The sequence below is a fragment of the Schistocerca cancellata genome, chromosome 4, assembly GCF_023864275.1.
Source record: "Schistocerca cancellata isolate TAMUIC-IGC-003103 chromosome 4, iqSchCanc2.1, whole genome shotgun sequence".
Lineage (NCBI taxonomy): Eukaryota > Metazoa > Arthropoda > Insecta > Orthoptera > Acrididae > Schistocerca > Schistocerca cancellata.
This window is the reverse complement of record NC_064629.1, coordinates 591,176,090-592,277,248: the sequence shown is the minus strand read 5'-3', so window position 1 is coordinate 592,277,248 and position 1,101,159 is coordinate 591,176,090. Positions and strand designations below refer to the sequence as shown.

The 1,101,159-nt window shown below is 43.2% G+C and overlaps 1 protein-coding gene and 1 long non-coding RNA gene across 2 annotated transcripts; both read right to left on the bottom strand.

Annotated features, from left to right (window-relative positions):
• Positions 1–196,778: 196,778 nt before the first annotated feature.
• On the bottom strand, positions 196,779–200,654 carry LOC126184672 (uncharacterized). Its single transcript, XR_007536859.1, has 2 exons — positions 200,350–200,654; positions 196,779–198,875 (listed from the first exon to the last, which is right to left on the bottom strand). It is a non-coding gene; the product is annotated as an uncharacterized LOC126184672 (long non-coding RNA).
• Positions 200,655–200,700: 46 nt separating this feature from the next.
• Positions 200,701–979,175, bottom strand: LOC126184341 (uncharacterized; the record flags this gene model as incomplete). Its single annotated transcript, XM_049926718.1, has 5 exons — positions 978,816–979,175; positions 856,726–856,816; positions 347,513–347,616; positions 201,019–201,234; positions 200,701–200,961 (listed from the first exon to the last, which is right to left on the bottom strand). Coding segments are annotated over exons 1-5 (687 nt in total), but the record flags the coding sequence as incomplete, so codon positions are not given.
• Between the last annotated feature and the right edge of the window lie 121,984 nt (positions 979,176–1,101,159).

Here is a 1,101,159-nt window from a genome sequence, read left to right as displayed (position 1 = left end):
GGTGTTCGATCGTGTTGAAAGATGCAATCGCCAATTGCTCTTCAATAGTTGGAAGCAAGAAGGTGCTTAAAACATCATTGTAGGCCTGTGCTGTGATAGAGCTACGCAAAATAACAAGGGGTGCAATCCCCCCCAATGAAACATCTCCACCGCCTCCGAATTTTACTGTTGGTACTACACACGCTGGCAGATGACGTTCACTGGGCATTCGCCATACCCACAGCCTACCATCGGATCGCCACATTGTGTAGCGTGATTCGTCACTCCACACAACGTTTTTCCACCGTTCAATCGTCCAATGCTTACGCTCCTTACACCAAGCGAGGCGTCGTTTGGCATTTACTGGCGTGATGTGTGGCTTATGAGCAGCCGCTCGACCATGAAATCCGAGTTTTCTCACCTCCCACCTAACAGTCATAGTACTTGCAGTGGATCCTGATGCAGTTTGGAATTCCTGTGTTATGATCTGTATAGATGTGTATCTATTACACATTACGACCCTCTTCAACTGTCGGCGGTCTTTGTCAGTCAACAGACGAGGTCGGCCTGTACCTTTTTGTGCTGTACGTGTTCCTTCATGTTTCCACTTCACTATCACATCGGAAACAGTGGACCTAGGGATGTTTAGGAGTGTGGAAATCTCGCGTACCGGCGTATGTCACAAGTGACACCCAATCACCTGACCACGTTCGAAGTCCTTGAGTTCCGCGGAACGCCCCATACTGCTCTCTCACGGTGTCTAATGACTACTGAGGTCGCTGACATGGAGTACCTGGCAGTAAGTGGCAGTACAATGCACCTAATATGAAAAACGTATGATTTAGGGAGTGTCCAGATACTTTTGATCACATAGTGTACCTTTATTTATAATTATTGTAAATTATCTAAGTGTGGCAGAATGTTTATAGCATTTCTTTGTTTAAATATTGTCGTATTATCTCAGCTTACAGCAGGAAAGTGGTCAGCTTGAATCAGATCATGTCTGTATAGCTTAAGGACGATGTATTTTGGTGGGGATGGCCTTCAGTCAATGAAGAAGCAAACAGTGGCGGAACACTACGAGAGTCAAGTGGAGACTGGAACTTTTCGAGTGAAGAGCTCAAGGGAGTGTTTCTGTCCACTTTTACACGAGTTCTGGAAGGAGGCAGACTTACCCGTGGTAATGAGTGGTATTAGTTCGTGGAGATGTTTGATTCTGGACAGTGAAAGGCGGCTACTATACTTAACTTCTGAAGGGACTATATGTTTCGAGAGGTTTGAATGTGATCCAGAATAGGACTCTAATTTTTTCCAGTATTAAGGAACTGAAGATAGACAGAGTATGAGTTACTATTCCCGGTATCACGTGTGTTAATTTGTGAATCATCATGTTGAACTCTGAACTGTTCTGAGCTGGTGAATATTTCGTGTACTGTGATTACGAAATGGACTTAGTTTTCGCGAGTCATTGATCACTATTCACTATGTTGATTTCACTACCATTCTTGTAATGCCCTCTGCGTAACGTTATTGCATTTGAAAAGGGTATTTACTGTTTGTATTCTAATTGAATATTGTAATGCCATTTTCCGTTTATTTCAGATTTCATTTCAATTTCAACACACTTCTCTGTCGTCTACATCAGTTACAGACGTTAGAATAGAACTCTTTTTATGAGATTATTCATTTATCTTTATTTCATATTTCTGCGTACTGTACTTTATTAATTTGCAATTCCAGCCAGTGCCTAGACTGTTTGGCTGTAGGATCACAGTTACAGGTTATTATTTGCAGCAAATTAGCTGCTGGACATGAGAGCAGACATGCGCGGCTCAGCTCTATGACTACATCGAACTATTCGTTTTAAACGGAGCCATGCGTAGCTCCATTATCTTAACTACGAGTTACCACAGGTAAAGACGAAAATGGTTAGCTCGTATGGGACGCTGTTTAGAAGAGCAACTACCCAGCAGCATTAAACGGTAGGTACCGCCGCAGCTTGATCAAGCCACACGCAGATTCCTTCTAATTAAAGTGCCCACGAAACACTTCTTAACACCGGCACCTCGCAACCTCTCACTCCATACTCACTAAAGCAAATATTCCCTTCTAAATTCGTTCTAAGTAACATTCCAGTTCACAAAAATAATTTTATATGATCAGCTTCCTACCGTAAATCTTGTAAAGTGTGAAGTCATATAGTTCACAGCGTCAGCCTTTAAAAGATTTCACTCTCTGTCAGCATGGTGTTGCTATTGTCATTTTCCTCAGGTAAACTGGCTTCCAATAAATAAGCATCGTGTCCTATTGCGTGGCAAAGCACATTGTCTCAGTCTTCGCTGAAATGGACTTTTCTGAGTTGGTAAACTAATAAATACAATGCTAAGCGACGTGCAGCTTATTCAGTCATTTCTCCAACAGAGGTTCTTCCTTAATATTTGAGGGGACAGTGGTGGTGACAGTTCGTCAGGACTCTACCTTCTTTGGATAAGGTTAGGAAAACAAACGACATAGACTGATTGATTACTTGGAAGATATGCCACTGGCATGACAACTCTGCTGAGTGCATGACGGTACTCTAGTACATTTCCAACTATCTCTTCGAAGGCATCTCGGTTGATAGTATCCTGGTCGGTAGGTAGGTGGAAGTGAATTCACGGCTCGGCCACCACGCTAATCTGAACGGATCCCTCGTGACTTTTTCCTGAGGCGATACAGAAGTCTGACACATATTCGACTAAGTTTGCTACTGAACTAACTCTTCGCCTGTTCTTTGTGACAGATTATGAAGCAAGCGGTACTCTGGACATTTTTGGCCATTTGATGGAGCAGTGAGGAGACGCAGAGATGTCTTTATTGAGTGTGGGAAAGGTCATTTTTGAAAATTTCCTCTCGTGCCCGATCAGAGATCGCTGGCTCATCAACAGTCTTGAGGGTATCTGTGTGCATTCCGAAATATACATGTTCGGAGAACTCTCTAATAACTCGTTTCTGGATCCATGTTGTAACAGCCCTTTCTGTTTTTCTCTTTCTGAGCAATCCATTCCCGAATTGTACCATTCGGTTCCTATACAGTCAGTATATTACAACAAGAAGCACTTGCCACGCAATATACAGTGACTTTCGATGTACAGATGGTGGGCCACCCATTATTTACGACGGCTTCTGCAAAAGGTTGTTTGCAGAGCGTACTCTGGCCTTTAAATGTAACATAATTTTGTTCTCGTTAACAACAACGCAAGTTAAAATTACTGTGGTTCAAAAGCAGCATTGTGTTTTAGAGAGTTCGTTCATTAGCGCGAAGAGTCTGTGACCCTATAAGTAAAGTAACAGTCGAACGTTGAGACAAATGTTCTGCAGTTACACTACTGGCCATTAAAATTGCTACACCACGAAGATGACGTGCTACAGACGCGAAATTTAACCGACAGGAAGAAGATGCTGTGATATGCAAATAATTAGCTTTTCAGAGCATTCACACAAGGTTGGCGTCGGTGGTGACACCTACAACGTGCTGACATGAGGAAAGTTTCCAACCGATTTCTCATACACAAAAAGCAGTTGACCGGCGTTGCCTGGTGAAACGTTGTTGTGATACCTCGTGTAAGGAGGAGAAATGCGTACCATCACGTTTCCGACTTTGATAAAGGTCGGATTGTAGCCTATCGCGATTGCCACTCGCGTTGGTCGAGATCCAATGACTGTTAGCAGAATATGGAATCAGTGGGTTCAGGAGGGTAATACGGAATGCCGTGCTGGATCCCAACGGCCTCGTATCACTAGCAGTCGAGATAACAGGCATCTTATCCGCATGGCTGTAACGGATCGTGCAGCCCCGTCTCGATGGGGACGTTTGCAAGACAACAACCATCTGCACTAACAGTTCGACGACGTTTGCAGTAGCATAGACTATCAACTCGGAGACTATGGCTGCGGTTACCCTTCACGCTGCATCACAGACAGGAGCGCCTGCGATGGTGTACTCAACGACGATCCTGGTTCAAAATGGTTCAAATGGCTCTGAGCACTATGGGGTTTAACGTCTATGGTCATCAGTCCCCTAGAACTTAGAGCTACTTAAACCTAACTAACCTAAGGACATCACACAACACCCAGTCATCAGGAGGCGGAGAAAATCCCTGACTCCTCCGGGAATCGAACTCGGGAACCCGGGCGAGGGAAGCGAGAACGCTACCGCACGACCACGAGCTGCTGACTGACCATCCTGCGTGCACGAATGGCAATACTTCATTTTTTCGGATGAATCCAGGTTCTGTTTACAGCATTATGATGGTCGCATCCGTGTTTGGCGACATCGCGGTGAACGCACATTGGAAGCGTGTATTCGTCATCGCCATACTGGCGTATCACCCGGCGTGATGGTATGGGGTGCCACGTCTCGGTCACCTCTTGTTCGCATTGACGGCACTTTGAACAGTGGACGTTACATTTCAGACGTGTTACGGCTCGTGCCTCTACCGTTCATTCGATCCCTGCGAAACTCCACATTTCAGCGGATAATGCACGAACGCATGTTGCACGTCCTGTACAGGCCTATCTGGATACAGAAAATGTTCGACTGCTGCCTGGCCAGCACATTCTCCAGATCTCTCACCTATTGAAAAGTCTGGTCAAAGGTGGCCGAGCAACTGCCTCGTCACAATACGCCAGTCACAACTCATGATTAACTGTGGTATCATGTTGAAGCTGCATGGGCAGCTGTACCTGTACACGCCATCCAAGCTCTGTTTGATTCAATGCCCAGGCGTATCAAGGCCGTTATTACGGCCAGAGGTGGTTGTTCTGGGTGCTGATTTCTCAGGATCTATCCACCCAAATTGCGTGTAAATGTAATCACATGTCAGTTCTAGTATATTTGTCCAATGAATACCCGTTTATCATTTGCATTTCTTCTTGGTGTAGCAATTTTAATGGCCATTAGTGTATGTACAGCACAACAGTGGGCTTAAAAACAAAGATTGTAGCGGTCGCGAAATCCCAGAAAAAGTTATTTTTAATGCGATGGAAGGCCCTGTGTATTTTCCTAGCATTGTATTTCATACGATGCCAAGAAGTGATCCCATTCTTGTTTGACGTTCCTAAACATATTACAGGAAGAAAGTCACTTAGTTACGATATTATCTTTTGTTTGCCGTATAGTAGTTCGTGTCTCACGTACTTGACGAGAATTTCGTCCATGATTTCCAACCTCATACACGTATTAGTGTAAAATGATCTGTCTTTATTCTATAACGTATAAACAGAGGGACACATATATACCATTTCCAAGAAACATGTGCGCTGTACAAAACTATTAATCTATTCTTCTGGATTGTACGATCTCATTCTCGTCATAGATTATTTGGTGCAATGAAAAACCCAGTGGATCTTTCGCGGGCAATGTCCTAGTGCAGATAGTTTGCTATTGCGTTCCTCCTTTCTGTTAAGAAGCGTCAGCTTAGTATCTGGATCTCATATATTCTTATACCGTAGTCGTGTCGCTACAGACAAATATGGATTGAAAGAAAGGAAGGTGACATATGGTGCCGGTACGCAGCTTACTAACTTTACATATTGGACCCGCTTTGCTATAAGTCGCCATCCTACGGAATGATCATCATAGGTAGAGTCATATTCGTCCTTCCGAATGGAGACTGCGGATCGGTAAGTAAGATGGCACATACTGGTGTTATCAGAAGTTGTACACCGTCTTTTCTCATCCCCGTGTGACCAAGTAGTGTTGAAAAAATTTCTTCCGCCTAACTAACTCGGTTTCCAGCTCCACGACGTTAGTGACCTCAACTTTTGTTGCATACCGTTCACTGGTATAATCGCATTTTAACGTGTAATGCATTCAGCAGTGACAATAATGAGTATGTAACTTTTTGTATTGTTTCGTTGTTTCGATATAATGACGTAATGATGCTTTGGAGACACAAACATGTAACTACATGTTACCGAAGACAATAGTGCACATGCAAAATTCTTGCAAATGTCAGAAATAGTTACAAGATGGACGGGAGAGAGTACGACTACACTTTAATGTGTCGTCGACGACGAGTTTATTACAGGTGGAGGACAGACTCAGATTAGACAAGGACAGAGAAGATATTTGGCCAAGCCAATTTCAAAGGAAACATCCCGGCATTTACTTTTAGTGATTTGGCGAAAGCACAGATAATCTTAATATCTGCAATTGTCTGCGGATTTGAGCCCCACTACTTCCAAGTACAAATCCATGTCTTAGTCTCTAGTTAAAAATTGGCACAAATCACACAAGCTGGGGAAAAGTCTGTCAGCAATGTCTGTGCAAAGTTATAAAACAATACTGTTTCACTAAACCGCCCCCAGCGCATCACTGGAGCGAGACACAGTGTAGAAATACGCTAGGTTGTGATTTACATCGGAGCGATCACACAAATGGAAACAGCATGTACCACATTGAAATTAACTTGAAGACTATGGGAAGATGCAATTCATCTACGAAGTAAGTCAAACGTTATTTTTATGATTGTTTCTCTTCCTGGGTTGCTTAGTAGATAGGATTAACAGAAGACAGAAGTAACATAGTAGATTCACAAAAGAGCTACTCGAGTCTTTTCAAGTTCGTTTAGATGGAGCCAGAATATCACGCAAACTGCTCAGTGACCTCTCCTCTCACACACACACACACACACACACACACCGCGTTGTAGCCACTAAACCAAAGTTAGGCAAATTTAAGATCACACTGTGACCTGTAGCAAATCTTTCGCCTGTGAAATCTTCGTGATTAGTTACTGAAATATTTTCTCATTCATAATTTGTGTTTATACTTAAATACAGGCATATATCACTGTCTCTGCTGTTTGGCATCTATTGTTGAATAAAGGCTTCCTCTAGACGTTTCCAGGATAATGCATCCATGTCACTCCTTCTTGTTTTCTAATCTAATCCACTCAACTTCGATTACGTCGTCTTCTCGGTATTTTATCACCTTCTAGAATGCAGCAAAGAAGTTCCTTGGTTCATCTGCCACCCATTCGCCTTGCTAAATGTTCCACCTACCTTCCTCTCATTTTCATTATGCTCCGAATTACGTGTTCAATCCCAATCTGTTTCTTATCTATTTTTGTTTGTTTTTCCGGTTTCCAGTTCCCAATATGCATTCCTTCACTGTTTGTTGAGGAAACCTCAGTTTCTCAATGGTTTTCGTATTTAAAGTCTATCTCTCAATGCCAAGTCAAATCTGGCAGCGTACACTGTTTGTAAACGTTCCTTTTCAGTCACATTGTAAATTTATTTTCGAAAAAGCTTATTAGTTTATCAAAAACACTTTACTTTTCTGTTAATTTCTTTTCCTGCCACTCCTATCGTTGTCTTCAGTTGCCGTAAACATAAAAACGCATCCACCAGATCAATAACCGTGTTGCTAACTCGTTCTGTTTTCTATGCATGTTAATTATGTATCACTTTAGTCTCTACAGTTGCTTTCTATTTCTGTTTTTTTCCTGGTTTTCGGGGCGTGCTCATACAGCCATCGCAATAGTGGATTGTCAGTTATGACGATACGAATAAAAGGACAACACAACACTAGTCTGAGCTGAGAAAATCTTTGACCAAGCCGGGAAACAAACCTCGGGTAGGGGGACTAGGCCAGCGTCGCCCCAAAGTACCTATACCGAAGATAGCGTCGATGACGTCATCCAAGATGGCGGCCGTGACTTCATCTGCTGACATCATCCGAGATGGCGGCTTCTGGCGGGAAGTTCGAATTTTGGCAGGAAGATAGATCAATTGAGCTACCTCCTCTAACCTAACCTTCCCCCTCTCCTCCCCCATAAAATGGTGGGAAGTTCAAATTCCATTAGGACAGTGCAACATACTGCTAACCTAAGAAAATTGCAGGAAGATAGGTCATTTGGGCTACCTCCGCTAACCTAAGTCATCCAATCACCCCCTCTTCCTAGGAATTGGTGGGAAAAGGGCTCGGCCTGTGCTGGATGTAAGTTTTTATTTTGCATGCAGTCTTTATTTAAACAGTTAGAAGCGGTACCACCATCCAGTGTATCGCCATGAGGTCCGGAGTCCAACTGACCTAGTACACAGTACTGCCACCAGAGGGTGCTGTCATCCGTTCTGTGATGTAACCCAAGATGGCTGACTCAGCCTGTGCTGGGCTGCTGGAGAGAGGAAGGAATGTATGTTATTTATTTTGGAACAATTTATTTAGGGATGGATTTGAGATAGCATATTTATTACACTGATACAAAACACACGCTCTGACATGCCACGCAGACTACAGACCTGCAAACTACTTGTAGAGCACCAAAATAATGGATGTATAATGCTCTGCATACACGCTTGCTAATTGTAAACTGCCAAAATAATGCACTGCGCAGCCTACAGACCTGCAAACCACTCGTAAATCACCGAAATAATAAATCGTCAAAATAATAACCCACCTAAAAGACTCTGCAAACATGCTTGCCAATCCTCAACTGTCAAAATCATACACCAGTCTTTATTTAAACAATCTGAGGCACTACCATCATCCAGTGTGTTCACCGTCCAACTGGCCTAGTACACAGTACCACCACCAGAGTGCACTGTCGTCCATTCCACGACGTAATCCAAGATGGCAGGGGAAAATGGAGAGAAACAGTTCAAATGGTTCAAATGGCTCTGAGCACTATGGGACTTAACTTATAAGGTCATCAGTCCCCTAGAACTTAGAACTACTTAAACCTAACTAACCTAAGGACATCACGCACATCCATGCCCGAGGCAGGAGTCGAACCTGCGATAGTAGCGGCCGCGCGGTTCCAGATTGCAGTGCCTTTAACCGCTTGGCCACCACGGCCGGGGAGAAACAGTGTGTTCGCCACAAGGTCTGGGCCTAGTACACAGTACTGCCACCAGAGAGCACTGTCATCCCTCCCATCTCTTCAACTGCTCTCTCTTTCGATCCTAACAAGACATGCATGACGCATCTAGCCTGTTCGAGCATACTGACATCACAGATCATGCCCTAGAAATCTGTTTCACCGCTCACGATCCTAATGGGACATGTGTGATGTGTCTAGCCTGTGTGCGCACATACTGACATCACGGCATCTGACCTGCACATGCATACTGATGTCACAGATTGTGCAGTAGAAATGTGTTCGACTGCTCGCGATTCTAATGGGACATGCATGATGTGTAGCTGATACATCGCCATGAGAAGTGCGTATCTAACATGTTTCTCAATGTTATACTAAAGTCACATTGCTATGTAAAAATGAGAACCAAGTCAAACTCTCGGAAATTGTATAGTGTCCCAGAAACACTTGAGGTCCGCTTTCTTGATGTCTCAGCTTGTCTGCATAGAAAAATTATTGCCCTAACATGAGCTGTTTACCAAAATAGCCTAGAATTTCATCTTTTCCACTGTATACCATTCCTAAATACTGAAAAAAAGTTTCTCCATTTTATAATCTCAAGACTTTCTACATGATTTGCTTCAGTGTTTGCCAATCTAATCTAAATGTAAGAAACACTAGTCTTAATACCAGCAACCTAGAATTATCTGTATATAGCATTCACCTTCGAAAATCACTAAGCTCGCAGACTTTGAGCGAGATGCAATAAAAATACATCCCTCCCTTGATCAATAATACATCTAATTGCATTCTCCTCAGATGAGCTCATAATATACACATAATGACTTCAGATTCAGAGGCTGAATTCAATATCATCCATCAAGTATTCCAAACACCGCCACACTCATAGTATGAATTCTCTCGCTGTAAATCCATAAATTGTCATAGACTCAGGTCTCCAACAATCTTTCTCAATCGTCCTTAGTTCGTCCCAGCTTCGTTCGTTCGTGTGTGTGTGTGTTGAAGTGTTCAAATGTGTGTGAAATCTTATGGGACTTAACTGCTAAGGTCATCAGTTCCTAAGCTTACACACTACTTCACCTAAATTATCCTAAGGACAAACACACACACCCATGCCCGAGGGAGGACTTGAACCTCCGCCGGGATCAGCCGCACAGTCCATGACTGCAGCGCCTTAGAACGCTAGGCTGTGTGTGTGTGTGTGTGTTTGTGTGTGTGTTTGTGTGTGTGTTCACTAGTTCTTTTATCGCCATAAGGTGAAGAGAGGTAACTCCAGCAACACCTCAAAGTGTAGTGGAAAGAGACGTAGAGATCAGGATACATGATTACCAAGTGAGTGTGAATTTTCGAGTTTATGTTAAATTCGCCTTATTAATTCTGTCTCCTTGTTATAGAACAAATCGCGGATTTTGACCGCGAGTGTGAGGAGAGAGAGGAGGGGGCTGGACCGCAACAGACCCTGGAAGTCCAGCCTCCTGTGTTGGGTGCACAGTCAGAATTGCCTTGTAAGTATAATTTTCATTTTAGTTTGTTCTACTTCTGTAGTAGTCATTCAAAATTTTCTTACTTCATAATTCTTTTTTCTTTTTCTAGATCACCTGAAACAAATGCAAATTCAGTTGGAAGCAGAGCTGGGGGCTGTTCCACGTTGCGTTGCTGCTGCTGTAGTAGATAATTGTTTTCAGTATAGTTACTAAGATGGTATCTGTTCTTTCGGACATGTCCGGTGCCCTAGCAGCTCGTCAGAATGAAATTACAATGAAATGAACACCCTTAGTTGCTTACAGGCGTTGACATACGTCAACGGGGACAGATGAAAATATGTGCCCCGACGGGGACTCGAACCCGGGATCTCCTGCTTACATGGCAGGCACTCTATCCATCTTTTTTTTTTTTTTTTTTTTTTAATCTCGTTTTCTTCGTTATAGTTCGTTGCAATTGTTCGTGGCGGACGTCCCCGGACGCCCTTTGAATTTCGTTATTGATCCATTCACTCAGTTTTTTTATTACAGAGGGCAGTTAACCCTCTGACCGAACACGCTGAGCTACCGTGCCGGCGAAAACCTCATTTTGTTCACTGCATCTGCTCGGAGCGGACGTCGTAAGACGTCCATTGACGTTCGTTGTTGATCGATTAACTCAGTTTATTTATTACAGAGGGCACGTAACCCTCTGACCGAACACGCTGAGCTACCGTGCCGGTAATCCATCTGAGCCACTGAGGGCACAGAGTATAGCGAGACTGCAGGGATTTATCTCTGGCACGCCTCCCGCGAAACCCACATTCTCAACGTAGTCCCCCCGCCCATTATACTCACTACTCGCGGCGCGTTGCCGATTCCCGTAAGAGTTCGGATACTGTTTGTGCATTCGCATAGAAGAAGAAGATGGTCAAGTGGCCGGGGAGCCTTAACTATATAGTTACTAAGATGGTATCTGTTCTTTCAGACATGTCCGAAAGAACAGATACCATCGGTGACCAGGCAGCTCGTCAGAATGAAATTACAATGAAATGAACACCCTTAGCTTCTTCTTCTGTGCGAATGCACAAACAGTGCCCGAACTCTTACGGGAATCGGCAACGCGCCGCGAGTAGTGAGTATAATTGGCGGGGGCACTACGAATGTAGTACGGGACAATACGTTGAGAATGTGGATTTCGCGGGAGGCGTGCCAGAGATAAATAAATCCCTGCAGTCGCGCTATCCTCTGTGTCCTCGGTGGCTCAGATGGATATGGTGGAAGAGTAAACCGCATGGAAACGAAATATCCCCTACGGGATTGGGCTCAAATCTGGAAGATCATCCACAACAAAGTGCTCGGAAGAAATATCAGATCAACCTGATATAAAGTAGTTAATAAAACCATACCTACGAAAGAAAAATTACACATAATACGATTGTCGGCAACTGACAGATGTGGGGAGTGTGCCCTCATAGACAACTTAGAACACAGATGTGTCTGCGGAGAAAATAAATTGGTCTGGGAATGGTGCAGAATGAACCTTGCCTCTATCTGCAGGACTGCTAGACAGACAATCTCCATCACATGGGTGTTGCAACCTGATGGTACTTACTATCCCATCTCGAAGAAAAATATATGGACATGGCTGACAGGACATACTCTGCATTACCTAATTCAAGCCGAAGATGCGCCATCTTACCGGGGATACAGAGTATATCTAGCCACACAAGCACAACTGCTGACGAAGGATGACAAATACAGACAAAAGTTCGCGAACTATATACCAGCATTGAGAATAACGACACTATGAACGACAAAGACGATGAAAAAAAAAAAAGAAAAAAAAACGAACAAGGAACGACGAAGTAGATGTATGCACTGCGTCCGACTGTTAATAACGTTGATGGCAGTGTGTTATGTATTTTTTATTTATTTATTTATTTATTTTTCACGTCCATATATTCCACATCACAACCAGCGCGTGGCGTCCGGCAGTTGGGCACTCAGTGCTAAGAGAAGACAGCTGCTGACATAGGAGATCACATACAAATGGGGAAAAAGAAACGAGACCAAGCTATATGCTTGGGGTATACCACAATAGGCAACCCTCGAGAAGACGAGCGTTGAGTGCCGTCAATAAGCCGAGATATCCCACGCAAAGAATAGTGGAAACGAACAATATTTTTTTAAAAAATAGAAAAAATAAAAATAAAAAATTAAAAAATTAAAAAATTAAAAATTAAAAGAATTTTTTTGTATAATTAAAAAAGTTAAAAAAACAAAAAAGAAAAAAACAACTAAACAAAATGAAAATAAAAGTGTGGCAGCCAAGAGTCATCGACAGGAATGAAACGTTTCCTTTGCTGGAGAAGCAACGGCATCTTGCAATTTCCACTGCAGTGACAACAGTTTCTTTTCTTGATGCAGAAGAAGCATCCTTTGTATTAAACGCTCTTTTAACGGCATAGAAGCCAGGCCGAGAAGGCAGAAATTGGCGAGCGTAAGGATGGGTTGAAGGGGAGGAAGGAGAAAAAAAAAAGACGGGTAGAGCGGCTGCCATGTAAGCAGCAGATCCCGGGTTCGAGTCCCGGGCGGGGCACACATTTTCATCTGTCCCCGTTGACGTATGTCAACGCCTGTAAGCAGCTCAGGGTATTCATTTCATTGTAATTGTTTTCAGCCCCAGCTGTAGATAACCGACAACAGCAACCACGTAAGTATAGGCAAAAATATCCATGTTTGATCTTTCAGAGTAACTCTACATTCAAAATAAAAATAAAAAAATTATGTCTCATCCTGTTACAGGAACAACTCTACAGGACTTGGATTTGCTGTACAGGCAACTGGAGGCTGTTCATCAGCAAATGCAGGAACAGCCTCCAGCAAATAATGAGAAGTCCAAGCAGCATAATTGTAAGTTTAGTAGTAGTATATAATTTTTTTCCCTAACAAATCGATTTGTATATCTTGTTTCTTGTTGTTGTAGGCGAGGACCTACAAAGGCGCTCATATCTCGCTCTGCTGCACGATAATTACGATGTTTTTTTGAGGGTGCAGTGTAGTCGCCTGATCAGTTGCTTATGCCCTGGAGCCAGAGCGAAAAAGGTAATTACTCACGCAGCTTACGAGGTGCATTCAAGTTCTAAGGCCTCCGATTTTTGTTCTAATTAACTACTCACCCGAAATCGATGAAACTGGCGTTACTTCTCGACGTAATCGCCCTGCAGACGTACACATTTTTCACAACGCTGACGCCATGATTCCATGGCAGCGGCGAAGGCTTCTTTAGGAGTCTGTTTTGACCACTGGAAAATCGCTGAGGCAATAGCAGCACGGCTGGTGAATGTGCGGCCACGGAGAGTGTCTTTCATTGTTGGAAAAAGCCAAAAGTCACTAGGAGCCAGGTCAGGTGAGTAGGGAGCATGAGGAATCACCTCAAAGTTGTTATCACGAAGAAACGGTTGCGTAACGTTAGCTCGATGTGCGGGTGCGTTGTCTTGGTGAAACAGCACACGCACAGCCCTTCCCAGACGTTTTTGTTGCAGTGCAGGAAGGAATTTGTTCTTCAAAACATTTTCGTAGGATGCACCTGTTACCGTAGTGCCCTTTGGAACGCAATGGGTAAGGATTACGCCCTCGCTGTCCCAGAACATGGACACCATCATTTTTTCAGCGCTGGCGGTTACCCGAAATTTTTTTGGTGGCGGTGAATCTGTGTGCTTCCATTGAGCTGACTGGCGCTTTGTTTCTGGATTGAAAAATGTCATCCATGTCTCGTCCATTGTCACAACCGACGAAAAGAAAGTCCCATTCATGCTGTCGTTGTGCGTCAACATTGCTTGGCAACATGCCACACGGGCAGCCATGTGGTCGTCCGTCAGCATTCGTGGCACCCACCTGGATGACACTTTTCGCATTTTCAGGTCGTCATGCAGGATTGTGTGCACAGAACCCACAGAAATGCCAACTCTGGAGGCGATCTGTTCAACAGTCATTCGGCGATCCCCCAAAACAATTCTCTCCACTTTCTCGATCATGTCGTCAGACCGGCTTGTGCGAGCCCGAGGTTGTTTTGGTTTGTTGTCACACGATGTTCTGCCTTCATTAAACTGTCGCACTCACGAACGCACTTTCGACACATCCATAACTCCATCACCACATGTCTCCTTCAATTGTCGATGAATTTCAATTGGTTTCACACCACGCAAATTCAGAAAACGAATGATTGCATGCTGTTCAAGTAAGGAAAACGTCGCAATTTTAAGTATTTAAAACAGTTCTCATTCTCGCCGCTGGCGGTAAAATTCCATCTGCCGTACGGTGCTGCCATCTCTGGGACGTATTGACAATGAACGCGGCCTCATTTTAAAACAATGCGCATGTTTCTATCTCCTTCCAGTCCGGAGAAAAAAAATCGGGAAGCCTTAGAACTTGAATGCACCTCGTATAACCATGTGATCTTCAGAATTCTTTCTTTCACCGTTCCAGCAGCGGGAAACAGTGTACTTAACTTTTATTTATTTTATATCTTCTTCTTCTTCTACAGCGGCCGCGTCTCAACACGGTGTGGGGCGCATACCGGTGGCGACTAAACCGTCCTCCTATTCAACGCGGCGTCCGGAAAGGCACACCTCGCTTATAAGGACGCCGCTCGTCGCCGCGCGGGAAGCGTCCGCCGCCGCCGCTGCCCCGGGCCCCGACCCTGCCACGGCTGCCACAGAATCGCTCTGGCGTCCATGAGCCGCCCTCCCGCAGCGGCTCGATTCAGCAGCGTCTCCTGCTGTGCCGTCACATGAGGTACAGCGTGCACCCATGTCTACCTCGCCAACTCCATCGACTAGTTCCAGTTACAGTATTAGTAATAGAGAAGGTCATGTGCCTAGAGGCAGTTCCCTCCCCCGTCCTTTTAGTGAAGGACATCAGGTCAGTGATACCACACCGCAGTTAGAGTACTCGCTGATTGCTGACGCCTTTGAGGAGAGAATGTCGTTCACCAGAATCGACAACCCGGAAGGAGGGTATTGCGAACTGTTGGATTTCTAAGCGCTTGCCTTCCTGTCGTGGAAACAGAGTTCCTCGAGGTAGTCAATGATCCGCGGTATCCCGCCATTAAATGCAATGCGGTGCTTTGCATTGAATTATCGCCCCCCCCCCCCTCCCCCAAAGTTGAGAGTTGAGTCTGGTGTTGAACAAACGAGCCTTCATTATCTTTGGGTGGAAAATGGCGTGATAACACGGAGTACATCAATCACTGAGTGGTTTCGTAAATCCACCTCGAGTGCTATATTGGGCTGGTTTTCTGAGATGGAAGTGAGAGGGTCAGTTAAAGCACTCAGCAGAATCCTACGCTTGGACATCCAGACACATGTCTACGATCTGATAAATGGAGGGTCAAGCTTCCTAAAGATATAGCTAACAAGAGGGCATGTATTAATGTCGACAATACAAACGATCATGCTTGTTTTGCATGGTCAATCCTGGCTTCCGAAAGAAAGTACGATCGAAGGGATTATCCTGAACATCCGAGTACATACCATGTAGCTGATAATAATATTCTTGGGTGTTATAACTTTGATGATATGGAGTTCTCCGTCAAGATCGAGGACATACCTAAATTTGAGGTGCAGAATAGCGGCATATCGGTTCATGTTTATGGCCTGGAGAAGAAAAGCGAGTCAGATGAGCAAGAAAAGCATACTGTCGTCGGCCCACTCCATTTCTCAAAATTTGCCAGTGAGCGTGAGCTGCATGTAAACTTGCTGCTCTTCTCTGAAGGTGATAATTATCACTATGTTTGGATCAAAGACATGTCCCGACTCCTTTCCATCCAGATAAATAAACATGAACATAAGCAACGTATTTGCTTAAGGTGCTTCAATTATTTCTCCTCAGACAAGTTATTAGCGGCAATGTAGTAGACTGTTCTTCCAAGGACCCAGTACGTGTTATTATGCCTACGCAGGAAAACAAATTCACAAAGTTGAAGAATGCTCACCACCAGAAGCGATCCTATTTGTAGTGTACGCAGACTTTGAATGCCTCCGCGCTCCTGTGACCGCTGTGAAGGTGACACTACAGCCTCACATTACACCTTTACAGCAAAACACGTATCATATGCGGCAGCGTACCAAATTGTATCGTCATATGATTCCAGTGTTAACTGCTACAAATCTTAAGTCGGGGATAATCCTGCAGTTTGGCTGCTTACTGATCTCGAAAAAGTTTCATGGGAGGTTGATAAGCTTTACAGCGGCAACGTGGCCGTGACCAAATCGAAGGAGAATGAAGATTTGTACAATATAGCGGTTGATTGTCATATATGTGGGCTGCCATTAGACAGAAAGCGGAAACTCCTCGTAAGGACCACTGTCATCTCACGAGGAAGTTCCGTGGCACAACTCACAACGAGTGCAATTTGAAGTACCAGCTACCTAGACCCATACCCCCTTTCTTCCACATTTTAAGCGGCTATGACGCTCCCTTTCTAGTTGAGTACTTGGCTGGTTTCGGTTTGGAGGAAGATGAGATCAGTGTCCTACCTAAGAGCGTCGAGAAGTATATTTCATTCTCCAAACGAATGACGCCAAAAATTACGCTCCGCTTCCTTGATACGCTACGTTTCCAGCAGGCGCCACTCCAGAAACTCGTTGAAACTCTACCTCGGGGGATATGCATATCACTTGAGCTGCATTTCCTGACGAGGAAAAGTTTCAACTTGTGACTGGAAAGGGGGTTTTCCCATACGAGTATATGGATAGTATGACGAATCTCAACGAAACCAGTCTACCTGACATAACTGCAGTCTCCAGCAACCTTACAGGCGATGCCATAACAGACGCAGAGTATGAGCATGCCATGAATGTCTGGCGGGAATTCAATATTTCCAGTGTAGGAGAGTACGCATGGCTTTACATGGACACAGACTTGCGTTTACTAGCGGACGTTTTCGAGGAATTCCGGAGTCTATGTATGACCACGCATTCTCTTGATCTCGCATTTTATTACACGGCACCCAGGTTGTCTTGGGACCCAATGCTCAAGAAAACGAACTACAGTGTTGAATTATTGACTGATGATGGCATGCTTCTTTTCTTTGAACGAGGGATCCATGGGGGACTCTCCCAATGTGTCCATAGGCACACGAAGGCAAATAACCCACAGATGGGTGAAGGTTTAACGCATCCCTTGATTCGAGTTATGTGATATACTTGGATATCAATAACTTATACTGGCATGCCATGCAGCAATCACTGCCAATTGGGGCGTTTTGATGGGTGCCCGAAGACAAATTCAAGGGATTAGGTGGAAAAATAATGGGTGGTACGGCAGTTGATTCTGATGTAGGGTATTTGATGGAGGCAGAACTCACATACCCTAATAGTTTGCATGATGCTCATACAGATTTGCCGCTGTGTCCAGAGCAACTAGTTCTGTGAGGAGGCTCCACACCAAAACTGATGACAACGCTGGGGGACAAGTGGAGATACATCATTCATCATCGTAACCTCCAGCAATGCCTCAGCTTGGGTATGGAGCTGGTTAGAATCACCTGGGCTATCTCCTTCAATCAGTCCCCCTGGTTGAGGGAGTGTATTGATTTGAATACGAGACAGAGAGCTTCCGTGATGTGTGACTTTGAGAAAGATTTTTATAAATTGATGAATAATTCAATTTTCGGTAAAACAATGGAGAATTTGAGGGAACGACGAGAGATTTTGATTAGAAACCGAATGGGATGGGCGTTATGGCGTAAGGAAATGCATTTCCAGACCAAATTTGAAGCGGGTCACCATATTCAATAAGAACATTGTTGCTGTGGAGATGGGGAAGACTGCAGTAGAGTTTACGAAACCTATTTATGTGGGAACGTGCATACTAGACTTATCCAAACTCCACATGTTCCGCTTTCATTATGAGTTTGCGAAAACTCATTTCGCAGATCCTAAATTACTTTATATGGATACAGATAGCTTCATCTATTGGGTGAAGAACTGCGATCCATACGAAGTAATTAGGTGCCACGGTAATGAATTCGTCACGTCCTCATACACGGCCGATAATAACTGTTCCACAGAACAAGAAGGTAATCGGTCTTATAAAGGACGAGTCGAATGGATTGCCGATTGTGGAGTTTGTAGGTCTACGCTCAAAAATGTATGAGTATCGCACATTGGAAGGTGCCACCCAGAGGCAAGCTAAGGGTGTGTGTTGAATGGCATCGAGAGCCCTCTTCATCGAAGAGTATTTGTGATGCCTGTACAGTGGTGTTCGTGGTTCTGCACCGCAACCACCGCGTATGGTACGGCAGACCAGTATTCTATCGAGAAGACATGAGGTGTACAGTGTACTACAGTCTAAAATCGGTCTGCTGCCTCATGACTGTAAAAGGTTAATTTGTGATGACGTGACTGAAATTCGCCCGTACTCAGACCACTCACTTGTAGAGAGAGAAAGGGGGGGGGGGGGGACTCTGTTTGAGTGATAGTGGAGAGAGAGAGAGAGAGAGAGAGAGAGAGAGAGAGTCTGCAGAGTAGTAGAATGACCGTTTCATCATAGTGTAAGTAACTTTGTGTGTGCGTCGTATATATATATATATATATATATATATATATATATATATATATACTCCTGGAAATTGAAATAAGAACACCGTGAATTCATTGTCCCAGGAAGGGGAAACTTTATTGACACATTCCTGGGGTCAGATACATCACATGATCACACTGGCAGAACCACAGGCACATAGACACAGGCAACAGAGCATGCATAATGTCGGCACTAGTACAGTGTATATTCACCTTTCGCAGCAATGCAGGCTGCTATTCTCCCATGGAGACGATCGTAGAGATGCTGGATGTAGTCCTGTGGAACGGCTTGCCATGCCATTTCCACCTGGCGCCACAGTTGGACCAGCGTTCGTGCTGGACGTGCAGACCGCGTGAGACGACGCTTCATCCAGTCCCAAACATGCTCAATGGGGGACAGATCCGGAGATCTTGCTGGCCAGGGTAGTTGACTTACACCTTCTAGAGCACGTTGGGTGGCACGGGATACATGCGGACGTGCATTGTCCTGTTGGAACAGCAAGTTCCCTTGCCGGTCTAGGAATGGTAGAACGATGGGTTCGATGACGGTTTGGATGTACCGTGCACTATTCAGTGTCCCCTCGACGATCACCAGTGGTGTACGGCCAGTGTAGGAGATCGCTCCCCACATCATGATGCCGGGTGTTGGCCCTGTGTGCCTCGGTCGTATGCAGTCCTGATTGTGGCGCTCACCTGCACGGCGCCAAACACGCATACGACCATCATTGGCACCAAGGCAGAAGCGACTCTCATCGCTGAAGACGACACGTCTCCATTCGTCCCTCCATTCACGCCTGTCGCGACACCACTGGAGGCGGGCTGCACGATGTTGGGGCGCGTGAGCGGAAGACGGCCTAACGGTGTGCGGGACCGTAGCCCAGCTTCATGGAGACGGTTGCGAATGGTCCTCGCCGATACCCCAGGAGCAACAGTGTCCCTAATTTGCTGGGAAGTGGCGGTGCGGTCCCCTACGGCACTGCGTAGGATCCTACGGTCTTGGCGTGCATCCGTGCGTCGCTGCGGTCCGGTCCCAGGTCGACGGGCACGTGCACCTTCCGCCGACCACTGGCGACAACATCGATGTACTGTGGAGACCTCACGCCCCACGTGTTGAGCAATTCGGCGGTACATCCACCCGGCCTCCCGCATGCCCACTATACGCCCTCGCTCAAAGTCCGTCAACTGCACATACGGTTCACGTCCACGCTGTCGCGGCATGCTACCAGTGTTAAAGACTGCGATGGAGCTCCGTATGCCACGGCAAACTGGCTGACACTGACGGCGGCGATGCACAAATGCTGCGCAGCTAGCGCCATTCGACGGCCAACACCGCGGTTCCTGGTGTGTCCGCTGTGCCGTGCGTGTGATCATTGCTTGTACAGCCCTCTCGCAGTGTCCAGAGCAAGTATGGTGGGTCTGACACACCGGTATCAATGTGTTCTTTTTTCCATTTCCAGGAGTGTATATATACACTCCTGGAAATTGAAATAAGAACACCGTGAATTCATTGTCCCAGGAAGGGGAAACTTTATTGACACATTCCTGGGGTCAGATACATCACATGATCACACTGACAGAACCACAGGCACATAGACACAGGCAACAGAGCATGCACAATGTCGGCACTAGTACAGTGTATATCCACTTTTCGCAGCAATGCAGGCTGCTATTCTCCCATGGAGACGATCGTAGAGATGCTGGATGTAGTCCTGTGGAACGGCGTGCCATGCCATTTCCACCTGGCGCCTCAGTTGGACCAGCATTCGTGCTGGACGTGCAGACCGCGTGAGACGACGCTTCATCCAGTCCCAAACATGCTCAATGGGGGACAGATCCGGAGATCTTGCTGGCCAGGGTAGTTGACTTACACCTTCTAGAGCACGTTGGGTGGCACGGGATACATGCGGACGTGCATTGTCCTGTTGGAACAGCAAGTTCCCTTGCCGTTCTAGGAATGGTAGAACGATGGGTTCGATGACGGTTTGGATGTACCGTGCACTATTCAGTGTCCCCTCGACGATCACCAGTGGTGTACGGCCTGTGTAGGAGATCGCTCCCCACACCATGATGCCGGGTGTTGCCCCTGTTTGCCTCGGTCGTATGCAGTCCTGATTGTGGCGCTCACCTGCACGGCGCCAAACACGCATACGACCATCATTGGCACCAAGGCAGAAGCGACTCTCATCGCTGAAGACGACACGTCTCCATTCGTCCCTCCATTCACGCCTGTCGCGACACCACTGGAGGCGGGCTGCACGATGTTGGGGCGCGTGAGCGGAAGACGGCCTAACGGTGTGCGGGACCGTAGCCCAGCTTCATGGAGACGGTTGCGAATGGTCCTCGCCGATACCCCAGGAGCAACAGTGTCCCTAATTTGCTGGGAAGTGGCGGTGCGGTCCCCTACGGCACTGCGTAGGATCCTACGGTCTTGGCGTGCATCCGTGCGTCGCTGCGGTCCGGTCCCAGGTCGACGGGCACGTGCACCTTCCGCAGACCACTGGCGACAACATCGATGTACTGTGGAGACCTCACGCCCCACGTGTTGAGCAATTCGGCGGTACGTCCACCCGGCCTCCCGCATGCCCACTATACGCCCTCGCTCAAAGTCCGTCAACTGCACATACGGTTCACGTCCACGCTGTCGCGGCATGCTACCAGTGTTAAAGACTGCGATGGAGCTCCGTATGCCATGGCAAACTGGCTGACACTGACGGCGGCGGTGCACAAATGCTGCGCAGCTAGCGCCATTCGACGGCCAACACCGCGGTTCCTGGTGTGTCCGCTGTGCCGTGCGTGTGATCATTGCTTGTACAGCCCTCTCGCAGTGTCCGGATTAAGTATGGTGGGTCTGACACACCGGTGTCAATGTGTTCTTTTTTCCATTTCCAGGAGTATATATATATATATATATATATATATATATATATATATATATAAAGAGAGAGAGAGAGAACGTGTGGAAAAGAAAGGATAAAACGGAAAAAAGAACAAAACAAAATTCATGTTTATATGTACACATCATGTGTGTGAAAGAAATAAAAAAATATATAAGAAAACAAGAAATAGAAAAAAAATTATATATTTATGCACCATGTGCGTGTTGTAAATAGAATACCTTTTAAGTTTTTCACCTCTTGTTAGCCATTCAAGTCAGAATAGTTTGTAAGTGCATATAGCTCACAGTCCATGAGAATTGTTATTTTAAAAACCTTTGCTATTGTGGACTGTTGAAATTAGATTCTAAACGTGCGCAGTTCATCAAAATTATTGTAAAAGCCCTGCTACTAGGGGGGCTGTGGAATTTAGTTATAGCAGTAAAGAAAGTATCTCCGCATTAATTCTTAGCATACATTTATATAAAAAAATTTTGTACCAGTGTTACAGGTGTAGCGTGTAAGTTAAAAGTATTTCTGCATTTCAATAGCAGAGTCAATTTGTACCTCAAGAATACTATATTGTACCTCAAGAATTATATTGTACTTCAATAACTATACTGTATTTGTGTGAACTGAATAAACCAAGAAAAAATTAGACACCATACATCTTTGTTGTTATTTACAAAAAACCATATACCCTATAGCATTATATATGTTTATATATATAAAAAGCTGTGCATGTCTCAAATGACATTACTTTTGCTGAAGATGAGTGCTATTAAGGAGGTGAAGTTTAAGATGGGAGGTAACAAAATCTGTAGAATGGTTACATGGAATTACGCCTATCGTGCAGCACAAATTGGGTTATGGGAGCAGGAGGCATGTGACAGTGCCCGATTCCAAAGATTTATAGCAGACATGTCTAAAATTATATCTCCTGTGATTGAAGAAAACCACAGACATAGCACGTGGTTAAAAAACTGTACCCTGTCACAGCGGGAACAGGGTTGAGAAAGAAGAACACAGAGGTTGTGAGGCAAAACTTCATTTATTTTTTATCCAACTTAAAAGTAATTTTACATTTCATATGAAGCCACAGCAACACTTTTTTCATCCATGTTCTTGAGTCGATGGAGAGAAGGACACCCGTAGAATTCCAGGTCTTGAATAGCAGCAAACTTAAATGTTCGGCGCATCCATAAGATCTTCTCCTTCTCCTTTACGTAGATGATAGTATCCACGTGATCGAATAATTTAAGCGCCGTCACCATATCTTTATAGGGTATGCCAGGATCATCCCACTAAATTCCATGGTAGAAATGTGTTAACCACTTTGCACTCTTCCATGTCTTAGCACACTTCACATGCTTGAAAGACCTAGGTGACGCAATGTTTGCTGAGAATGTCCCTATTATTCCAGCATCTTATGTGTACTCTACAAACGCAACATCTTTGAATGTGAACTGTCTACGTTCACCAGCACAGAAACCCTGAGCATCCGCAATGGTGTTCACAGCTTGAGACGTCATTGTGAAATGCTCTAGGTATGTTACAGCACTTATTAATTTATACAGCTCGTTGCACAACACCGGTGAGTGGGCAGTAGTTGATCACACAGTCATGTACAACTAGAGCATGCACAGCAGTGTGTTCTGGGAAATTTGTCAAAGATTCAAATTCAATTCGCACATTTAACATCTATAGGTTCAGACTTAACTATCCTGTTCTGTTTTGAGCAGTCTATTACGACGATTACTGAAAGCTCCTTGAACTTACGTGGACTGAGTAGACACCCTCCTCTCTCTCCTTCGGCTGTTTCATAGTAAGAAGTACGAAACCTTGCGTACATGTCATAAGCTAGACTGTATACATTTTGATTCCACTGCAGATGTAAACTGTCATATGGGTAGAATTCTGAATTGAGGTAGACTTTGGCATTAGTTGACTTGCAGATGTCGAACACGGTGGAATCATTTACTATATTACCTCTTCTATCAGTCTGAAACGCTAGTATGATTAATCTAGGTGTTTCTAGCTCCGAAGAGGTTTTAATAGCCTATGTTTGTCTGCTCACAGTCGGTAACACTGGGTATTCGAAAACCTCCCACGAGCGAAATGTCAGTGACAGAAATGTACCGGAAATCAGGACTTTTAAAAGTTTCAAACGCTCCTCGTCGGATACACTGATGTGAGGCATTTACCATATTATCTTGCTGATTGTGATCATATTCTCCTCTTGAGCTCCTTGAATGTATGGGGTATTGTCCGTCGCACTCCGCACCAGAATGAGTTCCTATGTAGCGTTCATAATAACCTGCCTCATGTCCTCAAAGTACACCATAAGCATTTTTAGAGGTATGCATGCAGTAAATCGCTTGTACTCTGCAACTGCTCTATCCTCTGGATATTTTATGAACCACCCCGCATTTTCTAAACTATGCAAACCGCGGGAGATGCAGAGACGTACGTTTTAAGGGTTGATGTTATGCCGACATTGCGTGTACGGTCGGTCTCAGACCCATTGAGTTCACAGCGTATCTCTTGGAACAGGAATGCTAAAGCGTTACGTGTAAGCTTGGATCCCACTGTATCGCTGCCGTCGGTTTTCTTGAATGACCCCTCTAGATACATGAAACTCTTGCCTGTAAGCGTGAGTGCGTTTTGGTGCTGGATGACCATTCTTATTTCATCGTTCTTGTTAAATGTGGTTGAAGCGTAAGGTTTATGAGAGAAGTGTTCCTAACGTATAATTCTCTCATCATACTCTATCGGACTGGTTATATTGAGTGAGGACGTCATTGCGCGGTTTCAAGCCAACTGATTTAAGAAACTCGTAGTTCGCACGTCTTATCACTTTGCTGTTCGGTAGCGAAGTGACAGAGTGTGGATTGCGTGCACTTGTTTTATACCGTACGCCCATCCTGCCTTAGATGTAATCGTACAATGATTTACTCGCCACGAAAGTCAACAAGTTGGTTATTCTAGTCCACAATACGCAGTTCCAAATAATCCAATATGTGAGCAGTTACTGTAAGGTGTACTGAATTGGCAGGGGTCTCAACAATCTTATGCCCCGTTGCAACTGAGGGGAAGAAGCCGTAATTACACTCCTGGAAATGGAAAAAAGAACACATTGACACCGGTGTGTCAGACCCACCATACTTGCTCCGGACACTGCGAGAGGGCTGTACAAGCAATGATCACACGCACGGCACAGCGGACACACCAGGAACCGCGGTGTTGGCCGTCGAATGGCGCTAGCTGCGCAGCATTTGTGCACCGCCGCCGTCAGTGTCAGCCAGTTTGCCGTGGCATACGGGGCTCCATCGCAGTCTTTAACACTGGTAGCATGCCGCGACAGCGTGGACGTGAACCGTATGTGCAGTTGACGGACTTTGAGCGAGGGCGTATAGTGGGCATGCGGGAGGCCGGGTGGACGTACCGCCGAATTGCTCAACACGTGGGGCGTGAGGTCTCCACAGTACATCGATGTTGTCGCCAGTGGTCTGCGGAAGGTGCACGTGCCCGTCGACCTGGGACCGGACCGCAGCGACGCACGGATGCACGCCAAGACCGTAGGATCCTACGCAGTGCCGTAGGGGACCGCACCGCCACTTCCCAGCAAATTAGGGACACTGTTGCTCCTGGGGTATCGGCGAGGACCATTCGCAACCGTCTCCATGAAGCTGGGCTACGGTCCCGCACACCGTTAGGCCGTCTTCCGCTCACGCCCCAACATCGTGCAGCCCGCCTCCAGTGGTGTCGCGACAGGCGTGAATGGAGGGACGAATGGAGACGTGTCGTCTTCAGCGATGAGAGTCGCTTCTGCCTTGGTGCCAATGATGGTCGTATGCGTGTTTGGCGCCGTGCAGGTGAGCGCCACAATCAGGACTGCATACGACCGAGGCACACAGGGCCAACACCCGGCATCATGGCGTGGGGAGCGATCTCCTACACTGGCCGTACACCACTGGTGATCGTCGAGGGGACACTGAATAGTGCACGGTACATCCAAACCGTCATCGAACCCATCGTTCTACCATTCCTAGACCGGCAAGGGAACTTGCTGTTCCAACAGGACAATGCACGTCCGCATGTATCCCGTGCCACCCAACGTGCTCTAGAAGGTGTAAGTCAACTACCCTGGCCAGCAAGATCTCCGGATCTGTCCCCCATTGAGCATGTTTGGGACTGGATGAAGCGTCGTCTCACGCGGTCTGCACGTCCAGCACGAACGCTGGTCCAACTGAGGCGCCAGGTGGAAATGGCATGGCAAGCCGTTCCACAGGACTACATCCAGCATCTCTACGATCGTCTCCATGGGAGAATAGCAGCCTGCATTGCTGCGAAAGGTGGATATACACTGTACTAGTGCCAACATTGTGCATGCTCTGTTGCCTGTGTCTATGTGCCTGTGGTTCTGTCAGTGTGATCATGTGATGTATCTGACCCCAGGAATGTGTCAATAAAGTTTCCCCTTCCTGGGACAATGAATTCACGGTGTTCTTATTTCAATTTCCAGGAGTGTAGTATGAATCAGACTATAGTTGAGATAGAAGTTCGTTGCAATGTTACACTCGACTCGGATTGTGCTGACGGGAAGTATGTCCACAGTCTGATCTGACTTGTAAAATTTACTTGGATCCTTCTTCAAAGGCATAACGGTATTTCGATCCTCTGTGGTCAAATAATTTCTGAATACTGAATTCAGTACTTCGACTTTCTCTTTGTCATCTTCGGTTTCGGTGCCAAAATGGAGACTGAGCGACTGAATACATGATTCCGATCCGCTTACTGACTTTATGTCACACCAAAACTTCCTAGGAGTTTTAGTCAGATCGGTTACTAAACTTTACTTTCGAATTCATCGAACGCTGCTCGCATTTCTCTCCATACGCTCACTTTGACTTCGTCCAAGCTGTTGTTTGCTAACTAAACTTTGACCTGGCTTAAACCTGTGATGAACGTCTCTTCGTTTTCGTAGGAACTTCCTCGCACGACTGCCGTACTTGTACCACAGTGAGTCTTTACACCTCTCAAAACCTTGATTAACACAAGGTGTAATGTGCAATGCTTCTGAATTTTGTCCATTTTCGCCTACATCTTCGTCCTCACAACTTAATATTTAATGTTGACTACTCAGGTACCTAGCAGTTTGTTCCCTACCACACTTGCTAAGCCAAAATATTTTCTTACCCTTCTTAACATTTCTTGTAACACCTTTGGTCAACAATGGTAAAACAGTCCTGTGATCACTAGTATCCTCCTCTGCATCAACTATATCGAAAAGCTCTGGTCTTTTAGTTGCTGGCCGGCCTGAGTGGCCGTGCGGTTGTGGGCGCTACAGTCTGGAACCGAGCGACCGCTACGGTCGCAGGTTCGAATCCTGCCTCGGGCATGGATGTGTGTGATGCCCTTAGGTTAGTTAGGTTTAATTAGTTCTAAGTTCTAGGCGACTGATGACCTCAGAAGGTAAGTCGCATAGTGCTCAGAGCCATTTGAAACATTTTTTTTTTTTTTTTAGTTGCTGGACGGTGTAAGACATTCTCCTCACGACTCTGTTCTCTATCTGCTCGAAGTAACTTTTAGATAAGGTATACAAAACATCATACGAATAAAACCAAGACACCGCGATCGATGAAGTGTACGATACTGAAAACAGAGAGCTGTGATTCCACCCAGCGGGCGAGTCTAGCTGTGTTAAAAAAATCAGCCAACTGTCTAAACTCTAAAGGAACTGAGGATTGCCTCAGAACCCATGTAGCAAGCGTCATTCGTACTGACATGACCTACTATTTGCAACCGGTTACAGCCACTGCATTCAATATCCGTTGGCAGAGCTTCCGTCACATCTTGAACGAGACCTCCCGACAAGAGTACCGAAAACACATTGCCCTTTTTTCCCGACGTGTCCGCTTCTTCACTGAAGGCCTCCATTACCTGCCTAACGATGAAACTTCTAATGACCAACAAACCCATCCTCTGAGGTTGTCCAGATGTGTCACGGATATCGGTCACTGACCCAAAAATGAGGCATCCCCTTCTAGTTCAGCTAGATTATAAACAAAGGGCAGCATCTGATACCTATCTGTAAAGCGGAAATGGACAGCTGTTCGGCCAAATCCCACATTCGCTATCGGGCCCGAGATAAGCGAACCCACCACCGTTTGCTACTGACCCTCCAGTGAGCACAAACCAGTCAGATGTTACGCATCTGAAGAATCAGTGCAATCGGTGTTGCCAGGGACTTCCAACGGCAACAAGGAATCGCAGGTTTCGCCACTGGGGCCCCAACGTCGCTGCGTCTTAGACCAGCCATCTGAAGCCTGTCGACCGTGACCAGTGCAGCTCCTAGCTATTTCCGGCCAGTTCACCTTGTGCACAAGAAACAACAGTCTCTATCCATTTCTAACAGCTACAAAATAAAAATAAAAACTAACAGTGGTGTCTTTTAGACGGCACTGAAGGCCATACTTCTAAACAATATCACAAAATAAAAAGCGCAAGCCGTTACATAAACACTCCTCACTGAACACGAGTGCACATCACACAAGCAGACCGAGTGAGGTGGCGCAGTGGTTAGCACACTGGATTCGCATTCGGGAGGACGACGGTTCAAACCCCTGTCCGGCGATCCAGATTTAGGTTATCCGTGATTTCCCTAAATCTCTCCAGGAAAATCCTGGAATGATTCCTTTTAAAGATCAAGGCCGATTTCTTTCCCCATCCTTGACTTAATCCGAGCTTGTACTCCGTCTCTAATAACCTCAGTGTCGGCGGGACGTTAAACGCAATCTTCCTTTTCCTTCTTCAACAAAATTCGAACACTGAATGGCTGTTCTACAAGTTCAAACTACCCGAATGTGCCCGGCAGTCGGCGTAATTTTTTTCTCACCAGTCTTCTGCCCTGTTTGATGCACCCAGTCATGAATTCTTCTCCTGTCCCAACTTCTTCATCTCAGAGTAGTCCTTGCACCTGACATCCTGGATTATTTGTTGGCTCAAATCACTGTCTTCCTCTGCAGTGTTTGTCCTCCACAGGTCTCTCAAGTTCCATGGAAGGTATTCTTTGGTATCTTAATACATGTGATATCACATTGCTTTTTTTCTTGTCAAGTTTTCCACATTTTGCTCTCCTCGAGAACTGTGCGGAGAACCTCCCCGTTTATTTTTTATCTTATCAGTCCACTTAATATCCAACATCCTTCTATGGGAGCACATCTCAAACTCTTCGATTATCTTCTTTTCCGGTTTTCCCACAGTCCATCATTCATTTCCATACAACGCTCCAAACGTACATCCTGAGAAATTTCTTCCTCAAATTAATGCCGATCTTTGATACTAATAGCCTAATTTTGACCAGGAATGCCTTCTTTGCCTTACTAGTCTGTTTTTTAAGTCGTCTTTGCTTGGTCAGTCACGCGTTATTTTGCTTCGAAGGTAGTAGAATTCCTTTACTTCGTCTACTCCGTGGTCACTAATTTTGATGTTAAGTTTATCACTAATCTCATTTCTGCTACTCCACATTACTTTCGTTTTCTTTCGGTTTGCTCTCATTCTGTAGCGTGTGCGCGTTGCACGGTTTATTCCATTTAACAGGTCCTGCAATTCTTTCACCCTTTCACTATCATCCGTGAATCCTTTCACAGGAATAATTTCAACCTGAACTTCAGTTCCACTCCTGAATCTTTCTTTTATTTCCGTCTTTTCTTCTTCGATGTATAAATTGAATAACAGGGGCGAAAGATTATATACCTGACTTATACCCTTTCTAATCTGAGCACTTCCTTCTTGATTTCCAGTCTTAAATACACACTACTAAAACTACGATACTCATAAAATATAAACAGGAAAAATAAGAACTAATTGTGTTGTCTTCCAGACGGTGCTGAAGGCAATACTACAGACAAACGTCACAAATTGAAAAGCCGAAGCTGCCGTATGAGCACTACCTAACGGAACACAACAGCACGTCAGAGTGGCGGACAACGAAAAGCGAAATATATGTATCATTCATCTTCCTAGTTTAAGAATCCGAAAGCTGCCTCTAGGACTACTGAGAACAGGTTTAGTGTTACGGAATGTTCCTGTCTTACTAACCTTTCAACTCTAAATTTCTCACTGTCCCGTTGAAGTCTAATCAAAGCTGTAACTTTGACGAATATATTTTTCAGTACACTAATATGAGTTGAATCAATGCCTTGTTTCTCAAATGCTGTTGGCAAACATTGCTGAAACTGAGTCAAAATATATTTCAGATCAATGAATCTATGTGACAATTTTCATTCACTGATCGTAAAGCTTGCTTTATCGTTTTTCTAATTCAAACATAATGTTTTTATGTGTTTGGAAACGATTTCGGTGAATATCTTATAAATTACGGACCGTTGTGTCTACAGGTTTTTAGGACTTGTCTGTCTCTTATGAATGAAAATTATTATGACGTTGGTCCAGTCCAGGTGTGAAGAAATTGTCTCGTTTCGCAAGCATACTGTAAATAATTTTGCAAGTTCATTTGTAAAAACATTTCGTGTACCTTTAATCATTCCAAGCGAAACACTGGCATCTGTTGTAGCCTGTTTCTTCATATCCGGAATGACTTGATAAAATCCATTTGGAATTTTTAATATAATCTATTTGTTTTCATGATAAATCCCTTAAACTACGCAAGTATTTTAAAAAAAAACCTTGAAATTGTTGTAAAGCTTTCTCTGTGGCTTTTTACTGCGCTTGCTGCCATCCTGGCCGGTGAAATATGGCACCCAACCAGCAAATCTTTTGTTTTGCGTCTTCATACTTTTGTTGGTTTCAGTCACTTCTTTCACCATATTTTCTTTATATGTTCTCACATCCTTTCGAGGAAATTAACAACTAGTTCTGTTTATTACTCCACGTTCTGTCACGCATCTGTTATTGAATGCTTGGACCTTGCGTCTTTTGCTTAACAGCTGCTTCGTTCCATTTGATATTTTCTTCTTTCTTTTTCTTTCTTTGCACCTGATACACCTGTTACTGTTTGCGTGTGCCTTTGTTAATGTGTTCAAATGTGTGTGATTTTCTAAGGGACCAAACCGCTAAGGTCATCGGTCCCTAGACTTACACACTACTGAAAGTACCTTAAACTAACTTACGCTAAAGACAGCACACACATCCATGCCCGAGGGAGGACTCGAACCTCCGGCGGGAGGTGTCTTTGTTAAATAACCATCCTTCCATCCATGTGCATATAAACTATCGATTGTAAGATGCTTGTAAATAATCACCCCTTCCGTATACAACCATATAATATAGAGATTGTAGATGCTCAACTTGTTGCTTAATTTAATCTGGTATACCATCACAATCTTAAACAATTTCTAATAATCTACATTTCTGACTTTCTTACTGACGAGCCTGTATTTTGTAGTTTTGCATCTCTTTTTACTTTGCATGTTAAGAGTCTGTGAACACTTGCAATTCTGAAGTGCTTTAAGATTTTAGTGCAATAGCAGGACACAAACTAAGAAATCTTTACTCAAACGAAAACCTCAGATACGATACCAGGAATATCAGAGGTGTTACGTTAGAAGAATCTGCCAATAAGAACAACTTGTTACTCCCTTCCACATTCTTCCAGACGAGAGTAAAAAGAAAATGTACTTGGGAAGAACCAGTTGGAATTAAAAATGAAGTTTTATCAAGGCAGGCATTATAACACTTTCATTGGATAAACATCGAACGCCACATCATAAGTATTACCAACGTGTTAGTCTCTCGTTCGTGGAACTAAAATCCGACGTCGAACGTGTGCTACGCGTGACTGATTTTAAGTTATACTGGTTTTCTTTCGGGCTCCTAGATGTTGGCGAGCCATTGCGGAGATGACGGACACTGAGCCCTGTGCCGTTATATCAGATCGAGGGTCCAGCGAACAGAACGTGATGGCGCCGAGTGAGATCCCGCGATACTAACGTTATTTTCTCGACGATATTTTGCGACGTAACGCTTGCGTCGTGCATCGCAACACCAGGCCGTCGCCCCCTCATCCCTCTTCCTAAACTTCCGCGATCTGCTGTAAAGTACAAGCAAACTGGTTATGTGAAACTCGATAAATAACCTGTTGTAGCCAACTCATAATATTTTTACCCTGTGGACTGTTTCAGGAGGAATACGGCATACTTTAAGAGGAGATAGTGCGAGAGATAGTCATGAAGTTTTCATTATAATATCGAAAAGATACGTTAAATAAATAATTTTTTGTTTATTTGCAGGTACATCTCAGTAGGCCTGGTACACACTGGAATTCTCGTGCCACAGTACCACATGCCGCCGCTCGAGGACCCAAAACAAAATGGCGCAGCCCTTTGGTAAACTAAAGTAAACTTATCATAAACTTCGTCCGCAGGTCCTGTACCGGCCGACCGCCGTGTCGTCCTATACCAACGACAACACTGAATGCGATATGGAGAGGCGTGGGGTAAGCACGGCGCTCTCCCGACCGTTATCAGTTTTCGTGACTAGGAGCCGCTACTGCTCGGTCAAGCAGCTCCTCAGCTGGCATCACGAGGCTGGGTGCACCCTGTTATAGTCCTACCACCAAGGAAAAATCCTTGGTACGGTAGTAGCGGGAATAAGAGACGTGTCCTTCACGTGGTAGCCAGCCGCGCTGACCACTCAGCTACGGAGAGAGACGATAAGTTTAAGTATCATGCAGTAATTTGTTTTCTGCATTTGAAGGAGATCAACGCTGCAACAATCCATGTTAAGATGATGCAAGTGTGCAGCAACAATGTACCAACGACACGGTGGTCAGGTGGTGCAGACGCTTCTAGAGCGCTAAAAAAACCTGAATGGCGAAGAATTTTAGGAAAGTGTGGGTCATCTGTGTGCCGTGTGCTCCTACGATTTGATTGTTCCGGTGTAGTGTGTTCGATCTCTTGCGATTCGCTTTGCGGTGCGCGGGTTGGTGCGCCCTCTGGGATTCCGTGCGGGAAGCCGAAAAGCAGTCTCGGGCAGAGAGAGACGAGCGGGCCTGGGCGGAGCGACGCCGGAAGATCGCGGAAGTCGCGTCTGCAAGTGGTGTGAGTGAGGCAGTTGCATTGGGGCCGGCCGGGCAGCGGAACTGGAGGTGCTGCAGTGACTCGCTGTCGTTCGTTCTGTTTACGAGTTCAACCTTTCTAACGCTGTGGCTACGGGCTGGTGTTATTCTGGCCATTACCTTATTAGGGGCATTTGGTTAATATTGTTAAAGGTGAGCTGTTAGTTTGGTGCATCTTCATCTGGTGGAGTTACAGCGAGACTCCTTTCTGTCGTATTCTGGCTTGCGCTGCTGAGCAGTGAGTGTTCCCACGTCGCGCGTCGAAAAACTGACTTGTGCCCTGGTTGATTTACGTATGGTCTGGAGTGCCTATGTTGGGCGTGTTTGCTTAAATTGTTGATGAAGTGTTTCACAATACCCTTACTTGAGTGTCTTTAAATTGCATTTCAGTTTGTTACTGAACTTACGTCAGTTAAAGGACGCCCAAATTGTCACGCTAGTCAAGTAAAGTTTAAATCTACTGTGATACAACTGTTTACCTGTTGAATTAAAATTAATTCAATCTTAACCACGGCTAGGAATAATTCAAGGCTAATTGTAAGTGCCGTGTGTGTTTGTTTTTTGTCCTTATCTCTTACTCACTACTGTTGAGTGTTAAACTGATTTGGAAACCCCTTTGACGTCATTTCACGGTGTGATTTTAGAAAGAGTTCTGTGGGTACTGTTGTTAACGGCTCCTGTTGCAACGGGGTTTCTGGCCCACACATCTGTCGCACGCCAGGGGTTTAGTGCCAACCACCAACAGTGCGGTAACTCGTTATCAATCCTTTTCGAATCACCGTCTGGCCTACGACTATTGATGGATTTCTGTGGTAAAATTCAAATGGAGGCACTGTCTAGTTAACTTGTCTGAACTGAATGTGCTTGCCTTGTAAAACAGTTCATTACTGATTCTGAGTAGTTTAAGCAGTGGTAGGCCACTCGTTATTCTGGACCAGACTGCACTTGGCATTAATTACATTGTCTTTGTAAATCGGTGCACTACGTAAGATTATAACGCAAGCGCCATTGTGGCTAATATTTACCATTTAACTATATGAGTTGGTTCTGTGAATCATTGTGGCACACAAGGTCACGTAAGACAGTGCTGTAGTGGGCCGATATTGCTATACGTCTGTGATATTATTTCCTGTAAGCCATTGTGCCCATTAGGTTATGTAAGGTTTGAATACAGTGGCCAGTTTGGTAATTTTCTGTGTTTCGTAATAACATTTTACAAGCATTAAAATTTGGGGAAGGTTTAAATCTCATATCTACAGATTGTTTGATGGTAGATAACTTGCTGATGATTCATGTTAAATCAGCTGATGTACATTTAAATTGAACAAGTTATATGTCAATATGTTGTGAAACGTCCCCTTTGAAAAATTATACAAGACTGTGCTTAACCTGACACACAATATTTTTAGCGCAACGCAATCTGACTTCCAATAATCCCTACAAAAGAATGGCCCTGAGTAACATTAAACTATACCTTTCAGAAATCACTTACCTCACAAAAATCTTCATTACTCGAACTACTGCAATACAGCGAGCGCCACTACTGCCAGCTAAATAAAAGATTCAAACTACTGAAGGCACTAACTACTGATAGGGATAGTTAGCAAATGAAAGATTTTAATAGAGAACAAACACTGTATTTACCTTAATATCATCAAAAGTCATAATATATGTAATTTCAAAACTCCGCCATTTCCTTCCACACATCCACCACTGCTGGCGGCTCACCTCTAACTGCCCAACGCTATGCGCTGTTAACATCCAGCTGCCCAACAATACAATGGCAGACAACAATGCAAACTAGCCACAGACTGCACACAGCACAGCCAGTGATTTTCGTACAGAGCGCTACGTAACGTTGCCAATAAGAAAACATAAACAGCCTACTTACATAGCCCCCATGCTCCCCACAAAAAATTTTACAAAATATTTTTGGGCAGTGGCCAATAATGATTTGATAAAATTTTTCATAATTACAGTAAGGAAGATATCAAATGCACACACTTATTGATACAATGTTGGTCAAAAGCTAAAATTTTCTCACAGTCCATAAAGATAGTCCTGATCATTCATCATAATAGTAATTACAGTTTTTGTTTTTCACAAAGTCTCATTAGTAAAAGAGAATGCACACGGAAGTAGTGGATTTCCATGCAGTCTTGAAGAAGTAGTGTTGTCCTTCCAACTGAAAGGCAGTGCTGACTCTTGACATGCTGACAGGTAATGGGCCACAACAGAGCAAACCCACAGCAGAGTCATTCGACGTTTTGAAGAAGATTGGTAGGTAGGTCATCACAGAGTAGACCCACTGTAGTCCTGGTAGAGATTACGGTATTGGTGGGCCACCAGAGGTGCAGACCCACTGCAGTCCTTGTAGCGATTGTGGACAGGCCCACTGTAGTCCTGGTAGAGATTGTGGTATTGGTGGGCCACCAGAGATGCAGACCCACTGTAGTCCTTGTAGAAATAATGGTATTGGTGGGTCATCAAAGGTGTAGACCCACTGTAGTCTTTGTAGAGACGGCCAGCAGCCATCTGTTGCAACTGTGCAGGTGCACAATCACCATTGACGAGTGTTGCGGAGAATATAGCAAGTCCATAATCACCACTTGTGCACTCACACAGTTTTTTGGAATTGTCCTTAGAACTAGCAATGGTGTTATCCAGTCCCTTGCTGAATTAGTAACACACGTGCAAACACTAACAGTCCCAGCTTCTCACATATTGTCCATATACTATGACCAACAGAAAAGTGTGCAGTGAAATGAATGCTTAAAAGTTACTTAATTTGATGAACTGGTGTCAATTACAATTTTATAACATAAGAATACAATTACAAAGATACAAAATACACCATTAAAAACATAATAATACAGATAACATTTGTAGTACAGGCTTTACAAAAGAATCGAACAAATATATACATCAGTGTTACAGGAAATATGACATAAGTACATACATAAAAGATCAGAATAACATGCGAAACATCAACTTCACACATGAGCAACAAAACAGAATAAATAATGTCTCTTTGTTGGTGTGCATCGTTATTGGGATTTGGAGACCTAACTTCTACAAATTCATTGTGGCGAGAGTGCTCTGCTCTGTTTAAATCTCGCCAGTTCTGATGCAATTCAGGTCTGTCGTTACGATCATATCGTCTGTCGTCATGTCGGTAGATTCGATAGTTTCTTTCTTGTCGGTCACGTGGTGGAGAATTTCTCCCTGAATCGTAACTGCACGCTGGACCGTTGCGTCTGAAGTTATTCTGTCTCTCGTGATAATAATAGTTCTGGTTGCCAAATTGTCTGTTTCTGTGATTGTCTCTGTCATATTCATTACTACGGAAATGCGATCTTTCTCTGTAACTATTACTCTGCCAGTGGTTGTCATATGGGTGGTGTCTGTTTTGGTCACGATATACGTTGTAAGAATAGGCTTGTCGTGGCCATTTATTGTTTCTGTCGTCACGGAATTGTGACGGATGTGACCTGTAGTGATTGTTTTCCTGTTTTCGCATCCGCGACTGTCTGTCAATTTCTAATTGTTGTAAGAGTCCCTGAAAAGCTTCAATGTCGTCTTTGCAACGTCCTGCCAAAATAATATGCCGTAAATGTTCAGGTAATTTGATTAAGCAAATGCGGATGAGTTCTGAGGGGCTGCATGGATTTGACAGGTACTGATTCTTGTGCAACATGTCTTCAAAATATTTGACAGGACTGGAAAATTCAGATTGTTCAAAGTGTTTCATCATCATGATGCTATGTTTTACTCGGTCTGTTGTAGCTTGTGACCAATATGCTGAGAGGAACGCATGGTAAAATTCTCCTTCACTGTGACAATCGTGAATGACCGATCGCATTCTTACAGCTGGTTCATTCTCCAAGTAGCCACACATAAATTCTAACCTGTGCTCCAATGACCAGTTGGGAGGAAAACAATGAGAGAATTGATGGAGCCACGCTTGTGGATGAATGTCGTTGGCAGAATTCTTAAACGTTTTGAATTTACGTGTAGTAATGAACAGCTTATAGTCAAAATCATCGTGTCGGCGAGTAGCATGTCGGTCATTGTTACGTCGTGTCGGCGGTTCCATCTGAAAATTCGGTGCACATTGCCAATTTCTTTCATAACTTCCGAAATGCCCTGTGTTATTATTTTGTGGCTGTTCCGTATTTCTATGTCCCTCTTCCCGTATTGGAGCGCGAGTGTCCTCTGAAATACGTAATTCTTGTATTACCTGTGTCAGCTGATCTTGTACTTCCCGGATTTCTCTTTGGTGTTGCGTATTAATTTGATTCAGATTTTCAGTTTCCTAATTTGTTCATACTCTTCTGTGTCAGTGAAGGCTACAGGTCTTGTCATTCAGATCATCATCTACCTTTGTAGATAAGTTAGTGACCTGATCCGAAAGTTCGGCTACTTTCTCCGGTAGTGAACACATTTCCTCAGTGTGTTTTTCTGAACCAAGTTTCAGAGTGTCCATTTGTGTTGAAATCGAATCTACTGTGTCCTTTAAGTTTTCCTGAGTTTTTGCAAGTTGCGTAACCGAATCGGTAGATGCAACTGAGTCAATTTTAGCCCACAAGGTCTCATGATTTTCATGAACAATGGTTTGCAGTTCTTTTATGGCTGCTTCATGATTCTGTAATGCATTTTCATGACGCGAAAAAATAGGTTGGAAATGCTCACAAATTTGTGTTTTTACGTCATTACAGACTTTTTGACATTTCGATTCAGTGTTATGTAACTCAGCAGTTAAGCAAATGAAAGATTTTAATAGAGAACAAACACTGTATTTACCTTAATATCATCAAAAGTCATAATATATGTAATTTCAAAACTCCGCCATTTCCTTCCACACATCCACCACTGCTGGCGGCTCACCTCTAACTGCCCAACGCTATGCGCTGTTAACATCCAGCTGCCCAACAATACAATGGCAGACAACAATGCAAACTAGCCACAGACTGCACACAGCACAGCCAGTGATTTTCGTACAGAGCGCTACGTAACGTTGCCAATAAGAAAACATAAACAGCCTACTTACAGTTGTTACCAGTACCTTGCATGAATTTTCTTGCGTAATAAATTAAATTTTATATTCTATCCTCAATTTGTTGCTCAGCTTTCCACTCCAGCAGCCCCTGTATCCTGCTCCCAACCAAATCAGTCTGTAAAGGAGACCGCATGTAGGACGCTATTACGACCCATCATAGGTACCGCTCGACAGTTTGGGATTCACACCACCTTGGGTTCAAGGAAGACACCGAAGCAATTCCGAAGCGGGCTACTAGATTTGTTACTGGTAGGTTCGAACAACACGCCAATATTACGGAGATGTTTCGAGAACTAAAATGGGAATCCCTGGAGGGAAGGCGACGTTCTTTCCAAGTAATAATACTGAGAAAATTTAGAGACCCGGCATTTGAATCTGACTGCGGAACGATTCTACAGCCGATAACATACTTTTCGTGTAAGGATGCAGATAATAGAAATAAGGGCTCGTACGGAGGCATATAGACAGTAGTTTCTCGCTCGCTCTATTTGCTAGTGGAACCGAAAAGTAAAAGACAAGTAGTGGTACAGGATACCCTCTGCAACATCCCATATGATGGCTTGCTGAGTATGTATGTAGATGTACATGTGGATGTAGGCACAACATCTCCCTGTGAAGAACCGGTAATCGCAAGAGAAGTGTGTGTCCTGATGCTCTAAGACAAGCGCATCACGATAGAGCCGATAGTCTAAAAAACGAAAATCCGTCGTGGATCACATATCAACATCTTGCAAGACACTTTCAACACGTCGAAGTTTGTCGTCCGGTGGGTTCGACGACCGATCATACCGTTTCAAAAACTCCGCCAAACCGAGGCAGCAGCGTAAATGTTGAAGCTACGTCATCCTACTTATCACGACGGGTGAGTCCTAGGTGTATCGCTATGATTCCGAGACAAAGGAGGAAAGCAAGCAGTGGAATCATGTGGATTCACCACCGCCGGAAAAGGCGGAGACCCAACAATTGTTGGGCAAGCTGATGCAGAATATCTTTTGGGACTACGATGGTATGATGCCAACAGACTGTGTTCGTTAGGGTCAGATTGTCACAGGAGTATGCTCGTGAAATATTTTAACAACATCTACGGGAGGCTGTAAAGACCAATGTAGGTAGGTCAAGACGAAGTGTCGACGTAAGCTGTTCAATGGGATGTTTTTGCCCCACAACGATACCACAGTTCATTCTGCTCAGGACACGGTGGCACATGTTGCTTCTTTGGGCTATGAAATATTGGCTCGGCCTCCCCTACCCCTTTCCCCCACCCGTATTCTTCTAAAATGGCATCTAGTGATTTCTTCCTCTTTCCTCGGAAATGGGAACTAATGCGTTGCGCGCATATCCAGAATGACGATGACGTGATTTTACGTCTACATCTACTCTTACACACACACTCCGCAAGTCACCGTATGGTGCGTGGCGTAGGGTACCCTGCACCACTATTCGTCATTTCCTTTCCTGTTCGACTCGCAAACAGAGAGAGGGAAAAGCGACTGTCTATGTGCCTCCACACGAGCCCTAATGTCTCTTATCTTCGTGGTCCTTACTCGAAATGTACGTTGACGGCAGCAGAATCGTTCTACAGTCAACTACGGTCCTCTAAATTTCTACAATAGCGATCCTCTAAAAGGACCTCATCTATCCTCCAGGGATCCCCATTTGAGTACCCGAAGCATCTCCGTAATAGCTGTTAGTTGTTCGAGCCTACCAAAAATGGCTCTGAGCACTATGGGACTTAACATCTATGTACCGGTAACCAATTTAGCAGCCCGCCTCTGAATTTCTTCCATGTCTTCCTTTAATCCGACCTGGTGGGGATCTCAAATATTCGAATACTCAAGGAAGGGTACACTAGCGTCCTATATGTGGTCTCCTTTATAGATGAACCACACTTTGCTAAAAGCCTCCTAATAAACCGAAGTCGACCATTCGCCTTCCCTACTACAATTCCTACATGCTCATTCCATTTCATGCCGTTACGCCGAGATATTTAATCGACGTAACTGTGTCAACTGGGCACTACTAGTGCTGTATTCTAACATTAAGAGTTTGTTTTTCGTATTCATCTGCATTATCTTACATTTTTCTACAGTTAGAACAAGTTACCATTCATCACACCAACTAGAAATTTTGTTTAATTCATCCTGTGTTCTCCTACAATCACTCAGCGACAACACCTTCTCGTACACCACAGGATCATAAGCAAACAGCCGTATGCTGCTGCTCACCCTGTCCGTCAGATCATTTGTGTATGTAGGGGATGATAGCACTCCTGACAATACACTTGCCTCTAATGAACAGTCGCAGTCAAGAAACAAGGTACTGAATTTTGTTACTTAAGAAACATTCGAGCCAATCGTAAATCTGGGAACCTGTTCCGTATGCTCGTACCTTCGTCAGGAGTCTGCAATGGGGCTCTCTGTCAAATACTTTTCGGAAATCTATGAATACGGAATACGCCTGTTGCTCTTCATCCATAGCTTGCAGGATATCATGTGAGAAAAGGGCAAGCTGAGTTTCGAACAGCCGATACTTCCTAAAACCGTGCTGATTCGTGGACAGAAGCTTCTCCGTCTCAAGGAAATTTATTATATTCGAACTGTGAATATGTTCAAGAATTCCGCGTGGAACGTTTTCTGACCAGCTGAAATGTAGACTTTCACAATCAAGGTCTCTACCAAGTTATCTATCGCCGTCAAAAATGTGTTACATTGAACTAAGAGTCTGTAGAGAATTCTTAACACTTTGACCATGTATCATGGCCGCAAGTTAAATTTTTCGAGATAATAATCAATACTTCATGATAATTCCTCGTATGGACCATTCTGCAGCGAGAATATGAAACACTTTCTCTGCTATAAATGGTTACCGAGGAACAGCTATTTGAAACTATCGGGAATGGTTTCGTAGCAGATACTAGTAAATAAACAGGACGTTGCTTGTGTTTTATTGTCTCTTGACGACTCGTATTAAAAGATATCTTTGCCGACTTCAATGTATAAGGGGCGCTCAAAGAGTTTCGGTTTTAGAGCGTTGCTGCAGCGTATAGGCAACGCAGCTCGACTCCGATATGGCTATAAAAGCACTACACGTAGACAAGGGATTAGTGTGGCATTCGTGTCTTTCCGGCGTGCGTGCGGTAAACGCGGAAACGTGAACTATGGCGACGTTATTGCCAAATGCTTCCAAACAGGGCCAACCAACTGTAATTCTTTTCTTGGCTGTCGAAGCACGAACACCGGTAGACGTCCATCGCAGAACGAAGAATGTGTATGGGGTAGAATGTCTCTCGAAAACCACCGTTGTTGAATGGAGCATCAAGGGATGCTGCTGCTTCATGATAACACACCTCATGTCGCAAATACAATCACGCAGAAGTTACGCCAACTCAAGTGACAGAACTTGAGCACGCGCCCTATAGTCCTGATCTCTCCCCATGCGATCATCACGCCTTCGGTCCCTTAAAAATGGCCTTCAGGGGTCGACGATTCCTGTCGGACGAGGATGTGTAGCAGGCAGCTACTGACTTCTTCAGGCAACAGAGCACGGTGTTTTACCAAACGGTTATCTTCAACCTGATGTGTCAGTGGGATGGTAGCCTCAGTGCTCATGGCGATTTTGCCTGATTGCCATACCGATTCATGTACGCCCTTCGAACGGAAACTTTTTGATCACCCCGTATAGATGTCGTGTTCTTTGACTTCCGTAAGGCGTTCGATACAATTCTACACAGTCGCCTAATGACGAAAGTAAGAGCGTATGGAACATCAGAACAACTGTGTGATTAGACTGAACAGTTTCTAGCAAACAGAACACAGCATGTCATTATCAATGGAGAGAAGTCTTCAGACGTAAAAGTAACTTTGGCATACACCAAGGGAATGCTATAAGTCCATTACTTTCCACAGTATATAGAAATGATCTAGCAGATAACTTCGGAAGTTCCATGAGACTTTTCTGCAGAAGATGATGTTATATACAGAGAAGCCGCAACGCTAGAAAATTGCAGCGAAATTCGGGGAGGCCTGCAGACGATCAACGCGTGATGCAGGTAATGCCAATTGACCCTAAACATCAATAAATATAACGTACTGCTTATATATAGACAGAAAAATCCATTACTGTATGATGGAAATGGAAATGCCGTGTGGCTAGGGCGTCCCGTCGGGTAGACCGTTCGCCTGGTGCAAGTCTTTCGAGTTGACGCCACTGCGGCGACTTGCGTGTCGATAGGGATGAAATGATGATGATACGGGCAACACAACACCAAGTCTCTGAACTGAGAAAATCTCCGACCCAGCCGGGAATCTAACCCGGGCCGTTAGGTGTGACATTCCGTCGTGCTGACCACTCAGCTACCAGGGGCGGGCACTGTATGATTACACGATTGGAGAAAAATCACTGGAAGCAGTTTCTTCCATAAAATATCTAAGAATATGCTTACGGAGCGATTTAAAGTGGAAAAACCACATAAGACTGATCGCAGGAGTGGCAGATGCCAGATTGAAACTCTTTGGAAGATCCTCAGGAAATGTATTCCGCCAGCAACGGAGGTAGCTTACAAAACCCTCGCTCGACCAACACTTGGATGTTCTTTGTCAGCATGGGACCGTACCAGATGGAACTGATAGATGAAATAGAGAGGATCAAAAGAAGAGCAGAACATTTCATTACATGCTTAGTAAGTGCACAATCCTTTTGGGGGAACGTCCGTAAATGAGCACTGTAATAGACACGAAAATCACCGCTTCAGTTCTAAGGCTTTTAATTTTTAAATGCCATGACCGGTTTCGAGCTAACAAATGCCCATCATCAGGTACAATTAGTCGTGTGCTGCGAACACGCGTGCCGCGAGAATGGTAGAGCGGAAGCGATCACCACAACGAGCGCAGAGGACTCCGCGGCAAGCGGGCTCGCAGCACGCGACTAATTGCACCTGATGATGGGCATTTGTTAGCCCAAAACCGGTCGTGATATTTAAAAGTAAAAGCCTTACAACTGAAGAGGTGATTTTCCTGCCTCATTTAGTAAGCACGAAAGCGTCACGGAAGCGATCAACTGACACCAATGACAGACGCTGAAAGAGAGGTGTTCTGCATCAGTTTGTGGTTTACGGTTACCGTGAGTGTACTTTCCTAGAAGAATCAAAGAATATATTGCTTTCACCCGTGTATGTGAGAGATTGGAGCCTACATGGAGGCTTACCGGCAATCGTTCTTGGCTTGAGGAATGTAGGTGCAGATGTAGATGTGAAGGTCAGTGTTTCCAACATTCATTGCAGAAAATGTTTTTAAAGTCCTGCCAGAAGGCAGCATTTTACAGAAGCGCTGTAAGCATCCTGTGTTTCTCCGCGAGTGCTGCGGATCAGTGAGCGTCGACTTGTTTGGTAAAAAGAGGTCTCAGAGCAGAGCGAGCAACCATTAGCTAGCCGAAGGTGGTGTCGCATAGAAGTGACAGCTTTTAAAAAATTGATTCTCATTTTGCGAATCTGGAGTGAAATTGACTGTTTATGGCACATGAAAATCTGTGCCGGACCGGGATTCGAACCGGAGCTTCTCGATTATCGCGAGCGGTCGCCTTAATCGCTTCGGGTACCCGTGCGCGCCTCCAGAACCGACCCAAACTCCCATATGTCACGGAGCCCACGACCATTACGCTCTCTGTTTTCGCGATTCCTGCACAGGGGGAGACAGACTTGGGGAAGTTACCAACAAATCTCATTTGTTTCCATGGTAATTCGACGGTGGTATTTTGTGAGATTTTTCCTTTTTTGACATCTCGGAATCTTTGTGAAAGTAATTGGATTACTTAATAATTGTGATCATTGATTTTTAAGAAATGAGATGTTTAAGTCTGTCTCGCGTGTTAAAGCGCGGCTGGCGACCCGTATTTGAAGTGAGTGGATAGTGTGAACGTCCAGAGAAGTAATCGGGGTCCGCTAGTAAACTTTCCGATTTCGTCCATGGAGCAGTACGCCACATAATTTGTCTCGCGCGCCCCACATTGGCAACAGTGAGTGAATTGTGGCTGTGGCCGCGTGTGTGTCGCCACGGAAGCTCCGAAGCGCGGACGAAAGGGTCGTTTCAACTTTCCTAAGAGAAACGTATGGAGAACAACACGCAATCGCAACCGCAATCCGCTGGCAGGGGACGAGATTCTGACTATCTAAGAACTGGTTTAAGAAATAATATCGATAGTTTATATGCGCTCTGTACAGTTTGTTCACAATATCTAGACGTACCGCCCGTATTAGTAACCTTGGTGATGATCAATGAATAAAGATGAATAAATGAAACTAAAAAGGTCCTAATGCCAGCGGTTCGAATCCCTGGTTGTTTCTTAAGTTTATATTTTGTTGCAGTTAATGTAATGGGTGGACTTGATACTAGTCAGTGGTCTGCTTATTCTCTGTGGTTCAGAGACCTTGTTTAAAAATAGGTCCATTTATAACTGACTGGGTGAGCCAGTTCGTTGTTCAGACGAAGGCAAAGCTATACCACCTCTGACAGGATCGTGCGTAATGCATCTCAGTGTTCTTAAACAAAAGTTCATGAGTGCTTTAGTTACTTCTCAAATGAGAATCCTCTGTTTTATTTTGTGCTACCTCAGGTTAATTTTTAAGAAAGCCGACTGAAGGAACTTGACCTGTCTTAACTGAAACCCTAAGGTATGCGATCCAATGAAGAAAGCTCGACATCTGGACGGTAGGCTCTTACGACAGCTGAACGATACCTACGTGACACAAAAGATAAATGAGTAAAGAGAAACGAGTGATGAGCGCTGATTTATTACTGACTGAACGTGCAAGAATACAGGTACGTTTGGATTATTTTGGCCGATAAGCTTTCGTCTCTGGGATAAGCGGCGCAGTGAAGGACTCCAGACTCGTATTCGACAGGAGCAGGTTTCAAATCCTATTCCCACCATCTTGATTGCTGTTTTCCGTGGTTCAGCTAAATCATCTCAGGCAAATGGCGGAATTGCTTATTTACTAATTCGACAACCAATAAGTATTTTCTTATCTTACCTTCTACATATGAATCTACATATACTTGTGGTATCGATATCTACGATGCCACAACGTAGGTGCGCTCTAGTAGGTTGGCACTACGAGAGCGGACGAACAACGCCGACCTCTGCGCCCTCTAGCCGACGCTGTGGAGCTCGACTAGCGCCGCTCCAGATTCAGCCCCATTTGATCACGAGTAGACGACCAAGCAACATTGTTTCTGTTTCATAGTGGGCGAGCCACTACAGATTTTGCCTTTGTAACTTCTAGTATCTCTTAGCTTTGATACCTGTACGGCTTCGCACCTACGTGCTCATCTCAGCCAAAGTTAAGTAACCATTTATGTACTCATATTTTTTCAGTAAACTTGTAAAATCTACAGGCAGTAACGAAGTACTTCACCTTTTCCTGCTCCTACTCTCTTCCTTCACTCTCGGACTATTTTGCAGAAGCAGTTCACAGGTGTAGATCCACGCGCCGCCGATCCAGGCGGGATACAAAAACACTGTTCGGCCATGTTAATGCGTCGACATGTCAGAAGCCTGAACAACTACCTTTTGCAGCGCGGACTACTGTGAGACGAGCAGGAAGATAGTCAGTGAGGTTCTGGAAGGTATCGACAGGGATGTAGCACCATACCGATCCAGTGCCGTGGCCAGCTGCGCCAGGCTTCTCGGTGGAGGATCCATGCCGTGAACAGCCCGATAGAAGTGATCCCACAGATACTCGATTGGGCTTAAATCCTGGGAGTTTGGTGGCCTGGGGAGTACAATACACTCATCCTGGTGCTCTTCGAACCGCGTACGTCCACTGCGAGCTGCGTGACTCGTTGCGTTATCCTAGTGGTAGGTGCCATTGTGCCGAGGAAAAACAAACTGCATGTAGGGGTGGAACGATAGACGCATACTTGTCTCGATACACTGTGCCACGAATGCCACCAGACCATAACGCTCCCTCCTCCGGCCTCGACCCTTCCAATGAATGTTGCAGGGTGTCTGATTTCAGACGTTTCGCGCCGTACACGCCAACGTCCACCTGTCCTATATACCACAAATCGTGATTTATCTGAAAAGGTCTCTTGCCGCAACTCAGTTGTCGTCCAGTTGCGGTGTTCGCGTGCAAATTCCAGCCTCCGTCGCCGATGAACAGCAGTTGGCATGGGCGCATGAACCAGGCGCCTTCTGCGGAGACCCATACACAGCAACGTCTGCTGAACGATCGTTGAGAAGATACTGTTGATAGACCTTTGGAACATCTGGGCTATCACTTAATCAACAGTTGCACGACTATTCACCCGTGCACATCTCCGCAGCCGTCGTTCGCCCTGTGATCTATTGCCAGTGGTGCACCACAGTTATCCGGGCGCTGTGGCCGAGGGGTTCTAGGCGCTTCAGTCCGGAACCTCCCTGCTGCTATGGTCTCAGGTTCGAATCCTGCCTCGGGCATGGATGTGTGTGATGTCCTTAGGTTTAAGTAGTTCTAAGTCTAGGGGACTGATGACCTCAGATGTTAAGTACCATAGTGCTCAGAGCCATCTGAACCATTTGAACCGTCGTTGGTCCCATTATTTCAGGATGTTTTTCCGGTGGCAGCGATGTCTGAGAATTTGTGTTTTACCGGATTTCTGATATTCACGGTACACTCGTGAAATGGTCGTATGGGAAAATCCCCATTTCATCGCTACCTTGGAGACGCTGAGTCACATTGCTCGTGCGCCAACTATAACACCACGTTCAAACTTACTTAAATCTTGATAACCTACCATTGTAGCAGCAGTAGCCGATCTAACAACTGCGCCTCGTGTGGATCTGCACGGAGATAACTTATCCTCCGATGTGTGATGGAGTTCACAGCAGTTAGTGCTTTGCCTCCCATGCATGTTGGTGTTGCGTCTTCATATGTGGATTGTCTTCTTGGGTGTCTCCTCAGCACAGTTCTGCAGAGCTAGCTAAGCAGCGAGCAGGTGTGGCCAGCGGGTGGTGACGCTGCGCGGCAGTTTGCGGCCCAGCGTCCGGATTTGAGCGTTGTGCGACCGGCCAGCACGTTCGTAAAAGGTGCGGGCGGTCGTCTGGAAGAGGTCACGGAGCAGAGGTACTTCCGCGACGTCGTGAAGATGAGCGGTGGGAGAATCGTAAGGCAGGTGTAAGGTCAGCCGAAGGATGCGGTTCTGCAGTGTCTCCAGCTTCTTCAGGTTCGTGTCGGCGGCGTTCCCCCAGACGACAGCGGCATATTGGAGTACAGGGCGGAGCAGCGCCTTGTACAGGGTGATGCCCAGCCGCGGTGGTAGTTGGGAGCCGGGGTTCAGCACCGGGTACAGGGCGCGGAGCCTTTTCCGCACTTTGGCCTTCACTTCGCGGATGTGCGGAACCCACGTGAGGCGGCGGTCAATGGTGACGCCGAGGTAATGCGCCGTTGGGCGCCACAGGACAGGGCTTCCACCGACGGTGAGCGGTTGCAGACCTGCAGGAACGAGTCGCCTGGTGACGATCAGGAACTGGGTCTCTGTGTTTGAATATGCGTGCCTATACCAGTTTCTTTGGCCCTTCAGCGTGTATTAGAACTAGTCTGATCTCTTCTCAGGAGGCAGCAGCGTTGTTCAGACAACGTTGGTGGAGGAGAATTGTTCGAATGAAAGTTTGGTAGATCTCGAGGAAAGTGAAGAGCTGCAATCTCTTTGTATAGCGGATTAGTAACTTTAGGGTTTTTGTTGGATGATGGGCTTATCATGTTAGTTTTCTGTCGAGTGTAGTCAAAGGTATTTTAGGTTGTTAGTTCGTAGGATAGGATAGTCACAAATGGTTAGGTAGTTGTCAACGGGACGGAAACTGTGGGTAGTTCCTCTCGTAATAGCTGCCTGGCTTTTTTGAAGGAATTATGTTCAGAAGCCAACGGTTAACCCATGAGGTAAACTGGTTAACGTGGAGTTGGAAGGATCTTTGGGATTTCTGGAATGCCGGCCGTGGTGGCAGAGCGGTTCTAGGCACTTCAGTCCGGAACCGCGCGATTGCTACGGTCGCAGGTTCGAATCTTGCCTCGGGCATGGCTGTGTGTGATATCCTTAGGTTAGTTAGGTTTAAGTAGTTCTAAGTCTAGGGGACTGATGACCTCAGATGTTAAGTCCCATAGTGCTTAGAGTCATTTAAAGTACTTTTGCACCACAGTTGCTCGGCGCCGGTATTGGATAGCGCCATTTTACAATGCACAGTATACTTTAACCACGGCGACACGCGAACTGTTTACAAACTTATCCGTTTCGGAAATGCTTCCACTCTTGACCCATTCCGCATTCCAACAACTGCGCTATTTTTCCACGTCCCCGGATACTGCTAGTGTTACCACCAGCCGTTTGTGAGTGGTTATCGCACGTAGATGTCGAAGATAGGCTGTGGTCATATTAGTGTGGCTGGACCGGGTATGTACTCAGCGTGCCACCGTACGATAATGGCAGGTACCTTGTACCACTATTAGTCGTTTCGTTTCCTGTTCCACTCGAAAAGAAAGCGAGGTCAAAACGATTGTCTATGTGCCTCCGTACGACCCATAATTTCTCGTATCTTATCGTCATTGTGGTCTCGTAAACTGACATACGGCCGGAAGAGCAGTGTGCTGACCACATGCCCTCCATATCCGTATCCAGTGACGCCTGTTGGCTGAGGATGACACGGCAGCCGGTCGCTACCGTTAGGTCTTCATAGCCTGTTCGGGCGGAGATTTTTTATCGTCGTTGTCCTTAAGAAATGTATCTTGGTGACAGCAGAATCATTGTGCTGTCAGCTTCAAATGCCGGTTCTCTAAATTTTCTCAATAGTGTTTCGCGAAAAGAACGTCGTCTTCCCTGCAGGCACTCCCATTTCAGTTCACTAAGCGTGTCCATAATATTCGCATAGTGATCGAACTTACCAGTAACAATTCCTTTAATCCGGGCTGGTGGGCATCGCAAACACTCGAGCGGTACTCAAGAATGGATCGCACTAGCCTTCTACACGCAGTCTCCTTTATACATGAGCTACACTTCCCCGGAATTCTCCCAGTAGACCGAAGTCGACCATTTGTCTTCCCTGTATCCGTCGTTAAATGTTGGTTGCATTTCATATAGCTTTGAAACACTATGCCTAGATATTTAATCGACGTGGCTATGTCAAGCAGCACATTACCAACGCTATATTCGAACATTACCGGATTGTTCTTTCTATTCATCTGTATCAACTTACATTTTTCTACATTTAGAGTAGGCTGTCATTCAGCAACTAGAAAATTTATCTAAGTCATTTTGTATCCTATAGTCATCTAATGACGACAACTTCCCATATACGACAGTGTCATCAGCAAACAACCACAGTTTGCTGCTCATCCTGTCCGTCAAATGGTTCAAATGGCTCAAAGCACTATGGTTCTTAACATCTGAGGTCATCAGTCCCCTAGACGTAGAACTACTTAAACCTAACTAACCTAAGGACATCACACTCATCCATGCCCGAGGCAGGATTCGAACCTGCGACCGTAGCAGCATCCTGTCCGTCAGATCATTTATGTACGTAGAGAATAAGAGCAGTCCTATCACAATTTCAATCCTGACGATACCGTTGTCTCTGATGAACACTCGCCATCGAGAACAATCTCAGTCTGATCTTTTTCACAGTATCTAGTGACTGCGATATCGAAAAGACGTTAATCTCTTACTTTCCTTCCTTTCTGCTAGGTGTCCAGCAAAGGACTCCCTGGTTTTCAAATTTATTGATACGAAAACAAAGATCGATAGAAGGAAGTTTAATTGTTCAAGCTGTAGCAGTTTTATAAGCACTCGATCTTTCGATAGCTGTCGTCAGGAGTTAAAATCACTGTCTGCGGGGGCTGGCACGGTGTTCTGCTTATATAGTTGTAATGTCAGCGACTGGAATCTTCCAGTGCGGGCTGGAGTGACACAAACACGGAAGACACGTTGGGCAGCTCCTAGCAGCTCCGTCCCTCCGCAGGATCGAGTGACGTCGGATGGTTGGGAAGGGGGGAGGGGCGGCGCCACCTTTGAAATTGCTGCTCCCCCGTCCCTCCAAGCGTCAAGCCCCCGTCTTAGCTTTCGCTCAATGTCCAAAGCCAGCCCCCATGCCATACTACGCGTGTACTCCCGGTCTCTGTTGAAACTGTTGCTGTTTATTCTAATTTCGGCCGCTAATTTTATAACAGAATCCCAATATGACGGTGTTTGAGTCAAAACTCTCCTCTTTTCAAGGTGTATTTTATGTCCGTTTTCTAGGCAATACTCAGCCACGGACGACTTTTCACGTTTCCTTTGTTGGACATGTCGTGAATGCTCTGCACAACCATCAGCAATAGTGCGAATAGTTTGATCTCTGTAAATGTAATCACATTCGCAGGGGACAGCATACGGATGAAGAACTCGAAGAACTATGTTGTCTTTAACTGACCGTAACGTATCTCTTATCTTGGAGGCGGGGTCAGAACACTAGTTTCAGTCTATGTCGCCACTGCTCGCGTCCTATCTTGCTAATAGTTGCTTCACAGTATGTAAGGAATGCAGCTGGATTGGCCTGCACTACCGATTTACGAGGAGTCTTCCATCGGTGGTGGCAGTTGAAAGCTTTTGAAATTTCTCCCATACTGTAACTATTTTCTCTGAACACGTACTTCGTAAGCCGAAATTCAGACTCTAGATGATCGTCATCAGAAATGATCTTTGCCTTGTGTGCTAACGCGTTCATGACCGTATTCATGTGTACAGTGTGGTGAAAACTGTTGGCGCTCAAGTACCGGTCATTGTTCGTGGATTTCCTGTACACCGAATGACCAAGCCGGCCTCCTGCCTCCTGCTCAAGTAAAACATCCAAAATCGGAAGCTTGCCATCCCTCTCCAACTCGACAGTAAATTTAATGTTGAGGTGGACACCTTTCAGGTGGACGACGGGCTGCTGCAGTGAATTTTTACCATGAAGCTATATCAACAACGTGTGCTCAATGTACCGTAGGAAACAAGACGAACGCAACCTCGCATAGTTCAGAGCTTGCTCCTCAAAGTGCTGCATGAAAATGATCGCGACGTCCGGCGACAGTGGGGATCCCACGGCTGTGCCACCCGTCATCTCATAATATACATTGAGGAACAGGAAGTACAGTGTCGTTAAGGCACGATAGAACAAGTTGACGATCTGAGGTCAAAATATACAGCGTGACTCGTACCGGCACCCTCGTAAAACGTGACACAACGTCCAGACTATCTTCCTTGCCTTTCTGACGATGGTCTGTCTTGGACCGCGACTACGCTTCCGGTATGTATCATCTTCTAATAGATGCAGCACCTTCAGTGGTAGTGTTCGGTGTTCAGGACCGCAGTGATACTTCCTTTATCAGCTGGCAGGACAACAAAGTCCTCATTGATACACATCGGGAGATAGGTCGCGATCCAACACAGACCATCGTCAGAAAGAAAAGGAAGTAGGTAAACGGCTCTGATATGCCAGAAGAAGTGACGAAGAAATAAATGCCACGTAACACTAGACCTCCCAGGCTTTGTGGACTGCCGAAGACACATAAGGAAAATGTTCCTCTGATACCTACAGTTAGTACAATCAGTTCACCAACGTACAGACAGGCAAAACGTCTGGCATGGTTATTAGAAAACAACTGGGGCACTGCGAACATCACGTTGTTTCCACACAGTCATTCGTTGATACCCCCACGAAAATAAAAATAGACCAGAATGACATAATAGTTAATGTGGATGTTGTGTCACTTTTTACGATGGTACTGGTACAAGACAAGCTGGATCTTTTGGCCCGACAGTTCCCACCTGAGATCGTCAAGCTGTTCTGCCATGCCTTAACAACAACGTACTCCCTGTACCGCAATGAATATTATGAGATGAGGGATGGCACAGCCATGGTACCCCCATCGTCTCCAAACGTCGAGATTTTTTTCACGGAGCACTTTAAGGGGCAATCTCTGAACTTTACGAAGTTGCGTCCATCTTGCTTCTTACGGTACGTTGGCGACACTTTGTTGACATGGCCTCATAGTGAAAATGCACTGCACCAGTTAGTTGACCACATGAACGGTGAATTTAATGTCTTGTTGGAGAGGGATGGTAAGCTTCCGTTCTTGGATGTTTTAGTTGAGCGGGAGCTGCACACGTCGTCCCAAGCTAGGATAATTGCACAACAAGAGTGACACATTGCCAGAAGAGAGCACATGTTACAGGTTTCCTGCAGACACAGATTTCCTGTGGTACGGATAATATACATGAGTCACAGTGTGCGAATGAAATGTCGCGGCAACTGGAAACGCACTCTAAAGTCGAAGTATACGGGATAGTACGTTTCTTGTGGGAAAAATCTGTAAACTGCACACTGTTTTGCCGTGAATGTTGGGCTAAATATGGACTAAATCCAATGTCGCGTATATCCGTAGTGAAATGGAGCCAACAGTTTGAGCAAAGCCGGAAGGACATGGGAGATACTGATCGGGAAGATCAAGTCTTGCAGCATGCGATTTCCATTTCTCCGGCAAGACCAAAGAACATCTGGGTAGAAGAGATTCCAATGATGAGGACTTTCTCACAGTAACTCTCTAATGACTTCGTAACCAATGAGCGCATTTATATCTTCGAGGAAGTGAACAACTGGTAGAACGTTCCGACTGCTGCTTACAGAGACTTGGTGACTATGTTGAAGAATAGTGTCTTATATCTGTATCACTTCGAAGTGTAGTACAGCATACAATAAAATTTACTTGGCCTGTCGTAATAAGATTGGCGATCTCCTTATGAAGCGCTGACTTCAATGCGAGATGCTTATAATAGTTTCCACAATGAAACTTCGTATCGAAACCTGGCAGAAAATCCAAAGAGATTCTGGTCGTACGTAAAGTTTGCTAGCGGCAAGACACAATCAATGCCTTCTCTGCGCGATAGCAATGGAAATACTATCGATGACTGTGCTGTTAAAGCAAAGTTATTAAATACAGCCTTCTGAAATTCCTTCGGGAAACAAGAAGAAGTAAATATTCCAGAATTCGAATCAAGAACAGTTGCGAACTTCAGTAACTTGGAGGCAGATATCCTCGGAGTAGTGAAGCAACGTAAATCACTTAACAACTACCAATTACGTTCTCTCAGAGTATGCTGATGCAATAGCTCCATAACTAACAATCATATACAACCGCTAGCTCGACGAAAGATTCGTACCCAAAGATTGGAAAGTTGCACAGGTCATACCAATATTCAAGAAAGGTTAATAGGAGTAAACCGCTAAATTACAGGCCCATAACGTTAAAGTCGATTGCAGCAGGATTTTGCAACATGTATTGTGTTCTAACATCATAAATTACTTTAAGAGAACGGTATATAGACACACAATCAACATGGACTTGTGAAACACAACTAGCTCTTTACTCATAAGAAGTGTTGAATGCTATTGAGAAAGTATTTCAAATTCATTCCGTATTTATAGATTTCCAGAAGACTTTTGACACCGTACTTCACAAGCAGCTTGTAATCAAACCGCATGCTTATGAAATATCGTCTCAGTTATGCGACTTAATTCGTGATTTCCTGTCAGCAAGCTCACAGTTCGTAGTAACTGACGGAAAGTCATCGAGTAAAACAGAAGTGATTTCTGCCGTTCCCCAAGGTAGTTTGTAAGGCCTATGTTGTTCCTTATCTACATAAACGATTTAGGAGACAATATGAGCAAGCCGTCTTATGTTGTTTGCAGTAAGGTCACCAGAAGATCAAAACCAATAGCAGAACGATTTAGATAAGACATCTGTATGTTGTGAAAACTGCAATTGACCCTAATGGAAATGTGAGGTCATTCACGTGAGTACTAAAAGGAATCCGTAAAACTTCGGCTACATGATAAATCAATCAAATAATAAAGCCGTAAATTCAACTAAATGTCTAGGAATTACAATAACGAACAACTTAAATTGGAAAGAACACATAGAAAATCTTGTGGGGAAGGCGAACCAAAGACTGCGTTTTATTGGTAGAACACTTAGAAACTGCAACATATCTACTAAAGTGACTGCCTACACTAGGCTTGTCCGTCCCCCTTTGGAGTACTGCTGCGCGCGCCGGCCGGAGTGGCCGTGCGGTTCTAGGCGCTACAGTCTGGAACCGCGCGACCGCTACGGTCGCAGGTTCGAATCTTGCCTCGGGCATGGATGTGTGTGATGTCCTTAGGTTAGTTAGGTTTAAGTAGTTCTAAGTTCTAGGGGACTGATGACCTCAGCAGTTAAGTCCAATAGTGCTCAGAGTCATTTGAACCATTTTGAACTGCTGCGCAGTGTGGGATCCTTACCAGATAGGATTAGCGGAGTACATCGAGAAAGTTCAAAGAAGGGCAGTGTGTCCTATATTATCGAGAAATAGAGGAGAGAGTGTCGCGAATGTGATACAGGAGTTGGGGTGGACAGCATTAAAACAAAGGCGTTTCTCACGAAATTTCAACCACCAACTTCCTTCTCCGAATGAGTAAATATTTTGTTGACGCCAACCTACATAGGTAGAAACGCTCATCGTAATAAAATACGGGAAGTCAGATCTCGTGTTCGTTTTTCCTGCGCGCTGTTCGAGAGGGGAATAACAGAAAATTATTGTGAACGTGGTTCGATGAACCCTCTGCCAGGCACTTAAGTATGATTTGCAGAGTGGACATGTAGATGTAGAAATGTAATTTACTTTTTGCAGTCCCCTCGTATTTCAAAACCTCTGTATAAATTTCTTACAGCTTTCGCAGCTACATTCTTCTACTGCTCTTTGTTTTCGTCATATTTAATTTTAAATTCAGCGAGTTCTTTATTGTACACACCCTATGTAATCGATTTGAAAAGAATGATTGCCTCTTTATATTAGACGTTGGGGCAAAGCACCGATTCTACTCCCCAACTGTGTCCTCACTTTCATGTATATAGGGGATGACCAAAAATACGGAAACACCAAAAGCCTAACACTTTACCATGCTTCTAGTCGTCTCGTAATGAATAAATACAGGTCCTGTACTGTTTTCCAAGCAATATTATACCATTATTCCTGCAAAATAGCAGCACGTTCAGGTAACGATGATGGAAGTGGATAGCGATCACACAGCTTTCTCTCCAAAGCAGACCATAAAGGCTCAATAATATTGAGATCTCGTAACTGTGGTAGCCAGGAGAGATGTGAATATTCATCCTGGTGCTCACAAGAGCGGTTCTGAACGATGGGGGCTGTGTGAACAGGGTCCCTGCCGCCTTGGAACACAGAATAACCACTGGGAACAAACATTTTACCATGGAATGGACCTGATCAACCAAAATGGTCACATACTTATAGTCCAGGTTTCGTGTTATGGGAATTTGAATCACTAATATGTGGTTTTGGAATTCCAGTCGGCCTGCCATTCCCAGCTTACGGAGCTCCCTTCGTGTTGTTTGGTTGCTGATAGGGTTCGCGAGCACGACATTCAGTTCTGCAGTGACTTTGCAACTGTCGTCCTTTTATAAGGGGCAATCATATGAAAACCGAACACCAGCCACAAAGGGACCACGGAATGGTTCCATCCGAAGGTGATTACCACACTCAAAAATGGTTCAAATGGCTCTGAGCACTATGGGACTTAACTTCTGAGGTCATCAGTCCCCTAGAACTTAGTACTACTTAAACCTAACTAACCTAAGGACATCACACACATCCATGCCCGAGGCAAGATTCGAACCTGCGACCGTAGCGGTCGCGCGGTTCCAGAATGTAGCGCCTAGAACTACTCGGCCACACCGACCGGCTCACCACACTCGTTAAGACATTTATCCCGTTGGGAGATGAGACGATTAATTCCTGTGTCGTAGAACGCGGTCTGCCGTTGACGGATCCACACTGTTGCACTTCCTGGTCTGACTGAAACCGCCGTCCACGCATGTCTTCCTTCGGGTCGCCAAAGTTGTGAAAATAACATAATGAAAGATTCGGGCTTTACGGATGATACTGGAGTGTTTCCCAAACAAATCGGTGACGTATAGGTTTCGTCCGGTTGGCAGTGTGGGAGTGGGCGTTATCGGCAACAGGATGCTTCCGTCCGGCAGCATTCCCAGGTGTTTTGACTTTATGGCGAGTCGCAATATCTGTAAAGTGACTTCATAGGACTGCGCACTGATTGTGGTTCCATGCTCGAGGAGCTCGAGTAGCAGAGCGCCCCCGCAGTCGAAGAATAAGATCACCATGACCTTGCCGGAACTAGTGCGAAGACTTTTGGATTTATTTGGAGGAAGAGATGTGCGCGGTTTCCACTGTTAGGTTTGCCGTTTGCCCTCGTCCTGTCTGATGTAATCATCGTGTTGAATGAAAACGTCCACCCCTAAACTGCCAATCGGATAAAGGCTACGCCTCAGCGATTTGGTAGGGAAACACTGCAGCATCCTCCGTACAGCCTGGATCTTTCACTGTGTGATTTTCACATCTTTGCCAACTGAAGAAAGACGTACGTGGACATCGGTTTTAGTCGGACGAGGCCAAAAGTGGATGAAGTTGTTGGTTAGTCAGCGCCCGACGAAACAGGATTTGATCGTCTTGTGTCGCAGTGGGATAAAGATCTTCATGCGTGTGATGATTATGTTTGAATGACACCATTCCGTGGTCCAGTTGTGGTGAGTGTTCGATTTTCATTTGACTGCCCCCCAAGTATTTCGTCACAATCCTCTTCAATGGCCGGCCGCTGTGGCCGAGCGGTTCTAGGCGCTTCAGCCCGGAACCGCCCTGCTGCTACGGTCGCAGGTTCGAATCCTGCCTCGGGCATGGATGTGTGTGATGTCCTTAGTTTAGTTAGGCTTAAGTAGTTCTAAGTCTACGGGGCTTTTCTTTTTTTAGATGGGGCCCCTCCACGCCCGCACCAACGTGGTGACCAAACCAAAAGTTCTACTGTCACCTCCGTCAACATGTTAGTTATCTAGTAAGTGGATCACAGGATGCTGGGCTGTGATGTTATCCGTGCGTCTAGCTAAGACTACGCATTAACACGGTCCATCAGGTGATAGATAGTGGACGAAACGCGAGTGAGGGTAGCGGTTTGAACAGCAGAGGGAAAAAAGTGCCAAGGCTCGTGCCGCGGGAAAAAAAAACCTCTGCGACAGTGGGATGGGTAGTAAGAGCAGTAGTAGCTTACTAGCTGCGATAGTTCATGCAAGGTTGGATCTGTTAGTATGGGTATCATGCATCATTGCCGTGGCAAGCGATGGCGATGTATCCCAGTTGCTGCAGCCGCTACATTCCTGGAACAATCAAGATCGTTATACAGTAGTGGGAGATCGGCCATAGATCATCTCACTGTGTGGGGGATGTGTGGAGCTTGTCTGCTTGCAGTGTACGGTACGGCTTCCTTGCGTGGTGCCAGTTATTCGGAAGTGTATTCTAGCTGGATATCCAGTAATGGCGTCTGATTAACAGGGGCTCACCTGTACCGTTGTGTTTGCGTGTGGTTGGTCATAGATGTTAGGTCCTGATGACCTCAGATGTTAAGACCCATAGTGCTTAGAGCCATTTTAAACCTCTTCAATGACAGTCTGCCACGATCACTCAACACATTTTCCTCCGCGTTGTGACTTAGCAGATCATGTTTTTCCGCTTCTGTGTTCGCGGTATAAATCTTCGATACGGTGCATCTTTAAACACCAAACACTTCGGCTATCTTCTTTACGGCAGCACCAACCACACGATCACCAACAGTTTGCCAAAGTTCGAATTCACTTAGCTCCGACATAACGCACTCACAGCTACACAGAATATTGTTCTGACCACGACTGACACTTGCAAAATATAGAGAGAATTGCACATGTGCCGTTCGTGGCCAGATACAGAAACGCCACATGCAGGTTTGGCTAGCACATGCGTTTGTGTTCAAGTATGCATTTCCATATTTTCGTCCAACCAACACCGATCTCCACTGTGCGACCTCTGTCTTTCTCGATCTTGTGAGCCAAGTACGGTCCTCAAACAGTCCCGAAGAAAATCCCATTGCCCATCAGTGGCTACCAGCACTAGCTCCGAAGCGACTCCTGCAGCGATCAGTACTGTGCCACGCTTACGTCAGTAGTCTGTCAAGGACTCCATCGTATAGCGCACACCGGAGATAAATTCAGTTGTCTTCCGCACTCGCTGGTTATGCAGCGTACGTGCAACGTAACAACTCTCGTCGCCGAGTCACGGAATCGGCGCACGCTAATCCGGCAGCGGGAGCCGCGGGCTGTTTTCGCACGCGCGCGGCGTCGGCCGTGGCTGCGGCTTCGGCGGCGCCCGCGTCGTTTTTGTGGCCCCATTGTTCGGGCGGGCGCCTCATTTGTAACTCCTCCGCACCGCCCACCGAAAGAAATCGAAGCCCTTCACGTGTACACCACTTGCCGAGCCCCTCCGCCCCGGCCGTTTACCGATTTGCATACAATGGCGCAATGCGTGATGCATTGTGCTAGGACCGTCCACCGGCGATCTATCCCTTAGACAAAATCATTTTAAATATAGATATAGATTTACTTTCGCCTTTTGTCCGTAATTGGTTCTAATAGGTAAGTGGTGAACGCGCAGGCCACGGGGTATTAGCCTCTTAGACAATACTCGTAATCAATTTGTCGTAAGGGGTAACAGAGGAGCTGTTATCTGAGGCCCAAATGTGATTTATGCCAACAATTTACACTAGCGACCGTAGCTGGCTCGCTCATTAGTCTCGCACCGCGGGTGTCCCAGTTCGGAAAGCGGTAACGCATTCGAAGGGTCACTGGTCGAGAAGTGCTCTGCTCAACGCTTCGTAATACGGCGTTACACTCCTTGTTGGCAGGCAGATAGCTTTAAATCTACATTCACATCTACATCTATACTTTGCAAATCACTGTGAAGTACATGCCAGACGTACGTCCCATTGTTCCTTTCGCGTTTGGAGAGTCGGAAGAATGACTGTTTACATTCTTCGGCTCGCTGTAATTAATCTACTCTCGTCCTCACAATCCCTGCGGGAGCGATAAGTAGGGAATTTCATTGTATTCCTATACTCATGATTTAAGGGGAGAGCGTATCTTATATACTTAAAAATGTTAAATTTGTCAATTTTAGGTACATTTATCTCGTGAACGATTCAGATAATATAAAATTTTAATTGCTGGTGGTGGAAGAGTCTCTCTCCATTGACTTTTTTTGTAGATAACTCGCTTGCATAATTTATTTTTTAGAGAATTTCTTGCAAGTTGTAAAATTTTTCCACACATTTAAGCTTTCTTAATTCATAATTTCTACAATATTTAACTGAACTTCTTTTAAAAATGCATCATTGATGTTCAGTGCAGTTTCTGTAAGTTGTGTAAGTTTCACTGTTCTATGATGGTCAGTTCCTGAAAAAAAATGTACCTAATCATTAAAAAAATAAAATCTTCGGAATCTGACTTTAAAGATGAACATAGTTTGTTAGTGACCTTAGAACATCCCTGCACCATATTCTGGGTCATCTGCATTTTCTTCATCCTCCCTGGCTCTCCTAGCATTCCTTGAGTACGTTGTTGCCTTCCTAGCTAACATGCTCACTTTATAATCTGCTTCCTTCACACGGACAGCATCCAATTCGGAACATGCCATCACCATATTTTCCCCAGGTTGTATGCCTAACTTTTGAAGCAGCCTAATCCTCCCCACATTGCCATCATTAAATGAAAGAACTGCATCATAAACACCCAAATTCAATGTATCTTTACCTACAAACACTGTTTTAGGAATTCTAGACCATATGACACCGTTAAATGATTCATTTGGGTTCTGGAAGGACAAGGAAGTGAATGTAGCGCACGAACAGAGCAACCAACTGTGAGCACGAAATATTTTCACAAACCAGAAAATTACGTTTGAAGTCCAAGAAGATGACACAAGGCAAAAGCGGGGCGTGGAAACGTGCTGCCCTTAAAGTTAATGAATATTTAAAACCTTTAATAGTTAAAATGCCCTTAGAAAAACATATTTCTCTAGTAAAATACACTTCAAGGAATGTTTATGAGCAAATTTTTAAAAAATATTTTGTGCCCTACAAAGGTACAATCTCTCCTTAAAGTCGGTTCTTGAAATTTTTTAAGAAGGCTGTCTCGGGATAATTTACTTCTGTCTTCAAGAATCTGCCACTTCAGTTTCTTCAGCATCTCTGTGACACACTCCCATGAGTCAAAAACACCTGTGACCATTCGTACAGCCCTTCTCTGCACATGTTCAATATCCGCAGTGAATCCTATTTGGTACGGTCCTATACACCTAGGGAATATTCTAGAATTCGTCGAACAAGTGATTTGTAAGCAATATACTTTGTAGACTAACTGTATGTCTCTAGTATTCCACCAATGAAATGAACTCTCCCACCTACTTTACCTACGAGTGTGAGCGTTCTACCTGAAAACCCTACTAAGTGCTACAGTTAGATACACTCCTGGAAATGGAAAAAAGAACACATTAACACCGGTGTGTCAGACCCACCATACTTGCTCCGGACACTGCGAGAGGGCTGTACAAGCAATGATCACACGCACGGCACAGCGGACACACCAGGAACCGCGGTGTTGGCCGTCGAATGGCGCTAGCTGCGCAGCATTTGTGCACCGCCGCCGTCAGTGTCAGCCAGTTTGCCGTGGCATACGGAGCTCCATCGCAGTCTTTAACACTGGTAGCATGCCGCGACAGCGTGGACGTGAACCGTATGTGCAGTTGACGGACTTTGAGCGAGGGCGTATAGTGGGCATGCGGGAGGCCGGGTGGACGTACCGCCGAATTGCTCAACACGTGGGGCGTGAGGTCTCCACAGTACATCGATGTTGTCGCCAGTGGTCGGCGGAAGGTGCACGTGTCCGTCGACCTGGGACCGGACCGCAGCGACGCACGGATGCACGCCAAGACCGTAGGATCCTACGCAGTGCCGAATGGAGGGACGAATGGAGACGTGTCGTCTTCAGCGATGAGAGTCGCTTCTGCCTTGGTGCCAATGATGGTCGTATGCGTGTTTGGCGCCGTGCAGGTGAGCGCCACAATCAGGACTGCATACGACCGAGGCACACAGGGCCAACACCCGGCATCATGGTGTGGGGAGCGATCTCCTACACTTGCCATACACCACTGGTGATCGTCGAGGGGACACTGAATAGTGCACGGTACATCCAAACCGTCATCGAACCCATCGTTCTACCATTCCTAGACCGGCAAGGGAACTTGCTGTTCCAACAGGACAATGCACGTCCGCATGTATCCCGTGCCACCCAACGTGCTCTAGAAGGTGTAAGTCAACTACCCTGGCCAGCAAGATCTCCGGATCTGTCCCCCATTGAGCATGTTTGGGACTGGATGAAGCGTCGTCTCACGCGGTCTGCACGTCCAGCACGAACGCTGGTCCAACTGAGGCGCCAGGTGGAAATGGCATGGCAAGCCGTTCCACAGGACTACATCCAGCATCTCTACGATCGTCTCCATGGGAGAATAGCAGCCTGCATTGCTGCGAAAGGTGGATATACACTGTACTAGTGCCGACATTGTGCATGCTGTGTTGCCTGTGTCTATGTGCCTGTGGTTCTGTCAGTGTGATCATGTGATGTATCTGACCCCAGGAATGTGTCAATAAAGTTTCCCCTTCCTGGGACAATGAAATCACGGTGTTCTTATTTCAATTTCCAGGAGTGTATTTGTATGAGCCGATTATTTTAAATTGGAATTATTCCAGCTTTAGATCACTGATGTTATTGTCATAGAATACTACGTTTTTCGTTTTGTGACGTGCATAATTTAACGTTTCTAAACATTTAAAGAAAGTTCCCAATCTTCCCACTGTTTTGTAATCTTATCAAGATGTGACTGAATATTTGTATTGCTTCTTTCAGAGAGAACTTAATTATAGATAACTGTTTCCTCTGCGAAACCTCTGAGGCTACTATTAATATTGTCCGCAAGGTCGTTAATATACTGTATAACATGAGCAGCAGTGGTACAAACGCACTTCTAGGAGGCACACCCGAAGTTACTACTCCATCTGTCGGTGACTCTCCATCAAAGGTAGCTTTCTGGGTGCTTCCTACCGAAAAATTCTTAGTCAAGTCACAAATCGTATTCGGGATAACGTGAAAGTGAGATAGACAACAGATCTTAAGCCAGTTTATCGGTATAAGTAAGTGAGCAGCAATCTGCGATTGTTTTCTGATGACGCTGTCGAGTACGGGAAGGTGTCTCCTTGAGTGATTGTTGGAAAATACAAGAAGACTTGAACAGAACTCTTATTTGGAGTAATTAGTGGCAGATTGCTCTAAATGTGGAAAAAAATGCAGATGAGTAGGGAAATCAATCCTGTAATGTTTGAATACGACATTAGCGGTGTGCTGCTCGACACTGCCACGTCGATTGAATATCTAAACGTAACTCTGCAAGGCGAAGTGCAATGGAACGATCACGTAACATGTTTTTTTTTTTTTTCAGTATAGTTCGTTGCATTTGGTCTGTGCGGACGTCACATGGCGTCCGTTCAAGTTGATCTTTGATTCCTTTACTCAGTTTTTTTTTTATTACAGAGGAGAATCGGCCCTCTGACCGAACATGCTGAGTTGCCGTGCCGGCTATGACGATGAAGGACACAAAACATCCAGTCCCCTGCCGGGAATCGAACCCGGGCCCCCTACTTGATAAGCGAAAACGCTACCGCTAAGCTACGGAGGCGGACTTGGTTTTTACGGAAGGCGAAAGGCTGACTTCGGTTTGTTGGGATAACTGTAGGAAAATGTAGCTCATCTATAAAAAATACTGCAAACAGAATCCTTGTGTGCGACCAATTCTTGAGTGCTGCTCGAGTGTTTGGGATCCCTACCAGGTTTAGAGGTTTAGGAAGAAATCGAAGCAATTCAGAGGCTTGCTGCTAGATTAGTTACTGGCACGTTCAGATCAACACGTGAGTTTTACGGAGATGATTCTTGAACTCATATGGGAGGGAGGGAAGTAGACGTTCTTTTCGAGGAACGTTGTTGGGAAAATTTAGAGAACGGGAATCTGAGGATGACTGCAGAGCTATTCTACTGAAACCAACGCACATCGTGCCTAAGGATGCAAAGGCAAGATAAGAGAAATCAGGGCTTGTACGGAAGCATTTACGGCCGTTTTGCCCTTGCTATAGTTGCGAGCGGAATAGGAGAGGGTGATACAAGGTTTCCTCCGCCACTGTATTAACGTTCCACTGCAATGCCTAGGCGACGTGCATGGCGACGTCGCTGGCGGCGCAGCGTTCCTGTCTATCGTGCTTTGAAGGCTATAGACATTGATTTAGCTGGACAGTTTAATAAGCACCAGCTGATTGGAGGTCCGAATGTGTTTCGAGGCCTCCGTCTGAACTTCACATGTGATGTACAAGCTCTGTTTGGAGGTAGTACATGGCTCACACTTGCTGTAGTGTGGGGGTAATCATTGTGACTATGGTGGCCTTGAAGCCTTTCCAGATCGCTTCCGGAGCATGTATGTAACTGTAGATGTACAACGCTGTAGCTTTCCGTGTCTGACTCGTATCCTCTGTTACACTAAATGGCACTCGGCAAATTCAACCACATCCGTTAGGTCGGGACGTCGACAACGGTCGGGAGTGCGCTACGCTGGCTCCATGCCCCTCCATATCGCCTCCGATAACGCATGAGTCAGAACGACGCCGAGATGGAACGACTGTCGCGTGATCTTCACGGCCTGATGGCAATTATTCCTTATGACAATTTAACACGCCCATTGCGGTGCGATTTCATGTATGCAAGCATATGCACGATCTGATCAAAAGCACATGTACTAATATTAGTGGACGTTAATATCTGTCATCTTCATCTTTCGCCTTCATGACGGCATAAATTCCGCTGGGGATAATTTTAGTGAGGTGTCCGCGTGGCTATGGAACAATAGCAGCTCATTCGTCTTCAAAAGCCGAAGCCAGAGACTGTGGTGATGTTGGACGCTGGGGTCTGGAGAGAAGTTGATGTTCTACCTCATCGCAAAGATGCTCCATTGGGTTCAGGCCTTGACTGTGGGCAGCTCAGTCCATTTCATGAATGTCATTGTCCACAAACCATTGCTTTAGAGATGCTGCTTTAAGACATGGTGCAATCTCGTGCCGACAGAAACAATCATCGTCTCCAAGCTGTTCTCCTATTGTAAGCAGCAAACAATTTTGTAAAATGTGTTCATATCCTTCCATGTTCAGCGTTTTCTTAAGTGAAATGAGGGGACCACTCCCTAACCACGAAAGATACACTACTAGCCATTAAAATTGCTACACTACGAAGATGACGTGCTACAGACGCGAAATTTAACCGACAGGAAGAACATGCTGTGATATGCAAATGATTAGCTTTTCAGAGCATTCACAAAGGTTGGCGCCGATGGCGACACCTACAATGTGCTGACATGAGGAAAGTTTCCAACCGATTTCTCATACACAAACAGCAGTTGACCGGCGTTGCCTGGTGAAACGTTGTTGTGGTGCCTCGTGTAGGGAGGAGAAATGCATACCATCACGTTTCCGACTTTGATAAAGGTCGTATTGTAACCTATCGCGATCGCTGTTTATCGTATAGCGAGATTGCTGCTCGCGTTGGTCGAGATCCAATGACTGTTAGCAGAATATGGAATCGGTGGGTTCAGGAGGGTAATACGGAACGCCGTGCTGGATCCCAACGGGCTCGTATCACTAGCAGTCGGCATGACAGGTATATTATCCGCATGGCAGCCACGTCTCGATCCCTGAGTCAACACATGGGGTCGTTTGCAAGACAACAACCATCTGCATGAAAAGTTCGACGACGTTTGCAGCAGAATGGACTATCAGCTCGGAGACCATGGCTGCGGTTAACCTTGACGCTGCATCACAGACAGGAGCGCCTGCGATGGTGTACTCAACGACGAACCTGGGTGCACGAATGGCAAAACGTAATTTTTTCGGATGAATCCAAGTTCATGCATCATGATGATCGCATCCGTGTTTGGCGACATCGCGGTGAACGCACATTGGAAGCTTGTATTCGTCGTCGCCATACTGGCGTATCACCCGGCGTGATGATATGGGGTGCCATTGGTTACACGTTTCGGTCACGTCTTGTTCGCATTGTCGGCACTTTGAACAGTGGACGTTACATTTCAGATGTGTTACTACCCGTGGCTCTACCCTTCATTCTATCCCTGCGAAACCCTACATTTCAGCAGGATAATGCACGACCGCATGTTGCAAGTCCTGGATACAGAAAATGTTCAACTGCTGCCCTGGCCAGCACATTCTCCAGATCCCTCACCAATTGAAAACGACTGGTAAATGGTGGCCGAGCAACTGGCTCGTCACAATACGCCAGTCACTACTCTTGATGAACTGTGGTATCGTGTTAAAGCTGCATGGCCGCGCGGGTATTAGCCGAGCGGTGTAAGGCGCTGCAGTCATGGACTGTGCGGCTAGTCCCGGCGGCGGTTCGAGTCCTTCCTCGGGCATGGGTGTGTGTGTTTGTCCTTAGGATGATTTAGGTTAAGTAGTGTGTAAGCTTAGGGACTGATGACCTTAGCGGTTAAGTCCCATAAGATTTCACACACATTTGAACTTTTTTTTTTTGTAGCTGCATGGGCAGCTGTAGCTGTACACGCCATTCAATGCCTCAATGCCCAGGCGTATCAAGGCCGTTATTACGGCCACAGGTGGTGGTTCTGGGTACTGATTTCTCAGGATCTATGCACCCAAACTGCGTGAAAATGTAATCACATATCAGTTCTAGTATAATATATTTGTCCAATGAATACCCGTTTATCATCTGCATTTCTTCTTGGTGTAGCAATTTTAATGGCCAGTAGTGTATTACGACACCACTTCCTCTGTATTTGATTGCTGGCACTACTCACACACACACACACACACACACACACACACACACACACACAAACACACACGTGCTAACGCTATCGGCGCAGGTACTTAACTTTTCGGTCATGCTGCCTGCTTCTGTTGTACTGTTGCTGCCGAATGTGTAGTTGCTGCCGAGTGTTATGCCATTGCCGACGCTGATGAAGTCGCTACCGGTGGTCCGCACCGCTGTGGCCGCTGCTGCTGCTCGTATGCAGTAGACGTCTCCGCTGTTGCTCTCGATGCAGACTCGAAATCAGCACGCCTCTGCATTTCTCCTTTCTTGAAGTTCCATTTATAACTTCCCCAAAACTAACTTTTGCTACCGATCCTCATGCACGCAACGGCTGCAAATCCTATGCTCTGAGCCCCACACAAACTGCCTATAATGCAGTAGATTTCGACCTAGATCACAGATTATTATTGTATAGCGTTAGAACTACAATTTCATATCTAAAGGGATTAGACCCATATCCCGGATGAACCCCCAACTGCGACAGTACTTAACGGTTACTGCTGGGTAGTTAGTTATTCTTCTAAACAGCATCCCATACGAGCAAACCAGTTGCGTCTTCACCTGTGGTTACTTGTACATTAGGTACCTGGGCTATGCACAGGCCTGTCTAAAAAGAATAGTTCGATATAGCCACAGGGTTAAGCTGCGAACGCCTGCTTTCATGCCCTGCAGATAATATGCTGCAAGTAATCACCTGTAACTGTGATCCTGCAGTCAGATAGTCTCTGCACTGGATAGAATTGCGAGTTAATCAAATACACAGAAATACAAAACAATTCAGAGATCATCATCATGCTTTACACGTGATACAAAGAATGGCAATCCCTACTCCGTCTATCATCAGTTCCGTAATGTAAGCAAAAAATGTGTGTGAAATCTTATGGGACTTAACTGCTAAGGTCATCAGTCCCCAAGCTTACACACTACTTAACCTAAATTATCCTAAGGACAAACATACACACCCATGCCCGACGGAGGACTCGAACCTCCTCCGGGACTAGCCGCACAGTCCATGACTCCAGCGCCTTAGACCGCTCGGCTAATAATGCAAGCAGAAAAAGTTAAGAGTCCCATTCTAGGGCACATTCGGACCTCTCGAAATATAAAATTTCTTGAGAAATTACAGTATGGTAGCGGCCGTTCACTCGCCGGAATCTATCACCCACTCTATCAAAAACCACTCGATACTACAGGCAGGTCTGCCTTCTTCCGGAACGAACATCCAAGTGTCAGAGGTCGCTCCCTTGAGCTCTTCATTCAAAAAGTCCCAGTCTCCACTTGACTCCTATAGTGTTCCCTTACCGTCTGCTTTTACATTGGCTGAAGACCTCCCCACTAAAAATACATCGTTCTTAAGCTCTACAGACATGATTTGGCTCAACATGACCACTTCCTGGACTAAACTAATATATTATAACAATATTGAAGTACAGAAATGTTATAAACATTCAGTCACGCTCAAACCATTCACAATAAATATAAATAAAAATTTGTCCATAAATAAATAAGACAGTATTCTTGCGCAACTGTGATCATGATAAATGACAACAGATTGTCTTTAATATTGTTTAAACAATTATTTAAGCTTGCTTGTCAGAAGCGTCTTTTGGCACTCTTTTACAACAGTGGTGTCAGCTAACACATGTGACTGACTGCCTCTTAAATTACCATGATTTTGTATTATCAGTAGGAGTTAATATTTAAATAAAGTCACTGAAAAAATAATAAACCGTTCATCAAATAAATACACAAGCATGACAAAATATGATGTATTCATGCAGTATTTATTTGCTGTGTAATTGTGGAGGATATGATGGTCTGACAAACATTTGCATAATGAAAAGATACAAAAAATGTAATAAATCGAGAAATAAAATAGATACAGATACATAGCTTTCAGCGATGATAGCTGCAGAGCAGTACTGTCATCTGGTATTTCGTATGTTGAAATCGCATGAAGTGTTTAAAAGTTATCAATTCAGAGGTACATTACGGAAATATTTAGTCATTTTAAATTATTAACTTTTGTTGCTTTAAATATACGGGAATTATTGCTGTGACAGTGGATGCGAGTCATTTTTTGGGGCACACCAATATATTCAGATTTGCATTTATATCAGATTGCAAATTATTACAGACATTCAAAGAGCTGTCAGAAGCCATCTTTCAGTTTGTCTGACACTTCGTCATATTTGGAGCGTTGTCTCCTGCAGAAAAGCCATACGACCAACAGCTGTCCATCCCAGCTTTGGGATTTTCTCATTTCTAGCGACGCTGCTTGTGTTTGTACCTGTCTGGCCTGTACCATTTGTTGCGGCTCGCCAAGCCAAAGCGCCACGACTGGGGCTGTCACACCGCGACCTGAGCCCCAGCCTCCTGACAGTACTGGGCGGCCAATTAGCTCGCCTAAATACGCGTAGCATTACAACTTTGAAAACAGCATAATGAAAGCTGGAAACGAAGTCTGGACTAATATAGGAATCCAAGCTTGCAAATTTCATTTAACTCAGAGCTAGTGGCGAAAAATACAAACACTGGGACTTTCACATGACTACTATGAAAGAAGTGGAATTGGAAGGTTTCTGTGAGATATATTTGGTTTCACTATGCTGGATCCTGATACGGTTGGCGACTGGTTTTTTGAGTATTTCGTATCAGCGATGCCTGCATTGGAAAAATTGCAAATGTTTTGCGATTACTTAATGGAAACACATAGAAGAAAATGCACTCTTTCCTCCGTGTATGTAGGCAGAACTTAGCTGTAATAGACAGAGCGCCACCAATGCTCGTGAAAATTTCCACAGCAAATGTAATGGTCAGTTCTACGTCTACAGTACAGATATTTACAGATTTCGTAAGGTCATGAAGAAAATTCTGCTGGACTCTAAAATCGCATTAAATTCGTCAAAAACCAAGAAAAAGGGAAGAAACTGTTCAGACTTTCAATTCATGATACAGAAAGTGACAAATTTGACAGCTCGAAAATTTCTAGATTTCGATATGTGGAATCGTTTTCCTATAAATCAAACTAGGTTTAAATGGTTCAAATGGCTCTGAGCACTATGGGACTTAACATCTGAGGTCGTCAGTCCCCTAGACGTAGAACTACTTAAACCTAACTAACCTAAGGACATCACACACATCCATGCCCGAGGCAGGATTCGAACCTGCGACCGTAGCAGTCGCGCGTTTCCGGACTGAAGCGCCTAGGACCCCTCGGTCACCGCGGACGGCTATCAAACTAGGAATTACACACTAAAATAAAAAAAAAACATTATTTTAAATGTACATAAATGCATCAGGATATAGATGAAGAACTTTTGTAAATATATTTAAAAATACAAAAAAATAAATATGTTAATATTTTTGGAGTATGAAACAGTTCGCCTCCTCATGGTGCACTCTAGGTAACGCTAAGCTAACTGGTATTCTCAAGATGCATTTTCTTTGATGATATTTGTTTTAAAAGCATGAGCTTATTCCAACGAATCAGCAGCTTTCATTAAATTAATACTAGATAGAAATTCAGTCTGCATTTGTATCACATCTCGCTGACTCTTATGCAGAATGGTTTATAGTATTCTCCTGCATCCCCTTTCTTTAAGCAACTACGAGATGTCAAAGCTCTTAGCGGCAATCCTCGCACCTTACAATCTAAACTGAAGAATACCCTCAAACCACACTCGTTTTCTTATGTCTTGTAGTTCCTAGGGAAAATTCCGGCCAACTTCTGTGTCTCATTGTTATTGTGCTAGTTTATATCCAGCCGTTTTATGGACATTTTACGGTCTAACGGAACTTTACGAGTAAGAAATAAAATCTCCATGTCACATTTAACAATATTTATGATAATCGCGATAACGCTTTACAGCTTCTGCTACAAGTACATACGCTAGAGAGCTTTGCTTGCCTGGAGTATTCACAAAGTTTAGACTGACGAGTGGTCCGGGGTGAGCGCCGTTTTCAATGGTTCAAATGGCTCTGAGCACTATGGGACTCAACATCTTAGGTCATAAGTCCCCTAGAACTTAGAACTACTTAAACCTAACTAACCTAAGGACATCACACACACCCATGCCCGAGGCAGGATTCGAACCTGCGACCGTAGCAGTTCCGCGGTTCCGGACTGCAGCGCCAGAACCGCTAGACCACCGCGGCCGGCGCGCCGTTTTCTGCGCAGAAAAATCCCGCTCGAGAACGCTAACGGTTCCGTAGGCTGGCCACATACTCCAGCGTCATCGCCCGATGCGCTGAAGGGCGGTCATCAGCTGTGAAAGATACGTGTACACGCTTTAAACGGGAGGAATGGGTCCCATCCTTTTCCGGACTCTTGCGGGCTTTGGAGGAACGGGTGCCATTTTTCTGACCGCGGGAGGAATGAGTCCTGCGCCATACAGATCTGGAACTGTCATAGGATGTACTGATCTCTCTGCTATTCGTCTTCTAGATATCTTCAGGTAAATTAAAGGTGCTCATAAGAAATTAATGGAATGAATTGGAGTTATTCATTCTTACACTAGATCTGAGTCGTAAATCGGTTTCAACGACGTTTTGTACCATGTTATCGATCATTTAATGTATTACAGTCTTTGGCTAATGGTGTGAAGGCATGCTTGCTAGCCTATACGTTGGAGGCCGTGTGGAAGGCCCAATAATAGGCCTACGATGTTCGGTCACGTGTTTGTGAGCGCCGTTGAACAGCGCACAAAGCATTCTGATTCTTATTTTGGCTCGTCTCAACGCCTCCACGTTTTGGTTGGTGTGGCAGCTTGCTTGTGGATGTTAAGTATTTGCGATGAGTTTACTTCCTGACTGCCATTCTCATGCAACGAGGGATAAGAGTGACGGCGAGGTGACAGCTTGAGCCTACAGCTGGGCGTAATATTTTGTATTTTGTTTGCAGCATTTTCAAGTCTTCAAATGTCCCTTCACTTGTGTTCAAACTTAACTTCCTTTGTTCGAGGAGGTAGATCGTGGTCCATGAACACGGTACCGTCTCTAGTTGCCACTTGTTCATTCGTACGGTAGCCGTACTGAATACATCACATTCCGGTTAATTTAAACATATTCAGGATTTGCTGATGTGACTAGAATTTTTCTTTGTTCAATTTTTTTATAGCCTTTGCCCTGTATACTACGTGGTTCACCACAGGACGAGTGTAATTTTTTATTTGTTACTGCTTTTGGATTGAGTCTCAGGAATCAGGAATTTAATTAAAATATCTACGGCTTGTTTTCCTTCTGCAGTCACTTAATGAAACCCATACCAAAAATTCGATTTTACACGTGCTTCTATATTCACCCTCGAATCTGCATTTAATTTGACCACTAACTTTATTGTGAAAGCTACATTCGGCATCAAACTGCCATAACCAGAGTTCTTTTTCAATTCATTACATGCTTTTACAGTCGAGAAGGTAAATAGTTCTGCTGAGACTCCGCCATTGCTTTCTGTTCACAATATTATGTTCGAGATGATTATATGTTTCTCGTTCTTGTTTGGACGGATGTTAGACTAACAGACTGAGGCTTGCGTCATTGTAGTACTTGGTCCACCTATAATGAAGATCAAGTATATGTTCACCGAATCGGGTTATGAAACTCTGAGAAGTAATTGCGATATTAAATTTATTTAAATATTCGTCCAGATCCACGTTTCTTCCTGTTCCCCAATATAAGCATCCCCTACTCTTGAATATATTTATGAAATCGGGAGTTGTAGGTTATTTCTTGGGTCAAAACTTTGTATAAAAGGGGCGTACGTATGGCACGTTTTACTGCAGACACATGTACTTAACTCATCTAGAAAAAAGTACAGACCTTACAAGTCTTAGCACTGAAAGCCGTATTAAAACGTTCGACCTGCAGTTTTTGTCAGACCCAGCTTCGAATGTGGATTTCATTCGTTTCATATTAGTGAATTTAAATCAATTGATGTATAGTTCCACAGCGGTAAAAATTACTGTCTTCTGACGTGTCTGTGCCTCCGGCGATGCTGTACCTTAGGTAATAACCTACGCTTGTTTGACAAAAAAAAGAGCATAAAGTAACTGAAAATGAATATTTGGGTCTGACATGGATGCGTTTTCGGACGGCCTGATTCGTTAAGTATGCAGAGGATCTATTTTAGACTTCCAGTTGGGATGTTTCATATCCGTACTCCAGATAATAAACGTAAGTCAGAAACGATTTTACAGTTGCTATTCAGCGAAAGATGAATTATCGGACTCCAAAAATAGTTTCCCGAACGTTATCCACAATACGCTCCCAGAATGTAAGTTTATTATCGGATTAGTTATTATTAAATCAGATCCATTTTCTCGTTAAACGTAGATTTGATGCATTTTCAAGTAATACAATGACACCATTTATGTAACCTTCATTTCTATTTAAGTTCAGAATACTGCAATAAGAATACATCGTCGGATGTTAGAACTCGACATTTAGAACAGGATTGCGTCACTAGGTTTCTAAACGAGAACTCACGCTCTCCATCGTCAGTTACGCTGTCCACAATTGCTATAAAACGCTTGGGCCAGTGTTCAACCAGCAAGAATTTGAGAACTTTTCTCGTACAACACAGATATTTTGTTAGTCTATACTGAAAGTAATTATCTACATCACGACAAAAAATGAAAAGTACATATCCCCGTCTGTAATTACGGAGTTTATCACATTGCAGTATAGAAATTGTTCCGAAAGAGCTAACACCAGTAACTGTCATTTGAGTTAATAAATATTAGTATTACCAGTACAAACCACAACATGGCCAACTCCGGTAGCTGAGTGGTCAACTCGACAGAATGTTAATCCTAAGGGCCCGGTTCGATTCCCGGCAGGGTCCGAGATTTTCTCCGCTCAGTGACTGGGTGTTGTGTTGTCCTGATCATCATCATTTCATCCCTATCGACGCGCAAGTCACCGAAGTGGCGTTAAATCGAAAGACTTGTACCCGGCGAACGGTCTACCCGATGGGAGGCCCTAGTCACACGACCACAAGACAAAAAAATAAAGCCACCGGAAGGAGAAGAGGAAACGAAATGAACCTTCATGGGTTGAGAGGGTATTTGTTGTTATTCCAGTGATCACAAAATTCAGTCAAATTATGAAAGAACTTGGCTGTATGAGCCCACTTACGAGCAAAGACGTTGCACCTCTTCTGGCCTGGAAGCATTCACTGATTCGGTTTGGAAGGGTGTCATCAAGGCGTTCAATCCCCTCTTGAGGCAAGCTGACCCACAGCTGTTGTAACTGGATACTTGCACTAGGACGGAGTTTATGTCTCTGCTGATCCCCTACAAGTTCTATCGGGGAGAGATCTGGGCACCATGTTTGCCACAGAAGTACCTCAAAACCATGCAGACAGTTCCTAGAGACACGTACCATGTGCGGACGAGCATTGTCCTGTTGAAGCCTGGCACCACAAGATTGTCGCATGAGACTTAACACATGTGGACGCATGTTATCCGTGACGAACAGTAGTACCATCAGTGTTTCCTTAATCACTACCAGCCGTGATCTGAAGTCATATCCGATGGTTCGACACATCATGATCACAGGAGGAACACCGCTGTGTCTCTCCAAAGCATTGGAAGAATGGGACCTTTCGTGAAGTCGCGGCCGTCAATACTGATCAGATGAGACTCCATGCATCAGCAGTCCATGCCTCCTTGTCATTGCACCATTTCCAGCTCGACCGTTTACGTTGAGGTGTCAATGGCAGCGTGAGACTGTAATTTCTTAGTCAGGCTGCTGCTAGTCTCCGAGCAATGATGTGCGATGACACAGAGTGTTGCATGGTGTCCTTTTGGTGCAGAATAGGGCGGTACTCCCTTGTGGTGATCAGACGTGGTCGACCGGAACCTTGACGACGGGTATGCTTGCCCTTACGTTTCCATGCAAAGCAGCCATTGCCAGATACGAATGTCCCACAAGTCTGGGTATTGCACAATTCGACCAGCCGGGTAAATGGAGACTCACTATGAGGCCCCTTTCATATTCTGTTATACACACGTTAAAACAAGTTTTGCATCACCTCGGTTCCGGACGGCCGGAGTGGCCTTGCGGTTCTAGGCGCTACAATCTGGAACCGAGCGACCGCTACGGTCGCAGGTTCGAATCCTGACTCGGGCATGGATGTGTGTGATGCCCTTAGGTTAGTTAGGTTTAATTAGTTCTAAGTTCTAGGCGACTGATGACCTCAGAAGTTAAGTCGCATAGTGCTCAGAGCCATTTGAACCATTTTTGAACTTCGGTTCCGAGAGTTCTGCAACCTGTACAGAAAAGTGGAATAGAGATCAACATAAACATCATTTCCACCCTTTTTATTGCTCATCAGAATCACACATGCATGTTGTACCACCATACAGCGAGACCTTCAGACGTGGTGGTCCAGACTGCTGTACACACTGGTACCTCTAATACCCAGTAGCACGTCCTCTTGCACTGATGCATACCTGTATTCGTCGTGGCATACTATCCACAAGTTCATCAAGGCACTGTTGGTCCAGATTGTCCCACACCTCAAAGACGATTCGGCGTAGATCCCTCAGAGTGGCTGGTGGGTCACGTCGTCCATGAACAGTCCTTTTCAATCTATCCCAGGCACATCGATAGGGTTCATGTCTGGAGAACATGCTGGCCACTCTAGTAGAGCGATGTCGTTATCCTGAAGGAAGTCATTCACAAGATGTGAATGATGGGGCGCCAACTGTCGTCCATGAAGATGAATGCCTCACCAATATACTGCCAATATAGTTGCACTATTGGTCGGAGGATGGCATTCACGTATCGTACAGCCGTTACGGGACCTTCCATGACCATCAAAGGCGTACGTCGGCCCCACATAATGCCTCCTCAAAATAGCAGGGAACCTGCACCTTGCTGCGCTCGCTGGACAGTGTGTCTAAGGCGTTCAGCCTGACTGGGTTGCCTCCAAACACATCTCTGACGATTGTCTGGTTGAAGGCATAGCGACACTCATCGGTGAAGAGAACGTGATACCAATCCTGAGCGGTCCATTCGACATGTTGTTGAGCCCATCTGTACCGTGCTGCATGATTTCGTGGGTGCAAAGGTGGATCTCGCCATGGACGTCAGGAGTGAGGTTGCACATCATGCTGCCTATTGCGCACAGTTTGAGTCGTAACACGACACCCTGTGGCTGCACGAAAAGCATTATTCAACATGGTGTCGTTACTGTCAGGGTTCCTCCGAGCCATAAATCGTAGGTAGCGGTCATCCACTGCAGTAGTAGCCCTTGGACGGCCTGAGCGAGGCATGTCATCTACAGTTCGTGTCTCTCTACATGTCCTTCATTTCCGAACAACATCGCTTGGTTCAGTCCGAGACGCACGGACACTTCGCTTGTTGAGAGCCCTTCCTGGTACAAAGTAACAATGCGGACGCGATCTAACCGCGACATTGACCATCTAGGCATGGTTGAACTATAGACAACACTAGCCGTGTACCTCCTTCCTGGTGAAATAACTGGAACTGATTGGGTGTCGGACCCCCTCCGTCTAATAGGCGCTGCTCATGCATGGTTGTTATCATGTTTGAGTGGGTTCAGTGACATCTCTGGACAGTCAAATGAACTGTGTCTGTGATACAATATCCACAGTCAACGTCTATCCTCCGGACCTGGGAACCGGGGTGATGCAAAACTTTTTTTGATGTGTATATATAGTATAGGGTGCCTATCATAAGAACTGTCAGCCGCATTTTCAGTGGTGTTCTGGCAGATTTTTGCAGTTTCAATTTTGCAGTGTGTAGATGGAGTCAGCGGCTTGGCGAGACGCGCTGTCACTATCCTTTGGACTAAACACCTACCGCACAAAGCGACATAACTCCAGTATATGGGGAGCATCTGAAAATTAGTTAAACTATCGGGAGTTCGGGATTCTTGCATGACTCGCTTGAAAAACGGCTAAAATTTCCTGTAAGCTGTTTTATTGTCTTTAAAACACAAAAAATGTCTATCAAGTCCTTATTTAATATCCAGACACTAATTCTGCAATGTTACTGTCTCAGTAACAAGTTCACACCCAAAAGCAGCCAGAAAATGTTTAGTCCGACCCGATATTTTAAATGTCCTGAACAGTCACTGACCCACGACTACTTGCGAGTTAAAACATTCAGTCGTTCAGTACGCTTCTTGTACAGAAATGGTCGCCTTAATGTCTCGTAATTTGCACGAAACATGCCAAGCGGAATAAATGTACGACTTAAAATGTCTACACGCTATATCTCCTAAAACAAATCATTCACAAAGTCCAAACTTCTCCAAAATACTCGATACTGTAGGCGTTTTTCATCAGGTACACGAGAACCGATCAAACGCGCAGGTTTCTTCGTTTTGGTGCCAATTCGATCAGCGCGATTTGACATAGGTGACAACCAGAAGACGGCTCCCGAACGACTATATCGACTCATAGGTCTGAGGCTTAAAGCCCTACTAAACGTGCGGGAAAGGCTGAATTCTTATTGCCTACTATGTTAAGCAGCTGATCAGATCAACTCGAGCACTTCCATACTCGCGGTATTTCTAATGTCAGCCAATCAGATTACCACACGTAATTCAGACTAGAAATCTCGTAGTTCCGAGATTAGGTAAAGTTAAATAAAAACAAAACACGATCCCTTTCCACAAAATAAAGTTACTAATAAATTTAACTCCACGTCCCTTCTGGCTGCCTTTTACGAAACCAAGCTCACTCGAACATATATCACAAATCCCCCTATTATACAACAACTTTCTCACGCTTACATTTACGTAGTTTTAATAAAACATCACTTTCTAACTTTATGCATGTTCTCCATGAACTCTCTGAATCTCTCCAAAACACTCCCACAACCAAAACACAATGAGATAATAATTATCCAATGTACTGTTAATTACGTCAGGAATCTGTGGCAATGAAACAAAAGAAATTTGCAGAAAATTATATTATATGAACCTATCGTCTTGGTTGTAGTTTCTATTGATACTATAGATGAATACATTACAGTCCCTAATCGGTTTCACAATGCCAGCACAGTTCTTATGTGTTTTAGGTAAAAATTTATATCTCCGAAAATATTGACATTACAGATTTGAAATTTTATCAGTGTGGTTTTGTTATCCATAGAATTTTGTACTCTGAGTATGAAAACGATCGATTAATATTTAATAATACTTCTTTACATTCACAGGGAGTACGTGTAACGTATTGCACACAGCGTTAAGTAAGTACACGGCTCACCCGGTCCAGTAGCCGGGCCGGCCGCTGTGGTCGAGCGGTTCTAGGCACTTCAGTCTGGAACCGCACGACCGCTACAGTCGCAAGTTCGAATCCTGCCTCGGGCATGGATGTGTGTGATGTCCTTAGGTTAGTTAGGTTTAGGTAGTTCTATGGAAGTTCAGTGTCAATGGAAAGTGTCGGTTTGTTTTTAATCCGAAATTTTACGTGCTTATTCGACAGAGTGGTCCCAAACCAGTCAAGAGGGATATTTGTTTTATCGATACGTATTAATAGGGGCAGTAAAACAGGAAGAATAACCAGTACTGCAATAGCGACGTTATAGTACTGCTGTATAGTGATAGCAGGCAGCACCGGTCAAGGCGGAACGTGAGTTGCTGCTGTACATCTGGTTCAAAATGGCTCTGAGCACTATGGGACTTAACTGCTGAGGTCATCAGTCCCCTAGAACTTAGAACTAATTAAACTTAACTAACCTAAGGAAATCATACACATCCATGCCCGAGGCAGGATTCGAACCTGCGACCGTAGCGGTGTACATCTGGATATTCTTTCTGTTCAGCTGTCCCATTTGATACATGTCAAAAAGGAATATCGCAAGTGAGTTATTAGGGACCACTCTACCGTAAAATTCCTCTTTAAAATCATTTTGTTTGTAACGGAAAGCAAACCACGTCGTTTATTATGACTGAGCATCGCATGAAAGAAGTGATGAGCAGTATTTATGTGGGCTGACTTACGTATCGACGTATTGCTGCACGTGTTGGGCACAATATATCGGTGGTGTGTCGCTGCTTTCAGTAATGGTCTTTGGAACATTCCCGCACCTGTAGACCACGTTCTGGATATCCGCGTACTGTGGAAGCACATCAAGATCGATGCATTATGCGAACGGTGGTGGCCGACTAAACGCTGTCCAGGGACGAAATCTGAGCTCAAATAGTACCTGCTGTGTCATTGGACCATCGGGAACCGTCTGCTTGCAGTAGATTAGAACCACGTGTGTCACTGGCCTAGCTATCACTGTCACCACGATACTAACAAGCATGGTTACTCTGGTGTGATGCCGCACAGGGTGGTCGCGCGGTCTAGGGCGCCTTGTCACGGTCCGTGCCGCGTCGCCCGTCGGAGGTTCGAGTTCTCCCTCGGGCATCGGTGTGTGGGTGTTGTCCATAGCGTAAGTTAGTTTAAGTTAGATTAAGTAGTTTGTAGACTTAGGGACCGATGACTTCAGCAGTTTGGCCCCATAAGACCTTACCACAAATTTCCAATTACTCTGGTGTCGTGAAAGAGTCGACTGGACTGTGGAAAGGCTCTCTATAGTCTTCAGTGATGATAGTAAGTTTTGGCTGTATGTAGGCGATGGACGCACACGTGTATGGCTTAGACCTGGTGAACGGGCTATATTGGAGTGCATTCGCCCACAACACACAGGTCCCACCGCAGGTCTCATGGTGTGGGGGGCCATTGGTTACAACACGCGGTCACATTTGGTGTTTCTGCTAAGTAACCAGTGCCCGCTACATTGGTTAGGTTGTTATCCCCGTTCTATTACTATTAATTCGACAGTAAGGTGATGTGCTTTATCAGCAGGGCAATGTACGTTCACATACAGCTGCTGAGGCGCAACGTGCTCCTCGTGATGTACAACTACTGCCCTGACTCGCAAGACCATCTGATCCCTCGCCAACTGAACAGCTATGGGACAGGATGAAGCGAGAAATTAATGGTTCTCCAGGCTCTCCAAGAACCACTGCCGAATTATAACAAAAGGGGCAATAGGCTTGAGGCAGTTTGTCGCAGGATGACATTCAGCACTTTTATAATCATTTACACGCGAGGATACATGCCTGCGTTGCTACTAGAGGGGGGATGTACTGTGTATTGATGCGACTGTTTGAGTACCCTTTCCTGTGACATGTATGTTTCATTTGGTCTGAATTTGTTATTCTGTACTTGATTCGATGACGAAATACCTGTCACCCCGCTTGTCAATCAAATGACCTTGTCCTTCAGGGTTTTGCATTTTTTCTCCGGCAGTGTATACAGGGTTAAGAAAAAATGTCGCACCTGGAGGTCGGCAAGAGACCCCCCACCCAGATTCAAGACTAAAGTTTATCCGGCAAAATGAGGTCAGGTGCATTTTGAAAACAAATCTATGCAAATGAGGAGCTGGCAACACTGTCACACTATGAAGTGCATCAGAATGTACAGGGGAACATGTATTATCCTACGCTACCGTACCAGCTCTTGTAGCTCACTGAATAGACTGCTGGGTCATCCCATCCATCACGGAGCCATGATTCGAATCCTCGTCAGATTCCTTTTTTTAATTTTTTTAGGCATCTGTTCCAATTGGTGTTTTGCGACAGTTATGGTTTCAACGTGCTGCATCTTTGGAATGAATGTGGGTACCTATTTAAATGAAGCGTTCCCAGGGAAATGGGCTGGTCGTGGCAGTCCAGTGTTATGGCCTCCACATTCCGCAGGCCTTAATCCACTAGATTTTTATTTGTGGGGATATTTAAAGGGTCAGGTTTCTTGCAGTCCACTCATGGATGTACACCACGTAATAGACCGCATGCATGCTGCTTCGACAATGGTGGTCGCCGGTGTGTTGTGTAGGGTCCAGCAAAGTATGATCCAGCAAGTGGTGAAGTGTTTACAAATGCAAGGTGGTTGCTTTGATCGTCTTCTCTAAAGTGAACGTTGCTCGTACGTGTACTTACCGACTCTGTGAAGATAAGCCTGGACGTCACAAGTACAGAATGGAGTAGTTGTGCGGAGCATAATGTGCAATCTATTCTAGCCTATCTATTGTGTTTTTTGTACCCCATTGGATACAGATGACGTTATTGTTACTACCATTATTTTTTATTGGATTTATCTGTGTCATATACGAAGAAAAGTGTTCGTTTATGTCTCTAAGTAGTTCATATTATGTCTTAATGTTTAAATAAAGTTAACAGTAACAGAAAGAAATACACAAGATACAGCATTGTGGAGGTGGAAATTGCATATAGTTTGATTCTTTAAATGAAGAAAAAACAAAAAAGGTTGGGGTGAACGCAACTCGAACATCGGCGAGTCTCCATATCCATTCCCCACGGCATTGCCTCCTCTCACTGAGCTAATGGGACAGCTGTGGCAGCGCGTAAAGTTCATGCTGCCCGTTCTTAGCCACGCTGCACGCAGTTACGGCACTGACAGAGCTTCGTTTTTTAAATCGCATTTCTATTAAACTTATAGGCAGAACTAGGTTTTGCTGCATACACTTTTGGCTTGAACTGGGATGAGGAGTCGCATGCCGACCTCCAAGCGCGGCGTTTTTTCTTCTCCCGCTATACAGGGTTCCCCATCTAACTTTGCCACCTCATAAATTTCCGAAGTGACACAAAATGCGAAAAATACAATTGACTGTGAATGTGCCTATGTCAGTGGCTCACACAACGGGTAGGAATACACAATCCATAAACGGGAACAAACGTCACTTTCAACACAAAGTTACGTTTTACGTTTTTTCGTTTCGGAAATATATGAGGCGGCTGAGTATATAGTGTATCGCGTAAGACGTAACTAGAGAGCCTGTATAGGGAGAGAGTGGCCAACCGGACGATACGGCGGCCATTTTTCTGCCAAACTGCGGGCGGGACTTTTGAATGGCCAGTAGTGGAGTACACACTCACCGAATCAAAAGCACAAGACAACATGGCGAAATCATTCGTTAAATGCCTTTGTTTATAAGAATAATGTGTTATAATAATTTTCTCACAGCCAATTTACAGGTCTGCTTTCAAATTTAACTATGTACATTGCAAGTTGTTTTATATGTAGTAAAAAGCAAAAACGACTTACTTCGCATAGATAAGAGTACTTGGTTGGTTTCCACAAGGCTCCTGTTTGATTTATGTCAGCCCTGTTGATTGCGACTGCCCACTGCTTTCGTCTTTCTTCATTGCGTGGAAATGCTAACATGCGAAATCCACCTTCGCCTCTATTGGAACAACCAAATGCAGCACAACCTGGCATCATTTACGAACGTCTGCAGAACGAATTACAGATGTCCAAAACAATACTGTACAATTACTAACGTGTTTACTTCATACATATAGGCCTACCGACTTCATCACAAAACGCTTCATTATTTCAACTCGTATTTAAGATCGAAAACGCTAATTACGTACTAAAAACGATATACAACTAAATCGAGCATGCATGCACAACGCATAACAAGTCTCTCAATAATTCAAATACCTTTTAATCGTTTCCAAAAGTCCTCTGAACTTCAATTCAACTCAAAAGCACGGCGAACAAATGAAGCGCGAGAGACGTTTGGCGCCATTTTTCTGCCAAAGCTAATTGACCAATCACGGGCAACTTCACGTATGGCCACTCTCTCTGTATACAGGCTCTCTAGACGTAACCCTCGGAAGTCACACATGGCTCCACAGTGATGCAATTCCGAACTGTCGTTATATGGAATATTTTGCTCCATTCGACGACCCCAACCCTTCTCTGACTTAGTTAACAGCAAGTTTTTCTCCACACTTTAGATGTACGAGAGGTGTTCAGTAAGTAATGTAAAATATTTTTTATGAAAGTGGGTTGGATTTATTCAGGATTCCAATACACCATACTGTTCCCACTCTTCTGACTACAAGACACTATTTTTCAACATAATCTACGTTCAGTGCGACGCTCTCACGCCAGCTTACTGGGAAGACCTGTATGCCCGCATGGTACCGGTATACTAGTCAAGGTCGGAGCCAACGTCTTGCTGCAACACTGACCTCCCTAACATCCATGTACTGCTTCCCGCGGAGTGCGACCTTCACTGTGCCAAACAGATGGAAGTTGGAAGGTGCGAGATCCGGGCTGTAGGGCGAATGAGCAAGAACAGTCAGATTAAGATTTATGAGCTCCTCCAGAGTGTGCAGACTTGTTTGAGGCCATGCGTTGTCATGGAGAAAGAGAAGTTCGTTTGCATTTTTGTGACGACGAACACACTGAAGTATTTTCTTCAATTTTTTGACGATTGCACAGTATACTTCAGAGTTGATCGTTACTCCCTGAGGGAGAATATCAAATACAGTAACTCCAGCCCCCCCCCCTCTTGTGACTATGTTTGACAAAAAATTGTCACAGTCAGTCCCGTAACGCGCAAGCAATTCCGCACAGAAGCTCCTTCGTTACTCTTTATGGTCTTCTGTTAGCCGGCAAGGAACACAACGGGTTCGAGTCCTCCCTCAGGCATGAGTGTGTGTGTTTGTCCTTAGGATAATTTAGGTTAAGTAGTGTGTAAGCTTAGGGACTGATGACCTTAGCAGTTAAGTCCCATAATATTTCACACTCATTTGAACATTTTTTAACACAACGGGCACACGCCTTTGAATGCCCCGATCGGTGGAAGAGTGTATCAGCACTACCAACGGAGACGTTCTATTGTGCAGCGAGGTGTCTGATTGTGATCCATAGATCACCTCAAACGAGACTGTCCGCACGCTCCGACATTGCAGGAGTCTTATCTGTTTGTGGCCTGCCGGCACACAGGAGATCGGACAGGTTTGTGCGACCTTGTTGCGATGATGACAGAAGCGTTGTCCAACGAGTCATTGCTTTTTTTTTTCACTGCCAGGTCTCCGTAGACATTCTGCAAGCGCCTATGAATATCTGCGATGCTCTGGTTTTCTACCAAAAGAAAACCAATGACAGCTCTTTGCTTGGAACACACTTCTGTTACACATGCCATTTCGAAGGACACGTATAGCGCCGCCACCTATCGAAACCTCTTGAAACTATAGGGGCCGAAACGGGAATATTCCACGATGACCCGCAACAAATTTCGTATTTTCATGTGTTGCGACATTTATTGAACGCCCCTCTTACATAAAGGGCTTTGCACGTTGATGTCTGAGAGGAAAGAACGAGAAGAAGCCTTAATCAGCTTGCTCCTTAAGCTCGCTTTATTCTAAATTTTGTCGCGCTACTAGTGCTGATGCCGGTATTCTGTGTAAAGCACATTGTGACATACGTAAGAAGCGATAAAACGACAGATACGCGCGGCGTGAAGGAGCGGCGTGCTAACAGCGCCGAGACCGTGGCCCGGTGCGGCGCGGCTTGGCGCGGCCGGCACTATTACCGACACGTGATTTCAGGCCGGGGCGACCCTCCCCGCGGGCGCTGGCGCTGCCGCAGCAGATGTACTGCCGAGATGCGCCGATAGCCGCGCCCGGGAGATTGGTATGCGTCCGCTTGGCGCCCGGCGCACCGTCAGCGCTGCCGCGATGCTTTATCTGCGCCGCCGCCACTGCCGCAGCCGCCTGCCACGCACAATTAATGCCAAACTACCCTCGGAAATCTAAAGCACATACACCCGTGCGTTACATGACAGACACACCTTGTAAATTCCCAATTCCTCGCGGAAAAATGGAACTTGTGTCCAAAAACACAGCAGCGCGTGTCCTAAAAATAGTGCTGGAAACTATACAACTACGAGGCGCGTTCAACAAGTCATGCAACACATTTTTTTCTGGCCCATTTTCGATTGAAAAAAAAATGGGGAATTTGTTGTGAGACATCGTGGAATATTCCTGCTTCAGTCCCTATAGTTTTAATAAATTTCTGATAGGTGGCGGCACTAAACGTAGCTTTCAAAATGGCGTCTATAACGGAAGAGCGTTCCAAGCAGAGAGCTGTCATTGAGCTTTTCTTGACGGAAAACCAGAGCATCTCAGATATTCATAGGTGCTTGCAGAATGTTTACGGAGTACTGGCAGTGAACAAAAGCACGGTGAGTCGTTGGTGAGGCGTCTGTCATCATTGTAGTAAGGTCGGGCAAATCTGTTCGATCCCACACACAGGTGGGACTCCTACAGTGTTCGAACGTGCGGATACTCTCATTTGAGGTGATCGACGGATCACAATCAAACACGTCGCCGCAGAGCTGGACGTCTCTGTTGATAGTGCTGACGCACTCGACCACCAGTTGAGGTACTCAAAGATGTGTGCCCCTGAATTCTTTGCCGCCGATCAGATGGCCATAAAGAGAAACGAAAGACCATAGGTGGGCAATTGCTTGCGCTTTGCGAGGCTGATTATAACAATTTTAGGCGAACATCGTCACAGGCGATGAAACGTGGGATCACCACTTCGAACCTGAAACAAAACGGCAACCCATGGCGCCACACAATCTCTCCTCATAATAAAAAGTTCATAGCCGGTGAAATCGAGTCGATGGTCTTCTGGGACTCTGAAGGGATTATTCTGTTCGATTTCCTCCCTCATGGTGCAGCGATCAACACTGGAATGTGTTGTGCTAGCCTCAGGAAATTGAAGAAACGTCAGGATGTTCGTCGCCACAAAGATGCAAACAAACTTCTCCTTCACTATGATAATGGAAGTCCTTACACAAGTTTGTGCACTGCAAAGGAGCTCACAAACTTTATTGGACTGGTCTTCCTCATCCACCCTACAGCCTGGCTCTCACACCTTCCGACTTCTATCTGTTTGGCACAATGAAGGATGCACTCCGCGGAAAGCAGTGCGTGGATGTTGGGGAGGTTATCGATGCAGCAAGACGTTGGGTCCGACGGCGAGAGGTACCATGCGGGTATACAGTTCCTCCCAGTAAGGTGGGTAAGACCGTCACATTGAACTCAGATTATGCCGAAAAATAACGTTTCGTAGCCAAAGAGTGGGGAATAATATGGTGTACTGGAATCTCGAATAAAACCAATCTGATTTTTTAAAAAAAGTGTTGCATTACTTATCAAAGGACCCTTGTATTTACTAATTTACTTAATCACGTCAGAAAACATTCATACTATAATCAAAATAATACCTAGATAATTTCAGTCTGATACTACAAACATTATCAGGACCCGCCAGGGTAGCCGAGAGCGCTAGCGCACTGCTTCCTGGACTCGGGTAGGCGCGCCGGCAACGGATCGAATCCGCCCGGCGGATTAACGACGGCGGCCGGTGTGCTGGCCAGCCTGGATGTGGTTTTTAGGCGGTTTTCCACATCCTACTAGGTAAATACCGGGTTGGTCCCAACGTCCCGCTTCAGTTACACGACTCGCGGACATTTGAAACACATTCACGCTATTTCACGATTTACACTAGATGCAGACAGCTGGGGTACACTAATTCCGTCCCAGGGGGTATGGGGTGGCTGCAGGAAGGACATCTGGCCACCCCTTAACATTAACATGCCAAATACATTTAACCATGGCCGTCACTGCAAGCGGTAAATAGACTACAAACATTACCAGCTTTCTACAAACAGATGGTACATAGTAACACATACTTCAAATTGTGTGTGACCAATATTTAGCGACCTCACGGGGCTCAGGGGTAGTGCCATCAGTTCATGTAGCAAGCATGTAGCCAGACACAGCTTGCAGATGAGGACATGGTCTATGATTTGCTCTTCTCCGCATTCGCACAGTGTCGAGTCTCAAGAAAATCCCTACTTCTTCAAGTTGGTCTTGCACCTGCCGACTCCAGATCTTAGCCTGTTGAGCTTTTTCCATGTCGGCCAGCTTTCTTCATGGCCAGAAGGTACATTCTCATATGGGACCATCAATTCTGTGATGTTGCAGTCTCAGTTACGCCAGGAATTTAGCTCGAATGCTGAAGGTAGTTCAGTGAGAGTTTCTGTAGTATAGAGAAACCTTCGCCTTGACTTGAATCGGCAGTTGCTGGTGATTACCCATGCAGAGTGGATCTCTAAATTTACGGTTTCATTGCTTTCTAGTGGGGCAGTAGATTCATGGTGAATATCCGGGGGTAGGATGACTGCTAGATAATAGACTTTTGGAGTGGAGTTGATCTCATGGGGCCTGTGATGATTCTGAAGGTCTCGTTTAGGGTAACGTCAACCTCTCTGGCAAACACGGAGCTGTACCAGGTAGGACAGGCAAATTCTGCTGCAGAATAACAGAGGTCTAAGGCTGATGTTCTCAGAACACGAGGCTGTGTCTCCCAAGTTGTACCAGTTAGTTTCCGGACGATGTTATTTCTTGCTGATACCTTTCTTTTGGTGTTCAGGCAGTGGGTTCTGTAAGTTAATGTTGTGTGACACATTCCATTGTCCTGCTGGTGGATGTAAAACTGCATGCTGATGTGGGCATGGTCCTCAAGGAAAGATGCAAGTGCATACTTGTGTTGATCCATTGTGCCTTCCATAACGACAAGATGACCCAGGAAGAGCCACGAAAACATTCCACAGACCATAACGCCCTCTCCTCCAGCCTGGACCCTTCCGACGATTGTTGCATGGTGTTTGTTTTCAGACGTCCCGCGCCATACACGCGAAATGTCCTATGGAGCATGAAACGGGATTCATCTGAAAAAAGATTACATGTCACCACTCAGTGGGCATCCAATTGTGGTACTGGGTAGCACATTCCAGCATTCGTCACTGATGAACAGTAGTAGCATGGATACATAAACCAGGCGACTGGTTCAGTGGCCCGTGCACAGCAACGTTCGCAGAACGGTCGTTGAGGAGACTGTTGGTAGGCCCCTGGTTCATCTGGGCGGTCAGTTGTTTAACAGTTGCGTGTCTATTCGCCCGTACACGTCCCCGTAGCCACTGTTACCTCTATCATCTATGGCCTATAGTACTCAACAGTTGCCTCGGCACCGGGTTTGCGTAGCGCCATTTGGCCATGCACAGTGTACAAGGGAAGTGTCCATGCGTCTCGGAGTGAACCAAAGCGATGTTGTGCGGACATGGAAGAGAGACAGAGAGACAGAAACTGTAGATAACATGCCTCGCTCAGACCCCCAAGGCCTACTACTGCAGTGGATGACCGCTACCTACGGTTTATGGCTCGGAGGAACCACGACAGCAACGACACCATGTTGAAGAATGCTTTTCGTGCAGCCACAGGGCGTCGTGTTACGACTCAAACTGTGCGCAATAGGCAGCATGATGCGCGTCCATCTTTGCAGCCACGAAATCATGCAGTACGGTACAGATGGGCCCAGCAACATGTCGATTGGACCGCTCAGGACTGGCATCACGTTATCTTCACCGATGAGTGTCGCATATGACTTCAACCAGACAATCGTCGGAGACGTCTTTGGAGGCAAACCGGTCAGGCTCAGCGCCACAGACACACTGTCCAGCGAGTGGAGCAAGGTGGAGGTTCCCTGCTGTTTTGGGGTGGAATTATGTGGGGCCGACCGCGCCGCTGGTGGTCATCGAAGGCGCCGTAATGGCTGTACGATACGTGAATGCCATCCTCCGACCGATAGTGCAACCATATCGGCAGCATATTGGCGAGGAGTTCGTCTTCATGAACGACAGTTCGCGCCCCCATCGTACACATCTTGTGAATGACTTCCTTCAGGATAACAACATCGCTCGACTAGAGTGACCAGCATGTTCTCCAAACAAGAACCGTATTGAACATGCCTGGGATAGACTGAAAATGGCTATTTATGGACGATGTGACCCACCAACCACTCTGATGGATCTACGCTGAATCCCCGTTGAGGAGTGGGACAACGGGAACAGTTAACTCTGCTAGCCGTTCAAAACATGTTAAAAACTTATGATACACTGAAAACCGATTCATTTGAGGAACAACACACTTCAAAGACGTATTGACCAAATGAGGTATTGTAGTGTATTGTATTGTATTGAAGTGAGCTCTTAGAAACGACGGAGAGGCTTCGTCCCCGCCGTAGCCTCAGTGGTACACAACCCCACAACTGGCTCCAGCAGTTCACTCACCCCACCGCCGCCCCACACCGAACCCAGGGTTATTGTGCGGTTCGACCCCCCAGTGGACCTACGACCTGGAACGTCTCACACCGGACGAGTGTAACCCCAATGTTTGGGTGGTAGAGAAATTATGGTGTACGGGTACGTGGAGAAAGTGTTTGCGTAGCAATCGCTGACATAGTGTAATTGAGGCAGATGGAAAAAAAGCCTTAAAAACCATACACAGACTGGCCGGCACACCGGACCTCGACACTAATCCGCCGGGCAGATTCTTGCTGGGGACTGCCACGCCTTTCTTCACATAACAGCGCATATGCCCTGGAATTTAACGCATTTATCGAATTTTGTTTATTGCTTTAATGATAAATTGGAGAGGTTGATGCAGTCTACCTCTCAGATTTTTAATAACTAAATGTTGTCGATGGATGACACAGTGTAATCCAAACACCGCAGGTATATTTTGCTTTAAATGACTTATACTGTATGTCCACGATAGCTGCTGATGTTATATTCGATAGAGGGGTCACTTTTTCTATTGAACAATCTTTAAAAACATTAAATAATGGTTCACCTCAAGTGTCCGCTGTCACGGTTCTCTCTAACAGCTGTTCTGCATGGATTTCTTGGTCCATACAAAATGAACATATGCCAGTAATAATGCTTCATTAACAGGCAAAACTGACTTGTCTAGTTGTGTGGAGGAATGAATCGTTTGCTGATAATTTTACAAGATGCTTTCAATATTATACCTCATTTTCCGGGCAGGAAGGCGTGCCAGTCCCCAGCAAGAATCTGCCCGGCGGATTAGTGTCGAGGTCTGGTGTGCCGGCTAGTCTGTGTATGGTTTTTAAGGCTTTTTTCCCATCTGCCTCAGTTACACTATGTCGGCAATTGCTGCGCAAACACTTTCTCCACGTACCCGTACACCATAATTACTCTACCACCTAAACCTTGGGGTTACACTCGTCCGGTGTGAGACGTTTCCGGTCGTAGGTCCACTGGGGGGTCGAACCGCACAATAACCCTGGGTTCGGTGTGGGGCGGCGGTGGGGTGAGTGAACTGCTGGAGCCTGTTGTGGGGTTGTGTACCACCGAGGTTACGGCGGAGACGAAGCCTCTCCGTCGTTTCTAAGAGCTCACTTCAATACAATACAATACACTACAATACCTCATTTGGTCAATACGTCTTTGAAGTGTGTTGTTCCTCAAATGAATCGGTTTTCAGTGTATCATAAGTTTTTAACATGTTTTGAACGGCTAGCAGAATTAACTGTTCCCGTTGTCCCACTCCTCGACGGGGATTTAGTGTAGATCCATCAGAGTGGTTGGTGGGTCACATCGTCCATAAATAGCCATTTTCAGTCTATCCCAGGCATGTTCAATACGGTTCATGTTTGGAGAACATGCTGGTCACTCTAGTCGAGCGATGTTATCCTGAAGGCAGTCATTCACAAGATGTGCGCGATGGGGGCGCGAACTGTCGTTCATGAAGACGAATGCCTCGCCAATATGCTGCCGATATGGCTGCAATATCGTTCGGAGGATGTCATTCACGTATCGTACAGCCATTACGGCGCCTTCCATGACCACCAGCAGCGTACGCCGGCCCCACATAATGCCACCACAAAACAGCAGGGAACCTCCACCTTGCTGCACTCGCTGGACGGTGTGTCTGTGGCGCTGAGCCTGACCGGGTTGGCTCCAAACACGTCTTCGACGATTGTCTGGTTGAAGGCTATGCGACACTTATCGGTGAAGAGAACGTGATGCCAATCCTGAGCGTTCCAATTGGCATGTTGTAGAGCCCATCTGTAGATTTCCCTATAATTTCCTATAATTTCGGTGAAGAGAACCTGATGCCAATCCTGAGCATTCCAATTGGCATGTTGTAGGGCCCATCTGTACCACGCTGCATGGTGTCGTGGTTGGAAAGATGGACCTCGCCATGGACGGAGTGAAGTTGCGCATCATGCAGCCAACTGCGCACAGTTTGAGTCGTAACATGATGTCCTATGGCTGCACGAAAAGCATTATTCAACATGGTCTCGTTGCTGACAGGGCTCCTTCGAGCCATAATCCGTAGGCAGCTGTCATCCACTGAGCGATGCATGTCATGGACAGTTCCTGTCTCTCTGTATCTCCTTCATGTCCGAACAACATCACTTTGGTTCACTCCGATACTCCTTCACACTTCCCTTGTCGAGAGCCCTTCCAGGCACAAAGTAACAATGCGGACGCGGTCGAGCCACGATATTGACCGTCTAGGCAAGGTTGAACTACAGACAACACGAGCCGTGTACCTCCTTCCTTGTGTAATAACTGGAACTGAACGGCTATCGGACCTCTCCGTCTAATAGGTGCTGCTCATGCATGGTTGTTTACATCTTTGGGCGGGTTTAGTGACCTCTCTGAGCAGTCAAAGGGACTGTGTCTGTGATACAATATCACAGTCAACGTCTATCTACAGGAGTTATGGAAAACAGCGTGATGCAAAACTTTTTTTGATGTATGTAGATTTAGCCATATTTAGTATCAGTTATCTGAGGGTAAAAGTTAAACTGTTTAGTTAGATAAGATAAGACATAGCAATCATAATCAACTTTCTCTGTCTCAAGTCATAAGACTATGCAATCGAAAGAACTACAAAAGAAAATTTGATAAAAATGAAAATAATGATTTTCTTAATTTTCTGTGGCACTCCCAGACAACATGCGATTGTCTTACTTTAACTCATATAGTACCTGATCGTTCACAGAGAGATGAGCGAGGGCTTTTAGTTTTGGATCGGTAGAAGTCAACCGACTTTCTCCCGCCCATGTTTTGTTCGCTGTATATATCACTGATGTAACAACCCGAACATTGTGATGTAGCCATTTTGAAGTGATAGTTCTGGCGTACTGTGTTGTGTTGCATATTAATCATCTCTCGATGAGTGACAAAGCCGTTCCTAGCCCAACACGGGCACCGCCAGACAGTCTTTCCATTCCTCGGAGAAGGGCAAGGGATAATACTTTATGGAGCGGAGGTAAATAAATAATAATTTTGCTGTATGTTGTGAGCAGGAGAGCGAGTTGCTCCGTCCTCACTCTCACCCAAATAGACGAATAGGGAAAAGTTTCAGCTTTGTGAGTAGAATTCGGAATTGGGGTTGCGACCTGACAAAATAGGATCAACTCTCGTGGATCCCCACATAAATAATGAAATATCTACAAGAAACTAACATTAGTGCAAAGAAGGCAAACTGAAGCTGAGCCTGTGCTGGACAAAATCATTTAAACCCATTTACGAACTGCTACAGAGGTCGGTTTAGCTACTCCGAATGGATAAGAAGAAGAACACGAAGAAGAAGAAGAAGAAGAAGAAGAAGAAGAAGAAGAAAAGAGACGAAGAAAAAGCAGACAATGACGTTGAAGCCAAAGCAGACAATGTATTTTTGAAAGCAAAATTTGGAGGCATTGGAGGGAGGAGAAGAAGAAGAAGAAGAGGAGGATGACTGTGATTAGGAATATGATGACGAAGAAGAGCATGATTATTAAAAGGAAGATGATGATTCTGTTGCTGCTAATGAAGATGAGAAGAAGAATAAGAGGATGGCTATGATGGGCAGGTGATATTTACACCTGGAAGATCATCTTCAGTGAATCTCCAGCAGATATCAACAGTGTCTACTGGAATAACGCAAATAAATTGGTAGAACGATTAGTTATCTTGCTAGCTTCAAAAGTGGTAGGCAACAATTTACATGATAATGAAATAATAGCTATTGTAGAGGAGCTGTAAGAAGTATCGATTATTGCTTGAAGTTTCCAATGACTGTGGAAAATAGAGTGAAAGGCACAGTTGCAGAATGGTAAATTCCGTATAAGAACACCAAGTCTTACTTAAAGAATGAAGAGCTTAGATGAATAATGATGAACTTACTCCGTTGAGCCACATACTTGGTAAGTTGTTGATGGAACCAAGTGCAAGTAAGATGATGGTTCTGTGGCAATACTGTAACTCCATTTTCCCAGAGGCTGTTGCTGGACAGCCCCCTTTTAGCGTATAAATAAAAAGCATTTGCTGGTGTTAGGTATTTTGATCATATTGCTATGCAAAATGCACTAGAATCATGGGAAGATGTATGGATAAATGGTGAACTAGCTGAAACTGCTTTCTGTGAGCATAAGATGCTATCAATGCATAACATTGCCTACTTCAGTAGTTATCGTTGATAAATAGACTTTTAGCTGTAAGTTGAATCACCTGTAGCGTCCATGTGTGTTTTGAATGTTCTACAACCAATTATATGTATTTAGATGAATTTAATGCACGGTACAGATATTAAACTACTTTTATCTACTATCCTATAATTTATTTCAGTAGTGCCAATAAGCAAACTACATGAATTTTAAGAAGTAAGACAGACAATTAGATGTGGAAATATTTAAATTGGAGGTCCATTTTGCTTGCAAAATGTGGCATAAGAACTGAATTTTAATTTGTAATACAGATAATTTAGATGTTGACATATTTAATTTGAAGGTACATTATGCTTGCAAAGTCTCGTACAACAATTGTTAACTAGTGCTGCTTAGTCTACAAGTTTTTCTCAGTAGTGCCAATATACAAGCCATAAGTAATTTTTTTAATGTCATGGAACAATTAAATTATGACAGTAGTGCCATATGTGTTTTGTGCTGGAAGTCTTCCATATTATGAGAAATAACACAATTTTTGCTTTTCTGTCAACTCTGAATTGTTTGCAATCAGAGACCTGTAATTATACTTGCGAACTGTGGTAAGCAACCTGTGTGTGTATGTGTGTGTGTGGGGGGGGGGGGAGTGGGGGAGGAGGGGGGGAGGGGGGGAATGGGTGGGTGGATGTGCCTGCATACGCGTGTGTGTGTTTGTGTTCCTGATGTATTTTAGATGTGGCAATACTGCAAATTATACCATTTATATAATTATTTGGATAAATAGTTCTGAGCACGGCACAAATAATTCACATCATTCACATACTTTTGAGCACAACCAATGCGGGTGTTTTTGTTTACATTGCGACAGGCTATATCATTTTAATGTCCTGTAAAGCACTGGTATGTGATGAGCTGTTTCGTTAATGGCCACCACCGTTCCAAGAAATGTGGTGTGGCTTGTTGGATGTGAATCACATCCAAGGGATGGCTTGTCATATGATCATAATAACATTATAAATAAATGGGTCTGATTTGTGGTATCATGGGTATTGCACTGACCGGGCTCACATGACGTCACAAACGTAAACATCGTGTGCCACAGTCACTATAGATATTTTACTGAAATAGTCTTTCTTGATACTTGTTACATGTTTGATACTGTTTCAACAATGACGATAAGCCATGTAGAGCATGGTAACACTCTGTTTTATGTAGTGAAACGCGTCAGTGGTTTGGAGAATCAGGTCAGCTCTGATGACAACGGGAGGCACGTGCAACACCCTCTGTACCTGCTCTCCAAGAGAAACATTGAAGGAGGTTGAAGTAGGTAAGCACACTGGCCACGCCGCTGATCCTCTTCGACATATCAAAACTTCGGTGTGCTGGTGCTCCACCATGCTCCGACCAGTGCTTGCCATTCACAGCAAATTTTACTATGCCCAGCAGACTAATAAATTCTGTGTGCAGAGACTGATGAGATACACATCATAGAAGACGATAATCAAGTATAGCACGTCTCTGTTAAAGGCGGCCTTGTTAAATTTTTGTGAAAGAAACCAACTCTTAGACTCCATAGGAGGTGCGAAATCAGGTGGTTCTGGTGCTTGCACTTTCTGGGGGTGGTACTCGTTCATACTGTACTGTAGCGGCGGCTGCCAGCAGTTAGGCGACTTGTGCCCATAACACGCGACTGAACTAACTGAAATTGTACCGCCAAACCTCTATCACATGACCCATAGTACAGGGTGTTTCAAAAATGACCGGTATATTTGAAACGGCAATAAAAACTAAACGAGCAGCGATAGAAATACACCGTTTGTTGCAATATGCTTGGGACAACAGTACATTTTCAGGCGGACAAACTTTCGAAATTACAGTAGTTACAATTTTCAACAACAGATGGCGCTGCAAGTGATGTGAAAGATATAGAGGACAACGCAGTCTGTGGGTGCGCCATTTTGTACGTCGTCTTTCTGCTGTAAGCATGTGCTGTTCACAACGTGCAAGTGTGCTGTGGACAACATGGTTTATTCCTTAGAACAGAGGATTTTTCTGGTGTTGGAATTCCACCGCCTAGAACACAGTGTTGTTGCAACAAGACAAAGTTTTCAACGGAGGTTTAATGTAACCAAAGGACCGAAAAGCGATACAATAAAGGATCTGTTTGAAAAATTTCAACGGACTGGGAACGTGACGGATGAACGTGCTGGAAAGGTAGGGCGACCGCGTACGGCAACCACAGAGGGCAACGCGCAGCTAGTGCAGCAGGTGATCCGACAGCGGCCTCGGGTTTCCGTTCGCCGTGTTGCAGCTGCGGTCCAAATGACGCCAACGTCCACGTATCGTCTCATGCGCCAGAGTTTACACCTCTATCCATACAAAATTCAAACGCGGCAACCCCTCAGCGCCGCTACCATTGCTGCACGAGAGACATTCGCTAACGATATAGTGAACAGGATTGATGACGGCGATATGCATGTGGGCAGCATTTGGTTTACTGACGAAGCTTATTTTTACCTGGACGGCTTCGTCAATAAACAGAACTGGCGCATATGGGGAACCGAAAAGCCCCATGTTGCAGTCCCATCGTCCCTGCATCCTCAAAAAGTACTGGTCTGGGCCGCCATTTCTTCCAAAGGAATCATTGGCCCATTTTTCAGATCCGAAACGATTACTGCATCACGCTATCTGGACATTCTTCGTGAATTTGTGGCGGTACAAACTGCCTTAGACGACACTGCGAACACCTCGTGGTTTATGCAAGATGGTGCCCGGCCACATCGCACGGCCGACGTCTTTAATTTCCTGAATGAATATTTCGATGATCGTGTGATTGCTTTGGGCTATCCGAAACATACAGGAGGCAGCGTGGATTGGCCTCCCTATTCGCCAGACATGAACCCCTGTGACTTCTTTCTGTGGGGACACGTGAAAGACCAGGTGTACCGCCAGAATCCAGAAACAATTGAACAGCTGAAGCAGTACATCTCATCTGCATGTGAAGCCATTCCGCCAGACACGTTGTCAAAGGTTTCGGGTAATTTCATTCAGAGACTACGCCATATTATTGCTACGCATGGTGGATATGTGGAAAATATCGTACTATAGAGTTTCCCAGACCGCAGCGCCATCTGTTGTTGACAATTGTAACTACTGTAATTTCGAAAGTTTGTCTGCCTGAAAATGTACTGTTGTCCCAAGCATATAGCAACAAACGGTGTATTTCTATCGCTGCTCGTTTAGTTTGTATTGCCGTTTCAAATATACCGGTCATTTTTGAAACACCCTGTAAATACGATATTCTCACATCACGCTTTACAGCGCCAGCCTTATCAGTACGAAGGCGCCTTGTTCCTTTATCGTGAAACGGCAGCAAAGGCGTCTGTCTTCTGTTAGGAAACCTATGCTCTTACATGCGAAGGGCTTCTTCCCCCACTGCATCTCGCTTCATAGTAAACCATACCCCTGTTAATGATTTCAAGCAGTTTGTAGTGCATACTGCATCCACAAGTTCATAGGTAAACAATAAACTGGCAAGGTACACTGAACGATTAGAAGCAGGGTACCACTTAACTACGTAGTGGTTACAGGGCACTATATACCAAAATCAATACGCTTCACTTATGACATAGTGAGAATCCGTTGTTGGAGTCGGACTGGAATTGTGCCCGCACCGGTTGGTGGTTGTAGTACTTTCATTCTCCTGGAAACTTCTCTCGGTTATTGCTTGTACAATTTACCCTTGAATATTTTATCAAAACAACGCCATAATAGGGGAACCTGTGCCCTGTTAGCTTCAGAACTTTTTTTTAACAACTATTACACTTATATTTTTTTGTATCTCTAAATGAACAAAATTCGTAATTCTTCTACGGATGGCCGTGCGGTTCTAGGCGCTACAGTCTGGAACCGAGCGACCGATACGGTCGCAGGTTCGAATTCTGCCTCGGGCATGGATGTATGTGCTGTCCTTAGGTTAGTTCGGTTTAATTGGTTCTAAGTTCTAGGCGACTGATGACCTCAGAAGTTAAGTCGCATAGTGCTCAGAGCCATTTGAACCATTTGAATCTTCTACGGAGTTGGACGAACGTGTGCTGAATTTCACTGCGTGAATCCTTTCTTCCAAGCTGCAACGTCTCTTACGCCCCCTGACTCCGACATTGACCGATCTCTCAGCCATCGTCAAGATATCGTTCAACAGGTGTACGCAGCATCTTCCATACCCTTTAAGTGGTCCTCGTTCGCCCTTGGCCGAACTGAGGCACCCACAGACGTTTTGTTTTGTTTGATACCTGAGGACATCCAGCTACATGAAGTTAGTTCACAACCACATTGACATAGCGTATCCACGAATTAGAGGTGATAATAATCTATGACAGGTTACTGCTGTTGTTTGTATCCTACACTGCAGTCTGTAACCAGTCACTATTACACTTAACATAAAATGTTCGCGTTCACAAATAACAGTAATAGAAAAACAATTTACGCTGGACAGAGGAATAACCGTTTATTCGAGATAAACATTTCTTTAAAAATGAAGAACAGCACTTAAAATCAGTAGTGCAGCTGAGGTAAAATACTTTGGCTGCGTTGCTGTAATGTCCACAGCTATTGCTCATTATGCAGGTTAAAAGGTGTGCCTCAAGGCTGATCGGATATTCCAACGTCCATGTCCTTCCCGCGGCATTACTGTTGCCTTAATGGTGCGACCACGACGCGCCGTACATAACATTATGCCGAAGCATGCAGGTACAATTTACATTTTAGGGCAATGTATCACAAATATATATTGACGCAAGGGTAATCCTCTTCTGTAAGGCGTCTGACATTTTTGTATACATTACGTTCTCGCTTTCTTCGTCCATTAAAAGACAGAACATAAATTAATACGCTGAATTTCGATGACATGAAGATATATCCATCGCTAAACTATTTTAAGCTTATCTAATAACTTTCTGTTAACAATATAGTGCCGACTTTGATGCGAATGGATAAGTTAAGCAAAGAATGTAACACATACAGCGGAACATTTATGAGACCAAATGGTAAATTTAGAGTCAACAAAAATGACATTGTAAGTAAAGCTCTTTAGAATAAGCGAATCTAAAGACTGAAGTAGCGCAGCGGAGCAGCCCTTTACAGACTGTTCCAGGAGGAATGGTCAGTACTCAGGGAATGGCAATAACGATTATTCGAAGCAAAAAGTTTAGTAAACATGGGCTCTAAAACGCATACCTTAAGAGCTATGAGAACTTACTCATCTCTGTACTATGAAATGCATCTCTCATCCTGAACAAGTCCTCATAGCTCTTAAGGTATGTAGTTTAGGATCTATATTTGCTAGACTTCTTTGCTTCGAATGATCGTTCCTGTCACATCCCTGAATGCTGACCATTCCTCCTGGGACACCCTGTATACAGGCTGTTGGTTTTACTTGAGGCAACTAGATACATCGAATACGAATTATCGTACAAAGAATGTTTTCTGTGAAAAGTTAATATTAGTAAAGGTGACATCCGTCTGTGCTCCAGCTGGTCGTCTCCTAACCACCCCTCCTGCGTGCACGGAATCAACTTTGTATTTCCAAATGGGAACCCTGCCCTCCCCCCCCCCCTCATTTTATTGCAAAAAAATGGTTCAAATGGCTCTGAGCACTATGGGACTTAACATCTGAGGTCATCAGTCCCCTAGAACTTAGAACTACTTAAACCTAACTAACCTAAGGACATCACACACATCCATGCCCGAGGCAGGATTCGAACCTGCGACCGTAGCGGTCGCGCGGATCCAGACTGAAGCGCCTAGAACCGCTTGGCCACACCGGCCGGCTTTTATTGCATAATTGGATTCTACGCACCATTCTTTCCCATTCGTGGTAAATGGCGCTGTAATCGAAGAGTATCATTTGTGCCTGTCTTTGCAGCTAAGAAATGACGCACTTAATTCTTAATTTAATTTACGATGTAAATGTAAACCTTTGTGTTCTAACGGTTGATACTGATATTTTGATACTGATATTCAAACGTTACTTGAGTGTTGTAGATGTGATTGTACAGTACAAACAATATGGCTAGACATTGACATTTTTGGCAATAGTTTTCTGTTCCCCAAACCATCGAAATGCTTTAGTTTGGTGGCCTCGGACCGCGCAATCTGGGTGACTGATATCGGTGTGTGTTTCCATCCAACCGCCCTGACTCTCGTTCTGGCCGCTACGCGGCTACCGGTGGAATACAAACCACAGTCCTGCAATAAGGTAAAATGTCCATCAAGTGACAGTGTCAGGCAGACCTGCCATGGATACAAACCGAAATCTAGCATTCCAATAGTGAGAGGCAAGGGAACACTCGAAATCAAGCACATCAATACTAGAGGCAAGATGACTCCCCGGTATCAATCATTCTGATGGAAACAGAAAACTATCACATCCACGTCGTTTTTCCTGAATTACGCTAAGCGCAGTTTCTAACGAGACAGTGAAACGGGCAACCATGTTATTCAGTACAATTAAATTTGTAAGAACAAAAGTGATTTTCGAACATCAAAACGACCTGTTAGAAGACACATGTTTACATTTACACCGCAAATGAAATGTAGAATCAAATGTGTCGGTTCTTAATTGCAAAACAGTCATACTTGATATATGTCGATTACAGCGCCTTCTATCTCGAATGGAAAACACTGGTTTGAGGAAGCCGAACGTATTTTTTGGCGTACCGTACGAAAATGCAATTAAATGGGTGGTTCCCATCTGAAAGTACAAAGTTGACTCCGCCCACGCAGGAGGGTTGGGTAGAAGGCGGCCAGTTGCAGCACAGAAGGATGTCCTCTTTGCTAATATTATCTTCTCACCTAGAACTTTTTTTTCTTCATACGATGCACCGTTTTCGAGATATTTAGTTGACTCAAGTTAAAACAAACAACCTGTATTCACTAAAGAACATGAAAATCTTTACCGAATGCTACCTAACTGATATTCTAGCATTTCCTCGCCTGTGAAGTATGTTGATTAAAATTTCATCTTCATAAGCGCTTATTTTCTGTGGTTTTGGAACAGAAAAACCCATTCCTACCTACATTGAGGAGACAAAAGTCATGGTATAGCAATATGTACGTATACAGATGTGGTATCATCGCGTATAGATGGTATGAAAGGGCAGTGCATTGATGGAGCTGTCATTTGCACTCAGCTGTTTTATGTGAAAAGGTGTCAGGTGTGATTATAGCCGCACGACGGAAGTTGACAGACCCTGAACGCGGAATGGTACTTGGAGCTATACACGTGGGTATTCCATTTCGAAAATCGTTAGGGAATTCCGAGATACAGTGTCAAGAACGTGCCGACAGTACCAAAATTCAGGTAGTACCTCTCAAGACGGACAACACAGTGTCCGACGGTCTTCGCGTAACGACCGAGAGCAGTGCCTTTTACGTAGAGTTGTCAGTGCTAGCAGACAAGCAACGCTGTGTGACATAACCGCAGAAATATGCGTGGGACGTACGGCAAACGTGTCCGTTACGACGGTGCGGCAAAATTTGTCGTTAATGGGCTATGGCAACAGACGATCGACGAGAGTGTCATTACTAACAACACGATATCGCCTGCAGCACCTCTCCCGAGCTCCTGACCATATCGGTTGGATACTAGACGACTGCAAAACCGTGGCCTGGTCAGATGAGTCTGGATTTTAGTTGGTAAGAGCTGATGGTAGGGTTGGAGTGTGGCGCAGACCCCAGACCCCGCGTAGCCATGGACTCAAGTTGTCAATAAGGCACGGTGCAAGATGGTGGTGACGCTGTGAACTGTGTTTACATGCAGTTAACTGGGTTCTCTAATCCGATTGAACCGTTCATTGACCGGAAATGGTTATGTTTGGCTGCTTGGAGATCATTTGCAGCCATTCATGTACTTGATGTTCCCAAACAAAGATGGAATATCTTTGGATGGCAATGCACTTTGTCACTGGGTCACAATTGTACGCGATTCGTTTGAAGAACATTCTGGACAATTCGTCGAATGATTTGGCTACTGAGATATACCGACATGAATCCCTCGAACATTTATGGAACATAATGTAGAGGTCAGTTCGTGCTAATATCAAGCACCGGCAACACTTTCGCAATTATGGACGGCTAAAGAAACAGCATGGCTCAAAATTTTTGCCGGCCGGAGTGGCCGAGTGGTTCTAGGTGCTTCAGTCTGGAACCGCGCGACCGCTACGGTCGCAGGTTCGAATCCTGCCTCGAGCATGGATGTGTGTGATGTCCTCAGGTTAGTTTAAGTAGTTCTAAGTTCTAGGGGACTGATGACCTCAGACGTTATGTCCCATAGTGCTCAGAGCCATTTGAGCCATTTCAAAATTTTTACAGGAGACTTCCAGCGACTTGTTGAGTCCAAGTCACCTCCAATTGCTGCACTACAGCGGCAAAACGAGGTGCGACATTATGTTAGGAATGTCCCATGATGGTTATCATCTATAGGTATGAAGAATAGTATGAGTAGATGATGGCTATTGGGAGTGGCTAACGTTATGTTAAGTACAGAATGCGTAGACAGGTGGCTGTAGTGTAGCGACTGCAGAACGAATGATAACGAGATGGAATCAGGGCAACAGTTTGGCAAGAAGGGCTACACCACGAGAAGATAGTAGGCTTCAAGACAGTGTTAGATCGGCTCTGACGAACAGACATATCACAATGGATGAAATCCAGGCAGAGGTTAGAGACAAAGGGTCACCACGAACCGTGGCGAATAGTTCGGTGGGTTGAGATCTCTAATTGCTGCGCATTGTTTACCACTGATGTCACACTGTGGACGACAGATTTTGATGTGTAGAGAAGGAGTGAGCTGGCTCACCGAGTGGCTTCCCCATGACAAGAACTGCCGTAAGGCAGAACGCAAAGTTTTTTTTTTTTGTGCAAGCTTCAACATTATTTGCTTTTTCATAGACGCTATTTTTTACTTACATGCGACGATTTCGCCCCGTTAAAAGCCAGGTGTTCCTTTCTATCTGCTAGTAAGCCATGAATCAAGTCATAAATCTTGTGTGGTATATCGTAAGCTCACAGTTTGTTGAGATGTCTGCAGTGTGGAACTGTATGGAATGCCTCTCGGAAGTTGAACAACACAGCATCAATCTGGTCACCGTTATGTGCTGCCCTCTTGTTTTCATCGACGGAAAGAGAGAGTAGATCCTCAAAAGATTCCTATTTTCAAAATCTGTGTTGTTTGTTACAGTGGAGATTTTCGTCCTAAAAAAAATAATAATACACGAGCGCAAAAACGTGTTCGATAATTCTAGAACAGACTGACGTCAGCGATACAGTATGCAGTTACAATCTTCTCGGAAACGAGAATGCCTCTCAGACTACTTCCAAACACTTGGAACGCTTCGTTCCTCCAGTTAACTACATATACATCCACATGACTACTCTGCAGTGTCTGGCAGAGGGTTAATAGAACTAACTTCAAGCTATTTCTCTACCGCTCCACTCTCGAACAGCGCGCGGGGAAAACGAACACTTAAATATTTCCGTGAGAGCTCTGATTTCTCTTATTTTACTACCATGATCGTTTCTCCCTATGTAAGTGTGCGCCAAGAAAATATTTTCGATACAGAGGAGAAAGTTGGTTACCGAAAATCGTGAAAAGATCCTGCCGCACCGAAACACGCCCTTGTTTTAATGACTGCCACCCAACTTGCGTATCATATCCGTGACTCTCTCCCCCGTTTCACGGTAATACAAAACGAGCTTCCCTTCTTAGAAATTTTAGATGTCCTCCGTTAATCCTGTCTCGTAAGGGTTCCATACCATGCAGCAGTACGCCAGAAAGGAAGGACAAGCGTTGCGTAAGCAGCCTCTTAAGTGGATTTGTTGCATGTTTAGTGGATGTGTTGCAGTCTTTGGTTCACCTTCCCCACAACATGATCTATGTTTCCTTTCCAGTTTAATTTATTCGTAATTTTTATCCCTAAGTATTTAAATGAATTGACAGCCTTTAGATATGCGTGATTTATCGCTTGTCTAAATCATTAGAGAACGCCAGATATCACATCTGCTTCAAACCATGGCTTTCTGTCAATTTCTACGATCTGTGACATTTATAAGAGTAAATCACGAATGCACTCTGGTTAGAAGTCACTTGTGAGCAACAGTGTCAAAAGTCTTCTGTGATTCTAGAAAGATGAAATCGAATTGAGATTCCCTTTGGATAGCACTCACTACATGTGGGGATAAACAACTAGTTGGGTTTGAGAAGAACGATATTTTCTAAATCCGCGCTGAATATTTGTCAGTAGATGGTTTTCTTTGAGGTAATTCATAACTGTCGAATACAGTATACGTTCCAAAAAGCTACTGCAAATCAACATCAGTGATATGGATCTCTAATTCAGCAGATTACTCCTACTTACTTTCTTGAGTTTTGGTGTGATCTGTGTAACATTCCAATCTTTAGGAACGGGTCTTTCGTCGAGTGAGCGGTTGTATATGGTTTATAAGTATGGAACTGTCACACCGGCATACTCTGAAAGGAACCTAATTCGTATAAATCTGGACCGGAGGACTTGCTGTGATTAGGTGATTTAAGCCGCTTACCTACGCCGATGATCACTACATCTAAGTTGTTCATGTTGGCAGATGTTCTTTATTCTGTCAAATACTGAGAGAAAGTTTCGTTGTGTAAACTATTAAATGCATCGCGCATTGAAGTGCGCGCTAAATTACGAGCTTCGGTAAAACATCGCATATGTTGGAGATTTTACGTGCTATTAAATTTGGCTTGCGTTTTTCTTTTCTTCTACAAGAATGTCCTGATGTTTTTTGTGTATCATGGGGGAACAGTACCATCTCTTAATAAATGTAGCTGGCATATACACTGAAGAGCCAAACAAACTGATACACCTGCCTAATATCGTGTAGGGTCGCCTCGAGCACGCAGAAGTGCCGCAACACGACGCGGCATGGTTTCGACTAATGTCTGAAGTAGTGCTCGAGGTAACTGACACCATCAATCCTGCAGGGCTGTCTGTAAATCCGTAAGAGCACGAGGGGTGGAGATCTCTTCTGAACAGCACGTTGGCAAGGCATCCCAGATATGTTAAATAATGTTCATGTCTGGGGAGTTTGGTGGCCAGCGGAAGCGTTTAAACCCAGAAGAGTGTTACTGGAGCCACTCTGTTATAATTCTGAACGTCTGGGGTGTCGCATTGTCCTGTTGGAATTGTCCCCAAGTCCGTCGGAATGCACCATGGACATGAATGGATGCAGGTGATCAGGCAGGATGTTTACGTACGTGTCACCTATCAGAGTCTATCTAGACGTATCAAGGGTCCATATCACTCCAACTGCATAAGTCCCACACCATTACAGAGCCTCCACCAGCTCTAACAGTCCCCTGCTGACATGCAGGGTCCATGGATTCATGAGGTTGTCTCCTTATTCGATACGTCGACCATCTCGATAAAATTTGAAATGACACTCGTCCGACCAGGCAACATGTTACAAGTCATCAGCCGCCTAGTGTCGGCGTTGACGGGCCCAGGCGAGGCGTAAAGCTTTGTGTCGTGCAATCATCAATGTTACAGGAGTGGGCCGTCGGCTCCGAAAGCCCATATCGATGATGTTTCGTTGAATGTTTCGCACGCTGACTCTTTTTGATGGCCCAGCGTTGAAATCTGCTGCAATTTGCGGAAGGGTTGCACTTCTGTCACGTTGAACGATTCTCTTCAGTCGTCGTTGGTCCCGTTCCTCCACGATATTTTACCGGCCGCAGCGAGATTTGATGATTTCCCGGATTCCTGATGTTCTAGGTACACTCGTGAAATGGTCGTACGGGAAAATCGCTACTTCATCGCTACCTCGGAGATATTATGTCCCATCGCTCGTGCGCCGACTATAACACTATGTTAAAACTCACTTATATCTTGATAACCTGCCTTAGTAGCCGGCCGCTGTGGCCGAGCGGTTCTAGGCGCTTCAGTCCGGAACCGCGCTGCTGCTACGGTCGCAAGTTCAAAACCTGCCTCGGGCATGGAGGTGTGTGATGTCCTTAAGTTAGTTAGGTTTAAGTAGTTCTAAGTCTAGGGGATTGATGACCTCAGATGCTGAGTCCCATAGTGCTTGGAGCCATTTCGAACCTGCCTTTGTAGCAGTAGTAAACAATCTAACAACTGCGCCAGTCACTTTGTGTCTTATATAGGCGTTGCCGCCCGCAGCGCCGTATTCTGCCTGTTTACATTTCTCTGTCTTTGAGTACGCATGCCTATACCAGTTTCTTTGGCATATATATATTGAAGCGCCAATGGGACTGGTGTAGGCATGCGTATTCAAAGACAGAGATATGAGAACAGGCAGAATACGGCGCAGCGGGTGGCAACACCTATATAAGACACCAAGGTTTTTTCATGATTTCCCTAAATCGCCTGAGGCAAATTCCGGGATGGCTCCTTTGAAAGGGCACGCCGCGCGGGATTAGCCGAGCGGTCTGAGGTGCTGCAGTCGTGGACTGTGCGGCTGGTCCCGGCGGAGGTTCGAGTCCTCCGTCGGACATGGGTGTGTGTGTTTGTCCTTAGGATAATTTAGGTTAAGTAGTGTGTAAGCTTAGGGACTGATGACCTTAGCAGTTAAGTCCCATAAGATTTCACACACATTTGAACATTTTTTTTGAAAGGGCACGGCCGACTTCCTTCCCCATTCTTCCTTAATCCGATGGGACCGGTGACCTCGTTGTTTGGTCCCCTCTCCCAAATCAACCAACCAACACTAAATAGAATGCACGCAATCTTTGGAGATGTTATATCCCTTCTCTTTCGTACAGAAACAAGTATTCCAAACGAAGTTAAGCCAACCTTCCAAAATGCAATCAAGAATTAAAGGCTATTGCTTACGTATTCTGTGTATAACTTATGCACCAGAGTACCAGAACTACCTCAAGAAAGTAGAAAAGTGATTCTAACCTGTTCCACTTTGGAAACACAGGATTTCTTAACACAACTTCTACGAGGTGTTACTGATACCACTCTGAACACTACTACGTCAGTGGCGAGCTGATCAGTTTTGTCAACTGTCAGCAACACAAGCTGCGCTCTCTTTGGGACTGCTCACTCTTTGGTACATTTACCGCATGTAATTTTGTATGTGTATTTGTGTGTCGTGTAAATATTTTTTATTCATATGTATATGTACACGTCAATATATACACACCACGTGTTGAAAAAAAGAAAAAAAATGTATATTTATGTGTGCATATATCACACCATATGTGTGAAAAAAAGTTAAAAATTTTTAATACCATAAACAAAAAATATTTCTAGATTTATTTATCCATTCCGCCAGTGCGGACGCTATTTGCTTCGTGACACATCACCCGTGTTAAAATGGACCGTTTACCAATTGCGGAAAAGGTCGATATCGTGTTGATGTATGGCTATTGTGATCAAAATGCCCAACGGGCGTGTGCTATGTATGCTGCTCGGTGTCCTGGACGACATCATCCAAGTGTCCGGAGCGTTCGCCGGATAGTTACGTTATTTAAGGAAACAGGACGTGTCCAGCCACATGTGAAACGTCAACCACGACCTGCAACAAATGGTGATGCCCAAGTAGGTGTTTTAGCTGCTGTCGCGGCTAATCCGCACATCAGTAGCAGACAAAATTGCACGAGAATCGGGAATCTCAGAAACGTCGGTGTTGGGAATGCTACATCAACATGGATTGCACCCGTACCATATTTCTATGCACCAGGAATTGCATGGCGACGACTTTGAACGTCGTGTACAGTTCTGCCACTGGGCACAAGAGACATTATGGGACGATGACAGATTTTTTGCACGCTTTCTATTTAGCGACGAAGCGTCATTCACCAACAGCGGTAACGTAAACCGGCATAATATGCACTACTGGGCAACGGAAAATCCACGGTGGCTGCGACAAGTGGAACATCAGCGACCTTGGCGGGTGAATGTACGGTGTGGCATTATGGGAGGGAGGATAATTGGCCCCCATTTTATCGATGGCAATCTAAATGGTGCAATGTATGCTGATTTCCTACGTAATGTTCTACCGATGTTACTACAAGATGTTTCACTGCATGACAGAATGGCGACGTACTTCCAACATGATGGATGTCCGGCACATAGATCGCGTGCGGTTGAAGCGGTATTGAATAGCATAATTCATGACAGGCGGATTGGTCGTCGAAGCACCATACCATGGCCCGCACGTCCACCGGATCTGACGTCGCCGGGTTTCTTTCTGTGAGGAAAGTTGAAGGATATTTGCTATCGTGATCCACCGACAACGCCTGACATCATGCGTCAGCACATAGTCAATGTATGTGCGAACATTACGGAAGACGAACTATTCGCTGTTGAGAAGAATGTCGTTACACGTATTAACAAATGCACTTAGGTTGACGGATATCATTTTGAGCATTTATTGCATTATTGTGGTATTTACAGGTAATCACGTTGTATCAGCATGCGTTCTCAGAAATGATAAGTTCACAAAGGTATATGTATAACATTGTAACAACCGAAATAAAATGTTCAAACGTACCTACGTACTGTATTTCCTACCTGTTACCAACTGTTCGTCTAAAATTGTGAGTCATATGTTTGTGACTATTACAGCGCCATCTATCACAAAGCAAGAAAAGTGGCCCAACTAAAACATTCATATTTCTTTATGTACTAGACGAATATGTAATAAAAAATGGGGGTTCCTATTTAACAAAACGCAGTTGATACCTGTTTGACCTATGGCAGCGCCATCTAGCGGGCCAACCATAGCGCCATCTGGTTTCCCCCTTCAAGCTAGACAAGTTTGGTTCTTTGTAATTTTTCGTTTGAGGCTTATTTCGTGAGATATTGGCCCCGGTCACGATCAGTGGACCAAATGGACCACCCTGTATACACGCAAATGCCTCTTTTAGTTGTGAACAGCTGCAGCTATGCCAAAAACAACGGAACTTTGAAAGATCACTGCTTTTTGTTTTACAGTGTTGGGCGCTAACAATGATTTCAAAATTGCTGTTGATTTTATTATGCTTAAAGCCAATTTTCTTGCAGCTTCGGAAACGTTCAAAAGTTCGGAGCTTAGAGTCAACGTATAGTTCAATGATTTCAAACATATAATGATCTTTAACGGTATGACAGCACATTGCTAATTTCGCTGCTGTTACTGACTGACCCTGTTCGATTGCATTTGAAACAAAGTAACTGTCCATTTCTTTACGTGCTTCCAGAGTGCACTTTTGATTTGTGCTTTACGTTAGCTAAGTGATTAGCTAAATGATCCTTAATATCTGCTCTTCCCTATCCGCATTTATATCACAATACTCACAAATTACACATTCTTCTTCAGAGTCACGCCTCCCTCGTTTTATGAAAGACCATTCATCTGAATATGTTTCTTGGAATGAACACTTCCTCTTCGGAATTTTGAGTTCACTTGAAACAATCAAACACTTTAATAACAATTTAACAGCGATTCGACTCAGAGAAACAGAGAGACGCGTTGCTGACTAGCTAAACTAAAGTGAGATTTTTTGGTGGTAAGTTCCTATGAGACGAAACTGCTGAGGTCATCGGTCCCTAGGCTTACACACTACTTAAACTAACTTACTTTAAGGGCAACACACAAGCCCATGCCCGAGGGAGGACCCGAACCTCCGACGGGGGAAGGCGCGAGTACCGTGGCAAGGCGCCACAGACCGCGCGGCTAAAATGAGAGAAGGGACGTTGATAGTGACGCATCAGTCTGGCATTACGCATTCGGGTCATAGTGCGTAAAGCAGGATTGATACTTTGAAATGAGTTCTTCCCTTTCAAACATGTCAGGTAGCAAATAATATATATCACATAGTAATGGTACAAGTTGCGTAGGGAACATACAGTAATCAAAAGCGTTCACACAGCGACGACTCTTAATCAGTTTCATATAAATATTCGAGAGCACGTTACACACATTTCTTGGTTTCACGCGCTCAAAAACGATGTAAGCAGTAACATTCTCTTTTACTAGTGAATTCGTAGTCTTCAATGTTAAGTGCTGTAACATATCGAAGAAGTAAAAGCTCTAGAATATTTTTTCTAATGTGTGGATACGGCTCTGTTCTTGAATAAACAGAGCTGGTCAGTCACTATCCCTCTTTATAGCGATAACTGAAGTATGACCATACTTTGCACAATACACTCACTACCATTCCTCATATTCACTCTTAGAATTACGGCATTACTTTATTTATAGACATCCTACACAAAGTTGAAGCTGAATAACTGAATGACGATGGATTCATAGTGGTTATTTAGTTACATACAGGTGGTGCGCTGAAAGGGGTAAACAGAAGTCTATTTGTATGATTGGGATAAAGCATTTTTTGCATTCAAGCCTATAGGATGTTTCTGCATAACAAAGTATTCCTTTCTGAATATTCAGCTCCCGCACACACATGTTTCAGGATCGAAACAGTTATGTATCACTAAGTGCCCGTTTCTCGAACATGTAACAAACAAAATCTTTGTATGACGCTCTAAGAGGCTCTTTTGTTTTTTCGTATCAAACTCAGTTTTGCTAGCTGCAACAGATCAGTCTCATAGTGATCCTTCTCCTGCTCTAAAGTGTAAAGAGGTACGGTGCTTAGCAACAGGAACTTAAAATGTGCTTAGACTCGATGCAGCACAGTTTTGCGGGTTCTCCACCCATTTGTTTGGCTTCTGAAAATTAACTCCGAATGGACGTACCCTAGTATATATTACACTGCAATGATTTCTTAGTCAGCGGAAATTTGTATGATCTCTGTGGTGGTGAGTATGTCTACGGTAGCTATGCATGGAATTCACTGACACAAACCCCGACTTGGTGGTCTGAAAATACATTGGACGCCACTGTGTATTGGCCGGATTTACAAGTATCATAAATACGAAAAGGTTTCGTGGAAGTGGTGAAATCCACAAAATAAAAAAAGATGCTCGGGCTTTTTAAAATTGTAATTACATCCTTTGTTCATCGCCAAATATGTGACGGTGGGGGGCTTTATTTGCGAGTGGGCCGTACGAAAACGATACGCAGCTGCTGCGAGTGTAGACGTATCATTTTTTTTATACACCTATAAATGACAGGCAGGAACGTTATGCCGCTGCTTGAACGTAAAGGCACTGTGGCTGGTGTTCCGACATATCACCCGACGTTTGTGAGAAGTAATAAGACAACTTTTCGTGTAAAAAAATTACATATGTTAGTCGTAAGGGAAGGATAGATTTGAGTTGGTGAATTGCGATTTCAACGCATTGAGGAGTATATCCGAACGGAAGGGCCGATAGATTCATTTTGTAAACATGCACAATATAGCATTGCAAGGGTTAAACTGGATCTGCTATAATGTGCAAATAGGATGGCAATACGGCTGTAACAAAATGGTTACGCAGAACGTACTCTCATCGGCTCCTCTAAGGAGATCGTAGCGTTTTCTTTGGTGCACTATCGACTGCGATGCTGATTACAGTACACCAACCCATGTCGGTGATGTCTTTCCAACCCTTGCGTCCGCGGGACCGCTGCTGATTATCAATATTGTTGGACGCCTGTTTGAGAGAGTCTTGGCAGGATGCAGTACCTTCCGGAAGCGCTGAAAATGGTTCAAATGGCTCTGAGCACTATGGGACTTAACATCTGAGGTCATCAGTCCCCTAGAACTTAGAACTACTTAAACCTAACTAACCTAAGGACATCACACACATCCATGCCCGAGGCAGGATTCGAACCTGTGACCATAGCGGTCGTGCGGTTCCAGACTGAAGCGCCTAGAACCCCTCGGCCACAACGGCCCCGGGAAGACTTAAAAGTCAAATAATTTCCTATAACTGAAAAGAATAGACGCCTAGCCAGTGTGAGTGTGGACATGCACACATATAAACGATAACTGTACTGCTTGGCCGAAATGTGTATATTTTGCAGCGTAAAATTATTGTGGTTTATGTTCCGGCATGTGCAAAGCATGTGGATTTGTCTGATCGAAAGGGATGTATAGAATCGACACATCGACAGCCTTAAGGGTAAAAGAGAGACGTTCCGTGGAAAATAACGAGCGCTATAGATATTGAGATTCGTTCCAGAACCACAGCTGTTAAGGGGAGACCATTTCTAATACATCGCTCGTTGTCTGACTGCAGCAACAGTCATAATATTTAATTGTAATTACACTGATAAATATGTGCCTGGTTCCCATTATTCTTGTGAGTCTGGAGATGGCCGTAGACAGCATAGCAGGAAGCAGGCAGGTCGGGACCGGAAACACTATCTCAGCGGACGCCGTGTTCCAGGCTGGGTGTGGCTCAGCCCTTGTACACTAGTTCGTAGTATCGAGAAAGCTTCTGGTCTGCCGGTGCTCATGACGATTTCGCTCGCGGCTCCCAATGGACTGATGAATAGTGAACCAATATACAGTTTGCAGTGAACCGCCTTCAGGACCGCTTGTGTTGCAAGTATACTCCGTGGAAATTTGAGAAGATTCAGTATGGCGAGTGTTGGCACTGGGACTATAGATAGCATTCGAATTCCTACCACTCATATCCTCCTGGGGAGAACCCTCCACGGCTGGCGGGCCTCTCTCTGGCTGACACGCGGTTCCACGGCTGCGGCCATGGTCTGCGTTTGTGGTGGTAGTTTTCTCCGGTCTCTGAACGTTGGCGCTGTACTAGAGCACCGTGCGCTGCATCTGGTGAGTACGTCTGATGTAAGAGTTTTTCAGTGATCTCATGCATCTAGCCGTGAATGGGTCATGTTTCTCAATACACAGCAACAGTATTCGTTGTTACTATCCTATCACGCGGTAGACCATTTCCTCGCTCCTTCTTCGTCTTCGCCGCGCGGGGTAGCCGTGCCGTCTAGGGCGTCTTGTCACGGTTTTCGCGGCTCCCTCGTCGGAGGTTCAAGTCCTCCCTCGGGCATGGGTGTGTGTGTCGCCCTTAGGATAAGTTAGTTTCAGTAGGTAGTGCGTAAGCCTAGGAACCGATGACCTAAGCAGTTTGGTCCCATAGTCCTTTCCACAAATCTACAAAAATTTTCGTCATCATTTAGTTGAGAGAACCAGTCAACTTACGAATTCTGTAGTACTCTTAAAAAAGAAAATACACTTAGTAGGCCTGTAGTGGTAGGAAACTCTATAACCGTGACGGTATAAATTCACGTCGAAATCTGAAATTCCAACTATCATTTCATACGTAACCGCTTCCAATCACGATGTCAAATAATAATAGGTTTGGATTGTTTAATGAAAATTCTCGTCAAAAACATGACACTGTAGTTTATGGATGTAGACTACTGTGTAGTCTCAACCTTTTTAATTTCGTGTAGTTTTAAACAGTGTGTGTGTGTGTGTGTGTGTGTGTGTGTGAGTGAGTGAGTGAGTGAGAGAGAGAGAGAGAGAGAGAGAGAGTGTGTTTAAGTTAATTGTTTAAACGCCTGTATTAAGTATTTAATCAATATTTCCTGTGGCACATCTTCTGAAGCAACATTTGTGACATCTTAAAGATGTGATATTCGGCACCATATTTGATAGCTCCTGAAGCAGTTCATGAAGTGTACCACAAGAAATTTTGCGTGGAGGCCTGGAGCAGATTAGAGTCCACGGCGGAATGAAAGCAAAGCAAACTAAAGCCCCCCCCCCCCCCCTCTCTCTCTCTCTCTCTCTGTATGCAACGATCTTTTCTTTAAAGTGTATTTCGAGTCAGCCTGCTACTTGTTTTGTGACATCATCAGTTTATGTGTGTGTGAAAGAGCTATCACGACTGACTTATATCCCCTACATCACGATCATGTGACCGAAAATTAACTATTTATTAACTTCAGCAGTATTTCTGGATCGATCTCCAGTCAGGCATTTACTTTGTAAGGGAGGCGTGTCTCGTGTGCGCCGGTATCCGACAAGTTGATTCAGGCATACAGACCACTAGAGATGAGAAAAGTTGCCGACAGGAATCTCTCAGATATCAAATATCGAAGCGTTGTCGCCACCTGAAGCTTTTTTTCATGGGGATTAGCTCGCTGCTACTTGCAGCGGCCGGCACGGACACCGGCGGTTCCAAGTACCCCTGCGCGTAAGCCAGAGCGCGCTGCTGTTGTAAAATTATGGAACATGTTTTATGCTCAAGAGTTATGACGTTCTTGCAAAATGAACAACTCCTCTATAAAAAACAACATGGATTCCGCGGACAGAGATCCTGCGAAATTCAGCTCTTGTCCGCAGCTCGTGGTCGTCCGGTAGCGTTCTCGCTTCCCGAGCCCGGGTTCCCGTGTTCGATTCCCGGCGGGGTCAGGAATTTTCTCTGCCTCGTGATGACTGGGTGTTGTGTGATGTCCTTAGGTTAGTTAGGTTTAAGTAGTTCTAAGTTCTAGGGGACTGATGACCATAGATGTTAAGTCCCATAGTGCTCAGAGCTACGTATTTGAACTATTTTTGAAATTCAGCTCGCTCTATTCGTCCGTGAGATCCACAGTCCAGTGAACAACAGCGCTCAGGTTGATACCGGTTTCCTTGATTTCAGCAAGGCTTTTGACTCCGTCCCGCATTGCCACTTAATGAAAAAAAAAAAATACGAGCTTACGGAGTATCGGAACAGACCTGCGATTGGATTCAAGATTTTATTGCAGATAGAACTCAACAAGTCGCTCTTAAGGGAATCAATTCGCCAGATGTAAAGGTAATATCCGGAGTACCTCAGGGAAGTGTGATAGGACTGTTGCTGTTTACAGTATATATAAATGACCTAGTGGAAAGCGCCGGATGCTCTTTTGGTTCAAATGGCTCTGAGCACTATGGGACTTAACATCTGAGGTCATCAGTCCCCTAGAACTTAGAGCTACTTAAACCTAACTAACCTAAGGACATCACACAAAGCCATGCCCGAGGCAGGATTCGAACCTGCGACCTTAGCGGTCGCGCGATTCTAGACTGAAGCGCCCAGAACCGCTCGGCCACAACGGCCAGCCCGGATGCTCTTTAAGACTATTCACAGATGATGCAGTTGTTAATACCAAAGTAGCAACATCAGAAGATAGTAAGAATTTGCAAAACGACATGCAGAGATTTGATGAATGGTGCAGACTCTGGCAGTTGAGCCTGAACGTAAATAAATGTAACGTATTGCGCATACATTGGAAAAGAAATCTTCTACTTTATAGCTACACTATTGATGACAAACAGTTGGAAACAGTGTCTGCTGTAAAATATCTATGCGTAACTATCCAGAGCGACCTTAAGTGGAATGACCGTAAAAACAAGATAGTGGGAAAAGCAGACACCAGACTCAGATTCATCGGAAGAATATTAAGGAAATGTAGCTCATCGACGAAAGAAGTGGCTTATAAGGTTCTTGTTCGCCCGATTCTTGAGTATTGTTCATCTATCTGGGATCCCTATCAGGTAGGACTAATAGAGGAGATAGAGAAGATCCAACGAAGAGCGGCGCGTTTCGTCACGGGATCGTTTATCTGGCGAGAGATGGTGACGGAGATGCTAAACAAACTCCACTGGCAGCCGTTACAAGAGAGGCGTTGTGCACCACGGAGAGATTTACTATTGAAATTTCGGGACAGCACTTTTCAGGAGGAGTCAGACAACATATTACTTCCCCCCACATACATCTCGCGTATTGACCACGAAGAGAAAATTCGAGAAATTAGAGGCAATACAGAGGTTTACCGACAATCATTCTTTCCATGCACTATTCGTGAGTGGAAGAGGGTTGGAGGGATTAGGTAGTGGTACTGAAAGTACCCTCCGCCACACACCATTAGGTGGCTTGCGGAGTGTGATGTAGATTTAGATGCACAGGCCTGCACGCTGAGACAGCCAACAGCCATCGAGGATCCTGGGGTGCGCGGCCGTGGCAGCCGGCGCTGGTGCAACTCTGGTGCGTGGAGCGAGTGCGAGAAAGCTTTTCCGATATGTTTAAGCGATCTGTGACAGTGTAATTACATGTTTCCTTATGCGATCAGAATGAAAAAAGCTCTGCGATTGTTTCAATATTCCATACACTGAATCGATTTCCAGACAAATTCTTTAAATGAACTATATTCCATACATCACCCTGTATCACGTAAATCTGTTAAGTAAACGTTATTCCATACACTGCAACCAGTTTTCTGAAAAATTCTTTAAATTAATGAATAAACTATTTTCCAAACTCCCCCTTGTGTCCCATAAACTGTTTAAATAAACAATTTTCCACGCACTGCTATCGGTTTCCTGAAAAATGTCTAATCAACTGATTCTTTTCCCCGCCAATTTCCAGCTGGGGGAGGGGAGGAGGGAGTGCTGGGTAGTTTCCCAGAAGGGGAGACGTAATTAATTGAGCGATTTAATTAATTGGTGAATCAAACTGTTATCAAAAGTGTGTTTGTATCAGTGAGGGAGTTCCCAGGGGTGGGGGAGGAGGAGATGAGGGCTACTTGGAAGGATGGATTATCCTCAGGGGGTCATAATCCATTTGGCGGAACAATAGGATAAGGACCTGTCAATCAAAAGAGAATGATAGGTTTACCCATGAATGTATACTTGTGCCTGAAGTAGGCAACCCGCACTAACGAATGGCGCTCGTGTCCCCATTGCCCTACTGCTTACCATGTCAAACGCTTTTCAGATAACTAAGAATATGGGAAAGGTCTGTGGCCCTTCATCCATGATTCGCAGGATATCGTGTGACAGTAGGGCAAGCTGAGTTTGGAACGAAGAATGCTTCAAATTCTGTGGTGTTTTGTGGACAGAAGCTTTTCTGTCTCAAGAAAACTTATAGGATTTGGACTTAAAATATGTTCAGTTGCTCTGAAGCTCATTGGTATTAAGAATATGAGTCTGTAATTTTGTGGGTTCGTTCCTTTACCCTTATTGTATAAAGGAATTCATAGAGATAAAGATCCACGAGAGTCTTGTGAAGCCGGCCGCTGTGGCCGAGCGGTTCTAGGCGCTTCACTCCGGAACCGCGCTGCTGCTACGGTTGCAGGTTCGAATCCTGCCTCGGGCATGGATGTGTGTGATGTCCTGAGGTTAGTTCGGTATAAGTAGTTCTAAGTCTAGGGGACTGATGAAAAAAATGGAAATGGCTCTGAGCACTATGGGACTTAGCATCTATGGTCATCAGTGCCCTAGAACTTAGAACTACTTAAACCTAACTAACCTAAGGACATCACACACATCCATGCCCGAGGCAGGATTCGAACCTGCGACCGTAGCGGTTGCGCGGTTCAAGATTGAAGCGCCTAGAACCGCTCGGCCACACCTACCAGCCACGTTACGAACTCTGTCTTTTTAGTGAAGGAAGGCGTACGAATGGACTCTCATTGAAGTGTTCCTAGACGACATTCCAAACTACACAGAAACTCTTCTGCGGACCTTGCAGAAGCAGCAAAAATGATTCAAATGGCTCTGAGCACTATGGGACTTAACTACTGAGGTCATCAGTCCCCTAGAACTTAGAACTACTCAAACCTAACTAACCTAAGGACATCACATACATCCATTCCCGAGGCAGGATTCGAACCTGTGACTGTAGCGGTCGCGCGGTTCCAGACTGTAGCGTCTAGAACCGCTCAGCCACCCCAGCCGGCGCAGAACTAGCACTCCTGGAAGAAAGGATATTGCGCGAGAAATGGCTTAGCCACAGGCTGGTGGATGTTTCCAGAATGTGATTTTCACTCAGCAGCGGAGTGTGCGCTGATATGAAACCTCCTGGCAGATTAAAACTGTGTGGCGGACCGAGATTCGAACTCGGGACCTTTGCCTTTCGTGGGCAAGTGCTCTACCACCTGAGATTAAAGTTTGACGTCCCATCGCCACTGGGGTAATGGGAGACGGGCTACAAACTCGGAACACTTCAGGGATCGGGAACGAAATCGGCCGTGCCCTTTCAAACGAACCATCCCGGCATTTGCCTGGCGCGGTATAGAAAAATCAGGATGGCTCGCTACCTCGCTTGGTTCCGCAATTTCGGTTACGCTAGCACAGGGTACTGCAAAAAAAGATAAAAAAACCGTTTTTTTCGAACAGAAATATGATAAACTATGCATTCTAAGGAAAGTTCCTTGATAATGATAATAAAAGTAATAATAATAATAAAAGCACATAGTCACTCCTGACACAAAACTGCACAGAAAATAAATGTAAATTGTAACAGAAAAGCGTCAGAACCATCATTTTTACCTAATGTCTTTTTAGTAGAGGACGACTATAACGGAAAAAATAAGGCTGTATTCTGAAATACCCAGAGCAACTGTTACTCCTAAGACTACCGGTGTAACATCATGAAGATACTATAAATAGCACATGCTTTGACTTCAGAACGGCCGACTACTCAGTAACTCGTAAGTCATCTTTGAAGGTGTGGAGATATTAATACTTACACCTCAGCAGCTTCCCAGGCGTTGTATGAATTTAGATGGACACTCACCGAGCTAGATGGTGCAATGATAAATCGATGGACTCGCATTCGAGAGGACTCTTGTTCAAATTCCCTTCCATCCTTCAATATTTAGGTTTTTCACGGTTACTCTAAGTCGATTAAGGCGGACGCCGATGTTGCTCCTGTGAACAGGACACCGCCAATTTACTTCCTCGCCCTCCCAAATCCAAGCTTGTGCTCCATCCCTAACGTCGTCGTCGTCGACGGGACGTCAAATCCTAATATTGATTCCTTGGAATGGGCACAAAAAACGTAGAGATATAGAAAAAAAAAATGTCATAAACTTTCGTATTCAAAGCGGGAGTAAGTCAAGGATACGGACTTTTCATGACACTAGGAAAGCGTCGTTGAAGAAGTATAGAATGTATTTATTCTTAAGATCAAGCAGTTGGCAATATTGAGTAGGCATAGACAAAAACTGGTGACGCCACAATGGCCTCAAAATAGGTGAAAATTCGTATAAGAAACTATAAAAGAGTAGCCCTCCAGTGTGTATAAATTCTGTCCAGTTGGCGCTTTAGATCGTCAAAATCCTGAGATGATTGGAGGGCCCTGTCCATAATGGCTCTAAAGTTCTCAATTGTGGAGAGATCTGGGGCCCTTAATGACCTCGACAGGGTTTTTCAATCATGAAAACGGGCAGTAGAAACTTTCGCCGTGTGTGGACGGACATTATCTTGCTGAAATGTAAGCCCAGGAGGGCTTCTCACGAAGACCAACAAAATGGGGCGTAGAGTATACTCACCGTACTGCTTTGCTGTAAGGGTGTCGCGGATGACAATGAAAAGAACCGGCACTCCAGACCTTGTCGGGCGGTATGGCGGACGTCAGTTATGTTGGTCTCGCACCTCTGTAAAGGGTGTCTCCATACACGTTCTCCGCATGGGAAACTCATTGACTGGAATATAATTGTCTTCAGTGATGAATTTCGCTTCGAACTGAGCCCCGACGATTAGCAAAGAACCCAGGTAGGTCGCCAGATCTTTTCCCAATAAGAGCAGGGCAGGGCCCTCCAATCATCTCGAATTTTGACGATATAACACGCCAGTTGGACGAAATTCTGCACTATATGCCTCAGGAGGACATTTAACAAGACTAGACATCAACAAGAAGCCGAATAACTGCTTGCATAAGGCCAGAGGTGGACCATCGCGTTATTTACTTACTCAGTTTGTGAAGCTCTTTCTCTTGAATAAATCACCAATTTTTTCTGAAATTGTAATCGCAAAAGAATGAGCTAGCAATGAAGATTTTCAGAACAAAGATGAGAGTGATCGGAAATTTGGCAGAGCGATTCTAGGCGCTTCAGTCCGGAACCGCGCTTGCTACGATCGCAGCTTCGAATCCTGCCTCGGGCATGGATGTGTGTGATGTCCTTAGGTTAGTTAGGTTTAAGTAGTTCTAAGCTCTAGGGGACTGATGACCTTAGATGTTAAGTCCCATAGTGCTCAGAGCCATTTGAATCACTTTTTTTTATCGGAAATAATTTTTTCCAGGAATCTGCACCATACATATCTGAAAACTTTTACAAAATTAGTGTGGTTCTGTGGTCACTAATAAAAACTATTTTTTGCAGAAAACTCTTAATAAAGTGAAAGATAATGATATATGAAAAACAAGTGGAGATAAATACCATTAAGACTCTGATTAACGATTTACTGGGTGCTGTCACTACAAGAAGCCCGACTGCTCACTGACTACAGTAGTAATGCAATACCTTAAGTTTATTGGTCATTGTTTAAAAGTTTGGAATGATGCAAGACATACATTAAAAGACTTCATTCTACACTGGAAAGGACTTTCGACACCAACAACTGATTACGGTGCCTTTATATTGCGTTATATTTTTGTGCTTTTAGGTACCATGTAAAGTCATACGTTTCTTGGAAACCATGTTACCATTAGTCAGTAACGATCTGAGGAATTATGAGGTAGAAGCAGGGGCCCATACAGCCGGTTATTCAATTATTAATTAAAATTCGCAGCCATTTAGGCCCATCATGTAGAGGATAACGTGATTTAAGTAGGCAATAAATTCAGACAGGTGCCTGGTGAAAGATATATAAAATTTTACATCTATTAACTTGTTAATGTTTGAATATTAAGAGGAACTTAGTAATTCTGAAAGAGCGCTATAAATTCTCGGCGAAAGTAGAGCGATGAAGTGAAACAAGTAGTGTAGCTTGCTGTTGCGATCACTCCCATAATCACGTGCTGCCTCGAACAAGGTTGTCAAAGTCTACCATTCTAGTTACACGCATGGAACATAAGAGCTATGTGAATTATCAGGCTAAAAGGTAGAGTTTGCAGCTAGATGCAGTTGTGTAGTGATTTAGTAAGAAGTAAGGGTGAATCGTTGAACAGGGCGTCCAGCCAGTGCACTGCAGGCACACAAAAGAAGTGAAAGAAAGAGACACAGAGGGAGAAAGACAGAAAAAAATCAAGCTGATTAATAAAAATGTTGGGCTACATATTAAATGACCATAGCAGTTGATTCACATTGTTTTTGATGGTGAGAGAGACTGAAATGAGATTAAAGTCATTAGTTCATATAATTTTTCTCATTTACCACCCATCGTGTTTTGCAGTGAGATCCACTAAACTGAGAAGACGATTCTGAAATTCCGGGAAAGATTGAGATGTAAGACTTGAGAGAATGTAATAATTGTCTCTGATTCGCACTGTTTTAGCAGTTTATATGTATAGCACATAGAATCATTACAAGCAATATATAACATTCGTTAAATAATATAATTTTTATTTGTTCTAAGGCCAGACTTTTGCTGTTGTTTCTTGACTTCCTTCAGAATATTGATGAACTCTGCGTGGCAGGGCGGCGTTATCTGAGACTCTCTAAGATTCGTACTGAGTATAGCTATGATTTTCTTGATCACAAAGTAGCTGAGCTCTTTTGTTTTAAGTAAAACATACAACACATCTGTTGGCATGAATTTAATTAGTTAATTACTTTTGAACAATGTAACAGTTCCGCATCTTCTAAACCAAATACATCTTACCTTCACAGGTCAGATAAAGGCGAGGAAAATATTAATGCGTATTAGTTCAAATGGTTCAAATGGCTCTGAGCACTATGGGACTTAACATCTGATTTCATCAGTCCCCTATAACTTAGAACTACTTAAACCTAACTAACCTAAGGACATCACACACATCCATACCCGAGGCAGGAGTCGAACCTGCGACCGTAGCAGTCGCGCGGTTCCAGACTGAAGCCCCTAGAACCGCTCGTTCACAGCGGCCGGCTGAGTATGAGTAAACTGTGGAAACTTTGTTTGGACGTAAAAACGAGGGCCATTCAATAAGTAATGCAATAAATTTTTTTCTGAAGGCAGGTTCGTTTTATTCAGGATGACAATACACCATATTATACCTCACTCTTTTGGCTACAAGCCCCTATTATTAGACATAATCTCCGTTCAATGCGACGGCGTTACAGCACCTTACTGAGAGGACTTATATGCCCGTGTGGTACCACTCTACTGGTCGACGTGAGCCAACGGCTTGCTGCATAATGACTTCCCCTTCATCAACGTACTGCTTCCCGCGGAGTGCATCTTTCATTGTGCCAAACAGGTGGAAGTCGGAAGGTGCGAGATCCTGCCCTTAGTGTGGATGACGGAGGCATTCGAGTGAGGGTTTGTGAGCTGCTCTCGGGCCCGCAGACTTGTAAGACACCTTGTGTTGACATGTAGAAGGAGAAGATCGTTTACATTTTTGTGGCGACGAACTCGCTCAAGTCGTTTCATAAGTTTCCTGCGGACAGCACAGTATACTTCTGAGTTGATCGTTGCACCAGAAGGGACATCAGACAGAATAAGCCCTTCAGAGTCCCGCAGGACCGTCCGTATAACTTTACCGTCTGAGGGTGTGGCTTTGAGCTTCTTCTTCGGAGGAGAGGTGGTGTGGCGCCGCTCTATGGATTGCCGTTTTGTTGCTGGTTCGAAGTGATGAAGCCGTATTTCATCATCTGTGACGATGTTCGACAAAATATTGTTACGATCGGCCTCGTAACACGCAAGCAGTCCCACACAGATGGTCCTTCGTTGCTCCCTACAGTCTTCTGTTTGGAGGCGAGGAGCGCAGCGGGCACAAACCTTCGAGTATCCCAACTGGTGGGCAGCTATGTCAGCACTACCAACAGAGACGTTCAGTTGTCCAGAGAGGTGCTTTATTGTGATGTGTAGATCACCTCGAGTGAAACTGTCCGCATGTTCCAACATTGCAGCTGTGTTCGGCCGGGAGGCACTCGCAGATCGTACAACTTCGCACGATCTTGTTGCGATGATAGCAGATTCCTGGTCCAAGGACTCACCGAGCTTTTATTCACTGCCAGTGCTCCGTTGACAGTATGCAAGCGCCTACGAATACCAGCGGCCACAGCCTATACCACAAACTGACAATAGTAGAGAACTTCCACATACGTAAGGCAATAGCAGAAAGCAAACAAGTGTTAAATGAAAACACTACACTCTGTAAAGGCACATTATTTAACAAATTAAAGGAACTTTACAGAAAAGGCAACATAAAAAGGTAAAGGAACTTACACACAAGCTCGCTCGAGCGCGCACGTACACAAGTAGAGAGAAAAAGGAAACAAAATTCAAATTTGAAGCCAAACTTTCTCTGGAAAAAATATAGTGCTCACCGCTTTTTGCGAAGTAGAAAGGCGTTCGTAAAAACGAAATTACACAAGGTCCCTTAACATGTATGTGCAGTGCACTCAGGACGCAAAAGAAGAAGGATCAGTCACAACAAAAATGATAAACATATACATTGCCATACCAAAATCATGTTTTTTAAAGTCAAGGGATGTGTTAACTCTCCGACGAAATTCACATTTACATCGTTTGGTTTGCAGATGACAAGCTATCAGTACAGGACACCATACAGATGGTCATGCAAAATCATATAATGTAAAATCACGCTAAGAACAAAAACGTTCAAAAACTTTCTTTAGGCCTCACTGTGTCAGATCAGTTACATCCTAAAATATGTGCACTTGTTACAGTTTTCAATAAACAAAACCCACTGATGATGGCACGTAGATGCCGAAAGTTGTTTGAGTAACAAGAAAAATGAGTGTTTTGCGTAAAAGGCGGAACCTATATCCAATAATTTAACTGAAGACACGGAAAGAAAGACAAGAGCTGCAGATCCAAAAGAAGAAAAGTGCATATGGAGTACATGAAATAAATGTACAGATCAATAGCACTAGTGGATCTGATGGACCAGGTATTGCCGTTTGTTGAAATGTCCATACTAGAATGTGATATAGTCTCCACAGGTGGCAATGCAGGTGCTGACTCTGGCATACAGTCGATCGTACTCATGGCAAACACCGTCCTGGGATACATCATGCCGCACCTGCTCTACCTGTTCACGTAGTTCTGTAAGAGTTGATCGGTTGAAGAGTCGTATGAGTCCTACCATATCCTACACGTGACCGGTTGGATACAAGCATGGAGATCGAGCTGGCCAGAGTAGCTACTGCACTTCTCGAAGAGCACGTTTAGTTACATGGGCAGTGTGTGGGCGAGCATTTCCTGTTAGAACAACACATCGCTTTCCTGTGGCAAGAACGAAAAAAGAACGGGTCTAACAACATTCCGCGCTTACCGAGCGCTGACTAGCGCCCATCCAGAAGCACCAAAGGGAACGAGAGTTGTAGCTTGTGATACCCCAGACCGTAAGGCCTGGAGTGGGGCCAGTGTGTCTTGGACGAATGCGCTAACCAGACCAACGTCGTGCGCCCAAACTTGCGTGCAGGCAGAATCTGCTTTCATCACTCAAGAACACGGCTCGCCATTCCATCTTGCGAGTGATCTCTGACGGCACCGGTCGAGTCGTGCTCGTCGATGCTGTGGCGTGGGTGGAAGACGAGCTAGAGGTGTGTTTGCCTGTAGTCCCACTGCTAATAACAAGTTTGCAACAGTTCGTGTTGACACGTCTGGACTCACGCGTCCTCTTATCTGCGATGTTGTACCTGATTGATCTACCATTGCTTCCCTTACAATACGATGATGTTGGCAGGCGTCTGCGTTGCGTGGACGTCCGGAACCACGTTTGCGGTTGTGAGAATGTTCACGTGACCATTGATACCAGCATCGCTGAACAAATGACGCAGCACGTCCAACCAGTGTGGAAGTTCTCCGAAAGAACCATCCCACCATTCGGAAGGCCACAATTCTACCCCTTTCAAACTCTTTCATTTGGCTGCAGGCGGCACGAGTGCGTCCCCATGGCACGGTTGGCTGCTTGCTTCACACGTTTGCTCCACCCTGAGCCTTCTGGCTATGAGCATTCCCTATTGAAGAACAGACACAGACGGCGCTCTGGTACCAATGCCACTATGCTATCTGTTGGGGGGCGCGGCTGAAACTGTTATCAGTACATCTACGATCCCCCGAGGTGCCATATGCCGTCATATATAAAAAAAAGTTGAGCATCACCACGGTTCCCAGAAATCCTGAAGATAGACGTTGACTGTGGGTATTGTATCACAGACACAGACCCTTTGATTGTTCAGAGATGTCACTAAACCCGCCCATAGATGTAAACAACCATGCATGAGCAGCGCCTATTAGACGGTGGGGGGGGGGGGGAAGTTTAAAAATTGGTTAAGATGGCTCTAAGCACTATGGGACTTAACATCTGTGGTCATCAGTCCCCTAGACTTAGAACTACTTAAACCTAACTAACCTAAGGACATCAAGCACATTCATGCCCGAGGCAGGATTCGAGCCTGCAACCGCAGCAGAAGCGCGGTTCCGGACAAAAGCGCCTAGTACCACTCGGCCATAGCGTCCACAGCGGCTGGCACGGAGGGGGTCTGACAGCTGATCAGTTCCAGTCATTATACCAGGAAGGAGGTACACGGCTCGTGTTGTCCTTAGTTCAACCATACCTAGAAGGTCAATACCGCAGTTCGACCGTGTCCGCATTGTTCCTTTGTTCCAGGAAGGGCTCTCAACAAGGGAAGTGTTCAGGCGTCTCGGAGTGAACCATAGCTATGTTGTTCGGACATGGAGGAGATACAAAAAGACAGGAACTGTCGATGACATGCCTCGCACACGCCATCCAAGGGCTTCTACTGCAGTGGATGACCGCTACCTACGGATTATGGCTCGGAGGAACCCTGACAGCAACGCCACCATGTTGAATAATGCTTTTCGTGCAGCCACAGGACGTCATGTTACGACTCAAATTGTGCGCAATAGGCAGCATGATGCGCAACTTCACTCCCGACGTCCTTGGCGAGGTCTATCTTTGCAACCACGACACCATGCAGCGCGGTACAGATGGGCCCAACAACCTGCCGAATGGACCGCTCAGGATTGGCATCACGTTTTCTTCACCGATGAGTGTCGCATATGCTTTCAACCAGACAATCGTCGGAGCCGTGTTTGGAGGCATCTTGGTCAGGCTGAACGCCTTAGACACACTGACCAGAGAGTCCAGCAAGGTGGAGGTTCCCTGCTGTTTACGGATGGCATTATGTGCGACCGACGTACGCCGCTGGTGCTCGTGGAAGGCGCCGTAACGACTATACGATACGTGAATGCCATCCTCCGACCGATAGTGCATCCATATCGGCAGCAGATTGGCGAGGTATTCGTCTTCATGGACGACTTGGCGCCCCCATCGCGCAGTGATTTCCTTCAGGATAACGACATCGCTCGATTAGAGTGGCCAGCACGTTTTCCATACATGAACCCTATCGAACATGCCTGAGGCAGATTGAAAAGGGCTGTTATGGACCACGTGACCTACCTACCATTCTGAGGGATCTACGACGAATCACCGTTAAGGAGTGGGACAATCTGGACCAATAGTGCCTTGAACTTGTGGATAGTATGCCAAGACTAATACAAGCATGCATCAATGCAAGAGGACGTGTTATTGGGTATTAGAGGGACCGGTGTGTACAGCAAATGGACCACCACCTTGAAGGTCTCGCTATATGGTGGTACAAGATGCAATGTGTGGTTTCCATGAGCAACAAAATGTTGCTTTCTATTCCAATTTTCTGTACAGGCTCCGGAAGTGTCGGAACCGAGGTGATGCAAAACTTTTGTCTAGGTGTGGATGTAATGAGTTTCCTTCTCGAAAGTGTTGAAATTTTCTGACTGTGAGGAAATGATCGTTGTCGTACTTCGTCATAGTTCCATATGAAATTCGCGATTCTTCGCCACTTTTGTTTCTGACCATTTCTCCCGTCGTTCTTTCCAGTTGTGGTAGATCCATTGGATATTGTCCACAGTAACTTTCGCGTTCCCTTGCGTAGTATTGTTGGATTGGTATGCAATAATTTTCTTCCATCGGTTGTGAACGTGTAGCTGAGTGCATTGCACTGTACTCTTCGCGACCTGGCTTTCCATTGTCAGGTATTGGTTCGGTATCTTGTCTGGCAAACCTTGCCGCTTCATTGCACGATCCAAACTGTCTTGAAACATACATTTGTGGTTCTGCATGTGTTTGTGGTGCCGTTTGTTCATCAAGAATTTCGAAACGTGTTTGTTGCGGTGCAGGCTGTCTGATTTCACGTGTTGTTTTCCGCCTGTGACTGGAATCGAAAATGCATGATATCTTCGTTAATTGCTTGTTTACAGATACGGACATGGTTGCAAACTCAGTGCTTGTTCGACCTTGTTCACTACGCTCTTCAATGGTTTGCAACAACTCTGTTCGCAATTTCTGAAATTGTCGCTTCACTTGCGCTTCTATTTTGACTATGCGGTTATCATATCTTTTCAGCGCTGCTTTTGTGATACGTTTGTGTAACACACTGTTTTCAACAATTTCACGCGCTGTACCTGCTGCTTGCCTAGTAATTACGTTTATCTGTTTCTCTAGTTTCTTGACTTCTCCCTGAGTGTTGTTACGTAATGTTTTGATCTCGTCCTGTGTGTACATCCGCTTGTACCTTGTCAATGTCTGTTCTCAATTGATTGTGACCTGTTATTAAGTTTCCTATCACTTCTCGCCGGCCGAAGTGGCCATGCGGTTAAAGGCGCTCCAGTCTGGAACCGCAAGACCGCTACGGTCGCAGGTTCGAATCCTGCCTCGGGCATGGATGTTTGTCATGTCCTTAGGTTAGTTAGGTTTAACTAGTTGTAAGTTCTAGGGGACTAATGACCTTAGCAGTTGAGTCCCATAGTGCTCAGAGCCTATCACTTCTCGAGATTCTTTTGCCTCATCTACAGTATGACTTTGGTGTAACTGAATTTTTTTGTTTTGTTCTTTAATCTCACGCATTTGTCTCGTGGTTCCTGCAATTTGGTTCGTGGTTTCTGCATTCTGAATTTTAATTTGGTTCGAAATTTCTTTATTTTGTCTTGTCATGGTTTCCGTCATTAATTGTAATAATGCTGCCAAATTGGTGGGTCCTATTGCGTTTTCTTCCGACGTCCTACGCTCTGTGTCTTCGCCCAAGTGTTGGTTTGCAACCGATTGCATTGAACTGTGCGGTGACACGTTTCTGCTCGAATTCCTTGTACTCTGTGGTGAGGGAACTCTGATTACTTGTACTATGGGTTCTACGTATTCAAGACGCAAGTTAGAATTCTCATCGGCTGTCTCTCTACTTTCCTGCTCCTCTGTCGTATGCTGACCTAGGTTTTCTGTGCCTTGACGTACATTATCCTCGTTATGGTGCGTTATCTGTACTATTTCTCGCGATACTGCATCGTCTGTTGTACTGTCCTCTATTCTCTGTCCATCTTCATGCTGGGTCTCTACCTCAATTCGGTCAAGGTCTTGATCTGCCATTGCTAATCTTTCCGAATCCCTTATTTTCTGTTTTAAAAGCAATTCACGCGCCCTACTTCGCGTCAACATGCGCTCATACGATCTCACGCGTTTCATAAACTTTTTGCACACACGACTTGACAATCCATTCACTTACTTGTTGGGTCAGAACCAACTTGTCATCGATGTATCCGCCACCTGTGCGCTTGCATTGGAGAGAAAACTTAATTCTAACAATATTAAAATTCATAACTTAATTATGCTATTGTCTATGCTAGAATGTCTCACGTTCTATTGAATACTTTCTTACTATCTATCGCTGCAGCTACTGTTTTCGACTGTTTATAACTTTAGGAAAAAAAATTTTGTTACGAAAATTTTTCAACAAGATATTTTTCTGACCTAGTTAGGCATGTGGTCGACCTTCAATCATGGTATTTTACCATCCTGGCAGGGTCACCATTCTCTAACATTCTGCGTGGTTTCTGTTTGTTCTAAGTCGTGTCTCCCTACCACTTTCGCGCAACGACGCTCTGAGCGTGTTTTTTAGGGAATTGACTAGTTTGAACCTGCGACCTGTTGCTGATAAGGAGACGCCAGACCACACATGATATGTAGAGTTCAGTGAGACTAGCGATGATATAATCAAATCCTTAATGATTTCAGCGTCAGCTCCACTCCACTCCCTGTAAAAGAATCTTAATACTAACTTAATTTATAGGAAGGGGTTCAAGGCTTTCCTATTTTTAGTTAGCTGGTAAAATAACGTCGAAAAAGCAGTTAAGTTTACCATTGGAATTTTTATTCTACTCACAAAACATTGTTTATAAATTGCACTATTGATAAAAGAAAATATTTTAATACAGGATGATAAAAACCAACTGCGTTCAACAAAAATGTGAACGAATATTCCCTGAATGGGTTTCCAAGTTCTACAGTGGATCGAAGGATGATCTATGCTACATCTATAATCTAGATTTAAGTTAAGTTTCATAAAAGAGAAAACTATCAAAATGGTCTACAGCGACCCTCAATTATCTTTAATTACTTATTTAACTTGTCGTAAAGCACCGTGGCTGATGTGGCTTCTCAATAATTATATAACAGAAAAATTATCGCGTTTCAGATTTTTACTTCACGTAGCAAATGTGAATACCATGAGCTGTAATTGACGATCGACACTAGTATTACGCAAAACGGGGATGTAACAGATGAGACTTCTGCAGTTCTGAGTGAAGCCTTATGCGCTCAAAAATTCGGCATCGATTGTGTTCATTACCTTGTCGTTGGTTATGCAGCGTCAGAGGGCGGCGGGCGACGCAGCTCCATACAGCTCGCAGTCTCGGAAGCAACTCACTCCTAACTTCTCCTTACTACAATTTACCGAAGTTGGTTTATAAAAAGCTATCTGGCTGTGTTTTCATCTGACCAATCAAGGTCTCAATGTTAACCTTAAGCTCCGCCTACAAAAATTCTGTCTGTCCAATGAGAAACGTTATACTTTTCGTGGTGGGGCAATGTTTTTAAAGTTTGCAACGTAACACAGACGCAAAAAAGTCTCACGCTAAAACTTGCGGCTGGTGTGGCCCTTTTAGTGTTATCGTAAGATCTATACTGTTCTTCTGGAGGTCTCTAGCTTTTGACATGGGCTTGGGGGTGGTCCTGGTGGTTAGCTGACGACGTGGGTGTCCGTCACTTATCGTAGGGCCTTCTAGCTTAACATGGTTCTGCTCTCGGCTTCTGTTCTCGTTCCTCCCCTCGGAACTGCGTCTGTCTCACGGTGGGAAGGTATGACATGCATTTAGGCATTCGTGCGTTAGTCTGTGGTATTCCATTTGCTCACTCGTTACTGGTATTACTTTGGTTAATTTAATGTCACGATTTATTCGGAGCTATGTGACATACTACTGGATTTGCTTATCATGTCAGGGTTTTCATGGAAGGTGTTGGATTTGCCTGACACCTTACAACGTGTTTCATACGACGCCCAGTATCGACTGGAAGTGTCGGTTTGTTTCCCATTACAAACAAAATGATTTTTGAAGCGGAATTTTACGTGCCTATTCTATTGAACGGTCCAAAATTAGTCTAGGGCGACATTTGTTTTATCGAAATGCATTGGTAAGAAGAGTAAAACACGAAGAATCACAACTAGTTCAGTGGCGACAGACCAGCGGCTTCGTCGGCGTTGACTGCTTCCGGCATGCAGCAGCGGTGCTGGTGTACTTATTATTTTTCATGTTTTACTGCCCCTGTTAATACATATCGATAAATAGAGTATGCCACTAGACTAATTTGGGTCCACTCTATCGAATGGGCACTTAACATTCCGCTTTAAAATCGGTTTGTTCGTAACGGGAAACAAATCGTCGCTTTCCGTGAATACTGTGCGTCACGTAAAAGATGTGATGAGAAGTATTTTTTGGGGGTGACTCTAGCTACACACTGCAATAAATAAATGGAAATTATCTGCCAAAACACCGGAGAAAATGCGCCTGACAACTCTTAGGAGGGACAGCCGGTATATTATAAATATTTAAAAAATACATAATCTATGTCTGTCCAAATTTTTGTTAGAGTATCGTGTAAAAATCTGAAGTAATTTGGTCAAGTACTTTTCGAGATTTGTGGTAACAATATAAAACAACGACTTGCCTTTATGTAATAGCATAGGTATATCAGAAACCTGATAGCAACGACATACTTTCAAAGGACTTTCAATGAGTTTACTAATTCACCTCATATAAAGGGTGTCCCATCCCTATACAATTATTATACAGAATGAAGAAGTGTTGAGTGAAGAAACTAATGTTCGTAAATGAATGTTTCGGGCGGTATGAGATCTTGAACGAGCTATAGGTGGGAGGCAAATGTTTGTTAACTGATTATGTTTCAAACAACTCTTTGGCCACGCAAACCTTACCAAAACCAATCACACCGACCAAGAGATGAAATCCTAAAGATCACGGACATTACTCTGCCTGTTCGTTTAAAAACGTGGTCATGTGACCCCCTGCTTGAGCCAATGCATCAACTTACAATTAGACTACCATTCGTAAGATTATACGTATTACAACTTTTATGCACTTAAAAAACATATATGACATACTCTTGGTTGATTAGCGACCAGATATCCAATATTAAACATAGCTAAATAACTAGCTTTATTGAAATTTTATCTACAATTAACGGAATTGGGGGAACCAAGTCATGTTAACAATCCTATTCACTTTGGCACTGTAGTCCCATGTTACTCAAATGACAGTTTTAAAAAGGTCAAGATACTAAATTCCCATTAAATAAAAATAATGAAAATGAGACAATGGGACGAACCACTCATGCTAGCGATAATCGCTAGTGTAGGTGTGAAGAAACCTTTGTTTCGAGATCATTCTATGATTTATTGATTAAATTGTTTATAAAAAATTGTGAATTTGTTTACAATAATGGAAATATGGTCATTCCTTTGCCGACTTCAAGACGTATCCAACTGAGCATCGTAAGCATACATTGCATGTCTGTGTATTTTTTATTGATTTTTTAAACTATATTAGTACGGATGTTAATAAATTTGATGATGATGACTTTATACACCTGGTAATAATTTTAGTTAGCTTGTATCACTATCGCAAGTTCTGTCTCTAGAGTTTTCACAGCTTGTCTAGAAGCAGTTTTAGTGTTTTCAGTAATATTATAAGTTTAAATTGTAACATATTCAGTGCCTGGCCATTTTGCTTCGCTTCTTTAAGCATTCGTTGGAACACGCTCCCCTCTCACTAAGGGATTATGCAAGTGGCTAGGTCGCTGCAGATCCCCTCCTCGGTTCACAGCTGGCTGCGGTAACTTGGCTACGCTGCTCAGCGCCCGCTGACTTTACCTGCCCTGGCCACTACAGGACAACTTGCAGCCACATATCGCTCAACCAAATACTCTCTTTTTGAATGCAACTTGTTTGCGAACTCGTCGTGCGAAATGTCACACACTCTTTGTTATCTTACCCAACTTCCCCTACATAATGGTATTGCCAAGCCTTCAGGGTCAAAAACATACAGATAGTACAGTATCTTAAACTGAATACTTTATGATAAGTAACTAATGGTCGCTAATGAATATGCAGTTTTTATTGACATTTACGATTTACGATTTACACCTTACAGCAACAACTTAGGGCCATATCAACTGTTCATAAACTGTCAGTCTCACTAATGCATTACTACATAATCCGATGACACAGCTGGAATCTGAATTAAACATAATATGGCCTTATTGCTTGGACACGTTGCTTATGAAACACAGGAAGCGACTACAGAGTGGAGGCTGTGTGGAGTGGGATGAGCGGCTTTTTAGGTTACAGAGTCTCAGAAAAACAAAAAAAGGGCTTCAGTCTCAAAGGGTATCAATCAAACATAGGATGAAGATACATCTAGGAAAAATCGCTATTATATTCGTAAACTGTCGTAGCTGTGTTGGGAAAGAACCATAATTCCAAGCGCTAATAGAAAGTACTGAAGCTCAAGTATTTATAGGTACTGAAAGCTGGCTAAAGCCTGAGATAAGTTCGACCGAAATTTTTAGAAAGCACCTAACGGTGTTCAGAAAGGGTAGAATTATTAAAAGTGGTTGGTCTTGTAGAGAAACTGAAGCGGATAGTTGCTGTAAGTTAGTACGGGTAGATGTTATACTTGACAATCGAAATAAATTGGTTCCTTTTACCAACTCCCCGATTCAGATGATATTATTGCTTAAAAATTCAAAGGAAACTTGAGTTCAGTATCAATTGGATACACTACTCCTACAATTACAGTTGGCGATGACTCCACTGTACCCTCGATATGTTGGTGAGAATACATGTTTAAAGTTGGTAGTAGGCATAAAACATCGCCAGAAATTGTACTAAATGCTTTCTCCAAAAGTTACTTTGAGCAATTAGATTAGGATTCCATTCGAAGTGCAAATGTTTGTGAAAACCTACTGGACCTCTTAGCAACATATATAATCCTGAGAAAACAGCGGGAAACACGACAGGTACGAGGATCCGTGACCACAAAGTCGCTGTAGTGAGACTGAATATTGTAACATCAGTATCCTCCAAAAATAGACGCAATGCGTATCTATTAAAAAAAATGATAAACGTTCACTTGACGCCATACTAAGAGTCAGTTTCCATTTCTTCCAAACTAACTATGTAAGCACAGACCATACGGAGCTTAAATTCAAAGAAACAGTGTCGACGGCAGTTGAGAAATTTATACCAAATAAATTGTTAGGGAGTTGAACACATCCCCCACGGTGCACGGGCCATAACAGTGTTGCAGAAGCTACGAAAAACGCATAGGAAATTTAAAGGAACGCAAAATCTTCAGGATCGACGAAGTTTTACTGAAGCTCGAAATTTAGCGTGGACTGCAGTGAGAGACGCTTTTAACAGTTTCCACAACGAAACTTTATATCGACATCTAGAAGAAAATTTAAAGAGGTAATGGTCGTGCGTAAAGTACACCATCGGGAAAACACAGTCACTACAACCATTGATCGATAGTAATGGTAATGTTACCGATGACAGTGCCACTGAAGCAGTTACTGAACATGATTTTCCGGAATTCTTTCACCAAAGAAGACGAAGTAAATAGTCCAGAATTCGAATCAGGAACAGCAGCAAACATAAGAAATTTTGAAGTCAATATCTTCAGGGTCAAGCGAAGCAACCTGAATCACTTAATAAAGGTATATTCACTGAACGAAAGATCCGTGCCTAGAGACTGAGAAGTTTCACAGCTCACATCAATATACAGGGTGTTACAAAAAAGGAAGGCCAAACTTTCAGGAAACATTCCTCACACACAAAGAATGAAAATATGTTATGTGGACATGTGTCCGGAAACGCTTACTTTCCATGTTAGAGCTCATTTTATTACTTCTCTTCAAATCACATTAATCATGCAATCGAAACACAGAGCAACAGAACGTACCAGCGTGACTTCAAACACTTTGTTACAGGAAATGTTCAAAATGTCCTCCGTTAGCGAGGATACATGCATCCACCCTCCGTCGCATGGAATCTCTGATGTGCTGATGCAGCCCTGGAGAATGGCGTATTGTATCACAGCCGTCCACAATACGAGCACGAAGAGTCTTTACATTTGGTACCGGGGTTGCGCAGACAAGAGCTTTCAAATGCCCCCATAAATGAAAGTCAAGAGGGTTGAGGTCAGGAGAGCGTGGAGGCCATGGAATTGGTCCGCCTCTACCAATCCATCGGTCACCGAATCTGTTGCTGAGAAGCGTACGAACACTTCGACTGAAATGTGCAGGAGCTACATCGTGCATGAACCACATGTTGTGTCGTACTTGTAAAGGCACATGTTCTAGCAGCACAGGTAGAGTATCCCGTATGAAATCATGATAACGTGCTCCATTGAGCGTAGGTGGAAGAACATGGGGCCCAATCAAGACATAACCAATAATGCCTGCCCAAACGTTCACAGAAAATCTGTGTTGAAGACGTGATTGCACAATTGCGTGCGGATTCTCGTCAGCCCACACATGTTGATTGTGAAAATTTACAATTTGATCACGTTGGAATGAAGCCTCATCCGTAAAGAGAACATTTGCACTGAAATGAGGATTGACACATTGTTGGATGAACCATTCGCAGAAGTGTACCCGTGAAGGCCAATCAGCTGCTGATAGTGCCTGCACACGCTGTTCAAATGGCTCTGAGCACTATGCGACTTAACTGCTGAGGTCATCAGTCGCCTAGAACTTAGAACTAATTAAACCTAACTGACCTAAGGACATCACACACATCCATGCCCGAGGCAGAATTCGAACCTGCGACCGTAGCGGTCACGCGGTTCCAAACTGAAGCGCTAGAACCGCAAGGCCACACCGGCCGGCCTGCACACGCTGTACATGGTACGGAAACAACTGGTTCTCCCGTAGCACTCTCCATACAGTGACGTGGTCAACGTTGCCTTGTACAGCAGCAACTTCTCTGACGCTGACATTAGGGTTATCGTCAACTGCACGAAGAATTGCCTTGTCCATTGCAGGTGTCCTCGTCGTTCTAGGTCTTCCTCAGTCGCGCGTCATAGGCTGGAATGTTCCGGGCTCCCTAAGACGCCGATCAATTGCTTCGAACGTCTTCCTGTCGGGACACCTTCGTTCTGGAAATCTGTCTCGATACAAACGTACCGCGCCACGGCTATTGCCCCGTGCTAATCCATACATCAAATGAGCATCTGCCAACTCCGATTTGTAAACATTGCACTGACTGCAAAACCACGTTCGTGATGAACACTAACCTGTTGATGCTACGTACTGATTTGTTTGATGCTAGTACTGTAGAGCAATGAGTCGCATGTCAACACAAGCACCGAAGTCAACATTACCTTTCTTCAATTAGGCCAACTGGCGGTGAATGGAGGAAGTACAGTACATACTGACGGAACTAAAATGAGCTCTAACATGGAAATTAAGCGTTTCCGGACACATGTCCTCATAACATCTTTTCTTTATTTGTGTGTGAGGAATGTTTCCTGAAAGTTTGGCCGTACCTTTTTGTAACACCCTGTATAAAAAAGGAAATTGAAATAATTTGCTGAATTACAGATCCATATCACGGACGTCGATTTGCACTAGGATTTTCGGACATACACTGTGTTCGAACATTACGAATTACCTCGAAGAAAATGATCTATTAGCACATAGTCAGTATAGGTTCAGAAAATGTCGTTATGTGAAACAAAACTAGTTCTTTATTTCCACGAAGTAACGAATACTATCGACAGGGGATCTTAAAATTGATTCCATATCTCTAGATTTCCAGAAGGCTTTTAACACGGTTTCTTAAAAGCGGCTTCTAATCTAACTGCGTGCCTGTCGAATAGCGTCAGAGTTGCCGGACTGGATTCGTAATTTCCCATGAGAAAGGTCACAGTTCGTAGTTACTGACGGAAAGTCATCAAAGAAAATTGAAGTGATATCTGGCATTCCTCAAGGAAGTGCTATAAGCCCACTGCTATTCTTAATTTGTATAAACGATTCAGGAAACAATATGAGCACTGTCATAGATTATTTGAAGATGATGCTGTAATTTACCGTCCAGTAAAGGTATTCGGCGATAAAATCCAGTTGCAAAATGACTGAGACAAGATATCTGCATAGTGCGAAAGGCGGCAGTTGACTCTACATCTACTTTCGCAGGTTCGAATCCTGCCTCGGGCATGGATGTGTGCGATGTCCTTAGGTTAGTTAGGTTTAAGTAGTTCTAAGTTCTAGGGGACTGATGACCGAGCGAGGTGGCGCAGAGGTTAGCACACTGGACTCGCATTCGGGAGGACGACGGTTCAATCTCGTCTCCGGCCATCCTGATTTAGGTTTTCCGTGATTTCCCTAAATCGCTTCAGGCAAATGCCGGGATGGTTCCCTTGAAAGGGCACGGCCGATTTCCTTCCCTATCCTTCCCTCACCCGAGCTTGCGCTCCGTCTCTAATGACCTCGTTGTCGACGGGACGTTAAACACTAATCTCCTCCTCCTCTAGGGGACTGATGACCTCAGAAGTTAAGTCCCATAGTGCTCAGAGCCATTTCAACCATTTGACTCTAAATAGTGAGATGTGTGAGGTAATCCACATGATTACTGAAAGGAATCCGTTAAATTTCGGCTACACGATAAATCACCCAAATTTAAATGATGTTAATTCAACTAAATACCTTTGGACTACAATAACGAACAACTGAAACTGGAAAGATCACGTAGAAAATGTTGTGAGGACGGCTTACCAAAGACTGCGTTATGTTGTCATAACACTTAAGAGGATGTAACAGATCTACTAAAGAAACTGCTTACATTACGCTTGTCCATTTTCTTCTTGAGTACTGCTGCGCAGCACGGGCTCCTTAACAGAGAGAATTGACGGAGGACATCGAAAACATTCAAAGAAGGGCATCTTGTTTTGTATTATCGCCAAATAGGGGCGAGAGTGTCACGAATATGATACGCGAGTGGCGTGGCAATAGTTAAACGCCGAACGCTGTCTCCGAGCGGTTCTAGGCGCTTCAGTCCGGAACCGCCTTGCTGCTACGGTCGCAGGTTCGAATCCTGCCTCCGACATGGATGTGTGTGATGTCCTTAGGTTAGTTAGGTTTAAGTAGTTCTACGTCTAGGGGACTGATGACCTCAGATGTTAAGTCCCAGTGCTTAGAGCCATTTGAACCATTTTATGAACAATTAAACCAATGGCGTATTTGATTGTGATGAGATCTTGTCACGGAATTTCAATAAAAGCTTTTCTCCTTCACAGGCAAAAAAATATTTATTTAACACCTTCGTAAATAGGGTGAACGATCATGCTAAAAAAAATAGACAAATCAGAGCTCGTGAGGAAATATGTAGGTGTTCAATTTTTTCACGTGCTATTCGAAAGTGGAGCAAAAAATATGCTGAAAGTGATTCCAAGAACCTTCTGCTAAACACTTACGTGTGAATTGCAAAGAAATCACGCAGATGTAGAATTAATGAAATCAAATGTCGTAGGGCATTGTTAGCTGGGAAATTCCAATGGGCGGGTTGAGCCGCCTGCTGGAAGGGTTGTGCGTCCTCTATACTAGTGGGCTTTGCGGATATATAAGATGTGTGACGTATGTGTATTTTTGGAGTGTGTGGTGTGGTGTTATGTCTGTGTCGTATGATGATGATGCTGAGAGAAGGGAGGGAGCTAAACCCGGAGTCGGCCCTTAGCCTACTCCTCTCGGATAGTCCCAAGGGGGCCGTCGAACTTAAACGTCCCCATCTGACGGATGGATGACTGTCAACAGTGTCACATGCTTCCACTCAAAGAAACGCTGCGGGGGGATTAGGTTCAAAATGGTTCAAATGGTTCTGAGCACTATGGGACTTAACATCTTAGGTAATCAGTCCCCTAGAACTTAGAACTAGTTAAACCTAACTAACCTAAGGACATCACACACATCCATGGCCGAGGCAGGATTCGAACCTGCGACCGTAGCGGTCTCGCGGTTCCAGACTGCAGCGCCTAGAACCGCACGGCCACTTCGGCCGGCGGGGGATTAGGAATTCAATGCAGAACATTGGCGCAAAGACTGTTGACAGGAACGCTGTCAGCAAAACTCATACCCTTGCCTGCCAAAGACTAGAAGTGAATAGTTCCCGGCTGGTCCGGGCGGAGGTTGGAGTCCTCCCTCGGGCATGGGTGTGTGTGTTTGTCCTTAGGATAATTTAGGTTAAATAGTGTGTGAGCTTAGGGACTGATGACCTTAGCAGTTAAGTCCCATAAGATTTCACACACATTTGAACATTTTTTTTTTGAATAGTTCCACCACCAGGAATCTAAGCTGCTAACCTCTGAGTAGAGTGCCAACGCAGCAATGTCGCCTACTTTTTTTTCTTTTTTTACCTGCAACGGAGGTAGGTATATCAACACAATTTCCGTGGTATTTGGAAGTTTGAAAAATCATATAAGTGGCGTTGACATTATGTTAGCTGTATGGTTAAATGTTGACTAAGTTGTTCTTGATACGTGCTACGGTATTAAGTGTGAGTAATTGTCATAGGATAATACAAAATCACTTGAAAACGCAAAAGGAAGATTGGGTTTAACATCCCGTCGACATCGATGTCATTAGAGATGGGGAACAAGCTCGGATTGTGTCAAGGATGTGGGAGGAAATCGGCAGTGCCCTTTCCAAGGAACCGTACCGGCATTTGCCTGAAGCGATTTAGGGAAATTGCAGGAAAGCTAAATCTCGATGGGCGGACGCGGGCTTGAACCGTCGTCCTCCCGAATGCGAGTCCAGTGTGCTAACCACTGCGCCACGTCACTCGGTTTGAAGACGGTTACAGAGCCGAAACTGCAACATTCTAAAAAAGGAATAGGAAAGAAGAGAAGGAATAGCGAAAGTGATATCATTTAGCCAGTCTATTAAGTACCTAACTGCATATTATTATGATGTAAAGGGCGATCAGAAAGTTCCCGTCTGTGGGCGTTGCTGCAGCAAATGTGCAACGTAGCACGACTCCGATGTGGATCTATAAGCACCGACATATCAGCAAGGGATTATAGCAGCATTCGTGTCCTTCCGACGTGCGTACGGTAAATGCGTAAACGTGAACTATTGCGACGTTATTACCAAATGCTTCCAAACAGGACCAACGTGCTGTGATTTCTTTCTTGACTGCCAAAGGACAAATACCTGCAGTCATCTAACGGAGAATTAAAAAAGTGGATGGTGCAGCATGTCTATCGAAAAACGGAAAACCGTGCCAAAGGAAGCTGCTGCTTTGTGATAACGCACGTCCCCATATCACGAATATCGTAACGCAGGAGTTACGGCAAGTTAAGTGGGGGACACTCTCCCCATAAACTCTCCCTATACGATTATCACGCCTTCGGTCCCTTAAAAAGGCCTGGAGGGGTCGACGATTTCTGTCGGACGAAGATTTGCAACAGGCGGTTACGGACTTGTTCACACAGCAGGGCACAGTGATTTACCGAAAGGGTATCTTCGACCCCTGTGCGCCGGCGGGATGATTGTGTCAGTACTTACGGCGATTTTCCCTGATTGAAATACCGATCCTGGACTGTACGGCATTCGAATGGAAACCTTTTGCTAGCCCCTCACATATTGTGCAAATAATTTGTGGAAAATATAACTAATAAACCAACTGTCTAACGAATGAAAGTGCCAAGTAAGTATGTCTCGACTGACCGGAAATATTATCCGTATTTGTTCAAGTTGCCGATTTGAAAGAGCGACGAGAAGAACGTGGACTTTCCGTCTCCGGGAAACTCCAAGAGCAGTTCACTTTAATTCGCAGAAATTCAGCTTTCCTACAGTCACCGGCGTAAGACGGCATTTTTAACTCGCTTTCATCAGCGTTACGTGCCGACAACAGTAGGGTACGGGAGCGGTTTCGCTGGGAACAGGTGTGTCAGCGAACGGTTCTCAGGGGTCCGGCGGCTATTAATATCCCAGGAAGGCTGTCAGCAGACGGCGGCCGGCGCGCGAATCAGCAATTGGTGAGCGGCGCATGCCGACCAGCACGTAGCCGGAGCCAGGCTCGCGTCAGTACAGCCGGCCTTGCGAGGCCACCGTCTAGCCCAGACTGCAACTAGCCACGTGCGAACCACCGCCAGTGCTCGCCTTTCGCTTTCGAGACCGTGACTCCGCACAGCGCAGCCAAGTGCATCGCGGGCGGAACAATATCGTCGAGCTACACACTCGTTGCGTTCGACGACGATGTGTACGGACTTATAAATAAGCGTATTGCGTTGCAAGTTGTCTGTCACATTTTTAACTTTCGCTACTGAATTATTTCGCGTGTTGTTAACTCGCAGGTGCACTGCAAGGTACAATATTGTGTTCGAACATCGTGAATTACATAGGAGAAAACGACTTATTGACAAATAGCCAACATGGATTCAGAAAATATCCTTCTTGTGAAACACAGCTAGCTCTTTATTCTCACAGGGGATGTCAAATTAATTCCATAGTTTTTGATTTCCAGAACCCATTTCACATCGTTCCTCACAAGCTGCAAGCTACGGAGTATCGCCACAGTTATGTGGCTAGATTCACGATTTCATGTTGGAAAGGTCACAGTTCGTAGTAATTGACGAAAAGTTATCGAGTGAAACAGAAGTAGTATCTGGCGTTCCCCAAGGGAGTGTTATAGGCCCTCTGCTGCTCTTAACCCATACAAATGATTTACGAAACAATTTGAGAAGCGCTGTTAGGTTATATGCAGATGATGCTCTCATTTATCGATTGAGAAGTAAAAAAAAAAAAAAAAAAAAGAAAAAAAAATGGTTCAAATGGCTGTGAACACTGTGAGATTTAACTTCTGAGATCATCAGTCCCCTAGAACTTAGAACTACTTAAACCTAACTAACCTAAGGACATCACACACATCCATGCCCGAGGCAGGATTCGAACCTGCGACCGGAGCGGTAGCGCGGTTCCAGATTGTAGCGCCTAGAACCGCTCGGCCACCCCGGCCGACCTGTTAAGCCATCAGAAGATCAAAACCAGTTGTAAAATGATTTAGACACGGTATCTGTGTGGGGCGAAAAGTGGCAACTGACTTAGAATAATAAAAAGTTTAAAGTCATTCACATGAGCACTACAAGGAATCCGCAAAATTTCCGATACATGATAAATCACACAAATCTAAATACTGAGGGGTTACAGTTACGAATAACTTAAACTGGAACTATCAAATGAATAATGTTGTAGGGAAAGCGAACCACAGATGAAAGTGGAATAGGTCTACAGTACGCTTGTCCGTCCTCTGCTGGAGCGCTGCTGCGCCGTGTGCGATCTGCGTCGGATAGGACTGACGGAGGACTTCGTAGAACTTCAAAGAAGAGCAGCTCGTTTTGTATTATCACGAAATATTGGAGAGAGTGTAACTGATACGATACGCGAATTTTGACGGTAATCATTAAAACAGAGGCGTTTTTCGTTGCGATAGCATCTTCTCATGAAATTCCGATCCCCAACTTTCTCCTCCGAATGCGAAAATATCTTCTTGGCTCCCACCTACATAGGGAGAAATGATCGTCATAATAAAATAGGAGAAATCAGAACTCGCACGGAAAGATTTGATCGTTCGTTTTTCCTGCGCGCTATTCGATAGTGGAACGGTACAGAAATAGAATGAAGGTGGTTCGATGAACCCTCTACCAGGCACTTAATTGTGACTTGCAGAGCAGCCATGTAGATGTAGATTCTGTGTTGACTGTCACTAATGACCGCGCTGTCGACGGGACGTTAAATTCTAATCTTCCTTTTTTCCTGTTCCGAGCTATTATTTCTACGATCGTAACTGCCTTTGACACGTTCAGTTAGGTGGTCGGAAGACAATGAGTTTCAAGTTCCTCAGGCCATTCAGATTTGAGCGCGCCTCGTGGCGAAAGATGGACTATGTATTTGAAACGGACAAAGTGCGATTCAGTCTGGCCTGCTTGCATGAGTCGGTCGGTGACTTTGAATGGGGTGCTGCGCTATGATAAGATGAAATATGGTTGTGTAGAATTTGAGTACAGACTCAATCAGTCTGCTGCTGACTCGCAGATATACTGCACTTAATGAGTGCCTATTTTTCTGGTTCGTATTGCACGTTTTGAAGTTGTAGATATTCACGGGATCTTTTAGGACCTTAGAGCGTATTTTTCATGTTGAGACCGAGAGAAGTGACGCAGTGATTAGCACACTGGACTCGCATTTGGGAGGACGACGACCGCACGGGTTTTGATTTTCCGTTATTTCTCTAAATTGTTTCAGGTAAATTCGGGGATGGTTCCTTTGAAACGGCACTACCGATTTCCTTCTCCATCCTTGAAACATTCCGAGCTTGCGCTCCGTCTCTAACGATCTCGATGTCGACCGGATGTTAAACCCTAATCATTCTTCCTTCCGCTACAGTCTGGAACCGCACGACCGCTACGGTCGCAGGTTCGAATCCTGCCTCGGGCATGGATGTGTGTGATGTCCTTAGGTTAGTTAGGTTTAAGTAGTTCTAAGTTCTAGGGGACTTATGACCACAGTAGTTGAGTCCCATAGTGTTCAGAGCCATTTTTTTCTTCCTTCTTTCCCATTTGGAGGTGTTACTCCTGTGGAATCGAGAAGAGAGTAGTATTCGATGCACTGTACAGAATCGATTTTCTATTAATCGATCCAAGTAATAGGAATTTAAACCCATAACGTCCCCCACCAATGACCTTTTTTTTGTGCACGAATACTGTGTGTACCATTGCGGTTTAGTATATTTTGGAAGTAACTAGATGCTTTTCAATTCAAATATTTTCAAAATCATTAGAAATTCCTTGCTATCATTTCCCTATTACGACGAATTTACGCTGAATTGCACCCTGCTATCAGTACCAAACCCCTGTAAATAGAGTGCATTTTGCCATCAGCAAAGGTAGCTACGTTCTTGAATTATTTCTACGTTCAGAATCAAATTATTGAGCAGCTGCAGTGAACTATACTCACCGTCTTCCTATGCACGCTTTTTAGAACAGAAGGTAAGACAGGCGGTCACGTATCTGACGGAGATGCAGTTTATGCTTTTATATACTGCTCAAAATAATTGGGGGGACACCTGTATCAAGTCTCGTATGCTAAATCTGTTTTAATATAGACTGTACCTGAGGTCTTATTGCACAGCCTGATATTTTCCTCAGTCCGGAACCGCGCGACTGCTACGGTCGCAGGTTCGAATCCTGCCTCGGGCATGGATGTGTGTGATGTCCTTAGGTTAGTTAGGTTTAAGCAGTTCTAAGTTCTAGGGGACTGATGACCACAGATGTTAAGTCCCATAGTGCTCAAAGCCATTTGAACCATTTTTTTGAACCTGATATCTTCCCTTTCAATGCATGCAACACCCAAAGTTTTTCGCTATCTAAAGGCTGTGTTATGCATTACCGTGGACGTGAGTAGCGGTGTCCCAAAGTTCTATTATCAGGTACACAGACGACAGTTGCCATTTGCGGACGTTGTATTCCACCAAGCATATGCAATTCGTCATCTTAATGAAGTGCAAGTTACAATGACAGAGTATTTGATACAATAAGGATGGACTTCACCTTGCTGTCATCCATAGGTTGCGGACACGCTACAGGGAGACAGGTCAGTACACAAGGCGAGTTGGATAAGGTCGCTCACGCATTAGAATTCCACGTGAAGGCCGATATCTGCCCAACTCTGAGTAGCGGCATCGTACGGATACCGCCAAAGCACTGCAAGACGATCTCAGAGCCTCTGTGCATGATCAAACTGTAAGGAACAGGTTACGAGAAATGACCTTACGACCCAGACGTCCTGTTCGAGAACCTCGCTTGGCACGAGAACATCTAGCAGCTGGCCTTCAGTTCTGTCGTTTCCACGTCAACTGGTAACTTCGTCACCAGCGAAACGTGTTATTCACAGACGAGTCCAGATTTTCCCTAACGCAAGATGATGGCCGGATTCGTGTGTGCAGGTTCCGTGGTGAGCGGTACCTCCCAAATGTTGTTCAGGAAATCCACGGATTCTGCCAAGGTTGTGTGATTGTGTGGGGAGACATCAGAGTTGACAGCGGTGCGGATCTTATCGTTGTCCACAGTTGCCTTACCGCCAGGCATTACATCGCACAGATCCTGTTGGACCATGTGATGGCTGCTGCAGAAGTTGGTGGTCGAATTCCTATGTAGCGGGTGTCAGCACGGATGTTTTGCGACGCCAGGGCAATGGAGTAATGAAATGGCCAGCGGTGAGTTCCGACCTAAACACCTTCGACCATGTGTGGGACACGCTTGGAGGCCTGTTCTACATCTACATCCATACTACGCAAGCCACCTGACGATGTGTGGCGTGTGTTCCATCATAGATTCTCCAAAATTTCTCTAAGGCTCTCATTAAAGGATGGGAACGGATACCACAAGGTGACCTCCCTAGACTTATTCGTCAGGCGGTGATGCACGAACACAAAGAGCATACATGTTACAGAAGCTATCAAAGTCTAATGAGAAACATCCAGGATAACGGGATGATTGATTGCTTCCACTTTGTTTCCGACACCTGTCAGACATTTCAGTTCTTGTTATGTAAATGAATGAGGATGTTATGATCTTACGTTGTGTACTTAATTTGTGAAAGGTAAAGTTATAATTTGGTAACATAACCGATCCTCAGTCATTGCACAGTGAAGGTTGGCAGACGCCCAAAATCATGTTCCACTAATTCTTTAGGGCAATGTCTAAAGTGTGACTACGCTACGTCTTGCATTTGTGAGTTCTGCTAAGACTGGGAACTGCTTTCCCTTTGCACACAACGGAGCTGCAAAAACCGTGCCTCGCATGTTTCTCACGTAAATTCAGACGTTAGTTACGACTAGTCCGCTTCACGCAGATCAGTTGACTACTTGCTATGTCCGTTATAAATATGTTGCACAAAGTATACCTTTCCTATTCTAGGTCATTTTTTCTTGTCAGATCGCGTACTTCGTAGGACAAAACCTTGTATATGAGAGGAGATTTATATTCAGAGCTTATTTCGGGCTTGCTTATGCACCCGCCTTAAAAACTGGATAGGGAGCTTACAACGTCGCGACGATAATCTGTTGCTATGTAGAGTAACCGCCGTTTGCAGCAACCACTGCAGACATACGAGCAGTATGTGTTATTCAATGTGCTGTAAATCATATTTACGATAAATGTCAAGTGAGCAGAAAATTTCAGGACCATTAAAAAGCATGTAAAGTCATATGGCTGCACGCTGGTGGCCGTTTACAGGTTAGTTACTGACTGCTTATTTATATTCAACATTTCCTCTGTGTCACAGAAAGAGGTGTTAATAGGTAAACAATTGTGACCTACATTTGGAAACACATCTGCTGTCTTTCAGCCCATTTCTTTCTATGAACAGGTTGTAAAAGAGTTTTGTAGCTGTGTATATCACTCCTTTTTGTTTGAAAGCTAGATTCACCAAAGGAAGGTACAATTAAATAAAAATATGACTTTTCAGTCTTTGATCGCTATTTAAGACAATCATGTCTAGTTTTGATGAAGGTACAATTCATTTTTCCTTCTAGTGCTACAAGCACATCGGACAGCAAATTAGCTAATAGCGTATAAAGCCGCCTCAACTCGTCAAGGAAAAAGTTTCAGAACAGTGGCCCTGTTGTCGCTTTCTACTCGTTCTCTCTTACTGAAACATGCAGGAGTGTGGGTGTACGGTTAATCGTGATATATCAGAAAAAGTTTTGCATCACCCTGGTTCCCAGAACGCCTGAAGATAGACGTTGACTGCGGATATTGTATCACAGACAAAGTCCCTTTAACTGTTCAAAGATGTCACTACACCCGCTAAAACATGTAAACAACCATGCATGAGTAGCGCCTATTAGACGGAGAGGGTCCGACAGCCGATTAGTTCCAGTCATTCCACCAGGAAGGAGGTACACGGCTCGTGTCGTCTGTAGTTCAACCGCGCCTAGACGGTCAATACCCCGGTTCGATCGCGTCCGCATTATTACTTTGCGCCAGGAAGGGCTCTCAACAAGGGAAGCGTCCAGGCGTCTCGGAGTGAACCAAAGCGATGTTGTTCGGACATGGAGGAGATAGAGAGAAACAGGATCTGTCGATGACATGCCTTGCTCAGGCCGTCCAAGGGCTACTACTGCAGTGGATGACCGCTACATACGGATTATGGCTCGGAGGAACCCCGACAGCAACGCCACCATGTTGAATAATGCTTTCCGTGCAGCCACAGGCCGTCGTGTTGCGACTCAAAGAATGCACAATAGGCAGCTTGATGCACAACTTCACTCCAGACGTCCGTGGCCAGGTCGATCTTTGCAACCAAGACACCACGCAGCGCGGTACAGATGGGCCCAACAGCATGCCGAATGGGTCGCTCAAGATTGGTATCACGTTCTCTTCACCGATGAGTGTCGCATATGCCTTCAACCAGACAATCGACGGAGACGTGTTTAGAGGCAACTCGGCCAGGTTGAACACCATAGACACACTGTTCAGCGGGTGCAGTAAGTTGTAGGTTCTCTGCTGTTTTGGGGTGGCATTATGTGGGACCGACGTACGCCGCTGGTGGTCATGGAAGGTGCCGTAACGACTGTACGACACGTGAATGCCATCGTCCGACCGCTAGTGCAACCATATCGGCAGCATATTGGCGAGGCATTCGTCTTCATGGACGACAATTCGCGTCCCCCTCGTGCACATCTTGCTAATGACTTCCTTCAGGATAACGACATCGCTCGACTAGAGTGGCCAGCATGTTCTGCAGACATGAACGCTATCGAACATGCCTGGGATAGATTTAAAAGGACTGTTTATAGTCGACGCGACCCACTAACCACTGTGAAAGCTCTACGACGAATCACCGTTGAGGAGTGGGACAATCTGCACCAATTGTGCCTTGAACTTGTGGATAGTATGCCACGACGAATACAGGCATGCATCAATGCAAGACGACGTGCTACTGAGTATTAGAGGTACCGGTGTGTTCAGAAATCTGGACCACTACCTCTGAAGGTCTCGCTGTATGGTGGTGGCCGGCCGGTGTGGCCGAGCGGTTCTAGGTGCTACAGTCTGGAACCGCGAGACCGATACGGTCGCAGGTTCGGATCCTGCCTCGGGCATGGATGTGTGTGATGTCCTTTGGTTAGTTAGCTTTAAGTAGTTCTAAGTTCTAGGGGACTGATGACCTCAGAAGTTAAGTCCCATAGTGCTCAGAGCCATTTTGTATGGTGGTACAACATGCAATGTGTGGTTTTCATGAGCAATAAAACGGGCGGAAACGATGTGTTGTTGATCTCTATTCCAATTTTCTGTACAGGTTCCAGAGGTCTCGGAACCGAGGTGATGCAAAACTTTTTTTTTGGTGTGATATATGTGATAAGCTTGTAAGGGTAATACATGGAAAGTGTGTTGAGAAGTAATGTTAAGAAACAGATTCTATTGCACCGGTTCCGAGTCAACTAGCACTGAAGTTAGCCAATAAGGTCGAAGCGAGCACTAATTCAAGTATCTTGCTAGGGACGGTGTCGCTAAACGTGTACTTCGATTGGTTTCCTTAAACCGAGTAAGCGTACCTTTTACTTACCTAGTGCAAATTTATGATTTTCGAAAAAGACACATTTTACCTGATAATCGGCATTTCAACAAAGGGACACGGACCCACAGATGTCTGCGCTCCATCGCATTTTAGCGCGTGCAAATTCTTGCATTTGCACGCGAAACAACGTAATTGGCTAATTTCAATTATAAATAATTCGAAAATTTTTCTTAACAATTATTTCTCAGCACAACCCTATGTAAATACACATTTATGAGGGCGTCCTGAAGAGGAATTCCTCCGAATTTTTGTGTGAAAACTCTTCAAGCTTTCTACATAAAACAAACGTTATTAATGTCTTACATCTTGTTTTTCACGTCTACATATTTATTCCCCAACATACTGACATTGGCGACGGACATATTTATTCCAACGATAGACCAATTTGTTGATACCGTCACTTGACTGCCAGTCAACCGAAAACTTCTCAGTTGAGTCTGTTGACGGAGCGACAGCCTCACCACTGTTCACACCGCTTGATCACTGTGAAAGTGAAGTTCTCGAATGTGTACTGTAAATTTTGGGAACAGGCGAAAATCGGTTGGGGCCAAGTCGGGACTGCATGGAAGATGATGGATGACAGTGAAACCAAGGCGTCCGATTGTTGCAAATGTATGTGATATGGCATTTTCATACTGAAGGATAGGGTGCTCCATGTGTGGACGAACTCTTCGAGTTCGAAACTCGATTACAGCATGCAGTTTCTCACGCACCGAATAGTTACGTTAGATACATCGTGTTACAAGTTACAGTTTGGAGCCCTCTAGCGGCAGACGGCTACAAATATGTAGACATGAAGAACACAGATTTAGAATGTTAACAACATTTGTTTTATTTGAAAAGCTTTAAGAGTTTTTACGTAAAAAGATCGGAGGCATTACTTTTCAGCACGCCCTCGTAGATATACGCACACTCATATACACACGAGTGTAATATACATATTCACTGTCAACTGATCAGCCATTGTACTGGTACTAAAAAATCATCATGCCCAATGGCTGCGTATGTAGCAGCATTACCGCGAGTCGACGGCTGTAGCCGCGAACTCGTACACTCGCTCACCTTTCTACGCTGGTAGAGTCCACTTGTACTTTACATCAGACTCAAGTGAGGAGTTTTCGGTTGACTGGCAGCGACGGAGACTCGCGAGTCGCGTCTCTGAATGTAAGAAGGCAGCGAGTTCGGAGATGACGTCATAGGACCCGCGGGCGAACTTAATGCAAATATACAAGCTCATATTTGATCTCTGCTGTGAACACGGAAGTTGTTTTCTTGGAACGTGGCAGTGTCCACTCCATAGTCATCATGAAGATGTAGGAGGAAGGGCACGAAAACATTCCCGAAACATCACGACCTGTGACTCTAACCAAACCCTCCACACACTGCTGCTCAAATCCGTTATTAGGCTATGTGTGGTCTCGATTCGAAAAGATATAAAATCGCAACCTTCAGGGCTACACGACAGTTCTCCAATCAGCTCTATGTGCCACTATGTACAATCACGTAACGTCCATCGAAAGCTATTTGCTTCTCAGTGGTATCTCGGAAACGGGTTGAGATGGACCAGCATTCACTGATAACAGCAACTTCTGTTGAACTTTAACCGATTGTCTTTGACATGGCAAGACACTCGTCTTCGCTCTCTTTCTTATAGAATATTTTTACGATCGCTATTCTTACTGGGAGTTGAATATCATTCCTAGTAGAAATGTTGGATACACCGCGCTGATACACTACAAATCATGAAACATATGAGCATCACGATAGATTCATTCTGCCATTCTGTCACGTTTCCATTTCTGCCCATTTTACACATCTGATTGTATACGACCGAATGGTGAATACACACCGCTTTAATGGTGAACCTTATCGCCTTGTACCAGTTCCACACCGTGTGCAGGACTCCAATACGATCAGTATGCTCTTTCAAGGAAATGAGTTGACATCAAATATCTTCGATAAATAAATATATTCTGAGGCTGTGATTAATGATACATATCCACAAACTTGGAACCTTCCACATTGTTTCTCATTTTATGTTGGTATAATACCTTACTGAAGATTTAAAATTTAAAATCTTGCCCTAGTAAAAACTGTTCAAACAGTAACGAAGTGCACAGAGAGTATAAGGGATATTTTGTAAACAGCCAAGTGGAAGGTCCATGACAAAACACATTAATATAAAGAATAAACTGGATCAACTAAACAAAACAATTTGCATTTTCACTTACCTTTGGTAAACTTCCTATTGCCATTTTAACTCTGAAATTCCTTCCAGAAACATCTGCAAATATACATTTCTTCAATGCCCTGGCCAAATTTCATCTTTGTGTTTTTTTTTATATTCATTGTTAGACTGACTTCTTAAGTTATGGAGTTTTACTTGAATCTCTTCAACAGTCATACAAAATACTTCCGCCATTTCAGTTAAGGCATTATGTTTCTTCATTCTGTCTATAAATTTTGTATGTAACGCTGTATAGCTTAAGTTTACTGTCAGAAAGTTAAAAGAGCCACCAACGTATGCGATATCTGCCTAATGAGTTTGAAATTGCAAGTAATCAATATTTATATCTATTCATATAGATGTACTTATGCATTTAATTGGTGGTAGAAGTATATATCTTTGACACAAATTTTTCAGTGTTTACATTAGACACGATTTCCGACTGACATATGCCAGATGTAAGTGTATCTTAGAACAGAATAAACTCCTCAAATCAAAAATGTCATACACATATGACATACAAATATTTGACATACACTTTACATGTGGAATTAACATTGTAAACATAACCATAGTGTGTGAAGGGGGAAGGAGGAAGTGCGGGGGGATGTGTGCAGACTTGTAATACAGAAAATTCGATGTATTCAGCCTGTTTACATATCTCTGTATTTGAAAATGCATGCCTATACCAGCTTCTTTGGCGCTTCAGCCTACGTCGAGTGCTGATCGCAATGGAAAAACTTTAATGAATTCAAAAACTGTTACTTTGTGTGTGTGAATTTTTATTGAATGTACTGATTTGTTAACAGCCATAGACTTTCATTTATTGTCCTGACTGTTTCTGACTGTCGTAAATTATGTATAGAGCGTTAGAACATTTCATTTAAGTTTCAGAATGTTGAGCTGTACACTTGTACACTGAATATTAATGACAGCGCGTTCACCATCACTTTCTGGCTGTCTGCACAAACAATTTTTGGGCTCTTGTATTTAAAAAAATTCGGACAAACTTTCAACAACAATAAAACCAAGAACAGAACTTCCAAATTCCTTAATGTCAGCCACCGCCCCATAATTCCTAACACTTGGTTTAAGATGCATGTGAGAAGGTTGTATAGGTGGGAAAGACTTGGGGGCAGGGAATGTTTCACGACCTGTAGTCAGTGGAAGGTTTCAAACTGTTTACATAATGGTAAGGTGAGGATCCCAAAACCAAATTTTAAACTGTGAGATATTTCCAGAGATGGATATGGGCACTGACCATAATTTATTCGTTATGAACTGTAAATTAAAAGAAGAAATTATAAAATGGTAGGAAAATAAGGAAATGGGTCTGGATAAGTTAGAAACAATCGGAGATTATTAAAAGATTCAGAGAGAGCTTTATGTAACATTTGGATGATATAGAAGAAGGGAATACAGTAGAAAAAGAATAGCTAGCTTTGAGAGAGGAAGCTGTGAAGGCACCGGAGGAACAAATGGTGAAAAGATAACGCCTAATAGAAATCCATAGATAACGCAGGTGATACTGAATTTAACTGACCAAAGAAAGAAATATAAAAATGCATTGAAATCAAAGCAAGCGAGAGTACAGAAATCTAGAATACAGACTGGCAAAAAGTACAAAATAGATAAGCAGGAATGACAGAAGAGCAGGCTATAGAAGCATGTAAACCTATGGAAAAATATATACCACCTACAGAAAAATTAGTGACACCTTTGCACGAAAGAGAAGCCACAGTATGAACATCAAACACTCAGACGGCAAGCCAGTACTAAGCAAAGAAGGTAGAACTAAAAGGTGAATGGAATATACAGGATGTTAAAATAAGTGTATTCCGTAGTTTTAGAGGTGGTAGTATGGACCAAAATAAGAGAAGAACGCCTAATTTACATGGGCTGTAAAGTGCATACCTTAGGAGCTATGAGAATTAGTTCATCTATGCTGGTGTGAAACTCATCTCTTCTAATGTAAGCTCTTTGATATTACGAATGATGAAGACAATACAGTAAACAACTTACAACACATTCCTCTGTTGTTGTCTATGGATATAATACGCTGTAAACATCTGTTAGAGTTGTTGCTATAAATTGTATTCTCAGTTCTGCGTAGGTGCAGTGCATACATTACTTCTAATGGAACAAGTTGTGTTTTGGCGAGTTTGTGAAATGTGTTACATTGTAGATTTATCTTTTAATTTACCAGTATAATGGTAGCCAATTTTCCATATGGGAAGGTGTATAAAGAATGCAGGGTACAATATGCACAAACAGTCAGTTGTCCTGCAGAATCTGGTTCTATAGCTCCAACAATGGCAGATCATGAAAGACCTTGGACCATTTGCACTCCTGTTGTGAATGAGAGAGTGTTGCAATGAATGCTAGAAAATCAAGGAATTAGTGTGTGAAGAATTTCAGTATTAATTTCATGGTTACTTGTACACGGCTGCTTGTATAAATATGTAGAAGGAATTAAAAACAGAATAGATCATAAACAAAGATATTAAATAAATATAAGTCAACAAATGCTAAAATTTATCAATCATTCTGTAGATACTATTTTGGATTAAGCCCTGTTGGTAAATATACTGTTAAATTAAATGGTGATAAATTAAAGTTGGCGAAAAATATATGACAAAACTGACAGATTAATGATTAATACTAAACTTCTCATTAATTTTTTAAATTCTATGTTGTATCTCTTTGTAAATTTTGTGCTTCTCTTGTTTTGAATATTTTTTGAGAAGAATGAACTACATTTTTATGTGTTTTATCTTTAACTGGTATAGCCCAAGCAAATTTTGGGAAAGTCTATAACAGTTAATACATTTTTATATCTTTTATTTATTTTTGAAATACCTTTAATTTTCCAGAATCCACTTCGACCAACTCAACTTGTCATACTCATTAATTTCAAAAGAAATTACATTTTTTGTCTTTGGTTTATGCAATTCATTAATAATTTTTTCATGAGTATTTAATCAATTACCTTCATTTTTTTAACATATTGCTTTTTTAAATTTTACAGATTGAACAAATTCCCTCAGTTCCATGTTTTCCAATTGAAGTTGTTAATTTTTGAGGGTTACGCATTTCAGTAAAATTTTTGCAGTTCAAACAGTGGATGTGATTATAATGCTCCATTTATATAGAATAAAGAATAATTAACAGAATTTTTGATTTTACATTTAGAAAATTTTAGTTGCTTACTACTTTAATTGATTGGATGTCAGCATTTATTTTGCACATTTTGTCAAAAACACTCATCAAAAGATCAAAATCATTAATAGTTAAAGCGCTGTTTATATTTTTACCAGCAAAACAACTTTTTAAGAATAAATCAAATTTTTTGTAATTGTACTTTTTTTGTTTGCCATCCATCATAAAAGTAAATTCAATTATTTGTTTTGAATAGCCTTTATCTTTTAGAATACTAATTTTAATATGGAGTTAAATCTCTTTATGAGTAATAGTCAGGGAAACCCTTTTCTATTTGGTTTTTTGTAAACTAGTTAGCCAGATTAGTTTTATAATATTGATTAAAATCCGTTTTAGTGACATAATCATTCAATCATGTTAAAATACTTGTGTATTCAGCTTTAGTAAAGAGAATCTTTAATCATTAGCTAAATATTGTCTGATCACTGCATTGTTTGCATGAGTTGGATCATTTATGTTCACAATTTCTCTACCTTTAAAACAAATAGAACCTCTAGTTACTTTAAAAAAGGCATTTAATATTTTCTTGAATTGTTTAATTACAATTACTATCTTTGAGTCTAATGATGATTGAATATTTTGCAATTTTGTTTTTAATGACAGTAATGGCAGTTTTATTTTTTTAATCTCATGCTCATTCTTCCTGTACTTTGGGATGCAATGCTGAATGAATATTTTTAATTTTGATTGAAAATCTGTATATTTTGATTGAAAGTCTTCAAATTTTGATATTAATTCATCATTAGTTTTTGGTTCTAATGATAAAAAATTTTTAATTTTTTTCTGTAGCGTTACTGAGTTTAGCATGTAACTTACTTCCAAAAAGTTTCATTTATTAAATTGAAAATATCATTAAACTTATAATTATTATGTAATAGCTTTAAATCCAAAAATTACAAATGACGAAAAATAAATTCACTAAAATTTTGTATTTTTTCGATGTCAGAATATAAACCATATTTTTCACAAGTAAGTTACCAGTTGTTTCGGTATATTTCCTCCCAAATGAATGAAAAACAAATTTTATATTTTTATTCTTATAATAACAAATCTAGTGAGTACCAAAATGATCAAATATATCTTAATTTACTATTCCACATTCTAAATTTTTTGGTTTATCAGGTAACACATCAGTCATAAAACACTATAAAAGTATTTATTTCTTAATCGTTAGAGGGCCTATAAAAGGGCAGTGTACTTATGGACAATATTATGGAAATGGAATAAGATGTAAATGAAGATGAAATGGGACATATGATACTGCATGAAGAGTTTGACAGAGCACTGAAAGACCTAAGTCGGAACAAGGCCCCCCGGAGTAGAGAACATTCCATTACAACTACTGACAGCCTTGGGTGAGCAAGTCCTGACATAACTCTACCATCTGGTGAGCAAGATGTATGAGACAGGCAAAATACCCTCAGACTTCAAGAAGAATATAATAATTCGAATCACAAAGAAAGCAGGTGTTGACAGATGTGAAGATTACTGAACTATCAGTTTAATAAGTCACAGCTGCAAAATACTGACGCTATTTGTTTACAGACGAATGGAAAAACTGGTAGAAGCCGTCCTCGGGGAAGATCAGTTTGGGTTCCATAGAAATGCTGGAACATGTGAGGCAATACTGACCGTACGAATTATTGTAGAAAATAGATTAAGGAAAGACAGACATAAGTTTATAGCATTTGTAGACTTAGAGAAAGCTTTTAACAATGTTGACTGGAATACTCCCTTTCAAATTCTGAAGGTGCCAGGGGTAAAATACAGGGAGCGAAAGGCTATTTACAACTTGTAAAGGAACTGTATGGCAGACATAAGAGTCGAGGGATATGAAAGGGAAGCAGTGGTTGGTAAGGGAGTGAGACAGGGTTGTAGCCTCTCCCTCATGTTATTCAGTCTGTATATTGAGCAAGCAGTAAAGGAAACAAAAGAGAAATTCGGAGTAGGTATTAAAATCCATGGAGAAGAAATAAAAACTTTGAGGTTTGCCAATGATATTGTAATTCTGTCAGAGACAGCAAAGGACCTGGAAGAGCAGCTGAACGGAATGGACAGTGTCTTGAAAGAAGGATATAAGATGAACATCAACAAAAGCAAAACGATGATAATGGAATGTAGTCGAATTAAGTCGGGTGATGTTGAGGGTATTAGATTAGGAAATGAGACACTTAAAGTAGTAAAGGAGTTTTGCTATTTGGGGAGCAAAATAACTGATGATGGTCGAAGTAGAGAGGATATAAAATGTAGACTGGCAATGGCAAGGAAAGCGTTTCTGAAGAAGAGGAATTTGTTAACATCGAGTATAGATTTAAGTGTCAGGAAGTCATTTCTGAAAGTATTTGTATGGAGTGTAGCCATGTATGGAAGTGAAACATGGACGGTAAATAGTTTGGACAAGAAGAGAATAGAAGCTTTCGAAATGTGGTGCTACAGAAAAATGCTGAAGATTTGATGGGTAGATCACATAACTAATGAGGAGGTATCGAATAGAACTGGGGCGATGAGGAATTTGTGGCAGAACTTGACTAGATGAAGGGATCGGTTGGTAGGACATGTTCTGAGGCATCAAGGGATCACCAATTTAGTATTGGAGGGCAGTGTGGAGGGTAAAAATCGTAGAGGGAGTCCAAAAGATGAATACACTAAGCAGATTTAGAAGGATGTAGGTTGCAGTAGGTACTGGGAAATGAAGAAGTATCAAACTAGTCTGAGGACTGAAGACTACAACAACAACAATCGTTTAACTAATTCATCTATGTCAAAATTAGGTAAGGGTTTATTAAAATTTGTTATTATTTCTTTGAATTTTTTTTACATTATCCAAAACGTTTGCTTCATTTTCCCTTGCTAGATTGTCTTTTTTGTTCTTCTGATTCTTTACCAGCTTTTTTCTTGATTATAACTGCGTTTGCAATTGCTGCAGTTCCACTAGCAAGTGAACCAGTATTTGCTGGATATGGTGATGCAGCTAATAAAATTTGTAAAAAAGTAAATTGATACTTTTTCTTTTTTGGTCATTAAATATTAAATAATTTTTTCCACAACAGGGATACCTGATTTAATAATTAAATTTCCACCAGTGTCTTATCTCTTTTTCTTTTCTGTCCATCACTTAAAAATTGATCAGTACAATTTAATGCCTCATTATTCAATTCAAGTTTTATAGATTTTGATTTATTTTGCTATTTGGAAGTGTTGTATAATCAATAGTAAAGTTATTCATATATATAGATTAAAAATTAGTGAAGAATTTCTTTACAGTCCCTATCCATTTTCATTTACATTTAATTCAAGATGTAATTATTCCTTCAACTGCAGTTGCACCCATCTTTTCACCACTTGAAGAACCTGATGCATGCATTCTTTCTTTTGCAGCTAATTGAAGTTTTTTAGTAGCTTCATGCCTTTTTCATATTTTTTTATGATCATTATAAAAATATCGTGTTCTTTACATGCTTCATCAATGGAATTATTCCTATATCTGCACATACTTCTCTTTTATTTACTTTAGTCCCAATGCTACAACAATTACAATAATTTAGACGCATTTTAAATGGTAAGTTATCAACTGCATCATTTTCACTTTGTCAAAATGTATGTGTAAGCTATTCAAAACTCTAATAAAATATGGAATTCCGTTTGGATTGTTAATTATAAAATCAATGAGTTTATTAGTAAACATATCTCTTATTCCAACTTTTGCAGTACAATAATTTTTATTTCCAGCTGATTCTTCTCCATAGATTACTGTTCACCTATCACTTATTTGACGAATATCATACAACCAAATATATTCAACTGGTTTTTCTGAATATTTTTTAACTAAACCTTGACAAACATTTTGAAAGATATCATAAAAATATCTTTGTGGGAAACAAGCAAAATATTCTTCAACAAATGTTTTTATCAATTAATTATATTTATTCCCTTTCCTGACATAATTTTATTTAGATTATTTATTAGATTTTTTATTTAGACATTATAGTTGCCCATATCATTAGCATCGATATGCAGCAGGATTTTAGAACATGTGTTTTGTGCAAACATTATGAATCACCTTGAAGAAAATGATGTATTGACACACAGTCAACATGGGCTTAGAAAATATTCCTGTGAGACACAACTAGCTCTTTATTCACATGGAGTGTTGAGTGCTATTGACAAGAGATTTCAGATCGATACCATATTTATGGATTTCCGGAAGGCTTTTGACACTGTACCACACAAGTGTCTCATAGTGAAATTGCATGCTTGTGGAATATAGTCTCAGTTATGTGACAGGATTCGTGATTTCCTCTCAGAGAGGTCACAGTTCATAGTAATTGATTGAAAGTCATCGAGTAAAACAAAAGTGATTCTGGCGTTCCCCAACGTAGTGTTATAGGCACTCTGTTGTTCCTTAACTATATAAACGATTTTGGAGTCAATCTGAGCAGCTGTCTTTGGTTGTTTGCAGATGACACTGTCATTTATCGACTAATGAAGTCATCAGAAAATCAAAACAAACTGCAAAACGATTTAGAAAAGATATCTGAATGGTGCAAAAAGTGGAAGTTGACCCTAAATAACGAAAAGTGTGAGGTCATCCACATGAGTGCTAAAAGGAACTCGTTAAACTTTGCTTACACGATAAATCAGTCGAATCTAAAAGCTGTAAATTCAACTGAATACCTAGGTATTACAGTTACAAACAACTTAATGGTTCAAATGGCTCTGAGCACTATGGGACTCAACATCTTAGGTCATAAGTCCCCTAGAACTTAGAACTACTTAAACCTAACTAACCGAAGGACATCACACACACCCATGCCCGAGGCAGGATTCGAACCTGCGACCGTAGCAGTCCCGCAGTTCCGGACTGCAGCGCCAAACAACTTAAATTGGAAAGGACACATAGAAAATGTTGTGGGGAAGGCTAAACAAAGACTGCGTTTTATTGGCAGAACACTTAGAAAACGTAACAGAACTACAAAGGAGACTGCTTACACTACGCTTGTTCGTCCTCTTTTAGAATACTGCTGCGCAGTGTGGGATCCTTACCAGATAGGACTGATGGAGTACATATAAAAAGTTCAAAGAAAGGCAGCATGTTTTGTATTATCGCGAAATATGGGAGAGAGTGTCACAGAAATGATGCAGTATTTGGACTGTAAATCATTGAAAGAAAAGCTTTTTTCGTTGCGATGGAATCTTCTCATGAAATTCCTTCCACCAAATTTTTCCTCTGAATGTGAAAATATTTTGTTAACACTGACTTACATAGGGAGAAACGATCACCATGATAAAATAAAGGAAATCAGAGCTTGCACAGAAAGATATAGATGTTCAGTCTTTCCGCACACTATACAAGATTGGAATAATAGAGAGTTGTGAATGTGGTTTGATGAACCCTCTGCCAGGCACTTGATTCTGATTTGCAGAGTATCCAAGTAGATGTAGATTTTTAGATGTAGAAAATACAGAATTTGAGTTGAATGAAATTTAGCATAACTTATTAAATCAAAAGAATCAATTTCTTCGCCTAACTCATCCAAAGTAATTGTTTTTTGGTTGAAAGATCAATTAATCAGCCAGTATCTTCATATTGTTTTTCACCAATATTTAATTTATTGTCATTGAATTCTGCTGGATATTTAACAATGTATTAAAAGGGACCGACAGATCTTAAGCCAAAAATAGTATCTTTTCTATGATTGGTAACTTTTAACATTATTTCAGTTATATTTTTTGTTGTGGCATTGCAAGACAGCCACGCCACTCGGAAGTAGCCGAAATGCACGCGTTACACACGCCGGCTGGCGTGAGGTCTGAAACAGGATACTTAATGAATGCTATAAAGAAAAGTACGTAGCTGCGGTACTACTTAACTTTAATCCATCCTTGTGGTACATCGCTCTTGATAATATGAGTGAGACTCTCTCCAGAAATGGTTAATGGCGCCTTGCTAGGTCGTAGTCATGGACTTAGCTGAAGGCTATTCTAACTGTCTCTCGGCAAATGACAGAAAGGCTTCGTCAGTGTAGTCGCTAGCAAAGTCCTCGTACAACTGGGGCGAGTGCTAATACGTCTCTCTAGACCTGCCGTGTGGTGGCGCTCGGTCTGCAATTACTGACAGTGGCGACAAGTGGGTCCGACATGTACTAATGGATCGCGGCCGATTTAAAGCTACCACCTAGCAAGTGTGGTGTCTGGCGGTGACACCACATTTTTTAACTTTGCTGTCTTTTGATTTTTTTCTATTTTTAACTTCTTCTTCATATTTACACAATAAATCCTGTTTTCTGATGCACATGATGTATGAACTTTTTTATCATTATCATATTGCTCAATTGTTGCAATATCACTAAATCCTTCCAAGTAATGGTGATTATCAGGAACAATTTGTTTTTCAACTCTGTTTTCTTTAAATAGCTTTGAACACATTATCACGTAATGCTTAACTTCCTTGTTTAATTCGTACCAGTTGCATCGATAACTTGTTGATCTTTGTTTTTTAAAGTTTTATAATCTATTCTTGGTTGTTTTTTCCAATTTTAAACACTTCTTTGAATTGTTCTTTCACTTTTCTGTTTCGTTTAGCTTTTCTAACAACTTCTGAGACTAATTTTGGAAATATTTATTAAGGATAAAAACGGAATAATTATGTTTATATTTTATATTTTTCATTTAAATCACCCTTTTTATGTTTCATGTTAATATTTAATGTTTTTATGTTTAACATTTTTATGTTTAATGTATGATGTTTAAAAATACCATTTGTCTGTTTTACCATTAATAGTTTTCTTGTCTTATCTATTGTAATAATTCATCTTTATTCCAACATTTACTACATATTTATTTAGCATCATCAAATTTTAAAATGGTACCTACAAATTCATGATGAATATGATTTAATTTTGTATCATCTTGTATGACCTATATAAAAATTTAGATTATCTCTAAGTAATTGTTTTGGAATGTTTGAATTGGCTTGCGCTAAGAAACAACAATCTATTCCTTTATGTCGACCTGTAGTAAAATACTCTCTAAGTGCAACCTGATTTTCAAAAAAGAAATTATGTGAAAACTACAAGTAAATTATTTTACCTTTCATCTAATGGAATAATATCATCAATATTTTCAATAAAAGTTTTTTATAAATTCTTGATATTTTGGTTGATCTTAACCTTTAGATTCGATGAATAAACGACTAAAAGAAAAAAGGAAAAAAGATTAACTGTTCCAATAAAACAAACATATAAAATATTTCACTACTTGGTTTGTATTCAACTAGTACTTATATTCCGCCAAAAAATAATAAATCATATGAAAACAAAGAAATGATAGAAATTCCTGTTGGCCAAAATAGATTGAAAATTTAGAAAAATTTTTTCAATCGAAAAAACCTAATATACAAATTAAAGAAGATAAAATTTTAAATAGAGTTGTCACTGAATGTGATATTAAATTATTTATGATTAAAGAAGATCATATTGGCCAAATTTTAGGATTTAATAATCAAATTATTGAAGCTAATGAAAACCAATTGCTAATAATATCCTAAAGTTATTCCATTTGAATTAGTAAACATAATTAATAATTTTATTTGTGGAATGTTTGTTATACATATCGATAATTTTCCTAAAGATACTAATATTCATTTACATTGATTTAAACCAAATGCTGAATTTGGAGGACCAATAGTTTATGAACCAAATTATCCTATAAATATTCCAATTTTTGATACTACTCAAAAATTAATAATTACTATTATTGATTAAATTGATAATTTGATTGCTTCAATGGCGTTTGTGTGACAGTAATGAAATGATACATTTTTTCTGTAACAAATCATAATAAAATTGAGAGTTATCAAATTTATTCATTTCTAGTTAATGAGAAAAAAAATAGTTTATATCTTCCAAACAAATAATTAGAAATTAATATGAATACTAGCAATGGAAGGATTCACCCTCATTGTGCATTGATTTATTTGTAATTTGATGCCATTCACACTGATAGAAGAAATTTTTCAGCATACAATGGTAAAGCGAATATTAAAGTAGTTGATAATTATGTCTTTAAAACTTTTTGATGTTACTACAATTAAAAAAAGGGCACAATATGTCATCTAGGATAGAACATAGATTTATTTCTTCATCAGCTGTTATTTATTTAACTTCATCTCCACCAATTTTCAAAAATTAAAATGTTTGATAAACGTTTTAATGTTTGAAAATCTAAATTTTTCTGCATGAATAAAACCAAAACAAAACAAACATGAATTGTAGTGTTGAAAATCTAGTAAATGAACTTAACAGTTATAGTAGTAGTTGTGCAGACGTGTTCACTAGATTATCAGAATTTAAAATAATTACTCTTACAATATTTTATAAACTGAAATTTTAATAATTAAATATGGCGAAAAAGTTGTCTTACTCTCAGAAGGTAAATGTAAATTTATTCATCCATATTGTTATACTGAAATCTTTTCAGAAGATGATGATAATTTAGAGAAAATTGTTGGATTAAAATTTATTTATCGAGGTAAGAAACAAACTAAAGATAAATGAGTTCATGTTATTGAATCTGAATAAATTTTAATTTTTTCTTTCCTTTTTAATCAGATGAAAATTTTGTTCATGGATATAGATAATTTTTAAATGGGTGAAACAGTAAAATTAAAATATTGGTTTTAAACCTTCTATAACTCTCATAAATATACTTCTGATGTTCACAATTTGAAAGAACATTGAGGAGAAGAGATGAGTTTCACAGTAGTTTAGGGGACCATCACTTCTTGCTGGTGATCCTGCTGTGTTCAGTATGGTTATGGTAGGTTCCTGGATGCGATGGCAGATGCAGTGACAATAGAGTCAATTGTAAGAGATGTTTATTCAGTAACTTTACAATCCAGACAGCGTCTTACGTTTTCTGCTAAGTCCTGGGGGCGGATTCCGACGTCAGTCTGCTGCAGTGGTCCTCTGACTGGATCTCTTAGAGAACGATAGAGTGCTCAGTCCATCCCACAGCTCTCTCTCACCTTTCCACATCACACTGTGGAGTTGCTGGATGCTGTGATGCCCAGTGCTATTGCCTTACCAGGCACTGTATTTTGCCATGTTGTTGGTCGTCATGATGACTAACACTACTTCCCATCTGGTGACTGTATTGTCATGATGTCATGCTGTTTGTTGATCCTATCCCACCCTTCAGCAAACCATTTGGAGGCTGTGATGTTAGAGCAGCTCATACCCCAGCTGAGTGTCATGGTGACAGTCTCTTTAGCGGCTCATCAGCGGCAGTTACTGTTCCAGTCTCCAAAATTGCTTCTGACAGCTCACAAAAATGCAGTAATCCTTGTGCAACAGTGTAGCAGAGATGTGCCAGAGAACTGGAACAATCCTGCGTGAACTGTTACCTAACAGTAATCAAAAAATTCGAATGCAAATGGGATGAACGCCATCGATCTTTCTTATTGAGTGCCTACTTGCCCGTCAGCTGGCATATTTGTTATGGTTGGGTAAGAGATTTTGCTATAAGATGTCATTTGTAATGACTGAACTGTCCTCTCTTGGTCCTAGCCGTCAGCAGTCTCTCTCACTGCTACAGTTGCTTAACAATCACTTGCAGCCACACACTATGTTGTTGACATTGGTGTTTTCACTGGCCTGCTCGCCAAGCACACTCACTTACGACACACACTGTGGCTGTTGACACACTGACCCAGCTGTGGAAGGAATGATCAGCTGGTGCAATTAGAAATGTCCTGCCTTCCTAAGTTGAACTGTTGTGCTGTGCAACAATAGTGAAGAAGAAAACAGACTAAAATGAAAGGAGGCTGCAATAGTTACTTGGAGTGGAAGAGAGTTGCACAGGATAGACTAGTGTGGAGAGCTGCATCAGACCATTCTTTGGACTGAAGATTGTAACAACAAAAACAAAAAAAAAATATTCATACACAGTGCTCAAAAACATCCTGAAAAGCTTGTAATGGTTTTGCAGGCTAGTTTGTACTAAGAGATAATTTTTATGAACAAAATTGACTCTTTGCGCGGTTTTCGCGTTAATTACCATTAAAGTTAGCCAATCAGGCCGTTGTGCACTCAAATTCAAGTAGCCCTTCAGAAACAATTACTGTCAGTTGTTCTCGTGGCATAGGTAAGCCTTTGCCTCAGATTCCATCCTTACTGTCGCCCCATGTCCAATTTTTATATCGCTGTCTTGTTAGGTCCTAATAACCAAACAAGGGGTATATCTGGCGGCACCATCTCAGGCAGGCAGCTTGAATTTGCATACCTGTCATCCTAACTTCAATGCTAATCGAATCGGAAATACTTTTTTCCTTGACAATTATTTTTCAGCACGACCTACCCTGAAACACCCTTACAAGTTTTTCAGACCGTTTTTGATCACCCTGTATATGCTCCCTAAAGTAGTACTTTAAATCTTTCCTCAATTTTATCACATGCTTCTTTAATAAAAAAAAGTCTGATAAAGTGCTTAGTCCCAGCCAATAATCTTATCAATGTCCTACATATAAAAACAGAAAATCATTAAGATAAAAGAAAAGATAATTAAATTAAAGTTGTACAGTTCTCCTGTGTCCTAATTTCACAGATTGCGTTTGCTTACATTCTTGCACAGTACACTTTCTTGAAGTTCTTAATGTCCATTTTATATTAATAGTACTTATCTTATTTTCACAGCATAATTAAAACTCTGTGTGTTTCTTTCTAATATTTGCTAATATATATATATATATATATATATATATATATATATATATATGTATATATATAATTAAAAATTGATAATTATGACTACTCTTATGATTACCTGTAAATCAGACAAAAATATGAAAGAAAAAACCATGTATTTTAGCCGGCCAGAATTACCGAGCGATTCTAGGAGCTACCGTCTGGAGACGCACGACTGCTATGGTCTCAGGTTCGAATCCTGCCTCGGGCATGGATGTGTGTGATGTCCTTAGGTTATTTAGGTTTAAGTAGTTCTAAGTTCTAGGGGACTGATGACCTCAGAAGTTAAGTCACATAGTGCTCAGAGCCTTTTTTGATGTATTTTATTTATTTATATTTTTTGGTGTTTCTCATTGTATCACTCAGTGCACCAGTTTTATGATCTTCTGCTACACTAATAATACTATGTTTTGTATTTATTAATGTTATTATTACTATTTTTATTATTACTAAACTAACAACGAATGCTCTGGTGGACATGAGTTTTGATTTATTTGAAAATTTTTCATTAAGATATATTTTTTATATATTTACTAATTTAGCTATATTTCAACAAAATCAGTTACTAACTACATTTTCAAATATCTGTAATTCACCCGGACTCATTACTAATTTTTGAGAGTTCACTTATTTAAATCTGTGTGTCCATTCATTTCCGTGAGGTCTCAGATCTTGCACTTTGTTTTCCCTTGTTACATTCATTACAATTATGGTTCTTAGCATGGTGTCCCATAGGTCTGTGTGGTTTGATATCAACAATATTTTTCAGAGAGTATATTATCTATAGACTTGAATGCATTCTTTTTCGCTGCTGTTTCCTCAAGTAACACTTCACATTTGTCATGTCATGTCCTCATACGTGATACTTCCTTCTCATGTTCACTTGAACCCTGATCTGATATACAAAGTACTACCTGATATTTCATCTGCATCAGCACTGTAACTAAAATTATTAACTTCATCCTAATCTCCTAACTTTAAACAATCTCTTTCATTTATTCACTCATGTCTGCTTTTATACTCTTCAACATTTTTTGCCTCCATGCCAAGTAGCTCACTCTCTTATTTTTCCACTTCATCCAGGTACTTCTCTTTGTTACTTGTATTGTTGTCAACATCAGCTACAATGATAGTTCCATTGTCCTCCTCCTTTACTTCATGTGCTATTATTTCGCCTATAGGTTGCAAGTTTCTTGTAATAGGCCTTCCTGATCCGCTTTCTGAATACTCTTATTTTGATTTGCATCACATTCTCTTATATAAATTTTTTTTATTACGTCTCAGTCCCACCATTGTGTCCTATAACATTTCCATCAGTCCAATAACTATATTCTGGTCTTAAGTTTATTCGTCTATCCTCAGTTCTAATTTTCTTTGTTTGCTCTAAATATCCTCTGCAGCTTCTGAAATTATTCCTCTCATTTCGTTTTCAGATTCTATTATCTCCTCTATATATCCTTTCAGTGTTACTTTTATCTTATCTCCAAATTATTTTTTTATCTCCAGTTTAAACATTCCCTGTTGTTATATAGCCCTACTAACTGCTTTCTTAAGTTCTTCAAAGATTTTTCTTGTGCTTCCATTTCATTCCTTTGATCTCATGAATTTTAGATTCAGTACCATTGAATTTAGGTTCAACACCATTTATTTCATATAGACTCAACACCTTTCACTTTATCTGTGACCCCATGAACTGCCTGTTATAATGTATAATGTGTCATCCATATCTATTTTCTTATCATGGTTTGTATTGGCACCTGGTCTCTTTTCTATTCCTTTGCTGCTGGTTTCCTTGTCATTCCCCACAACTTTAAAAAATATGTCTCCTGTCTTCTTCACTGATAGTCATTTTGAACAATCAATAAGTATTTGTAATTCACTAAACAGTATCTACCTTCTCCCTTTGAATTGCAGGTTCAGATCTCTTGAATATAAACTTCTCAAGTCCTGTCACACATGGCACCATGCATAGCACAATGAGAATGATAGATCTAAATTTATATATTGCAAATTACTGTGCAATCAAGTGGTGACTTAACCTCCTATGTGGCACTGAATAAACATAAATGTTCTAGTCAAGTGTGATAAATTCCAAGTGCAGAATTCTGTGCCAAAAGAATAAAATTAAATTTACTGTATAACTCAAAATCAGTAGAAGGAACTGTACTTATATACTTGTGCTGCATCTTTACTCAGACATGCAGAAAACATAATCAAGAAAATTAAATAAACATAAATATTTGGGATTAAATATATTTACCACAAGTATATAGTGCACATCATGTGGAATGATAAGTATGCATGCAGCCATGCATTTACTCAGTTACTCGAAGTACACTGAGACGCCCAGCCCATGCAGCTCATGTAGTACTGTAAACAAACTAGTAGCAAACATTTGTAAAGCAGATGTCAAATTCGAATACTGGTTCTCAGCCAGTCAGAATGAAGCATGCTTATGATAGGTTTGCACAGACGCCGTACAATGGCGGGTTGCAAACATGTTCAGTTGTCACAGTTATTTATTTATTACATGAGAAATCAGAAGCTGCAAAACATCGCAAATGCACTGAATGAATGGAAACTGCTATGACTATCACTTTATTAAAGAGCAGAAAAATTGTAGGAAGGGATGTGAAGTAAACACTGCATCAACGTGAAGGTACTGCTTCAATGGCAATGTGATCACAGATCGACTAATTATAATATTATGACTGGAGCAACAGTTTATTTTAAAGAGAAAATAGGTAATACATCACTTTTGCAACTGGCAGCTCAATTGTAATTAGCAGTTTTTAAAATCTTTTCTTTAGCCATACATCACCATGTTTCAGAAATCCGAGATAGTGTGGTGACTATGACGTGCGATACTAGTATTTAACGATTCTTTGCTGAAAATAATGTCTCCAGACATATATACATCTGCTTATCATGACGATAAGACTCCTGCGCAGTCGCAGCTGTCCTCTTGAGCTTGGTGTCGTGGGATTCCAGCTCCATAGCGTGCACGATGAGAAATAGAATATCTATCGGATATACTTTGCGTATATGCAATAGATTTGATCAACTGACAGAGTTGAGTGGAGACGAATCTCGTGTAGCTGTAGATGTAGGAGGCCTAGGTTAGTTGCAAAGTCGAACAGAAAGGAGAAGGTTCTGCTGCTAGGTAGTTCTCATGGTAGAAATTTGGGCCAGCAGTTGCAGGAAGTGTAGGGGAAAGAGTACCAGGCTACTAGGATTATGAAGCTTGGTGCAGGGTTGGCTCAGGTGACTGACACTATAAGGGAGTTATGTAGGAGTTTTACAAAGGAGGATCAGGTAGTAATAGTGGGTGGAGCAGGGAACAGTCTTGATAGGGACGGGGAATATGATGTAGGTGGTGCCCTGGTAATGATAGCTACTCAAACTGGTGGCACTAATGTGCATTTCGTGCAACTGTTTCATTGGCATGATCCGTCCCATCTTAATGCGGCTGTTAGGTGCGTTAACTTGGGGCTGGATTGGGGGGGGGGGGGAGGCACTGATGGCAGAGGGCATGGGTCACATCTGGGTGGTACCAGTTGGGTCTATCAGTAGATTGGGTTTCACTAGGCATGGCCTACACCTCAATAGGTATGGAAAAGGGAGGCCGGCAAAGCTTATAGGTGACAGTGTAGTGGGTGGTGGTGGGATCACTCATGGAAAAATTCCTGTAGTAGAGATGCACCTTTATTATACTGAAGTCAGGTGATAAATATACCTGCTTAAAGGAAGTCCCTCTGACTAAGGGCTCACCTTCAAAGGATGTAATGTTTCCAACTAGAGAAGGGATTAGCATATTTCATCAAAATATAAGAGGTATTACGGATAAAGTTAGTGAACTCCTTATAAATGTTGACTCTGAAATTATTGGTATATGAGAGCACCACTTACGTAATTTTAAAATTCAAAGGCTTCCTTTACCAGAATACTGATTAGCTGGCTGTTCTTCAGGGAGTTCCTTGCGGCGTGTGGGACTATATGAACATAAAAAACAGTATTTCATTTGCGTTCATAGACGTATCACGGCACTGCACGGAACAGATATTTGAATGTGTGCAGGAGCAGCTGAATTTAGTGAAACTAAACTTCTAACTGTTGTTGTTTATAGGTCCCATAACTCTGACTTCAGAGCATTTCTGTTCAAGCTAGAGAGGGTTCTTGATTCACTTTGTAGGAAGTACCAGGAATTAGTTATATGTGGTGAGTTCAATATAAATTTTGTATAGGTGGTGCAAGAAAAATGATGTTGGTACATCTCATAAACTCATATGACCTTATGCAGACAGTGTTTTTTCCAACTATGATGTAGGGGAACAGTATCACAGCCATAGACAATATTTTTATTCATTCTTCATTGCTAGATGGGCATTCTGTTAGTAGGTGAATGGCCTTTCACACCATGATGCACAAATTTTAACACTTAAAGGCTTTATTGCTCAAAAAATGTCACATTTAATTACAAACAATGTAGGAAAGTTAATCCAACAGTAATAGAGAGTTTTCTAAACCTTGTCAAGTAACAAAAGCGGCAGGATGTTTATAGTGCCGATAACATAGATGATAAATACAATGCTTTCCTTAGCACATTTCTCGTGCTCTTTGAGAGTTGCTTTCCATTACAACGCTCTGAACGTGGTACTAGCAGTAATAGGCATACCGGGTGGCTGACAAGTGGGATAAGGATATCATGTAGAACAAAGCAGGAATCATATCACAATGTTACAAGTAGTCAGAATCAAGCTACAGTGGCCCATTACAAACAGTATTCTAAGGTGCTTAAAATTTTATTATTAGGAAGGCAAAGACTATGTAGTATGCCAATGGAATAGCTAATTCACAGGATAAAACTGAAATTATATGGTCAGTTATGAAGGAAGTGTCTGGTCAGCAGCACAAGTTCGACAGTATAAAGGCAGTTCACAGTAAAAATATTTCTGTTACTGATAAATCAGCTATGTGTCCAGTATTCAACAATCATTTTCTAAGCATTGCTGGTGAATTAAATAAAAATTTAGTTTCAACAGGGAATCATAAAACTTTATTGGAAAATGCCTTTCCGAGATTTATGTCTGAAATACTGCTCAGTGATACAGAGGGAGATTGAGTCAATAATTAAATCACTGAAGACTAAGGACTCTCTTGGTTATGATGGAGTGCCTAGCAGAATATTAAAGTACTGCGCTGCACATGTTAGCCCTGTATTTAGCCATATTTGTAGTTTTTCCTTTAGAAATGGTCAGTTTCCTGAGCGATTAAAGTACTCAGTAGTAAAGCCGCTTTACAAACAGGGAAAAAGGGATAATGTAGATCATTTTAGACCTATTTCTGTGCCATAAGTGTTTGCCAAAGTTTGAAAAGGCTGTGTATGTAAGGATAATTGATCATTTTGTATCACACGATTTGCTATCAAATGTACAGTTCGGCCTTAGAAGTCGTTTAACAACTGAAAATGCTATATTCTGTTTTTTCTGTGAGGTACTGGAAGTGTTAGACAAAAGGTTTTGGACACTAGGCGTGTTTTTTGATTTAACTAAAGCATTTGATTGTGTTGCTCACAAAATATTGCTCCAGAAGTTGGACCATTATGGAATATCGGGGGTAGCTCACAATTGATTCACATCTTACTTTCGCAACAGACAGCAAAAGGTCATTATTCATAATGTTGAAAATGGCTGTGATGTGTGGTCTGAGTGGGGCACAGTCAGGTGGGGGGTGCCCTAGGAATCAGTGTTGGGGCCACTCCTGCTCCTAATTTATATAAATGATATGCCCTCTAGTATTGTGGTAACTCTAAAATATTTCTGTCTGGTAGTAAAGGATGTTGTGTGCAACATTGGCTCGGTTTCAAATAGTGCAGTTAATGACCTAAGTTCACGGCTTGTAGAAAATAAACTACTGCTAAATCACAGCAAGACTCAGTTTTTACATTTTATAACACACAATTCAACAAAACCTGACGATTTAATTTCGCAGAATGGGCCTATGATTAGTGAAACTAAACAGCTCAAATTTCTAGGTGTCAGATAGATAGTAAGCTGTCGTGGAAAGCCCACATTTAGGATCTTGTTCAAAGACTTAATGCTGCCACTTTTACTATTGGAATGGTATCTGAAGTGAGTGGTCGTTCGGGGTAACTCTCCCATTCTAAAAGGATATTTTTGGCTCAGAAACTGGCAGTTCGGCAATAAATGGTGTAAGTTCACGAATCTCTTAACGACCCCTGTTCACTAGTCTGTGTATTTTGACATTGGCCTCTCAATATACACTCCTGGAAATTGAAATAAGAACACCGTGAATTCATTGTCCCAGGAAGGGGAAACTTTATTGACACATTCCTGGTGTCAGATACATCACATGATCACACTGACAGAACCACAGGCACATAGGCACAGGCAACAGAGCATGCACAATGTCAGCACTAGTACAGTGTATATCCACCTTTCGCAGCAATGCAGGCTGCTATTCTCCCATGGAGACGATCGTAGAGATGCTGGATGTAGTCCTGTGGAACGGCTTGCCATGCCATTTCCACCTGGCGCATCAGTTGGACCAGCGTTCGTGCTGGACGTGCAGACCGCGTGAGACGACGCTTCATCCAGTCCCAAACATGCTCAATGGGGGACAGATCCGGAGATCTTGCTGGCCAGGGTAGTTGACTTACACCTTCTAGAGCACGTTGGGTGGCACGGGATACATGCGGACGTGCATTGTCCTGTTGGAACAGCAAGTTCCCTTGCCGGTCTAGGAATGGTAGAACGATGGGTTCGATGACGGTTTGGATGTACCGTGCACTATTCAGTGTCCCCTCGACGATCACCAGTGGTGTACGGCCAGTGCAGGAGATCGCTCCCCACACCATGATGCCGGGTGTTGGCCCTGTGTGCCTCGGTCGTATGCAGTCCTGATTGTGGCGCTCACCTGCACGGTGCCAAACACGCATACGACCATCATTGGCACCAAGGCAGAAGCGACTCTCATCGCTGAAGACGACACGTCTCCATTCGTCCCTCCATCCACGCCTGTCGCGACACAACTGGGCGTGAGCGGAAGACGGCCTAACGGTGTGCGGGACCGTAGCCCAGCTTCATGGAGACGGTTGCGAATGGTCCTCGCCGATACCCCAGGAGCAACAGTGTCCCTAATTTGCTGGGAAGTGGCGGTGCGGTCCCCTACGGCACTGCGTAGGATCCTACGGTCTTGGCGTGCATCCGTGCGTCGCTGCGGTCCGGTCCCAGGTCGACGGGCACGTGCACCTTCCGCCGACCACTGGCGACAACATCGATGTACTGTGGAGACCTCACGCCCCACATGTTGAGCAATTCGGCGGTACGTCCACCCGGCCTCCCGCATGCCCACTATACGCCCTCGCTCAAAGTCCGTCAACTGCACATACGGTTCACGTCCACGCTGTCGCGGCATGCTACCAGTGTTAAAGACTGCGATGGAGCTCCGTATGCCACGGCAAACTGGCTGACACTGACGGCGGCGGTGCACAAATGCTGCGCAGCTAGCGCCATTCGACGGCCAACACCGCGGTTCCTGGTGTGTCCGCTGTGCCGTGCGTGTGATCATTGCTTGTACAGCCCTCTCGCAGTGTCCGGAGCAAGTATGGTGGGTCTGACACACCGGTGTCAATGTGTTCTTTTTTCCATTTCCAGGAGTATATATATATATATATCCTTACTGTCATTTCTTGTTAACAATGCTAGTTTATTCCCAAGAATAAGCAGCTTTCACTCAGTTAATACTCGGCAGAAGTCAAACCTGCATTTGGATCGGACCTACTTAATCGAGTTTCGTCATGGGTCATTCCTTCTCCTCTGTCGAGGAGTTCCTTGAAAAATTAAGCTGATTCTTGGTATATTGTTGATTGCATTTACTTAAACTTATGGACTGACTTTTTTCGGGTTCATAAACATTTATTTTTAACTCTTATTGCTTTCATTTTGTAATTTCATGTACTGACACGTTCCATGACCTTGGAGATTTGCTCCTCAATTTGACCCTACTGAACTTGACGCGTAAATAAAATAAATGAAAATGATGTATTTACGGATTATACACTGGTCAGCCATAACATTATGATCACCTACATAATAGCCGGTATGTCCATCTTTGTCACGGATAACAGCGGCGAGGCGTCGTGGCATGGAAGCAATGAGGCCTTGGTAGGTTGCTGGAGGGAGTTGGCACCACATCTGCACACACAACTCACCTAATGTCCGTAAATACCGGGGAGGAGGCGATGGGCTCTGACGCCACTTTCAGTCACAACCCAGATGTGTTCGATCGGTTTCAGATATGGCGATTTGAGGGGCCAGCATATCAATTAGAACTCCCCACTGTGTTCCTCGAACCGTTCCATCACCCTCCTGGCCTTGAGACATGGCGCATTATCTTGTTGAAGAATGCCACTGCCGTCGGGAAACACATCGTTCTGAAGAGATGTACGTGGTCGGCAACCAGTGTGCGATACTCCTTGGCCGTCATGGTGCCTTGCACGAAATTCACCAGACCCACAGGTACCAATATGAATGTTCCCCAGAGCATAATGGAGCCGCAACCAGCTTGTCTCCGTCTCTCAGCAGAGGTGTCAAGGAGCTAATCCCCTGGAAGAGGATGGATTCATGCCTTCACATCGGCATCATGAAGAAGGTATCACGATTCATCAGACCCAGCAGCTCTCTGTCACTGAACCGACGTCCAGTGCTCATTTCAGGCGTAGTCGCCGATGTCGTGGTTAACATTGGCACATGCACGAGTCGTCGGCCGCAAAGGGCCATCGTTAGCAGTGTTAGGTGCACTGTGTGTTCAGACACACTTTTACTCTGCCCAGCATTAACGTCTGATGTTAGTTTCGCCACGGTTCGCCGCATGTCCTGTTTTACTACTCTGCCCAGACTACGACTTCTGGACGTGGTTTCACCTTGATTTCTCCGCATGTTGAAGACACTCATCACAGCACTTCTCTAACAACCGACAAGTCGTGCAGTTTTCAAAATGCTTGTGCCGAGCTTCCGGGCCACCACAGTTTGCCCTCGATCAAACTCAGATAGATCGCGTTCCTTCCCCATTCTACAAACGGACAGCATGCTCACTGATACTATATGCACCGTGCGTGTGTATGACTAGCAGTTATTCGTCGCCATATGACGCTGCTATCGTCTGGACGCGTTTATATCGATAGTAGGTCGGTTGTCATAATGTTCTGGCTGATCAGTGTATATTTCTCTATACAGGCACCCATGAAACATTTCAGTTCAGTTACTGATGTGACACAGTTCAAGACTTAACCACATCAAGCATCGTCCTCAAGGTGTTCAAACTTGACATCAAGCACACACATTGTTTCGCCTGTGGTCGACTGATTTTCGTCCATTGCACACGAGGGAACTCTCTTGGTTCATTCACGGATAAAGGCGAAGCGCACAGTTCACACATTTTACTCAGTATTAATGGCTGTCTTTCTGCAGCTCACACCATACGTTGCATATATTGATTTAAATGTTTTATCCATGTCCTCATGTACAGAAATCAGCACAACTGCCGCGCCGTCGTGTCAACGATTAGTGTTCTTGCTCATTACCGCCCTACCACACGATACCTCAGTCTTTCTTATGTTCAGCTAGATGCAATGTTTGTAAGTGTTGGCATGTGCTACTAAATAAAGAACTTAAACAAAGGAATAAAGGGGAAAACTATTTAAATCAGGTCTCTAGAGCTATAGCTTTGCGATACCGTAGTTTTGTGAGATTCTAGTGACAATTTGACACTTCGAACCTATCCTACAAGCTCATGGAACACAGTATTACATTTGTCTTCGGTAACTGTTCTCTCCACTTATGCTGAAGAATACTTCATATGCAAACACTACCAACCTGCTTATATTACCACTGTCAGGTAACTTCTCCAGTATGGGATCCACTGGTATATCCCCTAACTCTAGACCACACTGATGCATGTGGACAGCCTTTTGAGTGTATTAAAGATGTATGTTTCCCTCAACAATAGTCTCTCGGGAAGTTCTACAGTGTCTCTGTACACTCTAACTACCTAAGGGGACCAAATAAAAAAAGATGTGATGCTGCAGTCACATGACACTATGCGATGTTTAATGATTTTATTTGCTCATATTTGGCTATATTTGAAGGAAACACCAGGCTGGCTAACTCTGCAGAAAGGTTTCAGTTTGTTTTAGTGGTAAGCGAATGGCCCAAGTTGCTGGCTAGCGGTTCTGACCACAAAGGCTCTGGTGAAAGGAAGAAGGTCTCGCAGCACTACTTTTTTGCAGAAGCACGTGCAGTAAGCCCCTAGCCATCCATTTCGGCTGTGATTGCAGTGTCTCCTTTGAAAGGAGCTGTCGATAAACCCACAGAGGATAGCTGTGCTTGACGAATTCATCTTCCTGTATGTGGATCGCATAAGAGGCCAATACGGCACCGTAGGCCACAGTGGGAAAATTTGTGGAGTTTGCCCCATAATCTTATTATGCAACCATATGAATCTTGTTTGTCACTGTGCTTTGGCACCAAGGGCTCGACCATTGAGTAGATCTATGCTAGGAGCCGATACAAATCCTCTACATGTTAAAATGCATTCAGTGAGAAAAGAATGGGTAATTTGTGCTGGGTTCCATTGTATTCTAGAAAACTAAGCGAAATTCTCGCTGGTCACTGTGCCAATGGCTGGGGTCCCCATCTGTATGGTGTATTTTTCGAGAAGCAGAGAATTAGGTACAGAGGACATTCTGCCGTGGGACTTGCTGTGGCAAGCTGTCTGGATCTCTCCTGATACAGAAGACCATGATGGAAACCTTCCTTTGCCGCCGTCTGTGTCGTTTTCATTCAGTGCTGAGTTGTGCATTGTGGAGCACGTTCGCAGACTTGTAAATAAGCTTCGCATTTTGCAGTTAGCGCTGTTCATTATCTTAGCAGCTCACAATTTTGAGGATTTGCTGCGCAATTTGGGTTGCTTGAGTCTTTGTGTTAATTCGTGAGTCTCGGAATCTTTCGACTGTTTCAGTGTCAGTCGCATCATGGTGCAAGCACAGGCCTGCCTAGGGTAGCTGGAAAGGCGAGAAATTCTTTGCCGGAGGCCACCGAGGATGATCTTATACCTGGTAAAATCCCAGGAGCTGCATTCTAGCGCGTGCTTTGTGTAGTACGACACGTCAGCTCACAATAGACATTTCTCGGCATAGCCTGACAGCAAACCGAGTGTTGCTGCGACATTTTCCCCTTCAGAGAAGGACGTCACTAATGTCTGAGCTGTTCCTCAGAACTTCACTTTGTAAACCCACACATGCAGTCATGCACGTACAATGACCTTTTGACATAAATAACACGCTATACACATTTGACGCCCCCATGAACCATGGACCTTGCCGTTGGTGGGGAGGCTTGTGCGCCTCAACGATACAGATAGCCGTACCGTAGGTGCAACCACAACGGAGGGGTATCTGTTGAGAGGCCAGACAAACGTGTGGTTCCTGAAGAGGGGCAGCAGCCTTTTCAGTAGTTGCAGGGGCAACAGTCTGGATGATTGACTGATCTGGCCTTGTAACACTAACCAAAATGGCCTTGCTGTTCTGGTACTGCGAACGTCTGAAAGCAAGGGGAAACTACAGCCGTAATTTTTCCCGAGGGCATGCAGCTTTACTGTATGATTAAAAGATGATGGCGTCCTCTTGGGTAAAATATTCCGGAGGTAAAATAGTCCCCCATTCGGATCTCAGAGAATGTCGTTATTAGGAGAAAGAAAACTGGCGTTCTACGTATCGCAGCGTGGAATGTCAGATCCCTTAATCGGGCAGGTAGATTAGAAAATTTAAAAAGGGAAGTAGATAGGTGAAAGTTAGATATAGTGGGAATTAGTGAAATTCGGTGGCAGGAGGAACAAGACTTTTGGTCAGGTGAATACAGGATTATAAATACAAAATCGAATAGGGGTAATGCAGGTGTAGGTTTAATAATGAATAAAAAAATAGGAGTACGGGTAAGCTACTACAAACAGCACAGTGAACGCATTAATGTGGCCAAGATAGACACGAAGCCCACGCCTACTACAGTAGTAAAAGTTTATATGCCAACTAGCTCCGCAGATGAAGAAGAAATTGATGAAATGTATGATGAGATAAAAGAATTTATTCAGGTAGTGAAGGGAGACGAAAATTTAATAGTCATGGGTGACTGAAATGCGAGAGTAGGAAAAGGGAGAGATGGAAACATTGTAAGTGAATATGGATTGGGGCTAAGAAATGAAAGAGAAAGCCGCCTGGTAGAATTTTGTGCAGAGCATAACTTAATCATAGCTAACACTTGGTTCAAGAATCATAAAGGAAGGTTGTATACATGGAAGAATCCTGCAGATACTAAAAGGTATCAGATAGATTATATAATGGTAAGACAGAGATTTAGGAACCTGGTTTTAAATTGTAAGACATTTCCTGGGGCAGATGTGTACTCTGACCACAATGTATTGGTTATGGACTGTAGATTAAAATTGAAGAAACTGCAAAAAGGTGGGAAATTAAGGAGATGGGACCTGGATAAACTGAAAGAACCAGAGGTTGTACAGAGTTTCAGGGAGAGCATAAGGGAACAATTGACAGGAATGGGGGAAAGAAATACAGTAGAAGAAGAATGGGTAGCTTTGAGGGATGAAATAGTGAAGGCAGCAGAGGATCAAATAGGTAAAAAGACGAGGGCTAGTAGAAATCCTTGGGTAACAGAAGAAATATTGAATTTAATTGATGAAAGGAGAAAATATAAAAATGCAGTAAATGAAGCAGGCAAAAAGGAATACAAACGTCTCAAAAATGAGATCGACAGGAAGTGCAAAATGGTTAAGCAGAGATGGCTAGAGGACAAATGTAAGGATGTAGAGGCTTCTCTCACTAGGGGTAAGATAGATACTGCCTACAGGAATATTAAAGAGACCTTTGGTGAAAGGAGAACCACTTGCATGAATATCAAGAGCTCAGATGGAAACCCAGTTCTAAGCAAAGAAGGGAAAGCAGAAAGGTGGAAGGAGTATATAGTGGATCTATACAAGGGTGATCTACTTGAGGACAATATTATGGAAATGGAAGAGGATGCAGATGAAGATGAAATGGGAGATATGATACTGCGTGAAGAGTTTGACTGAGCACTGAAGGACCTGAGTCGAAACAAGGCCCCCCGGAGTAGACAACATTCCATTAGAACTACTGACAGCCTTGGGAGAGCCAGTCCTGACAAAACTCTGCCATCTGGTGAGCAAGATTTATGAGACAGGTGAAATACCCTCAGACTTCAAGAAGAATATAATAGTTACAATCCAAAAGAAAGCAGGTGTTGACAGATGTGAAAATTACCGAACTATCAGTTTAATAAGTCACAGCAGCAAAATACTAACGCGAATTCTTTACAGACGAATGGAAAAACTGATAGAAGCCGACCTCGGGGAAGATCAGTTTGGATTCCGTAGAAATTTTGGAACACGTGAGGCAATACTGACCCTACGACTTATCTTAGAAGAAAGATTAAAGAAAGGCAAACCTACGTTTCTAGCATTTGTAGACTTAGAGAAAGCTTTTGACAATGTTGACTGGAATACTCTCTTTCAAATTCTGAAGGTGGCAGGGGTAAAATACAGGGAGCGAAAGGCTATTTACAATTTGTACAGAAAGCAGATGGCAGTTATTAGAGTCGAGGGGTATGAAAGGGAAGCAGTGGTTGGGAAGGGAGTGAGACAGGGTTGTAGCCTATCCCCGAAGTTATTCAATCTGTATATTGAGCAAGCAATAAAGGAAACAAAAGAAAAGTTCGGAGTAGGTATTAAAATCCATGGAGAAGAAATAAAAACTTTGAGGTTCGCCGATGACATTGTAATTCTGTCAGAGACAGCAAAGGACTTGGAAGAGCAGTTGAACGGAATGGACAGTGTCTTGAAAGGAGGATATAAGATGAACATCAACAAAAGCAAAACGAGGATATTGGAATGTAGTCGAATTAAGTCGGGTGATGCTGCGGGATTTAGATTAGGAAATGAGACACTTAAAGAAGTAAAGGAGTTTTGCTATTTGGGGAGCAAAATAACTGATGATGGTCGAAGTAGAGAAGGTATAAAATGTAGACTGGCAATGGGAAGGAAAGCGTTTCTGAAGAAGAAAATTTGTTAACATCTAGTATAGATTTAAATGTCAGGAAGTCGTTTCTGAAAGTATTTGTATGGAGAGTAGCCATGTATGGAAGTGTAACGTGGACGATAAATGGTTTAGACAAAAAGAGAATAGAAGCTTTTGAAATGTGGTGCTACAGAAGAATGCTGAAGATTAGGTGGGTATATCACATAACTAATGAGGAGGTATTGAATAGAATTGGGGAGAAGAGGAGCTTGTGGCACAACTTGACTAGAAGAAGGGATCGGTTGGTAGGACATGTTCTGAGACATCAAGGGATCACCAATTTAGTATTGGAGAGAAGTGTGGAGGGTAAAAATCTTAGAGGGAGACCAAGAGATGAATACACTAAGCAGATTCCGTAGGATGTAGGCTGCAGTAGGTACTAGGAGATGAAGAAGCTTGCACAGGATAGAGTAGCATGGAGAGCTGCATCAAACCAGTCTCGGGACTGAAGACCACAACAACAATAACAACACACATTTGAAACGTGATGCATGAGAACAATCAAGGCATACATCACTATTTCAATGAATCTGGAAATACTCATGTTACGTTTTGGCAAGTAAGATTTTCATTTAACACATGCAGTTATGCATGGCCAAATAAGGCATTGACCGTTAAAGGTATTTTTATAATTTTTCCTTTTTTAATTATTTCGTTGCAATTTTTTGCACACGAAGAGATGCTAGTGACATCTTTTTAAAATTAATCAATATATTTTGTGTAATTACACATGAAACATTGTCCTTATGGACATCTAGCACTTTTTTTAAACTTTTCGTTATAAAAGATCTCCAGGAAAGACAACAACTGCCATGTGTTTTTTATCAAATAATTATAGTTTACTAGTCAAAAATTTAATGCACGTGGAAGAACACCTGGTATGTTATCCCAGGGTATAAAATAACGTTATAATCATCTTATTGGTATCGAGGGGGTCAGAAGTACCTGTTTTCTGGTTAAAGATTGATAACGCATCTTCATACAAAATAAACTGGAGATATCACAGTTATCTTCCTCTTTTTATTGTCATTTTAACTAAAGAGGCAATGATACAGTGCTGTATTTTTATTCTAATTTGATGAAAGACTATTATATGAGTTCTATTGTTAGGCCGAAGTAGATGATTCTCCTCGTGACTATCGAGGATAGCAATCATTGGAGTTTTATTCTTTTCATAAAGACAAGTGGTGGGGTGATGTGCCGTTACAGTCACATATCGCTACACAATGTTTAATCAATTTATTACCTTATTTTTGGCTATGGTTAAGGAAAGCACAAGGCTGGCTACCTCTGCAGAAAGATTTCTGTTTGGCTTGGTGGAAAGCGAATGAGGCAAGTGGCTGTTTACCAGGTCTGGCTTGACCGCTGGCCCATCGTGGAAAAATTAGTTGACTTCACTTCAAAACCTTGCCATCCATTCAGTCATATGAATCTTGTCTGACACAGTGCTGTGGCGCGAAGGGATCGACCAATAAGGAAGTAGGGAGTTAGTTTGAGTGGACATTCTGCTCTGGGACTTGTTATGGGAAAACCATATGGATCTCTCTTGATCCAAAAGAAAGCGGTCGCAGCCTTTCCTTGCCGCCATCTGTGTCGTTTTAATTCAGATCTGACTTGAACATCAAGGCAGATATTCGCTGAGCTCTAAGTAAGTTGCGCGTTTCGCAATTAGCTCTGTCCGTTAGCTGATCAGCCCACAATTGGTAGGATTTGCTGAGCGACTTGGGTTGCTTGATTAACTGAGTTAATTCGTCCGTCTCGCAATCGTTTGCTTTGCATTTGCAAGCTGTGCAGATTACGAAAGCTTGTAGCTCTTCCCAGGCAGTCTTCCATTTAGATTCGAGGTGTACTCCAGTGTGTTAGCGGTACATCCAGATACAATTAAGCTTCTAATGAGCCAATGTTTGCTGTTAACACTAGTAAACAGATGTCATACTATAGTAACTGCTTAACAGTAATTTTCATTCATTGACGTAGAATTTGATTAAAATAAATCGATATTGTCCAGTGCACGCTTTCTTTGGAGTGATAACCGCGACTCTCCTATAACTAATTCTGACTATGCGGCGCTCAAACAATAAATATAGTCAGCAATTTGCATATCTAATTTGTTGTCTCACTGTGAAGCTGTTTTCGTTACAAAACAGGTGCCCATGCTTCGGAAATCAGTGTTAATTTTTTAAGTGATGTATAATGAGCATTGCATTCGCTTGCATAGCATTTTGATGTTGGAGTCGTATGTGTGGTAGGCAGACTGCACATTCAACTGCCGAGCCCCTGCACAACTTCGTCTTAACTTATCATTGGGAGGCTGATGGCACCACAAACAAACGGTAAGAAATTTCTGTGGTCATGGTAAGATATCGACGGCGCCAGGACTTTCGATCGTTATCGCTAGAGCATACACAGAATGATTGTCTATCGCTTTATTAATTGACTTGCCTCTTCTAAATATTGAATGGTGAGGGCTTATTGAATGTAAAAGTCTGTGATTTTGTAACTTTTTTGCATAATAGTTTTGCAAATGTATTATGGAGAACGTTCGGGAGGCAAATTGTTGCGTAGGATTTGGTATTATCGGATCCTTGTCATGCCTTAGCTAATTATCACCATCTCAGCATTCTTCCTCCGTGCGGGAACCCGTCCTTGGAAGATACACTCGTTATACAGTTCACACAGGTAGATATCCAGATAGTCACATAAAGCTTGCTTTACTACATCAGGTATCCTATCCGGTCCTGGAGATTTTTTTGTTTCTCAGTCTTAAAATTATTCGCCCAATTTCTTCTTGTGCAAAGGAGTACACAAGCTTATTGTTTCTATGTTCTTCCCGCAACATAGCAACCTACGCTGATCATCTGTCTCATGTACTTCTTTATCGTCAGGAAGCAGTTCTCCCATTAGCAGGGCCGCAAACTGTGAACCTACATCTACATCTACAGACATACTCCGCAATCCACCATGCGTGGTGTTACTGTCCCATCAATTCTTTAGTATGTGGACAAAATTGTTGATGTTCGTATTTTCTCGCAGACTATTTTGTATGTTTTTTCAGGGATCGCTTTTTAAGTTAGTTTCCACTAAAGGTCTCCATCGTTCCATTTTTGTGTTTCGTAATTCTTTCTTAACGCGTTGTTTAAAATACCTGTGAACATGCAGCCGTCGGATTTTTTCGTCTTTGGCGATGCTGGATCTCCTATTTTCGTATCTTAATTTCTTCATCACGTCAATCCAGGAGCAAGGTACCCCTCCAGAAGAGCCTCTCCAGGTAGGTATCGAGGCCTACATTGTCAGTTCTTGTACTTTAAAATCCACATCACCACCCAACGAAGGACTTCCCAGACACTGAAACACTCACTCAATCTTCTTGGTGTTGCATTTTGCCCTTATACACACCTTTTCTGTGCTGTCTTGGGTTTCCCTTCCATTGATAACAATGTGCATGATTTTGTGATCACTTTATGTCATTCCACTCTCAACCACCCAGACATTTCAATACATCCGACTACACTTGTGACTGAAATGAAAGCCAGTTTTTATAATTTTTAAAAATGTTTGAGTTCTGCAGTTACTTAAGCTCTCCCGCACGTTTGATAGAAGGTGTATTTCAGGGTATCATTCAAAGTTCACAGTTCACAATTTAACGTTATCTGACGGATTTCTGTTCTGAACAACAAACGTAAATTAGTGGTACTTTTGTGGCATGATGTTTGGAAACTTTTATGATAACATATAATCAATAAGACAGCCTTGTCTTTTAGCTTCAGTATAACTATGTCTTGAGTTCTTGTAGTCAATCTAGTTACCAAAATTACCAAAGACTACTAGAAGTATCACCATCGTGTAAATAAACAGTTTACTGTAGCAGTCAGAAAATTACTGTTGAATTAAGGATACGAATGAAATATTCTGGCTGATTTACGAGCATAGCACCAATTGGACACTAGGCAATAATCATTTATTTGGCCAAGGTACTTTACTGAATCATTTCTGGGGATGTTTCACCCTTTTATTGCGACTTAACGATTCAGAAGTATCCTCCTGGAAATGAACATAATTGTACTGTATTCACTGGATTAATTTTAAATTTTCAGAAGTCTTCACCATCTACAAATAGCATGGCAATGTAAGTTGGGTTGTTTGTGGGAAGAAATCGAACTGCGAGGTCATCGGTCTCGTCGGATCAGGGAAGACGGGGAAGGAAGTCGGCCGTGCCCTTTCAGAGGAACCATCCCGGCATTTGCCTGGAGCGATTTAGGCAAATCACGGAAAAACTAATTCAGGATGGCCGAACGCGGGATTGAACCGTCGTCCTCCCGAAGGCGAGTCCAGTGTGCTAACCACTGCGCCACCTCGCTCGGTCGCAATGTAAGTGAGATTTTCATAACTCCGATAAATAGCTGCATTCTCCGCTGAATGTGCAAGGTTGATATTTGTCCTGTTTGTAATGTTATTATGCAATAGACAGGTTTTCTGGACATATTTATTTATTAATTTATCATATGATGACAGGAGAAAATACAAGACCACTATTTACATCAAATACATACATTCCCATACAGATACACTCAGCGTCGGGTTCATAGCCATCAGTCCAGATTTGAAATCCTGTCAGAGGCTTCAGCAGACAAATTCTGAATATCTTCCATTGTTCCTCTGAATGCTCTGAGGGAACATTCAAACATTATATGATGTACAGTTTGCTCCTCTTCACCGCATTCACACTAAGAAGAGGATTTCCATTCCCATTGCAGCAGCAGTGCTGTTCATCTGCCCTGGTCAGTTCTGATCCAATTCAGTATGCAGTAGTGTCGTGGGAGATAAAAGCCTGCTAGTCGGGAGTTTTAATTGGTCAAGGAAGTTTGCTCCTGCCATTTATTGTCCTAGGCATCTTGTATATTAAAATGTCTGTTCTGCAGACTGATTTATGTGCGTCACAATGGTTTTCTAGACCCCAACCGCTGGGGTTATGATAATAAAAATTCTGAATTAACTGGTAACTCTGGGATTCTTGTTCACACGTTCAGCAATACTTGTATTCTTCTGATGATCTGTATAGGAACATTTCTAAGAGCCAGTAGCCAGTGCGTGTTTGTGGGACGAATACATCCAATGATGAGGTGCATTGTTTGAATGAGCTGTGTTTCAATTATTTTGGTACGAGCAGTGTTTAGGCTGGTGGAACAGCAGTATTCTGCGACTGATTGTGAAACAGCTAAAGGTGATTACTTGAGAACTATTGCAATGGGAGGTTCCTGTTTCTTTTGGAATATATTGTTCCGAGTTTTGATTTTAGCTGCCCCATTCCGATGATGGATCTTGTATGTCAGTTACCCGTGTAGGGTCACTTCTTGTTGTTTTGGAGGGTTTCAATATTGGAAATTCTGGTCTCTAAATGTGATATAAGATTTGTAGGTGGCTTGTTTATTCCGCAGATGAAAAGTTGATCTGGCTGGAAAGAATTATATTTGAAGTTTCATATGTCTTCAGTTCTGACGTTGTTTTGGTTCAACTTCCCTAAAGATTTGATCCTGAGCCATCAAAGCTATATCGTCAGCGTAAATAAATTTCCTGGACTTCGATTTTGTTAGGTCATATTTACACAAGTTAAAACAGAGTGGAACCAAAACAGAACCTTGTGGGATAACATACTTCATTTTATCAGCTATCGTTTTTGAATACTCTGAGAACGCCTGGATGTATCTGTTGTTCAGCATGTTGCCAATTAGAACGGTTGATTTCAAATGCGTAGTGTTACTGATAAATTCGAGCAGTAGTCTGAATAGTCTGTCACGAGAGACGATATCATAGGCTACAGTTAGGTCGAAAAAGACCCACGTGCTTAACTTTTGCTTCTCAAAGTCTTTTTAGATCTGTGTTGATATTGTTAGTGCTGTTTTACTCTACTTCCGTGTAGCTTCCCTGAAATAGGAAGACGTCCGTTTGATGTGCTTTCAGTATCTTCGATAAACATTCACTCTTTGCTCTGCTTATGCCTTCGATGGTCAGTTGATAAACTTAAATTGAAGAGCAAATGTTCCGAACCTGAGGGTTCTAAGAAGGACTTATTTGGGTATCTCTCCTCCATAATTTTTGACTGAGAGATCGTTTAAGACAGTTGGTTCTTAGGAAAAGCCTTATTCTTTATTCGTAAAACGACTTCTACACCTACATAAAGTAGCAACAATTCTGTTTATGGAGACAGATTACAAGATCTTAATAATTTACTGTGATGAAAAATGTAGACAGAGATTATATAGCAGGCCATTGTGTCATGGACAGCTAAAGGCTCTTTTATTATTTTCAAATACCGTCCCTGTACTGTGACCATTCACTTGTGACTTACATATGGCCGGCCGGCGTGGCCGAGCGGTTCAGTCTGGAACCGCGCGACCGCTACGGTCGCAGGTTAGAATCCTGCCTCGGGCATGGATGTGTGTGATGTCCTTAGGGTAGTTAGGTTTAAGTAGTTCTAAGTTCTAGAGGACTGATGACCTCATATGTTAAGTCCCATAGTGATCAGAGCCATTTGAACCATTTTTGACTTACATATTTACTTTATGTCTAAGAATAGCTATTTTTACGACTTTCAGAAAATGTACAGGCCAACTACATGTCTCATTCCCATATACATTTTCCATCACCAGCAGCGGAGATTCATAATGTATGTATTCCATCAGTATATTTTCATTGAGACAGAGCTAATGTTATCAAGTCCTCAGTACGTTCCCACATTTATTTCAGTTCAAGCTGCTGTCAGTGTTTGTCGAGTTATTTGACGCTCTAAGTTCAATATGTTCCATAACATTGCTGCACCAGGAGCTCAACTCGGTGCACATATGTTCACTATCACATTTTTCATTCACATTCATATATCAGAAACTACCTGCTGATAACAGATATGCTTGGCTGGTTCAGTAAGGTTTTTACTGAGTGTTTTTACAACTCTTTAGGTGATATGAGAGTCCTGTTAATATACACATTTTTCCACTTAGGTTGTGTACACCAGTTTTTGAGACCGAGACTGAATGAAGTCACAATACAGTGATCATCCAAGATTTATAGGCTTTAAATGTGTATTGCAATTTATTCAGGAAAGGAATTCTGATTCAATTTTTGTTTACTAATGAAAAAAATGTGAATATTCTGTTAAATTCAAATTTTTGGTTTTTGAATAGTTCCTTTGCAATGCATTCTTCTCAGTGAATCATTTTTAATTTATCAGTAACAGTATTTACGTTATCTATGTAAATACTTTCAATAGATTGTGCAGGATCGATTTGAACTGGGCATCAACAGATGACAGAATTTTGTCTACAATTAATCAATACTTTTAATTATTAAAATGATTGTCTACCTTGTTCTGCAGTTAGGTCTTATTTCAGTAAATTTATAGTGTTATGTTGAATGAAAACAAATAGTTTTCAACGCATATTTTTAAAAGTATTAAATTCCTTCATAAGCCAATTTTAAAAATATGTTTCCTAAACCAAACTTATTCATTCACGCTGACAAGATGCTGTAAATTCTGTAAAACTGCGCGCAGGAATTTGATCGATGCAGAGTAGGAACTGAATCAAAAGAATATTTTGTAGACCTGCACGTAATAATTTTCTTCTCTCTACTCACTTCATTATCATCACCTATTTGGCATCCGTTGCTGCATATTGATCTCCTCCAGAATCCATACATTAATGAGATGAACAATAGGTATTCATATTGCCTTTGCAAGTTTTTAATATCATTCACCCATATTCCATGAGGTCAATTTTAGGGACTTCTCGTATATCTTGTGCCCCAGTAAGGAACTTCCTCTAATGACAACGTCGGCTACTCCTTCCAACACCGTGGCACGAACTGATATAAAAAAAGAAAAAGAAAATAAAAAAAAACCTGAGCCTGTTCTACTAAAAAGGGTTTGGTTAAAGGCAGCATTAGTGACAACCGCAATAAATATCGAAGGCCTTTCTGCAGATAAGGACTTATTTCTATCTACTCTAGCTAAGGATACAAACTGTAACTTCCTCCTACTTCCGGGGACACACTGAGGAACAGAAAGCAGATGACCTCTTGTTCAAGGTATGAAGCAAATACTACAGAGACCTCACGAACAATATGGAAGTGCAGTCTTTGCTAAAAGGAACATTAAATTCACGTCGGCAGCTCTAACTGTAAAAAAGACGTCGATATTCTTATCTTCGAGGGCAACTCATGCACGGTAACTTCCTTCTACAAACCACCACCTGTAGATTTCATCTTCAAGGACCAAAAAAATTTCCGAAATCAGACCTTAAAATTTGTTATTGGTGATTTTAACTGCCATAGCACGGTGAGCAGCTACTCTGAAACAGACATACATAGTGAGAGACTGTAATAATTGGCAAAAAGGGTGGATGTAAAAGTAATACATGATGTGAAACAGCCGACGTCCTTCAACAGTGGAAGTTGAAACAGAGGATACAACCCAGGCAATATCTTTGTTAGTGACAGATTCAGTGGCTAGACATCAAAAACTGTGGGCAACCCGATGCCACAGTCGTAACAAAGACTAACAACCCGCATAGTCAGTGCAACTGTCAGACCCCATAGCAGTTCTCTTTAAGAAACTTTAATTTTAATAAAGCAAAGTGGAAGTGTTTTACAGAAGAACTGGACCGAGAAATCATACAACTGGTACCACGTACCGGTTCTTATAACAGCTTTTTTCTGCTGGTAAAAAATCCAGGAAGTGTATACAGAAGGACTGTAGGGCTGAAGATATTGTAGACATGGAAGGAGGACCTAAAGAATTTGTAGAGCAGTAACAATCGATGTACGACGATTATTTCTCAGAAAACACTTTTCGAGCAGGTGAAGAGGTCCTACAATCAATATTAACAGTGCAAATAGAAAGATAGTCCAAACTGGTAACGGATCTCGATATGAAGCCAAACAGCCTGCGACCGTGGATGGTAGGAAAAAGTCTCTGGAACGATCCTACAACTCCAACACCTAATCTAACTGGAATAACTTCTGACATGATAGCTCACCGCTCACCGCCTTCTGTTAAGTGGTAAAATACCATCTAAAGTGAGAAGACTGAAAATCGAACGTGGCATAAGTAATGAAGTCGACGCCCTCGCCACGCCATTCAGTATTCAAGAGTTAAGAAGAACGACACACCAAATGAAGAAACACAAAGCTGCTGGCTTGGATGGTATCCGCATTGAGCAAATAAAGCATCTTGGGCCCGCAGTCCTAAACTGGATTGTACACTTAATGAACAGTTGTATCACTCTGAAGAAAAGCCAAGGTGGTAGCACTTCTAAAATCAGAGAAAGAACCTACAGATCCACAAAAATTCAGGCCTCTGCCACTTCCGTATTATGTATACAGGACGCTTGAAAGAATGTTTCTTGACAGAATTTTTGGCACAATGGAGACCAAAACCATACCAGAAAAGCAGGATTTATTCCTGGTAAAATATGTTGTGGCCAAATACTCACTTACCCAACACAGAGGACGGTTCCGAAAGGAGGCAGACAACCGAACTCATTTTTACGGATCTCTCGGCTGCCTGTGATAATGTCAACCACCAACGACTGCTCGTTAAATTTTAACGTCGCCAGTTTTGTTTAACATCTATACAAATGACCAGCCAATAAACGCCGAGGTGAAACAGTTTATATATGCCGATAATACTGCCGTGGACGCACAACGAAGTGGAAGGGGAACTGATGCGGACTCTCGAACACTTAGCTGTCTACTACAGAGAAAATTTCCTCAAGCCAGATCCCTATAAAACTCAGGTGTGTGCCTTCCAGATTAGAAACAAAGACGCATACAGGCAATTGAAAGTGATGTGGCAGGGCCAGGAGTTGAACCATGAAGACTCTCGACATTCATTTCCCATCAGGCCACGACAGAACCGCCGTTTACGTGGCGAGAAACCCGAGTTAGAGTAATATTCAACAGATAGCATCTATCGGAGACAGAAGAAGCGGAAGTTACGATGACAGCAGCTGTGTGCCACCACATGAGATATCCTTCCGGGTTCTCTGGTGACGGTGGCCAAGATCCAAACAACTGGCTGAAAGTTCAAAAATGTTCAAATGTGTGTGAAATCTTATGGGACTTAACTGCTAAGGTCATCAGTCCCTAAGCTTACACACTACCTAACCTAAATTATCCTAAGGACAAACACACACACCCATGCCCGAGGGAGGATTCGAACCTCCGCCGGGACCAGCCGCGCAGGCCATGACTGCAGCGCCTTAGACCGCTCGACTAATCCCGCGCGGCTGGCTGAAAGTACGTGAGCGTATAGCCAGATTTAACAAATGGGATGACACCGTGTGTTTGGCTAACGTATTTTTCTAATTGGAGGCCACTGCCAAGCAATGGTATGAGAACAACGAGGAGAAGTTCACAAGCTGGGAAGTATTCCAGGCGGAACTGCGTAAGTATTTCGGCGACACACAACGACAGAAGTGCAGAGCTGAAGATAAATTAAAGTGCAGGGCACAGCGTCCAGGAGAAACTACAGCATCCTACATTCAAGACGTCTTGGAGCTGTGTAAAATAGTGGATCCTAGAATCAAGGAGGAAGATAAGGTTGCACGTCTGATGAAGGGTGTTGCTGAGGACATGTATCAAGCCCTACTCCTGAAGGAGGCTTCGACAGCAGACGACTTCATAAAATGGTGCCAGTATATCGAGACAATGCATCAAAAAAGAATTACACGCAAGAAGTTTGGACGGCTTCCAAACGTCGGATCGATGTCTGTGATGGAGGAAGAAACTGATTTCACAAGTGCTCTTCGTCAGATAGTGAGAGAGGAAGTTCAGAAGGCACATGGATTGCATACGAGCAAAACACCGAGACACTTCAAGAGGTCATAAGGGAAGAATTGGATCAGACATTGAACCTAATCTCTCGTCCTTCATTTCCCTTTAAAACGGTGAAAAAGTCGAGACCCAGGCGGAGTTACGTTCCTACACTGCCACAAGAGGAACCTGTTTGGGCACCAAGGAGGATTGACGTCTGGAGGACCCAGGCTAACCAACCAGTATGTTTCCACTGCGGACGACCGGTACATGTGGTGCGCTATTGTCGAGAAAGGCGGCGGGTATTTGATGGCGCCCGCGCCAGAAGACAGCAGACCGATCTTAGCCGACGCCAACTCCGGGACGACGAAGATGAACAAGAAGATGTGGGCGCAGAACGACGTAGGTCACCATCGCCGCAAGCTGGTCGCTGGACAGGACGCTCCCCAACACGCCGATCAAGTCTCCATCGCCGTTAGAAGCTGCAGCCGATCAGCTAGCCGCCACAACCTGGAAAACTAAGGGGTGCGATCTTCTTTGAAGGTGAGGCCGCCGAAGAGAAAAGTCCTCCGCCGTCGATCACTACAAAAATGATAGGAAACTATGTCGATATCCTCATGGATGGCCGATCAGCCGAAGCTCTTGTGGACTCTGGAGTATCATATTCAGTCATTTCGGAGAAGTACCGTCGCCAGTTGCAGAAAACAGTATTCGTCGACAGCAAAACATCTCTGCTGAAGGAGGCTAATGGGAAATATGTAAAACCTACAGGAAGATTTAGCATTCGTGTGGGTATCAGTGGCCATACACAACCCTTAGCATTCATTGTCTTACAAGAGTGTAGTCATGACGTCATTCTCGGATGGGACTTTTTGAAAGCTTCTCGACAATTATAAATTGTGGCCACTCGAAGGTTATGCTAGACGAGATGAGATACTGTGGACAGGAAGATGCTCATCCGAGTGTGTGGAGACTATGTGTGCTGGATGAAGTGGTCATTCCTGTAGTCAGCGCTAGAAAGGTAACTAACACGTATCATGTCATGCATCAACCCATGGATCTTTTAGTGGAATGTAACAGAAGGTTATAGCCTATGCTTCTAGGACACATACAAAAGCCGAGAGAAACTACTCAACTACAGAAAGAGAATGTCTTGCTGTGATCTGGGCCATGTGCAAATTTCGACAGTATCTCTATGGAAGGCCATTCATAGTTGTTACAGACCATCATTCACTTTGTTGGTTGATAGGTCTTAAGGATCCAATAAGACGACTCGCTAGGTGGGCACTACGTCTTCAAGATTACGACATTACCATAGTGTACAAAAGTGGAAGAAAACACCAAGATGCGGACTGTCTCTCAAGAAACCCTGTGCAAGACCATCAAGACTTTGATTAAGATAGTGACTATCTCACTGCGCTCCAAGATCTCTCTGCTGAGCAGAAGAAGGACGCCAAGATATCTCAAATTATGCTTGCCTTAAATCGGTCAGAGAATGTGAAAGGACAATTTAAGGTAGTTAATGGATTACGTCGCAAGAAAAACTTTGATCCGCTTGGAAAGAGGTGGCTACCAGTGATTCCTAAACATATGCGCTTAGATGTTCTACAGAAATTCCATGACACACAAGAGGCCGGATATTTAGCACTTATTAAGACATATAATAGAATCCGTAAGAGATTTTTCTGGCCAGGTTTATTTAGGAGTGCCCGCCACTATGTGGTTCGAATGGCCCTGAGCACTATGGAACCTAACTGCTGGGGTCATCAGTCCCCTAGAACTTAGAACTACTTAAACCTAACTAACCTAAGGACATCACACACATCCATGCCCGAGGCAGGATTCGAACCTGCGACCGTAGCGGTCGCGCGGTTCCAGACTGTAGCGCCTAGAACCGCTCGGCCATTTCGGCCGGCTCCGCCACTATGTGTCGCACTGTCTAGTGTACCAGAGGAGAAAGGCAGTCCCTCAGAAACCACCTGGCCGACTCACACCAATTCCACCAGCCAAAACGCCTTTCCAGCGTGCTGGGATTGACCTTCTCGGATGATTTCCAACGTCTGCTAGTGGCAATAGATGGATTATTGTTTGCACTGATTATCTGACACGCTATGCCATTACAAAAGCCGTAAAAACAGCCGAAGCATTCGAGGTAGCCAAATTCATCGTAGAAGACATTGTATTAAAACATGGTGCCCCAAGGTCGTTATTTACGGATCGAGGGCAAGTTTATCATTCGTATCTTGTGACAGAGATAAACCGTCGGTACAACATTACTCATCACATGACGACTGCCTACCATCCGCAAAGTAAGGGGCTTACTGAACATCTTAATAAGGCATGCTGTCAATGTTCGTCAATGTGAGCCTAGCAACTGGGATGAGGTGCTAACTTTCGTGACGTTTGCCTACAACACCGCCAAACAAGACACCACAAAATTTACGCCATTTTTCCTGGTGCATTGGCGTGAGGCGACGACGACGATGGACACTGTGTTTCCGTTACATCCTGATGACGTGGACGACGGCTACATCGGCCAAGTGTTAACCAGAGCTGAGGAAGCTCGGCAGTTAGCTCTACTCCGCACGCTGCAGGCTCAAGAAAACGATCGCCGGAGGTATGACGCGAGCCACCACCCTGTTGTTTACCAGCCTGGTGACCTCGTCTGGATCTTCACTCCTGTTCAGAAGGTTGGTCTCTCTGAGAAGCCCCTCAGGCGCTACTCTGGACCTTATAAGGTTGTAAGACAATTGTCTGATGTTACTTATGACGTTGAAAATTTCGACCCCGACACAAGACGACGAAAGATCAGAGATACGGTCCACATCTTTCGAATGAAGCCCTATAAGGATCCTGCAACCCAGGGTAAATTCGAAGTTCCAGAGACAGGCAACAAGCGGAAAGGTGACGAAGGATGTAGCGGCAAGGGAAGTTCTAAGAAGATCACCGCCAGGGCTAGAATCAGTCATCGGGAGTCGGAGTATGCAGGACCGGTGACTCGTTCCCGAACTAGGACGATGTAACAACGAGAAGCTGTTCTCTTAAGGAGGGAGTAATGGAGTAGAAGAAGCTGAGTAACACAGCTGTAATGCCGGAACGGTAGCTCAGCGTGTTCTGTCAGAGGTTTAGCTGCCCTCTGTAATAAAAGAACTGAGTGAAAGGAACAACGAACAACCTGAACAAGTGTCATCGGACGTGCGCCACGAACAAATTCAACTAACAAAACAGAAGAAATTGAGATAAAAAAATAGTGTAGTGGTTATGATGCTGGACTGTTGCATGGAGGGTCGTGAGTTCAAAACTCACCTGAACTGTAAAATCTTAATTTCTGTTTTCGGTTCGAGTACATTCCAGAAGTATCCACAAATGGCAAGAATCATTGTACTAGAATGTTCTGTAGCTGTATATATCCGTATGTGTTCTGGCCGGAAGCAGTTCGCTCCGCGCTTTGTATGTGCAAGTGCTGAATAAACCTTCGTTAAGTGAAGTTTGTGTTCGTCATTCATCTAATTACACCTTCTTCTACGTGACAATATACATTTCACTGAGGAGGATAATAATCCTGTAATTTTTATGATTTATTTTTCTCCTTTATTGTGGAACAGAGCAATTACAACATTGTTCCAATTTTGTCCATTGTCTTCCTTTGTAGACATTTGGTAAACAGTTATGCTAGCTCCTTTTGGATTACCTTGACTCTATATTTCACCATTTCTATTGAAACACTATTATACCGACGTGCCCTTAGTTTCCTCACACGTTCAGTGGCTTGATTCCTGTCATCTGGCACTACTTCCAGAATGAAATTATTTATATACTTAACGATTTCTGTTTATGTTTCATCTCTAGAGCTATACAAACCAAGCATTTAAGGAATTATTGGAATTCTTTTAAAAATTTGTATCATTGTTAGCTACAGTGTCATCAGTCATTTTAAATGATGAAGGTAACGGTTTATTTTCTCCACACTTTTACTGTAATCAGTCGTTTCCTCTATAAAATTTCTATTGAAATTTCTATATTCCCCTTGAAGAAATATGAGAACAGTTTTATTTGATTTTCTAGCATGTTTCTAACAATTTTTACTGGAAGCTTAACCTTTTCTTTAATAGTGACCTTGTTCCGTTAGAGACTTCCCTTCCCTTTGTTTTCTTTTTAACTACTGCAGTTCCAAGAAGAGCAGCTATTTTGCATTATCGCGAAATACGGGAGAGGGTGTCATTAATGTATTATTCGTTTCGGGCATCAATTATTAGAAAAATCATTAGATCCTTGAAAGAACAATCAACCTCCTCCGAAAGCGAAAATATTTTTTCACTCCCTTCTAGATGGGAGAAATGATCATCGTAATAAAATGAGTGAAATCAGAGATTCCACGAAAATATTTGGGTGTTCAATTTTCTCACACGCTATTAGAGAGTGCCACGGTCGAGAAATAGCTTGAGAATGGTTGTATGAACCCTTTGCCAAGTGTGAACTGCTGAGTGCTCACGAAGACAGATGTAAGGATAGATTTTTTCTTGAAAATAGATTTATTTTTTTGTCTGTTGACAGCTGTTGTTTCTATCTTTTGATTGCCGTTTGTGGACACTGTCACACATTTTCATATAATTTGTAGTTATATATTAACTAGTTTTACAGAAACATTACCAGTTACAGTGTCATTTATATTAAACTACAGACTTGTATGCTTTCCTTTGTGTTAAAATTGAGAAGGGGCAGGATACCAGTTTTGTGTTTCGTATGAGTGGTTTGGATCGTGTATTACTCGTTATTGACAGATATGTCAAGATTTGAAAAAAAAATCTTTTGTTGTTTGTGTAAATAGCTGTGTTCAATAATTGCTTCTTCATCTATGTTTGTATAACCTTAATTTTCTAAGGTACTTAATTTAATATCCATCCTTTAATAAATTCTCATAAGCAACATTTGTGATTTCCTGTGTAATGAGTTTGTTTCTTTCTAGTTTAATACCTATTTTCAGTCTGTCTTCTAAGTCTATTATCACTTGAAATTCTGCGCTACTGTAGGGCTATAATAGTTTGTAGAATTTCTTCACTGTTTCGTAAAATACTATCAATTACGTTTTTAAATCCATTAGGTCCTTTCAAAGCCAATTTTATGTTTGTTTTCTTCTGATAGAATGTATTACTTTCATACCTGTTGTTCTTATTGGTAACTTTCAACAACGCCGAGCCACTATTGTTTCACTACTCACCTCATTAGTTCCTAGTGATCAAGATGTCGGCTCGACGTTGTGTGACCTCCTTTTCTTCTGTTCACGTTAAGAGAACTCAATGCTGCTAACGCATTAGTTGCCAGAATCGAAGGCTTGGAACAATTTCAATTAGAGTTTACGAAGTATTGCAGTTGAGTAAGAAGTGAGAGAATTTGAAATAGATAGATGTAGTCCACTGTCTTCTGTTTCCGTATGAAGCTTTTGATACATTTGCGTGCAAAAATATTAATAAATTTTAGTGTTCTTATGTGTGCTTCAGGGGAATTTGAAATGAAAAGAATAGAAGTGTTTATATTTATTGGATTTCTTTTGAACACATGACAATAGAAAGTCTAAATTCATAGTACTGAATTCTGTAAAAAACTGTATTGGACTTAAGTAAGAGATTACGGATTTTGTTCTGTGTGAGGGCGAAACAACTGTAAGGGGAGTGGAATGTCAGATGATCGCAATCGAATTCAAACTGTAGTGCAAAAGCTGAGTGGTCTCAACTCTACGTGTCTACTGAATTAACTTTTCGACAGGGATACACGTGGCTTCCTGGATGAGCCAGATCTATCACACTGTGTGCCTAGCAATTCTCGAGCCAATACTTATATTAATCACTGCGCAGAGGCGTTTTTTTCTGCCCCTCGGCTAAGAAGACAATACGATGATCGAAATGACTAGTGTCTCTCTGTCATACCACATAGATACTTGTCTTCTCATTTTGCTCTTCTGATTTGTGTGCAATTCCTCTATCGCGAAACTATGATTTGAACACGTTCGATTGCAAAGGTAACGTTCTACTACCAGACACATTCCTGCTTCTTTGATGTAGCGTATACTACTGGCCTAGCCAAGTGTTAATTTTTAAGATACTACTATTTGCCTCAACGTGACTCCTGCATTACATGGGGTATCGTGTAATATTAGCTTTCATATTCACCTGACTAACTTCTTTGTGGTATGTTATTTACGACAAACCGTAACATATTTTGAAATCTCGAACTGCTAATAACAACAATTTAATCACTCACTAGACGTCTGTGTCCTGAATTTAATATACTGGGTGCAACGCGTTTGAGTGCAGATATTTTTACGTGTGGTACCTAAATATGTATTCACATTAGTGTGTTGGATACTTTTTCCCTGGGTCGAACAGTCTTCTCACAAACTTCACGGTGAGATGTTTCCTGCACGGTCGTAACTCCACCACTACGTAGACTGCACCTGTCAGTATAGACTAATCATTTTGCTTTCACGCGTCCATTCTTCAACACCTCACCTGCTGCACAGTGGAAAACAAACATTAATGGTTTGCTCTTGCCACGTATACTTGGAGATGCTACCCAACCTAGAAACACACTGTTTTTAATAGCAATAATTATTGGTCTGTAGATGACGTAAATACTAATGCACTGTCGTTTAGCCCACTGTCCTCAGCCACCAATAGGAATATGTGCACTTGTACCTGTTACACGCTGTATCTAGAGGAAAAAGTGTTTTTTATTGCATTTCGGTCTTACTTTCTGCAATATTGCCCAGTTGTAATTCACTGTATCATCTCCAGAGAAACATTTATAACTGTGTTGTTTACTTCTATGTGTTGTCTTTCCAGAATGATTATTTGTGTGTTGCCAACAACGAGAAGATTAGCGAGTGATGCTCTTGTCTTTCAAATTTTGTTGATACTTACATGTCTTTATTTAGGGAATTAAATGAAAAACCATATTTCTTATTAGTTTTGGTCCGCAAGGATTGGTGTGGCATGGAGATGTAATGTTTCTGCTTTGACAATCACTGCGTTATTCGATTTCAATGAAGTAGTTAAAGGTCTATGCCAACGTCTATGCTTATGTATCACAAGAGTCAGTGTTTATGCCAATGTTATTTGCTGCGTTCAGTTCCTGTAATTTCCCATGAAGATAAATTCTCTGGATTTCAAAAGTAGTACTTTACGTAATGTGTGAAGTACATCTTTGAGTCATTGTATTGTATTTTATGTTAACCGAAGGCCTAGAAACGACGGAGAGGCTCCGTCCTCGCCGCAGCCGCAGTGGTCCACAACCCCACGACGCCTACCGCAGTTCACTTCACCCCTCCACCGCCCCATACCGATCCACTCTTTCAGGGTTATTGTGCGGTTCGGCCCCCAGTGGACCCCCCCCCCCCCCCCCCCAGGGTACGTCTCACACCAGACGAGTGTAACCCCTATGTTTGCGTAGTAGAGTAATGGTGGTGTACGCATACATGGAGAACTTGTTTGCGCAGCAATCGCCGGCATAGTGTAGCTGAGGCGGAATAATGGGAACCAGTCCGCATTCGCCGAGGCAGATGGAAAACAGCCTAAAAACCATCCACAGACTGGCCGGCTCATCGGACCTCGACACAAGTGCGCCGGGCGGATTCGTGCGCTCCTTCCCAATCCGGAAAGCCGTGCGTTAGACCTCACGGCTAACCGGGCGGGGTCTTTTGAGTCGTAGTAAAACACTGTGGTTTTCAAGCAAACCTTCACGTAGAAAGCTGTTTTAGGTTACTCTTTCGATCAGCTGGCAGTCGCTGCAACCAACACAATACTCTTAGGAAACTACCGTGCTACAAACGACACTGTCGTTTATGACAATTTTAGAGAGGTAATACTACTGCTTACGAAAATGTTTATTCTGGATGATACGAGAAAATAAAGAAAATTTCCATCCTGATTTATCTGTATTCTAGCTTTTGGGTGAAAAATATTTTGGAGAGAGCAGCAGCGAGTATGACGCTGAATAAATGTGGACCACACCCTATCTTGGCCCCTTACCGCTGCGATCCCCGTAGGGCGACATGCCGCCGGCTACTGCTTTGATTTTTGCCGACGGTAGGGCACTTATTGACACACCATACTTCCCATCACTGGGACTGTGGACTAGATTTGCGCGTGGGTTGTCCCAGTTACTTCTTGTAACTAGGCTCCTCGGTACAGCTGAGCGTGCCGTAATTTTGTCGGAACAGTTAAATGTCAGCTATGCATGAAATTTGTGGAGTGGCCGAATATAACACAACAGTACACAAGCAATTGCGAGAAACGAGGCACTTCACAAATCGAACAATTTGCTATGGAAAAGAGGGTAGCTTTCAAACATTTGAGCTCTAAAGACAGGTGGCTTCTAAGAATTCGTGTCGGTTTAGACAGAGGAGGTGAGAGGCTCTGATGAAAGTCATGTTATTTTAACCAAAATTGCGGCTAGAATTCCACATTAATAAGAGGTCAGTCTTACGACCCTTATTAAAAAGAACGTTCCATGTGGAATCTTTTAGTCACGTAAGACGCACTGTTTCTCCAGCCACCTATAGTGTACCAAAGCAGTAAGAGTGTGGTGCGTAAGTAACAAAGTGGTTGAATTAGGCTTTCTGCGCAGAGAGAGGCGGAGGATATTTGACTTCGTCGCCTTTTTGGTTTCTATTTCTGTCCCAGAATAAACGCTCCAGTTGTTCTCTCACAAGGTAAATGGTAACGCTAAGGTATGCTTCTCATGAATGCAGTGTTTCTACTTCTGAATCTCCCTTCGAGAAATAGCGCTCTCGCTTATTACGGCTAGACGTTTTTAGGCTAGACGTTTCTGGGTTAAACTCTACGACATGTCCACTTCATATCTGGCTATATGGAATATAATTTAGACAGATTGTGTATGACTCTCAAACAAATGTTACACTCTGCTGGTTTTCTTTAGACATATGGCACTCCATATAACACGTCTCAAGAGACATTGATATCGACAAAACAATTCCAAATTTTTTTATGGTTTCTAGTATTGTAACGCTTTCAGCGCTAGGTCAGAATATGAAAGGCTTTATCATCTTAGATATCTGTGAGGTCAGTTTTTCTTCCTACCATCTCGACTTGATCACCACTTATGGGAAGCAATGCTGCTTGAGTTAAATGTCAGTGATTTATGTACAGCCTCCTCGGAGAGTTTCGCATCTTCACTGTTTGTGTATTGGTTGTCTGAGGTGACTGAAATAATCCAACAAAACGGCCCTAATAGTAGCCAGTTACGTGAACATGAAATGTTAATCACGCCAATGAGTCTAGCTTCAGGTCAATGAGTCTAGCTTATCTCTCTGTGTCCAGCCGAATGGTTCTAGGCGTTTCAGTAAGGAACCGCGCTGCTGCTACGGTCGCAGGTTCAAATCCTGCCTCGGGCATGGATGTGTGTGATGACCTTAGGTTAGTTAGGTTTAAGTAGTTCTAAGTCTAGGGGACTGATGACCTCAGATGTTAAGTCCCATAGTTCTTAGAGCCATTTGAATATTTTTATCTCTCTGTCCTGCAATCTGCCATTGTTTTCTCGAGGTTCATTTTGAAATAGACCTGATGTTGCATTTAACAGAGAGAAGAGAAACATAGCGATGTTATGTTGATTAGGGTATTGATATGTAATAGTTTTTGAAATCAAATGCTGGCAACAGCAATTGAGTAAGGATTGTGAAGGGAAGTGTTAATGGAATGGAAGTGTAATTCGGCTGTTGTTTCTCACAGTGGAAAATACTATATTGTTAATCAATGAATTTATTTTTATTTATTAATTTATTAATATTATTTTGTTTCCTGAAAATTTAACTCTACATGCATTACACGTGTCTTTCTAAATGCAACATCAGTTGATTCCTACAGCGGTAAGAAATATACATCTGTTAGAACATTTCGGAGGGACATATTCATTATTTTCTTCTGCTTACGATTCTCTTATTACACAATAAACATACATTACTGTTGACACATTTTACGGCGTACAAAAGATTCATACTTATCAAATACAAACAAACATTTAAACACATTACAGATTGCCTCATATAAGTTTTAAATACTTGTCAAATAAATTATATCTGTAAATATCAAGGTCTTAGAGACAAATTAATTTTAATGTTGTAATGGCAGTGAAATTTTCTTGCATACATAGTAGTACAGCCTCTATGAAATGATTTAGAGCTATGATCCATCTCATCATACAATGAATTCTTTGCAAGGCACTTACATATTTTTACGACCACTTTTTAGTAGTGTAATGGTAAAACACAAAAAATAAATGAAAAAAACAAAATCACTGTTATGTGTTGAATATAGTACTTCTTCAACAGTGATGAGATTCAAAAATGTCTTTAGTGCTGACGAAAGGGAATGTATCCCACTAACACGAGAATTAATAAGCAATTTCTAATTAACACATATACTTTCTGTACTTCAGAAATTAAGTTCTTGGCACTGTGACATTAAACGTGCTATGCACGCAGAACGGCTGGATAAATAGGTGTACGGTATTTCAGAGAAACTTGCTTCTTCAGCCTTAGTCAGTCATTTGTTTGTGAAAGATTCATTTATTCTATTGAGGTTACAGGTAATTAGCTCTGAATATTAGTAGGATACTGAATTGTCTTTGGCATTTTGTCTACATACATATTCAGTGATTTGACTAAAGTTCATGTAGGATTATGATGATATTTTGTAATGAATACATTTTAAAGTTAAGCAGTTACATTTTATTGAGGTGCTCATTTAAAACTAATAATACTGCATCACCATTGTCATCTATATTATGTTATTACCGTTAGATGATTTCAGCATTCGGTGGCGGGAATGTCAGCAACTGCTGAATCGACTGCATTTCATGAAGATGATTTCGTTTTTTGTTTTTTTTCAGTTCAATAATCTTGAAGAATAGTTATTTTGTTGTACATAAATGTTAGAAAGTTAGTACGAAAATTGTACACTATTTTAAGTTACTTTTTGACCTTTAAAATTATCAGTTTACTGACATTCAATTTCACAGTAGGTAATACTAAAACACACCTTAATTTCATAGTGTGATAAGTTCTTAAATATGTTTACTGTTCTTCATACAATACTCACTAACATACATGACAAAAATATTTTTTATTCTAGTGCCATTGTGTCATAATTAGTTTTCAGAAAAATTGCAGAAGATACGCCCCTTCCACCGACACAGCTGTTACTGTAAGCAAGGTGTTTTAACACCTATTAGATAAAAGTTAGTTGTCTGTTTTTTCTACGGCACACTCAAATGATTTTTCCATGCTCATTATTACAATATTGTATGTACAAATAATTATGCTGAACGAATTTAATTGATATTTTCGTTTGCCATAATTTTAAGGTATTTGATATCCTAAAAATAATTACATACTGCATGACAAAATCAACAGGGAAACTGAAACCCATACAATGAGCTTTTTCGCTTTGGGCGTCTCTTATGAGACGTGGAAAAGCCGTTACTGCAGAAGCAATTATGGCACTGTCTCTCTCTCTCTCTCTCTTTTATTATATTTTTTTATGGTGCACCTACGGCCCAGGAACATTAGCTCCAAATAATTTGTTAATCTTCTAGGAAATATTTGTCGTTGATCCTCTGGATGTTAATTGCTTTCCACAATTTAAAACTCGGTCTCTGGCAAAAGTATTTTGACCTACTCCAACACAAAAATGCCTCGCGTATGGTCTGTGTCATCCGCACGTTTCATTTCTATCGTTACAATGTCCCTGAGTAGTTCCGTCTTGCTCTTGAGTGAAATGTGAAACCACAATAGTAAACATTGACGTCTTTCATGTATTTCGTTCCTTTCTTCGATCTTCGCTACAGCACAGTTTCTCTGAAAAGATATTTGGACTTTAGAGGCAATTTCACATATAAATTACATTCATTCGCATTCAGACATTCAGTACTCACTGCTTACGCACCCTAGAGTATTTCAAATTTTTCTTGTTTTACCGAACTAAACTGGAAATCAATAGTGGCACTGTGTGGCCTGAACTGCATTAAAGACAGAACTTCTTCTTGCGATGACTAAAAAATTTTACAAAAAATCGACAATTTCTAAACGATGCGAATAAACTGTTTCAACTAATCTGTGAATGGAGCACATAGAGTAGTACATTAATGCAGTGTTCATTCGGGTATGTTCAGTACACGTTTGGTGGCAGCTCAAATTCTTAGCTACTGGGTGGGTCGCTGGCGGGCCAATATTTAAGCAATACTTGATTTTGTTAGGTACATAATACTGATAAAACTTACACGCAGCATATGAATGTATGGTAACGTAAAACTTAATTAAATACGACGATAGTAAGTTTTCACACACACGGCTGAAACAAATACTGTGACACAATATACTTCAGGAGCGAGCACAACATTTTAGATCTCGGGGATCGACGAAAATATACACAAGGTTGCACTGCGCTCATTGGGAACCAATTCTGGTATACAAAAAACTCCATTTTGGCCGACGTATCGCGGGGAGATTATTGTACAGCGGTAACATATTTTTCAGACCGTGAATACTGAAGTGTTTCTGTAATCGAGCTTACTGTACAGAACAGTGTGTGACAGATGTACAGGAGAGAGAAGTTATTCGAAGTAGTCCACTGAGCGCACAAAAGTAAAGGAATTGGAAGTCGCGCAACCCAAACCGCGAATGCTGCCGTTCCAAACCTTTTGGGCCTGTCTTTAGAACACGTTCTCGTGATCGTATTTAATACACAAAAGTGGCAACTGGCTCTTTTGTCGTAGCAGACGGAATTCACTCTCGCTACGACTGTGCGACAGAGCGAATAGTGCGAGAGGAGCACAGGGAGCCTCCGCACGTGTCGAATAACGAACGAGCCACCGAATTTCGCCGAACGTACCCGAAGACGGATCTCTTGTTTGCGGATACGTTAGAACGTCTCATACACGAGGGCGGGAAGACACGACTAACTTTTGACGGATACAAAGAAGGAGGGACAGACGGAGAGAGATCGCTCGTTCGCCGATTTCAACTGACGCCGTCTCGGGCAGCCTATGTAGCAGAGCCATCTAAATGCGCGACGTTTCGATGTCTTTACTCCACCGGCAATCCCAGACGACTCGGGTAGTAAATTTTGCCACAGTCTTCCCACAATCCAGCCAGGACGTACGAGGAAAAATCTACTAAAAAGCCTACTGCGGGAGAGAGAAACTGTCGGCTAACAGACGAGACAGAAAAAAGGGAAAAACGGAAAGGCCTTAGACGTAAATAAAATATATACACTATATACAACAATGACGTACACTTTTACTGCAAATAATACAATCGAAGAGTAATCTACCTTGTAAATCTATTTATAAAAGAGTCTGTGTGTCGAGAGAGTGTGAGCACGCAGGGTGTCGCGAGTCGAGTGGAGAACGCTGGCCGCGGCGAGCCACAGGGGTGCCGTGAGTCATTGCGGGCGGACCGTCGTCGCCTCCGCCGCGGCCGCCGCCGCCTCCGCCGTCAGTCTTTCCGCGGGCTCCGCGCTGCCGCTGCCTTCCAGATCTCTTTGGTTCGTCCGGTCCTTAAAACTAGAGTCGGCGGCGGCCTGCTTGCGGCGCCTGGCGCGGCCACGGCTGCGGTCGCGGCCCCTCCGCCGCTGGCGCTGGCGCTGCCGCTGCCGCCGGCACTGCTCGCGGTCGGCCGCGTCCTTGCAGCGGCGGCGGGCCTTGCCGCCCTTGGCGGGCCGCCGCGCCTGCCCCTTGCCCCGGCTCTGGCAGTCTTCTCCCTCCGGCTCGCCTTCGCGGCAGCGCCGCTTCCTCTTCTTGCGCTTGCGCCGGCGCCGGCAGCGCGTCTTGTCGCGGCCGTCGGCGTCGCCGTCGGCGGCCGCGTCGTCGGGCGTCTGCGCGGGCGCCCGCGACACGGGGCACAGCTGGTGGTGCGCGTGGTGGCGCAGCGGGTGCGCCGTGGGCTGCGGCTCGGAGCCGGCCGCGGCGGCGGCGGCGGCGGCGGCCAGCAGCCGGTCGACGGCGGCCTGCGGCGCCGGCTTGGTGAGCGTGCGGGTGTACGTGCTGAGGCGGCGCAGCGGCGCGCCCGCCCGCACCTGCACCTTGCGCGGCAGCCCGCGCTTGTTCAGCGCCACGTACAGCGTGCGCCGGCCGTCCGAGTAGCGCGCCGACGTGTACGTGTTGTAGTGGTGCTGCTCGAAGATTTCGTTGAAGATACAGTCTTTCGTGAATTCTTTCTGAAACATCAAAGTGAACGCTCGTCACTACTTCTGACATAAATTTTCTATACAAATACGGAAATCTGCAACCGGTCACTTCTCTTATAACGAGCAATAAATAATGCAACAGCTTCCTTAACGTAACTTTGTATAATTCGTATTAAGTTAAGGGAAGAGAATTTACCGGCTGATCAAAAAGTCAGTATAAATTTGAAAACTTAATAAAACACGGAATAATGTAGACAGACAGATAAAAATTGACATACATGCTTGGAATGACATGGGGTTTTATTAGGGAAAAAAACACAGAGTACTGCTAGACCCGTGAAAGATCTCCTGCGCGCGTCGTTTGGTGATGATCGCGTGCTCAGCCGCCACTTTCGTCATGCTTGGCCGCCCAGGTCCCCAGACCTCAGTCCGTCCGGTTATTGGCTTTGGGGTTACCTGAAGTCGCAAGTGTATCGTGATCGACCGACATCTCTAGGGATGCTGAAAGACAACATCCGACGCCAATGCCTCACCATAACTCCGGACATCCTTTACAGTGCTGTTCACATTATTCCTCGACTACAGCTATTGTTGAGGAATGATGGTGGACATATTGAGCATTTCCTGTAAAGAAGATCATTTTTGTTTTGTCTTACTTTGTTATGCTAATTATTGCTATTCTGATCAGGTAAAGCGCGATATGTCGGACGTATTGTGAACATTTCTATTTTTTTGGTTCTAATAAAATCCCATGTCATTCCAAGCAATTGTGGCAATTTGTACCTCTCTATCTACATTATTCCGTGATTTATTCAGTTTTCAAATTTATACTGACTTTTTGCTCACCTGGTAGATGGAGATGAAATGGGAGATACGATACTGCGTGAAGAGTTTGACAGAGCACTGAATGACCTGAGTCGAAACAAGGCCCCAGGAGTAGACAAAATTCCATTAGAACTACTGACGGCCTTGGGAGAGCCAATCCTCACAAAACTCTACCATCTGGTGAGCAAAATGTATGACAGGCGAAATACCATCAGACTTCAAGCAGAATATAATAATTCCAATCCCAAAGAAAGCAAGCGTTGACAGATGTGAAAATTACCGAACTATCAGTTTAATAAGTCACAGGAACCCTGACAGCAACGGCACCATGTTGAGTAATGCATTTCTTGCATCCACAAGGCGTCGTGTTACGACTCAAACTGTGCGAAATAGGTTGCATGATGTGCAACTTCACTCCTGACATCCATTGCGAGGTCCATCTTTGCAACCACGACACTATGCAGCACGGCACATATGGGCCCAACAACATGCCGAATGGACCGCTCAGGATTGGCATCATTTTTTCTTCACCGATGAGCGTCGCATATGACTTCAACCAGACAATCATCGGAGATGTGTTTAGAGGCAACCCGGTCAGGCTGAACGCCTTAGACACACTATCCAGCGAGTGCAGCAATGTGGAAGTTCCCTGCTATTTTGGGGTGGCATTATGTGAGGCCGAAGTACGCCGCTGGTGGTCATGGAAGGCGTCGTAACGGCTGTACGATACGTGAATGCCATCCTCCGACCGATAGTGCAACCATATCGGCAGCATACTGGCGAGGCATTCGTCTTCATAGACGGCAATTCGCGCCCCCATCGTGCACATCTTGTGAATGACTTCCTTCAGAATAACGACATTGCTCGACTATAGTGGCCAACATGTTCTCCAGACAGGAACCCTATCGAACATGCCTGAGATAGATTGGAAAGGGCTGTTTATGGACGACTTGATCCACCAACGACTCTGAGGGATCTAGGCCGAATCGCCGTTGAGGAGTGGGACAATCTGGACAAACAGTGTCTTGATGAACTTGTGGATAGTATGCCACGACGAATACAGGTATGCATCAATGCAAGAGGACGTGGTGCTGGGTATTAGAGGTACCGTTGTGTACAGCAATCTGGACCATCACCTCTGAAGATCTCACAGAGCCATAAAAAGGGCGGAAATGATGTTTATGTTGATCTCTATTTTAATTTTCTGTACAGGTTCCGGAACTCTTGGAACCGAGGTGATGCAAAACATTTTTTGATGTGTCTATACTATACTTCATACTTTCTGAACGAAAATATTAAAAGTAAAAACATTTAAAGAAAAAGGTCAAACTTTTGTGAAATGATTTGTCTTATAGTAAGAAACGAAATGAAAAAAATTGAGGCAGCTTTGAATGATGGGGATTAGCCGAGCGGTCTACGGCGCTGCAGTCATGGACTATGCGGCTGGTTCCGGCGGAGGTTCGAGTCCTCCCTCGGGCATGGGTGTGTGTGTTTGTCCTTGGGCTAATTTAGGTTAAGTAGTGTGTAAGCTTAGGGACTGATGACTTTAGCAGTTAAGTCTCATAAGATGTCACACACATTTGAACTTTTTTTGAATGATGCTCGAATTCATCTACAGCAAATGAGGTACCAAATGAGAATTTCAAGTCCAGTGTTTAACTTAGTATTCTATTATTCTAAAGAGCACTAAATAATATTCCAAATAATTTCACAAAACATTAAAGTTTTTTTCATTTTTTAAAACTCTTCGGTTATACCCATACACTGGTTTTCGAACCTTTTCATGCTGATCTTCAGGTGGGATACATGGACGTCATATGTTTATTTGTGCGGTGTGATACTGGGTACTCGCTTGCAACAGTACTTATCGCTTTGTAGTTGGTATCAACCTGGCACCTTCGTTTGTGATTACCAATTGGCCAGAGATTATTCACTTTTTAATATTAATATAAATACAATCCGATTATCACTATAAATATGTTTATCGTAACAGTCAGTGAATATTTACATTGAAAGTGAGAAGTTAGTAAGTGAATATTAAAACATATCGAGAGACCACAGTTCCTCCCAGGGTATACAGTGTTCAAATAACTTATGAGAATGCAGCCGCGTGACGTTATCGACAACAGCCGTTTTTTGAGACTACACAACCTGTCGATTTCAAGACAAAATTTCTTTGAAAATGGCGCGGTGTACACCTTTTGAATATCGGCAGTTGTCGACGAAGTCACCCGGCTGCAATCCCGTAAGTTATTTGCAAATAAATATCGACTATTACGATAAATCTGTAAATATATTTGCCGGCCGGAGTGGCCGAGCGGTTCTAGGCGCTACAGTCTGGAACCGCGCGACCGCTACGGTCGCAGGTTCGAATCCTGCCTCGGGCATGGATGTGTGTGATGTCCTTAGGTTAGTTAGGTTTAAGTAGTTCTGAGTTCTAGGGGACTGATGACCTCAGCAGTTAAGTCCCATAGTGCTCAGAGCCATTTGAACCATTTTTTTGTAAATATATTTATCGTGACAATCGGTGTATATTTATATTCATCGTGGAAATTGAGTAATCTGTGACCATTTGGCAATCACAATGGAAATTTCCTGATGGATACCAATTACAGAACCGCCCATACTCTCGCAGAGCCAGCACCCAGCATCACGCTTTGGAAAAAGACATGTAGCTTCCACGCATCCCATCTGAAGATGAGCCTGAAAATGTTCGAAAACTAGTTTGTGGCAGTACATGAATATTTTTTTTTAAAATAGATACTGGTTGCAGTTTTCAGTATTTGTATTCAATACACAGTCACGTGTTCTAGAACATCCGTAATGAATGAGCTTAAATTTTACACATGTTAGTTTACAGCTTGGCGCAAAACCGCTATCCTCACACCAGGAGAAGTGGTAGCAACTTGTAGGTATGTCATTTAGCGCAAACACTACAGCCTGAACTGCCAGCACTGTCCCACTTGCCACACTAACAACTAAGCTACTGATGTTTGCACGCAGTACACCATTACTCGCTTTAGTCATGCGCAAAGGCCACTTTCCTCTTACCGTCCCCCTCGCTCCTATGACAGAGGATATCTCGTGGCGCGGGTAAAGTAATATATCTATTTGACACAGCTAAGCGCACCGAACAAAATGTTAGTCACCTCCCTAAAAGAGCAGCACGCTACGGAATTGAACACGTAGCTTCCTCGAGCCTATCTGTAGATCAGCCTGAAAAGGTTCTAAACGATGTAAAAGTGTAGAGCTGGTACCAGGCGGTCAAGTAATCATCCAACGTTGACTCAAATCGTGGCAGTGTGCCAATCGATTGCATGGGACCAGCGTAGTTAGATGAGTTGACGTGAAAACGCGACACAATGGCAGAAAACAGCTACCGTGTGTGAGTGGAGAGGAGCGATTTGTTGGTGCATCAACGCGGACTGTGCAACGTGCCTACAAGTAGAGGTGTACCGCTCGCAGCCATGTTAAACGGCGAACAATGGATGCAAAGAGATCCGAACCGATTGTGACCGGATAGGAATGTGGCGCTTTGTCAATGAAAATCGGTTTCATGCGCTATAGGAATTGCTGCCGTCAGTGAACTCGGGTCCATCTCAACCACTCTGCGAGTGTACACCGCGAAACGAACTTCGGGCAATAGACAGATGGAGTCGCGTACCTCGTAAAGGACCATTGCTCACAGCAGCATGTATGGTGAGTGAGGAGGAAAGGTGCATTTGTTGAGGCGTGATAGTATTGGTGGTCCTGAACAAAAAAACTGCAAATGAACATATGCCCTCTTCTTAACCGCATCCGACATACAGCTGTCTTAAAATCACAGGCGTCAGTCGCATGTCCTTCTTCACCAGCGTTCACATGTAAACATAACCGAAGCGACATTAGGCTATATAGTGTTGTCTTTACTGACCACAGGTCATTTTTCTGAAGCCACACTTTTTTTCTCCACATACACATTGACTAAGTGGGCCCGCTGCTTCCAGCGGTAGGGTTCCGATATGTCTTCACGGTAATTCATTTGTACACCAGTTGGGCTGATGCTACTCCAAACAGGACATTTCAACGTAAAAAACAGCCAAGGCATCCCTCCCTACGTGGAATTTCTCGCTCGTATTTTACATGCTTGTGCTCAACTAAAGGATCGTAAGAATGAGCTCAGGTCAGTAACCCAGCAGCTGTTAACAATAGCTGTAAAATGCATTGCAGTTGACAGTAAACTTTTTAAACATCTTTGCGAGAAAATGGACGCAGTTAAACAAAACATTAGATTACACCATTTAATTTTATATCACGTGCATTTGTCCTGTTCCCCATTGTTTTCATTAGTTTCCTTGGAAAATATTAAGAGCAGGAAATATATTAGTATGTGGCTTTTTGTTCATAATAACTAATACTATTACCCCTCAAAGTTTGTACCTTTCCTCTTGATTCACCCCGTATAAAGATGCAAGTGTTCAATGTGTCAATACAGATACCGGACAGTAACGAAATGGAGGCAAATGGTGTGGTCCGACGAGCTGCAAGTTGCCCTCTTTTCAAATGATGCTAGATGTCGAGGGCGGCAACGACCTAGTGAGATCCGTGCGGAGACTGTAATTCAGGTCTAGGGGTGGTTCTGTGATGTTTTGAGGGTGTACTTCGTACCATTACTTGAGCGCCTCATACAGGTCGACAATAATATGAACCAGGATGCTTGTTTCAACATTCTCAATTTTCAATAAAGAGGTGTTGCCCTTTCTTCTAAGTTTTCATGAAGAATATGTTGTGGACACCTCTGACGTCCTAGATGACAACAGTTATGTTGACTGGGCTGAACGCATACCATCCTCGTTTGACGAAAACTCAGGCGCCCTACCGTATCTCGACTACCCTTTAAATCAGCCGATCTTTAACACATGGAGAAGGTCTGGAGCTATTTGGAACATTTATTTACATTCAGGGTCAACTGCCAGGGCATGCACCATTTGTAAATCCTTTGTAGGTCATTCTGCAAATCGATACTGCCTTCTGGCGTTGCTACTTCATCTGTGAACAGTCTTAAATAGCTTCAGTCGCTTTCTACTACATCATTTATATACACTGTAAACAGCAACGGTCCTATCACGTTCCTTGGGGCATTGCGGAAAATACCTATATAGCTGTCTATTTTGTTCCGTTAAGAGCGACTTGTTGAATTCTGTCTGCAAGGAAGTCTTTAATCCAGTCACAAATCTGGTCAGATACTCAGTAAGCTCTTGTTTTTTTTTTTTTTTTTTTTTCACAAACTGGTAGTGAGCGACGGCGTCAAATGTCTTCCCGAAGTCAAGGAACACGGCATCAACCTGAGCGCTTTTGTCTACAGCACTATGGATCTCAAGGAGGAACGGAACGAGCTGAGTTTCGTAAGATCTCTGTTTGCGGAATCCCAGTTGATTTTTACAGAGGGGATTTTCATTCTGCAAAAGCGGCATAATTCTTGAGCATAAAACGTGCTCCATGAATCTCAAACAGACTGATGACAACGATACAGGCATCTAATCATGAGAATCTGTTCTACGATCTTTCTTGAAAGCTGCAACGACCTGCGCTTTTTCTATTCAGACAAAAATATCTATAGTAACGTGACAGAAATGACGCGGAACGATAACAGGAGAGCACATCACGTTAGTTGGATCAGAGTAGTCAGTCCTGCATAGTTCTCAAGGAAGAGGTTAAAGCTGTCCTATCCGCATCATATGTCAAGAGTACCACGATACACGTGAGGCAAAATCAGCTGAAACGCAGTTTGGTTCGGCACAGATGATAATGACGGAAACAATGACTACGAACTTCGTGCCATCATTGGTGTCGAAAGACTGTGGCATCAGTATGGACCTTATCCAGTCCATAAAGATAGTGTTAAAAGAACAGTCGAGATTTAGATACAAATTCGCTGATCAGATGAAGCCGTCATCCATGTGAGTAGGTTCGTCAATCACTGCTGTCACTGTTAACCTTCTCGCCTAGAAAATCGCTAATTTACGGTCGAGAAAATTGGACAGCGTCATTTTCTAACTATTGGTGTAATATTCGATGCAGTGCTATTTGGCGTGTGTATATTACTCTTGGTGTGATGAATTTGACAATGTATGTGCAAATGCCAGAATTATTCGTTCAGCCTACTGTTGCAACCTCATGCGATAAGGAAAATGCGCACTTAACACGGGTTTTAGTGCCACCTCATTGGTTTTACGAACAAAGACTCAGAGTTTAACGATCAAAATTCTTAAACATAAGCATCGAAAAGACGTGTTCTTTGTCCCGAGTAATGTGAGACACCTTGCTCTGACAGAAAGTAAAAGGAACACTTGTCTTGTGCTGCGTTTTTCATTCAGGGCCAATGTTTCCAGATGGACGACTGCTGAAGCAAAGCAGATGCAGGCTACCAACATCGCTTTATAGCAAAGCTGTATGTAGGAATGCATCTGCCAAATTGTGGCGGTGATCTGGAGTGTGGCGTGGCTTGGAAAACTAAAACAAAGGCTCTCTGTCAGCTCTGAATATCCGTGGTGAGAGCTCAACGCCGTACGCATCAGCTTTGCTTCTACGTCAACATCTACATCTACATGATTACTCTGCTATTCAAAATTAAGTGCCTGGCAGGCAGAGGGTTCAATGAACCACGTTCAAGTTGTCTCCCTACCGTTCCACTATCGAAAGGCGCGCGGGAAAAACGAGCACTTAAATTTTTCTGTGCGAGCCCTGATTTTTCTTATTTTATCGTGATGATCATTTCTCCCTATGAAGGTGGGTGTCAACAGAATGTTTTCGCAATCGGAGGAGAAAACTGGTGATTGAATTTTCATGAGAAGATACCATCGCGACGAAAAACGCCTTTGTTTTAATGATTGCCACTCCAATTCACGTATCATGTCTGTGGCACTATCTCCCCTATTTCGCGATAATACAAAACGAGCCACCCTTTTTTGTACTGTTTCGATGTCATCCGTCAGTCCCACCTGATGCGGTTCCCACACGGCACAGCAATACTCCAGAATAGGGCGGACAAGCGTGGTGTAAGCAGTCACTTTAGTAGACCTGTTGCACCTTCTAAGTGTTCTGCCAATGAATCGCAGTCTTTGGTTTGCTCTACACACAACTTTATCTATGTGATCGTTCCAATTCAGGTTATTTGTAATTGTAATCCCTAAGTATTTAGTTGTATTTACAGCCTTCAGATTTGTGTGACTCATCGCGTAATCGAAATTTAGCGGATTTCTTGTAGGACTCCTGTGAATAATTTCACACTTTTGTTTATTTAGGGTCAATTGCCACTTAAGCACCATACAGATATCTTATCTAAATAATTTTGCAGTTCTTTTTGGTCATCTGATGACTTTGCAAGACGGTAAGTGGCAGCACCATCTGCAAACAATCTAAGACGGCTACTCAGACTGTCTCCTATATCGTTAATACAGATCGGGAACAATAGAGGGCCTGCAACACTTCCTTGGGGAACGCCGGATATTACTTCTGTTTTACTCGATGACTTTCAGTCTGTTACTACGAACTGTGACCTTTCTGACAGGAAATCACGAAGCCAGTCGCACAGCTAAGGCGCTATTCCACAGGCAAGCAGTTTGGTTAGAAGAAGCTTGTGAGGAACGGTGTCGAAAGCCGTCTGGACATTTAAAAATATGGAATCAATTTGACATCCCCTGTCGATAGCACTCATTACTTCATGAGTATAAAGAGCTAGTTGTCTTTCGCAAGAACGATATTTTCTGAATCCCTGCTGGCTATGTGTCAATAAATCATTTTCTTCGAGGTAATTAATAATGTTCGAATACAGTATATGTTCCAAAAGTCTACTGCAAATCGAAGTTTGTGATATGGGCCTGTAATTCAACGGATTACTCCTACTTCCCTTTCTGGATACTGGTGTGACTTGAGCAATTTCCCATTCTTTAGGTACGGATCTTTCTGTGAACGAGCGGTTGCATATAATTACTAAATATGTTGCTATTGTATCACAATACTCTGAGAGGAACCTGACTGGTATACAATCTGGACAGGAAGCCTTGCCTTTATTAAGTGATTTAAGATGCTTTGCTACACCGAGGATATAGGATATCTACTTCTATGTTTCTCATCTTGACAGTTGTTCTTGATTGGAAAGTCCTATTGTCAAACTTTTCTCTCCCTCTCTCTCTCTCTCTCTCTATCTCTCTCTCTCTCTCTCCATTCGTTTGTAACTTATGGAAATATACAATTTTATTCCAGTCTTGACGAAATTTTGCGCACTTTACTTTCAAGAAAAGTGGAAGATCACTGTTTACATAAGATTTCGTAATCTGGCTTGAAACGTATATGTATGCAATATATAAAGAGGAAAAGTTGTTCTCAGAAATCTCCAGAAGTTCTTGGCCGACTTACTTCAGTGAATCCAGTGAACACTTGGGTGGATGTAGGCTATGTATATTTTTAATATAGATATGTAGGAGGAATGTTGTTACCAAACATCTCTAAAAGTACTCGAACGTTTTATTTCAAAGTTCTTCACCGATTTACTTCTAATTTCTAAATTCAGATGAAACAATGAAGAAAATTAATGAAAACCTAAATGCCTCACAAACTAAATATGTCGTGGTAAACTGACTAATTCCTGTCACGAGAATAAATCACAGCGTCTCGGAGTAGACGTAACCAGATCGCGGGACGAGCGAAAGCTCGAGAATTTGACAGAAAAATGATTGCAAACTGTTATTTATTAATGTGTTGCCGTTGTTACATGTGAAATATACTCTAGAAGATATTTTAATCCACGTGGCAGACATTAAACATCCCGGGTAACGACGGGCACTGCAGCTAGTAAATCATAAGAATGTTGTTCCTCCTTTGGTGAAATAAATACAGTCTAGAAACGCCAGTTGTGAAATGTAGTTCTAGATTCGTTAAAATCTAGAATAAAAATAATCTAATGAAACAATTTTAGCTCGGTGTTATTTCAGGTAAATAAAAGCACTTTCTCTTTATGAGAAGCATGCAAAATATCATACGAAATGTATGCTACCGTCAGAAGGTGGGTTTAGACCAAAAATTAGTTGCGAGAGAATGAGTTGTGAATTCGACTAAATTGTGGCTGATTGATTTATTTCGTCGTTGCTAATTCCTATATAGCCACCGAGTTCTCAAGTCATATATGAAATAAGGCAACATTTGTAGTTCTTGCTGTATATAGCGGAGGCGGCCTCCAAGGCGTGACAGGGTGGTGGGAAGCGGCTGCCCAACTCGCTGTGTTCCTAAATTAGGTGCCATAGTGGTCTGGACCATAACGAGAAGACGGCCGCCACGCCCACCTATAGATCAGGCGGCTATCTCCCGTCACTGCCAGGCCAGGGCGTGTCTGTTACACTGTGTAACTTCACGTATGTTAATGAATTTATCATTCGGTTCTTGACACGATATTATGTATATTATTATACAAATATTTCGGTAGGTGAGTTCCATTGTGCTCACATATTTATTTATGATCTCGGTTCGGCTTCGAAGCTCGCCGTCAGATAAGCCACATGCTATATAACGCCTAAACCCACGTTTAACGTAAGAGAAAAGAGACAACACGAGGAAAGTTTCATAGGTTCTCAGCTCTGGACGCTACTGCGTATTTCCTACACCGCTAAGGAAACAAGAAAAAAGATCACCAATCTCTATTAGAGAAAAAGTTCTTTCCAAAGAACAGTGATCATAGCTCGGAATAATCTGTCCTAGACTCAGAAATATTCAATAGCATCACGTTTTCAACAGAAGTTTCTAGTGAGTGTAGCTCACGTGTCACCCAGACACTAGATCAGGTCAGAATATTTTGAATATTTTTAACGAACATTAACATCTTCGAGTGAATTTATATTACGTGAGAGTTTCTAATCTACTAGAATGAAAACGATACAGAGCTACGTAGTTGTTCTGTAGCTGATCCTGATAATGACGGGAAGGAGGTTGTCAAAAGCTCACATTTTACTTTAAATGCAAGATTAGCCAGAATATTTTAGTATAAAATGTCTTTTTGGAAAGATAAATTCACATAAGTAATAGTTGTTGTTACTGGTTTTAAGGAGTTCAATCACACGGTTATTAAGCCGTTCCTAAAATATTGCATGACGAATATCGTTAAAATCTTTAAGACTGTAAAATTGAAATAATAAAATATTCTTTAAATGTCCGTTCACACATTCCCAGTGCAAGTATTCCTTCTGTACAGCAGTGTGCCTAAGTGCAGAGGAGTATGCTAAAGAATAATTTATTTTGCTGTATATTCCGTGCATTTAACTTCCTAATCTGCTGAGACACTGCAATTACATTTTCTAAATCAAACTGTATGCTTCCTCTTCGGCATTCAGAATGAAGATTAGAGTTTAATGTCCAGTCGGCAGAGCGGTCATTAGAGACTGAGCACAGGCACGGGTTACGAAGAGATGGCGAAGGAAATCGGCCGTGCCCTTTCCAGAGGAACCATCCCGACTTTTGATGGAGCGATTTAGGAAACTCACGGAAAACTCAGATTTTGACAGCTAGACGGGCATTTGAACCGCCATCCTCCCGAATGCCAGCCCAGTATGCTAAGCATTGCTTCACCTCGCTCCCTAGGCATTTGGGCGCCCCTGAAAAGAAGGAATAAAGGTAGCATGATTATGGTTGAACACCCCACGACTCGACTAGTAATGTTTCAGCAGAAACTCGATTTAGAAACGGATGAGTAAGGAAATCGACCACGCCTCTTCAGTGAACCCATTTGCTGTGAGCGATTGTGTCACCTTTCTCGGTACCTGAAAAGAGGAGAATAGTGATAAGACACTAGCAGCGAATGGCACGGAACATTTTTCAATAAGATGCTATGTAACGAGGCTGCCACCGTCGGTACAGTGCAATTTTTAAGTGTGTTTTCACGCAAAAGTCGAAAAGTGGGATGTAGCCTCGACCTTCTTCTTACGTCGTTCCCGCAAACCATATCAGGAGTTTATATTAATGTTCTCCATTTTTAAAGGTCACTCGAACGCCGTTTAGATAATGGACGTTTATACTAAAATCATTTACTTAAATGGTTCGATAGATACAAAATTATGAGCGTGGCCATAAAGTAAAATAATCACCCCATAGCGTACTATCCTTTTCTGAAACCTTGTCCCAACATATTTAGCGGTTGCGAAAGTATTTGGGTTGTCAGCTTAGGACACTTAATACGAATATTTTTATAAATTAGGAGATGACAGCAAGGATCTGCAGTGGGACATAAAGTGATCACTAGAAACAAACTTTCTTGTGTTCACCGTAAGCTGTTGTTAGAAATCCAGAAGAGCTTAAATCGGGATTTCTAGCTAGGTTTGATGCGGTTAGTCCTCGCTGCTAAGACCCCAGCTCAGAATACCGTTAGATGAGCGACTGTCTTTACAGTTGCCAAGTGTCTGGAGAACGCGAGTGCTGAGGCCTTGGACAGTGTCACTCGGGCCAACAGCTCGCCTGTCCAGAGTTTCTCAGATTTTTCGGAACCTCTTCAAAGAGCAGAGGCACCAAAAATGAATGCCGAGAAAAAGTTTTGTACGTGTAACTATGAGATGTTTGTCTCTTTTTTCCCCTTGCCATTCCGTTTACGAAAGGAAACATTTAAGACCGAGCGTCCTCGTCGGAACGAGAGGCTGACGCACAAAAAGAGTGCGGCTCGGCTGGGATGAGCGCGCCTCTGCACAGTCTGCTCCCAGTTCTCCGGTGGCGTCAGTCCGACTACACCGTCCGCATGAGATACAGGGGTGACGGCAGCCAGAACTAGTATGCTGTACTCATTGGTACGTGTCTGCGTTGAAATAACTGAACGGTTTACCGATTAAAGCTGCTTTCCTCAAATATAATATTCCTTGTGCGCCATCAATATCACATATCAGATACCCGATTGATACGTTAATAACCGTAACTCCCTTATTCTACCATTAAGTACAAGCTACTGTTTCAATATGATAGGATAATTGTTGAGATGCCACGGCCGTGCTGATATGCTCTGTAGATTCTTACGAGCTACAGTCGTAGGTTACATATGGACACGGAGGGCCGCCTGATTCATATATATAACAAACGCCCCATAACAGTCACTCTTCTTTATCAAAACGAAGTTATCTGTTATGAAATATTACTGCAACTATATCACATCAGTACAGATATAAGGACGCACCAGCTATCCAAATGTGTGATTTATTTAATTTAACAATACATGTATCGGGAAGACATGATCCCAGTATCTTTCTCTTTCTTTTTTCCTGGCCTTATCCCGTACATTCACGGTGTCGACATGTTAATCCGGATTTGGCAATGTTAGTGGTAGGGGTGACCTGATGCCATCCCTCCCTCCTTGGGATAGAATAGCATAACCTGTGTGCCTCCGTCTAGTGTTGTCTCATCTGAAACTGTGAGAACGTATTCGAATTGTTTGTGAGTCTTGTAGCTGAGGCGAGACGTGGGTGCTAGCCCGGTATTCACGTAATCGTATGTGGGGAACTGCTGTGTCGTCCGAAAAAGACACAGCCAGGGCAAAAGCACCACAGGCACAAAGATGCGAGCCATAGAGACTCGCCACTTGAGCGAGTTCCACCAGCGCCACGAGCGGCGCTGAGGATGAAGATATCGACTTCACCTCAGCCAATTGTCGGCCGAATACAATGTGCCAATGACCGGATGACAACGGACGGAAGCCTACTCGGAAGATAGAAGAGCAGCTCTCGCCCACTTGGTTATAGACCACCGTCCAGGGCTGACTTAGACAGGAAACGTCATTTAGTGAAGTCTTAGGAGTGAACAGACAGTTGTTGTGAATTGCATTTGATATGTCTGTGACGTTTATCTACGATTATTTGTACTTAGCCATTGAAGACCTTCATTATTCAACTAGTCATAAAGATAAGTAAACCCTTTTTACTTATCTAACGCATTGCTACTAATTTGCTAGCGTGTTGTACAGCCTTCCTTCTCCTATCCTGTAACCCGACCCTGGGGCATAGCTGTGTAATAGTGGCAGGGAGAAATTGTCTCAGCGGTGTGCTGCACCAGAAGCCGTTTCCCAACTCACAGACTCGGTCTACCGTAACAACAGTGGCAACTCGGTCTCCACAGCAGTAGCGACGAGACCTTTACAAAACTGGCGACGAGGATTTACAAGAGGAACCGCCTAAAAACCACATTTACGCTGCCCCACGCACCGGTCTTCGTCGTTAATCAGCCGGGCGGATTCGATTCGGGGTCCGAGCACCTCCCCGAATCCCAGGGGCGGTGTGCTAAAACGCTCGGCTTTCTGGGAGGGTCGACGCGATCACCGTATTAAGTTCTTAAAACTGTTATGTCCTTAGCTGCAACAGACAGCAAGAATTCGTTATCAGACGTATAAGACTTTCCATTATAGATATCATGGTACAGCGTTCGCAATTACTGGTGGCTCTGAGCATGCTCTTAGAGCTCTGTGTAGATATTTTTGACTGTGCTTAGGCGGCCGCGGTGACCGAGCGGTTCTAGGCGCTTCAGTCCGGAACTGGGCGACTGCTACGGTCGCAGGTTCGAATCCTGCCTCGGGCATGGATGTGTGTGATGTCCTTAGGTTAGTTAGGTTTAAGTAGTTCTAAGTTCTAGGGGACTGATGACCTCAGATGTTAAGTCCCATCGTGCTCAGAGCCATTTGACTGTGCTTAGTGACATAATACTTTTAATGACTTAATAATGGGATCATGTCTCCCCTAAATATGTAGTGCTTTTAAACTCAGAAAATTACTCATTTGGAAAATTGGTGCTTATTAATTTCGATAATGTTATCGAAACAAATGTTGTTAAGTAATATTTCGCAAAGATCAGCAGACAGCAGTACTGACTCTTCTTTGTAAACGGAATATACATTCTCCAGAATAATAAAAATTACATCAGAATGTTTTGCGATTTTGTTCCACAAAAGTGTTGAAAACTTATTAAAAGCCAGCCCTATTCCATTTTAGACAAGATATGCCGAAAGTATCAATAAATCCATGTATTTAATTGTTCTTGTTACGTATCCTGGCGTGCCTTTGCTAACCACAATCAACTGTGGTGATGCGAAGATCGCTTCTAATGAGTTTTCCCTTTTTTTCTTGGAGTCCATTTGTAATTTGTAAGATATATTTTGTTGTAATTTCATCTACTTTGTAAGATATAATTTGCTCTAATTTCATTTATATTTTTATTGCAGGAAATTAATTTACAATTTGTGTTAGAAAATGGGTGAGTTTATTTCAGTTAGTTGTTTCAAACGTGTGACAGCCGGGAACGTTAATGAACGATAGTGTGGTGGCTTCCGACCCGGAGGTAACCGGCCGGATACTGGAGAGTGGAAGGAAATTTCATCACTAATATTGGCTCTTTATGAGGAGCAGAGGTGCCGACGTAAAATACCTCATCACAAAACCTTCTGCAAGCGTCTTGAGACATCTCCTCATTGTCTAATGCAGAGGAGAGGAAGGACAATCAGGTTTAAAAGCCCTTCAACGACGAGGTCATTAGAGAAGGAACACAACCTCGAATTTCGTTGGACGGAGAAGGTAATTGAGCGTGTCCTTTTCTTTGGAACCGACCGAGGATCGACCTTAGTGATTTATGGAAACCACGGAAAATCAAAACCTGAATGACCGGACGGGGAATTAATCCACGGTCATCCTGAATGCGAGTCCACTGTCTTATCCATTGTTCCACTTCGCTCCCCCATCATGAAGTGGAGTAGAAATGCACTGCGTGCCAACAGTGTTTGTCATTTTCTTCTTCCTTTCATCTCGTAATCATCCACAATAACGCAAAAAAAAAAAAGTTCCGTACGTTACCCAACCCTTTATATGTCCTCACTCAGTTTCTAGACGGTTCACCGCTTCCAATTTTTAGGGCAATCTATTAAGACACTGTTCGCGTACGTAAAGAAAGCGGTCGGTATGGGTTAACGTCCAAGAGGTATGCAACACACCTAACTTACATGTGCCGCGGGTATGACCTTAGCTGACTAAAGCTACCAGGAAAACTACTTATGATAGTCTACGGTAGCATACGGTAGTCTTACAACTCTAATCACGGGCCATTTCCTTCCCATCCTTGTCCAAAAAATAGCCCGCAATCTGTCTCTAATGACGTCGCAATCGTCGGGTGTTAATCCCTATGTTCCTTTCTCCCGTCGTCTCGTATCGGGTGAGGCCATAGTAAGCCAACGGTGCACTCAGTTAAGAATTGACGGAGCTGGGTCTGAGGAGCGCTGTTTACCTGGAGTGACAACCTGCTGGTCCTCTGGAAGCGCTGCGTAGCAAGCAGGTCCGCGACTCTGACCCGACGCACTGCCCGGGAGATGGCCAGGCGGGAGCTGCAGACCTTTTGCTCGTTTTTGCGCGCCGCGCCGGCCTCTGTTTCTTTGTTCTCTGTTCTTCATACGTCAATGAGGAATGCCGCCGCCTCCGACCATGTCAAAGCGGTATTTATTTGCCGCGACTTTTTGCCGCCCTCTCTGCATGAACTATTTGTGAGGCATCTGCAGATGAGACAAGAAGACCGCCCAAAATTTGCCGAACAATTTGTGCGCCGCGTGCTTGTGCGACCAAACTGCGCTCGTGATGGATTCCCCACACGTTCGCGGCGACTGTATTAGTAATCGACGGCGATAAAACAGACGTCAGAAATTTGCTCCGTTTTCGCGCGGCGACGGGAATGTGTTATTTCGGAGTTCCCTTCACGGCAACAAACGAAAAGGCAATAATTTTCATTTTTTTTATTTAGCAGCCTAAACGACTTACGCTTGTCATTTATGACCTGTTAGATATTCCTAAAGTTTTATTCTAATGATATACCAGACCGCTATTGAAAATGTTTCCCTAATGTCCTTTGAGTACAGCTTTAGGCAGGATAAGATTTAAGAATTCAAATATTTTGTTTCTTATACCTATAACGATTTCCGTGGCTTTTCTCCTTTAGAATATTTTCTCAGAATTACGTAATAGTTAATTCTCTTTGCTCCTTGTCACTAGCAGAGGAATTTTCTTACTGCATAGACATTACGGTTGCGTTTCTCCCTAATTAAGAATTCTGGAACGCAATGTGCTAATCATTAAACGCCTCATTACTTTACTGAGTGCGGTGACGCAACTATTAATAAGCCAGTATATTTGCATTCCAGAGTGAAGCTCAAATCCGACCCGCCAGGGTAGCCAAGAACGCTAACGCGCTGCTTCCTGGACTCCGGTAGGCGCGCCGGCCCCGGATCGAATCTGCCCAGCGGATTAACGACGTAGGGCCGGTGTGCCGGCCAGCCTGGATGTGGATTTTAGGCGGTTTTCAACATCCCCCTAGGTGGATACCGGGCTGGTGCCCACGTTCCGACTCAGTTACACGACTCGCAGACATTTGCAACACATTCGCACTATTCCATGGCTTACATTAGACACAGACAGCTGGGGTACACTAATTCCTTCCCGGGGGGTACGGGGTGGCGGCAGGAAGGGCATCTGGCCACTCCTTAAACTTACCATGCCACATCCGATTAACCATGGCCGACCCTGCGTAACTGCGGGACAAGGCTCAGACAAAGAAAGAAAGAAAGTGAAGCTCAAATCCCCTTTCGTTTAACCTGAATTAGGCTTTCGTGTATCATCTAAATTAATTCAAGCGAGTTGTGGAACTGTATCTTGCCGATCCATGGTACTCATTTATCTGATCTTGCGGGTCTGTTGCAGCATCGTTTTAGACGAGCCACACTCCTCTCTTAGGTCACGCCGACGTCCTACCAGTGTTTACTTGCTCCTCCGGTGATTCGATCTTAAGATTGGTGCATCGTGCTTATCGACAGCAAGTAGCTATTTGTAGGTATTACGTTTCACACGCTATCTTTTTCTCCCATCCATAGTTACGCATAGCAACAACTATTAGCTCCTATTCTTTGTCTAATATGAATAGTCTGCAACTGTTCGAAAATATAAGGAATTTTAGGATTTAATATCTTGTGGACTTCGTAATCACTAGAGACAGAGTACAAGTTGAGACTGTACCTCGATGCAGCAGAACCGTCTTGCTATTTGCATTAAATGTTTTTAGCGAAATCGCCAGCAACTTATATCAGTGTGGCTGCCTCCCCCGAAAACGAGTCCAGTGTGTCAACCGTTGCGCAAAGTCGTTTGGTCACGATGAGTTACAAGTTCCATTACAGCAAGATGAGGACGAGTTCTGAGCGATGCGCCAAAGCAGAGTGGGTTCTTAACCAGCCGAAAATAAGTTCGGTTGCACTTTTTCTCGGCAGCCCCTTTCCCTCCCCTTATTTCGCTCTGCTGCTTTTCGTAGACAAGCTATCAGTCTCTCGCGATAGCGGAACGAGGGGCGTTTCTGGCGGAGGACGTGTAATAATGACATCTGCTGCGCCTCGCGGCTAGCACGCGCGCCGCCTGCCTGGAGAGTTATGATTCATCCGGAAACGTTTGGCGCAGCGCACGCACCGTAATGAATGCCTCTATTAAAGATGTTAACTTTCTAACGAGATGATAGTCGAAAGGCCACACCCACACACGGCCACAATGCCATCGCGCACTAAATCTGGTGCACGGCGTTGCAAGGACGTCTTGTTTCATGCGGTCCAGCACCCACCCTGTGTCTCACCAGCATCATTCCAGCCAAGTTTCGTTTTTGACTTCGGCGCACGCGCGGATGCTTTATATACTGTTTCCGCTGCGAATAGTAGAGTATCCAAAAGAAAGCATCAAGTGAATATGTACGTTATCTCGATGGAAACATTAGCCACAAGGGTGGCATGAACCAATATTTGGTCAACATTCAGCCCGAGAGTGATGACTGAGTGAAGTGTAACACAGTGAACTCGTTTTCATGAGGAGCCCGGTTCAAACCCCTGTCCTGTTTCCCGAAATTTTTCATGTGTTTTTGCCAAGATCAGTCTCCAATGACCTCTATGTAGACAGGATTTTAAACAGTAGACTTCCTTCGTTAATGACAGCGAGGACACAGAAGCCACTTTTATACCTCATTAATTTTTTGTGTCCCACAAGACAGTCATGTGTTGGTGCCCAGTTGTACTACAGTTTTACCTACATAAAAGAAAAATATAAAATGAAACTAAATTATGCTTCAGCATCACGTCGATGTCGAGGTCAATGGGGACAGTGCTGCACAAAGATGGAGTACGACATTGACAATCGATTCATCTAGTAACCTCGTCGAGATCCTTCTGAAGTGATTTAGGAAATCATGAAAAACCTAAATCTGCAATGAGAGCCAAATGCATTTACAATATGCCACGGTACTCACTTCATAATCAAAAGGGATGTGCCCTTGTGAAGGACAGTAACAGTAAAAATATTTCTACTATTTTTAAAAGATTCCCTTGTTGTTAATATGTGTATATGGCACTGACTTTTAAAACGATATCATCATTGCTCAACGGTTCACGCTGTACAAAATCAGACTGAAGCTTCTGAACATTTTTCAGAAGCTGTACCAGTACTTTAAGGGCTAGCACGCACTCACTTCCGTTGCGATATAGTTTCACATACAGCACTAAAATAAGAGTTTCTCCTGAAACAGCACACCAGTTCTTGCTGCTAAAAAAAGGCAAACCACCCAAGTTATTCTTGTTGCTAACCGAACATATCCAGTTCATTCCTACCATCACGTCATTTTCTTTCTTCCTACTCACTTATTTTACCTATTAGTTATGCTGAAAATAAATCTGAAATACTGCATTCTCCATATTTCAGTAATATTTTCGGGTAACGAACTACACAGACAAGAAACGTCCATATGGCGATTCGAGAAACTGAAATGAATTTTCTCAGTGTCTTTAAACACTGAAAGCCAATTCCCTGAAACAAAGTAAATTTCTGAAACTAAGACTCTTAGTTTAAGACGTCACTCTATTAACGGAACGTCTCATACTGTGTTTCCGTCATTTATCGGAAACCCTGCATAAAAGTTCCTCAGATGCAATGTTGAACTAAAAAGCGTTTCCGAAAACTAAAGACGGGTGGAAGACTTTACATACATTATTAAAAATACTGAAGCTTCTTTTTCGTACTAAAAAAATGTCCCCCTTACAACTTCATAGTGAAGTATGTTTGTAACAGTTTCAGTTTTCATAGCAGTATTTCTAAAATCCGTGGACGCACGTATTTTATTACTCATTGCTATACACCGACATCATATACGACCTCCTACTGAAACCGAATGGAAAATTTGTCACTTCCAAAGCATTATTCCTAATAAGGCAAATTTTGCAGACAACTATCAGAACAGAATCAAATGAAATCTGATTTTCACATTGTATATACGTCATAAATATTTGTCATTTATTTTTGCATGCTTTTCTATAATATTTCCTCTAAAAATCGTTGGTTGGGGAGCGCGAGTGTAGATCAAAGCATTGGCCGAGTAAAAAAGGCAAGCCCGCTGGGGTGGCCGAGCGGTTCTAGGCGCTACAGTCTGGAACCGCGCGACCGCTACGCTCGCAGGTTCGAATCCTGCCTCGGGCATGGATGTGTGTGATGTCCTTAGGTTAGTTAGGTTTAAGTAGGTCTAAGTTCTAGCGGACTGATGACCCTTAGAAGTTAAGTCCCGTAGAGCTCAGAACCATTTGAACAATTTTTAAAAAAGGCATTTCAATGCTAATCCCTCGACTTCTCTTAACTCATGATATCTCCGCAGCAGTCGATTCAATCTTGCAAGGGATTGATGGATTCGATCTCAATCTACATCTACAGCATACTCCGCAAGTCACCGAATGGTGTGTAGTGGAGAGTACTTTTTGTACCTCTAACTGAACACTTCAGCCCTGTTCCACTCGCAAATAGCACGTGGTGAGAATGGTTGTATTGGTTCTAATGTCTCGAATTTTCTCCTCAACACCATTACGCGAGACGTATGTTGGGGGAAGTAATATGTTGTCTGACTCTTCCTGGAAATTGCTTTCATCGAAATTTCAACAGTAAATCTCTCCGTGATGCACAACGCCACTCTTGTCACTTTGCCAATGGAGTTTTTTGAGCATCCCCGTAACGCTTTTGTATCGACTAAACGATCTCTTGACGAAACGCGCCGCCCTTCGCTGTATCTTATCCGTGTCTTCTGTAAGCACTATCTGGTAGGGGTCCCAGACAGATGAACAACCTCAAGAATCGGTCGACCAAGCGCCTTATAAGCCATTTCTTCATGGAGCTACTGACCCAGGTGATCTATAAAAGCATCCGATTACCATTTTGACCGATCTTTGACACTTAACTTCATCCAGATTAATTCACATTCGGAATCCGTGACAACCTCGCTAGATTTTATCGAATTCTTTACTGCAATAAACACGCCGCCACCACTGGCGACTGACCTATCCTTACGATAAATATTCCAATCTGAACTTAGGGATTCGTTGTCATTCACGTCTGGTTTCAATTAACTTTCTGTTCCTACTACTGAAAATAAATGTCGTGTGACGAGGGCCTCCCGTCGGGTAGACCGTTCGACGGGTGCAAGTCTTTCTATTTGACGCCGCTTCGGCGACTTGCGCGTCGATGGGCATGAAATGATGAGTAGGATAGCACAACACCTAATCCCTGAGCGGAGAAAATCTCCGACCCAGCCGGGAATCGAACATTGACATTCTGGGGCCTTTCCTTGGATGCTCCTGCAGGTTACTGAAATCATATTAACTTTTCGTATCTCCGATCTGCGACGACGAACGTTCTCTGAGGAGATTGTGGCTAATTTATGAGGCAATTCGTCTTTGATCATAAGGGAGAATTTCTGTAGCCTAAAAAAGCCCCGTGCGCATGCCACGCGTACTCTGCTACCCCAGTAGCTGCTTCCTGCGTGTGGTGTAAGCCTGACCTATTAAGGGGAAACCTACAATTCTCTACCTGACACCGGAGGCCGAGAAATTCACATCAGATATCGTCGCAAAGTCGTCTGAGCCTGTGGTTTAGACTTTCCACTCTGTTCCAAACCAGAGGACCGCAATCAACCTTGGGTATGATGCTGGAAACAGATAGCTTAGTCTTCACCCTGCATGCGATTCCAGTTGAATAAACTCGATACTAATTACAGAGGGTCACCGAGTTCCCAGTAAATGCGTAAACACATATTACAGTTCGCTGAGATTACGATACAGGACATAAAACCCGTAAATAGGACGGTGATTACTATTAACTCAGACAAACAACATTTTCGTCGAGATTGCAGTTATCCTATTTTATCTTATAGTATTTCTTACAGCACTTTTCGGCGACGCCACCATGAGGTACTTATAAAAGAGAAACACGTGAGGAGAGAAAGGAAAATTGTAAAGTGAAATGTGATACTTCCGGGGTAGACAAAAATTCTGTGTGTCATTTAGAACAGTAAAATAAGGTGGAATCTATACAAAGTGCAGTTAAGACAGATGTGAACCATTTAAGAAACAGCAATTATACCAACTACATTGTAATCTTCGGCGGCATCTTCATCGATACGACACAACATGTAGTATTACCAAATGTGTCCAATACTCGTAGAAGTATCTAATTTTTTGTGTACGGATAATCTTGTGAAGAATAAACGAAAGTAAATGTAAGCTAAAAAACTAACTGACGATTTTCAAAAAATATCCAATGTTGGCCTATAGATTTCTTACGATGACTGCGTTGAAAATATGATCGGAGTAAATTTAAATGTAAAATACATTTCACATTCAGTTTAACTATTGATAAATTCTCCGTAGAAACGACGAGAGAAAAATATATGGACAGTCTAAGAAAGAAGAAATAGTAACATAATATTACAGGGAACAGTAGAAGGCACAAATTGTAGGTGCCACTTTGAGAGGCACAAGGCAGGCAATCGTCGCGGGTGGCATCAAACCAGTCAGAAGAGTGATGAGTTGCACCTTCCCCCACATCCTAAGGAAAAGCACCTCAGTGATTATGGAGAAACGGAAAAGGACTTGCAGTTCGGAACGGGTTGGGCAGAACAGCAGAACAAGCGGCACAACACAGATAGTGGAAACTGAGTTGGAGGTCGCCAGACCTGGCGCCTGCGTCGGCGTCGGCAGACAGTATGTATCGGATAAGAATGGAATGCCTCCATGCACGTTGGTCGGCATTGTCCTAGTTAGGTGGCCGTTGATTTAGGAAGCTGTTAAGGGGAGACTGGCGTGGGAGGGCCCGCACGACCACGTCGTTTGTCTCACCAGGTTTACACGATTCCAACACGCTGATTGGACAGGCTGTTCTTATGTCCACGACTGCTTACAGGGCTCAGATCGACGTAATGCCGACCATACATCTGGACCGCACTGTGTAATGAGGCGGAGCCATCGGACCGCGCCAGTCACCAAACGCGGCATTATGCAATCTCTGGCAACGAAGCGAGTGCGCCAAATTTTGTCGTTACAGTCTAAGTGAATTTGAATTTGTGTCGTCGCCATCGCACTTACTTCTGCATCCACAGCTACAGTCTGCGAATCACTTGCAGTTTGTAGCTGATGGTGACTTCTTTGCCTTTACATTCACTGATGGAAAGTATCTCTGCGTGGTCGCAGTCGTAAGGGGGATTGGCGCCCGATCCGAAGCGTGCCGGTTCGAAACCTGATGGTGGAAGAAAATTTCATCGCACCAATTTAACGGACAAGGGGTGAAAAGTTGATGGCGCATACTTCGTGTGTCGATTTGTGTGTTAAATTTCAATTCTCTCTGAGAGTCTTATGCTGTGAGGACTTAAGGTGATGTTGATGATTATCTTTTTGCCTGGTAGACTTCAAGCTCGGCTGAACTGTTCGAGAGTAGAGCACTATCTACAGGCACTAGGTCTCACGTTTGACGTACTGTCATCATCTTCAAAAATACCACACCCTACAAGCACTCAACAGCTATCAATACTGAATATTTACACGTAACACAATACTTAGCGAATGGAATGTGCGAATGTGCAATAACAGATAAATAAACAACTCGGTGATATATCTAACGGTTTTTAGTGTGGGCAGTGGTGCAGTGCTTACAACAATGTACTCATTACCGAGAGAAGTGGTGTTCAGAACCTTATCCAGTGTTTCTTATTTATAAAACTTGTGGTTTCACTAAATAACTTCGGGCTTCCGCTGACAGTTCCTTAAAAACAGATGAGGTTGATATCCAGTCTCGCACATGTTCGATTGGAGCTTGTGCTCCGTCTGTAGTGTCACTGAATTCAACGCGACACGGTACCTTAAAACCATTTTATTCCGTCTGCCTCCTAGTTAAGAATGTCATTCGCTACTGATTTTATACTTTTATGGTACGGTATAATAACAATGCGAACGTATAACTTGTGTAATTCAGTGCAGAGAGTGAGTTTCGCCACAAATAATGCTCTATCAGTTCCGGTTGAATGGTGCAGGTTTATTTTCCTTGCATTAATGCAAAAAAGTGAACTACGATTATGGAGTAGATAGACTGTAATTACGTCAAAGTCATGAAATAATATCACTCAGAGTGCACTCGTGTTACTGTATAGTTGACGAAACGCCAAAAGTTCTATTCCTTAGCGTGACGTGGAGTAATTGTATGTAGTCTACAAAGGTGATGCCGATATGACGTTTCTGAGATAGTTTTCAGGGTATAGACAAAATACGTGAAATAATAAAGTCTTATTTGTGAATGCAAGTACTACTTTGGATTATACTGTTTGAAGATGCTGGAAAATACATATGATAAACTATGGAAGCAAGATATATATATTTTGGTGGTAAGAATGATCAGGCCATTAGTTAGTTTTGGTTCTAAATGCCCGGGATGCGTTGCAGTGCCTCTTTTTCTTTCTAAGTAGGTAAACGCAGACAAAGTGTATGCATGTGTTATATATATTTCATACGCATTTATATTTGACATACATTTAACATACGTCGCACATATTTTAAACGTATTTCATTCGTATCTCTAGCAAATTTCACCCTGCAATTTCTTATGAATTCTAAGAAAACTTGTACTTTTGCGAGTAGCTAATTGTCGTTTCGAGGAAAAGAACTGTCACTGGAAATTGTGTGATTCACCGCCGTTTTACACCATGCGACTCTAAAGAGGACATGAAATGTATCTGTGCTATTGACCCGTGTGGCATAGTCTTCGGTTCCGAAACACGCTGGCAATATTATTGGCTCGCTGCAATGTTTATTTGCACGATGTGGTCGATGCACTGAACAGCGTTTCATATTTTTAAAGGACTCCAAGTCAACTACTTACAGGAAATAAATATTAACAGATCGTTTTCAGACGTTTCCAAATGTCACCCTTTCTCATCGTCTACCCCACTCTTAGCGATAGTAGGAATATCTTACACCCACAGTATTTTTATACGATTAATGAGTCAATTATATACCAAATTCGGCTGAAATGTATCCAGGCGTTGTTTATGCTTTTCTGTCGTCCTTTTTCACCCCAAAGCCTCAGCCATATGGTTACTAGGGATCTCTTGCAGTCACAGTCAATTTTCGCAGATAGTATATGTACCACTATGGGTAAAAATCCCTTCAGGCGTTACAGAGACATTCTCTCTCTGTCTTTGCATATTGACTCCAAAAATTATGCATCTGATGCCAGTAGTGGTCGATATCGAATATTTTTTCATGTGACGTCTTCTCGCCTCCACCCTTACCCCTCTGGGTTGTTGAGGTACACTAGCCCACAAAATTTTTTACAAATAATTATAAAATTTGCTCCAGGTGTTCCTGATTTTAGCTTCTATGTCATCTCCAATTCATCTCGACTCCTATACGTTGTAGGTGGCTCTTACCCCACAAAAACCTTCGTGGGGGTGCGCACAACAATTCGCCAAAATTTCGTCGTTCTCAGGTGCATAGTATAGGAACGCATAGAAGAAGAAAAAACAAATACTCATGTTTATGTACTCGATTAGTTAGGTCTATTTCCATCAACTGAAATACCCAAAGATAATAAAGTCTAGATTCACTCAGCGCACGTTGCTTTTACGTACGAGAATCTCGAGAGCAGTAAGTCCCAACATTACAATATTTCACAGTGATACCGTCTCACCATAGAAATCTCTACAAAATAAAAAAAAGGTTTGAAAGCTTATATGAAGTTGTGGGTACACTTGATAACTCTCATGCCGCCGACTACAACCACCGCTGGAAGGTGGGAAAAGTAACAAAGGCAAAGAAGCGATTGTTTTCGGCAAATGTCACGTGCCACAGAGTTCACATTTTAATTTAGGAAGATAGCGACTCGAGTATTCCCATTGTCTGCCTCCAGTCATTGTGAATTCTGAGCGCGTTGTGGCCGCTGATGGAGATAAATCAATTCGAGAGCTGATCAGTTTAGCAATGATTCATGTGTTCGGCACATTGTTTCGCATCTGACCACCGGATTCTTTTTTCGCGGGACGAATAATCTTCGTCTGGCCATCCAACGACGTCAGAGAGAAGCAGAGGACTTCTTAGTGTTCGAATTTTGCCATCAGAAAGCGAGTCGTTCTGAAATGGTAAAAGAACAAAGGGGCCGACAGCGGCACGTGTTTTCCGATTGTCCGGCTGGTCCGGTGAACAAGGGAATCCAGTTCGAGCCCGATACAGTCTCTTCTCCAGTACGTGTGGGTTGTATAAACTGGTTCTTTATACCACCGTCCTTACTAATTCTTTCTGTATCATCTGGTGAACCACAGAATTGTTGTCCTTATAATGCATTAGTTACTTTGGAATCAAGTAAGTTAAGGTGACGTATTGTGCGATCGGCTTCTTCTCATAGGAATAATATTACTAGATGTATCCACTCGACGCTTTCAGAGCTGGAATAGTTGTCAGGATAAGAAATCTTTCCTTCAATCCAACGAATTTGCAGTACATATTTTTATTACACAACTGAATTTATGTTACAGCTACAGTGAGGTGACTAAAGTCAGGGGATGGTGATATGCATATATACAGGTGACGGTAGTATCGGGTACACAAGGTATAGTTAGTTAGTTACTCTTATGTGCCATGGATCATTTTGCACGATAAATCGTGCAATGCATTGGTGGTGCTGTCATTTGTACTCAAATGAGTTATGCGAAAAGGTTTCCGACGTCATTATGACGACGGGAATGGTAGTTGGAACTAGATGCACGGCACATTCCATTTCGGAAATCATCAGGGAATTCAATATTCCGAGATCCACAGTATCAAGAGTGTGCCGGGAACACCAAATTTCACGCATTACCTCTCACCACGGCCTTCACGTAACGATGGACAGCAGCGGTGTTAGCGCAGAGTCGTCAATGCTAACAGACAAGCAACACTGTATGAAGTAACCGCAGAAATTAATATGGGACGTACGGTGAACGTATCTGCTAAGACAGTACGGCGAACTATGGCGTTAATGGGCTATGGCAGCAGAACGACCTAAACGAGTGCTTTTGCTAACAACGTGACATCTCATGCAGCGCCTCTCCTGGGCTCGATACCATATCGGTTGGACCCTAGACGACTGGAAGCCGTGGCCTGGCCAGATGAGTTCCAGGTTCAATTGGTAAGAAATGATGGTAGGGGTTGAGTGTGGCGCAGCCACGGGCGCATGCTGTTAACAAGGCAGTGCAGTGAAATTCTGGCCCCCGGATTCGTGAGAATAGTTTTGTGAGATATTGAAACTGCGTACTAGAACGGATTTAAAGCTCAATTTCAACCCACTGTTGGTATTTTTTTACACATGAAGTATTCCTGCACGCCTTAGAGACTTACGCAAAACATCAACCTGTCAGGTGCTGAGCCTGTCTACCTATCCTACGGAGGCTTTTCAGCTAGCTATTAGGAAGCAGTTCTAAGATGGTATTTCTTTGCAGAGCACTCGATTTAGTGGTATTTCCCTTGGAATGACGAGCACCGGGACAGCTCAGGTTGCAGATAGATGCAAGTGAAACACTCTCGGCATGGCCCACTGTATGACCTTATCTCAGTCTCACAATGCGTTGTCCGAATGGCAGATTTCGTTCGAAACTCAGTGTGTACTGGAAGTTTAGATTTTATAAGAAAGGCTGTTCCATTTTGCTTACCAAAGATGCCGTTTCTCCACAACACATTGTTAAAAGTTGTGTACTTTTTCCATCACAGTAAATGTGGGAAGCAGTAAATTTTATTACCATCAGCGAGACTCAAGACTTCATTTGATTCGGTACTGGCGTTTTAAAATAAGACTGTTCTTCATTAGCGCAAAATTAACATAAACTGAACGAACATTCAACCGTTAGTTACCACTGCAGCGGAGTCATTTTTACTGTGGGTAGCAGTTAACTTCCAAGACACGAGAGATTATCATTGTTGTGGCTCTCCAGGATATTAGAGAGTATGTGTATGGTCACTTTATTGTAAAAAATTAATTCATCAGTCAAAGACTTGTCGACACGGAACAAATACTTTCGGTTTTAGTTGGCTATGAGCATCTGGTGTGCTATTTGTTCCGATGTCAGGAAAGTACTCCTTGAATGGAGCAAAGGCGGATAGTAATCAGAAATATACATGTAACCAAGGTCATTGAATGCTAAATGTATGCCGTTCTTCCAAGTTACGAGATTGATTTTATTCCTGGCGTATAAGCGACGTCAGCACAGTAGCTACAATAGCACCCTGAACTGTAAACAACAGATGTGCTTTCGAACAGTCAATTGTAAGCAGTGGACGAGCGGACGTAGTGTGTCGACGTTGTTATGTCACAAATCACAACGATAAAGACATTCTCTAGAATGTTTCGAAGAAGAGAAAAATGTTAGCAACTTTTGTCCCGTACACCTTGACTCCCGAACAAAAGCAACGACGCACGGACGTCAGGCGCGAATTGATCGAAATGCAAAACGCGATTATTTTTTGGTAAAAATCATCACAGGTGACGAGACTTGGTGTTATCAATACGAAGATACCACAAAACGACAAAGTGCAGAAATTCACGCGAAGGGTCAGCACCGGCATTCAATCCAAAGAAGGACTTGTCTGACAAATACAGAGGGTTGTAAGAACGTTCTGTACGATCTATTCAAGTGCAAGGGGGAGGGGGGAAAGAGACTATGGAGAACGTCTGAAGCATTAACAAAAAAAATGGTTCAAATGGCTCTGAGCACTATGGGACTCAACTGCTGTGGTCATCAGTCCCCTAGAACTTAGAACTACTTAAACCTAACTAACCTACGGACATCACACACATCAATGCCCGAGGCAGGATTCGAACCTGCGACCGAAGCAGCAGCGCGGCGTCGGACTGGAGCGCCTAGAACCGCACGGCCGAAGCATTAACACTACCATCCTAAATTTTCTCTATTTTTTACCATGTTTTTGGTATGTCGCTTTATTGTCTGTCTGTTCGGTATAAATTTTACTTTATGAGCTAGAAACGTAAATGGATGACCGTGCAATATGTGATTTCCATATGAGCTAGAGATTTGAAACCTTCACCATAGCTCAGAACTGGATGGCAATGCAGTATTAACTCGCTTTCTTGTCTCGTGCGTGGCGGAGGGTACGTTGTGTACCACTGCCATTTCCCACGTTTCCCATTTCTGTGACGAATGGTCCGCGGGAAGAACTATTGGTGGTCAGCCTACGTGTGAGCTCGAATATCTCTTTTTTTTACCGTCACGGTCTTTTCAAGAGATATACTTAGGAGGAAGCAAAGTACTTATTGTGTCACGTGAAGAGAGACCGTGCGGTGGCCTGCGGAGTATGTATGTAGATGTGGATGTAGATATTCCCACAGTCTTTTTAAAAACCGCTTTGTATGCACATTCTTGACGTACGGAACTGTTTTTGGCTATCTTACTACCGTACTCGAGCGAGGAAGTGCGCAGATTAAATTTTATACGAAATGAACAGAAAAACGTTTTTAAGTGGGTTTCATTGTGTATTAATATGTAAATCATGGCGCTTGCACAGCCACCGCACGTGTACTCTACCAGTTTTGAGCTTGACAGGACTTCATATAAACCCGTATACTCTTACGAGGAATGTGATCAGTGCCCGCAGGTGAAACACTTTTATACACAGCAGAGGTGTAATGCTCCATCTCCGAGGAGATCCTTTCATCGAGCGTAACCAATGCGTAACCTCAAGCTAGAGGCCAGTGTGTTATTTGGGAAACGCGGCGCTGCTCCTCGGGCCATTCAGTTTATAGGCTTTCTCCGGGCCCATAACTCTGGCTTCTAATAATGTCTCAATTTCCTAACACGTTGGTACTGCTTCAAGTATTATCTGATGTCTACTGGTACTGCTGGATCAAAATTTCATGCACTCCTTGAATCGACTCCTGAGTTGGTCAAATAAAATAAAATATATATCGACTTTCCTTTCTATTGAAATCGTTGAAAGTACAGCTTTGTTAGAAAGTGTAACAACGATACTGAAATATTTTTGGAGTCTGCATTAATTTTCACATGGTTTCACTAAATATATTATGGCGGAAAAAAGAGACACAACTAACTTGGTTTCGCATCCCAGTCCATTTCGTACTGTTTCTCCGTCTCGACGTCGACGAAATGTGAAGCTCTAATCTTAAATTCTTGATTCCCTTTCCTTTAACTTTCTGTCTCCTAGGATAGCTAAAATATTTAATTTATCGGAATACGGTTTGCTCCACGGATGCCAGACACTAAACCATTTCGATCAGTTTCCTGGATATGGAGTATGTTACTGTTAAACACATGAGCCAGCTGAACAGGTTCCTGTTATATAATTTATGAACGAAAATTGCTTTCTCAAAGTGATGTAAACCTCTGGATGTTACTCTTGTCAAGAGGGTTTATGATTTCCCATCTTAACGATTCGTCCTCGTGTTCACATTAGTAGTGAACGTTGCTAGTTCTAATCCAGCTGAAGGAATTATTTTTACTGTTGACAGCGTAGTTCTAACTGTATCACATAATTTCGTATACCAGACTGAGTTCCCGCGCACTGATCAATTCTTAAAAATCTGTGCAGTATCTCGTAAAACGAGAGAATAGTGAAGTATCGACCGTCTGATGCCGGCCCTAATGGTGATTTATGGAACAACACACGCTGTCGACAGGAGTCGCCTTTGAAACTTCACTTCTGTTCTCAGCAACACCAACAAATAGATGTCACACGTATTCATTAGAAATCAATATCTGAATAATTTCCACATAAAGGTAGGGCTGCCCTCGACCCGGCTGGTTTGAACATCTCATTGTTTTAATAGGTATGGTCTAAAGAAGGTGGTATATCCTTGCCATCTTCCGACTTCAAAACTAATTCAACCAGGCAGTTACAGGGAGACGTACAGTTTCACATGGATTACCAACCACGCTGCATCGTAGTATTTCTCACAATAACAAGTCATTGCCAAAGATGAAAGAAGCGATCAGTATCATAAGGAAATGTTTGCACAGTCTGAGGTTTTAACCGTATATCTTTAGATTTTTTGACTAACACCTATCCCCTTTGCCACCGAGCCACGTACAGACGAAGTACAATACATGAAAGTCTTTGGACGTCAGTGGCAAGCCATTTCCATTGAGACGTTGATCAAAGAAAGAGCATAGGATAAAGTGCCCACATTTCGGGTGGTTGCCTAATTCCAGGTAGCTGAATATCTCCCTCGAATGGTGCTACACTGTGCAGCTCGCTCCGACAACCAATAACAAGGGTAATTCTGATAGGCCATTGTGAGTTTGGTGCCGGTGCTGTTAAACGTTCCATTCTCCACAACTTTTTTTGCACTGTAGTCAGTATAACCATTTTCTACAGAGTTCAGTTGGAGGTCTTTCCTTTCAAAGTATTTCATTTGAGGCAGTAGTTCTAAGCATGCTATTTCTTACCTAATTGATAAAACTGTCGTCCATCTTTCACTTAATGATTAGATTGTACATTAACAGAAGTAGAGGATGGTCTTTCATGCTGGGTTGTAATAGTTTGCACTATTTCGGGTACCCGAAATTAATACAAACAAATGTTCTGATTTTATTCCAGATGCCACCTTTCCAGTGTGTGAGAGACAGAGACGTTGGTCCACTGATAGGTAGCCGCAACAATGGAAGTGGCTGAAATAGTTAAAAAAAATGTGGGATCTCTTCTTGTGACCCCCTGATTTCTTCATCTATGGATTTTACTCCTGAGTAACCAGCATCAAATGCTGATAAGGCCTCAGAAGCTACAGCAGCACCACATTGTCGACTGCAGTTACTGTAATGGAAGAAACAGTTGTTTCTATTTTTGAAGTCAGCTCGCCTACTCTACTTCCAACAGCAAACCTATCACCAAGAGCAAATAAAGCAGCAGTGTTGACATCATCTCCCTTGAAATAGGCTTTGGTGCAGCCTCTGCCTCAAGGAAAAAAGAAAGCAAGTGCCAAGACTACAGGAAAGCCACCACCTTCAACAAAACCTGCTCCAGTAGCTCCGTTTGATGCGTCTAATAGACCTCCAACACCTGGAGCTACCAAAAGAAAGCTGTTCGCAAGAAAGAAGCAAAGCGCCAAGAAACGGCAGCGTCGTGGTGACGAAGACTCAGATTCAAGCCTTGATGAAAACATATCGTAAGACTCATTAGCTGAATATGAAGAGGACGAGGAGTGCTTTCACTGCAACTGTCGTCAACTGATACTCCTATACTGCATCGGTTGCTTTCGCTGGTGTAATGAGCTTTGTTCAGATGTCGACGATAATATTTTGAAAGATTTTAAATGTGAATTCTGTATCAGAAAGCACAAAGATAACTTCTTCCGTGTAATGGCTGGAAAATTTGCATGGTTACCGACAATTATACACTACTCTTTAATTTTGAAACAAACCCTTGGTGCGAACAAAGACTGTGTAACTAATGCACTAAATGTTGGTGTTTATCTACAATCCGTAATTAGGAAACCAGAAATTATGAACCATATTTTCTGGAGGTAAAAATTACACATTTTAATTCTTTGTCTACATCTACATCTACATTTATACTCCACAAGCCACCCAACGGTGTGTGGCGGAGGGTACTTTACGTGCCACTGTCATTACCTCCCTTTTCTGTTCCAGTCGCGTATAGTTCGCGGGAAGAACGACTGTCGGAAAGCCTCCGTGCGCGCTCGAATCTCTCTAATTTTACATTCGTGATCTCCTCGGGAGGTATAAGTAGGGGGAAGCAATATATTCGATACCTCATCCAGAAACGCACCCTCTCGAAACCTGGCGAGCAAGCTACACCGCGATGCAGAGCGCCTCTCTTACAGAGTCTGCCACTTGAGTTTGCTAAACATCTCCGTAACGCTATCACGGTTACCAAATAACCCTGTGACGAAACGTGCCGCTCTTCTCTGGATCTTCTCTATCTCCTCCGTCAACCCGATCTGGTACGGATCCCACAATGATGAGCAATACTCAAGTATAGGTCGAACGAGTGTTTTGTAAGCCACCTTCTTTGTTGATGGACTACATTTTCTACGGACTCTCCCAATGAATCTCAACCTGGTACCCGCCTTACCAACAATTAATTTTATATGATCATTCCACTTCAAATCGTTCCGTACGCATATTCCCAGATATTTTACAGAAGTAACTGCTACCAGTGTTTGTTCCCCTATCTCATACTCATACAATACAGAATAAGAAAACATTCGGAAGATTTTTTGCAAGGGTAATATTCAAATATTCCATAGTACAGCACGTTTTCAATTTTTAAGGACTGTTAATTCACCCGTAACCTTAAATTTTAAAACGGTACGCTGCAACGTCCCCACGAGTGTTCAATAACGGTGTCAACCGAAAGGAAATCCTTGCTCACCGTAGGCATTTCTAGGGAATGGCCAGTACACGAGTGCTGGATCGATTTACTCTTAAATTACACACCTCATATATACTGATCAACCAGAACATTATGACCACCTACCTAATAGCCGTTATGTTCGCCTTTGGCACGAGTGACAGCGGTGACGCGTCGTGGCATGGAAGCAATGAGGTCTTGGTAGGTCGCTGGAGGGAGTTGAGACCACATCTGCACACGCAACTCACCTAATCCCCGTTAAGTCCGGCGAAGGGGACGATAAACTGTGACGCCGTGTTCAATGACATTCCAGATGTGTTCGATCGCGTTCATGTCTGGCGAGTTGGGGGGCCAGCACAGCAACTGGAACTCGACACTGTGTTCCTCGAACCACTCCATCACACTCCTGGCCTTGAGACATGGCGCATTATCTTGATGAAAAATGTCACTGCCGTCGGGAAACATAATCGTCATGAAGGGGTGTACGTGATTTGCAACCAGTGTACGATACCTCTTGGCTGTAATGGTTCCTTGCACGAGCTCCAGTGGTCCCATGGACGCCCACGTGAATGTTGCATAATGGAGACGCCACCAGCTTGTCTCCGTCCCGCTGTGCAGGTGTCAAGGAGCTACGACGGATTCGCGACCTCCCATCGGCATCATGAAGGAGGTATCAGGAATCATCAGACCATACAACGCCCTGCCACTGCACCAACGTCCAGTGCAGGATGGCCACATGCCCATTTCAGTCGTAGTTGCCGATGTCGTGATGTAACATTGGCACATACATGGGTCGTCAGCTGCTCACCACAGCACTCCCTGAACACCCGACAAGTCGGGGAGTTTCCGAAATGCTCTTGTCGAGCTTCCGGGCCGTCACAATCTGCCCTCGGTCAAACTCAGACGGGTAGCACGTCTTCCACATTCTACACACGCATATCACGCTCACTGATACTACATGCACTGTGCGTGTGTCTGACTAGCAGTCATTCCTCGCCAGGTGACGCTGCTACCGCCTGGACGGGTTTGTATCGATAGTAGGTCGGTGGTCATAATGTTCTGGCTGGCTAGTGTATGGTTAATTATGAGAAATGTCAATCGGCGTTATGTGGCTCTCAAAGTCAAATACGTATAATCGGAAGAGAGAACTACATGCATACATAAAAGTTGAACAGTGATACTCCCACGACCTTAAAAATCCGCGTAGGATATGAGTACATCGACAGTCAATATGCAAGCAACAAGTATCGATAAAATGTAATCTAGAACCTAAAATAGTTTCAGCTTTAACTTAATGTGAAGAGACGTATCTCGAAAATGAACTGATACGAGATCTGTTTAAAAAATGGTTGCCTTCTAGCTGGTACCACTCCCCGACATCCTTAATAACTTTACTATTTCATATCTCGTTTAGTTTCCAAGCTGATGTTATCCAAACGAAAGACAGAGCAATGATCGTGACTATTATTTCAATATTTAGCATGCGAGAGCAACGATGCAATGTGAAATTTCGAGAGAAAGCTGAGAAAACATTTGCGGGAACATTTCCACGGTTGAAGAAAGTTTGCAGAGCTCTTGCTGCAGGATGAGTGCACTGTCCCGTATGGTTTTTCGTGTTCAGATTGGTCGCCAATCAATTCAAGGTGACCGTCGGCCCGGAAGGTCTTCGAGTTCAACTGAAGACTTCACTTTCAGCTAATCGATGATCTGGTGCACATCAACCGTTGTTCAGCTGCAGAGAACTCGAAGACGAGGTTAGAATCTCAACTGAACACAAGTTGAATTTCTGCAAAGTTTGTACTTTGTTTTATGACTGAAGAACAGAAGGAACACCGAGTGAACGTTTGTAACGAATTTCTTAATCAAAATAACAATGACGAAATATTAATGCAACGGATCATCACAAGAACGGCTACGTCGTTGAGATAAAAGTCCAGTCAAAACAGAATATTAGCACCCCAAAAAAGCAAGATTGTACTGATCTAATGTCAAACAGTAGCTTATAAGTTTTTCCTATGTCAATGGAACTGTACATTTAGAATTTTTACGTCTGGGTCAAACATCCAACCGCATTACACTGCAAGGTATTTCAAGCGACAAATGAAATAAAAAGAGACCACAGTTGTAGCAAGACAATTAATGGGGCTTTCAGAATGACAATGAGCTTCCTCACTCAGCTTTGTCTGTTTATGATTTTTGTGTATAAAATTCCGATTACTCTCGTTCCCTGGCGATGCTCTCCAGATCTCCCGCCAAGAGACTTTCTCTTGTTGCCAAAATTAAAATCAGTGCTGTAAGTGCATTTTTCTTGACACTACTGCTGACATTAAGAAAAATTCGCCACGGACAGTGAAGTACATTAAAAAGAAGCTTTCGAGGGCGACTTAGTGAGGTGAATAAGACACCGCGAGAGTAAATGCGTAAACAGAGTGTCGTGTGCTTTGAAGGAAACAAATACAACAAATATTATTAAAGGGTTATTTTTAACAACCCCCGGACAATGCAACCTGAAAATTATTAAAGTAGCAGTCACGCTTTTAACTCCACCTGCAGCTGAGTCCATTTCACGCAGTATTTATTGCGCTCTTGTGTGACGACTGCTAAACCTTCTCTGGGATGACAATCAGAGCCTTCCAACTTTATTTCTTTGTTGGAGTTATACGACCGTCATAAATTTTAAAGCGTTCCAAAGCAACATCGAGTGGAATTTTGAAACGATTCTGTGAAAAGCATAGTACAATGGTAGCATTTTTTCGCAAAGAAATACGGCAGTCTACAAATTAAGACTTCGATTTATAAGGGAATTAATTCCTCCCTTCAGATTCGACAGTAACGAAATCATTGCCTAAGAAATAAGTCTGACCGTTCGTTGTTACAACGTCTGGATGCGTGGTTGGCTGTGCCACCCATTGCGAACTCCGCAGGTTCGGGTCGTGTCGTTTCTACGAACGCGCGTTTATGTGGGCGCACGTGTGTGATACTGTCAACTATTTTACGAAGACACGAACCTTAAAATCTAGGAAGCTGTATTCGAACAGGTTTCCCAGGAGCAGGGCGTTGTCACGTGCAGGTGGGCACACTCCATCACAATTCTCTGCAGAAAATAACTGGAACGTTTCAGAGGTTTCTTAAAAACGAATAGAGCTGCCGCCGAATCGATATCGATGTTCAATTCTCATACTATGAGATTTATTTAAGGATAAGCCTGCGCTGTTACGACGTCTGCTATAAACGGCAAGGGAAGAAAATTGTGGTTGAGCTTCCAGCGTTTCGTAGTGTATTACGAATATGTTGGAACTTGGCCTGTCTTAATTTTGTATGATACGATGTTCTCTAATGATAAAAAGGTTTTATGTAAATATTTTTTGCAATGTTTAGGATTGTGTATTAATGACAATTTTGCTTAGGGTTAGCAGCTGTTGCGTCCATAATCTCATAAATTAAGTCTCAAATAAGGTAATTACAAGCTTTAATGAACAACCATTATTGCAAAAGAACTATCTATAATATTCTGTCTTTAGTTTGGACAACATCAGCTTGGAAACTAAACGAGATATGAAATAGTAAAGTTATTAAGGAGGTCGGGGAGTGGAACCAGATAGAAGGCATCAATTTTTTAAACAGACCTCGTATCAGTTCATTTTCTAGATATGCCTCTTCACTTGAAGTTAAAACTGTAACTGTTTTAGTTTCTAGATAAACATTTTATCGGTGCTTGTTGCTTGCATATTGACTGTCGTTGTACCCATATCATACTCGAATTTTTAAGGTCGTGGGTGTATCACTGTTCAACTGAAAAATTAACGTCTAAGTGTTCAAATGCAATTATTATTGCTTTAATGTGATTTGAAAAAGGTACAGATAACTGGAGAAATACAGATTTTTATATCTGATTGATGTCTAATGTAATTATTTTATCCTCTCAGTTTGCATTTCACTCTTGGAACAACACAATGAAATACAAGCTGCTGTTTCTCTTGACAATATTGGTACTGCCATATATATCAGATGTATTACAGCATAGCGCTGACACATTTGTTACTGCGCTCAGCATTATTGAGGAATTGTATGTCTTTCCTCTTCGGTTCAGTACTGACATCTGCACATAATGGCTAAGTACATTCATGTCCATAACTTAAAGGATTTTCTAGTTGCACCAAACAACAAGAAACACCACAATTAGGTGCTTCCCAAAATGTGTTCTCTCAACATTATGACGTATGTCACAATGATTCGCATGCAAAGTGTACCAGATACCCGACTACTTGATATGTCCTCCATCGATGGCATTTAGAATGTGAATACAGGGTTTGATGCCCGCGCATGCAGTGTAGGACGCACAACTACTGCCCGCTTCTGCATCAGGCCCTCTAGCATGCCTCGTGGTAGCCTCTCATTGACAGACAAGCACCCTTCGGAGACAAGCAACCGTCCATGTAGGCGGTGTTAGGAACATTAGGTTATAGCATTCTGTCAAGAACGAGGTTATCAGAGGCGGAGTAGTGCTCTTTTCAAAGAAACCACCCAAAAAATGTGCGAAATCTGATGGGACTTAACTGCTAAGGTCATCAGTACCTAAGCTTACACACTACTTAACTTAAATTATCCTAAGGGCAAACACACACACCCATGCCCGAGGGAGGACTCGAACCTCCGCCGGGACCAGCCGCACAGTCCACGACAGCAGCGCTTAAGACCGCTCGGCTAATCCCGCGCGAAACCATCCAAGCATGTGGACAGGTATGCGGGAATGTGAAACGTGTTTAATCCAAATGCAAGTCCAATGCTGTAACAACAGTGGGACTTCATTTGGTGAGATGTTTGAGCTGCAGTCCTTCTCCCTAAAGCGTCCCGTGTGTATTCCATCCAATTGAAGTCTGGTGAACGAATAGGTTGCGTGGTGTCATCTGCTGCAAGTAGTAATACACTCTGTGTGTATAAACCATCAGATAGGACACAAGACCACATCCACCACGAAAAAAGTTCATGAGCCTTATTAAAACGACATCCTGTACCTCTGTAGCCCCAGGAAACTCCTACAGTGTCATACGTGCTCCTTAATTAATGCCACTTCTGCATAGAATACTGGAATCACCTTTTCCAAATTTTAGCACGGTTAAACGTGTCCTCGAAGTGCGACAGCCAGTAGAATTACTATCGAGGCTAAACAGCGACTTACTCGCGAACAAGAAATTACGTCATAATCCTTGTCTACTCATAGGGGGAAAGACATTTTATTCGCCAAGGCATCGTGGTAACTTTGTGTAATACGGTCACTGGTGTTGGGTTGCCGACAGTATAAAGCTAATCTGTGGAAACCGGTGATGTATTGTCTGCCGGTAGATATTTGAAATCGAGGCTAGCGTTGGGTCTCTAGCCAGAGCGCATGTCTTCAGGCGTCTAAGATAAGGTAACGATCCAAACACACACACACACACAAACACACACACACACACATACACACATGCGAACGCTATTCAGCCACCCAGTCTGGGACACTGAGCGTTCGAAAGGGTATAATACAACAGCAACGTAGCAGATTTTATGAATTACTTAATCTGAATTTTCAGAGGGTGAAACAGTAAGAAGATACAGGAGGAGGAGATTACTGTTTAACGTCCCATCGACAACGAGGTCATTAGAGACGGAGCACAAGCTCGGATTAGGTAAGGATGGGGAAGGAAATCGGCCGTGCCCTTTCTAAGGAACCATCCCGGCATTTGCCTGAAGCGATTTAGGGAAATCACGGAAAACCTAAATCAGGATGGCCGGACGCGGGATTGAACTGTCGTCCTCCCGAATGCGAGTCCAGTGTGCTAACTAAGACGATACTATCTTATTGAAAGAAGAAAGAAAAAACAAGGAAGGAAGACTGGGGCTTAACGTCGCGTCGACAGCGGGTCACTGGAAACAGTGCAGAGTTTCGGATTATTTTTGTTGAGGCTGGGAAAGGTAATCGGGCGTAACTTTTCGAAGGAACCACCCCGGAATTTGCAAGGAGCGATTTAGGGAAATACGGAAACCTAAATCTGGACAGCCGGAGGCGGATGAACCGCTGTCATCCCGAATGCAAGTCTAGTCTGCTAACCACACTGAAAAGCAGAAAGAGATGAAATAAAATATTTATAATTGAATAATAGCGTGTAACGTGACGCTAGGCTACTGATCTCAGAAAGTTATTTAGAATTCAGTAGAGTGTGCTGGGCATAGGACTTTATTTAATTATGCCTTTACTGAGAACTAATTTGGCGCTAAACCAGTGACAGTCAATCTGGTCCTTACCGCCCACTAGTGGCCGTTGCAGCATTCATGGTGGGCGGTGGGCGGTTGGGTGTTAAGGATATTTTGATTAGGTTTCCATAAGTTTTGACATAAAGTATTTGGTAAGTAATTATTGTTACATGCTTTAACATTCTACAACTCTGCTTTATAAACTTTATAACGTAACGTTACTTCCCTACTTTATAAATCACTGTTACTGTGGAAATGGTGGGTGGTTAGAAAATTTTGCTACTAACAGAGATACAAAAGGGGCGGTACGTAAAAAAGGTTGACCACCCATGCTCTGAACTATAGCCACATCGGTTTTCGGAGGACCTGCGGTTTGGCGTGAGCCACAATGAGACAACAGTAAAGTGAAGGTATGGTTGTAGTATGAATTTTTGAGCGTCGAAATGGACGAAGAGTTAACTTGATTACGTTAGACTGTGTTCCAGTAAGAATTTATGAATATCACAGTGGACGAGTAACAAGCTTGGCGAAGTGGGCCGTCGCCGGATATCCTTAACTAGTAACGACCGGTACAGAGAATGCCAAAAGCTTTCTTAGCAAAGAAATGGCGGTCATAATCGTAAATTTCTTCCAAGACATTATTACGCGAAAGATGCGAAATATCCTTGGATCCTTCTTGGCTTTGAGGAAATTTATCACTTTGTATAATGACCACTGTCTTACTTTATTATAGGGACACACAGGGTTATCGATTACACTGTAAACAGCGCATACTGCAAGCAGGGAAAGTTGCTGCTTTTAAACAGGCATTAACAGAATTCATCTGGTGCATCGGATTATTTAAGTTGCACATGTCTGCCCCGTCTCACACGTCTCCAAATAGCCAGTCATAAAGCGCTACTGACGCCAGCGAGCACCAGCACAGTGCCGTGACAGAAGATAATACTGGACCATTCACCGAAACGTGTGCTGACCGCAGCAGAATTACATAAGTTCCACAACAGACGTCCGCAACAGGACTCCTCGACGAGACACAAATACTACAAAATTATTAACTCTGCGTTCAAGAACACGGCCAACCAAGCTTTACTAGTATGCCAGGGCTTCCTTGGTGTCAGTTGTATAGTTAACCTGTCGCCAGTACTGTCAAGGACTCTCGATTTATGAGACAGACACGTGACACGTCACTATCCTCCACCACATACAGGGAATTTTCGACAAGGATTGCAGTATCATGTCAGAATGTATCGCAGAACCACGTCCCAGGCCGCATACACTGTCAAAGAATCGAAATACTTTTATTGAAATTTCGGCGGCTTCACGAAATACTAACTTTATATTAACAGTACGTTTGTAGTCATCTGAAACGACAGCCGCTTATTGATATCACTGTTATATACACTGAAGAGCCAAAGAAACTGGTACACCTGCCTAATGTCGTGTAGGGCCTCCGCGAGCACGCAGAAGTGCCACAACACGACGTGGCATGGACTCGACTAATGTCTGAAGTCGTGCTGGAGGGAACTGACACCATGAATCCTGCAGGGTTGTCCATAAATCCGTAAGAGTACGAGGGGTTGGGGGTCATTTCTGAACAGCACGTTGCAAGGCATCCCAGATATGCTCAATAATGTTCATGTCTGGGGATCTTGGTGGCCAGCGGAAGTGTTTAAACTTAGGAAAGTGTTCTTGCAGCCACTCTGTAGCAATTCTTGTCGTTTGGAGTGCAGTATTGTCCTGCTGGAATTGCCCAAGCCTGTCGGAATGCACAATGGGCATGAATGGATGCAGGTGATCAGACAGGATGCTCACGCACGTGTCACCTATCACACTCGTGTCTAGACCTATCAGGTGTCTCATATCTCTCCAACTGCACACGCCCCACACCATTACAGAGCCTCCACCAGCTTGAAGAATCCTCTGCTGACACGCAGGGTCCATGGATTCATGAAGCTGTCTCCATACCCATAAACGTCCATCCGCTCGATACAATTTGAAACGAGACTCGGCCGCACATGCAACATGTTTCCAGTCATCAACAGTCCAATGTCGGTGTTGACGGGTCCAGGCGAGGCGTAAAGCTTTGTGTCGTGCAGTCATCCAGGGTACACCAGTGGACCTTTGGCTCCGAAAGCCCGTATCGATGATTTTTCGCTGAATGGTTCGCAGGTTGATACTTGTTGATGGCCCAGCATTGAAATCAGCACCAATTTTTATCACGTTGAACGATTCTCTTCAGTCGTCGTTGGTTCCGTTCTTCTAGGATATTTATCCGACCGCAGCGATGTCGGAGATTTGATGTTTTACCGGATTCATGATATTCACGGTACACTCGTGAAATGGTCGTACGGGAAAATCCCTGCTTCATTGCTACCTCGGAGATGCTGTGTCCCATCGCTGGTGCACCGACTATAACACTATGTTAAAATTCACTTATATCTTGATAACCTGCTGTTGTAGCAGCAGTAACTGATCTAACAACTGCTCCAGACATCTGTTGTCTTACATAGGCGTTTCCAGCCGCAGCTCCCTATTCTGCCTGTGTTTGAATACGCATGCTATACCAGTTTCTTTGGCGCTTCAGTGTATCCTGTTTAGCGCTATTTTGCATCTGTGTAATTTCTGCAGAGCAATGTAGTTTTTATAAATATTAGAGACTTTAGTTATGTAAATGAAACGTCATGATATGAACACTCTTTTTGCAAGGTAATGTGCTGTGGGGCAATCGATGAACACACTTCGCAAGCCGCGATCGCAGTGTAGACATTTTCATTGTTCCAAGATGACCGGTTTCAGTAGTCTCATGCTGCCATTTTCTTATCTTATGCAACTTTTTATAAAATTTGCCATGTTACATTACATGAAGTCAAAGCATAAAAGGCACTTCCCACGTATACATGACTTGATAAAAATCCAATTGATAAAATGCACAGAGTTGATAAAATGCGCGCATCTGATAAAATCGTCGTATCGTCCATGCCTGTTGTTGGCGAACATGATTCTGTAGCGTAGTGCTACACGGCAAGTTTGTGAGAATAATTTTCGCCACCAACCACCAACATGCATGGACGATACGACGACTTTATCAGCTGTTTCGATTTTATCATCTGCGTGCATTTTATCGACTGTGTGCATTTTATCAATTGAATTTATGTAAACGTGGGGAGTGCCTTTTATACTTTGACTTCATGTAATGTAACAAGGCAAATTTTATAAAAAGGTTCAAAAGATCAGATGATGGCAGCATAAGACTGCTGAAACCGGTCATCTTGGAACAATGAAAATGTCTACACTGTGATCGCGGCGTACGAAGCGTGTTCTTTTTTAATATGATGGCTATTGCAAGAGGGTTTAGATTCATAAGAGATCTGCAGCTGAGTCATTTCTTTTTGTAAATTTACAAATGTGTTCCCGCACATGATTGACTTCAGGGACAGAAATGTGGATAACCTGAAATCTGTGGCCAGTGAATGATAACTGAAACGAGTACCAATGTAGAATTTATGTTTACTAGGTATGACTTCCGCACTTCTACGTCGATAGAGATCTCAGACTGGGCTGTTCTGGTATTGAATTATCTAAACAAGCAGAGGTGGGAAAACAGTGCACAGCACCGCTACATGGAAATGAGTAGACTCTTAAACTTTGTAATGTTGCTGTCGGGCTCTCATGGCAGGTAAGTGAAAAACACTACAGCGTTTCTCATCTTTTGGACGAGTCGACTTGTAACATTCAGTTAGCCGAGACGACATGAATACATCAAATGGTGGAGAAGGCACGGAGAAGAGGCAAATAAAGCCATAAAACAGACACTGCCGTTCCGGCGGAAGATTTAATGTCCCTCCGGCGGGTTCTGATGTCCATCCGGTAGTGTTACAGAATATTGAATAGTAACAACGTTTTCACTCTGAATGGCTAGTACTTGATTTCTGAAAGTACTTTAACTTCTTAGATACTCGTGTTTATACCAGTCGGCAACGCAAAAAGATAGCCAATAACAAATAATTTCCTTCCAGACTTTTTTTTAACCTGACAGGTTAATCTATTCTCCCGTTAAGTCTGAATGTAATACGGTAAGATTCTTTGCCACGTATAGCTGCGTAGCCGTCAGATCATAATGTAAAAGTTGTCACTTAAACAAATTACAGAGAATGGTTGTATCTCCGTCATTCTCTAATATGTTGTCTCCAACGAGAAAGGTCTCCTGCATGTTATATTGCAAGGAAGCATTTTGAGGAACTCCACATCTTTTGGACGTTGATATGCTGATGACACCGCTAGGTTTATTTATTTTTTATTTATTTATTTATTGTTCCGTGGGGCCAAATTAAGGAGAAGTCTCCATGGCCATGAAACGAGTCAATACATGAAATTATAACACGATAGTAGAAACAGATAAAATGAAATACAAGAAACGTATTCAGGCCACAATTAGTAAGTTTAAATAAAGAAAATTAACAATGTAACACTGGAATTTGATTACTCTTTCAGCTCTTCCAGGAGCTCCTCGACAGAATAGAAGGAGTGAGCCATGAGGAAACTCTTCAGTTTGGACTTAAAAGCGTTTGGGCTACTCCTAAGATTTTTGAGTTCTTGTGGTAGCTTATTGAAAATGGATGCAGCAGAATAGTGCACTCCTTTCTGCACAAGAGTCAAGGAAGTGCATTCCACATGCAGATTTGATTTCTGCCTAGTATTAGCTGAGTGAAAGCTGCTAACTCTTGGGAATAAGCTAATATTGCTAACAACAAACGACATTAAAGAAAATATATACTGTGAGGGAAATGTCAGAATTCCCAGACTATTGAATAGGGGTCGACAAGAGGTTCTCGAACTTACTCCACATACAACTCGAACAGCCCGTTTATGAGCCAATAATACCCTTTTTGAATCAGAAGAATTATCCCAAAAAATAATACCATATGACATAAGCGTATGAAAATATGCGAAGTAGACTACTTTTCGTGTTGAACTGTCACTTATTTCAGATACTGTTCTAATGGTAAATAAAGCATCATTTAGTTTCTAAACAAGATCCTGAACATGGGCTTTCCACAACAGCTTACTATCTATCCGAACGCTTAGGAACTTGAACTGTTCCGTCTCGCTTATAATATGCTCATTCTGTCTGATCAAAATATCAGTTCTTGTTGAATTGTGAGTTAGAAACTGTAAAAACTGAGTCTTACTGTGATTTAGCATCAAATTATTTTCCACAAGCCACGAAATTATTTCATGAACTAAATTATTTGATAATGTTTCAATATTACACACAAGATACTTCACTACCAAGCTGGTGTCATCAGCAAACAGAAATATTTTTAATCACCTGTAACAGGTAAACAACACCTATCTGTTTCTCATATTGTTTTTCTCTTGTGGATTCAAGGAGAATGCAACAGAAATATGCTCTCTAACAAGCGTTTCTAATAAATTGATGTTAGATTCAACTGTTAGACTAGTACTGCGAGCCCGTTAATTTGTCAGCCAGCTTTTGGAAAACAGTAACGTAGCTCGAAGAATTTTGTACTGGTTCTCAAGGATGCTCGTTTATACTGTCCGACGTGGATATTACTCTTTCGATTAGAAGAAGCAGCGATTACGCCGGCGGAGGTCAGAACATCCTTAGTGATTATTGTGTCAGTGGGGCGTCGGTCGCACGGGATAAAGAAACTCACAAATTAGAAAAGAGTTCTGCACGCGCTCTGCGCCATTAATTCCCCCGTGCAGCGCGCCGGCCACAAATAAAGAGGAGACATGTTTTCATCAGCACGTTTGCGCACTCTTTGTTTCGTTTTGCTCTCGCGCTGCCGTTTCGGCGTTATTAATCGCTGCTCCCGCAGCGGTTCACAGCGGCGACGCCCACTACAGCAGCGCAAGTCTATTTCGGCGCTCCCTGGTCTGCGAAACCGAAGAGCTGGCTTCAGTAGCTAAATACTCTGTTAGGTACACTGACCCACTGTTCTGAATTCTCTGGCACGTGGCACTACGGGAAACGAGAGGTTATTTCAGGTAAACTTCAAAGAAATGTGCCTTGTCCGTTGACTTGAATGGACGCTAGGAAGGTCAAGGAGGTGTGATTTAAAACGGGACCTTCAGCACGTGTGGAACACTTATAACAAAATAAAATTCGGATTGCTGCTAACAAACTATGTCTGGCAACAATAACACCGAAGACAACCTGTTAATATGTCTGGAGCGATTTACGCGAAGAATAGATCTCAAAGAAAAAATCTGTGAAGTTTATTCTTGGAGTGGTGTAGAGTAACGGTTGAAGGTGCCAACTCAACGATCGAGTGGGGAAGATGAACGAGACTTTATCTCAGTTATCTCAAAGAATTTGTAGAAGAACATTTTTATAGTTTACCACAACACTTGGTAATCTTTTTTACTTCAAAAGCCCATCACAGACGGCGAGTTTGACGCAAGGCATATGGAGCGGGCATTAAGAACCAGCATATTTAAACAAAATCCGTTTTTGTTATTCGCCACCAGTGTGTTTCCTCTCATAACATTTTATCTCCATTACATTTTTATACTCCCAGTGCGGCAGTATCTAGTTGACTTTAAAAGACGACGACACCATTAAAAAAAAAAAAAAGTGTGATTTTCAGATAACTGCAGAGTCCTTTGCCCCCAGTAACCCTGATGTTATTTCTCTTCTAAAATTTCGATAGTAGTTCATCTGCATCTACATCTACATATATACTCCGCTAGCCACCAAGAGGTGTGTGGCGGAGGGCACAATTCACGCCAAAGTCATATTCTTCCCCCCCCCCCCCCTCCCTCCCTCTGTTCCACTCGCGCGAGGGAAAAACGACTGTCTGAACGCCTGAGTACGAGCTCTTAGTTCCCTTACCTTTGAATGATCGATCCATATGTGACAGAATCTCGAAGAAGTTTTGCAATGGACTAGATACTTCCAATCAGGTAAACATGAAAGTATATCTGTGTTATCTTGTCCGCAGCTCGTGGTCGTGCGGTAGCGTTCTCGCTTCCCACGCCCGGGTTGCCGGGTTCGATTCCCCGGCGGGGTCAGGGATTTTCTCTGCCTCGTGATGACTGGATGTTGTGTGCTGTCCTTAGGTTAGTTAGGTTTAAGTAGTTCTAAGTTCTAGGGGACTGATGACCATAGATGTTAAGTCTCACAGTGCTCAGAGCCTGTGTTATCTTGAGTCTTACTCTGTAGTCTGTAGTTTATACAGTTAGCCCGAATTACGACTATCAACCAAGAAATTTATGTCGTTAATGGCTTGGAAGTTGACTACCATTTCACCTTTCAAGAACAGGACCAGACAGAATGTTGTAAGAAACATTTTTTCTTTTCTTTTGAAACCTTGCTCTGTTGATGAAAGAAAATTTCAAGCAGATCAAGTGAATAAGAAAAAGTTGAAGTCTTTTCACAGAGGACAAAAAAAAAAAAAAAAAATTGGCTCTGAGCACTATGGAACTTAACATCTGAGGTCATCAGTCCCCTAGAACTTAGAACTACTTAAACCTAACTAACCTAAGGACAGCACACACACCCATGCCCGAGGCAGGATTCGAACCTGCGACCGTAGCAGTCGCGCGGTTCCGGACTGAAGCGCCTAGAACCGCTCGGCCACACCGACGGCATAGAGGACAGATCGCTGCGGCTTCGTTAGCTGGATCAGCCATGTCCACATCTGCCGTTGCGTTAGGTATATCGAAAGAAATTGTACCCAAACCAAGACAGTATTCGGGATGCATGAAAAGGTTTGATCAGAAACGACTACCTAACACTGGAACGTGTTGTCGCCAGGGACTGCTAAGCTGTCTAACAGAAGAGATATCATGTAATAATCGGTATACCGAACAGCTTATTTCTGAAATCAAAATCCGGCTAGATGTGCGAAACTGTACAACCCTGGCTTGTTGTCAACGTGAAAATTTCACCATCATCAGTCACTTCAGATTCACTGCTAGAGCATGGTCTCGTCTGGAATCTTCCATCGAAAATGAACTATTAGGAGAAAATGGTATAGGGACCATGCTCCATGGAACAGTAGTGGTCGTAGAAGAGAGACAGATATGGTGCAACGCTTTACATTTAACTTTGTTTCCAATATCAGGTTGGATCTATATGTGACAGAATCTCGAAGAAGTTTGTGCAGTGGACTAGATACTTACAAACAGATAAACATGAAAGTATATTTGTGTTATCTTGAGTCGCATTTCGTGGGTCAGTTTATTACTCTTCAAAAACAAATTACTGCCAGATATCATATTGATATTTTTGGTCAGTAATTGCATTCTATGGTGCGAAAGACCCTTCAGCTATGACTGTGGGTACCAATCTGACATAGCACTGGCATATTTTGCAACACTGTTCAGAAGTGGATGAATTTCAACACTTTGGCCGGTGACTGAGAGACATTATCGAATGGTTCGTATCAGATCAGAAGGAAGCAAGGAATATTCCAGGTTAACGTCCTGTCGACATCGTGGTCATTAGGGATGGAGCACCAACTTGGATTGGGGAAGGAAGGGAAAGCAAATCGGTCGAATCCATTCAAAGGAACCATTCCGGTATTTGCCTTAACAGATTTAGGGAAATCACGGAAAACCTAAATCTCGTTGGTCGGACGGGGATTTCAGCCGTCGTCCTCCCCAATGCGAGTCGATTGTGCTAACCATTGCACCACCTCGTTCGGTTTCAGGTCAGAGGATGTATTACAGATGTTCTTCCACATCGTCGCTGACGGGAGAAGTGCTTCACTATAGGAGGAATAACACAAAATTTCTCTGAAGACAATTCCAGAGCTATATACATACACATGAAACTGTACCAGGGTCTACAGATGGTCCAACGCCTACTTAATCATGCTCATTCAAATGTTTCCAGTACTTTGATCATTCATCCAGTGACATAGAATCAAGTAATATGTTGTCCGGTTCCTCCTGAAAAGTGCGGTCCCGAAATTTCAACAGCAAATCTCTCCGTGATGCACAACGCCTCTCTTGTAACGTCTGCCAGTGGAGTTTGTTTAGCATTTCCGTAACGCTCTTGTGCCGACTAAACGATCTCTTGACGAAACGTGCCGCTCTTCGCTGTATCTTCTCTGTCTCTTCTGTCAATCCTATCTGGTAGGGATCCCAGGCAGATGAACAAACTCAAGAAACGGTTGACCAAGCGCCTTATAAGCCATTTCCTTCATGGGTGAGTTACATTTCTTTAAGATTCTTCCGATGAATCTGAGTCCGGTATCTGCTTTCCCACTCTCTGTTCTATGTGGTCATTCCACTTAAGATCGCTCTGGATAGTTACGCCCTGATATTTTACGGTAGACGCTGTCTCCAGCTGTTGTGTAACTGTAAAGTAGTGGATTTCGTTTCTTTCGTTGTCATCTCGTTCAAATACACTGCCAGACAAAAAAGGTGAAGCACCTCGAAGACATGGTCGGATGCCAGTGCCACTGTAAGTTCGTATTGGTACATACCATCGGTAGATATGAAAATTATCAGTGACGGGCAGAACGGCAACCAGAGTGCGTTAGTGTTTAGTTTCGCAACCATGCCTAGTGAGGGCAGCTGATGTTGAGTGCTCCCTGTCAAGGACACGGAGTGCCATAATCTCATATGAGACAGCGCTATCACCACCTGACAGAGTCAGAGTCTCTTTGTAGGTTGCCATGGGCACCGTTCAGTACCCACATATGTGGGGTAATCCCGATATTGTACTGCACGGGAACCTGAGGGCAGACATAGTTGTTGTCAAGGTTCCTGTCGATAACGTCTGATAACCTCAAGGGAGGGTCACCGTATTGTGCACCTTACACATCGTAACCACTTCACATCTGCACTTGCCATTCGAGAACAAGTAAAGGGCTCCTGAGTCATCCCACACCATTGACCGGAGAATAGCAGCAGTCAGAGTAAGGAATTACCGTCCCATGGGTAGGCTGCCGTTAACACCACAACACAAACGCCTGCGTTTGAAGTGGTCTCGTGATGGGGAAGCATGGACTACTGATAAATGGCGTCGCACTGTGTTCACTAATGAATCGCTGTTCTGCACCACCCTGGATGGCTGTCGTTTCCGAGTTCGGCGGCGACCTGGGGACAGGATCCATTCTTCCAATGTTTCGGAGAGACACTGCGGTGCTACTCCTGGTGTCATGGTACGACTGGTAGTGACTGAGGGAATGTCATTTTTCAGCAAGACAGTAGTTGTCCACAACTGGCGCATGTCTCTATGAGACGTCGGTGCATCGCAGAGGTACTCTTGTGGCCAGCAAGATATCCAGATCTCAGGGTCTCTCCCCGATGGAGCGAGCTCGGACGTCAGTTCCTTCCCAGTGGCAGTATCCAAGATATCAGAGACCAATCACAACAGTTGGAGGTCAGTTTGCTCCAGGAAACGATGCAACGACTTTATAACATTCTTCCCAAGCGAATCACACTGATAAGTGATCTCAAACTGCTAAGTTCTTTGTAAAATCGATCCGATATTGTAATCACTGAAATAACATCACATATTCTCTCAAACTGTGAAGTTTAATTTCGTTTCCTCTTCTTCTTGCCTCAAGTTTTTTGTCAGTGTATGTCTTTCTCTAAAGTACTGCACAGTGACGAAACATCACGGGGCTATACTCGTTAAAGCACTGCGGACTTGCTGGCTCATTCTGCTCACGAGGCAGTCAGGGAGAGGATGTATTTTGCGAGCTGTCTTGTGGAGTCGGTGTGAACAGCAACGAGCGCTGCCTGCTGGCGCTATTTCTGTTGGAGGCTCGTCTGGTTGCCCACCATTGTACTGGCAGCCTCTCACATTCCACATCACCTGCCTCAAATACAGGTGCAAACCTTCACTATTTCCCAATGGGTGAGTCAATCTTTTTATTGCCTTATTATTCCTGGCAGTACGTGCCCTAACTAAAAACGTCAATTTCTGCAACAGTCACTGCCCGATAATAAATGGGTTTGAGCAATTACGTGGACCTGTATTCAGCTCCGAATGCAGTGATCACTTAGAATCTCGAATAATGTCGCTACAAGGCGAGGAAACGTGATATTTTAAGAAGGGAATCTGTGAAGTTCATAAGAAGAGGACACCGGACTGGAATGCCGCCACTGCAAAAGCATTCTTGCGGCTCTTGCGCTTATAAGGACAGGCTGTCGCCGAGGAAGTGGAACGCTGTGGCTAATGGCTCCTAAACGAAATAAGGGCCTGCGTATTTCTGCATCGGATGCCACAGAGCCACGGTTTCTTCGTGCCTGTCGGTCAGCCTGTCTCAAGTGCTAAAAGCTTTGTAAAGTAAGAGGACATATTACGGTAGAAGATGAAGCAATATCAATTTCTTCCGTAGTTAATTTCACCGTTGTCAGATAACAAATAATAATAAAAAAAAACTACGGTAGTCGTCTTCTTCATAAGTTCTGCAAATGTAATTTTGTAACTGCCTAAACCGTTATTGTAAAATTTCTAGAGTTACGTGAGAAAAGTTATATGATGCATGGCATGTCTGTCAGTACTAATCACTCTTGACACACGATGTCTAGAAATTATAGGTTTCCTTTTGTAACGGATTAAATAGTGAGAATATTTTAAATTGCAAGCAAGTTATTTCTCTTGATAAAACTTCTCTTTTCTCTATATTACCGTTTATTAATCAGGTAACTACGCTGTTAATGAGTACTGCCGTTAATATTACCGAGATACTCCCGATACTGCTCTTATCCGATGAAATGTTTTTAATTGACATAGTATGAAATTGTTTAACCGTTTATTTTCAGTTGGGGCTTAATCGTCATAAACGTAACTCTTCGTTGCACAGGTCTGGGAATGATTGAGAAAAGCAAAAGGGCGGAGACCTGTTTCCCGAGACATTCTGCCATTCACGTGTAGTGTTATAGGAATCGAAACACCCTATGAATTACAATTTCATTTGTTTCCTCGGCAGCTTGCGAGTAATCGCTGCATCTCTAAGCCCAGTGAGCCACGTCTGCGACTATATTTAAGTCTCCACAATGGCAGGCCATAATGTCGTCTGTTGTTGATGTATTGTACATTATTACCAGTATTACTTGTTAAGACAAAATTCGCTCTAACCAATGGTCTAAACAATATTTTTATTAGGTAGTTCACGTGGGCGACTTTTTCAAAAACATGAATCATTCAGTACGGCAGTAGTCAAATTTTGTATTTACTTAACAGTATGAAAACATGTTCTCAATGAGATAATGCCTTTTATTCTGTGTGGTATAACTCCCCCACGGAAAGGGATGGGGGTAATTTGGCCCGCTGCCTTTCTTTCCCACGAAACGCAAGGATCATCTGAAAATTATTTTCACCAGAATCGTTGTACAAAAGACGGTGACTGTAACGGCATCTCATTGTTAATGTCATTCCAGACGTACGTGTTCATCAACCGGCGAACCAGCATTTACCTCACTGCCAGGACCTCGAAGATTTGACGATGAATGTTTGCTGTTTGAGGAACGAATCACTGGAGTCATGATGACACAATAACAATGTCATGAAATTATTACGAATGCAGGGTGAGCTCATAGAAGATACAAGAAGCACCGAATTCCTGTTGGCAAACAGACGCTGCTCAAAGACAAAACAAACGTAAGTACGGCTTTGGGAAAAGCGTTCAGTGAATTTGAAATGAAGGTTTTTATCAGCCAAGTTAGCATAAAACGTTTGGATCCGATGTAAAATTATTTGATGGATTAACGTCATTTATTCAGATACTCATTCATCACATTGGCACAAAAACTAAAGAACGTAAACTGAACGTTGAATGGTTAAATTCTGTATTTAAAAATCGATTCTTCAAAGAAGATCACAACACGCTACTACATCGTGTCGTCGCACGAATGAGAATATGAAAGACACAGACATATCTGAGTATAAAACTGAAAACCAGCTAAATACGTTCGATAAAGGAAACCCATGGGACCCGATGGAGTACCGATTACGTTCAAAGTCTAATATGCGGAAGAAATGGTAACCATCTATCTTGGATTGTTGGAACAATGGGGCATATTTACGTCAACGATGTTAGTTTGCGGTTTAATAAAATAACATATTTTTTTCTAGCCTACTATGAATTTTTTGGAGGCCCAACAAATTTTGGTTAGGGATCAAATCAGAGAGCATCTGACAGCCATCTCATTCCGCTGGTTCACGACACCCAGATGGCTGCAGATAGCGGGACGTAGATTGATGTCTGTCGCCTTGATTACCGATGAATTTCATCTCTGGCGCCGTTTAAATAAAATAACTGCTTTTGGAATATTGAAACAGGAATGCGAATGGATTGGATACATTCTAGGAAACAGAAGTGAGTGCGTCGTTCTTAATGAGGGAATATTTTCAGAAGTGAAAGTAGCCTCCGGAGTGTCTCAAGAAAGTGTGATAGGATCATTACTGTTCACGATATATTTAAACGATCCTGTAATATCTGTAGCTCTCTGGGACTGACACAGACGACGCATTTGTGTACAGGCAGGGAACATCGTTAGAAAATTGTCACGAAATGCGGGGAAACCTGAAGACCATCGGTGTTTGATGGACAGCACGGCGGTTTACTGTCGACGTAATTAAATGTGATTTAATGTGGGTAAACAGGCAAAAAGGCCAGATATCATTTGACTGCATCATCAGTCGTTGGATAGATTTACAATCGTTAAATATCATAGAGTACCTATCTGGAGCGATTTCGGGTGGAACGACTACATAAACCCAGGACGGAGTCCAAACTGGGTTATACACGAAGCAGATCAATTGTTCGATCAGTTCTTGAGTATTATTAGTCGGGCTGGGATCTAGGGTTAAGTAAAGAGGTGGAGAAGATTCGAGAACTGCGCGATCGTCACTGGATGGTCTAATTAGTACTAGAGCTCAACAAATTCCAATGGAAGACGCTTCCACGAAGATATTTCGTATCACGGAGAGTCGTACTCTCAAAATTACTACAGTGCACCTACGGATACGTACATTAGCTAATCAAAAGAATCAGGACACCTATTAGTGAAGATTAATTAGCCTTTATGACGGCTTGAATTCTGATGGGGACAGTATCAGTGAGACGTCATTACGTCTGTGTAGCAATGGCACCCCTTTCTTCCTGGAGAGCCGAAATCAGAGAAGGTACTGATGTTGGATGCTGGGTCTGGAGCGAAGCTGAAGTTCTAAATTATTCCAAAGATGTTCTTTTGGGTTCAGGTCTTGACTTCGGGCACGCCAGTCCATCTTAGGAATGTTATTGTTCACAAACCACTGACTCAGACACGCTGCTTTACGACATAGCGTACTGTCATGAAGACACAAACAATTACTGTCTCCGAACTGTTCCTGCACTGTACGCAGTACACAGTGGTGTAAAACGTATTCATATCCTTCCACATTTAGCGCATTCTTAAGTCCAATAAAGTGACTACACCCTACCCACGAAAAACACACCTATATCGTAACATCAGCTTCTCTGCACTTCACTATTGGCACTAGAAATGATAGCAGGTAACGTTCTCTAGGCATTAGCCAAACCAAAACCGTTCCATTGGATTGCCACAGGGTATTCATCACTCCAAATCACTCGTTCCAGTCCGCAGCTCGTGGTCGTGCAGTAGCGTTCTCGCTTCCCGCGCCCAGGTTCGATTTCCGGCGGGGTCAGGGATTTTCTCTGCCTCGTGATGACTGGGTGTTGTGTGATGTCCTTAGGTTAGTTAGGTTTCAGTAGTTCTAAGTTGTAGGGGACTGATGACCATAGATGTTAAGTCCCATACTGCTCAGAGCCATTTTCACTCGTTCCAAGTATTCCACAGTTCACTGGCGTCACTCTTTACAGCACCTTGAGCGTCGCTTAGCACTGACGACAGAAATGTGTGACTTATGAGGAGCTGCTCGACCATTGTTTCCTATTGTTTTTTACTCCCTGCGCACAGTCATTGTACTAGCTGGACTGCCGGTAGCACTCTGTAAGTAGCGAGTGATTTCTTCCGCTGATTTAATGCGATTTTTTTACAGTCACACTCTGCAATGCACGACGGTCCCTGTGCGTCGCCGGCCGTCGGTGGCCGAGCGGTTCTAGGCGCTCCAGTCTGGAACCGCGCGACCGCTACGGTCGCAGGTTCGAATCCTGCCTCGGGCATGGATGTGTGTGATGTCCTTAGGTTAGTTAGGTTTAAGTATTTCTAAGTTCTAGGGGACTGATGACCTCAGATATTAAGTCCCATAGTGCTCAGAGCAATTTGAACCATTTGAACCCTGTGTGTCCGACATGGGATCTGTCTGGTCTCGGTTTGGCTGTCGCTGTTCCTTCGCGCTTCCACTTCACAGTTACATCACAAACAGTCAGCCTGAGCAGCTTTAGAAGGGTTGAAATGTTCGCGATAGATTTCTTACTCAGGTGACATAAAATGACTAGTTAACGCTCGAAGTCGCTGAGCGACCCATCCCGGAGTTACTCCCATTCTGACAGTGCAATGCCTCCCTCATCCTTTTATGCTGGCTCTCGTGACGTCTAGTGGTAAAGACCGCATTAGGTAGGGCTGTCCTGACCTTCTGATCAGTTAGTGTGTATCTCGTCTAATAACAAAGATTGGAAAATCAAATAAAATCTATGTTATACAGATGAGTATAAAAAATCGCTTTTTCCGAGTACCAGTTGCATATGGAAAAGGAAAGTGGGAGACTGATACTATAGTACACTACTTACTGCCACACATAGGCCTACCTCATAATCTCTTGGGTAGTAAAATAATGTATCAGACAGCTCTCGTACGCCGTACACAACTAAATGCAAATTGTATATATTTCTACCTATAACAAAATCTCTTCGACAGATGCACAAAAGGTACCTCCCTTGTATCACTGGCTGGATTCATCTGCAGTAACTACTTTTCGTGTGACTTGCGCCACAAGAAAGTTGTCACCTGAGGTGCAGACACAATGCAGTTAATAAGAGCGATTTGCAGCGGTGTAGTAAATGGGCTGGGCTGGTATTCTTAGCGCGGGTGAAGTGGTCAGCGACCCGACGTCGCCGGCTGCGGCTCTGTCTCGCCGCGGCTGGCGGTCCGCCAGCCCACACCAGCTGCCACGCGCTACACTCACCCAGACGCAGCCCTCAGCCCAAGACTCCCCCGCCCCCATCCTGCTCCAGCCCTCCACAGCGACATCTATACTCCACACGCCACCTCACGGTGTGTGGTGTACCACTGTCACTCCCCTTCCCTGATCCATTCGCGAGTGGCTGGGTGGAAGGACGACTGTTGGGAAGCCTCTGTACGAACTCGAATCTCTCTAATTTTGTTTGCCTTCGTGGCCTTTCCGAGAGATACATGTAGGAGCGAGCAAATTTTTGTTGATTCTTCTACAAATGCAGGCGCTCGGAATTTTAACAGTAAATCACACTGCCGTGTCCAACGCTTTTGCCATGATGGACCATGCTCATCTCCTTTGGGTCATCTCAGTTTCATCTTTCAGTCTTACCTTATAAGAGTCCTTAACTGAGAAGCAGTACTGTGAGGATTTTGTAATCTACCTCCTTCGTTGTTGGATTACACTTACTGAGTTTTCTTCCAGTGAATCAGCAGGTACATACTATTAGTTTTATATGGTCGTCCTTCGTTTCGTACACATACTCTCAGCTATTTAATAGACGAGTCTTTTTCCAATAAATGCTCAGCATTCGTGTAACCGAGCAGTAATTGGTCTTGTCTGATCCTGTAACTCTTCATAGGATGAACGTCTTCACTGGAGATCTACATCTACGTGACTGCTCTGCGACTCACACCAAAGTGGTTGGCAGAGTGTTCATCGAGCCACTTTCAGACTATTTCTCTACCGTTCCACTCTCGAACAGCACGTGGGACAAACGAACACTTCAATCTTTCCGTGCGTGATCTGATTTATTTTATTACGATGAACATTTCTTGCTGTACAGGAGGGAGTCAACAAAGTATGTTCGCAGCCGAAGGAGAAAATTGGTGATTGAAATTTAATGAAAAACGCCTGTGTTTTAATGATTACCACCACAATTTGTATATCATATCCGCGACATTCTCTTACCTTTTTCGAGATCATAAAAAACGAGCTGTCATTATTTGAAGTTTTGTAACATCCTCCGTCGAGCGAAGATATTACATTTGGTACTGTTCGTATTCGTTGCGGTGGAGCAACCATTATTATGAACACGCTGACAGTTAAGTCGGTCTACAGTGTCAATAGAGTAATGATAATAACGATAGTGATAATGTGTCAGGCTAGGCCAGGAGCCCCACCTGCGGAGAGCCCAGGAAACTGGTGCAGGTCTTTCGAGTTGACGCCACTTCGGCGACTTCCGTGTTGATGAGGATGAATTGATGATGAAGACAACACAACATGCAGTCTCCAAACGGAGAAAATATCCCCTCCAGCCAGGAATCGAACCTTGTATGGCATTCCACCATGTTGACCGCTCAGCTATGGCGGCGGATGCAGTTAAAGACTGCTCCACGACGGATGTTCAACCATCCAAATTTAGGTTTTCCATGGCTTCTCTAAACTGCATAAGACACATGCCAATATAAAATCTTTGTAAAGGACATTGCTAAATTCTTTCCCTATCCTTTCCCATCATGAGCTTGTTCTCCGTCGATGATGACATCGCAGATGGGATGTTACGCCTTGATCCAGGGTGCTCATTTCATAATGCTTTCTATGTCGACTACCGCAGATATACAAACGACACCTGAGCTTGCAGCGGAGGTAGACTTTTTGTTGTTTGTCAGAGCTTCACTCCCTATTGGTATGGTCTTTAGATATAGTGCCAGACCTTTATTGGACAGTAACCACAAACGTTCATGGATGAAACAGGTAGCGTGCGATATCACAGCTGTTCTCGACTTGGAGACGGACAGTTCGAACCTTTATGGGGAAGAGAAATTTAATACAGCAAGACAAAACGATGAATTTAGACATAGCGCTCATGGAACCACAGCGACTGATTATCAAAACCCATTATTGATGCAACCGATGTCGCATTTTTAATTCCTGGAGACCGGTTTCGATTAAACCATCTTCAAAGATGTCCATAGTGGGGTGGCAGCGTAGGCAGCACTGATGAAGTGCCACGGTATACTAGGTGCCATCAGCGATGTAAAATAACAACTTGTGACAAAAAATAGCAGCTTTAGCTGTATGAAGATCAGTTTATAACAAAAAGATAACGGTGCACAGTTAGTGATAAACAGTGTGCACCAATGCGCTGGGTTACTTTCGCAGCCTTTCTGCAATGTCTTAAGGTGAGGGCATAATGTCCTTTTAATGGGGATCCCAATGTCGGATGGGGACTTTAATTTACGCGTCGCGACGCTCGGGATTAGCCGAGCGGTCTGAGGCACTGCAGTCATAGACTGTGCGGCTGGTCCCGGCGGAGGTTCGAGTCCTCCCTCGGGCATGGGTGTGTGTGTTTGCCCTTAGGATAATTTAGGTTAAGTAGTGTGTAAGCTTAGGGACTGATGACCTTAGCAGTTAAGTCCCACAAGATTTCACACACATTTTTTACGCTACGCATTTATTGGTATTCTAGCGGAATAGGCTATGTACCGTCATAGGGTCCTGCACTCTCTTTTCTCTTGCCGACATCAAGAACTCAAATCCTCTCCATGTAGCCTTCCGGTTGTAGTTCCTGGACAGATGCCGCCAGTCGCGACATATCAGAGGAGATGGCTCGTAGCTTTGATTGTCGATTGTACGCACAGGTATCACAAGGGTGGAGAATATAGTTACAATAACTCAAACTTAGTTATCGGCTGTTGGTTTACCACGTTGCATCCAGTTCTGTAGAAATGTATTGATTAAAATTTGAATGCAATCGCATATGCGCCACTCGTGTTGGTAATGGTAATACAGAGTGTGGCGTATTCCAGTCTGTACATCCTTATTTTCATAGGAGGTTTCAACGACTGAGTTTATTAGGAGGCTCAGTCCCACAACTGACGGTGAAATAGAACAAGTCGTCGTTCACGGATCATTCGGTTGATTCCTAATGCTTACTCCTCGAGACGAAAAATATACCGGCGAAACCTCTTTTGCCGATTATCGTTGTACTTCTTACCGGCCTACCCAAGTGAGTGTATACGAGATAAACTTGCACACATGGCCAGACTATGGTCTACAGTTCGTATGCTCTATGTTTGCTTCAGAAGAACTCTCAGTAATTCTGCTCAGAATATGATTCCAATTACAAAAGTCTCCCAATAAGGAAGCCTGACTACTTTCGTCACCTCATCCCTTCCTGAACTAGACATCTTCTACTATACAGAGCAGAAACGAAGGGGAGTCATTCTAGCGACGATGTAGGCCGCAAATAGAGAAAACGACTTTGACAAAGGACAGTTCGCTGTGACCTAGCATCTAGGAGCAAGTGTCTCAGAAACGACAAGCAGGTCGGCTGTTCGGTGCTGCTGTCATGAGCAGCGTGGTGTATCTACGAATAGGCTACAATATGCTGGATGTCACGCCTGTTCACAGAAAATGGAGGTCGGAATCTTGCTCGGTCTGTAAAGGAGCGTAGTGTGCGATCTGTGGCAAGTCTAACGAGAGAGCACAATGCTGGTATATGCACAAATGCTCCGGAGCACGCCATTTAGCACACACTGTTGAACTCGAGTCTCCACAGCAGATCACCACTACGTATCCCCATGTTGAGCCAACGGGATCATCAATTATTACTGCTGAAGGCAGGGGACCAAACAGATGACTGTTGACCAAGTGGAAATGTGTCGTTTGGTTGGATGAATCAAATTTCTTTTCAACAGTTCGACATAGTGAATAGATACACCATCATCCAAGCGAACAGCGAACACCTTGCCGTAACAAAAAAATGTGTGAAATCTTATGGGACTTAACTGCTAAAGTCATCAGTCCCTAAGCTTACACACTACTTAACCTAAATTATCCTAAGGACAAACACACACACCCATGCCCGAGGGAGGACTCGAACCTCCGCCGGGACCAGCCGCACAGTCCATGACTGCAGCGCCTGAGACCTCTCGGCTAATCCCGCGCGGCTTACCGTAACATTCATCTCACAACAGACACATGCCGGTTTTTGCGATATTGTGACATGAGGCACACCTGGGCTTCTGCGAGTCGTGTGGCAGTGATCGAAGCCACCAGACGGCTGTGGACTATGTGAACTTTGTTGCGGGCGACTTTTGTCCCTTCATGTTTGATGTCTTTTTCGACAGCAATGACATCTACCACCAGGATAACTGTCCGTGTTACAACGTCAGAATCGTGCTGCAGCATTTAGAGGGCCATGTTAGTGAACTCACGTTGATGTTCTGACCACCAGATTCGCCTGACATGAAACTGATAGATCACATCTGGGCCGCTACTGCTCACCAGCTCCACGACTACAAACCAGAAGTCCGTAATTTACGGGCATTGTGTGACCTGAACGAGACATCTGGTGCTACGTACCTCCTGCAACCTACCAAGAAACAATTGTGGAATCCATGTCACGCAGAACTGTGTCTGTATTTCGTTGTATAGGTGGACCAGTACGCTATTAATCAGGTGGTCATAATGTTTCATCACATCATTGTACAGATCCAATCACATTAAACCGAGCGAGGTGGCGCAGCGGTTAGCACACTGGACTCGCATTCGGGAGGACGACGGTTCAATCCCGCGTCCGGCCATCCTGATTTAGGTTTTCCGTGATTTCCCTAAATCGCTCCAGGCAAATTCCGGGATGGTTCCTCTGAAAGGGCACGGCCGACATCCTCACCTAATCCGATGAGACTGATGACCTCGCTGTGTGGTCTCCTCCCCCAAACAACCCAACCCAGTCACATTAATGTGACCACCGAGTATGCAATAACCACTCACAGACGGCGGTGGCGGCACTAGCAGTGGAGGGTACATGAAATGTGTAGGATAAACACAGACAACAGTGCAGTCGTTGTCGCAATGCGGATACAGAGCAATTTATCTGAGGTCCAAATGGTCTTGTTCATTGGCTTTCAGACCAAGAGTGGAAGCATTTCCGATTCGGCTAACTTTTTAAACTCTTCGTTTGTCGTCGCGCTTACAGTATACCGTACGTAAAACCGCACAATCCAAAACCAGCGCCAGGGCTCCTGTGATGCACCATTGGCCATAGATGACAGGTGTGAACGATGGCTGCGGGGATGTGTAGGCGCCAACAGAAGTGCAACTGTTGAGCAGCTGAACCAAGGGTCTACCAACAGCATCTCCTCAACGCCCCTACAGCGAACGTTGCGGTGTATGGGCCTCCGCAGCAGGCACCTGGTTCATGCACCCACGCTGACTACTATTCATCGGCGACAAAAGCTGGAATTTGCACGCCATTACCGCAACTGGACGTCCACTGAGTGGCGACAGGCGACTTTTCCGATGAATCACGTTTTATGCTCCATCGGACAGATGGCCGTTGGCGGGTACGGCCCTGCAACAATCATCGAAAGGGACCGGGCCGGAGGAGGGAGCGTTATGGTCCGGTGAATATTTTCGTGGCATTCCCTGGGTGATCTCGTCGTTTTGGAAGGCACAACTGACCAACACAACTATGCATCTATCGTTGGGGACCATGTCCACACATACATGTAGTTTGTTCTTTCCTTGGAACGATGGCATCTACCTGTACGACAATGCAACCTGTGACGCAACTGATGTGTGTTTCGAAGAGCAACAGGATGAGTTGGCCGTACACCTATGGCCCCCAAACACCCCGGATTTAAGCTCAATCAAGAATCTGTAGGACCACCACGAGCCGGCTTTTCGCGTGATGGATCGTCAACCGAGAAACCTATTGCGGCTGGCCACGGCACTAGAGTCGGCATGGCTGCACATCCCTATCGGTACCTTCCAGAATCAAACCGACTCCGTTCCTCCACGTCTGCCCTGCAAAAGGTGGCTATTCAGGCTTTTGACAGGTGGTCACATTAATGTGATTGGACCGCGTATAATAGGGCAATATCAGGATCAGCAAACTAACTCTTGTTACCCAAAATATGATACATCTCTGATAAGCAATAATGTTGCAAATTGTAACAAAAGGATCATCATTCCTATATGTCTTGCTCTATCCCATAGTTATTTTGACCATATCTGGCCCCAGTGCGGAGAGGACCTATACGAAAAACGCAATAAATATCTTCGTTTATCACGCTTTTCACAGACTTTCACTAAACACTAGTAATGACTGTGCCGTTTGTCATTACGAATACTTCTACTGCAGTTACTTTATGACAACCTCAGTACAGACTTTAGTTAAGTTTATATTACGTCCTCCTGTGCAATGGGTTTCTGGTGGAATTTCATACCAAATGAAGTTGTTTTTAGTTATACAGTGGCTGGCATACGTCACTCATGTTTTGTGTGGAACGATATACAGCTGAAGATGGACCCCCGGCCGATACTAGACCGATGTTAACGTATCACATAATTGGCAGCCTTCGTGGATTATTTCAAAATGTCGTTCTTTTAGTGTTGAGAGTGTTATCATGATGCATCATATTCCTTCGGCATCACAACCATTAAACGAGAGACATAAATCACACCACCTGACTGATTCCATTATTTCATTTAATGCTTTACTATCGCACTTTTCACCTGGGATGAAAATCACAGAAAACGTAAATCAGCATACTCGCTTATTATTTTCGAACATTAGTTCAGCATCCTGAATCGGTAGGACCGCGTCAATCCCATGACTGCGACTGGTGTGCATAGGTTACTCGTAAGTGCATTGTCTAGTTCGTTTATAACCGTACCTATCCACTGTCAGAATACATATTTCTTCTTTGCAAAACTCTTCTGTTGATCAGTCATTGTACTCCGCATTATTTCCTACAGCTATCGTCGTCCTTGTTATCAAAATGAAAGTAGCTGATGTCAAATGTGTCATATAGTCGCCTACAGTGATCTATCAGTGTTGTAGAAAGCTGTCACGAATGGGTTGAAAGGGGCGGTTATAACTGCGCTGTGGACTTGGCAGTTAGCGTAAGCGAATCGCTGTGAACTGCTATAAAGAAGCTGGTCAATTGGTGTGTCAAAAATCCGATGCTTGAAAATGGCACAAATGCTGAAATTCCAAAAGTAAATTGAAAACAGTAACACACAAAAGCAAATATGACTACGTTTAAAAACACGTGATATTTCCTGCTCAGAGTTTCAATCTAGTGACCGATTTCTGGCTACATGAAGGAAATCTCACGGTGACCGCCATAAACAGTTTTCGGCGTTTTCTACTGTTTTGCCGTGAGACATGAGATTGTGTTTTGTGCAGCTTTTGGAAATATTGTTTGTTCTACACATCTGAGTGCTGTATAGTATATTAAAGCTGTTTGACAGACATTGTTAATTCTTCAATTACAGAATTTTATGGTGAGTGTAGTTCTATATTTTTTTAAAATAGTTATATAACGTGTGGACTGATAAGCCATACTTATTCGACCGTGCACCATCTTGTGCTCTGAAATGGAAGGACTTCTACTATGAAATGCCTGATGCATGCAAATATACTGTGGTCCTCTAACATCTTAACAATTATGACTGTCTTGAACATGAAAATATGTGTTAGTTTCCCATAGCTTCTATGTCTATGGATTGACTTTTAACTGGTTTTTGAAAATACTTCTACTTAATTTGATTTCATTTACTGTTTGCTGGTGTATAGTGGAGTAATACTGTAACACATGGGCTATTAAATACAGTATTGACACAATTTTCTAGATTGCAGCGCTTTTAAATTTCAATAGAATATTTGTTCCTAGGAACATGACAATGTTCTACCTTGGAGCATTTTTTCACGTTTGGAAAAACCTTAGTTTTCTTGAATAGTTTTTGTAAGTTCAGAAAAAGACTGCTGCACACAAATAGTGTACCGTATCATTTAACAATAGAATAAGAAAATATGTCACACTTCTAATACAAGGCTGTCTAGAGGCCGTGTTCTACGGTACAACAATCTCCCCTATATATACGACATGCTGTAATTTTTCTATCCACATGGCGAGCAAAATATCCGATCTACAGTCGCCTCCAGAGTGGGACAGAGAAAATATAGTTGAGACTTCATCACGGTTGACAGCACTTACGTTGCGTACAGGAGAAGCTATGAGAGAGAGCGAAGTAAGCGCACTGGTGCAGGCTGTTAGATGAGCGAGGCCTGCGGCTGTCGTTTTTTGCGAGGCATAAGCAGCACGCCAGCCGGAAGCACTGGATTCCTCGAGGACTCACACCGGGATTGACAGCAAGAGAAACGGCTGCTCGCTACATTGGTCCCCCTCTAACTGTACGCTCCGTTGCTATTATGTGGCTAGCTTCGGACACCCCTTCGTTTTTTGGTCATCTGTCTTCCCGGTAGCCGTCAGATCGTATCGCCGTGTCACCGAGATGTATAAATACGGACCAGATCACTCCATGAGCATCAGGGCACACTCTCATATCCGTGACAGATTCTAAGTGAAGTAAAGGAAATGTTATTACGCAGTGACCGCAAACGATTGGATCGGAAGTTTACTTTAATAAGTAGTTGGAAACATCTTCTAAGGAGGATCATACATCATATCAATCGGGAATCAGAAAAGTACTCAAATGAATGATCCTTCATCTTTTCCCTTGAATAAAAAAAATGAAAAGGAAACAATATATTTCAAGATATAACACTGCAGCTCTCAGGCTGCATTTTGGTGGATACAATTTCCTGCACTTCCAGCTTTGCGGTTCCCTATTCTTTACTGACGATTAGCATTCAGCGTGCAACTGGGTTTACCACCGAAGGAACGTTTGTTCTCGGCACACAATGATCTGGAAAGTAACCTTAGATTACTAAATCCTCGTAAGATTTACGATTTCAGTAGGTTATAAAACAGGACATTTTGTAATTAATTCGGTATGTAACATACCATTGGAGATCTAATAATTGTAACTAACTAATGCATGACCTATAATTTATGACTTTCTTTGAATAAAATGTGGAGTAGTAAGCTTTACGATGGTTTAACAGCATTGTAATATTTCCCGTCCTTTAATGTACTAGAATTAATTGTCTGTGGTATTTAGTGAAAACTACTACGGTGTTCACAAAACAATTCCAAGAAAAACCTTGAGCAATGCGAATCGCGAGTATTCGACCAGTATTTAAACTGCGCTCGTCGTGAGAACGAATTATGATTCAATACTGCACAAAATCTTGTAGTTACCGAGTCCTGAAGTTTTTTTTATTAAATTTCTTTCGAATGCCATTCTTGAGATTTAAAGCCAAGTGACGCTTAATGAAGAAAAGTTACATGAGTTTAAAAGCAAGCACGTTAACTGGTTCCCTGAAGCAAGTCCACGATGAAACACAGCCTGCAATATCCTTTTAACGTCATAACATCCTATTAATGACAACAATGCAGTCATTTTATCACACATACTAATACATTCCTAAATGACTTAATTACCAACCAAACGTTACCCATAATTTTGCTAGATACCACGCCTACAACAAATATTAATAGTAAAGTCATTGCAGTAAGTTCTGTAGCTCTTTCTTGTATTCACATTTGTGAAATAAATTTAATTTGAAGAAACTGTACCTTCGTCGAAATACAAAATACTTTCTTTGCTTTTGTTACCTGGCTGATTTCAGCACGTATGACTCACCTTATGTAGGTGTCTAGTTACATAATTCTTAGTTTATGGCATCAACGATTTAACTTACAAAATGGAATTTTTAGGCAGACTGTAAGACCTTGCAGTATTCCAATTTTTTTTCATAAATATCATCAATAGTGGGTAGTACTCGTTTACTGGTGTATTCTTACGATACAAGTGCCACCATTAAATTAAAAAAAAAAAGTAGTGGAACAGTTTTCACGAACAATAACGCAGACTTTACACGTGCAAATTATTACTATAAAACACGTGTCAAGTGCTCAGTTTACTTGTTGATTAGATTTAATAATCAATAAAGGAGTCACACTGACATGGAAAAATATTGGAATTAACATAAAAAAAATATTTTGCGATTTGAGGAATATGGATTTTCAAGGAAAACACAAAAATAATGCTGCCGTTACGTTAAGAAAATAACAAATAGATACTAATGAAACAGAAAATGAATACAGACAGAAGTCTTATTATTGAGTTCCGTAAGTAATTTATTCTGTGTAGGCAAAAATAATTTATACATTAAGTTATTAATGGTTTTCAATACAGGAATCTGCGGACCAGTCTGAAACGCTATCTGTGCTGTTATCACTGGTATATGGGCTGGAGATTGTGTGCTTTATCGCAGAAAATTGCTCTTCCTGAGAATTTGTTTAGTCGTCTCTTTGTTCCAGCAAGGGGTCGTCCGGGAGTTTTCCCTCCCTTTTTCTGAAGTAAACTTGAAGCGGCGTCCGTGGGTGACGCCAGATAATAATCGTTATTTATGACACGTTTCAATAACGTGTATTTCTTATCTGGGGAAGAGGGTGCGCGCTTCCTGAAAACTACCACACCAGAGATTGGTATCTGCTCTACAGACAGGTCAGATGATCTATATATGGCGGCCAGCGGGCCGCTGCTATATCTCTCGGTCGCTCGAAAAACACTTTTCGGGGCTACAGTCCGCCCGTCCGTGCTCGCTTCAACACTTCCACACATTCGTAAACGTGTGAGCTCGGTGCCTCGATCTCAGGTAACAGGTATAGATTTAAATCGATTTTGTTTTATACGATTCCTCTCCGGCGTCCTTTGTCGAAAGAACATAACTTTTATCGACTCACATTCCCAGTTTGGTGAATAGCAGGCGGACACCTGAGAGCCGTGTTGTGTGAGAGAAGTGGCTTGCTATGGTAAGTGCGAGACGCTCACAGATCCCGACGTCGACACGACAAAATGTGTGCGCACAGCTCGTTTAAATGTTTACGCTGAGGGGATATTCCACACTAACAGCGAGCAGACCATACGTACGGGACAGTCGCCCGGCCGGACGACAAACAGGAATGCCCTTCCCGGTAAAGCGACAAGGATCGTCCGCGTCAAGTTTAAGGCGCTCTTAAGGAGCCTTTGTAGCACTTGTAGAAGAAATTGTCAATAAAGTCGACGGATAAGTGAATTTCCGTATCTCTTGAAAGGTAAAGGCCAATTGTACTTCCAATTGAGTCTTGAGACGGGTTATCTCCGAAGTACAGTCGCGTACAGTTGGAATCAGCAGCTTTTCAGTTCCACGGCTCATCTTTCCTTGCTGTCTGTTACAAAAGTGTGCAGCCAAGCGAGAGGGTGCTAAAATGTTCTCACACATTCCTCGGTAGATATAATCACACAGCAGAGTAAAGTAGATCCTTATCGATAGAAAAGGAAATTGATATTTCAGCTTCAGTTAAACATCTCGAAATAATGTCTCTCAAATGACAAACAATACTTCTTTTCGTCATCATCATCTACTTCTTCGTCCTCTTCTTCACAAGGCTATGTCCTGACAAGCATTTTCCCCTAGTTTGTGCTGTTCTCTTCATTTCTTGATTACTTTGGTACTTCGATACTTTCATATATCTTCAACTGTGTTCTTTCTTGGCTTCTCCATCGCTATCTTTTCGAAAATGTCTCCTTCCTATACGTCTGTTAAAACTAATGTTATCTCAATAAATGTGAGAAAGTTCTGTTTTTCTTTTTTGGATAGTTCTTATTAGGTTTCACTGCTTTCAGAACATCTTCGTGGATTTTGGCTGCTGTCCAGCTGTTTCTTGTTAGCCACACTTCCATCACTTCTAAGAGCTTTCCGTCCATCTTCAACTGTTTCCAGCTATCACCGGCGTATAGGAGTACACTCCAAATGAACGCTTTCTGTTTTTTTTCTTTCTATAGCAAACTACGTGTTCACTAGTAACTTTCTTCGTTAATTAAATCATCTTTAGTTGTTGTAACTCTTTTTCTGATTTCTATGCTGCATATGTTGTCTTCTGTAATGTCGATGTCTAAATAACAAAATTTATCAATTTTTTATTTTGTTTCTTTCAGTGTGTATGTCAGATGTCCCCATTTTCATTTGTATTTGTATTTCGGTTTTATGACTTTCGATTTTAAGCTCAAACTTTTCATAAGGTCTGAAAATTTAGAAAATATATTGTGCATAAATTCTTCAATTTCAGCTGTTATGGAAGTATCATCTGCAAATCTTGTGCAGTGAAAGGGAATTTCTTTTATTTTAACTCCAAATATTTTACCTTTGAAGATCCTCCTAGCCTCACCAACGAAAAGTTAAGCATATAAGGGAAGAAGGAGCATACCTGCTTTACCCTTTTTCTAATTTTGATTCCGCATTGTTCTCCATTATTCTTTTAATAGCTCTTTGAATAAATTTCTCTGGCAAATTGTTCTGTCAGTCAACTAACAACGTCACCTCACTGCGGCTTTACGACGAATTTCCTACTCTTCATAAAGATATTCACAAATCATCAACATACGACAGTGTCATAATGACAGACACAATCAATGTTTAATTTTGGTAAACATTTTTGGAAACAGTCATCAATAGAGTATTATATTTTAACTTAAGTTCAGTCTTGATCACAACACTTATGTCTCAATAACATAGGTGACCGGTTTCGGTTATATTTATATAACCATCTTCAGACCCATGGCTTCCTTGGAGGATGGTAGGCGGAGCTCTCCTTAGCTACTACGAAGTTGAGCACTATAGGACTTAACATCTGAGGTCATCAGTCCCCTAGACTTAGAACTACTTAAACCTAACTAATCTAAGGACATCACACACAGCCATGCCCGGGGCAGGATTAGAACCTGCGACCGTAGCAGTCGCGCGGTTTTAGGCTGAAGCGCCTAGAGCCCTCGGCCACCGCGGCCGGCTCGTGGTATTTCATGAGCCCCATGGTTACTCTGTAAGATCGCCTTACTGCCAAGGATTATGCGACCGTTTTGGCTCATCAAGTCCATCCCACGGTATACTATATGTTTTCCAATGGTGACGCTGTGTTCTAAGACGACAAGGCCGCTGTTCATTCCGCTAGAATCGTCCAGTACTGATTTTATGAGCGCGAGGATGAATTATCGCATCCAACCTGGCCACCGCAGTCATCAGATCTCAATACTATTGAACGTTTGTGGTCTACTTTGGAGAGAAGGATGCATGGTCGCTGTTCACCTCCATCATCGTTACCTGAAACTAGCCACTATTTTGCAGAATGAATGGTATAAGTTTCCCCTTGAAAACCATACAAGTTCAATTTTTGTCCATTCTGAGACGCCTGGAAGGTGTTTTCAACGCCAACGTGTTTCCTACACCGTATCAAGCACGCTAATATGTTTTTTTTTGTTTTTTTTCCAAACTTTTGCCAACAACGGCTGCTGCGGGGAACCTAGTGCTGATATCGATATCTGGTGATAATGTCCCGACATTCGCCTTAACCCCTTCGTTCCTTCGGTCCATACTTGTGGATTTTCGTTCATTTTTTCTCCATAAATAAGTGTATTTTTCCACTAGAAGACCGATGGTCCGCGAGTACAGGCATTCTAGTTCTTAGTTTTGAAACTAGGGCTCGGTATCTTTTTGCAAGGAACGATTAGTGTGTTAGTTTACAGCTGGTGGTAGGCAGAAAATGGTTACTACTAAAAATCGAAAAGGTGTATAAATAATTATTATGACTAAATGAACACCTCTACCTGTGTTTTGTAAACTAACGTTCGCTAACTATTCTAAATATTGAGAACTAGTTCGGATTCGTATAAATTTTATTCGTTGGTATGAAACAACCAATTTTCTGAAGCTCCTCGGAAGTGGACCTCAGGTCGTAATGCATCTCTGCTAGTTTCAATTTAGTCCTCGAAAGTGGAATATTGACATAACCGTTATTTCTACACTCTACAGCAATGCATGAAATACACTCCTGGAAATGGAAAAAAGAACACATTGACACCGGTGTGTCAGACCCACCATACTTGCTCCGGACACTGCGAGAGGGCTGTACAAGCAATGATCACACGCACGGCACAGCGGACACACCAGGAACCGCGGTGTTGGCCGTCGAATGGCGCTAGCTGCGCAGCATTTGTGCACCGCCGCCGTCAGTGTCAGCCAGTTTGCCGTGGCATACGGAGCTCCATCGCAGTCTTTAACACTGGTAGCATGCCGCGATAGCGTGGACGTGAACCGTATGTGCAGTTGACGGACTTTGAGCGAGGGCGTATAGTGGGCATGCGGGAGGCCGAGTGGACGTACCGCCGAATTGCTCAACACGTGGGTCGTGAGGTCTCCACAGTACATCGATGTTGTCGCCAGTGGTCGGCGGAAGGTGCACGTGCCCGTCGACCTGGGACCGGACCGCACCGACGCACGGATGCACGCCAAGACCGTAGGATCCTACGCAGTGCCGTAGGGGACCGCACCGCCACTTCCCAGCAAATTAGGGACACTGTTGCTCCTGGGGTATCGGCGAGGACCATTCGCAACCGTCTCCATGAAGCTGGGCTACGGTCCCGCACACCGTTAGGCCGTCTTCCGCTCACGCCCCAACATCGTGCAGCCCGCCTCCAGTGGTGTCGCTACAGGCGTGAATGGAGGGACGAATGGAGACGTGTCGTCTTCAGCGATGAGAGTCGCTTCTGCCTTGGTGCCAATGATGGTCGTATGCGTGTTTGGCGCCGTGCAGGTGAGCGCCACAATCAGGACTGCATACGACCGAGGCACACAGGGCCAACACCCGGCATCATGGTGTGGGGAGCGATCTCCTACACTGGCCATACACCACTGGTGATCGTCGAGGGGACACTGAATAGTGCACGGTACATCCAAACCGTCATCGAACCCATCGTTCTACCATTCCTAGACCGGCAAGGGAACTTGCTGTTCCAACAGGACAATGCACGTCCGCATGTATCCCGTGCCACCCAACGTGCTCTAGAAGGTGTAAGTCAACTACCCTGGCCAGCAAGATCTCCGGATCTGTCCCCCATTGAGCATGTTTGGGACTGGATGAAGCGTCGTCTCACGCGGTCTGCACGTCCAGCACGAACACTGGTCCAACTGAGGCGCCAGGTGGAAATGGCTTGGCAAGCCGTTCCACAGGACTACATCCAGCATCTCTACGATCGTCTCCATGGGAGAATAGCAGCCTGCATTGCTGCGAAAGGTGGATATACACTGTACTAGTGCCGACATTGTGCATGCTCTGTTGCCTGTGTCTATGTGCCTGTGGTTCTGTCAGTGTGATCATGTGATGTATCTGACCCCAGGAATGTGTCAATAAAGTTTCCCCTTCCTGGGACAATGAATTCACGGTGTTCTTATTTCAATTTCCAGGAGTGTATTAACTGGTGAGTAATTGGAAACTTGTCTTAATGATAGCAATGCGGAATTATCTGCTTGGGAAGATGAAGAGTTCTCGTTTTTAGTCGAGTGTCCTGTCGAGCTTGATGAAAATAACTGGTAAAGAATGAGAACGTTAAGGTGTCGTGACAGTAGTTAGGAGGAGTCCTTGGACAGTGAATTCATCTGAGGGTGAAGATGTAGATGATATGGAAAATATGAGAAAAAAGGCTAAGAAGAGCTGTGTTGCAACATATTTCAGAAGTAAGTTTTTACAATCTTGGTCAGCTATCAAAATTTGTCGAGGCTCCAAAGGCGGCAAACCTAGCTGCAGTTTCAAGGTAAGAGACTTGTGTGTCAAATGTGGAATGTATTTATGTATTGTCAAAATTGTTGTTTCGAAGCTTATCGTAAAACGTACCGTCAAGATTTATTTACTGGCAGTAGCAAATTATTACTTACCAGAAATTACTGTATGATTATTATTTTCTTGCATTTATGAAGTTGTTTTGGATCATCAACAAAAATGTATAATGGAATTCGTATATTTCTAAAATATTAACATTAAGAATCCTATTTTCTGTGTACATTAGCAGATATAGTTTGCTGTTTTAAACAAATATATACAATAGTGAAAAATAGTTTTATTGAAGAAAGGTGAAAGAAAATGCAAAGCAAAGACTAGTACGTTTTCATGGTAAGTGTGACTTGAGATCTACATATGTGGACATCCATTTATGCCTTAGTGAATCATCAAGAAAATATTTCATTTGCATTTGTATCATGCTTGTTCATTAGTTTGCTGGAAAATATCAAAAGAAAAATTTGCTGTTTTTTTTTATTTCAGGAGTGAAGAAGTTAATTGAGTAGAGAAATCATGGACAACGTAGCTCTGGTTGATCTGACGGGAATTTGAACAGTTATCATCCCGAACGTGTGTCCAGTGTTTTACCACTGCACAGTCTTCTATCTTATTAGAAATAAGTTCAGCTAAAGAAGTAAAAATCCACATTACAGAAATCAGGTGTGCCTTTTATTAGCGGAGTTAACAAGATGATATCCAACATCTCGTCGAGATAGTGGTAGCTTATTCGGGTGAAGAAGGACGAGGGAAGGAGTCGATCGCAGCCTGGATAGCGGAACCTCGCCGACTTTAGGAAGAAGTAACTAAGAGAACCTAAGGAAAATGAAATTCACACTTAAGGGACCGTGTCTAGGTCGCCGCTCATTCAAAGTCATGTTGCTTACCTCTGCGTCACCACGCTCGGCATTGTTTGTATCCCTGAACGCTTTGTGTCGCTCCAGGTGTGACAAAATGATATGATAGACAGGGGAATACATTGTTATCGGAAGTGTAGAGGCGAGCCGCATGGCAGAGCAGGTTGCAGGTTGCAGCTGTCGCTACATTCCTGAGCTCGCCGCGCCTGCCGCGCGATAATACAAATGTTACGCCCCCGCCGCCATCCCGGGGAATGGCTGTATTTTACGATCCAGCTAGGGGGTGTATTTTTTGCCCTTTAATCCTCACACCACCCCGCTCCAACTCAGCGCTTCCCACATACTTATGGAGTAGCCCTCAGCAATTTGTTGCATTCCGAGTTTTAACACTTAACCACATCTGAAGTCTTTTTGGGGACAGAGGAGATTTGATTTGGAGGTGAATTTTTTTCCCCCGCGTTCGCGTCTCGGGGCTGGCAATTACGGACCGCCTGCGTTTGATGCTTGTCTGACTTACCGGCGGCGCCTTGTTAGGCAAACTTCTCCCACTGCCGCATCCATACAGATTCATTTTCTTCTTTAACGGTCGAATGTTGCCGTCAGCCTCCGACCTTCGGAACTACTGAACGTTACTAGAACGACTTTATGGCTGCGCAGATTCTTGTTAATTTTAAGGAACGGTCGTTACAGGTGCAGGAATCGTGAGTAATTAGCTCCTCGACTCGGAAAAACGACACCGTAAAACAGTAAATCGAATTATGTTAACTATCTTCCGAGAAGGCGAGAAGGTTGTGCAGTATTAAATACTTTTCTCCGTCATTGGTGGCAGCTGTAAGTTCTCAAAGACTATTCCCTACGGACATGAGTTTCATAGTTAGTTCCTTCTCTCTCACTCTCTCTACCTCTCTCTCTCTCACTCCCTCTTACACACACACACACACACACACACACACACAAACACACACAGCTTTTACTGGTCATACGTGATCAAGATCATGAGGAATTCTGGGAATTAAGTTTATAAAGTGGAGTTAGCAACTAACTGCACTATAATAACCGACACATTCAGTTATAAGGCACAAAACATATCTGACCCGAATGTTATATTATTGTTTCCTGAGTTGCAATAATTAAAAATTGTAACAAATGTTGTGTTGTTAAATGGAAAAGTACAAAATTTAGGCATAAGGTATCAGATACGGAATAAATGAGACCGGAAAATTTTGTGGTGTCTTTTCGGCAAAAAATATTTAAGACTGGGTACAGCTGAGGTTTTAATTATCGTAGTGGAAAACTATATGGATATATAGTTCGAGAGAGTGCTACCTGGTGTGTAGGATGACGAACACTCAAGGGGAACGTTAGTCAGAGCACACAACGTTGAATCAGAGCACACAACATTGAATCAGTGCGCATAACGTTGAAAGAGGACTACTTGTGACTGAAATGGGATACGAGTGAGACACTACAAAGTTTTTTCATACGGAAATGATAAGTTTTACATGAATCTCCTCTTGACCCCCTTACATTAAAATTTATTTTTGAGAACATTATGTTTTAAAAGGAGTAGAGGGTATTTATTGAAGAAATGTGTCAAAATTACGCCTAAAGCAATACACTATTACTTTAGTTTTCCTCCAGGTGTTTCAGCACACTGCGTGGTTATCGTCAGTGGTTTGGTTATTTTTCTGCCTGTGTAATCTCGCATTAAGACATATTACAGCGCAAGTGTTGTGATGAACAGCCACCATAGTCAACTAACTGTCTTTTCCAATACGACAATTACTTGTATAAACAAATAGAAAGAAGCACGAACTGTGACAGTCTGCAAAACTGAATCTCCTGTGGTACGAGAATTTTGTGTAACCTTGAAAAATAAATTGCCAAATTACTGAAGGTAGCAGATAATGTGCTGAAACATGTATGGGGGCTCGAATAAGACGGGCTTTCGATAAAAGTTTAATCAATTTTTCTTTACAACCACGGAAGTTAAAAGAACTACAACCTCCAAATAGTATATTACATTTTGTGTGGAAGCTATATGAGAAAATGTAATCAGGTAATAAATTTACTCAGTATCTGTAATATGAAGCTATATGACCTTTTGAAAGAAGCAGTCACGAATATAGACAAAATACTAAGATAATTTTTATCACGGAAATGTTGCCACTCATGGTCATACGCTCGTGCAAGAATGAAGTATTCATTTGATTACAGCATGGAATACAAGAATGTAGAGGCACACATAGACGATGTCATATCTACGCTGCAATTAGGTAGAAAACAACAAAAATGATGTTGTAAGAAGACGGATCGTCAGTAATAAAGTTTTTTCACCGACATATCTTCAGTTCCATACATATGCAGTTAATACTTCGTAATCAGGAAAAATGGCAGTAGAGACGCGCATGTTTCGATAACCAACAACGAACAACAGATATTCACAAAATTTCAGGGGGAAGCTGATGTCTACTCTCTATTTCGCTACCGTTGTCTGGGACAGTGCTCTAACTCCCATTAAACTCAGTTAAGATTATCTCCTCCACTTCATTTGTCCCACCATTGGACTCTACTGTACTTGCCTCCTGGATGACCACCTGCTCTTTACAGAATTGGAGAGTAGGCAAGCCTAGATGTTAAAACGGGTTGTCCGTCAACGGCTGGTGTGCCTCGTTTCCATGACACCCATCTCCATCTGTTGAACGATCACAAAATACCGTTTCTCAAGTCCCTTATAGTCGCAGTTTATCTATTCTCTGTACTCTGAGATGGTTGGCTTATTCGCCTCTATATTCAATATCAGTCATATCCCTTTAGCTACTCGTCACACAACATCTGCGTGGACCTAGGCGCGGTCATTAGCGTGGCAAGCTTTTGCATGATCGGTGTATATTTGAAAAAAATACAAAATCTTTACAATCACAAATATGTCCACATAAAATAGGACTGCAATTGTGCTGTTTAATGCAAGTTACTTAAACCATATGATGATGATGTGGAGTTCTGTCGTTGGCGTTGTGTGGAGCCGTTGCAGTAGATGGTGCGGCCCTCGGCTGCTCCTGGATGACCGTGGTGTCGAGGATGGTACACGTTGGCCAGCTCCAAATATTAGCAACGGACATGTTAGCTGGGAATACGTACGTGCTAGGAATTCCAAGGATTAGCGTTGATAGTAATGGGTTGGGCACGTAGGAAGTCTTGCTTTGGATAAGTGGTTAACTGTAGGAAGGGAGGATAGGATACCGGAGTCTTGATCACGAAATGGTAAAGACAAACTCTACTTACTAGAATTTTATAATTTTTGAGATAGAACAATCAAATTATAAAGGGTTAAATTAGCTTCCGATAATGATTTAGAAATACTAGAGACAAGCTAAATCAGTACGGCCGGATTATAATGGGAATAATTAAATGTTCAGCACTTTACTGGTTTATCGGATCCGTATGTTCTTGCATTACTTATGCCTGGGGCATATCAAGAGTGTGGAACAAACTTAAAGAAAAATTATTTTGCACCAATGTAGAGTTTACTAAAATTATTGTGCTTCATAAGATATTCACTGAGGACATCGTTCCTTTTTCTCTTGCGACTTCCTTTGGAACAGTTTAAAACTACCATACACTTAAACAAAATTATTAGGTTCAGTGGACGTACTTGACTGTTCTGTAAATTAATTAATTCTAATCCGAGAGGTTTCCTTCAACAACGACTAAGAGTAAGCCGTAGTCAGAGGGATTATGAGCCGAATGTGGATATCGATTTAGTGTATGTGTGTGTGTGTGTGTGTGTGTGTGTGTGTGTGTGTGTGTGTGTGTGTGTGAAATTTCCTTTTTCATTCTTATTTATTAAATATTATCACAATGAATAAATTTTAAATTTCAGATCTTACGATACGTCTTAATAACTGCGCTAGCGTTAAGAAAAACAGAAAAAAGGAAAGTAGGCATTGTCTTTCGCAGTATTTAGATTCAATAAGAAAGAGCAGAACGACACAGTCCATCTATACAATGGAAGACTAAGTCAATTAAATTGCCACTAAAACGTAGTTTGTTTTAAATTAGCCTTTAGCTACAGACGTGCTCCAGATATCATATTCACGATATCTCGGTATAGGGCCCATTATGTCAGTCGACTTATGCGAGAGATTCGTACTGACATTTAAATAAAATTAATTAAGGTCGGACTTGTTGTTGTTGTGGCCTTCAGTCCAAAGACTGGTTTGATGCAGCTCTCCATGCTACTTTATCCTGTGCAAGCCGGTTCATCTCCGAGTAACTACTGCAACCTACATCCTTCTGAATCTGCTTACTGTATTCATCTCTTGTCCTCCCTCTCCGAGTTTTACCCCCCCCCCCCCCCCACGCTTCCCTCCAATACTAAACTGATGATCCTTTGATACATCAAATGTGTTCTACCAACCGATCCCGTCTTCTAGTCAGGTTGTACCATAAATTTCTATTGTCCCCGATTATATTCAGTACTTCCTCATTTGTTATGTGATCTACCCATCTAATCTTCAGCATTCTTCGTTAGCACCACATTTCAAAAGCTTCTATTCTCTTCTTGTCTAAACTGTTTATCGTCCATGTTTCACTTCCATACATGGCTACACTCCATACGAATACTTTCAGAAAGGACTTCCTGACACTTAAATCTGTATTCGATGTTAACAAATTTCTCTTCTTCAGAAACGCTTTTCTTGCCATTGCCAGTCTACATTTTATGTCCTCCCTACTTCGACCATCATCAGTTACTTTGCTTCCCAAATAGCAAAACTCATCTACTACTTTAAATGTCTCATTTCGTAATCTAATTTCCTCAGCATCACCTGATTTAATTCGACTACATGCCATTATCCTCGTTTTGATTTTGTTGGTGTTCATCTTATATCCTCCTTTCAAGACACTGTCCCTTCCGTTCAACTGCTCTTCCAAGTCCCTTGCTGTCTCTGACAGAATTACCATCTTATCGCCAAACATCAAAATTTTTATTTCTTCTTCCTGGACATTAATTCCTACTCCAAATTTTTCTTTTGTTTCCATTATTGTTTGCTCAATATACAGATTGTATAAAATCGGGGATAGGCTACAACCCTGTCTCACTCCCTTCTCAACCACTTCCCTTTCGTGCCCCTCGACTCTTGCTCGTATAAATGCCATCTGGTTTCTGTAAAAATTGCAAATAGCTTTTCGCTCCCAGTATTTTACCCCTGCCACCTTTAGAATTTGAAAGACCGTATTCCAATGAACATTGTCAAAAGTTTTCTCTAAGTTTACAATTGCTATAAACATAGGTTTCCCTGTCCTTAAACTATCTTCTGTGTGAAGTCGTAGGGTCGGCATTGCCTCGCGTGTTCCTGCATTTCTCCGGAATCCAAACTGATCTTCCCCGAGGTCGGCTTCTACCAGTTTTTCCATTCTTCTCCAAAGGAGTTTGCAGCCGTGACTTACTAAACTGATAGTTCGGTAATTTTCACACATGTCGGCACCTGCATTCTTTGGAATTGGAATTATTATATTCTTCTTGGAATCCGAGGATATTTCGCCTGTCTCATACGTCTTATCACCAGATGAAAAAGTTTTGTCATGGCTGGCTCTCCAAAGGCAATCGGTAACTCTACCGGAATGTTGTCTACTCCCGGGGCCTTGTTTAGAATTAAGTCTTTCAGTGTTTTGTCAAATTCTTCACGCAGCATCATATCGCTCTTATCATATTCATCTGCGTCCTCTTCCATTTCCATAATATTGACCTCAAGTACATCTCTCTTGTATAGACCCTCTCTATACTCCTTCCACCTTTCTGCGTCACCGTCTTTGCTTAGGGCTGGTTTTCCATCTGGGCTCTTGATATTCATACAGGTGGTTCTCTTAAACTTTCCTGTAGGTATCATCTATCTCCCCCCTAGTGATATATACTTCTACATCCTTACATTTGTCCTCTAGCTATTCCTGCTTAGCCATTTCGCACTTCCTGTCGGTCTCATTTTTGAGACGTTTGTATTATCTTTCACCTGCTTCATTTACTGCATTTTTATATTTTCTCCTTTCATCGATTAAAGTCAGTATCTCTTTTGTTACACAAAGATTTCTACTACCCCTCGTCATTTTACATACTCGATCCTCTGCTGCCTTCGCTATGTCGTCTCTCAAATCTACCAATTCTTCTTCTAATGTATTCCTTGCTCCTGTTCTTGTCAATCACTCCCTAACGCTCTCCCTGAAACTCTCTACAACCTCTGGTTGTTTCAGCGTATCCAGGTCCCATGTCCTTAAATTCCCATCTTTTTGCATTTTATTTAGTTTTTATCGGCAGTTCATAACCAATAACAATTTAAATCCTGGTTCTGAAATCTCCGTCTTACCATTATATAATCAGTCAGAAGCCTTCCGGTGTCTCCAGGCCTCTCCTATCTATACAACCTTCTTTCGTGATTCTTAAGCCAAGTGTCAGCTATGATTTAATTATAATCTGTGCAAAATTCTACCAGACAGCTCCCCTTTTCATTCGTTTCCTCAGTCCATGGTCACTACTGGTTTTCCTTCTCTTCTTTTTCCTGCTTCCGAATGCCAGTCCCCCATGACTATTAAATTTTCACCTCCCGTAACTATCTGAATAATTTCTTTTACGTCATCATACATTTCCTCAATCTCCTCCTCATTTGCGGAGCTAGTTGGCATATAAATTTGTACTGCCGTGGTAGGTGTGAACTTCGTGTCTTTCTCGGTTACCATAATGCGTTCACTATGTTGTTCATAGTAGCTTATCCGCGTTCCTATTTTTTTTACCCATTATTAAACCCATTCCTGCATTACCCCTATTTCATTCTGTATTTATAGCCTGGTATTCACCCGACCAGAAATCCTGTTCCTCCTGCCACCGAACTTCACTAATTCCCACTATATCTAATTTTAACCTATCCATTCCCCTTTTTAAATTTTCTAACCTACCTGCCCGATTAAGGGATCTGACATTCCACGCTCCGATCCGTAGAACGCCAATTTTGTTTCTCGGACTTCAACAGACAATAGTCTCTCCCTCCCTCTGTGTCTCACACGCAGTTTCCTCTCCATCCCTCCTCTCTCTCTCTCTCTCTCTCTCTCTCTCTCTCTCTCTCACACACACACACACACACACACACACACTCACTGTATTTGTTGTAATAATGAATAAATCAAGCGATCACTAATCTCCTCGCACGCCAAGCTACTACACTACGCTGCACACATCTGTTCTGTTGACTATGAGAGAAGTACAGCTTAGTATTTAGTAATATCAGTTGTTGTGTCATTATACAAAACGTTTCTTACTTAGGCACTTTTTATTTTTAGTGGTAAATCATCAGAGTCTCTAAGCAACCTCATAAAGGTAGACGTGCCCCATCACTATTCAGATCTGATATTATTACGCGAACAAATTTCAGGTCAGTCATTTTATTTGTTGTTTGCAGCATGTATGATGCTGTAAAGACTTGTGTCTACAACCTAGTCAATTCGGTTTCTGTCAACTCTGCACTGTCTTCTTCAGTTGTACTAACACTCACGTCGCATGAAAACTAAGCGCACGAGCCTTATTTTATGGAAATCACGAAGTGTCTAATTCAATATGGGCAGACGGAGATCTGAACTCTTCTCATCCAGAATATACATGTGCGACGTCTTAGCTACTCGTTATGTCGCGCAACCAGACAGACAGGATCTTAATGAAAAAGGCACTTCGACGCCTAATAATTCTTTGATGCTCTTACTGTAGACTACCGGATTGTTGACAGAGTCCACACGCTCCTTATGTGCTAATTGTTAGGCTAGTGAGACAGTCTTGTGTATTTGGAAGCCGGTCGCCCGTAGTGGAGTTGGAGCGGTGGGAGGCCGTGCCCGATGGCACGGAGATAATTCCCGAAACGCGCTCACACAAATAATATCGTATTCAATGTATTACAGACCATTACGCCGGCGCTCGGCGTCGTAAAAGTGAATTAGTGCGCCTGTTGAGGAGCATCCTCGCGGGCCCTGATAACTCTTTTCCTTCCGGTGCCGTCTTCGCCGTTGCGTTGCTGCCTTTTGTTTTTAACGTCTGGGATTGCTCGCTCTAACGAAGTGCCAGTAATTTTTTCTCCAACAGGTCAAGAGTTTCTTTAATAGCATGTCCACTAGCTTGACCAGTATACCCGTGGAATCAAATGTAGGCACTTACGTTCATTTGCCTTTACAAAACTTTCAGTTTTTTCGATCAGTCATCGAGAAATGCGGAAGAGTGAATGTGCATATGTAAAATGTGAATCTTAAACGGTATTTATCGTTACAGCGAATTAGTGCTATACGAATATTTATGAACACGAAGAAGTTTCCCACGCTGGCCTAAAAATAATGTCGCTCTACCCGTCATCATCTTTATACGAACTCTGAGTAATTTCGTCGTTATAAAAGGTTGGATAATCTGAGCCGGTATCTTGCAGGCATAAGAAGAGCAATAGAGGTTCCTTCGACTGGCTCAAGTGCATCGCACTTCAACATGGCTCTATTATAATCGTCAGTAACTACTTGTGATGCTGAAACCAGGAGTAAGGCCATAATATGGCAGCACATGTGGATTCGGACACCTACGTCGACCTGGCAGCACTGATTGTGCATACAAATGTTGCCTACACATCTGGGAAATCGTTTGTAGTTACCATCAGAATACTAGAATAATTGACCGAGGCGCAACGCAATTATTTTACGAAGAACTACGAAAACGGGAATTGTGTTAGAATGCGAAGACGTGCTTGTTTCGGCGCGTAAGTATTTGTTCAGTAATGTTATATCCCTCGAAATTTATCAACAACAAACATATCGTGAAACCATTCTCACAGGACTGTTCTTGTTTCAAACGAGAAATTAGATTACACTGGCTGCCAATGTTTTAGTCAATATTGTGTTGTTAAAATCTGCTAAGGTCTCCGACAGGTCTTTGAAAGAACTGACCAGTTTAGCATAACCGAACTATACATTGTTCGTCAGAAAGTTTTAAGGAAAAACTGAAGAGCTAGCTGTTTCCAATAAGCAGTTCATATACAAATGTACCCAGTTTTCACAATAAACGAATGCCAACAGTGTCACAAGCCTTAAATGCAGGAAAGACTGTAGCTAAATTTGGGAGTGAATCTACACTAGTCTGGAGATCAGGAAACGTATGCCGCCACCTCTTACCCTCCTGCCAGCAGTATACGGTATGAAAATTCCTTTCCCCGCTAGAATTCAGTTCTGCTAACTCCGGGTTGAGGGCCATTTCACTGGCGTTTATCTGCGATCTGGATTCGGAAGCGAGTATTAGTGTTACGACGGCCTTCCACAATCTCCAGGATAATGGACTTGCCAGAGATTGTGTCCCCATATGCTATTGTCCTTAAATGAAGCAAAGTTCAGCCATAACTTTGGAATGTCTCACCGAAGTTTATTGTTCAATTATTTTCTTCTATGAACAACTATTATAATTTGTCTATGGTTAATTAGTTAATGTGCCACATATTGCGTCTTAGTTAAATAATCTTACATCGCATTTACACTCAAATAATCCCCCTTGTTTTATTCCCAATTCTAACAATAACATTTTTCATGTCAGGAAATGGAGATACTCTGCAGATGTACTAGTTTAAAATATTTGATCCAACAAAATTTCACTGCGCCAATAACTTATCTTTGTTCCTGATGATGGTGTAACAGCCGAAAACCGGTTCGTGAAACAAATAATAAATATGAAAGAATATTATACCAGTATTATGTGTGTTTCACTCATAATATATAACAGAAGCTAATGAGGTGCTGCAATACAGGTAAAGTAAACATTCCAGGAAATTTTAAATTCAAGAACAAGTCATTGTGCTATCAAACCGAAAAATACTTCACCGGGAAAAACTATTATTGGCGGAGAGAACTGTTATTGGCATGAGGGGTTTCCGATCATTCTGGACAAATGAACGGCTGAAATTCGTTTGCAAAGCTATAGCCCTATATGGTATTGTTGGCATCAATGCACGTTAGAAATCAGAAACACTTTTTATTTTCGCGTATTGTGTACTTTCTGTAGACTACAGATATTCTCTATAGAAATCAACATGGATTCCTCAACCAACCATTATGTGAAACCGATCTCACTCGGCAACGAGACCCAGAAGGGAGCAGGCACGAGCGACCAATCCGACTCGTTCGTTGAAGTCCGGATGGGATTTGATACTGTTCCTCGCTATCGTCTAATGAGCAAAATACGAAGGCACGGCGTATCAGACGACGTTTGTAAATGAACTGAACAGTTCTTAGGAAATAGAACACACCGTGTCGTCCTTAACGGGGTGAAATCGTCGAACGGAATAGTAGCCTCGGCATTATCCTAAGAGAGTGCTGCAGGTCCATAGAACCTAGCAGATCATGCTGGGAGTTCCACGAGGCTGTTCACGGATGATACTGTTGTGTAAAGAGATGATGCAGTGCTAGGAGTCTGTGCAGGAATGTAGGAAGACCTACAGGCGATCGAGGTTCTCTCCAGTGATTTTCAGCTGATCTCCAGCATAAATCAATGTAACGTATCGCACATGAGTGAGGGATAACCTAGCACGCAGCTTGTGGGATTCAGGGAGGCGCGCCAGGCCTGGATAGAGTCCGCCCCGCCCGGTGGATTAACGGCGAGGGTCATCGTGCCGGATGCGATTTTTAGGCAGTTTTCTGCGTTCGACTAGGTAAATATTGAGCTGCTACCCACGTTCCGCATCTATTACACGATTCGCAAACATTTACAAAAACGTTCGAACACTTTCACATGAGATAACACTAGAAGTAGGCAAATAGGGTACAAAAATTCCGTATTACGGGGAGGGTGGGGGGGGGGGGGGGTGATAAGAATGTCATTCGTCAACCCTCTGGTACTAACATTATCGAATCTCATAATTAATATACCGACCCAATGAAGATAAGGGATAAAGGCGAGGAAAAAAAGAGGATGGTTTGATTACTCGACTGCCGAACAGTTACTGGAAACAGTCACAGCCATAAGATAGCTGGGCTATGCATACGGAGTAGACTTATAAAACTTATAAAACAGACGTTAATAACCGTAGGGGTTTTCCTAATAACTTTGGTCACTTAAGATCGTAACAGTGTTAGCTGTACGTTAGGTGTGTTGCGTATTATCGGGCGTTAATTCATTTCGATTTTTTTGTTTGCGTATGAGATCAGTGTCTTACAAGACTCTGCTAGAAACTGGAAGTGGTGGACCATCTAGAAACTGAGTGTCGATGTGTAAAGGGCCGCGTAACCTCTACATAGTCTGTTACTTAAAACTAAGCGCATTTATAGCAAAATTGAAACTGTCATTGTTTAATTCAGGTTCTATTCGAAAATGGCTGACTTGTATCGTGAAACAGAGGGACTTTGTAATAATAATAATAATAATAATAATAATAATAATAATAATAAAATAAAGGAAATACAGGTTTATTATATACGTTAGAAAATGCAATCTCCTCGAAGAAAGATAAAATTTAAAAAATGCTAAACAAAAACTTATCAAACATCGTTTCAATACTTCGTCGAGCTTACATAAAACATGTTTCTGTTGCTGCTAAAGAGATATCACTCTTATCTATAACAGGAAACTCTTGCCTATAATGTGACGAAGAACGCCCTATTGAGTACAAAATAACAACAACAATTATACAGATTTTTTGTGTTTGAGCATGTAACTTGCATGAAAAGTAATTGTTTCTGTTACATGAAAGAGCAGCTCAAAGAGAAGTCGCCAGTACCAGTTCGCCTCTCACACATTTATTTATTCTAGTGGCTAGCGTTGCTGCGTCTGGATTACGGGGTCCCGGGTTCGATTCCCGGCTGGGTTGGCAATTTCCCCAGCCCGGGGACTGGGTGTTTGTGTTGTTTTCGTAATTTCATCATCATCGTTATTCGTGACAGTCGCTCGATTGGACCTTGAGTAAAAAAAATTTGACTGTGTATAAATTGGGATTTTGTACGGGCGCTGAAGAGCGCCCCACAAACCAAACATCAGCTTCAACACTTACTTATGTTTCTTTTCCTACCAATACTACCAGTACTACCGGTGATCCTACAGTTTACTACGTTATTTACGTTCTGTACCAAAACTACCGAACCGTAGTTTTGGTAGAGCGCTACTCTAATACAAAGCGATTTATGCACGAACGAAAAAATGGCTGACATCGTAATAAGTATCCAAGGAATAGAAAAGCAACTGAAATAACTTAACAGAGGAAAGTCCACTGGACCTGACGGGATACCAATTCGATTCTACACAGAGTACGTGAAAGAACTTGCCCCCCTTCTAACAGCCGTGTACCGCAAGCCTCTAGAGGAACGGAAGGTTCCAAATGATTGGAAAAGAGCACAGGTAGTTACAGATTTCAAGAAGGGTCGTCTAGCAGATGCGCAAAACTATAGGCCTATATCTCTGACATCGATCTGTTGTAGAATTTTAGAACATGTTTTTTGCTCGCGTATCATGTCAGTTCTGGAAACCCAGAATCTACTCTGTAGGAATCAACATGGATTCCTGAAACAGCGATCGTGTGAGACCCAACTCGCTTTATTTGTTCATGAGACCTAGAAAATATTAGATACAGGCTCCCAGGTAGATGCCATTCTCCTTGACGTCCGGAAGGCGTTCGATACAGTTCCGCACTGTCGCCTGATAACAAAGTAAGAGCCTACGGAATATCAGACCAGCTGTGTGGCTGGATTGAAGAGTTTTTAGCAAACAGAACACAGCATGTTGTTCTTAATGGAGAGACGTCCACAGACGTTAAAGTAACCTCTGGCGTGCCACAGCGGAGTGTTATGGGACCACTGCTTTTCACAATGTATATAAATGACCTAGTAGATAGTGTCGGAAGTTCCATGCGACTTTTCGCGGATGATGCTGTAGTATACGGAGAAGTTCCAGCATTAGAAAATTGCAGCGAAATGCAGGAAGATCTGCAGCGGATAGGCACTTGGTGCAGGCAGTGGCAACTGACCCTCAACATAGATAAATGTAATGTATTGCGAATACATAGAAAGAAGGATCCTTTATTGTATGATTATATGATAGCGGAACAAACACTGGTAGCAGTTACTTCTGTAAAATATCTGGGAGTATGCGTACGGAACGATTTGAAGTGGAATGATCGTATAAAATTAATTGTTGGTAAGGCGGGTGCCAGGTTGAGATTCATTGGGAGAGTCCTTACAAAATGTATTCGATCAACAAAGGAGGTGGCTTACAAAACACTAGTTCCACCTATCTTCAGTATTGCTCATCAGTATGGGGTCCGTACCATGTCGGGTTGACAGAGGAGATAGAGAAGATCCAAAGAATAGCGGCGTGATTCGTCACAGGGTTATTCGGTAAGCGTGATAGCGTTACGGAGATGTTTAGCAAACTCAAGTGGCAGACTCTGCAAAAGAGGCGCTCTGCATCGCGGTGTAGCTTGCTGTACAGGTTTTGAGAGGGTGCGTTTCTGGATGAGGTATCGAATATATTGCTTCCCTCTACTTGTACCTCCCGAGGAGATGACGAATGTAAAATTAGAGAGATTCGAGCGCGCACGGAGGCTTTCCGGCAGTCGTTCTTCCCACGAATCATACGCGACTGGAACGGGAATGGGAGGTAATTACAGTGGCACGTAAAGTGCCCTCCGCAACACACCGCTGGGTGGCTTCCGAAGTATAAATGTAGATGTAGATTTGGAGTGGAACGACCACATGAATCTAATCTTAGAGAAGGCAGATACCAGACTGAGATTAAGTGGAAGAATCATGGAAAAGTGTAATTCACCTACGAAAGAGGTAGCTTACAGAACAGTCGCTCGACTGATACTTGAGCTTACCAATCTGGGACCCTTGCCAGATGGGATCGATAGAAGATACAGGGAAGGTCCAGATAAGGGCAGTACGTGTTATCACGGGTACCTTTAGTAAGTGCGAAAGCGTAATGGAGACGCTAGTTCAGCTTCAGTGACAGGCGTTAAAAGAGAGGTACCGGGCATTACGTAGAGCTTTGGTGTTAAAATCCTGAGAGAGTACATTCCTAAAAGAGGCAAGTAACACGTTGGTTCCTCTTACATATATCTCGCGAAGGACCACGATAGTAAAATTAGACAGATTCGAGCTCATACAGAGGGTTACTAATAGGCATTCTACTTGTGCACCTTTCGTAATTGGCTACTGGAATACGAAAGGGGGAAGAGACAAGTGTTACATGAAGTACCCTCCGCTACCCACCGTGGAGTAGAGATATAGTAGTAAACCACGATGTTATTGCAGCTGGCCGTTATCAGAAACACGCGGTGACGTTACAGTACAGTGGTGACTAAGGAAAACGCGTCGGATTGTCAATGCTTTCAGGTCAATTGCGTAGGTACTATCACCCGCGATTACGCCATGAGTCACGATGTGCCGACCGAAGTTCCCTGAACGCCAGGTGCAACAATATTGTGGTCGACTTATAGAGCTAGTTTCGGAGAGAGCTGTGCGTGCTCTCACTCCGGTGGATTTGGTTTACGGCGCGTTCCGCAGCCTGCGATCGCCGCAGGCCAGAGACCGCTGGTATTCCTACTGCAGCCGCTAGTTACGCAGTTGCAGCTCGCCGGCCGGCCGTCTGTGGCGACGCGCGACTATGGAGGCGGGTGCCTGCGGCGGCGGCGGCCTCCGACACTCGTAAAGCAGCGTCCGGCGCAGCCGCAGCCCCGCATCGTACGAGCAATTACGCGCCGGCCGGCCTCTGGGGCGCTACCGGCCCGCTTCGTTAGCCCGACCCTCCCGCGGGATGGGCGCCAAAAGCTACCGACCTTCAGCTGCCTCGAACCTACTTTTTCAATTAATTACTTTAATTGACAGTTATCGTCGTTATCCTCGTGAGCCTCACTGTTCGTGTACACACGTAGGGATGAAACTCAACCACTAGCCCGAACTTTTTGCTCAATTATGTGGAAGGGAGATAGGGCGTGACGTACTGTCGACGACGAGGTTATTAGAGACGGAGCAAATGCACACACTGGGGAGGGAAGGGGAAGTAAATAGGCCACGTTCGAAGGATCCATCCCGGCATTTGCCTTAAGCGATTAAAGGAAACCACGGAGAATGAAAAATCTGGATGGTCGAACGGGAAGTTGAAATCTGGTCCTCCAGATTGCTGGTCCAGTGCTCTGCCATATCATGTGGCGCCATGGCAGCAATACACTGAGGTGACAAAAGTCATGGGACACCCCATAATATCGTGTCGGGCCTTCTTTTGCTCGGTGATGTGTAGCAGCTCGACGTGGCATGGACTCAACAAGTCGAAGGAAACCCCTGCAGAAATAATGAACCATGCTACCTCTATAGCTGTCCATAATTGGGAGAGTGTGGCCAGTGCAGGATTTTGTACACGAACTGATCTCTCTATTATGTTCTATAAATGTTCGATGGGATTCATGCCACGTGATTTGCGTGGCCAAATCATTCACTCGAACTGACCAGGATATTCTTCAAACCGGTTGTGAACAACTGTGGCCCGGTGACATGGCGCATCATTGTCATTCATAAAAATTCCACAGTTGTTCGGGGACTTGAAATCATGAATGGCTGAAAATGGACTCCAAGTTGCCGGACATAACCATTTCCAATCAGTGATCGGTCCATTTGACCCAGAGGACCGGTCTATTCCATGTAAACACAGCCCACACCATTATGAAGACACCAACAGCTTGTACAGCGCCTTGTTAGCAACTTGTGTCCGTGGCTTCATGGGTCCTTCGCCACACTCTAACCCTACCATCAGCTCTTACCAACTGAAACTGGGACTCATCTGACCTCGCCAAGCTTTTTCAGTCGTCTAGGGTCCAACCGACACGGTCTCGAGCTCAGGTAAGGTGCTGCAGCCGATGTCGTGCTGTTAGCAAAGGCACTCCCTTTGGTCCTCTGCTACCATAGCCCATTAACGCCACATTTCGCCGCACTGTCTTAACGGATACGTTCATCCTATCTCCCACATTGATTTCTGCAGTTATTTTACACAGTGTAGCGTGTCTGTTATGAGTTGCAACGCCGCTGCCCTCAGTCGTTAAGTAAAGGCCGTCAGCCACTGCGTCGTTCGTGGTGAGAGGTAATGCCTGAAATTTGGTGTTCTCGGCACGCTCTTGACATTGTGGTTCTCTGAACATTGAATTAAATAACGATTTCCGAAATGGTATGTCGCATGCGTCTAGTTCCAACTAACATTCCCCGTTCAAACTCTTAATTCCCGCCGTGCTGCCATAATCACATCGGAAATCTTTTCACATGAAGTTCCTGAGTGCAAATGACCGCTCCGCCAATGCACTGCCCTTTTATACCTTGGTTACGCGATACTATATCCACTTGCGTAAGTGAATATCGCTATCCCATGACTTTTGACGCTTCTTGTAATGAGCCGAGTTTGATTCCCGTTTGACTGTTCCCGTTGGAGTTACCGTACTTTTCTGTTAATACATTTTTGCCTATTACGTAAGTTTTAGGCTACTGTGAAAACAAATTGTTTGTTTAGCCTGGGAAATACCATGGATTTTCTATCCAGTCTGAAAGTGATTTCCATAATACAAATAGTCGAATGCTGCGCTGGTCTACGAGTCCTCTCTCGTCTTCTCTGATCACAAAGGCTGAGGCAAGGATTTATGTTTAAAATGTTGAAATCCGACAATAAATTTAGTAGTCATAACTGTTTCTCCGCTTAGCAGTTAACTGTGTTGATGCGAGACCTTAAGAAGCAGTGAGGAGACGCTAGAAATTAAAATGTGGGTTCCTGAAAACTGCTTAGGTTATTATTCCGTTTGGAATCCAAGACCGTAGTGAGAACCGTTTTAATTCTTCGTTCGCATCGTACCCAGGCCATTTTATAAAGATGACGAGGGTAGTTTTTAAGTTGTGGAAATGACTTGCTAACATAGAAGACACGAGTTTTATTGCCTTTAGCAATCTAACGTGAAGTATGTGTTAAAAGTCAGCAATATGTGAACTTAATTTATGGAACTAGGAAGACAGTTACTGAATTATCTTGCTGTTTATTGAGGAAAGGAAGACCAGGTGCTTAACGTCCCATTGACGAACAGGTGATTAGAGACGTGGCTTAACCTCATGTTGGAGAAGTAGGCGGAAGGAGATTGAGCACGTTCTTTCTTAGAACACATCCGATCGTTCTGTCGTTCACTGAGAATACGTCGAACCTTGCAATTTCGACATATTTACTTGTCTATGACATGACAGGCAAAAAATTGAAGCATCCAGAAGACGAGAGGTAAACTAAATGAAACTTTACGGGTTGAGAGGGCATGTGATGTTATTTCAGTGATTACAATAGAAGCATTGTCTTCTCCTGAGGCAACGTGACCCGCAATTGTTTAAATGAGCATTGATATTCTGGATGCTGGCACTGAAACGGAGTTAATGTCGGAGCTGGGCCCTTACATGTTCTGTCGTGAAAAGATCTGGGGAGCTTGCTGGCCACGGGAATACCTCGACATCACAAAAGTAGTTCATAGAGTCATGCGCAATGCTTGGACGAGTATTGTCCTGTTGAAAAATGGCACGAGGATATTGCCGCACGAGAGGTAGCACATAAGGAAGCAGGATGTCCGTGATCTATCGTCGTTCTGTCAGAGTTCCTTCAGTCACTACCAGTTATGACATGAAGTCATACCCGATAGCTTCGCACACCATGACACCGCTGTACCTTTGCTAAACATTGCAAAAATACGACCTGTCTTCAAGTCGTCGCCTTCCTAGCCAACAATGGCCGTTCGAGATAATGCAGACTCGCGATTCATCGCAGAGCACAATGCGCCGCTATTTATCAGCAGTTCATGCTTCCCGGACACGTCACCGCTCCAAAGGCAGCCGTTTGTGTGATAGTATTAACGGCAGCCTACGCGTGCGCCTGGTAATTCCATTGTCCGGCTGCTGCTAGACTCCGACAGATGACACAGAATTTTTCTGGGAGTCCATTACTTGTTGTCTGATGGCAGTCGTGGGTGTGAAGCAGTTACGATGAGCTTCGTGTCCAGTACGACTATCCTCCCTTGCTCTGGTAAGACGTAGTCGACCGTCAAATGGAGAACAACTAAGGGGTCTCTTTCTAACTCTATCAGAAACTGATAGCGCTGTCTCATACGCTACACGGCATCTCCGTATCCTCCACAGTAATGACACAACGTCTTACTCGTTTCATGCCTCTTACATGCCTTATAAGCCCTGCTAACGAACGCTGAACACGAACAACACTAACGCACACTGGTGGCCGTTCTGCCTTTACCAGAGAATAGAGCTCTACTTATTAAAATACCCGCGTGTACAATGTTACACTGACTACAGAGCATCTCTTCTGGGTACTTAATTTTTTTATGTCAAGCAGTATATATTCCAGTGAGGACTGACAATGTCTTTTCATCTTTTTCGTGTTCTTGCTAGGATACATTTTCGTTCCATTAAGAGATCGACAGAAACGGAGCTTCCCTGCAGATCTGCAAGTAAGTAACGTCCTGTGGCATGAATGGCTAAAATCTCGGCTACGGAGGCGGGAAGAATTAAGTAAGAATTTCGATGTAACGAACCAAACTAGTATTCGTCTTGGGTGGTTTAAGAAATGTACGGAGATAACCCATGCATTGATGGGAGAATGGAAGCGTAAAAACGCCCTCGTCGTTGTGTGTAGGACTAGCGGCCTGTTGACAGCAGAAGCGCAGGGAGCACAGGTGTTGTGGAGGCGGCGTGCAACACGCGCCCTATTTGCATCTGCTGGCTCGACCCATAAACTGTGGCAGTTATCGCCGCTGGAGCTGCGCTGTCTCTTAATAAAGGCGAGCGGGGAAATAATTGCGAATAATTTAGTTCTCGGGGGATACGCTTGGAATTCCGAGCTTGAGGTTTGTTCTCGGCTGACGGATGGTGACAGAGAGCGCCATAAATCGCGGCGTCCACAAACGGAGGCGCTATCTCGGCCCGGCATCTCGACCACTGGGTTAGCGACGCGACGCATAATGCGCGCCGCTGCCTCCCGTCAGCTGGTACACTCCACCGATACCATACGTCACGGCTCCTCCAACAGCCTCCTTGTTCGCGTATTTTATTTTTCTTTCCTCTTTTCTCAGCCGAGAAATCTTGCGAACTCGTTACTTTAGATGCGTGCTGACAAGCTTTTCCTTTCTAATATTTCTTCCACTCTACATCTATATCTACATATAAAGGGTGGTCAGAAACAGTCTTAAAAGCTTGGAAGGGCGTTGCTGGGTAGGTTGTGGTGAGAAATAAGTGTTAAGAAAATAATCGAGACGTCGTGTCGTTTCCGATTTAATTAGCATTGAAGTTCGACCATCAGGCCGCTGCGCGCGCAAATTAAAGCAGCCCACGAGATACAATTAGTATCAGTTGTTCTCATTGCGTAAATGATAGCGCACGAGACTGTACAGACTTGGACTCGGGTTCGATCCTTACTACAGCCTCATGTACAGTTTTTGTATCGCTCTCTTGTTTGGTTTTAGGAAACCAAAAGAAGAACACGTTTGGCAACATCGTCTCTGGCGGGCCGCTTGAATTTGTACACGACGGCCTGATTGTCTAACTACAATCAAAGAAGGGGTGCAGGTTCTACTCCTGGCAGGGTCGGAGACTTCCTCCGCTCAGGGACTGCGTGTTGTGTTGCCCTTATATTCGTATTGTCATTATTGACATAAAAATCATGTCGAGTACACTGTCGTATCGCGTTTCCACAACTGAGAAGGCCGCATGAGCACGAACCGATAGCCAATAAAAGTCGAAAGTTGTAAGCGAAAATAATTGTGACACCTATGACAGTAGACTACATGAACCAGTACTGTTGTTGCAAAGACTGTAGGGTAGGTAACTGTCAGAGGTGGCAGCATGGACCAAAACAAGGAAACAAATTCAGTAAACATTGGTTCTGAAAGGCATACATTAAGACCTATGAGCGCTTCATCGTCATCCACATTGTGAAACACACATCTTCTACTGGAAGATCTTTGGTTTGCATATTTGTGGACGAGATAGTGCGAATTAAAACAAGAAAAAAGTTACAGCAAATATGCGCTCTAAAATGTATACCTTAAGAGCTATGGGCACTTATTTAGTAGAAGAGGTGTGGTTCACAGTAGCGAAGATGAACAAGTAAGGTATGTGTTTCAGATCCCATTTTTACTAGATATTTTTTTCTCGCTTTGATATGTACTACTACCACTGAAAGTTTCCTACCATATTGTTTTAGCAACAACTGTACCGGTACATGTATTCTATTGCCAGAGGTATCAGAAAAATTTTCACTTATAACTTTGGACTTGGGCGTCTCTGGACCAGGGTACCTTACCTGAAATTGATACATTTATCCTTCTCCATCATCCCTGAAAATTTATAACATCGTCATGGTATCATCTTGTATATGCGTCTGTAGGTGCTACAATCATCAGGTGGATGATGGACCCACAGGGTCTGAAGTGCGTTGTGTGATTTAACAAGACATGGAATTTTTGACTAAAGGCATTATTATTCATATATCCTATGTATAGGACTGAAAAATATTTGTAAAACAAGATAAAATATCTTTCTTTCAAAACCTTGATGTGGGCCCCCTTGTAATCTTACCTTAAGTGGACGTGATTATTTTGAATGGGTTTATTTTTCAGAGGATAGCTGATACGAATGAAGTTATAGCAAGGACAGATGACCGCCGTGGACGTTTTAGCGGCAAATTCCGGCTTCGCTAAGTATTGAAAGTGATATTTCAAGATAACTAAGCAATGAATATGCTATAAGTAACTTCAGTAATAGAAAGTGAAAGCATAAACCAATTAGCCGGTAACATTACCAGAAGGTAACATTACTCGTATATGTTAATACCATGTGTGGTGCTCAAGACTTTTACTACTAACTTTGTAATCAGATGCCACAAAGTCGTCCTTCTTTGTTATAGGCACCATGTTGCAGTTATTCGCATTTGAAGAGAGCTGCCATTCATTACAGCAACCGGAAATTTTGTCTAAGTCTTTCTGTAATACGCTACGATTGTCCAGTGACGATAATTTTTGTGCACAACACCCTCGTCAACGAACTAACCTGTAGCGCTGCTAATCCTGTTTGATAAATCGTTTATGCATATTGAAAGTATGAGAGGTCCTGTTACGCTTCCGCTATCCATATTCTCAATTGGCTATATTCGATCACTTCATTTAGCAAGAATTTTAACTGCCTACTCTTCTCCGAGTAACTGATCTGTACGCACAGAAGGCATTATGTCCCGTGTGGCCACAGTTAACAGCCAATGCGTCGACGCCTTGCACGACGGAGTAAGGCCAATCCTATCACAGATCGTCCTCTCTGTCTGCTCTCAGCCGTAACTTTTGTTCCCTAGCCTTAGAGCGTATGCTAAACAGAATGCGAGAAGCCATACTATAATAAGAAAAGTAATCCAAAGGATAGCCACAAGGATAAATCTGACCTCAGAACGTCTGGAGTACATACAGCGCAACAGAAGTAAAGGACAGCTTTTTCGAAATCCTTTAATTGTCTCCCATTGCGACGTAGAGATTTGAAATTTGGCTCACACGTGCCTAAAAGCTTTCTCTGTAATTTTGCAAAAGCGTGGCGCCCTGCGACGTCACCCTCTGGCTCGATGACGCTTGAAACAGCAAGGTGTCGATACAGGCGAGGAAAGGCCAGAGCTCAGAAGTTCATGTGACGTGTGCGGTGAGTCACTGATGTCACATTTGCACCAAATTTCACCATAATTTTGCCCAATACCACTGTGGTCGTATAATACGATGGTAAGGACGTCACAACCCCTTTTATTCACATTGCACCCTTTGTTTTGACGCCTCTGTGCTGTAGGTCAGAACTGCAACGCTCAGAGTTGAAATCACGCGGTTTTCTTATGAGTGGCCGAGGAAAACATTTCAGACACACCGCAGCTCAGAATCGACAGAAAAAGGCGTCATGAGATGGCATAAAGGGCACCAATGAAACTACCCTTTTTCTAGGGAAATTGATTCCCACACATTTTGCAGTCGAAAATAATAGATCGCAGTGCGATGAGCAACACAACGATGATCTTGACTACCTTTGACACCATCTGGGTGATTCAATCGATATCAACCTTATCGATAGACACAACGGCACTGCAGTCCCAATGAATACGATCTCGCATCTTTGGAGTGCAGGGCGAATGCAATATTTGCTCTCTTGTACAGACTGGAACGATTAGAGACTGTTCATAACTCTTCGAGAAATTTCAACGTAATCCAGAGAGAAGCAAATGGTGTTTATATTTTTCCAGCCCTCCTTTTTCGCGTCCTTCTGTGGCGTGATCAAGGGGGGAAGGGGGTGTAAGGTTGATGGGTGCATGGATAAAACGGCAAAGGGTCCTTCTATGACTCCTTAAGTGGACAGAACCATTGGTGGTACCCGCCCACTTCACTGAGAATTTTAAAAATGAACCTGCACAGAAACAACCTCTGAAGTAGTCCTAGGCGCTTGCAGGCAGGCAGCTGAAATCTGAAGGGTGTCAAGGGGTTCCCTGCCTCCAGGCGCCTATAAGCAGATATAAGCGAAACCATTGTACTGCACTTGGTAAGAAATGTATTCTGTTAATTTGGCAAGTAAAATGGCGAATTCGATAGTGTCACAGGCTTTTTGAACTCTAAAAACCACGTGATAGTCGCATCTTGTGCATCCATGGCAAGTTTCAAGTCATCTGTTACCTTTATTAAGGCAGATGTTGTGCTGCGATGTTTACGGATAGTTTGTTAGCTGGTCGTAGGCTATGTATTCCACATACATTTTGGAATTTACACATACCAGCATCAGGTTGACATCAGCCTACAGCACTGCACAATCAATCGCATTCGCCCAATATAAAATTCCAAGATGGCGACTACCGTTATGACCCGTAATTTAAATCGACACAACGAAAGACAGAAAATTTAAGGCTGACCTCTAGGACTTCGCCGCTAGGGACGCACTTCAAGCTCAGCTTTTTAAGGACGTGGGTGGAAATCGGCTGTAGCCTTTTCAAAGGTAACATACCGACATACGTTTGTACTGATTCAGGGAAAATATGCGAAGTCTAAATATGGATGGCCCGTACGGGATTTGAACCACGCTACTCCCGAATGCTTGTCGAGTACTTTAACCACCGTGTCATTTCTCTCGGTATTCGCATATTGAACCCTGACGGCAGGTTTTATTCACAGTTAGTGGCTATTTTGATTATCTTCTCTAAAGTAACTCAGAACTTCTTTTCTGTGATTTACTATTTACTAATCGTTATTCAAACAGTAAAGAGTTAGTTCCTTGCATCGAAGCTGGCTCTTTGATAGTGGAAGAAGACAGCATGAAAGGTTTCAGTTATGTATACGTGTCAGATGTAACCGAAGCAGTGTGGCCTGGAAGTTTTAGGATAGAACGTGACCTTCGGGAAGGGAATTGGAGTGCTGTCAAATAGTCCATATCTAATGATGGCATGGTGACTACATTTCCATTCGTTCCATCCTACTTATTCGCGTCAGGGATCATAAAAATTTTGGACCATGGCCTACAAGTGTGCAAATTTCGTCTGTGTGCTCATTTACCACCACGTAAGCTCCTTGATATTATTAAACACATATACAAGAGGATGTGCCAGAATCTGTCAAACGTCCGAAGAACAAATAAAAAGGAAACAAACTTCGAATTATGTCTAACTTAGATTCCGACGAAGAAATGTGAGGATTAATTCCTATATACAGAGAACAAAGTTCGATGGAGACTGATATGAAGTTTTTCTCTAGCAAATTTTAACGAGGTCCCTAGTAGTCTAATTAAAAAGCTATTCTGCTATCCTGCACATTCAGAGTTCATATTCCTCAAAATTATGAAAAAAGTCGAACTTTCCCTGGAATAAATAATAGTTTCATAATGCATTAACATAACTTTTTGAGTATGTCCTGTTTTGCAGAAAACCATGATAGACCCACTGAATACCACTGGGGTCATATGCAGCCCCCCTTCCCTCTTGGGGTTTTATAATACATTAACGCTGTTTTACAATCTATAATTACTGTTGCATTTGTTTTGTTACATTCTTGGAAATATTTTTGGAATGTGCGTTGTTGTCAGGATTTCATATGCTGTTAGTTTTTGATTTTATGCTTGTGGAGACTAGTTGTGTGTCTGTGGCTTTAGCTGAAAATGGCTCGTCACCTTACCGAGAAAGAAGTGCTCGGAACACTACTGCAAGATAATCCTCTCGCTGGAGAATACAGCAGTGATATCAGTGACATAATTTCTGATGTTTGATATAGTGAAGTAGAAATATAAGTCTCAGTAGAGAATATTCCTGAGTCAGACTGGAGTTCGAAAGAAGATATGGCCAGGGCAAATTTCCAGCTTGTAAAGAGAATGACACATATCTCTAACTTTTATAGTTATTATATATTATAAGTTACAATAAATGTGCGGTAGCATCTAGTGCCAAGATATATATTTTTATCTTTTTGGTGTAAGTAAAGAAAGAAATACGAGTTGGCAAACTTGTGGAGAAGAGGACAGATGTAACATAATGCAGGTAAAACTACGCCCAAAAAAATTCACAGTATAAAATGTGGACACCACAGAATCAGGTTTTCAGTTGTTTCTTAGGATGAACACAGTTGATGAAATACTAAAGTGGACTAACGAAAAGGGAAATCTTGTTTACAGTACTATATTTAATCCGCTGAAATTAAGTACTTTATCGGTTTCTTGATACTGGAAGGTGCTTACACGGCCTATAATGAAGCAATTACATGTCTGTGGATAAAGTGCTTGGTAGATACATTTTTAGTGAAACAATGGCTAGAAATCGTTTTGCTCAGATTTAAAGATGCATCCGATTTGACGACGCGCATGCGAGACGTCGCAAGTGTGCTCCTGACAATGTGGCTCCCATCAGAGAAATGTCTGAAATGTGGGTAAAGACATTTCAGGACACTTATGCTCCTCGCAGAAATGTAACTATCGTCGAGTAACTTGTTACACTTCGTGGTAGATGTCCATTTCGGCAACATATTCCTTCGAAACCAGGAAAATATGGTCTGGAGCTACAGACACTATGTGAGAGTGTAACATGTTACTTTCTCAATCTGCAAGTTTGCACTGTCGACAAGAAAATGAATCACGTGAACGTACACTACAAAGAGAATGAGCAGAAAGTGGCCAACGATATTATTTTACAACATGATATACATTAGTGAGGTGAGAGAACTTATAATATGGCTACATCTTCCACCAGGCTGGTCAGAAACAGACATTCCTCGTAGAACTAGGAGAGTAACTCATTGGTAGAAAAATAGGTATTATTAGTTCCCCAGCACTTTTATCAAACCACAGACGAAAAAAAAAGAGGACGGCGTTCATTTTGTGAAAGATCTGTTCGTAGAAAATACACTGACAAGTGTTAAAAATGTGGATGTTGTAAAACCCACTTGGCATTTACTTATCTTACATGCAATGCCTCACAATTGTCGCTTTGGAATTTGATCTAAAATATTTGTAGTTTCGTCAGTATCGTTTCTTGCAGTTTCATTTATGATCATACCACTACCCTTAAGTTTTAGAGCGTGAAAAATGAAAGGAATATGATTATATTCAACAATTATTGAAATTTTACTTAGTAAAAAACAGATTCTAGTGGACTCATTAGAGACGAGAGTGGTACCCAGCGTAAAAAAAAAAAATCAGTATTAGGAGAATTAATGTTTCCAGACAATGGACAGATTACTATCAACAATACAAGATGCCCCACTTCATGAGATATCGTGGAAGTTCGGAGCCGATTCGATGCTGCCTGGTGATCAGAAACTGTACACCACCACTTTTCTTGTTCTTAACGGCCAACTGTCTGTCGGTGTGTCTACTTCTAAAGCACTAGCCTGCATTACATATCTCAGCTATGGAGGCATTTTTCACTATCAGTGGCTTATATACATTATATACGAACTCTCACAGTACAGAAATGATACTATCGTCATTACTACTGAACTTAAAACAACGTCCTTACTCCGTGCCATATTTCATCTTCCTCGATCAATTCAGTGGTAGAGGAAAGTCGGTTTGCTACAGACTTCTTCTTGCGCTCCGCCAGTAACTGTATACCGTGGTCTGACACGAGACTGATACTGCAGGTATGTGTAATTACCAAATAACTAGTGATCGTTCCTGTCCTCGGGTTCCCGGGTTCGATTCCCGGCGGGGTCAGGGATTTTCTCTGCCTCGTGATGACTGGGTGTTGTGTGATGTCCTTAGGTTAGTTAGGTTTAAGTAGTTCTAAGTTCTAGGGGACTGATGACCATAGATGTTAAGTCCCATAGTGCTCAGAGCTATTTAAACGTTCCTGTCCTACTGCACACATCTGCATTCATCCCTTCCACCCCCGCAAACACTCCTGCATGTCGTTCAGCACAAGGGTGCGCGGGAGCTTCGCCGTTTTTTCCTTCTAGCAGAGCACATTAAAACAGTAAACAGTAAACTGCTCGTCCATTGCTACTGCGCCGACCCAACAAGCTGACGCTTTTCACAGCCTAAGGATACACACCAGCCAGTCGCTCAAGATATTATGGTTAATGTTGCTGACTCTCGATTACAGAGCCCCGGGTTCGATTCTCGGGCGGGTTGGGCATTTTCTTTTCTCGTTACAGGGTATGTGTGCTTTCCACATGATCATTTCATCATCATCACGCTCAAGTCGTCGAATTGGGATGAAATAAAAAAAGATTTGCACCAGGCGGTCGAACTCCACACACAGGGGCTGCAGGCCAAATATGCCACACGCACATTTTGTTAGCACGTTACAACAAAAAATTTCGCAGCAAGCCTATCTTTGTACAAGATGGCTGAGGGACTTCGGTTCTTCAGTATAAAATGTAAAATTAAACATATCTTCAGCCGTCGTGTGTTTTGAATGTAATTTATTTAGCTTCGTCGTTTCACTATGCCACCTTCAGGCCCCCTGACCTAAGCGTAGGAGGATTTTTGACCTGTTCGTTTTGAATGTTTATTTAGCAGTCTTCAGCTGATGAACGACGGGATGGCCTTGTTGAAAGTGGAAGTCTACGGATACCAGTTACTTAAGGCTGGTCCCTACTTCGATTGCACATGAGATTGCATTTCTCCTACATGTTGGTCAGAGGGCATGAAGATGTAGTAGTGAAACCCCGAAAGTGGTCGCTTAAATAAATTACATTCAAAATATAGATGGCTGTAGGTGTTTTTAATTTCAAATTTTAAAAATTTACTAGTAGTGTCGAGAGTGTCGTTTCTCTCTGTCCTGGTTCCGAGTTCTTGTTTTTCACGTTTTGTTCTAAACTTTCACCTTTCTGATTGCATGAATTGTTCGCTAGTAAAACAAGAGCCTGACTGAACGACATGATGAGGAAGGCAATGGTAGAAAAAAAAATGGTTCAAATGGCTCCGAGCATTATGGGACTTACATCTGTGGTCATCAGTCACCTAGAACTTAGAACTACTTAAACCTAACCTAACGACATCACACACATCCATGCCCGAGGCAGTATTCGAACCTGCGACCGTAGCGGTCACGCGGTTTGAGACTGAAGCGCCTAGAACCGCACGGCCACACGGGCCGGCGCAATGGTAGAACCTATAAGATGTCGTTACCTTAAGTGAAATTATCATGTTACCTAATGCAGTCGCGGAATTGCGGCTTTGGAGTCAAATAAGGGGAATATTTGAGAGATCCAGGACACAGGAGAGAACGATGACTGTAAGACTAGAACAATTAGCAACTTTTTCCAGAACAACGTTGCAGTAACTCGTCGGCTTTTCAGCGTGTTGTAGGACAGCCCCACGGAATGGGAGAGCTGTGTGGGGAATGTCCAATACCCAGGCGTGCTGCTATGATAAGGATCGCGATGCGGTGCGTGCATCAAATCGTACCTCAAACGCAATACTACGGCCGCTCAGTACCAAGCAAGAGGCTGGACGATGACATATTTTTCAGAGGAATACATAAACGCGCCAGTACTGACCTCATGACTGGGTCATTATCTGTTTCATTACGATTATTACTGTCGTTTGATTTACATAAGTGGCGTTATTTGTTGCGTAGTTACATAAGCGATAAAAGTACATTGCCGGAAATAAAAGTAGGACTAAAAGGAAAGGAAGCATTGGAAGCAGCTCATTGTGCTGTTAGTAGAACATTAAGCTTGTCACCGAAGTTTTAGTTTACGTGCATTTCTCCAGATCGACCTGGCGAAGAGAAGAGAGGAAAATTATTCTGTGTCTAATGATTATAAAATGTGAGTGTTACTAAACACCATGCTATAATCATCACAGTGCGATAACTACTCAACAGTTAGTGCTCACAACCAAATAGAAATGTGGTTAACATGGAACTGACTCTTCTGAAGTATGTCGGACGAAAGAGATAATGAATGGCGAGCGTTTTCTTTTTAATTTATTTTCCCATTTATTTCAGTTTTACTATTTTCTCATGATTGTAAATGAAACTCACAAAATTATTCCTGTTGTACAGTATTAATACATTTCGTTAACCTGTTTTCGCTTTAAAGGCCATCATCAGTCTTTGTGAAAGAGGAGATAGGGAAGCTATTGAAGACAAATTTAACTAAAGGTAACTAGCGGATCAACTATTAGTTACTCACCCAAGATACTGTTACTCCATAAACTTGATATGCTATAGGGTTAAGATACGTGACGCGAAGGTCATTAGTGCACAGCTAAATACAGTAGTAGTTGTGAAATCCGGAAAAGAAGTGTAAATTTGAACCAAACTAATACTCATCAAAGTCAATGAGGAAGATCCTCTAAATGATTTTTATTCCCTCTGTTCCCAGGCTGAACGACCAACCCTATCATAATTTCTTCCAGACCACAGCCTCAAACTCATTCACGACCCATTTATGCACAACTATGCGAACAGTGCTCTTTATCCTTGTACACAGACTTCCAGATCCGCCGATGAAGCGTGTCTGGGCGAACTATGTACACTGTTTGGTGTTTGATGGAATATGTAGATGATTCTGTTGCTTCAATACTTCTGCTACTCCTCAACCGAATTCGTTACAAGCAGGTCACTTCACTAACAACTGACAGTGTCAGCCTGAGAGATTTCAGAGCACAAAGTTCTGAGGTTCGCCTGAGCCAGCGTTTTCGAATATTTGTACCACTAAGTCTTGTAGCAATTCCTCCGGGAGAAAATAAAGCTGAGGATATTCCATGTGATATAATGAAAACTGTCACCATGTTGATGAAAATTCCGATTCCGAACTCTAGGAATTCGTTCTCTTAAAGTCTCAGCCATTCTCATTAATCATTACCTTTACTGCATCCTACTTGCATTGCGAACACAATATGAAGTCTCCGTGTTACTCTAATGACTCTAGTAAAGACTGAACATCCTGTTTATACGCTGGTCAGCAGCATCTACGAATATTAAAAACTTCATTACACTATGCTGTCTGTGATAATGATATTTATTCTGCAACCGGCTTCTGTCTTAAACCATTTTCAACGGCAGAAAGCTTATCGCAGATTTAATACATGTTATACGTTACTTCTGAAAACCGTAATTGCCAATATCAATGGAAAAACGTAGCAAGATTACAATAAGATGACTCTCTCATAAAAGCTTGTATTGCTATACATTATATATAGCCCTTTTGTGAGTGAGCCATCGTATTGTAATCTTGTTAGGATTTTCCATTTATATTGGCAATTATGGTTTTCAGAAGTGGTGTATAACATGTATTAAATCTGCGATAAGTTTTCTGCCGCGTTGAAGATGGCTTAAGACCGAAATAAATATCATTATCACAGACAGCACAGTGTCAAGCATTTTGTAAAAAAAAGAATAATAATAATAATAATAATAATAATAATAATGACTTCAGCGTCTTTGCTACTAACCTAATGACTATATATGATGACTGCACGCAAATGCTAATTAACATTCCGTACCCTGAGCTATTTTTCTACTGAGTATCACGGGAATAAGCCGCTACAAGACTACTGTGTTGTTAGGATTTATCTCAACAGTGAGAGGACAATGTCCAACTTTTGTCAGACGTCCGTATTAGTTAGTCACCTGTGAGAACTCCTGCATATTTTGTGGTGGATTAATCTTAGCGAATCATGTATCACTGATGTCGACACACTCTTTTACTGTACGAAGACTATCTAAATTCAAAGCCACTGCCAATAACAGCTGTAGCACTGTGGTATTTCTTTGGATGTAAAAACTAATCTCCTTTTAATTTTATAAGATCGTGAGTCACTCACATTTTTTCTTCATATTTCTCATATTGATTATCTCCCTCCCCCTATCGGTGCATCTCTTTTCCAGTTTTGTTTTATTTCCTTTTTTCTCAATCGAAAACGTGGAAGCGTAGGCAGTAGTTGCTTTTGTCAATACCAATCTCTTAGATTTTCTTACAGCTAGATGTTGAACAACGATTTCTGCATTGACTTACACTATACTTCTATTTCTCCGTTTGAACCAATGAAAAATCAATTCAGATTACAAGTCTGGTTACACTGATCAGCCAGAACATTATGACCACCTACGTAATAGCCGTAATGTCCACCTTCAGCACGGGTAACAACAGCGACGGGTCGTGGCATGGAAGCAATGTGGCGTAGGTAGGTCGCTGGAGGGAGTTGGCACCACATCAGCACACCCAACTCACCTAATTTCCGTAAATTCGGGGGAGGGGGCGATGAGCTCTGACGCCATGTTCGATCACACCCCAGGTGTGTTCTATCGGGTTCAGATCTGGCGAGTTGGAGGTAAGCATATCAACTGGAGCTCTCCACTGTGTTCCTCGAACCACTCCGTCACACTGCTGGTCTTTTGACATGGCACATTATCTTGTTGAAGCATGCCACTGCCGTCGGGAAACATGATCGTCATGAAGGGGTGTACGTGGGCTGCTACCAGTGTACGATACTCCTTGACCGTCATGGTGCCTTGCACGAGCTCCACGGGACCCGTGGATGACCACGTGTGTGTTCCCCAGAACGTAACTGAGCCGCCGCCAGCTTGCCTCCGTCCCGCCGTACATGTGTCAAGGAGCCATTTCCCTGCAAGGCGACGGATTCGCACCCTCCCATCGGCATGATGGGTATCGGGATCCCTCAGACCATGCAACGCTCTGCCACTGCGCCAACGTACTGTGCCGATAGTCACGTTCCCATTTCAGTCGTAGCTGCCGATGTCGTGGTGTTAACATTGGCATATGCATATGCGTGGCTCGTCGGCTGCGGACGCCCGTAGTTAGGAGTGTATGGTGCACTGTGCGTTCAGACACACTTGTACGCTGCCCAGCATTATAGCATGATGTTAATTTCGCCACAGTTCGCTACCTGTCTTTTCTACCAGTCTGCTCGGCCGACGACGTTTGGGAATGGTTTCATCTTGGCTTGCCCACGTGTTGAAGACACTCACCATAGCACCCCTCGAACACCCAACAAGACGTGCAGTTTTCTAAATGCTCACGCCGAGCCTCCGGGCCATCACAATCTGCCCTCGGTCAAACTCAGACAGATCGCGCGCCTTCGCCATTCTACACACGGACAGTACGCTCACTGATACTTCGTGCACCGTGCGTGTGTTTGACTAGCAGTCATTACTTGCCAGGTAACCCTGCTATGCCAGGACGGGTTTATATCGATAGCAGGTCAGTGTTCATAATGTTCTGCCTGATCAGTGCTTTATGGAGTTGTTTTGGAATCAGACGAACCAGAAAGTCCTTCGTTAAGAAACAGGAGAAAATGTCATATCGCCTTGCTCAGTCAGATGCCACAAGAAGAAGGTGGACTAAATTCCGACGCTAGTAAGTACAAAGATATGTAATTAAAACTATTTTTGGCTCTGCAGTCGCAACAAGTTACAAATATAATGATAGCTTAAACATTGTGACTAAATTACACTCGAGTAACATTTAATACCTACCTTAATAAGGTTGGAAAACAAATGACAAATCATAAATAATTGGAGAGCCGTGTTCACGGTTTCGTATTAGTTTCCCCGGTGACAGTATGATATGTATTAAGCCACGCACGAGACAATGTCAAGATTGAATCCTTCTCATCCGATTATATTTATTACTGTTGTCGCGCTAGGACATTACTCAGGCGGAGAATGAATGGATCAGCGTGACATAACAGTAACTAAAAACCCAGCCCGGCGTCTGGCTGCGCGCGCCTTTCACCCCGAGGAGACAACAATAATAAGTTGGCCCATTCGGCTAGCCGGGACTCCGGTGTCATGCACTGCGACGCGCCTCTGCCCAGTTCTCGGATGGCAGCTGCTTGCATTCCCTGCCGGAGGCTACACTCTAGGCTCAAGGAAAACCGAACCTCGCCCAACAGTATCTGTATTGTCATTCATTTACAGGAAGGAAAGCTAAACGTCACCTACTTCTTGCATTCACTAAAGCATCAAGAGAGGTGTGGCATTAGGCATATTGTAATTTCCTTTACAGCAATATTTATACAAGTTATTGTACACACGGCTACAGAGATGCCCTCTGTTTTGGGAGAAATAATTCTGGAATAAATCACTTACAATTAATTGTGTTTTCCTGTACAAACAAATGCACGTAATGGAATACATGCCTGAGTCACATGTTACAATTTGTGGCATCAGTAAACCAAGTGAAGTTTTCTGTTTTTAGTGTCTTATAGTTTTAGGTTAGCTGTCTTTTTTTGAGGCACCTGCTCGTATACCCTAAAGCGCAGCTCGCTAGCTTCGGCGACAGGCAGGAGAGCGCTACCTCCCCCCCCCCCCCCCTTTCCCCCTCCTCACGGATCGTATCCGAACGTCGGATTAACGACGGTGGCTGGTGCACCGCCTAACCTGACTGTGATATTTAGGCTCTTTCCCACGCTCATTTGGGCAAATACTTCGATGGTCCCCAATTTATGCCTCAACAGGCACAATACGCAGTTAAAATACGATAACACGGAACAAAAATTACACAATCCACTGGGAGGTGGCACTCACAGCTTCCCTCCCTTAAGTAGCTGACGATGATGGCAGTACGAATGGCAATCGGACACAAAGTTAAATAAAACATATTGGCCAAATCCAAATCTTGAGTACAGCCGAACCTTCACGAGACTGTATTAATGCGAAGGAGAAGTGAATAAGGTGAATAACCAAATGGGGGAGGACCTTTAGAGGTTAACGCCAATCAAAAACGATGTCGCTGGATACGGAGTTCGAAAACCGTGGTGAAGGAAAGTAACCGGGGCCTACTCAGAGGTACCATTCTGAGTCTCGACTGAAGTGATTTATGGAAAAGCAAAATCTATACCTCGGTACTGGAAAGTGACTTGAATCTCGTTATTCTGATATGCGAGTCCAGTCCTCGGCCAAACCTGGCTGGTTCGAGTTTCGCAGCATACGTATGTTCAAATGGTTCAAATGGCTTTGAGCACTATGGGACTTAACGTCTATGGTCATCAGTCCCCTAGAACTTCACGAGGCAGAGAAAATCCCTGACCCCGTCGGGAATCGAACCCGGGAACCCGGGCGTGGGAAGCGAGAACGCTACCCTACGACCACGAGCTGCGGAGACGTTTGTCACGTATGGATTTTTAATCTCTCTCTTTCATCCGGTGCCAACGAGATATACGGGCCGTGCAGCGTGCATCACAACAGGTGACATTACAGGTCTCAAGAGTTCCAGCGATCGTCTCCGGCGGGTAGCGAGTTACTATTTCACACCAATTCAATACTTGTACCTGCGCGTTTAAATACAGTCTAGTTTTCGATAACGCATAGAATAGTTAAAGAATTTAGTGGGTGCCTTTCCATTCACATACTGTTTTCCCTTCTGCTCCGGACATAGCCAATGGTTGACGAGGAATGTCGGGCAAGGCAACTAGCGCAACGTCACAAGTTCGTTGTGGGGCGCGTATTTTCCGTGGGCCCTGCTTTCACTTATGCACTGCGACGCGCCTCTGCCCAGTACTCGGATGGCAGCTGCATGCATTCCCTGCCGGAGGCTACACTCTAGGTGCGCAACTTTAATCCCATTTCCATAGATAGATGCTCCCACTCCTTACCTAACTGGTTTGTCTGAAAAGTTACAGAAATGCCTCGCCGCCCATGGTAAGAGACAGTAAAAATTTTGCACATACATAAACAGATCCCACATGGATATCAAGCATATTCAGCTTCATCGACATGGAAGAATCAGCTGTGCACATTTGATACAATAAGAATCAGCTGTGCACATTTCATACAATAAACGAAAGGGTTTGTTGGAGCATAATATCTGGAATTTTGGCGAAGGGTGGACGGGAGGTTAGAACTTAAGGTCTCGTTGTCACTGAGATCATTAGCTGCGGAGCACTATACTAGCTGGACAAGGATTGAGGAAGAAATCGGTCATTACTATCTTTAATAAATCGTTTTCTACTATGTCACGCGCCGCAGTCTTTGCTCAGGATCCCACCAGAATGAGCATTCGTTGCATTGTTACGTCGTGTAATTGGAGAAGGAGGGAAGATTGAGTCTAACCTCCCGTCGTCATTAACCTTATTAAAGACGGGCCACAGACACGGAGTCGACAAGGATGGATAAAAGGTAGCGTGTTAAGTTGCTACGAAAAGCTGTGTAGGATGCTCCGATATGTTGTTATACAAAGGAAATGTACTCATAGCAGAATAATATTTGCGGACGTTCTTCATTATATTACTTGAAGACAACATGAGCCACCACATTCTTAACCTTTTACGCCGGCAATAGTCGCACGGTGTGGCCTAACATGGTACGGAATCTTCCACACGAGCAGGCTCCGGTGTAATATGCCAATAAGTAGACATACAACACGAGACTGGATGTGACGAAATAAACTGCATACTTCTACATTTTGTATCGGGTTTTTGGACCGGTAATACCTGTTGTACAGGGCGTAACGGATATAAATGCACATATTTTTATACGTGGTACCTTAATATGTACGCCAACGGCGTTGCCGCATTGGTAACATCGGTGCTCGACAGATCACCGCAGCTAAGCTATGAAGGGCTGTTGGCAGGCGGGGAGCACTCAGCACTCAGCTCCTGGAGCTACTTGAGTCAGAAGTAGCGAAGCCAGTCACGAAAACTGGCGACGGCCGGGAGAGCGGTGTGCTGACCACATGCCCTCCATATCCGCATCCAGTGACGCAACTCGACTAAGGTTGACACGGCGGTCGGTCGGTTCCGTTGGGCCTTCCGAGGCCTTTTCGGACGCAGAGAGAGAGAGAGAGGGAGAGAGAGAGAGAGAGGGAGATAGAGAGAGACCTTAATATGTACACACGTAAATGTGTCGGGTGTTTTTTCTCTGTTGAACACTCCTCCCATAAACACGTCATCTAATTTACTACTTGATGTTTTATGCGTGGTCGTAACTGCACCAAGTGGACTACGCTGTTAATATACTAGGGCTATTCGGAAGTAAGTTCCGATTGATCGTGAAATGGAAACCAATTTGAAAATCAGAAATATTTCATCTACAACAGTTAGCTACAGCTTTCAGTCACTGCTCTACATAGTCACCACTCCGACTTAGACATTTGTCGTAGCTTTGTACCAACTTTACAATACCTTCCCGCCAATTCTCTACGCTCATCTATAGCTCATTGTCTGTGCGAAAATGTTGTCTTCATGGCCAGTAGTTAACGTGACCAGAGATGAAACACAGAGGGAGGCAATTACGGGCTGTAGTGCGGGTGATCAAACACTTCCCATCGAAAACGCTGCAGGAGCATTTTCATTGCCCCTGCAGATTGCGACCGAGAATTGTCACAAAGTAGGAATCGTATGACAGATCTGTAATGTGGGCTGCGTAACATCAGGCGAGACCACTCACCAGGACCTCATACTTGGCGGGAGACACTATTTTCTACGCATCTTTATGTGCTCGCCATGTGCTCAGAACTGAAAAGAGCGAAGTGATGCAATCGACAGGCGTACTAGAGACACTGTCGAACAGACTTTCACAGTGGTTCCCATTTCTTGATCGATCGGAACTTACTTTTCGAATATCCCTCGTAGAATATCCGTTTAGCTTCCATACGTCACCACCCGATCTGGTGCCCACGGGGAATAAGCATTAAAGGGTTGCTTCTGCCGCATGTACTTGGAGGCACTAACCAACACAAAACCATACTACTCCTAACAGCTATAATTATTAGTCTGCAAATCATGTAGATACGGATGTAATGTTGTTCAATACACCATCCTCATCTGCACTTACACCCGTAATACCCAGTATAGGCTGAACCAGAACTCTACGGAGAATCTTTCAGAGGTGGTAGTATGGACTGAAAGAGGAAAGAAATGTCTAGTTAACATAGGCTCTGACGTGCGTATCTTAAGAACTGTAAGCACTTTTTCAGCAGAAGAGATGTGTTTCACAGTATTTAAGACGAATAAATGCTCATAGCTCTTAAATTATGCACATTAGAGTCTATGTTTACTGGACTTTTTTCTTGTTTTGGTCCATACCACCATCTCAGAAAGATTTTGATTTTTGGTTCACACTGTATATACTTATTTTAGTTGATTGTTACGTTTTAACTTATAAATTATTTCATATCATTACTTTTCACATGAAATGTAGAATTAATTTTGTAGCTGGCCGCGGTGGCCGTGCGGTTCTAGGCGCTCCAGTCTGGAGCCGCGCTGCTGCTACAGTCGCAGGTTCGAATCTTGCCTCGGGCATGGGTGTGTGTGATGTCCTTAGGTTAGTAAGGTTTAAGTAGTTCTAAGTTCTAGGGGACTGATGACTACAGCAGTTGAGTCCCATAGTGCTCAGAGCCATTTGAACCCTTTTTTGAATTAATTTTGTGTCGCAGAGGCGAATGTATGTCACTACATCTCCGTTATGAAAAGGAGCATCCACTTTTGCCCAAAAACAAAACAAAAAATTATTTTCCATATTATGTGATGTACGGGTGAGTCACTATTTTTTTTATTATTATTGGTACTCAGTTTCACTGTGTATCTCATTACCCTATTGTACGAACTATTGTGGCTATTATCTTTTGTTTCGTTTCACTCTCACTCGAGAGTCCAGAAGCAGAAGCAAAATTAACAGAAATATGTTCGGAATTGGCCAAGTCGGTAAATGTGAGTTTATGCAGGGTGGTCAGAAACATTCTGAAAAGCTTGTAAGAGTGTTGGAGGATAGGTTGTGCTGAGAATAATTGTTAAGAAAAATATCGATACTTTGTGCCGTTTCAGAGTTATTTAGCACTGAAGTTAGCCAATCAGGCCGTTGCGCGCCCAGGTTTAAGCTTCGCTCCATGTACAATTAGTGTCGCTTGTTCTCATAGCGTAGATGGTAGTGCGTGAGACTCCTCGGCCCTTGGCTCGGGTTCGATCCTTACTACCGTCCCATGTCCAATTTTTGTATTGCTCTCTTGTTTGGTTTTAGGTAACCAAACGAAGCAGACGTTTGGCGATACCGTCACTGGACGGCCGATTGAGTTTGCGTACGCAACGGACTGATTGGCTAACTTCAATGACAATTAACTCTTAAACACGCCAAGGTATTGCATTTTTTTCTTAACAATTATTTCTCAGTACAACCTACCCTGCAACACCCTTAAAAGCTTTTCAGGCTGTTCCTGACCACCCTGTATATTACTTCGCTCAAAACTCTTCGTCCGAAAATGAAAAAAGTAAAAAAAGGAACTGAAACTTTTACTGGCTGGGTTAAGTTTCATAATAGCATAAACACTTTGTTTCGTCTCGTAGCGAAAGCAAGCTTTCAGCGGTCCTTCGTATGATGTGCCGTGTAGCGAATGTGCACTCTACTTGGTCCGTTATACATATGGCAGGTCTCGTGCTTAGCCTCCTACGTCGTTGTGCAGCACATAACCTACTTACAACTTTTGTTTTGTTCTGCTCCAGAGAATAAACTAAAGTATATGTGTCTGAGTGTAGCATATACTTTACACTATATGCTCTCTGTGCATCATTTGTTTTCTGTCCTGCATGCTCCCAGCAGGTCGCAGTACCTGCTTGAAGAAAGCTGTTTATCACAGTGTCAGCATGTCCGGGAACCTTATTTGTTTTTAGTAATTTTGAACTAGAATACAGTGATATATTTTTTGCTCCATGTCGCTCTGGGAGTACATTCGGCAACGACCTATACTTTCACATTCCAGTTCCATTGTTCTCTTAATTTTAGTGTTTAATACTGAGATATCCGAGTAATGCATATATTTCAGTTATTTTCTAACGCAAATAGCATTCACTTTGAACTTGTCTTATAAATTTTGTTGAATCACACTAATTTTTTAAATTAGGTATTTTAATCTTCTTTGTCCCATAACCACGCATTGACCACCAATATTAACTCTTCAGTCATAAAATATGAGCTCAAGACTGAGGAGGTTAGTATCTTTGGTAGGAGCGTTAAAAAAGGAAGGAATATACCTCTGCTCAACGAAAAGGCTTTCGTGCTTGAGAGTGACTGACGACTGCCATTCCAGCTCGCTGCTTGCGCAGAGCGGCACCGACAACGGTCTACGGACGCTGGCACTAGAGGCTGCCCGATAATATCGGCCGACGGATTCGTCGCAGTGCATCCGATCTCCTTCGTCAGGTTTTGGAGGGATGAAGGATGTTAGGTAAGACTCTTTTCTATCAAGGAGGTTGGGATCTATTTTAGCCTCTGTGGGCGGGATATGTGACACGACGCTTCTGTGCCTGGAAACGAATGCTGCACTGTGCCTTTTTCTACTAAAATAACGCCGAATGCACGTGAATGAGCTGTATCTGTCTCGAAAACAGCATGGCAAGTACCACTCACTCTTTCCTCAGTTACTGGAATATCCAAACAAGTTTTACGAATATATGAGACGAAGAGAGAATCTTTCTGATACATATTAGAGGCGACTCGTGGTGACATTAAAAAGCAAGATTACAAACACTCTGCACTACTTCAGATTTGACTGCCATTCAGCACTCATGTGACAAGCAAAGATAGATTTCAGAATAAGATACTGTGACCATCTAAAGCACTGAAACGTGGATACACATACACAATGTTTGCAAACTACCTCAAATACGAGAATCACCACCCTACTGGCATAAAAACGTAAGTAAGCCGTAATAATGATTAACAGACAGCTAATGCCCACCTACCACAACCCAAAAAAGATCCACTACAGTAACTTTAAGAATAATGATTTCAGTCCATAGATTTCGAGCTGTATCCCGATTATGATATTTTTCATCCCCAGGGTGCCACAAACTCTTTCTTTCGTCGAATGAAATTATCAGTTTCTCACAGTCCATATTTCATGTGTTAGAGCATCGATATATTCGGCTGAAGAAAACAAAACGATTTATATTTAACCGATTGTCGTCCGAAGTCCGCACTTAGGGTGACGAGAACGGCTGCATTGTGACCGCGCACGTAATCGCGTATTGATTTGAAAATATCAGTCAACTTCGGCAGACGTCAGTCGTCTTCGGCCGATGTCGGTCGTTGTTGGAATCCCCCAACGGCGGTGCCACTGTGACTGCAGCGTATGAATAATCTGCAGACGATATGCGATGTCTGCCCGATCAGCGGACATGTGAGGAAGGCGGCAGCGGTTTGAGGGCAGGTGCGCGTGCAGCGAGCGAGTTGTGAACCCGGATGCTGCGGCTGCGGCTGCGAGGGCGTTGGTCCGGAGAAATCCGCGGCCCCCCACGCCCGCCCCCGCCGCGCCCCCCAGGCGACTACTCTGGCCGTTGGCCGCTCTACATTGTCCGCACGAGGCCACGTGTACTCCTCGCTCACGGAGACACGCCCACGGAGGAGCTCGCCGCTCGCTTACCTAGCGTAATATATTACACCGGAATTTCGAGCATATTTCACTGTTGCAGGTAGCTTTGGCCACAATGGTCTATTTTTCTACGTACTACCCGTCCGAATCAGTTGCCGCACGCCGGCGATATATGGGAGGTTGAGCGCCGTTGTATGCCAGTCTGCAGCCCGATGTCGCAAGCGATTCTCGATCTCCCTGACAGCTTAATCTTCTCTTTATATTTCTTACCACTGTCTCCCTCGGAACTCAAAGAGCCTGCTAGTTTAGTACTGGGAACGAACAGTGTGGAACTCTAAGAGTCGAAAATGCTCTATCATAATCTGAAAGCTGCAAGTGACGTCTCTTTATTACGAAGCAGGTCCAAATTAAATCCTCACAGGGCAAACAAGAGACCAATAATTTCTCATCTTTTTCGGAAATTTCGTGTACAATCATTGTTTCTTATTGCTTTCTAATATAACAGCAGTGGTAAAATTAGCTACATATCTTCTGTTTCCACTACTCAAGCTTTCTTTCCTGAAGGTTTAATGTAAGCAGTCATGGCGTTACAAGGCTACACGTTTGAATGACTGCACTTCTCATTAATACCAACATGAACAGTTAATAAAATAAAACAATCTTCCGAATGCTTATGTATTTCTCCAGCCAGAATTACGTGGGCAGTTATATCAGAATGTTATTATGCAAATCTCGGTATTTATTAGAAAAATTCCAAATTTTCGAGTGAGATAGTTTACAATAGAATGGAATCTAGCAGTGTCGTGGAACATTTTCTCAACGTTAGCTTTCCTGTGTCAGACGTATAACACGGAAAGGTAACGGATTCTGCTTAGAATCTGGCGGAAAGTATTTTGGCAAGGAAACTTCCTAACAGGTTAAAATGCTGTTCGTGAGCTGTAAACGAACTCGAACCTTTCTTGGCTAAGCCGGAAACCGAAATGGAGCGTCCGAGGTCCATATTTAACAGCGTTTTAATTTATCCAGAAGTGGAATTACAGGGTACTGTAATACTCTGCAAACCAGCCTTCTGCGTGTGCCTAGGGTACCCCGTAGCAGTCGTATTCGAACTCTTAGAGCAGCTCTTTACGTGATACACGACTAGATCTATTTTGGTGTCTGATTTTAGTTAATTGAAAAATAGTTACTCAGATATTCCCCCCCCCCCCCCCCCCCCGCTTAGATTGCAACCCTTCACAATATTTTTTAGAAACTAAAGGTTTAATAAATTGCGTCAATAAGTGAGAGCATATCTGCAGTCCTATCAATAGATAGGTACGTTCTCTTCCAGCGTTATGTCACACACAACAGAAACAATTTCACCGAAAAGCCGCTGTCCAGCAACAGGTTCAGTCAGTAACGCATTAAGTTTCGTGAACTAATATATGTATACATTCTTCGGGATCTGCTCACGGGACCAGTGGGGAACCTACACCAGTATGAGCAGACGAACTATAGCTTTATCCGTTTATTCTTTACCATTAATCATGTCGTCCGATTGACGAAGAACGCTTTGCGTCTTAGCTACTTCTTACTTTGTACTAGTTTCTATGGGATACATGCCTTAAATAGCGAGTTATACAATATTATCCTCTGTACTGAGGAGGCGGCATGGACACTCCATTGCAATCTGAATCTGTTGGAAATATTGTGGAAATATGGAAGGAAGATCGATCGGGGTTCAATGTCTAGCCGGCAGTCTGGTCATAGAAAGCAAGCAGGTACGAACAAAGACACGGAAGGAAATCGGCCGAACCTTTTCTGAAGGAAAATTATGAGAAACCTATACCTGGATGAACCGACTGGTATGGGATCACCATACTTCCAGAATACGATTCAATTGTAAGCTAATACGAGACCTTGCCTATTAGTATGCGTAGGTTCCAGCGGAAATGGATGAATCCTGACGCTCCTAGGTTAAAAGGCATCGATTACTAAATGTCACGAGTGGTATACCCACCAATATAAAAGAAGACGGGGAGTACTGCGAGTCAGCATGGAAGCAGTAGCAGCAGAATAGATTTGTCAGGAAAGCTTTGTGACTTAAAACGTGGGATATTCATTGGATATCACCTGAATAACAAATCAATCAGGGACATCTAAAACCTTGTACAACTGCTCAAGTCGACAGTAGGAGATGTGATTGTGAAGTGGAAATGCTAGGTAACAACAACAAGAAGACCAACACCAGGCAGACCTAGGGACTATCGAGCATTGCGATGGGTGGTTGAAAAAAGAAACCGCATGAAATAAGTGAAAGAAATCACTCGTGTGTTCGAAAGTGCTACCAGAAATCCAGCTAGCATAATGATTGTGCGTAGGGAGTTAAAAAGAATGGGATACAATGGTCCATCAGCTCCTCATAAGCCCCATATTTCTGAAGTCAGTGCTAAGTGATGCTTGAGGTGGCGTAAACAGCGACACCACTGGACAGTGAATGACTGGAAGTAAGTGATGTGGAGCGATAAATCACGCTATACCCCGTGACGATCCTATAGAAGTGTTTGGGTTTGGCAGATGCCTAGAGGCGTTACTTGCCATCATGTGTAATGCCAACAGTTAAACACGGAGGACGTGGTGTTAAAGTGTAGGGGTGTTTTTCGTGGTTAGACTGTGATCCCCTTATTGCGGTTAAGGGAATGATAGATTTGGAAGGATATGCACACTTTTTACAGAGTTATGTACTGCGTAAAACAAAATAGCAGTTCAGAGACTATGGTTTTACCAGTATTACAATGCACCCTGTCATAAAACAGGATCTTTGAGGCAACAGTTTATGGACAGTAATACTCTTTAAATGGGCTGGCCTACGTGAGTCCCGTCCTTGAACTCAATGGCACACCTCTGGAATGAGTTGGAACGATGGCGTCGCTGCAGACCCCAGTGTAAAACATTGCTACAGTCTCTAGTTTTGGATGTTCAGGAGAAATAGTCTGCCATTCTTCCACAGACATTCATACACTCCACTGAAAGTGCTTCCAGCAGAGTTCAAGCTATTATAAAGGCAAATGGTGGACACATCTTATCATAATGTCCACTAATAGGTGTTCGTATACTTTTGATCATACAGTGCTGTGCGGCTGGTCCCGGCGGAGGTTCGAGTCCTCCCTCGGGCATGGGTGTGTGTGTGTATTTGTCCTTAGGATAATTTAGGTTAAGTAGTGTGTAAGCTTAGGGACTGATGACCTTAGCAGCTAAGTTCCATAAGATTTCACACACATTGGAACATTTTGATCATACAGTGTGGCTTTGTGGCTACTTTTTGGTCCCGAGATTTTCAGCTCAGTGTAGCATCGAAAACACAGATACTAGCTGTCACACATTATTATGCGACGTGCACTGAGATGCCACAGATAAAAGTTGATCACGAAGTTCGATACAGGGTCTAAACCTTGACCTACGGTTTTACAGACGACCATTGTTTTGGAACATAAACGGTACAGCCAAACGAGCTAAACTGCTCGCCCCACCAGCGAGCAAGAGCTCGTTAGCATTGTCACTTTCATAGTAGATAGGTGCCGAGTCGCGCCTGGAGCGAGTTGCGGTCGGCCGGAATGAAAGGCGTGCCCTCCTAACGGGAAGCGCGCCGCGCCTCCAGCCTGGACACGGATCACGGCCTGCCGACTCGCTCCTCTCCAGCCAGCAACCAGCCGCCCCAGCCCTGCCCAGTGTCCTGGGGAAGGTCACGTGCGACGAGTCAAACACGTATTTGTAGAGGACCGTGGGCTGAGTCATAAATTAGAGCTCGAGCGATGTGCCGCGTTTTCGTGGATGTTCACAAGGTACGGTGAAGCTCGGAGGTTGTCTCACTCTCCGTTTAGCGTAGTGCGTCAAGTGATTATCTGTACCTCGTGGACGACTGTGACGAGTGCGTAACCGATGAAGTGTTGCGGTACAGATGTTACGGACACGTGGAGACAAAAAGAAGACAGTGGGACGTAGTACCAGCTGGCGGCATGCTCGTCTCGAGTAGCACCGAAGAGGCCGTCGCGCTTAGCGTTCACAACCTACGGTCGGGTTACGTTGAATAGTGACATGCAACCTCACTCTGCGAGACGACGCTGATACATAGGGCATAGAAGCACATTCAGACGATCAGAAACAGTATAGCACAACGCTTTCTCCCTTTATCGGGAAAATATTGTTTACGATAATTTCCTACATCACGAGGATTCGAAGCGTCTACCTCTGTGTCGAGAGTCATTACACTCTTCACCCGTCCCCTCTCTCTCTCTTCACAACAATTCCTACAGCATGTTTGTAAGATAAAATCTTCAACTGGGTTTCCTTAGAAAACTGTATCGAAAAAATAACATTTCCGGCCATTCAGAATACGAGTGGGAGGGTAATGTAACATACGCCTCTTTTGACTTACTGATTTATGCACTTATGCGTTTTCTTCACAGTTCACAATATATCTGCCTCCACGGAATCAGCATTGCGCTACTGCATTACAGTGAAGTTGAATTCTAGAGATTATGCGGTAAAAACACGATGAACGTACTACGTAGTTTTGACTGAATGTGTGCACGCACGTGAGAACCGTGGGCATCCAAATGAGTGAGAATGTGGAACCGTTAGTTGAGAGACTCAGTATCCGGTCGACTATCTTTTGGAACAGACTTTAATTCCGGCAGAGAGTTTAAACGGACGTTAACGGGTGTGCGGTGAAACGATGGTTTATTTTACGTAACGTCCTTCTACTAGACACTGAACCGAAGATTTCTTGCTCGTCTAAGGAGTTGAATAACATTCAGTCAAACATACAGACAAGATTATCCGCTAATAGTGAAACTCTTCGTGGTCCTCGTACAGTCGCCCATTACTGACTCATAAAAATTATTCTTTGCCATTACGCATTTTCATTGCAGATCCTATTTAACTTGTTACTTCCCTTCACTGTAAAGCAGGAATGCGACTTGTGCTGTCTGCGACAATCCCCTCATTTCCATCCGTATAATTTGACAATGAAAACACGTTTACTAAACAAGTGATAAGTTCATAAAACGTTGCTATCCATTTCAGCACGTTCTTCTAAATTTTTATTAGTAAATCCTTTTCCATTAGATTAAACCATAATACACCTAATGAATTAATAGTGCTACGTACAGATATATGTTACTGTCCTCCCTGTTAATTCTTAGGAAAATTACGTGGTATGAGATTGTATTTCTGTTTACTTAAAACCATAATTCGTCTCTCTTAGCGAGGTAATAAGAAAAGGAGATAAATTAGACAAAAATCTTGAAGGTGCTTCTAAGGAATCAGCAGAAGTATCCCAAGGAAATCGCATCTATAAGAGGATTTTTTTTTCATCCTTCGATTGGTTCTGAAATTAAAACTGCAGTGGAAATCCAGTGAAGCTTGTTTCTAATATGCTTGTCGATCGCATCACGTTGCACTTTTCAGTTCAGAGATCACAGTGAGCACGTAAAGATGCTTACAACAACAGTCTCCCGCCAACTGTGAAGTGCCTGCTAGGGATTCCACCGGATTTCAGGCAGCCCGCATAACGTAGCTGTCACGCGTTTCCTTCTTCAGTAAAGTGCTCGGCCGCATACTTCATGTTCAACAACAACGCTCCTGCAGCGTTTTCGATGGGAAATGTTTGATAACCGACCACACATCTCGGACTTGGCTCCCTCTGAGTTTCATCTCTTCGCTCACGTGAACCGCCGGCTATGAGGACAACATTTTGGCACACACAGCGAGCTACAGACCAGTGTGGGGAATTGGCGGAAAGCACAGGTGGCTGCCTTCTATGACAAGGGTGTTGGATACTTAGTATCGCACTACGACTAATATCTATGCAGGGGCACCTATTATGCCGAAAAGTAGCTGAAAGGTGTAGCTGACTGTTTCAAACAAAAGATTTCTGATTTTCTCTGTGTTCTCTATTTCGCAAACAATCGGTAGTAGAAAATATAACCCTCGTATGACTGGGATTGGAGCTTCGGCTACCATTTATATTAGTCCAACAGGTTAAAACAGTCAGTCACTATTATGGGAAGGAATTTACCTCTGTCAACGAATGGGACCTGAGGTTGTGGGTCGCCGCAGTCAGCTAGAAGCGCGGGAATCTGCACGGCGATGACTCGTCTGGCCTTCAGATAACAGCCCTCTTGAATACGAGTGCGTCCAGCCACCGTCTCACCATGTAACATAGAGCTATTCCTAATAGCTACTAATAGCAAAGGATGGTAACACAGCCAACGGCTACAGACATCATCAAATATTCATTACTCCTTGAAGTAGAGGCGTAAAACATTACTAATTCAAACGAGAAGAATAACACGAAAAAAGTTTAAGTAAATAGTCATAAGTCAGAGCAATTATTCACAAAAAGTGAAAATAACATTCTGACGCTCTTGTGTGCGAAGCGTCAACGATATTAGTCTCCCTATCCAAATCCATACTCTCCGCCAAATTTACAATCTACTTCGCAAGCCATCACACGACGTATGGCGAAGGGTACTTCTTTTACCACTTCCATTCCCAGTTCTTAAACGATACGCGGAAAGAAAGACTATCGGCAATTCTCCGTAACAGCTCGAATTTCCCTCATTTTACCGCCACAAAATGGTTCAAATGGCTCTGAGCACTATGGGACTCAACTGCTGTGGTCATAAGTCCCCTAGAACTTAGAACTACTTAAACCTAACTAACCTAAGGACAGCACACAACACCCAGCCATCACGAGGCAGAGAAAATCCCTGACCCCGCCGGGAATCGAACCCGGGAACCCGGGCGTGGGAAGCGAGAACGCTACCGCACGACCACGAGATGCGGGCTTTACCGCCACAGTTATTTCACGAGATGTACATATGCGAGGAAGTAATATATTGCTTGAGTACTCGTGAAAAATTCACTCTCCTAATTTTATCAGCAAACAACTCCATAACGCACAATGCGTGTCTTGTAGCGTCCACACCTGGACCTTGGTAAGCATCTCTTTGACGATCTATCGTTTACCAAACGAGCCAGTGACGAAATGCGGGAGGCCACCCTGGTGTTGGTTCAGCTGTGAGTGTTCCTTCGCATTTCCACTTAACGCTCAAGTCACCAGCAGTCGACTTGGGCAGCTTTAGAAGGAATTAAATGCCTCTGATGAATTTATTACTCAGGTGACATCTAATGACCAGTCCATTTTCCAAGTCACTGACATCTCCTGACCGACCCATTCCACTGTCAACGTTTCTCTCGTGGCAACGCAATACTCTCCCCCTCGTTTTTACTGGCGTTCATGTCCGGATACTTTTGATCAGAAAGTGTACACAGCGTCATCTGTGAAAAGCCTCATGGAGTTTCAGATGTTACAGATTGTTTATTACAAAGTTTACGGTGATGGTTCCATAACAGTCCCTTTAGGCACATCCAATACTAATTTCAAATCTGACAGTTTCTTCTCGTTAAGAAAAGCATAATGTGTGGCATTTTCTAGGGAGTCTTCAATCCTGTAGCACAATTGATATTTTCTTTACTTGGCAACAATGTGGAACTATATCGAATACCTCCAGGACGTCATGTAATAGAGCATGAACCGGAGCACAGGAATCTATTGTCTTCCGATTATGACAAAGGAGATATTTCGGTCTGCTAAGAATGTTTGTATAAAACGTGTTCCATAGTCATAAAATAAGCTGACTTTAGGGATATGTTTGTCTATAGCTACGCACAGCTGTCTGTCGGCATTTCATAAAAACAGAAGTGATATTTATCTATTTCCACTCTGGGACTCGCATTCAGGAGGAGGATGGTTCAAACCCGCGTCCGCCCATCCAGATTTAGGTTTTCCGTTATTTCCCTAGGTTGCTCCAGGCAAATTCCGGGATGATTCCTTTGAAAGGCAGGACAGATTTCCTTCTCCATCCTTGACACAATCCGAGCTTGTGCTCCGTCGACCTCGATGTCGACGGGTCGTTGCACCCAATATTCCTTCCTACCTTCTAATTCCAATCTCCTGTAACGCCACGTTCGTCCACTGAACCACGTTAAGCTGTTGTTAAAAGGAGAACAGGCTCTTTTTAGGAAAACTGTACAGATACACTATGTGATCAAAAGTATCCGGTCACCCCCCAAAAACATACGTTTTTCATATTACGTACATTGTGCTGCTACCTATGCCAGGTGCTCCATATCAGCTATCTCAGTAGTCATTAGACATCGTGAGAGAGCAGAATGGGACGCTCCGCGGAACTCACGGACTTCGGACGAGGTCAAGTGATTGGGTGTCACTTGTGTCATACGTCTGTACGTGAGATTTCCACACTACTAAACATTCCCAATGTGGTAGTGAAGTGGAAACCTGAAGGAACACGTACAGCACCAAAGCGTACAGGCCAACCTCGTTTGATGACTGACAGAGACCGCCGACAGTTGAAGAGGGTTGTAATGTCTAATAGGCAGACATCTATCCAGATCATCATACAGGAATTCCAAACTGTATCAAGATTCACTGCAAGTACTATGACACTTAGGCGGGAGGTGAGAAAACTTGGATTTCATGGTCGAGCGGCTGTTCATAAGCCTCACATCACGCCGGTAAATGCCAAACGACGCCTCGCTTGATGTCATGGAGGGGCTTGCTCCCCTTGTTGTTTTCGCGGCACTATTACAGCACAGGCTTACATTGTTGCTTTAAGTACCTTCTTGCTTCCCACAGTTGAAGAGCAATTCGGGAATGGCGATTGCATCTTCCAACACGATCAAGCGCCTTTTCATAATGCACGGCCTGCGGCGGAGTGGTACACGACAGTAACAACCTTGTAATAGACTGGCCTGCACAGAGTCCTGTCCTGAATCCTATAGAACACCTTTGGGATGTTTTGGAACGCGACTTCGTTCCAGGCCTCAGCGACCGACATCGATACCTCTTCTCAGTGCAGCACACCCTAAAGAATGGAGTACTTTTCCCCAAGAAACCTTCCAGCGCGTGATTGGACGTATGCCTGCGAGAATGGAAGCTGTCATCAAGGCTAAGGGTGGCCAACACCATATTGAATTCCAGTATTACCGATGGAGGGCGCCACGTACCTGTAAGTCATTTTCAGCCAGGTGTCCGGATACTTTTGATCACATAGTGTATCACGCCAGGAAAGAAAGACTCTCCTATGTAACGACGAATACGTAGAAACTGCGCGTTCGTTTGGGACGGTCACCTCACACATCGCAGTGCACGCTACTTGAGGTCTGTGACATTTTTCCCGACAGTTCGACTGGGCCCGAGACGTTGTTTGCTGTCCGACGCTGCGCTCTCTCCGGTGCTGCTGGAGCGCTAAGTGCGTGGACTACCAGAAGCACGAGCAGCGGCACTTTAAAGGTCGTGTTAAATTGTACGCCTTTGATGACTACTCTCCATCCACGGCGCCGCATGTGTCTTGAAAAGCTGCTACAATGCCGCTGTTACTGTAGTCACTGTTTTTATTCATTGCAGTGGCAAAGTATATGGGTCCTTGTACTCACCCCGCATGACTTAAAATGAAAACTAAATAAAAAAAAACCAAACCGACTTTTCCCTCTTGCTGAGGACCACCAGCTGTTAACTTAAAGTACACTTTCTCACGATACTCAGTGACCTTAAATACGGGTAACGTAGCGAAGCGAGACAAAGCTCGGATTTTAGAGGCAGCCCTTCTTCAGGCTTTTTGGTTCATGATGACACGCGACATGCAACGTTGGGGAACTGACGTCAGGCTAAGCGCGGAAGCACTTCTAAATAACCCCTCCGTAACAAATAAATAAAATGCGCTCGGTGTGAAACAAAGGGAATTACGTAAACAGCGGGGGCGCGTGGTTGGAGTCCCTTCACCGAGGCTGAAATACGCCCCTTAGGCACGCATAAGTAGCGGCAATTAACGCAGGACGGCCTCTGCTAAATACAGGCCGGCAATAATTCCACAAAAACATGTATGCTGATTAGATTCATAAATCCTCATGTTCACTCAGTGCAAGTCCAATTTTACCTTCTTAGCACGAGAGATGAATGGCAGGAAAGAAACCTATTGCGACTGCGTGTTTCAGAAACACTGGACTTCCTTCACTTCACTCTGTTGTGAGAGGGCGATAAGTTAAGAGACATAGGACGTAATTATAAGCAGATGACGAAGCTGGTGCGTCGCTCACAGATGGTGCGAATAAGGAAATGAAAGGTTAAGAAACTCTCGTCCTTTTATTTGTTCATGTGATTCTGTACTGTATTATTTAAATTAATGACCCCTCTCTCTCCCTCTCACTCTAATTTCTCTCTCTTTCTCTCTATCCTCCACTTTATCTAATATTTATGTCATTCATTAGTTGTCAATTTATAACCTGGAAGCTGTTTCTTCACTGAGTGTCGGAGTGAGGCGTACAGTTCAACTAACTAAGAAATGATATTAGCAGAAAACTCATTTTCTAACCTATCTTCCTCTATAGTAGGGGAGAGTGTTGAACCGTGGAACAACTGTCAGACTTTCGCCCTGTAATAGAAGTTGATTGTATTTTCTTATTTCATTTTTAGATGATAGCATTCAATTTGGTTTGGTGTAATCTTTTACTGGAATTACAAAAATTGCTCCGAAGAATTAAGGTTTTCCAAATGCGAAAGAGTATTCCAAGGTACAACACGGTCATGTACCTATGAAAAAATATTCGACTGAAATTTAAAAGTGTTGCAATAGAGACTCTCTTCTCATTACTGTATTTATATCTGTTGTATTATTAATGTACTTGCTTTAAATGTGGTAAGGGCCTTATCGACTATACGACTGCCCTACGACACACTTCCATTTCTTTCTGTTAAGTGCACCGTTTATTCATTTGGTGTTGATGCTCATCCTCTGTGACCTCCCTGATGTTGTCCCGCCACCTCATTCTAGATATTCCTCTTAATCGCGTTCCATCTATTGTTCTGCAGAATACTGTTCTAGGTGTTCTATTCTCATGGCCTGCCCAGTCCAACCTTTAGTTGTTCAGCATTTCGTGTCTGCAATGCTCTCGTAATTCTTCATTTCCTCTTCTCTTCCTTGTTATTTTCATCATATAGAGGTCCGAAAATTTTGCTTAGTGTTTTTCTTTCGAAGAGTAACGGTTATTCTTCGTCTTTCTTCCCAAATGTTAATGCTTCACATCTGTGTAATTTTACTGGCGTGGTAGTCGACTGACACAAGCGGATTTTGAAGTTAGTAATAATTGATATTATCTTTAAGATTTTGATCAGTATAAAATTGGTTTTGTTCACTGTTGTTAGACGGTTATCTATTCCTATATCCGTTCTATTGTGGGTACTAAAAAGACTCCCTAAGTACTTGAAGCGGCCCACTGTCTTGAAAATGAATAGCCATAGATGAAGTATTACTTCACTAAACACCAATAATCAGGAAGTAAATCAAATGAAGTATGAGTATTATCGAAACTCAGTTACAAGTTAAACATATTTTAAAATAGAAGCCAATGCAAACTAACACAAAGTTCCATTTTTAAGAGAGGGAAAGTTGTTTAGACAACAAAGAAACCCTCGTTAATTATGTTTACTCACCATAAAATTCTTCCAACTAATTTTAATATATTATACAACAATTAAATGCGCAGAACTCAGTTTCATCGGAAGAATCTTAAGGAAATGTAACTCATCCACGATAGAAGTGGGTTATAAGGCGCTTGTTTGCCGATTCTTGAGTATTGTTCTCTATCTGGGATCCCTATCGGGTAGGACTGATAGAGGAGACAGAAGATCCAACGAAGAGTGGCGCGTTTTGTCAGTGGATCGTTTAGCTGTCGAGAGAGCGTTGGGGAGAAGCTAAACAAACTCCACTGGCAGGCGTTAGAAGAGAGGCGTTGTGTATCACGGAGAGATCTACTACCGAAATTTCGGGACAACTCTTTTCAGGAGGAGTCGAAAAACATATTAGTTCCCCCCACGTATATCTCGCGTATTGACCACGAGGAGAATATTCGAGAAACAGAGCCAATACAGAGGCTTACCGATAATCATTCTTCCCACGCTCTGTTCGCGAGTGGAACGGTGTTGGGAGTATCGGATCGTGATATCGAAATTACCCTCCGCCACACACCATATGATGTAGACGTGAACTCAAAATTTTACAAAATTCTGTACAAAACGCAACGGCGTGTGTCACAACAGAAACAGTAGAAAATGCCGTTATGGCGCTGTCTACTGTGCTTTCCTTCACGTGATTCTAAAATGGCTCGCTAGATTGAAACCTAGGCCAGGAAACAGCATGTATTCCTCGGTGCACTATCCGCAATGCGTAACACTCTCCTATATTAGAGATTCCTATCGGAACTTACTATCGATGAATAATGAAAAAAGAATCAGCAACTATCGAAACCCGGAAGAAAAATAGTCCATTTCCCATTTGACGGTCTAAAGAAAGTTGAAATAACGCTTTTTCTATGTGACTGCCTCAACTGATGTTAACAGATTGCAAAATTTACCGTTAATGAACGTTATCACGACTCAGCGGTACGTCCACGTTGCTGTTTACATCGAGATGATCGATTTCATTGTATTAATTATCACATCAAAAGATTAAGAAGCTACAATGTTCGATTTCTGATTGAAGATTTTCATTGTTGTCTTATAAGGATGAGAAGTGTGTGGTACGAGAGACTGATGGTTACGATAGCGCTCGGTTAAGATTGCCTCGACGCAGAATACCGGAAGAGCAGAGGACTGGAGAATGAATCATTCTCCCGTGTGTACCCGGCAGCGGACATCAACTACCAATCTGGGTCGCCTGTGATGTTCCTCGTATAGGTCTTATTATCATTTTCGTTGTGGATTTTACGGACGCAGTTCCAGCTGTCGAGCAGCCCCTGGAGATCAAAATACGATTCCGGTCGCCTCATACGAGCCACGTCACATCGCTTTAAAAACGAGTTTTACTATAAAGATGTCAGATAGCCGTGACAAAATTCTGGTGCATGAATATGTATTGCACCTGAATGAAACTGTCACCGGCTCTAAGCCCGTGTCTATAAATAAGTAAATAAAAGATCACTGAAGGAGGACAGTGTTCACCGTAAATCATGCGCATTAGAGAGGAACAGCGGGCTGCCCTCGCGAGTAATTCAGAAGACGCACAGCCGCATCGGGCGTTGCGCCTGCCAACCACTTTCTAACTATACTTCACTGCCGACTCGCTACGCAGCGGTCTTATCAGCGCTATGCGTATCAGCCCTCGCCACATGCAAAACACAGCGCACTTTGTTATCGCGAGCGCAAACAGCGCCGCTCTTGCCGCATTTGGTTTTGCAAGAGCGGCCCAGTTGAGAAGCTGACCTTCCGCACTGTAGCATTCAGTACACCCTGACGCGAAACGCGCCGTCCTTAGGATCACTGACCGCTTAACTTCAGTGCCTTGATATCCACAGCAGGTCTATAGGGAAGAAAAACGTCTTATGTGCCAGAGCTGTTGACATATGACATAGTCTAGACCGATTGTAACTCACATTATGGTTTAGTGTCTTTCACCGTAGTTCCTGCAATATGTCATTCGTGTCGATTGACGTAATAACGATATGACTAACGAGAGGCTGATTCACGCTAAACTCGTTGAAGGCCTTCCAGCATTTTACCGACTATGTTCGATGTTGTGCAGAAAGTAAGACGACATTATATTGCGAATGCCAAGCATTGTATACCCTTCAGCATAGACCAGTTCACTGCGGTCTATATACGTGCTGCATGCAGAGAATCTTATGAAACCAATATAGACTCAAATCTCTTGATGGCAGAATTCAGGAAGTACTAAAGGCAACTGTTTTCCCGATAAATTCATTGTGTGTACATTATTGAAAAATAATTTTGGTGTATATGTGAAATGTCCACCGCTCGTCGTCTCGCGGTAGCGATCTGGCTTCCCGAGCACGGGGTCTCAGGTTCGATTCCCCGCCGGACCAGGGATTTTCACCTGCCACGAGATGACTGGGTGTTGTTGTGTCGTCTTCATTGTCATCGTTCATCATTATTACGGTCGGAGGAAGGCAACGGCAAACCACCTCCATTAGGACCTTGGCTAGTACGGCAGTGCCGGTTTCCCGCATCGTTTCCCTACGCTCTGTCAAGAAGCATGGGACTTCAGTTCCATGTGAAATAAAATTCTTTCTCTGGATTTGCTTAAAATCCTAGAGTTACAGTTATCTTTCGACGTTTGATGAGTAGGAATTACAAAGACAGAGTAGAGAAAGTAAATACATGATAATTTCTGCCTCGAGCACACATGAGAGAGGAAGTAAAGAAAGACGTGATAACTTCTCATCTCCATTAGGCGAGGGAGAGGAAGGTAGAAAATATATAATTAATCCTGAAGCGTCTGTCTGCAAGAGAAAAAGTCATTAAAATGATTTTTTAAATGTCAATCGTTTAATTCAAAACGTCCATGTCCGGTACTCGAACCTGCAGTGATTTTTAATCCGATTCTCCCAGTACACTTGCTGATAATTGAGAGAAAGGGTTGAAATTTGAATTCTCGTCATTTGTCAGTTGGCCGGTTTACAGCAGTGCTTGTGTAAGTGAAGTTCCACGTCATTTTTTAATTCATTAATTTCACTTCAATTTCTAATGACCCACACTTCTTAATTAATTTTTGTAATACGAATCGTCATCATCAGGAGCGACATCTTCATCTGAACCGAATCTGCGTAACCTAACTACTGTAAGCCAGGTTAAGGAAGACGGTGATTTGGTGGGCTGAGTCTGTGCACTTACAGTGAATCCGTTAAGGAAGCCGAATAGAAGACAGTAACGCTACCTTTTCTGGAATGCTGCCGACGCAGTGATAGGAGTTTTTATTAATCTGACCTGCCAGAATACGTCAATGGAATTCATGGACTGCAATCGCGGCAGTTGGGTATAGCCTATACGATTATGTAACACATATGCTAGGAACCAAAACGGGAACTGTTGGAAGAAAGTTGTTCTCATAAACCATGTAGCATACATTTTTAGATCCGGCATTCGAAATGTGTCGTACAAAATTTCCAGTCTGCTTCATGTATCTCGTGAGGGATCTTTAGAATCAAGTAAGAGGTCACGGGTGCATACGCAAGCATACAGTCCGTCCATGTACTGCCATTTTACATGTGAATGTTATAAGACAAATACAGATAATACTTGTGTCCTCCGCCACGCGTAGTACATCGGCTTGTATGTATATATGTATGTATGTAGACATCCACGCTCTCCCCAGTACGGAGACATTTTTTTCAGAAACATTGCACCACCATCATCTCACTAACGGCAAATATCTTGACACCAGGTACACAAAGAGCTGTGTCACAGTTCTGCGAATGTACAACAACTACCGGCTTACTAGGGACAATTTAATTCAGTTCAGTTTATTGCTACGAATTTTTGACCTGTTATCTGGGAACTCTGAACAGGTCGTACATGATGATGACATACCATGTTTTATATTACGTATGTAGTAGTAAACCATTTTAACAGCAACCATTGGTAATATTAATGTAGAAATAAAACAGAACATTTGAAAAATAAAAATCAGTTAAAGAATAATATTAAATAAAGGGAAACAACGCAAGTTCCAAGTGAATAACTCCCATCTTACATTACTAAGTATGTTACTGGCAGCCTCGGAAGAACTCGAGCTTTGCGGACTAACTAAAACTACACCTACTTCTGAATCTATGGTTGCTATACTATTTTACATCATCCATACTGGTATGTGCATCCCTCGGCAATTCCCGAGATTACGCGTACCCTTGTGGGTGACCATAGCATTCTTTCCGTTCTTTTTATTTTCTAAAGATCCTCTTAATTAAAATTATATGTGCATATCATTGTCTATAATTGAGGAAACGCTTCTTGTGACTTGTTGACATTATTTTGATATTCAGAGCGTCCAGTTGATCTTATGGACTGAACGTGAAGCGGTTGCCTTTTAGATATCCGATGTGATATCATACTGACTTTCGTTCTCTAGTTTTGGTACTCACAATTGTTTGCAGATCGCAGTATAATTGTCTGCAGTCTTTCTCTACCTGATATATGGAGCATCTGAGATCGATATGATCAGCGGAATCTTCCTCTCCACATTCACAGATTGTTGTGTTAGTATATCACACTCGATGCCGATGTTTGGGATATGAACCGTGACCTGTTAGTAGGTGCACTATAACTCGAGCAGGGGCAATGTCGCACAGTTTGAGCCTTCTCCTGATGCTTGGGAATTTGCTGCAAGCACTCCTTGCAGTGCTCCTAGTGTCTCAGTCAGACTACCATTCACCTAACTTCCAGGCTCGAAAAATTTCTTTTAACAGCAATATGAGTTCCTGTGAACTCGTACACACGGCCATATTACTAACGCCCAAACCAAAACAGGGCTGCCGTGTGACGTACCAAGATATTCGTTGGACATATCCCTAGGATTACCAGTAAACCCCTCTACAGGTGTAGTGAGACGTACAAGAGGCATCCCCCGACTATTCATGACCGCTTTGTAGCTAGGAGCAGATCAGCTGCAGCATCGTACTTCGTACTCGGGGGAGTGGGGGGAGGGGGGGGGGGCGTGGGACAAATCGCCGTCTCGTCACTTTTCCATGATTTCACCATATATTGTCAAACGAATGCGTAAAATAAGTCTATGGGCTGCTACTCTTCCCAGCCTTCCCCATCTGGGATAGTGCTTCGTCTCTATGTACTCGAAAAACGGAACCATTCTTCTTCTGCAGCCGGAATCCACATTCGCGAAAGGTCTGTACAGAAGCATACTCAGAGTAGTTGCCATAGTTAACGATAGAATGATGCTCTCGTTGCATCAGAGATTCTCTAGTGTTCATCGGACTCTAATCCGCATATCTGCTTCCTTGCGAACGTGGTACATATTTTCACAAAAAATAAGTCTCAGAAAATAAGTTTTAAACGACAAAATACACAAAACTATTTAAACGACGTCATGTTCACTTTTAGCTATCACTGTTTTCTTGTGCTGTTAAAGTTTGGGCTTTTCTGTCACTTTCAAGCATACGGTTCGATGTTATATTACGGCACAGAAATAGGTTAAAACAATTTTCTTGTAGGGCTGTGTCATTCTTGATTGTCAATGGCGTTTATCAATAACATGAGCAGATTTGTTATTTACTCATGTTATTGATAATAGCCATTGACTGGATTACCATCAAAAGTGAAACAACGCTACGTTATTTTTAACCTATTTCGATATCATACAAGTCGGATCCTACTGTTTAAAATGGCACAAAAGCGGAAACTGCAATAGCCCAATAAAAGAGCTAAAGCTGGAAACTAACATAATGCCATTTAAAAAATTTATAGAGGCTGTGGATCCTTATTACAAGAAATCACTGAAGTAACCTGTAGTAATGTTTAATGTAGGTGACATCATTCTCAAACATTTTCAACAATTAAGAAGAACGAGTCGCCGTAGAACATTCAACTCAAAATCCGCGATTTCTTTTATTACTATTTGTTTGTGAATTAACGTTCTGTCGACAGCGATATGATTAGTAACGGCTTATAGTAAGCGTATCTAATGGGCAGAGATACCGTCCTTTTCCTAAATGAGGTCTTTAACTGGGCTGAGATGCAAATCGTATTATATGTGTCCGGACAAACTAAACGAGGCGGAAACTGGAGGTCGGTCAGTCATACGTCTAAATGAGCGTGGAAGATTATTTAATACCCAGGCCACGCTATGTATCGGATGTGGTAAGGATCTTAATTCAAATTTACTGTGTACCACACAGAGTTCTCCACTTCCTGCTCAGCAGAAACCTTACTGCAGACACTGCCACTGCGCTAGAATTGGCCTAAACTAATCTATGAGGGAATATAATACTTCATAAAAAGTGCGTCACTTATGATGACACCGATACCAGCAGTATCTGAGGGACTATAAATAATAATAATAAGAAGAAGAAGAAGAAGAAGAAATTAATGGGCCAGAATGCTCTTCCAAAGGTCCTGGTTTCGAATGCCGGTGAGTCTTAGGATTTTCACCTGTCACTTATCGCTCCTTTTGCCTCTAGCAATGTCAAGACGCACCTTAGCTTGTAGTCCGCGTCAGATTACAGGTCCATTATAGTCATCAGGGCAAGTCATTTCAAAGGACGAAGGAAGGCAAGGGTACACAGTTTCGAATAGGACCATGCACACTACGGGACCATGACGTTCAGTGACAGCTTTACTTAATAAGACTGGCGTCTTTCTCATTCATGTGCAAAGTGCGCTTAACAGGTAACATAATAGTACGATCAGCCCTAGACTTCATGAGACGTGGGGAAGATCACTGCTGCAATTGTCATACACACTGTAAAGAAAAAGGAAGAAGACCTAATGCAAACATAGTCGACGGTTTCTTAAACATTTTTCAAATTTTTAGCCACCAGCCAACGTACTATTTCTGAGATATGAGGGCTATCCTGGAAGTAAGTTCCGATCTGTTGCGAAATGGAAACCACTGTAAAAATCTGATGAAGTTTTGCACAGATGTGTTGGGTGGCGTCTCCAGTATGCCCATTGATCGCGCCAAGGCGTCCTTTTGAATTCTGAGTGCACAGTGAGCTCATAAATATGCCTAGAAAATAATGTCTCCCGCCAAGTATAAGGGCCTGGAGAGAGATTTCGCCTGATGTCATGCAGCCCACATAACATAGCTGTTACGCGTTTCGTTCTTCATGACAATTCTCAGCCGCACTCTGCAGGGGCAATGAAGATACTCCTGCAGCGTTTTCTGTGAGATGTGTCTGATCACCCATAACACAACCCGTAATTGCCTCGCCCTGAGTTTCATCTGTGCTCACATGAACCGCAGGCTATGAACACAACATTTCATTTTTCCACAGACAACAAGCTGTAGACGAATTGGCGGAATGCACAGGCGACTGCCTTTCATGACGAGAGTATTGGAAAGTTGGTACAACGCTACGACAAAGGTCTAAGTCGGAGCGGCGGCTATGTAGAGAAGTAGCGTAGTTAACTATTCCAAATAAAACATTTTTTGATTTTCACTGTGGTTTCCATTTCGCGACCGATCGGAACTTACTTTCCTCATAGCCCTTGTATTTCATACGTTGCTGTTGAGGTTTAACAACGTTCATTTACGATACAGCTCCATCAGAACACGAACTCCTATTCTTTCTTCCCTGTCGCCTCCATCGGAAAGCAATAAATCTGGTGTGAAAATGAAAACTGCTGCGCCTCCAGCCATCGTCAGCAGCGAGGAGGATTGCGGAACTGAGCACGCTGGGCGCCTTAACTAGGCAGTTCCCACGGGCACCAAGAAGTGTCGAGAAAATTGGTCGCGGCGCGGAGGTTATGCTTGATAAATGGAGCGGTGGCAGCGACGTATGACAAACGCAGCGCGCCATCCATCACGTGCCTACCGTACGGCGTGCCGTGTAATAAGGATACACTCCCTCCACCCAGTGATTTAAACCGGCGGGTCGCTGTCCGCCGGGAGACGTACCGGGCTCCAAAGCTGCGACGCTCCTGGCAGCCGCTTCTCTCACCGGCCACAGGCCCCACTACAACCTCCTTCTCTCACCGAACAATTGCTTTCCGTATTTGTGAAGCGACAGAATACTCTTTCTCAGGCGATGTTCGAGCATTTGCTTGCAACACTTCGCATTCCTAGCGGATATCAATGTATGTGTTGTGCGATTATGACCAACGCCTCTGCTGGGAAAATTCAGAGGTAACTACTGTCTTTGTAGACATTTTAAAATCCTAGATACTTTTCGAGCTACAGGTTCTAGTCTAACAAGAGGACCACCTGGCAATCTGATTTTTGTAGTTCCTAATATCTGTGGTACCTGAAGGTCAGTTCCCCTAAAATAGTTCGATGCAAATCTAAAAAAATATCCAGGAAATCGACTTGGAAGTTTTCCAACCGTCTTTAATAAGCTAAATCAAGGTAGATTTTTCTTCGAAGGCCGTGTGGCTATGTGTTAGAATGAAACTTCCTGGCAGATTATGTGTTAGAATGATAGCGTACAACGTCCGAGCTTTAGGTTCGATTCCCGGGTGACGCAAATTTTTAAACAAAGGTGCATGTCCTACTAGCGTTTCCGTGAAGCTTAAAATATATAAAGATGGTAAAAAAACAATAGCATTCGAGATAGGTAATCGCTGATTCGAGCCTCGTTTTAGTTATTATTTTTTTCTTTTTTTTCGTTCAGTTCGAATACCTACTTCCTTTAAATATAAAGTTCATCAAATATATGCTAACAGATAATTAATTTCTGTTTTTATGAAAAATGCACGTTTTCTTATTTCTTATTGCACATCACACACAAAAATCCAGTTTTCATTGCAAGTACACGTTCTTAATTACTGACCTTTTGTAAAAGATTGTTTAAATTTAAAAAAAGCTTTACAAATTAAAATGATTTTTCATCCTTATGTATTTTACACTTTATGGAAATTTCATGGAACATGTACCTTTGTTTAAATTTTTGGCAGGTTCAAATGGTTCAAATGGCTCTGAGCACTATGGGACTCAACAGCTTAGGTCATAAGTCCCCTAGAACTTAGAACTACTTAAACCTAACTAACCTAAGGACATCACACACACCCATGCCCGAGGCAGGATTCGAACCTGCGACCGTAGCAGTCCCGCGGTTCCGGACTGCAGCGCCAGAACCGCTAGACCACCGCGGCCGGCTAAATGCATTTTTGGCAGGGCTGGGAATCGAACCTATACCACACACGTGGTAGGCCAGCATTTATTTTCTTTCTCTTTCTTTTTTTTTCAGTTCGAAGACACGGTACTGTCTTTCCACAGATGCCTGCTGGACACTTGTATCACCCTTTGGCATTCATTGGATACAAGTGAGACATGTAACATGCTTTACAGAATGCATAGGTATCATAAATCCTGATTTTTTTGGGGGGAGGGGGTGAGATTATTGAACCGACAGAAGTTTTCTGTTATGGCACCTTGTATGTTATCCGTTGTGTGCTTCTAGTTTCTCTCGGTTATTATTAATAGACATCCGTCTAGTATAATTCCCATGGTTTCTTGCTTTTCCACCATCTTCGTACAGGATACGTCGACAGGTTCGATCCCTCTGATGTTTAATAGTTTACACTTTCTCTCAGTCATTTTTGCACCTGAGGTTACGCTGTATTTGCAATCACACGACCTATAGAGAATAACTGATGATGCTTTAGCATATTAAAGACGTCCGTAAAACTTAACGTAGATTTCTTAGAGAATTTTTGAGATTTGCATCCAACTTCTTATTCAAATAGATATTTTAGTTCTGAACTTCACAGACCATAAATGTAAAAAAAAAGAAAATCTACAAAAATCCGATTGCCATGTGGCCCCTTGTAAGCATGGATCAGTGCCTGGCGTCTTCTCTCCATTATAGCTACCGTATGTGATTGTCTATCGCTGGATATGATTATAAAAGGACAACTAATATTACATTTTGTTATTGACTGAAGTAGGCTACATTTTTGATGGAGCTGTTGATGATCAGTGCGATCGAAACTCGAAATCTATAAATAGTTTTCATTCAGGCAGTAGCTTATCCAGGTCGCCTTGACGTTCTTTGAATGTTTGCAAGCTATGGAGCACCATCTACGTAAAATTTACGAATTGAATAATAAGCCACGTCTACTTCCTTCCCCATGTCCAATCCCTCACCCCTCTACCCCCAACCAATACAAAAATTCGAAAATTAAATTTTATTCTAAGCATAAATAACTATATAATATCTATTTACAAAAACACATTAGCTAAAATTGGCTTCATTTTTCTGATGGGAGTTTATGATCTTTCAGTAGGCTAGCACTTTTCTAATATGGTAATTAGTTCAACAACCTCTGAAGGTAAGAACTACGTCAGAGAGAACCATTAGTTTGCGTAGATCGCTCCAGACATAGGATGGCAAAATTTCTTAATAAGTCCACGGCCGCTTTTTGTCTTTATCCCCACTAAACAAACATTGTTCTTACACGGAGTTTTCGACCATAACTAAACAAGTCAATAATTAGTTTGTTCAGACTGAAGACAATTCAGCAGTTGCGTTACTTTCCGTGTTAGATGGGAAGAAGAGTGACACTAAATGTCCGACCTGTCCCCTAAAATTTTAGGATGAAGGTTTCAATTAATTTTTTGAGTGACGATTCATCCCAGTTTTTTCCATGTGATCAGGGAGCCATAAGTCCTTGTGTAATTATTTTAGTTGACCTCATGTCTTCCTTATGTATTAATTGATATTTGTAGAACATCTAACTATTTTAATGTCGCCTTACAGGATATGAGATAAGTGTTATTTTGCGGTGACCGCGGATGAAACTTTACCTCAGACTGCCTATTCCTTTTTTATTACGTTTTCGACGTTTCAACCACATTCATTTCTATTAATTTTCGTAAGAGTTCTGATAACCTCGTCGTCGAGCACCCCTAAACTACAAAACACACACACACACACACACACACACACACACACACAGAGAGAGAGAGAGAGAGAGAGAGAGATCTGCTGCGGTGTGCATTGCAATAACAGACTTCTAGTCGATTTGAAAATTGTCTAATCATCAGTTTTCCCGAGTAGGTCAGCCCACAGAACAAGGAGGTACAGAATGTTTCAGAGTCAGTTTTCTCTCTGTTTGCAAGAGGTGGCTGCACGCCGTTCTGCTCTGAGGGAGAGAGCGCAGCGGCCCCATGATTAATTACTAGATTTGTATTTGTTGTTTTCCTAAATTTCTTAAGGTAAATTCTGGAATGATTCCTTTCAAAAGGACGCATCCTTCTTGCTTTCCTATCCCCGTCTTATCCGAGCTTACGCTCTAATAAATTCGTCGTCGACGGGACGTTAAACCTTATGTTCCCTTTCTTTCTCCTATGCTTGGAGGGAGTTTGTAATCTTCCATCGAAACACTCGAAGCTAGCGCTGGTAAATTGTGATTACTGCAGTACTAACATTTTTATTTATAAGGAGTTGGACATCTTCACTACTAACAAAATGTGCTCTAACTTATAAGAAAAAAAGTTTAGTAAAGCCAGTTTCTCAGGAAAGTTTAGTGAAGCCAGTTTCTCAGGAAATCGTAAAAATCACTGAATATTACTGTAGGCTAAGACAGAGAAATAAATCGTCTGGTGCACAAACAGGATCTGAAGTTTCATCTCATTTTACACACATTACAAATTCGAAAATTTTTGATTGTTTAGATACCACCTACAGCTGTTAGTTTTTCTTTATTTGTGCACTGCTGTACAATTGCGGTTTTAAAATCACTTTCAAGCGTCCTAATAAATGGAACGAATAGGAATTGAGTGCACTAACACTCGGTTTAAAGATAAACACGGTAACAAAACACATGATAAAAATACGTACATAACCTTAAATGTGTGACGCGCGTCCATATGAATTGTGCCAGCAGTACTGATTTTATTTCAACGACGTCATTTGCACTCAGAAGCACGATGGCAGTGGACGCAGTTCAAATATGAAATGTGCAAAGGCTATTCAGGCATGATGTACCCTTGCTGAATTTTTGTTCTGTAAATTTCTGGTAATCCTAGCACAGTTTATCATCTGATTTGTTCTTGTGTTTATCTTGTAATCCATGGTTAATGCACTGAATTGCTTTTGATACCGTATATTAGGATACTTGAAAATGGTCCAACATTGAAATTCTACAACACCACACAAGCAAGGCAAAAATTCCAGCTACAGATGGTATGAAATCATTCAAAAATTTCTTCGCAGTAGCGGAGTCAAGCACAATACAGAGCAATGAAATGTTATCTCACAAAAAATAATATTTTACGTATAGGTTGGTCCGGGTTCAAGATGCAACTTCTCAGACACATCTCTGAATTGCTGAGTAATGATGATATCGACATCTTAAGGTTATTAGCTTCAAACGAGATAACGCTCTCGTTTACGTATCTTATTTCTCCTTTCCCGATATTAACTTCTAACATTTTCATTAGTCCCACGGCATTCAATACAACAATTTTTTCGTTTGGCCTTTTGTTGTGACGTTTGTTTAAAAAATGAAACCTAAAGGAGAGTCATTGAGGCTTTTCTTGCCAAAACTACGAGAAAGGCAAATGTGTTATCATATCCAGCTACATACCCTCCATGATGGATTGTTTTGCTTCGTAAAACTGTTCAATCCCGAAGGCGGATCTTTCACCAGGAAGCACATATACGCCTCAATAAATTGCAGACAGTTTACGGACTTTTTGGTTATACATAATACATAACTGAATAATACGGCTGATATCTGCACCCACTCTATCAATGAGTCCTACTCCTGCTGTAGCCTACAGCGTTAGCTAATACGACTTCGCGAACAGATGCGCACGAGCTACAAATTAAAGATAAAAGAAAACAAAACTTCTAGTCGTCAAACACTAAATTAGGGTTCAAAATCCCCAGTCTGTCATATTTACTTTTCCACAGTGCTCAATCCTCTCATTAGTAGCTACTAAGAAATATGCATCAAAGCTTAGACGGCACATTTCTCAACGCCACAAATTTTGTCGTTATAACGGGTTCAATCACTGCCATTATAAGCAGGATGGATGCTGTCGGCTAATAATGATAAGTGATTGTTTTCCACCGAGTGGTGGGAAGCAGTGGGTTTGGAGCGCGGTGTCTGCAGTAATTTTAGCCGCGCTTCGCCGGTTGCATAACGACGAGCTCAGCAGCCGGTCTGTCAGTATGGTAATGGCACGTCCAGCAGCGGGCCACGCATGCACCTGCGGCGGCACGCCGCCACTGCCGGATCGCCGCACTGCCGGCTCCAGCCTAGCCATTACTGTTCTGGAACCCTCCTCTCATGTGCCTAGAGGAACTTCTGATTACATGTGATCCATTGCCTAGTGGCGCGACACAAGGAGGAGGCCATAACGCCGTATCCGAAATTCTTTTGCTAAGCTCCTTCGACTAGGACGAGTCACTGTGCAGTATAGCATCGTGTTCAAACTTTTGTAGGCATTGCGTAAAAGAAAGTGAGATAAACTGAAACGTGAATTTGGCCGATAGTCGAATCCAAGCGATTCACTGAGATTAATATTGGCACAGCCGTGAAGAGTGTTATACACTCCTGGAAATGGAAAAAAGAACACATTGACACCGGTGTGTCAGACCCACCATACTTGCTCCGGACACTGCGAGAGAGCTGTACAAGCAATGATCACACGCACGGCACAGCGGACACACCAGGAACCGCGGTGTTGGCCGTCGAATGGCGCTAGCTGCGCAGCATTTGTGCACCGCCGCCGTCAGTGTCAGCCAGTTTGCGGAGGCATACGGAGCTCCATCGCAGTCTTTAACACTGGTAGCATGCCGCGACAGCGTGGACGTGAACCGTATGTGCAGTTGACGGACTTTGAGCGAGGGCGTATAGTGGGCATGCGAGAGGCCGGGTGGACGTACCGCCGAATTGCTCAACACGTGGGGCGTGAGGTCTCCACAGTACATCGATGTTGTCGCCAGTGGTCGGCGGAAGGTGCACGTGCCCGTCGACCTGGGACCGGACCGCAGCGACGCACGGATGCACGCCAAGACCGTAGGATCCTACGCAGTGCCGTAGGGGACCGCACCGCCACTTCCCAGCAAATTAGGGACACTGTCGCTCCTGGGGTATCGGCGAGGACCATTCGCAACCGTCTCCATGAAGCTGGGCTACGGTCCCGCACACCGTTAGGCCGTCTTCCGCTCACGCCCCAACATCGTGCAGCCCGCCTCCAGTGGTGTCGCGACAGGCGTGAATGGAGGGACGAATGGAGACGTGTCGTCTTCAGCGATGAGAGTCGCTTCTGCCTTGGTGCCAATGATGGTCGTATGCGTGTTTGGCGCCGTGCAGGTGAGCGCCACAATCAGGACTGCATACGACCGAGGCACACAGGGCCAACACCCGGCATCATGGTGTGGGGAGCGATCTCCTACACTGGCCGTACACCACTGGTGATCGTCGAGGGGACACTGAATAGTGCACGGTACATCCAAACCGTCATCGAACCCATCGTTCTACCATTCCTAGACCGGCAAGGGAACTTGCTGTTCCAACAGGACAATGCACGTCCGCATGTATCCCGTGCCACCCAACGTGCTCTAGAAGGTGTAAGTCAACTACCCTGGTCAGCAAGATCTCCGGATCTGTCCCCCATTGAGCATGTTTGGGACTGGATGAAGCGTCGTCTCACGCGGTCTGCACGTCCAGCACGAACGCTGGTCCAACTGAGGCGCCAGGTGGAAATGGCATGGCAAGCCGTTCCACAGGACTACATCCAGCATCTCTACGATCGTCTCCATGGGAGAATAGCAGCCTGCATTGCTGCGAAAGGTGGATATACACTGTACTAGTGCCGACATTGTGCATGCTCTGTTGCCTGTGTCTATGTGCCTGTGGTTCTGTCAGTGTGATCATGTGATGTATCTGACACCAGGAATGTGTCAATAAAGTTTCCCCTTCCTGGGACAATGAATTCACGGTGTTCTTATTTCAATTTCCAGGAGTGAATTTACAACGTTGAGAAATTTACCGTCTAAGCTTTGTTGCTTAGACTAGTGAGAGCACTGAACACTGTTGAAAAGCAATTAAGACAGATTGCGGATCTCGAATCAACATTTAATATTTAAAGTATAAACATTTTGTTTTCTTTTATCATTAGTTTATGCTGCAAACTGTTAACGAAGGTCCGAGCATACGGGATAGCTTCTCACGTATGTGAGTGGCTCGAAGGCTTCGTAAGTAATAGAACCCAGTACGTTGGCCTGGACGGTGAGTACTCATTGTCAAGAGTGTCTGCCTCTGGATCACGGGGTCCCGGGTTCGATTCCCGGCAGGGTTGGGGATTTTCTCTTCCCGGAGACTGGGAGTTTGTGTTGTACTCATCATTTCATCGTTATCATCATCATCATTCGTTACAGTGGCTAGCTTGGACTAAGTAAAAATTGGGAATTTGTACGGGCGCTGACGACCGCGCAGTTGAGCGCCCGCTAAACCAAACATCGTCATCATCATCATCATCATATCGTCGTCAAGAAAGTCCTAGGGAACAGTAATAGGACCGCTCTTGTTTCCTATATTCATAAATGATCTGACGGATAGGGGGAGCACCAATCTGGGACTGTTTGCTGACGAAGCTGCAGAGTAAGAGAAAATGTCGTCGTTTTGTGGCTGTTGGAGGACAGAATTTCTATATTGTATGATGAATGTCAGTTTGCTCTAAATGTAGGGAAATGTAAACTAATGCAGATGAGTAGGAAAAACAATCCTACAATGTTTGTGTACAGTATTAGTGGTCTGCTGCATTAAACAGTCACGTCGATTAAATATCTAGTCATAACGTTGCAAAGCTATAGGAAATGGAACAATCGCGTAAGGCCGATAGTAGGGAATGCAAGTGGTAGGCTTCGGTTTATTGGGAGAACTTTAGGAAAGTTTAGCTCACCCATAAAGGAGATCGTGTATAGAACACCAGTGTAATCCCAGTGCTTTGGAGCCCCACCAGGTCAGGTCTCAGAAAGACGCTGAAGCAATTCAAAGGAATGCTGCTAGGTTCGATTAACATGCGAGTATTATGGGGGTGCTTCATGAGCTCAGACGGGAATCCATGGAAGGAATACGACGTTCTTTTTGCGAAACACTATTGAGAAACTTAGAGAAACAGCATTTGGGCATGACTACAGAAGGGTTCTACTGCCGCCAGCGCACATTTCGCAAAAGGACCGCGAAGACAAAATGAGAGAAATTAAGGTTCGTATGGAGGCATATAGACAATCATTTTCTCTCTCTCATTTTGCAAGTGGAATAGGAAAGGAAATGTCTAGTAGCGGTACAAGGTACCCTCTGCCATGCACGGTTTAGTGGCTTCCGGAGGATATTTTAGATGTAGGTGTAAATATGTTGTCAGTCAATGAAGGATGATTGCGACGGTTGGGATTTAGCCGCAAATTTATGTTCAAGAACTGAAATCATCTTTCTGATCGAGTATCCGCTCATGATTGTTTCTGCGTAACCTCGGATGTATAGGTACGTTTCCTGTTTATAAAAATTTAGTTTCTAAGAACCGAAAGGGAACGATTAAAGACAGTATTAGCGCCGAAAGATAGAAAGGGGAGTGATGAATTAAGCTATGAGTATTAGATTAAAGATATCTCAAAGTTTTTTAAAGAAAATACTAAGACTATTCGTCGTAGGCGAACAGGAAAGAAGGAAGCTATAAATAATTTGCATATATATTTATGTGTAAAGCGAGAAATTCGGATTAGATTCCCGGTCCGGCACAAATTTTCGCTTGTTATCACTGACACATTTCAGTGCCTAAATGCGGTTAACATTATTAGAACTTTTGAACCGCTAAATAAGCTACAGTTTGAGATACGATATTTGTTTAATCGCTCACACAGCAGCTGAACTACTAATTTTGTCGAAAGACTTCTTACAAATTACGTCCCAGTTGCCAAATATCACACGTTACGCCGCAAAACGTTAGTATATCGATAAAAGTTATGGCGCATGAGACGATACGATGCTTTGCTTAGTGTGCCTTACTATCGTATAAGAAAACACGTCTGTTTGCACGGTGATAACGCTTTAGTAAGCTGCGTATGAACGAGAGAGTGGGATAACGTGTGCCAGATGAGAGCGCCAAACAGACAAATCGACTGGAATTGATTGTTTACCATGCACTTTGAAGTAGCGTAGTTATTTGCTGTCCACTTGATCCTCTGTTTGAGTGAACTAGCAATGTGCTGCTGAGCATACTCCACGTACTTTCCTCCATATTACTAACGTATATAGAACGCAGAGAACTAAATAATCCATTGAACTTGTTGGACAGATAAGAATCAGTACATACATTGCGTCAACTGTAAGAAAGTATGCTCGCCTCATCAACAAGTCAAACCGCACGCTCAACACAATCTGCAAATTTTCAATGGTTTCCGGCATCCGTACCATTACTCAATGAATATTCTACAGAAATTTATTATCATGCCAATGCAGTCTTAGATGGAAATTATCTATAACAGAGAGGTCAAATCGCAAACTCGTCGACTGTTTATCCAATTCTCTTTTGTTATTATGCTAGCTGAGCATTAAGTGAAACAAACTACACGTCGTAAAATTGCAGGTTACTGACCATTCATGAAGTCTTCCCCTGCTACGTTTATTCCGTCAACACATGTATTTAAATACCTAAGCGTATTATCCACATCTTCTCTCCAGACTCATATAATGTTCACTCCTTCGCGATACCGTTCTTCTCCAAATACGTAGATATTTACATAATTTTAAAAAGATGAAAGATGATATATTGGTCACTTAACCGACACGGCGGTCGTTCAACCACAACATTCAAGCTATACGATTTTGCCCTGGGATGGTTAGATTTCTGGAAAACTGTGCAGCTTCAATTCATTATTTGATATTTTGTCTTGTAAGTTTAAAAATTAGCTAATAATTTCAGAGAAATGTCCATTCTTCAAAATTGAAATGTCTAACCCATCGAAGCTAATGGTAAAAAAACTGTTAAGTAAAGTAGATTTGATAGTAATTTGACATAGTTAATTTAAATGATGTTGACTCTGAGGTGTGTACACATCGCTGTCGGTTTCATTATTTATTACTGTGTTCAAGTTTATTTAATAAGTTAGCTTCAAATTAGATAAGTCGTGACATAGTAGATGTACTGGAAAGTGTATCTAGGCTGAAGTTCAAGATATAACTTATTAGTAAAGTGTTACACTTAACACTAGAAACTGTTCTGTGCAAATCAGGATTCTAGATTACTGATTATCAATACTTTTCGGTTATATAATATTAACGATGAAAATATATAGAGTAGTATAAAATATATTGGTTATTTCTCTGTAAAGAACAATGTATTCCTTTAGAGTTTCAAACAAGAAACCCCTCTGTAACTGCACGTGCACCATAAAAGCGCAGTTGATTTAAGAAAACTGCGACATAGGAACATGCGTCTGTATTCAGAAAGGTACAATGCTTTCTTAAAATAGCGATAATTCTTATTTTATATACTTACATTATGGAACTCATGATTTGCAGCGACCGCTACTTTTCTAGTAAAAAAAAATACACACGTTCTCACATCTTAAATTTGTAACGTATGAAAATTATGGGTCCTTTCCTTAACACTGAATTACTAACGCTACTTCTCGAGCCGAATATGCTTGCACTTGAACCAGTCAGTGTTATAATTGCGACAAGGAAAATTACGCACCAAGAAGGAGAGTCTAATTTGCTACCAGTACCGGCAGGAAACTACATCCCAAAATGTCTTCAGAGCAATGAACATGTCACCAATAAGAAAGACTGGCGACTGGTTCACAGCAGAGATCTTCTCACTTCGTTGAACAACGTGACATACCTGTACGTTGCAGCAGAGAAGCATCTAACAAGCAAAATAAATTTGAGTGGACACATTTTTGCACAGTGCCAGTCCGGGAAGTCTTATCGCCTGGTACCCGCCATGGGCAGGTGCTATTCCGACCGCCGGCCGGTCTGGAACCGCGCCACCGCTACGGTAGGCTGGTTCGAACCCTGCCTCGCGCATGGATGTGAGTGATGTCCTTAGGTTAGCTAGGTTTAAGTAGTTCTAAGTTCTAGAGGACTGATGACCAATAGAAGTTAAGTCCCATGGTACTCAGACCCATTTGAGCTATTCCGACCATAATTGTCAGCGCGCCCTGGGAGCGCGCACGGTCTCTTGGCAGAAGAGCATTGTTTCCTGATATCCAGGCATTCACACCCAAACCACATTGCCTATGCTTCCAGAGGAGTCGCGAAAAGCTACGCTGGACTACGACGGACCAGGTTGACCCTGGCGGCAAACCCAGGTTTCGTTTGGCCACATATGCCTGCCCTGTGTGTCTGTGCAGATTTGATGATCACCAAATCACAGTTTCGTGGCGGTGCAACACTCTAGGACAACTACATGTGTGGCCATCACCTACGACATGAGTTCACGTGTGGTAATGGCTGTAGAAGTACTGCTGGGACATCCTACCAGAACATATAGCTACACAATGCACCGTTACACATAGAGTGCCTTTTTATAGCCCCGTGAGCTACTACACTGTCTGGTATTTCAATGACACAACTGGTACATTACCTAGAAAAACCTCGCAATGTACATCACTAAAGCAGAAAATAAGCTCACCGGATATTATACGAGAGTCATTCAATAAGTAATGCAACACATTTTCTTTCTCAGCCAATTTCGATTCAAAAATACGGAATTTGTTGGGTGTCATCGTGGAATATTCCCGCTTCAGCCCCTATAGTTTCAAGAAGTTCCGATAGGTGGCGGCGCTATACGTAGCCTTCGAAATTTTGTCTGTATCAGATGTGCGTTCCAAGTAGAGAGCTGTCACTGAGTTTTTTTGTTGTTGTTGGAAAACCAGAGCAACGCAGATATTCATAGGCGCTTGTAGAACGTCTACGGAGACGTGGCACTGAACAAAAGCAGGTGAGTCGCTGGGCGAGGTGTCTGTCATCATCGCAATAAGGTCGCGCAAACCAGTCCGATCTCCCATGTGCCAGCTGGCAGTACGCAGCTGTGATTCCTGATGTTGGAACGTGACACTCTCATTCAAGGTGATCGAAAGATCGCAGTAGAACACCTCACTGCTCAGATGGGCGTCTCTGTTGGTGGTGTTGATATGCTCGTGCACCAGTTGGGGTACTCAAAAGTGTGTATCCGCTGGGTTCCTCGCCGCCTAACGGAAGGGCATAAAGAGCAACGAAGGAACATGTCTGCGGAATTGTTAGCTGACCGTGACAATTTTTTTAGATCATCGTCACAAAACTTCATTTGACTGTTCTTCTGCATCTTCACTCTACAGCCTGGATCTCGCATCTTACGACTTCCATCTGTCTGGCCCAATAGTGGATGCACTCTGCCGGAAGCAGCACGTGGATGATGAGGAGTGCATTTAAAACGGAGAATATATTGAAAGATACGGTTTTGTAGCCAAAAGAGTGGGGAATAATGTGGTGTATTGGAAGCCTGAATGAAACCAACCTGCTTTCAGAAAAAAAAAATGTGTTGCATTACTTGCTGAACGCCCCCTCCGCCGCCGTATTAGTCACTATCGTCTTAAAAGAGCCCACTGCTGGCTTTAAAGCGCTGTTGATGTTGTAGAACTGGTACCACTGGTCATTTAATCTTCCACTACTTAACGTAAACCATGACAATCAAGTTGTGTATAAGGGTCAGTCGGTTTTATGAAATCAACACGGTAAGGTGTGACGACGTAGGGACGTGACACAATGGCAGAAAGGTACTATGGTGCGTCGACGTTATTATGATCACACCGTAAATGAAGTCCTTTTAGTTGCTTGTGTATCAACGCGGTGTGTTCAACGTTTCGACAAAGAACTGTATACCATTCGTGGCCATGTAACACGGTGTATGTACAACGATCGTAAAAATACTTCCAGCGTCAGAGACCGGAGACGAGGGTCACGCTTTGTCAATGGCAATCTATTAGAAATTCGACAGGCATTGCTGTCGTCAGTGAATGCAGGTCAATTTCAAACAGTTTCTGAGCGAAAATTGCGAAGTGAACTGCATGTAAAGGACATTTGGAATCTGGTACCTCGCGAACAGCCATTGCACACAGTGGCACATTACAGATGCACGTCCTCAGTGCGCCAGAGAACACAGAAACTGGACAGTAGCTCACTTGAATGATGTAGTGTGGCCTGCCGAGTCGTATTGTGACTCTTTTGCAATTGATACAAGGCGTCGAGTGCACTGACAGCCCAATGGTGTGTGTATGTGTAGGGTGCAGTTAAGTTTTCGAAATACCACGACTTGGGCCCGCTCAATCGTGTGTACATGAAGCAGGGAGTTTGTTTCAAGGTTCTCAGCGACGAATTATTGACCTTTCTTATACATCTTCATCATGGGTATGCTCTAGACACTCTCATCTGCCAAGGCAACAACATCCGTTTTCACGGCGGTGCATACTTACTTTACTGGTTTGATGAAAATTTAGGCATCCTATCGGATCTCGATTGGCCAGCTAAAATACTCGGTCTTAGATCCACAGAAAATATCTGGAGCTACACGGCCCCGTCATATTAATGTGACGTGCAGTAACTAATCACAGACGGTGGGTGGCAGCACTGACAGTAGAGGGTATATAAAGCATGCTGCGATCGGGGGTGGGGGTGGGGAGGACGCGGGAAACAGTGCAGTCGTTATCGTAATGCGGAAACGGAGTGATTTATGTGACGTGCAAAACGGAAGTTCATTGTCTTTCGCTTTCGGGCTAAAGGTGGAAGCATTTCCGAAACACCTCAGTTTGTAAACGTTTCGCGTACCGCGATGGTTAAAGTATATCGTACTTGACAAAATGGCGCTATCTAAAACCGCCACCGAGCAACTATGGTGCGCCACAGGCCGCAGATGACATCCGCCGGTTTAAACTCAATCGAGAATCAGTGGGATCATCACGTTCGGGCTGTTAACGCCATCAATCCTCAATCGAGCAACCCAGCACAGCTGGTCACGGCAACTCGGCGCCAACTCGGCGCTGCTCCACATAGCTGTCGGTACCTTCCAGAACCTCACTGACCCTCTCCCTGCACTTCCGCTCTGCAAAAGATGGTTATTCAGGCTTTTGACTGGTGGTCACATTAATGTGACTGGACCGTGTATCATGTATCTAGTGATGTAATGCCTCAGAATGATTCTACCACTGCACTTAAGGTGTGCAAGTGTTCCACAAATAACCGTTCGTTTACTACGATGTTACCCAATAACTTCGCGGTAATATGCTCTTCACAAGGATTCAGGTGATGCTAACTACTCCTTCTTGGTGTGTAACTTATTATTATAATTATGTTAATAATTATTATCATTATTATTATTATTATTATTGTTTTTTTTTCAACTTAATGTTTTTACGTGGTAAGTTAGTCTGAAACATAGATCAGGCCGCGTAAAAAATTCTATGGACACACTTCAACCGTTGCACACATTTATCATCAGTTCTTTGTGACCACTATTCATGTGCACTCATGTGTGTTCCTACCTCTGCAAAGTGTTTTGCAGCCGTTGGTGACCACTTGGGAAGTTATGGCGATTTTAATTTTATTTCATCGTAATAATCACTAACTTCCGTTACAAATTAGAGAAAGTGACGTTACAGCGACTGTGTGAGAAGTTTCGGCGCCTTACCGAGCCGTATAACAGCCCGCAACTGTCCATACACAAGTACAGGCACGTTGCCACTCCTTGGATCTTCAGTTGACCCTTATTGACCGACGTCCTCTGCAGTATCGCTGTAACAGACAGAGAAACGTGTTAATGGAAGTATCTTTCTCTACCAGACATTAATTGTTCAAAATTCTATAAATCAAGTTATAACCCATTTTCATAATTCCCAGATGCTCAGTATTTCTTACGTGTAAATAAAGAGATCATGCGTATTTAAAGGAAACTGCTAAAGGATCATCTCGTTACAAAGCGTAATTTACCAACTATCGAACTCCTATTCTAGGCTCCAAGCGACTTATGGCACATACTTCCACAAGTGTCTCTAACATTGCGCGAGGGATTTTTCAACAAAAGATAGGGTGTGTAATGTGTTACCGGAGAATTGCAATTTCAATTTTCGTGGTGCCAGAGCTAATTAGACAACAGCCACGTACTGGAAATTTAAGACAACGCATTTACTAGAGATAATGAGTCTTCGGGGTAAGAGAAAATTTCTTTTCGTTGTTGGGTCACCAGATGACAGAGTTAGATGCCGTAAACTAAACTATGGTTTGCAGAAGTGAGAGAGCTCATTACGACGTTTTGAAATTTTCTATCGGCATTGTACGGTATTACACTCTAAGAAAAAAAAAAAGGACGCACAACGAAGGAATTACCCCAATAGGACGGAAATCAGAAGATGTCATGTGCAGACAATGCAATGATTAAAATTTCAGAAAAACTGGATGATTAATTCAAGAGAAAGAGCTTCAAAGATTGAGGAAGGCAATAACACATTGGTTCACCTATGGCCCTTATATGGGTAGTTATTCTGCTTGCCACTGATTGATAAAATTGTTGGATATCCTACTGAGAGAGATCGTGCCAAATACTATCCAACTGGCCCGTTAGATCGTCAAAATCTCGTGTCGGCTAGAGGATCCTGCCCATGATGCTCCAAACTTTCTCCATTCCGCGACCTTGCTAGTCAGGCTAGGGTTGGGCAAGCACGAAGAAAAGCAGTAGAAACTCTTGCCGCGTGGGAGGTGGGGGCATTACCTTGCTGAAATGTAAGCCCAGGAAGGGTTGCCATGAAGGACAGCAAAACAGGGCATAGGATATCATCGACGTACCACTGTGCTGTAAGGGTTCCCCCGCGGATGACAAACCAAAGAGGTAGTGTTGTGGAATGAAATGAAACTGCAATCCAGACCGCTACTCCTGGTTGTCGGGGCGTATAGAGGGTGACAGTCAGATTGGTAGCCCATCGCTGTCCGAGGCGTCTCGAGACTCGTCTTCGCTGGCTATCGGGGCTCATTTAGAAGCGGGACTCTTCACTGAAGACAGTTATGCTCCAGTCAATGAGACTCCACGCCGAAGATGTGTCTGGAGACGCCCCGACACGCTGTGGGATGTCAACAAGACTGTCGTCCGCCATACAGCCCGATAACCAGGAGTTATGGTCTGGGGTGCCATTTCATTTACTAGTAGGATTCCTTTTGTTGTCATCGTCGGCACCCTTTCAACGCAGCGGTACGTCGGCGATATTCTACGTCCAATTTTGTTGCCTCACATGGCGAGCCATCCTCGACTTACATTTCAGTAAGATAATGCCCGCCCGTTCACGGCTTGCCAAAAACTATCTTGGCCAACAAGGTCGCCGGATCTCTCCCCGATTGAGAACGTTTGAGCATTATGGGCAGCATCCTCTAGCGACCTCGTGATTTTGCTATTTAACTTAACAGCTGAACAGAATGTGGTACAATATTCCTCAGAGAGACACCTGACAGCTCTACCAGCCAATGCAAAGCCGAGTAACTGCTTGCGTAAGGACCAGAGGTGGACCAGTGGGTTACTGACTTACTCATTTTGTGAAGTTCTACCTCCTGAGTAAATTATCCAATTTTTTCTGGAATTGTAACAATTTGGTTCTCTGTACATGTACACAACATCTACCGATTTTCGTCTCATTCGAGCAATTCCTTATTGGTGAAGTTTTTTTGTGTTTTATAGTGTGTTATACATTCGCGCGTCAAGTGGAAACTGTAAATACCCCTTTAGACGTGTATGGAGAGGTAAGAAAGACCTACCACGGATTATTTGAGTACCTATCTAAAGAATGAAAGTAACTCACTGACAGAAAATTTACTTTTATTGTAAATGGCAAATATTTCTTCTTCACAACGCCTCCCAGGATATAAAACTTTGGTTAAATCATTCATCATTTTCTGTGCACCTTTGTCCCGTTTCAACCCTGGGTCGGCCTTGTCACTACGGATTCGGCGATGATAGTTGCATAGGGTGGCGGGATGCCCTTCCTGTCGCCACCCCGAACCCCCCCTGGTGGGATTAGTGTACCCCAGCTATCTGCATCTAGTGCAAGCCATGAAATGGAACGAACGTGTTCAAATGCCTGCGAGTCGCGTAACTGAGGCGGAATATGGGGACCGGCCCAGTTTTCACTTAGCAGGATGTGGAAAACCGCCTAAAAACCACATCCAGGCTGGCCAGCACACCGGCCCTCGTCGTTAAACCGCCGGACGGATTCGATCTGGGGCCGGCGCGCCTACCCGAGTCCGAGAAGCAGCGCATTAGCGCCCTTGGCTACCCTGACGGGTATAAAACTTTGTTTAAGTAAACGTAATATATTCAGTTTAACGTAAACTTTGTCAAACTAACGAGCAACGTTATTCAAGAAATGTGTTCTAATTCTATTTACTCAATAATAATAGTAGCACTGCAGCATGGACATTTCCATGACCTAATGTATGACGGTGCTGAGCGTTGAGAAGTAGGTTCAAAAATGGTTCAAATGGCTCTGAGCACTATGGGACTTGACATCTATGGTCATCAGTCCCCTAGAACTTAGAACTACTTAAACCTAACTAACCTAAGGACAGCACACAACACCCAGCCATCACGAGGCAGAGAAAATCCCTGACCCCGCCGGGAATCGAACCCGGGAACCCGGGCGTGGGAAGCGAGAACGCTACCGCACGACCACGAGATGCGGGCTGGGAAGTAGGTCTCGGGTTTAATTCCAAATAACCACCTAAGGTTTTTCCATGGTTTCAACGTGTGGAACGAGTCTCTTTAGTCTCGTTAAGAACAACTGAGGAACAGTTTGAAGGAGAATTACCGATCTCAGTTTTGAAAGCCGAATTTAGCCGCGGGGAGTATTGTGCTGACCACTACTCCCTCGAACATTGTCATCCATTGACGCCACAGTCAGAGGATTAAATTGCCTTTGGTAGGTCCCTGGGCATTATCGTGAGTTCGTTTTAATAGGAATGCTGATTACTGCAAATACATAGCTTTTTAATACTTCTTTTCCATTTTGAGACACTTAACTTGCGTTGAGAAAAATGTCTGAATTTTTTACGGTATAAGGTTTTGCTACCAGCTGTGGTGACTGCCTGATAAGTTTTTCTCACAACCTCATCTTCATGAGTGCTAAAGTGTAACCATCGTCAAATGTATATTCTCCGTTAATTACCACATCTGTATAGCTACCGTTTTCAGCTCTGAAATGGACATTCACACCTACATATGAATCATTTGTTCATTCCTTGCTTCGTCCTCGTAATCCTTCCGGATTAGTGTATGGATGGCTGCTACATCAGTATTTCACATCTTTACAAATGAGTCGCGGCCTTTGCCTCACCATAAGCTCTAGTTTCAGTTACTCTGATTTTGAATAAATGCCATGCGTCACTTTCCTACAGCCCCGAACAAATTCCAAATAGTGTGAAATTTCTAGCTGAAACAACTCTTTTGGGAAGTGTGTGCACGAATTGTTAGTTGCGTGGCTGTGATGCCAGGATGCATACAAAAAACTGAGCTTAACAATTAACTAGATTGAATTTCGCATTATTGTTCATTTCTATCTCTAAATGGGTAGCACATGTGCATAAATGCAAGTGAGTTACATGAAATTGTTAGTAATTTTACTTGTTCCACATCACTGCGATACACAGTGCTAACGAACTAGTCATCCAAACAGCCATTCATGATGTGTCAGTTAATGCAATTAACTAATGCAAGCGATTTTACGTTGACAACAGATCATGAACAAAAGAAGCAAATGCATAGCGTTCGATACTGAGTTTCTGTCCGATTCACAGCAAGCGTCACCAATCGAAATACTCATACATCCACGTATCACAGTATACAGCGACCGTCCAAAATGTTCCGAGACTTTTATCCTTGGCGTATAAGTGATGACAGCCAATAACTACGGTGGTAGCTTGAATTAACAACTGTAAACAACAGATGTTCATTCAAATAGTCAGTTGTGTGCAGGCAGTGTTAAGTAGTGGAGTGTTCTGAAGAAGAGAAAAGTGCGTGCAATGTTAATCCAGCACACCTTGACTCCTGTATGAAGCAAAGACGCGTGGATATTTGTCACGACTTGACAGAAATGGAAAACGCGGACAATCCTTTTCTGGTTTCTTGGTTTTATCAATACAAACATACGACAAAACAACAAAGCACAGAAATTCACGTAAAGGGCCAACGCTTTGACGACATAACTAACATTGAAGCCAATGTGACGCTAGAGTTGAATAGCATCGCAAAGAAGGACTTTTCTGACAATTCCACGTAACTGTATGAGTGTTCTGCGCGTTTTACTCAAGTGGGAGGAGACTGTGTGGAACACCTGAAGCACTAAAATCGCCATCATTCCTTTAGGTTTTATTGATCCAGTCTCGAAAGTTTATGGGCTGGCAAGTATGGAAAGTTTTAAAACTACTGTGGAGTTTGTTGTTTTTTCAATCCATCGTACTTCAAGAATATTTAAGACGTAGTAAAGAATTTTTAATAACGAAAATCGTGATGGAAGGCGAAACGCCAAAGTTTAGCGGTTCTATTACGAAGCTATCTAAGTTGTGCTTTCACTTTATTTATTTATGTAAAGAAAACAGTAAATAAATGATACTGGCTATTTCTGTGTTAGTAATTACCTCTCTAAAAGTTGTCTTGCTTACGAACAACAAAGAATTGACAAGTAACTACATTATAACGAACTGTTGATTCCTCCGCCGCCTTAATGGAATTTTAATTTATGTTATTCGTTTAATCACATAGACCTCGCTGTTTGGGCAATACGAGGTGGTGAATGATGTTTTCCAGGGACGTAAATTTATAACGTATCATATAATTTCCTCAGCTTATTGTCTTTCATTTTAGAGATCAGTTTTACACCTTTCGTAATATTGTTTTTAATTTATCAGACTCGAAAAGTTGTTGGAAACTATTAATGTGTGAATGATTTTTTATTAGGTTTCCAAAATAAGAAATGACTATGTGGCCATATAGACTAATACAATCTGCTGGTTTCGAAATTACAAGACTTCACTATTTGTTAGTAGATTCAACACAACATGGCATAGTATATATATTGGGGTGCAGAAGCATGTCAGTTTTTCTAGACCTCTTTTCCGAACCACATCGAAGTGCGTAATAAATCAGCAGAATAGTGTCAAAACATAATGAAATATCATCTTAGTTTGAATGTTTTCTTTGTGATTGCCTAGAAAGTTATTTTTGGAATTATAGAAGTTTTTCATAGAGAAACTCTTAGTTCTCCTGCACAGCATCGTCATCTCTGGTGGTCCATACTTAGCACGTATTGAATCAATTTACGGATGGAGAATAAGGAGCGGGGATCGCGTGATCTCCAGACCGACCCAAATGGAGTGTTTCCATAACAAGCGGCACATAATGGGGAGGCGAACAGCTGCAACGAAGAAAAAGAAATATTGCCCTCATGCCCGGCTTTCTTCTCTCGCCTGCGCGTTTGGCATCTATAGTAATGACATAATAGCCTTCTTACTGAAGCCAGTTAATACTACTGAACCTGTCTTTTGAGATCCATATTAGGAATGGCGGAACATATGCTTAACGGGTCCTTTCAGATTTGTCACAACTGTAAAGACCTGTTTGTGACACTCGTCCTTGCATTCATTTCGTCGTCGTACCTTTGGAACTGCTGCGAGTATGCAATTTCAGCAGCTGGCACCTGCAGTTAGGCAACAGTTTTGGCACGCATGCGTGGAGTGGGTTCTATCTTCAAGCAACAAGTTGCAAACAGCGTTTGGCGGGGTCAGTTTACGTCTCTTATTCGGTGTACGAATCAACTGCTTGCTGGAAAAATTAATCAGGTCATGAAAGCATTAGCTACCTGAATAATTTTTCTCCCATTTCGTGAGAGGTGTGCTGGGCTGCTAGCGTCGGGCTGCTCAGGTCGCAGTTACTGCTCTTGCCTCCATCTCAGGACAGCGGCTCACGAGTATTGCTACCTGGCTGTTCCGCTAACGTATGACACAGATTTATGCATATGCAGTCACAAAATATCTTTAGAGATCAGATATGCTATGGTGTTATATTTAAATTGTGAAATAAATATTGCCACTTGATTCTTTCTTACAGCCTTGACTGCCCTTAAGTTCTAGTTTTTCATATGAAGTTCTGTTTATGCACTCGTAGCAACGGCAAAGCATAAATTTTTGTGTGTTTGTTCAAATACTGCTTATTACTGCACACTACGTCAGCGAAACTAGTAATTCGTAAGCACGTAACAAATGTTCTACTTTCCATTATCAGGGAATTCTCCTTAATTTTCTTAGCGCCAACTACGCGCTCGGGTAAATTATCAATAGTGTGTCGCAGTCTTTTGTTTTTAAGATAATCGGCATTATTGTGGGTCGAATTCCCAGACAATAGCATATATTCACTTTGTGTTTACGAATTTACACAATAAAAACCAACGTGTCGTTAAATGTTGAAGACAGTTATTACGAGTGTTGTTACATTCATATACGATTGCATGAAGTGGCATTGCGTGTCGGACATTTGGGCGTTGGAAATATTGAAGTGTGCACCTGTTCTTGGAACGAAAATTTGTTTCTTTCTGACCACATCCGCTTCACTTGCCTTTACTGACTTTATGTTGACGTCTCATTTTTTAATACTGTCAGTGACGTATGTGTGCGCAGATATCCCTGGCGGCTAGCTCCCTGCGGTGATGAGCTTTCGGCTTCCTGTCATCCTCAGTAAACGCTTTTTACTACTTGAGTGATCATCTGGAGAGAGCACAGTAGTTAACATTGTCAGTGCGTGAGTAAACTTAACAATACTGATAAAATTCCGAGTCAAACGAAGCATGGAGACTTTGAACTCAACGGGGAACTAAACTGAAAACGATCATTTGACAATGTTAGGTTGTTTTTGGTGGTAAAGAGAAAATCGAAAATAAAGTAGCTTGTTTTCCGTGTAAGAAATTGTAATTTCACATAAGACGCAAATCTGGTACTTCAGATCGGTTAAAACGAGAAGTGCGAGTCTCGACAAGAGTACAACTAGTTTTTTTTAATAATAAGAGAAATTCCAGAGACGAGAATGAGGATTTCAGATGACGAAAACAATTTAGATCATAGCAAAGTTTCGGTATATCTAACTGGTTAAAGTGTTAAGAAAATTTCAACATCAAATAAATGCGGGTACAGGTAAAGACTTGTTGGTGGGAATAGCACTTCTCTTATTTCCGTGGGCCAATTGCCAAAATGATAATGGTTTATTAAATACGTTACCGTTTCCATGTAAAAGAGACAATTCAAGCGCGTAGTGACAGATGTAATCCACATGAAGAATTCAAGTGGTTAAGTTTTCCTTCTTTGGACAATGTTAGAAACTTAAATAATGGGTGCAAGTGGAATTGTTGCAAAGGTTGCACTCAGACTTACCAAACATTAGTGCGACGCTGACGGGGAAAATGAACAAAGTGCGGTGTTCGTGAACCGCAATGTTTGGAGGCAACATCACAAAATTGCTAACGAGACCAAGTGAAGTGATTTTGGGTGAATACATAAATTTGAACTGCATACCATAGGTGAAAAGAGTTTGCATGTCATCCGGGAGAGAGGCGTGAGTCCACAATGGCTCCGATTTAACACCCGGTGTATATAGGGTGAACCCTAACTCCAATGACAAAATTTCGGGCTTTTTTCATGGACATTTTGTACTTTGGTATGTTGTACACGTAGTTTACGGTGGCTCAATCATACTATTTGTATTTCGTTTGGTTTCTTACCCCATTTATCTTTGTCTCTGTACTGCAGTGCAAACATCTGCACAGCAGTGAAAACGCGCTTTGTCTCTTGTTTGTAAGCAAACTTATTACATTCTCTAGCAGTACTTCCTGTCGATGACAGTAATGCCAACTTTACTTTTCACCCTAACGCTTGAAATCAGTACTGCTCGGTTCTGTCTTGGGTTTGCCAATAATGATACACAGCATATGGCTGGAGAGTTGACCTATATGCACCTCTTGTGCGAGTCCACTAAATGCAATGGAAGAGCATTACAGCAACACTATTCCCGCAGCGATAGCAATCGAATCAACGTACATTTTCACCTGAAGATTGTACGAGAGTAATACAACAAATCTTTTCCTCGGGCAGTTTCGGATGAAAAAATACAGAATTTGTTGTGGGACATCGTGGGATATTCCCGCTTCCGACCCTATGGTTTCATAAAGTTCCGATGGATGGCGGCCCTATATGCAGCCTTCACAATCGGTTCTGTAACGGAGGTGTGTTCCAAGCACAGAGCTCTCATTCAGTGTCTTTTTGCGGAAAACCAGAGCATCGCAGATAGTCATAGGCTCTTACAGAACGTCTACGGGGGCCCAGCAGCGAAGAAAAGTACGGTGAGTCATTGGGCGAGGCGTCTGTCATCATCTCAACAAGGTCGCGCGAAACCTGTCCGATCACTCCCGTGCAGGCCGGCCGTAAACAGCTGTGACTCCTGCAATGTTGGAAAGGGCACACACTCTCATTCGAGGTGCCACAGATATGCAAACTAACTTCTCCTTCGCCACGACAACACAAGGCCCCACACAAGTCTGCGCACCCGAGAGCAGCTCACAAAACGTCATTGGACTGTCCTTCCTCACCCACCCCACAGCCGGATCTCACACCTTCCACTTCCAACTGTTTGGCCCAACTCAGCGGGAAGTAGTACGAGGATGATAAGGAGGTTATTGATGCAGCAAGACGTTGGCTCCGACGTTATGCGGTACCTTGCGGGCATACAGGCCCTCCCAGGAAGGTGGCGTAAGGCCGTAACATTGAACGGAGATCATAACGAAAATTAGGGTTTTGCAGCCAAAAGATTGGGGAATAATATGGTGTATTGTAATTCTGAATAAAACCAACCCGCATTAAAAAAAAGTGTTGCTTTGGTTATTTGACGCATCTCGTAGTACACTACTGGCCATTAAAATTGCTACACCAAGAAGAAATGCAGACGATAAACGGGTATTCATTGGACAAAGATATTTTACTAGAACTGACATATGATTACATTTTTGCGCAATGTGAGTGCATAGATCCTGAGAAATCAGTACCCAGAACACCTACCTCTGGCCGTAATAACGGCCTTGATACGCCTGGGCATTGAGTCAAACAGAGCTTGGATGGCGTGTACAGGTACAGCTGCCCATGCAGCTTCAACACGATACCGCAGTTCATGGCGTATTGTGACGAGCCAGTTGCTCGGCCACCATTGACCAGACGTTTTCAGTTGGTGAGAGACCTGGAGAATGTGCTGGCCAGGGCAGCAGTCGAACATTTTCTGTATCCAGAAAGGCCCGTACAGGACCTGCAACATACGGTCGTGGATTATCCTGCTGAAATGTAGGGTTTCGCAGGGATCGAATGAAGGGTAGAGCCAAGGGTCGTAACACATCTGAAATGTAACGTCCACTGTTCAAAGTGCCGTCAATGCAAACAAGAGGTGACCGAGACATATAACCAATGGCATCCCATACCATCACGCCGGATGATAAGCCAGCATGGCGATGACGAATACACGTTTCCAATGTGCGTTCACCTCGATGTCGCCAAACACGAATGTGACCATCATGATGCTGTAAACAGAACCTGGATTCATCCGAAAAAATGACGTTTTGCCATTCGTGCACCCAGGTTCGTCGTTGAGTACACCATCGCAAGCTCTCCTGTCTGTGATGCAGCGTCAAGGCTAGCCGCAGCCATGGTCTCCGAGCTGATAGTCCATGCTGCTGCAAACGTCGTCGAACTGTTCGTGCAGATGGTTGTTGTCTTGCAAACGTCCCCATCCGTTGATTCAGGGATCGAGACGTGGCTGCACGATCCGTTACGGCTATGCGGATAAGATGCCTGCCATCTCGACTGCTAGTGATACGAGGCCGTTGGGATCCAGCACGGCGTTCCGTATTACCCTCCTGAACCCACCGATTCCATATTCTGCTAACAGTCATTGGATCTCGACCAACGTGAGCAGCAATGTCGCGATATGATAAACCGCAATCGCGATAGGCTACAATCCGACCTTTATCAAAGTCGGAAACGTGATGGTACGCATTTCTCCTCCTTACACGAGGCATCACAATAATGTTTCACCAGGCAACGCCGGTGAACTGCTGTTTGTGTATGAGAAATCGGTTGGAAACATTCCTCATGTCAGCACGTTGTACGTGTCGCCACCGACCAACCTTGTGTGAATGCTCTGAAAAGCTAATCATTTGCATATCACAGCATCTTCTCCCTGCCGGTCATCTTCGTGGTGTAGCAGTTTTAATGGCCAGTAGTGTATACCGCCTTTTTTTTGTGTCGCAGTTTTTGGTGATTGCACATGACAGACTCTTTAGATGTTCTGAAGGTTTTATTTCACAGAGACAAAGGTAGTTTGGGTAACAAACTGAATAAATCATTATTACTCCCCACGAGTCGCCGGAGACCACAGATTTGCTACACCAAAATGCTCAGGAAATATCGCTGAACAACATTATAAATTTTATCGATCGAGTTTGGGTTCATCCCGTATATTCACAGGAACAGTATGCGAGATTCTTCAGCCATATTTAGAAAAGTCACAAAAACGCATCTTCAAACCGTAGTAGTTGCTGAGAGCAGAAAGACGCTGGTGGCTATTTTGACAGTACTATCGTAGAACGTTACGGATATCTGTCAAGGCGGTATATCGAACCACTGTGTAAGATGTCCCGTTAAAAGATTCGGAAGAAAGAAGGACCAGAGAGGAGCATGCTAATAAGCGAAGTTTGATGAATTGAGCGCGCGGAGAAGGCTCACTTGAAATACAGCTCCAGTCAAACGCGCCAAGGCCGCCGCCGTCTCCCGGCAGGAGGACGTGTAATCTCACCAAATTATATTCCAATTATGAAACCAATTATCGTTTTCACGAGTGAAACTCGAATGATGGACAGGGCGCGGCTCGCGGCTGCGGCTGCACGATAGGGCCGGCTGACGTTTATGACGAGTTGTGCCGTCACGGCTTCTTCCCCTTTCTCGCAGTGTCTGCCCTCAGCACTTAACCCTTTTTATAGGTTTTCGGCCCTCAACGAAGCCATTTAGTGTTATTGGTATACTTAGAGGCAGACTACGAAATGAAATGGCGGTTCCGAATATTTTGAGAGCGTCTGTCTGTTCGACAGCGCTAATGCAGATTACCAGAAGACGAGCGCCCTGCCGCGTTCGCTTTGTATTCCTCGACGTCAAGACAGTCAATAGTAAAATATTTATACCGGAGTTTGTTTTTAATATGGGCACTACATTCGCCTCCTAAATTACAGTACCGGTTGCTTTGCAGTGCCAAATATTTTATCACTTTTTTCAATAGAACGTGCTGAGCGTTTAACGCACAACTGAATCAGCACTTTGTAAAACTTTCGTATTCGATATTCATGTGATATTAAAATTTTATAGATATCGTCCATCCAGCTAACTGGTAAAGCCGTCTGTCGCTGTGCCAAACAAGTTTAGACTGGATGAACGCTTATAAAATGACCAGTCTGTGAAAAGCACATTTTAAGTAATAACTTCATCAAATCAAAACTCTGTTCCACCTACACATGAAGAAATACGAAATGTGATTTCGCATCTCAAAATCAACAAAGCGCCGTGGGAAAATGGTAAAATCGCAAAAATGCTCAACATCGAATGTGAAGTCTTCATTGACAGACTACATGCCATCATTGCCAATATATGGGAAAATGGCATCATAGCAGGAGACTGGAAATTGTTTTGATCCACCTATTACACAAAAAGGAAGAGAACACGGGTCCAAAAAATTATCGAGGTATTTCACTTCAACCAACTGCTTACAAAGCTTTCTGACGTGTCCTGCTTACCAGACTAGAGCAACAAACTGAGCATCCGATAGGTGAACAGCAGGTAGGCTTCCGACTGTGCGGACCGTGAGCAGAACAGATCTGAAAACTCAAGATGATGCTGCAACACCGGAAGTCAAAAACAACTATGTTAATTGAACAGACCTCGACAGACACATTCTCTAAGGTAAAATTCATGGGCGAAATCTCCGAACCTTTTAAAATTGGAACTGGAGTAAGACAGGGTGATGGACCGTCCCCATTCCTGTTCATCCTAGTACTCGATAAGAACATCAAAACTTTGGAGAGAGAAATACCCAGGATAAGTGTGGGAACAGAAGATAAACGAATCAACATTAAATGCTTTTGCTGACGACCTACCGATAATTACTCGGACTTCCGAGGAAGCCAGCCACGCCAGTGAGATCTTTCATGAGGCCGCCATCAGCATCGGACTCTATTTATTGTGTTTTTTCGTAAGAAAAGAGCCGAAACCTAGCCTCACTTGAACCAAGAATGACAACATCACATAAGTTAAGCATTTAGAATACCTAGGTGAAGTTACTGGAAACACTGTCAACTATGGAGTAGCTAACAAAACACGTGCGGAACAAATGCTTAAAGCTTACACAATTACTTGGAATATGTAAAACAATAAATCGCTGTCCATCAAAGCAGCGGAAACGTCATCATTAAGTACCAACGTCAAAGACACTGAGGAAACAGAACGACAAACACTGAGAAAAATATTTGGACTCAAAATTCAAGACAATATCGGGACGTGCAAAAGTTCAGAACTGCATTCGCTGACCAAACAGTTCATCTCACTTCCACAGAAAAAACTCGCGAAATTCTACGGTCGTATAGCAAGAATGGACAACTCTCGCTTGACCAAGAAAATCTCCCACCGTCAACGGAATCCGACAATCCGAAATACACTGGCTGGCAGACGACACGTCACAAAGATCTGCATTAATCCACTGGCAACTACACGGACTACATACAGGCAGAAAATCAATACACGTAACTTTATACCCAAGAATCCAACAGGAATGAACGTTAAACTTCGAAACGCAAAGATGACAAGCTCAAAGTGAAAGGATGAGGAAGTTTTGGGTTGATAAGTAGAACAGGAAGCCAGTGCTAAGTAATGGTTCCACTTGCCCTTAGAGGGCGAAACGACACACACACAATATAATCACAGTTTTTACCTATTTTCTCTGCGAAATCCGAGTACAATAATGCAAATATTCTGACGGTTAAATTTGCGTAATGAACATCTAAGTTTGTTCTACTGCTTTATTTGTGTTATTGTGCGTCTTATTTATGTGTATAGGGTGTTTTCAAAGTACCGATAAAAAACCTCTGAGGCACCACGACTTTTTTATTATGAGATTGTAAAGCACGTAAAATTATATAGATTCTGGAGCAGGAAAAAGGATTTATTAGTTAAGCGTTTTAGGTGGCTGCGATTGATGTGAAACCAATTCTTTTGTTCATGGAAGTAGAGTTAAGTCCCAGTCACGACTGTAGGATTGCTGCAGTATTTGCAGCGATGTAATGTGGTAAGTTATGGACATCGAGCTTTTGCTGTGTGGGCGGAGCAAAAAAATTAGGCTTAGAAGTCAATGCAGTCAGAAGACACGGCCATTTACGTCACATTTTAATACTCGCAAACCTACTCATACAAACCTACGTACGAACTATTTATACAGGGTGTTACAAAAAGGTACGGCCAAACTTTCAGGAAACATTCCTCACACACAAATAAAGAAAAGATATGTGGACGTGTGTCCGGAAACGCTTAATTTCCACGTTAGAGCTCATTTTAGTTTCGTCAGTATGTACTGTGCTTTCTCGATTCACTACCATGATTTCATACGGGATACTCTACCTGTGCTGCTAGAACATGTACCTTTACAAGTACGACACAACAGGAGAGCGTGGAGGCCACGGAATTGGTCCGCCTCTACCAACCCATCGGTCACCGAATCTGTTGTTGAGAAGCGTACGAACACTTCAACTGAAATGTGCAGGAGCTCGATCCTCGCTAACGGAGGACATTTTGGACATTTCCTGTAACAAAGTGTTTGAGGTCACGCTGGTACGTTCTGTTGCTGTGTGTTTCCATTCCATGATTAATGTGATTTGAAGAGAAGTAATAAAATGAGCTCTAACATGGAAAGTAAGCGTTTCCGGACAGATGTCCACATAACATACTTTCTTTCTTTGTGTGTGAGGAACGTTTCCTGAAAGTTTGGCCCTACCTTTTTGTAACACCCTGTATAGATGGCGGGCTTGGGGGTTCATCGGTAAAGTGCGTGCCTGGAAACCGAGAGGAGGCGGTATCGAGTCTAGGTGGGACCATGGAGTTTGCGAACGTCGTTTTAACCTACCCTTCACCTGTCAACGATGTGAAGGGTCGCCAGAAACAACACGTGGTTCGCATTGCACATTAAACTGGAGCACCCCTTTTGCCCACTTAGATAACTGGGGTAGGTTAGGGACGCGCAGGTCACTGAAATGGCGTCCGCTAGAAAGACTTGCACCAGGCCATTGAGCCACACGAAATTATCATCATTATCTATATACGTAATTAAGGTTGTATCGAACCCTCAGAGCGTGAGCCCTGCTCACACTCGTCCGGTTATTTGTAACTAGATGTGCGGTTTTAACTGGAATGTTGCAGCTCCTTTTGTGCTTGCTGGATACTTGACCGTTACTGCTCGCGGACGCCATTGCTCTCCTGTGAGGTCGTATGGAAGAAGGGGTAGATGAGTGTCCCGGGAAATAGCCTCATCTCTGCCTGGTCGTCCAGCACGTGGCTGCCCGTGGCTTCCGTCACAAGCCTAAATTAGGCTGGTATCAAGTACATCTGTGCTCGGCTGCTGTCGCCGCTTCCTGCTCTCGAGTCGTTACAACTGATGACGATGGCTGCGGATCGTGTTCGCGTCGGCAGTGCGCCTTGGCTCACCTCCGAGTATTGCTTAGGAAAACAGGCGCAGCTGCGTCCTCTTCCTCCGTACACCACTGACTCCAGAGCTGCAACCGAAGTGGCCAGAGACTTTTCTAGCAGCCTACAAGAAGCAGACAAGGCACTCTCTAAGACGATAACGTCTTTGCACGCAGAGCAGCCTTGTTGACCTTTACTTTACCGAACACAGTGGCGCAAGCAGTCTTACTCTTATTGGACACGTGCAGGTCACTGTCTGTGGGCGTGGGGTCAGCTTTGAATTTCACCACTAACGCTACAAGAGTTTCAAAATCGTCTCTCTCTCTCTCGCTGATACGAAGTTAACTTACTGATTGCCCAGACATCAAATTTTTCTTTGTCGTGTAATGAACAGTTTCATTTCCCGAGATAAAACGGGAAACAATATGAGGCCTGAGAAACATCAGCCAAAGAAGAGACAAAACACTGAGTATGATTGTAAGTGCTGATAGCCAATTTTTCAGTGTGGAAGACAGTGAAAAGTATAAGCGCCGGGTACACCTCTGTGGAGCAGCTGGCTGAGGAGAAAAAGAACTGAATGGTGTAACTGCATTATCCGAAAGGTTGATGTTATCGGAAACATCTATGTGGTATAGATTTCACTCGGTAAAGGGTGATGTGGCATCTAACAGATAACCTGATGTGTTTAGAGTAAAAGGTTTATTCCGACTAACATATTAGCCTGGACTTCTCACAAAATAAACAACAGCTTAATAATAAAAAAAAAAATTCTGACTGAGTAAGCGAGTTACGATCGTCAATGAAGACGAATTCATAGTTCACCGACGACAAAGCTTTCTGATTATCAGTCTCTTATTTATATTCTCGTTTCTAAAATAAAAAGTTCTAGAAACTTCTCGTGTACACTAAAGGAAAAAATCGCAGCATCAAAAAATAATTAATGTGGAGTAACAAAATTTCGGGAATATGTTTCTCTAGGTAACATGTTTAAGCGATTAACACTACGTGACATAATCTATTCCACATTTGATGTGCTGGTACATTAATAACCCGTGTCACTGTCATAAAGTTGTATGCAAGTATGAAAACGTGAATGCGTTGTGTTACACAGGTGCCGAACCTCAGTTTGTAGGACGGTTTTGTATGCATGTTGCAGTTGGTCAGTCAATATAGGGACGATCAATGTTGGTCGTGAACGACGCTGGAGTTGTCGTCCGATGATTTTCCATATGTGCTCAATTGGAGACAGATCAGGTGATCGAGCAGGCTAACTCAACATGCCGACAGTCTGTAGAGCATGTTGGCTTACAACAGCGGCATGTGGGCAAGTGTTATCCTATTGGAAAATATCCCCTGGAATGCTGCTCATGAATGACAGCACAGGAGATCGAATTACCAGATTGATGTACATATTTGCAGTCAGAGTGAGTGGCATACCTACGAGAATGATCCCGCTGTCATGCGAAATCGCACGCCAGACCATAAGTCTGGGTGCTGGTCTACTGTGTCTGGACTGTAGACGGGTTGGTAGCAGGTCCTCAACTGGTCTCTTTCTAACCGACACACGGCCATCACCAGCACCGAGGCAGACCCAGCTTACATCAGGAAAGACAACAGACCTCTACCCTGTCCTCCAATGAGCTCTCGCTTGACCCCACTGAAGCCTCAAATGGCGGTGACTGAGAGTCAGTGGAATGCACGCTACAGGGCGTCTGGCTCTGAACTGTCCTTGAAGGAACCGATTTCTAACAGTTCTTTGTGTCACTGTGGTGCCACCTGCTGCTAAGATTGCTGCTGCAGATGCAGTACGATGTGCCAGAGCCATACGCCGAACACGATGGTCTTCCCTGTCGGTAGTGGCACGTGGCCGTCGGGAGCCCGTTCTTCTTGCGACCGTACCTTCCCCTGACCATCGCTGCCAGCAGTCATGTACAGTGGCTACATTCCTGTCTAGCCTTTCTGCAATATCGCAGAAGGAATATCAGCTTCTCGTAGCCCTTTTACACGTCCTTGTTTAGACTCAGTGAGGTGTTAATAATGGCGCCTTTGGCACCTTAAAGACATTCTTGAATAACATCAACTCACCATGTCCAATCTCAAAGGCAGCTAATGCTCACAACCGGTACAGAGTGTATTCAAAGTAAACCTGATTTACATCCTTATAGTGGCGCTACTAGAACCACTCTTTTGCGACTGGCGCGTCATTTGAATAGACATCATCTTTCACAGGTAGAAACACGCTTACCAAGTTTAATTTATATCACACAACTCCTTGTTGCTGTGATTTTTTTACGTCAGTGTATGATCGCTTCGCATACTAATTATTAAATTAGTAAATGACATTAGTAAATTGTTAAATGTAGTATAATATGCATGATGTTTCATGTTTGAATTTGTCTAGAATCCACGACGTACATTTATCTTCATCGGAAGAGACATACACTTCTGTGTTGATTGCAAACTGCACAACGTTGAACTAAAAAGGCATGCAGCCGAATTTGTAGAGACATATATAGTGTCTAGTCGGTGTGAGTTACGTGTAGTTATGAAAGCGAAGAGCTGTTTTCTTAATTAATAAAATATCGCGGTCTTCCTCAACTCTGTTTCCGTATTTTATCATCCCATCATAAAGTAAACTGAGTTCAAACTTTCTGAACTATTTAGACTTTCCATTATTCACAACAACAAACAGAAATTGTGCTCTGAGAGTAAAAGCTATTTAAAAACAGACAATTCAAAAAATAACTTTTCGATTCAACTCTGTGGTTCTCGTCAGGTACGATACTAACTCAGACACAAATTTTGGACTACGACACATTACGTCATTCGCCTGTCACACTATATCATCCACATGTATACCTCACCACTTTCGAATGTCCTTCTTGGTAAATAGCTCTTGTGAGAGATACGTTCCACTGCTCAATTGATTTGCATACATTTGTTCCCTTGAACGAAATTTGCATACTGCAAGGAGTATTTCTGAAGAATATTTACCTCTTTCATCCCTTCAGACAAATATTAAAAATACTGTTGGAAGCTGTGACTTCCAACCTAAAGTTTTTGAACATTGTTTGTCTCTCAGAAGCAAACTAAAGTAACTCGTTTTACGATATAACACTTGTATTCAGGGAGAGCACATTTCAAACCTCCGTCACACCCATCCGTTGTTTTACTAAATCACTGAAGTGAATACTCGGCGTATTCCTTGAACGAAATCGTGTCCGGTTTCTTCTACAGTCCCTGTTTCCTCTCTGCCTCTAATATTTGTGAATTAGGAGCGCTATTAAATTACAACCTATTCTCTTTTCTCTTTAACAGACACTGTAATCGCATTTCACGCCGCAGTCTACACCGTAACCCTAAAATAATAATCATCTTACCAAAATTTGAAATCTAGTTATCGCTTTTACCATATTTACGAAATAAATACGATGTCTGTAACAATGCCTTTTGCAAAACCGCAACTTTGATACTTTGGTGGAGGTTTTGACAAGTCAGTGCTCATCAGCAGACTGCTTAACGCACATGCTGCAAACAGTAACACACGATTCTCGTTGCACTGCCAAATTATGGTGCATTCTGAAATGCTTTTGTAACTATTCTCGCAAACAAATGAAAGAAAATATTTAGCCAATCACATAATCGACCTACTAGTAGATAATGACGCATTCATTTCTTATTTAAAATGATAAGAACGATGAACTACACTGCCTGACACAAAAGAGTGAAGCACGCAGAAGAGCGAAACGAGACTTCATCGGTTGAGAGGGTGTGAGATGTTTCTTCGGTAATTACAAAATCGAGCCAAATTTACAAAAAACTTCGCAGTATGAGCCCCTTATCAGTATGACGTTGCACCAACTCTGGCCTGTATGCATGCACTAATACGGCTGGTAATGGAGGCAAAAGCCGCTGTATCTCCTGAGGCAAGTTGATCCACAACTGTTGTAACTGCCCATTGATATCCTCGATACTGGCGTTGGGTCGGACTCGACATCCGAGATGGTCTCACGTATGGCCATCCCGGTCAGATCTGGGGAATATGAATGTTGCACGATTTGGCCAGCCAGCCAGTTTGCAAGTGCAAAACGAGCCCCTTTTCAAACTGACAATGCTTTCGCACATGCGCACGTGGCATCTTCATGTCTCTCACAGTGATCACTCAACGTCTGACGCTGTACGTGCCCGTTATATACCCTACCAGGTCTTGTAACAACACTAAACACGAACAAAACTAATACAATCTGGTGGTTATTCTATTTATCACATAGAACTGCAACTCTAATCATTTACATACTCGGCGATGGTGTGTACATGTACGAAGTTACATTGACAGCGGGAAGTTCCACGGGACTGGAAGAAGACCCAGGTCATAGCAAACTATAAGAACAGTAGAAAGTCGGATGGACATAATTACCGGCCAATTTCACTGACGTCGATTTGTTTCAGAATCATGGAACATATTTTGTGTTCAGACGTAATGACCTTTTTAGACTTTGAGAAGCTCATCTGCAGAAACCAGCACGATTTTAGGAAACAGCGGTCATGTGAGACACAGCTGGCCCTCTTTGTGCATGATATACAACAGGCTCTAGATAACGGCTTCCAGGTTGATGCCATATTTCTCGACTTTCGAAAGGCGTTAGACTCAGTTCCGCACTTTCGCTTGCTCCAAAAAGTGCGCGCTTACGGCCTATCAGACGACATATACGGTTGGATAGATAGTTTTCTAACATACAGGGAGCAGTATGTCTTACTTATCGGGGTGACTTCAACAGAAACAAGCGTAACTTCAGGTGTGCCCCAGGGCAGTGTAATCGGTCCGCTGCTTTTTACGATTTACCTAAACGATTTGGTTGATGGTACTAACAGCGGCATTAGACTGTTTGCCAATGAGGCTGTAGTCTACAGGAAAGTAGTATCACACGAAAGTTGTGAACAAATCAATGAGGATTTGCAGAAAACAAATGCGTGGTGTAGTGACAGGCAGTTATCTCTCAATATTAGTAGTTGTAACCTACTCCGTAGGACAAGGTGAAAATCCCCATTAATGTATGAGTACAAAATAAATGCCCAGTCTTTGGAAGCGGTAACATCCGTCACGTATCTAGGTGTGACTATTGGAAAGGATCTCAAATGGAATGATCAGATTACACAAGTAGCGGGCAAGGCGAACTCTAGATTGCGGTTTATTGCTAGACTCCTGAAGCGAAACAGTCCATCAACAAAGGAAATAGCTTACAATACGTTGGTTCGTCCAGTCTTAGAGTATTGTTCGCCTGTAAGGGACTCTTACCAGTTGGGTCTGATTCAAGAAATTGAGAAGGTCCAAAGAAGAGCGGCAAGATTCGTGACTGATACATTTAGCCATCGCGAGAGCGTTATAAACCTCATAGAAAGTTTGAAGTGGGACACACTTGCAGATAGACGGCGCGCTAAGTGGCAAGGGCTGCTCACTAAATTCCTAAATCCGATCTTCGCCGAGGATGTAGGGCATATATTATTACCACCAACTTTCAGATCGCGCAATGATCACCATTCAAAGATAAAGGAAATCAGAGCTCGTACTGAGGCGTTTTTCCATCGCGCGATCCACGAGTGCAACAGAAGGGGGGAAATTCGACTTCGGCGCGAATTGTGTCCTCCGCCACACACCACTTGGTGGCTAGCGGAGTATATATGTATCTGTAGATGTAGACATCCGATCATGACTTCTGGGTGCTTAATTTTTTTGTCAGGCAGTGCATTTTTGTGGTTGAGTGATTTTTCATGTACCACTTTCCTAAGTAAAAAACCCTAAACATCTGAAAAATCTAGGTTTTTTTCTGACATGCAAAAAATCCCAAAATGAACAAATGCATAAAAGAATTGATAAAAGTCGAAGAAATTGATTAGTAGCACAAAAATGGTGGTAGTTTAATATGTACGGTAATCGTCAACAGAAGAGAAAATCCATTGCATTCGTGCAATAAAGCTTCGCACTAGTGTAACGACTGGCACACGACTCAGTAAATTTCACATTCCAGAAAATCAGAGTGGTAAGAGTACGTAACAAAGAGTCCTGCTATCTCCGTAAGTCAGAAAGAAGGATAAGCGAAAGAAAATTGGGTATACCGCTCACGTCACTCTAGTACTACGAGCGAGAGAATCTTCTCTGGCTTTGATTGGATGAAGACTGAATACATGAATGTTTGTCCGGTACTTGTCAGCTGTCACAACAGTTTAAGATGAGACGAAGAAAGAGGGTCGAGAGTAAGCTCGAGGAAGTGGAGGAAAGGCGGGCAGACAGAAAGCAACAAGCCCGTGAAAGTAATAAAAAGAAAGGATTACTTCTTGTTCAACTGGTGTTTTTCAAAGGCCAGGCTCGGAACATTGAACCCGTTGCGATGTTTGGAGTGTTTGCATTACGCCCGTTGACAGACTGTTCGCACACGCTCCGACCGCCTACAGCTCATTTCGACGGCTCAAAATATACACTTTGTAGCCGGTGTTTCATAAACTGTACGTAGGGATTAGGTTGTTACAGGGAGAGCGTTTGTTTGTGCGTCGGTGGACTTTCTCTGCGCGGCCGTCAGCGAAGAGCGATAGGTGCCGCCTTGCCGGCCGGCCACCACTGACATTTCTCGTCCACAAACATTTTTCTCTCCAAAGAGCGAGCAAATGCCTAATATAAAGCACATGCACATGTTTAGGCGTCTACGGCTGTACAAGGTTCTCCAAATAAACGCGCGACCTCCACGTTTCGATTTGTCTCTAGGGCACGGTATCACAGACACAAGCTAGTGCCAGAATGAGGCCACGAAACCAACTCTCGAGTCTTCATCACTGAAATATAATTTTAGTATTACCATGCAACTGCGGTGTATCTTTTACTTTATTGTTACAAGCAAGGCACACCAGCAGCCTTGTTGACCACATTAGACACTGACTGACTGAAGGGACTCTCCGACCAAATGTTCAGTACTGTACATGGGTCAACAAAAGAGAACACAGGAAATATGCAGAAGCGAGGTCGTACAAATCTACTTTAATTTCTGCAACTGATTGCATACCTGATATAGTTGGAAACATGTATTTTGCTATTATTGTAAAATATGGCGCCCAATCGTAGTTAGTGTGTGCCTCTTTTTTAATTTGGGTCTTCCAATTTCCGTAAATTACTCATACATTCATCAACTTGGTATACAAAAACATTGTTGCTTGCACAGCCGTGATCGACGCTGTAGACAGAGCTGTTCTGAAGATAGCTGCATTTCATTTGTTCAGTTGTTGGTTTTTAGCATCCGGTCGAATAAAAGAAGGAGAACCTGAGAGGGAGAGGAACGTGCGCAGAAGAATTAGCTGTAACCTCATCGCCGAAACCATTGTGGGTTTAGCTTGAAGTGATTTATGGAGGAACTGCGTAGCACTGAAATCGGCATGACGAGACTGGAATCTGAACGCTACTCATCTGGAGTACTAACGCAGTTTCACCTTGTCTGGAGCTGTGTAATTAAATGTTGGGTCCCACGTTTCCCGTCTACGCCTTTCGTTCCCTGTAGCTTATAATGTGTGTGCTAATCCTTACACAAGCCATGTCTCTGTAGCGATCCTGTTTCTCTCCTCCACTGGTAGTATCGAATTCCTATGAAATTTAAGAAGACAGGCGGCACATCATCTGTAGTACCTATTCCAATTCGTTGAGTGAATGTTAAAGAAAGAATTACTGGATGTCAGGTCCGCTTATTATGCAAATAACTGTTTTTTTTATTTATACCCAAACATGCTTCAGCACCTTTGTGTCATCATCAGTGGGTACGTTAACTCATATCCTAAATTTTTTATACGTTGTTGTGTTATGTAGGACTCTGTTTACTCTATGTCTACGCTTATATCTACATGATTATTCCGCAATTCACATTTAAGTACATGGCAGAGGGTTCATCGAACCACCTTTAAGCTACTTCTCCATCGTTCCACTCTCGAACAGCGCACGGAAAAAACGAAAACTTATATCTTTCAGTGTGAGCTCTGATTTCTCTTATGTTTCTATGATGATCATTTCTCCCTATGTAGGTGGGCGACAAAAAATATTTTCATACTCTGATTGAAGTTTCATAAGCTGCAGCGAAAAATGCGTTTGTTTTAATGACTGCTACCCGAATTTGTGTATAATATCCGTGGTACTCTCTCCCATATTTCGGCACTCTTTGAACTTTTTCGACGTCCTCAGTCAATCGTATCTGATGCAGATCCACACCGCGAAGTAATACTCCAGAAGAGAGCGGACAAACTTAGTGTAAGCAGTCTCTTTTGTAGACCTGTTGCACCTTCTAAGTTTTCTGCCAGTAAATCGTAGTCTTTGTTTTGCTTTCTCCACAACATTATCTATATGATCGTTCCAATTTAAGTTCTTAGTAATTGTAATCCCTAAGTATTTGTTTGAGTTTACAGCCTTTATATTTGTACGGTTTATCGTGTAAATGAAATTTAGCGGATTCTTTCCAGTGCTCGTGTTGATGAATCCACGCTTTTCATGAGTCAGAGTCAATTGCCACTTTTTGCACCATACCGTACACAGTTGCAATTCGTTTTGAGCATCTGATGACATTGCTGTATATTGGACAGTTTCGAATATCCGTTCTTATCTGCAGACTCATATGTTGTGGAAACGCATACACAAACGCAAACATAGTTTTGCGGAGATTCACTCTCAAGTTTTTCACTTCGCAAAACACAGTGTTTATGTTCTGCTCAGCAATATAAACAATGTGTTTTGCGAAGCGAAAAAGTTATTTTTTCTGCAAACACGATTACTGCTAGAGCTTCAAATGCAGATGATGAATATGTTAAAGACAGAGTTTTTATGTTGTCTTACCGCCCTCAACAACACTAATATGTCTCTGCTGCTCATCAGTGGGACGTAGCCAACCAATCTGCGTTGAGTGTATGACCGGGCTGCGGGACCGGCAAAAATATTATCACTTATCTTCCTTCTTCATATGGATATTTCTGTAAAATTATCTCGATGTGAGTTACAAAAGAAAGGCATAGTCACTTTTGCTGTATGATAGGATTATTCATACAGTTTAAGTGAACTTCCATTGCCACAGCATATTGGAGGCACTTCAGTCCGCAACCACGCGGCTGCTACGGTCGCAGGTTCGAATCCTGCCTCGGGCATGGATGTGTGTGATGTCCTTAGGTTAGTTAGGTTTAAGTAGTTCTAAGTTAAGGGGACTGATGACCTCAGCTGTTAAGTCACATAGTGCTTAGAGCCATTTGAACCATTTGAAAGCAGTGTGGAAGGCTAGGAGGGTGTTTCTGCTGGACAGAACAAGACGCAGTTGTTACCATCTCACTTGGGGAGTGAACTGATGTCAGTTAGTTCCAGTAAGATGGACGTAGACGGATTATGGATGAAGTTCAAGCAGATTGTAAACCGTGGTCTGGAAAGTTATGTCCCTAGTAAGAGGATAAAGGATCGAAAAAGTCCACTATGGTTTAATAACAAAATTCGGAAGATACTGAGAAAGCAGAGGCTGTTGAAGTCTCGGTTCAAAAGAGAACGAACAACTGACGACAAGCAATGGTTCGTAGAGCTTCGTGCGTCTGCGAAAAGAGCTATGCTCGAAGCCTGCAACATCTATCACCGTCATACCTTAGAAAAAGAACTAGCTAAGCGGGTCTAAGACTTCCATTCAGTCACTTGTTGACTAGTCTGGTGTGGCAATTGAACATGGCGAAAGCAATGCCAAAGTTTTAAATTTCGCGTTCAATAAATCGTTCTCGCAGGAGAATCATAGAAACATACCGTCATTTGGCCATCGGACAGACTCCCTTATGGACGACGGAGTAATAAGCATCCCTGGCGTAGAGAAACAATTTAAAAATTTGAAAGCTAATAAGTCACCAGGTCTGGTTGGAACCTCAATTCGATTTTACATAGAATACTCTACGGCAGTTGCCCCCATCTAGCTTACATTTATCGTGAATATCTCGCGCAGTACAAAGTCCCAAACAACCGGAAAAATGCGCGTGCGACTCCTGTATGTAAGAAGGGTAAAAGAACAGACCCGCAAAATTACAGACCAATATCAGTAACTTCAGTTTGCTGCAGAATCCTTGAACATATTCTCAGTTCAAACGTAATAAATTTTCTTGAGACTGAGAACCGTATGTCCACGAATCAGCATGGTTTTAGAAAGCATCGCTCGTGAGAATCTCAGATTGCCCTTCTCTCGCATGATATCCTGCGAACAATGGATGAAGGGCAACAGGTAAAATCCATATTCCTAGTTTTCCGCAGAGCGTTACACATGGTGTCCCACTGTAGGTCCGACCATACGGAATAGTTTCCCAGATATCTGAGTGGCTGGAAGACTTCTTAAGTAATAGAATCCATAACGTTGTCTCCAAAGGCGAGTGTTCATCAGAGACGAGGGTATCGTCAAGAGTGTCACAGGAAAATATGACAGGACAGCTGTGATTCTCTGCATACATAACCGATTTGGCGGACGTGGTGGGCAGCGATCTGCGGTTGTTGCTGATGATGCTGAGGTGTACGATAAGGTGTCGAATTTAAATTACTATAGGATGATAGAAGATAACTTAGACAAAATTTCCAGTTGGTGTGATGAATGGCAAGTAGCTCTAAATGTGGAAAAATGTAAGTTAATGCGGATGACTAGGAAAAGAAAATCTGCAGTGTTCGTTTACAGCATTAGCAGTGTACTGCTTGACTGCATCACGTCGTTTAGATATTTGGGCGTAACACTGCAAAGCGATACGAAATGGGACGAGCATTTGAGGACTGAGGTAGGGAAGACGAATGGTCGACTTCGGTTTATTTGGAGAATTTTAGGAAAGTGTGGTTCACCTATAAAGGAGACCGCATATAAGGTGCTGGTAAGACCTATTTTTAAATACTACTCGAGTGTTTGAGATCCGTACCAGGTCGAACTGAAGGAGGACATCGAAGCAATTCAGAAGCGGGCTACTACATTTGTTACCGGAAGGTTTGTACAACACGTAATTGTTACGGAGATACTTCGGGAACTCAAATGGGAATTACTGAAGGGAAGGCGACGGTTTTTTTTCCGAGGAACAGTATTGATAAAATTTAGAGAACCGCCATCTGAAGCTGACTGCCGAATAATTCTACTGCAGTCAACATACATTTCGCGTAAGGACCACGAAGATAAGATATGAAGAATCAGGTTCAAATGGCTCTGAGCACTATGGGACTTTACATCTGAGGTCATCAGTCCCCTAGAACTTAGAACTACTTAAAGCTAACTAACCTAAGGACATCACACACATCCATGCCCGAGGCAGGATTTGAACCTGCGACCGTAGCGGCGCCTAGAACCGCTCGGCCACCCCGGCCGGCTGAGGAATTAGGGATGATACGGAGGAATAAAGGCAGTCGTTTCTCTCTCGCTTTATTTGCGAGTGGAACAGGAAACGAAATGACAAGTATTGTTACATGGTACCTACCCTCCTCCACGCACCGTACAGTGGGTTGCGTAGTATCTATGTGAATCAGTTATAGATATTGTGCAGGCCAGAACAACAGGATCAATAGCGTTCAATAAGATAGAGTCTACCATTGAAATTTTGGATTTCATTTCCCACTGTATTTGACTGGACTATTGTGTCTTTATTTTCTTACACTTTGGTAGTACACAGACCGAATTTTTGGGCACTACATTTTTTTTTTCATTTACCATTTCGTTATTACCGTCTTCTCGGGATCCACAAGTGATGGGTTTATTCAGTCCGCGTTTGCCTCTCATTTCAATGATGATGTGTTGTTTTTCTGTTGTGAAGACGGATAACCAATGTGGTATCTGCGTAGAGGAATGGTATGAGACTCATACCCAGCGTTGCCAGTGTACTACACTGTCGTTTCTGTATCCAGCTTCTGAACGGTAACCTGCTGGTGAACGCTTCCGTATCCTGCATTGCAACACTCCACTTGTTATGATATTCCAACAGGCCCAAAACTGTGTCGGAGAGTGAAACTACCAGAATGCAAAATAAGTGTCAGCCTGTCACTAAAACTTTTAATCGCCTTTCGATGATGTATAGCCAGACACTTCAGGTACGTTCCATGTGTTACGTTACTACGCAAAAGAATACGCGTTGCAACTTGAAGAATTTATATATCTTTCATTATTGTAAATTCATCATCAGAGAAATGCATCAAATTTGCGATTTAAGGTACCGGTACTTCGTTCTTAATACCTGCTTTACTGACACTGTGAGAAAGGAAACGGTTGCTATGGCATAGTGCTTTTTGCATTAAGTATATCGCAGAAGTTCCGACACGGTGCTGTTCTTTCGTGCGCGGACAGTGCAGTCGCTGTGCCAGTGGTTCTCACGTTTTCGTGTGTTTACACATTAATTGGCACTGCACTTTCTACAGCACTTTACACTTTTTTCCAGCACACGTGTAACACACAGGGTTAAACATATTTGCTGTCTATGTAGCCATTTTGTTAATTCTGGCTTGTATGGTCCGTTCTCTCCAGTTGGCGTGAGCAGAAACAACCAACCGACGGCCATGAGTCTGAGACATTGCGTCGGCTCTGTTCGAGCCCGAAAGTTGCAAGCACAGTCGCCTACCATAGAGTTCGCAGCGTGATCTTCTTCCTTCGAGGTCCGCATCAATTAGGTGGCACTATGTTCCTCGCCGTTAGAGCGTGTAAGCAGTTTTATAGTAAAATAACTACTACAAAATGAGCAGGCAGATAGTGACACAATTACCAGAAAAAAAAGAGATTAAATTGGGAAGGAGAACGAAAGATCGCCCTATAGTCATCAATAAAATTCATCTATACTAGTGTCCGCCCCCGGAAGTTAGCCGGCACGGTAGCTCAGCGTGTTCGGTCAGAGGGTTTAGCTACTGTCTGTAATAAAAAAAAAAAAACTGAATGAACGGACCAACTAAAAACCTGAACGGGTGTCATCGGACGTCCGCCACGAACGAATTCAACGAACAATATAGAACAAAATGAGATAAAAAAAATAACTGAGTGGTCAGCGCGACAGAACGTCAATCCTAAGGGCCCAGGTTCGATTCCCGGCTGGGTCGGAGATTTTGTCCGCTCAGGGACTGGGCGTTGTGTTGTCCTAATCATCATCATTTCATACCCATCGACGCGCAAGTCGCTGAAGTGGCGTCAAATCGAAAGACTTGTACCCTGCGAATGGTCTACCCGACGGGAGGCCCTAGTCACACGACATTTACATTTTTACATCTATACTAGTGACATTTATTTGGTGCTCCAGAGCTCTAGTTTTTCTGATGCTGAAAGCACCTTATCCACAGATATGGAAGTTTTGGATGTAAATTTCAAGAAATAGTGCCTCCACTCACTGTTATATCTATATTTCAGCTACACAACTGACAGGCATATTACAAACCAGAAGTCAGATTCAGAGCTTAAGTCTTGCCATACTGTAGCACACCAAAATACCTAGGAATAGCACTAAATAGAACTGTGACTTGTTATCAGCATCTTTCAAATATAGCTGTGAAGGTCAAGACGAGAAACAAAATTCTTCAAAGATTTTGTGGTGCCTCATGGGAGCTAATACTTAAGTCTTAAGAACCGCAGCCTTGTGTTAATAAGCCTTGTGTTGCTGAATACTGCTGTTCGACCTGGGTCAATAGTGCACTCACTAGTAAGATACAGGTGCAAATCCATCAGGCAATGCGAATAATTACGGAATATATTCCGAGTACAAACTACCTATGAATTCATGTGCTCAGCAGTTTCTCTAAGGAGATCAGAAGGTCTTCTGAAGTCTGCCACAACATTCAGAGGAATCCTCAACAACCCATTCATCGAGATATTGCACGAGCAGAACTCCAATGCTTGAAAACAAGAAAACCGTCTTGGTGCACACCCTACAAGCTTGTTGGAGCCTCTTTCGGTGTCAACCATTCATGGAAAATTCAGTGGGAGCAGTCATCAGTTGTCTACAAACATCTTGGTGAGAACCATATAATGTGAATACAAGGATTCGAACTCCGCTGATGTCAACAGAGGATCATGAACGGGATTCCAACCGGACAAAGCAGTTGTGGTTACCTGCTGCACAAGTGATGGTGGGCTAGCTATGCACATTGTTACTGTGTCGTATCCTTCCAATCAGTCTACCGTGTCGTTGACTGTCCTCTTCTAGCTTACTAAGGAACGGTAACTGACTTTCACTACGCATCGGACGAAGCGATTGAATAGATCAAGAAATTAGATCTGGTGATATAAGAGCGTACGAGTTTGTGATTGTGCACATTTGTTCACAGATGTTGTATGTCTGTGGTTGCTTTCATCATACGTCAAACAGATAAACGTCAGCCAAACACGCCATTACAGAAATTACTTGAGTGACATAGAACTACTTTATGAAATGGCGCACTACATCGGTGGGTAGTAATGCTGTAGAAGCGAAAACACCGTCGAAGGATATTTCGTAGGAAACGTGTGAGGTCCAGGTGAAGTTCCCACTGGTAAGGCTGTTTAGCACCGAACATGGCCTATGTCAATCGAAGGGCAGCAGACAGGAACGCGGCTCACATAAATTGCAAAATATTTGTTGGCTACGGGATGCTGCGCTGACGCAACCGAGACAGAACCGCCGGTGGAGCAGGCAGCTCAGGTTCAGGTGTGAGAGGTTTGTGGTAACGACGTCGTCTTCTTGAAGCACCGTTACCCATCACACGCGTCAGCGTGCCTTCCTGACAGAAACAATTGCCACTCAGAACGAAATTTGCCACGGATAAGTCCGGGAACTCTGAACATGAAACGATTCGAACAGTGATTCGCCTGTAATATCCTACACGTACGTATAGTGACACAATACTCACTCTTCATTCACAATAATTTAACTTTATAATGATATATTATGATTATTAGCTTTAACGACGAGAATACCTTGTATTGCTGCGTATCGTACACGTAGCGCAAACGAAATTATTATTCTCTAGATATTTAATGTCTCAGCAGTGGAATTTGTTACTGAGCAATGTTCTCTAAGACTCATTTAATATTTTCCATAAATTTGACAGCTCCAATTGACAGCTAAGTCAACGATGTTACGTAACATAGTTGACATTGTAAACGTTGTTATATAACAGCGTTGACTTAGCTGTCAATTGAAGCTGTCAAACTTACGGAAAAGATTAAATGGGTCTTAGCGAATATTTCTCAGCAACAAATTCCACTGTTGAGACATTACTTACCTAGAGAGAAACAATTTCGTTTGTGTTGCACGTACCATACGCTGTAATAGAAGGTATTAGACAGCGACAGCGTTAATGATGTATTATGTAAATAGCATGATAATGACCATGGAGCCAAAATAAGCTTTTAGCACCAGAAAATAATATATTAATAAAAAGTCTTTGACTATAGCTGTGTTTTGGCTTACTATACGTGTAATATCCTTACAGGACATATATAATGCTGCAGGCGCGGAAGAACTGAAAATACTGTATCAGAGAACAGCTTTTTGTCAACATGGAGGTCAATAGAAACGGGATCTAGCTCAGCGAAACGTAACCGTGGAATAAAAATATGTATTGCCTTGTTGAAGGGTCAAATCTCCATTAGCCTGAATCTTTGAGAAACCTCGATCAAAATTATATTCTCCTCTTCTGTCTCCTCCTCCCTAAAAATAGAAACGGTCACAGTTTTGGGCGTAGCGGGAAAATTATAAGCAAGTATTTGCATAGTTATGCATCAGAGGTACACAGTCAGTGCTCCCAAGAAGTGCTTTATGAGATTCCAGACGGGCTGTGAATTATTCACGTTACTGCTAGGTCACACAACGAAAAGTGAGTATTGGTTATAAATCAGTTCCTAGCTATTTTATAAGCCAGAGAGATTTGTTTAAAATTATTGTCGCTGCCAAAAATATAAATAATACGCATGCAGCAATACTGACATACTTTGGTATGCCAGAATTACAAAATGGCTTGAGGGAAATAAATTATGTCGCCACGGCAGAAAAGAATTTCAATGTAAGGAAGAGTATCTGCCTTAAACTACAGCACAAACATTTCTTTTTAAATGACGGAAGGCGTCGAGTGCAATGACAGCCCAATGTGGCGTTTAATACACAGTGTGTGGAGACTGTACTTCAGGCCGAAGGTCGTTCTGTGTTGTGTTGGGATGTTTTCGTACCACGATCTGGGCCCACTCATTGAGGTTACCGTGAATGTGACCCAGGGGGCAGAGACAGAACGAGAGAGATAATTAAGCCAGTTCATTCCGATAGAATTGCGGCTGCTAGTTTCAGGACTTTATTTTTATATAAACATACCGTCCTTGTGAGGCAGGATTGTTCGATAAATTGTTTGCAAGTAAACATAAATGAGAAATGATGTATTTTGCTGTTATAAGTTGTATTCAAGCGCAGACGATTTTCAAAGTAGTATGAGTAAGGTCTGGGAGCACCAAATACAAAATAACTGTGAGAGAGTTGTCCCGGCTGTAACGACTTTGAAAGGAAAAATTAGAAACTTATTGCTTATGTAAGGTGCATCTGCATTCTCTAGCAGCAAAAAGAACAAAGAATGCAGACCGCATCTGAGTGCCTAGCTGCTTCACGCACCTTCCCTCGTCGAGTGATATGCCGTGACAGGCTTGCATTAGGGACTGCTTTGGTTGATGTTCGCGACGGGTGTTACTGATTTATATGTTAATTAATTTCTAGGTTTCTCTCTACAGAAAATCCAGTTTGTCTACTCAGAACATACTGCTCCGCACTCTGCGGCAACAGCAATCACGTAGCATTCTGTTCACGGACCAGATTTAGGCTAAAGGCGAAAGTTATGTAACTGGCGGGATAATTTCCTCTGGTCGCTACTTTCTAACTTAACTGTTTTAAACAGTCATCGAAACGATTCTGACCGTCGCTGACTAATCTGAAGCCCACAGAAAAATAGAGAAGGCAGCATCACTTTCTATTCTAATTAGAAGGACCAAGCAACTTAGTTTGTGAGATTATACACGATGTAGTTTAGTGGCAAGCGAATATAATGCCACAGTTCCGAAAAATGTACCGCGGAAGCTCCGGCAGTTCTTAAGAAACAGAGCTTTTATTCTGGAGGAGTAGCCGTGAAACCCTGTTCGGGCATTCTTTTTTAAGTTTTTCGTTATTGCTGGGGTGTTTTTTTTAGAGAGGGACACGATCGATTGCGCTCCCTACTCTCGACAAACTGAATCAGGACTTGGACTGTACTGAAGATGTCGAAGGTTCATTAAACACTAACCATTTCTCCTTCCAAAGAATATAGAAATGCACCAGGACTTCTACTGCTTTTGTGGTCCATGAGAAACTAATGCAAAGCTCGAGGAAACTCCTGAGAAAGAGAGAGAGAAGATTAGGGTTTAGCGGCTCGTCGATGACGACGTCATTAGACACAGAACACAAGCTCATATTGGGGAAACAAAATGGTCGCGTCTTTTTTCAGTACATAGCTCTATAATACTCAGAAAACGCACACGTGGGCGTAGGGACCTCTCTATCATCAGGTACCTGTTGATGAAGTATGGAATCTGTGGTCTATCAAATTAGTCTTGTTCGCCAACTACAGACCCGTGATTAGGTGCGTGGCCCTAAGAAGCACCCCCATCAGAGAATCAGTTACCCCCATAAGACAGCCAGCTAATGGCATGTAAGACCATCTCCAGTCTTGGTAAAGGATTCAGTTCGACGAGGGAGAGTGTTCATATGTTTCTTCAGGTGAACCATATCCAGCTGAAGCTACTCATTCAGTTTTATAACCCGGAAAGCTACCAAACTGCGGGAAGCTGATTGCGTCTTTTCACCCACTGCTTCAAAGAAGCCTGTCATTTACTATGCGATTAATATCGAGTATTTTTAAGGGGAGGGGGGAGTTGGATTGCAAAAGGGAATCTTAGTTTTCGTCAAACTAGAGACGTATTCGTACATCCCTGTGAACAAGGCTGTTGTCATCCTGGATGACAGGAGAGCACACTGCATACTATCCTGAATATGTAGAAGGAAGGCTACCAACTGATCACGGAGAACGTAGAGAAACAAAAATCCTGGTTCATAATCACGGTAACCTCAACGAGTGGGCCTAAGTAATGGAACGGAAAAATTAGCCAACACATTAGAGAACGACCACTGGCTTGGACTACACTCTCCATCCATTGCGGTGTAGATGCCTCAATGGACCATACGCGAAATCGTCGCCTTGCATTTTGTGGAAAGAAGCAAAATCGTCACTAGTCGGGCCATACAACATCCCTCCAGCCACCCACTGGGCAGTTCCTATGGTGTATGGCCCACCAAAGACGTGCAGCTTTATAGTTCGTTACGAGCAATGGACTTCTGCGAGGTACCCGATTCCAAATGCCCATTCTACGCAGTTCCCTTAGCAGTTTTAGTTGAAATGGATATGCATTTACTAACAGCAGGAGCTCCCGTCGAGTCTGCAGCTGACTGTCATTGACAATACGTGATATTCCCCTTCGGTCCCTGTCAGTTAGGACCTTTTTACTACCACTGTTCTTACGATGTGTTACATGACTGCCAAAGTTATACGTCCAATCACTCGTACACCAGCCTGGTGTGGCAGTACAAGATAGCAAAGGGAAAGCTCAAGTTTTAAATTTCGCATTTAAGAAATCGTTCACTCAGTAGGTTCATACAAACATGCGGTCGTTTGAACATCACACACACCCGTATGGAAGACCTTAATAGGCATCCATGGCGCAGAGTAGCAACTGAAAGAGTTGAAAACAAATAAGTCGCCAGGTCCGGATGGAATCCCAATTCGGTTTTGCAAAGAGTACTCTACGGCAATTACTTAGCTTGAATTTATCACGTATTTCTTGCCGAGCGCGAAGTCCCAAGCGACAGGAAAAAAACGCAGTGACTCCTATATATAAGAAGGGTTAAAAAACTGACTCACAAAATTACAAACGAATATCATTAACATTCATTTGCTGCAGAATTATTGGACATAACGTAAGTTCTAATATAATAAAGTTCCTTGAGACGCAAGAGCTTCTGTCCACAGTTGTGAGATATGGGAAAGTGTTGCTATGAGTGGGAGGGTACAAAGTGATTTGCACAAAAATTTCTAGTTGGTGAGATGAATGGCAGCTAGCTGTAAATGTAGAAAAATAGAAGTCAGTGAAGATGAGTAGGAAAAAAACTAACGCGTAATGTTCGAATACAGCATTAATGGTGTGCCACTTGACAGTCACGTCGATTAAATATGTAGGTGCAACGCTGCAAAGCGATACGAAATGGAATGAGTGTGTAAGGGTTGTAGTGGGGAAGACGACTGGTCGACTTCGGCTTATGGGGAAAGTGTTAGGAAAGTGTAGTTCATCTGTAAAGGAGACCGTATATAGAATACTAATGCGATCCTTTCTTGAATACTGCTCGAGTGCTTGGGATCCGCACCAGATCAGATTAAAGGAAGACACCGACGCAATTCCGAGGCGGACTGCTAGATTTGTAACTGGTAGGTCAGACCAACACGCAAGTATCACGGGGATGCTTTGGAAACTCAAATCTCAAATGAGAGTCCCTGGAGGGAAGGAGGCCTATTTGTGTCTTTTTGGTTTTTTGTTTGAAGGAAAGCTAATGAGAAAATTTGGAGAACCGACATCTGAAGCTGACTGCAGACCGATGTCCAACGGACATTTCGCGTAAGGAACACGAAATAAGAGGAATTAGGGGTCGAACGCACGCATATAGGCCGGCGTTTTCCCCTCTCTTTATTTGCGAGTGGAACAGGAACGGGGATGACTAACAGTGGTACAACTTACCCTTCGCCACGCACCGTACAATGGCTTGCGGACTTTGTATATAGATGTAGATGTAGACAGTCCGCGTTGAAGCGCCAACAAATCGAGTAACTTCATTCTTGGTGTAGACATGAGCACGTTAAAACACAATGGTTCATTTCTGCCACTCTGTCCCGTCTCCACTGTTATCCATCTTACTGCGTGATTCTGTAAGACAGACTAGCACTTAACGCACCACTTCACTGCCTTGACATACGTTAGAGGTGGACGGTCACATGTCCGCCGAATATCACTTCTTCACCAAATAAAGGGCTCCAAAGCGACTAGTGTACTACTTCAAGCGGGTGAATAGTACTCCTTCGATTACATTATTTAGGTTGATCACTGAATATGACCCGAGAACAGTCCAGTATGCCAGAAAATCGTTATACTATTGACGGGAAATCAGAAATATCAGGCAGGTAAAGTTTATCAAGAAATGCGTGTGTCAGACTCGTGAAGCTGTAGGGCCACGTGGTTTCGGCGCAGACAATGGGCTGGGGAGCGGGATTCTCTGACGTAACGGCGGGGCGCCTCCTAATGACGCCTAACCAAGCGCAAGGTCGGGCCGGGCCGGTCGGCGCCGCTGCCAATACGGACACCTTTCTTTGGGCACCATCCGGCCCTGAAATCCTCCCAGGAGGACCTTCACGCGGGAATTTACCGCCTGCCTAATAAACTTTGTCTACGTGTCTCGCAGACCCATGTCTAAGCAGCTGACGTAAATGATTAAGCTGATGCAGACTCTGCGATCTTCGCCAGAGTTGTCCACAGCGACCAGTTGGGAAACAAAAGATATTAAAAATGTGCTCAGACTAAAGGAATCTTGCAAAGATTTACGAAGTAAACTAGTGCTTTATAGAGGAAATCTACTCGAAGATATGCTACTGGCCTGATGCATGTTTGACTAACGGAACCCTGTACTTTTGACAAAGGCGAAACTCTGTCTAAGGAGAAGAGTAGTTCATTTATTATTAGTTTCCAGAATAAATCTTTCACTCTGTAAAGGAATGTGCGCTGTTTTGAAACTTCCTGACAGATTAAACCTGCGTGTCGGAACGGGACTCAATCCGGATCCTTGCCTTCAGAGGATTGATGTATCAACAACCCCCCCCCCCCCCTCTCCCCTCACCGTGACTTCCGCCAGTATCTGTCTACTGCCAAGGTAGACGAAGTAACTTTTATTGAATGCTGCGCTGCAATTCATAGTGACACAGGTACACGACACCACGTCTCAGTAAACAACAGTTGGAATGTTCTACCAGTCGCTCAATTCCTTGACGACGGAAGTCTGCTCCATGGCCACGGTGTCATTCGAGAACCGCTATGTGAACATCCTCGTCGCTGAAAAACTTATCCCCCCCCCCCCCCCCCCGACCCAGCCACCCTCACCGATGTTATTTCATATTGCCGAAACGATGAAAATCGCATGGTGCAAGATCTGGACATCCCGATCGGTATCGCCGACGTCTGTGCGGCCTAGGTCAAATTATTTGAATGTATCGCGTCCGTTCCTTTGAAAGAACAGACACCAGGCATATCCCGCAGCTGTGAACAGGGATTGCGGATAGGTGGCTCTCGGTGGGAATGTGGTTCGGCCGTGAGGTGTACCGAGATTGTGCGTGCAGTTGCGATAACGCTATGTCACGGATCGCGCACAGTTGTTACCGCACAGGCCTAGTAAGCAGGAGATTCTGGCTTCGAATCCCAGACAGGTACACACTTTCCGCTGGACGCCGCTGATTCCGATTAACGTCCCGCTGCAGTTGATAGCAGTCATGCCAACTCAATTTACACTTGGTCTAATTGCTGGCACCATTTCATTACGACTGGACGAGACATTGTATTTGATCACTATATCACCAGAATTCAAGGTGAATCTGTGCGCAATTTAGACGTTATGCCCATAATAACCTCCCTGTCCCACGTACTTCAACTTTTGGGGTACGTTTCCAGTTGCCGCGCCATCTTAATCGCATACTGTGATGTACCTTGTTACTCGTACCACAACAGAACTGTATGCTGTAAACCCGCAACATGTACTCTCTTCTAATAATGTGACACTCATGTTGCACAACGGTCTTAGCGTAAGACGACACGTCTAAGTTACTTTCGGAAGTCCCTATGCACTTTTCAAACTTCTGGTAAGAAAACTGCCCACAAAACGCAAGGTTCCGGACGGAAGTCTCGGCATTATATGTTTCTTTTCATTTTAGACACATCACACTTATAAGATTGTATCAAGCATTAGGGATTCCGACTATACGTTACAGGAATGAACTGTATGTATTTTGTGTTTTGCTTCACCTTAATTACAAATAAAACAATTTTACGGAATTTAAGTTTGTAGTGTAGATTATTTCTTATCAAGTAGAATTTGAATATGACCACGTATGGCTGAAATTGGTAGCAATTGTTATCATATTATAAATGTGTGTCTAAAATGGAAGAAGTGTAGAACCCACTACGTTTTACTGGACGGCGAATGTTCAACAGAAATGAAAGTAATGTCGGTGTGTCCCAAAGAGAAGTGATAGGACTACTAATGTTCTCATTATATGTCAACGGTTTACTAGGTATGATTAGTATGACAGTCACATTGGTTGTTGACATTTCGTTATCTAGAGGAAAGCAACATGGTTGGACGATCATAAGGAATTGTAGAAAGACATAGACCAAATTTCCACTTGGTGTAATGAGCGGCAGGTTATTTTAAACATATATAAGGCAGTACCTGTAACAGAGGAAGAATCCTATAGAATCCGATTGTAAGACTGATCACGAAATCCTAGTCCACGTCACATCGTTCAGATACTTAGGAATAATACTAACAAGAGATAAGAAATGGAATGAATACGTAAAATCAATAACAGGGAAGGTGAATGGAAGAATTATATTTATTGGAACGGTTCTGAGAAAGTGCAGTGCATCTGGCAAGGAAATTAGATACAAGATGCTAGTGTGACAAACCTCACAGTATTGTTCCACTGTCTGGGATCCTAATGAAATAGTCATTACAAAAGACGTCACACGAATTAAGAGACTTGTCACTAGGACCCTATCAGCTCGGTATACCCCACAAAGCGCGTGTGGCAGAGATGATGCTCGGAGAACTTAAATGGACACCTTTGGAAAAAACGATTATTCCCATGAAACCCTGCAGGGTAAATTTAGAGAGCCTTTATTGGATGAAGATGCGAAGATTCTGCTATCACCTTCGGATATCTCACGCAGGGATTATAAGAATCAGGTTACAGATCATATAGAGGAATACAGACACTAATGTTTTCTTCACTCAATATGTAAATGGAAGAGGATAGAAAATCGCTAATACACACATCAAAAAAGTTTTGCATCATCTCGGTTCCGAGAGTTCCGGAACCTGTACAGAAAATTGGAATAAAGATCAACATAAACATCATTTCCGCCCTTTTTATGGCTCATGAAAACCACACATTGCATGTTGTACCACCATACAGCGAGACCTTCAGAGGTGGTAGTTCAGACTGCTGTACACACCGGTACCTCTAATATACAGTAGCACGTCCTCTTGCATTGGAGCATGCCTGTATTCGTCGTGGCATACTATCCACAAGTTCATCAAGGCACTGTTCGTCCACTCCTCAACGGCGATTTGGTGTAGAGCCCTCAGAGTGGTTGGTGGGTCACGTCGTCCATAAACAGCCCATTTCAGTCTATCCCAGACATGTGCGATAGGGTTCATGTCTGGAGAACATGCTTGCTAATCTAGTCGAGCGATGTCGTTATCCTGAAAGAAGTCATTCACAAGATATGCGCTGATGGGGGTGCAAATTGTTGTCCATGAAGACGAATGCCTTGCCAATATGCTGCCGGTATGGTTGCACTATCGGTCAGAGGATGGCATTGACGTATCGTACAGCCGTAACGGCGCCTTCGACGACCACCAGCGGCGTACATCGGCCCCACATAATGTCACCCCTAATCAGCAGGGAACCTCCACCTTGCTGCACTCGCTGGACAGTGTGTCTAAGGCGTTCAGCCTGACCGGGTTGCCTCCAAACACGTGTCCGACGATTGTCTGGGTGAAGGCATATGCGACACTCATCGGTGAAGAGAACGTGATGCCAATCCTGAGCGGTCCATTCGGCATGCTGTTGGGCCCATCTGTACCGTGCTGCATGGTGTCGTGTTTGCAAAGAAGGACCTCGCCATGGACGTAGGGAGTGCAGTTGCGCATCATGCAGCCTATTGCGCACAGTTTGAGCCGTAACACGACGTCCTGTGGCTGCACGAAAAGCATTATTCAACATGGTGGGGTTGCTGTCAGGATTCCTCCGAGCCATAATCCCTAGGTAGCGGTCATCCACTGCAGTAGTAGCCCTTGGGCGGCCTGAGCGAGGCATGTCATCGACAGTTCCTGTCTCTCTGTATCTCCTCCATGTCCGAATAACATAGCTTTGGTTCACTCCGAGACGCCTGGACACTTCTCTTGTCGAGAGCCCTTCCTGGCAGAAAGTAACAATGCGGACGCGATCGAACCGCGGTATTGACCGTCTAGGCATGGTTGAACTACAGACAACATGAGCCGTGTACCTCCTTCCTGGTGGACTGACTGGAACTGATCGGCTGTCGATCCCCCTCCATCTAAAAGGCGCTGCTTATGTATGGCTTTTTACATGGTTCGGCGGGTTTAGTGACATCTCTGAACGGTCAAAGGGACTGAGATACAATATCCACAGGGAATGTCTATCCTCAGGAGTTCTAGGAACCGGGTCGATGCAAAACTTTTTTTTGATGTGTATATATACGAAGTAACCACTGGTACGCACAGAAGCAATTATGTTCACTTTAAGTAAGAGAATAAAGAAGAGGAACAATTCTTACAGTAAATCCAAAACCTTTGCCTTTTATACCAATTGTCAGAAACATAACCTATCAGATCAAAAGTATTCGGACACCTATTAGTACACATTAATTTGGGGTTTGTCTGCACTTCACCTTTTCACGGTTAGAAGTGTGCTGGGGACACTTTTGATGAGGTGTCTCAAAAATATTTTATAGTTACATACTAATCTGCACAGGCACTTATGGACTCATTAAACAGTGAGGCACTCTGATTGTTTCTTGGGAAGTGTTCCGTGAGAAGCTGCTAAGTTCACAAAGAGTGCAATAAAGATCTAGTCGGTTAGACTAGCTTTAAGATCATTACTACCTTTCGTGCTTCTGTAAGAATGCTTCCTTCATACGGAAATTATTCTAATTTTTTTTTTAGATACAGTATACTGAAAAGAGAACTTTCCTGAGGTACGATCAAAACGGTTAATGTTCAGGGGAAATTTACTTAACGTATTTATTCAGATCTCCACTAGCCGAAATACACGTTTTCGTAAGGCTGGTTTTGCAGCAAGGCTGTCAGTTGTATTCCACCAGAAACAATCTACCATCGACTCCGCACACAGCTTCCCTAGTGTGACATGCGCAGTACTTGCTTACACTGACGCAAGTACATGTTGGACCAAACAACTTAAATAAACAAACACAAATCTGACAAGCTCATCTGTAATATAAAGCCAGATAGTTCATTCTAAATCCTTTCATTCGAACTTTATACACGTCTTGAATAGCAGCTACAATTAGCGTACTTAACTTTTTTTCGTCCTCTGGTGGACGATAGTGGCTACTTCCAAGGCTGTGGAGCAAATCTGTTCAAATGTCGCCTCGCTAATCCGATGTCCGTTAATAACAGAGATGACAACCGTCGTGGAGGCACAAAAGAGGTGGCGAAAAATGTGAGGCATAATTACTTCAAGGCCGACGCGTCTCCTACCTGACAAGTTGCGTCCTTCGCTGAGTATGTGACCCGTTTGCTTGACTGTAGTATTATATTGTCAAGGATGCCTCTGCGAAGGCTATGCGGACGACAGCTAGTTTTTGATGACCACAGTAGGAAAAACTGTCACTCCATGCTTATCGTGCTGCGAGGGTTCAGTCCGCATTGAACTAAGTTATTTTTAAAAATTCGTATTTGTTATACCTATCCCGTCAGATTCCAAAGTTTATTAGATACGTAAGCGATTATTGCCTAAAATTGTAAAATATAATCTTTAGCGCGTGATGTTATGCGGCGGAGTCACAGCTTCAGTACTGAATGTGTGAACGACAATATTTGAATTTGGTAAGCAGTCAGGAATCAGCACAATGTACCTGAACTGCTCACTTTCTTATGTCTATGGCACATCGCGACCAATGGTTCGAGGGTGTTATCGCCTGCCATATCGCCCACTGTTTCGCTAGTCAGTTGTCCACAACTCCGTTCGAACCAAAAGAGCAGATTCATTTATCTCCAAATTGGTTTACCACGTAAATTTCTTTGGTGAATTAATATGCCCACTCTCGGCTTTCAAGCGAATATGGTGAATATTAGTGTAGCCAGTTTCTTCGAAAACTCGAGCTTTGCTGACAAAGAGTTAAAATTGTGATCGTTTCGATGCTTATGGTACTGACAATGTTGCGCGACACGAGCAGCGGAAAATGCTCATTCACAGGCAATTTAAAGTAGTATTTATCACTAGAAATATGTTCTACTGCCTCTTAAAAGTAGGCATTGATTAAAAGCAACAGGCAGCATTTTGCTGAAAGGTAGTGGCGAGTATCCGTTGTTATCCTTACAAATTCTGATCCCGTTCGTCAAAACTCAAAGGTGAGAAAGTGGATTTTTGTCTTATGTGCACTGCCTGAAACCAAACCGAATATTAAAAAGAGTGTTGTAAATAAAAGTTACCAACCGTCTCATTGACGCATTATTTCTTGCTTTAATAAAGCACTAAATCAGATGTGTGTGTTTTCTTTTATTTAAACGTTAGCTAAATATTACTTACTTTCATCATTTTAGAAATAGGAAAATTAAGAATTAGTTCTGTCTAATGCTAAGTAAGAAGCTTAATTTTTCTAGGGGAGGAACTTTCAGGCATATAAAAACTGTGTACTGGGCTGGAAGTCGAACCCAGTACCTTGCCTTTCGCGAGCAGTGCTCTTACCAACTGAGATGTCCAGGCACGACCCACGAGCCACAATGACAGCTTACAGAAAGGTTCTGGGTTAAAGACACAAACTGATACAAAGCTTTAATCTGTCAGGAAATGTTGTACAGAGCCAGTGGCTTTAGGGAGGACACTATTGAATAATCATTTGAAATGAGGCTCCATGACAATCTAGTCAACAGGGACGAGGGTTACCAGCCAAATTCGGCACGAAACCCTGCACTAACAGAAATACGCGAGTCCCTGCCCAGCAGCTGACGCTTCGCGAGTCTTGGCAACACTGAATGCACCGAGAGCTGGACGGCGGTCCGGCCCCCTACCACGGGACGCCGATCCCATGCAAGGCGGATGGGGTTGGGGGAGGGGAGAGTCGCCGCTACTTAAGTATATGTATGTGACGCCAGCGCAGTCTCCACACTTCGCCAGAAGATGTTGTGAGCGACACCCATCAAAACATCGTGAAATTCAACGCAGTCGCCCAGATGGAAGCCCGAGAAGATTTCGTCAGCAATATACGAACGGAAAAAATTACATTCACATATATCTGCCAAGAAAATTCATAAGAGCACACACTTCACTGCAGAGCGAAATATTCATACTTTTTCTGGCGTTTTAAGAGTATAGATGTTGACATCGTTACGACGCATAGAAACATACCCTTAACCATCACTACTAGACCCAAGATCACAGTGGTGTGGGGATGCCTATTACCCAGGGTGTGGGTCGAGTTTTTGGCGCCTGCAAGAAAACGTGTGTAGATATTTCATTTGCGGGATAGGCTCATAGAGTGAAGAAGTACGAACTGGGGCGCGTAAATGTTGGTGCTATTCGTGGCGAAGTAACTATTAACGTTAAGTTTTAATATTGTGCGGTATGAAGCTGTACATTTTATTACGGTGTCCGAACGGAATCATAATGGACACTGGCAAATTAAAGTGAAAAATGTGAATAGCGTGCGTGTGTATGCAAGCAGAATTGACTTAATATTGACGTAGGTACCTCTTTCATGAATTCAAGATGTAACAAGCCGAATGTTATTCGTACGCTGTTTAATTTCGAGATCGTTTTCCGTCATAGTATGTTAACTTGAGTCAGACATACTGAAAGTGGAAGTAGCAAATCGAGAGAACAATTGTCAGTCCGAAAAGTTTTGAGACTGGGTTAGTAAAATAACATAGAAAGAGTAAGATGGTGGGTTTAATAATTTTGGTGTTCTGCGTGGTCTCCCCTCCCCCCCCCCCCCTCACTTGAGTAAAACGCACAGAACGTTCGTGGAACGATATGAAACTGTCTTTGAGATGATGTTGTACAGAATGTCAGTTAAGCGGTCAAAGTTTTGACCCATCACGTGAATTTCTGCACGTTGACGTTATGTCGTACGTTCGTGTTGATAGCATTAAGTCTCGTCACTCGTTATGATTTTTTCCAGAGAAAAATTGTTCGCGTTTTGTATTTCAATCCTACGGTCGCAGGTTCGAATCCTGCCACGGGCATGGATGTGTGTGATGTCCTTGGGTTAGTTAGGTTTAAGTAGTTCTAAGTTCTAGGGGACTGATGACCTCAGAAGTTAAGTCCCATAGTGCTCAGAGCCATTTGAACCATTTGTATTTCAATCAAGTCGCTGCAGGCATCCAGGCATTTGTTCAGGAGTCAAGGTGTGCGGGAGAAACTTGCACACTCTTTTCTCTTCTTCGAAATATTCTGGAGAATATCTTGAACGCATGATTTAGAGATGCCATTGTAAGTAGGCTGTTTAGATGTAAGTATGCTGTTTAGATTTTTTTAATTGCTAACGCCACATAGCGCTCTGTATGAAAATCACTGGCTGTGCTGTGTGCAGTCTGTGGCTGGTTTGCATTGTTGTTTGCTATTGTAGTGTTGGGCAGCTGGATGTGAACAGCGCGTAGCGTTGCGCAGTTGGAGGTGAGCCGCCAGCAGTGGTGGATGTGGGGAGAGAGATGGCGGAGTTTTGAGAGCGGATGATCTGGACGTGTGTCCATCAGAGACAGTAAATTTGTAAGACTGGATGTCATGAACTGATATATATATATATATATATATATATATATATATATATATATATATATATATGTCTTTTGAACACTATTAAGGTAAATACATTGATTGTTCTGTATCAGAATCTTTCATTTGCTAACTATGCCTGTCAGTAGTTAGTGCCTTCAGTAGTTATAATCTTTTATTTAGCTGGCAGTATTGGCGCTCGCTGTATTGCAGTAGTTCGAGTAACGAAGATTTTTGTGAGGTAAGTGATTAATGAAAGGTATACGTTATTGTTAGTCAGGGCCATTCGTTTGTAGGGTTTATTAAAAGTCAGATTACGTTTCGCTAAAAATATTGTGTGTCAGTTTAGTGAAGATCAGAATAAGTAAAGAGAGTAATGTCTGAGTACGTTCAGTTTTGCTCAGCTGTTTGAGAAGCAAATAACGTAAGAGGTTTTCCAGAACAGTAATTCATAAATTTTTCTAAGGGGACGTTTCACCATTTGTGACACAACAACGTTGACACAGCATGGCCGCACGCCCACTACTCAACACTGCCTACTCGCAACTGACCTGTCGAATGCATGTCTGTTATTTACAGCTGTTATTTCAAGCTGTCACCTTAGTTGCTGCACTGACGTCGTTGATACGCCAGAAAATCAAATCAGTCTCGGAACTTTTTGTACAGGCGATATGGGCACACGGTTGTGGAAGTTGTTACTATGGTATGTACCCCCCGGGAGTAAGTTGTCTTGAAATACTTTCTACAAATAATCCCATGAGGAATCAATAAGACAGCAAACAACGGTTTAAACAAATGAACAGTCCATAAAAATCATCGCTACTACCGGATAACTTTTCTGTCTGCAGAAAAAACATGACACTTCGTTACGGTTGCGTCACAGTCGCCCCCGTGTCACTGAAAACTATTTCATCCGCCGATGTGACAGTAACGGTACCAAGCCAACACGACAGTTATTTCTGAATCAGTTGTTCACCAGCCCGTAGTCTCTGCTGTGCAGACAGGTGGGTCCCGTCTGCGAGAAGATGAATGATGCGTGCGAACGTAAGGGCTGTCAAACTGTTAAAGATGGGTGTCGTCGACAAAAGTGGCGACGGCAATCGGGCAGGCACATCTCGATCGGTCGGGACGTGAGTGCGAGGGAAAAGGGGGGGGGGGGGGGGGGCGCTGGGCGGTGAGCATATCGCGTGTCTGCGGCGCGTCCGCGTCTTTACGAGCGACCCGTCCGCCGCTCTGACGTTTACTGCGGCGGAGAAAACCGGCATTGTCGCGTGTAACGCTGATACCCGCTCCCACACCAATTACGTCCGCGGCCCGGACGGCCATCGCTCAACTAAAACGGGCCCGCCTGCTCAACCGATTTCCGCTCCACGGGCAACACTGCCATAAATCACGGAGCGCTTCCCGCTCGTCGCTTCTCGAGTCGGCACCTTTCTCTCGCGTGCCTTCTCGCCCCAAATCGCTCCCGTTGCTAGCTGAGCCAGCAGGCAAGTCCTCTCGGGACAGCGGCTTCTCTAGACGACACAGACGTCTAGAAAGCGTCTGTTGTGAGCTGGCCTCGTGGCCGTAAATCTCATCCCTCGTCTACAAATAGACAACGGCTCCACATTTGTAGCTTAAGTTTATAGTTGAAGAAACGAATCACGCTACGTAGATATCCATTAACGGTTAGTCGATTATTCTCAAAGACTAACTAGCTGGGAGGTAGTACGAGAGTGTGCTGAAAAATAACGCCTCCGAATATTTGATATGAAAATTTCTTACAGCCTTTTTTTTAATTTTTTTTAAAAAAAAGCCACTCCGTCTACAGGCCACAAGTGACCCATCGGGACCATCCGACCGCCGTGTCATCCTCAGACGAGGATGCGGATAGGAGGGGCATGGGGTCAGCACACCACTCTCCCGGTCGTTAGGATGGTATACTTGACCGAAGCCGCTACTATTCGGTCAAGTTGCTCCTCAATTGGCATCACGAGCCTGAGTGCACCCCGAAAAATGGCAACAGTACATGGCGGCCTCGATGGTCACTCATCCAAGTGCCGACCACGCCCGACCGCGCTTAACTTCGGTGATCTCACGGGAACCGGTGTACCCACTGCGGGAAGGCCGTTGCCGCTTTTTTTTACTTAAAAAAAAGACATTATTAACATTCTACATTTTTATGCTCCGTGTCTACATATTTGCAGCCCTCTGCCACGGCAGAGGTCCGCAGCTCGTGGTCGTGCGGTAGCGTTCTCGCTTCCCGCGCCCGGGTTCCCGGGTTCGATTCCCGGCGGGGTCAGGGATTTTCTCTGCCTCGTGATGACTGGGTGTTGTGTGATGTCCTTAGGTTAGTTAGGTTTAATTAGTTCTAAGTTCTAGGGGACTGATGACCATGGATGTTAAGTCTCATAGTGCTCAGAGCCAGAGCCAGAGAGAGAGAGAGCCACGGCAGGGCTCAGAATTGTAGCGCTTAACATGGGGAGTGTAACATAACTACGTCGCTTCGTGACAAATAGCCTGCTGCAATCGACTTACAAATTCGAAGAGTTCGTCCACTCACGAAGCACCCTATCCGTTAGCATGACAAAGCCAGACTACACACGAGCGTTGCGACATTTCCAATAATCGGACACCTCGGGTTCACTGTCATCTATTATCCTCCATACAGTCCGACTTGGCCCCGGCCGATTTTCATCTGTTACCAAAACTTAAAGAACACCTTCGAGAACTTCACTTTGATAATGATGAAGCGGTGCAAGTGAAGGTGACGTTGTGACTTCGTCAAAAAAGTCAAACATTCCACAGTGACGCTATCAAAAGACTGGTCTCCCGTTGAAAGAAATGTGATCATCGCCAGGATGACTATGCTGACATATAAAATACGTAGACGTGAAAAATAAACATGTAGAATGTTAATGACGTTCGTTTTACTTAAAAAGCTTTAAGAGTTTTCACATAAACAATTCAGGGGAATTACTTTTCAGCACGCCCTCGTACATCACATTCTAGAGCGTTTTGTCCCGTTATTACTACGATTCAACAGCAATCTGATTAAGGACCGACGCAGTATTCTTTGCAAGTTAGCATCAACTTGCTTTTGCCGGAAAATTATGAAGTTATATGGGAGCAAAAATGTCGTTACTGTGTCCCAAATCAAGAAAGATTTAATGTGTATGAAGAGAATTCAGAAAGTAACATGCACGTTATTATGACAGGCCAACTAACTTTTATCGAATGCTGCACTAAAGTTCAAAGTGACACAGATTTAGGCCTAAGACATTATTTTTCATTGTAGCCGCCAAGTCTCTGTAAATAACGGTCGGGACGTCCTATCATAGCTCAGTTCCTGGACAACAGAAATCGGCTTGTTGGTCAAGGAATCATTCGAGAACCGCTATATGAACGTCTTCATCGTTGAAAATTTTCCTTCCCCACTTAACGTTCTTTCAACTGGCCGAAAAGATGGAAATCACATGGTGCAAGACCTTCCTTCCTTCACCATCAGCACCACACACAGCTGTGCGGCCTTCGGCTAATTGTTGGCTCCAGATCACTGCAGCTGCGACGCTGCATTTGGCCTATACACTGCCAGGATTTCACGGTGAAGCTGTGTGTTATTTAGAGGTTTTGTCCACAAGAATTATACTGTCCTGCCTGCTTCAACTTTGATGTACATTTCCAGTTGCAGTGTCGTTTCAATTGCGCAATGTGATGATCCCTCTTATTCGTATGATGGCAGAACGATGTCTGCAGGAAGCCTCTTTTCCGAAAATGCGCTACTCTTGTTGCCCGATGGTGTTACTGTGAGACAACATGTATCAATTGTTTTCTGAAGTTCTTCACATGTCAGGAGACAATGCGTCACGCGGAAATGTATCTTGTTTCATTCATATAATATCTGTATGTACGTTAGTTTATGATTGCCCTCCCCGGAAAGAACGATCTTGACACTGGTACCAGAATTTGCTGTTGATACCTGCAGTTTATCGGGCGATTCAAATTTAACCACAAAATATGTGAGTTGAGTTGACGTGGGCAAATAAATCTCAGTAAATTCTAGTAAAACATGATGAGATGTCTCCTATGGGCGTGTCTGAACGTAATGCAACAACTGTTATTCCGGTTGCAACTGGCTGTCATCCAGTGCAGCAAAATGTTATCATTCAGGCACAAACTGTTTTTCAGGTAAATAATTACGTGTTATTATTTATAATGAGTGATGAAGAGCTTCTGGAATGTATCACAAACTTTCTTTCACTGAAAAACGGTTATTCCTTTTATGTCAGCGAAACGCTTCATGTAGCCGTAACATTAGAAAGACTGTGACAGAAGAACTTTATTAGTGATATTAAATGCAATTAGCACCGAATACATAATGACGGGATTTTACTCTGTGTTTGCTTAGTGGTGTGAAAACCCTCTGATATTTCGGAGAAGGATTTGCAGTCGGAGTCCGCTAATCTGGAGCCGTTTTGTACAGACGAGGTGGCAGCGAGGCCACGGGGGATTGCTTCTCGAAACATCGCCATCATGTCACTCCGGAACCGCCCAAAAGCGGATTTGAAATGCAAACGCTAAAAGCGGGATAATGTAATCAGGAACCACGGGGTTTCGTTCGAGATACTGAATATTCATAATGCGTGTCACAACAAGAACAAAACACGCCGTAACAACGCATGATTGGAAATAACGAAGTCGGCAATATGCGAACGGCCCGCTTTGCGAGGCTCTCGCAATTCATCTCAGGCCACGCCGCCCGCTGTTCCGCGTCGTGTACTCCCTGTACTCGCATTTGTTACCGTATCCACCGTGGTAATTACAACAGCCCCTGCCGCGTGCCTTACGAAATAACCAATCTCCTCTTACTGTTTGCTAGTACCTACATTACATGCACGCCGTCACTGCGTTGTTCTAGTTATGGAAAACAGCAGAATGACCAGTGCTTGTTAAAGATTGCAGGTTATGCGTACCCAAATACATAACAAGAGCTTTGTTTTGCATAGCCACAAATAAACTTTATCTTTGCAGCTTGGCGCCCTGCAGACTGTATCTGTTACAGTGCACCGGTTGCCCATCCTCAAAAACAATGTTTCATTTGCTCCTCTGTGGGGAGTTCGAAGCATTCTCTCCTTTATTGTCTGTGTGCTCTCCGCTCTAAGATGAGTCGTACTGTTTACCTTCTCTCTTCCAGCATAATTTCATTTGCCCAGAACCAACCAATTCTGTTAAAATTCATTAGTCTGTCCGCAGTCTGCGAGAAGGTGCTGTATCCTCAAATTGTAAGCAGGTGAATTTAAAGTGGCGTCTACTTATCGTAAATCAAGTTTTTTTTCATTTTTCTAGGCAAGAGCCAGCATAACTTTTTGAACAATGTCAGGCATTATTTACCCAAATGTCTCTAAAACTACGTAATTTTCCCGTTTTAAAGAGATCGGCAAGCGAGATAGCGTCATTGTTATAGCGCTGAATTCATGCTGTGGCGTAGTGGAGTTTCAACTTCTGTTCGATACCATTATTTATGTTTTCCGTGGTTTACCTCATATTATAAAACAAAATGATGGAACAAGTATCACACCCTTTAGAATCGACCATGGGAAGCTGTATAGAAAGCAACTGCATGCACCAGGAAGTGTAAGTGCCTGTCCTCGAAACGTGTCGTTGATGTGTTTTTATGCCATATAAATTTCTAAATAACGGAGCAAAAATGACGTAGAAAGATACTCTAAACTCATTAAAAGGGGTGGGGTGGTGGAGGGTGGGGATTAATTGTTCGTTAAAAAGTGCCGTTGTCAATTCCCTTCCCATCCTCTGCCAACTCAAGTGGTGATAAACCTTTGCCAATGAAAAGTTAAACTTGAGCTTTCCTGAAACTTCCTGGCAGATTAAAACTGTGTGCCGGACCGAGACTCGAACTCGGGACCTTTGCCTTTAGCGGGCAAGTGCTCTACCGAGTGAGCTACCCAAGCACGACTCAGGCCCGTCCTCACAGCTTTAATTCCGCTTTCCTGTTGATGTGCCGCACCCTCTCAGCTTTAAACACAAGACTGTTATATTTCTTCGGTGAGACTCTTTTCAAAAAACCGCTTGCACCTCCGAAATACCTCTCTTACAGATACATTAGGCTCATCTCATAAGCAATATAATGAATAACAGATTAATTTGAGTAGATATCGGCAATCTGAACAAAGGATTTTGTGGGAGAAAAACATCGGGAAAAGGCAAAATCTTCCTACAACACTGAAATAGACTTGACGATTTTAGCAGCACTTCCTCACACATTTATCGATATTTTGGGCGGTTAAACAACGATGTTGTGTTGACTATCATAAGCTACCTCTCTTCAATAAATTGTCGGTATGCTTCATGCATTGTTTAATCTGTAGCATTTTCTGATGTCTGACGCTATTTCTCACGTTATAAAATCACTCTTTTTCGTTACTGCGGTGGAAAGACGCATACGCTGTGTGTATGACATACACTGCCGAGCATTATGGCCATGTGCTTAATAGCGTATTGATCCACCTTTGGCTGTGCGGTTCTAGGCGCTGCAGTCTGGAACCCAGCGACCGCCACGGTCGCAGGTTCGAATCCTGCCTCGGGCATGGATGTGTGTGATGTCCTTAGCTTAGTTAGGTTTAATTAGTTCTAAGTTCTAGGCGACTGATGACCTCAGAAGTTAAGTCGCATAGTGCTCAGAGCCGCTTGAACCATTTGGTACACAATACAGCAGTGATTGTGCGTAACGTGTATTGAAAATGTCTTTGGTATGTCTCCGGAGGAATGTGGAGCCATATATCTAAGCACAGATCACGAAATTCCCGTAAATTACGATCCGGTGGTTTGTCGGCGCGAAGCTGGCACCCGATACCGTCTTAGATGCGTTCATTTGGGTCCATATCCGGCGAATTTGGTGGCCAAGACAGCAACGTCAGTTCACTATCATGCTCGGCCCACTGAAGCTCGATTCTGGCGTTTTGCCGCTGGCCGTTATCCTGATGGAAGATGCCATTGCCGTCAGGGATGACATCAAGTATAAAGCGATTCAGGTGGCCCACAGTAACGTTCAGGTAATCCACAGTTGTCATAGTGCCTTCCACTACTACCACTGGTCCCGTGGAAACCCAGGCGTATGTCACCCCCAGCCCCTAACATAATACTGCTCTCATCGGCTGGTGTCTGTAGGCCGGTGGACGTATCAGATGGTTCAAATGGCCCTGAGCACTGTGGGACTTAACATCTGAGGTCATCAGTCCCCTAGAACTTAGAACTACTTAAACCTAACTAACCTAAAGACAGCACACACATCCATGCCCGAGGCAGGATTCGAACCTGCGACCGTAGCAGTCGCGCGCTTCCAGACTGAAGCGCCTAGAACCGCTCGGCCACCGCGGCCGGTGGATGTATCGAGCAGCCGTTTGGATGGATGACGGCGTATTTGGAAAGGACCATCGATCTAGTGTAACACGACTCATCTGACAAGGTGACACGTTTTCATTGATCTACGCTTCTCGATGATCCCGAGCCCACCGCAATCGTGATTGACGGTGTCGTTGGGTCAACACGGTAACGCTTCGGGGACGTCCGCTGCGGCGCCACATATTTTGCAATGTGCTCTGAACCGTGTCCTTCGAAATACTGGCGCCTGCGACAGCACTGTTCTCTGGCGCCAATTCTGCCTGTCCCTCATTACAGAGCTGGTAAGCCTCCGACTTTCACTTGCTGTGATTAGGTGTGTACATCCAACACCTCGTCGCTTACTCTTTGTTTTATCGTCTATCGTCCACTTCCCAGTAATACTCACCAGAGTAGCATGCGAACAGCTGGATAGCTTCGCCCTTTCTGAGATGCACGTTCCCAGGCACAGTGCAATAACATTCTGCCCGAATCCCTCAGAACCTGGAGCGGCGGTCGTCTAGAATGGAACTGATGAGAATCGGTGGGCATCATTCTGACAGGCGGTGGTTCAAAGTCAGCAAATCAAGTCGGCTTCTCAGTAGAAAGACCTCAGTTTCTCTACTCCAGGGGCAGAAATAAAGAAGAAGATGATGACAGCCGACGAGACCCGAAATTTTAGCTGAGGAGATCACACAGGAGCTTGTTAGATCGTACACCTTGCTTACTCCTTACCGACATGACACACCGTAAACACAATGGGCCCAGTTCCACTTATATGCAGATAGATCCGTTGACTTGCTATCAAAGATGGGATGTTTCTTTTATTATCCAAGGAATATTCTACCAAATATCTTAAAACGACGTGGACAAAGATTGCAACGTCTTATATGAGTCGGAGAATTGTGTTGGAAAAATTAGCATTCACTAATAACTTGTTACTTACAAACAGTCATGTCATGGTCGAAAACTCGTTTTGCACTACAGTTACTGATACGCAACAAGTAAACACACAATGGGGATCTCCCAATGATTCTCATTCCATTCCCTCCCTTGTGCAATTACGAAGTTACGATGATTCTCCATTGTGTGTAGATGCTAATGTGGACTGTAAATAAAATAAAACCTATATTCTGCTCTGAATAGTGTGAAACTCCAAAACAAAAAACTGTATCATCAACATCCGAAGACTGGAAGTACCGGAAGGAAGGGCCTTAAATTCACTGGTTTACTTCTCCAAGTAAGTAATAAAGGTGCAAAACTTCAGTTCGTGGTTTTAGGTAGTCTCGTATGATAGGAGTTCAAGCTCAGTTCTCCTTCAATACATCGCCTTTCATTTCACATAAGAACATAGTAAATTTCAGAGAAAACAACGGAATATTAATTTCAGTCAAGAAGATGCTTCGGCATCAGCAGCTGGCTGATAGATTTCTGCACTACGGGTGTCCGTGAGTTATATGTGCCGCACTACTTGCGCAGCAATAAATTAGGAACATACGTGTTTCACTGTGAACTAGGACACACTTGCGTAAATACCCACTCTCTCGCTCGAAGATAAATCTCAGGCGACTAATGTGTAATTACGAGTGATGTTATTTCAGTTACAGCGAAGTACAATCAATTTATACTTCAAGATCGTTCTGGGTCGTACTCAATGCAAATACTACAGCCGAAGTACGTTAGACCAGCTAATGTAAGAGTGGTGTACCTTTGCTGTAACTTTTTCACATGGAGGTGACGCGGGCCGTACACAAACCGCACCTTGATCTAGATCCCATCCATCTCTGTATATAACGTGGAATAAGACGTAGGTTGAGCCGAAGCAGGTATTAAGGTCACAGCGTTTTGCGTCACGTAACGGTCGTGGTGGCTCACAATATATCGTACTGATGACAAGCATTTGGCGCGCAATCTGCTGTGAAAATTGCCGCGAAGTTTATGAAGCTACAAGCTTCTTAAGCAGGATATACAATTCAAATTACCCGCTTTTACTGAATCAGTCAAGCACGTATTAACAAGCTTACGAATGTTTATCATGTTATTATTGTAGTATTGGTATCTAAATGAGATTCTCGACCAGGAATTGGTGCTCACTGAACTTTAAAATTATTGCGCTTGACGTCGCAACACCGGTTTTAATCTGCAACTGATTCTTCAGTATATTTTCTTTGTTTTTTTTTTTTTTCGAAAGTGCGCAACACGACTGTAAAACTGGACTTCAGCTTCACTGATTTCTCTTACTTCTGTGCAGATGTTTTGTACCAACCAAAGTTGCAATGCACATTTCACTCTACTGTTTCCCAGTTCTAGACCGATTTGAGGAACAACAGACGTGAACGTCGTGAGCCTTAAAATAATCACAAGAAGTGACGAGAAGAAAATGGAGGCGCTAAACAACAATCCTGTCGTTTCGTCGGGAACAGCTAGATAGTCTGTCCAACATGGAACAAGTTCTGATTACGCACATGATAAACTGACGTGTTTAGTGGTCCAGAAGAAATTAATTCCTAATCATACTGTTATTTCCATTATTTAAACCTGTCTTCAACATTGTATAAATACGGAGCAATCATGTCTGTTATCGAATCATAAAATCAATCAACGGCATTTATAAGCCCTATAGGAAATACTGTGGACCATTACGTTCCAACATACGTGTTTATCATAGGAAACTATCACAATTTGAAAGTCAAGTCGATATTACGAATACGTTGTGTCAAAAATATTCTCAAATAAAGTTAATAAGAATTATTTCAAGAATTCATTTACATAATTGAGCATCTAAGTGTAACACGATACCACAAATCCGTCAGCCAGTTTGAGCTCAAGATTTATTTAACTACTGCTTCTAGCTTATTCGCCATACATACGCGTTAAGAAAATGGTTAACGTTTCGTTTGATAATTGTACAATTGTAATGCTGAAAAACAAGCACAAAAACATTACTAAATGCTGTTTGAGCTGAACTGATTTGCAATGATGTCGGCACTGACTGTAAATCGACCACTTTTAAGACACGTATATCTTGTTTCCTTCTATATATGTAGATATTGTTACACAATAGCGAGAATCCAGCAACACTGGAAGAGGTTGGGACAGCAATTTGTAGTGACACAGACGCAGGCTGTAGATATCTTGCCGCAAGAGTCGTACGCATTCCTGCACAGCTCGATGTGGTAGTCGTCACAAATTGGAAGTGAATTTCAGGTTTGTCCGTACTCCTTACAAATTACTTACACTGACATTTATGGCGTTAGGTTTATTTGTGCGGGATTCTTTTTCGGATAAAGCCACTTAAGAGGAATCTGGTGTAATTTTCAGCTTGGACTGCGTAAAATTGTAGCCTGAGGGTAACTTAAATGGCACATTCCCTTCATTAAGGCTAACAGGGCGTATCTTTTACCACATAACGACTAATTTTTATCAGACAGGTCACAGATGTTTGTAGCTACGTATCTGACTTCAAGGTGATGATTCTTTTCTTATCTCGCTTACTGTGGAGAATTTAATTACAGTGCTGTTTTACTTGCGTACAGGTACATGGCAGAGTGTCTTTCGTGGCTCTTTGAACCGGATAAATTATTAGCAGAAGACATGGTCCTCAGATAATCTTCTATAATTGGAGAAACTTTCCGCCTTATGCAAAAGACAACTCATTTGGTTTTGTTGAAGCCATACATGTTTCAGCACTTTATGTCTTATCTTCAAAGGTTTTTCCCCTATTATTCTGCCTTACAGGACGCTATCAGGTATTTTATGAACCATGCTTCGTACAGCGTACCATAGTTTCAGGTGTTGTCGTATTGTTTACCACTATATTAGACGTGTTAAGAAACAATTTTGTTCAGTATCACTGTTTTAACTGATAAACACACATGCTAATCTTTATATTTTATTTCACCACGAAACACAAAGTTTCTGCAGTAAATCCAAGATCATAACCTTTTCCAGTTCTTTATTTGTTCCAAGTGGCAGAAATTCTCTACCTGTCAGAAGTAAAATGGCTCAGTTTCTGACCAAATAAGTCCTTTGATTTCTCTAACCGCAACACTTGATGCTCGCTAGCGACTGAATTTCTATGTTTGCAGTTCAGTGCAATGTTTTAAGCACTTAAAAAGTTACTGTAAAAATCTTAGTGTCCCTCTTCCAGTAGCAGGAGGTTATACCATACGCAATTCTCTGCGATATATACATTCTCATAAATAAAATTCTTGAAGGTTTTAATCCCAGAAAAAGGTCCCGAACGAATTTGAACACGAGAGTTATCCAGAACAGCCCACCAGATAAGCAAAACTTAGAGTGTGCAGATACTGAGCACACGCAGCTCTATCAGCGTCTTCTATGGGAACGTCAGCATTACTCGAAGCTCAGACAGAAAACAACTGTCAAACCAAGTGCAAACGTGACAGCCCGTTATCGACGTGAAAGGACCCCATATAAACATATGAGTGAGTTCGAACAGAGCTGAAAATGGGTTTGATATGCCGTTATGTTTAGATTGTAATAGGACATGATACCATGATAGCACTGCATACGGATCCAGGTTGACGTGCATTGGGTCTACCTTCTGTCTCCGCGGCTTCAACACATGCGCGGCAGTACTACCAGCGCACTATATAAGACGGAGCGGAGAACGTCTTCGTCAGTTCTCGTTCGGCTCTTCTGAAGATGGCTGGCAGTTGTCCAGCCGAAATATCGTGCAATGAAGTTTACGACGACCAGCTGCATGCCCGAAATCTTTTTGAACAGTTGATTCGCCGGGTAAATTTCAAACTTTACGATAAAGTTCTCATCAAAAACTCTGATTTACAGGCTATGCATTCTTCAGTTCTGATATCACACAAAGTCGTATAAGGTAGCTAGCGTCTGTAACATCGAACCTTACTTTATATAATGAGTAATTATTTATCTGATGGAAATATTTTTGTTTCGTACTCATGTCACTGGTAAGATAGTTTAATGTGGTTCAATATAGGTTCCCACTTCCAGTATCAATCAGTATTATCTATGGCCACAACTCAAGTCCACTGGTCATATTAGTTTATTGTATAAATCAATGTGGCCTACGAGCTAAGTAAAGTCGTCCCCTCAGCAGAGGCTGTTTGTCCCCGGACTATATGAAGTGTTGATTGCTGGCCGCTTCCGAATAGCCTCGGCTGCAAGCCACAAGTTTTGTATTGCACTGGAATCCACCTAACTAGGGCGTGTTTCCTTCCTAACTCATCTGTGGTCCTAAGCCCGAAATGACAAACGTGCATTTCTGACGTGATCACCTCTAGGCCCCCTCAAGACTGGCTGGCAACCTTGCAAACCACTCTTTGGTGGGTCCAGCTGTACCTAGTAAGACGAATAAACTTCCTTTTGGTGCACGGGAAACTAAATATTTTAACTGAAAACTCAATAAAAATTCCTACACCTTGACTTTCCTGACAGGCTCATTCTACACTTGAACACAACTAGGTACAAGAACACAGTGACGAATTTAATTTGCATAAGTAACACTGTTTTGGTCCACTGTGAGTGACTGCCGACATTCGCCGGAACTTGAGAAAATCTGCAGTAATGAAACTGCCAATAACCATCATTATGTTAACCCGGCCTCATTAAATTACATAACCAGCACGCTCGGGTTGCTTATCCGCCTGACGCCTTTCAATTACCAACCGTAAACACTTACCGACGCCAACAACCAATGACGCAGTGACGTCACAGAAGACAGCTCAACACCAGCCTCTGGAACAATAAAACTAAATGTACAGAACTAATGGGGTGCGTTGCAGTAGTCTACATCCTAAATTCCACGCAGAATTCATTATAGAACCATGACACAGAACAACAACGAAAATCTGGAGAGCAGTAAGGCAAAACGTACAATTCGAATTATGTGGTAGGGCGAGAGGTAGCTGACCAAATGTGTGTTGCATTTGAGAAACGTCACGATTACCTCCTCGAGCTGCTGATAAAATTCTTTTCTAAGCAACCAGTTTCGGTCGACAGACTGCCATCTAGTTTTTAAAAGCATAAACAGCATAATTTTAGGCGAATATAAAATCACTGACGTCAGATAATATAGCCATGAATTTGTCAGTATTGTCACATTGCAATAGAAATGACACAGTTAATAAACAAACTGTGCTAAACAGTGATCAGCTGTACAGTCTGCTGTATGTGGTGCGCGGCCGTCCGTAGCGTTAACGCCAATTGCTGATAAACATGAAAGAGTGCACTACCTAGCACAGTTTATATATTGACGATGTAATTTATTATGATGTAAAAACAGTGAAAAACTCGTGGTTTTATTATCCGACGTCCATTACTTTATATAATTCTAATATGATGCTGTAAATGCTTTTAAGAAGCAGATGCTGGTCTGTCGACAGAAACTGGTTTTTAGAGAAAGAATTTCATCAGCAGCTCGAGGCGGTGATCATGATATTTTTCAAATACTTATGAGCTGTGGGGCGTCACTTCCTTAAAATATGCGTTGCATTGTATCATATGAAATTTCCAGAACGTATTTAGTCGCACAGTACACCTATTGTCCACCAATTATTCTGTATGCATTGCTGCAGGAGTTTCTTATACCACGGAGGCGCGCCGCGATTCTATTGGAATTCACAACTCAAAGAGGAATAGACATCGACATACCGCCCCAAATAAGCGTCGCTTTTACACTGGCGCTAACACAAAAGAATGGAAAACTGTGATGCTCATGAGCTCATCTTCGTTCACTGTACCCACATAAATCAGTACCAGTACTCAGTTTCGTTAGATGTTACACTAAAATTAGCGAAGAGCTGTCGCCTACAACAGACAATACAGGAAAGGATTTGGATATATTAGGGACAGTCAAATGAAAACGAGACAGACGGAAAAAGTGAGTAAACTGTTTATCACTTCAAAAGTAATCACTATGACTCTTAATATTAGGTCTACAACTTTGCTTCTGACATTTTTTCTCGAAGTTCGAGGTTTTATTGTGAAAAACTTACACAAACTTTACGATTCAAAGTCTTGGCCATTGCTGGCCGCCAATTTCTCCTGCGTTTTGGGTAGCATACAAATCCTCTGGCGGAAGAACTGAACGTCCTTTGTGGAGAGCCTTGAATCGATTCAGTTTTGCACTAGTTCAGATGACCGCTAGGGCTGGCTAGCCAGGCTGTGTGCCACTGATTGGAAAAGGTGATAGTCAGCGGAGGCAATGTCTGGAAAATACGGCGGGTGGCGTAGGACTTCCCATTTCAACATTTCCAAGTATGTTTTGACGGATTTTGCGAAATGACATCGAGCATTGTGATGTAACAAAATCACCTTTTCATGTCTATCACTGTATTGTGGCCGTTTGTCTTTCATAGCTCGGCTCAAACGCATCAGTTGTTTTCCATCCCCTGTGATTGTTTTAGTCGTCGTAGTCAAGCAATGTCTACAATTTTGCACCTTCGAAAACTTTCTCTTTTCCACCGTCATGCCGGGCTTCGACGTCAAAATCACCGTTATTGAAGCGTTGAAACCGTTCTCTGCACGTTGTTTCACTTATAGTTGCCTCATCATAGGCCTTATCCAGCATTTTATGAGCCTCAGCCGCAGATTTCATTTTCCCGCAACTGACGAGAACGGGGCTCGTAATTTGACATATTCAATAGAGAATAACTTTATGATGCAATTACAGAGCGACTAATATTTTAACGTCATTATGATTACAAATGCCTATGTTTACTGTATGACACTTACGACCTGCACAATCACTCGCCGTTGCTGCCATACATTACAAAATTGCGGACGCAAAGCTGTTGGCTTAATACATTTATTCCAGTGTGAGACAAGACGGTAGACAACTTCACGGAAAAATATTTGATTGTACCTAGGCGTGTACCTCTTCATCCGGAGCAAATCGACGACCACGAATGTCTTTCTTCAGGGCCCCAGAAAACTGGGGATTGCATAAAGACAGATAGACACTGTATGGAGGATGTGTAAGGCCTTCCCAATGAAATTTCTGCAGCGTACTCGAAACAACCTTGCAATATGAGGGCGGGCATTATCCTGCAGCAGAATGATGCCCTCTGACACCATTTCCTAGAGTGGACACCTCACAAAAATAGAAACGCACCATCAACTTCAGACGCCCAGGAATGCTGACGGGCGGTATCAGTCTCTTGCAGGATAATGACCTCTGGCATGCTGCCACGGTTGTTTCGGGGAAGCTGCTGAGATTTCGCTTAGCAGCCCTTACACATCATCTATACAGTGTCCGACCCTGGTAGCTGAGTGGTCAGCTCGACGCAATGTCATACATAACGGCCCGGGTTCGATTCCCGGCTGGGTCGGAGATTTCCTCCGCTCAGGGACTGGGTGCTGTGTTGTCCTAATCATCATCATTTCATCCCTATCGCCACGCAAGTCGCCAAAGTGGCGTCAACTCGAAAGACTTGCGCCAGGCGAACGGTCTACCTGACGGGATACCCTAGCCACACGACATTTACATTTATCTATACAGTCCCGATTTCTCCCTGCGCGATTTCCATATTTTTGGAGCTCAGAAGAAAAGCATTCGTGGTCGTCGATTTGCTTCTGACAAAGAGGTGCACGCCTGGATACAATTATTGGTCCGTAGACAACGGCAAACATTTGTCTCACAATGGGATAAATGATTTAACAGTTAGTGCGATTTAAAATAATACTTTGAAATAACAAACAGTTTATTTAGTTTTTTCTATCTGTTTTGTTTTCATTTGACTGCACCTTATAGTGTGTGAGTCTTCCAATTTTGAATGGAAGGTGGAGATCTGCAGTATACAAGGCAGACATCGACAGAGCATTTGTAATGAACCATTATGTAGAAATGAAGGGTTTTTATTTTTGAGACTGTGGAAAGCACAGCGACTTTTTATGGAAGGAGCGGAGTGTTGCAACTGTTTCAGTGGCATGGCAGTAGAAACTGAACGCATTCAGAGACGTACTACTTGGATCGTAACAGGTCAGTATAACCCGTAAGAAAGTGTAACGGAGACTTTCGGAGAACTTCAGTGCGAATCTGTGGAAGAAGACGACGTTGTTGCTGCCAATTCCTGTTGAGGAAATACAGAGAACCAGTACTCAAAGTAGAATGTGATGAAGTTCTGCTGCCACCAACGTACATCTCGCGCGGAGATTCACAAGAATAAGGGAAGAGAGGCTGGGCCGCGTCCTGCGGCATATAGATAGTTATTTTTCGCTTGCTCATTCCGCGAATGGAACAGGGTAGAAGGTAGAAAATTGCTCATTGGTTTGACGTACCCCCCGCCCCCCGCCTCCCCCAAGCACTGCACAGCGACTTTCTGAGTATACAGGGTGCTCTAAAATTCCCCTTACGAACTTATAGGACTTGTAGAGTGGACTGAGTAGACAAAATTTTGAACTGGAGCTCATGTCTGGAAACGTACCGTTTCCGTGCTACAACCATCTGAAATGTCCTTTTGAGGTGGTATGGATGTAGTTGTTGGTCATGCAGAACATACCAGCGATGCTGGGAGCAACATCCATTGTATGCGTAACTGCTGGTGTACGCACTGAGGGGTTCTCTTGTACGTGGTGCTGTACGACCTCTTTCCCAATCCGTGTGTGCGGCGTCTTCTTGGAGCACCATTGTGACGCCTGCTGTGGGTGAAGGTATACCTTCCTCGAAGTCGTTACGTAATTGTGACGTAAGGGGTATGCGATGGAGTTGGATGTTGTGGATAACGATCTTGATAAAGGAAATGATCAGCTCTTCCGTTGCCATGAGTTTCGCCACCATACAGAAGGATCCTCTCGGAGTATTCCGCAAACGTGTATTCAGCCATTTTTCTCTAAAACCCACAGTCACATGAATGAGGCTCTTACCAGGTCAGAGAGGTAGCACAGACGTCAAATGACATCAAGCGATCAGATGTAAGCGTCACCAGCCATGACTAACCTGTTGCCAAACATGTTTTGGAAACCTGGAAATTTGTGGTAAGGTTTTATGGGACCAAACTGTTGAGGTCATCGCTCCCTAACCTTACACACTACTTAATCTAACTTGAACTAACTTAGGCTAAGGACAACACACACACCCATGCCCGAGGGAGGACTCGAACCTCCGACGGGGAAAGCCGCAAGGGCCGTGACACGGCGCCCTAGACCTTGCGGCTACCGCATACGGCCAAACATGTTTTCAAACGGCTGTAGGACGTGGGTCCCAATTAAAAATATTGTGTATTCAGTCCTGTCTAGAAGTCCCAGAAGTTTGTAAGGAGAAATTTAGAGCACCCTGTATATCTACAAAGGTGTAGAAAATATTTTGGCCGCGCGGGGTAGCCGAGCGGTCTTAGGCGTCTTGTCACCGTCCGCGCGGCTTCCCCCATAGCAGGTTCGAATCCTCCCTCAGGCATGGGTACGCGTAAGTTAGTTTAAGTTAGATTAAGTAGTGTGTAAGCTTAGGGCCCGATGACCTCAGCAGTTTGGTCCCATAAGACCATACCACAAATTTTCGAAAAATATTTTGGTGTCCCACTAACTGGCCACAGCTCTTGACCATATTTGGAAGCGAGACTTTCTGAATGCACAGATTACCTACGTTCCAACTGGTCAGACGGCTTCTAAGCCATTTACCAACCTCCAGTTTACGCCTTACGCAATGTATTCGTAAATGTAATATTTTAAAATAACTTGTACTCTTTGTCCGCCTTCTGGTGTAAAATAATCGTAAATATATTATATTTGTTCGCCTCTAACAACATTGGTGTGGAAATATAGTTTGTTAGAAATCATCAGAAACGATACGCTTTTCTGGCACCTTGCCAAGACTAATTTGCATAAACTACTGTTTGCGGGCTATGAAACTGTGTCAATTATAGACGACCCCCAATTTGGGTTATAATGATAACTTTCTTGTTATGACGCGAGAGTCGTTGATACTCAGTCAAATAACAGGCTGCTCCATATTTTTATGTTTTATTAGTGTCACACGAGTATACCAGGAATTAGTCTGATCGATTTTGCACGTTTTCAGGCGCCTAACTTTTTGCAAGGGCGTTACCGCCGTTGACAGCACGGAAGATGCATAAAGTAAATAGCAGGCTTGAAGCTGTTGCCAAGCCCACGCGAAACAGTCAGTCTCAATTAGCGCTGCCCCGTCCTATCTGCTCCAAGGTTTCCTTCGGAACGAGTTTATAAAACGTGCCGCTTGTATAAGTGGAAATTCAAATTAAGCTATGATCGATGATTTTGAAAGTGCCGGGACTGCATACTTTAATCGTCGAATAATTATATCAGTGGGTCGGCTTCGAGTGATGGACGCTGCGACAGTGGTTGCTGGATGCCCCAGCACCCAATCAGCTGGCAACTGTGGAATTGGAACGTTGCTTCCTCATTTGAGAATCGCGATTAATTAAAGTTATCTTCTTATTTCTGCTTCCCTCTCCGTAATATTCCAATTATGTGCCATTAGTAGCCAGGTGACTAAGCAAGTAAGATTTTATACTGAGGCGTGACAGCTATTCTCCATGAGACGTTCATCTTTGGTAACTTTTCTGGCCTCCTTAAAAATACCACTCTTACGAAAGAATGCAGTCCTTTCAGGCTCAGCAGGCAGCTGATTATAAACGTCTATTACATCACACAGATACTTCTCGCATTTCGGGAGATAAAAAAACCAAGTTTCCTAGTTGGATCCTCCAATGACACGAATTTACAGAGGAAACCATCAAACTGCTGAATCAGTTGCTTACCGCTTATACAATACGTTTATGACCACCACTACGTAATCGTCAAGTAATTCAGAATAAGTTCGAGTTAAGCAACGTGCGTATACGAGTGACAGAGTAGTGAATCTGCGCTTAAAAACCCTCTGTTATCTTTCTGTTCACACAGCCCTTTTCGTGATACCTCAGATAGACCGTCAGTGTTATGCTCCGTTGTGGGCACATTGCCCATTCTCCACTGGCCATGAATAATACGAATCTCAGGGAGAAATGAACGAAAACAAGACAACAAATCTTCGAGGTCGGCCTCACACCTTTCCGTTACATCGCTGGTTAATTATTTTTATGTTTGCGCTGCGTGCATGTGGCTCGCACAGCTACAATCTCAAGGAGATAAACCGGATGTCACATGGCGTAACCTCGTCACCGGGCCTTTTCCCGCAAGGTAAGTTACTTAAACTAAAACCGTGGTCTCGGAGATCAACCTGAATGGGGAGCACTTCACATGTTTTTAATGTACTGTTTTTCTCCAGTATTATTTTGAATTTTTTACCATGCAACTATAATCGTAGATGGAAACTGGAAGCGCGTTTTTAACAGCGCTTAGTTCTTACAGTGTACCAAGCTATGTGTCTTACTACCGGCCAACGTTCTATCAGCAACTGACAATAAGAAGTTTGGCATTCTTCAGAATTTACAAAAGATCTAGGATACGTACAGGACAATGCTACTGAACAGCCACCCTGAAATCTACCTGAAGTAATCCTAGGAATACTTAGAAATCATAAATCAACGGCTCAGACTGCTTTTTAAGATCACATTTCTGAGCCAATTTTTTGTTTTTAAATTTTGTTATAAATCATTACCTGAAAATATATGACCAAACATTTAACAGTGTTTTGTTATACCTTTGCAAAACAACTGCTCTAATTTCGTGAAGCATGCATTCTACAAATACTTCGTACATGGATGGAGGTGGATGGCACCCGACTTTAGAGGATGGTTTCATAAGTCCTGTTTTACGAGTAGGGGGCTAAATCTTGATGACACACCTGATATGATCCGTTTTGAACTATTTCAGGGCCTCTTCGGTATAGGAAAATAGCTCCATCACATCATCACGCAGCCTCAAACTACCGTAGTATGATTATGTGCTTCTGACATATATTGCTAGAAATTAACGTTGGAGGAAAAGACATGTGTCATGGAGGGATACAAGAGGTTAGCAATAATATAGGCGTAGTCCAGGGCTCTCGCTGTACCTTCTGTAACTACCAGAAGTCCCAGGGATCCCATATATGTGCTGCACATGGCCACCATTGGCTAATGCACGAACCGCAGTTGGTATGTATTAACACGATCATCGCGGTGAAATAACACGAAGCGCGATTCATTTGACCGTGCACCCTATTTTCTTTGCTCCATGACAAAATCGTGGTGATGCCACACCATAGCAACTATAATCGATGATACTATTCGGACAACACGTTTCAGGCAATGTATAATGAACATGAACTTACGAATCAAAACCAGAAGTTCACCTTGGCACCAGCTGTAAGCTACTACCTGATGTCGTAGCCGGTAGTGGTGGCCTTAGTGAAGCTAATTCACTTGCTCACCCGTCCATTCATTCCCCAAAGCGCAACGAATCGTGAAGGCGATAATACAACAAGAAAAGAAAAGGCGTTTGACGTTCTCCATTTCAGCAGGTACAATTCAGTTCACCTACAACTAAAGTCATTAATTAACAACTGAGCTGCCACAACGATCGATCATCCGTAAAGGGTGTACCGATGTCGCGTTCCACTACTGGCCGCCAAGGTCGCCTGGTCTCACTGTACGTAATTTTTCTGTGGAGGTTTAAAAAAGACTCCATCTGTGTGGCTTCCCTTTCAAAAACGTTTAGTGAACCACATAGCAACAGCAATGAATGCAGGAGCTTCAGATAAGCTAACGGAAGTACGGGAAGAATCTGACTATCGTTCGCATATTTGTCGTGCACGTCGGAGGGCACACTGAAAGTTCATGGATTGTAAATGAAGGTTTTCAAGCTAAATGTAGATATAAAAGATACTCCAAGGTTGTATGTGCATTGTTATGTAATCAAGCCTGATACAAGTTCTGAAACCTTCTACACCAATGGGCACTGGTAACTTCATTTACAGTATAAGTAGAGGAGTTCGTGTGAAAGTATGTTCTCTAAAATTCATTATATCATATTTATGTTTTATGTAATCATGATAATTTTGAAGCTTCACCTGCCAGGTTAGCCGAGGGCGCTAACGCCCTGCTTCCTGGACCCGGATGGAATCCGCCTAGCGGATTAACGACGAGGGCCGGAATGCCGGCCAGCCTGGATGTGGTTTTAGGCGGTTTTCCACATCCCACTAGGTGAATACCAGGCTGGTTCCCACGTCCCGCCTCAGTTACACGACACACTAATTGTGTCCTGGGGGGGGGGGGGGGGGGGAGGGGTACGGGGTGGCGACAGGAAGGTCATCTGGCCAGCCTCTGACGCTAACATCGCCAAATCCATAGTAACAAGGACGACCCTGCGTTGAAGTGGGACAAAGGCCCAAAGCAAATGATGACAATAATTTTGAAGCTTTAATATAAAAATATATAAATTTAAATTTTTCTATGTTTTGGTAACTTATATATCAGTTAAACAAAACAATGTCTTTGGCAACGATGTAAATTATTTAAACCTCGTTGCCTCAAGCATAATCTCTGTACCTTTTGTTATTGGCCCTTGGCGGGAAGTAAGTTGCGCGATGGGATCACGACATGTTTGTGATGCCGTACATAAGAGACATGTTTGGTGGAAATTTGCAGCTGATGGGAGCCAGCTGATGTTAATTTTTGACATGAAGAGATGAAAATACGTGAGATACAAATCGAGACAATTTATTTTGTTTTATAGTTAGTGATTCATCGAAACTTCATAATGCTGAAATCAGTACATATTTTTCGCACAAACAAGACCTCTCGCCATAGTCATACTCCTGATAAGAAAACGAGACCAACTATAAGACAATCAGCTAAGTAAAAAGTTAGACTTTGGTAAAGTGAACATTCGCTTCAATGACATTTTCTTCAAAATAATGACGAAAGTCCATTCAGAGGACAAGTTGTTGTATAGACGTAATTGAAGAGTCGAGTTACAGCACGCATTTAAAAGAGATATCCTTGTATAATCGGATAGTTTTTTTTTTCAAATTCAAAAACGTTGTAGTTCAGGGCATAAGTCACAATCTACCCCAAATTTCTGTCTTCAGTGATGTAGGAAACCTTATCTAGAAAATGGGATGAACCTTTCTGAAACAGTAATTTTCAAAATGGACAAGCTTTCGACATCCTCGATCTTGAATGTGGAAACAATGTGTAGCGTGTTGTCGACTTCTGGTTTCACTGTGATTTCCCAGAAATGGTTTAAAGGTGACCACGGGGAATGTAATTCAGTACATGCACACAGTGATTTGACCCTACGAATCAGAATACGAGTTCAGTGTCTTATTACTACGCAAGCTACCTAGTTATCAAAAAGTTCCTTTTCCCTCTTCTAGCCTTGTCACTCGTGACCATAATTTCCGCGGCGCTCTAACCTAGCGAAGACATGTCGTCAGACGGAGATTCAGTCCGTACGAGAGGAATAAAACAGGAAAAGGGAGTTCACACGCCACACACCCAAGCAGACGTGAGATCGTGCTGCGACAGGACAGATTGATAAAAAGAGCAGTGAGAGCCCTGCGGCTGGCGTACGTGCGCGACCCCACGAAGTGCGGCTGCTCTCGTATTCCGCAACATGAACAAGAGAAAAACGGCCGCCGCGCGGGCTCACTTTCGCGGCTTTGCATTTCCTCTGACTCACTCTGCACCAGAGTACGTCACCAGAACCGCCTTCCGGATACGTTCCGTACTAGCAGCCTCCAATCACTTAACTGGCAGGAGAACAATTCTGTCTTAGCCTCCTCAGCCCTTTCCCCTGCATTGAGGAGGAAGAAAATTACGGTGAGCTCTGTCTTTAGGATGACTTTCACATACGCTGCTAGTCATTAAAATTGCCATACCAGGCACGGCAGCAATTACAGAACTTTTTAGGAGGGATAGATGGTTAAATCACATTTTTTTCTCGGCCAGGTTTGGTTGAAAAACTGCGGGATTTGTTGCAGGACATTGAGGAATATTCCAGCTACAGCCCCTATATTTTCAAGAAGTTCCTATAGGTAGTGGTGCTATGAATAGCCTTCAAAATGGCGTCTATGACGGAGATGCGTTCCAAGCAGAGAGCTGTCATTAAGTTTCTTTTGCTGGAAAACCATAGCAGCGCAGATATTCATAGGCGCTTACAGAATGTCTACGGAGACCTGTAAGTCAACAAAAGCACGGTGAGTCGTTGGGCGAGGTGTCTTATCATCGCAACAAGGTCGCGCAAACCTGTCCGATCTCCCGCGTGCTGACTGGCCGTATGGGGCTGCACCTCCTGCAGTGTTGGAACGTGCGGACTTTCTCATTCGAGGTCATCGACGGATCGCAATCAAACACCTCACTGCACAACTGGACGTCTCTGTTGGTAGTGCTGAGCCGGCCGCGATGGCCATGCGGTTCTAGGCGCTCAGTCCGGAGCCGCGCGACTGCTACGGTCGCAGGTTAGAATCCTGCCTCGGGCATGGATGTGTGTGATGTCCTTAGGTTAGTTAGGTTTAAGTAGTTCTAAGTTCTAGGGGACTGATGACCACAGATGTTAAGTCCCATAGTGCTCAGAGCCATTTGAACCATTTGGTAGTGCTGACACACTTGTCCACTAGTTTGGGTACTCAAAGACGTGTGTCTGCCGGGTTCCTCGCTGCCTATCAAAATACCATCAAGAGCGACGAAGGACCATCTGTGCGGAATTGCTTGCACGTTACGAGGCTGATCGTGACAGTTTTTTTGTCGAACATCGTCACGGGCGACATAACATGGGTTCATCGCTTCGAACAAGAAACAAAACGACAGTCCATGGAGTGTCGCCACACCACCTCTCTTCCGAAGAAAAAGTTCAGGGCCGAACCCTCAGCCTGTAAAGTCACGGGTGATGAGGAGGTTATTGATGGAGCAAGACGTTGACTCCGACGTCGACCAGTAGAGTGGTACAATGCGGGCATACGGGTTCTTCCAGTAAGATAGGGTAAGGCCGTCGAACTGAGCGGAAATTATATAAAACGAGATATCGCAAGACCGCATGTTGCTCGTGCCGTCCTGACGTATCTAGATACCGATGGTACTGCGGTGGCCAGCACGTTCTACAGACCTTTCGCCCACAGAAAATATTTGTTCATGCGTGGCAGGTTCGAATCCTGCATCGGGCATGGATGTGTGTGATGTCCTTAGGTTACTTAGGTTTAAGTAGTTCAAAGTTCTAGGGGACTTATGACCACAGCAGTTGAGTCCCATAGTGCTCAGAGCCATTTGAACCATTTTTTGAAAGTTTCCTTGTAGCGCATAAGCGAACTGCCGTAACTTACTGCCACCAGCTGTTCATGGCACTGAAAATTCACAGTGATATCTCTGGACATCTTTGTATTAACCAATCGAACTGGTCTCCTTGTCGTTTTTTCATATGGATGTCGGGAACCTCCTAACGCAATACTTCGGTAGCACTTCGCTTTAGTACGCAATCTTCTGTGAACCGCCGATTCTAATAACACTACGCGAGTGGCTCAGGAACCGGAGTTTCCTCGCTGGCAGAGGTTACACGAGTACCGTCGGTTTTTACACTTTAGCTCTCTCGGCCTTCAGATGTGGCCCACACTTAATCGTGTCGTCTATAGAGGAGCGGCAAAGCGTGATAATAAGCGCTTCCACGCGGGATGATCTGATTTACTAGCTGTGCTTTTGGCACGACGAGCTGCTACATGCATTATGCTGCGAGCACCACTCTTAGGTGACCTTTGCGGAATATATGTGCTTTCCAGGCGACCGACATTTCGTATATATCTCTGTCCCCGCGCTGCGGCTAATTTATCACGAGCGTGCGGGAACACCGAGCAGGTGTCGAAAGCTGGACTCGAATTTAAGAGCGGTGTGGGTCACTTAAAGTGAATTGGCAGACACACGATCGGCGGCACTCATTGAAAAATGTCACAGTGACCCGCTTTGCGAACGAACGCCCATTTAAATCAGTTGGCGAACGGTCGACAATGTTGGAATTATAAACGAGTCTCGCCGACACAAGTTAGCAATCGGAGCTGGCCGGGCCCGCGCTCGCGTGGCCTGCATCTCAGCACGCACACCCCTCGCCTCAACAAACAGCGCCGCAGCAGTGTTTAGTTATAAGTCATTTATGTTGCAATCGTTTCTGTTCGGAATGTTGTTTCACTGTAAGATATTTTAGTTAGCTAGCAGAGAAGTTTGAGCTGCATCCCTCAGAACCTAAGGAGAGAATCGACGTATTAACCTCCTGACTACCAATTTGATTCCAAAAACATTAACACATGGATATTTTAATTAATGTCTTAATCAGAACTAACAATATCAAAAGAATGTTTCCCGCTGTTTGGTTTTCCAAGGGGGTTGGTGATGGGTGTAGCATACACAGTATTATTTATACCTCCAGAGTTTCAGAAGATAATTGCTCAAAAACTATAAGACATACTGAAAACAGACACACATCAAAGGACAGAGCATCTCTCACACTTCAGGTGTTCAATATGGGATTCGTTTGTGAAGTGGAATGAGTGAATTCGTGGCTGCAAGTCGCTGACCCGTTGTGTCCGGGAAGGCGCGAAGGAAGTCCACCCCTGGTAACTGAGTTGCCTGAACTAATTCAGTGTGACAGTACGGACGCGAGAGTTAACAATGAAACTCGATGACAGCACAACCTACTGGTGCAATCTGTAATTATAAGATTTTGTCAATCATTAGCAGGTTTCCCGTTGCCAGTGTGACACTGATACATAGCAATAACATGCTGTAGTTGTCTAATAGCCCATCGTGGCACACATACGTCCCGATGGTACTCAGTGGGTTAAGGAGAGAATCTGCACTGAAGGAGTGAACTAATTAAGTCTTTTAATGTTTCTAACATATTTATCATGGGCCAAAGTGTGCAAGAATTGCTACAGTAATATGAGATAAAATAGAACACGACACACATTTGACGACGATGTATTCCTTGTGAATTTCTTCCTCTTCCTTGCGAATTTTGTGATATTTAGTAAGATACCTGTGTACAAAAGACAGGAACCTCGCTGTCATTGTAACAGACCTATGTAGGTAGAAAGCTTTAGCGACGCGGCATCGGAAGAAAGTATGCAGATAGCTGTATCATCAAAAAATTAATGCGAATTGTGAGAAAACTGCAGATAATTAAAGTTTCTAGCAAATCCCGACAGTGGAGTTATTCACAACCTTTTAATATCAAGAGGTTTTACCTGCAGCCCTTTAAGATTGAAATATCACGTAAATCTATTTACTGGAAGGCAGTTGCTAGACAGAGAATCATCAGATGTATCCTAAAGAAGTGTAATACGTTCATGAGGGACTTTTCTTAGAAAACTCAAATTTTAATTGTTGACTACTGTTCATCAGTATGGGACCATTACAAAGCTTAACTGACGGAAGGTATGAGGAAGATTCAGAGAAGAGCTATACGATACCCCTCAGATCAGTTTCGTTAGCATGACAGCATGACAGCATGAAATAAATTATCAACAAACTCTGGTGGGAGACGCTATAAGGAAGTGCATAGTGGAGAGATTTATTCTTAACATTCCGACAGCGGATGTTCCAAGACTAGCCTAGAAACGTACGTCCTCTCAAATTCAACTTTCGTCACGACCTCGACGGTAAACATGGTGAAAATCGTTCCTATGAATATAGCAGGAAGGGAAGAACATTATATCCACACCATCAGCCACGCTCCGTATGGTGGCTTTCGGGCTACATGAGAACCTCAACAGTTCTGCTCTTAAAAAGTTATAGTTCAGATTTTGACTGTCGCCGAATGAATTATTATGCAGATGAATATTGTTTTACTTTGGACAGTGGCAGTAGTGGGTAGGTCGAGGGGTTCGTGTATTTCATTAATTGCCTAGCGTTTCACTGATTCCACTAGCCAACACTGTCAAAGTTGGTGAATTACCATAGTCGTCAGCTTCTGTCTGCAGACTGATGTCTTGGACATAGATTGTTGGACGTGTTAGCCTACGTTCCATGTTTGTGTATAGCAATGGGTTATAATAAGTCTCCTGTAGCTAAATGGAGGCAACGGAATACGGCTTTTTTTGGCTTCCGGTGACACGAAGTCGTAGACTGTTCAGTCAGAGACAAATTGTAAAGATTCAAATGCGATGTTTCTGTAAAATCACATAAAAGAAATCTACAAGAGCTCTGAGCGAAGGTATCGGGGAAACATGGTTTATTGAGACTTTCCAACCATCGTGGCAGAAATGTTAAGATGACTGGTGACATCGGTTTTGTGGTCATTAGGCCGTGGTCTAAGACGTATTTTTGTGCCTGAAGTTTCTTTCCTTACTGCAGGAGGTATCCTCAAAGGCAATGAAGCTGTAGGCAGTTAACTCTCCAACGCAAATTGCTTTAAAAAGCGAATCAATGTACACTGCATTTGCTCAGCTATCCCAAACTTCCTAACTCTCTATTCGTAACAGTGCAACGTTCGATGTTTCTTAGACTACGGCGTCATTTTCGAAAAAGTGGTTTCACCACAGGTGTAAAGACTAGCAATGAAAACATGCGTTGTATGAACAAATATAAAAATCGCACTCGGGAACAATAAATCTGGTTGAACCTGTCATGAGCAGTGAGGTTTCCGTAATTGTACCGAATTACAACTGTAGAATACTTCGCCCTGTCCAACCAAAATGCTATGGTCTATTCGTCCTCCTATCTTTGCCAAAACTGTTATCGATAATGATGTGGCGACATACCTGAAATCAACTCCCTGAAATCCAAGTCTGAGAGAACAGGACTAACATTCTGCCACAGAAAACTCGAACGTTGTCTCGGATTTGGTTTTGCAGTGCATAAAGACACTTCCATCGGTGCCTAGCAGAGCTCGATGACATGAGTAAATGCAGTCAGACAACGAGAGGGCTGCGGACGGCTGCCTTTTACCTGCCGGCCAACAAAATGCCGACTAACGCCGAGCACCCATCGTAGTCAACAATAAAATGCTGGAAACAGCTGGCAAGCATACCTGGCGTCACTACCCGCGGGTTGTGACACAGTGGAAGAGAAAAGTAGCAGTTCGGCCAGAAGTGGACGTAACAGGAAGGCTACCACAGCAGATACACGGCGAGGCAAGCCATTGTTGCCAGCGTGCGCGCGTAACTGCCGGCGAGCTGTCCGCTCGAATTCCAGGAGCCTGCTTGCTGGCCGCGCTCAATGAAACCTGCGGACGTGTCTTCCTTTTCTCGGAAACGTTTAACGCCATTCTCGCACCTCGCCGCACAAAGAAAAGAGCGCAGCCTCACTCACCCGTACCTTCGAAACGGAATAAAAATCAGATGTAACCTAATTGGTTATCGCGCGCAATGCGTTTCGCCAGCGGAACTTAAGGTCAACACGTTGCCGGGTGTCCCACCCTAATGCAATATGCATGAGACCGTCACCCGGGCCCAGACGGCGCCGTAATTGGCTGCTTAAACAGCGCTGACATCGTTACCAGCGGCCGCGCCGGTCGGCGCTCTCGCCCGAGCGACGCCGACCACAACGCCGACGCCTCCGACGCCCAAATTAGTGCCACCCTCCAGCAGCTCGGCTTTCTCAACACTCGGAAAACGCTTCCTACCAACTTCGCACCAGCGTCGACTGATGCTGAACAGGTAGTGGGCGGAAGTTTTCTTACCTTATCAGGTAAGAGACAGAGAAGATGTAACGAAGAGCGGAGCGTTTCCTCACGGGATCGTCTAGTCGACGCGAGAGCGTTACAGAGATGCTCAGCCAACTCCAGTGGCAGACGTTACAAGAGAGGCGTTGTGCATCATGGAGAGGCTTACTATTGAAATTTCCATGGATGACTTTCCGAGAAGAGTCGGACAACGTATTACGTCCTCCGACATACCGGGTGATCAAAAAGTCAGTATGAATTTGAAAACTGAATAAATCACGGAATAATGTATATGCAGAGGTACAAATTGACACACATGCTTGGAATGACATGGGGTTTTATCAGAACCAAAAAAATAGAAACGTTCAAAAAATGTCCGACAGATGGCGCTTCATCTGATCAGAATAGCAATAATTAGCATAACAAAGTAAGACAAAGCAAAGATGATGTTCTTTACAGGAAATGCTCAATATGTCCACCACCATTCCTCAACAATAGCTGTAGTCGAGGAATAATGTTTTGAACAGCACTGTAAAGCATGTCCGGAGTTATGGTGGGGCATTGGCGTCGGGTGTTGTCTTTCAGCATCCCTAGAGATGTCGGTCGATCACGATACACTTGCGACTTCAGGTAACCCCGAAGCCAATAATCGCACGGACTGAGGTCTGGGGACCTGGGAGGCCAAGCATGACGAAAGTGGCGGCTGAGCACACGATCATCATCAAACGACGCGCGCAAGAGATCTTTCACGTGTCTAGCAATATGGGGTGGAGCGCCATCCTGCATAAACATCGTACGTTCCAGCAGATGTTTATCAGCCAGGCTGGGGACGGTGCGATTCTGTAACATATCGGCGTACCTCTCACCCGTCGCGGTAGCAGGTTTGCTGTGCAGCGCCATCTGTCGGACATTTTGTGAACGTTTTTTTGTTCTAATAAAACCCCATGTCATTCCAAGCATGTGTATCAATTTTTACCTCTCTATCTACATTATTCTGTGGTTTATTAAGTTTTCAAGTTTATACTGACTTTTTGATCACCCGGTACATCTCGCGAAATGACCACGACTAGGAAATTCGAAAAATTAGATCTAATACAGGGGCTTACCGATAATCATTCTTCACACTTGCCAGTGCCGAGTGCAACAGGGAAGGGGAGGGGGGGGGGGATATCGGTTAGTGGTACCAGAAGTACCAATCACTGTTCCCACGCGACTGTAGCGAGTGGAACAGGTTAGGGGGTATCAGTTAGTGCTACCAGAAGTATCCTCCATCACACACCGTTATGCGGCTTGCAGAGTACGTTGTAGACGAGACACTCCAGTGAAGTAATCAGTAATAAGAAGTCGAACGACACCAATACTTGAATATTGGGATACTCTAACTAATCACACAGATTCTTTCAAATTAATTTAATTTACTTCGTATTAAATTGAGGCTAGCGACTTTTTAATTGGCCTACTTGTCAGAGAATTTACCAAGTACACGGCCTAACAAAAAAGGTAGGGTACACAGAAGGGGTAGAGGCAACGAAATGAAGCTTCACGGGTTGAGTGTGTAAGTGTGATGCTATTTCAGTGATCACAAAATCGAGTCAAATTTACAAAGATCTTGGCAGTATGAGCCTTCCTATCAGTATGACGTTGCATACTCGGGCCTGGGTACATGCATTCATTCGGCTAGGAAGGGTATCCTCTCCTGAGGCACGCTGGCACAGTACTGTTGTAACTGGTCCTTGATATCCTGGATATCGAGGGCGCATTTGACGTCTGAGCCTGTCCCACACATGTTCTACGCGGACTGATATGATGCTTTTGCTAGTCACAAGAGTACCTCAACACCACGCAGACAGTTCATAGAGACACGTTCCATATGCGGGGCGAACATTGGCCTGTTGAAAAGTGGCACCACGATACTGACCCACGAAAGGTAACACATGAGGATGTCTGTTACGTACCGCTGCGTCGTTCTAGTAACGACTACCAGTAGCGACTACGAGTAGCGACTACTCCTTACGGTTCATAAGAGTGCGTCGTAGGAATATCAGATTGTTTACAGGAGTGCTGCTCGTAACTGTCAATTGACTGAGTCCTTGTACTTCACTCTGAGTCTAGGAAAAATTTAGTACAACCCATACTGCGTTTTGAGCAGGTCCTAGTTCAAGAACTTTCTCATTGTCTGCCTCCGATCTGAGGATGATGTGTCGCCGTATCTTGCCCGCATCAGTTATAACCGTGTGTATGGTGTGGAATTGTGCTTGTAATCTAGCTCACGATAGAGATAAAAATAGTGATATTCTCTTGAAAGCAGTATATTACTTCCTGAAAGCGCGAACCTAGCTGCTGATGTTCGACGAAGGAATTGCCGTCAACACTATCACATGCTCCTACTTCATAAGATACTGTGGGGAGGCCTACAATTTAATACAGGACAATTAAACATTATGGCAATTAAGAACTTAAGCTGTCACCATTATTCTCTTTTCCGACTCAATGATGTTCTTTTTTTTTCAGTACTGGTATCCTAACTGGCGACCTTCAGCACAGGTATCGACGCACTAACAGGAGTTAGACTACGAAATGGATCAACTCGTGGTAAGGATCTGGATCAAGCGATCACTGTGGCTTTTGATATTCAGATACACAGAAAATTATGCAGCGTACCCACATGTTGCCAGTGTTAGGCGTGCATACTGTTGCATCCCACAGTATTTTAATTATGTCATAAATACTCCAAATTTGCATTTCAATAGCGAATAAGGGAAGAATATACGAAAACAGAGCAACTTCTCTGCTGGGAAATACCCTCTGTAATTATGTTACTAGAGACATACGCCCATCCTGCCTCAATCTTAAGCCATATGTTCGCGCATGTGAAACGTACGAACTTTATTGTGGGTGTAAATATTATATCTGTTTGTTTGTTGTGGGTAACGTGCATCATGTTGGTAAATAGCTAAGTGAACATGGGACAAAGAATCTGAGCTGTTAGCGGGTGAAGGAGAGCGACTGGATTTTGAGTGTCTTAGTGTGTTCTTGTGTTGTGTTACAAAATATATTTTTCTTGAAATTAGAAGATAAGGAAATGATATACTATGATTCGTATCTTGCTAGCAGTGACTCGAAAGTTGCTACGTTCTGCAATACGACGTGAATACCGGAATGGTTCCTTCAGAAAGATCGGCATAATATTAAATTTTATCTACCATCAACGTAAGTGATCAAAATAACTGAAGCATGGAAGCAATGAGGCCTTCCTAGGTCGCTGGTGGGAGTTGGCGCCGCACCAGCACACACAAGTCACCTGATTCCCGCAGATTTTGGGGGAGGGGGGGATGAGATTCGAAACCACGTTCAATCACATCCCAGATGTGTTCAATCGGGTTCAGATCTGGCGCGTCAGATTAAGGGTCAGCACGTCAATTGCAGCTCGCCAGTGTGTTCCTCGAACCACTCCATCGCACTCCTGGCCTTGAGACATGGAGCGTTATCTCGTCGAAAAATGTCACTGCCGTCGGGAAACGTGATCGTCATGAAACGGTACGTGGTCATCAACCAGTGTACAATACTCCTTGGCCGTCATGACTCCTTGCACGAACTCCACTGGACCCACGGGTGCCAATGTTCCCCAGAGCGTAAAGGAGCCGCTGCTAGCTTCTCTCCGTGTGTCAAGGAGCCGTTCCTCTGGAAGACGACGGATTCGCTCCCTCTCATTGGCATGATGAAGAAGGTATGGGGATTCATCAGACCATAAAACGCTCTGCCACTGCCCCACCGCCCAGTGACGACGGTTACGTGTCCACTTCAGTCGTAGTCGCCGATGTCGTGGTGCTAACACTGGCACACACATGTGTCGATGGCTGCGCAGGTCCGTCGTTAGGAGTGTAGGAGTGTTCGGTGCACTGTGTGTTCAGAGACACTTGTACTCTGCCCAGATTAAAGTCTGGTGTTAGTTCCGCAACAGTTCGCCGCGTGTCCTTTTACCTGTCTGCCCAGCCTACGATGTCCGCCCAACCCTACGAAGCCTGGACTTGGTTTCGCCGCGTTTTGAAGACGTTCACCACACACCTTCTCGAACACCCGACAAGCCGTGAAGTTTCCAAAATGCTCGTGCCTAGCCTCCGGGCTATCATTATCTGCCCTCTGTCAAACTCGGGCGTCTTCCCCATTCTACACACGGTCAGGACGCTCACTGATTATACATGCACCATGCGTGTGTGTGACTATCAGTCATTCCTCGCCATATGACGCTGCTATCGTCTGGGCGGGTTTATATCGATAGTAGGTCGTTGGTCATAATGTTCTGGCTGATCGGTGTATTTCCTATTTCAGTTGATAATTATCGTGAAAGCGTCACACCAGCCTAAGTCTGTCTCACGTAATTAGTCATCAGATTGGGAAGTAAAGCTTAGAGCTAAATTTATATCTACACCCCCAGTGACACGGTATGTGGCGGAGGGTTCTTCGTGTACCACTGGCATTTACTTCCCTTCCCGTTGCAGTCTGAAACGGTGCGCAGGAAGACCTACTGTTCGTAAGCCCTCCTATGAGCTCGACTGTCTTCATTTTACTAGCATGGGCTTTAGGGAGAGAAACACATCGTTGTTTTGAATACTATGAAAAAAGAATTTGGACGCAAGTCAATAAACGATTAAGCGAGAATGAAATTGGCAAATCCTGGAATATGTAGCAGAGCCTGCATGTTTATTGGTCAGTTTAGCTGCTTGGAATAACACGTAGTAATGATTATTGATCGCTAGTGTCCTCCTTCGTCCGTAGTTAGCTTCGTACTTAACAGGCAACTGCATACCGTCGAATTTGGGTTTACAGACAAGATTACACTGTGGTGTGATATTGTTTCCACTGTATCACGGACAACATTGTTGTAGACCTGAGATCTCCAGTCGCGTCCAGTTAGAGAGCAGTGTTCTGTATACAGTAGGTACACAAGCGCGAGACGCACAAATCAGTAAAAATCCACACCTATAGAAGATGTTAGTTTTAAATGTCGTCTACCAAACGACCAAGCCTTTGAAATGTGTATCCCAAAACAGTCGGGAATTATCTAAAGTAAAGTCTTATAGCATGGTTGACTAGGTGGCACCGAGGGGTAGGTCCAGGCACGTAACTGGAGAAATTATCTATTTCCTGTTGCGGTTGTACGTGAATGGTGTGTTACCAGTGTATAGACGCTGGCTGTAATGATTGTGTATACAATGTTGTGCAGTGTTTGTGCTACATAACAATGAGAGACACGGAACAGTGAAACTGATAACAGCACGTAATCTCGTGCCAATAGAGAATAGAGCTCTCGAGATTAACATTCCCACCCTAAATATGGATCACTATGAATAATGTCACGTACCCTTACTTCACGAAACTTAGCGGAGAGGTCTGGAATTAAATCCAATACACTGGTGCTAAGTGTGATGTTTAGGAACTGCACGCTACCACTTCTGCCATTGGCGCCCAGGTACCTGTTATGCAAATTTCGTCCACCACCAGGTTTCGAACGGGCCACCTCCGAGTCGAGTGCAATTGCACAAGCGTGAGTTAGCGACTTCGACAACGGAGGCAGATCTGTATCTAAAGTAAGACAAACTGCCTCGTAAATTTGGCTTCGGCAAGGAAGAGCCACAAAGTTTTATTGCGGAAATATCGAAATGAAAGTGCGTCTTCATGTTTTCCCAGCGCGTTGAAAGTCCATTAAATTTCATGCGGGCAGCGTATAAACTCTTTTCTTTTATTGATATTTCGGCCGTGTACCAGCTGGCCATCTGCCGAGTGAGGCAGTCGTTCACTCTAAATAGACAGGAAGGTACACAGCCGAAATATCAGTAAAATAAATAGTTTCTACGCCTCAGTGCCAGAAGTCTAATGGATCTATCATCGAAACGAAATATTCTGCCTGACTCAGACATTTTACAAGGAAAAATACACAAAATGGATCGCTAACACGGTTTTTCAAGAGAAATTACGGGGAAGCTAAAATGCGTATCTGAAATTCATTGGAACATTCGAAAAAATAACAATTCGCTATCTGATTCATGGTAAGTTACATGGTTATACAAAATATGTATTCTGAACATATGGAATTTTGTATAGCATCAAAAAAGGTGACCAAAAAGCGAGCATCGTTAAAAATCCGTGCGATTCATTAGTGAGCGAATTATTCAAATTAAAAGGCAATTCGGGCTGGGCGTCTAAAGGAAATCTGTCGTTAAGTGTTCGTTAAGTGTCTGCGCGGGAAAACTCTTGGGCGCTATATTTGGCGACTTAACGGACGGCCACCCAGGTACATGAAGGGAAACACGTCTGAGGTATCAATAAAGTCTGATAGCGGCGACGATTTAAATAATTCTCATCTATCAACATCGCAATTACTGTTACTTAGCTAAAGATTGGCAAGTCTGGTGCGACAGCGATGGGAGTATTTATCTCCTTCGTCAGCTCAGCCGCCTCCAGCTACAGGTTGGGGAGTGTGGAGGGGGCTGTTTAGAGGCCAGAAGCTTGGTGTCATGTATATATTACATTACATCTCTCAGAGCTGACCTGGTTCCAGCAGACTCGCCTACCACCGTCCCGCCTACAGCCAGCTCCTGTGAATTACAATGAAGGACTATGTAAATGCCTCTGGCGATCTTCCAGATCGAAATCAAAGCTCAAAGGCTAATCGACTGTCTCGTGGATTGAGAATAACTGCTCAGACGTGGGGCGATACCCCTGAGTCGACCCCTCTATGGTCCAGATGCGCACGACGTTTGGTTTCTGATGGTTATTATTTCGTTTGCACATTTCCTTTATTTTCTTCCCAATATGTGCCGAGATGTCCCAGAGAGGAAACATTTCGACTTCTGGCCAGTTTCTGTTTTAAACAGATCGCTCAAAATTGCTGTTGTTGTGGGCTTCAGTTGGAAAACTAATTTCCTTCAGCTCTCCACTCTGTTCTATTCTTTACAAGCCTCTTCATCTCTGCATAACATGCTAATCTATCCTGTGCGTGCCTCATCATCTTTACGTAAATACGGAAAACTACATCTATTAGAACCTGCTTACTATAGTCAAGGATTGGTCTTCCTCTACGAACTCTGTTCCTCACATTTACCTCCACAGCCAAACTGGCGATAGAAACTGACAACAGAGGGGCGTCAAGTAGTTGCCTGCCTGCAGGTGTCTAGAAATACTTCGTAGATTCTCTCTGTAAAGACATATTTTTAAACTCCTTAATAAATTTCTAAATAAATGTGGGTGGCTACCACCGAGGGTATTACCCAACTGGTGGGGGGGTGGGGGTCTTAGGGGAAACTTTTGCCGTTGTATTCACGCCTGTGTCAATGTCGCACCCCTCCGTGATCATGCCACAGTAGGGAGTGGAACAGGACCGTTGAAACAGCATAAGCACCCTTTGCTGATTCAGATCACGTTCAAATTTCGTCGAATAGTTGTGAATGGTTCCTTGTGGTTCCAACCTGCGCACGAGAGCAAAATCTGCGGTTGCGCTGCACTCCACAGTGGTACCATAACTTTCAATGGGGGATGCAGCCCCATAGTGTCCTCAGAGACGGGTTGAAACGTCCGGGGTGTCAGCAGTGTCAAATGTTGTCCAGAACGTCGTCCTGTTGCGCATCGTACTGAGAACTGTCGTTTTCTACCGTGAAATGTATGGGAATCAACGCCCCAAGGAAAGGGGTGGTTTTATTGACGCCACCCTCTGAGGCCTTTAGGTGTCGATACTGAGCGACGGTATGTCTGAAATCTGTTCCGCGGCACCCATAAGAAAACAGCGCGATTTCAGTGCTGGGTGACGCTTTTCATACCACCATCGTAGTGGTGTCAAAGGAAGAGGTGAAATGTGGATAAAGGGAAGTGTGACGACCTTCCAATAGTGCGACACGTCCATGGTGGCGTTGGGTAGAAATGTGATGCAGTTTGGTGACAATGTGACACCACAAACCCATCTTAAACTTCAGATGCACTTATAAGCTGTGGTCTTTTTTTCCGAGTGGGTCGATACCTTGCTCTTTCAAGCGTCGTCGAGCCCTATTGTACCGTCGCAAGATGACCTGCTTTTGCACCCTTGGAGAGGAAGGTTGTAGGCACCTTTGAGCCAAATTTCATACTTCTGCGTCGCAAAGGAAGACAGTTACGAAGTTTCGAAAAAGTGATGCTTTAATTGTATTGTGCAGTGAAGATTTGCGAAAAACGTTTGAAATATGTTCATCGGAGGTGAGGGTATCATCTGGAGTGTCCCAGGGAAGTGTGGTAGGTCCGCTGTTGTTTTCTATCTACATAAATGATCTTTTAGATAGGATGGATAGCAATGTGCGGCTGTTTGCTGATGATGCTGTGGTGTATGGGAAGGTGTCGTCGTTGAGTGACTGTAGGAGGATACAAGATGACTTGGACAGGATTTGTGATTGGTGTAAAGAATGGCAGCTAACTCTAAATATAGATAAATGTAAATTAATGCAGATGAATAGGAAAAAGAATCCTGTAATGTTTGAATACTCCATTAGTAGTGTAGCGCTTGACACAGTCACGTCGATTAAATATTTGGGCGTAACATTGCAGAGCGATATGAGGTGGGACAAGCATGTAATGGCAGTTGTGGGGAAGGCGGATAGTCGTCTTCGGTTCATTGGTAGAATTTTGGGAAGATGTGGTTCATCCGTAAAGGAGACCACTTATAAAACACTAATACGACCTATTCTTGAGTACTGCTCGAGCGTTTGGGATCCCTATCAGGTCGGATTGAGGGAGGACGTAGAAGCAATTCAGAGGCGGGCTGCTAGTTTGATCATCACGCGAGTGTTACGGAAATGCTTCAGGAACTCGGGTGGGAGTCTCTAGAGGAAAGGAGGCGCTCTTTTCGTGAATCGCTACTGAGGAAATTCAGAGAACCAGCATTTGAGGCTGACTGCAGTACCATTTTACTGCCGCCAACTTACATTTCGCGGAAAGACCACAAATATAAGATAAGAGAGATTAGGGCTCGTACAGAGGCATATAGGCAGTCATTTTTCCCTCGTTCTGTTTGGAAGTGGAACAGGGAGAGAAGATGCTAGTTGTGGTACGATGTACCCTCCATCACGCATCGTATGGTGGATTGCGGAGTATGTAGATGTAGATGTAGATGTAGCCGTTTGACTCGGTGCTCCACCGAACACTGTTAACAAAGTAACCTAACGGAATAGGTTCCCAGATATGTGAGTGGTTCGAAGGCTTCTTTAAGTAACAGAACCCAGTACGTTGCCCTAGAAAAGGGTTTCGTCAGGATTGCCCCAGGCAGTGTCATAGGACCGCTATTATTCCATATAAACATAAAGAATCTGACGGACGGGACGAGCAGCAGTCCGGCTGTTTGATGATGAGGCTGTCGTGTACGGAAAGGGGTACTTGTTGAGTGAGTGTAGCGCGATGCAGAGGACTTAGACTAAATTTGTAATTGGCGTGGTGAATGGCAGCTAACTCTAAATGTAGAAAAATGTGAGCTAATGCAGATGAGTAGGAAAAAAAATCTCGTAATGTTCGAATAAAATATTAATAGCGTGCCTCTTGACATAATCAGTTTACTTAAGCGTAACGTTGCAAAGATGTATGAAATTGTACGAACATGCGAAGATTGTGGTGGGGAAGGCGAATGGTCGACTTCGGTTTCTTGTGAGTGTTTTAGGAAAGTGTGGTTCATCTGTAAAGGACCGCATGTAGAACACTAGTGCGACACATTCTTCAGTACTGCTCGAGGTTTGGGTTCTACATCAGGTCGGATTTAATGAAGACATCGAATGAATTCAAAGGCGGGCTGCTAGATTTGTTAGTGGTAGATTCGAACAACACACAAGTATTACTGATATGCTTCGGGAAATCAAATGGGAATCCCTGGGAGGATGGCATCGCTCTTTTCGATTAACACTATTGCGAAAATTTAGAAAACCGACATTTGAAGCTGACTATAGCATAATTCTACTGTCGTCGACGTAAATTTCTCGTAAACACCACGAAGTAAGATAACAGAAATTAGGACTCGTTCGGAGGCATACAGGTGGTCATTTTTCCCTCGCTATATTTGTGAATGGAACAGGAGAGGAAATGACTGGTGCTGGTACAAAGTACCCTCCGCCACGCACCGTACGGGAGCTTGCAGAGTATGAATGTACACGTAGATCGTTGCCTCGAATGAACTAACACCAATGTTATCATACGAAAAATCTTACGTAAGTCTCACTCTCACTCTCACTCTCCCATCTCTATTCGGGCACCCAACGAAGATGTATATAAGTTGAAGATGGGATGTGCACTTTAAAATGTCTATAAAAATAATTAGTTTCCAAGCTCAGATTTGAGCTTACACCCTTCAAGTCACGGCCAGACACGCAGTGTGGAATTATTTTAATAGGAAACACAGGTTTAAAAAGGAGGACGGAACTTATATATCAGGGTGCAGCCTCTGTTTACATGTACGAGTATGTAGGCCAAGCGGAAAGTTCGGATCCGAGGGGAGCGGTTACCGTGTAAACTGCGTAGCTTTAATGAGGCACGAACGTCCTTCGCATTTCGAAGGCGGGAAATCTGTCTCTTGCGGCCACAGTGACACTGGGCACTTGTAAACTGCTTTTAATGGAGCATTAATCGCTTTAAAAGCCGAGTCCAGTTTGCGTGCCAGGCGGCACGGATGATGTACGCACTTCCGACGCTATCAGCCGGGGTACAACTCCATAATTCAGGCGCGGCGGGGGCGGCAGTGAGTTACTGGGCCCTACTATGTCAGGCGAATTAATTGCCCAGTCTAGCTGACTGGCTCCGCAAATTGAACCAATCCCGCTTAGTGTGTAAAGGATGCGTATATCAGTCAGCGAACCGCGACATAAATTACCCGCCGGCTGTTGCTTTTGGCAGCAGATTCAAAGTGTGTCCACATCCACCGTCTTAATGGTCACACTTCCTCGTGTGTTGTGAAGATGACCTACATCCGAGGATTGCCAGAAGAGGAATAGGGAAGACTCGGCCGTTTGTCAACTAACTCTGAACGACTTCCTGCCACTTCTCACAGTCCCGTGTCACGATTGCGTAATATGGACCAGAATTCTGAAATTTTATTAATTATGTGGTACAGGTGTTGCTCAGAAATACCTCATAACACATTCAACCAAGAAAGAGCACCCTCACGCGAGCTATGTTTCAGAGAGTCGCTTACGACGTTACGTTCTGCAATGTATTGTGCCAGAAAGCAGATTTGTTGTTGTTGAGTTCTCATGTAACTGAATTATGAATCGCTAGTGGAATCAGCCTACTGATGTAAACACCTGGTTGAAACTATTTGCGGGGATAAGAAATAGAATGATAACAGAGAATAAGTCGTAAATAAAACAGGTAGCAGACTTCGATTGATTGCTACGATAGAGGAGAAATGCAACCTATTTTCCAAGGAGATTGCTTGCAAAACTATCGTGCTATCCATTCTAGAATATTGATTAAGTGTGTGGGATCCATATCAGATAGTACTGACGGGAGATACTGAACGTATACTATAGGACAGCATGAATGATCACAGATGTGTGTGTTTGTGTGACCCCCTGAGGGGGGGGGGGGGACACGTTACACATCTGCTGACATTCCTGAACTGGCAGACGGTTGAAAGTTGATGCAACTGTGCACACATTTAAGCGATCATTCTTCACGTGCTCCAAACGCGAATGAAAAGGGAAAAACCCTATATATGCGGTACAATGAGAAGTACCCCTGACATGCAGTTCAGTTGTTTTCAAAGTATCAGTGAAAATGTAAATTCAATTTCGTGCAGAAAAGAGTAATCAGTTCCTTCCCGATATCAATAACTGCATATTTAAGTCTCTCCTTCCCCCGCACAGGCCATTAGGGCCCAAAGGTACCGACTGGCCGCCGTGCCATCCTCAGCCCACAGGCATCACTGGATGCGGATATGGAGGGGCATGTGGTCAGCACACTGCTCTCCCGGCCGTATGTCAGTTTCCCTGACCGGAGCCGCTACTTCTCAATCAAGTAGCTCCTCAGTTTGCCTCACAAGGGCTGAGTGCACCCCGCTTGCCAACAGCGCACGGCAGACCGGATGGTCATCCATCCAAGTGCTAGCCCAGCCCGACAGCGCTTAACTTCGGTCATCTGACGGGAACCGGTGTTACCACTGCGGCAAGGTCGTTGGCACATATTTAAGTAGTCACTGATATTCTTCCTGCTTTACTTCTGCATGCAAATTTTTTTCTAAATGCGGATGTTCCTGTCACGTTTAGTACTTACGCGGAAAACAAAGGTAATACTATAATAAACTAGGAATTTATTTAAAAATGTTCTGCACTATATCAAGTCCATGTACTCAAAAATTACATTTTGTTGCTATGAACAATATGAAACGTCATGTTGGACTTCAGCGTGCAGTAACCACTCACAGAAGGATGCCGGCCGGGGTGGCCGAGCAGTTCTAGGCGCTACAGTCTGGAACCGCGCGACCGCTACCCGGTCGCAGGTTCGAATCCTGCCTCGGGCATGGATGTGTGTGATGTCCTTAGGTTAGTTAGGTTTAAGTAGTTCTAAGTTCTAGGGGACTGATGACCTCAGAAGTTAAGTCCCATAGTGCTCAGAGCCATTTGAACCATTTGAACAGAAGAATGGTGGCAGCACTAGCATTGAAAGATATATAAAGTGTGTCGGGTGGACGCTGAAAACCGAGCAGTCATTGTCGTTGTGCAGAAACTGAGTGATTCATCTGACGTCCAGAAGGACGTGATCATTGGCTTTCGGGCCAAGGGTGGAAGCATTTCCGGAACGGATAAGTTTGTTCCGCCGTGGTTAAACTATACCGTGTATGGTAAATACGGCGCCGAGGCAACTTTGGTGCACCATGGTCCGTACATGACAGGGGAGAACGGCGGCTGCCGAGATACGTACGGGCTAATAGACGTCAGCTGTTAAGCAAGTGACTACCCATAGACAGACGGTCTATCAGCAGTATCTCCTCAACGAGCGTTCAGTGAACGTTGCTACTTATGGGCGTCTGCAACAGGCGACTGGTTTATGCACCCATGTTCACTGCTGTTCATCGGTGACGAACGCTGCAATTTCCACGCCAATGCCGCAAATGGACGTCCACTGATTGGCGGCATGTGATCTTTTCAGATGGCTCACTGTTATGCTCCGTCGGATAGGTGGCAGTCGTCGTGTACGGCGTGACACGTCTGAAAGCAAAGGGTCCAGTACGGAGGAGGGAGCGTTATGGTCTGTGGAATATTTATGGGGAGTCTCCTGGGCGATTTCGTCATTCTGGAAGGCAAAATGGATCAACACATGTATGAACCTACCTTTGGGACCATGTCCACCCTTACATGCAGTTTGTTTTTCCTCTGCACGGTGGCATCTTCCAGCAGGAAGATACAATGTGTTACACAGCTCGCAGTGCTCGTATGTGGTTGAACGAACACCAGGATGAGTTTACCATACCACCCTGGCCAACAAATCCCCCGGATTAAAATCAAATCGAGAATCTGTAGGACCACCTCGATCGGGCTGTTCGCGCCACGGATATTCGATCGAGAAACCTATCGCAGATGGCCACGGCTCAGGAATGGGCACGACTCCACACCTCTGTCAGTAATTTCCAGAATATCAATGACTCCCTTCCTGCACGTCCTCGCTGCAGAAGGTGGTTATTCAAGCTTTGGACAGGTGGTCATACTGATGTGACTGGATCGTATATAATTTCACGGGAGAATAATCTGTGGTGGACAGGAATTACTGTGTACGCAGAAACACCACATAGCAGCTCAGTTCTACTCTGACACAAATGCTCGTTTCAGTGCAACATACATACGGAATGGAAGATTTAATTTCGTCACCAACAGGTATCCTAAATTATGAACTTTATAGGGGAAGGTGGGGCAAGACGGGGAGGTGGGTTAAGACGGGGAAGGGCTATAAGCTACAGTTAGAGTATTGCCATCTGTGGATAGCTACGTCAACATCATCAATACACAGGTCCCAGTGTGTTGACATTGCTGAACCTTAGTTTCGCGGCGGTTTCTGTGAGCTTTTCAAGGTACGTACAATTGTTATACTGATTTGCAGTGTTTTACACCTTTCGAGGTCCTGAAACATGTGTTTCGTGAACATTTGTCCAGACTGTATATACAGCACTGAATAGTACGTCTTATTAACAGTAAACTGCTGTGTCAGTAGTCAATGTTCACTAGATAGTGTTCATGTAGGCGTAATGTAACCTGACAGAATGGTAGGGGGCAAGACGGGGTGGGGCAAGATGGGGAGCTTCCTCGTCTTCCCCCTACTATTTGTCCAACCATTACGTTCTTATCGTCTCATGTGTTTACCTCGCTGCGGGTTTTGAACACGTACATTATACGTTGAATACAATTGTAAATAGATTGGTATTCGTTATTCCAACACTTTCCTAATTAATTACAAAGTATGCCTTAGGCTATATGGTGAATAAAAATACACAAAACGTGCAAAGTCAGTATTCTTGCCACGCTTTAACGATTGACTATTGGAAATATGGTATTTACTTTATAATACAGGAATGATCTGACTCAATAGTACGTTCCACGTGTTTTATTTCAGATGGTTCGCAAGTATCGGCGACAAACGTCTAGGCAAGATTGGTTTTTGGAGTCAATGGAAGGCGCTGTAAATGCTGTTATGGAAGATCATATGGGTTCTTTCAGGGCTGCTTGACAGTTCAACGTGACACAGAAATATGTGTTTCAGCGTCGGGGTGCACACGACACTTGTGTAGGGACAGAAAGTGATGATGACGGGGCTGTCCACACTTGTGTAATATGTGAAAGTAAGAGGCCTAAATAAAACCTAATACCTGATTCTACAATTTGCAGAACCATGTTTCGAAACCTTATCGTCACATGATTTCGTTATTCCATTCCTTATTTAAGCTTTAGAGATGAATTAATGCTAGTTCCCCATCTTACCCCGCATATGGGGCAAGATGGAGAATTGGTAGTTTATGTTTCAAATCGAGATATTTCTAACTAAATGTAACAAGTCTGCAGGTTTCTTTGCGTGCTATTGGAATTCAATTGTTAAACAAACAAATTATAATCAAACCTACTTGAATTTGTTTGTTTTTGTCCCTTTTGTAAGGGTTTAAAGTTAGCTTCCCCATCTTGCCCCGCCTTCCCCTACATATGCGCGGATCTGATGGTGCATTTCAACCTATCGTTAGACATAAATCATCGGACTTCAGCTACATGCCGTCCGTTCCTTGTCACTTTCAGGAACTTTCATCATCTGAATGTGGAAAGTGAACAGCTCTTTGATTGCCTTACCTTGTTGATGACTTCACCCAGCAAATACCGTCTAGTTATTACTTCGAAACCGTATTTCATGACTGATTTTCTTCGTTATTATTGGGACACACCGAAGTGTTCAGGCATTGTCCCTTTTTCCCTCATCGTAATATACCGTGTGTAGATCAATGTGATAAATGACTACGCAAAGCTGTATTATATTTTTATTATTATGGATATCTGTGTAATTGCAATAAGAGAGGGTACGAAACTTGTACAACATTACAGTGACGCTATTCAGGACTTGACGTTGTGTAATGGAAGGAAAAGAAGGAGCTCACCGACTGCGGTGCGAGGAGACAAATTGCTGAACAGGAGCATGATCTCAACGGTGTGATTTAAGTGGAATTGCATCACCCCCTTGGACCATTCCATTTCGAGACACACCGTCATTCACAAGCGCGATAATTAGCAGATTTAGTTAATAATTGCGGCGCTAAGTAACAGCATTAAGCTATGAATATCAACGAGAGGGAAGTGGCACTTTCACACTCGTCGGCTGGCATTTTAGGCACGTGACATATGCTAATGCGACTATATATCACGCCACATTCTATTCGCTCCAGTTACGGGATATTTGCGCAAGTGACGGCTATGATCTCATTCCAGCAGCGCCTTCTGCTGCCGTATACGGGATAATTCCCTCCAGTTGGCTGGAAAGCGACACTGCGTCTTAAACATCCACTCGTTATCGATTAGTTTAATGCGACCGTTTATTTTGTTACTGTCTTTCGCAATTAGTGGCGCAGTGGATCACTCATATGACCAGAACATGGTCCACCCAAAATATCACGTTTACATATTCACACCTACGTCTATATTTCGTTTAGTGCCACACAGTGTTCGTAGTTTATCAGCACCATTTTGCCTCATTGCTACTGTATTTGAGGACTCCATTCGGAAGAACGACTGTCGGTACGTCGGTACTCCTCAGTTTAAACATGGGTTTCTATAATTTTTACATTATGTTCATTACGCGAGATATAAGGTGTAACGAGTGTAACTGGAGATATTTTTTTTTTATCTGCAGTAACTGCACACATATGAGTGTGATGGTTGTTTTCTCTGTGGGCCGAAAATTCTGGCCACAAACACGTCTCATAATTTACTACGTGATGTTTTCCGCACGGTCATAACTGCACCACTAATTGCACTTCGCCTGTCGGGGTAGACCAACTGTTACGCGTCGACGAGTCACACATTCAACGTCAGCCCTGCTGCCCAGGGGAAATTTAGCGTTAATGGCTTGCACTTTCCACATGTAATTGGAGGTAACGACCAACCTAAAAACATTTTACACCTAATAGCTATGATTATTAGTCTGTGGATGACGTAAATACTGATAAAATGTTGTCCAGTACTGCGTCATCATTCACCAATAGAAACATCTGCAATTATACCCGTGCACACTGTATATGTGGTCTGAAATACTACGTTTCTTGACCCGCCTTTCATAGTTCTATGTTATTGTATTAGGTGGTGTTTTTGTTTTCATTGTGTATGTCAAAATTTGCGAATAGGCGATCCTTCGATTCTGAGCTAAGTAACCTGGTCGATGGCGAAGACTGAGAGAATCCGAAGTGCGTTCTCAGGCATGGGTGTGGAATTCTGATGAGGCACATCCCTGTCTTTCTCGGCAGGCGATAGATGTGTATTAGTGAATGTGGACTTGTTCGGTAAAGAGAGAGACCCTAGAGCAGAGCGTTGAGCCATTAACTGGCTAGAGGAGGTGTAAAATAAAAGTAACCGAGTTGGCTAGGGTTAATTCATGTCAATAAATTTTGTTTCTTACAGTACAGAAACTGGAGAGTGATGTTTTGGTGAGAGTCTGTCCCTATTGACTTTGAACTGTGTCCTTGTATGTTGTTATGATAATTATCATGGCAACTGCTAACAGGCAGTTATGGGTGGTATATTGAACTGTTAGCGGTGAACATATTCCAGCCAGTGCTCGTACCTTGGCTCTTTCTTGAAAGTAGTCAGATAGGTACAGGATGTTTCATTATTGTCTTTTGATTAGTGAAGTATAATCCTACCTCGAGGGTTAAAGCGAGTCTGATGATCCTTTTTTATATTGATTTGGTCGTATAACAGTGCAGTCAATTAATCCGCGTCTGCTAATAAACGTTTCTAAATAAATCTTCCGATCAGTATACGGCGTAATTTGTGTCGCACGCAGCACATCGTCAAGATTACATAGATTCAGGGCGTCCCCAGGAGTTTGTTTTCGCGTGATGCTACACAAGCTCCGACGCACGAACGAACGGAATGTTGTAGTATATGAGAACAAAAATAAGGTATGAGCGCATGGGCTGTCTAATCTCTCTTCGCAGCAGGATACAGTTGACACTAGTCGAGGTTTCTCTCATGAGAATCGTCTATTTGATATTACATCGAAATCTGAGATAGCTCTGTAGTCCTAATTTCTTGGTTCTTATTTTACTTATTATTTGAATGTCCATATATGGATATGCAAATATCCAATTTCTTAGTTCTTATATTAATTATTATTTGCAAATAATAAGTAAAATAAGATCTAAGAAAGTAGGACTACAAAAATTTATAAGTAGTACCGAACGTTGAAAAAAAAAATGTAGATATAGACATAACACATAGAAAAAAAGTATAACAGTATCAAAAATCAATACCTACATAAGCACTTGATAAACAGGACTACCAGCAACCATACAATATCGTTGGAGTATCTCTCAAATATGTCACGAAATGACTGAAATAACGAATATAATCTGACACCTTCATAAAATAATAAGTCATGTAAGGTGATACTCAACTATTATTACTCCAGTGAGACCAAAGGAACGTAATTAACAAGCAAATAGACAGTGACAGAACCACAGATATAGCGTGGCTATCAAAACAATCAGACGTAGGTAAAAATGTATAATAATGATGTCCATTAAATAATTACCTATAAAATTACAAATAATAATAATTACCTATAAAATTAGAAATGATGTACCAAAATTATGAACCATTTACTTACATATGAGTTGAAGATGGTAATTCAGCTGAAATAGACATATTGTAAAAATAAAAGTAACCAAACTTCACATTGTACTTGGAATTATAATTATACAACTGAATGATTGATTTTAAAAATTTTAAAGTAATGTTACAAAATATAAATAAATTTAACGCTTTAGGCGGACGTACTCCTTTCTGTTCGACTACGCTATTGGCGAAAAATTACTGGAAACAACTTTTAAATATCTAGGAATATCTATGCGGAACGATTATATAGAGATAATTGCAGGGAAACCACTCGCCAGAATGAGATCATTGGAAACTTCGTAAGGAAAAGTAAACCATCAACGAATGAAGTGGTTTACAAAACATTCCTTGCTGCGGTATTTGAATACAGCTAATCGTCCTAAACGCTTACCAGGTAGGATTAATACAGCAGATAGACAAGATTCAAAGAAGAGCTGCGCGTTTCTCTGTGGTTCGTTTAGTGAGCGCGAGAGCATTATAGAAATCCTCATCAAACAGCGGTGGCAGACACTGAAAGCAAGGTAGCGTGCATTACGGAGAGGTCTGTTCCTTGTTGGGATATTTTGAGGATCACTCTTGTTACGCCATGTCACATGACTGTAAGTGATGCACCACTCCTCGTAGGCACTTCGGGCAGTCCGCACTGATACACTAACAAATTGGGCAACTTCATTCCCATTGTGATCATGGGACCGTTCAAACACGATAGCTCCTTTCTACCATTCTGTCGTGACACCACGTCGGCTCTTCTTAGTACACTGATACAATACGACCGATTGATACATAAGCTTAATGCACACCACTTCACTGTCATAACTTAATTCAGTGAAGGTGAGTCACATGACCACCTGGTACCAGTTCCATTTTTTTTCTCTCAACACTCTTTATTTCTTACCTTATTAGTCCACCAACGCTATTTACAGCTATCGAAAGCGATCAGCAATTTTTCTTTTAAGGTAATGACTAATATTTTGCCAGGTTAGTTTATTTTAAGCAGCATCGGAAATATTTGTGGATAACAACGCAACAGGTGCACCCGTATGTGTATATTTGTTTATTGGCCTTTGGCGTTGACAATTTAGCCAGAGAAGTGAGTAATTACAGACTTGTTATACAATTGACACTCTTAACAGAAAAGGACGCACCTCGAGGAAATTATCCGCATCGTGTGGAAATCGGTAGATGTGATGTACATTTACAGGCAAACAAATGTTCACCCTTTCAGAAAAAGTCGGTGATTTATCGGTAGATGTGATGTACATTTACAGGCAAACAAATGTTCACCTTTTCAGAAAAAGTCGGTGATTTATTCAAGAGGAAGAGCCTCAGAAATTGAGAAAGTCAATAAAGCGTAGGTCCACCTCTGGCTCTTATCCAACTTGGAATTGTTTGACAGGGTTGTTGGATGTCCTCCTAAACGATATAGTGCCAAATTCTGTCCAATCGGTACGTGAGATCGCAAAATTTCCTAGCTGGTTGGAGGGCTATGGTCTGGAATCTTATTGAATGGACTACAATTGTCTTCAGCGATGAATCCCGCTTCGGACTGAGCCCCGATGACCAGCGAAGAGTGTCTGGAGACGCCCCGGAAAGCGGTGGGATACCACTCTGAATGTCACCCGCCAATCCGGCTCAACAATAAACTGATGGTCTGGGGTGCCATTCCTTTTCTTAGCAGTACCCCTCTGGTAGTTATCCACGGTACCTTTACAGCACAGCGTCGGCGGTATTCCACTCCCTGCTTCGTTGCCCTTCATGGCAAGCCGTCCTGGGCTTACAATTCAGCAAGATAATGTCCTCTTGCTTGTCTTCGTGCTTACCAAACCCTGTCTTGGCCAGTAAAGGCACCGGATCTCTTTCCAGTTAAGAACGTTCGGAGCATTATGGGCATGACCCTCAAGCCATTACGGGATGTTGATCTAACGTGTCAATTGGACAGAATTTGGCACGATATCCCTCACAAGGATATCCAGCTGCCGAAAATTGTCCATTTCAATTGTAGGCTGGGGAATTTCTCCTTGTGGCTTTGTCTGATGCAGCGACAACACCTTAGTATCACATGGTTGAGATCTGTAATGCCAGTTGGGTGGAATTCGCAGTATGTAGATTGCTGAACCTTCATCCTATGAAGATGCGAAGAGTAAAAGCCGTGACTTAGCCTGATGCTCGTTATAGTAGTGGTATGATGTCTCGATACCTTGAAATGGAAAAACCAGGTTTTTATCCGAATGCTCGGTTGTATTTCGGCGTAATGACTTTCTTCGGACTGTTGTGAGATTTGTCACGTCTGTGACCATTCTTGAAGGACTTGTTTCCTTACATCAGGAACGAAACCTGTGTGTGGATGGCAAGTGTAGTAAGGTTGGAAATTAATCACACTTTATCTCTCCAGGTGGTCCGTCAACTCGTTGTATGAGATACCAAACTGTCCCTTGGCTTACACACTGGTAGATTAACTTAATTACATCGAGCACATGGTGGTTAGTATTGAAGTCCCATTACTGCTTTTCTAGCCAGCCGGTGTGGCCAAGCGGTTCTAGGCGCTACAGTCTGGAACCGCGCGACCGCTACGGAACGCAGGTTCGAATGCAGCCTCGGGCATGGATTTGTGTGATGTCCTTAGGTTAGTTAGGTTTAAGTAGTTCTATGTTCTAGGGGACTGTGACCTCAGAAGTTAAGTCCCATAGCGCTCAGTGCCATTTAAACCATTTTTCTGCTTCCCTAAGTTTTCCAGTGCACTCCTGACAGTAAATATGTCGTCGAACGTATAGGGCGCATATTGAAGGGCTTCCTTCACTACAATAACTTCGCCAGTGTAGGTGTTGGTTTCCGTCAGAAGCCTAATCTTACCGCAGGATAGTGGCTTTATGCCGTCATTTGTATTGGAGCTACAATTGCAAATTTTGGCAGATGACGACCACGTTGACGCAATCAGCAGGGAGACGCCAGTAGAAGAAGTGAATAGCGGATCCGACCCTCCGGGATGATAGAAGACTGTGGGCCGGTAGTTCAGTACTTCGTATTCCAAGTTGAATTCAGGAGGCAGAGAGTCTTTTTGAAAGAGGGGTATCATTTATCTTTGCTATCAGAAACTTTGAATCAGCAGAGACGTCGCCGTCCTTCGAATCGAATCGACGTACCCGTTGCCCTCAATGAAGCAGTTAAGATTACGAAGGAGATGATGAACTGTTTGCGCTACTGTAGTAAGTACGAATTTCTGGGCCAAGAAAGTCCTCCTCAGTTGAAGAGGCATCTCGCTTGTCCATCTCGTACGTCTGCTAATAATAATGTGGGAGCTGTGTGCAGACTGCAGGCGGTGGGAGACGCGCCGCCGCCGTCTGTCAACGCGGGCGCTGCCGATCAAGGCGGTCAGCGCAGACTGCGGCGACAAAAGCCACGCCGCCGCGCGCCGTCGCAAAATATTTACCGTCCCCGGCGCGGTCGTTAACCTGCGCCGCCGACTGTCGCCGCGTATCAATAAATAGCGCGACCCAGAGCAGCTGCCGACGGACCGCCACTGTCAGCCACACGTGCTTTGGTGCCCACTGAAAGACAGCGGCCAGCCCAACATCATACAGCCAGCGCCGCTCGTCCTTTCGCAATAATCGACGCAGCATCAACGTTTCGCCATCGACGATCCTGTATGGCTAAAGAAACAGCACAGAGCAGAGGAGTTGGCACGAAAGGTCGTTACAGGAGAAGAACCGTGCAACCGTAGGTGAGCGACGGAGCGAGTGACAGTTACAATACTAGCAAAAGTGGTGAACAGTATTTACTACTTGACAAATATGTTGCAATATATTTGGAGGTTTGTGCTGGCTATAGTGTCGTACCTAACGACCGTTCCATACTTACACTGTCATTAGATCGTTTTCCTCTTGCCTGAGCTGTAGTAACTTGTGTCTGCCTAATGTAAGAAAACCAACAAGAATACACTATATGATCAAAAGTACCCGGATACCCCCCAGCCGGACGGAGTGGCCGTGCGGTTCTAGGCGCTGCAGTCTGCAACCGAGCGACCGCTACGGTCGCAGGTTCGAATCCTGCCTCAGCATGGATGAGTGTGATGTCCTTAGGTTAGTTAGGTTTAATTAGTTCTAAGTTCTAGGCGACTGATGACCTTAGAAGTTAAGTCGCATAGTGCTCAGAGCCATTTGAACCACTTTGAGCCATACCCCCCAAAACATACGTTTTTCATATTAGGTGCGTTGTGTTGCCTCATATTGCCAGGTACTCCATATCAGCGACCTCACTAGTCATTAGAAAAAAAAGTTAAATGTGTGTGAAATCTTATGGGACTTAACTGCTAAGGTCATCAGTCCCTACGCTTACACACTACTTAACCTAAATAATCCAAAGGACAAACACACACACACCCATGCCCGAGGGAGGACTCGAACCTCCGCCGGTTCCAGCCGCACAGTCCATGACTGCAGCACCCTAGACCGCTCGGCTAATCCCGCGCGGCACTAGTCATTAGACATCGTGAGAGAGCAGAATGGGGCGTTCCGCTGAACTCACGGACTTCGAACGTGGTCAGGTGACAGGGTGTCACTTGTGTCATATGTCTGTACGTGAGATTTCCACACTCTTTCCACTGTTTCCGATGTGATGGTGAAGTGAACGTGAAGGGATACGTACAGCGCAAAAGCGTACAGGCCGACCTCGTCTGTTGACTGACAGAGAGTGCCGACAGTTGAAGAGAGTCGTAATGTGTGTAATAGGCAGACATCTGTCCAGACCATCAGACAGGAATTCCAAACTGCATCAGGATCCACTGCAAGTACTATGACAGTTAGGCAGGAGGTGAGAAAACTTGTATTTCATTGTCGAGAAGCAGCTCATAAGCCACACATCACGCCGGTAAATGCCAAATGACGCCTCGCCTGGTGTAAGGAGCGTAAACGTTGACCGACTGAACAGTGGAAAAACGTTGTGTGGAGTGACGAATCACGGTATACAGTATGGTGATCCGATAGCAGGGTGTGTGTATGGCGAATGCCCGGTGAACGTCATCTGCCAGCGTGTGTACTGCCAACAATAAAATTCGGAGGCAGTGGTGTTATGATGTGGTCGTGTTTTTCGTGGAGGGGTCTTGCACCTCTTATTGTTTTGCATGGCAGTATCAGATCACAGGCCTACATTGATGTTTTAAGCACCGTCTCGGTTCCCACTGTTGAAGAGCAATTCGGGGATGGCGATTTCATCTTTCAACACGATCGAGCACCTGTCCATAATGCACGGCCTGTGGCGGAGTGGTTACACGACAATAACACCCTGTAATGGACTGGCCTGCACAAAGTCCTGACCTTAATCCTATAGAATACCTATGGGACGTTTTGGAACGCCGATTTCGTGCCAGGCCTCACCGACCGACATCGATATCTCTCCTCAGTGCAGCACTCGGTGCAGAATGGGCTCCCATTCCCCAAGAAACCTTCCAACACATGATTGAACGTATGCCTGCGAGAGTGGAAGCTGTCATCAAGGCTAAGGGTGGGCCAACACCATACTGAATTCCACCATTACGGATGGAGGACGCCACGAACTTGTAAGTCATTTCCAGCCAGGTATACGGATGCTTTTGATCACATAGTGTAAATCTGTGTTACTATGATGTGCTGGATATTAGAGCCCATCAGCGGAAATATTCTCTTATCGAAGTGCAAAAAATAGGCGAATATGCTCCTGTTTAAATGACTATGAGTGAAAACTGGGGTACTAGCCACCTCATTGTACCTTTCTCAATACATTTAGAAATTTTCTCAAATATTTTGCCATGCGGACATATTCGCGCTCTTTTTAACATGCAACTGACTTCTCGCTAACACAAGCTCCACTAACTGCAACACGCCCACACCCTCTAGTCCATCGCTGTAAGTGGCTCGTGCTCATCCCCTCCCACTTGTCCAGTCTCACTCATTCAGCTCAACTCATTGTCATTATCTCTTTGTAGCTGTGGGGCAAGAGGCAGTGACAGAGCGACACAGTCCCCTTCGTTCTGTCCTTCTACTACCGTCACCAGTCACTGTCACTGTCTCCCTCTTACTGTGCCTTACTGTTACAGTTTCATTCATTCCTTCCGACTGCTGCTCTCTCTTCTCACTGTCACTATCTTCCTCTTTTTTCGCTGTCATTGTCATAGACTCTCTCTCTCATTATCACTAGCTCTCACCCAATCCCACTTTCTCCTTCCCTTTATTCCTGTTCCACTAGCACAGTCTCCTTCACTTCACTCTTTTCCTAGCACTGTTCTGTCACTGTCAACTATGTTCCACTGACACTGTGTTCCTCTCTTTCTCTCACACTGCCGTTGTCTCCTTCGCTCTTTCTATTCCATAACCACTGTCTGCTGTCTTCTAGCGTTGATTACTTTTCCGACTGTTTCCCGCTGCCTTCTCCTCTCTAACCACAAGAATGGTTCAAATGGCTCTGAGCACTATGGGACTTAACATCTATGGTCATCAGTCCCCTAGAACTTAGAACTACTTAAACCTAACTAACCTAAGGACAGCACACAACACCCAGTCATCACGAGGCAGAGAAATCTCTGACCCCGCCGGGAATCGAACTCGGGAACCCGGGCGTGGGAAGCGAGAACGCTACCGCACGACCACGAGCTGCGGACTCTAACCACAAGAAACCGTGGATATGTTCGCATGCTTGTTTTTGGGAAAATTTTTAAAGGGGCTGAGGAAGGTAGGATTACTCAGCTTGTACCCTACTTTTCAGTGAGAGTCTTTTAAACAGGAGCACATTCCCCTTTTTTGTGCTCCACTAGGAACATCTTTCCACTGATTCCCTTCTTTTCCCTGCTACAGCACGGTATGTCATTCATATGAAAAGAACTTAACGGGTCAGTAAAGTTTTGATAGTTTACTTATGTGAAATTGAAATAACGTAAAACTAAGCTTACAGCTCATACCGGATTTTATGCACGTATTTTTAGGTATACAAGTCGGGTAACTTTGAACCCCCGTATCTCGGAAAGGGATAAAGATATGAAGAAAAGTTTCAATTTTTGAAAAATGTTACAAAATTTTTGAAATGTTACACAGTTGGACCTCACTATTCATCCTTAACTATCTGAACAAGAAAATGAATTAGATGATTTATTTGTCATATTATTGGATCTACGCATGAAACCATGTGGAAGACGAACGTATAAAAATTATATGTGCAACAAAAGAAAAATTGTAAACGACACTCGACAGATTAAATAGTTGATATGTGCACTCATACGTACTACATAACTCGGAATTATTGACAAACATGTTAAATACGCAGACATATTAAAATGGCGATATTGTCAGCAAGTTCCTTTGAATTAAAAGTCTGAAGGGGTACTACAGAACGACCACAGCACAAACTCATGTAGCACAGAGAGCAAAACGACGTAAAATTCTCAAGAACAAGATATGAATGAAAGAAAACTCCATGGATACAAAAAATAGTAAAAACACTTTAAACATTCAGGAAACTGGACGAACGATCGCTGGCAGAAAAAGATCAGCAAAACCATTTTCTGAGTCCTACTCTTAATGTAAGTTATAACCGCCCTGCAATGTCAGTAAGCGGAGTTTGCTGATTTAGGTCTATTGAATGCTAATGAGGTACGAGCGCTACGGAAAACTTGCATGAGTAGTCGCGTGCATGTGCCTGTACAGAAAAAGAGAATAAAATAGCGATTCGCTTCTTCTAGGGAACTTACGAGAAAGCGGGTGCAAGTACGCTACATTCGGCGTACAGATACAGAAACCGAGAATTGCACAATAAGGAAATATAGAAAGTGCTGATAACGCTGAATATTATCAATATTTCAGGAACTTTTAAGTCTGCGGATACAGACCTAAAATAAACAGCAAAATAAAAAAAGTCACTGTCCTATTCTCGTGGAGCATCCACGAATGGAACTGGAAGGAGGGTAACTGACGGTGAGAAAGAGTATGTTGAGCAGTCCAACCGTACTGCGGCTTACGTTGTAAAAGTGGGTGCGCATACGTTGCGTTTCACATAGCTAGTATGGAAAATGTACTCCATTATATGATCGATTCCAACTGAGAAAGATGCGTACATTCACGCCAGCTAGCAACACGTCCCCAGGTTCGAGTCTCAGTCCTGCACGCAGTTTTAAATTCTCATTGATGTCTAAAGAACAGGATACTTGACTTTACTCACAGACTTCTAATACTTACGACACCTTGTCTAACTTCGCTCATAGACACAAAGGCAAACAAAAGAAATTTATCAATGGAAAAATCTGCTCTTTGTATCTATCATTCTGTTTTCATACGCACATGAAATATTTGAGTTTGTTCGGTAAATATGTACCTTTGTTTCACATTTTAGAAATAAATCGTGGCACCATAATAACCTAAAAAAAGGTTTTTGAAAGTAAAGTCCGACAGATTTTTTTAAATTATTTGTCTAAAAGTAAGAAGTAATACGTTTGAAAAATTTTTGTAGCACCTCATTTGCTGTATATGCTTTCAGGCATCATTCGAAGGCGCGTCAAATGTTTCTCTAGTTTATTTTCTTTTTTTCTTTTAGACAAATCATTTCATCTAACATTTGACAGAATTTTTCTATTTTCCTATTTTCCGGGTTTGTTCATAAAGCATAATCTTATTGACACCTCATTTGCTTTCCTATCGTCTTCTGCTCTCGAAAGGTCCTAATTTAGTACTTTATTCGAAAAAAAGCATTTTGACAGTTAAACATAACACCAATGTAACTAGAATTAGCTAACCCAGAAATGTCCTAAACTAAGTTCTTGATTCTAATGAAACGATTTTAAGAATCAGATAACACACTAATGCAACTTTTTACACAAAGTTAGTACGGTTTGAACCTATGAACTTTTTGAGACTTCAGTTATCTTCCTAGCTTCGTCTGTTCTCGAAATGTCCTAACTTTTGTATTTGGTTAGATGGAAGCCTTTTTGACCGTTAAATATCACACCAATATAACTTTTTTGTGTAAAATATGCAGACTTTGAAGAGATGAACTTTTCGAAATTTTTTGTAAAAATTTCATTTGCCCTCTAATAATTAATTAACTTTTTCTTAATTATTGTAATTACTTTCCAGAAACGGAATGCTTTCTTGAGGAACTAGACCTCACATTTGCCCATTTCCCACTCTAAGTTTGGCTATGAAAATTTGGACAATAGTTTTTCCTCAAATAATTAACTAACTATTTGTTGATTACGCTGATTACTTTCAATCAAATAAACTCTTTTTTTGGAAAACTAGACCTTACGCTGATCAGTTTGATACTCCATGAGTTCATTTTCTGTTCTTCGTTAGGCTACGAAAATTCGGACAAAAACCCATTATGTAATTTACCAGGAGTCTTGTTTTCGCTCCGCTCAAACATTTGAACAAATGAGTTTCTAAGCACATGTGTTTCAACTGTTCCATGTAGGAAGTTATTTAGGCTACGTCGGCCGCTGAGGCCGAGCGGTTCTAGGCGCTTCAGTCTGGAACCACGCGACTGCTACGGTCGCAGGTTCGAATCTGACTCGGGCATGGCTGTGTGTGATGTCATTAGGTTAGTTAGGTTTAAGCAGTTCTAAGCTCGAGGGGACTGATGACCTCAGATGTTAAGCCCCATAGTGCTCAGAGTCATTTGAACCATTTGAATTTAGGCTACGTCCTGTTTTCCATCTTTCTTAATTTTATTTATTCATGCTCAAATACAAGAAAACAGATTGGGAAACATGATGCATGACAATAAGAGACCCTCCCGTATCTCACGGTGGTATATCGATCATTTTAGCTGAAGACTGTTCAGAAAATTACGCCGTTGTACTTCGCGAGAACGATTTAGAGTTAGGTATACTTCATAGTTTCCTAATGTAAATTTAGTTTTCTGGTCTCAAGGCGAGTCCTGTGAAGTACATTTATCGCAGTCCTCCAGGAAAGGAGATAGAGCGAGACAGTGACAGAAGTGTAGCGAGGCTTTGTGTGCGATTTTGTTAGCGGTCGCAGTAAATCTGTCGCCAGTATTCTGGGCTCACGCACGTGCGGGAGGGCCGGTACTTTAGCGCTGGCCGCTGCTTTGTGCCTTCCAGTCGGCCTCTTTGAGATGCCGTGTCTATGAGTTATGATTATCTCACGATTTATCTCCACTGGTATCACCCCGGTGATTCATGGTTGTCCACGAGAAGGTTTCGTTCTTGCGTTCCCGTGTTCAAAGGCGCACCGGTAGCACCTTCATTGTAAAGCACAAAAGCTAAAACATCCGCTTTACGCATTACCTCCGAGCTGTATCAGAGATGAAAACATTTAAGTCAGGTCATTAAATGATTTGCTGTCACGAAATCGACCAGGAAAATCTGAGGCAATAGGGCGGAACTGTTTCCTCGGCGTCTGTAAACAGCGTAAATAGATTTTCTACGGAGGTTTTTTCTCAGTACAGCAAAAGATTAACGGGAGAAAGGGAAATTCCTGTGACTAGACAGAAAAAACCACCGGACGCCATAGACGTGATATTAGCGGTGATGACAAGAGTGAGTAACTCTCCCTTTCAGATTCGATTTTTATGCGCTACACGCGTTAACGTGTGGTCAAGAGTGAGATAAGCTGTTTACAATCGTTAGACATTTTTTTGTCAAAACGAGAACCTTTATGACTGTGTCAATAACGGTAGTTATTTACCAGACTAGAAATGTCATTATTTTTTATATATTACCTGTCCCATATTTACAAACAGTTCATCTTAACATCTGTTTGAGACAAGGAAGAAAAGCCTAATAAGTTTCCTTAACATACAATTCACAAAGGCAGTCCTTGTTACAAAGTAACTCGTCAGTCCAGCAGTTATAGATGGTGATTTTGCTAAATGGCGACAAACGGTCATATGGATGTACGGCCTGAAACGCCTTCCAAGCGAGGTACACCCAGTTGAAGATGGAGATGACAGATCTTTGACAGTGACCGCGGTATCAATACCAGGCATAGTGGGGCAAGTCAGTCGACCATGTGGAACATTCTCCACGACAATGGCCACTATCCGAATCACTTACAATGTATGCAGGCTTTATTACCTACGGAATATCATGCACGGTGACTATTGTGACTCACTGGCCACAATGGAGATAGAGTTTTTGTTACGGTACTATTCAGAGACAAGGCTACCTTTACGATGGGAGTTATTGTCACTCTTCCCAAAAACCTCCCGCGTTATGTTAACAGCGAAGCATCATCACCGGTATAGGCGGGGATCATGAAATGAAATGATCGTATGGCACTGATGGCCGGGAGTCTCCACTTGGGAAACCTCAACAACCGAGATGCAAGTCTTTTCAGTTGACGCCACGTTGGGCGACTTGCATGTCGGTGATGATAAAATGATAATGAGGACAACACAACACTCAGTCCCCGAGAAGAGGAAAGCTCCGATCCGACCGGGAATCGAACCTGGGCCCAGTGCGTGGCATCAGACGCGCTGACCATTCAGCTAAGGAGGCGGACGGTGGGGATTATTCTCGAGCAATGAGTGAATCAGCCATCCTTCCAAAACAGGTGAGGAACCACATCTACACTTCCTGCAGGTGACACTGCACTCTTGATTGTGGATCTGAACTGAAACCTACATTGTCAAAAATCTTTTATCTTCATCTTCAAGTTGGTGTGCCTCCATTGGAACGCATTTCTGGCCGAATGTCCGCAAGACCTTTTAAGTTTCTTGCCCTCTCAGGGACTGTTCCTGTAGTTTTTCCCAATTTAGAAAAACCACGCAGTACAACTTCCATACGTCCATTTGTTAAACTGGTCTGGGGATGGATTTTTTGTGAATCTGAAACCGGTTATATGCGAAAAATTAGCGATCCTGGATTGGTAAATAAAACTGTTATTTTCAGACTCTTCTTTTCGTCAAACTAAGGATCCTATATCTTAAATTTAGAAGAAATCGGTATTATTTCTTAAAATATTTTAGACCATGAAACCTTAAAACCAACATCGTGAATTTACGGCCGAGTAAATCCCTTCTACACGATTAGAGCGTAATTTGCTGGATTCTTCTGATCTAGAAATCTCTGCGTTTGAAAAGGATGGAAGGATTGGAAGGCAGGAAGGACGAGTGGAAGGAAAGAAGAAAGAAACAAAGACTTAGATTTAAACTCCCGTCGACAACGGTGTCATTAGACACAGAGTGAAAGGTCGGATTCGAGAAGGGTCTTCGTCTTTTTCTTGTGCCTTTGTCCCGCATCGGCGCAGCGTCAGCGTGGTTAAAATGGTTCAAATGGCTCCAAGCACTATGGGACTTAACATCTGAGGGCATCAGTCCCCTAGACTTAGAACTACATAAACCCAACTAACCTAAGGACATCACACACATCCATGCCCGAGGCAGGATTCGAACCTGTGACTGTAGCAGCCACGTGGTTCCGGACTGAAGCGCCTAGAACCACTCGGCCACAAAGGCAGGTCACGGTGGTTATTAAGGGACCTGGCATGGTTAATTTAATGGGTGGCCGGATGCCCTTCCTGTCGCCATCCTCTTCCCCCAGAACGGAATATGTGTACGCCGACTGTCTACGTATAGTGCTATTACTGTGAAAGTAAACGATAGCTTTCTAAATGTTTCCAGGTCGCATAACCGAGATCGGATTTGGGTACCAGCCCAGTATTCACCTTGTGGGATGTGGGAAACCGCCTAAAAACCAAATCCAGGTGCGCTGACACACCGATCCTCGTCGTTAATCCGCCGGCCGGATACGATCCGTCCTGGAAGTGGCGCTTTAACATGCATGGCCTTCCGGGCGGGCAAATTCCAGAAGGATGGCAAAGAAAATTGTACATGTTCTTATCTAATGAATAATCTTGGTTTCCCTTCAGCGTTTTAAGAAAAACCACATGAAATCTAGGTCTGGGTGGATCGACTTGGATTTGAACCATAGTCCTCCTGAATGTGCGTCCATTCTTAATCACTGAGCAACCTCAGTTAGTCTGACGAGTTCGACAGCAAATGCTGAGATGAATATTGAGTATTCAAAATATCCAGGAGTAGAAAGGCAGTTTATCGTGTCACCACAGCTTTTTCTTGATTACGAATTTAAATGTATCTTAAATATATACAATGATTTGGAAAGTTTCTACTATTTAAAAAATTCAGTATCATGGGATATTTCTCGGTTCGAAAACAAAATGAGTCAATAAAAACAATTTCAGGAAATGTTGTTGGAGCAGTGTGTTTACAAAAACTGACAGCAATTACTGATAAGTCATTCTGGTGACATCACTGCTAAAATATCTGCGGACGTGTTAACTGGAACGGTAATCATGTGGGTTTTCGTGAACTGTCATTTACTACACTGGAGTACTCATTTTTATATCCTGGTCTGCTTTCAACGACACTGTATTTGTCCGGTAGGCAGAGTGGATAACGTAATGCACCACGGAAGAGACATTGTTTTTAATAAACTAGAACGTAGACGTGAGTGTCTTTGGGTCACTGATTTTATTATTTGCTTTAGTGTTTTGTCCATACTGACCTAGAAGTTTCAACAACACAAGTGCGGGTGCCGAATCACAGAGACCAAAGGAACTGCGTGAAGAAGAAAAAAGTTCGTTAATGACACAGAGTATCAGAGAGCGCTAGAATGGCATAATTGCCTGCCACGTTGATTGTAAGCATACGGCCGTCAGTATGTCAGCGGACGCATAAATTGCCGTTTTTATGGAGCATAAAATATCCTCACACTCGAGCGTGTCTTCTTCTTTTTTACGGGACAGTTTATTGACCAATTCAGATAAGAGTTGGTAATTTCGAGCTGGCCTTCGTCATATCAGCCGAGAAGAGCTGCTATTTCTCTGTCAATAATACGGGACTAGCTTAACAGGCGAGTTACTATAATTTGCCACAATGTGGATAGTCCTAAGTTTCTGTGTTTAGATTAACTTATGAATTTCTACAACAATTGTACCTGAAATTAATAAGGAAGCTTTCATAGCCCGACACAAGCCTTTTATTGGGTGGACGTACTGCAATTCTGTTACATTCGGAATAAATGTTAATGACTATTACTCATTGCTAAGTGGAGGGGGGTAGCTTTCATAGTACCCCCATGGGTCGTAGAAAAACACACACACACACACACACACACACACACACACACACACACACACACACACACACACGTGGAAAGTCGAACTATAAATCCTTACAAAGTGAAAGGAAAGTAAGAACTATTACGGTTTAATCTCTCGTCGACGACTAGATCATTATAGACTGAGCCCAAACGCGGATTGGGCAAGGATGGCGAAGAATGATGTGTTGGCAGAAGAGCCAACACCGTATAGCTAGAGGAGGCCGAAATGCACGCGTTTAAGCTCACGCAGACTGGCGTGAGGTCTGGAACAGTTAAGGGAATTTAGAGTAGCAAATAAAGTACGTAGTTGATGTAATACTTAACTTTAATCCATAATTGGTGTACATCGCTCTTTACGGTACAGGTTTTACAATCTCAATATTAACTGGTAATGGCGCCTTGCTAGGTCGTAGCAAATTAAGTAGCTGAAGGCTATGCTAACTATCGTCTCGGCAAATGAGAGCGTATTTGTCAGTGTAGCTTCGCTAGCAAAGTCGGCTGTACAACTGGGGCGAGTGCTAGGAAGTGTCTCTAGACCTGCCGTGTGGCGGCGCTCGGTCTGCAATCACTGACAGTGGCGACACGCGGGTCCGTCGTATACTAGCGGACCGCGGCCGATTTAAAAGCTACCACCTAGCAAGTGTGGTGTCTGGCTGTGACACCACAAAGAAAATGGCCATGCAATTTCAAAAGCATCTCACCGGCACACACACTGAGTTTGGAAAACTACGAAAACGTAAAATTGTATCGTCGGACGGGGATTTGAAACTCAGTTCTTCCGAATGTGACCTGAATTTCTTAGCCATTGGAACACCTTGCTTGTTCGTACAGAACGAACCTTATTCATACAAAGAATGTTGAGTTCGCAGTTGACGAATTTTCATAAAAATAGAAAAGAAACATCAGAAAGTGTGGCTAGGTTTCTTCATTATGACTTCTTAGTCGATTGTTAATCAGGGACCTAGCAATTACTCTATGTAGTATCAGGGCACTGAGAGCGTTACTAAACTGTGACAAGGAACAATAGCAACAACAGCTGCCTTCCAAAGTAATAGACATCTACAATGCAGAGCAATAAGGTACTTTTCAGAAAGTAAATCAGATTCTTGCAAAAACTGAAATGACGAGTCAAATATGAAACTCGAGTTACGCTGTCATATACCACTGCACGTCGAGCAGTCCACTTTCGAAAAAGGCATCAGGTTTCAGAGCAACCAATTCAATATTTGTCAATGCTGTGCAGAGTTAGATTGGATTTACTTTAGCAAACACGTTCCTTACGGATAGGCAACCCAACGTTCTCTGCTGCTAAACAGGCAGTCAGCCAAGACGGCGTGCCTCCCACAGATGAAATACGAATCGTCGTTGGCGAAATACGGACACACAGATGGAAAAATCATCTGTCGGGTATTTTAACGTGAAATTCCCAACCAAGCTTTGGTAACGGTTAGTACGGGAAAGTATAATATACCAGAAAACAGCAGAAGAATGAATGCGAGTAACAGAATAAACTAAAATGTTTCGCTTTTAATAAGACTATACACGTTGTGGTGTTGAAGACCGTCTCTAAGGAAAGTAGACGGGTATTTGTAACTGCAGCATAAAATAACCTCCTTCTCCCCTCTGTGAGAAACATTTTTAGAGGTTACGATTCCAATTGATTCAAATACTCTTTCGTTGGCCTTACGAATTTAGATTTTTCAGTTTACTTGTCAGCTCTGTGCCTGTATAGTTATCTATTAAGCTTGACGAGAATTGTTTTAGGAAAAAATGAGATTTACGGTTTATTCATACACAGAGTGCACTCCAGATTTTACAGATATTTCTAGGTGAAAAATTATGTGATCACACTATTTGATTCTGTTTTCAGTCCAAAGTACGGTTTGAAAGTTCTCACTGCTTCTGTCTTCGATAACAAGTGAATATTTATATCGAATATCGAACCTAATCTGAGTAGCTTATTGTGGGTGTAATCTGAGGACCGAAATCGTAAATATTATAGCAGACACTGCTTCTTTCTTCTTCAAGTCTGTTCACGTGCCGTCTGAAGGTACCTCTAAGTTGAACGAAAACTTAAGCCTCCTTACTCGAGAGAATGATATTTCCTTCACGTTGGTGATTCTTGTGAAATAAAAGTATTATCTCCACTGTAGTTTTGTTTATCTTAAAATAATATTGGAACTATATGGACAAAAGTGTAAGACTGATATGCTAAATTTTCATAAACAGTTTAGTAAAATAAATAAAAGCAAGAGTAGTATTCAGTGGTCCAGTATAATAACTTCGTGTGGCTCAGTGATCGTGTAAAAGACTTTCACTTCCACTACTTGCCTGTCCCTAATCCATCCCAGTTATACAACCGGGGAGAGGGGCCAACAGTTCATTATGGAATCCGGACCACTTGTCACTTCTGGCGACTGGTCACATCGTTGAGAGGTGAAGGCAGATTGACAATTTTTGTGACCCGGCCGGGATTCGATCCTGCAACTTCTGCGTTTCCAGGCACGCACTTTACCTTAGCCCCCCAGGTCAGGCAGGGAGTCCGTGGTAGTGCAGAATGCATTGTAAACGCAAACAAACAGCTGACACTTTATTGTTTATAATGAAGACCGGACACAATGATACAGCCACTGGAGGACACTGCTTGAGGCTGTGTTAGCTGTTTAGATAGCTTGGATGATTAAAAAACTAAGAAGTGTTCCTTAACACCTGGGGGTAAAGTACATTACATGAATACCGTTGGAATAATCAAGGCAACGAACTGAGCTGAAATTTCTGAAATGTTGTAAAAATATTAATGTCTAGGGGTGAATGGCAGAATATTTCTTCATTAGGATCAGAGATACACTTTTTTATCGCACAGTCAGCATCTGAGAAACCTTGCATTCAACAGCGCAGAGGTCAAGTTATATATACACGCACCTAAAGGATTTATATATTCACGATACGCCCTTTTGTTAAATTAGAATTTTTAATTGTTTCTCGTTCAGTAAAGGACTATCCGCCTACATTGCTATTCACTAATTTTTTAGGCTTGGAAATTCGTATTCTTAAGTTTGCGAACATTGTAACATTCATAACGAATAGCTCAACCGATCCTAAAATTGGAGAATGTGTCTACCCGTGTTCCAGAAATACGTCATAAGGGTTTCAGAGATATTACATTACACCGACCCACTGGCATACTATCTTTTGTGGGCGGACATATACCGGTGTTACATCAAGTTCAGCAAATAACAGACCGTAAAACGAAGTCTAAATGTAAAAGAAAATCCCGTGTCAACGTCAAAGATTGCAGTACCAACACGTGAGTTCGAAGAGGACAAAATGAACCGTCTCCTCGAAACTGATTACTATACCGTGACATTTCAGTTCCGCAGGTCGCGCTGGAGCGATAGTGTCGCGTGTGTAGAAACAGTGGACGCAAAAGAAGCAGGTAGGAGGGGGTCCTGAACCACGCCAGTTCCTGATGCTCGCTGTTATGAACGGATCATAAATTTGGACTGACGCTGGAGAGCAGCAACGGGATCTGTCTCCAATCACAGTTACACCCAGTCTGCTGTAGGTTAGACCGTTACCACGCATGCAACTTTGTGTTTTTCCATCGTCCTGAAATCATGAGAGCCTAAGGTTGCAATCGGAACATTAATGCCGTTGTCGGGGTAAAATGTGTTTTCGGACACGTCCCGATTCCATAGTTAAATGATAGCAACATTTACAGTAATCGTAGTTCAATGCATCCTTGGCGGGGTTGTCAATGCTAGATAAGTAATCCAGCTTCGACGAGACTGGACGAAAGGCTCGAAGCATCTCTTAACTGAAAAAAGTCTTTCCACTTAACCTACAGAAAAACAGGAAAACTCTTAACTGATTCAGTACATGTTTTCTTTCTGTTTTTGAGGCCTCTCCCCTGCAGCTGTAGTTTTACATTTAATGTAGGAGTTATTCCTTCTTTTTTGACTGTAAAAAGTCTTATTTGGGACAACGCATTTCATTTCCCTTTAGACAATCTGATCAGAAGCATCCGGATTCCCATTAGTGGACATTAATATAGGCTGTCTCCACCATTCGCCTTTGTGATGGCTTGAACTGCGCCTAGGACACATTCAGTATGGAGTCTTCATGTCTGTGGAGCAATGGTAGCTCTTTCTTCCTCAAGAAGCGAAAGAAGTGAAGGTACTGATGTTGGACGCTGAGGTCTGGAGCTATGTCGACGTACTAATGGGTCCCGAAAGTGTTCCATAGGGTACAGTACGGGGCCCCGGGTAGGCCAGTGCGTCCACAAACCGTCGTCTCACAGATGCTGCTTTATGACAGCGTGCATTGTGATGATGATACAAACAGTCATCTTCTCCGTAGTGTTCCTCTAATGTACGCAATATACAACATTGTAAAATGTGTTCATATCATGCAACATTTATTGTTTTATTAAGCGCAATAAATTTACCACACCCTAATCACGAAAAACACCGCTATACCGCAACACGACCTCCTCCCTACTCTACTGACGGCGTACACGTGATGGCAGGTAAGTTCTCTAGGCATTCACCAAACCCAAACCTTTCTATCTGATTGCCACAGGATGTAGCGTGATTTAATCACTCCCAGTCACTCCCTTTCAGTCATCCACTGTCCAGTGGCATCGCTCTTTACGCTACCTCAAACTTCGCTTAGCACTGCTTGCAGAAATGTGTGACTTACCATCGTAAACCAATCTTTGTAACTCCATAAGCACAGTCACTGTACCCGCTCGACCGCTGGTAGCACTTTGGAACTCACGAGTGACTCCTACCGTTCATTTCATGCATTTTTACAACCATGAAGAAGGATGATTTCAGTTTGTAATATGTGTGGAAGAGGAACTTAGTATCTAGTAAATGGTTCAAATGGCTCTGAGCACTATGGGACTCAACATCTTAGGTCATAAGTCCCCTAGAACTTAGAACTACTTAAACCTAACTAACCTAAGGACATCACACACACCCATGCCCGAGGCAGGATTCGAACCTGCGACCGTAGCAGTCCCGCGGTTCCGGACTGCAACGCCAGAACCGCTAGACCACCGCGGCCGGCTAGTATCTAGTAACAATAATTTCGAGTGGCTCAATGACCGAGAGCAAATCTTGAAATTGGATACCACTTCGGCAACTTGCGTGTCCATAACCTATCCCAGTTAGTCAACCGGAGAAAAGGCCTACAGTTTAACGTGGAATCCGAACCAGCTGTCTGTTCTGATGAATCACTGAGAAGTGATTACCAGGTTAAAAGGCAAACTGAGAGATCCGTGCACCGATCAAGATACGATCCGACGACATTCCTGTTTCTAGGCACGTGATTTACCACTCTACCAACAGGCGTAGCATATATTCTATCAGGTGTCCGTGCTGTCTACAACTCTGGCTGCTGTTTGCTTTTCTGTATTTCCCGCCAGATACCTCCTGCTCTGCAGATGACCGGTTTGTAGCTCCTATCACTGCCACGATATGTTACTCCAAACGCCAATTAAATACGTATATAGCACACTCATCATTACTATAAACAGTAAATTACGAGTGTATACACATACTTTCCCGTGACTCAGTCTATCTATTAGTTAAAACAGTACCAAAATCCTTACAGTAGTTCCTGGGATTGGTCATAACACGCAGTCAGAAAGACACTGTGGGGAACTTTAATTTACAATATATACGCAGGCAGAGAAGTAATCACTAGAGAGTTACGCGATACAGCTGCTCCCTAAAATGAACCTGCTGCGCTAACAGATCTTTACATTGAAACCGAGTAACAAATCAACATTTTTCGATTGATATGGTAGTCCATAGCAACAATAAATAGCGACTAGTTCATCTGAGGACGTTTCAGTAGAAATAATCCTTTCTCTCACAGTGCGTCATGTACTTAATGCGGTGTAGCTTAACCGGGACTGCACGTAGCGAGAATAACCGCTCGGCTGCCCGCAGATCTCCTGAAGTTGTCTGCAGCAATGACTCATCACAATGCAGGATTCTTACAAGCAATCACGGACGACAATGCGGAAGTGATTTTGCTAGCCCGCTGTTCAGTGACGAAATTGGGCCTGCGACAAAGCCGTGCGGAGATAGGTGTGCTTATCAGCGTGCAGACGTGCCCGATAAGGAGGCAGGCTCCGCTCTCGTGACGTTACAGCCCATTGTATCAGCGCCCTCCGCCTGTTAGACGCATTTCGGGCAGCTCGACACCATTTTCCCACATCGCTGCGATGTTTTGTCTCTGTGCGAATTGATCTGCATTATTTACGTTGTTTAGAATCCTGCTGTTCCTGATTGGTTATTTACAGCCAGCGGTAAAGCGCTATGGAGATACTGAATAAGCTTCAGTCGTAGATACCAAAGCAGAGTCGTGGATCGTAAGAGAGGATGTTCATAAGATTCTGAGTCCATAACCGAATGGTTAGCGTCGCTGCCGAAAGACCTGGGTTCGATTCCAGGCACCTCGTCGACTTTTCCTAAGAATGGAAGGTCTGGAACAGGGTCCACTCAGCTTTGTGAGGCTTAAAGAGGAGTTGCTCAAAGAAAGAAGCAGCAGCTTCGCCAGGATTCCCTACTAACACGTAGATCACTCCTCATTCTGCCTTGTTGGCAGCAGTCGACCTGTCGGAACACGTCTAGAGCCTAATCCGTGAGTATAAGAATGGCGTACGGCGTGGTACTGCTCTTTCAATGGGGCACCACTTCGGCGGTTTGCTTGTCCGGCACGGCCCCGACGTTTCTTTACTTTTGTGATCTGGCGGAACCGGTGTATCCAACGCGGCATGGCCGTTTGCTTCTAACTCGTGCTGTTTGCACTATGTTTACGAGTATTAATCGTATCACTGCCATCCACGACTCACAACCTCAGCAGACATCGCAAAGTTGATCGCTATTTATGATTGTACACCTAGCGGCAGAAATTCCACAAAGCTGGCTGTTTTCGGTCTTACCCCATACACTGGTTAGAATTGTACATTTAGCCCACTATCATTTTTAGCTGACAGCTTTTCCTCGTTACTAAGAGTCAGTCTACAGCGAGACCGTAATGGTCGGAGTATGTGGCGAGGACCAGTGAAAGGCCATATTTAAGGACACTAATTCAGCGTTACGTTCAGAACCACTCACCTATGCATCCGCAATGAACGTATTAAAAAAAGTTGTAAATGTTAGGGGCAGTCAAATGAAAACGGAACACCCGCCACTACGCCAAGAAGAAATGGTTCCCTTCAAAGGTAATTACCACACGCGTTATGACATTTGTCCCACTAGGAGGCGAGACGATCAAGCCGTGTTTGGCAGAACACAGTCGGCCGCTTACGGATACACAACTACACCCACTCTTGCACTTTCTCGTCCGATTGAAACGGACGTCCACGTATGCTGTTCTTCAGGTCACCAGTGATGTGAAAATCACACGACGAAAGATCCAGGCTGTACAGCGAATGCTGCAGTTTTTCCCAAACAAATCGCTGAGGCGTAGTCTTCGTCAGATTAGCAGTGTGAGGGCGAGCCTTATCGTGCAACAGGATGGTTCTGTTCGGCACCATTCCGGTAGCCGGAGGGAAAAGGACACAAGAGTACGTGCGGTTGCGGAACCGTCGGCGACCGATCGCGTTCTACGAAACAGGAATTAATCGTCTCGCCTCCACTTTGTGGTGGGTGTTTGGTTTTCGTTTGACTGCCTCTTACACCTACCCTAGTCCCAAGCAGACTACATTACGCAAAATATGTTCAATGAAGTATGTTTGTTTATTTTACAATACTCAGGTATAAAATCGCATTATATTATATGAGTTCATTAAATAGCAGCACTCTCTAATTAAAAAGTGAATTCACAACTGAAGTCTTATCTATTTTTTATTCGGTACCTGAGAACTTATCTCGGAAGTTATCACTTGGAGTATCAATAGGATTGGAGATACTACAAAATCGATACATTTTTCTCGACTGATAGTTCTGTGAGGCAGTAATGGACGCCAGACGTTATAGTCATTTGCCTCTGGACTTCTGCAAGAGCAAATCTTAGCAAGAAGCTGTACCTCTCTGAGCCTGCACATCGAGTTCACCAGTTGACAGCACAGCATTTCATAGCCAGTTTCAAAACATCACTGCTGTGGAAAGTAGCACGAAACTACTGTAACTAGCGGCACTAAACCCCGTCCAGTTTTTTTGGTAAAAATACGACATGACGCGATACCTGTGACGAAAGTGGTGTGGCAACGGCCGCAGAGGAGACTGGTAGCGTGTCGCGGGTCACGGCTGCTCGTCTCGCAGTTGACTGCAGCGGCGGGCTGAAGCTGCCACGGACAATTGCTCCACTGCATAACAAATTGGCTTCTCAGAGCACGACCTCACCACTTCTCGTTTTTCACAGTTATTGCCATCCATCATAAGGTCTGCCTTCTTCTCACAGTGGCGGATCGTTTGACCCAGTAACGCTTCGCTGCGACACACATTTGTAATTCACGGTTACAGATCGTGCTTCCTTTTACTCAGCTTCGCACCTAACCTGCTTGACAAGACGATAGTTCGGTGATAGTCTCCAAACTCACTTGACAGAAATTACGTAAGTCACCGAAGTTTATTATGACCTACGCAACATTTAGAAATTAAAAGTGTAGGCCTATAAAAAAATTCAGTTACTTTTAAAAAGCCTGCAACATTGGACATCCTTTAGAATTACTTTTATTTCGTTATTTATCTACGTAGTGCTTTCCGTGGCCTGTGTTCCACAAATTTATATCCGCATGACTTATGATCCAGATTAAGACTTTTTTTTTAGTATAATCTTCCCATAAATCTGGCTAACGACTCGAAACTTATGACGAACAAAAGTGACAGTTTTGTGAAATACAGACTACAGAGAAGTTTATGCCAATGTAATTACAACAATGTTCCACGAAGTACCCGCAGCTAGGTATACTGAAAAGATTAAAACAAAAACTCATGTTTTTGAACTCAGAAGAAATGTCTGCAGAGGAAATTAGATTAACAAACGAGACACTGAAAGTAGCAGATGAGTTTTACTACTGTATTTCAGCAGTGAAATAACTCATGACGTTCAAAGTAGAGGGGATATGAAATTTAGATTGGCAGTGGCAAGAAAAATGTTTGTGAAAGGGAGAAATTTGATAACATCGAACATATATTTTAGTGTTTGCAAGCCTTTTCTGAAGGTATTTGTCTGGAGTGTAGCCTAGTATGGAAGTGAGACGTGGACGATAAACAGTTTAGTCAGGAAGAGAATAGATGCTTTTGAAATTTGGCGCTACAAAAGAATGCTAAAGATTAGATGGATAGATCATGTGACCAATGAGCAGGCACTAAATAGAATTGGGGAGAAAAGAAATTTGTGGCATAACTTCACTTAAAAAAAAAAGACATCGAGTGATAGGACACATACTGAGACATCAAGCGATCACAAATTTCGTATTGGAGGGAAGTGTTGGGGGTAAAAACTATAGAGGAAGACGAAGAGATGCATACATAGAGCAGGTTCAAAAGGATGTAGGTTGCAGTAGTTATGTGGAGATGACGTAGCTTGCACGGCATAGAGTAGCTTGGACAGCTGCATCAAACCAGTCTTCGGACAAAAGACCACAACAACAACACTGACAGAAATATTTATACTGGTTGATTTCCCTAAACAGAGACGAACTGCATGAAACAGTCCCTGAGAGAATAAGGAGCATAATGAAAGGCCATACGGACATATGGCCGGAAACGCGTTTCTGCAAATTTCGCCCAGTTGAAAGTGGACATAAAAGATCTTTGGCAGTGTCGGTGTCAGGTATTGAAAGCGCACACGAGAACAGACCGACAAGTGGGAATGTTCTGTCTATTCTTGTGTAGTATCTCGTACACAAGGTATAAAAGGGCAGCGCATTCGCGGAGATGTCATTTGTACTCAGGTGGTTTATGTGAAAAATTTACGATCTGATTATGGCCGCACAACGGCAATTAACACACCTTGAACATGGATTGATGGATTGGTGGTTGGAGTTAGACACATGGAACATTTCATTCCGGAACTCGTTAGCGAATTTAGTATTCCGGGATCCACCGCTTCAAGACTGTGACGAGAATACCAAATTTCAGGCATTACCTCTCGCCGCGGACAACGCAGTTGCCGACGACATCCGCTTAACGACCGAAAGCAATGGCTTTTGTCTAGAGTTATCAATACTAACAGACAAGCAACACTGCATGAAATAACTGTAGATATCAATGTGGGACCTACTATGAAAGCATCTGTTAGGACAGTGCGGTGAAATTTGGCTTTAATGGGCTTTAGCAGTAAGTGGCCGCCGCCAGTGCCTTTGCTAACAGAACGACAACGCCTGCAGCGCCTCTCCCAGGCTCGTGACCATATCAGTTGGACCCTAGACGACAGGAAAACCGCGGCCTGGTCAAATAAGTCCCGATTCCAGTTGATAAGACCTGAACGTAGGGTACGAGTGTGCCGCAGACCCCTCGAAGCCATGGATTGGTGTCATCAACAAGGCAGTGTGCAAGCTGGTGCTAGCTCCATAATGGTGCGGGCTGCGTTTACGTGGAATAGACTGGGTCCTCTGTTCCATTTGAACCGATAATTTCCGGAAAATGATTATATTCGGTTGACTTGGAGACCATTTGTTCCCAATCAACGATGGTGTTTTTATGCGTGACAATGCGCCATGTTACTGGGCCACAGTTGCTCGCGATTGGTTTGAAGAACATTGTGGATGGATCGAGCGAATGATTTGGTCATCCAGATTACTCGACATGAATATGGCTCTGAGCACTATGGGACTTAACTTCTAAGGTCACCAGTCCCCTAGAACTTAGAACTACTTAAACCTAACTAACCTAAGGACATCACACACATCCATGCTCGAGGCAGGATTCGAACCTGCGACCGTAGCGGTCGCGCGGGTCCAGACTGCAGCGCCTAGAACCGCTCGGCCACCCCAGCTGGCCTCGACATGAATACCATCATAAATTGTGGGACATATCCGGAAGCTCAGTTCGTGCACAAAATACTGCACCGGCAACACTTCCGCAATTACAGACGGCTATGGACGCAGCATGGGTGAATATTCCTGCGAGGTACCTCCAACGACTTGTTGGGTCCATGCCACGTCGAGTTTCTCCACTACGTCGGCCAAGAGGAGGCTGGAAACGATATTAGGAAGTATCCCACGACTTTTCTCATCTCAGTGTATAAAATATTGTCTGTTAGGAATAATCGAAATCAGGTCCAATTAAGTTGCATCGCAGTTTATCGACAGACCATACAAGTTAGTCTAATATGTTTGTTTACTAGTATTACAAACATTTTTTCGAATACTATCGACAGCATGTCATGACATTCATGGCATTTTGATAATAGTGATTTTCATGTTTCCTTCGTCAATATTATTTTCTACGTTTGCCGGTTTCCTACTGAATTAAGGTATCTCCAGTATTCTTTAGCTACAAGCTGACAAAATATAAATAAAAATATGAGACAGAAAAAAAGTACATGGACTTACAACCAGCGATCTCTCTGTCACAAGCGTGTATTCACTACATCTGTGGCACTTATCAGACGCTTATCAGACGCAATAAACATTTTCTGGGAATTCAACAGTAACAACACACGAGTGGTAAAAGGGAAGGTTAACATTTCTCATTGGTCTTCTTATATTTAAGTTACACCTTTAATATTGTATTTTAAGCTGGAAGTATGCTGTAAGTTCGATTGCTCATTGATTCCAGTGAGAACATTCCTCTGAATATTACGCCACTATCTTAGCGCGAATGACAGACGTTCAAATAAATCGTGCATCGGTTTTAATGACCTTCATTACTCATATGTGTCGTATGGCCTCTGCAGAATCCAATCGCCCGTATTTTAGTGTCTTACGTTTTCAGCTTGAAGAAAATGACTCATAATACTCTGGGTTTTAACAATGGTTGTTTAAGGATAAGTAACACGCCGTATTGATAATGAGGTGTGATATCTGTAACAGTTTTTGAGCACAAGGTAAACTCAGAAAAAGTGCATAAAGCTATGTGTCGGTGTCTTAGAGATAGGTGTGCACAGTCAGATCTGCAAGAATTCAACAGCTTTGTGTGAAGATCGTGTGGTAGAACAGCGGCGAGTACTGGCACATTAAATTTCGGGCTTTAGCTCCAGACAGCTTTATGAATGTGAGTAATGCGAATGCGTATCATGGTTGATGCACTGATTAAATCTGTAGATGCTCATAATTGTTCGGAAAAGTGCTACTGATGTAAGAGGAAACTAACCACTCCGACTCCATTGGTGGCATGCCAAGAAAAGCAATGCAATTTCCCTCCTGTGCTACGTTTCTCGGAATCCGGGCATAGGAATAGAATTATAAAACCTTTAATGAATTTCCTGGAGACGCTACCTGACAGAGAGACGGCCAAGAGAATTACATGAGCAAATAAGTGTAGAAGTTTCGAGACTGAAAAAGGTATCTTCTCACAAGTAGCGCCGGTACTGCTTATGTGCTTTTATTCTTCTTTCTGCTTTACTGATAGAGTTTGATCATCTTGGAAGCGGCCAGATTTGCTGCTGTAATTGCACAAAATATACTATCTACTACGTTACTGTTCAGTGGTCGTGAACAGAAACGTAAGACATAACCTTCAAATACAGTGAACCTTTTTTTGTTGAGAAAATCGCTTTACGGTTAATATCACCACAGTTCTTTGAATCATATCTCTACAGTGAGGAAAAAGTTTTCCTGAATAATTCCACGTGAGTAAAAATAAACTTACGTCTGAGAAGAGGACTCAAATAAAATGATCTGACGAGTGATGTTTCGCGTGACAATCTCCGGTTTTAGTGACCCTGGAGCTATGCGACGGACAGAAGGATTTCTCTTCTTTCATTTGTTTCCCCGAATCAATCGAGTCGTACGCTGATACTATTTTATTAATAAGGACATGTACCCGTCTTCGTGACCCAGGGCTCTAGCACACTTGCACGTGGTAACTCTTGACTCTAGCAATAACCGGTTCGAATCCTAGTGGTAGAGGAAATATTCACCACCGGTTTCGGACCAATAAAGAGAGGAGAACCGACAGTGTTAAGTTCCTGTTCACCAGAGTCCGCAGCTCTATGCTCGGCTAAACTCGAAACTTCTCCATAGTGTCTCACGGAGTGTGAGCGTGTAAATTTCCGATGGTGATATGTCCATCGGATGGGAGCGTCAAATTCAGGAGCCCCAGCGGTTCTATCCCAGAGAGTAGAGGAATGTGACGGCACCGAATTTCATCTATTCGCTCCTCTTTCATCGTCATCAACAACAATAATCCAACTCTATACGCATTCATCACAGTCACCCGCTTATGCTTTGCAAATGAAAGATCCCCAGTGGGTGCAAAAAAAGAACATCTTCCCCATTCTAGCGGCTAAAAAAGTAGGCTAAGTGTTCACTACATAGGTACTTTGCTATAAATTCTTTGCAGTCAGTTCGCGTTACTAAATTTGATTCGTGGACAGAAACTTCGTATGAGTGGTCAGTTTTCTCAAATCGGGGCATATCCGGATTTACTTTCGCATTATTTTCTAAAAACCTAGCGGGATGCTTACAATGTGTTATTTTGCCTTCGAGGCAGCGGAATTCCTATGTTTCGTCTACCTCGCGGTCCCCAGCTATGACGTTAAGTTTGTCGCTGATCTCATTTCTGCAACTCCTCGTTACCTGCACCTTTCTTCGGTTTACTCTCATTCTGTATCGTTTGCTCGTTAGACCATTGTTGCCATTTAACAGGTTCTGAAATACTCATGTATACCTAGGAGATATTTCAGCTGACGATGCCATACGCCATTTAGAAAATCCATCACAGAATTTGTTCCTGAGCCTTCTGAAGCAAACGGCTGCATTTGTAACCGCCTCCGTGTCGACGGGATGTAAAATATTTTTGTATACAAAACGGAAAAAAAGTGCAGGTTGGGGTGCTGCGTTTCGTAGGTGACACTAAGCCATTCCGACAGCTTAGGCATCGTGCTAAGACTGGCGGCCTCGGTGTGACACACGATGAAAGCTTTTGTAAATGTGTCTGGTGAATTTCTACTCGAGAAAAATGCCGCTAGATAGTGCGCTCGGCCTTCGCGCAGATCACGATGGCGATAGTAGATGATAAACGAGCGAGTGCGTCCTCGCGGTTGAGGACGAGTCGGGATTCGGCCCGCCGAGCACCTGTCGTAAGGACTGCCGACGGGTGCCGGTATCCCCGCTACTCCGCGGATGACTAATCACAGGTGGCGACCCTGGCCTGTCCGAAACGTCGCGAGCAAATCCGTCCGCCGTAACGAGCGGTGTTTACCAGACTGACGAAGCGGCGTGTCACAGCTCGTCGCGCGACGCGTCACCGGTGGCTGGGAGGGGAGAGGAGGGGGAAGAGGGGGACGTCGCAGAATCAGGTGCGCGAACGTGTGGGAGGCGCCAAGGCCGCAGACGTGCCGCTGCGCGCGTACTCGCCGACAACGGCACGTAGGCGCCGCACACGCGATCTGCCCCGCGCTTCCGCCTCTCTGCTCTGCTTATTGCGTAAGATTGGCACCAGCTAGCGACCGTCTCGCGGCGACTGCAAGTCATCTCAGGCGAACCTGACAACATTTTGGGATCTCGTCTTCTTTGGAAACGTTACAGACCGAGGACTACAACAATCAGAGAGATTAGAGCCCACACAGAAGCATACCGACAATTCTTCTTTCCACGAACAATGCGAGACTGGAATAGAAGGGAGAACCGATAGAGGTACTCAAGGTACCCTCCGCCACACACCGTCAGGTGGCTTGCGGACTATGGATGCAGATGTAGAATTCTGCAAATATGGTACAGAAATCGGTTGTTACCTACCTGAAAAAAATGAAGACTGTCCGAACATTCCCCTTAAGTTATTTACGGAAACTACGAAAATCTTAAATCTGTGTGATTTGATGCGGATATGGGCCACGCCCTTTCACGGTCTAACGACTCGACCACTGCTCCACCACGGATGCTAATAGCAATAACAACGACTACGATGCCAGAAGAGATGTAGTAACAGTTAGTTACCAGCTTGAGTTACAAGCATGGATCGACAGAGAAAATGAAGGAAGAAGGAAACACATTTACATATGCATTTTAAACGTCCTCGTAGACGAGGTCGCTAACGCTCTTCTATGTGGTGGCACTCGGCCTGGAGGTAGGACGGTTCGAATCTTGGTGGTGGTTGAAATTTTTCTACCGGTATTTGGCTCGCAAGGGGAGGAGAGATAGTAGGCTAACGTTTCTGATGACCAGTCTGTACTTCAATGTTCTGGATTAAATTCCAAACCTTTTCGCAGTGTCACGTGAAGTGAGGCCGTGTGGCAGATGCGGACATTAAGATCGGTTTTCCCCTGGGCGCTATTCGAGAGGGTAGACCATGTACCGGCACTGGGTTTAACACCCTCTCTTCTCTCCTCATCATCATCATACAACACATACATTACGCTATACTATGTACACACCCATTATACTCACCTGCACTTCAAAAATAAACGTACGTTACAGCTCCCACACATCCGCAAGGAAAATTGCCCATGTGCGTGGGGAACAACACGCTTTCCGATACGTGACTGAACCAGAGTCGAGGGATTTTCCAGCGAAAAGTGCCATACGGCATTTGATTAAATTCAATATACATCTGCACGATTACTCTGCAGTGCACACGTAAGTGTTTGGAAGAAGGTTCAGATTACCCCTCTATCGCTCTGCTTCCGAATAGCATGTGGTAAAAATGAACACCTAAATTTTTCAGCGCAAGCTCTTATGTATCTTATTCTATTACGATAGTCGTTTCACACACTGCAGGTGCGAACTAAATATATGTATGTTCGCATTCAGAGGAAAAAGTTGGCCGGCCGCGGTGGTCTAGCGGTTCTAGGCGCGCAGTCCGGAACCGCGCGGCTGCTACGGTCGCAGGTTCGAATCCTGCCTCGGGCATGGATGTGTGTGATGTCCTTAGGTTAGTTAGGTTTAAGTAGTTCAAAGTTCTAGGGGACTGATGACCACAGATGTTAAGTCCCATAGTGCTCAAAGCCATTTGAACCATTTAGAGGAAAAAGTTGATGACTGAAATTTCGTCTAAAGATCTCTCTACAGTGAGAACCGTCTATTTTTTAATGACTGCCCATCCGTGACACTCCCTCCCCTGCTTCGCGATAGTATAAATGAACTGCTCTTCTTTGAACTTTACGAATGTCCTCTATCAATCTCATCTGCTGAGGATCCAATACTGCTCAGAAGTACTGTCTAAGAGGACGGAAAAGTGAACTGTGGGTAGTCTGTCAGATTTGTTTCATCTTCTAAGTGTTCTGCCACTTAAATGCAGTCTTGGGTTCGTGTTACCCGCAATTTCTGTGAGATAAGTCAAATTTAAGTTGTTTGTCGTTGTAATCCCTAGGTATTTAATTGAAACTACAGCTTTTAAATTTGTGCTACTTATCTTGTAATCGAAATCTAACGAATCAGGCTTTAATGTCCTGTCGACTACGAGATCATTAGAAATGGAACACTAGCTCTAATTGGGGATGGAAATCAACCCTGTCCTTTTCAAGAAATCATCTCTGCATTTGGCGTAAGTGTTTAGGGAAATCATGAAAAAACTTAACATGAGTGGCCGGACAGGGATTTGAACCGCTGACCTGCCGAATGCGAGTCTAGTGTCTTACCACTTTGCCATCTTGCTCGGTATAGAAAAATGAATTCCTCAGTGTCATGTTATTCTGAAGTGCTCACATCCTCTCTCCAATTGTACAAAAGTAATTTGCACGATACGTTCCCCATTATTACCAAAATATACGCTAAGATAAAAAGAGGCGTACCACGAAGGAATTATCCGAATGAGATGGAAATCGCTCGACGTGATGCACATGTACAGAAAAAAATATGACTACAATATCAGAAAAAATAGATGATTTATTCAAGACAAAGGGCTTCACAAATTGGGCAAGTAAATAACGTGTTGTTCCACCTATGGCTCTTATGCAAGCAGTCATTCAATTAGGAATTGATTGATACAGTTGTTGGAGGTCCTCCTGCAGGATATCGTGCCAAATTCTGTCCAACTAGCGTGGCAGATCATCAAAATCCCGAGTGGTTGCAGTGCCCTGTGCGTACTGCTCCAAACGTTCTCAGTTGGGGAGAGATCTGCAGACGTTGCTGGACAAGGTATGGCTTGACAAGCACGAAGACAAGTAGTAGAAACTCTCGCAGTGTGCGGACGGGCATTGCTGAAATGTAAGCCCACGATGACTTGTCAAGCAGGACATCAAAACGGGGCGTAGGATATTATCGACATACCACTGGGCTGTAAGGATGCTACAGATGACGACCAAAGGGGTCCTGTTACGAAATATCACCTCATACTATCATTCCTGGTTATCGGGCCATATCTGTCAGTGAGGTTGGTATCCCACCACTGTAATGGGTGCCGTAGACACGTCTTTGCTGGTCATCGGGGCTCATTTCGAAGTGAGACTCATCATAATTCTACTCCAATCAATGATATTCCATTCCCCGAATACTAGTAATGACTTGTTTGGTGACGCCCAGGACAACAGTGGGATACCATCCTGTCTCCCTCCATGCGGCCCGACAACCGGGAGAGAGATGGTCTGAGGTGCCATTTCATTTCATAGCAGGACCATCTCATCTACAGCACAGCGGTACGTCGATGATATTCTACGCCCCGTTTTTTCCCCGTCGTGGTAAGTCGTCCTGAGTTTACATTTTAGTAAGATAATGCCCGCCCGCACACGGCGAGAGTTTGTACTGCTTGTCTTCGTGCTTGCTAAACCCTACCGCAAGGTCGCCGGCTCTCGCCCCAACTGAGAACGTTTGGAGCAGTATGGGTAAGGTCCTCCAACCAGCTGTAGGTTTTGACGGTCTAACGTGACAGGTGGACAGGATTAGCACGATATCCCTCAGGAGGAGATCCAACAGCTCTGTCAATCATTGCTAAGTCGAATAACTGCTTGCATAGGGGCCAGACGTGGACCAACACGTTATTGACTTGAGATATTTGTGAAGCTCTTAATCTTGAATAAATCATTCAATTTTTCAGAAATTGTAGTCATTTGTTTTGTCTGTACATTTACATCATATCTATTGATTTCCGTCTAATACGGATAATTCGTTTGTTGTGCGTCGTTTTTTCATGTCTTAGAACATGAAAACAGTAGTTTTCGACGAACTACCCAGTCAGTGCAGTTAAAAACATCATTGACATTTTAGGATGGTTTCGACTTGCGGCAGAGTGTTATAGAAATACAAGAAAGAAAATGTACACGTAATATCTTAGGGAAATCTACCTGCATATTTCCAAGAATCGATCTTCTGCACAGAATCTGTAGATATTCTTGCAGTTCCCTATGTAGCTCTCCTGTAGCTACTTTGAAGGTAAAATTAAACAGGTAACAGCTCGTGCGTAAACAGTAGGTGCAAATGTACAGGAGTTAACGGAAGTATGTCTGATTTCGCACATGAGTTTGCTTCAACGTCTTTCAATCATTAACGCCATAAACACTTTGCTTCTTTCTCTCCTTTTCGATTGGGACTGTCTTTGGTCCACTAGAGAGCTATTTATAAGTCCAGTTCGTCCCGTGTTCTTTCATTACGTAATGATATAGTTGCTCTGGGTTTTTTAGAGAACTTTACATCAATTTAATTTTTTATGTGAAATTCTTCCCTAATAGTCTATTTGGTTCCCCATGGACTCCAATTCTCATCTCCTTCATCTCACGTCATTTCTGCATGTTCACTGACACCAGTATGATTATATTTCATAAGTATTACTATTGCCGGCCATTGTGGCCGAGCGGTTCTAAGCTCTTCAGTTTGGAACTGCGCGACCGCTACGGTCAAAGGTTCGAATCCTGCCTCGGTCATGGATGTGTGTGATGTCCTTAGGTTAGTTAGGTTTAAGTAATTCTAAGTTCTAAGGGACTGATGACTTCAGATGTTAAGTCCCATAGTGCTCAGAGCCATATGAACCATTTGAACCAGTATTACTATTGACAACCAAATGTAACATGTCAGTTAACCTAGACGCTAACAAATGTTATTAAAACAAGAGGATAACAGAAATGCAATCAGATGACTACCAAGCGATCCTCCAAACGCTATATTGTGATTGACTGATAGCTTACCTTCCTTTCTTGTGTGTATGTGCAGGACGTATTATAAGTAAAGTCGCTAGTTGAAACGGTTCAAAATACACGATACTAAAAGTAAACGCTTATAATGACGTAAATCTCCGACTTTGGCTAAGAATAATTTCCTATGGCTCAACAACCAGGTGCAAGTCTTTCAATCGGACACCACTTTCGCAACTTGCGTGTCCCGAACCACGTATTGTCTGTGGCGACTCCTCACATCGTTGAGTGGTGAAATCTAGATTAAAGGCAGACCGAAAATTTCCGTGGTCTGCGTGGGATTCGATCCCACAACCTCTCGGTTTCCACGTAAGCACTTTACCAGTCCCTACGTTCGCTACTGGCTGTAACTATTTTTATTGAGCAACTGCGATTTCAGATTATATGCCATTGGCGGCATATACAAAAAGTAACACAGTGTTATAAGAACCATGTAATAGGAGAACAAACGTACGTACGACAAATTGGCAATCTATTAGCATTCACAAAGCTACAAGATTATAATTCTTTACGACATAGAAACTAAACTCCGTCCGAAACAGGCCTTCGAAGGCCCAACGGTACAGACCGGTCGCCGTGTCATCCTCTCAGCCCAGGGGCGTCACTGGATGCGGATACGGAAGGGTATGTGGTCAGCACACCACTCTCCCGGCCGTTGTCAGTTTTAGTGACCGGAACCGCTACTTCCCAGTCAAGTAGCTCCTCAGTTTGCCTGACAAGGGCTGAGCGCACCCCTCTTGCCAACAGCTATCGGCAGACCGAACGGTCACCCATCCAAGTGCTAGCCCAGCCCGACAGCGCCTAACTTCGGTGATCGGACGGGAACCGGTGTTACCACCGCGGCAAGGCCGTTGGCTACGACGTACAAACAAGTTAAAAATAATAATGTCGTTGTACATTTGTGTCACCCTTGATAGTCTGTAAATAAATCATATATATATATATATATAAATTATCTGATAAAAAGTATCCGGACACTTGTTAGTGGACATTAATGTAGGAAGTGTCCACCCTTCGCCTTTATGGCGACTTGAACTCCGCTAGGGACACTTTCAGTAAGGCGTCTGGATGTCTCTGGACAAATGGCAGCCTATTCTTCCTCAAGAGCCGAAACCTTGGACGGTTCTGGAGCGAAGTAGATCTTCTAACTCATCCCAAAGATGCTCCATTGGGTTCAGGTCGGGACTCTGGGTAGGACAGTCCATTTCAGAATGTTGCTATCCACAAACCATTGCCTCGCAACTGCTGCTTTATGACAGGTTGCATTGTCGTGCTGACACGATCGTCATCTCCGAACACTTTCTCTTACTATAGGCAGCATACAATGCTGTAAAACGAGTTCGTATACTTCTGCAATTAGCATTTCTTATACGAAATAAATGAGGGGCTCACATCCTAACCACGAAAAACACCTCCATACCCTAACACCACCTCCTCCGTGTTTCACTGTTGGCACTACACGTCATGGCAGGTAGCATTCGCCAAAGCCAAACCCTCCCATCGGATTCCCACGGGGTCTAGCGTTATTCATCGCTCCAAATGACTCATTTTCATGTGTGCCCGGAGGCGTCGACTTTGGTAGCTTTAGAAAAGTTGTAATATCCGAGACTGATATGTTACTCGGGTGAGATCCAATGACGAGTCCATGTTCGAAGTCACTGAGCCCTTCTGACCAACCCACTCCATTACTACCACTTCTCTACTGACGTCACAAAAATCCACGCGCCCTTTTACACTGGAGTCGGCCTCTCGTGACTTCTAGTGGTCAATTCCAGATTGGTTAGGTGGGTCGGGACACTTTTCACCAGATAATATATAGTAAAATGCACCAATAAAAACATAACAGGAGAACCACAGTGTGTAGAAGAGTCTGTTAATATTCACATACTTAACAAGATTCGGTTTCACTACCACACAGGGACAGTTTAAAAATAATAACGTCCTTGAACTGTACCAAGCTTGATTGTAAATAAATTATATGTATCTGACGTATATATCTATGATGTATTTGCAGACTATCGAAGGCGACACTGTCCAAAAGGACGTTGTTATTTTTAAGCTTTTTCTATGCCGTAATATGACATCGAATCTTGTAAGCACGTGAATGTTAACAGACTGCAAATTAGCTCTCTTACAATGTTTTTTCTCGGTGCTTTTGTAACACATTTGTAGATGCTTAACAACGGCAGATATGCCGAAACTGCAGTACCTCAATAAAAACAGGTACAGCAAAAATCAGAAAACGACGTTATTAGAGGAATTTATAGTGTTTTTGGGCCAGCCCTGCAAAATGTTAATAGAAACAAAAGACTCTCATTACACTGGGGGTTAATTTTCCATAACTGAAATGCTATTACCCACTCTTGATTTCTACATACGTAACTCACTTTTCGCGCTGCAAAGACTTACTCTCTTTGCAAATTTGTTGTCATGTACCCATCATCATAAATATTTAAGAGGCAGAACAGTGCGGTCGACACTGTAGACAGCACATAGCCGTCTTCAAAATATCGACGGGACAGATCTTTCTGTGTTGTCAGCTGCTTTTCTTTTCATTTGCGTGACCACCAGCAATCATTTCTTCCTTTGATCATCCTGGCAGATTAGCCTGCGTGTATTCATCACAAAACATGATGAAGACATACGAAACTAACTAGGTCAATGTACAATTATATGCGCTGTTGTATCTGAAATAATACTTAAACGTATTTGAATACAGGATCGTCTTCACGAGCTAAGACATAGCAGCAGCTTGTTGCTAGTTGCGCAGGAGGAGGGAAGCGGAATGAATGATGTTCTCGCGAACGAGCAGTAAGCAGGCGAGTTTAATCTCCGCTCCAGCAGCGTTCCGCGATGTCTTACTGCCAGTCCTCATCCCAGATATGGAAATTTTATTCATCCCCTCTGTGACCTCCGTGGAACCCCGCAGACGAATAATGTGGAAGTAAAGTAAGACATGAAACTGCAGATTCATTCTGCGTTTCCTGTCAGCGTAGCAGGAGCTTCTCGCCTGTAACAGCATCGCTGTAGTCTTAACGTTCAAATCTCAAGTCACAGGCGTCGCAAAACCGTTCCTTGTGACGGAGTGGCATAGTTTATATGAGTAGGTAGCGCACGGGAGGAAAAAGAATATATTATGTTTCCCACTAACCTACTGCGAGATTCTGTCACAGTGAAATACAAGTAATACTGGAGAGTGTTTCGCTGTGACAAGATGATTTGCGTAAAGCAGTTTCAAGGATTTCCATACGTTTCAGATTACCCGGCAGCCAGCAGTTAGAACTAAGCGCTCGTTGAAACTGTGTGGTCACAATGTCGGCCCAAGTGACTACATGGCACTCTAACAAGTCTTTGTGTTTGAAACTCCCGTTCTCCATCGTCATAGAATTTCGCATTTTCCTCACAGCTAATGTATGCTGGTCATAAAATAAATACAAAAAATGGCTAGAAGGTGACAGATAGTAAGAAACTAAATAGGTGTGCAGCATTGCTGACGACAAACAGGAACATAACGTTAAAGTGACAGTGAAATGTAGTATTTCCCTATTTTAGTGTGTGCAGTTATGTAGTTCCTGTCCTCGTGCTCATTAAGTAGCGCGTTGAAAACGTATTCAAGAAACTTCTTTCACAACACTCCGTAAGATAAATTACTGTGTTATCCATGTAACCTATAACAGTCTACCTACATAGTGTCATGCCCGTGGTTTATACGGTGTAGCATACATTATTTATGATGAAACATTAATAAAGGTTTTTTTACAGACTTCAGCACTGAAGAAAATGAGTGATTCGAAAGATTACACTTGCTCGTGACAGTATTCGCGTCTTGTAATTGATAAATATTTTACTTGGTTTAGTCTTTATGCCGAAATTTAAATTCACTTACAGACAGACTCAGACACTCAAAAGAGCACTGGGATAACGACTGAGTGAGATACGATAGTTGACATACTGAAGTCACATTCTGTAAAAGTGGTTTGAGAGTTTAGAACTTCTCACAGCTATTTAGGAAGATGGTATCACTTCATACAGATTATGAATCATTTAGCAAAATGACTTGTTGCCGTTCCTAACTGGTTCCGATTACTGTACGTCTCTCTGAAAGCGCTGTCGTAATGGCACAGCGGCTGGATCCATAGATCTTTTCTAGGCGGTGTACCTCCCTCTCCACTCACCAACGGACCTACCCGCGGTCACCCTGAGTGAATACACCACCTCATCAAAAGTATCTGGGCACCCCTATGTATTGTGGAATTTACCATTAGATGTCACTTGAGGCGGACCCACCAAAATAAAACGAGGCGGCTAGTGTTGTGTTGATAGCACAGATGCAGTAATAGCGGAATGGGTCGGTCAGGAGATCTCAGGGATATCGAAAGTAGACTAGTCACTGGATATCACTTGAGTAGCAAATCCATTAAGGACATTTCAACCCTTCTGAAGAAATTCGGGTCAACTGTTGGTCATGTGACTGGTAACGCACAGTTTAACCAAGACCAGATAGTCCTCATGTACTGAACGACAGGAATCGTCGAGCATTGTGGAGAGTGGTTGTAAAAAGTCGCGTGAAATCAGGGGAATGAATCACGCGTGAGTTCAAAACTGCTGTAGCAGTCCAGTTAGCACAACGACTGTGTGTTGGGAGTTAAAAAGAATGGGAAACAGTGGTCGACCAGTTACTCATAACCCACACATAATGGCAGAGTAGGTGGTGTTACGATATGGGGGTGTTTTTCGTTGTCTAGAGTGTGGTCCCTTATTGCCCTTTAGAAAATGCTAAATTCTGGAAGACGTGAACACTTTTACAGGATTGCGTATTTTGTACGGTACAGAAAAAAATTGTTCAAATGGCTCTGAGCACTATGGGACTCAACTGCTGTGGTCATAAGTCCCCTAGAACTTAGAACTACTTAAACCTAACTAACCTAAGGACAGCACACAACACCCAGCCATCACGAAGCAGAGAAAATCCCTGACCCCGCCGGGAATCGAACCCGGGAACCCGGGCGTGGGAAGCGAGAACGCTACCGCACGACCGCGAGATGCGGGCGTACGGTACAGAAACAGTTCAGAGACGATGATTGTTCGTATCAGCATGACTACACACCCTTTTATAAAGCAATATCCGTGAGGCATTAGTTTGTGGTTGGTAGCTTTACTAAAATGGATTGGTCTTCCTGGAGGGCGGAGCAGAATACAGTGGAATCCCTTTGGGATGAGTGAGGTCGTCGACTTCGCTACAGACTATAGCGTCCTCATACACTGAGTACAGAACAATGTAGCTCCCAAGTTAGGCTCTATCGAGAGGCCTGACAAGCCAAAAAAGCGGAGCAGCTGGTAGGCTGGACAACTAGGAACGCATTCAGATATTAGTGATGCAGTTAGTTTTAATCTGTGAGTTGGTGGATACATAAGCCGTTGATGTGGATCGGTATAGATACTACGGTTATCATTAACATACGATCGATAGAGAAAAACGTTAGGAAATATAAATAAATATCTTCATTATTGGATGGAAATGTAGTCGTTCGACTCTATGTGCAGTAACTCCACACTACATAATGTGCATAGTGATGTTTGATTTCTACAAGCCTACAAAGGCTACAACTCGAAATTGTAACATGGACTAGTTCTAATGTTTATTAGCACGACGCGTTTCGGAAGCATATTGCTACAATCAGGTACATTAAAGTTACATGTCCATTACATTAATCTCAAGTGTGATGATGATTATCTGCTTGCTGTAACAATAAAGGTATGTAACGAAATTTAATCCTGCACAGAAAGAATCATTTATTGTATGTGTTTAAAGCATTTCATTAATTCAGCAACAGTTATTCACGTTAAGGATACTAGCCACCCATTCCAGGATACCACGAATGATCATCCTATATTATAGAAAATGCACAAGGGACACCAAATGGACTTGAATGAAGAACTATAAGTTTTCATTCATATACAGTACATGGTAAAAGATGACTGAATTATATGCTGGAAGGAAACAATGTAAATTTCTCAATTGTGGAATGTTTGTTTCTAATACAAGGAGTTAACTGGAAAATATTATTGTCTTAACATTACTGAATAAAAAAGAAACAGAAAATAATCATACTATTAAAATGTCCCATGACATGAATATACTTACACAGGGTGAACATTAATGAAACCGACAAACTGCAGGACGGATTCCTGACTGGAAATGGAGGAAAATAGATCATATCAACATGGGTCCGAAAATGCATCGTTGCCGCGGTAGATGGCGCCGACGAATGACAGTTCCCCTGACCACGTGTCACGTGTTACTTATGCGTTGCAGATTATGATTGATGCAGCCTACTGTAAGCAGCAGAATGGTCCGGTATTCGTGCCGGGAACAAGCCGAGATGGCGTTCGTTCGCGGCCAAGCAGATGGAAACGGTCGAGAGTCGAGAGCCAGCACGGCTAAACCAAAACAAGTATTCTCACAGACACAACCACATGATACAACACTTGAAGCCCTTTTTGGGCGTTTGTGTGATCATGGGCCCTTTCAGACAGACGAACGTGCAGGGAGGTGGTGGACCGAGATGGTGTTCGTTCGCGGCCAAGCAGATGGAAACGGTCGAGAGTCGAGAGCCAGCACGTCTAAACCAAAACAAGTATTCTCACAGACACAACCACATGATACAACACTTGAAGCCCTTTTTGGCCGTTTGTGTGATCATGGGCCCTTTCAGACAGACGAACGTGCAGGGAGGTGGTGGACCGGGCTCTACAGGCTATTGAGACGAACCCAAGTACTCCCGCTCGAGGTTCGACTCTTCCCTCGGGCATCGGTGTGTGTGTTGTTCTTAGCATAAGTTAGTTTAGGTAGAGTGTAAGTCTAGGGACCGATGACCTCAGCAGTTTGGTCCCTTAGGAATTCACACTTACACGAATCCCAGTACAAGCTCCAGGAAAGTGGCCCGCCAACATAGTGTAATCCAAAATACGATTATGTCTACTCTGCATGACAACCGCTACCGTCCCTATCACCTGCAATCCCACTGATGCCACTTTCAACATCAGTTGTGACGTGGATGCGATGCAGCTCTGTACTACCTTCCACCGGCCGCTGTGGTCGAGCGGTTCTAGGCGCTTCAGTCCGGAACCACGCGACTGCTACGGTCGCAGGTTCGAATTCTGCCTCGGGCATGAATATGTTTGATGTCCTTAGGTTAGTTAGGTTCAAGTAGTTATAAGTCTAGGGGGATTGATGACCTCAGATGTTGAGTCCCACTGCGCTTGGAGCCATTTTTTCACTAAATTCAGTGACGATCTGTCATCGTTGTATGCACACAGAGCATTTCCGGGCACATGCTCGTAGCAACTTTTTTGCTCCATTTCCAGAGGAATCCACCCTGCAGTTTGTCGGTTTTATTAATGTTCACCTACTATATAAGAAAACACATTTTCATTGTTTGTACTATCAGAGCAATTGAAATAAGTTTATGTTAGCCGTTAAGTCTATGGAATGAAAGCATCTGAACGTGAAAAGGATGATTTTGTGTTTATTATTGTGCTCTGTGTGATAGACAAACAAATATCCAGTAAAAATGTAAGTAAAGACATTAACAAAATGATTTAAACATGCAACTCACTTAAGGTAAACACTAAACTAAACGGATCTCCTGTATTGGGTTAAATTTCAGTACATAGCCTCACTGGTACACCCACCAAATAATCATAATCACACTACAGATTAATGTACACGTAACTGTAACGCAACTGATGATGGCAGATTACTACTGAAACATGTCTTGATAATAAATATTAGTAAAAAGTGACTGAAGCAATAAGAATTATTTCATAAATTTATAACAGAGTCGCTGACCTCAACCAATTTCATGTAGTATGGATAAATTTAAGCAGATTAATTCTTCTATCAGCTTTCCACAGGAGTAGTAAACACTAGTGCCTAATAGCGAATGGATGATTTTGTATCAGGATCCTGATCTTGCAGCCTACGAGAGTAAAATGTATTATCTGGAAAAGAAGCTCGGACGAATCGCGGGGAATTCGGCTGACTGCTGTGCGGTGCTTTCGTTGAACGCGCGGTCTGTTTGGAAACAGTTCCGGGAATTTAGAGGCGATGGAAGGAGTCGCTGACCGCGACGTGTGTGCCTACAGCACAAACACATGCTTGTAGGCCAGACCCGGCGTTCCAACACTCGCAGCAGTGACAGCGTGACGTGTGTGTGTCCTGTATCGGAATACAGATGCACTTTTCCCTGTGAGTCTGTAACAGTTGAACAAATAATCCATAGGCTAGTCGCGCTCAAGTAGAACGAAGCCGATTCCAGGCCTAACAAAACTACATTCCGTCCCAAGAGGCCTCGGAAGGCCCAACGGTACCGACCGGCCTCCGTGTTATCCTCAGCCGACTGGCGTCACTCGATGGGGATATGGAGCGGCGTGTGGTCAGCACACCGCTCACCCGGCCGTTGTCAGTTTTCGTGTTCGAATTGGCCTCACGATGGCTGAGTGCACCCCACTTGCCAACAGCGCTCTGCAGACCCTGACGGTCGGCCCTCTAAGAGCTAGCCAAGACCTACAGTGTTTTATTTCGGTAATCTGACGGGAACCGGTATTACCACTACGGCAAGGCCGTTGAGATTCCAGTTCTAATGGTATAGGAAAATACCATCAGTGGAATTTTGGTTGGCAAGGAAAGAAATTGTTGTCACTTGCAATTTCCGATTACCAGATTGTGCGCCAGAGTCGTATGCGATATTTGAAACGTCGTGGGCAGGAATCTAATAACTACCTTGGCAAGGATGCGTACCAACTTTGATTCAACCACTTCACACATACACTACATAGGCATCAAGGATAATCTTTCGTACGAAGATGGCAATCTTTTGCAGTTTCCCTGTAGTTTCTTTGAAGCAGAGAGGAACAGTTTATGGCAAAACCTTGTGAAACTGAAGGAGCCCCTTCCAACACGTAGACCGGTTATATTATGTGACGCCGATCATCAACTCCACTAAGCCATTATTTGTTTTCTCGAATATTATAACTTCATTATAGGAAATTGTTTCCTTCATCTGTGTTTGCATTAACTCTCTAGTCTTCAGGTATATGCTTCCCAATCTCTGTTGAATTTGTTTTATTTCCTATTTTGTCTCTAATTACTGAGTCAAGTTTCCTTAGGCATACGTATTGTACCTATGTAAACATTTACAATAACTTTAAATGATTGTTCATACATTTTATATTGTCATTTCCCTGCGTATATACATTTTATATTTTTACCAACCTGTTGCAGTGTGATTCAATGAGCCAAAGCCAAATTAAAATAAAAAATCACAGTCCATGTCGATGTCACACGGAATGAGGATACGTTGAGATTGTCGATGCTACTCTAGGAGGGTAGGCTTCAGCCTCTTCCATTCTTTCACTTCCACGAACTTCTATAACAACACAAACGCAACGCTGCACTGCAAAAATAATTGCCACAGTCGTCCACACGACACAGGTACCCTATTATCCAGAAAGAAGAGGTACCTTACCTCACTTTTGTAGTATATGCTATCAATGCCCACAAAATTGGTCAACAGCGTATGAGGTGGAACTAAGTACCTGGTAGACACAACATCCACTAGGGTTAGTCTTTCCAGTCTACAGGAACCTACCAGCTTGTTTCCAGCGACAGAGTGTGAAATGCTGCCGCACAGTTACAGAGTGACAAGATATTGCAGAGTCTACAAAGAGAACAGGACTTGCGTTGTCTATACATTAAGCATGTCCGAAAAACCAGTCACGGCTGTGTACCTTCGCCTTGTCGATGAGTTTTTCTGCCTTATGTTCTTTTTCTATGTACAACAATGCAGATGACCATCGTTTCATTTTAAGCCGCAGTTCAATTCGATGTCTTCTTTCTTTATAACGCTAGTTGGTGTAGGCATTAATTGTTCTTAACTCTTTGACTGATTCGTGCGTGTTTACAGAGAGACTATGTATAATTTGCAGTTTGATCTTGTTCCACAGCCGTTGCTGCTCTTTGCTCTGATACATTTCAGCAAAATTTGTCCCTCATAATTGGGTTTAATTACCAAAAAGTAGGAGAGGGAGATGTGCCATTAGTACAGCGGAATTAATGTTTTACGTCAGGAATAATTTGGTGAAATAATTCTTCCTCTTCCTTTGCTACAGTACATAGGAGTCAAATATCGGCTAAAAAGCTACTCGTGTGAAACAAAAATAAGGTGTTAGTGTCACAATATCCGCCGCCGCATAAATGTAGCACACGAATGTAAGGCTGTAATAATGCTAAACAAGTCTACTTCATCTTCCTGCTCTTTACCCCCTATCTTCAGGGGGTCGGCTTGTTAATTATTGAATGTGGCAATGTTAGTAGTAAAGGGTGGCCGGATGTCCTTCCTGCCAACCCCCCACCCCCGCCATTCTCTCTCCACCCCCGCCGCCCGGAATGGAATTGTGTGCTCAATCAGTTTGCGTCTAGTGTTAACCTATGTGAGAGTGTGCAAACCTTTTCGAAATATTTGCTCCGCCGCTGTGGCCGAGCGGTTCTAGGCGCTTCAGTCTGGAACAGCGCCACCGCTACGGTTGCAGGTTCGAATCCTGCCTCGTTGATGTATGTGTATGATATCCATAGGTTAGTTAGGTTTAAGAAGTTCTAAGTTCTAGGGGACTGATGACCTCAGATGTTAAGTCGCATAGTGCTCAGAGCCATTTGAACCATTTGAAATATTTGCGGGTTGCGTAACTGAGGCGGAACGTGGATACCAGCCTGGTATTCACCTAGTCGGATGTGGGAAACCGCCTATAAACCATACCCAGCTTGGCCGGCAAGCCGTCCCGTGTCTGTAACCCTCCGAGCGCTCCTCCCTAATCCCGGAATCGGCGTGCTAACGCAAGCGGTTGTCTATGCGAAACAAATACAAAATGGCTCTGAGCACTATGGGACTCAACTGCTGAGGTCATTAGTCCCCTAGAACTTAGAACTAGTTAAACCTAACTAACCTAAGGACATCACACACATCCATGCCCGAGGCAGGATTCGAACCTGCGACCGCAGCGGTCTCGCGGTTCCAGACTGCAGCGCCAGAACCGCGCGGCCACTTCGGCCGGCGAAACAAATACAATAAAATAATTAGTACTCATAGAAGTATTCTCAAAAATCACCCATCAACATTTTTATAGAATAGATTATGCTCAGCACGCAGGTCAATAAAACAGGCAGATAACTGTTGCCACTGCTGTTCGGTTTTCGTGTTTTGCATGTGTATGACAATAGTCTAAGTAAACGATCTGGTCTTTAAATGCCATCTCACGATTATGATAAGCACCCCCGCTGCAGAATGCCATATTTGTATGTAAACATAAGGACTGTATATTGTGAATACTGGAAAAGTAAAGGGCATGGAGTATTTTGCGGACAGTTATCGCCGAAGCCATAATAAATTACTACGCACTCAACGTACAAGGTTATTCCATATCTTTCAGAAATACAAATACGTAATGGTAAAAGTAAAACTTTGTCGTATAAAGAACAAAAAGGAAGAGGGGCTGGAACTGTTATGAATGAAAGCAGACATACAAATAATATGGTGATTAGGTGATAATTGACAGACTTAAAAATGATGACCACTGGCAGTGAGAGTGTTTACGTTGTTTGAATTGTAATAAATGTGCCAAACAGAGACGAGTCAACATAACTGTGTCCACGCAGAGCGGAACGGGAGCGAACTGCGATCCGAGTCTGCGGTCTGCTGGCAGCGCGGCGTCGGGTTTCCGCGGAGGTCGCCGTCCGCCTGCCGCGGTGCCTCCTCCGCCTGCCATTTACTTCTGCGTCAGTTCTGCTCCCAGAAACGTATTCACCCCGCAAGAACGTATGTCAGTTCCTCTCTATCTCTACAGCTCTGCTGCAGAGTTGCAAGGCGCAGAAGTACCCGCTAGTACCGTGGAAAAGTTATTAAGAAGAATGGGCAACAATAAAGCCAATCTAAGGTGGTGTCTTGTATGTTAGATTATTTGCGGTATCAGTGTAGAAAATGACAACTGTTTATTTAAACTTTTTATTCAGTTATTTATTGCAGTTTCATATGTAATGGAGCAGACTGGTAATGTGGTATAGCTGCAAATACAATGAGGTGACAGAAGTAATGAGATTACCATATGCACATATACAGATGGCGGTAGTATCGCGTAAACAAGATATAAAATGGCAGCGCATTCACGGAGATGTCATTTGTTCTGAAAAGGTTTCCGATGCGACTATGGCGGCACGACCGGAATTAACAGACCTAGAACGCTCTTTGGTAGTTGGTGTTAGACGCATGGGACATTCCATTTCAGAAATCGTCAGGCAATTTAGTATTCCGAGATCCACAGCTTCAAGACTGTGACGAGAATACCAAATTTCAGACATTACCTTCACCACGGACAGCACAGTGGCCGACGACCTTCACTTAACGACGGAGAGCAATGGCGTTTGCGTATGGTTATCAGTGCTAACAGACAAGCAACACTGCATGAAATAACTGCAGACATCAATGTGGGACGTACGATGAAAGTATCCGTTAGGACAGTGCGGCGAAATTTGGCGCTGATGGTCTATAGCAGCAGGCGGCCGACGCCAATGCCTTTGCTAACAGAACGACATCGCTTGCAGTGCCTCTCCTGGGCTCGTGAACATTTATGTTGGACGCCAGACAACAGGAAAACCACGGCCGGGTAAGATGAGTCCCGATTTGGTAAGAGCTGAAGGTAAGGTTCGAGTGTGCCGCGGACCCCTCGAAGCCATCGAGCCGAGTTGTCAACAAGACACTGTGCAAGGTCGTGATGGCTCCATAATGGTGTGAGCTGTATTTACATGGAATGGATTGGTTCTCTGGTCCAACTGAGACGATCATTGACTGAAAATGATTGTATTCGGCTACTTGGAGACCATTTGTTCCCAAACAACGACGGAATTTTTATGGATGACAGCGCGCTATGTCACCGGACACAGTTTTTCGCGATTGGTTTAAAGAATATTTTGGACAATTTGAGCGAATGATTTGGCCACCCAGATCGCGCAGCATGAATTCCGTTGAACATTTATGGGACATAATCGAGAAGTCAGTTCGTGCACTAAATCTTGAACCGGCAACACTTTCGCAGTTATGGACGGCTACGGAGGCAGCATGGTTCAGTATTTCTGTAGGGGGCTTCCAACGACTTGTTGAGTGCATGCCACGTCGAGTTGCTGCACTAACCTGGGCAAAAGAAGGACCGGCACGATATTAGCTGTATAGGTTGCACCCTTGATGCTATTGCAGACTGTGCATGTCTAAATGTACACTCCTGGAAATGGAAAAAAGAACACATTGACACCGGTGTGTCAGACCCACCATACTTGCTCCGGACACTGTGAGAGGGCTGTACAAGCAATGATCACACGCACGGCACAGCGGACACATCAGGAACCGCGGTGTTGGCCGTCGAATGGCGGTAGCTGCGCAGCATTTGTGCACCGCCGCCGTCAGTGTCAGCCAGTTTGCCGTGGCATACGGAGCTCCATCGCAGTCTTTAACACTGGTAGCATGCCGCGACAGCGTGGACGTGAACCGTATGTGCAGTTGACGGACTTTGAGCGAGGGCGTATAGTGGGCATGCGGGAGGCCGGGTGGACGTACCGCCGAATTGCTCAACACGTGGGGCGTGAGGTCTCCACAGTACATCTATGTTGTCGCCAGTGGTCGGCGGGAGGTGCACGTGCCCGTCGACCTGGGACCGGACCGCAGCGACGCACGGATGCACGCCAAGACCGTAGGATCCTACGCAGTGCCGTAGGGGACCGCACCGCCACTTCCCAGCAAATTAGGGACACTGTTGCTCCTGGGGTATCGGCGAGGACCATTCGCAACCGTCTCCATGAAGCTGGGCTACGGTCCCGCACACCGTTAGGCCGTCTTCCGCTCACGCCCCGACATCGTGCAGCCCGCCTCCAGTGGTGTCGCGACAGGCGTGAATGGAGGGACGAATGGAGACGTGTCATCTTCAGCGATGAGAGTCGCTTCTGCCTTGGTGCCAATGATGGTCGTATGCGTGTTTGGCGCCGTGCAGGTGAGCGCCACAATCAGGACTGCATACGACCGAGGCACACAGGGCCAACACCCGGCATCATGGTGTGGGGAGCGATCACCTACACTGGCCGTACACCACTGGTGATCGTCGAGGGGACACTGAATAGTGCACGGTACATCCAAACCGTGATCGAACCCATCGTTCTACCATTCCTAGACCGGCAAGGGAACTTGCTGTTTCAACAGGACAATGCACGTCCGCATGTATCCCGTGCCACCCAACGTGCTCTAGAAGGTGTAAGTCAACTACCCTGGCCAGCAAGATCTCCGGATCTGTCCCCCATTGAGCATGTTTGGGACTGGATGAAGCGTCGTCTCACGCGGTCTGCACGTCCAGCACGAACGCTGGTCCAACTGAGGCGCCAGGTGGAAATGGCATGGCAAGCCGTTCCACAGGACTACATCCAGCATCTCTACGATCGTCTCCATGGGAGAATAGCAGCCTGCATTGCTGCGAAGGGTGGATATACACTGTACTAGTGCCGACATTGTGCATGCTATGTTGCCTGTGTCTATGTACCTGTGGTTCTGTCAGTGTGATCATGTGATGTATCTGACCCCAGGAATGTGTCAATAACGTTTCCCCTTCCTGGGACAATGAATTCACGGTGTTCTTATTTCAATTTCCAGGAGTGTATAATTACATTTGTCAAAGAAGGTGACTATTCTAATTTGGCTCCATAACTGTCTCTGATTATTCAAAATAATTTCCATCCGGTTTTAGGAATACTCTCCTAGGCCCAGAATGATTCAATCTAGCTTAAACTCAACATGTGAGGTTACACGCTATATGCGTAATCTGTAAACAAAGCCAAGTTAGTTAGCTCTGAGCACTATTGGACTTAACTGCTGAGGTCATCAGTCCCCTGGAACTTAGAACTACTTAAACCTAACTAACCTAAGGACATCACACACATCCATGCCCGAGGCAGGATTCGAACCTGCGACCGTAGTGGTCGCGTGGTTCCAGACTGTAGCGCCTAGAACCGCTCCTCCACCCCGTTAGTCAAAAGTAGAACATTAATGCAAGCCAACAATGAGAACAAGGAATCCAGGTACAATGCGGCCTCCAAATCCAATTAACAGAACAGCATGGTTAATAGTAGCTCACGCAACCGATTGTACTAGACTGAATCACGGCTTCCTACCTGGTCCTTTTGCTGCGAGCGACTCCGCCATGGATATTAATTTTTTCTGGGGATTTTAAACAGACAGCCATCTCATAATAGGCAAATATTCTTCATGTTACACATATGTGGTTGGTGTGTTTCTACATTTAGAACTCCGGGACACGTCTCGTGCCTGTATCTGCCGAGGTCACTCGGGATACCTTGCACTGCAGACCTAAACGTTTCATAAGAGACCTTTCCAGTCCCTGCAGGCAGTCAGATGCTGAGATGTGGCTGCCTGGTTTCCAGCTGTGGCTTTGATTTTCCGCTGGTGTATTTCTAATTCCTTCAAGAAAACCTCAGTCGTCATTTAGTTCAGTGTTTGCTATAGCCTTGCTTAATTCTGATCATCTTGAGCTCCACTGGTGACTCTTATTAATATTAACAGGAACCTTCACAACTGTATTAGTGTGCATTTATTTCGTCACGACCATTTTCATTCAATGAGCATCATCAGGTGACAATGCCGACAGTCTTTATAACGAATTCTCACAAAATTGTCCCAATATCATGCCTCAAGAAATCTGTCTTACGTAATGTGAAAGACACGTTCTGATACATGACGAGCACGCAGACGTTACACCGACTGCCTGGCAGAAAAATAACGAGCAGTGAGTGTAGGCATGATGGCATGCTGTACACGGTGAAGGAAACAGGTCGTGACATAATAAATGTACATTAATACAGCTGTGGTGGTTCTTATTAATATTAATAGCCTTCCTTCTCTCATTATTATTTGGCATTTTTGATTCTGGAAGACATTCCTGTTGTCATCCGTCATTATTAGCTGTCTATTACACACCCATATCACATGATCCGAAGTCGCTCACATGCTACGGAGCCATATACTCACATTATTATTCGGTCTTCGGGTAACCCTTTTCAGATAGTTCGAGCACGGTCTTTTTTCACTCATATAGTAGATCCTTTTCTTTTAGGCTTGCATGTATTTTAAGCTAAACTGCTCCTTCACGTTTAGTAAATAACTGTAAATATATCGTATTGTTGTTGCTGTGTCCCAGGAATGCTGACATTTATGCAGTAGCTGTGTTTTGATTTCTTCTCGTCCCATGATATTCTTGGTGCTTTGTACGTCTGCCTTCTTCAGACAGTGGCTAGAGTCCCACAAAAACCAATACAGCCCCAACAGGTTCAATCAAGTACGCACCTGTAAAATGCAAAATCACTCTTCGTTGCACACGCAACAGCACTTGTGCTGGTTTGACCAGTTGCAGCGTATGAGCCCACACGTCTGCTTCGTAACATGCATTAACTGCCAGAATGGCCTCGTGATGTATTCTGGTTCTTTTTAACAGGTGTCCAAACAGCTCCTGTTCTATATTCGCTAATCTCTTCATTATATAAAGTCCGTTCCCGTAAACATGTAAAGAAGGGAAACGGACCTTTGTGAATGAAGCCTTTTGTATTGATTAGCAAACGCTTTGGCGAAATATGATGAAACTGTTCCACTCTAAGACGAGCTACCTTACATCGCTAAATACGCACGGACCTTGCTGAAAGTCTCGTACTAGCCAGCGACTTGAACCGTCGCAGAGACAGTAGCTATATCGCCAGTGAGCATCCTGTAATATCCTAATTAAAATATAATTTTACATAAGTTCAATACCTTCTTGTATCTCATTCTATGCATATAAACTATGTGTTCTGATGGACGTTGTAGCTGAGGATATAAGAGTAAGTCTACGCTGCAATCGACGTGCTTACATCTACAAATATACTCCGTTAGGAATCTTACGTTGTTTGACAGGCGCTACTTCTTTCTTGTATCTCATTGTAGGCATTCAAATTTGATGCTATTATGGATATCGTAGTTGATGATGCAGTAGCAAATCCTCAATGATTTTGTTGAGATGTTTACATGTACATTTACCCTCCGTCTGGGATCTTACAGTGTTTGACCGATGTGAATTCCACACAGATGAACATACTACCATCATGGAGCGTAAAAGTATCTTGTCAAATGTTTCTTAGAATGTGACATATATTCAGTATCTCATCGAAGATACGAATACAGTCCTTCACTTGACCCACAGCTGAGTTTATGAACTCGTACATCATCACGCCTCTGCATATTGTGACTAGCAGGGATTTTTAGGGTATTAATGATTCCAGTTGCGATTCATTAACCATGGAGTCAAAGGTTGTTACATTTTTACGTTCCGTAAATACCACAACTTTACGTTTCACTACCTCAGGAGATAGTTGCCAGTCCTTGAACAGATTTACATTTTGTTAAGATATAACTTGATATTATCATAAATCAATAAGTCTTCGACGCAGTGTATGAAAGTGGAACTAATAACGTCTCCTAAGACATTAATAGACTATCCGATCGAAAGTATTGGGACACTTATTAGTGGACATTAATATGGGGTGTGTCCACCCTTCGAATTTATGACGGACACATCTAAAATAATTTTATGGAGGTACGTATGTTTGAAAATATTTTTCATGGAGACGATTATAGCTTCTCAATATAGTGCTCAGCCAATGTACATTTTATTTGATGGATGTTATTCCTTAGCCAGTGTACGTAAGAGGCAAGAGATTAGTTGCAAAGTGCATTATAAATTAGAAAGGTAGACCTACAATGGAAAAGAACTGACGAACGTAGTAGTGTTGTTGTCTCTGTGCTTCTTGAAACACTGCGTTTTTCGTGCAGTGGAAATAATGACTTTTGTTACGAGAGCATCGTAAGTCTCGTCTTAAGGGCATAAGAAGCACAGATATCATCCAAATCATGGCGAAAGGGTTTAGCACAAAAACTAGCTATGCTATCTCACCAATAGATTATCTGCATCTACCTTTATTGTGGATGATAACTATTTAATATCTTTTTTATTTCACAAAAAATTTAAAAACAATAGGGAAATATGGTAGCCGTTAAAACTGAGATAACTGTAAATGCCTTTATCTCCAGGGTAGCGCATTTATATATGATGCACACAGCAAAACAGAGTCTTGAATGTAAGACTTCACGAATATTTTCTGTAATAAGCAAAATGGGAAGCACTAAAATTGACGCACGTATGTTCACAAAGCAAACACTTTTACTGGGAGCGGTTCCTTTTCTGCCCTCTCACTGCTTTTACATCTGTTTATGCTCGGTATCACATCGCGTATCATTTTGGGTAGACATTTGTCCTTGTTCAGACTGGAAAATCCACTCATAAACCTCGGTTTTAGCATCAGCATAAAGGTGTTTTGACTTTTAGCGTGCTTATGGTCCCTAAAGTTAAAGGTTATATCTGATTTGGATGCAAATTCGCCGCGTAGCTCTTCCTAAAGTCGTGAACGCAGGCAGATGCAGCCTGGCTGTGCTAACAGAGCCGTTGTAGCCTTAATATCTCAAGCTATATAGAAGTAGCCGCACCTAGTGCCTAATCGGGATAATTTTCTGACGTACGACGTCAACAAATATGCTCGCTTACAATCACAGGCCTTCACGGATTTCAACACAAGAAGTCATGGAGTACTTTATGATCAGTCGCGGCTATGGGGAGACCCTTTATGTAGTGTGGAATGCAAAACATAGTATGACAGCAGTTTTCATAAACACTGAGAGTTGCTGAAAGTAAAAGTCTTATTAAAGTACCATTAATACCGTTTCCTTTTTATGAGCATCCTGAAATACCAAGTTTAGGTATTTTTCTGCCAACGTGTGCATAAAAACAACTTATATTGATCCATCCCACAAGTGGTAAGGACTCTATAATTTTTCAGAGTTACGACGACAGCAGTACATCGTTTTCTGAGCAGAAGTGAAGCTGTTGACAAACTAAGGTCTTGTAAAAAGTTCTACTTTCAGGTGTCACCTATCTAAAGGGCCCTGTTTTCGTCCTTTGGTTTCAATATATTGTTTTGTTGAGAGAGATGCATTTCATTTGGAGTAATGCGATAACAAGAAATGATGGCTTTTATTATTAAATTTTGAAGCGATTTCAACATTCAGACCAAGATGTATACGGCTTACGAGGAGAGACAGCCAAGTGACCTCGGGAAATTACCTATCATTCTCTGATATCGATGCAAAAACGCACATAAAATCCATTCTGGGGTTGTCTGGCAGAAGGTGTCTGCAAACATCTTATATACGGCTGTCTAGGCAGACAAACTCGTTCATTGAGCAAACGCGGCTCCGTTTCATGACCTAGTGACTTGTCTGACCGTGTATCTCTTACTCGGTGTGCGAGCTGCTGAAATTACTGTCACTCTAGCCATGCTTTTGCAGAGCGCCGCTAAACTTACGACTGTGAACCTGGGAGCTGCTAACTACCTCCGTAAAAGCAATTCGACAGGCTCTTTAAGAGCCAGACCAGCTTCCAAACACGTCTCAGGGAGATTACTTTTGGAAATAAGTTCTAAGTTGAGGTCTGGCGACTTGAACACGACATCTTTACATTAAGTGGCTTTCCCGCATGTTAATAAACAGCAAAACGGTTACCATGCTGTCCGGTTTGGTGCTATAAACTTCTGATTCGTCTGATGGTCTGTGCAAAGATAAGCATATCGCTTAAATACCGTATTTGAGGTAAGAAACAGTTTTCATTTCTTTGATTACGTTCCTAGTCTTTTGGTATTTGATGTTTTGTAAGTTACGCGACCACAGAGACCGGATTTAGTGGAACTATCTGTCGTAACCACGCACTTAATCACTGTTCATCAGTTAATGACTGTTCATGTAGCTGCTCAACCACGCGCCGCGTCCCCGCAAAGAAAAGTGCGTGTGAGATTTTGATACGTCTGTTCCTTTTGTTAAGCAGGTGCTTATCATAAAATGCCTTACAAAATATTCTTTTTTCAGTGTCTTTTGTGTACTATATTGTTGATACTTATTTTCCTAGATGCGTTTCGCATTTTATGTTAAAGACCTCTTCGGTACTGTATTTTGAAATGTTACACATATTTGCTCTTCAACGTATTAATTATAGATTAAAAGCAACTCACGCCCTGACTTTCATATGAAAGGAAATGACGCCTCCATTTAATTCCACTTATGTTGGTATTTACCTGAAATGATTAAAAGAACTCATTAAAATCTTAAATCAAAATGGGAATCTGAAACTAGCTCCACCCGAATAAGAGTCTAGTCTTTTAAACACATCCAGTATCATTACCTCTTACAATTGGTAAGACGTGAGTTATATTTACGGTATCTTCACAAACTAGTTTAATAGTGCTTCTTTTCTTTAAATCGTGAAACTTTGCGATGCACGTAATATCTTTGCTCTGTAAATATAATTTACTATAAAGGTAACTGTCGTTCCTAGTGAAGTCTTGTGAGCCATTCTTGAAACTTCAACCCCAAGTTCTGCGTAACAAATATGCTGCACCTGTTTAAGTCAAAAAGGTTATGGCGAAATATTGTTGCAACTCCATCGGGCTGTAAACTCGGGATCAAAATACATATCTTAGAGCATTTATAGAGTTATGCCATCTGCTGACATTGCTCACAACCTTCCCCATTTCCTTTATTTTAAAATTAATGCACTTCAGAAATCTTGCAACAGACTTCCTCCTACAGGTCACAAGTAGGAAATGCAAGACAGTTCCATTTAGTCGTAGGCGTGAAAGCTTGAGGAGGTTCCTAAGCTGTCATGCCACTGGCTCGTGGAACACTTGGGATGGACCATTTTTATTTGATGTTGGAATTCGAAGAAATTCCAATCAAACTTTTGGAAAATACACATCTCCAGAAATAAATCACTGCAACGCTGCAACTTCCTATGTAAAGCTGATAAAATCTGCACAAAAACACTTCTGGCTGCGTCAAAATTTAGAGGGTGATCTGATCCCAAGGTGCAGTATGAGCTAGGTAATTAAAGCACCGATTACTGCAATAGAGGCACTTACTTTTATTAGGCTTTGCGATTTTGGGCACAGAAGAATTGCGTGAAAAGGTATCGTATAGCAAGCCACTACGGCAATAGCTGTCTATGAATAACACTTATGTGGCACGGCATTGTCTGATACACGGACACGTAAGGTTCAGAAGAGATACTGCTTTGCTCATAAAAATGTTGCGTCAGCCTGAAAAGAAATAAAAATTAATAGGGTCATAAGCGGCGTCCCGAGATGTGACAGTTGATTTGGTCCTGCCACGGGGGGGGGGGGACCGTAAGTCAGAGCTCGCGATTTGCCTGTCCGCTGCTACATCCAAGGCCGCCAGCCGAATAAGGGCGTCGAAATATAGCTAGTCGTATTTCGCGTCTCATTTACACTATGTCCTGGGTAGCACGCAGCCGGGTGCCCATTGAGCCGAGACTTTACGAGTTGATTTAAAGTACACAGGCAAATTGAAAAGACATAACATATTTCATACGTGCCTTTATAAAGCATTCTAGCTCTATACGGCTATTTATTGTTTGAAACTATGCCGTGAAAGAAGTTCTTTACGACGAGATAACATGTCAGAGTTTGAAGTTTTAACAACGACCTCATTGTGAACGTGTGGTCTCTGATGAGTTACTGAAGCAAATTTTATAACATTTGCCTGCTGTCCTGTATCGCTGATCGGACACAGGAGAGACATACGAACTTTCTCGTAAAGATGTTTAGGAACAGAAAGTAATTGAGAGAACTGCCCTCGACCTCAGACGTCCCTCTTTTGTAAAACTGACAGACAGCTTTTACTTGCCTCTGTGATACTGAATTTCTTTCAATGATTGGTTCAAGCGACTGAGATAGCCTTACTTTCAAATGTTCTTCACTACATTACCTTCATCAGCTGCAAGTTCGGTATCATCGCAAGCTGTACATTAGTATTTATATTCTCGTATTTAAATAGAAACAAGTTGCTTACTGTTTTCGGTGTAAGTGAAATTACTAATCTAATTTCAACGACAGCCAATTAATGTCTCAGGGGATTGGCCGTTCAAAACCCCATCCGAAAATCCAGTTTTAGGCTTTGTGTAGTTTCCCTAAATCATTTAAAGCACATTCCGGGATGATTCCTTTTCGTAGTGGTACAAAGTACCCTCGACTATGCACCATACGGTGCCTTGCGGAGTAAGTACGCAGATGTGGATTTAGATGTAGAAAAGTACACGGCCGACACACGTCGTATACTGAGCTAGTACCGTATCTGTAAAAATCTCGTCGGCGGGACATTAAACCTTCACCTTCCTTCTTTCACGTTTTCCTGGCTCATTACCATTCGAGCACGTCTGGAATGTAGTGAGTCGGCACCTTGTTACTTATAGTGCATCTGAAACCAATATCGATGCTTTGCAGTCTCCAAGAGATCCAAGAAATCTCTGATTCTATACTGCGACGTTTCGTGGTTCTGACGGTAATGTGTAACGGTTTCGCACCATACTGAATTCTCGAAGTCAGAGGTCATCTACATTTCTGTAATCCCAATTATTTGTAAGTTACCATGTACCTAATCAGAGATATAGATCTCATTGTAGTCACACGTATCTGTCTTGATGTTGCGGCTTACACGCACGTTGGTTTATTTAATACCTTATAGCAACATAGCCTATAGCTTTTAGCATGCTACTAAATGGGAAACCACCAAAGAAAATTCCGTTTATTCCGACTCAAGACGTAAAAGCATATAACGAAGTGCAGCTACTCATGTAGGCTCCGTGTGGGCTGTAATTATCGTATGGCAACGAAACTTGATAGATATGCTAACGCGTTAATGCGGAACCGATTTACGATAGAAAAAAATAGTTCCAATTTTGGTCACCAGGTGGAAATCTGGCGCCATAGAGCATCTCGTCGACGTCTCCGGTCCTTAGATGGATAAACTGTGAAAGCGGCAGTTAATAATAAAATCAACATTATGCATTTTTCAGTTATTTGACCTTTCCTGCCCATGTAACGCTCCTAATTCATTACGTACAGAAACATTTCTACATGTCCTTTTTGTATTCATAACGTCAGATTTGTACCTGGTGGCCAAAATTGGAACCGGCTCCTCATTAACACCTTAAAATAGCTATCAAATTTCGCTGCGATACTGGACCTCTATGTGTAGCTGCACTTTAATTATAACCACCCACTATATGTTGAAATGTATAGTAGTGGCGTGTATTTTGAAGACACGTACAACAGTAATATTCCCCGAAAAAATATAATATTTCTAAGGCTTCTCTTTTGTAAAGCATCGGTGTTTGACGTTCTGATGGGCACTAGGTAAGTATCTCGTTTACTGCTGGGCTACTTCATCTCGGAAGTCCCTCAATAGTGGGGAACAGGTCTGAGCCTTGTGTTCCGGCGCAGTCGCTCCTGACGCGGCTTTGTCGCTGGTATGCACAAAATCCCTCTACTAAACACACCAACAACGGTAAATACTTGAGCGCCGCCCCGAACGTGCATAAATAACTAACTTAATCAGATAAGTCGCAGCAAGTTGCGTAACGGGATTTTATGAGTGACCGTGTGCGCTACGAAATGATTGCCGGAACTCGATCTGATTTAATGCCGGGGCACAGAAGAGGCGTCCGCGCCGGCAAGGCCAGAGACGAGGCGTCGCCTGCTGTGCGCTGCGTGGTGGCCGGCCTAAGCTCCTCCATCTCTAACAATACTATCTCTGTCATTGCTATCCGAGATTCGGTAAGCAGAGTCTAAAAGACTGACTGTTCAGCAACCTGCCTGTCATTTGCGTTTCAGTTCTTTTTTGGTTATATCTTGTCCCAAGGGCCTTAAGATATCTCGAGTAGCTGCGAACACTATGGACAGTGTTGTGTAATCGCACTGTACCTTTTGTTTACATTTAACAACTACCGAATAGTGAATAATAATTTTCATTTCACATTAGTAATCGGATTTGCATTGACTAGCTGATTATCCAGCGCTGCCCGAGTATATATGTATTCCAACCTTCTATTAGTCCATCTATTAGTTTCTCTCTGTCCACCTCTTCCATACTCCACTCTCTGTCCATTTTTTGTGTAAATACTCGTAAATAGATAAATCTCTGTCTGTCTCCTAATGCTCTTCTCTCTGACCATCTCCTCCTATTCCCCCCTCCCCCTCTGCCCATCTCCTACTTCCCCCCTGTCTGTGCCCATCTACCCCTTCACCCTCTTTGTCTTTACATTTCCTCCTGCCCCCTTCTCTCTTCGTGATATCACCCCCACCCCAATAGGAGGCTAGTGTTTACAACCCCATCATTATTTATTTCCAGATCATAACTAATAAGTATACCAAATGTGGTCGAAATCCTTCCAGGGGTTTGGGATGACCTTTTCATACACGAGATTTTCCGCGTACACACTTGTCAAACATATTTCACGTACATTTAACATCTTTCTCACATATTTCTTATTTCATCTACATTTCTGACGGGTTTCGCCCTGTAATTTCATTTTCACTATTTTCACTTAGCTTAATGTATATGTGCTGCGCAGTTATTTAATTCTGCAGGTACGTCCAGTGGTACGTGTGGTTACTACTTGCCAAATGTGTTGTGAATAGAATTAGTAGAAAGTAAGTAAAAAATTAAAACGTCATACATTACGCTGCAGTTTTTCACGCATCTCAGCATTTGACGTCATATCTCCTGACCTTTGTGTCTTATAATGACATATTTTTGTGGGTGTATTCAGCTGCATATGCGGATAACGTCTGTCAAAAATGTTGCGAATAGAGTTAGTAGCAACGAAGTAGTAAATTTAAAAATCACATATGATGCATCAGTTTTTCACGCATCTCAGTGTTTACGACGTCAACGTTTTGTAAAATTTGAAATTATGTGTATAGTTTGCGCTCTCATTCTCAAATAATGGGTGAATAAAGAATGGATACCCGCGAGTCTTAGGCTACACTGGTTTTTCACCCCACCCGCACCCATGTGATAGGTAGATTGTTCTACCACGACAACGAATCTTTCCAGAGACTAAGTATTTTGTGTAGCAAGTTTGGTTGAAATAAGTCCAGTGGTTAGGGAGGAGATATGCAACATACGCAATACACACTTACACGCATCCAGTTTTTCTAGTATGCATGGATTAAATCTGTATTACATACATTTCACGTTCAGTATTCCATTTTGTCAGCCACAAAATGCATACTAATGTCAGAGGCTCATAAAACATGCCTCTCGATATCCCTGCAAATACTCAAAGATCTACAAAATTTAGAAAAGTTATGTTCCATTATCGTCTGCTCCGAATATCTTCAAAATTTTTCACCGTACTTGAGTACTGATTTGGTCCTCATTATATACTGACTAACATAAACAAAAGAAGGTTCAAATGGCTCTGAGCACTATGGGACTCAACATCTATGGTCATCAGTCCCCTAGAACTTAGAACTACTTAAACCTAACTAACCTAAGGACAGCACACAACACCCAGCCATCACGAGGCAGAGAAAATCCCTGACCCCGCCGGGAATCGAACCTGGGAACCCGGGCGTGGGAAGCGAGAACTCTACCGCACGACCACGAGATGCGGGCAACAAAATAAGGAAACAATGTATGACAGTAAATAAGCTTTTCTAGTAGATTAGAGAACCTAGTAAGAAGTGCCTCTGAAATAGCCGGACCTTCACGGTAAGCAATATCCACCGTTACTATTTATTTTTCAGATAACTTACAATTATGATAGGATCCTTGGGCGCTTGACATCAGGGGATTTTGTGCCCGTTTTAGGTAAGTGGAGGCTAAAGAAGAGTTATACAGTTGAGTTCTTCAGTGTTGTGAGCTATTTTGGATCTCGAATAAATTTCAGGATATTATTCTATAAAATTATATAAACAAACATCCTAAATGAGATAAAGAATACGGAAATTTTTTGGAAATTTGTGGTAAGGTTTTATGGGACCAAACTGCTGAGGTTATTGGTCCCCTAAGCTTACACACTACTTAATCTAACTTAAACTAACTTACGCCAAGGACGACACACATCCATGCCGGAGGAAGGACTCGAACCTCCGACAGGGGAAACCGTGCGGACAACGACAATACGCCTCAGACTGCGCGGCTACCCCGGTGGGCAGAGAATAAGCTGTTTACTACAATGAATATTAACCTCGCCACACATTGGAACGCTGAAAATTAGCGACATATAGATAATCCAGCAGTCTGAACAGAAGTATATGCGACCTTCCCCAAAGCCGAATTGCTGGTGCTCATATCTTAACACGATGGGTGTCAATGTATATAGAAATGGTGTGCAGAAGGCCAAATTCGCATCCTATAGTATATAAAGACCAGGCAGTTAATTAATTTCTGTCATTGGTTCAGTAATCGTTCCAGAAACTTATTACTAGCCTTCCACTTGCCATCCGCCGCCATGTTTTCTATGGCTTCAACAACCTGATTCAGCCGGCCGGTGTGGCCGTGCGGTTAAAGGCGCTTCAGACTGGAACCGCGTGACCGCTACGGTCGCAGGTTCGAATCCTGCCTCGGGCATGGATGTGTGTGATGTCCTTAGGTTAGTTAGGTTTAATTAGTTCTAAGTTCTAGGCGACTGATGACCTCAGAAGTTAAGTCGCATAGTGCTCAGAGCCATTTGACCCATTTTTGAACCTGATTCAGAAAACATAAACAAACAAACCATAATAAACGATTAAATAATACTCACACAACAGAAGCTATAAATCCTCTAAACATATTAATGTTTCTTTTTTTTAATTCCCTTTAACCCCTGTTTCTTTTCTGACTTTTGCCTCGTTTAATGCTTATACTCACGGCGTAAAGTTGATGAGTAGCTGAGTTCGATTTAGATCTGAGACCGACATCAACAGAATCAAAATACGCAGCATATAATTTAGGATCTGGTAAAAGGTAAAGTTCCTCGTTCTGGCCATGACGGGTCAGTGGCGCCTGGCCGACCGCCGTGTCATCCTTCGCCAATGGCGTCATCAGATGCGGTAGGGAGGGACATGTGGTCAATACACCGCTCTCCCGGCCGTTGTCGGGTTTCTTAACATTGAGACGGCTACTTATCGGTCGAGTAGGTAATCAGACGGTCTGACGAGGCCGAGGGCACCGCATACCAGTCCCTCTACCAAGGAAAAATCCTTGGCAGTACCGGGACTCCAACCCCAGCTCCCTCACATAACATTCAGCCGCTGCCCACGAAGCTACGGAGGTGGACAATTTAGGGTGTTGGCTTTCTAAATGAATGTATTCGTAGATATAAAGCCAGTGTAATTTATTTTGCCACAATATCTGCATGAATATTACGATATCAACGTGAAATTATCATACTGGATATATAACAGCAACACCGAAACATATTTGGGGTTCAATAATAGAGGTTTTAATTGATCATGAATTCTTTTAGCAACAGGCCTGGTCCCCTTGAGCTACTTGTTCTGCACGGGAGAGACCAAAGAAGGAGAGGCAACATTCTACAGCATTTTTCACGTATTTTAAATCGGCAGTGAAATGTCTCGAGTGGATTCACTACGGCTGGTCATGGTGACTGAGGGTTATCACGAAGCAATTACCCTGACCATTGCCTTCGAAGATAAGCTGGGGCAATGTAACAGGTATGAGACCCAGTAGCGCGACTACGTGCATTGAGCAGCAGCAATGAGAGCAGGTCCAGCTGTTTTGGGCAGCGGCGCTGTTGTGCAGGAATGCAGACCGCATGCCGAGCCGGTCGTTGGCGTCCGCGCGCCTGCAGACAGCACAGAGCAGGAAACACCACTCAGCGCTGTGGGAATGTCCAGCGAGAGCGCGCCGGCGCATTTCCGCGCCCGCCCGGACGCGGCGTGCGGATGTGCGGTGCAACGTTGCGTCGGCCAGCCGCTTCCACAGAATTGCACACGGAATTCGCCGGGAATGAGATCACTGGCTGGATGCACCGCGTGGCAGTCCAGCCGTCTGCCTCTGGGAGGCGCGGCAACAAATGCTCGACGCTCATTGGCGGGGGCTTGGCGACTGACCCACACTGCAGTAAACGGCTGCAGGGCCGGCAGCTGAGTGGTATGCTACTAGTAAGGTGAACCATGAGCGTCTGCTAGGGGTTACCTTGTTTTTCATAATGAATGTCAAGCCCAATTAAGAAATATGACATAATTAACAAGACAAAACAATGTGTCCTTTTATACTGGGTGGTTAAAATAAAAGTTCATTTACTCACAAAGATCTGATATGGGCTATAATTATCGTATGGCAGCGAAACTTAGTAGATATTTTAATGCGTTAATGAGGGACCGATTTACGCTGGAAAAAATTAGTTCAAATTTAGGCCACCAGGAGCAAATCTGGCGCTGTGAATCCAAGAAAGATGTATATAAGTGTTTCCATACGTAATGGATTATGGACGAAACACGGGCAGAAAAGGTCTAACAAGCTACAAAGGCGTCATGTTGATATCACTAATCACCGCTTGCACAATTTTTTCAATATGAACACCGGAGACATCGACGATAGCATATCTACCAAGTTTCGCTGCCACACGATAATCACAGTTCACGCTGGACCTACACTTTAATTATGACTACCCAGTACATTTTCTTTCTATTGGCGACACAGCAGTCATGAAATTATAATACCGATTAAATCATACACTGTGATCCAAACGGTGCGAGATCGCTTTCACGCAATCGGAAAAATGTGTAAGAATTTCTGTACCTCTATTATACATGGTTGTTCTTTAGAACCTCCGGGGTTTCAGAAAACGGCTGCGGGAAAACTACAAGACATAGAGGAAATAAAGACATGACAGCGGATAGAGAATGTCTACAAGTGCGTAGCTCACATTACAGCTGCTGAATATGGCCACTGCTTCTGACACTGCAAACGTCAATGCATACGGGTGACACGAGTGCGTGAGCAACAGCAGCAGCCCGCTTTGGATGTCTGTTCACTGGGTTGCCTGTCTGCAGGTTCAAAAATGGCTCTGAGCACTATGGGACTTAAATGCTGAGGTCATCAGTCCCCTAGAACTTAGAACTACTTAAACCTAACTAACCTAAGGACTTCACACACATCCATGCCCGAGGCAGGATTCGAACCTGCGACCGTAGCGGTCACGTGGTTCCAGAATATAGCGCCTAGAACCGCTCGGCCACTCCAGCTGGCCTGTCTGCAGGTGCCACCCAATTCGATACGCCAGTACAGAGTGAATATGACGAAAAAGAAATTCCGACATCGGATTCAATCGGGAATTGAAGTAATTCCAATGACGACAAGTGAAAATTCGTTCCCGACCGCTCCTCGATTCCGGATTTCCCGCTTATTGCCAGCGGTCGCCTTAATCACTTTGGCTATTCGAGAACGCTTCCCGTCCTTCCCAAATCCCCATGCGTCGCACTCTACATACGTAGTGTCCCCTGTCCGTTACCCTCATTACTCGCAGCCTCATCTCATTCCCGCAATATGTCGAACGAAGTGTGCATCCGCGCTGAAGGTATCGTTATTTGCCTATCAAGGCGCATTTATTTATATATGTGGTGCCTGTTCTTTCTTTCATTTCGAATATGGCTTTTTTATTGGAATGGTGTTTTTTACCAATTTATTTTATGCCGCTTTGCGTGTTCTGCTGCTTTCGACTCACAACTTCTTGAGTTACATTTATTTTCCAAATGTTTTACGTGATTCATGGAAACCAGTGTCTTTAATACAAAAAATGTCGGACATTACTGAAAACATTACGTCTCACTAAAATATTTTGGCTGGCCGTATTACGTATTACTAGCAATGTAGTAGCACACAGAAATTATGTCGTCCAAAAACATGAATAACGGGAGACATTGGCACTGTAAATACTTAACTGGGCAGGAATTTCTGGTCTGGTCTGGTCTTCCACAGATGAAGCCCTCAAAACTATCGACTGCTGATAATGAAGTGTTTCTTGCAACACTTATCTGTTCTAGCGGGTTCTGAAACTTATTTCTTAAAATGTACAGAATATTATCTGATATTCAGAGATTTTCACACATTAATTTCACTATTGCAGGAACAGCAGTCAAAGCAACTTGATTAGTACATTGTCTTAAAATGCACATATTGAGTCTCAAAACACGTGGGCGCTTATGAGCCGAAACTCACGCCTGTGTAGCTATCGCGCATGTCGAGGAAATTAACGTTTCAGCACCCAAAGTAAGTGGTTTAGCCCCCTTTCACAGGTAACAGTTCGAACTTGAACTTCAATGCCGAACAGCCGATATTTCATTATATATATGACTCTATTGGCTTATACTTTTCCATAACGCGTGCAAACGAAAGGGCATATTGTGAAAACGATGCGGAAGCCGTTACAGCGATTTGATCGTGCGGTGTTGAAATGAACTGGCCCAGAAAGAGTCCTATTAGTTTCCATCTGTATATGAGCCGCCTCACGTCGTTAACAAATGGAAGAAATTAATGCGTAGAAGTTACCGCAGACATAAACGAATCATTGGGCGCTTGTGTCTTCGGCAGTAATCTCGCTTCCTGGAGGAATTCAGAGCGCCAGTCCGGATTACTTTACGATATTAATCTGTGTGGAGCGCCACAGCGCATTCGACGCGGCTTTTGATTATTTCGTGACACGAATTCGTGATAGAAGCCAACTGCAGAAGCACGGACGGCGTTTCTCGGGTCTGTTGGCCCTGCGCGGGCTTTCCACGAAGTACAACACCCACAGCAGCTCTCTGAATATTTTTGTGTTCTGAGCACTTGTTTGAGAAACTGTGCGAAGTTCTATCAATATGATTCATGTAAAACCTGTTATTTTTTTAGAAATTATTCTGTTTCTGATTAAGCATTTTATTTAGATATTGTTAATATCTGTCATAAAATATTTTTTGGTTAGATACGACAGTAAAAATTTTGCGAATGACGTGGGCAGAAAAGATATGTAGCATTTCAGCGATATAACTCTTAGTATTACTATAGTTATAGTGTATGAGATGAAGTGGCTGATCTTTTACTTTTATTGTTTTAATTGCACCGAGTGAGACTGTACATTGGTTAAGACATTGGAGCCGTATTTGAAACGAGCGTAGTTAAAAAGCTGACGAAATAACCAACAATTTTATTTGGGAAGCTCTTCCGAAGAAACTGTTGCCGGATGTATTTCAGATTCCTCAGAATGACAGATGAAGCAATGAAAATATTTAACAACTTAAGATATTATCAGTGCCCGAACACACTCATTAACGGTAACGATTTTAGCACACTGTAATCGAAGCAAAATCGCACGAGGTAAACACCGCCTCTGCTGCTATGAATAAAGAAATATTCATAACAGCCAAGGCGGTATTAACCTTGCGCGATATGGCTTCTATTACTTACGATATGACTTCAGCATCCAAAATGGAACATTTTTGCAGAACATTCCGTTCGGGTGGCGTCCATCTCAATACCTGTTCTTGTCCAAAGATGAGTGGAGAGACCTCCACTACTTTCAAATATCGCCTGGTTACGTCATGTGACAATTAATGAAGCATATGTGTAGAACATTTTTCTGTGTATGGCGGTAGTTCGACCACAAATGTCTCAAGACATCTAGATCTGATGGATTGGAGCAATGGTGAACATAATGAACTCTCATTTGCGATATTCAGGATTCAAATCACTGACCGCAAAATCTGAATTAGATTTGCTATTATTCCCAGAAATCACTGAAGCCAATGTTATGATGGTTCCATGAATTAGACCACTGCCTATTCCGTCATTTATCGACGTCTGTATGTGCGAGTGCTTTGTCCCCAATGAGCTCGCTCTCGACATGACGTTACACTATTAATGGCCTTCTTTCCGTCGGAATATACACTGATGGAAAGTGCCACATCATGAAGCACCAGTTCGATTTTTACGTGGAGATGTTCTAGTATGAAACCAAACTGCCTCAGAATCCCATCTTCAGAAATTTATTGGCAAACCTGAAACACGCGCTATACTAATTCATAAAGATTATTGGATGGAGGCTGGTATGAGAGTGTACATGTTCCCGTCACATAACAGACAGGCTCTGTTGATGACAAATCTGCGGACTGCGCAGGCTAGTCAATTATTCATACATTCATCAAGACGTTTGAGGTGTCGAACTTCAGTGTGGGATATTGCAAAAGCCAGTTAAAATATGTCATTTGGTATACCGGTCATGACGACTATGGCAACAGGGTTCACCATTCTGTCTTCATTCTTTCACCATGCTTTCTTCAGTCAGCCTCCCATCAACCATTACCGAACCAGTCCTTCCGCCACATCCAATAGTTCGGGGACACCGAGATTCCTAGTGTTAGAGAGATAAGGCTCACGATAATCCACCAGGTCACCCATGGATATGGTAGCATAGATCTGATGGCCACAAACAGAAGTGGGACTCACCTCTGAATGCCACACACTATCTCAACTTACTCTGGCTCTGCGCAATTCAAGTGCTTGTTGTCTGCGGTATGATGATGGCGGTAAGCAACGCATTGCAACTCGATATCTCAAATCAGCTTCCAGCAATTCGTTTTATCAGACATAAAGCTCTTTTCATGTGAGTGACATGCAGTGAAAAGAAGGAAACCATCAGGAAAATGCGCCTACCGGAGCACAGAAGAGGCAAATATGCAGCTGTTTAAGAGACTCACTGAAAAGTTGAAAACCAACTGGCTGATTCTACTTTGCTCAGCACCATTAAAAATTTTCTCAAAAATTTTGGCGTGCGATCATATTAGCAGTTTCTTATGGCGAGAGAGAAGGAGATATTGGCAGTGCGAAAGAGTCGGAAAAGTAATAAATACTGGAAGATAGTAGACAGTGGTTGTGGTATACAAGGAGCGAAGGAGACAATGGCAGTGTGAGAGTAAGAGAGGTATAGAGTGACAGTGGAGCATAGTTGACAGGGATAGAACAGTGATAGGAAAAGAGTGAAGGAGATGGTGCAAGCGGGACAGAATGTATGACAATGACATCGAGTAAGAGAGAGATAGTGAGAGTGAGAAGACTGGGCAAGAGGGTGGGAGTGATAATGAGACGTGACAGTAGTAGTAAGACAGAACGAAGGAGAATGTGGCTGTGGGAAAGGAGAGGGTTACAGTCAGAGCGCCACAGAGGGCTAATGATAGTGAGCTGGGCTGAATGGGTGAGTGAGAATGGGCAAGTGGGAATGGATGCGTATGAGCGACTTACAGCGATGGACTAGTGGGAGCGAGCGAGTTACAGTTAAGTGAGCTTGAGGGAGCGAGAGGTAAGCTGCATGTTAAAAAAGCGCGAACATGTTCCCACGCCAAAATTTTTGGGAAAATTTTTTAATGGTGCTGAGGAAGGTGGAATGAGGCAGCTGATACCTCATTTTACTGTCAGTCCTTTAAACAGGACCATATTCACAGTTTTGCGCTCCGAGAGTAGCATTTTTTCGCTGGTCAACATATCCCATAGGCATGGAAATACTGGAACACCAGACTGGTAGCAATCACTAAAGGCGTTCACGGTGTAAGCTTACCATTGCCGTCAGTGCTTTAAAAAGTGCTAGCAGGAAGTAACTTGTAAAAGTTCAAGGGGAGAAAGTGTTGGCCAATGGAAGAAGAGAGGACATTTTGGCATGTACTAAAGTGCATTCCGATGTCTCTTTATGTGTGTGAGAGAGAGTTGCTGCTGATTCACCCCTGGTGCACGGCAGGGAATGGGGCTATCGGCCAGTTACGCAGCGAGCCTATCCGTCGGCGCCTCGCCTTCCCATTCACCTGGTGGCGGCGTGAATAAGGGGCGTCAGAAGCCAGGCAGGACAAGCACAATGCGACCCCGCGTAATAACCGACAAAGGGCCGCCGGACCGCCGCCTCTGCAACCCGATCCCGGGCGGTCCGCCGCCAGACCGATACAAGTCTCCTTCTGTCTGCCGCGGGGGGCCTCCTTATTTTTCAGCTGTCCACTCGCTACGAAAAATTTCTCACGTTCAACTTCCCGCTGCACATCTATTATCACTGCTTTCCTCCAACTTCCTTAACAGACAGGAAACCTCAACACGAACTGTGATTATGATGGACTCTCCTTTTTTTCTTCATTTTCTTCTAACAACGAAGCACGTATATTTCATGAATAAAAATCAGTCGATGCTACGTACTTCGCTTTTTAGGATTTATTTCCGATTGGTTAATAATGAAACAAACGCTTTATTTCTTGCATCTCTATTACTGTACAATTCACCTCGTAAAACGTGTCACCAAAGCAGCTGCAGTCTTCAAACTTCTCCAGAAACTCTGTCATCAAAGTTTCGTCCGCTTCACACTCTATTGTGTTAGCCATATTTGATCAGCGTTTATTCCCGTGGGCGTGCAGTGACAGAAGACGGAGTTTTGTCAGGCGTTTCGCAGGACAGTGCTACATACCGCACAATTTGTCGGATGAAGTGGCTGTGAAGAGAAAAGGGGGGGGGGGGAGGTAAGCGGTCGGCTAGTCATCCTCAACTCATCGAACGACAAGAAAAATCGGTCTGTGGGTTGACCAAATGACCAAATGACCTACACAGATCAGATCTGTCGTTCGGTAGATTGGTGTATGTATGACGCTACCTCGATGCCGTCGGTGTGCGTGGGCTAGTGTGCAGAGACGCTGCTGTGGTTGAGAAAGTCAGTTTCTTACGTTCACTGTCAGATATCTTACTATAAATGTTTGCTTAAGTTCTGGTTCGTATTGCAATGCTTGGTTCACCTAGGAGAATCGTACAACCATACCGTCATTTGACCATCGAACAGACTCCCGTATGGACGATATAGTAATAAGCATACCTGGCGTAGAGAAACAACTGAAGGATTTGAAAGCAAATAAATCACCAGGTCCGGATGGAATCCCAGTTCGATTTTACAAACAGTAATCTACGGCATTGGCCGCTTACCTTGATTGCATTTATCGTGAATCTCTCGCCCAGCGCGAAGTCCCAAGCTACTGGAAAAAAAGCGCAGGTGACTCCACTATGTAAGAAAGGTAAAAGATCGGACCCGTAAAATTACGCACCAATATTCCTAACTTCTGTTTCCTACAGCTAGCGTTATGTGGTCATTACACGATTCTCTACCAGCTTGGGTGGCGCTAGATTATCGAAAAGAAATATAAATTCAAAAATCGATCAATTTACTGAAATAAAATAAAGCGTAATGCATTCTGACATAATAAAAATTAAAATCCACATTTACACTGATATAGCCAGCTTATCTGTATCAGTATCGCACAATGCAATCAATAATTAACTTTTTAGTACTAAATTAAAGCCAAGTTTTGTAATTATCAGTGACTCTTTTGGGCCTGGCTTGGAGAGCAAAGTTTTTCGAAGGAGGGTTTAATATTAGGAGTAGCCTATTTGAGTTATTTTTCTAGTGTAGATGAGATTTATAATTTGTGCTCCAAGAAGCCAACGCAGAAAATCCGGTTTTGCAAATTTAGGATGTTGAAAATGGTTATGTATACAGTGATTGAATTGTAAAAAAAGAGGTTCTGGTACTGTGATCTTCCGGGGGTGTTTTTAAATTAAGACTTCTTAAAACGCTATTTTCAGGCTTTTATGAGCATTTAAAACAATGTGAATACAACATTTGTACTGGTAAAAAATGAAACTCCCATGTCCACCACTAACTTTTATTACATGTTTTATAATTAAGTTAAATATTATTTCTCAATTCGTGATTTGTTACAAAAATTAAATTACAATAAGGTGAACACTCGTAAATTTGAACTATAAGGTACTGAAAAATGAAAAAAAAGCTTAAACGTTTTAACTTACAGTTCATAAAACTGTCCAAAACTTTGAAAGGTTTTCGTTGTGCGTCCCTCCTCGTTCTCTTTTCTTGCTGTAGGTGTCCACAGCAGAGTGCCGTCCGTGAAACAGCCAGGATTCTACGTACTTTGAAGGGTAAGGCGAGTCAGTGATGGGCCATTCAAGTTCATAAAAAATAGAAAAGAAACAGTCCTTGTTAACAAAGAGGTGCTTCCGTCAGGAATGATCAGATTCACTAGATGACAATGGAATTGTCTTGATGGTAGATGTCAACGGAAGCAAATTTGTGGGATACTTTCTTTTGTTTTCACAATTTCCACCGAAGTTTTCACAATCGTCAAAAAGATACTCACGAAATGTTTCAATTGTATCTCGTTTATTCAGCTGAAAGAGAACTGCAGGCGACACAGTATCTTTTTCCACACCTCAGAATACGCTGTACTGATTTCTGTTCAGAGCTACCGGTACGGAGGGAGCGTATGGTCACAAATGAGGCACTCACATGTTGAGAAACACTGCTTTAGATCACTCCAGGTAGCCCAGCGGCTGAGATGCGAATCGTATGCGGGAATAGGAGCGAAGTTTGGATCACTTGAGGAAACTTCAAATGCAAATAAGTCAACGAGAGCGTTTATTCTGTATCGCTGACGAATTCCTGCTTTTAATCAGTCTTTAATGAACTCGACATCGAAAAGATGTGAAAATCTGACCTACGAGTCGACACGACCATCTGTTGGATCCGCTTTATCGTTTACACTCACTAGAGTGCAAGTTAATTACCATGTGCAGCGTAAACAAGCTTATTTTACGACTTTGACATACGTAAACTGAGAAGTCTGCGTTCAGGTTGTGCGCAGGCAGCCACGCTGACGTACGGTGAAGGCGAGAAATTGGGAACAACAGCAGGAGAACCAATCGCCAGTGTGTCCAGAGGTCGCTGAACAACGTGTATATGCATCTTCATCAGCATGGACTTTTTGGGAGTCGCACAGAAACTCAGGGCATCTTCAGAAAAAATTATGCTACAATTCTCTTAATTGAGTTTGTGTGTTTATACCGCAAAGCACAGGAACGGAATAATTAAATGCATTCTATAATCATTTTTTATCGTTTAGAATACCGAAACCTTAAAAAAGGATGCCTACGGTAGTAGTACTACTACAACCGCAGCTCTAGTTAATCTAATGTTAAGTTTTTTCTGTTTATCATTATAATCGACTCTACAGTCACTCTACAAACGAAAAGGGAAGATTCGTTTTTCTAGCACATGAAAAAAAAAACAATAACGAGTAAATAATTGCAGTACCGAAGACGGACGGAGAAACAATGACATACGCAGCTGTTATTATAAGGAGCTCGAATTAGGCAGACCCTACTAGCTGTCAACAGGCGATTGTGAAATGGACTAAAAAAAAAAAATTGCTCTGAGCCCTATGTGACTTAACATCTATGGTCATCAGTCCCCTAGAACTTAGAACTACTTAAACCTAACTAACCTAAGGACATCACACAACACCCAGTCATCACGAGGCAGAGAAAATCCCTGTCCCCGCCGGGAATCGAAGTGGACTAGCGCTGTGGCCAAACTAATATATTTTTGTAATCTAGATAAAGCTAACAAATCAGTCTCTCGTCCAAATCAGATGAAATACTGGGTGATTCCGTGATGATGTCATAAACTTTCTGGACTGATGGAGAATGGTAAATGTATGAATTTGAGGTAAGGGAGCCTGGTCCGGAAGCCACCGAGATGGATGTTATAAGCGACAATCGTTCTGATACCTCTGCCACACTGTATTTACATGGGACTCCCAAAACAGAATTTCGTAAACCGACTTCACAGTACCGTTTCTGGTTGTCACGTAAACACTCAAAAATCGATTCTGGAAATCTGTTTCCAGCTGCCTGTTTTCTAATTTCACAATCGATTTTCGCTCCCATGTAAATGTACAACCGTTTTTGAAACGTGCTTGGATTACCAGGTTACATCTTGGTTTCAATATATTCCACTAATATGGACTGGGTTGCTTATTGTGCAGTGGATGTTGGACAGAAATGTTGGACTGAGCGTGAAACTGTCTATCAGTAATATTTAAATGAAGAGAAACAGCGATTATGTTGACTAAATCAGAAACTGGAACAACTGTTTTCCAGACGCGATATTTAACTGGGCTACAAAATCCGTTTCAGAACTTTGCTTGTAAACACTACAATGAAAAACGGTTCCGAAATTCGGTTTTCGGCTTTCGGAAGATGTGTTGCACGCAAAAGAAGTGACAGTGGAAGACATATTCTGGTACTGTTATTGCTAAGATTGTAGGGTAGGTAACTTTCAGAGGTGGTAATACGGACCAAAACAAGAAAAAAAGCCGGCCGGAGTGGCCGAGCGGTTCGAGGCGCTGCAGTCTGGAACCGCGCGACCGCTACGGTCGCAGGTTCGAATCCTGCCTCGGGCCTGGATGTGTGTGATGCCCTTAGGTTAGTTAGGTTTAACTAGTTCTAAGTTCTAGGGGACTGATGACCTCAGAAGCTAAGTCCCATAGTGCTCAAAGCCATTTGAACCATTTTGAACCAAGAAAAAAAAAATAGTAAACATGGGCTTCTAAACCTAGACCTTCTACTGAAAAAGTGATCATAGCTCTTAAGCTACGCATTTTAGAGCTCATATTTACAGGGCCTTTCTTTCTGTTCATCCAGATTACCTCATTTAGAAATATGATAACCTAAGAACTTGCAGCAGAAGCGATGTGTTTCACAGTACCGCAGATGAACAAATTCTCGTAGATCTTAAGGTCGTTTCCGGACCAGCGTCCCTTATATCAGACTGATAGTTTTACTCTCCTCCATCATCCCTGAAAGTTTGTAACATCATCACGGAATCATCCTGTATACAGGGAGAGGTGCAGAAGTTTTTCACCTCTTATAAGTCTTGACACGTCAAAGATATTTGTACTCTGTTGTCAGGTACTTGAGAGGTTCATGAAACATAGACCAACGTATTTTCGCCACTTCATTAATCATAGAGGCAGAGGCGTCAATTATTTTTAATATAATTGGGGTATGCTAGCGTCGGAATAGTAGATCTGTGTGATACAAATTCAGTGATAGAGCTCCTTTGTGGGTACGATTAGAAGTAACAGGGTAAAGTACATTAATTATTGGGCTTTTAAGCTGCAGAGATCTTTTGAATGGCGCTCCGCCCGAAAGCCTTCTCCACTCTCCGTCTAGAGTGGCATAAACATTACGTACCGGTTGCCCCCGCGCCACTGGTTTCTATGGAGAGTGGCGTAAACTTCCAGAACAACGTGCCATTCAAACGGCTGAAAAAAAAATTCTCTGTGTTCAATGTATTTTTACTCCATAGTTTCTTGTCAGACCCAAACAAAAAGAGCTATATCACAGTAAAACAACAGGGGCACGCTGTCAGTTATTTAACGTAAACAAATACAAGTGGAGGCGGAGGAATATTATACGCAGCAATCGTGTAAAAAAATTAATTTGGAGTACAATTCGCTGTATTACATGCCTTCGCTAATACAATTTCAAGTGCACTAACGATATGCAGGGTAAAAATATGTAACTGTGCAGTAAATGTTTAACAGCTCGACTTCTCTTGTTTTTCTGTTAGTTGCAACAAGGTACGTTTATAACTAGGCGCTGTAAAGCAATGAGTCGATATTATCAGTCTCAATATATTGATGGGGGCAACTGAGGGTCAGTTCTGCAAGTTGTGCGCGTGACGTATTTGTTGGTGGACAGTGCTGCATGTATTGTGGACCGTGTTAGTATTTTTAATACAAAGAGAATAAGCCGCTTCAAGCCCCGCTACTTGTTGCGCGGATCCACATGAGTAGTGATCATTGCATAAATAATCAGCTAGCCTCAACAATGACACCGTCTATGGTCACTACGACAATAATACAAACGAAATCACTGTGGACATAATAAAATATTCAGAGATCTTTCCGCCTATTAAGCAAGAATTCTACGTCCAGTTGGACCGCAATATTCGCAAAGGCAGTGTCAGTGTGATTAACGGAGGTAATGAAACAAATTATGTGACTTTTAGCTCTTAAGCGACTAAAATATATTTACAACTGCATTTTCTATTTTTACGTACACCAAATCAGAGTCAGTACAAGAACAATTTTTTTCACTTACTAATCTAGTTGCCTATTTTTGTCCAGTCTAGGTAATTAGAGTCCCCAATCTTTCACTGAATAATTCAAAAAATATACATTTCTTAAGCGAAATGGTGTGGTTAACCCCAGAGTTGGTGCCACCCAAAACGGGCAAACACAGATAAGCAGGCAAGGCATACAAACGGTGGTAATAGTGTCGTAACTTACAGAATCGTCCAGAAAAAAAGGAGCGCTGTGTATCGGATTTACGAGCAGACGGGCCTCCTGCGCTGTGAGGGTGATAATTACTTAGGTATTGTCAGTGTGAACGGCCTCATGTCTCACAAGATTAGTTACGCGTCGCACGGGTAGGGGAGAAGCCACAGCTGCATAACTTAATACAGTGCGATGTGGCGTAGGCCATGTTACCTTCTTCACAATTATAAAAACACCCGCCCAGTGCTAACACCGTTCCAATCCCCTTCTAGATTTTCATACTCGGTTGCAGTCGTTTAAATTGCCCGTGGTTACCTCACCGTTACCCGTGGTCTGCAAGATCGTTCCTCTCGTCAGACAAGTCTCCTTATCGACTCTTGTCTAAACGGACCTTCATCTGCCTTTGATAATGGGACCACTACTCTTCTCCACAGCTAAATTCACAAGAGTTCCTACAGTGCTACTACATCGCGATACCTAACTCTTCATTCACAATACCCGTCCGTAGAAGAAATTCAAAAAAATCAACAACGTACTGCCACGAAGAGTGATGTGTGGGTTTGAGTGTTTAGTGGATGTCGAGATGGTTAGAGTGCGACCATGTATACACCGTTTGTCTGCGAAATATCTGAGACGAAGTATGAAAATTTTACGCATTAAAATGTCTGCAGAGAACTGCAATAGATTCATAATGACGATCACTAGAGACAGAACCATCATGAGCGTAAGGGAACTGGTAAATAAAGGAGATTTTTCCTAAGTAGCACACTACACAGGCCCTAGAAATTAGCAATATTACGTAATTCTCATTACGCATGTCACAGTTCATGACGGCAAAACATTAGTGGATTTAAACTGCAGTAGTTAAAAAGAAAAATCTTTTTCTTGGTGCGCGTTAAGTTTTTTATTTAAATTTTGCAGACAAACACATTTCACCTTAGTTACAAGACATCTTAATTGAGTGTCCTGAAATATTACTCGATTTTTTGCGTTTTCACGTGTTATGGATTTAAAAAAGCAAGCTGTATATGAGTTTTATAGAGTTTTCGAGATAAACTTTCCTTTTTTTAGTACAGAAATTTGATTTTATGTTCTAGCCATACTGTCTGTGCTGCTTGCAGAGAGAATAAGCATAAATATTTTAGTATTTGTTTCAAAATTTCACTACCAGTCATTGCCATAGAACTGGACTGTAATGTACAATAGTTCCTGGTAATAAAGGTTGATGTTTAGTTAAATTTATTTCTGGATGATTTGGATGTGATACGATATTTGGCGACAACAGTGCCTGCACGGAACACACAGAGAGCAACATCCCGTTTGTGTTTATGAATTTTTTATACACAGAAAGGACAGCTGGAGATAGTTAAAATTTTATAGAAGAAGTCTCCTTCGAGTCAGCTAAGTTCATAAGTGCTCAATGCAATGGAAATAGATCGTTGTATAATTCTTAAGAATAACTTCTTTTTAAAATATGCTACCAGGTTATACAAAGTAGGGCGATGAAAAAATGATGAGCTACGTAAGAAAGCAAGCTATCAAATTTTTACTGACTCTTCGCAGTTGAGAGAAAATAATCGTATTATTGTCATAAAAATACTGGGCGATCTTTCGAGTATCATTCTTTTCCCCAATAACACATCTTTAAGGTTTTCCATTAATCTCGACAAAACGGGAAATATCCTCATATTGAGGGCTTATGTTATTCAGACTACACGAATAATTTGACTTCTGCAGACGACCCACCTGGAGAGCCGAGAGCGTTAACGCAATATTTTCGGGATTCAGGGAGTTGAAGTAGCCTTGGACGGAATCCGCCTCGTGGATCAACGACGAGTGCTGGTGAGCCAGTCAGCCTGGATGTGGTTTTTAGGCAATTTCCAACATCCAACAAGGTAAATAACGGACTGGTCCCCCATCAGATAAATGCGATAAATGTTAGCCAAACAGTCGTAAAACGTCCTCACACTTCAACATGCGGTTTATTCTAGACGCAGACAGATAGGGATACAGAGATTCCGTCTCGTGGGGAGTGGAAGCGCTAATGCTCCCTGTCTCAGAAGTACTATTCATTTGATCTCCTCGAAAGTGAGTGTCTCCGGCGAGAGGCTGTTTACCGAAGCAAAAAGCACACCGAAGCCGCGACGTATCGAGGCTGTTTCTCCAGGTCAAAGGGCCGCAGCATCACAAAAGCGGAAAAACGCCCACACATGGAGAGTACTGACCTACCAGTCAACGGAAATATAAATCACGTTTCCTGCTGCCGTCTGACCTCTGCAAGGATTAGAGCTTGCAGTCTCCTACTCGCAAATATCACTGAGGCGTTATCTTTCGCCGGGTGACGTTGCAGTCTCTTTGCAGTAGACCGAGTACGTTTTGAGCGAATGACCGCATTACGATAACGCATGTTTTCTCGAAACAGCTTACAAATCAGACTCCACATGCGTAACTTTACGTAGAGCACAGCTTTCGTTTTCAGCCATGTAGCCATCGATATTCCAGTCAAAGGACGAAGGACACGAGATCTGAAAAGAAATTTGAGATGAAATGTTCGTGCAGACAAAGGTTCGCTACAGTAGACGAGCAGCAAAGTCAATTATTAGCGTAAGTTTTATTAGCCTCTAACTTCCGGTCGACTGTGACGTTATCATTATTAAAATATTGGTGCGGTTAACTGCTGGTGAACTGCAAAACATCACGTAATTATTTGGTATGTTCTTGTATATTCGCGAGACACGTCTACAAAGGACGCTTATATAGCCTAATTTTTTTGCATTTTGATAAGGTTGTGAAACGGTTTGAAATTCAGATTCTGAAGCTGCACGAAGACAATGATTTTAGACTGGACCAACAAACTTCTAAACAGGACTCACGGAACAAGTACTCCGTCAGTCCAAAATGATTAGCGATTGGATTAATAAATGATATGGAGACGCTAATATGGTAGTTTTAATGCTTCAGATGTTCCATTTGTGTCTCCCCTCTTGAATAAAATGCTCAAAATGTTCATATAGCTACGTGAAACTGTCAGAAACGTCCTTCTTTGGAATGTTCGGTATGTTGTTCAGCTAGCCGCGTCATAGTGGCTTGAATGTCGGTTATGTCACCAAAGCGTTGATCTTTCACCAAAGTGTGTGCATTTTATAGTCTTGTGCTAAGTTCATATTGATAACACAAAGTCTCGTCACCTGTGACCATTTTTTTCCAGAAAAGGACTGTTCGTGCACTGCATTTCAGTTAAGCCGTGTAAGGCGTCCACGAGTCGTTTTTTATTATTTTTTTCGGGTGTTAAGGTGTGCTGGGCCACCAATGCACACGGTTTTCTCTTCTTCAATACATTCTGAAGAATGTATTGATTTAGGGATGCTGCTCCACTGCGATTTGTGACAACAACCTTGACACACTATCGTCGCACGTCCAGTACTTAACACTGCTTGATTGATCGAATGAACAGGTGCTGTTTACAGTTGTTAACACAAGCTGCCACCGTCGCTTACATTCCAGGAACAAAATTAGTCTCGTAACTTTTTGGATGAACGGTGTATGTGTTAACTAAATGACAAGAAAAAGAATGTATTGCATCCTTTAGGCTTCCATATAAAACAAATTAAAGCATCTGTGGACGCAAATGTTGGCTTGATCCTCGCTGCGCTCTACTAGGCATAGCCACACACCCCGTCGCAGGGAAAATATTAGTTTAATATGGAATATGCAAATTGATACGATTAGATTTTTTATCCCACAACAAGGATTTCCAGATGTGGAAGTCATTTTATCTGCGAGAAAAAATAACAAAACGGAGGCTAAACCCTAAAGCTCTGGATCTGCAGTCTGGCACATTTCTTCACAGCCCCCAAGTCCACGCGTACGCAGATATACCTGTGGCTAAATCTTGTTGCTTTCTTGAAAACCAGACATGTGGCTAATCGTGTGAACTGTCTGTAATTGACTGATTCGATACAAACGACTTACGTGGATTTTAATTACTCTTCTGAAGAAGGATTACTACAGTGAATAACAGGACAGTTGTAGAATATGAAGAAATATTTTTGTAAATAGTAGACGATTGTTTAAAAACTCCTCTGTTGTACTTACACTTACGATCAGATTTCGTAGTGTCGGTTGTTTGTCTCACTCATCGAAACATCTGTCATGCCGTGAGGAATGCTGAAAGTAACTAGTGAGCACGTTTGCTAAGCCATTAGTCTGGTATTATAAAGAACTGGAATTAAAATTCCTATCCAAATGTCCTGATAGAGGTTTCCCATGATTTCCCTGAATCATTTTACGTGACTGCTAACGTGGCCGGTAGCTTAATGTCCTCGTGTGTGATTTCATCAAATAGCAATGCGCTTGAACGGGTGAAGAGTCTTGGTATTGTTTTACTACAGATTTACACTACCTCCTGGATTTAAATAAATAGAGGCACCCATCCGGAGGGATTTAACATCGAAACACCATATAAATCTATCTGAGGAAGACATTTGACGGAAAGACCCATCAGAAGAAGTCTAAGTAGTGGCAAAGGAAGAGGCTGCTTACAGAACCGAAACGACTGTTGAATATTTTTGGTCTGCGTGGAACTCCTACAAAGGTAGGTAAATGGATGCAACAGAAAAAAAATCGCGTTTGGTCAGCGCGAGAGCGTCACAGAAACTCTCAACAATCATCAGTTGGAAAAACTACAGTTAAAATGTGTTATAGCACATTAAGCTTTACTCTCAAAACTCCGAGAGGGTACGTTCCAACGAGTCTCGAGAGACACATTACATCTCCCTTGTGATTGCTATGAAAGTGAAACTAGAGGAATTGGTGCTTACGGGGCAGCATACCTACATTCGCTCTGCATAACATTTACGAACAGAATAGGAAAACGAGGTGGTGTTTGTTGCGCACTTTGTACGCTTTGGTATTCACCACATCGTTTCTTGCAGCGTACTGATGAAGCCCTAAATACATACGTGATAATTTCTTCCCGTATTGCCCGTATTGTAACTTGAACCTGAAGGACGGAAGCCACTGCGTACATGGGCGACTATTTAGGCTTGGTCACGCATGCAAATAGAAATATGTAACAACTTTACATTATTTTTAAATTTAATTATACAATGAGGCACTTTATCGAGAGGCGAAGAAGGATCATGCTATTGACTACATGGTAACTAGGTTGCATTTAATTTAAGTAATACAGTACTATTAAATAGGTATAATTTGCCACTATGCATGTAGTTTAAATGGTGAATAATCGTTGCCGGATCGAAAACTAAAAGAGCCAAGTCTTATTCTTTGCCGGCCGAAGTGGCCGTGCGGTTAAAGGCGCTGCAGTCTGGAACCGCGCGACCGCTACGGTCGCAGGTTCGAATCCTGCCGCGGGCATGGATGTTTGTGATGTCCTTAGGTTAGTTAGGTTTAACTAGTTCTAAGTTCTAGGGGACTAATGACCTCAGCAGTTGAGTCCCATAGTGCTCAGAGCCATTTTTTTCTTATTCTTTACATTATCACTAATCCTAACGATCTGGTGCTTTGTAACCAAAACAAAATTCTCCATCATAGAGCTGCTGGTACTACTTAAATAAAAGAACCTTGCCTCTAGGAGCGCCATGTATACACGTCTATGTCTTTCTTAGTTATGGAAGATGAAGAGGCAACCACTTTCTGTTTACATTCTGTGACTTTATCTATTTTGGCATAGGTAGTCGAATCTCCGTTACTATCATTCGTAGCTTCTCGGAGCATGTAGAGGCTTGACGTTATTCCCCGTGTCTGGAAAGCTACTGGTGATAGCCAAGTTCTCACTGCCGGTTTACCAGTTTTTGTCAGTATTACGGAAATCTGGACAAACCGCACCAGTTTCTGATAGAGCAGGTTTTCCTTTCCCATCTTTACATACAAGTTTGGTGCGAGAGTAAATTCTTACTGACGAGGGATTCAAATGGCTGGTTCAAATGGCTCTGAGCACTATGGGACTTAACTTCTGAGGTCATCAGTCGCCTAGAACTTAGAACTAATTAAACCTAACTTACCTAAGGACATCACACACATCCATGCCCGAGGCAGGATTCGAACCTGCGACCGTAGCGGTCGCTCGGTTCCAGACTGTAGGGCCTAGAACCGCACGGCCACTCGGCCGGCAAGGGATTCATACAGACAGTATGTGCAAGGCACGATTAGAACATCGAGATATGTAAACAGGAAGACGCAATTGTCAATCGTTTTCGAGAATACAGAGTTTGGAAATTTTAGGAGTGCTTGTATACTTTGTGTAGTTGCAAGTATTCACGTAACACGCAGCCGAGCGTGTAAGCGCATGATTTCACAAGGGCGAGTTACCAGAGCCAATGTAGCTACTGATGCTTTTTTTTATTGCCACAATGTTCTGCCAACAGTTTTATTGTAACTTTGCAACTTATCAATATTCATTTATTATTTATATATAGCATTAAACCCGAAAAAGAAGAGAAAACCTATTTTCGTAAGAAGATTGCAAATAAAAGAAGGATACACAAGAACTTTCAATCAAACGTAGACAAACTATAGACATTCCATTGATATTATAGTCTCTACATTTGTGGCAAGCATGATATCTATGGAGCGCTGCACCAATCAGAATGAGATTGATCGTAGAAACATGGGAGACAATAATTATTGCGACATATAGGCACGTGTGATGGATACTGAATTTTTGCATGTGCATAATTTTCAATGTGTCTATTGCAAAACACTCTTAGTTTGGGTCCGTGAACGGTTCTCGGTCATCATACAATTGAGTGGCGCACAATACATATCGACGAATATTGGTACAGACGACTGATGGTGTACGACTGATCGAATTTTTATGTCATCTTCCCTAGAAGATATCTCTCTATTCTGTTCGACGATGTATGCGCAATTTTGTAGTCGTTTTATAAGGTTCTTAGACTGCATGTAAAAATAACCGTCGGAAGGCTGCCCCAGCGGAGTACATTTGGAAGGAATTACTCTAATACTGCATGTTGGCCGAATAGCTCGGGAATCAAAAAAAGTACCGGTAGCCAGATTCGGCCAGAGAAAAATGGTTCAAATGGCTCTGAGCACTATGCGACTTAACTTCTGAGGTCATCAGTCGCCTAGAACTTAGAACTAATTAAACCTAACTAACCTAAGGACATCACACACATCCATGCCCGAGGCAGGATTCGAACCTGCGACCGTAGCGGTCGCTCGGTTCTAGGCTGTAGCGCCTAGAACCGCACGGCCACTCCGGCCGGCTCGGTCAGAGACTTCACGATTGTGAAACAAAATGCTTACTCGCTCAACTGCGGACTCAGTGAAAGCTAACGACCATAAAAAGTAGTTAAACAGCCCTAAAATATTCGAACTCGATTTTCTTGAAAACTATTGAGGGTTACGTCTTGCTGTTTACATATGTTGAAGTCCTAGTCGTGCCCTACACCTTCTGTCAGTATGAACAAAATTTGTGGTAGAAGTTCTTGAGGTATCCTTGTAAACTTATGTTTGTATACTGTCCAGTATTTTAGTAAATATTAATTCTAGTTCAGGATTTCCTAGTAATTTTGAATGTTATTGGTTGTAACTATTTGCCGGTCCAATGAGACGTTGGACAAGCGAACGTCGCATGTTCAGGTGTTTCTTCTCTAGTTCCACAGCTGCATTCTGTGCTGGGTAGTAAATGCTGTGTGAGAGGAGTTAGGACGACACTTGAGAGGCCGTACGATGTGTGAGTAAGAGTGACGGAGTACAGAGAATGCAGCGGCGTGCGGGGGCAGTGGCCGATGATTGGCGCATCCGTGCTGCGTGCTGAGGGGCCCCGCTCGCTTCCCGCCGTTAATTCAAATTCACGACGGCCTGCACGTCGCACGTCGCACGTCGCGGTGCGCTGCTGCGTCTTCGCACTACACCGCGCGAGCAATGATAGCCGCTTTCCGGCAGTTAACTCCGCCCGACGGCAATTTGAGTGACAGGGAGCGAGTACTTACGGAGAGCCATTGTCTCCGCTGCGCAGTTGGGACGTTAATACCTGCCTGAAACCCGGCCCACTCCATTACTCGCCCCTCCGAGCAGTCCCCGGCCGCTCAGCGAGTGCGGGCTGCGAGCAGGTTCCACAAGTGTTTGTGGTTCTTCTTTAACATTTCATCGGCGTCCGTTCGACGGACGCGGAGCGTTCCTGCTCGGACTAGCAAAATGTGGGGAAGACATGAGTAACGTGCGAAAACCTGAGCGTTTGTCTCGAGGCATGAAATGAAACGAGCGTAGAAGCCGAGCCAGGTTTTTTAAGCATAAATGGAATGCTACTAGAATGAAGTACTGCGATTACATGTTATTTATATAAAAGAAAGACAATATCGTAATTTTCAAAATTGCACGGAACGTAACTGGAGCTATGGATCTTAATTTATCTACGACATATGGATAGCTCCACGGCTTTCGTAATAATGAGAAAAATACTGTAAACAGGTAAAATTTCATCATATCAACTATTTACCTTAGTTTCGACTCCTTTACGTTTTCAGTCTCCGGTACATCTTCATCAAGTTGCTTCTGCCTCCAGTATTACACATTAATTAAGGTTCCTGATGGTACACATTAACATACGTTGAAGTTATTGAAAGGCTCTAGTGCTAACACGCTGAGAAAGTGCTCATTTTTAAAATACTCTGGAATATGTCTATTATGGTTCAAATGGCTCTGAGCACTATGGGACTTATCTTCTGAGGTCATCAGTCCCCTAGAACTTAGAACTACTTAAACCTAACTAACCTAAGGACATCACACACATCCATGCCCGAGACAGGATTCGATCCTGCGACCGTAGCGATCGCGCGGTTCTAGACTGTAGCGCCTAGAGCCGCTCGGCCACCACGGCCGGCTATATGTCTATCATGCTTTGTATCTATTACTGTAAGCAGTGTGCATCTCAAGTCAACTTGATACACCGAGAATGGCGCGCTGTTTATTATACTACAGAAAAAATTAAACTACTTCTGCATGTACTTACCACACTCTTTCGAGAAAAAAGTATGTTCATGTGCGCTTAAGTACGTTACAAGCACCCTTATTTGTTCACTACACAGTATAAATATTTCATTTCCAGAAAAAAATACGTGACGCACCCTCAAAATGGACTGAGGAACAAGATAGTCAGGTTACATAAATCGTTCATTTGACGAGGTTGTGACGGGTTGTAGTATTTTTCCTACTGAACACTTGGAAATAGGGACCACTGATTCATCGAGGTCACATTTGAGACGTATCTGTTGGGACAGCGCACTTTCACCAAGTTAGGCAGACCTATCAGCTTTCTTGATTCGTCGTCCGCAAGGTAGTTATATCTTTCACTTTGCATACTTCAGAATCCTGTAAACTCCTTTGATGCAGTTGTTGGACGAGTCTGCCTTGACTGAAAACGTGGTTCCAGCAAGACCCAGACCCAGACCCATACCCATAAAAGCATTCTTACATTTAGTGCTCTCTAGACTGCAAAGTCCTCAAGTTTACCATTATCAGTATCTCAATTGTTTTCTGGTTGGATATCCAAAATCTCTTGCTCATGGAACCATAGTGGGTAAGAACAAGAAATTTACTGCCAAGATTTCATCTGTGATGAGGTTCTAAATATGCCAGGGATATTTGAAAGAATGTCCGTTCTATAAAGCAGTATCTCTCAAGGAAAGAAACAGAAGAGCTGGAATGTAATAGTTTAAAGTGCAGTCGACTACTGGTTCATTAGAAATGGAGAGGAAGGTCGAATTGGGCAAGTATGGAGTAGGTCCTGTCCATTTAGAAGAATCTTGCCTGGCGTCCATCTTGTCGATTACGGAAATCTCGGAAAACCTCAGTATGACTGGCCAGACTGTTCCCGAAAGCCTTTCCCGAACTTTAATCACTCTGCCACGTTGGTCGGTAAGAACAATAAAGTACATTGTAAACACAAGGTTGACAATGACGTGAGTATAATGTACACGTGTAAGTAAATGTGTGTAATCGCATGCACATATATATGAATTTTACAGCAATACCAATATAACCAATAGAGAAGTAAAACGAAAATAATGTGAGTAATATTCGTTGTTAAAAACTTGAATACGAAGTATATATGTTCCACAACAATACTGTGTATTCAAGTTTTTAATATTTCTATGTTCCTCCAACAACCGTCGGAATATTCTATATATACTGATTAACAATACATAGTTTAAGTGATATTTCCTTAACCTGGTTTGGTGTATATGCGAGCAAGTATGGTAACCAGCTTCATTTACGAGGTCAGTGTCACACGATTTCAAAAAAGAGAAATCCGGGCACTGGAGCTTTCAACACATTTGCTACACGACGGATGACGTGTGGTTGTCCCACCATTTAAAACGTCTTCTCGGTGTGTAGTTACTTATTCGTAAATTCAGTATTGCAGTTTCTATAGTACGCTGAAAATTACTACGTGGCATACAGTTTAAAAGCAAAAAGCTACTGCTTCGTATTCTTCACGGGAAATTATTTTACTATACTGATGTCCTATGCATGTGCATGTCAACGTGCAACAATAAATAATTGTGTTCCATAATTTGTTTTTACTCCCTTCCTGAATACGTTTTATGGATGAGCTTTTCCTTTTGTTAACAATGAGGCCTATATTCCATGAAAGTCATAGAAGAACATAAATTAGACAATTAGTCTTTTTCGGACGATAATTAAGGCGGTCCGTAAACAGTCTGAAACCTTCTTTGATCAAATCTACTGTATTATAGTAATTCTAGGACTCTTAGCGCTAATGCTACGAATTTCCCACTTTGCTGCCTTCATAGGAGATATTTTCAATATCTGCGTCCTCAACAATGATATCTAATACCCGCTGCTCGAAGTATTTGCATGGATTATGGCAGTTAATGAGGCAGAAGTACAGGTGTCGGTAACGTTGTGTTTGACTGAAAATAAAGGTGTACTCATCTAGAAATTAGCGCAGTAAGATTATTGATTGGAAGACAAGTATAAATCAAGTATTAGATGACGGAGGAAAGTGTAGCGAAAGGCGAATTCCTTGTATAGTCGCGGTTCGCTTATCAAATGACCCTATCGACTGACTTTGATGCCCTCATTTTTTTACTCTCTGGGTCAGTTGTGATATTCGAAACAGAAAATTCTTCGTTCACACTATTACAACATAATTGCATCATTTAATTAGCTGTTAAGGGAAGTAAAAATCGGAAAATTACATGCGGGCATGTCTGTCGCACTTTTAAAAATGGAACTACAGAGTTTATCAGTTCTTTTCATTCCACACACTGTGTCTGGAGGCCAGTCTTCGTCTTATCAACAGTCCTTTCATATTGAATGTTGGTTATGTAGTTGGCACAAAGTTTAGTTCTTCTCACTCACGAACGCGAAACTTTTCTCTGTATATGAAATGTGTCACCGTTAGCGCATCATAAACATCGGTCTAATTTACGGGTTCGTTGTGTATAGAAAGCGACAAAGAACTGCCGTTGGACGTTAAACTCAAATATCCTGACAGAATGGCACGACCCTCTAGTCTACATTATATACAGGTTACGGATTAACGATTACAACAAATTCATGAATACAGCCAAGACATGAGCATAAAGAAACATTGAAAGATACCTAACGCCTCCTGGATGGCGTAGCGCTACATCACAGCAATCACAAGCGCGCTTAAAGCTCGTTCGTCAAGACCATTAAACGCCGAAAATTACGTAACAGGCCAGCGGTAATGTTCTCCGTTCAGACCGTGGACTCGCGTTCAGTAGTGGCCGATTTCAATCAGCTGTCCGAACGAACTACTTTGGCTTTCTTGCGCTGTTGTGAACGGTCGAGGTGAACTCCAAATAATTCCTTAAAAAGACCACGGCCGGTTCCTTCACCGAAACTTGTCAGAGGCGAGTAGAAGTTCTGTTCGTAACGATCTCGAAAGCGACGGGGCGTGAAACGTTGACTCAGATCTAGGTTGATCGCTCAAGTGGCCGTCTGACAAGCAACGCCATGTTTTCGCGGTGCTTGGCTGCGTACGGCAGTCAAAACTTTGGATAACTGCCATGTTTTGCTGTCACTCTTTGACCTGATCCTAGAGAATTGTTCTTTCTACCGGATGAAACTGAATAGCCGTATGTCCCAAACTACACAGCAATAAAACAAAATAGGAAGTCTCGATATATCTTTGTCATGCTGGAAGCGACTGTCCGAATATCGTTAACTCTGCGTCCTTATAAGATGTGTCCCAAACAGAACTAAACGCTCAGTTTTTAGATAGAGGAATATATGAAGAAATATCTCATCATATCGCACGTATTACAGATTTCTTTTCCCACGATAAAGGGAAGAATGCCTATGACATTTGGCAGCCTAATTTGACAATTCTGCAATTGAAATATAGATCCGTCTGATTTCTTGCTAGTCATATTTTTTGGGATATGGATTTACGTTTCCGGCGTTATTAAATGGTCATATTGCCTTCGATAATTATAGAACTGAGCCGACATACAGCAGTACGTCCCGAGTTTACACTTTAACAGAAGCTGGCCCAGTTCCGGAGACAGGAAATTTTAGTCGTCCCGTTGTATCAGGAGATTGGTACGGTCCTCTAAACATCCTGATGTATGGATGATTACAGGTTGATCGCAGTAACTACTAGGTAGTTATCTACACTCCTGGAAATTGAAATAAGAACACCGTGAATTCATTGTCCCAGGAAGGGGAAACTTTATTGACACATTCCTGGGGTCAGATACATCACATGATCACACTGACAGAACCACAGGCACATTGACACAGGCAACAGAGCATGCACAATATCGGCACTAGTACAGTGTATATCCACATTTCGCAGCAATGCAGGCTGCTATTCTCCCATGGAGACGATCGTAGAGATGCTGGATGTAGTCCTGTGGAACGGCTTGCCATGCCACTTCCACCTGGCGCCTCAGTTGGACCAGCGTTCGTGCTGGACGTGCAGACCGCGTGAGACGACGCTTCATCCAGTCCCAAACATGCTCAATGGGGGACAGATCCGGAGATCTTGCTGGCCAGGGTAGTTGACTTACACCTTCTAGAGCAAGTTGGGTGGCACGGGATACATGCGGACGTGCATTGTCCTGTTGGAACAGCAAGTTCCCTTGCCGGTCTACGAATGGTAGAACGATGGGTTCGATGACGGTTTGGATGTACCGTGCACTATTCAGTGTCCCCTCGACGATCACCAGTGGTGTACGGCCAGTGTAGGAGATCGCTCCCCACACCATGATGCCGGGTGTTGGCCCTGTGTGCCTCGGTCGTATGCAGTCCTGATTGTGGCGCTCACCTGCACGGCGCCAAACACGCATACGACCATCATTGGCACCAAGGCAGAAACGACTCTCATCGCTGAAGACGACACGTCTCCATTCGTCCCTCCATTCACGCCTGTCGCGACACCACTGGAGGCGGGCTGCACGATGTTGGGGCGTGAGCGGAAGACGGCCTAACGGTGTGCGGGACCGTAGCCCAGCTTCATGGAGACGGTTGCGAATGGTCCTCGCCGATAGCCCAGGAGCAACAGTGTCCCTAATTTGCTGGGAAGTGGCGGTGCGGTCCCCTACGGCACTGCGTAGGATCCTACGGTCTTGGCGTGCATCCGTGCGTCGCTGCGGTCCGGTCCCAGGTCGACGGGCACGTGCACCTTCCGCCGACCACTGGCGACAACATCGATGTACTGTGGAGACCTCACGCCCCACGTGTTGAGCAATTCGGCGGTACGTCCACCCGGCCTCCCGCATGCCCACTATACGCCCTCGCTCAAAGTCCGTCAACTGCACATACGGTTCACGTCCACGCTGTCGCGGCATGCTACCAGTGTTAAAGACTGCGATTGAGCTCCGTATGCCACGGCAAACTGGCTGACACTGACGGCGGCGGTGCACAAATGCTGCACAGCTAGCGCTATTGGACGGCCAACACCGCGGTTCCTGGTGCGTCCGCTGTGCCGTGCGTGTGATCATTGCTTGTACAGCCCTCTCGCAGTGTCCGGAGCAAGTATGGTGGGTCTGACACACCGGTGTCAATGTGTTCTTTTTTCCATTTCCAGGAGTGTAGCTCTTGAAATTTCTAAGACACATTTCGACATTGAATAAACAAGCTCATTACCATATTTTCCTCTCTCTTCATTCATACGTGCTGCCTAAAATTGTTAAGGAATTAATTTTTCGTGACTCCTTTTTGCCAATAGCACGGAAGTGTCACAATTTTGTGAAATTGGTCATATGCTTCAGCCGTTGTTAAAAAGGAATCCTCTAGCAGTGCTGGCATAGATGGGAATTTGTTCCCGCAGCCAACGCACACTACGTTTATGATGGGTTCTATGACAAGTTTGTAGTCTATTCTACAATGAGATATCACCAGAACAATTAGAGAAATTCACAGCAAGTTCACATATTAACTTTTTATGCAAAATTAAAACCCGGTGAAAGTTACATGTCGTGGAGAATGCGGCGAGAGTGATGTAAGAAGCGGGTCAAATTGTTAAGGTTTAAGAAGTGTGCGCATATTTACGTAAAGTTCGTTATGTATCGACGTAATTACACACCAGTTTTTCTTCTTCCGCGAAATAGTTATTTTCTCTAGGTTCTGATCTATAATGCAACTACTGATGCCCCGGCATACTGCATAAGTTTCCTGAAATGCCACAATGCTTACAAAGAGTAATCACGTTGTAACTGATATTCTTCAACGTGAATGAAGAAAATGATCAGTTTTACGTACCGGGTCACTCAAGTACCAATGAGACAAACGTTTTGTCAAGTGACTACATAAAATAATTGTTTCTCATTGAATCTCTGTCTTGATTACCTAGCTAAATGACTCACTGGTTAAAATACTTAGCAAGTATTCTGTAAGTCGCAATTCAAATTTGCGTCCTACAAATCTATATTACGGATTTTTCTTTCCTAAATCACCAAGAGAATTCCGAGACGCTACCTTGAAGAAGTGCACAGCCGATTCCTCGTTGTATGACCCGGGCAAGTACTTTGTCTCTGAAAACATCGACGTACAGGAGCCGCTAAATTCCAACTTCGGACCATTCCTTCTGACAGTATCTTCGATGACTATGAAGCTCCAGCTATTGCCCACATTGCTCGAGTTCCTGTGGAAGCTGGAGCGCGGCGAAGCGGGGAAAACTGGGTTATCCTCGCGTCATGCTACGGTTGTAATTCTTGAGCGGCTGCATTTGAGTGCGAGGCACATAGACCGTGCGAACCCTTGGGCCCGTGCCTGCGTACACACGCGTCGTTGCGTGTGCGCGCAAACACCGCTGCGCCTGTTGACTCCCTTAATCTGCAACTCCCGGCCTTGCAATTGTACGATGCACGCATCCGTCCCACGATAAGCCCAGGCAGGCAGCACAGCTTCTTTTTTTACATTTCGTTCACGAAGGGAAGGAAGAGAGATTAGGGTTTAACATCCAGTCAACGACGATCATTAGATGCTGCTTATCCTACCTGGGGGAATCATCTCGGTATTTGCCTAGGGTGGTTGAGGGAAACCCCAGAGGATCTAAATATGTTTGCCTCAAAGGGGATTTTAAGCACCACCTTGCCCTATTTAAGACTAGTTGTGTCAAACTGTAGCGCGTAATTACCATGTAACATAGCACTTACCAGTATTTTCATCAAACTTCTAATATACTGTACCCAATTTGCAAGTAGATCAATTCAAATTTGAGGTCTGTTGTAGTTTTAAATTAGTAGTCTCGTGAAGAAAAAGTTTTGGTGGGAAAAGTGGAGACCTTTAGACATTTATTTAGTAACAAGGTGTCATTCTTCAAAATGGTAGGTCAGGCCGAGAACACGAAGGATCAACTTGGCGAGCAGTGTGCCGGACTCTTTTTTCCTGGGTTCCCTGGCAGAGAGATATAACTGGAGAGAACCATACTGCGTAGTTTCTCTGCTGAGACAGCCCATGGGAAGCCGCCGCCGCCGCCTTGTGTTACAAAATAGTGCCGTCTCTTTGTCTTAATTACGATACGATCGTTATGGAAAACGACAAATTTCTAGAGCTGGTGAAGGTCGACTCAGTTAGCAGAAGACCTTGGATAAACTATCAAGTAGCATCATTCGGGCCAAAGATGGGGTCAGTCGGATCCAACTGACCGCCTCGTCATCCAAGAGCCAATGGCGTCATGTGGATTGGGCGCGGAGGTGCAGGAATCATCACATTGACCTCCCAGCGGGTTGTTTCGTTAGCAGAGCGAGTGCCGCTACTACACGGTTAAGTATCTTCTCATTCGACATCGCGAGGTTTGGTGCAACTCTTTCGAGTCCTCCTGCCACGAAAAATCTCTGATATTACCGGGAATCGAACCCGTGTCCTTTTAATGGCATTCAACCATGCTCACTACTCAGCTAGGGAGGCGGACGAACACACACTATGAAATTTTCAAAAATGTAAGACAGAAATGGCTATGAAAGTGGTAAGGGACTAGAAAGTCTATTTAAGGCCCCACCCGACACACGGTGAGGAGAACGATCCTAAGCGTTGGCGAATGTAGTGGCCCGTGTCACGTCTCCGCTGTCGCAATCCTAAGCCTTCCACCTACAGATGGGACGGGCACAGCAAAAAGCTGAGATGGTCCTGTTATGGACTCCACTACTTGCGAGTAAGAAGCTGAGATTGTGCTCGTTCTTCGTAACGATCACGCTCTCAGTAATGTCTTGATGTCCGAGAATGGCACAGAATTGCGTTGGTAAGTGTATACATTCTAGCCAAGCCTGCATTTCCTACGTTTTTCGTTTTTGATGAAGTTGACTAAATCCTAGTAGCAGTCGCTAAATAATAATTATCTATTTTGTTGCCATGGTGACGTGAACTCTTATTTCGGCAACTATTATACCAGAACCAGTCAGTCTAAAACTCGCTGTGATGGTGTACACTAGGTTACTGTACCTAAATGGCCACAACTTTTTAACAATATCAAATAAATGAATGTTCGCACGGTACCTTGTGTGGACTATCTTCTTTCGCTATTTTTAACTGTTACGAGATGCGACGTTCGCTACGATATTCCGCTGGTGCCTAGTGTGGTGTCAGCGCCAGGTGGTAGCTTTTAAATCGGCCGCGGTCCGCTAGTATACGACGGACCCGCGTGTCGCCACTGTCAGTGATGGCAGACCGAGCGCCGCCACACGGCAGGTCTAGTGAGACGTACTAGCACTCGCCCAGTTGTGCAGACGACTTGTTAGCGAAGCTACACTGACAAATACGCTCTCATTTGCCGAGACGATAGTTAGCATAGCCTTCAGCTACGTCATTTGCTACGACCTAGCAAGGCGCCATTTATCCTTTGCTATGTATCTGATGAAGCATGAACCATCTGACCGATGTACACCAATTATGGAATAAAGTTAAGTATTACTTCAACTACGTACTTTATTTGCTACTATAATTTCCGTTAACTGTTCCAGACCTCACGCCATCCTGCGTGAGCTTATAGCGTGCATTTCGGCTTCCTCCAAACTCCTTGAATTGGCTCCTGCCAACTCACAACACCTAGTAAGTCCAGAAGAGTAAGCCGAGAACAGTACAGTTAATATTGCATTTCTTTCAGTAACTGACCGACGCAGCTCCAGTCTTGTAGGTATCTATGACTTGCCAGAGGTAGGTAGGTAGGTAAGCAGGTGACGACGCCACGCCGTTTTAAGGGTACAGATATCGATACCACTACGACACATCGACTTTTACCCTTACGTGTCTTTGCTGGATCGAATATCAAAGGTGGTTTGGTGATGCCCTGTCGGTTATGGAGGCGGTGAGCCTGAGGCGCGAGCAGAAAATGCGCGTGAGCAGTTAGTCTGCGCGATTCGCCCATGGAGTGAAGAACTGTGAGTTATGTCGCGGCCCCGTTGGAGCGAATAGTGAATATTGTCTGTTCATGCACTCTTATCGGACTTAATATCAACGTATGGACCTCTTCATGAACTCAAGGCATAATAAGACGGTGTTAATCATAAGCTGTTTGATTTCAAGATCTCTTTTCTTCATAATATAAACGCTGAGCCAGTCACATTGAAGAGCGGCAGTAGCAGAATGAGAAGACATGTGTAACATAGCACACAGTTATGGACGTTATTACAGTGATACGTGTACCTCGGTTGTAAGTTGTCCAGAAATACTGTTTACAAATAGTCCTATGCCATATCAGTACAACAGCAAACATCATTTTCTTTGGGCCTTTGTTCCACTTCAACGCGGGGTTGGCCGAGTTACTATGGATTTGGCGATGTTAGTGCCATGAAATAGTGCTAGCGTCTTTCATATGTCTGTGAGTCGTGTAACTGAGGCGGGACGTGGGGACCAGCCCGGTATTAACCTAGTGGGACGAGGGAAACCACCTAAAAACCACATACAGGCTGCTGGCACACCAGCCCTCGTCGTCAATCCGTCGGGCAGGTGCGATCCTGGGCTGGCGCGCCTACCCGAGTTCAGGAAGCAGCGCCTTAGCGTCCTCGGCTGACCTGGACGGTCAGTACAACAGCAAACAACAGCTCAAAAGAAATACCACGATAATGAACAGTTAAATAAAACTAATAGGCTAGATATCACGAGAGGCGGACTCGCCAACATAGAAGGAGATGGGGACTATTGTCAATAGAGAAGCAGTAACACCAGAATACATAGGTTAGGAGAGGTCAGTGATTGGCTGTCAACCGAGTAAGAAATCCTTCAGGTACATTTCAGCCCTTCTAAAGCTGCCCATATACGCTGTTGGTGATGTGATTGTGAAGTGGAAATGCGGAGGAACAGCCACAGCTAAATTAAGACCACGCAGATCTCATGTTCTGACGGACAGCAACGGTCGAGCACTGCATAGGGTGTTTGTAAAAAATAATAAGAAATAAGCGGAAGGAATCACTCGTGGGTTCTACAGTGCTACCAGCTGTCCAGCTACAACAATTACTGTGAGCAGGGAGTTAAAAATAATGCGGTACTATGGTCGAGCTGCTCCTCGTAAGCGCCGGCCGAGGTGGCCGAGCGGTTCTAGGCGCTACAGTCTAGAACCGCGCGACCTGCTACGGTCGCAGGTTCGAATCCTGCCTTGGGCATGGATGTGTATGATGTCCTTAGGTTAGTTAGGTTTAAGTAGTTCTAAGTTCTAGGGGACTGATGACCTCCGAAGTTAAGTCCCATAGTGCTCAGAGAAATTTGAACCATTTTCCTCGTAAGCCACTCATTTCTGGAGTCAACGTTAAGCGACGTTTGAGCTGATGTAAGGAGCGACGCCGCTGTGCAGTGGATGAGTGGAAACGAGTGATATGGAGTGATGAATCACGCTATACCCTGTGTCAATCCGATGGAAGGGTTTGGGTTTGGCAAATGCGTGGAAAACGTTACTTGCCATCCTATTTAGTGCCAAAATGAAGAATGTAGGAGCTGATGGTATGGTATAGGGGTGTTTTTCGTGTTTAGGGTATGGCCCCCTCATTGCTCTTAAGAAAACGCTAATACGAGTATCGTAGAGCAACAGTATGGAGACCATTATCTGTATCATCGTGACAATGCAACTTGTCAAATGGTTCAAATGGCTCTGAGCACTATGGGACTTAACATCTGACGTCATCAGATGAACTTGGAACTACTTAAACCTAACTAACCTAAGGACATCACATACATCCATGCCCGAGGCAGGATTCGAACCTGCGACCGTAGCGGTCGCGCGGTTCTAGACTGAAGCGCCTGGAACCGCTCGGCCACACCGGCCGGAGCAACTTGTCATAAAGCAGCATCTGTAAGGCAATTGTTTGTGGCTAGTAACATTCATGAAGTGGGTTGGTCTGCTCAGAGTCCCGATCGAAACCCAGTGGAACACGTTTGTAATGATTTAAAGTATCGACTTCGCTCAGGATCCCAACAGTTAACGTCGGTATCTTCTCTGGTTTCGGGTCTTGTGGAAGAACGAACTGCCATTGCTCAACAGACATTCAGACACCCCATTGAAAGCGTCTGTAGGACAGTTCAAGAGCCCATAAAAGCGAAGGGCGGACAGAGCTCGAATTAATGTCCACCGAAAGGTGTCCGGACACTTTTGATCAGATACTGCCTGTCCACGTTTTCACTTAACGTGTCGTTTGAGGGCACCGACGTCGGTGACACACTACAGTGTCATCAAGGTGGATTCTGCATGCGAAAGTTTCACATTTGGTGTGACTCAGGAAGTGGGTTAACTGAGCGGAGCGCTGGGAGCAGCGGCTGTCAGCAGAAGACGCGGGGACGGCCCCTGAATGACGCGCTGGCCATTGTGCCGCCTGAATGCGGCCTGCTCTGATAATGGCAGGGCTCGTTCGCTATATAGTTTGTTATTCGTTTGCGGCAGCTGTCGGAGCGGGCCAGTGTAGCCTTACACAAACCGCAGAAAGCTGAGGCCGGCACGCTGCAGGTGCGCCCGCTGCCAGGTTCCTTAGCCTCTCTCCTAGCGTCGTGCGGGGTCCAGATGCCGTCCCTGTGGTCACATCCATAAGTTAACGTAAGGAATGGAAGTCTTGCGCATCATTTGTTTGTGACAAGTGCGGATCCACGAGATCACCAGATCGTGACCCCTCCACCAACATTTATCTGAAAACGGTTATGCAGGGTATAAGTGCAGATATTTTTATTGTTGACTGAGGACCGTGTACTGAACAACATTACAACAGTATTTACTCCATTTGTAGACTAATAATTGTCGCTATTAGCAGTAGTATGTTTTTAGATTGGTGAGGATCTCCAAGTGCATGTGGCATGAGCAAGCCATTATTGCTTATTTTCCTGTGGGTAGCAAGTAGTGTTGACGTCTGGACGCGTGGACGCAAAACGGTTAGTCTATACTGACAGTCGTAGTCAACTTAATGGTGGAGCAACTACCGTGCATAAATCAGCAAGTAGTAAATTATGTGAAATGTTCGTGGGAAGACTGTTAGACGCAGAGAAACAACAATGAGCACACTGAAGGGGGCACATAGTAAGGTACCAATGATCACAAAATCTGCACTTATACCCCTAACACGGTGTGTTTTCGCGTATATAAATTTCCAAATGTGTCAGCTAACTTTTGGAGAATACTGTGTCTTGAGAACTCAAGAGTATTTAAATTAGCAAGAATTCTTAAGTAATTATAAGCTTCCTTTAACACAGGGAATTTTCCAGTTCCGTTCCTGAGTGTTAGCCCACGTGGATTGTTTTGTGATCTAACTAGCAGTAGGAAGCATTCCAGTCAGGAAAAGGAGGCTGTTCAAAGACCAACAACAGTTATATCACGGTTCATGTGTCCACAGGTGGGACTGGCGAACCTCAGAAATCAGGGAAAAGCAAGACAGAAAAAATAAGAAAAAACAACAGAAAGACTCACTTTCCTGGTCGTAAGTGGGAACAAGATAAAGCTGCAGCGTTCCCCTCATTCACACTCTCGCATAGACGAAGTCGGCAGTCCTACGTTCACAGTCATAGCGGTAAAAGAAAGCTCATAACGCTGAGTGAAGAATTCGTTTTTATATCGTACAAATTACGAAGTTTAGAAAGCTGTGAACATTTGTTGCTGTTCTTGGAACCACTGCATGACACAGGTACTTTTCAATTTTTAGATTAATTCTTTTTGGATTGTACACCAAGCACTGCTGTAAACAAAATATATAACATCTTTTAATACCTACTGTTATTAAGTTTAAAATCTTAGGCATATGTGCTTCGTTAAAAGAGAGAGTGACTTAGAGTTATATTTTTGATGTGTAGGGGAGAGGAAGACTGTTAATAAGAAGCTGTGGCTTTGCCTCACCCCCCCACCCCCTCCCCTTGTCAGAACCTTGGATCCACCCTAAACTTTGTTCTGTGCTCGTCTGACGTATTTTTCTGAGGTGGTGATTGGGCACCCAGCATTTGCCTCAACGAGCGTGGAAAGCCGACTAAAAGCTTTTCTCGGGCTGGCCGATTTACCACAGCAACGGACGTTAATCCACCGAATGGACTCGATCCGGGTCTCTTTTACCTCCCTGGCTAACAAGCTAGCACGCTGCGCCTTGACCTATTTCATTTTTAACTCAATCACGGTCCATTTCATTAACTCAGTGACTGTAAAAACGTTTTATGAACGAGAATCGTATGAAATAACGAATTTAAACTGCCACCGTCCTTACCTGATGTGCAGCTCTCGGAGTTCTTACTGTGACTACAGGAACCTATGGCCTTATCTTTCACCATTTCTAACCAATAAGCGTAGCCACGATATACAGTTCTGAAGGAGCAAGTAAAAGAACCTTCCTCAAATGTTACCTTTCTTACTCTGAAAACCAAAGCTCAATTTCATCCATACAAAAGACATATTCTGATTATCACTATATCAGACAATAGTGATATAATGAAGCAAGATGAAAGCAAGGGAAAATAATTGATTTTAATGTAGGTTTATAATTTATGGAAGGTATCGTTACGCTGTGCATTACGCGAGAAAGAAAAGAAGAAAAAAAAAACTACACGAACAAAGCGACTAATTTAAATGTTTGTAGTGATCCGAGTTTGCTCTCACAAAAAAAAACTCTAATTTATGAGGCAGGAAGATGAGTGATATCTGATTGTGGGGTGCACGCGTATTGTACATGATCTCATCTCGCGTAAGTGGCCAATCGAGATGGCGCAGTGGTCAGGATATTGTTCGCACATCCAGGGGAAGAAAGTCTCAAACCTCAGTTTGAGGTTTCCTGCAGTGTCCCTAAGTCTCTTCATATCTAAACTAGTAGGGTTCCTTCAAAAAAGGTCGTGACCGATTTCTTACCGCATCTTAGTAGTGCAACTGAGTTTATGCCTCGTCTGTAATGACATCGACGTCAACAGATAATTAAAAACTCAATTTTCTTTCGCAGAGAGCAATGTGTCGAATTTTCAAGTGTCTTTAGCACGCCCGCTGCATCGTTCACATTTTTCTTTGCATTGCTGAATATCAGACTACTTAGAGTGTCGTATTCTGCGTGAAGCTCCTTATTTGTGAACGGACTCTCCGCGGAATGTTGCCTGGAGCGCGTCTACGAAGAAGGCAAGAAATAACCGTAGTTCTCATACACACTTTTTATTACCGCTTAATATGCCATCGACAGCAAGCCCGGAGAAATTCTTACAGAACATACACTGACTGGCAGAGTGTTAGTGTAAGATGGGATGATGGCATCGTGCTTACAATGGAGGCCTCTTATTCTGGAAGAGAGGGTTTCAAATTCCTGTATGGACATTCTGATTTTGCGTGGCTTCCTTAAATCATTTCAGCAGAATTACGAGATAGTTCGTCATCCTCTCGTTCTTCAGCTGGGACTGTGCTACGTCTCTAATGACCAGGATATCGACGATATATTTCAATGTTATATTCGTTTAGGGAATGTACGAGTAATTTGTCGTGGCCTTGTTCAGTGACCATACCGTCACTCGTATGATTTAGATTAGTCGTGGAGAACATACACAGAGATTGTGCGAGCGATAATTAAAACTCGTTGCTGCTTTAGAAAAGATTGCCGTTTTGCAGCTTCTGGGCTTCGAACGCGGAGTAGCTGACGTGTATCAACGAATTGTCGTCCGGCGTGGCTGAGAAACCTTACTGAGCCACATTCGTACTAGTCGGACCTGTCAGTATCGACTCGGTAGTGTCCTCACGGTACGCTACTTAAAACCATCGGATTCTTATCAACGGTAACAGTATTAGCGGACGAATCGATAGAAAACGAAGAGACGTGCAGACGGCGAAGGGCTTGTCACTGCTGACGGACGACGTCGTCAATAATCGGCCTCGACTGCACGAAAGTGTCAAATCACGCACGTAATCAAGTGCGCCCAGCGCAGTGCGTGCAACCAAATTGATGTCGGTAGCCTTGACCTCGTCCTTTCGAATGCAACAGCGCCTTCTATTTTGGAACTTGTGCCGAAGCCCGGCTTCTTTCTCACGCGCGTTTTTGCTCGTGCGGCGCGACCTAGCGGCTCCCTCGAGCGCTTACCGTGTTTTGCTGGCGGCAAACCTGCCTTAATGCGGGCAATTTCGCTTCAATCATTGTACTTAGCAAATCTCGACATTTGCGCTAACAAATTGGCCTCCTTTTCATTTGCTTTACACGGAGTCGCGGCTTTAAAATAAAGTGATCACTCGAGCGTTCTACCAGACAGCCTCCAAGATGTGGCATTCATTAACTGTTAATTGCAGGTACAGCAACTGGAAACGTACAGCCACTACAGGAAAATCGTTGTGGATGCCGGTCACATAAGATACGGACGGCGTCAATCGGAATCTCAAACCTTTAACTTCCTTATACGCCATTCCCCCGAACGTACAGTTCGCTTGCTTTGCTGGTCGTTAGCGGGAGACTCAGTTCGCGACTTTTTTCCTGGGAAACAGCTGATCATTAACAGTCTCCTCTCTCTGCTCCATTCTTCCCTCACAGATTTATGTAACAAGCTTCGACTAGTTCGGATTTGCGCTAGCTGCTAATTACTTAGCCAATGAGGTTCCCACGCCAAGGAACGCTGATTCAAACTGTTTGTGTAGGTGTATTTAATTGCTGGTGAAAATTTACCGTGTGGTTCACCATCGAGCAAACACACAGCATAAACAGATTCGGGAGAATCTGCGCCCCGCATACATTGGGGAAAACTGTCTTCATATATACACGACTGGTAAACGCATGCAGTGGCAGAAATGTGTGCGTCTATATAGAAAAAAATGGTTCAGATGGCACTGAGCGCTATGGGACTTAACATCTGAGGTCATCAGTCCCCTAGAACTTAGAACTACTTAAACCTAACTAACCTAAGGACATCACACACATCCATGCCCGAGGCAGGATTCGAACCTGCGACCGTAGCGGTCGCGCGGTTCCAGACTGTAGCGCCTAGAAGCGCTCGGCCACCCCGGCCGGCGTTTGTATAGAAGTGATCGATATGGGAAAAGCCATCGATCCGAAATGAAACTAGGAAATTTTTAACGTTGTAAAAAGAAAAAGTTGTAAGAGAGAATTTAACCAAAGTGGCAATGTAGATTTGGATGATGTCGTAACCTGTCACTATTGGATATAAGTGCAGACTGAGGAACTTGGTGACTGAGAACAGTGTACCGAAAAGGATTAAGTCATATTTGCTTCATCTGCAGACTAATAATTATGACTATTACAAGTCATACGTTTTTAGGTTTGGTGGTACCTCCACGTACATGTGGCAAGAGCAAACTGTTAATGCCAAATTTCCCCTGGACAGCGAGTGACGTGTTGAAGTGTGGACGCAAAACTGTTAGTCTATACTGACAGGCGAAGCCCACTTAGTGGTGCAGTTACGACTCTACAGAAAACCTCAGGTGGTAAAGTTTGTGATGTTTATGTGGGAAGAATGTTCTAGAGAAAGGAAAAACAACCAACACACTAATGTGGTAAATATTAAGGTACCACATATAAAAATACCTGCACTTATATCCGTGACACCCTGTATGAGATATCTTTAACTGTCTTTCTTGCCGAAAGCGACCGTCATAACGGTTTTACGAGTGAACTTTAATACAGTTACCAGGCTTCAGTATGAGTAACAACATCTAGGAACTAAAACACCTGAAGTCAGTTCTGTGGAGCTCCAGTCGTTTCTCCACAGCGCAGAGCCTACACTGCGGCAACGTGAATACAGTAGGGAAGTTTGTACTGCTAAAACGCTGACTTCATAACTGCGAAATCAGATCCTTCCGATTAATGCTTTTGCTAGTTGTCCCTGAAATCTAGGTGCTGCGTTCAAGAATACTGAAGAATCTTTTCTGAAAGTAAAGAGTAAGATGGCGCAGTGGTAATACGCAGGACTCATAATTCAGAGGACATAATTCAGAGGACAGCGATTCATCTGGCCATCCAGATTTCGGTTTTTCGTAATTTTCCTAAATCGATTAAGATGAGTGCTGGGATGGTAATTTTAGGAAGGCGTGGTCGATTTTCTTCCCTGTTCTTGCCCTAAAAGAACTTGTGCTCCATCTCTAATTACTTTGTCGTCGACAGAACGTTTCATCCTTCTTCCTATTCTAAAGGAATTCAGAAAACTTTCTGTAGAACTAAACACTGTGTTATTCGCTGGTGACCTACCACTGAAATGGCTACTTTCTAATATGTAATTTTCTCATAAAACTTAAATTGCGAAAAGCATTTTCTTGAGTAGGCAGTTGGCCATCCTCATGAAGCCACTCGTGTCATCTAGACTGCATACTTTGTTATACACTATACATTTGAGTTAATTGCTCTAACGCAGTAGTAAAGTGAAAGGTCTATGAAACTGACCGTTATCTTTTTAAAAAACCATTCTGGCATTCACATCGAACGATTTAGGGAACCTACAAAAAAAACTGAATGTGTATGGCCAGAAGGAGGTCTGCAGTCCGGCCTTGCAGAAATAAAAAGAGTAGACAGGTTGATTTCTGTCTTGCTGCTATTTATAGAGTACACTTAATGAAAAAAAAGTGTTTGTATATCGGAACTGCTATGCATCATGAAAGTACACAGTAGTTTGAACATATCTCTTTGCTTAAGATAGGTAAAATCATTGTTTACTCATTCATGCTAATCGGCTGGTTTTTTGTAAAAATTTGGAGAATAATTATAAAATAACGATTATGACTTCAGGGGCTGTCTGACTGGAATGCAAGCAAGTAAACGTAGCCTTGGATAGTGTCCGGAGTAAGTAAGCAATCTAGAGCTTAGTTGGTGTTGAGCTGATGACGTGGAGGTACAATCATCGCATTTCGTGTAACTGCGTGAGCATTTCATTTATGTTTAACGACGAATTATTTTCTGAAAAGCTATTACTTCTCGCCAAATACATAATTTTTATTGCAGCAGTCTAAATGTGTGTAGAAAACTGTGTGAAAATAACAACCGCATATCGAATGTTTGGCATTTTCCAGGGAACGGCCATCATAGAATAAGCAAGCAGTTCATGCATTCAGCCATACCACCAAGCGCCATCACAGTCGATGAACTCAAAAATATACGCGTGCAAAAAGTCCTTAACGCTTCCATAGTGAACACTGAATGACTATAGTGGGAAAACAATGTAGGGGAAACTATTATCTGTCTCGAGTGATTAATATTTCGTCTTTAGTTTCACATCGTTAGCGAGTTATTTCCAACATGCACTAATAGCTATAATGGAAAGAGACGCTAGGCTTACAAAGATACTTGAACACTGAACGGACATAATAGTTTTCACGAAATTTTAATGCTTGTCTGATTCCTTTGTACTGCTGCATGGATGTCGCCACGAAAGTCGCCACAGTATTGTAACCTGTGAATGTTGTTAGCCAGTCTGTTAGCGCGGAGTGGGGTTGGTGGGCTCCTTATTGCTTGAAGATACGCAGCGGTCGGAGGCCTATAGCAAACAGCCGTAGCAGCTACTTATACCGGGAAACAGCACGACATCTCTCCTGAAATGAAAATGAATTAAAGGGAATTTCTAGTTTTGCTATCCACTTACATTCAAAACAAACAGGCGCAGAAGTTGCAATTTTCAGTATGAACTGTATACCTGAAGATTGGTGCGAGCTTTAAAATGGTAGTACAGTCAACACGAAGTGAGTGATAATAGGCAATTAATTATCAATCTGAATATCCTCTTTCTCAGGTCCTTCCTCAAACTTAGCAAACTACCAGCTCGTCGAGGAGCCAAGAACTGACAAAACTCAAAATAGTGTTGGCAGTCATACGACGATCACACGAGCGTTCGAGCGGCTGTACTAGGTTAGTGATCTTCCTGTCCCCTCGTCTGATTCGCGATAGCCTTTAGTGGGAAGACAATATGAACCGAGCAAGTTGGGAACAGGTCCCTGTCCCTGGTCCGGTTCTTCACCGACACTAGTGAAAGAGAATGGGGAGGACGGCTAAAGAAACGAGGCATTGTTAGGTGGGGGTTCACTGTTAGACCCACGAAAAGCGCTCACACGAGGAAGTAGCAGAGGTCAGGCGGCTGCATCACCCAGTGTCCCTCTCCCCCGGCGCGAGGGCCCATTATTTACAAGCCAATAAAATGTGGGGCGCCTTCATAATGTCGGGGGCATCGCATAAATCACGGGGCCGACTAACACAATGGCTGCAATTAGCCGGCACTCGGCACGCCGCTAACCCCCTCTCCCGATTCCAAGCCGCTTACGCCAGGCGTGAGATGTGACCACTTTTTGCGATGTCGTTTCCTGTGATGCGATGAACATCGAATTGACAATAAGTAAAGCTATCCACAAATGCTGGAGCCGTTGGACTGAATGCAACACAGACGACACTCAAGAAATTCTCCAGCTGGCCGCCGTGGTATTCTTTTTTACATTTCACTGGTTTTTACCAATAAGAGGCAATGAACAACAAAAATTGTGAACTCCTCCACATTTGTACTATACAAGTGAAGTTACACGATAATTCACACAAATTTAAAAGCTGTTCGTGTATAGCAGCAACCAACCACGTATTGGTTTTTAGTTACTTTTTTCAAAAAGTACCGTTATCACTTTTGAATTATAATATAATTCATCATCAGACAGCTTTCATGATTTTATCAAAACACAGAGTTGCCTTGAAATGTCCACCAGGATTGTTTGTTTTTACAGTTTCAAAAATGGTTCAAATGGCTCTGAGCACTATGGGACTTAACTTCTAAGGTCATCAGTCCCCTAGAACTTAGAACTACTTAAACCTAACTATCCTAAGGACATCACACACATCCATGCCCGAGGCAGGATTCGAACCTGCGACCGTAGTGGTCCTGCGGTTCCAGACTGTAGCGCCTAGAACCGCACGGCCACCACGGCCGGCTTTACAGTTTCACTCCAACGGATCGTGTTCATATTATTGTGTGTTTTTTCAGTCACACACTTTGATTTTTGTTATTAGAGACACTCCTCGAGCCACAAAACAAATTACCAGTGCGCACCGCGTAGTTTGAGTCTCTTACAACACATGAAAAACACTTCTGTATTTGTTTCCAGATGTTGTAATTTGTGGCTGGTTACTGCCATACACCATCAACAATCAGTTTCGCATTAAAGCCACGGCCTCTACTCGTTCTTTATTTGACATAACGGCATGAATTTAAGGGTTTTCGGTTTCACTTAATACCTAGCGGTTATAATTACGAACAACTTAAATTGGAACCATCATGCAGAATATGTTTTGGGGGAACGTGAACCAAAGACTGCCTTTTATTAGCAGAACACTCAAAAAATGCAGCAAATCTGCTAAAGAGGCTACCTACACTACTCTTGTCCACCCTCTTCCGTAGTACTGGTACGCTATATGGGACGCTTGCCAAATAAGACTGGCACAGGCTTTCGAAAAAACGAAAAGAAGGCAGCTCGTTTCGCAGTATCAAGAAAAAGAGAAGAGATTTCATGGATGCGATAAGCAAGTTGGGACGACAATCGTTAAAAAAAGGCGTTTCTCGATGAGGCGAGATCTTTTTCACGAACTTACAAGCATCAAATTTCTCCCCTGAATACAAAAAAAAAATTGTTGACCCACATCTATATAGAGAGAAATGACCATCGTGATAAAATAATAGAAATTAGAGATAGTGAGGAAAGATTAACGTGTTCATTTTTCCAATGAGCTATTCGAGAGGGAAACGATACAGAGGTAGTCTGAACGTGGTACTATGCACCTTTTACCAGGCATTCAAGTGTTAATTGGAGAGCAGTTGTGTAGACATAGGTGTAGAGGTAAGCGCTTAGATCATCCAGAATTTAAGGCTCGGCTTGTCCCTTTCGCATGGTTTACAGCAGTTGAAAATAATCGTAATATTATTTAATGGAACCGCAGTTAATGGTATTCTAAAGAATGCTGAATTACCTATGGCTTTCAAATTATCAGATTAATACTACAAGCTTTACTTGACACTGCTGCTAATCAGGGTACAGTTCGCCGAGAGTCTCACTGCTTCAATCAACTTCCAAATAACACACAGGCCGTCCTGCATACCAGCTGCTGGGGAGGGAGGGAGGGAGGGAGAAAGAAAGAGAAAGAGAAAGAGAGAGAGAGAGAGAGAGAGAGACAGACAGACAGAGACACAGAACAGCTTAGCGCTGTTTACATTGCGGGCTGCTCATCTGCTATGCTTCCCTAGACTTCTTCGAAAATGTTCGGCTTGTTGAAGGTATCTCGTTAGTTAATCTAACTGGCTCAAAGTTTGGTAAAACTTCGTAGTGAGCGAGACGCTGTGACGGTCTAGGTGATGGCCGGGTCTTGCAGAACGTGTCGCCGCTTCTTTCTCTAAGCTGGTCGCAGGCTGTGTTCCAAAAATGAACAGCTTAAAGAAAGAAGCGGCGGCACGTTGTGCAGTACACGGTCATCATTTTCCAAGGCAATGCTCGGGTGCATAGGGCGCAAGTTGTGACTGATTTGTTCGATCGATGTGGCTGGGTAGTGCTGCACCACCCACCGTACTGCCAGGACTTAAGCTCTTGTGACTTCAACTTGATTCCTAAGATGAAGGAAGCACTTCATTGCATTCGCTTCAGAACTATTATTCGTGGGGCTCTAAACCGCTCTACTTGAACTATCAACAACTGGCGCTGCTAAGGGTATTCTACGACTTCCACGCCGCTGGCGACGGATTATACACAATACGGATGACTACTCTGAAGAACACTAAAACTTTGAAACATCTACCTATTTTGTATAAGTTGTAAGTAAATAGTTGCTACTATTAGAACTCCAACACTCGTAATATATTATTTTCAAGTTAATTGACTGTTTTTTCGAGAACACACAAGCAGGAAAAATGAGAGACATAAAAAGATTTATAGTAAAAAGAATGTCAAACAGTCTGTACCAATAAACACAGGTGATACGCAAAGCGTTTTGTGGTGACTAGGAGTGATATTTTTCAATTGCTCTAGTTCATATGGTGGTATTAGGTAATTCTAATGGAACAAATACGTGAGCGAGAAGAAACGAGTCGTTTTACTTGTACCGATAATATCTTATAACCATACAGGAATTATGCAGATTATTATTTAACGCTTGCGCCACCGCTTCGTACGGCCAAGGCTACTTTTACGCTCGTTGCTTGCCCTGAGTCTCGTAACGAGAGAATGTATTACTCAGATACGTTACAAGATTATCCAGCTACTGTATTACGTTTTACTAGTCTGTGGAAAGGGAAGACGTGCCCACACGTCAGCTCAAGTACTTCCAGGCGGCATCGTTTGCACCAAAAGTACATAACGTGGAATTCCTGTTTGTTGTGGCTCTCGACTTCACAGCATTCTCACGCCACTTTTGCTGCGCTTGTTAAGGCCAGTCACGAAACGCGCATTTTTTTCCTCTTTTCCAACGCTTTTGAGCATCGCCATTAGACTGGGATCTGAAGTTCGAGGACAGGTCACACAAGCTTGTTATAGGATATTTGTATGGCGGACTCTCTACCCTTTCAGACAAATGGGCGACTGGCGATAGAAACGGTTGTCACATATTGTATCGTCTCCGGGTATCTGCCGGCGTGAGGACCCGTGTCACTAACACCGCTTGGTGATAAACGCTATATCGCTTTGTACAGTGCGGTCCTCTTTAAACACTCTCTTGTACCATCTTCCACTCCACATAATTGCATCTCGCGCTAGAGTTCTTATTGTTTTCTTTGCCTCTTGTCAAGTTTATTATTTTACGTCGTAAGAATCAATCCATGCAAAGTGTGCAGCGGACCTTTTTTAGTCGTGTTAACTTTCATTATCTATTCAACGTTATTTTTACCCTTGTCTGGAATACTGCAGTTGCCTCTAATGGGCTGCGGAAAATTATCTATCTTCGGCGTTTAACGTGCTGTTGCATTATGACAAGCTCGGGCAGCGCAACGTTTTCAAACGTAGATTACGCGACAGCAAGTGGGAGCGTGGTTTCTTAAAGCAGCTTGTCACAAGTCTTAGGTGTGTGCTCTGCTGCTTTCCCATATCGAGCTCAGAACAGCAAACGTAATCATTTCTGCCATTGGAGAAATCAAGTGTCATCCCTAAAAAGTGGGATAACACCAAGAACCTTTGTATTAGGACAGTAATATTATTTCCTGCGGGGAAAGACAAACGGGAGTAGGAAAAATGAAGCCCTGTTGGAACTTCGTAGAAAGTAGTTTAACATTAAATATGTTAGATTGGTGGATGTATAGTTGCAAGCTGAAATCTTTAGAATACAGTACAAAAGCGTTCTGACGTGAACGGTGATTACGCTAAACTATATCTGTGGGTTGCATTTAAGTCGTAAATCTAATATTTTAGATGGTATACCATTTTCTTACTAGAAATATTGAGAAGCTGTGGTCGACAAGCCTCTTTTTCTCCGTTATATTGTGCTGTATAAATCTGTTGTGTGTAATTTAAAATTAAGATGATTGTTTTCTCTCAGGTTTTATTCATTTGAACGAAATTAAAATGTTTTCTAAAGTAATATTCATTTTACAAATCAAGCTGATACGCCAGACTTTATTCATGAAATGAAAGATTGTTTCGATACAGAAGTGCAAGGAAAAACACATATACATTTATTAGATTTTTTTATTTGTCTCTTCTGCGGGCGGGCTTTTCTTCTGCGGGCGGGCTTCATGACTTCACAATTAATTAAAAATAAATTTAAGAGATACCAATTTATGTCCCAAAATATTTCCACATCATTTATAGCTGTAAACGTTGTGAGCGAGTTCTAAGTAATAAAGTAGTGCAGACAGAAAATAAACTTTATAAGACTTAAGAATTGGATGTTGTTATTACTGTTGTTCTTGTTATTGACGTTTGTCGTCTGTGCCATAGGGAACCTGTTTTCTCATTCCAGCTCACCATTTTCAGCCCAGCCTCCCAGAATATTCTCTTTTGCACCCTGTATTGCTTCCGGTTACCAGCTTGATAGTTGACTAAACAGAGACACAGTGGAACTATAATTTTAAATGTTATCTCACTGAGGAAATAGAAGAACTGGAAAAACAATTAGCCAGCGTGTGTCTCTCCAGGAATATGGTACCAAATTATAAGTGCTGCATAACTATTTCTATGATGCACTTTATATGCAAAGTGTATGTATATCTGATGCACGCTGCCCCAGGTGTGCAAGAAATCGGGCCCGGCACACTGGATAGTTTGTAGGCTTGCCGATTGGGACGGCAAATATTGACACACGCTTACCCGGCGGTAGTGTTCACCTCCCCTGAAGCCTCACTTCCACGTATCGAGCACATTTGAAGAATTGAGATCAAAGATAAGAGACGTATAACTCCCCCCTTCCCCCTCGCCCCCCCCCCCCCCCCAAAAGTATTTTCCATGCGGAATACTCAGAGTGCACCGCCTGCTCGTGATTAAAGCCATTGTATGATTCCTGTTTACATGAAGCATATCCAGCATAAAAGATACATAGAGAAAAGTGAGCAGGGCTGAAATACACTTGTGCTCGTTCAAGGCGCAAACTAATCGTTCTGTGTAAAAGATTCGAATTAATACCGTGAACTTTTCTAAGCCGATGAAATTAGTTTCTATGTCATTTACTTTAAAAATTATGCATGTATAAAATCTAAATATTTACTTTATTTAATTATGAGAATAACAGGATAAAAAAGAAAAATTATTATAACGAGCTAGGCAACAATAACTTCCGTTACTAGTAAGAGCGCCGTATTAAGTCTCATACAGTGTGTCGAATGTTGCCGTTAAAGCAGAAAGGAAAATAAAATTATCTTGTGGCCAGATAAGCTGCGGGTTTTAATTTTGAAATGTGTGTCCCACAGAAGATGAACTTGCAGAAGAAGAAGAAGCAATGAACAGACGGACAAAAGCAGGTTTCACAATAAATGTTACTTACATGCTTCGCTGTGTTGCCTGTACAGAAACTTGTGGAAGAGTATGTGCACAAGAATGTTAGAAGACTGCACAGTTAAGCTTCATGCGGCGTAGTATATCAGGGTAGCACTTTCCATAACGCTTTGCGTGATTTTAACCAGATTAGTGTGAAAGGACAGTGACTTACTATTCATCCCATTTGTTTAAGAGGCGGATACTTACCTGAAACAGACAAAAGTAACTTTACTTCCAATTCTTCATAACTTTGAACAAAGAGAACAGACTTTATTACAGAGGATAACTAATGAAGAAATGAAAACTTAACAATATAGGACAGAGCAGAAGTAATAAATAGGCACATATTAATTAAATGAAAAGTTAATCTTCCATTAATAGGAAAATTGTTTTAACTATAGCTAACACACTTTTCGCAGGAGTTATCACCAGCTGTGTCGATAGCTTCAAAAATTACATATCGTTCATTTTTCAGTCTCAGTTGTACATTTTTTTTTATAGTATCACTGGTTTCGGTCTTACTGGACCATCTTTAGATATATGTAGTTGTGTAAGCAAACTGTCGTTTCTGAAGATGTTCCAGTGAGATCGAAGTTAGTGATACTGTAGAAAATGCGCAACTGAGATTAAAAAATTAACGGTATCTAAATTTTTTTAAGAAAAAAATTATTTTCTGTGTGAAGAAGTGAGTCAAGATGTATTTTCTCTTCTGTAGCATATTTCCACCCAAATACTAGTGTTACTGGCTTCTAAGAGGTACTTAGAGTATTCCTTAGATACAGCTAGGTTTTGACCAAAGTTTAATATTCTTCTAAAATTTTTTATCAGTCAGCACAGTAAATCTATCATTTTTCATGTTTTAAGTGTTAACTTCAATTAGTCGCTGACTATAAATAAAATTACCTGTAAATTAATGTTAATTATTTCATGAATTGTTGAAGTTACTGAATTGCAATTTGTAGCAACTGGTAATACAAAAACGAGCGAGCAGTCTGTATTGCATGTGTAATTCTCGTTATTAATTAATTCTTCCGAGACAATGAAGCAACTTTCGTGATATAAGAGTAAATATAAACGTTGTAATAGCATTCGAGTGTCACTGGATCTACGACTAAAATAATATGATGTCTGTTAAGTTCAGCAAAGAAACCATCTAGAGAAAAAAGATGAATGTGGTGTGAAACAGAGATGTCTTTAAGGAATTCCCCAAGAGAAGCCTCCATGCACCACTCTAATTTATCCAGCCTTTGCTACGATAATGATATTTAATTTTTTTTAAAGTAGGAATTTTACTTTTGTTAATACAGTCTCAGTTGCCATTTTGTAGCCTTCCTGTCGCGAAGTATACGACTGTTAAGTGCAACACATTGTTTTCTGATTGGAAAAACTAGGTCTTAGTATGTTATCAGCACAGGTGTTAGAAGATGTTTCACCCTTGAAATCACGCGTGAGAATTGCGCTGTTCGCTCTCCTCGGAGTCTCAGATAAATCCAAGAAGTTGGCGGGATTCTGTGAAAATAGTTCTCTCCACAGTTTCAGTCTGAGATAGCGTAACGCTACTTGACCTCACATAAATACAAAATAAACAGCTCGTTTTATCAGCTATGCAACAAAATTAGCTGCAGCTTGGCTGCAGTAGCTACCGAGAAGCTGTGATATGTGGGCTGAAGAAGTCGTTAGATTATATCACACCGAGGTGAACGACATCTTTTTTTTCCCTCTACAAACAAAGAGTCCTTTCCCGTGTGGTACTTCAGAAATAGAGGTGGACAAATATTTGTGATGCAATTTGCAGTGCGATTGCCGACAATGTATAACGTCTTATCTCTGCGAACGGCGCCCTCTCTTGACACCGATTGGACTGCGTTTCGCCGACAAAGAACTGGCTGCTCTTTCGGCGATAGGAGTTGCAGGAAGTTTTCCGTCTGTCTTTCCCTGCGTTACTGGTTACGTCACAGTGGGAAACGTAGTAATATTTCACTTTACGACTCAGTGGGATTGTCAAGTAGAACCCTCTGAAGTATCGTTCGGAAGGCTTCCTCGTAATTCATTACCAGTTGTGGCATCCAGTGGGGGACATTCTTCTTTAAATGTTGCATTGTTTTTCTTTTCGTCTAGGCTGTGAAGGCACAAGGGATGTCTAGCGACCGCCATGTAATCTTCTGCCCTGCGGCGTCATGGGGACGTTGTATGGATGGGCATGTGGTGAACAAACCACTGTCCCGGCCGTTTTGCAGACTTTCCAGACCGTCAAGCCGCAACTGTTCAGTCAAGTAGCTCCTCAGTTTCGATTGCGAGGCTGAGTGCACCCCGTACCAGTCCTACCACAAAGGAAAATCCCTGGCAGTACCGAGAACCGAACCCATGTCCTCCGCATGGCAGCCATCTACGCTGACCACTCAGCTACGGAAGTGGAACTTTTTCTTATTAAACGATGGAAATTTAAGTTTTACCAGTTGTGTTACAAATAATTATTAAATTCCTTGTGACATTTACATGAAACACTGTTTTCCGAAGACGACAACATCCTTAGTCTCATATAAATACGTTAATGCCAGACTATCTAACAATTTACGAAATTTTCTTTATGTAATAAAGATGTACAAAATAGATGTCGAACAACTGACATGGAAGTCTAAATAATTGTTATATTTATGATATTGAGGTTACGTCTGAGAGCAATTAAATAAATGTAATTTATTTTTCGCCATACGCGTTTCACCTTTTATTAGTACTCTTCGGTGGCCTAGATATATACACAAATTTAGACTTAAAAACTACAATTTCTGTTTACAGTTTGTGACACTGCAGTTTTAGATTATAGAGAGTCCTAGCTGATTGTGTGATCTGTTTTCTACTGTGTGTGTTGATGTCGGACTGCGTGTCTGTTTGCTTTTGTGTTGAAGAAGCTTGAAAGATTACTGTCCTGTGGGAATTGTTGACGAGGAGAGAAAACTATGCTTTTGCCTGTGCTTTCTTAAAACCTTCTGGCAACGCTCGTATTTCTGGTTTACGCAGCCCTCGTGATTTTTTGTGGATTTTCTTGTTTCTATACCGGTCCACAACCAGGCGGAAACCGACACCTGACATCGGCGTTAATGAAAGAGTTAGTCATTGCAACTAGCTCTGAATGGAAATGGCGCAACGGATAATTGGGTGAGGGCTACATGAGAGCGTTACCTAGAGAACAGAGCGTGTCCTATTTTGCACGTTATTAAGCTAGGGGCTGAAGGGCTCACACGCTGATGTGTGGGTCCCTGCGTTCTATATCTTTTTGTTATTTTTAAAACTCGTTTCCTTCTATAAATGAATTCTCTTAAATTGACTTCATTGTGATTTCAGGGTATCTTAAAGATGATCATTTATAACCTATTTATTTTAAACACAGTCATTCGACTTTACAGTAATTACAGAAATTATTCCACTTTACAGAATTTACATCTTTTACAACTTATAGCTTGGCTATCTTGTATGATAATCGGCACGCACATTACTGTTTGACGGGCAAGACGAAACTGCGTTTGCCCAAATATGTACCACCAAATTCCACCATTACTTTACATAGAACATCGACTATGTGCGATAGGGATAACGGACAGGCTGGGGACCAGACACATTAACACAGGGGCTCGAAGGAGTTTAGCGGACCGATGTCTGTTTTGTCACTATTTGAAACTCGTGCGCTCCGGCAACGAATGATCGACCCCGTGGAATTACAGTACATCCAACTACAAAGGGAGTGAAAACGACAATTATTTTAACTATGCCGTGAGGCATTATGATGTGATCGTTCGATATTATAATTTGGCTACCCAATGATCAACCACGTTCACTATTACTAGCATGGGGCAGACCACGTGTTCTAAAACCCCCTTCACACAAATAAACATGTTTACAGTTAAATTTTTCGACCAAAATAAATCACTCGCGTTTGAATATACTTCGTTGCACTCGATTTGCACGATAGAATTTATGCATTGGAACTATTAATGAGATTTTGTAGCTCACAACACCAGTGCCTTTGTACAAAGGATGGGAGCCTACTTTGTTTCCACACAAAATTTCCGAAATAAACGAGAAAGCAATCATTACGTACATTCATTTCCCTACATAATCTGAAGCTGGAAATAAATTCAAATATCCAAATACCTTTCTTCCTGTGAACATCGAGACAGACGCAGTGAGGGCACGTCTGCTCACATATCCATCTTCTGCAGAACTCCTAGAAGACGGCGAGCACCCGGAGGTCTTCCTGGGCCCGGGTGGAGGGGATGGTCGAACCACTTGGCCGTGACCAACCTCTCCACCCCAAATCTTATGATGCGGGAACGTCTTTGACTTCGACCTGCCTGTGCTGTATCTCTGATCCCCTATCCAGAAATAAAGCTGGCAGTACTATACTACAGAACTACTTCTACTGTTTCCCAGCTAGTATTTGGCCACGCTTTATAGAAAGATGGGAGGAGGATTAGGAATGTTCACGTGCATGATTTGCATTCAAGTATAAGTAAAACATGATAGCCGACATATATAAATATGTGTAATGAAACCCAACACACTCTCCATTCGTCCACATGGGGTTCCGCTGCACCCACGGCCGGCCGCATCGTGCAATAAACTGGCTGCGGAGCCGCCTTAGTTTCTATTCCCGGTGTGAGCGAGCAACGAAACCTGCTGCTTATGGAGCGGTACCACTGTATCGTTTCAAGCTGTTCATCTGCTTGCAGCACTACAACCACTTATCACATGCAGAGACAATTTTATACAATGTTATTATGTACTGTTCGTAGTTTTGTAAACTAATGAGAGTCTATATGTGACGTATGTAGGATTATTTGTTTTGTATAGCTATTTCATGATTCTGATGACTTTTAGCTGGTGTTTATATGTATTTGATCTTATCGAAGAATTTTCAAATAAATTTTGTACGTATCCTGGAGAGCTCAGTACAACATCGTCCAGCAGTGAGTGTCCTTTCTCAATTCGACCAGTCAACTTCCGTAGATCTTATGAACGATTACTAATGTGAGCGATGCTGTTGTACGAGAGATACGATGTAGCTGAGAGAACAGCAGTTTTCGAATAGTTATTCTTGTGTTCACGGCTCTATAAAAAAGTTAACATCTTTCTTCGAATAGTGTTACGTTTGGCATGAAAATACAATGTGAACTAGTTAAGAGGCGAAAACTAGAAATTTTCCGTGTGTCCTTAAGTGAAATTAAATATCTGGGCGTGTGCAGTGCTCGGAACAGGGGCCAAACGCCACTTGTCACCGAGACTGAGCATCGTGTCGCCCTCGTCCCAGTTCACGCTATATTACTTGGCAGCAGATGCACGAAAGTTACGCCCATTGAATTTTTCACCTACGGGTGTGGCAGAGGCGATCTTGTATTTGCCCTTTTTTCCTAGCCTACTTGTTTAAGAGAAAATCCTGCAGTATTTATGAAAGCAAACCGAGCTTCGGGCAGACGTTACCAACAAGTCTGTATTATTTCAAACCTGATGCTCTCACTAACACAGAACTTCCAGTTTCGAAGCAGAAAGCGTATGATTTGGTACCAGTGTTTACCATATATACAGCAAACTCTGCACACGTACTTTTGTTTTTAAACTACACAAAAATCAAGAAAGGTGCAATACAGTTCGGGAAACCGCAAACGGAAATTTTCCGTCTAATGCAACATCTTTGTTTTGGATAACATTATACTATATCACAGATCTCAGAGCGTCGCACACACATGGGCAGTTTGCATGCCCTGTAACACAGTCTGCATAATGTATAATGAGTGAAGATATGAACAAGAAATATAGTACAATTTTCACAAGATTTGTCATTAATGTGAGGAAAATGTTCTTATATAAATGGCATATTATACGAATTTGAATGTGCCTCGGGAGAGAAACACTTTCATAGATCAGCAGAAGCTAGTCATCTGACAAATATGTTCTAGAAATACAGAATAGTTAATCCAGTCACAAAACACTGGATCTTTTGGATTAACAGATTTTGAGGTTTCCGCCGGTGGTGATGCTGTGAAATGACCATACTACCGGAAGAAAATTAACAGAAAACAAAAGAAAAATCAACACTCCGAGTGATTCCTTGCACTATGTTTACGAAACTGTTAGTATCAATTAATTTTTAAATAGAATGCCTAAGTGTTACCTAATAAAACATTAGCAAAAACATTAAAGAGAAACAAATTTGAGCACTTCTTCCCATAAAACAAAAATATAATACCGTGAAAGGCTTCCACGTCCCTGATAAAGTTTTCTTTAGTAGAGATCATGTTATTTGCGGGGTATGGACATCTTTGTCGGGGTATAAGCACGAATGAATGTGCTGCCGTCATGTATCATTATCGTGAAAGACTGAAGAGACAGAAAGTCAATTTTTTATCGGAAAATTCGGGAGCGGAGAAGCTTGTAGATCATCTTCTCAATAATTATCATCATAACGGTCAACATCTCGTAGAACTTGTGCAATGCTATGCTGTCTACACGCCAGAAAATGTAATTTTTATTTCCGCTATAGACACCACCCTACATTTCCAGTTACGAGATCCAAGGTCTGTACAGTACAAATACACGATTAACGTAACTATCCATTCTGTATCTTTACACAGTTTCATAGTAGAGTGAAAAAAAAAACCGTAATATAGCGGTGGCAATTAATTACACGCCTATTACCAGGGGGTCACCAGGAATAAAGAACGAACTACGTCTCCAGCGCACAGCAGTGGAGTAGTATTCTAATAGAAATTCTGTCTTGAGTACTTCTTAGGTGGGAGCAGAATGGAGAATTCATTTCATCATTCAGTCAATGTAGTGACGGAAGTCTCAGAGCACTGAGTAACTCTGCATCTAGCGCCCGCGACGTAATTTTGGGATAGTCCCTGGTGCTTCCACGATTCCTGAGGTCACTTGCTGTCACGAGAAGCGTATTTGCTGGATTATGTCCGGTGGTGCACAGAGGAGGGCGGCTGTTTCTTGTTGCCCCGTCGGCGACGTGCTGGCGCCCCCTGTCACGACACATTAACGTCGGGGGCGGTCTAGCAGACCGGCCCTACACGCCGCTATGGAGTACACCATTTCCTAACGAATGCCGTGTGCTTTCTCACAGACGCTGGATCTTCCCAGCTGGAGTATTTTGTACTGAACCGCCAGTTATTTTCTTATTGCGGTCATATGAAACTGACAGACAGCGCTCAGATGTAAGGTGCTCGTCGAGGGAGAGGACTGAAAGCTTTTCATTCATTAAAAGCTTAAATTATCTTTCTCTCAAAGAAAAGATGGAAATGTTGAAGACGTTGCAGTGGCATCACCTACCATAACCGGACACATAAATAAACGAACCCGCAGTAGTAAATAAGCTACGAGCAGTTAATAATTCTCGTATGAATTATTTCCTTCGGTTAGATCATTCACTGCCATCTCGTACAGCGAAGCACGCAGTGTATTAATTTGCGTGACGGGATGAGCCACATCTGAATCGAATCCCTGCGGCGAATTGACTACCGTAGCTGCTGCACCGGGAAGCCTGAGCGTTACTTTTAGGCGTGCTCCCCTATTTCCTCCTCAGAACATACAATCACACACATCACAAAGTTTGCATAATTCACAGACAGGTGGCGCACGCGACTTCCCTCCCTGACGACTGCGGCGACAAGATGGGAATCCGGTCGCACAGTCAAAACTCAAGTCGCTAAATCTTGAGTTCAGCGAAGCTTGTACTAGATGAGATTAATGCTAACTAAAACAAGACGTAAAAGTAGTGAGATCATTTACTTGGGACACGCTGTTTTCGTCAAAGTCACCTGTTAGTGTGATATCATGCAACATCACAGACTAGCCTCGGTTCACGATGTCGTTGTTTTAGAACTTTATTAGTTTTCTCTCACACATGTAGCATCCTCAGCCTCAAAAAAGAGTCTGGTTTCTAGTGGAGAAGCTTTTTGGCAATCATCTAGTCTGTGGTGTGCGTCAAGATGACACGCGAATCGCGGAAAAAGTGGATGCGAAACTGTGTCTCTATTGTACATCTGTGCTGTTTCAGTCACTGCTTGTATCCACCGAAGTAAACGAAAACAGAAGTAGGTGAAGCTTCGTACTCTATGAAGTCCTCAAACTTACAACTACACAACTATTACAACGTTAATTATGTCATTAGTTTTTCTGTAATATGACATATATTTACATTTTACATTGCTTTCTTCCTTTTTCTTTTGTTTTATCGTATGACTTCGGAATCTTTCCTATAATTAAGCTTCCAATAATTTGAAGATGGTAGTCGGTGCTACATACCATGTAAAGTACAAGTATTGTATCTAGACGTAGTTTTATTTATATACAAACTTTTTGTAATTTAAATCGTATTTGTCTTATTTTCCATATTGTAATGAATGTACGTGGGACAAAGAAGAACATTTCAGTACAGAAATAGCCTTATGGTTAGCATGACTGCTTCTAGATCGTGGGATATCGGCTTCGATTCCGGACTATGTTGGAGATTTATTCTCTCGGGGACTGGGCGTGTGTATTGCCCTGATCATTTCACCTCATCGTCAACGACGGGAATATCACCAAAATGGCCTCATTAGAAAGACTTGCACTAGACATTAAAACAACCACAACTAATAATGCCATACGATATTTTCATTTAATTGACTTATTCCACGACGCGAGTGTCACCTTGTCGCTCTATCAAGTTTATATAGTCATTCAATTATAGTTAATAGTTCATCTGACGATGAGCGAGTTTTCGGGTAACCAGATACTTTCACCTACGGTATCTTTCATTTACTTTGTTGATCGATATATTTATTGTATGCAGCATGCAGCTGATTTTAGTTTTTCCACATCAATTTGTAGCTCTGTAACTGGTGTATAATGACTGAAAAAAGTCATCGACAATAAATAAAGTTCTGATCTAGACTTTATGACTCAGGTAATGTAAGTGAGAACCTTATCCGACCATTTCAGCTGTTAACCATAATAAAAAGGGAAGCATTACTGACGTGTATCGTACTTTCACACAGCGTCGCAAACTACACCCAAGTCAATTTTCCCGGCTGAATTTTGTGCAGCGCTAATGTTGATCGGAGTGACAATTTCTGACTCCAAGTTGATGCCAGTATGTGTGGGTGTCACCAGAGACTCCTTCTCTGATTGGAAACGTAGTCAGCGGCCTAGATTTCATCTTTACTGCCTACTACACAGTTTTGATCTGCTAAAAGTTACTGGTATGTTATACAGGTAACTTTTATAGAAACAGTACGAAAATGAGGGACCTCTTTACGAAAACTCAAGGTAGGTGATGCAGTGGTAAAAATACTGGAAACATGAGAACGTAGTTTTTTGCGGCGATATTCTTGGATAAATGTTTCACGGATTTCTTGCTGTGTCAGATTTAGATGGAATCTCAAGCATTTAACGACTACCTCTTTCGTCATCGCCCGGAGTTACCTGTAGGCCATGTGATACTACAATAACAAAATTATAACGCAGCCTAATCCCTAATCCCTTAAGATGACAGAGGTAGTTGCCGAAAGCATTATATTACATACAAATCTGAAGCGACAAGAAATCAGTGAAGCATTTTCAAAAACTGCAGACACGAATGAAACTTTCATACTGTCACGTGGTTGCATCATAGTGAGTATCTTTGACAGATTAAAACTCTATGCCGACGAAGTCTCAAACCTCGTATTTTTCCTGTCCTAAGCGACGCTCCTCTAACAGAGCTGTTTGAGAACTCATCATGGATGTAATCAAATCTTCGCTTTGCTAGTTGGTCTTTCCTTGTTTAATATGGTCAACTGAGAGAAAAGGTTTCCTGCAGAATGGCTTAGCCACTGTCTGGGTATTAATTCCAGAATAATACTATTATTACGCTGACCAGCGTTCTAACTGATCCCAAAGGTGTTCCGCTGGGTTCAGGTCGGGACTCTAGACAGGACAATCCATTTCAGGAATGTTATTGCCCACAGACCATTGCCCCAGAGAAGCTGCTTTATGAGACGGTGCTTTGTCATGCTGATAAAACAGTTATCGTGTCCAGACTGTGCCCTTACTGTACGCAGTACACAATGCTGTAAAATGTGACTTTATCTTTCCGCGTTTAGCGTTTTATTAAGTGCAATAAGTGAACCACATCCTAACCAGGTAGCACCACATGCTTTGTACACACATCAAAAAAAGTTTTGCATCCCCTCGGTTCCGAGGGTTCAGGAACCTGTACAGGAAATTGGAATATAGACCAACATAAACATCATTTCCTCCCTTTTTATTGCTCATGAAAACCACACATTGCATTTTGTACCACCATACAGCGAGACATTCTGAGGTGGTGACCCAGATTGCTGCCCATACCGGTACCTCTAATACCTAGTAGCCTGTCCTCTTGCATTGATGACTGCCTGTATTTGTAGTGGCATACTATCCACAAGGTCATCAAGACACTGTTGGTCCAGATTGTTCCAGTCCTCAACGGCGATACGGCGTAGATCCCTCAGAGTGGTTGGTGGGCCACGTCGTCCATAAACAGCCCTTTTCAGTATATCCCAGGCATGTTCGATAGGGTTCATATCTGGAGAACATGCTGGCTATTCTAGTCGAGCGATGTCGCTATCCTGAAAGAAGTCATTCACAAGATATGCATTATGGGGGCGCGAACTGTCGTACATGAAGACGAATGCCTCGCCAATATGATGCCGATATGATCGTACTATCAGTCGGAGGATGGCATTCACGTATCGTACAGCCGTTACGGCGCCTTCCATGTCCACCAGCGGCGTACGTCGGCCCACATAATGCCACCCCAAAACAGCAGTGAACCTTACCTTGCTGCACTCGCTGGACAGTGGGACTAAGGCGTTCATCCTGACAGGGTTGCCTCAAAACACGTCTCCGGCGATTGTCTGGTTGAAGGCATAAGCGGCACTCATCGGTGAAGAGAACGTGACCCAGACCTGAGCGGTCAATTCGGCATGTTGTTGGGCCCATCTGTACCGCGCTGCATGGTGTCGTGGTTGCAAAGATGGACCTCGCCATGGACGTCGGGGGTGAAATTGGAAATTTGTGGTAAGGCCTTATGGGCCCAAACTGCTGAGGTCATCGGTGCCTAAGCTTTCGCGCTATTTAATTTAGCATAAACTAACTTACGCTAAGGACGACACACATACCCATGCCCGAGGGAGGACTCGAACCTCCGACAGGGGGAGCTGCGTGGACCGTGAAGGACGCCTAAGACCTCGCGGCAACCCCGCGCGGTTCGGGAGTGAAGTTGCTCATCATGCAGCCTATTGCACACAGTTTGAGTCGTAATACGACGTCCTGTGGCTGCACGAAAAGCATTGTTCAACATGGTGGCATTGATTTCGGTGTTCCTCCGAGCCATAATCCATAGATAGTAATCATCCACTGCAGTAGTAGCCCTTTGACGGCCTGAAGGAGGCATGTCATCGACAGTTCCTGTCTCTCTGTATCTCCTCCATGTCAGAACAACATCGCTTTTGTTCACTCCGAGACGCCTGGGCACTTCCGCTGTTGAGAGCGTTTCTGGCACAAAGTAACAATGCGGACGCGATCGAACCGCGGTATTGACCGTCTAGGCATGGTTGAACTACAGACAACAAGAGCCGTGTACCTCCTTCTTGGTGGAATGCCTGGAAATGATCGACTGTCGGACTCCCTCCGCCTAATAGGCGCTGCTCATGCATGGTTATTTACATCATTGGGCGGGTTTAGTGACATTTCTGAACATTCAAAGGGACTGTGCCTGTGATACAATACCTACAGTCAACGTCTATCTTCAGGAGTACTGAGAGCCGGGGTGAGGCAAAATTTTTTTGATGTGTGTACTTCGTTGTTGGCACTACGCAATGTCGCAGGAAACTTTCTCTAGGCAGTCGCCAAACTCAACCGTTCCATCAGATCACCACAGGGTATTGCACGATTCCAATCATCCACTGTCTAGGGCGTCGCTCTCGCATACAAATGGTGTCTTAACCACGACAACACAACCTTAACAGATATTTCAAAGAAGTGGAAAATTTCGCTTAACTAAACAACTGTAAGTAGCAAACTAAATGTGAAGAATCCGGAATGAAATTTGTATTACTGACCCTTGCAGATGCACTAAAATGGCATCTGTTAATTTTGTGTGACGTTTTGATGTGCAAAAGTATGTGGTCAAAATATGAAAATATGTTTTGTCGAACACAAGCTATTTCAGCATGAATTTGGGAAAAGGAGGACGTGACACCGTGGTAGAAATGCGAAATGTACTCGAGATTTCATCTAGTGAAATCACCTTTCAAGAAAATACCTCGAACATCTTACATTCCTGGATTACAATAATATATGAAATATGAAAATTTTAAATCTCACTGCCAAAAAGTCGATCTGAACAGGTATCATTACTGCATTAAAATATGAAAATTTGAAACCTCACTACCAAAAAGTCGATCTGAACAGGTATCATTACTGCATTACAAAAAAATAGTTTAAGAAATTTATCTTTATTTTCACAGTAGTACGCTTACATAGAATCGAGAAATTTTGGTACAAACGATATAGTTAATATCAGTGCGCGTGAGTTACATAAATCAAAACCTAGGCATAATTTGTCGACCAAATATCTGATAAACACAATCTCAATACAGAGCAAAACAAGTTGCGTGGTTTTTTATGCTGACTGGTTGCATTGTGTACCGTAGTCTGACAGGCACCGGCAATGAACGTTCGAAAGCCAGAGAATCATTGGAAATGATGACAGGATTGGGCATCAAGGTGACATTTTATAGCCAGGCGATTACGTACAGCAGATAACAGTGTGTGTAGTAGACGGGCTTTCACCGGGCCCACTTGGTTGAGCATAGGCTCGGCTCAGGCTTTCGTGCCTCTGATACGGCACGATAGCTTCTCTTTGTTGAAGCAGCGAATTGGCAGCTCGGGAGTAGTTCCTGTGTCAACTGCGATAAAAGAATTCTGGAGCTCACGGCTTGTTCTCGAACATGTCGGCACTCCGAGGAACGGCGTAAAATTTCTGAACTGTACAATTTCTTAACTCTTCAATAATGACCTGTAGCCCCTGTGTTTTGTAAATAATCGTGTCATTCTCGTACTCATGATTTTCTCACGATGTTATGTAACCAAGAGGCTGTTGTACACCATATCATTATCTTTACGCTGTGGTCTAGAATACTGAATCTGCCGATACCACCCGTTACTTTGACCTATGACGTCATAAAAAAGATAGCCATAAGCTACTCATCGACATTCAAAATGCGTACAAAAATCATAGCTGTTCTCATGAACTCACATTCGTTGGCTTCGTCAACTGTTACCAAATTGTCACTTTCCAACATAGCCTAGAACTCACACTACGCTAGTCTGTCATCACAGCTTATATTCCAGAAAATAATATAAAACCGTAATGAACATTGTTGGTGTTCTATTCTATCTCTGCGCACAATGACGCCACACGCAATATCATCATTACGTTACGGATCAAGGCCAAGATCCAGTAGAACTTGCTCCTGTTCTAGCAGCAATTTATCGAAGATCGCTGAAGCAACGAAGGATACTTAGTGACCGGAAAAATTGCACATCATCCCCGTTTTCAAGAAGGATCTTCGGACAGACGAAAATAACTGCTGGGCTATATCGCTGACCTCAATCTGTTATGGAATTATGGAACATGTTTTATGCTCATGAATTGTGACGTTTTTGGAGAACTAAAGTCTCCTCTATAAGAGTCAACATGAATTCCGGAGGGACCTTCCGAAGATCAGCTCGTGCTGTTACTCTACGAGATCCATAGGGTTGTAGATATCGGCGCGCAGGTTCCTCGACTTAAGGAAGGTATTTTACACTGTCCCTCACCGCCGTATAGTAAACTACCGGGTATCAGACCAGATTTGCTACTGGATTCATGACTTAAATGCAGATACAACTCAACACGTCGCTCGTAACGGAACGAAATCGACTGCTGTAAAGGTAATTTAGCGAGTACCCCAAGGAAGTATAGTAGGACAGTTACTGTTTACAATTTAACAAATGAATAGTAGAATGCATTGGAAGCTTTTTAAGGCTGTTCGTAGATGATGTGGTTGTCTATAAAAAAGTAGCATTTCTAGAAGACACTAACGATTTGCAGAAGAATCTACAGATGATTGATGAATGATACAGGCTCTGGCAGTTGACCCTAAATGTCAATAAATGTAATATACATAGAAAAATAAACCACTACTGTACAATAACGATATTGATTACACATTGTTGGAAACGGTACCTGCCGTAAAATATCTAGGAGTATCTATCCGGAGTAACGTTAAGTGGAATAACCACAGAAAACAAACAGTAATAAAAGCAGATTACTAAGGAAATCTAATTCATCCACTGAAGGAAGTGTCTTATAAGGCGCTTGAGGATTGTTGATAAACCTGGGGCCCTTATCAGGTAGGATTGGTAGAGAAGGCGGAGAAGATCCAACGAAGAGCGGTGAATTTCATTATGGGATCGTTTAACACGCGCGAGAGCGTTACAGAGATGCTCAACAAATTCCAGTGGCAGATGCTACAAGAGGGGCATTGTGCATCACAGAGTCGCTTACTGCTGAAATTTCGGGAGAGTATTTTCGGGGAAGAGTCAGACAATATATTACTTCATCCCACGTAAGTCTCGCGAAATGACCACAACGAGAAAATTCGAGAAATTAGAGCTAATAAAGAGTTTTACCGACAATCATTCTCCTACGCACCATTCGCGAGTGGAACGGGTAGTGGGGGATCAGATAGCTGTACGAAAAGTACCCTCCGCTACACACTGTCAGGTGGCTTAGGGAATATTATTGTAGATTGTATATATAATCAATGACGCTGAGGTCTGGAGAGCGAAGCGATGGTGTCGTGACCAATACGTTGGCGGGCTGCCCTGGGCCTCTAGCGAACAACACTTACGGAATTTCCAAGTGATTTCGCATGATTGTAATGTTCTGTTTCATACCAAAACGGAACTAGAACTAAATAGCTGCCTGTACGTTTTTCGTTGTTTTGGACGCCGATATCGTGCAGAAAATTCTCTTTTAAGTGAATAGTCTGGTCAATATCAGACATTATCCAGCAAGCAGGCTCCACCGAAACCTCAGGACGACCACTTTGACGAAAGGTTAAAGAGGACTCGCAAGCATTTGCGAAGTTGGAGCCGAGATCACGATGTTGCGAAACCTTGGGAGGATATATGTCGAGGTCGTTGTCACACCTTCGCAGAGGATAAATTGCTAGATACGAGTAAAGCAGTTACAAGACTTTACAAGCCTTTTGGGGCGGTAAGAGTCGCGAGAAGGCGGTGCTGCTGAAAGTTTTATGCGGCGCTTGCAATTTAGCACTGACGCAAATTGCCAAGTGAGCCTTGAATGTGGGAGTGTACACAATATTTTGACTGGACCTAAATCGCTCGAAGCGGCAGTGATCGAGTGAGAAATTTAGCATATTCATGTTGGAGTCGGATAAGAGCCATTGGGAAGCAACTGGAGGATTGGAGGGAACGATCTGGAACTACTCTTTAAACGAGGTCAACGAGTGTGGCGTGAATTTTAACGTCGAAAGAATAAAAGATCGGCCAGATATTGGGTTTGTTAATGTCTATCGTTTCCAGTGACTATCAGGAAAATACCCCACTATCTAATTAGCAGCGTGGCCCAATAGCACAAGAGTTGGTCTCCGAAAATTGCAAGTGCTACTCATTTCCTACATTATGCACACTTCAAAATAAAACTACGAAGACCCCTTAGACAGTACCTTTCTCCTACTAATTCCTTATCACCATATCTGAAATAAATTCAACATACGAGCTTATCAAGTCTGTATTCTTGTCGAAAGCCAGTTGTTAGCAGTTAGTTAGGATGATAACCTTCAAAATTCACAAAGTTTTCTGCAAAACGGAAAATCTCATCAACGTTACTTCTAGAGGAGGAGGAGATTAGTGTTTAACGTCCCGTCGACAACGAGGTCGTTAGAGACGGAGCGCAAGCTCGGTTTAAGGGAGGATGGGGAAGGAAATCGGTCGTGTCCTTTCAAAGGAACCATCCCGGCATTTGCCTGAAGCGATTTAGGGAAATCACGGAAAACCTAAACCAGAATGGCCAGACGCGGGTTTAAACAGTCGTCCTCCCGAATGCGAGTCCAGTGTGCTAACCACTGCGCCACCTCGCTCTATGTTACATTTATACGCGCTGCCTTGTGCAACGAAACGTGCAGGAGCACAGTGGCCTAGTCTATATTCCTTAATCTAAATTCGGTTCATCCGAAGAGATGGCCGGAGGTGTCGCTACTGAATGAAAGCTTTTACATTCCGAAAGGTAAATCTTCCCCAATAAACATGCTTTCTCCTTCTTTCTAATTTCGCAGCGAAATTTACGGAATCTGCAACTTGAAAAAAAATTGTGTATTGAGTATGAGGCATAATCGTTGTTGAGTCATATTTTGAGAAAATTCGTTGACATTAATTAACAACTTGCCATTGAAATGTTGAATTACTTGTGCTAAAAGGTCAAGGGACATCTATCTGCTGAGCTGGTAATCACTAGATAATTTATTCTGTAGGCTGTAAGGGATAATAGTTTACAGCGTACAACAGTGGAACAGACGAAGACGAGACAAACAATTTGACATAGGACAGTTATAGTCCATCATTTCGGGAAACTACCACAAATTGGACTGCAAGAACCACCTAAGGTACAGTGCATGCGTGTCGTGTCAGTGTTTTCAATTATCTTTCGCTCTCTCCCTGCAAACTATTAGTCCCGGAGAACAAATGAATACGACATTCTTGTAGGAAATTTATATTAGTTTAGCTTTGCACCGGATGCGTTTTCACTACAAGCCGCAGTTTTCCAGTTATTCAATAAAAACGCACAAAATTGACCACCAAACGCACCCCCATCCCCACCACAACACTCACCCCGCACAGTTCACGAATTTTACTGTGTTGTTAATGGCTCTTCCTCCTATCACTGTACAAAAATTTGTGACTACACGAATTATTTCCCATGTTCGGCCTTATGTGGTGACTGGGCTATTACGACACCGGCTTGGATGTGCACTTACAAATTGTAGATTTGACTTTTGTGTAAATGTTGCTTCCCAGTTGTGATTTTTAACGTCATTCAATTAACAATTGTTATGTTTGTCTGGCTTTCTTACTACGAAACAACTGCTTGTATGGATTAAGTTGAGATCGAATTGTATACGTGATTAATTTTGCATAGCGTTTACAAAAGTATTTTGTGTGTCCTTATCCTCACGGGAACGTTTAAAATAATCGTGTTAACGGTGTACTCGACTAAGCCAGTGGCGTCATAGTCCAGGCAATGAAGACCATATACACTGTCGAATATAGGAAATAATTAGTGTAGTCTCTCACTTTTTGTACAGTGGTAGGAGGGAGTGCCACGAACAACATACCAACATTCCCGACCGGGGGAGGGGGTGAGTGTGATGGTGGAGGAGCGTTTGAAGAACACTTTTGTACGTTTTTATTCACTAACTCGAAATCTGTAGCCCCAGTGCAAAGCCACACTGTATTAAATTTCGTACGAAAAAGGTCTTACTCGTTTTTTTTCCGTCTGTGACTAATGGTTTGCGCGAGAAGAGTGGGAAGAAACTGAATATCTGGCGTGATATGCACGCACTGTAGCCTAGGTGGTCTATGTCGGCCAATTTGTGGCAATGTCCCAACTTCGTGGACCGCAAGTGTCCTATATCAAACCATTCGTCTCGACTTCCTCTGCGCCTCAGTAAAAAAATTAAACCGTTGTAAGATTATCGTTTACACCCTGTGGAGTAATGCAGCGATTTGACACCAAATAGATTTTTTTTCAGCGCTGGAAATGGATGAAGAAGCAAGAGGTGTGTAGGGAGAGAGAGTAAGAGCAAGCAGCTACTACTAATACCGAATTCCAGAACAGGGGCTTTGTAACTGTAAGCCTTCCGCTGCGCCAAGCGGACGAAGAGCGAGCAACAAGCCGCCCCGCACCTGGGGTCGAGACGCAAAACCTTATCTGCGGCTGCGTGTGGTCTCGTGCATCCCATTAACGGTGTAATGGCCCTCGCTGCAGACATGGAGGCCACGCGCTGCTCTGTTACTCACTCAGATTTATGTGCCACTGCAAGAACTACATTTGCCTTCTGCGATACTTGTGGTAGTCAAGGTTAGTGCTGCCTACACAGTGGTGTTAAAGATACGAAGCTGCCATTACGCATGAAACATAAACACTGCGACTGTGTCAGCTTCGTCATATCGAACTGTTATCCTAATAATTAAACGTAGTGAGCTAGACGCACCTTTACGAGGAGGAAGAGGAGGAGCAAGAAGAAAAAGAGAGGAAGAGAGAAATAGAGGGACTGGGAAAGGGGTGGGCAGAGGAAACAGAGATACTAAGAGGGTAAGAAAACTATATAATATATAGTTAAAGCGTCTGATATTAGGAAATCACACCAAGAATTTTGAACTGAGAAGCTGAATGGAAATTAACCCACAGCGTGTTGCAAATCTTTCTAATTGGCATCACTTGAGCGTCTTGCAAGTGAGGGCGCGTAAGTTTAATTGTTCTGAGTAGCTGAGTGTAATGATTGTGTAATGGCAAAGTATGTGACACAAGTCCGTCACTGGAATGAAGGGGGAATGTGGTGGGCCAATCGCCTCGGCCGCCTTTTGCCCCTGGAAATATCCCTGATACTCATTTGATAGCTGGATTTGTGGATCTGGGGCCATCCTGGAGGACCTGGAACGAGGAAAAATCCCCTCTCGAAAATGGCTCTGAGCACTATGGGACTTAAAATCTGAGGTCATCAGTCCCCTAGAACTTAGGACTACTTAAACCTAACCAACCTAAGGACATCACACACTTCCATGCCCGAGGCAGGATTCGAACCTGCGATCGTAGCGGTCGCGCGGTTCCAGACTGAAGCACACTGGCCGGCCATCCCCACTCGTATCCGAGGTTGAATCCAGTATTTCCAGCGTAGTGCTCTACCCGCTAGACCACCACGGTCACCAGGAAGTGTGTATGCCGCGTAATGTCGAGTTTTTGTATTTTTCGATATTGGAGAGAGAGAAAGGAGAGGGTGTAATCTGTTTCCGGCACATAGCCTACTCATCTCGAATAAAACCAAGGGCGTCGGCAGAGTAACGTACCCATCCGGAGGAAGGACTGCCATCAACAGAGTGTCACGTACTCTCATTCCACGAGGAACTACGGAGATGTGCGGAATTTAGCCCCAGAATTCAGGTATTCTGGTTATCAGGAACTGTACGCCACCACCTCTCCTCCTCTTGCAGTTAAGATACTTTGAGCTCCAGCACACAAACCCATCCGAAGAAACCGTAACTGAATCTTCTTCACGTACTCCAAAACAACTAACGAAGAAGCGAATCTAGGTAAACAAGTTTTTGGTGTCTAAATACTCTCAAAAAAAGATAGTGGCTTCAGAATATTTTTGGTGTCTAAATACTCTCAAAAAAAGATAGTGATTTCAGAATATGCATCTACGTATCGTCCTTCCGAACACCTATTTATCAGCTTAGAAACGAATGTAGAGTGCAGATATTGCCAGATAACTTGACGTGATAGCACGATAAATTTCTGCTGGTTTTCCTCTTGAGTAAGTTTACCTTCTTGCGCGTGAACTGACAGGTCGACCTGGTCTCTCAGGGACATTTCCGTTTGGAGCGTCGCTGATACTAGTATGTAAATGATATAAGATAGGCTCGTGTGCAGGTTCCACAATAACAGCTGCTTATAGGGCATATTGCCTTTAACATTGAATCAAACGAAGATATCGCACAGCATTCGCCTAAAGAAGCGATGCAAACCGCACAAAATTTCCGTGTAGGCTGTCCGCTATAACGAGACGAGCAAAAGGAATGAAGCTCCTTAGTCCCCAGAGGTGGAGTCGTAGACGTGATGGGCAGGGGTGGACGAAAGTAGTTTTCCTGGTATTCACATAAACTGATTTATGAAACCAGGCAAAATGGCATTAGGATAGCCGAATATAAATCTAGCGGTTTAACGATTGCTCCACATTGCTCGATCGAGATCAATATTGTCAGGTCGATCCGTAGACTATATTCGGTCCGTGCCTGGCTTACCTTCCTGTCTCGCAAGCTAACATTATGTGCATTACTTTATACGACCGTGTCAACTGAACCATTTGTCAGGCTTAAAAAGAACAATGGAGTTTTGGTCTGTCATTCACTGCTTACGCTGACTATTGAGAGATGGCGATATTGTGTATCACAACACCGGACAGAATTAGTTAGTGCGTGTTCCCCTAATCGATTTCTGATATCAATGGCAAATTTTTTACTTGTATCATCTCGCTCTGTTTGGTGTGTGGTATATGCCTGACACTTCATAAGCAAAAAGCAATATTCTCAGTGTAAATATGATTCAGGACACTTTAAAAACCAAATTTCTGCAACTTAAGTAGTTCCCTAAGTCTACAGTGTGTTCGAGAAGTCCCCATACCCTTTTCACTCTGAGCAACTGAGAAAATAAATACTGTAGTTATTTTTGTGGTTTTCCAGCTTTCAAGCTGACGAAAAGCATTGTTTTCAGTAATGTGTTGTTTTGTATCATTATTGCATTGTTTCAATTGTGAAGCCGTGCCTGATGAGAGTGGACACAGTTACTGTGTTGAGCAACGTTTAAAGCATGTGTGTGGGTGCTCTAACGTATACAGGCAGCGCATACAGTATCAGAGATAATGGGTACGCAGATCGCTTTGGCAAGTCCCGAGCTCGTAATGCAACCCTGCTTGATTGCGAGACATGTGCTTTTGTTTCAGACAGTGTCAGAGGCAGGTCACGTAGCGGACGTAAGAAAACGCGAGAGGAAACGTGTGCCGCTGTCGCTTAGTCAATAAAACAGTCTCTAATGAAATTTATTCGCAAAAGAGCACATGAACTACAAATACAGCGGTCAACATTACGTGACCACGTTTTAAAAAAATGTTTCAGAATGAGACGTTTGGACCAATGTTTGTGAATGAATTTTGTGACAACGATATGGGATAGGCGCTTAATTCGCACAGATTCCAGATGTCGTGTCTCGCTCAACAGTGTTTTCTGATGAATATGCGACATACAGCTGTTTACACAGGAGGAGTGTTGTTTCCTGATCCGAGAAAAATACGCATTATGTTGAAAGAGTTGGAAAGGAAGTAGCCTGATGCTGTGATGTGGGCCGACACAAAGATAACTGTTATGACTATATTTTTTTAATGGCACGTGAATCGAAAATATTATTTGGACATTTTAGAACCGCGATTAATAACTCGAATCGCCTTGAAACAGATACCACGAAGCTCATGCCTTACCACGCTAGATGACTCATTATGGGGAATAACCAAGTCGGTACAAGAGAAAGGAAGAATTGCACGGAAGTGTTTAAGGAGCGTTTGAAAGCATAACCCTTGAGATGCTCTGTAAGAAGTCAAAGAGGAAATAGAAGGGCATAGATCTCTGTGTATCGCACATTGGAACACATACAGAGCCGCTGAGTACACACGCTACTTGACATGAAAGTGAAGCACCCGGAAAGCGAGGAGAATACAAGATGAAACGTCACGGATTGAGAGTATGTGTGATGTTCTTGCAATGATTACAAAATCGGGTGAAATCTAAAAAGAAATAGGCACTATGAGACACTTACCAGTAAGACATTGTACCCCTCTTTCTGGCCTGATTGCGCTGATTCGTTCGGAAGGGGTGCAATGAAGTCGTCGTATTCTCTCTTGAGGCAAGCCGGCCCACAACTGTTGAAACTGGTCTTTGATATCCTGGATACTGTCATTGGGAGAGAATTGACGTCCAAGATGATCCCATACATGTTCTATCGGGGCCTTTCTGGCCACGCAAGTATCGCAACATCACGTAGACAGTTCATAGAGACACGAGCAAAGTGTGGATGACCATTGTCGTGTTGAAAAATGGCACCACGACACTGTCGAATGCGAGATAACACACGAGGACGCAGAACGTCCGTGATGTACCGTTGTACCGTTTGAGTACCCTCAGTCATTACTAGCCGCAACCTGAAGGTATACCCGATGGCTTTCCACACCACGACGACAAGAGTAGCACCACTGTGCCTTCTCTAAAGCATTGGAAGAATAGCAACTCTCTCCACATCCCCACATCGCCGCCATACTCGCAGACGATGGTCATCTGGGGTATGCAGAACCACGATTCGTCGCTGAACAGAATGTGACGCCATTCATCAGTAAGCCACGCTTCTCGGTCACAGTAACACTCCAAACGCAACGGTTTATGTTATGGTGTTGATGGAATTCTACGCATGGGACGTTAACTCCCTAGTCTGGTTGCTACCAGTTCCCTACAAGTGTTGCGAAACGGTACATAATTTTGCAGGGCCTCCATTACTTGTTCTCTCATGGCAGGCGACGAGAAGGAGCTACGATGTGCTTGACGCACAAACGGAGATCCTCCAACGTGGTGGTGAGACGTGGTCGGCCAGAAACTTGACGAGTATGCTTGTCTTGTCATCACGTTCCCAACATTGGGCCACTCTCACAACCGAATGCATCACAAATCTGGATGTTGCACAACTCGACCAGCCGGCCAAAGGTGGCCCACAGTGAGGCGCATTTCAAACTCTTATCAGGTGCTGATAAAGCTGTCTCACACGGGTGCGCCGAAAGTCCTTTGGAGCTTACGAGCGCACGGCAAATCTATATTCTTCACAGTGATGACTCAGTATCTGATGCTATTCAAGTACCTTATATACCTTGCCAAGCATGGTGACAACACTAAACACCTGTCACCGATTACTGAAACTTCTTAATCATTTATATAGCCGCCAATGGGATATACGTATACGAAGTTACAGTGACGCCCGACCATGTCTTAAGAATGCTTCGCTTTTTTGTCAGGCGTTATAGTTTTTATGTGCAAGTAGTCTCATATACAGTATTCTGTTTTGACCGAGGGATACGAGGATTTCTCGGACTCGCTGTGAGCAATGTTACATTTCTTAGGTGGCTCCACAGCCCATATAACGTCAGCTTTCATGTGGTCAGCGAAATGTCTAACATCGAACGCCATAACGTCAAAGGAAAGGCGAGGACTACGTCATGACGTGCTCACGACCCGCTTGGGCGGAAACATGTGACGCTGGCGCGCCGTCCGTAAGATCTCCAGTCTATCTGAAGAGAAAGAGCAGCCATGTACTTAGTGAGGTGTAACTGGCAGCGGCCGTAACCCACTTGTAGCGACGAGAGAGCCGTCAGGCCTAATGACTGCACTGCGACAGCCGTCCGCGCACAAAGGACTCCCACTTTCTCTCCGGCCAGTCTCTTAAACAGCGATCGCGATGTTAATAATCATCCATACATTAGGCGGGATTATTCCCTGGAGCGGACAGAGATAAAACGTGTGGGGCGCTTCTGTGGGAACCGCTGCCACGTGACGGCAGCGGCAGCCTCGATTGGTTCGTACACACGTGCGCGCCCAAATAAAACGGCGGGGAAAATTCTTCTGATTAGTCAGACTAGCACTTCTGAATGCCCTCTCATAAAGAGTGAGCTATAACGCGTTTATTCCAGAGGCGCTCCAGGACCGACGCCATTCTTCTTGAAAAATTCCTCTCGTAATAGGCTTGGCCATCAGGAAGCAAGATGTGTGCTCTTTTAACTTTCTTCTCAACATAACATGTGACCCATACAACACATGGAAGGTTCCTCTACAATGAGGTCCTCTTATAAAGGTGATTTCTACGCATTCTCTTAGCCATGGCTACTACAGGGACAGGACATCCATTTACATTAATAGTCTTGCGTAAATTAAAGAAGTTGAAATAAACAAACAAAAGTAAGAAGACTTGCCAAATTAAATTAAATTCAGAACATTCAGGTTACCAGTGAATTTTATATTTTTTCCATAACGTCAGGCTATTTCAGTTTCGAGGAGGTAGTTATCGGTTGCTTTAGTTCAAAGTCTAGTGCAAGCGTTTCCAGCTGACTCCGATTCAGCGACTTACTTTTCAGAGTAGATGATTGTACGAATGTTTCGATGGCATGTCGAGCATAGTGTTCTGTTTGAATTGTTCATGATGAGAGAAAAGAGAGAGAGAGAGAGAGAGAGAGAGAGAGAGAGAGAGAGAGAGAGAGAGAGCGAAACACGATGTCCTGTGGTGCCAAAGTATACTCCTCTTCAGTAGCATAAAGGTGCAGTCGATGAAGAATGTGTTAATAAATAAATGAAAGCGTCATAGGAAAATCAATATAAAGCAAGCTACAGCACTGTTTAATACCGCCTAATATTTTCCACATGACCCCTTGTTAATACAAACGCATCATCAGTCCACGATTGAGCACCTCAGATAACACTGTGAATGATGAAGATAGAGCTTTCGTTTGAAACAGATATCAGTTGAATAAAACGGATTTTACAAACAGCTGACGTGCGTTCAACTAGTTAAAATAAATATTATGCTGTTTACGTGCCAAGCGAAGCCAATAAGAATTTTTTCGAAATGGAAACAAAGTATAGGATCTGCATGACGAAGATCCATGATGTAATATGTAATTCTTTGGAGGGGTTTATGGACAACCGCCGATTGGACAGAATGAAGTTTTCAAAACCCAGATACCGTTATAGTCATAATGTCACTTGTATGTCACAGCTCGTCTAGGGGGTCTTAATTCGCGTTTCAGCTTCGTTACCAAATTTTACAAACTAGACTGGACTTGGTCTGTAACGTCCCCTACCAACTTACACGCCGACAGCACCTAGTCACCTCGCCTGTAGCTTCTGGCTTTCATAATAGTAACTTAACGGATCCAGTTTTTAAGTTGAGCTGAGGTTTTACGTACATCAAGTTTGGCGGAAGGGTCACCGCAGAGCAGGATGTGATCTTAGTTGTCACTGAGACGTTAGCAGGCATTCGGTGAAACACACGCGCTGGGAGCAGTCGGCCGGTGCCGGTATTGGTAGTCGAGACTGCACTGTGATTAAGGCACTGGACTCACACTCCCTATCCTCCCCTATTGCGATGGGACAGATGACCTCACTGTTTGGTCCCCTCCCCCAAATCAACCAACAAACCAGTCAAAGTATTACAGAATATGTCTATCTGGGTCAACGTGTAAATATGAAAGAAGACTTAAAAACAGAAATAATTCGAGTATTAAATTGAACTCGCAAACTTACGAAAGATACTCTTCAGGTTTAAAGTTTAAGATGGCGGCTGAGCTGGAAAAACACTGTTTTTTACCGATGTATCCCATCAGGAATAATTTATGGCTGTGAGGCATGGTCATTAAGTGAGTTCATTGTTAGTAAACTCATAGTAGCTCAAAGAGCAATGGAAAGATCAATGTTGGGGTACAGAAAGATAGAACGACAGCAGTAGGTATCAGAGAAACAACAGTAAGTGACATAGTGGAAGGAGTAAATACCTTGAAATGGTAGTGAGTTACGAAAGAAAGTTGGTTTCAACTAGTAGCGGGAAGTCCAAGACTGGCAGAAATGGAAGAACCTACTGGGATTCTATGTTGCACGCCATTCAAAGAGGCCTCATCACTAAGTGACTGAAATGGCTCAGTGTGATAATGATGATGATGGTGATGAGCAATTTAAATCACCTAAGCCTTTCGACCCGATCGTCCGTCTCCGTAACTGAGTGGTCAGCGAAGATAGGTGCCACGCAGAGGACCCGGGTTCGATTCTCGATACTGCCAAGGATGTTTCCTTGGTAGGGGATGCACTCAGAGTGGCGTCGGCAATTGAGGAGCTAGTTGACCAATACTAGCGGCTCACAGGACTTGAAAGTCTGCAAAACGGGCAGGAGAGCGATCTGCTAACCATATGCTCCTCCATGCCGCATCCGCATGACGCCACATGGCAGACGATAGACATCCCTTGGGCCTTCGCGGCCTGGTGAGGAGCTTGTATTGACCCGATCGTCCCTCCGCTAAGGGGACTTAGTTTCCCCTTTCTTCGCCAATTAAGTTAGTGCTTTATTTCTAATAAGATCGACATTGACTTTACGTTAAACACTAACCATATTTACCAAAAATACTAATTGGGTGTTGAACGCCAAACACTTGATTACTATTAAAAAAGTTTAATTTTCTCATTCTTAGATTCAGAAAATACGTTTTATTGTTTAACACCTGTCAACCAGCGTTTATATCACACGCTGTTCATCTGGAACGCTTAGTAGCAATTTTCTACTGATGGCGCTCCACTAGAAACAACATTTGCGACAGTGACCGAACTGCGCCGAGCGACTGTCCACAGCGCTTCCTTGCAACGCACGAGGAAGAAGCTGTGTCTGTCGGCCGTGTCCTCGTCCACGATGCGTGGCCGTGCCTGCAGATCGGCAACACGCGCAGCAGTCTCCATCCCGCTGTTTTCATTTCCTTTAAGCTTACTGGCCGGGTGGCCGGCTGCGAATAGCTTTTCGTTCGATTTTTCGTTACCTGTAAAACTGCACGCGAAGCGAAAAGGAGTTATTATGCAAACCGGCCAGCCAGCTCGTTCCGATGGCGCTCGATACGGGGCGCAACGACCGCGGCTGCGGCTGTCGTTTATTTTGCAGCGTCTCCCTCCAGCAGCCTGCGAACAGAGCCGCTGCTCCCTTTAGCACCCGTTCTCCATTCACAGCAGCTCTGCTGAATACAAACGGAAGTCGCTGCGTGTACACAGTTCTTCAATGAAAGCAGTCGTCACTGCAAACGACAGAAAGCAGTTAGCGCGGGAGCTCGAACCAAATTGTGTTCATTTTTTAAAGATTTTGTTGTTTACACGTCCTCCCTCCTACACGAAATTACAGCAATACCAGTTCTTCTTTGTTGAAAATGAGGAAGAAAAGAACCTTAATACTATAGGAGGGACCGTCCGTGTGTTTGCCTGAAGTGACCGACGGCAGAAATGGAGCCGTTTGAACCATTTTGAGACCACTGATTTATTACTGTACCACATCACTCGCCAGGCAGCAGATCATATCACTCGTATACGTAGACATTGTTTTGTATTTTATTTTTACTTCTCATCGTCCGAGCGCAACCCCTTATCCTTTCGCCCACGGTATCTTAATTTTTAAAGTCGTGTACCACTGATGTGATTAATTCGTAGACACAGTAATGTATTGTTTGTCGTAAGAATCATTTTCTGACACGCCAAACTTATTTTAAGAAGGTATGTTTTCTGTGCATGTCGCCTAGGCGTCAACGTGTTCCACTCTCTTATCTTTTTTAAGTTGTTGGCGGATCCTACTTTAAGCCTATCACAATTGGTGAAAATAACAAGATATCCTAGCCTAACGTAATTTCACAGCGGAAGCTGTGTGGGTCATCCGTAAGTACATCGTGCCGTATGCACTATCTGATCAAAAGAATCCGGATACCTGTTAGTTGCGTCAACCCTTCGCCTTTATGGCGGCTTGCACTGTGCCGGGGACACTTTCAATGAGGTGTCTCAATGTCTGTGGAAGAATGGAAGCCCATTCTTCATCGAGAGTCGAAACCAGGGAAGGTAGTGATGTTGGACGCTGCGGACTGGAGCAAAGTCGGCGTTATTACATCTCCCAAAGGTCTTTCATAAGGTGCAAGTCGGAACTCTGGGAAGGCCATTCCATTTCAGGAATGTTACTGTCTACAGACCTTTGCCTCGGAGATTCTCCTTTTCTCGACAGGGTGCATTTTCATGCTGATATAAACATTCATGGTCTTCGAACTGTTCCTCTACAGTACGCAGTGCAAAATGCTGTAAAATGTGTTCACATCATTCCGCATTTAGCGATTTCGTAGGTGCGATAGGTGAACTACACCCCAACCACGAAAGACGTCTCTATATCGTAGCACCCACTCCTCCATAGTTGTCTGTAGGTACTTGATGTTCTCCAAGCATTTGCCAAACCCAAACCATTCCATTGCATTAGCACTGGGTATAGCATGATTCATCACTCTAATTCACTCGTTCCTAGTCATCCACTGTCCAGTGGCTTCACTCTTTACATCGCCTCAGGCGTTGCCTGTTACTGACTTCAGAAATGTGTGGCTTATGAGGATTTGCTCGCTCATTGTAACCCACTATTTTTAACTCCCTTGCCGCAGTCACTGGGCTGGCTCGCCGTCTCGTCAGTACGTAAGGTCTGCCTGGTCTCGTTTTAGCCGTGGTTGTTCCTCCGCGTTTCCACTTCACAATCACGTCTCCAGCAGTCGACTCGGCAGGTTTAGAAGGGATGAAATGTATCATATGGATTTGTTACCTAGCTGACATCCAATGACAAGTCCACGTCCGACGTCCTTGACCTCTCCCGACCGATCCATTCTGGTGAACTGCATCTCTGCTGACAACACAATACTCCCTGCCCCCTGTATCCCGGCAGGTTCGCCTCTCGTGTCATCTAACGGTCAATGACGCCTATCATGTCAGGATATTTTTATCAGATATCCTATATTCTACGAGCTTCTGTTTTTTCAACCTTACGTGCTGGAAACAGGAAATTGTCTAACATTCAGCTTAATGGTTCAAATGTCTCTAAGCACTATGGGACTTAACATCTTAGGTCATCAGTCCCCTAGAACTTAGAACTACTTAAACCTAACTAACCTAAGGACATCACACACAGCCATGCCCGAGGCAGGATTCGAACCTGCGATCGTAGCAGTCCCGCGGTTCCGGACTGCAGTGCCTAGAACTGCACGGCCACCGCGACCGGCTCAGCTTAATGAAAACAGAAACTTTCGTAAGGTTTACTTGTGTGTTTCATGTCATGTCATGTGTTTCTGGCTTACTTGTGTGTTTCATGTCTACCTTGTAGTTAGCCACCTTAACTGACCAGACAATGAGATGCATTGCTGCTTTCTGAACCTAGTGGTTGCCGCTAGACCCACGGAGCTCAAAACCACTTCTGGTGTATTTTTCCCACTCCATTCAACTCGAGGCCGGCCGGAGTGGCCTAGCGGTTCTAGGCGCTACAGTCTGGAACCGCGCGACCGCTACGGTCGCAGGTTCGAATCCTGCCTCGGGCATGGATGTGTGTGATGTCCTTAGGTTAGTTAGGTTTAAGTAATTCTAAGTTCTAGGGGACTAATGACCTCAGCAGTTAAGTCCCATAGTGCTCAGAGCCATTTGAACCATTCAACTCGAAAGGCAAAACGCTCTATGAAATATCCTAGAGGAAGGCTCTGAAATAGGAGTAGCACGTAGCGATGGTGAACATATATTTATCATTTTCCTGTTTTTAGAAGTGGATTAAGGAAACGGGGAGAAGGCTGGATAATTCTCCGATTCCAGTGTGTTCGAGCACTAAGCACTATGGGACTTAACATCTGAGGTCATCAGTCCCCTAGACTTAGAACTACTGAAACCTAACTAACGTAAGGACATCACACACATCCATGCCCGAGGCAGGATTCCAACCTGCGACCGTAGCAGCTGCGTGGTTCCGGGCTGAGGCGCCTAGAACCGCTCGACCACAGCGTACAGCTAAATCCCACTGACGAGAGTCATAAATTTACTTGTCAAGGCCCGTCTTGACCACACTGGGCCTTCTTCCGCAAGCTCCGCCACAGGAAAACTAGAACTTCATACAGAGAAGCCACGAGGTGGCGCCATAGAGATCCCACTTTCGAGTTTTTAATTAATAGTCATTGTTTTATTACCTTACACTTACGGTTATGGTTGAATTGTTTTGCCACGCTGGAAGATTTCGATTTATAGATATGATATTAGTTTTAAAATTTTTCATTTTGCCTTTTACACAATTGTGTATTATTGACTTTCCCATTATTTCTCTTTACACTTTTTATATGGATTTGAAGTATGAATCTAATTCCACATATTGTATGTTAGTTCATGGTTTATTGCCAGAGGCGTATGTTGCCATGTGAAGAAATTTTAGTTAATGATTACGCATACTGTACTTTAACTACTAAATTTACGACATTGGGCTGTCATGTTCCCTAGCTATAGTGCCATCTGCTGGCCTCAGTTATTTGTATAAGTACGACGTGCACCACGGCCGTCAGCAGCGCTTAATTTGTACCCACATGTATAGATTTTGATGTTAATACCTATATCACAATATATTAAGGTATATATGGCTACTATACATGGCTGTTAATCATTTAGATATATTATTTTTCTTATGTATCAGCAAGCCTTTCTAGATTTTGCTTCAGCTAGTCGAACTTAGTCGGTTACGCCATTGTTTTTTATTTGTAACGGATCTAAATATGGCAGTAGCAGAAACCGGTAATAGGGGATTGTAAATAAAAAATATAAAAAATGTGATGAAGACGGACATTTACAAACGAAGTGCGACGATATGATTGCGGACTCATTTACAAACTTATGTCTTCAAATTGATTGCACACAAATACTACAAGAGTGCCGCCTACTAGCGTGTTGTCCCGAGCGGGCACAACTTCGAATCAGTAGATAGGATAAGTGTGCTGGAGATGTGACGAGGAGGTTTACAGTTTCTGATGTTCACACTGTCATAGATTAGTTAAGCCGTACATCGACCAATGAAGAAGTGACGCTATGATGGTAAATTGTGTGAGTTTGCAAAAGATACAGGATGTCCGAGCTAGATGTATACACAGACAAATCCTTATAGCGAAAGAAAGCACCACTTTATTTTATTTTATTTTATGTTGTTGGGTAAAAACGAAATCCATAGAGACACTCTCCAAGATGTGATCCTCACCATTTGATGAGCTGCGCTGACTCGCATGGCGCATGTACGCCAGTGACAGGGCACAACTATCTCGACATGTTGGCGAATTATGCAGTTCCACAGACGTCTCCCGACGTCATTTTCCATTAGAATGGTAGCCCCTTCCCCACTGTCATGGGGATGTTACTACATTTCTGCATGACACGTTTCCTGAGCCGTTGGGTAGAAATGGGGAGTCCCATTGCCTGGTCCCTCGGTCTCCCGCTCTGACTCCGATGGATTTCAGTGCTTGGGGATTTATCAAGGGTATTGTTAAGAGAATATGGGTTCAAGTTCTGGCAGATTTGAGACAACAGATCTAAGCTACAGTAGAGGTCATAGCACCTGCCGTACTTATGAACGTGTGGCGAGAAGTAGAGTAACGTTTCGATATCTCTTCAAGCTACAGACTGTACCCACATTGAGCTGTACCAACATGCATTAAAATGTTTGAGCTCCTGTGTACAATTTTGGACAAATAAAGCTATAAACCTTAATAATATAAATAAATGTTTTTGTATACCTCTAGCCCGTACACCCTGTAGAATGGTACCAGTGTCATGAAGCTTTGCATTCATGTTAGGAGGAACAGCTGCTTAAAGAGTGTCAACCGAAATCTGTATCGAAAGTACGGAAGTGATAGGTAGATTACGAATATTTTTAAAGTCACGTGCTACAGCGACAAGGATAAATTCAATTTTGTGCATAAATGTTCTATTCCGATATAAAAGTCAACACACAGTTTACGAAGAGAATCACAGGTTTCCTCCCCACTTTGTACATACACTACTGGCCATTAAAATTGCTACATCAAGAAGAAATGCAGATGATATACGGGAATTCACTGGACAAATATATTATACTAGAACTGACACGTGATTACATTTTCACGCAATTTGGGTGTATAGATCCTGAGAAATCAGTACCCAGAACGACCACCTCTGGCCGTAATAACGGCCTTGCTACGCCTGGGTATTGAGTCCAACAGAGCTTGGATGGCGTGTACAGGTACAGTTGCCCATGCAGCTTCAACACGATACCGCAGTTCATCAAGAGTAGTGATTGGCGTACTGTGACGAGCCAGTTGCTCGGCCACCATTGACCAGACGGTTTCAATTGGTGAGAGATCTGGAGAATGTGCTGGCCAGGGCAGCAGTCGAACATTTCCTGTATCCAGAAAGGCCCGTACAGGACCTGCAACATGTGTTCGTGTATTATCCTGCTGAAATGTAGGGTTTCGCAGGGATCGAATGAAGGGTAAAGCCACGGGTCGTAACACATCTGAAATGTAACGTCCACTGGTCAAAGTGGCGTCAATGCGAACAAGAGGTGACCGAGACGTGTAACCAATGGCACCCCATACCATCACGCCAGGTGATACGCCAGTATGGCGATGACGAATACACGCTTCCAATGTGCGTTCTCCACGATGCCGCCAATCACAAATGCGACCATCATGATGCTGTAAACAGAACCTGGATTCACACGAAAAAATGACGTTTTGCCATTCGTGCACCCAGGTTCGTCGTTGAGTGCACCATCGTAGGCACTCCTGTCTGTGATGCACCGTCAAGGGTAACCGCAGCCATGGTCTCCGAGCTGATAGTCCATGCTGCTGCAAACGTCGTCGAACTGTTCGTGCAGATGGTTGTTGTCTTGCAAACGCCCCAATCTGTTGACTCAGGAATCGAGACGTGGCTGCACGATCCGTTACAGCCATGCAGATAAGATGCCTGTCATCTCGACTGCTAGTGATACAAGGCCGTTGGGATCCAGCACGGCGTTCCGTATTACCCTCCTGAATCCACCGATTCCATATTCTGTTGACAGTCGTTGGATCTCGACCAAGGCGAGCAGCAATGTTGCGATACGATAAACCGCAACCGTGATAGGCTACAATCCGACCTTTATCAAAGTCGGAAACGTGATGATACGCATTTCTCCTCCTTACACGAGGCATCACAACAACGTTTCACCAGGCAACGCCGGTCAACTGCTGTTCGTGTATGAGAAATCGGTTGGAAACTTTCCTCATGTCAGCACGTTGTAGGTGTCGCCACCGGCGCCAATCTTGTGTGAATGCTCTGAAAAGCTAATCATTTGCATATCACAGGTTCGTCTTCCTGTCGGTTAAATTACGCATCTGTAGCACGTCATCTTCGTGGTGTAGCAATTTTAATGGCCAGTAGTGTAATTGGTATGGAGATAATACAATGCAAGGATAACTAACGATCTGTATGGTAATAATGAGAGTACACGGAAGACAAATTTTGAAAGCTGAGTAGTGGCTAAGGCTAGTGTGTAACTTGGAGCGTGTAAGCTTTATGTTTGACAGATGTTTCCTGTTTCGCACTCAGTGGCCAGCGCTAAGTGTGCGGTGACAGTGGCCGCCAGGTGCAGAGCCGCGCCCCGTCTCCGGGATTAGGCCGCCGCCGCCGCCGCCGCCGCCTTCATGTAACGTCGCAGATGCTGGTGATTTTTCTAGGCGCGAGAAAAATGCGGCCTCGCCTCTGGCCGGAGCGAGCTGGAATAAAGATAATGACTTGACGTCCCGCTCTCTTTCAGCACGTCGCACGAGCTATAATTTCTTCCTGGGGGGAGTGTCCGGTAAAATTTATGTGTTTGCTTGCTTGCCTGGCCTTCTGTGTTGCGGTTAAAAAAAAAAGTTGAAATCAGCGGGAGTCATAAGCGACGCTGTCATCCACGCTCTGTGGTCATAAGGCACACTTCTAGGTCACCGGCACACGGTGCTGAAAAATGGTGGCGACGTAACTTTTTTAAAAAAAAGTTAAATAATCCGTTAATCCGTCACGTGATTACTATGATGTATCAGCAAGGACGTAACTGAAATATTGTGTAATATATTCCTGCAGATCCTGTGACATAGGCGCTAAGCTGTGTCAATAATATTCTACACGTATTCGTATTGACATTTACTTAGGACCAGTCGTTCTTCTAGCAGTGTTGTTGCAGCGTTCTGGTGCCAGTGGAACAAGAACAGTTTGCCTGGTCTCATCCGCCGAAATCTTGTTCAGGCCAACGTCAGAATTTCATTTAACATGACGTATTCCCGACTGGATCGTATCGCACTGACAATGGTGGAGTGCTCTTTTCAGGAATAGCATGTTTTTCACAGATACCAATAATAAGGCCTCGTGTATTACCATAATACAAAAAAACCCTTCGCATTTCTGTGGCACTATGTGTAGTGCGTACAAATACTCGACTCTTTTTCCGACTTTGAACTGTGGCGTTACGCTGTGATATGATTAAAGTCGAACTACTATTATTCTTGACCTGCCTCTGTAGCCGAGGTCTCTAAGGCACCACGATTCGGTGGCGTTCGACTCGGAGGTAAACCTGTTCACACAGGGAACTTTTCACTGCCAGTGTGTCCCCCTCCCCCTTCCTATCATCCATAACAACACAGTCCCAACTCTACACTGTACAAGCACTCACCACAGTATTCCACTTCCACTAGGACCTTGCCTAGAACTGCGATGCAGGATTTTTGTGTCTGTCTTCCACACGTTCTTTCCCTGAGTGTGGCACTATTTTGATTTTTGACTAGCGTTTTTGAAATCCACTAGAAAGAAGAAACAGCGTCCTGAAGGAAAAAAAAGACGTATAGAAACGTTTTTTGCGCTAGAAGGAGAGAAAGCAGACGTTTTTGGGCTCAAATGTGCCCTACTTTGAAGGCACCCACACCAACTAAACGTATCTGACAAATACGGATATTTGCAGCATCAGACGCGTTTCTTTTGTGTATGCAACATTTTCCACGGAGCACTAGAAAAAGTCTGTAATGAGTTGCTCGTTGACTGACGCTGAGTTTTTTCGATGACAGCAGTCACAGTGTACATTAACCGACCACGGCAAATATTTTATCAGCACTGCAAGTAGTCTCATTCCTTTAGTGTTGAATTAGCATAATAAGTAATAATCCAGAACGTAATACAGGGCACATCACTTTTTCCATGTTTATTGCCCTTCCAATGATTTGATGGAGCTCTCTGTCACTCCCTATAGTGCACTAACCATATGTTACCTGCACATATATTACACAATGTGCTTACGTCCGTCTCGTTCATCGAACAGCACCTTCAGCTATGTAATAGCTTCAGTGTTGGCTGCAAACCCGGTTCCGACCAACTATGAGCGAATACGGTATACTGTAACACTCGCCTATAAAATCGGAAATCCCTAGTCAGAACGGTAACTTTAAGGTTTCCATACTGCCCGGGTAATTTGATGTACCAATGGCGATCACTATCCCGGCATGAAGCATGCAACACTTTAAAGAGCCGGCTGCTGTGACCGAGCGGTTCTAGGCGCTTCAGTCCAAAGCCGCGCGACTGCTACGGTTGAAGGTTCGAATCCTACCTCGGGCGTGGATGTGTGTGTGGTCCTCAGGTTAGTTAGGTTTAAGTAGTTCTAAGTGTAGGGGACTGATGACCTCAGATGTTAAGTCCCATAGGGCTCAGAACCATTTGAATCAACACTTTAAAGAAATATTTCCACCGCAGAAGGCCTACATCTACATCTACATTTGTATCTATATGGATACTCTGCAAATCACGCTTAAGTGCCTGGCACAGGGTTCATCGAACCACCTTCACGATAATTCTCTATTATTCCTATCTCGAACAGCGCGAGTCGGCCGAGGTGGTCGAGCGGTTCTAGGCACTTCAGTCCGGAACCGCGCGGCTGCTACGCTCGCACGTTCGAATCCTGCCTCGGTCATGGATGTGTGTTATGTCCTTAGGTTAGTTAGGTTTAACTAGTTCTACGTTCTAGGGGACTGATAACCTCAGATGTTAAGTTCCATAGTGCTCAGAGCCATTTGAACCATTCGAACAGGGCGAGGAAAGAACGAACACCTATACCCTTCTGTACGAGCTCTAATTTCCCCTATTTTAGTATGATGATCATTTCTTCCTACGTAGGTCAGCGTCAACAAAATATTTGTCGCATTCGGAGGAGAAAGTTAGTGATTGGAATTTCGTGAAAAGATCCCGCCGCAGCGAGAGACGTCTCTGTTTTCAGGATGTCCATCTCAAATCGTGTATCATTTCCGTATCACTCTCTCCCCTATTTCTCGATAATACACAACGTACAGCTCTTCTTTGAACTTTCTCGATGTACTCCGTTAATCCTATCTGGCAAGGACCCCACACATCGCGGCAGTACTCCAGAAGAGGACGGAAAAGCATAGTTTTCTTAGTAGATGTGTTCATCTTTCGAGTGTTCTTCAAATAAAACGTAATCTTTGTTTCGCCTTCCCAAAAAAATTTTATGTGTGTTCTGTCCAATTTAAGTTGTTCGTAATTGTAATTCGTAGGTACTTTGTTGAATTTACGGCATTCAGGTTGATTTATTTATAGTGTAAGCGAAATTTAACGGATTGACACTTACATCTGCGATTGCCGATCGACTCATCGATTTCGCGACCACCAAGACCTCCTGAAACCGTTTATAGATTGAGGACTTCTAGCCAGTTAGCCGTCTAACACTTGTATGGAAAATGTTGCTTCATGCCAGGACTTCTCGCAGGTTTAGTTCCACCTTGGTAAATGTTGGGAAAAACCCGACGTCGTCATAAAGTATTAAGCCAGCCTAGGAAGCTCTGACCATACCACACATATGCTGATAGGGAAAAATCACCTCAATTGCACCGCGTCCCCAACAGCCAAAAGGGCGTTACTACGCGCATGGCCGTCTGTCGGGTCAAACTAAAAAGGAATAAACACTCTAGAATGAATTTTTCATTCTGCAACGAAGTTTATGCTGTTTGGAAACATTCGGACAGACTAAAATTCATTGCTGGACCGGGCTACGAACCCAGATCCAATTCCGGGTTCTAGTCCTGTCTGGTACACCAGTGGACGGATAGCTTAGTCGGTAAGAGCATTTCTCGCGAAAGGCAAGGTTCTGGGTTCGTGCCCCGGTTTTGATCTCTCAATAAGTTTCAATAAAATATCTCAACTAAAATCCGAATCGGATAATTGTACCTCGGAACCCACGTGTCAGAAGACCGGAGAAGGTACGTTCCAAGTTTTACAAAAGACGCTTTGCGGCAGAGGTGCAAGTGCAGCCCGCGGCCACGGCGAGTGCGAGGCGTGTGGCTCGGCGGCTGTGCGCGGCGCGGCGCGGCGCCGGCCAGGTCACGGGCTGTGGGTCAAGGACGGCGCATGCGCGGCCGAGGGCGGCGCCGGCGGCGGCGGCCGGCCCGAGCAACAGCTGACGCGGCCGCTCCATCCCATTAGCTTAACGCTCCGCTAGCGCGCGCCGCGTCTCTCCGATTTCAAGAGCAAAGCCCGGCCGTCCTACTCATACACCCACGTTATCTCACCACGCATGCCGCTGTCCTTCCGTATTTGCTCCAAATTAAGAGGTACCCCAGCCAACTAAAGTGCCTGACCGATGTTGGCGTGGAATAAACTCACGGGACAAAGTATTAGTCACTCCCTGGAAAAAGGCCACTGGCCGCTTTGAAGCTGTAGGTGGCGTAGAAGTGTAGAGTGAAAAGGTCAAACTTTGTAACTGCCAAAGCTCACGCTTTTCAGGAGACTAATAATAATAATAATAAAATAATAATAATGTCGTGTGACTAGGGCCTCCCGTCAGGTAGACCGTTCGCCGGGTGCAAGTCTTTCGATGTGACACCACTTCGGCGACTTGCGTGTCGATGGGGATGAAATGATGATGATTAGGACAACACAACACCCAGTCCCTGAGCGGAGAAAATCTCCGACCCAACCGGGAATCGAACCCGTGCCCTTAGGTTTGACATTCTGTCGCGCTGACCACTCAGCTACCTGGGGCGGACATAACAATAATAATAACAAACAATGATTCTCTTTTTTTAGACAACTTATTTGTATCCAAAAAACTGAGAAGGTTTTCTGATACTGCAGAATTCTGCTGCTCACCTCATCACTGAAAAAAATGAGACAAATTAGAAAATAAACATTTTGTTAAAATCGTTCTGCATATCATGTCAGCGAACTGACTGGTTCTAAGTGCCAATAAGAAAGGTTTTATATCAAGATCCGTTAATACTAAGCGACTACATCTACACCTAGGTCTACATTTATACTCCGCAAGCCACCCAACAGTGTGTGGCGGAGGACACTTTACGTGCCACTGTCATTGCCTCCCTTTCCTGTTCCAGTCGCGTATGTTTCGCGGGAAGAACGACTGCAGGAAAGCCTCCGTGCGCGCTCGAATCTCTCTACTTTTACATTCGTGATCTCCTCGGGAGGTATAAGTAGGCGGAAGCAATATATTCAATACCTCATCCAGAAACGCAGCCTCTCGAAACCTGGTCAGCAAGATACACCGCGATGCAGAGCGCCTCTCTTGCAGAGTCTGCCATTTGAGTTTGCTGAACATCTCCGTAAAGCTATCACGCTTACCAAATAACTCTGTGACGAAAAGCGCCGCTCTTCTTTGGATCTTCTCTCTATCTCCTCTGTTAACCCGACCTGGTACGGATCCCACACTCATGAGCAATACTCAAGTGTAGGTCGAACGAGTGTTTTGTAAGCCACCTCCTTTGTTGATGGACTACATTTTCTAAGGACTCTTCCAATGAATCTCAACCTGGCACCCGCCTTACCAACAACTAATTTTATATGATCATTCCACTTCAAATCGTTCTGTACGCATACTCCCAGATATTTGACAGAAGTAACTGCTACCAGTGTTTGTTCCGCTATCATATAATCATATAATAAAGGATCCTTCTTTCTATGTATTCGCAATACATTACATTTGTCTATGTTAAGGGTCAGTTGGGACTCCCTGCACCAAGTGCCTATCCGCTGTAGATCTTCCTGCATTTCGCTGCAATTTTCTAATGCTGGTAGTATAAGAACAAAAATAACCCACCCGGATAGTTGTGCGTATTGAAGCGCCGCTTCCGGTACTAAGAGATTAGCAGGCCCCGTATCTAAATTGCCCGGCGTATTAACGACGACGAGTGGTGTGCCGGCAAGTCTGGGTGTAGTTTTGAGGCGGTTTCCCACACCCCACTGGGTGAATATTGGGCTAGTACCCAAGCCCCGTCTCAGTTACACGATTCGCAAAAAGTTAGAAACGTTCGCTCACTTTCGCATGAGTGATGCTGCACACAGACAGTTGAGGTGGACATGTTCTGTCCCGGGGATAACGAAATGGCGACAGGAAGGGTATTGGGCCTCCTGTTACCTGAGCCATGCCAAATCCGCTAATAATCTTGCCGACCTTACACAGATGAGGGACAATGGCAGAAGAAAAAGAACGTAAGTGCAGAATGCAGTACTAATGTTTTAACAAATAGAATTATAGTCAACAAAAACCATTCCTCATACCTTTTTAATTTTTTACAAGAAAATATCAAGCTGAATTCAAGAAAAAATATTTCAGTCCCGACATTTGTTTCTCACACACCCCCGACTCTAGTATCAGTTATTGCAACGTTAACTATAGAGCTCCTTGTGCTGTTGAGGAAGAAATGGCAACATCGTCAACAGATATTTCTGGTTTGCAACTGATAAACATGGCCGTTCCTTCAGATGACGTACGGCGTGGCATACGTCAGCCACGGTCTTCCAGCTCTCCAAGACATTGACATTTTTCCATTCTTTTGTTTCAGAGTAAGGATTTGTTCGAGATGGGAGAGTGGGAGACACTTTGATCAGCATTTGGAGGTATTACACGCCTGCTTTGACAATTATACTTCAGGAGCATCGTTAAGAACAAATAAGTGAGTGGTATGCGTTGGAATTACGTGGAATGGGTTCATAGCTTTATCTGACTGTGCAGTCTTGTGTAAATCTATTTTTTAAACCTAAGTTATTTCTTTCAGTTACAATATCCGCCCCCGGTAGCTGAGTGGTCAGCGTGACAGCATGTCAATCCTAAGGGCCCGGGTTCGATTTCCGGCGGGCTCAGGAGATTTTCTCCTCTCAGGGACTCGGTGTTGTGTTGTCCTCATTATCATTTCATCCCCATCGACACGCAAGTCGCTGCGTGGCATCAAATCGAAAGACTTGCACCCGGCGAACGGTCTACCCGACGGAAGGCCCTACTCACACGCCATTTATTTTAGTTACAATGGTACTTTAGAGATACAAGACTTCTTACATGCACTTCGCTTATCACACAAACTATGTGGGAAATAAATGGGGGAGACGTTGGCATACGGCACTTACAACTCTAGAGGGAAGCACTACCTGGCGTAAAGACCTTACGCTATCTTGTAATGAATGTTTGAAATATTTTCTCTTTGATTTGGTATTAGGAGCATATCTAGGAACATCCAAAAGAGTACCGAGAACACAACAGCACTGAAAACGCGTTCTGTGAAAAAAATGGCACTTAGAAAGTTTGAAATTTCCGCTCTTCAGCAGTTATTTGACAGTCCACTGCTGCACTGATTCGAGGCAGTGAAGTTGTGTACGTGCAGGTTGGTTTGTATCGAATTAGTGCATTAAGACTGGTGACGGAATGAGAGAATGGAGCTACCGTGTTTGGACGTGTCCATGGCCACACCTAGAATGAAGTTACTCGACTTTGTTCGTGTATCAACGGCGACTGCCCAACGTGTCTGCAAGGAATAAGGTTCCAGCAATGCCATGTAACACGACATACGATGAGTAGTCGTAAAAAACAACCTAACCGACAGGAACTGGAAACGAGTGACGCCTTGTCAATGAAAATTGGTTCCAAAGCGGACCTGAACTGCTGTTGTCAGTAAATGCTGGTCCATTTCAACCAGTTTCCGAGCAAGCGTAGCGAAGGGAACTGCATACAGTCGACATTTGGAATCGAGTACCTGGAAATAGTACATAAAGCCGCACGTCATCAGTGATCCAAAAAACACAGAAACTGTCCAGTAATGGACTGGAGGCGTGTAGTTTGGTCCGACAAGTCGCGAGTTTGCCTGTTGTGATGTGCTGCGAGATGTCGAGAGCACCGACAGCCCAATGAGTCGTTTAACCTGCTGTGTGTCGAGGGTGCAGTTCAGAGGGTAAGTGGTTCTGTTACGTTTTCGAATTATTTTTCGTACTGTGACTTGGGCGCACTGCCCTAGGTTACTGTGAACATCTGCATTCACATCTACATGATTACTCTGCAATTCACAATTAAGTGCCTGACAGAGAATTCATCGAATCACTTTCAAGTTACTTCTCTACCGTTCCACTCTCGAACGCCACTTAGGAAAAACGAACAGTTATATCTTCCTGTGCGAGCTCTGATTTTTCTTATTTTATTGTGATAATCATTTCTTCCTGTGTAGATCGACTCCAGCAAAATACTTTCACATTCAAAGGACCAGGTTGCTGATTGAACTTTCATGAGAAGATCCTGACGCAACGAAAAAACGTCGTCGCTTTATTGACTGCCACCCCAATTCGCATATCATATCCATAGCACTCTCTTCCTTATTTAGCGATAATACGAAACGAGCTACACTTCTTTGAACTTTTTCGATGTCCTTCGTCAATACTATCTGATGTAGATCCCACACCGTACAGCAATACTCCAGAAGAAGGCAGGCAAGCGTAGTGTAAGTAGTCTGTTTGGTAAACCTGTTGCATTTTCTAAGTGTTCTGCCAATAAGTCGCAGTCTTTGGTTTGCTTTCTCCACAATATTATCTCTGTTACGGTTACAATTTAAGTCCTTCGTAAATGTAGATCTTAAGTATTTAGATGAATTTACAGTCTTTAGATTTATGTGATTTATCGTGTACCCGAGATTTAGTGGTTTCCTTGTGGTACTCATGAGAATAACTTCACGCTTTTCATTATTTAGAGTCAAATGGTTCAAATGGCTCTGAGCACTATGGAACTTAACATCTATGGTCATCAGTCCCCTAGGACTTATCACGAGGCAGGGAAAATCCCTGACCCCGCCGGGAATCGAACCCGGGAACCCGGGCCGCGTTAAGCGAGAACGCTACCGCACGACCACGAGCTGCGGACTATTTAGAGTCAATTGTAACATTTCGCACCATGTAGGTATCTTGTTTAAACCATTTTGTAATTGGCCATGATCATCTGATGACTTTACAAGACGGTAAATGACGCATCACCAGCAATAATGTCTATGAGAGCTGCTCTGATTGCCTCCTAAATCGTTTATGTGGATCAGGAACAATAGAATGCCTACAACTATTCCTTGGGGAACGTTAGATATTACATCTACTTTACTCGTGGACTTTCCGTCGGGTACTACGAACTATGACCTCTCTGACAGGAAATGGCACGAACCAGGATATTTAATTCAACATTCTCGACGATCAAGTGCTGTCCTTCTTTGGATATATTTGTGATGAGTATGTCGTAGACAATCCCGTCTTCCTTGATGACAACATCCGTATTTCAAAGGGGTGAACGCATATGTTCCTAGTTTGACGAACATCTAGGCGCGCTATCACATCTTGACAGGGGCACTAAGTCACACGACCTTAAACCCACAGAAAATGTGTGGTACTGTTTGGAACACTGAGTGAAACGAAGCTATATAATCTCCACATGACGGCAGTTCTACGTGATATGATCATCACTGAATGGCTCCATCGGGATATAACATACCTGACTCTACTTGAAGATTCTCTTTCTCGTTGAATTGATGCCGTTATCAACGTTAGAGGCGGTGTTACAAGATGTTTCTCCTGGGAGTGTGCATATTAACTCGACTTAACACCCTAACGTCCGAAATTGGGGTTTTCGAGCAAATCATAATTATGTTAAACTTCCACGAAGATTAAAACTGTGTGCTGGACCGCGACTCGAACTCGGGACCTTTGTCTTTCGCGGGCATGTGCTCTATCAATTAAACTACCCAAGCACGAATCACGACCCGTCCTCAGAGCTGTTCTTCTGCCAGTACCTCATCTGCTACCTCCTAAACTTCACAGAAGTTCTCCTGCGAAAATTACGAGAATAGCACTCCTAGAAGAAAGGATATTGCGGAGATATGACTTATCTACAGCCTCCGCAGTAAAGCTGTGAGGACGGGTCGTGAGTTGTGCTGGGGGAAATCAGTTCGTAGAGCACTTGTCCGCGGAAGGCGACGGTCCCTGAATCCGACACGCAGTTTCTGTCCTCCAAGAAGTTTCATATCAACACACACTCCGCTGCAGAGTGAAAAATTCATTCTGAATAATTATATTATTAGACAATTTTCACAAAGGTTTGTATAACAGACTAAAAACTGAGGCACCTACGATCCAAATAAACTTCGTCTCAACAGGCCTTGAAGGCTCACTGGTACCGACCGACCACCGTGTCATCCTCGGCCCACAGGCGTCACTGGATGCGGAAATGGAGCGACATGTGGTCAGTATACCGTTCTCCCAGCCGTTGTCTGCTTCCGTGACCGAAGCCACAACTTCCCAATCAAGCAGCTTCTCAATTGGCCTCAAAAGGCCTGAGTGTACCCTACTTGCCAACAGCACTCTGCAGACCGGACGGTCGCCCATCCAAGTGCTAGTCAAATCCGCCACCGCTTAACTTCGGTGATGTGATGGGAACCGGTGTTACCACAGCGGAGAGGCCGTTGGCGTGATCCAGATACTGCAGTAAATTTTGTCTAATTTTGGTTTGTGGTAGGAATCCAGCAGCGCCTGCAAATAATATTATCTTTTCACATTTTCCTGATTCTGAAGCTAATTGCGGGCAGCGTTGGGCAGTAGAGTAAAAAGAAAAATTAGGTAGAATATAAATCGTGAAAACATACGATAGTAGGAAACAGAAGACGGCCTGGGCTCCAGCACTAAAATAGTATTAAAAAAAGCAGGTTATGCATATGAAAAGAAGTAACCCAGCTGGAGGACAGAGAAATAGAGAAAGCTTGGCACGATGCTCGAACAATTTCGCAGCTGACTAACGCGGCGAGGATATGGGCTTTGGGGCTCAGTCACGCAGGGAGTAAATAAAGAGATTAACATACGAAATTAAGACAAGGACGGTACTAGCTGGCCTCGCCACTTTGCAAATAAATGATCCGCTCAATGAATACACGAACCATCTATTTTAACGCACTCAGCGCTCAGGGACAGTAATACGCCGCATAAGCATCCTTAGCGAAACGCCACTAACGTCTCAAACGTGCATGATACGAATATATTAGGCACTTAGCTGTCAACAGATAGGGCTCGCTGAGATTGCTAGCGACAATTACGTCGCGCGCTGTTAGTGCCACCATTTGACACTTTATGACTTCTATGTTTCACAATACGAGGACTCAGACTGGAAAAGAACCACTCGATAAATATGAACAACGTGATTGGGTTGTCGCTACAGATTTTCTAGGTCGTTGCGAAACCGTGATTTAAAGAATGACCTTAGCAAGCGCTACAACTTCCTTGGTGACAGACCTTTCCACGTACATCGTACAAATCACTGCATAACGTCGGTTATACGTGGTATATGTACCAGTAAGTCTTTCATTATTACTCCGGCGAAGAAAGCCAGCTGTTGTCTCAGCAACGTAATTGAATTTCGATTTCATTCAAGTGAAATTTTACGCTCTATTATTTTGAACTCTAGGAAATGTGTTCCGGTCCAACTGATGATTACTGAACTTGGCAACTATGAGCCGGTAAACTGCATGCATAATTTCCAGCTGTCCTGATTTCACAGAGTCTTTAATTACAACGCTTTACACCACCTGCAAGCTCTACGCACCCCTAATTCACAGGAAGTATTTACAAATGCGTCAGAATAATATCGTGATGAAGTCATAGTCATGTTATGGCGAAGTGCGAGTGTGTACAAACAATGAAGTAAGCCGGGTGCTGGAACAAACTGGTGGTGTATAAGTCTGCTTACAGCCATTACTCAGCAGCAGAAGACTGTAACTTTTGCACATTCCTACAGTGAGCAGTGATACTTATTTCAATGAGTAATTTACGTAATTTATTAACGTTTCCTGTAGACATACCGTAATTATAGGATGTAAATGATAAACCTAAGCACCTACAAAAGCGATAAGGTTCCTGATTCTTTACAGATTTCTCGTAGTTTCAACATGTGTCAGGCGTGTTTTGTTTCATCATTTTCTTACTGAGATATTTACCATGACCTGACTGGAAATTCCAGGCATTACATTTAACCAGTTTCAATATATTTTAGAAGGAAGTGTAAGTACGTACTTTTTGCTTAACAGTGACAATAAATAAGAGAAAGTTATCGATTATGGTTTATGTACACTGAAAACAATTATAAAACCAGCAGAAGAGGGAAGAAGAGGAAACTGTGTTTACGAATTGAGATAACTGAAATAATACGACACGACGATTGATATGAGCGATGTTCAAAAGGAAAGGAACGAAAAAACACTGTAGGTATAACTGAAGTCTTTATTGAAAAGTTATCACTAGAAGCCTTGAACACAACTATCCCACTGCTTCACGAGCAGAAAGATCCCTTGTTGCCTGAATTCCTGTTGCTGTGACAGGAGCCAATCTTCCACTGGCTCTTCACTCCGTCGTCCGATTTGAAGCGCTTCCCTTTGAAGTGTTTCTTCAGCCGATCAAACACATGAAAGTCGCAGGGCGACATCCCCGGGCTATGGGGCCTGTTTCCACTTGAATCTGACCATTACAATTTGTGTGACCTTGTAGAAGTGTGGATGCGCGTTATCGTGGAGCAGAATTATCCCGATCGTCAGCAGTCCAGGCCGTTTACTCTTGATGGACTTGTGCAGGCTACGGAGAGTCTCTCAGTAAAGGTCAATATTAATGGTTATCCCGTGCTCGAGGAATTGTATGAGTACCGGACCTCGGACGTCGAAAAAGACGCTGAGCATCACCTTGCTGTTGAGTGCACTGCTTTGCATTTTTTAGGGGGGAGGTGACGACGCACGCTTCGATTGCATGCACGTCTCACTACGTCATCCCAAGGCGGCAAGTGCAGCTTTCAACGGGTTTGGTTGCTACGACGTTTCGTACCTTTTCATTTGAACACTTCTTAAAGAATCCAGCGGGTCAGCTGCAAAATTAAAATTCATCTGTCATTAACGGAACATAAGACATTCTGTTTTGTTTTATTTTTTACAAATTTTCCCTAACGCGTAATTGTGCGAAGTCACTACAAGTGACTGATACGTGGAAGATAAGTCGGTTGATGGAGACGTGGTCCATATGTAAGTAATGTTACATTTCTACTTTAGCGTTTACAAAATGTTCGGTGCTATCGGCATCTATATGCATAAATTTGTTTGTTTACCCTCCATCAGATTCCACTGATGGTGGGCTATGTGCACGGATACCGGTCGGGAAAATACATAAACTTAAAAAAAATCGGACACAGAGTGAGCAAAATAGCTGGCTCGGAAAATATAAGACTGACGCGGAATTGACCTTTTTTAATACACAGGAGAACTACTCACAAAATAAAATACAGGAAACCGGGATTTCAATGCACCAATCGATTGTTATCACATGTCTGCACATGTCCATCTGCCTCATACGCTGTCATTACGTGTGAGTGACAGGAACAAATGTGTTTGGTGACAGACTGAACGCACACAAAATGGTGCTCACAATGAAACAGCACATGTCCATTGCCGAATCTTATACGAAGCAGAAATCTTGGAAAACGTGTGTGGAACTCTTTGCGCAGGAGATTCAGAGTATAAGTGTTTTGGAGAAACCTCCAGCTAATCTGCAGTGAAAAGTTGGGTGGCAAAGTGCTGAGAGACGGACTCTTCAGTGAATGAAAACCGTAACTACCGGGAAGGAGTTCGAACACGAGAAAACAAGAAACGACTCGAATAAAAGTCCCATTAAATCTCAACGCTATTTGTTTGTGCCAGTAGGAATTAAGAGATCGTCGTAGCGAAACATGGTCAAAAAGGAGTGCCATCTGTATCCTTACAAATTGCGCAAAAGTGAAAGCGTCCAGACGAAATTTCGCGTGTTGAGTTCCGCCGGAGTGAAGTGGAATGACGACTTCTCGATCATCGCTTTTCCATTACTTCAGATGAAGTCTGGTTCAGCCTTTCAGAGTATGTGAACTCCCAGAACATGCGCCACTGTGCATCAGAAAATCCCTATCGGTACTCCGAAGAGATGTTGCATAATCTGGAGATGGGTGATTGGTGCGCAATGTCTGGTGTCCGCATCATAACACGGTATCCATATGCGTGTCAACTCACAGAAGATGACTGTACGCATAATTTTAGCAAGACGGAGGAATAGCACACACCGTCTTGAAAACCTTCACACGAGGGCATGAAGTTTTCGGTGAGGAGACACAATCAGCAGCGCCGATGAGGTCTTCTGGCCTCCTCGATCGCCTGATGTCTCTCTCTCTCTCTCTATCTCTCTCTCTCTCTCTCTCTCTCTCTTTGATTTTTGCCTGTGGAGCAAACTGGAAGATCAGGCGTACTCATATTATCCTCAAATACTGGAAGAGCTACAGCACGACACTGAATAAATGGTATTGTTGCTATCCCTCAGGGAGAGCTGCTATGCATGTCTCATAGTCCGATAAATAGAGCACAGCGCTTCATTGACGTCAACGGTGGCCATTTCCAACATCTTCTGTGATGTTCTTAAACAAAGGTCAATACCTGGTCAAGCTGATTGTAAATATTTTCGAGGCCAGTTTAATTTTGCACGCCGTGTATTTCCTATTAGTCACAGAGTACCCGACATAAAAGTTTTACGGAAAATATCTGCTAATCTCCTTATTAAATATAGACAAGCATACACTTAAATGTGATCTTAAACATTCCTAAAGGAAACTCTTCGGTGACCTGCTGTTTCACAAGAATAATATTTGACACGTCTCCTTTAACATTACATCATGACTCTTCTACTTTAATCATTTCTTATCACTTCTGGAGCTTTCAGTAAGGCTTTTTTAATACTCGCATGAACATGATTTATTTCAAAAGTCAGGCAGAAACAGCGCTCGTCTCGTCAGTTAAATTGCAATGTGTTCTCCTCGCACGAATCTTAAAAGACACTTGTTTCGCGTATGGCCTTTATATTCAGAGATTCGGAAGAAACCCTAAGATATTTCAAGTTTATATCTTATTTCAACTCTACGAACAGTCAGTAGAACATTCAAAGAGGCTATGAGCACGTTAGTGACAGGGAAGCGCTGTAGCAGATAAATAAAACGAAACAATAAGAATAACGACGCAAAGAAGGGTGTTCCGTTGTTGCATGAAGTCTTGTTAACGTAATTGTTGAATAAAACAAAAAATAACGAATCGCCGAAGATGTGGAACAGCAAATCTTCTACAAATTCTCGACAGAAATTGCAAGATAATGCGCAAGTAAAACAAATAACACTATTTTCTTTCTCGTTCTGCTTAGATATTTTTTACGGAACACCATACTTGCGTATGCAGAATTGTGCTAGAATAAAAAAGCGAATTCCCTCTCTGAAAACAATATAAAGATAATCAACGGGGCGACAGACCAGTCGTTGTTCACACCCCCTCGCACGAAGAAGTCTTAAGTCTTTTTAAAGTAAGTAAAAACGTACAGCCTTCTGCTTTTAGAGCACGAGAAACTTGAGAACCCGAAAACAGAATAAATCGCTGAAGTCTGTGTCATTTTCTAGTGCACGGACTGTTCAAGTAAAAGTGGATGAACAAGTGAAAGTTTAATAGGTGCGCTTTGTCCTTACAAATTGTCAGACCACACTAGTATCAATTACAGAGGTTTTAACAGTCCTGTGTAACATTGCTTTTTTCATGCTCTAGTTTTGCCACAAATATCGTTACGGCTGAAAGAGCTGACAAGAGTCCGGAACTGCCCGCCGAATCGCATCGTCATCGTTGTGAGAAGCCGCCTGATGCCTATCTGACGCAGTAACTACACAAAACCAGTTGTGGCATGTTCCAAGTACTGCCTTCTAAGCGGAGTCTTTGCAGTCATAAATACAACAGAAGCCTTTTACTGATCGGCGACCAGTTGGCTGACTGAGGGTGGTTTTAGAAAAGCAAACCGGACTCAGAGAATGTCTTTGAAGCAGACAGAAAGGTCAAAGAATATTGGAATTGCTCGATAAGTGAACTTACGAGCAGTTCTTGACTATGTTGCATTCTTGTCAGCTGAAGTACAGTCACGAGCCACTGTATCAGACACATCATCCTAACAGTGTGTAATGTCCTACTGCAACGTCATGATGGCGGTGGCTAATTGCAATATGAGCATCGAAAGACACAGGTAGTGACTTGAAACCGTGGCCATCTACGACCGCCAGACGGCTAATCACAGTTCATTACGACTCATCACATCGTGACCAACGGCCATCATACTTGAAAAACGTGCTCAATAGGACTGAAGTAACCAAACCTTGAGTAGCAACAAATATCTTCACATATATGTTCATTGAATCACACTAACACCAATCAGAGTGATGGAGTATTGTCTTCAGTAAGGAAGAAGGTAGATTACGGGGTAACATGGTTATAAAGTACAACCTCACATGGTCGACTATATGGAAGGAGATGGGCGGCGTCCATTTTAAGGAGCCGTTCCAACATTCACCTGAAGTGACTTAATGCAACTGCGGAGAATCTACGTCAGGATGCGCGAGCAGTGATTTGAGCCCGATCCCTCGGGTTGTGAATCCAGTGTCAACAAAGGTGTATGCGGATTGCTCTCTCACTCTGTTGATCCTCTTTCGTCTAAAGTAAACATTCGTCGTATAACGATGCTACCACTGATCTTAATTGTGCGCTGTTGACAAAGATGGAACGAATGCCCATGAGACTTTTGATGCTGTCATATGTGCTGTTGCCGCCCAACTTCAACATTGCAATCGATTTACATTGTTCGAGAATATAACGGCAGTGTTCCAGCACCAACAGCAATCTCAATGCCTTGTGACATGCGAATTGCAAAGTACTCGTGTGTCGTTCTATTGGTTCAAATGGCTCTGAGCACTATGGGACTTAACATCTATGGTCATCAGTCCCCTAGAACTTAGAACTACTTAAACCTAACTAACCTAAGGACATCACACACATCCATGCCCGAGGCAGGATTCGAACCTGCGACCGCAGCAGTCGGGCGGCTCCGGACTGAGCGCCTAGAACCGCTAGACCACCGCGGCCGGCATGTCGTTCTATTCCTCATGCATTTAATTATCACTCGACCTACTCGATGCATGGACGATATTGCATTAGTTTCTAGAATAATGAACAACCAGGCCTAAATGAAGTTAAACACGAAGTCTTACTGTTAATTAAAAGAGAAATTCGATAGTACCCAATAACTGTTATTAGTGCTTGGATCATTCTACTACAGCAAATAATCTAGAAAAACCGAAGGTTAGTTCACAATTCACAAATGTACAACATGTTCCCGTAATGATACAGACTTTTAGTGATACTGGAGAATTACAAAGAAGCAAAATAAGATAGAGGAATTCCAACTGTAAATGCCCCAGTCATAGGTAGAATACCAAAAAAACAGTCAGAATGAGGTAATATTTATCGAAGCAAAAAGATACAATAATTTTGTAGTGTTTACTGCCTATTATCCTGGATATCAGCATGAAGAAATTTAAGCAAGCAAGAGTAAATGCTGTGTGTAACAATTAATAAAGGGTAGCTCTAACCATTGAATAGGGGTCACTGTGTTTTCTGTATTGCAGAGAAGCGTACTGAGTTGGAATGGCGTTGTAGCAGGAGCATTCACGAATTACGATCACAAAGGTAGCCTGATTAGAGAGTATCAAATCAGGCCTCATAAATACACCGAAGGGGTCGTGCTTAAAGCCACTCAAAAGAAACATTAACTATGGACTCAATCTAAAGTATTTAGTACTATAATCTAAATAGTAGAAACGTGGTTTCAGGATCGTGGGTGAAGTTCAAAACGAGTTCCTTCTCTGAAAGAGAAAAGTAATATGGAGTGTCTCTACCTATTTAGTTCACGAGAATCATGGGCAGAAAGAAAATGACCCCAGATAAATAGAAAATTGGAACCTAGTAGGCAACAGGTAATAAGTTGTAGAATACATCACTTCTTGGTGGTATATAACAGCCTCAGTACTCAACCGGTGACACAACATGGACATTTAAGCATTTCTCCACCTCATCAAACATACAAATGGGTCCTCACCTAATTGGTGACGCAGCGTCACAGGGTAACATCATTTCCACTGCTACTACGTGGCAGTGTGTGTCATAGGGTTGTTCAGTTGATACTTGTTCTTCTTCATTTGCCAATACGTTAGTGGATTGACTGTTCAAAAAAATGGCTCTGAGCACTATGGGACTTTACATCTGAGGTCATCAGTCCCCTAGAACTTAGAACTACTTAAACATAAATAACCTAAGGACATGACACACATTCATGCCCGAGGCAGGATTCGGACCTGCGACCGTAGCGGTCGCGCGGTTCCAGACTGAAGCGCCTAGAACCGCTCGGCCACATCGGCCGGCGATTGACTATTCGTCCACTTGTAACTTTACTGTGTTGTTACCTCACGATGGCTGTCGATAAATATTCTGGCTTCCAGCTTTTAATTGGAGCGTTTCCAGACCAAGATAGTTTATATTACTCTGATACTTGAACGTTTTTACATCAGCCGGAAATCTCGTTCCATGTTATGCACCATCATGTATACACAGATATGTACTGTGGGGCTTCTGACTGAGGCATATTGGCGATATCACGATTTGGTAACTTTGTCTATTAAACTCCAGCGACATTTCAGGTTACCGACAAATTTGGCGCATTCGTCGAGAAGATGGACTTGTAATTGGGCAGGGCAAATCCCCGTCGCCCATTCTATAGGGTGTTTTTTTCCACCGTGTACAAACTCTAGGGACTGATCCATGAGAATATACGGAACAAAAAACGTCTAATGAAATTACGTACGGAAATGCATGGTTTCCATGCTAGAGAACGTTTATTCAACCATAAATTGGTGTTACAGAGCCTATGGTCTAATACGCGCTGTACCATGCAGCCACAGTTACAGTATGTGTTGAAAATGGTTTCCGTGTGCCTCAACGCATGCGTGCACGCGCCGTAGCATGTTCTGTCTCCCACGTTCACGTCGGCCAGGCTGCATCCGAACAATGTCAAAGGCAGTATGAATACGCTGCTCCAGTGTCTCCACATCTGGAATGGGCTCTGCATACACAGTACTTTTGAGCTGACGTCATAACCAGAAATCGCAGGAGTTGAGATCCGGTAAACGAGCAGGCCATGCAGCTGGACCCCTTCGTTCGATACATCTACCAGGGTAGACGTGACTGAGATGCGTCCGGACGTTAGCGACGTAGTGGGCTTGAGCATCATCATGTAGCAGCCACATAACCCTCCCAATCATCAATGGAACTTCTTCCAGCAGAGGAACCAAAGTAAGTCACCCGCAAGAAACGCCGATACTTCCGGCCTATTAGGCGACGTGGAAGGGAAACTGGTCCCAAAATACGATCGCCAATTATCCCAGCCCACACGTTCCGGCTGCACCGATGCTGATGATTCGCTGTCACCATATCATAGGGGTTCTGAACACTACCCTACAGATGACTGTTACGAAAGCTGGAGATACCACTCCGCTTAAAGGTACCCTCATATGTGAATAGGATGGATGACACAAATCGCGGAACCGTGGTTGCCTGATGAAGAAACCAGTGACAAACTGCTGCAAATGTGGAAAGTCTGTCGCTAGTAAGCCCTGCACACGCTGTAAGTGATAAGGGTAGTAACAACTGTTATGGAGAATCTTCCACACGGTCGTCTGGCTTACCCTGTACAGGCGGGCCAACTGCCTGGTGCTGGAATGGCGGTCACCTTCCACAGTGTTAATCACATTTTCCCCAAGTCGGGTACGTCATTCGTGATTTTCTGAAACGACCCTGTCTCATACAAACGGCGAAACACTGTTGCAGATATTGAATGCTGTGGTTGTTGTCAACGGAGATAGATCTCCTGATACAACCTTGTTGCCCACAGCCCGTTGCCATTTGCCTTTCCGTCGGTCTAAGGCGATGCAGTCACGGACTGTGCGGCTTGTTCTGGTGGAGGTTCGAGTCCTCCCTGGGGCGTGGGTGTGTGTGTTTGTCCTTAGGGTAATTTAGGTTAAGTAGTGTGTAAGCTTAGGGTCTGATGACCTTAGCAGTTAAGTCCCATAAGATTTCACACACATTTGAACATTTTTTTGCCTTTCCGTAAGTAAACAACTTGTTAGCAAGCTCTCGATTCGAATACGGAGCCATTGTATACAACGGTTTATCACATTCTGTACAAGGTGAGTCAGGAAGAGCAGTGACTCAGACTGAACATTACCAATCACTACGGCAGGAGAAGGCGCTAGGGCATGACGTATGAGGAACAGTACCACACTTTAGGGGAAACCATGCCTACTGTAACTGTGACTGCAAGGTACGGCGCGTATTAGACCGCAGTCTCTGTAACAAAGAATGATTGAATAAATGGTCTATAGCATGTAAGCCATGCATTTCCGTACATAAGTTCATTAACCCTTCTCTGTTCCGTGTCCTCTAATCGATTAGTCCCCAGATTTCACCCACGGTGGAAAAAATTACCTTGTAGTGTCAAAATCCTGCAGGTTACATAACCACTTGAGGCTAATGTAGGAATGCTTCTTTCACCAGGCGACGGTTGAGTTCTTCCCCAAGCTTCTCCAACTGAGTGCTTTCTGCTGCAGCCCCAGAAACGACGTACCATTCTGGGTCGATGACAGACGAGACTTATTAACGTGACAGACTAAAAAGCTGCTGGTAAACCGGCGGTAAGAGGGAGGGGTGGTAGAAAATCAAAATGCTATAAATTAAACTTTTGCATTCTCGTGACCAAAATTCAAGTTTAAGTGAGAATATCAGAGCATTCCTTTGTCGTTTAATACGTAGCTCGATTGCGTCCAGCGTACCTGAATATCTTTTAAGAGAAATTATGGTAACATAGTAGTATCTCTGTAGAAATGAACTCGGTGAATTTCAGAAATTAGCTTTCACTGAGTTCGATGTATCTCCCTGTACACGGCTGTACCTTTCTGGTACTTAGGGAAAGGCTGAAAACTGTGAATACCTGTAAGACAGTAACACACAACAATGCAGATGATAACGGCTACTCTGTGACACCTCACTAATACCCTCAGTTTTTGGGACATAGACAAACAATGGGAACTTATGCATACGGTCTTCCTAAACATGGGACTCAAGGTCATCGTACGGCCTACGTCGCAAACCGTACACAAATAAGCGCCCCAAAAAACGCCTGGCATTGTGAAATTACGAGGACAGCTATTCTGATTTCACGTAGTAGAACGCTCACGCATGTGAACATGCCGGATTAGGGGGCGTGGTCGCACCGGGCTTGGCAAGCTGCCGTCGCGACGCGGGAAGCCAAGCGCGCAACACACCACTACGGTTAACATCTTCATTTTGAAATGCTAAATGGAATACAATGAATTCTCGGAGACGAGAATAGCTACGTGACCTGATAGCAATCTAGACTATTTGTTAGCCCCGTTCGCGTTGCCGTGTTATATATTAGTTTAATATTAACATGCGCAGTCGGCCGCCACACACTGACCTCCAAAGATAACATCTGCACACGCGCTCCGTTCACAAATCCGCGACATCATTTTTGATGAGGCTGCCACACAGCGCGGTCCTTATCGAAAGAGCAATCGCGGCCTCGAGTAAACCCACTTTCTCCATCGTAGTTTATTATTCATTATTGACTTATTTGTCACACTGGGCGTAGCACCGTGCAGGTAACAGCTGTTTCACGTCTGCAGACGTGTCCGCATTTTTGTGCTGATCCGTCAGAGTCAGAGGCGGTTTTCTCATCGACTAGCGACTTAGCTACCAAAGAGTCTGAATCGGTGGTCTTGGCTCTTCAGTAATAAATCCACGTTCCTCACGAGGATTTTCTAGTCTTCTCGGATCTGACCAGGTAAAGGCACGAGTTGAGATGAGTAATATCCTAGAGCCATCTGTAGTGCTTTCCCAAGAACTATTCGAGTAAGTAAGATATACTTCCATTGTGCTATTCTTTCTATATCGTTGCATGTACTGCACGCCAGATACTCTATGTACATAACGCTATCCTCATACTTATTTCAGTCCCGATTTACAAGGCTGCTTCCTCTCCTGAGCTCGTTTTCTCGTGTGCTTTTGCGGGACAAATGATTTTGAAAAGGGAAGTTTGCAAAGATGCTTTTCAGAGGCGTTCTGAGCACTCTCGAACACAACATGATGCTGAGTAAAGAGTAGAACCTTCCAAGAATGCTGGAAATTTAAACATTGATCACTGCGTGTATCTCAAACGCAGCTATCATAGCGAAAATCTACAATTACATTCAGTTGTAATGTTGCAAATAACGTCTATGAAAATGTAACTAAAGGTGAACATCTTCAGTCAGAGTTGTCTTTTTTAATATCATTTGTATTCGCGGAAGTCTAGAACAAATACTCTACTTCAACTATATACTGACGTAAATCAGACTTGGCCCTTAGTGCCGATCCAGATCAAGCATAAAAAAAAGAAGGAAGATACGGATTTGAGATCCAGTTGACGAGGAGATCATTAGAGACGGAGAACGATCCCAAATTGGGAATGGAAATTAGAAATTGCCCGTGCCCTTTTCCAGAAAAACTACCTGTTCTCCACCTTAAGCCAGTCAGGACAACCAATGAAAACCTAAATCTAGATGGCCGGACGGAGACTGGAACGCCGGTCAAGGTGAATGCGTGTCCAGTGTCCAGTTTCATTTTATAAAAATAAATAAATGAAAATGGGTTTTACATTGTTTCGTTTACGGTCAATACTGATCATACTTATTTATTATGAAATAATTTCCATTCTTTTCATGATAAATCGTTTCAGTTCAATATTCTGTCATCTTCGGAGAGTCTCTGTTTTCACTATAAGCCCAAATTCACGATGCACGGAAATTTAGCTAGCCGTCAGACCTTGGCACACGTTCTACACCTGGCGTTTATTGCCCAGTTTACAGGTCGGATACTATAATCATTACAATTGTAGAGTATTTGAGTCTTTTTAGAAACATCCATTCTTATTAGTACCACAGTAAATGTAGCAAAGACTGATCAGCGGCATACTAGTGTAATAAACAATCGTTAACTCCATCCGGGGGCTGATAACCACGCTGTTGAGCGCCCCACAAACCAAACATCATCATCATCGTTAACTCCATCATCTATAGTGAGCTATGATCGCAACAGAAGCGTATCTAAAGTTAATAATTATACTGAAATAGTCTCGTTTCTTTTTTGAAGCTACAAGCGCAGACATTATCGGCAAGAGTTTGTGGTCCTCCAAAGCTCACCGCAACCTTTCACCTCTCAGCTAGCTTTTGAAGTATCTAACTGTTCCTACATGAAATAAACATCTTTAACATAAAAATGATTTTTTATATTTTTGAAAGTTGGTTCTCCACGACTATAATATGTTTAATCTTTTTCTTCTGCAGCGTTTCTTCCGCAGTGCACTGTGGTCCGCTCTCTCTCTCTCTCTCTGTCCCCACTAGATGAGATCTTGTGCTTAGTTAGGGCGAACGCTCGCGATATTGAAGTCTGTATGGAGGGCATTTAGCCAACATTACCTCGGTCCCCAAACAGGTAGTTTACCACCGACTTTCAAAAAAACCCACGTTTCGCCATTGTATCTTTGTCTGCTCGAAGTATGAGTCCACATCACCATAGAGGCTTCTGCTCGTCTTCTCATCGAGTTACTTCTCCGTACTACACGCTAATTTCATAATTGGTCTCATAAACATATAATGTCAAGTCAGAAGTTCATTTATGCATTTTGCTTTCCATTAAAGCAAGTCGATGAACCGGCCAGAGAGCTGTGCGTGTTAAAGCGCCGCTTCCGAGACGGGGAAGCGCGCCGGACCTGGATTGAATTCGCCTGGCGCATTATCGACGAGGATCGGTGTGCCCAGCCTGAGTGTGACTTTTAGGCGGTTTCTCACATCCCATAGCTGAATGAGCGCGCTCGTACCCAAATACCGCCTTATTTATAAGATTCTCAAATGTTTAGAGAACTTTCACTCACTTTTACACGACTAACACTACACGCAGGAAGCTCGGATACACATATTCCGCCCTGAGGAAGGGGGTGGGGGTGAGGGTGTTGCGGCTGGAAGGGCATCCAGCCTTCCTTTAAATTAACCATGCCACATCCTTTAATAATCATGCTGAGCCTGCGTCTATGTAGGGCAAAGGTACAAGAAAAAGAAAAAGATTACAGCAAGTCGTTGCTCTGCTCCTTTCATCCTGCACCGTACAAGGCAACTGGGCAGATTGCACAGCGGTCAGTTTTCGACTTTTGTCGGTACGGGACCTTCTTACCACAAAGCACACCAGTCATTGTCTCCCATATAAGCCAAGCTTTGCTAACGCAGTTTGTGATTCGAGGAACGGGTGAGCCGACGGCAGCGATTTTGGAGCCAAGGTACTTTGAAGATGTGAATCTTCAAGTTTAGGCGGCGCAAAGACTGTTCCATTAAGTTTCGGGTGTGCAGCTGCAATAAATCTCCTTCTTCTTCTAATATTTCGGCTGTAAAACGTTCAGCCATCTTCAGAGTGAGCTGCAAGACTGCCGCTCCAGTGCTTGCTTCGTCCCTTCATACTGTTGTACCGCGCGACTGCGCATGCGGCCACAGATGCAAATGCGCCAGAGACGTTGGTCGGCGGCAGAGACGTGCATAATGCGCGAGTTGTATCTATGACTCCGCAGTTGATCTTTGTTGGCATATCGATATATCATTGTGAGCTGCACTGTGACGACGTCTTTGCGAGTTTATTACAGCAAGTGCCGGATTCCAGGATTGATCAAGATTGAAACCACTGTCTCTATTAATTAAGTTCGTCGTCAAGCGAATTTAAATTGCCTCCTTTACTATCGAGTCCCAAAATGACGATGTAGTTGGCAAAATTTCGACGTTTTAATACAACATACTGTGACCATTGTCAATACAGTGCTCTGCCACGGCCGACTTGTTAGGTTGTAAAAGTCGTGTGTACCTCTGGTGTTCTGTACATCTTTCTTGGACAGTACGAGTTGTTTGTCCGATGTCACATTCACATTCACATGGAATTTTGTAAACTCCAGATTTTCGGAGCAGCAAATCATCTTTGACGGAGCCCACGAGTGCAGCTGTCTTAGGTGGAGGACGAAAAATCACTTTTATTTTGTGTCTGCCGAGAATGCGTCCTATTTTTGATGAGAGGCTACCCACATATGGCAGGAAGGCCATCGATTTACAGGTTTCTTCATTCTTCTGATTTCTTTGTGGCCTCTTTCGGTTTCATTTTCAGTGCCCTCTGTATTTGTTGTGGAGAGTACCCATTGTCTTCAAACACTCTTTATAAGTGGGAGAGTTCATCTTGCAGACTGTTTTCGTCAGAAATAATATGCGTTCTGTGAATCAAAGTTCGGAGAACACTCATTGTCTGGGCAGGATGGTGGCAGCTATTTGCACGTAAATACAGATCGGTGTGTGTCGGCTTCCTCTACTCTTCATGTCCCAAAGTGCCATCCTCTCTGTGCCGAACCAGAACATCCAAGAATGGAAGGGATCCCTCCTTTTCAATTTCCATTGTGAACTTTATTCGATCGTGGAGGGAGTTCAGATGTCTTAAAAAGTCTTGCAAGTTGTCTTCACCATGGGGCCAAACTACAAAGGTGTCATCAACATACCTCCAGAATACCGTGGGTTTCAAGTCAGCAGATTCAAGCGCCTTCTCCTCGAAGTCCTCCATAAATAAATTGGCCACCGGAGGGGATAAGGGACTACCCATGGCGACTCCGTCCGTCTGTTCAAAAAATTCGTTGTTAAATAAGAAATATGTGGAGGTCAGAACATGTTTAAATAAAGCTGAAATCTCTTTGTCTAAACTTCTTTCTTTGAAGATGTCTGTCTGCAGCAGAACTATATCGTTAATCTTGATTTTGTCCGCATTATTTACATCTGTTGACAGTTGCTCACTCTTTTTGTTACTGAGGCGTGGTCTGGAGTTTTCAAGCCGGTTCTTCCATGCTTGAACTTGTCGTTGGAGGACAAGTAGCCAGCATCCAGTAGAACATCATCAGCATACACCAGGGTCCAAGATGATAATTTCTGAAGATATCTGATGGCCGTGTCCATTAATATAACGAACAGAAGGGAAAAGAAAGCAGATCTCTGATGGACACCAACAGAAACAGGAAAGTCATCTAACACCCCAGCGGTAGATTGCACTTCACTTCTAAAGGTTGTGGTAGCAGAGCTGGATCCATTCAATTAATTCTTCAGGTACTTCATACTCTCGGATGGTAAGCCATATGTGATCCCGTAGTACTCACTCAAAAGCCTTGTCCGGGTCGAGGAAAGCGAAGTGATGATATTTAAAATTCTCATAGTGCTTTTGAATAAACAAGCGATTGGCGTGGATAGCATCAGTGGTCCCACAGCCTTTCACAGAGCCACACTGCTTGGTGATAATACTGACGTATGAATGTAGCTACACTATCAGCTGCTGTAAAAAATGTATTAAGTTGCTGCCAGTTTCGGTTATTACGGCCCATGTTCCGACGCGTGATAATTATGAACAAAACAAAGCATGATATCAATATCAAACTGTATTTTTTAATTATAGACATTCATTTAATTTATATTATAATGTAATAGGAACTTACTGCTCAAAATTTATTATAGCGGTTTGATTTTTGATGTTCTGAACATAGTTGCCTTAAGCAAGCATAAGGATTTGTATTACATCCCATTAACACAGTTTTGGTAACTGGTCACATCTGTACTCTCCCTGGCAAGGCGGCATTATACACTTTTTTAAGACCTTTGTAACTGATACTGTTCGATAATCATCATCTGAGGCACTGGTCATATATTGTGATCAAAACGTACTACATACATCACTAAACTGTCAAAGTTATTGCCGGCCGAAGTGGCCGAGCGGTTAAAGGCGCTACAGTCTGGAACCGTACGGCCGCTACGGTCGCAGGTTCGAATCCTGCCTCGGGCGTGGATGTGTGTGATGTCCTTAGGTTAGTTAGGTTTAAGTAGTTCTAAGTTCTAGGGGACTTATGACCACAGTAGTTGAGTCCCATAGTGCTCAGAGCCATTTGAACCATTTGTCAAAGTTATTCTTTCTTCTCACATTTCAGCAATTGCGAACATAATGTGACTGCACCGATGAAAAAAAGAAACAAAGAAAACATATGATACTTGTTTGTGGGCAATTGTTTCGAAGTTTTACTGTGTAACTTCACTTACAGCGAGCCTAACGACCAACAACAATACGAGAACAGTTGTGTCCGTTACACATATGATCACCAAAGATATTACAACAACAAAGCGATATTTCACAGATATGCTATGCTTACTGTCGAACTCGTCTCTTAGATTTCTGCACACATATATTAAAAATGCATGCAAATCTTTTCCTAAGTATTATTCTGTCATTTAAAAGAAGCTATTACGTATAGAGAATTGCAATTTACCTGTAATTTTCAGCTACTTATAGATGTACAAATGGCAATGGTTTTAGTATCTTGCATCGCTGTTAACGTAACAATAACATAAATAATACCTCATCATTATTTTATATGTTTGTAAATACACATTTAAAGTTCCACTCTTGCCAAATTTCTCTTAACTTGTCACTGTGTACATTATGGAAAATGTACGAACAAGAAACGAGGCCGGCCGATGTGGCCGAGAGGTTCTAGGCACTTCAGTCTGGAACAGCGCGACCGCAACGGTCGCAGGTTCGAATCCTGCCTCGGGCATGGATGTGTGTGATATCCTTAGGTTAGTTAGGTTTAAGTAGTTCTAAGTTCTAGGAGACTGATGACCTCAGATGTTAAGTCCCACAGTGCTCAGAGCCATTTGAACCATTTGAGACAAGAAACGAGAACTGATATGACATAAATTACTAAATCTCTGAATTTTGCGTGTCGTGAAGAGCAACGACGCCTTTCTTCAACGAGTTTCGTTTGAGGTAGCCTCGAAATTCCATCGTCCTCTTCTTTCAGATCAACATGTGTACCATACATCCTCTGCACAGCTGATATTGCACGTTCCGTCATAGCTGCATTTTATGTAAACATTTAATTGATGTGACAGAAATCACATCCGAGAGGTCACACTTCAATCTTAGGTAACTCATTATGCAGCGACAATATCAGCTTCTTGTAGATAAGGAAAAAATGTCGCGGACCGCAGGAATGTTGTTAAGCAGCTGTTGTGCTGAATGACGGTTTCGCATCCGGGGGCAGCCCTATACCGCAGCTACAAACGGGACATAAACATGGGAGATATGTTGAGGCGGCCGACACCGGCACGACCCATTAATGAGCCCATCCCTGCGTGGGCGAGCCGCGCTCTACCGCATCGCGCTGCCGGCGCCGCTTTAATTTCCCAGGACAGCGCAGCGGCCGTCTTTGAAATATTTGACCGTAAAGCTCCCACAGTTGTGTTCTAACTTAGAGACTTGTACGTACCAGACGGCAAGAAACGAAGCATTTACAGCCTCCTTTATTTAATGGCGACATCCCGTCGAAACAGAGCTAGGAATGAATCGAATATTGTGAATGGGTCATTTTGTTTTCTGCACTGTCATCCCCGCTCACCTTGCTTTCTTAAATCCGCTGTAAAATTGTTCTAAATGTTTCATAATGTCTCGATATCGCCTCAGACACTTCAGTAACTGGCATTGCGACGAACAGAAACCAGAAATTCGCTTGCCTCGCTAAAACACTGTTATTCATCTGCATCCCATATTTCCAGTTTTGGAAACAGTGTGGAAACCACGTTGTGATGAATGTTGCTACTGTAGCTTCGCAAAAAATTCTTTGCACAGTTCAAGGAGTGCCTTTAAACAGTCTACTTCAAAAAATGGCTCTGAGTACTATGGGACTTTACATCTGAGGTCATCAGTTCCCTAGAACTTAGAACTACTTAAACCTAACTAACCTAAGGACATTACACACATCCATGCCCGAGGCAGGATTCGAACCTGCGACCGTAGTAGTAGCGCGGTTCCGGACTGAAGCACCTAGAACCGCTCGGCCACACCGGCCGGCAAACGGTCTACTTTCCAGATTAATTAATGCACTGTAATTTTTTCTCCGAAATACCTCACATTTGATGGAAATTTCTCTTTGCCTGAAGGTGATGAGTAGGAAATTCGTTGAAACATTGCTTCAGGGTGACGCTGTTAATGGAATCACGATCTGAAAAGAAGTTATCAGTGCTGTTCGCCTGGCAAGACTGCAATTTTATACCACATACGCGTACCGAAAATTTCAATCTTTAAGTGTAGCTGTACAAAGGAAACAGAAGTCTGTGCGAAGGACGGGTTTGCTTTTCGTGTAATTATTCGAAAGATAGTTAAAATTTCCTGTTTTGTGTCCTTGGTTTCTTTAACATTGAATTTAGAATCGATGATATGTGTATATGTGACGGAGGGGAATATCGTACAGTATACGCAGGGAAATAAATTACTCAAGCATAGCTACATTCTGTAGCATCACAATAAACGAACCGTGTGTGTCGACATGAGTCCGCTCTTCTACGTACTCCTCACAACGATCCTAAGAGAGCCGCTGCGTTGGTTAAACTGTGGTAACAGCTGACTTTTAAAAGTGGTTTGGCTTGTGAGTGATCTTCCATCAACATGATGTCTTCAACGAGTCCACAACTGTTTGCTTCATTTATCCGTCTCAGAACAGATGTTCTGCCTCACGTTGATGGTTCCTGTTGCTTACTTTCCTCTCCACATATAATTTATTTTACTTGTAGGATTTAACGGCGCGACGACAGCGATGTCATTACAGGCCATTAGTTAGTATTTGGCATGCATAATGTAATGGGTCGGCACACTCGGCAAGGAAACTACCTCATCTTTTATTTGATGTGTGATGCGTCTGTCATGAAACATGTCTTTATTTGGCAGCTATATTGTGCAGAAGGCTAATTGCATCAGCTCCTTATTACACGACAGGAAAGAAACTAGAATCTTGTCGGTCTGGACCATCTGCCGTTGAGAAGTGTTGTGATTATGGAACGTCAGCAAATGCCGACAACTGGTGATACTCCCAGAAAGAAGACCGTACGTGAATGAAAGCCCAAGCATTTCTCCTTAATAGGTCTAATAATGGAGGAGGGCAGTTATTTGTTACATTACGGTAAATTTTGGATAAGAGTATTCCCATATGCAAGGAACGTGGACCACGGTATATAATCTGTATTAGCATTGCTGTCGTAATTTTTGTGAGTGTATCGAATTCTCTGATTCTGTGATCAGTTCCAGTAGTACATAAACCCAGATACCCAAATTGTCAGAGAAATTTTCTGCAACTAAGGAACCATTAATAGGTATGTTTTTAACATTGTCTCATGTAACTGCTTAACGCGCATTTGTGAATTGCTAACCAAGTAGCCACAGTTTCCACGAACCAGTCTCAAATATCTATTGACACCGCAGACCATCGCCACAGTGAAATTGCAAAAAGCAGTTTAATACTAGAGTTTGCAATAGCAATAAGCAAATAATCCTACAACTGCGAACAGATCACAGATAAGAGAGTGCATGATGCAGTGTCGAGCAGTAATGTTAGGGCGATATTTGGCCAGTTTGGTATAGGAATGATTGGGTAACTCAACTGAAAATCGTTGGTGGAAAGACAGCATCATTCTTCGCTAAACGCAGAATTTAGAGATCTACTAATTTCGTTCTATCAGTTCTCGTATCATGTTAGGACATTTTCCACACTATGCACAGTGACAAGGTAAGAGATGTTTACACATATGGAACCATAATGTACATTTATTAACATATAACATAATTAACAAGCGTTATTTACATTGTTGTTGTGTTATCACCGATGCAAGATACTAAATACATTGCCATTTGTACATCTTTATTAGCTGAAAATCATAAGTCAGTTCCAGTTCTTCTTAGGTAATAGATCTATTTAAATGAAAAATATAAAAATTTCTCAGAAAAATATTGGTATGTATCTTTAAATAAATGCGTAAAGAAAGATAGCAGACATGTTCGGTCGACTTAGCACTTTTTCTTCCTCGATGGAAACGGAAACGAGCAGCTGGCGGCGTACGTACACACACACAAACGCACACACACACACACACACACACACACACACACACATGTATATATATATATATATATATATATATATATATATATATATATATATATAATTAATTAATCTTCACCTTCCACGAGCGCGAATGAGCGAAGCATAACTGCGGTTGTTTACAGTGAATAACATTGCTGCAGTTTCTCTCACGGCCATCAACCAAATATGCGATTCGTTCTCAAAAGTGTGCCATCGTGATCACGGTGTTAAATGGTTTGCCACGAAAATACAGTGTTAGCTCAGAGCTGCAGAGGCAACTTATCAGAGAAGTTTCGTACAAGCTGCGTGAGAATCGCTTTCCAGCTGCTGAGGTACGGCGACGCATGGTATGTTTGCGAAAGTGCGAAACATGCTATGTTTGCGTTCTCAGATAAATTTCGTGGTAACTGATTTGCAGCCACGCGTTGCCAGAGCCGTATTTTAGGTTGCTCGCTGCTATTTCGCAGCTTCTTTGTGATTCGAAAGCTTCCCCTTTCTAGATTCACTTTTTTCTTCAAGTTTAAAGGCTCTTCTTCGCTAGTTTTACATTTCATTTATTTATTCTGTCTGTTTTTCATTGAGATTATTCGATAAAAAATAATAGGCATTAAAAACACAACTTGTTCATTTGAAAACCAGTTATAGTTTCACCAAGAACACCAGTAGATTTAAAACTAAAAATCAAAAGACAATTTAGCTACTAACTGTTCGGCAATACATAGATCACAGTTACAAAATCGACGTCAGAGAACAAGCAGATGTTAGGCACTATCGCTAGATGTTTCCCATTTAGAATAACAAGAGAAGAGAGAAATACCGTCATAGATACTGAAATCAGAAACTCGTTTTCAATAACATTCTCAAAGTACTCCGGGTATATTTCTTACGAACTGTAATTTCCCTAAATTGTTGATAAAATGTTTGTTCCGAAATTGGAAAATTGGCAATCAGAAGCGTTTCGTGCTGTTAGTACGTCAAATAAAGGTACTTTGTGAAAAAGTAATCATAACTAACGCAAGACAACTTCTAACAAATACCTTAGATTTGGTAACAAGACTGTAAGTTCGAAATGGTAACGCAGTTATTTACGTGAAGCATAGTTTCCTAATGCGAAAAGTGATATTAACGAATTGAAGGCCATTGTCTCCGCGTTTTCATTTCGCCTTCAGTACGTTTCTTCAGATGCGCTGCACCATCTTCCAACGCCATCATCAATACATAGTTTACCAAAGAGAACGAGGTAATGAAATACTTCCACAAAGTCACATTTTTGTAGAAATATAGTTAAACAACATTTCCTGCTGATTGGATGAAGTCTGCAATAAGTTCAAGTAGCTAGTTCTAAGTCAGTCGGTCACCTTCATCAGATGCCAAATACTGCGTGTGGGGAAAGAAACAAGCCGTCACGTGTTACACAATCAGGTGGGAGAGACGTTCCGGAATGCAGCACGAGGAAACGACGCTCGGGAGAGCTAAATGGTTGAGAGGTGAACAGCTGGCGAAAGGTGTCCGCAGTGTTAACGGCGAAGGCGGCTTTCGCGATCCATCAGCCCAGCTATCACAGTTAAGCGCACGAACACCAGGCTAAAAATGGTTCAAATGGCTCTGAGCACTATGGGACTTAACTTCTAAGGTCATCAGTCCCCTAGAACTTAGAACTACTTAAACCTAACTAACCCAAGGACATCACACACATCCATACCCGAGGCAGGATTCGAACCCGCGATCGTATCGGTTGCGCGGTTTCGGACTGTAGCGCCTAGAACCGCACGGCCAACCCGGCCGGCCCACCAGGATAGGTAGCTGCCTTAGGAACCATTGCTGGAACCGCTGAGACCGAAGCAGTCTCGGGTGACAGAAAACTAAACGGAAATGAATGATAAAAACCTCGTGCGATATACATGTGAAGCATTTCCAGTCGAATTTTGCCGTGTTTTTCACACAGTGCAACACTTATTTCAGTTAGTGATGATGCAGGAGAGATTCTGCGCAGGCTTGACCCTAAAACTGACTCCAGATTCTTGACAAGGAGCGCGTCAGATACCTAGCCGGAAGGGAGGAAGGTCACAAAAAAAATGGCTCTGAGCACTATGGGACTTAACTTCTGTGGTCATCAGTCACCTAGAACTTAGAACTACTTAAACCTAACTAACCTAAGGACATCACACACATCCATGCCCGAGGCAGGATTCGAACCTGCGACCGGAGCGGTCACGCGGTTCCAGACTGAAGCGCCCAGACCGCACGGCCACACCGGCCGGCGAGGAAGGTCACAATTTAAAGTCTTTTACATGTCGGTTATATTAGAAACGGAGCAATGTCATATGTGGAAGGTAAATTAGAGAAGGAATAGTTCGTGGCTTTACTCATCATGCGTCTGTGGTGGTCGAGAGGAACCAGGGACAAACTGAAGCTGAATGAAAGGATAAGAATTTTAACCGCGCTCCTTTCGAACAATACGAAGGCACACAAGCTGTAATAGGCAACGGACTGAGAACGAATTCGACTTTATCTTTCCAAAGGAATCGTCACCCTAATCCTCTTAGCGATTGTAAGGAACCCACATAGATCCTAAACCAGGTAGACCGGACGAGGATTTGAACCGCGAGAGCGATACCAACGTGCTAACTCTCGATCCCTTCACTCGTTTGTCGAATATGAGTGCAGTGGCTTAGCCATCTCACACTTCTACCCTGGCCAAAGGCTGAAGTTCATCTTCGTATTCGCCAAACAACAGCTGAACAGTGATAGGGAGACAAAACTGCTAACTGGCCCGCTGGCACCTTAACAGTCAGAGCCTCGACAGGAATACACATGCTCACATAAACAGTGGCCGCATTCCATCCTATGGCACCTGCATGTTTGTAACGGCAAGAATAAGGAAGAGTGTTTACCATTTATAAGCGTGACCAGCTAATATCAAATGATCCATATCTCCTCCAAAGAAATAACGCTCTCTTATTAATCGTTGGACCATGTTGCGTGACCACCACAACATCTGCGCCGTGATAGCACATCCTTACTTGTGGTAATAAGTTCGTAGAGGGAAACCCGGCAGTACATATTCGATTCGGTCAATTTACGCAAGAATGTGACAGCAGAAACCTGTTGTTAGAGTTCTGACGTCATTTTTGTTGCAACTATGCATATTGGTGATCAATACTCTAGCAACAGATGCTCGAGCGCCTTCAAACTTCCATCCTAACAGGATTTTCCACTTTGTCTCACCCATATTTTGCCAAATCTCGGTTGAATACACAATAAACCATCTGTTTCATTCCTGGGAAGCTTCCTCCTCTGCAATAACAAACGCCAGTGTAGAGCAGGTGTAACCAGTGTTCCAGCCCACAAAAAGAAACATTTTTGTTTCCACTAAATACAATCTATGTACCACAAGATATAAATAACATATTCCAACACCGATTTTACGAGTTTACTTTATTCTTCGGCAAAACCGTAATAGATTAATACATATTTTTACCCATGAATTCCACAGGTTCCTAAACGTGCCGGAGTGAAATCAATGAGGCAGTGTCTTTAAATTCTACAATCATGACTCGAAAGTGATATTCTAAATCTAAGTTCGCCTCCTAGCGTCGTTTCTAGAAAGGTAACCACAGCCATAGTTAAAATGTTGCAAAAATATCTGATGTCAATGAAGATCAAAAAGTCGTATGCGCATAGACTGATTATTTTCCCACACGCCTGGTAAACAGTTTCTTATCCTCAGGTTTCAGAGGCACCACATGGTAACTTACTGAGAACGGAAAGTTGGCAGTGAGCAAAAACGTTTATCCATAAGCCGAAACTTTTAAGGAATTTCCACTCTCACTTTCTCTCCTAAAACATCAGCTGCGACACATTCTTCCTCAGGAACATTAAGTCGTCCTTCTACGTAGGAAACTTTACTGGCACTTATGACGTGTGGCCTATAAACCTTATACAACTGTCCATGAACTTTATAAAAGTACTGTCGATTGTTCTTGACAGAAAAAGCACAACAACACGATCTGTCAAAGCACTCATTGTCAATCAGTCAGACACGGCGACAATCATGTATCTGATGGCGGCCGAAAAGCCGACAGCTCGCCATTACCTCACAGTGAATCACAATCCCGCACCTAGTCACAATCGGCGACAGCTCCCAAACGAATCTTACTTCACAAGACACTTCTCCCTGATACATTCATATGCTACTCCAGAGAAAGAAGCTAGGACGAAGATGGAGACGGAGACACGCCGCGCGAGGAGTAAATACTGAAGGCTCTAGTTATGCGTAAATAGGAAGTTACAGCGACATGGTTATGTTAGAGGTAGGAAATTTTATACGATTCTCATGAAAAAAAAGAGCGTAGATTCTTCCTTGCAAACAGCGAACTGTTTATATTTAAATGGCTAATACTAGTGTGAAGTAAAGGCTGATAGAAAAATTGCTAGGTAATCGAAGACTATTAAACATACATTAAAGTTACTTGCATTAAGAAAATCGAGAAACATTGTCAAGAGAGGTGCTAAATAAATGTTTGTGTGAAAAAATAACAGACGACACAAATGTGGATCTGAAGAAAATCAAAAAATGCTTCGGCTGCAAGGAATCGTGTCTATAGGACTTCTTATGATCAGTATAGATTGCTTTTCTAGTATATAAGGGACATTTAACATTTTTTTCTCTATCAAAAAAATTTAAGCAAATACTCCGAAGCAACTGCTTCCGATATAAATTATCTAACTTGTATAAAACGCCGAAAATATAACCCTCATCCCAAAATACAGTTAAACAGTCAGCTTCATTACGATTCTCCACTTTAATTATCTAAAAACTGTTCCTAGACTACGAGTTACCTGCCACATAATGTGAGACGACTACAATCGTCATACTCAAGTGTTGCAGACAAGCCAAACCATCTAATTTCGACGTGCAATAAGGACACGAATAACGACGCATGTAGCAACAGAAAATATTAAAAACAAAAGTACCGAAAAATTCCTTGCCATTTCCAAATTCGTTAGAAAATGACATTTTGCGCATATACAATGCAAGGACAAATAAATTTAAATTTCAAGAAAGGTTAGTGTATAGGAAATACTTATTCTTAATCTTATTCTTATATTAACACAGGATCAATGACGACGAAACTTCCGACATAAAGAAGCCATAATAAGACAAGTCTCTCTTAGCAGATGACTAGGCTCCTGATACACACCTTTTCCGTTTGTATGTATCTCACATTCAACGTTCGCAGCGTCGCATAATGGTACAAAATTTGGAACAGGAAGGGTCTCCTCGAGGAGTATATATTTGCTCAAGATCTACAATATTCCGTAAAGGAATTATTCCATACTGTGCCTGTAAGAGCGTGAACAACGTTATGGAGAACTGTGGAAAACAAAAATCAGAGTGACCTGTGATTGGTAGACGATTTGCGGCCTACTCGACTACAGACTGATATCTTAGACTTGCTTCCTGATTCTCCGTCGCCAGGAACGTGAGACTCATTAAACATGCCGGCAGACTTCGGCGAACAAGTCACATCCCTTCTAACAAGCTCGAGCGAATTTCTTATCTCCAGCGGGTCATCAGTTATCATCCTACGCACCTCTTCGACCGGCGACAAACTTTATGCTTCTGGAATCCTCCGCGACGACAGCAGCAACAGCTCGCGACGGCGTGATATGTAAATTAAACACAGGCGCGCTCCACTGCCCAGCCTTCCGCATTTTCCGCTGTTATTCTTCGCCAATCTGGCGATCTCGTTCAAGGCTTCAGACATCGGTCGAGCTGACGTTGGGGCAAAATGTTTCCATAGAACTCATACTGATTTCTGCCGGGTATTATACAGAAATCGGTTCTCTTTACATTTATAAAGTTTTGTTTCTGTTCCCTTAATACTTGGGTTATGGTAAAAAATTCTACTTGTATGCTTCTATACGGCTTGTATTTTATTTTACCAGTCTCTATAGAAGTAACATGTAGAAAACTGAGGAATTTTCGTAGATTAAATCCTAAAAAAAATCGAGATGGTGTAGCAGGTTCAACACAGAAAACAGGAATATTTGTAGAGGATCTTATAAGCAAAGCTACTGCGCAGCAATAAGACTACCTTATCTCTCAGTGTAATTGTATGTGTAGGCCTAAAATAATAATGTGTTGATTAATGTTAACTCTGATCATGTATACATATCCTGTCCACAGACTCGTTCGACATCACTTCGATAAAATTATCGTTCAAATGATCGGTGGAACATGTATCTAACTAACTAACCAACTTTCTCTCTCCTTTAGTGCTTCTCTCTTTCCTTTCTTTCCTTCCGTTCCTAAACGTCAAATACCAGTATTAAATTTTGCAAAAAGGAAATACTGAAGATACAAGTTGAATAAAACAAAAACGTAGTAATACGTCAACGTCCAAGATCAAGCAGTGTCAAATGTCGCAATAACTGAGTAACGTAAGAAAACAAAAATTGAAGTAGCTAATGTATAGGGATGGTATAAAATGTAGACTGGCTGTGGCGAGAAAAGTGTTTCTGAAGAAGAGAAATTTGTTAAGATCGAGTATAGATTTAAGTGTCAGGAAGTCTTTTCTGATAGTATTCGTAAGGAGTGTAGCGATGTATGGAAGTGAAACATGGACGATTAACAGTGTAGACCAGAAGAGAATAGAAGCTTTCGAAATATGGTGCTACAAGATTAGATGGGTAGATCACGTAACTAATGAGGAGGCACTGAACAAAATTGTGGAGAAGAGGAATTTGTGGCACAACTTGACTAGAAGAAGGGAGGACACGTTCTGAGGCATCAAGGTTGGTTCCAATGGCTCTGAGCACTATGGGAATTAACATCTATGGTCATCAGTCCCCTAGAACTTAGAACTACTTAAACCTAACTAACCTAAGGACATCGCACATCACCCAGTCATCAAGAGGCAGAGAAAATCCCTGACCCCGCCGGGAATCGAACCCGGGAACCCGCTCGCGGGAAGCGAGAGCGCTACCGCACGACCACGAGCTGCGGACAGGCATCAAGGGATGGGAGGAGGGAAGCGTGGAGGGTAAATATCGTAGAGGGAGACCAAGAGATGAATACACCAAGCAGATTCAGAATGATATAGGTTGCAATAGTTATTCGGAGACGAAGAGGCTTGCAGAGGGCACAGTAGCATCAAACCAGTTATGGAGTGACGACCACAACAACACAATGAATAAATACTGAAAGACAAAAAAACTATCGCAACATGCCATTCGGCACCTTTACGATTTTTTGCATGCGGGGATACACTTCTGCATTGCCGCCAGAGGGGGTATACAGTGTACTAACGCGAGTGTTTGGGCACCCTCTACACTGACATGTTTGTTTCATTTGATCTGTATTTATCATCATATACTCCTACTCTTATTACCTCACTTTTCAATAAAATGATCTTGTCATTGAACGAGTTTAATTTTTTTTTTTTTTTTTTCAGCGTATTTACTCGAAATAGAGCGGTTACCGTTTCAAACCGAATTATCGACCTGCAAATTGCTGAGTAAGTCTTATTTTACGTCTTTGGCACTGTCTAAATGAATAGATGACAGAAATTCCTTGGTGTAATCTAAAATTTCTGAACTGATGCTGCCCTGTAGGAAGGGATATATTATACAGGGTGAACATTAATAAAATCAACAAACAACAGGGACTGATTCCTGACTGTAAATAGAGGAAAAAAGTCCTCTGAACATGTGTCCGGAAATCCATCGTTGTCACGGTAGATAGCGCTGACGAATGAAAGTTCCTCTGACCGGGTGCCGTGCCTGTAGCCCACAGGTCACGATTATGCAGAATGATGATGTCAGTTCTGGTAAGGTTGCTTCGTCGGTAAAGACGACTGGTGACAGAAATCCCATAATTGTGATGGTCCGGTGCAAAAACCGTCGACAAAGTCCTTTCGTAGAGGGAAATCCGCTGTTGATAATCCTTGCATTCGTTGCGGATGATAGGGATGGTAGCGATTGTCATGCACGATACACATAATCGTACTTCTGCTCACACCATGTTGGTGGGTCACTTGCCTGGAGCCTAGAGTTCGTCTTAATATCCTGTAGAACCCGGGTGCTCCAGATCTGGTGTACGCACAGTCCGCCGCCTCCATGTACGTTCGTTTGTCTGGAAGGACCTATGATAAACTAAACGCCCAAAAAGGGTTTGAAATGTTGTGTACGCCGTTAGACTCTGTTGTGAGGGTACTTGTTTTGGTACAGCCGTGCTGCCTCTCAACTGTTTCCATCTGCTTGGCCGTACACAAACACCATCTCGGCTTGCTGCCGACATGAATACCGGACCATTCTGCTGCTTACAGTACGCTGCCTCAATCATACAGCTTGCAACGCGCAAGGAATACACGATACGTGGTCAGAGCTACTTTCATTCCTGAGCGCCATCTACCGTGGCAAAGATGCATTACCGGACAAATGTACATAGGACCTTACTTCCTCCATTTAGTCAGGAATCCGTCCCTGCAGTTTGCCGGTTTTATTAATATTCACCCTGTATATAACTTTACTGATGTACTGAACCCAAAAACTCACTTTTTCAGTGGCCAAGTGAAAACCTTTTTGTGCTACTAAATTTAAAAAAATCTTGTGTCGTTTGTGAACGGCTTATGAACTGTGAAGTCAATTTTTGACAAGATCCCAAGAAGACCGGAGTTTTAATTTCCGGTCAACGTCTATGCCAGTAAAGAACGAGCGGCTACACATTTGGTGAATGAACCATCTCGGAATTGTGCCGCAGCAGTTCGGAGAAAAGCCGGATGAAAATATGAACTTATAAAAGTGTTTCATCGATTCGTTCGCTTTGGTAACTTGTGTATTTATGACGGCATTAGAAGACAATGCTTACATCTATAGATATGTATCAAAAGCGACGTGAAGAAGACACAGCTAGACTGGCCTTTAATCAGTCAGTACACTTCCCTGCATTAGGCAGTGCTACTCGCAACGGATGCGAGTTTACAGTATAGTTACCGAACCTAAGTTATTCATACAATATACCTTGCATTAAAAAGCACTCCGTCTTCAGGTCACAAGTGGCCCATCGGGGCCATCCGATCGCCGTGTCATCCTCAGCTAAGGATGCGGGTACAAGGGGCGTGTGGTCAGCGCACTTCTCTCCCGGTCGTTACGATGGTTTTCTTTGACCCGAGCCGCTACTATTCAGTCGAGTAGCTCGTCAATTGGCATCACGAGGCTGAGTGCACCCCGAAAAATGGCAACAGCGCATGGCGGCCCGAATGGTCACGCATCCAACTGCCGGCCACGCCCGACAGCGCTTAACTTCGGTGATCTGACGGGAACCGGTGTATCCACTGCGGCGAGGCCGTTGTCCATATATTGCATTAGTAATGATTATTTTTGTAAAACAATTACATTATATACCGTAATATCTTGCAATAGCTATCAAACCTTCCCAGAGAGCCATTTTTGCAATTCCAGAATGAGTACTTTACTGTAGTCGCAGGGAAGTTTCTCGTCAGATGAGTAGATACGCCGTAAATGGAAACAAATGATTTCAAAACGGGTTTCAGGCGTAATCAAAAATAATGATATACGTATGTATGATTCTTTTCTTGTTGTAAATATCTAGCGATAGTGTTAAAAATCTTTCTGTTCTTTCGCTACGAATAGAAATGGAAATGCCGTATGGCTAGGGCCTCCCGTCGGGTAGACCGTTCGCGTCGTGCAAGTCTTTCGAGTTGATGCCACTTCGGCGACTTGCGTGTCGATGAGGATGAAGTAATGATGATAAGGGCAACACAACACCCAGTCCCTGAGCGGAGAAAATCTCCGACCCAGCCGGGAATTGAACCCGGGCCGTTAGGTATGACATTCCGTCGCGCTGACTACTCAGTACGAGGGGCGGACTCGCTACGGATTATTTATACGGAATAATTACTACCGCATCTTCAGACGCAAATTTCTTTCAAGTTGATACGAAAGGTTTTGTTACATTGACAAACAAGCCGATGGCAACATAATGTACAACAACCCTTCTGCCTCCATTGTAAATCACGCCTAAGGACCATGAAAATTAAAGAGATTACGTCTACTACGGAAAATTACAAACAATCGTTTCTCCTTTCACCATTTCTGAATTAGCTGGCACAGGGAAGGGTTAATGGTGGTAAAAAATACCCACCGCCACGTGCTGTACAATGGTTTGCAGAATGTATAGACACACCGGGACGGTGTCCTGTGGAGCACCGTAGTTTCTGAATCGTAGTTTCTGCCTGTAGGGACTAAGCAGGATTCTAACACTGCCATCCGATTTAGACAATTGTTGTGATTAATACAGTTTTCGATGCAACTGTGTGATAGTCTGTATGATCAAACCCTAACAGAACAAATACATCAGAGTGCATGAAACACGTCTGGATTACGACTCATTCTCAAGAGTGATATATATTCTAAATCTGCACAAAACTATCCGTAAAACTACAGGCCAGCACTGCAGTGACTGTTTCTTTCTGGACTTGGAGAGACAGAAAACAGAAACCGTGTAGTCAGCAATCAACCGTGAATTTTGCATATATCGGCTTTAATACCTGTATGGAAGAAATAAGCCACTGTATTCTGGTAAGTCAGACATCATGACAGTCTCAATTGGTCAGAGCTACGTACAATTACACTGGATTTTTCGATTACGGTTGCATCCACAGAACACATATAGATGCATAGTATTAAGCACAAGGAGAAAATTCGATTTTTTCCCCTGAAGTCTTTGGAACTTATCGTCTTGTGGATTCTTTTTATAGATTAAAACGCTATCAACCTTTTCGTCCCTTTATTTTATTGAGCAAATGCTAGTTAATCGTGCCACTTGATAAGAATTTTCCCTTCCTTTACCGATGAATGAATAAATCTACCGTCAGTAATTGAGGCTTCAGTAATTTCTGAGACTGACGTGTTGTTCCTACTGCTGCCTACTTTGTGGCCGAATTAGCCTCGCAGACGGCTGCATCTACATAATTACGCCACACCTGCGATAAGCCAGCAGCCACATCAGACTGGTATCGGGCGTAAATCATTCATTTCTGAGTGATGGACTTTCTCATAACTGTACTAGTGTAGAGTTATTGTAAGTATTCTGACAGGTGATTAAGATCCAGTGTTTTATACAGTTTAAATCATCTGTTACTCAGCTGGAAAGTATTTTATAACTTTTATAAATAAAGAGAAGGAACCCATTTTCCACCAGTAAAATAAACAGTCTAAAAAATAAAGGGAACAGATTATTAAAGCTTACCTGTACTCTACAAATGTATTTGTATCTACGACTGCTTAACGCCACTCTTGGAACGAGGCTAGCGACTTAGTGCATGCCCTCTAGTAGGCTGTTATGCATTCTCTGCAAACGACAGAACACTTATAAGGGTAATATTTGTTTCGGATGCCAGGGTCTCACCGTACACCCTTCACACCCTTTAAGTGTCAGAAATACGAGTAGATTAACATGTATCTAAGTCCTCATCTGGCGATTGTCGCCTATTCTGATTCGCGTCCCGCTGCAATTATGACAACATATGTTGCATGTACAACGAGATTGAAGGAAACACAGTATTGTTACCAAATCCTCGTCTTTTTTTCGCTGTTTTTTCTATGAGTTGTTTCTTAAACTCGGCTGCCTGCCTTATGAGACTAGCAAAGAATCATTGAAAGTAATAGAGGAAACATTATTTTGTGACAAGAAGATCCGAGCACGAAAACAAGTTGAATGTAAGACAGCAACGGATGAATATTTAATGAATTAGTTTTTAGAATGACGCCAGTTAGTACTAATATAACTGGTTTACTTTACCCGCTGCCTTTTTTCACCCGCGTTAAACTCCTTTGCGCGTCGCTATAGGATGAAAAGTTAGATTGTTTCTCTAGTATTTTCATCGTATTAAACATATGATATTCGCAACAGCTATTAATAATATATATATGAATCACATCTATGATAGCGTGTAAATAATTATTTCGCCACTAATATTTATGTAATTCATGTAATTGCATGTTTTGATGATCTTGAGCTATGATTTATTCGAGTACTGACAAAGTTTTCAACATTGATAGAATATGTGGTCTATGTTTTCGTACATACATAAGAGTCCACCAGATGACAGAAAATAGCGTGCGAGGTGGTGCGATATATAAATATCCGTCCAGCTATCTTGATATAGATTTTCTGTAATTTTCTTAAAACACCCAATGAGAACGAGGAGATGAATCCTTAAACACAACATAGATCTATATCCTTACCCACGATTTTCCAATCCAAGATATATATGTAGCTATATATAGTCTACTGCGACGTAGACGTAGACGACAAGCTGCAGTTTAACCTTCGATCATTTTATCATTGAATGAAACGGCAGTAGACGAAACGACGCAAACTTGCTGTTACGACGTTCTTTCATCATAGGACACTTAGAACAGGGGGTGGAGGTGCTTTCCGGGAGACAAGAGCGATTTATTAAGATCGCTAAACACATTCGTGAATTCCTAAGAATATGTCGAGCTCTAAGGGCAATGAACAGTACGTTGTTCAGTGTTCTATCGCTTTCGCCCTTCTTCCTGTGCTTATAAAAATAGTTCTGGTCCGCGATTTTGAAGACGGCCGTTGATTCATGTATGCATGAATGCGTCAAATAGGCTAAACACCGGCGCGCTTGATCTGCGGCGGTTCGTTAGCGTGCATCACGGCGGTCATCGGAAGCTCCGCCACACCACCTGCATCTGCCGTTGAAAGGAGCGTGTCTCTAGTTTTGCAGTCTTAAAGTACTATTTCCGCAAAGTAAACTATCCTCCGTAACACGTAATTTAAATAAGTTTTCAGAGAAAAAACAAATGTATGTACTAGACATAAAAAATGACATGTACTGATAAATTCGTCTCTCGCTTGTTGTGAAATCTCTCTCGCTATATTCTACAACCTCACTCGCTTACTTTATTAAATAAATATTTGGCGCAACGATAAAGTTGGCACTAATTTGAATGAAATGCACAAGAAGATACTTGAACTGGATATAAATTCAGATAATATAATATTGCAATTTTAAGCTATTATTGATTAGTTGCTCCACACAACTAATTTTAGACGCAGTTAAATCAATTCCTCACGGGAAATCATAGCTTGAAAGATATTATTTTGATATAGGACGGCAAAGTTTTTAATACACTTGTGCCGTTGAATATTCTCGGAGAAGTCGTACTGGTGGTGTAATGATCCTGCTCGCTGAAAATGGCCTCCTTTAGTAACATGTAGTCTCGAAAATGGATCTAATCATGATTTTCATCGAAACTCGGTTACGGTTTCGAATTCCTTTTCGCATGAGAGTAGACCTTTTCACCGTCTTCGTGCACTTACGTAGCCAGTCACATCATATTCTTTTGCGTTTTGCGGCCACACTTCTAACATCGGAGGACGAACGTTAAGAGTTGCCTCACTTGTAAGCGCATAAACAGACAAACGAACGTGCTGGTTCCACGTACATGTCAGTAACGCCTGAGAAAATCAGCTTTATGAAGCTTTGTGCGACTTCAGTGCTTTTCGTGGTTATCTGTTTTCACTCAGCTACTCTTAAGACATATTTAATGGACTCAGATGTGCTAACAACAGACATTATTGTTTATAAATTTAGGTTAGTATTGTTGCTAATTGACTCGATGTTTCAAAGGTAGCTTCTAACAATATTCACCTGAATGGATGATACTTGTAATGTATTGAACACCTATGCGCCATCATTTTGCAAAAAACCGTTCTAGCTACAGCACACATCAACAGTTTCAAATTTTCAAATGTAAGCTACCTCGTGACAGTGCCCAGCTCTTGCACAGCGAACAGAAAACACCTTACAAGAATTTCATCAAATTATTGGTTGTGTTTATGACATTGTATGATTTTATAACTTGTACGTATTATATTCTGCTACAATGGAATCACACATGACGAACGTAGTGTGGTCATAAAAATCAAAGTAACACAGACAAAGAGGGCATTCCTGGCCAGAACAAGTCTACTAGTAGCAAACGTCGGCCCTTAATTTGAGGAAGAAATTTGTGAGAATGTACGTTTGGGGTACAGCAGTGTATGACAGTGAATCATGGATTGTGGGAAACCTGGAAAAGAAGAGAAGCAAAGCGTTTGAGGTCTGGCGCTAGGCTGTGGAAGGGTACTGAAAATTAGATGGACAGTTGAGAAATGAGGAGATTATCCGCAGATGATTCAAATGGTTCAAATGGATCTGAGCACTATGGGACTTAAAATCTGAGGTCATCAGTCCCCTAGAAATTAGAACTACTTAAACCTAACTAACCTAAGGACATCACACACATCCATGCCCGAGGCAGGATTCGAAGCTGCGACCGTAGCGGTCGCACGGTTCCAGACTGAAACGCCTAGAACCGCTCTGCACCATCGGCCGGCCATTATCCGCAGAATCGGCGATGAGACGAACATGTGGAAAAAAACACTGAAAAGAAGGAGGGACAGGATAGGAAAACATGTGTTACGACTTCCATGGTACTTGAGGGAACTGTAGAGGGTAAAAACTGTAGGGAAAGAAAGAGAGTTTAATATATCCAACAAATGATTGAAGACTTTGGGTACGACTGCTCCTCTCAGATGAAGAGGTCAGCACAGAAGAAGAATTTGTTGCGGGCCGCATCAAACCAGCCAGAAGACTGATGACCCAAAAAAATTATCATCATGCTTGTATGGGATGTTTTGAACGCAGTCAGTGTTGTTGAAGGTAGTCATGACATACTTGTCGGGCGCGTTTGTGAATGAAATGATGCATGTTGGTTGAATATGTGATACTGTCACTGTGTGAGTAAACAATTGTGCTTTTCTTATATGAGTGCATAACTGTAAAAATGAAAATAAAAATTACTCGTTGATTTCTACTACTAGAATTCGCAGAAATTTCCCTTTCGTCCCAGTACCAAAGTGTTACAATATATAAACAGTGTAATTAATGCTTGAAATAACGATCACAAAAATTCAGCTAAAGCTTTTTGCATTTTCTTCCAGTTTTGATGTTGAAGATGTGCTTTTGAGAGTATCCAGTTACATATCGTTGGTCTTAAGCACGTATAGTTGCTAGACCAGTCCAGTTACCAGTAAGGAAAATGGAGAAAGGCATGTGACACTTATCGTCTGTTTCACTGCCCTCTCTAACAGAACAAAGCAGTGAGGTAAGGACTGGTCGTTGTACGGTGGTGGTGAAGGAAGCGCGGTGGGTTCCCCCTGTTTATTCCTGTTTCTGAGCGCTGGCAAGTGTACACGGGTGGAGTGGGGGGGGGGGGGGGGGGGGGACGCCGTCTTTGGACGCAGTGAGGGATAAACGAGCTGACTACCGATGTCCAGCGGCGCTCGCGAACCGCAGCGATTTATGTCTGACCGTCCATCCTAAGGGATGCTCACCGACTGAGATGAATATAGCAACCACCGTTGCAGAAACGTAGGCTGTATTCTGTCAGCGAAACCACTGAGTTCTCAGAATAAGGAATCCTCCTCTTTAGTAATACGTAATACGGCGGGAGAGGGAAAGGAACGCCTAAGTCAGTACATCGAGCTCCATTGAATCTGATCAGGAGCATTGATTATATACTTCTACAAACATAAATAAGCTAGTTACCTGTAGAAAAACTATCTTGCTGTGGACGGTTATACCTTTCGCTGATTTGAAGTAATTGGGCATGAAAATAACTTGAACGTATTCCAGTGTAATAATTAACTAAAATCACGTGGTAAATCAATGCGAACTGAGACGAGGCGAAAGGAAAAGGATGGTCATAGTTTAACGTCTCGTCGACGATCAGATAATTATAAATGGAGCACAAGCGAGGATTTGGGAAGGAATATGAAGGAAATTGACCGCACCATCCCAGAATTTGCCTTAAAATATTTAGAAAATGCACCGAAAATCTTAGCTGTACGGCGGGATGGAGATTTTAGTCACTATCCTCCCGAACACCAGTCCACTGTCTTACTACTGCGCTACCTCGCTCCACTGAGACAAGAGGAAATGTCGTTATAAGAAGCATACCATTAACTTTGTCCGTTGTGTTATAACCCACGGAAAACTGTACAGTTAAATGCTATGTTAATTTTACTTTTACAGTCGCTACTCGCGACGTGTTTCAAGCCACATCATCTGATAATTATTCAAAGTAAATTGGATGTTAATTATATTATACCTATAAACATAATATCCGAAAATAAATGGTACGCTGATGGCCTCGCTGTTGAGCGCCCCTATACACACACGCATACATACGATTTCCTGGAAGTTACTATTGCCGTTCACGTATACGAAAGGTAGGCTGTAATTTTCCATCTCGGCGTTTGCATTTGGCGATTTAGGGATAGCACGGTAAACATAAATTTGGTTGGCCTGACGGGGATTTAAAGCACCGTCCTCTAGAATTCGAGTCTCTTGTGTTACTACTCTCACTCCATCTCTGGAGTGCAGGAAATACTGGCTTCCTAATGGGTTATAAGTGGAATCTGATCCATAACTGCAGCGCTTAATCTACAGACATTTATGAAATTCAAAGTATTTTTTGTTTTGTTTTTTGTTTTCGAATTATTCGTCCAGACTCTCATACTACAAATAACAGTTATATATTGATAACTATGCCAATAAGGTTCTTCGATTCTTTCTCGTGGAGTTCACTGTCAAAGCCCAGGAAAGATAAAGTAAAAGGTACATTCCATGTAACTGTACAGGAAATAGTAATTAGCACCGGCATAACTACTTACATTTAACTGCTTGCTCAAGGAGGAAATACACTCCTGGAAATGGAAAAAAGAACACATTGACACCGGTGTGTCAGACCCACCATACTTGCTCCGGACACTGCGAGAGGGCTGTACAAGCAATGATCACACGCACGGCACAGCGGACACACCAGGAACCGCGGTGTTGGCCGTCGAATGGCGCTAGCTGCGCAGCATTTGTGCACCGCCGCCGTCAGTGTCAGCCAGTTTGCCGTGGCATACGGAGCTCCATCGCAGTCTTTAACACTGGTAGCATGCCGCGACAGCGTGGACGTGAACCGTATGTGCAGTTGACGGACTTTGAGCGAGGGCGTATAGTGGGCATGCGGGAGGCCGGGTGGACGTACCGCCGAATTGCTCAACACGTGGGGCGTGAGGTCTCCACAGTACATCGATGTTGTCGCCAGTGGTCGGCGGAAGGTGCACGTGACAGTCGACCTGCGACCGGACCGCAGCGACGCACGGATGCACGCCAAGACCGTAGGATCCTACGCAGTGCCGTAGGGGACCGCACCGCCACTTCCCAGCAAATTAGGGACACTGTTGCTCCTGGGGTATCGGCGAGGACCATTCGCAACCGTCTCCATGAAGCTGGGCTACGGTCCCGCACACCGTTAGGCCGTCTTCCGCTCACGCCCCAACATCGTGCAGCCCGCCTCCAGTGGTGTCGCGACAGGCGTGAATGGAGGGACGAATGGAGACGTGTCGTCTTCAGCGATGAGAGTCGCTTCTGCCTTGGTGCCAATGATGGTCGTATGCGTGTTTGGCGCCGTGCAGGTGAGCGCCACAATCAGGACTGCATACGACCGAGGCACACAGGGCCAACACCCGGCATCATGGTGTGGGGAGCGATCTCCTACACTGGCCGTACACCACTGGTGATCGTCGAGGGGACACTGAATAGTGCACGGTACATCCAAACCGTCATCGAACCCATCGTTCTACCATTCCTAGACCGGCAAGGGAACTTGCTGTTCCAACAGGACAATGCACGTCCGCATGTATCCCGTGCCACCCAACGTGCTCTAGAAGGTGTAAGTCAACTACCCTGGCCAGCAAGATCTCCGGATCCGTCCCCCATTGAGCATGTTTGGGACTGGATGAAGCGTCGTCTCACGCGGTCTGCACGTCCAGCACGAACGCTGGTCCAACTGAGGCGCCAGGTGGAAATGGCATGGCAAGCCGTTCCACAGGACTACATCCAGCATCTCTACGATCGTCTCCATGGGAGAATAGCAGCCTGCATTGCTGCGAAAGGTGGATATACACTGTACTAGTGCCGACATTGTGCATTCTCTGTTGCCTGTGTCTATGTGCCTGTGGTTCTGTCAGTGTGATCATGTGATGTATCTGACCCCAGGAATGTGTCAATAAAGTTTCCCCTTCCCGGGACAATGAATTCACGGTGTTCTTATTTCAATTTCCAGGAGTGTATACAGGAGTTGGACAGAAATATGGAAACACCACTAGAAGTGCATTCCTGAATATAAACGCAGATGATAGCCAAGCCTGCATGTCAAGCTGTTGTATTTGACAATGAACCACACATGTGCCATGCCATCAATACGCTACAAATGCCAGTCGTGATCATAACAGTGTTCTGTGCAGTTGTGAGTTCACTATGTCGGAGCTAAATGGATTCGAACGTGAGAAAATTGTTGTTGCTCGTATGGTGGTTCTTCCATAACCAAGGAAGCCTACGGGTTTCGTGTTTCAAGAACCACCGTATAGAAGATTTATGAAGCATACAAGGCAAGCAGAAAAACATCATCCGCTAAGTCACAACGCAGACTAAGGTGTGTGTTGAGTGATCGAGATAGACGGCCCTTGGGGAGGATTGAGGTGAAAAATAATCGAAAATAATTGCAAAAGTCATTACTGAACTGAATATCGCACTCGCGATCCCTGTCACCACCAAAGCAACGCAAAGGGAGCTTCATAAGTGCCGGATTGCTGGAATTCCAAAATCACTCATCAGTGATGCAAATACTTGAAACAGGAAAACGTGGTACCGAAGCCATGAAACCAGTACTGTGGAGCAATAGAAGAAAGAAATTTGGTCGGATGAGTCTTTTTTTTTTTCATCCTGTTTCCAACTTCTGGCCAAGTTTACGTCCTAATAATGAAACCATGGTGGCACTTCGGTGATGATTTGGGCAGCTATGTCGTGGTATTCCAAGGGTCCTATGATAACTCTGCAAGGTCGTATTACTACTAAAGATTCTGTGACTGTTTTGGCTTGAGATGTCCATCCCGCGGTACAATGTTTGTTCCCCAATGGTGATCTTGTGTTCCAAGATGACAGGGCTCCTGTTTATATGGCTCGCATTGTCCGGGACAAATTTTATGAGCACAAGGATGATTTGTCGAATCTTTCTTGTTCACCAAAGACACCAGATTTCAATATTATTGATCCTCTGTGGTCCACTTTGGAGAGAAGGAAGCGTGATCGTTATCCATATCCATCGTCGTTACTTGAACTAGCCATTATTCTGCAGGAAGAACAGTATAAGGTTCCCTTAAGTACCATAAAGGACCTGTATTTATCCATTCCGAGACGGCTGAAGCTGTTTTGATTGCCAACGAGTTTTGTACACAGTATTAAGCATAGTAATTTGTTGCGTTTTGCCGGCCGGAGTGGCCGTGCGGTTCTAGGAGCTACAGTCTGGAACCGCGAGACCGCTACGGTCGCAGGTTCGAATCCTGCCTCGGGCATGGATGTGTGTGATGTCCTTAGGTTAGTTAGGTTTAAGTAGTTTTAAGTTCTAGGGGACTGATGACCGCAGCATTTGAGACCCATAGTGCTCAGAGCCATTTTTGTTGCGTTTTTTGTGTTTCGATTTTTTTCCATCCCCTGTATCGCTTTGCTACAACTGTTTCTATAAAATCAACGGGGAGTGTAACAAAATGTGGAGACCTAGTAGTAGCGTTGACCACAATGGCTTCTTGCTTGCGGAACGTACGTGATACGACCAAAGTGAAATACTGTCTTATTCGATAGTCATATTGTTTATAGTACTGTCCGCCCCGATAGCTGAGTGAGCTGAGTAGTCAGCCGGCACGGTAGCTCAGCGTGTTCGTTCAGAGGGTTAGCTGCCCTCAGTAATAAAAAAACTGAGTTAATGAATCAACGACGAACTTAAACGGGTGTCTTACGACGTCCGCCCAGATGCAACGAACGAAAACGATCAAAATGAGATTAAAAAAAAAAAGGGATCTGCGTGACAGATTGCCGTCGTACGAGCCCGGGTTCGACTCCCGGCTGGGTCTGACAGATTGCCGTCCTAAGGACCCGGGTTCGATTCCCGACTGGGTCGGGGATTTTCTCCGCTCAGAGACTGGGTGTTGTGTTATCTTAATCATCATTTCATCCCCATCCGGCGCGCAGGTTGCCCAGTGTGGCATCGAAAGTAATAAGACCTGCACCAAGGCGGCCGGACCTGCCCCGCAAGGGGCCTCCCGGCCAATGACGCCAAACGCTCATTTCCATTTTTTTGTTAATAGTATTGAACTTGACTGGAAAGCTGGGTAGAAGCCGTAAGTCATACAGATAAACTATTACATAGACACTTAATGAAATACTGGACTTTATGAAGACGAGGAAGTGCTGTCAGGTCAAGACTGATCGCAGGCTAATACCAGCCACCGTCACACTGACAGTGTGAGGAGTGGCATCCCAAATCAGTCGAGCAGTCTTGGAGCTTCTGGGCAATAGGTCTTGATAGTGAGCTATGCAAAGATGGCGTCGGATGCAGGGCAGCTTCCGACAGTTTTTCTTGTAGCGAGTCATTCTGGCAGAGGAATGCACTTTCAGAGGACAAGACACGGCCGTCCTCATAACCGTTAATACCTTAATCTGCTATGAGTTTATCCAACAGATTACTAATTCTAAAAACGCTTCCAACCGTACATAGCACTATTTCGTCAGAATTTCGACTGTGTTAGTTACATTCCATGTAGCCAGGATGTACATAATCCACCATCATCATATTATTTATCCCATGTTCACGGATTCCCTAATCTTATGATACTCCTTACAATAACCTACTATAAACAGATACTCAGCCAGTGATGTCTCAAAAGGTAATTAGACGGCAGCCGCCACCGAAGGAAAAATACATGTAGCGTCCAAAACATGGCGTTCCCGAGTGGCTCGTCTACACGTGAACTTTCGAGAAGTTAAGATGTCACGTGGTGTTACATGGAGTCCGCTTTAGGGTGAACGATTTATTTGGAAACGAGCAGCAAAGAGGAGTGATGCAGGGCGTGGCTCCGCCGTGGACACGTAATCACCAACACGGCGTAAGGCAAACCTACGACTGACAGCGATGGCGCCTCAGCAGGCCACCTTAATCTGCTATGTTCCAAAAATGGTGAGCTAGGGCGTAGTCCTTAGGTGCCACACTCGACTAGCTCCGCTCCAGGGTGGCGAAGACTTACATGAATATCCTTGCTCACTTTCAAACAATGGATCTGTTGTTCCAGATCACTTACTGATAGCTTTTATGTTCTTCAGTTTAGACACTTTTCAATCTGAATGACATCTACTGTAGTCTTTCTTATTGGTCATTTATTGCAGCCTTAACCTTATGCAAGTGAAACTGTTGTTCTGACTGTGACAGGCAGGATGGGGATTGTTCGGAAGAAGGCAAGACTATCTTCCGTCTGAGAAGCCTACAAGTGCTACAGCTTTCGCACCTGCTGTCGTGTTACTAAAACCTTTACTGTTAGGTGAGTACTTCGAATATTTTATTTAAGAAACATGGTTGAAGTTATCGAACTCGTACAACATTGTACATTTCGTTTTCAGCCAACTGTATTTTAGTTTCACACTATCATCACGGACCAGTGACTCTTCGCAAGACACGAAGTCTAAATTAATTCGCGTAATATTGAGAAATAATGACAAAGTTTTCGAAATATCAATGCGAAGCTTTTCTACTACGTATCTGTTGAATCCTCATTGACGATTAAAACTGTACCTGATTGTACTCTTTTGCTAAGTTAGTTCAGTGTTGCACCTGAAATGCTGAGCTCGAGTCCCGGTCAGTTATATAGTTTTAATTTGACCCGCGTAGAAATTCAAATCACACCCCGCTACACAGAGCAACTTTTCAGATATGTCATCTATTAGTCGAGAGGTTTTGCGCTGAGAAAAAAATTCAAGCTTAGCGACACATTGAGGGACTCTTGAGTTTATTATATGTGTATAATAGTTACGTTCTTAAGAATGTTCAGGAGTTCCCTAAACTGTTATAGCTTAATTTAAGAATGAAATATTAAACTTCGTAATTAGGTTTCTAACTGTTTTACAAGTAGATGGTTTCGTTAACATCATTCTCGTAGGAAGTCAGTGCGGAAAATGCCTTCGCAAACGAACGTGGATGATAGAAATTCTCTTCTACATAGGGAAGAATGAAGAAATTATCGAAAAAGAAGTACCGCATCAGTGGAAGAACGTTCATGTCGAATGACTTACAGTACGTAAAAAACGCATGGAATTATTTTCTCTGCGCTCAAATTCCTGTTAGAGAACGAAGTGGCAAAGAGTTTACGGAACTACACTTACATTCGGGAGAATCGGCCTTAAAATCCTCGTCCAGTAATTTCATTTTGGTCTCCCTTGGTTTCCATGAATCGCATGCGTTTGCTATAGATTTTCGTTCTTATCCATATGTAACTGAGTCTGCAACCCATCTCAGCAACCTAATTCACTAACGCAGGCGTGTGCGGTGGCCCTCAACTCTGAGGTAAGCCAGCTTGAATCCTGATGGTGGATGAAATTTTCACTGCCAGTATTTGCACGGCAAGAGGAGGAGAAGTGGTAGCGTGAAGTTCCATCACGTAATGAATGAAATTCCAGACACCTCCGCAGTTTTTCTTGAAGTGAGGGCATGTAACAGCACAAACATAGCACTACATTATACATGCATCCATTACACTCACCTACAATCCACAAGGGCACATACGACTCAACTCTCACTCATGTGCAAGAAAAGGGGCTAACGTGCCCGAAGGAAGAACTTTCTTTCCGAGAGGCGGCTGGACCATCCCCGTGGATATCTCAGCCAATATTGCCATACCACACTTACATCTTTTATTGAGTCAATGCTCTGACTCTAATGACGTCAATATCGATAAGACACCAAATTTTAACCTCCTTTCCATTATATTACACTTGGAAAGGAGGGAACAGAAACAGAGTAACGACTATGAATTAGTTTAGCGGAATCAGTTGATATAGAACATGTGAAGCGAGGGTTCCCATCTGTAACCAAAACTCACAACAAACGCGAGCAACAGATTTGAAGAGGCCGCGTGTGTTCCCGCGCAGAGAGCGTGCGCTAGCGCAGGTGCGGCGGCGCCCGGCAGGCCGTTAGCGTTCATTGGCGACCCAACACCAGACGCTGCGCTGCCAGCCACGCTCCGACGCTCCGGCTAGCTGCTTCTTCTTCTCCAGCCATTCATTAAATATCACACGGTTTACAAATACAGATGGGGTTGGTAATTTTGGTAAAAAGTCTGTCATTTTCCAACAAAGAGCTCCATCATGGAGGGCAAGAGTGATTTCTGTAACGATTAAACTAATATTTAGTACAAACGTGAAGCAGTGCAGTTATACGGATGATGCACTTGGAAAGTTACTTCTACAGTCACCAAGAATTCGCAAATCTTCCTCAATAGATGTCTTAGGAAAATCCTTAAAATCATTTCTCCAAATGTGATATCGAACGAAGCGCTTTGGAACAAAACTAGAGAAGAACCTATCGCCATTCAAATCAAGAGAAAAAACTGAAAGTAGATCGCACAAACCCTCCGAAAAAGCCAGGATGATGTAGAGAGACAAGATGTCTGCTGGAATCCACAGGATAACAGCAAACGAGGAAGACCAAAGACATTATGAAGGGGGACAGTGCAGGGAGAGTCCAAGAAGGAGGGGAAAACATTTGCAGAGCTAAAGATTGAAGAGCAATAGGAAATAAGTAAAGTAAGTCTGTGCGTCTAATACTTATAGAACCGAATTGTTGTCCTTCCTTACAGTGTGTTCCTTTTGTGCAAGCTACCCGAAGGTAAGTACACATCTTATAACTATGGACTGGTAACGAAATGACGCTGTTGATTGTTCGTGTGGGAGGGCTTAATTTGTAAGAACCGACTCAGTAATTGATTACTGCGTTAAGACAAAAACTTTCCCAAATTTCCTGTGGTAAGGCTGTAAATCCAGGCAAACGTAGAATCTAGACTTTACAAGAGTTAAATCGTATTCCTCGCCGATATGTTTGTGGTTTGTATTACGGGAAAAACAGTTTCAGAAATAAGTTGTTCTGCATCCGTGCAAGTGTCGTTTAATTTTTAACATGTGGCGCATTACTGTTCAGCGTTCCTCGGACAACGAGGTCATCAGACACGGAGAAATGTCTTTACTACAGAAATATACAAGAAGAAATTGGTTGTTGCATCGTTGAGGAAACCATCCTAATATTCGCCTGGTGTAATTCAGGGAAATTACGGAAAACGAAAGTAAAAATGAACAAACTAAAATATGAACCATGATCCTCGAAAGTACGAACGACATTTATTAAGCATTGTGCCACATCAGTAGATTTGTGACTGACAAAAATACGGAAATTACTTACCACATTCGTTGCACGAATGTGGTCGTGTTAGAGTCCCATATGACCATGATCTCTGCAGCATCTTACTGCAGCTCATGACCCAAAAGCTAAGCACTATTCTTTAACTGTCATCAACCGCTTTGTAATACCGGCTACTATATTCTATCAGACTTCGTCTAGACTACCACCAATTCGCGTACAAAAACTGGTTGTGTTCCTATTTCTGCTCTTGTTCAGAATCAGTTACATGTGATTGAGCCGGACGTAGTGGCCGAGCGGTTCTAGGCGCTTCAGTCTGTAACCGCGCGGCCGCTACGGTCGCAGGTTCGAATTCTACATCTACATCTACATTTACATCTACATTCATACTCCGCAAGCCACCCAACAGTGTGTGGCGGAGGGCACTTTACGCCTCGGGCATGGATGTGTGTATGTCCTTAGGTTGGTTAGGTTTAAGTAGTTCTAAGTTCTAGGCGACTGATGACCTCAGATGTTAAATCCCGCAGTGCTCAGAGCCATTTGAACTATTTTAACATGTGGTTGAGTCGTTTTAAGAATTTAAGTTCCGTTTCAGAGTTTATCAACATCCTGCTTCATCCATTATACAGTGTCATTAGCGACTGTTAAAGGGGGTTTAAATGTTTCTTTCGATTTTGTCAACCAATAGTTGAAACCATCAATTGTTATTGAAGAAGAGGACTTAAAGAATCTAAACAGCTACTAGCTTTAAGGTTGATTGACCTCATAGTCGAAATACCATCTGCCTCAAATCGTCTTTTGTGAAAAGTACTTAAACATGTCCTTTTCAGGGCTTGATGCTACTTCAGTTTATTTCTTTCTCGGTGTCATAGCATACACCAAACTCACCCGCCAATTGACACTTGACCTTCCACCTTTGATTCTCATTTGGATCTTGTATAACCCTCTCTTTTCTTTCTGATGTGTTTTAATCCCTTGATTATGGCACTACTAAATTTTACAGGATAAAATTCTTTTTGGTGAACTCCAGTAAGACGATTTTCCCCGTAGTTGCATCATGTATTGCTCATTTACTTATTTTATATTAGGACCTCTAAAAATTATTTCTATGTTGAAGTAGTAGATCAGGCCTTTTAACTCTTTTTCCAAGCATTAGGACGTCTGTATCTCACAGTAGGTTGTCAGAGATGGTTCAAATGGTCCAAATGGCTTTGAGCACTATGGGACTTAACATCTATGGTCATCAGTCCCCTAGAACTTAGAACTAGGACATCACACAACACCCAGTCATCACGAGGCAGAGAAAATCCCTGACCCCGCCGGGAATCGAACCCGGGAACCCGGGCGTGGGTTGTCGGAGAAGCAGCGCGAATTTGCTGCAGATTATTGGTATGTATTACACTGGTATAGGGAATGGATTGCAGAATTCTTATAATTAGAGACTGGACCTGTAAGCTGTGCTGTCTACAGGTTTCATTGTTAACCTTCTGCTCCGAACTGTGGCTTCGAATTAGTTCGCCCCTGCAAACACGCAGCCCAGTGAACATATTTGCAAAGCAGGTTGCCGTCGCGACTTCCCACACAGTTTGCGTCAATGAACTGCAAGCCTGTATTGACGTTTGCTGTTTCACAAACTGTGGCCATTCTGAGCACCTCTAATATGAGTTACAAACTTGGAGACATTCTTTCTCCACTGAAGTGTGTCTGTCCCTTGTATGGCTCGCAGTTTTTGCGCAGTAGTCTTCTGAAACTGTGGAGGTATCTGTAAATAAAACTGTATGTCCTACTCGTTCGCGGGTTGGAACATAAAACAGTGGGAAATATTTTTTTCGTATTGTTACTTCTGATAACTACATTAATTAAAATAACCATATATTAATGTCTTCCATCCAGATAAAAATTGATAGTGGAAGGATTATGACCATTGTAGGTTATGTGCATTCTATAATAGGCAGAGTGTCCTGTATGAAGAGGTCCATCGTACCACTTTCACGTTCATTTATACATCCTCTCTGCCATAGGTAGAAAAATAGTTGTCATTTTCAGGAAACGCATATTTATAAAGTCGCTTTGAGTAGTTCTAGATAAGCACTCGTCATTTGGCAAACTTAGTTCATCACTGCGGGCACTGAAGTGACTACTAAGAGCGCCAAATTATTCTGCTCGAGTAGTTTGGTGGGACTAGGAACGGCATGGGACGCCCTGTGCGTCAGGCTTCGTATCTCAAGCATTAATCATTGAGCGACGAGCACTTTCGTGTATCCCAATTTTTTACGAACATTAGAAACGCGCCGGATTAAGGCTTCGGCTCTTCACGGTGCGTTGTTTCTGATGACCTTCCACGAAACACGTCAAGAGAACACGGCCGCAGCTCTCCCTGTTAAAACGAGTCTACGCACGCACAGCGGACGTCGTGCTCTTGTGCTTTGTGATACTTCTCTGGACTCCCAACATTAGCACTGGGGCCAGCGTGAGACGTATTCTGTGTAAAGCATACTGACACGCTGGTAACGTTAATTATTGATTATTAATCGTCATATCGATGGACATTCAGAAAACACAAGTGTCATACGTGTCGAGACAGTTTACGGACAGAAGACGGACGACAAAGATATACGGATCTACTTAAAGACAGAGAACTTTGTATGGCAGTTGGTAACAGCAGCGTGGTACCAAGGAGGACGAGTAAGGGAATCGTACAAGGATCAGCTTTCTCGCTGATAATTTTTTAATATCTTCGTCTCAGATATGCACATCATTTTCGACAACAACATTAATATACTACAGTAAGCTGATTATCTGCGCATATACACTACAGGCGACAGTTTAGGTAAAGGACAGCGTAAAATGGACGCAGCGATGACATCCCTTGGCTACTGGCTGCAGGAATACGGACTGACCATTTCACAGACCAAGTCTGCTGTGAGTATCTACACCAGCAGTAAGATATCCCGTCTGTGACGCTAGGAACATACACTATGTGATCAAAAGTATCCTGACACCCCTAAAAACATACGGTTTTTATATTAGGTGTATTGTGCTGCCACCTATCGCCAGGTACTCCATATCAGCTACCTCAGTAGCCATTAGACATCGTGAGAGAGAAGAATGGGGCGCTCCGCGGAACTCTCGGACTTTAAACGTGGTCAGGTGATTGGGTGTCACTTGCGTCATACGTCAGTACTCGAGATTTCCACACTGTTTCCGATGTGATAGTGAAGTGGAAACGTGAAGGGACACGTACAGCACAAAAGCGTACAGGCCGACCTCGTCTGTTGACTGACGGATCCCGCCAATAGTTGAAGAGAGTCGTTACGTGTAATAGGCAGACATCTATCCAGACCGTCAGACAGGAATAGCAAACCGCATCAGGATCCACTGCAAGTACTATGACAGTTAGGCGGGAGGTGAGAAAATTTTGATTTCATGGTCGAACGGCTGCTCATAAACCACACATCACGCTGGTAAATGCGAAACGACGCCTCGCTTGGTGTAAGGAGCGTAAGTATTTGACGATTGAACAGTGGAAAAACGTTGTGCGCAGTGACGAATTACGGTAAACAATGTGGCGATCCGAGGACAGGGTGTGGGTATAGCGAATGCCAGGTGAACGTCGTCTGCCAGCGTGTGTAGTGCCAACAGTAAAATTGGGAGGCAGTGGTGTTATGGTATGGTTGTGTGTTTAATGGAGGGGCCTTGCACCCCTTGTTGTTTTGCGTGGCACTATCACAGCACAGGCCTACACTCATGTCTTGCTTCCCACGGTTGAAGAGCAATTCGGGGATGGCGACTGCATCTTTCAACACGATCGAGTACCTATTTATAATGCACGGCCTGTGGCGGAGTGGTTACACGACAATAACATCCCTGCACAGAGTCCTGACATGAATCCTATAGAACACCTTTGGGATGTTTTGGAATACCGACTTCGTGCCAGGCCTCACCGACCGACATCGATACCTCTCCTCAGTGCAGCTCTCCGTGAAGAAAGGATTGCTATTCCCCAAGAAACCTTCAAGCACATGACTGAACGTATGCCTGCAAGAGTGGAAGCTGTCAATAAGGCTAAGGGGTGGGCCAACTACGTATTGAATTCTAGCATTACCGATGGAGGGCGCCACGAACTTGTAAGTCATTTTCAGCCAGGTGTCCGGATACTTTTGATCACATAGTGTATGTTCTCCCATGAAGCCAGTGGTGAAATCCCTTGGTCTGCACATCGACTGTAAACTACTATGGATAGCACATATAAACCAATTAGAAGCAAAATGCGAGAAAAAAAAATAGCTTGTTAAGATCAGCAAAAGGTGTAACACGTAAACACACAGGGCTACTACACATGCGTGAACGTGTTTCATGTTGTGCGTTCACGTCTGGATTACGAAGCATATTCTACGGATCGGCGACGGACACCTTACTAAAAAAAACTTATACCGGCTTGACTACATCTTCTAGACTGTCACTGAAATGGACTGGAAGGAGGCAACTGAAAATCATATACCTAGTCGATCATTGGGTTACTGCGTGCTCCCTTCCAACTTTTGTGTTAGAAGGATCTCAGTACTGTATATCCTCTGAATAATTTCGTTTTCTGCAAGACTTTTTCTTACATCTCATGATTTTTTGTTAATATGAAGTCACTGAAAATTTCTTATTGCTAATCAGAAATAATAAAGATGTTGAAAACTGCTATTTCCTAATAAGGAAAATATAAATGTTCGTATCTATTAAACCATAAAGATGGATATTTTCGCGGTTAATAATTTTCTACATTCAGAATAGAACTGTTCTTATAGTATCCCTCGCAGCATAGTGCTTAACCCTAACGAGAAGAGCAACTGTTTCGCAGAAGTGGAAAAAATTAGTCGATAGAGTTGGAATAACAAATGTCGGGCTTGTAATGGCCAAACAGTGTGAGATGCACCGCAGGCGAAGTGTAACGCTTCGACAAACGTCCTATCCCTCTGTTGGGCTATTTTTACGTCTATAGTACCATGAGAATAACGAAAGCTAGATAGACTGAGGGTTGCCGGATAGATTATTACCAAAGTTTGAAAAATATCATAATAAGATGGCTGGCTGTGAGTGAGCAGAGACAAAATCGCATTTCTGCAATCGCACACGGGGTCAGGTTTGCATTCTCATGCCCCAAAATTCACAGCAATAAATGATTTGGAAAATTTCGCAAATGCGATCTCATATGTTCACGTTTCACTGACGCTGACAGAGTAATGTCATGAATATGAAACTAAGAATGTAGCAATGGGCCTATGGAAACGTTTATTTCCCTACATCAAATGGACAAAGGACTAAATTTAACATCATTTAGTGGGCTGATAAATGGATGTATATAAAAAAATTTTCAAACATCCAGTTGCTTGAATGTTTTATAATGTGTGGAAAGACAGATCGCGAGTGCTTAGCACGATCAGGTTACCCTTCACGATACAATCGCACCGCTACACTTCACAATAAACGAAAATCACTTCCTCATTTTCGACTGTCGTATACATTGTCAAAATCTAAACAGCTTCACGAGCAAGTTGTCTGATCGCTAGAACAGCAGAACAAAGTTTTACGGGCTGTAGGATCACTTCATAAATTGTCAAATGATGCAGTAACGAAACAGCTAACTCGTATTCTTGACGATTTTCTTTGATTTTTGTCGATTGGCAGAAACCACAACCAACTCAGGTCAATGGCACTCTTCTGAGATTCCAAAGTCAGGTAGACGACTCTCCTAAGAGATAAACAGACGTTGCACATGCCTCTAATGTGTTATAAACTAAAAAGCGTTGCAAATCCAAAATTTAGTTACAGAAACTGAAGTTAACAGTTTCTATTAAGTCTAAAGCTTCTTAAAGTCTTTACGTTTATGATATGGAAGACTTGTCATTGGACAGAAGTCGTAGGAACAAAACGAATTAGTTGAACAAACCAGCCGGCCGGTGTCGCCGAGCGGTTCTAGGCGCGTCAGTCTGGAACCACGTGACTGCTATGGTCGCAGGTTCGAATCCTGCCTCGATGTGTGTGATGTCCTTAGGTTAGTTAGGTTTAAGTAGTTCTAAATTCTAGGGGATTGATGACGTCAGATGTTAAGTCCCATAGTGCTCAGAGCCATTTGAACCATTTTTTTTAACAAACCAGGATTAATAACTTGCAGTATCAAATTTTAATTCACTGCTTCAAAGCAGAATACCAAGTTCCCAAACCTATGGTCACCGTCAAACGACAGTGTCTAAAGCACAGACGGCAGTCATACTGGAGAGAAATTTGCTTCCTGAACAAAAATTTGATTTATGTGTGTCACATCATTTCAGGTGTTGTAGGATCTATAGTGCCATACGTAGTGGTCGGAAGTAGAACGTCCACTAGAGTAGAAGAGAAGCAGTGATGCGCACACAGGAGGGCCGCAGTCGGGCGTTCGCGGCTCTCAAAACTTCTCCCGCCGTCTACCGACTATCTCCACATCTCACTGCTCAAAAGGCGTAAAAGCACGTTGCCCGCAACACATAATTATTCGTACAGGCGCAGCCTTTTTCCTTTGTATCAACAAAGCGCGATACCCAAATTGTTTCCGAAGCGTGCATTTCCTAACTAAAATGGGCATCATGGATAAGGATTTAGCCGCCGGACAGAGTACCGCAATGACTGCCCCGCACAAAATCGCTGCTTTATGGCTTCAGTTCCGCGTTTGTAATCTTCCGGATACTTCAGAACCCTTTGCTGTTTTTCACAGAGCAGTCACGAAGATATGTACGTATGAATCAGTTTTTGTCAAATAAAAGCTCTGCATTCCCTACATTATTTAAACTGAATTTTGAGCAGTCTTGCCCGAAAGCACCAACATCAGTAGCAGTGTCAATTAAATCAAACGTATACAAATCGGTTTTAGAAAATCTTTCCACCTCCTTAAATATCTCAGTTCAATAGAAACAGAATTCCAAAATTTTATCGCAATTACAAAACGGTGTACCATAGAGTATTTCTCGCTGCGATAAGGTTATTAACTCACAATTAATATTCAACGTTAACAACAAAAACGTAATTTCCTGGAAGGTGAAAAAATCTGACACATACGAAGGACAATGATATGTTAATACATTATCGAAAGAAACTAGTAATATTCTCGTATAAGTATTTTTAAATTCTTGAAGAGAAGCTATAAAAACGTTCTCAAAGAATTATGGTTTCTGCAAAGTATTATACAGTAAATGCAATAACTGTATTGCTTACGGCGGTGTATGACATCAATAAAACAGTATTAATATTTTAAAAAAGGGCTGCAGGCTTAGATAAAGTGTCACCCTCAGTCATTAGAATGAGATTTTCACTCTGCAGCGGAGTGTGCGCTGATACGAAACTTCGTGGCAGATTAAAACTGTTTACCGGACCGAGACTCGAACTCGGGACCTATACTTGAAAATGGCCTGGAGGTACGAGAAGGTTCCAATTACATTACATGATGGTCAGACAGAGATTCCTAAATCAAATATCAGATTTAAGGCGTAAGAAGCAGATATAAATTCAGATCACAGTTTAGTATAATGATGAACAGTAGACTGATATTTTAGAACATCGTCGGCAAAAGTCAGTGCAGAAAGATGTGGGATACTGAATTACCGAGGACTGATGATGTGCGTTTCAAATTGTCTAAGACTGTTGATACTGCGATACTTAACACACTAGGAGGCTGTTGAGTTGAAGAGGAGTGGATATTTCTAAAATGGGCGATCATAGAAGTTGGACAGAGAGTACAAGAAACGGAAGTGCGAAGAAACATTGGGTAACAGAAGAAATACTTCAACAGATCGACGAAAGTGGTAAGTACGAAGACTTTCGGGTAAAGACAAGAATACGGCAGAGTAATTCAGTTAGGAACGAAATAAATGGGAAGTGCAGGGAAGCTAAAGCGAAATGGTTGTAGAAAAAATGCGAAGCAATCGAAACAGAAACGGTCGTTAGAAGAACAGATTCAGCATATAGAGAAGTCAAAAGAGACTTCGGTGAAAGTATAGCAAAGACATCCGCAATAAGAGTACAAGAGGAATTCCGCTGTTAAATGCAGAAGAAAGAGCAGGTAGGTGGAAAGTATACACTGAAGGCCTCTGCGAGTGGGAGGATCTCTCTGATGACGCGATAGAAGAAGAAATGAGAGTCAATATTTAAGATATAGTGGATCCAGTTTTAGTGTCGGAATTCAACGGAGCTTTGGAAGACGTGCGATCAAATAAAGGAGAAGTTGTCGATAACATTCCTTAGGAATTTATCAAATTACTGGAGATAGTGGCAACCAAACGTCTTTTGAAGTTGGTTTGTAGAATCTATGAGACTGGAGATATACCATTAGACTTTGGTAAAATTATTATCCACACAATTCTGAAGATCGAAAGTAGAGATAAGTGCAAAATCAGTCAGATTAACAGCTCAAGCATCAAAGTTACCAACAAGAATATTATATAGAAGAATGGGAAAGAAAATTAAGGATCTCTTGGGTGACGATCAGTTTCGCCTTAGAAAAGATAAAACCTCCAGTGAGGCAGCTCTCACGTTGAGTTTGATAATGGAAGCAAGACTTAAGAAAAATCAAGACACGTTCATGGAATTCGTAGAACCAGAAAATGCGTTTGATAATGTAAAATGGTGCAAGGTGAGAGAAATTCTGAAGAAAATATGTGTAAGTAATAGGACAGGACGGGTAATAGTATGTACAAAAACCAAGTGGGAACAATAAGAATGGAAGACTAAGAAGAAGTGCTGGGATTGAAAAGGATGTTCGACAGGGATGCAGTCTTTCGGTAATAGTTTTTAATCTATACTTCAAAGACAACGACAGAAGTAACAAAAGATTCAGGAGTGGAATTGAAATTCAAGGTGAAAATATATCAATAATAAGATTCTAGGAGGACTTTACTATCTTCAGTGAAACTGAAGACGGATTATAGGATCTGTTGAATGGAATGAGGAGTCTAATGAGTATAAACTATGGATTGGGGATAAACAGAAGAAAGACGAAAATGATAAGGAGCAACAGAAATGAAATTAGCGTAAAACTTAAGATCAGAATTTATGATCAAGATGTAGATAAAATTAAGGCTTTCTGCTACCTTGTAAGGGAAATATCAAGTGACGGTCGAAGCAAGCAGCACATAAAAAGCAGACTAGCACAAGTGAAGGGGACATTCCTGGCCAAAAGAAGTCTGGAGTGTCAAATATCGTCCTTAATGTAAGCAAGAATTTTTTCACAATGTACGTTTTGAGCACAGAATTGTATGGAAATGAATCTTGAACTGCGGGAAAACCGGTAAAGAAGAGAATCGGAGCATTTGAGATGTGGTCCTGCTCAACGATGTCGGATATTACATGGAACGATAAGGACTGATGAGGTTCTCCGGAGGATCGGTGAAGAAAGGAACATACGGAGAATAATGACAAGAAGAAAGGAGAGAGTGATAGGACATCTGTTAAGACGTAATGGTTCTAGAGGGAGATGTAGAGGGTAAAAACTGTAGGGAAAAAGAGAGTCTGGAATAAACGCAACAAATAACTGAGGACGGTTGGTGCAAGTGCTACTTTGAAATGAAGAGGTTGGCATAGGATAGGAAATCGTGCCCGGCGGCATCAAAGAAGTCAGAAGACTGATGACCACAAAAAACGGAATGTTATCAGCATGTTACGCCCATGGTCACTTTATCTGTGCGTAACAGCTAGTGCCTTCAGTTACACATCAGTCTTTAGCTATGGTCTCGTTCCTTTTTCTTTTTGTAGATCAAGTGCACGAAATATGGACACAATTTTCAAGCTACAAAAAAGGGCCATACAAATACCAACTGACAGCTTGTATGCGGTACTTGGAGGTTGCAGGTGGAACATCACACCTATTTCCAACTAAACTTTGCACACGCGACTGCTACTGAAGTTGGGATGTGCGGAACTAAACCGAAAATTGAATGTGGATTCTGAGAATATACAGCTGTCAATGAAGCGTTGTTTTTAAGGCACAGATTTCCATGATTATTAAGGAAAGTGCTGTTGGAAGCTGTTATACAAAAGTATTATTAAGGAATTGTTTCCCAAATTTGCCCGACGTACGCTCCAAATCAATGACCAAAACACAGTATCAGTGGTATAGTTAGCTCGCGGGATTTAACTTCTGTTTCCAGTTTTAAGTTCAACAAAAATCTTTTGTTACTCCCACTGATCCACCTCCGTAGCCGAGGTCGCTAACGCACGCCTGTTGCGATGGCGCTCGACTCGGATGGAAGCCAGTTCGAATCCTGGTGTTCAATAATTATCACTGCCATTATGTGGCTGGCAGGAGGAGGAGGATTGGTGGCGTGAAGTTCCTGATCATCAGTCTTCGCACAAGTGTCCTGGAGTAATTCCAAGCCTTTCTGCAGTGTCATGAAGTGCGGGGATGTGACACTGCTGTAGGAGGTCCGCCGTCAGATGGGGATGTTAAGCTCGACAGCCCCTTTGGTGCCATTCGAAAGGAGTAGGCTATGTGCTAGCGCTGGGTTTCACCTTATCCCTTCCCATCACGAACACAAACCCAACACTGCACTGTGCAAACACTCATCACGCTCATACAGAATACGCAGTTACACACATGACGCTTCTCAACAATGGCAAATCAGCTCCACTAGGAGCTTGTCTAGAACTGCGACGTAGGATTCCTGCATCTGCTTCCCCTCACATCATCCCCCCTCCCCCCCCCCCCCCCCGCAGCCCTACACTTATTCACTGAGTATCGGACTACTTTGACTTTGAATTACTCCTATTCCGATAAAGTACACTATCGGACTACTTTGACTTTGAATTACTCCTATTCCGATAAAGTACACTATACGACAGATCATTTTATCTGATGACTGATAATCGTATTCCACACTCAAGTACGATGTTACCGCGAAACCACGGAGAAGATTACTTGCCGTAATACTGAAGGCATGCTTTGTGCACCTTCTGCACCGATGTGTAGAAGTTATTTCGGAACAATAATAGTTACCACGGAAGGATCACGTCGGAGGGTAGCTACACGTGTAAGAAGGTTTTTATTTAATGTTCGAAAGCATGAAGCAGGTTCTGATACAATAGTAAAAAATAAGTTGACTGTCGATCTTTTAGCTTCAAAAGACTTTTAGAAGTATGAGGAGGGTTTAACGTCCCATCGACAAAGGGGTACGAAACGGAGCACAACCTCGGATTGGCGAGGGATACGGAGGGATATTAGCCATATGCATTTCGAAGGAACCACCCCAGAATTTGCTGTAATTGATGAAGGTAACGAGTCTAGATTGTTTTCCTGGTAACAATTCCAGCCAAAATAGCAGTGATTTCATCAAGGCTGAAAAAACTGAGTCATAACCTTTCCCCCGAGAAAAATAAGGGAAAATTTCCAGCTATAATACAACTTCTGTAACAAAGGGAAAATGTTTTCTCTTGCTGGTAAATGTCTCAGATGATTGGGAAGACGTGTGTGACTATGCATAGTATTTTCACGGAGCTCTAATATTTCAAACCTCGTTTGTAAATCTAATCTAAATCAACAAGTTCGCCTTATATAAATAGCTAACCATTTTAACATCCAGACGTGTTTCGGCACATTTATGTTATCATCAGTGCGTACTTTTATTCATATCTTATTCTATGGAATGTTAGGTTCTGTATGATCTTCTTTAGAGCGTTATGGGTGTTCTAAAGAACTTTACATTCTAGAAAAAAGGACCTGAATAGATGTACTCACTGATAATAACACCAATGTGCTGAGATATGTTTTGGCATTAAAGAGAGTAGTTTGCATGGTAGGCGGATTGTAATTCCCATAAATTAGTCTGTCCAACACGTGTGTTGTTACAATTTCAAAGCCAAACGATGATGACTAATCTAAATTACTTCACTTTGTAATACAAAAAGTTAACAAATGCCCTTCACGTGGATGTTCTGTCAGTGTCAGACGTCAGTTGCAGTCATTGCAGTTGGACATTCAGAGAGATGAGATGGGTCACGCTCACTTCAAATCAGCAGTTATGGAACGCAAATTAGTCCCTATGATTTATTCGGAGACTTCTCAGTCACTTAGGTGTATACAGGACATTTTTCTCTTCCTGCTTAACATTTATTGCTTATATACGTAAAAGAAGGGAAACGCCACTGCTTGAATTACAGCCAGAGAGCAAACGCGCCTTGCTTAGTTGATACTCGTTTCGATTAGGTGTGGGCGAAGCTCCTTCATCGTGTATTAAGCAATACGAAGTACTTGAGGCGAGAACCATCGCTACATGCTTTGCAGGCTCTCAGACATCTGAAGAAAGCGTCTGATGAATTGTGTTCCTTAGATACCGAACGTCACTACTCTTAGCAAGACCGTGGCTTTATTTGCTGTTATCTTCTGCCAGTATCTCGTCTGTTTACTACTCTCCATCTGTCACTGTATAAAATGTTAGTACTGAACACGATACGCAGTAAAAAGTGATAAATTTATATTACTGCAGCAGTGTCGAAACATATACCATAATGAGGAAAGTCAATCGGCTGATGAATACAGGCCACGAAAATCGCGGCAACAGATTGACATTCTGTCATATCATGTTTGATTTCATGGAGGCATAATAGAAATTTGTATGTGAGCAACTGATGCCAGAGCGCTACGTCTAATTCGAGATGTTACTCATAGTAACAGGAGAGGCATTGTGTGTAGTTTAAACGGCCTAATTGGATGGTGAGTACAGACATCAAGGATGTTGTTAGGACCCTATTTGAAGACTAGGATAACGGGGAAGCCAGAAATGAGTGCACTCAGAGATTGCCAAAGAGCTGCAAGTGCCATCTCCAGGCTTGGGTCTTATACTACGCGACACGTTCCACGTCGCCCCATAAAAAGACCAGCCAACGGTCAAGACCAGTCTGCAGGATGGTTATCTGTTACTACTGGCAACTGACATGAGAGGTTGCAGCAACATAAGGCACGTGCTGCAAGGAAAATTCTAGTCACGTCCTGACATAGTCAGTATCCACGCCAGATCATCCGCAACTTACGTCCCGCTCATTCCCGTGTAACTGCGGGCTCACAGAAGGTGGACTCAAGAGCACTGGTGCTGGATAAAAAATCAATGACGCTATGTGTCCTTCTTTTACAAGTTGTCACTTTCGCTGCTCCGGTGGCAACGGGAAATCCTTTATAATCTGGGTAACATAGCTCAAAGGAACCAGGATGGTGCAATATAGTGAGTGACATGCAACGCTCTTACTAAAATTATACTATAACGTCATAGCTATCTGCAAGTAGGTGAACTCATAGAGAAAATATTAACGCTATGAAAGCATAGTTTGTCATCTGTTGCCTTCACTTTTCTTAACGTTAAGAAGAATTAGAACAAAAAATTAGAAACACCGAGTGCCCCACATACCGTGGCCAACCTGTTTTTGTAAACTGTTTAACATACTGAAACAAGACTCTCGACAAGTGAATGAAAGATTAGAGTGGTAAAAATTCGATTTTGGAATAACGTGTAATCAATACATTAAAAAAAAAAGTGGGATTTAGCAACGAAGTCATAGACCAGCTAATGAGTTTTTGTATTTAGGGCAATAGACGACAACGACTGGAAGAGCAGGAAAATAAGTACACATAACAGTAAAACGATCTGGAGGAGTTTTACTACATTAACTAGATTTTTCAGGTCTAAAATTTCATTGGGTCTGAAACGGAAAGTGTATAGTCAATACATATAGCCAGTTTTGGTTTATTGCAGTGATACATGGACTGGTAGCGTGACAAGCATTCCAAACCTCAGGACTGCTACACGAGTTATTTACAGATGCATGATGGGAACTACCAGGATTGACATTAAAAATGGATCAGGGAAGAGACTGAAGAAGATGTAACTATGAATGCAGTAATGGTGAAGGGATGGAAGATGCATCAACAAAGTTTCTTTCTGAATTCCAAGATATAAGAAAAGATCAAGACAACGCCGCAACGAAATAGAGGAAGAAAGATTAGAGTTTATTATCCCGTCGACACTGCAGTCATTAGAGATGGAGCTCAGGCTCGGGTTTACAATAGATGGGGAAGTAAATCGATCGCCCTTTTGAGAAGAATTTGCTTAGAGCGATTTAGGGAAATCACGGAAACCATGTTGGCCACACGTGGATTTGAAACGTCTGCGCCGTCTCGGTCGGTAACGGCGGAGTGAAAGGTATGTAGATACCATTAGAAAGCACGCTGTAGCTACAGAGATGGGCGGGGCAAAAGACTGTAAGACACAGGAAAATTTTAGACGAGGTCTTTAACCAGAAGTGAATGCCATATGGCTGGTGATGAAGATGGCGATGAAGATGTTGATGACGATGATACTGATACTTGCAATTTTTCCTGTCCACCGAGGCACTAAAGGTAGTGTTTCTCAAAGAGGTGAAGTACTTAACGCATTCGAGAGCTCCTTAAAATATGACGGAAATGTACCGTACGTGAAGTGGAAGGCCGTTAGCAAAGAGCATTTTAAGGTTCTAATGGCTCTGAGCACTATGGGACTCAACATCTTAGGTCATAAGTCCCCTAGAACTTAGAACTACTTAAACCTAACTAACCTAAGGACATCACACACACCCATGCCCGAGGCAGGATTCGAACCTGCGACCGTAGCAGTCCCGCGGTTCCGGACTGCAGCGCCAGAACCGCACGGCCACCGCGGCCGGCTGAACATTTTAAGGACTTGTCGCGATAGTGGTCAAGTAGTTCTGTGTCGGCAGGCTTATCCTTCACGTTTAGCACATTTTGCTGCTATTTATGCGAAAAGTTTTGCTACAAAGATTAACAAGCGCTACATTAATTTCAGTATCTTTTGAATACCGCTAAAACAAACAATCATTCACAAATAAACTTACAGAAATATCTCGTCAAGCAAACCACTTACGCACAATTATTTCTCGAAAATCTCGTTTTAATATCTGGACCGTTGTGCCTTCTTGCGAGGTGCTTGTCTCGATTCAGCCGCTAAACGGGCGGTCGCTCCTGTTGCAATAGCTGGCCGCCACATGGCGACGAGCGGACGTGACAGATAAAGACGTCAGCGCCTGGAGGCTACCTTTGAGAAGCGGCCGCGAGGTTATCGCAGGCCTGCCAATCCACTGATCGCTGCTCCGCCCTTTCCACACGACCCCGAGAAAACTACTGCTCGCCATTTCTTTCGGCCGCGGTCAGCAGTTCTGCACGTTACGGCTCGAGCCAGTAATCGTAATATTATGTTTTTACGAAGCCTTTTGCTGTCGTCGTAGTTACCGAACGGACATGGTGGCCATAGCTTGTTCGGTGACCTCTTTCCTTGTGCTCCCTGGCCTGTTTTCTCTTTTAGTTCGACACAGTGCCCTGTTTTCTGACGCGTGTTTGCTCACAGAAGTGGCTTTCGTATCTTCTCTCAGTTTAGCATTCAGAGGTCCTGCATTCTACTGAAGCGTTTATCCGAAACTCTTTGATGTGTATTGCGAATATTAAATATAGACGACAACTTTCTCAACACTAATGTCATAAGGAAAGATTACTTCTTTCAACGGAAACACGAAAATATGATGATGAATATTATTGATGCCAGTTCAGTATTCAAAAGACATGAAATCTGAACATAAATGAGTCAGCGGTAAAATAAACTCATTCGGAATTTAATTACAGCCCTTTCTCTCGACCCAGTAAGTGTGTTAGAAACTTAGTACACTGTTTACGTCGGCGTCCAGATACTAGCTAAGCACTGTTATAGTGTGTCGGTGGAAGATGCCACTCGTTCTGCTTCTATGTGAAATTATGATGGGAATTTTGAAATTTTCAATTTTTGCCAAACGCGTTTGGCAAGTGAAACGCCCTGGCAGATTAAAACTGTGTGCCAGACCGAGGCTCGAACCCAGTAGAGCACTTTCCCGTGAAAATTCAAAGTTCCCGAGTTCGAGTCTCGGTCTGGCACACAGTTTTAATCTTCTTGGAAGTTTCATACCAGCGCACACTCCGCTGCAGAGTGAAAATCTCATTCTGTAGACAAAATAGAGTTTTCATTGCAACTACCAACCATTTCACTGCTGATATTTACTGTCTTACAGCACAGTCGTTTCACGTATCTGCTTCACTTGTTCATGTTTCATAAAACCAATTTTTACAGTAAATCTACTCAATCCAATCGACTTACGGTTTTTTTTCGTAGTAGTTTCTTTTACACACAATACAGTCATTTTCTGCAGCAATCGACTTTAGTTTTCTTCCCCGTTTGGTGGTTGGAGGACTTTCTTTTGGTGTCAGTACTTTTCTTTTGCGGTGCTTTCAGACTTCGAAGGGTGTTCTGATCTGTCAACAACGATGCAGTTTTCTTCCTCCTTTTCTTTGGTGTTTCCAGAAGAGGCATCGGTCCAGTTTTTTTTAAACAACGTAGAGCTCCTTGCGTTAGGTAGAACACTTGCGTTACACGCAATTTCTACGCTTGCAGATTCATAGGGAGTATTGGGTTCTGAGTTGTCAGATCCACCAAGAATGTTGGTTCCATTAGGACGCTTCTCTGTAATTTCTAGGCATCGTCTGCAAATAAATAAGAGTACAAAAATGTATCACGAGTGTTCATCTTATCCCAAAGGAAGTATGGCGTTTTTTCCAGGTATTGGGGTGAGGTGCAAGTTGACATGCGTGTTCCAGTATACCAGCAAACGGGACGTAACTGGACGTACATATAGTTCAAGACACAGAGTACATGATAAACACACAGTTAGAACTGGTAAATATGTATAGAAATCACTGCTATTATTCTTAAATATATCTGCGATTATTTTACAGCGTAAATTTTCATACATGTTATAGATTTTTGGGTCTCAAAGATGAAAATATCCGTTACAACTCCATCTACCTATTTCCCGTAGGGACTTATATTAAAGGAAACAGTGGACCGCTGGGTGCTGCGCTCTCTTAACACAGTGAAGTAACACGGAAAAATAGGCATCATACCGCGAGTACCATCTTGCCCCGATTCACTCTATAGCATTTGCATATAACTTTGGCTCATAAATAATGCAGCTCCGCAGCAATTAGTGCACTGTTACCACTAGATGCTTCAAATGGAATATAGTAAGATAAACATAGCTGTAGTTTAACATGTATACCTTTTTTCTGTTACAAATTTCTCTTTTGGCAATTAGCAGTCTGTTATTCACCGACGGCGTCAGTATGGCAGAGGAATGAACATTGGCGGGTCGAATAGACGCTACGTTCTGTATAACCACCACCGTCTTGTTATAGTGCGCTCATTTTTTGCATGAACACGGTTGGTCGCAACAAGTTGAGTGAGCAGTGAGTTAAGTAGTGTCTCAATGTATGCATGAAACTTGTCTGAGTAATATGGATTCATATTAAGTGTTCTACCTTCTCCACGTTCTCCGTAAAACATTGCTAAAACTTTTCGTTTTCAGCTATGCAAGAGTACCAGTTGGCCCACGAAGTGATCTTCGTACTAGAGATTGTGGGGATGTAGGTTTTTGCAATTTTGAAGTCTTCCGTTTTGATGATTTCGAAATTTTTAGAGACGAGAAAGTTACGACGTTTCACAAAAACCATCTGTTGTGTCGGGGGCCGCGCGGGATTAGCCGAGCGGTCTCGGGCGCTACAGTCATGGACTGTGCGGCTGGTCCTGGCGGAGGTTCGAGTCCTCCCTCGGGCATGGGTGTGTGTGTTTGTCCTTAGGATAATTTAGGTTAAGTAGTGTGTAAGCTTAGGGACTGATGATCTTAGCAGTCAAGTCCCATAAGATTTCACACACATTTGAACATTTTACCTGACGACTGTGTATCAGTGTTCTGTTATCTATCTGCATATTTTCTGCAAGTATTGTAGCGAGAACCTGGAAATGTAAATGATGAAGAAAATAGATCTTTAATATAAAAAAGCCTCGTATCAAAGATGCCCTTGTAAATACATGAGTCTTCAAATTTAAATTAGTTAATCCCATTTAAGTTACTTAATCACATCCAGTGGCATCTACGGTGCATTATCAGTATTTAAACGATGCAAAGGTAAATGAAAATTTGCACTAACGTAAGTATGTAACACACTCACTAGCATGAACTGGCTTGCGCCTGTGATTAAACAAATAAATAAATAAAACCTTCTGAAACTGACGAAATAAAAAGAACCCATTGCAAGGAATGTATTGTCTAGACAATCGAGTTTCCATCAATGGAATTGCTGCCGCTCATTCAGTATGTAATTTAAAGACGTTTACTGACGGAAGACGTGCGGCTTCTGGGTTTGGAGAAAGGGCGAGGAAGGGACGGAGGGAGGGAGGGAAGGAGGGAGAGAGGGAGGGAGGGAGGGAGAGAGAGAGAGAGAGAGAGAGAGAGAGAGCAAGATAACAGATCTCCAGCCATAGGAATTAGCGCCTCTCACCCCGAAATAGTTCCCTCCACGAGTCGTTCGTGAAGGCCGAAACAGGTGCGTGGCTTAAAATTTCGAAGCGAGATTAATAGCCCAGAGCGGCGCAGCTAGCCGGCAATCCCGTTGGCCGGAACGGTGAGTAATAGGCTATTGTGCGGCAGAGGCAACGGTACAGCTCAGCCCAGACCTACCTGAAGCTGCTGAATCACACCATACGAGCCTGTCTCGCCAATCAGCAACAGCATTATGATGGATTCGAATCTGAACAACGTCGTATCCAATGGCTTCGCTTTCAACTTGGCATATTCCTTACCTCGTTTGTTGAACTTATGCGCAATTTTTTTTTTCCTAGACGAACGAAGAAACTGCATGCAAGTAATATCTTGTCAAAATCGACAGCACTTTGTCTTACCGACGCGTAGTTCGACGAGGATTACGACACATCAGCCACGTTACTAGAGAAATATCTGACTTACTTTATGCAAAGTGTCTACATAGCACATTTCATCAGCATTTTTAATTATTTTATGTGCTTGGTCGTCTTTTCTGCACTTGCTTTGATGATACGCTTTCGGGTGTGCATCTTGGAGGAAGTTTCGACTTTTCTACGCCTATTCTGTACATAAAATGGAATCGTCAACAGGGCAGAACACAGGAAGGCATATATTTTGCCAATCATGTTGTGAAAACTACAGAAATCACGTTAATTTAGGCCTTCTCTACTAACTCAGAATTCCACGCTTGTCTATTATTTTTACAAGAGCAGCATGTCTTCAGACAGAACTTCGTCCGCTTGCTATCATTATATTAGTCTTTAGTACTGTTGTTAGTTACTAACAATAAGGGAAAAGTTGTAGCTATATTCTGAAAAGTTTTTCATCTAAAATTACTCACTGATTTTGAATTAGGATCTAACGAATCTTCGAATTACTAGGAAACTAGGAACGCTCAATATGACTCGGTCTACGTAAGCGTTTACAGTCCATGGGTTGCTTCCGTGGCAATAACTTGCAGGTGTTACAAACTTTGGACTCTTTTTGAAATCTCATATATGAAATTGAGCCGAAGATATTTGCTATTAAAAATGTAGGAAGGGTTTCTGTTTCGATTGTTTTAACTTTTTATGATGTTCGTGGTTTTGGGCAAAGAATTTGTACACGCGTGTGACTTTATAAAAGAGTCATATAATTGTATTTCCACTTTCATACATGATATCTAGCTGTAATTAACTAAGAGTTGAGATCAGCAGCCGGATGGACTACAATGATTATTCTCCTATGATTTTACATGGTAAGCGACGTAACTGTACGATGCACCTCGGTTTACTTTTCAGGCCATAAAACGGTGGTGTAACTCATTTCCATATCATGATACACATGCACGTGGAAGGATGGGTCAGCAAAAATCAAAGGGATTAGGCTGGATGAGGAAGAATTTCATGCGTCTTATACGCAATGTGCCAACGGCCTTGCGGCAGTGATAACACCGGTTCCCGTCAGATCACCGAAATTACGCGCTGTCGGGCTTGGCTAGCACTTGGGTGGGTGACCGTCCGAACTGCCGAGCGCTGTTGGCAAGCGGGTGCACTCAGCCCATGTGAGGACAATTGAGGAGCTACTTGATTGGGAAGTAGAAGCTCCGGTCACGAAAACTGACAACGGCCGGGAGAGCGGTGTACTGACCTCACGCGTCTCCATGTCCGCATCCAGTGACGCCTATAGGATGAGAATGACACGGCGGTCAGTCGGCACCGTTGGGCCTTTAAGAACTGTTCGGACGGAGTTAAGTTTATACGTAGCGTGGGCGCGATTGCTATGTAACAGGAAAACACGATGTCTCGACCATTTAGAGATTCTGGTGAGTGGTTAGTGCCCTCAAATACATGAAATATGTCGTTAGTTTGTTATCGGGAATCTTGAGGGGATTCAGTCGAAACGGCATCATTACAGGTCATGCAATGTCTACATACAACTTGCATAACATATCAATCTATCACATGCCGCGTCCCTCTCAAGTAACTCATTCAGTAGGAGCTGAGAAATCAGCAAGCAGCAAAAGGAAATTCACTGCTGTATAAGGCAATAAATCCTATGTAATCCTTCTATAGCCATCCGAATTTAATAACTCAGCAACGTTAAAGCAAAGCATAATCACGGAATAGTGGTTTTGGTAAATTTCAGGAGATTTTGTGCGGGAGACGAGGTATGCAGCTATTATAAGCGAGCGAACGTTCGGCAAGTTGGGCCGCACGTTTGGCACATTAGCACTAGTTAAGCTGCGCCGGCGCAGGAACGCAGACAGGAGCTTTTACTGAAGCTTGTTTGGTCCTGGAAGCAAAGAAGCCGCGCGGAGCTCGCGAACCCTCCGAGAAGTTCCCTTACAGAGCGCAGATGGAAGCGCGTCTGTTATTTTTCGAATCTTTCCCTGTCATTCATTCTATCAGCTATACGAGTACATCCCGTTGCTACGCGAGAGAAGTGAAACACATACTAGACTTCGAGAAAGTCTCTGACAGTTCGGAAAGAAACTTGCAGCATGTTGTACGCCTAGACAACATTACAGCGGAGAATACAAATTTCGAGATGCACCTTACTTTACTTTACTTTACTTTACTTTACACGAGATGCACCAAAAGGTTATCGCTGGTCTATTTACTCATTGCAGAAAATACCATCTCGTTTTCTAACTATACATTAACACACCAACGCTTGTCACTTGTAGTTAGCATTTACGTGGTATGTAATAACAGATTTTCGTGTCAATGTTTAGCTGGCGCACAATTTTAATCCTTAACATAAAACTGCGACCCGAAACTTCGGTTAATTTAGTTATACTTACATTTTTATGAATTTTCACGTCTAGTTATGGGAGTATAACGATCATATTCAAAATGTAAACGTGGCTTCCCTCCCCTGATCCACAAATGCAATTCCGCTGACTTATTGGTGGGCGCATATGGAACAGCAGTTTCATATAAAATGCAAGCAAAAATTCCGTATTTCACATTTGCTGAGTATTACAGCGCTTACCAGTTACTACTTAATTATTCAGAGTTCTAGGATACAGTTGTCTCATAATAAGCGTAAGTCTTCACAGATTCTGCAAAATAAGATAAATATTTCCGACTGTCATGATATTCTCATTCTTTTTATAAACGTATCTGTCGCTTAACATTCGATTAACTCTGACTTCCAGGAAGCAATATTAGTGTAATATGCCACACAGTTTTACATAACAACAAAAAGCATTTCTTGTTGAATAAAAAGTCCATCATTTAACTCACTTGTAGGACACATCCTTCAAGGCTATCTTCTCAAAGAAATACCTGATGCTCTCATTGCTCCTATCATGTTCCAACCCTTCAGGTCGCAGTTCAAGACTGCCCCTTTCAACAGCTCCCATCATGTGCCCTTGGTGCTTGGCACGACGGCCTCCACTGCGTAGTCAGACCACAAACAGCTCTTCGATTTATCACTTCCATCCATTATGATGTCATGTCAGTGAGCAGGCAAAACCAATAGGTCACTTATTCTGAGCGATTAATATGGACGCTTTCAAATTTTCTTCTTGTAAAAGAGGAGAGGTCAGCTATCGAAAAGTTCCATACAGCTGAAGCATACATCCACAAGACTGTTTATTTATCAATGCTTAATTTCCAACAGAGAGAGCTATCGTTCAATACTGAGAATATATTTCAAATAACGCGTACTCCGTAGCAGAGTAAAGGTTCCATTCTAAAACTAAATCAGTAGCATATGAAGACATTTCGGTAATTGTCGGCAAAGAATCGTGCGGTGACGTGTGCTCTGACATTTCAGTTAGTAGGAGCGTAGCCGAAAAAGGCAGGGGTCTGCGTTCACGTTGCGGTCTTGCACATTGTTTTAAATCGTTAACAAGTTTGACTAGAACGGAAACTTGCTGTAGAGTGAAAGACTTGTTCTGAAGACGACTCATAGACTGTGGCTGAAAAGTTATCCACCACCTCTTCCCAAGCGGTGTTATTCTATCAGTGTAGGTACTAAAGGATCGTCTCTGTGAAATTTTTACAGTACTAGGACAGAGGTACAGGCAGACTGAATTTTTGGGTCGTGCCATGAAAGGTACTGACATAAGTCACTTGGAATTAGCATTGTCCACGAAATGTAAGAGTTCGTATTTGAATCACAATCCAGTAGATATTTTAATTTGTTAGAATTTAATTTAGGCAACTACTTAGAACGAAATTAGATAGCGAAGCCCCATGCAACCGATTATTTAGGTTGGATGCACTTTACAGCTGTTCTGAGTATTCATTATTAACGCAAAAGAGAAGATCATTGTTGCTTTTACCAAATTCGTGTTGTTTGCAGAACATGAAACGCTAACAGCGTATAGTTTTACACCGTTGATTAGAATGAAAGATGTGGAATCCAATCCTTGAAGTATCGCAGGTCATTTCAGGTGCGGCAAATCGTTTATAAAAGCTGAAAATTTCAAGTCACATAGTGGTTTATATTCCACTCTAAACTGGATATCTTTTTGTAACTAGATAACTATAGCAGTTATCAGGCAACGGGTTATCACTTCCGATAGAACCATGCCCAGTTACGTACTGTGGTTGAAACCGACCCTTCGACTAATGACTGCTTTGGTTTCATTCAGAGTGTGTGTGATACGATTTAACGATGAACCATGCCGATGTAGGATGGCTTGCATGCTTCAGCGATTACAGGTATCTGTACCATAGGTGCAACCACAACGAAGGGGTATGTATGGAGAGGGCAGACTAATCATTGGTTCCTCAAGAGGGACAGCAGCTTTTCAGTGCTTGCAGGGCCAACAGTCTGGATCATTGACTGATATATTCCTGTAACCCATGGCCCTGCTGTTCTGGTGCTGGGAGCGGCTGAAAGCTAGGGAAAATTAAAGCATTTTTATTCTCCTGGGCATGCAGCTGTACTTTATGGTTGAATGATGGTGGTATGATCTTGAGTAAAATTTTTTGAAGATGAAATAGGTCCCAGTTCGGATCTCCTGGCAGGAACTACTCAGAAGGATGTCACCGCCAGGGAAAACAAAATTGGTATTCGAAGGTTTGAAGCATGGAATGCCAGATCCCTTAATCTGGTAGGTTAGAGAGTTAGAAAAGGGAAATGATTATGTTAAAGTTAGATATACTGGGAATCAGTGCACTGCGGTGGCGGGAAGAACAGAACTTTTGTTCAGATCACTACAGGATCATGTAATTGTAAGACAGAGATTTCGGTACTACATTTTGAAGTGTAAGACATTTCCACGGGCATGTGTGAAATCTGACTGTAATTAATTGTTTATGAACTGCAGATAAAAAGTGAAGAAATAACAAAAAGGTTGGAAATTAAGGAGATGAGACCTGGATAAATTGAAGGAATTAGGAGTTGCTGAAAGTTTCAGGGGGAGCATTAGACACAACCTTGAGCAGCATATTCTAGAAGGTGAAGAGCACGTGGGTGAAGATGAGACGGGAGATATGATACTGAGAGAAGAATTTGATAGAATGTTCGGATGTCCTTTCTGAAGCTATTTATCTGGAGTGTAGCCTTGTATGGAGAGGAAACGCTAACGATAAACAGTTCACATTTTTGGATTGTGGTGCTACAGAAGAATGATGAAGATTATATGGGTAGACCGAGTAATTAAAGAGGAGGTACTTAATCTAACCTGGGACAAAAAAAAAAATTATAGCACGACTTGACTAAAAGAATGGATCACTTGATAGGACACAACCTGAGGCATCAAAGAATTGTCAGTTGACATTAGAAGTAAGTGTGGAGGATAAAAATCGTAGAGGCAGACCAAGATTCGAACGGATGTAGGTTGCAATAGCTATACCGAGATGGAGGTGCTTGTACAGCTTAGATTAGCATGGAGGGCTGCATCAAACCAGACTGCGGACTCAACACCACAACAACAAACGAATTTTGAATACATATAATGTGTTGCTGCTACTATTTTACGGAATAATTTGAAGAAGTCTTTGGATTAAGTAATTTCTCTTTACCCATGGTACCAAGTGAGATGGCACAGGGCTGGACTCGCAATCGGGCGGGAAGCAGATTGAGCCCCCGTTCGAATATCCTGATTTTGGTTTTCCAATGTTTCCCTAGACCGCTTAAGCCAAGTGCCAAGATGTTCTTTGGGAAAGAACACGGCTAATATTTGCCTCATCCTTCCCCAATCTATGTGTGAGTTCCATTTCCAATGACCCACGACGTCGACGAGACGATAAAATCTAACCTTCTTTCCTTTAGCCGTGGTCGTGGGAGAACCTGCAGCTTTATGTACGCTGGGTTAATTCATGATGAGAAGTAACTGTCGATTAAGAAAAATACTAATATACAAATAAAAAAGATGGAAGTTTGAAAAGAAGATGTATAGCCCTTACTGAATACGTATAGAAACGGAGATGTTTCTATCTGTTGCCACTACATTCTTATTATGAATGTCAGATTCTTGATGGGTGTTCTAATAGCCGTGGCAGTGAGTTGTTAAAGGAGAGGAATTAAAATACCGAATTTTTCTGTATGCTCACGATTGAGGACACAAACACAAACCAGAGGTCAATTTTTTCAGCAGAAAGGCAAGCACCGTAATATTCTGGCTACGCTACGGCGCCCCCCGTCACCTGAAATCGTACTTGTAAATGCTTTCAGAGTGTCGAGCTAGAGTTTTTATGACTGGTTCCCGATTATGAGATGGGCGCTGTGGCCGAGCAGTTCTAGGCGCTTCAGTCTGGAACTGCGCTGCTGCTACGGTTGCAGGTTCGAATCCTGCCTCGGGCATGCATGTGTTTGATGTCCTTAGGTTAGTTAGGTTTAAGTAGTTCTACGTTCTAGGGGACTGATGACCTCAGATGTTAAGTCCCATAGTGCTTAGAGCCATTTTGAACCGAATATGAGATCTCATTTAATGATGCGCCATTACTGTACGAAATTTTGCTGTCACTTTCCCCGAAGAGACGACGACAGAGAAACAACAAGAATGAGGAGAGAAAGCTCCGAAGCTCATAGACAACTGCACAGTCGGATGGACAAGAGAGTCACAATAAAAACCGAAACACACAGCTCTGCTGCAAAAACAGAATGCTGATAATGCGGCGCAGGGTCGGCTTCGTCGCCGGCAGGCGGCTTTCACGTTTTCACCTTGTCTGCTGCTGCAGCAGCTGCTCTTGCACCCTACAGGCCGATTTATTTTTCCTACTCTGAGTAAAGCTATCTCCAAAATGTGAGCATAAAGAGTCCTTGGAAAATGTAATGAAAGTCACGTTTTAACATAGTGCTGAGCAGTAATACCTGCTACATATTATTACGATGACATGCCAAGTATCGATAGACTTAATATCCCATTTACTTTAACTGTTAGCCTTAGGACAAGAGAAATACGTTATAATCTTTGTACAGCCCAAAAAGTTGCTATATGATTTCTTTTATTCACAACTAATATCAATGACAGATCATCATCAGCTCTAAGTAATATTATAAACATAGTATGAAAGGTCAGTTTACTGACAACAGACATATGAGCAAAATACAAGAGTCCAATGTATTGAACATCACGTCTATGCAAATACTTCAGTTTGAGGAGCCATGATGCTCAATTCAGTGGTTGTCTGTATGTCTAGTTTCAAGCTATATCTATACAACTATGTCGATCTGATGATCATCTGTGATTGAAATCAGTTGCTATCTTTTTTTAAAAAAAAAATGTCGATGTAGAGGTGCTTCAAAAGGTAAGTTAAACATGTCGTCCCACATTACGAACACTGCGCAACAAGTGTGACACATTGTCATTGTTATTGTGATTGTCATTGTTTCCTGCAGTAACGGTTCTGCTGCAGTACGGATGACAGGCGCATCATAGTCTCAACAGGAGTTCAGTGCCTCTACAGGTCATAACGCCCAATATGAAGTTGCGCACTACTACCTCTCTATGAACTGCTGTAGAAGTAAGTTTTCTATTTCTCAAGAAACGGGAGCATGAAATATATTAACCAAAACTGATGTGTTAGGTGTTCCATATCTTTCCAATGATGTTGCCTAAAACTTCTGGTAAATGATACTGAAACACAGTAGGCCATGTTTTACAGATAACAAGGCTTACATATGTAGGTTTACTCTACATGGGCGTGTCTTAAGGTAATTAATCTCACAAGAAAGCAGCTCGGAACATGGAGGACATATGCGGGTGTCACAGTGGATACACTGAGTTCTCTTGTTAATGATATCTCGAAGCACTCCATGGTGATGTTAGCGTCCTTTCTGAAATAATGTCGCGGATGCTTTCGATTCACACTGTTGATTGACAGCCAGGTTCTTACGCCTCGAAAATTTGTCGTTGAGGGGCTAGTATACTTTCGCAGGCGTGCGAAACAACTTTCACAATTACTCAAAGGAAATTGTAGATGCCGAGGATAAAAAATTTAAAGGAAGCTGTAGGGAAAAAAGTGAAAGTGATCGAGTTAGGGATTGCATATTTCTTGCGGCTGGTACGCTGTTTATGATAAGGAGATACTGAAGCGCCAGTGCGCACAGAAAATTCCTTCGATCGAAAGAAAGGAGGGAAATTACAGAGATTACTAAAAGGAGAAATAAGTGACCAGTGTTATCACTAGTTTCCTCCTAAGATTCAGAATGATGTTTTTTAAGGTATGACCTCTTAAACTTACAAAGAGAATGCCTTTATTTTGGTATACAAATTCTTTCTACAGAAGTGTCGAACGAACTTATCCTTCCTTAGTTGCCACATACATACTGAAGGTTGTCACTGTATCATAACGCACGGATACACTCGAATAAATCGCATGGTTAAATTTAACCAATGTCATTCCAAGTCTGCATTACAGTTTGTTTATGATTGGTCTCTTTCCTTTGTGATCTATTTAAAAGGATTTCGCTGAGACGTATCTAGATGATTCTGTTCATTCCAAGACATTATCTAGATATTAAATAGATATAGTAAGCGGGTGATCTCTTTCAAATCTATGCAGTTTGTCAACCGCGATGAAAGTAAAAACCGAAATATGAACGACATTTCACCGTAATTTTTTCCACTTTGGGAAACGTTGTATAGGGCTGAGTGGTAATGAGATTATACAAAGGAATATGAAGTGGAGTACAGAACAGGGGATGCGTTTTATTTTTGCGTAGAGGTCTCATTCATGTGGAATGTGATTTCTTGGAATATATGGAACTGCACAAAGCAATGAATATTTTGAAATTCAGTGGAGACATAGCCGATTATAGCTCCACAGGGGATGAAATGGTGTATATCAAGGGGATTGGATTAGAGTTTAACGTCCCGGAAACTGCGAATTTATTAGAAACGGAGCACAAGCTCGGATTACGAAAAGGTAGGCGAAGAAAATCGGCTGTGCCCTTTTTCTGTGTACTCTGGGGTTGTAAATAGCGTCTGGTGCTGCTGTACGTTGCCTCATTTGCGGATAACAAACAGCATTATTTAGCATATCGCGAGTGCGACGGTAAGAAGGACGTGGCCTCGCCTCTTGGTGTTCCTCCGAGCAAGGTGTCCGAGGGCTGGATTTCCCACTGGGGAGGCGCACAACGCTCTCACTGCGAGCTATTCCGATTTGTTTACTTTCGCCAGCCACCGGCACCGTTCAATTCGTCTTGCTGTCTGCTTGAACACGCTGCGTACCTCCACCTACACATTTGTCTCCAGGGCTACCCAAATAATTGTCGTCCCGGGATCCCGAGGGTGTGAGGCGCACGGTAAATTCGTCCAAAAATAAGAAAAAGACAACAAGACAAATTAGAGCTACCGGAAAGTCCCCACAACAAATTCCAGTACAATGCTTCTAGATAATAAAATAAAACAAGGTCTATGACGTTAGCATGCGAAAGCAATCTAGCGTGTTTCTTCCTCACGTTGTGGGAGCGATTTATGATCTGCAAATGATGATGATCCTATTTCTAATTCAAAATTACCTTCAGTAACATGCGGCAAGGTGGCAGGCAGAGTCACTAATGCTCTGTACACAGATTCCCGCTTTTATTATAGTCATAACATTGATACATTGGTTTAGAGCTGAACACCACGGTAACAAGAGAACTTATTGATCAAACCAGTTGATTCTTGGTCTATTTCAAAGAAAGCGCATTGTGAAGGCGATGGAACTGCGGAATGAATTGGATATATACTGTTTCTGTTGAATAGCGGGAGGCAAAAGGAACATCGGAGGTGGGAATCGATGTATCACGTCCAGTGCTGACTCTGTATCGCAGTCATGTGCGTCAGCATCACTCGAACGATAGTGACGCTTTTTGCTGCGAGGTTCTGCGGAGACATTGACGCCGTTCTGTTATTAATTCATAGGCGATGCATGACTTTCAGGGAGATCCTCTCTTTGTTACAGAGAAAGCTGACACATTGTTCGAATCCATAGATTACTGGATTCTTATTGAGCAGTATTGTGGCTCACATCGGCGTGCGCACATCCCAGTTCAACTTTCTTATTGTTTCCGTAGGAAATATCAAGCGAATGCTTGGATGATTCCATCAACAATGCCACAGTGGAGTATCTTGCTCTACATGTTAAAATGAGCTTTAATAACCTCGATGTCGAATAACGTACCTTGTAAAAAAGTAAAGCTTACATCAACCGGGAGGTTGGCGTGGTAATCACACTGCTTCACTAGGCCTGGTCCTGCAGAAGGTTGTATGTCCTTATCTTCCTTCGACCTTTAAAGTGCCGTACGCAGGCAGTTACAGGCGGAATGAACACACAAACTGCGCGTATGGTTTCGCTTCAACTGTAGAATATCTCAGAACAAATGAAAATTTGTGGCGAACCGGGAGTCGAACCCTGATTTCCCACTTGTCGCAAGCGGTCACCTGCGCCAATTCGGCTGTCCGAGCACACTTCCAGGAGCGGCCGAAATCTCCATTACTGTCCTGGTGTGTATCCTCTCTTGTGCTCGCACTACATAACCGTGTCTCCCGCACTGGGTGAGACACTGTTTTCTCTCGTCACTACCTTTGCTATGACATGAAACATTGTAGTGCAGTGTTGCGATCGTCAACGCAGAGTCTCAGACATTGCACTGTAGTATTTCATGCCGTAACAAGGCAACGATGAGAGAAACCAGTGTCTCACCCTGTTCTGTAATCACGGTAATGCTGTGCGAGCACAAGGGAGAGTACCCACACCAGGACAAACGGAGATTTGGGCCGCTCCTGAAAGTGCCCTCAGATAGCAGAAGTAGTTAAGAAGGAGCTTGCGACAAGCATGAAATCTGGATTCGAGTTCCAGTCCGGCACAAATTTTCATTTGTTCTGAAATATTCCACGGCCCATGCGGAACTATAATCGCAATTTACGAGTTCATTTTTAATTGAATGCGGCTGCTGACCGTCAACGCAGTGTCTCAGACACTGCACTACGATTACGGGCGGACCTACAATGTAACGTGGACAGCGGACCACAGTGCAACTCGGCGTTTTTCACATTAACACACATAGCAAAAGGAGGTGAAATAAGGTATAAATGACAGATAAAAATCGTGGAAGCGAATCTTGAACAACGCTATTAAGTTATTGTCTAAAAATAAAATAGTGATGCGTTAATCTTCTGAAATATCATAAAAGAACAATATTCTGAATGTGTTGTGCAGCACGATGCGTAAAAGTGTTCATAGAAGTTGTTCGAAGGAGTTTCCTTAGCTTATAAACTGATTTTCTCTTACCCACTTTTTAGGTGAAACATTTGATACATAAATTACTAGCTAGATCGTGTCAGTGTTTGTAATAAGCATTATTCCCAGAAGTTTCTCAAAAGCTTTTCTCTAGTAAGCGGATTCCATCTACATCTACATGATTACTCCGCAATTCACAATTAAGTGCCTGGCAGATGGTTGTTCGAAGTACCTTCAAGCTACTTCTCTACCGTTACACTCTCGAACAGGGTGCGGAACAGCTTAAATCTTTCCGCACGAGCTCTAATTTCTCTTATTTTATTATTATGATCATTTCTTCCTATGTAGATGGGTACCAACAAAATACTTTCGCATTCGGAAGAGGAAGGTTGAAATTTCATGAGAAGATCCTGCCGCAACGAAAAACGCCTTTTGTTTTAATGACTGCCACCCCAATTCACGTACCATTCCCGTGGCACACTCTCCTCTATTTTGCGATAGTACAAAACTTGCTGCCCTTCTTTGAACTGTTTCGGTGGCCTCCATCAGTCTATCTGATGCGGATCTCAAACCGCGTAGCAATACTCCAGAAAAGGACGAAAAAGCTTAATATGGGCAGCCTCTTTAGTAGACCTGTTGCACTTTCTAAGTGTTCTGTCAATAAATATCAGTCTCTGGTTCGCTTTCCCCACAATATTATCTATGTGATCGTTCCAATTTAAGTTATTCGTAATTGTAATCCCTGAGTATTTAGTTGAAATGACAGCCTTTAGATTTGTTTGATTTATTATGTAACCGAAATATAGCCGATTGCTTATAGTACTCATGTAGATGATTCCACACTTTTCATTATTTAGACTCAACTGCCATTTTGCTCACCATACAGATACCTTGTCTAAATCATTTTGGAATTGGTATCGTATGTCAACGAATTTGCTTAGGTGCACGCAGGCACAGAACAATCAAAGGAAAGTTGTTCAATGTGTAAAGATATGAAGTGTAGTGCTTTCCACCAAGAAACAGTTTAACTACTTTTTCTCAGGTACCCTTTGACGGAAGATGGCCTTTTAGCGCTTGTCAGTATCCGCGCGTGTAATTTCCACCGATGTCAAACAATACACGTTGATCAACACAATTTGTAAATCTCAGAAGTCTCACAAAATATACCCTGACGACATGAAAAGAAGGAAGAATAGAATTTAATGTACCACCGACGACAAATTCATTAAAGACGGAGCACAAACTCGGATTGGAAAAGTGTGGAGAAAAAAGTCGGCCCCACTCTTACAAAGGAACCATCCCGACATTCACGTTAAGCGATTTAGGAAAATCACGGAAAACCTAAGTCTGGTTGGCCGGACGCCGATTTTAGCCGCCGCCCTTCTGGTGTTTTAACAATGGGCTACCTCGCTCACTTGACTAAACCAAGTGTGCGGCCAGTGATTGGAGCAGCAGTGTCCTGTCTTGTCGCTCCGAGAAAACCTGTGTGCCGTACTTATTTGTGTATTCGGGATAAACTAAAAACAGGACATTAGAAATACCGTACGCTAGCTCGATTTGTTTCCCCCTTCTGAAAACCAACGCAAAAGAATACGATTTAAATCGTAGGGAATATACTGAACTTCTTACACGCACCCATCGGTTGATCGAGCTTGATGTCGGTGAGTGTATGTAAACAAGACGGTCCTCCGTGTATGTTTAGTCAGCTCCACAAGCTGCCAGTCTGGTGCTACCTAGCTAGGAACTGCTTATATGTGAGATCTTTATGGCTCCGATACGCACGTAAAAGGTAAGACTGTGTAATCCGCTATTGTCACAAAAAAAGAACACGGTTAAGGGCGGCTTAGGGAAATGAGTTGAACGGCCGAAAATCCGGTAGGCTGTGCAGACGAGCTACGGCTATCAACTGTTGGATACTCCAGGAAGCGACAAATGCTCGTACAGTTTGCGTCCAGAGCAGCCATTTTATGTTTTGTTTTATTTGCTGGGTAGGCAATCACTGCCGGAACGAGGTCGTGCTGACCCAACAAGCTGCGCTTTTTATTGGCATACGGAATTTTGACTAGGACGGTAAAAGGAAAGAAATGCTGCTGGGAACACATCGCAGAGTATTCAGAAATGCTGTCACGTGGCCCGTAGTCTCTAGACGGAAGCCCACTTCAGAGAAGAGCCTTCGGCGCTTGCAAACAGATTTCTAAACCCAGCCAGAACAGAGGGCGCTGAACTCATGTTCTACGTGAGGCTGCAGTCCACGTCCCCGTTTCTGGTCGGACAGGTAGAGAAAGAAAAGGGCTAACAAAGCACGAGAGAACCTCAGGTGCAATTTTAAGTTTTGTCGTACCATATTTGTCACGACTGGTGTTCGACGTCAGTCTGAACCGACACGACAGAAATTCCAAAAGTGATTATTGATTACAGGTATATCAAAGAGTTTTTATGGACGTAGATATTAGGTGTGCACATCATTGCTTTGAATCGCCGTCTTCTGCACCGTATTTGTACGAGAATGTAGCGTCGTTACCTCAAAGATAAAAGCGAAAACCTAATTTATTGGCTGTTAGCGCAGTTCACTGTATATGGTGGCTCACGTGTTCGCACTGGACATCAAGCGAGGTGCCATCGTGGTCAACGGGGCGGGGTTAACGTCTCCATTCCGCCATCCTGATTTAGGTTTTCCGTGATGACTCAAATAATTTGACGCCGCGATCAATTTTCTTCTCAGCCTTGACTAAATGACCTTGTGCTTTGACACTAATAACTTCGACGTCGATGGGACGTTAAACTCTTTCTGGAAAATGCTATGTTAGCATTTGAATCTAATTCAGACACGGTTTGAATTTATTCTTCTTTGTATGTCTGACAATGTAGTGTCCGTTCACATATCATGTAAAGAACATTAGGAGTTAATTGTGAGTAAAGCTGAGAAATGAATTCGGCCTTGAGTAATCTACGTCTCTGTGGGATCTATAAGCTTGTGAAGGTTATTTCTAATATGGGGTTAGCTCGTGAGCCGTGCGACTGTGCCGCAGGATAAACGACGGTTCGCCTCAGAAAATACCTGTGTACAGTCACTGAACATTCAGATAACGGCACCCTGATAACGTCATTCGTTCCTGGATATATGTTATTTGAAACGTTGAAATATCTGTTTATGCAGTTTCTATTGTACTCTTCTCCTTCAGGAGAAGTTGGTTATTCGAATTGCGTAGATGAATGCGCTGATGCCAACTGCTACAAAACTGTGTCGTCGTGGCTTTCAAAACAACTCTTCCCTTATATAACTGGATCTCTGGAGTGCATGCGATCACGGCATTGTATTCCTCTTCCTCCGGTAAAAGTTCTGCAGTTAACAATGACTCAAGTTTCCTGAAGATGATTTACCTACCAAGTGTGCATGTTGCAGACCGTCGACGTACAAGGAATCCTTTCCGAATTTTGAATGAGACGATTGTGCATTTCCGTACTGTACTAATGGAGGTGGAGGACCATAAGCAAATAAAAACAATCCGTGGCATGGCGCCTCAAACCGTGCGGCCACTCTGCGCGGCAAACGATGGTGCAAAAAAATGGTTCAAATGGTTCTGAGCACTATGGGACTTAACAGCTATGGTCATCAGTCCCCTAGAACTTAGAACTACTTAAACTTAACTAACCTAAGGACAGCACACAACACCCAGTCATCACCAGGCAGAGAAAATCCCTGACCCCGCCGGGAATCGAACCCGGGAACCCGGGCGTGGGAAGCGAGAACGCTACCGCACGACCACGAGCTGCGGACAATCGATGGTGCAAACTGGTATTTTTATTACTTATAAATATTGCCAATGGGTGAAAAAATCCTCACAATAATGCCAAAATAATAGTTTTTTTTTCACGGCCTAGCGCCAAACGATACCTTAATTTAATCTCTTACATTTTTCTTCTTTTCGTTTTTCCCCCATCTCCAGTGCTTCAACTTACTATCCTCAGAAAGTATCTCTGTCGACGACATCTTCAGGTTTTCCATCGGAAAATTCAACGATCGATTTATTCAAATGGGTGGGCAGAACTAGTTCCTGCTGACTGAAAACTGCACATGGGTATTTCCTGGTTTTCCTCTTTTCTTGCTTCATATTTCTTTGTTGGATGCCTGTTTGTTTCAATCAAATCCTACAACTCCTTTGATGAATTTGTACCCGTTTTTGGTAAAGCATCATATGGTCCTTTACTGGACTACAAAAGCTTATAGGCCTAGGACTACTGCCTTTAGAATGATTTCATTATGGCGTTTCTTTACGTTTCATGAGAGGAAATTTCGGCAGTAGATCCTTCGTAATGTTCTGCTGGTTATTTGAGCTTTTCGTAATTTCCCCCAAGTTATTCTGTGTTCGCTCCATTTTTTTCTGATGAGCTACTCGATGTGATCTGTTTATTCTGTTGTTTCCGAAAGTTTCAGAAGTTTTGGCGAGAGGTTATTACTGTTATTATTATTACTACTACTGGAATTGTGAACATTCGTGGACCTAAATGTAAATTTCGCCTAAATCTTAGCGTTGGTCTCAATGTTATTATTGTTTGCTACTTTTCCTTTCCTTAAGCATTTGTGCTAATAGACATATGAATGCGTCACAAGAAACCAAAGAGAAATTTTGAAAGGGAATTGAAGTTCAGGGAGATGAAATAAATAGTTTGACGTTTGTCGATGACCCTGTAAATCTATCAGAGATGGCAAATGACTTGGAAGATCAACTGAACGTAACTTATAGTGTCCTAATATAGATTTTAAGAAGAACACCAACAAAGGTAAATCAAGGTAGGCCTAATGGGGTGTGGTCCAATCAAATTAGGCGATGCCGACGGAATTAGATTATAATAGTCAGTAAAAGTAGGAGTTTTGCTGTAATGGTAGCGAAATAACTGACGATGCCGAAGTAGAGAGAATATGAAATGCATATTGATAACAACAAGAAATGTGTTCCCGAAAAGTGTACTTTAGTGTGTTAACATCTAACATAAATTTGAGAGTCAGAAAATATTTTCTGAAGATATCTGTATGGAATGTAGCCTTGTACGGCAGTGAAGTGGACGGTATGCAGTTTAACAAGAAGAGGACAGAATTTTAGATGTTGTGCTGAAGATTAAATAGATAGATCGCATGACTGATGATGTACTAAACCGAAGTGAGGAGAACAGAAGTTTATGGCACAACTTCATTAAAGGAAGGGATCGACTGATAGAAGAAATCTTGAGGCTTCATAGAAGAATAGCCAATTTGGTAATGAAGGGAAGTGTGCGTTTGGGGAATAAGAAGAGGTGTGGGGGGGGGGGGGAAGGGGAGTGGTGGGAATGTAGAGAGAGACCAAATCTTTACTTGCAGCCAGCAGGTTCAACTGTATGTAGGTCACAGTAGTTATACAGAGATGAAGAGTCTTGCACTGTATAGACGAGCGTGTTGGAGAGCTGCATGAAACCAGTTTGCGCACTGAATACCAAACCGAATGCGTCACGCCAGTACATAAAAGTGTAGTGCACAGTGGCAGAAACGTTGCTGTATATCGGCGAGCTGTGTGCGCGAAGTGCGGTGGCCGCAGGTGCACAGGTGGCGAGGTAATAGTCGCACTTCCGCCGCCTTTGTGGGCCGGCCCGACTCGAGTGTTTCCCTGCCCCACTCGGCCCATCCCCGAGGATCGCCGATAAGCGCCTGCAGATACCGCCTGCCATTCTTCCTTTGTCCAGGCCTGCCGGCGGAATCCAAAGTGGATCCGCGTCTTTCAGAGCAGCTTTCCCGGCATCGGCCAATCGACGGTCGCTTTCTGCGTCAACACTCGGCGAACTTGTAGCTTACATGCGAAGCAAATCGCTTACGAGATTATCGTCGGAGCTATCTCGTGCCGTGTGAGGTCCCTACAACATGGGACAGTAGGTAGAGGCCAATTTGCTTTGCAAGGAGGACAGCTCCGCCTAAGACCGGTTTGCTTCTTCTGTCAGAGCGTCACGAAACGTGCTGACTGAACTGAAACGACACGTTATTGTCCCGCGAAGAACCAGTAGAGAAATTTCTATACCGGTATAAATTTTGTGTCAACAGACCCTCCAAACCCGTGCAAACTCCGTGTTTCTCTGAAGTAAAAGCGGCAACGGCATTATTCCGGCAGCGATTCGAAGTATAAATATAAAATACATATTCTTCATTGTGGGTACCATAGCCATAAATTTATTAAAATCTCCACTTAGGCTGTTATTTATTTGAACTTTTTCTTCGTTTCACATGAATTTCTGTTTTTTAAGCCATTATCCAGCTTTTAGGCAGAAAATGATGGCATACGTATAAAAATGGCAGCGTTAGTTTGTGCAGCACTAACTCTCGAAATATCAAGAATAGTTAAGTACTTTCTCGTATAACAAACCATTATCGACGGTTACCAAGTCAAGGCGTGCCCTCTCCTTCTGGTCCACCAGCTAACTGCCAAAACATCGAGAACAGCTAAATTTGTAAACTAAAACGATTAGAAACATAATGTTAATACCTGCCACTTTCATAGCACGGCACCCGTTTCTGACTATCAATAAAAATACAGTTTTCAGCACCTCAATCTTTTACTATACATAGGAGGCGGTATCTCCTAACTTGGTAACAGTCTATACCAGTTTATCGTATGGGGATCTACAGTTTAACGGGAAATACGAACCGCGAACAGGTTTGTGTTTTACAGACAAACGAAGTGTTGGTAAGGGTGAATGTTAGAAAAAAATGTTGAAATCAACAGAGTCATTCAGTCCAAGAGCATTGATTCTAATCTGGCCCTTAACGGCGACTGCGTCAAGCTACGTGAACAAAATCGAAGGCTCGTATATAGGTCGTTTTACTAACCAGACGCTTCTTACGCGTTTCTACCAATCAAATGAGGTGATGTTGGGTGAGGAGAATTATGTCGACAGTTTGTTGATATCACAGCAACCGCCAAAGCTGGAAGCACGACAAGACTGTTAATTTAGTTGAATGTCTTAATTTACGCCAATCATAGTAACGAAGCCCATCGTGAACTGTGACGAGTCGTATAGAAATTTTTCCTGAATTAGTGTACGTATGTGCACGTTGCTCTTTTTAAAATAGTTGACATTATCAGTGCAAAATATTATCTGCCCCTCTGAGGTACACTGTGGCTTTCCTGCGTTCAGTCTGTACCCATGTTACTGTGGCGTACATTTTAGTGATAAAGGTATGTAATTATATCGATCTAGAACTATGATGTCCTTATCGATTTGAGGATTAATGAAATACCGGTAGTGTCACGCAAATCGTGAGCTACGGATGTAGTCTCATGTGATAGGAGAAACCAGGCAATATTTGTTTAAGCTAAAAATGTATAATTGGCAAAGAGGCATGCTGACACATACTTCTGGACAGAGGAATACGTAGAATGGCTACAGTCCTTCCAATAGCGTCAGCTTCTCGAAATAATATTCTAAGTCAAAAGCAAAAGCAATAAAAGGAAACAGCAGTTTTATTTATTCATGTAATCACTTACAATTACTTTTGTTGATGGCTAATATGTTTCACTTTTAATTCCATAAAAAGTGTGCTGATAAGTAATTATGTTTGAAAATTGAAGTTGTTCGATAGATTATCTCTACTTAAACTATGGTTTTGAATGTAGCCCAGTAGGTGTTGACAAAAATAACATACAGAAACAGAAGATCAACATGAATAGAAATAGCTTATTAAAACATAACAGCTGTGTTCGTACAGAACATATCTATATTATGAAGACGACCGTCTTTATACACTTCCAACTCGAGTCCACTGAGCATAACCACCTTAAACATTTGCTTACTACAGTGGTGAATTACGCCACCGTAGCTGAGAATCTAACGTGTGTGGCTGCCATTCAGGGGAATCAGGCTCGATACGCAGTCATTGTTTTCTGTTCCGGCGTAACGAGAAACGACGGCATGAAGTTAAAGAACGCAAGAGCAGAGAAGGCTGTGAGACGACGTCAGCCAATAATAGTTCGCTGACTAGGACCGCACCACGACAGCAGCGGCCTCTAGCCGAAGAGAATATAAGCGCCGCTCCAGTCTCGGAGACAGTAGAAGACGGACACTAGTAGAGCCGGACTAGAAGAGAGCACTTGAAGAGCTGTTCCTTATGCTCCATATCCATTACTTGCATGGACATTCTGTATAGCGAAAGACATTGCTTATTTGCATGTCATCAATAGCTTGAGACACGATGTTGTAAACTAAAGTTAAGTATTGTCAATCTACTTTATTGTAATAAAAACATTAATGTGATTTGCTTGAATTGTTGTATAGCTATCCGAGAAAGTAGCATCCTTTAGGCACACTATAAGGGATGAGTGGGCAGGACCCCACATTTTCTTTGACGGGAAGATAGCAACACTTCAATTATACCTCTTTAGGACAACTAAGAGCCGCACGGGATTAGCCGAGCGGTCTGAGGCCCTGCAGTCATGGACTGTGTGGCTGGTCCCGGCGGAGGTTCGAGTCCTGTCTCCCTCGGGCATGGGTGTCTGTGTTTGTCCTTAGGATAATTCAGGTGAAGTAATGTGTACGCTTAGGGTCTGATGACGTTAGCAGTTAAGTCCCATAAGATTTCACACACATTTGAACATTTTTTTGACAACTAAGAAGCCACTTGTAGAGGATGCAGCCGCGGCAATATCAAAAACAAGCATCAAAGATAGGGAGAGTTGTTTGCTTGTGACATGTCCTTTCAGTACGCAGTCCAGGAGTGTCACTGGCTGCAGGATAATTTCATCAATGTAGTAGGGGACCGTGATCTCGAAGATAACGTGCGACCTTTACCCGCCATTCTGTCATAGTAGTGCAACCGAAAGTGCGGGATTCTATAAATTTTCTGGCGGAGATGTTTGCCAGCAGCTCAAGCTCGTATTTAACGAAAGTGCCCACAGCAGGGGATCTGATCACTAAATTTCCACGCTGAATGTAGCGGCTGTCTCGCTTTATTATGCAGTCTAAATGGACACGCAAACTGTTGCGTAATGTGGTTCGTCCTTCCGCAGGGACGAATTGTTGTCTCGGCGACAGTTTATGCACCGCCTCTGCCCACGGCCGGCGCAGTAAATCTCGCGATGATTCGGGTGGCCTGAGTCACAGGTGCCTTACCAGATAGTATCGCCTCGTGCAGCACTAACTTCAAAGCGTCTCCCTAAACTGCCTCGCACACACTTATCGTATTTTTACTACATGATCATACACAAAAGCTGTTAATGGAGTTTCATGTTCGCCGTACGGATTGGAAGACATCACTCAGAGACGATGGTTATTCCTATGCCACCAGCGAAAGCCGATAAAGGGCAAGAACAGCAGCCAGTGTTTCATGTACATCAAAATTGTGTATCAGAAGTGTTAAAGAAACGTAGAAGAACATATTTTGAAGGAAGCCGACGTTTTTCTCGAGAAACTCGTTTTGGTAAATTTAGAAAATCGTTATTCGAAAGAGATTTTGCAGCATTTCTATTGCCTCGATCGAATATCTCGCGGAGGGATAATGAGAATCAGATAAGAGAGATTGGAATATGTACAGAGGCGTACATTCAGAGTTTATCGATCGTTCAGTTAGTGAATGGAACAGAACTAAGAGTGGGTAATGATTCAAAACGCCCTCCACCATGCATTGAAAGTGGCTTGCGGGGTACTTTATAGGTGTAGACGTTGAAATTCGATTATTCGTGTTTGGATCTCTAGTCAGCTACTACTTAACGTTACGATCCTCCTTCCCAAAGCTTTGTACTTTTAAAAACTCACGATTCTGTTTCCACTTTAAACAGAAAATCCCTCATACTGAAATGGATGAGCAGGCGTGTGGGCTACAAAACACGAGGTCATGCAACAGCCAATACGATAATTTCGGATAAAGCGCTGTAATGTTCTCACCAGCTGTTGGGTTGATGATTGCTTCACCTCATTAAAGAATTTCTTAACCCTTTCGTGGTTGATGGATACATATGTCCCATTAAAATAATATGCAGTTTTCAACGTTGGGACGTCTACATCTCTTCTATCTAGTGCTAGGATGCAGAGAGATGCTTTCGGAAACTGGAGCAATGAAATGGGGCAGCGTGTGTTTGTAAGTGGCACAGTGCGTTTGTTTCACTTAAATCAAATGGAATTACCATCGTCTCCACTCCAAGAACGTTTGACTGTGTTTTCTTATACAAACATTGTTATGAAACATTAAAACACACTTCAGTAATTCTACTGGCTTTCACATAATTTGCAGGTAGTGGGACGCATATGCCCCAGAAAACATCATGGAATATAGAAAACATTGGTGTATATTACATCAAAGCCATTTTCAAATATTATGTTGAATATTTGTGTGCGATATTTCACGTTTTTCACTGTCAGGAGGATAAATGCGTTTTGGTACGGACTTGTTAGACTTATTTCCATAATCGCCATACCGATTAACTCATTCTAAAATTGAAAATGTAACTATGAAAAATCCTAGGTTCACATGAAAACATGCATCTAGTTAGGTTCATGCTAGACATTTGTCCCACTTCAACGATTTTCAAAATCGGTTGGCCTATTTTTTTTTTTTTGTAGTGAAAATGTGTTATTTATCACAAAGGAAGACAGTTTCTTAGCTTTTATTTTTCAAATATATGTGAAATTAAGTTTAATCACGAAATGGATAATTCCTCGTAAGACTTTTGAGCATGAACAAAGACGTGTGTTTTCTCTGAAGTATCATTACACCCACGATATGAACGACAGGCACGAGAACCGTAGACTACCAAGGTGAAAGTTATGTATACAACTCTTTTAAGAGAGAAAGTAGTGCTAAGACGGATTATGAGATTTTAACTGAAACTTAGAAAATCCATTTTGTACTTAAGACTAGAATTGATTATAAATAATACTCGTTACATGAAACAAAGAAGATACACTCTTAAAACCTATTATTATAATGTAGCTAAGGTGTACCATACAACGGAAGGAATCCTCATAAACACTGAGGCATATTAAATATTAATAAAAGCTTAATCCTCAATGAAGGGGTTTGAAGTAAGTGCATCAGACTGTAGTGAGAGTATTCATAACTTTCTCATACAGTGTGCAAAGGAATTCATATTCAATTCAGTATCTAAATTTTCGAACCGAAGCCTACTTGAAAGAGAAGACAAATATGAAAAATAAAAATATAAAAATCAGTATTATAATGAAGCACATAGTGTGGTCGTGAAACTTTTGAGTTCGTGAAGAAGTCAGCATTATAATGAAACATGTGTTGTGGTCAAGAAACATTTGAGTTCGTCAGAAAAATATACGCAAGGCTTCACCGTAGACACGTATAAACTGTTTCACGTTTTTAAACAACGCTTGTAGCATATCGCTTCTTGTATTGTGCATGAAAATGCAACAGTGCAATCAGCTACCTTAGCACCCTCCTTCCGGCTTTTCTGCCTCCACTAGTCAAAAAAAGCGTTGTGCCTCGTGCGCTTCCTCCATTGTCACAATCACGTCTTCCGAAGATTCTGGCATGCTCGGACTTGGTGAGCTATATGCCTTCATGTTGTACTCTTCCGAGTCCTTCAACATAGCGTTGTAAGCACCCATGTTTTAAAGTCAAGAAACTACGATCACACACTCAAAATCTCTTTACAAACATTGAGAAACACGTCTCCCAGCTACTTGTCCATTCTCTGCTTTTGATTGGCAGTTGGGTAAAATGTTCCCGCGAAGCTTAGCATTAACTACCGCTCTGCGTTTGGAAGTCATATCAGAACCGCGCATTAGTAATACAATACTAACAATTACAGCTTACATTTCATCAAACGTTCTGGGAGACTACACCGACAATGGGGATTCGTAATAGGATTTTCATTTTCCGTTATTTTCGTAATTCATAATTTTCACCCATTTCTGTTCCCCTTTAAGTGCGATGTGCAAGTTTTGTTAGACCTATACAGAGGTTTCAACATAAATTATAGCACTTTTGTTCTGTGCGCTCGTTACTATACAAAAACCAAAGAATATCAGTGAAGGTTCTGAACCGAAATATATTAATCAGTGACGCTGACTGAATCAAAAGGCAAACGGCTGATAGAAACAAAACTGGATTTTCAGCAAACCTTACAGCAAGAGTTATGTGCCAAGAAACTGAGGAATCGTGGCCGAGAGGCGCAGCATCGTCCCGCGGCACACTGCTATCGCTGCCGTCATCTTGAAACATGCCGCGACAGGTTTCCCGAATAAAAGTATTCCCATATTTTAACTTTGTCCTTGCCCTCTAATCTACACTCTGACAAAAATTACCGATCGTTGCGGGGCAATTTCTGCGTCAGTGGAAACAGCTGCTTAAAATACGTTCCTGACAAATTGACGTGAAATATTGTACGGCGTGTAACAGTGACACAGTAATGTCATTTTGAAAGTTGATGGTCCTGTTGCCTTGTAAATATAAGGTCAGCCTGGAAATTCACGCAGACGCATCCCATGCTCGTCGCCAACTTTAACCGGTTTTACCCACATATTTCTGTATAAGTTTTTCTCGAACTTTTTAGTCTTATTTAAGTGTTACCGGCTTATTTTATCGCAGCCATTGTTAACACTAGAAAAGTGTGAATTTCGACGATTTACAAGTGTATTCATGTAACGATTATCAACAGCTCCCTCTTATGTGAGTGCCTATACTTTTCATGATGAATGGCTGTACTATTAAACAAGCTAATATGCACTGTGTGTTTCATCAGCGCATGCTCTTTAACCGATGTGCATCAATGTGTTTCTTTCGCGCACACAAAATTCTGTCTTCTTTTTCACGAACTGAGCGTTCAGTGTCCACATCCCCAAAGCAAATAGTATCATCAGAAAGATAGATACTGATTACTTACACGATCCAGCAAGTACAAACAACGATTTTACCCTGGTGAATAGTTAGTCGCATTTGGATATAGTATTTCTCTACGTACATACAAATACATCTTGTGATTCATTGCCAGGAAACTGACGGAACGTCAAGAGGAATGCTTCGGAAAATCGGAATCAGTGGCTCCAAAAGAAACTTGTATATCGTCGAAAAAACACAACACCCGCAGGGCCTGTATTTATTGAGTATAATATATGTATATTAATGGTTGAAAAGTCGTCAATTAATGCGCTGCTTTCATCGGATAATAAATGGCACTAAAGAGAACTGACAGTGTGTCCTCCGTATCATCTCTGCAGGAGACGACTGTGACGCTGCTAGAGAATAAATGGTAGTATCATTCTAAAACATAAATATGTCATTACGGTACGAGGGAATTACTGGCACACAACTATCCACGTATCCAGACACGTATTGCGTTGTCAGTAGAGAAGCAGTAAGAGAAGAATGGGTCGATCAGAAGAGCTCAGTGGCTTCGAACGTGAGCTAATCATTGGACGTCAATTAAGTAACAAATCCATCACGGACATTTCAACCCTTGTAAAACTGCCCAAGTCCACTGCTGGTGATGTGACTGTGGAGTGGAAACGTGAAGGGGCAACCACAGCTAAACCAAGACAACGCAGATCTCACGTATCGACAGACAGCGACCGTCGAGCACTGCGGAAGGTAGTTGTAAAAAATTGGACAAAATCAGAGGAAGGAAGAACTCGTAAGTTCTAGTGCTACCAGCAGTCCAGTTAGCGCAATGATTGTGTTAAAAAGAATGGGATATAATGGTCGAGTAGGTCCTCTTAAGCCACACATTTCTGAAGTCAGTGCTAAGTGACACTCGAGCTATTGTAAAGAGCGAAGGCACTGGAAATGAGTGATTTGGAGTGATGAATCACGCTATACCGTGTGGCAATCCGATGAAAGAGTTTGGGTTTGTCTACTGGTTGAGAACATTACTTGCCATAATCTATAGTGCCAACAGTGAAGTACGGAGGAGGCGGTGTTACGGTATGGGGGGTGTATTTCGTCATTAGGGTGTGATCCGCTTACTGCGCTTAAGAAAACGATAAATGAGGAAGGATATGAACGCTTGTACAGTATTTTGTATGTGTACAGTAGAGGAACAGTTCAGAGGCGATCAATGTTTGGGCCGACCGGGGTGCCCGAGCGATTCTAGGTGCTACAGTCTGGAACTGAGCGACCGCTACGGTCGCAGGTTCGAATCCTGCCACGGGCATGGATGTGTGTGATGTCCTTAGGTTAGTTAGGTTTAATTAGTTCTAAGTTCTAGGAGACTGATGACCTTAGAAGTTAAGGGGGTAGGACGTCAAACGGGACGACTTGGAGCAGGAGAGACACCACAGGAATTTTTAATTTCCACTGTCTATAATTTTAAAAATAAATTCATAAAACTTTGTCAGAACGACCAGAAAGGATTCAGGATTTACACTTATAGAAGTGTAAGATCAAAAATATAAGAAAATAATTTATTTTTTTTTACATTTGTATTTCACCTTTTTTTCACTTACCATTGGCTACATTTGTTGCTATAGGTACACTTTTCTTCAAAAGTAAGGGAGATTCTTCAATGAATTTTGCACAGCATACAAACCATACTTACAGATGTATGAAACTCTAGAATTTTCCAAATATATTAGAAACTGTGGTAAAAATTGAGGTAATTAACTATAAAATTTGAATTTTTTCTAAACATGAAGTTTAAAATGTAACAGCACATTCATTTTTACATAAATTAAATAATTTATAGAGTTTCATGCACCTGTAAGTATAGTTTGTATGCTGTCAAAATTCATCGAAGAATCTCTCTTACTTATGAAGAAACGTGTACCTATAACAACAAACGCAGCCAATAGAAGTAAAAAACGATGAACTTTCACATGTAAAAAAAATATTTTCTTATTTTTTTTTAACTTCCACTGCTATTATTGTGAATCCTGAATCCTTCCCGGTCATGCTGACGTAGTTTTATGAATTTATTCGTAAAAGTATAGACAGTGGAAATTAAAATGTCCTGTGGTGTCTCTCCTGCTCCAAGACGGCCCGTTTGACGTCCTACCCCCCTTAAGTCCCATAGTGCTTAGAGGCATTAGAACCATTTTGATCAATGTTTGTATCATCATAGCAATGCACTCTATCATAATTTAGCAGCATGTATGTTAGAATGTTTTATGGGCAACAATAATCCTGAAACCGACGAGCCTGCTCAGAGCCCTGGAATGAACCAATGGAATACTTTTTGGATGAATTAGAAGGTCGACTTCGCTGCAAACCTCAACTTCCACCATCACTACCTTCTCTGGTTTCAGCTCTTGAAGAAGAATGGGCTACCATACCTCCACAGATGTTCGGTCACCATGAGGGAAGTGTTCCCAGCAGAGTAAAAGCTGTCATAAGGCCTAAGGGTGGACACACCAAATATTAATGTCCACTAACATGTGATCGGGCACTTCTGATGAGATGGTGTAGACGTGCATCAGAATGAGACCACGAAGACGACAAAGGCTGCAGGGTCCGATTTTTCCTGTCGCGCTCGAGAATCAACAGCATCCAATCGGGATAAGAAAGATGTGGCCACATCTTGAGGAACTGGTGTTGTTGTGTAAGCATTTCGTGCGACTCTGGTGCGGAGGAACATACAATAAGACATGCTGTGAAGAACCACCCCAATCACGGTTTTAAAGGTGGTCTGAAAGACTTGCACGATGCGTCACCGATTGCTGCGATCTGGTTGTCAAATTTAAACATTATTCTGTAAATTGATTGAGAATGTACACGTCTATGTTCTGCAGCGTCGTACGATGATAACATAATAGTCACAAAACAGTTCGGAGTCCTACAGCTAGAGCAGAGTCTCGGAAGTGAGCACGTGAGAGGCGGGCGGGCGTTCGCAGAAGGGGGCTCGTTACGTGGCTACGGCGGCGCCTCGGCCGCAGGCCGCCGCGGGCGACGGACGCTTGTCGCGCCGTATTTACTGCCCGCCATTGTCCGCCCTCGGCTCCGCGACCCTAAATCACCGCCCACAAAGGCACGCTATCGCCTCTCCACAGATAGTCTCGAAATAGCCTCAAAACGGATGGCAGCCCGGAATTTCTACTACTTTTGTAAAACGACCTCGGAAGCTACAGCGCTGTTGACGTACGAGCAGCAAACTGTTTACAGCTTTAATTGAGTGTGGGACGCCAGATTCCACTCTCGGCCGACCAGCGCGACAACTGTGCAATCGGCAGACACGATTAACATCTTTACGCTACATGTTGCCATTGTCCTCTCTTAACCAATCAGGTCGTTTTATTGAATCTGACAGGCAGTTTCAAATGAGCGCACACTTCGCTGCAGAGAGACAATTCATTCTGGAAACAATTCCCTCAGGCTGTCGCTATGTCATGTGTCCGCACTATCGTTTCTTTCGTTAGGGGTAGTCTCAAAAGGCATGTAGGAACGCCTGTGGACTTTGGAAAGGGTGAGATGTAGTGGCTGAAGTAAAGCTGTAAGGGCGGCTCGTTGGTCGTGCTTCAGTGACTCATCAGCACATACTAGGGATTTGTGAATAATAAAGTTTCCTGTTCCCCTTACTTCCTATACCCAACGGGTTCGATAGCTGTGAGGGGGACATTGCGTGCAGGCCTTCCCCCCCCCCTCCCCCTCTCCCAGCCAAACCCGCTGTGGTGTCACCGCCAGACACCACACTTGCTAGGTGGTAGCCTTTAAATCGGCCGCGGTCCATAAGTATACGTCGGACCCGCGTGTCGCCACTATCAGTGATTGCAGACCGAGCGCCGCCACACGGCAGGTCTAGTCTAGAGACACTCCCTAGTACTCGCCCCAGTTGTACAGCGACTTTGCTAGCGATGGTTCACTGTCTACTTACGCTCTCATTTACAGAGACGACAGCTACGTCATTTGCTACGACATAGCAAGGCGCCATATTCAGTTACTATAATTACTTCAACAATGTATTCTGAACAGATAATATTGTGAATCATGTATCGTCAAGAGCGACGTTCATCATTAATGGATTAAAGTTAAGTATGAAACTAATTACGTCCGCTTTCTGAATTCTCATTCCTTGGCATGTTTCAGACCTCACGTCAGTATAGTTCTTCCCTCCTCACGCCAGCCTTCGTGAGCTAAAACGCGTGCATTTCGGCATCCACTCGTAACACGGCGTTGGCTCTTCTGCTAACATAACACCCGCCGTTTCTTTTCTTTTTTTAAAAAAAATGGTCGGTAGAAAAACTTCGATTGAGCACTTTCCATCGAGTCCCGACTCGGCACACAGTTTTAATCTGACCAGGAAGTTTCAGAGCAGCACACACTTCGTTGTCGGGTGAAAATTCATTATTAAGGCCGTTTCTTTGATCGTATATAAAACACACAACTTGCTCCGCATCACTAGGCGATGTCGCCATTATGCAATGTGGTCAGAAACAGTCTGAAAAGCTTGTAAAGGTATCGCAGGGTAGGTTGCGCTGAGAAATAATGTTTATGAAAAAATTCGATAAGTTGCACCATTTCCGAGTTAATTAGCTATGAAAGTAACAAATCAGGCCGTAGCGGGCGCATATTCAAGCGACCCGTCGGATACAATTAGTGTCACTTGTTCTCATAGTGTAGATGATAGCGCACGAGACTGTTCAGCCTTTGTCTCAGGTACGAGCCTTCAACGGTCCCATCTCCAATGTTTGTGTCGCTCTCTTGTTCTGTTTTACGAAACCAAACTAAGCACACGTTTGCGTCACTGTCTCTGGCGGGCTTCTTGAATCTGGGTGCGCAACAGACTGATTGGCTAACATCAGTGCTTATCGGGAACGGCGCTACTTAATCGGATTTTTATCCTAACAATTATTTCTCAGCACAACCTGCCCCGCAACACCCTTACAAGCTTTTTAAATTGTTTCTGCCCATCCTGTGCCCGTTCCCAGAAATCAGCTATGCATAACAGAAGAAACAATAACATGAACTGCCGTTATTACATGATGGAACTTGTATACAGTGTGTGTAGTACGCATGTGGCTAGTCGGTAGGCACTTATCCATCTTTGTCTTGTAGGCCGCTACGTAACTAGGGTACTTGGTGCAGAGGCCGATCTTCGAGATTGCATCTGGCGGACATCATTCCATTTTTTGTTTGATCATCTCTGCCTGGCGTGTTTATTCGTGTACTGAGATCAACACAACTTTGCAATGAAGTAAAAGGTACACGTTTCAATAATTTTTGTTTGTATGCTACAGTTCAAAGAATGGAAAACGTACAGACTAAAGCCACATTGCTTAAAACAGTAACGTGATTCCTTTCTCATTGTTTCATTGCCGACCAGTGTAAAGACGTAACAGACACACACACACATACAAAACGGAAACTCTACTCTTTATCGAGGGCGTGCTGAAAAGTAATGCTAACGAATTTTTAATTGTGTTCTTACTATCGTTTGAGGTGTTATATGTCATGCATATTACTCGACCGCGGGACTACTACGGTCGCAGGTTCGAATCCTGCCTCGGGCATGGATGTGTGTTATGTCCTTAGGTTGGTTAGGTTTAAGTAGTTCTAAGATCTAGGGGACTGATGACCTCAGATGTTGAGTCCCATAGTGCTCAGAGCCGTTTGAACCATTTGAACTCGACCGATTATCCCGCTTTGCTGACGCAAGTTGCAATTCTCTGCCGCTGGAGGGCTCCAAACTGTAGCATGTAGCCTGGTGTGTAACGCAACTATGTAGGTGAGTGAGAAACAGAATGCTTTAGTAGAGCTTCGAACAATAGAAACATGTATCCAACTGAAATCCATAGAAGAATGAAAGCTGTGTACAGTGAGTACTGTATCGACATCAATAATCTGAGACGTGCTCGTAATGGAGGAAACGATAGTGCTAACCTCAATGATCTCAATGTGGGTGACAGCTCGGAGCAGACTACCGTGTACGGCAACCGATGAGACTGAACGGAGTCTAACTGATGAGCTCGTCAGAGGAAGTGGTCGGAGAACACAGACACAGCTCTCAGGCATGTGTGACATATCACTAGGGCATATACAGGCCATCATTGCAAGACTGGGGTACAGAAAACACATAAAACTGTGTGAACGGTGGGGCCTCGAATGCTTTCTCCTGACACGAAACAGAGGAGACTGGACACGTGTCAACTTGTCTCGCACTTGGATAGTTCACCGTCTGGGTCTGAAGAGTGCTGTTGGCAAGTGGGATGCACTAAGCCATTGTGAGGCCAATCATCGGTCAGAAAACGACCGGGAGAGCGGTGTGCTGACCACATGCCCCTCCGTATCCACATCCGGTGACGCCTAAGGGCTGAGGACGACACGGCTGCAGGTCGGTACCGTTGGGCCTCCCAAGCCTGTTCGGACGGTGTTTGTTTTTTTACATCGTCTCAAATGTATTACCATGTCTCAAAAAATCGAGCTTCACGTTTATCACTGTGGCAGTTTTCCGCTATTAGCAGGGATGTGCTTGTAAGTTCTGTGTCCGAAGAATTTTTCCCTTCTCCTCTTTTTCTAAGTTGTCCACGTTTCATGAACAACGTAAATGACGCCATACTGTAGGAAAATTTCAATCAGATTACCTGTATTCCGCTGTAAGAGCTTTACGTGAGACATTGGAAAGCAAAACGGTTGTGAGTGCATAAAATTTTACGTAGCCGTAATAAAAGTCTTTGAGTGTAATCGAGAGAAGAGACTGATTTTCAAAGCAATTCAGGCTCCATAAATGAATGAAGTGGAGCTACTCTTTCACTACAAGTTCAACCAATTTTTCTCCTTATCTTCTTCCTTTACTTGCAAATTCGATGGCAAACTGAAGAGCCACTATTCTCTTAATTCAATGACAAACACATAATTCCCGTTTATATTGTATCATAAAATGCAGAACACGAATTATCAGCCGTATTTCTGAAGCAAGGCGTGTGTGTCCATAATTGCAGACAACTTTCTATGGTATCAAACAGGTAGAGCTTAGTCTTCGAATGTGCACGTTCAAGTTTTCGGAACAAATGTCAGACAGGCCACAATAAGGTCAAGTCACAAGCCCCAGTGGCTTCTTTGCTGACGTTAGAGAAGGCAATTTTTTTCGGGATTAGCTTCAGAGGCCTCACGAACCTGTCATGCGTTTTCAAGCACAACAAAAGTCTGAGCGTTGTATTTCGTAAGAGTTCTGACAGAGGTAACCTTCCAGAGAAGCTTTCATGCGCACAGAAAACTCGGCAGGAACTAATGGGGCGAGGTGCATGACACGAATACTGCTTTTCTCGCGTTCTGCTTCATTTGTATGTAGAGGAGTTAGCTATCGATACGTGAGGCGTCAAAGTCACTGGTCGGCACCGCAACACCGGTATAATCAAGTGTGAAGGCTAGTGTTCGTCAACAGAGCAGATGCAAGAAATGATACTCGTCCGCATTAAAAATTGATGGGAATATAGTTGCGACAAAATCTGGGAATTTATTTTTTTCGAGATTCACAAATGAAGACAGGAAATAAGTGCATATGATCTAGAAGACTGTCATGTACTAACGGTCTGGTTCTTTATCATTTCAATATTTCACTAGAAATAAAACGAGTTAGATAGTGCAATAGTTTAGCCACTGGACACGCATTCGGAAGAAGTGAGGTTCAGATCCTCCTCCAGACGTCCTGATTTTGGTTTTCCGTGGTTTTCCTAAATCACGTAAAGCGAATGCTGGGGTGGTTTCTTTGACAAAGAACACGACCGATTTCCTTCCAGGCCGAACTGGTGTTCCACCCCTGATGACCACGTTGTCGATGGGACATCAAACCAGGATCTTTCCTTTTTTACTGGAGGTTAATCTTTTCATAAATGAAGAAGAAGTACAACGATATTTTTAAAAATAAATATTCTGTTTCTATGAAATCAAGCGTTGAAGACAAGTACACTAATGCTTTGCATAGAGATACTGACATACATTCTGTTGGGCCCGGAGCATAGTATACGTCGATATAAGACATTATGGAAATAAATACTTCAAAACCAGCTGAAATAAGGTACTCCGTTTTTTTTAATATTTTGAACGACAGGCCTGTGCCCGCATCTCGTGGTCGTGCGGTAGCGTTCTCGCTTCCCACGCCCGGGTTCCCGGGTTCGATTCCCGGCGGAGTCAGGGATTTTCTCTGCCTCGTGATGGCTGGGTGTTGTGTGCTGTCCTTAGGTTAGTTAGGTTTAAGTAGTTCTAAGTTCTAGGGGACTTATGAGCACAGCAGTTGAGTCCCATAGTGCTCAGAGCCATTTGAACCATTTTTTTGACAGGCCTGTTTTGGCTTATTGTCGTTATCAAGTGTCGTCTAGCTGGAAGTGATGAGCATACTGCATCTACAGTAAAGACTTTCTGTCATCTCTTGGCGATTATAATAGTTCTTGTTGTCACGAAACGTAAAAATACGTTTTTGTTAGATATTTTGATATTTCAGTTTTGACAGTAGTAAAGAACTGTCAAAACTGAACTATTAAAACATCTGACAAAAACGTATTTTTACATGGCAATAAACCGAAACACGCCTCTTATGTTAAATATTAGAAATAAATATTATCTTATTGCAGCTGGTACGGAGATGTACAGCCTTGTTTCACTCATTCACGACAAGGAAAGTGAGACACTAACAATAGTACAAAGTAACCTCTGTCATTCGCTATATATGACTTTTAGGGAATACATGTTGAAGATAGAATCAATAAACTAATTCCACAGCAAACTGTTCCATAGCTGTTTAGAGTGTCTTTTAATCCCAGGACTATACAGAAACAGGACAGCATAACAGAAAACTGCATCTCTGTCTTCCGTACTGAAACTTATAAGTAGACAGGATAATATGCAGAAAGATTTCAACTGCCGCACGGGATTAGCCGAGCGGTCTAGGGCGCTGCAGTCATAGACTGTGCGGCTGGTCCCGGCGGAGGCTCGAGTCCTCCCTCGGGCATGGGTGTGTGTGTTTGTCCTTAGGATAATTTAGGTTAAGTAGTGTGTAAGCTTAGGGACTGATGACCTTAGCACTTAAGTCCCATAAGAGTTCACACACATTTCATTTCAAGATTTCAGCTGTGAAGGTAGCGCAGAAGTGTTTAATCTGGAGACGATCATCAAATGCCATGATACCACGTTAACTAATCGATATAAAGTTGAAGACACTTACCGCTAAAAACAAGACTTAAAGACGAGACATTTACAAAATGTTGTTGAATACTACGATATCCAGCGCTACTTACGTGCTCTATAGCCCTACACCGACGAGTGCTAGAATACGACCAGACTGCCAACAGAAAGTGCCAGAATATTAATGCCTATGTTGTCTTTCTATTTAGCACTCCGCACTATCGAGGACTAGAATTTTGCAATGACTCACGTGGAGAAGGCCTAGTGGCAACGCAATTGGGACCTTGAAACGAAAAAATGACCTCCTTTTCCTCTGCTGCATTGGGAGCTTGGACACGCGCCGTCCTCGAGTATGACAGCAAGGTAACTGGTCCTTTTGGAACGTCATGCAGTCTAAAGAAGATGAAAATCCCTTGGACTACTGACTGGCGTTGCCTTTCAAGTATTAGCTAACCAGCGGCACTCTTCAGTAGCTTCTGTGAATAAAAGGTCATGTCAATAGGTAAGATACAAGCATTGTGAATAGAGAGCCACGTGTGGCTAAAATTAACGAATACGGAGGAGAATTCACGTAAGTGTGCCACAGCAGCAATATTGATTACGCTCTACTCTGAGTTAGTGACTCAACAGATGATATTGGGTGCAGTAATAAATGTTATAACATAGGTTTACTTCAGACAAGTAATCAGCGAAGGGGGCTGATAAGGATGAAGCTTAGTGAAAAAGTTAGAAAATGACTGTTCTTGTAGTTAAGTGGAAGAACATTATGGGCTTTTTTTTATTAAAGGAGCTGTGAGTCACATCTAGAAAAGTTCCTTGTACAGAGGCATGCAATTCTGGAATTGTCGCATTAGCTCCTTTTCTGCTACAGAATACGTGTCATCTACATCAGTGATATGATAATGGGCATGTGTAACTGTGTAACGGGGATACTTATTAAGAAATCCTCGCGTGAATGATTTTCAAATAGTATTCAGGCATTTAGTACTGACACCAGTAAATGAAAACGTTGAACTAGGCCACAGTAGGACAGTGTGGGCCATTTACAGTTTGCTCGCCTCTGTGAGACCGCACGAGGTCATCTCCTGAAAAGCTCGTGGCAGAGCATTTGATACAATTTTTCACTGAATAAATTACAATCACTAATCTATACACTGTATTAACGCAAAACAGTAAAATTTACATAACATGTGATAGTATAAGAGCCGTTAGTTTCACAACGCTCTGTTCTCCCTGTAACAGGAAGAGCTTTCATCTTACAAAACAGTATCTTAAACTGTCATATTGGAGTTTTGAGCTCAGTTCCCGTGCTCACAGAAAAGTAATAATGAATTAATGATGGGTCCGTAGAGACATAAATTTATTCAGTGAAACGCAACATAACAGGACGTAGTACTTGCAAACATGTAGGAGAAAACGTGAGTAGACACTGTCAAAGTACGAAACGGAATCAATGAATAACAAACTTTTATCGATGTCCACAGGTTCAGCTCAACAACACAAAACACATTTGATACATACATTTTAAAGATTGGATAGTCAATAAAAAATTCAATGCAGACGATTTTCTAACATCTCCCGTGTTTGCAGATGACATAGTGTTCTATTCCAACTTGTAGCTGATTTTGGTTGGCAGCTGCAGGAAGAGCACAATATAAAATTAAAGGTAAAGTGCACATACAACGTAAATGACGACAAAATCTGAGGTATCTGCCGGCCGCGTTGGCCTAGCGGTTCTGGCGCTGCAGTCCGGAACCGCGGGACTGCTACGGTCGCAGGTTCGAATCCTGCCTCGGGCATGGGTGTGTGTGCTGTCCTTAGGTTAGTTAGGTTTAAGTAGTTCTAAGTTCTAAGGGACTTATGACCTAAGATGTTGAGTCCCATAGTGCTCAGAGCCATTTGAACCATTTTTTGAGGTATCTAATTCCTTAACCTAAAAATAACCTATTTGCATGTATTTCAGGAAAATAATACAAAACCCACTGAGGATGCCAGAACTGTGATAAAATAAATAATAACTTGTGCACCTGCAAAATGGCGGACCCCCTCTTAATTCATTATCAGTACCTTAAAATTAAGGAATATTATTTTGTCATTATCTTATTTCTGAGTATACTGCATATGGAGATGCTGAATCAACACTCAAATCACAGTTAAAACACACAATGCAAATAAAATTCAGCAAGTGAAATATTTTAAAATATTGAAAAATGGCTGAAACTGGTCACTTACGATTTTTTGCTAAAAAACAGTTGCAAGGGAGTCAAGTTTTTCACAGCACATTATGTATGCTGACGATTTGCAGAAGTAAGGAATATGTTTGTGTGATAACACGTTGAAAATAGCGGTGTTCAGAAAAAACATCTAAAATCAAACATTTTAAAACTCTCGTTATATACGACGTTCTAGCTATCGGTTTGGACAGCGTTTGACACATTCAATCTTCATAAATGACCTGTCATATAAGGTCTACAACTTTGCTTCCACCGTTTTGCAGTAGACGGCAGCAGTGGAAAGTAGTGGTGCAAGTGGTTCGTCGTAAGTGTCATACAGCAAGCTTAGGCATTTGAGGACATAACACCATCAAAATATCAGTCGATTTTAAATTGCATCATAAAGCTATTCTCGACTGAATACGTCAAATTATGAGCCCAATTCTCGTCATCTGCGTGGGGTTTTAATTTTCTGCTTTGATATGAAAAAATCTGCGGCTAAGGCTCATAAACAGCTGGGTATGACCTATGATGAGACACCTGTTAATGACAGAACTTCGCAGAAAATGGTTTTCATGCTTCAAGAATGGTAATTTTGACGTTGAAGACCGGCATGGTTGTGAAAGAGAGAAAGCTTTCGATGCTTCTGCAACCGACGGGAACAATCACAAGAGATCGTTATCGAAAGCTATTGATGTGTTCGAGCCGAGCACTGAAAGACAAACGGCCACACTACAGCGATAGACATGAAGAAATGATTTTGCAGCATGACAGTGCACGACCCCATGTCGAAAATCCCGTCAAAACACACTTGGAAACGTTGAAATGTGAAGTTGTACCCCACCTGTTGTGTTTTCCAGATATTCCTCCCTCTGACTGCCACCTTTCTAGATCTATGGCACACGGCCTAGCTGACTAGCACTTGCGGTCATATGAACAAGGGCAAAATTGGATCGATTCATGGTTCCCCTCAAAAGATGCCTAGTTTATACACTGCGGGATTCGTATGTTGCCCTAAAGCTAGGAGAAAGCAGTGGCCAACGATGCCGAATCCTTTGAATCGTAAATTTTTTGTAAGTTTCTCACAAGAAAGTCTCGAACTTCGAGAAAAAACGGCAGAAGCAGAGTTTTAGACCTTGTGTTATAGCATATTGGCAAAGAATAACAAAACTTACGGTTATTTGACTATTCAGATGGATATTTCTGGTTGTAAAAGCTCATGCTGAAAGCTTGTTATAAAAGAAAATTGTTGTGGGCATTAAATCTTATTCTTAGTCGCAGCCAATAATTTTTCATCATAATACGTTTTCTGACAGCTATAATACTGAGACTGATAGTAAGTCGTTAATCTACGAATTTTATTCTCTACTCGTAGCTTGCAAGCAGACAAACTTTCTGGTGTCTGCTGTAGCTGAAGCGCTTTGCTTCTGTTTGGGGATTGTAGAAGTGCCTACAAACCTTGCTACAAGGGAAAGAAATCACAAAGATATTAAACAGGTCTACCCAAATGGAGCGAAAGGCCGAAACTGTTCATTATGAAGAAGCTACATCGGATGATGCTGAGAGCTAGCAGGCACGAGACGGGGTAGGCGGTAGGCCGCACCCCTCGTCAGCCCACGTGTGTTGGGCGCACGTGTGGTCGCTAACTGGGCGGCGCCAAGGCTCCTCCAGACGCGCACAAACAACTATTTGATTCTGCTTCATTCCTCTAATATCCCATTCCGAGGAATGCGTTTAATATTCATAGAATTTATCATAGCGTGTATCGGCGCCTTGTGGACAAATTTATGTCACCGTTTAGATTCCACCGTTGGGTAGAGTAAACTTTCATTATGTATGTGTCTCCCTCCTTCCGTTGGTACGAGATAGCCCCCGAGTACTGAAACGATTTACAGCTGCGTTCTCAGCCACTTGGAGGCCTGTCGAGACAGTGACACTATCCCGTTCTATAAGATACGAGCCCGAGGCACTCTTACAAGCGTTGCTGTCGTTCCTTAGCTGCCCCGTTCAGAAAAGAATTTATAGAGACACTCCGATCTGATAAATTATTTTAAAAGCTACAAATAGCCACAACACCTTCCGAGGCATGTGTCACGTCGTTAAAGCATTGGTGTTCTATTTTATGGCTAGTTCGTCAGCTGCTGCCTTTGCCGCTTTAGTTTGTAACTGCAGAACTGCGCGTAGGAAAGTGATTCCTATCTCCCTATTTATTGTCAGACACCTATAAAACGTCTGAAGGAGGTAGTGCAGCGGTTAAGACACTAGGATGATGTCCAAAAGGAGCTGGTTCAAACCCTGTCTTCAATTCAAATTTACTTTTTCCGTGTTTTGCCTGCATCACTTCAGGCAAATACACGGACAGCCCTTTTGATTAGGCTATGGTGGAAACCCCTCCCCGCAATTTTTTAACTTTCGAGCATGAGATCTGTCTACCCTTCCAGACCTAGAACCACAAACATCAGATAGTTTACTCTTATTACTTCCTCACGCAGCCGTAAGAGTACCTAGTTGGTTAACTGATCTACTTGCTGTATGTTCGCCGTCGACGGAATTTGTTCTGCGTCCATCAAGTGCAGAATCACTGCTGAGAATGACGTCAGTATATTCCACTTAGAAATGACACTGGAGATTCTGCTATGTGGTTTTATGATGCTGATGAAATCAAATAATATGTTCTTTGTACAAAAATAAAATTGATAAATGATACAGTCCGCTAAGTATGTTAGGCATGAAATCTAATACCAACAATGATATTACGAAAAGGCAAGCAATATTGTCCTACTGCTCTGCAACGTAGTTAGGGAACTGTTTTTCTATTATTAGCTGATGCGTCTCTCTCTCATGCCGAAAGGAATGACAATAATCAACTCTCTCTCACAACTATGAAAGCGACGAGTGTAATTGATATAAGATTTGGGAAAGCAGCCAGTGACTGATGAACGAAATTACACAGGCTGAACACATACAAAAATATCATTTTTGGTACTCTAACTTTGACTGTACCTATCTAAGGATGGCGGTATGATACTTTGGCACGCCTCGTGGAAGTGAATAATTAGAATGTCTGATTACAGATACCTGTGTATTTCGTTTGTTGTCTCAACCAAAAATGCTGACATTCAAAAGGCAAAGACGAAACACTGTCATACACACCTAAATTTTAAACACTCTATGTGTAAGTGATACTAGTATAACAGAGCTGTGATGAGACAAATACACAGGAATAACGTGTCAGCTGCAATGAAAGAGTGTCAGTTGCTAACAACCATATGAGCCTGGCAGAATTTCAGTTCCGCAGCTGAAATTGGTTTTTGTACCTCTCAGATGTGAATGAGGTGAAGCCCACACCAGGTTAGCAACGGGCTACGACGCTGACTAATCCGGAGTCAAGAGTACAATAGACGTCTCCGCTGCGCTGATCGCCGGTGAAAGTAATTCAGCGTTTTCTTTCAGCAAAGAGGGTACTGTGTTCGTGTCCCACTTAAACAGCTGCTCGGCAAGCCATCAGCCACGTCTGCTGTGCACAACATTTACTGTTTTATTCGAGAATATGAGCTTGGAGAACTATTTATGTAATACAATAAAATTATCTGCAACTATCTCCATTTCTTATCAAATTCTTCCATTAAAATATAAACAAGCCTTGAGTTCATTTACTATAATCTTAAAGCTATTGAAGTAACACTTCCTTTTCTTTCAGCTGTGCTTACTTTGAAATAACGCTATCGAGACTGAGTTAGCGGTTCTGAATATTTCATAAATCCTTGTAGTTGTGTAGTATTTGAAAAATGTTCATAAAAGGCGAAAGTGTGATGGAAGGATGAGTAGAGGTTGACTATTCGCCTTGTAGTTCATAAAAGGCGAAAGTGTGATGGAAGGATGAGTAGAGGTTGACTATTCGTCCACGATGTGGTCACTGGACGAAAATGAGAGAAGAAATCGACGGTGAACTTTTCAAACCAAATCATCGCGGCTATCGTCTAAAATGAATTTCAACCTCGTTTCTCCCGAGTATAGTACCAGTGCCTTAAGCTCTGTGCCAACTCTCTCAGTAGGCAGGCTGTCTTTAATATTGACATTAAAATCATTAGTATTAGTTTAAACACGTTTATAGCAGAATTTAATTACAGGTACCAGAATATTCAGAAACAACGTTTGAGCTCGAAATCTGTTGCGCAACGCACAAACTTTGGACATGTTTTATGAAGGAACGTGTTCGTGATCCACGGTGACGCCTTAATTTGCACATTCTGTTGATCATTCCGAATAAATTCTAGGATAGTTCCTTCTTTCTGGAAGGAGCCAGCCAGACATGAATATGCTCCTCCATGCCGCAGCTGAAGTCTGCGTCGTAGGTAACACTGTTCAGAGTGGCTGTTCCTGTTGCAGCTCTTTGCTTACTACCAGCTAGTACGAGAGCGTTAAAGCTACATGAATCAGCTTCACAGCGGCTTATTGTTCAAATTTTATTGCCTGAATGTGTTATACAAATGTTGTGAGATGCTAGATAGTGATACATCTTGAAAGACATGCTTGTACAATACCAGTAATTATGCCAACATTAGAGTAACAGAAGCGAAATCTCTGGTCTCGGCTTACAAGGCGGTACGACTACTTTTGCCATACGTTATGATGCAAGTCATATGAGAATGACGTTTCTTAAAGGGAACTGGAAGGACTACACCCGACAGCTTTAATCGAAATAAGTACCTAGACGGAGACAAATATTCGAGTGATGGGAAGATACCGATAGAATTTCGCGTGCTAATGGTTATACATAATTTTTTAAAAATTCTGGTCACGGTGTGAAAAATGAGGAAGATACGACGGAAAAATGGTATTTACGAGTACACGCACCAAAGATTCAGTCATTACAAAATGTTTATAATTTCTTTACTCGTAATGAGTGAGGATAATTCTTTATTTAACTCAGTAAAGAATTACCACAAACGTGTATGGGTATTCCATATACATCACCAACTTGTGTTAGATCGATTTCCAAGAATGATTATGGTCTGATACAGCAAGGATGCCAAAGAAAATTCGCAGAGTCTTTTTCAAAGGATACATCATGGTATTCGCTTAAGCCTCGGAAAACTTACTTGTTAGGACAAAAATATAGAAACAACACGAGAAATGCATGCTTGAAAATAAACGCAGATCCCAGCAAAGCCTGCAAGTTGTGCTGTTGTATTTGACCACGAACGGCACCTGTGCAATTTCCTCAGCACGATGCAAGTGTCGGGCGTCGTTAGAACAGTGTTCTCCATAGTTGTGAATGCAGTATGTCGGAGTTAAGTGAATCTGAACGTGGGGAAAATTGTCGTTGTTCGTATTGTTCGTGATTCCGTAAGTGTTTGATGTCCGGAGTGTTTGATGTTTCAAGAGAAAGCGTATCGTAGATACATACCGCATACAGCGAAAGCAGAAAAAACATTTCATCTTCTAAGTCACAACGCGCTCGAAAGTGTGAGCTGTGTGATGATAACGGACGGTCGTTGAAGAGGATGATGACAAAAGCTGCAGAAGTCACTGCGTAACTGAATGTCAGCATAAAAACGAAGGGAGTTCCATAAGCAGGGAACAGTACTCGAAGCTAGAATTCCAAAACCACTCATCAGTTACGCCGTAACAGGAAAACGTGGTACCGTAGCCATAAAACCTGGACTGTTGAGCAGTCGAAGAAAGTCATTTTGTCGAAACAGTCTTGGTTGACACTGTTTTCAACTTCTGGATAAGTTAGCGTCCCAAGAGCGAAACCTTGCGGGGATTCGGTGATGATTTGGGCAGCCATATCGTGGTATTCCATGGGCCCCATGGTTACTTTGCAAGTTCGCGCTACTGCTAAGCATTACGTAACAATTTTGGCTGATCAGGTCCCTCCTACGGTACAATGTTTGTTTCCCAGTGGTGAAGCTGCTTCAAGATGACAGGGCCGCTGTTCATATACCTCACATCGTCCAGGACTGGTTTTGGGAGCTCCAGGATGAACTGTCCCGGCTACCATAGTCACCATATCTCAATTTTATCGAAACTTCGTTGCCTACTTTTGAGAGAATGCTGCTTGATCACTATCCACCTTCGTCATCGTTACCTGAACTTGCCACCCCCCACTACTTTGCAGAAAGACTGCTTTAAGATTCCCTTGAACACCATACAAGACCTGCATTTAGCCACTCAGAGACGATTGGAAGCTGTTTGAATGACAACGTCTTTTCTACACCGTATTAGATATCGTACTGTGTTGTGTTTTTGCTTTTTCCACATTCTTGTCCAGCTTCCATATATTAAATGACTCAGGGAGGAACAGAACGTTGCCTCACTCTTTTCGAACGCAAATTCTATGTGCTAACCGAGGCCAACTTTCCTGGGCTAAGAATATGTAACAGTTCGATTGCAGGTTGCTGAAGCTTTAAATTTGGTTACAATGAACAGTCAAAAAAGCAACTGCTCTAGTCGGGTTGTTGAATTTTTTAAAGCCCGAACTTTTCGATGCAAGAGAGTGACCATTTGCAGAATGAAAGGCCGTTCATTAAGAGAAGTAAACCGATAACTTTCGAAGAAGATTTTGCGTACAGAGAGAAGAAGGAGAAAAGTGACTGCGAATATTTCTCGTGTCGGTGAAATGTCACCGTGCCGAACGGTGTTAACGAACCTGTACTTCGACTACCGCTAAAACAGAAATAAAGAAGGCACGGTGAAGGTACTTAAACAGCTGGTGTACGCAAATGTTTGGAGAAGTGTTGCACCTACAGATTCTTTCGCTACAGACAGCACAAACACCGTTACAAAGCGCCCATTGTATGACGACATTTCCCGAGGACCCGAAAAAAAGATGTGATTTCAGGAAGAGATGCCAGTTCTACGGAAGGCTAACGGTACTTGCGATTATTTGACCAACTTGAAATATAATGAAGATCTTCTGATGACCATTAACGAGTAGTCCTTGTCATTATATTTTAAAGAAACTCAAAGAGATCTGCTACGCAGCATAACAATTTACTCATTTTGATTCTCCTGGACGACAGTACGAGAAATTGTGGAATTTCCGTTAATGAACTGCTAACGTGCATACCCTGTATGTAAATTCCAGTTACGAATATATTTCGTGAGTCATGCGGATCACGAAGTTCTTTGATGAGTACCTCTTTAGTCACTGATATGCAGGGAATATTGTGAATGTTAATAGGTTAAGTTGAGACGTACAGGGAAGTTATAATTAAAGTGCAACTACTCACGGAGGTCCAGATATGCTAATGCGTTAATATTGAACCGATTTGCGCTGGAAAAAATTAGTTTCAATTTTGGCTACCAGGTGCAAATTTGGCACTATGCAGCATCTCGTCGAGTCTTCGGTACTCGTATTGAACAAATTGTGTAAGTGGCTGTTAATAATAAAAATAACATTATAGCTTTCTCATTTGTTTGACATTTTCTACCCACGTCCCGATCCTAATCCATTACGTAATAGAAATATTTCCATACGTCTTTCTTGCATTCACAGCTCCAGAATTGCAAGTGGTAGCCAAAATTGGAACTAATTTTCTCCAGCGTAAATCGGTTCCCGATTAAAATATAACAATATCTATGAAGCTTCGCTGCCATACGATAGTTACAGCCCACATTGGATCTCTGTGACTACCTGCATTTTAGTTATAACCATCTGGTAGGATAACATGAATCATGTAAAGCGAAAAAAATCAGAATATAGGTCATGGGCGCGATTTCGTGTAGTTGAGTTTGCCTGCAAAAGAAGTAATTTAGAGGAAACTGGCGAGATTCAGCTTTAAATTTTTTACAGCTATCTGGAACCTTTATGTAGTATGAATGACTGAAGTAATTTCGGAGTTGCATAATTCGTGATGACTCCCTCTAATCGTCATGGGAGAACCTAAGAGAAGTTCAAAAACTGAACTGGAAATCTCTACGAGAAAGACACGACATGAAACATAACTTTGAAATGTTCAACAGTATTTGATACACGATTCAAAGAGCATGTTATTCCCCATACATACAGTGGTAAAATTAGGCAGACCAGAGTGCAGTATAGGCACGGAGGGAAATGTTAGACACATACAAAACCATAACACAATAGAAGAGATGGAAGAGTGGGCAGTAAATAACATGAAATCCAATAAATCTACAGCATTTGGCAACAAGAAGATAATAAAAAGAAACCTGATGATGCTGAAACTTCAGCGAAACGTGTCTGGGGAATAAAAATAAAAATAAAAATTTTGTTTTGATCAAAGCGGACTCTCTCCAAAACAAATGATTTTACACTAGTAGGCAATTGCTGGCACATGTCAACACATTACTTAGTAAATTAGCTGTTCCTTTGAACCAAGAATCCTTCATAACACATAATAGTACATTGCCACATAAATAGTACATTGCCAATGTAAAGAGGATTACAATCTGCAGATGTAGCTTCGTGAGGCCAGTCGAGGAGCTCTCTTAAGTAAACGTCTCTGATCAAAAGCATTCGGACAGCAGTCGGTGGACTTTAATAAGGAGTGCCTTCATGACGGCATGTGTTTTGCTAGGGACATATTCCATGAAGTGTCTGAATGTCGGTGGAGGTTTGGCAAACCATTTTTGCTCAAGACCCGAAACCAGAGAGAATGGCGGTTGTAGACACTGGGATCTGGAGCGAAATCTACGTTCTAACCCATTCAGGTCAGGACTCTCAACACACCAGTTCATTTCAGGAATGTTGTTGTGAAAAAACCGTTGCCTTACAATTTTTCTTTGGAAATTTGTGGTAAGTTCCTATGGGACCACACTGCTAAGGTCATCGGTCCCTAAGGTTACACACTACTTAATCTAACTTAAACTAACTTACGCTAAGGACAACACACACACATCCATGCCCGAAGGAGGACTCGAACCTCAGACGAGGGTAGCCACGCGAACCGTGCAAGGCGCCTCATACCGCTCGGATGCTGCTTGATGACTGGGTACATTTTTATGCTGGTACGTACAGTCAACGCCTCTAAACTGTTCCACTGCTCTACACATTATACAATACTATAAAATGGGTTCTTGTCCTTCAGCTTTTAGCATTTTCTTAAGCGCAATAAGGAGACCATCCCTAGCCACGAAGCCGGCCGGGGTGGCCGAGCGGTTCTAGGCGCTACAGTCTGGATCCGCGCGACCGCTACGGTCGCAGGTTCGAATCCTGCCTCGGGCATGGATGTGTGTGATGTCCTTAGGTTAGTTAGGTTTAAGTAGTTCTAAGTTCTAAGGGACTGATGACCTCAGATGTTAAGTCCCATAGTGCTCAGAGCCATTTGAACCTAACCACGAAAAACACGTCCATATCGCAACACTTCCTCCGTACTTCGCTGTTGACACTACTAATGACGGTAGGTAATGTTCTCCAGGCACTTGGTAAACCCAAACTCTTCCATCGGACTGCCACATGATACAATGTGATTCATCTGTCCAAATCACTCGTTTACAGTCATGCACCACCCAGTAACGTGGCTCTTTACACCATCAGAAGTGTCGCTTTGCATTAACTGCAGAAATGTGTGCCTTATCAGGAGCAGCTCAGTTGTTGTTCCCCACGTTTTTTAACTCGCTACGCACAGTCATTGCACTACTTGGACTGCTGGTATCACTTTAGAACTCACAAGTGATTTCTTTCGCTGCTTTCATACGATTTTCTACAATCACCATTGGCAGTGCTCGAAGGTTCCTGTTCGTCAGTACATCAGATTTGCCCGGTCTTCATTTACCTGTGGTTGTTCCTTCGCGTTCCCATTTGACAATCACATCACCAGCAATCGACTTGAGCTAGTTTAGAGGAGTTGAAATGTCCCAGATGGAGTTACTTAGGTGACATCCACTGATGATATTGATCTTCAGTTCTTTGTGACAAGCAGTATTAATTTTGCGTTACAGAGTAGAGCACGTCGCTGTTTCCTGCGCCGGAAGTTCTTATTTTAATTTTGTATGTGCTATTGCTGACGCGTTTATGGCGGCAAAGTTTCGTCTTAAACCTCAAGTCCCTTCTACTGAAATACTCTGGTCAAATATGTATCATACCGGGTGCTACAGCAGAAAACAAATCTAATGGAATTAGGGTACTAAGCCGACAGTCCGTAGATAATTGTTTAAGCTTGTGTGTTTGAGGAGTACGTCTAATCGTATAATGTGATGTGTCGGTAGTTCTTGGTACTAGGTAGGTTGTCTGAGTGGAGGATACAAGGCGTTATTAGAAGGTCTCCGTGGTAGCGCGTGGAGGAAGCGACCTTGCCAAGTGGCAGTCATACGTCCGGAGTACGGTGCTCTCCCAAACTCGAAGCTGCTTTTAGATCTCCGGCTATCGCGCCGTGTGTTTATTGCACCAATTAAAACATAGCGGCGGGTAGAAGATGACTGCCGAAGATAGGACTACTAGGCCTCGCACGCCCCCACTAAAACGTCTAGCGACGATTCGTAAACTTCCTCTCGAACTCAATCAAAGATGGGAGATCGAGAAGTTAATACGCCGTAGCGTACCGATGATGGCGCAGATAAGCGTGAATATAGGTTAGTAGTGGATCGTCTTTGAGCTGCAATTCCTACTACTAAATTAGGGTGGCAAGGCCGTCTGCTGTACCTTTCCAGGCCGAGTTGTTTGGCCATTTACTGAGGATTTCTTCTGTAACCGCTCATTCAGCTTTTCACATATATTTTCAGTCTTTGACTATCCGACTGCATCAGTGGGTTGGACAGAGCCTTCAGTCTCTGCCAGCATGTAGTTATCCATATCACTTTCCTAATCACCATTATCCAGGACATTTACTTTCACCTTTAGTAAACCTTATCCCAATGTAATACAGAGTTGGGCATAGTACTAATATCGTTATGTGAGTGTGAACTGTCAATCGATATCTGTGAACATTAATGTACACGAAACATTCCTTATGGCAAAGAAATGTTGGTAGTCGAAGAAAAGGACTTCACTTCCGTAAACTGTTAATACGCCGAGGTTGCAACGGAAACAGAGCTTTTATTGAAATACGCTATGAAAGTTTTGTTCTGCTGTTTTATTCTTGACCCAAGTTACGATTCGACATACATTTTACACTCATTACGGCAGCTGACCTTACCTTCTAGAAGCTGTTTCAAGCCTTTTCGTGTCTCGCTCAGATTTCTGTAGAAATTTTTGTAATCACATGTTTTTCTATGAGATCTGACTGCGTGCTTCAGAGATTTTCATGTAATACATTTGCCTCATAATCTAACACGTACTAAAATTTGAAAGTACTTACGTCAAGAAAGTACGCTCTCGGTATTGTTTTTGAAAAATATATTTATTGATTATGTTATAGTTAAAAAAGGAGCAATCTCACGAAATCTATAAGTGGATGGAAGTCCTTCTGTTTGTTCCCGACAAGTCCTCGCATCGCGTACGCGGTGTCCGTATTTACCGGTGTTAATAATGGGGTAAGTAGCAAAAATGGCAAACCGTAAGGTTGAGAAAAGAGGGACAGAGAGATATTTCACGTGTGATATGCTTTAGAATCTAGTTTATACATTACATTGTTTCGAACTATCTATATCAGAGGTTGGATGGGTGGATGTCCGGAGGTTGCATAACTCGGAAAATATAAAAAAGAAAGTTTATGTGTGACCACTATTTGAACAAACCCTTACAAGGTCACAGACTTGGCTCGCCAAGTGATATTACGCTGATCCATCTACAAAGCTTCTGTTGAGAGGAGACTGAAGCCCGAAAAGGGAGAGTAAACAACCCTTCCGCTATTTTAAATTAGACAAAAAACGGTATCTGTGTGCTGGACCGAGTGGGAGGGTGCGGTCTTCTGAGAAGTGCGACGTGCAGCCAGCGGAGGGCGCGCTGAATACGCGCGGGGGGTGTAGTGTGAGGCGATGCGGCCACACGCCACGCCACGCCACGCCACGCCAGCGCGCACAAGGCGCCGCTTGTTCAGCCGCTGCACGCGCCACCGTCGCCCGATCACGCACCCTCTGCCGCAAGTGTTTTCTCGGCAGCAGGCGCACAGCAGATTACGGGCATCGTCACACCAATTCCCGATGCACACTTTGCCATTTACACCCCGCGATTAACGTGCACCGGCAGTTACGGCCTGACAAACGTTTTTATCGTTTCACGAACTCATTTGTGCTGAAGCGCCCGAACGACGCCACTCGCCCGTCCTTATTTTTTCTCAAACTGAATTGCCGCTTCCGCCGTTAGAAACTTGTTCCTGATGAGACATTAAATCCTAGAATAGACCGATGAAGATAAATGTAAACGTATGATCCATTAGAACCCAGGTCAATTGGCAATAACATAGCCCTGTCAACATATCTGGAGAGCTGTTGAGACATCAGATACAGTATGGCAGCATGCCGTCAGTTTGGAGAAAAGAAATATAGAATCCTCACATTAATTGTAGATGACGTATACTACAGAAAAAATGCGAAGACTTAACACAAAACATGAATACGATAAGAACATTTCCGCATGATAGTGAAATCCTGTAATATTTTTTTTCAAAGTAAGTCTTATATTTTGGAATAAAAACGTGTAGATATGCGTGTGCTGTGACTGTTTAGTTACGCAACGAAACTGGTTTTGACTTAAAAATCTTGAGCAGATTACAACAGATTGTCTTCGATAAAGACGACGACTTGGAATCAAAGAATTAACACAGTTTTTGAAAGTAAGCTTCAGAAATTTTGCTGTCTTAAGCACTGTAGAAAAGAGGCAATATTAACAACACGATTAAATAGCGATACTTTGTGTCCATCTTCCAACAGTGGACTAGAAGTCCTCCATTAGAGATTGATGGAACGTTCAATGACATTGAAGAAGACGTAGTCCAACATTCCTATCCAAGAGAAGTCTGCTACTATCACGGGCATTAAATATGACGGAGAAATTTCTGAGAATTTACGTTTGGAGCACTGCATTGTATGGTGGTGAAACATGGACTGTGGGAAAACCGGAACGGAAGTGAATCGAAGCATTTGAGACGTGGTGCTATAGAAGAATGCTGAAAATGATGTAAACTGATTAGATAGGAAATGAGGAGGTTCTCCGCAGAAGCGGCTAGGAAAGAAACGTATGGAAAACACTGACAAAAAGAAGGGACAGGTTGACAGGTCATCTGTTAAGGCGTAAAGGAATAACTTCCATGAAACTAGAGGGAGCTGTTGAGGGTGAAAGCTGTAGAGAAAGACAGAGGTTGGAATACATCCAGAAAATAATTGAGGGCATAGGGTGTAAGTGCTACTCTGAGATGAAAGGATTGGTATAGGAGAGGAATTAGTGGCGGGATGCATCAAACCATTCAGAAGACCTATGACTCAAAACAACAAGCAGTCCAGTATCAAGTAGATATCCTCTAATTCACAACAATAAAAAAAAAAATAGAATGTCATCCCCATTTGTAGTCCAGAAGAAAATAGAGATCTGTATCTTTTCACAGTAAACGCAATAGATACACCCTAACACTTTCGGCGACGATAGTTTTGAAAAAAAGAAAGGTATTTTCTCGAAGTAGGCTAGTATTAGGTAGAGTCTCAGCTAATTTCAACGGTAACAGCAGAGGAATACATTTTCCTGAAAAAATATCCCACTATTAGGTAGGTACCTGTGCGTTTGGATAGTAAAAGAAGATCACATTTCCTCTAAAAGTAGTCCAGTACCAGTAGAGATACTGCAAATCTGGGCACCAGAAGACTGCCTGAATATTTTCTCCGGGTTTATTACAGTAATGTCTACGAATTTTAAAAAGTAATAGAAGAAGAATATCTTATTAAGAAGTAGCGGAGTACCAAGTAAATATTACTTACGCCTCGACAGTAACAGAGCAGAATATCCACTCCTGAAGTCCATCAGTATCAAATTATGATTTCCCACTTGTTGACAGAGTTGCTATTTATCTAGTTTTTTTTTTATTTTGTTGCCTGGGTTTTACGTTTCCTTTAGATTCCACCTATTGACATTGGTTTTAAGTAGGACCTACCAAAGATGTAATTTTACACTTACTTCACTTCGAGTCTTGTAAAGTGTCGGTCCTAGACGGACAGTGACCAGCAGCTCATGAAAAGAACAGAAATTCGTTGTCGCTCCTTGGTTAAAAACCAAGAAACAGGCATCAACTTCTCTCTCTGTCTCTCTCTTTTTTATAGAGCTGTGCGACTTTTCGATTAGGCAAATTTAGTGACGTAATTCTTTGGCAAAGCTAACAAGAAATTACGGAGTAAAAATACATTCGATGTAGGCTTTTCCGTGGTCTTGTTACTTTCGTTGAACAGTGCACCACCCAGAAGTTTACCCAATCTCCAAGGAAACTTGTGCCGTCGGGTTAAGACGTAATGTCATGCTTGTGCTTTAGGTTTAAATATGTTTGGTGCCACAGAAAACGTTATATCACTGCAAACTCATCAGCCGCCGTTAAGAACAACCAGTTAACTTCCTTTTACCTCTCATAATGTTCACCAAAAAATGCTCAGATATCCATGAAAATATTTGAAACACGGGAAGGAATATTTGTTAGTGTCAAAAAAATTAAAATTTTGAGAGTGAAATTTATTGTTTTAATTGAAAATATAATTATTTCTTCCGTTTTTTACATACGCTGTGTCATCGGGGAAAAATCGGACATTAAAATAACACATGAAATACATTAAATCAAAAACTGTGAACTAAACACAACGAACTGACGACGTAGCTCTTGTCTTGACAATATAAGGCTCTGTCTTTTTCTGTGAAATGTGTGGTAAATATGCATGTCAGTGAATTTATTTTCTATTCGGAATTCCGTGTGCTGAAAGTAGTACTGTCATTAATAAATGCATATAGCGTAGTATAGCACGTAATAGGCATATAAATAGCATTTATACTCTCTGCTTCCTATGGCAAATGTATTCTGCAATTTTATTACCCATAAAACCTTCAGGAGACACAAATCACCACGTGAGGAGGAGTAAGTAGTTGATAAATACTCTGAAATGGCCGCTTCAGTATGTTGCTAACAGGTAAAACATTCAGCCAACAAACTAAACGTATGACTGATGCACCAGAAAAAGGCGTGCATGATAACGGACTGGGTTTTCGTGGTAACATCGCTTTGGTATCTGTGATGAAAGACTGGGGATTTGAAAGTGAAAGAAACAGGTGATCCTGTTCGTTTTTTTCTTTCGTTCATATTTTGTTGTTTCCACTTTGAGGGAGATGGGCTCTAACACGAGTGGCATGTTTGTCAGCTACTTTTTGAAAGGCATCCAGGTGTTAGACGATATGTAGCAGAACTGTGACACACTTGGATGCCACTTGCTTGTTCTTTAGTGAAAGCAGTGAATACACTGCCAAGTAACCGGCGTTGATTCTTTAGGAGGTCAGCTCAGGTTTGTCGGACTGACCCAGGAACTGCTTGAACAAAGAACCAGTGGCACCTCGGCTTATCTGTTACCTGTGATGGATGACCGAGACGACGTCATGGTCGCATTCCATAGCCGTAATGCTGTGAAGTAGAAGCAGGCTAATTTCTTTAGTGAAAAAGAGATGGAAAAGCAGCAGAGATATGCAAGAAAACCATCCTAAAACAATATTCACTAAATATCTGTTTGTCAGAAAGAATACCGTGTAGGTAGCGCAACCAATGGAACAGAGATTAAAATGCAGAAATATTCAATAACTATTGTTATTAAGAATAGACGTTAGATTTCGTAAAAGTCACATGCTTCGAGCCTTACGGGATTGAGTTTAGAGTAAGACTTTGGTTGTGTAACATCAAACGGGTAAAGTAACCGTGTGGCCGGAATGTGATTAGTGCCTAAACAAACCAGAAGGCGCTAAAGCGAAATAAACAAAATAATCCAGAAGTAGACAGGAGGAGTGTGGTTCACATGACGTAATACATATAGATGCTCGTGGGAGAGTGGAGAAAAAGAGAAACTGTCAAAAAAGAAATGTGCAACGACATCACGGGCACCTAAGGGAAAATTAAAGCCGAAACAGCAGATATAAGGAAAAATGAGTCTGCCATCAGATCAAGGGGACCAGATGATAATGTAAACCGATCGTTAATTCAGCCTCTTCGTAAGGCATAATTGGTTATCAGTATACAGGGAAGTGTGGTTAACACACTGCTCTCTCTGTCTTTAACGTCGGCTTTCGGATTTGGAGACTGTGCTTGCTACTCGACTGGACACTAAATTGTCCACACGACGCCGAAAGGACACCATAGCAGTATTCACGGCCAACCCCGGATCTTATACGTGTTAGTCACACTCAGCTGCAGCGATGGACTTAAAAGGCAAAAGAATAACAAGGAAAAATAAAAGTTGTAATTTGAAATCAAGATGTATAAGAGCAATATTTACGTGTAAGTGTCCAGACAGAAGAAATTAGAACAAACAAATCCGTAATATTGCAAAATACACAAAATGTAGAAAAAGTTGTGTCGCTTGGTTATAAATTAACTAAGAGCAATTGTAGCGTCATTATGTAATGGATTATCATGGCTTTCATCTGATTTCTTGCTATATGAATTATCTTTGATAGGTGAAAACGGAGCACTTGCATTTCAAGGTCACATATACGGTTAGCGGCTGGTGCTCCACAAACGTGACTTAAGGGATTAGCTGTCGCCCTTGACGGAGCGATGAATGGAAGAGCAGGCGGCTCATTCGCTCATTGATGGTGGAGAACAAAGGCAGCGAGGTGGCGGGATTAATCAGCGACCTACGCCCAGGGCTGTGCACCGCTATGCTAAGCCAGGCGTACGGGACTGCAGTTCCACGCTCCTAGCAAACAAGGCTGTAGAGAGTTTCTGAGATTTTCCTGTAGTCGTCATTTTTCAAGTCACTGTATTGTTTGCTGTGATTAAGTTACTCAACCAAATTTTTCTTTCATGAACTTTAACCACTTTACTGCTTAGCTGCGTTATTTACAGGATTATTGAAAGAAAAACAAGAACTGTAAATTATGAAGGTCACTTTATGAGGAATGTGAGTTTATTGGACTCTTTGGATAGGTGTATTGTTCCGATTTACAACAGTCAGAAATTATTAAAGACTGCCTATTTCAGAAGCGACGTTATATACATATATGTGCTAAAGAACACACACCATTTTGATCATGCAGCCTCTATGAATCAAGATACAAAGGAACTGAAGATATTAACTGCCAGTTTGCACCGATTTAAATCAATAGGGAAAGTCGAAACTTTGTGCAGGACCGAGATTCGTATTTGGGTCTTCTGCTTACTATGCAGATACGCTGACTACTACGCCATGCGGACACAATGGTCATTGCAATTGTACGGATTACCTTCGCACGCCTCCCGTCAGACCCAAATTCTCAACTTATCCACACATCCCCTTGCCCATTATCCTAATTATTTGCGGTATTTCGCCGATTCCCGTAAGAGTTCGAGCTTGGTATTCTTCTGAAGTGGAGGGATCACTGGCCATCGTCGTCCTAATTATATATGTGGCGTCTGTTCTTTCGGACAGATGCACAACAAGCACGAACACTTACGGGAATCGGCGAAATGCCGCGCGAGTTATGAGGATAACGGGCAAGGGGTACTGCATTAGTAGTATGCAGATAAGTTGAGGATTTGGGGTCTGAACGAGAGGCGTGCTAGGATAGTCCGTGCAGTTGTGATGACACAGTGTGTGGAGGGAGCAGTAGTCAGCGCACCTGCCTAGTAAGGAAGAGACCGGGTTCGAGTCCCGGTCACGCACAAATTTTCAGCTCTCCTCATTGATTTAAATCGGTGACCACTGGCAGCTAATGTTTTTAATTCCTTCGTGTCTTGACATTATATACGTTCACTATCTCTCAGAGTCTGACAAACGTGGACGGTATACTTTATTGTGTTGACTAGTGTAATATTGATTTATATGGAAGAAGATAATTTGTTTCATTTGAATTCAACGCCTCTCTTTTGTACCTGAGGATGCTATCGCATGCTAGGCTAGTGTCATTGGATTTTGAAAGAGGGTGGTTGGATCCTGGTCTTGGAAGAAAATGCCATAACCGTGTTCGCCCAGGAAGAATAGGGGAAGTGTTGGAGTACAGCTGTGTACTGATAACATTCTCATTGTCTTATACGGTGAGGTCGTGCGACACTGTTTACTGATATGCGCGTGTGATGGGGAGGACATGTGCCAAAACTCTTACACTCTATTCGTTCTCATAATCATTTGTAACAATGCAAACAGAAAATTTTACTGTACCAAAACTCACCACAGCCATCCACATGATACACGTGTGCCACAGTATACTTCGATAATGAAAGAGATCGTATCTCACATTTCAAGTATATCCTATCTCTGATGGATAAATAAATTTTATTTCTGTTAAGTATTCCATTTGAAACTCATTTTGGGGACTGGCAAACAATAATGAGTAAACATGTTGATTGACGATCTGATTTACCAGATGTGTTTGGATCTCTGACACTGTATTGCGGTTTAGGCCGACACAAGCAGCGCATAAACAATATTGTCTGGAACTAGTTCTAATGAACTGAATTGTTACGTAGTAAAATATTTTATACGAAAGTTAATGTCTTACCAACAGTGATATCATTACGAGTGTCTTTTCGTACTTTCCTACTGTAGTAATACGTATATATTTTAATCTGTAATAGCGAGGACGGAAGCCTGCCTTAGCTGGGAGCTGACATGGAAAACAATTGATCGTAATCATATCAGTCGAACAATATAGCTATTCACCAAATAATTTTTGTCGTCTCCCTCTTTTCTTTACAAAGAAAGTAGTCTGACCAAGAGTAATTCCCATTTTTAATTATTCCTTGTGTAAGAAGGATAGCGGCCGATCGATGCAGAAGTCATGTAAGTTATCTTACGGAAGGTTACTTCCGTAAGTTAGGAAATTAACGTTCGCTCTTTGCCAGTGAAAAATGCATACTCAGATGACATTCACCTAGTCTTACATCTGATGCATGTATCTAAGATGTAAGGGGATGTCTCTTTGAGGCAACCAAGAATATGGATTATCGTCTCTTCAAGGAAGAACCTTATATGCATACTCTAAATACTGCTTATATCTGATAATAGGGCACAGCACCATACTCTCAAGAATTTTAGAGCATCAGTGATGAGTCTATTCGTGAATCAAGTGGTGTGAAAGCAGTTAGGAACTTGTCTGAATGAATTCGAAAAAACTGCATTTCACTGGTAGTGATTCTTACTGATAATACAGAAGATATTCAGCTTCTTTTAAATAGAATTATCATCGTTAGAAAAGAGTGTGGTCTTAATATAAATGAACAAAAAAAAACATTATGGATATTAGCAAGAAGACAATACCCAACGTGGTTACGAATTTGGATGGACACATTCTTGGAAGAGTCAACAAAATTAATTAGATGAAACACTGATTAAAAGAAAAATGGGATCATGATTGATGAGATAAGAACTAGAATTGGCACTGCACGGTCAGAATTTCAAAAACTGAACCATCTAACGTTTATTACTGACCTTCAGTTTAACAAACATTAGCGAATTGTTAAGTGCTACGTGTTATTGGTATTGTTGTATGGAGTAGAATCTTGGACAGTTAAAACCCCATCTATGAACAGGCTAAGGCCTTTGAAATGTAAATGTACCGCCGCATGCTGAAGATTCCTTGGCTGGATCAAGTGATCAATAACGCGGTACGTTACCGTGCTGGTAAATATCTTGAGCCACTATAAACGCAGAAAATCATCATATTTTGGGTACATTCATTGAATCGAAAAGAACAACTCCAAAAAAATCATCATTGAGGGAAAGACAGAAGGAAATCGTTGACTTGGTCGGAGAAGTGCTACATGGTCACAGAATCTCCGAGAATGAATCGATATTCTGGGTATTACCATATTCATTGTAACAGCTGATAACAAAGAAGAATACATAATGAAGGTCACCAGTCTTCTGCAAAGAGACCACACTCAGTAGAGAAGAAGAAGAAGAAGTTAGTGACACCTTAGACATTCATGTTTGTTTGTGTAGAAAGCATTTTCTTCCATGAAGTGCCAAACATTCTTTGCAAATAGATATGAACATACTTCAACGAGATTTTGCGTTTTAGTTATGTGGAAATTCTTTCTTCATCCTTCATGTTGTATTGGCCTGTCTGTAAATACGTAATTGGTGTACAGTAAAACGTAAGTCTGGGGCGCACACTATATACTACGCAGCTGTTATGTTTTTTTGTGTTGACAGGAATCTCTTGATTGGTTTTGCAGCAGAGCGTCTCAGCGTAAATCAAAAGGTGCAATGTTGTGAATTGCTATTTGCCTTTGGTCCAATACACGTGACATTGTAAGGAGATGTTTAGTGCGAAATATGATGGAAGGCCCTGTTTTTCACTCACATATCAGGAGACAATGGTTTTTCTGTGTTCTGACACGATCTCTTGTTCTTACTTCTCTATTATCCTACAAGCATTTTCTCATAAATTGTAATAATTTTGGACATACACGATCTTCTCGTGATTGTGACACTAAATAAACTATTTAACTTTAATTCTTAAGTTATGGCAATTTTTGTAACGGATTAGATGACCTGACTTTTTCCATAAAAGCTGTCGATTTAAGCCGCATCACTCATGACTCCACGAATCAGGGAAATCACGAGAGTAAACGCTTGGTACCTTTCATTCAACCATCCCAGGTGAATGAAATATTAAAGCTGCATTCCCTCCTCTTTCTTCCTGCATTTTGTGTTCTTTCTTGAACGTAAGATTATCAATAAATGCTATAGCATCCAGCCTAATGGGCGACTAACTCTAATCCACAGGCTGGGTGAGCAGACTTTTTCAGTATCCTACGCTTTAGTCCTGAAGCAGTGTGTAACGATAACGAACATAAAAGGTGTGCGAGAACTGTACGCTCAACAATATATCTGCCGGACAAAAATTATTATCTTAATAATCCGCAGAATATATTGCCGGAGCATGCTACGACACCAAAATACCCTGAAGCTCTTTTTCTCTGTGTGTAAATAAATGTTTGTTTGATGTTAAGACAAGAATGAGATTGCTAGCAATTGTTCGCAAAGGCGGAATGCGAAGTAATGTACAGATCTGTATGCACGGAATACGGGAGGCAAGTGAAAGAAAGGGCAGGCGACGTCGGGTTTTGTATGAGTTATGCCGGCACCTAGTGGGGAGCCGCCTCATACATAAAACATGGCCGCTCAACATGACAACCGCACTCTACTTGAGCTACGATTCGTCAACAAGCTGCTGCTCCAATGTTTTACATGCACCGGTACCCTTCCTCTCTCGCTCACGCGTTCAACTTTTTTCTTGTTAACAGAACACGTCAACGGCCGGGTTCCCTCCTTACGAGAGGATAGCGCTAAAATCGCTAAGTACACTTCGGAATTTCCTTCTTGACATAAACGAAGTTCATTGGCGTGCATGACCAGGGCTTAATTGTAAGACAGGTTGCTATGCCTGCAGAAATATCATACATCGAATATGATCCGTCGGCTTCTGTCGGAACTCATGTGTCTCACTTAAAGCGACGCTTTCTCGTTCGGCGGGAGAATGATTTTTTTCCAGAGTAGTACACACAAAAGCAGAGTATTTTAGATGTAAGACAGTCTTATTCACAGATTTAAAAAGGCGTACAGGTGACTTGCTGTAATCACATGTAATTTTTTCTGGTGGACGCTAACATCAAACTCGACTGGGATTTGAACTATACGCCAGAGGGAAGCAGTAAGAAAAAATAATTTCTTTTATTTAATTTCATTTATGTGTCGTTCAACTTAACCGAAGTAGTTGTTCACAACAGCACGTGGAGTTTCATAATTTTTGGTTTCTTGATGAGCAGCATCGAGCAAGTTTGCTGCTTTTTTTTTTTCCTGGGAGATTTCGAAATGAATCTTACATTTCTCTCTTACGCGGTCTCATGTGACCTAAAATAGAAAATTATTCCAGAGTTAGCTTTTCAGCTGTATGTCCCACTCATTTTCCGCTATTCTCTGACTCAGCATTAACTGTAAGCCGTGGGAGCGGACATAGGGCGAAGTTGTACTGTAGCCCTCCAGCACAGAGTGTCCATAACACGCTGTACTAAGTGCCCAGTCCTTCCATAGGGGCTAATACCTTCCACACTGAACGAGGGGTCATTTAGCATCGGCACGGACGATATGGCGGAAAGGAAAGTCTGTCATCACTGCCGGCAATCGAAGCACAAACTAACTGACGACTTGGTTACCTTTAACTCAGCCGCCGAGCCCTACAATTTGTCTCACCGGGACTAAATTAACAGTCCACGTATAATGCAACCGGACGGAAATTAATTTGCGCCTAATCGAGTTCAAACACGTAGCGCGGCTTATTAAGGCACCGAGTGCGAGTTTTTTGTTGCAGCCCTTACGCAATGAGTGAGTCGCGTGGCGGTGAAAGAATAGCCGCGGCGGGCGAGAGGGAGCCGGCTGCGTGAACTAGAAGCGGAAGGCGCTGCGACCAATTCGTGCTATTACGCGTAAGCGCGTCTCCGGCCGGCTTCGTAATAGCGGGCTGTCACTGCGTAATGACAAGGCGCACCATTGCGAATAGCGCAACGTCTCCATTAGCGGCCTAATACGTGCCCCTTGCTCTCCGCATTCCACCGGTAATCACATTCCAGCCACCGCGACACCTCGCCTCGTCCGATGGCCAAATTATGCATCACATCAATTCCCAAACAATAGAGCCGTCTCGGAATAAAGAAATCTCACGGGCGAAGTCGGTAGTTAGCAGTGATATGTTGACGCCAGAAGCTGTGCTGCATTTCGGCGTGGCTTACGGGTGCCAACTGTCGCGCCAGTAAAGTAGCACATAAAATCAGCTTTCGTAGCACACGAATGAGTGGGTGAGGCTACTTTCCGAGAATTGAAATTACAGTTTGCGCTCTTTTCTGGTGCGTAGATACGAAAAACAATGTTTGTCGTGTCCGGAAGGCAGAAAGTGATGCAGTAAGAGAGTAATAGTACAGCAAATTATACCATTATTGTCACCAGGCAACATTTGTCGCTCTTTTCTCCAAACAAAATGAGAAACAAGATGTAATGACACAGGCAACAACTGTTCTTTCCACAAGAGAATTTTTTTATTCTCAGTGACTTTTTATTGCAGCACCAAATCACTCTGGAGAAATGCTGACATGTTTCTTTAAATTAATGTTGCTGTGTCTGTTTTAGAATATTTTTGAAACGTTGTAGAGACTGTCCGTTTCTGTCAACAAGGAAGTTAATGAAGTGGTACAGCTAGTATTGTTACCGTAGCAAAGAAAGTTGTTATATTGTTATTGCATTGTATTTTCCTAGAGTAGAAATTTAACTCGGTAGTGAAACTCTCACCCATCAGAATCTTAAGTAACCCTTGGATTATAATGGTCTCAGAAAGCCCGAAAGAGCAGACTGAATGTAACTACTATTTCTAAAAACACTAAGGGACAGGATTTCATAGCACGAGATAAGGCTGTGACTATTGTTCGAATATGTTTTATGTATATCCATGTTATGACGGCTATTGGAACGGAAGCAGCTATATCTATGTTCAATAATGACAAAACGTTAAGTTGTACGTGTTAGTTTTTATTTACTTACGACCGGTTTATATGATACAATTCACCATCTTCAGGTTGCTCCACAACGTATGAAGATCACGATTCAATGGGAGGACACCATTTTTTGAATCTGTTTCATTTCAAAAATTCGTTTCCAGGTTTTATTCTTGGTGTATTCCACGGAACGACTGAGTTTACTATAGAAAGTAATTTGCAGAGTTCGTGGCACCTCGACCAGTACACTCGAGGAAAGTACTTAGAATTTAAAAAGAGAATCCAAGATTTGTTAGCGAAGAATGCATATTATGATTTATCTACTAAATAAGAGAGTTAAGAGACATTTCTGGGAATGAGAAATTATTCTTCTTGTTTGAGCAGCAGTCATCCTGCTAGCTAGATTCCAAGTCATGACGAAATCTGCGTCTTCAACATAGCAATGCTGACGGTAAATTACGCTAAGTAGTAATAAACTGAAATATGCTTGTTCCAGCGCAAAAGTGATAATGGATCACGAATAACCAGTGACTCACACCTGAATGTATGTGTCACACTCAGGAAAATGAGACATGAATAATGTAGAACTGAACAAAAAAAAAAAAAAGCAAAATCAGTTCCTTAACACATATTTTCTCTGGAAGCTGATTTCTGATCGCGATCGGCATAACCGAAAATGAGCGTTTCGTTGGTAGCCACGCCAGGTGCAGCGGACGCTTGCAGCGATGAAATGTGATGGTGTCGGTCCCGCGGTTGCCTTATGGACACGGCATCCGCATCTGTGTGTGTCGAGCGCGAGAGAGCCTGTATCGATTCATCACGGTGCGTGGCGCTATGGCAGCTGTTCGTAACAAAGGCGCCTGCCTCCTTGGCTAAATATCACCCCTTCCCGAAACACGTTCTCCCTCGCTGTGAAGTCGTGCGCGCCCGCTCGTTTCTATTTCCTTCTAACGGCCGTCGGATGTCTCACGCAAAGCAAATCTCTTGTCTCATTATGCCGGCAGAATTAATTTTTATTCCACCGCCACTATAATTATCATAATTACGACCTGCTGGGCGGAGGAAAGAGTTCTGAGTCTTTAAAGCTCCGTTAAAGTGTTTCTGTTAGCAGCCGCAGTGGCTGTTAGAAACGTTTTCTCCTAACACCGGCGGTCCTCTTTCTTCCCATCTCCTTCGCCACGCACACACACACACACACACACACACACACACACACACACACACACACACACACAGAAACACACGTACACGCACGCACACACGCACACACTCATCCACCCACTCGCCAGGGATAACACCGTCGTTCGGTTCCTGAATGGACAGTCTGAAATGTGAGAAACACTTCTGAGCTTACTGTCCCGCCCAAGCTCTTAAAGTAAAACGCCACACATTGTCTACCTTCAGCCAATTAGTCTTAACCAGCGTTTTCTTCCGGATTCACATTCAAAATGAGATTTCTCAGAGTTACAAGTAATGTCAAATAGCATCTAGAAAGCAAAGCAGAGTTTTAAAAAGAAACTCATTTCACCAGCAGTTCCCCATGAATATCCGTCATTTTGATGTCGTAAAAACGTTTCAAAAGCGCAACAGCGCTTAGCTCTGAGAGTAAGAACATGTATGGGGATATATTCAGGTAAAAACTACTCATTTCGGCAATCACAGTACGCTGATGGTACGAAGAAAGCCTCTGGAGAAGGTCTGATACTGCAGATGTCTGACGAAATGGTAACGACACGAAGCTGTCAGTATTCGAGAAATTCTCCGTCGTACCTCGCGAAGAAATTCGTCGACCGGCTTCTGTATTCCCCGAGTTCGGACGCTGACGCACTGACTTCGACTATCGCCTCGCTATAAATGAGCTGTCACTGTGTTTCTGTCCCCATAGTTACTGGAACAATAATGAAGTGGTCGCATATGTGTGCCATATTCACATCTCTTCTACTCAACATGTGCTCATAGCTCTTAAGGTGTGCATTTTAGAGCCCATCTTTGCTAGACATTTTTGCTTCTAATTCTCATACGTGTCATATTCCTGAATATTGAACATTCGTAGTGGGACACCCTGTATGCGTGGTTTCTCTCCTAAGAGTCGACAGGCGCGTTTCCTCTGGTGTTTCGGCAGGTATCTGCATTTTCTTTCTTGCAATATGCAGCTGAATTCATCCAAACAGCACTGCTCGTCACGTCGTATATGCGATACCCAGTGTAGATGGAAAGCGCTGGTTTGTTTCCCTTAACAAACAAAATAATTTTTAAAGACATGCAAACCGTCGGAGAGGTCTCAAATTAGTCTAGTGCGGTATTCGTTTTATCGCTTTGTATTAAAAGAACAGTAAAACACGAAGAATAATGAGTACTCCAGCACAAACTGAGCAGCGCTGCTGCATAGTGATAGCAGACAGCATAGGCCAAGGTGGTGCTGTCTATGCTGAACTACTGATTATTTTTCGTGTTTTACTGTTCCCATTAGTACATAGCAATAAAATGAATATCGCACTAGACTAATCTGGAACCGCTCTATCGAATGGCACATAAAATTTCTCTTTAAACATAATTTTGTTTGTAACGGGAAAATAATCAACGCTTTCCATCGACAATGGGTGTCGCATGAAATATGTGATAGGCAGCATCTTTCTGCGCTGACTCCAGTTACGCACTGCAAAATCGAAATTGCAAATATCTGCCGAAACACCAGAGAAAATACGCCCGTCGACTCTTAGGAGGGACACTCGGTGTATCAAGCTGAGCTATATGAATGGCTCCGTACCCGCAAGCTAAATTATATTAACAAATAAGAACGAAATAAATGCATTAAAAACTAGCTTGCATTTTCCTACATTTCTTTATGCACAATGTTTAGAATAATAATTGGTATCCCTTTGCCGTCAGTGACGGGGGCTAACGTGATACGCCCTTTCAAACTGATTTACGCTAGAACACCATGTAAATGTACCGAACACAATTTTTGTGGATCACGTGCTCAGCAATGTAGTTTCTTCTCGTTACTGTTTCTGAATTCAAAAATAGTTAAGAAGCTAATACTTTCAACATTGCAGCCCAGTCAGCAATCGTGATAATCTAATATATAAGAAACTGTCAGCCTCGATTGCGGTAATGAAACCTGCTTTACCTAGGTTTTAGCCCAAGTAATTGAGCCTTCTTCAGAACATAAATCTGATTCTATAAATTGTCTACGAGGGCGTGGTCTAGAAATAAAACTAAAACAGCCTGAATATGCGTAGTAACATTTTAAAAATTCGGTACGTAGGTACTGAGTCACCACCAAGACTTAACTTAAGCTCCGGCGAGCGCCTCGTCTCCATGGACGCCGTGCGGTGGGCCTCGGGAGCTTACTTGAAACTACGCCTATCCAATTCAAGGCTCAATTACATGGGCTGAAACCTAGGTAAAGGTTGGTTTCATTACCGCAATCGAGGCTGATAGTTTCTTATATATTACTTAATATTTTTGTGCAGCTCCCAATTAGCCTTCCAAGTGACGTCAAATCTACATTCTTTGATAGCGTCTCAGGTGTCAGCTGCGATTGTACTAGATATGGTACAGAATTTTAAATCATTGATTTAATTCCCTGTTTGACTGCATTTTTAGCGGCATTCGTAAGAACAAAATCGAAGCTGAATCATTCTTTATATGTTTGTGCTAGTAAAAAATTATTTCCGTCTTTTTACTGGGCTGAGCAGGATGTAAGGACACGCGAAAGCTGTGTCGCAGTTCCGCTGAGTAACGTCCAATAATAATGCGGCACCGTCTGTCTCCTGAGTGCTTCGCTGTGACTACGCGGAAAATATGGATTCAGAATGAATCGATTTACTGTGTCTTTCGTGTGTACTGAGCATTTTGAATAAGTGGTTTTATGAAAAGGGTGAGCAGGACAACTAGTGGATCTATTCTGTTTTTAGTGCGCTTGAACGTAACACGTGTCATAGCGAGCACCTCGCCAGGTCGTGAAGATCCTACAGATGTCTGTCGGCGGCTGTTTCATCCTCTGCTACGGAGGCGGACCTAACATGTGTTATACCCTAGTAATATGTTGTAATAAGCAAGTTTAGATTCAGTGAGATTTTACTTGGCTTATCACAACAGTTTGACAAATAAACACACACCTTTATGTGAAACAGATATGTTATTTTGTCGCCATAACGTACCGAATGGGAGTAACAGAGACATCCTAACTCATTTCGACGGTCTTCCGTTTTCTATGTGTTTTAATACACCATTTAGTTTCGAAAGCAAAGTATTTTAGTGTCCCACGTGTACCACTTTCAATGTAGATCGCGCAAAATGGTGGAATTAATAAAATAAAAATCAAGTTTCGATACTGTAGACGACTGGCCACTTAGACGCCGGAGCACATATTACATACACTGCCATGTTCTCCAGTCATAAAAACAAGTGCATAATTTGCAGGAAGTGGTTTTCTTCGCCGCGCGGGATTGGTCGAGCGGTCTAGGGCGCTGCAGTAATGCACTGTGCGGCTGGTCCCGGCGGAGGTTCGAGTCCTCCCTCGGCCATGGATGTGTGTGTGTGTGTGTGTGTGTGTGTGTGTGTGTGTGTGTGTGTGTGCGTGTGTGTGTGTGTCCAAATGACACCATGTGGCAGGTTGTGACGGTCAACTAAAGGCAAGCGATACACTTCAGATCAGAGACATTGTTCTCACAAATAAATCAATTGAGGTTGGTCGAAGCACACAGATGAAGATTTATTTGGCAAAGCAACCTTCATCGGCCAGCATGTGTATGAGAGTATAGACCTCTAAGGCCACTGAAAAACGTATTTTCTGAAAGAAAAACAGACTGAAGTGAACTTCATAAACTGAAATTAGAACTGAAATACCTCGTTACCGGATACACTTCTTATGTGCAAAAGATGATGTTTGAAGCATAGATCATGGCCCGGTGATAATTGAAACAAAAATTATAGTGTGCATTGCTTCGATTATCACGTTCTTCCTGACAACGGAAATGATTTACGTGTGTAGACTATCAAAAGAACTTACGCTCTTACCTCCCGTAACTCAACATGACATGGAGACCGATCAGTGCTACTTAGAGAAGCATTATCATGTTATTACTTTGTCAGTCTTTACTCTTAAAGACACAGTTAACTGTAACTAACTGTGTATATGTATTAGAGGATCCATTGCAGAACAAATCAACCGTTTGATACATTTCATTAAAAAAACCTCAAATTTCTCTGAAGACTACTGACGTTTTATGAGAAATTGTGAAGTGACACATGAAGCTACAAATAGATAAGAGGTAGTCGAATATATTATTGACGAAAAAGTTTTTACGTCCAAGTTTCATTTCATAATTTTGCCCACGCCTGTAATTCAAGAATCAAGTTGTGTGTGGTTCGTTGTGGTGAAAACAGTAGATATATAAAACTTTCTGGCAGATTAAAACTGTGTGCCGGACTGAGACTCGAACTCGGTACCTTTGCCTTTCGCGGGCAAGTGCTCTACCAACTGAGCTACCCAAGCGTGAATCGTACTTGGGTAGCTCAGATGGAAGAGCACTTGCCCGTGAAAGGCAAAGAATTCGAGTTCGAGTCTCGGTCCGGCACACAGTTTTAATCTGCCAGAAAGTTTCATATCAGTGCACACTCTGCTGCAGAGTGAAAATCTCATTCCATTAGATACATAACTCGTCGAAAGTTGAACAAATAGCATTTATATCGAAGCAATGACAATGTCAGATGATTATTCTGCTCAAAAGTATACAACGTCCAGATAGGTTTTTTATAACTTTACTACCACTTTTCTTTCCTTCATAGTGCACACAAGCACGTATCAACAGGACGAGACTGATTTTCAAGATCAATTTTCCTTTTTCAACGCTACACTAGCTCTTCTGAAGGACTGAATACCACAAACTAACGCTTGTGGCATCTTCGAGTGTATTCTTAGGTAACAGCACCATTACTTCTCCGTGAAAACAGAATCCAACAAAGCTATGTGACATGAAGTCATAGTCTTCAGTCTTCGCTGCACTGTATGTCACGTGGATGTTGACAAAGATATGCCAAGATGTATTAGCAGAGACTTAGAGTTAGCGAATAGTGGGAATTTGTTTTCAAGTGTTTTTAGACCATCCCTGGCTGTTAACGAATTGCCTGACGTACTGATCACGTGGATAGCTTGAGAATGTCATAAATTGTGTATTAGTGATGAGATTGATACTGTTAACGGGAACATCTCTTATCAAGGATGTGTGTTACAGTCACGGAGTTAAAAATTTGCCATGCCGAAGATTACGTCTATGAAATATCTATAAACTTTTTTTCCTTTACGTACTTCAAAAGAAACTATTTTGCAAATGAACATGCTCATTGTACCAAAAAGTTACGAAATCTTTCGAAATAGAAAATCATTTGTTGATGACTACCTCCTTCAGATCCATTCACGAACTGCTTAGTAGAACTAATTTATGTGCAGCTTATTAATAATATCAAAGACGCGACTGTCATGTAAAATCTGCATTCTTCACATCTTGTATGCAATTACGTAATCAGCGTAAATAAGTGTCGTGAACAGCTTTGTGTTTCATGATTTGTTGCTACCGTACTCTAAGAATTAGAAGTGCATACACATTTACATTTTCACATTCGGGAGGACGACGGTTCAATCCCGCGTCCGGCCATCCTGATTTAGGTTTTTCGTGATTTCCCTAAGTCGCTCCAGGCAAATGCTGGGATGGTTCGGCAAATGCTGGGATGGTTCCTTTGAAAGGGCACTGCCGACTTCCTTCCCCATCCTTCCCTAATCTGATGAGAACGATGATCTCGCTGTTTGATCTCTTCCCACAAACAACCCCCAACATTTACATTTCTGAGACAAGTTTGGGCTTTACTTCTTAAATGAAAATACCAGGGCGTGCTGAAAAGTAATGTCTGCGAATTTTTTTATTTTGTTCTCAATATCGGTTGAGGTATTACATGTCAAGGATATTACTCGATTAACTTTCTCGCTTTACTGATGCTCAAGTTGCAATCCTCTGCCGCTAGAGAGCTCCGAATTGTAGCGTGTATTGTGGTGGTGTGTAACATAACTGTTTTCGTGCGTGAGAGCCCTCAGGAAAGTGAAAGCTTGAATTCGAATAGTGTCCCCACACATGGAGCACTCTATCGTTCGCCATGACAATGCCAGACCACACACGAACGTTGTGACATATGCTACAATCCGACGCCTTGGGTTCACTGTCATTCAACATTCTCCACACAGTCCCGACTTTTCCCCTTCAAATTTTCATCTGTTTCAAAATATAGAGAATACCTTCGAGGACTTAATTTTGGTGGTGATGGAACCAGCAGGCAGAGGTAAGATTGTGTCTTCGTCAACAAAGTTAAACATTATACAATGAAAGTGTCAACAAACTAGTCTATCGTTGGGAGAAAAGTATTCGTCACCAGGGTGACTATGATCACAAATAAATATGTAGACACGAAGAGTAAAGATGCAAAATATTAATAAAGTTTGTTTTATTTCAAAAGCTGTAAAAGTTTCTACATAAAACATTCGAACCTTACTTTTCAGCGCGATCTCGTTATGTTTCAGATTTCTGTCGTATTCCACACCTATGCGACCATTTCTCTTAGGAATTGTGGAAGGAACATTTTCATATCGCTTTTTATATACATGATGTATATATTTCACGTATAATATGTTCCAAGAACTACTTCTCATTGTCTATCTATGGGTCTAAAAGAGTACGTAATCTAAATTAATCTAACCGTGGCTCAGGACGGCTAATTGTTCATTGAAAATAGTGTGGTTGTTTGAGATGTTGATGAATTTAGCTTTTGATTGCAAAACCAACATCGTCTTGACAGATTATGAATATCCATATTAGCAATTTTAGTCTGTAGATGGTTAAGATGTTACCAGCATCTACAATACGAGTTGCACACAGGGCAATCAATTTCCTGTGGTACTGTAGCCTCTACTTTTTTCCTTTTTTTCCCAGATAGGCCACACCAGTGTCACCGTCGCTGTCACACGCCGAAGGGATTAGGCGTCTGTCCCGTTCCGGTTCAGCGGACCACCTCCTTCTTGGGTGCAACGTTTCGAAATGTACTCCTTAGACGAGAGTTAATATCCGGGCTCTATGCGTTGGAACGATAACGTGGATAGCCACAGGATGTCTGAGTGGTGTTCTGTGTACGGAGTGCTCATTTCCGACAGCCGGCACATCAGGCGCCATTACTGGCCCATAAATGTCTCTCAGCATGCGTTCCGGCTGCTTCGAGCCGTTGCTGTTATGCTCTTTTCTAGACTCTGTCGTACAGCCTAAACTGCACTTGCAACAAACTCAGAATACAAATTTCTTTACTGTGGCAGATCTTCCATTTCGCTTCGATGTTCCATTGCTACAGCCTACCATTTTGTTCCTGTTTTAGTTGTTTCACTGACTCACCAATGTGGTCTTAAGAAGTTGTTTTTCTACTGATATCGTTTACAGGTGTATATGACCTTCTGTCTGGGAACGCTGCATTTTCTGGTGTACTACATCACTTTGAAAACTTCACGTATCTTAACGTATACAACATGAGCGTTACAAGACTTTCATGGTCTTTAGTCGATAAGAAATGCACGTACAATGTGGATTGAGCCTTTCACGGCGATAATGATATTGCATATTGTGATAACACATAAACTGGTTCTCGTTTTCAACACACATATTATATCTAAGTACAGTCTCGTAGCTCAATGTGCCTGTGTGGGTGACTCCATCTGTGCAAAGCTTTACATTCGGCAATATGATTTTTATCCACACGGAGAATGCCGTTGCATCTCCGACGCCAAACAGCAAATATAACCAAAGGTATCGACCCACCACACGTCCATGCGTGTGCCTGTTGAAGTCCAAGATGGTGATTTTCACTGCCTGTTACCCACTATATGTAAATGTATATACGGTTAGCGTTACACAAAAAACTGCGTGACCAATATAAGACACTTCTCACCTACTGCGAAGGCAAGCAGTGATGTCATTCACGTATTTGAGACTAGTACCTCTTGACAAGGACATATGCAACAGTTACGAGATAAGTATTCTTGTTGTGGCACTACTCGTTACTTAACTCAGCAATGAACTGGTCAGTTATTTCCTTTTCCTCCATAAAATGTCTGTTTATTTTATAACCTTGTGCTTTGTGCCCAGTTGTGAGTCATGCCATTGTACAGAAGGCTGAATGCGCACGCACTTCCACTATCTCAGAAGTGTTTGCTACTGCTACATTTCGTAATGCTCCAGGCATTTGAAATAACTGTAATTATATGTAGAAATTTTTCGGTGCACCCTACATAATTCAGTAACGCGGAACATATTTACGTTATCAGAAAACAGATGATTTTCCCCATTTACAAGAGTATGTTAAAGTACTCACGTGGATCGCCGGGCAGTGTCAGCACACAATTGTACTTGAATCGGCAGTTTAGCAGTATTCATAATAGAAGTCTCAATAAGAAACTTACCTGCAAAAGAGAAAAAGAAAAGAAATTAAAACGACACAGCCCTTTGCATCGTTACAATGAAGTGTGGATACAGAACTACTTAGAGATAACTGGTAACTTTGTAAATACGCTATAAAATTTGAACCTTATTCTTTGTAAATTTAATTACACATTAGTTAGCCGTAGTTTATCTATATTTTTAATTAAGATTCTAATTGGATCATTATCAACCATCCTGACATTTATTCTCAACATTGAAATAAAGAGAATTTGTCTATACCTCTGTGACGGGAGAAGAGAAACAGAAGTGTCTCTTACACTGATTCAGAACTTTTCTGTCTGTTGTTACAGACTCACTTGAAATGAGTACAACCACAACCAATTTTTTGGAATCTTGTGTTGCACCATGTGTTGGATTTCTTTTATAGCCCAGTTTTACACAATGTTGCAAAATTATGAATTTTATATCGTCACCTTACGACGTATATGTATATGCGGAATACACGGAAGCAATCCCACTAACGTTCGTGCGATTTTCAAAATATCGCGTCAGTCATGAAATGTCGCCTCTACGTTCGAAGTAACATGTTGATTACTACAAACACTGTTCGAATACTTTATCGTTAAGACTTTGGCATAACGTGACAACATTTTGTAACTCTCAAACCCCGACATTGACGGAACGTTAAATTCTTATATTCCTTCCTTCATAACCTAATTTGTGATTTTCTTCGTTTATTTTCACCTTGGTGAAATTAATTAGTAAAGGTGATTGCGAATATTTCATATGTCATTTTTGAAGCTACCTTCATCCTTCTTAATTATGTCGCTGGAAAAAGAACAGAAAAGGAAACAGAATAATGAACGAAATTAAATGCGGACGAACGAAACATCTTTCTGAGACGACAGTATAAGACAAAAACACTTGGAAACCCTATATGTGCTACGTATACCGACCATACCATTGTTTAAGGAGGTGGGGTATATCTGAGTCCCCCGTTGCAGGATGATGGTAGTGTGAAATAAACGATTGCTGCAGGGTGTAATAGTTGTAGTTATACGTTATTTTTCTCCCTTCCAGAGAAACCACGGCCTGATAGCAGGACGACGGACATGCAGGATGACGATCAGCCATATTACTCACGCCTTCATCCAACGTGTGGTCCGCACCTATTGCTCACCTGACTTGTCACAAGCAACATTTCACTCGAGAGCATATGAATAGGCATTAACTGGCGTCCATAGAAACATGGAACGTAACGGTAGCCCGGTGAAGTTGTGGTCTGCGGAATGTAGAATTACTTAAGAGAACAAACACTGGAGATTCGCATGTTGCAATAAACTAGATGGAAGCCCAATTATCACAACAGTAAGTCCGAAATGTGCAATGTTTCGGCGAGTACCGAGCACCGAGTTTGATTCATTGCGATGTTTCAGTGGTTTCCCCTTTACTATGAAAATATTGGCCTGATTTCCAAACACAACGTTGTGCGTTGTATACATCTTCATAATAAAAAGTAAACATGTTTGCGGAACTGAAAAGTTTCACAGACAGATCGCTTTCAGCATCTAAAGATGCGAATTAGCGATGTAAACTTAATTTAGAGCCGACCTCGCTGACTGACAGCAATCATTTTAAACTTGTTTTCGTAAAAAAAAGAACGAGAAAACAGCAACTCTAAATAAGATATATGTGAAGATTGATGTCCAGTTCTTCTGCCCTCAAATGTGGAGGGACATAATGGAAGTAGGAGCAGAGGTAGTGAAAGAGGAACGCTAATCAACTCTGTCACTGACAAGGCGTAAGAGGGACATTGCAAGTACGAACAATGCCTTGTATCGCAAAATTACATGGACAAAAACAATATAAGCAAACACCTGTCGCATGTTGACATCTGCTATAGCAATGGGGAAGAATGGTATCGTAATTACGTACAATAACCAAGTTGATAAAATATAGTTGTCCTGGTGACCTGATCACAAAGTTCCCTTTATTCTGTATCAAGATATTTTAAACACTATGTCAGCAGTTCGAACTGAGTCGTTGTTTCTGACCGCACCAAGCAGACCCTAGTGATGGCGGCAGCGTTATCCTTTAGGTGGGGCAAATGGCAGTTTTGTGCACACTGGCTAGATTGACAGTGAAATGTTAATTATAAACCTTCACTCTCGAGAAGGATTAAGGAAAAAAGATGTACTCAGCGTATTGCGTATGCCTCCACTGTCCTTCTAGGTAAACATTTCAATTGGTCTGTGTGTGAGAATTAAGATCTTAGTAAACAATAAACTGTGGGACGAGAGGTAAGAAAGTGCTCAACAAAAGAAGATTACTTTACATGCTTTACATACTTTACATGCAGCTCTCTAGAAATGAAGTATACGATGGCTAGGATAAAAAGCTGTGCAACCTTACGGTAATAGCCACATAAAAACTGCGACGATGATAAGAATCTGACGACGCAGACACTGACTGTCGCGTTATACGGCAGGACGAACAGAAGCGCTGGTACGGCACTAAAGCAACTTCCGGTGATAAATCTTTCTTTCTCTGTTCGGCTGTGCTGCTAGTATATTATGTAGAGGCTCACCGCAGTCACATGGAATCATTACGTGGCGAGGTCTGCAACAGGTTGCGGAAAGGGGAAAGCTGAGACGCGAGAATTCACAAGATTTTTGAATAAGGTAATCCGTCCGTTGTGAGAGGCGGAGAATAAGTCGCTAGGCAGCTTTTTTGTGGTATTAACCTGTCGTCTTTCATTTTGTATCCGAAAACTGGAAGAGACGTTAGCGCTTTGGTGTAGTAGCCACGCCTGGTAGGCCATGAACGTGTGTGTGTGTGTGTGTGTGTGTGTGTGTGTGTGTGTAAGGTAGCCATTGCCAATATGACGGCTAACATCACATGTCCAGCGGGGCAGTACTTCATACAGCCCGATAGGATCTCCAGCGCCTGTGGCTTTAAGAGGCTGTTTTCTCCCCTTTGGTGTTACGTTTATAAAACTGTCGCGTGGGTCTGCACCGTTACTTACTGCTTTTAGTGAGATACAGTTCTGACACTGTTTACGAGATAGTTTTGTGAGAGATGTCAGTCGATAATCTTCAATAATTTCTTGTACAACTACGAAAAAATAACGTCGTGGGAAGATAAAAAAAGCGAGAATATTTTGTAACTTTCTACACCGCTCCTGAAATGCGTTGTTGGCGGGTATTTATGCTTATGAGTTTCACATCTAATAACTTTGTAGACAAGTCCCTTCAAAACTGTGAATTATTTGTTTCATGACACAACGGTGACTTCCACATCACATAACACAGAATGTAGTGAATAAATATAAATGAGTTGGTACGCATTAAGCGCCTACAATTGTGCGCAGACGGCTTCATTGTTCATAGAAAAGAGATTAACCAACTGCTACCAGTCGAACCTAAGATGTTAACATTCAATTATAGCCCAACAATATGTTAAAAGAGCAATAAATTCTATATGAAATTCATTTATTTAACAGATTGTTTATTATAAAAACGAGTAATTATAGCGTAATGCTTACAAGCGGAAGGAAAAATCATATGTATTTCAGCCACAGTCACCATTTACGCGTGGAAAGTTGATACATGAGAATAATAACGACTTGTGTTTGCATTCCCATCAAATTTCATCGCTCGCCCCACCCCTTTAACAAATATATGACTCCCCCCCCCCCCCCCCCCGCACCCCGCACACACACACAATTATTCAAAAATTCATCTGCGTAGTGTACGGAGTTGTCAATCATAAATGATTTCGATTTGTTTTGGAAATTTTGCATAATGTTTGTCAGCACCTTTATTTATCATGTGTATGGTGACAAATAGTAAATTTTGGTTTATATCTTTGGTTTGATTTTTAATATAATGGTGAACAACAGATTGCATCTCACTTGATAGGAGACATTAAGGTGTCAACGAAACCACAAAAATGGCCCCTAAGTAAAAGAAAGGGAAAGACGTGTTACTTATATAAGGGGAAGTAAAATGTAAACGAAACAGACAGGAAAAGGTAAGTAGACTGTTTATTATTTCAACAGTAATCACCATAACTGTTAATAAATTTATCCCACTGTGAGACGAGACGGTCAATGTCTCCAGGGGAAAATTTTTCGGTTGCCTGCGGAAGCATGATTGTACCCAGGCGGGCACCTCATCGTCCGAATCAAATCGACGGCCACGAATGTTTTTCTTCATGTGGGCTCACCCACATGTTGCCAAGACTGTTTCGAGTACGCTGCAGGCGTTTCTCTGCGAAGCCCTCACGTATCCTTTATATAGTTCCGATCTCTCCCCACGCGATTTCCATATTTCTGTAACTCTGAAGAAAGATCATGGTTCCGCAGAAAACTGAAATCATTTTTCCACGAAGGCAATGACCGTCTGGTCTCACTGTGAGATAAATGTATTACCAGTTATGGCGATTGTTTTTGAAATAATAAAAAGTTTACTTCCTTTCATTTATCTGTCTCGTTTCCATTTGACTGCCACTTATACGAAGTACTCTCCACTATGCGTTTTGCAATGTAAATGTGCAAATGAAGATTCAGATGTAGAACACGGCGAAATGCATGTGACTACGAGGTATACGACCGCACAAACCTCATTTGGCGTATTTTTGGTAATATTCAGGATGTATGGCATTCTTACATAGTCACAATGGCCCACAGATCTAGAAGAAGAAGGGAAAGATGCATAATGCGTAACAGACGTTTATGACAATACGAAGATGTTGAACTGTCTTAAAAAATATACGTTAAAAAACAGTGTGTTCATTCATTATACTCCGAACGACTGTTTTCAGAGTGAATGACGAGACGTAGAAAGATTAGTTATCGACGGGGTAGGAAAACCAAGATTATTCAGTAGAAAACAGCAGTTCGACCTGCACCTCGGTTGGAGCACCAATCAATAACAGGTACTAGTGTGCTTGAATTCAGAGTCACTTTCCAGGACAGACGCAAGTCGTGGGTGAGGCGATAAAACAACACGAGGAATTCCTAGTTTATCTCGACGTTTCCTCAAGTCTGTGGGCGGAAAACGTACCAGCGCTCTAATCTACAGTTTCAACACAACCGCATTCCGCATTCGACGATGCTGGTTCCCGATACCAGAAATAGATGAATTTCGAGGTGAGCGAGGCGCGGAGTGTAATAATGCAGTCTCAGCACGCTCTACAGTCTTGGACGAGCCTTGTTATGTCTAAGAAACACTGACTAACAGAAAGCCACCGAGCGAGGTGACGCAGTGGTTAGCACACTGGCTTTGCTATCACGGAATGTGACAGTTCCAATACTCTTCCGGCCACCCAGATTTAGGTTTTCTGTGATTTCTCTACATCGCTCCAGGAAAATGCAGGGATGGTTTCTTTGAAAAGGCACGACCGATTTCCGTCCTCACCCTTGAAAAAATCCCAGTTTGTGCTCCGTCTCTAATGACCTCGAAGTCGACAGGACGTTAAACCCTAATCCTCCTTCCTTCCAACAGAAATCCGTGCAAATTTACTGCATACATTCATTATCATCCTTCTTCTTCTGTGTAATAAGATCATTGTATTAGCGCTGTTCAGAACCATTATTTGAAACTACTGCATATGATATTCATCGTTTATGTTACTGGGTCTGTACATTTGCAACACCGTAGCTTGTAAAGGGTTTTACCTGCTGTGTAGCTTGTTCCCATATTCATTGTTTAATTTACCAACAATTTTGGGAATTTAGACACAGTTACAATGTTTACAGTATTTGTTTCCATTACTTGATTTACTGTTTTATATGTGTACTGAATTAGTTTGTAATGCTCAGCTTGAATCCAATTTATCTGTTATTTCCTTGGACGTTAGTTAGAAACTTGAATCTGTTCATCTGGGATCATGTGTATTCTTCAGGTGTACTGTATCACCCAAAGCAGGAGCCTATCACATACTGAAGCACAACAAAATCAATGCAGTGTCAAAAAATGAGAAATAAAACTATCAGGTAAGTGTAAACTACGATATTTAATGTTTTTGCTTGAGGTTCATCCAACATGTGTATCGACATACACGGTTTCTTAGCACAAGTACTTCGCTACCATCCACAAAGATTGATAAGATTGCATCGTATGAGGATTATTATGAAGAGCTGATGGCTATATCACCAAATGTTTAACCAGTAACCCACCTCCCTCCGCAACAATGCATTGTCATATGGACCAATGAAAAGGTTAAGCTCTAGTTTTAGGTAATGTGATAGTTCTGTACTGTCCAGTAACATTAATGTGATCGCGTATTGAAAGGGTGAACCATCATACACAAAGCGGACCGCTGGGAGACATGCAGGAAGAGAGTAAGTGAGGTTCTGGAAGGTACCCGTGGCCAGCTGCGCTAGGTGTCTCGGTTGAGAATCCATGGCTCGTACAGCCCGATTGAATCTGTCCACAGATTCTCGACTGGGATTAAATATGTTACGTTTGATGGCCAGGGGAGTTTCTTTTCGAAGCACGCACGTACACTGCAAGCTGTGTGACACGTTGCAGCCGGCCGAAGTGGCCGAGCGGTTCTAGGCGCTACAGTCTGGAACTGCGCGACGGCTACGGTCGCAGGTTCGAATCCTGCCTCGGGCATGGATGTGTGTGATATCCTTAGGTTAGTTAGGTTTAAGTAGTTCTAAGTTCTATGGGACTGACGACCTCAGAAGTTAAGACCCATAGTGCTCAGAGCCATTTGAACCATCTGACACGTTGCATTATCCTGCTGGTGTGATGACATCGGGCCAAGGAGAAACGAAGTTCATGTAGTGGTGGACATAGATCCCAAGGACAGATGCAGGCTTGGGTTGAACAATTGTGCCTTTCAGAATGACGAGATCACGCAGCGAATGCCACGAAAACATTCCCCAGAACATAACGATCCCTCCTAGTTGCAGGGTGTCTGGTTTCAGACGTTCCACGCTATACACATCAACGGTGTTATGTCCGATGGAGCGTAAAACGTTATTCCTCTGAAAGGGCCGCCTGGACTCCAGCTGAGCTATGGGGTGCAAATTCCAGCCTTCGCCGCCGATGACCAGCAGTCAGCATGGGTTCTTGAACCAGGCGCCTGCAGGGCTGGACATACGCAACATTCGCCAAACGGTCGTTGAGGGGACACTGTTGGTAGCCCTTTGGTTCATCTGGGAGGTCAGCTGGTTCAAATGGCTCTGAGCACTATGGGACTTAACATCTATGGTCATCAGTCCCCTAGAACTTAGAACTACTTAAACCTAACTAACCTAAGGACAGCACACAACACCCAGCCATCACGAGGCAGAGAAAATCCCTGACCACGCCGAGAATCGAACCCGGGAACCCGGGCGGAGGTCAGCTGCTCACCAGTTTCACGTCTATTCACGCGTACACACCTCTGCGACCGTCGTTCACCCCTGTCGTCTTGGCCTGCGGTGCACACAGTTGCGTCGGCACCTGTTTTAGATAGCACCATTTTATTTCGCACGGTATACTTTAACCACGGCGGCACGTGAACAGTTTACAAACTTAGCCATTTCAGAAATGCTTTCACCCTTGTCTTGTGGGCGTCAGATAAACTGCTCCATTTCCACATTACGACAACGACTGAACTGCTTTCCGCGTCCCCCCGACACGCTACATACACCCTCCACTGCTAATGCTGCCACCTGCCGTCTGCGAGTGGTTATTGCGTGTTGACGTCGTACGTAAGCGGTGGTAATGTGACTGGATCAAATGGTTCCAATGGCTCTGAGCGCTATGGGACTTTACATTTGAGGTCATCAGTCCCCTAGAACTTAGAACTACTTAAACCTAACTAACCTAAGGACATCACACACATCGATGCCCGAGGCAGGATTTGAACCTGCGACTGTAGCGGTCGCGCGGTTCCAGACTGAAGCACCTAGAACCGCTCGGCTACACTGGCCGGCGTGACTGGATCATGTACATGTCGTACGCCTGCTGATGACTGGAACACGGAACACATTCGAATCTTCGTGGTGTTTTAATTTCATCTTCATCTAATGTTATTGTAATCAGCACTGGTTGATGGGGTACGAAGCAAATAACTGTTAATCTAAAAACGCATTTCCTGTCAGGACAGCGACTGAAACAGAAACTTGCAGTACGCAGAGGGCTTGGAGTTGGAGATACAACCACAGAACAAAACGACAGTGTGATAATCCTTTGCGTCATTGTAAAAGACCCAATACTAGTTTCTAAATACAATGTCTGATCAAAAGTATCCGGACGCCTACTAGTGGACATTAGTATGAGGTATGTCATCCCTGTGATTTAATGATGGCTTTAAATCTGTCGGGGACACTTTCCGTAAGGTGTCTGAATATCTGTGGAGGAACGGCAGTCCATTCCTTCTCAAGAGCCGAAACCAGAGAAGATAGTGATGTTGGAAGTTGGGGTCTGGAGTGAAGTCTACATTCTAACTCACACAAAGGTATAACAATTATTTCATTTCGGGACTTTGACCCGGCCAGTTCGTTTCAGGAACGTTACTGTGCACAAATCATTACCTCACAGGTGCTACTTTACGATGGGGTGCACTGTCATGCTGATGCAAACAAGCGTTGTTCAAATGGTTCAAATGGCTCTGAGCACTATGGGACTTAATTTCTGAGGTCATCAGTCCCCTAGAACTTAGAACTACTTAAACCTAACTAACCTAAGGTCATCACACACATCCATGCTCGAGGCAGCATTCGAACCTGCGACCGTAGCGGTCGCGCGGTTCCAGACTGTAGCGCCTAGAACAACAAGCGTTGTCTCCGAACTGTTCCTCTGTTGTATACAGTACACAATGTGTCCGTATCCTTCCGCATTTAGCATTCTCTTAAGCGCTGTGAGTGGACCACGAGAAACAAACCCATTTCGTAACACCACCTCCTCTGTACTTCACTGTTTGTACTATTCATGATGGCAACCAAAGTTCCCGAGGCACTTGCCAAACCAAAACCCGTCCATTGGGTTTTCCACAGAGTACAAAGTGATTCATCACTTCAAACAACTCGTTTCCAGTCATCCACTGCTCATTGCCGTCTCTCTTTACGATACATTGGTCGTCATTTAGCACTTACTACAGAAATGTGTGGCTTACGAGGAGTTGCTCGACCACTGTACCCCTTTTCTTTTTATCTCCCTACGCTCAGTCATATGCTAGCCGGACTGCTAGCACTTTGGAACTCGAGAGAGATTCCTTCTACTCATTCCATACGATTTTTTACAACCATCCTCTCTGACCATCAACACACGAGGTCTGCCTGATGTTGGCGTATCTGCAGCTCTTCATTCGCGTTTCCACTTCACAATCACATCACCAACTGTCGACTTGGACAGCTTCAGGGTTTAAATTCGCTGAGTTATTTGTACTCTGGTGATATCCAGTGCCTAGTCCACTTCCAAAGTCACTGATCTTTCCTGGCATACACATTCAGCTGTTACTACTTCTATACTGACGACATAGCACCCCCCGCCTCCTTTTGAACTGGTCAGTCCGCCTCTCGGTGATAACTGCTGGTCAGTTTTGCAGTACATTGGAGTTTCTGTATGCTTTTTATCAAATAGTACATGTTTTGAGCTGCAGTTTCTGAAGACTGCTTAGACTCATATTTTAGTCATAGTTTCCATCATTCAGTCTTTTCTTCCTTTCAGAAGTTATTTCAGGTTTGCTTACACAACGGATGCCGAATGAATGTACCAGGTGATCAAAAAATCGATATAAATTTGAAAACTGAATAAATCACCGAATAATGTAGATAGAGAGTTACAAATTGACACACACGCTTGGAATGACATGGGGTTTTATTAGAACCACAAAAATACAAAAGTTCAAAAAATGTCCGACGGATGGCGCTTCATCTGATCAGAATAGCAATAATTAGCATAACAAAGTAAGATAAAGCAAAGATGGTGTTCTTTACAGGAAATGCTCAATATGTCCACCATCATTACTCAACAATAGCTGTAGTCAAGGAATAATGTTGTGAACAGCACTGTAAAGCATGTCCGGAGTTATGGTGAGGCATTGGCGTCGGATGTTGTCTTTCAGCATCCATAGAGATGTCGGTCGATCACGATACATTTGCGACTTCAGGTAACCCCAAAGCCAATAATCGCACGGACTGAGGTGTCGGGACCTGGGAGGCCAAGCATGACGAAAGTGGCGGCTGGGCACACGATCATCACCAAACGACGCGCGCAAAAGATCTATCACGCGTCTAGCAATACTTTTTTGGTTCTAAAAAAACCCCATGTCATTCCAAGCATGTGTGTCAATTTTTATCTCTCTATCTACATTATTCCGTGGTTTATTAAGTTTTCAAATTTATACTGACTTTTTGATCACCCGGTACATCGTCCAGTTCTTAAAAACAATTACATCACCGTTGTCCTTTCTTTATTATTACTAAGCGCTGCTCTTTCTGAGTCTACAAAGGAGCTCAGTTCCAAGCAATCTATTGCAACATCGTATTGTGAATGGTGTTATATTTGTAACTCAATGAGTCTGACATGAGCGTTACATATGAAGTTCTTGTTGCTTCACCACTTAGGCAAGGAAGATAAAACTATATCATAGCATCCCTGTTTTGGACTGGTCGTCAAATTATTGTACACATACTATATCCACAAGAGTTCAACAATAACTTTAGCTTTTGTTTAAAATATTTATATTATCCTATTTTCCAAAGCCTAAATTGTTCATTTAGTATAGTGGCTCTTAGGCACGATAGGTTAAAGACACTAATAGTCATCCTGTACAAGGAATCATTCGAGCATTCGCATTAAATAGCTCGAGAAAAGCAAGAAATATTTAAACTGAAATGGTCCGAAATTCGTTTGAATCGTCCTGATACAGCATACACAATTAGATTTCAAGATTGTTCAACATCTTTTGGTTCCGGATTCCTGCATGCCATATTTAATTTTAATTTTGTAGAAACATGTAATGGTAAAATAGTAATCCCCAGTATAGCAACTCCTTGAGGTAAAGAAAGAAAGACAGACAGAGAGAGAGAATGAGTGAGTACTAGGGTCACAACTAATGGCGCTACGTGAGAAAACGAAAGGAAATTATATATTTGCTTCCTGGCGACTGAGCCGTATGAACGCGGAACGACAGACCCAGATTTGTAGCGTTCAAGGCTTTTTCCCCATTTCCGAGGCAAGAATTCCCAAAAGGAGAGCGGTGGCGTCGGGTGAGAGTCGACGAGGCTGATAAGGAGCGGGGCGCTACCACCTAACAGCTGCTGTGGGCCACGAATAAATTTCCGGGAGAGCGCGTGTCTTGAGGCTAACGCGGGCCGACAGCAGCCGCTAATGATACGCCTCATTGTGGCTCGTTAGTTACTGCGCGCCTCATCTCCATACAGCCTCCCGCAATTAACAGCGTGTCCGGATTTATTTACATATATGAGAAGTGCCGCGCCGATTCCGCTGGCGCCTAGCCTAGTTTTTACTCCTACGCCGCCGACTTCTCTTTCGGCAGAGGCGCAATCGAGCGAGCCATTAAGTCGGAAGCTCCACCTATTAATATTCTGATTTGAGAGCACAGAACACGACCTAATTGCCCATCGAAACTGTAGTAGGGTCTATTTTTAGAGCTCTTTTTTGATTGGTCTTTATCAGTGCGATATCATGTCTGACAGCCTAATTGCCACTTCCCCATCCCCCCCCCCCTCCCTCTACGCGAGAATCCTCCGATAAATGCTTATTTTACGACGATTGTTCGCAGCCTTCTTTCCTTGCAATCAAGAGATTCTAGAGTTGTAGCACAGGGGTCGACACAATTTTTCGAAAGTAGCTGTACATAACGGCCGTGGGTAACATTTAAGCGCAAAATTTTGATATTCTGATGGGAGCACTTCCACCAGTCAAGCTCAACACTCTTTCATATCCGACCTAAATAGATTAAAAGTTCTGTACTATTTTTTTTGTTTTGTTTGACGATCTGCCTTGATTAAGTTTGAATCGACGCATTAATTCATCTGGAGAATAACACTGGAAAATATCTCTGTTTGGCTACCTTGAGAGTGCTGCCCTAGCGTCTTAATAGTCAGGTTTAGATAAAACGCGCAGTCAGTAACACATTCCACCCTAAAGACGTCCAATAACTGCCTTCGAAGAACGTGATAACGCTGTACTATTCGTTGCTCGAAGAATAGCAGGGTAATTTGAAGACTCCAACTGTATCCCAAATCGAGCAATCGAGCGAGTGGCACGCAGTAGGGCGAGCTCCTCAGATGGTCAATTTTATTTGCACCTAATCTGAATGACGGAAATTCTTTTCAGCATCTGTGTTTAAGTCTACGATGAAAAACTAGGTAAGTACATAAAATCACTTTGTACCATCGATTAATAACAAGAGAAATGCAGCCTCGACACACAATTTCAAAAAAAAAAAAAAAAAAAAAACAAAAAAAAAACGATAAGGTTACTTCATATTACCTATAAGGGTAACATAGGAAATTAAATGAATATTTGTTACAGGTATTACACGTAACAACGCACAGGTTGGACAGTATTAATCCGGCTGACGGCAGCCACGTCCACATTTTCATCCTTAGATCTCACGATAACTGAATCATAAGTTCGATGAGACAAACCCATTTCATCATTAAGGTAATAATTGCTAAAGTACGCATCGCACTGAGCATTCGAGTTTAACCGTTGAGAAGCCAACAAAAGGCACCTCTTAAAGTGTAACACAGTAAAATTTCATGTCGAACCGCTGGAACTTCCTCACCTGAGGTATATTCGGCATATATTTCTTTGCTCCCTTTCTAAAATTTTAGTGAAAGTGGCATACCCCTTCTTTCCACCTCGCTCTCGCTCTTTAAGGTTCAGATTATTGTGGTAAGTGCTTCTGCAGTTTTTCTGCAGTGCTGAGTGTCAAAAGCAAGTAAAGGATTATACCAGGCACGGACGCATAGTCTGACGCTCTCGAAACACATCACGCCAGACACCAGTTTCACCATCCCCCTGCGAGGTATGAAAACACGATTGAAACTTCCATGAAATTATCGAGATTTTGGAAATGTAATGCAGGAAAATGGTGCATAACTGAATAAACAATGACTGTATGTCACACTCTGCCAGTAAAATTCTACTGTTTAAAATGTTCTTCCATTACCAGGGTTCGAACTTATTATTCCCCGGTTGAATATCACCACGTTACTATAGCACAGCGACCTCAGCCATAGAGGAAGGCCTGTACCGTGAAATACGGATGGATATATAAAATACATCGGTAGTCGATAATAAAAGTACGCAGTTACTCACATGCGATCATTGTTATTTAATGTCGAACTGGCGTAATAAAACACGTAGGCTGTAAAATCTAATATTCCAGTTTACGAGGTCCCGATAGAAAATACGTTACCCACACTTGTTGGATGATTCATTCTTTCAGAAGATGAGGTGTTTATTACTGCAAGTATTGAAGTAATTTTGTTCCCAGGGCATTACATATTTTGAGAGAGGATTTATAAAGGTCCCATTATAACTGCGCTGGAGCCTAAACGGGCTATTTGCTTTCACTTTGGAAACGCAGTGGTACTTCTCGCTATCAGTTTCTTTTTCTCATATTCGTTCAGCACAATCACTTGGTCCGATCATTTGTGTATCGTACGGTAATAGTCTGTGATATGTATCAAAGTTAACGACATTAATAAGTTCAGGTACGAGCGGAACGCCAGATGTGGCGTTTAAAGTTATTCTATTGCGACCTGATCGGTCAGAAGCGGAAAATAGTTCTACTTTTGTTTGATTAATGAGATAAGTGCCACGATTGCTCCGCTACGAGATTTTAATTCTATAATTATTGCAGAATGAAGTGGCACGTTACGAGTAAGTTACAATTATTTATTGACAAATGAGAATGGGGTGGTCCAGTTTAAGTTTTAAGACTGCAGATATACTCGATTTTGTGCATCCTGAAGTAACACTCCTGAAATTTTTATCTATAGGGGTCACCATGTATATTTAATTCATAAGAGGGAAACACTTAGGATTAAGCTCGTTACTTCACACCTTTGACCCACCGGGATAGCCGCGCGCGTTAGCACGCCGCTTCCGGGCTTGGGGAAGGCGTGCCAATCTAGGATCGAATCCGCCTGGCGGATTCACGACGAGAGCTGGAGTGGCAGACGGCATAGAAGCGGTTTTTAGACGGTTTCCCACATCCGACTAAGTGAATATCAGGAGGTACCCACGTCCCGACTCAGTTAACACGATTCGCTAATATTTAGAGAAAGATCGCACACTTTCACATTGGATAACACAAGACGCAGACAAATGGAGTACACGCCATCCCCTACGACTAAATTTGCATATCCATTAACTGACATACCGATTCCGTGAGGATAAGGGATACAGGGAAGGTGAAAGAATAATAAAGAAGGAGTACTTCGTATCGTTGCGCCCTTTCCTCCTACTCTGTATAAACAGTAGGTAAATCTGTTTTAACAGCTAATACCCCTTATCAAAATTTTTACTACAGTAATATCTCTTTTGTACAAACGAAATCAAATTACTGTATGATGGCAAGGGAAGCACAGTATTCCGATCTCTGGCGTTAATGCCCGGCGTGTCGGCCGACACCGGGAATGTCGCGCGACGAACGTGGACTACTTAACGACGTAATTGAAGAAACTAGTCCCACGCAGGTCCGATTAATTTCTCGGCGTCCGGCGATACGCTGCTGAAGTATTTATTGGGCCACGCAGACGGCTGGCTGGCGACGCCGCATACATCACACTCGCTGCCAGATAGCACCTCCCGTAAGGCCACGTCCAATTAGGTGTTTAAGACGTTTAACCGGAATTTGTCAATGTATCCGCTGGGAGAAGGCCCGCCGTATATTTCCGGGCCTACCTGCCACCGCGACACCGATCGAGGCTCGCGGGAGGCGCGTTGGGAAAGTATGGAGAGTGATAGGGAAGGACATGTATCTTATCGCCACAGTCTCTCACTTACACGTGTGGTCGCTCCCATTTACTGTGACCTATTTTAACGGTTCAACTACTCTGAAATCTGCAGTATAAGGGATAGTTGGCTGTAGTTCCCTTGACAAGGAGATCTGTACGAGGGTAATCTTAAGGATTTAAGTATCGCTTCGAAAAAATAATGTTAAGCAATTAATTATACAGGCAGAGGTCTGCAGACCGGTATACAACGAAATACCACGCGGTACTACCGTAGCACGCAGTTAGAGGAGACAAAGGAAAATGGCATAGTCTACTGATGAAGTCGAGTGTCGTTTGGCAATTTATTTTCTGTATCTGAAGGGAAACAACAAGGCAGCAACAATCCATGCAATGTTGATGGAAGTGTATGCTAACAATTCAACATCATATATGTGGTGCCGTACAGCATCGATACCGCATCAGGCAGAACGCATCCCGAGGTTGACAATAAATCATGTGACTGCCTCGCCGATCAGCGCCCTGCTTGAGTACAAACCTTGTGCTGCAAACGCAAATCGCGCCTTTACCAAGCTGGCATAAAAAGACGCCGCTACGAGGCCTACCGAGTTAACTAGCACAATCAGACGAAGCATCAGCTGTGTTTACAGTAGTTTCTCTGTATTGTGATTATGTATGACGACTAGGCTCTGGTTACTCTCTAGGATTCACTGTTTGAATTTAAGTAAAGCCACTGTACTCTTCAGATTTCATGTGCTTCTAACCATTTATGCTTTCTGTCTAAACACCCACCTGCGCCTCGGCGCCCACCTCTTGAGGATCCAAAAATAGGAGGTGGTGGTTAGGTGGGGAAGACGCTTGCAGTGTGGTCAAACATGTCTAAATAACGAAAGACGAAGTGAGAGACCATTCCTCTGTGAAGAGATGGAAATCGTAAGAGAAAGGGATGCCCTATTGCCCCAAGACCGGAATATCACAATGACGCGATTGCAGGACAGTCAAAATCAGGCGCGGATCGGTTTTCAACATCTTCCACGACATTCTGAACATGCCAAAGGTCGCTATCCGCTACGTTCCGAGACTGCTCGCACATACTCATAAATTCCGTCGAACTGAGGCAACAGCAAAAATGCTATACCTGTGTCAAGTCGATATGCATGACTTCTTTAGCCGTCTATTCACCATTGACGAATGCGACGAATGCTGGATGTATCATAATGACCCACAGAAAAAAAAAAGTAGTCACTGGAAATGTGTGGATTGACCACTGCCGAATAAGGCGAATACCCAACTTTCACCGAGAAACGTGATGTTGCGTGTTTTTTTTTGACACCCCCGTGATTTGTTGAAAATACTTTGCGCTCATTATGGGTCGCAGACGTGAACTACGAACATCAACGCAATCAAGATTACACAGCTCTGTCATAGGTATCTTCTGACAATAGAAGCAGACATTGGTGGACAAACCTGGGTACTATCGTGAGTGTACGTTCAATATGCACACTTCATTGAACCATACACAAATACGATATGAGATGTAGCTCATTACGCCAGAAATAAGAAATTACTAATATCAGCAGATATCAGTGCAAGATCAACGCCCTATAATACAGATAGAACTGATGACAGAGGAGAAAGGGTTAATGAGGTAATACAGGAAAATAACCACAAGGCGCGAAAAAAATTATAAATTTTTCGAAACGCCGCAGTCGTCTCCCATTGCAAGTTTGAAATTTGGCTCAAAGGTACCTACAACATTCCTTTGTAACGGTTCAAAAGCGTGGCGCCCTGCGACGACATCATAGGGCTCGGCGACGTTTCAAGCTGCAAGGTGCCGACACAAGCGAGAAAAAGGCCACAGCTAAGAGTCATGTGAGGTGTAAGGTTGGTTAATGATGTCACAATAGCACCAGATTTCACCACAATTCTGCCGACGCCATCGTGGGCGTGACACGCGATAGGAAGGACGTCACATCCTCTCTTATCCACATTTCACCCCTTGTTTTGCGGGTCCGCGACGGAGGTCAAATCCGCGACACTCAGAGTTGAAATCACGCGTTTTTCGTATGAGTAGAAGAAGAAAAGATTTCAGACACTCCGTCACTCAGAATCGACACGAAAAGCCCTCAGCAGGTGTCAAAGGACGTCAGTGAAATCATTCCTTCCCTTGGGGCGTTGATTCCCGCTAATTTTGAGATCGGAAACGACAGTTCTCGGTGCGACGAGCAACAGGACGGCGTTCTTGATAACTTTTAGTGCTTATGACACTCCAGACGTTTCACGCTCTCTCTAAGAACATTGCGGGGCTGCATCCCCATTGAATGTGATCGCACCACTTTGGAGTGCAGCGTGACCGCAGTTTTGCTCATGTGTACATGTCGGAAGCAACAGTAACCTTTAAAAATCATTCGGCGGAATTTGAACGTGATTCGAAGCAGCAGAGGGGCCTGTGCTTTCTCAGACCTCTTGTTTCGTGTCCTCCTGTGGCGTGATCACGGAGGGGTGCAACATTGAAATTTGCGTGAAGAAAACGGTAAAAGGTCCCTCTAAGAGCCTCCCCCGCCCCCTCCCCAGTTAAGCAACACCCTCGGTGCCACTCACACTCCTTTGTCGAGCACCTGTCAGAGACTTAGGCACCCATTCAGTTGAGCGGTGCCAAGCGGCTGCTTTAGCGCCTGAGGGCAGGCAACTCCTCCCACACCCCTTAGTTGGGGATAGTTTTCCGCCCAGTTTTTGGCGCAGAACCGAAGTCAATACTGTTTAGCCGAATGTAAGGGGTTGAACCCTTCTCAAGTTACAAAAATGTAAATGTTAGGGTAAGCCGATCAGACAAATAGGTAAAACTAAACTGAAAATTCTTGCACGTATTTTGTCGTTCTCCAAAGCACAGAGGTCTGTCCAAATATATGTAGGTCCTCTTCTACCTGAAGGGTAAGTCTGCGGAATCTGGGTAGGAGGACTGGCGAATTCCTTCTCAGTCATTTCTCAGTTCGTGTCCACCTACTACCAAAATTTCACGATGAAGTTACAGGGGGATGTCGAGACGACGTGTCGTGAGAAGCTTTCATGTGAGGCATTTTTGCTCCACGACAACGGACAAGCTCATTCGGTAAGGGATGCAGTCACACGAACTACTTCTTTGGACCACGCCCCAATCTCTTCTTTCATGGGCTTTAGTGCCTTCAGCCATTTCCACGAGGTGCTTTTGCTGGACAGACAAAACACAAACATAAACAACCAAGATCTCTGCCAAGTAATACTTCGTTGGGCATATTGTGTAGCACTGAAGGGTGAATATGCAGAGACAGACCAACACCATCGCCAGTATTCAAGGCCGCAGACTGAATTTTTCGAGGTGATAGTTAAAACTTTCTGACTACCCCTCGTACATGATCGATGTCCAGTTTAGACTCTCGGATCCTGTGCTCGAACAATGGAGCAAACGCTTGGAGTATAACAGGACGTTGGTCACTGGTTCTGTCCAGGCTGCGAGTATGTCAGGAGGTTAGTTCCTCTTTATAAAGAAGCCGTTTCAGTGCTAAAGCAAAGCCCTAGTGTTATCAGTCTTCGCTGGGGCCACAAGCGTGGGGCACTGGTTAACGTCACTATCTGCAGACATGTAGCCCTGCGCCAAGGGAAGTCGAAGGGAGGAACGAAGATTAGAGTTTAACGTCTCGTCGACGGTGAGGCGAAAGACTAGTTGCAGTAGCTTGTCAGCAAGTCAGTTTGCGCCGATGCTATAGCGCGAACTGTCAACATTGGTCCATTTACCACTTAACTATGAGACGGTTACGTTTGCCGCAAGGACTTCACTACCCGTGTTGCTCTTGCGCACAGGGCACTTTACTCTTTCAGAGTCCCTCACCCTTTTGACGGCGGACGTTTCGTGGTGCTACTCTTTTTTTTTGGGGGTGGGGGCGGGGCGGGAACTGTATTTGTTGGGTACTGAAACGAGAATCTGTTGAACCAAACAGGCAGCGAAAACTGAGTCGCCAGTCGCTGAACAGGGTTCAGTAGAAATCGTTTGGATCATGGTATGAAAATATGGCATTTTCCTACTGAGAGAGTCTTTGAAATCTATGTTATAAATCGTCGTACATGGGATCTTCCACCAAGGTGAGTCTGATGTGTTGAACGAGGTATATGTGACTGTATGAAATAGAACTGATCACTGTATTGAGCGAAGCGTAGAGAGCTAGAATAGTATTTTTATCTCGCTGTGCAGGAATACAAAAATATGAAGTAGAGACCGAAACTCTCTGCTATATCATAATCTTCTCGTTTCCAATATCACCACAGAGTGCACCAGTTTTGATATCCACATCAACATACTCGAATTATAAAAGACCCTCATCAAACCGGTAGACTTCGATTTGCCCCGGCGTACGTAGAAAAATCAACAAAAAGAATCCGAGTAAACTCATGGAGTATCCAAGAACATTGTTTCAAGAGGAAAATATTGCCCCTCATCTTTTGCAGTTGCGATGAGATACCCTGAACCATCTAACACCAATGTAATTTGGTACCACAGACAGAAAACGCAAATGATTTTTCTGACACTGATCCTCGATGCTATTGACTGGACTGAGAAATTAAATGTAACAAATGGTTCAAATGGCTCTGAGCACTATGGGTCTTAACGTCTGAGGTCATCAGTCCCCTAGAACTTAGAACTACTTAAACCTAACTAACCTAAGGACATCACACACATCCATGCCCGAGGCAGGATTCGAACCTGCAACCGTAGCGGTCGCGTGGTGCCAGACTGAAGCGCCTAGAACCGCTCGGCCACACAGGGCCGGCGTAAATGTAACATTATCAACTACTGTGCCGTATATATACGACACTTTTACTGAGTGTTTTATCTATTTTTCATTAGTACCGTTGTTTTATATCTATATAATTATATTATGTGTTCCTCCACACGCTAAATAAATACTACTAAATATTTTGATTGTGCAATTTATAGATTTCATTTATGTTCTGTTTTTTTTTCATTCCGCGTTTCATGTAAAAATAGTGGCTGTAAAATTCTATATTGGGGCTGGAACGCCAGATTTTGGCCACAGTTTCGTTGTTAGTCTCTACTGGCGCATGAGAAGTAGCGCGTAAAGCGCCCAAGCTGCGCCACTTCGAGAAGAGCTACAGCATCCCGAGATTAATGCAACTACTGCATACTTCTACACGTGTCTCCCTGAACATAGTACCTGTAGTGTTAATGGGCGATTGTGGGGCGTAATTGGCAACGCGTGGGCGCAGGCAGAGGCAGCGTCGCCGTGTCGTCGCCTGGCGGTGCACCGATCGGACGACGAAGGCCACTGCAGCGCATTACCCCCGGTTTAGCGCCAACTTAAAAATAGTAGTCTCGTGAGAGCCGCCGTTAACTATTCACGAACTCGTCGCCGCGTAAAAATACGCGCACACACGCACAAAGGCCCGCGTCGAGCGCTAACTGCGCCAAGCCGTGAGACGGCTACCACTGCTGCCAAGCGAGACTGCTTGGCTAACGACAATTTTAATGAAGTCACAGACCACTCTGCGCCTAAAACGCTGCACTTCGAGACCGGACTTGGTATAGGGAACAGAAAGAAACGTCAGAGCATCCAGAAACGCGACATATCAATCTCAAACTCGTGTTCTCCGTGTTGAGCCGGATACGAAGTGCCCTTTGAAACACACATAAACGAGATTCATTTGTCTGTTCCGAGCGTGGTTCCGTAACACGGACTCGTCCCGATATCACGGCCGTAGATGAAAAAGCAGCAGCTGGTTCCGGAGAACACGCTGTGAAACTATAATTAGCGAATCGCTCTTCCAACGGGCCTGTTGACGCTCTCGTAAGCGGTGCGTAGTATACACCGGGTGCGTAAATGGAAGGGCGTGAACGTAGCGGCGCATCGCGCCATTTATCTGGCCCTCTTACGCGCCACACTTAACGTCAATCACTGCGTAATGACCACCATTACTTACGGCGGGCCTACACCTTCCGACATACCCAGTTGGATGTGTGGAGTCGACGCTTATGCAATGCATCCACGTTGATAGTCTCGTTTCGTCTCTCTAAGAAGCTCCTTGGCTGCATTTCAAAAACTTCGATAATGGCAGTAACATATTTAAGTGTCATAACTGTGCTTCATTTACGCTGATGAAATTAGTTCCAGGAGAAATAACTGTAGTAAATTCTCACCACAGAGTGTCGATGGATGCTGAGGAGATTGCCCTAGCCCTTCAATAAAATACGCTTTGCAGTGGTATTTCTCCCAAGATAACATCGTATTCGAAGGAGTATTTCTCTTCCAGTATCGCGTGGTGAAGAGTTGGCTCAACAAATTCATTTCCCATCTTTGTTTCCTGCTGGAATAGGAGGAAGCGCATTGCCTCGGGATGAGAGGTGCGGGTCACGCCTTCTCAGCCAAGTGATCGTGGTTCCCAGTGTCCCGCCGCCCAAATTAAACTTGCTTTGCTGGCATTTCCTAGCATTCGTTTCGTATACTGCTTTAGTGTGTTGACACACTCATTAAGTTTCCACGACGATGTGTTTCAATTATTGAATCTGTCACTGGAAGCGCTACTATCGATTAAAGCGTAAATCGGCAGCATCATTGCAGGAAAAACCACAATGTGTTCTGTGGCTGGCTGAGAGGAATTTTGTTCAAAATGTGTGTGAAATCTTATGGGACTTAACTGCTAAGGTCATCAGTCCCTAAGCTTACACACGACTTAACCTAAATTATGCTAAGGACGAACACACACACACCCATGCCCGAGGGAGGACTCGAACCTCCACCGGGACCAGCCGCACAGTCCATGACTGCAGCACCTCAGACCGCTCGGCTAATCCCGCGCGGCGGAGGAATTTTCCAACTAACTGAAGTTTCAGAACAGATTACGGAAAACCACCACCAGATGTCGAGTTGATTAAAGCAAGGATGCAAAATTTTTGACTGGATACAGTTGAATTGAACAGGAGCAGTGGGCGACCTTCGACGTTTGCAGAGACTGTCGAAAACGTCCTGTCAGTGTTTACACGATCACCGTCCATATTGGTAAGACGAGCTTCACGGCAGCTCCAGGTACCAATGACCACACTGAATACAGTGTTACGCAAAATGTTTTGCTCGAATTGAAACCACGTGACTATGGAATAATGAGAAAAATTTCCAAGAAAATGTTATTTCATATTGATGAGAGTAACAATTAATAATGTTTTCAATTGATCACCACCTCGTTGGGTAACACGTGTACTTCAGTTTTTGGATGAAGAATATCCGTATTGATGGATTCGAAGAGAGGGCCAATCTCGTGGCCACCTGTAACACCAGACGTTACCCCACTGAATGTTCTTCCTTTTCTGGATATATTAAGAACTGGTGTATGTCACAATTGTGTCGGATATGCGCACATTGCGTGAACACAACACTCATCCTGTTGAAAGTGTCACCTCTCAAATGCTACAAAAACTGGCGCGTGGTAGAGTACAGTTTATGCATTTAGCGCGTCACCAGCAGTGCTTCCATTGAATACATCAAATAAAATTATATATCATCGGAAACGTTAGGACTGTATGTATGTAAGTGTCGAATATTGTACCTGTTTCTATGTTAACTGCGGAGTTGAAGCCACTTGAAAACGAAGTAAACATTTTGAGATCCCTTATAACTTGTTTATGAAATTATAAGTACTCCCCACGTATGAATACACGCGCTCCAACTAAAATGACCAAATCTTCGTTAGTGCTTTACCCCTCCACTTCTCCAGAAAACGTTCGCGAAATACGTAACATACTCCTTGAACTTTTACTCTGCGGAAGATTTCGAGCGAACTAGCCACTTTCTTCGGACACGCAACTCGTTTTCGGGAGGAGTTAGTTCCAAATCTCCTTGCAGTCATCCTGAATTAGGATTTTTGTGTTTTACTAAATCATGTCAGGTGAAGGCCTGGGTGGTTTCTTGAATCCAAAATCCTTCCCCACTGTAGTACGTTCATGCTTGTGTCTCTTTTCTGCTGACCTCGACGCTAAAACGCCAGTCCTACTATAATGGACCCAAATACAGCACCTATCGATTCTCAGCCAGATATATTACCATTGAGCTGTAAGGCGAAGAATTAACTCCGATAATAAACAACAGATGATGAGAAATGGAGGTGTTCCTTGTTAGCACTCTTTATTATTTCGTGGCTTACAATTACCTACCTGTACCATACTCCTGGATGCCGAAACTTTGAAGTTTCTCCAATATGCCACAGTATGTGAGCTACAATGGTACTAGTTGGTAGGATAAATGTGCTACATCTTGTGCTCTTCCCTTCCGCTGAGTGTTACAATTTCCACAGAGAAGGGAAATGTGCAGAGTAGATAGCAACAACTCAGTGCGTTGACCAATCGCTTGACTTCTTCAAATGACCAAACACAACTGTGAATGTTTTGTGGTGCGATAAACACACAATGCATAAATATGTTTAACGGCACTTCGTATTTACACACATTTTACTTTGTTCGGTGGCTTTCAGAGCTATTAACTGCAGATCCAGTATATATGTGACTGGCAGTCCTCCTTAAGAGAAAAAGAACTGACGTCTTTCTCAAGAATCAGAAAGAGGCTGTTAGAGTAAAACGTATCGACACAGACTCTTCGACAGCATGTTAACGTCCCATGCTGTATCTCCTGTTGGCCTCACGAAAATCACACAGGATATGGGTGATACTGTAATACCCAAACCTATTCTTAAGAATACCAAAAACGACTGAACAGTTGCGTATTTTCTTCATAAGTAGTCCCAGTGTCATTTGGGACTAGAACGATAACTTCGGCGATCGTATTCTATAGAGAGAGTTGCCGTTGTTCGAACAGTAAACCATTAATAAGATTCATTTTTTTCCTTTAATTCTTAATCCTTTACATTTTAAAGACATCCTATAGTGAAAATAAAGTGCGTGGGATTGAGACTTCGCTGCTATTGCTACCCTTGCGGAGTAGTTCACCGGTGTGACAGATATGCCTTACGCCTCCACAAGACTATGTTTTTGCGCGCCTGTGGTAAACTAAGAAGAGTTATTAGCAAATTTTGTTAGAAATTCACTTAAGATACTGTAATTCATGTCTAGTCACTGCAACAATTGAATAAAAATATCACCAACTAAGCTTAAATAAAGGCAAATTTTATGTCAGCTTTATGACTCGGCCTTCCTTTCGCTATGAGAAGATTAGTTTGATGAGTGACAAATCCACAGTCGTCAGGTATTGTTAAACATGATCATTGCCTCATATGCCTGCCATAATTGTTATTTGCTGCAATAATTATCATGTTTAACAATATGAGAAATGTGGTGATGTGATTCCCATGTTCTTGGTAGTAAATATATCAAAATTTTGTTTCCCACTTGCAAGATTCGAACCGGCTGCTTCCATGCCGAGCGTCCCTTGGTTACTGCCCTGTAGCCACGTAGACGGATCAGTTGCACCTACATTGCTTATGTACTAGAAATTTAATACATTTGATTAATTTTATTTCAGAGATCGCAAAAGATTAAATAAGTGTACTACCAAACAAAAGTACAAGGGTATAGCCCTACATTTAATATATTATTTCTCACTGACAAACTTTATACCCTTCACGCAATGAATGGAACGAGTTTATATGGGAAGAGCTGTTTTCTATTTTAATTACATTCATAATTATAGTTTTCTCAACGTAGCGATTCTTGGTAAAACTGTGAAGCATGTTATTTTCCCAAAAACATGTCAGAAGAATGGTAGAAAAATGGATCCAGTACGGATGGAGACGGTTTCGGTGTATTAAGAACAGTGCACAGGAGAGAGGAAAATCGGTATTGTGTCACGAAATTAGTAACTAAAATTTTTCTTCGTTTCAGCACTAACGTTGCTTCGTTGCATCTTGAAGGGAGCCACATAAGGAATTGTAGTGATATGGGTTTTCTTCGCGTGAAATATGTGTCTTATAACTTTACTTTTCAATCAGTTAATCACTATTATAAGAAAACCACGAATACTGCACCCGCACTGCATCTAAATGTCCGCTGTGGCAGTAAAGCAGAAGCAACTTTCCCAGTGACCCAGAAAAGCGGCAGCCTTGGGCAGCATGCATTAGGCCCAGATGCACGCGTCGGTTCACCCAGATTAAGCATCCTAATAGCTGCTCGCGGGCCTTTAACAGCTTCGCAGCACTAGCGTGAAGGAGCTCACTATCATCAGCGTAAATGAAGCTATCGCAGGGAATCTATTCTACTAGCCGAAGCTGGAAAAAAGAAATAATCGATTAAAAAACAAGAAAACAAAAGAATAATAAGAAGAAAATCTCCCACGGGCAGCTGCGACGGGCGAAATCTTCACAACAGCCGAAAGCTCGTTATACACTCCTGTTAATTCACGAGCCCGACTCCTAATTAAAATCTTGTTCCTACCTAAAAAAAAGTTCGTAGAATCCAATAACAAACCAGTTACGAAATACGTTTTTACTTCCTAATTTGAATTCGTGCTGGACAGTTCTCTTTTAGTCCATTGTCTGATAAACCGTTTGCAAATGAATTTGTACCTCAATTTTAGTAGTTGCTTTGAAACAACGTCTCTAGCAACTGTAATCTGATGTTCGACTGCGATTAGAAAACGTCGACTGCTTTTTTTTTCAGACGAATCATTCTTCAGGTGTAGAATGGTGTTGTGAGTATTGCTTGTGTTACTTTGGACTAGTATGCTGGAGTAAAGATAATGAATGATGAAATAGCAAATATATCGTGCTCCTTAAAATAAGACAAAAAACAAATGTATGTTTCATAGGATTTGTGTAGAAATTTACATTTAAATCTGACTAAAGAAACGAGGTGGAGGAGTAATCAAACGAAAAGGTTCTTGATCAGCTTTGTCTTTTATCAAATGTGACCGACTGATACAAGCTTCGCGTCTGAAAAAGGAGTTTAGAATCGGACCGTGATGATGAGTTAACTGTTTTTGATAGTGATTATTGCAACAATATTCGCTCAATAACTGATTTCATTAATTCGAAAAATGTTTAGGCTTCGAAGGACGTACAATGTCAATGCTACTTTGTCGAAAAGATATTATGAGAAACGTGTCTGTAGTAGTATTGTAAGGATTATAATTGAAATGCAGCAACCAGCAATAAGTAAGATATAAAAAGTTTATTCACATTTAACAAATACTCAATACCCTAATACACCATACTTGTGGCTGCTTGCCGTATTTAAGCTACAATCCATACACTGACATGTTATGGCGTTCGAAAAGAATCTGTTGCCGAGGTTTATCACGCCAAAAACTTACCTCAACTGTTTCTCAGCGCTTTTCGCGCTCATTAGAACGCAAAATACACTGTAAAACTCTACTCTACAGTAATCTGAAGACAAGAGATGAAAATTGACAGGCGGTGGATAAGGTCTACCATGCTCATAGTGGCAGTGTTATTTCTGAAGAAATATTGCTGAATGTCAGGGGGATTTATCACAGGGAAGAGTTATCCATTTACCAGAGATAGAGTTACTGATGTTGTTACACCAATTGTCGAAAAACAAAGTGTCTTTTAAATATGAAAACACAATTGATGAGTTAGAGTGAAAGGTGAAAAGTGAAGATGATCTTCTTATATACCTAAGTTCGTATAGAGTGGTCTCGGCCTCAAAGGGTGGCAACTTTGATTGAGCATTCTCTCCGATATCTAAGACATATATTTGAAAATTTCCGTTTTCTTTCACTGCCTCGAATCTAAATTCTGTCCGGCCCATATCTTCATCTACACCAATACTCCGCAAGGCCCCTTTACAATGTGTGGCGGAATGTACTTCTACTACCGCTAACTGATGCCCCCCCCCCCCCCACCCTCCCTCCCCACCATCCCTGTTCCATTCCTGAACGGCGCGAAGGAAGAATAATGTGAACTCGAGCCGATGGAACATTTATCTCTGATCGTTCTTTCTTTCCTTTGTAAATTCCGTGCTACTTGCTCATCAGCAGATCTGCCGAGAGACCTAATTGTAAGTACGTGTTGACACGTCGGTACAAATCCACTGTTTGACAAAATAGGAGAGCTGGGAAATAGGAAATATTAAATACAGTGAGGATAACGTGTATCATCGGACTAAACTTTATGGATCTTTCTCATGTAGTACACCGGACACCGATTCGTTCGTTTCATACTGCATTATCTTCCCACCAGCCTCCGTAGGCCGCCAATGTAACTTCTTACACATACATACCATCGGTGGAAAATGATTAAAGCTGCAATTCTCTGTGACAGGTAGAACGACCGCCATAGTGCATTAGTGCTGTTGGTGTTTAGTGTTGTTACCAGGCCTGGTAGAGTTTATGAAGTGCGTGAATAGCATCAGATTCTGAGTGATCACTGTGAAGGACACGGACATGCCGCGTACTCGTATGAGACAGCGTTAACAGCTCCTCACTGAATTTGAAAGGGGCATAATTGATGGTCTCCATTCGGTATCCAACTGGTCGAACTGTGCAATGTCCATATTTTGGAGGCATTCGGATATGACAATGGCCCGATACTGGACTATATGGGAACGTGAAATGAGGCATATGCGTCGTCAAGGTACCGGTCGACCTCTCTGACCACGACAATGGAGGATCCCTTTCTGTGCACCAAGCACGTTGCAATCTCTACACATCTGCGCTTGCCATCGGAGAACAAGTAATGGCCCCCCTGCAACATTCTGTGTCGGTGGCCACCACCAGCCGGGCTAGGGAATTACCGTCCCACGCTTAAGCAGCCTTTAACACCACTACACAGACGGCTGCGTTTGGAGTGGTGCCGTCACCCGGATGCATGGAATGCTGAGAAATGGCGTCCCATTGGGTTCAGCGATGAAGCGGGTTGTACACTATTCCAGATGATCGTTGTTAGAGTGTATGGCAGTGACCTTGGAAGAGGTCCCATTCTTCCAATATTTTTAGAGGCACCGCGGTGTCACTCCCGCCGACGTGGTGTGGGGAGCCAGTGGGTATGGCTTCAGGACACAGCTGGTAGAGACTGAGGGAACTACGAAGGCACAACAGTACCCCACGGACATCCTGCGTCCTCGTGTGTTGCCTCTCGCATGACAGTGTCGTGGCGCCATTTTCCAACAAGATACAGCAAGTCCGTTCAAGAAGCGCGTCATTATGAACTGTCAACGTGATGCTGACGTACAACTATGGCCGGAAAAACACCCATATCTGTCCCCGATAAATCATGTGTTGGACCGGTTTGGACGCAACACAGCTGTGGCCCAGCTTGCCTCAGGAGAGGATATATCGCCTTTATGACACTCTTTCCAACCGAATCAGTGCATACATCTAGGCAAGAGGGGGCAAAAAGCCATACTGGTAAGCAGGCTCATTTGAAAACTTCTTTGTAACTTTGACTAGAATTTTTAGTCATTGAGGTAGTATCACATACGCTGTCAACAAGCGAAATTTCATTTCGTTCCTTCCTCTCATTTCTGTGCTCTCCTTTCTTGTCTGGCAGTGTAATTTTCACATTGAGGCAGAAATGCGCATTACCCCATTACCAACAAATTTCTCCCATTTTGTGAGAAATAATTACGAAGACTGCTGGTCATTTTTTGGTATCACTTGAAGACGTTGATTTAGAATGAAACCGGTCGTGGCATAATAAGCGTACCTGAAGTACAGTCTTAGTGACTTTTATTAACATGTCTGAACGGTTAATAATTGCCTTTCTATTTCAGATACATATCACCTTAATGGTCTCGCAAAGAAAAGAATGAAAAGAATTTTAACCTGTTACCTGAATGACCATCTTTGCCACATATTTTAAAATGACTGAAGACCCTGCAGTACGAGATTCAGATCTAACAATGGCGACAACGTCTGTGATTTAGTAGATACTAAGCTTGGTACTGACACAGTGGTCCGAGTTCAATTCCCAGTCACTACCTCAGATTTTCTGTATTGGAGAGATACGGAATGGCGAACACACAGTCCATCAATAATGACCATGTCGTCGACGGAACGATAAACCCCTGTCGTCTAACTCCTCCTGTACCACGCGACCTCAGAAGACTAAATTAGAAAGTGCTCGAAAAAATGCATTGAGGTAGCATAAGTCATGGGATATCTCCAAATGTCGTGTAAGGCTTTCTTTTTCCTGGCGTAGTGCAGCTGCTAGAAGTGGCATGGACTCAACAAATCGTTGGAAGCTCCTTGCAGAAATATTGAGCCATGCTGCCTCTATAGCCATCCATAACTGCGTAAGTGTTGCCGGAGCAGTATATTGTGCACGAACTGACCTCTCGATGATGTCTCATAAATATTCGATGGCATTCATGTTGGGCGATCTGGATGACCAAATCATTCGCTCGAACTGTGCAGGATGTTCTTCAAACCAATCGTAAACAATTGTGGGCCAGTGTCATGGCGCATTGTCATCCATAAGAATTCCATTGATTTTTTGGAAACATGAAGTCCATGAATGTCTGTAGATGGTCAATGATCGGTTCACTTGGACTAAAGGGCCCAGTCCATCCCATGTAAACACAGGCCACGTCATTATGGAGCCACCGCCTGCTTGCCCAGTGCCTAGTCGACAACTTGGGTCCGTGGCTTCGTGGGGTCTGCGCTACACTCGAACCCTACAATCAGCTGTTACCAACTGAAATTGGAGCTCATCTGACCAGGCAACGGTTTTTCAGTCGTCTAGGGTCCAATCGATTGATCACGAGTCCAGGAGAAGAGCTGCAGTTGATGTCGGGCAGTTAGCAAAGATATTCGCGTAGGTCGTCTGTTGGCATAACGCATTAACGCCAAATTTCACCACATCGTCCAGTGTTGTTTGTCTGTTAGTACTGACAACGCTACGCAAACGCCGCTGCTCTCAGTCGTTAAGTGAAGGCCGGCAGCTGCTGTGTTGTGCGTGGTGAGAGGTGTGTCCGACATTTGGTATTCTCGGCACGATCCTCACACTGTGAGTCTCGGAACGTTGGATTCCCTAACGATTTCCGAATTGGAATGTCGCATGCGTCTACTCCAACTATCATTCCGCGTCCAGAGTCTGTTAATTCCAGTGGTGCGGTCATAATCACGTCGGAAACCTTTTCACATGAACCACCCGAGTACAAATGACAGCCTCGTCAATGCACTGCCAGATTATACCTTGTGTACGGGATATTACCGCTGTACATATCACTATCCCACGGTTATCGTCACCTCAGTGTAAATGGCGAAATTAAATCTTAGCGTGTGGGGAGATATTGTGAGCTACACGGCGCTTACCGTATGAACGAGAGCGAAACTAGCGACAGAGCTGGGTGACTTGTCGGGCCAGTGACACGGGCCGCGTGCCGGCGCGGTCGCTGTTCCGCAGCGCCTGCGTTCTCTCTGGGTCAAGTTTATTTTGGGGCTGGCCGCCGTGGTCATCCGGGGCGCGCGCCCCCTATCACACCTAGACTTGCTCCCAGCCGCGTGCCTACACTTGTACCCTGCATGCCGGGGCTACGAGACTTGTCTGCATTAGAGATCACAGATGGACTCCGTATACTCGCTTTAAACTCGCCAGCGAGATCTGTGACGTCATCTCCGATCTCGTCGTCTCCGTGTGTTAGTAGACTCGAGCCCTGAATCTCCGCCGCAGCCCACCCCTCACGTGAGTCTGTTGTCGGGTACAAGAGGAACCGACTCACTCATAAAGGAGAGCGACTACACGAGGTTGCGAGTATAACGGCGGACAAGCGGCATTCCCGCTACGTACGCAACCGCTTGAAATGTCACAAAATGTCCGACCTGCCTAAATGACGAAAAAATGGTTCAAATGGCTCTGAGTACTATGGGACTTAACTTCTGAGGTCATCAGTCCCCTAGAACTTAGAACTAGTTAAACCTAACTAACCTAAGGACATCACACACATCCATGCCCGAGGCAGAATTCGAACCTGCGACCGTAGCGGTCGCGCGGTTCCAGACTGTAGCGCCTAGAACCGCTCGGCCACCCCTAAATGACAGAAGTGGGTTATGTATCATAATTAGTTAGCAGTGAATATTGTTCTCAGGTTGCCCTCCATGGGGTGGGTGCACGCAACGACTGTGGTTATATTGGGTTAGATAGAGCAGCAATCAGTCGTAGAATTAAGTTGCTTTAATATGACATTTATAGTCAAAACGCAGATCAGATCAGATTTCGACCTGTGTCAGGTCATTATCAATGAAGTGCGGAATTGTAGCAGTTGTTCGTGCTCAAGTGAATGCTTACACAATTCACATTCACATTCTTACACCTTTCCTCTTACAACTTACACAGTTTCACATATGCTTCGTTAAAGACCATCTGATCGCGCCAATCGGCCATTTCCCCTTGTGGGTGCTACATTACAGCAGCAAGATCATGTACTCGTCTTCCGTACTAAGAGAAAGTCACGACTAGCCTTACACTCCTGCATTCTTCAGTCAGAGAGAATGCCCCACAGTTCCCAGACTCATCATACTCACAGAAATACACCAGGAACGAAGAACGCCCTTTAACATTGATATAACAACGGCGCTTTGATATGTGAAGTATGCATCCCGAACATTAGACTCGTACTGACCCATTTCTGATCTCTAATCTGCATCGCTAGTCCCCTCATTGCTTCCGCAGCTGCTGCGTGGTGAGACGACTGACTGCAAGCCGCTTGACGATTACACTTTTGTCTCATTTTGTCAGCCGGATAATTCGTTTCTGGATAGTAAAAACATGTTGCTTATCTCCTCTAGAAAAGTAAATTGTGTTAGTTAATCGCACCGAAGTTTGTTGTGCGCTTCTGTGGCACTCTAACTATGACTAACAGTTCTTCATGTAACATTCTCAGTTTCCTGTTAATCAAAATTTTCAGAGTAAGTGTGATTAAATTAACTGCTAACCGCAGAAAAGCAACAAATCCAGTTTTACACATTTTGCAGATGAGACAAAAATCTGCTTTACACAAAAGCTCTGAAAATTTGGCTGTGCGCTGCCTTAGAGTATGTAATTTTTATCCAACTTTGTGTTACCGCTAGCCTTTTTTTATTGCCACTGAACATGTTCTCTTTTTGCAGCTTATAATATGTAATATGAAGTAGAAGCCCTACCTTTAGAGTATACAAATATGTTTTACAGATTTTCCTCAAACTAAATACATCTTAGATATTATTACATCAGAATAAGTTCACGGAGTTCACGTTATCTTCAGTTTCATTTCTATTTGCTGTCGGATACGTCAAAATTTCATTCAAAAATTACATCTCTTCTTCCCGAATGTAAATTAAACTTTTTTAAAAAAATATCATCCAGTTTTAAGGTGTTTATGGATAGTTTGGCTCTGTAGGCAGGTACCCTGAAAAGTTCTACACTTATCTGAGTATTAAAATAATAACTATAAGCTCGCTGGTCACTGATGTTTATTTTACTTTTACTACGTGTGGTGTGTCTTTGCTGAAATGATACTTTGGTAGGGGAAAAGAAACCCTTTTGTCTTTTGGATCACATTTTCCACAAAAATCATTACTAAGGCTAGTTTTTATAGAATTTTTACCACCAAGTACTGTAATCTGTAAAATCTTCTGTTTTCATGAGTACAACAGTAAATTTGCCTCTCTTGTGTGAAGACTCCAATATGAGTTCAATCATCTCACTAACAGTGTAATATCGTTCGTGGTTTTTTTCCTCCTGATGATGTCTATAGGAAATATTGTTCACAGCAGAAACGGAACACGTACAGGACATGCTCCGTTTTTGCAGGAAATGATCAATTGTACCTATTGCCAGAGACGCTTTATTGACTTTGGACAAATGTATGTGCAGTAAATGATGTGCCTACAGCGTTGGACGTATCTGATGCAATAAAGCGAATTTTGAAAATTTTGGACATGTTTCGTTCTTGCCGTTAGCGATTAAAATACGAGTCGGGCAAGAGTTTTGCATGGAACTTGCTTCTTAGTGAGTTACATTTTCTATGAACTGCTCCAACGACTTTCAGCTTCGCCTCTGCTTTTCTACAACAAAGTTCCTGTGGCTGTTTTATGAAGTAAAAATAATCCATAAGTATTTCACTGTTGACTGACAACAGCGGTGTACTGCGTACGGCGTTCTTAACCAATAAACGGTATTTGCGGTTACTACACTGACTCACATTTTCAGTCAGCTACCAATCTTTGCACATAATATTAGTCGCCTGCAAGACTCCTCAAATTCTTCATTGGCTTTCTGGCGATACCGCATTTCACAATAAATCCGTGCCGTGCATGAACAGTCTCAGATAGCTACAGTGGTAAATAAAAGAGTTATTTTTGAAAACTTTATTGGAGATACCAACCATCCAGTCATAATCTTTGAAAATAATTATGACAATCTAGACCGCAAGGCACATTTATTCAAAGGTGACCGGTTTCGATAATTACATGATTATCTTTAGACCTAGCCATTTTGATGTCCAGAAAAATGGCTAGGTCTGAAGATGATCATGTAATGATCGAAACAGGTCACCTTTGAATAAATGTGCCTTGCGATTTAGACAGTTATAATTATTTTCAAAGTAAAAAAGTGGCATTTAAAGTTAACGTTATGTCGACGATGGGAACGTTAGAGGCGATCCACAAGTTCGGCTAGCACAAGGGCGGTAAGGAAATCGAATGCGTCCTATTCAAAGAAACGAACCGGGCACTTTTTTGGAGAATTGCGCAAAACATAAATATGGATGGCCGGTATTCGAACCCCGCTCTTCCCGAACGCGAGACCATTGCCTTAAGCATCGCAGCACTTCCCTCAGTTGCAAATTACATTACACAAAGGGAGGAGTATTTTACCACGTATTCAATAATCTCAGCTGCTCTTTAAATGAAACTTCAAATTTTTTAAAAGTATTCCAGGCTCTCAATCACTGGGGCCCGGGTTCGATTCCAGACTGGGTTGGGGATTTTCTCTGCCTGGGGACTGGGTGTCTGTGTTGTCCTCATCATTTCATCATCATTATCATCATTCGTGACAATGAATAAACTGGACTGTGTACAAAATTGGACTGTGAAAAAATTGGGACTTCGTACGGACGCTGATGACCGTGCAGTTGAGCGCCCCACAAACCAAACATCATCATCGGTATTCCAGGCCTTGAGAGGGAGAGTATAATGGTATGCTGCTTGCCTGGTATCCAATGAAACTTTCCACAAAGCGAGATGAGTAATGAACTACATACAGGGTGCTTGAAAATTCCCGTTAGAAATTTCTAAACTTGTAGGAAAGAGTGAATACATAATATTTTGAATGGAAACCGATGTCTGGAAAAGTCATCCAGTGACGCTACAGATAGTCTAATTTATAGGTGCTGGCATCTGTAAATGTACATCTGTACAGGGTGATTCCATCATGATGTTACAAACTATCAATGATGATGGAAAAGGGTAAAAGTATCAATTTGAGGTAAGTTTCCCTGTGCCGGAAACGAAAGAATAGAAAGTTATAGACGAAACCTGTTCTGATACTTCTGACAGTGGAATACGTATACCCGTACTGTTGCTGCTAAGATAGTAGGGTAGGCAACTTGCAGAGGTGGGAGTGTGAACCAAAACAAAACAAAAAATGTCTAGTAAACATGGCCTCTAAAATGCGTACTTGAAGACATATGAGCACTTGGTCAAGAGAGGAGGTGGCTTTCACACCTGCGAAGATGAACGAGTGAGTGCTCATAGCTCCTCAGGTATGCATTTTAGAGTCCATTTTACTAGACTTTTTCTTGTTTTGGTCTGTACTACCACCTTTGAAAGCTGCATACCCTACAAGCAACAGCAGCACCGGTATATGTATTCCAGTGTCAAATGTATCAGAATAATTTTCGCTTGTAACTTTCGACTCGTTCCTCTTTCGAATCGAGGACTACTACTTCAAATTCATACCTGTATCCGTCACCATCATCCTTGAAAGTCTGTGGCATCGTCATGCAATCACTCTCCATATACATACATTTACAGGCGCTCTGTAGCGTCGTTGGATAACGTTTCCGGACGTGGGCTACTATTGAAAATATTGCATTCACTCCCCTCTAACTTTGTAACGGGAATTTTCGAACACCTTTTATAAATGTCAAGAATTCCGGCAAAAGATGTTAACATGAGACAAGGGGGAAACTGTGTTGAGACAGCACTCTGGATTTCATATATAATGCATACCCCATCCTTTTCTAAGGAAAATTTAAATGCAAACCGTAACGAGTAACATTCATCAAACTTCCTGGCAGATTAAAACTGTGTGCCCGACCGAGACTCGAACTCGGGACCTTTGCCTTTCGCGGGCAAGTGCTCTACCAACTGAGCTGCCGAAGCACGACTCACGCCCGGTACTCACAGCTTCACTTCTGCCAGTACCTCGTCTCCTACCTTCCAAACTTTACAGAAGCTCTCCTGCGAACCATGCAGAACTAGCACACCTGAAAGAAAGGATATTGCGGAGACATGGCTTAGCCACAGCCTGGGGGATGTTTCCAGAATGAGATTTTCACTCTGCAGCGGAGTGTGCGCTGATATGAAACTTCCTATCAGATTAAAACTGTGTGCCCGACCGAGACTCGAACTCGGGACCTTTGCCTTTCACGGGCAAGTGCTCTATATCAGCGCACACTCCGCTGCAGAGTGAAAATCTCATTCTGGAAACATCCCCCAGGCTGTGGCTAAGCCATGTCTCCGCAATATCCTTTCTTTCAGGAGTGCTAGTTCTGCAAGGTTCGCAGGAGAGCTTCTGTAAAGTTTGGAAGGTAGGAGACGAGGTACTGGCAGAAGTAAAGCTGTGAGTACCGGGCGTGAGTCGTGCTTCGGCAGCTCAGTTGGTAGAGCACTTGCCCGCGAAAGGCAAAGGTCCCGAGTTCGAGTCTCGGTCGGGCACACAGTTTTAATCTGCCAGGAAGTTTCATATCAGCGCACACTCCGCTGCAGAGTGAAAATCTCATTCTGGAAACATTCATCAATCTTTTCTTTCCAATGTCTCTCGTGTGGCATAAACAAGTAGTTCAGTTAAAAAAGGAATAGTTATTTCAGTATGTCAATAGACATAATTAACCATAGAGAAAAGTACACTTCTCTCTGTATACTATCACCCATTGAGAATCTTGTCTCGGTATCTTTAACAGCCCCGAAAGTATTTGGTGTCAGCAGCTTAGGTGACTCACCCTGTATATACTGTCTGGTTACACGCAAGTTACAAAACTGGAAACAGCTGTTGAGTCATCGGGACTACAGACGTGTTTAATTTTGTAGCTTTAACACCCTAAGCCGTTCGTTGGGTTGGAACTCAACTCGGGGGGCAATAAGAGAGCGCGTTAACGACAACAACACGGCTGTGGCATCGTAAAGTTTTCCGATCAGCAGAGACCACATCCTGCGGCCCAGGGCGCCTCGCGTGGGGTGAAGGTCACTGAAATAGAAAGAGGCTGCGCCATATGGCGGCATCGGCTGGCGCTGCGCCAGCTCCCGGTGACAAACGTGCCTCGCCATCGGAAGTGCAAGTGCAGGCGATGGCACGCCACCAACTACGGCCTTGCCTTTCCCAGCACTCGACTTGCAGTATCATTCACTTATGGCGAACGCGACAAGAAACGATACCGCGTAATTGCGCAATTTAAATCCCAGTGTGGCCTTCTTCATTCTGGTTTCCCCAGGTTCCCTGCCCGGTCTGGAGGATTGCTACGGTGACCTTCAATGACTCCATGGCAAATTCATTCTGCAGACTTGTCAGAATGTTCATTCGGCCTTTCCAGCTGATACACCGTACGACAACATTTTCGGGTGTGCTGTAACACCACTCGATAATTTTGGAGAAATTTTCGAACTGTCAGGGATAATTAAGGTTGACCAAATAGTGAACGTCTTGATATACACTGATCTGCCAAAACATTATGACCACCGACCTACTACCGGTATAAACTAGTCCAGGCCATAGTAACGTCGCCTGGAGAGGAATGACTGCGTCAGACACACGCACGCTGTATGTAGTATCAGTTAGCGTGCTGTCTATGTGTAGAATGGGTTAGGCGTGCAATCTGTCTGACTCTGACCGAGGGCAGGTTGTGATTGCGCGGAGGCTCGGCACCAGCATACGGAAATTGCACGACTTGTCAGGTGTTCGAGGACTGCTGTAGTGAATGTTTTCAACACATGGCGAAACCAAGGTGAAACCACGTCCAGACGTCGTGGGATTGGGCGGACAACCCACATTACACATGTCGGACGTAGTAGGCTGGGTACATTGGTAAAACAGGACAGGCGGCGAACTGTGGCGAAACTAACATCATTCTTTAACGCTCGGTAGATAGTAGTACACGTAACGTGTGTCCACAGGACATGTGGCCTGTAATTGAAGAAGTGTCATGATGATCTCTCCATTGGCAAAAGATTCCGGAGTAGTCCCCCATTCGGGTCTCCGGGAGGGGACTGCCAAGGGGGAGGTTACCATGAGAAAAAGATTGAATAATCTACGAAAGGATAACGTTCTACGAGTCGGGGCGTGGAATGTCAGAAACTTGAACGTGGTAGGGAAACTAGAAAATCTGAAAAGGGAAATGCAAAGGCTCAATCTAGATATAGTAGGGGTCAGTGAAGTGAAGTGGAAGGAAGACAAGGATTTCTGGTCAGATGAGTATCGGGTAATATCAACAGCAGCAGAAAATGGTATAACAGCTATAGGATTCGTTATGAATAGGAAGGTAGGGCAGAGGGTGTGTTACTGTGAACAGTTCAGTGACCGGGTTGTTCTAATCAGAATCGACAGCAGACCAACACCGACAACGATAGTTCAGGTATACATGCTGACGTCGCAAGCTGAAGATGAACAGATAGAGAAAGTGTATGAGGATATTGAAAGGGTAATGCAGTATGTAAAGGGGGAAGAAAATCTAATAGTCAGGGCGACTGGAATGCAGTTGTAGGGGAAGGAGTAGAAGAAAAGGTTACAGGAGAATATGGGCTTGGGACAAGGAATGAAAGAGGAGAAAGACTAATTGAGTTCTGTAACAAGTTTCAGCTAGTAATAGCGAATACCTTGTTCAAGAATCACAAGAGGAGGAGGTATACTTGGAAAAGGCCGGGAGATACGGAAAGATTTCAATTAGATTACATCATGGTCAGACAGAGATTCCGAAATCAGATACTGGATTGTAAGGCATACCCAGGAGCAGATATAGACTCATATCACAATGTAGTAGTGATCAAGAGTAGGCTGAAGTTCAAGACATTAGTGAGGAAGAATCAATACGCAAAGAAGTGGGATACGGAAGTACTAAGGAATGACGAGATACGTTTGAAGTTCTCTAACGCTATAGATACAGCAATAAAGAATAGCGCAGTAGGCAGTACAGTTGAAGAGGAATGGACATCTCTAAAAAGAGCCATCACAAAAGTTGGGAAGGAAAACATAGGTACAAAGAAGGTAGCTGCGAAGAAACCAGGGGTAACAGAAGAAATACTTCAGTTGATTGATGAAAGGAGGAAGTACAAACATGTTCCGGGAAAATCAGGAATACAGAAATACAAGTCGCTGAGGAATGAAATAAATAGGAAGTGCAGGGAAGCTAAGACGAAATGGCTGCAGGAAAAGTGTGAAGACATCGAAAAAGATATGATTGTCGGAAGGACAGACTCAGCATACAGGAAAGTCAAAACAACCTTTGGTGACATTAAAAGCAACGGTAGTAACATTAAGAGTGCAAGGGGAATTCCACTGTTAAATGCAGAGGAGAGAGCAGATAGGTGGAAAGAATACATTGAAAGCCTCTATGAGGGAGAAGATTTGTCTGATGTGATAGAAGAAGAAACAGGAGTCGATTTAGAAGAGGTAGGGGATCCAGTATTAGAATCGGAATTTAAAAGAGCTTTGGAGGATTTACGGTCAAATAAGGCAGAAGGGATAGATAACATTCCATCAAAATTTCTAAAATCATTGGGGGAAGTGGCAACAAAACGACTATTCACATTGGTATGTAGAATATATGAGTCTGGCGATATACCATCTGACTTTCGGAAAAGCATCATCTACACAATTCCGAAGACGGCAAGAGCTGACAAGTGCGAGAATTATCGCACAATCAGCTTAACAGCTCATGCATCGAAGCTGCTTACAAGAATACTATACAGAAGAATGGAACAGAAAATTGAGAACGCGCTAGGTGACGATCAGTTTGGCTTTAGGAAAAGTAAAGGGACGAGGGAGGCAATTCTGACGTTACGGCTAATAATGGAAGCAAGGCTAAAGAAAAATCAAGACACTTTCATAGGATTTGTCGACCTGGAAAAAGTGTTCGACAATATAAAATGGTGCAAGCTGTTCGAGATTCTGAAAAAAGTAGGGGTACGCTATAGGGAGAGACGGGTCATATACAATATGTACAACAACCAAGAGGGAATAAGAAGAGTGGACGATCAAGAACGAAGTGCTCGTATTAATAAGGGTGTAAGACAAGGCTGTAGCCTTTCGCCCCTACTCTTCAATCTGTACATCGAGGAAGCAATGATGGAAATAAAAGAAAGGTTCAGGAGTGGAATTAAAATACAAGGTGAAAGGATATCAATGTTACGATTCGCTGATGACATTGCTATCCTGAGTGAAAGTGAAGAAGAATTAAATGATCTGCTCAACGGAATGAACAGTCTAATGAGTACACAGTATGGTTTGAGGGTAAATCGGAGAAAGACGAAGGTAATGAGAAGTAGTAGAAATGAGAACAGCGAGAAACTTAACATCAGGATTGATGGTCACGAAGTCAATGAAGTTAAGGAATTCTGCTACCTAGGCAGTAAAATAACCAATGACGGACGGAGCAAGGAGGACATCAAAAGCAGACTCGCTATGGCAAAAAAGACATTTCTGGCCAAGAGAAGTCTACTAATATCAAATACTGGCCTTAATTTGAGGAAGAAATTTCTGAGGATGTACGTCTGGAGTACAGCATTGTATGGTAGTGAAACATGGACTGTGGGAAAACTGGAGCAGAAGAGAATCGAAGCATTTGAGATGTGTTGCTATAGACGAATGTTGAAAATTAGGTGGACTGATAAGGTAAGGAATGAGGAGGTTCTACGCAGAATCGGAGAGGAAAGGAATATGTGGAAAACACTGATAAGGAGAAGGGACAGGATGATAGGACATCTGCTAAGACAAGAATGACTTCGATGGTACTAGAGGGAGCTGTAGAGGGCAAGAACTGTAGAGGAAGACAGAGATTGGAATACGTCAAGCAGATAATTGAGGACGTAGGTTGCAAGTGCTACTCTGAGATGAAGAGGTTAGCACAGGAAAGGAATTCGTGGCGGGCCGCATCAAACCAGTCAGTAGACTGATGACCAAAAAAAAATAAATAAATAAATAAATAAAGATAGTAGCGTGTCTGAACAAACAGTGCGCTGAAGACTCCTAGCGATGGGCTTCCGCAGCCGACGACCCATGTATGTGCCAATGTTAAAACCACGACATTGACAACTGCGACTGAAATGGGCACGAGACCATCGGCACTAGACGTTGGCGCAGTGGCAGAGCGTTGCATGGGCTGATGAATCCCGATACCATCTTCATTATGCAGATGGAAGGTCACGAATCCGTCGTCTTCCAGGCGAACAGCTCCTTGACAGCTGTACTGCGGGACGGAGAGAAGCTGGCGGCGGCTCCATTGTGCTCTGAGGTACATTCGGGGGGGCATCCATGGGTCCAGTGGGGCTCGTGCAAGGTACCATGATGGCCAAGGAGAACCGAACACTGGTTGCAGACAAGGTAACCCTTTCATGACGATCTTGTTTTCCGACAGCAGTGACATTATTCAACAATATAATGCACCATGTCACTTGGCCAGGAGTGTAATGGAACGGCTCGCGGGACACAGTAGCGAGTTACAATTGATATGCTGCCCCCCTCCCCAACTCGCTAGATCTGACCCGATCGAACACATCTGGGATATGATTGAACGTTGTGTTAGAACTCATCACCCCCTCCCCGGAATTTACGGCAATTAGGTGAATCGAGTGCGGTGATTTGGTGCTAGCTCCCTCCAGCGACCTACCAACGCCTCACTGCTGCCATGCCACGACGCGTCGCTGTTGTTATCCGTGCCAAAGGTGGTCATACCGGCTATTAGGTAGGCGTTCATAATGTTCTGGCTAATCTGTGTACAACTCCCGTGTTACTGTTATTTCATCTTGCTTAATTTCAAAAGTATGATCTTATATTGACAAATGAGTGTTGCACTGATGTGTGCGTTTCGCCGCATACCCAACTGTATTATTGCCCTCTTTATACTTAACTACCTAGATGTGTGTACTACATGTGTGACTCATGTTGCCATCCGATTCAACAATGAGTTTCTAAGGCATGTTTACGACACATTTGGGACTACGGAAAGGTACTATTCTACGTTATTTCGCTCCAGATGTATCGTTGCTTTTTTCTATATAGGAAATGTATAACGCAGCTGTACTTCTGAGAGTTCATTTGGTGCTGCAGGAAGAAGCGCAAATCTCCTGAGCAATGACGACGTTACGTAATATCCATATTAAATGCTTTCATCGTACCACCCTTAAGAAACATCACTCTTCTGGAGATCAAAATGTCATAATAATGACCACAGTACTCCGACACTGTGTGATGATAGCTCTGAGAACCTAAGGTTGCAACCTAAATGTTACGTGCTGTAGTTATAAATGAGGCCCCGAGAACCATAAGGGCCTAAAGCACACCGTAATCGATTCTGAGGCTATAACATGTACGCATGCCAGCGGCCTTGCTTCAGTAGTGACATCAGTTCCCGTCAGATCAGCTGACGGACTTGGCTAACATTTTTGATGGTGACCGTCCGGTCTGCCGAGCGCTGTTGGCAAACGTGGTGCACTCAGCCCCTGGGATACAAATTGGGGAGCTACCTGACTGAGAAGTAGCGGCTCCGGTCACGAAAATTAACAACAATGGCCGGGAGAGCGGTGTACTGCACACACTCCCCACCCCCCTCCATATCCTGGGCTGAGGATCACACGGTGGTCGGTCAGTACAGTTTGATCCTTCCAAGACCTGTTCAGAAGGAGTTTACTTCAGTTAGCTTGTATGCACGCTTCCTGACCTGTTGATCTTACGGTGAACCAGCTTCTTCAATGCTATACCCCAAAGTTGTATATATGAATATTTGCGAAAAGCTTTCGCACCGATTTATCTGAATATTCTCTTCAACAAGGGCCCAAAGCACAAATTTTCATTGCTGTAGGAACGATCACTGCCTACACTGACGCCCATGTCTTCATAATATCTGGAAGCTGTGGAAGGAAAGTTCCACCATAAACTCTCGTTCCATAGTTTCAGCATTCGAGTCTGTAAAATGGGCGCTGAGGATTTCAGAGTCATTAAGTGTGTTACCAACCTCACTACTAAACCAGAAGTGATGTTCGTGGTAACAACGTACATTTCATTAATTTTACAGTGATGAAGTTTTCATTACCATGAACTGTTCTGTAAAGTAACATATTCTTTATTGAAATCGTGGAAGGCTGCCAGTGAACGGTCCAAGCTCAAGATGTGAAACATCGAGCGCACTGCTGGAATCGTGGAGTAGTGGTTATGTGGTCACGGTGTTGGACTGTAAAGCGAAAGGTCCGTCTTCAAATCTCCCTCGTGCCTCATTTTTTTCACAAAATTATGAACTTTCCGTCCGGTCACTGACGTGTCTTTTCTCCTTCTGTAGACTTGGCAGTTGTCATACTATATATTGGTCATAGATTACGAGTCATGTGATAAGAATATATTACCGTCGCAAGTAAATGTGATAAATAGTGAGAGCAGGGGAGACGCCGTTTAGACCCCTCATGGAAATGAAATCGGTTGTGAACTACGCTACAACAAAGGAATTCGAGGGTCAAAACTTCCAATACGTAACACAAGAGCCATAACATGTGGTACTTGTGTAGAACAAATGGGAGGTAGGCCTACGTCGTTGTTGCAAACGGACGTTACACTGCGGTACAGACACAAATTTGAATACAGCGAACAGACACGTCAATGACCGGACGGACAGTTAACAATTCTGTGATAAAAGAAAAGGGAACACGAGGGAGATTGGAACAGTCCAGCGCCGTGATCACATTACCACGACGCCGTAGCTCTTCAGGTTCGCTCGATGTTGGACATCTTAAGCTTGGACCGTTTATTTTTTCTATTTTGCTTCTTTTTTCACAGTTCAGTTCACCTTCTTCCTGTTTTCATGCTTGATCTGTGTTCAGTTTTTGACGGGATATCCATTGGGCCATATTACCACTAAATCAGAGGAGGGTGCGATGAGGAGTTTCCCTTGTAAGAACCCTTTGCTGAATACTTAACAGTGGTTCACAGCGTAAGTATGTAGACGTAGATACAAATGTTAAAGCCTTTGCCCGTCTATTCATTCTCAATCGGCGTGCTTAAAATTCTCAGTTTGTGATGAGCCGACTGTTAAAGAGCATCCCTAGTGGTTAGTATCTTGAGCATACGAGACTGTCTTAGAGAATACAAAGAAGTTACGTGTATCCCGTTTTTTGTGACTGAAGTGTTGAATTCGCATTCATGAAAAGCAGGAATCAGATACTCGCTTTCCTTTCATGGCACACAGAAAGATTTTCCATAGTTCCGTGGTTCCCTTACACACACGTCTACATGAATACTCTACAATTCACATTTCGGCGCCTGGCAGAGGGTTCATCGAGCCACCTTCACACCATTTCGCTACCGTTCTACTCTAACAGCGCATGAAAAAAACGAAAGCTTAAATGTTTCCGTGCGAACTCTGATTTTTCTTATTTTATTACAATAATCATTTCTTCGTATGTAGGCTGTCGTCAATAAAACATTTTCGCTTTCAGAGGTGAAAGTTGGTGACTGAAATTTCGCGAAAAGATCTCACCGCAACGAAAAACGCCTTTTTTGTAATGTTTGCCACCATAGCTTGCGTATCAAATCCGTGACACTCACTCCCCTATTTCGGGGTAACACAAAACGAGTTGCCCTTGTTTCAACTTTTTCGATGTTCTACGTCAGTCAGGTCTGGTAAGGATTTCATACCGCACACCAACTCCCCAGATGAGCACAGACATGCGTTGAGTAGGCTGACTCCAGTATACTTCAGCACTTACGGATTAACGATAGAAAGGAACACACAAATGAAGTAATGTAATGAATGTTTTTGCTTGGAGAAGCAACTCCGTTTCCAATAAAATACGTTTGCTGCGTCTGCTCCATTTCCAAAACTGATCTCGCTTTAGTCGCAGTGATCTAGGCCACAAGCCATCAATCATTTTAAATATAAATGAAGAGCTTACATGTTAAATGATAGAAACCTATTATCAATAAACATGTATCAGAACACATGACCCAAGGTACCATGTCCTTTCAGTCCATTTCAGCGTAATTAGCTGCGTTTCATTGTTTGAAGGTCTCTAGACACATCGCTATAATGTAGACTGTATTTTTAGTGAAGCAAAACAGCACTGCGGAAGAAGGAACGCAATGAGACTCAGTGTAAAAGTGCTGAGAACTGACACAGCTACTGTAAAGTGATAAAGGAAAAGTGTCTTGAGAATCAGAAGCCCTATTGCTTCATCGATATATGCTACAACTCAGAAAGAATGAAGGAAAGTTGGAATTCAATGTATTATCAACAGTGGCATCATTAGGAATGGAGCAACTCTCTCTTACAATGATTTGGGAACTAATCGATCAAAGGAACCATCCCAACATTTGTCGTATGTGATTTAGAGAAACCACGAAATATATAGGTCTGTATATCTGTGCGACGATTTTAATCCATCTCTTTCCGAGTGCAGTACCCCGCTCGATTCCACAATGAAAAATTAAACTGATCTACGACTGTCGTAAGTTGTTACAACTTGTTAACAGCAGTGTACCTCATATTTTCTATCGAGACTAGAAGGGCTTGCAAGACTCACTGACATGTTAATTCCAAGTTGTCATTCCCCTTTTAAATGGAATGTATTTTGTAGCTTGTCAGAAATAAAACGAGAAGTTGTCCAAGCAGCTACTTGAATAATAAGAAGAATCTATGCATGTGGATGAAGTGTGAACGAAATTAAGCGTCAATATCAGCATCTTCGTCATTGTTCAGCGGTGAACTAAAAATGAAATATATCCCGTTGATTACATAATGAAATAATTCACTTTCAGATACTGAAGCACTTTTTATTTTTCTTAAATTACATACATTCAGAAACAGGCATAAATAAAATAAAAGCGAAAAGATCTTGCAACCGGTTACTGCTAACTTCTTGACGATGGCGACTTTTTGTTGAGTTAGGAGATAATTAACGTTTCGCGTGCATCTACTAGGCAGTATTCCGCTCGCATTCTCCACTGTAATTGAGAATGGCACTTTTGGCGGAGAGAGCTCGAAAGGCAGCTTGGCAATCAAATGAGAAGTCTACTTCTTAATAAATGTAACTTGTCTGGCGTTCAGGGCGTCAAATAATACTATGCTACATATTATTAGTTACCAGAGAGCAGTTGTGCTTCCGCGAAACGACTTTCACTGTTTCTAGCCCCGTTCAGATAAAATGAAAGATGACACACAACATGAGAATTAAGCACGCTAATAATGTTTTTGTCTGATGTGAATGCATCAGTCGCCATAGGATAATTTGAGGACAGTTTCAAGTAATTATTCACAAATATCATTTTCTGGTACGTAGCAGGGAGCACCTTTTAGCGTACCATATTTGAAGGTTTCTGTCATCCATAGATGGGGTATCAACGATTGTACATGAGGTGACATGGCATTAGTCTCGTTATACAGGGTGATCCACAACTCCATCGACAAACTTTCAGAGGTGGTAGTATGGACCAAAACCAGAAAAAATGTCCAGTAAACATGAGCCCTAAAGTGCATACTTATGGTACCTTCACTACTTTGAAACACATCTCTTCTAGTGACACATCCACATAGCTTTTTTGGTATGCATTTTAGAGCTCATCTTTATTGGTCTTCTTTTCTTGTTTTGGTCCATTCTACCTCCTCCCAAAACATGGAAAGCAAAAAGCGTGCAGTAAAAGAGATATGTGTCATAATCGAAGATGAACAAGTGCTCATAGCCCTTAAGTTATGCATTAAAGAGCCCACTTTTATTAGACATTCATTGCTTGCTTTGATCCATACTACCACCTCAGAAAGCCTTTTGGTGGTATTCTGGTTCACCTCGTATATTCATGGACCATACTGAAACAGTAAGTTAAGGTCTCAAGAATGTTCTTAAATTCTCGTCTTATTACAAGCCCCTGGAATTTTGTAAACATTTTTACACAGGATATCTATTAGGTTAATTCCTTCAGTGTCTCTCAGTTCAAAATCGTCAACATTTCTGTGTCACTCTCCCGCGAATAAAAATATTTATTTGTATTAACAGTGCCATTATTTCCATACACAAGATATTCTGTCATACTTCAATGTGACAAGGAGTGCAGTATTCCAGTAGAAGTATCTTACAAGCAGTTTCCGTCACACGTATGTCACGAATACCAGACGTCAAACCACGTGACCTTAGCGCGACGCACCTCCCTAAACATATACGTAGAAATGACGCAATATTCTTTCATCACTAATGATTTGAGGCACGAAAGTTAGTATAATACGAATTATTTGTCATGTGAACTCAAGGACGTCCTGCAGAAGCCTGTTTAAAGAGTGGGGAAACTAAATATTGCCCCCCAATATATTTATTCCTTACTGAAATTTGTCATTATAATATCTCTTTTTCAAACCGACAACTCGCCTCATGTAATTGGTAATAGAAATAAGATTATCTTTGAAAAGGTAGCTTTGGGCCAGAAACGTATCTATCATTCATGGAAACACATTTTCAGTAAGTTGCCAGCAGCTATAGAACGTTTAACTAGTAACAAAGTTCACATGCACTTACATGAACAAGTGTGTATAGTGCGATCTGTAGCAAACATTACAAGATGAGGACTGTCGACGACCGTCCTGTGCAAAATATGCATGGCACGTGACTTTTTTGATGAAACGAGGATGATGTATCCACATCTGTTACTATGTTACTATAGTTGCACTTGAGAATGAGCAGTGCTCGGAACTAGCAATGAAAATAAAATACTTTAAAACATGGCCTGGTGGAATAATATCCTTTTTCAAATTTATTGTGACTGTGGAATCCACCCAGAAGAAACTGATCAATAAAGTTCATTTTAAGAGGACCTAAACGATTTATTTGTGGTCAACATCTTCTGCTCCACTGGTGATTTTACTAGCGGAACTGACTGCTGTGTGTATATTATTATTGCTATCAAATAGTACAGTCTGATTACTGTAAAAATTCAGTGCAGTAACTTGACTAATAAGTATTGAAAACGATTTTTTCTACTTGATGACGAGTGGTTACAGTAGCGTAAGAATTATCATATGCACCTCTGTCAATTGAACATTTACATGATTTGTGACAAGTTTGTTATTGCCTTTTAGATGAAAATCTGTTTAAGATTTTTTGACTTGCTTCGCATCCACGATGTCCATTTCATTTGGTATCTGTGGTAGGTACATTAGCACATATTTTTCTTTTTAAATTTTTATTGTGTATTCTTGTTGTGTAACATTTTCTACAGCCTGGAGGATCCTCTCACTATGGATCTATTGGAGTGAAAATTGTATTTAATTCAAAGGGCTATACGAAGCAAGTGGTGTTTCGTCCAGTTTCACAAGACTGTGTCTTCCGTATGAATGAAAAGAGAAACTTGAGGTAATAATTCGATTACCACGATATGCAATCAAAAGCTGCGACAACAGACTCAGTCTAATAAAGAAAGTTTAAGGCAACGGCTATTCACTATTCCTAGCCGATACTGGGCACAGGCGCCAGGAAAACATTCTACAATCTGATGAACACAGGCAGACCTAAAAACCTGCGACTTTATTTTGAACATAAGTGTCACAAATGAGTATTTCTCGGTAGGGTGTCTGCAACAGTTTAGAACAATTTCATTTTTGCTATATCGGAGGAAATACGGGTAAGTTGTTTGGAAAACTATGAGGCACCATCGATAAATTAAACTAAATGTATGCCTCTGATGATAGAAATTCGGGTGTGTTTCTTGCTGCTAGTAACAGGCTCGTCAACATATTATTTACACAGTAAATGACATAATAATGCAATGTAATAAGAGTTCTACGATAAAGACTCGAAAAAAGAGAGGGTGGAATTGTGAATTAGTACCCTGTTGTCCCTCATGTTCGTAAGTTTCATATATTTTACATTGGAAAAGAACAACTGCAGAGGAAGTTTGGAGCTGCTAAGAAACGTAAGTGAGAAGATGAAACTGTGAATCACATGCATATGCCGCTGAATACGAATCTGAATCCTTCGCTCTGCGTCGCGGCCATAAGTCTTATTGAGAAGACAAACAGCCTTCGGGTTAACGCCGCGAGTCAACAGAGTAAGGATATGCGCGGGTACCGATGGGAACGGGAGTGCTGGAAGAGCTGAGGGGCAGACAGGAATATATGTGGGTGGAAGAGCGAGGGAGACGCCAACAGGCCAATCACCCCACGCAGGGACCTACCGCAAGAGCGGCCACTCCCAAATGACGCCTCTAAACTATGTTTACGGACGGTACTCCGAAACAGCGACGGTCAGACTCCGTAAAGCGGCAAGATGAAGCAGTTAGAAATTTGTGTGGGCTACGGCTGGGAACAAAAGGTAAGCACACCAGAATATGTTTAACAAGCTGTTCACCAGGGGAACACTAATAAACGGTTTTTTCGACGATGTTACATACTTATTTTCTTACAAATGAACCCTTACAATGTCCGGGGACGACGTTATAAGCCTTTTAAGTAACATCATTGTGCTGTCACGATACATAAGGGGATGATATGTCACGTGGTAAAGCGCAAAACATGTTGCCTCAACGTCAGGTTGTGTTTCAAGGAGGAAAAGCTGTAACGCACTAGCCGCAAGCACAAGGAAAATATCACCCGCGCAGCTAAAATGTTCATAAGAGGGAACGTAACGTGTAACTGCGGGATTAGCAACCACATGTTGCCAATTACCGTTTCAGTAGCCGGCTCACTTATAGTTTTACCACCCACTAATTTCATCTGTTTTGTATAGTACGTAACGTTACATTGATCGTAGCCAAGTCTTTACGAAGGAATAACTTCGCCCGTAGTCTAAATTGTTAGGGTCTCAAAGGGAAATAGACGAACTATTCTGCACATGCCAATACGAAAAAATATGAGGAATGTCTGTGCCAGATTTATTTTAAATAAAAATATGACGGTTTACGGTACAGTTGCTTTTTCATTTAAGATTTGATTGAAGAATATCTAAATACGTTTTCTTAGCTATCTCTTCGTAGTTTTCTCACGAATAATTTTAAAAAATCTAAAATATTATCTTTATATAAATTACCACCCAAAATGATACGATGAATGTAAGTATACTATTTCAACTTTTAGCAGTGTTTCCTCTTTGTACTTTCAGTACTGTTTAAGAAAATATTCACAAAAGTGAAGAAACTAAATTATGGTGAATGGATTATGTATTATAATTTGTGAACACGATCCTCAAACATATAAAGGTTTCTGAGGCAGTTTTTCCCTAGTCTGCTGAAATCTTCATTTTTGTGTTATTGCATCAAATTTAATCTTCTTTTCTTTTCTCCAATCCTTTGTCATCTTTTCCTCGTCAATACTTCTCTGAGTCCTCACTGCCCACATTCGCTGTACCACTACTAGTCATTTCCTTTCCTGAATCACTCTCAAATAGAGCGAGGGTAAAACGACTGCTATACGCCCCCGTACGAGCCCTAATTTCTCGTATCTTATCTTCGTGGTCCTTAGGCGATTTGTATGTTGATGGTAGTAGAAACGTTCTACAGTCAGCTTCAAATACTGATTCTCTAAATTTTCTCAATAGCGTACCTTCAAAGAAACGTTGCCTTTCCACCGGGGATTCCCACTGGAGTTACCGAAGCATCTCCGTAATAGCTACATGTGGTTCGAACCTAAAGGTAACAAAGCTAGAAACCCGCCTCTGAATTGCTTCGATGTCTTCCTTTAATCCAACCTGGTAGGCATCCGAAACAATCGAGCAATTCTCAAGAATAAGTCGCTCTAGAGTCCTATATGCGGTCTGCTTCACAGATGAGACACACATTTCCAAAATTCTCACAATAAACTGAAGTCGACCATTCGCCTTCCCTACCATAATCGTCGCATCCTCGTTCCGTTTCGTATCGCTTTGCAACATTAAGCCCAGATACATAAAGGACGTGAATGTATCAAGCAGGACACCGCCCATGCTGTAGCCGAACATAATGGGTTTGTTTTGTCTACTCACATGCATTAACTTGCATTTTTCCACAAAAAAAAAAATGGTCGTATGGCATTGTTGGCCGAGAGTTTCCGTTCGGGTTCAGCCGCCAAGTGTAAGTCTTGTTTCAGTCGGCGCGACATTGGGTGACTTGCGGCCGATGATAGGGATAACACATCTAGTCCACGAGCGGGGAAAATATCCAACCTGGCCGGGAATCGAACCCGAGCCCGGTGGATGGGAGGCGAGCACGTTACCACCCAGCTAAGCAGGCGGACATGTTTGTACATTTATAGCTATATGTCATTCATCACACCAACTAGAAATTTTGGCTAAGTCATGTTGCACCGTCCTGCAGTCACACAACGATGACACTTTCTCTTACACCACAGTTCCATCAGCAAACAACCGAAGATTGCTGCTCACCATGTGTATAGAAAATAATAGCGATGCTGTCACACTTTCCAGGAGCACTCCTGATGATACCCTTGTCTATAATGAACACTCGTCATCGAGGATGACGTACTGGGTTCTGTTACTTAAGAAGTCTTCGAGCCACTCACATATCTGAGAACCTATTCCGTACGCTCGTACCTTCATTAACTGTCAGCAACGGGGCACCGTGTCAAAAAATTTTCTGATATCTACAAATATTGAATCTGCCTATTGCCCTTAATCCATAGTTCGCAGTACATCTTGTGGGGAAAGGGCGATGCTTTCTAAAACCGTGCTGATTCGTGGACATAAGTTTTTCAAAAAAATGGTTCAAATGGCTCTGAGCACTATGGGACTCAACTGCTGTGGTCATAAGTCCCCTAGAACTTAGAACTAACCTAAGGACATCACACACATCCATGCCCGAGGCAGGATACGAACCTGCGACCGTAGCGGTCGTGCGGTTCCAGACTGTAGCGCCTTTAACCGCTCGGCCACTCCGGCCGGCCATAAGTTTTTCGATCTCAGAATATGTTGAAGAATTCTGCAGCAAACCGATGTTAAGGATATTGGTCTGTAATTTTGCATGTCCGTTCTTTTACCATTCATAAATACAGGAGTCGCCTGTGCTTTTTTTCCAGTCGCTTGGGACTTTGCGCTGTCCGAGAGATTCGCGATAAATGCAACCTGGTTAAGGGGCCAATACCATAGAGTATTCCTTGACGACTTATTTGTTTTCAATTCTTTCAGTTGTCTCTCTACTCCAGGGATGCCTGTTACTTTGTCCTCCATGCAGGAGTCTGTGCGATGGTCAAACGACGGTACGATTCTCCTGCGTGAACCATTTCTTAAGTTTGCTTTCATTATAACTATATTTACTTGGGCACTACAATGTTTATAATCTCTGTGGCAGTAGCAACGCCTTTATCATCTGACGGTGTACACAGGTTCATTCTTTTTATTGTGGCGTTACATTTCTTTGCATTATAATCCTGTGGGACCATTGACGAAATGTTATTGTTTACATTTTCTCGTGCTCTGTGTTTTCCCCTGGAAATAGTCTTCAACAGTTTTCCTAGTGACAATTACCAAAGTATTGAAATTAACACGAAAGACAATAGCAGTATACGTATTACTTTACTAATATTGTCAGTATTTACCTCGCGGTTTGTCCGCCTCCACAGCTAAGCGGTCAACGTGGCCGGCGGCCATGTGGAGGACCGGGGTTCAATCCTTGGTCTTACCAAGGATTATTCCTTGGTGGCAGCTACTCGAAAGAGAAGTAGTGGCTTCCAGGTGTGTAAAACAGACAACGACCGGGAGAACGGTGTGCTCAACCCACGCCTCTTAACACCGCAATGACGCTATTGGCTAGCACGACACGGCGATCGGTAGGTCCCGATTGTTTCTTCTGTGGCCAAAACGGTGGAGCTTTGCTTTTTTACCTCGTGGTAACCACACAGATAGCGTTGACGACAGGTAATTTTCATTTTCTTATGTCTTTTCTTATCTAGAAACCCGATTACCAGACCGCAGGGTGGCAAGTGTCATATGAAGCGATATGAGCCAGCGATGGATCTAACAATCAGTGGTAAATGCACTAGGCGAGTATTCTGGAGTATTTGGATTGAAGTGAGGCGCAGGATTCCTGATTTAGTTTTGCCTTTGTTTCCTCTAATGAAGAGTTCATTCAGTATCGTCTATAATTATTAAACTAGTGAATTTAGCTCAAAAGCAGTTCCGCCTATAATTATTAAACTAGTGAATTTAGCTCAAAAGCAGTAAGTATTACAAGTTTGTGGATAGGATATCTATAGGAAACCTGGGCACTCACATGCCTACTCAGTATGTCAGTCGTAGGAACTGCAAAAAAGCGAAATCCAGCTCGAACAAATGCGTGCGCTTCTTATGTCGATCAACTGTTACATGCTCCTATAAGACAGTCGAAATAAGAGCCTATTTGGAAATTTCAGTAAAGCTTGTATTATTTCATCACGTATTTGGCGAAGAGGCTTCATATATGTAACCTATAGCTGCCCACGCAATGTGCTCCCAAATTTGTTTCTTTATCAGTGTCGTATAGGTACTGACGCCATTATTGGCTGAGGGCATTGACTTAGGCCTCATAACTTTCTACATCCATGAATAAACCATAAGGATAGCCCCATGTTTGCGTGACGGGGCCGTTTCCTGATGGCGTGTTACCTTACCTGTACCCGGACGAGCTCCACGACGATTATTTTGGTTTTATGTTCACATGAACATCAAGCTCTCTACCTGTAATGTACATAAACTTGTAGGTGTCATCAGTATTTGTGGAAAGCGCTTTCGTTTTTCTAGAGAAATCATCTAAAAACACAAACCAACGCGGCTGACACAGAGGAGGAATGGCACTGCGTGCGAGTAAAAGTTTCGCAAATTTACAACATTGCTGTGCCTATTTATGAGAAATTTTGGCGGACGAGGTAACTTTCCAGTTTTAAACTCTCGCTTTCAAATATATTTGCTACCATATGACAGCGCAGTATATGCCTCGGTGGCTAAGTAGGTTGGCGTCGGATATGAAGTCGACAGACTCGGGGTTTTGTCATCAGTCGGTCGTAGGATTTTTTTCCGTCGTTTATCGTCTCTTCACCTCTGGAAACGATCTGTTTATATGAAACATTCAAAGCTATGCGGTTGTCCAGAGTCCACCTTAAAGTCTACGTCATCTAATAATTAGCTGAGTAAGACAGTTTAAAGGTCGGAGGAAGGCAAAGGCAAACCGTATCCAATAGCAGCATGCCTACAAAATCACTGTGGTGTTCAGAGGACAATTTTCTCTTGGACTATCAAGGGTACTGAGCAAACTCGTCGTCGCCAATTTCGTCCAAATTTCTGGTATATTCAGGGCTTGGCGCCTGGCCAGAAATGAAAGTGACAGCAGTGTGAGTTCCAGATGGCTAAGCAATTAGAAAATATGGCATGAGACGTTTCCTGGCAGCTGTTGGTCTAGCGAGAAGAGTACAGAACAGTAATCTGAGGGTCAAGGGGTCGAGTCCCTATGCGGAAACCTTTTTTACTTTCAATTTCTACGCTACTCATGTTGCAAATAAACTGAAGTAGTGCACAGTATATTTTATTTATTAATATTTTCATAAAAGGCATGAAAAGGAAGGGCAAAGTAAAATTTGGCTAAGCAAATAAATTTACAGGAAGGGAGTGTAATTCGTACACGACAACTTTGTATATAAAATTAGATACTTTTATTATTTTACATGTGATTATTTACACGTGCTGGTGGGATATTCGCAGTGAAAACAAGGGTAGCCGTAATTTTCTTAGAATCTTGCACCCGTTATAAATGTCTCATTTTTACCTCTACCGTATGCTTTAATTACAGCCCCTTCTTGGAAATTTATTTGCTGTCTCAAATTTTCCTTTGCGTTTCCTTTTCATACCTCTTACGAAAATATTAATGAATACGAGCATTAATTCGGTTTATTTACAATTTAAGTAACGTAAAACCTGAAATTGAAAAATGTTTCCAGATACGGACTCGACCCCACGACCTTACAATTCTTGTCCTGTACTCTGTCCGCTACGCCAACCGCTGCATGGAAACTACGCCAACATAAGTGGCTCACGACTCGCCCGACCAACACTTAAAATTCTATTTTTTTTTCTAAATACTCGGCCATCTGGCGCTCCCACTACCGTCACTTCCATTTTTGGCCAAGCCCTGCATATACCATAAATATGGTCGAAGTCGGTGACGACGAGTAGGCGCAGATAACAGCAGAACAAATTCGTCGCAGTGACTTGGAGTAATACGCGGTATTCTGAAAGACATTATTCGTTGCAGAGAATTACTCAGCACGATATAATAAAGGATAAGCATTAGAACAGCAGAAAGGAAGAACTCTTGAGACACTTTTAGCGTAGATTAGATGTCGAAGCGTCATTTTCCTATGCTTGGAACACGTATCAACAGATAGGGAGAAAGCACAAATTCCTTCCAACGCCGTCCTCCACGGGTATAAATGTCTTAACAGCACCACAGCAAGAGCACGTTCTATGAAAAATCGAGATAACTCCGTTCGCTCAGTCTCACTTCTGCTTGTAATTATCAGGCCCAAATAATCTTATCGACAATTATCGCGGCTTTATCAGTAATTGTTGGTATGGCTTTCCGTGTCCCGTAGCACGAGAACTAATTGCTAAAGCAGAGGATTGTTTGTTGAGCGTCCTACGCTTGTCTGTCGGCGGCGATTAATTAGTACTTGTACCGTGGGATTCACAAGCCAGCAGCCGTAGCGGCTGCGGGTTCGATACCCTGCGCCGTCGGCTGTCCTTCACTGCCAATCACTCGACTCCGACCTTCGCTTCAACCTGCAAGGTCGTACCTACAACTATATCCACATACATACTCCGCAAGCCACAGTATGGTGCATCGCAGAGATTACCTCTTACCACTACTAGCCATTTCCTTTGCTGTTCCACTCACAAATAGTGCAAAGGAAAACCAACTGTCTATACGCCCCGTACTCTAATTTCGCTTACCTTATCTTTGTGGTCCTTACACGAAATGGACGTTGGCGGCAGTCACCTTCATATTCCGGTTCTCTAAATTTTCCCAACAGCGTTCCTCAAAAAGAATCCCTCCAGGTTTTCCTATTCGAGTTCCTGTAGCATCTCCGTAATATCTGCGTGCTCCTCGAACCTACAGGTAACACGTTTAGCAGTCCGCCTCTGAATTAATTTGATGTCCCCTTTTCCTTGAATCCGACCTGATAGGGATCAAATGGCTTGGCTCTGAGCACTATGCGACTTAACTTATGAGGTCATCAGTCGCCTAGAACTTAGAACTAATTAAACCTAACTAATCTAAGGACATCACACATGCCCGAGGTAGGATTCGAACCTGCGACCGTAGCGGTCGCTCGGTTCCAGACTGTAGCGCCTAGAACCGCACGGCCACTCCGGCCGGCTGATAGGGATCCCAAACAATCGAATACAACTCATGAATGGGTCACTGTAGTGTCGTATACGCGATCTCCTTTACAGATGGCCCACAGTTTGCTAAAATTCTTCCAATAAACCGAAGTCGGTCATTCGCCTTCCGTACTACAATCCTTACATGCTCGTTCCAATTCAAATCGCTTTACAACGTTAGAACTAGATATTTAATCGACGTGACCGTGTCAAAAAAAAAAAAAATGGCTCTGAGCACTATGGGACTTAACATCTATGGTAATCAGTCCCCTAGAACTGAGAACTACTTAAACCTAACTAACCTAAGGACATCACACAACACCCAGTCATCACGAGGCAGAGAAAATCCCTGACCGCGCCGGGAATCGAACCCGGGAATCCGGGCGTGGGTGACCGTGTCAAGCAGCATATTAATAATACTGTATTCGAACGTTTTGGGATGGTTTCTCCTACTCATCCACAACGACTTGCATTTTTCTACAATGAGAGCTAGCTGCCATTATCACAATGACTAGAAATGTTCTCAAAGTCATCTTGTATCCTCCGTCAGTCACTCAATGATGACACTTTCCTGTACATCACAGCACCATCAGCGAACAGCCACATTTTGCTGCTCACCCTGTCCGTCAGATTATTAATGTATATAAAGAATAACAGCAACCCTATCACACTTTAGTGAGGCACTCTTGACGACACCCTTGTCGCTGTTCAATACCCGCCAGAGATGACATCTACTGGGTTCAGTTACTTAAGAAGTCTTGGAGCCACTCACATATCTAAAGCTCGTATCACCGTTAACAGTCCGCGGTGGGGCACAATGTCAAACGCTTTTCGGAAATCTAGGAATATGGAATCTGCCCGTTGCACTTCATACATGGTTCACACGATATCATGCGGGAAAAGAACAAGCTGAGTTTGTACGATCATCCTACGTGAACGATTTCTTAAACTTGGGCTTTCGTTTTCCTGTCTACTATTGCCACACTAGATTGGTCAACGAGTGACTGGAGAGAAGCCTTCGACCCGCTTAGCGATTTTACGCAGGGCCAGAATTCTCTCGTGTTCTCGGCAAGATGTTTTGATAAGGTATGACGATGGCAGTTGCTGTATGCTTTGCAGATCGATCTTTTTACAGACGTACGAGTTTCTGCTAACTTCTGCCTATAGTCATTTGGGTAGTCTCTTCTGAATCGGGAGTGAAACAAGTCTCTGCTTCTTCAGCATTATCCGAGTTTTGTTATTAACCCACGCTGGGTCTTTCCCGTCCTTAATCCACCTACTAGGCACATAATTCTCCAGAGCGCGACTTATGACCCGTTTAAACTTTGCCCATTATTCCTCTTCGTCCGTCATACTGAAGCTAAATGATGTCAATGTCTAAGCTGGATGCTAACAACTGCTGATCTGCTGTTTCTTGGAAAAATGCTTTCCTAACCTTCTTGATTGATTTATTAACTTTAGTAACCATCGTCGTTACGATGACATCATAATCACTAATCCCTGTCTCTGTACTGACAACCGTCAGTAAGTCAGACCTGTTTGTAGCTACAAGGTCTAAAATATTTCCATAGCAAGTAGTTTGTATAACTATCTGTTCCAGACAGTTGCCTTTATACTAGTGTAAAAGGAAAGGGACGAAGCGAGCACTGGAGCGACAGTCTTGCGGCTTACTCTGAAGATAGCTAAACGTTATACGGCCGAAATATTAGAAGAAGAAGGAGAATTCTTGCGGCTGCACACCCGAAACTTAATGGAACAGTCTTTTCGCCGCCAAAACCTGAAGATTCACAGAAAAGATAGTGTTTAATTTCCCGTCAACGTCGAGGTCATCAGGTGCGCTGCTGGAGCTCAGACAGGCAAGGATGCTGGCGACAATAGGTTGTGCAGCTCTGCCAGAATTCGTCTCAAGCAATTTACGGAAACAACAAAGAACTTGAATCAGGGTGGTCCGACGTGCGTCTGATCCACGCTCGTGATGAATACGAGTTCTGTGTGTGACACCTCGTTGTGTGATCTGTAAAGGAATTCCTCGCATCATCAGTCATGTCAGTGGCTAAACCTTGAGCAACCTAATGGCTCACAGTGAATGACAGTCAGATTTGTAGATGTCATTTTGGTTAGACATACAGAGTACAATTTAGGAAGTTTAAATCGTGATACATACACTTGTGGAAACTGTAGCCAATACGAAAATCGATAGGGGCAATCACGATTACCACACTCTACGTTTGCTCAGCTGTTTGATATGTAATCCCAGGCTGCTGTCACTGTCTCGTAAGCCGAGGATGGCATATTCTTCCTTCGCTTCGGGTGTGACTGAGGGTCTTAAATGTGTCGTTGCTGTGTAAGTATCCTGCAAATATAGAATACCAGAGGAATAATAGCAAAATCGTTTGTGGTACGTATATCCAATGTGTGTGATTTGTAAATAGAATATGCATGGTTAGTAGACCAGCAAAAAGCGGAGAATACAGCACTGATGTGCTAGTTGTTGGCCTAAATAGCTAAAAGCCAATTAAAGAAAAAACACCACAAATCTGTCCTTAAATACGCCATCCGTCCAAATAGGTCCTGGACTGACTTTAGTCATTGCATACTAGTAACGTTAGCGCAGTAACTACGGTGGCATGTTGAACTAACAACTGTAAACAACGGACATGCATTCGACCAGTCAGTTGTGAGCAAGCAGTGTTAGGTAGTGGGCGTGCGACCATAGGTGTGTCAACGTTGTTATATCACGTATCAGAATGGAGTAACGTCTCTAAAGCATATTCACAAGACATTTTCCAGAGCGTTTTCAAGAAGATAAAATTGTGTGCAGAGTCTGTCCCACACACCTTGAATCGCATGGATGCAAAAGAAGGACAGTTCTTTTCTGAAAAAAAAATCATGACGGCTAACGAGACTTGATATTATCGATAGGAATCTGCTACAAAACAACAAAATGCAAAAATTCACAAGAAGGGTCAACTCTTTAATGACATAACCGACTTTCAAACCCATGTGACGTGCGAGTTAAACATCCCAAAGATGGATTTTCTGAAACTTTCACGTATTGTATGAATGTTTTGTGCGTTGTACTCAAGTAAGGGGAGACAATGTAGAACACCTGAAGCATTAAGACCATCGTCTTAAAATTTCTCCATTTTTCTTAACCCAACCTCGGAACTTATTGGACTGACGGAGGTATGTCGTTTCTAAATCGACAACAGAAAGAGACATCTTATCTTACTATAAAATAAACTAATAGTTTCTCTTTTGAAGTGATTGTAGCTCACCATTAACTTCTCAATGATTTCCTGTATGCTGTTAACTACCGCCTCGCATACATTGTTTAAAAAAATCGTAGACATGTATAAACTATCTCCTCCTTTCTCTCCCTCTCTCTCGTTTTCCCTCTTTCCTTTTTTTTAATAAAATTTTTGCCGTAAGTTTAATTTTTCATTGCGTTCATGATAATGTGAATCGCCAACATACTCTGATTTTCTGTTGTTGAGGTAACGTTTTGTCGAGGTTGCAAACGCACGCGGGCGCTGTAGAGGACTTTTGACGCGCATCCTGTGGTTGGCAAGTAGGAGGCAGAGGTGGTGGCATGGGGAACTCATCGCCAGTCTGTGGCAATGTCGTGGCTGAAAATACAATCTTATTGTAAGGGCCCTCAAACAGCGTTAAGCCGTCTGTCGTACCGAGACACTGGGTACTTCGACTATGTTCTTCGAGGGGAGTAGACTCCGTGCTGGCACTGGATTTTATGTTCTTCCTGCTTACTCAACCACGACAACACATACATAACATCACACTGCACAATCACTCATCACAGTCATGCACACTACACTGATACACACTTGAAATAGCACAAGAGATCCGAGGAAGGTAACAGTAAATCACCAATTTGCTCAGGACAGCAATGCAGTTCTCCTGAACTGACTCACGCTCTGTCTGGTATTGCACTTTTTTCAGAGGTCATTAGTCATTACTTAAAAGTACATATTTCTACGGTGTAAAATATAAAACGTCCAGTCCGATGCGAGTGAAGTTATAATACTTCAAAATCAGCCGAGATGAACAATAAAATGAACTTAAGAACTTAAGGACCCGGGTTCAGTTATGTGGCTTCCCTAATTCTGTGGTTACCGTTCAGGGCTTAAAATAAATGCTGGGGGATTTCTTTTAAAGGAACACGGGCTAATTCCTTTCCCACCTCTGTGTAATTGGAGCTTATGCAGCGTCTCTAATGACCTCGTCATCGATGGGACGTGAAAGCTTGATCACCCTCCCTAATGTTTGAGGCCCACACTGACTACTCCATTCCCGATGTTAACCCTCCGCGGATTCAGACAGCAGTGTGGTGTCGCTCCAGGCAAAGCCCTAAGGTAACCTATAACTGGAGGGAAAAGGAATTCCCATCACTGGTTGTTCTAAGAGAAATTAAAGGTGTTAGAGGTTGCGCGCTACCAGGTGACAGAGGCCGGAAGCTGACGTGCGACGCCAAGAACTGCGTAGCCTGGGGACACTGAACAGCAGTTTTTATGCTAATGTATGCCATTGTCGACCTGTTTCCCGTGTTGGGGGATAAGGACACCCGGGCTGGGCAGGGCAATTACACGAGCGTCCGTCAGCCGTATCGGCGCGGCGATCGCAGGACATGCGCCGCTCTCGATATTTGGCTGCGCTGTCTATTGTCTGTAATGAGGCGCCGCCCCGCCCGTGTCAACACGGACGCTCGATTTCCACCTCGCGTGTCTCCGGACGGCTGCGGCCTTTGTCCGCCTTGCCGCTCCCGTGGGCCTCTCTCACGTCCGGGAGCCTAAGCAGACAGTTTTCACTCGGCTAGCTCTGACAGTTGCGTCTATTTCCAGTTGGGACACTTCAATCTCAGATCGTGCGACGGCTCAGTTATTAACGCCCAAAAGTCGAGATCTAATCGCGTCTATTAAAAGGTCACAATCACTGTCACAGTTGCCTGACCTCAGGGCCCTCGACATCTTAATTACAGTCTAACAAAGAGTGACGGCCGGGCAGCTTTTGTGTTTCGGGATTGGCCTCGGTAGGCTCTTCGCTGGCCAGACTGTGTTCCGTTAACGTTCCCGTTCGCCTCATGCACAAGGGTTGGAGGGATAAATATGAACATCCTTCCGAAACTCGTACTCTAATTTGTTTTTAACGTACTGAGGTCTTTTGTTTCCTCATTCAACTGCAATGTCTCTGAACACTACTCTGAGCTGTCAGTACGTTTGTGACAGTTTCAGTGCTTTGGTCTATCGACTTACCGAATCTTACAGAAATTTAAAGGAGATATGTGTATTAGAGTCATCCAAAACAATAAGGGGCGATAAAAAAGTTTCCGTCCGAAGGTTGTGCAGTCCAAAATCGGTATGCCAATATGCAAAATCGTCGTGAGGATTGAGGCAATCAGCCCACCTACGCACCAGTTTGAAAATACCCGTTTGTTAAAACAAGATGTCCTGCTGCGTGAATAAGTCCTTAACTACCTGCTGCACACCCTCGTCCGAAATGAATCGTCGTCCATTCAACGCTTTTTTTAAGGGCCCAAAGGCGTGACTACTGCGTGGCGAGAAACCATTATAGGGTAGGTGTTAAAGTGTCTCCCACTCATGCTAGTCGCATAATGCTTCTGCATTACGACATTTTCGATATGGGAACGTCGTTATCACGAAGTAGCAGCACCCTTTGTTGCAGCTTTCCCAGACTTTAGGCCTTAGTAATCAAATAACAGCGTGAGCATCACCTTTCCAACAGATGGCTGGCTCTTGAACTTCTTGGGAGGAGGGGGACGATGTACGAACCACTGCATCGTCGACGCTTTCGATTCCGGTTCCCAGCGTCGGCACCAGCTTTCGTCGCCTGCGACAATGTACTCAAGGAGCGTATGCCTTAAACGCTGAAACGTAGCAGGTGCGTCAGCAAACAGCCATCCGATTTGTGTTCGGCATTCAACACTTGGGGTATCCACTGGCTGCAGACCTTAGGCAGCCCAACTCCTGTCGGATAATGTGTTGCATGCTATCGAAGCTGATATCGTGATCCTTTCGTTAGCGCACGAATGGTGGCGCACCAGTCCACCCTAATCGAATAATCACCGAGCGAGGTGGCACAGTGGTTAGCACACTGGACTCGCATTCGGGAGGACGACGGTTCAAACCCGCGTCCGGCTATCCTGATTTAGGTTTTCAGTGATTTCCCTAAATGGCTTCAGGCAAATGCCGGGATGGTTCCTTTGAAAGGACACGGCTGACTTCCTTCCCCATCCTTCCTTAATCCGATGGGACCGATGACCTTGCTGTTTAGCCCCCTCCCCCAAACCATCCCTCCATCGTATCATCAACGCCCGCTTGTTGTTATCCGTAATGGATGAGACTGGCCTCCCAGATCGACCAGAGTTTAACATCGAATCGCGACCAACACGGAATTTGGTGCATCATTCCATAACGGTGGTTTTCAACAGACACACTGCCCTCTACACATTCCTCATTTTCCGATGGATGTCTACCTGCGTCTATCCCTCCCCACCCAAGACAAGAATAACAACATGTTGATCCTGTTTGGACGCATTTGGTAGTAACGTCGCCATAGTTCCCGTTTCCGCATTTACCTCACGCGCACCAGAAATACATGTATGGCACTTTTTTGATCACCCCTTGTATTTTATCTAGTATGATAACAGTATACGGACTGTGAAGAACTTCCATCTGCGCATTATAGCAGTGGAAGAAAAATTAAGCTACTGACAGAGATAGGAAGACGAGGCAGGGTTTGTGCCTCTAATGAGATGTTCACGGTCAGAAAGTTTAATATATGATTAGATAAAACAATGTCTACGGAGGAGAAGGAGGAGGAGATCAGTGTTCAACGTCCCGTCGACAACGAGGTCGTTAGAGACGGAACACAAGCTCGGATTGGGGAAGGATGGGGAAGGAAATTGGCCGTGCCTCTGTCAAGGGAACGATCCCAGCATTTGCATTAAGTAATTTACGGAAATCTCGGGAAACCTAAATCGGAATGGTCGGACCCGGGTTTGAACCGTCGTCCTCCTGAATGCGAGTCCAGTGTGTTAACCACTGCGCTACCTCGCTCGGTAATTGCAACGTAGAGAATTGTAGTTTATAAACAAAACATTCACGGTAGCGCTGCTATTTCCAAACACCTCTTAAATCACTGAGAAGGAGGGGAGCGTGTACGGCACCGAGTACGTAGAGTAATGAGTACAAAACCTAAATTACTGACAATGGAAGTATGTCGTGACGTCCAAAGAGTCTAATTTTCTTATTTACGTATTCATAACACACGGGAAGCATAAACGCAGACTACCTTAGTATGTTCTCCAAACTGAACAGCAGGATGGATATTCCGTAGTAGTTTGGATAGTAATATTGTGGGTTTTGGTCGCCCTGTGAAACCACTGAAGGGAAAGGTAACTAGTAAATTCTATGGAACCATTTTTGGTGATCATATTCATTCAACAGCACTAGAATTGTTCCCAGCAGGTGTCTGCATATTTAAAAAAAGATAGGTCTTGCACTCACCCGAAGGCAAAAGACCTGGAGCGATTTTATGGTCATTAGTTATGAAATAATGCGCATTATCCCGGCTTCTTTTCCAAAAAGTTGGATATAATCTAGGCGTTGTAATCAGTAGTGGAATAACAATTTATGGTCTGTTGCGATTCTACAGCATCCCGTACAGAAAAGAACAGTTCCTTTACGAAAAGAGTGGAAGATGTGCTCGTACAGAAAAGGAATAATTCCTTTACAAAAAAAAATGGAGGATGTTTTAGACATCAGAAAAATCCCTGCAGCACTTAAACTGACCTCGTAGCAAGACACGAGTTCGGGTAATTTAGTTTGTATAGCAACGCCAGCGAAATCCAAATGATACTGCCTCGAATCTCAGACTGGAATACAGGTTTCATCTACAGGGAGCTATTCAATTATCACAATCTTATTCCACTACGAGCTGCAATGAAGCTCACATGTTCTTAAACCGAAACATATACATATGGAACCGAAACAGACAGTTATTTCAGATACTAGAAAAATACTTATCTTTAAGATATTCAATAAGCTGTATATATTTTACTAACAAGTAACTGGGCAAAAACATTGTTTCTGTGTGTAAGTCTTTGATATAGCATATACATAAGCATAAAAGTGATCATTCTCATACCATACCAACAGATAAATTACTACTGAAGGTAATTTCTTTCGCTTTAATTAACTTCTGACATCCCAATAACGACGCCGAGAAATTGTGCGTTAACACATATGCTAACGAACTAATCGTGTGATGCATTGAACATGGCTTGTAAAGCCGTGTAGCCTCAAGCGATCTTCTCCGGTAGGCTGTAAAGTGTAAACCATACAGGCAGAAGGAAAACGCGATTGACTGACAGTAAAACCGACTTGAGATCTCTTTGATTTTCCCAGCATTATTATTTAATGGTGTGGGTTCATTCAATTTTTATACTCAGTATTTCTACGACCGACCCAATCGCCTTCTACAAGTCCTGCAATCCGCACTGTTATGCATACTCATTGCCTGGACTCCGACCACTTTGCTTAACACCCGAAATCACACCCGTTATAAAATATATTTCTATTATTCCCTGTCTCTTACGTAACTTCATATTAGAAATTGGACAGCTTGCAGAGTTATTCAAACAGGCAAGCGCTTAGAGCAATTGTGGTACATATTGTGTCAGTTTATTCTTTCTCATTTCTGTAGCGAGAAAGAAGCGTGTTTTACTTCTTGTAAGTTCAGAAACTACGTTTTTCTTCATGTTTGCTTTAGCGTCTCCTAGCTAACAACCAAAACATTTTTGGACCGTCAGATCGACTGCAGAAGAAGTTGAACACAATGACTGCAATCACTTATGGTTCTACAAATGTTCGAATGTTCAAATGTGTGTGAAATCTTATGGGACTTAACTGCTAAGGTCATCAGTCCCTAAGCTTACACACTACTTCACCTAAATTGTCCTAAGGACAAACACACACACCCATGCCCGAGGGAGGACTCGAACCTCCGCCGGGACCAGCCGCACAGTCCATGACTGCAGCGCCTAAGACTGCTCGGCTAATCCCGCGCGGCTACGGCTCTACAGTCTAAAGCCAAAGATAAATGAACAACACCTAAGTCAATAGTGGAGTCTTATGACTGCTTTCAAAAACAGAAGGAAACCCTGCTTTTCTGCTACTTCGGCCAAAAATCGTAAAGTTACGCGTCGGGGAATCCCAGGCTACCACCGCCTCTGAATTTTACTGTTGGCACTACACACGCTGGCAGATAACGTTCAACGGTCATTCGCCATACCCACACCCTGCCATCGGATCGCCACATTGTATACCGTGATTCGTCATTCCACACAACGTTTTTCCACTGTTCAATCGTCCAATGTTTACATTCCTTACACTAAGCGAGGCGTCGTCTGACATTTACCTGCGTGATGTGTGGCTTATTAGCAGCCGCTCGACCATGAAATCCAAGTTTTCTCACCTGCCGCCTGTTGTAGTACTTGCAGTTTGAAATCCCTGTGTTTTGGTCTGGATAGATGTCTGCCTATTACAGATTACGACCCTCTTCAGCTGTAGGCGGTCTCTATCATCAACAGACGAGGTCGGCCTGTATGCTTGTGTGCTGTACGTGTCTCTTGACGTTTCCACTTCACTATCACATCGGAAACAGTGGACCTAGGGATGTTTAGGAGTGATGAAATCTCACGTACAGACGTACGGCACAATTGACCCCCAGTCACCTAACCACATTCTAAATCCGTGAGTTCCGCGGAGCGCCCCATTCTGCTCTCTCACGATGTCTAATGACTACTGAGGTCGCTGATATGGAGTGCCTGACAGTAGGTGGCAGCACAATGCACCTAATATGAAAAACATATATTTTAGGGGTGTCCGGATACTTTTGATCACATAGTGGATATTAGTCGGGAAATGAAGTACAAACTGATGTAATTTCCTTCAGTACACAGTCTTCAGTCACCAGTTATACACTGTATAACGCCTGAAAGATATTTGTTTGTTAACGTGAAATGAGGCCTTAGTTACAGTCAGCCTAAATTACTACAATACGTAATTATATTAGCTTTTTGACGTTGACATGGCATTATTTATACTGAAATTGCGTAACTTATGCGTAGGTTTGTGATGCATGGATGGCGTATGGTAAACAAAACGTATGAGAATGTGCGTCCGACAGAGACGGCGTGGGGTGCGGCGCACAGCAGCCGCGCCGGCGCAGCGGGGCTGCGTGCATTCGCCAGAGAAAGTGCGCCTTACGTAATGGCGTGGGTGTTACCGCTCATTGAGACTGCCTCGCGCCTGCCTCAGCTATGAACCATGTTTTATTCATTGACAGTACCATTCAGACGCTGCTCATTTTATTTCATCTTACGATAACGCTAAGCGAGCGCCGCAAGCGAGCGTCAGAGACACTGCTCTCTCGTTTTGGTGGACGAGGCGAGTAGCTGAGATGTACGCGAGATTACAGGTGAGTACTGGAATGGCTTATTATCTAATCCGTTATTAGAATGTCTTATTACCCAGATGGAGCAGACACGCACGGTGTCCAGTGAGCACGTCGTCAGCAAGAAAAGAAATATCGGAGCTATAAGCTGGAGCACATGGCAACGCACTAGCTAACGGGAAGGGCTCAAATAAGAACGACGTTAAAGAACATTAAGATTAATAGTTTAATCTCACGCCTTTCCTGCCTGCTATTATAAAAGTCAACAGATATCTCTAGCTTACTGATATAGTCATCAAACTAAAACTGCATTTAAAGAGTATAATAAGGCCTGACATCCACAGTAAAGGTAGGTTCTTGATCTCCTAAAAGAGGCAGTTTCTGCTGGACTCACATAACGTTACTATGTTTTCATACCTCTCATGTAAGTAACTACTCCATCAGTCAGTATCGGCAATTGAGATTACATATAGACCAAGGACAAAAATTCTGCGACAAATTGCGATCAAAATCGAGAACATGGTTTCGGCCTTTCTCAGACACCTTATAATGACTGTATGGATATGCATTTACCATAGAGAATAACCTCTCTTTTTTACCATCTAACGGCCAATTAAAAGTAATCGAATAGTAGCTCAAAATGGCTCAAATGGCTCTGAGCACTATGGTACTTAACATCTATGGTCATCAGTCCCCTAGAACCTAGAACTACTTAAACCTAACTAACCTAAGGACATCACACAACACCCAGTCATCACAAGGCAGAGAAAATCCCTGACCCCACCGGGAATCGAACCCGGGAACCCGGGTGCGGGAAGCGAGAACGCTACCGCACAACCCGAATAGTAGCATAAGGGAATAATTATTGTCTTAAGCACATTCATTGTAACCTAATAAAGAATACACTTAAGCCCGATTTATCGATACCTATATCGAGCGAGCAGACAATACAGAAACCTCATTGTTTTCTGAGGGAATTCTTAACGCATAAAAAAAGGCATTTGCCAGTTTCCGACGTTATTGGGCAATGTGACAGATTCTCAGTGTGCGCAGCTGATAGAAGTGCCTGTAAGTATCGCTATTTTTTGTATAATTGTAGATGAATATGAAAAACGAAGGAAAAGAGAAGGAGTAATTTGCCGCTGGCGCAAGGCGTAAGTCTCTTTACAAGCATCAACAAAGACGGTAGGTTAGCATCTGCGTCCGTTAATAGGACACTGTCATCTACATCGCCATCTAGTAATTCAGTCAACAAGTTTTGGTATCTAAGCCAGCTAAGCCAGGATACTGTCGCACCATATTTTGAACACCATCGCATTCCGTCATCTCACTTTCGTTTTCCGGTGAAATGCAAGACCCCGCGGCTTCTAGAGACCTTAACTAAGACCTACAGGTGTTCTTCGATCAGTAGTACATATGTTCGTCTTACGACGTAAAGGACTGTGTGACAGGCAATAACTTCGAGATACTCTTAACAAATAACACATTATTTCTACAAAGTGTTGTGACTGTGTGCTAATAACATAGATAGGGGCAGTAGCTCATGTCATTCAATTTATTTGGTTGGATATTTGCCGTAGCAGCTATTATAGTTGTTATTTGTATTATTAGTTTCGTCTTAGATATTTTGCAGTATAATACGGTAGTATATTTCTTACTTGGTGCTTATCGTGCAAGGTGTGGAGGGTCATAAGAGTCTAAAGCAGTGTGCGCCCAGTTGGGTTCGTAGTACGCGGAAACAATCGAAAAAATTATCGTCTGGGATGCATTACACGTACAGAATCCTAGACGTTCTGAATATTTCGAATTTTCTGAGGAACAGTGGCGTTACTTGTCGGTACAGCAAAGCACTTGTATTGCTGTGACATCTACATTTGCCAACCGTCACTTGTCTGGCAGTTGTTTACTTCCTCCAGCCAAGTCAGTCATAAGTTACGCTAAATGCAACAAGACCGACGGGGTGTCGGAGTTAGCATATAACTGCCAGTCACATAACTTTTTCCTTTGTTTCTGTCGTTTTTCTCACTTTAACGGAATATACATGTGAGCAGAAGCATGAAATGTTTACCTCACCCTTGTCTTCTTCAAAGGTTGCGCGGACTATGAGCCCTGCCGCTCCTCTCATGACGTAACTACTTTACCGAAACTGTAATACGAGATCCAGTCTGCCCGATGTTTTCATCTACAACTCTTTCTGGATTGCAGGTGTCCACCTGTGAAACTAGTAACCCAGCAACCTATACAGGACAGAACAACACGCTCTCCAGAATAAGGGTCTAAAGTCTTCTTTTCTATTATTAACAACGTTGAAGCGTTATAGATACGCTATTCGCAATTCTTTCCCATACTGCTACTTTCTTCTTTATTTTCTCCCACCCTCTTTCTGCTCCTCGTAAAGCGTGGACACTTTCTACCAAATCAACATATTTAATCATTATTTTGTTGCTATGGGTTATGGATATCACGTACTGAAGAATTTACTCGCACTTCTCGTCATTTTAATAGTTCAAATGTGTGTGAAGTCTTATGGGACTTAACTGCTAAGGTTACAGTCCCTAAGCTTACACACTACATAACCTAAATTATCCTAAGGACAAACACACACATCCATGCCAGAGGGAGAACTCGAACCTCCGCCGGGACCAGCCGCACAGTCCATGACTGCAGCGCCTAAGACCGCTCGGCTAATCCCGCGCGGCGGCACATTTTAATAGTGCTTCCTTTATAATAATAATAATAATTAATAATAATAATAATAATAATTATTATTATTATTATTATTATTATTATTATTATTATTATTATTATTCAGAGGCGGGGCGGGCTGCTAAATTGTTACTGGTAGGTTCGAATAACACGCAGTTATTACGGGGACGCCTCGGTAATTCAAATGGGAATCACACGAGAGAATGCGACGTTTTGAGGCTGATTAAAAACAGTTCTACTGCCGCAAACGTACATTTCGCGTAAGGACCACGAAGATAAAATTAGAGAGGTTATGGGTACGCTCCACCACGCACCATACGGTGGCCTGCGGAGTATGTATGTAGAAAGAGAGAGAGAGAGAGAGAGAGAGAGAGAGAGAAGTAGGACTCAAACAACATCCAGGGCTTGGGCGAAAATATGGAAGTACCGAGAGAAATTAATGCCTGAACATGAAAACAGCCGCGTGGGATTAGCCGAGCGGACTAGGCGCTGCAGTCATGGACTGTGCGGCTGGTCCCGGCGGAGGTTCGAGTCCTCCCTCGGGAACGGGTGCTGTGTTCGCACTTGGATGATATAGGTTATGTAGTGTGTAAGCTTAGGGACTGATGACCTTAGCAGTTAAGTCCCATAAGATTTCACACACATCTGAACATTTTTTGAACATGAATACAGAAGCTAGCCAAGCCTGCAGGTTCCGCTATTGTATTTGGCCACGAAGGGCATCTGTGCAACGTACTCAATACGTTGCAAATTTCAGTCGTGGTCAGAATAGTGTTTTGTGTCGTTATCAGTGTGTAACGTAGGAGTTAAGTGAATTCGAATGTTGGCAAATTGTTGGTGCTCGTATGGTGGGTGGTTCAGAAACCAAAGAAGCTAGGCACCGTATTGGAGATTTATACTGTATGCAAGGAAAGCAGAAAATCGTCAACTGCTAAGTCACAATGCGCAAGAAAGTGTATTTCAAGTGATCGTCACAGACGGCCACTGGAGAGGATTGCGACGAAAAAGAAGAAGACGACAGCTGCGAAAGCCACTGCAAAGCTGAACGTCGCACTCGTGAACTCAGTCAGCACCAAAACAACACTAACGGAGTTCCATAAGTAGGGAATTCCAAGGCGAGCTGGAATTACAAAACGACTCACCAGTGATGCAAATGGCCGTAACAAGAAAACGTGGTACCGAATTCATAAAGCATTGAATATGGCTCAATGGAAGAAATTTTTTAGGTAGTATGAGTAGTGTTTCGCACCTTTTCCAACTTCTGGCCGAGTTTACGACCCAAGAGTGAAATATGGCAGGGGTTGGGTGATGATTTGGACAGCCATATCGAGGTATTCCATGGGCATCGTGGTTATTCCAATCCCTGTACATTAGAGGTGAAAATAGTAACGAAGATTTGCATCTGATACGTGGCTTTGAATCACAGTCTAAACGAGAATGAACCTGCGGAATTCCTCGTAATAGCAAAGACAAGTAGCAGTCACGTAGCAAAGCTACAGACGGAGAAAAACGTGGCAGCCGACATAGAGGTTCTCTCGGCGCTGCCACCGGAGACCCATTTCGACAACGCTGCTAGATCAAAGCGACGCGCTGACTTTATGGGGCGGCAATTGCTCGGTACAAAGCTAAGTGACACGCAGCTGAATCTATTACACTGCCACACTCCAACAAAGGATCAGAGAAAATTTAGCAGACAGAAATGGTCTCATAAATGCTGAATACTGCGGAATACTACCGGAGAGTTAGTAAACGTTTTCGTTCTTCACTCTTTGCGTAGTATACAGGGTGTTACAAAAAGGTACGGCCAAACTTTCAGGAAACATTCCTCACACACAAATAAAGAAAAGATGTTATGCGGACATGTGTCCGGAAACGCTTAATTTCCATGTTAGAGCTCATTTTAGTTTCGTCATTCCAACGTGATCAAATTGTAAATTTTCACAATCAACATGTGTGGGCTGACGAGAATCCGCACGAAATTGTGCAATCACGTCATCGATACAGATTTTCTGTGAACGTTTGGGCAGGCATTGTTGGTGATGTCTTGATTGGGCCCCATGTTCTTCCACCTACGCTCAATGGAGCACGTTATCATGATTTCATACGGGATACTCTACCTGTGCTGCTAGAACATGTGCCTTTACAAGTACGACACAACATGTGGTTCATGCACGATGGAGCTCCTGCATATTTTAGTCGAAGTGTTCGTACGCTTCTCAACAACAGATTCGGTGACCGATGGATTGGTAGAGGCGGAACAATTCCATGGCCTCCACGCTCTCCTGACCTCAACCCTCTTGACTTTCATTTATGGGTACATTTGAAAGCTCTTGTGTACGCAACCCCGGTACCAAATGTAGAGACTCTTCGTGGTCGTATTGTGGACGGCTGTGATACAATACGCCATTCTCCAGGGCTGCATCAGCGCATCAGGGATTCCATGCGACGGAGGGTGGATGCATGTATCCTCGCTAACGGAGGACATTTTGAACATTTCCTGTAACAAAGTGTTTGAAGTCACGCTGGTACGTTCTGTTGCTGTGTGTTTCCAAAAAAAAAAAAAAAAAAAAAAAAAATGGTTCAAATGGCTCTGAGCACTATGGGACTTAACTGCTATGGTCATCAGTCCCCTAGAACTTAGAACTACTTAAACCTAACTAACCTAAGGACATCACACACATCCATGCCCGAGGCAGGATTCGAACCTGCGACCGGTGTGTTTCCATTCCATGATTAATGTGATTTGAAGAGAAGTAATAAAATGAGCTCTAACATGGAAAGTAAGCGTTTCCGGACACATGTCCACATAACATATTTTCTTTCTTTGTGTGTGAGGAATGTTTCCTGAAAGTTTGGCCGTACCTTTTTGTAACACCCTATATAGGTTCTTCTGTGGTTCTTCTGGCGTAACTATTTTACCGTAACTGCAATACGAGAACCAATCTGCACGCTGTTTTCTTCTGTAAATCTCTGTGCATTGAAGCTGTCCACCTCCGATATGTCATACTTGGAATTTCTTCGAATGAATTAATGTAGTTTTGCTAGTATTCTACGTGTAATGACAACTGCACCAATTCTGACAGGAAAAGTTGTATATTCTGTTGTTTTGAAGAACAGTGCTCTCGATATTGATTAACAAATTTGATTCCAAAGTTAACGTCTTTCAGACAGTACGTATAAATGTGGTAATTGAGATCATCAACTTGAAACAGAACGCAAACAAAAACGTTAATGAACTTGCAAAAGGTGAAAATTGGGAAACAAATACAGTGTTGTTGCGACATAGGTTTCACCAATTTTGTTAACTATTACCTCGACCCCAGGTAACAATTGTTTAATACGACTATTTATTTAAGTTTTCATTGTGGGTAGCGTATGTTGAAAGCGGAGCAAGCGCAACCACCTTTAGTACGCAAGAATTTCAGATACTCCAAATATGTTGCGATTTTATTGACTTTAGATAAAATACAAACGTTTGTTCCCAAATTCGAAGACAAAACGAAGCGAACAACCGAAGCTACCAGCAAAGACTATCTAGGTGGAGTTCCATGAATTTGATACTTGCGCCTACCCAGTCCTTGTGACGGTGCCTTTTGCGAGATGGTCCGGCAAAGTGATAAAAGCGTCAGACGCATGAAGCTGTCATCCTCAATCAGCTGCAAGTGATTTACTGAGTCCGTGCCCTGCGCGACATCCACAATTAACGGCGTGTGCAATTACTTTTTGATTTTCTTTGTAGAAGCACGGGCCGCCCTGCGGCCGTTCACCCTGCTAGGGGTTTTGAATGCGGTCGTAACCGGAAAAGGCGCCTGGCCGCTTCTTGCTGACATGGTGGCCGCTACTGGTCCAGCGTCCCTCTCAGAATGAGGCGCCCTTCCTGGAGGCCACCGTACGTGCAATATTCACAAATGCAATACCAAAAATTCTTTTTCTCATTCAGCATAGTACACTGTTCGATAAATAGTATGGAACAATCGCATACTATGTTGCAGTTGTTGAAAACTCAATGCGAGCTCTGATTCCCTTATTTTATTCTTACGATCGTTTCTCCCTATGTAGCTCGGCGTCAAAAAATTATTTTCGCATTCGGAGGAGAAAGTAGGTGCTTGAAATTTCGTGAGAAGATCCCGCCACAACGAGAAACACCTTTGTTTTAATGATGTCCACACCAAATCATGTGTCACGTCCGTGACACTGTCTTTCTCGATAGTACAAAACGAGCTGCTCTTCTTTGAACTTCCTCGATGTACTCCATTAATCCTATCTGGTAAGGATCCCACACCGCGCAGCAGTACTCTAAAAAGGACGAACAAGCGTCTTTAACTCTCGTACCTTGTCACAGTGCCCCTAGTGTGAAATGCTCGATGATGTTGTGGAATCATGATGCAGACCATGTCAGACATTCTCTTTTGTATCAAAATCTGTGTTAATTGTTTTGCTATGGTCGGCAAGTAATAAATTTACAACTTCGGCGTAAATTAGCACGTAAGGAATATCGTGTCATTTCATAATTTTATCATGCTCATTGCAGCGCAAAAAAGGGGTTAAAATGTTCGACGTAATTTTATAATTCAGTGGCTAAGTATGAAAGCGAAAATAGATAAATTCAAAGATTAGTGGTTCAGTCCTCAATCAATCGTGACATTTTTTTATCCGTCAGTTATCACCTCTAGTAATGATTTGTTAATATGAAAACTGTCAGGTTCCAACGTCATTCGGAGTCCACATTAACTTAAAGGCAACACTTTACCTAGTTGGCTGGGTGAGGCAGTCTGAAGAGGTCTGAGGAAGATAGGAGTCATGCCACCTCCAATTGGACCTTGCAAAATACCATGACTAGGTGTCATCTTTGGATTATTCAGTTGCATATGTAGAAATCATACCAATTATCAACAGAAACTATACAGGGTGATCAGAAACAGCCTCTAAAGCCTGTAAGGGAGTTGAAGGGTAGGTTGTGTTGACAAATAATTGTTAAGAAAAAAATTCCATACGTTGCATCGTTTCAAAGTTAATCAGCACTGAAGTTAGTCAATCAAGCCATTGCGCGAGCAAATTCAATCGGACCGCCAGATACAATTAGTACAGCTGTTCTCCTGGCATAGATGATAGCGCACGAGACTGTTCAACCTTTGGCTCGGGTTCGATTCTTACTACCGCCCCATGTCCAACGAAGAACGCGTTTGGCGACACCGTCCCTGGCGGGTCGCTTGAATTTGCGCTTCCAACGGCCTGATTGGCCAACTTCGATGCTAATTTACTAGGAAACGGCGCAAGGTATTGATTTTTTTTTACTTAATGATTATTTCACAGCACAACTTACCTTAGAACGCCTTTACAAGCTTTTCAGACCGCTTCTGACCACCCTGTATATACCGTTCTTCGTAGGTGTCCGAAGATGAGAACGGTGTGTGATTTTTACACACAAGAGCGGGCGAGTGAGAGAGAGAAAGCTGTCAGATAACATATTTACTCGTATTGTTAACTTGCTGCAGTAAAATGTGTACCTTTTTGTTCTTCCTTCTCTACCTTCCATATTGTACTTTACTGTCAGTTTACTGCAAAACTCTCAGTATAAACCTCGGCTAGTTCTTCCAGTAGAATACTAGCAAGGTGCTCAGGTTTCGCACGATTAGCAGCATCTAACGGCCGCACGACTTTTCTGTCGTAGCGGTAGTCGTAAGTCATATACACAAACCATCCTCGCTAATCGTTCTGTCTATTGGTTAAGACTGTATCTAAATCCCTACAGTAGTTGCTGAGAGTAGCCGACACATACAGACATAAGAAAGCGGCGGAGGACTTCAACTTAGAATAATTAGAAAATCGTGATTATTCGTATAGGTATGAAACAAGGATTGCCTTGCCTTTTTTTCCTTTATTGGATTCGAACCTACGACCGTAGCAGTCGCGCGGTTCCGGACTGAAGCGCCTAGAACCGCTCGACCACCCCGGCCGGCGATAGATTTCCACATCCGAACAAGGGTGTTAGGTGAATGTGTGTTTTGTAAAATATGTGGAGGGTCAGTTAGTTTAAATGAAGACTGTGAGATATATGGAATAGCCAGGAAACGTATCATTAATTGTGCCAGTTGTAAATATACTCATTCATTTTGGAATTCTGGTAAGTGTGAAGATAATTATTTTGAAGTAAATGTTAGGTGGTTTTATGGATTGAGAGCTATTGGCAAAGGACACACTGCAGCTGAAACAATGTGTGCCGCGATGAATATGCCACGCCTACCTTGTAAAATCGACAAGTATGCAGGATTTATTGGAGCTGCTGTGGAATCTGTTCCATGTGAGTCAATGAAGGATGCTGCATACGAAGCTTTTGAAATAAATAATGGTACTACTGACATCCCAGTAGCTAGCCGGTCGGGGTGGCCGAGCGGTTCTAGGCGCTACAGTCTGGAACCGCGCGACAGCTACGGTCGCAGGTTCGAATCCTGCCTCGGGCATGGATATATGTGATGTCCTTAAGTTAGTTAGATTTAAGTAGTTTTAAGTTCTAGGTGACTGATGACCTCAGAAGTTAAGTTCCATAGAGCTCAGAGCCATTTGAAGCCATCCCAGTAGCTTTTGATGGCACTTGGCAGAAGCGCAGCTACAGTTCTAAGAATTCTGTTGTTACGGTGACCAGTGTGGATACTGGAAAGGTAACAGATTTCAGATTTTAACCAAACATTTTGATAACTGTAAATCAGGGAATGAAGAAGGGCATATCTGTGACAGAAATTATGAAGGAATAAGTGGTGGAATGGAGGCCTCTGCGGTCACTGAAATTTTTATTCGATCTGTGAACGAAAGAGGAGTGTGTTACACTAAGTTCGTAGATGATTGAGACGTATAAACATGTAACAGTGAAGTAGCCGCTCAGCCTCACAATGAGAAGATTATCACAAAACTGGAATGTGTTCATCATTTCCAGAAAAGGATGGGCACCAGGATGAGGAAGTTGAAACAAAGTTTGAGAGACAAGAAATTTTCTGATGATAAAACCATAAGAGGCAGGCAGACAGACAGACAAAATGATTGATGAACTACAGCAGTATTATGGGATGGCCATTAGAAATAATACTGAGGATTTGTTGAAAATAAAGCAGGCAGTATGGGCTACCTTCTTCCACAGACTGTCAACTGATGAAAAAGCAGTACACCGCCTTTGCTCTCCTGGATCTACTTCATGGTGCAATTACCGCAATGCCCAGTACTCAAACACTTCATACAGCCATAAACATTCCATCACAGCAGCAGTCATGGATATCATAAAACCTATTTCCGGGGCCTGGCAAATCCTGAATTCCTGAAGAAGTGTCTGGACGGTCAGACTCAAAATCCCAATGAGTCGTTCAATAAAATTATATCGACTCGCTTACCAAGAAATGTTTTTGTTGGAGTGAGGACACTAAAGTGGGGAGTCAGTGATGCTGGTACTGTTTTTAATGATGGCAACATTGGCAGGTGAAAGTGCTACAGCATACTGGCATTAATCTTGGAGCAAACTGCACCAGAGAACTTGAACGAATGGACCAGGGTCGCATTGATAAAACAGAGTATGCAGCACAGTTGGCCACTAAGGAGTCCAGAAGGAAGAAAAGAAGAAAGAACTAGGAAAAAGATCAAGAGGATGATATACAGTATGGTGCACGGTGCTTCTGAGTGACTAAAAATAAAAAATTAAGCATATATTAAGTGAGTTACAGTCTTTTGAAACTTTAGAGGCCGTTCCTAAAAATTTACATTTTCTGTTGCATTTTTCTCTGTTGCATTTTCACTAATTCTTATAAACTACTTCGATTAGAGTATTCAAATTTTCAGGGAGTAATAACATACATATCCTGAGGTTACTGAAATAAAAGAAGGACATAATGTAATGTATAATTAAAATTATTTAGGATAACGTACAAAAAAGTACACAAAATTTTAACCGTGTCGTTAAAAAGTTGTATTTCCGAAAGCAGTGGCTGAAATGCAATTATTGTAGTCCAGGAGACACAGAACATACAGTTTAATGTCCTGTAAAAGTTTCATGTCAATGGCTACAGTGGTTCCTGAAATATAGGGAAGCCAAGTCACTAAATTTAACATTGTCGGGATAGGGCGTTCCAACTCCAATTAAATGGTATCAAACTCACAGAGTAGTTCCTGAAACTAGCCTTCACACACAGATAGAAAATCTCAGGAGAGAATTTTAGTAATGTGTGCAGATACAACGAAAGGAATTATCCGGGTTCGGATCTCAGTCTTCTCAACATTTCCCAACTGTCTACGAGGTTATTACCCATCCAGGCTCAAAGCAAATGGAAATGTTGTACAGTCTTTGCACATATTAGAGTTTTTGGGCTCCAGTTTGTCGAAAGTATTCGAAGTCTCATCGCATTTCCGCAGATCATTACAAAAATTATTCGCGTCTCTTCGGCGAGGCCACTATGTTATATAGGCTGATTCGCTCGAATTTAACTTCCGGAACGTGTTGTCGCCTTGGACTATACGCCAGAAATAATAATTCACAACAGTCCTATTAACTTCCGACAAAAGCGTTCCTTTCCTAGCGAGAAAGTAGGGAAGGTAGCTTGCCGAGAGGAAGGGAGGCGAGGACAGAGAAGCGGCGCGCTAGTCGCGGGCGAAGTGCAGCCAGAATGCGGAAGGTAATACAAAAGACTTTCCAGGCGGCCACGAAAAGGAGGAAAGAGAACAAGAAGAGCGGCAGCCGCCACGGCGGCAGCCAATTACCGCAGCTCCCCGCCTGCCAAAACACGGCGTCCAGCCAGCGGCGGCAATTACGTTCACACTGGAGCTCCGCAAAGCGACTGTTTAGTTCGCCTCTAGGAGATCCCGGCTAGGGCCGCATCCATCGCGCAACTGGAGCGTGAAGAAGCACAACCTCCCTTCGCTTTCGAAGGAACTCAATTCGTTCGGGCAACTGATTATTGACTGCGAAGTTACAAGTTGAAATCCAACACGCAAATAGATTTTTCTTCTTTCTCTTCCTCCTCCTCTTCAAAAGCTAGACAGTGATGGTACACTGCCAACTTTTTAACGATTTCACAGAGATTTTTATTCTGTTGCTAGACGCCTATCCTGTTTTGTATCTACTTCGTTATTCACACTTGACACTTGACAACGGAGGGACAGTCTTGTACGCCACTTCTCCTGTAAATAGTTCAAATATTTTGTGGATATTTTCGTGTTTTAACCGTTTATATGTTGTATATTCACTATTTGATCAAAAGTATCCGGACACCCCCAGGTAATGAGGAATCTATCACTAGATGTATTCTGTTGTCAGTAGAGAAGCAGTAATAGCAGAATGGGGTGGTCATAAGAGCTCATTGTCTTCGAACGTGGACTAGTCACTGGATGTCACCTGAGTAACAAACACATCATGGATATTTCAACCTTCTAAAGCTGACCAATTCGACCGTTGGTAATGTGACTCTGAAGTGGAAACGAAAACAGCTAAACTAGGACCAGGCGGACCTCATGTATTGATGGACAGCGTGATTGTGAAAAACTGCATGAAATCAGCAGAAGGAGTTACTAGTGCGTTCCACAGTGCTACCAGCCGTACAGCTAGCGTAACAACTTGTGCGTAGATAGTGGAAAACAGTGGGGTAAATGGTCAGGCAGCTCCTCATATGCCACAAATTTCTGTTGTCAATGCTAAGGTGATGTACAGAGTGACACCACCGGACAGTGGATCAGTGGAATGGAAGGATTTGGTGAAATGAATTAAATTATACCACGGGCAGTCCGATGCAAGGGTTTGAGTTTGGCGAATTCCTGTCATCATGCGTAGTGCCAACAGTGAAGTACGGAGATGGTTCAAATGGCTCTGAGCACTATGGGACTTAACATCTGAGGTCATCAATCCCCCAGAACTTAGAACTACTTAAACCTAACTAACCTAAGGACATCGCAGACATCCATGCCCGAGGCAGGATTCGAACCTCCGACCGTAGCGGTCGCGCGGTTCCAGACTGCAGCGCCTAGAACAGCTCGGTCACACCGGCCGGCGAAGTACGGAGAAGTTGGTGCTACCGAAGGGGGTGTTTTTCGTGGTTACGATGAGGTCCCCTTATTGCGTTTAAGAAAAAGTTAAATGCACCATTTTACAGCATTGTATACTGCGTACGGTAGAGGAACAGTTCAGGGACGATGATTGTTTTTTATCAGCATGATAATGTAGCCTCTCATTAAACAGCATCTGTGAGATTTTGGTTTGGGGTCAGTAACATTCCTCAGATGGACTGGCCTGCCCAGAATCCCGAACTTAAACCCAATGGAACACCTTTTAGATGAGTTAGAACGTAGTCTTAGCTCCAGCCCCTAGCGCCCAACATCACTATCTTCCTGGTTTCGGCTCTGGAGGATGACTGGGCTGCCATTGCTCCACACTCCACAGGCACTCAGACACCTACTGTGCCGGCCGTTTTGGTCGAGCGGTTCTAGACGCTTCAGTCTGAAACCGCGCTGCTGGTACGGTCGCAGGTTCGAATCGTGCCTCGGGCATGGATGTGTGTGATGTCCTTAGGTTAGTTAGGTATAAGTAGTTCTATGTCTAGGGGACTGATGACCTCAGATGTTAAGTCCCATAGTGCTTACAAGGGAACCACCCCATCGCATCCCCCTCAGATTTAGTTATAAGTTGGCACAGTGGATAGGCCTTGAAAAACTGAACACAGATCAATCGGGAAAACAGGAAGAAGTTGTATGGAACTATGAAAAAAATAAGCAAAATATACAAACTGAGTAGTCCATGCGCAAGATACGCAACATCAAGGACAGGCTGAGCTCACTAGCGCCGTGGTCCCGTAGTTAGCGTGAGCAGCTGCAGAAGGGTAGGACGTGGTTCAACTCTTCCCACAAGAGAAAAGTTTAATTTTTTATTTTGAGACAATTATCAAAGTTCAGGCACTCACACATAACAAACTTCGCTCTCCAAAATTCCAGGGCATGTTCAGATTTGCTTGGACATATGCAGGATTTGACGGTCTACACACGGAAAAATTTGGAAACATTAAAACATATGTTTTGACAGAGCACAGGGAAAACTGTGCGACTGTGAAATTGTTGCATTCATTTGTTGCAGTTTATGTGACAAACTCTTATGTTTTCATCACTTTTTTTGGGAGCGATTATCACATCCACAAGGAAACCTAAATCGGGCAAGGTAGAAGAATCTTTTTACGCATTCGCCAAATGTACAAGTTAGGTGGGTCGACAACATATTCCTGTCATGTGACGCACATGCCGTCACCAGTGTCGTATAGAATATATCAGACGTGTTTTCCTGTGGAGGAATCGGTTGACCTATGACTTTGCGATCAAATCTTTTCGGTTCCTATTGGAGAGGCACGTCCTTTCGTCTACTAATAGCACGGTTTTGCGGTGCGGTCGCAAAACACAGACACTAAACTTATTACAGTGAACAGAGACGTCAATGAACGAACGGACAGGTCATAACATTGCGAAAAAAACGAAGTAAACTTTTCACTCGAGGGAAGACTTGAACCAAGGACCTGTCGTTCCGCAGCTGCTCACGCTAACCACGGGACCACGGCGCTCCTGAGCTTACAGCGTCCACGAGGTTGCATATCTTGCACATGGACTACTCAGTTTGTATATTTTGCTTATTTTTTTCATAGTTCCACACAACTTCTTCCTGTTTTCCCGAGTGATCTGTGTTCAGTTTTTCAAGGCCTATCCACTGTGCCAACTTATAACTAAATCTGAGGGGGGTGCGATGGGGAGGTTCCCTTGTTAGAGCCGTTTCAACCATTTTTGAACACCTCTTTGGAAGGGTTACCAGCAGGGTTCAAGCCGTCATAATGGCGAAAGGTGGACACGCCGCTTACTGATTTCTTGGTAAAAGTGTCCAGATACTTCTGTTCCGATGGTGTATTGATACAGTCTGATGTCCAAGCGAGTGTGCGAAGTTAAATAAATTGAGCGTTCCTTATATGTCTTATAAGTCATACGGCGAGACATACTGGTTATACCGATATTTGATACTTCTGGCCAGAGAGATTATGATCGAAAAATGTATCAAAGCTGTTATTTTTCATATCGCAGATTGTCAAATATACAATAAGGGGAAAAATATTAAGGCAAATACAGACATATAAACAGACCGTTAGAAGAAGTTAAAACTCTTAAATTGAAGTAAAGTAAATTAATCTCTCTTTCAGAGTCATAGAGTCGTTCGTCGGGAACCATCCAAAGAATAAAGAAGATAGAGGAATAGAATGCTTAATTCTGTACCCCAAACCCGGAAGTCGATGTAAAAAGCGCCACACACAGATCAAGACATCGTCTAGAACGAGCTGGAAAGAGGACACTTACCGATTCCACAATATTTTCCATTAATATGGAGACCACTAATTTTCGGAAACGGTGCAGGACATTGAAACAAATATTTCAAGAGTGACTGTGAGGGAGGATCGAGTATTTTAGTACACCGTTAACACTCGTAACTGTTTTCTCTATCAATATTATAGCGGAATAATGGCACTTAATGGAATGATGTGACATTTATAATAAAGTCTATCGGGAAAAGAGGCTCAGTAATACACCGATTTCGATGAAACTTGTCACTAAAAGAGCAATAAAAGGCGCTAAATATGAAGATCCAGTTTTCCGCCACAACGAGCTGTCACTCCGCCACGGTATTTTTACGTCGACATCTTGGGAAAACTTCACTATTTCGGTGGTTTGATCCTTCAAATTTAACATATATCTGCACTGTACTAAATGTTTCACTGACAATATTAACAAGAGTTATAACGCTATACTTCCGTTTTCCAGAGCACGTCAACTGTCGTTAAAAATATATCGTTCTATTTAAGAAAACGAAAGCAGTTTCAGTAGTTCACTGAATAATAAAATATGAATGTTATACAAGCATCAAAATGATCACTTTCCTGCGTATTATTACGCGTTGAAGCCTTTGTTCCGATAACTTGAACCGTTTTGATACGTCGACGTTACGTAGGACAACCTACGTAAGTGGCCTTCCATATTGTGGATCGACCTGGAAGTGGCTGATAATGTGTGAATGTTAAACGAACAGAGGTTGGATAAACATATGGAAACATTGAGAGAAACGGATTTTTGAACATAAATGCAGATGCTAGATAAGCCTGCAAGTTCCGTTGTTGTCTCTGACCACAAACAACATCTGTGCAATGACCTCAACACGTTACAAGTGCCAGTGGTGGTCAGAACACTGTTCTTTGTATTTGCGAGTGCATGTTGCCAGCGTTACGTAATTTCTAGCGTGGTCAAATTGTTGGTGCTCATTTGGTGTGTGCTTTCATAAACAAGGGAGCCGAAGTGTTTGGTGTTTCAAGAGCCACTGTCTCAAAAATGACTCTGAGCACTATGGGACTTAACTACTGAGGTCACCAGTCCCCTAGAACTTAGAACTACTTAAACCTAACTAACTTAAGGACGTCACACACATCCATGCCCGAGGCAGGATTCGAACCTGCGACCGTAGCGGTCGCGCGGTTCCAGACTGTAGCGCCTAGAAGGCACTGTCTCGAATATTTATATAATATACCGGGAATGCTAAGTTAAAAGCGGACGAAACTATGTGTTGAGTGATTGTGACTGACTATGATTGAAGAGAATTCTGACGAAAACTAAAAGGACGACGGCTGCAAATGTCACTGCAGAACTGAATTTCGAACTCGCGGTACCTGTCAGCACCAAAACGAGAAAAATGGATCTCCATAAGCTGGGAATCGCAGGGCGAGCTGGAACTTCAAAACCTCTCATTAATGATGCAAATGTCTGTAACAGGAAAACGTGGGGCCGAAGTCATATAACCTGGACTATGGAACAATAGAGGAAAGTTTTTTTTGTAGGATGAGTCATGTTTCACACTTTCCTAGTTCTGTCCGAGTTTACGTCCCATGAGTGAAACATGACGGCGGATCTGTGATGATTTAGCCAGTCATATCGTGGTATTCCATGGTCATCATGGTTATTCTTCACGGTCCAATTAGTGCCAAGGATTATGTGACCATTTTAGTTGACAGATTCATCCTATGGCAAAATGGTTTTCGTCCAATGGTGATGCTGTGTTCCAAGACCGCAGGACCCTGTCCACACGGCTGACATCCTCCACGACTGGTTTTGTGAGCACAAGGATGAATTATCGCCCCTCCTCTGGCCAACCCAGTCACCAGGTCTCAATCTTACTGATCTTTCGTGATCTATTTTGGGGACAAGAGTGCGTGATTGTCATCCACCTCCATCATCGTTACCTGAAGTTGCCACTATTTTGCAGGAACAATGGTATAAGATTCCCTTGAAAACATTACTGGATCTATATTTATCCATTCCTAGTCGGCTCGAAGCTGTCTTGATGGAGTTTCCTACGTCGTATTAGGAATGGTAATATGACGTGTTTTTGGTGTTTCCGCATTTTTGTCCAACCTCTCTAAGTTAGTACAGACAACACGAGGCCTGGGGAGCACTTTAGACGAACCTTTCCTTGTACTTAATTTTTCAAAATCAAACTTTTGCCAACCCAACACTATTTCCTTTTATTTCATCGTTGGGTCGTTATACTTCACAGCCCGTGCTCATTGGATGAAGATTCCGCACATTCTTCCGTTATAGATCTTATAGTGTGACGTGGCGTTACTTACACTAGGGGAAATGGGCAGTGCGGCCATCTGCTGCACTTTTTGCCAACGTCTGGGGCCAAAGAAATGCGTTTAGTGTTCTTAAAACATCACAAATCGCTGGAATGGTGCCCAAAGGAGAGCACCTTATACGAAGGAGCATGTAACACAGCAGTGTAACATTACTGCACAGAAAAAGTCCACACAGCAGTGTATTCAAAGAGGTCTGGCCAGATGGACTGTCGCAGCAGACGACCACGCGGTATTCGGTCCTCGCTGGACAAAAACTCTGAAGTGCAGTCGAGCGGCAGACACGGTATCACTCCGCCTCACAGGCACCGCCACCGCTTTCCGCTGCGACATCTTCACAAGCTGATTGCAGCTGATTACACTGAGATATTGCTAAATCCGACGAGTTGATACAAGGCAAAAGTTGTCATAATTTGTTCAGTGAGGCACACATTGATTTGAGGTAGACCTTCAAATAGTTCCATAACATTAAATTTGTGCAAAATATGTGAAAAGTGGAGAAAACAATTACATTCATCCCTGATCTATCAATATGGTTGCACTGCTTTATAAGTCACATATTACAGCGAAGCAAACCTGTAAATACGACGTTGAAAAGAGCAAGAGTCGCACTCTGTTTTCAGTGCTATTTAAAAATGCCATTTTACGGTATCTAACTTCCTGAGGTAAAAATAATGCAGTCGTATAGGGTGATGTGGGGAATAAAGCTCGTCATGATCACATAACTCCGAGGAGACTGATTTCGATATTATTTTAATTTCTCTAGTCCTTCAGCTGATTTAATGTTGCTTCCATTTCTTCATTCCTGATATAATTCATTATACTTTTATTTCCTACACACGAGAAGCATTCAACACCTTCAGCATTTTTATTGTTTTTCCTCCTCGTGCACTGCGATAAGTCCCCTTATCGCGCATCGGGACCGCCAACATAACTTAAAGCTTCTTAAACAGCATTTTCATGTCTGTCGCCGAAGTCAGTAAATGAGGGTGCTCGTTTTCTCGTTCGTGCAATGACAGCTTTATATCCCGCAGCCTTCGCATACTCTCTGGTTTCCTGTAAATCCATGCAGCTTCATTCCTTCCACAATTGTGTGCTCCTTTTTCCCAGGCGGAATGGTAAAAATACAATGAGGTGGAGCTCCTTGTGACAGTGATCCTTAACGCTTCAACTGGATACATAAGTATCGAATACAAATATTTCCAAAATCAATAGTTTCATCCGAGAGAAACCAGTAAGAGACTGCATGAGAAATATGATTTACTAATTAAAGCTGCAGACGACACGTGGGATGACAGGAACGAAACTACAACGGTTCTTCCTCTTTTTCCTGCCCCCATAGCCACATCTTCATGGGGTCGGCATGTCAATCTGGATTTGGCGGTGTTAGTGGTAGTGGGTGGCCGAATGACCTCCATGCCGCTATCGCACCCCCCCCCCCCACCTGCCCCTTCCCCACGACGGTATTCACCTACTCGGATGTGGGAAACCGCCAAATAATATCATCCAGGCTGTCTGTCTCACTTGACGTTATCGTTAATACGCCTCCCCGAATACCGGCAGTGGAATACTAACGCGGCCGCTGTTCGCATTATCCAATGATTAAATCTATTAAAATAAACAGGGATTTAATTATTGTGCCTGTAATAATGGAAATGCCCCATGAATTATGTCATTCATGGTACAGAAGAACAATATACATCGCAACCTCCTGTTTACACGAGAATGATACAACGAAACGACTTAATAGTGAACTAGTAAGACAGGGAAACCAAAATTTAGCAGTTTAACAGTACATTATGACGCATTAACATTATTTGCTAGCCATACAAAAAGGAATAATATTGCCTAAAACTATGCACGAATAGGGTCGACAGGTAAAGTATTCTATGAGTTTCTTCTGGTTTATAAAGTAAAGAACGTGTTGTCAGTATTCATTTATCATGCCCTATAGGAACCTTTCTAGAGATGGCGTTAACAGCTATGACGAAAACACTGTGGTAGGTCTATGCAAATTTACCAAGTGAGGTAGGAAACTATACAGCCCTACGAAGCTATCTGTCATAAACGGCGAGTTTGCTTGTGGCATTAAGAAACAACGATCTTAGCTCAAGATGTACCGATTTTGGTTACGTCCCAGCAACAAACGCACCAGTACACTGACGGAAAAAGATTGCACCAATAAAAAATAATTAATGTAGTGTAATGAAATTTTGGGAATACATTTGCCTAGTTTGACTTATGATTTAAGTGATTAAGACTGCAAAATCACAGGTTAATGTAAGCGCGAGATAAGACGTTGCAAATGTGAAATGCTTGTACATTTTTAACCGGTGTAACCGCCAGACTGTTGAATGCTGGCATGCAAACGTGTATGCACTGTGTTGTACAGCTGTCGGATTTCAGTTTGTGGGATGGAGCACCATGCCTGTTGCATTTGGTCGGTCAATACAGAGATGGTTCAAATGGCTCTGAGCACTATGGGACTTAACATCTGAGGTCATCAGTCCGCTATACGCAGAACCACTTAAACCTAACTGACCTAAGAACATCACACACATCCATGCCCGAGGCAGGATTCGAACCTGCGACCGTAGCAGCAGTGCGGTTCCGGACTGAAGCGCCTAGAACCGCTCGGCCACAGCTGCCGGCGCTGGCCAAGGGAACATGTCGACATTCTGTATACAACAGCGGTATATGGGCGAGCGTTGTCCTGTTGGTAAACACCCCCTGGAATGCTGTTCGTGTACGGCAGCACGACAGGTATAATCATCAGACTGACGTACAATTTCGCAGTTAGGGTGCGTGGGATAACCACTAGAGTGCTCCTGCTATCGTACGCAATCGCATCCCTGACCAAATCTCCAGGTGTAGTACCAGTGTGTGTAGCACGCAGGCAGCTTGGTTGTAGTCGCTCAGCTAGCCTTCTTCTAACCAACACAAGGCCATCACTGGCACCAAGTAAGGGCCAGCTTCCATCAGAGAACACAACAGACCTCCAACCTGCCCTGCAATGGGCTCTCGCTTGAGTCACTGAGGTCGCAAATGGCTGTGGTTTGTGGTCGGTGGAATACACATTACAAGGGGGGTCTGTCTCGGAGCTAACCTTGAAGCAACCGATTTGTACCATTGATTGTGTCAATGTGGTGCCATCTGCTGCCTAAATTGCTGCCGCAGATGCAGTACGCTACGCTAACACCATACGCCGAACACGATGGTCTTCCCCCTCGGTAGTGCCACGTGAACATTCTCGTGACTGTAGTGTAGTCAGTGTACAGTGGACAAATTCCTGCCAAGTCTTTCTGCAATATCACAAAAGTAACATACAGCTTCTCGTAGCTCTATTACACGACCTCGTTCAAATTAAGTGAGGTGCTGATAATGGCGACTTTGTAGCCTTAAAGGCATTCTTGAGTATTATCAACTCATCACGTCCATTCTCAAAGGTAACTAATGCTCACAACCATTACAGTGTATACTTAAAGTAAACCTGATTTGCACCCTCATAGTGCTGCTACTACGCCACTCTTATGCGACTGTTGTGTAATTTGAACAGACATCATCTTTCAGATGTAGACACACGCCTTCCAACTTTCGTTTATGTCGCACAAATCCATCTTGGTGTTGCCATATTTTTTTCGCCACTGTATTAGATGCGTCGACGTTATCAGAAACCACTGTGAAAATTCGATGGAACTTTGCACAGATGTTTTGAGCAGTGTCTTTAGTGTGCCTGTCGATCGCTTCAAGTCGGTCTTTTCAGTTCAGAGCACAAAGTGATCACGTAGGAGTGCCTAAAACAACAGTGTCTCCAGCGAAGTCTGTGGATCTGGTGAGAGATTTCGCCTGAGACGATGCAGCCCACATAACATAAACGTCATGCCTTTCTTTCTCCAAGATAATTTTCAGCCGAATTCTGCAGGGGCAATGAAGACGCTCCCTCAGAATTTTCGATGGGAAGTGTTTGATCACTCACAATACAGCGCTTAATTGACTCCCTCCATTGCTCATCTCTGCTCACATGGCCACGAAGACAACATTTTGGCACAGACAACGAAAGGTAGACCAGCGTAAAGAATTAGCGGGAACCACCGGCGGCTACTTCCTGTGACGACGGTAATGGAAAGTTTTCAACGTCACGTCGGCTCAGCGACTATTCAGTGAGGTGGTTGGAAGGTGTGGCTAACAGTTGCGAATAAAAAAAATTGATATTCACTGTGGTTTCCATTTCGTGACCGATCGGATCTTTCTGTCCAAACAGCCCTTGTACATGATAGGTGATTTTTGTTCTATAGACATTAGGCCCAGAACTATTTGGTTCTTACACATTACTTGACTACGAAGATAGTAGGTGGGTCTTTATAGCCCCTGAGGATGTCTCCAATATTAAACTAAGGCATAATGCACGCGTAGCAAAAATCACATAGGATATTACCAAGAAAGCTTTTACATGGTACAGCAATAGTCATGTTAGCTACGATCCTGTCAATTCGCACGGTTAAATAATAATAATAAAAAACGTTTCTACAGACTGTTCTCACCGACAAGATATAGTATAATCAGAAGTGAAAGTAGTGTCTAGAGTGTCCAAGGGAAGGGTGATAGCACAATCACTAGCCATGATGTGCACTCATGGAATGACAGACACACTCGGTAGCTCTCTGAGGTTGTTCGTGGGTAAAGCAGTACTATACAGGCATCATCATTATAAAATTCAGGCACAATGTGGACGTTGGATCCTTGGTGCAAAGACTGGCAGCTGAACCTCAGTATTAATAAATTTCACGTACTGCGCGTAAATAGACGAAAAGACGCGGTAATAATAGCGTAGATCTACAATGAGATTTTCTTGGAAACGTTCACAATCGTCAAACATCTAGCATTGTTTATGCGGAACGCTTATAGGTGGAACAGCTACTACATCTAGTTGTCAGGAAAGCAATTACCAGACTGAGATTCATTGGAAGGTCCGCGTAGAAACATACGAGTAAAACTGATCCACGGAAGAGTTTGGTTAAGGCACTGTCGTCCTTCGATTCTTTACCATTTTTTGTCAGGCGCGAACTGTAACAGATTTGAATAACACGAAGGAAATGAAACATTCGCATACAAGTGAATTTACTTCATTACAGTGCTATAGAAAAATGTCTCCAGTAGCAGATGAAATGGTGCCGTTTGTCACTGAAAAGATTTCTCGTAAAATTCCCAGGACACCCTTTCCAAGCCGAGTCTCTCAAAGATGGCGTGTAATATTATAACCGTAAAATTGGAGACATTACGACCATGCAGTGCTCTGTCAACATTCGTACTTCACGCGAAGCTTCCTTGAATACAATAGGAAGGGCAAGGTCATACCCTTACCCTACTTCCGTCCACCACAGGCCGTGATGGTTTGCAGAATCTAAATGTACATGTAGGGTAACAGTCGTCATTTTTTGAGGCACTTGACAACGGTGGAGCTACTGGCCGAGAAAAGAAGGTCGCTGAATTTGGTCATACTGAATTTGTTAGCAGAGACGGGGAGTTTTGGAAAGTATTTGAAATGTCCTCTTGGCATGCCTGCGACTGCAAAAGGAAACGTGTCCGCGCAGTGCAAAAAGTCGCTTGTAGCACATGGATCATACATCGCCGCTACCCTTATACATTATGATGCACTGCGACTACAAAGCGGAGCAATAAATTTTGGACAAGAATGACTGAGGTACAGTACAGAGGCAGATGTTATTGCTAACTGTCCGTGCACATGTCTTTGAGCGTGTTCCGACAGACATATTTGTCACAGTCGCCGGTAAGGGAAGACGTAAGTCCGTGAACTGAACGTGTCACACTGTTTCACAACAATTCATTTCTTCGTATAACTTAAGAGGACAAAAGATTTGGCTCGGAGTACCGCACATCTTCAATGTATCTGTCAGTGATGCCTTTCATTTGTAGCTGAGACCCCAGTCCCAAAAAGGAAGTAAAAGAAGAAGTTACTGTCTAAAGATGTGTCGTCCTCGAGGTCATTAGAGACGCTGTGTAACGCTGTTACTGAAAAATTATACACTGCTCCGTAAAATTTAAGTACGAGATTGATGAAGTAACATTACATGTTAACAATTCGGTGGGAATGCATGAAAGTACAGGAGCATGTTGCCAGGGGTCTCCCAGTCGTGTAAAGAAAGCTGGAAATGACATGGCTTCATCATGACTACAGTGCCAAACGGGGTGGGCCACGCAACAGGTGGCAGTTGATGGAACGAGAAAATACAGTGTGTGCCAGTCGGCGAGCAGTTACAGTGCCCTGAAGTGGTGTTCATCATTACAACATGGCTCGAACACAACATTTGGATAATTTCACACGGACAAGAATCATTGGGAAACTGGTAGAAGGACGAACTGTGACTAGTGCAGCCCAGGAATTTATTATTGCTCACAGTATTATTTCACGTCCACATGGAGCGTTTCGAACCACAGTCACTGCAGCCCGAAGGAGAAAAGGTGATCGACCACGACCGGCTACAGCAGCAGACGATCGCTACATTGTGCAACAGGCAAAAAAAAAAAAAAAAAAAAAAAAAAAAAAAAAAAACCAATAGTGGCTGCAGCTGCAATCATATTTAACAGGACTGTGAAGTGCGCAATTACATAGTCTACAGTGGCACGGCTACTGCCCGGCGACCGATAGACTGTGCGCCGTTGACACCCGCAAATCGGCGGCACCGTTTACGATGGTGCCAACAGCATAGGGACCGGACTAACGAAGAGTGGAGTCGCGTGTTCTCGGATAAGAGCTGATTCAGTCTGAGCAGTGATTCTAGACGTACCTTCACAAGGCGACAGGCTGGAACACGTAATGCACCCAAGAACATTGTCGAACTTGGTCGTTTTGGTGGTGCAGGTGTTGTGGTGTGGGGAGGCATATTGTTGGATGGACGTACTGACCTCCTACTACTTGAATGCGGTACGCCTATTGGTCGAGTTTATTGTGTCACTGTACTTCTTCCCCTTGCTTGTCTTTTCAGGGCTATATTAGGTCACGACTTGATTTTTGTGGATGACAATGCGCAATCGCTTCGAACAGTGGAACGAGAGGATATTCGACAGATGAACTGTCGAGCAACTTCCCCTGACTTAAATCCCGTCAAGCACGTGTGGGATGCGTTGGGTAAAAACACGTTTAACACCCACTCTCATGTCTGAGGTAGGACTCCAAGCCGTGACAAGTGATTTCCAAGGCTGCGAAATTAACCATAGATCACGATGGCTGGGCCGAAAGAAGGAGGGATGGTCAGAGTATATCATTACGTCGACAACCAGGTCATTATAGGTGTAGTATTTGCTCAAATTGTACAATAATGGAGGAAATAACAGGTCGTCACACGTAGAAGAAAATGTCTCCCACTCAAATCAAACGATTTAGGGAAACGGGGGAAGCCGCGTGGACCATGACAAAACGCCCAAGACCGCTCGGCTACCCCGTGCGGCAAATGATTTAGGGGCACTATAAAAAATTTAAATCAGAACGTCCGGATGCGGATGTTGTATCCATTTTTCTCTCATTCGCTTCCGATTATTTAACTATTGACAGTACTCATGACTGTTCAGAAACTATAATTTTTTGACTATAGCTGGAACTGCCATGTTCGAGAGATTTAGTAGATACTAAACGAACTACAGCTGTCTTGTCTAATTTAGCTCACGCTGTTGTTTATCAGGGAGTAGATATAAGAAACTGGTACACAAACTAATGAATTATTACTCTGTAAGACGAACAATCTCTGTGTTAATTACAGCAGTACGGAAAATCCTGGAAACAGTTACGGTTCGTGAGTCCATGTGCTGCCCACGCTGTGTGCTAGTCGAGTAATAAGCTTTTGTAAGGGAAATCTCTTTAACCGTTAAGACTGAGTGATTAAAAGAACGTTCGCGCTTGCAGCAAGCGTCAGAAGACGCAGATAATTCTGCCTAGCAGAGACCATCGCTCGGCAATAAACTCGTGGAAACGTGGGCATTATACTTAATTGTACTCGCTGGTCCACGCAAATGTCGTACGAAGTAAAAACTCTACAAAGAACAAAGAAATAGTGTGTAGTAAAATCTCTTTAGTCAAGAGGTCGTTATCGAAGCATAAGATAACAACGAAACACGTAAAGCGTATGAGGCTCTCAGACGTTGGTACAGACCACAACAAAACCATTTTACATTCCGACCCAGATTACCTCATTCACAATTTTAAGAACATTAAAATGAAACAAAATAGAACGGAGAAAAGTATCGGTGACAGACAGGCTTCAAAACAAAATGCTGCTATGATTTAATCATCAATCACGTGACTGTGTACTAGCACATGACGTGACAAATCAAACATCTGGTCATGACACCACCTCACAACATACATCTTGATTTGAATGCTGCAAGAGTAGTACCTCTTACTCGAAGAATAATACAGCATACTTTAACTTTCAGTAACAGACATAGAAAAAAAATGTTTGACTGTCCGAAGGATGGTTCGAACTCCACTAAACTTTGCTATGAGTGATACTACTGCAAGTGGAAAGTTACCGCCTTGTTCTAGAGTGTAAAACTGCTAACATACCCAGTTGTGTGAAGAGACAGTTAAATATGGAATCTGAAACATGATGCAACGTTCACGTTCAGAAAGAATCCAGCACTAACAGCAATCACAGAAAAAAATATTAAAAGGAACCATAGGTGCCACACATCAAGAAAACCCATAAAATAAAACTTTTGCCTTTCATTCTCATTTTTATCCATCAGTTGACTGGCATGCAAAAATTACTTTAACTACTGGAACGTTTAGTAACGCATCGAAATTGTACAATAACCTTACCCGCAGCTTCTGATGAACAGAATCGATATGAGGTTTGGTGCGGTTTGAATGGGGGTGGATTTTGCATTTGTTGTTAAACAGAATAGCTTTACAACGTTAAGGTGGATTTTAACGCTTCATCTAATATTAGATTTAAGAAATAAAGGTGGTCTGCAAAGGAAAGAAGAACTGAGAACCCACGATACCTGTGTTATCGATCACGATGACACTTATACCTAAGTGTCGTCAAATAGATGTAGGTTTTCTGACGACGAATAGTACGGCGTTCTGAAAGTGAGTTTTGTGTGCATGCTTGCTGCCAGTTTGCCGGCTGCCAACACGGAAAACCGCTTCGTTTCAGCTTCTGTGCGGCGATATCGTCTTACCGGCAATATGAGTCCCCTGGAATGGCTGGACAGTCTCATTGTTCCCGAGTTCACCGTGAAACTGCGGTACGTACGGAACTCAAAACAAGGCGAAGGCTACGCACTTGCGGACGTTAAGAAGAGTTCAGAGAGTTACAGGCGAAACTGAATTACCTTGAAGCCCATATTAGTGTACGTTCAAATTGCCTTACATGGAATACATTAATACTAGTTTTGTTTGACCTCAGGGCTCCTTCGACAGTGAAGTCATTAGAGGTAGATACCTAATGAGTTGAAGAAGAATGCAAGGACCCGACGTCCTTACTGATTAAGACCGCTGTTTTCTTTTTTGTCCAAGGAAAATCTAAATAGCAAGCTCGGACTGAGACTAGAAAGAAAAAAGAAAGAAAGATTTAACGTCTTGTTGACAGCGAGATCATTAGAGACGGCACACCAGCTCAGATTGCGAAAGGATGTGAAAGTCAAATGGCTGTGTCTTTTCCAATGGAATAATTGAGGCAGTCGCGTATGCGATTCAGGGCAATCAAATGAAACCTAAATCTGGATGAATGGACAGGGAATCCCGTTTATGCTGGATGCGAGTCTAATGCCTTTAACTACTGCGCTTCTTAAGTCTGTTAGAGATTCGAATTCGCCTCGATCACAATGCTCGGAAATTAAAAAAATAATAAATAAACGGATGGTGCATCCAAAGACATTAGCTCACTGACAGTGAGTAATTATTCCACTCTTGTAAAGAAAGAACTAGGATGATATATTAAGCTAGTACAGTTCCCATGTGAAACAATTTCCCTTTACTTTGGCTAAAGGAATAGCATATGCAGTACAAAAAAGAAAAAAAAATGTTTGTGTGCTATGGTTGACAAGAAGACCCCGAGGGAGATGTTCAGACGCCTAATTGATAAAGGTTTATTCCTTACTGCACAATGTCACCATTCTCTCATGAAGTGCAAGAGTTGTATGTTGTATGTTGCTAGTCCATGAACTAGGTGGGAAACAGCTTTAGTCCATGGACTACCAACGTTGGAAATCGTAATTACAGCAAACGATTTTTTTAACCTCCGCGAGTTGTTTGTAAGAGAAAAACATGAGAAAACTTAACACAGTATCGCACTTGTACTTACCACATAATGCATTTGTTATATATATATATATATATATATATATATATATATATATATATATATATATATATATATATATAAATCATTTATTGCAGGCCACTGAATGTGCTTCATAAATAAAAGAAGCGAAATGTATAGGCAAAAAACAAATTGCCTTTCATTTAGCTGAAAAGACAGAACATACCTCAATTAATTTTTGAAGCAACTGCGAAACAACAGGGAACGGAAAGAATTACACCCTGGATTATCTTTGTGTTACCACACGCCTCCACCTCATGGCCAAATGCTGAAGGTGAAATTTTCGTATAATATCAGGAGTCGAACCGGCCTCTTCCGCGTCGACTGACAGCACACAGACATGCGTTAGCGACATTTTCTTTCCTGTCTCATGCTTCATCATTTTTCTTGTGCAGTTCTGTGCTGATGTCGCATGACTATACCGGCGACCTCGGCAAGAAAGTTGCTAGTAAACAAGTGTCAATATGCCGATGTGACCACGTAGACCTGTCTTTGATGAATATTCAGTATAACTATGTTGTTTTTGTCAATGTTTTTCCCATGTAAACCAGTGCCATGTACCAGAATGATGTGCTCCTTGGGAGCATTCTGCAACATTCGTTCACGGCGTCAAGTAACACTATTACGAACTTGTCCTACATGAGATGTCTGCAGCTCACAATGTATTTCAGGGGAAGCGCAGCGTCCATGTAGGTGTCTAAGACGACTGACAACCAGTTCATGAGCAATTTTCTCCTTGAAACACGCGTTACGGAAGCGATTTACATGAATGGTAGTAAGGGATTGTCATAGGATTCCTGTTCAAGGAAAGAGAGAGCAGACTTACTGAAACGATGATGAGTTATCATGCTTTCGTGGTGAAATTGTATTGGGAGTGGCACTGCAGTCCGAAGTAAGTGCCGATTACGACGGCGCGTTCAGTCAAAATGACATACTACAGCCAGATAAACTACGGTGCAGACTCCTGTTTACCACAACAGTTCAGTTCCCTATGCTGAGTATACGATTTCTAAGCGGACTAATGATGAATATGGTTCAAATGGCTCTGAGCACTATGGGACTTAACATCTGTGGTCATCAGTCCCCTAGAACTTAGAACTACTTAAACCTAACTAACCTAAGGACATAACACACATCCATGCCCGAGGCAGGATTCGAACCTGCGACCGTAGCGGTCACGCGGTTCCAGACTGAAGCGCCTAGAACCGCACGGCCACGCCGGCCGGCAATGATGAATAACCCATGACAACGACAGTATATAAACGGGAAGATAGAAGACGAGGAATTATCGTCCGGCCTGTGATGTCATCTGAGAGTGAGAACGAACTCGGGTTGGGCTGTATCCTTTCCAAAGGTACGAGAGAAATTCAAAAAATAAGTTACACATTATTATGGCAGGCCACATAGCTTTTATTGAATGCTGTAGTACCCTTCACAGAGACACACATACCTGACACTGTGCCGGCCGCTGTGGCCGAGAGGTTCTAGGCGCTTCAGTCCGGAACCGCGCCACTGCTACGGTCGCAGGTTCGAATCCTGCCTCGGGCATGGATGTGTGTGATGTCCTTAGGTTTTGACGATTTCAAATTTGAATAGCGCGCGCTAAAAACAAGATACAGCGACGGTCTCGCCATCTATTAGTAACGCTGAGTGTCAAGTGTTATCAAACATACAGGTCACTAATCATGTCGTACTGGTCAAAGCGACGTAGTGTGTTCGCGGCAGAGTGCTATTTTCGCTACGGCGAATCTATCGTGAGCGTGAAACGTGCTTTTCGTAAGCATTTCAAGATTCAACTGCGATATCCAAGTCCTGCTCGCGCAACAATATTGAACTGTGTAAGAAACTTCCGTGCAGCTGCCAGTGCATCGAATCGGAGGTCAACCGGCCCTCAGAAAACCGCCCGAACCCTCGAGAACATCGAACGTGTACGTAGAAGTTTACCGGCAAGCCCTCCTCATTCGTTATGAAAATGTGCCCAAACGCAGAACATTTCGCTGGCATCCACTCATCGCATAGTCCGGTGTGATCTGCATTATCATCCGTACAAATTATGTCTCGAATGGCTTTCTCGTTCGCCTGATTTAACCGTGCCAGATTTTTAACAACGAGGTTATTTGAAGGCGAGAGTGTACTCCTCGCAGCCGAGAAGCTTGCAACAGTTTAAAGATCGAGTTCATGACGAATTTTCATGAATTCCTCCAGCAGTTACGAAAGATGTGTTCAAAAACTGGGTGAAAGGGCCGGCTGCGGTGGCCTTGCGGTTCTAGGCGCTCAGTCCGGAACCGCGCGACTGCTACGGTCGCAGGTTCGAATCCTGCCTCGGGCATGGATGTATGTGGTGTCCTTAGGTTGGTTAGGTTTAAGTAGTTCTAAGTTCTAGGGGACTGATGACCATAGATGTTAAGTCCCATAGTGCTCAGAGCCATTTTTTGGGCGAAAGGCCTCGAGTATTGTGTAACCGCATATGGTTGTCAATTATGCGATGTAATATTTCATAAGTAAATTTGAATGAATGTTGTGCCGGCCGAAGTGGTCGTGCGGTTCTAGGCGCTGCAGTCTGGAACCGCGAGACCGCCACGGTCGCAGGTTCGAATCCTGCCTCGGGCATGGATGTGTGTGATGTTCTTAGGTTAGTTAGGTTTAAGTAGTTCTAAGTTCTAGGGGACTAATGACCTCAGAAGTTGAGTCCCATAGTGCTCAGAGCCATTTGAACCATTTTTTGAATAAATGTTGTAACTTGTGTAAAATGTCCAACTTCGTTTCGCGATTAGTTTGTGTTCTTCAAATTTGAAACCTCCTGTACTTATGATCATTTAATTATATTAAAAAGGAGCTTTGATCGATGAGGTTGCGATTCTGTTCGCGGAGAGCAAAGACGTTTACCTCTCGTTTTTAGGGACTGACCAGACGCTCGATGGGAAAGGAACTAAACTGTCTTTCTCAAACGCAGTTGCTTCGAATAATTTATGGAGAACTAAATCTCGACATCCATTTGGGGATTTGTTGTCCGCTCCTTCTGAATCGGAGGCTAAGTTCACCCTGCATAGTGAATTCCTCTCCTTGGGTTGACGGAATATTTTAGAACGGCAGTACATTAGAAATTTCCAGGTGAGAGAGTAAGATTTAGACTTCAAAATATTTTTTTCAAAAAATGGTTCAAATGGCTCTAAGCACTATGGGACTTAACATAACCTAGCTAACCTAAGGACATCACACACATCCACGCCCGAGGCAGGATTCGAACCTGCGACCGTAGCAGCAGCGCAGCTCTGGACTAAAGCGCCTAGAACCGCTCGGCCGCACCAGCCGGCTAAAATATTTTGTAGGCTCTCGTATTCCTCTTATCTTATCCAATCTTACATCTGTGATACCATCTCTATTGTCGTGAATATTCCAGCCCGGACCTTTAGACAACTACGGGAAGCACTGCTCTTTACACCGGAGGATTCTTACCTACCAGCAAGTGTATGCTGCAGTCGACGGTTACCCTGTGTACTAGCACTAAGATACAACTGTGTGACTGGACTGGGTACGTACGAATTATCGTTATGCGTTTCGTATGCTAGTTACTGACTTACACTGCTGCAGTACGTATGCTACAAGTACGGGAGTGGTGGACACAGGGCGGCATTTCGCTAAAGGAGCGGCAAGGGCTGCGTGTCAGCGCTCCGTATATGGCGGAGGCGGCTGTCCGTCTGCCCCGCGATGGAATGTCCGCCAAAATGCGCCACGCGCGGCCTGCCCGCTTCATTTCCATACAATCTGTACATCGGTCACAGGACCGCGACGTCCACGTCGGCGGACGCGGGTGGCTCACATAAAGTCTCTGGCCTATCATACGCGCCGCCAGACCCACCTGCTGCTCGCCAAATCTGCGAATGTGCGCGCGTCTCTGACGGCGTGCTTCACAAGAGCTGCCTCTTTCCGTAATTTGGCCGCAGAAGACTCAAGAGAACGTCCACCTAGGTCCTATTTTTAAGTAATACCCTCTGGTGAAGAAGAAGCAAATTTACGAGCGACGCTCTCATACACCGATGTGACAAAAGTCATTGGATATCTCCTAATATCGTGTCGGGCCTCTTTTTTCCGGTGTAGTGCAGCAGTTCGACGTGGACTAGACTCAACAAGTCGTTGAAATTCTCCTACAGAAAAACTGAGAAATGCTGCCCCTACAGCCCGCCGTAATCGCGACAATAATGTCGGTGAAGGATTTTTGTGCACGAACTGGCCTCTAGACTATGTCCCATAAATGTTCAATGTGATTCATTGCGGGCGATCTGGGTGGCCAAATCATTCGCTCGAATTGTCCAGAATGTTCTTCAAAACAACCGCGAACAACTGCGGCCCGGTGGCATGACGACGTTGTTTGGAAACATGAAGTCCATGAATGGCTGCAAATGGTCTCCAAGTAGCCGAACATAACCTTTTCCAGTCAATAATTGCTACAAATGGGCCAGAGGACCCAGTCCACTACGCGTAAACACAGACCACACCCTTATGCAGCCACCATCAGCTTGCACAGTGCCTTGTTGAAAACTTGGTTCTACGGCTTCGTGGGGTGTGTACCACATTCGAATTCTATCATCAGCTCTTACCAACTAGAATCGGGACTTATCTGACAAATACACGGTTCCCAGTTGTCTAGGGTTCAACCGATATGGTCACGACCCCTGGAGAGATGGTGACGGCGATGCCGTGCTGTTAGCAAAGCCACTCGCGTCGCTCGTCTGCTGCCATAGCCCATTAACGCCAAATTTCACCGCACTGTCCTAACGGATGCGTTCATTGTACGTCCCACATAGATTTCTACGGTTATTTCACGCAGTTTTGCCTATCTCTTAGCACTGACAATCGTACACATACGCCGCTGCTCTCGGTCGTTAAGTGAAGGCCGTCGGCCCCTGCGTTGTATGTGGTGGAGGAAAAATCCCCAAATTTGGTATTCTCAGCACACTCTTGACACTGTGGACCTGGAAATATTGAATTCCCTAACGATTTACGAAATGGAATTTCACATACAACTATCAATGCGTGTTTAAAGTCTGTTACTTCCATTCGTGCGGCGTTAATCACCTCGGAAACCTTCTCATATGAATCACCTTAGTACAAATGACAGCTCCGCCAATGGACTGCCCTTTTACACCTTGTGTACACGATACTTCCACCATCTGTGTATGTGCACAGCGCTATTGTATGACTTTTGTCACCTTAGTGTACACCATTTCAGAAAAGGAGGAAATGTAAAAGGACGATTTTTCCGAAAGGGACCTGTACTTGTTCTCTGTCACAGTGCCGACTCATTCTGTGATCCATTTTCAGTGGTGCTCTTGCGATATAGAGAAATCACGAGGAATGATACCTCTTGTTTTCACAGCATCACGTGTCTAGTGTGTATCTGCGTCATGTGGAGGACTGTGGCGCAAATGTTAGCAGTTTTATTGTTGTCGATGATTATGTATATGAAAGAAATGAAACGGATAAAATCCTGTGCTGTAAAATGGCCTGCACGAATATAATTACACAAAAAAAGTAAAAAAAGAGAAGTAAGTTTAGGGTTTAACGTGTCATCGATATCTAGTTCGTTGCAGACGGAGCACAATCTCGGGTTGTGCCAAGCGTGAAGAAGGGTATCGCTCGTGTCCTTGAAAAGGAACCATTCTTGGATTTGTCTCGAACGACTTCACGAAATTACAGAAAGCCTAAATCTAGGCGCTTCAGTCCGGAACTGCGCGACTGCTACTGTCGCAGGTTCGAATCCTGCCTCGGGCAAGGATGTGTGTGATGTCCTTAGATTAGTTAGGTTTAAGTAGTTCTAAGTTCTAGGTGCTGATGACCTAAGATGTTAAGTCCCATAGTGCTCCGAACCTTTTGAACCTAAATCTAGATGCCCGGATGCGGTTTTGAACCGTCGTGCTCCCGAATGGGAGTCCAGTGTGCCACCTCGCTCGGTGACACCAAGGAGGCAAGACTAACGAACAGTGTCACATGGCCGCAGGACATTGGTGTAGCATCTGACGGTCATGAACTACAAGACATCGCCTCTCGTGAATAAATACTACACGGATTTCATTCCATGTCAAATTTGTCAGTTTCGACGCTTCCTCGGTCGTCATAGGTAGGAGATATTCTAGTAGGCCGTTAGGCACTTCTGTTGGCCGAATTACATCATAGAGACGTTGCAAAATCATGGAACCTCCATATGCTACTAGAGATAATGTCGAAGTCTATGACTGAGGAACATTGGTTGTGATGGAATTACCGTGACGTTGCCATGACAATTAGAACAACTGTAGCACCTAATGGCCTACTGAAATATCTCTTGAGATGACGAAGGAGGAAATCGTCGAAAGCTGGAGACTGGAAAAGCTGACGCGGCAAGAACTTCGTGCGAATTACTCCATACACTCCATACACGAATGGAACAGAAAGAAACCCTTTTATGTGATACAATGTGAAGTGCCACTGCCACGTACTTCATAGTGGTTTTCGGGGTATGGATGTAGATGTAGATCTAGACGTTGCAACGTAAGAATTTATTCAAGAATGTCTCCACGAAACACTAGCCACATCATCTGTAGTCCGTCCACCACTTAAACACAGGTGATTAATATTTTTTTCCGGCGCAAAGGTTCGAACCGGCCATGAGTGACATCATAATACTGGCTACTGAGACTGGTGCGTTTTATATAAATTCGGCCATCGTCATTTAAAATATTGGAACAATGGAAGCCATGAGAATAACTACGCAATTTACAATTTAATGATGAGCGAAAGACGCTCTGCAGCCAGTAACTTGAAGACTTGTGGGGACCAAGAAACCGCGAGCCCTATGAAGAGAAACGAGGGAGACAGGCTGACATCGTGATAAGGGATTGTCGTGAGGGAGGGAAACGCCAGACTCAGATGTACTGGAAGAAATATTTATCATGCATAGAAGAGATGCCTTACAATAACTTAGTTGTATCAGTTCTTGAGTTCTGTTTGTCTGGTACTCGTATCTACTGAATTTAGAGGAGACACGGGAAACATTCAAAGTAGAGCAGCACGATTCATAACGTCTTTGCTCATTTATTATCAGAGTTGCTCAAATAACTGCTTTGCGAGACACTAAAGAAAGGTATTGTGTAACCCACAGAGCCCTTTACACAAAATTCCGAAACCTCACGTTCCAAATAAAGTGAAGAAAAATATTGCGTCCAACAAAATACGGCTTGCGCACTGAATACGGTGGTAAAATTAGAGAAATTCGAGCTCATACACAAGAATATCGACAACCAGTCTTCCCTCGTAACTTATGAGTGGAATAAGAAGGAGGGAAAATAATTCTGATACACTCATTTATCCCGGCGTATGGGTATTGTGGAGTACAAATGTTGACGTAGGTGAAACAGAGAAACTGAGAAACTGTTGTAAGGAAGTAGACACTGAAATTGCGCTTTTATGTGAGACGGCTCTTAAAAGTGCTGTCGAAAGAAGGAAGGAAGAAAGAAAGATTTAATTTAACATCCCGTCGACATCGAGGTTGTTACAGACGGAGCAGAAGCTGGAATTGTGTGTAGGTTGGGGAAGGAAATCGACCGTGCCCTTTCATTTGCACAGAATTTGCCTGGAGTGATTTATGGAAATCATGGAAAACCTAAATCCGGATGGCCGGACGTGTGTTTGTACCGTCATCCTCCCGAATATGTGCCGTCGAGCCGGCCGCTGTGGCCGGGCGGTTCTAAGCACTTAGTCTGGAACCGGGCTACCGCTACTGTCGCAGGTTCAAATCCTGCCTCGGGCATGGATGTGTGTGATGTCCTTAGGTTAGTTAGGTTTAAGTAGTTCTAAGTTCTAGGGGACTGATGACCTCAGATGTTTAGTCCCATAGTGATCAGAGCCATTTCAGACATTTTTGTACCGTCGACAGTTAACAAATTAGAAGAGTATTAATTGTGTTTCTTCCATTGGCATGATACGTCGGTTTTTGCATTTTTCGCTACATATGAAGTTGCCACCCTTACTTATCTCTAAGCGTATGCGAGTATGCTTTATGCTTGTAAACGGGGGACGAGTAGGTTACATTGCAGACTAGCGCAACTTACAGCTGCGATGTACACCATCTCATCAACAGTATCCGGACATCCCTATGTAATGAGGAACTCAGCACTAGACGTCACGAGAGGCCGGTACAAAAGGAGGCGCGGAATATTGTATTCAGTACACAAGCAGCAACAGCAGGATTGGTCAGTCTGGGCAGCTCGGTGGCTGTCACCTGAGTAACAAATCCATTAGGGACACAATATTCCTTCTAAAACTGTCTCGAAGGAACACTCTCAGCTAAATCAAGAAGGAGCAATCCTCTGTACTGATGGACAGGGACGGTCGAGCATGGTGGTTGTAAAAAATCGCATGAATCAGAGGAAGTCAAGCGGCTCCTCATAAACTACACATTTCTGTAGTGAATGCTGAGCGATGCTTGCGGGGGTGCAAAGAGCGACGTCACTGGACAACGAATGACGGCAAATGAGTGATTTGCAGTGACGAGTTACTCTGTGCCCTGTGGCAATTCGATGGATTGGTTTGGATCTGGTGAATCCCTGGAGAATGTTCAAAATGTTCAAATGTGTGTAAATTCCTAAGGGACCAAACTGCATAGGTCATCGGTCCCTAGACTTCCACACTACTTAAACTAACTTATGCTAAGAACAACACAGACACCCATGCCCGAGGGAGGACTCTAACCTCCGGCGGGAGGCTCCGCGCAGTCTGTGACACGACGCCTCAAACCGCGCGGCCCTCGAGAATGTTACCTGTCATCATGTGTAGAGCGCGGCATTACTTCTACCGTTGTATACCGCCGAGCAGTGGCTGGTGGAAAAGTCGAGAATATAACATCTTTACGTTTTCCGCTTGTCGTGTCACTGTTCACTCATTAGCCTGGAGCATATAACTCATAAATAAGTGATATCAGTATCCATTTGGAAGGTCAACCTAGTTGCAAGCTGCTAAGATTATTAAACCTTAAGTACAGCGCGGTATGGCTTATGGGATTATCTTCCCGGCGAAGGGCCCATCCGGCGGCTCTTGTTGTTATACTTTGGAATGAATTTTGGCTTCCTGACATTCGGTGTTTAGTTCGCCCTGTTTCAAAATGACATGAGGTGGGCTCATCTGGAACAAAAACAGGACTTGTTGTTATATCGTTGAAAATGAAAAGAAACTTACATATTACGGTTTACGTCTATCCATTCAACTCCTCACAGTGGTTTGTACAGTGTGGATGTAGGTGTATATTTCAGCAGTCTTTCTTCTCACACTCCATACACGAATGGAACAGAAAGAAACTCTTTTATGTGATACAATGTGAAGTGCCACTGTCACGTGCTTCATAGTGGTTTTCGGAGTATGGATGTAAATGTAGATCTGGACGTTGCAACGTAAGAATTCGACTGAGAAAGTCGGGTGAGTGTTCAATAGGCACATCAGCAAGACACTCGGGATCACAATATTCTTTCGGGCGCCATTTTACAAAATATACCGCTTGGAGTAGTTTCTGGGGATAGACCGGAATTTTTTGCTAAACAGTGAAAACTATCTCCACATACGAATTCGTGGATTTCAGAGCACTTTGCCACCACGCAATACAATTTCACATTAAATTTCTGTTGGAAATTATCATTTTCCCAGTCACACGAAACGCCGCTCTTCCTTATGGACGGTCCCGATGCACGCAATCAAGGAATGTTTCAACCATCACATTAGCACGCAACATTTTTACAAGGCGAACTGCTTCTTCTTTCTCTCTTTAAGATAACAGGCGTGGACGTAAACAGTTTTCTTCTGCACTTACGCCAGGCACCCGCTTTGGAAACCAGCGCGAGGCGTACCGAGCTTCGCACAGATTCTTGATGCGCCGGAGTACATTATGAGCAATTTCGAAGGAGTGCTTGTTTGGATTCGAGGTGAGCGGGCCGTACCAGGCTCGCAAGCTAGTGCCTGGTTAATTATATATTCTCGCCGAACTAGAAGCTCTCCTCTCACAGGGTCCATAAATACGGCGTTACGTTGGCTGGCGTTATTTAGGGGTCCCTGGATGTTCGAAATGTTTTCTCAAAGCGTGCGGCATTGCGGTGGTTATGTTTATGTGACTGTGGAATGCGAGTCGCATTGTAACGGTCGCTCGTTTCAATTTCTGTAACGTGCTCCCTCATCTGGAGAGAAAGCAGAGATTTGCTACGGCTTTTTCGAGAAACATCCGACAGGCAAGTAATTGAAACAAGTGAGTGTGAAACTCTTCTCCAGGGAGGAAATATCACTGAGGACCGTAAAAGAGGAAGAGCCGTTGTTCGCAGTGATTCATGAATACCTTCCCATCCCACGTTGTCTTCGTAACGGAAGACCTCAACAAAATCGACAATGTCTTACCTTTCTCATACTTCCTCCAGGAATAATATGCTCTCTCATTGTAACAGGTGTTGGCTAGTTATGCCTCATATTTTGATTTGTCTTCATTCCCAACTTGCTGAAAAGGACCTCTTTCGGAGACCTAGAGACCGATCAAGATCTTTATTAATTAATGAGACGAAGTTAATCACCCAATATTTGCCTTGTTGGACGAAATTTGGATGAGACACTTATTTTCGTAGTGCATGAATGAAGCTGTACGTAGTAGACAGATGAGCCGAAGTTTTTGCCATGTGTATTTGTACATAAGAAACAAAATTAACGTTACACCCGTTTTTCAGAAGTCTAATCGACTAGCATTACCTTGCTGCTTTTATTGACCTTTATTACTTTTGCTTACAGACACTATTGTAGTATAAACAATTAAAATGTGCGTTTCTGTAACTCTTAACAAATCGTCGTTAGACAAACATCTATTTGCGCTCAGAAATCCATGCATAAAATTTCAAAAGCGAATGAACTGTTGCAGAAGTTTCCTAAATCACATTTTAGTGACAGTTACAGATTTAGTTTGAATGAAACATTCAGTTATTGTACAAATTCTAAAGACAGCATATGTCTGACATAGCTGTCTTATGAGCACAGTTATAATCAGAGCAGTCCACGTTTGTGTGTCACTGAAAACGCAGAAAAAAATTCGGATGTTTGTTCGTCTAACAGTAAGTACACTACTGAAAAAAATCAGTTTGTCATAATCGAGACGATAATGGAAGAATTTGCGTTAACACAGCCTCTGCAAGATGCTGTTATTCTTCAAAAGAATATAACTTATTTCTTGCAAATAAAATGAGTGAAAAATAATAAAATTGGGCTGAATATAGTGGTACTGTATGTAATTAGCAAACGATTAAACTTTCTGAATAATCAGAATCTTTCAAATTAAAAACAAACACAGTGAGTAACTACTAAAGTAAAACTTTTTGTTAATTCTCGACATTGCCAAGGGGGAGTCAAGTTATCTAGGAATTTTATTAACAAAATATTTTAATAGTCGTGATCGAAATCACAAGTTTAAGCGATTACTAGATTCAGCTGATTATTCAGCCTTCTTCAGGTCTACGGTGTACATCGACCTTGGCCACCTACGGAATATAGCGTTTGTATTCCTTTTATTTCTACGCCATAGTTGCATTCTTTTCACGTGGCTGTTATGTAACCGCCTTTTTCTTCCTTCTTATTTTTATATACTTGTGTCACATGGAGAATTTGCATACTTTTTACGCATTCATCAAATACATTCTTGTATACATTGTTCTTAACTATTTTATGATTTTATGATGTTAGGTATATATTAGTTAATTAAATATCTTATATTTTCTTCTCTTATTGTATGTTACTCCTTACGTTATATGAGTGTATTTTTCTTTCTACGTGTACTCGAGCGTTATCAATCGGCAGTTTGCCTTTCCTTGTGAGCTACCTTACACAAACTGTTAGTCAGCATACATTTTTGAAACGGCCGCATATTTTATGTTGTTGCATGTTACTTTTGTAACGAGGTTGTGTACATAATATTGTATATAAATGTGGCCTTGTAAGAAAAGTTTGTACTTTACTTATTCGTGCCTAGTTTATTCCATTATGTACTCTATCTTGTATTCACATCGTTGTTCATACTTTTTAGGTCTTTCACACCTAATGTCTTAACTTCATGGTATATGCCATTATTTTATTGTATTCCGTCTGTTGTATGAGTTATTACTGTTAATCAGACTTTTTGGTGTGTCTTACTTTACGAACAGACACTACACAAGCGCGGTAACTAATTGACCTTTGTTTATTGTTTCGAAGTTTTAATTAAATCCTTTCTTACTGCAGTTTTCTGTTGTCACTTCAGATATCAAGATGGCTTGATAATCATCTGAAACTAGTAGTCAGTTAAACTTACATAATTGGGATTTTTACTATTAAAAGGTTTCGTTAAAAAATTTTACATTTATAAAAGTAAAGCTTTTTATTTGCCACATTATGTACGTAACTTTAGGTTCATCACTAGCCTTTAAAGCATATGTTCCATTCGACACACTCAATTACTATAAATATTTAGTTGCAAAACTTAAAGCCGTATGCACGGAACATGACAATCTTTGTAAGAACTACTAGGCTTAGGTAAATTATCTGGAACAAAAATAACAATAGGCCGGCGGGGTGGCCGAGCGGTTCTAGGCGCTACAGTGTGGAACCGCGCGACCGCTACGGTCGCAGGTTCGAATCCTGCCTCGGGCATGGATGTGTGTGATGTCCTTAGGTTAGTTAGATTTAAGTAGTTCTAAGTTCTAGGGGACTGATGACCTGAGAAGTCCCATAGTGCTCAGAGCCATTTGACCCATTTGAACCTTTACATGCGCTTCGGTACCTTCACAAGTCCCGAATGCCAGCAATATACGTGAATTACATGTGGTAGGTATCCTCAGCCACGTCTGTGAGACTACACTCGACTTAGTGTTCAGTGTATTGCATAAGTACATAAATATGCTTTCCTTCCTGTGTAGCTGACGATGGCGTAACTGGCTGCAAAAAATAGGAAAACAAAGGAACATAGGTTGCAGCTCCATTTTCTGTTTTGTTTTAACAAGGAGATCACTAATTGACAGTGTGCCCCACATCAACACATAAACGGAGCAACAGATTCTAAAGGACCGTAAGAATCTATTGTCTATCTGAGAACTCTGTGTGGTTCGAAAACTTTGCGTTACGGGTCACGTCCTGTGTTCTCGGCGGTGCTGACAACCCCTGGTGGCCCATTAATTCCTAAAGCGTGCCAGGAGCACTGCCATCGCCATCGCCCTGCCGCAGTCATTAAAATGCCACAGATATTTATCGGCACTGTGGGCATCTCGCTTTGCTGGCCAACTCCTGAATGCAAGCTCGTGCAACGATAACTTTTCTTTTGGATCTCAACGGTGAGGGGAAAGAAATGGCTGTTCACTGACAGTACTACGGACTCTTTGTATTTAGCTCCAAGTCCTTTTGATACACTCTTTGGCTTTTTATTTCATCGAAAGAATTTACTTTGCTACACAAATATTGGGTAGGGTCTTCAGAAGTTATTTACACATGTCGCATCACGCTAAAGACCATTGTGCAACAGGAGCGACGAGTTATGAGAAGAGATTACGTGTTGTAGGTTTCCTGCAGACATAATTCTGCTGCTGTACATCTACATCGACATCTACATTCATATTCCGAAAGCACCCAACGGTGTGTGGCGGAGGGCACTTTACGTGCCACTGTCATTACCTCCCTTTCCTGTTCCACTCGCGTATGGTTCTCGGGACGAACGACTGCCGGAAAGCCTCCGTGCGCGCTCGAATCTCTCTACTTTTACATTCGTGATCTCCTCGGGAGGTATAAGTAGGGGGAAGCAATATATTCGATATCTCATCTAGAAACGCACCCTCTCGAAAACTGGACAGCACGCTACACCGCGATGCAGAGCGCCTCTCTTGAAGAGTCTGCCACTTGAGTTTGCTAAACATCTCCGTAACGCTATCACGCTTATCAAATAACCCTGTGACGAAACGCGCCGCTCTTCTTTGGATCTTTGCTATATCTGCACGGGTAACAGGTGCATCAAAGCGTTGGGGTGAGATGGCGCGACAACTGGAAATATTCTCCAAAGCTGAAATACGCGGGACAGTACGATAATTGTGGGCAAAACTCTGGTTGCACACAGATTTACCTTGAAATTCTAGCTGTATATGCACCAAATACAACGTTGCGTCGAGCCTCAGTGAAATGGTGCCAACAATTTGACCAAGACCGCACGGACGTGGATGATACTGAAATGGAAGTCCAGCTCTTGAAACATGTAATTTCCATCTTTTCGGTAAGCTGAAACAACATCTGCCAGAGAGAGATTTCCAATGAAGAGGACGTTAACGCAGACGTTCTCGAACGGATCCGTGACTAGAGGTGGATTTCTATCATCGAGGAGGTTTCGATTACCGTCAGAAGTGTTTTAAATTATTGATCATAGAATTAAACTGAGAGATCAGTCTAGGAATGTAACTGACACTGGAAATGAGAGGCAAAATCTGCAGAGAACAAGGTGAAGCAATATTTAAAGCACTGACGTCGTATGCGAAAAGAACGATTTGAGATTATCGTCCGGCCGCTAACATTCTCGTTACCCTAAATCACGTCTGGCGAGCATCAACTTCAATCATTCAATAAAGCCACGGCCGATTGTATTACCCATCCATGTCCATTTACGCTAGTGCTCCGGCTCTAATGACCTTGGTGTCGGATGGAAGTTAAATTGTGCCCTTTCTCGCAAACACCCTCAAAGTCATGTAGATTTAACTCTTGTTGCGAAGAAAAACTTCAGTCTGGATATTGCTCCCTTATATTTAATTGAAGTGGACAGTTTTCAAAAAGGACAAAGCTAAGCATGTGTACATCTGTCGACTGTCATTATCTGGTTTGGAATTTTAATAGCACAAAACAGTTTCTTAATAATGGCATGAAATTTAAAATTTGTTTCTGAAACGAGCGTTGGATCTGGGCACCTAAATAGGTCTGATATTGTGTCAAAACCATTGATGAAAACACCTCACGTACGATGACAGGTGATGCGCATGAATTCTATGCGTGGCCGTTCCTCCTTACTTTAGAAGGTGGTACCCCTTACCCTGTCGGATAGCCGCGTGTGTTAACGCACTGGGAGGTTTGGTGCCACTGGATCGAATCCGCCTGGCAGATTAACAAGGAGGGGTCGCTGTGCTGGTCAGTCTGGATGTGGTTTTTAAGCTGTTTCTCACATCCCACTAGGTGAATATCCATCTGGTTCCCAAGATCCGCTTCAGATACGTGCTGCGCAAACACTTTCTCACACTTGCACACATAATTTACTCTACACGCAGACAGATTGGCTACACTCTTCTATCCTGGGTGGTGAAAAGGAGACTGATAACCTTAGCTATATGGACTCCTTAAACACTAACTTAGTATCAACATCTGTACGACATCTTTAAGTTCACATAGCTCACATGAAGCCACTGGATGTTTATGCTAACAGCTTTAGGTCTGCTATGCAATCTATAGCTACTAGCATAAACATCCCATAGCTTCATGTGAGGTATGTATGCAAATGCATACATCCTCTTTATTTCCAAAAGTACTTCAAAACTAGAATCTTCACACACATCGAAAATAGCCAAAACAGAATGCCTCAATACAATGATACATGTCTCAGCTCTCTACTGTATGCAAAACAATGTAAAACATTTGATAACAATCGCTCATTTTACAAATTTAAATATTTTTTACCAAATGTTTCTATAAGATTAACATGTAAAAACGAATTTGCAGAAAGAAAATAAACAAATAAACCCATCGGAGATAGCACAAAAGTGCTAAAACATATCTGGGTGAAAACAAAATTAAAAAGGTGTCTTGCTTAAGGCGTAATTCCTCTTCATTTTTCTTAGGAAGTACGGACATAAAAAGACCCGCGACATTCGCAAGATGAACATTATACCAGTATTTACGTCATTTGCATATAAATAATTGTAGCTATTTCAAGTTCTATGTTTTTAGGGGTTTGGTACCTCCAAGTAAACGTGGCAAGAGCAATCCATTAATGCTTATTTTCCCCTGGGCAGTGGGTCAGGTGTTGAAATGTGAATGTATGGACGCAAAATGGATAGTCTATACCGACAGGGTTAGCCTACTTACTGGTGCAGTTGTGACGATGCAGAGAACATGTGCATGTGGCGTCTTTGCGGGAAGACTGTTTAATGCAGAGAAAAAGCAGTCAACACACTGATCTGTGTACCACATATAACTTATACATGTTACATCCTGTATGTTGTAAACAGTAACAGCCATATCGGACCTCCTCAGTGCACTCCTGACATTACTTTTAAATCTCTAGATTTTTTTCCCTGTTGAATTCGTCAGAGGCACTATAGCAGAATGCGCAACCTCTCGTTGAAATACTGACATCGTCGTATTATCTCATCTGCAATATCATCTCCTGGGGGCAAGCCAATAGACGGTGACATTTGTGGCTCGGAACTAATTTCAGCTCGATTGCTGGCACTGCACGCGAGGCCTGGAAGAGCCACAATGCACGTTACTGAAGTGCAGCCAGGCAGGGATGATGCCCCTGGATTGACGGAGGCGAGAGAATTCCCGGCTGCCCTCATTGTGCGCGTGTTAGCGAGGAGTCCCGCCACCTTCCACGTCCTACCGGCCGCTCTCGTGAGCGGGTTGTTAGCGCCAGCAAACATAGGGATGTCCAACGGCCGCCGCTGCCCGCTGCATAGCCGCCCTCCATCTGCCAGCCTCGAACGCCTATGAGATGTTTATTGCCCAACAGGTAACACAGTGTCAACCTCAGTGTCCAATTAGTCTGGGTGACAGGCGCCGTTTCACGCCTGCCAGCTGATGCAGCTCTCACCCCGGCGAGCTGCTAGCAGAGCCCACACGTCATTATTTACGCCTGTGGGCGGTCGCTCCTTCTGTTACCAGACTACGCCGTTCTGTCTGGAGAGTTCGGTTATGTTACGTTGTATAAGCACAAGAACTCACGAGTCACTTATCACTGGAACCAGTGCCCAAATACTACTCTCTAAACAAAACGGGAGAGAGGTAACAGTCCTCTTCCAAAACATCCAACAGAGCTTGCTGTACAGGCATTGCGTATGTCTTTCTTTAACAATGCCACGAAAGACAACATATTAGTACTGATGCTCAGCCGGCCTTTGTGGCCGAGTGGTTCTAGGCGCTTCAGTTTGAAACCGCACGACCGCTACGGTCGCAGGCTAGAATCCTGCCTCGGGCATGGATGTGTGTGATTTCTTTAGGTTTGTTAGGTTTAAGTAGTTCTAAGTTATAGGGGACTGATGACAGCTGTTAAGTCCCATAGTGCTCAGAGCCATTTGAACCATTTGAACTGATGCTCAGTTGTGTTGCAAAGGTAAAAATGACGATGGGGATACAGCAAAGCTGAATACTGGCCTCGCAAATCCTAAGTGACAGTTTAGATCAGAAAAATGTCGACATCAGACAGTCAATAACTGCTTATAATTGTTATCATTTTTGCGTACATATAGACCGATGTAAGTAGCTGAAGTAAGTCTTTACCTACGAACAGGAAGAACTGACAGTAAAGAAATACATTAAACATGGTAGTTCGTGACTTGCAAAAGACGATCGCCTTTAATAAGAGTATGGAGAATCATATACTTTAAATTCTACCTTCAGTGTATAAATAGGAGATTTCTTGCATCTTTATAAGCCATTTGAAAGAAGATGTACCGTGAAGCAGACGATAGCGTTACAGGTGCATCTATAACATATTACGGATTTTTAAATTATTTTGGAAAAGGGAACGTGTTTCCTGCAAGGGCTGAATTTAATCGGCATTACACTTGTGGATTTCAATGTAATTACAATTGCAGTTAGCCAATTTCGATTTCAGAAGTCATTATCAAGCAAAAACTGACAAAAATAATAAAGAAACGGTTTATGCCAACTAAAAAGTGAAGCAACCAGAAGGGGAGGAAGAAACGAAGTGAAATTGCACAGGTTGTGCTGTTATTACAGTGATTAGAGAATCGAGTCAAATTTACAAAGAACAAGGCAATATGAGCCCACCTATCGGCACGACGTGGCGCTTCTTCTGTCCTGGATGCATGCACTGATTCGGTTGGTTAGGGTGTCATAAGACCGTTGTACCGTCTCCTGAAGAAAGCTGGCACACAACTGTGGTAACTGGCCTTGATTTTCTGGATACAGGCTCTGGGACGAAGCTAACGTGAGAGCTGAACCCACACATGGCTCTGAGCACTATGGGACTTAACTGCTGAGGTCATCAGCCTCCTAGAACTTAGAACTACTTAAACCTAACTAACCTAAGGACATCACACACATCCATGCCCCAGGCAGGATTCGAACCTGCGATCGTACGGTCGCGCGGCTCCAGACCGTAGCGCCTAAAACCGCTCGGCCACTCTGGCCGGCGAACCCACACATGTTCCATCGGGAACAGATCTGGGCACTTTGCTGGTCAAGGGAGTATAGTTCCTCAGAATCGGGCAGACGTTTCATCATGACATGTGTCATATGTGGACAAACATTGCCCTGGTGATGGCAGACGCAATACATGAGGATGCGGGATGTCCGTGACATACCGTTGTGGCTCGAGAGTTCTCGCAGTCACTATCAGCGGTGACCTAAAGTCATATTAGATGACTCTCCAGACCGTGACGCCAGCAGTAACACCGCTGTGTCTCTCCAGAACATTGGAAGAATGGGACCTCTCCAAAGGTCGTTTGCACACTCGGCGATTATGGTCATCACGGGTACTGCAGAAAGGCAATTGATCGCTAAGCGCAAAACGACGCCATTCCTCAGCAGTCCATGGTTCCCCGTCACGGCACCATACCAAACGCAGCTGTTTGTGTTGTGGCGTTAACGACAGCCTGCGTATCTCAGCCCGGCTGTTGCGTCTCCGACCAATGGCGTAGGATGATACACAACGCTGCTGAGAGTTCGCTACTTTTTCTCGGACGGTGAGTGCAGATGTGAAGCGGTTATGACGTGTCTGGTGCACAACAGGCGATCCTCCATTATGTTGGTCAGACGTGGTCGAACGGAAAACTGACAACGAATATGCCTGCCCTCACGTTTCCACGCAGTCCAACGACGGATAACTGTCACACCCGAATGTCCCACAAATCTGGATATGGCAGGATTCGACCATCGAGTCTTTAGAGACCCTCAACACAGCCGTTTCCAAACTCTGTCAGGCGCTGATGACGCTGTCTTATACGAGTACGCAGCATCTCCGTGTACTTCACAGGGATCACTCAACATCTGACATTGTACACACCCTTTATATACCCTACCAGGCCTCGTAACAACACAAAATACGAATCACACTAATGCAGTCTTCTGATCGTTTTACTTGTCACAGAGAAACAGTTACATACCCGCCGATGGTAGGTGCGTGTACGAAGTTACACTGACATCCGAACTTGTCTTCTGGGGGCTTCACTTCTTTGTCGGGTAGTCTAAATAGTTAAGATGAAATAACCTTTAGCGATTAAATAAACATGAGCAGCTACTGATAAGGAATACAGCCTACGCTTTTGTCAGTAGATGCAAATCTGCAAAAGACGATTTTTACATTTTATGAATAAGAGGCTCTTACTAACACAGGACGCTTTATTTTAGGAGTTAAAATTTGAGAGTTCTGATACAACTGAGTTAGTAAGACTTTCCACCTGGAATGTTACAGAAGAAGCGTTTGCGCTAATAACCAGTAGAAGTGTCGTTGAACTGTTTTGACACTCTTTATAGATTTTGGATATTTAGTCTAAGAGCAACAGTTTTTTCGAATACTAAAATACTGCCACCTGTTTTTTGGACATAGTTCTCATGTAATATTGCAGCAAAACAAATGTGTATTTATTAACACAGATGAAACGGAAGAAGGGCGAAAATTAAAATTATTAAAATAAGTGGGAATCTTATACTTTAGTGCAAAAACGAATTTTACCAGTCCAGAAATACTAGGAAATCTGATAACCAAAACTGTTTAGTTATTATTCAGGAATCTCTACAGATTTTTTCGAGGAAATGTTTGAGCAAAAAGAGAAGCACGTTGATGTGCCAGTGGCTTTCCCTGCATCGCTCTGAGAGTACGGCATATTCTTCTTGAGCACTGAGAACTATAATTCCATCCAGCTGTCACTTACACTGATACACAATGGAAGAGGTAGAAGGACACTGAAACTACCACTAGGCGCCAAGTGGTTGGATGTGCAGGACTCTTCACAGAACGTGGGGTTCGGATGCTTGTCTGCTCTGTTAAGTAGGATAAATGGCGATTTGTGGCATCTCTGCCAAAAGAGTACAGTGCTGGTGCAAACACAAGTATTTCGCAGCTCACCGTTCATTGTAAATTGTTGAACGTGGAGCTCCGCAGCATACTACCCCTGCGTGTTCACATGTTGACTCAACGACATCATCAATTACAACTGCAGTAGGCACGGGTTTATACGGATTAGACCGTCGATCAATAGAAACGTGTCGGCTCTTCGAGTGAATCACATATTTGCTACAGTAGGTCGATGGTCGTATCCACAAACGTAGTGATCGAGCTGAACGGCGGCTATAAACGTGCAACGCCACGGCCGCAGGCTGGTAGGAGCATTATTATGCTACGGAAGACATTCTCCTGCACTTGCGTGGCACCTCAGGTAGTAATCGAAGACACGCTGACAGCTGCGAACCACCTGCATCCCTTCATGGTTCAAATGGTTCAAATGGCTCTGAGCACTATGGGACTCAACTGCTGAGGTCATCAGTCCCCTAGAACTTAGAACTACTTAAACCTAACGAACCCAACGACATCACACACACCCAGGCCCGAGGCAGGATTCGAACCTGCGACCGTAGCGCATCCCTTCATGCTTGATGCCATCTTTCAGCAGTATAATGGTCCGTGTCTCGGAGCCAGAACCGTCCCACAGTGATTTGAGCAGCATTGTAGTGAACTCTCGTTGATGTCTCGGCAGCCAAATTCGCCTGATGTAAATCCTATGAAACCCATCTGGGACGGTATCGAGCGCCATTACTGCGTACGCAAATCAGTTGCCCGTTATTTGCGCGAATTACGTGATCTGTGCGTAGGCATCTAATGCCATATCTCCAAAAACCTACCAACAAACTGTCGGATTCCTGATGCCCAGGATCAGTGACATATGTCATTCCAAAGACGGACAAACAAGCTATTAAGCTGGCGGTCATAATATTTTAGCTCGTATTAAAGCTCTGCGTCCACCCTTTTGCGGGATACACATCTCACATCAGTTAATGCCGGCTCGAGAGGCTCGTTTCCTATGCAGAAAATTGATGTCAAATAAACCACACATCGCACTAAAGCATGACTGGACATCGGACGAGACGTTTGTTCGCGGCGTTCTCTTAACTAAGATAAGGCAGAGGGACAACTTCTTCCTTCCGTTATTTATTTAATCCGTGCTCGGTGAAATTGAAACTTATCCGAGATCACAAGACGTCAGGAATAATCACCTGTCAACGTGTTAATCAATTTATGGGACAGTGAGAAAAAAGGAACAAGTAGAGACGGCCGTACCGTTAGGAAGCGCTCCACGACCGGATTTATTAGTGTTTCCAGCTCAAGTCTCATTAGGAAGACAATAAGAAAGTTCTATATATGGGAGATAGGGTTTTGAAGCGCACATGGCAACAAATTATGGTTGCGGGCAGGCGCAGGGCGACACGCTCGCCTCGTTCGTTATGCCGCTGCAATTAGGCAGCACGTCTCATTGTTACTGGCCCTCTGTGACAAAACGCGCGCTTATCGCCTAAATCACGCCGCTGCTGAAATACGAGTGCGTTAACTCTCACCTCGGCTACCAGCGGCTACGAGTAGGTCCGTCACAGAGTGGCGCCGCCGGGCAGCACCGCTCTGCAACCCACTGTCGCTAGCCCATCTCAACACAAATGAGAAGAAAAGTAACGCTGACCGTTAGACTGAAATGGCGTCGAGAGGGATCGCGGCAACTGTATGAAGAAATGAAGCAAGATAAGAAACTGCAATCAACTGTCCCAGAGTCACAGGTTACTTCGTCATCAGCTGCGTCAGTAACGTTGGATAAAACGAAAGTGTATGATGATACAAATACGCATTTTTTTGTAGTTGCATAAATGGATTTTAAATACCTTTGATAATCTTAAAGTAGCTGCGTACATTACGGTCACTCAAATGAATAATGTTGGCGGAATAATTCTACATTAAATTCAGGGGTAGAAATAAACCTAGGATATATATCACCCCACTCATAGCTATAGCTTTGAAGGCTGCTTACCTGATTATCATTCCTTACTGACAAAGAACTCTCTCAATCCGAAAGCTCAAGCAGTGCATTGTATATATACTCTGTCGTCTTTGCCACTGCTACCACATGATTCTTGTAGTTTTTCTTTCTCTTCAGAAGCTAATTTCCCTGCGTTCTATATTTGTAGTTTACCCATTTCTTATTTGCTTGGCGCCACGTGTAGAGCTCATGCAAGACAATAACACAGCTAAGATTGCTATCTACATGGTTCCCACACTTACTACGGCCTGGATAGTATATCTTATAGCTACCGTATATATCCTAAAGAGTCTGCACTACGAAAGAAAAACAGTTACGAAGTCTATGAAGTGTAAGAACTAGGTTTTTCGTCATCAGTGGGCTTCTGCGCTCTTTAACTTTCCAGAAACACACAAACTCATATTTTACCCATTGCTATTGGAGTAATTAGAACTAGAACGTTAGAGGCTAAGGAGGAAGCAAGAAGACAAAACTAAAGAATGCAAATTTAACTAACAAATGGGCACTAACATGATGATGGGCGTGTAAAACAATTTTGCAAAAGGAAAAGAAAAATGTCGCCAGGTATAATTTGCCTCTTGTTAATAATCCTGCCTTATTTCATTCACTTCTTAGAATCTGCACGTTTGTTAGAGACTACTGCTTGCTTTCATGATTTGTTTGTAGTGGAGGCATTAGAGATAGTCTCATCATTCGCTAATTTGTCTGAGAAGATTGGAAATACTACAATAACCAGCAAAATATTCATTGCATAATCTGTAGCTTTTTGCAGCGATTTCGTTGTTTCAACTTGTAACTCCAGTACTATAAGCTACAGGTTATGACAGTTGTTCTAATCATTTAATGACGTCAGTAAGTGCTATTCTCTTTATATTTTCGAATTTCATTACATACTTTGAACGTATCTCGGTTTCATCTACTTCGCTAACTTGTAGCGTCATTCTCCCTCTGTTAAATTAAAAAAAAAAAAAAACCATGAGAAAACGTGTGTTCATTTCTTTTGCGAATAGTGTAATACTGAACTTGCTTTAAACTCATAACAAAACTTCGTCCCAAACACATGTAATTGTACTATGAATTAGCAATAGAGAGAGCCATTTTGGGAAAATCACTAGGATTAGAGAGCAGACGGTAATGGAAGATGTGATTACGACAATAATGGAAATCGAAGCAGGTGACAAGAGAAAATAGGTGTTGGATGGACCAAGAAAGCTTTTGAATTCCCAGAAAAATAATAATATCGTAATGACGTAATATAACATGAGTGGTAGTTATTAGAAAACATGCATGAACAACACTGATGGGTAGACAAGATGAGACTATAATTCAAGGATAAGTTTTGAAAATATATTTATGATTACGACAATAATGGAAATGGAAGCAGTTAACAAGAGAAAATAGGTGGTGGATGGACCAAGAAAGCTTTTGAATTCCCAGAAAAATAAAAATATCGTAATGACGTAATATAACATGAGTGGTAGTTATTAGAAAACATGCATGAACAACACTGATGGGTAGACAAGATGAGACTATAATTCAAGGATAAGTTTTGAAAATATATTTATCCTGCTGTAGAAGTCATAGAAATGAAGATGACGTTCTTCAGCTTAAAGACAATTAATTTATTGGCGATAACCGTATAAAGACTTTGAATTAATAGCTGTCTAAATTTATCGATCATGATTTATAAGAAAGAGTTGTTTCGAAAGTAGTATATTTATTGGAAATTTCACGTGTAATCTGTGTGAGGTACACAGCCTACAGCATTCCAGAGTTTAACGACTACGTGACAGTGCCTTCGGGAGTGAAATTTAAGCTATGCAAATCACTTTCCCTGTTTGCATTTGTCCTCACTCTTCTTGAAATATGAACTTTCTGTAAGTCACGTGAAGTTGTAAATGAAAGAGCCCGAACTTTGCGTTATGTACTATGGATATGAAGAAAATGTTCAGAATTATTCGAAGTACTACATGCGTAATAAATACACTATGACTGGTCCACAAGTGAGCAATGTAGCCAATAAGGCGGGGCATAAGGCAGGTTGGTCTTCATTTGGTCCCTTAAGACAGTGCCCTGTGGCTAACGACAACAAACACCCTTAAAATAGCAGAATGGAAATCCGTGGGCTATTTCCAGCAGCCGTTAGTCGCTTTCTGTTTGTTCTGCCAGCCGTCCTCTTCGCTTTTCAGTTTGCCACTCAGAAGCAAAGGAAATGAGAAGAAACGGACAACGATAGCCATTGTATCTGCCGGCACAACTTCTGGTGGGCGTTACTGGTAAGCTTCTCACGTTGCTGCCTCAGTGTTTGTTTCCTGCGCTCTTAATTCACTGTAGATTTCAGTTAATGAAGCTATTATTACACTGAAGTGGTAAATTGACCGATGCTGGAATATTTTGTTCTCTTTCTGGCTTCATCGCACACTAGCACAGAAAAAGATGCAGGAGTAAAACACTTTACTCCTATTATCGATGGACCGAGTTCGATAACGCTCTAGAGTCCAGATTTAGGATTCATGGGGTTGTCTTACACTGTTTTTATCAAACCGTGGATGAACATCAACAGAATTTATTTCATAGTTCGCATTAAAAGCAATGGACTGCAGTAAACGACGCCACAGCAAATAATTTAATGAAAATATGCCACAGAAAGCATCGATATACATCGCGTTTGTAAATAAAGTTTATTGGTCATTATTATTTCCGTATTTCAGTCACATCCATCTTGAACATTCGTTTGAAAATACTGAGCGTCCATAGCGATTATTGTTAAGGCTGCAGCAGCTACAAAAATCACCAGGGGTCTACACGGTCGAAAATTAGCCACTTCCTGAGACGAACTTTGTATTAATAGTATTCCAAAAAAAAATGGCGGCTTTTGTTACAACTATAGAGACATTTTAATCCACCGCTAGCAACTTACTAAATCGGTCAGATGCTGTTTTAAAATATATTAAGTAATGTGCTCACTAGCTAACAGAAAGCCTGAAGATGGGGTTCCGCCCTTTAGAATCTGCAGCTGCACCGCTTGGATTTAGCCCTCACGTATCGACATGCGTCGTAGTTGCAGCACATGATTCTTCCAACATTTCATTGGAGTCACTATATGACATGTGGTCGAAATCTTTCCTTGTTGCTACTTAAGACCAGTAAGACCTATTCATCGCACTCTTCGCGCCTTCGTTTTTGCGCTATATTGGGTTGGATGGTCAACTCGACGGCTCATGATTCAGCAGATCTCTATAGCTATTTTTGTCTCGAACAGGTCTTAGGTTATTCTGATACATTTTGTTCTAAGTTCAGAAGTTTCAATTCTTTCTTCATAAACCTACGCAACGTTTTAATCTCTCTGAGTGGCACGAATACTATTACGACAAGGCATAATGTTTACTCGATAACGTACTTCAAACTACGATATAAGTCAATTTTTTTTCTCTTGAACAGCGATCCTAATTCGGGATATCCACCGAACGAGGTGACGCAGTGATTAAGACTCCAGACCCGAGTTTCAAATCACCGTCCAGACATACTGATTTAAGTCTTACGCAGTTTCCCTAAAACGGTTATGGCGAATGCTGGGATAGTTGATTTGGAAAGAACAAGGCTGATTTCTTTCCCCATACTAGTCAAATTTTAGTTTTGCTCAGTCTCCAGTAACCTCGTTGTTGACGGTATGTCATGCTCTAACCTTCAATTTATAAATCGGGCGATTCAGTGAACCATGCCCAAACTCATATGAACAGCAACATTTCTAAATTTTTAGGCACCGATAGGAGTGTCAAGGCAGTTAAGAGACAAAAAATGTATTTGGCAAGAGCAAGACCCAAATCTGATCTGGAAAAATTCAGTTAGGTTTCCTGTGACCTCCTTAAATTACTAAAGGTAAATGACTGGTGCGTTCTTTCAATAGCACTTATCTGACTGATCAGTGCGTCACTGATTCGTCCCTAGTGGCCTCGACATCAACAAAACACTAAATTATTGTTTCCCTTTCACTTCAGCCATTTGTGTTCAAAGTTCTAGATTTCTTAGTTGAAAGCGAAGATATTATAAGAGTCGATTTCAGAACCATGTTCTGCTGAAGTTAGTCTGTGCCTGTTATCGTTGAAACAGCTCAACTTGACATTTAGAGGTCTCTTCAGTCTGATGCGAAATCCGACTTAATATTTTCCACATATTCGGAATTAAGTGTTGCACTGAATGCCATATAAAGCCTCCAATCGATCGGAACTGAATATAGATATTTACATTGACAACTTAATATTCCACAGATATAATAATCGTGTTACACAGGTCTTACCTTACCAATCGTATATAACGACCGAAAATAGTAGTATTAACCGAATACCTGGGAAATAATAGACAGAAAAATCTGATACTGGTCTTTGTCGTCAGATCTAGAGTTTACAGTGTGATCAAGTGACGACAGTGTGTAGTTGGAACTCTTAGTGCTGATCTTATTTTTCGGCAGAAGTAGCCTTGTGGGTAGAAGTGAAGACTGCATCTGTTCTCGTGGCTGCATTACGCACGGAGAGTGCCTTCATTATTGTTGCGAGCCACGTATGGTCGCGGAGCCCACGGCAATGCATGAATGAGTGCCCTGGAAGCGGTCCGCACTACAATAGCCGGCGTTGTTTGGAATTCCAGCGACTACTAACTATAGCCGGGCCTCGTTTGTATAGGCTGGCGCTCTCAGCCGTTTGCTTAGGTGAGACGCGCAGCTTCTGCTTACGTTCTTCCCAAAAACTCAGACGAAATTCGGCAACGGCCTGTTTCCTCCCAAACTCGCCGTCCAAAAGCAGACAGTCGTGTTGCGTATTTCTTTGTAAAGAGGTCCGTTTCCGACTTCTTAATGGGATGTTTATTTTCCGCGCTTCGGAGCGTCCTGTGGTATCCTGAGTAGAATAGTATGGCGTCGATGTGCCACAGACGTACTTTTTTTCTTTTCCTTACATACAAACGACCTTCTGTAGCGTGTTAGAGAGTCTAGATCTCGTAGAACGGTAACATTTAAAATGCCTAGATGACTCTAAGCGACAAATTTTTACTGAAAAATAAAATATTTTTACGTCATAGAATTTGGCGCAATCTTAGGTCCCAACTGGGAACAGTTAAAAAGCTGTTATTGCAGTACCGCATCTCATTTTGCTTAATGAAAGTTAATCGGATGTCAGCTAACTGAGTGACTGTGGGTCGTAGAAGGAGGAGGGAAGGTCATGGTTTAACACCTCTTCGACGACGATTTAATACAACAAACGGGGCACAAATTCGGGTAGGGCAAAGATGGAGAGAGGAAACCAGCCGTATCAGTCTCAAAGGAACCGTTCCGGCATTCGCCTTGGTCAATTTAGGGAAACTCCACAAAACCTAATTGTAATCATTATATTTAATAGCGCATGAAGGAAAATAAAACTGTCTTCTTCAAACCGTATACAGAAGTTTCAATTTTCCGACTCATGTTTCCTTTATAATTACATCAATTTTTTAATGCTTCTACTGAATGTAGTCGAAAACTTTAAATTACTTGCCAAATGAAGATCGAAAAAGAATCTGTATTACAGAGGAGCGAAAAATTACGGTATGTTTGTCTGGATAATTATGCAACAACTGGACTGTAGTATTTATTTAAATCAAATATGTTCAATGAAACATACGATAGGATGTACCACCTCTGCTATGAACAGAGCGCCAAATCTATATGGTACACTCCCGTTGATACTGAGGTCATTAAAAATGGAGCACCAGGCTCTTGTGGACATGAATGTAAAATGAGTTCGACATCGGTCTCGGTGAAGGACTGACGTTGGCACTCGCTTTTACTGATTGAAAGGAACTACGGAAAACGTAAATCACGGTGCCAGAGGGTGGTTTGCTCTTGGTGAATACTTATTCATTATCTTAACCACTGCAGAATATTTTCAGTTTGTGTGAGATTATCACTGAAGTGGTCAGATTACTTGTTCGGATCACAATAACGTTAATTTTTCAGTTGTTTCTATAATAGTAATGAATCATTTACCATCCCTCCAACAGCGTCACCAGCTTATTAAGGTTACACACACACACACCAGGAAGATTACATCTTTATGAAATATCTTGACTGTCGTTCTAACTCTAAGCTCTTTCTTCAATAATTCTCCGATTATCCGTGTCACGCTTGTAATGACAAGCGAATAATCGGAGAGTATGGGGAAAACCTGACCCCGGAGACCACCGCCACGTCGCAAAAGCCGACCGCTGCTCGAACGGTGCTTGGCGCGAGATAATGAGCGTGGAGCTCATACTGGGCTGTGTCTCATAAAAATCCCGTGGCTCCCCGTGAGTAACGACGTGGCAGCCAACCACGACCCTGCGGGACCAACAGCACAGCCACTGCCGTTAGCTGCGGGCTCAAGTCATACAAGCGACAAACAAAATTTTTATTTCTGTGGCAAACGTCGATACAGCTTTTGCTGCTTTTGCGGAACAGACGTTTACCGAGATCGGAACAATCCTTTTGACAAGACTTTCGTCGAAATCGTTTCTCCTTAACATTCACTCAAACAGTATTCTTTGAAATACGGTTGTTCGAACATTAATATTTATGGGCCGCCGAAAATACCGCGCCTTGTTCTTAGAAACCTGAGTAACAAGTCGTAAAATCAACTCCATATGGCAGTGTTTTACAACTCTTCGTTTTAGATCTGCACACTGCAACACAAGTTTAAGCGGGTCCGTGTAAGATTTTTAGTGGAAAGATAGAGTTTTGCAGGAGGAAATAATTGATTTAGATTTAAATACATTTTGTTATAATTCCTTCTAATTGCGCAAAAGAACTACCACAGATCTTCTGAATACTATATGTATTTTGTTACTTTATAGCATGGAGAATTTAATGTGGGGTCAGGGATTTTCTCTGCCTCGTGATGACTGGGTGTTGTGTGATGTCCTTAGGTTAGTCAGGTTTAAGTAGTTCTAAGTTCTAGGGGACTGATGACCATAGATGTTAAGTCCCATAGTGCTCAGAGCCTTTTAAAACATTTGAATTTAATGTAAATATATCCTCTTTGACTGGTATTATTTTGTGCTATAGAACTAGAGAAAAATGAATATCTTCACGCCCCCGAATGTGAATTAATCAGCCTTACCGATTTCTCACGGCCACCACGTACTACATACGATACAAACAGCAGAATCTCTGTACAATCTGTTTCAAATAATCGGTGAATAAACTCATTTAACATCATTTCGTGAAAAAGATAATATTCCCATATATTTCATTGTAAGATGACTGAATATTATCGTAATACCATCATAGAGACTGAAACGCCCAGTTGAAAAGAAAGCCGGTTCCCGGGTTCGATTCCTGGCGGGGTCAGGGATTTTCTATGCCTCGTGATGACTGGGTGTTGTGTGATGTACTTAGGTTAGTTAGGTTTAAGTAGTTCTAAGTTCTAGGGGACTGATGACCACAGATGTTAAGTCCCATAGTGCTCAGAGCCATTTGAACCATTTTTTGAAAAGAAAATAGCAGGCCTTGGAACCCGATCGATATCGCCACGTTTTACCGGCCCTGTCGGTATCATGTGTAGTCGGAAATGCTGGAATAGCAGGTACACGAGCGATTCAGAGTCGAAATATAGCACTAGAAAGGCACGAAAATGTGCAGACAGGAAAATGTGCGTTCTCCTTCACTAGTTTTCAACTGCACGTTTTTAGTGCTTATAGCTCGCCGAAACAGTGCACTTCCCATCTGATAAGCAAAAATTAAGGATGATATGTCGAATACTCTGGCAAGCTGTAAGTGAACAGTCGTTCACTACCGTTTTTATTTTCTGTGTGACAATAAACAGTTACCTGCGGGAGACTGCACAGAAAGTGCTGCTCAGTCGTGTAGAGACTAATTTGAAAAATATATATATATATATATATATATATATATATATATATATATATATATCTACCATGCAACCAGTTTTTCAGCTATTCTCAGCTATTATTTTTCTTTCTAAGGGAAGTAACTGCTGATTGCGAAGGCGTAATCTTTGTCACTTAAAGACTTTTCTCTCTTCAGTGACACACAAGTGTACATAACGAAAACCATCAGTCTTGTCACCCCCAGCCGTGGCAGTAATCCTGCCTTTCCGGGTGCATTTTCTGAATACAAGTCTGGTGGCGGAGGATTTAACATCGTAAGGTGGGCCATTTGAGCCAGGCTCCCACACCGCTCTCGTGGAGCGTAGGTGGCGGCGTCCTGCCGTCAGATTATAAGAAATGCAAACATTTCGTGGCTGTCAGGTCATTACGCAGCGGTGCGATGGGGCCGGCAGATAGCAGGCGGCGCCTCGTCGCGTGCTGACAACAGATTCTGCTCCATCGTCACGAACAATATTTCAGGGCGTGCAGAACCTGTTCTTTCCTAGAGTGCAGCGCGGTCCCGGCCCTTTGTCGACTGCCAGGCGCGGTATTTACACGGCAACAAGTGCGTCGCATCGCCGGACGCAATCTGTAGCTGGGCGCCCACGTGGCCCCGCCTACATCGGTTTGTCACGCCGCCCTAAATGGATTGTCGCCCCGAAACTTTAAACTGCGTCGCTCTATTCATCGGCGCTGTCTGGCCTCCTCGGCGACCACCCGAGTCCCGGAGAACGTTTTGTTGTTAAACGACCCGTTGATGTCGAGCTGATTACAAGTCAAGAAATTCCGCTCCCCCGTGCAAGACAAGGTTGTACAGTTTGTTGACGACTGGGGTGGAGCGTCTGGAAACTAATCAGGCACGTTTCCTAGTAGGCTGAAAATATAATTCCTTAACATCTAATTTCTTATCTTAAATTAGTAACTGTAGCAAACGTGTGGATCGTTTTGGTGTTATATTATGCCGTGTGTGCCGTCACACCGATAACTGCAGAGGCTGTCACCAGCCATGCTGTCTCCAGTCGTGGCGCCACAAAGTTTCGAACAGTCGCCACACAGATGGTGCTTATACAAGAGAACTTATTTATGCTCTCGCAACAAGAACCACAGTGAGCCTTCTACATCCGCCAACAGTTATGTCATTCGCCAAAGAGGGCGCTGAAACGAGGAACTACTTTCTGACTCGGCCAAATAGATCACAGATGGACATTCTTCCGTCTTCGCGGATATATGTGGATTCACAGCTATATTCGGCCTGATCATCAGGTCCAGTCTACAGTCATCGTCAGCTGAGACAAATCCTAAAAGATTATAAAAGCCAAGCTCCGCTTTCTGTCCCTAACGGTTCAGAACATGTCAGAAAGAAAGGACAAAAACATATATACAAGGAGATCCACTGATCGTCATCGGGCCAAATATCTCACGAAATAAGCGTCAAAGGAAAAAACTACATAGAACGAAATATGTCTATCTTGAAGGGGGAAACCAGATGGCGCTATGTTTGGCCCGCTAGATGGCGCTGCCATAGGTCAAACGGATATGGCTCAAATGGCTCTGAGCACTATTGGACTTAACTTCTGTGGTCATCAGTCCCCCAAACGGATATCAACAGCGTTTTTTAAAATGGGAACCCACACTTTTTATTACATATTCGTGCAGTATGTAAAGAAATATGAATGTTTTAGTTGGACAAACTTTTTTCGCTTTGTGATAGATGGCGCTGTAATAGTCACAAATACAGGGTGAGTCACCTAACATTACCGCTGGATATATTTCGTAAACCACATCAAATACTGACGAATCGATTCCACAGACCGAACGTGAGGAGAGGGGCTAGTGTAACTGGTTAATACAAACCATAAAAAAGTGCACGGACGTATGTTTTTTAACACAAACCTACGTTTTTTTAAATGGAACCCCGTTAGTTTTGTTAGCACATCTGAACTTATAAACAAATACGTAATCAGTGCCGTTTGTTGCATTGTAAAATGTTAATTACATCCGGAGATATTGTAACCTAAATTTGACGCTTGAGTACCACTCTTCCGCTGTTCGATCGTGTGTATCGGAGAGCACCGAATTACGTAGGGATCCAAAGGGAACGGTGATGGACCTTAGGTACAGAAGAGACTGGAACAGCACATTACGTCCACATCCTAACACCTTTTTATTGGTCTTTTTCACTGACGCACATGTACATTACCATGAGGGATGAGGTACACGTACACACGTGGTTTCCGTTTTCAATTACGGAATGGAATAGAGTGTGTCCCGACATGTCAGACCAATAGATGTTCAATGTGGTGGCCATCATTTGCTGCACACAACTGCAATCTCTGGTGTAATGAATGTCGTACACGCCGCAGTACATCTGGTGTAATGTCACCGCAGGCTGCCACAATACGTTGTTTCATATCCTCTGAGGTTGTAGGCACATCACGGTACACATTCTCCTTTAAAGTACCCCACAGAAAGAAGTCCAGAGGTGTAAGATCAGGAGAACGGGCTGGCCAATTTATGCGTCCTCCACGTCTTATGAAACGCCCGTCGAACATCCTGTCAAGGGTCAGCCTAGTGTTAATTGCGGAATGTGCAGGTGCACCATCATGCTGATACCACATACGTCGACGCGTTTCCAGTGGGACATTTTCGAGCAACGTTGGCAGATCATTCTGTAGAAACGCGATATATGTTGCAGCTGTTTGGACCCCTGCAATGAAGTGAGGACCAATGAGGTGGTCGCCAATGATTCCGCACCATACATTTACAGTCCACGGTCGCTGTCGCTCAACCTGTCTGAGCCAGCGAGGATTGTCCACGGACCAGTAACGCATGTTCCGTAGATTCACTGCCCCGTGGTTTGTGAAACCCGCTTCATCGGTAAACAGGTAGAACTGCAATGCATTCTCTGTTAATGCCCATTGACGGAATTGCACTCGATGATTAAAGTCATCACCATGTAATTGCTGATGTAGCGACACATGAAATGGGTGAAAGCGGTGACGATGCAGTATGCGCATGACACTACTTTGACTCAGTCCACCGGCTCTCGCAATGTCCCGTGTACTCATGTGTGGGTTCATGGCAACAGCAGCTAACACACCAATTGCACCCGCTTCTCCTGTGACGGGCCTGTTACGGACCCGTTTGCGTGCTAAGACCATACCTGTTGCATACAGTTGGCGGTAGATGTTTTGCAATGTGCGGCACGTTGGATGCTCTCTGTCCGGGTACCGTTCTGCACACACTCTGCAGGCTTCAGCTGCATTTCGTCGACACTCGCCATAGATGAGTATCATCTCCACCTTTTCAGAGTACGAATACACCACGGTCACAGTTCCTACAACACTACACTATCACAGACGTCTGTTAACACGGTGTACTACAGTTGGTCTGCGTGCGGAGACGAATGCAGAATAACAATAGCAGCAAGCGCTACATGCGGACACTGCGACAGCTAGACCAAACCACAACAGTGCACTACAGACACACTCGTAAACACGGTCGTCCTCGTAAACATGTTCCTGCAGATGCTGCTCGCCGACCGTGGCCCGTGTTTGTTACAGCACGCAACTGAACGTCGGAGGTTTCAAGCGTCAACTTTAGGTTACAATATCTCCGGTTGTAATTAACATTTTACAATGGATGACTGGATGTTGTGTGACGTCCTTAGGTTAGTTAGGTTTAAGTAGTTCTAAGTTCTAGGGGACTGATGACCATAGATGTTAAGTCCCATAGTGCTCAGAGTCATTTGAACCATTTTTTTTTTACAATGCAACAAACGGCACTGATTACGTATTTGTTTATATGTTCAGATGTGCTAACAAAACTAACGGGGTTACATTTAAAAAAAACGTAGGTTTGTGTTAAAAAACATACTTCCGTGCATTTTTTTATGGTTTGTATTAAACAATTACACTAGCCCCTCTCCTCACGTTCGGTCTGTGGAATCGGTTCGTCGGTATTTGATGTGGTTTACGAAATATATCCAGCGGTAACGTTAGGTGACTCACCCTGTATATGGCTCACAATTTTAGACGAACGCTTGGTAAGAGGTACGTTTTTTAAATTAAAATACAGAACGTAGGTAAGGTTGAACATTTTATTTCGGTTGTTCCAATGTCATATATGTACCTTTGTGAACTTATAATTTCTGAGAATTACCTGTAAATACCACATTAATGCAATAAATGCTCAAAATGATGTCCGTCAACGTCAATGCATTTGGCAATACATGTAACGACATTCCTCTCAACAGCGAGTAGTTCGCCTTCCGTAATGTTCCCACATGCATTGACAATGCGTTGACGCATGTTGTCAGGCATTGTCGGTGGGTCACGATAGCAAATATCCTTCAACTTTACCCACAGAAAGAAATCCGGGGACGTCAGATCCGGTGAACGTGCGGGCCATGGTGTGGTGCTTCGACGACCAAACCATCTGTCATGAAATATGCAATTCAATACCGCTTCAACCGCACGCGAGTTGTGTGCCGGACATCCATCATGTTGGAAGTACATCGCCATTCCGTCATGCAATGAAACATCTTGAAGTAACATCGGTATAACATTACGTAGGAAATCAGCATACCTTGCACCATTTAGATTGCCATCGATAAAAAGGGGTGCCAATTATCCTTCTTGCCATAATGCCGCACCATACATTAACTCACCAAGGTCACTGATGTTCCACTTGTGCAGCCATCGTGGATTTTCCGTTGCCCAATAGTGCATATTATGCCAGTTTACGTTACCGCTGTTGGTGGATGAGCCTTCGTCGCTAAATAGAACGCGTGTAAAACATGTCATCGTCCCGTAATTTCCTTGTGCCCAGTGGCAGAACAGTACACGACGTTCAAACTCGTCGCCATGCAATTCCTAGTGCATAGAAATATGGTACGGGTGCAATCGATGTTGATGTAGCATTCTCAACACCGACGTTTTTGAGGTTCCCGATTCTCGCGCAATTTGTCTGCTACTGATGTGCGGATTAGCCGCGACAGCAACTAAAACACCTACTTGGGCATCGTCATTTGTTGCAGGTTGTGGTTGACGTTTCATATGTGGCTGAACACTTCCTGTTTCCTTAAATAACGTAACTATCCGGCGAACGGTCCGGACACTCGGATGATGTCGTCCAGGATACCGAGCAGCATACATAGCACACGCCCGTTGGGCATTTTGATCACAACAGGCATACATCAACACGATATTGACCTTTTCCGCAATTGGTAAACGGTCCACTTTAACACGAGTAATGTGTCTCACAAAGCAAATACCGTTCGCACTGGCGGCATGTTACGTGATACCATGTAGTTATACGCTTGTGACTATTACAGCGCCATCTATCACAAAGCGAAAAAAGTGGTCAAACTACAAAATTCATATTTCTTTACGTACTACAGGAATATGTAATAAAAATGGGGGTTCATATTTTAAAAAATAATGTTGATATTCGTTTGACCTATGGCAGCGCCATCTAGCGGGCCAACCATAGCGCCATCTGGTTTCCCCCTACAAGCTAGAGGAGTTTAGTTCTTTGTAGTTTTTTCGTTTGATGCTTATTTCATGAGATATTTGGCCCGGTCACTATCAATGGACCACCCTGTGTATATATTGTGTGTTTGTGTGTGTGCATCTGGCGGCAAATAATGATACCTTTCTGTGTACCTTATGTCCGACAGGAATCAGACGGAACCGCGAGCATTGAGGATAATGGACAGTGGACGATGCATGTGTAGCGTACGACAAGATGAGCATCTGCGTTAGACGGAAAGTGTGCTCGGATAGTCGAAACCCTTAAGGTGAGCGCTCGCGTACAGCGGGAAATCCGGGTCCGAGTCCCGGTCTGGCAAAAATTTTCACTTGTCGCCATCGGTTTTATTATAAATCCCGAGTGTGGCTGAGTTCTGAGTCTCTCTTATGTCGTATATATATATATATATATATATATATATATATATATATATATATATATATATATCCATTGAATAAAAAATAGTGTCTGTTCTTTCGGACATGTCCGAACACACGCTGGACGCTGTACCTCACGCACAACAGTAAATTCGTAAGGATACAGATACAGGCGTTTTTCGACACGACTATTTCTTAACACCCACGTGCACAAATAAACGAGGTTGAGTTTTCGTCGGATTTTGATCCAGGCTTTCCTTCATTCAAGCAATATTTTCTGGTGTTCGATCTCTTTTCGGATAGTTACGGTTTTTATTTGCCCTAGAACCACTTTTGGACCGTTTAGCCACTATGTTCTGGATTGCAGACTTTGCTAGATGTTCTACAACATCCAGTCTTAAATTCTTGCGCACACTGTTTCGCACAACTTTTCCACGAAATGTGTTTCGCACAACAAAAAAAAAAAAAAAAAAAAAAATGGTTCAAATGGCTCCGAGCACTATGGGACTCAACATCTTAGGTCATAAGTCCCCTAGAACTCAGAACTACTTAAACCTAACTAACCTAAGGACACCACACACACCCATGCCCGAGGCAGGATTCGAACCTGCGACCGTAGCAGTCCCGCGGTTCCGGACTGCAGCGCCAGAACCGCTAGACCACCGCGGCCGGCGTTTCGCACAACACTCGACAATAAATACATGTATTCTGTATTGCACTGAACTGGTCACTAAGCATGTCCGCTCCTGTCACTCACTCAAACGTAATAACATACAGCTAAGTACTCGGAACAGAGCACGCGGGCGATGTACACGTGCAAACATGTGGCAGCAACCGATTGGTGAATCGAAATTACGTTTCCCAGCATTTTTTGTGGTGGGCAATTCTCTTGTTGATTAGCGACGGTCAGTTTCGCGTCAGTGTTATAAATATTTTCCAAGCTAGTTCCTTTTGTCCATCCTGTGTTAATGTCATTATTTTAATTTTTTCGAGCAGTCGTAAGATAAAAAAAGTAATAGTTAATGTAGTATGGAGGAGGTAGAACAAGTGTTAGAAATTATGAACTCATTAGATGTTTTTGTGCTTTCTCTATCTCTTCCTCTCAGTATTTGTGTGCGTGTGAGCGCGCACGCGCGCGCGCGCGTGTGTGTGTGTGTGTGTGTGTGTGTGTATTTGTGGGTAGCGTAAATCCTTGAAGAACTCTGTTGATCGATGACACCACCTTTATCATTTGCTTAATTGGCGTGTACCAATCAATCTAGATTGCTTTAAACCCGAGAAAAGATAGTTGTCCTTAAGTTGTATTTTTTACATACTGATGAACGAATTCTGACGGCCTAAGTCTCAGATACGTGTTTAAAAGGTCCTGGCGTAGTACAAAACTCCGTCCGATAATGGAACAGCATTCCTGGGAGAACACTCAAAGAGTTTCCGACTGGATAAGCGGTTCGTTGCCTCAGCAAAAGTTGTTAGATGCTGACAAGGACAGGAAATCTGAGTGTAAAAGTATCATCGTGTTCAGGAATGGAGCACAAAGAGGCATATTTTAACTGTAAGTGTCGCATTTTACATAGTGATGATGTCATTTAACAAAAGTCACCATGGGAAGGATGCCAATTGATGATATGACCATGGATTTATACTGACTTCAGACGTGAGGCTAAACTGAGAAACTCACCGAAACGTAAACCTCGGGAAATACTAATACTCGAACTTCAGCCATAAGGCGTTATACAACATTGTTGGTAGAGAACGCGAACGAGGGACGTACTAACTAGACATCACTGGACCTAGTGTGAGAAATTTCGGTGTATCACATGTCAAACGCATTCTAAGAATACACAGTACAGCAATATGCGTTCGGCGTCAAGCTTACGAACCTATTTCTCGGCAGAATTATCAGCTTTTCTGTGTAGGAAAGTCTGCGCATTGAAATAAAGAGGAGAAGCCATTACTCGAAGCTGCAATCAAGAAGAAGTATGTATGAGTATTTCGGCTGCTAGCGTAATGAGCCTAGCTGATTATAGAAGGTAGAACAATGAAATAATATTGACAATGTTAGGTGAAGGATTTGTTAGGCTCACGTACTTCTCAGAAAGTTCCAATCACTGTGCTTCAATTCGGCCTCTGCATCCACCATCGGCTGAATGACAACTTTATGGTAGTTAGAGAAGCTTTTCGGAATTTCTGTTCATCCATTGCCGTAGAGAAGACACTTAAATAAAAACCGTGGAGACACCTATTTTTTCCGTAGCAATCTGTATTCCTTCTTCCTGTAATTTTTTTGAGTAAGAAAAATAGATTTTACACCTACCATTTACAGGCATTGCGCAACATGTGCTTACAATTTGTTTGTCATGAAGCCTAACTGTCAACTAACCACCTAACTCGTAATCGTTTAGGAATAAAGCCAGTTAAATTTCTAGACTTTAATCAGGTCGCTTAATTTTTCTGTATTCGGATCAGCTACGAAGTTCTCGTCTGGCGCGCGATGTGATAAGAAGCCCGAAGATAAGGCCTTGCATACCGAATCCAGACAAACAGCAGTCGCATACTTCTTACTGACTGGCTTTCTCACAAAGAATAGGAAAGTTATCAATATGACACCGATTCAAGGCAGATAATCCGTGACCGAGCAGAACTTTCACACTGGCCATCAACCTCTATCCAGCGCGTGCTAATCATAATAGCGGGCTGCACTTACAAGCGACCGCCTCTGCTCTTGTGTTTCGTACTTCATCAGACAAACCTCCCTATTGCATGGAATGAGCAAGGTGAAACAATGTTTAAGACATGCATTTGTGAGAACTCTGCTTCTATTGCTTGTTCGGTCATCAAGATTTGAGTTTTCCGTGGATCCCCTATATCAATTCCCGCAAATGCCGGTATGATTCCTTTGATTAGGACACGACTGATTTTCTTTCGCATTCGAGCTTTCACTCAGTCATTAATGACATCGTCGTTGACGGGACGTTATACACCATTGCGACGGGGGCCTGTAGTCGTCCTCCGTGCTGCTGCTTTGACGCTGCTCGGTGGCTACTGCTAGAGACATCCATCAGATGAAACTGAAACACTGGTCAAACACCCAGTGAGGGAGAATTACGAAGTCTCAGATAACTGGTAGTTTAATAGCAGCATATTTCTGGTAGAACACGTGTTATTTATGTTACTGTTGAAGTGGTCACTGACATGGCTATCTGTTAAAATTTACTGTAGGACACGCAGCATTGTTGAGTCTCCTAGTCTCGCGAAGGTTAAGCACTCTGCCAAACATCATACGCAGAAAAGAACAGGAGGCCACTCCTAGTGTCTCTTCAGCTGATACGCATGTTTACGACTCCTTAATCCAGACTGGTAGTTAAGCAGCGGGACTTTCGCATACGAGAACGTATGGGAGCGACTGCGATCATTAACCGCACGCGATGTTCGGCGTTAGCCCTTAAACGCGACGCAAGCGTTCCTAAAAACCTATAGTTTCAACAGATCTCGTGAATCGGAAGGTTGGCATTGTGGTTTTCCGGTGTTCCGGACAAATACGACGAAGAATAGACGTGTCTAGGCATGAGAACAATCTAACTGCCAAATAAAGGTTCATTTCCTGGCAGTCACGTCATAGCTAAAAACTGTTATAATTACACTGTGCAACATCATAAATATGCAATACATTTAAAATAATACATACACTTTAAACATACATATACGGTACTATCATCACCAAGTGGCAGCATTCTCCTTAAATGCACAAGCCGGCCAGTTCACGATAAGGATTTCACCTTACACATCTCCATACATCAACCACTGCCGTGAAAGTGTCCATCATTTATGGAAATCTAACTCAGTTAACAAGACCCTCCATACAGATCAGAAAGAAAAGTACCAGCATATGGTTTTGAACACCATGATCGTCATAGTAAATTAATGAAACTGTTGAATGGAACAATGGAGTTTCAACCGAGGTAGCTACTCATGCTTAACTACTACATTACATGGTTTAAATTGGCCATATCTATCAATAAATTCATGTGGATGGAAGATTAACCACCACCAAACAACTGTACATGAAGCGATAGATACATTAATTTAAACAGGCAGAGAACTCAGTCCCTTTTACTAGATATTTATTTAGAGATGAAAGACAAACACACACATTGGTGTCATTAGATCTTACAAGCGACTTCACTTCCCGCCATTAGAGCTGTAGGCCAAAGGATACTTTCTCTTAAGGACACAAGACGGAAAGTTAATTTTCCATATTAGTGCATTTACTCTGCTTTGAACCTCACTTGTCGCTTTTCTGTAGCTTTTTCGCAGTCTTCCTCCAGTGTTTTCTAACTTATGAACTCTTTCAGATCTCAGTCGTTCAATCAAAGTATCACTGCCAGTGACTGTCGCGCCCTTCTTCCATGTGTAGCAATTCCTGTTTCACCCACACCGTTTCAGTGTATGATTAACTGTCATCAGATCTGTATCTCTGAGAAAGTGTTTCTGTTGCTCTCTAGCCCGCATGAAATCAGATATACCAATTCTTTGCCTCTGATTCATTAAAACCATTAAAGTGATCTTATGGGAACTGCAGATGCGTCAGAAACACCAAGAAGGGATTTTATAGCATGGATTCTCTGTCACAGGCGGAAACAATTCCGCAACATGCTAACAACGGCAGTATTTATTTAAGATCCCTGCTGTGACTCTAGTTCCGCAATAAAAGATTAGTTCCTTAGTTACGCGCCTACACATGTCAGCAGCTGACAGATCAAATAGTGTATACTGGGTCGCTGTCAGTTCTCGCAGATTCGTCATCTACCCGTTTGTTCCATATAAAGTAATGTATGAACTGATTGTAGTAACCTGCGTCATTCTCGTCTTTTAACATCTTTTTTTTAAGTCGGCTTTCGTATTACCACTGTGTCAGCTTTTCATGGCTTAACGCGAATGGTTCGAGCAGCGCAGGTTACATCACCAGATGAAGCAGAGTGCATTACCATTACACGAATTTCGTAAAAAATGATGATGTCCTTACATAATGTGGCGAGCAGCGAGAGGAGCGTAAACAGTGCTATGGCGCTTTTTGTCGTCAGTGTTTGTGGCTGCGGGTCACATTTCGAGTAAACCTGCAAACAAAGCAAACAAAGCTATTGTAGATATATGTGACCGAGATTAGTGTGATAAGCTGTTTGCCAACAGAGCCGCCGCGCGGAGGCGATAGGCCGCCGGAAAGGGAGCGCGTCGCGATCTGTCTACAGTGCAGTCACTAAGGTCTACGCCCGCTTGTTACACACACAAGTCAATCACTTAAACTATCTTCAGCTAAAGAAAAATTTGACGGTGGTTGAAGTGCTACACGCTGAAGTTTAAGTTTGCTAAAATTAAATAGGAAAGGCGTGGCTTCTTTCAAACGCCGCGAAGCTAGAATTTGTTACATGTTTTGTAGTGTTTTTGCGGTGTGAGTATTTTATTAACACACAGCTTTTTATGTAATTAAAATTACAGAGGAAGTAGATGACAGTCTCGAATAACTAAAGTACTAAATATCGCACATCTTTCAGAAGCAATCGAAACTCCAAGTACAACTGCACACGGCAACGTTTCCTAAAAATGAACGTACTTTCACCTGTATATAATATAAGATGATATAATTTTACTTGAAGTATGTGCACCAGTAACAAATTTCTGGTGTGTAAATGAGTAACAGTAGTTATTAACGCACGAATCTGCAGAATTAGTTTAAAATAGAACATTCCTGTGCTGTTAACTGGATGTAAAGCACCGTTTAAGTGATTCGAGAAAAATAAAATTTCTCGGAATAGAGAAAGAAGGACTATATTCTTGAAATAATTGGGAAATAGCTTTTTTTAGTTTTTAAATTTTCGGCTTTTGACCTGAAGGCCACAACGCCTTCGGAAATTGTTCTCCCGGCTATAATTGCTGCGTATCTTGAATTTCTCATATCTCTCACGCAATATTAGCTGAAAATCCTTCTTTACAAAATGTATTTATTTGTAATTCATTATAAAAAGTTGAGTGAGTGGACTCATTTTTATTATGTTTTTAAATTTAACAAAGTCGTCAACCTCTCACTCTGTTTACATGATTACAAAATTGATGGAAATAGATGAAAGGTTTGACAGATGTGGTGACTCGTAGATCACCTCACCCCCGACAAGAGGTTATCACCCATTATTAAAAAAACCAATATATTTACTGTCGCCGCGCTGGGTAGCCGCGCGGTCTGGGGCGCCTTGCTACGATTCACGCGGCTTCCTCAGTCGGAGGTTCGAGTTCTCCCTCGGACATGGGTGTGTGTGTTGTCCTTAGCGTAAGTTAGTGTAAGTTAGATTAAGTAGTCTGTAAGCCTAAGGACCGATGACCTCAGCAGTTTGGTCCCAAAGAAAGTTACCATAAATTTCCAATTCACTGTCGAAGCGTAAAAAGTATAAGGGAGACAGTATTTGACATAACTACACTTCAACACACGCATCGTCTCCTGCAAGTACTAGTAACATAACGATATGTAAATAAGAAGTCCACTAATGTAAAGAAGCCTTGACGTCATTCGTGAATTGGTTATGAGATTTTGAAAGCCTCAGTGATGACACTCTACGAATAGCTAAAATTTACTAAGTACAAATAGACGAAAATTTCGTCTAATATGATGATTACCTGCCCTGTCCATACGCGAACTCTGAAATCTCCTCAACCCCCGGCCCCCATCCGCAAACCTCGTTTCGAACGACGAAAGGTAAGTTTACAGATAACCAAAGACAACCCCTATCTAAATAAATCTGATGCTGAGAAGTGGATGAATCAGTTTTATTCCCATGTGATCTTCACCTATATAATAATGCGTCTTTATTAAATTACGCATCTTCTCCATTTTGGATGCCAAGAACAATTCTTCGCTTCATTAGAATGCATTAAACTTGTGTTAGTTCCGTCTGAAGATCACTCATGTCATTCCACAATGCGTTTGTTTTACGGTACTTGGTTTCGCAGTTTTCTGCAGTACAGCAACGACGACCCTACGGTAGAATGGCTTGTACCATGTCATCGTTCATCTCACAAAACGGGCGGCCTGTTTGAGGTCAGAGGGAAACGGGCTCGTAAAACTGCAAACCGACCGTCTCATTGTTCGAGCTGCGCGGCCCGTTGCAGTGAACCCTAGAGCCGAGCGGAGATTAGTGCAGAGTAGGCCTTGGCTTCGGTTAGCATCGACCCGACAGGAGCTGCTGCGAGGACCGCGGGAAGCTCTCCTCACAATTTCTCTCCGCCTTTCCGACACGGAGTGCTAAGTTGCACTCCTAAAACATACCGTTACCGCACATCATAAATGTGGCATAATTTCTTTTAAGGGATTTATTAATGGTAAAGAGCGTAGGAAATAGAATTACAACTCATCTTACAAAACAACTTTCCAAACTTAACTTTTTAGATTCGTGCCCAGTACCCAGGGTGCTTATGTAATGATGACATAAACTTCAAGGAATTGCGGAAAGCCGGCTGCTGTGGCCGAGCAGTTCTAGGCGCTTCAGTTCGGTACCGCGCTGCTGCTACGGTCGCAGGTTCGAATCCTACCTCGGGTATGGATGTGTGTGATGTCATTAGGTTAGTTAGGTGTAAGTAGTTCTAAGTCTAGGGGACTGATGACCTCAGATATTAAGTCCCACAGTGATTGGAGCCAATGGTTCCAATGGCTTTGAGCACTATGGGACTCAACTGCTGTGGTCATAAGTCCCCTAGAACTTAGACCTACTTAAACCTAACTCACCTAAGGACATCACACACATCCATGCCCGAGGCAGGATTCGAACCTGCGACCGTAGCGGTCGTACGGTTCCAGACTGTAGCGCCTTTAACCGCTCGGCCACTCCGGCCGGCCGATTGGAGCCATTTGAACCATTTTTTGAATTGCGGAAAAGAGAAAAATACACTATGAAGAAATGAAATTTTTTCTCTAAGTGACTGAATCGAATGTTACGACGCCAAATGTGATGTAGGATACCTCCGCTAGTGTTCAGACATAATGACCTTTCTAGACTCTGAGAAGCTCATCTGCAGAAACCAGCACGGTTTTAGGAAACTGCGGTCATGCGTGCATGATATACAACAGCCTCCCAGCCGGCTCCCAGGTTGACGCCATATTTCTCGACTTTCAAAAGGCGTTCGACTCAGTCGCGCACTATCGCTTGCTCCAAAAGATGCGCGCTCACGGTCTATCCGATGACATATGCGGTTGGATAGAAGGTTTTCTAACAGACAGAGAGCAGTATGTCGTCCTGAATTAGGTGACTTCAACGGAAACCAGCGTAGCTTGAGATGTGCCTCAGGGCTGCTTTTTACGATTTACATAAATGATCTGGTTGATGGTATTGACAGCGGCGTTAGACTCTTTGCCGATGATGCTGTAGTCTACAGGAAAGTAGTATCACACGAAAGTTGCAAACAAGTCAATGAGGATATGCAGAAAATAAATGCGTGGTGTAATGACTGGCAGTTATCTCTCAAATATTAGTAAGTGTAACCTACTGCGTATAACAAGGCGAAAATCCCCATTAATGTACGAGTACAAAATAAATGCCCAGTCTTTGGAAGCGGTAACATCCGTCAAGTATCTGGGTGTGACTATTCGAAATGCTCTCAAGTAACGGGCAAGGCGAACTCTAGATTGCGGTTTATTGGTAGAATCTTGAAGCGATGGAAATTGCTTACAATACTTTAGTTCGTCCAGTCTTATAGTATTGTTCGTTTGTTTGGGACCCTTACCAGTTGGGTCTTATTCAAGAGATTGTGAAGGTCCAAAGAAGAGCGGCAAGATTCGTGACTGGTACATTTAGCCATCGCGAGATTGTTACAAATCTCATAGAAAGTTCGAAGTGGGACACACTTACAGATAGACGACGCGCTAAACGGAAGGGGCTGCTCACTAAATTCCGAAATCCGATATTCGCCAAGGATGTAGAGCATATATTATTACCACCAACTTTGAAATCGCGCAATGATCACCATTCAAAGATAAAGGAAATTAGAGCTCGTACTGAGGCGTTCAGACAGTCGTTTTTCCCTCTCGCTATCACTGAGTGGAACAGAGGAGGGGAAATATGACTTTGTCGCGAATTGTGCCCTCCACTAGCGGAGTATATATGTAGAAGTAGATATCCCAATCAACGAGTCGTTGTTTTTACGATGTAATAAACTGATTTATTATGTACACAATTGCTAACATCGTAGGTTAGGCAAACGCAACGAACATTGACGGTCAACATCGTGAAGCGTGTGGACAGTAGACTCCACTAATGCGCTGCAAATGATGTGACATGGTCAATTCTGAAGTTAAACTGGAACACTGCCATCTGTGTTCACAGATTGAAATATTCGGTATATCAGCCCTAGTTAACAGGCATTAAAACCGACCAAGGAATTTGCAGTCATGATTTTCGACAAGCATATTGATACTTCAGGGAAGATGACAGCTTGAATGGAGCTAATTATCCACGTATGACATCTGTCACACACCATGTTCCCGTGGGTAAGGGAAGCAAAGCTTGCAGTAGCACAATACAATCGTCAAGGAGAGCAGAAAACTGTACGGACACCCGACTTGGAAGAAGCAGTGCTTGCTCCAATCGGTCCTTCATCATTTGCTCGTAAAAGCGTGTCGGACACAGTACTGTGTGAAAAGTAATGCGAGAACAGCAGGTAACCATTCACAGGGAAAGGAATTTTTAACGGCTGTCGATCTTGAACCTTCGGATATATATACCCAGTGGGGTATTCAGGTGTGTATGGTCGATCCTTTCTTTCCTATGTATGGACTTCTCTCACATGAAAAATCTCTCTCACTGTCTGAAAAGTTGAACAATCTTTCCCGATTACATTGTGCGTATGAAAGGCAATTACACTGACGTGCAGAACAGCACAAACATGAATTATATTCATGCAGAGGTACATCCAATAGTACTGACGCGTTCTGCTTTATTTATGATACTGACAGGTCGTTCGCTTTGTACGATCTATTCTGTTTGGAGTTTAGGAATTATTGTCGCTTGTAAAATTATTCATGAATTATATCCTGAGTGGGATATTACGTAGACAACGGACTTCCTCGGTGGAGACTGTAAGGGGTGCTGTTTTCTTTTTCTTTTTACGCAATTGGAACTAGTGGTTAAGAAACATTTTACGTAGACAACGGACTTCCTCGGCGGAGACTGTAAGGGGTGCTGTTTTCTTTTTCTTTTTACGCAATTGGAACTAGTGGTTAAGAAACATTTTTCCATCGCTTAATCCTTCCGTAATCCCACAAACAGCTTGTTTGGATTTCCAGACATAGTCACATCAGTCTAAACATGCATTGCAGAGAGAAATTTTTACTTTACAATACTCTGAGCTCATTTTTCCGTCCCATTCATGGACGGAGCATATTAAAAAGTTTGTTTATTTGATTATGTGTGTACAGTTACAAATTTAATTCCTTTACCTCACAGTCTCTAAGGAAACGACACGTACGAACTTCATGTATATACGTAAATTACACTCCGAAAATCGGTCCTTGCAGTTTTCTAGGTAGGTTTCCACGTAGTATTTGACGTCTTTCTTTGTGTGTCTACTTGTTGAAGCCATTCAAGGTCCTTCTTTGTATATGGTCAGGGTTCCCCGTTAGCCCTATCTGATATGTATAGTACACATCTGAATTGTGTCGCCGATTGCTCCGTTCGTAAACCAAATGCCTTTCCCGTTACCCTTTGACCAAATTATTTGTTTTAGGTACAACTCGACCTGTCTGCTCATTTGATTCATGTGCTACCACACTGATCATTTGCAAGTCGTTATTCCCGTTATTCAAGGCTGCAACAGTTTTAACTTGTCTGACAATATATCAAACAGATACAACGCACTGAGAGCTGGACATTCTACGGCTGCCTAAAGTCCCTTTCTTTTATCACTAGTAATTAAGGAAATAATAAGTCCGGACAAACGTGCAGTTACTGAGGTATGTCTTGACTGCTTTAGATATCAATGTGAGAGCGTATTGCAGTCACATCAAACAGAATACGTGAACTAGTCTGGTCTGCACTTAAAAACTTCAGTGTATATTAAAGGTCTCAATAAAATAGCGTTAAAACACATTATCATACTTAGGAAATGTTCCATCGGGAGTTGAGCTGGTAGTCCAATAATCGCTTCAAAATATATCTTCGAAAAAAATACCAATACGGGAATCCTTACTGCTTCAGAAGTGTGAGCTTGGAAGTTGTCTGTCTCAATCACGGCTTCCAGTGTTGACTTTCTTTTGCGTATTTTAAATTTCAGACACGCCACAATGATATATTCTTTACCGGGAAATCTGTCTCTGAGAGCTTGACCGCCTTTGACACGCTCAGTAGGATACCACAGCGGCTAGAGACAGCATCATGTCTGTGTGTGTGTGTGTGTGTGTGTGTGTGTGTGTGTGTGTGTGTGTGTTTTCTGCTTCACAAGGAGGCATTTTGACTGAAAGGTAAAATGTAGAGCATTCTTTTCGTTGTGCCTGTCTGTGACTCAGCGTCTCCTCTATATGGTGAGTAGCACTCTGTCCTTTTCATAATATCAGAGTTTATGACGTCATATCTCCTAAACAATGTGTCGTACAATGTTATGATTTTGCAGGTCCGTTGAGTGATATTTGTAAATGCTGTCTGCTGAGTGTATCACGAATGAAGTTAGTAGTAAAGAAGTAATACATTAAAACTTCATGCCTGATGCGCTAGTTTTACTGCACGGACAGCGAAAATGTCGTAAGCCGTAAACATTTCGCCTTTCATCAATTTGTGAGGAGTGTCAGCGAGAAAACGTTTCGTAAAGGTTTGATATTATTTCTATAGTTTGTTGCAAATCACTAAGGGGTCTCATTCTCAAATACTGGACGAATAAAATCTGGGTATTGGAGCGTCGTGGCCAACACATATGTTTCAACGCCGTCCTCGCCCCCTTGATAGGCAGGTGGTTCTTATCCCCTCAACGATTCTTTCCAGACTATGAGTGATATGTGTATCAAGACAGATTGAAATCTGTCGAGTGGTTTAGGAGGAGATCTGGAAAATACATGCTTACATACGTACATACACTCATATATAATTAAACACATTTTTGTAACACAGCATGTATGGATACGAGCACATGCATACGCACAAAATACTATTCACACAGAGTCACTACTGCAGCCCGACAATTAATACCGAATTAGATGTTCTTTGCGACACAGGAAATAATCTTTTAACTGGACCCCGACGTGGGTTACAGAAACTGTGATTGGTGAATCAAAGGTAGTATTAGGACACGGCCCCACGGCCGCAGATGCAGAAATCGTGAGAGGTGAGGCGATTGTGTCGAATGTGCTCTGTCATCAAGCAGAGGATTGCTGTAGCGGACACGTGCTCTGGAGTTAATCACCTGTCCCGGAGGCTCTCATCAGAACGGAGATCGGCTGGTCGGCAGCGGGAGGACGTTCTAATAAGCAGTCGGGTTACACGCTGCGTCGAGGGAGGAAACGAATCGGCGAGCGGCGGAAGCGAAGAACCGGGGTATTTGTGCCGCCGTGCCGCTGTGGATGTTGGCAGGCTGGCCGGTCGGCGTGCCAACTGTGGAGCCGAGTCACCTTCGTTGACATTTCAGGACCTCACACGCGCACCCCGCCGACGCCGACGCCGACACGTTTATTACGCTAAGGACGACGGGGAAGCGGCGGCCACCGATTATACCAACTTCACAAACACAACCCTGCTTTCGTATCCCTGGTTCATACTAGTCATGTGAATGAGCTAGTGCAGTGGTAAAGACTTCTGTCGGGGATGAACGGGTTTCCAATCGCCTTCTGGCCATCATCATTTGAATTTCCTAGCGATCGCTCTAAATAATTTCAGTTGAATAGTGGGACGGTTCCTTCAACACGCAAGTTCCTGGTCGATTTCCACCCCAGGCCTTGTTCAAATGTGCTCGTGCTCGGTGTCAACTGATCTCGTTAAATTCTAAATTCACCTCCTATCTGAGTGTCGTAAACCACTAATCATCATCATCATCTCGAGTGCTGTATGCTCTAGGCATTCGTGAACCACTCGAGACTCAAGTTTAATGTTTCCACGAAAGTGTATCCAGTGTAAAAGAAGGTTTGACGCCCTATTAACAACAAGGCCATTAAAGAAAACTCAGCAAAGCTAATTCCGAAAGCAGAGAGAAGTAAACTCATCGAGTTTTTTAAAAGAAACCATCACAGATTTCACTTTACAACCTAAATCTGAATGTCAGTACCATAGTTGGAAAGGCCGCCCTCACAAATACAAGTCCACTTCCAGGGAATGTGGAAGGGTTCAAGTACAAATCAAGAAAATTGCTATTGCACGTGAATCTATGTGATCTGATTGTTTCATACTATAATGTAGCCGGTCAGGGTGGCTGAGCGGTTCTAGGCGCTACAGTCTGGAACCGCGCGACCGCTGCGGTCGCAGGTTCGAATCCTGCCTCGGGCATGGATGTGTGTGATGTCCTTAGGTTAGATAGGTTTAAGTAGTTCTAAGTTCTAGGGGACTGATGACTTCATATGTTAAGTCCCATAGTTCTCAGAGCCATTTTTAACTATAATGTAAACGTAAACTCCGTCTACAGATTCTCGTTGGTCAATGGACGACTGACCGACCGCCGTGTCATCCTCTGCCAATAGTGTCTTTCTTTGATAATCCATCGAGGACGGCGGGATAACAGCCGGGCTTGAAGTACATGCACATTGATAATTAAAACCAAGAGCTATATTGTAATCCAACGTCGTTTATTCAAAACATGCTACCACTTTCGATGCCGAAAAGCATCATCTTCAGGCCCTAAGCGTAATCTGCTATCAACGTACGAACCACAGTGACAAAGACAAAAGGAATCTTCAAATGGAAACGGTACAACATATTCAGCATGTTATGCCACCATGAACAACCAACAAAGTCGAGTGCAGCAGGACCAAAATCAACTGGATTCCGCAACTTCCAGTAACAAGCCCACCAGTAGACAGACGACAACTGACCATTAGTGGTCTTGTTACTGGAAGTTACGGAATTCAGTTGATTTTGGTCCTGCTGAACTCGACTTCGTTGGTAGCACTTACTCGAATAATACGCTGAATACGTTCTATTGTTTCTATCTGAAGACTCCATTGGTCTTTGTAACTGTGGTTAGTACGGTGCTGACAGATTACGCTTGACACCTGAAGATGATGATTTTTGGGGTCGAAACTGGTAGCACGTTATGAATAAACGACGTTGGGTTATAATACAGCTGTTGGTTTTAATTACCATTTTTCAGATGGTGTCTTTGGATGTGCTATGGAGGGGCGTAGGTTATGGAGGGGCGTGGAGTATAAGGGGGGGGGGGCATGGAGCACTCCCCGCCGTTGTCAGTTTTCGTGACCTGTCGCCGCTAATAGTCGGTCAGGTTGCTCCTCAGTTGGCATTACGAGGCTGAGTGCACCCCGTTCCAATCCTTCCACCAAGAAAAAATTCCTGGCAGTATCGGAAATCGAACCCGCGACTTCCAGATTGCAGTCAGGAGCGCTGGCTACTCGCTACGGCGATGGACTGATATTATAAGGTACCATAGGTTAAAAACTTGTAAGTAAAATAAGTAAACATTAAGTCACCAGGAAGCTGATATAAATAAAGCAGTATTACACTGAAGCGCCAAAGAAACTGGTATAGGTATGCGTATTCAAATACAGAGATATGTGAACAGGTGGAATACGGCGCTGCGGTCGGCAACGCCTATATAAGACAAGTGTCTGGCGCAGTTGTTAGAGCGGTTATTGCTGCTACAATGGCAGGTTATCTAGATTTAAGTGAGTTTGAACGTGGTGTTACAGTCGGCGCACGAGCGATGGGACACAGCATCTCCGAGGTAGCGATGAAGAGGGGATTTACCCGTACGACAATTTCACGAGTGTACCGTGAATATCAGGAATCCGGTAAAACATCAAATCTTCGACATCGCTACGGCCGGAAAAAGATCCAGCAAGGATGGGACCAACGACGACTGAAGGGAATCGTTCAACGTGACAGAAGAGCAACCCTTACGCAAATTGCTGCAGATTTCAGTACTGGGACATCAACAAGTGTCAGCGTGCAAACCATTCAACGAAACGTCATCGATATGGGCTCTCGGAGCCGAAGGACCACTCGTGTACCCTTGATGACTGCACGACACAAAGCTTTACGCCTAGCCTGGGTCCGGCAACACCGACATTGGACTGTTGCCTGATCAGAAGAGTCTCATTTCAAATTGTATCGAGCGGGTGGGCATGTATGTGTATGGTGACAACCTCATGAATCCATGAACCCTGCATGTCAGCAGAGGACTGTTAAAGCTGTCGGAGGCTATGTAACGGTGTGGGGCGTGTGCAGTTGGACTGGTATGGACCCCTGATACGTCTAGATACGACTCAGACAGGGGACACGAACGTAAGAATCCTGTCTGATCACTTGGCTCTATTCGTGTCCACTGTGCATTCCGATGGACCTGGTCAATTCCAGCAAGACAATGCGACATCCCACACGTCCAGAATTGCCACAGATTGGCTCCTGGAACATTCTTCTGAGTTTAAACACTTCCGCTGGCCACCAAACTTTTCAGACATTATTGAGCACATCTGGGATGACTTGCAACGTGCTGTTCAGAGATCTCCACCCCCTCGTACTCTTACGGATTTATGGACAGCCCTGCAGGATTCATGGTGTCAGTTCCCTCTAGCACTACTTCAGACATTAGTCGAGTCCATGACCATATGCTGTGGCGGCACTTCTGCGTGCTCGTGAAGGACCTACACGATATTTGGCAGGTGTACCAGTTTCTCTGGCTCTTCAGTGTATATGGGTCGTCGTCTTAACTAATGGTATGTAATCTAACTTGATGACTCTACCATATACGTATCTAAAGCACCACCAAACATGAAATTCTAGAAACGACCTGTAACAAAACAGTGAACATTTCAGCTAATAACATTGCTTTTAACTGTATGATTCAAGAAACCACTTTCATGTAAACCAGCATTTACCAATGAGTCCTGTACGGCTGCATCTCTGATGTGACTTCGAACGTAGAGGAAGTTCTGATGGGGTTCTTTGTAACTGATGCGTCTACAGACGTAATCACTAAAGATTTACAACAACTGGCCACTTTGCGCTCCTAATTTTTCTGCAGCTGTTGTAATTGGGTAACGAAATTAGTTACAAGGGTTGTTTAAAAAAATGTCGATCGTATTGCAAGGGACACAGATGACAACTAAACAATGCAAGTATAATTTCTTTCGTGTAAATGGTTATTGTAGCTCGACTGTGTGTACCGACAGATTTCTATGTATTCATTTAGCTGTCTTCGAATAACATTTCCTTTTGCTCATTAAAATCATCGCTTAAACTTAATTTATTTGAAGAAGAAGGTATAATTAAGTTTTTATTCTGTTAGATGTTCAACAACGCTAACTCCTGTTTTTTTCCGATCCAATAGAATTAGGACCGAAAGGCCTTCGCGTTGACTGAAAGTCATATTTCACCTGATACCTGTAATATCGCAGTTTCAGTGCAGCATTCCCAGCTAAAATCATTATTGTTTTCGGTGCACATGTTTGACAAAAGACCGTGTGCGTTTAAATAGAGACTGAAAACTATACCAGACGCTACCTAAAATATACCTCGTCTATCAGTAAAAAAGTACAATTTCTGTAAGAAAAACAGAAGGCTGGTAAAAATTTATTAACCTCAATAGTGTAGTTTAAAGCTGCTTTTGAGAAACTTCTCTTGCCTCTCACGATGAAGAGTAGCCTGTGATATGATTAAACCTGACGGGTTGGTGAAAATTATTCCGATTAGTTAGTGTTCAAGACTTGTTCTTTTACTTTGCCTCTTGCTGGTGTAACAGCTGGACAATAAAAGGCAGTGGTAACAAGGAGCGCAGGAAATACTTGCACGTCTATAAAGCAAGCTACTTAACAAATACTGCGGCGTACTTGTGTCTGGCCTTGCGCAACCTGTGGCATAAAATCTCAATCCTTAACACCAGTTGTCATGAGAAATGTTTAAGTATGCATTGTATCTGGTGAATGTCTTCGTTTTTTGAAATCTTCCTGCAGAGCAGTTCTCCTGAAATACTCGTTGAACCTGAACGTTGTTATAGGAAAAGTTATTTGAGGCGAATTTTCCAGAAACCACAGATGTAGTTGTTATGAGGATAGACGGTTTATCACTCGATGATAAGGTGTAAATGGAGAATGTCATGGTGCAACAATAACAAAACTGAGACTGTTGAGACAATGTATCGGAGGAACAAGTACCCGAGTCTGATTTTAATTGGTGCAGGAACTTTATCTATTTCCAGGCGTAATTGTCACAAATCGAGTTGGGACCATAATCTTGGCTGTGGGCGAAGTAAGAACTATTGTCCAGCAGAGTTTCCGCAACTTCTTTGGTCTACTAGTTTGGCTTCGTTTGCCATCTGGACGCGACGGAAGTCTCTAGCTCACCTCAAGCGACCTGAACCGGAAACCATCAAGGACTGAGTGTTAGATATAGCGTCTGTTAGGCTTGCTTAACAGAAACTTTCCCATGATGTTGAGTATTTTCCCAGTACCATATGAGTTGGAAACAACTTCGTGAGAAGCCCTGACAGGAAGGAGAACTTTCCATGGAGGTTTACTTGCGGAAGAAAGGGGGAGGGGGTTGAGTTGGGGTAAAAAATGGTTCAAATGGCTCTGAGCACTATGCGACTTAACTTCTGAGGTCATTAGTCGCCTAGAACCTAGAACTAATTAAACCTAACTAACCTAAGGACATCACACACACCCATGCCCGAGGCAGGATTCGAACCTGCGACCGTAGCGGTCGCTCGGCTCCAGACTGTAGCGCCGAGAATTATCAATAAGATTCGTGACTTTCTAGTCATGAGGTCTGACTTTCTGAAAGGCGTTTGCGTTTAAACATTTCGATAATTGTTGCTTGAAGCTCTCAGAATTCTACCAGTCGGTCTACAGCCCTCTTGAGTATCGCACAGGGCGTCTGGAGCGGAGGTGCTGTTTGATTGCGTTGCTAGCGTCTGATGTAGGATGTTTGTGATCAACATAATTATTCTTGCAGTACTGAAAACATGCAAGTATTTTTAAATGCTTTCCGTGTGCGGACGTTGTCTTCACATCTATTTTTCATGGGCTTGTAGGCGCGTGTTGTGTGTAGCTAGGGCGTGCGCACGTGATTTTAGGCAAAGACCTCGTATTAGATCTCGAAACTTGCAGCTATCTGGAAGTATTGTTTGATGAAGGAAATGGTCTTGCTAAGACTCAGTTAACGCTATTAAACTGCAATTGTTTTCTTGGAAACTTGAAGTATATTGACTTTGGTGTGTCTCTCGACCAGCGTAGCCTTGAAAAGTTACCCTGTTGCGGAGATTTCTGCGGAACTTGGAAGGAACTGGTTTGAGATGGTGTATTAATTGTTGGTGGTGGACGCTGTTGAGCACAGTGCTCGCGGTTTGGAGTCTGTTTGAAAACAGTCAGATTGCAACATGGAATTTATCATTGGTATTAACGATTATTTCTACCTAGCCTTGAGGGTCTTAGCGAATCTTACGACCCTTATTAAGACTGTTGTATAGTAGTAAAAATGTCCAGAATTGAAATAGTCCTTACCATAAACGTTTCCGTGGTACTTAGTAGTGCAATACATAGCATAATTGACAGGCACTTCACAAATCGAGACCAGATTCCCATAGCAACGCGCGTCAGAATGCGAGACGCCTCAGCGACTCGTGGAACGAGACTAAAGAACATTTCAGTGGTTACAGTGTGTTCAGCTTCTCTTTAACTTATTTATTTAGTTTGGTTTAATTAGTTATGTGTTCTACGTACCAGTTGAAAGCTGTTTCTTAATCATGGAAAGAGTCAATTTACACTCTATGAACTTATTTTTGTTTAAATACAGCTACATGCTGGACATTTACAGACGAGTTCACAAAAAATATAGAATGTTTACTTCAGTAATACATGTAAGTCTATAATTCTTTTGCATCAAATAAGCTACAAACTTTTTCCTAGGGGACAGGAGGAGATTTTCGAGAAGGAACTTTTTCAGTTTACTTTAGAATTAACCTTGGTATCTGTCAGGCATGTAAACGATAAAATATATTTAGGCCGTTGCTTGTTTCAGGGGGAAAAAGCCTGGTTTCTAATCCACACTTTCTAATATGTGATTCGTAGTTAGACCAGACGAGTAGTGATCGAAACACTTCCTTGAGTAGATGATTAACAAAATAACGCAAAAGCTATGTTTGATACACAAACGAGCAAGCTGGGATAAAACAAGTCTTCATGGACGCAGGTTTCTTATTTCACTTTGATAAATAAATAAGGATAAAGTCGAGAAAGTATCGTGTTAATTTTCGTGGCTACAGCAGCTATTAATTAACGAGCTGCCTTGCAGTGACCTTCATTGAGAAGCAATCCTTGAGATCACTTGCAGTTATCTGAACCGCTGCCAGGGTAGCATTTACTGTGACTGAGCATGCGATTCATTCCTCATCACTTAGTTTCCACTAACACCTGTTACTAACTCTGATTTACTTCCGATGCACTCCTGTTATATGTTTACGCCCAATTCAAATGACTTTTTGGGTTTGTACGTTTCTCAAATTCCTGCAATTTTTTTATCGCACGGTCACTTCTTTGATTTAAATTTCCCATTCCTGAATAGAATGATAACTTTCAAATTACTTCCTTTCTTTCCGATTTCGGATATTATTTTTCCTTTCTTCGCTCTGTCCATTGCTTCCAAATGTGCTAATATAAATCTATGATTGGTTGCACGATTACGAATAATAAACTCTTGAGAATATCATACTCCTACACATAATTCATTATCCTGTTAACACACACACACACACACACACACATAACACACAATAAATATTTGTTGTCATCAATTAACTCTTGTTGAAAACTTTTGCACACAACCGAGCAACTACGCCCTGCTCGAAGAACTTAGGATTCAATTTTAATTGGAATGTAAGATTTCGTAAAGTTTACATCACTTCGGAAGATATGCATTTGTACCTCGGATTGCTGTAATCATATGATATATTACACAAGTCACTTTTATCAATTAATCCGCCAAGAATCAGCAAAGTTAATCGTTACTGAATGAAGTAATCTAGTTGCAGAAAGCGATAGACTCCATAAAACTAATGTGGCGTTGGTAACCGTTACGAAGTTACCCCACGGAACCGTAAAGTATATTTCACAAAATTCTGGTTCTGGCAGTGCTATTTTCATTTATTTGATATACTTATGGAAAAACTGAATGGTTACCCACTTCAACAATATAAAAAGGCCCATGGAGTTGTCATTTAAATTAATATTAGTCTTACATTATCCGGCTCTTACTACAATGAGATAGACGAGCCAATGCAGCGGCTGCTCTTTTCTAATAGCTGTACACATATTCGTGTTATGCTGTAGCTACCTTTCTGTAATATACACATAACTATGTTTGTTTGCTTTTGTGAAACACTGGCTTTGAACAAATAATAATGACCTCAGATGTTAAGTCCCATAGTGCTCAGAGCCATTTGAACCATTTTTTGAACCCCTTTACGAATAAACATGTTGGCATGGAATTTACGGTTAAACATTGTTTATGTAGGTGTAGAAAATGGCTCAAACCTTGTTTAGATAGGCGTAGGAAACGGTTTACATATTACGCATACCAAAATACAAGTGTGGGTAACTACCAACGTTCTCTAATCAGTGATCTAGTGACTGTCTAGCGATAAGTATCGAACTTGCTATCCATCACTACTGCCACCAGTTAGTAACAGCGCTCAACTGAGGAGCGTTAAGCGTTGATCGTTTGCTTTGCAGTCCATACATTCTCACAATGTTTATCATCAAGTCAGTATGTAAAGAAACAAGATACTGGTGCCGTTTTTTGTGTCTACAAGAATTCTATTTCTCCTGTAATGCGATTCACGTCTGTTGGCTATAAAAGAGAACGAACATTGTTATCTCAGTAACAGATACAGTGTACAGGGTGAACACAAATTATTTTCCTTGTTACAAAAATTTGTTTCTAAGGCACTACGCTGGATACAGCTATGAGGTTTGTAGCATATGGTAGCTTAACTCATTAAGTTTTTATGGATATACTTCTACGTGAGTTCTAGCAGCATCTGATTCTCTTTTCCTCTTTCCTTCTTGCTATAGGTAACGTAATATAGGTATGCTGCTGTCACGATGGCGTCTATCTAGGAGAAAGCACAGTGTTGTGGGACTTCATGAAACACGGTCGCCTGTTACACTTCAGCGACAGTTCCGATATGCCTACTGTCGAGTCCCACCGGCTGTGGAGAGCATCAACGGATGGTGTGAGAAGTTTAAAGAGGTTGGCAGTGTAGGAGACAAGTAAAAAACCGTGAATAACAGCACAATTGATACTGTGGGCATAGGATTTCAACGCTGTCCGCGCAAATCGATGCATCGTGTTTCCAGAGAAACAGGCATACCTCGGAGCCCAGCGATGATTTTTTTTTTTTTTTAAAGAAAAAGGCTGCATTTCTAAACATACAAAGTGCAACTGCTGCAATCTTTGCAGCCAGGTGATAGGCCCAAACGAGCTGAATTTTTTAGGAACTTGTTGAAACGAATCTACGCAAACAAAGTGTTTCTTAATAACGGTTTCTTTTTTTCGATGAAGCGACTTTTCACATCAACGGGAAAGTTAACAGGTATAACGTACGGTTCTGCGGTCGTAGAACCCACACATCATGGTGCAGCAGATAAGGGACAGCCATAAAATGAATGTATAGCATGACTAATGCACGACATAATTACAGGACCATTCTTTTCCACCGGCCTACCATTACTGCAACAGTTTACCTTCAAATGCTTGAATTTTACGTTGCACCTCAGTTACTAGAAAATCAGTCACTGGTAGTGTTTGAACAATATAGTGTTCCAAAGGGGGGGGAGGGGCGAGGGGAGATTTATTTGTTTGAGACGGATCGATCGGTATTTACGGTCTAATACCATGGCCGTCAACCCTCGTGACTTTTTTGTGGGGTTACGCTGAGGATAAAGTGTTAAGTTAACCAGTTCCTGAAGTGCAAACTCTTACGATACGAATACGAGCTACTACACAGGCGGTGATGATGTTAGTTAAGACGTGAAGAGAAATCGAGTACCGCCTTTGCGATTTACGGGTAACAAACGGAGCACATGTGGATCCATAAAAAATATTATGCAAGCTACTATTTGCAACAAACCGCAAGCTGTATCTAGCACAGTCATTTGGAAATAAATATTTGTAATTGGGGAAATAATTTGTCTACATCTACATGACTACTCTGCAATTCACACATATATGCCTGGCAGAGGGTTACGCTTACCCTGAACACACTTCTGCTTCAGCCAACGTGTATCGGTGTTTCAAACAGACCCTCGACTGTGTGTACTGACTTGAGCGCGCACACGAACTGATTCTTCGGGCCTGAAGAGGAAGGACCACGCGGCTACGCGTCCTGTGCTGGTGAAAGGCAGCCAGGTGCGTAGCGGGGCGCAGCGATATCGCGATCCTCTGGACAAAGGAGGCCCGCTTTGTATATGGACACCTCAGCTCCCGTAACACGCGTCGGCTCAGGCGGATTGACACCACCGCGGATAAGATAAAAAAGGAAAACGCCGCTTGATTGGCCCGCGGCTCAGGCTTCACGCTATTAGCGAGCTGATTGGAAAAACGCTCGCCGCTTCGCGCTCTACAAAAACGAAAACCAAGCATATTTATTAACACTCAGTTAACCAGGTCTGATGCCAGCATGAAGCGCGCGCGTCGTTTCTGAGTGGTAACGTCTTCTCGTGTCTAGTGGCACAGACTTGCCCTACTTTTCCATAAAACAACAATACGAGCCAGGTGCAAGTAATAACTGGAAATCTCGTCATGTCAGTCATGTAAAATAGGTGGGAGGAGAAAAATGGAACAGTTTCTGTAGTTTGTAAATACAGATTTACTGCAAACACACAAGACAAACTCCAGTTTTGGCCAACCAGTGAGTGATTCGGAGAAATCTTCCGTATTCACATCTGAAACAGATCATCGAACAGCCGAGTTACGCTTCACCTACAAGTTTCAGAATTAAGTCAGGTATTATTAAGGGGGCAGCCAGACAGTCGCTCTTCATTAAGTAAACGTTACCCATCTCCAACGATCTCACGTTCTAGAGGACACACGTATTAATGTTCTGAGTACGTAATCGGTAAAACAGATAATACTGAGAGGCTATAGATTAATTGGCTTGTTCTTGAATTGATATATAGCAGAAGAGTGGAAATGTCAAACGTTCTAAACGTCAAACCTCACATTTGTCAGAAAAATAAAAAAGTACCTATTTTCGTACATAACTTATTTTTATCGAAAAAACTGAGAAGGTATTACGATAAAACATAAATATATTATTTCCCTCATCACTGCAAAAAATAATGAGACAAATTAGAAAGTAAGTAATTTATAAGTGCTATACTAGGGAAATGACTGGTTCTAAGTGTCAATAAGAAAGTTTTTATTTCAAGTGTCGTTAACACTGAGGTATTATATTTTATTTGTGATAATACGAATTCATAAATATAGGTGTAATGTTTTTACTAGTAGAATTGGAGGCAACAAAAATCATTTCTCATCTCTTTTAAATTTTTGTATAAGAGAATAACAGAATTAAATTAAAGAAGGAAATCTCTCAGCATTGACTTCCTTTTCTTAGACTTCTTAGCATCAGATGTTGCAAAGTTTACTGTAAGACTCCCTGCGCTACTGAGGAAGAAACAGCAACATCGTTAACAGGTGTTTCTGTTTTGCAACTGATAAATATAAGAGGTCTTTCATATGAAGTACGGCGTAGCATACGTCACTCATGGCCTTTCGCCTTTCGAAGACACAAACATTTTTCTAATCTTCTCTTTGAGAACAATAATTTTTAATAACTCTTTGAGATGGATGACTGTGAGACACTTTGATCAAGCTGCATTTGGAGGTCTTACACGCGTGTGTTGACAATACTGTTTCAGTAGTGTATTTAGAATGAAAGAAGTGAGCTGTATGCCTTGGGAGTACACGGAAGGGATTCAGAGCTTTAGCTGAGTCAATAATACTCAATAAATCTTGAGGAACAAGGGCCTTGCTTACGTTCATACATTTCTTTATACTAGCAAAATCTCTGTCGTAGCTCAAAAACTGTGTCCGCTGACCAAATCTTACGGATTTTTTAAACCATCGAAGGGTAATTGGAGGAGACATAGGGCATGACGCAGGGAACTCTAGGCGGAAACACTGCTTGACACAAGGATCATACGCAATCTAGTAATGGATATTCGAAACATTCTCTCCGTGGTTTGATACTTGGAACAAGTCAAGAGACATACAACAGAGTACCGAGAACACAACACTAATGAAAACGCGTTGTGTGGAACAATTCCTCCTAGAATGTTTGACATTTCCACTCTTCAATTATTTAAGCAAAATAACTTCAAAGAAAGGTTCTGAGCAGCAGGATAGGATGCAGTGTTCATTTCTGGTGGAAGGGGTGGGGGGGGGGCCGATGACATTTTTTGCTGTCTTCCCACCCCCCCCCCCCCCCCACCACTCCATAGAAAATATACAGCGCGAGTCCAGTGTGGTAACTAGGGCAGTACTTCTTACGCAGCCGGCCAGTGTGGTCGAGCGGTTCTAGGCGCTTCAGTCTGGAAACGGGCGACCGCTACGGTCGCAGGTTCGAATCCTGCCTCGGGCATGGATATGTGTGATGTCCTTAGGTTAGTTAGGTTTAAGTAGTTCTAAGTTTTAGGGGACTGATGACCTCAGATGTTAAGTCCCATAGTGCTCAGAGCCATTTGAACTATTTGAACTACTTACGCAACCAACTGAAAAATATCCACTGTTAAACATAGCTTGCAGTTCCTAGAACTCCTTGCCATTTTAGGGACTCTTAGTTTTAATGCAGCCATCGGTCTTGTCGCAGTGGTAACACCGGTTCCCGTCGCATCGCCGAAGATAAGGGCTGTCGTTATTGACTAAAAGTTGGATGGCTAACCGTCCGGGTCTGCCAAGCGCTGTTCGCAAGTGGGGTTCTCTCAGCCCTTGAGAGGCCAGTTGAGGAGTTACTTGACTTAGACGTGGCGGCTCTGGTCACGAAAAGTGACGACGGCCGGGAGAACGGTGTGCTGACTACATGCCCTCCATATCCGCATCCAGTGACACCTATGCGCTGTGGATGACACGGTGGTCAGTCGGCACTAATGGGTCTACCAAGGACTGTTGGGATTTTGTTTATTTAAGTTTAGTTTAATGCTACCTTATTCTCTGAAAGTAAGTTGCGAAATGTGGAAATGGGTACCTTTAAAAGTTTAAGCTTTTACCAACATTTGTGTGTGACCTGGGTGGAGGGGGATGATGAAGTAATAAAACTCACGACCCCTCTAGACTATCCCTTGCCACACTCACCCTCCTCCCCCTTACCTTGGGTTCACTCCTGCTGAGAAGAGCATACATTTGGTTCTTAATGCCATCAGGTAAGTTAGAAAGTGACGAGACACTGTGAATCGGTTTTCCTTTTTTGCGCGAAATAGAATATAGGAATATGGTAAGAGAAATGCGTGTGGTGGAGGCCTCTGACGGTGGTAGTGAATGGCGGAGCGCGTAAATATAGAAGTGCGGCTACTGCCTCCAGTTCCAGGTTGAGGCGTGGCCGGCATGTGGCGAGGGCGAGGTATGCGCCCCGCGGAACGGCAGCGGGCCCGCAACCTGTTTCGGCTTTCTCAAAGCGCGGTTTGTGTGCCCACGGTGAGCTGGAACCATTAGGAGCAGATACGAGAACAGTTAGGCCCGCGAGCGCCGCCGCTCCCACACTTATCGCGTGCTGCCCCCTTTACGCAGTTATCTAGGAGGAAACGATTTTCTCCGAATCCTAGACGCCATCTAGCGCACACGTTTCTCTACACAAACAAGTCTGTTTTGCATATATGACTAAAAAAAGAGCTTGGCGACTACACGACGAAATCAGGAAGTTCATATCTTTAGTATACGACAAACAACCTGACCCGGCTTCGCAGTGGTAGCACTACGTATCTAAGGCCGGACTACTTGTCTGGTGTAGCGTTAATAAATTACATGTACAAACTTTCCTTGGAGTCAGTCTCTCTATTAGTGAATACCGTTTCAAAATCCCTACACTAGTTCGTACATTAGTCTTCACACAAAGACCGAAAAACGCTGAAAAGTTTCGCTGCTCTCTGGAGTTGCGGTGGCTGTGTACTTTATTGCTTTTCCCGCCATACATCGCCTCTTTTGTAGCTGATCATCTCGTACGTCCCATCATTGTCAAGAGATGCCTCTCCAAATGCCAATTAAATATGGAACAGATAACAATACATAACGACACACTCATCATTACTATAATTATAAATTATAAACAAAAATCATGGAAGATGCGTAGCCGGCCGGAGTGGCCGAGCGGTTCTAGGCGCTACAGTCTGGAACCGCGCGACCGCTACGGTCGCAGGTTCGAATCCTGCCTCGGGCATGGATGTGCGTGATGTCCTTAGGTTAGTTAGGTTTGAGTAGTTCTAAGTTCTAGGGGACTGATGACCTCAAAAGTTAAGTCCCATAGTGCTCAGAGCCATTTGAACCATTTTGAAGAAGCGTATTTAATTGCACTTTCAATTTTGCTACAATTTTGTTTCTTTAAATCGCCAAATAGTCTATGCAAAATTTTTGCAAAGATATCCTGTAATCAGTATCCACTGGTGATGTAGACTCTCTGAATTCCCTCTTTGTGGGTCGTTCTCATTTCATTTCATTGATTGCATATTTAGGTACCTGTTGTCCAGTGTTTTAAAACAGGTCGTACATTTTACAATTTTTCATGTGATTACATAAATTGTACCTTATTCCAAGCAAATACCTGCACTGTTTTCAGCAACAAAAAATCGAAGTGATAACAACAGATTACAAAGAAAAATAAATTTATTAAAGAAACCAGAAGGTGTTAAGTAAGAACGTAAGTAATTTGTTGAAACTGAAGGAAGTTTAAAAACGACAGAAAATATGGGGTATGAGTTGTAGGGAAAGATAGTGAGCCATGCGCCCACCGCTGATCCCTGTTGTTACTAAGCAACGCGCCTGTATGTACTGTACAGATTTTACGTGGGTACAGCAACCTGTCACGGCTTGTGTACTAGTTTTCATCATAGTCTATGTTATTGCTTAGGCCAGTATCGCCATCTTCCTTTGAGGTGTTTGTCTTACTGAGTGTTTGTTTTGGTCTGCGTCTCACGTGAAGTTTACTTTGTCGTTCTTTTATATACTGAAAGTGCAGTACCTTTGAGATCGAGTCTGTCGTACTGTCGACTTCTTTCCATGCTGTTTCGTCTCTAATCCCTTTGTGTAGCCTGCGTCAGAAGTGTGCAGCGTATTATGACGTTCTCTGGGAAACTTCTCTTCCCACTAGTGCATTCTTACCTTTCACCAAGATACATGTGGTGTAAATGCATTGGGTAACAGCCATGTCGAATCAGGAAGTGGACCATGGGAATGCGGTGACAGCTTGTTTTCACCTTTGGCGAATTCGGCACGCTTCCAGCCAATCAGAGTAGCCGCAGTCAAGTAGGGTCATGCTGCAGAGAGAGTTTGAATCCACAGTCTGTTCTGGACGTCGAGGACAGGTAGTTGGAGCAGTTCGGTGGTAACGGTCACAGTTCTGGAGATTTTTATTTATTTTCAGACAATAATTAAGACATTTTAGTCATGTGGTATTCGTATTCGCACACTTTGCTACATTTCGCGTGCTGAACCGGTGGTGAATTGCGAAAGTTATCTGTTATTTAGGCCCGAGCTATTACAGACAACTTAATGACGCTTTGCTTTAAGTAAGTTGGAAGCTGATTAGAGGATAGAGCCGTAATTATTCAATCCGCTGCATTATGTACTTATTTTTTTAAATTCTCCCCTACACTTTGAATTATTCTATGTCTTACTGGAAAACCTTTATAAGAAAAATTGTATCTCTGTGATTACTATACATTCTATTGATGTTCGAGTGTACTGCGATTATCACGTGGCTTATGTTCTTGTTTGATCACAGTGAAGTTAATACAGAGTATCGCTTCAACGTTGCTGCTATTCATTTCTGCTCCCCCATGTCACTTATTTAATTTTCGTACGTAATTATCATGCACGCTTGGCCAACCCAAAATCTCTTGCAAGAGGACTCTCAGAATACTGAGAAACTGTCGGAAACTTATAATGGTCAACTCAGGCATAAAGTAGGTATTGTTGATAAAGGGAGCATAGCACCTAGACACAATATGGATGCGTCTTTTCATAATCCAATATATAACCCCGTTCGTCTCAGTGACGGAACTGCACCAAAGTGACGACAATATTTGGCATCACCCTTAAGGTTTATAAAAGCACTAATGAAACGGAAACCTACATCAGAGGGTACGCTGCTACCTCAGGGTGGTTTACAAACAGGCTCGTCCGCTTTGCAGTCCAACACCGCGACCACTAAACCACGACGCCATGACTCTTAAGCTTTTCTCACTGTTGCAGTTGTTAAGCTTGGACTGCTATTTTTCATAGTTTAGTATATCTTCCTCCTGTTTTCATGCTTGAACACCATTTAGTTTTTGACGGGCTATCCACCAGGTCACCGAACCACTAAATGTGAATGGGGTGCGACGGGGAGATTCCTTTGTAAGACGAGCAGACTCCTAAAACATATTTTTTTCCACAATCAATTGTTAATGAAATGAAGTCTAAAAGTTGCACCAAGCTACACACAAGGTACCTACAAAAACCCGATGACAATTTGCCTAATAATTTTGGAAATTAGTGTGTACAAACAGAGAGAAAGACAAAATTTTTGAAAATGGTCTTACTGTATTCTGTTACATCCCCTACACCACCAGCAATCAGTTCTTGGCAAATATATTCGATGAACAAATACGAAGGTTTTACAGTTTTATTATTAGAACTGATTTGATTTATTGTTCCTCATTTAAGATGCCTTAATAATAGGAACTCCACTTTAGTAACAACTAGAATAGCTCTTCAGAGGTTCATTAAATGACCGTTTTATTTTGCTCTATTTCAATCTGACTCGTTCTTAATATGTGCTAGAATGTTTAGTACGTGGAGACTTCAGAAATCAAGTTGCACATGTCGTCCCACGCTACGATCGTTGCTCAAAAAGAGTAAGGCATTGTGAGAAGGGAGCACATGTTCTGGATTTCTCGCAGACGTAGTGCTGTTGTTGTACGGGTAACACCCGCACCAAAGAGTGAAAGTGAAATGACGCGGCAACTTGAAACGTACTTCAAAGATGAAGTTCACGGGGCAATACGAATCTTGTGGGCAACGCCTAAATTGCATATAGATTTACCGTGAAATTTTGACGATATGTGAACCAAACGCAATGTCGCTTGTAGCCAAAGTGAAATGATGCCAATAGTTTGACCAAGCCCTCATAGACGTGACTGATGTTGATCGGGAAAGGGCCATAGACATCGACCACAGCCGACAATGTCCAGCCAATCGAGGGAGTGATTTGTCCGTAGTTCGTGGTCGTGCGGTAGCGTTCTCGCTTCCCGCGTCCGGGTTCCCGGGTTCGATTCCCGGCGGGGTCAGGAATTTTGCCTCGTGATGACTGGGTGTTGTGATGTCCTTAGGTTAGTTAGGTTTAAGTAGTTCTAAGTTCTAGGGGACTGATGACCACAGCAGTTAAGTCCCATAGTGCTCAGAGCCAATTTTTTTTTTAGGAAGTGATTAGCAGTAGTCACCGCTTTTCCTGCGATGAGGACGTTCATAAAGGTGTTCTCGAATGGCACCGTGACCAGGAAGTGGATTTCTATCGCCGAGGAATTGAACGATTGATAGAAAGTTCTGACCGTTGTTTACAGATACTTGGTGACAATGTTGAAAAATAGTGTCACACATCTGCGTCACTTTGAAGTGTGATGCAGCATTCAATAAAAGTTACTTATCTGCCGTAATAATCTATAACTTACTTTCTGAAGTCCCTTCGTGAGAAACGTAAGTAAGCCAATGTACAATAGCACTTAAACTGATAATTCACATTTGATATGGAGATTCGTGGTCACTTTCTGTGCTTTGAAGCTTATTGAGTCATTATACTACATGCTAAACAAGCCTCGGTTCCAGTCTCGGTTCAGTGCACAGCATTCATCGTTTAGGAAACATCTAAAGGGCGAGCACTGAGCTACAGAGTGGAATATTCATTCGGGAGCAACCCTGCTTATTAACAGCTTCTTCCTGCAAGGCAGTATATGTGGCTCAGCCTCGCCACCTCCATAAATCTGGAGCTGTAAGCTTTCCCCATGTCTGTGCTTCCCGACGGAACGCTGGCGGAGTGCTGCAGACGCGTGGAGTGATCTGGCGGCGTGGGCCAGTAGAGGTCATTGACACAGCCAGTCTCGGTTCGAGCCCCGGGCGAGGCCAGGCGTGCTGCGTGCGTCAGCGTCCACTGCCGAAGCACTCCCACGCGAACTTCTAATCCGATTCTGCGAGCCTGCGGTCTGCCGGCAACCTCGTAAATATAGACTGCCAGTTCGGCTCCCTACAGGTTCCACTTGCTCGGAGCATTATAAATTTAGCGAAATAATTAATCTACTACAACAATCGTGGCCCAGTATCTTGGTGCAGCAATCGTTGGCTGCGTTCGATAAAAGCTCATGTTTCGAAAGAGTCACGGCTGTGCACTCTTTGTGTTACGAAACGCGGAACACACCATCTGGCGTTGTTATCGACGAGGGCTGAATTTTAATCGCCACATTAGTCCGCTGGCCACCACTACGCCTCCAGCTCACTAATCATCTGAGCTCTATTCATTTGGGGTTAATGGGGGACCTCCTCTTCTCACAACCTAATACACTTCTTTATTGTTAGACGATGCTCGTGTCTAATTTTCGTTATAAAGTGAATCAGCTGATGAACGAGCTACGTTTACTCTCACCTTCTCGCCGAATTTTCCCTTGACTTACGAAAAGTCTGGGAATTCGGAAAAAATTACAGACTCTTTGAGGACACGTGTGCACAACACAACAGCCTAATACTTAAATACAGCATTAGTTTCAGTCACCTATGTCGTTCAAATCATATACCTTCATTCATTTATCTTAACTGGCCGCTAAGGAACTCTCGGTTTGCTATCATAGCACTAAGAATTATTGAGCTATCTTCATCGATTTCGTTCATTTCAAACTGAACAAAAATTGAATGTGTCATTAACACAGCAGACTACAACGAGATGGCTTAAAAGGTGTATAAATCACCATAAGCCTGTAAATGATCCTACAGTTAAAATGTTTAAAATTCCACACTTAACACTTAAGATTTCCCTATTGTATGTACATGTATGAGGATGAAGCTGAGAATCTCTCCCAAGAGCATGATGAACTGCCAAGCGACGTAGCGTTTAATATGGCGCATTTCAAATAAAGTAACTCTAGCTTTCAAACACTGTCCTTCTCTGAAGTTGATCTTTGCATTTCACAAAGTGAAACAAAATTTAAATCTTCCTTTTATACAATGCTACGTCAGTGACAAGAATCACTACAACGTACACTAAAAAACGATATCCTTAATGGTCACTCGGCGCTTCTAAGCACGCAAAGAGACTCAATTATGATTTGATTCTCGCTACTACACATTGAGAGACCAAATTCCTACCCGGGCATTTAGATTTAAGGTTTCCGTGGCTCCCTAAATTGTTCAACGCAAGTGTGTCTTTTACGAAAATGCCATTCAGACGACAAAACCTAATTTTTCTTTTTTTTCTCTAGATACTTATTAACACAATAAAACGGAATTATAACTCCTCGGGTGAGAGCTTTGTCGCATTCGTCTTGGCGGAAGCCAATACGAGCCAAGCGAGATGGCTTAGTGGCTGTAACATTCAGGGTGGTTATAATTAAACTTTCGGTACTTGAGCCAATGTAGATGGAAAACTGTTTAGCGAATGGGTACCCAACTTCAAAGGAAAGGTGTTCAAACTGTGCACTGTAGGATTTGCGTTGTTAGTAGTGTTAGTGTCATGCCTTGCCGTTAGGCGTCGGTGCTGGCAAAGGCCCACGAGCAAGAGGCGCCGTGGTGCGTACGTCACAGCACGTGACACTAACGGTCTTACGAGTGCAAGCAGCCGTCTCTGACGGGGATCGAGTAGCTATTTCAGACGAGTTTAATAATTCCTGATTGTCTGTTTAAACGCATGCAAGTTCTAGACAGCACACGACAAAATTAAACCTTTATTGGGCACCTTTTCAATTAAATATTGATTTCCTGTGGACCTTGCAAGGAGCCGAGCATTCACGAAATGAGGCGGACAAGCTGACTAGCGTAATGTCACAAGCTCGTTGTAGGGCCCGCTTATCTCGTTGGCCCCGGTACGGGCGTGGTGACGTAGAGTTGGAACCCATTACAGTTGTAGACAGTCAACATGGGTCTGGATAAGGTGAACACAGCTTTACTCGTAAAGCAGTTTTATCAAAACAACAGCAACAGTGCTGAGGCGCTTCGCGAGTAACGACGCGTTAAAGGAATACGGAGAGGTCCTCTTCCCGTACCAGGGTTGAAGAACGTAATTCAGAAGTTCGAGTTAACTGGCTGTTTGGGGAATTGTTTCTGGAAGAGACCGAAAGCCAATTGCGCCAAAGAATGTTAAAGAAATTGTTGTTGCCAGGACTGGAAATGCTGGATGCAATGTTCGATTTTAAAGTGGCGCACAAGCTATGTCACGACAGCTGAACGTTCCAAGATCCACCGTTCGAAAAGAGCTCCTAACAGTTGTGAAAACGTACCTCTAGTGCGATTCCCGACTGTCGAGGACGCAGATGGTGGTCACACTGAGCAGCGCTTGTAACCTCGAACGTAAACATGGTATGAAATTAATAAATGTTACCCTTTCATCAGGAAATTAAAATGTATTTCTTCCAATGGTTTATGCCTTATTTTTCTTCCGCGTGTCCTAACAAATTTTTCCACTAAGTTTATTCTCCTATGATTACTCGTTTTCATGGGGACCCTCTCAAGTAGCAAAAATTTGATGCCGGCCGGTGTGGCAGCGCGGTTCTAGGCGCTACAGTCTGGAACCACGCGACCGCTACGGTCGCAGGTTCGAATCCTGCCTCGGGCATGGATGTGTGTGATGTCCTTAGTTTTAAGTAGTTCTAAGCCTAGGGGACTGATGACCTCAGATGTTAAGTCCCATAGTGCTCAGAGCCATTAGAGCCAAAAATTTGATTATAACCATCATGTTCATTTCCCAAGCCGGCAGATGTGGTTTGTCGCAGCACTCACTATTCGATTCGGATTTGAAACTGGAGAGGAATTTTACATGCGTTAATTACGTGCAAGAGACTACTGCTGTGTCCAGCGAGACGAGCGCAAAAATCTGCAAATTTTCAGGTGTTCCAAACCGCAGTGGAAGTGAGATATCCCTCTCTCCGGCACCATATTGCGAAGAGACATTTTTGTTTTTTTCTCTAATTTGAGTACAGTGTGGCACTCAGAGAATCATTCAATTTACAGTGAACACTGTGCTTGAGTTTTGGACGTAGCTACGTATAGGTCTGAACAGGGATGAGTGCCATTTACATAACCTCGTTGGAACTCTTAGGGTCATCAGTTTGCAAATAAGGTTACGAGGGATACCACCAGGCAGCAGCAACAAATACAGAACTGTTTTGTACAGTGTGGTTAGAAACAGTCTGAAGTGCTTGTAAGGGTGTTTCAGGGTAGGTTGTGCTGAGAAATAATTGTGAAGTAATAATTCGATGCGTTGCGCCATTACCGAGTTAATTAGCACTCAAGTTAATCAATCAGGCCGTGGGGCCCGCAAATTCAAGCAGCCCGTGAGGTACAATTATTGTCAGTTGTTCTCACGCCGTAAATGATAGCGCACGAAACTGCTCAGCCATTGACTCGGGTTAGATCCCTACTACCGATCCAAGTCCATTTTTTGTATCGCTCTCTTGTTCGGTTTTAGAAAACCAAACGAAGCACACGTTTGTCGACACCGTGTCCGGCTGGCCGCTTGAATTTGTACGCGGACCGGCCTGATTGGCTAACTTAAATGCTAATTAACAATGCAACGTATCAAATTTTTAACGATTACTTCTCGGCACAACCTACCCTGGAACACCATTACAAACTTTCCAGAATATTTCTGACAAATCGTTATGTAGAGTCCGCCTCCGGAGCTGAGCGGTAAGCGCGGGTAACTGCCACGCAGTGGACCCGGGTTCGATTTCCACTATTGCTAGGAATTTTTCCTTGATGAGACGACTCGAACGGAATGCACTCAGCCTCGACAAACCAACTGGAGAGCTACTCGACCGAATAGTAGCGCTTTCAAATTCAAGAAACGTGATAACGACCGGGAGGGCGCTTTGCTGACCACATTGCGCTCCATACCACATCCAGTAAAGCCATTGGCGGATTATGACACGGCGATCTATCAGAAACGATCTGTCCGTCTAGGTCCAGAACATGGTACTATTATCTGTAGAGAGGGCGGACAGAATGAGAATAACGCTGACGAAGAAACAAAATAATCATCATGGCGCCATTGGGTGAAAGGCCGCAAATGTGCAACAGATTTAGAGTTCATATTGTCCGCAGTTGCTTTACAATTGCTAGCGGTATGCCAAATCCACCTTTGAAACAAATAAAAATGCGTATTTATTTTACCATATGTAACCCCGTCATGCGACCCAAAATTGGGTTTTCTCCTGAAGATCCTAAACAACTTCAATCAACTGATATTACGACTTCTCTGAATAGATCACTATCGATTTTCTTGCTTGTAATTGTTCTGGTGAGCTACAGCTAGCACCTCTACTCAATGATCTCTCTCCGTCGAGTCACCCAGATTCAGAATATCCGCGGTTACCCTAAACCACTGAAGGAAAATTTCATGATGGTTTCTTGGACACGGCCGATTGTTGTCTCCATGCTCGTCCATTCCAAGCTTGATCTCTGTCTCTAATGACCTTGGCGGCGCAGGGACGTTCAACCACACTATTTCTTCGATGATCTACCCATCCAGATAGCCGAGCGTGCTACTGCGTCCGTCCGAGACGGGGAGGTGCACCGGTCCCGCATTGATTCTCCCAGGAGGATGAACGATGAAAGTCAATATGTCGAACAGCCTGGGTTTGGGTTTTAGGCATTTTCCTACATACCACAAGGTGAATACCGAGCTGGTAGTCAAGTCCCACCTCAGTTTCACGATCCTCCAACACTTAGAAAACTTTCACTCACATCCACATAAATAAAACTACAAGCAGACAGTTGGCATTAAAATTGCTACCTCCGTCAGTAACCATGCCGACCCTGTGCCGATGCGGGATAAAGGCACAAGAAAAAGAAGAAAATTCCTTCGATGACCTCTGTGTCGTCGGCACGCTAAGTACTGCACATCCTTCCTTCAAAAGGAAAAAGGAAGATCACTAGATCACTAGAGACGAAGCATAAGCTCGGATTGGGGAAGAATGAGGAACTAAATCGGCCGTGTCCTCTTCAAATGAACCTTCCCAGCATTTACCTTAAGCGATTTAGAGATATCTGGGAAAGGAAGGGTGGACGGGGATTTGAACTGTCGTTCTCCCGAATACGAGTACAGTGTCTTATCACTGCACCACCCCCTCGGTCGGTTCATGAAATTATTCACCTGCTCGTTTCGTCATAGATCGAGAAAAAAATGGCTCTCAACACTGTGCGACTTAACTTCTAAGGTCATCAGTCACCTAGAACTTAGAACTAATTAAACCTAACTAACCTAAGGACATCACACACATCCATGCCCGAGGCTGGATTCGAACCTGCGACAGTATCGGTCGCTCGGCTCCAGACTGTAGCGCCTAGAACCGCACGGCCGCTCCGGCCGGCCATAGATTCAGAAGCCAGAGTCTTACCCATAATGGCATAACTACAGCAGGGCGTGGTTAATTATTGATACATGATGCAAAATAACGGCAGATTAACAGTTTATTGATGGAAACGGTATTTAGTGGGTTGTAAGACCTAGCAGAGAATTCTAGAAAACTGTGAAGGACATTTAAGGAAGGAAGGAAGGAAGATTAGTAGTTACGTCCCATCGACAACGATGTCATTAGAGACAGAGTACAAATACCGATTTTTTTTTTAATGGATGGTGAGGGAAACCGGCCGTGCCATTTATAAGGAACCATCCCAGCATTCGCCTCAAGTGAATTACAGGAATGACGGAAAACCTAAATCTGGTTGGTCGGACACTGATTTTACGTGCTCCCAAATGCGAGTTCAGTGCCACAACTACTGTGCCACTTCGCTCGGTGTGAAGACATGTAGCTACGAGCTTTTGACTCACTGCGGCGGACAAAAGCTCTTCGACACGAAGGTCTAGCGCCTTCTTCACGTGGCACCACACGTCGTATACTAAACACGGATGTGCACTTCGAGACTATTCAGTCCAGTTTCTCCTCGTAAAACGCTTCTCGAGATCCGTACAGATTAATAAAAATGCGTATCGAGCTCTTTGGGAGCGCTTTTAACGTCTGTGGTTGCCGTCGTCGGAATATTACTGCAGGAGGCATCACGACCCCATACGGCTGTGTTTATGAGCCTCGAGAATCGCCTAAGAATGCCTGGGAATACATTTACCGTCCACAAATGAAAGCATTCTCAGTTGACAGCGCCTCCTGGCTCTGGACGACATTTTGGACAGCGCAGATAATGTATATAGGGTTTAGAATTCGTTGTGAGATCGCTGTTTGTCGTAAACAACTTCCCATTCTGCACAATAGCTGCGTCCTCAAGGGGAGCCTGTCTCGTGATGCCTCCTCTTAAACTTGCCTCTCCCTGTCTGACATACATTCATATTTTCTTCATTTTATCGTTTCTCTATGAGATAGCAAAGTTTTCGTATTTTTTCTGCAAAAATATTACTCGTTTTAAAATTCGGTGTTCAGTTCATTAGGCTACATTGTGAAGTTTCCAGTTCTTTTTGTCTTATAGAATCCTTCACATCGCATCACAGTCTAGTAGGATCTCACAGTTGGTGTCATGACACCGTTCTTTTCGCACAAGCACTCCTCACCGGTGGCGCAGGGGTTAACACACTGGACTCGCATTCGGGAGGACGACGGTTCAAAACCCGCGTCCGCCCATCCTCATTTAGATTTTCCATGATTACCGTAAATCGCTTCAGATAAATGCCGGTATGGTTCCTTTGAAAGGGCACTTCCGAATTTCTTCCCCATCGTTCTCTAATACGATACCGATGACCTCGCTGTTTGGAACCTCCCCCAAATAAACTAACAGACCAAGCACGCCTGTGATAAACCCTCCGAGTAAGAAAGAAATTCCGTGTCTAAAGAACACGTTATCTACAGTTGAACTGTGTAACGAAGATGAAAATCAATCACAGAATAGTAACTACTAAGCATCATACCTGGTTAAGAACTTCTACTCGCCAATTTCTTTCACTGTACACACGTACACCGATTCGAGCGCTACGTTCTGATTTATATCAGTAGACTGGTATTGCTTATTGACATATATCAGTAAAAACAATGATAACGCCCTCACTCAAAATAAAATAACTGTTAAGTAATCTGAGTTGGCCATCAGTAATTATGGTTTTTTTATTGAAAATCGCGATGCGAATCAAACAAGCACAGACATAGACTTTCCCCGCCTCCAGGCCAATCACTGCTTTCACCAGACAAGTCTGCCGGCAGCTTTCGAGAACAGCGCTGCACCACAACAGCGGGGTCCGATAATGCATGTAGTCAGTTGGAAAGCATAAACTTATTGTAATTCTTCCAGCGCCATAGACGCGTTGTAAATTACAGTGCGCGTTTATCTTTAGAAATATCTAACCCGGAAAACTTATGCTGCACGCATTACGTTTGAGTATTTCTGTATCAGGGTGAGACAGCGACCTCATCTGGGAGATGATCAAATTATAAAGGCATACCGGCTTGCTGACCACTTTTTAGCTGTTTTCCAGCCATCGTGGGAAATAGTATGCAAGCTCTCGAAGTACACAACCTCCTACCAAACAACAAAAGAAAGCACAATCGGGATGTACGCGAAATTTATGAATTTTCGTAGGGAATGGTGGATACGATTCTCCTTTAAGTCAGGCTGAGTTATGTCTGTCTATATCCACCGCTTTGTCAAGGAGACATTACAATATCAACGTATTAGTAATAACACTATAATTTGTCCAGGTATTGTCCACCGGTTGAAAAGGAAGGGGAAAACGAAAATAGTCGAAGGAATCGTATATGAAACAAACTACGACATAAAATTTTAGTCTGATCCTTTAGAGCTAAATGTCGCAAGAAAGCATAGTACAATGCCACAACGACTAGCGAAAACTTAGTCTACGACATTGTTGTTGTACTGCACGTCGCTTGGTATGTAAAAGCGTGGATCTAATTAGTTAACAAACTCTTCAACCCGCACTAGAACATGCTCCTGATGAGATAAGTGGAGTACGTTTCTCCCGTCACATACGTATAGTAACACACATTACTGGCCGAGGGTATACTGGAAACAGGAGTGGTATTTATGTTAGGGTTCTGGCTGGTATTACTTTCACGTTCGTGCAGACTGGAGTTCCATTTCTGCTGCCTCACCTAATGTCACGCTCCCGTCTTGCATTAACCCTGCTTTTCGCTACGTGGGTGGTGTAGCTGTTCTTTTATGTGTTTAAGACAACGTTACAGTGCGCAGCAGCAGCAGAGAAGCTACCTGTAGCAAATGTTCTAACGCTGTAAGTCTGTTTCCTGACTGCTTTATGTCGGTTAACAGTGGTACAGTCAGACAGACGGGTTGTGCAGTAAAGTGCATCCCACACGAGACACGGAACTGACTAAAACAGTTCGGTAAGTTTCTCCTTAACATCAGCATACACAATAATAAAATTAGACTGCGCTGATAACTAACTTTTGTTCCCGATACATTCAAGTGGCTAATTTAGAACAATGAACTGTGATCCACTCCGAAAATATTATCATATTTAATATTGCAGACACATACATCTAACACGGATCAATCAAGTATCCGCTACCCACAAACCCGGCAGCTGTGTTCTTACACATCTACAAGACTCTCCTCTAAAGAACGATCCTTTCAAGTTTTGAATGACAAATCCAGCGCTAAGGTCACATTTATCAGATTAGGACACGAGTAGGAAGCAGGGTTACGGAAAACTTTTGAGAAATGTGTTAAGCTTGTTATGACTTTAAAACGAATTTTACATGTTGATGAATGGGGCAGGTGAAGTAGTGGATTGCGTTGAGCCGAACATTCTATGTCTTTAACACGAGAACTTTTTAAGTTCAGAGCTATAAAGTCTTCGTCTACAACAGGACAACAGGAGAAGACACAGGTGATCCACAACGCATAGCCAGTCATTTGGAGTGGCCGAGCGGTTCTAGGCGCTTCAGTCCGGAACCGCGCTGCTGCTACGGACGCAGGTTCGAATCATGCTTCGGGCATGGATGCGTGTGATGTCCTTAGGTTAGTTAGGTTTAAGCAGTTCTAAGTCTACGGGACTGATGACCTCAGATGTTAAGTCCCATAGTGCTTAGAGCCATTTGAATTTTGAGTCATTTGGATTTAATATCAAGCATACGTGTACCAGTAAGCATAGTGGTCACAACAGCTAGAGGGGCATTTCTTTTTGTTATATTATTCAGATAACCAGTTAACAGTAACTAATATATTAATTATAATTGTAATTTATGATATTAACTGATACGTCTCTCCCAAGACTCATTAGACCATTTTTCGCTGGTGTTTCTGCAGATTTCCATTCGGCAGGGTAGCCTCAGATTAGAGTATTGCGATGTTCGTTTTATCGATATGAATTAACATTGACAATAAAACGCGAAGAATAACCAGTACTCCATCAGTAACATTAACGCCTTGGCCCATACTGAGTGCTATCGACATGCAACAGAGCGCTATCAAGTCGACTCTGGAGTACTTGCGCTGTTCTTCGTGTTTTACCCTCCCTGTTAATTCATATCGAGTTGTTTACTCTCCCTATTAATTCATGTCGATAAAACGAATAACGAACAGGTATCGTCCTACATTAATTTGGGGCCGCTCTATCAACCGGGCGCGAAAAATTCCGCCTTATAATCGTATATATATATATATATATATATATATATATATATATATATATATATGTGTGTGTGTGTGTGTGTGTGTGTGTGTGTGTGTGTGTGTATGTGTGTCTGTGTTTGCACTGGCATCTGCACGTTTCTTTTCAATTTTTTATGGTTTTGACCTATATTGAGCAGATGTTCCATTCTGTGAGGTGTAAAGAACTTCGACATATATTTACGCATTAACTTGAAAGAACGTAGCAAACTAAACACGAAATTTAGTAAGCCTGCGGGAACACAGAAGGAGCTGGCGCGGCCGCAACTGTTAGAAGCGGCGGGCAGTGAGGTATTCGGCTCTCACTGCGGCGCAATGTTTGTTTAGCGCAGGGTGCCTTCTCAATGAGTGTCCTATCTGTTGAAGCAAGCGCGGATCTGGCGGGCGCTCGGCGACGTGTACACAACAAGGCCGATACACACCAGCGGGGCCGAGACACGAGACGTCCGCTCCGTAAACACGCCGAGGTGGTCGACCCCCGCCGCGGGCGTGACGCAAAATTTAACGAGCTCTGTGTTGTCTCGTTACATGCCAGGTGCCTTTTATGCCCCTGCAATAATCTTCCGTGTTCCCCGTGGACGACTTTACGTCTTGCTTCTCCGCGGTCTCTAGAGCCGTGTGGTCTGCTGTCTAATAAAAATCGTTTTTGACGAACACGAACGCTATAGGATTTATTTCCCTGTTACGGATTATATATACATAAATAATGAGATAAATAAGAATCCGCTACACAGACTGTATGAGCTAAGAGTAATAATCAACACGATGATTCTCTCTGAATAAAACATCGTATTTCGTTCTTATGGTCACAGCAGAGATTAGATTTTCACTAAATAAAATGTGCTACAAACTACAAGATTACTCCATCTGCACCTGTAACACGCATTCGTACACCGGCCATGACGGTCTATGCCACCTGTACGCAACCAAACCGCCGCAGATAAATTAATGTTAGGATAATTTCTGGAAAATTGATTCGTTGTAAGGTGGCACGAAACAGTGTTTCACTAAGGTAGTCGTATCCGCCTTTTGGAAAACACAAAACACTTTTTTCTTTGATTTAGTGACCCATACAGTTTTCGTCAAAAATGGCTCTAAGCACTATGGCACTCAACTGCTGAGGTCATTAGTCCCCTAGAACTTAGAACTAGTTAAACCAAACTAACCTAAGGACATCACAAACATCCATGCCCGAGGCAGGATTCGAACCTGCGACCGTAGCGGTCTTGCGGTTCCAGACTGCAGCGCCTTTAACCGCACGGCCACTTCGGCCGGCACAGTTTTCGTCACTGATGTCTCATCCATCTTGTGCAAGAACTTATGTACTTATGAAAATGCGCATACTAAGAAATGTAAAATTCTTGTCAAAAGACAAACAACTTTTCGCGGTCTAAAGTTTTACATGAGCTATTTATGAAGTGTTAGAATACAAATAAATCTCCTGTCACTTAAGTTTATACCTGAAAATTTCCCTCATTCGTTGCATTACTCTTTTACGTGCAATGAAGTGAAGTGTTTTATTTACATTATCAACAATTTACTCTGTCAGTTTCTCGTTTATTTTTCACTATGCGTTTCATGGTTCGTTTTCTCCGTGGATAATAAATAGCAAGGTGGTTCATTTTAATGGCCATGACTATATTTCCCCCCTTCCACATCGAGTCCGAACTTGTGCTCAGTCTCTGGCGAGTTCATCGAACGAGATGGAGCAGTGGTTTACGCATTAGATTCGCATTCGGGAGGGCGACCGTTCAAACATTTGGGAGGACGACCGTTCAAATCCGCCTCCGACCATCCAGGTTTAAGTTTTCCCTTATTTGTGTAAATCGCTTTAGGCGAATGATGGGACGGTTTCTTCGAAAGCACACGGCCAGTTTCCTTCCCCATCCTTCCCCAATCCGATATTGTGCTCCGTCTGTAATGACTTTATTGTCAGCAAAAAGTGTTAAACCCTAATCGTCCTACACCTTTCCAATGACTTCGTCGTCGAAGGGACGTTTTACCCTGTCTTTATTTCCAGTTGATTGGCTCCCTGCCCCTATAGAAGAACTATAATGCTACTGCACTAGTAATGTGCATCGCCACTCTGATAACACGTTTTCCGTAATAGTGAGCGCAGTGTTGGAACAGTTTACATTATGGAGCAGTTATCCATCCTCTACGCCCACGAGACTTTTATCGGAACTTACAACGAGTATGCAAGCCTATGCCTATACAGGGTGAACATTAATGAAACCGCAAACCGCAGGAAGGGATTTCTACGAATATGTGTCCAGAAATGTACCGTTGCCACGGTAGATCGCACTGACGAATGACAGTTCCTCTGACCGCGTGCCGTGTATTCCATGTGTGTTGCAAGCGGGGTGATAGACGCAGCGTACTGAAGCAGCAGGATGGTCAGGTATTCCCGTCGGGAACAAGCCGAGCTGGTGTTTGTTTACGGCCAAGCAGGTGGAAATGTTCGAGAGGCAGCACGGCTATACCAAACCATGTACCCTCGCAGACACTGACCACGTCACACAACCTTTCCATCACAGATACCAACCACGTCACACAACATTTGAAGTTCTTTTTCGGCGTTTATGTGATCACGGGTCGTTTCAGACAGACTATCGTGCAGGGAGGCGGCGGACTGTCCGTACACCAGAACTGGATGACTGGGCTCTACAGGATATTGAGACGAACCCTAGTACAAGCTCCAAGTGACCCGCCAACCTGGTGTAAGCCAAATAACGATTATATGTGTCCTACATGACAACCGCTACCATCCCTATCACCCATGGAGACCACTTTGAGCGTCTGTCGTGACGTGGATGCGATGCAGCTCAGTACTGTGTTCCAGGACTATTTCTTGTCGTCGCACACACACCGTCCACTTCCGGACGTACGTTCATAGGACCTTTTTCCCTCCATTTGCAATGCAGAATCCGTCAATTCAGTTTGTCGGTTTTACTAATGTTCACTCTGAATACACAATAGAGTTCACGTTGTGTCATAGGGCTGATGCAACGATTGCTTAATACGAAGTGATATAACCATTCGCTCAAGTAGTAGAGGCGAACTGATGAGAAGGTGGCGCGATCATTGGTTAGATAATGTAGTTTTATTTATCGATTTTGTATATTAGATACTGCTGAAAATTCAAATGGCTCTAAGCACTATGAGGCTTAACATCTGAAGTCATCAATCCCCTAGACTTAGAACTACTTAAACCTAACTAACCGAAGGACATCACACACATCCATGCCCAAGGCAGGATTCGAACCGTAGCAGCAGCGTGGTTCCAGACCGAAGCGGCCAGAACCGCTCGGCCACAGCGGCCGGCGCTGAAAATTAAGTACAGCAATACTGAATGGCACCTTAGGGAATACCAATGCTCAATTGTCTTACCTTGCAAGTTTCAATTATTCTTTTAATCCTAATGACGTCGCTGTCAACCTGACATTAAGCTCTGCACAAAAACTTACCTATAAACATCTTTAGTTTTTCAAATTTACTACTTAAAAAAAATGGTGTTTCCATCACAAGCAGGCGTCGGTAAAATTTAATACTAGCTGATCGTAGTAAAGCCTTCGGTGAACATCTTCAGCACGAGCCTAAGTACAACGGCTAGCAATGATTGGCAATGTCAGCCAAAGCTCCAGTGAACATCGTAGATGCATCCCATTAGAATTTATGGTAATTGTCCCTGCGAGAGTGGGCAGCGACCTCGAACATCAACCGAGTTAAAGAATCCATTAAGATTTCAATTAGATGTCCGATAAAAGAGGCCTGACAGTCGCCTTCCCCTTTCTGAAAGGCATTTCCGTTTAATATGTTTGTATTGTTAAGACAAAATATGTCCCAAATCAGAAGCGTCTTCATTAGTTTATCAGCGGTACATGGCAGCGACGGTCATCGAGTACCAAACGCGCAAACAAAAAGAGGAAGAATCTTTCATACAACTTTTTCTAGCAATTAATTTGAATAATTAGGCCTGCTTTAATGTACGTGTCGAGATATAAACCGTGGCGTCGCGCAAGCTGCAATAATAACAAAAAGAGAAGTATGCGGCTGGGAGCAGATACGGGTTAAAAGGGGAGAAGATAACGTCGGACTTTGTCCACTAGTCCCGAAACGTGCTCAGCCGTCTGGGAAGGTGTTCGTGAATTGCTGAATTGTAAAATCAGTTACAGACGTGTGCTGTCATTGCAGCAGTTCCGCTTTCCTTCTTTTAATATGCGGAATAAGAGAAATATGCAATAACTTACCGACTTACTTCCAAGAGTAGTTCTTCATTCAAAAGTGAACAGAATATTTATTGCAAAATCCAAAATTATATGCAGATTTATGTAAACATTCCGATGCGAAAGATACTTATTCGTGCCCAAAAGGTTAGTCTGAAGTTTCCCTCTCGACTACTAACATGAACCACAAACTTCGCAGCTGTTCTCTTGTAACCATCCCAAAAGACTGGTCTGGTAACAGTAAACGTGGTGACGGCAGTGCAATCTTGGCACACCCAGCAGCATTTTCATTCGACAACATAACAGGAGGACATGTGCTATCAAATTTTAGGCACCTCTACATGTTTCCTCAACTTCTCACGATCGCCACACTACATCTCATTCGGTGTAATACGTAATACATTAACGGGTATTTACTTAAATGATTAATTCCGATCAGTATGCCTAGAAAATATTCTAGAATGAGGGCAGTACAGTGCACTTACATTAAGCTTAACTTAACCGTCTCTCGGGTTCGATGTGAATGGAAGAAACAATGGGATAAGGTCGTGGAAATGGGACCTTCCAGGTCTTCGTCTTATTTTCAGTAACAGCAATAAAACTCACGTCAGGATAGTATCTGAATCCCACTCATGACAAAGAGGGCCCGGTGCTTTAATCAAAGGCTAGATGGCATAACAAATAAATCATATGTTTCGAACACCAACGGTACTTCTGGAACACCTGACTGCAGCTTCACACTTTGTACATAAGAATATTAACATTTTACTTTCTTTCTGATGTTCATAAACAATGCCATAACTAATTTACAAATATCAATGAAACTGTACGTTGCACAACTATGGGCATAGAATTAACAACAGAATAAATAAACCTCGTACAAAGTTTTACCATCAATACACGGAATTTGTGCACGCACAACCGTTTTTCGCGATTATTATAGCTGACTTATTTTAAAATTCAATTAAGTAATTAACTCATTGGTGGACAGTTGGGTTAAACATTCTTCTTCATGCAAGAAAACGTAGCATGGCAACTAGACAAGTTTCCATCGACTGAGTATTACTTATCCGTCCATGATGGTTTAAAATTATAGTCGACGTAAGAGGTAGATGCAACAACTGAATGTCTATTCACGTATAGTTTTCCTCTAAAAAATACGTTTCTGCAGTAAAACAAAAGAATGGTTTTCGGTTATTATCTTGTTACACTTGACATCGTCGAATGGTCTCCCGATTTTTGCTTGTTTTCAACTATGTTGTTGTTGGTTGGTTTGGAGAAGGAGACCAGACAGCGAGGTCATCGGTCTCATCGGATTAGGGAAGGATGGGGAAGGAAGTCGGCCGTGCCCTTTGAAAGGAACCATCCCGGCATTTGCCTGGAGCGATTTAGGGAAATCACGGAAAACCTAAATCAGGATGGCCGGACGCGGGATTGAACCGTCGTCCTCCCGAATGCGAGTCCAGTGTCTAACCACTGCGCCACCTCGCTCGGTAACTATGTATTCACACTAAGAGTCCTCGTTACCACTGCGGTACGTCTGAAACTGTGTTGGTCAATCATTGCCAAAAAACTAACAATAAAAAACAGGATTACTGCACACATTTGGTTTGATCCGATAACAATGCGATTGCTAGACAAAATGCTGTTCTATTGTTGAATGAGGATAGCGTGAAGGGCTATATCGCATCGTGTTAAAGGAAGTACTCTCAAAATCACTTCCGATGACTTAGGAAAGTCGCAGGAAGTTTAATGTAGAAGATGTGGATTAGAACGTGACTCATTCAGTACTAATTAATTTCATATTTTTAGAACAATGTGACGACAGATTGTAGCTGTGTGAATATAAGACAACTGATGAGTGAGAACATTTCAGCAACTGGTTTATTTAAGATACAATTATGTAGCGACGGTCTTTGGCTCCATAGCGACCGAACGAAGATGTATGTACATATATGATGCCTTAACTATTAGTGAAACTTGTAAACAACGCAAATTCTTTATTACTTTATTTCTATGTCACTTTTATGGAAATGCTAGTCATTGTAGATTGAGTGTCGACCAGGGTGGCCGAGCGGTTCTAAGCGCTACAGTCTCGAACCGAGCGACCGCTACGGTCGCAGGTTCGAATCCTGCCTCGGCCATGGATGTGTGTGATGTCCTTAGGTTAGTTAGGTTTAAGTAGTTCTAAGTTCTAGGGGACTGATGACCTCAGAAGTTAAGTTCAAATGGTTCAAATGGCTCTGAGCACTATGGGACTTAACATCGATGGTCATCAGTCCCCTAGAACTTAGAACTACTTAAACATAACTAACCTAAGGACAGCACACAACACCCAGCCATCACGAGGCAGAGAAAATCCCTGACCCCGCCGGGAATCGAACCCGGGAACCCGGGCGTGGGAAGCGAGAACGCTACCGCACGAGAAGTTAAGTCCCATAGTGCTCAGAGACATTTGAACCATTTGTAGATTGAGTACTTGTGCTGAGATTTTATAGAGAACTGAAGTTTCCAATTCGCGAATGATATAATTTGTCTGCAGAGATGTAAGAAAAACAGTTTTAATTTATAGCACAATAATCAGCTCGGAAGTGGGGGAGGGGGGGGGGGGATTTTTCAGATACAGTTTACGTTTTACTATTTCATCGTCAGTTAAGTTATGCAAACTTGTATGTTATTTACAAATAAATCAGTCGTAAATAATGCTTAACTGAACGAAACGAAGACACAAATGATGACTGCATCTACAGAGTCCTTTTGGCGACGTGCGATCGTAGGCAATAGTATATGTCAGATACCATAATGCAGCACAACAGACAGGCGATATAACCTTTTGGCTACGTGCAACCGTAGGCGACAATATATGTCAGATGCCAGAATGCTGCATAGCAGACGGGCGATACAATCTGTCCGGATTTCACTCGCTAATGAACTGATGCGACGCCTTGCTATAAAGTCACAAATTCGGCAATTGACGAGTTCATTTGGAACGCGGTAATTGTAGGACGTGTGTTGGCGTAGCACTGACAGCTCTTTGACAATACATTAACATAATGTGTTGATCTCTGGTCTAGGCATAGTCTGCTGCTCTCCAAATATCTTGTCAGGTTGTCTGTAACTAGGTATATGCTGGGCCCAAACACATGTCTAGATTCTTCTCACCACCTTTTTCCGTGATGGGCTAGAAACGAAGTAATTACTGTCTTCTTGACAATTTGACAACAAACGCATATGTATCACTAAGGAACGCTGTTTCGTATCTGCAGATATCCGAGTTTTAAAACTATTCTGGTCTTCAAGATCATGTACTTTGAATAGCAGCTTCTTGACAATCTGAAAACCATAAGGAAAATTTATGATGGAAGAATATGTTTAGCACTTGCTACAGAATAGCTTCTACGCGTTACTAACATATACAAAAGTTAACTTCTATTTCTCGTGCGTGTGCGTTAATAAACAAATATATTGACACTGTTAATGTGGATGTGTCGTGTCAGGCATGTGGAAATTCTTGGAACTGAAAATCTGTGTAAATTGAAGATGTTCTGTTTTACGTTAAGTGAGGCCGAAATTAGTTATAGACTGCCAAACGTAAGATGTAACTGATTAAATAGAAATCTATCTTGTGGCGCCATTAAAGAAAAATAAAAAAAAAAAGATTTAAATGGCTTACGACACTCCCTGTTAACAACAAAGTGAAATGCCGACTTTCCCGAATGGCTTCTTCTGAGAACTTTTCACTCCTGTCACAAAGTTTTTCCCCAACAGTGCTAGTTTTAATGAAAGCAGTGACAGTGTACGGATGGATTTACATATGCAGAGTGAGTCGATATGTACCTCGTGTGTGAAGTGACTGTATGTGCTGGAAGAGCAACACCACAGAAGTCCGAGGGTGTCCGCCTCGCTAGCTGCGTGCTCACCGTGACGGATTGATACGCGAAGAGGCCTGGGTTTCATTTCAGGACAGGTCGGAAGTATTTCTCTGTTCGGGGACTGGGTGTTGTCGCTATGCTCCCATCGCTCTAATTAACACTCCATTCTTGAATGGCTGTATGGGTGCGTCTCGAAAGCCAATAAAAAAAGGAGCGAGTACAGTGAATCAACGAACACTTCTCTGTAGAAGACGACACACATTGCTTATTAGACGTATATGGTCTGGTCAGCAAGTATTCTCTCTGCAATACAGCCACAGAGGGAACTGCCGGAACAAATCAAATGAGTTCTTTTGCATCGGATCACGGAAAACCAAAGACCTGTAAGTTTATTGGTACCATGTATTCACGATAAGTGAATCGTTTATTTCAGAAACCCGTCAACTGAAGTTATTTCACAAAATGGCATTTTTAGAGAATCGATACTTCATTCTGTAAACACAAATTTTACTGCACAAACCCATCAGCTGTCATTGCGTCTTCTGGGTTATTATATAAACCAATGACTGAGTTTAGTACAGAAACCCTTCAAGCGATAGATATCACATAGCGCATTTCTGCAGTAAAGTTCCACGTCTGTTGTCAACACTGCAGCGTTGGTTGTTTCTGTTTTCCCAGTTGTATTAAATGCCTTTTGTCATCATTTCTCAGCAGTCATCATGGAGTTGTTGTCTGCATATTACACTAGTGTTGTTATAATAACTTCTATTTTTATACTGTTTCACAGTTTTCGTTATAGTGCCTAGCAGTAACTGTGTGGATGAACCTCATGGCTCTGATGGCTCTGAGCACTATGGGACTTAACATCTATGGTCATCAGTCCCCTAGAACTTAGAACTACTTAAACCTAACTAACCTAAGGACAGCACACAACACCCAGCCATCACGAGGCAGAGAAAATCCCTGACCCCGCCGGGAATCGAACCCGGGAACCCGGGCGTGGGAAGCGAGAACGCTACCGCACGACCACGAGATGCGGGCGGGTGAACATCAATTGAGAAGAAAACATGGTGTTATTAATGAAGACAATTACAAACGAAATGTTACGGTAAAATGGTGCCAACGAAATTCGTGGACTGCTACGGTCGCAGGTTCGAATCCTGCCTCGGGCATGGGTGTGTGTGATGTCCTTAGGTTAGTTAGGTTTAAGTAGTTCTAAGTTCTAGGGGACTTATGACCTAAGACGTTGAGTCCCATAGTGCTCAGAGCCATTTGAACCATTTTGAAATTCGTTCCTATATGAAATTTGTTACTTGCCACTGCCCACGTAAATGCAGTTTATCAATTAATTATGAAGCAAAAAATGAGGCTTGGAATTATTTTTATGGATTAGATACCAAAAATACTCAAGATACGTATTTGCAAACATTAATAGAAGTAAAGGAAGTACATTGTAGAGTTAATACATACAAAGGCCAAGGTCACTTTGTTACCGTTGCAACTGAATCTTCACTCTCAAATGAAAGGACCTCTAAGGTTTGTTTAGAACATTTTGTTTCTCTTATCAAAACAGAATGCAATACCTAAATAAGTCATTCAGCTTTAAAAATATGTTTTTTTTTCAGAAAAACAATTTTTTACTGCAGAAAACGGTTAACTGAGATAATTATACATATCTTTTTTTTTAAATTAAGGCGTAATTGTTATGATTTAGTTATAGGCCATACCTACATCGAAAGCATGTTAACTACTACTCCAAATGTTTTAAAGCCAAACAATGTGTTGTTATCAACAATAGAATGTTTTCTTTGGTTTCCCGAAATCTTCACAAAGTGCTCTTAGCAGGTTCCTGAAATAACGATTCTAATGTCGTATGACGCGAGGTCTTCTGACTGTTGTGGTTTAAAGTACCTTCCAGCGAAGGTGATTAAAGATGGAACACTTTTTCGGTCATCGGGAAATGATTTCAGAGTAAATAACGACTAAAACAGGAGTGTCTAAAGAGCGACCACCAAATCTCTATGGGCACTGTGGTCTTCCGGTTGCGTTGCCTCTCAGATTTCCGGAAGAGGTGGCCTGGCTACGCGCTCTTTAGGCAAATGCCGGCTCATTACCGGGGAGCGCATTGTTCCGTCAGCTCGTGGCCCGTAATTGCGTGTTAGGCGCCCCCACCCCGGCATCAGCTCCGTAATAAATTCTAATGAGTTACACGACGGCCGGCCGCTCGTCAGGTATGCCTGTCCTGTTATTCTACGTCTGGCCGGCGTCAACTGCGGGACGCGGACACACGCCCACTACTTTCCGTGCTCGGCCGGCCCGCACGCCAGTAACGCCGCAGTCACCGAAATCTTGTCGCCTGCGCACAGTAGCACGTGCTACGCTTGAACGGCGTCTCAGCGCAAGGACGGTCAGACAAGTGGTGCGTATTATTTAAAGTGAGCGAGCTGGGAGAACAGTCAAATCATCTAACTCGTTTTCCCGAGATCCACATTTCAAATCCTTGTTCAGAACATTGGTTTAGACTCGGTAAGGTTTTCCCAAACCACTTCAGAAAACTGCACGAATGGTTAGTAAACAGGCTCCCTTTCCAAATCTATGTTGCAAATCGGCTAACCCGGTGCACGGTGCACAACACCAGTTGCAGGCTACCTATTTAACAGCTTCCAATGGCAACACGAATTTGATTTGCCAGTGTTTCATATAATTATTGACAGAATTAAAAAATATTGAAATGCTGTCATAGTATATTCATTAAGAGGTATAATCTTATGCTAAAGGTTTAACAAAGTAAGACAAGTATTGCAGATGGAAACACTGTGTATGTCTTGAGCCATCAAAGCTAACAGTCGCAAATTCTCGTCTTACAATCGACTCTTGTGCGCTCAGGAATGAAGAAAAGTTGGCAAAATATTCGTACCGCGCGAAGGAAACATGTAGTGAGCTGTAAACATAAAAACGGCTTGGCAGTTGATAGCCTGAAGGAAATGGTACGGAAAATTAAAGTTTAATGTCCCGGCGACGACGACGTCATTAGAGACGGACTACAGAATTTGAATAGACATAGAAAGATAAGGAAATCGGACGCGTTCTTTTCAACGGATCCACCTTAGAATTCGCCTTAATCGATAGATGGGAGCCATGGAGAACCTATGTTTGGATGGCCAGTCGGAACTTTGACTTCCCGAATGAAGTTCCAGCACCGTAACTACTCGAACAACGCACATAGTTTGGTCTACCGAACCATCTATACGCGTCTTCCAACCAACAATATCATATGACTTTACTACCTGAAGAAAGTATCCCAGTGAAATTATGATGGCAAGATAGATGACCATATAGTCTGAGAAGCACTGAAGACGTCTGAAGAGTCGAACTGGAAAACGTTCTAAGGGTCAAATCTCACACTGTCAAGAGAATCCAAGAACAGTGTATCTCTTTTTGTACATAAATTACTTGTATCCAAGGAATTGAGAAGGTATTCTGACACCACAGAATTATGCTGCCCATCTCATTACTGCCAAAACTAATGAGACATACGAGTACAAAAAAATAAATAATTTGTAAAGTACGTTCCAAGTGCCATGATAGGAAGCTGACTGGTTATAAGTGCCAATAAGAAAGTTTTTGTCTCATGTGCCATTGCCGGCCGGAGTGGCCGAGTGGTTCTAGGCGCTGCAGTCTGGAACCGCGCGACAACTACGGTCGCAGGTTCGAATCCTGCCTTGGGCATGGATGTGTGTGATGTCCTTAGGTTAGTTAGGTTTAAGTAGTTCTAAGTTCTAGGGGACTGATGACCTCAAAAGCTAAGTCCCATAGTGCTCAGAGCCATTTGAGCCATCAAGTGCCATTAACACAGAGGCATTGCGCTTTCAAAAATGTTCAAATGTGTGTGAAATCTTATGGGACTTAACTGCTAAGGTCATCAGTCCCTAAGCTTACACACTACTTAACCTAAATTATTCTGAGGACAAACACACACACCCATGCCCGAGGGAGGACTCGAACCTCCGCCGGGACCGCATTTTATTAATAATAATACACGCACAGATACACAGCAATAAATATCATGGTGGTATATTCTGACATAATTTAGTAATAACCGCAGTAAAGGGTGACTAAAATTGAATGGCGGCGTAAAAAGCCGAAGTTCCATTTTTTAAATATTTCTTGTGTATGATGTTGTGTAGCTCTAAGAAATTGTATGAAATACACAGTGTTGCAGTATAACCCATGAAAGCTGTATTTTTATATTTCATTTTCCACGATCGCTCGAAACTATTGGCGGAAAAACAAAGCTCTGGTGGATTATTATTACAACAGTATACATTTCATACAAGTTCCATTTTTCTTTTTTTTCCTTTCCTTTATCGTTCATTTTCCAATACGACGGAAAGACGTGCATAGATGATTGGTGCGAACAGGTTCCACGTCTCTACCATATTTTTAAACGTTCTACAAAACTTTAATTTCACGAAATAAATCTACGTAGCTGACCATGTGAAGCAGGAAAGCTTTTATTGTATTGAGTGAAATGAATTATACTTCAGAAATGTAGAAGTGCTCTGTTGAGGCAAGAGTATAAGATTTTTACCATAAAATAATCAATGCAAATGCCATGTTATGCACATAATTTTTATTCGAGACAAAAAGTGGGTAGATCACACTGTATCCAATTATGAGGGTAAATGATTGTGAGTTCCAGATGGTAATCAGCGTCGTTAATTTCAATCTCTCAACTATTCGCCTAAATCGAGTTTTATAATTACTAGAATGTCAATCTACGGACAAAATTTCTACGTCGTTTGATAATACAAAAGTTTTGTAATCGAAACACGGAATGAAGTAGTCTGATTCGCGTCTTGGTGTACGACAGTCCTACTTTTCTAGGGTGAATAAAGACAGACATCTGCGTCCCGCCCAGAAAGGATAATGCGGCAGTAGCTGACGTTAACGACGCGAGAGTACAACTAGCTGTGACTTTCCTAACTGGCTGGCTTCCTTATGCTAATGGCCGACGAATTATTCTGGTGGTAAATAAACAAAGGGCATATTTTGCTTTCATTCTTCGTAATCAAGAAATGTGACTTGGAATGGCTGCGTTTGTTCGTGCCAGGTGTTCTGATAAACGTACAAGCCCGTGTTCAGTGTAGCTTTCTCGGGGCTTCGTAAGTCGCATTCCTGTTACAAGTGCTCGAGCGCGTGTACTTATGAGGTTATGGGGGTCATGCCCTTTGATCCTACTCATTAATGACATATGCGCTCATTAAGAATTCCAGCATCGCATACAGTAGGACAAGTTTTTAGATGTGTCAAATGAGTCAGAATCAAAAAGTATAAGTAATCCCTGTGCTGACCTTAAGCTATCAGAAAGTCTTACTACGATGGTATTTTAAAATCTACACAGGGAACTAAGGATTAACCAGTACAGCTCTTAATCGTGCCGGTATGGAAGGCACAATTTCTATGAGATTTATGCGAGGCAAAACAGATACGCAGCCTTATTACTTCAAGTTTGAGAATCCGTCGACGACGGATGAGAACAACGGGAAAGGAAATTGGTCGCGTTGGTTTCAAAGGAACCATCACCGCAGATACATTATACTATTTAGGAAAGACAAGAAAAAATATGGACGGCCGAACTGGGATTAGAAAATCTGTTACCGTTAATGAGAATTCAGTTTTAATTACTGAGCCACTTCGCTGTGTGTATGACATGACGTCGACAACGCCGCAGGATCATGAAGAAAATGTTTCACCAATATTACTCGTGTGTTACCTTGGGATAAACAGCGCTGCACATTATTTAGAGTAAAATATTACGGAAACAAGAGAGTTAAGGTAGCATCAAGCACGAGAAACTAAACTATTATTATAGTCTACCAGAAATGCTTTTCCTCAAACAGTAACCACTCTACAACACGTTCCTGGCCGTATAACGAACAGGAAACAACAGTACTTTGCCCTGGATGACATTAATGAGAGAATAGGGCTAAAGATATCATGTGATAAACCTCATATCACTTTTTCGGTAAGCAGGGTGTCGTCGGTATGGAATTTCATAATTTACTTCCGCCCCATATTCTTAATGCCGATTTTACTTTTATGCATGTAAAGTATTCTAAATCGTGCTTTAGCTTCAGGGCAACAATGATATTGATAGCAGTTTTTGAACGAGGATCCAAGTTTTATGGCCTCTTATGCTGTCTCACTGTCGCCATTCACTTTATAGGAATCCTTTCCGGAAAATTTTTACTAATACAATAGTATAACCACTTTTTTAATTGTATAAAAATTACGAAAAATGAGCCTTACGTGGAAATAAATTAATATATTCGGCTTTTGGTGCCTTTATACTTCAGCTCTTTTTCCTTAATTAACAATACAAATTTCGCGTTGCTCGACGACCGTGTGCAAGTCTTTCAATTGGACACCATTTCGGAGACTTGGGCGTCCCTAATATACCCCAGTTATCCAATCAGGGAAAGGGCGAAAGGGCACCTACAGTTCAACGTGGAATCGGAACAATGAGTTATTCCTGACGACTGTTCACATCGTTGAGAAATGAGGGACTGATTAACGGGAGACTGAAAATTTTCGTGGGCCGACCGGGGTTGGATCCTGCGATCTCTCTATTTGCAGTCATGTGCTTTACCACTAGCCCACCAAGTCCGACAGTTCTTAAACTGAGTGACAATGTTATTGTTTTCGTACATTTGGGTATCATAACTCACCCTATTGTTTTGCAGGCTGAGCATCATAATTAGAAGTCATATTGCTTGGTTTTTAGTAAATATGTCTGTGTGAGGAGTTATATCGACTGTACATTAACATCCTACTGACAATATTGCTACGGGTGCGCTATAGCTGTGTGAACATAGATCTCGAGACAGTAATCGAGTAACTAATGCTACAGTTCGTTCGGAAACCCGATGTCTGCTGAAAGCTTTTCCGAGCAGAGGCACTAGCTCATAAACCAAATGTAAACAGGTTGGTGGAATTTGAGTATCGTCCGGTTATTCAGCTATAAAGCTTAATCAGACGTAACTTCCAAGCCATGCAGTACGCTTCGTAGCCCTGTGATGTACCGACGAACAGGACAATGCTTGTTTTCTACGGCGGTAGACTTTTCTGTCTGATCCGATGCTTAAGAGGACGTGAGCCCGGGGCCCGCCAGAGTAACTCAGCTACGGACCACCTCCCTTGAACTCGGTGTCCGTAATTGAATTAATTATTGGAGAGCGGCGAGACAGGAAGCGGCTCGTTAGTTTGACGCAATCACGGCCGCCCACTGTGAGGGCGGGCGCAGACAATGTGCCTCCAGGTGCCGCGTCCGTGTTAATGTCCGCGCAGCTATCCTCCGCCCCCACTTCCGAGTGTTGACCTTTCCATCTGCGGCGTACCCTCCCAGCCCACTAGCTGCACGTACAACTTGTACTTGGGTTCCTCAGCCTGAAGCTGCCAGGTATCCCCTTGATCTATGCGGTTATTTAAACAGCAAAAGTTAATCTGCATGTTTTCTCAGTTCAGAAATGATGGATCCCATTTTTAGTAGCATTAGACAAAAAGAAAGTGGTATCGTCCGAAGAGTGAGGTCCCAGGCTACAGTCAGTACCTCACAACGGCAGCACAAGCTAGAGACAGTCACTGCCAGACGTAGCAACGAATGAGAATCGTCGGCGAAGACGCACCCACAGTAGATTCCATACGCCGACGCTGTCGGAAGACTACATACGTCAGAGCGCAGCGCCGCTCGCCCCACCCTGTGATCGTCGATTAAGACAACAGCATCAACATAGCTCCGGCAGAGCGAATATTATTAGTCAAAACTGTGTACTGAAATTAAAGATTCATTAAGATGTGACTATACTGCAGTAATTTTCAAGTATGTATACAGCACGCTTGTACTCGGCGACAGTAATAAATACATATTGTAATTCAAGTGGACATGTATAGCATCTAAGTTAAGTATTATAGATCAAAGCGTTTTGCTCAAGTTACTAATATTTTATGTGTGTTGTAAAATCCGCTCGACCTCTTCCTGCAGTAAACTTAGGCTTGCTACGGTACACAGTAGAAAATTAGGGAGGATCAATGTAAACATTGATACTTACCGATGACGGCGAAGGACTTGGAAGGACAATTGAAAAGAATGGTTAATGTCTTGAAAAGACGTTATAAGATCAATAGCAACAAAAGTGAAAGAAATAACAGAATGCAGGGAAGCTTAGGAAAATCAGATGATGCTGAGGGAATTGCATTTGGAAAGGCACACTAAAAGTAGTAGATGAGTTTTGCTACTTGGACAGTAACATATCTGACCATAGCCGAAGCAGAGAGGATATGAAATGAAGACTAGCAATAGCGAGAAAAGAACGCCCAAAAAAGAGAAAATTTTTAACATCAAATATAAATGAAGTATTAGTAAGTCTTTTCTTAAGCTATTTGTCTGGAGTATATCCCCAAACGAATATGATACGTAGTCGATAAGCTTTTCAGGCTGGAAGGGAACAGACCCTGTGATGCTACATAAGAACGCTAATGATTAGGTGGGTAGATCAGATAACTAATGAACGGAATCAAATTCTGGAGAAAATTAATTTATGATTAAAAGAAGGGATCTATTGATAAGACACATTCTGAGGCACCGAGGAATGGTTGATTTGGTAATGGTGGGTGTAAAAATTGTAGAGGGAGACTAAGGGTTAGGAGGTCTATGGGCTTCAGTAGTTATGCAAAGGCGTCCACAGGATAGACTATCATGGAGGACTACACCAAGACAGTATCTGGAATGAAGACCACAACAACAACAACAAAAACAGCAACATTGGATAGAAGAAAGTAGTTTTTCCAATGCAAAACCACGGAATTATTTTAACGTTAAATCTTACATCAGTTCTCTGTCCTCACGCTTATTACCAGATGGAAGAGTATATGCACCAGTCATTGCGTACCAAGGAACAGCGTGTATGAGTACGCTCCAACTGAAAACGATGTAAGCAACATTGTGAGGTTTAGCTCAGTACCAAGAAAAGAGAAGCTTTGGCTTGAGTGATTGTGAGTTCCACGTGAACTCGACCTGAAATTAGATACCCGGACGTCAGGTCACCTACGTTGCTCTATATAATTTCCAGTAGTGAGTAGGGAGGTCTATTCTTATTTGGCCGGAGTGACGGCCTTATGTATTGTAACTCAAAGTGAGATTCTAATAATTTATGTTGGCTATCAATGCAAGCTTTATTTTTCCGTATGTTACGAGAATCAGTTAATAATGTATAAGTAATGTATGCAACCAGCTATTTGTATCATGGCTTTTGTATAGGGGGCTGCACTAACAATAACCAGAACCAAATTTGTGGCGAAGGTGTGCAGAAACGTCGGGTGAGCAGACCCTAATGCGGACAGTAAGAAGAGAGACGAAAAAGCCATAGTAAGTTTAAAAACAGAGTATTGTAAGCGTTATGTGAAATTCTGAATTTGATAAATTGAAGGAGTAGATAATTAAAATATTTTCACGATAGAAAATTATGACTGTGTGTGAAAACAGGGTAGACAGTAATAGGGAATATTCAAGAAAGTCTAATTATACAGATATTGCGGGAAATACAAGGTAATACAGTCGAACTTAAACAGGACACTAACATGACAAAAAAATCAAGTAAACAAAAAAGATAAACAAATGAATGTTTCCGGGGAAAATACTCAGTACGTGGAGAAGTTTTTATGCGAAACTGAGTGAAGTAGATATCAAGATGGTTCAGTAACTGCAAATATTGTTGGGTAGTATCTTAAATTCAGGAATGAAGTTAGGGAACTTACTGAAAATCCTCATATATTCAAGTTGTCAAGTTAAAATAGTTAAAAATATTTGTACTGTGGAGACTACTTCATAGAAATTAACACATTAACAAGTAATACAGCCACAGTAGAGAGCACAGTCACACAGAAAATTAATAGTATGGAGACTAAAATATTCTATGCTGAGCAGAGTACAATATTTAGCGTTATATCTATATGTCCTTGATTTATTAATAATGATTTTAGAAACGCTTCAATAGTAATGAGTAAATATATTTTAGAACTTTAATAGCAGATCTACCGTTGAACTGTAAAGGTAATGTTGTTGGCCTTAGTAACGGCATAAAACAACTGTTTCATAATGGTCTTTAATTAACAAGGTTTTATCTTGAGAAATAATTAGAAAATCGATTTTCCTACAGATACCGAGAAGACTGTATGCTTAAATGATGTACCATACTGGCCTAGAAACGATAGTACGAGAACTTCCTTCATGAAGGATTTGGAGAAACTGAAGCACTTAAAAAGAATTCTGGGATTGTTGACCATCATATCCACTTGTAAGTGGAAATTACGAGAAAAATTCCGACCTAATGTCATCAGTGCACCAACTGACGAAGGAGATGATTGCATGCCATACGTAAAGAGAATGGATAAGACAATTAATTAAAAACGGGAAAAACAGTAATTAGGGTAGAGAACTGCTGAGGTACAGGAATAACAAAAATTTGAACCCAGCTCATCTCGGATAGGAGTCCAGCACCTTAATGCTACAACACCTTTCTCAGGAATCCAGCGAAAGAAGTAAGAATCATCGATTGTGACCCAGCAACTCAGGATTACGTAAGGCAGAGGAAGAATAGATTTAGATAGATTAAATGTCGGTCCGAATGAGAAAAAAACCTGTATATTTAGACAAGTAAATAACTTTAATCTCCATCCATCGCCACGATTACCTTGTATCGACAATTGCTCTGAAAAATGTTTAGTATCTCCCTAGTGACATCATCTTCATTACTGCTTAGAATTGTAAGGATCCAGGTAATACAAGAAAATACGTTGCATCCTTTATCTCAAACAGACCCTGGTTTTGAACGGTACGTCCAAATAATCTGGTAGAAAGAGACACCTATTTCTTTAATAAAAGATGGATAGCTTCGAATACATTGATGGAGATTGGTTTATTGGAAACTGTTGTAGTAGTCTAGTTTTTCTCGACGAACAACCAATGGACGGGACTCAAAATTATTGAAGGTCTACTGCTTTCATCTTTCTCAGGCACTAACGAAAAGAGCAAAATGCGAGGAAAGGGGAAAAAAATTCTTTTGTAGCTGTGATTTCGTATTGGAAACGCACTACGTCAACAGATTTATGTTACTCTTCGGAACGGATTGTGTGTAAATTCGTTAGCAGGGAGCGATATATCACGGCCGGAGCGGGAGCGGTATGTGAATGCGTGGCCGGGTGGCGATTCACAGGCCAGCTGACCAGTGGTCGCCCTTTGTGTCCGCGGGACCCGGCCTATTTTTACGGGCAAACCGTGCCTTCCCCTTGAAATTCGAAAGTGAAAACTGGCGTCGTGAAGAGCCGCACGTTCCACGTCAACTGGTAATCGGCTTGAGGGCCTAATCTCGGGTAATATTTTCACTTTACTTTGACGGTCAGCCCGCGCCGCGCGGTGGAGTAATCTTCCTCGTGTGATGGTGCCAAATAGTCCGATATTAGAGTATTATCTAGCTCTAGATGCAGCGAAGGAGCTTAGCTGCTGCCGCAGCTTTCTCACGCAATCACGCAGTCCCGGGCCTGGCGATTTGATGGAAGCGCACGCGCCAGCGCTAACTCCTGCCACGGAATTTTAATTCCAGGGACACCGCGCTACGGACTGCCGCTGGAGCCCACCGACGGGAAATTCCTCGGCGAAGTATCTTTTTGCGTTAATCGATAGTCCGAATTCGGCTGTATAACTTCGGGGGTCTTTTGTTAGTCGACTTTCGTCATGAATAATAAACTAAAGGTCAGCTCAGGGAAAACGAAGTAGGGGTAAAAAGTAGGAGAAGACGAAAGAAGGAGTGAGTAGAGAGGAAAGCGCTGAAATATCCTAAAAGCGGAGCCGGAGCTCTGGAAGAAGCAAGTCCTCAGCTATACCTGTCCCATCGATTTCGTTGCTACCCCGTAATCAATGGTTACGTATATATTAGGAGTTGTGGAAACGCAGCGGTTTCCCAAGTAGTCGCAGTGGGAGGGCAGCCTTCATTACGGCCGCGTCGTCCCTAAACAAACGGTATATTTTATAACGCTGCGCCGCGAGCTGTGATGTACGGCTTTCACTTGGGTGGTAGCGGCGGCTGCCTTCAGATCCGTCTTGTCAGGGAGCTAGTAGGTTCGTGCACGGCTAGGAGACTGCCATTTAAAAAGTAAACCCTCTACGTTTTCTGTGAAAACTTCAGTGGTCATTTTTTGCTCTGGAACCGATATTAACTGTCAAACTGGTGGCCAGTAGACAGAAGAGAACGCAGAAATTATCCGATGCGCGGGCAATTAACGCTGGACACGTTTCTGGGAACTCTTAACGTGCTGCGGTGCATGGATACTCAACTTAAAAAAATCTGGGATACTCTAGGTATTGTTGCAAACTTTATATTTAAACTGCCTAAAGCTCGCTAGCTATTCGTATGTTTATTTGTAAATTCACGATCATATACTTGCTAAATTATCCACAATACGTTTATAAGGCACTCTGTAGAGCTTAAAACTTGTGAATGTACAATTATAGACCATAGGGTACTTTTTGATATGACTGAAATGCTACAGGGTAATTATAAACGATTTTAACAAAAATTGGAAGTGATTCATAGGAATAAAATAAGAAAAAGTTTCTGATGAACATATGTCACAGGAAAAGTTGTTGCTGAGTTACACTTAAGACGTTACAGGAAATATAACGCTGCTCAACGAGTCCGGTATGAGCAACGAGACATGCGTGGCAACGCCTCACTGTTGTCGCTAGACAATGCTCGGCGCTCTGCCGTACAGCTGCGGAGACGTTATGGATACGCTGTTCCAGGTAGCGCAAACCACAATTTTCGTATGTTCCACAACCAAGGGTCCTGTTTACTAGGCAAGTAAACCTGAAAGGCTAATGCACTGGATCTCGATTCCCGAGCCACGGTATTGGAAATGTATTGTTCAAAGTATGCACAGGCTCATCGAGTGGTCGTGGGCAAAAGAAGAACATGTACTGAATCGAAACCGGTATTGACGCTTAACGACAAACGTGCCGTGACAATTGGTCACATGTGAGTTTTATATAATTTTATAATGCCATATTGCCCCAATGTGGCCTCGTCGATGATTAAAATACGCGGTGCAGACATCAGTATTTCAGTTGGCCATGTGAAACAACCACCCACAGAATTTTCTCCTTGAATTGAAACACTTTGCAGATACAGATACGTAAAACATGTCATATGTGGCTGTTGTGGATTGGCAAGAGAGCCAACCCGGTATGAGAGGAAGCCGAAAGGCACGCGTTTTAGCTCACGCAGGCTGGCGTGAGGTCTGGAACAGGTCAAGGAAATTAGACTAGCAAAAAAGGACGTAGCTGTGGAATACTTAACTTTAATTCATTAATGATGAACATCGCTCTTGACGGTACATGTTTTACAACATCAATAGTAACTGGTAATGGCGCCTTGCTAGGTCGTAGCAAATGACGTAGCTGAAGGCTATGCTAACTATCGTCTCGGCAAATGAGAGCGTAATTTGTCAGTGAACCATCGCTAGCAAAGTCGGTTGAACAACTGGCGGCGAGTGCTAGGAAGTCTCTCTAGACCTGCCGTGTGGCGGCGCTCAGTCTGCAATCACTGATAGTGGCGACACGCGGGTCCGACGTATACTAACGGACCGCGGCCGATTTAAAGGCTACCACCTAGCAAGTGTGGTGTCTGGCGGTGACACCACAGTGGCTATGAGGCAATTCACTTGTATACTCGCGCCTGGATTATTGTTCATAAGTTGCAATTCACGTTCCTTCACGATAGATACTGATCCATGGAGGGTCTCACTGTAAACGGTTTACTGGAATAGTTGCACAAATGAGGTGACACATTACTCGACCTTTGAGATGATTGCTGTCTGGGGGCGAAATTGATGTCCTGCTTCATCTCCATTAACATTTTCACGAACATACATGAGCAACAAATCACCTTGTTCTTTGTTTGAATACCGCACCATGTTTCACGTGCAATTCAGCTTCTGGCCCCGTCGCACAGTTCATTACTCGTGGTCCTTGCGGGGCTGTGGTATACGAGAAGGCTGTTTGTAACAGGCTGAGACACATTTACTTCACACTGTTTGATGAGTTACATGGTTGTCTCCACAACAGCTGGATCCAAGGACTCATCCACTCCTCCTCCCCCCCCCCCCCCCCTTTTTCACTCGCACAACGTTTGTCAGATATACGTTAAAGTACGCTGCGTATTGTACGAATCCGAGGATGCTGGGTAATTATTACTTCTACATAAATATCAATATTTACCCTATTATTTCTTTCTTCCGTGTTTTAAGTTCACGTTGTTAACCATTGCTGCATCGGGGATTTGAAAGGCTGTAACATCAGATAAGCTTTGTGTTCCATTACTCTAAAATGGCTACCAGCCCAAACTATAAAAAAATTTATCGGTAGTTTATATATGGACAAACGCAATGTTTTTAAAGGAATATTAGGTTTCAACGTTCCTTCACCGGCAAAGTCATTTGAAACACAACTCTAGCGTGGATTGCGGAAGGACAGCGAGAGAAGTCGGCCGCGTCCTTCACAGGAACCATCCCAGCATCTGCCTTAAGGGATTTAGGAATATTGCGGGAAGACCCAAATCTGAACAGCCAGACAAGAGATTTCCACATCATCCACTGGAATGGGAGTCCATTGTGCTGACCACATGTCATACCACCTGACGCGGTGTTTTTGATTACACACTTCTTTGTTTGAGAATATGAAATGACTTTTGCACGAATACAACCTGAAAATAACGCACAACACACCACTATTCCCCCAAATGGTCTTATATTCGTTTCTTCCTCTTTTTTATTGACAGATACGGGTAAATATAGCAACTCGTTCACCCATTGTTATTACAGTTGAATAAATTTCCTCCTGGAGCTAGTAGTGAAACCGATGTGGTGTGTATGGGATGTACTCTATTTCGAATGACGTGAGAAAGTCCTTTTCCGTCGTTTCATTATCAAGTAAAGATGTTCCTGTGGCTTGTAAAGTAGTAACTGATGATAGCGATGCTACAATAGTTGCCCACGTGGGAGTTCTCTGCAACAATCTGCGATGTAAATTGTGGTCCGAAGAACTTGTGCCTTCCTCAGCATTCTGTAAGATGCACCACCTTCTGTCATCTATTCTGTTTTTCAGAACGGTCGATGACACTGATGACTGTCTATTTGACTGAGGAACGGATGTCTAAAACCTTTTCATCTACAAGTCACGCCGCCACTATTCATTCTGCTTCAGCAGATGCTAAAGGAGATAGCTTATGATAATGCTGACCGGTTTTGTAATACTCGTACGATTCACGTGACCTAGACACGAACCAACAAAGTGGTGAACATGGCATTGTATTTGATTAGTCTACATGTATGTACACATAATATGTAGCTAGAAGAATATCTGCAAAAAGGATAGCTTCTGGCATGCAAGACGTCAGGTATGATGTCACCTTTGTAACTGTTATGGTAACGTGCGTGTCACCTGTTGCCGAAAACCAGAGGAAGAAAATTATAGTGGTGTCTAGGAAAGTGAAATTTGAATTGTGATGAGATTTCCAGTAACTCTCCACACAGAATACAAATAAATACTTGTAAGATTCTAGTTTGTGTGATTCTTTAAAGGACGCTTGTAACCAGCGTGCAATTGTAAAATATATTCGTGTACAGTTTCCTTTATGTGTAAAGGAATTCCCAGATGGTCAGAATCTCAACTAGAACTGCGAGCCATGAAACTACCAGATGCGTTCTGTTTCGGACCCTTCCTTTGAGTGCATAACACCCTGTGAAAACAATCTTTCTTAAGGATGCTACTTCTAAGACGCCAGTGAAATATACACTGTCAGTCAGTTTTCTTTCAGTCAGTTTTCTTTACAAGCAGATGTTATTCGTCTAAGAGGACGCAAAAGAGCGACGAAAGGAAGACGTAATGTGTGGAAATGAGGAACTGGTGGATTCTTAGCAATCTTTCCTTGCGGATGTTTGTCTTACGAATGTCAGCTCCAGCCCGTTTTTTTATTGATTTGAGGCGTTTATCCTAAAGCCAACCGCTACGTTTCGTCTGTCACTAGATTGTGAACATTATTCCGACGAAACCCAAATACTCAGTCATTGTGAAATTCCATATTCATGTTTTCTTGTATTCTACTTTATCTCACCCAAATATCTCACATGTCAATGACAATAAAACGCATTGTGAGAAATATATGCACACTTGTACTGTTTGAACATATGCATATGTGTGTGAGTGTGTGTGTGTGAGAGAGAGAGAGAGAGAGAGAGAGAGAGAGAGAGAGAGAGAGAGAGAGAGAGAGAGGGAGAGAGGGGCGGGGAAGAGAGTCCTCACGTCACAGGTGAACCTTTATGTTTTCGAATGCGTCTTGGCAGTTTCTTCTACTGTAGAGTCTATTCCTGGCCCGGAGCCTTACGTGATATTATTAGGCAGTTCAGTGACTACTCAGATAGTTATAGAATCAGCTGCATTGCGGCCGAGTTATTTATAAACACTTCCGTAAAGTAGTCGGTAACAGTGCGTTGCTCTCCACAAAGGATTCACCGATCCGCTTGCTGCTGACTGTGAAATTTCTCTTCATCGGAGACATTGTTCTGAGGCTTGTAAGCAACAGCCTATTTCTAAAATATGTGTACAGTGTTCGCTCTCAAACAAATGATAATTTCACTGTCCATTTTCCGCTGGTGCAAGTTTCTTGCATAACGAAGGCCTACATAATCTTAACAGAGGTGACTAGCTCATAACAAGGAGGACAAATGTAAGTAATACGTGGTTGTGTGGTTGACATGGTGTTTAAAGCTAGTCACTTAGCGTATCGCGCTCGCTACTTCACCCCCACCCCCCCACCCCTCACACCCCGGTCCCAAACTTTGCTCATTTGCTTAGCGTATGGTCTATGAAATGGCTGTAAGTAATACTACCACTTTAATATGTAATGCATGCGGTGAAGATTACAATAATAAAACAGTTGGATAAAGAAGCGGTACATTGGTTGTACATATATAATTATGGTATTCTGGCACTAAAGCATCGTTGTTGTCCCAAAAAATATTATCTGAACTTCAGCAAAAAGCCACTATCGAAAATTACACATTGATGTGTATCATAGAAAGAAGATCTGCCTACTCGGTCGAGCGAAAGAAAACAAACTAAAATTAAATAAATGTAATTTCCTTTCAAGAATACCGAATTTGTCTGATCGCAAGTTAACAATACAAAGTCGACTCGAAAACCATCAAAATATTTGTCGACAGCTTCCAGCATAAGGTAATACGATCATTTTCGTGTTCCTTTTGACAGCAACATATTTACCATACAAACGACGATTTTCATACCTTGTACCTTGTCCTTTCTTTGAACTTTCAGTCTATAATGAATTTTTGTGGCTACACAGCTTCCCTCTTCTCTCCTCAGTGTGGTACGTCGGGTGCCAATCTGTGTCGCATGGATGACTGTCACAGCAGTTTGTGTAGCACAGCGACCGATTTGTTTGTTAAGTCGCTCGGATAGCAGAGCTTGTCAACGCGCTGCTTCCGGTCTGCCCCATATCGAATTTGCCTTCCGGATGAACGATCAAATCTGGTGAGCCGACCGGCCTGGAAATTGCTTCTAGGAGGCTTTCCACATCCAACTAGATGAATACCGGGCTGGTATCCACGTCCCGTCTCATACACACGCTACCCAAATATTCACATAATTCTCTCACACTTAAACACTTTGATCGCCGGCAGGTGGGGTACTCAGATACTGTTTGGGGAGCGTTGTAACGTTATGAAGGGCATCCGGCCACCAATGTCACTAACACATATGACACAGATAACAACGTTGACCCTGCAGAGAAAACGGTAAAAGGCAAGAAGGAAGGAGAAGAAGAAGAAGAAGGAGCCATAGATTTGTTTGCTACGCAGTGAGGAACGCAGCTTACGTTTTAATGTTCCGTCTCAGATCCGCTGCATTAGTTCCGACTAGAAACAAAAGGAAAGAAAGCAAGAACGGAGAGCAGGGACAGCCAAAAATAAGCTGTGGCCTTTCTGAAGCAGCCATTCAGATTTTCGCCTCATATGATACATGGAAACAATAGAAAATTTTAATCGGGTGTGCGATATGAAACTGGATTCGCTTCTCCCGATAACAATCCAACGAGTTAACAATCGTGGACATCACGATTAAGGGAATGGAATAGGGAGAGAGGAAGGAAATCTGTACCAACACATAACTTACACCTTCAGAACAACACTAGTAAACAAGCCAAGCTTAACATATTCATCCGACGAGTGGTTCAGCATCAGCAACACTGCATACCGTCTACAATTGAGACCGACCAGTTAACCAACAAGGTAAGGGTACAATCTGACTGTCGGAGCCTTCTTCCCTTGTTGGTCAAATCTACGGATGAGAATTTCGTAAGTCCCCTATTTATTCGGACATATCCGAAAGGACAGAAACAATTTGTTTTTGATCGCGCAGCCTTATATATAGGTGAATAAACTGAAATTCCGACAGTAGCCACAATCAGGCATTAAAATAAATTCAATGGCGACAAGTGCAAATTTGTGCCGGACCGGGACTCGAAGCTGTATTTCCCGCCTTAACTGCTTCCGCTATCCTAACACGCTTCCCGTCCAACCCAAATTTCCAACTTTCAACACATTACATACGTAGCGTCCCTGTCCATTACCCTCTTTGCTCGCAGCCTCACGCTGATTCCCGCAAGAGGTCGGACGACGAAGAGTCCATCTGCACTGAATGATCATTAATTGTCGTCAGGGCTCACATATTTATATGAATAGTATCTGTTGTTTTTTCTTTTTTGGACAGAAAGAAAGAACAGACACTACACATACAAATGTATGTGCCTTGACGGCAATTAATGATCATTCAGTACACATACACTCTTCGGCACTCTCTGCTCGACCTCTTGCGGGAATCCACGTTAGGCTATGAGCAATGAGGGTAATGCACAGGGACGCCACGTATGTAGTGTGCAACAAGTTGGGAATTTGGGTCGGAAGGCTGGTCGAGACGCGCGCTAGGGTAACCGGATCGATTAAGGCGACCGCTCACGTAAAGCAGGAAATTCGGCTTCGAGTCCTAGTCCGGGGCAAATTATCACTTGTCGCCAGTGAATTTATTTCAATTTTCGATTGCGGCTAATGCAATTGCATGCGTTATTGATATCTCTTGCTTTTACGATGCGTAGATTGTAAAGTTCCCGTCTCAGAAACTGACATATGGCCGGGAGAGCGGTGTGCTGACCACATGCCCCGCCATATCCGCCTCCAGTGACGCCTGTGAGCTCAGGATGACACGGCGGCCGGTCGGTACCGTTTGGCCTTCATGGCCTGCTCGGGAGGAGTTTAGTTTTAGTTTTTTAGATTGTAAAGTAACAGCTAAAAATATTACAACCTGCACATAATCTAGATCATTTTCTTTCTTTTCTCGCTGTGTATTTTCTAAAATGGATTCCTATCTTATTCAGTGACGGATGACGGGTATAATAAAAGACTAAAAAAGATTTTTTACAATTGAGGCACTCTTTAGATCAACAATTCTCGTATTTCACGGATATGGTTACACGCTTTATTGGAAATAAGTGTTTGTATACAGTTGGTCTAATCAGAAGAAAATGATTTTAATTAACTTATCAGTAAAAGCACTTGGTACTCAAGTAGGTTAAACAGTGTACAGCACAGAATATCTCGTATTTACTAGACTAGTCAATAAGAAGGACATTCGCTGTAAGTTGTTTCTAAAAGAGTGGTTCCGATAAGCCCGTTACTTGAATGTAGATAATTCACCTGTCACAGGCTAACAGACGTTGCTTCCAGCTCCGTTATATTACCCACGGATGTTTCTTGTGCTGGCAGATCTTTCTTTGCTGTGGATTTATTTCTAAAATAGGGATGAGGAAGGCCTATGTGCCGAAGCGTTCTATTCATATCAATATGTTTGCGTTGACCTGTACAGAGAAAACGCATATAATTACAAAGTGCAGTTCCTTCAAATCAAAATACATTTTGGTGAGAGAGCAATGAGAAAATTTTATTCAACAGATGCCATACGATTTCTTAGCAATTAAAAGTCACATGAATGATTTAACAACCACATCGCTAAAATATTAGACTATTCTGGAAACTGCCGCGCGGGGTATCCACGTGGTCTAGGGCGTCTTGTCACGGTCCGGGCGGCTTCCTCTGTCGGAGGTTCGAGTCCTCCCTCGGGCATTGGTGTGCGTGTGTGTTGTTCCTAGCTTAAGTTAGTTTAAGTCAGATTAAGTAGTGCGTAAACTTAGGGACCGATGACCTCAGCAGTCTGGTTCCATAAGACCTTACAAAAATTTACAATTTTTCTGGAAACTAAATTCTTCCATCTGATATATACAATCAAGGTGATGATGAATAACATTCTTACTGTTATCTTTACTTATTTATTTATTGCTTTTGCTTCTGCAGACAGTCATAATAAGAAAAAGGTAATTTATGGAGAAATATTAAAGCCTAGCGTCGAGAAAGTCTAAAATCCCACGCAACATCCCATTGCTCAGCATGACGCCAAAATCTGCTCCAAGCCAATTATTCAAGTCACTCTCCGCTCAGAGTCAAGGGCCTGAAACCAGTTCATCTATTCACTCATGACTACTTGTCTGCTTCTGAGCCGGAATAGGGGATCCGAAGGTTAACATGGAACAAAGAACGTGAGCATCCCTCATATACCGTACATCGGCAGAACTGAGACTAATGGCAGTTAGATAAGCTACGTGCGAAATGGCATGGTTCGCAGGAAGGTCGCGCTGGAGCCTCTACGTCCAGATTTAAATGCGTCAAGGTCAAGGAGCCCGCGAGCTATCATGTTGGCACACTGACCCCACTCGACGTCTCGCTGGCGCCTATTATCCTGTTGCAGTAATGGAGCGCGTTAGCGCGCGGATGTGGCCGCACCACGTGGCCTTCTCTCCAGACCTCCTGTGGCAATAAATCACTCGTATTAATGTATGTATCGGAACTCCAGCGATCATCGTCTGCCAGATTTCTCGGGGGTTTTGATTCCAAAATTACTGGCAACTTCAATTACTCGTGGACGTGCTTGCCAACAGCAGCCCAGAACTCAGTTTCGATAGGTCATATTCATATACTGTAAATCCGTTAGGTTGAATATGATGTTCCTGCTGCGTTTTCTAACACTAATACCGTTATTGTTCTGCTATTGGGTCTGCTATTTGTATTTATTTGTCATATACCCAGATCATTGTTTACCTGAATTGTTTAAGAACAACGCTTTTTTTTTAATCGGTCATTCCCTTACGTAAATTCTATAGTGACTCGATGGAACCTCTCAAAGAACAAGATCACTTTGCTTGTGTCCTACAGAATATCTACGACTCTAGGTTCCATCATTCTCACCGAACTCTTTCACAAATTTTGCAAAATAAAATAAAATCTAATCTGCGTCATTACACAAATGTAATTAATTGTCAGATCGAGGCGATTTTCACTTTTTCCTTTTTCACGTGGTCTTTCTACTACATGTGACGCAAGTATGATTTTAGATATTTCTTTAAATAGGTTACACTTTGCATCAGTTAGTCTTCTGTGGAAGACAGGTAAATAGCAGCGCAAAGAGTTGGGTACCTCGGGATAATCTGGACCGATATTTAACGGTCTTTCCTCTTAGCAGATTAGTTGATTTTTTTACTAAATCACTTTACGCCATAAAATCCCAGACCGTTCCCTTCAAGAGACCACTAACGATTCTTTCTCCCATATTTCTACATCTCTCATCATTGTAATCTTAACGGGACAATAATTGTAGATATCCTTCCTTGCTTTCCTTCAAAAGAGCTGTAAGGCTTATTCCACAGTCGACAAGATGTAGCTCAGTCCAGCGGCTCAGTACAGCCTTGACGTAACACTAACTTTCCTAAAACTGAGAGTCTTCCAGTCTACAAGTATCCTGACGTCTTGAGAATTGAGGGCTGAATACGAAAAGCATCTAGCGTCATCAAGATTTGCCTGGGTGAAAATAAAGCAAAGCCAAAAATTAACATCACCTAAGGTCTTGTACAAAATTAATACCTGCAGTTAGAGTTAACGCTGTTTGGGCTTTCAAAAATATACAGCAAAAAACTGCGGCTGGAGCTGCATTTCCTTAAATAACTGCTATTAAATCCATAGGAAACACTGTGCACTGAATGCAGCTCCAACGACAAACGTCAGTAATTTAGCTTCAGAGCATGCTCATAGGCCGGATGAACACCTAGTGTTCTGTCTACGATGAATCTACAGGTTTATTTGGTTGCTAACGTATGTGTTTGGTTCCAAACTGATGAGCACCTTACCAATTCATGTGATCGAAATGTTTTAAATCGATAAAGAAATATATAGCTGTATGGGGATACTATTATGCGCGCAAAAGCCACAGTTTTAACACCAATTACAGTACGATTACTATCAGACTTTTCGGAGTAAGATGTCGTCTCATAATTTTCGCGAACAGTGCGTGGTAAAATTTGTTTTCGTATTTCAACTCCTTGCTTGATACTGCCAAAGTTGTGTTCTCTAATGAAAGACATTTATTCATGAAACAAAATATCAGTTTTCTAAACACTAAAAGCAGAATCTTTATCAAGTGACTATGCGTTGCAGCGAGCGTAAATCTTGAATGGGTATCCTTTGTTTATTCTTGTCTGCCAATTTACTAGAGATACTTTTCGATCTGCTAAAGTCTAATTTTGTAATGCATAACAGTGACGTTAAAATTACTGTGAAGGAGGCGGATATCGGTAAGTACATAGAGGGAGGGAGGGAGAGAGTGGAAGGAGGAGAGGGAGGGAGGGGGGAGGGAGGAAGAGTGGGAGGGAAGGAGGGATAGAGGGAGAGAGAGCGTTAAAGAGAGACGCAAACACAGAGAAAGAGGAGTGAGAGAGATAGAGAAACGGTCTCCCTCAGGGTCAAGGTTGAGCTCCGAAAAGCATGAAAAACAACTGCAGACAAAGAAACAACTTCGGCCAACTGGTGTAAAGTGCCATTTTCTAAGCGGAACACTGCTCTGTATCTTCCCTTTAGACTTCATGGACAAGAAGCAAGAGTATGGTCTAGTGTTACCGAAAATGTTATTTTTCGTTGACACTGTGGAATATCTAATTTAAAGGAAGCTGTTATTGAGAACCGAAGCGTTGAGAGAAATATCTTTGAGTGTGAAGGACACTAAGACACATGCTACGAAAAAGGAACTGAAGATTTAGTAGTTTCAACAAGAACTATAATGTTATTCTCATGTTCGTTAATGATAACAACGTGTCACACACTACTGCGATTATAATATTGATGACAAATCACTGTAAACAGTAACTGCCGAAAAATACCTAGGAAAAACCATTCGGAGAGACAAAGTGGAGGACCACATGAAATAAATTGTAAGTAAAGTTGATGCAGGCGGAGATTCATGAGGAGAACGGAAGTGTCATACAAAAGTCTTTTAAGACTGGTTTTTGAGTATTTCTTAATGTTAGGGGACCCTTACCACACAGGATTAATAGAAGAGGGAGAGAGAAGATATAAGGAAGAGCGGCGAGAATCGATAAGGGATCGTTTAGTCGGTGCGAGAGCGTTATTGAGGTCCTCAGCCAACTCCTGCGCCAGACGTTACATGAGAGTCGATGTGAATCACGAAATAACCACAACAAGAAAATTCGAGAAATTATAGGTAATACAGAGGCTTATCGACAATCGTTCTTCCCACGCGCCATTCGCGAGTGGAACGTGGAAGAAGGGCTACGTTAGGGCCATCAGAAGTACCCTCCGCCACACATAGTCAAGTGGCTAGTGAAATATTGATGTAGATGTAGATTCTCGCCCAATTCAAGCTCGTGATTGGTGTCACGAACCTTGTCGTTCAGACAACGTCAAACAGAATCCTTCCTTCTTTCCTTCCTTCCTGCTAAAGAGCCACTGAGGGGCAAAGAACCACGAGAATCAGACAAGTTTATCCGCCAACTGAAGGACTCAGCTACTAACCAAAAAGATAAAAAGTTCGTCAGTCCGTCAGGTTTTGTCTCGTAGAAAGGACTGATAGGCGCGAGAACTCTATGTCCTCATCGGCAATCTCGTCTCATCACATACGGGTGCAAAAAAGAATATAAGACGTGATGTACATTTCCCTCACAGAGGCCGAGAAGCGCCCACAATTAAATATACATTGATGCGTGCCAAAACCGAAACACCGAGGTGACATGATATCCCAATAATTTATGAGGCAGTTAAATGAGTTTGAAATCTCGAACTTGTATAGTAGGATCACAGAAAGTTCTTTAAAATGTCGGTGCTCCGATTTAAAAAGTGACTTGCAGGGGAAATTATAAGCACTGGGAAAAAAACATCGTGGATTCAAGAGAATCTCTTATATTTTTTCATAGATTGAGGGCTAAGTAAAAACTACTGGACAGCTTGAAACGTAGCATGATTGTTGGGATTTTTTTTTTTTTTGGTTATTCAAATTGCCACTCGTCAGGAACAAACGGTTACTACAATCACATAGGCACAGAATCAGCTGACAGCCGAGTTTCTGGCCTTATCACACGTCTACGAGGCACACCGTAAGTTACAGAAAGCGAAGAGGATCATATGGAATTGAGGTAACCTTAGCGTTGCAGTTGCGTTATTCAATAGGTGGTCTGGGTAGAGAGAAAGCGATACGGGCATTTCCGCGCCATCGGCACGAGGCAGCGGACGCATCTCTCGGTCGGCAGTGGGCTGACTGAACGAAAGCGAAGGCGAAGGCGAAGGCGCCTAACGGTGACGGCGTGGCGCCTGCGTCGCCCACGCGCCAGCTGATCGCGCCAGCTGCCCGGCCGCAGCCGCCCACGGCGCGTAGCGCGTAGGAGCCGCCAGCCACGCACTCCCATCTCGTTTATGCCTGTTTACGCCGAAATTACTGTGCGCTGCTGTATCCTTGTACAGTTCAGTATAGGTGGGTGGACTTGATGTTCCAGAGTCATTCCGCGTTGTGTCCACTAGAGATCACCGAGTCTCGTAAACAGGTTAAGACATTTCTTGCCGGGGCGAGGTTGCAGTGGCTAGCTATTACAACGTTACAACACCCAGATTACCATCAGCGTTTGCTCTGTCTGACTAAGGAAAGGAAACGAGTGTTTGTCCCATTTGTTACGAAATTTAATCTCACGTATCTTTCGTTGAATAATGACTAGCGCAATGGACGGCTGGTAAACGGTGACCGTACGCATAGGTACGAAACCTTTAAAGACGAAGCGGAAGGCTTATGTCACTCGGTTAATGAGATACCTGTGGAGTTCCTTTACCGGTGCCTTCTAGTTTATCCAACAAGAGTAGTCCCCTGTCCCAGTCCATTATCATCACTTTGGCTGGTAACTGATGGAGACTGAATTCACTGTCGGAGGTTATGTGAGGCGTCAACAAACCGAAATCCTTTCGTCTGTCGTTCATGATACGCTTTCCTGCTAGTACGAGAGGCACTCAACAAGTAACGCAACACGTTTTTTTCTTCGCCAGTTTCGACTGAAAAAGTGCGCGGTTTGTTGTGGGGCATCGTGGAACATTCTGGTTTCAGTTACTATAGCTTTATGAAGTTCTGATATGTGGCGTCGCTATGCGTAGCCTTCAAAATGAAGTCTGTAACGAACGTGCGTTCCAAGCAGAGAGCTGTCATTGAATATCTTTTGGTGGAAAACCAGAGCATCAGAAATATTCATAAACGCCTGCAGAATGTTTACGAAGACCTGGAAGTGCACAAAAGCACGGTGAGCCGATGAGCGAGGCGTCTATCGTCACCGCAATAATGTCGCGCAAACGTATCCGATCTCCCGCGTGCTGGCTGGCCACACACACCTGTGACTACTGCATTGTTGGCAGTCGAGGTGGTCATCAGGTCACAATGAAACACCTCGCTGCACAACTACACGTCTCTGTTGGTAGTGCTGATACACTCGTCCACCATTTGTGGTACTTAAAAGCGTGTGCCCGGCGGGTTCCCTCCCCCCCACCCCACTCCCCTCCCCAACAAATGTCCATAGAGAGCAACGAAGGACCATCTGAGCGGATGGTAATGGCAGTGGCAGAAACTGTCATCGATAATGGCTCAAATGGCCCTGAGCAGTATGGGACTTAACTTCTAAGGTCATCAGTCCCCTAGAACTTAGAACTACTTAAACCTAACTAACCTAAGGACATCACACACATCCGTGCCCGCGGCAGGATTCGAACCTGCGACCGTAGCGGTCGCGCGGTTCCAGCTTGTATCGTCTAGAACCGCTCGGCCACCCCGGCCGGCTGTCATCGATAATATTGGAATGGAAAATGTTAGGCTCCATGTATCTAAGCAGCGTCTCTTAGAGTGAGGATGTTTCGTATTGTTGATGGTGATATTGTCAGTTGCCCTATTGCTAATATTCGAGAAGAGGAGGCTATGCTAACCCAGGTACTTGTGCGATTTGACTGTTTCCAAATGTGTCTCATTGTGTTGTAGTCATAGGATAAAGCCTTTTTCCGCTTTGTGAAGTGCACAATTCTACACTTCTGACGTTTTAAAATACCACCTCTGTAACAAGACGCTAACGCTCATCTGTGCGGTGGCGGTCGGCTAGGAAGTAAACAGCGGAACATTTTCACTACTTGTATTTGGCCTGGGAGGGTAGGAGAGGTGGTGGCACAAATTTCCTGATACCTAGTCTTTGCGCGAATATCCTGGATGAAATCTCAAACTTCTCCGCAGTGTCTCATGGAATTATGTCACTTAACATTACTGATGGAGATCCGTCCGTCGGAAGAGGACGTTAAGCTCAGCGCGGCGGCCTACTTCGAGCTATTTGAGAGGAGTAGGCTATGTAACGGCGTTGGGTTTCAGCCTCTGTCTTCCCTCCACTCATGAAAACACAAACTCAACACTACACTGTTACAAGCACATATCAGAGGCATCCTCATGATACAGATTCTTGACACTTCATAACAGGTCGGAGGAAGGCAATGGCAAGCCACCTCCACCAGAACCGTGCCTATATCGGAAATGCAGGATTTCTGCACCTGCTCCCCTGCTATCGTATCCTGAGCTTGGGACTACTTTGACGAATTGCCTGTTGGCTTGTGTCTCGGGTTATTGGGCCGACGTATGTTTGATGATCTTTTTGACGTTTCGCCAGCAGGAGTAGCTGGTATCGTCAAAGCTTCATTCTCCATTGCTAGTGGAATGGAGGTGAAGCTTTGACAATACCAGCCATTCGTGCTGGTGAAACGTCAGAAACAACATCAAACAAACGTTGGCTGAAGAATCCGAGACAGAAGATAACACGCAGTTTATCAACAAGTGATCACGAAAGCCTTAACAATTTTGTAGTTTCATTTTGATCATTTAAAGCTAGTTGCTAATCTTTGCACCACTTTTAAATCTTATCAAGATCAGTCTGAATATTTATGCAGCCTTTTTCAGATAATACTTCACTGTAGATAACTGCATCAGCTGAAACAAGTGTTACAATGTTACTTAGATTTACAGTTATTCGTTATAAGAGAATTCTGCTGACACAATAAGTTTGAACTGGCATTCGACATTAACCGAAAAATACTGTTAAGGCAAAGAGAGATAGAAGGTTCAAAAATGGTTCATATGGCTCTGAGCACTATGGTACTTAACATCTATGGTCATCAGTCCTCTAGAACTTAGAACTACTTAAACCTAACTAACCTAAGGACAGCACACAACACCCAGTCATCATGAGGCAGAGTAAATCCCTAACCCCGCCGGGAATCGAACCCGGGAACCCGGGCATAGGAAGCGAGAACGCTACCGCCCGACCACGAGATGCGGACAAGGTAGAAGGAAGATTAGTCCCCTTGGAGATGTGGTTCATCTAGTGCAGCTAACTGAAAGACTGTTTGTATTATGCCATACGCATTTCGCTTCGTTTTATTTGTGAAGCATATTCAGTGGCATGTAATATATGTTTGTTTTATGTTTGTAACAACTGCTATAATAATTACAGATATGTTACCCCATAACAGTTTTTGTTATTCTCTTGTTATTAGGTTGGAAACAACTTTTTGTAGCACAAGTTTCGTTAGGTTAAAATACTATTTGGTTCTGCTTACGTTTTGTTATGTTATTAGACTATACGTCCGTTCTGGAGCTGTACTTCGTTGCTTAATTGGTATACGTACTACAGGATATCCGATTTTTGGCGTTTTTGGACACATTTCAACTGAACATCTCAGATTCACCTATCACTGCGTTTTGGTTTGGTGAATTTACTGTATGTAGTGTTGCCAAATGTCGCTATGAGTTCGTCTTTCGTTTGTACTGTGGTGTCTGTACGTAGTTTAATGTTTTTTGTTTGTTTTGTGTGTGCGTGCATGTATGTATGTGTGTGTGTGTGTGTGTGTGTGTGTGTGTATGTGTTTATTTGGGGAGATTAAGTTATTATTTGGTGTTGTTACGTTCTACATCTCTCTTTATTATTGTTTCAGTAGGCAACATGATCAACGACCTGATACTTATATTGATTTGGTCATTTACTACTTTCCTGTTCATTGCAAGGGTGCTTTTGTATGTGAAAGTTTTCCTGCAATGCTAGGAGTTTTCTGTTGCGATTGTTCATTCTAAATTTTCAAAATCTGTCCCATGTTAGATGCTTTATTTGTTTTTAAGTAAAGATATAATCGCTATTTTCATATTTCCAGCTTCTTATGTGTTTCTTTATATTTCGCTATACATAGTTTTGAAATTTCTGCCTGTCATTCCCAGATACGCTGATTTGCAGTTTTGACATGCCAAGACTAACTTCTTGGTATATGACTGGTTTTTCTGTTGGTGTTTAACGTTCCGTCGACTACGAAGTCAGTGAAGACGGAATATCAGCTTGCTTCCTGGAAGGATTTGACCAGATATCGACCGCGTTCTTCTGAAAGGAATAATCGCGGCATTTTCCTTAAGCGATTTAGAGAAACTAGGAGAATATAAATCAGGATGGCTAGACGCGGATTTAAGCTGCCTTCTTCCCGAATATGGGTCGTGTCTTACCACTGCGCCACCTTGTTCTGGACTCTGGGCTGTTCAGACGAGACGCAGGAAAAAGGAAAATACGGCCAATGCGAAACCGTTGTGGGACGGCGGCCGCAGGCGGTAGACGGCTGGCTGCTGCGGCTGGCGCGGCTGCCGGTGAAAAACCGAAAGCGGCCAGTTGCAGTTGCAGTTGCATTCCGAGTCGGTAGGTCCCGGGCGGCAGTCCATCAGTATTCGGCGCACCCCACAAAGAACCGGCCGACAGGCCGCGCCTCATTCGGCCCGGGGCCGGTTTCGACTCCAGGACCGCGCCGCGCCGCGCCGCGCAGCAGCTGCGGACTTGGCCGGTAAGCCTGTGTTTATTTCTTCGTTGCCCGCTCGGAGATGAAGTTGTCTGCCGGCGCGTGACGCAAGCCTTCCTCCGCCATCTAGCAGCGACGGCGTTAACGACGCCGCCGTCCGCGGCTGCGTAGCGAGCCGCCAATCTATAAATGGACGCGTGTGCACCAAATTTACTGCGCGCCAACAGGTGTCCGTGGGGTCGGCGCGCTCCTATTGTTACACCTCCGTTTCAAAACATTTCACCAATTCCAGGAGCGGCGCACGGACGGCACTACGGAAACGGTACTCACGATCTCCATATACACTTGGCAGACTACTTAGTGGTGTGTGAACCACCCCATCTAGCTGCAGTCGCTAATGCACCACGGTAAAACGACTGATGGTTAAGCCACCATACGAGATAGAAACTCTCAGTTTTTACCTGTTCGCGAGATGTATGCGGGATGAGGCAATATTTTGGTTGATTGTCCTTGAATCCTACTTTTTCGGACTTTTTTTTAAAAAATTAAACAGCACCGCGAAGCACAGAACCTATTTTGTAGCGTCTGCCACTGGAATTGGATGAGCTTATTCGTAATGCTTTCGCCCTTAGTAAAAGGGCCCGTGACGAAACACTCTGCTGTCAGTTTCCTCTATCAAACATAACCGGTAAGGGCCTCAGACCTAGAATCGGTATTCGAGTATTCATCGAACGAGAGTTCGGTCAGCTATCGCCTTAGAGGGTATTGGCTCAGTTGGCTCTGAGGATTCGAACCTGCGACCGTAGCAATCGCGCTGTTCTAGACTGTAGCGTCTAGAACCGCTTGGTAGAGAGTATTCTTCCAATGAAACTATCTGGTATATGCTTTCCCTCTGACCACTTTTATGAGTTCGTTCTTGCTTAAAATATTCCGTAATATTTTTAATACATGCGACTATTTCCGATGATTATTCCGCAATCATATAATCGAACAACAGCGGGTCTATCTGCCTATGTATGCACAATACGCTACATTTGTTTATGTTGATGGACAACTGCCAGTCTCTGCTCCAAGCATTATATCTCTTCAGGTCATTTCTCTAGTGCGTTCTAGCTCTCCCACATATACAGCAGAATCACGGTGCATCCGACATTATGCATGTCGTGAACACCAATGGCCATGCGATAGTCCCTTGGGATATACCCAAAGTAGCTTTTATTTCTGAAAATTTCTCTTCATTAAAAACGATATGTTGTGTTTTCTTTGCTAAAACCCTTCAATCCAGTCACAAGTCTGGTGATGGGGTAAAGGACTGTAAAAGCGAAATTAGCGAGCTGATCACAGGCTGTCTTTTCCTCTAGATGAGATAAGTCATCTTATAGGCACTTCAAATGTCTGCGATTGCCGAAAATACTCTCTGAGCACGGGAAGTTGAAAATCTATCAAAAATTGCCACGGTTTAAATTAAAGACTAGGGACAATTTTTCTCTGTTTCCCGAATATGCGTTTACACTGATGTGACAAAAGTCATGGGATAGCGATATGCAGATACATAAGGTATAAAAGGACAGTGTATTGACGGAGCTGTCACTAGTAGTCAGGTCGTTCATGTGAAAAGGCTTCCAATGTGATTATGGCCGCAAGACGGTAGTTAACAGATTTTGAACGCAGTCTAGTAGTTGGAGCTAGACACGTGGGACATCCATTTCGGAAATCATTAGGGAATTCCAAATTCCGTGACCCACAGTGACAAGAGTGTGCCGAGAATACCAAATTTCAGGCATTACCTCTGACCACGGGCAACGCTGAGGCCGACCGCCTTCACGTAATGACCGAGAGCAGCGACGTTTGCGTACAGTTCTCAGTGCTAACAGACCAGCAACACTGCGTGAAATAACCGCAGAAATCAATGTGGGAAGTACGACGAACTGCCTATTGGCTTCTGTCTCGGGTTCTTCGGCTGACGTTCATCTAATGATTTTTCTGACGTTTCGCCAGCACGAGTGGCTGGCATTGTCAAAGCTTCACCCTCCATTGCCGGTTCACCACTCGTGCTGGCGAAACGTCAGAAAAATCATTAGATGAATGTCAGCCGAAGAACCCGAGACAGAAGCCAATAGGCAGTTTATCACTTAGATACCGTCAATGGTTGCTTTCGCAAATAATGCAGCTGTCTATAATGAAGTACTGCCTAAAAATTTCTAAAATATTCAGTCAGATCTTGATAAAACATGTGTAATCCACAAAAAAGAACACGTTGTATACAATGTCTACAATATCAGTGAGTCTCAATTGTAATAATTCACCTGAAACAAATATATAGTTAAAAGAAATTTGAAGGGGATAGACGGAATGATCACATAGGCTCAGTCGTACGTAAGTCAGGTGTTAGATTTCGATTCATTGGAAATTAGTCTACAAAGGAGACTGCTTATAAAACACTCGTCCGACCCACCACAGAATACAGTTCAATGGTGTGGGACCCATACAAAATAGGAATATTAGGGCATATTGCACGCATACAAGGAAGGGCAGCACTTGAGGTTTGTTCAACCTACGGGAGAACTTCGCGGACATGTTGAAAGCCTGAACTAGAAGACAACTGAAGATAACACACAAATTATATCGTGAAAGCATATTTAAAAAGGTTCAAGAGTCAGCATTAAGTAAGGAAGCTACGAGGAAGTGCTGAAGTGTAACGTCACCGAATTTTTTATATGAAAACTCTTAAAGCTTCTTAAATTAAGCAAACTTATTAACATTCTGCATCTTTATTCTTCATATCTACGTATGTATTTCTCGACATAGTCACCCTAGTGACGAACACATTTCTCCTAACGAGAAACTAGTTTGTTGATACCGTCAATGTAAAATATTATTAGATTGAGCCAAAACTTCAGCTCTGCTTGTACTGCTTCGTCACTATCAAAATGAAGTGCGCGAAATTCTACAAGTTTTGTAAACAGATGAAAATCGGATGGGGTCAAGTCGGGACAGCTTGGAGGACGATCGATGACAGTAAATACAAGGCGTCAGACTGCTGCAGACGTCGCAGCGCTTGCGTGCGGTCTGCCAGTGTCATGTTTAAGGAGATGGTGCTCTATGAGTGGACCAACTCTTCGCATTCGAAACTCGATTGCAGCACGCTGTTCCTCACGCACCGACATAGTTACGTTACACACCGCCATGTCACAAGTTACAATTCGGAGCCCTCTAGCTGCAGATGCACGTATGAAGAAAGAAGATGTAGAATGTTAATCACGTTTGTTTTAATAAAAAGCTCCAAGACATTTCACATAAAAAGATTCAGAGGCATTATTTTCCCGTGCGCCCTCGTAATAATATCTACCGCCTGCAGAAAAGAAGAAGAGAAAAGTGTGTACAAAGATTGTCCCGTACAACTTGACTCCCGAAGAAAAACAACGACGCGTGAACACCTGCCGGGACATGACTGAAATGTAAAACACCAACAGTTTGTGTCCGGAAAAATCATCACGGGCGACGAGACTTTATTTTATCAATACGGAGATCCCACAAGACGACAAAGTGCAGAAATTAACACAAAGGGGCAATGTTTTGACGATGAACTGAAATTCAAGCCAGTGTGACGCACGGGTTGACCAACAACCAGAAGAAGAACTTTCCTGACAGTTTCATTGCTCGTGTGAACGCTCCGTGTGTTGTAGTCAAGTGGGGCAGACTAGTTTCGAAACATTTTGGACTGACGGGTTATTACAACTCCTTACGTATAGCTCCGATAGGGACCGCGAAGCAAGATTGGGTTAACTGCTGTGCACACAGAGAAATTTAAGCAATCAATCTCCGCGCGCTCCTCCCTCGATTGGAATGGGAAGGAGCTGTAGTGAGTGGTACAATGCGAAGCCTCCGTCATGCACTACACAATGGCTTCGACAGTACAGATGTACACTACTGGCCATTAAAATTGCTACACCACGAAGATGACGTGCTAAAGACGCGAAATTTAACCGACAGGAAGAAGATGCTGTGATATGCAAATGATTAGCTTTTCAGAGCATTCACACAAGGTTGGCGCCGGTGGCGACACCTACAACGAGCTGACATGAGGCAAGTTTCCAACCGATTTCACATGCACAAACAGCAGTTGACCGGAGTTGCCTGGTGAAACGTTGTTGTGATGCCTCATGTAAGGAGCAGAAATGCGTACTATCACGTTTCCGACTTTGATATATGTCGGATTGTAGCCTACCGCGATTGCAGTTTATCGTATCGCGACATTGCTGCTCGCGTTGGTCGAGATCCAGTGACTGTTAGCAGAATATGGAATCGGTGGGTTCAGGAGGGTAATACGGAACGCCGTGCTGGATCCCAACGGCCTCGTATCACTAGCAGTCGAGATGACAGGCATCTTATCCGCATGGCTGTAACGGATCGTGCAGCCACGTCTCGTTCCCACAGTCCACAGATGGGGACGCATGCAAGACAACAACCATCTGCACGAACAGTTCGACGACGTTTGCAGCAGCATGGACTATCAGCTCGGAGACCATGGCTGCGGTTACCCTTGAAGCTGCATCACAGACAGGAGCGCCTGCGATGGTGTACTCAACGACGAACCTGGATGCACGAATGGCGAAACGTCATTTTTTCGGATGAATACAGGTTCTGTTTACAGCATCATGATGGTCGCATCCGTGTTTGGCGACTCGTGGTGAACGCACATTGGAAACGTGTATTCGTCATCACCATACTGGCGTATCACCCGGCGTGATGGTATGGGATGCCATTGGTTACACGTGTCGGTCACCTCTTGTTCGTATTGACGGCACTTTAAACAGTGGACGTTACATTTCAGATGTGTTACGACCCGTGGCTCTACCCTTCATTCGATTCCGGCGAAACCCTACATTTCAGCAGGATAATGCACGACCGCATGTTGCAGGTCCTGTACGGGCCTTTCTGGATACAGAAAATGTTCGACTGCTGCCCTGGCCAGCACATTCTCCAGATCTCTCACCAATTGACAACGTCTGGTCAATGGTGGCCGAGCAACTGGCTCATCACAATATGCCAGTCACTACTCTTGATGAACTGTGGTATCGTGTTGAAGCTGCATTGGACGTTACATTTCAGATGTGTTACGACCCGTGGCTCTACCCTTCATTCGATTCCGGCGAAACCCTACATTTCAGCAGGATAATGCACGACCGCATGTTGCAGGTCCTGTACGGGCCTTTCTGGATACAGAAAATGTTCGACTGCTGCCCTGGCCAGCACATTCTCCAGATCTCTCACCAATTGAAAACTTCTGGTCAATGGTGGCCGAGCAACTGGCTCGTCACAATACGCCAGTCACTACTCTTGATGAACTGTGGTATCGTGTTGAAGCTGCATGAGCAGCTGTACCTGTACACGCCATCCAAGCTCTGTTTGTCTCAATGTCCAGGCGTATCAAGGCCGTTATTACGGCCAGAGGTGATTGTTCTGGGTACTGATTTCTCAGAATCTATGCACCAAAATTGCGTGAAATGTAATCACATGTCAGTTCTAGTATAATATATTTGTCCAATGAATACCCGTTTATAATCTGCATTTCTTCTTGGTGTAGCAATTTTATTGTAGATATAGTGGTTTTCTCATACATTCGTCTCAGGTGCAAAGTCAGCGTTCGTGTAAAATGTTACAGAAAACTGTCTAAAAAACAGACCATGGTTGTTCCATGAGGGTTCCCGACCAGAGTTAAGAATCAGGCGACACGTATCTTTCGTGTGAGAAACTGCGGCTTTAAAGATCTGAATTAGTAGTGGCCTGGAAAAATAGATTCAACTGCTTTCGTTTGGAGCTAGTGCCCGAGTGTTTCGCCTGCTTACTCGCGAAAGGCAACACACGGCAGGCGTAGTACGGAAAAGAATGGGCGGAAGCGGTGCGTGGCCGAGTGCGGAGGAGCGGAGCGGCGGCGACACGCGGGATGCGTGCGGCGTGCGGCCGCGAAGGTCGAAGACCCGCTGGCACAGTTGCCACTCGTTAGCGGTTACGCTCTGCCGCCAGCCGAGCCCACCTGCTGATAGTGTCACACTCAGGCAAAAGTGCAGCCCTAGTTCTTTGTACCCACCAGAGGAATATCGTCAAAGCCGCTCTTATTGGCACCGCTGACTACATCCACGTAAACGTGAACAGCGAAATAATTTTAGGAACTTACACTTTTCCTGTAGGGCATGAAATTACAAATATTTTTTTCGATACTACTCTGCGTAGGTAGAACACAGTTTACAATCACTCGCACTGGAATCAACGCAGAGAGCGTTGAAACTAACAGGCAGCTCCTGAGGTTGACGACGGTAAAGTTAACGAAGTGGACGGCTAGCCGAAAACAATATCCAGAGAGTAGCGAAGTAGTTGTAAGCGTACACAAACGGTCTAGGGAGCAATACGAATCAAAACGTAATACAGGCAAGGTCAATTATTCTACTAATAGATAGCGCGTAGCAAAGGCTTCGAGGAAATAGCGAGGCTGACTGGCAAGTGTGGTGCGACGGTATCTCCCGGCACACACGCGCCAGTGAGCTGGGCTGTGGTGGTGCCCTCGCGGGAGCAATTTGCGGCCAGAGTGCGAAGCCCGAGTATCTCTGACCTGTCTGCCATATTGATACTCGGGCTGTGCGGGGAACCCGGATCACTGTCGGATACTACAACTTTACTCTTTGCCGATAACCAAGTCGTGACAGCGGGAGACAAAGATGACTCCAGTTACTTGTTCAGGACACTGCACGAACAATACCCAGAATGGGGTCTGACAATAAACACAAAAAAGACGGAATACATGGTAGTGGGTGAAGATGAACGAGAAGACTTGAATGTAGGATTCTGTAAAATCAAAACTGTCTGCACGTTTCAATACATGGACGTCGTTTTTGCAACAAATAGAAGAAGCGCAAAAGACACAAATAAAACTGAGCAAGGCAAGAAAAGTAATTGACCAACGTAACTCCTTGCTATGTTGTGACAAAATTATGTAGAAGACAAAGATCTTGCTGTACAAATCAATCGTATAGAGTATTACCACATATGACACTGAAAAACGGGGGGCAACCAAAAAGAAGTTGTTACGTCTCAAGATTGGAATACATCAAAACGTAAGAACATGGGAAATTATAGGAGAAAAGATACTATTCTCGAAGCTACAGTTACCTAAATATTAACTTGGTATGGCCACCTCCCACGAATGTATGGTAACCGCTGGCCAAAAAGAATTTATTAATGGACACTCACTGAGCGAAGGAAACCTGGAAGACCACCTAGAAGATAGAGGCAAATGTTAGTGATGCGATGAATTCAATGGTCCTTCAGGAAGAAGACTGGACAGATAGGAAACTATGGAAGTTGAGAAGCGATCATCTATAGAAAAAAGGGAAACAGGATATTTAGTTAGTATGAAACTGAATAACAAACAAAACCAACTTGCACGTAGGATACTTGGAAACTAAAACACTCATCAAAGTGAGGATTGTCACCAGTATATTTTCACAGCGAATAACGCAGCACTGTATTTTTTAAAAGAAGGTAGCACTTTTCAGTTTTGCTGTAATAATTTCGTTTGTTCACGATTATTTTCAGCCATCTAGGGGATTCTCAAGTGATTTTGTACAAAATAGAATACACTATGTTACCTCCACGAATAGAAATAGAGTAATGTGAATGTAAACGTATTTTAAATACATCTACCTGCAACAGAAAACTATGCATTACTTACTGAAATGGCAACGTATTTAAATTTTCGTTTTATGTTCATTTTCGTTCACAAAGGTTGTCTTATTAGTTAAAAGTTTGACATTAACAGACGTAATACATTGATCAAAGATTAACGTTAACTACGGGATAAGTGGAATAACAATTTCAAATACTATAACTGTATATTTATGCGTGAAGTTAGGGAAAGCTAAAATATACTAAGAAATAAAATAGTATGTAAAATAAAATGAAGTAAAATAAAAACAAATATTAGAAAAGAATGTAGAGGTGAGATTAAATTTTAAATTACATTTTATTACATACATGATTTTTAATTGGACACTAGCAGAATGTGACTGAAGTTATCGATGAATTTTTATCTGAAAAACTCTTTGCTGATTAGGAAGTGTGTCAGGTTGACTTTTTAAATGACTGATGAAAATTTCGATTTCTTTTAAGATATTAATTTGCTTCACTTTCTTAGCATAATGCAGTATTTGGGGCTTTTCGTCAATGTTTCTGGATGTATGTTTGTTGTTTAGGAGATGTTGTGCAAAGCGTCTTGTGCTGTAATCGTTATATTTTACATGCTCTTTAAAATGTATCCAAAAGCGTCCATCAGTTTGCCCGATGTATACTTTGTCACAATTTTTTGAAAAGAACAGTATAATTAATTAAAAACATGACCTTGCAGAAAATTTCATACACGAATAAGAGAAGCCCATAAAATGGCAATTATCTCTTCACAGATGAAGAAGTAATAGAATGTGTAGTTACAAACGCAACATTTCGAACAGAACCAAAAATTCATAAAACGAATGTACCTATCTGCCAGATTTTTACAGTATTAACAGTCCCACTTATTTTTTATACAGCAAACTTAATTGTTTACTCAACAAGCTCTCCACATATGAAAATAAATACCTGATAAAAATACATGTGAATTAATTAACCAAATCAAAAATACATGTATTTTTGATAGCAATCAACAGATTTCTTTTGATATTAATAATGTTTACAAAAGTAGCCCCATTAAGAAACTACAAATATAGCTGAAAATTATTTAATTAAATACAAAGAACTAATTCCAGCTGAAATCTACTATTTCATTCAATTATTATAACTCACTCTTTCATCTTAGTACTTATGTTTTCAAGATGATACATATTCCCAACCAGACAGTTTAGTCATGGGTAATAGCATGGCAGGAACCTTAGCCAACATATTCGTTATCAATATTGAATTAAATTTTTTTGAGGAATTTAAAAAAACAGCAGAGAAAGTCGTTTATTACAAGCGTTCATCCTATTGAGTGGCAGAGAAGATACAGCCACCATGCATTCACAACTGAATAGTATGCATGATAAAATCCAATTCACCTTTGAAACTGAAATAAACAACTGTATTAACTTCCTAGATATCACATTAAAGAAAGAAAATTCAGAGCATACATCTGGAATTTTTCGAAAACCAACTACTACAGACACATTAATCAACAATCAATCACGCCACCCAGAAACGTGTAAAAAGCATATTTTCAGTCAATGATACGGAGATTAATAAGTTTTCAGCTTGAAGAAGATGAGATCGAGAAAGAATTAGCAATAATAGGAAATTTAACCAAACTAAATAATTTCATAGAGCGTAGCCGCAGACAGAGGAACAGCTTGACATCCAGCAAAGAAAATGTGGAAAACTTGACAAAAATCTGCCAGAAGCGTTCCAGAGCGGAAGTATGGTGTGGATAGAAGTCGAGAGGATCGATGGCCGAGCCCGTTGCAATAAAGTGCAGTCGGTAGGGCGTGAGGCGGCGGCTGGCAGCTTCCCGCTACGCGAGGCCTTGCTGGCTGCGCTCAGCTGGCAGGAGGCAATGCACCTGCGTCCTTCAGCGCCCGCGCCGCGACTTGTATTACATCATCGCACCAGCGCCGCCGGTGCCGCTGCCGATGCCGATGGCGAGCACAGCGCGCCTAACGGCATCCACCAGCACCACCGGCACCACACCGCACCACGATACTCCACTTTGCCCCCCCCCCCCGCCCCAATCCACCTCCCCCCTCCCCTGCCCCCACCCCCCGCAGCGCTGGTGGGTGACGCCGCCCGCCTTCTGCGAATCCTGCTTTTTCTCTGGCGGCTCTCTCCAGAAATGCACGTCGGAATGTCGTGGTGCGGCTCCCCTGCCCAATTTCTGCCGCTCGGGTCAGATCGCGGTGCAGGAGTCCAGTTCGGACTGGGAGCCGCCGTGTGGAGAATTGCGCTACGCTTCGCTTCGTTTCTCTTATTCCAGGCCATTTGATACAAGTGAAAATATTAATGACCAAATTTTTTCCTTTTTCGCATTTTGCTGTTCTAATTGAGGAGTCCGAAGACACCCAGGCTAGACTCATAGTTTCAGAGCGACAGAGGAGTCGCAATGACTGAGCATTTACGTCCTAAAAGACGAGCAAGACGAGCACCGCCTTTATAGGCACAGACGGGCCAAGCGGTTCCGACCGACCGCAGTATCAACCATCAGCCGAGGGCATAATGTAGACGCCTTAGGTTGGGGTGGGCGTCAGCACACCTCATTCCCGGCTGTTGTCAGGTTAGCAGACCTGGTACCGTTACCACTCGAACCAGTACATCCTCCACTGGCATCACGATGACTGTGCACACCGTTCCAGTCCTCCCACAAAGGAAAAATCCCTGGCAGTACTGGGCATCGAACCCGAATCCTCCACATGGCAGTCAACCACACTGAGCATTCAACTACGCAGATGGACGCATCCTATAAAGAGGCACGTGGAATTGGAAAAACCATATGACCACCATAATTTAAGTTTCTTATAGTTTCCTTAGTATACTTGAGGTTAATGTTGTTGTTGTTGTGGTCTTCAGTCCTGAGACTGGCTTGATGCAGCTCTCCATGCTACTCTATCCTGTGCAAGCTTCTTCATCTCCCAGTTCCAACTGCAACCTACATCCTTGTGAATCTGTTTGTGTATTCATCTCTTGGTCTCCCTCTACGATTTTTACCCTCCACGCTGCCCTCCAATACTAAATTGGTGATCCCTTGATGCCTCAGTACTACCAACCGATCCCTTCTTCTAGTCAAGTTGTGCCACAAACTTCTCTTCTCCCCAATGCTATTCAGTACCTCCTCATTAGTTATATGATCTACCCATCTAATCTTCAACATTCTTCTGTAGCACCACATTTCGAAAGCTTCTATTCGCTTCTTCTCCAAACTAGTTATCGCCCATGTTTCACTTCCATACATAGCTACGCTCCATACAAATACTTTCAGAAACGACTTCCTGACACTTAAATCTATACTCGATGTTAACAAATTTCTCTTCTTCAGAAACGCTTTCCTTGCAATTGCCAGTCTACATTTTATATCCTCTCTACTTCGACCATTATCAGTTATTTTGCTCCCCAAAGAGCAAAACTCCTTTACTACTTTAAGTGTCTCATTTCCTAATCTAATTCCCTCAGCATTACCCGACTTAATTCGACTACATACCATTATCCTAGTTTTGCTTTTGTTGATGTTCATCTTATATTCTCCTTGGTTAATACGAGGACTATTTCTCATGAACAATAATCATTCTTGTACAATGTAAGACTGCGTTCCGTAGCTCATAATATGGAAGTCGACGGATCGGAAACCTCTGCTCTTCCTTCCTCCAAAGGCCTAATATGCCAGTATCTCTGTCTTGCAAACGAAGGTTTCGAATCCTGATCCAGAACTCAGTATACATCTCAAACGAAATGACGAGCATGAAGCGCTAAGCGATGAGGTGCAGGAATAAGAGGAATAAAAAGTCACTGTATGTCATAGAAGAAGATCTATGATCTAATGAGATTCGGAGAGAATGATGCCACTTAGTACAATTTTTCAGGAGGCAACTTGAGAGCAACGATATCGGATGTGGGTTAGCATGCGCATTGCCACAATTATCGATTTTTATGTAATAAGTGTTAAAATAGTGTGCAAAGTTGATGTTTTTATCCAAGTTTCTGATAAGAATGAAGAGTAGGCGTAGTCCTATCTCTTCTTTATTTACAAATCGTGCGCGAAAGACAAAGGAGATTTCGCTGCACCTTAGGTAAGAATCAATAATATATGTGTTACGTTACGCATTTCTCCTCCGTTTGCAACTATAGAGGCAACAGCCTTACGCTACGGAGAATGTTTTTTTGTGCGTTTTGCCCACACACGAGACCGTACTGGCTGGTATTTCAAGGTCGCAGCATGGAGCACTTCGGAGGCATGTTAGTTCAGAGATCTAGGCATCAATGAAAAACTCTGCGCCCTTCAAGAGAAATAATCTTACGATACCAACTGCGACTAAGACTGAAAGTTATGTTTCTTTACCAAAGTGAAATGTGATTTAAATAATACGACACGTTAACAACGGACGTTGAATCGTTACGATGAGGTGTCCAGCACTAGTGATATATTGCGTACCATGCAACTGCTTGATTGCGGATCCAATTCGCAGACACCATACAACGATAATGTATACCTCGTAGAACATGTTTCTTCGATTTGTCTAGCGAATTACTCTACTACCTACTTTCTCAACTCATTTCAAGAAATTCACAGGTCTGCTGCTCTGCCTAATTCTTTCGCAGATTTCTTTCTCCTAATCTTATCAAATCTCGGAAGAGATATTTTATCATAATGATAACTAACTCAGGGCATTCAACCCAAAAATTACTAGTCAGCGTAAAAACGCCTATCACTGAACAGAATATAAGAAACCCACCGAGTTCTGTAAGCTGCGAGTTGAGCACTAGATGCTCTGTTGACCGCGTGAAAATTTCTTACAGGTTTTGGTACATGTGAATGAAATTCTGATGGTATATTCTTTGTACGTGAGCAATCATCACTGCATCAGCCAGGATGAGTGTGGTGTTCATTATTCCGGGTGAATGCCATTTCAGAGATATTGCTTTTCTTTTTCTTATTCTAATCTTTGTTCAGATTGGCTGCCATAAAATGGGGTGCTGCAAACATGCAGCTGCACAGGTTTCTAGCCGATTACCAGATCAACATCTGACAGTGTTAAACCAGTCAATAGTTTCTTTTTTTGTGACACTACGTAGACTTCAAATATCGTTCTTCTTATTATTGTATCATATTCGGCGTTTATCCCATTACAGTTAGTAGATTTTTCGCTAGAGTGACACTTCCATGGCATGAGATAAATTCATATGTGACGAATATATCCATCGCAAAGGTCACAGTACTTATTACAAGGGTGGCGCACTTCTAAACCAATGAGTTTACTGGTTCGTCTGCCAACTGCACTGAATTATTTCTCCTTGACTTTAGTCAATTTATGTATAAATAATAGCTAGTACTGATTCCACACACTAGACTAGTACACGCGATGGATGTTGATATTGTGAAACCAGTAAAGGCATCGAAGTATCAGTCCGTAGGTCGTAGTGTAGTGGCTACCTCTGAACCACGGGGTCCCGGGTTCGATTCCCGGAGACTGGGTGTTTGTGTTGTCCTCATCATTTCATCATCATCATCATTCGTGACAGTGGCTAGATTGGATGTGTACAAATTGGGACTTCCTAGGGTGCTAATGACCGCGCAGTTGAGCGCCCCACATTCCGATCATCATCATCATCATCATCATCATCATCATCATCAAAGTATCAGTGTTAACTATTGCACGTTATAATTAATTACAGCTTGTAAGTGTACAGATAAACAAAACAAAACAGTGTGAATGATTCACTCTACACCGGAGTGTGTGTGGTTTGGAAACTTCCGAACTGGTTAAACCTGTGAATCGGACCGGAACTACAGCTCAGGCAAGAGCCTGGACTTGAGTTCCAGACCAGCACACAGTTTTAATCTTCAACAAAATTTCAAGATTAAACAATGATGGGTGATAAATACCTTTCGAACCAGCCTCAATGAACGTACAAAGCTTCTGTAGTTTTACTTCCTAAGCTTGTTTCAGGCTGCGCGTTACGCGGCAAGCGGCGCCTAGGAAGCACGTGTTGTCTCCACAGTCTCTTATCTGTATTCGCGCAATTCTTGCGGCTGGTGACGGCTCCACAGGGATGGGGCGATGAACCCAGCTGTAGATGACGCTCTGCTGTACACATCTACACGCAGTAACCTAGTCTACAGCGGAGCACACCGATTAGCCGAAAAGAACTCTGGCTCAAGCGGACGCTAGTCGGCTCTAGCTTCATTCAGATTTGATTGGTGTAGACGAACAGCAATAAAGAAATGTTGCGGCTGGAGATTGAATGTGAGTTTAGCGTTGATATTAAGAATTTAAAACGCTTAATGGTACTGAAGTTGAGAAAGTCGTGAAGCATTAATGCACTTGTGTATGCATGGCTGTCTTGTAGATTTTTGATGTCAGTCAACGTATATTACGTACACTGATATGCTGTGCCGGATGGTCGATTTTTAAAAACGCTAAATATAGTGTCATCTATGTCTGTGGGAAGTATGGGCAATCCATTTAAGCTCTGTGAATGTCGATAGTGACTGATCTTGCTTTCATTGCTGAGGTTGCTTGGCTGAAACCAGTGAGTAGTGAAGATTGCCAATGGCGTCCAGCCGACGAAACGGAACTACCGCTAATTGCAATTTCTGGTCGGGTGAAAACTGAAGAAGTAATGGGGGCAGATATTTGAAACAAATTATTACTTTTTCCAGTAAAAGAGCAAACACCGAATAAAAAATTGAGCAGAGGCAGGATGCTGAAATAGACACCCATCAACATTCCTTTAGACTGACTGCGACGAATTTCATGATCATTTGGTCTCTTTAGCACTAAATCGAACAAATAGATTAGCCACTCTAATAAAGGCCAAGTGGTTAGTCCTGTCAAAGGATCGTTCTGTCCAAGACGCGCAAATACCCAGATTTTATTTATCCAGTATTTGAGAATGAGAACACTTAGTTACTTGCAACAAACTTTACACATAATTTCACACCCTTACGAAACTCTTTCTTGCGGACAACCCTCAAAAAATGATGAAAGGAAGAAATGTTATCTCTTACCACATTTTAGCTGTTCATGCAGTAAAACTGCCACATTATGACCACAAGAATCATTTGAACTCGAAATTGATTGCTGAATATTTCCCCTTATTATTCGACCAAATACCATAGATCAATACCACCCTAATGATACTAAATCGTCGTGCGGTAGCGTTCTCGCTTCCCGCGCCCGGGTTCCCGGGTTCGATTCCCGGCGGGGTCAGGGATTTTCTCTGCCTCGTGATGACTGGGTGTTGTGTGATGTCCTTAGGTTAGTTAGGTTTAAGTAGTTCTAAGTTCTAGGGGAGTTATGACCATAGATGTTAAGTCCCATAGTGCTCAGAGCCATTTGAACCATTTGATACTAAATCTCGACTAGCCTAAACAGATTCTTCGCCATGCACTGTATATGCACATGGGCCCTGAACATTGACTGCCGATGCTAAGAAGGTACAAATCTTCCAGATTCTTTTTCTAATCCAAAAACAGTTGTGAATAATCCATGCATATTTTAAAAAATAGATGTGTGTATGATGCATATTTTAAAAATGGTTATACGTATGTATGTAAGTATGTATCTTCCACATCTCCTCCTAAACCACTGGACCGATTTCAACAAAACTTGGTGCACATATCACTTACTGTCTGAAAAGAATTGCTGTGGGGGTAAGATGGTTCAAATGGCTCTGAGCACTATGGGACTTAACATCTGTGGTCATCAGTCCCCTAGAACTTAGAACTACTTAAACCTAACTAACCTAAGGACATCACACACATCCACGCCCGAGGCAGGATTCGAACCTGCGACCGTAGCGGTCACGCGGTTCCAGACTGAAGCGCCTTTAACCGCACGGCCACACCGGCCGGCGTGGGGGTAAGAACCACCCATCTTTAAAGGGGTTGAGTTGGGGGTGAAGAAGAAGTGTAGCCCACGAAACGCAAATACTGAGATTTCATTCATCCAGTATTTGAGAATTCAGTCTCTACTCAGTCTTAAACATAGAGCTGCGTGGAAATGAAACTGCAGGATGAAATTTGCTAGGGATACAGATGAAACATGTGTACTTTTATTTTCACATTCTTAGTGACTTGCAACAAACTTTACACATAATTTTAAACCCTTAGCAAAATCTTTCACGCGGAAGACCCGCAAAAAATGATGAAAGGGAGAAACTTTACCCTTACTACATTTTAGCTATTCATGCAGTAAAACTGCCGCGTTGGGCATGACGTTTTAATTTATTACTTCTTTACTGATTGTTGTATTGACGACACATTTTGGAGACAAATACTACTGAATATACGTGTAAAATTATATCATTATACGAGGAATATCTCAGGACATAAGACGTCATAAACACTGAGATGTGTGAAAAAGTGCCACACCATGCATGACGTTTAAATTTATTACTTCATGATATGACTTTTATTTGCCTAGATCACGAGTTCATAAAGACTAATAAAAGTCACATTGAAAATTAAGATTGCTGCTCCACATTCTTGAGCATGTCAAGCCTAATAGTACTACATCTTTGTTACTAACTCTATTCGCAACACATTTCGCAGGTAGTATCCACACACACCGCTGAATGAGCCTGCCGTATTATATCAACGTGCGAGACATAGTTCAGGAGATATGTCGTCTTAAGCATAGAGCTGCGTGGAAATGAAACTGCAGGGTGAACTTTGCTAAGGATACAGATGAAATATGTGTACAGATATGATGAAATATGTTAAATATATGTGGGAAATGCGTACGCGAGCTAAGTCTCGGATAAAAGTTCCTCCTAAACTCATGGATTTATTTCAGCCAAACTTGGTACAAGTATTACTTACTATCTGGGAAGAAATATTGTGGGGGTAAGAATAAGCAGCCTCCTGTTGGGGTGGGGGTAATAATGTGGAGATAGAAGGGGAAGGAGGAAATGGACAGACAGCGAATTGGTAGGAGGAGATGGACAGAGAGAAGGGCGGAGAGAAGATGTACCGGAAGAGGCGGAGGAGGAGATGGGCAGGGAGAGGGGGAGGAAGAGATGGACAGGGTGAGGCGGAAGGAGCATATGGATAGAGAGATGGGGGAGGAGGAGAATTACTTAGAGCAGGTGAGGAAAAGATAGAGATGGATGCGGAGATAACACTAATGGTTCAAATGGCTCTGAGCACTATGGGACTCAACATCTGTGGTCATAAGTCCCCTAGAACTTAGAACTACTTAAACCTAACTAACCTAAGGACATCACACACATCCATGCCCGAGGCAGGATTCGAACCTGCGACCGTAGTAGTCGCGCGGTTCCGGACTGAGCGCCTGAACCGCTAGACCACCGCGGCCGGCAGATAACACTAGGGAATGAAATGGGCAGAGGGGGAATGAGCAAATCGACAGAGAGAGGAGGAGCAAGTGGAAAGAGAAAGGGGAGAGGAGCAGTTGGACAGAGAGAGGGGAGATGAGGGAATGGACAGAGAAAGTGGGAATAAATACATGGCTGGGCAATGACGAGTACCCAGCTAATCCCTGCCTAAAATATGATGTGCTAGAGCGATATTAGTGCTAACGTATTTCAATGTAAAAAATTCATTTACGAGCTCGATCATAACGTATTTGTCATTACGATTATCTCTGGTTTTTGTAGTGCTCTGCCAAACAAGACTTTACACACTGACGGTGCTGTGAATATAATTATCAGGTGATTTTTGAATAATCTCGGCATAAAAAACGAAAATAAGTGTCCAATATTATTCGAAATGCACGTCTAGTGGCCGATGTCGGTGGTATCTCCGACCCGTAATTATCTGTCATAGGTCATTAAGATATTCTTATCGTCAGTATAGGCCAAACAGTTCGCTGTAAATGAAGGACTGTGTCCGTTTTCGGACAGATAAACTGCTAATAAAGCCAATATTTTGACATTTTCAGCGATATATAAACGGTCATTTACAAGTTTAGCACTTCGGATCCACCAACCAAATCGGGCTTGACAAGATTTAGAAATGCCACGACGGTTCTTGTTAAAACGGTTTTAAACGAGAAGATACTTTACGGTCCATGTTAAGGCGTTAGGTGGCAAACCACAATTTATGTCAATTTCTAGGCTTCATTAGGAAGGTTTATTGCTGATGAATGAAAATGTTGTTGTTGTTGTTGTTGTTGTTGTTGTTTTAGTTATAATACTTTTTCAGACATTGTAAAACTACGTAATTTATTTGAATGTACAGTCATGTACTTCAGTGTCTTCATAAACGTGTTTGAAAATATAAAATTTGTCTCTGAGTTCTCTGTGGTAATCGCTATGGTCTCGAAAACACAATTGCTTATGAGGACAATAAGAAGTCATGCTACTAAATATTCCAGTGTCTTTGGCTTTTTTAGTATTTAATACAGGATATATTTGCACGTATTCTGGGAAAGATAATGTAGTTGCTGCATCAACTAACTCCATAACAACACGTAAAGAATTTATCTTCGGTTGTCGTAATTCATTTCCTACATCGTGACACGTTGCGTCCCCCGTAAGTCTCGATTGGACAGGATAGTAATAAATGTTTATGAAAATATAAACACTGTTCGTTCCCACTTTGACAAACCATTCCTTTTAAATCATAAAGCGTTTTGTAAAAGCCACTTGTGAATAATTTGTGGGACAAAACTACCACCATACAGTAAATACATGCCCCGTTATGAATAGCGTCTCTAGAGCCTAACGCGAAACATGTTGTTAAGCAAAAAAATTAAGGCACAACAGGTTATGAAAATTTTAAATATTGTGAGAGGCGTTGTCGACATTGTACTTAGTCACCGTACTTCGTTTCATCGCTGAATTCATGTTACTAGCCTGACCCGAGAAATATTTAGAGTCGTGCCATAGTAAAACATTAAATCCTCGTCAAAGAAAAGGAAACGCTGCATCGTCCGTAAGAAAGAAAGACAAACAGAGCTCTTGGGTGGCGCTGGTCTGTTACCGGGAATTTAGCTCGAGACTGTTTTATGATTCCCTTAATACGTTTCACTAGCTTTACAACGCGAGCCATGTCATTGAGTTGGTCGCGTGTGCCGCCGGAACCTTTGGGTGGTCCTCGTTTTATTTCCGGGCTCGGATTATTACGCAAGGAACAAGGACAGCTTTTCTCCACGTTACAAGGACTTTAATAAGTGGAACGCGACGATCTATTTTTTGATATTTCTCTAGCGGATGGGGAACGGCACTCTACGCGGCTCCTGTGGGGACAGAGCCCATCTGTGTAGTTTAATAAGTGATGGCTAATGAGTTTACAAAGATTATGGACCGTGTGCTGGAGACCGATATTCATCAACGCGGAGGTTAGGGGCTCGCCTTACAGCTGTTTGAAGTTGTGGGAGCTGTTGCCCACCACTCCAAGTTTTCCTATGGATGGCTCGTTACAGACGGCGCTACATAATCAGCGTTCTCTATTTGTTACTCCTACACTCCCGTCCTTACTAACCGAGACCGTCACATCTTGTGACGTCCTTCAGTCTCATTTTCTCTGTAGGAAAAGAGCAGAATGCACTGGTAGGTGCTGTGTTGCACATGAATTAAACAGGAAACGTGCCTCTTTATAGTTGTTCGAGAACACGACCTGTTGATCAATTGGGGCGGAATAAAACTACGCCGCAATGTCAAAGAGCAAGTTGGGGCTTATAGTCTGCACGTGAGTAGTCTTAGGTGTCTCAATATCAAGAGCACTCAGGTGCCTAGACTGAGTCCTAATCTGGTACATAGTCTTAATTTGTCACTGATGACCATTGTACTGTTAAGTTCGTAGGTCGAGTTCCGGTGTAATCGATAACGTTTTCACTACCCTTAAGTTTCCATTTATTCATCGATGGTGTGAATTTCTTTCATGATTTATGACTTAGTTCCACCACAGATCACAAAATCTAGCTGTGTTTTCGGTGTTATGTTTTCTAAAATAAGAGTTCATAATTTTGTGTCATCAGTCTATTGACGGGTATCTAGAGTGTTCCGCTTTCAGTATAGTTCTGCATATTCTTCAGATACATAGATTTTCGGGAGTTGCAGGGGTATTTTACTTGGAGAAATAATAACACTGATACCATTATTGCGATGCAGTGTTGCTTAATTATCAGGCGAGCTGAGTGATCCTTAAGGTCGGAGCCACTCATTCCTTCTTCCAATCATATTATATAAGTAAGACTTGTGGTGCTTGCCGTACGTATAGCGCTACATCGCACTTGAAGCCCAAGTTAAACAGCAGACAGAGCATACGCTTTTCATATGATTCTCGATAATAGTTTACAAAAGCGGTAGTCAATCTTTTTCGTCCACAACCGACTTTTCTATACCTGTTGGCAGTAAGATTTTCTAACCGCCCACCATTTCCACAGAAATGGTCAGGCGTAAAGTAGGAAAGTAACTTTAATTTATTAAATTTATAGAGTTACAGCAAGGTAAATCATATAATAATAATTACTTATCAAATAGTTTACATCAAAATTTTGAGATAGCCTCCTTAAAATGCTTTTAGAACTCCCGCCATCTGATGCCGACTGTGAAAGCTGTAACGTACTCTAGTGAGCGATGGGGAGCAGGTCGACTTCCACTGATTTACAAGAACACGGAAGTTAAATAAGTCACTTCTGACTTCGAGTTTTTATGATTTTTCACTCATAATGATCTCGATGTATGAGTTGACCTCTGAGTCAGTCTTTCACAGTAACTTGTTGAGAGTACTCTGGGAAACTAGTCGAAGGCAAGACGTATTTAGAAGAAGAAAAGACGGCATGAGAGTAAATTTCTATTATTAACACAGGCATCTGTCACAGAAAGAGAAGAAAGGCGAGAGAATAATGAAACGTTCCTTCAACAAGTTAAATTTCGTATATGGTATCACACACTTAGCCTTTACCCCGTCATCGGCATATTTCGCATTGCAGCCAACGGTCCTGGTACTGCTAGTACCCTGACATCCACGGCCAACATACAGAGCTGTTAGTTGTCACGACCGTAAAATACACGACGCCTACCACATGTTTACACTATTCAAAGACTTAAGTCCGGAAGATAAACTCCAGCTACCGTCATTAATTTGAACGACAATGTTGCAAAATGCATCGCCGCTCGCCAGCACTGTCAATTGCTCGTTTAGGACGCGTAAATTACCCGCTAATATCTGTTGCGCGATAGTGGCGATTTATGGACGTCAGTCTGAGTCGAGGCGGCCGAAGCGAGGCGACAGTTCTGAGACCGACGGCGCAGGCGGAGCCGGAGGCGTGGGCGTCGGGACCACGTGTCCCTGTTCCCCAAACTCCAGCCAGCTGTCGCAGATTACTTATCGCGGTAACACAAATAGTTACGTCACGGCTTCTGGGGATACGCGCTAATTACAAGGCTCGCTCTTGTTTTGGGCCGGCAGATAAGCGCCACCAGAAGGCAATAATGGCTTACATTGTAATGACGAAGGATTCATTGACACGGAGCGCGCGACAGCAGCAAGGCCGACGTCACAGGGTCAGATGGCGGAGCCGCCAAAACACGCCTGGCACACTTCTGTTCTCACCACTCTTGCCGACGAGCAGACCTGACACTGCCAAAGCTATAGACTTCCGAAGCATGCGATGGTAATGTCCTGGCGTTCGTTGCATATGCTCCTATTCGCAGTAACAGTAACTACACAGTTTTTCTCTAGAGCAGCAATTTTTTTTGGAAAGTTCAGGTGCCTGGATGTGTTGCCTAAAGCTTGCTGCCTTTCCAGTATTCCTAGAATCTTAATGTGTAGATGCGCAGGCACAACCAAATAGAAAATAAACAAAATTTGTTCTTTTCACGTTACAGTTGCACATGCACTGAAGCGCCAACGAAACTGATTCGGACATGCGTATTCCAGTACAGAAATATGTAAGCAGGCAGAATACGGCGCTGCGGTCGGCAACGCATGTATAAGACAACAAATGTCTAGCGCAGTTGTTACATCGGTTACTGCTGCTACAATGGCAGATTATCAAGATTTAAGTGAATTTGAGCGTGGTGTTATATTCAGCGCACGAACGATGGGACAGAGCATCTCCGAGTTGGCGATGAAGTGGGGATTTTCCCGTACGACAATTTCTCAAGTTTACCGTGAATATGAAGACTCTGGTAAAACATCAAATCTCTGACATCGCTGCAGCCGGAAAAACATCCTGCAAGAACGGGACCAACGACGACTGAAGAGAATCGTTCAGCGTGACAGAAGTGCAACCCCTCCGCAAATTGGTGCAGATTTCAGTGCTGGGTCATCAACAAGTGTCAGGGGTCGAACCATTCAACGATATGGGCTTTCGGAGCTGAAGGGCCGCTCGTCTACCCTTGATGACTGCACGACACAAAGCTTTACGCCTCGCCTGAGCCCGTAAACACCTTCATTGCTGTTGCTGACTGGAAACATGTTGCCTGCTCGGACGAGCCTCGTTTCAAATTGCATCGAGCGGATAGACGTGTACGTGTTTGGGGATAACCTCATGAACATATAGACTCAGCATGTCAGCAGTGGACTGTTAAAGCTGGTGGAGACTCTGCAATGGTGTGGGACATGTCCAGTTGGAGTGATATGGGATCCCTGATTCGTCTAGATAAGACTGTGACAGCTGACACGTACGTAAGAATACTGTTCGATCACCTGCCTAGATTCGTGTCCACTGTGCATTCCGACGGACTTGGGCAATTCCAGCAGGACAATGCGGCAGCCCACAAGTCCAGAATTACTACAGAGCGGGCTCCAGGAATATTCTTATTAGTTTAAACACTTCCGCTGGTCACCGAACTTCCCAGATATGTACATTATTGAGCACATCTGGTATGCCTTGCAACGTACAGTTCAGAAAAGAGATGCCATCTCCTCGTACTGTTACGGATTTATGGACAGCCCTGCAGGTTTCATGGTGTCAGTTCCCTGCAACACTGCTTCAGACACTAGTTGAATTCATGCCACGTCGTGTTGCGGCACTTCTGCGTGCTCGCGGATCGCAGATTAGTCAGGTGTACCAGTTTCCTCGGCTCTTCAGTGTGCTTCACTATTATAGCGAGTAAAATACCACTGCGCCCTCCTCTAATGACGTCGTCACCAATGGCCTATTAAACCATAATCTCTCTCCATTTCTTTTGCAATAGAGCGATAATTGGGAAACGGTTAAACAATACCTTAACTTAAAATAACGTCGATGTTTCGACATATGTGTTGCCTGCAACTCTTATTTCTCATTTTCCTTCTTTATCTTAATCAATTTTGCTCACGTGAAATCAAAAATACTTTTATTAATTTAAGGACATCGAACATTGACATTAACACAAATGTTGCAATGAATAAAAACTAAATGGAAGTCTGCTGACAATATCTGAGAACATAGTTTCCAAGGTGCACATTATTAGACGAGAATATTAGAATATGGTACGTTCAGAATAGGCAAGATGATGAACTGCATCATACTCACGCCAGCCGGCCAGTGTGGCCGAGCGGTTCTAGGCGCTTCAGTCTGGAACCGCGCGACCGCTACGGTCGCAGGTTCGAATCCTGGCTCGGGCATGGATGTGTGTGATGTCGTTAGGTTAGTTAGGTTTAAGTAGTTCTAAGTTATAGGGGACTGATGACCTTGGATGTTAAGTCCCATAGTGCTCAGAGCCATTTGAGCCATACTCACGCCGACTAAACTCAGTCTGTGTGCAGATATGTTAACACATTCTTGTATTAGCACTTGGATTACGCAGGCTCTGTGAGTGCTCATATTCCAAAATTTCCATGTAAATAGCGAATAAATGAACAGTCTTAGAACGTAACTTTCAAGTTTCCTTGTCGATTTCATGTATGTGGTCAATTGTATTTATTTTTTATATTGCTGTTTCGGCTGCATCCACTTATGAGTGTTTAGAGGGATATCACGATTGTATGACGTCAAATACACAGATTATTTTGTTTCAAGGCACCATATCGTTCGTAATGGAACGTCGCAGTTTCAACATCTGCGCCGATCCTTATTAGCATATGTGAGTTCTACTCTGAGTGGTTGCATAGTCTTCCTCGCTCATTGAGAATATAAAATGCCAATGCCTATACTACAGCAAAAACCTTAGATTCTCTCAGAAGATGTTCAGAAGACACGCAGCCGAAGTACCAGGGCAAGTTTATAACTAGAATGTACTGAATACTCGAAATCTTATGAACTGATAGTCAAAAGTTTGCAGTAATAACTTTCAGCTTCAGAGTCATCCCCTTTTTTCAATTTTTTGTGTTCTGAAACTGTTTCATGTAAATTCTAGACTCTTTCTTAACGATGCTTTGTCAGGGATCAATGTCCGTAGACATTGAGGTCATCGGAGATTCATAAAGCTAACTTAATCTTATTATATTATCTTATCTTTAATGTGGCGGCATGTTTCAAGACTCATGAAAGATTTGTTTGCATTGTCTGCGTTCCTGAACTGAACCTGCGATGCGGAACCTGAGGGCCACTTCCCCTCTCGTTTAGTGAATGTGAAGGGCAGTCCAGAAATCACATTCACTATCGCCGCATTTTCGCACTCTGTTCCACAGTGCTCCATGAACAACGTCCTTGACTTAAGAGAAATATGAGTTTGTGGCACAGGCCTCTTGCACCCTCGGGAGTGATGGAGAAAAAATCTGCAGTCCCCATATGGCTCTGAGCACTATGGGACTTAACATCTATGGTCATCAGTCCCCTCGAACTTAGAGCTACTTAAACCTAACTAACCTAAGGACATCACACAACACCCAGTCATCACGAGGCAGAGAAAATCGCTGACCCCACCGGGAATCGAACCCGGGAACCCTGGTGCGGGAAGCTGGAACGCTACCGCACGACCACGAGCTGCACAATTCCCATAGTCGTCAAGACAAGACAGTCTGTTAGACTTGGCTTCCTAATAAGATGTGTTGCTGGGAACAACCTAGAATAAAAAGCTGCACAATCAAAAAGGCATTAGCCGAACTGTCCTAAGTCCGATGACCAATTTCTTTAAACTACTTCTGCTCCTAGTGTATGAACGTAACAGTTAGCAATTACATCGTTAAGAAAATGCAAGAAAGGATACAGAAAGCGCTACTAAATCTATAATTGGGACTTGTCCGTCGCAAAACTAATATTCCTGCCAGTTAAGTTTACTAAGTTGTAGCGGCACGTTATTCAGCAAAACCTCGACACATTCTTCCAACTGAACATTAAATGTTTGGAACAATTTCTTTTTCCTTTGTAGACACTAAATGAGTAATTCAAATGATCAGAGGAAAGAGATTTTGACGCCCAAGCAGTTGCGTTCACTATTGGGACACTCCCCTGCTTTTCTTAATTAGACATCTAAAAAACTATCTGTAGGTGCTGAGGTGCTGTGAGAATGATCAACAGGATATCTGGTCAGAGAATCGTTTATTATACGGCGCTGCAGAAGACTCACAAAACAGGTATCAACATGCCCATCAAGTTTAGTCACTTGACATTAAGGGGCTCCGGAAAGGCTCAAAATCATGAAAAGTTCAATTTTTACTTTTTTGCGTTTTCTGAATCTGCAGACTATTACCTTTTAATAGATATATAATTTATTCAATTCCGAAGACTACAACTATTTTTAAATTTTTTTTGAAATGTGTTCTACATGGGCGTGACCCACTGTGGCGCTGTTAAACTGCTGTCAAATGGTGTTATTATTAACGTCCGTGTTCATCAGGTACATTTTAATGATGTGAGATAAAGTATGTGTTGTGGCTAACCTATTTTCAGAGACTTAGCAACACCTGAACTGTTGAAAAAGTGTATTCACGGAAAAATTCAAAACCCCAATGAAAGTATAAATAGTGTTATATGGTCGAGAATCCCCAAGACTGTATTTGTTGGAATAGAAACACTTCACTTTGGTGTGTATGATGCTGTTGCGACTTTCAATGATGGCAACATTGTAAGGTGCAAGGTATTTAGAAATATGGGAATGAAGATAGGTTCTAACATGGTACGAGCGATGCTTGCTTTAGACAAGGAACGCCTTCGGGCTGCAGACAGGGCTGTAAAGAGTCTAGAAATACAAGCAAGAGTAAACAGGAGGAGGAACAAGAGGAAGCTGGAGGAGGAGTTTGCAGAGGATGAAGATAACCCATCCTATGGACCTGGAATGCACTAAAAAGTTAATCCAATCTTTGTCGCTCGATTCCCAAAACTTTTATTTTCTCATACTAATTACATGTTTTCTAAGGATCTTCCAAACATATTTGTTTCAAACCTTCAGTAAATGTTACACAGTACCTTCTGCGTAATTTAACACAGCCTTTTTCCAAAAAAGTGTATATTTTTGAGTATATAAATAAAAAATTGCAAAAAATGTTGTGAATTTTCATTACAATTGAAAAAAAATCATCTTTAATAACTGAACTAAAATTTTGTAAAATCCCTGTGTTAAGTTGTAGCCCATATTCCAATAAATAATCTGTAAAAAGTTCAACTTCCTACCTCAAATACTTTGTGAGGAAAGATGTAATTTATAAGCGTTATTTTAACATTACAAGTATAGGGCGTTCCGGAGCCCCTTAACTGTTAGATAAAGGTCTAGTGCTTTTCCAAGCATTGCGGTCTATTGTACTCCTGCATTTTTTTCTTTCATCTACATACCTTCCATCAGGTCGTCGTCTCAGCCTTTTATTCTCTCTTAAGCTCCGGCAAAGTAGCTGCCAGGTACATCTACTGCCGAGCGGTCTAAAGCGCTGCAGTCATGGACTGTGCGGCTGGTCCCGGCGGCGGTTCGAGTCCTCCCTCGGGCATGGTTGTGTGTGTTTGTCCTTAGGATAATTTAGGTTAAGTAGTGTGTAAGCTTAAGGACTGATGACCTTAGCAGTTAAGTCCCATAAGATTTCACACACATTTGAACATTTGGTACATCTACCGTGTACTACTTATCCCGGCCACCTCCATTGCATCCTCATTAAAGCCATAAAACCGTCTTACTCTACAGTCTGTTGTCTGATCCCTGTCCTTGTTTGCCTCTCTATCCGAGGCATTCTCTACATGTCTCTCAGCATTGCTCATTGAGCAGCCTCCAATTTTTGATTGATTTTCCCATTAAAAGTTGACGTTTCATTGCCGTAGGTCAAAACAGGTAATACATACTGATTGTAAAATTTCTTTCTCAGACGTCTCGGAAACTTTGTTTTGAAAATCCTGTTTAACTTACCAAAAACACCCCAGACTATTTTTAATCCACTGTTTAATTTCATCTGCCGTAAATAAACAAACTAAAAAATTGGTTCAAATGGCTCTGAGCACTATGGGACTTAACTTCTGAGGTCATCAGTCCCCTAGAACTTAGAACTACTTAAACCTAACTAACCTAAAGAAACCACACACATCCGTGCCCGAGGCAGGATTCGAACCTGCGACCGTAGCGGTCGCGCGGTTCCAGACTGTAGCGCCTAGAACCATCGGCCACCCCGGCCGGCATAAACAAACTCATCAACTAGTTCTATGCCTTCTATGTTAATCGCTTGTATTTTCATCTTCATCCGTTGATTATACGTTATTTTAGTCTTGTTAGAATTTATTTTCAGCCCTGCTTTCAAACTTTCTATATTAATTGCTTCCGCTCTTTCTTGTAGTTTATTTACATTAAAGGCATACAGTACAGTGTCATCAGAAAAAGGAAGGAGGTTCAAATATGTTCCATTAGTTATCAGTTAGTCAGTCAGTCACTCGCAATACATTTGATTGAGAGGACTGCGGACCTCATGACGCAGTCTGCAGTGCCAGTTAGTGAGCAACCCACACCTATTTGTTTACCGTAAAGTTGTCTGCCAAAGTTGTTACCCTATGCGTACAAACAGCTACATGGCATGAACGTCTGGACTGAACGTTAGGACTAACGTGATCGGCTCTCGTAACCCACCCTAAGATCTAATTAATGGCTCGCGCCTCCCTTGTCAGTAGAGTCACCATTTACAACCCTGTTAACAGTACTGTGTCTCTAACACCTTCGACTCGGGCAGTTCGCTTTCCCCTGCTGACACTAGATGAAATAACAACACTGGAAAACATTCACCATTTTCACATTGTGTTTAGAATCGAATAACATCAGCAGCACATTTCAGCTGCCGGCCGGTGTGGTCGCGCGGTTCTAGGCGCTTCAGTCTGGAACCACGTGACCGCTACGGTCTCAGGTTCGAATCCTGCCTCGGGCATGGATGTGTGTGATGTCCTTAGGTTAGTTAGGTTTAATTAGTTCTAAGTTCTAGGCGACTGATGACCTCAGAAGTTAAGTCGCATAGTCCTCAGAGCCATTTGAACCATTTGAACCACATTTCAGCTTAGAAGTAAAGTATATTATCAACTCGTACGTGGGATGGAACACTACCGTAATTTACTAGATGAGATTTCATTTTTTTCGCATATTTATAGCATTGCCAACGTAAAGTTTACTGCGTACGGTATTCTAGGTATCGGTTCCCAAGTAATTTACAAACCAAGTATCTCAATCGTCATACTCCGCAATGTTCTCCAAATTTAATTCAAAATTGTTGTTTTACATATACCGATGAATCGAAACATTATTTAGGATATAGTTATTTTTAAACAAAAAGTAGTCTAGATGGCGTCACACGTAAGTGTAACATTTTGTTGATGTGTAGATTCATAGCACTAAGACGTCTGTGTTGGTATGCAGTAGGGTAGCAGATGGATATTTGTAAATCAAAATGCACAGAACGCCTAAATGTTAAACGAAGAGCTTCCTGCAGCGAGAGTTGGCTTCATGACAAGAAGCCGGGTGCGGTCGGAAGCTTATCTGCGTTGTGGCGGTCGGCTATTTGTCGCGCTGTTTACCGCGACGTGATCTGCATGCCGAGGGCCGGCCCACGCCTCCCCTCTACCGCCACCTGTCACCGTTGCACGACTTTCCTCCAAACATGTTTGTTTAAGCACTTCAATCTAGCATATATTTCAAATGCTATTAAAGAGAACGGTAATAGCAGCACTATGAGAGTTGCAAGGCTCCAAGTGCTCGTGAAGGATGTGTGTAAATCAATGAAAAGATGGCAGTATTTCCAAGCCTCTCAGCGTGTACACTTGGACCCACTTCAGTTCAAGGTACCGGCATCAAGCGCTGCAATACACTTCTCTGTTCCGAGGCGTGTTAAGTGAATGAGACCCCGATGTGGCGCAGTTATCTACCTGTTAATCTACCTATTACTTCACACATATGTTCAATAGAGGTGAAGTCCAGCCGTATATTCAAAAAGAGGCGGGGAGGGGGGGGGGCATAAAATTAGGATTCATCGTCACCTCGATGACTAGCTCATTAGAGACGGAGTACCAGCTCGGATAGCTCCATGATGTGAACGGAAACCAGCCGTGTCCTATTCAAAGAAACTATCTCAGTATACGTCTTAATCGATTCACAGAAACCACGGGAAACTAAATCAGAATGTCTGGACGGAGATTTGAACACCACTACTGACAAACGCGAGTCCATCTTCTTAAACAATAAACCTTCTCGCTCCTCAAATGTCTTGGTGAGTCCTCTGGAAATGTCTACACTGTGAACTCTGGCACTTTCCCGTTGATATTTCATCGTTCGCCATCAGTGTGACGGCGACTTGACTGAGAATCTAGTAATTTTCACTCAATTGCGAGTCCTTATGCATCATTAAGGACATCTTCACATCAAAGCCAATAGCTCCACACATCGTAGTGCCTCAGGCAGGCCCTATGTGCTTTCTGACAGTAAAATCGACTCTGCTCATATCCCCTGCTATTAACACTGTGGCCAAGACTGAAATGCGATTCATATGTGAAAATGATGTTCTATCTTTCGTCGGCCTGGCTCCCAATACCATGTCAAGCATGTACAAGGCTTTCTAAAATTCAGGAGGATTATTCGCGTCGAACTGTGTCGGCCTGCGCGCGCGCGCGTATGTGTGTGTGTGTGTGTGTGTGTGTGTGTGTGTGTGTGTGCGTGCGTGTGTGTGTGTGTGTGTGTGTGTGTGCGAGAGAGAGAGAGAGAGAGAGAGAGAGAGAGAGAGAGAGAGAGAGAGTGATAGAGAGGGGGAGGGGGGGGGAGGGGGTGATTCATCGAACTAATCTGTAGCCAGTATTAATTACGCGCCAACCTGACATCAAGCCACCTCCAAAACAAATGACCGATTCCTTCAGTTTTGCAATTTTCATTGTCTTTAGTGTCTAAAACATACTACAGCACGCATATTTGAAATTTATTTACACATTCGCCCTGAAATTTCTCCTTAATTACTTCAGAAAAGTGCGCATTTCAAAATCGAGTGTTTTAACGTAAATAAGAAAGACAGTCGGCTATGTACCAGGAGCTAAAAAAGTTAAGCAGTTGTCACGTCGATTGTGCAAAGCTTGCACATGAAGGTCGTCTGTTTCATCTTCTTTCGTAACCTGTGCGCTATGCGCAATTAACTCCCTGCAAGTAAAGTGTCAGTAATATGAAGCCAAAATGTAGGATAGCTCCCTGCAATGACCTATGATCACAGTGAGAACGTAGGGTTCTGTTACAAACTTAATCGAATTTCTGGACTCTTTACATGTCTCAAATACTTTAGCATGCACTGGAAACGCGGTGTGATACTAATTTCAGGTGCGCCACGAGGAAGTGCTACTGCTCATATTACGCATTAATGAAGAGCAGGTGAAAGCAATCTCGTCCTTTCCGCATATAACGACCTTGTTTACGAAATAGTATACCTGTACATGAAAGAGACAACCTGGTGTAGGCAAATAGCCAGTCAGATATTGGCAAAAATCATTGTGTTGCCAAAATTCATAAATTTTCCTTAATGCAGAGGATAAATGTAACGTCGTTCAGAAAACATGAACATGAACGTGATTATCAGTTACTCAGACAGGTCATTCAGATACCTGGGTAGTACCATTTCGTGGGGATATGAGGTGGAACGATTACTTAGGATCAGTTGTAGGTAAAGCTAAGCACGTAAAGAGCTATTTAGCTCACTTTAAAGCGCAACATAAATCAAGGAACCTGTGAAATGGTATGCACATGTAGAAAAATAGAGCATGTACAGAGATATACAAGCAGTCATTCTCCATCTCCCGCCGGTAAATGGAACGAGAAGAAACCTTGACATATCAAAAACTAAACTATACTGTCTGCCACGCACATTATAATGGTATCTAAATGTAGATGTACATTTTTTATGTAATATACAAGGGACTGCTGAAAAGTAATCCCTCTGAACTTTTTATTCTGTTGTCAATATCGGTATAGGTATTAAAAGTCATGCATATTACTCGGTCGACTTTCACGCTTCGCTGACTCGAGTTGCAGCCCTCTGCCGCCAGAGGGCTCCGAATTGTGGCGTTCAGTATGGCGTTGTGTAACGTAACTATGCCGATGCGTGAGAAACTGGGTGTGACAGTCGAGTTTATAGCCACAGAAAATGTGCCTCTAATTAAAATCAAAAGAAGAATAAAAGCTGCGTACGGTGACGATTGAATCGATATCAGTAATGTGCGTCGTTGGCTTGTTCGTGCTCGTAATGAAGGCAACGGCGCTGCTAACCCTAACGCGTGTGACAGAGCTCGGAGTGTTTCCAAAAGTTGAAGAACACCTTCGAGGATTTCACTTTGATAGTAATAAAGTGGTGCAACCAGAGCTGAAGTTGGAGCTCCGTCAACGAAGTCAAACATTCTAATGTGGCTGTATCAACGAACTGTTATCTCATTGTGAGGAATGTGCTGGTCGCCAGGGAGTCTGTGTTGAGAAACAAATACGTAGACATGAAGAATACAGATGTAGAATGTTAATAAAGATTATTTTACTTGAAAAGCATTAAGTTTCTCCACATAAAAAACTTCCGAGGCGTTACTTTTCTGCACGCCCTCGTAGAACTGAAATTTCGGAAAACGATACAGGAGCTCACGATCTGTCACAGCGTAACTGAGGGATCAAGTTTGCTAACATTGTCAGTCAGGAGACACAAGCTCTGTTGTAAATTTTTTATATAGTTTATGAACTGAAAGCCCATGTAGTCAAGTTTCGGCTAACAATATAGCCATTGTCAGACTTAATCTCTGTTACGAAACGATGTAAATTCTGATTGCGTCAGTTACTAAGTTGTAATGGCATATCGCCTTTGGTAAGGCGATATCTTTAACATTTAATCACTTTAGTGGTTGTTCCTTATGCAAATATTGTTTTACTTTCACTGCCTCGTTTCTATGATAATGTATATTTATGACCACCGTTCAATTACACTGGTCACGAACGATGAAAAGCTGTTTTTAATTATATTATGTATCGATGTTGTCATCTTAAGAAAGATTTTAACGATCTATGAAGCCGTAATGACCACAAAACTAACTAAAAACGTTTGATCGTATGTATACTGTAATTAATTTGTGTATATACTCTTAAACCCTGTTACAATATTATGTGCAGTTCTTTAAGCTGTTGCGTGAGAAAAAAATCTGTTTTATATCTTAGATCTGAGGATGGCTAGATTGTTAGCCGAAACTGGTAATCCATCGAAATTAAGAAGATTTAATGTGCGATCTTGACTTCACGGGTTTACAATCCCTAAGATAAATTAAAAATAACTGATGAGCACACAATCTTAAATTAAGCAGTCCGTTCGGGGTTAGTGTAGGAAAGTCTTGTGAAAACTTATCACTGTGGGAGCAGAGTTTCGGGAGGAACGCCAGGGTGAGGATGACAAGGGTGTGCGTCCCTCGCCTGCTCCCATTTTAACGCATTTCTCTGAACGAGGGTGGTTAACGACCGCAGCCGCGCTCCGGCGGCAGAAGGCTGAAGGCGGGCACGGTCTCTGCGTCGAGGCCCGCGCTCGGAAGCTGTCCGGCCGTGGCTTTCACGTCTCCCGAACCTGTCCACCTAGCCACGGGAAGCTACAGCCTCCTAACGAACCAATCCATCATTTTGTAACAACGACTCGCCCTTCCAAACAAGTGTATCTGTCGCATAAGGACTCTAAAGCAGCTCCACGACACCATTCGCTCGGGAAAGTCCTGTTCCTTTTTCTTGTTTAAACATAAGAGGAGCTTAAAATAGCGACCTAAATATTTATATAAGAGCGCTTATCTCCGGTAATTAATATTCACGGAGAAAACGCCCAAGTAGTAAATTAAGGAGCGTGTGGGCGTGAGGAGCCGGTATCCTTCCGCTGCGCAGCTGTGCACGGTGTTCCAGCATCGGACGGTCTGCTCAGATCTTACCGTGCCGCGGCCAGTCTTATCTCAGCTGTCTTCACTCAATCGCGGCATAGGTCTTAGAAGTAGAGAAGTTCGCTATTTTCGGTGTTACCTTGTGTGGGCTCAGTATCTTGTAAACGTGTAAGCTGAAGAACAGCGGTGTAACTCAGCGTATTTTGCATTTCCTCATATTACTTGCCATCAGGGTACAACATTTCTGCTCTGGAAGTAAATACGAAGGGAGGAGTCTTCTTTATATACGATAAGTTCAGTTATTTCTACCGGGTGGCTATAATTAAAGCGCAGCTACCCACGGAGGTCCAGTGTCGACTGCAATTAACGTATGGCAGCGAAATTTGGTAGATATGCTAATGCGTTAATGTGGAACCGATTTACGCTGGAAAAAATAGTTTATTTTGGCCAGCAGATGCAAATCTGTCGCTGTACATCTCGTCGACGTCTCCGGTATTCATACCGAACAAACTGGTAACTGGTGGGTAATGATAAAATCAACATTATGCCTTTCTCACTTCTTTGACTTTTTTAGCCAAACACCCCTTCATAATCCATTACATATGGAAACGTTTGTCTACATCTGCCTTGCATTCGCAGCGTCAGATCTGCCTCTGGTGGCAAAACGGTTTTTGTTTCTCTTCCTTTCTATTTTTTTTCAGCGTATTCCGGTTCCGCATTAGCGCATTAGAATATCTACCAAGTTTCACTACCATACGATAATATAATTACAGATCCACACTGGACCTCTGTGAGTAGCTGTGCTTTAATTATAACCACCCAGTATAAAGTTATTAAAGATAACTTACAAAAAGCTTATCTAACAACAGCATGTCCACAGTGTTGTAAAATTACCTCTTAAAGAGTTCATTTAATTGATATATAAGTTCAAAAGATGGTTCAAATGGCTCTGAGCACTATGAGACTTAACTTCAGAGGTCATCAGTCCCCTAGAACTTAGAACTACTTAAACCTAACTAACCTAAGGACATCACACACATCCATGCCCGAGGCAGGATTCGAATCTGCGACCGTAGCGGTCGCGCTGTTCCACACTGTAGCGCCTAGAACAGCTTGGTCACTCCGGCCGGCGATTGGTAAGTGATATGCCTCTTACTGTGCTGTGTTCAGACGAATTTTCTAAATTGTTATGGTTTGTTCTGTAGTGTTAGAAAAAGGGAGGCAACCGTAACCTTGTGATGTATCAGTAGTTTCCCTAGCCCATTAAACTTTCCGTGAACATAGCTTCAGAAAATCCGAGACAAGCAAACGAGCTGGCACAGAGCGAACGCAGGCACTGTGCTGGCTAGAAGAACCTTGACATCTCGAAGCATCTTAATTTGTTTTTTCCGTGGTTTTATGATATTACTGATAGCGAAAGAAATAACGATTCCTTCCAAAATACCCCAAGAAGTTCCCACGCTTCATAAAAATAAATGACTGTACCTTCCCTCAGTGAAGAGACATTTAACTACCTGTAATGATACGTCTGTGGATTGAAGATGAAAAAGATAGGGGCAAAACCGGTAATAGTTTAAGGACACAATTCTGATTGTTGTTCTGCATTATGATATGCCGAATGTTTGTTATTTGGGAACAAATGCTTTCGTGTTCGGATGTTTACAAGAACTGCCATTTTAACATAGAGTAGATTATATCTCCGCTGTAAGTTATAGGGTACATTAAACGATTCGTTAGTTTACGTCAGCTAATGAAGTAACTTACAGCTTTATCAAAATAATCATCAGAACATCATTCGCCAGAATGGTAATGTGTCTTAATAACTTTCAGAAGTGCATGCATCACCCAAAATAACTGAAATAGAATCTATCAGTCCGCCTATTACAGTATCATAGTTGGTGGATTCAGACTGTGTATTCATTGACTTCGCTTTTAACATAAGGACAACTACTGTTGCGATTATAATTATTATTGCAATAATAAATAAGGCATTACGAAAAATTATCCTCACTGTCATGGGTACCTTACTGTACTGGATCATCTCAAAAGCGGCGGTTAAGACTTGAGAACTGTAATATCGACCAAAAGAGAATTTTTGTATCTTGAGTGAAAAGAAAAAAAAGTCAACCTCCTCGTGTAGCTGAAGATGAAGCGCAGTACTTTCGACGCATGGAAGTGAGCCAACCTCAGATCTAATCAGAGCGGTGGATTCGAGAGTGGCATTTGCTCGACTTTCCATGCTCGTTTAGGCAAATACTGGGCAGATCTGCTATTCTCGCTGCGCTATTCACAGAGACGGCACACAGGAATTTCATCACTTACGTTAACTTAAGACTGGCGACACGAAAGGCATCCAGCCATAAAGTCAAAACTAATGAAAGAAATTTTTTCATATCATGGAAAAGAGCGGACAAAGTACAACGGGATAAACGCTGGAAAAGAGAGTGTCAACGGAAAAAATTCGTGTAAACTGTATTATTAGAAACGTTAATTGACTTTTAGATACGGCAGAATGCAAAATGTATCGTAATTGCGGAATTCTGAGAACTTTATAACTGGTCAACTCGTCTTTGTCTGTTGTAGTTCTTAGTTCGAAGACCGGTTTGATGCAACTCTCCGCGCTACTCCATCCTGTGCAAGCCTCTTCATGTCCGAATAAGTACTATAACCTGCGTTATTAACCCACTTATTATATTCATTCCTTGGTCTCCTTCTCTGCAGGAAAATTATCGTCATAGAAAATCCTCATGTAAAGCAAGAAACTCGTTCAAATATATTGCAGTACCATAACACAGAATACCGAAAATCATCCGTAATGGGTAAGTTTAATCTGACTACAAATTGCTGTGGCCTACCACTCGTTACTGGAGTAAGGTAACTGAATGGAAACGACAATTTTAATTAAATTATACGTCTTATTATGGGGTGGGATGATGACGTTTGGTTTGTGGGGCGCTCAATTATGGGGTGGGAAATCTCGCGGTGTGGGGTTCAGCAGCTTGCGGAAAGGCTGTCTTCCTCCGTGCACATCGGCCCCTTTCCATGCGGATGTGTGAGAATTGTGTCGTGTGCGTGTGTATTTGTGGAGTGTAGGTGAGTGTAATGGATACATGTATAGTTTACTGTAATGTTTATATTGTATGGCGGTGACGATGATGATGATGATGATGATGATGATGATGAAGAGGAAGAGTGACGGCACACAGCCTACTCCTCTCGATTAGCACCATGTGGACCGCCAAGATTAACGTTCCCATCCGACGGACGAATTACTATCAGCAGTGTCATATGCCCTCACTTCATGGGGCACTGTGAAGAGGTTTGGAATTTGATGCAGGACATTGGTACAATGATTGATCACAAGGAACCTTACGCCACCACTTGTCCTCCTATCTCCTATCAAATACCGGTGGTGAAAATTTCATTCTCTACCAGGATTCGCACCGGCGTACTTCCGAGTCGAGGGCCACCGTACAGGTGTGCGATAGCGACCGCGGATACTGAGACGGGAGGAATTTACTGTGTTATAAGGAAAGTATTTAATACTGCGAAATGCGACAGCTCTTCTCTTCAGACAGATTTCAATGCTCCCACGAAAGTTAATCTGAAAGGACCGCTATCTGTCGCTGAGTAAATGCGAGAGCCTAGAACGCAGTTCGGAATCCTCCCGCTGGCCCAAGACCTCCGCGATCGTAAAAGACACCGAGAGCCAATGCACATTGTTATTATGTGTCTCGCCGCGCAAGCTATTAGCAAGCGAACGACTCTACGGAATAGTGCCAGCGAACCCCGTCGGATCGTTTTTCTGCGCGCGTCGGCTCGCGCACACACGTGATGCACACGGCCGTAGCGCTGCAGCGACAGAACCGGCTGCGACTGCAGCGCGATACTACACGCGCTCTCGCCGCATTATGAATGGATGCCACCGGATGTTGCGCTCCTCATTCAACGCTCGCCGCGCGCTGCGCTCCCTACTTAATTGAACTCGCGTATCTGAGGTAATCGGATCGGCTTTCTGAAGCTGTCACCCCAGCCAGTTAGTTCTTGCAATTGGTACATTTTAATTGAAGCACCGTCTTCGGTTTTGCTAGCGTCAAACGGGTACGGCAGCTGCATAGTGCGATCCGCGGGGAGTGCCGTCTAAGCCCGGTTGCGCAGCGCGGTCGGCACTTTTTACTGTCTCGCATTTGGCGGGGCATGACGCGGAATGCAACGAAGCTCACGAAAACCTTTCGCGGCGGTCACGCCTCCTGTAACTGGGTCACGAATTGCCTTCGAGTTATCGAAAATCCGAGGGCGCTATCGGCAAACGCCACGTTAAATTCGGCGTTTTGCATTAAACGAGAACCAGCCGTCGGTATCTGGCAGCAAGATCTTGTAAGCGCGCAGATTTCTCGGAAAACGAACATGTAGATCGGAAATGAATAAAAATGGCCTGTAACAGATACGGTTACTGTGAACAACCAAACCCATTGCAATTCGATATCCATTCTGGGACAGCTATGAGATATGTAACGTTTAGTGTACAGTTTCGAGGTGCGCGGAATGTTCAGAACGTAAAATATCTTAGCCTTTTTCCTGGAAAATTCGTTTTAAGTTTTAGAGATCTTTTTCCGATCCTCTCGTACTATATTATCGTAACCTTCCTGTATTGACATTATAACTAACAGTAGGTCTAGCGGTTCTAGGCGCTCAGTCCGGAACCGCGCGACTGCTACGGTCGCAGGTTCGAATCCTGCCTCGGGCATGGATGTGTGTGATGTCCTTAGGTTAGTTAGGTTTAAGTAGTTTTAAGTTCTAGGGGACTGATGACCACACATGTTAAGTCCCATAGTGCTCAGAGCCATTTGAACCATTTGAACTAACAGCATGCCGTCGAAATTCCCTATAATAGCCCAAACAACTAGAACTAAAATCAAAAAGTTATTATCTTTAAATCTTACAATGCTACATATATTTGACTTAAGACTATACAAGTGGTTTTATTCTACTGTAAAATGTATTTTTTCTCCAATGAGTCACTAGACAGAATTAAATTATTGTGTAAACAATATAACGTCTATTATAAATAAGAATAAAATCATGTAATCACTTGGTTTTTATTGGAAATTTATCGTAGGATATTGCTTTTAAAACTTAAGGGCCGTAATAGAGGAATCTTCGTAAATAATTAACTCTAAGTGAAAATCTCTACCATGAAAGTCATCTAAGCTGGCAGTGCTCTAGTCGTGTCTTGTTTTGGACTTACGATACACGGAGTCACCTATTTGAAATTCATCGATTTCCGATTAGTCAATGAACTAAGATGAGCTCGAGCAAGCCACAGTTTTCTATTCAAAGTCACCTACTGAAGACTGAACCAAAACAAACATTCAAAAAACACTGGAAAGTTTTACCTACGACAAGTTTTAAATCAGAAAGAAATCTTTCTTCTATAAAATGCTGTGTATGTTTGACATTGCTATGTTGCAATGTGCTCCTGCTGCACGTGGATTCCATTAGGATGACGATGTGTTCACAGAATATAACTACAGACGTAGAAGCCTACGAATACTAACTAAAACCGAAGTTATTTAACTTCATCCGTGTCGAAAAGGAATTAAAACAAACAATCGAAAGAGGAATATTATAATGTTTTTGTGCAAGAGTATTTGATTTCATTTTATCTCTAGAGTTATCAGTTTTGTCCAGTCAGTTTCGGCCCGACAGTAGTTGTGTAAACTAAACGAGGACTAAGAAGTTAAACAACTTACTATAAAAGATGCACAGTTATATGCTTTTACGCCTAATTATGAAAACTTCCTCGTCTTTACATTTAACGAAGCTACTGATACGTGGAAGAACTAAGAGCCATGAAAACTAAATGAGGAAACCATCTTTTCTTCAGTTAAAAATAGCTGTCTTAGGTTAGGTCAGGTCCTATCACGTGTTCATACTCGAGATCACGCACCATCATTTCTGTTGTGACACTTGTTCCAAATCCGGTTAGCTAGAATTCTAATGTCGTAGTGGTGGAAGAAATTATCATCGCCAATATTTGGCTATTGGGGGGAGAGGGAGGAAGTGTTTGCCAAAGTTGCAAAACATTACACTATGTGCCTTTGTTCCAGAACAAATCTAAAATCTCTCCGTAGTTTCTCGTGGCATTGTGGTATATGCTGCTACTGATGACGATTCATCAGTTGGCGGTCCCTAGGCGAAGATTGGGGAGCGTAGAATACACCCCGGCATGAGATTTCACTCTCTTCATTGTCACTTCTCGTCGTCATCACCAGCGGAAACGCGACCATTCACTCGAAAAACATTCGTCACAACGAATTACACGCACTAAATTTTTTCAAGATACAGCATACTTCGAAATGGAAGGCTGCCTCATGGGTGCTAGTGAGGAAGCTGTCCCGAATCAAACAGCTGACTCCAAACCAACAAAGGCGCACACCGTTTACAGTTTTATCGTACATCAAAATTAATGCACAGAATTTTGGGAAAATTAAGCATAACTTAAAAAAAAACATCGTTCACTAGAAACGACATTCGCTTGCCAGTCAGAAAACTACGTTGGCAGGTATTGCGAAATGAAAGACTAGCCGTGATATTCGTAAACGAAGTGCCATGTCAGTCTTCAAACGGAAGTAAGATATTAAATAATGTTAAGTACAAGCTTTGATAAACGACATTATTTTCTGTTAAAGGAGATCAAAAAGTTACTGGGATCAATATTTCTTCAGTACCACGAAATCTTCATGCTACCTCCAGCACGCCGGCCGGTGTTCTAGGCGCTTCAGTCTGGAACCGCGTAACCGCTACGGTCGCAGGTTCGAATCCTGCCTCGGGCATGGATGTGTGTGATGTCCTTAGGTTGGTTAGGTTTAAGTAGTTCTAAGTTCTAGGGGCCTGATGACCACAGATGTTAAGTATCATAGTGCTCGGGACCATTTGAACCATTTGAACCTACCGCCAGCACAATTGCATTTTTGATTTAATGAACGCGAGAGAAGGAAATGGGAAAAAATATTTCTAAGAAAGGAATTCACTTAGATCATTGTTTTAACAACGAAGACGACAGATTAGGATTTACAGTACCACGTACATAGCAGTACCAGTGTACCAGCCGGAGGTACGCGGATAGGTAGGCGCCGGTAGGCGGTGAAACCAAGCGGACGAAATAGATTCCAGGCACGCAGTTGCACAACAACAATATTCGGCATTGTACAAACAGCATCGCTTTTATCGAAGGCGCCAGCGATAAGCGTTTCCCAGCAGGTCGAGCCAATGCACGATAGGCGGATAGCCGGCGGTTACGATAGTGCGCTGGGCCGCGCTGGCGCGTAGTGCGTTAATTACAAGCAACGGCGCCGCACCGTACTGTCACATATCAGTCTCCCTCGGCAGTTTCCGAACAAACACGTTCTGTCTCGGAATGTTTCCGTAAAAAACAGTCGGTAAAAACAACTAAACGCTATAATATTTACGAAAAAGGAAGTTTGTAAGGTCCCTTCGACGATAAAGTCGTTACAGACATGGAAGAGGCTCAGAGTGGTGAAGAAAATCGTCCGGTTTGTTAAAAAGGAACCATGCGTGTATTCGTCAAAGGTGATACAAAGCAATCTGAATGCCTCTTCTATAAAAAGCGAATCCTTGACCTTAACCGTTTCGCTATCTCACTCAGCAACATTTGTGATATGCAATCGTACAATTAACCTATCTCCTAGAAACAAACAAAAATGGCTCTGAGCACTATGGGACTCAACATCTTAGGTCATAAGTCCCCTAGAACTTAGAACTACTTAAACCTAACTAACCTAAGGACATCACACACACCCATGCCCGAGGCAGGATTCGAACCTGCGACCATAGCAGCCTCGCGGTTCCGGACTGCAGCGCCAGAACCGCACGGCCACCGCGGCCGGCCTAGAAACAAACATTACAATATATATCTACTACGAGGTTCCCATTACAATCGAGATGACCATCTTGTAACCTGACAGCAAAAATGGCTTGACATATTCTAGAATGGTAAAATGACTTATATGTCTCTTTTCGAGGAGGAAATGTTTTTTTTTCAAAGTATCTAATTGGCCAAGAAATTTGAATGAGATTTTTAGCGGTTTTGCAAACTTGTTTACTCAGTCGCTTGTTCGTCCCATGTTCCTGCAGTAAAACACGAGAAAGCACAAAATAAACGAGCAAAGTCTGAGAATCTCATAGTTGGTTAGTAGGACAGACACACAAAAGAATATGAAGTACTGGATACTAAAAGTATTTTTTCATTTCTGGCCATGCATTGGTTTCATTGCTGTGGAAAGGGGAAAACAAAGAACACAACTGATATGCTGTTGACGAAATGCGTCGTGATGTTCCACTTAGCAAGGTAAATATGTTTCAAAGGTGTTTCCATCACTTTCTCTTTTCGAATTAAATTTCATACTGCGAGCGATATCGCTGAAGGCATTGATACGTTGCAATTCACGAGGTCTATAGAAGACACACGTGCGTAAGAAACAAACCAGCGATTCACTTGTAAGCATTAAGCAATGCAAGACAATGATGAAATTACTGAGCGCGTGCTACCGAGGAACTGGTTGCATACCATTTTCCGGCCATTATGTCTTAAGTTTTAAACCTCGAAATTGTTTCATCACTAAAGACACAGCAGAATCAAGTCCGCACACTTTTCAAACCTCGCCACCTCTACACGCTGTATAATATAATGTAACAAATTAAATACAATTGGCAGTTACGATTGTGAAGGCAGAACGAAACGTTTCATCGGACAAAGGATAAGGAAGAAAGTACTCTTGTCCTTAGGCAAACCTTAAGAAGAAATTAGTGATTTACAGAAACTGCGAGAAACTTGAGGCAGTAGAGTGGTAGCGGGATGTGAACCATGACTATGTTGACTACATAGTACCCCATCCGATGTCTCAGAAATGCCAAACGCATAAATATACAGATTCCTCTTGTGAAACAAAGGTTTCAGGTTTAACTTCGATTGATCAGTGCTGGAAATGGAGTAGCTAATTAAAATAACACGGCTTGCAGTTGCTTCGGTAATGTTTGGCGCCCAAATAAACTGGCATTCTGGAATTTATTACAACACCTTTAGGGAACGAATCCAATATCTCAAACATTACGCCACCTAGCTTCATATCGAGTTCAGGATCAACTGTAAAGCACGTGAACGCGAAGAAATAACATTACAAATGTCGCACATCTTTTTGTGCGCAAAGTAAATACATAATTAATGGATAATTTCACATTTTCGTAATGGCCACAAAATTGAGTAATAAAAAAGTTGATCACGCGGGTGGCGCGCATTATTCCGTAATGAGCGTCTAAAGAGCGGGTGAAAGGCCTGCTGCACACAGCTGGCAGCAATATTTGCCGTACGGCCGGAGATGACACACCTCATGCTAGTCCATTTTCTTGGCAAGCTGGCCTCTGTCTCGTCTATTTCTGTTTGTCGAAAGGTGTTGCATTCTGAAAGGGAAGCCTGGCGCGCAGCTTCGTCGCCACAAGCCCGAAGCACATCCAAGTCTGAGTCTGTAATACACGACACATTGTCTGGTGCGTTCTGGAGGGTACCAACCAAACACACAGGAAAGGGGGGGGGGGGTTAGAACGGTTGTTGGTGCACCTCTGAACTTATTACCTTTCCTCTTACTATAATCATCTGAACATGTGTTCATATAACTAAACAAATTGTAACCGCATTGCATAGAAAGTGTAAGAACAAACTCTGCGTTATACCGACCTCAAAAATGTACGGAAATGAAGAATACGATACATCAACAACAGCCTTTGATGATACCTGGGACCAATCTGCAATCACTCACAGTACTCGACTGTACATATTGTATTTTTATTCATTTAATTTATGTAACAGCTAAATAGAAAGAATTTTTCACTCTACAGCTGAGTGTACGCTATTATGAAAATGTCTTGCATATTAAAACTAGGTACTGTCGAATGTAAAGATGTGAGGGCGGGTCGTGAGTTGTGCTTGAGTACCTCTATGAAAGAGCACTTGCTCGCGAAAGGCAAAGGTCCCGGTTTCGAGTTTCGATCTGACAGGCATTTTCAACCGGGAAGTTTCATCAGCTAAATACTTCTGCAGATGTTGTCGGTACTGAGTTCCCTCCGCTAATATCAGTTTCGCAAGTGGCAAAAAAATAAAATAAAATGTGTGCTTCACTGATTGGCGTAATTACAGTTCTTTATTAAGAATGCGTTCTTCTGGACAGAAATGACAGAATGACGCACTTCTTCAACGAACTTTGGCTCCTGAAGATAGGAAGAGGCTGTGACTCTGTGACTGGGGTTTCTCGTCTCGTCGGCAGCGAGGTCGTGTCTGACAGACGACATCGATTTTATAGCCACCGAGGAAGGAACCGGTTGAGGCCTTGGACAAGTAGCAAGAAACAAATCTTGCATTCATCCCATGCGATTAGCGAAACAGGAAACTGACAGACTGAATATATCATTCCGGGATCAGAACGGCATACCTATGAAAAGAGATTAACGTTTCACTGATGAGCCACAATAGAATATGAGCGTGAACACAGAAGCACATCGTTGTGGCGTGAATGAGACTGTAAAAGTGGTCGACATATACAATAAACCTTGCTATATAGCCACAAGCATCGCTGTTGAGAAACGAAGAAATAGTTTTAGGTCCCGTTGACGCCGAAGTAGCGAAAACCACGGTAAAATCAAAACAGGAATCTCGGACAGGGATTTGAAACCTGTCACTCCCGAATACGAGTCCACAATATGAAACATTACGTCACCTCGTTCTGAACACAGGTGCACACTGTAGTAAATTTGCTAACGAACATTAGTTGTCTTAAGGCATTTCATCGTGACACGAAAGATTTCGCCGACAGTTCACGTAATTCAACCTTCATTTTTGTTATCCATGTTAACTCTCAAATTCAGCATGGTACAGCGGTGTGTAGCCGGAATACACAACAGAAAGGACCCTCAAACATCCTAACACATACATTTCCACTTCAGTGTTCAGTTCATGGGAGAGAAAATAACACTCCTGAGTCATTTCTCGTCTCCTTCGTAAGATAAAGATCATAAACGCCTCAGTCAGAAAAAAATAAATAAAAATTTCTGTACTTAAAGCGTTAAAGTGAATTTTGTAGATGATATATACCATTTTCAGCCTATTTTTTTCCCTTATCGGTATTTCTGCGGTCCCTACGAACCAAATACTGTAACCCCTCTCACATATTGCTGTGCCGAAAAAAACAATAAAAATTTCAGTAATACCGTTAACCTGTAGGACTAAGGGACTTTTGGTTTATTTTCATCTATTGAAATCTACTGACATGTCATTTACCTCCAGCGCAGATCTTTCTACTTCGTAAAGGCAGTAGATCCCACAACTGTATCTACACTCTCTTTACCTTCTTGCGGAGTAATTTAAAAATATATACGGTATGCCGGAGATAATGATATCTTTTTCATTCTCTTTAGAAACAAAATAAGCTTGAATTAAATAATGCCAAATTAAAAACACGCTTATCATTTTTTTCGTCAATTCTGGGTGAGTTCAGAAATTCTCTAGTGAACGGTCGTGAGATTATAAAGATGTTGGCCTGCATTGCAGTACCACCATAAATTTGCATACCTGTGCCTATGATAAAACGTTCTTTGCATTGTTGGTGATATTACTGAAGACTGTTGTGTCCCTTATCCGTATTCTCCGAAACGAATGGACTGTTGTAAGAGAGTTGTGGGTTCGAGACCTACCACAACCTCTCCCAATTTCAAGTTTCGCTGAGAGAGATCAAACAGAAAACATTCGAGCATTTTGTTTAAGGTTTTTATTTAGATAACTCACTCGGAAACATCCTTTACTTTTCAAAATAACGATATTTTACATGTTTCAGAGGTACATTGGAAGAACGTCTTAGAAGATCCATGATGCACGAGTCTAAAAGCGTTCAACGGTTTCTTTCCTGTACTATGCTCCTACGACACTTTAATTGAAAGTACGCCAACTGTATGTTATGCACTGTTTGACCTATGTCAAGTGATAGAGGGTGATTGTTGCTGAATTCTCTACTATCTGCATTGCACGACTACTGAACATCTTACTTTGACAGTGAAGATGTGCGTCGGAGAAAGCTTTTATTCTTCCAGTTTCATACAGCTGGGAGTACACGCACGGATATTCCAGCCATAACATACTGTTTAGTCTTCCAGCAAAATAAGAAAAGGAACTGAGCGGAGACCTACACAAAGGCGCCTGAGTTGCGGGTTGCATCCGGAAAGAAACTGTCTGATGCGAGCCGAGCCTCGGGCAACTGTGACAAGTTTTCTTGAGGCACTCCCGGCGGGCACCGTGTGGCTTCCTTTCTGCCAGCAGGCACGTCCATTGTACCTCTAACTCTGCCATAGAATGGATAAATATTATTGGTTTCTAATAAAACGATTTTTCCATCTACCACCGATATGAAAACACCGTTACCCAATAACAAACTCGCTTTACTTTGCAACATTCAAATTTACTTTTAATTACTGTACATAAGTTCTATACGTTATGTAATTCAAACGCGAAAGACGAGGATATAGTTGAACACATCATCTCATTACTGTAAGTTGTCTTTCTCTTTCCACGAATCAAATGGTATCGTATGAGACTGCCAACTAGTTTGCGTGGTTAACGTTAATTAGCTTATCTACAATTCGATCACTTCCATTGTAGACTAAGATGAGCAAAACTCATCGCAAACGTGAAAAAATGGGATTTCGTTAAACAACAGTTATTTGGTTTTTGTGTTAAGTCGCAAGCACAATGGTTGTGTTAACAGCAGCTTTATGGACTAGACAAACGAAGAATCGACAATCTACATAAATATTTGCAGAGCTGTACTATCACACAGGAATTTCATGTGATTTTCAAGACACCGGCAGGAAGAATGTTAAGTTGCTTCTTCATATGCGCCTCAGATTCTCGCTATACCAATACTTTGACACGAAAGTTCAGAGAACACGATTTACATATTGAAGAGAAGACGGCATTCCAGTAGAGATGAAGTCAGTGGTAGTTTCGACCACGGCCAACATGTGCTGTTGGTGTAGGGCCGGTGGCAACTTGGGTAGTTGCCAAGCATTACTTTACTGCACATTCAGCAAGCCTTCCCAACTAAATAAGGTAAGGAAAGAGAGAACTTGGTAGTACACAGAAGATTAAAAGTTTGTAATAAAATGTAGAAACAAATGAAAACCGCTTGTTTTTCACGTCGCCATTTAACCTATGGAACGAGTCAAGTATTGTTTCATGCTGCAGTGAAGTATCTAGGAATACCGGTCTGGAGGTGAAAGAATTACGTAAACGTAGAAGGAATAACGTTAGAAAAATGACAGAAAATGTATTTCATGTACGAGAGATATCCGATCGAATTTTAAGTGCTGTCCGTCATTATGGGCCTCTTAGAGATTTTGGTTAATGAAGGAAAGAGAGCAGTATCTAAAATGCCGCGCGGGATTAGCCGAGCGGTCTCAGGCGCTGCAGTCATGGGCTGTGCGGCTGGTCCCGGCGGAAGTTCGAGTCCTCCCTCGGGCATGGGTGTGTGTGTTTGACCTTAGGATAATTTGGGTGAAGTAGTGTGTAAGCATAGGGACTGATGACCTTAGCAGTTAAGTCCCTTAAGATTTCACACGCACGCAGTATCTAAAATGACAATGGTTTCGTCATTTGACTCATTTTATTTACTTCTGCAGCAGATATTGCAATTTCGGCTTTACAGTCATTTTAAGTGATTCATTATTGTCATTTCGAAATTAGTTGTACTGCATGTCGATCTACATGTCAAGAAGGTAATATTAATTATTTGATCATACTAATATCATAATGTAAATGCCACTTATTATGGGGTGTTACAGTACAAAATGAGAGATTTATGTAGGTTGTTGTAATAGTGTATCCAAAAGGAAATAAAATAACGGTCAAATAGTGAAAGTATTATCATTTAGAGGATTCTAGACGACTGTGACACATAATAGTAAATAATCTAAACAGAGGAGATTCAAGGAGGAAATGTGCAATTTGTTTTGACACACTGGCGGCGTCACAAAATAGCACGTAATCTCCAGTTCAATACGCTACACGACAGATCTGCGTCACCTGTGTGCCTGCTTGTAACAGTTTTGAGTGCGTCAGCTTCAAGATGGGATAGTACGATGGAGGTCCACACGGACTCTGCCACAGATTGCACGGTGTCTTGCGGAACACAGACGTAGAACTTGCAAGTTACAGCTACGTGTTATTGGGAGTTCTACTAGCAGTCAATAGTACACAACTAGACTTCGTACGATTCAGTGTTTACTGTGGTGTTCTGTAGGAACTGATGCGGCCTCTGGCCGCCCTATTCACCCGCAATGCGCGAAGTAAAAGGAAGTGTGGAGAGGAGAGATTAGACGGGGTAAGTAGCAGCGGAGGTGGGTGCGCGTGGTGGCGGCTCGGGCACAGGTGGAAGCGGATCGCGATTTGGCGCGGCCAGCGCACCGAACCGGTTTTGGCGCAGCACTCTGGCCTTGGAAGGGTACCCGCGTTGCCGACGAAGACGCCGACGCCGATACCCGCGACAAGTGGAGCGCCGCGACCCCCGACCCGCCCCCGCCTGCGCCTATAATTTTCGGCTCGACTGCCCGCACAAACAACGCCGCCTCCACCTTCCGCACGTTCCCCGGGCCTGCTTACGATGCTGTCAGATGGCAACCCAAAAGCCGCCAGTACCCGGAATTCGAGACCAATGGCTCTCGCTCTCGGAGCAGCGGTACTCAAACACTGCCCTTACAATAGTTTTCACCAGATTACCGACGAAATACGTAATACGGTGTCGCTGCGTACTAAACGTCGGATTGAACAAACTGAAGAACTCAGTTATGGTGACACGAAAACGTGTTAATAAGACTGCAGCCAGTGTGAGTTTAGTTTTCTTCCGTAGTCTCAGCGAATTTATTCGTTAAAGTGAGATCTGTATGTCGTATAATGTAATGTCTGCTTTCTTTAACAGTTTCTTATTTTTATTAAAGTGAAATCTGTGGTGACTGCAGTGCGTCGGAAGTTTAATTTCAAAGAAGCTAAATGTTAGTGAGATAGGCACGTATAAGGTGGTTTCACTATGGGCAGCTATTATCAAACAGTTACAAATCGATTACACCGTACTGATGTATCGGTATTGCTGCAGGGTACAAGGTTAATGCGAAATACACTGTGGAGCTCGATAAGAGGGCTAAACAAACGCGATATCACACAATAAGTTTCTCTAGTCTTAGTAAACGTAACAGTACGATACGAATAGAAACGCGCAATATAAAAGCAGTTACCACGGATTGCTCAACCACATTGCAGCTAAATTGTATCAGGAGAAGCGCACCACCACTAAACGTGTGTGTGCTGAGGCGAAAAATGACAGTTTTAAGAGAGACCACTGCGGAGGGGAATATTTCACAGCGACCGGTTACTATGTGCAGTCTATGGACAAATGAGGAAACTTGAGCCAAAGAAAGAAAGAACGAGACAACTAGAAGCGTACACGTTCCGCTGCACAAACACGTTACCGTTAGTAGATCCGCGTTAATTCGAAGGCAAACGGTGGTGGGAGCCCGCAGCCTGCTCCCGGAAGACGGCCCGAGGGCCGCTTCCGCGGGACTCCGCTGCGCTACAGATGCGCCCGCCTCTTAAATCGAAAGGAAGGATTTACTTGGCCGTAAATCATGTTCTAGAGTAGCGGCTGACAATACGCGGCCGGGCCTCGGCCTCGTAGTAAATTACCTCGGCCGCTCCCGAAAAATGGAACGGTCGACGAAAGTATCTTCCCCCCGTCACTGGGCATTTAACAAAAAATTAAAAACAAAGATACTGCTCATAAGATGACAGCGGAACGGAAGAACCTCTGTTGTTGTCTAAATTTTGGACTTACTAGCATTTTCGGCGGAGAACTGCTTCCGGCGAGCTCGAAGGAAGGTGTAACAGGATGATTACGATACTTCGAGACGAAGTAGTTTGAAATAGGCACTTTTACACATTTTTTTCGGTTTTTAAGCAAATCGTGAACATTTCAGGAATGATGCAACATTTTCTTTTGTATATTTAGGTGTTCACAGCGGAGTCAAAACACGTTCTTCACGCCTCGAATTTTCTCACTCAGCTAGTTTAATATAAGCCTCTTCCATCTCCGGAATTCGGAAATATAAGTAAAGTTTGCGATTTTTTATTTGTTTTTCATTTTTTGGAGAAATTGTAGGAGTCACCAGTAGAGGTGGTCACGTCGATATTTCCAGGCAATTGCGGGATACTGAGAATCTACTTTCACGTTTCGTCACAGAGGCAGGGAGACAAGTGGACAAAGCAAGACACAGCGTTCTGGAAGACTAGCCTAGACAAGACGCAGAACACTTCCGGCGGAAGTGTCAGGGCTTAGGACCGGTTCCTACTCACTGTAGTCGCTGACATCGTCACTCGTGCCGTTGACGGTGCCGTCAGGCAGGATCTGCAAGTGTCTGTTCTTGATGTACATCTGAATCTTGCGCGCGGGTCCCGTGATGTGCGACAGGTTGGCGCTGCGCTCACTGCGCACGGCCAGCTCGGGCGCCACCATCAGCTCGTGCGCCTCCAGTCTATCCGGCTGTAGGGGTCTGGCCAACGACAGGGCACTCAGAACAGCAGCAACCAGCCCCAGGTGGAACACCCTAACCATGACTGGGTGGCGGCTTAGCGGGTGAAGTCGCTGCCCATGGCTCACGTGTGGTCGCACGCACCGGACCACATGGCGGCCGCACCACCGACTACAGCATGCGACGGCGGTCGCGCGCGCACTGACACGCCAGCCGCCGGCCGCCGGCCGCCGGCTGCGGCGCCCGCCCCCTCCCCTGCGGCCTCCCCGCCGAGGGCTGCCCCCTCCACGCCGCCGGCGCAGCCGCCGCCGCCGCCGCCGCAACAATCCACCCTCGGTCACATGGCCCATTTACTCGCCGGCTGGCGAAAAGCGGCGGATGCCTCGCCGTCTATGACGGCTGCACGCTGTGACGCCTCGGCCCACGCCTCGCAGATAACGCGCCACTCAGCCGGCGCCTTCGCTAGCAGCGCCACTGTTCGCGCTATCGGGCGCCACAGCCGACTCTAGTTAGCAACCGATAAGAACACACTCGCTCGTCCAGATCACGTACAGATCGTTTCACACCATTCTTACCTTACTCGTAGCTTAATGTAGGTTAAAAGAAGACATCTACCGAACACACTCACACCGAGCAGCAGATAAGTGTAACCGACGTAGTTATATTTATGAGTGTAAATGTCAAACGCTCTAGGCGTCATTTTTTCATAAAGTTCAGTGCTATTTGTGGTGTTACCGCCAGACACCACACCTGCTAGGTGGTAGCCTTTAAATCGGCCGCGGTCCGTTAGTATACGTCGGACCCGCGTGTCGCCACTATCAGTAACTGCAGATCGAGCGCCGCCACACGGCAGGTCTAGTCTAGAGAGACTCCTAGCACTCGCCCCAGTTGTACAGCCGACTTTGCTAGCGATGCTTCACTGTCTACATACGCTCTCATTTGCAAGGACGAATGTTTAGTATAGCCTTCAGCTACGTCATTTGCTACGACCTAGCAAGGCGCCATATTCAGTTACTATAAGTACTAGCTTCCAGAATGTATTCTGAACAGATAATATTGTCAGTCATGTACCGTCAAGAGCGACGTTCATCATTAATGGATTAAAGTTAAGTATCAAACTAATTACGTCCGCTTTCTGAATTCTCATTCCTTGTCATGTTCCAGACCTCACGTCAGTATAGTTCTTCCCTCCTCACGCTAGCCTGCTTGAGCTAAAACGCGTGCATTTCGGCCTCCACTCGTAACAGGGTGTTGGCTCTTCTGCTAATACAAAACTATTGTGTTCTCGGTACTCTGTTGCGTGTCCCTAGACTTTTTCCAAGAGCCAAATCACTGAGAAAATCTTTCAAACGTTTATCACTAATGGGTGCATGGTGAAAGAAGGGCAAGAAAGATCCTTGAGTTAAAAGCTATGAACCCATTCCACGCAATTCCAATGCAAACAACTGCTTTGCTTTTAAAGACACTGCCGAAATGTTGTCACTATAAGCGTGTAAGAGCTCCAAATACAATAGGCCTATGCCGGCCGCGGTGGTCTAGCGGTTCTAGGCGCGCAGTCCGGAACCGCGCGGCTGCTACAGTCGCAGGTTCGAATCCTGCCTCGGGCATGGATGTGTGTGATGTCCTTAGGTTAGTTAGGTTTAAGTAGTTCTAAGTTCTAGGGGACTGATGACCACAGATGTTAAGTCCCATAGTGCTCAGAGCCATTTGAACCATTTTTTGAACAATAGGCCTATGATCAAAATGTCTCATGCTCATTCCCCTCAAACATCTATTAAAAATTCTTACTCCGAAACAGAAGAATGGAAAAATGTCAATGAATTCAAAAGGGTAAACACTGAGAGTGCTATGCCGCACGTCATCTGAGAAAGCAGCCGTGTTTACCGACTACAAAACAGGAAGACCTCCTGCCTATGGTGCCATGTCTTCCTCAACAGCACATGAAGTTCTACTGTGAACTTTGTAACATCTGATCCCAAGAATGGGGTTGTGTAAGAAACAGAAGTCGTATCGAAAGATTTTTCTTGAATTTCATTTTGTTATTTTCATCTAAAAATATAAAATATACGGGAATTGGTTGTTAAAACATTACTACAGTATTTCTTGCCGCAGTTGCAACACTGGTTCACGTCAGATCACCGAAGTTCGCCGCTGTCGAGCTTGTTTAAGACTTGGATGGGTGACCGACCGCGTCCGCCTGTTGGCAAGCAGGACGTACTCAGCCCTTGTGACCCCAGCTGAGGAGCTACTTGACTAAGAAGATGCAGCTCCGATTAGGAAAACTGACAACGGCTACGAGAGCGGTGTGCTGACAATATGCTCCTCCGTATCCGCATCATCCCCTCAGCTGAGGAGGACACAGCGGTCCGTCGATACTGTTGGGCCTTCCGAGGCCTGTTCGGATAGAACTGAGTATTTTTTATTATCACACGTAGAACATATTGCCCAAATATTAATGGCAATTGAAGCAAAAACTTTCTTATTCCCACTGAGAACACAGTCAGTTTATTAGTATTCCCTTGTATGTATAAATTATTTATTTTCTGATTTGTCTTATTATTTTTTGCAGTGACGAAGTGAGCGGCTTAATTCTGTGGTATCAGAGTATCTTCTCAGTTTTTTGGATACAGATAAACTATATATAAAGAGCGATACATTGTTTCTCGGTTCCCCTGACAAATCAGAGATTTGGCACGTGCAACATTTGACATATTTGATCTTGATTTGTTACCGTATCATCCACTGATACAAATGCGATATGTCGACTCAAGAACAATACTCTGCCGATACAAACTGCCAGTGCCTCGTCTGTGGCTCTAGCAACGTTTGAATTTGGCAGTGACAAAAATGTTTAAAAACTTCCTCCGTGAGACACTCACCCACACATGATATATCTGGGGATTCTTCATCTTATCAAGTTACCTTTCAACCATCCACTTCCACGTACAAAGCGCAGCCATCAAAATACTGCATTCATCCGGTTGCATTTCCATAGCCGTTATCCTAAAAGCTCCATAAGGTGGCGTGAAAAGTGTATACCAGGAACAAATCGGCATGTACGAATGTGGAAAGCATTTTCAAGACGTCTTTAGGCTGGCTTTCGCGTCCATACCCAGTTAATTAGGTCTGAGGAACGGTGCACTATATCAATTACGTCTTTTATATCCGGAGTCATACGAGAAGAATGGTCAGTTTAGCTGCATTTTATGACGTTGGCTTTTGGTTTTACTTGGCAGAAGCTTGGCTAATGCCTGTTAGTTGTACTTTCTGCTGTGTGTAGCTTCCACTGTCGTGACCGAGCGAGGTGTCACAGTAGTTAGCTCACTGGACTCGCATTCGGGAAGACGACGCTTCAAATACGCGTCCGGCATACAGATTTAGGTTTTCCGTGATTTTTATAAATTGCTCCACGCAAATTACCGGGAGGGTTCCTTTGAAAGGGCACGACAGATTTCCCTCTCGATTCTTGAGACAGCTCGATCTTAAGCACCGTTTCTAATGACCTCTATATTAATGGGACGTTAAAACCAAATCGTCTTTGCTCCGTCAGTGGCGTGACTGCCATGACGGAGAACCGCCGAAGAGGAAAGCACTTGCTGCAGTTATGTGGTATTTGGAACACACCGACAAAAAGAAGTTAATCGAAACGAAGCTGTTGCTACCTTTCAGGAAGGCACTTCCTTGGCTGAAAATCGGGTTCCTAGCAAAGAAGTAGTTCCAACGATCTAGATACGATTTACAAAATTATGTTGAAACTAGAGCTTTTCATTTTTGGCCTACCTTAACTGTGGTACACTGTAGCGTAGAAGCCACAAACGGTACTCCGTGACAATTCGCAGATTAAAATCTCTTCATTCAACACGTTACGAGACTTGTAGATTATCAGAAGGTACATGTCTTCCACGTCTTGCGGTCTGTAGTATTTCAAGACTCAACACTGATCTCCATTGGTAGCCGAAGGCAGACACATAGACATCGCTGCTGACATCTAATCTTGGCTCAGGCGAACGTCATACCAGAAGATGCAGATAGTTCAAATGGTTCAAATGGCTCTAAGCACCCTATACTTAGAACTACTTAAACTGAACTAACCTAAGGACATCACACACATCCATGCCCGAGGCAGGAGTTGAACCTGCGACCGAAGCAGCAGCGCGGTTCCGGACTGAAGCACCTAGAACCACTCGGCGACATCGACCGGCCGATGCAAATAGTAATCGTAATAAAATGTTATTGCGCGATATAATAAGGTTTTTCAAAAGAAAACATTGTCCACTATGTGCTGTATAAATTAATATATCGGTGCCGTGGACACTTGAGCAAATAAAGTTGTTAATGATAAGGCACTGAGCTTCGAGACAAGCTGTAGGAATCTGATTTGTCAAGCAGTGGCTGCTTACAGTTTATTGTTTGTAATTTTTTTACAGTATTACATAATTGTAAGTCATACGAATACTGCATGAACAATGCCACAGTGAGATAGCCAACTCATGAGTTAGGGTGACTCCTAGCATCGCTAATCCCCTGAATAAAACAGTGGAATTAGTTAGCAGTACGCATTTTTGATCAAACTTATTATGGTCCTGTGGCTTGGAGGCAGCATTAACGAAACTTTGGGGTTCAGGTAGCTAATTCTACATTGGCGTTCTAAACCGCCAGCATCGCACTGCAAGTTGTGTAGAATGCACACTTAGAACAACTTCAGTTTAATTAGCCCTACCATCCTAAAGTGATTGTCCTCACAAAGCGGAGAAAGAATAGTCATACGCTCTAGTTGGGAGAGATCTCACAACAATTGTGAAAACAGTTGGTTTAGTATGTATGCTTTGACAGTCATTGCAAGTTTTTCAAAAAATTCAAATGGCTCCAAGCACTATGGGACTTGACATCTGAAGTCATCAGTCCCCTAGACTTAGAACTACTTAAACCTAACTAATTTAAGGACATCACACACATCCATGCCCGAGGCAGGATTCGAACCTGTGACCGTAACAGCAGCGCGGTTCCAGACTGAAGCGCCTAGAACCGCTCGGCCACAACGGCCGCTGCAAGTTTTGTCGAATTATCTATGGTCCAGTCGGGGTTGTAATGATTGCATTTGAAATGTGCTACCTAAACTCACAGAATACAATTACGATACACATTACCTGTGAAACGTATCCTCGGAGTAAGGATAAAAATTTGTCATCCCACATGGTTGGTTGGTTGTTTTGGGGAAGGAGACAAGACAGCGAGGTCATCCGTCTCATCGGATTAGGGAAGGACGGGGAAGGAAGTCGGCCGTGCACTTTGAAAGGAACCATCCCAAAATTTGCCTGGAGCGATTTAGGGAATTCGCGGAAAACCTAAATCAGGATGGCCGGACGCGGGATTGAACCGTCGTCCTTCCGAATGCGAGTCATCCCACATGAACATAGCGTTTATTGTATCTATCATCACTGACTGTCAGAAGAAGTGTACCACTGACTTCGTTCTGTGTACTCATCAAACTACTTCCGTACTCAGGGAATGAGCGTAGGTGTGCAGATGTAGGAATCCATGATCGCCGATCTAGGTAAGGTCGCAATCTTTTTACGCCACCATCTGTCCGCCCTTGCCAAGTAAACACTTGTAGTGAAGATTTTCCACCACCAGGATTCGTTCCGGCGCACTTCTAATTCGTACGCCACCGCACAGGAGTTCGTTAGCAACTTCGATTATGGAGTGGCGTTTATATACTCACAGAGGACAACATATAACTTTCTTGTCGGTTGGCGGCGTGCAGATGAATGAGCGAAATGTTACTGATGCTTACGAATATTAGACAAAATACATTTATTATGCGTTCAAAGGGAAAATGGGAACATACTGAAGATATAATATGTTGTTGCACATTTAATAGCTTAATGTCTGAATTACTTGCATAAAGCTGTAGATAAGAAGCTTTCCACTTGCCACTGTAGAAGAGACGGAAATGGTAACTCATCAGTGAGTATTCAGGTGTTTTTGTTTTCACAAGTGTGATCCACTTCCAATCTGAGAGGACATACGTAATTTATCAAGATCAGGATGCCCTAGACAAACGTTATGAAAGTATAAATCCGGGTATTACATGAAATAAGCAGCGATGTGTTCCGTTTACCACTAAGTATCACGTTAAAATTTACTCCGCAGTAGATGTACTACGTGTAGGCCTAATCGTCTCCATCCATAAAATGAAGACTGAGACTATGCTGAGGCTGTTGCTTTACGATCCAAGTTGCAGGCTGACAAAGTGACGAGTATTGTACTCTATATTTTTCATTTTATTGATATATTTTGTTTTGACCCAGCGTCTGGTTTACTATAGTGGGACGTACTGTGACATACTGTATACAATAGTAGCTTATAAACACACGATCAGTAATCGATACCCAGAGCCGTTTGTTATGGAGCTTTTTAAATGGCTCTGAGCACTATGGGACTTAACATCTGAGGTCATCAGTCCCCTAGAACTTAGAACTACTTAAACCTAACTAACCTAAGGACATCACACACATCCATGCCCGAGGCAGGATTCGAGCCTGTGACCGTAGCAGTCGCGCGGTTCTGGACGGAAGCGCCTAGAACCGCTCAGCCAACGCGGCCGGCGCAGCTTTTCAAATAACCATTGAACTAACTACGACAATAAGAAGAATATAGTATGTTGTTACTGAAAGAGCAAGTTATTGCTTAAAAATAAAGTGAATACTAATGATAAGTAAAAGAATTCGATCAACAAATATTAATTCTTATACTATGCATAGCCCGTTACTTTAATTAGTCTTCTAAGAACGAACAGCATTCCACTAACTAATGGGAACACAAGCAGCTGCAGAGAAGGAAATGTTTAATGCACTGTTATAATTTTTAGTATGACAGAACTGTGCTGCTGCAGTTCTGTTTGCGGTGCACAGCTAACTCACCAAATGACTTGTGATTGTCATCAAGTCTTTGTTGTTATGTTTCCTCGATATTATATTGTAAGGAGCAAATCAGTATAACAGCACTTATGTCTCTGCTTATAAGTGAGATGCATTGTAAAGTAAAAGAATTTATCGAACTATCAGAAGTTTTCTGTCAGTAGTACTTACTGTATCACACGTACGAAGTAATCTACAAAAATATCTCGGCAGTTGATACTCGCTGATAACATCAAGAGGCACGTGTCGTCGCCCTCCGTTATCTCATTTCATCGGAGAGAACAACTTTATAAAAACCCGCCTCCGTGGCCGACGTCGCTAAACCTCGCCTGTGCGGTGGTGTTCGACTCGGAGGTAAGCTGGTTCGAACCTTCGTGGTGGATGAAATTTTCATTAGCAGTATTTGGCCGTCAAGGAGAGGAGAGATGATGACGTAAAGTTCCTAATCACTAGTGTTTGCACCAATGGGATGAATTAAATTCCAAACATCACCGCAGTTTCAATACAAACACAACACTACACTACGCACATGCATTCCTAAAGATACAAAAAAAAAATGGTTCAAATGGCTCTGAGCACTATGGGACTTAACATCTGTGGTCATCAGTCCCCTAGAACTTAGAACTACTTAAACCTAACTAACCTAAGGACATCACACACATCCATGCCCGAGGTAGGATTTGAACCTGCGACCGTAGCAATCACGCGGATCCAGACTGTAGCGCCTAGAACCGCACGGCCACACCGGCCGGCCTAAAGATACACATACCACCTCTCACATATCCGAAAACACAAGAGACAATGTACATGGTGGAACAACACTCTTCCAGACATGCGGCTGAACTTGGCCGAAGGCTATTTCACCCAAGAATCCATACGACATTTTTACTTTACAAAAAATTCATTTTATACTGAAGAAGTATTCAGTCACGTGTATAGCTGTAAATGCTGCATGTACGAAAGCGTTTCTTGGTTTCCATTATAAGATATTTCTGAGATATGCCTGTGTTGCCTTATGATTGTAGCATAGTACGAAGTTATGTTACGCGTTAATGAATATAGGTACCGAGGCACGCCATACCTGTAGTCAAAAAGCAAACAGAAATACTCTAAGAGCCGTTCAAAAGAGCCGAAATGCATATTATACGTTTTGGCAATTATGCCGTAGGACCTGTGGTTTTTAAAGCAGCAGCTAAGTATTTGAAATTAGAAGACATCAAGTAACGAAATGTATGGCATATTAGAGAAGTGAGAGTACTTCTTTAGGTACCTAACCACTTGTTGTTATTGCAGCATCTCATATGGTGCTCTGCTGGACCTTAGTTCTGCATTCAGCAGTGATTTAGCGAAAGTGTGCGGGCGGAGTACGGGTGCACCGCGGAGGTGCTACGCTGTATCTACGAGCGTCCGTGGGAGTCACAGGTATTCGCCTGATACTCCGGCAACCCAATACACAGCAGTGAACCGCGGCACGGTAGCCTGCAGCGACAGCCTGACAAAACATTTATTCCGCACAGTTTGACCTACTTGGCCAAGCAACAGGCACGTAACTTGCACTGCGTAAACATTTAGCGACCTCGTAAAAGCTTGTTACATCAGCATCAAGTCATTCCTTTTGTATACGTTTCTTTGTATCTGACTAGGCAGCGAGACAAAGCCATCCACCCACGTTGCTGAAGAATCTGACACGAAAGTATTAATGAAAGGCATCTCTTAGTTTGTGATTTTTGTGGAAAACTTGTTTCCCATCTTGGCACTAAAGGGCCCCACGCTATGCCTGAGAATATGAGCTGGTGGCAAAAGTTCAAATCCTGTCGATGTCACGGCACGAAATCTCATCGTTATGGAGAACTGGTGTTACACATGAATTATAGCTGAGTCAAGACAGAGAAAAAAAGACACAGAATAATCGGATAATTTTGTGTAGCAAGGGCTGTTCAGTTTCTTACCATAGTTGTCTATGTGACATTTGACGTGTGATCTTCACACGTGGTGTCAAGGTACAATTCACTTTCCCATTTTATTGACATAAAGACTGTTTTGTGTTTGATAGATGAAACTAGGAAACAAAAACTTAGCAATTAAAGGAAAAAATACCATTGATTAATATATCGGCTTTGCTAGAAAGTTATCGTGAGCTTAGATAATACACAAGTGGCTGACTGAGTTGATATTTATGCTTCCAGGAGTGTGGCATCAGATTTTGAGGCTGCGCATGTTAATGTGATGATTGATACGGCAGTAAAAGTATGATTTTAATTCCCATTACTCAAATACGCCTAACACTGTGAAATACTGGGAATACATATTCATAAAGTCCAGAACAGCCAGAAACGTCGACGTAGAGATCATTATGAACGGAGAACCAGTTCAGCTGGAGGAGGACGGGGCAATGATTTCTCTGGGAATTTGCCTAAAGTATGTAAGGAGGCAACTATACTCGAATGGATAGTCGGCTTCTGAGCCCCAGTGTTCCCAAATACGTATCTAGTACCTCATCCGCTACGTCGTCTCACTGAATTGCAAGAATAAATATCGTTGAATGGCTTTTGAGGCTCGGCCGGAGAAAAGGGGGCCCCAAGATAGAGCTTGTAATATGTGATTTCCGACCGCAAACGTCGGGTTGTCCTTTTGGGCGCTGAGGGACGCCAGAGCAGGTTCGTGCTATTCTGGCGGAAGGGGGCGCTCGACAGCCTGTAGATTCTGGTCTGGTCTTTCTACAATATTCCAAATATTTCGAATGATTTTCGCAAGAACGACAGGTGGTTTACACCTGCGTAAGCTATATTTGTCAGTTAATAAGCAGTAATAGTAGAATGCGTCTGTCAGGAGAGATCAGTGACTTCAAAAACGTGGACTTGTCATCGGATATCACCTGAGTAACAAATCCATCAGGAACATTTCAACTCTTCTAAAGTTGCAGACGTTTCAACCCGTCTAAAGGTGCTCAAGTCAGCTGTTGGTGATGTGATTGTGAGGTGGAAACGGGAAGGAATAACCACAGCTAAATCGAGACCAGACAGACCTCATATACCGACAGACAGGGACTTGTGAGCACTGCAGAGAGCAGCTGTAAAATATCGCATGAAATCAACGGAAGGAACCATTCGTGAGTTCCGAAGTGGTACTAGCAGTCCAGCTACCACAATTACTGTGGTTAGGGAGATAAAAAGAATATTATACAACAGTCGAGCTGCTCCTCACAAAGCACATATTTCTGTAATCAATGCTAAGCGCCGCTTAAGGTGGTGTAAGGAAAGACGCCACTGAACAGTGGAGCGTTGTGAATGCATGGAGAACGTTACCTGCTGTCATGTGTAGTGCCAACTGTGATGTACGGAGGAAGTGGTGTTACGGTTTGTGGATGTTTTTCGTTGTTAGGGGATGGTTTGCTTATTGCGCTTAAAAATGCCAAATGTGGAAGGATATGAACAAATATGACAGCACCGCAAATAAATGTCGTGGGACTAGGGCCTCTTGTCGGGTAGACCGTTCGCTGGGTGCAAGTCTTTCGATCTGATGCCACTTCGGTGACTTGCGCGTCGATGGGGATGAAATGATGATGATGATTAGGACAAAACAACACCCAGTCCCTGAGCGGAGAAAATCTCCTACCCAGCCGGGAATCGAACCCGGGCCCTTAAGATTGCCACTCTGTCTCGCTCACCACTTTTTTTTTCATTTTGTTAGTTATGGTTCGTTGCATTTGCTCGTAGCGGACGTCACATGACATTCGTTGAAGTTCGTTGTTGATCCTTTTACTCAGTTCTTTTTATTACAGGGAGCAGCCAGCTCTCTGACCGAACACGCTGAGCTACCGTGCCGGCGTCACTCGGGAGCGGACGACAGCACCGTGTGCTGCGTACAATGGAGGAATGGACGATGATTTTTGTATCTGTATGACCCCACCACAAAGCAGCATCTGTCAGGTAATGGCTCTTAGACAATAACATTTTTGAAATGGTCTGGCCTGCCAAAAGTTCCAACCTGAACCTAGTGGTGCACCTTTGGGATGAGTCAGAACGTCGACTTCGCTTCAGACCCCAGCGTTCCAGCATCACTATCGTCTCTGGTTTCGGCTCTTGTCGAAGAATCGGCTGATATTCCTCCATAAACGTTCAAACATATCGTTGAAAGTGTCCCCAGCAGTGTGCAAGCCGTCATAAAGGCGAAGGAGGACACAACCATTAACAGGTGTTCGGATACTTTTGATCAGGTAGTCTTTATGTTGGGCTCGGTGCCTACTATGCTAGCTTAAGGGCTAGTGACGTTCCCATGTCAGCAAGTGTTTTCAAGCACATGTTAGAAATAAACTGTTGAAAAGCCATAGCAGGAAGCAGCATTTTGACGCGGAGCGTTATTAGCGCGAGTAGTGGCAAATAGCCAATGACATTACCTGAATGCAGCTCTTGAATCTGACTGGTTAAAAAGCCTGGAGGTAAAACAATTTAGTGCAACTGCTAGGGGCTCGCAAATTCTGAAGTCGGTTGGCAGACCTCGGGGAGGGGGGGGGGGGCGCGGACGGGGGGGGGGGGGGGAGGGGGAAGGAATATAGTCGTAGGCCCTGTGGAGTGGAGGAGATATTTTAAGTTTTGCTCGTATGAATTCAGTAGTGATTGATCCTCAGTTACTGGCAACGTTATTCTGCTGATACGGAAGTCTACAGGAGCTTGAAAGTGCGTTTCCGTCCGTGGACGTGGAATTTCTGTTAGTCATTTTCCAGTGTTACGGCTGAGTGTTGCGATTTGGTTAGCGAATACGTTCTTCTTAGGTGGAGTCCTCACGTCAGAACATGTTGCCATTGGCTAGCTGGACGTCACGGTTCATAAAAGTGACGGAGTTACCGAGGTCTAACTGAAGCAATAACTTAAATTTGCTTTCGCAGAAACTCGACGTTTAGTGTTTTTGTTTGACTTAGCTCCTTTTACCTTTCAGGTGTTATCCTATTGTGTTTCCAGAGGACATTGTCGGCAGTGGTTGCTGGAAACCAGTTAGGGACGGTGTAGTAACTGTACGAGGGGTACGTGTTCCAAATTAGTGTTCATATTTGAGAATTTTCTGAAAGTCGTTGGATTACTAGAAGATCATTCAGTAGTGACATTCGAAGAGTGAGAGTTTTAACCCATTGTAGTGAGTAAAATAGTCAGTAGTGAACCAAATAAGTAAAAGGATAAGGCTTTTTAGAATGCTTTGGATGTCACAGGAGATATTGAATTTAGCTGATAGAAGCAGAATATACAAAATGTAGGAAATGAAACAAGTTAAAGGAAATACAGGGGTCTAAAAATTAGACTGATAAAAATTGCAAAACGGCTAAGCGGGAATGGCTAGAGAACAAATGCAAGACTATAGAAACATGTATAACTAGAGGAAAGATACATACCGCTTATAGAAAAATTAAAGCGACCTTAGGACGAAAGAGAAACAGCTGTATAAATTTCAAGAGCTTAGATGGAAAGTCAGTAACGAGGAAAGAATGGAAGGTTGATAGGTGGAAGGAATATATAGAGGGGCTAATACAAGGGAGCCGATGAAGTACATGAAGATGAGATGGGAGATATGATACTGCGAAAAGAATTTGACAGAACACTGAGACACGTGAATCGAACGAAGACCTGTCGAGTAGGCAACATACCCTCAGAACTACTGATGTCCTTGGGAGACCCAGTAATGACAACACTATTCCACCAGGTGTACAAGATGTACGGGACAGGGTAATTCCTTCAGACTCCAAGAATAATACAATTTTAAAAAGATTCCAAATCTAAAGAAAGAATGTGCTGATAGGTGTGAATATTACCGAACTATCAGTTTAATAGGTCATGGTTGCAAAATAATAACTCGAATTATTTAAAAATAATTAGAAAATTGGTACAGGCCGACCTCGAGGAAGATCATTTTTGGTTCTGAAAAAATGTAGGAGCACATGAAGCAATATTTAGTCTGAGACTTGGCGTAGAAGATAGGTTAAAGGAAAGGAAACCTACGATTATAGCATTAACAGGTTTAGTGAAAGCTTAGAAAGTGTTGACTGGGTTATAGTCTAAAATTCTGAAGGTGGCAGGAGTAAAATACAGGACGGGAAATATTATTTACAACTCGTTCAGAAATCAGACAGCAGTTATAAGGTCATGAAGGGGAAACAGTAGTTGAGAAGAGAATGAAACAGGATTATACCCTATCCCAGATGTTATTCAATCTTTCCATTGTACAAACAGTAAGCGAAACCAAAGAAAAGAATGGAAAGTTAATCAAAGTTCAGACAGAAGAAATAAAAGCCTTAAGGTCTGCCGATGACATTGTAACTCTGTCAGAGATAGCAATGAAATAGAAAGAACATTCGAACGGAATAGGCAGTGCCTTGAAACGGGGGCATAAGATGAACATAACTAAATCCAAAACAACGGTTATGGAACGTAGTCGTAATAAATCAGGCGAGGCTGAGGGAATTAGATCAGGAAAGGAGACACTAAAAGTTTTAGATGTATGGAGGGCTATCGTTAAGGAGTGACGTAAAAATTGTAGAGGGAGACCAACTCTCGAATATATTAAGCAGATTGGAATAGATGTAGGCTGCAGTGCTTATTTGGAGATGAAGAGGCTTGCACAGCATAGACTAGCGTGTACTGGTGAATCAAACCAGGCTTCGGACTGAAGATCACGAGAACAACATGGAGTAATTCGAAGCGAGACTGGCGACCCTTTTTGATTCACTGACCTGATACGAGTCCTTCAGTAAGTCTTTCCGAGCAAATCTGTGGAATAATACATCGGGTAATTAGTCCCCCGTGCCCACACATAGCTAGACCGTGCGGATTCAGGGCGCAGTTGCGAGTGGAACTTTGCGTGGTAGCTCTGAGTAAGAAATGAGAGCTCCTGGTCTTGCAACCGTACCTACGCGTGACATGTGCTGCCAGCAGTTATGTACAGTAGCTACATTCCTACAAAATATTTCTGCAATATCGCGTAAGGACCATCCAGCTTCTATTAGCAATATTACATTACCTCGTTCAAACTCAGTGAGCTGTTCATAATGGCGTCTTTGCCGCCTTTAAAGGCATACTACATCTAGTGCTGTGTGGCGGAGGGCACAATTCGCGCCAAAGTCATATTCCCCCCTCCCCCCTCTGTTCCTCTGTTCCACTCGCTGATCGCGCGAGGGAAAAACGATTGTGTGAACGCCTCAGTACGAGCTCTAATTTCCCTTATCTTTGAATAGATCGGATTTCGGAATTTAGTGAGCAACCCCTTGCGTGTACGGCGTCGTCTATCTGCAAGTGTGTCCCACTTCAAACTTTCTCTGAGATCTGTAACACTATCGCTATGGCTAAATGTACCAGTCACGAATCTTGTCGCTCTTCTTTGGACCTCCTCAATCTCTTGAATCAGACCCAACTGGTAAAGAGTCCCATACAGACGAACAATACTCTAATACTGGACGAACTAACGTATTGTAAGCAATTTCCTTTGCTGAAGGATTGCATCGCTTCAGGATTCTACCAATAAACCACAATCTAGAGTTCGCCTTGCCCCTTACTTGTGTAATCTGATCATTCCACTTGAGATCATTTGGAATAGTCACACCTAGATACTGGGCATTTATTTTGTACTTGTACAATAATGGGGATTTTCGTCTTGTTATACGCAGTAGGTTACACTTACTAATATTGAGAGATAACTGCCAGTCATTACACCACGCATTTATTTTCTGCAAATCCTCATTGATTCGTTCACAGCTTTCGTGTAGTACCATTTTCCTGTAGACTACAGCATCATCGGCAAACAGTCTAATGCCCTGGCACCATCAACCAGATCGTTTATGTAAATCCTAAAAAGCACTCTTGACTAACGTCAACTTGCAACGTCAAATCTCAAAGGTAACTGACGCTCATGACCGTTACAGCGAGTATTTAAAGCAAACCTGATTTGCATCCTCATATTGATGCTACTATCACCAGTCTTACGCGTCAGGTGCGAAATTTGAATAGACATAATCTTTCAGTTCTAGAAACTCGCCTACCAACTTTCGTTTATCTAGCACATTTCCTTGTTGGTGTTTCTATTTTTTTTTTGTCACCAGGCAACCGAGATGTTGTCGAAGAAGAACTAAGATAAGTGTTCAGTGTCCCGTTGACGACAAGATAGGGAAGAAAATCGGCCATGCCCTTTGAGAAGTAACAACCCCCTATTTGCTTTAAGCCATTTAGTAAAATCACAGAAAACGCGAATCTGGATAAAATGTTGCACTCTAGATTCAAGAAACAACGGGGAAACGTCGACAGGCAAAAGTATGTATTAATTTTGGCCCTTGTAAAATATATCAGTGCGCGAAGCATACGAGTTCTACTTCCCACCAAGCTGACAGAATTAGCACGAATTCAAGTGTATACTTACACATGGAACTCATTAATATTTGAGAGCAACCTCTCGGAGTAAGTGGGAGTAAAGTTATCTACACTGTATATACAAGAAAAGATTATGCAACGGTTTTCTCATTCAGAAATCACGGTTCGTAGTTTTTGTTTGTGAGACTACCGTTTTCTAATTCGTATAACAAAAATAAGCGTCTACCTTCACATATTGGAATTCGACAGCAGGAGGATCGTAGTCAATCGAGACTGCGGTTCATTGTTCTTCTATATTGCTGCTCGCGTTGGTAGCAATCTCACAACTGTCTCGCAAACTGTCTTGGAACTGATGGGTTCAGGACTGCCATACTGAGTGCCACGCAGGATCTCAGCGACACCAAGTGACTAGTGCTCGATGGGTTCAGGAGTGCCATGTACAGCGCCATGCAGGAATTCAACAACACCAAGTGACTAGCACTCGATGCATTTAGGAGTTCCATATTCATTGCCATGCAGGATCTCAGTGAAACCAAGGGAACAGCGCTTGATGGGTTCAGGACTGTTATACTAAGTGACATGCAGGATCTCAACAACACCAAGCGACTAACGTTTCATGGATTCAGGAGTGCCATACTCGGTGCTACACAGGATCTCAATGACACCAGGCGGCTATCACTCGTTGGGTTCAGGAGTGCCATACTTTATGCCATGCAGAATCTCAGCAACACAAAGCAACTAGTGTTCTGCGGATTCAGGAGTCCAATACTCAGTGTCATGCAGTATCTCAACAACACCGAGCGACTAGCGCTCGATGGGTTCAAGAGCGCCATACTCGGTGACGTGCAGGATCTCAACGATACCAAGCGGCTAGCGGTCGAGAGGACAGACATGTTCACTAAACCATGCAGGATCTTACAGCCAAGTCACATATCTTACATCAGGAAGTGAGTTTGTTTACAGTATGACAATTATCCATCCCGACTGCGTGACTGTCTAGAGTGCCACGTGCTGTCAGCACGGCTATCATTGTTGCAGCTTTCCTTAACATGGTGCCACTGAAAGCCGCGCATACAGTGGTGCGCCCAACAACAATGAACACAGGAGTGGTTCCACGTCGTCTTTTCAGACGAGTCCCGGTTCTCCCTACAGCATCGCAGTAGACGTATCCGTATGTGCATCTCCGATGAGAACAAACGTTGTCATGTTACATTTGGCTGGCCGTGGTGGCCGAGCGGTTCTAGGCGCTACAGTCTAGAAACGCGTGACCGCTACGGTCGCAGGTTCGAATCCTGCCTCGGGCATGGATGTATGTGATGTCCTTAGGTTAGTTAGGTTTAAGTTCTTCTAAGTTCTAGGAGACTGATGACCTCAGAAGTTAAGTCCCATAGTGCTCAGAGCCATTTGAACCATTTGTTACATTTGTCAGGCTCATGCGAGCATAACACCTGGCGTGATGGCATGGTGTGCCATTGGGTAGACAATCCGACCATCTCATGTTTCCATTGCCGGTAATTTGGGCAGCAGACGTTACATCTTGATGCGTTAAGAGTCACTCTAGGTATTGCTGGTGTCAATGAAATGAAATGGGCAGGATATAAGGATTTCTGGTAAGATGAATACACGTTAATATCAACAGCAGCAGAAAATGGGCTTACAGGAGTTGGGTTCTTTATCAATAGAAAGGCATGGCACAGAATGACTTCCTGTGAGCATTTCAGTTACAGGGTTCTTTGGGTTCTTTATCAGTAGAAAAGCTTGGCAGAGAATCACTTTCTGTGAACATTTCAGATACAGGATTCTTCCCATCAGAATCGACAGTAACAACAACAGTTGTTCAAGTATGCATACCGATGTCACAAGCAGAAGATGGAGAGATAGAAAAAAATGTAAATATTGAAAGGGTAATTCTGTACGTATAGGAATATGGTTGTCTAGTGGTCACGGGAGGCTGGAAAACGGTGTTAGGAAAGGGCAGAAGACAGACTTACGTGACAATATGGTTTTCGTAGTACGAATGAGAGAGGAGAAAGGTTGACTGGGATATGCAGTAAATTTAAATTAGTAATAACCAACACACTGTTCAAAAATCACAAGAGACGCGGGTAGATTTCGATTCCAATTGAATTTCTTCGTGGTTAGACAGAGATTCTGAATTCAGATAGTGAAATTTAAGACGGACCAGGAAAAGATATTATCTCTGGTAGCAGTTTAGTAGTGATGAAGAGCAGACAAATGTTTAAGATAATCGTCCAGAACAATCTATGTGGAAAGATGTGGGTTACGGGAGTAGAAAAAAGTGGGGTAAGGCCGGGTAGTGGGATGAGACCGGGTACCGTGTTTCTGATGTCACTTTTTATTTTCTCTGGTGCTGGTGGAGAGATAGAGAATTGCTCCACTAATGAAGAAGAAAGAGTGACTATATTGACGTGTTGTTACTGTACAGCTCACTGTGTCTGAGATAATAAGTTTTTTTTTCACGGTATGAACTGACTAATAAATATTCTTCTGTTTTTAAACTGTGGTCATTTCATAATTATTACATTTACGAAAACTCTATTTAGGAATATTAGATGATTTGTAAGTATTTATACACTAGGGGATTTGGTTCCACAATAAGGTGCTTATGTTTCGTTTTTATAACTTCTGCTCTCGGGGTAAGACTGGGTAAGTTGAGTATTGCACTACAAGCAAGCCATGTTCTGGGTAACGAATTCTCTTGACTTTGGATGGGCATGGCACACGTAGGAAGAGTCTGTATCTGATCAACTTGGCCCGAGGAAACAATGTCATTTTGCTGTGCTTGCCACCACATTGTTCCCACTGAGTGTAGCCCCTGGACGTGACATTTAGGGCTGCTTTGAGCATCTGTTCCGACAAGAAGTTCTTTAATACCTTGAAACACATCCCGGAAGGGCTGTGGCCATTCATCAGGTAACAAAACTGTATGGTTCTGCTTTTCTAGAAGTAGCAGAAATGTAAACTGCAGTAAATGGGTACAAGAAAAGGAATTTATCCACTCAACAGAAATTTTTCCAGGCCACTTGTTTGCCCCTTTAGTGACCAGAGATAGACCTGGTCCTCTAAAGGTAACTACCATTCCAGAAGAGAGCCTGTGTGTAGAAGAAAACCTGATCTAGGAGAGAACTCTCGTCCACTGGCAAATATCGTTTCAGAAGAGGACCACACTGCAACAGAAAATCCTGTAAATGGTGAACATACATAGGTGGACTGGACATTTACTTGCGGATAGTTTCAGAATAAGTGGAAATTTCATGTTATGAGAGCGAAGCAGTCGCTTGTGACATCTGTGGAATAGTCGACTTACGCCAGTGACAGTCGTATCTCTGAACTCGAATATCTTTGTCTCAGTTGTATAGCCATGAATAGTCGAGTGTTGGACATGGAGTAAGCTGACAGAACTTTTAGCGTAGTGCAGACTGGAGAAGGATTTTGATGAAGAAAATTGTTTGGAATTATTAACCTGATGAAAAGACTTACAGTTGCAACATTTATGGAACAGAGAAAATGGATTTGTGTTATGGATATGTTTTTAAGGTAATAATTTTTGCTGGTGCGTTCTGATAATGTTAGCGGTTCTTGCAACAGAACAGTCCGCCTTCTCACCTCAGTTTAGGTGATTTCAGTTTAATTCATTTCAATTTGCATAATCGTAAAAGCACTGCCTTCTAAGACTTTTGTAAAAACAAAAAAAGGAAGTACTGTTGCTGTTGATAATGCTGTAATTTTTCAGGTGAGATACTTTTCATATGTTGTTGGTTCTTTCGTTCGTTATATCACGAGTCCACTGCGCATATCCTAAGCATTTTCTTTGTAATTCAGATTTTAATGGACCAGTGAACAGTGTGTGTTTCATAGTGTTGCTTCGTAATTTCAGTGTTCCAGTTTTTTAGGCAGCTCCCAGATTTGTAGTGGTACTGGTTTTTATACTAACAGTTTTGATTTAATTTCCTACACAGTGAATGCCAATTAGTTTTGTCTTTATGTAAATGTGTGCACTGAGATACGCTGTTTGCAATAGTAATTCAACTTTTTTAAAACAGGTGACAGTAGATTCAGTTTTGAGTAATAATCAGGCAAACATTTTAATGCTCATGAACGAACGAATGATCGAATCAGAGAAAATAACTTTCACCTACACAACAAAGAAGAAATCTGAAATTGCAAAGCCTCGGTCTCTTTTAGAAATTAAGAACATTGAATCGTTAACGAACGACCTCCGCTGCTCTAGAAGTTTGGAACCGCAATCTTTTGTGCTTGACACCTTGACTATGTCGTCTATGTTTGCTATATCACCACCTCAAGTTGCAAACAAGAAAACAGAAACAAATGGTAAAAGAAGAGGAAACTCATTTTAACATCCTCACCATATAAAAATGAAATGGAATGCCAATAAAAGAAAACAAAAAAATACGCGAGATAATTGTATAAAGGAAGAGAAAGTTATTTTGTAGAAGCAAAAAAAAAAAAAAAAAAAGTGAACGCATATGAAGAACCAACATAAAAAATAATGTCAATTGATTGTATTTTGACGACTTACGCTGATATGACAAAAGTCATGGAATAGCGATATGCATATATAGATATGACGGCAGTGTCCTTGTATACAAGATATAAAAGGCAGTGCATTGGAGGAGCTGTCACTTATACTCAGTTGGTTCATGTGAAAAGGTTTCTCCGGCGTGATAGGGCCACACGATGCGAGGTAATAGACTTTGGACGCGGAATGGTAGTTGGAGCTAGATGCATGGGACATTCCATTTCGGAAATCGTTACGGAATTCAATATTCAGAGATCTACAGTGTCAAGAGTGTGTCCAGAATACCAAATTTCAGGCATTACCTCTCACTACGGGCAACGCAATGCCCGACGACCTTCACTTAACGACCGAGAGCAGTGCCATTTGAGTACAGTTGTCAGTACTAACAGACAAGTAACACTGTATGAAATAACCGCAAAAATCGCCATTGGACGTGTGACAATCATGTCCGTTAGGACAGTGCGACGAAGTTTGGCGTTAATGGCCTATGGCAGCAGACGACCGACAAGAATAAGTTTGCTAACGACACGAAATCGCCGGCAGAGCCTCTCCTGGGCTCGTGACCATACTGGTTGGATCCTAGACGACGGGAAAACCGAGGCCTGGTCAGATGAGTCCCGATTTCAGTTGATAACAGCTGATGGTAGGGCTCGAGTGTGGCGCAGACCCCACGAAACCGTGGTCCTAATTTGTCAACAAGCACTGTGCACGCTGTAGGTGTCTCTTTAATAGTATGGGTTATCTCTATACGGAATGTACTGGATCCTCTTGTCCAATCGAAGCGATGACCGATTGGAAATGTTCGCCTGCTTAGCTGGGTGGTTACGTGCTTGCCTCCCATACAGTGGGCACGGGTTCGATTCCCGGCCAGGTTGGAGATTTTCTCCGCTCGTGGACTGGGTGTTGTGTTGTCCTCATCATCATTTCATCCTTATCACCGGTACGCAAGTTGCCCAATGTTGCGTCGACTGAAATAAGACTTGCACTCGGCGGCCGAACTTCCCCGGACGGGGCCTCCCGGCCAGCAAGGCCACACTCTTATTTCCATTTTACCGATTGGAAAAGGTTATGTTGGCTACTTTCAGACAATTGCAGCCATTGATGGACTTCATGTTCCCGAACAACGATGTCATCGCACCGGGTTACAACTGTTCGCAGTTGGTTTGAAGAACGTTCTGGACAATTCGAGCGAATGTTTTGGCCACTCAGAACGCCTGACATGAATCCCATCGAACATTTATGGGACATAATCGAGAGGTCAGTTCATGCGCAAAATTTTGCACCGAAAACGCTTTCGCAGTTATGGACAGCTATAGAGGCATCATGGCTCATTATTTCTACAGGGAACTTGTTGAGTTCATGCCGCGTCGAGTTACCGCTCCACGCCTATAAAAAGGAGGTTCGATACGATAGTAGGAGGTATCCCATGACTTTTGTCCCTCACAGTATTCTCAAACTCAGAAGAAGGAGAAAATTGGATTCAATGCGGAAAATATCTTTTGCTGGGCCCACGAAAGTTGCAGTGGGGCAGATGATAAGGATTGTTACTTTACATGTGAATTTTCTGAATAATATTGTTCACTAAAGCCGGCCGGGGTGGCCGAGCGGTTCTAGGCGCTTCAGTCCGGAACCGCGCGACTGATACGGTCGCAGGTTCGAATCCTGCCTCGGACATGGATATGTGTGATGTCCTTAGGTTAGTTAGGTTTAAGTAGTTCTAAGTATAGGGGACTGATGACCTCAGATGTTAAGTCCCATAGTGCTCAGAGCCATTTGAAACATTGTTCAATAAATTATATTTCAATAAACAATTCCGCTGATTTTCCACGGAAAATTTTGTTTTCCTATATTACCCGTAAAGTTGGTGTGTGCACTCGCTCTTACCCCACTCAGATACATGCTACCCAAATATTTAGAACACTTCCTCACACTTGCTATCAGAATTTCCTCTTTATCAGACGGACTGGGTAGACCGCTTCTCTCCTGGAGGGTAAATAGGGGGCTGATGACCTCCGTTGTTTGGTCTCCTTAAACTCTTAACCCGCCCAGCAGCTGATTCTCTGTATAACTACTCAACGTAATATTAGAATAAAATGTTTTGTATAATATCTCACGAATGTACGACTCAGTATCGTATCACAGACGTCTAACGTGTCAGTTCACGGCCGTACAACTGAAATCTTCCCTATTACCACAGTATTACTAATTTCGAAAACATAGACTTCGCCTTAGCTAGAGACACGATTTAATGCTCATGTATGTTTAAAAAAACCGATAGTTAAGGTAAATATAGGCAGGGAATCAAACACATTCTGTCACAAAGTATAACTTGCCCCACATACGCTATACCACTTTCCATCGGAAATTTATTTTTATCAGTATTGGAAAACACATAATAATTTGTCTTAATGTGTTCGCTGCGTTTTAGGTCCAGGCTCTGTTCCATTCTCAGAAGTGAAGGAGAAGTGCGTTGTGCCTGGACATGGGTCTTTGTTTACGGCCCATATGGGTGCGTCTGTTATTTGTGCCATATCTGGCAGCACGATCCGCCTGGCGGTGGGGGAGTTGGCACATAAAACATAAAGTTCCTCCTCCTATACAATACGTAGACGGCTGGCATTCGATTGCTTTATTAGACCTTAGACGAACTCCCCCAGTTCTCCTGTGCTGTGTTCACGATAACATGTTTTTATGTGGCATACGCGCACGGAATCTGCGAGGAGTCCTTTTTATCACTGGCCGTTCGATTCGGATATTTTCGGATTTTATTCCTTTATAAGTGCGCCGCCCTCGAGGCCGAAGGGTGGCACGGTTCGAGAAACGTATTGTGAGCCCTTTTTGTAGAAGGGGGAGTTAGAGCGCGGCGAGGACAACTTGAAGTGTGTTTTGTGAGCAGCGGCAAAACAAGCCGGGAGACGGCAGAAGGCAGCCGCACTGAAAGGGGTGAGGGGTTGGGGTGAGGGCGGAAACGACTTGGCGACAGCGACCGCTTCGCACCTCCCCGCCGCTCCCTCCCCCGCCCCCGCCCTCCCGAGCCTGCTTTGAAGTCTTCCTCGCTCCAATCTCGTCAGCAAACTGTTTACTTGCACTCAATTTGGAGCAGCAGCAGCTACTAGCGCACAGCTGACTCGCGTAACTAACTGGGTGGCTCTTCTTCGAACCGTACCACGTTCTGTTCTGTGAGTTCAGTGGCATTCTGCATAGACTGTTTTCCCGCGTTGGCTTCCTGTTACGATGTCTTCATTAAGAGCTGTGGACATTGTTGCAATGAAGTCAACAAACTGCATTTTAAACTTGGTCATAGTTAGCTAATAATTTTCATGATCACTGAACTATATTGTATATACATTTACAATTCGTCAAATCTGTATTTAAACTGCTCAGCTTACACACACACACACACACACACACACACACAACTTATTAAACTTACCCTTGAAAGAAAATTTATAATACGTGATTTACCATTCAACTTATCAACATTCATATCTCTAGTATCACAGACTTACAAATGATTTCAATTTATTCAGCTTTTCGCTCGTCGAAATTCCCCCACGTTTTATTACTGTTGACGTTGCATCCTGACTGTTCCAGAACTGCATTAATTGTGTAAGTCCCAGCAAATAAGATTCTGAACTAGCTGGTGACATTATTGTGATCATTTGTCAAAGCCTGAAAATCCATTTTTTGCAGCGCGGACCGCTTGCGATACATGTGGGAAGAGAGTCAGTGAGATTCTGGAAGGTACCGGCATGGATGTGGAACCATGACGACTCCAGTGCTGTTGCCAGCTGCGGCAGGTTTCTCGGTTGAGGATCCATGGTGCGAACAGTACGATCAAACAGATCCCGCAGATTCTCGACTGGGTCTAAATCCGTGAAGCTTGGTGGCCGTGGGAGTACTGTAGACTCAGCCCTCTGCTCTTCGAACAACGCACGTACAGTGTGAGCTGTGTGACACGTTATATTGTCCTAATGGTAGATGCCATTACAACAACGACTGCACTGTTTTCCGCGTCCCTCCGACAAGCATTATATATCGCCCACTGCTAGTGCTGCAAATTACCATCTATGAGTGATTATTGCACGCTGACATAGGACACAGGTGGTGGTCACATTAAGGTGACTGGACCGTGTAGATGCATTCATGTAAGACATATTTTCCAAAATAATCTTTTTTCGAGCCTACAACTATTAATAAACTTATACTTTTTATTGTAATTGATTCATTAATGTAAAGGTCCATAGCCTTTAGATTATGTATATCTCGAAACAGTATAGCTCCTTCTTTGGTCTTCAATTTAACGTAAAAGACACCATGTATTGCAAATTATACAGTGTGTCCCAGGAGAAATGGCCATTATTCAGTGATGTGACAGGAAAGATCATTCGAAGTAAAAAACTCCAGTAAACTGGGGCTCTAAAATCCATACGCTAAGAGCTATGAGCCCTTCTTCATTTCTGATACCATTAAATATCCAGCCACAGGTTATTTATGGATTACCACAACGCTAGTCGTGGTAGATGTTTGAATGATCTGACTCATAGAGAAAGTGAAAGAAGTGAAAACAGGGAGAATAGTGACACATCAGCAGCTTCTCACTAACATACAGAAAATCATGCAGAATAATGGTTGTACAGTACAAACTCTGTGCTGAATAGACTAATACATTTTTGTAATTATTCTTTTTATATTCATTGCCAGTGAAACATATATCTGTTTATTAATATTAGAAAAGATATGTACATCAAGCTTATACTTAATTAGGGAGTGTGTAACAAAGGACCTGCAATTGTAGTCCTAATTCCAGTACCTTGAAGTTAATAACTAAACCTGATGTTTCGAAGGGGAACACTAATTTACAGAAAGTAGACTAAAGCAGCAAGCAATGACGTGTATTACAAGGGTAGAGAACGATAACTCAAATTTTCTCTACTCTCATCTGTTCTATCATCTCTCTCTCTCTCTCACTGCACCAGAATCTTAAAATTCTACTTTCTTCTCCATAATAATGTATAATGTTTTGTCTCTTAAATACATTTCAACAATCTTGAATACTTAAGTAGGGGTACAAACTTCGTTTCAGTCTATTTGGTAGTGCAGGTTGCCTACATTCAGGGAAAAGTATGCACTCAGGGGCAAACCTATTTTTCTCATTTGATTCACAGGTACTTAACCTATTGTTCTGCTAAGACGATTAGGACTCCTGGGGGTCATCCATCCTTTTGATTGACATGTCCTTAACCTATTGTTCGTCCACCCCTCCCTCTTCCTCCTCCCCCTCCTCCACCTAAACCCTCAGGAAACCTCCAACCCTCCCAAACTCCCCCTCGCCGATAGAAGCACACTTTTGATACCAATCTGATTGACTAATTAATTATCTCGATCAATCAAATAAATCATACTAAAACCCCCCAGTCCCCCCCTTCCACTCCCTCCCGGAAACTGGCGGAAAAAAGACTCAGCTGATCGGTCATTTGGAGACAGTTTGATTGCAGTGTATGTAATATTATTTAAACTATTACATATGTGTGGAATAATGTTGATTCATTTATGGCAATGTATGGAATATAGTTTACTTATTTAGTTAAAGAATTTATCACGAAATCGATTGAAGTGTATGGAATATTGTTTAAACAATTTAGATAATGTGCAGAATATTATTTATTTAAACAATTTACGCGATTCAAGGCAATGTTTGGAACATAGTTTATTTATTTAGTTAAAGAAATTGTTGGGAAATTAACTGCAGTGTATGAAATACTGTTTCTTAAACAATTTACAGGGTACAGGATGGTGTTTGGAATATAGTTTATTTAAAGAAGTCGTCACGAAATCGATCGCAGCATTGAATATTTAAACAATTGCGGCGCTTTTTTTTATTCTGATCGCTCTTGGAAACGCCGAGTAGGATTAGTATATATGTGCTGCTTCAATCATTGATGTTAATGCTCTTATTTTCCTCACTTTTCGAGTCACACTGCTGTCGAAGCACAGACAGGAAAATCGGAACAATTACATATCTAAAAGTTCATGAGCTATTTCGAAACCTACCTTCACTTTCTGCAGACGGGCAAATTACTAGAATCTCAGCGGCAAACTATGTTGTACAGATCGAGAAACATACCGCAGTCGTATTTCACTGACAGTTAAACCCTGCAAATTAGGTCTACAGCTCATGAATGGAATTAAGTACGGTATAGTAGTCGCTGTTGGGGTCTCCCGTGCGTGTCTCTATCGCAATGAAGGTCAAAACCGCCCTATGTGATAATTACGGATCACGTTACTAAATACCACTGTCCACGGACCACATATCGGCCTCCTCTGATCTTGCGGCTCGCAAACAAAGCATCAAGTACAGCATTCTGTTGATCGGGAAATTCCGGACTCGCTTCCGGTCTCTGTCTTTCTCCAGACGCCATTCCCTCATTGTCTGTGTGAACCAACGTTCAGACAGACAGAGGTTTGCATCTCTCCTCAGAATACAGTGTTTCTCTGCCTAATGCTGGAGGCCAAGGGATAGCTGATAAAATTTCGATGTCAAAAATAGTGAAATGAGCCGTTTGCGCTACCCATTGTTTAAAAATTTACAGCAGTCAAATAGGTCGCTCAGAACGCTCACCTCCACCTGACGATGATCTTTCTTCTTAATAAAAAATGTTTTCAACTTTTGAGTAGCACACACACACGCATTATGCAAATCAAGTAATGAAATTGCCGCCACAATTAGATCGTAGCCCTAAATGTATCCCAAGTGTTGTCCGCACCCTCCTCCACCACAACGTTTCACTAAACATATCTGATAGGGGGAAAAAAAAAAAAAAACCTGCCGATCACACGAACTAGCGATCGCGTAGCGCGCGCCGTTCGCTGTCTACAGCATACATCTACATCTACATCTACATGTATACTCTGCAAATCACATTATGTGCCTGGCAGAGGGTTCATCGAACCACCTTCACAATTCTCTGTTATTCCAATCTCGTATAGCGCGCGGGAAGAATGAACACCTATATCTTTCCGTACGAGCTCTGATTTCCTTTATTTTATCTTGCTGATCGTTTCTCCCTATGTAGGTCGGTGTCAACAAAATATTTTCGCATTCGGAGGAGAAAGTTGGTGATTGGAATTTCGTGAGAAGATTCCGTCGCAACGAAAAACGCCTTTCTTTTAATGATGTCCAGCCCAAATCCTGTATCATTTCTGTGACACTCTCTCCCTTATTTCGCGATAATACAAAACGTGCTGCCTTTCTTTGAACTCTTGCGATGTACTCCGTCAGTCCTATCTGGTAAGGATCCCACACCGCGCAGCAATATTCTAAAAGAGGACGGACAAGCGTAGTGCAGGCACTCTTCTTAGTAGATCTATTACATTTTCTAAGTGTCCTGACAATAAAACGCAGTCTTGGTTAGCCTTCCCTACAACATTTTCTATGTGTTCCTTCCAATTTAAGATGTTCGTAATTGTAATACCTGGTATTTAGTTGAATTTACGGCTTTTAGATTAGACTGATTTACCGTGTAACCGAAGTTTAACGAGTTCCTTTTAGCACTCATGTGGATGACTTCACACTTTTCGTTATTTAGGGTCAACTGCCACTTTTCGCACCATTCAGATATCTTTTCTAAATCATTTTGCAGTCTGATGACTTTATTAGTCGATAAACGACAGCGTCATCTGCAAACAACCGAAGACGGCTGCTTTGATTGTCTCCAAAATAGTTAATATAGATAAGGAGCAGCAAAGGTCCTATAAAACTACCTTGGGGAACGCCAGAAATCACTTCTGTTTCACTCGATGACTTGCCGTCAAGTACTACGAACTGTGACCTCTCTGACAGGAAATCACAAATCCAGTCACATAACTGACACGATATTCCATAAGCACGCAATTTCACTACGAGCCGTTTGTGTGGTACAGTGTCAAAAGCCTTCCGGAAATCCATAAATACGGAATCGATCTGAAATCCCTTGTCAATAGCACTCAGCACTTCATGTGAATAAAGAGATAGTTGTGTTTCACAGGAACGATGTTTTCTAAACCCATGTTGACTGTGTGTCAATAGACCGTTTTCTTCGAGGTAATTCATAATGTTCGAGCACAATATATCTTCTAAAATCCTGCTGCATATCGACGTTAACCATATGGGCATAGCTTTCATCCGCACCGATCAGGAGAGAGACCAATAGGCGAACGCATACGTGCGCGGAATACAACTATCGGAAACGAGATGGGATTTAGGAAAGTACTATAGGATTCCTAAGCTGGTTCTCTCCGCAGCATTCGGAAGGAGGGAGGAAGGTTCTACTGCGTGATAGAATAGAGACAACAGCAAGTACCACTGCAACACAGAGTCCGTTGCAATGTATTGAGAGACACTAAAAAAGACACACTTAACCATGATCCAGTCCGTAGCAATAAGCTGTCAGGACTAGATGTCGGAGACAGCTGGGAACACTCGCACATCCCACATACTCACCTTCCGGACGTCTAAAAGTCGCGCCCCCAGTCCCCATGTACTCCGCCAGCGCCGCGTAAAGAGGTCAGTGGAAATTACCGGCGCGCCCGCAGTCGCAGTCGTGGCCTCGCGTGTATGCCAGAGTATACCACCCCCAGCGATGGAGGGCATTCGGGGATGATTGGGCTGGTAGGAATTCGGATGTTATCAATACCTCCACCGCAAACGTCCATCATTTTGAATATTCTCTGATGTAACACAGACACGTACGCTGCCGTGGCGCTCATCCAGCACACTGGCCACTTCAGCAGCCCTCGCTACCGCGGGCAAGATCAGACAAGTAGGCACATACTTTGCACCCGTCAAAGTTTTAACTGATCCGTTAGTTTCGGTTGCCGCCTCCTCGTGACCGCCCTTGTAGGCAGCCGCGGTGCACTGTGAAACAAGCAGCTGCAGCTTGGACGTACTATAATGTTTCTGGCTTTGCAGCCATCATTTCAGGTACTAGAAGCTCTTCTTCGAGCAGTTGAGCAGGCAGAAGGTGGAAGATGACATAATGTGGTGTGAGGTACTGATTACAGCTGGTTTGTTTGGTACGGGTATCGTGAGACAGACCACGTAAGTTGCGGTGCTTCTCCGCGGTTGTCTGCTGCGATCGGTAGTAGCGAGCGTAAATAATAATCCTCTATTATAAATATTAGACAAACTACACAGCGCATATACTTTCATCTCATATTTAGAGCATCTCTCAATAGCGTGCTATCATTCCATGATTTCACAAGTATTAGTAACCAGCAGAATAATAAACAAATGCGAAACGAAAAGGCAGATGAAGCACTTCTGAGATATTCGGATCGCGCCTTTCTTGGATGGCAGGCGAAGTGGTTCGGTTGTGAGATCAGAGCTCGTTCGGTGGTCTCGGAGAACGGACATGTTGTCCACTGCGGTATCAGTTAAGACTTAGTTAGCAATGCGTAGTGTGTTAATCAGAGCTGGTTCGGCAGTGTCGGAAGACACACATGTAGTCTGCCGCGATCAATGTTATTTCGGACTTTATTAGCAATGCATGGTAATTTCCGACTTTATTAGCAATGCATGCTTATTTCGATGTATAGGTCAGGAAAGTGTGATATTAATTACGGAAATATGCAGTTCATCAAGTTTCTGAAGGAAAAAGACATATATGACCAAGAGTATAAAAGTAGGTGTGATAGGTACAGGAGGAAGCAGTGGTTAGTTGTTATATCTCGTCAATATTGTTACGAAATATCGGTAATATACCACGCGTCAAAGATGTTATGCTCTTTAGCAGGATGTTCAATGCTTACATCCCCCCACAGGAGCGCTTTGCGAAGAGTTTTTCGCTATATGCGGCGCTCTGGCACTGTCGAAAATAACGTAAAAGCGGTTGAAGTCGAGAGTTTGCAATTGGTAATACTCATTGTCTCTACATGTGTGTGTGTGTCGGGCTGACAGCGGTGGGCGGTTGTGGCTCGAATGCATAACATGCTAACTGTTCATCTATAAATTACGCTGCCGAGGTTGCGCACTCTGTAGGTACGGGGAAGGGAAACTCTCGCCGTCCAGGATGCTATGTGCAGTCGACACACTGTCAACTAACGAATGACTTATTACTAGAATAAAAAAAAAACCGAAATCTACAGTTTGCACATGTTCTGATGTGGCTGTGGAGGAGTATCAGACTTGGTCGATGTACACAAAAGTAGCGAACTCATATGGTAAGCAATAAGAGCATATACTCATGGGAAAAAGAATCTCAGAGCAGCGCACAAATCACCTCTGTACATATGTCATCTGCATGTTGCAGATCTCTACACGGTAGACTGGAAGCCAGACGAACGTGCAGAACTGTGTCAGACTTCGAGTTTCCATCAAGTGCGTCACTACGTGAGACTGCAGACAGGCTCTCTGATGTACCGTAGCAGTACACGGATTTGTTTGCAGGCTACGAGTTTCCAATATGCACCACTCACTGAGTCTCATCTAGGTATGAGGCGAGTGTTACTATACTTTTCATGACCGTTCTATCCAAAAGGCGTGCATGTAAATCATCGGGAAGAGGGGAATTATTAGGGTTTTTTAAAAGGCAGATGTATAGGACACGCAAATATCCTGGTATAAGATCAAACAGCGGATTGGAATGCTGCAGCATGACCATATACCTACGGTAAAATGTCAAATAAACATGAAAAAAGACATAAAATCCATAAAAATCGACGAAAACCTGGTATAATTACGAAAAACTGATGGGAAATAGGTAAAATTGGAGAAAACGTGACGAAATATGTAAAAGTGAGAAAAAACTGGCAAAATTGCTTAAATAGACTGAGACTAAATAAAATTAGAGATAAGGTACCACACAATTCGTGGATTGAGGAGGGTTTGGGGGGTACCCGGTGACTCAAGACCGAGAAAAGCTTAAAAATTATGCTCTGGCTGCATTCAATTTTAACCCTCCCCCTCCCCCTCCCCCTCCCCCTGTAAAGTACGTGAGTTTTCGTAACACGCACTCCAACAAAGGCGAAATATGTATTAATGTATTACACAGAGACACCATATTAAACCGGGCAAAACATATGCATCCCGAGCCATTACTGTAGTCCCACACATGCAGTCATATATATATATATATATATATATATATATATATATATATATATATATATATATATATATATTACAGCTAGTTCTCACAAACAATGTTATTCCTTAAGTACTAAAGAGGATAATCTTTTCGTTCATAAGACTTAAGCCATTCCCTAGATTGTTCTGTAGGAGAGTGGACCGATGTCATTTATAGCACCTTTAATAATGTGTGGCGGGTGGGGGTGTATTCGAGAGATGTGGTGTTAGGATGAAATTGCTATATTATCCTGAATATGATCGAAATTATCTAACATGAGACCAGGACCTCTTTGAGCAAGAGTTATGCTACCAGAGCCGTGGTAATGCTACGGTAAACAGCAATAACACTGTTACATTTCCTTTGGCTACTGATCGTGGTGCTTACTCCCTCGTAAGAAGTTGCTGTTTCTTTGTGGGCACTTTCCTGAAGAAGTGTGCGTGTGTGTGTGTGTGTGTGTGTGTGTGTGTGTGTGTGTGTGTGTTACCTCAGTGTGTCAGCTATCGAAAACATTCAAATCGGTTTTTCTTCGCTCTGTTTCCTAGTCAGACATAGCTGCCTCCATCAAATTGATTCAACTACTATTACTAATGATATGCACAGCTGACATGACAAGTGTGATTCAGAATACGTACGTTTCCGATTTAAAAAGACGTATAAAATCCATTAATTTCCTAAGAGACAGAACAACAGTCTCCAGACTTCGTGCTAGTTGGTTTATAAGCTGCTCGAGCGGTGGATTCACACTGACGATGCCTTCCTGTGATACCGGAATAGCGTAGAAGCAAGTAGTTTTATCATTTTAAAATTTGTCATTGTAGTGATTGGAGTAATATACTTACGGAGTGGTTGTATGTCTGATGTTGGATAAATATATCCTTCATTAATTAAGAGCGTTGCATTCCGCACGACTAATACTTCGGAAACCGTATGGCTTTAACAATATAGCATTTTTAGGTGCAGAAACGTGTAATATCAGAGCGCGAGTTTATGCTCTACAGTTATTTCTCTCATGCCGGTACCTTTCTGGTACTGACTCCGGACAGTGGAATAATGCTTAGGAATTGATTGCACGGTTGATTTACGAGAAATGTTTCAAACTGCACACGTCTGGACCTCCATTATGTATAAACCACACGTTTCTTCTTAACCGTCTGTTACATCGCCGCAACACGCTCATGTCTACTGTACACTGACAAGAGGTGAGACCCTCCTCGACACGCACGCATCTGGCGAGATCTTGTCCTTTCGGATGAGTGCCGTGGGTAAGATTAGTGTAACAGGAAGGACTGGTCGAGGACAATGTGAAAGGGATCTGTCAGTCTCCCACTTTGTCCTACTAATGCAACAATAATGTGTGGCACCCATCCACACATGGAAAGATGGCCAATCGTAATCGTATATTCTGCATTATGTTTGATGCGCTGGAAATAAGTAGATAAACTCTTTGCATAGGTATAGGACGCTGCTTTTAGCGATGACGCAGAAATTGGGAAGCATTCCACTGTGTCACTGACTGGCGTTGAAATTACGGAACAACAGGTAAAGTTGCTAAAACTGATCTCACTATCAACTGCGGTGTGTATTACAGTACATAGTCCCACATCAGCGCTGTCTTTCCCAACCCGTCCATCCAATAGGTACGCTGTTGATTGCAGCATAATGATTGATTGACACCACTCGGTTGAGATGGACGGAGCCTTGGTGGAACACTGGATATCTGCTACTTGTCGCTGTGGAGCGTGGGATTAAATGTATAGGTCATCATCTTCAGACAGTTGTTTGGAAGCTTTCCTCAACGCTGCAGACTCATCCCATTTCCATATGCTGCGATGTCCTCCATATGTTTCTATTTTTATTTTTTTATTTTTTTCACGAATAAGATAACAATACCTCTTTTTATTTGTACTGCCTCGCGCGTGTTGTGAACAGCACCTTCCGGCGATGGTCAACAACGGAACAGTAAACATGTACGTACATGGCTGCAAAATGAAGGAGCAATACTCTTCGAAATGGAACACCGAGACACCCGCTTATCCTGTCGCTGGGGGAGATGAGATTATCCGAACAGGTCATTACCTTCGGATAGCTGCTGGAAGCGCTCTACAATACCGCAAACTTTTTCAGTTTCCGTATGTTGCGGTGTCTTCCACATTTTTGTAAGTGAGAAACATCGCCTCTGTGTTTTCTTTCTATCACCCTCTGTGTTGTGGGAGCTGTATAATTTACAACATGCGATGTCCAACTTTCAATGACAGCCAAATGATTGAAACGTGCTAATGTCACTTTGGCAGCAGCTGATACGAAGCTCTAAGTCATGGTGGAAAAAATAAAGTGTATGGCGGTGTACACTGATTGAATGTGTTACAACCGAAAAAACAATGTATTGAACTGCTTATAAAGGAACAATACAGGAACCCTCTCGTGTGATTGATAGTCTGTTGGATATGGTCTTCGTCCAGTACAGACGACAAAACCTTGTGCAGATATGTGCAAACGACTTCGAACACTGGCCTCTAGCTCCAATGGAGCGATACGTGTATATGTAATATGCTCGATGACAACACACAGACGGCAATTTTTTTCGATATACCGGAAGAGAGAGACGCGGTAAAATCTTAAAGGATGTTCTGTTACAAGGAGTGCTATAACTGGTTAAAGTTTGGATGCAGATAGTTCTCTCAAAACTACACCGATTTTGCTCATAAAACTAATGGGAATCGACTGTATCTATTCTCGTGGAATCATGACTATTTTTATTATTATCGTCACGAGTGTGTTTTTTAAAAACTAGGTGTTACCGCACGTCCTGTGTTATTTCATACTTCATAACCTCTGATTATAAAGTAGACACCACTTTAATTATGGCTCATTGAGGAATCTAGAAATGATAGTGTTTTTTTTCCGACATGTGAGTAGATTGCGCGAAACAGGTTGTTATGGACGAACTGCTTACAAAACTAGAAGGCGAGAATCTGCTGCTGTATGACAGAAACCTTACAGACATGTTGGTAGAGGTGAGTTATGCATCAAAAATGTTAAATGTAAGCACGCAGATGGTAACTGTCCAGATGTAACAGAAGATAGATTCGTGGTACAATCTTATAGGGCCTGTGTTACAAGGCAGACCCTCACGATTTGTTTCGTGAACGCCAGTATGATAGAGCATCACAATGGTAAAACGAGAGCTGCCATAATGTACAAAACAGCCGGCCTGTGTGGCCGTGCGTTCTAGACGCTTCAGTCTGGAACCGCGTGACCGCTGCGGTCGCAGGTAGGAATCCTGCCTCGGGCACGGACGTGTGTGATGTCCTTAGGTTAGTTAAGTTTAAGTAGTTCTAAGTTCTAGGGGACTGATGACCATAGATGTTAAGTCCCATAGTGCTCAGAGCCATTTGTTTGTACAAAACAGCTACGTCCTCTTGAATTATGGCTTGTTGCTGTCGAACCTAAGATAATTGTTCTTTTATGACATGTGAGCCAATGGCGTGAAGATTGTATTCTGTAATGTTATTTCACGTGTGTGAAATGTTTGTAATCGCCATGTGCATGACAGTTTATTTACAGACGCTGATTTGAACGCGAGAGACGGTCTCAGGTCGTGTAATTCGTCCATCAAGCCGAGAGAAATTGCTTTGGTAGCTCTTAGCACTCCATCAAAAGCCAAAAATAAGTTTAATATTCTAGTCCTGTGACGTGACAGAGAAGAAAAGATATTTTCCTACTTGATGAAGGAATACTTATGGCTATGTCTATGCCATCGTCCTGTGCATGATTTTCACACGTTACGATACGTCAGCGACGTGAAAGCGCAGGTATTGTCCGATTTCTTCTATTATCGAAAATAACTCCTATACACGGGAGGAATCTACACTTCACATGATAAATTCGAGGTGCATGATCAACAACATCGCTGCCTCAGATTTGGTAAAGTAGATTATTTAAACTGGGTGCTCTATGTCGGCGAGGAATTGATTACAACTGCTGTGCACGTCCAAACTGCAGCTGCTTGTTTCGCAGTGCACCGCGCCTGCCTGCAAGCGCGGTCGCAAGGAGTTGGCAACCGAAACTAACAGATTACGTCAACCTACGACGATTACAAAGAATGCGCCTACCTGTCTGATCTTGATCAGGCAGCGAGGGCTGGCGAAGTGACCAGTGTGTTGGGTGAGCGCCACAGAAGCGTACGTGTGTGTGTTACATCAGAGTATATTCAAAATGATGGACGTTTGAGCTGGAGGTATTGATAACATCCGAATTCCTACCAGCCTAAACATCCCTGAATGCCCTCCATCGCCGGGGGTGGTGCACTCTGGCATTCACGCGAGTCCACGACTGCGGCTGCCGGCGCGCCGGTAATTTCCACTGACCTCTTTACGTGGCGCTGGCGGAGTACATGGGGACTGGGGGCGCGACGTTTAGACTTCCGGAAGGTGAGTTCGTGGGAAGTGCGAGTGTTTCCAGCTGTCTCCGACATCTAGCCCTGACAGCTTATGGCTACGGACTGGATCATGGTTTAAGTGTGTCTTGTTTAGTGCGTCACAATATATCGCAACGGACCAATTTTGGAATCCTATAGTACTTTCCAAAACCCGATCACGTTTCCGGTAGTTGTATTCGGTGCACGCATGCGTTCACGTATTGGTCTCTCTCCTGGTGGGTGCGGATGGAAGCTATGCTATAGACAGCAACGGCTCGCGCCACTCGATCGCTGGTTTGTGTGATCGGTAGAATTTTTTTTTCTTTTCACCAGTTATGCTTAGTGAAACGTATGGTGGAGGCGGGCTCAGACGAGACTTCGGATATATTTAGCACTACGATCTAATTGTGAAGGCAATTTCATTACTTGATTTGCATAATTTGCGTGTGTGATACTCAAAAGTTGAAAACATGTTTTATCAAGAAGAAAGATCATCGTAAGGTAGACGTGAGCGTTTTGAGCGCTCTGTTTGACTGCTGTAAATTTTTAAACAATGGGTAGTGCAAATGGCTTATTTCACTCTATTTTTGACGTCGAAATTGTATTAGCTATCCCTTGGCCTCCAGCATTAGGCAATAGAAACACTGTATTCTGAGGAGAGATGCAAACCTCTGTCTGCATGATTCGGAACGGTGGTTCACACAGGCAATGAGGGAATGGCCTCTGGAGAAAGACAGAGACCGGAAGCGGGTCTGGACTTTCCCCATCAACAGGAATGCTATACTTGATGCTTTGTTTGCGAGCCGCAAGATCAGAGGAGGCCGATATGTGGTCCGCGATTGCTGGTATTTTGTAACGTGATCTGTAATTAGGACATTGGGCGGTTTTGACCTTCGTTGCGGTACCTTGACGATAGAGACACGCACGGGAGACCCCAACGGCAGCTACTATACCGCACTTCAGTCCATTCATGATCTGTAGACCTCATGTGAATGGTTTAACTGTCAGTGAAATATGACTGCGGTATGTTTCTTGATCTGTACAACATATATTGCCGCTGAGATTCTAGTAATTTGCCCGTTTGCTGAAATTGACGATGGGTTTCGAAATATGTCATGTACTTTTAGATATGTAATTGTATCGATTTTCCTGTCTGTGCTTCGACACCAGTGTGCTTCGAAAAGTGAGGAAAATAAGAGCATTAACATCACTGACTGCAGCAACAGATATAAACTAAGCCTACTCGGCGTTTCCAAGCGCGATCAGAATAAAAAAGCACCGCAATTGCTTAAATATTCAATGCTGCGACCGATTTCGTGACGAATTCTTTAAATAAATTGTATTCCATACACCATCCTGCACCCTGTAAATTGTTTAATGTACAGTATTTCATACACTGCAGTTAATTTCCCAACAAATTCTTTAACTAAATAATTAAACTATATTCCAAACACTGCCTTGAATCGTGGAAATCCTTAAAGTAAATAATATTCTTCAAATTGTCTAAATTTTTTAAACAATATTCCATACATTGCAATCGAATTGTCTCCAAATGACCCATCAACTGAGTCTTTTTCCCGCCAATTTCCGTAAGGGAGGGGGAAGGGGGGTGCTGCGGGGTTTGCCCTGTGGGTTGATTTATATGACTGGTCGATTTAATTAATTAGTCAATCAAATTGGTATCAAAAGTTTGCTTGGATCAGTGAGGGGGAGGTTGGGAGGGTTGGAGGTTTCCTGAGGGATTGGGGGAGGGGGAGGAGGAGGGGGAGGAGGAGGAGGAGGAAGAGAGAGGGGTGGAGGAACAATAGGTTAAGGGCATGCCAATCAAAAGGCTGGATCATCGCCAAGGGGTCCTAATCATCTTAGCAGAACAACAGATTAAGTAAGTACTTAATGTATTGTTCTGCTAAGACAAACGAGAACAACACGTTTGCCGCTGAGTGCATTCTTTTCTTTGAATGTAGGCAATCTGCACTAACAAAATGAACTGAAACATAATATTTTCTTTGGTTTTTTCATCCGCACACATTTCAGTGATGTTAGATGATCATTAGAGTTTTTCCCCTCATTTTACTTACCAGCACGATTGACATTAATGTCTCTATTCCATTTTTCTAAATACTACTGCAAGAGGTTCTGCCACAGGGCATGTAGGAATAACACCACTGTGAGAACAGAGTTGGTGGAGCAGCATAGCTTACCTAACGATAAGGGATATACATGAAATGAATTAGCCGGTCGTTGTGGCCGAGCGATGGTTCAAATGGCTCTGACCACTATGGGACTCAACATCTTAGGTCATAAGTCCCCTAGAACTTAGAACTACCTAAACCTAACTAACCTAAGGACATCACACACACCCATGCCCGAGGCAGGATTCGAACCTGCGACCGTAGCAGTCCCGCGGTTCCGGACTGCAGCGCCAGAACCGCTAGACCACCGCGGCCGGCGTGGCCGAGCGGTTCTAGGCCTTCAGTCTGGGACCGCGCGACCGCTACGGCCGCAGGTTCGAATCCTGCCGCGGGCATGGATGTGTGTGATGTCTTTAGGTTAGTTAGGTTTAAGTAGTTCTAAGTTCTAGGGGACTGATGACCTCAACTGTTAAGTCCCATAGTGCTCAGAGCAATTTTTTGAAGGAAGGATTCTGATGTCTTTCCACTACAAAGCGATTGTAGTGGCTTTTCTATTCCGTGATCGTTTATCTCAATATCTGAGGGTGCCACAACTGTGGTGGAAAATGGTGTTAAAACAAAACAATAATTTGTGTACTTGTAAAGAGATGAACCATTCCTTATCCATTATTGTTTTCTGCCAGAAACAACTACGTCTTAAAACTGTTTGCAGAAAATCAGAAAAATTTGGTTTGCAAAAATAAGTCTCTGTTAATATTATAAAGGTAAATTGCAAATGATACCGAGAAATGGACATTGTTTTGTAGTCTCAGTTTCAGCAGTGTGTCACGAAAACTCAAAATTACGAAAAGCACGAAGATGGAACATACTAACAAATGCACGAAATGTGAGTCAGTACGTGATTCAAATGAAGTCTCTCATTTCTCTGAACTTTCGGAAATAGAGTATTTAGGTAGACAAAACCAATTATTAAAATAAATACATCAGCAAGTGGGTATCAGACATGGATTACTATGAAAAGATACGCCACTGAATTATAAATATACTCCTGCTACTGTTTCAGAATCTAAGCACCATCTGCTGTATTTGGATCAACAAGTGTTGAAAGGTAAGACAGTTAGACTATTACTGCCTAGGTAGAGTTGTCATCGAGAAAGTCAATAAGACTGACGATATTTTTCATACTGTAGTTCTTATAACACGAAATATGTAAAAAAAAAAACAGAAGCTAAAAAACCGAGGAAGGATGATGTGGTAATTCAACTGAAAGACATCTGTAATCTGTCGGATGTCGAAACAGACGCTACTGTAACTTCTACAGAAGGAGAAGAATCAAGAAAGTTCCAGAACAGTAAACAGTTCTTAGAATTGAATGATATTGTCTTTAATCAAGGTCAGAAAGCGGTTTTGCTACGGGCTTGTAGCTTTACTGGAAAGCTGAGGGATGAATTCTATATGGCAAATTGTTTTGCTCGTACAGAGGGTATCGTTTCAGCGTTTGTAGAGGAAATCGACAGATACAGCTACGTGTTTTGGGCAGTGAGCCTCAACACTGAAAAGGTTCCATATACACAACATAGTCAGCATCTTTCTATCACATAGTTCATTCCAGCTACTTGAAAAAATGAAAGTAAAAATAAAAATTTCTGTGTGCACAGTTCAAGGCCGCGTCGTACATTTTTCGTGAAAACTTGGGGATAAAATCATAACAAGTGTTCCGTATTAACGTGTAATTTAATTATCAGTCTATTTTATACAATCGTTACACAGAGTAGTATATTGTTACAGAATATACAGGGTGAACATTAATAAAACCTACAAACTGCAGGGACGGATTCCTGATAGCAAATGGAGGTAAAAAGGTCCTATGAAAGTGTGTGCGGAAATGCATTGTTGCCACGGTATATGGCGCTGACGAATGACACTTCCACTGACCACTTGCCGTGTGTTCCTTGTGTGTTGCAGACTGTGATTGACGCAGCGTACTGTAAGCAGCAGAATAGTACGGTACTCATATCGGGAACAAGTAGCTGGCGTTTCTGTACGCCAAGCTGATGGGAACAGTCGAGAGATAGCACAGCTTTACCAAAACAAGTACCCTCACATGCACCAACCACATTACACAATATTTAAAGTCCTCTTTTGGTGTTTTTGTGATCATGGGTCCTTTCAGACACGCGAACGAGCAGTGAGGCGGCGGACTGTGCGTACACCAGATTTGGAGGACCGGGTTCTATAGGATATTGAGACGAACCCTAGTAAAAGTTCCAGGCAAACGGCCAGCGAACATAGTGTAAGCCAAAGTACGATAATGTGTGTCCTGTGTGACAAAACACTACTATCCCTATCACCTGCAGTCCCAAGGAGGCCACTTTGAACATCTGTTGCGACGTGGATGTGATGCAGTTCTGTATTGTGTTCCAGAACGATTTGTTGTTGCATGCACACCGTCCATTTCCGGACACATGCTCATGGGACCTCTTTTCCTCTACTTCCAGTCGCGAAACCGTCCTTGCAGCTTGTCGCATTTTATTAATATTCACCCTGTATAAACCATAATTTTCTCTAATATAGCACCAGTTGACAACACAACGGTATCACGCAGCCATATACAGGGTGGTCCCTTGATAGTGACCGGGCCAAATATCTCACGTAATACGCATCAAACGAAAAAACTACAAAGAACGAAACTCGTCTAGCTTGAAGAGGGAAACCAGATGGCGCTATGGTTGGCCCGCTAAATAGAGGTGCCATAGGTCAAACGGATATCAACTGCGTTTTTTAAAATAGGAACCCCCATTTTTTATTACATATTTTTTGTAGTACGTAAAGAAATATGAATGTTTTAGTTGGACCACTTTTTTCGCTTTGTGATAGATGGCACTGTAATAGTCGCAAACGTATAAGTACGTGGTACGCGTAACATTCCGCCAGTGCGGACGGTATTTGCTTCGTGATACATTACCCGTGCTAAAATGGACCGTTTACCTATTGCGGAATCGTGTTGATGTATGGGTATTGTGATCAAAATGCTCAACGGGCGTGTGCTATGTATGCTGCTCGGTATCCTGGACGACATCATCCAAGTGTCCGGACCGTTCGCTGGATATTACATTATTTAAGGATACAGGAAGTGTTCAGCCACATGTAAAACGTCGACCACCATCTGCAACAAATGATGATGCCCAAGAACGTGTTTTAGCTGCTGTCGCTGGTAATCCGCACATCAGTAGCAGACAATTTGCGCGAGAATCGGGAATCTCAAAAACGTCGGTGCTGAGAATGCTACATCAGCATCGATTGCACTCGTACCATATTTCTATGCACCAGGAATTGCATGGGGACGACTTTGAACGTAGTGTACAGTTCTGCCACTGGGCACAAGAGAAATTACGGGACGACGACAGATTTTTTACACGCGTTCTATTTAGCGACGAAGCGTCATTCGCTAACAGCGGTAACGTAAACAGGCGTAATACGTATTATTGGGCAACGGAAAATCCACGATGGCTGCGTCAAGTGGAACATCAGTGAGCTTGGTGGGTTAATGTATGGTGCGGCATTATGGGAGGAAGGATAATTGGCCCCCATTTTATCGATGGCAATCTAAATGGTGCAATGTATGCTGATTTCCTACGTAATGCTCTACCGATGTTATTACAAGATGTTTCACTGCATGACAGAAAAAATTGTTCAAATGGCTATGAGCACTATGGGACTTAACATCTATGGTCATCAGTCCCCTAGAACTTAGAACTACTTAAACCTAACTAACGTAAGGACAGCACACAACACCCAGTCATCACGAGGCAGAGAAAATCCCGGACCCCGCCGGGAATCGAACCCGGGAACCCGGGCGCAGGAAGCGAGAACGCTACCGCACGACCACGAGCTGCGGACTGCATGACAGAATGGCGATGTACTTCCAACATGATGAATGTCCGGCACATAGCTCGCGTGCGATTGAAGCGGTATTGAATAGCATATTTTATGACAGGTGGATTGGTCGTCGAAGCACCCTACCATGGCCCGCACGTTCACCGGGTCTGACGTCCCCGGATTTCTTTCTGTGGGGAAAGTTGAAGGATATTTGCTATCGTGATCCACCGACAACGCCTGACAACATGCGTCAGCGCGTTGTCAATACATGTGCGAACATTACGGAAGGCGAACTACTCGCTGTTGAGAGGAATGTCGTTACTGGTATTGCCAAACGCATTGAGGTTCACGGACATTATTTTAAGCATTTATTGCATTAATGTGGTATTTACGCGTAATCACGCTGTAACAGCATGCTTTCTCAGAAATGATAAGTTCACAAAGGTACATGTATCACATTGGAACAACCGAAATAAAATGTTCAAACGTACCTACTTTCTGTATTTTAATTAAAAAACCTACCTGTTACCCACTGTTCGTCTAAAATTGTGAGCCATATGTTTGTGACTATTACAGCGCCATCTATCACAAAGCGAAAAAAGTGGTCCAACTAAAACATTCATATTTATGTACTTACTACACGAATATGTAATAAAAATGGGGGTTCCTCTTTAAAAAAACGCAGTTGATGTCCGTTTGACCTTTGGCAGCGCCATCTAGCGGGCCAACCACAGCCCATCTGGTTTCCCCCTTCAAGCTAGACAAGTTTCGTTCTTTGTAGTTTTTTCGTGTGACGCTTATTTCGTGAGATATTTGGCCCGGTCACGATCAATAGACCAGCCTGTATGCGCGGATTATCACTGTTTTCTGTATTGCCTTCCAACGAAACCTGCACGTGATCCGTCGACGTTTGGACCATCGCTGGCCCCCGTATGCCGGATGGGCCAACTACATAAACACTTTTACCGTTTCTCACTTCCTTTTCGAAGCTGCCGTAGCTCTCGCTTTCACTCGGCGCTGGACTTTTTAGGATTTTTGTATTCCTTTCGAAGCGAGATTTCCTTTTATTGTTCGCTTTCTGTAATTCCAAACTCATTTACGAGTTATATGAGATGACATCTTTCATTAATTTGTAATACTCACTTTAATACCGATTTTCATTAAATTCTGACAAATATTTTTATTGTCTTAGTTTGGGTCCTAATAAAGTTCCCTAACTTCTTCACAGTGATACATATATCAATGTCCTAGCTAAACGCGTGTCAACATTACATCAGTTATAACTTTTCATAAAGCTAACTCGCAATAACAAATTTCGCCCATGATGACGTCACAGGCAAAAAAATTCTGCTCGAAAAAACACGTACAGATATCATCAATCCGTTGTGAGGCCTACCACTGTTTACGTATTGTTAGTCTCTCAGTTATTAGTGATTCAAATTAGACGGTATTTTGTCACACTAAAAAGTTCGACCGACCACCACTGTAATGAGTGTATAGACGTTTTCATGTCAAAAAACTTCTTTTCTTGATCCCTTAGATTGTTCGTGTAAAAATAAACGAAGTGTCTACCTATACAAACAGCGTATACAAACAACTACTTTCTGCGTGACGTAGGCTGAAATGCAGTTTAAATTCAGAGAAAGAGTACAAGATCTATGACAAAAGAGGTAACTTTCTTGGCCTGGCTCGCATTTTTTGCCTAGATCCAGCAAGCTAACAAAAAAGCCCATTCTTGTTTTGCAGACCTGTATCTGCGACAGAAACTAAGGTTACAAAGCAATTATAAAACAGACGGTATGACAAAGTTTGAGATTTTTCATAATAATGTGAACGTTATAAATATAGGCTGAGAAGATTGTTTCTTCTATACGAGTCTCAAGTCATAGGTTTGAACGACATATATCATTTTCAGGATGGAGGGAACATAGTATATCAGTGGGAAAACATGCTTGAGAACTAAAAAGCAAGAGACAATTTAGCAAGACAATGGACCTCCTCTCATTGTTTATCCGCGAACGAAATTGCTTACAAAACACAAGTACAACCGATAATTCAGTATTATTATTCAGTTTGTGATCCTTGAGGAGTTGGAGTAATGGAGGAGGGTTGATTCAAGCATCACGAAATAAACCTGTTTGAGGTTTGTCTGCTCTTTCATTGATCTTGTGTTGATAAGGACTCGAGACCGTTAAAAGGTAATGAGAATTTTGCAAACTATCCCCATTGGTTGCGAAAACACACTTGACCTCTTAGCCACAAACAATCCAGAGCTGATAGAGAGCATCATGACTGATACAGGGATTAGTGATCACAAGGTCGTTGTAGCTAGGCTCAATACCGTTTCTTCCAAATCCACCAGAAACAAACGCAAAATAATTTTATTTAAAAAAGCGGATAAAGTGTCACTAGAAGCCTTCCTAAGAGACAATCTACATTCCTTCCGAACTGACTATGCAAATGTAGACGAGATGTGACTCAAATTCAAAGATATAGTAGCAACAGCAATTGAGAGATTCATACCACATAAATTGGTAAGAGATGGAACTGATCCCCCGTTGTACACAAAACAGGTCCGAACGCTGTTGCAGAGGCAACGGAAAAAGCATGCGAAGTTCAGAAGAACCCGAAATCCCGAAGATTGGCTAAAATTTACAGACGCGCGAAATATGGCACGGACTTCAATGCGAGATGCCATTAATAGGTTCCACAACGAAACATTGTCTCGAAATTTGGTAGAAAATCCGAAGAAATTCTGGTCGTATGTAAAGTACACAAGCGGCAAGACGCAGTCAATACCTTCGCTGCACAGTGCTAATGGTACTGTTACCGACGACTGTGCCGCTAAAGCGGAGTTATTGAACGCAGTTTTCCGGAATTCCTTCACCAGGGAAGACGAATGGAATATTCCAGAATTTGAAACACTAACAGCTGCTAGCATGAGTTTCTTAGAAGTAGATACCTTAGGGGTTGCGAAGCAACTCAAATCGCTTGATACGGGCAAGTCTTCAGGTCCAGATTGTATACCGATTAGGTTCCTTTCAGATTACGCTGATACAATAGCTCCCTACTTAGCAACCATATACAACCGCTCACTCACCGATAGATCTGTACCTACAGATTGGAAAATTGCACAGGTCGCACCAGTGTTTAAGAAGGGTAGTAGGAGTAATCCATCGAACTACATACCTATATCATTGACGTCGGTTTGCAGTAGAGTTTTGGAGCACATACTGTATTCAAACATTATGAATCACCTCGAAGGGAACGATCTATTGATACGTAATCAGCATGGTTTCAGAAAATATCGTTCTTGTGCAACGCAGCTAGCTCTTTATTCGCACGAAGTAATGGCCGCTATCGACAGGGGATCTCAAGTTGATTCCGTATTTCTAGATTTCCGGAAAGCTTTTGACACCGTTCCTCACAAGCGACTTCTAATCAAGCTGCGGGCCTATGGGGTATCGTCTCAGTTGTGCGACTGGATTCGTGATTTCCTGTCAGGAAGGTCGCAGTTCGTAGTAATAGGCGGCAAATCATCGAGTAAAACTGAAGTGATATCAGGTGTTCCCCAGGGAAGTGTCCTGGGTCCTCTGCTGTTCCTGGTCTATATAAATGACCTGGGTGACAATCTGCGCAGTTCTCTTAGGTTGTTCGCAGATGATGCTGTAATTTACCGTCTAGTAAGGTTATCCGAAGACCAGTATCAGTTGCAAAGCGATTTAGAAAAGATTGCTGTATTGTGTGGCAGGTGGCAGTTGACGCTAAATAACGAAAAGTGTGAGGTGATCCACATGAGTTCCAAAAGAAATCCGTTGGAGTTCGATTACTCGATAAATAGTACAATTCTCAAGGCTGTCAATTCAAATAAGTACCTGGGTGTTAAAATTACGAACAACTTCAGTTGGAAAGACCACATACATAATATTGTGGGGAAGGCGAGCCAAAGGTTGCGTTTCATCGGCAGGACACTTGGAAGATGCAACAAGTCCACTAAAGAGACAGCTTACACTACACTCGTTCGTCCTCTGTTAGAATATTGCTGCGCGGTGTGGGATCCTTACCAGGTGGGACTGACGGAGGACATCGAAAGGGTGCAAAAAAGGGCAGCTCGTTTTGTATTATCACGTAATAGGGGAGAGAGTGTGGCGAATTGGGATGGAAGTCATTAAAGCAAAGACGTTTTTCGTCGCGGCGACATCTATTTACGAAATTTCAGTCACCAACTTTCTCTTCCGAATGAGGAAATATTTTGTTGAGCCCAACTTACATAGGTAGAAATGATCATCAAAATAAAATAAGAGAAATCAGAGCTCGAACAGAAAGGTTTAGGTGTTCGTTTTTCCCGCGCGCTGTTCGGGAGTGGAATGGTAGAGAGATAGTATGATTGTGGTTCGATGAACCCTGTGTCAAGCACTTAAATGTGAATTGCAGAGTAGTCGTGTAGATGTAGATTATAAGGTAATTACGATTTCAAATAATTCCCACAGTAAACCGCAAATGAACCACTAGTTAACAACAGGAATTTATATAACCGTTAACATTCAGTAGCCCCGTATTGTAACCCCTAAATGTATGACTGCTGTGACCCTGATGATTTTTCAGCAATAGTTTAGTCAAACAACGCATTATTGTGCCATGTGGGTAACGTCGTGGTACAATATAATTCGGTAAAGATTTCAAGCTGTCTAAAACTCAACACCTTTAATGTACAAACTCAGTGAACCGTTCGTCAAGAAGAGTATCATTAAGGATGGAATCGGTCTGCACCAAATTCATTTTTTCTTTGCTGGGTTTCAACATCTCGTCGACGTCGAAGATGTTAGATGTAGGAGTACATGGTGAGATCCGGGGCAAGTCCTTTGTAACATCGCTTCAGGATTCTTCCAGAATTCACCTGTACTAATTTAAGAGAATAAAGGTTGAACAAGACGAACCACTGCGGCCGGAACCAGGATTATCCAGAACAGAAGTCCAGCGTATCCATCGGCCGATGAAGCGAGAGAAATAAAATGTAAATAAAAGTTTAACACAGACAGAAATCGAAAAAAAAAGTAGAAGACTTTTCCAACTTCCGAACTAAAGACGAGATACAGATGTCACTAAAATACGAGTAAAGTGCGTAGGGTGTCGTCAGGAACGAGTTTGTACGGGATTACTAATGGATGTGTCACCGAATTGTACTCTGGCCCGTCGAGTGTTTCGAGGGTCAATTAGGTAGATATGCATTATCGCGGATATCAGCACAAAGAAAGTGTTCGCAGTTGGTCGCTGTAGAACCAGTTCCTATCAGCAGACTCAACAAACTGGCACAGGAAAGCTTTCTACTCTGCGGAAAATAATGTTAGATGTTTTTACTTCGGTGGGAGAGGAGATAAACAGACAAGGTTAGGACTTTTAATGAAAGCAACTAGATTTACAAGACGAATTCGTGATGTATGATCATCAAGCTGAATTAAATCAAGCAGTCTCAATAGTTAAATAGATCTTTAACAATCAATTTTATTCCTTTCGTTTTCCAAATGATATTAAAAATTTCGAAGTTCCGTGAAATGACGCGCGAAGTATCTGCCTGTGTTCCATTAGAGCTATGGCCGCTATTTCACACTGTTAGACCATTAGTCACCTGCATTTTTGGGACTGAAATAAAATGATAGCGTTCTAGGTACCAAAATGCATACTTTGTGCATCAGGCAACAGAAATCTGATGTGCTTGTGCAATGAGAGGATACTGAATAGAAGTGTGGGGATTGTCTCTTTTACACTGATCAAGATCACAGAGAAGTTACTGATCATGTTGTTGAAATGTTGGTGACTTCCAGGTATAGAATGGGAGAGTCATGCAATCAAAACTGGTGCCCGAGTTAGGGATTCGAGTAACATTACTATAAATGCCTTGTCCGAAAATTACTTCGAGCAGATAGAGAACCAACTCGTGAATGTTACGTCTTAGACCTCCTAGCAACAAAGAACCCTGATCTTATCGAATCAGTTAACGTAGAGGAACGTATCAGTGATCATAAGGCTGTGATAGTAACTGTGACTACAAGTTTTACAAGGAATGTTAAGAAAGGTAGAAGGATATTTTTGCTTAGCAAAAGTGATAGGCTACAAACTGCGGTGTTTCTGAGTAATCAACATCAAATAATCGGTGCTGGGGACAAAGATGTGGAGCACAAATGAGAAAAATTCAAACGCATCATTAAATATACCGTAGACAAGCATGATCCGAGCAATGTCATAAAACTGCTCTGCAAACAAAGAAAGCTTCATCACAACTTCAAGATAAGTCAAAACCCAGCTGACAAACGAAATCTGCACGAAATGAAAATGACTTTGAAAGTAAAATTCACTCAAACGTTCTGACTAAATATCCTAAGAGGTTTTGGTCTTATGTAAAATCAGCAAGCAGTTCGGAACCCTCTGTTCATTCACTCATTGACCATACCGTTACGGCGTAAAGTTAAGCGCCGGCGCGCCAGTCGGAAACGATAGAGCCGAGAGGGCTGTGAGACGACGTTAGACAATTGCACGCTGACCAACCCCTCTCCAGGACGACAACGCAACAGCAACGACCTTTATGTGAAGAGGACATAAGAGTAGCATCAAGACTAGTGACTTGTATAGCTGAGACTTAGGATAGTTTATACTGAAGAAGCTTGCTTATTTTATCTGTCGCCCTTTGCTTGCGACACACCTGTGTAATATTCAAAGTTAAGTATTGTCGTTTACTTTTTCGTAATAAAACTCATTAATACGATTCGTCTGAATGTTGTTTACCGATCGAAGAAAGCAGGTTTCCTAGACACCCCATATTCGACGACTAGGCAGGATTTAACACATACTGGCACCGAAACAGCAGATAATGGAGAGAAGACCGAAAAACTGGGTCTTCCGAATCTATTTCACTGCAGAACATCGTAACACAGTCCCTCCTTTCGAGGAACAGTCGAAGTGGCAGATATTGAGATCGCGGAATAGAAAAGCCACTACAATCACTTTGTAGTGGAAAGACATCAGAATCCTTCCTTCTAGCAGCAGCTTAACGTAGGCAGCTGGAGCAATGAAGGGTGCCTAGCGGCTGCAAAAAAGCGCAGGTCATTCCCGTGTTCAAGAAGGGCCGTAGGACAAATTACTGGCCTGTATCGTTGACGTCAGTCTGTTGTAGGATTATGGAAAATTTTTATGTTCAAGAATTACAACAGTTGTGCAGAACGAAAATCTGCTCTATAAAAGTCAACATGGATCCCGCAGATAATGAGCTTGCGAAACTCAGCTCGCTCTGTTCCTCCATGAGATCCATAGCGCTGTAGTCAACGACGCTGATTGATGCCGTGTTCCTTGCCTCAGGGAAGGATTTGCCACCGTCCTGCACTGACAGTTAGTGAAAAAAAACGAGCTTATCGAGTATAGGACCAGACTTGTTACTGGATTCAAGACTTCCTTGTGGATAGACCTCAACACGTCACCTTTAACGGAAGAAAATTGACACAGATGTGAAGGTAATTTCCGGGGTACCCCAAGTAAATGTGGTGGGACTTATACTGTTTACAATGTATATAAATGATTTAGTTGAAAGCGTCTGAAGCTCTTTAAGACTGTTCACAGATGCTGTGGTTGCCTATAGGAAAGCAGCAATGCCAGAAGACAGTATCGTTGCAGAATGATCTGCAAAGGATTGATGAATGGTGCAGGCTCTGGCAGTTGAGCCTGAAAGTAAATAAATGTAACATACTGCGCATACATAGGAAAATAAATTCCCTACTGCAGAACTATTGAGGAGTAAATACCAGAGCGACCTTAAGTGGAATGACCACATAAGACAAATAGTAGGAAAAGCAGATGCCAGACTGAGGTAACTCATCCACGAAGGAAGTGGCTTATAAAGCGCTAGTGCGTCCGATTCTTGAGTGTTGTTCACAAATATGGGACTCTTACCAGGAAGGTTTGATAGAAGAGATAGAGAATATCCAACGAAGAGCGGAGCGTCTCTTCACGTGATCGTTTAGTCGGCGCGACAGCGTTGCAGAGACGCTCAATAAACTCCAGTGACAGACGTTACAGGAGAGGCGTTGTGCGTCACAGAGAAGTATACTACTGAAATTTCGAGAGAACGCTTTCCGGGAAGAGTCGCGCGACATTTTATTTCCTCCCACATACATCTCGCGGAATGACCACGACGAGAAAATTCGAGAAATTAGAGCTAGTACAGAGACTTACCGACAATCATTTTTCCCACGCGCCATTTGCGACTGCAACAGGGAAGGGGCGTTCAAATGGTTCAAATGGCTCTGAGCACTATGGGACTTAACATCTGAGGTTATCAGTCCCCTATAACTTAGAACTACTTAAATCTAACTAACCTAAGGACATCACACACACCCATGCCCGAGGCAGGATTCGAACCTGCGACCGTAGCGGTCACGTGTTTCCAGACTGAAGCGCCTAGAACCGCTCAGCCACATCGGCCGGTGAAGGGGCGTTCACTTAGTGGTACCAGATGTAGCCTTCGCCACACAGCGTTAGGTGGCTTGCGGAGTATGATGTAGATGTAAATGTAGAATAGTCTTCTTCATCATGCTATCAGTCCGCCGCTCGTGGTCTCGCGGTAGCGTTCTCGCTTCCCGAGCACGGGGTCCCGGGTTCGATTCCCGGCGGGGTCAGGGATTTTCACCTGCCTCGAAATGACTGGGTGTTTGTGTTGTCCTCATCATTTCATCATCATCCAGGAAAGTGGCGAAATTGGACTGAGCAAAGGTTGGGAAATTGTACGGGCGCTGATAACCACGCAGTTTAGCGCCCCACAAACCAAAACATCATCATCATCATCATGATATCAGGAAGTCATAAGGTAATATGCTCGTGACAAAATTCTCACTAACAATTTGAGCTGCTTCACATCTCAATTAATTTAGAAAAAGAGAAAGTTTGTGACAGACTTTTAATCTCATTTTCATTCAGTTTATGCTAATGATCTTGACGTTCGGTCGGCCACCTCTGGTCGCACTATGCGTCGATCTTTACGGGTGTCTGTACTACACGGACGTCCAGAACGTGGCCTATATGTGTGTGAATGATCCACAGACCACTGTTGAAAACAGCAACACACCACCTACACACACTGTCCAACAAGCGCAGCAATGCTTCTGTACATCTATCCGTGTTCCCACAGACCTACAGTGTAACCTTGAGCAAATGGCTTCAACTGTTCAACAGCAGTACATAATCGTCAACGAGGCATGATCGTGCCCTAGAATAAATGTTGCAAACACGGTTCATCTCTAGACTAAGCACAGTTACTGCCTACAGAGTCAAAACAGAGTGTGCACAGGCAGGTGTCCTGAACAGCCACTGATCACCGATGACCGTGACACGTGAATCACTAACACAACAACCCATCAGTATACACATATTATACTTTGGTGCCGTTGAACAGAGTTCTAGAGAATGTTGCGTTTTCTTTTGTTCTCTTTTCTGGTTTTTTTTTTTTTTCTTTTCGGCAGTGGACATAGCATGTTGTGGGAACAGCACTGAAATACTGAATTTAATGTTCAGTTTGATCTTTTGTTCATTGCACAAACCGTCTCAGTGTTCTACTGGAAGCGTATTTGCTTCTACGTTTGTTACTACAACGCCTTGTGCTTGGTGTCCCTGGGAGGAAAACAGGGAAGGTGCTCGAACAGAAAATTAATTAACTAACATGCAAGTCCTTGAAGTGGAATCAGATCCAACAAATTGTTCAGGCCTTGAGTAACACATTCACAATGAGAAACTCTCTGCGGACTATGAAATGTTACTTGTTTGGATGATAATTTCCAGTGGACGAAGATATTCAGTGATAAATATTGTAATGTCTTCAACCACGAAGCGTAAGTCGCTTCCGTGATAAATGTGACTAATTGGCCGATTGCCAGGACAGATATTTAAACAACTTTAATTGGCAATTCTGAGCAGCTGTACTTGTATCCACAGTGTGATCCGTATTTGCATATAACATTATGTTGGACGTGCAGCCGTCTTATGCAAAACATATGAACCCATGATTATTAATGCTCACCAATGCATGTTTCGTCAGTGCTGTGGCGTAATAAATACGTTTTCTTTTTTGATCTGAAAACATTTGTTCTGAAAGCCATCGCAATATTTATTTTCAAGTTTTCATTTTTCCCGCCGGTCGGAGTGGCCGAGCGGTTAAAGGCGCTACAGTCTGGAACCGCACGACCGCTACGGTCGCAGGTTCGAATCCTGCCTCGGGCATGGATGTGTGTGATGTCCTTAGGTTAGTTAGGTTTAAGTAGTTCTAAGTTCTAGGGGACTTATGACCACAGCAGTTGAGTCCCATAGTGCTCAGAGCCATTTGAACCATCATTTTTCCCTATATTGTTTTTATAGTGCTCTTCGGTTTACTGAGCAGTCCTCAGATAAATAATAACACACGCCAGCAAATATGCATCTTAATGGAGTGAGTGGGAGAATTTTTTACAGAAATTCCCACGAAAAATGAAATGTTCTCCAGTGGTTAAACCAATTCTCTTCCTCCGGTAATAAGTTCTAGTTTCTTGAATACTTCACTTTTCTCTATAATTAATTCCAAACAAACATTACATAAGTACGAAAATAAGAAGAGAAATGTTGGAAGCAATGTCCTCTCGTAATGTAGGGTAGCTACAATATTTTGAGCAACAGATGTTCTAGAAAATCACTGAGCGTATTTCATTATAAGGAATAAGTTAGGCCTTATTTATTTTCAGCTTATATGTTTTGGCTTAAGTGTATTTTTTTTAGCGCTGGTGCAGAATTCATTTTTAGTGGGTTTCCGTAAAAATATTTTCACTTAACCTGAAATCGAAGAAAAAGTGGCGTATGTTTACTGTCTATGAAACATTTGAATTACTCGACGAGGTTTTGCGTTTTATGTCTTCGTTGTTTTGGAAGCCAGCACGGTATTTTGCTAGACACTAACAGAAAACTTCCGAAAACCACGCTCAGACTGGCCAGCTCTCTAGCCCAATGGTCTTGAATTGTGTTCAGGTCAAGCTCATCTCCATATCTTGTGAGCTAGCACACTAAGCCACACAATCAGGTCCTTATTTCAACTTGTGTTGTATACGACCATGACATCAGTTTTTTCTTGCTACTTGCCGGATTATTTCTATCTCCCTTGCACAATGACGTCTGTTGGAAGAAATTTAATTGAATAAATTTAACATGCACCTTAGTGCCTAAGTTTTGGTTGCAGAGATGACTGACACTATAAAATCCTCCAAAAACAGTGATTCTAGGTAAGCTATTTATCTTGAAATAATTTTCGTTTCTTTCCATTTGTTATTAAAATGAATTCCCAGAAAGACGAGAAGCGCTGATAGAGGGCAGAGAAGGAAGTTTTTCACAAAACCGTGCTATGGCCGGAATAGTTTCCTATTCCGGCGTTCTAAGTAAGATGACACTGAGTCCATAATTGCATCTGGTTTGCAGGTACGAGCGAAATGTGCATCCGTGAAGGTCATCTGCACACATCTGGGAGCAATGGAGATCGAAGCCCCGTCCGGGCAATGAGGTTTAGCACTTCCATTGTTTCCCTAAAACGCTCGAGGCAAATATAGAGATAATAAATTTGAGAAATATGCTGCCGAGCTCTTGAATCGTATTGTCGACGAGACGTGGAACGCCTATCTTACTTCCTCTTTCCTTCACTTTTAGAGAGACTAATCTGTTGTTTAGTGCCTTACACTAAATGGGTAAACTTTGTGAAAATTCCAGAAAAGCATAAATGGGCACAGTTAGGGCAACTGACTGAATTTCAGTGGTTTCATATTGTGCGCCAGAGGGAGCCCAAGTCCTTTCGAAGATTTCCCCAATTTTTTTGACATTTAGAGGCAGTTGATTATCACTGCTAGTACTGACGGCTTGCGGAAGATGCACAACCTCGTTGTGTTTCCAGCTGCAGTGATGTACAAATTTTTAGCTGACTCGTAACATCAAACGGGCAACCGTTGCTTTTCGTGTAACGAGTGTAGCACAAAGTAGGAGCAATGTTATCCATATAGCGTGAGCTGGAACCATCAAGAAGCGTTTGCATGTTGTTGGCCGAGAAACACGCGTGACGGTCACCAGTCTTCCTCTTATGTCACCTCGCCGTGTAATTCCCCTCCGACGGCGCATCAAAAACGCAGCTCAAAATCCACGTTTACGTATGTACTTGGCAAGCAACTGTATACGTAGCGTAGGGTTTTTGTGCCAATACTAGCGATTCTCTGTTCTTTTCCATTCGCGTATTGAGTGAGGGAAAAGACTGTGTACATGCCTCCGTAGGCGCACACTGTATCTTGTACTAGCGGGTCCTACACGAGACTCTTCCTCGAATACTGGTTACCAAAATTTACCCAACGGGAATCCTCAGGAACAGTGACTCCTATCTTTGAAGACTCGAGAGCGTTTCTGTTTCAGTTTCGTGAGGATTATACCAGCCCCTTATGATCCTAGCATCGCGCCACTTAATTCCTTCGTTCCCTATTCTCATGCGTACTTAATAATGACTTCAAATGCTGCGCGGCAAGGCTCTAGTACTGATTTCACTAGAACCTTGTACATGTTTTCATTTACATTACCCTACAAGTTTGATAGGTTAATTGCCGTCTTTTGCAACTGTAATGAACGTCTTAATAAGACCAGACGCGTTGGGCTTTCTTCTAAAGCATCTTCAGTCGTCTCTGTAAAAGTTGGGTATTTTACTTACAATTTTGTTTGATAGGATCATGAACAGTTCACATTCTTTACTTACTACTATAAACAGTTAATACTTATCGTTACTCACTGCATCTGCGGAAGAAAGAGGCCAAAAAAACAAAGAAGACAACATTTACATTTCCCTTCCTGAGGACCTTTCAACAAGTGTAAGTTTTCCACGCCTTATCTACTATAGTCCTATTCCACATAGCTTCGCAGTCTAATCGAAAAATAATCTAACCGAGCAAAGTATTGGCTCTAAGCACTATGGGACTTAACATCCGAGGTCATCAGTCCCCTACGACTTAGAACTACTTAAACCTAACTAACCTACGGACATCACACACATCCATGCCCGAGGCAGGATTCGAACCTGCGACCGTAGCAGCACCGCGGTTTCAGACTGAAGCGCCTAGAACCACTCGGTCACAACGACCGGCAAAGTATTGGTCACCCCATTAAAAGAGCACATTGGTGGCTTTGGAAAGCTGGAGATGGTACAGAACTGGTATCAGGTGATCATGTAGCGCTTTAACACGTATGGAAGTTGTGGCATTGATGTGGTGTGTACGTGCTAGTCAGATGTATGGAATTAGCTCAGTAACATGGGTCTACGTGGAATCGTGACAGGAAAAGAGAAAGGAGCTGTGGGGTTTGGACATGCCCATGACTATATCATGAATGAAGTTGGATCGATTTGTTGATGCATTGACGCGGGCTGTCCAACGAGTTTACTAGGAATGGCGTGGCACTGTCAGCCAGACTCGGAGTTAGAATGATGGTCGTAAAAAGATTCTAAGCGACAAGGACCAGCGGTTAGGATCACGACTCGTCAGTGACACTCACTTTTAAAAACGACAGGAATTGCTGCTGTCAGTGAATGCAGGCCTATCTTAACCACTTCCAGAAGAGACATTGTGAAGGAAACTGCGTACAATGGACATTTTGAGTCGTGTACCTCACAGTAGGTCATAAAAGCACATGAAGCTGCAAGTCTGCAGAGAGTAGAAGGGGGAAGTAGCTGACTGGAGGTATGTAGTGTCGTCGGACTTGTCAGCAGTGTGCCTCTTTTCAAATAATGCAAAGCGTTGGGCACACAGATAGCCAAATGACGCTTTGTACCTACAGTGTGTGGAGGATGAACAGGGGAAGACAAAAATATGGAAACACCGAAAGCACAGAACATTACAATGCCCAGTACGGTCTAGGAAACCCGTTGGCTTTCAAAAGAACTTCCACTTGTCTCGAAGTACTTAATTACAGATGCTGCATGGTTTTCAATGAAATCTTACATCATTATTCCTGCAAAATAGTTCCAAATAGTTCAAATGGCTCTGAGCACTATGGGACTTAACTTCTGAGGTCATCAGCCCCCAAAACCATAGAACTACTTAAACCTAACTAACCTAAGGACATCACACACATCCATGCCCGAGGCAGGATTCGAACTTGCGACCGTAGCGGTCGCGCGGGTCCAGACTGTAGCGCCTAGAACCGCTCGGCCACCCATGCCGGCGCTAAATAGTTGTAAGTTCTGATAACGACGACGGAGTAGGATAGCGATCATGCATTCTTCTCTCCAAAGTGGACAATAAAGGCTCTATAAAACTGAGATCTGTTGACTGTGGTGGGCAGGAGACATGCGACAATTCATCCTGCTACTCACAAAATCAGTTATGGGCGATGCGAGATGTGCGAACAGCGTCCTTTACGTCTTAGAACATAGCATCACCACTGGGGAACAAACATCGTACCATGGGATGGACCTGAACAGCCAAAATTGTCACATTGTCCTTGGCTGTAATGCGAACTTGCAGAGCAACCATGGTGCACATAAATTACCACCATATGAATGCCCAAATCATCACCGATTCCCTGCCATGTTTCAGTCTCGGGACGTAAACTCTGCCAGAAGTTGGAAACAGTGTCAAACAAGACTCATCTGACCAAATGAGTTTCGTCAATTGCTCCGTAATTCGGGTTTCATGCCTTCGACACCACGTTTTCCTGTTACGGGCATTTGAATCCCTCATCAGTAGTTTTGGAATTCCAGCTTGCCCTGCAATTCCCTGCTAATAGAGCGACCTTCGTGTTATTTTTGTGCTGACAAGGTTCGTGAGAGGGACATTTACGATTACTCAACACACACTTCCGTCCGTTTGGTGAAATAGCGATGATATTTTCCCGCCTTCCCCGTATCAGGTATGAATTTTCGATTTGGCGCCTCTTGAAACCCCAAACACTTCGGCTACCATGGTTACGAAATACGAATCATATAAGCACCAACCATTTCCCTCACATCCGAATTGACTTAGCTACGGCATAATGCACTCACAACTACACAGAATACTGTGCCGACCACGACTGTTTTTTTATACTGCTGGCAGCATCCTATCATAAAAGCTGAATGTTACGCCTAGCAATGTTTTCCCAGACGATATCTTCAAACATCTACAACCATGAATGAGATTTTCACTCTGCAGCGGAGTGTGCGCTGATATGAAACTTCCTGGCAGATTAAAACTGTGTGCCGGACCGAGACTCGAACTTAGGACCTTTGCCTTTCGCGGGCAAGTGCTCTACCAACTGAGCTACCCAAGCACGACCCACGCCTCGTCCTCACAGCTTTACTTCCGCCAGTACCTCGTCTCCTACCTTCCAAACTTTACAGAAGCTCTCCGCACTATCCTTTCTTTCAGGAGTGCTAGTTTCGCAGGAGAGCTTCTGTAAAGTGTGGAAGGTAGGAGACGAGGTACTGGCGGAAGTAAAGCTGTGAGGACGGGGCGTGAGTCGTGCTTGGGTAGCTCAGTTGGTACAGCACTTGCCCGCGAAAGGCAAAGGTCCCGAGTTCGAGTCTCGGTCCGGCACACAGTTTTAATCTGCCAGGAAGTTTCATCTACAATCATCTCACTACTGCTGAGCTTCGGCGTAGCTAAACGAGACTACCTCAGAAACTGTCATAGTTGCCCTCAAGGTAACCTGTACACAGATGTATAATCCTGTGATTATACGAAGCACACTGCACAAGAATCAAACTTTATTCTCGTGGAAAAATGGTTTCAGGGTGGTTATTATGCATCTACAATATCTGATTAATTCTACTTCTCCTTTTCTACTGTGAATTGTATAGTACTGCCTCCAGTGTCTACTTCCGGCTGAAATTTGTCTACAAAGAGTTGATTTTCACCGGTCTGGTAGATATTGATCATTTAAATATGTCCGTCAGCAAAATGTTTCGTATCTCATTTGTTGACTGTCTTTTCAGATACTAAAGTTTTAATGTTGCGTGATAATGTATTGGGTTACATTCCTAAAACCTGTGGGCTCCTGCTTAAACTTTCATTATTAAGGCTGTATTCATCTTTAAACTAAAAAATATTTTAATCTAACAACAGTTAGCCGGTTATTGCTCCGCTGGAGCCTACGAAAAAAAAATGCTACCTTACTTAACGTTTTTTTTTTTATAATTCCTATTGTTCTGTTGCTGTGACTTATTTATATATATGTTAAGATCTTCGTGAGATACTGGGTTTGTGTATTTTTTGTTTCCTACGAAGTGCTGCGTTTCACTGTCTGAATTTGTTTTGCAGTTTGCGAAAGCGTATCACACACACACACACACACACACGCACACACACACACACACACACACACACACCCACACACACACACACACCCACACACACAGATATATATCAACAAATTATTTAGGAATAAAGGAGACGACTCACCGAAAGGCAGAAAAGTTTCGCCGTTGACAGGTACACATACAAAAGCGTAATTTTTGTTTGTGTACGTTTATTCCTAAATTCCTAAATACGTTTTTAGCAACCAGTGTAACCGAACTGTGGTGTAGTGACAAAATACATTAACAGTTGTAAGTTTATTTTTCAGGTTATCTGTAAATACAATTACTCACCAATTAAATTTCTCGTTAGTAGCACATTCTAAAGAGTGGGGTAGCGCAGTAGTTAGCAAACTGACTCGCATTCGGGAGGACGACGGTTGAAATACGCGTCCTTCAATCCTGATCTAGGTTTCCAGTGATTATCTTTAATTGCTTAAGGCAAATACCGGGATGATTCCTTAGAAGGGCACGGCTGCTTTCCTTCTCCATCCTTTCCTGATCCGAGCTTGTGCCCCGTGTCTAGTGATCACATTGTCGACGGCTTGTTAAACACTGATCTCTTCCTCCTCAGTCAGTTTCTTCTGGGTGGACTCCACAGCCTCAATAAATTTGAAGAAAGACGTTATTTGCGCACGGCACAATGTCAGTGGTTTTCACCCAAAATATAATGTGCATGACACAACAATGCTTACGAGAATAACACCATTACTACATTATAAAAACGCCACATATAGCCAGAAACACCAGTAAAACAGAACTTTTAATGTTTACTACAATGCTCTGCATTTCTCTGTTTTTCTCTTTAGCGGTGATATCTCTTTACATGGTGATAATAAGTAGTTAGGTCTGAAGTAACAGCAGGTTAACAACCTTCTAACGTTTACTAAAATGGTTTGCAGTAAACATTAAAAGGTTTATTTTCCTGGTGCTTCTAACCGGGTGTGTTGGCCGGAGTGAGCGAGTGGTTCTAGGCGTTACAGTCTGGAACCGCGCGACGGCTACGGTCGCAGGTTCAAATCCTGCCTCGGGCATGGATGTGTGTGATGTCCTTAGGTTAGTTAGGTTTAAGTAGTTCTAAGTTCTAGGGGACTGATGACCTCAGAAGTTAAGTCCCATAGTGCTCAGATCCATTTGAACTATAACCGGGTGTGGCATTTTTATAACGCGGTGCCGCGCGGGATTAGCCGAGCGGTCTGGGCGTTGCAGTCATGGACTGTGCGGCTGGTCCCGGCGGAGGTTCGAGTCCTCCCTCGGGCATGTGTGTGTGTGTGTTAATCCTTAGGATAATTTAGGTTAAGTAGTGTGTAAGCTTAGGGACTGATGACCTTAGCAGTTAAGTCCCGTAAGATTTCACACACATTTGACCATTTTTAATAACGCGGTAATGCTATTGTTCACTTATGCACTATCGTGTCATGCACCACATGTTTTAGATGAGGATCGTTGAGACCGAGCTGTGCACAAATATGCATGGTATGTGATTTTAATGAACCGAGGTCGCTATATCCACATCTGTTAACATAGAAGCACCTTAGAATGGGCAGTGTCCGAAATTAGTAGTGCAAATAAAGTAATTTAAAACACAGCGTGGTGGAATAATGTCCTTCTTTACATGTATTTCAGCATACAGTATCTTAATAAAACCAAAACACGTTTATCGGAACATTGCGTATATTTGTACTTTTCCGAAGGGACGGATAACGGAAAAATAACTCTACATAATTAACTTTTACTCAACTAAGAATATATTAGTTTTCAGCAATGACGTATCACCAGTAAATAACAGTACAGAATGCGATGCAAATGAAGATTGGGGTGAGGGAAGAGGCGTGTCGACCTCTCGGTTTGCAGCCGGAAACGCCCGCAGCTGCCTGCTGAATTTTCTTTGGCCTTTAACAGTCAGAAAACAGCACGTTCCGCCCCCGCCTTCCGGCGCAGGGCGCCGCCACAATGCCTTACAAACAGACACCGTGGAAACCACATTTTGTTCGCTTTCCCCTATTCTCCGGTAGCTTATATACTTGTATCTCTGCCAGCTGCGTCACCTGACACGCCACATCATCTGCTCTGTGTGGGAGCCTCTCTTGTGGTGGAGAAACTCAATGCCCGTTTATATGTACGGTGGCATATTCAGCATTCAGCCTTTCTTCGCAAAATTTCAAATATTTCATTAGCTCCAGAGCCTTAATACGAAAACAATCTGAGATGTGAATGCTCCTGATGTTTTAGCAAGTTTAATACTTAATAGCAATCTTAAGGAGTGGCACTGGCGTCGTAACCGAGATAATCACTGTTTTGTTACAGAGTACCACAGTAAGGATGTGACCGATTTACAGTCTCACCTTCTGACAGAGACGCGGAGCAAGTGCTGTGTCAGTGGAATATATTTAACGGACTGTTACTTCTTGGAAAAATGCTTTCTCCTCTCGAGACGGGCGTTATACAGTAGCAGCTTCCGTTTCTTTATATCTACATTACATACACAGAAACAATACTAGAAAGACATGACAAATATGCTGCACGATAGTGGATTAACGTTTAAATTTCTCATACCTTATCACATGGTAACAGTGTTTCTGTAAGCGCAATGTTGGTGTATTGCATTTGCAATTGCTCTGATGCTTTTTGGCTGTCCACTATCCGGCCGTTCGAGACCCTACCTTCCCCTACCTCTCTTTATGATAATCGTGCTACACCCATAATGTGTCAAATGAGAACTGTCACTGTCAAACTGGAGCATGCGTTCTATCTGAAATATACTCATTTATCTTTTATCGCATTTGGTAGATACACTATCTGATCAAAATTGTGTGGACAATTACTATCGGACAGTAAAATTGGTTGTGTCCTACAGTCACCTTCGTGCAGCTTAAACTCTGCTGGGGACACTTCCAGTGAGATGTCTAAGTGTCTGGAGAATTGGTAGCCCATTCTTCCTCAAGAATCGAAACTAGAGAAGACAGTGATGTTGGACTTTGGTGTCCGGCGTCAAATCGATGCTATAATTCATCCCAAAATATCCAATTGGGTTCAGTACGGAACTCTGGGCAGATCATTCTATTTCAGGAATGTTATTGTCCATAAATCATTTCCTCACAGACGCAGCTTTATGACAGAATGCAATGTCATGCTGACACAGTGCTCGTCTCCGAACTACTGTACGCAGTACATAATGCTGTAAAATCTGTTCAGATTTTTCAGCGTGTAGTATTTTCTGAGGTGCAGTAAGGCCAATAAGGGGGCAAGACCCTAACGACAAAAAACACCTCTATACCGTAACACCACCTCCTCCGTACCTCACAGTGAGAAATTTTGGAAATTTGTGGTAAGTTCCTATGGGACCAAATTGCTGAGGTCATCTGTCACTAGGCTTACACACTACTTAATCCAACGAAAGCTAACTTGCACTAAGGACAACACACATACACACCCATGCCCGAGGGAAGACTCGAAACTCCGTCGGGGTAGCCGCACGAACCCTGGCTAGGCGTCTTAGACCTCACTGTTGGCACTACACATTCTGTCAGATAATATTATCCGGGCATTCACTAAACCCAAACCCTTCCATCGGATTTCCGCACGGTATAGCGTGATTCATCTCTCTCATTCGTTTCTAGTGACCCAATGTCAAGTGACGTAGCTCTTTGCCCCAACTCAAGCGTCGTTTACCAATGAATTCAGAAATGAGTGGCTTACGAGGAGCAGGTCGTCCATTGTATCTCATTATTTTTAACTCTCTGCGCACTGTCAAAGTGTTAGCTGGACTGCTGGTAGTGCTTTGGAACTTGCAAGTGATTTCTTCCGCTGATTTCATGCAACTTTTGCAACCACGCTCCGCATCGCTCTGCGGTATCTGTCGGACAGCATTTGGTCTTGGTTTAGCTGCGGTTGTTGCTACGCGTTTCCGCTCCACCTTAATATCACCAACAATCCTCTAGGACAGCTATAGAAGGCTTCAAATGTACCTGATGGATTTGTTACTCAGATGACATCTACTGAAAGCACAAACTCGTCGCCTCCTTTTCTACTGGTGGGTCCGCCTCTGATGACATCTAGTGGTCAATTCGACATTACACAGGAGCGTGCGTATACATTTGACCACATAGTGTACATCACAGTTAAGCGGTTAGGTTTCTATTGAGTCACTATCAGAACTAAAAATCTAGAAAAACAAAAATGCAAAATTATTATTAAATATAAGCAGCCATAAAAATAATAAAATATACAACAAAGAGAAAAAATAAAGCTGTACACGGTACCTTGTTACGAAAGTAACACGTCATGTCGTCATCAAGTACGAATTCTGCTCACTTGATATCACCTGCTATGCCTGCTCATGCGCCTTACTTTTTGAACAGAACAGTTACATTCGTAGAGAGCACGTAAATGTGCCTGGGTTGCATGTGCGAGAAATACAGTGTAAAAAATATTTATATTTAACATACTATAACGTAATTATTATTTTTAATTTTTTCGCAGTATAATCAACCAAAATTAAGAGTATTGATAGAAACGTAGGTAAACGGCAACCACATGCCCGGGAACTCGAGTCGAACATATTATTTAATTACAGCAATGAGGACCCATATAAACTTTTACAAATGCAAAAGAATCAAGAATAAGTAAAAACATAATTGTTAAAGACACGGAATTTTCCCAGTAAATGATTACAGGATGAAAATTTTGTGTCGAAAGACAAATTTTAGATGTAACTGCCAGAGTTTGCGATCGGCAGGTGGGCTCCTGTTTCACTGTTATTCCTACTTTTTGGACTACAAGTTGCAGATGTGTGAAGAGGAGCGGAACTGGACAGTCACCTCCTGTGCGACATGGAAAGCACATATCAGCAACCATAGTCTTACGATGCGGTACAACAGATGATACGGCGAACACATTGCGCTCCAGACATCGTCTGGAAATCAACTATTCCAAAATATTGAAATTAAATTTTCGCTTAAATTCGCCTTGTTCAAATGGCTCTGAGCGCTATGGGACTTAACTTCTGTGGTCATCAGTCCCCTAGAACTTAGAACTACTTAAACCTAACCAACCTAAGGACATCACACACATCCATGCCCGAGGCAGGATTCGAACCTGCGACCGTAGCGGTCACGCGGTTCCAGACTGAAGCGCCTAGAACCGCACGGCCACACCGGCCGGCTATCGCTTTGTTCATGTAACAGCCGGTCTGGATGTCTTTTTCTTCACTGCTGAAAATATCTAGTTCCTTCAATACGTTCAGAAGTGTTCTTTTATGCGCACTATTCATCTGTACTACTGGATGTTTTATTTTATAGATGCAAACGAAATGGGCGAGTAGAGGACAACGAAACAAGCAAATAATCCTAATCGCTATGCATGCGACAGTATCTTACAAAGCAAAGCGCATAAGAACGAGATTTTCCGGTTCTCATACCTCGGGTTCAATTGGTAATAAAAAGGTAGTACCAAGTGTTTTGGATTGTCCTTGTGCTAGAGGCCATTTGTATAACCAACATAAGGATCGTTTTAGTGACAGTATCTTACAACAAAGGGTCAAAGTTTAAAGCTAAAGGCTCGCTTTTGCTTAAGAAAATGGAGTAAATCGGTTGATTCTTTCTGCATTTGATGTGATCCGTTATCATCTGGGAATTCCTTGTTGTAGCACTAAAGCAAATGCATTTTTTTCACTCTAATGCAGTATGAAGTGTAAAATTAGTTTTTAATTATTTAAGTTTTATACAAGAAAACTCTCTAAATTTTACTGACCAATATATTACGTTTCGTATGAGTTACACGCCATGCTCCAGCAGGGAAGAGAATAGAACCGTCGGAAAAATGTTGTTATCGGAGCACAAAAAATGCGAATATACTACTGTTTATTTAAAAGTCTCTGACTGAAAAGTGGGGTACCAACTACCTAATTCTACCTTCCTCAGCCCCTTTAAAATTTTTCCCAGAAAATGGGTGTACTAACATATTCGAGCTTTTTTATGCTGAGAGAGAAGACAGTGGCAGTGGCAACGAGATGTAAAAGTAATAAATACTGGAAGTTGGTGAAGTGGTCACGTTATAGAAAGAGCGAAGGTGCAAATGGCAATGTGAGAGAAGGCGAGGGACACAGTGGCAGTGGAAAATAGTTGACAGTGACAGAACAATGTTAGGAAAAGAGTGAAGGAGTCAGAGCTTGAAGGGGAAGAGATAAAGAGAAAGAGGAAGTGAAAGTGGGCAAAGGCCATTGATAATGAGACACAGAGTATATGACAATGACAACGAGGAAGGGAGAAATAGTGACAGTGAGAAGAAACAACAGCAATAGGAAGGTAGGAATGAGATACTAGCAGCAAAAGGGAGCAGGAGGGAGACAGTAATAGTGAGAGCAGACTGTAGTAGTAGCACAGAACGAAGGGGACTGTGGCTGTGACACAGGAGACAATGACAGAGAGACACAAAGAGATGATGAAAGTGAGTTACACTGAATGAGTGAGTGAGAAAGGGCAACTGGGAGTGGATAGGAATGAACGACTTACAGCGATGGACTTGTGGGTGTGAGTTGCTGTTAGGGGAGCTTGTGGGAGTTTGAGGTGAGCTGCATATTAAAAAAAGGAAAAAAAAAACACAAATAAGTTCGCATGCCAAATTTTTTTGGACAAATTTTAAAGGTTCAGATGAAGGTAGAATGAGGCAGCTATTACTTTTAAATAAACAGGGACATATTCGCATTTCTTATTCTCCGATAGGAGCCTTTTCCCCTTGGTAAATGTAGGATCGGAAACCAACTGTTTCCCTTGCACGACGTGCTACGACCTAGTACATGAGAATTCTATAACGGAGTCCCCGAGAATCCGGACTGCAGACATGCCATTGAACATAAACATGTTACAACAAGCGTTCCATGTGGCCACCGTTCATGTGAAGGCAGGCTTCAGCACGTCACATGTACAGGTTCAAAAACCTCAGGCGTTTTCCGTATGCGTTGAAAATCATCCACAATGCGTTCCCGGAGTTCATAGAAACTGTTAATAGGGCTGTAATACACCAAAGATTTTAAATACCCTCACACAAATAATTCCAAGGGATTCAGGTCGGGATCTGGGAGATCGTGCATTGTTTTGGTCACTACCACATGCTGTATGCCTTGGGATAAAACTACGAACTGCATCATTTAGCAAATTTCTTTTATTTTAACTGTGTGACCAGATAATTTTCCTTCGATATACTCTCCATTTAATCTAAGATAGAGTAGACGTGTGCACGACGTATTTGCGAATAGTGTGAAAGGTACTTTGTTCTTAGTTATTGTTGTTTAACTTTCTTTGCATCACATTTTCTGAAGCGGAGATTGGATACCACATTAGCATTTGCTTAAACGAGCGTGGAAAATGATCTGAAATCCACGATAACTTTTGAAGTCTAAGTAAAATCACAGTGTCTTCGTGCAGATTGCATTTCAGTTCTTTCAAACATTTCTGAATGTCCATTCTTACCTTTAAAAAAGCTTTAAGACTTTTGTTAAGAGGTGTGTGTCCCTACTAAGACTTGAGAATGAAGTTTTAATATGTTATTAGCCATAAGTGACTGTAAAATTTCTGATAAATAGCTTTAGCATATTTTGATGGACCACTGCTAATGCATTGATTGACCTCACAGCCACAACTAGCTTCCAAAAAGATGGCATGTACAGAGAAATCTGCACTGCCGTTGTGTGGTTGGCTGAAACCGGAGACTGTCCACAAGAATTTTACGCTTCGTGTCCATTACCGCAGAAACAAAACAAAACCACCTCTGAAACTCGTCCGGAGTCTGAAACAGGAACCGAAAACCACCATTAGTGTAATTGATCTAAACCGGCAGCGTATGGATCGCTTGCATACCATGTCCCGCCGGTTTTCGTATTAACAGATCGCACGAAGGTTCTGAGTTATTTCGATAGCATTCCAATACCACAGAATCTCTGTTACCATACAGTGTCCTTTTCCTTTCTAGTCTTCGTGAATAATTCGTATCTGTAGTTATCGAACTAACGCGAAGAATATTGTACGTATCCTAAAGTTGTAGGGAAAGTTAAACCATGTCGGATCTGTGAAGTTGATTGCTGATCCAGCCTACTATTGTACTAGGTATTACCTTCTGGAAATGTAGACCGTAGGCACCAGAAGTCAATACGATTAGTAGATAGTAATCAGACGACTGTTATCAAATTCAGCTTCTACGGTACTAACAAATACGCAGATATTCATATTCTCCCAACCATGACAAACCATTCAACGTCGAGGCGAAATATGTAACCAATGCAGCACATTTTTTTGCTCACTACATCAACAGTGTGTTCTGATGCTGAATTTTCCTAGGCTCGTTCAAGATGGATGTTTTGAAAAGGTACCTGACAGCGTCAATATTTCCATTTTATCACCGAGCCTGGTGGCGCAGCGGTAAGATACTAGTCTCCCGTTATGGATGACGGTTGTTCAAACCCAGGTCCAGCTAACTTGATGTTGGGTTTTTGTCATTTATCAAAATCGCTTAAGGTAAATGTTCGGATGGTTTCTCTGGGGAGGACACGACCGATTTATTTCCCTAATTCGAATTTGAGCTGCGACTCTAATGACCATGTCTTCGACGGAAAGTTAAATTTTAACATCCCATCCTTGCATTTTTCTCTCATCGACGATAAGACCATTCAAGATGTAGCGTTAGTTCACTTTATACAACATCTGGAGAGAGATCCGACCGCGACTAAGTTGCAAGAAGTCCACCAGTTGTAGCTTTAGGCTAAGACGAAGAAACTGAATGTTAATGGGTATATTGCTATTGACATTCGTTCTTGGCTGTTACAGCTTCGTTTCTTATCAGATATATTAGTGAAAACCATAGGGCAAATATACACTAAGAAACTACGCAGGAATTATCTGGTTGGGAAGAAAGTCAATGAATGTGATGTACACGTGTAGACAAAAAATGATTACAATTTCAGAAAAAATTGATTTTTTTTTCAAGGGAAAGACCTTCATAAACTGAGTAAGTCAGTAACACGTTTGTCCACTCCTGCCCCTTATGCAAGCAGTTATTCAGCTTGGTATTGATCGATACAGTTGTTCGATGTCTTCCTGAGCGATATCGCGCCAAATTCTGACTTGTTAGATCGTCAAAATCCCGAGCTGGTTGGATGCTGCTAACGTTCTCTATTGGGGAGAGTAGTAACTCTCGCCGCGTGCATGCTGGTGTTGTCTTACTGAAATGTAAGCCCAGGATGACTTGCCATGAAGGGCAACAAAACGAGGCGTAGAATATCGTTGACGTACCGCTGTGCTGTAAGGGTGCCGTCGATGACAACCAAAGGTGTCCTCCTATGAAATGAAACGGCACCCCAGACCAGCACACCTGGTCGTCAGCCCGTATGGCGGGCGACAGTCAAGCTGGTGTTTCACTGCTGTGCGGGGCGTTTCGAGACACGTCTTCGCTGGTCTTTGGGGCTCGCTTCGAAGCGAGTTTCATCAGTAAAGACAATTCACCTCCGGTCAATGGGATTTCAGGTCCCGATTACCAGCAAACATGTGTCTGGCGGCGCCTCAGACAGCGGTGGGATACCAACGTGTCACTTGCCATAGGGCCCGATAACATGGAGTGATGGTCTGGGGTACTATTTTATTTCATTTCATTTCATAGCAGGGTCCCTTTGTTTGTCATCCGCGGCACCCTGAGGGCACAGTGGTACGTCTACGATATTCGACGCCCCGTTTTGTTTCCCTTAATGTCAAACTATCCTATGGCTTAAATTGCACCAACGTAATGTTGGTGAGAGTTTCTAACGCCTGTTTCCGTGCTTACCAAACCCTGCCATGGCCAGCAAAGTCGCCGAATCTCTCCCCAATTGGGAACGTTTGGGCATTACAGACAGGGCCCTTCAACGAGGACAGGATTTTGACGATCTGATGCGCCAACTGGACAGAATTTGGCACAATATCCCTTAAGTGGACAACCAACAACTATCAATCAGTGCCAAGCTGAATAGCTGCTTGCGTAAGGGCCAGAGGTGGAGCTACGCGTTATTGACTTTCTTAGTTTTTGCATAAACCATACCGTTTTTCTACCATCATTTCCTGGTCTGTACGTGTACGTCACATCTACCGGTTTCCGCCCCCTTTTTTTTTCACCTTTGAATGTACGTAGGGTCTTCAGTCGTCTCGCGCTAAAACCGTTGCGCAACAAGAACGGTACATTGTCAGAAGAGAGTACACGTTCCTGCAGACACATTTCTGCTGCGGTACTGATAACAGGTGCATCACAATGTGCGACTGAAATGGCGCTGCAACTGGAAACGAACTCCAAAGTTGAAGTACGAGGTTTCAGTAAGATTTCTGTGGACAAATCGTCTAAAATGCACACATAGTCAGTGTGAAATCCTGGCGGTAGATGGACCAAAATCAATGTCGTGTCCAGCAGTAGTGAAACAAAGCCAACGATTTGATCAAGGTGGCACAGACGTGGATGATGCTGTTCAGGAAGTCCAGATCTTGCACCACGCGATTTCCATCCAGAAAACTTTTCGACAAGCTGAAAGAACGTCTGGGGAGAATGAGATTTTCCAACGTTCACGACGTTTACACAGCGGGTCACGAAAGGCTTCGTCGACGAAAAGAACGATTTGTAGAGCGTGGCGACAGTTGTTTATTAAGACTCGGTGACAATGTTGAAAAATATAGGCATGTATCTGTGTCGCTTTGAGGTACAGTGCAGCATTCAACAAAAGAAGCTTGGGTTGGCATAATAATGTGTAACTTTTTTAAGTCCCCTCGTAGATCACCATTTTAATAAGTCAAGATTCTTGCCAACTTATTATACGTGAGTTGGGAAACTGCGTTTCGCAGTTTGTAAATTATTACTGATTTATACAAACTATACCTGAGCAAGCGGTAAAAGAAACCAAAGAAAAATTGGTAGTAGGAATTTAAGTCCAAGGAGAAAAAATAAAATTTTGAGGTTTGACCATGAAACTGTAATTCTGTCGGAGACAGCAAAGGATTTGAAAGAGCGGTTGAGTGTAATGGGCAGTATGTACAAAGGAGGTTATAAGATGAACATCAACAAAAGCAAAACAAGGGCAATGGAATGCAGTCGAATTAAATCAGGTGATATTGAGGAAATTAGATTAGGGAACGAGACACTTAAAGTAATAGACGAATTTTGTTATTTGGGCAGCAAAATAACTGATGACGGCCGAAGTATAGAGGATATAAAATGTAGATTGGAAATGACAAGAAAACTGTTACTGAAGAAGAGAAATTTTTTGGCATCAAATACGGATTTAAGTGTTGGGAATCTTTTCTGAATAATAAAAACATAAAACCAAACATAACACATTGGACATGCTTTTGCATAAAACTGATCGATATGCCGGACACCTAATATATTGGTGGAAATAAAGATATAAAATAAACTCTTTCACACAAAAAACACATTTACCTCCAAGAAATCCATAAAAATGGAATAATTGCAGTAAAATTACAGTTAGTAAGCTGGTCAACTCGTATAGTAATACGCTAGTCAGCAATTAAGATGGCACATATTTGTGTAAATATAATAGACAACATGACACACGTTGTGTCACGGATGTGAAACCGAGTTGGGATGCCAATCTTTAAAACAAAGGAGTTTTTCGTTTCTGCGAAATCTTTCGACCAAATTTACATCACCTACTTTCACCTCTGAATGTGAAAATATTTTACTGTCGCTAACCAACACAGGGAGAAATGACCGTACTAATAAAATAAGAGAAATCAGAGCTCTTACGGAATGATGTAAGTGGTCATTTCTTTTTGTTTTGTTTGTTCTTGCAGACATGTCCGAAGCAACAGTCACTAATTTCATCTTGTAGCCACTATACAGGGTGTCCCATTTATCTTGACCACCCTAAATAACTGTTTGTCCAAATGCAAAATACAAAATGTTTCATGCAAAGGTTCTTTAGCTGTCAGGGGGACATCAATAGCATGATTGCCTTCGTTGTAGCTCTGTTTTTTACAAAGATATGGACAGCAGTATGACTTTTTTAAGTGGCACCCTGTATTTTTTATTCGGTAATTCATTTCCCCTCCTAAAGACCTATTAAAAATGCATCACAGTGTACCATTCACTGAAACACAACTTTATTAATTACATAACACAACATTGACTCTGAGCCCGGGATCATAAACTCGTCCACTTGCTGGAGTTGTCAGAAAACAAATGAAAACCAAGTAAAAACATTACACACAACTGACTTTGACTCTCCTGCACCATTGCCCAGGAGCACAACATTCAAAGGTGCTCAAAGTGGTGACCCTGGACGCCGATACACTGGTGCACTCGTTAAATGAAAGAATTATTTACTGCTTTCAGTATTGCCTGTTGAAGAGAATTACAAGCAAGCACGATATGTTCCTGTATGTCCTCTGGAGTTTTTGGGGCCGGCCGGGGTGGCTGAGCGGTTCTAGGCGCTACAGTCTGAAACCGCGTGACCGCTACGCTCGCAGGTTCGAATCCTGCCTCGGGCATGGATGTGTGTGATGTCCTTAGGTTAGTTAGGTTTAAGTAGTTCTACGTTCTAGGGGACTGAAGACCTCAGAAGTTAAGTCCCATTGTGCTCAGAGCCATTTGAACCATTTGAAAGTTGTTAGAATATCGCGATAGACAACGTCCTTAATGCATCCCCAAAGAAAAAAAGTCCAGAGGATTTAAATCAGACCTAGCAGGCCAAGTAACTGTTCCTCCTCGACCAATCCATCTGGCAGGATACCTTCGGTTCAGAACACGACGTGTATGCAAGGCATTATGTGCTGGACATCCATCGTGTTGATACCACATAAGCATTCTGGTTCTTAGCGGCACTTCGTCCAGAAGAGGAGGAAGAATTCGTCTGAGGAAGTTGGCATGCTCTGTGCCCTTTAGACGACCATTGATGAAATAAGGGCCAATAATTGTAGACCAAGCATCCCACACAAGACGTTACCTCTCCATTGACGCTGACGTTCTACCTGTCTAAGCCATCGTGGGTTGTCGCTGGATCAATAATGCATGTTACTTGTATTTACCTGTCCTTTTGTAATTATTTTCACCCATAATGCCTATGTTTGTGCACCGTGACTGTGTGGGATAATTATTTATTTCAAGTTTCTGCTACCAGTCACTTTTTATTTTATGCTTAATCTAACATAATGCAACGCGTTTCGAACATGTTTAGGAGGAAGGATGGGGGCAGTGTATGGCTAGATATCGAAATCAGTGATGTCTTCTGCTGGTTTTCTTCCTTGTGGTTGACTATGTATATCACAGCCTGTATAGGATGCAGATAGATTTGCATCAGTTATGTGTTACGAAAATAGTGTGAAAGGCTTTTATATGACAGTTGATCACTTATAATTTCATCATCTTTCTGCTTCACTTGCATCACTGGTGTGATGACGAAGCTGTTGATTGACATTACACTATTGCACATTATATATTGTCACTCGATGGACAAAGAGCTCTAGACAAATCTACACTACTGGCCATTAAAATTGCTACACCAAGAAGAAATGCAGATGATAAACGGGTATTCATTGGACAAATATATTATACTACAACTGACATGTGATTACATTTTCACGCAGTTTGGGAGCATAGATCCTGAGAAATCAGTACCCAGAACAACCAACTATGGCCCTAATAACGGCCTTGATACGCCTAGGCATTGAGTCAAACAGAGCTTGGATGGCGTGTACAGGTACAGCTGCCCATGCAGTTTCAACACGATATCACAGTACATCAAGAGTAGCGACTGGCATATTGTGACGAGCCAGTTGTTCGGCCACCATTGACCAGACGGTTTCAATTGGTGAGAGATCTGGAGAATGTGCTGGCCAGGGCAGCAGTCGAACATTTTCTGTATCCAGAAAGGCCCGTACAGTACCTGCAACATGCGGTCGTGCATTATCCTGCTGAAATGTAGGGTTTCGCCGGAATCGAATGAAGGGTGGAGCCACGGGTCGTAACACATCTGAAATGTAACGTACACTGCTCAAAGTGCTGTCAGTGTGAACAAGAGGTGACCGAGACGTGTAATCAATGGCACCCCATACCACCACGCCGGGTGATACGCCAGTATGGCGATGACGAATACACGCTTCCAATGTGCGTTCACCGCGATGTCGCCAAACACGGACGCGCCCATCAAGATGCAGTAAACAGAACCTGGATTTATACGAAAAAATGACGTTTTGCCATTCGTGCACCCAGTTTCGTCGTTGAGTACACCATCGCAGGCGCTCCTGTCTGTGATGCAGCGTCAAGGGTAACCGCAGTCATAGTCGCCGAGCTGATAGTCCGTGCTGCTGCAAACTTCATCGAACTGTTCGTGCAGATGGTTGTTGTCTTGCAAACGTCCCCATCTGTTGACTCAGGGATCGAGACGTGGCTGCACGATCCGTTACAGCCATGCGGATAAGATGCCTGTCATCTCGACTGCTAGTGATACAAGGCCGTTGTGATCCAGCACGGCGATCCGTATTACCCTCCTGAACCCACCGATTCCATATTCTGCTAACAGTCATTGTATCTTGCCCAACGCGAGCAGAAATGTCGCGATACGATAAACCGCAGTCGCGACAGGCTACAATCCGACCTTTATCAAAGTCGGAAACGTGATGGTACACATTTCTTCTCCTTACACGAGGCATCACAACAACGTTTCACCAGGCAACGCCGGTCAACTGCTGTTTGTGTATGAGAAATCGGTTGGAAAGTTTCCTCATGTCAGCACGTTGTAGGTGTCGCCACCGGCGCCAACCTTGTGTGAATGCTCTGAAAAGCTAATCACTTGCATATCACAGCATATTCTTCCTGTTGGTTAAATTTCGCGTCTTTAGCACGTCATCTTCGTGGTGTAGCAATTTTAATGGCCAGTAGTGTAGTTTAAGACTGCTTATTTTTAAGTAACATTTCACTATGTGCATGTATGTATAAACGCCTGAATATGAACAGAACAAGTACGAAACGCGTTGCATTATGTTTGATTAAGCATAAAATAAAAAGTGACTGGTAGCAGAAACTTGAAATAAATAATTACCTGTCCTTTGTTTCAGAAGGAACATTCATCGGTAAATAGTACATTGGAGAAGAAGTTCGGGTTGGCGAGGATTTGCTGCTGTGCCCACTGACAGAACTGTAAACGATTATGAAAATCATTCCCATGCAATTCTTGATGTAGGTGTACATGCTGAGGATGGAACCGCTGAAGTGTAAGAATACAATGTAGACTGGTTTTAGGAATGCCAATCTCGTGTTCAAGATGTCGTGTGCTCATATGTGGATTCATAGCAACGGAAGCGAGAACAGTAACTTCGGCAGCTTCGTTTGGGCGAGTGCTACGACGATTCTATTGTCATTTGTTGAAACTCCCCGTTTCATGAAGCGTCGCAACAAGACCAGAAAACATCCGTTGGGAAGGTGGGTTGTTGTCAGGAGTGCGCTCTCTGTACAGTTCCGCTACCTACGTAGTATTTCGCTTACCTTTAACAACAACGACAACAACAATAAAAGAAACTTTATGTCGATGCAGTTTGTAGGAAGGACACCCTTTCCTGTAGAGTAGGCATATGGCTACTCTACCCAACAGTGTTTAAAAGGACTAAACTAATGTACTAAATGTACCTGTACATAAGAAAACAGTATTGCAATTACTGTTCTGCTAACTTACCTTCTCCCTTCTTCCCTCTCTTGGTTGGTGTACATTCTACTTACACAACTCTTCAACTGACGATGGTTGACGGAATGACGGGTGTGCATTCGACTTATGTTTACATTTGTCTTCTGTCAACGTCAGCACGTGGATGTGTTCCATTACCCCCAGCACCTGCACTAAGCTCTGGGCGCGTCAACGTCAATGTTGTGTTATGTAATTAATAATGTTGTATTTCAGTGAATGGTACACTGTGATACATTTTGAAAAGGTCTTTAGGAGAGGAAATGAATTACCGCTGTTCATATCTTCATGAAAAACAAAGCTAAAACGAAGGCACTCATGCTGATTGATGTCCTCCTGACGGCTAAAGAACATTTGCTTGAAACGTTCTGTAATTTATATCTGGATAAACAGTTATTTACGGTGGTCAAGATAAATGGGACACCCTGTATAATCAAGACACAAAAGAATGAAAGACATTATCTGCCATTGGGCATTGACGTATATCAATGGGGCACGATGATAATTTGTGCTGGACCAAGATTCGAACTCAGGTGTTCTCATTACTAGGCAGATGCGCTGAACACTACGCCAAGTGCCCTAGCACGCCTCCTGTCAACCCCAAATCCTTAGCTTGCACCATACTCAACTGATGCAGTGCCCCTGCTCGTTGCCTCATTACTCGCCGCATCTACCGATCCCCGTAAGAGTTCGAGGTTGGTAAGCATCTGCACTGAAGGGATTATTGTCCATCACCTGTTACATATGTGGTATCTGTTCTTGGGACATGATCACTTCAGTGCAGCCGGCCGCTGTGGCCGAGCAGTTCTAGGCGCTTCACTCCGGAACCGCGCTGCTGCTGCGGTCGCAGGTTCGAATTGTGCCTCGGGCATGAATGTGTGTGATGTCCTTAGGTTAGTTAGGTTTAACTATTTCTAAGGCTAGGGGACTGATGACCTCAGATGTTAAGTCCCATAGTTCTTAGAGCCATTTGATTTGAACTTCAGTGCAGATTCACACCATGCTCAAGCTCTTACAGGAATCGGTGAAATGCCACGATTAATTACGATAATGGGCAGGGGCACTAGATAAGTAGCGCGAGGTGTAAGATGAGAATTTGGATCTGACAGGAGGCGCGCTAGGATGGTTCGTGCGATTGTGGTGACCACCGTGTCCCTATGGCGTAGTGATCAGTACATCTGCCTAGTAAACAGGACACCCGAATTCAAATCACGGTCGAGTCCAAATATTCAACTTGCCCCATTGATATAAATCAATAACTACTGGCAGATAATGTCCTTAATTCCTTTGTGTCTTGTTCTTTTTTCCCACACGTTGGTAGAGAGTGGAACTTAAGAGAAATACTGTGAAGGTGATTCAACGAACTCTCTTTCAAGCACGTCACTGTGAATTGCAGAGTAGTCATGTAGATGTCGATGTCGATGGGCATTTAGTACAAATTATAACACAATTTCACTGAATTCCTGTGCGCTAACAATTCTGACGCTCAATACGACCTCTGGGGCAATTTCTGCCACCGTAGCTGCCAAGTATTCAATAACGAGGGCATCCACCTGCTGGTCAGTAGTGTCAGTAATGTGGTGTGGCGTTTCAAATCGTGCATCCTTGAATCGCTTGTGCCACTCTTTGACCCATGAAAAGGATACGCAGTGTTTTTCGTACACTCGTGCCATTCTTCGATAAATTTCCGTTCCCCGCACTTCTTCGGCCAGTCAGGAAACTCACTACACATCTGTGTTATTCTTTTGAAGCTTCTGTTCCTGTTTTCAGCGCGACTGAGTGCAGTGGACGGTCCATGCAGGTTCGTGCTCGCTAAGTCGTCACGTGTGTGTGTGTGTGTGTGTGTGTGTGTGTGTGTGTGTGTGTGCCGAGGCCCACGAGGAAGGCATGCTGTAGCACGTACGTCACAGCACGTGACACTACAGGTCTTACCAGAGCCAACAGCCGTCTCCGGCGGCGAGCGAGGAACTATTTCAGACGAGTTTAATAATTCTTATAATTCTTGACTGCGCGTTCAAATCCATGCAAGCTCTCGATAGCACAAGACAAAGTTAAGACCTTTTCAATTATATATTGATTTCCCGCGGGCCCTACACGGACTGAGCGGTCGCGCAGTGCGTCGGACAAGCCGGCTTAGTGTGACTTCGCATGCTCGTTGCAGGGTCCGCATATCTCGTTAGCCCCGTATGTGCGCCTCTGACGCCCTAGTGCGGGTCTGAGGCCTCAACACTCTTTAGATACCAAACCCTATTCCGTAGACAACGGATTTAAGATTCCTTCGGCGGTTTCGATTGTACAGCCTCCGGCTCGTTTCTTTTTGAATGACGCTAATAATCAAGAACTTATACTGGAATAGAATAGCTCAAAGCCAATTTGGAAGCTCGATTAGTAACATTATAAAAACGGCGAACGTTATCGGGCATGAACATAGTTTATTCTCAACTCTTTAATCAATATTCCGCAGCAGTTTCAGAAAACGAACTGAGAGGAGCGTTAAGGTGAATTAAAATCGATGGTGATAAAAAAATTCGCTATGCTGACGGTATTCTGATACTTGCTTGTAACATAAAAGACTCTCACTCAATCTCAGAAACGATTTGACAAGGCAAGGAAAATTTTGGACTAGATAGACATATCAAGAATACCGATGGACCGTCTTTAACAAGCCAAGAATAAACAATGTCATAAACTGTACAATCATTGAAAGAGTGGAGTAATTCAGATACCTATTACGCTGACTAACGGGGGAACTGGAAACGATATGTACAGTTACACACGAAAAACAAAGTTACAGGAGAGGAAAGACCTTGAGGGCATTCGAGATTTGCAATGTAACACTCGATCGTGCGTATGAGTGTATTATTTGCTCTGTAGCTCGTACGGCTTCGAAGATTGAACACTGTGAGCTACCTCGCTGAGAAGCCTTTGTATGTTAGGAATTCGGTTGTACTGAATAATATTGATAGACCACAGAACGTATTAAGAGGTACTTAAATAGCTATGTGAAACATCTGAACTAATAGAAATTATTACTAAAACAACAGTAAAAGTGATACGTAAAAATTCGGAAGGAAGATTAGTGTTTAACGTCCCGTCGATCGAGATCACTAGAGACGGAGCACAAGCTTGAACTGTTTCAAGAATGGGGAAGGAAATCTGCCATGCCGGTTCAAAGGAATCGTCCCGGCATTTGTGTGGAGTGATTTAGGAAAATCGCGGAAAACGTGAACCTGGATGGCCGGATATTGATTTGAACCGTTCTCCTTAGTGGCTTGATATCAGGTAGACAACTCCAATGTTACGTTACGCGTAATACAGCAAACATTTCCATTACGGTCGCCAACCGTCTTCCAAGAGACGGCACCTGAAGAACAAATTGGTAGAAACAATCGCTGAATAATTTTTACAAGCTGTGCTCCAGTTCGGCAAAAAAAGCACAGTGTTACTAGGATATATCCAACATTTTTGGTAGGCGACAGCCTACAGGATGAATATATTTTAGAATACACTAAGTGATCAAAAGTATCCGGACACCCCCAAAAACATACGCTTTTCATATTATGTGCACTGTGTTGCTACCTACTGCCAAGTACTCCACATCAGTGACCTCGATAGTCATTAGACGTCATGAGAGCGCAGAATGGGGCGCTCCGGAGAACTCACGGACTTCGAACGTGGTCAGGTGACTGGGTGCCACTTGTGTCATACGTCTCTACGAGAAATTTACACACTCCTAAACATCCCTAGGTCCACTGTGTCCGATGTGATAAAGAAGTGGAAACCTGAAAGGACACGTACAGCACAAAAGCGTACAGGACGACCTCGTCTGTTGACTGATAGAGACCGACGACAGTTGAAGAGGGTCGTAATATCCAGACCATCACACTGAAATTTCAAATTGCATCAGGATCCACTGAAAGTACTATGACAGTTAGGTAGGAGGTGAGAAAACATGGATTTCATGGTCGAGAGGCTGCTCATAAGCCACACATCCCCGACGGTAAATGCAAAACGACGCCTCGCTTGGCGTAAGGAGCGTAATTCGGAATTAAGTAGAAAATAAACTCCAGAAAAAGTCACTTAAGATAGTTTAAGCGACCAGTAGTGCCGAACAAGTTCTCTCGCAGAAACGGATAGGAATAACACAAAAGCAGATGAACGAACAGATTGCTATTTAAACATGAAAATTTGATAAAGATTTAAATAAGGGTCGGCAAATACTGTGTAGACGTAGTATCTCAGTATGAATTTAAATATAAGAAAACAAATCTTTGATTAGGAACAGGACTTAGCACCAGAATGAGGCAACTAGTATGAACAGGACAACGACGTACTTGTCACAAATTATATCATAGTGCAGTTAATGCTAGGTTTAGATTGTGGGATACAGCGAAACTGTGAAATCGAATTTCCAGAGCTGCAATAAAATGGGCATCGCATTAAGCAAGATGGCAGAGGGTGAACTGCAGGGTCGCTATCTGTAATGGTGTCGTCAGAGGAATAAATATTGCAAGAGAAATGGAATTGCTTTGAAGGGAGACAGACAGGGAAACACTAGCTGGTGAAACAATGGGCAGTAAGCAGAAGTTTAGCAAATGGATCGACAAGGACTGACGGAGAAACCAAGAATGGGAGGGGTGGCATTTCAGCTGCAACCATGCTCGACTGGTGGCGGGGAAGGGGGGAGGGGGGAGGGAGGTGGACGGCGGAAGGGCGGGGGCGAATGAATCTCTCAAACCGTCGACGTTTTTTATATTCTCTGATACTGGCTGTGATTAATAGCCAACAACATTTATCGAAAATAGACAGATATTTCATGAGAAGTGATAATGTGACGGCCAACATCTACATGACTACCCAGTAGTTCACACTTGAGTGACTCCTAAGTGTTCAGCCAATAAAACGTGATCTTAGGTTTGCCTTTCCAACATTATCTATGTGATAGTTCCAGTTTAAGTTGTTTGCAATTGTAATCCCTAGGTATTTAGTTGAACTCACAGTTTTTAGATTTTTGTGATTTATCGTGTAACCGAAATTTAACGGATTTTTTTTAGTACTCGTGGGGATGACCTCACACTTTTCATTATTTTGCGTCAACTGCCACTTTTTGCATCATATGCATATCGTATGTAAGTCATTTTGCAATTGGATTTGATCTTCTGACTGACAAAGCGAAATCCTGTACCTCATCATCATATGGCATACGTCAAGGAATATGGAGCATTCACGATCGTATAATCATCTGAAGCCTCTTATTCAGACCCTCCATTCGGCTCTGTACCAAATGTCCGCAATCGCTCCTGTCGACGATGCTACGGATGGTGAGCTCAGTCTTCATCTCGCAAGCAATACTAGCAGTGTTTACCTCTTCAGCTAGCCGCCCGAAACCAAAAAGAAGCTTAGGAACACCAGAGCACATGCTATGTTATCGCAGTTGGCTATTAACACTGAGAGGGACATGGACCTTATCAGGGGCGAAAGCTCAGGCAATAACCCCCAATTACGGGAGTGGAAAAGGAAACCCGATGATATTCAAAAAATTTCCAGTTGTCTCAGAATGGAAAAATGCAGATACCATACGATTTTCCAGGCAGTCTTATACCATTATTTCCGCAAAACAGGGACAAGTTAAGGTAACAATGATGGAGGTAGATCCCGATCACGTATTCTTCTCTGCAAAGTGGTCCACGGAAGCTCAGTAATTTTGAGATCTGTTGACTGTGGTGGTTCGGGGGATGCGAAAATTCATTCTTGTGTACAACAAACCGGTCCTGGACAATGCGAATTGTGTGAACAGAGGCCATATCATCTTGGAACACAGCATCACCATTGGGGAACAAACACGGTTCCATGGGATGGACCAGATCAGCCAAAATAGTCGCATAGCCCTTGGAAATAACGCGACCTCGCAGAGCTACAATGGGGTTCATGGAATACCACGATGTGGTTGTCCAAATCATCACCGAACCCCCGCCATGTTTCACTCTTGGGACGTAAACTCGGGCAGAAGTTGGCAGCAGAGTGTAACAATACTCGTCCGAGTAAATGCCTTTCTTTCATTGCTCCATAGTCCAGATTTTATGGCTTTGCCGTCGCCTTTTCCAGTTATCGACATTTTCATTACTGATGAGTGGGTTTGGAATAGCATTTCTTCCTGCAATTCCCCGCATATGGAGCTTCGTTAGTTTTATTTTGGTACTGACTGGGTTCGCGGGTGCGACAATCAGGTCGGCAGTAATTTTTGCAGCTGTCGTCCGTTTATTTTTCGTCACAACCCCCAGCAACAACCGTCCGACACGATCACTCAAGAAACACCTTCGCCCGCATTGTGAAAAGGCATGTGATGTTTTTCCGCTTTTCCTGTATGTGGTAGAAATATACAAACATCAAACTCTTCGGTTACGGTTACACCCATCATACGAGGAACCAAAATTTGTCCACGTTCGGATTCAGTTAGCTCCAACTTAATGCACTCGTATCTGAGAATTACTGTTGTTGTTGTGGTCTTCAGTCCTGAGACTGGTTTGATGCAGCTCTCCATGCTACTCTAGCCTGTGCAAGCTTCTTCATCTCCCAGTACCTACTGCAACCTACATCCTTCTGAATTAGCTTGGTGTAGTCATCTCTTGGTCTCCCTCTACGATTTTTACCCTCCACGCTGCCCTTGAACCAAGTGTTAGCTATGATTAAGTTATGCTTTGTGCAAAATTCTACCAGGCGGCTTCCTCTTTCATTTCTTAGCCCCAATCCATGTTCACCTACTATGTTTCCTTCTCTCCCTTTTCCTACTCTCGAAATCCAGTAACCCATGACTATTAAATTTTCGTCTCCCTTCACTACCTGAATAATTTCCTTTATCTCATCATACATTTCATCAATCTATTAGTTATGAACTGTAGATTAAAGCTGAAGAAACCGCAAAAAGGTGGGAATTTAAGAAGATGGGACCTGGATAAACTGACTAAACCAGAGGTTCTACGGAGTTTCAGGGAGAGCGTAAGGGAACAATTCACAGGAATGGGGGAAAGAAATACAGTAGAAGAAGAATGGGTAGCCTTGAGGGATGAAGTAGTGAAGGCAGCAGAGGATCAAGTAGGTAAAAAGACGAGGGCTATTAGAAATCCTTGGGTAACAGAAGTAATATTGAATTGAATTTAATTGATGAAAGGAGAAAATATAAAAATGCAGTAAATGAAGCAGGCAAAAAGGAATACAAACGTCTCAAAAATGAAATCGACATATTGGAAACTGAGGAGTGGCCAGAAGACTTGTCGATGTCTCTCTTCATGTACCGACAGAAGAAAGGGTCAGTCAGAAACTACTCCCATTATCGAACTATTGCTCTTATATCCCACTCAAGCAAAATTCTGCTCTATCTCTTCGACCAGCGCTTGAAAGCACACATTCAGCCTCCTATATCCACAGAATAACCAGGTTTTATTGAAGGAAAAGGAACTCGTGAACAGAGTCTCAACATTCGACAAATACTCGAGAAATCGCAAGAGCCCTATGTTCCTGTCTTCATCTGCTTCCTTGACTATAGGAAATCCTTTGACTGTGTTGTCTCGAAAAGCTGTGGCAGATGCTTGCAGAGTTTGATGTCCCACTTCACTTGACAGCACTGATCAAAAGTCTATATAATAATCACGTCGCAGCTGTGAAGACAAACACTGGTAGTGTATCAAAAGATGTAAGACGGAGTTGTGTTCCGTCTGAAAAACTGTACAACATCTTCACAGAACATGTAATTAGGAATGATCTTGATGGTTGGAATAAAGGCATCTCAGTTGGTGGTAGAACAATTAACAACCTCCGATTTGCTGATGACACGGTGTTTTGCTAACAAACGTAAACGACATTAGCCTGTCATATGGTTTGGACCTCAATCTCAGTAAGTTCAAAAAATGGTTCAAATGGCTCGGAGCACTATGGGACTTAACATCTGTGGTCATCAGTTCCCTAGAACTTAGAACTACTTAAACATAACTAACCTAAGGACATCACACACATCCATGCCCGAGGCAGGATTCGAACCTGCGACCGCAGCAGTCGCGCGGTTCCGGACTGAGCGCCTAGAGCCGCTCGGCCACAGTGGCCGGCCAGTAAGTTCAAACTCATGATAGTTGATCGAGAATCATAAGTTCAACTCACAGGCCGATTAAAGGAACTGGAAGTTACTCATTCTTTCGTCTATCTTGGTCAACGATTTGCGACACGGGAAGCTGTGAAGATGAAATAAGAAGAAGCACGCTAGGACGAGCGACTATGAAGAATCCCACCAAGATCTTGTAGAACAGAGCAATAACGAACATCACGAGGCCTCAGCTTGTTGAAACACTTGTGTTTTTCGTCTTCTCTTTTGTTGCGAAACATGGACACTTACGATCAGATGCAAGCAGCGTATTGATACATTTGAGCTGGTGCTTGCGCAGGATGCTGCACATAAAACTGACTGAAAGAAGAACAAATGTGTCCATTACTTAGCAACTCAATATCACCAGGTGCCTTTCTTTTCGTGTCAACCAAAAGATTCTCTAATTCTTTGGCCATATTGTGAGAAGAGATGAAGAAGACTTAGAGAATAGAATCATGGAGGGTAATATCGAGGGCAAGAGACCGAGGGGAAGAGCAACTCAAGAAGATGTCTGGTTTCACTCTTCAGCAAGTTGTAAGAGAAGCTGCTAACCGTCCAGGATGGTGACGCTTGGTTCATGGGCTCAAGACGCTCAGCCAAGAGCACAACGACTTGTGATGATTGGAATGATGATGATCTTTAGTAATTTCACTTGGAAGTGTTCCTTATATTTCATAAAAGCACATTTGCGGGAAACTATATTTGTAGTTTCAACAACCGCTTAATGAAGTCCCGAACGGTAAAAAAGAGTTTCTGAGCCACTAAATAACTCTTCATGTGTGCTTCTTGTAGCAGCATTGTCCAGCTTGCCTCTCCAGTTCCTTCCTCTTCCTCTTAGGCTTACGATTCCTCTCGTTGCCTATGAATGATCATGTATTTTACAGCGCACGTGACACTAAATAACATTTTCTTTATTGTTTGCGGAAATTACATCATATAATCTAAACAGCAGACTATAACACAGTCTGTCTACAATTTTTAAAAGTCTCCGTGGATGATATCTGTTGTGTCGGCAGATTAGCCAACACAACGCACACTAATTTAGAGGAGGCCGAAATGCACGCGTCAACTCACGCAGGCTGGCGTTAGATCTGAAACAGGATACGTAATGAATGCTATAAAGTAAAGTACGTAGCTCCTGGAATACATAACTTTAATCCATCATTTGTATACAGCGTTCTTGATGATACAAGTGAGACTCTCTCTAGAAATGGTTAATGGCGCCTTGCTAGGTCGTAGCCATGGACTTAGCTGAAGGCTATTCTAACTATCTCTCGGCAAATGAGAGTGTAATTCTCAGTGAACCATGGCTAGCAACGTCGGCTGTACAACTGGGCTGAGTGCTCGTACGTCTCTCTAGACCGGCCTTGTGGTGGCGCTCGGTCTGCCATTACTGACAGTGGCGACACGCGGGTCCGTCGTATACTAGCGGACCGCGGCCGATTTAAAAACTACCACCTAGCAAGTGTGGTGTCTGGCTGTGACACCACATTCAAATGGTTCAAATGGCTCTGAGCACTATGGGACTTAACATCTATGGTCATCAGCCCCCTAGAACTTAGAACTACGTAAACCTAACTAACCTAAGGACAGCACACTACACCCAGCCATCGCGAGGCAGAGAAAATCCCTGACCCCGCCGGGAATCGAACCCGGGAACCCGGGCGTGGGAAGCGAGAACGCTACCGCACGACCACGAGATGCGGGCGACACCACATTCCTCCCCCGCAAATCGGCGAACGGTTGTTTTATAAGGCTTCCGCCCGCCGTGGGGAGGATCCCATGTTGACGTATGCGACGAGGTGGGGAGCCTAACAACAGGCGAGGCTGTGCCACCCGCACCCGGCCATTCGGTCCGAGGGGAGCTAGGAAACGCCTGAAAACCTAGTCCAGGGTGCACGCCCAAATGAGGTGTATGCGCCCGGAGATAGTCAGGAGGGGCCGAAGGGTCGACCTCCATCGAGTCGGAGCACCCGACTGGGGAAGACGACAGCTGGTCACGGGAAGCGATCGGTGGCGCGTGACCCAGGGAGGCGCCCGACGGTTTCAGCGACGCGTCCATTGCGGGCGGCGCCGGCGGCGGCTGCGGCGGCGGCGGGACGCCATGGGGCAAAATGGAAGGCATCGTCGGTAACACCTGGGGATGAGGCGAGCCAGTAGATGGGTCCCCAGGGCGCTGACTGGACGGCACCGTCGCTGAAAGCCGACGGGGAGCGGCAGAACCCGTGCGACGACAGAGGCGCAGCTGATTGAGATGCCGACGCACCTCACCAGAGGCCCCCAAAACCAAATACATCGCGCGGCCAAGGCAGCGAAGAATGCGCCCTGCGAGCCAACGCCGTGAACCGCGATAGTTGCGATAGAATGCAACGTCGCCTGAAGCAAAAGCAGGAGTCTGCCGCTGCACAGGAACCTGATGCGGCGGATGCAGCAAAGACATCAAGGTTCGATGAGGATGACCATGGAGCAACTCAGCCGGCGAGCGACCCTCCCGGGGCTGAGAGCGATACAAGGACAAAAAGAGCAACAACGCGTCCTCCCGAGAATGCGACTCTTTCAATTTCAACATCTGTGACTTGAAAGTCCGGACCAACCGTTCAGCGGCACCGTTTGACTGCGGCGAAAACGGCGCGGATGTCAGATGTTGAATACCATTGGCCTTGCAGAATGACTGAAATTCTGCGGACATGAATTGTGGGCCATTGTTGGAAACAATAGTCTGCGGAAGACCTTCAATGCAAAAGATAGCGGATAACGCTTGGATTGTGGCAGATGACGTCGTGGAAGACATCCGGACAACAAAAGGAAAATTACTGAAGGAATCGACCACAACCAACCATCGAGCATTCCAGAAGGGACCAGCAAAATCGATGTGTAAGCGTTGCCAAGGGGAAGTGGCTTTTGGCCAAGCAAAGAATTTCCGCGGCGGTGCGGATTGTTGTTCGGCACACGCCATGCAAGAAGAGCACATATTCGTAATCGCAGCATCGATTCCGAACCAAGTACAGTGCTGACGAGCAAGCTGTTTCGTTCTCACGATACCCCAATGTCCTTTATGGAGAAGCCGTAAGACAGAGGACTGTAACGAACGTGGGACCACGACCCTGGACTGATCATTATCAGAACGCAACAACAAAACACCACGTCGTACAAAAAGTCTCTCCTTGTGAGCAAAAAATCGGCGAACCAACGGATCCTCGATCCGGGATTTGGACAAGGGCCATTGCGTAGCAACAAAACGCAAAACGGGAGCAAGGACAGGGTCGGCAGCTGTGGCTGCAGCAACACGACGAAAATCAATCGGAAACGATTCGACCACGTCATCAGTTTCCGCATCAATGAACATGCAAGCAAGTTCGGAAGAATCGAATGCTCTATCCTCAGCAACAGGCAAACAGGACAACGCATCGGCGTTTCCGTGCTTAGCAGTGGACCGATACAAGATATCGTAGCGGTACTGCGAGAGGAAAAGAGACCAGCGAATGAATTTCTGCGCTGTACGTGGAGGGACAGGCTTGTTCGGATGAAAAAGCGTTGTCAAAGGTTTGTGGTCTGTGATGATGGTAAAGTGACGACCATACAAGAAATCATGAAACTTGGTAACACCAAATACTAGAGCCAAAGCTTCTTGCTCTATCTGTGAATAATTTCTTTGCGCAGACGACAGCAATTTGGACGCAAAGGCAATAGGGCGATCATGCGAACCATCTTTGTGCGCAAGCACAGCACCGATCCCGAAATCCGATGCATCTACCATCGACAAAAGGGGTTTCTGGGGATCGAATGGCGTAAGGCAAGTATTTGAAAGCAACGCCGATTTCAACTGGCGAAAGGCGCGTCCGCATTCCGTCGTCCAGACGAACGGAACACCTTTACGGCGTAAGCGATGAAGCGGAGCTGAAATGGAAGAGGCATGCGGGACAAAGTGATGATAATAGTTAATTTTTCCCAACACACTCTGTAGCTGCTTCAAATTCTGCGGCGAAGGCAAGTCCTGTATGGCACGGAGGTGCTCTGGACTCGGATGTATGCCTTGGGCATTGATTACATATCCCATCCTCGTCGTCAAAATTTTGTTGTGTCGGCAGATTAGCCAACACAACGCACACTAATTTAGAGGAGGCCGAAATGCACGCGTCAACTCACGCAGGCTGGCGTTAGGTCTGAAACAGGATACGTAATGAATGCTATAAAGAAAAGTACGTAGCTGCTGGAATACTTAACTTCAATCCATCATTTGTATACAGCGTTCTTGATGATACAAGTGAGACTCTCTCTAGAAATGGTTAATGGCGCCTTGCTAGGTCGTAGCCATGGACTTAGCTGAAGGCTATTCTAACTATCTCTCGGCAAATGAGAGCGTAATTCTCAGTGAACCATGGCTAGCAACGTCGGCTGTACAACTGGGCTGAGTGCTCGTACGTCTCTCTAGACCTGCCTTGTGGTGGCGCTCGGTCTGCAATTACTGACAGTGGCGACACGCGGGTCCGTTGTATACTAGCGGACCGCGGCCGATTTAAAAACTACCACCTAGCAAGCAAGTGTGGTGTCTGGCTGTGACACCACAATATCCAAAGAGACCAAACACTTGGTGCAAATGCAATAGGTACCAGGAATCAGAGCATTTTGATACACAGAACGTCAGTTTCTGAGATCTGTCCGATACTGAATTATTGAAAAAATATATTCATGGTCTACAGAGAATCAGAATAAGAGTAAGAGTATAAACAATAAGATTTGGATCAGATCCTTGGTCCTCAGTCCCATGAATTTCCTTTGCACTGGATGTTAATGTTAATGTTGACGTCTCTTCACTTGAACAGCGTTATTGCTGTTAGTAGCATCGTTCGCATTATCACAAGAAACTTCCATTATTCTCTTACTTATGTACCTTGGAAGGTTTCTTCTTTTTAAAAACTATATTACTGAATCGAACCATGTTTGGGCTCAACTAGAGATACAATTCGCAAAGCAACGCCGAAGATTCAACGTTTGTTGTGAGGCTCACTGTCTGAAACCGAAACAGTTGCCTTTTGTACCATATTGGCCAACTCTGGGTACATGTTCCGTGGATACACTATCTGTGAAATTACGGAAACGTTTGGATGACAGACTGTTTTCAGAGAACATGTAGCGACAATCCTACGTTAGCACACTTTTAGTAAATGAATTAACAGTGTTTAGAATTACGTAAAATACAAAACACTTACGTCAGAACAGAAATTACTCTACTATTTAAGTATGCAGGCAATCCCAAAACGAAATTTCGTCATTTTGTGTGTCTGGTTTCCACACGATTTTACTGTCGCAAAAAGGTCTACTTCTGAAGACATGCAAGTAAAACGGGTCATCTACGGTTATAATTTACAGTTCTTGCCACCACAGAAATGGATCGCAAGTGTACACCATTTTTCCCGGAAATTACTTGATACAAAAGAGAAACCTTTGTTTGTATGTCAATCGTTTTGATCCCTTTAGCAACTAGCCGTTTCTGTGAGGAATGCGAGGTGGTGAGACGTCAGCTAGCAAGGAACTGGCGCGGCGCTGAGACATATGTTGACTTTTGGACGGAGGAGGTGCCAGCTGTGGTCTTGCCAAGACGTGGGCCGCTCCCCAGCCGAGCCTATCTGCACCGGACACCACTCTCCCAATTACACCTCACTCTTGTACTCTCACCTTAACTCATTTTCTCCCCAAGATGCTTTCCGGGTGCCAGCACATCTTTTGACAAGGATGCAAGTGAGTAGTGCACTGGAATTTTCATTTTACAGATATGTCCTCGGTTCGGTGTAAGTTGAAGACTGATATGCCAGCACTGTTCAAGTCCTCATCGTACATTCTTAGCATCTGTCAGACTCGTCCAGCGAAATTATCGATTGTTAAATCATGAACACATCAAATACTTGCCTCATAAACACGGCGGAAACAAAATAAGTAAATGTTGGAAGTTTCAGTGTATTGCAGAATGAATGTAGCACTACCCACCTCAAGTTTAGGTTAGGTTTCACGGCCTATAGTGCTGTCACTATTAAAAAGCAACCAAAACCTGTGAACTGAGGCAAAGAATGTAAACTACATCTTTACAAGTAGAAAAACGGTAAATGTTTCCTTATTAAACCTGAAATTAAGTTCCATAACCCAAAATTGGGAGGAAAAGCGTCATACATCATACGAACAGGTTGCCCATGGCGTCGTAAGTTCTAAATGTGTGTTCCAAAAATTCGAAACAAACCTATAATGAAATGGTAACATGATTTCAGCGGCTTCATCTTTCAAAATCCTGTTTTATCTTCAGTCTGAAGTTGGTTTCAAACGTCTCTCCACGCTAGAAAATCGTGTGCAAAACCCTTCATCGGTGCATTACTGTTGCAGCCTTCATCTACTTCAGCCTACTTATGCAGTCAAGCCTTGATTTCTCTCTACAGTTTTACTTTCCCCGCCCATTCCGACACCCTCATCTACTTTCTTCCATCTCCAAATTAGCAATTCCTTGATACCTGTCATGTGTTCTGTCAAACAGTCCAATAGTTTAATCAAATTAATTTCTCCACTATATGGCTGGGTGCTTCTTCATTGATGTATCTAACTAATCTTCAGCATTCTTCTACAGTACCACATTTCAAGAGTTTCTCCTTCCGCTTTCTGTGTATCGTACGTCTTACACATTTCGCTTTCGTGTAAGACCACATTTCGGACAAATACTGTGAGCCCTGAATTCCTAAAACAGAAACATAAATAAAATGTTAACATACTTCACTTTTCAGACATGTTTTTAGCCTGTTGCGATATCCTCTTGACGTCTGGCATCGTCAGTTATTTTGCCACTGAAGTAGCTAAAGCCAGTCTCCTACTTTTAGTACCTCAATTTCTAGTCTATACTCTAAGAAAAAGAAAGAGAGAAAGAGAGAGAGAGAGAGAGAGAGAGAGAGAGAGAGAGAGAGAGAGAGAGAGAAACGATGCGCCAAAAAGGAACTATGTAAATGGGACAGAAATCGGTAGATACAATGTACGTGTAGAAACAAACAAATGATTACAGTTTCAGAAAAAATTTGGTTGATTTATTCAAGAGAAAAACTTCACAAATTGTTGGTTCATTAAATAAGTCATCGGTCCACCTCTGGCACTGATACATGCAGCTATTACGCTTGGCATTGGTGGACAGAGTTGTTATTTGTCCTTCTCAGGGATATAGTGGCAAATTCTGTGTAATTGGTGTGTAATTGGCGCGTTAGATCGTCAAAATCCCGATACAGTTAGAGGGCTACGCCTATAGTACTCCAAACGTTCTCAATTGGGGAGAGCTCCGACGACCTCGCTGACCATGGTAGGATTTGGCAAGCACGAAGACAAGCAGGCAAACTCTAGTCGTATGTGGGCAGGCACTACACTGCTGCAATGTAAGCCCAGGAAGGCTTCGTATGAAGGGAAACAAAACGGGGTTGTGCTGCGAAAAGAAATGGCAGCCCAGACCATCACTTCTGGTTATCGGGCTGTATGGCGGACGACAGATGGTGTTAACACTACCGTCCGCGGCGTCTCGAGACAAGTCTAGAATCTCACTGAATGTAGTAGAACTGTCTTCAGTGATGAGTCCCGCTCAGAAATTAGCCCCAGTGACCCAATGACCAGCTAAGGCTTGTCTGGAGACGTCCCGAACAACGGTGGAATAAAGACTGTCACACGACAACCAGATATGATGATTTGGGGTGCCATTTCTTTTCATACAGGACCCCTTTGGTGGTCATTCGCGGCACGCTTACAGCACAACGGTACGTTGACGATATTCTACACCCCATTTTGTTGCTCTTCATGGGAAGCCATCCTTGGCTTACATTTCTGCAAGATTATGCCCGCCATGACAAGGCGAGAATTTCTATTGCTTACCTTAGAGCTTACGAAACCCCACCTTGGCCAACAAGGTCGCGTGAGCTCTCCCCAGTTGAGAACATTTGGAACATTGTGGGCAGGGTCCTCCAATCATATAGGGATTTTGACGATGTAACGTGCAAACTGGACAGAATTTGGCACGATATCCCTTAGGAGGACATCCAAAACTTTTATTAATCAATGCCAAGCCCAATAACTGGGCCAAAGCTGGACCAACGCGTTACTGACTTGCTCAATTTGTGAAGATCCTTCTCTTGGATTAATCATATATCTTTTTCTGAAATTGTAGTCACTTGTTTGTCTGCACATGTACATCACATCTACTGTCTTTCGTCCCATTCAAATAATCCCTTCGTGCTCCGTCGAATATATATATATTTTTTCATCTTATAACCTCCTTTTAAGCCACTGTCCATTCCATTCAGCTGATCATCGAAATTCTGTGTCGTCTGTGATAGAATTATAATTTCATCTGGATGCGTTGGTGTGTTTATTTTTTCGCTCTGAGTATTAATTCCTTTTTCACATTTCTTCTTTGTTTCTTTTACTGATTGATCAAAAGATAAACTGAATAACGTGGGGGATAGGCTACAATCTCAGTCTCACTTTCTTCTCGACAACTGCCTCTCTTAAACGCCATTTGAGTTTTATAACTGCAGTCTCGTTTCTATACATTACCAGACTTCGCTCCCTGTGTTTTCTGCCTGGTAATTTGAGATTTTCAGAGATTGTATTGCAGTCAACATTTTCAAAGGCTTTTTCTGAATCCAAATATTCTACAAATGTGTTTTCGTTGCTCTTCACTCTGTTTTCTGGGATAAGTCAGTATTGCCTCGCACGATGCGTCATTTATTAGGAACACAAGCTAATGTTTCCTGAGGTGGGCTTCTATTATTCGTTTCAGTCCTCTGTAAGGAATTCACGTCCGTACTTTGAAATCAAGATTTACTAAATCGATAGTTTTGTAGTACACCTGTCACCAACTTCTTTGGGATTGCGGATATTACTTTCTTCTTGAACCTAGGGTGTTTTGGATGTCTGACATTCCAAACACCAAGCAGAACAATTTATCGCAGGAATCTTAGTTATTCAAAGGAAATTTCGTCTATTCCAAGCGCTTTGTTTCGACTTAAGTCTTTCAATGCCATTGTTAAATTCTTCTCGCATTTTAGTATCCCGGAATTCATCTTCATCCTTTTTACTCTTCGTAGTATTGTCATGATGCTTTTTTGCCCTTTATGTAGCTTTCCTACATATTTCTTACGTCCTTGAGCCTTTCCTTCCTTGTTTAGTACCTAGACCATCTAATATCTTTGTACAATGTCTTCAGTTTTAAATCCTACACTGTCTCCTGGTGTGTGGCACGTATAATTTTTCAAAATCCAAAGCAAGGGCATGCTGTTTTCAGTACCTTTTGAAATTTTATGAAATCCTTCTCGAAGTTGCATCAACTTGAGTCTTCCCTTTTGTGGAAGCTGGATGGCGTGCGACATTTGCTTTTAACACGATGTGCCATTTTTCCGAATTTAATTCATACCTCCTTGATCAAAAGGTTTCGTGATCCTACGACAGCTTCGATGTACTGGCCAATGTATTCAAGGTATTTTATTTGTTGCAATAAATACTTATAGCATTAAGCCCACTACCTAGGGGAATATAATGAAACATAATAAAGTGACATATAGTTCCACACACATCAAAAAAAGTTTTTCATCTGCCCGGTTCCCAGCACTCCTGAAGATAGACGTTGACTGTGGATATTGTATCACAGACACAGTTCCTTTGACTGTTCAGAGATATCACTAAACCCGCCCAAAGATGTAAACAAATATACATTATCAGTGCCTATTAGACGGAAGGGATCCGAAAGCCAATCAGTTCCAGTCATTCCACCAGGTCGGAGATACATGGCTTTTGTTGTCTGTAGTCCAACCATGGCCAGACGGTCAATACCGCGGTTCTATCGCGTCCGCATTGTTACTTTGTGCCACGAAGGGCTCTGAACAAGGAAAGTGTCCGGGCATCTCGGAGTGAACCAAAGCGATGTTGTTCGGACATGGAGGAGATACAGACAGACAGGAACTGTCGATGACATGCCTCGCTAAGGCCGCCAAAGGGCTACTACTGCATTGGATGACCGCTACCTACGGATTATGGCTCGAAGGAACTCTGACAGCAACGCCACCATGTTGAATAATGCTTTTAGTGCAGCCACAGGACGTCGTGCTACGACTCAAACTGTGCGCAATAGGCTGCATGATGCCTAACTTCACACCCGACGTCCATGGCGAGGTCCATCTTTGCAACCACGACACCATGCAGCGTGTTACAGATGGGCCCAACAACATGCCGAATGGACCGCTCAGGATTGGCATCACGTTCTCATCACCGATAAGTGTTGCATATGCCTTCAACCAGACAATCGTCGGAGACGTGTTTGGAGGCAACCCGGTATCAGGCTGAACGCACTGGACACACTTTCCAGCGAGTGCAGCAACGTGGTTGTTCCCTGGCGTTTTGGGGTGGCATTACGTGGGGCCAACGTACGCCGCTGGTGGTCATGGAAGGCGCCGTAACAGCTGTACGATACGTGAATGTCATCCTCCAACAGATAGTGCAACCATATCGGCAGCATATTGGCAAGGAATTCGGCTTCATCGACGAAAATTCGCGCCCCCATCGTGCACATCTTGTGAATGACTTCTTTCAGGATAACGACGTCGCTCGAGTAGAGTGGCCAGCATGTTCTCCAAACATGAACCCTCTCGAACATGCCTGGGATAGATTGAAAAGGGCTATTTATGGATGACGTGACTCACCAACTCCTGTGACGGATCTAGGCCGAATCGCCGTTGAGGAGTGCGAAAATCTGAACCAACAGTGCCTTGAGGAACTTGTGGTTATTATGCCACAACGAATACAGGCATGAATCAATGCAAGAGGACGTGCTATTGGGTATCAGAGGTACCGGTTTGTACAGAAATCTTGGCGACCACCTCTGAAGGTCTCGCTGTATAGTGGTACAACATGCAATGTGTGGTTTTCATAAGCCATAATAAGGGAGGAAATGGTGCTTATGTTGATATCTATTCCAATTATCTCTACAGGTTCCGGAACTCTCGGAACCGAGGTGATGCGAAACTTTTTTTGATGTATGTATATTACTGTAGCGATAACGTTGGATTTGTGGTTGTTTATACCACACGTTGTTTAGAAAATTATTTTATCTCCTAGCCTCGGCGCTTAATTTCAATTCCTGTCGATTTCGAATAGTTTGTGCAATCTTTAATAACCCACGACCAACAGCCAGATGTAAACTATAGTAATGGCGTATTGATTACCAGACTTCTTTCGCACTTATTTTTATGTAGAATATCTTGGTGTAGTGGATAAGACGTTGGACTGGCATTCAGTAATAGCAGGATTCAAATCGCCACCCAGTGGTTCCAGTTTATGTTACCCCTGACTTTCTTGGTCGCGTGGGTGATTCCTAGAAGAGATTAATGGCAGTTCTTCTCCCATACTTCTACAACTGGGCTTGGATGATCTCAGCGTAGTCGACACGCAGAAATATTTCTTCTCTCCTTTTTCAATGGCCGCTTGGAACTTCTTGCACCCGAGAGAAAATTTCACGGCACACTATGCTGTCCAGGAAAAGTATCTTAAAATGACTTCTCTGTTTAATTAAGCATGGCAGAATTCCTATATTTTATACTAATGCCTTGTAGGCAAAACTACTGCTTATCAAATATTAATAGTTTGTAAATGGAACTTTGCCTAAATCAGCTTGTCTTTGGAAGAAGTCTGACCACGATATCAGCCTCGCAAGAGTCGTTGCCAAAAATATCAAGCAGTGTGTATATTGATTCGTTGAATTTACACGGCGGTCAGGGCGTCACGATGGAAGCGTGTTCAGCAAAACTCGAGGTTGCATAATCTAAGGCCAGCATAGAAATGTATCCACTAAATGAGAAGGATAGCATGGATTGCTTCCTAGAGTTGCTAGGAAAACATTATACAGTTCTTTTTCTTAAAGACTCGTGTGTTAGTGTACGAATGTCAAAGTACGAAAGAAAAAATTGCTGTTCGATTCTTGACTGGTCTGGAAATTTTTTCAGGCACTTTACATTTGCTTGACCTTTGACAGTGCAACGTAATGTGAAAAATTCCATTCGTGCATCTTTGAACGCAAATACAATGAAAATTATCTGTTTATTCGGAATATTGCCACTTTAAACGTCTTTGCGTGTTGACACATAACGATACACAGTCTCTAGTTTCCAGAGGTTGCATTACTGAGTGGGGCGCGAGGATGCAAGTAGTTGAGAGTGGAGTCAAGTCGCGGTCTTGGGCAGTAACAGTTGTTGAGTCGTGGAGAGAGAGAGAGAGAGAGAGAGAGAGAGAGAGAGAGAGTTGTATTACGGCAGAATGAGCAGCTTAGATGGCGAATGTACCGCACAGAGATTTGTGTTTGAGATGTTCCATGATGTGTGACCTGAGGATGAAGGTTTATTCTTTAAGATGATTGCATAAAGAGAGAGCGCTTCAGAAAACGGTTATATTTTTGAGTTTGTTAGCTGCAAACGTGAGTTCAGTAATTATTGCTATGCAAAGATTGCACTGTGTCTAATAATATCTACATGTTGGTACTCAGGACGAACTATCAATCACGTATTCATTATTCTAGTTAGCCTTCCCTCCTTTAGATTAATTACATAGTATAACATTAAGAATCCAAGAAAACAAATTTTGTAACAGAAATATTTTGTAGAAGCAGAAATTATCGTGCATGACAATGTGGAGGAAGTCAGTGGTGGTTGTTCGTATTAGTCTGAGTTTACATTTGTGCCGTTAAAAGGACTGAATACAATTTCAAAGTACTTCTTTTTGTCATTTATAAATCTCTCACAAAATATACCACACTGTTCAAAGAAAAATATGTTTGGTAAAATCTGAACAGTCATGCCTTGCACTTTTGTGTGAACAGTAATTAAAAATTTTCAAAAGACAATCAAAAACTAATTTGTCAAGGCAGCAGTCTGAAAGAAATAAGAATAAGAAGGCAAACTGCCGCACAGTCATTTACTTCAGCTCGTCACTCTTGCAATGCAGCGAGAGTAGAGTCAAGTTATCCGTTGCGAGGTAAGAATTTGTTGTAGGACCTAAATGGATATTTTGACAGCATATTACGAACAGTTTTCAATTAGTGAAATTTCATCTAAATTCAACAGATGCATATATCTTGTAACATAGAACATATAAAATTACGTAAAAATTAGTCGTTCTGAGTAGTCTTGGGAATCATTTCTGTATGGAATCTAATTTACAGACAGTCAAATACAGTTCAGATTAATTAAAATCACATGGCTAAAAAGTAATCTGCATAAATAAGTACATGTTATAAACTGGTTAATTAAGCCGATCCTAGATCAGAATCAATAATCTGAATTTGGATGTCAGACAGTTTTCATATGGTTAGCGAGAAATCTAGTTACACGCGGTTTCAACATATAACGTTCAACATACATACAGCTTTCAGATCCAGCACGAATCATTCTCTAAGAGGGTGCTCTATAAATAACTGTCTCCGAATTTATGTGAAACGTCAAAACTTTTTTAAATAAAACACACGTTATTAACATTCTACATCTTTATTCTTCATGTCTACTTGTCAGTCTGGGTCCTTTGGTTTGGAGCCGAGTGGAAGGTCTCAACCACAGGCTGCGTCGATTCTCTGACAGTCATGGCTACATACTTCTGGACCTATCTACATCTACATCTACATGGTTACTTTGCAATTCACACTTAAGTGCCTGGCAGAGGGTTCATCGAAACATTCATACTACTTCTGTATCATTCCACTCTCGAATGGCGTGTGGGAAAAAGGAACACCTAAATCTTTCCGTTCGAGCTCTGATTTCTCTTATTTTATTATGATGATCATTTATCCCTACGTAGGTGGGTGTCAACAAAATATTTAAGCATTCGGAAGAGAAAGTTGGTGATTGAAATTTCGTAAATACACTCCTGGAAATTGAAATAAGAACACCGTGAATTCATTGTCCCAGGAAGGGGAAACTTTATTGACACATTCCTGGGGTCAGATACATCACATGATCACACTGACAGAACCACAGGCACATAGACACAGGCAACAGAGCATGCACAATGTCGGCACTAGTACAGTGTATATCCACCTTTCGCAGCAATGCAGGCTGCTATTCTCCCATGGAGACGATCGTAGAGATGCTGGATGTAGTCCTGTGGAACGGCTTGCCATGCCATTTCCACCTGGCGCCTCAGTTGGACCAGCGTTCGTGCTGGACGTGCAGACCGCGTGAGACGACGCTTCATCCAGTCCCAAACATGCTCAATGGGGGACAGATCCGGAGATCTTGCTGGCCAGGGTAGTTGACTTACACCTTCTAGAGCACGTTGGGTGGCACGGGATACATGCGGACGTGCATTGTCCTGTTGGAACAGCAAGTTCCCTTGCCGGTCTAGGAATGGTAGAACGATGGGTTCGATGACGGTTTGGATGTACCGTGCACTATTCAGTGTCCCCTCGACGATCACCAGTGGTGTACGGCCAGTGTAGGAGATCGCTCCCCACACCATGATGCCGGGTGTTTGCCCTGTGTGCCTCGGTCGTATGCAGTCCTGATTGTGACGCTCACCTGCACGGCGCCAAACACGCATACGACCATCATTGGCACCAAGGCAGAAGCGACTCTCATCGCTGAAGACGACACGTCTCCATTCGTCCCTCCATTCACGCCTGTCGCGACACCACTGGAGGCGGGCTGCACGATGTTGGGGCGTGAGCGGAAGACGGCCTAACGGTGTGCGGGACCGTAGCCCAGCTTCATGGAGACGGTTGCGAATGGTCCTCACCGATACCCCAGGAGCAACAGTGTCCCTAATTTGCTGGGAAGTGGCAGTGCGGTCCCCTACGGCACTGCGTAGGATCCTACGGTCTTGGCGTGCATCCGTGCGTCGCTGCGGTCCGGTCGCAGGTCGACGGGCACGTGCACCTTCCGCCGACCACTGGCGACAACATCGATGTACTGTGGAGACCTCACGCCCCACGTGTTGAGCAATTCGGCGGTACGTCCACCCGGCCTCCCGCATGCCCACTATGCGCCCTCGCTCGAAGTCCGTCAACTGCACATACGGTTCACGTCCACGCTGTCGCGGCATGCTACCAGTGTTAAAGACTGCGATGGAGCTTCGTATGCCACGGCAAACTGGCTGACACTGACGGCGGCGGTGCACAAATGCTGCGCAGCTAGCGCCATTCGACGGCCAACACCGCGGTTCCTGGGGTGTCCGCTGTGCCGTGCGTGTGATCATTGCTTGTACAGCCCTCTCGCAGTGTCCGGAGCAAGTATGGTGGGTCTGACACACTGGTGTCAATGTGTTCTTTTTTCGATTTCCAGGAGTGTAGATATCGCTGCAAATAAAACCGCCTTTGTTTCAAAGACTACCACCTCAACTCGCGTATCATATCAGTGACACTCTCACCCCTATTGCGCGATATAACACGAAACGAGCTGCCCTTCTTTGCACTTTTTCGATGTCCTCCGTCAATCCTACCTGGTAAGGATCCAATACCGCGCAACAGTATTCCAGCAGAGGACGTACAAGTGTAATGTAGGCTCTCTCTTTAGTGGGTTTGTCGCATCTTCTAAATGTTCTGCCAACAAAACGCAGTCTTTGTTTCGCCTTCCCCACAACATTATCTATGTGGTCCTACCAATTTAAGTTGCTCGTAATTGTAATTCCTAGGTATTTAGTCGAATTGACATCCCTTAGATCTGTGCGATTTATCGTATACCCAAAATATATTGGATTTCTTTTAGTACCTATGTGGATGACCTCGCACTTTTCTTTGCTTAGTGCCAATTGCCACTTTTCGCACCATACAGAAATTCTCTCTAGATCATTTTGTAATTGTAATTGATCGTCTGATGATTTTACTACACTGTAAATTACAGCGTCGTCTGCAAACACTCTAAGGGGGCTGCTCAGATTATCACCTAGATCATTTATATAAATCAGGAACAGCAGAGGGCCTATGACACTACCTTGCGAAACGCCAGATATCACTTCTGTTCTACTCGATGATTCACCGTCTATCACAACGAACTTGACCTCTCTGAGAGGAAATCACGAATTCAGTCACACAACTGAGACGATACTCCATATGTACGCAATTTGATTAATAGTCGCTTGTGAGGAACGGTATCAAAAGACTTCTGGAAATCTAGGAATATGGATTCCACCTGAGATCTATGTTGCACAAGACTGATAGTTTCTGAATCCGTGTTGGTTATGTATCATTAAGTCTATTTCTTCAAGGTGATTCATAATGTTAGAGTACAGTATATGCTCCAAATTCCTACTGTAAATTGATTGAGGTCAGTGATATGGGTCTGTAATTCAATGGGTTACTCCTGTTTCCTTTATTGAATATCGGTGTGACCTATGCTACTTTTCAGTCTTTAGGAACAGACCTTTCGTCAAGTCAGTGGTTGTATACGATTGCTAAGAAAGGCGCTATTGTGTCTGCATACTCTGAAAGGATCCTGATCTACACGTATCTGCAGTCCTGTGCCGCTAGGGGACTTCAAATCGTAGTGTATAACATGTGCATATGTAACGTAACAATGTCGGTAATTGAGAAACAGCGTGCTGTAATCGAGTTTCGAATCCGAAGAGTTCGTCCCAACTTGGAACAACCTCTCCTACAGCATTCAAATGCCGGACCACACATGAGCGCTGCAACATCTACAATAATCCAACGCCCTGGGTTCAGTATCGTCGATCACTCTCTGAACAGTCCCGACTTGATACCATGCGATTTTCATGGGTGTCCAAACGTTGAAGAATGGCTCCGAAGACTTCAATTTGATAATCATGAAGCCGTGCATCGAGGGACAAGGTTGTGTCACCGTAAACAAAGACAAACATTCTACAGTGACGGTATCAAGAAACAGATCTTGTTGGGAAAAATGTGTTCGTCTCCAGGGTGACAACGTTAAGAGACAAATATGTAGACATGAAGAAAAGATTAGAATGTAAATAACGTTTGTTTTATTTAAAAAGCTTTAAGAGTTTCAACAAAAAATTCGGAGGTATTACTTTTCACCATGCGTTGTTATTTGAAATTACAGATCATCCCCAACTCCCTCCTCATTAGATCTTTTAGCCACTCCCTAGTCCAAGGCAAGGCAAGATTTGGATAAAACTGCTTTATTTAGTCACTTCCGTGTCGTGCTGTCCAGGTGGCCGACGTGGTTGCTCGTCCTACGCTCCCATGCGTTTGTTTCACTGACTAGCCCGACAGACACAATTCATGTCCTTATGATTAATTGATGGCCCCTGAAGATGAAGCTTTAAGCTTTGAAACTGGCCGAGGATTTTTGGAGCGGATTTTTATTCTACAAATATGTTTCTGAATGTTAACCTCATCAAATATTTTGCTTTATTTATCAGAATAATACAGACTACAAAGGCTACAAAAATTCCAAATAAAGTGATCAGTTTCGTCGCTGTCTCACAAACAGGCAATGAATGTCATACTGTTAAATTCAGTGCGAACACAATATTATTAAATGATCAAATTGATAGGCCATCCGAGAATCTTCTAATTTTTCTTCGGCATTTGTCCCATTTGTAATAAGATCTGGTAACGACAGATAATCTTCCACAAAGAGAAAGTAATAACTCTAGTTTTATTTGTAGCTTGATTATCTTCTTGTCGTCACGAATTTCTTTTACGGAAAGGGAAGAGAATAGTGTTCACAATATGTCTTTGACTTGTGTGGACTTTGTTCTGTGCGTATTTGTACAACGGATGAAAATTTAAGAATATCAAGAAGTGAGAGTATATTTCCAGAGTATATTTATCTAACTGGTTGTCGGAGCCATTTGGCTTACGCTACAATATTGTACATAACACGTAACAGGAAAATTTTTTAACTCGAAAACATGCTGTTGAAAAACGTATCAATTGAAAAATCTGTTTCAAGACAAAAACGAGAGTTACTAAAAACTACGGTTATGACTGCCATATATGCCTGGCAGCGATGGGACATGATATCTTTTATGACCGGAGCCTGACAAAGAATGAGAACGACTCAAATATCCCGGAGTTGGTAAAATGGCTCTGAGCACTATGGGACTTAACATCTGTGGTCATCAGTCCCCTAGAACTTAGAACTACTTAAACCTAACCAACCTAAGGACATCACACACATCCATGCCCGAGGCAGGATTCGAACCTGCGACGTAGCGGTCACGCGGTTCCAGACTGAAGCGCCTAGAACCGCAAGGCCACACCGGCCGGCCTATCCCGGAGTGGCTGGCCAGCTGGCCTGGAGTGTCACCAGTGGCTCTGCAAAAGCGGACGGAAGACAACAACGAAGAACAGACAAGTGTAAATGGCTCGAGAAACAAACTAGTCCAGCGAGGAATCTAAACAGAGACACCACGACGTAGCGAAGCAGGAAAAAAGAACAATGGTGCATTACGGCTGGCGATATGTGTGCGAGGCGAATACACCACTGTAGCAGAACTGTGGCGCAGCTATCTTCATTACGACTGCGAACGTCAATTAGCCGGCAAAATCGACTTGGCTCCGCGGCTCAGTAAGGGCAGTGTTATTGTGCGTCGATAGTAGCGCTATCAGATGTAGCAACGCCTTCCAGCAGTCAGATTCAAGTTTCTTGTCCTCCAGCAGGTTTTCAAAAATTCCGAGCTGGGATGCCAAATCTTTCCTTCCTGAAAAGGGTGCTTAGGACCTGAAGTGCCCTGGACGGTACTTCGGAAGGTGATCTGGTGGCACGATTGGTGTCCCTGCACCTTAGCTCACTGGCAAATGTGAGGAACTGAGAGCATCCTGCCGGTAGGTGTGGCCGAGCGGTTCTAGGCGCTTCAGTCTGGAACCGCGCGACCGCTACGGTCGCAGGTCCGAATCCTGCCTCGGGCATGGATGTGTGTGATGTCCTTAGGTTAGTTAGGTTTAAGTAGTTCTAAGTTCTAGGAGACTGACGACCTCAGATGTTAAGTCCCATAGTGCTCAGAGCCATTTGAATAATTTGAATTGAGAGCATCCTGCAATGTGCTGGAGTGCAGCAAAGTGGGTGAAGTTGTCTGGGGTTGGGGAGGCTGTGTGCATATCTCCACCTCAGTGCAGGTGTCTATGGAAACCACCGCTGAAGTTCTGTTGTGCAAGTTATACCCGTGCAGTTTCTGGACTGGCAATGGCCAGCTTTACAGGTCGAGCTGGACCACCAGTGGTGGTGCAGTCGACAGGCTAGTATAGAGTTGGTTGGTGTGATGGCACTCATAATACCCAGCAGTGTCAACTTTCATTAGGCACCACCCATGGGTGGTAACCATTATAGGAAGTGTCCACGTTTCTTTCACCCTATATGAGCATGTAGAAATTGCTGTGCCTGGTGGATATCACACGACGTGCTGGGTCCAAGGTTCACAGGACTGTTGAGCTAGAAAATGGAGAAGACTTCGTGGTTGGCACCCATCGAGTAGCTCTGCTGAGCTACAATCGCGAACAGAAATGGTCCTGTATGGGCTGAGGAATATCGTCAGAATCGCTGTAGTGTTAGTGATTCACACTGCTACTAACAGTTGCTGCCTAAACATCTGCATCATGCACTCTGCTTCGCCATTAGAGGATGGGGAAAAAGGCAGACTAAATAGGTGTTTGATGCCATTTGAGTCACCGATTTGTTCAAAATCCATTGCCATTTGTTGGGACCCACTGTCTGACGCAGTGGTGTGGGGAATCTCTTAGATGGTGAGTATCAGGAAAAGCACATTAAGTATGTTGCCTGTTGTGATGGACGCCATGATGACCACATATTGGTGGTTAGAGTAGCATCCATGACGGTGAGCCACATAAAACTCAGGAAACGACCCGCAAAGCCCAAATGAATGTGGACCCACAGGCAACAGGTGGTAGGCCAGGGAGGAGGGGAAGATTGGATGGAACAGCCTGATTCCGTGCACAAGTGGAACATCTTTGCATCATGGCTTCCATGTCCTTGTTCAGCAATTGTTAGTAAGCTTGTTAACGCGTGAGGGCTTTCATCCTTCACATTTCCCAGTGCCCACAATGGAGAACTTGTAAAACTTGAAGGTGCTGAGTGGTCAGCAAGACGACACAGTGGGTGTCTGTCCAACATCAGTCAAGGCGACACTGTGTAAGATGCGGTTGCTGTGCATTTTTGTTGTGATATGAGCAGCTGTAATGGGAAACCGATCCATTATTTGATGGTGCTCCACGTCCATGTGGAAACATGAGATTTCCTGCTGATTGTGAAAGGCTGGGTCGCATCATGTGAGTAGACGAAGTAGAACATCTGCAATTTTGTGTTGTGCTCAGAAAGTGTCTGAGGTATTCCAGGTGTCCCTGAAAAAACTGGAATTTGTCTAAGTGTCACTTCAGCCCTGCATCACATAGCATAGTAAACAGTGTTCAAAGGTTACACTGGTGGGCCTGATGCGTAGCACCCATGGCAATTGAGTAGCTGAGGTAGTTAGTGCAGGCAGTGACGGACAAGATCACGTGTACCAGCCATCTCTGGAAGATTGCTGGAGTGGGAGAGATCCCAAAAGGAAAGTACTTTTATTTGTATAAACCGAAGGGGGTGATTATAACTACCATGTGCTGCGACTCCTCATCCTTTGGGATCTACAGATATGTATTGGCTAGGTCTATCTTAGAAAAATATTCGGTGATGGAGAAACCAAACAACGAGATGGCATCCAGACCTAAAATGTTACTGGCTGAGTGACTATTGACAAGAACAGTGTTATCAGGTGCATGACATTTTCGTAGTAGAGTAATTTAACTATCACTGTACGTGAACAACGTACAGAAGGGCGAGGGCAATTATGGGGAACCTAGGTGAGAATAAGTTTGAAGTTCACCAAGGAAACGGTGGTTTGTATCTTCACCTAGAAATGGACGCAATTATAGGGTTTATAAACACGTTGGAAGCAAAAGGAACGCCTGAGAACCAACGACCTGAAGCTCATGCACCGTTCCTTTACTCATGTGGTGGACCAGGGTCCGATCGTTCTGACAGTTTACGGCAGACAGTTCGTAGATGCTCATCTTTTCCACAATCCTACATATGTGTGCTGTGAAGTATTCTGAGCATAATGGAAGACCTTGACGCCATACCGATGGCGTGTGACTAGCTGATCTGAGGCCACTGACACATCTGAAAGGAAAGAATCATGATGCCACCATCTGGCAATGATTTGCGAGTATTGCGGCCTCCTGAAGCGTGACGCCGCTTTTGGACCGCTGCCACTTGTTGGAGAGCCACGAGGCGTTCATTTTGAAAGCGTGTATTAGTTTCAAAATATGGTACAAGGAAGAGTTATTTAGGTTGAGGGCTGCCATGCTTTCTTCCAGATCAAGAACAAAATGGAAGTCTCGAATTAAAGACTCTACATATGAGATTTTGCATACGGTGTTTGCAGCAGTGAAGTCGCGTCGGCCACTCAGTGCTTGTAAATCGGTCACCCAGAAGTGACACGACTAGCGTTGCTTGTGGCATTGATGAAATTCGAGGCGTGACGCGAGCACATGAGATGGTTCCGAATAACAACACAAAAGCAACGGACACTTCTCCTCAACGTGAGTGTGACTGGATTCGAGAAGGGATCCAACTTCTTCAATAAGAAAAACCTCTCTGAGGCAGCCCTAGGACAGAAGAGCGACCATTGGAGGGCATCATCAGAGATCCGAAACAGCTGCTGTAACTAAGTGTCCTAATCTTCTTTGGCGTTTTTATAAGGAGGAAACGCGGGTAGGCATCTCTTTGCCTGGGAAGTGGCTATTGCCAGTATGGGGTGGGTACCCAGAATCTGCAGTTAATACTTCAAAAGCTGGATACGATACTGCCTGTCAGTCAGTCGATCACATTTGTGAGAAAGAAATGAGCATAGCTCTGGAAGAGTCCTTGACTAAGAGTGTGGAGCTGCAAAATCCTCTCCTCAATGATTCCCAGATATTCGCTGCAGGAGTCATATCTGAAATCCTCATTGGTTAGTCACTGTGGTGGATATTTTCAGCTCAAGGTAATTTGTCCACCAGATGAATTCGAGGCTGACAGGCATAGTTGTCTAAAAGTTCCAAACTTTGTGATCAGACCAAGGGGACCACACAATGCTGACCGGCCGCTGTATCATTCTCTGCCATATGGGGTCATTCAGATACAGTATAGGAGGGTACGCGGCCAACACACCGCTCTTCTGGCCGTTGTCGGCCCTTCCAGTCCTTGGAACCATTACTTCTCTTTAAAAGGGCTCCTCAGTTGGCGCCAGGACACTGAGTGGACCCCATTTCAGTCCTCCCACCAAAGAAAAGATCCTTGGCAATACCGGGAATTGAACATGGGTCCTCTGCATTGCAGTAAGACGAGCTGACGATTTTTGTTCTCTTTTGTAACTTTCTGTTTAGTTATTTCTGTTTTCCTGTGAGCAATAAAACTGTAAAAATTCCATTGACAACCAAAGATTTGGAAAACTTAAGTCATTTTATGGAATAGTAATGCTTCAAGGAAAATGGTCTTCTTTGATGTTACGGTCAAATAGTAGTGTCATCCATTATGTTGTCGAAATAAGAGTAAATATGAAATTCTTCGCTGTTGATGGGAATAATGGAATGAGAAACTGATACAACAAAATTTAACAAAACAATCCTTCTGGTTCACAAACAGCTAAAATAAACGTACAGGGGGTTTAAAATGTGTCACATTCCTGCAGGAGGTAGTATTGGTCCAAACTAGTTGTAATGTTCCTGTAATGATGTGTCCACAAATTAATACCTGTTGAGATATGGACCGTTGCAGATTCGCAGTTCACGGCGTGATTTTTGTTTACATATGAGGCAGGATTCACAAGAGTTGGCACGTTAAATTAGAACACGCACATGTGGGCAGATGCAAATCCTCGAGCAGTCATGCAGATGAGGCAGCAGGGTCGCTTCAGGATCAATTTTTGGGGAGGAACGGTCGGTGGTAGTCATAGGGCCACACTTTTTTCCAGACTGATTAGTAGTAGCTGTATATCATCGATTTCCGTACGATGAATTACCAGCACTACTGGAAACCGTTACACTTGCGGAATGACGACTGCGGTTAATGCAGGGCGAGGTACCAAACCATTATCTTGGGATATTGTGACAGTACCTCACCGCAACATTTCATGGCACAACCCGAAGAGAAATTCATCAGTAAAGACAAGATTCCTCTATCCGCCCCACGTCTAAACCTAACTTTGTCTCTCCACAATAAACGGTCCTAACTCGGCGCTACAGCAAGCGGGACACACGTTAAACGGACTTGGAAACCAATGGCTCTGATTTTCCGCCATAAATTTTATGCTGAAACTTCAAACTCTTAAGGTAGCTGTAATCTCTGCAGACAGTTTTCTTGCAGATGTTGTTGGATTTCGTTGTGAATTTTAGGCTGGGTATCGGTCCTGTTGTGGTGTGGTCGCTCTTGGTCGATAGTGTATATACATAACGAACGAATATTTCTTGCGCCGTGCAACTGTCGCTGAACTCTCCTACTGGCACTTTGTCGTACCTACAGTGGTGATGTGCTTCAAGGCATCCAGAGACTCTACGCTGCAGAATGCTCTACTCACAGCGAAAGTTCAAACATGACTTATACTATATGGATTTAATGTACAGGTTCCCAGTATATTTGGGTCATGGGCCAATTCGAAGAAAGAAATATTCCTTCCCATATAGACAGAACAATCTCAGTTTGTGGGGAAGTCTTGATGGGGACTTAATGTGCAATTACCACACACATTCTCTTCCTGTTTCCTCATATTACTATTGTGATTAACTTTCAAAAACTGCTAAATGTTTATTGAACTATTTTTCTGAGATATATATGCGGTACTAGTCCAGTAACTTACTAAACAAATTATAAAATCTATCATAAATAACACCCAGGTTTGACGGCGTAGTGGACCAATGATCATTAATCAAATGGTTCAAATGGATCTAAGCACTATGGGACTTAACATCTTAGGTCATCAGTCCCCTAGACGTAGAACTACTTAAACCTAACTAACCTAAGGACATCACACACATCCAAGCCCGAGGCAGGATTCGAACCTGCGACCGTAGCAGCAGCGCAGTTCCGGACTGAAGCGCCTAGAACCGCTCGGCCATGCCGGCCGGCGGTCATTAATCCACTACGTGGATTCGAATTTGGTGTAGTCATTGCGGCGTAATCTATATGCGCAGGCTAAGAGCTATCTTCCTTTTTCATTTTCACTTTATAACCTCCCCTCTTTATGCTGTCAAATATAGGTGGCGTATCTGCAACAGGTCTACCTATAACAAACTCGTGTGAAAACTCATCCTAATCTTGTGTGTGAAGTCACAGTTACGTTCTAATTAGTTGTGGTGCGCCTGTACACTAGATCTCACTTTGTGACCTTGACTTCTGAACGTATCTTAAATTTTACACTAGCAAGTCACGGGAAAATCACACGTAACGGGCTCTCTTTTATACAACTATCTCAGTAACATAACATCCAGCAAAGTCTTATTTTCGCCACTGTAAACCAGCTTGGGTTTAAGAATTGTTGCAACACTGGAAAAATACGTCACTGGTAGCAATACTGACTATTTATGACTGCGTGTAAGCTTGTACTGAATTTATTATTAAAGGCCATCGTCATTTTAATTCTAAAGCATAAGGTGGATATAGGGTTCGGTCATTTTTCCTATCTCAGACACACACATATACACAGGTAAGCTCTTCACTGCCCACCTTCAGTATCGTTTTGATACTTAGCGATAACCACGAAACCGATACTGAACGATCAGCGTCAGGATAATAGCTGCAACCAACTTACAGTTAGTTAGCATATCCTTCTGAAATAAATACTAAATTAAATTGGTTGCTGGTCCTGATGGGACAATTTATGAATATTCTTTTGGTATGAATTGCATTTATTTTATGCACGCTTTGTCTTATTATTGCAATGTTGTTTGGAAACAAGATGGATGCAAGCAGGTAATTTGACTATGTAGCATTCTGACTACCATTTTGAAATGTATTTTATTCAATTACTGAAATAATTAATGTTAAATATTACTTTGACTGCAAGCGAATTAAACTGAAGAAAATTAAGAAAGGCGACATGTTCCATACCATTGTTTGAATCAGAGGTAATTAATTCCACCAATTACTTAATAAAATATGACGACAGTCACAAATTGTCATTTCAGATGTTTACGTTTTGAGAAAACGTATTTTACTCACATATTAACTCTTTTCAAAATGGCAAAAGGAAAATGGTTTTGAATGCTCTTAGGTCACATTAAAAAATATGAAAATTTCAATGGCTATATCGCTGAAAATTCAGACTGTTAAGTACGAGTATGCATACAGACACAACCATTTCTCCCTTACATACAACTAACTATTAAATTATATAAAAATTCTTGTCTTGCAGCAGTTGAGAAGATGTTGTTGATGGTGGCGAATAAGTTACACAATTATTTCGCATTTCAAATATGGTTCGAATCTCAAATATGGTTCGCCATGTTGCCAGCCAGAGCTTTGCTCTTCCTCGACTGTTAAATTTTGGAGACGACTTACTATTGTGTAAACCGTTGCAACATCATTTTTTTTCTGATTTACATTTCGCCGCAGCTGAATACACATTTAGTATTGTATTGTATGGTATGTTAACCGGGGGCCTAGAAACGACGGAGAGGCTCCTCCACAACCCCACGGCGACTACCGCAGTCCACTTCACCCCTCTGCCACCCACACCGAACCATTCTGTCAGGATTACGGTGCCCTATGTTTGCGTGGTAGAGCAATGGTGGTGTACGCTTACGTGGAGAACTTGTTTGCACGGCAATCGCCGACATAGTGTAGCTGAGGGGGAATAAGAGGAACCAGCCCGCATGCGCCGAGGCAGATGGAAAACCACCTGAAACCCATCCACAGACTGGCCGGCTCACCGGACTTCGACACAAGCCCGCCGGGTGGATTCGTGCCGGGGACCAGGCGCTCGCCGGCCGCTGTGGCCGAGCGGTTCTAGGTGCTTCAATCCGGGACCGAGCTGCTGCTACGGTCACAGGTTCTAATCATGCCTCGGGCATGGATGTGTGTGATGTGCTTAGGTTAGTTAGGTTTAAGTACACTCCTGGAAATTGAAATAAGAACACCGTGAATTCATTGTCACAGGAAGGGGAAACTTTATTGACACATTCCTGGGGTCAGATACATCACATGATCACACTGACAGAACCACAGGCACATAGACACAGGCAACAGAGCATGCACAATGTCGGCACTAGTACAGTGTATATCCACCTTTCGCAGCAATGCAGGCTGCTATTCTCCCATGGAGACGATCGTAGAGATGCTGGATGTAGTCCTGTGGAACGGCTTGCCATGCCATTTCCACCTGGCGCCTCAGTTGGACCAGCGTTCGTGCTGGACGTGCAGACCGCGTGAGACGACGCTTCATCCAGTCCCAAACATGCTCAATGGGGGACAGATCCGGAGATCTTGCTGGCCAGGGTAGTTGACATACACCTTCTAGAGCACGTTGGGTGGCACGGGATACATGCGGACGTGCATTGTCCTGTTGGAACAGCAAGTTCCCTTGCCGGTCTAGGAATGGTAGAACGATGGGTTCGATGACGGTTTGGATGTACCGTGCACTATTCAGTGTCCCCTCGACGATCACCAGTGGTGTACGGCCAGTGTAGGAGATCGCTCCCCACACCATGATGCCGGGTGTTGGCCCTGTGTGCCTCGGTCGTATGCAGTCCTGATTGTGGCGTTCACCTGCACGGCGCCAAACACGCATACGACCATCATTGACACCAAGGCAGAAGCGACTCTCATCGCTGAAGACGACACGTCTCCATTCGTCCCTCCATTCACGCCTGTCGCGACACCACTGGAGGCGGGCTGCACGATGTTGGGGCGTGAGCGGAAGACGGCCTAACGGTGTGCGGGACCGTAGCCCAGCTTCATGGAGACGGTTGCGAATGGTCCTCGCCGATACCCCAGGAGCAACAGTGTCCCTAATTTGCTGGGAAGTGGCGGTGCGGTCCCCTACGGCACTGCGTAGGATCCTACGGTCTTGGCGTGCATCCGTGCGTCGCTGCGGTCCGGTCCCACGTCGACGGGCACGTGCACCTTCCGCCGACCACTGGCGACAACATCGATGTACTGTGGAGACCTCACGCCCCACGTGTTGAGCAATTCGGCGGTACGTCCACCCGGCCTCCCGCATGTCCACTATACGCCCTCGCTCAAAGTCCGTTAACTGCACATACGGTTCACGTCCACGCTGTCGCGGCATGCTACCAGTGTTAAAGACTGCGATGGAGCTCCGTATGCCACGGCAAACTGGCTGACACTGACGGCGGCGGTGCACAAATGCTGCGCAGCTAGCGCCATTCGACGGCCAACACCGCGGTTCCTGGTGTGTCCGCTGTGCCGTGCGTGTGATCATTGCTTGTACAGCCCTCTCGCAGTGTCCGGAGCAAGTATGGTGGGTCTGACACACCGGTGTCAATGTGTTCTTTTTTCCATTTCCAGGAGTGTAGTTCTAAGTCTAGGGGACTGATGACCTCAGATGTTAAGTCCCACAGTGCTTAGAGTCATTTGAACCATTTTTGAACCAGGCGCTCCTTCCCAATCAAGAAAGCCATGCGTTAGACCGCACGGCTAACCGAGCGATCAATGCACATTTTGCTGTACGATTGAGAGCGTCATTTACACTTTATTTGTCGATGTCTAGCCTCAATGAAACTGAGAAACACTTTAAAATACTTTCAGTCATCAGAACTTATCACGGAAATGATATTGAGGTAGTATTATTAACATTTAACAAACAATTTCACTTTTGTGGTTGCCATCACGCAGAGCGTGCAGTAGCGCGACCCGTCCTAATGGCTCGTTCAACCTCGACTTCGTTCTCTCTCGCCGCTAAGCGCACCCCAAGATCATCCAAACAAACGCATCAGAAGAAAACAGTGGATAGCTTCCCAGCTTTTTCGGTTTACTGTTGCAGACGCTAATACAATTTTGCGTCTTAGCAACTAATAATTGGTAAATATTCAGGAAGCTTTCAGGTATTTTAAGCCAAAGATGGCAACATAGTTTCACCGGTCTCATCTACCAGTCAGTATCGATCATCATACTGCCGATACTTAAAATTAAAGTATACTTCAGAAATATTCTAAATTTATATTGTGTAATTAGGTAGTATGATGCCGTCTCGTCACAACTTAAAATAACTCTTAATATTCCTAAAAGCTTCATACAAAGTACTTCGACGGAAAATTTAACGCTGCCTGACTTAATTATTGATTAATGATTTCAGAATTATTTACGAATACGAGAGATCACTTTCAACTCACCATCTGCGTCAAATGATCAAAAATTTTACAGATTTGCGTGAACATTAGAATAGACTCCTGGACAGCGCTCGCATGCACTATTTCAAAGACTGCAGGCGTATCCCAACGATTTTGTTCACTTCCATAACGCAATCCAAGTGACGAGTGGATTACAGTGGTTTTATGTGAAGATACGAAGAAAGAAAGAAATATAAGAGTTTGAAATCTCGCCACTGTCACGTCACTACAGCAGGAGTGAAAGGTTAGCTGGAATGGGATGAGGGAAAAAGAAAAGAAAGGAAAGTTTGGTAGTAACGTCCCGTCGACGGGAAGGTCCTTAGAGATGGGCAGTAGCTAATGTCGAATGAAGGTGGGGAACGAAATCGACCATGTATTTTTTAAACGAACCATCCGGGCGTTAGACTTGAGCGATCGATGGAAAGCACGGAAAAAATAAATACAACTGGTAGCACGGCAATCTGAGTTTTTCTCCTCCAGAATACTCTGGAGGCGCGCATCCAGGCCTCGGTTCTGGGGAAGGTCACAGCTTGTTACAGTCTCTCGTTCGCTCCATTTTTCAGTGTTGGAAATGCCAACGATTATAATGATAACGACAGTAAAATATATATAATGTTTTAATACAATTATAATATAATTATTTTCACCAATAATTAACACATCCCTTTATTACAACTACTAGGAATTCAAGGAAAAACATCATTTGCAAAGCATTCTCCGAAAGTTTGAGAACTGCGTGTGCACTCACCGTTGCCAGTATTTCAGTTAGGACTACGACTGTTAACACTGTCTGCAGACTATAGCTGTGGGAGCGTGTTAATGAGATTAATGATGTTTCTTTTAGTCGTTACCACTTACGTTCGCGAAAGTAAGTGTTTTCGTTATTTTTTTCTCAATCGAGGATCTTTCCCTGTCTGTCTTTCCTTCCTCAATTTCCAGTGGTTTTCCGGCTCTACCTGTGGACTCACGAAGCGTGCAGCATTTGTTGTAGGTAGCAGGCATGGTGTTGTTATACCACTGATTACAAAATAGTGAAATTGGCGAATAAGTTAGCAGTACGAGCCCTGTCAGTACGGCGTTGCACCACTTTTAGCCTGGATGCATGCACTAATTCGGTTGGCAAGGACGCCCAAAGGCCGTTGTATCCCCTGCTGAGTCAAGGTGGCACACAGTTGTAACTGATCCTTGATATCGTGGACACTGGAACTGGGAGGGAGTTGACGCCCGAAATTGTCCCACACATGTTCTATCGGAGACAGATATAGGAACCTTGCTGGCCACGGAAGTATCTCCACCCAAACGCAGAAACTTCATAAGATGCGTGCCACGTGTGAACGACCTTTGTCCTGTTGAAAACTAGCACCTCGATACTTTCGCATGAGAGGACACATGGAGACGTAGATTGTCCGTGACGTACCATCGTGCTGTCAGAGTTCCCTCAATCAGTATCAGCAGTAGCCTGAAGTCATACCGGATGGCTCTACACACCATGATGCCAGGCATATCGTTGCTCTGTCACTCCTAAACATTGCAAGAATGGGACCTCTCCCGGGTCATCGCCACACTAGCCAGATATGGTCATGGTGGGTAGAGCAGAACGACGATTCATCACTGAACACAATGCGACACCATTCATGAGCTGCCTAACCTTCACCGTCACGGTACCCCTCCAAACGAAGCTATTTGTGTTGTGGTGTTAGTGGCAGCCTGCATATCGGACGATAATCCCCTAGCCCGGCTGCAGCTAGTCTCCGACCTATAGCGCGGGATGACACAGAATGTTGTAGGGAAGCCATTACTTGTTCGCGGCTGACAGATGCAGATCTGAATGGGTTACGATGTGGGTGGTGCACAATATGGCGACCGTCCCTTGTGGTGGTCAGATGTGACAGGCCAGAACCTTGATAGTGAGTATGCCTGCTCTCACTTTCCCATGCAGTCCAATATCGGGCGCACCACTATCACATCCGAATGGAGACCCACAATGGCACCCCTTTCAAACGCTATCAGATGCAGATATCGCTGTCTTACACTAGTATATGGCATCTCCGTGTCTTTCACATTGAGCACTCATACCTGGCGTATATACTGTGCGAGGCGAGACGGAAACCTACTTGCTTTTTCCGTTGCGTGGACGACACGTTTGTCATCTGGCCACATGGTATGGATAAACTCCTTCCTTACAGCCCGCATCTCGTGGTCGTGCGGTAGCGTTCTCGCTTCCCACGCCCGGGTTCCCGGGTTCGATTCCCTGTGGGGTCAGGGATTTTCTCTGCCTCGTGATGGCTGGGTGTTGTGTGCTGTCCTTAGGTTAGTTAGGTTTAAGTAGTTCTAAGTTCTAGGGGACTGATGACTATAGATGTTAAGTCCCATAGTGCTCAGAGCCATTTGAACCATTTTTTGACTTCCTTACACATCTAAACTCCATACATCCCAACATCAAATTCACTATGGAGACTGAAGCGGAGGGTAAATTACCTTTCCTTGACGTCTTGGTCAAGAGAAGGGCTGACGGCATCCTAGGTCATGGGGTGTATCGGAAGACAACGCACACTGATCTGTATTTGCACGCAGATAGCTGCCACCACCCTTCACAGATGAATGGGGTACTTAAAACTTTAGTACATAGGGCGCGCACTATCTCTGACGCAGACAGTCTACCCCAGGAATTGGAACATCTGAGAACTGTATTTCGAAAAAATGGCTAGCCAGAGTGTCAGATTCAACGTGCTCTCCGCCCAACCACTACAGCACAACCTGTGGAGATGGATGAAATCACGAGGGAGGAGGTATGCACTGTGTTTATTCCATATACAGGCGCACTCTCGGGGAAAATCGCCCGCATTTTGAAGAAACACCGGGTCGGAACTGTGTTTTGTCCTCCGAATAAAACTCGTGCACTGGTGGGGAGCGCCAAAGATGACCTCGGTTTGAGGAAGGCCGGCGTGTACCAGATTCCGTGTCAATGTGGGAAGTCGTGTATTGGTCAGACGATGCGTACCGTCGAGGATCGATGCCGTGAACACCAGAGGCACACTCGACTGATGTATCCGTTCAAGTCGGCGGTCGCTGAACATTGTTTGTAGGAAAATCACGCTACGGAGTATGAACGCTCGAGGATTCTGGTACAGACGTCGAGATACTGGGACAGCGTTGTTAGAGAGGCCATCGAAATTCGCACCAATGACTACCTCATAAACCGTGACTGTGGCTATAATCTTAGCAAGGCTTGGGAACCAGCGATTGGGTTAATCAAGAGTAAATTGAGCAAACGTATAGTTGTGACGACCACGGCGGACAGAGCCATCACACCGACGTCATCTCAGACGCCGTCGCAATCTGTTTCACCGCGCGACTGTGGCGCGGGGCGCGGACGGCGGAGGGCGTGCGCCGCGGGCGGAGGGTATTTAAATCGGCCGCCGCCGCGACCGAACCCAGTTCCTCCTGAGCAGCCATAGCGTACGGATCTCCGTGCCGGAACGTTCACAGGAGCACAGTCCGTCAGTTCACCTGATGATGGCGACATGTATGATCGCCGAAATATTGTGCCCGTTGGACACTGTAGACCGGCAGTACACCCGTGGATATTTTGATTATAAAAAGAAATGTCATTAGAGATTGTGCACAAGCCTGGATTGTGGATGGATAAGCAAGAAAATCTGCCGTATCCTTAACAAGCCAGCCATTCTGAAATAAGCCTTAAGCTGTTAGGGAAAGCCTCAGTAAATCTAAATCTGGAAGGCCAGACCGGGTTTTGAATCGCCACCCTCTGTGTTGTATCCTACCACTGCACCACCTTGCCCACTTATTTGAAAGTAAGTTCATACATGTGAAATACAGTTCATATATTAACGTGTAGATTATCATTAACTGGACGTTAATGGAATGCGCCGGCCGCGGTGGCCGTGCGGTTCTGGCGCTGTAGTCTGGACCCGCGGGACTGCTACGGTCGCAGGTTCGAATCCTGCCTCGGGCATGGGTGTGTGTGATGTCCTTAGGTGAGTTAGGTTTAAGTAGTTCTAAGTTTTAGGCGACTTATGACCTAAGATGTTGAGTCCCATAGTGCTCAGAGCCATTTGCACCATTTTTTAATGGAATGCTTACAACGTGATCCACATTGCAGCGGTATTTTATTGCGAACGTAATCCATACTATGAATGTCATTTTGCTTTGATAGATTGAAAACGACTACAGCATATGAAAGGAAGAAATTTGTGTTTTTTTATGCATTTGCAAGCGATAGATGCTCGGATTGATTCCGCAGCTGTGTTATCCATCTTGTAACTGAAGAATATCTACCGAACAGCTACAGTTTTCTTTGAACGTCAGCCACCGACAGGTTTCTGAAATTTAGTCGCATTATCAATTTTGTCTCAAAAATGAGATCGACAGGAAGTGCAAAATAGCTAAGCAGGGATGGCTAGAGGACAAATGTAAGGATGTAGAGGCTTATCTCACTAGGGGTAAGATAGATACGGCCTACAGGAAAATTAAGGAGACCTTTGGAGAAAAGAGAACCATTTGTATGAATATCAAGAGCTCAGATGGAAACCCAGTTCTAAGCAAAGAAGGGAAAGCACATAGGAGGAAAGAGTATATAGAGGGCCTATACAAGAGCGATGTACTTCAGGACAGTATTATGGAAATAGAAGAGGATGTAGATGAAGATGAAATGAGAGATACGATACTGCGTGAAGAGTTTGACAGAGCACTGAAAGACCTGAGTCGAAACAAGGCCTCGGGAGTAGACAACATTCCATTAGAACTACTGACAGCCTTGGGAGAGCCAGCCCTAACAGAACTCTACCATCTGGTGAGCAAGATGTATGAGACAGGCGAAATACCCTCAGACTTCAAGAAGAATATAATAATTCCAATCCCAAAGAAAGCAGGTGTTGACAGATATGAAAATTACCGAACTATCAGTTTAATAAGTCACAGCTAAAAAATACTAACGCGAATTCTTTACAGACGAATGGAGAAACTAGCAGAAGCCGACCTCGTGGAAGATCAGTTTGGATTCCGTAGAAATGTTGGAACACGTTAGGCAATATTGACCCTACGACTTATCTTAGAAAATAGATTAAGGAAAGGCAAACCTACGTTTCTAGCATTTGTAAACTTAGAGAAAGTTTTTGACAATGTTGATAGGAATACTCTCTTTCAAATTCAAAAAGTGGCAGGGGTAAAATACAGGGAGCGAAAGGTTATTTACAATCTGTACACAAACCAGATGGCAGTTATAAGAGTCGAGGGGCATGAAAGGGAAGCAGTGGTTGGGAAGGGAGTGAGACAGGGTTGTAGCCTCTCCCCGATGTTATTCAATCCGTATATTGAGCAAGCAGTGGAGGAAAGAAAAGGAAAGTTCGGAGTAGGTATTAAAATCCATGGAGAAGAAATAAAAACTTTGAGGTTCGCCGATGACATTGTAATTCTGTCAGAGACAGCAAAGGACCTAGAAGAGCAGTTGAACGGAATGGATGGTGTCTTGAAGGGAGGATATAAGATGAACATCAACAAAAGCAAAACGAGGATAATGGAATGTAGACGTATTAAGTCGGGTGATGCTGAGGGAATTAGATTAGGAAATGAGACACTTAAAGTAGTAAAGGAGTTTTGCTATTTGGCGAGCTAAATTACTGATGATGGTCGAAATAGAGAGGATTTAAAATGTAGACTGGCAATGGCAAGGAAAGCATTTCTGAAGAAGAGAAATTTGTTAACATCAAGTATAGATTTAAGTGTCAGGAAGTCTTTTCTGAAAGTATTAGTATGGAGTGTAGCCATGTATGGAAATGAAACATGGACGATAAATATTTTGGACAAGAAGAGAATGGAAGCTTTCGAAATGTGGTGCTACAGAAGAATGCTGAAGATTAGATGGGTAGATCACGTAACTAATGAGGAAGTATTGAATAGGATTGGGGAGAAGAGAAGTTTGTGGCACAACTTGACTAGAAGAAGGGATCGGTTGATGGGACATGTTCTTAGGCATCAAGGGATCACCAATTTAGTATTGGAGGGCAGCGTAGAGGGTAAAAATCGTAGAGGGAGACCAAGAGATGAATACACTAAGCAGGTTCAGAAGGATGTAGGTTGCAGTAGGTACTGGGAGATGAAGAAGCTTGCACAGGCTAGAGTAGCATGGAGAGCTGCATCAAACCAGTCTCAGGACTGAAGACCACAACAACAACATCAATTTTGTACAAGGAAAGAACAGCTGTTACGTCAATAATAAGGTAAAATATACATATAAGGATTTTTATTTTATTTCAACGTTTTGTTGATATCTCAAAATCTATGTATGAACGGGAAACAAACCTATGGTTTCCACCGACGTCGGGCGTTGCATGAAAAACATGATGAGCAGTGTTTGGGTGGACTGTCTCCATTTCGATACTGCGAGAAATTAACTGCAGATATCCGCAGAAATATAAGAGAAAACGTTCCTGACGACTCTTAAGAGGGACACCCTACATAAACTCTATTTCCCCCTTGGATCTGCGCCTGATACACATAGCGTGTAACCGCCTGATCCTAGTGTAGCTTATCAGCCACAGGAAGAGCAAAAATTATACACTCTTCAACCGTTTATCTTGTTATTTGGAATTTGAATGACATACACTGTAGAAGTAATATTAAAAATATAATAGTTAAAGAAGTAATAATTGTAGTGTGACAGTTAAAGATAGTGCTACCACAGGGAAAACTTGCGGTTTCAATGCATGTGAGGAAGTAAAGCAAGCAAAGCTTTCCGTTCTGTTCCAGAGTGGGCAAACTGGACCGTCCGACCGCCATGCCATCCTTTGCCCTTAGTGTCATTTGGATGCAGTATGGAGGGGCACTGGAGCCGTACACCGGTCTCCCACCATTGTCGACTTTCTTGACTTGGAGCCGCTACTTACCTGTCAAGTAGCTCATCAGATGAGCCACTGATGAATTTTATTTGAAGTATTCATTTGCTTATCGGCAGTGTAAGGAAAGTGCTGAAAAGAAAGCAAAACTATCATATGTAAACTTTTATCTTTTTATTGTTTATGGTATGACTTTTCCTTTCGTTGTACGACACTGACAATGTAAATATAAGTTTCCGAAACCGGTTTGCGAATGAAGTTTAACGAACAGTTGTAGCTGTTCGATGAATCTTCCTCCTCTACAGAACCAATGGACTCTTATCAAGAGTATTTCCAAAGCGTCTGCGGGTGTCAGATGGAGACTTTATCCCGAAAGGTGCTGTCTAGCTGCGAAACTTTTAAGTTAAGCTCGTTACTTGATAGCCAGTCGGGGAGCGCGGGAGATAAGGCGAGGACAATACAAATATTTGGAGCTCCACCGCCCAGCCACCCAGCACGCGGCTACGCCCTCCCCGGCCTAATGAACGCCAGGTACAACCATTACAGCTCCCCGCTGTCCTAAATATTTGTGTCGCCCTTTAATAATGCAGCTGACACTTTGGCGTATTGTCTTTATCACAGCTGGGACACTTTTTTGTGGGCCGGGCCCCCGCCGGTGATTTGGTCGTCGTCCTTTTTGCTTGCCTGCCGGGAGGAGCACCGAGTCGCCTTCCACTTCCACTTCCATGCCGAACTGGCCTCTGATTACATCTCGGCTTTTTGAGAAAAAAAAGAGCCGTCGTTTTTGTCTTGTTAGGGTATGCTGAATGACATGCCTGTCCGAGGACGGGTCTCAATATGTAACCGCATTACTGGAGACGCCGGGATAGCCGGCGCCGCACCTAATCTTTCGTCAGGCTGACATTCCAGCTGCCTCCAGGCGGCCGCTTCTGGAGCCTCGGCTGGTGCTCTCGGCTCCACCTGAGGCAGAGTTAATATGTAAAATACATCGCGGCTCCCAATTTATAGGCACGCTGCTCTGGTGACAGCTACTTTTTCGGCCTGTTAAAATATACGGAGCTATATTTCCAGGACCCGCCCCCGTCGTCACGGTCGCTAAATACCTGTGACGTCCGACCTGGAAGACAGCTCAGATTCCTTAGTTGAAGAATTTAGTCATCGAGGGGGACATTGTTGACTGTATGCAATTACTGGTCGCCTAAGCTTGCGCAAATATTTTGGGCAAAGTCTGAATGTTTCAGCAGTATCGTAAGAGATGCACCTACATATAAATTTGTCTTACCCCAGTGGTTCCTAACCTGGGGGTAATTTCCCTCCCAAGGGTGAAATGAAATATTCTGAGGTGTAAAAACAAAACAGTTCAGTTGCGTTTCTGTCAGGAAACAAAATTATTAAAAAAAATCATTATAGTATCACTATTTCGTAAGTCTGTATTACAGATTATGTAAGTTATCAATAACTACATTTTTTAATACTGGCATTAACACATGATACAATGTGGTGGAGGAAACAGCTTGTGAAACGAATGCATGAACATCATCTTCCTCATATTGTCCATCCAGTAAACACGTATTTTGGACTTTGTACGATTCATCTGTGATAGTAAAATTGCCATATGCATCACATGTGTCTCAACATCTCATAAAAATGCCTTCCCTGAGTTATATGTAGTTTCCGCAATGGGACAGGAATTGTTTCATGATTCACTTCGCAACAAATAAACTAATTGACAGCACGATTCAACAGTAACTACGTATGCTACATATTGCTGTAGTGTCTAAACATTACCGTTATTGTTATTATTATTGCTAGCAGTGATCATACGCTAGTCGTTGGCAGCTTGAAGTCTTTGGATTTCTGTCAGTTCAGAAGTAAAGAGTTCATCAATCTAAGTGATTTATAAACAAGAAGTGTGGTTGACTATAAATGGGGATGCAGGGTGTGGCTGAAGCAAATGTCACTGAAATGAAATGTCGTGTGGCTAGGGACTCCCGTCGGGTAGACCGGTCGCCTGGTGCAAGTCTCTTTAGTTGCCAATTCGGCGACTTGCGTGTCGATGGGGATGAGATGGTAATGAAGACAACACAACACCCAGTCCCTGAGCGGAGAAAATCTCCGACCCAGCCGGGAATTTGAACCCGGGCCCCTTTCGTTGGTATTCTTCCGTGCTGACTACTCATCTATCGAGGATGGAAATGTCATTAGGGAGAGGTGTCGTACGGAAGACGCATGTTTTGTAACAAGTGTCCACCCTCAATGTGAATAGGTAACATTCTCTTATGAGAAGGAGCGGTATAGTACAAAGATCGCGGAGCCGTAGCGAAGTCGGCACCTCGCATCGATACCACAGAAGTTGACAATGTCTCGCTGCATTCCGCAGCGACGAAGGGGAGACACAATTTTTCGCATAAGCATGGGTCAGTAATGCACTGTTGTGGAGCTACGACAATGACAGCCAATCAGCTACAATTGCTCGGAAGTATTCTCGTTACGCAGGCATGTTAGGTGTTTCCAACTCTGGACGGCAGTGATTCCCAACATGTGACGAATTTCTTAGATCATGTAAATTGAGGGTAGGAGCCAGATAGCGGAAACGACAGGGAAGGGACTACTGATGTCAGCTGCATCAGGACATAATGCGGCATCAGAGGCGACGAGTGAAAATGTGTGCCGGACTGGGACCCTAACCCGGGATCTCCTGCTTACTAGGCAGTTTCGTTAACCACTGCGCCATCCGGACACTGTTTATCACAACTGTGCGGACTATCTCCGTACGCCTCCGGGCCGACCCACATTATCACCGAGCGCCACCTGTCCGCAGTCGACGTCCATGTGCTCTGTGCTCGCAATCGACGTCCATGTGCTCTGTTCTCGCAGTCGATGTCCATGTGCCGTGCTCGCAGTCGACGTCCATGTGCTCCGTGCTCGCAATCGACGTCCATGTGCTCCGTGCTCCCAGTCGGTGTCCATGTGCTCTGTGCTCGCAGTCGACGTCCATATACTCTGTGCTCGCTACTTTGAGATTCCGGCAGTAGGTCGAACGTAATTATACATCCTCACTGACGATGGTTGATTCATGGTTAATCCCGGCGAATGAATTATGTGAATGCATGGTGTCTGTTCTTTCGGACATTTCGAAAAAAAGTAATCAGGAGATCCCGGGTTCGAGTCCCGGTCAGGCACATATTTTTACTCGTTACCGCTGATTCCGCGTAAGTCCCAATGCCGCTGATATGAAGAGTTCCATCCCTTTCCTTTCTTCCCCTTCCACCTTTAGTTTACATAATATGTATCACAGCCGCGAATTCCGCGTGGTGAAAGAACAGTGAAGAATTCTTTTACGGCGACGAATACGCCATTAGCAGCACCTCACTGAATTTGTACGAGGTCGTGTAATAGGGCTACGATAAACTGGATGTCCTTCTGTGACATTGCAGAAAAACTTGGCAGGAATGTAGTCACTGTACAATGACTACTGGCAGCGATGTGCACTAGAATGTGCACGTGGCACTACGGAAGGGGAAGACCATCGTGTTATGTGTATGGCTCTGGCGTATCATAACTGCATCTGCAGCAGCAATCTGAGCAGCAGTTTGCACCTCAGTGACACAACGAACTGTAACAATCGGTTACTTCAAGGACAGCTCCAAACCAGATTCCCTGTAGAGTGCACTGCAATGACCCAACCCAGCGCTATTTGCGACTTCAGTGGTGTGAAACGAGACCTCATGGGGGGGGGGGGGGGGGGGCAGGGTGGAGGTCTGCCGTGTTTTCTGATCAAATCTGGTCCTGCCTCGATGCCAGTGATGGCCGTGTCTTGGTCAGAAGATGGCCAGTTGAGGGCCTACAACCAAGCTGCTTGCCTGCTGGACACACTGGATGTACACTTGGAGTCTTGGAGTTACGGTGTGGGGTGCGATTTCGCATGACAGCTGGAGCACGCTCGTGGTTTTCCCACGCAACCTGACTGCAAATTTTTACGTCAGTCTGATGTTTCGGGCTGTTGTGCTTCCATTTATGAACAGCATTCTAGCGGGTGTTTTCCAACAGGATACTGCAGACTCAAATATCGCTGTGTCAACCCAACATGCTCTAAGTAGTATCCATAGTGTCGATATATTGCCTTGGACTGCCCGATCACCAGAACTGTCTCCAGTCGAATACATAATATGGGGCGTGATCGGACGGAAATTCCTGTGTCATCCACAAACGGCATTACCCGTCACTATATTGACCGACCAAGAGCACCAGGCATGGAACTCTATCACACAAACTGACATCCGACGCCTGTACAACACAGTGCATCCATCTCTGCATGCTTGCATTCAACAGTCTGGTGGTTATATCGGTTACCGATGCACCAGCATTTCACATTAGCAATGGCTTATGTCGCGCTTACGTTAACCTGTCATCTGGTAATGTTACTCACTTAAATATGTTACCTAGACAAATGTACTCCCGAAATTTCATTACTCTACATTATTTTTTGGTGTTTGCATTCTTCCATCATTGTAAATTTAAATTTCTACTGAGTGCAGTACGTTTTGATGCAAAAACTTCATGGAATCTTAGAAAATTAAGCGATAAATTTGTCGTATTCCAGGAATTTAGGAATTTGTTCGTCAGAATTGTTCGGAATACTATAGCCCTTCAGAATACGATACTGTTGATGATTTCCTTTGGACTTTTAGGGACAGATGCCCTTTCCATATGTATAAACCCCAAACCCAGATCAGTGTTATTTCAAAATCATTGCAATGTGTGATACGAGAAAGTTTTATTGTTGTGCTGGAATTACTTACGTTGACAGAGGTAACGGACCCGAAAGTACCTTACTCCTGCCAACTCACTATGTTCTAAATCTTATTGACACAAAGCTTTGTTAAGGACTGGAGCCACAGCCTTGGTAAAGTTACTGAAAGTTATCATTCGACTTAGGCTGTACCAAAGCGTTTTGGTACAGTGTAAGCGGAATGATAACTTTCAGTAATCTTCTGAGCCACTGAAAAGAACCAACAGAAATGTGATGACCGATAATTGTTTCTCCGCTTGTGAATTAGTTACAAAATCAAATAAAAGGTATTTCAATTTACTCGGTACGCTCTAGAAGAACAAAAAGGAACTTCTTCCATCCATGGTAAATCCCAAATGTCGAAATATGATTTCTTCAAAATTTCTGGACGATAGCCTTTCCTTCTGTCGGCCGGGGTGGCCGAACGGTTCTAGGCACTACAGTCTGGAACCGCGCGACCGCTACGGTCGCAGGTTCGAATCCTGCCTCGGGCATGGATGTGTGTGATGTCCTTAGGTTAGTTAGGTTTAAGTAGTTCTGTCATGTAAAATCTGTGAAAAGAATGACAAAACACTGGCTAATGCGATACTTCTGTGGCATTTTATATGCAGCAGTAGCAAGTGCCTG